At 42.8% G+C, this 1123327-nt stretch overlaps 16 protein-coding genes and 6 long non-coding RNA genes across 111 annotated transcripts; 9 read left to right on the top strand and 13 right to left on the bottom strand.

Moving 5' to 3' along the window:
• Window positions 1-23438: 23438 nt before the first annotated feature.
• On the bottom strand, window positions 23439-63983 carry LOC310687150 (sodium- and chloride-dependent GABA transporter 1-like). Its single transcript, XM_083461822.1, has 14 exons — window positions 63685-63983; window positions 58500-58631; window positions 56865-56965; window positions 55264-55373; window positions 53884-54016; window positions 49099-49233; window positions 47636-47739; window positions 45467-45591; window positions 44102-44214; window positions 39747-39878; window positions 38058-38160; window positions 37742-37842; window positions 37008-37175; window positions 23439-24286 (listed from the first exon to the last, which is right to left on the bottom strand). Exons 1-14 carry the CDS (start codon window positions 63926-63928, stop codon window positions 24182-24184), a joined length of 1806 nt encoding a protein of 601 aa, XP_083317948.1. The 5' UTR covers window positions 63929-63983; the 3' UTR covers window positions 23439-24181.
• A 25003-nt stretch (window positions 63984-88986) lies between these two features.
• Window positions 88987-137029, bottom strand: SLC6A12 (solute carrier family 6 member 12). The gene is made up of 15 exons (XM_083461788.1): window positions 136650-137029; window positions 128554-128765; window positions 127295-127429; window positions 125535-125675; window positions 121458-121545; window positions 120796-120928; window positions 118735-118869; window positions 115614-115717; window positions 114424-114548; window positions 112955-113067; window positions 111004-111141; window positions 109398-109500; window positions 101946-102046; window positions 101145-101315; window positions 88987-92361 (listed from the first exon to the last, which is right to left on the bottom strand). Exons 2-15 carry the CDS (start codon window positions 128759-128761, stop codon window positions 92215-92217), a joined length of 1842 nt encoding a protein of 613 aa, XP_083317914.1. The 5' UTR covers window positions 128762-128765; window positions 136650-137029; the 3' UTR covers window positions 88987-92214.
• A 17156-nt stretch (window positions 137030-154185) lies between these two features.
• SLC6A13 (solute carrier family 6 member 13) lies at window positions 154186-199242 on the bottom strand. Of its 2 annotated transcripts, none has more exons than XM_083461789.1 (15): window positions 199208-199242; window positions 193875-194161; window positions 186995-187129; window positions 184085-184225; window positions 182467-182551; window positions 180763-180895; window positions 169725-169859; window positions 165824-165927; window positions 164535-164659; window positions 163760-163872; window positions 163083-163220; window positions 159784-159886; window positions 158677-158777; window positions 156957-157127; window positions 154186-154662 (listed from the first exon to the last, which is right to left on the bottom strand). In XM_083461789.1, exons 2-15 carry the CDS (start codon window positions 194089-194091, stop codon window positions 154543-154545), a joined length of 1821 nt encoding a protein of 606 aa, XP_083317915.1. In that variant the 5' UTR covers window positions 194092-194161; window positions 199208-199242; the 3' UTR covers window positions 154186-154542. The 2 variants fall into 2 exon arrangements, with proteins under 2 accessions (XP_083317915.1, XP_083317916.1); XM_083461790.1 differs by lacking the exon at window positions 199208-199242 and adding an exon at window positions 198679-198832.
• A 10749-nt stretch (window positions 199243-209991) lies between these two features.
• KDM5A (lysine demethylase 5A) lies at window positions 209992-253185 on the bottom strand. Of its 13 annotated transcripts, none has more exons than XR_014516236.1 (30): window positions 252199-253185; window positions 249408-249485; window positions 248094-248216; window positions 246128-246298; window positions 245541-245675; window positions 240741-240846; window positions 239629-239717; window positions 237996-238154; window positions 237007-237126; window positions 235258-235416; window positions 233909-234090; window positions 232871-233033; window positions 232207-232326; window positions 230224-230418; window positions 229915-230096; window positions 229563-229687; window positions 227889-228039; window positions 226496-226613; window positions 225079-225434; window positions 224172-224310; window positions 222576-222755; window positions 221863-222024; window positions 220376-220927; window positions 219141-219284; window positions 218613-218772; window positions 218085-218305; window positions 216786-217196; window positions 216233-216450; window positions 213709-213771; window positions 209992-211802 (listed from the first exon to the last, which is right to left on the bottom strand). XR_014516236.1 is itself a non-coding variant. In XM_083461747.1 (29 exons), the coding sequence occupies exons 1-29, from the start codon at window positions 252373-252375 to the stop codon at window positions 211590-211592; spliced, it is 5151 nt and encodes a 1716-aa protein (XP_083317873.1). In that variant the 5' UTR covers window positions 252376-253108; the 3' UTR covers window positions 209992-211589. The 13 variants fall into 13 exon arrangements, 8 of the variants coding, with proteins under 8 accessions (XP_083317873.1, XP_083317872.1, XP_083317876.1 ...); XR_014516237.1 differs by having other exon boundaries at window positions 226496-226610; window positions 252199-253107; XR_014516238.1 differs by lacking the exon at window positions 245541-245675 and having other exon boundaries at window positions 252199-253102.
• Window positions 253186-258307: 5122 nt separating this feature from the next.
• CCDC77 (coiled-coil domain containing 77) lies at window positions 258308-275001 on the top strand. Of its 3 annotated transcripts, none has more exons than XM_083461779.1 (12): window positions 258308-258559; window positions 259579-259634; window positions 260548-260764; window positions 261698-261840; window positions 262485-262581; window positions 265141-265213; window positions 265350-265444; window positions 268400-268548; window positions 269484-270006; window positions 271728-271853; window positions 271978-272130; window positions 273278-275001. In XM_083461779.1, the coding sequence occupies exons 1-12, from the start codon at window positions 258323-258325 to the stop codon at window positions 273422-273424; spliced, it is 2016 nt and encodes a 671-aa protein (XP_083317905.1). In that variant the 5' UTR covers window positions 258308-258322; the 3' UTR covers window positions 273425-275001. The 3 variants fall into 3 exon arrangements, with proteins under 3 accessions (XP_083317905.1, XP_083317906.1, XP_083317907.1); XM_083461780.1 differs by having other exon boundaries at window positions 258554-258856; XM_083461781.1 differs by lacking the exon at window positions 258308-258559 and adding an exon at window positions 258569-258720.
• Window positions 275002-280495: 5494 nt separating this feature from the next.
• B4GALNT3 (beta-1,4-N-acetyl-galactosaminyltransferase 3) lies at window positions 280496-347023 on the top strand. Its single transcript, XM_083461777.1, has 20 exons — window positions 280496-281540; window positions 319097-319200; window positions 321277-321357; window positions 326113-326208; window positions 327219-327309; window positions 328463-328563; window positions 329102-329169; window positions 330752-330830; window positions 331688-331754; window positions 332242-332385; window positions 332570-332679; window positions 333934-334034; window positions 335175-335254; window positions 336035-337040; window positions 338736-339031; window positions 340769-340922; window positions 341807-341879; window positions 342792-342945; window positions 343801-343927; window positions 344454-347023. The coding sequence occupies exons 1-20, from the start codon at window positions 281393-281395 to the stop codon at window positions 344557-344559; spliced, it is 3186 nt and encodes a 1061-aa protein (XP_083317903.1). The 5' UTR covers window positions 280496-281392; the 3' UTR covers window positions 344560-347023.
• A 211-nt stretch (window positions 347024-347234) lies between these two features.
• NINJ2 (ninjurin 2) lies at window positions 347235-427599 on the bottom strand. 3 transcript variants are annotated; one of them, XM_083461819.1, is made up of 6 exons: window positions 427372-427599; window positions 425865-425925; window positions 393756-393890; window positions 352525-352756; window positions 349361-349541; window positions 347235-349078 (listed from the first exon to the last, which is right to left on the bottom strand). In XM_083461819.1, exons 3-5 carry the CDS (start codon window positions 393786-393788, stop codon window positions 349372-349374), a joined length of 435 nt encoding a protein of 144 aa, XP_083317945.1. In that variant the 5' UTR covers window positions 393789-393890; window positions 425865-425925; window positions 427372-427599; the 3' UTR covers window positions 347235-349078; window positions 349361-349371. The 3 variants fall into 3 exon arrangements, 2 of the variants coding, with proteins under 2 accessions (XP_083317945.1, XP_083317944.1); XR_014516248.1 differs by lacking the exons at window positions 425865-425925; window positions 427372-427599 and having other exon boundaries at window positions 347235-347693; window positions 347738-349078; window positions 393756-394080; XM_083461818.1 differs by lacking the exons at window positions 425865-425925; window positions 427372-427599 and having other exon boundaries at window positions 393756-394085.
• A 6091-nt stretch (window positions 427600-433690) lies between these two features.
• On the top strand, window positions 433691-540406 carry WNK1 (WNK lysine deficient protein kinase 1). Of its 21 annotated transcripts, none has more exons than XM_083461721.1 (32): window positions 433693-435459; window positions 467320-467492; window positions 473484-473704; window positions 475520-475677; window positions 489471-489559; window positions 490626-490845; window positions 492047-492383; window positions 495067-495254; window positions 497274-497528; window positions 498914-500122; window positions 502638-502715; window positions 504505-504648; window positions 505623-506096; window positions 507379-507654; window positions 508316-508416; window positions 509509-509671; window positions 510914-511030; window positions 511956-512102; window positions 512421-512478; window positions 512635-512772; window positions 513847-515249; window positions 519337-519420; window positions 521299-521385; window positions 523195-523264; window positions 525001-525074; window positions 525652-526295; window positions 527980-528182; window positions 530256-530435; window positions 531305-531376; window positions 534416-534457; window positions 537259-537440; window positions 537605-540406. In XM_083461721.1, the coding sequence occupies exons 1-32, from the start codon at window positions 434677-434679 to the stop codon at window positions 537917-537919; spliced, it is 8685 nt and encodes a 2894-aa protein (XP_083317847.1). In that variant the 5' UTR covers window positions 433693-434676; the 3' UTR covers window positions 537920-540406. The 21 variants fall into 21 exon arrangements, with proteins under 21 accessions (XP_083317838.1, XP_083317852.1, XP_083317847.1 ...); XM_083461710.1 differs by having other exon boundaries at window positions 531305-531397; XM_083461726.1 differs by lacking the exon at window positions 519337-519420 and having other exon boundaries at window positions 433692-435459; window positions 531305-531397.
• LOC310687143 lies at window positions 437920-462082 on the bottom strand. Its single transcript, XR_014516263.1, has 4 exons — window positions 461934-462082; window positions 457645-457752; window positions 441437-441577; window positions 437920-438869 (listed from the first exon to the last, which is right to left on the bottom strand). It is a non-coding gene; the product is annotated as an uncharacterized lncRNA (long non-coding RNA).
• Window positions 540407-541106: 700 nt separating the features above from the next.
• RAD52 (RAD52 homolog, DNA repair protein) lies at window positions 541107-557817 on the bottom strand. Of its 10 annotated transcripts, XM_083461804.1 has the most exons (13): window positions 557295-557544; window positions 554970-555033; window positions 552127-552200; window positions 551185-551286; window positions 550271-550364; window positions 547858-547925; window positions 547246-547364; window positions 547074-547149; window positions 545476-545663; window positions 544595-544728; window positions 543352-543429; window positions 542237-542452; window positions 541107-541836 (listed from the first exon to the last, which is right to left on the bottom strand). In XM_083461804.1, the coding sequence occupies exons 3-13, from the start codon at window positions 552196-552198 to the stop codon at window positions 541775-541777; spliced, it is 1209 nt and encodes a 402-aa protein (XP_083317930.1). In that variant the 5' UTR covers window positions 552199-552200; window positions 554970-555033; window positions 557295-557544; the 3' UTR covers window positions 541107-541774. The 10 variants fall into 10 exon arrangements, with proteins under 10 accessions (XP_083317930.1, XP_083317933.1, XP_083317928.1 ...); XM_083461807.1 differs by lacking the exons at window positions 554970-555033; window positions 557295-557544 and adding an exon at window positions 557719-557817; XM_083461802.1 differs by lacking the exons at window positions 554970-555033; window positions 557295-557544 and adding an exon at window positions 557586-557712.
• A 147-nt stretch (window positions 557818-557964) lies between these two features.
• On the top strand, window positions 557965-719380 carry ERC1 (ELKS/RAB6-interacting/CAST family member 1). 25 transcript variants are annotated; one of them, XM_083461765.1, is made up of 21 exons: window positions 557965-558039; window positions 565385-566204; window positions 578432-578848; window positions 586113-586187; window positions 586659-586814; window positions 587927-588010; window positions 590314-590481; window positions 601542-601709; window positions 605012-605149; window positions 606710-606850; window positions 608740-608880; window positions 611501-611536; window positions 614668-614861; window positions 631932-632067; window positions 637369-637500; window positions 647743-647796; window positions 653245-653405; window positions 681802-681946; window positions 696068-696169; window positions 706077-706265; window positions 712672-719380. In XM_083461765.1, the coding sequence occupies exons 2-21, from the start codon at window positions 565536-565538 to the stop codon at window positions 712807-712809; spliced, it is 3444 nt and encodes a 1147-aa protein (XP_083317891.1). In that variant the 5' UTR covers window positions 557965-558039; window positions 565385-565535; the 3' UTR covers window positions 712810-719380. The 25 variants fall into 25 exon arrangements, 23 of the variants coding, with proteins under 23 accessions (XP_083317891.1, XP_083317881.1, XP_083317899.1 ...); XM_083461770.1 differs by having other exon boundaries at window positions 558032-558473; XM_083461754.1 differs by lacking the exon at window positions 557965-558039 and adding an exon at window positions 558077-558440.
• Window positions 601373-602106, bottom strand: LOC310687146. The gene is made up of 2 exons (XR_014516269.1): window positions 601969-602106; window positions 601373-601562 (listed from the first exon to the last, which is right to left on the bottom strand). It is a non-coding gene; the product is annotated as an uncharacterized lncRNA (long non-coding RNA).
• A 6258-nt stretch (window positions 719381-725638) lies between the features above and the next one.
• Window positions 725639-856764, top strand: WNT5B (Wnt family member 5B). Of its 9 annotated transcripts, XM_083461798.1 has the most exons (6): window positions 809279-809387; window positions 811062-811201; window positions 836872-837011; window positions 838202-838449; window positions 847774-848066; window positions 855192-856764. In XM_083461798.1, the coding sequence occupies exons 3-6, from the start codon at window positions 836881-836883 to the stop codon at window positions 855648-855650; spliced, it is 1131 nt and encodes a 376-aa protein (XP_083317924.1). In that variant the 5' UTR covers window positions 809279-809387; window positions 811062-811201; window positions 836872-836880; the 3' UTR covers window positions 855651-856764. The 9 variants fall into 9 exon arrangements, with proteins under 9 accessions (XP_083317921.1, XP_083317923.1, XP_083317918.1 ...); XM_083461795.1 differs by lacking the exons at window positions 809279-809387; window positions 811062-811201 and adding an exon at window positions 725639-725730; XM_083461797.1 differs by lacking the exons at window positions 809279-809387; window positions 811062-811201 and adding an exon at window positions 727583-727878.
• On the bottom strand, window positions 804923-809094 carry FBXL14 (F-box and leucine rich repeat protein 14). Its single transcript, XM_083462496.1, has one exon. The coding sequence runs from the start codon at window positions 808366-808368 to the stop codon at window positions 807166-807168; it is 1203 nt and encodes a 400-aa protein (XP_083318622.1). The 5' UTR covers window positions 808369-809094; the 3' UTR covers window positions 804923-807165.
• LOC310687148 lies at window positions 827315-834687 on the bottom strand. The gene is made up of 4 exons (XR_014516271.1): window positions 832591-834687; window positions 829097-829196; window positions 828141-828284; window positions 827315-827415 (listed from the first exon to the last, which is right to left on the bottom strand). It is a non-coding gene; the product is annotated as an uncharacterized lncRNA (long non-coding RNA).
• A 7444-nt stretch (window positions 856765-864208) lies between the features above and the next one.
• ADIPOR2 (adiponectin receptor 2) lies at window positions 864209-901080 on the top strand. 3 transcript variants are annotated; one of them, XM_083461815.1, is made up of 8 exons: window positions 864209-864658; window positions 877153-877388; window positions 891272-891385; window positions 892460-892631; window positions 893880-894066; window positions 894496-894683; window positions 897658-897851; window positions 898501-901080. In XM_083461815.1, the coding sequence occupies exons 2-8, from the start codon at window positions 877221-877223 to the stop codon at window positions 898624-898626; spliced, it is 1149 nt and encodes a 382-aa protein (XP_083317941.1). In that variant the 5' UTR covers window positions 864209-864658; window positions 877153-877220; the 3' UTR covers window positions 898627-901080. The 3 variants fall into 3 exon arrangements, with proteins under 3 accessions (XP_083317941.1, XP_083317943.1, XP_083317942.1); XM_083461817.1 differs by lacking the exon at window positions 864209-864658 and adding an exon at window positions 867770-867915; XM_083461816.1 differs by lacking the exon at window positions 864209-864658 and adding an exon at window positions 869836-869981.
• LOC310687147 lies at window positions 884902-887426 on the bottom strand. Its single transcript, XR_014516270.1, has 2 exons — window positions 886103-887426; window positions 884902-885250 (listed from the first exon to the last, which is right to left on the bottom strand). It is a non-coding gene; the product is annotated as an uncharacterized lncRNA (long non-coding RNA).
• On the bottom strand, window positions 900445-1066415 carry CACNA2D4 (calcium voltage-gated channel auxiliary subunit alpha2delta 4). Its single transcript, XM_083461820.1, is given in 41 exon segments — window positions 900445-901171; window positions 901652-903186; window positions 903680-903750; window positions 905560-905572; window positions 905575-905686; window positions 909751-909868; window positions 915438-915458; window positions 916711-916766; window positions 920182-920234; window positions 923840-923915; window positions 925584-925654; window positions 926612-926674; window positions 928963-929007; window positions 933388-933402; window positions 935933-935994; window positions 984448-984525; window positions 993624-993751; window positions 1003200-1003295; window positions 1004156-1004249; window positions 1006614-1006711; window positions 1007972-1008017; window positions 1009439-1009506; window positions 1010829-1010890; window positions 1016356-1016427; window positions 1018079-1018165; window positions 1020026-1020100; window positions 1022869-1022949; window positions 1024571-1024648; window positions 1030102-1030235; window positions 1031089-1031167; window positions 1032552-1032665; window positions 1035307-1035396; window positions 1036228-1036302; window positions 1040245-1040395; window positions 1043144-1043204; window positions 1045005-1045136; window positions 1046327-1046489; window positions 1049824-1049883; window positions 1051337-1051453; window positions 1061586-1061667; window positions 1066231-1066415. Coding segments are annotated over 40 exon segments (3321 nt in total). The 5' UTR covers window positions 1066359-1066415; the 3' UTR covers window positions 900445-901171; window positions 901652-903090.
• On the top strand, window positions 960717-977114 carry LRTM2 (leucine rich repeats and transmembrane domains 2; the record flags this gene model as incomplete). The annotated part of the gene is given in 5 exon segments (XM_083461801.1): window positions 960717-960746; window positions 960748-960783; window positions 965770-965923; window positions 969349-969939; window positions 972173-977114. Coding segments are annotated over 5 exon segments (1269 nt in total). The 3' UTR covers window positions 972631-977114.
• Window positions 979057-1013366, top strand: LOC310687144. 5 transcript variants are annotated; one of them, XR_014516265.1, is made up of 4 exons: window positions 979057-979522; window positions 993878-993987; window positions 1002852-1002946; window positions 1011285-1013366. It is a non-coding gene; the product is annotated as an uncharacterized lncRNA (long non-coding RNA). The 5 variants fall into 5 exon arrangements; XR_014516266.1 differs by lacking the exon at window positions 1011285-1013366 and adding an exon at window positions 1006621-1006701; XR_014516267.1 differs by lacking the exons at window positions 1002852-1002946; window positions 1011285-1013366 and adding exons at window positions 994400-994532; window positions 996156-996871.
• LOC310687149 lies at window positions 1063236-1066924 on the top strand. The gene is made up of 2 exons (XR_014516272.1): window positions 1063236-1063464; window positions 1066546-1066924. It is a non-coding gene; the product is annotated as an uncharacterized lncRNA (long non-coding RNA).
• A 13957-nt stretch (window positions 1066925-1080881) lies between these two features.
• DCP1B (decapping mRNA 1B) lies at window positions 1080882-1118003 on the bottom strand. Of its 6 annotated transcripts, none has more exons than XM_083461783.1 (10): window positions 1117605-1118003; window positions 1115849-1115987; window positions 1114700-1114740; window positions 1112542-1112669; window positions 1100399-1100465; window positions 1096499-1096634; window positions 1093723-1093851; window positions 1090226-1091071; window positions 1083018-1083263; window positions 1080882-1082278 (listed from the first exon to the last, which is right to left on the bottom strand). In XM_083461783.1, the coding sequence occupies exons 2-10, from the start codon at window positions 1115882-1115884 to the stop codon at window positions 1082198-1082200; spliced, it is 1710 nt and encodes a 569-aa protein (XP_083317909.1). In that variant the 5' UTR covers window positions 1115885-1115987; window positions 1117605-1118003; the 3' UTR covers window positions 1080882-1082197. The 6 variants fall into 6 exon arrangements, with proteins under 6 accessions (XP_083317909.1, XP_083317910.1, XP_083317911.1 ...); XM_083461784.1 differs by having other exon boundaries at window positions 1117609-1118003; XM_083461785.1 differs by lacking the exon at window positions 1117605-1118003 and adding an exon at window positions 1117205-1117220.
• Window positions 1118004-1123327: the final 5324 nt, after the last annotated feature.

Genomic DNA, 1123327 nt, shown 5'->3' with positions numbered 1-1123327 from the left:
ATGGGTTGCTACACCAGCTTTTGCCTCGGGCCCCAACTACCACTGGCATCTAGTAGGTTGGCCAGAAGGGAATGCATCCTTCAGGATGGAAAAGGTTCCCCGCCACTGACTTAGATCAAAATGTTGTCGCTGAATGGTGCTAAATTTAGTTGCAACTGCATTCATATTCTTTCTGTGTGCGCGCGTGTCTTTAAAATCCCTACGTAAGAAGACCCCTGCTGGGTCAGACCAAAGGCCCACCTAGACCAGCATTCTGTTTCCTCAGTGGCCAAACAAATGCCCATGGAAACTTCCAGAACATGGCTGCCACAGCACTCTTTTGGCCATGTTCTCAAGCAGCTGGTGTTTAGAGGCCTACTGCCTCTGATACCGGAGCGAGTGTATAGTCACCATGATTAGTAGCCTTATCCTCTGTGGATTTGTCTAATCCTCTAAAGCTGTCCAAGTTGGTGGACATCACAACTTCTTGTGGTAGCAGTTCCATTGTTCAGTTATGTACTGTGTGAAGGAGTTTTTCCTTTAGTCTGTCCTGAATCTTGCACCTTTCAGCTTCATTGGATGAGCCAAGGTTGTAGTATTATGAGAGGGAGAGAAGGATTTTTCTTCCTGCCCACTTTCTCTGAACCAAGGCATCTTTCTTGGCTGTGCTTTGTTAAGTTTTCGTTTTCAAGTCAGACCAGCCCAAGATCAGTTGCTGCCTGAGGTGCCGAATGCCAAAGTCAAGTCAAGTTATTTTGGTATCTGAGGCAGAAAATCCCACCAGCACCCCTCTCCTTCTCTGGCAATGAGAATTCAGCAGTAATAAATTAAGTAACTAAAGATTTTCTGCTAGAGGTGTGGGAGAAATTTGATTCAGCTTGCATCTAAAGGCAAGCCTACCGAATTCAAACTTTCTGAAGCAATCCAGGAACAGGAACACAGCTGTCCTTCAAACTTCGCACTTATCTGAATTTTGTAATTCAGTTCTCCAGTCAAGTCATGGGTACAAAATTGCATATACTGTATGCATAAAAAATTGCATACATTGCAAATTGCTCCAGAAATGCAGAGAATTGATTTTAGGATTGGGAAAATGAGAAACTGCAAGAATCAACTGACAGAGGGATCCATTCCTATTTTTATGGCAGCCAAAAATCAGACCGCCACTCTCAGGTTGCCTAATGAGAGGGCTGTCCCTGTTTAGTATGCCTGCTTTGGTCTTGTTGTCACCCACGTCCTGTTACCTGTGTACACACCTGTGTAGCCCAGGTGTGGCCTCTGAGGCAGGAGACATGAAGTTGCAAAATTAAGAATTAAAGCGGACCTCATACACACCTAAGAAGCTCCCCTCCCACAGTACTGGTAACTTTTAAGGGGAGAGGGAAGAGAAATGGAGGCAATATACAGTGTAATGTGCAATTCAACCTCTTCCCCCTTAATGGAAAGCTTTTTGCCAAGGGGGCAATGATTGAAATGTTTGGGTCCAGACCTTTAACCTGGCTCTCTGTTCAGAGCATCTAGGAATCACTGTCAGTTTCTCTTTGGGCATCTGTTGCAGCCTTGGAAGGCATGTACGTTTCTGCACAGTTCCTTAGTTAAAGCATGGGTGGATCGGTGTGTTTAGATAAATAAATTAAATTTCACTTGACATTTAACACAAATTGGCTACAGAAACCTTGAAGTATTTGATGAAATAATTGTTTTTTGGATGAAATATTTATGGCAGTCTATGAAGTTCCGAGAAGAGAGCGAGAGATCAGGGTAATTAATAATAGATGTGGGATGATGTGAAGATATGTTTCATAGGACGTACTGCCTCAGATGTCAATCTCTCCCCTTCCTCTATTCTGTTTAATTTCTAACTTGAAAAGTCCTGGAGATTGAGAATGACTGTATTAAAGTATCAGATCATAGGAACATAAGAAACTACCTTATACTGAATCAGACTCTTGTCACACCTAGTTCAGTGCTGACTGCACTGACTGGAATCAACTTTCTTTCTTTCTTTCTTTCTTTCTTTCTTTCTTTCTTTCTTTCTTTCTTTCTTTCTTTCTTTCTTCTATTGCCAAATAGAGATAGAATAATTGAATTGTAGAATTGGAAGGAGCCACGGCGGTTATCCAGTCAAACCCAGGAATCTTTCACCCAATGTGGGACTCAAACCCACAACCCTGAGATTAAGAGTCTTGTGCTCTATCGACTGAGCTATCCTGCCTCATTCTCCCCAGTCCCAGCTTGCTGCGCTTTGATTGCTTGATTGGCCCTGTGAGCAAATAGTGGGTATTCCTGAGCCTTTGGGGGTGGGGGTGATTTAACAGGTTTAAGGTATCTAAGATTTCCTAAGCACTGTCCATTTATTAAAAGATGACAGTCCCCAATACAAGATGGAAAAGGAAAAACACATGGGGAGGGGAAAGCAAGCATTGGGAGCAGCTGCTCCTTCCTGGGATGATGGATGGGACCAGTTTGGTCTCTCCTTTGCCATGACGTTCTTCCTGGGGGGTAAGGTGTGTGGGCAGCCTCCCAGTGGCCCTTGGGGGGCAGGGTCCAGAGTATGAATTCTCTAAAGGTCAGAAACAAATCCATTCACCAGCAGCCCTCTCTGGCATTTTATTCTTATTCCACACACCCACACAGTTCCCTAAACATACAACTTGCTGGGAGCAGGGAGGAGGAAGGAAAAGAGCAGCCAATATTATTTATAAAAAGAAAGTTTCTGGCTAACTGCAATTAAGTACTAAGGCATGGTTACCAGATTTTTTTTCAATGAATCCGGGGACACTTTTTTTTTTTTTTGAAGCTCAGTAGCAACAGGGAGTCAGTAGTGGGGATGGTGAGGCAAAAGACCCTGGGCCCAAGCACACATACATATTGTATAAAGGTGCAAAGACCTTCTTTTGCACCCTGTGAAACATAAATGCGCAGTTTTTTAAAAACTGGGCAACAGCACTCCACAAGCCCATGACTCCTGAGCCTCCCCCAATCTCCTGCCCCCTTCCTCCTTTGTTTTGACTGATTGGGGCAGGCTCAGGAGTCACGGCAGGTGGCTGTTGCCCAGTTTTCTTTAAAAAAAACTCTGCACATTTATGTTTCACAGGGTGCAAAAGAAGGGTTTTGCACCTTGCCTGGCAGAGAAACCATGCGCCTTGCACCCCTCCTGGGCAACACCCACCTGTGACTCCTGAGCCTCCCCCGATCTGTCAAAACAAAGGGGGCGGGAGATCTGTACCGCCGGACATCATTGGTTTCCCTTCAGCAGTGGCAGCAAGCAGTGAGCAGCTCCTGAAGCCAGCCAGAGCCAACTGCGCTACCAGGCTGGCTCCGGGCTGCTGAGGCTGCCACTGCCACGTTTCCCAGGGACAAATTTGCAAATTTGGGGATATTCCGGGGACAGAATTTGTCCGGGCACAGATTTGCAAATCCGGGGACGTCTGGTAACCCTATACTAAGGGCATGTTGGAAACAGACTTTAGTTTTAGTCTTGGCTGATGTCCCCCCCACCCCCGTTTCTCTCCCACCCCCAAGTTTGATAAGTGTGGGGGAAAGTACAGGCTGGAACCAGAGATGACCAGCCAAAGCAAAATTCAAATGAGAGATTGTAGTTCATAACGGCTAGGGGATTTCTGAGCAGGGAGGATGCTATTATCCAATCTCCCCTCCTTCCTGAAATTATTCTCGGTCCCTAGTTGCTAGTATTATTATTTCACAAATTTCAAGTATGTTCTAGGGCTTGGGGTCCTGAGTCAAGTTAAACCCATGAAAAATGAGTGTATAAAGGCTACTATGAGCTCAACACCCATATGTAGCTCAAGTTATTGAACCAGAAAATGTTGCCTCCATTTACAAGGGTTGGGCCTTGATTTCTGTACAATTGTTTGGAGTTATTTTCTATGTGAAATGCTTGGATACTAAATCACTCCAATTTGGAGCACTGAAGGCAGAATATCAGTGCTTGTGAACCAAAGAACCATAATGAGTAACCATGTGGAATGCCTATCTCTACTTATTCTAAATGGTTGCCAGATACTTTCTGTTATAACTAACTGTGTTTAGTTGTATATGCATATTTTACAGGCCATTCTTAAATCTTGAGCATATCTGGGTCGACCTAACTTAGCCTTCCCCAACCTCATGTCCTCTAGATATTTGACTATAGTTCCCATAATTCCTGATCATTGGCCATGATGCCCGCAGCCAATGGAAGTGGTAATCCAAAATTACAATCCAAAATTTGGGGGGGGCACCAGGTTGGGGGAGGCTAGCCTAGGCAGATATTAGTCATAGCCATTAGAGAAAATGGCAGCCATAATATAGGCAAGTGTGTGTTTTAGTGTTTTGCTGAGCAGTTCTCGAAGCTAGCTCATCTTAATTTTCCCTGGGTGAAACCAAAGACACATTGTTTCCAGTTACGCTCAGTGTACACCCCAGGTCAGCCTTCCATACCCTGGTACCCTCCAGATTTTGTGTATCACAACTCCCATGATCCCTGGCAATTGGACATGTTGATGGGAATGGGAGTCCAGCAATATCTGGAGGGCTTCAGGCTCGAAAAGACTGCCTTTGCATGAGTTTCTAGATTACTGTGGCCACACCGACATGTCTTCATGTTTCAGGACTGTGTCATATGGAAGTGTGTGGTTTAGGAAAGTCATGAGATACAGTACTGATAAAGAGAATCAGGCATATCCCATCACCTTCAAAATTGAGGTCTAGTAGTTCCATACTTACACTGGGAGTTTCTTGAAGACGACACACAAGTATTTAATTGGAAGTCCATGTTAATTAAAGTCTGTGTTTAAAAGGCCACAATTGCCTGGTTGGTTAGCTATTAGAAAATGTTCACACCAATGCCCTCCCAGATACACAACTGCAGTCTGTCTAATCTCTAGTGTTGTGTGCAGTTAGGGAGATGGGAGTTTAAAACATATTAAATGAGTGGTGGATTTCGGAACCTGATGTGCCACTTGCTATGTGTGATGATGTTGCCCAAAGCAATTCACAGACTTAGGCGATGGCGTTTTTTCCAGTGGTGAGAACAGCAGGGATCTTTTGTGGTCACAAGTTTAAGCATGGAGCTTTGCTTGAAGAAAGTCTGCAAGGCATGCCACATTGCTGACAGCTGCCGCTGCCTTTGGTTTATCCTGTATTTTAAAAAGAGAAGCAAACAGTTGTCTAGAGAAATAGTCAAGCTGGGATGGTTTGCATCCATGCAACACTATGGAGGTAAGCATGGAATAATCACCCACTAAGGCTAGAAGATGGTCATGCATTCTATAAATTAAAGACCTGTAAGATCCATCTCATCATATTCTTAGGCCATAACACAGCACAAGGTTATACACACACTAATTTCAGCAGGATGTAAGTTCATATATTTCGTATATTTCTGGATTATGATCTTTGTGTACAAGTCACTCTTGAACACTTCCATCCCAATTAAGTAGCTTCCTAGCCTTAATTTAGGAATTGGCTACAGTAGATTAATAAGCATTTCCAAAGAAGGACACTCTAGAACAGCCTTCAAGAACCCGGTGCCCTCCAGATGTTCTGGACTACAACTCCCAACGGCCAGCCAGCAAGGCCCAAATGAAGGATATTCTACAGCCTTCACCAACCAACCTAATATACTTCAGATGTTTTGTACTACTACACTGGTCAGTACAGCTATGCTTGCTGGTGCTGATGGGAGTTGTAGTCCAAAACACACAAAGTTAGCAGGGATGGAAAACTTCCAGACCTCCAGATGTTATTAGATTACAACTCCCTTCGTCCTTCACCATTGGGGCTCATGGGAGTTGGAGTCCAGCCAGAACTGGAGAGCTGCAAGTTTCCCATCCCCATTGAAGAGCTACAACACCTGAAATAAGGAATGCCTATTAAGTAATGAGAGCTGGAGAAGAGTTGCAATAACATGCGCCTTTTGCATAACTTTTAACATAAAGGATGTCAGTTCTACACTACAGAGTTAACCTGATTTAACATTAAATTCCTCTTCCTGGGCACTGTTAGTCTATAAAGTGTGTGTGTGTGTGTGTGTGTGTAAGGGGCACTATTTCTGGGTCTCTGGGAAGGGCCTTGATGGGTAAAGTCTGCAGTGTAGATAGGCTTCTAGGATTATTGCAGTGGATATGTGAGTGAGTGATCCATCTGGCTCACTATTGTTAGTCACAAATGTAGAAGGACCTCCAGCGTCTTGGAAAGCCAATTCCTCCCCATCTTCTCCATGTGATATTGTTTAATCAGTGAAGCTGCCGATAGTGTCTGGAGAATCAATGTAGGGCAAAGGCTCAATTACTTTTTCCTCCCCTATTTGAAATGTAAAATAAATCATGATTTGAGCCATTACTTCCTGTCTATTACAGTGTAGTATCTTGTAGGACATATTTTAAAAATGCATTTTCACCTTGTTTCCCCCACCACCACCTCTTTTCAGCTCCTAAAGATATATGTGTGTGCGTTTAGGCTTCAAACTGGAACAGAAACATCATAGTTTTTTCTCCTCAAAGAAAGCAGTATTAGTCACTAATGGCACTAACAGCTTCCACTCCACAGCCGTGTTATTATAGGGACCGGTGTGTTCTTTTGTAGCCTAACCTTCTTATAACCATCACATAATACGGTTGGCTTTGACGCAGCGCTTCTTGGGAATTTAGGGGATATCTGAAACAATCAGTGTCCCTTGGATCTCTGGATTTGATGCCTGCCAGGAAGATTCTGCCTTTAAAATAAAAACAGAAGCAGCAGTTTGTGGGGTAGGAGAGGATTTTCAACATGTTGCTCTGCCAGGCCTACATAGTATATTCCATCTTCTGTGAACCCACCAACAAGGCCAGACTAGAACTGTTGATAGTAGTTCTTGAGTGATGTCTGTTACACTCTAGTGGCTGCTAAGCCCATTGTCTCTTCACTGCTCCATGGTTCAGAAGCTTTAAAGATCTCTCTGTTTTTGTTCCTTTCCTCTCCACTCAGTTGTCACTTGGCACATCCCACCGAATCTTTCTTTCTGTTCTCCAAGCAAGAAAACAAATGTTACTTACCTGTGTGCGTAGGCTATTCGAGAGCACCTGTCTGTCCGTCTGTCTGTACCTGTTTCCTGCTGTACAAGAGAAGCTTCCTTTGGGAACAGCGGTGTGCTCACATCTAGCAAAGACTCCAAATGGCTAATATTTTGTAACAGAAATAGACAAGATGTATTTTATCTGTTCAATTAATAGAGTTTTAGAAATTATATTGAGATATGTCACTTGTGCAAATCTGTCTTCTTTGCCTCCGTCGTGTCCTGTGCCCCCTCCTTCCCCAACACTATTGAATGCACATGGGCTGGGGGGCTTACTTTGAGTAACAAATCTTCGGTGGCACCAGGATTTCTGTGCCCAAAAGGTGGTGGTCTCTCTCTCAGTTTGGACAACGCTGATCACCCTGTGGAAGCAGTGTGTGGAAGGGTGTTCTTGAAACATGTCCCCTCCCGCCCCGCTCCCACCCCATGAGTTATCATGACGGACACAGCCATACAATTAAAATGGTTACCGGGACAGTAGACCAGCTCCAGCTGTGAAAAGTGCATCATTATTTGCAAGTGATCTCTCAGCACACTGAACTTTACGGATTGGATTCCCTTCCGGAATAATACCTTTTTTCAGCCGTAGGCTTGACATTTACCAAACCCTCTAAAAGGAGTCTTTTAACACATGGACATGATCCATCGGATTGTGGATACACCTGTGAAAATGCCCTTAAAATAAAATCTAGAACTCTGGATGGAGTCGTCTCCACCAAAGCCCACCCACCCAATCTCTTCAGTGAGAGCGAAGAGAAAAATCAAAGGATTCATTAAACTCTGCAGAGGCAGAGGATGTGACGGATCCCTCCTCTTATTTATGCACCTCAGCTGCTCATTCCCCTGTACTAGAGGGGAAGATCATAGGAGGGCTTGTGCTCTTACACAGTTTCTATTCAACTGAATTGTGTTTGACAGCTACCTAGTGGCTTGTGCCCTGTGGTCTGAATATGAAAATCCACATGGCATGTGCATTGGTTTCTTTAGAAAGACGGTCCAGGTATCCTTTCACAGCGAGCTTTGTTTGCATTTGTTTGCCTTTGCTTTCCTTTGAATGCAGTTCTTCTCTTAATGTTAACACATTGGCAAACATTTATGTACCAGCTGCGCCTCCCTTTCAAGTCACCAGCGGATGAATCCAGTCAATGGGAGTCCCTCAGTTTCAGGGAAATTGTGAGGGTAAACATGAAGGAGCTCTTTACAAATAATTCTATGGGCAGCTTCGTTATTATCATTCCCTGGAGCGCCATAATGCACTTGATTAATGTAATGTGTTGCACAACCTGAAATCTATCTGCCAATTAGTCACAAGCATTGCAGAACATCTATAGACAGTTTACAGTGCGATCCTATATATGTCCACTCAGAAGAAAACCACACTGTATTAAACTTACTTCCAAGTAAGTGTGTATAAGGACTGCAGCCTTAACCACCTTCCAGTGATGATGGACACAGTCCCCACCCCCCACCCCCCACCAATGTACACTCATGTAGGTGAAATGTCTTGGTCCCAGTTCAGAACAGGGACAGATGCACTTATGTTCCATTGAAATCAATGGGACAAAGTAGTTACAACTAGTTTTCACCATTCATTTCAGTAACCCTTAAGTTAGCTGCAGCTAATCTGGCTCTCTCATTTTCATTATTTAATTATTATTAATTCAATTTCTCACCTGCCCTTCACCATCAGGTTTCAAGGGCAGGATACAACTGTTTTAAAAACAGTCAAAAGGGATCACGTATATATTGGGTGTCAAAGGCCAGGATTAAGAGCTGTGTGGACTGCAGCGCAATTCACACATGGCTCTTGACGCATGGCTCTTGGACCAGGCAAATTTCTACTATTTTCAGTGGGACTTACATGCCAGTGGGTAAAAGGTAAAGGTAAAGGGACTCCTGACCATTAGGTCCAGTCGTGACCAACTCTGGGGTTGCGGCGCTCAACTCGCTTTATTGGCCGAGGGAGCCGGCGTACAGCTTCCGGGTCATGTGGCCAGCATGACTAAGCCACTTCTGGTGAACCAGAGCAGCGCACAGAAACGCCGTTTACCTTCCTGCCGGAGCGGTACCTATTTATCTATTTGCACGTTGACGTGCTTTCAAACTGCTAGGTTGGCAGGAGCAGGGACCGAGCAACGGGAGCTCACCCCGTCATGGGGATTTGAACCGCCGACCTTCTGATCAGCAAGTCCTAGGCTCTGTGGTTTAACCCACAGTGACACCCACGTCCCATGCCAGTGGGTAGGTTGTGCTAATTTGAATCTGTGAGCATGGCCGGGAATAATTGCCAACAGCTCCACCTAGCTACAAGTATTTTGTCAGGATCATGTCTTCATATCCTAGAAACTAGCCAACTACATTTTGTTATACATATATGTGCTTGCACTCAACTGTAACCTAAAAGCTTCAGTAGGTGTCGAATGTGGCTGTTGCCTAGCCCCAGCTGGGAATTGAGAACTGGGAGCACATTACAACACTTTGTAAGTGGCTGCCCTGATTATTGTGTTCTAGTCTAGGCAGAAGAAAACCCTAACTAAGCTGGAGCTGAGGATAGCCAAGAAATTGCTTATGGTGCAGGAACAAGAACTTACAACCTTGACAAAATGGGGTGAGGTGTGTATTATGGTTGCCCCCTAATAAAGCAATTGCTTCCCATGAAAACTGGCCTGAGATTAGGAATCATAACGTTGATGATATATATATATATATATATATATATATCTCGAGCCAGTCAGAGAAGTCTATGAGAACACAAAAACATTTCAACAAAGGATAGCAAGTCTTCTGCATGTGGCTTCACCACTGCAACCTACACACCTATCTGCTCACAACGCAGGGATTTCCACAAATGCCTGTGTGAATTTAGTACAATCATATATCTCTTGTGGATGACAATGTAAGATTCAGTTTCAGTTTTCATCCCCACAGGGGATGATTTTAAAATATTCCTCCACCCACTATGCCTGTTCCTTTATTTCACCCCAACTTTCACTCTCTGGCTTCTTACGTTCATTCCAGCAAGGCAACGCTGAGTGAAAAATGAGATTGTATCTCCCATTGTCTTCTGATACTATACTGCAGCATGGGGAACTTAAGAAGCTACACAGATCTTCTCCAGAGGGTCAGGTGAACCCCTGAAACAGATTTAGGGGGCACATGTAGGAGGGGAGATGGGGGAGAACATTCCATTGTGTAAAGAGAACATTCCATGGCACTGGTGGAATGAGAGACTTAGTGCCACGTTGGAGTTCACCCACAGATTCTTATTGGCAATAAGCTCACCCTGCCAGAAAACACTTTCCAACTGGCCTGTCATCTGCATCTTATTTTCAGCTCTTTCTACAATAGTGCTGATGGTGAAGAGGTCACATGAGGTCTCCCATGACTTAACATTGCCTGCTGACTATGAATCCCACAGCCTGAGCCATGTTCCCATGGGTCTGCATGACACTGATAACTGCAGCAGCAGCTCCAGGTCTAAACTACAATGATGATCATGAAGGTTGGGCTCTTGGCAGCCAGCATATGGAGGAACATGAGCCACTTCACATAGATTAAAAATAAATAAATGGGGGAAGGAGTCACCAGGAAGTAACTAGAGGGCTGACCTGAATGTTGCACCATTCAGAGGTGTTGGTAGGGAAGAGACTCGCTGTGCTCACCTGAGTCAGCAGCTCGCCATTCTCGTTCACAGTCAGATCCATATGCTCTGGAGTTCATTTCAGGCTGGGAGCCTGACTATGCATAAGTGCAATTGGGAAGGTACATTAGATGCACAAAGCAACGAAACGGAAACAGAACATATCCTTATGCAAACCATTCACCGCCATGGAAAAGGTTGCGCAAACAGCAGCTCTGCTGGAGCAGGCAAACCAGATGCCTGGATGAAGCCCACAAGCAGGACCTGAGTGCAACAGCTCTCTCCCCACTGGTGATTCCCAGAAACCGGCCTCCAGCAGTGGAGTACACAGTCCTCATGGTCAGGACCCATTGATTGCCTTATCCAACATGAATTGGGTCAATCCTCTTTTTAAAGTCAAGTCTGGACAGGGAGGAAAATGGCCCAAGCCCATAGCATTATCTGTTGGCTATTCTTTGCTCATGTCAAGCTGTCACAATACATACAGGCAGACCCTGCAAGAAGCCCCTAACACTACGAGACCTGTGGGAAGGCTGACATCCACGCCCCATGCCCATTGTCCCCTTTACCGTAACACAGAAAGTCATGTCCTCTGCTAGGTTGAGTTATGAATATGTGTCCAGACGTGAAAGTCGTTTCCCCGCCTGCTATATCTGCTCTGACATGTTAACATCTCAATTGACCTTCAGCTTGGGGAACGTTATGAATATCACATCTAGATAAGCTTTAAAGATTTATGACTGGGTTGCGTTATTAGTTGGGTTTTATAGTTGAATTATTATTGTGCTTTGAGAAGAGCAAGCTATTTCCCTTTCTACCGTATCTGCTATAAAGAGCACGTGCTTCGCATGCAAAAGATCCCAGGTTCAATTCCTGGCATGTCCAGGTAGGGCTTATAATACCTCCTACCTGAAACCCTGGAGGGCCACTGCCAATCAATGGAGGCAGTACTGAGGTAGGTGGACCAGCTCTCTGACTCAATACAAAAGAACTGCCTACGTGTGCTTTGTATCAGCCCTCAACCCTTGAGGAATGATATGACTATACAAAGTAGATTTGCTTAAAGATATAGGCATTAAACTGTGTCCATATCAAGGGAACCCATTGTACCGCTCTATTCTGCCTTGGTCAGACCACACCTGGAGTACTGTGTCCATTTCTGGGCACCACAATTTATGAAGGATGTTGACAAGTTGGAACGTGTGCAGAGGAGGGCAACCAAGATGATCAAAGGTCTGGAAACCAAGCCTTATGAGGAGGGGTTGAATAAACCAGGTATGTTTATGCTGGAGAAGAGGAGACTGGGAGGAGATAGGATAGCCATCTTCAAATATGGAAGACGGAACAAGCTTGTTTTCTCCTGGTCTGGAGGGTAGGACTTGAACCAATGACTTCAAGTTACAAGAAAGGAGATGACTAAATATCAGGAAAAACGTTCTGACAGTAAGAGCTGTTCAACAGTGGAAACGGTCTCCCTTGGGAGGTTGTGGACTCTCCTTCCTTGGATGTTTTTAAGCAGACGTTAGATGGCCATCTGTCATGGATGTTTTAGCTGAGATTCCTGCACTGTGGCGGCTTGGACTAGATAACCCCTGGGGTCCATTCTAACTCTACAATTCTGTGATTCTATGATACTGATCAGTATCACAGACAACAACTCAAAGCACAAGCCACTGGATCCTCCCCTCCCTTACTGCTCTTCCACCAAGCAAAACTGGGATCTCACCACTCTTAATTTGCACCCCTTGGTGAGTGGTGAAAGCCACTGGTCAGATGTGCCCCCCTCATTTTCTTGCCACGGTGCCTAGGCTTGGATCAGAGACCTTTATAGTCCTTCCAGCCCCAGCCCTACATAAATTTATGTGACACCCCCCCCCAACTGCTTCACATATTTTAGTCCACACCGGAAGCAGCCTGGGATCTTTGCCAGCTCAAGCCCTCCCCTGAGCCAGTGCTGCTGCTGCAACTGCCATTGATGCCTCTCTCTTGCTGATGCAGACATAGAAGCTGACGCACCTTTAAAAATAACTCGGGTGCGTTTGCAGTTCACAGAAGCTGAATTGTAACTCATGGAAAGAGGGAAACTGCATCTTCTGATTCTTGTGCAAGACAGCGGGAAAGGGCCAGGCCAAAAAGGTTCTCAGCTGCTTCCAGGCATCTCTGCTGTGTGTGTGGGCACTCAAAAATCCTACTGCATATATAGTTAACAGTAGTGACCCCTTTGGAGATGCTGCGTCCAACCTCGATAGAGTTTCCTGGAGCTGTGAGATTTCGAAGGCATGCTTGCTTAAAGCAAGGGTCTATTAGCAGCAGTTTGAATGTGCAGTGGTGAAAGAAATAAAAGAAGCAGCTGTCTATATGGAATCAGCCTATAGACCCATCCTGCACGATTTTAATATGCAATTTAGACTAATGCCCACATTTTTTTGCAATTTCCCCTAATACTCCTGCATGTTATTTTCACTACTACCTTCATTCTTATGCACACTTTCCCCCAATATATGCATATATTTTTGGGGGGAAACATTGGTTGGTTGGAGAACTGCATTGCAAGATTCAGATACGTGCGAATTTTGAAGGTTGTGTGTGTTTCGTTCATGTGAATTGTTTCAGATAGTGTGAGTTTGATAAATCCACCTTTAAATGGGTGCTGAATCGAATTCCTCCTCCTCCTCTGCCAGTGGCATCTCAGCTCCTCTTCAAAACATGCCTGTGATGAGGGAGAAGGGCTGCAGTTCTGTGGTCTGTTCTGATCCCCCACCTCTGTGCCATGAATATGAACGAAGCAGGGCATCAGCGGCATCAGGAGAAAGTCACAAGAGGCTGCGTGGCTCTTGCCAGAGAGATGAGAGAGAGAGAGAGATCATCCAGCAGTCACATTGCATAGCCATGCAAAGCGCTGCTTCTGAGTCATTCGCACAGCCAGTTTTGGGCATACAACTACAGGGGGAAGAGGGGAGTTGTTAGAAACCCGCCAAACTCCCCCCCCCCACTTCCTATTTAAAGCATCCTCTACTAGAAAGTGATACAATTAAACAATCCCAGAACACTAAGTTGCCAACTGATCAGGGAAAAGAAACCAGCCTGCCTGGAACATAAGTTCGCTTTGCAGGAAATAAGCAAGTGCTTTTTGCAGCATGGAGGAGAAACATTATTTTCTGCTTGTGTCTGCTGATCGAACGGCCCTTACAAGCTCAAGAGCAGGGCTCAGAAATAATAATAATAATAATAATAATAATAATAATAATAATAATAATAATAATAAAAAGTCAGCTCTACTTAATGGACTTTGACCTCTTTATGAGCCATAATAATAATAATAATAATAATAATAATAATAATAATAATAATAAATAATAATAATACTGTTGGCGTGGGGGTATTGTTTTTGTTTGTTGCTACGTTGTGTATTTTTGTATTTTTGTCTTTCAGACTGCCCTGTGATCCTGGATGAAGGGTGGTACAGACATTTAATAAATAATGATGATGCATTGGAGTGGATTTACAGTACACTAGGCAGCGGCAGAGCATAAGCCCACGCTGCCTGGGGCAGGTGCACTCCCGAGGGGGCGGGACGTGGAGGGTGCCCTCCCAGGTGTGGGATAGACGCTCAGGTACACAGAGTGGTGCGCGCGCTGTACTGGTCCCATGGGTAGATCGAGAGGCAAGGTCCAAGTCGAGTCCGAGTTCAAAGGAGCAATATGGAGGCAGTCCGTAAAAGCTGCGGCTGGGTGCAGGGCAGGGTTCAGGCAGGAACTGGCAACCAACAACATTGCTTCCGCAACTTGAGACTGGGGCTGGCTGGCTTTTACCTGCCCCGAGGCATAGGGCGGCCCCAGTCCACAGGTGACTCGCCTCTCCTGCCCTGGAGGCGAGCACTCCTCCTGCGGGAACTTAGTTCCCTTTGCCTCTCTGCCCTAAGCCTCTGCAGCCCAGGAGAGGCTGGAGGGTTATTGGATCCAGAGGCAACCTCAGCTTGCTCTGACGGGGCTGAGAGTGGAGCACCTGCAGGCAATGGGTCCTCCATCCCCTCAGGAGCCAGAGCAGACTCAGCTGGTGCCTGCACCTGAGGATCCAGCACAGGGGAGGACCCTTCAGGCTCATGCCCCAGCCCCGGCTCAGCTGGTTCTAGAGGCGGGGAATCCTGTGCAGGCTGGGATTCCTCGGGTTCAGCATCTGACTCCGAATCCCAGGCCATCACACACGCCCTTCAGCCAGGGGCAGAGTGAGCCACCCACGTGGGTGGAGTGAGCCGCCGATGGCTGATATTCAGTGTGGCACCGGCCCGCGACTGCCCTCTCAGCGAAGATACCTAGGGTGGCCCGCCCCCACTGCACTCCCCTTCCTCTGCCCCTGACACTAGGTGCAAAGGAGGGCGGGATTTCTGTCTCTTTTATCATTATCTCCTGCACAACAAGCTTTGCCTGCCATATAACGACTCTTCCTCCAAACACTTAAAGGTGCAGGATCACTTTCAAAGCAGCTCATTCAAGCTGACTTGTGACAAGCCATCTTTCTTCCTACCCCGGTGGCTTTGCAGTGGTACTTTACTTCTCTGGGTTTGCACTGTGAACATTCAACTGCTTTCTAAAAACAACAGTGCCAAGAGCCGGAAAGGTGGGGCTTCCTCGAGCTTTAAGAGACATTATAGTTTCGCCTCTTCCCAGCAATATATTTGTGTGTGCGTTGTCGAGATCTGAGAGAGCACAGCAGACACCCTTGCAATGTGAGAAGGAAGCTATTAACAGCCACCACAGTGTTTCTGCGCCGATGACCTAGCAAACAGTCTGGCGGTGAATTGGTGGTGGTGTAGCAATAACATATTGGCAGTGACAGGTGTCATCATAGCAGCGGCCGTCATAATGTTCTTGGCAGTTACTCAATTCAGTGTTGCAGTGACATTCCATCAGCGCCAGCCTCCATTGTGGCTCTGGGAAGGGCAGGGAATGCAACCAACAGCTCAGCAGATGTTTTCTTAGACATCCATCGTTTTAGAGAGATGTTCCCTGTCTAGGGATGCAAAAAATAAAATCTGCAACACCCCCAGTCTGTGCAGCTTGACCTGCAGAATTTTGCAGTGTGGAGATCACATTGCCCGTTAGTCCTTGCCCGTGTCAGCATGGCACTGCACAGGATCAGCAGCTGGTGAAATAGCTGGCAACTCTACACGTATCTGAGACCTTTCTGTCCCAGCATAATGGAGGTGGAAGGCGTCTTTGTAGCCCAACCCACTGCTCAATACAGGAAGTGACCATTTTGCATAGGGGTTCCGTTCTTGGCCGCCATGTGTGCCAGTGGAGCATGCATAAGCCTGTCCGTCACACAGCGTTATGCCCCTGTTCTGCCCCCATTCCACCCCTCCAATTCCAAAAGGACTCATGCATCAGTGGTTGTGTGTCAATTGTACATGCACACAATGGTCACAGCCTGTACAGGACATTCAGAGCTAGAGAATCACTGGCAAGTGGCTTCCCAGCCTTTGCTCTAGTGAGAAGAGAGCGTAACAACCCTTAGGCAAATCAGTTTTGTTGTTGAACTGCTCTTAAGAAAAGCATCCTAAAGTTCAAGTAAAATCTACCATTTCTTCCCTGGAACCTAACCCCTTTAGATGTAACCCTGCCCTTTGGGGCAGCAGATAACAAGTCTTTTCCTATGCAACAGACCCTCAGGTGTTTAAAGTATGCTATCAAATCCCCTCTCAGTCTTCTCCAATAGCAGCCGGCAGGGTTAGGATTGTCCTACACTTGTGTAGGCCCCTGGCAGAGACATATGCCCAACTGGCATGTTCTCTCCCTCCTAGTCGTTTGTTTGGGAGCTTCAAAAGCTTTCTTCAGCCCAAACATCACAGCGACTGATCCCAAGAAGCATCAGCACACTTAGGGATCCTGCAGAGTATTGGCGATTTGCGTAACAGACTCAATAGCTCAGCATCTTGGCTAATCTACTTTATTTGCATATAATACACTTGGAGCATTCTGCCTTAGCTCCTTCCTCTTTCACATCAGACAGCAAAGAGAAAGAAACAAAGGACAATAGTCCTACATTGCAGAACACAATAGTTCAAAACATCCTGTCTCCGTCACTTCCCACTCTGTGGAATGAAAACATACACCGTCATGGGATAGACAACAATCTCATGACTGCAAACACGGAGCAAGAATCCTAACAGCTGGCACTCATCTGACCTAACCCTCTCCCAGTCAATGGCTTTGCTGCAAATTAGTGGGGAGGAGGGGGGGAGAATGGGGGGAAGGAAAAGAGAAAGGAATTGGGAGTGGGGGAAAGGGAGGGTGATTGGACAAGGGGAGCAAGCTGGGGGCCCAAAGAGGAATGTCCTCTTGCCTGAATTGGCAACAGAGAAGCCCTTGTACAGATCACATCCATAGGCTAACCAGATCCTGTCCTGAAAGGAGCATCTCAGAGAGACTTTTGGAAGGGACAGCCCCATCGGTTGCTTGTGCATTGCGGCCACAGAGCAGCCTCTTCCTGCTACCCTTCAACTGTTGAAGGTCAGGCCAGGCTGGAACCTGGCAATTTCTTGCCCTACGGCAGGACTAGGAAACTATTATTATTATTATTATTATTATTATTATTATTATTATTATTAAAATTTGTATAACTCACTTCATCTGAAGATTACAGGGCAGTTCACAGCATAAAAATGCACCTAAGGCTGCTTCAGATTTTGGCACTGTCTATCCTTCCCATCATGGCCGGTCTATTTATTCAGGCCATGTGGAAATGCCACCAACTTCATAGATATGTGGGGGTAAAGGTTGGAGAGGAGAGGAGAGCAAAGGACAGAATCTGCTCTCTGGGGATCGTTCCACCCTGCCACTGTTCACATTCCCCTCCTGAGCCCGTAATAATAAGCTTATACTAAGTGCTAAAGCCCTCCTGTGTTTATCTGGAATCTCTTCCCTGTTTCCCTCTGCTAGCAATTACGGTGCCAGCTCTACTGAATGCAGCGCGGCAACAGATGGCTTTGGGTTTTTATCTCTGAGTGCGCTCTTTAATAAGGGCTCTTGGCTCTGCCTCGTTGTTCCTTGCACATGTCTTCCCTGGCTACAAATCGCAGGCTGCCTGGCATGTTTTGGGGGGTTTTTTGCTGCAGTTGTCAGCGAACAGATTTCCGTGAGACAAACGATCAAGCAAGGGTTTCAAACAATGGTGGTTGAGCCAGGAAGACCATGGCTATGGCGATGCTTGAGTGTGGACTCAGGGCCACATTGGCATGAAGAGATGCAGACCACACCCTCACCCCTTGGATTAAGAGATGGTGAATCCATCTGCAAGGGCATACTAGTTAGTTGTGCCCACTTAGGGCTGCATACACACCATACATCTAAGGCACATGCCTTCCCCCAAAGAATCCTGGGATATGTAGTTTACCCTTTGCAGAGCGCCAATTCCAAGCATCTTTAGCAAACTACAGTACCCAGAATCCTTTGGGGGAAGCCACGTGCTTTAAATATTTGGCGGTGTGTATGCCATGTCTGACTTTTCCCAAGAGATTTGCAAGTTGACTCCAGCATTCAGTTTCTGCATTACTCATAGCCTTCTGGTTGGTCACTATTCCAGTGTGTGTGGCCTGTCTTGGAGACACCTGATCTATTATTGAAACACCCCTCCCCACTCTTGTTGTGATTCTCTCTATAGCTGGGAACTCCTTGGAACGTTAGTCTTGCCTGATGAGTCGTTCTGTTGCTCATAAATAAACAAAATTACTGAAGTTCTCCTGACTCCCACTGCTCCTTGGGATTAGGCAGGCAGTGAATAACTGTTCCAACTCTGGGAAACAAGATACTGCACTAGATAGGTGGGATTTCGGTTTGAACCAGCAGGGCTCTCCTTATGTGCTTAGTATGTGCTTTTAACATGCTTCTCTGCTAATATATGCACTTTAATATGCAACTTTGCCTAATAAATGCATCTTTGCACATTAATTTCACTAATGCCTATATTTTTGGGTGTACTTTCCCCTAAAATATGCATTTTTCATTTGGAGAGCAGTGTCGCAAAATTCAGAGAAATGCAATTTTCAAAGCATGGCTGCATTTTGGTTGACGTGGCGGTTCAGGAAGTGGAAGTTATGCAAAGCAGACAAATGGTTCCTCCATCCCTGCCTGGACGTCATTTGTACAGCCTTTACCTCAGTGCAAGGCATTTGGCAAGCACCCTCTCTTCTGTATTTCAAGGAACACTGAATTATATCTCTACAGGACATGATCACGCAATGCTGATGTAAAAAGCTCTGTGATGGTATAAATAAACGGCAGAAGCAAAGAGGAAAGGGGAGAATAACATTAGACAATATCAGATATTTTTATTCAGAGGCTTTTATACATAGAAACTCCTGCATGTCGGCACCCTTGGAGTTATATTATTATACATTCCTCATGGATGATAGTGAACTAAGGTTTCTTCATTCTGAGCACAAACATCAAAGGAGATTCACAGCTATCCCAGGTAATAGAAATGTGCTTTTATGGGCTACTTTTCTCAACTTTGGCCGCGGAGCAGTGGGGGCAATAGGGGCTTTTGAGTTCAGAAAAAAAGGTGCATAATGTGAGGTGACAGAGGTTTGTAAAAATTATGCATTGTGTGAAGAAAGTGGATAGGAGTTTCTCTCCCTCTCTCATTAATGCTAGAACCTGGAGTATCCCTATGGAGCTGAAGGGCAGGAGATTCATGACAGACAGAAGTTTTCAAATGTCAGAAGTTGGCTGAACCTGTGAGTTCAGAGAGGCTTGTTTGGAGAAAGCTGGTGGTCATTTTCCCATCACTTAAGTCCAGAGTTTGTGGAGCAGAAGTGTGTGTGTGTGGGAACCGCATTCTATGCCTCACTGTGTGATTCTTGAGAGATGTGACTGTTCCAGGCTTCCATTTATTTTCCTCCACTTCTTCAGTTTCCCCTTCAGCCTCCAACTCTGCACAGGAGAGTCCGGAACGATGCTCAGATTACAGAAGACAAGAGTTCAGTCTCATCTCCATCTTTTCTGTACCAGAGTAGATAATGGCTTTGCCAGCAACACATAAAGCCTCTCCCACCATGCTGGGAACAATATTCTGTTTTCTTGCACACATCTCCCCATGTTCTAGGCAGCTCACAGCAATTAAAAATGCAAAACCAACCACAAAAGCGAAAACAGTTTAAACGACTCAGCGAAAACACTGGAGAAAAGAAAACTAATCAATAAAACCAATCCTTTGAAAGTTGGTTTGCAATATCAACATGTCCCTGTTGCCCAAATGCTTCGCAAACTAAGCAGACTCTCTTTGACCTTCTTGCCTAAAGTGCATGAGAGAGGGACACTGGCAAACTGCTTTGGGGCTACTATTGGAAAGGCCCTGCTCCTCATGTCAGATGTTCTAACTTTACATCATGGGGGAAAATATATTTTAAAAACAAAGGTATTTGAGGATCAACTTAACTGGCAGTAAGGGGATACAAGAAAGGATGTTCTTTGAGGAACAGGTCGTGAATAATGGCACGTAAGGACAGAGCAGAGAAACTTTGCAATTATTGCTTTTTATGAATAATTTAACATTCTAAACTTTTGAACAATAATGAATGGATTAATCCAACCTTGAAAATATGCCTGCAAAATGGAGCCAGTGTAGCATTCTGCTTAAAGTGTTGGATTTTGATGGATGAGGGTTTCAACCCTCACTCATCCATGAAGCTACTGGGTGGCTTTGGGCCAATCACTACCTCTCAGCTTTGGCCATGGTGGGTAACCTCGGGCCCAGGACCCATGTGTGCCCTCCCAGGCCTCACTCTCTGGCTTTCAACCCTCTCACCAGGCCCCACCCCTCAACAGACCTGTTCCATGCTCTCCCTGAGTGCCTACAGGAGGCATTTTGGCCCCTGGGGCAAATTTCAAAATGGCACCCCTCCCTTTTGCCTCTGGGTCAACCCACAACTGACAAGTGCTTCTGGAAGGAAATGAGACATTAGGACTGAAAAAGTTTGCCCACCCCTGACCCAGCCTGCTCCACGGAGAAATTGTGAGAATAAAATGGGGAGGAGATGGAACATGTATTCAGACCTCAGCTCCTTGGAAGAAGGGTGGAATGAATATGTAGTAATGTTTTTAAAAGATTTAATACCTATGCTAGTCATTGGTGGCACACTGAGAGGTTGGGAGAAGGAGAAGGAGAAGCTCCTTCCCAACAGTCAGTCTGACATCAATACCAGGGAAGATTCTGGAGCAGATCATTAAGCAAATGAGGAGAAGATGGTGAAATGCAAACAGGGGACACAGAAAGGGCTGAACTCCTCAATGCCTTCTTTGCCTCAGTCTTCTCCGATAAAGAAAACAATGCCCGACCTGAAGAATTTGAAGCAAATGATTCAGCAAAGGAAACACAGCCCAGAATAACTAATGAGATAGTACAATAATACTTGGCTAGTTTAAATGTATTCACGTCTCCAGGGCCAGATGAACTGCATCCAAGAGTATTAAAAGAACTGGCAGATGTGATCTCAGGACCACTGGCAGTCATCTTTGAGAATTCCTGGAGAACAGGCGAAGTCCCGGCAGACTGGAGGAGGGCAAATGTTGTCCCTATTTTCAAAAAGGGGGAAAGAGAGGACCCAAATAATTACCGCCCAGTCAGTCTGACATCAATACCAGGGAAGATTCTGGAGCAGATCATTAAGCAAACAGTCTGTGAGCACCTAGAAAGGAATGCTGTGATCACCAATAGTCAGCATGGATTTCTGAAAAATAAGTCTTGTTTTCTGCTGCTCCAGAGAAGCGGACACGGAGCAATGGATCCAAACTACAAGAAAGAAGATTCCACTTAAACATTAGGAAGAACTTCCTGACAGTAAGAGCTGTTCGACAGTGGAATTTGCTGCCAAGGAGTGTGGCGGAGTCTCCTTCTTTGGAGGTCTTTAAGCAGAGGCTTGACAACCATATGTCAGGAGTGCTCTGATGGTGTTTCCTGCTTGGCAGGGGGTTGGACTCGATGGCCCTTGTGGTCTCTTCCAACTCTATGATTCTATGATTCTATGAATAGAGTAAACTCTCAACTTACCTGGGGGTTACATTCCAGGGATTGTGTCTAAAGACAAAATTGCATATACTCAAAACACATTGGGTGAAATGGTGGGTGGAATTGCCAGAGTCTTTTCCCCCCAAAGCCCACACCCTTTCATCTATATCTATATCTATATCTATATCTATATCTATATCTATATCTATATCTATATCTATATCTATATCTATATCTATATCTATATCTATATCTATATCTATATCTATATCTATATCATATATATCACATATATATGTGCCAAACATTTGAAACTGAATGTGCACAAGTGTGTGCAATTTGCAGACTTACTGTATACGAAGGCTCTTCTGCTGGGCTGCAATTTGTACCACAATAAGAGAGCAGGCGACGCGGGTGGCACTGTGGGTTAAACCACAGAGCCTAGGACTTGCCGATCAGAAGGTCGGCGGTTCGAATCTTCACAATGGGGTGAGCTCCCGTTGCTCGGTCCCTGCTCCTGCCAACCCAGCAGTTCAAAAGCAAGTCAAAGTGCAAGTAGATAAATAGGTACCGCTCCAGCGGGAAGGTAAACGGTGTTTCCGTGCGCTGCTCTGGTTCTCCAGAAGCGGCTTAGTCATGCTGGCCACATGACCCAGAAGCTGTACGCCGGCTCCCTCGGCCAGTAAAGCGAGATGAGCGCCGCAACCCCAGAGTCAGCCACGACTGGACCTAATGGTCAGGGGTCCCTTTACCTTTAAGAGAGCAGGCAAGTGACTGGTTACAAGCCTGGAATCATCATGGGTTTAGTGGGTGTAGACAGCCCAGGTATAAAGCAGGAATGGATACCCTGCAGCCCTCCAGATGTGGTTAGACTCTATTCTCATCAAACCGAGCAAGAATGGCCAGTGGTCAGGGATGAGGGGAACTGTAGTCTGACAACATTTGGAGGTCCACAGATTAACCTGTTATAAAGGTTAATATCTCCTACGGCACTTCAGCTCAAAGCAATAGTTTAGGGGCCACCAACATGGCACCAAGTGTGATCACCAGTTCTCAGTGAAATCTCCTCACAAATCCATAGCACACGAGAGACTGTTTGCTGTTCCTGTTTAGTTTCTGTTTGCACTGGCTCAGCCTCTCCTATCTTGAACATGCCCACATTTCACTGGATGTGAAAACTGGACACCTTCCCCTCCTGTTCTGAACAGAGAAGAGGTGCAAAGAACTTTCTGTGAAAGAGTGTGGTGGTGACTGATGAAGATTGCTTTCTCTGCATTGATGGGGTGGGGGTGTGCCCACACCATTTTGTATTTTTGGCTCTTTTCCTGCTCTTCAGGATGTAGTAGCCACTTTGTGTTATGCCACCCTCCCACAGCAGACGTTTTGTTGTCTGGAACCCATGACACTTTCTCAAAATCCAAAATGTGCCCACTAGCTCAAAGAGGTTGGTGACCCTTAACCTCTCTATCCTGGCAAATCATATCCTCTGCACCATCGTGCATTCCATTCAGCTGCGCGGCAAGAGCAATTCATACCAATTTAGCACCACCTGCCAAAGTTAAAGGTGCTTCATGCTCAACAGCTGGGGGCTTAATCCGTAGTCGCAAATCGGCAGTTTTTATATGGTGGCAATAACAATCCACACTCACGGTTCCTTAAGTGCCTAAGAACCTTGGCACTGCACGAAGCAAAGTGAAAGTTAACAGACCCGGTGCTTGCAGGCATTCTGCAGGCTGAATTCATACACAGAAGGCCACAGGGAAGGAATAGAAAAGTTAGAAGGAAAAACCTAAGTGGGAAAAGCCCTGGAAGAGAAAGACGGCAAGTTGTTTAATTTTAAAAATACACACAGAGGGAGTCTGTATCACATGTTGGGTTGAGCATTCCACACATAAGGAGCACCCAAGGAAAATGGATAGAGATGGGAAGCAGTGGTTGGGGCCATGAGGTGAAACATCAAACAAATCCTGAAGCATGGAGAGACTGAGTCAGAACATGAAGCGCAGAAAGGAAGATCATATTGTTGACCAGTGGAGAATAATTGGGGGAGCATTTAAGGAAGAAAGCTTTTAAGAACATCACAAACAGGGTCCCTTGAGAGCCAACGTTAAATCTGTGGAGAAGAGGAAGGCGATTCCTCTCAGGAGGTCACATAAGGAAGGGAATCTTCAAGGGGCAAAGTGATGCCTGCACATTGTCCTTGAGGATGTGGGATATGAAATCACTCAAAGGATGCAGAAAACGGCTTTTCCAATACGGCTCTTTCTTTCTTTCTTTCTTTCTTTCTTTCTTTCTTTCTTTCTTTCTTTCTTTCTTTCTTTCTTTCTTTCTTTCCTGATTGAAACCAATGGCAGAGATGTGAATGGTGCCTTGGGTTCCACGATGGAAAAAAAATGGGGTAAAAATATATAAAAGTGCTAAAAAGAGTACGAGCAGCGTCAAAGTAGGTGAAAGGGCAGAGAGTGAGCAGCTGCAGGCCACAGTAAGGTTTTCTTCTCCACCTACACTGGAGCTTCAGAGACACTTCCAGTTAGTGAAGTATTTGGTCGCAGTCCATTGTGCTGAACGTCTGTGTCTTGTGTCGGCTGGGTCATCAGTTGGAAGCGCTGGCCAAAGGATAGGCAAAGATTACCAAAACAAAGACGATACAAACAACCTTAGTAAGAACAAGGGACAGAAATGGACACATCTTCCCTTGTGTTACACATCCTGAACTAGACTAATTCTACTACGGTGCTCTTGGGTCATGTAACAAATTCCATAGCTTGTTACAGAGCTTGTCAGAGGCGGATTTAGGGTAGAGCGAATGGTTTGCTGGCACAGGGTGCAGGGGCCAAGCAAATGCCTTCTTGCCTCCTTCCCAAAGTCTGGTTAGTGCTTGTCCAGCTTTGGGAAGAAGGGTTTTGGACCCTAACAGAGCCTCACACCTCCTTCCCAAAGCCTGGTCCTCACTTACCTGACTTTGGGCTGGAGGGGGCATAAAATGTTGACCTTGCACGGGGTGCCATGTTACTAAGCTATAGACTCTTGAGATAGAGTAGGAAACATGGTACTCTTCAGATGTTTTGTCCATGCCGACTGGAGACAATTATAACCCGCAGCATATGGGGGGGGGGACCAATTTGCCTACACCATGCTCTATCTGGTTAATAGATGGTGGTCAAAATCAAAACTCAACTTTAGTGCATATTAGAAAGTTGAAAAACAAAGCAACACAGACACTCCAATATCAATAAAGGTGAACATTTTGGAAGTGCCCATTGGGCTGAGGCCCTACTTTAACCAACTTAGGTTGAAGCCAGTGACAGAACATAGAGGTTGAACCTTCGATCTGATGCAGAAGCAAGTCACATAATTGGGATGCAGCACAGAAGATGAGGCAGAACACAAGGCGGGGATACAGAGCATGTGTAGCCAAAGTGGTGCCCTCCAAATGCTGCACCCATAATCCCTGACTATAGCCCATGCCGGCTAGGGATGATGGGAGTTGTAGTCCAGCAACATATGGAGGGCATTGTGTTGGCTACCCCAGTCTACAGCCCACACGCAGCAGGAGAAGTAGAGTTATGGGCACACCCATTGAGTGTTCCTGTGTGTGGGCTCACAGGATCTCCATATTTCAGGTGCAACATTTGTGAAAGGCCTACATGTGCAAAGGTAATAACGTGAAGTCCAACTTGTGCAGTCAGCTGCACTCATTTTGAGGAAATACCAGCTGCCCTCATTTTGAGGAAGATCAGACTTGCCCATGGTGAAGCATTCCTTAGTTACATCCAGACCAGATTACTGCAATGTAATAGGGGCTGCCTTTAAAGATTCTCTGTAAACTTCTGCTGGTTCAGAATATGGCACCAGGGGTTTGACAGGGTAGGTTGTCCTTCGGGGTACATAACACCTTTGTTCCATCAGCCTCTGGTTTGTTTCTGGAGCACAACTCAAGATGCTCATTATCACCTTTATAGCTATGGAGGTTTCAGACCTAGGATATCTAAAGGATTGTCTTCATCTATCCATCCATCCATCCATCCATCCATCCATCCATCCATCCATCCATCTATTTCTAACAGCATTCATCAGGCTGATCTCAGGGCAGAGTATAGTACCATCAATTCCAACCAAAACAATCCGGATAAAATAGCAAGTCCTTAAAACACAGCTTTCCTGCTACAAACTATGGTTTGCAGGGATGTCCTAACTGGATGGATCATGACCTTCTTGCTTGCCATGCCTGGATTTGAGACTCCCAAACTCAGAAGGTCTGCTGGACCCTTTTCCACCACCTAAATAAGGCAGGTTTTCCCCCCCAAGCAGGCATTTGACATGCCAGACCAGCGGAATTTTGGTGCAATGACCAGTTAAATTATTTTTATGTGCCTGCCTTTGCTTTTAATGGTTTCCTGTGCTGCTTTCCCTTTGATGGATGACTCGTCGTTGTTTTGAACACTGTGTCTGCACTGGAAGAGGAGGGTGTGTGTAGATCCCTCCAACTTAATGAGTTAAATTTCATGCATGGAAGCCCAGCCATCCTATACAGTAGGTGAAGGTTTGCCCAGTCGATGGGGCAGGCAGCTGTGATCTTTCTTACACCAAGGATTGGAAGAACTTGCCCCCACTGTCTCAGCACTGTTATGCAGAGATGTTATTGAACAAGGCAGGGATGTGGTGCCTTCAGGAGAGAGAAAAAAGCCCTCGGTTTCCAAATCAGAAGGCAGCTGAAATGCCTTTTCCTGGATGAGGTCTAGAAAGCATTTAGCCTAGCATTTCTACCATTGGTGTGTGTGTGTGTGTGTGTGTGTGTGTGTGTGTGTGTGTGTGTGTATACCTCTTTACATTTATGCTCAGTAGGACTGAAATGGCCTATAATCTTTCCTGTCTGTCAGAACCACTTTATTCTGCACCAACATCTAATTTCCCTCCAAGCCTCAGCTCCGTTACAAACTAATCCAGGATCATTGCAGACAAGAGGCCACAACATCGCACGCAAATCTCCCTGCTGCCACCTGCTGTTTGCTGCCACGATGGAGAATCCAACGGAGAACGGAGGGAGGAAAGCGGGCATTGATTGTAGGCTGCCTTCCTGTAAAAATAGCATCCCGCCGTGCTGTGTAGGAGGGTCAGAGTGCACAGGGGAAAGAAGGATCCCACACTTCACATTCAAAGTGTTTTACCTGAGCAAAATGCATAGATATTGTCAGGGAACTGCCATCGGCTCAAGGGGGAGAGGGGGAAAGCCGGATGGATTACAGAGAGCCCCCAAAGATTGTGGGAAGCAGCACTTCATAAGCGGAGGAAGGAAGCCACGCCTCTAGTGGAGAGGAGATGCAGGGCTCAGAGGAGGCGAGGCGGTACCAGGACACCTTGCCTGGGCAAAGCGGGGAGGAGAGAGGTCCCTCGTTACCAACACCCTCCTTGCGCAGTAAGGTTTCGCACCGAGAGGGGAGACGCAGACTGGGCGTCAAGAAACTACTTTGCTGGGGAAGGTTTAAAGACTGCCCACTCACGGATTCTGCCAGTGAATGAGCCAGCCATGGGAGAGTGGCGCTCTGAAGAAGAAGAAGAAGAGTTTGGATTTGATATCCCACCATTCACTCCCCTTCAGGAGTCTCAAAGCGGCTAACATTCTCCTTTCCCTTCCTCCCCCACAATAAACACTCTGTGAGGTGAGTGGGGCTGAGAGACTTCAGAGAAGTGTGACTGGCCCAAGGTCACCCAGCAGCTGCATGTGGAGGAGCGGAGACGCAAACCCGGTTCCCCAGATTACGAGACTACCGCTCTTAACCACTTCACCACACTGGCTCTCCAAATCTCTGGACAGATAAAGTTTATTTTGGCATCAAAAGCAAGGCTTCACAGCCGAGCAGGGAGGTATTTGCCTGCTTGCTCTCGAGCAACCCCTTGGAACCCTAACAGATATGAACCTTTAAAAAAATCCTTTTTCAACTGGCCTTTTAAGAGAGGTGTGTGTGTGTGTGTGTGTGTGTGTGTGTGTGTGTGTGTGTGTGTGTATTCCAGTCTGCATCTGTAATGGGTTTGAAATTATCATTGTTGATACTTTTTACTGTTAAACAACTCTTGAGATATTTCACTGGAAGAGACTCCTTTAATGAATGAATGATGCAGGAAGAGGACATCAAATAAGGATTTGGAATAATTCCATACAATACCTTTCCCATCACAAGGAATAGCTTACTCTTTTGCCCCCACGATTTCCCCTGCATTTCATCTCATGCGCATCCCTGAATATGACGCATGATATTCATTTTTGGCTTTTAAGTCACTTGTAGGCCTGGCCCTACCATTAGGCAGAGTGAGGCAGCTGACTCAGGTGGCGGGTGCTGGGGGGCAGCAGCAATGCCAAGATATTGGCCTCCCCTGTGTCCCCCTAAGGTAGTTTGCTGCCCTCAGCTGCAATGGAAGAGGCAGTCATGTTAAGAGTGCTAAGAATTGTGCCAGAATTGGAGAGGGAGGGCATTCTACCTTTTGCTTCAGGCAGCAAAATGTTGTGGGCCGACCCTGATTGCTTGTGCCTCTGCAGTCATATTGTTTAAAATTTGCCCAGGACACACTTTGTACTTGTCAACTATTATTTTATTTTTGGCCTCTGCCAATCCTTTGCCCTTCAACAGAAATTATATTCTAAGCACAACCATGAAAACCTCCCTCAATTTACTCCTCATCTGCTTTTTATCACCAATTAATTGAGGGTGCTAATTTGGGCTTAACTTTGGATTTCATGGTTTTAACCTTGTTGCAAAATATAGTTTCTGCATTGCACACAATAAGCCAAGGAATTTTTCCTCTTGTTTTCCTCCTAGGAGTCAGTTCATTTGTTATCTGGATCCCGACTTTGAACACAGCATGAGATCAATAACGTGTCCCATAGTTGTGCAGATGTTCTTCTAACTAAAGAAGTGAAGCTTGCTTGGCCTGGATTTGGTAGTATGCAGTGCTCAATAATTCCTGGCTTATCCTGTCCTTCACAAACACAACACAACCCTGTTCCCTTCAAAGAACACTGACCAAGCTGTGGCAGAAATGGGACTGGCACTCTGGCCACAGGAAGAGAAGAGGGAAATTTCTCTCTCCTTTCATCTTGTGGCCAAAGAAAAATACTGCTTGTCCTTTGGAGATGTAGTTTTCCCAAGGACTAGAGCAGGCATAGGCAAACTCGGCCCTCCAGCTGTTTTGGGACTACAACTCCCATCATCCCTAGCTAACAGGACCAGTGGTCAGGGATGATGGGAATTGTAGTCCCAAAACAGCTGGAGGGCCCAGTTTGCCTGTGCCTGGACTAGAGGATCCTCCAGCTGTCCTTTGTACTATACATTCATTGGGATTTGTGCTGATGATGCTATCTGGGAGGGGGTGTCATATGGGACCCCTGCTTTCTACACTGCTTGCACATGCAGATATTGGGGTGGGGGGTAGGGGGCTGTCACACTGCTTCATTTACAGCCACTGCATATCCTGTAATCATCAGCTGAAATCCAATAATTTTGGCCCCACTTTTGCATCACTATAGCACCTCTGCACAGCAATCCTGTGGTAGCATTGGGGAAACATCGCAGAACAAAACTCAAGCAGAATAAACCCACCATTAACGCACTATTATTGTGTCAAGAACATATTGCAGAAGACACTAGTAAAAGCACACCAAGCTGGAGGGGCCCTAACACTTGGGAAATAAGCCAACCTATTTCCATTAACTTGGAAAAGTAGATGGACTCCCCACCGCAAACCAACCTGACATGAGTTAGAGCAGTGTTTCCCAAACTTGGATCTCCAGATGTTTTTGGACTACAACTCCCATCACCCCTAGCTAGCAAGAGCAGTGGTAAGGGATGATGGGAATTGTAGTCCAAAAGCAGCTGGAGACCCAAGCTTGGGAAACACTGAGTTAGAGTGAGGAGTGACTCACCTCTACTACCGCTTGCAGCAGGACAGCAAGCAGCAACACATGAACTTGCAGCAGGGATAGGGGGAAAATTTGTTTGGTTTGCATTTTAACTAATTTGCACCTCCTGAGGCTATAACGGAAACACAGCTAGCCTTCAAAATGTGCCGTCCTCTCCAATTTGTGATGCAGCCCTTCAGCCCAAAAGTGTGCACAGAAATGCACAATTTAGTGAAAAGTAGCATACCAAAATTGCATAGTATTAGGGGAAAGCCACTTGCAAAAATTGGACAAAACTGCATACAAAAATGTACATATTGAGAGAAATGCACACAAAAATGCAGATTTAAAAACAAACAAACCACCAATTGGGGCAAACTGAATTTAAGGTCAGAAAAATGAAAAACGCAGGAGAAACTGAACTTGACAGCTTCGCCCGTCCCTACCTTGTGAAATTGACTTTGATAGGGGAGGATTGTTTATGATCAGGCTCAGCTCTATATTTCATCCTGAACACAACTGTGAGAGTCATGCAATAAATGAGCACATCCTCTCCAACTTTCCTCTGATTAAAATAGGGACATTCTATTCTACATCAGTGTCTGTCCCTCCCCGCCAAACCCCTCTATATACAGTAGTACCTCGGGTTACAGACACTTCAAGTTACAGACGCTTCAAGTTACAGACTCCGCTAACCCAGAAACAGTACCTCGGGTGAAGAACTTTGCTTCAGGATGAGAACAGAAATCACGCCGCGGCAGTGGGAGGCCCCATTAGCTAAAGTGGTACCTCAGGTTAAGAACAGTTTCAGATTAAGAACAGACCTCCGGAACGAATTAAGTTCTTAACCCGAGGTACCACTGTACTTGGACTGCTAATAGAATATGGGGAAAGACTGGGTCTGGCTGAGATGCCCCAACAGCTGTTGCCAAGAGGAGTATGTAACAATACCATACCAGCAACTGTCTTGGTTATATGCAGGAGCCTTAGGTGATATATGGTAAAACTGCAAGGCATCAGAGGATGCACCCATGCCAGATGTTTACAAGGTGGCACTTTGGCACCAGCAACGTAGTCTCCATGGTCAGCAGCTATAAGCTCCCTTTTGCACCTGCGTAAGCTGGGCTCTCTTAGGCCCCTCCTGCCACCACCATCACCATACTCTGATGTGTGAGCGGTACTGGCTGGCAGAGCTGAGGAGTGCAGCAGCAGCAGCAACTGGTGCTCCTCCTCCTCCTCCTTCTCCTCCTCTTCCTCCTCCTCCTCCCCTTGCTGCAGGTCCTACTGTGCTACCATGAAGGGCTAGGCTGCCTCCTCCCCCTCCCCCCGGCCCCACCCTTCCTCGATCCCTTTCCTTGCTTGCAGAATTCAGGATTCTGCGTGACATAAGGAGAAGCTGTGATGGCTTAAGGGTTTTCATGATGGTCCCACCATTTTCAGGGCAGTTGGAGACTATGCGAACATGGATCCAGAAGCAGTTGCTTGTCTGAAAACTGTAAGAGCAAGGAGCTGCCTTTTTTTTTTTTTTTGCTTTGTTTCTCCCGAGCCTAAAAAAGCTATTTTTAAAGTACCAATAACCTTGAAGCTAACTAGTTCCCCTCTTTGTGAAAGCATGAAATTTTGACTTGAGGTGCTAGTTTGAAAAATAATGCTCTATCTGTTCTCCAGGGGATTTGTATTCAAGCCTATCTTTGTTAGGATCAAGCAGATTTATTTCATTATCCAGGCAGTCTGCTGGAAAGGCCACAAGCCTGATTAACCCCAACCCTTTGCCTATCTTTCTTCTAGACACACTTATTTATTGTCCTCACATAAGATCAGCCTGACCTCACCAACTAGCCTCAGCCCTGCAGTAATAGTGTTTTTGCTCTGATATGGACCAAATTATGCAAAATGAATAGGGAGAACTGTACAAAGAGAGAAGAGCAATTCCTATCAAAGCCTCTTTCAACTGCACAGAGCGATCTTCTCCCTATTTCTTCTAATGCCTGGGCACAATAAATGGAGGTATTGCATTGCTGTAACTATTCAGCTCCACAGGACAGGTGCAAAGAGTCCAAGGAAGCTTTCTCTTTGGAGGGCAGCAGCTGCCTTTCGGTTGAATGGGTCTCCGATTAGATTTACAGCTAGGAAGGATTTTTCTCACAGTTGACTGCTTTCCTCCACTTTCCTCTGTATTCTTCAGCTTGGCTCATACCTCGTTTCTGTTCCCTAGTTGGGATTCCCCAGAGCTACTTCCAGGGCTGATTTTAGGGAGATTTTCTGGGGGGAAACAATATGCCCTCAGCCAACCCCCTCCTCCTCTCTTGGAAACCACCGTCCACTTCCTTGCCCTCGCCCTCTGTGCCCAATCGACACAATCTACATGCAGGCGCAATCTCAGATTGCTTGGGAAGGACCCAGGAGAGGAGAGGACATAGACAGCTGTGGGAAGACCTTCAGTCTTCACAAATGGCCTCATAGGGGCAAGACCAACCAAAAAAGAGTTGTTGTCCTCATCAGGCCTCCTGTGCAGACCTTGTTTTTCTAACGAAGAGTTAACTTCATCTACTTTGTGTGATTTACTGCTGGCTCGCTCATGACACCCTGACTGCTTTCCTAACCAAGATGTACTTGTGGAACATTTTGGTTTCAGTTTGGAGACACTGTCAGACAATGGCCACCTTGCCTCTGCTTTACTATCGCTAATCTCTTTATGAGTCTTTTCCCTTTGTAGTTTTGGAGGTGTTGGGGGGGGAGGGCAAAACTCAGGAGCTGAATATCTAGTTTGCCTGCTGAATGTCCCCAGTTCAATTTCTGGCACCCCAATCAAAATAGCCCCTGCTGCAGGGATGAAGGAGAAATATGATTCAGTCTGTCAAGTTAAGCCAAATTAACCATAAGTAACATAAAGGTAAAGGTGACTGACTCTGGGGTTGCAGCGCTCATCTCGCTTTATTGGCTGAGGGAGCCGGTGTACAGCTTCCGGCTCATGTGGCCAGTATGACTATGCCGCTTCTGGTGAACCAGAGCAGCACATGGAAACGCTGTTTACCTTCCTGCTGGAGCGGTACCTATTTATTGACTTGCACTTTGAGGTGCTTTTGAACTGCTAGGTTGGCAGGAGCTGGGACTGAGCAATGGGAGCTCACCCCGTCACGGGGATTCGAACCGCCGACCTTCTGATCAGCAAGTCCTAGGCTCTGTGGTTTAACCCACAGCGCCACATAACCCCCTGGCTAAATCTGGCATAAACAAAGCACTGATCGGAACCTGGTTTTGTATCAACAGTCTCTCCCTACAACCATCACCTCACATGTGAATGCAAGATGCAGCATTTGAGGAAATATATGGATCTTGACACTATTGTGTTTGGAATTCGTCTCTCCCCTCGGCTGGTGAAAGGTAAATCAAAGTTAAGCAGAATTGTATTAAATTATCCTCTCAGCAGGATGTTGATGATGGAGTCAAGATGAAGGTGTCTAAATTTCGGGACAGTGTCTTTGAATCCTGAAAATTGGTTTGGTTTTTGGTTTTTTATATATATAATAATTACTGGAGAGTTTGATATGAGAGGCAAGAATACCATTTCATCATTACCCTGGGAGAAAGGAGTACCAAAAGCCCCACAAGACACCAAGAAAACTATGTAACAGTTATAAAGTCTTCATTCTTTCTCTTGGATTGCCTGACGTTGTACCCTAAAATGTGTAAAGGTGACCTAAACCTAGAATTTCCCTGAAATATTCTCAAAGTCAGATTTGTAATGGAAATGGAACGTAATACAAATGGTGATGTAAAAAAAGAGAGGGAAGATTACTTTTAACCAGGGTTGGTGGATCTTTTTCAGCTTGAGGGCCAAATTCTTTCATCGGCAACATTCTGGGGGCTGCAAAGCAGGGGGGGAGGATAGAGGCAAAAGTGAGTAGAACAGCAGATTCAGCCTACATTGCAGCCACACAGAATTCAGAGATGCTCACATCCTTCCTTTACATCCCCACTCCATCTAGATGAGCAAGAAGCATGATCAGAGTTCAAGAACAAATTCCAGCCACGCAAAAATGCTCAAGGGCAGCACAGAGCAGGGTTCGTGAGGCGTGTGGCCCACCGAGTGGGTGTGGCCTGGGAAGAGTCCTGAGGACCAGATAGACAGGCTTGAAGGGCTGCATTTGGCCCCAAGGCCTGCGGTTCCCCACCCCTCTTGGAGTAACTGGATGTAAGAAGGGGTTGATTTCCTTCTTAAGCACAAATCACCCCATGGATGAGCTAATCGCAGGTGCAGGGTCAGTCAATCTGGTTGTTATGGTGATGGCCCAGTGCCCCGACTATATCTGTGATTAATGTATGCCAGTTTCCAGGAGTCTGCAGTTGTCTATCTGTTAGTCCGTGTTACTTATCCGGTATTGCGTCTTGAATTGCTGGACGTATTTAGAGTAATATTTGTATATATCTGTATAAATCTGCATCTGCAGAAGCCTACAAGCTGTATGTATATATATATATATATATATATATATATATATATATATATATATGCAGGTTTTGGTGTCTTCGGGTGTCTTCCCGTGTAAGAGTTGGGGTGTCTAGGCGACGTTTCGACGAGGTCTCACTCGTCATCTTCAGGCTGGTGCTTTCGGCTTCTTGTTACTGGAACAGAGCCTAGACGTCGCCTAGACACCCCAACTCTTACACGGGAAGACACCCGAAGACACCAAAACCTGCATTCCTGTACCCGTGAAAATCTACGAAAGCATATATATATATGCTTTCGTAGATTTTCACGGGTACAGGAATGCAGGTTTTGGTGTCTTCGGGTGTCTTCCCGTGTAAGAGTTGGGGTGTCTAGGCGACGTTTCGACGAGGTCTCACTTGTCATCTTCAGGCTGGTGCTTTCGGCTTCTTGTTACTTGTTATATATATCTTGAGAGATGAATGCAGGGTCTGCATTGGTTCATGTGTGGAGAGGCAGTCCTTGAGGTATTGAAATCATGAGCCCCATAAGGCTTTATAGGTTAAAACCAGCACCTTGAGTCACAGAATCATAGACTTGTAGAGTTATAAGGTGCCCCGAGGGTCATCTAGTCCAACCTCCTGCAATGCAGAAATCTCAACTAAAGCATCCATGACAGATGGCCACCCAACCTCTGCTTAAAAACCTCCAAGGAAGGGGAGTCCACCACCTTTCATGAAAGTCTGATCTACTGTCAAACAGAAACTATTGAGAAGCCAGAGCAGTCATGCCAGAATTGGTGTTCTATGTTCAGACTACCTTGTCTTGGTCAACAATTTGTCCAGTTGCAGTATCTGAACTGTCTTCAGATACAGCCCAACATAGAGGTTATCTGAGTGTGGGCAACAGAAGCTGTCCTATCCAGATAGGGGTACTGAAGCTGATGGATTGCACTCTGTGTTGCAGAGGCCACTTGGGCCTCAAGCAACAATAATGGATTGAGAACTACCCACAAGCCATGTACCTTCCCCTTCAGGTGGAGGTCAACCCCATCTAGAAGAGGTTGACCCCACCTATGCAGTCAAAGAAACCACTCACTAACAGTGCCTCATTCTTTTCTGGGTCAAGCTTCAGCTTACTGGCTCTCCTCCAGTCCATTGCTGAGAGAAGACATTGATCTAGCACATCCACTGCCTCACCTGCAAATGCGAAGAAGAAGTAGAGCTGTGTGTCATCAGCATATTGCTGACAGCATACTCCAAAACTCCAGATGACGCTGCTCAGCAGTTTCATGTTGATGCTTTAACCAAATGTGTGTATACCTGGCCATACTGAGTTAATTTATTGGCCCATCTGCCTCCATTCCTGTAGCTAGCAGGTTGTGGTTTTCCAAGGTCTCAAACAGACATCTTTCCTGGTCCTGCCACTTTTAAACACCGAGGCAAGGATTTTTAAAGGAAAAGGAAAAAAGCTTCCAAAATCTGAGATCCTCTGGATAAGGAATTCTGTCTTTGATTTACTAAATTCGATGTGTGCACAGTACAAAGATGGAAGTACAAAATATATAGGCTGAGCATCATTTCCTCCAACAACAAATGAATTTCCGTTGAGTTCTGGGCCATTCAGAGTATATGAGCCAAGCCTGATGAAGGTTAAGAAATGATGTCTATCAGCCTGCAACAGAGTGCAATCAGTAGCCTAAAGGTCAGACATTCATAACACATACAATCCCCTGAGCCACTTAATCCTCCAAGAAGGAAGGGCTTTCTATTGGATAACGGAAGGTCTTTGCCAAAATCAGAAAGAAGCTTAAAGAATAGCTTTGAGGATATGAAGAGGGATGATAGATGATGAGGATAAAATGTGTCTGAGAAGGTCTGAGTCCAAAGAGCCATGCTGCATTATCAGCACATGTTTATCTGAACTTTCTAGGCTGCAAAAGCTAGTGTAAGGTAATGGCTGAAAGTTGTTGTTCTAACAACAAATCTTAAGATCAATTCTCACTCTCACCGTGAACTCACACAATAACCTTATTATTTCGTACCAACCACGCTATCTGCAATACGTTTACAATAATATTGATCTACCTTAAAGGGTTGTAAATATTTCAGAGACGTTATTATCACTGTAATATCGCAATCAATGGGAAGCTCTTTGAAAGCTGAGAAAGAACCGTAGAAACCTAAAGTCAATTTGTTGCAATATGAATCTGCTGCACAACTGAACTCGTTGAAGTTGAGTTCAGTTGCAGTTGTCTGCAAAGGTCAGGTGTCTAGCTACCAGTGAGAGGGCATTTTCTGGGGTTGTATTCCAACTATGGAACTCCCTCCCCAAAGAGATCTGCCTGACACTTTCATTATGATCCTTTAGGCTGGGAATGAGGACCTAAGGCCCTCCAGATGACATTGGACTTTCATGAGCCCCAGGTAGCATGGGCAGAGGTCAGGGACGATGGGAGTCAGATTCCAAAAACATCTTGATGGCCACAGGTCCCCCATTCTTGCTCTAGATGCCAGGCAAAGTCTGTCCTGTTCAGGCAGAGCTTCTGGAAGTTCATGGCTGCTGCTTTCATTGTTATTTATTACACTATGCTTCCAGATTTGATGTCCTTGTTTCCCTGGTTTGCTCTGTGGTTTGGGCTTGGTGTCTCTGATGGATTTCTTAATTGCTGCTTTTAAGAATAAATAAATGCTTTTATCCTGCTTTTTGCTTTTATTTTGCAATTGTTGTTTTGTTTTTATGAAAATGTGTTTATGCTATTTTGCTCAACCTCCTTGAAAGGCATGTGTTTGACAGAAAGGGAGCACATAAAGCCCATAAATAGACATATAGCATTTCCATACTGTCCAACAACAAATACATCATGCTGAGTTTGCTGGTGGCGTGTCTCTGCACCTGAGTCACTGCTGTGGTGAAATGGCTGGGTATTTTTTTGTTTGTTTGTTTTGCTCCAGTGAGGTCCTCACTCAACACCAAGGAAAGTAGCGATACAATTTGCCCTTACCTGTTGGATCGTTCCCTTTGCAGTGAAGAAGAAGTACAGCATATATCCTGGGATCAAGATCATAGATGACAAAGCCATGCTCCAGCCAATCCCTTGGCCCCAAGCAGGATAAACGTATTTCCCTAGACTCAGGGGAGTCATTTCAAATACACTGAAGAAGAAAACTCCCTGAACAAAGAGAAGAAGAAAATGTTGCAGCTCAGCAACAGCACAGAAAGCAACAGATTTGTTTGAGGATGCTGACCTTTCTTCTAGACCAGACTATGCCAGCCTGATGTTTTGAACTACAACTGTCATCAGAGGTAGTCCAAAATGTCTAAAGGGCACCAACGTAGCAAAAACCGGTCTAGACTCTCCATAGATGACTTCTCCGTTGCCCTCAGCCCAGGGAGCTACTCTTAACACGCCCCAGGGGTGGCTGTGTAATAGCACCCATTCAATCTCCTTTCAGTGTAACTTGTTCAGTTCATTAAACAAGTTCACAGAGGATAGGAAAATTAGTAGTCACATTTCAGATGTAGACAAAGGACCAGCTAGCTCTATCTAAAGGCTAAGGCCCCCTTCCCACACCCCATAGTTCCTAGCCAGTTCAATCACTGCTGCAGCTGTTGTTGTTTTAAAAGGAAACACAAATGAAGGACTAATGACACCAGCACTTACTATCTTGTCTAGTTTTGCCCTTTACAAAGAGACCACAGACCTGGAAATGAGATTCTTAGGTTTGACCATCTTACCAAGCAGACAAGTGGAGTGAAGAAGGCCCAGCAGATCTTCCACCATGCACAGGGCTTATAACCAATCATCTCTTCAATGTTACCGTAAAATCTATTCACACCTGAAATCAGAAACATCTGTTAAGTGGATGGAAGGAGAGGTGTACTTTGGATTCAGATGAATCCCTAAGGTGATTGTTGCCACTTTTGGTGGTACAGAAATTGTGTGAGCAGACAGACAGTCAGGCAAACAAGCTGGCCCAGCAGAGTGTGCCATGGAAACCCAATCCTGACCCTGATGGAGTTTGCAAAGAGGGGTAAGCTTGCACTTACTTACCATAACACCAAGAGATGGAGATGGTCTCGAAGAAGACAAGGAAGAGCAGGCACATGCCACTGGCTGAGTAATAATCAAACAGCTTGAAAACATAGATGCCACCCTGTGGGGACACAATATGAGCCCTTAATGCACTTAGAGAGCAAGCAAAGCAAATGAAATTATAAGAATTTCATTTGAAGGGAGGTTTTTGCCTGGAGCTTCGCAATACTGTCTCATGTGCAGGTTTGACGGTTAAGAACAACACTGCAGGACAGAAGTTGTGCATGTTTTCCTTTCATTTCTTTAAAAATGGAAATACTAGGCTTGTATTGCAAAATAGGAGAGAAATCAAGGCTGGGACCTCACCATGTGAGAAGGATGCCCCCAACACTGACTCCCTTGCAATGATCTTGATGAAAACCCATCCCCAAGCTTCTAATTATTATTATTATTATTATTATTATTATTATTATTATTATTATTATTATTATTATTATTTGCATACTGCCCTATACCCGCAGAAGCATGCTATGGGGAAGAAAGGGTGGAATCCCTCACTCCTTCTATGGCATGGTCTTGATCCTTGATCTAGGCTCTCCCTGGACATGCCATTTTGTCTGAAAAAATGAAACCCATCAAATGCAACCACACATTTCTGGTATCTTCCAGTTTTACTCCAGTCATCATGGATTTCCACAAAGACGTCTGGGATGGTAGTTTGACCAGGGTAGTGAGATTATAGGGCTGCCCACTAGCCCAAAGAAAAGGCCCATGTCTACTCTTTTACAGACATCGGCTATGGACTTCTCTTTTCCAGCTTTTTCTACATGATTACAGTATTTACTGGGATGGAGAGCTAGATACCACTCTTTTTGCAGGGTCTTTGGCTGAACCCCTTAACCCTCCTTTCCAATTGTAGCTTTATATGTTGCTGTAACTGCAGTTGTCCCAATCAAGAATCAGTGTGGTTAAGAGCGGTAGTCTTGTAATCTGGTGAACTGGGTTCACGTCTCCGCTCCTCCACATGCAGCTGCTGAGTGACCTTGGGCTAGTCACACTTCTCTGAAGTCTCTCAGCCCCACTCACCTCACAGAGTGTTTGTTGTGGGGGAGGAAGGGAAAGAAGAATGTTAGCTGCTTTGAGACTCCTTTGGATAGTGATAAAGTGGGATATCAAATCCAAACTCCTCCTCCTCCTCCTCCTCCTCCTCCTCTTCTTCTTCTGACCTTTGACTTTCTCTTCCTCTCTGTTTTCTCCACTGCACTGCACTGGGAGGCCTCCTAGGAGTAACTTTGAAGCAAGTGGGAGACCAACCTGACCCTGCCATTTACCAAAGAAAGGATACCAGCAGGGAGCTTCATCTCCCTCTCCCTGCCAGAAAGAGCACTGTGCTCTGACTGCACCACTGCCTGGTGCTGTGGAACCCTATGTAGAAGCAATGATGAAAGCACACTCTGGTCCCCATCCAAGAGTCAAAGAACAGGAGCCACCAGATGCTATTCAAGCAAGAGCTCCAGAACAGAAGGATAACCCTGACTTGAAATGGATAACAGTTGCCTACTTAGAGCTCCCCACTTTGTTTGGGCCTTGAATAACAGATCTGTCATCAAAAAGAGACTTAGAATACTGGATCCACACCTGAATAAGCACTGAAACTAAGAGATCATCAGCATCTAATAGTAAAAGGGTATGCACCGTTTTTAATACCTGGGTGATGTTGGAGAATCCAATGAGGTAAGAGATGAAACACACCACTGCAATAAAGATTTTCTTCCTTGCTCTCAGCACATGTGGAAACTCATCCATCAGGGCTGTGATGAAGCCTTCCACTGTGCAAAACTGCAGGAAGAAATGAATAGGAATACATCAGCAACCTCCTTGTTGAATCTGTATCTCCTTAGCTTTTCACATCAGCCTTTGAATCCACACAGTAGCTTGGTTCAGAAATAACGTCAAACCATGGTTTGATGCTATTAGAAAGAACGTTCAAAGGGCCACAAATTTGTATGCTCCCCTTCCTTTCTCCTTCCATTACATGTTCATGGCAATTCCCTTCCTTGCCTCCTGGTTTAAGGCAAACCATTGTTACACACCCAGGGCAGAGAGGGAGGGGGTTATTTTTTGGTGGGGTATTTTTATTCTTGTTTTTATTGCCTATTTTGTGTTTATATCTTGTATTTTTATGTTGTAGAACCACAAATGGTGGTATACAAATTTAATTAAAAAATAGCAAACTATAATTTGACTGAGGAGAATTTAGGAAACCTGCATTTTATTTTTATTTACTTATATGGAGATTTCTACCCTACACTTCTAGCATCTTTGCACCACTCAGGACAAGCCAATAAGAATTTTAAAATCCCATTGTCTTAAAATGTATTAAAATATATTATAAATACAATAATTTTTAAATACACAACATTAAAAATACAGTGGTGATCCAATGTTAGTCATGCACAGAGCAGACCCACTGAACTCAATGGGCTTAAGTAACTTCATTGATTTCAGTGGGTCTGCTCTAACTTGGGGTTCGTCCACACTGTCACATGATTTCTAGTCACAGGCCCAAGAAGCTTTAGTTTTGTCTCACCACTTTCTCTGGGAAAATCTACTTTTACTGCCGAATTGGAACAAAATGTCTGTGAGATAAATTAGCCTCGTATAGCCAACATGCTTAGGTCTAATTGAAGCATGAAGGGGTTAAGACCACAGAATAAACTGTCCTGCCAGGCTTAGCTAGGTCACTTCCCCTCACCGTGGGAGGGTCACCAAATACTTTGTTCTCTCCGGTTCCACCATTACCAGTAAGGAAATCTAAGATGGATGCTCCAAGCTTAGACTGTATGCTTAAAGAAAGTTGTTTTTGTGTTTCTATACAAATAATTTAGAAATTTTTACCATTTTGGAACCTAAGTTATACTGCCTATCTTTTCTTGCTGCTGTATGGGAAAGCACATGAATCTGACATTTGAACAGTTTGTAAGTAAACCATTTTTAACCTACAAAATGTAGGTTACCACCTATATTTAACCACCTATATTTCCATGCTTACTTTGTTGCATGTTTTGTAATTTTAAATCTCTGCTGGGGCTCTGTCACCAAAGAGTGCTTCTCCCAAAACTGTACCTAGACATCCAGGGAATTCTCCTTTTATTTTACCTACATTTCCCCTTTTATCAAACACACCAACATCAATCAGCAGAAAACATTCCTTCTGATTCAGCGGTACATAGCAGATTTTCCCAGGGAATGCAATGGAACAAAACTAAAATCTCTCGGATTTTCAGTCATGGAACAAACAGAAGTCTGAATGAGTCCTTAGTTGAAAGGCAAAGCACACAGGTAAAATATGACAGAATAAAAATGTGTTTCCCAACTGGTGAAAGACAGCCAGAGGAGAGACCATCCATACTTCACAGGGCACTGTATTGGGGCAGACACTGAGAAGGCCCTGTTGTTGTTGCCACCAACTGTACCTTCAACTTACATAGGGCACAGAGAAGGGTCTCTCCATTTAACCTGAGGATTTGCCCATATGGTGTGCCTGTGTTTTACCAACAACAGGTGTGCAATCCACAGAGAAGATGGCCTTAATTTCATTTCGCTTCCATGCTTGTTATACGAACAAATAATTTTTGCAACAGTGCTTCATTTACCTCCACCTGTTGTTTGATTGGCAAGCTGTTTGTCAGAGGAACAACCCCCCCAAAAAAAATTCTTAGCCCGAAAGGCTTCAGGGGTAAGCCTTTGTCATGACATATGTAATACTAATGGGCCTGGTTGAGAGGGGGCAACTCCGGACAGCTCTCAGATGTCATTCTTCAAAAGGACTCTTGAACGCCGCAACCCTGTGGGCCACTTCTGTGTGCAAACTGATTAAGAAGCAACACGAAAAGTCATTAATTTTAGAAGTGTTTGAGAGCTTAGCGAGAGCTGTCACTTTAAAAGAATCCAAGAGGCACCTTGGGGAAACAAGCAGCACTCGATAAAATCATGTAAAATTAAATGCTTTAAGAAAAATGGTATTTAGTGGAATAAAAAATATATATAATGAATTAAAGTAGCTGTTCAGTTAGCATTTGCGTCATTTTTAAAAGGTCTCTAAATTATGAACTGGGTCAAATTCAGCTACAACTGCAGCTCCTAGGAGTATTAAATTATAAATAGCCAACACAATATATGGAAAAGAAATGGAGTTTGCGGGAAAGCAAGGACACACGGACACACACACACACACGGACACACACACACACACACACACACACACACACACACTCCTCTTAAAAGGCTGGGATACAATATAAAATTGAAAGCCAATCAATTTGTCATGGATTCCATAATAGCTGCTACTATACACACCGCAAAAGCCTACCCCATTTAACCATTCAAACTGTGCCTGTAAAATTAGAATGTGGAGGAGAAGAGTTGCAAGTTAGCTAAAACAGGTAATTTTCTATGTACAAGGACTCCCCCACTCCTCACAGCAGAACATTTGACAGAAGGAGTTTATCCCCCTGCCTCATCTGCAGTGTGAATTGTACAGCCCAGGAGAAGTTGCATCACATGGTTCTGCCGCATGTGTAGATAGGTTCTGAGATGCAGCTACATTATTATATTTTATATTTCTAGTTGGTGTCTAGGGTTGATTGATTCACAGTTTATACAGGGCGAATAATCTCACCACAAAGCTATGTGAAGCAGTAGCTTGAGGTGGTAGATTCCAAAGGAAGCACCAATTTCATGCCTCCAGCCCTCATCCCTAGAAAACTCAATCTTAGCCTGTCATTGAAGAAAAAATGAGTTCCTGTCCAGAGCAAGAATGGAGAGTTATCATGCACTTACATTTCGGGTACATAAGCAACTATGAAGGCCTCACTGATTTTGCATTGCTTATTTATTTTATTTGTCATCAAAGCACTGGAGCTCGAATTTCAGGCAAGCAAATTTAGGTGAAAGATCCTAAATATAAGGGTTCAGCAACGGGATGAGATGGCATAGGAATTAGCAGCAGCTGTTGCCATTCAAAGATTCATGATAAGGGAGGCAGCTCCTTGGGATCAGAAGTTTGTGGCTTCTGACAGGAAGCCCCTGTGGGCCAAAGGAGCTTGACCCATGCAAAGGGGATAATTCCCCCCCCCCATTTTATTCTTCCATTTTCTCATTTTACATAAATTTAAACAGAAAAACAATCCTTACATTGTGTTTTCTTCTTCTTCTTCTTCTTTTTAAATGCTTTTTATTGAGTTTTCATAAGCGCAAACAAACAAAATAAAGACTCCAATATTCCACAATCATAGTCTACTTATTTTCTAAACGCTCTTTCGCGTGTGGACTTCCCTCCCTCCCTTCAACAGGTTTTTGTGTTATTCTCTTTTCCCGAAGATTCTTAATTACATTCTATACACATCACAAAATTTATTTTAATCCTACTACAGTCTTTAAACTTCTACAGTTATTACTTATATATTCAACAAATTTACTCCACTCCTTTTTGAACTTTGTTTCCTCTTGGTTCCGAATCCTATGTGCTAGTTTTGCTAATTCTACATATTCAACCATTTTTGTCTGCCACTCCATACATTGTGTTTTCTTCAACTTCCTTCCCTTCCTTTCTGCGATTACTTATTTTATATCTTTTTTACTATTGCATATCCCATTTATAACTAATTATTAACTTCCCATTGTATTTTCTTTTAATTATCTCTTGCTACACCAGTTTATGTCGACCCTGCTAAGAAGGGGGTGATTATAGAGAAGGGAAGGGAATTAGTACAGCCTGTTGCTACAGAACTTCCACCTGTAAAAACAGTGGTGATGGCCACCAACTTAGATGGCATAAGACAAGTCCATGGAATATAAGGCTATCCTACCTCCAGGATCAGAGGCACCATGCCTCCGTTCATATAGTTGCAGGAGGGTTCTATTGCACTCATGACCTGCTTGTGGGCTTCTCAGAGGCACCCAGATGGCTGCTGAACCAGAGAGGCCTTTAATCTGATCCAACAGGGCTCTTCTTACTGCACAGCCAAAGACAATGTTATTTTTTAATGGGTTATCCTTACCTGGCTGTCAAGGCCAAGCATCATTAGCATTGAAAAGAAGAGGATCGACCAGAGAGGAGACATGGGCAGCTGCGTGACAACCTGCGGGTAGGCAAGGAAAGCCAGTCCTGGACCTATAGCCACCAAGGACACAATGAATGGTTATAGTTTTATTTTGTGATACAAGTCAGACACAAGTCACAGCAGGGTGAGCATGTTATTGCATCTCTTAAGCGGTTACTGAGTAATGGTAAGTTGTACTTTCCACCAGCATTTCCCCTTCTGTCAAAATGTTCAGTGGTGTGAGATGGAATCGTCGCTTGGAGCAGGGATACTGGCAACAACATCTGGAAGTAACAGATCAGATACTTGAGTTTAATCTTAATTTGGGCTCTCTTTAAGATTTGGACTGATGTGATTCAATCTTCGATAAACATTTCATGTTGTAAACCAGGGGTCAGCAACCTTTTTCAGCTGTGGGCTGGTCCACCGTCCCTCAGACCATGTGGCGGGCCGGACTATATTTTGAGGGGGGAAATGAACAAATTCCTATTCCCTACAAATAACCCAGAGATGCATTTTAAATAAAAGGACACAATCTACTCATGTAAAAACCACGCTGATTCCCGGACCGTCCGCGGGCCGGATTGAGAAGGCAATTGGGCCGCATCCGGCCCAAGGGGCTTAGGTTGTAAACTCTTTGATCGCTGTCAATATTATATTAACCAGGTGTCAAGAAAGCTGACAATACCAATTGTGATTCAATGTGATTCAAAGCAGATATGCTATCTGACAGTATATGAAGAAAAGATGGCCCTTATTGCATCTGTCGCAGTGCCAGGCAAATGGAGGAGCCCTTTTTTAATAACATCTTTGTAATTTGCTATGGGATCATTTGGTGAAGGGCAAACTGTAAGTACAGATAATAAATAAATGCAAATGCAGCTGCATTTCATTGAAGAAGTTCGTTTTTGCAAGCAAATGATGATAAAAAAACTCTTGCAGATATGTGATTCTTGGAGCACCACCAAGATTGTGCCTGATTAACAGATATAAATATTATACAATGAAGTACCTCTGAACATGTGTATTATGGTGCAAGATGGTCCATGATAGCAAATGGAGCACTGCTTCACCAACCTCAGTCTGCTCTCAATGGACTAGCTGCCTCCATCTCAGTGCCTTCCATCCCATCAGTCCCAATAGGAACCAACAGCCACCACTGATGCCTCATGTGCCTTTCCTTCAGCAAAGAACAACTGCAGCCATTCCCCCACAAAATAGTCCATTTTTTAATAGAAATGCCTGAAGTTTAGTTTCCACGGTGCTGCCAAACTTATGCCCCTTGACTGTACCGGCTCACATTCCCTATTGAAGAGATTGTACCTGAGGATGCCAATTCAGCTATTGACTTCTTGGTGATGTGGGCCATGAAGCCGACGATGGAGAAAATAACAAATCCTGCAAATATGCTTGTTGAAGAATTTATGCCACAAACAATTATGGAGTCTCTGGAGGGGGAGAAGAGAGAGAAAATATATGTATGTATTTTCTGCATTGCTTTTCAGCCTTAGGGTGGCTTCAGGATTAAAACACAAAAATGCAATAAAAATAATGAGATGAAACCAAGCACAATATAAGTCAAATCGTTAAAACAGCAGCCTGAGGGCATGAGGGCGTGAGGGAAATGGGCCAGTTTACACTGCCACTTCAGCTGGTTAAAATAGATTAAAGGCATGATGGAATAGAAAAATCTGAGGTGCTCCTAAAATATAAAAGAGAGGGAGCCAACCACTTTCAGGAGGAGGTTCTACAATCTAGGTACCTCTAGTAGGAATATCCACTCTAATGTCTTCACCAAATGGTGGAACTGTAGATAACGTTAGCATGCAGGCAGCCATGCACAGGAGGTGGTGGTCTGTTAGATCCCAAACTATGTAGGTCAAAATCAGAAACTTGAATTTGGCCCAGTAGCATATCAGAATGCAGTGCAGGTTGAGAGAGGACTGGTGAAGAAGGACCTACAAAGCCCAATAAACAGTCTGAGGCCAACCAATCAGAGAGCCCAGCTCAAACTGCTCTGTTCCATCGCAACCTCTGAAGTAGACGAGGAGCTAGAAGTATTACGTTTCCTGCCTATGTAGCACAATAAGGCAGCAAAGGTGCAGACAGAGAGGTGATCTCAGCCATGGAACATCAACTTTGGAGTGTCCTTCAATACATCAAGGCATTTTTTCTAATGAAAAGAATATGTTGCCTTTTACTGGTCTGGGACAGAGGGGATGGTTTTCATTGTTCTAGGGCATTCTGATTCCAGAAATGCTATCTATCTATCTATCTATCTATCTATCTATCTATCTATCTATTTTAGTTCCAGTAATTTTTATCCCACTTTTCTGAGTTTACAAGCCAAGTGACTCTCAGATATAAAAATCATGAATCAATAAAGTCATAAACTGAACAATTATTACAGCAATACTGTCATACATTTTAAAACTTGCTGGAACAACAACAACAACAACAACAACAACAACAACAACAACAACAACAACAACAAATAATAATAATAATAATAATAATAATAATAATAATAATAATAATAGCAGCCACTACTGCAAAGACCCTGTCATGGGACTCACCATTTGAATACCCTGAAAGTTATCTGCCCCAGTACTTTGGAACATGATGAAATATAGAACAAAGGGATGAATGAATAAATGAGTTCAAAAGCAGAAATTATAACAAAAGAGCATTACACAAAGAAGACAGAGTGAGATGGCAGAACAAATGAGAGCAAAGAGGAAGGCCCAGTTTGGTGTTTATGCAGCAGCTTGATTGCCACCACAAATCGTTTCTTCATGGATGGACTGCCTGAAATTCAGCTTGAGGTTTCTAAGCAAGGCCTGGGTTTCTCGTTAATGGGTTAAGAAGAGAAAACTGGGTTGAAGAGGTTTTCCATGTGAATGTTTGAGACCTCTTCAGCCTCTCCTGGGAAACATATTACCTATGAATAAGCAGAGGGCAGGCCAAACCCATATCTGAAGGAACATCTGATGCTCAGTGGCCCTGAGAAAGGTTCCTCATAATGGAAAGATTGTGTCAGGGAAAAACTTAAGTGTTTGGGAGTGACTGGCACAGAGAAGACAGGACCAGATAGAAATTGTTATACAACTTTTGCTAATGAACCAAGAATGGTGATAGTGATGGATTTTAAAACACTCACAGATATGGGAATGTTCTCATATAGCAGTCTGCTGCCCGTGTTGGGAAGATTGTGTGCTGCTGAACAATCATCAGTCAGGAAATACAGTCAGGGGGAAATAAACCTTGGTTCAAATCTCACCTCAACCATGAGATGGCTAGGGTGGCCTTGACTAAACTACTTTCTTTTACCCTCACCCTGCCTCATTTGCAGTATGGGATTAAAAACAACAGCTGGGATTGCAATGAATGAATTCACGTGAAGTGCTCTCCACATCTGCAAATGTGATATTAAACGCTTTTGAAAAAGCATTATTGGAATTATTATTGAACATAAATGTATACATGACAAACCTGTAAACGTTGTTGTGAAATGTGTTATAGCTTCCCAAGGCAATCAGAGACCCCAACCCCAGACCATAGGAAAAAAAGATCTGTGTGGCTGCATCCATCCAGACCTACAAAAGGAAGAAGATGGTTTAAAATCCTATAAGAGGAACATCGTCTAGAAAGGGATTAGATGTACCATTGTCTAGAACCTTGGAGAGTCCCTGCCTGTCAGTGTGTAGATAGTACCATGGTAAAGGTAAAGATAAAGGGACCCTTGACCATTAGGTCCAGTAGTGGCCGACTCTGGGGTTGCGGCACTCATCTCGCTTTATTGGCCGAGGGAGCCGGCGTACGGCTTCCAGGTCATGTGGTCAGCATGATTAAGCCGCTTCTGGTGAACCAGAGCAGCGCACAGAAACACCGTTTTACCTTCCCGCCGCAGCGGTACCTATTTATCTACTTGCACTTTGATGTGCTTTCGAACTGCTAGGTTGGCAGGAGCTGGGACTGAGCAATGGGAGCTCACCCCGTCGCGGGGATTCGAACCACCGACCTTCTGATTGGCAAGTCCTAGGCTCTGTGGTTTAACCCACAGAGCCACCCGTGTCCCAATGGTAGGGAACATCTAATGAAGCTGTACGTTGGGAAACAGACAAAATAAGTTACTCATTCACAAAGCATGGAGTTAGACTATGCAACTGGCTCCCATGGGATGGCCACCAACTTGGAGCACTGGAACAATTTCATGGAGGAGAAGCTACTAGCCTGGATGACTATATTCCGCCTCCACAGTTGAAGGCAAAATGCTTCTAAATACCAGTTTCTGGAAACTGCAGAAAGCAACAATGATCTTGTGTTTTGTTCCTGCTTGTGGGTTTCCCATAGGCATCTGGTTGGGCCACTGTGAAAACAGGATGCTGAATCCAGCAAGCTCATCTCATGTTCTTAGGCAGAGCAATGGTTTAACACTTGGGTGGGAGATTCCCATAGTGTTATGTACCTGATATTTTTAATAGGAGATGCCAGCAGGGCAGGGATTGGCCCTTAGACCTTCTTCATGAGAAGCACATGTTCTACCAGTGCACTGTGTTCCTTCCCACATAAGAAGAGCTCTGTGGGACTGGCCCAAAGATCTACATTTTGTTTCCGACAGGAGCTAAACGGAAGCCTCTGGTGAGCTCTCAAGCAGGGTAGGAAGGCAACCACTGTCCCTTGTTAATGGCTTGTCTGTTTTGTGATGTTGGGGTGGAGCAGCTGGCCTGCGGCAACATCTTCAGCATTCTCCACATGACAGATATCAAGCAAGAAGTGGTCCTGCGTCGTGATGCACCAGGGCATTTATAAGACGTTCTTTGGGAAGCATTGATCTAAATGATTCAATTCTTATTTCCATTTTAGATTCTAGGAACTTGCCGGGAGAACAGGCTGTTTATTGTCTGCAGTGGTAATTAGTTCCCCTGTCGCACGGATCAGACAAAAATACAAACCTCGGACTTGGAGAGTTTGCTGAAATCGGGCGTGATGTAAAAGAGGATTCCCTCCTTGGCTCCTGGCAAGGTGACTCCACGAAAGAACAGGATAAAGAGCATGAAGTAAGGGTATGTGGCGGAGAAGTAGACAACCTACAGGCAAGAAGAACAGAGAGAAAGGTTTTGGAAGCTGCTGTTAAATGTTAAAATTGAATCTAGTTTACCCGCAGCACACTCCAAAAAGGTATCTCAAAATTAGGATGGGGGAAGAAATATGCAGACGTCAGATTCTAAAGCAGATTCAGTTGTTAGTAATTATGGGATGCAAACTGCCTGTTAACATACAGTGGCAGTTGAATATTTGACAGTATTCAATATGCAGTGTTCAGCATGTGATAATACCTAACAGCTGACCTGCAGTAACAATAAGTATTTGACAACATCTGATATATAGCAATATTTGAATTTTTTGAGAGAGCAAATTTACAGCAGCAGTCAATATTTGGTAACATCTGGCAGGTAGATGTTGGTATGTGGCAGTTTCTGGCAACAGACATGCAACGTCAGCTAGCATCAGGAAGCAAATTTTCAACAGAAGGAATTGTTGTTGTTTGCTTTCTGGTTTGCATGTTTCTAAATTTTGAATGTTGTATTTTGCGTTCAAATTTCATCACCAAAACCTTACTTAAAATTTTCCAGGTTTCAAAATGGTTGTGAAACTCCTTTTCACATCCATTTACAACATGCCAAGCAGTCATTAAATCAAGCCACAGATCTCTTGGGTTCAAAAAGTGACTCATGCTAAGAACTCAGAACTAGAACCCAACAACCCCTGGACAGCCACACGTGCCCCATTTCTGCCTTAGCAATTTTAAAAGGTTAGATTTAGTTTTAAAACTACTCAGCTTGTTCAGTTTAGGGGAGTGGGAAATGTTCCAACAAGAAACCCGTGCTCATGTTTGCTATTGTATTGTGTATTTAACTTGATTCTATCCAGTTTTTAAGGTAACTTTATCACAGTATAAATGCAATAATGACAATTAAAAATGCTAACTGCTAAGAGATTTTTTTATTACATTAGGCAATATTATATATATATATATATATATATATATATATATATATATATATATGCAGGTTTTGGTGTCTTCGGGTGTCTTCCCGTGTAAGAGTTGGGGTGTCTAGGCGACGTTTCGACGAGGTCTCACTCGTCATCTTCAGGCTGGTGCTTTCGGCTTCTTGTTACTGGAACAGAGCAGGATCTCAGTGTTTGAGTTCCTATAAATACTGTTGAAGGGGTGTGGTGTATAGCCTCCAACGTTCTGGGCAGAGAGGAGGTTCCCAGGTTAGTGTGCCTTTTCTTCTTTTGTTCCTTAATTACTTGAGGGATATCTTGAGTGATTTCTTGAGTGATATTCTGAGTACCACTTAGGTGGGTCATTAGGTGTGGATTAGTTGCTAAAGCTTTCGTGTCTTGACCTCTTGAGCTTGTGAAGAGTTTTTCTGAGAAGATGGCTGTACTGCACTTAGTTGTGCTCTGGCTTGGCTTCGTGTATAGGGGCGAGCTGTGGTTTTGTGCCCTGTGCCAGCCAGATCTGTGTAGGGATTGCAGGGGGGTGCAGCATCCGGAGGTGCCACTATGGTTTGGTTACTGGATGGTGTCTGTGATTTATCTGTGGAGAGGGTCTGGGTTTGGGTCTGGTGTGGTTGATTGGTGATGGCGTTCTGTGTGCCTCTGGTTCTGGTGTCGGTTTTTGTGGGGAGGGCTAATTTCCAGATGTCTGGCAGGCGGGACGTGTCGTCACGCTTGTTCATGTTGTGAGGGTGTTTCTCTATCTCGATGGCTTCCATGATTATTCTCTTGTGGTGATGTTCCATGTTAAAGAGCAATTTGGAATCTGCAAAATTAATTTCGTGTCCTGTTTCTTTCATGTGTTGGAAAAGAGAGGAAGTTTTTTCTTCTTTTTTGACGGCATTCTTGTGTTCTGCGATACGTGCATTTATTCGTCTGTTTGTTTGTCCAATGTACGTGGCTGGGCAGACTTTGCAGGGTATTTCATAGACCCCTTGGTTTTCCAACTGGATTTTATCTTTGGGGTTTCTGAGGATATTGGCTATTTTTTGGTTGGTGCAAAAGGCTGTTTTGATATTGTGTTTATGGAGGATTTTGCTAATTTTATCTGTAGTGCCCTTGATATAAGGAAGGAGGGCCATGCCATTGTTTTCTTCTGTGTCTTGGTTTTTGGGGGGTGTTTCTTTTTGGATTAGCTTCGTAACCCTGTTTTGCTGGTATCCATTGGCGATTAACACATTTGAGAGATTCTGTAACTCAGTTGTCAAGTGGTCTTTGTCAGCCAGGCGTTTGGTTCTGGAGATGAGAGTCTTGGCTACGGAGTTTATTTGTGCAGGGTGGTGGTGTGATTGTGCATGTAAGTAGCGGTTGGTGTGTGTTTTTTCCGGTAGATAGTGTGTCCTAGGGAGCCATCAGGTTTTTTGTAGATTAGGACGTCAAGGAAGGGAAGTTGGTTGTTGGCTTCTATTTCCATAGTGAATTGTATTTTGGGGTGTAGGCTGTTGAGATGTGTGAGGAAGCTATCTAGTTTTTCTTTCCCGTGTGGCCAAATTACAAAGGTGTCGTCAACATATCTGAGCCAAAGTTTGGGTTTGTGTTCTGACTTGTCTAAAGCATTGGTTTCAAAGTGTTCCATGTACAAATTTGCGATGACCGGTGAGAGGGGTGATCCCATAGGTGCTCCTTCTATCTGTTTGTATCTTTGTCCATTGTGGATGAAGTACGTGTTGGTTAGGCAGTGGTTGGTCAGGTCCAGGATGTATTCGGGGGGATTGTATTTGTTTTGAATGGCTGTCAAGGCTTCATTAATGGGCACTTGTGTGAAGAGAGATACAACATCGAAGCTCACAAGTAGGTCATCGGGATGTAGGTTTTGCTTCTTTATTGTTTCTATGAACTGGAAGGAGTTTGTAACGTGTGAAGCGATGGATTCTGCATAGGGCTGAAGTTGCTTAGCGAGAAATTTAGCGAGATTTTGTAGAGGTGAGCCTATGGAGCTGACTATTGGTCTGAGTGGTGTTCCTTCTTTGTGTATCTTGGGGAGACCGTAGAGTTTGGGGCATCTGGATGATTTTTCTCTGGGGATGATTCTTAGCTGGATTTCTTCACTGATAGGAGAGGCTTTTATTTTGGATTTGGTGGTTTTTTCCAGATAGGTGGTGGGATCTGTTTTTATAGGTTGGTAGGTAGGGTCTTGGAGTAGATTTGATAGTTTTGCTTGGTAGTCCGATGTGTTCATCACAACAGTGGCATTACCTTTGTCTGCTGGGAGAATGATTATGTTGTTGTCTTTCCTCAGGTTGGTGAGTGCTTTCTGTTCTTCTTTGTGTAAATTGCTTATGGGTGGTTTGCTGGAGCAGAGGATGTTGGTGACTTCAAGTCTGATTTTATTGGCTTCATCTGGGTTGATTTTGGTTAGGCTAGCTTCGACTCCGCATATGATGTTTTCCGTGGGGATGCGTCTCGGGGCGACTGCAAAGTTGAAACCTTTGGAGAGTACTTTGGTTTCAGTTGAGGTGAGGATCCTGTCTGATATGTTATGTACTGTTTGTTTCATGGGTTGTTGTGGAGGGTGGCTGGGCTTCTGGCGTTTCTCTAGTTTGTGGAGTTTGTGTAGCCAAGACTCTCATCTCCAGAACCAAACGCCTGGCTGACAAAGACCACTTGACAACTGAGTTACAGAATCTCTCAAATGTGTTAATCGCCAATGGATACCAGCAAAACAGGGTTACGAAGCTAATCCAAAAAGAAACACCCCCCAAAAACCAAGACACAGAAGAAAACAATGGCATGGCCCTCCTTCCTTATATCAAGGGCACTACAGATAAAATTAGCAAAATCCTCCATAAACACAATATCAAAACAGCCTTTTGCACCAACCAAAAAATAGCCAATATCCTCAGAAACCCCAAAGATAAAATCCAGTTGGAAAACCAAGGGGTCTATGAAATACCCTGCAAAGTCTGCCCAGCCACGTACATTGGACAAACAAACAGACGAATAAATGCACGTATCGCAGAACACAAGAATGCCGTCAAAAAAGAAGAAAAAACTTCCTCTCTTTTCCAACACATGAAAGAAACAGGACACGAAATTAATTTTGCAGATTCCAAATTGCTCTTTAACATGGAACATCACCACAAGAGAATAATCATGGAAGCCATCGAGATAGAGAAACACCCTCACAACATGAACAAGCGTGACGACACGTCCCGCCTGCCAGACATCTGGAAATTAGCCCTCCCCACAAAAACCGACACCAGAACCAGAGGCACACAGAACGCCATCACCAATCAACCACACCAGACCCAAACCCAGACCCTCTCCACAGATAAATCACAGACACCATCCAGTAACCAAACCATAGTGGCACCTCTGGATGCTGCACCCCCCTGCAATCCCTACACAGATCTGGCTGGCACAGGGCACAAAACCACAGCTCGCCCCTATACACGAAGCCACCAAAACCTGCATTCCTGTACCCGTGAAAATCTACGAAAGCAAATATATATATATATATATATATATATATATATATATATATATATATATGTAACCATTTTTAAAGCTGGGGCGGTGGCTGGGGAGGGTTAAGGTAGAAACCTTCATTATAGGCACTCAGGCAAAATAAAAAAAAATGAAAAAACCCTGGAGGACATTTCAGTTTCAAGATAAACAAATGAATGCAGCAATCAAAGGTAGTATTGGATAACACAATGAGCATGAAGTACCTTTCCGGTCCACTCAACACCTTTCCATATGGAGAAATAGACCAGAACCCAAGCCAACGCCAGAGTGCCAGCCAAAGGCCAGCGGATATTACCCGGTTCCCCCAGGCCTCCGGAGATCTGGTGCATATTTCTCCTGCAAGAAAACAGGGAGAAAATAAGAACAACTGAGATCCAGAGAGACTGAATGACTAGATTCTCCAGGGGCTGAGAGTCATTTGCAATGGTGACTGATGTCCATTGGGGCTGGTGGGTAGGGCAGCTAATGGTAAATGAAGCCGGCTGTGGGTAGAGTCAGGGGCAACAGCAGGCTGAGCTAACCCAAGACAAACTGGCATGCTTTCTTTTTAAGGGGACAATTCAGTGGGTCTAGTTTCACATGTAGGTCTAGTTTCACATGTACCCGACTGTCAGATGGGATGCCAAGAGGTATGAAGGGGAGAACATGAACACTTGGACACTGTCTGGGCAAAAGTGACAGCAGCCTTTAGGATTCATTTAGGGGTCCAGTGAAATATCTTTTTTTTTCCTGGTCCAGAAGAGAGCAAGGGGAGCACAGAAAGACAGCCTCTCAGTCCCAGACAATGTTGGATGTTGCTGCTGAACTTAGTTCTATTTCAATCCAGTTTCAAGTCTGGTTTGGAGACTTGGTTTGGAGAAGCCAGTCTAGGGATGCCCTGGAAGGGCTGCTGGTTCTCTTTTGCCCTTCACTTAGCCAGTCAAGTAAAAGACAAATCAAAGATGGAACTCCATGCTATACAGGCAATGGAATCTGCAGTGGAGCAGATGCCCAAGAGGACTCTGCCCTGAGCTTGTCCATTGTGGTGGTATGTTGGCAGGAAGCTTGCTGGTCCCCATCAACCCAAATTGAGGGAGGTGTAAAGCTGTGAGATCCATCCCACCTGCCCTTGCTGGCCAGGGATGAGGAACAAGACCATGCCTTGCTGGTGGTGGGGGTTCCATCCTGCTCAGGCAGAGGTTAGCTCAGGACAACACCAAACCCTCTCCAAAGCAGAGGTTGGGGAGGGGAAGGAGAACACCAACCAAATATTAAGAAGAACAACAAGAATGTCTATATTCAGCATTTCGATGCTCTCCTCCTTTTTCGCAACACAAATACTGTGTTTAAATATGAGTGATGTAAGGGCAGGTGCTGTAACCTTCCTACACTTTGACTTCACCCCTGAAGATGGACTCTCCCATTGTCTCCCAAGACAGACAGATGCCAACAACAACAACAACAACATCAGGGTGCTTCTACAGAAGGTGAATGAGAAAGTCCCACCACCCTTTTCATCCCTCCCTCCTTCCTTCTCACCCCAGCCCCTGCACTGATGAGATGACCCCAATGATGGCAAAACCTGACTTAGGCTGGGGACGTACTCCCAGAACTCCGTCACAGCGCTGGTCAGGTTGGTGGTGTCATTGAGGGAGTAGTTGGAAAAGCATTGGTCTGTGTTCCAGGCATTTCCACAGCTCTGCCATGGCAGGTCCTGAGTGGGGAAAGGTCAGCAGAGAGGGTGACTGTCAGCTTCATCTGTTGAATTTCTGCCTGTGGTGCAGCTGTCAAGTGCACAGGAGGCTTGAGGTTGTCAAAGGGTGGGCAACCCAATTTCCTGCCGCTTGTGCCAGCAAAATGGTTCAGGAGAAGGCGGCAGGTGGGCAAACAGAGGCGCAAGAGATTCTCCCATAATATAAGCTACTGTACCATTGTAAAACTGTCACTACCCATTCTGGGCTCAGGAGAGGGCAAAGTCCCGATCTAAAGTTCTGTTTTGGAAATCCTCCAAAGCCCCGACAATGTAATCTGTACAAATGACTAGGCGGCATTTAAGTGACAAGAGCAGAAGTTGCAGGTGTCTGGTTTGCTCTGGGGACTATCGACATATGGCTCCGAAGTGGCTCAACAATACAAATATTTTGGCAAGATGTTTCACCGGTGTTTGTGGAACACAGTCAAACAAAAGCCCTAAAGTGGACAGAAGCCCAAGATACACACACAGCCTCTTAGCAGCTGTGTGTCTAAATAAAGTGGAATCCCAGGGCGCAATAAGCACAGATGCTTTGTATGTCTATTGATTGCTTGGAGAGTCATCTTTCAAAGGAGCCTTTTACGTTGATCAGAATGGCTTCACTGCCTTGAAATGCGTTGTGGAGAAAGAACCCAACAAACTCTGGTCTGAAATACTTCAGAAATAAGGCGCTAGAAGTCAATATGGTTACTGTTTTGCTCTTTCCTGTTTTCTATATGTGCCATATATTTAACTCAATGTACACTACCACTAAGTCTTTTGTTCTTAACAGGTCTGTGACTGCATTACAGTGGTACCTCTGGTTACATACTTAATCCGTTCTGGAGGTCCATTCTTAACCTGAAACTGTTCTTAACCTGAAGCACCACTTTAGCTAATGGGGCCTCCTGCTGCCGCCGTGCCTCAGGAGCATGAATTCTGTTTTCATCCTGAAGCAAAGTTCTGAGTTAGTGGAGTCTGTAACCTGAAGCGTATGTAACCTGAAGTGTATTTAACTCGAGGTACCACTGTATAACATTTGCTCTAGCAATTCCTTGTTCCAAACCAGAGAATGATAGCATGGTGAGTGGGGTGGTGGTGGTGGTGGCCATACTCCCAGTATTCCCATCCACTTCACTCCTACCTTCGTGCACTGAGCCAAGAAGCCTCTCCGTGACCAAGAACCCCACATTACCAGGGTTCCAGATCAAGCCTCACTGTCTGCCCCATTCCACACCTCACCCATTCTCTCCAAGCAATGCCCTTCACTGCCCCAGCTTCCCACGCACCCCTTGAGTGTTTTTGCCCATCTGGAATGCATCCTTCAACTCTAATAAGGTCCCTTATAATGCCTGGGAGGAGGATAGAGAGCGATGCATGACTGTGGAATAACTAGTGTACTGTGCAAAGGTGGAATTTGCATACATTGCTCCATCCATGTACTTCACCAAAGAGAGGATGGCAGAAACTCACCACAGTGAAAGAGTTGAAGAGATAATACAGTGCCCAGGAAATAATGACAATGTAATAGATATTCAGCCAGAACGAGAGAACCACTGCAGCCAGCCCCACTCCTAAGAGACAAGAAATATAGTATATTGAGAAGCCGTCGTGTCAAAGCTGACATGGGCAAGGTGTAGGGGTGGGCAAATCTGTCAGTTCTGATTTATTTTAGTTTCTATTTTTCCTAGGCTCAAGTTCAGTTCTACATTTCTACATCAAGTTGTGATATTTTTTTAAAAAAAGGTTTTCATGAAAATTTGTCAGCGAATCCCACCCAACACATCCATTTTTTGACAAAGTAGTTTCTCCTAATATAATGTGTGTTGACATTATTTTCACTAATGTATGCATTTTCTCACACACCTTACCCCAGTATTTGGATTTTTGTACAAATTATTCGGCTAGAGAACTGCATTGCAAAATTCAGAGTAGTGCAATTTTCAAAGGATGGCTGTGTTTTGATTCACATATTGTGCTGGAAAGTGTAAATTATGTAGGTTTGCCTTTAAATGTGAACTGAGTTAAATTTCTCTCCCCCCCCCCCTTGTAGAGTAGTAGTGAAGAGAGCAGTGGATGGCAGTGACCTGGAAGACTTGACACTGCATTGTTGAATGGTGTCAGTTCAGGATTTTTTGTCAAAGCATAGGTAAAGGTAAAGGGACCCCTGACCATTAGGTCCAGTCGTGGCCGACTCTGGGGTTGCAGCGCTCATCTCGCTTTACTGGCCGAGGGAGCCGGCGTACAGCTTCCGGGTCATGTGGCCAGCATGACTAAGCCGCTTCTAGTGAACCAGAGCAGTGCACGGAAACGCCGTTTACCTTCCCTGCTGGAGCAGTACCTATTTATCTACTTGCACTTTGATGTGCTTTTGAACTGCTAGGTGGGCAGGAGCTGGGACCGAGCAATGGGAGCTCACCCCGTCATGGGGATTCGAACCACCGATCTTTTGATCAGCAAGTCCTAGGCTCTGTGGTTTAACCCACAGCGCCACCCGCGTCCCTTTTTTTGTCAAAGCATAGGTGGCAGCAAATGATTAAAGGTACAAACAAAAGCGAGAGCCAACAAGAAGCAAAGCCAAATAATTTGGTCCCCATCTTCCTCCCTATTGAGTTCTATGAGAGCAACATCAAGTCTAGGGAAGAGGAAGCTGACAGCCAGCGTTGCCAGCCCCTGGACTGGTCATCTTTGGACTGGTCATGGGTAAGAAGGCAGGCAGGCAGGCAGGTAGGCAGGGGCTGGCTGAGTTGCAGACTGAGGTTGGTGGATCAGTGCCCTATTTGTCCTGATGCACATGTCTCTACTGACCAAATTCTATTCTTTCTGCCAGAGCCAATATATACAGTGGCTTTCAGGGTCTTAAAGTCTCCAGCCTCCAGCTGTTTGCAGTGCCCCTCGCCCAATGCTCACATCTACTGCAACTCTATGGGGAAGGGCTGTGGCTCAGTGTATGGGAACTGCTTTGCATGAAGAATGTCCTGGGTTAAATCACCATCATTTTCAGGTGGGTAGTCTCACCTTAGCTAGATGGGCTGATTGCCTGACAAAGCAGTTTCTGATATTCCTGTGGCCTATTTATTTTGCATCAATGTCATGAGCTCACCGTACCTTTAAACATGGGCGCAAGTTTCCATACTCCAAGTCCACCGACGGAGGTGTATTGCCCAAGAGCTGTCTCTAGCAGGAAAAGCGGAATCCCAGCAAACACCAGTGTCAGAAAATAGGGAATCAGGAAGGCACCTTGGAGGAAAAAGTGGAAAACATCTCACTGCATCTGCTTTGTTATGGCTGGTAAACCGTGTGTGCATCAAGACCTGCAAAAAAACCTTGGCAGAAATATATATATTTCCCGTTGTTAATAAGTGCTTCATTCCCTTCGGGGTAATCTGTCAGTGGTGGTCACAGCCAGAGCTAAAAATGAGTAGGGCTACAGGTTTCCCCATCTTTAGTTTATAATCTCAGGGCGGACTATTAGCAGTAGAAGCTGGTGCCCATAAGGGCTAGGAGGGTGGAAGGCAGGGAGGACAACAGTAGGTGGAGCCAGAGCCCAAGAAAGACTAAGCCAACTAATTTTGTCCCCACCATCCTCCCTTCTGAGTTCTACAAGGGCAACATGGAAATTAGAGGAGGAAACTAGCACATAGTACAACCCTCTGGACTAGTTGTAAGTAAGAAGGCAGGCAGGTTGGGGGTGGGTGGGACAGTGCCCCGTTTGCCCCCCAATGAACTAACCTCCACTGACTGTTAAAGGTAAAGGGACCCCTGACCATTAGGTCCAGGCACGGACGACTCTGGGGTTGCGGCGCTCATTTTGCTTTATTGGCTGAGGGAGCCAGTGTACAGCTTCCGGGTCATGTGGCCAGCATGACTAAGCCGATTCTGGCGAACCAGAGCAGCGCACGGAAACACCATTTACCTTCCCACCAGCGTGGTGCCTATTTATCTACTTGTACTTTGACGTGCTTTCGAACTGCTAGGTTGGCAGGAGCTGAGACCTAGCAACGGGAGCTCACCCCGTCATGGGGATTCGAACCGACGACCTTCTGATCAGCAAGCCCTAGGCTCTGTGGTTTAACCCACAGTGCCACCCGCGTCCCTTTTCCACTGAATGTTAGTTGTTCTTATATATATTGGCATGATCATTGGCCAGTATGATAACATCTTCTTATTTTGCTTAATTGCTTACAAGTTCTCTAACAATTTGCTTCCTCGCTAGAGCCTTTTACACCACAGCTGAAACTTGCCTTTCCCTCCTCTATCAGCTGGAAGCAGAATGAAAGGTGTAGCTCTGTTCTGGCACCAGCCACAAACATGGACAAGCTCTTGCTGTGATTTTGATCCAAAATGAAGTCTCATTAAACAAAGATACCTTCCAATAGTAATTAAAAGTTTTCTGCTTCCTGTTGAGTGTGGCAGTGGGATTATTTGCAAATAACCCATTAATTGCCCCTTCAATAGCTTTTCTGAATTTCGCCTTTATGTCACCTCCTGTTCCCTAGAAGGTGGTTTGGTTGCTTAATTCCTCTCTTTTTCTTCTAGTGAAATAGCTCTATTTTGCTATATTAAAAAGGGAGGAAGGAGGAGAATGAGAGGAGACATAAATTGACATTAAGGGACGGTAAAAGGTGAAAAATCCATAAGTATTATTCACATTTTCTGATTTCTCCCTTCTATATCCACCTCTCTCTATTCATTTCAACTATATGGTGCTCTCTTAACTTAATATTTCAGGCATTTAAACAGTATAAAATCATTTTATCTTTGGTTTAAGAAAATATTTGTTGTCCAGTGATGACCAAAGGATTATTCTTATGTATATAACCTTCCCTAAATCTATAAGTATACACAAGAGATCATCATCATCATTAAAATTGACTCCATCCCCTGACTTTGATATTAATAAGAATGCTATAAAATCTTCACTATCTGTTAGTTGACAGAGTCAGTTCATAGCTGTAAAGTGTTTAACAGGGCTGTAAATGTAATAAAATCCTCCTGCAAGACAAATACTCTGTTATTAACTGCAGTCCCTGAGTGCTTCCTCCAAAATTCACTCCTGCTACTTCCCACCCCTTTCAGTTTTTCTTATTAGCTTTACTGCAGTGGGTGGGGCAGGGACATCCCAGGAAGCTTATGGAAACTTCTTTGGTTTTTGCTTCTTCTCCTTCGAAAAAGGAAAGTAGATAAATGTCTAACAGGTATTATTAATTTAGGTCACTTCCAAATGACCTCTTTGTGGAGCATTCATCCTGTTTTATTTGCGGTCAGGTTAGATGATCTTGCACCAAGCGAGTGTTCTCTTTCACTTTCCAGGGCATTGCTTCAGGGGGGAGATTTCCGAGGGAAGCACATTCCTTGCACAAAAGCTCCAAATCAGCTCCCCATTATGCCACTTGAATTTGCCAGTATATGATTGGTTGCCCTCCTGAAAATGTGACAGTCTTGAATTGCCCTTCGTTTATAATTTACATCTTGATGGAAGGCTTTGTATGCCTGGAAATTCCTTCTGATTTGATTCTCTTTTTTTATTATCTTACCCTGTTTGGCTAGAAATGGAGGGCTCTGTGTGCCTAGCATAACAAAGATTCCAGTATGAAACTGGCCTTTGGAAGCGCCGAGGTAAGAAATTAGATCTGCAGCCGTTAGTGCAAATGGTAACACAAATAATGATTCCTAATTAATACAGCGATGACTGCCAGTCTGGTTCTACTTATTGAGAAGAATATAAAAAAGGCAGACGGGGGGGGGGGGGGCGTTTGCAACATTGTTTTTCCATTTCCATAGCACTATTTGCAAGTTGTGAACAAAGCTATCCAGACTCTCAGGAAGTTCACATTGTTTGCAAAAAATGTGGCCATGTCCACCTTTTGAAATCTCAATCTTTTCTGTTAACTGGAAGTTCAACTGGCCTGTTTTTGCACAACAGCCTTTATTCCCACTTAAAGATCCTTCTTTCAGCCTTGTACCTGGATTTTCTACTCAGATTGCTTTGGTAAAAAGAAATCTAGAGGAAAAAATTATAGTAAAACAGAGGATGTAGTAGATAAGAGTGTTGAAGCTGGACCAGAAAGAACTGGATTCAAATTGCTGCCCCTCTCTCTGGAAAGCCTAAGGGAGGCACCATAGTATTTGAACACAGAAGCAGGTCCCAGGATTAATCCCAGACATGTCCAATTGAAAAGATCAGATAGCAGGAGATAGAAGCCTCTGCCTGAGACCTTGGAGAGTCTCTGCCAGTCAGAGTATGCAGTACTAGACTAGCTGAACAAATTAGCCTCACCTGACTTAAGGAAGCTTCCTATGTTCCTATCGCAGGGTAGTTCCGTTTATACAAGATGCATCAGTTTCGCTGCTGATTTTTTGCTTTCACACAGCCATTAAAACCCACCAAAGAAGCAAAACAGCCATCTTTCAATGGCAGCCATCTACATAGATTCAACATAGTTCTTCTGTTGGAATGCTTTTCTTGGACTTGATAATTTTATGCATTTTAAAGTTTTTTAAAATATTTTTGTAAGTACCTTATGAATTTTGTCAAGTAAGCAAGATAAACACTTCTCAGAAATCATAATTCCAGCCAGAGAAGCTGTGTAGCTTCCTTATAGAAACTCTAAATCACACTCACAGCACATTGCTCAGATTTACGGCAAATCCCTCTCCATACTTGCGCATTAGCTTGTGGTAGATAAAACACTTTAAAGCCAATTTGATCAACTGCTTCAGACACGACAAGAAAACTCATGACTGCTGCAGTGTTTTCTTCTGCGCAATCACAAAAGGGAAGGGAAAGGGATGCCCTCTAGGTCGGGAATGGCTCTAGGCTGGCTAGTTATGCCATCAACCAGAAAGAAGAAATTCATCACCAGAAGAAGACAAAGCAAGGTGCTGAATTGAATATGTTAACTTTGCATGTGTAGATGCAAATTCATAAATACTCACTATAGCTTGAATTGAAGCACAAAACATTTGCCATAGTAGTGAAGAAGGTGAGCAGGTGACCTGTGTGCTTGCTCAGTCTGCTGTCTAGCTGCTAACTGTTGATGGGCAACCTCAAGGCCCTGTCTCCTCTTCCGTTTGATGGTTCTTTAAAATGGACCATCCTATAGAGGACACCTTCAAGCAGAGGGCTGTCCTCTGTAAAGTAGGACACATGGCCACTGAATGCTGGCAACCCTAATTGGAACTGATTTAGTAACAGATGGAGAGGCAATGATATAATTAAAGTAAGTAGGCAAATTACATTAAGAAAAATTAGGAGCAATAGAGCCTGGGTTCTTTTTCTTCAAGAGCAGCCACAGAGCCTTGCTTGAGATTTTCAGTCAGGATGGCTTGATTGCACTTTGGAAGTCTTTTGTGCCCCTTTAAGACTGCAAGTCCCTGCACACCTCTTTGGAGGAAGATCTCGTCAGTGAGAGAGACTCACTTCTGAGTAAACATATCTAGGCAAGGCCGGCTCAATCGTGAAGCAAGGTGAGGCGCCTGCCTCAGGCAGCAGAATGCACAGGGGCAGCAGATCCATCCTGTAAGGTAGTGGTTCTCAACCTGTGGGTCCCCAGATGTTGTTGGACTACAACTCCCATCATCCCTAGCTAGCAAGGCCAGAGCTCAGGGATGATGGGAGTTGTATTCCAACAACATCTGGGAACCCACAGGTTGATAACCACTGCTCGAAGGAATGCATTACTTGCTGCTGCCACTGCTGTGGTGGCAGCGACAGCTGCGGTGCACTCCTTGGAGGCAAGATCTTCCATCTCCTCAGCAGCAAGAGCTGTCCCTACAGCAGCCTCTCAGTGAATAGGAGGTGTTGCTGGTCCCCTCCTAAGGAAGAAATGAGAGGGGTTGCCCTTTGGGGTCTCCTCTGCACCCACCTGGCATGATTCAGAGTGCTCACACCTCCACAGTGGCCTTTGATTGCCACTTCAGCTGTTGGGTAAGTTTGATTTGATTTCCCACCTTGTTCCCAACATAGATCTTCATTCCGCACCTGTTCCTGATGCAGATCTTCACTCACCTCTTCTTCCATGGCTGGAATAGGGAGGCATTTTGTGGTTCGCCTCAGGCGCCAACATGTCTTGGGCCAGCCCTGCATCTAGGATTGGTCTGTAAACATTCTGAAACTCTGAGAGAGCGTGAGGCCTAGGAACATAGGGAGCGGCTTATCATCTCCACCTTCTATCAACCGTCAAGTGAAAATATATAATTGAATAATAAATTTGAATAGCATTTGTATCCTGAAATGTGGGGTAGAAATGATTGTAATGAGTAAACAAAGTCTTGATCAGGTCAATCTCACCTCCTCCATTCTTGCCACAGAGATATGGGAAACGCCAAACATTGCCTAAGCCAATGGCATATCCTATGCAGGAGAGCAGGAAGTCGAATTTGCCTTTCCAAGATCCTCTGTCCGGGACCTCCTTTTTCTTCTTGCTGGCGTATTTGCTTTCTGAGTCAATGGGCTCCTCCGACTCCTCTAGGGCAGCTTCCTTCATCTCAGAAGGCGAGTTCAGCTCCACGGACGTGGTGTCAATCTTTCCCATTTCTGCTTACATTTACGTCATGGAGGAAGGGGAGGGGAGACCCTCAGAAGATCAAGATGGTTGGATCACAGTGGGCAAATTCCTCAGTGGTACCTGAAAAGTGTAAGAGAAGTTATCTTTGGCAGCCAGTCAGCAAGAGGGTTAGACTTCTTGAGGCACGTTGTACGTAAAAGACAAAGTGTTTTAAACAATTGCCGGGCTTTGAATTGCATGCAAATGTGTGTGTGTGTGTGAATACCAGGCTGTTGCAGAAGGGGGAGAGTGCTCTTGTGCACGGGCGTAGTTAGTTGCTCCAGCACCCGAAGTGGTGGGGGCAGGGTGAACTGCGCACAAGGGCGCCATGGTAATCTGCACAGGGAGGCACTGTGGTGAGCTGCCCATGGAGTCCGCCTGGTGGATGCAAGCCCCACACTGCCATTTCAGGCAGCGCGGGGCCCCGAGCCACTGCGTCACTCCCAGGAGAGATGCGTGGCTCAGGTGCGCTCCAGGCCAGGCCACCCCCCCCACGGTGTGCCATTTTGTCACTCCCTCAGAGATGACACCTGAGGCAGACCGCATCTTCTGCACCCCCTTCCTATGCCCCTGCTCTTGTGCTTGGGTCCCGCTTGCTGGTTTCCCACTTAAGCCAATATTTGAGGGGGGGACTTGCAGAATGTCAAAGCAATTCTGCAATGGATTGCAAATAAGGAAGGCTCCCCCCAAGGTGACCCTGTTGCTGTGGTTTAGGGAATAATATGACTGTCAAAGGGGTAAGATTATTTCTAACATACACATACCTTCCACCAAAGGTAGCCTAGGGCCATTGGGTGAACACATTGCTACATTTGAGGAAACTCTTGTTTTTTACTATTATTATTTTCACTTACAGAATTTTGCTATGGCAGACTAGAGAAGCACCATATTAGTTGAAAGAACCCAACTTGCTTAAGAACACCAAAGGAAATCACAGTCAAAGAATCTCCTTCCAAAAAATACCCTGCGTCACATATGATTTATAGCAGGAGCTCTAGGCCTACAGCCCTGAAACCATTTACCAAGCCAGTAAATTTCATTTAAATCTACGCCCAAGGTAATGACTCAGTAAATCTTCCAATATGTTTCTCCCCTGGCTGCCTGGCTGGGTTGGAATAAGATTGCCATTTATTGGGGTTAGATGAAGACAACCTGATGAATGGTCAAACGCTGTGCTGCCAGCCGGGCTGAGCAAGAAGAGCTAGTAATAGCCCATCATGTCTCAGAAATACCTTCCTCTCTACCTCTAGTGACAAATACTTTCTCAAAACCTTTCTCTTATTAACTGAGAGCAGCTCACCTATCCAAACCGGGTCAAGAGTAGGGATGTTAGAAGGCATCGTTTTCTGTTCTGCCCTCTAGTCATTCCATGCAGCTCTGTTTCCGTTCTGCTGCAGTTGGTCTTCCACCCAAAACGACGCTATCCATCACACTGCCTTCCTTATGGTGAAATTCCATAACGTATGCAATTAACTGTGCAAGTTACATTGACGTTATGTTATCCCACCCCCTTAATTTCATTTTTCAATAGGTTTGTGTTGTTTTATCAGTTGTTATTTGCTATGTAATCCAATTTTTCCCATTTGTGGACTGAAAGCAGCAACAATGGCAAATAGCAATTGTGTTTGCTGGATTGATTCCTGTTCCAGATGTGAGACAAGTAAGCAAACATCCCACTGGAGCTGACACAGTTCCTGCTATCACAGGGGGCATCTAGTGGTGCTGCTGCAGCCACCAGCCTCCCCCACATGAGAACTCATGGGCTCATCTGGCTAAAATGGTACTGTAACCATCCCATTACAGTCCTACTGTTACCAGGTAAGCCTACTTGTATGTGGGGGGTGGGGACATGGTTGGTGACTGCATCAGTATCACTGCTAGGCTCCCTCCAAGTTGTGGTAGATGCTAAGGGGGTGACCACTTGGATCTTGGGGGGTCACTTAGGGCAGCTTGCCCAGGTTCTCTTAAAAAATATGGTGCTGGTCCAGATTTTGCTCCTCACTGTTATTCAGAAGAGTGTGCTCACTTTCCTATCTCAGTGTGAACAGCAGAGGAATTAATGAGTGCTTATTAAATTGAAGCATTCATGAGAATTCCTCTTCTTTACTATGAGCTGAATAATTTAACTCACATTTTAGCTTTTATGCAACATAATGGGAATGCACGTTTTGCCTCTTCCAACAATGATCTCTAATGGCTTATCTGTTTCAGAAAAGCTGCTGTTCATTGCATGAAAGTCTTAATAGTATTATTATTATTATTATTTCTTCTCTGCTTGTTTGCATTGGGCGAACATTATCCCAGCAAATATGACTGCCAATGCTTTTCATCTCAGCAGCATGATGTGTTTAATTTGCTGGATATAAGGAGGGACTCCAATTTGGTCTTTGAAATCAAAAGCTAACAAACCTTACAGTAAGCTAAGCCTTGCATGGGAGGGCCTTCGCCACCAGTTTCTCAAGCCTACCCTGCAAGTGTCCTGATTTTCCAGGGACAGTCCTGGAATTATAATAATAATAATAATAATAAAATTTTATTTATATCCCACCCTCCCCAGCCGAAGCCGGGCTCAGAGCAGCTAAGAACAGTAAAATACTACAGCAGTCTAAAATCAATTCATTATAAAATCAGTTCAAATCAAATTAATGGCAACCATTGGGCTAGAGTTCTGTGAGGATTACCAAAGGCTGTGCCTTGGCCAAAGGCCTGGTGGAACAGCTCTATCTTGCAGGCGCTGTGGAAAGATGTCAAGTCCTGCAGGGCCCTAGTCTCTTGTGACAGAGTGTTCCACCAGATCAGAGCCACAGCCGAAAAAGCCCTGGCTCTGGTTGAAGCCAGCCTAACCTCCCTGTGGCCCGGGACCTCCAATATGTTTTTGTTTGAAGACCGTAAGGTCCTCTGTGGGACATACCAGGAGAGGTATGGTATGAGGGTCCCAGGCCGTATAGAGCTATAAAGGTTAAAACCAGCACCTTAAACCTGATCCTGTACACCACCGGGAGCCAGTGCAGCTGGTATAGCACCAGGTGAATGTGATCTCGCAGCGAGGACCCCATAAGAAGTCTCGCCACGGCATTCTGCACAGCTGATGATTTGATCCTGGAATGTCCCTCTTTCCTCTGCCAGTGCCAGTGCCAAGCTCGGGGAGGAGAGTGAACTGGCACTTGCCCTGAGTGGTGGCTATGAGAGAGCATCCCATTGCCTCTCCATGGTTGCCACTGCTGGCCTCCTCCCTTGGATGGCTCATGGGGCTGCTGAAGAGCAGGTGAGGGCGAGAGGCTGCCATTGCCAAGACCCGACCCCCTGTGATGTGCTGGCTCTGAGGAGCAGGCAGAGGGCAGGGCCACCCTGGGTGGGGAGAAAGGGGGAGCAAAGTAGAGAGCAAGGAGTCTTGATTTTTATATTTTTTAAAAAATAATGCTTTGTGTGTCTTTGTCTAATGTTGCCCCTTTGGTGTGTCTTTGTGTAAATCTACCAAAGTATATATATATATTTTAAAGATGGGATCAGGGGGTTTTCTCAGGATGGTGGAGAGTGTGTCCCATTAGTGTTGTTGTGGCGACACTCGCCCTTCTTCTGATAGGAAATGCTCTGTGAAGGGTGGGGGGACCAAAATGGGAGGTCAAGGAGGGTCAGTGGAAGGAGGCATGAGAAATGTCCCAATTTTCATCTGAGGAATGTTGGAAGGTATCCTCAAGCATTCTACCTGCTGAAGGCTGGCAAACAGCATTGCGAACATGGGAGGTCAGGCTGGATGTATGACTGAGAAGCTATTGTGTACAACAGAAACATATACACCAGGGATGGGGAATGAGGGAGCCAAACATTTGGCCCTGGGAACCCATGCCAGGTCACACTGCCTCACTGGCCTAGCTCTGAACCTCCTTGAGTGTTTTTGCTAGGCTGGAATGGATGTTTGCTTTGGTGCAGGATAGAGCAGGGCTTTCCCCTGAAGATTCCTGGGAACTGGAGTTCGTTCAGGGTGCTGAGAGTTGCTAGGAGAACCCTATTCCCCTTACAGAGCTACAGTTCTCAGAATGATTTCACTATTGATTGCCCCTTCCCAGGAAAATCTGGGAAATGGAGGTCTGTGAGGGGAATAGCGTGCTCTCTGAAGTGCAAGCTGGATTTAGAAGAGGCAGAGGGTGGACTGCAAGAAGATCAAACCCATCCATTCTTAAGGAAATCAGCCCTGAGTGCTCACTGGAAGGACAGATTGTGAAGTTGAGGCTCCAATACTTTGGCCACCTCAGAAGAGAAGACTCCCTGGAAAAGACCCTGATGTTGGGAAAGATGGAGGGCACAAGGAGAAGGGGACGACAGAGGATGAGATGGTTGGACAGTGTTCTCGAAGCTACCAGCATGAGTTTGACCAAACTGCGGGAGGCAGTGGGAGACAGAAGTGCCTGGCGTGCTCTGGTACATGGGGTCACGAAGAGTCAGGCACGACTAAACGACTAAACGACAGCAACAACAACAGCTCTCCGAACCCTTAACAAACTACAGCTCCCAGGGTTCTTTGCCAAAACCCACAGCTGCTTAAAGTGGTATGATACTGCTTTAAATTTTTAGTGTAGGTGGGACCTAAAATGCATCCAAGAGCCATTCAGAAGATTTGTTTTAATGTCCTTTGAATAAAATAATGCTAATAATATCAAAGGCTCCTGAAACAGAAGAGATCAAAACATGTTTTTCCCCCTCTCTTTCTCTCCAAAGAGAAAACATAATCACCATGTCTATGGGGGCTTTATTAGCTGGTCGCAATTCTACGCAAGTCATAATGGCCCCAGGCAAGTTGGCTGTCATTAAAATGGTGGGGACAGAAGCAGATGTCTAATTGAGTGAACAACAGCCCCAACTCTCAAATTAAATTAATTATAGAGCTACCTGTCTGGGTAAAAAAAGAGAGGGAGAGAAATCATCTTGGTAGCGCTTAGATATTTGCCAAAGGGACGGAAACATTTTCCCCTAGCAATCCTTTGTGGTAATTTTTCTCTTTGTTCTATGTAAAACCATTTCACATTTGTGATAATTTCGCCTTCCTGTGTAACTTGAATGGTTGTTTTACGCTGATCACCTCCGCAAACTGAAAGCGCCTTTCCAATAGTCATTTCTCATGGTGGCTGCGGTGGAAAGAACCCTGTCTCAGCTCCAAGCCTAATCGGATCCAGATAGCAATGGGACTGGCTCAGGATGCAGTGGATCCTAGTCCACCTCAGCCCCACCCCTGCCTTGGGGTCACCCTGTTTTAGGGCTTTCTCCTGGTCTTCACTAGTGGGGCTGCACCACCTGTGAGAAGCTGGCTAAGCCAGCAGAGCTGAGTGGAGGGGAAGCTCCACTCCATCCAAGCCCCCCAACCAGCCCAGGGTAAGGGGGGGACTTGGGTAGCTCTGTTTATCTTGTACATGGGTGCTGACTGCTTTTCTAAACTGCTTTCCATCACAAAGCAACCTCTAAGAGGTTTATATATAGCAACCAAAACAATAAAAAATACATAATCCTAAAATGCAATTTAAAACCATAATAATAAAACAATTAGGATCAACAGCAATACCAAAAGAAACCAGAAATGACAACATGAAGTATCCATTTATGACATCTAAGCAAGGGCAAAAGTGTTCTGGGCTATTGGGAATGTATCTATAGAAGTGAATATTGGAAAGGGACAACAACAGGGGACATCACTATAGAGAAAAGCCTTGCTCAATGCCATATCCACCAGGTTCCCCCACAGATAGAGTTTAGACAGCAGGTTAAAACTTTGTTCATCCAAAAGTTGCAAAGAGTTAGCTAATCTTCCTGTTTCCTTGTACAGTACTGGTTTTAAATGTTTCATTGGTATTGCTACTGCACTGTTACAGTGTTGTTATGCTGCTTTTAAATACTTTTGCTTTCATTTTTTCAGGGTGCCCAAATGCCATCTGTTAATAAATATGTATAGATGCAGATTTAGAAATAATTGATATAATTCAGTAGTGGGGAAGACACCAGGTGACTTGCGTGCCTTCTCAGTTTGCTGACCAGGATCTGCTAACAGTTGCTGGGCAATTCCAAGGTTCCTGCTCCCTCCATCCAATTTTTATGGTTCCTTGTTTTTAAGCCAGATCTGGATAGGGCAGCACTCAAACAGAGGAGACCTTCAAACAGAGGACAGTCTTCTGACAGCCCTTCAAAATAGAAAGCTGCCCTCTGCAAAGTAGGTCACATAGCTATCTGAGTTGCCAATCCATCAGTCAACCAATATAAATAATTTAAATTAAGTAAGCAAATAAGCAACAAAACATGTATCTCCTATATCAGTCTCTGTAAATAGGCTGCTAATGTGCTAAAATCTGCAGCAATGATGTCATGAAAAGGGGGAGGATGTTAGTATTTTCATTCTCCATTGCTGGTTGGATCTTGTGATCCACTGTTTACATTCCTTTGTGATAGGAGTGTGGGAACGGAACTAGACACTGTGCTTCTGTCCTACGTGCTTTTGTATTTCTTTTTTCCCTTTGTTGCTTTTGGACAGAGCAGATGTGTGAAGTTGCTGCTCACACTAGCCATGTTTGTTGTTTTGATCTGTAAATAAAGGAAGCTTTTGAGATGCCAACGCCTGCACTTCTAGCTGTTACTCTGCTGATGCATTAGCGTGCCCACAGCTCCACCGGAGGTGGGTCGCTGGACACCTGAGTGCGCTCCCAGACCAGGCCGTGGCCGGGGGGCTGGCACGTTCACAGTAGGGGCTGTGGTCCGATGGTCTGACTTCATATTCAAAGGTGCACTCCTCCTGAGACAGATGGATGTCAACCATACTGTGTTCACTTAAGGCAGGGATGGGGAAGCTGTGGATCTTCAGGTGTCGTGGGGCCAAGACCCATTTGCTGTAGCCAGCATGTTCAGTGGTAGTTCAACATCATCTTGTAGTTCAACTTGTAGTTCAACATCATCTAGTTTCATGTTGTAGAGCATGTGATATGTTTCAGCAGCTTGTTGGAGCAAGGCAATGTTTTGTCAGGCTCTTCACAGATATTCGTAACCAAACCATAGCTGTCAACATTTCCCTTTTTTTAAAGGGAAATTTCCTTATTCCGAATAGGATTCCTCGCAAGAAAAGGGAAAAGTTGACAACTGTGAACCAAACAGGTTTATTAACAGGATTATATAAGGTTATTGGCAGGGTTCTTAATAGAGGTCTGCAATAGGCTTTCTCTTAGGTCAAAGGTACTCTAACATTTTGTGGGGATGATTAGGGAGGCAGGAGAGGATATATTACTTAATGATGTGCCCAAATAATATGCAGATACATCCATTTCAGATCAATTAATCCAGAATGGGGGGAAGGTATGTGTAGTGGTTTGGAGTTACTCGTGCGTAAACTGTCCCCGTTTGGGAGCTTAACGGCCTGGGTTAAACCATCTTGACTGCACAGCCCATCTCCGCGTGGCTGCCTCAGTCGCTAGCAGAATCTGTCTGTGGGCGTTTCTTAAACCTTTGCCAGCATAAAAGCTGTTTGACACCCAATCGTCTCCGCCTCTCATTGCGCAGAAGTCTTCTGCGCAGGGAGGGCGTGGGTAGTGGAGGACCAGTGCTCTCTTCACTGAAGTCCAGGGAAGAATCCCGGAGCCCTTTCCCCTCTTCCCCCATTTGCTCTCCTGGATCCTTGGTGTTACGCTGATTTCCTTCCCCCTCTATTAAGCTGTGTCTCCCCCTGGTGCTGGTACCTTCTCCTGCAGAATCGGAGAGCCTCTCCTTCTCCTGTTGCTCCGATGTCAGTTTCCTGACAGTATGCTCCTGTGATTGTTCCCAGTTCACGAACAGCTGTTCTTGTTTGTGAACAAAGCTCTTTCTAGAAATTGAGTACCTCATGTTACCTTCCCACCCACTCCTCTCTACAAAGGCTTGTCTCTCCCTCAGCTCCCATCCTCTGAGTTTCCAAACTTGAAAGCTTTCCCACCAAATCAGTTCCCCTCAGCCAGCTCCATTTGAGCTGCGCCTAAGGCTTTCATCCTGTAACTGGGTCACATCCACCTAAAGTAGCTCCAGCTGGGTTGAAGCAGGCCTGTGCCCAAGGGACGTTATATTCTGCCAAGCAGCATGTGCCCCCTGAGGGAGGGCCTCAATCCAAAAGCTATTAGAGAGCTTGTGCTACATGGAAAGCTAGCACCCATATATGCTACATGTAGCTCCCAGAACCACACATTAGGAGTCTTTGGGACACTACTGAAGGAGAAGAAAAATTAAATATCCAGTAGCAGCAGGGCTGAGCATGAGATGGTGCCATAGCAGGCAATGAGTCACAGCAACAAAGCCCTGAGCTTGAGCAGTGGTTGGTGCTGTTGCCATTACCGCTGTCATCTCCTCTTCTTTCCCTGTCACAGGTGACTTGCATTCTCTCCTTATCACTGCCACTCCAGAACATCCTTTCCCTCTATTTTCAGATAGGGTGACACGTCAGATAAGTCCCATTCTACATCACTTCTTGCTACAGTGGCAGATTCCTAGGCACTTTCTCTAAGCAAGGTTGGCAGCCTCAACTACGCCCCCTCAACCGAGACAGTACATGATTCAGAAGGCTGATGGAAGAGGAGCGCTCTACTTTGGGTTTTGTTCGGTTGAACTGTTTGGCCTAAGACTCCTGTGAAGGCTTTTTCTGGGAAGTAAGTCTGAGCCAGGACTGGCCCAAGAAGACATTTTGGTTCCTGAGGGAGAAAAACAAGCCCTGTCTTCGTCTATCCTCTGTTTGGGGCCCATATTGGGAGAACAGGAAGACATCATCATCATTATCATCATCATCATCATCATCATCATCATCAACATCATCATCATTTCCTGTGGTTCTCCTGCCATGCCCTCAACCTGCTCCTAGAATGCCTCCTTTGTGCCCTCTGTGATGTTGAAGGGGTATCAGTTGCAAGCCCTCCTCAGCCTCCCAGAGGATATCCCTCTTTGAGGGTGAAACTCTCTTTCTGCCCTCAGACAGGAAATACAGTCATACCTCAGACACTGAATGGAATCCATTCTCGAAGTCCGTTCAACTTCCAGAACATTTGGAAACCAAAGTGCAGGTTCGGATTGGCTGCAGGAAGCTCCTGCAACCAATCAGAAACTGCAAAAGCTGCCCTGGACGTTCAGCTTCCGAAAAGTGTTCAAAAACCGGAACACTCAATTGTTCAGGAGCCAATTTGTTTGGGAGCCAAGGCATTCGAGATCCAAGGTACGACTGTACTGAAGAATCCTATGGTCCCTGGGACACCTCCTAGGGACCCAGCTTCCATGTACAAAAAAATTGGCTTTCTATGTGGTAGGGAAATGCAACATTTTGAAATGAAAGCTATTTGTGAGGGGAAACCAGTAATCAAATTCCATTTTTTAAAATAAAAAATGGCTCTCTTCTATCACAGTTTATTCTCTAATAGGACATACTCTTCTGCAACAGCCACATTCAACTGTTGTTGGAAGAGCACTGATGTTCTTAACATCAAACAGAGAAATAATGTGATGGTTTTCTCAAATTATTTGCCTTTGCAGCTTTGGCAAATGTGGGTGACAGGCAATCTGGGCTACCTACAATAGCACAGAACTTCTAACTGCAGACTTTTTGCTTGAGAGTACAAAAACACAATGCAATACCATAAAATGGCTTCTACTGGTCCTTTCGTTTGTCTCATTTGTTTTGTCTTCAGGCATAGCTAATTATCCTGCCAGCCCTGTATTCATTCAGTCCCCCAAAGAGATTTTCAGTATTTTACTTTCTATGCTATTGTTTTCTTAACAAACCACTCTTTCCTTTCCTGCCGCTTCGCTACTCGAAGAAAGGAATTAGTTTTTTAAAAGCCATGCTTCCAGCGGCAATTTGAATTCAGCTATCAAATCATGCCCAACAGGCTGAATATTTGGTAACAGAAGTTAATTAAAGCATGGGGCAATTTTAGCATCAATAAATGGTCTGTTCTGGCAAGAATGCCATGGCCTATTGTTAAGTGCATTCAAAATATGCCTCACCTAGAGCTCTAAATAGAATCTCCCCTCCCTCAAGAAGAGTGTCCAGGATAAAAGAGAACATAAACATGCAATATGCATGTTGATATGGAGCTCAGAACAGCCTCACCACAATCATGATAGAAGGCTGACAGTGAAGGTCAATTAACACATTATCCTTCTAGAGAGGGTGGGACTGCATGTAATCAATGCCCTTCATACCTGGGCTAGTATCAAGACCAAAGGTAGCCAATGTGGTGCTGGATGACGAAGGGTCTGAAGCCCATAATTCCCATAATTCTTAGCTGGGGGTAGAAGGATCTGCCAGTTTTGGTTCTCTCGTTTTTCCAGTCCTAAATTCAGTTCTCCACATTTCTGCAGCAATTGGAGAATTCTTTTTATTTATTCATTTAAAGAAATTCTATTGAGAGTTCACCAGCATTTTAATGCGAATTTCTCCAAGGAAACACATTTTTGTATGTCTGGTGTTTTTTTGCAAGCAATTTCCCCTAATATAATGCATTTTCATATGCTATGTCCATGAATATGTTCCTTTTTCAACACACTTCTCCTTAATACATGCAGGTTTGTAAACACTGTTTGGTTGGAGTACTGCATTGCAAAGTTCAGAGAAGTGTGAATTTCAAAGGATAGCTGAGTTTCGGTTTACCTGCTGTTTCAGAAAGCACAAATTTGCACCTTTCTCACCTTTAAGTGAGTTCTCACCTTTAAATGAGAACTGAATCAGATTTCTCCTCTATCCCTAGTCCCAGACGTCATGGCCCAATGGTCAGAGATTATGGCAGTTGAAGTCCAGCAACATCTGTAGGGCAGCATGTTAAGGTCTTTCACCTTCTTTCCTGTATTCATCAAATGCTACTGTTTGCACAGGGTGTATGGGGTGGCAGCTCCTTCTGGGGTAGTTTGTCCACCTTTGGTTCCCACCCTGCACTCAGCTTTCACCTGTGAGTCCTAGAAGCTGTTGGCATGTGACAGCAGCCACATCCCAGAAACGGCTTTGATATGCCAGCTAAACCAGGTAAGGGGAACCAATGGGTCTCAAACTCTTGCTGAGTTAGGGACTTTCCCTGCATGTGAAGACAGGCTCCAGCAGATTGACCAGACAAGACCAATAGTGGGTCCAATGGTTAAGATTCTTCATGTGCTGCCAAGGGAAGGGAGGAGCAGCAGAGGTGGAGAAAGGTGGGTGCGGTGGGTGCAGTCTGCCCTGGGTGCCATCCCGGGGGGGGACATCACCCCCCACCCCCGATGCTTGCTGCAGGGGGGGTGCACCCCTGGGACATGCACCCCGCCCTCTGCTGCAGATACGTGGAATTGTTACATGTCACATATCTGTTTACATTCCAGCACGTGAGTGGAACATCCACTCTGTATTGCTTTTGTTTTCTCTCTCTCCAAGAAGAACGACAAGGAGAGAGGCCATGTTTTTCTTTGTCCTGATTTATATATAATAAATGCGTAGTTTACACAGAGGAACTATACCAGAAAGAAATGGATGTCTCGTATACCCCAGGTAGTGTGGTTGCTGACCTTGAGCCAGACATCCTGGAGAGTGAAGTCAAATGGGTCTTAGAAAGCATTGCTAATAACAAGGCCAGTGGAAGTGATGATATTCCAGCTGAACTATTTAAAATTTTAAAAGATGATGCTGTTAAGGTGCTACACTCAATATGCCAGCAAATTTGGAAAACTCAGCAGTGGCCAGAGGATTGGAGAAGATCAGTCTACATCCCAATCCCAAAGAAGGGAAGTGCCAAATAATGCTCCAACTACCGCACAATTGCACTCATTTCACACGCTAGCAAGGTTATGCTTAAAATTCTACAAGGCAGGCTCAAGCAGTATGTGGACCGAGGACTCCCAGAAGTGCAAGCTGGATTTAGAAGAGGCAGAGGAACCAGAGACCAAATTGCAAACATGCGCTGGATTATGGAGAAAGCTAGAGAGTTCCAGAAAGACATCTACTTCTGCTTCATTGACTATGCAAAAGCCTTTGACTGTGTCGACCACAGCAAACTATGGCAAGTTGTTAAAGAAATGGGAGCGCCTGATCACTTCGTCTGTCTCCTGAGAAATCTCTATGTGGGACAAGAAGCTACAGTTAGAACTGGATATGGAACAACTGATTGGTTCAATACTGGGAAAGGAGTACGGCAAGGCTGTATATTGTCTCCCTGCTTATTTAACTTATATGCAGAATTCATCATGTGAAAGGCTGGGCTGGATGAATCCCAAGCCAGAATTAAGATCGCCGGAAGAAATATCAACAACCTCAGATATGCAGATGACACAACCTTGATGGCAGAAAGTGAGGAGGAATTAAAGAACCTTTTAATGAGAGTAAAAGAGGAGAGTGCAAAATATGGTCTGAAGCTCAACATCAAAAAAACTAAGATCATGGCCACTGGTCCCATCACCTCCTGGCAAATAGAAGGGGAAGAAATGGAGGCAGTGAGAGATTTTACTTTCTTGGGCTCCATGATCACTGCAGATGGTGACGGCAGTCATGAAATTAAAAGACGCCTGCTCCTTGGGAGAAAGGCGATGGCAAACCTAGACAGCATCTTAAAAAGCAGAGACATCACCTTACCAACAAAGGTCCGTGTAGTTAAAGCCATGGTTTTCCCAGTAGTGATGTATGGAAGTGAGAGCTGGACCATAAAGAAGGCTGATCGCCGAAGAATTGAATTATGGTGCTGGAGGAGACTCTTGAGAGTCCCATGGACTGCGAGAAGATCAAACGTATCCATTCTGGAGGAAATCAGCCCTGAGTGCTCACTGGAAGGACAGATCATGAAGCTGAGGCTCCAATACTTTGGCCACCTCATGAGAAGAGAAGACTCCCTGGAAAAGACCCTGATGCTGGGAAAGATGGAGGGCACAAGGAGAAGGGGACGACAGAGGGCGAGATGGTTGGACAGTGTTCTCGAAGCTACAAACATGAGTCTGACCAAACTGTGGGAGGTAGTGGAAGATAGGAGTGCCTGGCATGCTCTGGTCCATGGGGTCACGAAGAGTCGGACACGACTAAACGACTAAACAACAACAACAAAAGTTTAGTATAGTATCCATGCCTCGAGCCTGATCTGTTGTGTGTTTACTCTGCTGTGTAATGTGTGCTCCTGCTAAATAGTTGGAATCATGAACGTACCTCAGAAGAGGATGACTGATGGATCTCTGCAGCGGCAAGGCTGAGAGGGGAGACACTCTGACTGGGGCCAAGCCAGCTGGCTTTCCATCCCATGGTCCCAACAGCCCCACCCGCTGGGTGCACGCTGCTTCAGGTGCCAGAGCAGCTAGCTCCACCTCTGAGGAGCAGATGGGGTTCGTCAGATGTGGTGGAGTCTCCTTCGATGGCCCTTGTGGTCTATTCCAACTCTATGATTCTATGATTCTATAGCCTGATTCTGAACTCTATGATTCTATGATTCTATAACCTGGGAAGGTAGCCCATCTAGGAGAAGAAAAACTCTATCCTTAACCTCCACTGCCTTGTGGGATATCTTTGGGGAAAGAAGAGGCTAAGGAGTAATCCATATACAAATCCAGAGTGGAGTCGGTTGGATGGTGCCTTATATGCCTCCTTCCGGCAACTTCTGCAGCCAAACTGGTGCCGAATGTGTTGCTCTGTTTTCCTTTGGACCACCTCAGTGAAGCTGAGAGAGGGGTCTTGTCGTCTGGGCAGCCCAGGACCTCCATAAACACTGCCCAAGCTTGCGCTCTGGAGAGGTCACTTGGGTGCTGCTGATGCAGCAGTTTGACTTCACCTCCGGAGGTGCATTCCATTGTCTCTTGAGACAGATGGATGCCAACAACTGCTTGTATTGGCTGCCAATGGACAGAAACCTTATTTCAAAGGTCTCTGCCATTTGGAAGCCAGTGCAATTAGTATCCACTTACAGAGTCTGCTTCCAGACCCCTCTCAGTCCCAGCAAGACTGACTGAAGAGGAGTACTTCTGAGCTTGTTCTGGACACATTTACCCCCCTACTGAATCCAATATCTTGTTGCCCCCCCCCACCACCTTACATCTAGGATCATGGTGTGGGTAGCTGATTGTGTAGCTTTATGTCCTGATGCCTCTTTTTTTATTAAAAAAAATTAAGCAATGGGCTCCATATCCTGTTTTGAACCCATGAAAGAAATAGAGCACACCGGTGTTGTGCTGGAGTGGTTAGTCATACATAAACCGCAGAGATCCAGGTTCAAATCACCCACCTCTCTTAGAACCTGATTGGGTAACCTTGGACCAATCACATTTTCATCCTTGCTTACATCACAGGGTTGTTTTGAGGTAAAATGGTATCAATTCCACTCCCCAAGTAAGCCATCCTGAGCTTCTTAGAGGAAGGATGAGAAGCAAATGAATGTGATAAATTAAACAGACTGCATGAAGAGCAATTCCATAATCCCATGAATTAAATGCTGTAGGAACTGTCAGCAGTTTTCCCCCTGGAAGGTCTCCTGGAAAAAAACCCAACAGCTGAAGCTTGCTACACTGCTACAACTTCAAATCAGAGAAGCTTTCACCGTTGACTCCTTGCCTGCTGTTCAGCTGCTTAAAACACAGGAGCACTGGAAGGAGAAAAAATATACATGGACAACTCCAGTCTACAGCTATCACCCCATCAAGGGACTATACATTTTAAAAATAGGAAAATAAAAGGCAAGCACATAATATCCCTACAGCTATAGTGCATTGTGGGTATGGAATTTAATTTAACAGACCCTTGCAAAGTGCTGAAGAAGGTATTGACTGAGCACATACTCTGAGCTCTGTTGATGGATTTGCCCCTGTTGCATCATATCTCCATGCTGAGAATTTCCCTAGGAATTCATGCTTAGAAACCCAAAGAGGCACCTACCTCCTATCAAGTTCTTGCATAAGATCTTTTTGTGGTATCCAGGGCAGCTGGAGGGAGCATCTGGCAGAGGAAATGCATACAAACAGCCCTAGTTGGAGAGTTTGAGCCCCCACTGCACCGTGAGCTTGTGATCCTCCTCCCCACACAGTATGTCCTTACTGATATTGACAAGCTGCTAATAAGCTCTGAACTCATGTCTGATCAATTCGACACTTGGCTAGACTCTATTGGGGAAAAACACAACCCCACGTGTTCTTGCAGCCATGGCCTGGAGAGACGACTATTCAAGGGCACAAGAGTACATGGGGAAAGCAGAGAGAGGCATTGCCAAAAAGAGAGAGAGGGCTGGCATGGGACTCAAGGAGCTATAGGAACTTTGAAGAACAGTGTAAGAGGAAATGTGTCAAGATCATGCACTGGAATTAGAGTGGGCACTATGCACTATGGCTGATTTTGCTACTTGACAACCCTTGATGACAGCCCAGGGGAAACCTGCTTAAGAGCCAACACTTTTGCTGGAGTAGCAGATGGATGTAATTTTTCTTTCAAGCACCATTATGGATACACTTCAAGCCAACTGTGTGCCCCCCCCCATTTTGCTCCCATGGAGTCGTGTGGGCTGGGTTATTGCATGGCATCGGATGTCTTAATCAGTTGAGTAGTCATGGTGGACATAATTCCAACAACCCAGCCCTCACGGAGGGCAGGCTCACACATGAATAGTCCTCATTTGATGACTGTGTGAATTAGAAATCATGGATCAAACACCACAGAGGCAACACCCATATCACTTCAACTGTATGCTAAGGCTTTTCAGTCGCGTGGATTTGCAAGTTCAAAGACAACACAAACAATCTTAAATAATCAATTGCACCACTTCAGAGTGTGTTGGGATATCCCCCCATGTGAAGAACTCCCCCTTCTAATACACTCTCATATGTCAAAGGGGATGACTCCATTAGAATGTGCAGAAAGGTTTGTGTTTTTTAATGTGGGAAAGCATTCAAACAACCGCCATCTCCATGCCTTCAGAAGTGGGATAGTCTGGCAATTGATACATCAGGTGCAGCTGCTAATTACGTAGCTTGGCTGTCAGCTGTGATTTATAAAACCATTAGGAGTAAAGCTGTGTGAATCGGATCTGGATTGGACTGATGTACATTTGCACAACCTCTCTAATTCATTTGGGCTGAGCTGCTTGACAGTGGAACAGACTCCCTCGGAAAGCAGTGGACCATCCTTCATTCCAAGTTTTTAAGCAGAGGTTGGATGGCAATCTGCCATGGATGCTTTAGTTGAGATTCCTGCATTGCAGGCTGTTGGACTGGATAAGCCTCAAGGTCCTTTCCAACTCTACAATTCCACAATTCTATGAAAAAAAATAGGATCCTCTATACGGAAACTGAAGAGAGCTTAAAGAGACTATTGGTACTGACCTTTAAAGCCCTAAATGGCCTCGGCCCAGTATTCCTGAAGGAGCATCTCCACCCCCATCGTTCTTCCCGGACGCTGAGGTCCAGCGCCGAGGGCCTTCTGGCGGTTCCCTCACTGTAAGAAGTGAGGCTACAGGGAACCAAGCAGAGGGCCTTCTCAGCAGTGGCACCCGCCCTGTGGAATGCCCTCCCTTCAGATGTCAAGGAAATAAACAACTATCTGACTTTTAGAAGACATCTGAAGGCAACCCTTCAGGGAAGGGAAGTTTTTAATGTTTGATGTTTGATGTTTTTTTTAATATTCTGTTGGGAGCTGCCCAGCGTGGCTGGGGAAACCAGCTAGATGGGCAGGGTATTAACAACAACAACAACAACAACAACAACAACAACAACAACAACAACAACAACAACGTATATTATTATACATGGGAAGATGAGGCTTAGAGGGCTCTGGGTCTCAGAGAATGGGAGAAGGGCAAGTTCTGGAGCTGGAGCTGGAAGGCTTGTGAGAGTGCAGTGCCCATAAGCCAAAAATATATCTCGTAGAGTACAGTTGCACTCATGTTCTGCTTGTGGGTTTCCTATAGGCATCTGCTTGGCCTCTGTGAGAACATGGACTGGGTGTCTCTTCAGCCTGATCCACCAGGGCTCTTTTGATATTCTTATAGATAAGGGCGCCAAAATATTGAGGATCAGTTTTATCTCTAAGCAGAACAACCTGTCCCCCATAGAATATGTCACATATTTAGTAGAAAGCCTATGCCACAATAAGTTTATTAGTCTTTAAGGTGGCATAGAAATCTTATCTTTTGTGGTGAGTACCAAGGTCCAAACCAGAGTTGAGCGAAATGCATATTTAAGAAAGAACATCAGAGTTTAATATATATGGGTGGATTTTCATCTGAACTCCGGTGCATACGAGTGGGAAGTTTAACCCATCCGCTCACAGCTGCAATCCTGACTAAAATTCCCCTGTGCTGCTATTAGGTCTAGAAAAAAGTTCCTGTTGGTGGCACTTCATAGCAGCATAGGGACATTTTTTGTCCAAATCACAGCTGGGGAGGGAAGGCTTAAACCTCTTACCTACATATGCTGCAGTCCCAATAAAAACCACCCTCCACAGTTATTATTTTTAAACCCTGGTGATGTTTCTAATGACGCATTTAGTCCAGCTAGTCCAATGACACATTCCTGTCTAGTTTGACCTCAAGAGGCAGTCGCTGACAGATTTAAATTAGCAGTCCATGAAGCCAATGGGCCACTGCTTATAGATGCCCACTCAAGTCTACATTGTTGAGCAGTGTCTGTATTTGATTCAGAATATGGAAACACTCATAATACCCACTTCAACAACACCTCCGCCAGAGAGCCGAATCCAATAATGTCAGTCAAAAATAGGGATGCTCTTTTGTACTTGTAATTTAACATCCTTGTTCTTCCAGCAAGGGTCAGTGCTTCTGAGATGCCCTCACATTGCTGAAGGCTCTTCTTCACCAGCTGTACGCTGCATTCACTAGGCCAGTACTGACTTCTTTCTGTTTAAAGCGTGTTTCCACACCCTCCAATTAAAGAGGATACTGATCTATAATATGCAATCAAGTGTAACCTTTCAAGATGAATCTTGTCAGGTTCCACACTCATGCTTTACATATCAGGGTGTGCAGTTAAAACACTCCTAAAGATATAACACATGGGGGCTTTAACAAATGCTCCAGTTGATAATGGAGAGAGAAAGGGCTTATCCACACTTACCTTTTCTCCACACTTTCCAGGTATGGTTCAAACTTTAAAGCTCCATGTCTGAGCCCCCCCCCTTTTTTTTTTGCTCTGGAGTTTTGCCTACAAAAACCCACTCTTTAAAGCTGAATCAGAACAAATGGTAATCTGTGGGAAACCTGAATTGCCATTTGCTCCAATTCAGCTTTAAGGAGTGGATTTTTGTGGGGAAAGCTCTAGAGCGAAAAAGGGGCACTTAGAAATGGAGCTTTAAAGTGCAGACTTGTGCCTGGAAAGAGCGAGGCAAAGGGGTCAGTGTGGATAAGCCCAAATAAGAGTTGTAAGGAGCGATAAGAGGCCATTCCATCATGCTGCCCCACTGGGAAAGAAAGGGAAGCATTCCACCAGTTTTGCCAAAAGACTAGCTGTATCGGGCACCTCCTCCCCCTGAACTGTGCCAGCTAGTCATTATAAGAACAACTGTTTGAAAGTTGGCGCCTGAGATTGATCTCCCCCCTTCCCTTCCTGTCCGTTTCCCCTTGTGTGTCATTTTTTTGTTTTAGATTGTAAGCCTGTGGGCAGGGACTGTCTTGCTTTAATTGATTGTACATAAGCCACTCTGGGAGCCTTTTTTGGCTGAAGGCTGGGATCCAAATGAACTAAATAAATAAATAGTTGGAATGGAGTGAAAGAAAAGAAAAAAAGATAATTGTGAGAAGAGCCTGGAACGTGAAATGGATGTGAAGAGTGTCGAAACGCCAGAGCAGAGCAATGCAGGGCAGAAAACTGTGTGGCTCGAGGAATGGTGTGTGTGTGTGTGTGTGTGTGTGTGTGTGTGTGTAAATCCTGCAGCTTGCTTGCTCATGTGACCTGTTGGCAGGAAATGAGCATTTGTCTCTGGTGATATGATTTCATCCCCCATGGGGGAGTTATTGCTGTCAATAGAATTGGACAGCTAGAAATTGCTTTGCAGTCACTTCATAGGCCATATGTCAGCCCCTTGGCAGTATTACTGGCTGAATTACCTGTAGGTGCTGATGACACCTCTGCCTGGGGTCACTGCAGAGGAGCTTCCCTGCCTCCCTCCCTCCCTCCCTCCCTCCCTCCCCACCCCTGGCCAGTTTCTTCCAACGAGAGAGGGAGACTCTATCAAGTCTCTATGCTCTATCAAGGATGCAAAGCATCTCTATTTATAGCGGCGAACCAAAGTCTCACATACTTGCAATGCCAACAGTGATATATTTATTCAGCAGGATCCTGTCACAACATGTACATCAGACCGGGGCAATTAAGAAATGGAAAATACAAGGACATTCATTCTCTTTCCAAGGCATTCATGCATATGTATTATTCTAGGGTGCAGAGAGCATGAGAACTTCATATACACAGTCAGATAAACATCTCATCCCATGAGCGAAGCCGATGTTTTCGGAACAAGTGCAAACCCCGCATCCCATAAGCACTGTGGTCACATACGAAACAGGACAGGATTGGCTGTACAGTGTCACCTGATTTTTCAGGACCAGGAGGATACTGGACTCTGATTAGAGCATCTTGGCTTAAGCTTTCTGTAGCTCCATTCTCCAGCGAGAAGCCCTGGTGGTAGGGGAAACAGGGGGCTAACGCTTGACTCACAGGGTCCCCAATCTGAACTCCCTCAGTGCCTGACACCTTGACTCCTTTTTGTTGGCAGAAATTATCTGTACCTCTTTTAAGATGAGGAATTCATTCTCTGTTGATCTGATAGGCAGGCCACAACTTGTTTCTACAGTTAGCAGAGGGACCCCTGGGCATTGGTCACAATGCAGAAAACTTTGATATCTTTCATGAACCAAAGGTGCTTGTAAAGAAAACTGCTTAACGTTCTGCCAAAGGTTAGGAATAGCACAATAGGAATACATTAGAGGGATGCATGGGCCTCCCAAGATTTGCCTTGTATTTGTATATATTCAAGGCTGGTTTAGTCCATTGCCTGTCTGTCTGTCTTGCTTGCTTGGATGGTGGCAGGCTGTCTGGAAAGCTGGTCGGATGGCCATTCGGAAGCGGGTTGCCATGCTTTGTGCCTCAATGGCTGGATGTTTTGTTAGCAGACTGCCTCTCTGGTTGGATGGCTCCATCAGGGGAGCAAAGATCAATCCCCTGCGTCTCCTCCTCACCTCCCATTTGTGCCATGGAAGTTTTTCTTCCAAAACAAATAGCAGCTGATCCAGATTGTGACTGAAGTGGAGGGCAAAGGTTTAATGCTCCCCTGGCCCTCTGCCAGGGTTGATCTGGATTGAGGTACCCATGCTTGCTATTTACCCTTTCAAATGCCATTCATGCCAGTTGCTAATTGCGTGAAAGGCATTATTTCCTGTTTGGCACTCAGAGGAGCCATCAATGAATGCATTATGAAAAGCACGTGACAAAGAGATCAATAATCTTGCACTGAAGATCACTTAGAAGAGGGGTGAGGGGCCTTTCATGGTTCAAGAGCCGCATTTCATCATAGGCAAAGTTATGGGAGCCCGCATGCCAGGAGGGGAGTGGCCAGAGGCAAAAGTGGGCAGTGCAATGCACATGACATTCCTCTTTCTACAAGAAGCTACCTTCCAGCCATCAAAAACCATAGGTTCTCTCTCTCTCTCTCTCTCTCTCTCACACACACACACACACACACACACACACACACACAGCACCATCCCCCATCCATTCAAGCAAGAGGCATGATCACAGCTCAAGGACACATTCCAGACAGGCAAAAGCATTCAGAGCCTACAAGGAGGAGGACCAATGAGACGTGTGGCCTGGGGTGAGGGGATGTCATAGGGAGAGTCTTCAGAGTCAGATTTAGGGTCATGCTAGACCACTGGACCTAAATTTCCCATTCTTGGTTTTGAGAAAGAGGTTCACTTTTGTTGGTAATCAGTTCTGAGAAGTTTAATTTTTGGGGGGTGGGGAAGCCAGGTGTTTGCAGACTCCACACCCTGCTCTGAGAGGAGCCATTGTGGAGCTCAGCAGCTCACACTCTGAATTTCAATTCATTTCACATTTAAAGGCGAACTTACCCAATTCTCATTTTCTGAAACAAGATGTGAACCGAAACAGTGATTCCTCAAAATGTGAACTTTCCTGAATTTTGTAGTTCTACAACCAAATCAGGAGTGCAAAAAGGCATACATTATGGTAAAATGTATGTGCACAAAAATGCATATATTGGTGAAAATAATGTACAAAATGGATTACATCAGGCAAACTTGCTTTGCAATAATGTGTATTGCCTATAAAAAGTTGTTTAGTGGGAGAAATTTGCTGGTGAATTTTCATGAGGACTTAAAAAGAAATCACAAACTGAAGTGGAATGTGGGGAACTTAATTTAAGATTGTGAAAATAAGAAACTGAAATTGACTGATTTGGTCATTCCTACCTATGAGACAGGTGATGTCCCTTCTAACTCTATGATACTATGACCCTGAAACTGGAAATTGTGCACTAAATATATATATATATAAATTATTTAGTTTAATGTACATATGGTGAAACAATCTCTACAAAATAGCAGTTCAAAAAATGTAGACACCTGTTGACGGCTCCAAATTCTTCTTGCTGAGTGGCTGGAAAACAGTCAGATCACTCAAACAGGAAAGATTCCCCACATGGGTAAATACAGTTATTAGCTCCAAAGATAGCACCTGTTGGCCACTCAGTGATTGCTCACAAGTGCTGCATCACTTGTCACAGACACTTCCGAAATGAAAGGGCTGCTCAGACCATTGTATATAGACACCATAGCCAAAAGGCATGTATTGTCACAACTATGGTCCATGATGCAAAGCATCAACGGAAAGATATTTATCTGTGGAGAAAGGAAAAGAAAATTGAACACCTTGAGGGGGGAATTTGAGCTGCTGACTATATGAACATCCATTGTGAAGTGAAAGGCTTGACATTTAGGAACAAAAAACCCACAAAACCATGGTGAACTTAAACCATTTTAAATGGAATGGAGCAACATGTCCCATCATCCTCAGAAATGGGTGAACTCTTCTCAGTTTGATTTAGAATTGGTTTAGTATTTACCAGCTTTCTTAGTGAGGAAAAAAAAGTCCTAGTGTTGGTGCATACATACTGATGTACCACAATCATGTATGTTATGGCATTTCCCCCTAGAAAGTCTAACATGGGTTCCTTTGCCTCACAACCTATGGCAGAGGGCTGCTTGGAAAGTCACTTTTCACTGCCATAGGGAAAGGGTCATAACTCAGTGGTAGAGCACAGACTTTGCATTCAACAGATCACAGGATCAGTCTCTGGAAAAGACTCTTTGCTAAAGTCCTGGAGAGCTGGAGAGCTGCCACCAGTCATTGTAGGCCACAGCCAGATGAATGGTCTGGTGGTTTGACTCAGTATAACTCAGCTTCCTGTGTTCCAAGAAAACTTCCTTATTCAATTAGGGTGACTATGATTACATACAAACTTGCTTAAGGAATTCCAATTTTTAAAAGGATATTATGGCAACACTGTTTCATTTTAATTGATATAAAGGAACCCTTCAAACATCTCATAGCATTCCAATCAAATGCTGGTGCATATTTTTTCCCTGACAATGATTTATCTATCTTCTGTCCACTATTTGGATTTTCTGACTTGCACATCCAGTGTCTCTCAGTAGTTAGTGTGTTTCTTGCTTTATACAAGATCACCCATGATACACTTCAAAACTGACTTTTCTCTTCCTCCCCCCATCTTATGGTATTGTATTTACCTGTATTTCAAAATAACTTTCTGTGTCAAGCAGAGGGTTTTACATCTGGGATGGAGACCAACAACCCTATGAAATGTTTACAGGAAACAATTAAGAGAATTGATTGGCCACTCACCCATCAAAAGCTTGCTTGGTCAAATGTACTCTGTGTAGTTCAGAAAGCAAACAAGGTGAATTTTATTGAAAGTTAACCGAAAGAACTTCTCTGCAGATTGACTACAAGCTGCTGGTTTTGTGGTTTCACAGCAACAAACAAGAGTTTTGTCAAGAGGAAAGAGGTAATATTAAATAACTTCTATGACTGGGTCTCATTTTTGGCAACTGGTTTGTTGAGCCCCGATAGCTTGTGTGCAGGATCTGAGTTCACATTCTGAGCCAGAGAAGAACTTTGTGGGGAATTTATTTATATTATTCAATTAAAAATATTTTTATACTGCCTTTCATACACAGTAGCATACACATCAGATGTTGATGGCAACATTTAACAGGAGTGTGTATGTAACCTTTTTAAAAACAAACAAACATTAAATTTATACTAATCACATTTTTCATGGACTTCCCAGTTGCTTAACATATTGCAGCATGAATGAAGATGCTGGACATCCCAGCAGAGTTGCCGGGAACGCTGCCTGCATTTCTTCCTGGGAATTCCTTTCCTTTCTACATGACTTTCCATGCTGAAGCTTGATGAACTGGAACAGACAGACGGATCTAAAAATAAACACCCTACTTGAGAGAAAAGGGTTGTAGGTAGGAGGCACAGAACTGTGTGGGGTTTTTTTTAAAAAAGAATGCTTTTGTTGTTTTCTTTTATACTGTTTTTAAGATTCAGTTGTGCTGCTCTCCCTGCTTCCCAAAGGCAAATTCCTGCTTTCTTGACAACTGGTGCACTGGCAAATGAAGCATAAAATGACAGCAACATTCACGGTGGAAGGAAAAAAGCAGGGGGGAAGTTCGTGACCAAGTCCCTTTTCTGGTACCCATGCACTATAGTCTGATCCATTGGGGCTCAGCCCTATCAAGCAAAATGCCAATTTCCCCCCAAAACGTTTCCCCCAAAATCTCAATACCATGCTCTTTCCTGTTACACAGATCCTTCTACAATCCATTTTAACAGAGAGAGGCTTTTTCTGTCCATCTCCAATCCCTGGCCAATCAAATCTCTGCACCACTCAGTCAATCTCCATCCAAAAGGATTGCTATGGCCAGGAGGTCCCACCCTTCTGTCCCCAGACCGGGGCGGGGATATGTTGTAGTAATTTTGATCTTACCAGAACTACTGGCTGTTAGTCCTGGCTGTGCAGTTTCTCTCTCACTCCTGTTGTCATGATGGCAGCCTTATAATAAATTTCATTTTATCAGGTCTGCAGTCTGGGTTGACCTGAGTCAATACATTTGTTTTGAGCATGCTCAGAGTTGTTTCCTTAAAGGCTATACCTCGTCCATGTTGGCAGTCCTATGTGGCACCTTTAACCAATTAAGACTGCAATCCTACACATATTTATCAGAGAGCAATCCCCGTGGAATTCAGTGGGGCTGCTTCTGAGCAATGGACAGTTTCTTTGGCATGAACCCACATTAGACATTCTGAACCATGGTAAGACACTTAGGTGTTAAGTAATAATAAAAAAGTGATGTTTAAAAACCCACTGTTTCTTTGCAAAGGTGACTATGGAGAGAACCAGAATAGCTGGGAAATACACAACATTTCTCCTGGGAGAGGAGCAACTTGACAATTTCTCAACCAAAGTAAAATACTTTTCAGTTTACTTAGGTGCTAAGTATTTGTAAAATTGCAATGCTTAAGTGTCCACATTATTTTTGCAAGCAAAGGTGCTGCCATGAGCAGAGCTGTTCGCTGAATTTTAATCCTCTGCAAGCAACTCTGACCTCCTTTCCAGGAGAGGGGAATGGAATGTCCCTCAATTTCCAAAGCCCAGGTTTTGAGTGCCATTGCTTATGAGCCAAAATGGCACCATGCAAACAGCACCCACTGGACTGGGGGTGAAACCACAACACTTGCAAAAATACAAAAAGCAATCTGGAAAAATGTGAGTTGAGAGGACCATACACACACAAAGAATTTGTTCAGTAGTCACAGAACGTATCAGTCAAATATTTTCTCTAGCTATTAAAATGAAGCATAGGTTGGGTCCAAGTTCACGACTCAAAAGCGCCACTCCTTCCATTAAATTCTGTCAGCTGCTAATAGATTGAAATTCTCTGGGTTTTTCTCTTGACCAGAGGTTACATCTTCTGGACCTCCTCTTCTCCATAGGAAAGAAAGCAAATCCACAACCACTGTTGGTTCCTAATTAAAGAAATGCTGTTTATTGTGTATATCTTAAGTACAAAAGTTTATGAAAAATATAAAGATATAAATGTACATCTATGACAAATAAAACTCAGTGAGCTGGTGTCGCCAGCTCTTTCTTCCTGTGCAGCCTGACGTTTAGCCAATGATGCATCCCCCGGTTTGGAAGAATCAGAATCAGAAGGATCTGTATTTGCATCGGCCACTAGCCATAGCAATAAAACAAAACAAAATGTACTAAAGATAGAGGTAAAAACGTAACTATACAAAATACATTTTGAAGGTTTACAACCATGATCATCTTGATCTGCTAAAAGAAAGGACACAGTAGCAATGGTTGAGCGACCCGGCATGGACAACAATAGAGGGGTAATAACCTCACTCCTCAAATATTTATAAAGAGTGCAAGCCAGAAGCACACGAGCCACTGACTCTATATTGCCATTACCACATGGACATAACCGTTTTTCCAGTGGGTTTTTTTGAAATCAACCCTCAAGTACAGCCGAAGGCAGTATATTAATCTTGTGAAAGTGAAAGCGCATCTGTATTTTGGAACTGTTAAATTTTGCAAACAGGGTGCCAAAGGAACATGCAGGGCCATTGCTGGCAGCTGATTGTCAGATGGAAGTACTATTTGGATAGATAATGCAAAGGCTTGTGGGGCTGTTGCGATTTGCAAAATAGTGGTAGCTTAGGATTCTGGCAAACGGCATGGACACCACCTGGCTGCAAACCTATTGCCTCCCGTGCTTCTGTGGCACTCTACCAGGAACTACTGAAGACTGGTAATTGGCCCAAAGTGATAGGAAACACTTCATTTCTGCATACCAGGCTGCTAGGGAAGGCATGGGAGCAGGGGGCGGGGGGAACACTTGTCAATCCTTTATGGGATGTCTTCTGTACACACAAATGCTGTAAACAAGCGTTAGATGGCTTTTTAATGAACATTCAAGTTGCTGATGAACACCTTGGAGTTAGGAATAACTTCTGCTGGTGGAAAAAAAAACCCCTGACAGATCAAAACTCTGATGAGCACATCATTTCTATAGGCTGTATTCAGTGTTTTCTGTCCACTAGCACAAGGGTACTTGTGCAAAGGGGTGGCTGAGTTTTAATGTTATGCAACAGAGGAATCTACTGCAACAGTTGTGCTGGCAGAAACTTGTTCCATACGAGACTGCACAGTCTATTGTACAATAAAGTTACCAGCAAGCTGCTTATGCATTCTCTCATGCATCAGTGCTCCATTGGTGCAACACATTTTTCCAGTGAAACAAGTATACCACTAAGAGACTTCAACTTAGCGCTGCATTGGGTCAAACTATTGTCTACAAACAGATCCTATGAACGTTTGAAGAGACTGTCCTAGGTAAGTGTGCATAAGTTTTGCCATAGCAGAACAAGAAACAGGCAGCTGTTCTGGGTCATTGTGGGAAATGTGAATGGTGACTCACAGACCCATATATCTGACATGAGGGCCAAAGGTAGGTGTTAGTGCTGGTGTGCCCTACCAGGCACTGGGCTCTCAACAACTGGTCAAGGAGTTCCAAGTGCTGAAATGGACCCTGGCTCCACATCTCCTGTTGACATTCGTGGTATATGATTTGACCATTTCAGGATCGGCCTTTCCATTACTGAGACAGCACACCTTGCCCATTCTAGGGGTGAAGGTGAAATTTGGCTCCACTTGCATTTTAATCCAAGTTTATGTAATTCACACTCCTTGATGCAACAGGCAAAGTGAGATGCAGTAAACCTTTAACTCTTTCGCTCTTCTCCAAAATTCTGCAAGGAATACAAAGGAAACACAATGCAAATATGGGAGAGAAGGGTTTGGAATCAATTGCTTAGCATTTGAGGGCTGAAAGCAACAACAGCAGCAATTACTGATCATACTCAAAGGATTTCCGGACATGGGACAAATAAACAAACACAGGCAATTTCCACTCCTGTTTCCATTTTTGTCAGAATTCTCCAACATCCCTAGCTGCAGCCACAACATTCACAATGCAAAAAGAGTTCCCTGCTGGTGTTTAGGATATTGAATTGACCTTGGTTAGCAGTGAACATTTACACAAGAAATAAATGAAAACAAGCCAGGACTCTCTGCACAGAAATTGATTTTCTAGCTTGTTGCGTCTTCCATTTCCCTCCCACCCCCACTACCTCTTATTTTGTGCCACAGACCATATGCCAACCTCTGTATCACAAATGCTAAGCTAGCATCATGCGGTCAGAGACTTCAGCTTTGTTATCTCCTATATGATCCAGACTGTCCTGCACTTTTGATGCAGTTTTGGCATTTACTTATATGGCAGTTGCATTCAACTTGCATTTCTCAGGTTTTCCCAGCAACTCAGGGATGTCACACAGAGCTGAATCAAACAATGGATATTCAAGCTGAAATACTGTCTGCCTGCTCCATTTCCTTTCTGCACTAGTCTCTTCTCAAAGGGAAAAAAAGAGAAAGATCTTAAGTGGCTTTGACATGCTCTTTTTCTGACAAACTCATCTTGCTTCCAATTTATCGCCTTTCCCCCCTCCAGGGCCTCCTGCGTAATGGGAGAGGCTGAGTGATCAAGCTCTGGTTTCTACACCCAAATGAGGATTGTTGCCACTCTTCTGAAGATAAGAGCAAAAAAGGAATCTCACCTACAGCAGAGATCTTTGTGAATTTTAAATTTAAAAACAACGCAACAGTAATCCACCAAATTTGCTACAATTCCTGTAGTTAGGTCATGCAGGTATGGCTGAAGATTCAGGTGTTCAAGGAACGTGAAATGTTTTTGCCAGGGAGTTAAGCCAGGTGTGGAATAAACTTTCAGGAAGTCACTGGGAACTTGAACTGGCTAGCTTTATTCACTGTCTTTTCCAACATCTTGCTGCTAATTTATTTCTTATAAATGGGGAGGGGTGTATAGCACAGTGGTTAGAGCACCTGTGTTGCAAGCACAATATGCCAGGTTCAATCTCCTAGCACTGCCAGTAAACAGGAATTCAGGTTTCCTCTGAGCTCTGGACCCTTCACAGACAATTTTTCACCTGTACAGTGACTGTTCCATTGGCCCTATTCCAGTCTGTATGCTAAGTAAAAGGGAAGAAGGTGCTGGCATCTTAAGAGACCCTGAGCAGCAACTCATCCCAGATGTAAGCAGAAGACAAAAGAAATAAGGAGAGATGTCTCCAGAAGGTAAAGAAGTTCTTCCCTGGGAGGTCTAGAAGTTGGTTTCCTTCTCTGTGGTGATGAGCACATCCTTGCATGGATGTTGACCTCCCTGCTTGAAGTACTGTCCAGATAAGGCAATCAGGTGCTTCTTGGGCTGGGGCAAGTCCTCTGCTGCAGAAGTGAGCTGGCGTAACCGCTGTAGAAAGACAAGCAGGGAGCAGACAATGTAGCCGTCAATATAGCTGTTAGACAGACAACCACTCAATAGCCATCTGTATCCATTGCTCTGGGCAAAGACATTCCATGAGCAAATCCATTGTACTTCCTAATGCATGATTATTGGAAGACACATCTAAAAGAGCAGAAGGGAAACAACGTAACATTCTGATCCATTTTGCCTTTAGGCTCACTTTTTGTCGCCATGTGGTAGAGCCCAATGAACATTCAGCAGTGCTTACAGATAAGTGGATAGGCACAGGTTTGGGGAGAACAGCAAAACATCCTGGGACACCTCCAGGCCTCTCTATCTGGTCCTTGGGACACTCCCTAGGCCACACCTCCTCAGCCACACCCCTCTCCCCCAGCCACACCCCACAGTGGAGTGTTTTTGCCTGGCTGGAATGTGTCCTCAAACTCTGATAGTGCTTCTTGCTCGTCTGGATGAATGACAGAAGAACGGTGTGAATTAGTAGGTGATTCCTCTGGAGGAGCATGCAGCTGCAGACTAGGTCCTTTAAAACAATGCAAACAGCTCTGCCAAGCGGACAGAGACATTTGAAAGACAGGCCCTGCTAGCCTTTTTATAGCTTTGTTAGCAGAGACATCTCACCAACTCAAGTAGCAGGGCCCCATGGGAGCTGACCAGGGTCCTGACTTGCCTCGTTTCAGACATGACTCACTGGATGAAATCCTAAAATTTATTGCCACTTCCTCCGTGCGCCCCAACCCCCAGCAAAACAATATACTAATCCATCTTATTTCAGCATTAGATTCAGTAGGCCAGAGCAGTATCTCTGCTTGTGATAATGGACAGCTTCAACTACCCTTATGTTAACCAAGTAAATATGTCAAAATAAAAAAATTCCTTCCAGTAGCACCTTAAAGACCAACTAAGTAAGGTGCTACTGGAAGGAATTTTTTTATTTTGACTATGGCAGACCAACACGGCTACCTATCTACTACAAGTAAATATGTGTTTGGCTTGAAATACAGGTTGGCTGTGTTTCAGTTGCTTTTGATTTCAGAAAGTGCATAGCGATAGATGGACTTCAAATGCAACCTGAATCGAATTCCTCCCCTATGCTACTTGCGGCTGGCGATGGTGGCAATGGTGACCTCTTGGTGGGTGTGCTGGGACAAGGTTGGGACAAGGTTGGGAGAGGGGTGGGATGGCAGCAGCCCCACAGATACATTCTCACCTGGAGTACCCCTGATCTCACTCTCTTGCCTTGCCCCATCTTGACAAGTGCAAAGCTGCCAATGGAAGGATGCTGCTGCCTCCATCCACCAGCCTCACAAGCCACTGCTGGCTGTGCTGAACCTTCTTAAGCTTCTCGTTTTTCAGGCTGCTGCACTGCCTGCCTTTCATCCAGAGCAAGCCCTCGAATGGCTTATTTGTAACCATCATTTCAAGCAGTAGCAGTTCACTCCAGCCATCAACTTAAGGAGCAGGGGACTCCTATGCTCATTGCAATGCCAATGCAGATTAGGCGCCCCACTATGGAATACAGAAATGGTGAATCATTTAATACAGTGCAATTTTTTCAGTACCATGGAGTTGCTTTCTCTTTTTGATAAAATGCACAAGATCTGGCCCAATCTGGTGCCATGGCAAGAGCATCCACTTATTATTAATACTAGTAATATTAATACCCCGCGTTTTGCTCAGACCGAGACTCAAAATGGCACACAGGCATATAGGAAGTACCTGTCTAAAACAATAGAGGAAAACAGCACCCTTCACATCCTTAAACTAAAAGCATGCACTAGCATAGGTCAGTTAAATGTCAGAATTTGCATCTGGGAGTTTTGCAAAGTTAATTAACCTTGGCACTTCACGATTTCAGGACTGGGTACATTGCTCTGATTCATGAAGCACTGGTTAACCCAGCTGCTGTGAGCAACACGAGGCCTGGAAGCTTCTGATGAAGCCTTAAGAATCTCAGTTCTCATTTTTTTGTTTTTGTTTAATGAAGTCTCTAGCCCTCAGGATCGCTGAGAGGAGTTTGAAAAATATGATGGCAGGAAAGTACATATGCCTGCCTGTTCCTATCATTACTGGAATCCCAGAAGCAAGAAGAAATACTTTCATTTTTGAAAGTGTTTCCTAGAGTTAATTAGTTACTCTGATGTTTCTACAAAAGCCTTCTAAACATAATAAATCGAGAATTCTTCATGTGAACAGAAGGCACCAAATCAGAATGAGATGTCAGCAAGGGAGTGGGCTGTTAACTGAAAGGTTTTTTTATCATTTAATTTTTCAAAACTTTTCAAAGACGAGAAGAAATTCACAGAAATGCAGTTTGCTGCAAAGTGTGTAGGTTGTTGTTGTTTTAAATCACTTCTGGGATTGACTCAAAGTATGAGGCCCCTTCCTCCTCCCAAACCCATGTCAAAAAAAGTGACTTTCAGTAACGCCAACGTGATGCACACTTTATAGCATAAAGTAGGAGGAAAGTAGCAGAAGGGATGGGGTTCAACTGTAGGGCAACTGCTTGGCTTGCAGAAGGTCCCAAGTCCAATCACTGGTACTTCCAGGTACGGATGGGAAAGTTTCCTGCCTGAAACCCTGGAGAGCCATTGCCAGTCAGTATAAAGGTAAAGGGACCCCTGACCATTAGGTCCAGTCGTGGCTGACTCTGGGGTTGCGGCGCTCATCTTGCTTTATTGGCCGAGAGAGCCGGCGTACAGCTTCCGGGTCATGTGGCCAGCATGACTAAGCCGCTTCTGGTGAACCAGAGCAGCGCACGGAAACGCCGTTTACCTTCCCACCGGAGTGGTACCTATCTATCTACTTGCACTTTGACGTGCTTTTGAACTGCTAGGTTGGCAGGAGCAGGGACCGAGCAACGGGAGCTCACCCCGCCGTGGGGATTCGAACTGCCAACCTTCTGATCAGGAAGCCCTAGGCTCTGTGGTTTAACCCACAGCGTCACCCACATCCCAAGCCAGTCAGTATAGGGAAGACTAAATTAGATCGAGATATGGTTTGATTCAGTAAAAGGCAGTGCCCAACAACCTGTTCTCACAATGTCCAGCCAGACGCTTATGGGAAACCTGCAAGCAGGACGTCAGCGCAAAAGCTGTGGCTTCCAGCAACTGGTATTCAGAAGCATTATTGCCTCTGACAGTGACGCCCTGTGGTGTAAGGTGATTGGTATGTTACTGGACCTGCCCACCTATCAAAATTGAGCCCTGACCCCCACGTCTGCTCACAGATTTTGCAACACAGCTCCTGTGTGCAAAACACATGTGGGGGGGGGGAAATATGTATTTCACATAAAGATGCCTATTTTGCATTGAAAAACATTGCAAATGTGTGTTTTATGTACAAAGCACATAGAAAACATGCACAATTTCAATGTGGGCTTTTCATGTGCTCTTTAAAAAAAATACTCCACACAAAGAGGAACGGAACATTAAATGCCAGCAAAACTGCATGCGGATGGAATCAGCCTATTTAGTCCACTCCTAGCTGTAAACCCTCTGGAGAAAGTGTCGGTTTGAAAATGCTGTAAATAAATGAATAAAGCAATAGCAGGAGCTAATCAGCCAGCCTGGGCTGCTCCAAGAAGGTTCCACTTCTCCACTTGGTCCAATGCAGCTCTCCAGGCCTCTTTTCCTGGTCCTCAGGATTCCCCCAAGCCACAGCCACTTCCCTGGCCATGCCCCTCATGGCCCCCTGCTCTGCACTTTCCTCAAGTGCTTTTGCCTAGCTGGAATATGTCCTTGTACTATTACAATGCCATTTGCTTGTCTGGATGGAGAGTAATATGTGTCTATATAGGAAGGTAGAAACATCTGACTTCTGCATGGGTGGAATGTAGACTCCTGTAAGAATCCCATCCATTGCACCGCCCACTTTTGCCTCTAGCCCCGTCCACAACTGGAATGATGACTGCGGGGGGGGGGGAGATCCCCCGCCCCTGCTAAATATAAATGGCACTTGGGTTTCTCACTAGTTCTTCACTGCCTGTATTTCCCTAGAAGATTTTCTTCAAATCTGAATCTATCATGTGACAAAGCACCAAGAGTGGTTGTGATGCCCCCCGTGACCAGGTGAATAGTGCTATAAACACTGGATATGTGTTTCTATTTGAATTGGTGGCTGTACTTCACAATGACCTTCTCAATGTCGTTTATTGTTAAAAGAATTGTTATGACAACTCTGTTCTCATCCAGTTGTACTTTAAGAATTGCATTTTTTTGTTTCATTTTTGCTATTTTTCTAAGCTACTTGAATGATAGAAGAAAATATTAGCTTTCCTGTTATGCAATCCAGTTAATATCAGAAATTAAGCTTGAAGGGCAAAACTGGTGCTCCTCTTGCTTTTCTGGGTTTCCTAAAGACCTGGATTTCATTTCTGGTGGAATTAAGTAACTTGGCAAACCAGATCATCTTGCTGCTAGGATGTTTTGCACTGGGGTTTTTAAAAAGATAATAATATTTGTTTTGTTTTACCTAATTAAAAGTTGTGCAAGAATTGCTCTGAACCAAATGATTTCTCTTAAAAAATAAATCTTTATTATTTTAATTTTATTAAAACAGAAAGTGGGGAGAGTTGATATTTGTTCCATTTGTATATATTTAATTGTTCTGTTTTGTAATGTTTTCCCCATCTGTGCATGCTAACGATATTCAGTGGTATTTGTTATGGCCTTTGGCTACGACAATAAACTGAAATCAACAAGGCAATCCAGTACAAATGGTTTAATGCTGTCTATTTCTTGGGTTATTGGTGCTGTAGTTTCTTTTTATTGTCTTAAGCTGATTCCACACCAGGGCCCTTTAAGGCTGCTCAGGCATTGCTGTTCCACAGCCAGCTGGAACAGAGGCTGATTCAAAGAAGCCAGATCATCGTAGGGCAAAATGCATATAACAGAGACATGAAGACACATTGTGTGCAGTTGTTTATGTACTCATGCTTGAAGACTCCAAGCTGAGATGGGTGAGCTGAAGTGTTTGATTTTAAAGGAAAGGATAGATGATATAGTGAGCACAGCAGAAACCTGGGGGTATAGTGACAGAAACAGTGGGGGGCACTTATCTCGAGATAAAAGTCTATAGGAAGAACAAGGGAGGGCATAATGAAGGAGACACCAATATGTATGTCAAAGACATACAAGCTAGAAAGCCCCAAAAAGGGCAGACTCATCCACATACTCACTGTGGATGGTAATACCTGGAGCAAAGAGTAAGTTAGTACTAGGAACATACAGTCGTACCTTGGAAGTCGAACAAAATCCATTCTGGAAGTCTGTTCGACATTCAGAATGTTCAGAAACCAAAGCGTGGTTTCTGATTGGCTGCTAGAAGCTCCTGCAGCCAATCGGAAGCCGTGAAAGCCCCTTTGGACGTTCGGTTTCCAAAAATAGTTCGCAAACCAGAACAGTCACTTCCAAGTTTACGGTGTTTGGGATACAAAACATTCGGGAACTAAGCTACTTGACTTTCAAGGTATGACTATACTAAATGTCCAGAGTTATCCTGAGATGCTGAATCTAAACTAAGGAAGCATCCATAAGAGGAAATGCAATAATGGACCAATATCTTCACATAGACTGGTAAATGTTTGTTCACATAAACAAAGAGGTAACATTGCTAGATAGCCTAAGAGACTGTGCCCTAGAACTGAGGAAAAGCAACCCTAGATTTAAAGTCATCTGGTGCCTCTGGTTGCTCTTTGATGGTAAAAGGCAGCAGCACAGACCTATTTCTTATCTTAGCGGTGTGGTCTCACAACACTAAGATTGCAGGTGCTGCCTGAACTTTGACAATTCATTGTCAAAAAGAAGTTAGAGGCTTATCTCTGATCTTAGAGCTATGGTGCTCAGTGCTAAGAGCGAAGATAATAAATGTCTTATCTCCATCCCTGATGTCAGGTGAATGACAGGTAGGTGTGGTTTGCCCAAAATGGCCTGGCAGGCCAATTCAGAGGCCTGGTGGCCCTAGTAAGACCCATGACTCAGATGTCTCCTATGCCTGGGTTAGTAAGACAGACCTTACCCTTACAGAAGCCTTGCTGGTTTTGCTTCAGCAAGACTCGTTTTTCTGTGTGCTTGGTAATTCTGTATTTATGCTTTCTACCAGCTTTTCCAGAACAGATGTCAAGGTAACTGACCTGTAACTTCCCAAATTCCACTCTGGATCCTCCCCCCACCTTTAAATGGAGTTATATTGGCCACTTTCTGGTCCTTGTTGTGTAGAAGAGAGAATTTCAGCAGCTGTAACTTGCCAGGCAGCTACACTTGCACTCCTCTTTTGTAGCTAGCCAGTAAATCAATGTCTCCATAATAAGTGTGTAAATTAAGAATTGTCAATTTCACATGGTTTTTGCTTTCTGGAAATCACTAAGGCTACAGTCGTAACCCCATTTGCCAGGGAGTAGTCCTCACTGAATTCAAAAGGACTTACTTCTGTGCTGTTAGAGTGTTGCAAGGAGAAAAGAGGCTCAGAAACCTATTAAATTGCGGCAATTATTATTATTCCTTTTGAGTGCGATCCTCAACAATGGAGATATTCATTCACATCCCTAAGCTCATCATGTTATGACTTGAAGACAGGAAAGTACTGCATATTGAAGACAATACATTTAAAGATCATTTAAAGATCTTACAGTTAATACCTCAGAAGCAGTGAATTGAAACCTCCAGAGAACAAAGAATATTCCTTTTCATTCCACTTTGACCGTATGAGGCATGCTGTGTCAACACAGTTGACTGGAAATGGTGCAGCTGTCTTCAAAGGTGTTAAAGGCAACATCAAGGTGGAACCAAATTGTCTCCTGAAAACACACCTTTGCTTTCCCTCTCCGAACAAAAAGTTGTCCACCTGTCAAAAACTCCACTAGCAATTCACTCCCTGTCAACAAGTGAGTCACATCCCTCGTAGGTGCCCTCCTCATCACACACAAGAAAAAGGGCCATTGTACTACATGTAGCTGTGAATACACCCAACTGGAAACAGTGAGGTCTTTTTATAATGCAATATTTCTGATCTTTCTTTCCCACTGCATATTTTTCATTTGTTTGTGCCCTTTGCCTCATCTGTGTGTTTTCCTCAAGGCTCCCCTTCCTTTTCTTCCCTGTCCGGGGCTTTGCCTCACAACTTGTCCACCTGAGGTGGACATTAAATCAGCGCCGGCGTACAGCCTGTCATTCCTCATTATGTTAGAATCCCTAGTCAGTAAACAAGGGCCTGCGGGCACAACATCACCTTCCCGGAGGTCAGAGCACTAGGAAGGGCACCCTCTGCAAAGTTCATTCTCTTCAGTGCTAGTGTGTGAGATTTCCCAGCCACTTGTCACTGCGACTTAAATTGCTTCACCAGGAAACATGCAGACGCACCACCCAACGAGGTGTGCGCCTAGAAGGTTGCATTTCATCCTTTTCAAATTATCTGTCATTCCAAAAGCTGCAGTTTTCAGCAAGCCAACAACAATGATCTTGCACCAAAAATGCACAAGATTAAAAGTCAACGGCCCGATTTAGACATCACATCAAACTGTGGTTTGTATGAAGCATTGTTTTAGAACCCCAGAACAAGCTGCAAGGGTCCAAATCGGGGTGAGGGAACTTTCTTCTATTGAAGGCCTCATTCTCTCTGCAGTGGTCTGCCAGGGTTTTCATGCCAGTGGTGGGAAGAGATAACACCAGAGGCAGGCAGGGCTGCCCCTTCTCACTCTATCTTTCTGCCACCTCTCCCCCACCCCATTTCCCTTCCCTCCCACTTCCTGCCAACAGGTAGCTGGGGACTAGACAGATCATTCTTGCCAGAGTTATGAACTGATCGCCTGCAGAGAGCTTTCCCCTCTCATCTTTCCATCACTCCGCTAATTTTCACTCCCTTCTCCATTTTTCCTCTCCCAAGGCTCAGGGCTGCATAAAATTAGGTCAAGGTCTGCAGGTTGCCCACCCCTGTTCCAAATTTGCAAGCAAATAATAGTTTAGAACTTCTTGGTTGCTCTCATCTGCTCAGCACTCCAACCTTTTGAGCTGTAACTTGTCAATTCAGACACCACATCAAACCATAGCTGTGACAAACCCTGGTTTGCCAACTGACTTCAAACCACGGTCTCTGATTTGAGTTTGCCAATCAGATTTTAATAACTTGACTTTTAGCATGCTCTTGTTATATTGATTGGGTTTTTAACAACTTGGGGTGTTGAAGGTGGGTTAAACATTTAATAAATAAATAAATAAATAAATAAATAAATAAATAACATCAACATCACAAATCACAAACAATGATCTGCCCATTCACACATTACCCAAAAACAGAGTAAACTTTCCTAAACCATAGTTTGGCATGATTCCTGCTGTTGTATAGGGGTCTTCCTTTATCCAAACAGATTGGCCATTACCTTGATGTAACAGTCCAACAAGGGCCTTGCATACGGCTCTTGGTCTGCCATACTCAATCCAATGTATGGTGGCAATCTGCTGTTCATGGGGAACTGCATGCCTATCAAGCCAGGTATGCTTTTAAATATGCTAATAAGTTCATAAAAGAATGAATGCCTGCAATTAAGCAGAATTCAGAGTTAGGTCCTCTGAAAAAACCAGAGTGTTGCTTCATGGCTTAGGATGTCACTAACACCCAATTATTTTGGGACACAGCAAACCAAGGCCATTCTGACTTTCTGTACTACAACGGAAATCACCGAAGCTGCCAATTTCACATCTTGCAAGCCAGTGAACAGCCCTAGCCAAAAGCAAACCAAAGTTCTGTGACCTTAGAGATGCTTCACTTTCTTTTACCTCTTTTAATGATCCTTTGGTTTTCAGGAGGATGAACACAGCATACAGCGGGATGCAGATGATAGAGGACAGCGCCATCAACCAGCCCACAGCAATACCCCATGGCGGATATTCGTATACTTTGTTATATGTGAGTGGTGTGTACCTAATGAGTGAAAACAGGAAGGTGGCCTGAAGAAGACAAAAGCAGAAAGAATGACTGCTATGCTAAGTGCAATGAGAAGATAACTCTGGAAAAGAGCTGTATACTGATATTTATAGCTTGATACTTGGTAGCAGAATGATTTAAGCTGTGGAGAGGAAGACAACCCACACTGAACTTGAGTCATGGTAGCCCATGGAGAGGTGGTTGTGAAGATCCTCTTGGGCTGCCCTTCCTGACCTGGCGCCCTCCAGATGGTGTGGACTACAGTTCCCAGCTAGTATGGCCAATAAGCAGGGGTAATGGGGGCCTTCTAGCGGTTCCCTCACTGTGAGAAGTGAGGTTACAGGGAACCAGGCAGAGGGCCTTCTCTGTAATGGTGCCCGCCCTGTGGAACGCCCTTCCATCAGATGTCAAGGAAATAAACAACTATCTGACTTTTAGAAGACATCTGAAGGCAGCCATGTTTAGGGTAGTTTTTAATGTTTGAAGTTTTATTCTGTTATTAGTATTCTGAACTCCATTGTTACTTCAGCAACACTGCAACAGAAGAACAAGAAGTTCTTTACTGCAATCCTCATGGAAGGTTCAATGTTTCATCCTCATTCAGAGATGCATTAATGACCTAAAACATGGCACAAAAGATTCAATCTACCTACCAGACAAACTCCAGGTGTGAGAAAGAGCCAGCACACTTTAACCAAGGGCCATGGTCGGTAGCCAATCATATCCTCGATGTTGTCATAGAAACGGTCTGCTCCTTGATGCCCACAAAGAAAGAGAAGGGTGGTTTTTAAAAAATCAACATAAATCCATAATATTATGAACACAGATTAACTTGATTTTATACACACACACACACACACACACACACACATCCAGACAATCATCAGCTCTGTAGTTTATTTGTATGTTTCCATTCCCTCTTTTCTCCAAATAGATCTGGGCAACCGAACAACAACCATATCAGGAGACCATTTTGTCAACTTCATGGCCGACTGGGGTTTTGAAGCTGGGTTTCCTATATCACTAACCCAGGGATGGGGACCACCTCCACATGCTGTTGAACACTAACTCCCATCATCCCTGATAATGGGTCTCGCTTGCTGGGGCAAGATGGGACTCCCCACCTTGTTCAGAGGGCCACAAACTCCTCATCCCTGTTCTAGCAACTTCACTTCATTACCAGGGATGAAGTAAACTAAGAAGATCTTGCTGTTATGAATAAGATTAAATGGTGTATTCATATCATTATGTTTTTATATGTGTTGGAAGCCTCCCAGAGTGGCCGGGGCAACCCAGCCAGACGGGCAGGTTATAAATGATAAAATTATTGTTATTGTTGTTAGACCATTTTTTTATGAATTGAAGGGAAACCTGAAAACTTCTATAGTGCTTTGGAATGCAAACAAAGTTCTGTTAGAAGTAAACCTTTTTGGTGATTTACAAGGCATTTTATTTATTGTCTTCTCGTATCTTATCTTCAGAGTTAAAATGTTTTATTGTTCTTTTTCATCTTTAGGCATAATGCTGTTTTATGTTCCATAAAAATAGCAGTTGTTGTTCTTATACAGTTGGTCGGTTTTAGTGGTGTCTTATCTGTTTAGTCATAAGGAGTGCTGGGTCTGGTGATTTTTATAAGCTTGGCTGGGGGAGGACGACACCCTCTGAAGATTGGATTAATCTTTAGAGGTAGGGTGAAATTCTAAGAACTGTCAAGGTGGGGTGTTATGAGATGGCCAATGATCCCCCTCATCCTTTTTAACCCAAAAGAAAGCCTTCAAACCAGAGTTTGGCCACTCTCAGCAAGAGGGCCATATTTCTTGGACAAGGTTGTTGTAGGGTATGACAGACTGCTTCCTTCATGGATGTGGGAAAGATCTGCCAGTATCTTGTTCAGGACACTCCCAGCCAGAAGCCACAGCCCTGCCAGCATTCTCTGACTCAGGGGATGAGTCCTTTGCAGTACCTCTGTCTCCGCTGCCTTGAGGACTGCAGAATGAGGTGATTCCCCTTTAACAACTCCTGCAAGGCAAGGCCTACCACACTCCAGGTTTTTTCTGCTTACATAAGGCTTTGTGTGGCACCAACTCCCTGCAGAGGCAACATCTACAGTTGCTACTGGCTTTCAGAGCTGCCCAAGGTCCTGTTCTTACCTGCCCACATTTCACTAGCACCAGTCACTGCCTGCTTCCACTTTGAGTCTCCACCTCCCATGGCTCTGGACATTAGGCATCCCTGCATTGGCTAAAAAACTGTGCACTGGTCCTTCTTGCCAGAAGAGAGTGAGCATTGCACAGTTGCCTAGGCAACCCAGGGATGCTTGCCTAGCTTCTGGGGCAGTGACATGAGGAGACAAAATGGCCCTCTGTTGCCTAGGTGATTGTACAATGCTCACTCTCTACCAGTGACAGCAAGCATTGCCCAACCATCTGGGCAATGCAGGGATACTTGCCCAAATTTATGGTGCTAGGCTGGAGCATAGCACTAGAAGTCTTTCTGTGCTGCGGGCATTACTATTATTAATATTATTAATATTCTTCACTTATAGGGCACCTAATGTTTTCTAAGGGCTGTACATATATAAAAAGATAAGGCATGTTTCCCTTAAAGATCACAATCTAATAGATATTACAGAAAAGAGGAGGAAATGTACCGTAGTTAGAAGAGGAAGCAGGGGTGCTGGGTCCCAGTCAATCTTGATGGCCTGGCTAGTGACAGAGACCAGAGTATGGCTCTATTCATCTCTACAATCCTGGGGCAGTCACTGAGCCACCACAACCCAACCTTGCCCATGGTACACTGGTGCATTTCACTCCCAACAAAAACCCAATCCTCCACATTTTACACCAAATTTGTGGGTGATACTTTGACCCAGCGGTACTTTATTCAGATCTATGGATGAATGTGGGGGGGGGGTCAGGAACTGGAACTGTAGGCTCAGACCTGCTCCCTGCTTTGTGAACATTTGAAATGGAGTATCACTAAACATTAGCCATAACTTGTCCTGCTTGTAGCACCGTTGAAGTTGATGCTAGTTTTTAAATTTCGGAGTCAAACAAGCAGCAAGTTCCATTGCTCTATTTTCATCTTCAGGCTCTGACTGAGCAAACAAGGAATCATATTCCAAAGCCCGTAGCATTTAGACAGAAATGAAAAAGTTGCATTTAATTAAAAAGTTACTTCTGGAGCTGGGATTCAGAGTCAAAGGTCCAAGTGCCTGATCCCAAGTGGCTCAGTCTCTCTGTGAATCACAGCAAGTAAACCACTGGCAAGTCACTATGAAACCTTCCCCACACCCCAATGCACATATGCCTGCTGTGACATCAGGGAAGATTAGTGAATTGGGATGCAAGCAACATCAGAAGTCAAGGATGGCTTATTATGAGATACTGAGATACAACTTTTTATAAAAAAGCAGACATTTTGCTAGTGGAGGGGAATGATAATCTAGTGCAGTGTTTCCCAAACGTTTTTGGGCAACGGCACACCTGTTTACTGAAAAAAAATCTCGCGGCACACCACCATTAAAGCCCCGCCCCGTGACGTCAGCGCGCAGCATCACGCCGGGAGGGACGCACAAAAGTGAAAGTTTTTTCCCTCCCCCTTGCTGGGGAACCTCCAAGCTTTGGGGGTGGGAGGAGGCAGCAGAGCGAGGGACTGAGGGACGGCGGCAACTGAGGCGGCGGCGGCTGTTGTGGTAGTGGCGGCGATAGCGGGCGGAGGAGGGGGCGGCGGCGGGGCTTGAGGAGCCGTCGCCGGGAGTTGCTGCTGCTGCTGCTGCTGCTGCTGCTGCTGCTGCTGCTGCTGCTGCTGCTGCTGCTGCTGCTGCCCGGACATGCCGGCCTCCTCCTCCTCCGCTGTCTCGCGCTCCTCCCTTTTGCACGCGCTGCCCCGCCGCTCGGCACCACCACCGCGGAGCCGCCCCCGGCTCGACGCGGATCCTCGCCGCCGCCTCAGTTGCCGCCGTCCCTCAGTCCCTCGCTCGGAATTCAGCTCGGAATTCAGCCTGAGGAAAACCCCAAGTCCCCACATTTCTAGTTTCCCGCGCCCTTTAAAGGGCGATACGAGCCCCACGGCAGGCAGGCAGGCAGAGCTGGGAAGGGGGTTTCCAGGGGACACGGCAGCTCCTCGAAAGGCTTCTCTCAGCTGCGCTCAATCCGCCTCGGAGAGGATTTCCCCTCCGGTCCCATGCGTTCGTTTGGGGCATCGCTCCGGCTGCTCCCTCTCCCGCCGCACAGGAGCGATGCCTCTCTCTGGCTCTCCCTCCGCGCAGGCTGAGGGAGGGAGGGAGGGGCGCGTGTGACCCGTCTCTGCTGGGAGACCAAACCCAGCGAGGCAGAGTCGCGCGGAGGCGCCCAGGCAGCGCTGCCGGCTGCGAGGAGGAGCGCCAGGCAGCAGCAGGAGGCGCGGCCTCTCCTCGCCGCCGCCGCCCCGCCTCTCGCCGCCCGACTCGCCCGCCTCCCTCCAGGCATCTCGCGGCACACGAGGCAACGTCTCACGGCACACTCGTGTGCCGCGGAACACCGGTTGGGAAACACTGATCTAGTGGGTGGGAAGAGAAAAGGAAACATTTTGGATAAGCAAAAAGTGAGTAACAGCAGCAATTTGGGACATATTCACCAACACTGTTCAGCTGGTAGAGCATGAGACTCTTAATCTCAGGATAGTGGGTCTGAGTCCCATGTTAGGCAAAAGGTTCCTTCATTGCAGGGGTTGGACTAGATGACCCCCGTGGTCCCTTCCAACTCTGCAGTTCTATGATTCTATGACTAGGGTAGCATTGTTAAAGCTTTCTTTACTCATCTGCCTCCTTGCAGAAATGCTACACTGCAAAGGTTTCAGCCCACCCCATCAAAGGCAAGGGGTGACATAGTAGAAAGCAATGGAACCTGACACGAATGGATTTACTGAGTCCTTGAACGGGGAGGTTGGCATGCTCTATATTTCAAAATGATGATGAAAAGAAATTAATCAGGCTTAAGGAGTCATCAGTTCAGTCAGCCTGTGCTGCTTTCTGGCAAAAGTGGAAGCTGGAAGAAGGATGTGGCTCAGCCTCCCCACCCCCGGTCATCTATTCCAAAGGATTATGTACACTGCCGTAGAGAAGGGCCTTGAATAACTCCTTAGGGAGAGCTTTGTTTAAGTAAATGGAGGTGTTTGCTGTTATCCTGGACAACCTAAAGCGCACAAGGTGAAATACAGTCACAAAGCAGTCCATGGAAGAAGTATGAACCCCGACTCAAAGAGCTGCTCGGTCCCCAGTCATCCCAGCAACTACCTTGCAACAAGGTGCCCCCATGCCCCAAGAAGTGGTCAGTGCTCCACCTCTGTACCATAGTGTATCTTCAGCCTGCTCCTGGTTGCTCACTGGGCATAGGTGTCCAACTTGCAATGCCTGTGCCCAAATACTAGCATAACCATACTTAGCATTTTAATAGCACATGTCAAGCATTCTGAACACACACCCTCCCTGCCTATTATTGCAGAATCCTTTATAACAGTTCTGAATTAAAGGCCAGCAATATTATTACCCACTCACTCTGAATATTGCAGAGAAAAGCTGAGGGAACTGCATATTACCCTAATCTTAATACGATCTTGCAAGTTTGCAACTGGGTAGGATCTGAAGGGGGTGGGAATATCCCATTTCACAGCTCGCACTCTTTGCCACACCAACTCTGCCTATCCAAATGTGTCTGTGTGCTTGTGCAAGAAAGATACACTTATTGGAAATTATTAGAGACAGGCCATGGATTCATTTCAAGGCCACACAGAAAATTGCCCTGAGCATTCTTTCACCCAGTGCCAAACCTGGTTATCTAAGACTCCAACAGCTTAAACCTGAATTCTTCTCCAGCAGGAGAAGATCTCTTTTTGAACAAGTAATCTTGGGGTCATATACACTGGCGCTGTTCAGAAAATGCTCCCTGGGCTGTGTTATTATTCCAATCTTTTTAAAACATGCATGGTGTGTGTGTGAGAGAGAGGGGGGAGGGGGGAGGGACAGAGGGAGGGAGAGAAGACTCCCATCTAGACTCTTACTTTTGGCAACTGCAACAGCAACTAATTGTTGGCTGGAAATGGCATACTCCTTTCACAGAAATAAAGCCATATGCAGGAAATCCTCAAATCTTTGTCACGATGTCTGCTTGACAGGCAGGGGGAAAGCTGCCAGGCTTTGTGGGTGGCACCATCATGGCTGCCAACAGGCAAGTCTGAAACATGTGTCTTTATTTACGATGTTTGCTGTAAACCTTTGCAGCATAAGCAAAGCAGATCTGGGCTGCCAAACTACATATCCTCAGGTGGAGAGAGGGCAAGACGAGCAACAATCTCTGGGCACAAGTTGCCCGTTTGCCTACATGGTATTTCATGCCAACATGGAGTGAGGTTTTCGGATGGGGGAGGAAAGAGATTTAGAATAGAGCGCATATAATTAGGCATGTGAGCTTGCACACAGGAAGTCAGGGGATCCTTCCTAAGTCTTTCCAGAAATAGCGTTCTGTCACCAAAAGAACTATGAGTCCAGTATATCTGAAGGAGCGTCTCCAACCCCATCATTTTACCCGGACACTGAGGTCCAGCGCCAAGGGCCTTCTGGCAGTTCCCCCACTGCAAGAAGCCAAGTTACAGGGTACCAGGCAGAGGGCCTTCTCGGTAGTGGCACCCACCCTGTGGAACGCCCTCCCACCAGATGTCAAAGAGAAAAACAACTACCAGACTTTTAGAAAACATCTGAAGGCACCCTGTTTAAGGAAGCTTTTAATGTTTAATAGGTTATCGTATTTTAATATTCTGTTGGAAGCTGCCCAGGGTGGCTGGGGAGGCCCAACCAGATGGGCGGGGTATAAATAAATTATTATTATTATTATTATTATTATTATTATTATTATTATTAGTCTTCCAACAAGTCCCTCGTTTGCAGAAGGAGTTGCTGGGATGTTGACACTGGGATAGTTCAGGATGGGCAACTGGTATAACAAGAGAGTACACCAGTCAAATTTTGAAATTAACCAGCAGGAAAAGCAAATAAACCTATTTTAGATGTACACCTAAATATGTCACATGAATGAGATAAGCATGTGTTGAGAAATACAGTTGTCATGCAGGTCAAGAATGTGATAACTACCTGCCCCCGAGGGGCACACCTGGGATTGGGGTGTGGAAGCAGCAGCCGGGGGATAGAAAGATGTAACATCTTACAAGGACTGGAAGAAACACCATGGACAGAATAACCTCCACACACACTGGAAGAACAAGGATATAGTTTGAGTTCCTCACTTGTAGTTTTAGAAATCATTTAATGTGTCAACACGAATCGAAGTTATTAATATTGCAGTTGTATAAAGGATTATTATTATTATGACTGGAAGGTTATGGAAATTAATAAGATTTTGGAATGCAGAAATACAGCAAATATTGTATCTGAAGAAGTGTGCATGCACACGAAAGCTCATACCAAGAACTAACTTAGTTGGTCTTTAAGGTGCTACTGGAAGGAATTTTTTTATTTTGACTATGGCAGACCAACACGGCTACCTATCTACTACAGCAAATAATCAAGCCATCAATTCTAGCATGCAGGGGGCCACTTTATCAAAATTATATAATTCAGTACTCAAACCATTGGTATTAATAATTACATTATACATTAGCATTGTTATAATGAGGCTATTATTGGATTGTAATTGAAAACTAATAAAAATTATTATTATTATTTTTAAAAAGGAAATGCAGGTTTTCTCTCTTCCTGGCATGGACAGCTCAGGAGACAGACTCAGCCTTGCACCCTGTTCTCTGCTGCTGAGCTGTTTCCTGCTAATTGGCAGAGGAGAGATCAGGAGAAGAGAAAGTTTAAACTTCCCCCTCCCCTCTCCTTACTGATTGGAGGGAAAGATCCTTGTAGTTTCACTCCTTGTTTTCACTAAGACATGCATTTTTGTGCACATTTTGGGGTTGGAAAAGTGTATTGCAAAATTCACCAGTGATTTTCAAAGGACAGTTGCATCTCAATTCACACATCATTTCAGGAAGTGCAAATTGTGGATATATGCCTTAAAATGTGAACACGAACCAAATTTCTCCCCAATCGCAGAACTTCTACATACCATAAACCCATCCAATGCAGACGACTTCAAAGATAGCGAGGAAAAGCAGGCATGTCCCACTGGCTGCGTAATAATCAAACAGCTGGAAGATGTACATTCCACCCTGCAAGAGGCACAAAGGGGGAAAGGAAGCCCATTTGCAAACAACTAGAGCGAAATGTCTGAAGAAGCCAACAAACCAGTGAGCTATATTAGTATGGTGTTAAGAAGCACAGAAGAACTCACCTTGCTATTAAAAAAAAATCTGTCAAGCAAACCCATCTGAATGCCTCTTCACTGTGGCAGGGTGTTGTCAAAATGCCTTGACACAGATGTTGGTGGACTCCAGCTCCCATCAGGCCCAGCCCACCTGGCCGGTGTTTAAGGATGCTGGGAGTTGTTGTCGTCCAGCAACAATTGGAGAGCACCAGGTTCCTCCTTCCTGGATTACAGGTCTTAGTGAAAGAGGATCACAGCCCTTCTCATTTCCTACATTCCACAGAATGCCTACACATTTTTGCAATTCCACCAGGCTTGATCCACCTGGAAAATGCAATGATCCAAGTGCCTCTGGCGCAGGTTGGAATACTCCATGGAATAGAGGCCTGAAAGAGGAAATGGAACGGGACTCCTACGCTCTTCTGCTGCTGAGAACATGCCTGGCCATGCTGACCTTTGGTGCCAGCTCTGGGTTCTTTGCACAGATGGTAGATGTATGTTCTCTAAGGTGGGCCATTTGGGGGCTTGGTGCACAGACTTTGAATCCTCACATAGTACCGATGTGCCTCACATTCTCCATCATTTCACAGATGGAAATGGGGACACTTGCCTCTGGGGTCCCTTGTGTGACACCCATTGGCATCAAAGCACCCTCAAACCTTCACCAAGGCCCCCAGCCTCTCCTCTCACAATGAATGGAGCCTTTGGGGGCTTTTTTGATTGCTTGCCTGGGTGGAGGATGGGGTTGCGTGTAGAAACCAATAACTTCAGTGTGGCCGGATATGTAGCCTAATGTACAAAGATAAAAATCGTATTTGTTGTTCCACCCACTTTTGCCTCCAGAAGATGACCTATGAAGGAACACAGCTCTCAGGCTGAAAATAGTTCTCCACCCCTGGTTCAAAAGGCACCCCAGAGACAAAACCAGGAAGAAAAGAGGGGTAGTGATTTATTTGGGTCAGGCACCAAAATACATGGACTGTCCCTGGGGGAAAGGACATATACAGTCATACCTTGGATCTCAAATGCCTTGGCTCCTGAACAAATCGGCTCCTGAACAATCAAAACCTTGAGTGTTCCAGTTTTTGAACGATTTTTGGAAGCCAAACACCCAGTGAGGCTTCCACGGCTTCCAATTGGCTGCAGGAGCTTCCTGCAGCCAATCAGAAGCCGCACTTCGGTTTTTGAATGTTTTGGAAGTCAACCAGACTCCCGGAACACATTCCGTTTGACTTCCAAGGTACAACTGTATAGCATATGGAAATGCAAATCGCGTTGCAGCTTCTTCTAACCATTTATGTGAGCTTAGAGTGCTGGATAATAATGATTGTATGCCATTGTGTGGTTGTTGGGGCAGGTGTTATTTCCAAATGCCTCTTCTGCCCTCCCGCTGAGCTCTGCTTCTCACCTCAGTGACCAGTAGCAAGCCAATCAAGTAGCAGATCACTGCAATGCCCAGGATCAGGATCTCCCGACGTCCTTTCTTACGGAAGATGTCCGGGAACAAGTCAACAATGGCTGTCACCAGGCTCTCGACACAGACAAACTATGGAAGAAATAGTCGTATCAGGAAATACCACGTTCCAGAGCTCCCCTTCCTCGGTCCTCCCTCTCCTCCAATTTCCTTGTCAGTGTTCACTCTTAGCCAGGCATAGGCAAACTCCGACCCTCCAGATGTTTGGGACTACAATTCCCATCTTCCCTAGCTTAACAGGACCAGTGGTCAGGGATGATGGGAATTGTAGTCCCAAACATCTGGAGGGTCAGAGTTTGCCTATGCCTGCTCTTAGTCATAACTTCTTGTAGCCATAACCCAGTCACACACATCTCCCAGCGCATGCAGGACTGGACTTGAGATACACTGCTGGAAACCAACCCCACCCTGCCACACAGTGTTTGCAATGGCATGCCTCACGTGGCCTGAATCCCTCCATGTGGGTGGGTGCATGACTGCCTTGGCACAAGTCAAAGTGGCTGGAAGCCAAAACTTCCCCTTGCCCCTGGGGAGGGTTTGTAACTCAGCAATGGGAGAACATTTTTTCTGCATGCAGAAGACCCGCGGTTAATTCTTGGCAGCTCCAGTTAAAAGGCTCAGAAGATACCTCCATACAAGACCCTAGAAAGACTGTGCCAGTCACCATAGACAGTACTGCATTAGATTGGCTGTCATCTGTGTGTGTGTGTGTGTGTGTCTGTGTGTGTAGATCTATAAATAGTGACCACCATGCATTGTAATGGATGCGTGTTAGTATATCCTTAGTTAGCCAATTCAGCTGCTTTTTCTTCTCTAGACTGGTGACTGGGAGCAGCCGCTGAGACCACATAACACCAGTCTTGAAAGACCTACATTGGCTCCCAGTACGTTTCCGAGCACAATTCAAAGTGTTGGTGCTGACCTTTAAAGCCCTAAACGGCCTCAGCCCAGTATACCAGAAGGAGCATCTCCACCCCCATCGTTCTGCCTGGACACTGAGGTCCAGCGCTGAGAGCCTTCTGGTGGTTCCCTCACTGCAAAAAGGGAAGTTACAGGGAACCAGGCAGAGGGCCTTCTTGGTAGTGGCACCCGCCCTGTGGAATGCCCTCCCATCAGTTGTCAAAGAAATAAACAACTATCTGACATTTAGAAGACATCCGAAGGCAGCCCTGCTTAAGGAAATTTTTAATGACTGATGTTTTAATGCATTTTTAATCTTTTGTTGGAAGCCACCCAGAATGGCTGGGGAAACCCAGCCAGATGGGCAGGGTAGAAATAATAAATTGTTGTTGTTGTTGTCATCTCTCCCCACCTCATAATATTTAACCATGTAAGCAGCTTGGGAAATGAAGTTTCATTTGGGAAACCAAAAAGGTGTGGGGGGGGATGGATGCAACAAGAATGAAGTTTGCATTTGTGTTAGTAAAATCTGTGGATCGTGACGGCTCACCTGGCACCTTCATTACCTGCCTTTAGGCTCCAGGCAAAAATATTTCTCTATAACCAGGCCTTTGGCTGATTAACATTCTATGGCTTTTTAAATGTGTTTGTGAGAGGGGGTTATTGGTGGTGGTGGTGATGGTTTGTTTTGTTTTCTTATGTATTATGTACTTTTATGTTGTGAACTTCCCTGTGATCTTTGGATGAAGGGAAGTATAAAAAATTAATTAATTAATCAGTTAGTTAATTAATAATGCACATCTGATGCAGGTCGAAGTGACAGCTTCCCACATCTTTTAACCAATCTATACAACAAATTAATGCTTTTCATTTATTCGTGTCACTCCTTTTTTCCAGGTACCATTTAGTAGGTTTCCCCCCTGCAAGATACTATTACAGACATACCACCCCCAAACTCAGGAAAATGATAAATATTTTTCCATACTTGACTGTCCAGTCCCAAGAAGATCAGCATAAGGAAGAACAAGCAGGCCCAGATCTGAGACACAGGCATCATGGTGACAGCTTTTGGGTAGGCGATAAATGCTAATCCAGGACCTACCAATTGAGCAGAAACAGGTGAACTGATGTTTCACTAACCCAATAGATAAACTGGATTGATATAGACACATCTACATCTATTATGAGGTGTCTTTCCATGTACAACAAGGTGGAGGGAAAGGGCCAGATTCAGCTACCCCATTCAGCTGTCAAAAGTTGGTGCAAGGACTTCCACTAGCAGAAGAGGACTTTCTGCTCCCTCCCCTCATTCACCCTGTGCATCCCCCAAATCTGCTCTGGAGGATTTGGCAAAATCCCAGAACAGTGAACAGGTGGGAGGAAAGGAGAGTTTCTTCCATCAGACAAGCATATAATGGTTGTGCTGATAGAACAATCTCCTTCGTGCTACACAGAATTCTACCCAAACAGTTGCATCAAACCAAGTCATACTCATAGTAGTCCTATTCACACCAATGGAGTCAAGTTAGTCAAGTCCATTGAACTCAATGGGTCTACTCGGGGTATAATTTATTGGATACAACCCAGTGCCCTTTATCTTTCTAACCAGATGCTCAATCTAATATTTTATGCTGGCCTTTTTAGCAATTTTTTTAACCTCCTTTAGTGTCGTAGGGGGACCTACAACAAAAGCTTCCAGGTTCTGGGAACCCATCCACTCAATTCTGGCCCTCTCATTCCCAACAGTCAGTCTGGATTCCACACCCTCTAAACATGCTCAGTCCATCCCATTAGGGTGGGGGTCTATTATTCCTCCCCCCATCTATTTTACCTTCATAACAACATAGAGCTTCCTGGTGGAGTGGGGTCTTCCCATTGTCTCGATGGTCTCAGTCAGTGGATTTAACTAGCTCTCATAATGATCCATAACTGAGCCACTATATGAAAAGCCAGGTATTGCACAATAATACAGAATGGATCACATGTTCTAGGAATTTTTGCCGGGGGTGAATGCAATCTTGGCTCTGAGAAGTGGCATGAAGATATGCATTATTCCACTCTGTTTATGTCCTGATATGTAATGTCAGCTGGTTCTGGCCAAAGAACAAACTCAGAACATCAACAGTTTTAGAGGCAATAAAAAATGTTTTCCACCCGTAGTCTGATAACTTTTATGTGTCTCTTCAGGCTTGGGAAGGGCCATAGCTCAATGGTAAAACATCTGTTTTTCATGCAAAAGGTCCTGGGTTCAAACCCCAGCATTTCAAGGTAGGGTTGGGAATGCCCCCTGCCTGAAGTCCTGGAGAGCCACTGCTGGTCATTGTGGACAATACTGAGCTAGATGGACCAATGGGCTCAGTATATGGCAGCTTCCTGTTCATAGTTCCATTCTTAAGACCCCAAGCCATGCTTTATATTTCACCAGTCTCTTTGTTGCAGTCCCTGCATGCTCACCTGATTCAGCCACATATGAGACGGGCACACCCTGTTCGTGAGCCATGAAGCCCAACACGGAGAAGATGGCAAAGCCAGCCACAAAACTGGTGGCACTATTCAGGAAGCAGAGCATAAAGCAATCCCTGCCGGGGCAAAACAAAGGTGAGTGGGTTACAACTGGAGGATGCTCCTGTCCTTTGCACCACCAGGCTGGAGGTGGGGCTTGTGCATTAAATTAAATTAAAGCTCCCCCTCCACCTTTTATCCCAGAATTTGAGCACTGGAGCTGCCAGTACTCGTTAGCAGAGCAAACAGTTTGAAAGGCAGAAGATCTTACATTCAAGCCCTCACATCTCCTGATAGGTCTCCAAGAGACCTTTGCTGAGGAGCGTGGAGTATGGTTCCTAGTCTCATCATAGACAACAGTGTTATGACTTCATATATGGTGTGTGTGTGTGTGTGTGTGTGTGAGAGAGAGAGAGAGAGAGAGAGAGAGAGAGAGAGAGAGAGAGAGTACACGCAGAGGCCATCAGTCCAAAAAACCCACACCCCAAAAGCAACCATTAAATCATTGTTAGCTGAATGTCCTCACAAAATTAATCTAGGTCATTACTTTATTTACGTTACTTATGAAGAGCCTTTGTAGTGTGCCCTTCACCTCAGTGGATCCCAGAGCTCAAACCAGAGAAGGTATAAAATCATATAAGGGACAATAATAAATCATCAATAAACAATAAGAGCAGCTAAAACAAGAGAACCGGCTTACCTGCCATCAACTAAATGATAAAGTAACTACTGCAAAGGCAAAGAGACAAGCCTTTAATTGGCATCAAAATTATACCTGTATTGGCACCAAGTGGACTTTTTTGGGAAGGGTATTCTCCAAGTCTCACTGCGAATGAGATTGGTTGAATCATGATGAGCATATTGGGGGTGGGGTGCGATGAAATAATTTGGACAACTCAAAAGGAAGCATCATGAGTAGAGGAAAATCCATGTCCCAAACCTCGATAGGGTGGAAAATTCTACTCCAGTCATAGAATTTGGAACTGCTTGCTGCAGAATCCCAAGGGAGTCTGATCACAGTGAAGCACAGCTGAGTAGGGTTGCAATATTCCCCAAAGTGAAAATCTGGACAAAGTTTTTGAGTTTTTGTTTGTTTACTTTTTGTCAAAGTAACTGAGATTTTTGGGGGAACATCTCCTTACCTGTAGCAATTGTTGTTGTACTTGTTGTAGCTGCCCAAAGCTATGAGGCACCCCTGGCAGATGGCATAAGAGAAGAAGATCTGAGTGCCTGCGTCCATCCATACCTAGAGCAAAGCAAAGGGGAATCATATCTAGATTCAGAAAGCAAACAATCACAGTTTGGCAGACAGGGCATCGTTTGAGATGCCAGGCACAAATCCTGCATCTGTGTCAACTGCCGTGTTTAGGTGACGTCTTTTATGCCCATGTGACAGTTGCTGCTTTGGCAACAGAGTAGGAGAAGCCCTATTAACTTTCTTGTGTTAAATGTGCATTCTTGACCTTTGTAATGTTTTATTTTGAAATCTTTAAGATATATTTTAGTTTCCTGTTTATTATGCTGCTTTGAATATACACTTTATATCCGACTTTCTTTGGTGATGTTTTATTCTGGGTTGTTTTATTTGATGGTTTAAGGTTTTTTTAAAAAAAACCAATATATAAAGCGGTATATAAATGAGATGACTAAAGATGAAGATGCAGCACCTGTCATTTCCACCATGCTATACATTTAGCTGAGCATCGGGACAGAGGAATCTCTCAACTTCCGTTTCTCTCACTTTGTTCTCTTCCCTACTTTATGCTTGGCTTACTCCATTTCTGCATTTTCACATTTTCCTACAAAACATTCACAAGAAAATTCATACGCATTTGTGTGCAGAATTCTCCTCCTAATATGTGATTATTATTTTTGTATACAATTTTGCACAATATATGCATTTCTGGAAACTTCCTCCTCTAATGCAATGTAGTGTGTATGTGTGCTTTATTTTCATTAATATATGTACTTTAGGGCACACTTTGGGGTTGAGAACACTATTGCAAACTTCAGGGAAGTGAAAAATTCAGAGGATAACTGTTTTTCATATACAGTGGTATTTTGGTTCTCTGACTTAATCCGTTCCAGAAGTCCGTTTGACTCCCGAAACCATTCGAAAACCAAGGCACAGCTTCCAATTGGCTGCAGGAGCTTCCTGCACTCAAGCGGAAGCTGCGTCGGACGTTCAGCTTCCGAAAATCGTTCACAAACTGGGACACTTACTTCTGGGTTTGCAGCATTCGGGAGCCGATTTGTTCAACAACTAAGCCATTCAAGAAATGTGAGTTATATAGGTTGGTACTAAAATGTGAACCCTTGAGTCTTGAAAGGGTTGGTCTCCCATTTTCTGTCTCATTCATTTCCACTTGGCCTAGGAGGGCAGGGCCCTAAATGATGCCAGCTGCAGTCTGTTTCTACGAAATGTTTTGCATTGCTGGCTAATAATCGCTACAATTGCTAATACTACCATATTTATGAAGCATGTCTGATATATTTATGTTTTAGTTGTGCCCATTTACTGATTTGTTGACTGCCTGGCTTCAAGCATTATTTGGTTGCTTGTGCTCTCCGTTCATTTCTTGGCTGCTGAAACTATTTGTTTAATCTGCTTTCTGGGTTGCATTTTCAGCTTGCCTTGGTTTTATTATTGTTTATTTTCTATTGCTAAAGATATACCGGTAAGTTATCCGCAGTGGCATGTGGGGTTGGGTGGAGCTGCCTGCCCAACCTTGGCAATGTGACTGATTATCTGCATGGGATCAAGCAGTCATGTGACCATGGCACCAACAGGAGAGCTTCAGACAATTCTCACACCATCACCACCCAACATGTAAGCAATGTATGGGTAGCCCGTGTGACCAAAAAGCATGGTAGAAATGTCTTTAGAAACAAAAGACACAAAACACCCTCTTTTTTTAAAAAAAAAAAAGGCAATGGGGCATAAACCTGTAGCAGGAATGGACAGCCCATCACTAGTTTCATATTTAGAGTAGCCACTTGCACTGTACAGTGATTATTATTATTATTTGGTAAAAAATAATGAGATGCCAGTGCTCATATCTTGATCCATGTGCTGTGGGTACCTGCACAGTAAAAGGCTACAAAAGTGGATGGTACTCTGTACCAGCAGGTATAATCACAAAGAAGCATCTCATTTGTGAACCACAAAAATAGAGGAAATCCACTCCCCCCAAAAAATAGTAGTGCAGAAGAATTTCATAATATTTGCTGGTCCTACTCAGAGTAGAACCATTGAAATCAATTGCCCTGAATCACTTAGGTGCATTTATTTCAATGGGTCTACTCTGAGTAGGACTTAGTTGATCACAACCCAATTACTATAATTTCAATAGCAATGCAACACATCTCACTACAGTGAGAAAATGGCGGCCTCTTTGCCTGCTCAGTCTGAATGTTAACTGCTCAGTCTGAATGTTATCTTTAAACCAGTCTTGGACCCAACAGCCTTTCAAATAGAGGACTGTCCACTGTAAAAAAAAATTAAAGCACCCAGCTACCCTGTTCATAATTGTTGAACCACAAACTATGCAGAAATAGTTCCCATATTTCCAATATTCCTGACTGCTTGCAGTTGAGATGATAACTAGGTGATTTTTTTCAGGGGTTTTTCTTTGGCTAGAAACTCTGGCCTCTCTGGGGAAATTCTGACGTTATCCATGAGAAACTCAAGCCAGATCCCAGTAAATTAGAAGAGACATTATCTTTCTCTTTCTTAATCATTTTCACTTAGGGCTCGGTGAAGCCATCTGTCAGGTATTGAATATTTAATAGGAGCGGCCGCATTTGCTGTGCCTTAAGTGCCAATGGCCTAACATATCCATATTTTAAAATATTCTGGCAAACCGCAGTCCTCGTGCTAGAGTAAACTTCTGCTGCCCTTTAGAAAGGGCTGTTGCCTTTAAGGTGGAATGCTAAAAACTGCTTTAGAGGGAGGGAGGTTGCCCTGTGTGACCTAGATATGTTTGTCCATGAGGATTCTTTTTAAAAAATAAATATATATCCAAACTGATGCAGAAATATGAACTTAAGATCGAGAAAAATGAGAAACTGAGAGAAACTGACAGATTTCCCCCATCCTCTTTAATATGTAATCTTTTATGTTTGCATGGACATTTTATTCTACTGGTTTAATCATGTTCTTAGATCTTTGGTTCTTTAGGTAGGTATGGAGGAGAAAAATCAGATCTTGTGATTTCTAGCCACCAAATCTAACCATCAGATCAGAATCATTCATAAACTCACCTGGGGATCTGCTAGTCTTGAAATGTCTGGCTTCAAATAGAACAGAATCCCTTCGGTTGCACCAGGAAGAGTCACTCCTCGAACCAGCAGAACAATCAACATCAGGTAAGGAAATGTGGCAGTGAAATAGACCACCTGCAGGCAAGCAGAATGGAGATGTAGAGACAAAGTCCTCCTGAACTTAGGACTGTGATCGGGGTTAGAGAAGGAAGGTAATCTGAGAACAACATTGTAGAAAAGTGGAGCTTATTTACAACATACAGGAATACTAAGATCCAAGACACAATCAACCCATGCAGGGGAAATATAGAAATAATTAGGTTAGTACTAGGTACTTAAAGAGACATAACCCTGAAGGAAGGTATGACGGTTACAGCAATATTATGGGGATATTATAACAATGAAACAATTAAGTTCACTGAGCATTTTAAAGGTGCTAAAACAGATTATTTTATCCTGGGCTGAGCAAAAACTTTTTTTTAAAAAAAGAACTATTGTTGCTGCTGTTAAAAGCAGGTGACATTTAGGGATGTCTCATTGGCAGTCAGAACTGCCAATCAACTCAAGCCTAGTAACTATGTTCACATATCACGCTAAGCCAAGCCATGGTTTAGTGTGAATGTGCATAGGCTTCTGAATCAGGAGAAGGTGGCTGCTTTGCTTTTCCTCAGTCATTCAGCTGCATTGCTTCACTGAACGGCATTAATCACAGCTCATGGTTTCAGATTACAAGACATAATCCATCGGACAAACCTTGGTTAGTCTAGAGAGAGCTCAATCACAAGCCTGGGTTCAGACAACACTCTAAACCAACCCATGGCTTAGCTTAGCTCTGTAGCAGAACCGCCAGGCAGAAGCAAAGCACCTGCCATCTCCTCTTCCAGAGCCCACACATTTGCACTAAACCATGGCTTAGCATAACATGTGAACTAATATTATGTGTGAAATTACCCAGCATCCTTGGGTGACAGAGCACTGCACATTTCCCTGCCTCCAACATGAGCATGCTGTGAGCCAAGGATGCTGGAATGCACCTTGCCATAACATCACCACACATGGCAGGTGATGCTACCTGAAATTGACCCTTGAGTTTATCTTCGGCTGAACGGAGGGATGAAAGGAATCTGCGAGCTTGCCAAGGAGTTGGTCGGGTCATTACTGAGTTATTTGTAGATCACTCTCCTTCCCAGGCTGAGAGGGGGGGAAATGGCGAAAACAGGTTATTTACTGGGACACTGTGGGTTTTGCAGCTGCTGTTGAAGTTGCAGAACAATCAAGCACGGGACAGAGCAATGGAGAACTTCTGAAACAACAATGGTATATTAGCTCCATCCAAGGCATAAAGGAGAACAACAACAACAACCGGGACAGAAAGAAACATCGTGGACAGAATAATTGCCACACACAGGAAGAACAAGGATATCGTTTGAATGCTTCACCTGTTGATTTATAAATCATTTAATGTGTCTATACGAATAGAAGTTGTTAATACTGCAGTTGTTGTATAAGGGATTGCAATTTTGACTGGAGTGTAATTGAAGTTAATAAGATTTTGGAACGCTGAAATAAAGTAAATAATCAAACCATCAATTCTAGCATGGGGGGCCGCCTAAATTACATAATTTGGCATCTGAACCTTTGGTTTTAGTAATTGTATTATAATTTGGCATTGTTATAATGACATAGCTGGCAACTTTCCCCTATTTTTAAGGTAAATTCCCTTATTCCAAACAGAATTCTCGCAAGAAAAGGGGGAAGTTGACAGCTATGTATGATGAGGCTATTATTGGATTATTGTAATTGAAAACTAATAAAAAAAATATCGGAGAGAGAGAGAGAGAAGGAGAGAGAGGAAGGAAGGAAGGAAGGAAGGAAGGAAGGAAGGAAGGAAGGAAGGAAGGAAGGAAGGAAGGAAGGAAGGAAGGAGGGAAGGAAGGAAGGAAGGAAGGAAGGAACCCTTGGGTCTCCTGCCTCTTCCTTTCTGCTCCTTCTTTGACACAGGGAACCTGACAGGTCAGATCAATATATTTTAGGAAGTGAAAAGCACACGGTTGCTCCTACTTTGCCAGTGGACTTGACTCCTTTCCAGATGCAGAAGTAGCAGATGATCCAGGCCAGCAGGAGACAGAGAGCCAGTTCCCACCTCACGGTGCCCAGATTATGTATCCCATCCGTTATTCCCAAGACTCTCCTCCTGCCAGGGTGGATTAAAAGACGAGATACAGGGTGATGTCCCAAGCCTGACATTTCACTATTAGCCAACTCCAGCCCCTTCCTGATTATTTTGACTTAGACCCCCATATAGTCGGTTTCCTTTAGAACCCATCATTTACAGTGCCGATGCTAAATGACTTTCCTTCACCTTCCTCCATTTGATCTTTGTACTTGGTTTCAATTTATCTTATTATCTTGAGCAATGGCCATCGCCTTCTTTCCACAGACTTCCCCTCCCTGCTCATCACATTGCATGGTTTCCCCTCCTTTGGACAGTGGACATTTAGCCTTTTTATCTTGCACAGAATTTGAGGCGTACAAATGTTCACATCCTTGTTCAATCCCTGACTTTTTTCCGTGCCTCTGTCAATAAAGACCCTATGCCTGGGTCTTCTGTGCATGCTCCTTGTAACTTCCTTTTGCTGGAACATTACGGAGGCCAAATTCAAAAGTCTCCTGCCTTTAAATTATAGGGGGGGGGAAGGAATCAGAAAAATCTGAATACATACTCCCAGAACTCAGTGGCTGGAGAGGTGGCATTAGCTGGCATGATATTGTCCTCCGAACTCGAGCTGTTCAGAAAGTCCACACAAAGAGCTGTGGAAAAGGGGAAAGCGGTTGGGTGAGAGTCTTCAGCGCTCCAACAACATTCTGGCCTGACTTTGACCGGAACCCTCCCCTGCCCAGAGTTTCAGAAGGAAATGGCAGCTCCTTATTTATACAGAATCCAGATGTTTGTGGTATGCAGGTTATTACTGAGCAACACAGATACAAACTCCTGTTTCCCCTCCTCCTTTCCCCCACACACTCGCCTTCTGTCATCGCTTTGCATTCATCCAAGTCCACCCTCACTTACAAATGGTGGGGAGGGGCTGTGTGAGAGATTTTGGTGAAATTCCTAGAGAGGGAAGCAAGTTGCAGAGCATCTAGCAGTGGTGGCAATAGAAGCTAACAACGTATTTTAAATGAGTAATGAAAGTCCAAGAGGAAATGCAAGAAAAAGAGCAGGAATTAGCAAATGTTGAGCATAAAGCAATCATCATCATCATCATATTTTTGGAAGGAAAGACATTCACAAGAAAACATCCTCGCTTCTCAATCATTTGGAGAAGCAGGACTGAACCTTTCTTGCAGTGGTGCCATCAAGGCAAGACTGTGGGGCAGGTGTCAATACTGCCCCCTACACACACACACACACACTCATAGGGTGGCTCTGTGTCTTACTTTAGAAAGGGCAGATCTCTGTTTGAAGGAGCCCTCTCTCTATCTGAAGAGTTGTCCATGCTAAAGAGGCAGAAGAACCACAAGAAGAGAGAGCAGTCAGGACTTTGACATTGCTCATCAACACTTAGTGCCTGGACAGCAGACTGAGCAGCCGCCCAAGACACTTGGTCATTTCTTTCCCAATATTGTGGAAAATTCATGCAGTGTTTGGGGTTTTTTTGTGGTGGTACAAATCAGCACAGAAGACCATCACCTCTTTCTTTGTTGCCCTTGGCAGCCATTGTGTGCTGGCACACATATCAAGAAAGGAATACCAGCACCTCTTTTTTTAAAAAAAAATACCCCCCAAAAGCATTGGGTGTGTTGTATTCATTTTTAAGTGATAGTGATAATTTTGAAATTGCCTCTATGTATATAAATCTTCAGATTTATATAAATCTAAAAATCAAATATGGGTCCTCTTTTTTGGTGATGCCCCCAGGGTGGGATAAGAACTTCAGTTTTACAGGAAAGTTTGGTGTTTTGTTGTGTGTTTAATATTTTGTTGGGAGCTGCCCAGAGTGGCTGGGGCAATCCAGTCAAATGGGTGGAATAATAATAATAATAATAATAATAATAATAATAATAATAATAATAATAGCCCTGCTGAGCCAAGCCAAAGTCCAGCCTAGTCCATCATCCTCTTCTCTCAGTGGCAAACCAGAAGCCCACGGAAAATCTGCAAAGAACATCTTGAGTTTCACATCACACTCTCCCCCCCCCACTCCAATCCCAGCGACCGTTCACATATTCAGAGGCATACTACCTCCAACAGGAAAAGGTAAAGGTAAAGGACCCCTGGACGGTTAAGTCCTGTCAAAGGCGACTATGGGGTTGTGGCACTCATCATGCTTTCAGGCCAAGGGTTTGTCCACAGGCAGCTTTCTGGGTTATGGGGCCAGCTTGACTAAACCACCTCTGGTGCAACGGAACACCTTAACGGAAACCAGAGCGCACAGAAATGCCATTTACCTTCCTGTCACGGCTTTACCTATTTATCTACTTGCACTGGTGTACTCAGTGGCGTAGCGTGGGGGGTGCAGGGGGGGCGGGCCGCACCGGGCGCAACATCTGGGGGTTAGGGTTAGGGGGCGCAAATCCACGGGTTAGGGGGCGCAAATTACTTGCCTTGCCCCGGGTGCTGACAACCCACGCTACGCCACTGGGTGTACTTTAGAACTGCTAGGTTGGCAGGAGCTGGGACAGAGCAACGGGAGCTCACTCTGTCATGGGGATTCAAACCGCCAACCTTCTGATCGGCAAGCCCAAGAGGCTCAGTGGTTTAGACCACAGCGCCGTGAGCATGAAGGACCCCAAATGCAGCAGGGCTGGCTTACTCCATTTTAAAGTAAGTGATGTTTTACCCATGGCCATTTATAAAGAGATGATCCGCACTTGCCCCCCCCCCCCGGGAGGACCATGAAGAGTCTAAAATTAACAAACTATGGGCAGATCCACATCACACATTTAAAGCAAGTTTAAAGCACATGACTACCCTCCCTCAAAGAATTCTGGGAACTGTAGTTTCCCCTTCACAGAGATGCCATTCCCCAGCACCGTTAACAAACCACAGTTCCCGTTATTATTTGGAAATCATCCCTGAGTGCTCACTGGAAGGACAGATTGTGAAGCTGAGGCTCCAATACTTTGGCCACCTCACGAGAAAAGAAGACTCCGTGGAAAAGACCCTGATGTTGGGAAAGACTGAGGGCACAAGGAGAAGGGGATGACAGAGGACAAGATGGTTGGATAGTGTTCTCGACGCTACCAGCATGAGTTTGACCAAACTGCGGGACACAGTGGAAGACAGGAGTGCCTGGCGTGCTCTGGTCCATGGGGTCACAAAGAGTCGGACATGACTAAATGACTAAACAACAACAACATGCTATTCAGATGTGCGCTGGATATACTGGGTGCCCTACTTGGAAATTTGTGAAGGGAAGGCCACCTCCAGACTGGGAACAGGGATCAGAGCCTTAAGATGTCATTAAAAATTAAATGCCTGGTATGAGTAAAAGGAAAATGGTGATTTGTAACATGGATACACTTGTTCCACCTTCAGAGAAAGAGGCAAAAGACTGTAACAGAAGGCAAGAGGCATTCAGAGGCCAGGTGGAACCTCTGGCCTTGCTTCTCCAGGGCCCTGTGGATTCTGAATAAAATGAAATAAAGCAAAGGCTGACTGTACAAAGGTGCAGTTCACAGCCCCACTGCATGAGACTCTGGTCTCTTCAGCGACTTGAAAGAGAGAGGCAGGCAGGGGGGGTTGCAGTGTTTATTGCCATGTGAGGAGGTCAGTGGTACAACATTCTTATCCTTTCAGTCATGAGTTCAGAAGGTCATGTTCAGCTCACAGAAAGGCTGTCCACAAAGCCAGAAACCAGCCAGGCACACAAAGGCTTTAAGGGAAAAGAACTAGACTTTTTTTTTTTTTTACTCAGAACAGAATTGACTACAACATATCTAAGGAGGAAAGCAAAGAGAAGAATGTGCAGTGAGTATTTCCTCTCTCTTTTCCCCCCCCCCCACACCCCCAAAAGCAAAACAAAAACAAAAACCACTCTCTGGGAGTTGCACTCATGAGATTAAAACAGCCACAACCTTGTAAGGAAGCTCTTCGCACAAGGGTTTTTCTTTCCAAGACATCATGGGGTCTTTTTAAAATAAAAAATAAAAAAATAAAGGTACACCCCACATCTCTATCATCGTGATTGGGCTCAGAGAGAAAATAGGCAGTATCAAATCTTCTCAAAGACAAGACAAAGACGTATCACAAGCGCTAGGTTGCCTTGGTCCAGAGCCATCCCTAACCTTAGGCAGAGAATGATGGAGAAACCTCAGCCAACAGATTTGGGATAGCCTTTGAATTCTTCCAATAGTATCAACCACAACATCTGAGGTTCATTCACCTGCCCATCTAAGTCCTAACTCAGAACAGGCCCATTGAAATTAGTGGGCCTAAATTAGCCATGTTCATTAATTTCCATAAGTCTATTCTGAGTAGCATTGGATACAACCCAGTGTATGTTATCATCTGCCAATAATGTCCTACATAGGTCTAACCAGTCAGTCTACGCAAAAGAATAAATGGACACAAATGTCACATCAGAAGTGACAATATTCAAATGCCAATTTTTTTGCTACTTTAAATTGTCAATTGCTTATTATATTTTCACCAGCAAGGGGGTGAGAAAAAGGATTTGCATTTTTAATTTTGTGTGCCAACGTATCTTGCGCCTGAACCTATGTAGCAAAGTAAGAGGAACTACAGTTCCATTTCTTCAGAAAGCCATGCAGGAGGTGGCATCTTGCCAGAGTCATACCTGTGTTCCAGGTATTACTGCAGCTGGCCCAGGGTAGAACAGCAGCGAAGGAGTTAAATAGGTAGAACAGAGCCCAAGCCAATATGATGATGTAGTAGACATTCAGGAACGATTCAATGACTTGGGAAGCATAGCCAATTCCTGAGTGGCAGAGAGAGATAAAGGTGATGGTTAAAAACAGACAAAAAAGGGCCACAATTTCCTGCCAAGCTGTGATTGAAAAAGACCTAGGTTTTCAGTTACTGATAGGACCAAACATAGTTCAGAGACTGGCCAGAAGCAGAGGTGGGGAAGCTGTAGATCTCCAGATGTCACTGCCATCATCCCAGGCCGTGCTCACAGGGGCTGATGGGGTCCAGCAATGTCCAGAAGGTCACTAGTTTCCCACTCTGGTCTGAAGGCAGGTGAGATCCACATGCCTGTGGAGGGCAGAACCATTGCTTCACAGTGGGCAGGGCAATGGATACAAATTTCATATTTGTAGAGTCTTCTTCTTCTTCGGCGATCACTTGTAGCCAAGTAAGATTGTCTTCCATAAACAAGGTTTTAACAATGAGTCCGTAAGTGACTGTGGAGGCCAATTCTGGATCCACACATCCTTCTACAGTGGGGACATTAGTTCCCAGGTGGGAGTTGATCACGGTGTGGATTAGCCAAGTGTGCCTTCCTCTTAGCATGTTTCTCCCTTGCGTCCTGAGTTCAAGTGTCTTCAAAGCCCATTACACCTTTGGTAAAGGCTGTTCTCCAATTGGAGTGCTCGCAGGCCAGTGTTTCCCAGTTGTCGGTGTTTATACTACATTTTTAAAAATCTGCCTTGAGAGAGTCTTTAAACCTCTTTTGTTGACCACCAGCATTACGCTTTCCATTTTTAAGTCTGGAATAGAGTAGTTGCTTTGGAAGACGATAATCAGGCAACCGCACAACATGACCAGTCCAACGAAGTTGATGTTGAAGAATCATTGTTTCAACACTGGTGAGGCTTCTTCCAGTATGCTAGTATTAGTTTGCCTGTCTTCCCAAGTGATGTGTAAAAGTTTTCAGAGACAGTAAGTTAGTACACACACACACACACACACACACACACACACACACACACCTCTATCCTCCATCCAGGCGAACAAGAAACATTACTAGAATTCAGGGACACATTCCAGGCAGGCAAAACCACTTGGGGGTGAAGCAATGGCCATGAGGGGTGAGGCCTGTGGAGAGTTCCTAGGGCCGGGCAGAGAGACCTGGAGGGCCACTTTTGGCCCTTTGCATGAGGTTCCCTGTTGCACAGGATCAGTTTGTATCTCTGCAGCATAACCTGCCACTCCTAGCATAAACGCCTTGCATGAAATCACCTTGCCCTTCAACTCCTCACTGCTGCTGCAAACAGGGAGCTCACGTTTTTATCTTAAAGGCAGAAAGACTTGCAGACTTGTGGTTCCTTGTTGCCGCCACCGCTTCTTCCTCCTCTGAATATATGCCCTTTCACACCTGCCTTGGCAGGGGCTCCACAGTTTTAAACTTGTTCTGCTTCTGGCTGCTCCTTTGCCACCACCTTTTGACTCTGTATTGAGAACCAGCTCTGCCTCCAATATCTACACTTCAGAATGACTCGCCCTTTTGACTTAGACTGCAGTTCTGAACAGGTACAACGGCAGCTGGCTCTATGCCATGCCCTGTAGCAGGGGAGCTCAGAGGGAATTAGATCAAAAAGTACAGTGCGTGTTTGGCGGAAAGCTACCAGGACTTCCCTTGTACTACCAACTTGCCTTCAAAGATAGGGCAGATCCGTCTCCAGGCAGTGATCCCACCCTGACCGGTATACTGCCCAAGGGCTGTCTCCAGCAAGAATACTGGGATCCCACAAGCAAAGAGGAATATGAGGTATGGGATGAAGAAGGCACCTGTGAGGAAAGAGAGTAGGGAGAGAAGCTGAAGCAAATTCATTATTAACACCTTTGTTAAAAAGAGGGGGAAGTGATATTTTCACAGGGCTGGATTAATGATCTTGCAAAATAGCTGCCTCCACAAATGCACATTAAGAGTCGTACCTTGGTTTTCAAACAGCTTAGTTCTCAAACGTTTTGGATCCCAAACACCACAAATCTGGAAGTGAGTGTTCCGGTTTATGAACATTTTTGGGAATCTGACAGGGCTTCCTGCAGCCAATCAGAAGCCGCGCTTTGGTTTCTGAATATTTTGGAAGTCAAAAGGACTTCCGGAACAGATTCAGTTCAACTTCCAAGGTATGACTGTATTAGAGTTCTATCACCATTTTTGGTTTTTACAAAATGGAGGGCAGTGACAAACAAAAGCAGAGAAGCAGTGAGGAAGTGCAATCCTTATGCTGACTACCTCTTCTCTGTTCTAACATAACCCCAGCTACTTCCCCCCCTCTCTCAACAGGGGGCAAGGAAGGCAAGCACCCACCCAAACAAGGTGCTCACCTCTCCCACTGGTCCCTCCCCTTTGCTGGACTCCTGTCAATAACATATGCTGCTATGTTTTTTCAGTGATCATGTGGGACACAACTCATCCACCTAGAGATATACTATACCCCTTATGTGTGTCCTCCTCCCCCCAAAAAAATTCTGGTGCCACCACTGGGGAGGGGGTGAACCGAGCTCACAGTTCTTTGACACACAAAAATGATTGCACAGGTGTTTTTTTTAAAAAAAACTGTCTTGTGCAAGACTGTGGAAATCTGTTATCTACTTTGTGACAAATATCTAGCTCATAAAATAGTCCTCTTTGCAATAAATCTGCTGCACAAAATAGGATTAGCAGGTGCTAAGGGGACCATCTTATCTAATGATTTTTTTCATCTGATATATTTTTAATTAGTTTCTTCATTGCACGTCGTAAATTTTATAGTGAGTTTTATGTTTAGTCTGCATATTGCATATGGCTTGCTGTATTGCGAGCTTAAAATGCGCTGTTACGACTATTTTTTTTAATTGTTTCCTGATGACCAACGGCTACAATGAAATAAAGGGCACTAGAAAAATTATGGGTGCTGTGCACTTACCACCTCCGTTCTTGTAGCAGAGATAAGGGAATCTCCATACATTGCCCAGACCAATGATCTCTCCAGCCACAGACAGTAGAAACTCCACTTTGTTGGTCCACTGTCCTCTGTCCTCAAGCTCATCCTTCCTCTCTTCTGGCTTTTCTTCTACCACTGGCACAACCATAATCCCACTGGATTCCGCATCCCAAGGTCCTTTGCTTTCCATGGCTCTGAAGGGCAAGGGATGGCAGAGGGGAAGGCAAATCACATGACATGGGGAATTCTCATAGGATTCCTATCAAGCTGTTTTGTTTTGCTTTGCTTTGCTTTGTCCAAACAGTTTCTTATGTTCAAGGTGAGCATGAACCAAGGAGTGAGCCAGTGAAAATAAGGGGGGCTAGGGAGGAGGGTGAAATTGGATCCAGTTTGCATCTAAGGGTGAATCTATTGAATCTGCACTTTCCAAAATAACATGAGAACTAAAACACAGCCATCCTTCAAAATTAAAAAAATGCATATATTAGAGATGATGTGCATAAAAATAAATATATTCATGAGAATAACATCCAAAAGTGCATTATTTTAGGTGAAATTATCAGCAAAGAATGTGTACATTAGTCAAAACCACATGCAAAAATGTATTTATTCAGTGAAATTTGCACTAAAATGCTGGTGGATTTTCGTGAGGATCTTTTTAAAAAATAACAACAACCTGAGGCCTGCAGGTATAGCAGGTACACACATTTTATTTTATTTTTATTTTTATTATATGCAGCAATGTAGAGAACTGAATTTAAGGTTGGAAAAATGAGAAATATAGACTACTGAAATTGATACTTGAGGCAGACCTTTGTGGGGAAAATGATACAGGGTTGTATCTACTCTATTCATAGTACACCCATTGAAATGAATAAACCTAAGTCGTGTCCGTTATTCCAATGGGTCTACTCCAATTATGGCTTACATTGGATTCAATCCACAGCCCTCACTGGTTCTAAAACCACTTCTTCACATCTATGTGAATCAGCAATGGCCAGAGTTTGAGTGAGGAAGGAAGGAAGGAAGGAAGGAAGGAAGGAAGGAAGGAAGGAAGGAAGGAAGGAAGGAAGGAAGGAAAAGGAAAGAAAAGAAAATGAAACTAAAATTTAAAACTTTGAATGTAACTGTTTAACCAGAAGTAACGGATTCTATAATCCTTATCTAGCTGAACCATTCCTCAGAAGCTTTGCATCACTTCAGTCTAATTCGCAACAGCTTAGGCAAATATAGGCTTGTCCTGGTAGTAACCTTGAGAACTTTCATCTATCAGTAAAAGCAATAATAGTGAAAAGCAAGCTAATTTATATCTGTGAAGCCATTTTTGTATATGATTAAAAAACCTGAAGAAAATTCATCATTGCAAATAAAAAAACAACAGTGCGCATCCTACTGCCTGCACAATTATAACACACCAATATTTAATTCAATCCAAAGACTAAATTCAAATAGTGTGGTTTATATGTGCAATTTGAACTCAGTCTTGTTGAATTTCAGTGATTCAAATTCTGAACTTATATTTTTTAAAAATCCCAAATACCTAACCGTAATATAAATTGCAGTGAGACAAGATTTAAAAACTTCAGTTTCTCTTGACAACCCCACCAGCACCACAAGGCACACAATACCCTTCCTACAAGGCACCATTTTTCATTCATTCCAGATATTTATATACCACTTTTTAGGCAGAACTCACAAGACACTTTGCGTAAGTTCCTTACAATGAGCATCTTTTCTTTTTAAATTTTATATAAGGCAGCAGGGAGCCTGACTCCTGAAGTTGTTTCTGCTTCTCTCCTCAGGGCAAAATGCTCCCTCAGAAATCCCTGCGGCAGCAGTTGTAGGGAGGGGCCGCCACAGGAAGCTGAATGGCGGCAGCACACAAAACTATTTGTGTTTCTCCCCTTTCCCCCTCACTCCTGTTTCCTCCATCCCAGGCCCTGCACCCTCCTCTCCAGTGTGGAGAGCCAGTCTGGTGTAGTGGTTAAGAGCAGTAGACTCGTAATCTGGTGAACCGGGTTCGTTTCCCCGCTCCTCCACATGCAGCTGCTGGGTGACCTTGGGCTAGTCACACTTCTCTGAAGTCTCTCAGCCCCACTCACCTCACAGAGTGTTTGTTGTGGGGGAGGAAGGGAAAGGAGAATGTTAGCCGCTTTGAGACTCCTTAGGGTAGTGATAAAGCGGGATATCAAATCCAAACTCCTCTTCTTCTCCTCCTTGTCCTATCCCATATTGCCTTCCCTTGTCTGTGCCTCGCATTTGTCAGCAAACCTGATATGCTTGCTGTATAATGACCCTGACCCAATGAACCCTATTTTCACCTTGTCCTTTTTCACTGATGGCCTGCCACCTGCTGTGCTGAGGATCAGCTTCGCTGCTTGCAAACACACACACACACACACACACACACCACCCTGCTTCTCCAAGATCCTCAGATTGCTAAGAGAGTCATCTGCTGTGTCCAGATCTGTTGCAAACATGCCATCTGGCTGATCAGCTAAGGAAAATGCCTGTTCAGCGCAGATGCCTCCTCCATCTCGTCAGAGCTCCATGGCTTGTCAAGTGAACGAAAGCCAATGCTTTGTAATGGAACCTGTTCTGAACTGTCACAGTCTTCACCGTATTCCAATTTGTGTCTGCCAAATGCATATCATCAAGCAGAGCAGTGCTTCGGACAATGCTTATTAGCAATGTCATTATGGGCAGACAGCAGAAGATCTAACTTCAATTTATTTGCTTATTAGGGATGAAAACAAAGCCCGTTTCCATAGCCAACCTGTTTTTATAACTATTTACTTGCATTATGAGAACACTTGATCAGACACTTGTTCTGATGAAGCACAAACCTTGACGGGCTTACAGCGATGCGGAGCAGAATCTCTTCTGCAGAATTCTTTTTTGTCCATTTCATAAGTTTGTTAGTAGAAATGAATGGATGCCAAGTGCAAATATAATATTAAGCCAACTTGGCAGTTTCAAAAGTTTTTGACTTTGTTTACTGCATATAAATGCAAGTAAAGCAAACGTGCTAAATTGGATCCCTCTCTAGGGCAGCAGGGACATTTTTGGTGCAAACGACCTTATGCAGATTTGCACAAGGTAGTTTACATCAGCAAAAACTACTGGAAAATTTCCCCATTCAGAATTTTTTGGAAAATCCATACTGCTGCAGAAATCAGAATTCAAAGTTCCTACAACTTTGTATGTACAAAATTCAAGGTTTAATCACTTCTGCCAGAGAAATCCTGAAGAACAGCAGCCAGTCAAGGTAAACAGCCCTGGGCTAGATGAGCGTATTGGCCAAAATGTGTTATAAGTCAGCTTCCTATATCTTATTCTTTTAAAGGCAAGAGGAGAAAGGGGAGTTCTGTAGATCGATTTATCATTGCAAAATTCAAAGACCACTATGAAATTGCTAAGAAGACTATTTTAAGCGCATCGTATAATGTGGCATGACGCTTGCAAAGCACTCCCAAGTCATATGTCCAGTATGATTAAAGCCTGAATTGTGTCTCTCTGTTTGTAGGATTCATCAGCGCCATTCCTTACTGGCGCCTCTACAGGGATGGACCTGGGCTTGCTGAGCTCTGGTAGACAAAAATTGGAATCAGAATGGACAAACTGATGGAAATCCCTGCACAAGCTACAACATGGGGAACCTCAAGCCAACTGGAGGTCAAATGTGGCCCTCCAGGCTTCTCTAACTGGCCCTCAGGACTCTCTCCAGCCCATACCCACTCCCCAGACTACACCTTTCCCCACCTCTGGTCGGTGCTTTCATGCACCTTTTGCTGGTGCAGGAATAGGATCTTGCCTCTTGCATGCCTAGATGGAAAGGTAGGGATCCGTGCACCTGCAGGTGCATGTGCAGTTCATAGATATATAATCAATAAAAAAAATTATTTACATTTCAAAATAACCATTTAAACAACCTTAAATCAATGACTTTCCTTCTTCTCTTTCCATGGTTCATTTTGCATATCATACATCCCTGCATATTTTACATGAACCAAACATGAGCCAAACCATTCAGTAATCTATTGTTACATCCATCAAAACTTATTTACACTGTTGAATTTATCTTAATGCTACAGCATTTTTAAATGAACACAATTTTCACCATGTATTCAGTAAACATTTTCCAGACTTCTCTAAATGTACATTCCTCATGTTCTCTTCATATTCCCTTACTTCATTCTTCATGTTCTCTTCATGTTCTCTTACTCTACATGTTAAATCTGCAAGCTTTGCATATTCCATCAGTTTAAGTTACCATTCTTCATTGGTTGGGACCTTGCTCATTTTCCATTCCCCCTTCATTTTATTTACTGCAAAAAGTTTGCAATTTCAAGTTGGCTGGTAACGCAGGACCTCCCATTCAACTATAATCGTGCAACCTGAGTTTGCTGGTTTGTATGCATCCCACAAGGGATGCAGGTGGCACTGTGGGTTAAACGACAGAGCCTACAGCTTGCTGATCTGAAGGTCAGTGGTTCGAATCCCCATGACGGGGTGAGCTCCCATTGCTTGGTCCCTGCTCCTGCCAACCTAGCAGTTCGAAAGCACATCAAAGTGCAAGTAGATAAATAGGTACCGCTCCGGCGGGAAAGTAAACGGCGTTTCCGTGCGCTCCTCTGGTTCACCAGAAGCGGCTTAGTCATGCTGGACACATGACCTGGAAGCTGTACGCCGGCTCCCTTGGCCAATAAAGTGAGTTGGCCACGACTGGACCTAATGGTCAGGGGTCCCTTTACCTTTTATGCATCCCATCTGGAAATTGCAAGCCTGCACATGCCTCTAGTCGCAGTCTTTCCCAGTATGGTGTGATGCATTTATTTATGTTTATTCTATAATATTGTGTGTGTGTGTGTGTGTGTGTGTGTGTGTGTGTGTGTGTGTGTGTTCCTAAATCCACATTTATAGGTATAAATTAGCATATGCAAAATTTATTCAAATCTGCACCCTCTTTCATCCTTTTTAAAAAATGTGTTGCATTTCCTCACCTCCAGCAGCCATAGCACCCCCATTCCAATCCAAATTGGGTCCCCCTCGGCTGTATAATTTTTTTTTAAGAGAGACAGCAGTCCAATTAAAAAGTTTTCCGTATCAGACAAGGGTATCAGGTTTGCATTATAAGAGTTTGTATGCAGTATATATTGCTGCCTTTAGACTAGGGGAGGACTCTGCATTCCCATTTCCAGAAATTTTGCAAAACACCTTTTCCCCCAAGGATACTACTAGTCTAGAAAGAATGACCATTTCCGAAATGGAAGGCAGGGGACCTTCCATTTTGAGTTTGCAGATTGCACTTTGGGATCCTTAATTAAAACTTCAATCCAATGCACACTTAGCTGGGAGTAAGCAAACTCGGTAGGATTTACTTCTGAGTAAATATGCAGAGGATTGCACTGTAGCACGCTCATGCCTTCAATTCCTGTTCATACATGCAGCAATAAAATCAACCAAGTCCCATAAAAGATATACCAACACAATGGGGATGACCACCAAGGATTCCCCTTCCTTGGAGATTTTAAAGCAGAGGTTGGATGGCCATCTGTCTTAAATGCTTTACAGTGGTACCTCGAGTTACATACGCTTCAGGTTACATAGGCTTCAGGTTCCAGACTCCGCTAACCCAGAAATAGTGCTTCAGGTTAAGAACTTTGCTTCAGGATGAGAACAGAAATCGTGCTCCGGCAGCGTGGCAGGTTAAGAACAGACCTCCGGAACGAATTAAGTACTTAACCCGAGGTACCACTGTATTTGAGATTCCTGCATTGCAGGGGGTTGGACTAGATCACACCTCGGGTCCTATCCACACTTACATGGGAGTAGGTCCCATCTAACTCAGTGAGGATTACTTCTAGACAGAGATATGGCTATAACACCAGGGTTCCCCACCACCAGCACCACCACCAATTCCTCCATTAAAAGGCGTGGCTGGTTGGGATTCCTAAATGTTTGGTTTGGCATAGCCCTGTCTCAGATGATGGCATTGGTTGAGATGAGGGATCATCAACAGTGCCCTGTGGTGGGTGGGCTGTCCTGCTGCACACCTATGCAGGTGAGAGTCAATCTGCTAAGCAATCGAGACATTTGCAGTTCATCCCAAGTGACTTTTGGCCAGGTTAATCTCTGCCCACATCTCTAAGGAAGCAACTCTCTTTGCCAGTGTTCAGAACAGGCCTGCCAAGCCCGGTTGAGGAACAGCCCCAGAGGTAAAGTCCAAGGTTTGACACCTTGTATCAGCAATTGCTAGTTGAAGGAGTGGCACAACTGTGCTCACAGCAGCAATATTAAGGTCAATGGATAAGGGACTTCCTTTAGGAACTCTTTTAAATTATCTGCTGCAGGCTCACATACAGACAAATTGATATATGCAGCAATAAACCCCGCATGGGATGATGCACGGCTTGCTCAAGACATTTGGGTGCCTGAGGCAAACCACAGAATGGCATCCTCCTCTCCACCAGGGGAAAAATGGGTGCATGAAAAGCTACATCAGGAAGAGGAGGGGGTGGGAAATAAGATATACATCTTGGGATCTGCTGCCCCGTGGATTCTGCTGCCCATGGCAGTCGCCTCACTTTGCCTCATGGGCGGCCCAGCACTGGGCTGATGTGTGCTCATTTGAGGGCAAAAACATGGGCACAAACGTGTATTCTGATGTCATGCTTGCACACCGTGAGGCATGCACATACATTGCACTGATGTCACACGGCCCTGGGTCCCCTCTATCATGGGGGCAAGAGGTGTGAATGGAGCAGTATCCCTGCCCCCAAATGTTGGCAAGTGCCAATGGTATTGCATATGACCCCTCCAATAACATCATGAGACCAAATCATTATGGATGCACAATAAAATGAATATATCAAGGAGCCTAGATTTGTTTCACAGAGGCAATAGCCTGGCTCTCACACACACACCAAACACCAAACCATGTTTTCCCCCAAGGTGCTTGTTTTCAGGGAAGCAATGTGATTTCTCAACCTCAGTGAAATGAAAACAAATTCTTGGAGTCTGGTCTGCTGTTTTCCATACATGTACACACACACCACTGGGCCTTCAGTCTGCAGTGTTTCACAATTCATTTCTAGCCTGTGGTTCATATTGCTTGACCCTGTCATGGCCTGTCCTTCCACACCCACATACAACTTCTTCATTGCCCTGTTCCTCTCCATTTCCATCACTAGGTATAAGGGAGCCTGTCCATTTCAGTTTCTCCATGTTTTTCATTTTTCTAACCTTAAATTCAGTTCTCCACATTTCCACATAAGTGTGTGATTCTTTTTAAATGGCCCTTGTGAATATTCACCAGCATTTTAAATGAGAATTTCTCCCAATATACGCAATTTTGCAAAGCAATTTTCCTTAATAGAACACATTTTGGCGGGTGTTTTCCACTAGTATATGCATTTTTTTTTATTTTTTTTGGAACACATTACTTGGCTGCACTGAAAATTCAGAGAAGTGTGGATTTCAGAAAATGGCTGGGTCTCAGTTTGCATATTGTTTCAGAAAGTGAAATTTTGGTGGGTTCATCTTCAAATGGGAACTGAATCAGATTTCTCATCCATCCCTACTCTCAACACCATTTTCTTTAGGGCTCCCCAGTGGACAGGAGTGTAAAAAAAGGGGGGAAATCCTGCTTAGAGTTCACTCAAGGCCAATTCAGCTTGCAATCCTAGGCACACGTGGAGCTGCACTTCCCAGAATCCCCTGGGAACAGGCACTGACTGTTAAATCACTCTGTAAATTGTAACTACACATGTTGGGGAATAGGGGTCTCCTAACAACACTCACCACCCTTTACAAACTAGACCCTCCCGGGATTCTTTGCAGGGGAGTCGTGACTGTTTAAAGTGGCATGGTGCTGTTTTGAACGTATATTGCCGATGGGGCCAAAGCCCCACTGAACACAGAGGGGCTTAGGATTGCGCTGTTAGTCTACTCTCCCTGGGCCAAAGCATTGCTGTCTCCGGTACAATTTCCCATGTTGCATTGCGCTGCCTCTCGAGGCTTCTTCGCCTGAAGCAGGGCACCAAAATCAGTGACAGGCAAAAGGAAAAGCCACTCACCTGAGGTCCCACAAACGCCTGCGCCTTGTTCCTGTTAGGTCACCGCAAACCAGCTGGGGAATGCCACAACATCAACAAAATATTAAGGAAAAAGCAAATCCGGAGCCACTAAAGAGAGAGGGAGAGAGAGTTGGCTGAGCAAACAAACCCTTCTCTCTCCTCTTTCTCTCCTCCTCTTTTCCCTCCCCTTACATGAGATATTCCAAGCGAATTATCACCAGAGTTCTCTTGTGGGTGGAGGGTCAGGGTGTGTATATGCATTTCTGAAGAGGGGGGGAGAAAGGGCCCTCTCTCTCTCTCTCTCTCTCTCTCTCTCTCTCTCTCTCTCTCTCGGATTGCCTTATAATACTTCTCTTTATGAAGCAGTGAGAGGAGAAGGCGGGAGGGAGGCCAGGAGGCAGGCCAAAAATGTGGAGACCGTGATCATTTCACAACACTGAGGGGGCGTTTTTCACACATGCAACCCGTGCCGTCATAAATGTGCTTGCTAGGAAGTTAACTCCGTGGGACTTGTGCCCAAGTAAAAAGGCATCGCAATTGGCTGTCAAAGAGGGAGGGAAGGAGGGAGGTTACTACTGGAACCATACATTTCTAGCATGTATAAAGCACATAGCTCTCCCCTCCCCCCCCCCCAAAAAAATAATAATCCTGGGAACCATAGGCTTTTTTAAAAAAAGGGTGCTGGAAATTGTAGCTCTGTGGTGTACAATCTGCAGTCCCTGGGATTCTCTGGAGGAAGCCAGGTGCTGTGAATGTATTTCTTTAAGCAAGATTTCTGTACCACTTGATTGTAAAACACACACACACCTCTCTAAGTGTTTTGCAAAAATAAATGTATGGTGTGGGCATGACCTTGTGGGGGGGGTGTTCTTGCACCATAATAATGCACCAGCAGTGGGTTCATGCTGCTTTAATTTGCTGTGCAATTCTTCCTGAATGCTACCACATTATTGCTGTTTGAATGGACAACGAAACTGAGCTGCAAAGTGGGCCTGTGTCTTGCAACTATGGCATTGGATTTATCCACTTCATTTCTATTCTCCACTCTCCTGCCTCAAAAATGCTCAGGATGGCAGGGTTTTACCCTCACAACAACCCTGGAAGGCAGCTTAAACTGAGAGGCAGAGGCTGACAAGCGAATCACACCTCGACCCAAGTTGTGTTGGGAAATAAATAAAATAAATGTTTGTTTGTTTGTTGAATAAACAGGATTTAAAAGTTATTAGCTTTGGTTAGATTGCGGAAGAAACAGCCCATCAAGTCCATCCTGGCAACAATTTGGGAAACTTCATACAGGATACTTATTTATGAAAATTTGTAAATGGATACAGCGGTAGGGAATGCAATCAAAGAGGCTTATATCTTCACATGTGCTGGCATTGCACTGGGAGTTAATTTTCAAGGAATGAAATTTACAAAGCAAGAGCTTGCTAAATGTATGGGAAGGGGAGAATGAAGGAATGTCACATAAATATCTAATTGGCTTTATGCAGCCAGAATGGAGATTTCTAAAAGCTGGAAAACTAATGTTCGACAACTGGCTGCAGAGACTAGGGCACGCAGCCAGGGCCATAAAACTAGCATTTAATGCAAGGGCTGGCAAGGGGACAGACAATTGTAGTGGACCTCTGAGCTGCAAGTTTCTTAATTGTATGCCTTGCTTCCTCCAAGGAAATCAGGGCATTATTCATGCGTTCATCCTCCAAAACAATCCTGTAATAGTATCTTGGCCAAGAGTCATGGGTTGCCTAAGGTAACCCAGAGAATTGATGGTTGATCAGAGAGCTGAACCCAGATTTTCCCTGTTCCAAATCCCACGGCCTAACCACTATACCACATCCAAATCAGGGCCAGGTTCTTTTAAAAGCGATTATTCTCTAGTTCCCAGTGCATATTGCTAATCAGCAACACTCCAGAATGGCACAGTTAAGTTAAGCAAACAGAAGCTATGCTCTTTTTAAAACATCTGGCAATAAGGGCGCTCCCACGCCTTTCCGAATTGATAAACCCTTCATACAATATTCACATTATTTGCTATTATACATTTTGCACCACACCCAGTTGCACCCACTTGACCCTTCTAACATTAGAGCACCTTCCCTGAACCACTGCCTTGAAATGCCCATAGATGTTATTAAAAGACATAAATAAGGAGGAGACTGGGTCAGTTTGCCTGACCAGAAAAGTGGGGTGAGGGAACACAGCAGCTGAATGTTGAATGTCACAGCCTTAATTCCCAGTGGCCAGGAAGCTGAGAACAACATGGCAAACAGGCTCTGGGTCCGACTTGTTTTCAATTAGTTTACCTAACAAATACAATTTCTCCTTTGACTACTATACATTCCTGATCTTGACTATGATATCTTATATTCCACTCTTCCCTCAGCTGTATTTTCATATGATACATCAGAGAAGAAATGAGAGCCTGTGTGGTGTAGTGGTTAAGCCCGTGTGGTGTAGTGGTAATCTGGGGAAGCAGGTTCGTGTTTCCGCTCCTCCTCATGCAGCTGCTGGGTGACCTTGGGCCAGTCACACTTTTGTTCTCTTTGACATCTGGTGGGAGGGTGTTCCACAAGGAAGGCGCCACTACCGAGAAGGCCCTCTGCCTGGTTCCCTGTAACTTGGCTTCTCGCAGTGAGGGAACCGCCAGAAGGCCCTCGGTGCTGGACCTCAGTGTCCGGGTAGAACGATGGGGGTGGAGACGCTCCTTCAGATATACTGGACCAAGGCCGTTTAGGGCTTTAAAGGTCAGCACCAACACTTTGAATTGTGCTTGGAAATGTATTGAGAGCCAATGTAGGTCTTTCAAGACCGGTGTTATGTGGTCTCTGCGGCCGCCCCCAGTCACCAGTCTAGCTGCTGCGTTCTGGATTAGTTGTAGTTTCCGGGTCACCTTCAAAGGTAGCCCCACGTAGAGCGCATTGCAGTAATCCAAGCGGGAGATAACCAGAGCATGCACCACTCTGGCGAGGCAGTCCGCAGGCAGATAGGGTCTCAGCCTGCGTACCAGATGGAGCTGGTAAACAGCTGCCCTGGACACAGATTTGACCTGTGCCTCCATGGACAGCTGTGAGTCCAAAATGACTCCCAGGCTGTGCACCTGCTCCTTCAGGGGCACAGTTACCCCATTCAGGACCAGAGAATCCTCCACACCTGCCCGCCTCCTGTCCCCCCAAAACAGTACTTCTGTCTTCTGTCTTTATTAGCCACTTTGAGACTCCTTCGGGTAGTGATAAAGTGGGTTATCAAATCCAAACTCTTCTTTTTCTTCTTCTGGGCTTGAGGTTCTAAGGCAGAAGACCTTGAATACCATATGGCAAATCACTTTTGAAACTAGGGGTACTTTCTCAATGAACAATAGACCTATGTGCCATATCCTAAACCCTTTTAAAACCACACTAGGTACCCGATACTCTTTTTATATCTATATAAAAATTCCACCAAACCATATTACCCCATACAATAACATTTTCATTGAAATTTGATTAGGCAGCCGGATGGTTTGCTTTTTTTAAAAAAGCAACGTTGACTAGGCATCATTGCTTATGACAGGGGTCTAGAGTAAAATGCCAACATTTTAAAGAAGCTAATTGTTTAAACAAGACTCTTTAAAGAGGCAATCTTTTTCTGCTGAAGGAATCGCAGCAGAGAGTCAGAAACTGAAGATTTGCATGAATGAGGATATCCTATGACAAGGATTAGAAAACCTTTGTATTTGTAGGGAATATTATACGAAGTTCATTTGGGAATTTGCTATCCTTGCCACATCGCTACACAATCTATTTAAAAACTTTGTTGACAAAAAAAGTTCCAAAGTGCAATAATAGGGTTCAACGGACAGAAGTTTGTCGATCTGTATTTGAAAAGTTTAAAAGTCAGTTAGTGCTGCCACTTATATTGTTCTAGCCAAATTAGGAAGTTTATAAAGTATCCTCTGAAAGGAGAGGCCCCAGTCACCTTTAGTTACAGAAGACAAAGCCCCAACCCTGACCCTTGGTTAAAACAATTTCACTAACTACTAATTTCTGGGCACAATTCAAAGTGCTGGTCATGACTTATAAAGCCCTATATGGTTGTATGAACCTGACGAGGTGGTAAGATCTTTGAGTGAGCATCTTCCCTCTGTTCCATCATCATCAGAAGAGAGAGCCTTTTCCATGGTTGCTCCCATATTATGGAATTCTCTCCCAATAATGGCTCACTTGGCTCCCTCTTTGTTATCCTTCCACCAACAGGCTAAGACCTTATTCCAAAAATTAAGGTATATACAATGCTGATCACTGGAGACCGCTGTCAGGGCTGTTTTTAATTGTTGGTTTTAAATGTGTTTGGGTGTATTTTAATTATTGTTTTAAACTAATTTGCTTTTATTACATTTTATAATGTTGCTTTTAAATGTAAGCCACTATCTTGAAGGATCAGAGTTTTCCTTCTCCCTAGGTGCACTACCTTCCCAAGTTGACAGGCCCCATCTGCCGCTCACTTTCCTCTCCAGCATATGTAGAAACTGCTTTCTTGACTGTTGGACCCACTATTGAGCTCATCCACTCAATCTCTCAGAGCCTGTCTTCAAATGCAAGCGAAGTTCCTAACTCACCAAGAGTTTGAGACCCATTGGCTACCTTCACCTGGTTTAGCCAGCCAGTTGAAGCCATTCCCATGATGTGACTGCTGTTGCCTGATGGCAGCTTCTAGGAGCCACAGGCTGAGTACAGGGTGGGGGCCAAAAGTGGTCAAACTACCCCACAAGGAGCACACTGTGTCCCCCAACACCCCATACACCCCAATTTTTGCTTTATTTAAAAAACACTATCATATCAAAAGGGACGCGGGTGGTGCTGTGGGTTAAACCACAGAGCTTAGGGCTTGCCAATCAGAAGGTCAGTGGTTCAAATCCCCATGACGGGGTGAGCTCCCGTTGCTCGGTCCCTGCTCCTGCCTACCTAGCAGTTCAAAAGCACATCAAAGTGCAAGTAGATAAATAGGTACCGCTCTGGCAGGAAGGTAAACAGCGTTTCCGTGCTCTGCTCTGGTTCACCAAAAGTGGCTTAGTCATACTGGCCACATGACCCGGAAGCTGGACACCAGCTCCCTTGGCCAATAAAGTGAGATGAGCGCCGCAACCCCAGAGTCGGCCACGACTGGACCTAATGGACCTTTACCTTTACTTTTTATAGTATCAAAAACTACATGCGTTCCCAGCACTCTTTATTGTCCCTATGCAAAATATCTCCATTTGGCCTGCTAACTGCACACCAGACATGGCAGAAGACTAATCTGCTGGGGGCTGGTCCATGAGGATGAATGGACCACTGCCCCACCAGCCTCAAGTCTGCCCTCAGCCAGTTCCCACCTGCCTGCTTTTGTCTCTCCACCTACCAGTAGACCGGCTGTCTTCCTCCCTACCATCCCTGACTGACACCATCACCCACTGCTGGATTAATCCCAGTGTTTGAGTCGGGATTCAGTTATTCTTCCACAACCTGTGTTGTGCTGCAGTCTCCTTCCTGTCTTACCAAATACTAAACCTAACAATGGGAACAAGCTCCATCTCAGCAGTTTTCTTCTTCCGACAAGCCCTCTTCTTCCTCTATTCATCTCTTGCCAGCTGGCAGAGCCTCCTCTGTCTCCTATTCTGCTTGGCCCTTTTCTTCCTGAAACAGGTGCAGAGATTTTAATAGAACTGCTTGGGCTGACTCACGGCCCTCCCACCTGGTCTGTTAACACTGCGGATGTCTTTCTGAAAGATCCATTGGGAGATGTTCCAGGGAACTCCCTTCCTGTCACACAAGCCTTGCGCTGGAGACAGAGAAAGCAGAAGTCCACACAGAGGTCAGCTCCAGGCCACCTATTAATTGAGACTTAATCTTGATTTGTTTGCAAAAGCTTATGGGGACGTTATATAATGCTGGCTGTTCAGTGATCATTCATTCTGATTTGTTTCTGGGGAAGTTATGTGACCATGCACCAAGCAATTGTTATCCATACAAGAGCTGTTCAACTGTGGAACAGTCTCCCTCGGGAGGTTGTGGACTCTCCTTCCTTCGAGGTTTTTAAGCAGAGGTTGGATGGCCATCTGTCATGGATGCTATAGCTGAGATTCCTGCATTGTCCATGGTTGGACTTCCACCTGTGGTACTTCTGTGTTTGGTATACCCTTTTCCACTTCCTTGCTTCTTTGGCTTAGGTTTGCTCTTGTCAATCATCATGATCCTGGCCGGCAAGTTGTGGGTTTTGGAAAGATGCCGGACAAAAAAACCAACCTCAGTCTAGATGCAGTATTTGAGTTCTTATTTGTTCTCTATGTGCCTGATTGCATTCTGAAACATCCTCCAGATAATATACACATGGTTTGGATTTGATGTGCTACATCAGTTGCTAAGCACTTGGAATCCAGGTCTCTAACTCAGCACTTCCCAACCTGGGGCTCACCTGTGCAAGTGGGTTGCAGGCTCCATAAGTAAACCCCAAATAATTATTGGTTACGATCCTTAACTGGTATGATGGATATCACTTACAACTTATATACAACGGTTATAATGTTGGGTTGACACCTGCAGCTGAACTTTGGAAAGGCTCAGGTCTTACATTTTAACACTTGGGAACCACTCTCTGGCAGCTGACAGAAGATCCAGTGAGCATTTGCCATAAGGTGCTCATAGGAGTTAAGTAATTTTTTGCTTGGGTGCCTCAAGTCATGGTTATAAAATTGGCAAACCTGAAGTTAAAATGCATGAAGCAGGCAGCTGCTGAAGACCTAAGGTCCAAAATTAATGGGATAATAAATCAGTGAGTCACCATACCAAGTAAATGTGGGCTTGTGGGTCATTAGCCAATCACAGTCCCCTGATGTGCCCACCTGTATGATATGTGCATTTGTAAAGCACATTTGTTGCTTTTTAGACATTTCAAACATTACTCTTTCATCAAGAAATCTGTAAACAGCTAAAAATGTATTGTGTGAAGGCATCTGGATACATGTCCTGTTATAGAGGTTCTAGGTGTTCATCTGTGACACAGTTAATGCCTGCTTGGGGAAGGTTGAATGAACAAGAGCTACAGTCGATTATATTTAAGGATCAGCAAAGCCAGTTATCTTTCTGTGGCCTGACTCTATACCTAGGTCACACACATCCCACACATTTAAAACACTGTCATGACACTTCAAACAGTCATGACATTCCCCCAAAGTATTCTGGGAGCTGTAGTTAAGGCTGTTAACAATTGCTAGATCTCTATTCCCCTCCCAGAGCCACAATTCTCAGGGTCATTTAAGAGTAAATCCCTTTTCACAGGAAACTCTCAGCACCCTTAACAGCTCCCAGAATTCCATGGGGTAAGCCATGACTGTTTAAAGTCATATCATAGCGCTTTAAACGTGAATGGTGCCCTAAGTCTAGGCTTTAGTGGAGCTCTCTTTCCAATTTATTTTAGTTTATATGGAAACTACATTCCCCTCCCCTCAAGAGTAGAGAAGAAATATAGGTGGGGGAAGCTGTATCTCCATGAAGAGGAGACTGCCAAAGGATCCACTTGTCAAGCTTATGCTATGTAAGCTGAAAGTCAGAGAAGGGATTTGTTACTCAAAGGCTGGGGAAACAAGCAAGCAGATGTTTTAAGCTTTCCATGCTGTCGCCTGAAATCTGGGGAAGAGATACCACCAGTGATTTTAGGGCTCAACTGCTCTGAGATTTTCCAAAGGCACAGCGGTGCACTTGATGGCCTCTGAAAGCCCCTGCATTACAATATGTGCACAGAAATGGCACCACCAATGGTGCTGCTGGTTACCTCTCTATGCCTGGCACAGCTTACACCACAGGAAGGTCCAGGCAGGTGGCTGGCATCAGCTCTGCAATGCCCACAACCAGTTTCCAAAGTGTGCACAGAGGCTTCTTAAATGAGGGACTTTTCATCTGCAGCTTCTGTAGCTCTGGTTTCACTAATAATAATAATAATAATAATAATAATAATAATAATAATAATTTATTATTTATACCCCGCCCATCTGGCTGGGTCCCCCCAGCCACTCTGGGCGGCTTCCAACAAAACACTAAAATACAATAACCTATTAAACATTAAAATCTTCCCTAAACAGGGCTGCCTTTAGATGTCTTCTAAAAGTTTGGTAGTTATTTTTCTCTTTGACATCTGGTGGGAGGGCGTTCCACAGGGCGGGCGCCACTACCGAGAAGGCCCTCTGCCTGGTTCCCTGTAACTTGGCTTCTTGCAGTGGGGGAACCACCAGAAGGCCCTCGGCGCTGGACCTCAGTGTCCGGGCAGAACGATGGAGGTGGAGAAGCTCTTTCAGGTATACTGGGCTGAAGCTGTTTAGGGCTTTAAAGGTCAGCACCAACACTTTGAATTGTACTCAGAAACGTACTGGGAGCCAATGTAGGTCTTTCAAGACCGGTGTTATATGGTCTCGGCGGCCGCTCCCAGTCACCAGTCTAGCTGCCGCATTTTGGATTAATTGTAGTTTCTGGGTCACCTTCAACGGTAGCCCCACGTAGAGCGCATTGCAGTAGTCCAAGTGAGAGATAACCAGAGCATGCACCACTCTGGCGAGACAGTCTGTGGGCAGGTAGGGTCTTAGCCTGCGTACCAGATGGAGCTGATAAACAGCTGTCCTGGACAATAAACAGCTGTCCAAGCGAGTTCTGTAACATGGAGCAGCCCATCCTTTTCTAAACTTTGAGCCAGTTGTAACATAACACTCCTGTGCCCAAGTCATGAACCAGGCCAGCAGGTATTCCATTTGGACACCTAAAATCACCCTCCATATCCAACTGCAAAATGAAAATATTTCTTCTCTCTTTTTTTGGAGGTTTAGAATTCTGCCTGGCAATCGAACATTTAGGGTAAAGCCCTCTGAACAGCAGGAAGTCTGCAGTCCTTATAGATAATGCAGAAGGCTCCATCATTTATTTACTTGGAGTATTTCTGAATTGCCTTCCTGCCAAGGAACCCCTTGAGTGCTGCGGTGCGTCTCAGGAGGCATGGGAGAAGTCTCCCCAAAACACAGGGGAGATGCGGCATTGAAAATCCTTCTGCTGAGGCAGCTCCTCCTGGCATCATACACACTGTGGCAGCTCTTCTGTGTTGCCAAGATTGTCTTAGGCAGGGAACCAAAACAGCAGCACCGTCTGACAGATGAGAAGATTCCTGCTAGATCATTAATCACTCCCTCTAATAGCAAACGCGGATGATGAGTGCTGACAAAAAATAGAGCTAGAATGAGACCTCTGAGAAAGAGGGAGGCATTCACTTACACAGGGGAGCAGGCGTTTGCAGATGTAGAAACAAAACCTTTTTTAAAAAAAACAACAACACTACTACTGGGGCCAAAAACCAAAGGAACCTCAACACACACAGGGAGAACTGGGTGTTTGTTGGAGAAGGAAAATGGAAAATGGGAGGAAGGAGAGAATGTTCTCCTTGAGCTCCTCACACTTTTTGCAAGTTGGCAGGAAGCCTGAACAGGAGAACACCCTGACATTGAGGTGCACTGTCCTATATGGTGCAGGTCCTACATGTGCAAACACACCATTCCTTGAAGGTAAGGTGGGTGTTGCACCTTACCTTGGGCAAAACCATACTCAAAAACACATTCCAGAGCAGCTAAAAAAGCACCAAATGTTGCTAAACTACAATTCCCATCACCCCTTGCTATTGGCCATGCTTGCTAGGGATGATGGAAGCTGTAGTTTAGCAATACCTGGGGGGGGTGCAAAGGCTCCCCACTTGTATAATAAAGTAATAAACACCACTTGCCAGTTTTAAGTTATATTTCTATATGTACCATCCATTCATTGACTGGATTCATCCCATCTGATTCATCCTACCCAATCAGACACCGTGGGAGCTATAGTGACTGGGTACCCAGGAAAGCTGGGTTCCCCAAGGGTTGTTGTTGTTGTTGTTGGCAACTGTCTGTCTCGAGAGACAATGGAGTGTGCCTCCGGGGATTAAGTCAAACCGCTGGAGAATCACAGCACTGATTCTCTGTGGCTGCAGAGACTCGTAGCTTGTAACTGCTGCCTCCTGCATTGATTTTGCTGCAGTCACCTCTCTGAGACACAAGCAGCGTGTACGGAGGTCCTGGGCTACCCAGCCTCACTGATGTGGTCCAAAAGGAAAGCAGAGCAACAGTGGCGTAGCGTGGGGGGTGCAGGGGGGGCGGCCGCACCGGGCGCAACATCTGGGGGTTAGGGTTAGGGGGCGCGAATCCACGGGTTAGGGGGTGCAAATTACTTGCCTTGCCCCGGGTGCTGGCAACCCACGCTACGCCACTGCAGAGCAATATGCTTGGCCCCACTTGGCTGCAGGAGTTGCTAGAAGGAGGCGTACAAGGCATTATTCAACCATGTTAGGGACTCCACTCCAGATGTGGGTAGGAATTTCTCATTGGCCTTTTCTTCTCCTGAATATGTCCTGCAAGGCAGTGGGTATAGATTTTTCCTCAGGGTTTACTCCCAAAGCCTTTCTCGTGAATAAGTTCCCCAAGGGTACTCAGCCATCATAGAGTAATTTTTTTTTTTTTTTAAAGAACCCTTAGGATGATGCTTTGGGATCAGGAAATACAGTACATGCCATGTGCATATTTTGGACTCTCTGCAGTGTAAAGGAATCCTGTTGCTGCGGAAGACTCAGCATCACCCTTGAATCCAACTGTTTAAAGTTCATTTAAATTGCTTTTCCCAAATTCCAGTCCGATTGCTGTGCTTCGCACCTAGATCACCAAAAGGAGCTAAAGTACTGGGGACACCTTGTGGCTGCTAGAATGAAGTTTATAATTTTATTTAAAATGCAATCCCAGTTGCTGCTGCTGTGAGAGATTGCTGAGGGATATCACCCACAAAGCTAATCAGTCAGACATCATGGGAGCTATATGTACTCAAATGGTCATTTATTTATTTTTAGTAGGAACATAGCAAGCTGCCTTATATACCAAGTCAGACCCTTGGTAGGGTGTCATTCAAAATGGTCTACACTGACAGGCAGTGGAGCTCCAGGGGTTCAGGTAGGGGGCATTCCTAGCCACACCTGGAGGTGCCAAGAGGTTGAATCTGCATGCAAAACAGATGCTCTACCACTGAGCGATGGACGTTCCTGGTAAATAAAACTCCCCACTGGTACTATAGGGGTTTGGGGGTGTGGTTTGTTTGTTTTTGGGGGTTGTTGTTTTTTGCAGAAGTCCTCTGATTTACAATATATTCTAGTTCTTTGTCCCTCATTGTTTAAATAATAATAATCAAATGGCCAAAAGCAAAGGCCTCTGTAAATCATTGCTCTAGACGTAGAAAAGTTCATGTGAGCTTTCCATACCTATAAGATCCCAGGTGAAGCTCACCTTTACTGTGTTCAAGTGCTGAGCTTAAGTAATGCTGAATTGTAAGTGCCAAAACCTTCTCCTGCTATTTTCCTGACTATTTTTCAATCAATTAATTTTAAACCAACTGCATTCAAAAGTTAACATAATTTTGGTGAAATTTTTGCAGGGTGGGGGGAATGCAGAGTCTTTCATCACACATTTTTGAGATGTTTGAAGCTTGCCTGCAAGCAGGAACGTCTTAACTGTTGTCTCTAGTGGCGCGTGGCACCACAGTGCTGGGCTGCCGGGGCGCTGAGCGGGCTCTTTTACTGCGGCTCTGTGTGAGTTTGGGGCCAAGCGAGGCGCTGAGGTGGCCTCCTGGCTCCTCCCTGCGTGCCTGGGATTGGCATAGGGCTGTCAAGAAGCTGTGCTGAGAGAGGCTTTCTCCAGCTTCCAGCGAGGCTCCGAGTCCCCGCCCTGCCCCGAAAGGAGGAGGAGGACATGAAGGTGGCTGCGGGTGGGGGGTGAGACAAGGACTGCGTCCATCCCAGCCCCACGCCCCCTTTTGCTGCCTTCTGTGCAGCTCCCACGCCGTCCCTATGGGCAGTGCCAAGAGACTTCCTCCGTTGCTGTGCCTGCCCCCACCTGCTGCTTGGCAAGAGGGAGTTTTAATAGTTGGATACGTGGTGGGGAGAGGGACGCAGGTGGTGCTGTGGGTTAAACCACAGAGCCTCGGGCTTGCCGATCAGAAGGTTGGCGGTTTGAATCCCCGCAACTGAGTGAGCTCCCGTTGCTCAGTCCCTGCTCCTGCCAACCTAGCAGTTTGAAAGCACGTCAAAGTGCAAGTAGATAAATAGGTACCGCTCCGGCAGGAAGGTAAACGGTGTTTCTGTGTGCTGCTCTGGTTCGCCAGAAGCGGCTTAGTCATGCTGGCCACATGACCCGGAAGCTGTACTCCGGCTCCCTCAGCCAATAAAGCGAGATGAGCGCCGCAACCCCAGAGTCGGTCACGACTGGACCTAATGGTCAGGGGTCCCTTTACCTTTACCTTTATGTGGTGGGGTATGACTTCTATTGAGTGCGGCTGATAAGGGTCCCCTGCTCTCCCCTCCCCATGAAATTAAAAGGGGAGGGGGAGCCGTTTCTATGATGTGGGCTGGATGAAGCATTGTAGTTTGTGCGTCACCAGCCATCTGTCTCCACCCTTCACCCCTTGCTGACCACTTTTATATTCGGTATTTCTGATCTTGCAACACAGCCTTGCGATTTCATTTTGCAAAGGTCACCTTCCTGGGGCAGCTGATAATTAAAAGCAATATAAGGGTATCATTTCTGCAGCAATGATAATCCTATGTAAATGCACCTGAGAGTAAGCCCCATTGTATAGAGTCAGATTTACTTCTGAGTAGTGCTGCAGGAAGGCATAGGATATGGGAGGGGATGTCTGTCTCTCTTCTCTCACTGCTACCTCTCTCGCCCCCACTTTCAGTTTTATCTATTTATGCTAGTTGAAAGAAAGCTGGTGCAAAACATGACAGTGTAAAGGGACAAAAAGGGGCATGTGGATGGTGGGAAGTGGGATTATTATTAGTATTGTTAGAATTTATATACCGCCCTATACCCCAAGGTCTCGGGGCGCTTCACTGAATAAAATCAAAATATAAAACCACAAAATACATAATCAAAATAAAAACAACAGGCCTAATAAGCTCCCACTCCCAAAACCACATCTTAAAAGGGCAGAGGAACGTCACAAAGTAAGACAATTAACAAAGCCACTAGTTGGAAAGACCATGATCTCAGAAATGTCCGGGGAACATTTCCTTAAAAAGCTCAACAACTTTGGGGTTGCCCCCCCCCCCCCGCTTAAAGAAGGTCAACTCTGGGAAACCGGGGGGGGGGCCACCGGAGGGATCTTTGCACCACGGCACCGGATATGCTTAAGACAGCCCTGCCTGCAAGTGTTCTTTCATTCTACAAGCCATTTCCCCAGTGGCCTGCACTGTGCAGTCTTCTTTGCTGCAGATGCTTAGAAAGTTGAGGTAATTGTAATCTTAATTTTAGCGTTTTAACTTTTGTATGTTTCTTGCTTCTGTTTTATCTTTTCTAAACCACTTTGTGATATATTTCTTTACAATCAAGTGGTGTATTAATAGAATAGAATAGAATAGAATAGAATAGAATAGAATAGAATAGAATAGAATAGAATAGAATAGAATAGAATAGAATAATTAGCTAGAGCTGGAAAACCAGTGAGATAAAATATATGAAATCATACATGGAATCTGTGGGGTTTGCAGCCAAATCACAAGTGCGTGTTTTGCTAGGACCCTCTGTGTGAGGCCACTTCCTTTGCATCTCTCTCTTTACACCATGCTCCCAAGCTAAGCAGATATGTGTCTGGGGCTTCAAGTAGGCATGCACACGCACGCACACCTATTTTGAGACTACCAACTTTTATATTACAGTAACTTAGAAGTATTTTTCTGCACACTACTTTGATGCATTTGCTGCCTTCAAATGTAAGTAAAACTTTTTGCTTGTCTTACTAAAAATGTCTGGTTCATTCTCTGCAACGGGGGTGAAGAGAGGAAGGTCAGCAGATCACAAATAAAAGGGGATAAAACACTATAATTTTGTAATTCTTAAGCTTCAGCAAACTGTAAAACATATAAGTGTTTTTGCTCAGCTACATCGGCTTCACGGCCTGCTTACTTTTCCATTTCTCCCACACATGTGTATAGGAGGTTTAAATTTTAATCTACAGATTTAATCCTCAATCCATTTTCCTCAAAGAATCTAGGACTTTTTACAATGCTCCATCAATATGCTGGACTGCTGCCCAAATAATTGTTAGTATTCCACACTACAGCACCTCAGCACCTCCTTCTTCATCATGTGATGCAGTTTCATCAGTCTGCAGCTTGCCGACCTATACTGAATAATGGACAAATAATGAAGTCAGTGAATAATGAACTGCTGAATAACAAATGCCTTCATGCCTGGACTACAAAAGAAAAATGATTTCTTTCAAAAAAAAAAATTGTGGCAACAAATACTTGCAGGATTTCTGTTATTTTTTAAAAAAGCTGGCCATCATTTTCAGCAAAAACATTTGCTTTGAATATTTGAACAGCATTGCTATATAATTAATCTTTCCCCTTCCATGGGCCACTAGACAGCCACTATTCTGCTCAGAAGCCACAGCAACAGCTCAAAAAGGAATTCTGCATGTAGGAAGACACCCATACTGCCAATAATGAGGAAAATGTTCCATGCCCTTGCTTGTGCTCATTGCGATTAGGGATGGGCGTATATGTTGATTTCGCCTTCTCTTTTTTCCAATCTCGTGTTTGGTTCTCCACGTTTACAATAGATATAAAGTAAAGGTAAAGGGACCCCTGACCATTAGGTCCAGTCATGGCCGACTCTGGGGTTGCGGTGCTCATCTCGCTTTATTGGCCGAGGGAGCCACCGTACAGCTTCTGGGTCATGTGGCCAGCAGGACTAAGCCGCTTCTGGCAAACCAGAGCAGCGCACAGAAAAGCCGTTTACCTTCCCACTGGAGCGGTACCTATTTATCTACTTGCACTTTGAAGTGCTTTTGAACTGCTAGGTTGGCAGGAGCAGGGACCGAGCAACAGGAGCTCACCCCGTCGCAGGGATTCGAACCGCCAACCTTCTGATCAGCAAGTCCTAGGCTCTGTGGTTTAACCTACAGCACCACCCGCGTCCCTACAATAGATATAAATCCTCCCTAAAAATCATGAGCATTTTAGTGGGAATTTATCCTAATATGCACAGGTTTGTGTGCAATTTTGCATCTAGGAGTGGTGGTGATAGAAGCTAATAGTGTTCTTTAAAATGAGTAACAAAAGTCCCAATAGGTAAGCAAGAGGAGGAACAGGGATTACCAAATGCTATGGAAGGAAAGACATTATGCAGAAAACATCCTTGCCTATGGATGTGGTGAGATAATTTGGAGAGTCAGGGCCTTGACATTGCCCATCAACAGTTAATGCCTGGATAGGAGACTAATTAGTCACCCAAATCACCTGGTCACTTTCTTTCCCAATAGAGTGGCAAATTTATACAGTGGTGCCTCACAAGATGAAAAGAATCTGTTCTGTGATTCTCTTCATCTAGTGGTTTTTTCGTCTTGCGAAGCAAGCCCGTTGATGGATTAGCGGATTAGCGCTATTAGCGGCTTTTAGCGGCTTATCGGTTTATCGGATCAGCTGATAAGCGGCTTAGCAGCTTAGAAAAAGGGGGGGAAGGAAAAAAACCCTGCAGGAACTCGCAAGACATTTTCATCTTGCGAAGCAAGCCCATAGGAGATTCGTCTTGCGAAGCACCTCCAAAACGGAAAACTCTTTCGTCTAGCGAGTTTTCCATCTTGTGAGGCATTCGTCTTGTGGGGCACCACTGTACAGTGCTTTTTTGTGATAGCACCAATCAGTAGAGTACCAGCACCTCTTTCTTTGTTGCCTTTGGCACCAAAAATGCGATTTAAGTGATAGTAATAATTAGCGCTCTCTCTCTTTCTCTCATATATGTGCATTTTCATGCACACATGTTTATGTACACATTATTTGGCTGGAGAGCTGCATTGCAAAATTCAGGTAAGTGTGAATTTCAAAGTATGGCTGTTTCAATTTGCACATAGTTTTGGAAAGTGTGAATTAGGAAAGTTTATCTCTAAATGTAAACTGAATCCAATTCTTCCTCCATCTCTAATCAGAGAAACTGAGGTGTCTGGGTCAGGACTGTGCAGGAGTGCAACTAATGTCTGGCCCAGCACACCTGCACAATATTAACACAGCTGTGTTGCCCTCTTTCCACCACTCCATGCCTCTAGTGGTCCATTTGCCCTTTTTTCTTTTTCTTTTTTAGTTTCAAAGCTCTGCTGGAATTTATTCATCCATTCATCATCTCACTAAAAACAACAACAAAAAGGTGTCACTTACACTCCCAGTTCTCCTACCTCAGTCTGACCCTGGAAAGGACTCAGCACAGACAGGAGACACCCAGAGCAGTTCCTATTTGTCTGCGCTGCCAGAGAGGGGGGAAATTGAAGAGGACTTTCTTAGCCAAGCTCTTTTCATGCTTTCTTGCAAAAGGCCTTAAGGGTCAAGCTACAAGTGAGGCTCATTGCATGTAAGCAACGAACATGCAGAGATAATAGAAAGAAGAGGAATATCAAGATGATTGGAAGAAATTTAAAGATTATTTGAATAAATATTGTAACATTAAAGATTAGTAATTACTTGAAAGTACCAAATAGGCCTAGGATTAAATAAATAAATGAGAAATAGAATGTTAAGAAAAGTTAAGAAATTTGATTATAATTGGAATATTGTTTTTTGAATAATGAATTGGAAAACTGCTACATTCAATTACAAGGAAATTCAGATGGAAGAGATTAGAGGAAGTCAAGTAATATGTTTATGAAGCTGGAAGTTTGACTAATTAATAAATTTTTATTGTATATGTATATGTGGCTGTATCCTTGGTTATTATTTGTTATATTTGTCTTATTTTAATTTTTTTTTAAATTTTCTTTTATTGATTGTATGAAACTTAATAAATATTATTGGGGGGGGGGAGAGATAATAAGAATAGTAATAGTAATACAGTCGTACCATGGTTTTCAAACAGCTTAGTTCACAAACAACTTGAAACTCGAACGTCGCAAACCCGGAAGTAGGTGTTCTGGTTTGCGAACTTTGCCTCAGAAGCTGAATATCCAGCACAGCTTCTGATTGGCTGCAGGACACTCCTACAGTCAATCGGAAGCCGCACCTTGGATTCCGAACATTTTGGAAGTCAAACGGACTTCCGGAACGCATTCTGTTCGAAAACTAAGGTATGACTGTAATAGTAATAACTGCAGCAGCTGTTGGGGGTCAGAAGAAATGGGACCATTGGATATTTTAAAATCACACCTCCCTGCCATGGTTATGATGACTGCTTCCACCTCCCAAAAGAACTACTTTCAGCCCATGAGGAAAGGAGCTCCTGTTGATGCTGTACACAGTTTGGGCCTTAAAGAAAAAAGGGTAAGGGGACAAAATCCTACTGCAAAAAGGTAAAAGGACAATACTGGAATACTGTACTTCTGTCCCAAGCCATATGTCCCTACAAGTTGGAAATGGAGCCGGAGCTAAGCCTTGAGCAGCAGATCAAAACCCACTTTAATAGACAATAATGCACATCACAAATATGTGGAAAGAACAATGATTTTATAGATGGAATGGGAAGCTCCCTAAAACCCATGCAAGATAAAATGCTTCTGTGACGGTGTTAAGTATTTCCATCCCAGGCTTCCGTCCTTCCAGTCCTACTCCTTGAAGATCTCACAGGAGGAACATTTTGGTTTGAACCATCTCCTGTGGTTGTGCCCCCAGAGAAAAGACGAAGCTGAATCAGCTTCCACCACAACGTCTTGGGAGAACTCTCTTTCCCTAGCAGCCACCACGGATCCTTCGGAAGGGGGGAAGGGGAAATCAGCTCCTGGGTCCCTCTCTCCTTGGCCACAGGCAAAGTCCAGGATTGTCCAATGCAGAAGGGGCTTGCTTCCCTCTAACAGTGAGAATCCAACTCAGTCAGCATCAGGAGCCTAGTTTTGGAGGCTGGAAAAGATTGTCTTGGACACATGCCTTGGGGCAAGTCTTCATCTGGACAGACGAGTTGATGGAATCTCTGAAAAACAAAGTGGGTAGGAAGAGAAAGTGGAAGGAAGATTATTCCTCGAAGCCAGGGGTCAGCATACCTTCTCATCAGGGGGTTGGTCTACTGTCCCTCAGACCTTATTGGGGGCCGGACTATATTTTGGAAAAAAATAATGAACAAATTCCTATGTCCCACAAATAACCCAGAGATGCATTTTAAATAAAAGGACATATTATACTCATGTAAAAACACGCTGATTCCCGGACTGTCCACGGGCCAGATTTAGAAGGTGATTGGTCCGGATCCAGCCCCCGGGCCTTAGTTTGCCTACCCATGCTCTAAGCAATCAAAGTGTCACTCTGTAGACACACACGCACACGCACGAAGCTGCTCTATCCTAAGTCAGGCTACTGGTCAATCGAGATCAGGGTTTCCTGAGTTCATTAACCCCCTGATGAGCTTATAAAGTTGTCACCGACTCCAACTTCTTCTCCAACTTTTTATTATTATTTTTTAATTCAGAAGAAACAAAAAAGCCCTCCTCCTCCTCCAGCCTCCCCCTGCCCTGCAGAAATTAAAAGTAAAGCAATTAAAAAATGAAACAAGTGAAACTTGACATTTTTATCAAATACAGTGGTACCCCGCAAGACGAATGCCTCGGAAGATGAAAAACTCGCTAGACGAAGGAGTTTTTCGTTTTCTTAGCCGCTTCGCAAGACGCATTTCCCTATGGGCTTGCTTCGCAAAACGAAGCTTGCCCCGCAAGCTCCGGGGATAGCGGGGAAGCGCAGCGCGTCTTCCCCGCTGTCCCTGGACCTCTCTTGAAGCAAGGGGCTGCGGGGAGAAGATCGCTTCTCCCCGTTGCCAGCCCCGCAATCTCCAGGGACAGAGGGGAAGGCGCGCGCACCTTCCCCTCTCTCCCCGGACCCCTTTTGAACCAAGGGGCGGCAACGGGGAGAAGCGATCTTCTCCCCTCCGCCCCTTGCTTCAAAAGAGGGGACAGAGGGGAAGGCGCGCGCATCTTCCCCTCTCTCCCCGGACCCCTTTTGAACCAAGGGGCGGCAACGGGGAGAAGCGATTCTCCCCGCTGCCCCTTCCCTTGCTTTAAAACAGGTCCGGGGACAGAGGGGAAGGCGTGTGCGCCTTCCTCTCTGTCCCCGGAGATTGCGGGGCAGGCAACGGGGAGAAGCAATCTTCTCCCCGCCGCCCCTTGCTTTAAACAGGTCCGGGGACAGAGGGGAAGGCGCGCGGCGCTTCCCCTCTGTCCCCGGACGGTCTCCATAGGAACGCATTGATTGATTTTCAATGCATTCCTATGGGAAACCGTGCTTCGCAAGACGAAAAACTCGCAAGAAGAAAAAACTTGTGGAACGAATTAATTTCGTCTTGCAAGGCACCACTGTAAAAGTATTGTTCCAAAGAAGTCTGTGTGGTGGTAGTGTTCTGTGCCCGTGCTCATTCAGTGTTGCATAGGTGATAAAGTCATGCCAAATGGTGGGGGGAAACCCTTTGGATTTTTTGCCCAATCTCCTTTCCTGCACATACGCTGTTAGTTTGTCTATATCAGGTCCCATAATTAAGAACGCCATTCCAAATTATTAGGAATGGTACTGAAATAAAGTCAAGAAATATCAACATATAATCAACATTTATTAATCAATCAATCACCATTACTAGGAATCATAACATCTAGAAAAGAAAAAATAAAACAAAGCAGCATGGGCTGAGAATACTGTTGTATTGTGTAATTTAATACTGAATAAGGCTTTTGAAACTTGCTATGAATTATTTGGGGGGTAGAGAAAGAAACTTGAATTGGCTTTAAGAAGGCACAGGTCCAACTACGGGGGGGGGGGGTTGGCATCACCCCACACGGCATTCATGATCCTGCAACTTCTTCAATAGCTCTGAATAGTGGGAAACAAATTTAAAAGATCACACAGGAAATACATGAAGTGTTTTGTCTGGAAGTCGATAAGCAGAGGAGGAGGGGAAGGAAGGGAGCCAGAGAGCACTGCAAAGCGAAGCTCTCAAATGGTGACATTTTAAAAATGCTGTGCAGTCAATAACAAGCTCACAGGAAGGCAGTTTTCATCTGCCTAGCCCTCAAGCCAAGCTGAGCTCGATAAAGCCGCGAACTCCTCTTGCCAGTAACTGAATGATCCTTGGCAAAAATTAGTGCAATGTCCCCGTTAATTACTTTTGCAACACAACAAGCCGGCCTCCAAAGTGCATCGCGTCAATAGGCTGAGTAACCAGCAAGCCTCCCTCGCCCAAGCAGCCTCTCAAAGTCCAATTCTTAAACACAACAACAACAACCTCACCTCTCTCAGGGAGCCCTTGATGGTGGAAAGCTTATAGACAATCCAGAGAGGGATGCAGATCATGGATGAGAGTCCCAGCAGCCAGCCCACCGTGTCTCCCCACCATGGGTACACGTATTTCTTGTTGTATGTCAGTGGGGTGTATTTAATGAGAGAAAAGAGAAATGTAGCCTGGGGAGAGGAGAGGAGGAAGGGTTAAGCACACCATCTGTACCTAATTCATGTTGCTCACTTTATGGCCAGAGCAAAATGGCCTTGACACAATGAGAACCTCCCTGACCAAGATTTCTGAGTTCTGGCCAAGGAAGTACTTCTCCTGATGACCCAACACACACACACACACACACACACACACACAGTAGGAGAGGTAGGCAATGTGGTTCGTTTCCAGATGTTGTTGAACTACCACTGGCTGGGGAAGAAGAGTCTCAGAGCCCAACCATATCTTGTTGGCTATCCACAGCATATAGATACCATCAGGGCCGAATTAGGTGAGATGTGGAGGGGCAGCCCAATATGTTTTGCTGCCTGAGGCAAAGCAGCAAATGCCACTCCCCACTTCCCCACTCATAATATTCATGGCTGGCCAAGCTATTTTGGCATCTGAGGCAAAAAATAATAATCTCACAGACACCTCTCCCATAGCAGCAGATGTATCATTATCACCATCCATTAAATAACGAAGCATTTGCTGCCGTTTATTGACACCCAAAAATTAGCTGCCTGGCACCCAAAAATTAGCTGGAACTCTGCCCAATAGTATAGGCCGGCCTTGGTGATCCACAATCAAATATCTTCCCAGGCCCATTGTCAGGGGTTGGTGTAGTCAGGCACTGAATGAGGCCCCTGGAGCTCAGAAGGGCCCATTTTCTTCTGGTGAGTGGCAGCACTTTTGATTCCGATCCGCTACAGTCACCTGCCATGGCCAATTACCCACAATGCATTTTGGGTAACAGAACCTGTCTATCAACTTCTGCCCCATTTATTACCCACCTCCATCAGAATTAAACTATTATAACTCCAGCACAAACATGTAACATTAGACGTGGGAAAGGGCCAATCCCATAACTGTCAGGATGTTGAACTACAGGACATGAACCAACCTGCATCCAGTTTTGGGTTTAGGCATCCTGAACTTCTTCTGGATTCTGTCAGTTTCCACTTATGCAGAATCCTATCATTATCCCCCAGTTCCTTGAGGAACCACACACTGCAGTACAGTAAAGGTAAAGGTACCCCTGCCCATACGGGCCAGTCTTGTCAGACTCTAGGGTTGTGCGCTCATCTCACTCTAGAGGCCGGGAGCCGGCGCTGTCCGCAGACACTTCCGGGTCACGTGGCCAGTGTGACATCGCTGCTCTGGCGAGCCTGCACCAGCGCAGCACACGGAACGCCGTTTACCTTCCCGCTATAAAGCGGTACCTATTTATCTACTTGCACTTTAAGGGTGCTTTCGAACTGCTAGGTGGGCAGGAGCTGGGACCGAAAGACAGGAGCTCACCCCGCCACGGGGATTCGAACCGCCGACCATATGATTGGCAAGTCCTAGGCACTGTGGTTTTACCCACAGCGCCACCCGTGTCCCACCTGCAGTACAGTACAGCAAGAATAAAGACTATCTGTACCCCCATTTTGGAAAATCACTGCCCACTGCCCCTTTGCCCAAGTGCACTCTTTCCTGTTGTGCCTCCTGATCAAATGACTGGGATGTCTAACTCACCACGCAGACAGCTGGAGTGATGAATAGCCAACAGTATTTGATGACAGCCCATGGCCGGTAGCCAATCATGTCTTCGATGTTATCATAGAAACGGTCAGCGCCTGTGAAAAGCAAAAAGAGGAGAGGGAAAGCAGTCTGCTAGAAACATATGGTGGGGAGAAAGAAAGGCTAGCAGCACCTGTTTAAGGTATCAAAGCAATGATTGGCAACTTCTCTGGCCAATAAGGCAATATAGGGTAGGCCAGAGAAGTGACATCAAGGTGCCTCATTCACTAGGAGTTTTTCTAAGGCCTCTTCAGTATTATTGCAGGTATATTCTGCAACATGCTCTTGACATTATTATTATTATTATTATTATTATTATTATTATTATTATACCACGCCCATCTGTCTAGGTTTCTCCAGCCACTCTGGGCAGCTTCCAGCAAAATATAAAAACATAGTAAGACGTCAAACTTTAAAAATAATAGTGCACTAGTGTTTTAGCATTGTTCTGCAATGTTTGACCGATCCTCCCACGTTGTTGCTATCTGGAGGGGCTACAGTGCAACAAAAGCAGGACGAAAATACAGTGGTACCTCGGGTTACATATGCTTCAGGTTACATATGCTTCAGGTTACAGACTCCGCTAACCCAGAAATAGTGCCTCGGGTTAAGAACTTTGCTTCAGGATGAGAACAGAAATCGTGCTCCGGCGGTGCAGCAGCAGCAGGAGGCCCCCATTAGCTAAAGTGGTGCTTCAGGTTAAGAACAGTTTCAGGTTAAGAACGGACCTCCAGAACGAATTAAGTACTTAACCCGAGGTACCACTGTAAACCAGGGCACTTGTGATATAAAAAGTTATGAGATTTCAGCAGGAAGTTATGAGATGTGTACTGATTGCAAATGAAGCGATGCGACCACCTCAAAACCTTTGTGGGTAGAAACGATATTGAAAGAGGCATCACTTCCAACCACCCCATTAGTATTGTGAGCACAAATTATTAATGTGTGTTAAAAATGACATCTGGGGAAGCCCCTCGTCTGGTGGTTTTAATGCCTGCTTCAGAAACAATAGAGATGTGCTCTTAAAACAGTGGCATGTTTTCCCATCGCATTTGCACTTACCATATACCCATCCAATGCACAGGGTTTCAAAAATGGCGACAAAGAGCAGGCACATCCCACTAGCAGCATAGTAGTCAAACAGCTGGAAGACATACATCCCACCCTACGAAGCGGAGTTAAGGATGCAGAAAGAAAGAGAGAGAGGAGAGAAAGCCAAGGGTTGTAGTTAGTGCACAGAGCTTCTCTTCCCAAGCAACCAGTGACAGCATTAACTCTTCTAATATTGATCTAATATTCTAATATTGATCTAGTATAGCTTTCTACTGATCTGATCTTCAATACAGTGGTACCTTGCTACTCAAAGAGCTTGGCTCCCGAACAAATCAGCTCCCGAACATTGCAAACCCAGAAGGAAGTGTTCTGGTTTGTGAACATTTTTCGGAATCCAAACGTCCGACGCAGCTTCCGCCTGAGTGCAGGGAGCTCCTGCAGCCAATCGGAAGCTGCACCTCGGTTTTTGAACAGTTTCGGGGGTCGAACGGACTCCCAGAACGGATTAAGTTCAAGAACCAAGGTACCACTGTATAGTATAAGTTTCTTTTATCTAGAAACCTCCTCTCCAAATATCAGTTTGGGAAATTATCTTATCTCAACTTGGCATTTCAATACAGTCTCCCTTTACACATGTGGATAGACAAAAATTACATCAAACAATGGGTAATGGCATCCAAACAAAATCAGAACATGAAGCCATGATTTAAAATTGGCTACCAGATTCCGGCTTGTTTGGAAGCCATTGACCATAGTTTCCAGTTCAGACACAATGGGAAACTATGGTTAACTGCATCCTGGCTTACTCATGCAAAGGGAAAATCAAAGTGACTGCAAAAAGAGCCTGTGGTGCAAGGGGTTAGTGCAACCTTCAGTTAACCAGAAGTTTGGTGGTTCAAGCCCATCCAGGGACAGCTATGGACAGGATTCCTGCATTTCAGGGAGTTGGACCAGATGACCCACTGGGTCCCTTCCAACACTACAATTCTATGATTCTACAATGGTCCACATCTTGGCTTATTAAGCAGAGATATTTATCATCCACTGGGCCATTATTTGGTATTTGGAGATCCTGTCAATGTATCTTATATTGGCAGTGGGCTCCATCTGCTCCCTCCAGATTCCTGTTGTTGCTTTTTCCTTCTTCGCTGCTGCCAAAAAATATCTGAATTTAGGGGAAACCACTGTTGCTCCAGTATCAACTCTGAATTCCCCTCTCTGCAAAGGTCATATAATAATAATAAGTAGTAGCATAACATAGGCCCTAGTGGCTGTTTATATATATTGCACTATTTAATGTTAAGTACTCTACGCAGCAACTGGTGTGCATGTTGTGGGGAGTGGGGTCCAAGATGGATAATAAGTAATTTATCGTAAAAGTCCAGCCCCAGGGACTATTCCTTAAATACGCCACATCATGATGGAAAGCCAATGTCTCTGGAATGCAATCTTAGCAATGTTCTCCTTTCAGCCTCTTGTTACCACGAGACAGAAAAGAGACGATAAGTTATAGTCTGGGAATGCAGAAGTATGCAGCAGGCCTATATTTAAGCCTCCACATGGTGAGAAACTAGGAATCTAAGGTATCCAGGAGGACGAGCTACAAAAACTCTTGTGTCATTTCATGCCTCTGTAGAAAGCTGGAAAAGAGGGAGCTCCGCTGCACAGATGTCCATGCACTGGGTGGCAGCTGTTCATCTCCATCCAAAAGGCAACTTATCAGCCTTCAGAAGCCCATAGGGTAGGTGGGTGGGTGGTAACTTATTTCAGTCTAAGGGCCACATTCTCTTTGGGGCCAACTTCCAAGGGCCACATGCCAGTGGCGAGCAGGGCAAAAGTGGGCAGAGCAATTAATGTAAATGTTAGTCTTGTGCAGTGAGCTAGTTTCTCAGACACCCCTCTCTCTCCTCCATTCAGGCAAGCAAGAGGCATTGTCAGAGCTCAAGGACAAGACCCAGCCAGGCAAAACCACTCAAGGGGAGCACAAGGCAGGAACAGTGAGAGGTGAAGCCGGTTCATGGCGTGGTCCTGAAGGTCAGCTAGAGAGGCTTAGAGGGTTATATTCAGCCCCCAGGCCTGAGGTTTCCCACTCCTGCCATAGGGCATGACCAGGGACGCAATTCCTGATAATTCACAACACAGCAGTGGACCTGCGGTTCACACACTTTCACATAGTTTCTAGACATTGATATCAGAAGTCTAAGAAAAGGTAGGTTTGAGCATGAAGATGTAAGTCCTGTTTTCCAGAAGACCTGTATTATTAGACCTGTATCTCAGCAAATAATATTTTAGTCCTTCCATTATGCTTTCTGTTCTGGATTGTTTCCTGTTAAATTTGTGGTTATTAATTGTTGATGTTTCCAAGCAATGTGCATAAATCAACAGAGAACAATTTATGCACAACCAAGGCAGCAAAGTCACAGTTTTTGATATATTTCATGAAAGGTGCTGATTATTGTATGTTTTTCTTAAATCTTCAAAATTAACCAGCATTAGGAGGGGAATATCTATCATAACAAGGAACTCAACTGTGATGATACATTTTCTAGCAGATAGTAGCATACTTTCTTAATATGGCTACCTTTCAGGGGTGCCAACCTTTCAGGGGTGCCAACTTGAATAAAATATGGGGGGGGGCATGTAAGACCCGCCATGATCACATGACATGGTGCATGCAACCATTTGAATGGCAATCCCCATCAACTGGGGGGGCAGCCTCCTCAAATATTTTATTGGTGGAGGCAAACACCCCTTGGCCCCTAGGAATTGGCTCCTATGCTGCATTTGATTAGATAGTTGGCTGTCTATGAAAACCCAGGCTGCAGTGTTGATTGATTACTCAAACCAACTGATAAAGTGCTGGTGATCAGTTAAAGGCAGAGCCCCAATTTGTTGCCTCTTCATCCAGGGGTGGTGAACCTTTGGCTCTCCAGATGCTTAAACTCCTCTCAGCCTCAGCAAGCATTGCCAGTGGTGAAGGATGATGGGAACTGTAGTCCAGCAACATCTCAAGCGTCAAAGGTTTCCCACCCCTGCTCAAATCCTGTTTGAGTCTCCCTGGCAGCTCCTTGCCTTAACAGGGCATTCCTCCCATTATGAAGTGGGAGACCACAGGGTCCTCTGAGGTGGCTTCCATTTCCTTACGAGAGGGATGTCTTGAGGGGGAAGTAGAGCAATTTGTTCATTTTAGTGCCACTGGCACCCATGGGGCTAAAAAGAGTATGTTGTATTTGCAACAACAGCAAACCCTCTTTCCCTCCCTTTCTATGCAGAAGTTATATAAGCAAAGGAAATGTAAGTTCCAATACCTCTGTGATCATGACCAGTCCCACGAGGAAGGAGAGGATGGACACAATAAGGATTAGCATTTCTCTGCGGTTCTTTTTCCGGAAGATTCCAGGATACATGTCAACTAGGGCCGTCACCAGGCTCTCCACACAGACAAACTAGGGAGATAATTTAGGCACCCATCAGCAATTTCCTATCACTGAAAATCACCCAATTTAGACCCTCCCTTATCATTCAACTCAACAAGTTATCCACAAAGTATTGAACATAACATGGCCCTAGCAGTTCTGAGCTGGAGAAGAATTTGAGGGCTTCTAATGCTTGCCACACCTTAAGACGTGAGCAGACCGGGTTCCCAAAGCTTGATTCCAGTCCTGAGCCTAACCAACACGAACAGCATTTTCACCTTCAACAAGCAATGAATTAATTGAAGGTAACATTAAAAGTTCTCCTTCAGACAACAAGATTCCAGCCTCCTGCACCTTCCACGGCAGATGATGAGTTGGGTAAGCACACCAAGACAAGTCTAATCAGGTAGGAAAAAATGTATTTCATGCCCTGTTAGGTCTGTCCGAGGCCCTTTTCCTCAATGTGAAGTTGTTGTTTATCACCCACAGCAAAAGAAGCAAGCTGTCTTCTGCCTCCCAGGCGAGAGGTTAAGTTCTTGGCTGAACCTACCCACTCAAGGCATTGTTACCTGGCTGTCCAGTCCCAGCAGAACCACCATGATGAAGAAGAAGCAGGCCCATAGTGGTGAGAAAGGCAGCATGACGACAGCTCGTGGGTATGCAATGAACGCCAAGCCAGGCCCTGTCGAGAGAAAGTGGCTAAGTGAGGTGTGCTGGAATCAGAGAGTTTTGCGAAGAGGTGTTATGAACACCCGGCAGGCAGTGAGAACAATGACAAAATGTAAGCCACATTCGCCAAATTGTATTTATAGGGCAGGGAAGTCCAGCCTGTTTCCCGGATCTTTGTTGCACTGCCATGCACAGCATTAATAAAGAAAGAAGGCTGCTAAAGTGTTGGGTACCATCTTCAGCAGCAAGTAGAAGAAGAAGAAGAAGAGCTTGGATTTGATATCCCGCCTTTCACTCCCTTTAAGGAGTCTCAAAGCGGCTAACATTCTCCTTTCCCTTCCTCCCCCACAACAAACACTCTGTGAGGTGAGTGGGGCTGAGAGACTTCCAAGAAGTGTGACTGGCCCAAGGTCACCCAGCAGCTGCATGTGGAGGAGCGGAGACGCGAACCCGGTTCACCAGATTACGAGACTACCGCTCTTAACCACTACACCACACTGACTGTGGGCACTGCTACAAGAGAAGGGGGAAGGGGGGAGAGAAAAGGCCTCCCAGTCTGATTTGGCTCTCCCTTTATAGAATCAAGGCACGTTGCCCCCCCCCAAAAGTGCAGTCACATACAGCATTCTAGGATGCTGATGATCATAATGCTACTTTTTTGCATAAACCACTCACCTGACTCAGCTACCTCAGAAATAGGCACTCCCTGCTCCTGTGCCATAAAGCCCAAGATGGAAAAGATTGCAACACCAGCCACAAAACTTGTCCCACTGTTCAAAAAACACAGAGCAATGCAGTCCCTAGGAAGAACAGGCGAATATCAGAGCAACAAAACAACCATACATCTAGTGAGAATGAAACATTTATAAAGACGGACAGCCAATCAAATGATAAGCACCACCAACAGCCAACAAGACTGAAGTAATCAAATGAAGATGTGTCCATCTTAGGGAAATCACTAAATTAATTGCATGAATTATTAATCAATCAGTTACTGATGAATAGCCTCTTAATTGCAGCTTAGTTTCTCATTTGCTGTTCTACCTGGTGGAAGGGAAAGCAGATTTAATTACTGGTTTTCTATCTTTTTTTCCTTTTCCCCCTTTTTTTGTAATTAAGGCCGCATCTCTACCCCATGCAGGGAACAGGATGAGTGCAATACAGTTTAAAAAATAGTAATTTACATTTTAAATTTAAAAGACAGCTATAGCTGGCAAAGTGTGTTGAAGTTTGTCAGGGTTACTGTGCTTTTAATTAGTAGCTTACTCTTTGCAGTTTCTGTCTCATTTATTCCTTCACAATTATTATTAGATGTTTTAACTGTGTAGTTGCTGCCACAAGAAATAGGAAGGAACAGAGGAGGGAGAAGATGCAAGGAGTAAGCTTGTAACTAAAGGCACAGTAACTCCTAAGAACCTCAATTCACTTTTTGCCAGTGACAATTTTCTTTTACATTTAAAATGTAAATTAAAGATTTGTCACAAATTAGGTCTGGGGGGGAAACACAGGATGAGAAGGGGGGAATTAAATGCTGGCAATGACATTGTCTGGATTTTCTGTAAAAAGTGAGTGAGTGAGTGAGTGAGTGAGTGAGTGAGTGAAGGATGGCAATTCCAGATTATGTTAGTAGTGTGGAACCAACCAATGTGAAAAAGTGGGTTAAATTTTGCTACATTTTACAGAGGGCTGGAAGGGGACAACTTGATATGGAAGATCCATTTTTGGTAGAAGCCTTGTGTTTCTTGTAACAGATGGCTCACCTTTTAGTTTCCGGAAAACGAACAAATTTAAAAACTCATTTGGAAAAGACAGGCAATTTGAGAAACACAACACACAGGATCAGAGCAGGGATTATTTTAATCCAGTAAAGTTCTGCTGCTATGCAGAAAGTATACTGAAGGTTCAGAAATAAAACAACAAGTGAAAAGGGCAGGACTTTGCATGGTGGACTCACATTCAGTTACCTGAAGCAGTTGTTATGATACTTGTTGTAGCTGCCCAGAGCTGTCAGGCATCCCAGACAAATGGCATAAGAGAAGAAGATCTGAGTACCTGCATCCATCCATACCTGTAAGCAACAGAAAATACATAGCAAAGCAGAATGAGCATCACCTCAAGGAAGCTTTGCCACTTGAAAGACAGTGGATGGGACTTGTTTGTGAATAACTCCACTAGAGAAAATACCTCAGCCTATAGTTTCAAGAGGCAATTTATCTCCCCAAAAGAAAATCCTTTTCTGTCCCCCTTCCCTAACAGTAAAATTAAGTAGGTAACAAAAAGGAAAACTGATCTGCTTGCTGTTGTGTCAAGTGAGGTCTCCCTGTCACTTAAGGTTTGTACACATTAGCCTTTCATCTGGCTTTAGTCCATTTTCACGCCAGCCTTCGAATCCATGTACACATGACGTTATCCACAATTACTCTCAATCCTCTGGCTTCTTCTGAAATACTGCGATTTGATGTGGTTTCCACAAAGCCACTTTCGCTCTGATTACAAAACTGTTTGTGTGGTGAATCCCAGGTGTTTACAGTGGTTTCATGAAAAAGCATGGCACTTTTCCCGGGGCCACAATCTCACCCCACCCCTTCCAAAATAGCACATTTTTCAGGGCAGGAGCAAGGTGCAGTTCACGTGACTCACCTGGAAGCATATCCCAAAGACATGCTGTCAGGGAACTGCCATTGGCTCAGGGGTGAGAGGGGAAAAGCTGAATGGATTATAAAGAGCCCCCAAAGATTGTGGGAAGCAGCACTTCCTCAGCGGAGGAGGGTAGCCACGCCTCCAGTGGAGAGGAGATGCAAGGCTCGGAGGCGGCGAGGCGGTGCCAGGACACCTTGCCTGAGCAAAGCGGGGAGGAGAGAGGTCCCCCGTTACCCACGCCTTCCTTGCACAGTAGGCTTCCACGCAGAGAGGGGAGGCACAGACTGGCCATCAAGAAACTACTCTGCTGGGGAAGGTTTAAGGACCGCCCACTCTCAGATTCTGCAAGTGAATGAGCAAGACACGGAATAGAGGCGCTCTGCTTTCCAAAGGTTTTTATCACTGATAAGAAGGCTTTAACACAGACTATTGCAGCATATTGCCTGATTGTGTCAGGAAAAAGCAGCAACGCAAGAGCGAGCTGCAGGTGTCTGCAAAGCAAAACAGGATGTTGATGTTTGGGACTGTACCATGGGAACAAAGGGGCAGTCTATTCACTGTACTGAGCACCGGATGTTAGCTCAGAGTGTCATCTGACCTGTACTGGAAGTACAGGGGTGGAGTTTTCTCTCTCTACTGTTGGAGTCTGGAGAGTGCAGACGTGTTTCTCTGTACTGCTGCAATGACAGAAATAAAGACATGTAAATAGATTTCTGTCTGTCTCTTTCCCCTCCCTGGGGAAGCAGGGAGGAGGGAGGAGGGTGTGTCCCTCTCACGCTGAGTGGGATCACCGAATGTGACCTTGCCTGTACCCTGCCGGGAGACGCAGACGGGGAGGTCAACAAGGATCACAAGCCGAGTGCCTATTGAGTGGCCAGTTACCTCTGACTGAGGCCTGAGAATCCGACAGATTGTTCTTGAGCAACCAACCTATACCTCTAACACATGCGTTCCGGTTTTGCATTGGAAAAAGTTGGAAGTATTATATAAGCCAAGAAGCCATAATTAACTGCAGCTTTTCATTACATTTGAACCCAGAATTATAGCCAATGGCTGTCAAATAAACCAATATCTGCAAGCCCACTTTAAACATGGCTTCATATTCTGCTTTGCTTAGAAGCCATTTGCCCTAGTTTCTCCATCTGCATGTTACAGGAAACTGTGGCTGAAGGAACCTTTCCTGGTTGGTGCAAAGGAAAGATGACAGTGACAGCAAAGGGATGCATGTGGGAGCATGATGCCCATCCACATCTCAGCCGATTAAGCTGAAATATCAACGTGCAAATGCAGGCAATACGCAGCCTGGAACATATCCGAAAATCCTCTGCGGTGTGCAAGATTGCAGCAGACATGCATTTGGCACATGTTGACTTGGAAAGTGCTCACTCAGGGGTGTAGGAAGGGGGGCGGTGGGGGTGGTCCGCCCCAGGTGTCATCCCAGAGGGGGGTGACAAAATGCTCCACCACTGTGCTCACTGAAGGTAACAGGCTTGAAAACAACTGTGTTACACCATCCACCATCAGTACTGCCAAATACTCACTATCCCTTTGCATGAACTATCAAATATTGCAAAATTTTCAACTGTCGGAATCCAATACAGCGGACAAGTTTACAGAGAATTTTTGGGAAAATATTGAAACATGAAAAGAATGTCTGGGTAACCATCTCTCCTTTGAAATTCAGAGCATAATTTTGAGGAGTGTGCCTTCAGCCGTGAAAGCAGAATACAGCCATCATTGCTGGCAGCCATTGATTGCCTTATCCTCCAGGAATAGCACTTCTCTACTGATGCTGTCAAAATAAAGCTTCTAGGCTGGCCTGGGAGGGGTTTAAAGAGGTTACAAAGGGTTTTGCTGACCTTTCCCCCCCCCCTGACAGGCACCCCCTTAATCTCCTTTGTAGACACCTCCTCCACACAAGAAGGCTGGTACAGCAGCTCAGCTGGAACCGGGATTTGACATGGAGGAACTTGTCTTGAAGAGATTAAAAGAGGGCAGTTGGGCAAAGTGGAACTTTTCAGCCAGGCAAAGTGGAACGAGCTTTGGTGACTGAGGGGAAAAGGAGAGGCGAGGAGGGGGAAACATTTGCGGGGCCAAAGAGGCTACAGCAGCTGCTTCTGAACAGATGCACCAGATCCGTTTACCGTTTGTTGTTGCCCCTCAGCAAACTCTAAGCACCTGAGCATCGAAGAAAGCTATCACTCACTAAGGCCTATAAAAAGCATAAAGGTGGCACAACGTTGCCTTTAAGAAACAAAAGTGACTGCCACCAAAGGCATCTATGGGCACCATACTGAGGGTTGTGGCATGGCCTGGAAAGAGGAGGTGCAGTGTGGGGAGAGTCCCATGGTAGAGGTGGGGGCTTGTAGAGCTGTATACATAAAAGCTGGATTTTCAGCCCTGCTTGATGAATAAAGAGTCTTCATTGGGGGGGGGCACAGTGTTTGGAGTCACAACCACCTTTGTTGCCCAGGAGCATATAACAGAATTGCAACAGGGTTTGCAGCAAGGAGATTCCCTTGGGCAGGAGAAAAATCCAGAAAGAAAAACTGAGGCAATGATGAGTTAATTGCTGTCATCCATGCATATCCTCCATTTGCTGAAGAAATAAAAAATAATACGGAGGTTCAGCCCTGGAGATCTCCTCCTGTTTTCTTTGCAGAATTGTTTCATTGTCCACATATTCTGTATTGTTTGGGAAATTGCAGTGTTTTCGTTCACACAGCGGCCTTAGCACTTAGTGGCCTTAGCTCGTATTGTTCCACGTATTTATAGCAACATCGTTCTTAATTGGGTTCCCGCAACTTTGCCTTTTTTTGTTACCTCTATTGGGGTCACACACACACACACCCCTCTGCTTTTAGTTTGGTTCCATATAAGGCAGATTGGTATATTCCTAAAAGGGTCATTGGCAGCAAGGTTATATTAAAAAAAAAAAAAATCTGATGAGATTTTCTGCAGAAAGGATAAATCCAGGTTAAACGGGGGGGGGAGGGGGTTAAAGGCTGCCATTTTGATGCCCGTGATGCAGCAGGTGCTGCAAACAACTTGCATACATGAGGAGCACCAATCCCACAACTCACACCTGTCTGGAAGCATCCTTAAAAGGAGACAGAGAAAAAAGAAACATAAAGGAAGCAGGTTGTGGGTGGGTGGGGGATAAGAGAGATTTGCAAAAGGGACACACGAGGATAAGGAAGCCTCTCTTTGCTTCTCTCAGCTTACCTGGGGATCACTGAGCCGAGTGAGGTCTGGGTAAAGGTAGAAGAGGATCCCTTTAGATGCCCCGGGAAGGGAGACACCCCTGATCAGCAGAACTACCAGCATGAGGTATGGGAACGTGGCAGTGAAGTACACCACCTGGCAGGAGGACAAAACACAGGCACAGCATCAGCAATTTGCTGCGAAGAACAGCTGGGTTAGGCAGGCAGGTGACCGGAGCTTCGAAAAGACCTACAGCAAAGCCTGCTTAGCCTTCAAACATTACAGTGGTACCTCGGGTTACAGACGCTTCAGGTTACAGACTCCACTAACCCAGAAATAGCACCTCGGGTTAAGAAATTTAAGAACAGAAATCGTGCTCCGGCGGTGCAGCGGCAGCGGGAGGCCCCATTAGCTAAAGTGGTACCTCAGGTTAAGAACAGTTTCAGGTTAAGAACGGACCTCCAGAATGAATTAAGTTCTTAACCCGAGGTACCGCTGTATAAGGGATGGGATGGTGGAAGCTAGGAAGGAACGTGTTCCCTCTGAAAGCTCACTGCAATGGAGACTTTGCCATCGCAGCTGGACACTTCTGCTTATCCAGGCCTCAGGTCAAAGCTGCAGATGTGGTACAGTGGTTAGAATGCTAGACTAGAACCTGGGAGGTAAAGGTAAAGGGACCCCTGACCATTAGGTCCAGTTGTGGCCGACTCTGGGGTTGCGGCACTCATCTCGCTTTACTGGCCGAGGGAGCCGGCGTACAGCTTCCGGGTCATGTGGCCAGCATGACTAAGCCGCTTCTGGTGAACCAGAGCAGCGCACAGAAATGCCGTTTACCTTCCCGACGGAGTGGTACCTATTTAACTACTTGCACTTTGACATGCTTTCGAACTGCTAGGTTGGCAGGAGCAGGGATCAAGCAACAAGAGCTCACCATGTAGCGGGGATTCGAACTGCGAGCTTCTGATCAGCAAGTCCTAGGCTCTGTGGTTTAACCCACAGAACTACCCGCGTCCCACAGAATCTGGGAAAGCAGGGTTCAAATCCCTCCTCAGACACAAAACTCACTGGGTGACCCAGGGCCAGTCACTGTCTCTCACAGTCTCCAACCTTAATCACAGGGTTGCTGTGAGGATAATCTGGAGAGGGGCAAAGCTCTCCTTGAGCGCCTTGAAGGAAAATGGAGGATGTAAAGGCAATAAATAACAACAAATAGGTCACTCTACAAATTTTGCTGCTGTTCAAGTGTAATAGAATACATAGAAGTGACAGCTAAGAATATAAATCGAGAATGCAGAAAGGTAAGGTGACTTGGGAGGGCTCAAATATATATATCCTGGATGGCCCAGATATTAGAGGATTTTTCCTTATTCCAGCTGCCCCACATCTCCATGTAGCAGCTCACATGCCATTTCCTGGTACATTCATATTCCCTATGAAGATCATGAGAATATACACGAATACAGAACACATTATTAAATAGAACATATGACTGCAGCAGTGCTTGACTGCAATATGTATCCAAGCAATTAATAAATAAATGCAGTTGGATTTTTAGCCTGTTTCTCCATTCCTACTATAGCAAGTGTTTTAGGTAAGGTAAAGGTACCCCTGCCCGTTCGGGCCAGTCTTGCCAGACTCTAGGGTTGTGCGCTCATCTCACTCTAGAGGCCGGGAGCCAGCGCTGTCCGCAGACACTTCTGGGTCACGTGGCCAGCGTGACAAGCTGCATCTGGTGAGCCAGCGCAGCACACGGAACGCTGTTTACCTTCCCGCTGGTAAGCGGTCCCTATTTATCTACTTGCATCTGGAGGTGCTTTCGAACTGCTAGGTTGGCAGGCGCTGGGACCGAACGACAGGAGCGCACCCCGCCGTGGGGATTCGAACCGCCGACCATGTAATTGGCAAGTCCTAGGCGCTGAGGTTTTACCCACAGCGCCACCCGTGTTTTAACTGCTTATAAAAACAAAGGGCACGGAATCCAATCTCCAATACTCAGCCCTGACAACTTTAACTGCCACTAACTTAATTGAGAAGACCAACTTAATTGCTGAATGAAGGAATCGGCGGTTTCTGGGCAAATCTTTTTGTTCAATATTTTTTCCATCTCAAGATCGCTAAGATCCAAGCTAAAACAAAACAGCAGTTCAGGTGAAAACTGAATATATCAATGAGGACTCTAAAACAAAAGCATAGTCTGTTCCCCCCACCTTGCTTTATTTGGTTCTGGAGACAATCCAAGTGGAAATTTTCCTCTTACTTATTTCTGAATTAAAACAACAGGGCTGGAACAGAGTTTGTGGGTCACCTGAGTTGAAGTGCCTGCCACAGCAGGCTTCCCTAGATAGACCTGCCATCATATTGAATCAAGGGAGAGGGAGGCAGTTATTGAATATTGTTACAGGCCACCCCAATCCCTGCCATGCCACACATGGAATTCCAGGGGTTTTGGCCCTCAATCAGGGTCTGTGCTGCATTGGAGATTTGAAGATGCAGTACCTTTAAGAAATATGGTTTATTCACATATTTGCACTTGAATTTAGACAGAGGGAGTCCAGATCTTACAGCACGTCAGGGACTGGCTAAGGTGGAATCTACACACATATAAAAACCGTTCTGGAAATGCTTCCCCCCCCAAAAAAAACCCCCGCTTTTTTAAAAAATACCATACATTGAATTTTACATAGGGCTCATCATCGCCATCTAGCATCACATTGTATATTGCACTTAAAACACACTTAAAATGTTTTATTTGCAGCTTTATAGCTGAATCCATGGCTGGATCTAGACACAACAAAGAAGCATTTCAGTTAAATGCGTTGTAAATTTAAACAGGGGAAACAGGTAGAGAAAAACTGGACTCCACAGCACCATCTGGTGGCACAATGTTATATTGCATATACAATGCGTATCAATCGCTTTTTCTTTACCAGTCTAGCTGAGTCCCTAGATAACAGGAGTGGTACCAGATGGGGAAACCCCAGAGGAGGAAGACTCAGAGCTCAGGGATTGGTGGTGGGACACTGAGGAGTACTCAGAGGGAGGATGGCAGGAGGAATGGTTGGATGCTGAAGAAGCGACAGGCTGTAGTGATCAAGGATTGATTGATTGATTGATTGATTGATTGATTGATTGAGTGATTGATTGATTTAAATAACTCGCCCTTCCTCCAAGGAACCCAGGCTGGCAAACAGATGCACAATTTAAAAAGCACACAGTCATTTAGCCTACTTGTAGGTTTGTCACTCAAATAGTAGACATAAGAATCTAACAACTTCCAGTGGTGACTGATCACAGAACACAAATTAATGTCTTTCTTAGAACATAAAAACTGGGTTTGGAGAGAGAGAGAACTAGTGTAATGCAGTGGTCAGAGAGCTGGACTGGGGAGATTCAGGTTCAAGTTCCTTCTTAGCCATGAGGGAATTTTGGCCCAGTCACACCCTCTCAGCTGAACCTACCTCACAGGGTGGTTGTGAGGATAAAAAAATGGGAGGGAGGAACTTTTTATTTACACTTCTGTAAGCTCCTTGGAGGAAATGTAATAAATAAGCAAAATAAGTAAGGAAGAATCCTAGCCGTGGTCTTCCTCTGCATCTGCATTTCTCCTTTAGAAAAACGCACACACAACGTCAACAGCAAAACAACCAGCTTTTATATTTATTTGGATTTGCAGTTTGTAACCTAGAAACAGCATAAATCCCTCTAAGCTGAACCTTTCTCCTCAAAGACCAAGGCAGGACACATTAATGCTCTCGCCCAGTAGAATACAGACAGAAACAACAACAAAAATTGCTTTCACACAAGTATTCTCCTCCTGGTCTCCTTATTAAAAAATAATAATGAAGGCATGTGGAAGTCAAATTCACTGAGATTTAGGTTTGGGGAAAGAAATTTGTTTCAGTTTGGCATTTTAAAGTCACTTTCCAAAAACAATATGTGAGCCGAAACACACCCACCATTTGAAACCTAGTGCCTACATGGAAGGTATACCCACACCAGTGTCCTAGTCATTTTTTCTTCCCCAAATTCTGGTGTGTGTATGCTTGCACTCTTGGGCTACCTAACAGAGAGTCAGAGCTCTCATCAAACTGCAGTTCACTAGATTCTTTGAGGGGGAGCCAGGGGGATCAAAAGCAGGAACAAAACTATTATAGATGTTGTATACATATGCTCAGAACCATTCATTCCCAGTCCAATTATTCATTATGAATTTTCCTCATGGCGAAAGGGACTTGCTCACTGCTCCTATGGAACTGGTTCCCCCCAAACCATGGACAAACACCTTCTTCCTCCATGTTACGCATGCCCTCTAACATTTCTCTGATGGAAATAGGGACGTCCCATTCCATAATAATAATTTTACTATTTATATCCCACACATCTTACTGGGTTGCCCCAGCCACTATGGGCAGCTTCTGACATATATAGAAACATAATAAAACATTTTTTAAAGCTTCCCTATACAGGATTGCCTTCAGATGGCTCGAGGGTCAGATAACTCCATACCCTCCAACATTTCCCCAATGAAAATAGTGACATCCTAAGGAAAAGTGAGACATTCTGGGATCAAATCAGAAACCTGGATGGCTTCTCTAAGTCAGGAGCATCCCTGGAAAATAGGGACACTTGGAGGGTCTGTGTATGCGAACTCCTGCAGGGAGTGGAGGTTTCCATCAATTCCCAGACTCTGCGCCTTTCAAATCCTATCTGAGCAGCAGGCAGGCACACTCTTACAATGACAAAGCCTTTTCCCAACTCCTACAAGAATTTGTGATGGGATTGTATGCCTGAAAACAGCAAAATATTTGCTCCGGTGTAAATGACTGGCCCAAATCCAACCATTGTTGGTTGAATGAAACGATAGCAGATGTTCGGCTTAGTTGTGACCTCCCTTCCCCCCCCCACCCGCCCTGGCATTTTTAGAGCACTGTTCACACTGACTTGACTATGAAAAAGCCAACTGCGATCAAAGACATTGTGCTTTGACTCACGTTGTTTTATAACAGATAGGATTTTGTTTGGATCTGGTCCATGCATCATCAGTACCAAATTATTCCATCCATGCCATTGAAGGGGACAAAATATCAACTTTTGTGTTTCCTGTAGCACTGACAAGTTTATGCATCTGCTCAGCACATGAAGCTCCTGCTCCGGTGGAATGGAAAAAGCCAGCAATCACATCACAGACAATGATGGCACCTCTCCAAAACACTAATATCTGTCTCTGGCCTAAGACAGCCACTTAGAGCATTTTTTTTAAAGTGGCATGGGATGTGGGAGAAGTCCATTCGCCCCTTCTCAAGCAGGCAGCTTTGTGGGCGGACCCCAGGCCTCCTCTGTGAGCCGGCCTGTTGCAGGCCAGATCATCCTCCTGCCACCAAATTGGCCAATGGTGACAGGAATTAGAGTGTGTTACCCTGGGCGTGGGACCAGCTGACCAATAGCGGCACTTGGCCCCGTGTTAAGGGCAAAGGTAAATTCCCGGCTTGCTGGGCCTTCGGCCTCTATTTGCAGTTCGTCAGCCAAGTTACATGTACAAAAATGCAAATATTAAGGTAAGTTGTGCATATTCATGAAATAACCTCATTATAGCAAGGGGAAATGTTTTGCAGAAATGTGTGTTATTAGGCAAAATTGCATAAAAACCATGTCTATATTAGGACGAATACCGTGTGGAATTCTCACAATAACTTTTAAACAAAAATGCAAAGTGATGTGGAAATATGGAGAACTGAACTCAAGACTGGAAAATTTGAAATGAGAGAAACCAAAACTGACAGATACACTTATCCTTATGTGGGAGCTCCATTATCAGAACTCCCAACTCTTTTAAAAGACTCAAAAGCAACAAGGGGGGTGCAAACAGACTGGGCTTGCAAAGCTAAGGGCAATAGCTTGCTCCTGTCTTTCCTCAGCAACTGGTAATTTCAGAGGTGCCTCTGAATCCTGCAGGCTGCCTATAGCTGTCATGTACACTAATACTGAACTCCATCCTCTGAGTGCTGGTCCTTATGTAGCCAAAATGGCACCCTCCATGGTCAAGAGGGAGGTGTCAGGAGATCTGAGGAAGCTGCAGAGACCACCCAATGAGGACTGAGCACGTGTATGCATGGAATGCTAGTTGTAGGGGAGAGAACCAGACAGCCATCAGCTGTGGGAAATAAAGGCATCCCCTAGAAGATGGCATAACTTATTGGCTTGAACCCTGAACAGCAGGAGCACTCTGTACTGCAACATTAATGTTGCAGGTCCAGTCCCACTTGTCATGACTAACAGACATTGACAGACTTATCCTCCATGAATCATGCAGCTGCTGCATCACATCTAGTTTGGCTCTTATAAATCCAAGCTAAGAACACAGGAAGTATTCATGGAAAAGGCCAGCACTTTTGCTCCCAGAATCTTCGTTTCTTTGGTGATCACTTGTAGCCGAGTGAAACTGTCTTCCATAAACACGGTTTTAACAGTGAGTCCATAAGTGACTATGGAGGCCAATTCTGGAAACACACGTCCTTCCACAGTGGGGACAAAGAGTTGATCATGGTGTGGATTTGCCAAGTGTGCTTTCCTCTTAGCACGTTTCTCCCTTGTGTTCTGAGTTTGAGTGTCTTCAAAGTCCATGACACCTTCTGTCAAGGCTGTTCTCCAGTTGGAGTGCTCGCAGGCCAGTGTTTCCCAGTTGTCGGTGTTTATACTACATTTTTTTAGATGTGCCTTGAGAGAGTCTTTAAACCTCTTTTGTTGACCACCAGCATTACGCTTTCCATTTTTAAGTTCAGAATAGAATAGTTGCTTTGGAAGACAATAATCAGGCATCTGCACAACATGACCAGTCCAACGAAGATGATGTTGAAGAATCATTGCTTCAACACTGGTGATCTTTGCTTCATTCAGTACACTGATATTAGTTCACCTGTCTTTGACACTCATGATGCACAGAGTTTCTTTAAAGCCACAAAGACCATCTATGGGACAATAAATCATGGCATATGCCCCCTATGCTCAGCAGATGGTACCACACTTCTAAAAGATAAAGAAGCTATTGCACTGTGCTGGAAAGAACACTACCAACATCTCCTTAACCGCAATTCCCCCATAGCTGCTGACTTCCTCTCACAAATTCCGCTCCCAGAATATTCCTATCACAACCAGGTGCTTACGTCTGGGTTTCTCAAACAATGCAGTGGACCAGCAATTTACCCTGCCCCAATATGCCAAGGACCGGTACTGTATTTGGTCCCTCAAGCATCCCACTCAACCTTGGCTGTGGTGGAGTCCAGTGCAGGCGGGCAGCAGATGGCTTGTGAACCAGCGCTGGTTCATGGATCACCACTTTTGTGTAGCACTGGCCTCAAAACCATAGCCACTGGTTGTGAATCAGCTACAGAGGGGTAGTCATAACACAGACCAATGTTTCCCAAAGAATGTGGGCTACAGGGATCACAGAATAAGCACCTGTGTACATGCCTTTAGAAAGGGTGTTTTTCCTGTCCTACCTTAATCCTTCCTTGACCTCTTGGGCCTTCCAAAGCTGTAAGAGAACACTTTCATCATGTTCATTTCCTCACACAACAGGAGCCCAGCATGTGTTGGGAAAGAAGCCAAACCAGGGTTGTTTCTGGTCATTTGGAGCTCAATGCAAATTTTGTGTTTATCTTAATGAGCCGAAGTTTAAGAGATATTCCTAGATTATTTCCAGATTATTCCAGACAAGGAGATCCATTTGCACTCTATTATATTGACATAAAATATGAACGCAGAGATACCTCCCAATAATGAAACAAGACAGCTGAAAAGTTAAGGAGAAATTGGACAACAAACGTTAGCAGTGGGAAGGAATGTGGAACAAAATGGAATTGTAGACAATTTAATCATTGAATGGTAAATTGATTATTGCTGTTTCGGTTTTCCTGAATAGGGAAGGGCCATAGCTCCGTCCAGAGCATATTGTGGCATTGCATATAGAAGGCTGTGGGACTGGTGGCCCATTAAAAATTGTGGGACTACAACTTCCATCATCCCTGACCATTGGGCTAATCTGGCCTGACTTGAAGGGAGTTATAATCCGACAACATCTAGGAGGGCCATATCTGTTCTAGTTAGTTATGAGTTACTTTTTCGTTACTAACAGTTGCTTATTTTACTTATTAAGTATCTTCATGCCTCCCCATAGCAAAGTTCTCTGGGCAAAATGTAAATAGCCTCTCTCCATTCAGGGAATGTGTGCCGAAGACTTCACATTTTCACAGTTTCCATTCTTAGATCTTCTCTTCGGAGTTTCTGTGTCGCATGCCAGCTTTGCTTTCACATAGCATATGCTTCACAAGACATGGGTTTTTTCCCCACTACATCAGTTATCCATCAGCATGTTTGGTCTTATTTTTCTACATTCTAAGCAGGGCCAGCCCAATACATTTTGCTGCCTGAGGCAAAACACAAGATGGCATCTCCTCCCTGGTTCCATGTACGGAAGGCATCCAGCCTGGCAGCTGACGCTGTCTGGAGACGGAGCAGCAGCATCTACCATGCCCAAAGAGCAACAAGGTAGAGCACACAGCACACACATGGCAGCCCTCCAACGCCCTTCTGGAACTCTCTTCCCACTCCATTTGAGATCTGTTCCACACAGTGCTTTCTTTCTAGAAAACAAAGGGGCTCACCATGGTCCTCTTCCCCAGCCCCATTTTCTCTAACACACACACTGTCTCCTGTTCCCTCTCAATTAATTAAAGCCTCATTTTGCATGCCCCCTCCCCGTTCTTCAACCTACCCCACCACCTTGCCCCATCTGCTCTTCACACCCACCCAGCACCCCACCTTCCCCCTTCTCCTTCTGAAAAGAGCGAGCAAACACAGAAGGGAAGAGGGGCTCACACTAGCCTGTCCACTTCCCGCGCAGCAAGGCAGCGGCATAGCGGCACGTCTAGGAGGAGAGAGCACCATTGTGGGGCAGCTGAGGGGAAATGGTGCAACCTGTCAACTGAGAGCAGCAACTACAGCTCTGAACAAGGGCCTCTTTTTCCTCGCCGCCTCAGCCTCCTGCTTTTCACAATCTCCCTTTTAGTTGCGGTTGCCTGCTTGCTCTCCCCACCCTCTATTTACCTTATTTCAAGATTTGAAGGCGGGGGGAGGTGCCGGCACTGCGTACCATTCAATAGTGCCAGGAAAAAAAGCACTGTTTCCACACAATATGAGAATCAGGTCTTTAGTGTTTTGAGCCCCCTACCCTTAGGAATACCCTCTCCTGAAGGTGCCTCATGAAGACTCTCATCTGCCAACAAGACTTTCAAGCAGAGGACGTTCACAGCCTGTGTCTGCACTGGAATTGTTTTTAAGATGTCTTTAGTGTTTCGTCAGCTGTTGTTTGTCACCCTGGGAGGAGGGGCAGGATATACATTTAACAAACAAATAAACAAACAAACAAATCTCCATTTCATTATTGGGGGTGTTGTGGCAGAAACCTGCTGATAAGGCTCTGTCTCTTATCACAGTGCCAAGGCTCAAGGCAGACTCTCATTTCATTTTGCAGCGGAGGAAAATAATACGGAAACCTTTGCCACGCATGTGTTGATTCCATCTGGCCTAATAACCACGCTGTGGTTTGCACCTTATCGGGAAAAGACAGTCTCCTCATGATTTTGAAGTTTAAGAACAGATGGAAGTGAAAACAGAAAGCTGGCTGGGAATGGCTCAGGGGAGTGTATTAAAAACACACTAATGAGCACAGCCAAATGACAGCGACATATTGTGAAAACTGAGATGGAGGCAGATGAGATGGAATGGTTGAGAGGCCAACTCGTAATCACCTTAATGCATAGTACACACCAGGAAGGGGGCAGCCTTTTCCATGTTGGTTTTTGGCAACATCCTCCTATTTTGAGCACCTGTGATGGCCTGCCATAGTCCAGTACTACACACAACCATTACTGCATACATGGAGACACAGGAAACCAGCAGAGACTAGGCTTTTCCTAAGGCTGCAAAACACTGAGGTCATTGTGAGGTCCCTGCATGTTTTCCCCTGCAGAGCATAAAGCACTTTCTTGGGGCAAAATAAGTATGAGTAGGAGGGTTGTGCATGGGATCCCACCCCAATGACCTCTGTCTAATGAAAGAGCCGGCATAGCTTCCCTTGCATGTGAATGTTGCGTGATAGACTTCCACAGGGGATGGGAAACATCCTAAAGAGCCCCCCCCCCTCCAAGGACCCAGTTAGCACCACTTTTTGCTGAGATAAGCTCCATGCCTTTTAATTGCTGGCTTTGTTCAGCAGCCAAATCAGTTCAGGCATTGCCTCCTGCCTCCCACCATCTTTATATCTTCAAAAGAGGACTGGACAAATTCATGGAGGACAAGGCTACCAGTGGCTACCAGTTCAATGGCTGTGTTCCACCTCCACTGCATGGCGCAGTATGCCTCTGAATACCAGTTGCTGGGAGTCACAGCCAAGAAGCATACTGTTGTGCTCAGGTTCTGCTTGCAGGATCTAGTTGGCCACTGCAAGAAGATGAGGCTGGACTATATAGGCCATTGGCTTGACCCAGCAGGTTCGTCTTCTGTTCTTATGTTTGCATTCTAGGAAAAGCTGCCCAAGTTGAATTTCTGCCTGTCACTCACACAGGAAAAATAGGTACAGTGGTACCTCGGGTTAAGAACTTAATTCGTTCTGGAGGTCCGTTCTTAACCTGAAACTGTTCTTAACCTGTAGCACCACTTAAGCTAATGGGGCCTCCCACTGCCACTGCACGATTTCTGTTCTCATCCTGAAGCAAAGTTCTTAACCCGAGGTACTATTTCTGGGTTAGCGGAATCTGTAACCTGAAGTTTCTGTAACCTGAGGTACCACTGTACAAGTGGTAATATTTCCATAACTTGGAATCCTGCACATGTATAATTGATGCCACCCTCTCCTGGGTGGTGTATTTAAATTCCTTGATGTGGCTAATAGCCATGCAACTAATGTACTGTAACATGTTGTTAAGCCCATCAGCTGCAGAGGGCTACAAGTAGTTTGTATTGTGATGGAGGGAAGCGAGAGAGAGAAATAAAATATGCCCACCTTGCCTGTGGACTTGACTCCTTTCCAGATGCAGAAGTAGCAGATGATCCAGGCCAGCAGGAGACAGAGAGCCAGTTCCCACCGCACACCTCCCAAGTGCTCTATGCCATCAGAAATGTTGAGTACTCTCCTCCTGCGGAAGAAACAGAGCCTGGCTTGATTTCTTCTGGGTACACTTTGTAACATCTCCCAGCCTGGCCACTTCCCCCAGAATACACTGTTTTGCACATGGTGCCCCCCCGCAATGTTGTGGAGGGTTGCCATGGGAACCTCAGAAGGAGCTGGGCCACTCCAAGCCATGTTGCAGCCTGAGTCAAATCGCCTCACACTCCACACCTGCCAGGTCAAAATGAAGAGCAATACTCAAGGCCAGTCAAGTTATTTTGTCGCCCAAGTCAAAAGATTCCCCACTGGATTATGGAACCCCAACCTTATGTTTTGGTAGCCTGCAAGCTTACAGAAACGTAACCTATTCTGGCAAGTCCCCATACTTGATCATCAGGGGTTCTGAGGAGGAGGTGAACCTAGAGCACACCTGCATGCCCAGTACATGCTCTGCCCCCACACACGGTCCTTTCTGACTGGTTTGGAGCCCTGGTCAGTTCTGACTTTGCACTGCTGTAGGTGACAGCAAGCAAGTAAATGGAGCATCCATTAAGGAATTCATTGTAATATGCTTCAAAACAAGGGCATATATACATGATAGCTCTTTGTTTGTTGATGAAGGGCAGGAGTGGGGGGGGCGGTTCTGGCCCGGTGGTCCAGAACTTTATCTCCTGCCACCCCACAGGTCAATTCTGACAGGTAGGCAGGGCCATGAACCTGACAAACATCTGATGTCATGATGCGTTGAAACAAATTTTCTCGCCAAAGAAGCCACACTCTTACAGTGCTCCTTTGTGGGTTTTTGTGTTGGGCGTTTGAATAACCTCCAAGTATTTGACGCAGAGAGTTGATTTCAGAAAGGAAGACGCAAGGGCGGTTTCTATGGAAATGACCTAATTGTCCTCTCTGGTAAAGGAGTGCAGAGGTGTAAATGCATGTGTGGAGGAAAGACAGGATTAGATTACGAAAAAGTGCCACTCCTGCACTGCTTCTGAAACCAGACATGTGCCATGTGCTCACTGTGCTGGAGCATACATTATGTGCTCCTGAGTCATTTCCAGTGCCAGCCCTCTCCTGACACCTCCTTTACTGCTTCTTCCGTTTTATATACAAATCTATATTTATATATTTGTACAATTGATCTATGAGAAGGCAGCAAACAACCATTATTGCTTTTGTGCCTGGAATCAGGAGGAGGGTGTTCATTGATGGGTTGGTACAAAGGTGCAGACAGCAGCTGCCACAAGATACCGGATGGGTGGACCTTACGTTAAGAGCATATGCATCCTACAGGTAAGGTATGCATTGAAATTTGCATAGTTCATTTTTAAAATATGCAAAAGATGAGGAATAGACAAGAAACCCAAGGCCAGATTTACGATCCGCTTTGTGCAGAACTTAACTGATTTAAATCGCAAATTAAGAGTTAAGGTGCACAGAGACCAAGATTCCATTCCCACAGTTCATGCTTTTCCCAGTTAGCAATGCGAGCTATTGAGATCTATAGACTTTGCACGTCCAACAGAAGAACACTCCTGCGGCTGGTGGTTGGTCATAGCTGTGGAAACCAAACCTGAAAATGGAGGAATCTTCACTTACTCCCAAAACTCTATGACAGGAGAGGTGGCATTTTCGGCCGACACATTTAGCGAAGTGTTTGTCTTCTGGAATTCCACACAGTTCTCTGTAAGACAGGGCCAAGTGACAGAAACTGTGAAAACATACAATTGGAAGACATCCCCACAAAGTGCAACTAATATACTTTCCTTAAAAAAAAAAAAAAGACCAGGAATAAAACTGCAGAGCTCAATAGGATGCTCAGGAAAGAAAGAGTCTGTGCCACATGAGGCTAGGATCCTACAGAGAGCAGGCCTGGGATCAGTGTCCAGAAAAGTGGGGCCCATCTACCACTGAAGCACTTCTGGGAAGCGATGGGGATGGTGAGCAGGTGGTGAGGTGCCCAACACCAGCACCATGCCGAACCCACCGACCTCAAGGTTTGGCGCCAAACCTGATTGAGATAATAATAATAATAATAATTTATTATTTATACCCCGCCCATCTGGCTGGGTTTCCCCAGCCACTCTGGGCGGCTTCCAAAAGAATATTAAAATACTATGATACATCAAACATTAAAAGCTTCCCTAAACAGGGCTGCCTTCAGATGTCTTCTAAAAGTCTGGTAGTTGTTGTTCTCTTTGACATCTGGTGGGAGGGCGTTCCACAGGGAGGGCACCACTGCCGAGAAGGCCCTCTGCCTGGTTCCCTGTAACTTGGCTTCTCGCAGTGAGGGAACCGCCAGAAGGCCCTCGGTGCTGGACCTCAGTGTCCGGGTAGAACGATGGAGGTGGAGACACTCCTTCAGGTATACTGGACCGAGGCCGTTTAGGGCTTTAAAGGTCAGCACCTTTAGCTGTTCATGAGTGTGCCTGGGCATCCAAGCCTATATGTGTATGAAAAGGATGAGGCAAGTTCTTTCCTAGACAAGATTGGCTACTCTTGATTGACTGGCCACTACACCAGTGTGGTGTAGTGGTTAAGAGCGGTGGACTCGTAATCTGGTGAACCGGGTTCGCGTCTCCGCTCCTCCACATGCAGCTGCTGGATGACCTTGGGCTAGTCACACTTCTTTGAAGTCTCTCAGCCCCACTCACCTCACAGAGTGTTTGTTGTGGGAGAGGAAGGGAAAGGAGAATGTTAGCCGCTTTGAGACTCCTTAGGGTAGTGATCAAATGGGATATCAAATCCAAACTCTTCTTCTTCTTCTTTCAGAGCCAATGAAGTTCAGGACTTAACAGCTCAAGACTACAGCTAGTTCAGAGGTGGTTTCCCCTCTCCCCACCACCACCACAATACCAGTCCTATGTGGGGCTAGGGCTAAATTTCAGCCCATCATCTGCAACAATATCCATGTCCACATGTAATGGAGTGAAGGCAAGACAAGGCAGCCTGCACTGCCTTGTCAAAAGTGGGCAGAAGTTTGTTTGTGTTTAGTGCACACAGAGGGCATGTGCTGGGTTGGCCTCCCACAAGGAAGGAGGGGCAGAAGAGTAAGAACGTGGCCATGCGGATCTCCCTGGACAGGGAGTTCCAAAGGGTTGAAGCCACGACGGAAAATGAAGTACTGTAGATGGTTATTGCTAGCGGGGGGGGGTGGAATCAGTACAAAGTAATACTAAGCATCTTGCAGAACAGCAAGGGAGGGACTCCAAATTACCTGTGTTCCACTCATGATCACAGCTGCCCCATGGAAGGTCTATGGTGAATGAGCTGAAGAGGTAAAACAAGGCCCAGGCCAGAACAATAATGTAATAGAAATTAAGTAGTACAACAATCACCTGGGAAGCATAACCAATTCCTGCAGAGTGAACAAAAGAAACAGGGAAGGAGATTTAAAGAAAATTAATTGGAGTAATAAAGCCAGGGTGGTTTTGTTTTTTCAGGGTTGCACCTACATTTGGGGTACCCTGAAGCTCGAACTGTTATGGGGGCCCCTTTGCAACCAGCAACGAGATCTCGTAACCACTCGGTTATCTTCTTCAGTGGGGTTGTTCCACGACAGATCCCCACAATTATTTTAATAATAGTAATAATAATGACTACGACATCTCAGATCTTGATTAAAATTGCTATACTGGATTATCTCACATGTCAAAGTCACTGCAGTAAATAAATATTTCCCATGCCTTGTAGTTTTCAAGTTCTTGGGGGGGTGAGAAATAGGGAAATGTTATATACATGGATGAATTAGGTTGCTTTTGGGGGCCCTCTGGGGTTAAAGGCTATGAAACTTAAGATTCTTAAATTTCATAGTAGATCTGCCCTGGGTTGCACCCCAGTGGTGGGCAAGCCAGTTGCAAAAGTCAGTGGTTTCTATACACAAACACAAGCACGCGCACTTACGCACCATATAACACCTGTCTCCATTCTCCTTCCATGCAAACAAAGGGTTCAAGGGTTCATTCTAGCCAGGCAAAGGAGTGTCTGGCCCCTTGGGGTGGTGTGTGGCCTGAGGAGAGGCCTGAGGGACAAATTAAATCCTTTGGAGGACTGCACTTGGCCCCCAGAACTTAGAAGTTCCCTTTGCTAAAGTCAGCTGGCTATCAGTTGTTGATTGCAATGAAACAACTGCCTTTGTTGACATGGGCAAGAAATTCCAGCAGCCCTTTGCTTACGATGTTACAGCGAACAATGAACTCCATCCACTTCTACCTACCTGAGCTAACTGCCAGGCTGTGATTAACACAGTAATTTGTCCTGGAATGAAGCAAAAATAAATCAAGAGTCCCTAATGACCCAGGAACCTTTTAGCCTCAACTTTCCATTTGATCCGGATTTTGAGTAACCTTAAAATCATGCAAACATCTGATCAGAAAGTGAAGTGTTCCATTATACTAGAACTTGGGGGAGGGGGTGTCATCCACTGAATCTGAAGGATAAGGGATTCAGAACAGGCTATTTGCCATGCTGGCTGAGGCTGATTGGAGATGCCTGCCCTAACCCATAATTTTCATAAAATCCCCATAGGGCATGCATTCGCATTGCAGGATACATCAACTTGTCTTTCCCATTTTCTCAGGTGCTCCATTCACCATTCTGGGTGTTCCTTTCATTCACCATGTCTTCCCCTTGGTTTAATTTCCACTTACTTTTTAAATTTTCCCTGCACCTGTTTATGCACTGTACATTTCCTAGGTGTCACATATTCCAGAATCTTACAATTCTACAGGAAAACAAGTAGAGCCCCCCCCCCCTTTTCTCTGTTACTTTACACTAGTTCCAAAGTGTGCCTTATGTCTTAGTTTTGGCACGGCAGCCCTTGTTGGAGGAACTGGGCACGAGGAAGGTGTTAATTTCCTACATGAGCACAAATCACCCTCTATATTAGAAAAGGCCAGAGGTGCAAGGCCAGCCAAGCCAGTTGCTATGGCAATGGCCCAGGGTCGTCTATGCAAGGGATTGATGCATGCCAGCTCATCTGTGCCAGGGTGTGTTGTGTGTCCGGGTGTGAAGGGAGTCGGCGTTACATCTTGAATTGCTGGAGCAACAGATATGCTTTGTACTTGTATGTGTCTGTAGCTGTATATGCTACATCCTGTATATATATTTCTCAGCATCCAGAACTGTATTACTGAAGCTTTATCTTCTGCAGCAGTAAATTATTTGGGGCTCTAAGCTGCCTCTGTGTGGTGACTGGACTTGGAGGCAACTTCCGCTGTGTGGGGATCTCATCTCAGATTCCCAACAGACCTTACCCCAGCCGGAAGAGATGAGGGAATCTTTGATTTAAAACAAAAATAAAAACATAAAAAGTAGACATATGCATGCATTTTACACAGCAAAACAAAAAAAGAAGGAAGATCTTTGATTAGCACCCACCCCATGCTGATTGGCACTGCATTCATACAATTTCCCCCAACCTGGTAGATCCTTTCTTGTAATCAGTAAACATCCGCATTTAACATTTTCTTTCAGCTAATGTGCAACCTGAGCTTCTCTTTTCCCTTTCCATCATGTTAATTTTCCTCTTCTATAAAAATTGAGATTCCTGTGGTCACTTCAGCCACACTCTGTTGCCTCCACAACAGTGATCTTTGTCACAACTGAGGGGCGTTTGCATTTTCCACTGACAGGTATCACTCTCAAGCTTCAAGAAGCAGTGGTGCTGCTGTTGCAAGAGACACAGTCGTTAAAAACCCGAAATAGTGCTGATGCACGATGATCTGATGCTAATGCTACAGCAAACAGCCAAAATTGGGCAAACGTTGACATCAGCATGTGAATGCTGACACCCCCAGCTGAATCTTGTGGGTGCGCAGGGAGGCAAAGGATTCGCATTCTGTCTGTCCTTCAGACATCTTATTTACTTGAGTGTGGCTTCTGATTTATGCTAGGGCCCTCCACCCCACCTGCCACAGAGCATAAAGATCTTCACGTGATACAAAGTGTATGGAAATGTTATTCAAATATGTGCCTCCTTTTGGAAGCCAGGCAGAGGGTCCAATCCACATGCAAGTGTACCGGGCCCAGAAAATCCCATTGATGCCCTGTGTAAGATAGCTCCTTTAGTGCAAAAGGTGGTACAGACTTTCTAGCAAACAAGCTGGCCCCATCATACCCAACTCACCTTCAAAGAGAGGGCACAGCCTCCGCCAGGACGTGACACCTCCCTGGCTGGTGTACTGCCCAAGTGCCGTCTCCAGGAAGAATACTGGGATCCCGCAGGTGAAAAGGAAGATGAGGTAGGGGATGAAGAAGGCACCTACAGGTTCAGAAACACATGGAGGTGTTAGATGCTCAGGCTTTCAAAACAGGAAGCTATGGTGATGACAAAGAGCCAAGTGAGGAGGGGCATTTATTTATTTATTTATTTATTTATTTATTTCTATGAATGTTCATGTTTTTGTTGCTCATTTGTTATATTAAGAAAACCAAACTGTATTATTATTATTATTATTATTATTATTATAAAAGATATGTTTGCTAACCACACAACAGAAGTAGTTTGACCCTCAGAGGTGTTTGAAGATCATCCCTTGGGTTTGGGCCAACCAATAGCAATACACTTCTCCGGGATTCTGCCAGCAAAATGTTGAGCTTGTGGACACATTGACCCAATTGCCCAGGGAGAAGGTTTATGATGGCTTTTAGAAAGAAAGCTCAGACTACAACAAATATGGTTTTGAATACTGCCTAGCAGAACATGAAGGTTCAAACCTTTGATCAGGATGAGACAAATGCAACTTTGATTGTATTTGATCACAGACAAATTGCATTTTAAAAAATGAGTTCACTAACATCGCAGAGTCAGCTGTGGAATAAAAACACTGTCTAACTTAACCCTCTGCACAAAGCAAGCCTATCAATTCATTATTCTTAAGAGCCCAAATGAATATGCTCCCAACTATTCTCCACAATATTTTGCTCTGCAAACTTTGAACATATTGATGATATTCTTGGACTACTCCTATCGTTTGCCAGATACCTACTCAGGATTGGATATCTATATTTTACATACAATATTCGCTTCACTATTTGATACCAGAATAATGTTTGATACTTGATACAACATGGTATTCCGTACTCAACAGTGCTTGGCTGCTGCCATGCAAGGATATCTTGCAAGTTATTTTTTACAGCTGACATGCAACCATAGTTAATATTAGACAGCATTCAGTAGTTGCCATGTAATATCAAATGGTGTTAATATTTGATGCTGGCCCAGCATTAAAGCAGTCAAAAGATGCTTATCACAGTAGCACCAATCTATTCAGCAACATTCAAACTGGTGGCCCCTCGTGACATATGGGGCAGTATCCAACTAACACATCCCATCAACACAACGATTTCTGCAACAGGACTCCCCCACCCCATGTCCTCCCCAAATCTAGTCTGGAGGGTTGGAGGCATGAACGGGGAGGCGGGCCAAGTCCCATTGAGCAAGCAGAAATTTTTGCACTGATGGGATGTACTACTCAACGCTACTGTAGATACAACCCATGACTAACATTTTGACTGAAAAGGGAAAGAATTAAAGCAATTCTTATGCCTTTTGTGTCCAGGTTTGGATAGATGCAGACTCTGCTCCTTGGCGTTAATTGCTAGCCACTTTCAACACCTCCATCCATTCCAGGATCAAGCCAATATTTAACTGACTGGAAAATCACAATTAACTTTAATTTGCTCCGAAATCCCTTTAACGGTTCCAGCTCTTAGCAGGCTGGACTGGGCTCCCTGCCCTTTGACTGAAGTCCACACCAAGCTGGCATGGCAGGAGGCTGTGCCTGCTATGGAAGCAATGAGCTTTCAGGCCCTGGGGGTAGAGGGAGGTGAGATCACTCTTCTGCTTTCCTCTGTTCCTAGCCAATAGTAAAGGAGGATGCTTTACTAAGCCTGACAGCAGAAACTGGGCTGGTATCCTCCATGCTTTTCATTGCTTTGTGTGTGTGTTAAAAGGGCATGTACCTTTCAGTTTAGTCAAGAGTACCAGCTGAAAGGTGATTCCTTTTTCTTACTGAAAGAGAAATCCAGGGCCCAATTAAAACATGATGCCAGGTCTTATTTTAAAGGAACAAGGAATGGAACCAATAGCGAGATCCACATGTAGGTCAAGTTTGAACTGAGTGTCAGTGGTGGCTGGTGTCAGTGGGGCTGGGAGGTAGAAGGCAGGGAGACTAGGGCCACATTCAACACCATACATTTAAAGCAGCATTATATGAAGGGGAGGTTTGCTACTTATTTATTTATTTAATAAAATTTATATACCACTTGACTGTAAAAAAAAGAAAGAAAACTCCTCAGAGTGGTTGAGTGGATAGGAATATCCATCATCAGTATTCAATTACAGTATTGCTACCAGTATATATTTATTACTATTGTATTGATTTCCAATTTGTATTGATGGTTGAATTGTATATTTTTGTAATAATTAAAATAAAAAAATTCCTTCCAGTAGCACCTTAAAGACCAACTAAGTTAGTTCTTGGTATGAGCTTTCGTGTGCATGCACACTTCTTCAGATACCAATAATAATAATTGTTTTGGTTTGGTTTAATTTGTTGTACATCACCATACCCCAAAAGTATCCTGGAAAAATCAAGACATCCCATGGTTTTTCTTTTGTCACGAGAGAATGTTGGCCATTTTGGATGCCATGATCTCACGCAATTGCACACCACAATTATTTCCTGAGGCTGTGATCTTGTGCTGTGACCCCAAAATATACATTTTAGAGCACCATGCCTGAAAAAAGCTCTTTTTCGGGGGGCGGGATTGTGGTGCAAAACCACACGAGATCAAGACATCCAAAACGGCCAACATTCTCTTGAGAAAAAACAGGAAGATGGCGTCTGGGAATATTGTGTCTTGGATTTTGCCATCAAGGTGTTAGAGGGTATGCATCACCAAGAGAAATTTTATATATTAAGAAGTATAAAAATGGTTTAAAATAAATATTGAAATCATCCCGGACCATTGGCCATTGTAGTGGGGTTGATAGGAGTTAGCGCAGTTGATAGTCAAGCAACATCTGAAGTGCACCATGTTGCCTGTTCCCAAAGTAACAATGGGGCTTCTTAGTAAACATGCATAGGGTTGGCAAACCCAAGTTTAGGAACATTCCAGCCTCACAAAAATAAAAACAAGCCTCCCCTCTAATCCCTCCTCAAAAACAAAATTCTCAAGCAGAAAGAGAAACAAAAAGGAAAGCCGGCATGGAAGTAGCTAATCCCTTTCATGCTGTCAGGGTGGGAAAGCGGTTTAGGTAGGCCTCTAAGGCAAATCCAAAAGATTTCAGACCAGAGTTCATAAATCTACTCACCGATAACTCTTACCAGTACCAAGTCCTTCTAACCTGTTTTTCTACAAGCTTCCAGAAAGTCAGATTAAGTAAATAGTTATCAAACAAAACAAGGAGAACAATTCCCAAATAGGTCTCTAGGTAATTTTTTCCAGAACACATACATAACCCACACAACAGCACAGAGCGTAACTGTGGCAGATGACTCCTGGTGAGTCTTTTAAAGGAAACGTTATTATAATAGGTTCTTATACTGCAAAAGCCTATAAATTATCTTAACTGAAGAGAAGAACTTCTGTATTCACATTATACAACTCCTCGGATTTAAAATCTTACTAAGACAGTTACTGCACTTTTTACTTCAGTGGAGCTGGTTGAGATGAACACCTATTATCTCCAAACTGCAACTTATCACACCAGTGGTACTAATATAAAGAGAGACGAAAACATTTTCTTGTCTTTATTTTTTTAAACATAAAAAGAAAACCACGGGCCCCCTTTTTAGCAGGTAGGGCAGCGAACAGTGGCCCTCACTAACCCACCTATATAGTGTTCTCTGGTACATGCTTCCATTGTGAGGGGAAATTTAATTTACTAGCACAAGCACCTTAACACAAGTTGCTGGAAAACTAATTCTCTCGCCCCAACATATTTTGTTTTGTGGATGATAGTTTCATGTGTGCCTTGTTGTGACATCACTGTGAGACTCATAACAAGTCTCTTCACCCCTTGCCTACATCATTTTGAATGCCCTACAAGGACAGATGGGAGAATGTGTCATTTTCAGTTTCTCTCAGTACCTCATTTTCCCATCTTAAATTCATTTCTCCACCTTTGTGATTTTTTAAAAAAAATCTCATGAAAAATTTGTCAGCATTGTAGTGTGAATTTCTTCCAGTATAGACATTTGTATGCAGCTTTCCCTAAAATACACATTTTTACAAATAATTTCCCCCCTAATCCTGCACATGCTTATATGTTGTTTTCATAAATATATACATTTTATGCACATTTTATCCTAGTATGTGCCTGGCAAAATTTGGATAAGCATGGATCTTACTGTGTTTGAATTTGTACATTGTTTCAGAAAGTGTGGGTTAAGTAGGTTCTCCTTTAAATGTGTCCTGAATCAAATTTCTCCCTCATCCTTACCCACAAGTAAACAAGTGTGTGTCTGAGAGAGAGAGAGAGCTCTCTAAGGACAGAGTAAAAGAAGACATCTCCTTGGCAACTCTCTTCATTACATTTTAGGACATGCACCATGTGAGGCAAAATTGTAATGTTATGGAAAGGAGTCATGCTGTCCTCTCATTCCAAAAGATGGGGAAAGGAAGGGGGAAAGCCCTGCCTTCAGTGGGAACACAGAATAATTTCTTCCTTCGTGCAAGGAACTATTTCTACTAATTTGACTAGCTGGGGCTCCCAGCAGAGGAAGGGAGGAGGAGAGAGGAACCAGTGCTTCAAAGCCACTCCTGTCTTCCTTACTTTTGGGGGTCATTTTTGGGATGCCAACCCATTACAGACTGTAAGGCTACCAGATTTTTTTCAATGAATCCGGAGACACTTTTCAACTTCAATGGGTTTTGTATGGGGACTGGTCCCTCTTCCCTCAATATAGCAATAACTCTGCCTGGCTTTCCAAGCTCTTGTCAAGATTAGTGAGATGGTTGTTGTTTTTACAGTAAAAGTCCTGTAGCAGCTTAAAGACTAGCTAATTTGTTATGGCATGAGCTTTCGTGGACACACATTCACTTCAGATGCATGAGGGATTGTTCTCTATGGACATTTGTGAGTGAGTGAGAGAGACAGACACACGGACACAGCGTAGAGCAAAAAGCAGTAGGAGAAAATGGCCATGGAATGCAGAATGTGCCTTCTGAAACAGATCAATTCAAGCATGGAAAATAAGTACGGCAACCATTTCAGCACTACAAAGCAGTCATCCTAGACTCACTTTGTAAATTAAGCATCCATAGAGGGACAGGAAGCCAGTAGCTATGTTTGGACAATCAAAACCAGGCTTCCCATACTGTTTGGTACCATTGATCCATGCTTACTTCTGACAGATCTCTCCAGTGTCTGGTTATAATGTTTCTGGTTGCTGAGAGTAGGTGGGTTATGAGTTCTTTGTGATGTGAGTGGGCATTATTGTCTTGGAAGATGTTCAGTAGGGCCAATTCTGGGGTGATTTCTAATACAGTGGTACCTCGGGTTAAGAACTTAATTTGTTCTGGAGGTCTGTTCTTAACCTGAAACTGTTCTTAACCTGAGGTACCACTTTGGTTAATGGGGCCTCCCGCTGCCGCCGCACGATTTCTGTTCTCATCCTGAAGTAAAGTTCTTAACCCGAGGTACTATTTCTGGGTTAGCGGAGTCTGTAACCTGAAGCGTCTGTAACCTGAAATGTCTGTAACCCGAGGTACCACTGTACTTGCTTAGTTATTTTACATATTTCTCGTATGGCTGTTGTCCAGAATTTTGGATTTTGGGGCATTCCCACCACATGTAGAGGTATGTGCCTGTGGAGGTGCACCCTCTCCAGCATTTTGGTGAAGTTCCTGGGTGAATTAGCGCTAATTTCCTTGGTGCTAGGTACCACCTGTAGGTAAGTTTCAGAGTAAGTTATTTTCTTTTCATAGATATGGATTTAAAGGGGGGGTTAGACCACATTCTGGTCCCCTGAGTGGGGTTAATCTCATAGCCTATGTTGTCCTCCCATTGTTTCCTGATTACGTCTAGGGGGTTCATGGGATTTTGGAGTAGCATTTTGTATATGGTTGATACCATTCCTTTGCCATGTCCCTTTGTTGTTAGGAGGAGGTTTTCAGAGGTTGTCAGGGGCCTAGTTGTTGCTGATTTTACTACTGGATTGTTTAAAAGGGCATGTAATTGGTGATGTGTTAACCAAGGCATTTGGATGTCTCCTAGTTTGTCTTGTATTTCTTGTGTTGACAAGGGTTTATTTTTATAGAAGTCTGTTAGGTGATATAGGCCTTTGGTTTGCCAGGTTCTGGAGGTTCTAGGCTGTGTGATGGAATAATGGGTGGTGTGCCTGGGGAATTAGCGGGGATGGGGTTGGGGTTAGTTTGCTTATTTCTGCTTTCCATGCTTTAAGCATGGTCTGTGTGTACCTCCTTTTTCTTTTTTTGATGGGGTAGGAGTGGAAAGCGACATGGGAAGGAAAAGTTCACCAAGAACCTCAGCACCATTGCTTCAGTCCCCCCTCCCCCCAAAAAAGGCCTTTATAGTTGCATGAATATGTATTTATTTATTCTTTTTAGTAATGTCGGGAGATCTCATGTTGTGTGTGGTTTTATACTTAGCTCGCAAGACACAAACAGTTTTTGGGAGAAAATTGTGGAAGTCACTGGCTGCCTCCTAAGTCCCCCCCCCTCCCCACCTTGTACAGTACTGGGGTTTGAAGAGGAAACTCTTAGGTGGTTTTGTGCAAGTTCCTCTTTCTCTCTCACCCTAACCTACCACATAAGGATGCTGTGAAGATAAATGGCATAAACTTTGCAAAACATTTCGTACACTGAAAAAGGCTGGGACTTGGCTTGCTTCGGCTGGCATTACTGATTCCCTCCCAGCCATCCCCCATGATATGCAACTGCAGGTGTGCAGGTTCTCTTGTGATCAATGGGAAAGTGACACAGTTGAGACGTCTAGCAGATGCAATGTAAATTTGCTAGGCAAGAGCTGCACTTACCACCACCGTTCTTGTAGCAGAGATAAGGGAACCGCCAGACGTTCCCCAAGCCGATGATTTCTCCTGCTACAGAGAGCACATATTCCATTTTGTTGTTCCAGTGGTCGCGTTCTAGGGTTTGATCGCTTGCTTCTTGCTTCTTCTTCTTCTTCTTCTCCCCAGAGGCTTGTGCAGGTATTTCTCCATTGATCACTGCCCCAGGGACTCTGTAATCCATCCCACCTTCAAAAGGTCAGTGTCGCCTTTCGCCCCTCCACTGTTATGCTTACAACAATCAAATTCTCAAGCTGGAGGAAAAGTGAGAGACAAACTCAGGGACATGCTCAAAAGTTCACACCACAGCTTCCTTGCTTACAACAGCTGGATATGTTGACATTCCAAGTGCACAAGATGTACCCATAGACTTTACTGAGGCAGGAGGTATTTACTTTGGATTAGAAGAACAGTGTCAGCTTAATTTTTAAATGATTCATCTCAAAATGTTCTGGTTCCTCACAGAGTATCCTTTCAGTAAGCATTCGCCGATGTTTTGTATACCACCAGGTATTTTGTTTATTTACATCCCCTTTTCATTTTAATTCATTTCACTTGTGAAAACAATTCCGTGAAGATATTGCAATCCTGTTTACTTTTACGAAAGTGTGCCTAGAAGCACTGGGCTCAGACATGTCTTGGGCCATGTTTGCTCCTGTCAGTGGCCCATCACATCCTCCCAGACCCATAGAAATAGCCCTATGGTCCCCCTTCAAGAAAATGTATTCACATTTGCCATGGAGCATCAGTGCAATATCCTTCACAACGTGGGGCCGGGATACCTGAACAATAGCTGACCACCAGCTGGATGCTCCTGTGATCTGTGTCAGATATGGAGAACCTGCAGCTAGACTGGTGACTGGGAGTGGCCGCTGAGACCACATGACACCGGTCCTGAAAGACCTACATGGACTCCCAGTACATTTCCAAGCACAATTCAAAGTTTTGGTGCTGACCTTTAAAGCCCTAAACAGCCTTGGCCCAGTATATCTGAAGGGGCGTCTCCACCCTCATCATTCAGCTTGTACACTGAGGTCCAGCTCTGAGGGCCTTCTGGTGGTTCCCTCAATGAGAGAAGTGAAGTTACAGGGAACCAGGCAGAAGGCCTTCTCGGTAGTGGCACATCCTGTGGAACACCCTCCTATCAGATGTCAAGGAAATAAACAACTACCTGACTTTTAGAAGACATCTGATGGCAGCCCTGTTTAGGGAAATTTTTAATGCTTGATGTTTTATCGTGTGTTTAATATTCTGTTGGGAGCCGACCAGAGTGGTTTGGGAAACCCAGCCAATAGGTGGGGTATAAATAATATCATTAGTAGTATTATTATTATTATTATTATTATTATTATTATTATTATTATTCCAGATGTACTCCAGATGGGACTACAGCTCCCATAATCGCTGACCATTGCCAATGCTGGCCGGGGCTGATGGGGGTTGAAGAGCATCATTCATTAGGAGGGCCAAGGTTCCCCATGATTTCTGTACATCAGTAGACTCCAATTTTTCCAGAGCTCAGACCCATTCTGTAACTAAGGGGACAGCACCAGTCTTCAGACCAGAGGTGAACCTTACTGATGCTTTTGAAGCGGGGTGGGCAGTCTTCTGAGATTTATCCACCTTTAAATCCCAGACTTCTATGCTTTGTTCTCATGGGCACATATTCTGTCCCCTTATTTTATAATTTAAAAAAAACCCCCAACTGCAAAAAATGGTGGTGACACTATTTAACTTCTAAATTCTTTTAAACAGAGTATTCCAGGTAGAGCCTGACAAGTGGAGGTGGTAGTGTTTGCTTGTTTACTTTTAAAATTGCACTTTCCGGGTTTTTTCCATATTGGCTTTCTGCACTCATCAAAATAAGCCAAACCATGGAATCATGGAATTGTAGAGTCAGCAGGGTCCCTGAGAGTCATCTAGTCCAGCCCCCTGCAATGCAGGAAGCTCAAGTACAGCATCCCTGATAGGTGGCAATCCAAACTCTGCTTAAAAACCTCCAATGAAGGAGAGCCCACCACCTTCTAAGGGAGTCTGTTCCACTGTCAAACAGCTCTTACCATCAGAAACATGAACATGACTTTAGATGAATACTAACCTCAGTTGCCTCTCTAAAGTCTGGCCCAGCTAAATTACAGTATTTAAGCAATACAGTTGAAGGTGACATTCCCAAATTCTCTTTCTATACTTAATAGCACTTGGAGTACAACTCCAATCATTCCCAGCCAGCTTAGGCTAATGGTCAGAGATGATGGGAGCTGTAGTCCAGCAACATCTGGGGACCTGAGGTTGAAGAATATTGCTCTAGACCAGGATGTCCCAAACTTGGGTCTCCAGCTGTTTCTGGACTACAGTTCCCATCGTCCCTGACCACTGGTCCTTCTAGCTAGAGATGATGGGAGTTATAGTCCAATAATAGCCGGAGGTCCAAGTTTGGGAAACCCTGCTCTAGATCAGGGGTGGGGAAGCATGTGGCCCTGCAGGGGTTGCTGGACTACAGTTCCCATTGGGCTCAGCTAGCATGGCCAACAGCCAAGGGTTATGAGAACTGTACTCTAGCAACATCTGGGGGGGGATGAGCACAAGTTTCCAACCCTTGTCCTGGAGGAGACCCAACAGGCCTGACCGCTGCCCCATACAAATGAAGTGGACAACCCTGAATATGTACCAGAAACCCCTTGCAACAGATTGTGGTTCTGTAGCAGGTAGGCAGTGTTCCCTTGAAAGCAGTGCTAGATTTACTTATAAACAAAACAAGCTATAGCTTAGGGGCCCCCTCTCTTGGGGGCCCCCAAAAAATTTAAAGGAAAAAAACTGGATGTACATTTCCAAAATATAACAATTATTTGATAAAATACATATTTTGTTATGTGCAAATGGCTTTAGATACCTATTAGGTCCATAGTATATCTTCAACACAAAAAACAGCAACAATTTGTTGTTGACAAAGGACAGCTGGACATATAAAGGGCCCCATTACCTTCAGTAGCTTAGGGCCTCATCAAACCTACGGTAAACCCAGCCCTGCTTGTAAGACAGGGCCAGAAGGAAGAAAGCTTGTAAACCTCTCCATTGCTTTAGACCAGGGGTGGTCAGAATGGCGTTCTCCAGACATTTTGAGCTACAGCTTCCATCACCCCTGGCCATTGGCTGTGCTGGTTGGGGACAGTGGAATTTAGAGTGCACAACATCTGTAGGACACTTTCTTGGCTACTCTGCCTTCGATGGAGTGCATCACTGAAAGGAATGGGGCAGGTCCTAAGAAATTAGGCAGTGACAGAGGGCATCGCATGTGTTCTGTAGCATCATAACTCACATCACACAAATCTTTAACATTGTTTATTGATCAAGGCAAAGATCTGGCAGCCAAGTGTGTCTGCCATTCTTCTTAAACCAATGGTGCTTTGGGGCCACTAGAGTCCAAGACCAAGTAACTATCAAGGTGGTAACACGGCAGGGGAGGGGGCTTCAGGCTGAGAGAGGGCTGCTTTAGGTGATTGGATGTGGTGGTAAAAGTGGAATGGGGGCTGCAAGGCAGATGAAAGCATTCTGTGTCTGGCTCTGGGGATTGTTCTAAATAAGGAAGATTCTGAAATAGGGAAAGCTAGTTTCATAAGCAGACTTTATTATACAAACCGTGCACATCTGTACGTCACTATTAAGCGTAAAGCCTTTATTTTGTGGAAGACTGAAGCAGCACAGGGGACAGAGACTGGATGTGGGAGATCTTTAGAGGCTAGCAAAAGTAGCCGAGCCCGGTAAATCTCTCCAGACACATTAGTTTCTGAAAATTAAGCAGACTCTCTGTTGTGATTAGGTTCTGCCCCATGCCTCCTCTGAACCAGAAATGCCTCTTTCCCTGGAAAAAAATATGAGACTCTCAGGATGCTGCATTCTGCTCACAGATCTGGACATGTGTTGCCCTTTTATTGAATCACACAATGGATACCTGCTGGGAAGCCAAATGCAAGGAAGATCTGGCACATGAGGGATCTGGTGCAAATCCACCTTTTTAAGGCCACTTTGGACATGCATAGTATTATTTCAATAGAAACTGCGTACATGTGATGGAGTAACAAACCAGTTAAGAATAGGATGAACAACTACAAAGGACCCATCTGCTGTAATTTTAATAATGCAGTGCGTTCTTCAATCTAAGGTCCCCCAATGTTGCTGGAATACAGCGCCCACCATTCTCAACCACTTTAGCCAATCATCAGGGATGATGGGAGTTGTAGTCCAACGACATCCAGGGAGCCAAGCTAGAAGAACACAGCTTTATTGGGTCTGTAGGAGAGGATATTCCACCTGCTGGGATCCCTACTTCTTTGTAACTTGTAAAAGTAGAGAGTCTTGATCACTTTCCCATTAGTTCACCTTAGCGATGTGCAAACTATTGCAAACCATCTCTTAATGGTGTGGGGTTTTTTTTGAGGGGGGGGAGTCAGTTTTGAGATCATACTCCAGGGTCCCTTTGGCCCTCTGGATGTTACTAAACTAAAACTCCCACCATCCCTGGTCTGCTGGGCTGATTGCATTTGTAGTTCAACAAAATCTGGAGCCCCAAAGGTTCTCAACACAGGCACAAGACAACCAAGGTGTTTTCTTTTGAAAATGTATCATTCAGTGCTTTGCCCAGTGAGAGAATGTTCCCATAATCATCATGTACAGCGTATACTTTGCCTCTCCCCCACCTTCCCAATTCAGAATCTTTAATAGTTCACAGTGGTCCAGTTCTCTCACACACATACATATACACACACAAACTCACAGTGGCCCAGTCACATGCCGAACAGTAAGCCAACTTCCTTCATGCCACATCCAGATGCACCTCAAAGGATCTTTGGATCCCGCACCCTATGGAGAACCACTCCAGGAAAATAGTGATGGCATCATTCATGTGAAGAGCATCAGCCATTTGTAGGTTACCGTTTTCCTCCACCGCCCTGCCTGCCCGTCAAAACCAAATTCTTTGATTCATTCATTCTCTCAGCCAGTTCCTTTTGTGAAGAAAACAAGAGATTCCAATACACAGGGAGGAATACTACAGCCCAAAGTGCTTTGAAAGCTACACATGAATGCATAGCCAGAAGGAACAAGAAATCATGTTAAATCAGAGGGGCAGGGGGAGGAGTGAAGGAGAAAGAGGTGGGTGCATAAAGATATCTTTGCCACTAAAAATTGTTAGGCAGTCCACACACATGCACACATGCACACCACACACAAACGCACACAGTCCGCCTGATGACTGCAACGCAGCCCGACGCAGCAGAGGAGAAGGTACAAAACTAAGTTGTTACCTTGAAGGAATGAGCTGTCAGGGGTCTGGCTGACTGGGGAACCGTGAAAGCAATAAGAAAAAGGTGCTGGCTATTTAAAGCATGCAAGGAAAAAACCTATTCTGCAATGGTGTAATTCTAGACTTTGCCCGGCCCACATTCCTTCCTCCACCCCCACCCCCCAGGGCTGTACAATAAACTACACACGACTTCTGATGTGCCTTACTAAAGGAGCCCTTGCCCACTGCCCAGGCAACTTTCCTCCTCCTTTGCTTTTCGCCGTCCATGTGGAAGAAATGCACACAAATGTGTAAGTTCTGCCTCTCTTTTCACTGCGACCATGTCTGTGTCACTGGTCAATTTCTGTTCAGTCTCACCTTCCAAGGCCCAGCCACTGAAACATACCACAGCATTGTTGAACAATCTGTTAATGGGGTTTTATTGAGGGAGCAAACAAAGAGGTGGTGGTGGTGGTGGTGGTGGTTGTTACCAGTTGCCCTTCATCCCAAGTTCCGAGGGTGCGTTACAACAATTAAAACACAACGCTAAAATTAAAACACACTACTACCCAATATTAAAAACAGTTTAAAAGTTAAAATTACAGAAATAAGATGGGTCCTAAAATAGACATTTCAAGTTTCAAAAGGCAGGTCAGGGAAGTGCGTCCTCAGCTGTATGCTCCTTGGAGCTCTTCATAAACCCCATTTTAACCACACAGAACTATTCTCTATTGTCAGCTACCTCATTGTTCAATCCAAACTCTTGATTGTTTAGGAACAGGTCCCAATACTGATCGGGGGTGTGGGGCTCCACTTTCTATATACCTCCATTCTGAGAACTGCCCATTCATTCCTGCTCTCTGCTTCCTGTTTCTAAACCAGTTCATGATCCACATGAGGACCTCTCCTCTTATTCCATGCCTGCTAAGCTCACTTATGAGTCCTTGATGAGGTACTTTGGGAAAAGATTTTTGAAGGTCTGAGTACACAATGTCAACTGGAACACCTCTATCTATGTGCTTGTTGACACTCTAAAAAACAACTCCGCTGAATAGGCTAGTGACACAGGACCAAGCTAAGCTAACCAGTCTGTGATTTCCAGAATCCCCTCTAGAACCCTTATTTATAAATAGTATTGAGTCTGATCAGAGGGACAAGTCACTTATTTCACATTTGTGTTCTTTAAGAACTCTCAAGGGGATGGCGTTCAGATCCAGCAATTTGTTTTTATTTTATTGACAAGGCTTCCTGTGAAAGTTAGTTCAGAGACAGGGATCTGCCCTAAAAGTTATTCTGCGAGGACAGAAGCAAAAAATTCATTCTGCATCCCTGCATTCTTCTTATTTTCCTTTAACGTACTTCTTTCCTTTAACGTACTTCCTTGTCATCCGAAGGCCCAACTACCTCCCTAGCAGATCTCCTGTTATTAATGCATTTAAATATTCTTTGCAAGAACGAACATTCCAGCTCACTAATCTTTGCTAGGAGGCTTCTACCATTAGCTTATAAGCATCCATAACACAGTCTCTTTCCAACCATGTCTCTTGCACTTGCGTTTTAGCCTACTCTTCAACCTCTTAATTTCTATCCTGTGCCCCCCCCCCCCACACTCTCAACGCCAACTTCTGCCCTCTTCCCTTTAAATATTTTTTTCACCTTCCTTTTCAGCCCAGGGGGTAACATTAGGGTGGCTTCTTATGTTGCTTAAAGACAGGACACCACATTTACACAGCATGCTGAGCACATATTTTCAGCTATGCTTGAGGAGATGTGTATGAAATATATATGAGATCTACACCTGACAATCCCAGGAGTCCTGGTTAAGTGGTTCTCTGCAAATGTGTAGACTAATTTTAAAGTTAATACTTGGGTTATTAAGATTATTATAAAATATGTTAACCTACATGGATACTGGGAATTGAGATAAACGTGTCTCTCTCTCTCTCTCTCTCTCTGTGTGTGTGTGTGTGTGTGTGAGAGAGAGAGAGAGAGAGAGAGAGAGAGAGAGAGAGAGATTAAAAACAAACGTATAATTACTGCTAAAAACAGCATGGCACCAGCTCTTTCATTAAAAGCTGTTAGTTCCCCAAAACCTGTTGGAATAAGAAATAGTAAGGGGTCCATAGTTCAGTGGCATTCAGAATCTACAAAGGCATCTTCAGGGGGGGAAAGCCCAGGTAGCAATTTTAGGAGATATCCCTGCGACACTAAGGGATATGGACTAACGATTCATCTCTACACAAGCAAGTTTCACATGTTGCTAGACTGTTGCTGAACATTTTTCAGCTTTTAGGTTATTTGAATCAAGACGCAAATATGGTTTGTTTGTTTTTAGAAAGCAGTAAGATAAGGTTATAAACTGGTCCCTTCCAATTTTGCAGATTTATGAATTGTTATTGCCAGCTAACCCCAGCAGAACCAGGAGATCAAGAACGGAAATTCCTAAGCTGTTTGAAAACATTGCAGTGTGTATTGCACTCACACAGGGGACATTAGAGAACTGCTGGGTAACCACCCTAAATTAAGTTCTCACACACTTCAAGATATTCTTTATTGTTTAGACAGCTAAGCAGCTACCCTTGAACCACAGCACATTAAAGAAATTCATGACCTAAACGGTTCACACCTGCATCTCAAAAGCTTCCAAATTCTGAGCTCATCATAAATTATGATCCGTTAAATGTATTCAGTTGCGCTTGATTACTCTCAGTTGCCAAACTTTTCCCCAGAAACCTGCTGTATTTTCTCACTTCTCCCCCCACTCCAAAAACAAAAACCAATAGCTATGCTAGCTTGGAATGATGGGAGTTATAGTCCAAAGAGGATGCCTTAGAACTGTGTCACCATCATCAAAGAGATACATTTGATAACATACAAAGAACTACACATTCCTCTCTCTGGAGAAATATATGTGAATCCACAGCAATCACAATTCTGTACCAGAATTCCCTGCCCATCTGAATAATTTTTCAAAAAACTAACAGCACTAGTTTAGAGCAGTGTTTCCCAACCACTGTTCCGCGGCACACTAGTGTGCCGCGAGATGTTGCCTGGTGTGCCGCGGGAAAAATTAAAAAATTCGAAAGATTTTTTTATTTTAAAGTCAAATTTTCGTTTGGGGCGCCGTCACTAGATGACCCCTGGGGTTCCCTCCCTCCCTCCCGCTCTGCGCCTCCCTCCTCCTCCTCCTCCGGGGAGGCCCTTCCTGGCTCTCGGCCAAGGCTTGGCGGCTGCCACTCACTCACTCGCTCGCCCACCCGTCCCTCCATCCCTGCACCCGGCCTCTCCCCCTCCGTCCCCGGTGCGGGGGCTGCCGGGATCCGTAGTCCCCTCGCCCTTGGGCTCCGCGCCCGCGCGGGGTGCGCAAACTACATTTCCCAGCGTGGCCTGGCGGGCCGGGCGTTTTGTTTGAAGCGCTCTTCTCCCGGCCATGGAATGAGCGCAGCGGCGGCGGCCGGGCGGGCAGGGGCTCTTCCGCGCAGACCCCGCGCAGCCTGCCTGCGCCCCTTTCGGAGATCGGGCGGCAGGATGGAGCCCGGGGATCCCCACGGAGGCGGAGCGGCGGAGGCGGAGGCTGCCCCCCAGGTAGGGCTGCGTCGGGGGGGTTTTATTTTTGCAATGCTGCATCCGCGCTGGAGGGGACTCATCGGACCGCGGGGAGACCCCTTGGCGGGCGTGCAAGGCAATGCATGCGTGCAGACGTTGCATGGAGTGCAGTGCAATGCAATGCAATGGCAACGCAGCGCCCTGCATGCATGCATGCAACTTCCACCGGCGCTCCGGACTTGGCAGGTGAGGGGGGTCCCCAGTGGGCGGCAGAGAGAGCCGGGAGGGCGAAGGGGAGCTGGGGGGGAGCAGTGCTGCTCCCCGAGCCGAGCCCGGGGGGAAACTTCGGCGTCGTTGCGCCGGGTGTTGGAAGCGGAGGCTGGCGGGGGCCCCTCACCTGCAAAACCTAGTCGCCTCTCATATATTTTGTGCATTGCATTCATCGCCCGCTTTCTCCTCCAAGGAGCTCCCGGGGGCGCGCGTGGTTCTCCCCGTGTTATCCTCGCAACAACAGCCCTGCGAGGTGGGTCAGGCGAGTGGCCCAAGGGAGCACCCAGAGATTGTCCTGGCCATGTGGGGTGATTTGAAGCCTGCTCTCTGCCCGGTCTTCGTCCTCATTTAGCCCCCACATGTGCATGACTGTGCATGACTGAGGTTTCCCCCCCTCGTCTTGGCTATGGTGTGAGTCTGTGCTGTTAATTAATGGGGTTCTGCCTTCGGAGAAGATGAGCCAGCCCTCAAGGAGGTGATTATGTAATTTGCTAGCAATTCATGTCCCTCCCGGCGTGACGCTGCGCGCTGACGTCACGGGGCTGTAATGGTGCTGTGCCTCGAGATTTTTTTCATGAAACAAGTGTGTCTTTGCCCAAAAAAGGTTGGGAAACACTGGTTTAGAGCACTGGTTTGCTGGAGAAAATTTCAACCAGTGCTCTTAATTATTTTGCTTGCAACTACTGTAAGTATGCAACAATTGCCAGTGGTGGTAGACATAAGAGAAATCATAGAATCTATTGGCTCAGGTGTAGAGTTGGTGGGTTTTAATTAATTAGCAGCATGCTATATTTGCAATAAAAATAAATAAAAGCTAAAGAGGAGTCTAGTTTTGCTTTAAAATTCTGGCCATCTCACCCCCCACCCCGTATGACAGGTAGGAATGCAAAAGCAGTAGCAGTGTAAGACAATGTTAAGTGTCTCAGTAATTACAAAATAGTGAACAATATGTCATTACAATGGCAGGCTTTGTGGGTTAAATCATGGAAAATGGACCATCACCCCCTCCTACTGTTCTTTAGTAGCTTCCTACTAAAGAGTATACCCACTGAAATCAATCGACTTAAGTCAAGACTATTTATTTCAATGGGTTATTCTTGGGTATGACTTAGGACACAACCCTGCCATTCCAGTTGCATAACCTCACACATACACACATGGCAAGCAGGAGTGGGGGGTTTTATACTGAGGATGTAATGCTTGTGAAACTTTTGCTGAGATTTGGTTCATCATCTGGAAATAGTGAGAATGTAGGACAAGGGTTGACTAAACCCCAGAGCTGGATCTGGCCTCTCCAAGAAATGTTTCTGCCCCCTCAAACCCCACCAATTTTGGTGGCAACAGTAGATGGCAATTGGGTAGATGAAGACCAGAACCCTAACAAGGCTGTAGATCTCCCTTCCAATCATTGGATTCATTGATGGAGAAACAATCAGTATGCGTCATTTCAGTAGGGATTCCGAGTGCCTTTGTGTGTGTGCGCACGCATACAAGTTTATGGGATGGCTGATATGTGATCCTCCTTCCCTGAAGGTTGGGCCAGGGTGAATACAGGCCACAGGCCAAAAAGGTTAGTCAACCATGCTGTAGGAAATCCTTGATTGCTCATCTTCCAAGGACCTTCCATGATCTTGTGCAATGCCTAAATGAGGCCAAATAGTTCAGAGCTTGCAGAGAAAGTGGCTATGATAGCAGCTTTATTGTTAATCAATTATTTGTGAAGGCCAGGAGGCAAAGCAAGGCCCACACCACTGCTTTTGAACAAGGAATGCCAATACTTACCAAACCTAACTTGCCCCTTACGAATCAAGAATTTCTCTTCTGCTCCTGAATAACTTTGCTCTACATTTTTACCATGTTTCCCAGCTTGATATCACCTGCAAATTTCAAACAAAAATACTCCCAGCTGTCCTTCCAACTAGCTAATGACTGAAAATATAGAACAATTTGGTTGCCCAGGACTATGGGCTCATCATCAGACTTCCACTTGTCCCACCGCTTTCCCATGAGGGAATCTGATTTTTACAGCCGAATCGAAACCAACATCAATGGGGTTTTAGAGTGGATTGACATTTGCACCAATTCAGCACTAAAGAGTGGACTTTCTGGAAGAAAATGGACCCATGTATAGAAAGTAAAGAACAAGCGGGGAACTTTTCAGACCCCTGCTTTCTAGGCATGGGACAAGCAGAGGTGTGGACGAGCCCTGTGCAAAGTCACTCCACTGCTTGTCAAATTGAAAGCCTACACCACCTTTCCTCTTTCCCCCAACTCCATTAGTGCTATGCCTTACTACAAATTAAGGTGCCAGCAGGAGCCAGATCGATTACTCTAGGAGCTCAGAAACAGGGCATTATGGCTATGACCTTCCCCACCCTTTGTGCATCCGTATTGAGAAGCCAAACCACCTTCACAGTTTTAATTTCACTCCTGAAAACACTTTTCAGTTCGGTCAGACTCTGTGTGAATGTATTGGGCTGTAAACTTCACAGGAAGTAGCAATTCAGCAAGGAAATATTTCTTATACAGCTTCATCATCACATCAAATGTATTAAAATCCAAACATTTTAAATAATCCATCTACATTTTGTTCAGCATACCAGTTGCCCTCTTAAAAAGTATTTACGGTAAGTATAGCCTTACTTTTTAGCAAACAAACTTGGCCCCTATTTGCTGCTTTCTTTGCCACCTTTAAACTACAGTGGTACCTCGGGTTACATACGCTTCAGGTTACATATGCTTCAGGTTACAGACTCCGATAACCCAGGAATAGTACCTCAGGTTAAGAACTTTGCTTCAGGATGAGAACAGAAATCGTGGTCTGGCGGCAGCGGGAGGCCCCATTAGCTAAAGTGGTGCTTCAGGCTGAGAACAGTTTCAGGTTAAGAACGGACTTCTGAAACGAATTAAGTACTTAACCCGAGGTACCACTGTACTCTCTTTTGTTATTAAACTATGCAGCATGGGGAAATCTGTACCTTTCCTGGGATTTGTTTTATTCCTTGGAGCCCAGGTGCAATATTTGTAGCTTTAAAAGCTGTCCTCCTCAGCTTCATCTCCTAAATTGGAAACAGCTCATTGTTTTGCATTTCTAATCCAATGGCTGGTTCTCTTCATCCCTTTCCTGACTTCACTATTTTCAGTCTCTATATAGCAGTGTGGTGTATTGGTTAAGAGGTGTGGACTCGTAATCTGCTGAACCGGGTTCGTGTCTTCGCTCCTCCACATGCAGCTGCTGGGTGAGCTAGGGCTAGTCACACTTCTTTGAAGTCTCTCAGCCTCACTCACCTCACAGTGTGTTTGTTGTGGGGGAGGAAGGGAAAGGAGAATGTTAGCTGCTTTGAGACTCCTTCGGGTAGTGATAAAGTGGGATATCAAATCCAAATTCTTATTCTTCTTCTTCTTCCTTGGCAGTTAAGCATGCTACAGATCTCCTTGCACCTGATGAGTGTTAAAAGTCTATAGAAAATAAGAATTTTGATTTTTGCGTGGGAATGAGCCAGTTGTACATGTGGCAAAAAACAGAGCAGAATGAGGCTCAATTTAAATTTAACTATGGTACATAAGATTTCTTACCCAAGTATACGGATCAAACATAAAAGCTTCACAAATAATATTCTGAAGCCCACAAATCCCAGTTAGCTTAGGTGTTTCTTGCTCTTCCCCAACCCCTGCCCCACAGTAAACATTTGGAGCATGAACCATATTACAAAAGGTGCAATATTCAAGTGTTTGAATAGGTGTAGCATACAGGCCATGCTGAAAAGAAGAAGAGAAGAGTTTGGATTTGATATCCCGCTTTATCACTACCCGAAGGAGTCTCAAAGCGGCTAACATTCTCCTTTCCCTTCCTCCCACAGAACAAACACTCTGTGGGGCTGAGAGACTTCAAGAAGTGTGACTAGCCCAAGGTCACCCAGCAGCTGCATGTGGAGAAGCAGAGACGTGAACCTGGTTCCCCAGATTACAAGACTACCGCTCTTAACCACTACACCACACCTGCTCTCCAGTGTGCTTATTATGGGCTGTGCTTATTGAACATCTCCTAACCTTTTGACAGTGTTCTCGAAGCTACAAACATGAGCCTGACCAAACTGCGGGAGGCAGTAGAAGACAGGAGTGCCTGGCGTGCTCTGGTCCATGGGGTCAGGAAGAGTCGGACACGACTAAACGACAACCTTTTGACATTAGACTACCTACAAGTTGAACATGTAGATTTTCATCTCCTTCTTCGCATCCAAAAAGGAAAAGTCTTCTTGTTTTTTTCACCAAGAGGAAATTCTGAGAACTCTGCAACAATCACAGTCCAATGCAGGAAATCATACACACTACTAAAGAGACAGAAACCCTGACAGCATGATTTGTAAGCTGTTTCTAAAAAACATACATGTCCTGCTCACAAGCTGAGAAATATCTCCTTGGTCAGACTTTTTAAATGAGAGAGCACTTTTCTCCAACTGCTGAAGGAGTCTGCCCCACACCCTTTCTATTGTTGGTATCATATTGCCCAGAAGGTATGTCTTGGTAGATCATCCGTAGCAGTGACCAGAGGAGGAATGACCACTGGGAGGAGGTGCAGAGAAGAAGCGCCATGGTGCATCTGCAGTGGCACAACAGGATGCCTTCATCTGCCCCAGCTGCAACAAAACATGTCTTTCCCATATCTGTTTCTACAGCCACAGCAGGCGCTGTAACCTTCCAACAGTTTGACTTCATCCCCAAAGGGACGCTCCTCCATTGTCTCCTGAGACAGATGTGAACCAATGGGTAAGTCATCAACATTTGTAGCAACCACTGCCCCTCCTAGAATTCAAGGGATGGGTTTTCTGATGCAGTACTGAGCTTTGGGGCATTCTGAAACAACCTGCCCCAGGCCAGAACAAGCAGAGGAAGGGGATGATCTCTGAACCTGCTCTCCAAGGCTTCACGGCTTTCAGAATCAGCATGACTAGGAACTTTCATTGAATTTGCTCTGAACTTCAGAGGCACATGAAAGCAGAAAGATCATTTTCAGGTAAGAGATTACCCTGCCTCATTTGCCAAAAGACAATGTAAACATGTTTCTTTCCCATTTTCAGATGAGGGTCAGTGATAGTCAAGACCTCCTACCCTTAGAGTAACTTAAGTGGGACTTATTAAATATAATAAAGCATTCACACCACTTTCCCTGAACATCTAGGGGAATTGTTGTACACTCTTAAAGGTAAAGGTACCCCTGCCCATACGGGCCAGTCGTGACCGACTCTGGGGTTGCGTGCTCATCTCGCTTAAGAGGCCAGGAGCCAGCACTGTCCGGAGACACTTCCGGGTCACGTGGCCAGCGTGACAAAGCTGCTCTGGCGAGCCAGCGCAGCACATGGAAACACCGTTTACCTTCCCGCTAGTAAGCGGTCCCTATTTATCTACTTGCACTTGAGAGTGCTTTCGAACTGCTAGGTGGGCAGGAGCTGGGACCGAGCAACGGGAGCTCACCCCGCCACAGGGATTCGAACCGCCAACCATACGATCGGCAAGTCCTAGGCACTGAGGTTTTACCCACAGTGCCACCCACGTCCCAAGTGTACACTCTTACCCTCTTGTAAAGGTGGCAAGTATTACCCTATTACTTTGAGGAGAGACAGAAGCAGACGCCAACAACAAACATTTGACAGCCTAAGATCAGAACAGAGAAGTCCTGGCCTTAGTGAAGATCTTTGAGGATTGACAGATCATACTCATAAAAGCAATGGCCTTTGGAAGTAAAGTGAGAACACAAAGGCAATGTTAACTGAATAAACTGATGCATTTGGTCTGGTAGGGTGGGTCAACTAGGGTGGTGAATTCAAGGTAGGAAGGTTCCTAAGCTACTAATCAGGATGGCTATATGGAACCTCTACACTGAGAGGCTGTATGTTACTAAATGCTGCGAAGTAACAGAAGGTTATTGCCTTCACACTCTTGCTCATGGATTTTCCAGAGGCATCCAGTTGGCTGCTGAATGAAACAAGGATGGTGGGCTGGATAAAACTTTGGTCTGACTCAACAGGCCTATTATAGGAACTTGAAAAATTGAAACCAGTGCCAAAAAAGGGTAAAAACAGTCCAGATTGGAAAGCAGACTTAAATAGGCCATAAAACCAGGCCGATGCATAATGAATGCAGAAATACTGCAAATCTATACACATTATACATACTCAGTAACAAAAGAGGGGACTAAAATGTTTGTTTCACCTTAATGATTTCTTGGCCTGGGAAGACCGGAAAGTGTGGGGACAAACACCTCCTGAACTAATCCTATAAAGTCAAGTTGCTTTAAATTTTCTTTGACAGTTTAATATCACAACTTTTCTGCTACCACTTTCTGTTCAGAAGTCTGTGGTAATCGAGTTGACTAGGTCTGACCTTCATATTGTAGCTCTGGCTGGTACTTGAGGCTGACCAAGTGAGAAACTTTGTTGTTCCAGGGATCAATAATCTGCTTTAGTTGTTCTTTGCAAATCACTACACTTTCTTACCTTGCGGCCACACAATTGAGAGGACACTTTGCTTCCGAAAGCTGAAAATGCAATCCAGAAAGCTATATAAATGAATGGGGGAGACCAAGGAAACCCAGCCAGAGATTTCTTTGAAATGTCAACTATGATTGCATGAGCTGTTGAAGAGGAAAGATGTTTTTCAATTCAATTTTACAGCGGAAGCAGAAGTGGGTTGCCTGCCTCTTCAACATGTAGTGAAAACTTGAGAAACTTGTCAGCATTTTCCACTTCTTCACAAAGGAGTTACGAGGGTCAAGTTGAAATGCAGCTCAGGAGAACACTTGTGGGTCCTGTAAACAGTTTTATAAAAACACTAGACCCACCTGTTGACTTAATGAGAGTCCCCCACCCAGATATTATAGGAGGTGCATTATTTGCAGACGGAAGCCAGCGATGTGCTTCAGGACAAAGATGCTTGATCAACGACATCTCCAAGTACCAGATACAACAGAAGGGACACAAAACAGTCAAGGCAGAACACTACAAGATTTTTATCTTTTAGAAAATCCCAACCCCTGCATCTAGTAAGACTGGACACTATAGTTACAACACTCCTAGAACTGTAGAAGAATGGAAACACAATAGATAATGGGAACGGGGGGGGGGGAGGGGGGAGAGACACCACCATGGCCAGTTTCAGCCACTCACAGAAAAGCCAGCAAGGATCAAGATGCCCTGCTAACAGAACAAACTCCAACATGAAGGTAGCACATGAAATGTTTTGTTTTTACCTATTTAAAACACAGGCAGCAGGTGGAGCAAGGATGTGGGGAGTAACTGCTAATTTCCTTGTACTACAAGGAAGGAATGAAGTTAAAAACCCAAGCCTGCAGGCAGGTTTTTTTGTGTGTGTGTGTGTGTGTGTGTGAGCCTCTCTCTTTTTTCTGTGCTGCTGGTAACCGTGGTTAAGTATAAAAACCAAAGAAAAATAATCTTTCTTTTTTTTTTTTTGTAGAACAAGTCAGTAGTCCGAGACATAGAAAAAAGTAAAAACCAGTCCTTTTTTAAAAATTGGTTTACTAAAACAATTGCCACCTGCTCCCCAAGTCGCCTCTCTTCCAGGAAAGCGGGGGGGGGGGGGGGAGAGGGCGGAGAGAGAGATTGAGCCAGATTTGTGGCAAAGTGTAGGCCTTTAATCCATAGAAACCTAAAGGCGAGGAAGCAGGGCTGCAATCTGTAGACTGCATTTTTAGAACTGTGAAACTACCGTTTGGTGATACTGGGAATACTTGTGAGCTGGCGTTTTTCACAGAAGCATGTCAGTGTGGAATCGTGAGGAAGCTGGGCTACTCTCGGCCCCCATCTCCAACCCCATGCACTCGTGATACCTATCATACCAGCTGCACCTTGCTTCAGGCAGCTTAGTGACAGGGTGTCAAGCAAAGCCTGAGACAAGGGGAAATGGCCACCAGTGCAGAGAGGAGTGCTTTGCCAAGGAAACATACCCTCAGCTACATGTTAATTTATACGGTGAGCTTCCCCCAACAAGGGGAGGGACCACCAAAGGAAGGAGGGCAAACACAAAATCAACGTCTGTTTCCAAGACCTATAGTTCCTTTGCCTTCTAACAACAAAACCAGGAGCTAATTTGTTTGTTTGTATTCCACCCACCCATCTCCCCCTGTGTGGTGCTCAATGCAAGTTCCTTGTCCACATAGCATGGCCTAGGCACCTCTGCCCAATCAGCCCACCACTCAAGAGGCAAACTTGTGGGTTGCAGGATTCTCAGCAATGACCCCCATTTGAACTGTTGAGGCAAAGTAGCTTAATCCATGGGCCTCATATCTGCTCAGCCTGAAGGTGGTACCTATGCTTAGCCTCTTTTTTTCTTAAAGGAAACATGGGAGTAAATACACTGGCTGGGACTTCCAACAGGGTGGTATCTGCATAGCTGGGTCAGTACCCCTGTGCCCATGACATCCCTTTTGCGTAAAGGAAGCCAGCTATATGGGGCCAGCTCCGCTATAGGGCCGTACGTCCGCAGAAGTGGAGCATTTCCAAGTGGCTACATTAGCTTCAAGCCGCCATCTTAGTGTTCCATTTCCCTTACGTCCCAGTAAGACCAAGCAGCTGCTAACTCGTCTCCTTGAGGTCCTCCAAAGGTAGTTTGTAGCTCAGCAGGAAATGAGGAGGTGGTGCGTGTGTCGGACTGCCTGCCCCCTGCATCTGTTTCTTTGCACAGTTTATACAGATATAATCTTCACTCTCGGCCATTTCTGGCGAGACACCAACGCAAACTTGATGAAACCACTCATCACAGCCACCATCGCACTGCACCCAGTCTACCTGTAAGATACAATAGACACGTGTTAGTGACATCGCAACGGAAGAGAGACTCACAAAAGGCGACAGAATTCTCCAGCTTAGCATTACAGAAGCTGAGAAACTGGAGTACAAACCTATTCAGGTGTCATTAGAGAAGCAAGGGTTAATACATTCATTCTTTACCACAAAACCGGGCATCTTTGGAGGAGAGAACTGCATCTGGCCCCAGACCTTCAGCCTGTCCATCAGGAGCAGCGTTAAGGATGCCAGAAACCAGCAGCAGATGCTACAGCACCTCATCACTTGTTCCCAGGTAACTTCTGCTCAAGGGGACAGACTGAGGGGTGCAGAATACTTGGCTGGGAATTTACCAGGGAGGACGACTCCCTGGTTAATGCAACAGAAATGGGCAGGGAAAGCCTGTGAGAAGGAAAAGCCCCATTCTGTAAGATTTACCTGGATACTTCATTTTTGAAACCAACATATCGCAGGCGCCTCCCATGGTTCAGATGTTTCAATTCTCATTCAAGTAACAAAGCAGGGTTTTTACAGCCTGCACCCAGAAGACTCAGAGATTCATACAACATCCTAGCTTGCATACAGTATGAGCATACATTACCTGCATAAACTTCCATAACACAGAGGGGACTATGATTCTGGTAAGTGGGCAATTAGGCTCTTGCATTTCACCACCAAGATACATGGCACTTTGCATAAAAAATAATCATGTGAAATGACGCGAGCACAATCCCAGTTCTTGCAGTTAAGATCACAAAGGCCAGGGACATAACACAGTGAGAATCAGCTGCTGCTATACATTTAAGGCTCACTTTCTAGATAATTACAATGTCCATTTGTTCAATATACTCCATTTCCTCCTCAAGAACATACGCACGAACACACACACACACACACACACAAAATATTTCCAGTATTAAGGTGTTCCTGACCAGAAACTGGCCCTTCCTGAAATCTGTGGTTTCAATGTCATGTACAGGCAATATTGGAAGTAAAAAAGTAAAGGGAGAGTCCACAGCTTTATGGCATAATATATGCATATATGAAGACATTCATGTTCAAGCCTGCAGCAAATCCAGACCTGGATAGCTGCTGCCGGTCTAAGTAGCTGGGCCAAAGGTATCAGGCAGCTTCATATATTCAACTCTACCATAGGTATCAAGTTGAAGCAGACCATCATCCCCTAAATTAGTAGTTGGCTTGATTTTCAAGTAGTATCGGATTTTGTCCCCTAAATTAAGTGCACTCTACTTTAAAAGAATTTAAATGACTATCTCAAAGTAGCCATAAACCCAATTCGATCATATTATTGTAAACCTCCTTAATTCAAGTCTATTCTAAACACAGTTTGCTTCCCCTTTTTGCTGTTCTGAGCCAAGCCTACTTTTTTGTTTCTAGCAATGCTTTAGTCACTGATCAAAGAATTCCTGCTTGTGTTTTTTTGCCCATATGTGGCAGAGGGTTAATGGCCACCATGCAGAGGCAGGAGCAAATAAAAGAGGAAGCACAAGTGGGATGGAAGTGCTAAAATTATCAGTTAAACCAAAGGCAAGCATGCTGTCATCAAAAAGAGAAACACAAGCTTTGGTTCCCGACACTGAAAAGCATTTATTTCAGCAGTCAAAAGGATTTTAACTGAGCGTCTGACCTTAATCCTACCCAAAAAGATGAATGAAGTACAGTAAATTAAGATACTCCAACATTTGAACCCAATTCTCCCTCCTCTTGTCTCCAAGCAGAGCCCTTCAAGAGTACTTGAGGAGGTGCTAATTCTGTGTCACTTCCTGCAATTGCTGGGGTGTTTTAGGGGTGCAGGGCTGTTGCCTCCAACCTGTCATGGTTGTTGGAACCGTCAGTGGGCAATTAAACATTTATTATCCATTATTTAATTCTGGATAAGGCCACTGACCTTTTGTGCGTTATGAGACCTGGCTGAGTAAGGCCTGGTTTTGGTCTCGTGCAAGTATCCAAACTGCAGTGGGGAGAGAGAAGTGTCAGTTATTGGTAAAGACAGTTATTGGTACCTTAGCTATGCATTAAGGTATGCGGTTCTTAGTTCATTGAATGCAAAATCTATTTCTGCAATGCTGGAGGTTGGGCAGACCCATTATACTGGATAATTCAGCATACAAACCAAGGCCGGAGCTGACTTGAACTTCTCGGTCTCTGACAACCAGGGGTCTACACCAATACCTGGCTCTGTTCATGCAACAGGGTAAGTTCTGGGATCCACGATCTGCCCTAGTCTGAAAGCCTATTAGGCAAGGTGGGTGACACCACTGCCAACTTGGAAGGCAGAGATCCCTCCCTCAGGTGCCCTCACTGGGGTAGTAGGCCTTTTAGGCTGGTGTGCCACTGGATTCATGAAGCAAGCTGGATTCCGCAACTCTGGAGGATAAGCAACAGGGAATGGGTACCTGTCAATGGTCTGGCTGATGTGTACAACAGAAGGTTGACTTTAGCCAGTGTTACTCCCAATAGCCTATTCATTGGCACTGTCTCTCTGGTTTAGGAAGGTGATGCACGTGAAGGAGAGACCAGTGTTAACTCTTATTAATGCCAAAACTGACCAATGGACACATCAGCCTTCCCTCTTTGCTGCCACTGTATCTGCAAAGCATCATCCAGTGGACCTTTTCCAAGTGGCAAATTGCACCCCAAAAAATGTTTTCTAAAATTCCTGCTAACTTGACTTTTGGTCTAAATGGCACAGAGACTGTGATTGTGGCTTTTTGGTTGATTCCCATCTACTGTGGGAGAAACAATCTCCTACAGGCCTTGTTACGACTTCCTTTGCAGCCTTTCAAAGTACTGGCCATGAGTCTTGGCGCCCCAGTTACAGAACTAATATTCACAGAATTGCTTGGCTATTGTGTTCATTCTTGAGAGAAACCCCAAGGGCCAGTAAGATGAGATTGCTCACTTCCCTGCCTCACCCCCACCAGCCCTTCTTACAGAATCCCATAATGCACACCCACTATGTATGAAACCACTGGGAGATATCAGGTGTAGGGATGGCATTAGGCATTACTCATGTAACAATCACTATACTTTTTGTCCAATCCAGGTTCTGCAGAGTCTATGCCTGATGTCTGACCACTGAGGATCAAAGTTAATTAAAGCCCTATCTAGATAAGACTAAGGTGACTATGGTTAGCAGGTAGGAAGATGGGGGCTTGAGCTTGGTCCTCAAGCTTGTAGCTTTGCTGGGGGCAGCAAACAACTCCACCTGTTCCAGCAACCTCAGATTCAGACTTAAGGAACCATTCATGTCTTCATAGCTTTGAGGTTGGAATCTCATAAAGTGGCAGAATGGAGTCCACTGTGCTCCAGCATCTGCATCAACTTTCTTATTACCTGGGTCCTTCTCCCTCTTCAAGACCATGGACTCTCCTTCACTGGAAGTTTTTAAAGCAGAGGTTGGATGGTCATCTGTCATGCATGCTTAAGATTCCTGCATTGCAGGGAGTTGGACTAGATGACCCTCACGGTCCCATCCAACTCTACTATTTGATTATTCTTTGACCACCACTTTCCACAGGACCAACCATTGGGTCTTAGAACAAGTGTGCCATCTTAAGCAAAACAGTGCAAAACATTAGAATAAGAGAAATGTACAGAAACATTATTGATGGCTACTGTATGCCATGAAACTCTTTCTCCTACAGTTTGCCAGTGTTTAGCAGCCTCTTGGCACTGAAACGTTTTTTTATTTGTATTTTTTTGGACAAGTGCACAGTGGGCAGGGCAACTATGAGTGGCAATATGTTTTAAACTGGTTTCTAAAAAATACATTAAGTTTATAAAGGGACAAATTAGCAAGGATGTTCTACAATATTCTCTGGTCTGAACTGGTGTGGATAGTGTGAGCGATCAATCTAAAAAATAGGCAATTTAAAGCATCTTCATGGTGTGTTCCCTAGGTCTCTGCAGCTAAATTCTGCAGCAAACCCCCCGGCTTTTGCAGCATATGGAAATTTCTGCAGCAGCTTATGCACTTGTGCAGGATTTACATTTTGAGGCGTGTGGCTTTTTTTGCAAAAGGAAAGCTTTATTTTTCAACAAAGAACCGCACAGCCAACAGCAATCTGCATTGTTCACCTGCACAAGAACCCTCTGTTAGTGCATACCCTGTTTCCCCACCCTGGGTGATTAGGTGCAGTACTGCACATAGGCAACAGCTGGCATTGCCAACACACAAGTCAATCCTAGTTATGCGTGCACACACATGCAGAGCAGCTTTGTGGAATGTTCTCTGAACAGAAGCAGCACAAAACTGTGATGGAGTTTGAGTGTTGCTTCCAGGAGATTGCTCTTGCAGAGCTGAAAGTAGAGTCCAAAGTTGCTGCAAGTGGACCTGAAAAAAGGTCTCCAGGGCGGAAGAGATTTAATTTGCTATAATCCGATCAGTTCTAAAAGCTCTGCAGATTTACCTCCAGCAAGAAAAGTGGGGCAGTGCAGCATGTGGCTTCCCTCAACCTGCAGACTCATGGCTCACAGGCTTTATGCAAGAGCTTTTGGAAGATTAACTTTCCTAGACGAGGACCGCACGGCCAGCTTAGAGACTTTCACTTCGATACACACCAAGGCCTGGGAATACAGTTCTCTCTCAAGTCTGGAATTAACTCCTGGGTGTCAGTCAGCAGGTTTTCTAGAGTGCCAGCAGGGAAGGAAAGATGAGGAGATGGGAAAACTTATCAGATGGACGAACTATTTTCAGATTTACCCATTTCTCTACTGCATCTCTTAAACTGCATCTGTCAACAGTCAGAATCCAGTTAGCAAGACTGAATTCTGCTTCAGAACAGCCTAAGTCATACATGTACAAATGGTACACACACATAAAATTCCTTGTTCATTATTATCAAGCATACATTTGTATGGTTTCTACCCTTTAAATAAAAATAAAGTGACAGAATGCTAAGACAGCCTGAAAGACAGCAGGCTAGTACTGAGCTCTGAAAAGGCTCAGCCAAGGTGACCCACCTTGTCCTTGCAGGGCCTCTGGCAGTTCTGTGCAGCACATACTGCATTTTCATCATCAGACTCCTCAGCTCCTGACCAGTCATACTTGGAGGGGATATCCAAGATTTTCTTCTCCCTCTTTTTCTCTGTGCACTCTTTCACCAGCTCCACCTTGGCCGCGGCTGCCTTCTCACGCTTCTTCTTCCGCTCCTCCTCCTTGGCCAGTTTTTTGGCCAGTTTGTTCAGCTCCTTCGTCTTATCCATGGTCAGTTTTAGCTTCTTCTTCTTGGGTTTCTCCAACTTCTTCAGCTCTTTAGACTTCTGCTTCATTTCGCCAAAGAACTGCTCTGCTTTCTCCAGCTTGCGCTTCCGCTTCCGCTCAGAAGAGTCTCTTCCCCGCATTTTTAATGGCTTCTCGTCCATGCTGTCATCCTTAAAGAAAAGGTAGTTTGACAAAAGAAAGGTTAGGAAGACGGACATATCACAAAGCAAAGTCAAGGAACTAGGATTGTTTAAATCCTGTAGCGATTCCAGGGAGTGCAACACATACTGCTGTGATGCTACTTGGGTGACACTGTTCATTGTTGGAGTGGAGGCCAAGTGAAAACCCTTCATCCGCCCCACAACATTGGCCATTTCAGTCACCACTGGGAGGGCACAAAAGAGTGTATGTAATGCATATCAATAAGCAGAATGTGTGCACATATATGCAGAGAGAGACAGGCTACATGACCCAGAAAGGCAGGTGCTGCAGTTCAAAGTTTTCTCAATCTTATACAGAAAATGATCAGTTGGTCCATCTAGCTCATACTGTCTACACCAGAGCTTAGGAATCAGCAGCCTTTGGATCCAGCCTGCAGCCTGCCTGACTTCCCTCTACAACAGATAGGCTTAAATAAAAAGCTCACACACACACATGACTGAGTCTGTTTTCCCCTGAGCCAAACTGCCTAGTAAGAAGGAGATTTTTGATGGGGTAGGGAAAGAGATGAAAAAGTGATGGGGGGGGAGGAATGAGGCTTTCCCTGAAGGAATGCAACCCTCAACATAGTAAAGATTCCCCACCCCTTCTCTAGCTTAACTAAGCAGGGAAGAGAAGGTAGTTGTTGTTCTAGCCAATTTTGTTTCATCTCCTAGACCCAGAGCCACAGGCTGTCCTGCCTTCCTCAGTGGATGTGGAAGAAAGAGAGGGGAACCCTACAGCATTAAGTAAGCATGTCTTGAAAAGGGACTTGGGGGAAGGAAAGAGATGGAAACTCTTCCTTTTGAAGGTAAGTTAAGGGAACTAAATGATTCTCAGTATGGAACACCCATCCTCACCTCCATAATATGTAGAAACCTATCCTCTGATGGTGGATGTGTTGCTTGCAAGATCCGCCAGATGTGCTGGGTCTCATCCAGAGAAACCTCTAGGAGATCTCCAATCATCATTAAATCTTCTAGCTGTGATTTGGCTCCAGGAGACAGCTCAAGCACAGGAGGTTCTAAACTTCGAGGTACCAGGGGGCTTTTGCGAGGCTGCTTCCTTGGGGTGTTGGAGCCTTTTAGAGAGCAGCCGAAAATCACACCAGACAAGTCAAAAGAGAATGGTTTAATTTTCCATTAACATAAAAAGGATTAGAACAGACAAGACTTCAAATAAACATTTCAAATGCTGCATTTCTTAGTAGCGAATGGCAATTATTTCCCTTAATTATGGCAGACTGCAAAGTCTCTTGAATGATCAAACACAGCAGTGGAAGCTAGAATTATAGTTAATTACTCAAGAGCCACAAGGCACTCAAGTGTTACATGTTACTGTGAGGTCAGACAATCCCTTAGATGCCCCATATATATAGGAAATGTTACCTTGGGAGCAGCTTTTGGAAGCTGATGAATATGCATGTTCAGCACAGAAGGAGGGGGCTGTCCACATGTGTGTTACAACTTCTTCAGATTTAATGGGAATTTCTTCATCACAAAACAAGTTGGGCTCCACACTGCTAGAGGATTTTACACTGGCATTGTCCTACGAGCAGAATGTAGGTATAGAGTTATCTATTTTTGTGCCAACATATGTTAAGCTAGTGTGTTATAGGAACATGGCTTGTGGTTTACTTTTTAACCACTGCAACAGATAGACAAGAGGGCCAATACCTCTCTCCAGATTTATGGGGACGGACGGTGCATTTTTGCTCATTTCCAGTCAGTTAATTCAAATGCAAACTCTGCAGTAAGATTAAAATCCATTACAAGCTTCACGACACATCTTGGATCACCTTGATGTGTCAAGCAACTTTTACAGCTGTGAATGTAAGCTACAGTAAATTGGCTGAAGTTTCATTGAAGAAATAAAACTGGCATTAATGGCTCAAAGATTTTTACTGCAGTGCTGACCTTTATGTCATAGCCAAATGCTTCCCTGATGGCTTCATCTGAATCCGTCTCCTCATCATCATAGTCTATAGTCTGTCGCGGAGATGACGACACACTACTCATTGCCCGGTTAAAGCCAGATTGCTGAAAACTAGTCAAGTGACCCTAAGGGGTGAAAAAGTATTAGGAGGTTAAAACTAAGTTAATTTAGAAGAATTCAACAGGAGGTCTCCTTTGCTTTGCTCTATGGATACAATTCAGATCCAGAAATGTAATCTTCACATTTAAATAAAATACAGTATACTGTATTTTGGCAGAGAAAGCCAAAACAGAAAAAGGAGTGAAGGAAACAGGAGGCAGGATACCAAAATGTGATTAGTAAATCTTCAAAGTAAAGCTATAATCCCATCAGTAAAACAATACGGAAGTACACCTACATTCACCTGTCCTGATTGTCACATTTTACAATCTCTGGCTTTGCAGCCCATAAACCCCCTGCTGGTCAATGAATATACTTTATGTGCTTAAAGAAAACGGATGCAATTTGGCCACTTACCTACATTCGTAACAAACTTGAGTTTATTAAACTGTGAACCCACTCCTATTCAAACTGAACCTTATTCACCTGATTTTGTAAGCCAGGGGTAGGCAACCTAAGGCCTGGGGGCCGGATGCAGCCCAATCACCTTCTCAATCCAACCCGCAGACAGTCCAGGAATCAGTGTGTTTTTACATGAGTAGAATGTGTCCTTTTATTTAAAATGCATCTTATTTGTGGAGCATAAGAATTCGTTCATTTTTATTTATTTTTCAAAATATAGTCCGGCCCACCACATTGTCTGAGGGACAGCTGAAAAAGGTTGCTGACCCCTGTTGTAAGCCTTGTGACTTTATTTTTGTAATGCAAAAGAAAATGTGATCAGCTGGAATTCCAGAGTAACTGGCCATTGTCTGAATGGTGCACTGCAGCTATGAAAACTGAATATACATTTTTATAAAGTTCTGTGCCTTATTGTTTTTGTGGAGGTCCTTATTGTGTACACCTTCACTTGTAGGCCTTACAAGACACCTAAGATTTTTTTTAAAAAAAAATCACCAGAAGCTTTGTGTTGCAGGAGATGGACTGCACTCAGATCAAACTAAGCAACTGTTCTTAATATGCAACAACTTTTCAAGTGTTCCCAGAAAGAAGCACTACATACACCAGAGAAACAAACTACAACCTATGTATTGCTTAGGCCCTGCCTCACCCCTACCTGTAGGTCAGGGTTGGCTGCGGCCTTCTGTAGCTCTGCGCTGATTATTTTCTCTGTTTTCTCCCGGGCAGCCTGTTCCACCATACGTTGGCTCAACACAGAGAGCTTGGCCAATGCAGAGGACAGTTCATCTGTAGCCAGAGCTTGCCGTGCTCGGTCCTGCCAGCTCATAGCCCGCTCTGTCAAGCACTGGAGTGCCTCCCCCTCCGGCAGTCTGACCGGCAGCTTTTGCAAGGACACAAGCAGAGATAAGATGGTCTCAAGGCGGGGTCTTCGCGAACGCATGCAGAGTGGGCACAGGAACTTGACTTCTTTGGCAGGCCAGCTGGAGCCTTTCTTTTGGGAGCTGGTTTTGGGGAGGGGCACACAGGTGCTGTGAAACCAGTCTTTGCAGAGTTCGCACTGGAGCATGAACCCACTGGCTGTTTTGCGACAGATGCAGAACTTGATCTCCTCAATGCGGTCCACCATCATCATCTTTGCCAGGTTGGCTTCCCTGAGGGCATGCATGGCTTCAATCTCCTTCTGCTCACGGTCCTTGAAGACTGCCACCTATTGGACAGGGAGAAGAACAGGTGAAACCCCTTCACTCAGCTCAGCTGCTAAACCCCATTTTCTTCCTTTAAGTGGGGAGCTGAGGAGGCAAAGAGGCCACAGCACCAAACTATGAATCAGAAGATCCCTTGTTTGAATCTCATCTCTGCCATGAACTAACTAGCTGGCCTTAGGCAAACTTTTCTCTCCATCTCTGGCACATTATTACTGAACTCAAAAACTCATGTGAAGCACTATAGAAATATATCATTTTTAAATGTGCAGAAGAACCGTCATCTTAATTTCCACAGAATTTCCTATGAACTTATGTTTACAGATTAGTCCAGTGTTCAAAAGCAGTTCACATCTCTCCACGTAATGAGGGTTTACAGCATAATTATATCATTATCTTTATATGCAGGTACATTTTATCATTCTTCCGAAATGCTTTCCATTTTTAACATAACTTTTAAAATTATGATTGAAAGCTTTCCATCTCAACACTGAAGAGACTTCCACTGAGCAAACAAGAACTATGCAGCATAGCTATTCTGTTTTATTTAATCTCAAAAAATTACAAACAACTACCTCTTTACCCGCCACCTAAAACTATATAGCAATGAGGCATGTTGCACCCTGGTTGGTAAGGCATTCCATTGTGTGCCCTGGCCCTGGAAGAGCTGGGCCTCAGGTCATGATCACAGCATGTGGAGAGGAGGCTACAGATGAAGGTAGACATTAAGATACCCAGGAGTCCCAAGCCATTCATGGCTCTAAACTTTACCATCAACACTTTGTCCTGAGCCTGGAAACAAAAGGAGTGATCAAAAATTGGCCAAAATACCTGCCACAGGTAACAACACTCACAAGCATTTATTGTTCCATGAAGTTAGTATGTAAGGGCCCCCCATAGAAAAAATCAAACCCAGTGCAGTGCTGTTATAGTTCCTTACCACAGTTGCAGTGTCTCTGGTCTCTTCTAGTCCATCTTCTAGCTCACTCAAGGACTCCAGGTCAAGCTCCTTCTCTTTCTCCTTCTCTATCAGTTCCTTGACTCTTTTTCGCCTGTTCTTACTGCTTCCATAAACACCAATGTCAGTTCGAGGGCTCAGAACCTGCAACCAAAAAGCAGACCAGTTATAAGACCACTCAGATTGAATGCTTCACAGAAACATTTCAGACAAATTTCGTTCGAAACCAGATTTAAATCAGAATTCACCCGTGGGACAAGTTAAAATGATTTTGGTAAACAGTACTTAATTAGCAAGCTGAAACTTTTGGGGTGGGGAGTCAATTTCAGGCAAAGCAGACCCATTTTCCTAAAGAGAACCCTTTAACATGGTCCTGAAGTTCATGTATTTTCATCTCACTCATGCACAGATTTAATGCTTCTCAATCGGTTATGCATTAAGACACAGGGAAGTGTTACGGCTATACCAGTGCCAAGCATCAGATAGAGATAGTCACTAGCCTCAGGTTACCAGCTGTCCCCATTTCCCGGGGACAGCCCCCAGATTTACAAATCAGTCCCATCCATTGAAGTTGAAAAGTGTCCTCAGATTCATTGAAAAAAATCTGGTAAACTTACACTAGCCCCAGTTAACCATTTGAAGGCAATGCTAAGGTCATTTCTACAGGCCCCAATACAGAATTACCCACAACTTACCTGTAAGAGTGTATAGCTCGAGTTCTTCTTAAGGAACGTCCTGCCTGTTCGCTCCCTCCAGGCACGGGCTGCTGCTACCTGTGAGTCGACTTGTGGCAATGCCTCAAGGCGGACGGGTATCAGGCGGCCTTTTGCAGACAGATTCTCCAGCTGTTCTAAATATGCATAGTTGCTCCCATTCTAGGGGGTAAAGAATAATTCTCAGCTAAACATTCCCACCACCACAGTAAACTGAACTTATGCCATCCTATGCAGCCACGGGTGGATTTCAACACTGTTCAATTACATTAGGATAAAATGGATAAGTGCAATAAAATCACATATGAGCATTAACGCAGCATGACACAGTAAGAGAATAAAATTACAACAGTAAAATAAAAGCAATTCACACTAATAGCCCTGAGAAAATAAAAGGGTCCATGTCTGCTGCCAAAAATACATTGGACAATGCCTTTTAGGAGAAATATTACCCACCTAACCTGGCAATACTGACCACCATGGCAGTGGTTTCAGAGTTTCTTGCAGTGGTCTATCCCATTACTTGCCACCTGGTTTTTTTTAACTGGGAGGCCAGGGATTGAACCTGGGACTTTCTCCATCCAACACAGGTGCTGTGTTGCTACACTATGGGCCCAACCCATAAAGTAATGAGAAGGCCCTAGGCAATCTACCTTGGGATGAGTGTCCCAAGGCTGGGGTGCCAAAATTGAAAAGGCTCTTTCCTGCCAGAACTCAAAGGCCTAAGCATTTGGAAAAGGGCCTCTAAAGATGACCTTAGTGTATGGAAGGAAGTGATCCCAAGCAGCCTATTACACTACCAGCTCTCACCCATAAAACACACACATTTAATAATTTCCTACACATTTCAATAGTTTCCATAATTTACTCCAAAAACAAATTTTATAATTTGTACGTACAGAATTCCAGAACACCTATCTGTAAATAACAAATGACTTCACTCTGCTTGTGAGGAACAAGTGAGCTTGTATGGGTGCATAAATATAAAATTGAAAACCTCTATAAAAGGACCTGTTCAATTTTTGTTCAAGGAAATGCAGCTATAAGGCTAAGGCTGAGACATAAGGGGCAGGGTGGATGATGCCACATATTTATCAATACAAATGCAGCTCATTTAATTGGAGAAGGCTTCAGTATTCAAGTTGCTCCAACTGAGTAGTTGTCACCAGCAGTGACTATCCACCCTTACATTCTGAAGCCAGTTCAGAGAACTAAAAATGTCAGCTTTTATTCACAACTAAACACAATCCCAGCCAGGGAACAGAATCCCTGCCATTCTTCACTTAAAGAAATTGTACAGTTTTATTCTATTTTTGCTGTGTATCGCTTGCAGCCTTCAGCATCTTTATTGAAATGGAAAGGCAGGACATAAATACGCTAAGTAAATATTAAGAAGACACTGCAACGCATTGCCAGGATGCATCAGGATTAAAAAGCATGGAAATGAATGGGACCATCAATGAATATCAGATTTCAAAATGAAAAAATGATGCTGTCTTTTCAAGGAAGGAAGCAAATGCCTGTTGGAAAGGATTTAAGAATATATATACCAGCTGCATTGCTTGCTATGAACCATACCTGAATAGCCTCCACTTTGGATGTCCAGTCTCGCGCTCGCTGCAGGGCTTCTCTTAGTGCCAGCACATTGGGCAAGTAAGCAGGGATGTTCTTTGCTTCATTGACAATGCTCTCCAGAGCTGCTATGCTTTGCCGAGGCCTGGGGGTGGAGGGGGGCACAACCTGATTAGCATATGGTCTTGCTTTCTTACCTGAAGGCGCGTCTCCACCCCCATCGTTCTGCCCGGACACTGAGGTCCAGTGTCAAGGGCCTTCTGGCGGCTCCCTTGCTGCAAGAAGCCAAGTTACAGGGAACCAGGCCGAGGGCCTTCTTGGTAGTTGCACCCGCCCTGTGGAATGCCCTCCCACCAGATGTCAAAGAGAAAAACAACTTTCAGACTTTTAGAAAACATCTGAAGGCAGCCCTGTTTAGGGAAGCTTTAAATGTTTAGTAGACTATTGTATTTTAATATTCAGTTGGAAGCCACCCAGGCTGGCTGGGGAAACCCAGCCAGATGGGCAGGGTATAAATCATCATCATCATCATCATTATAAAGTCCTAGCTACCACGTAGTCATTGCCTGAACAGCCATCACCCAAAACTAACCCCTTCTCTGTGGCAGTGCATTTTTCAGCGTTATTTATTCCATTTTTAAAGCTGATAATGAAAACTGAATATCATCAACAGCATTCAAAGTGCAGTTTTAGCGAGACGCTCCCAAACTTATCTCTGAAGGACGGAATTAGAATGTGAATGGTTTGGTTTCATTTTTTGGCCATAAGGCAGGCACCGCTCCATAAACTTATTAGAGGAGTCAGTTCACGTGTTGGGAGGCCAAGACTCGACTACAACTCATTGTGGCTTAAATGACACCGCAATTCCGAGGTCCTGTAAACAGAGAGCAGAATGACCAAGAGTAATACTCGCCTTGCTTGCAGGCAGACTTTAGCTTTCTCTTCCCACCTCTCGGAAACTGTGAGCAGCTCCTGCAATTCAGCCATGGCCTTCTCTACCGCATGGTGTGGGGCCAGCCCCACCCCTGAGTCAATCAGTTTCTTCATCACATCCAAGGTGACTCTCTGAGGATCTGAAAGGGTCACCCGCACCTCATCCAGCCAGCGTGCCTGCTGCAGCTCTTGCTTCAGGCGAGGCAATTCAGGAAGTTCCACATAGAGGCCAGTGCCCATGTCTATCAGCATCTGCAGCTTAGATGAGTCAGGGACCTCATCCATCATGGCCTCCTGAGCACGTTCATGAAACTCTTCAACGTCATCCAGCAGGTTCTAAGGGAGCGACAACAAAGTGCTCATTCACTACAGTGATGGCAGCTGCCAGAGGGGTTGCAGACTGCATAACTAAGTACTGGTATGTTTGGGATGAGCTGAACATTCAGAACAATTGAGGTTCTAAGCAATGACATCTGGTGTCAGGCAGAAAAAAAGCTACAATGAAGAGTTTATTGCAAGAAATGCTGCCCAGAATAACTGACAAGGTAGGAAAAAGTGCTATTATAAGAGCTTTGACAGGAATGGCAAGCAGTGCTAAGACACTTGCTTCTATCCGTTGTGTTAAACCTGAAACCCCTCCCCATAAAACACTTTCCTTGACTATGACTACTGGAAACAATCAAATTCAGTCTCATTACTGTCCGTGTTTTGCTTTCCTGGGATGCTACAGTGTCCAGCTCACTGCTTCCCCCCCTTTGAACAATTTGCTTCTCAAACCATAAGGAGAGCAAGCACTGCCAGGAAAACAATCTGCCTTTGTATCACTTTGGCTATATTTAGAGTACACAAAACGCAAATTATTTTTTGTTTAACATTAGGAAGATTTGAAGACCACAGAACTAAATGGAATAGTGTATTAAACACAGCCCCCGGGTTGCATAATTTTCAAACTTAGATATGTTCATTAATTATCTTGCAGAACTTTCATTTCAAACAGGAAATGGAAGCTCTAAATCAGAGGCAGCTGATTTCCAGATGAAGAGCCTGATCCAGCTCCCTTCCTTCAAACCCCACTTATTTAAATGGCAGGAGGTGTATAAAAAAGAAAAGCACAAAGTGCTAAGGTTATTACAGTTCAGTGCCTTGATGGCAATCGAAATCACCACCTCATGAGATCAAACATCTGTTGAGCAGAGAGGGGTTGATAACAGCCCCATGCTCCCTGCCACACACAGACACAGACACAGCTGAACTGCAAAGATCAGCTGAGGAGCAGGGGCTGCAGGCCTGTGCATGACTGCATGCGCAGGATGAACACCCTTCAGTCAATATCAGGTACCTCGGTTCTAAAGAGAACCAAAACTCAATCCAAGTACAGCCTTCTCCAAAAAACTCACCTTTACTTGCCGGGCCTGACTGATGACACAGGGAAGACTAAACAGCTGCTGCACAAAAGCTTTCAGTTCTTCCACAGTCAGCTTGGTCCGTGTCCTTCCGCTCTCTGGGGTCAGTCTACTATGGGGAAAGAAAAGAACCTTGTAAATCACATACACAGTTCCTGGAGGGCAACAGAGTCAACAAACGGGCCATGTTCAAGGTGTTGGTACTAGCATGTAAAGCCCTATACAGACCAGGACCAGTTGTTCTCTGGGGAAGTTTCTCCTGTAAATTCCAAACATCTCAGAAGCCCGCGCCACAGTAATTTGGAGCAGGGCTTTAAGTGTGGCTGCCCATTCTATGGAACAGCATTCCTGTCAAGATGCAACAGGTGTCACTATCCACACTTTTTAGCAACTTTTTTTTGTTGCTGTTGTTCCAACAGGCTTTCCCAGCTGGATAAATAAGTCATTGCCATGAGTGTCTATTTTGTATCATTTTAGTTTTGTTTTAACTGTATTGGGTGTTTTGTGTTTAACTGTTTTTTACTCTTTTATTGCACATTGCCTTGAGACCACTGAGACAAAGGCAAATGTGATTAATAAATTAACAACAACAACACATAGTAAATTTCCTCTGGTTACGTAAACAAATTTGTTACATAAAATCGAGGCTGTAGGGGAGTTTGAGGCCTTACCATCACACACTCTGAAAAATAGAGTTCAGATGTTAACAATGTAATAATTTAAAAGCTGTATAGCCCAATATTTTATCAAAATTAACAGTAGTGTAGATTTTTATGTAAAAATACAGAATTAAAGCTTGCCAAAATCTCCACCAATTTTCACCTCACAAGCACAAATATTTGGGGACAACATTGCTCAATGCTGTCACCATCAACCTAACTTTTGAAGGTGAAATAACCAGAGCAGGGCCTCCATCAGTGATTTTTATTAACATGCAAGTTCACATGGAGGAGAAAGGAGTCCTTCAGAATACCCATGTAAATATTAATTAGGTCTTTCTAGTTGCACCCAGAAGCAGCAAAATTCCTTCAGCATGAACAAAATATGATCAACACCAGTTTGGTCATTTTTGAACACATTATTTCCAATTTGAAATGTTTCACCAGTTCCAATTCTCTCACCACTGCAAAAGTTTTCTACACGCATTCTCTAGGGGATAGAATCCTTCTGATTTGACTTCTCTAAGCACTTTCCAATTTCTCCCCCCTTCCCGACCAAACTGCCTTTGGCACATCCCCCCAACCGCCCACCAAACTAATATATTCCATTTGAAAAGTGTCAATTCTGGCAAGGCATGCACAATTTATTTTGACAGTAGAATAAGTGTTTTTGGTTGCTGATTTATACAGTTACGCCAAAAGTCTACCTCCACCCTTCCTGGTCATACCTGTGCTTTTGTTTTTTGCTCAGAAGCAGTTGGGCCACTGAAGCACAAGTCTCTGCCTCTTTCACAGCATCTCTCAGCTTGCGGAAGAGGTCGTTCTCTGGGTATTTCCTGTCTTCAGCATCCTCCAACATCACTCTCAGCTCAATCACATCTGCAAGAAATTAGCTAAGAGGCCATTTGCACATATACACAAGCACAGCAAACTACTCCCCACACCCAACCACAAAGTCCCCAAGAACAGTAGACTGAACACATTCAAGTTATCATATGCATCCATTCGTTATGAGCTATTTCCTACACCAAGAAAGTATTTGCTCCTCACTTTAGTTAAGATGCCTCAATTCATGGCAGTATTTTAGCCTCATTTCTGCAAAAAAATTGTGTGAAAGGTAGGCTGGCAATCAAATACTTCCACTAACTAATTACCGTATTTTTCGCCCCATAGGGCGCACCGGCACATAGGGGGCACCTAGCTTTTTGGGGGGAAAATAAAGGGGGGGAAACCAGCCCCCAGAACAGGCTGCTATCCGCAACCCGTGGGAGAGCTGCGCGACTTCGCGCACCTCTCCCACGGCTTGCAGAGAGCCGCACGAAGCCCGAAGCCTGGGGGGCGCTGAGCTCAGTGCGCCCCCCAGGCTTCTGGGTGCAGGCAGCTCTCTGCAAGAGATACTAGTTTGGTATCAGAAACCCTGCACACATTGTGTAACACACCCATCACCTTGCTACATGGAATCAATGTTAAGTATTAAACCTCCTCAAGAACAGAAGAAGTTTCCAGGGTGATAGCCATCTGTTGTTTTTAAGAGTCAAACTACAAATTTAATTCTGAACTAGCAATCCCTTGCTGCAAATGTATGTCCTGCATGATCTAATGTTGAAAGCATTTGCTGCTTGATAAATGAGCAGCAGCTGATTGGCTGCTTCTGGGCAACTGGTCCACACACACACACACACACACACACACACACACGAAGTCAAGCATGCAGTACTAAAAGGAACAAGTATTTCAGACGACACAAGAAGTGACATTCCCAGCTGGAATGTCATATAAGCTTGCTTGGGTCATGTAAGCTTGCTCAGGTCAAATGCATACTGTCTCAATCTTATTTTGAAGACAAGAAAACTATTACCTCTCTGCAGGACATAGAGCCACAGTGTAGAAACGTAAGGAAGTAGCTTCACATACCAGCACAGCTTTTCTGACCCTGTAGCCTTTCTTTGTGTCACATTACAAGCTGTTCCTCTGAGCTCAGGGACACTTCCAAAGCATGTTTTATTGCACATGGTTCTTCACTTGCCCCCATTTTGTATCTTCCCCACAAATCAGGCAGATTTGGCTGAGAATGTGTGGCTGGTCCAGTGAGCTTCATGGCTGAGTGGGGATTTCAAACTGATCCTAGTCCAACACGCTTAATAGCTATGCCACATTGGCTCTCTGGAGCTCACTGTGTTAAATCATTTGCTGACTTAATTCAGTTCTATGTTGAACATTTTAGTATTTTTGGTTTTAAATACATGTTTACATGTCTTAGTGAAGTATTTTGTATAGCTTTCCCTGAACTTTATATATTGTTTTAGGATTTGGTTTTGCTCAAGTCCATCTCCCATTTGTGTTTCCAACCAATTGAAAACCTTCCTTAACAGATTCCAATAGGAAACAAAACTGCACCTAACCTTTCTTGTGGTTGAGGTTGGCCGACAGCGCATCTGTGACCCTGCTGACCCACGTATCATAGGACTGTGCTCTGACTTTCACTCCGTACAACAAGGAAGGGAAGTCCTCTAGTGGATACCGGTATCTGGAGATAAACAAGGAGGAAGAACTTTCAAATGTACTGCAACTTTCAAGTGTGTAGAAGCAAAAAAATATGGGGAAGATGATAATAACATTATGTATTTGTCAGACTACTATGCACCGGATCTTTGAATAAGAGGGAACATTATTACTGTAAACATTTATCCTAGTTTAGAGGCAGAAAGTAAGGCAGTATACAAAAGGAAGCAGGATGGACTGGGAAGATGGTACCTTAAACATTTCTTCTGCATAGAGCATGAACACAAATCATTTGGATGATATAGGCATACAAGTCGTTCAGGGTTACAGGAACACGTAAGAGCAGACAGGAAACAGGTGGTCCTACAAGCGGCACACTGACGCTCATCATCTGGAACCAGCTCAAACACTTCCTCCTCTGACATCAGAACTCCCTAATGCAAAGAAAAAGTGACATCTAACAAAGATACTGGTCAGGGGAAGACCTTTTGTTTCCAAGGCCTCACACAATCTCTTTGTTCAGTCCAAAAGGGCACGAAAGCAGACCTTCCCTGAACTCACCATCTGTATGACAGCCTCCCTTAAACGTGCCTCATCTTCTGTCATGAGAGTCATTTCTTTGCAGACCATGGCAGCCAGCCCCACATCCAAGCACTCTGGGTCTGCAGCCATCTTGAAAATTAGCTCCTCGTGAGAGAACACACAGTGACGCCTCAGTCGCCGATAATGGCTGACACACTGCCGACCTATTGGAAGCTAGAAATGCAAGAAGCGAGATATCTGGTTTAGAGCTATCCCCAGCTCATCTTGGGCTTCCACACTGGAGTTCATGAGAAAAACACGTTAAAATGGTCTCATTAAATGATATAGGCAATTATTATGAGCATTAAGTGTGTCACACTATCCAGGAGTAGGGTCTCCAGGGGCCTCAGTAAGTCAAGCTCTTTGGAGTCAACTTGGGGTGGGGGATATGAGGGAATTGCTTGTGTGAGGTCTGGAACCCAAGGGCTTCATTTCACATGATGCCAAAGGAGTCTCAAATAGCCTGTCTGAAATCAGCCTCTCCCCCAGAAACTCCAAGCCAACCACATAATTAGCTGGGAACAAAAAAAGATAAACAGCAATGGGGATGAGAAGCAAAAAACAAGAGGAGTGAGACTTGAAAGTAAGTCTCTCAAGGGGATACCATCTCCTCATAATATCTGAGAAACCAAAGAAGCTGCAAGAGCCAACGCATTTTAACAGAGGAAAATGATGTCAACATTGTAACAGAGTAAGACTTGGACTTACACTGCAAGACTTGAAGTATATCACCTAGTCTCCTGCCAACAGTAATTATTTCAGCAAAAAAACAAGTGAGGCAACCTTAAAGATCAGATGTCCAAAAAAAGGAAATTTTCCTCACTTGAATATGAAAAAAGTAGAAAATACAAAGGTTCTTTCAGAATGATCAACTTTGCATTATAATGCAACATTGCATTATATCAATTTTAATTTTCAAGCTCTGGTTCTATTAAAAACAAAGGTGTCCAAATGCAGAGCAAACAGACAAAAGAACTTTCCAAAATATATAGTATATCCATTTCATGTTCTTCAGAGTGGTGAATGAAGGTTTGACTTTGTAAGTCAGTACAGTGGGTGCTCAGGTTGCAAACGTGATCCATGTGGGATGCACGTTCGCAACCTGCAGCGTTCGCAACCCGCGGCTGCGCATGCGTGGGTTGCAATTCAGCACTTCTGTGCATGTGCAACCGCCAAACCTGGAAGTAACCCAATTCCAGTACTTCCAGGTTTCGGCGGTCCACAACCTGAAAAAACGCAACCTGAAGTGGCTATAACCCAAGGTATGACTATACTGAACAAGTTTCAATTTCCACAATATTTAAGATTTAATTTCCAAAAAGACGACTACTGCATAGCATGTCACAACCTCTGAAAATTCTGCAAGGTTTCAGCTTGCATCTAAGCTAGATAAAATACCCAGGCTTTGGACTGCAAGAAGTGTTGTGCTTAAAATTGGTTTAATGCAAGGTATTTTGACCATTCAGCCTTATGTAACTTATCATCATAGCATGGTGTAATACAGTGTGATATGCATAAATTATTCAAGGGGCTTATACGAGTGTTGTTTTTTGCTCAATCAAAAAAAAATACACAGACAATATGAGAAAATTTAAAAGCAAACCTTAAGCAATGTATCTGGATATGCTAGTTTAATAAAGTTTTAAAGAGGTGTCTGAATACATGCCTGTCTAATGTTAACAGCATATTAGTATTTGGATACCAAACCACCATAGGGATATTATTGTAAGTTGCTTGTTCCATACTAATGGCAAGAAGGAAACTGGAGAGCTGCCAAACCTCCTCAGCAAAAAGCTAAATAGCCATAACTGTATTTTGCCCAATGTAAAGAAAACTGCACCTTGAGCTGTAACCAAAACAATAATCCTTTTCAGATGGGTACTACTTGGATGCCTTTTAATATATAGCACCAGACAGTGCCCAGATAAGAGAAAAGCTAGGTTATGCCAGATGTATACAGACCCAGTCAGCAGTGCAGAAGTTCACAGCTTCAGCAAAATTGTATCCTTGATTAAATCCAGAGTGATAGGCACGTGGAAAAGTCACAACAAATTCGCCAGCACACTGATTGGTCCGGTACACCTAGAGACAGTGAGAAGTGAGAGATTTTGGAAAGAAAGCATCATTATCATATTCATCTTTCAGAAACGGAGATTAACATGGCTGGTAGTAACTACTAATTCATGCATCACCTTTCCCCTTCTCAACCACTTCATAGAATCCATCAACTGATGCAGGCTGCAAAGAAACTGGTTTTTAAACCTCAATCTTTTTACATAAGGCTCTTGGGGCATATCGCCAAAGGAGCATCTTTCCACTATCTACAAGTGAAATCACTAGTTGCCTAGATAAGGGTTAAAAGCGTTTAGAACACAATCTATACACAGTAGCTAGAAAGATGTCGGTGTTGATGGTGTTGAAAGCTACTTAATATTCCACTGGGAAACCTTCCTAGTCCAGTTCTTGGCACAGGTTTTTCAGACCTACCAAAGCAATCTCAGTTCCATAATCAGGCCTGAAGCGGGATTGAAATGAATCTATAGGCTGTTTAAAATGCTATTCCGAGTCATTCTGCGTGACACGAGACAAGTAACTTATAGGCAGGTAAAGGTTCTGCAGAACTTACAGGCACACCATGCTCCATTAGCACATTGGGGTTCATGATGGTTACTAGCTGGTGCAGAAGGTCAGGTTGATTCTCAAATAGTTCCGGAGCAAGCTCTCGCATCACTTCCTCCAGCTGTTCTGCTGCATGGGAGGGCACTCCATACCACGTCTTTGGCTCCCCCCTAGCAAAACATATCATCCATTACCACAAAGAAAGCACATTCTAGCATGAGGCGTATTTTCCAACCCTAATCTACAAATAGGCCCAGTCTCCTAGAAGCAGTAGAAGTTTGCCAAGAATAAACTGAACTGGAAAAGAAGATGCTTCAAGTCAAGGATGAGCTACTTATTTATAAGCCTGGTCTTCAGGTAATACACAAACAAGGAGGATGCTGAGCAATTGCAGGGAAACGTATGATTGTTCAGAAGTTGACTGAAGAGGTTCACAGACATTACTCTGGCCCGCCCCACATATTTGGAGTGTTTTGCAACTTAGACATATACCAACTTCCCTCATTAATAACTGTCTTTGCCCCTTAAAGGTAAAGGTGCCCCTGACCGTTAGGTCCAGTTGCGGACGACTCTGGAGTTCCACACTCATCTCGCTTTCTAGGCCGAGGGAGCCGGTGTTTGTCCGCAGAGAGCTTCCAGATCATGTGGCCAGCATGACTAAGCCACTTCTGGTGAACCAGAGCAGTGCACAAAAACGCTGTTTACATTCCCGCCGGAGCGGTACCTATTTATCTACTTGCACTTGACATGCTTTTGAACTACTAGGTGGGCAGGAGCTGGGACCGAACAACGGGAGCTCACCCCATCACAGGGATTCGAACTGCCGACCTTCTGATCGGCAAGCCATAGGCTCTGTGGTTTAGACCACAGCGCCACCCGCATCCCTTACTTTGGCCCTTACTGAACACTCATTATTGTATGCAATGCTCTTCTCCCTCGAGCAGAGAACTTGTGTAACATTCTAGAAAAGATTAACCCTGGGCAAATAAGGGTGACACTACCTGGGCATGCACACCCACCCAACCATTGTGGCAGGAGTCCATACCAGTGAAGGTAGTTGATGGAATAACTCCAGTGATCCTCAATGTGCCAGCAGAAAGAAGAGAAGCACATTCCCACATAAAGCCAGGGCACCTTCATGCCAGAAATATCAGCATTGATGTGAGCAAGAACAGATTGTTCCAGGACTGGCATGTTGTTGAGGTTCCAACCAGAAAGGGCATACTCCTGCCAAAAGAACAAAGACGAGTTTGTAAAGGAACCAGCCAGAAGACCATTAATATACCCTAACATAGGACAAGAGCCAGTTCTTGACACTCTCCTCCTAGAATGGTTATAATCCTCTGCCACATTCAGGCAGTAAATAAGGTTCTGCAGGTGTTTCACCCATCGCTTGAACCCTGGGTTGGGGCAGGAAGGCAGGATGGGGTGGGGAGGCTGTAACTGATGGCAAACCTGACCTCCATCCCTTACACAGGTCAGCCCAACCTTCACTTACAGCAGGGGTGAAGAAACTCTAGCCCATGACACCATTTCCCCAAACCACATCCACCTGCCCCACACTTGGGGACATATGTGACACCAGGTGTGGGGAAGATAAGGACATGGCTGCAAAAGTACAATTGGGAGCTCCCAATTGCGCCTTTGCAAGCAGGGTTCATTGGCCCTGACAGCAAGCCCCACTTCGACTGGATGCAGTAAGATGCTCCCCCTCTGAAGAGGAAGGTTTTAAAAAAACAGCTAAGGGAGTTTCAGCTAGCAGGAAAAGTTTAAACACTCTCCTTCTGCCTCTTTACGACACCAATTACCACTTCTAGTGGCATTGCTACAAGAGGAGTCAGTGAAAGGTGTCATTTATCCCCCTACAACTCGTTGCTAAACCAGTAACAATAAAAGTGTTGGGGGGCTCTAAGTAAGCTGCCCTTGGTGGTCGGTCTAACATCCCACCCATCCTCACCATTCATCAGATGATGGAAGCGCTCCTGGCACACACATGTGCTGGCTGGTGCCTCCATGCTAGTGATACTGCATCCAACATGCATATATAAGGAATGAAGTCATTCATACGGCAGTGCACACACATTTGGACTAAGAACTCGCAGAACTCAGTGGCACCATAGGGCCACCCCCCATAAGGAGCAGGGGCGATAATGAGAGGGTACAAATATCTGTTCAGCCCCACTGCCAGCCTGATGAGCTAAATCAGCAGCAGTGGCCTGGCCCCAAGCTTTCTGTCCACAATGCTCGTTGGGGCCAAGAGATATCATAAAGAATGTTAACTGTATGTTAAAACTGTTGCCTCTCAAAACTGAAATACCCCCCAAACACATTAATCCTAATAACATATAGAGTCAGCTTTCTAAAGTGCATGCAGATTGTGTATCCTAGCCACACCTCCTCTTCCGGCATTAGCTTTCGCCTGCCATCCTTTATAGGGAAACCACTTCCAAAGTCCTTGGATGAAATGTCGGCTCCATACTCCACAATGACATCCTCCTCAATGCTGCTCACAAGTCGCCAGAACTCCTTCTCCACCAACTCAGTGGGAACCATCTGAAAGCACAGAGGGAAGAGCTTTAAAACTAGCAAGTTACATGTAAATAGAATGGAGCAGCACTTACCACTTCACTGGTGTTCAATGCTTTCCCAAACCCACATTTAAAGCCGTTTTTCTCTCCAGACCAGTGCTGAGGAACTTGCAGCGTTCCGGGAAATGTTGGACTTCAATTTTCCCTAATCAGCCCAGCCAAAGCACAGGGAAAATGGACATTGTAGTCCAACAACATCTGGAGTGCCAGGGTGTCCCCACACCTGCCTTACACAGGTGCAGTGAAAGTGGGAGGAATCACACTTGAATGCTACCCTTCTTCCCACTAGGGAAGCAAGGGTATGCATGTTAGAGAGAGAGAGAGAGAGAGAGAGAAAATGAGAATCCACACAAGCATCAGGCTAGGTTGTGAATTATAACAAATGCTGCTACTCTGCTCAAATTCTACATCTGGAGGAAACCAACCAGAGAGAATCAGTCACTGTGCTTGTTTTCTTGAAGCAACAGAGTGCTATTGCTACTTTTTTCACCACAGATCAAGGGTTCATAGGAAACAGAAAGATAGGTGGGCATTACAGATAATTTTTGTATGGGTGTCCAGCTGCAAATTTCTGTAACATTCTTGTTGGATCTGAATTTAAATAAATGATGACATCAACGTAAGAAAGGATCAATCATGATTAGAATTCATAATCCCTTTTACGATCTACCATTTTTCTAGCAACTAAAGCCAATTCACGAAAATGGCAAAGAGTGGCAGGGGATAGAAGAAAGGACATACTGTATTTACGCAAATCTAATGCACCACTGAATCTAACACACACCTCAATTAGCAAAAAAATGAAACCAAAAAAAGTATTTGCTTTGTCAAAGGTGTTTTTCAAGCTTGCAATCAAATCTAATGTGCCATCAAATAATGCGCACCATAATTTTCGCAACGTAATTTGGTCATACAAGAGTGCATTACATTCGAGTAAATATGGTAGTTTAGTACTACTAAACATGCTTTGCATGTTGGAAGCCCCACATACCTAAAGAAGCCACAGGACTGGGAAAGAATTCTGTCTGGGGACCTGAGGAGAACCACTGACAGTTATAGGAGGTCATCTCTGGCCTAGATGGGTCAGTGGCCTTGTCTGTAAACAACAACCTTGCTATGGAATGTTTATAAAAATACCTGAAAACATTTTTTCAAAATTGAAGACAAAATCCAACTCCTAATGCTGCCAGAATAAAAGTCCAAATGGATATTAAAGAGCTTGGCACCTGAACTGCATCCATTTTCCTTTCATTTTGAAATGCAAGGTTTTTACCATGGATGTAGAGAAGGAAAAAGGACTCCATTAGGGCTCTCTGGCCTCTAAAGACACATTCCCCCATTTTTGTCCCATGAACCCAATCCCTGAGGTGTCTCTACAGAAGAGGACAGAATTCTAAATTCTAAATTCTGCAACAACAAAAATATAAAAAGAAATTTTAAAAAACCTATAAAATAGTTAAATAGCAACGCTGTGTGGGCAAATCTGAACTGCCTATAGGTTTTCCGACTACTATTGAGAACACTTATATGACTGCAATATATATTACATACTTACGTGGACTGGCATGTTGAAGTAATCAGACTTGAAGTTATCTGCCATCTCACCAAAGCTCTGAAGGGTGTACTCTCGAACAGCTTGTTCAAATCCAAAGGCCTCACGTGGTTTGTTACATTCCTAGAAAAGAGAAAAGGTGTTATTTGGCATCACAGAAAGCAGTTTAATCAGAGCATCCTGCAAAAATGGAATGAAGTTCCTTCATTTAACTAAACTAAGAAATTGTTAAGCGTTCATTTTTTTATCTCTCCAGGTAAGTTGACTTAGGCCAATGAGCGCATGCAGCAGTGTTGGTGGACAAGTGGACTTGCTTCCCAAAATACTGAGTATCTGCGCCTTTTGCAGTACACTGCTGTTGGGGAGAGAAAGACAAAGAAGAGAGCACAGCAAGCTGTACACAGCTCATCAGTGAACCTGGAATGTGACAAACATCTGGAGCAGGACCATTTGAAAGCAGGTTCCACTTTTCCATAGTAATCTGTGTCTAACTCAGCTGTACAGGCAAGAACTCTGCTTGTTCAGATGTTTTCTGGACTTAGGGCCTCTCCAAATATCATCAAGTCCCTACACAGAAACGCCTTTCGGATAGGAAGAATCATGAAAGATCACATATGACAGCTGCCCATGTCTCAGCAAGCCACAATTGACTGTAGCTACTACAAACTTCAAAACGGACACATTTTCCTACTGTTAACGAAGAAGCCTTGTCTCCTGGACACAATTCCTCTACACCTCAGAAGGGGTAAACCTTGGGTAGCTAGATGAAAAAGAAGACAGGATTCCTGAATCTCAAATAGTTGGAATGAGGAGAGAAGGTATTTCAGCAAGTGTAGCTCACATGCCAAGCTACCATTTCCAAAATTTCCTCTTCTATGCAACTAAAATGACACAGAAATCCTATCCTCTTTTCTTACCTGGCCACCTTAGCCGAACTACTAGTGTTTTATGGCCTCAATGTTTCAAATACGCCAAAAACATAAACAAAATACCTCAGCAACGCATTTAGGGCATCTCCAGTCACCTTTGGGCACATCAGGCAAAGGGGGTATCAGGCAAAAAGTGTGGTAGCTGTCGTCACATCCATCACACAGCAACAATTTGTCCTCGTTGTTGCCCCGGCCACAGAACAGACAGACATATAGGTCAACCTATACAGGAAACAGCATCTTGAGTTTATGTCTTCTATGCATAAGACAAACCTACCCAAATCCTTCATTACATCTAATGTAGCTGCATGCAGTGGCCTCCGCAAGAAGATTCTAAATAAGCCTCCAGTGGAAAGATGAAAGATGTCAATCATCATCCAAGGAAGCCACAGGCTCTTTACAGGGTTGGAATAGCATTTGCCGGGCACTGGCCAGCATGGGGAATCTCTGGTTGAGGAATTCATCTTTATGCTTATTTTTTGCTGTATTTTCAAACTACAGTTAACAAAAGCAAGTTAATGTATGACTTAAAAGGTAAAGGTAAAGGGAGCCCTGACCATTAGGTCCAGTCGTGACCGACTCTGGGGTTGCGGTGCTCATCTCGCTTTACTGGCCGAGGGAGCCGGCATACATGTGGCCAGCATGACTAAGCCGCTTCTGGCGAACCAGAGCAGCGCACGGAAACGCCGTTTACCTTCCTGCCGGAGTGGTACTTATTTATCTACTTGCACTTTGACGTGCTTTCGAACTGCTAGGTTGGCAGGAGCAGGGACCGAGCAACGGGAGCTCACCCCGTCACGGGGATTCGAACTGCCGACCTTCTGATCGGCAAGTCCTAGGCTCAGTGGTTTAACCCACAGCGCCACCCGTGTCCAACGTATGACTTACCAATAACAAAATTCAGTGATTGATACTACTATGCACAACCCAATATCATTCCTGGGCTCACTGATTATAGCCAGGCACCTTTTTTGCATTTCCCCCTAAAAACCATCTATTCTCTCATTAAATATAATCCTCAGTTGTGTAGTATGTAAAGTTATGTAAAATTCAGCGATATCATCTCCCTAATACCAATTAACACATGTTAGAGATGTCACATAATTAAGACTCATTAATTGACCCAAATTTCTCACATTCTGCTATTGGAACACTTGGAATGCATCAAGGTTACTCTGAAACCCAAACAAAATCTGGAGGGAGCTTGTTTTTAAACACCCATTGTACACATGCTTCTTCCATGAAATGCATAGACACAATAATGAGGATCTGGCAGCTCTCCAATTAGCACAGATTTTCTCTGTATAGGCAACTGCAAGCAGTCTTGCTTAAAGACAATGCATAAAGCCAGGAAGAGACTGAATAACATTGCATAGTCTCAAAAACTAGTAGAGGTACTATTTGGTAACAAGTATCCAAGATGTTAACTGTGATCAAACAGAGAACGCCTTGAAATTTCAAATTGCTCATCTTGTAGACCTCTCTCATGAGGTTAATGCAAACAGTTCCAAACTGTAGCCTGAAGAAGAATTAGACTTCTGCAACTAAAGACTGGATTAGAAGTTGCTCTCAGCCAAACTACAGCACTACCAGCAACTTTAATAAAATGAAGGTGTTTTGCTTCCTTATCCCTTCATTCATCATTTCCCCAAGCCAGGTAAGAAGCAACTTATCAGATGCTCAAGAGCAAACTTACAAAGTTGACAGAAAGGGCCCCTTTCCGCTGCCTCATCTGCATGCCGAAAGCTTCCGACCTAGTACCTTTCCGCCTTCGAGGTACGTCATCTAGAGAGAGAATGTTGCGCTAGTTATATTCTCTGCAAAGATTTCACAGGGTCAGTCTGGTGTCCTGAATGGAGCAGCAAGCGAAGCATGCTTAGCAGTAAACAAATGAGTCATCACTTAACTAGGTTGCAGTGGCACTACTAGCCACAGAATGACAACTTGATAGCATCTTAAGAGCCCAAACCTTTTGTGTTTAAGGTGAACAAAATTTATCACGATAGCTGTAAAGCAGAACTTTAAAGCCTGTGAGCAATCTGTACCAAAGGAATGGAAACCAGAAGGACGTTGATATGATTCCTGAGACTTTGTTCACCTCTTCAAGGCCACAAATCCTATCAACTCCATCACACATTCTTCTCTTACCTTCACAACCTTCATTCCAAAGTTCCCAGTTACAACCTATTTAAAACTGGAATGTGCATATCACAAATTTTACCAGATGAACGCATATAAATATATTCCTAACACCTCTTTTTTTAAAAGGGGGGAACACTGCTCAGGCATGCAAATGTGGAAGATCCATCTGGCCTGCATCTTACTAGCTCATAAGCAGCATATCCACAATATGCACATTAGTAGGCTAGAAGGCTCACCTTCATTGAAATCCTTCCCCCCATAAACTTAACTAGGAATCACAGTGACACATGACATCTTTAAACTATATCATGTTCGATTATTTGCAAGGCACCAAGTTCCCTCAAGGTTTCAGCTAAGTACCACAGTAGTTTATTTCGTGCTGGCTTCTAGTAGTGCCAGTTTTAACAAATATATAAAACTCTGTTGCATCTGGAACTTACCAAAGGTTCTCAATGGAGTGGGCATGCAGCTGCTATACAATTTTTGGAAATGCTCATGTCACCACTTTGTACCAGCAGCTAAATGATGAACCACCAGGCTCAAAACAATGTTGAAGAAGTTAACATACCTGTGATCCTCAGATGAAGGATGGTCATAGAAATTTTAAAAAATAAAATAAATAGCCTCACTCCACTTTAATTGCAGTGGCTTAAAGGTGCTGCTTACCTTCTTTTTCTTTTGCTCCCAAAGCCAATCCCATCATCTTTGGTCCTGCTCCAAAGATCTGGAGCTTCTTCAGTTCAGTGTTTCTACTCATCTCGCCTGCCTCTGCCTGAAAACAAGATAACATCAACTCACCATTAGTATTTACACAGAATGTAATTGCTCTCACAGTAAATGACCAGAGGAGTTATGGGGCTGGAGCAAACTCCTGCTCCACAGACATCGGCCTTTGCACAGTCACTGCCAGATACTTTGGAAGATAGTGTGGCTTTTAGCTCTACCATCATCATGTGTAACAAATTTCAGATAATCAATACAATTTACCTTGCTTGGAATGGCACCCAGCTGCAAAATGTCAAAAGCAGGAAGAAAATTAAAATTAGATCATATTTACTATCCCATTTCTATTAACTGACACCATCTGCTAATGCACTTTTTAAATCGTTTTGTAATGAAGAATAAAAACCTATCACATTAGTTATTAAAGGGCAGTTCCAACAATAAGGAACAAGAATAAGAGTTCATTATACATATTGAATCCGCTTTGAGTTTTTTTAAAAATCAAGTGATATATAAATTATAGGAAATATATACTATTAGAATATAGAACTAAGTATATGCCTCTGTTAATGAGATTGAGTCTTGCAGGCCTGGATGCTCTCCAGTATGTGTCTCGATTTTTGCCACATGCAACATTTATCTATAACCATCCTGCATCTTCTGCTACATTTCTAGTGTTTATTAAAACAGTCCAATCTGCTGTTCCTCAGAAATCCAGGAAAGGCTTTATCTTTCAACAGGCTTAAATCATTATTTTTTTCACATTTCCAAATTAAATTTTGTAACACTAAATAGTATCTCTCATGTTCCTGTCAAGTTGTTTAAAATTCAAAAGGGACATGATTCTTAGTGAATGGAGATCACAGCAGTGCCTGAACAACATAAGGCAATAAGTAGAAAGTGAGATGCAGTTTTAAAAAGAGATAGTGAGAGAGAAATTTCATTAGGATTCTTTATTTTACATGATATCTTGCTTAACTTGTAAATGAGCAATTGCTAATTGCAATTGCAATGTCTTCAACAATACTGACTGTCTACCTCAAAGTTAGCCTTTAACAAAGCACTGTACGTTCCTTTTAACTGTGATCAGGTGATGGAGAGCATTAAATTGCACTTCCTAGACCTTCCCTTCTTACTCAACCACTGTTCAGGGATATGCTGGCACCAACATTTATTGCAATTAAGGCTAAGCAGATTCCATACTTTAAGGTTTCTTAAATCAGGATTTCTGACTTGCTTAAGAAGTGGAACCCTTAACCCAAATTTTGGAAATGAACCCTGGTTAATGGGGGATTGTCTTTAATGCCACACCTTCATATCTCTTAACCATAGTTAAGCAGAAGCGATGATGGAGTGTGCATGGCCCTGAAAGCTTGTTCTTGGTCACATTTAAGAATGCCTTTGTTGTGCTATGCTAGCACTAAAATTGTGTTTTAGAGAGGTGAATCACAAATGACCTTGTTGGGAGCAAGCATCTCATTTGGAACATGCACAATTGTAGCACCTGCCCCAACGTGGAGAGATTTTGTAGAAACCCTGTAAGGTTTCTGAAAATGGGGTTTTTGTTTTCTGAACAATTGTATGCTAAGCTGTGCACTGAAAAAGCTGTACCAAGATTCCAATATAAGTACAGAATAAACTGCTTTGAGTATTTCATAGGGTTTCCAAAACTGGTAAGAATGGTCCTGCCAATCTAAAGAACCAAAACAGGCCTATTCCATCCGCATCCAGATATATTTTATCCACATTTCAGGAGAAAAATGCTTTGCTACAAACCACACTGTATTAAGAGCAGGGAAGTTGAAAAAGAAGATCAAGAATACTTTTAATGTTGGTCCTGAGGGAAGTATTTAAGCAGAGTCTGGGGAAAGCCACTCTACTCCACAAAAGTACACTACTGGGAATGGTCTAGCTAATTTACATATCCAATTCCAAAAAAACAGCAGCAAAACAAGATGAACCATGAGAATTGCTTTGGAAGACTCAAAAATAAATATATTTAAACCTTCTTAGAGAGGTGAAGAGAAAAAGAAACCAAATGTGATTATCCACACTCAGTTAACAAGACCAACAGTAGCAGTAGTAGTATTACTCAAGCATTTAAATTCCATGTTTTGATTGAAGAAAACACATAGGGGATCCAGACTTTGTTGTGCTTAGAGGAAACTCACCAAAGTCAATGGGACTTAAATTAGTAATAACTCTCAAGTCCCAAGTGATCTCAATGGGTCTATTCCGAACACAACTAAGACTGGATTCAACCTAGGATTTGTTGCATAGTCAGATACCATCCAATGACCAAATCATACTCTGAGCAGACACAATGAAAAATATCAACCAACATGAACCAAGTTCAGCGATTTCACAAGTCATTGTATTGTATCCAAATTAGAGCCAAGTTAGTCATACCATTAATTTCAATGAGTCTACGTGGAGTATGACAAACGCTAGATATACTGTAGCCCTTTATTTTTCACTTCATACTGAGGGTTTTTCACGCTCATGGTTGAAATTATACATACAGCAATGCAATTCAGTTATTCTATCAAAACACTTAATTCTGGTGGCTTATAAACCAAAATCAATTTTAAAGGGATGTCTTAATAAGATATTTCTGTTTTGACTGTCCAGACTCCTCCCCATCTTCATTTTTATTTTTTAGAATTTCACACTAGACTACACTTGAAGTCTTCAAGACATAATATTATTTCATTTGAACTTTAAGAGATTTGTATACTATATATCTATGCAAAAACCATGATTACAAAACTACTAAGGACTAGATAGAAAACGTACTTTGAATGTATGTGCCTTCTGCATACAGTATATATATATTTTTAATTACTGTTTCGGTAACCCTAACAAGCTCCACAAGGCCTCCCCTATTTGGCCTCTGAGGCCATTCTGGCCTCAACATCCACAGATAAATATGTAGTTGATTGTCAAGGCTTGCAAAGCACAGGCAAAAATGTGTCACCTAATGTCCTTATGATGCCAGGTAACTGGCAGGTCAGCAGTCCCACTAACCAGTCAAATTTGGCCTGTGGGAATGGAGCAAAGAAGATAACGATGGCCTACTGGCTTCATCCAGTTCTTCCACCCCTGTATTAACTTGATACTCTTAGGACACTTGATATTTGTGGAATATTTCTGCTGCGCTAGCACAACCCTCCCTATTCCCATACCTGCACCAGAGCAAGTAGAAAAGTGCAAGCAAAAACCAGACATACCAAATATGCCTGGGAACCCTGCATAGCCAAGCTACCATGTACCAAGTGCAGGCATAGAGAGAAAACCCATCAAATTATTCCAAGTTCAGTCAAGAAACCATCTCCTCAATTGTTATTTCAGCATCATTTAGCCTAAAAAATTAAACTATAATTGTCACTTCATACTTACTTGCAAATGTTAGAGGATTAACCAAAAAGCTAACTTTCCTTTAAAGCCAACTGACCAACCAGCAAAAAGCTACTAGAATGTTTTGTTTAATGAAGTACAGAACGTGTCTCTCCTTCCTGTTCATTCTCCTTTTGCATAATCATTTATATCCTCCTCAAATGTATCTGCAACTTAGTGTTTTTATGTTTTAAACTGAGCTATGGCCACCTCCCCAGTGAGCAATCACTCTTATGAGAGTTTTTGGTACCAGCCGAATGCTGATGCATATGGCTGGTGACTTATAATTGTAGCAGTTGTTTTTTTAGGTGTTAAATGATGTAATGAAAATTTTAATTGTGCTTTGTTTTATATGCTGTATTTTAACTTATTACATTCCCCACTTTAGGATTGCTGCTTCAGTGAAGAACAGGTAATAAATATTTTAATTAATTAATCAAAACATGAAGAATACTTACTTTAAACATACACAGAGTTTAACAATTAAAGAAAAAGGCTGTCAATGCTAGTTACAATTTTTCATATATGTATTTCACTCTGTTAAAAAAGAATTGGGCTTTAAAAGTAGCTTGTGTCATCACATGTTCTGGAAAAAAATACTCTTAACCTTCATGAAATAAAGTGGTTATATTAACTGAAATACTGAGAAATTTGAACGGAAGAAGTAGACATTGCTTAGAAAGCCTTTACTGCTACAAGCAATTTCTTCCCTTCAGTGTTAGGACTATTCTGAAGACTTCTGGCCACCACAACACACAAAAAGAAGGTTGTCTACAAATTAACTGAACCCAAGTTCGTACATAGCTACTAGTTCTGCTGGTGTTAGTGTGCATCAGCCAATCTCCTCATACATACCAATAGTAAGCATTTATACAGGACTTTAAGTTTTCAAGAATACTCAAAACAAGCTTTTCATTCATTCTTATAAACAATCCTGTAAGGTAGACCAGTTTATCACCTTTGTATTACAGCAAGTGGGGAGCTGAGGTTAAGAGATAATGGTTTGCTTAAGGCCACACGGCGAGGCCACAGTCCAAATGAAACCCAAGGAACTCCTCAGCTTAGCCACCAGCTCAAACTGATATAAAATTCAGAAGCTGGAATGAACACACGTCTTTTTCCTCTTAACATAGTCGGCTTACTCAGTGAGAGAAACGTTAGTGAGGCCAGCACAACGTGAGTGTTTTTATCTAGCACGCTCACTTTTGATCTTTAAAAGGATGGCTTTCTCATGAGAAGTTTTGAGTGAGCCCCCACGGCCGGACAAAGGCTGTTGCATTTCCAATGCATCTGCACTGGTGCAAAGACTAAAGCACTCTGTCTACTGTGGCCAAGTGATCTGGGTACCTGGGACTTGACACGTCTGGTTCTCTTCAGCACAACGTTCACTCTTGTACCCTGCTTAGGGGGAGACTGGGCACCAATGCCGAGGTCCTCAACCTCCACTTTTTCCTTAAGGTCCAAGTTTTGCTTTTGGATGCCCTAAAGAATCAGAGCACAGAAGGACACCAGGTTGGTTGGATCTGGGATGGCAGACTCTGGTTTTCAAGATGAGCAGCACTACTGGGAGAAAGGGCCACCAACAATGACACACTGCATTACAAATGTCATCTGGACAGAGTCACCCACGAAAACTGAATAAAACCAATTTCTCAAGTTTTGGCTGCTGCCTAGCCAAGGAAAGATTCCTTCCCATGTTTGATTCTTTTCCAACAAAGTCCTCATCCTATCAAGGTTGACCTCAAGCATAAACAAAGAAGTAGATACCGTCGCAAAACCAGATCACAGTATAATACATCCCTCTTGATCGTGATATAAGCAACTTGTTTCCATGAGGCAAATGTACAAGAGCACAAAACGTTGTGTTAGTATACAGTAGACAAGCAACATACTGTATCTCATATTACTCTCCTGCAAACAAAGCCATCTCTCACCATAAGGCTGACACCAGACTGGAAAAGCTCATATGGATATAAGATCCGTTCATAGTGTGACTTCAGCAGTGAGCCAGTTGCCTTTCCTGGTAAGTAACCAAGACGACTTGCAACTTTAGACCATTTCTTTTCTTTAGTGACCACTTCAAAGCCTCCTTTGCTGGCAACAATCTGAAATAAAAGTAAAACAGATTTATTTATTTATTTAGAAAGCTACATACAAGTTTCTTAAAGCATACTGATCACAGTCCAAATGTAAAACTTCACCAGATCCTCTACTTAATAACAAGGGGATAGTTGTTCTGCAGAATCAAATTCATTTCTCGCTCCAAAAGCTTAATGCATAAAGACAATTTGGATGCCTGAAACCAGACAAGAAGCAGTTCCCAAAGGTGTTTGAAATAGCAGATTCTCACTAACAGCCAGAAACAACCAGAAACAGTTTGCTAAACTTGACTTTCCGTCTTATGAAAAGCATTAATTTAACCTGCGGTTCAGTCCAGTTCAGAAGTCAGAAGAGCTGGAGATCAAGAATAGTGGCTATGCAGACACTCCCAGGAAAGAGTCTTAAGGCAACAGATTACTGCATGAGGTAAAACAGTCTGCTTCTTTCAAGCTGAAGGCGGCAGCCACAGCTATATTCAATTCTTAACTGATTCTTATCAATTTAGACCCTCAATGGCTCAATTAAACCAGTGTTTATTTGCCTTGAAGAAGATGCCATGAGAGTAATACGGTCAGCATCAGGCCCAGAGAGCCTTCCTCCAACACCACATTTCCTCCTCCCCTTAAATTGTCAAGTAAATTTGAACAGAATTACAAGCCAATTGTAAAATTCCCTTCCCTGGATATGTACAGCTTTCTACTTGTTCAAGTTCACATATAACAAGCCACTGAGTTGTGAAATACTACTCATCTCACTCAAAAGGGCCCATAGCTGTGCATACCGCAAATCTGTGTTCTTCCTTCTTGGCATTCAGGGAGGTGACAAGGCACTTTTGAGAAGGCATTCAGCTGACAAATGAACTGCCATGAGACCAAAAGTGCTATTGCACAGTTGGAACTCTCTGCACTACTACTATTATTACTAAACATTATCTAAGCATTTCACAATTATTAAAAGACAAACCAGTCTCTGTTCACAGACTCACAATCCAATAGTTAGAATACAGAAGGGAAAAAAGTAGGAGAGGGGAAAGGAAAGCAGTTCCAACAAGTCCTTCACTAATTGATGAAAGGATTCAGGTTGGTCTGCCCCTTACCATGATGTCCTAAGAGGGAGGGATGCAGCCTCCCAGTGGCCCTTCATCCCCAGCTATGGCAGAAATCAGGCTGTCTACATTAGTTTGCATTATACCAAGGTTGCAGGCTTTAAATAAGTTGTATGCTACATGCAGCTTTGGAAAGGCAGGTTTAAAACATTTTATAAAAATAAACATTTAGTACTACAAGAGTTTAGCATGCTTTACAGGCACTTTTAAAACCAGCAAGAATATTATTTAGCATTATTGTATTAATGATAGTTTTTAAATGTTCTACTAGCTACCAATTAAATCACAATTCACAGCTTTCTGCCATGATGCAATGCATATGCTATGAACTGGTATGGAAACACTAAGAAGCTGTGCAGTATGAACCCTACGTGCCTGGAAGTTACGTTCTAGTAGAGTAACCATATTAGTCTCCTGCAGCAAGACCCAACAAAGAGTCTTAAGACACTTTCAAATAGTAAGAGTAATTTGCCTTGCTGATATAGAAAGCTACTGCACCCAAAACTCCTTATTGCTTATGTACTCCGATAAAAATCCATGGACTTAATATGGAGGGAGGGGGAGTTATCAATGAACACACCATATTATTCAAGCCATAAGCTAGAATATTTTATGATTCTCTATTACAGCAGGGAAAACATGATTTTATGAGAAACCACTAACACCCTACCAAATGATTGTAGATTCACACTCACCTTGCTCAGTGAATAAAGATCCAGTATTTTTCTCTCCACGACTGGGATTTTTAATGTAGATCCTTGAAGTTCCCAAAATTTTGCCAGCTGATCTAAGAAGTCCAGCTTCACTCTAGTCATTGCCTATTAACAAACCAAGGCAACAGATGGACGTCATACAAGTTAGGTATGAGAGAAGCACAACACCCAAGGAAAATAATGGCAGCATGCTCACAGACAGCTCCTCTATTTTGAAAGTCTTCAAAACTTAGACCAGAATATGTCCTATCAGAACCAAGGCCATTTCAACAAATGACAAATCTGAATATAAGCTTTCTACAGTCCTACAACTCTGGTAGAGACTTCTCCTTTAGCACTGGCAGATATTTCTTGCACAGCAGAAGTCAAGAAAAAATATTATGAATGAGGAGAAGAAACAGATGAATCCAAGTACAATAAAAAATACTACTTTAATGCAGATGCCTTATGTTTCCTCTTTTCAGAATTTTTTAAAGTCTCTTGCAAGTTGCATGTATATCATTTAAGCATTTTCAAATCAAAATGCTATGCAGTAAGAAATAAAGGTATGGATGTAAATTGAAGTTTAAAATATCAGAGTAATATCCTCATGGAAGAGTTTCATTCACTATCTGAAAGCTGAAGAGAGTCTATGTCTCACTAGACTATTATGCTGGTATTAAGTCTAATACCAGCTCTAACCTATTTACTTGAAAACAAGTTCTACTAGAATCATTGAAACAAATCCTATTCAGGCATTCAAGCAAACGTGCAAACTTTGCAAGGGGCATGGGGATGTGCAATGTCCCCTATATACAATGACTGTCTGCTCCACCCTAATCTTCCTGCAGTTGTCTAAATGTGTCTAGAATCCTCCTGACAATCAAACTTCCCTATCATGAATAAGGTTCTAAATGTATTCAGCCAAACATGCTTACTATCCCCCTTCAAACCTACTGGAAAGATCAAAAGATTGGCTGGAGGGAGCAGGGGGAGTAGGGAGGGACAGCGTGTGTATAGATGTTAAGCAGTGAATGTACTCCCTACACAGTTTGTGCCCTCATGCATTCTTCTGAGCACCTGAATATGGTTATAGTTTCAGGGGATGTGTTTTAAACTGGTGTTGTAAGACATTTCCAGTAGGCTGTAAACAGCTCCTGCAATGATGCACAGTAATAAAATGAAACATTGCTCATAGACACTTGAAGTTAAATTAATCGAATCAAGACAATAACTTTGTACCTTATATAAAAAAAAAAAACAGGTCTAATGCTTTATGTAGGGGTACAGATTTATGCCAAAGGTTGGGAAGCTCACCTCTAGTTCATTCAAACGCTGAACTCGTGGCGTGAAACGAAAACTTTGTACATCACATGCAAAAGGAGGCTGCCAGTCCTAAAAAGAAAGGAGGGAATTTAGTTTCAAGATATAAGCCTTCAATAAATATCCAACACATCCCCATAGCTATTTCCCCAATATTTTATAAATACTGGATTTTTATTCTTACATGCAAGTTAAATCAATGCACACCTGAGAATATCTTCAGACGAATTAGAAAGTAAAAAGGCTTTTAAGAACAAGGTTAATTTATTTTAGAGCTGACAGAAAACAGTCAGAATGTTGGCATATTTGAGAATGTATCTGGCTTTAAAAGGCCCTAATTCTTCCAATGTCTATAGTCATGTGGGTCACTAATGTATACAAGCAGAAGCAGAATCTGCAATCCAATAAAACCTTCACTCCTGCAAGGAGATGTTGGCATAAGAGGAACACACAACTGAGGACAATATGCAAGGTAAACCCAAGGATTGATCATGTTGTAAACATGCTTAGACTCTGACTTCAGCAAATGCACTTCAATTTCTTGTCAGTACAGCAGGATGGCCTCACAAGTAACAAGTCCATAGAACACTTTATTTGCCTGTCTGCCTGCATCTCTCTCTGCCAATTATTGAACAGTATGGCATGAGTCAACAAGAGAAAAACCACTTGCCATAAGCAATCAAATTACTACAAACTTTTTTGTAGAAAAAAAGAAAGATAAAATCACTTGCAATGCAATATTTCAAAAACATTTAGAATAGCATACTGCTTAAAGCTTCTAATAATATCAGGCAAGCAAGTTATTCATTGCTGAATGAAGATTTAAATTATCTGCCAACGTAACCAGTTCACTATGCAGGTGCTGAGGCTGCTAGTAAGAATCAGAAGACATTTAAGCTCAACAGAATTTTGAGTTTTCATCTTAGGACCACAGCAGATACTACAAACAATCCAACGTATTTGATGTGGTCCTAAAATAGGCATCTACTTATAGAGCAACATGCCACAAGGCCAAGTAGATGGATTCAAGAATAAAACAGAGGCAATAAAAAAACAAAGGCTACAAAACTTAATGGCACCTATTTTTCAGTATTTAGTGAATGATAAGACTTGTTCCTGAAGTGCTTTTTAATCCTTATGTATTGCTACTACAGTTTCAAAATTAAATGTTATGCTACTTTGCACTTGAGATTATACTCTAACTTGCAAGTCAAGTGCATTGCAAATGAATGCACAATGTGCTCTTTTTAACAGTATGCAGTAGTAATCATCCATAATTGTCCTGAATAAAACCATGTTTTTTAAACACAATATAGTAATAGAACTGAAGCTTTTATTATCACTCATCCCCAGTTAGGACTAAATGGGGCGCAACATTACTTCAGAATTCATTTCATTCAGTAACAACTCCCCCAAAATATATTTAAAAATTAGTTAAAAGCTTATTGCCAGATCACTGATACTCCAAAACCATCGCTCACTCCACTTTAGAAACCCCTCACTATTGTGAAATTAAAAAGAGAAACCCAAATACCCAACTCTTTTAGTGACAGACAGGGTGTCGACATCTTATTACGGCAACACTCCTTTTCCAGCACCTACCAAACTCAATGTGCAAAAGCAATGGCAGAAAAAAAGCAATTCTAATCATTGCTATTGCTTTTCCCTTTCTACAAGTTATTTGGGGCAGGGAGCTTAAAAACTGAAAATGAAAACTCCAGCACTTTAAACACCTCTTGAGATTAAAGGGAATGTGATGAGTAAAATCGTCTTTCATACTATGCCATGGAATATAACTGAAATATTGTACATTGAAAATGCAGTAACAAAGATGGAAGACAGGATCTAGATTGACCTTGGATGGTGAAGGGGAATTAGCAACATTCAAAGCAGGATGCAGCAACTGGATCCCATTTCCCAAAGCCAGAAAAGGACTGTTCAAGGGGAGAACTAGGAACTTTTTTATGTAAAAAAATAATAATCACCCCTCATATGTTAAATTGATATTTTAGATTATTGAAGAAATGTACCATAGAAAAAAGGAGTGTAGGATAGAGGACTTTGTTAAATTGGTATAGTGTTTTCTGCTACTACCAAGTTGCCTCCAGATAGACAAGCAAAAAGGCAATTTTACTAGATCAAGTTACACAGGAACTGCACACAAATTTTTGATAGGGAATTTTATACACCTCAAAAGGCTTAGGGGCCCTTCACCCTAAAACTAACAGAAGTTAGTCTTTGTGGCCTAGATCACTTGCTCTATGCAAAACGTAAACATGATAACCCTCCCCCAAAGTGAAAGTAAGTATTCTTATTGTATTGATCATAGCTACTGTATCTTATATTGCTACAACACTGAATGGACCCTTAATCTTCTTCCTGTTTTCCTCCTTTTTTCCTTGTATGCACCAACCAGCTTTTGCTTTTTTGAAACATCGTTACGGAATTACAGTCAAAATTAAAAACAGGTCAGTATAACAAACAAAAATCAAGGAATCCAAAGGAGAAGTTGCCCCATCGTTAAGGAAGCGCCATCCCTTGGGCACCTTTCACGGGCGAAGAAGCATCACAGACCGTGGCAGCTGGCGATGCGACCGGGCACGAGAGGAGATGAAAAGCCAGGGGAGGGGCTGAAGGGGGAAAAGGGGTCGGGGAGCGACTTCACGGGAAAGCCGAAATCCTGCTGCCAAGACCCAACGTGCCCCCCCAACCCTCGGACCCCTTTCCCGGCCCTGAAGGGTGGACCCCACTTCCCCATCCCTCCTCCTCCTCCTTCCCCGGGTACCTTGGGAGGCCTGATCTTGCAGATGCCCGTTTTCTCGGCCAAGGGCCGGATGCGGCCGATGAAGCCGAGGGGGTCGCTGAACTCCTCCCAGCTGGGCTCGAAGACGGGGCATTCGGGCGGAGGCACGAACTCTGCCACGTAGTGAGACCCGCCAGGGCCGTCGTCGTCCCCCGACATGGCGGCGGCGGAGCCGTCGACGGTGATGATGCCGCCGCCTCAGGGCCGGGGAGGGAAGGGGCTTAGCTGCGGCGGCAGAGGAGGAGGAGGCAGGCGGGGAAGGAGTGAGAGAGAGAGGGCGAAGGGGGGAAAGGCGAAGGGGAGGCAAAGAAGCTCAAAGAGGGGCCGGGGGGCGGAGGGACATCCCGGTGTCCATCGAGGGGGGGGGGCGCTGCTGCCCGCGAGCACTGAGGCCCTCAGAAACAGGCGCCGGAGTCTCGCGGAGCCCACGGCTGACGAGGCCTCCCGTTTGTTTTTGTTTCCCCCTTCGGGGGTTTGTTGTTTTTTCTTCTTCTTTCCTTTTCCTCCCCTTCTTGAGGCTCGCCGGAAGTGACGCGTCTGTTAAAAACCCTTTCTTGCGGAAGCGAGCCGTGAGCATATCCCTCCGCGAAGTAGTTTACGTTCAAAATAATTAGTCCCGGCCGTCTCTACCTCGGGGCTTAAGCCGCTCCTCTCTTCGCGCGAAGCTGGGGAGAAGGCACCGGCTCGTGTTCGCGAGTCGCCTGCTTTTGCTCCTGCAACGGGTCTAAACAGTGGGAGCAAGTTAGGCCGAGGCCCTTTTTTTCGGTTCGCGGAGGAATGTGCCGTGCGATTTGTGTGATGGGGCCCGCTTCGGCAAGAGAACTTCCGGTGCCGACTGTCCATGTACCCCATTCTCTCCGTGTGCGAACAGACTCTGCCCCGCCCCCCTCCGTGGAATCTTTGCAGAGCCCCGCCCGCCTCTACGAGCCTTAATGCGCTCCTTTCTCTCACCTCCCCCACCCCCACCCCGCGTCCACTGGCGGAAGCCGCCTCAGCTGCAGCGTCTCTCTTGACGTTTCGCTCCCCCACCCCGCGTGCGAAACGGCCCACCTGGACTCCACCCACTTACAGTTCCCACAGCAGCTGTCACTCTCAACATCTACCTTTCCTTCCCCGCCCTAACGGACGCCGCCGCCCGCTCTCGGTCGCCAGAGCAACCGTCCCTCCCCCCGAAGCGCCGCAGTTCCCTGACCCCCTCGGAGTCCCTCAGAGAACAATCCCTCGGGGGGACTGGCTGAGGCGGTTTTAGCCATAGTGATTAGTAATTAAAACGACTTTCCAAGTAAATAAACTTGCCAGCTAACCAGAAAAAAAGAAAACAAAAACCACGAGTTCAGTGTTTTAAAATCGTTTACCTGCCACTTTTCCTCCTGCTGGCTGCAGTTTGAAATTTTTTTTTTTAAAACCTAGCCCTGCCTCTCGCTGCCTTGCACCAGCTGATAAAATATATATTTTATTCCAGTAGGCAACAATTTTAAAAATTGCTTTTCTTTTTTAAAAAAAACCTGCAAAGGTCATTTTTTAAATCATTGTTGCTTTTAAATGTATTTTTAACGTGTGTTTTTTAGCAGCATTACTCCGATTTTAAATTCATTCAAGCCACTCTGAGGGATGTGTAATCACTAGAAGAGCAGGATAGATTCAAATTAAAACAGGTTTCCCTGCCTGTAGACATTTTAATCCTTGCAGCAATCTTTGCAAGGGCAGGATAGGCTAGGTGGAGAAACAGCAGCCTATTTTGCAGGGTGTGAGGATGCAGCACCCATGTTTGCTCAGAGAGATTCTGAGTATAGAGATTTTAATCTGGATGCTGTACATCCACTGGCTCTCTACACCTCATGCCTTTCTCTCCAAAAAAGATTGCTGGGAAGGTGCTGAGAATTGTAGCTCACTGAGTGGTAAACTACAGTTCCCAGGATTCTTATAGGGGTGTGTGTTTTGACCGCCATACTGCTCCAACTCTTTTTATGTCATGTTGGTGTGCAGAACTTCAGCCAATGACTTTTTCATAACATACATAACTGTGTTATCCTCTTAAGGTCTTCTATTAATGGAACAATATCAGAGACTGGTTAAAAAATAACAACAAACCCATAGGGGGAAAATGGAGGTACAATCTGTAGAGAATTGGGGCTCACCCCTCCCAAACAAAGGGGAAAATTGGGTTGTTTGAAATTTAGACTCCATAATACAATACCATCCCTCAGCATCATCCCACAGCTTTTAGCTTAATTAATTATAATTATGATCAATTTTTTTAAATATCTGTTTTTGACTTTGTTACAATGATAATGTTTTGGTTTGGTTTTGTGTGGGGGTGTTTTGTTTTTTGTTTACCTCTAAGAGCTTCTATTTACAATCAAGTGGTACATCCTTGCTTCTGGTCACTCACTGCCTTCCGAAACCTGGAAGCTAGAAGTGTTGAATAATAGGTAGATAACCTTCTTTCAGGTTACTTCATATGGAACAAACTATGTACCCCTAGTTTTGTCATTAATCACCAACATCAACAAACTGTTGTAAACAGGAATAAAAGAAGAGAAAACAAACCACCTATATGCGTATGATTGTTCAGTCTCTTCTATTGTGTGGACAAAAGGGTTACTAATCTGCTTTTTCCAGGCAGCTCCACAACAAAAGTGGAGCAGAAGGGGGCGGGGACTGCTGTGATTCTGCTTTTGTCAAGGTCCTGAGCAAGAATTCGGAAGCGTATTTTCCATTCAATTTCATTATTTTATTTTAAGGATTTATAAAACGTCCTTCAAATATGTTTCTGGGGGACTTTCAAAAAACATAATAGCATCACAATAGAAATAACAGCAATTCATAAAGCAACAATTAGGACAACTAAACAAACACAGTATAAACCAATTGGGAAAATCCTGAGAAAATAAAAAGGTGGTTGTGTAATATAATATGGAAAGGTTGCCCTGTCTCACATTTATTCATTTTCATTTAAATTAATAACAAATGAATACCACCCCCTGATTCTATGCCTGCAGTTGCTAATAATGTTTAGGGTTGCGTTCTGCCTTGATTATGTACTGCAATAAATTCACAATTATACCATTATGTAACCCCAGTGTTTACAGGAAGTTGGTTTGATGTGCTATGGCAAACTCTTGTCCATGATCCGCCTCACTGACTATTTGCCAGGTGGCAGGTGCTTGATGAGCCCCCTGTTTACTTTTTACAGTCCCAGAAGGGCAAGAAAACCAGGAAAGCAAGCCCTTAATGCGTCATTATACATAGCTAGTAAGCTGAGCTTGATTTGGTTCATGTTTAGGCCGGAGCAAACTAATGTGTTCATTGCTTTTTAAAATATACAAACTTAACTTGATTCATGCCCATTCTTCAGCAATTCCCTTTCAACAGCCATTTAACACCCATAAATCTTGCAGCTGATGGTTTCCCCAACATGTAGATTCGGTGCTAGGAAAAGCTTAGATTCTGCCCTGCGTCCCATAAATTAATGCCACTGACTTATTGGATCAGTAATTGATCTCCAACACTATTCAGGATTATTCTGGGCACTTACAAACAGAACGTGAATATTACAGCCTTTCCCTTGTTTGTGTGCAGCATCTGGTATTTAAGAGATATATTGTTTCTGAACATGGAGGTTTGATTATTTGTTAAATGTATATCATATCTTTCTTCCACGGACCCCAAGGCAATATTTATAAAGCTTCCAGGCAGTCTCCTATCTGGGCACTGACCAATATCCATTTCTGCTTAGAAATGGATCATGCATTTGTCTAATGCTATCTGCTGAACACCTGCTGACTTCCTGCTTGCCACACAGCTTTGTGACTATACAACTAAACTAGTTCAAGGTTCTTGTCTTAATTTACAAAGCCCTTACCCCCTTGCACCCAGGATATAAACACCACCTTTATATCCAGCCCAATTACTAAGATTGTTGGGGGGAGTCTCTGTTGGTTGTCCCCCATGGCTCAGATGCATAGCTCATCATAACTACTAAAAGTGGTATACAAATGTCTGAAATAAATAATGAATTGTTCACCTAAGAATACAGTGGTACCTCGGGTTACAGACACTTCAGCTTACAGACACTTCAGCTTACAGACTCTGCTAACCCAGAAATAGTACCTCGGGTTAAGAACTTTGCTTCAGGATGATTTCAGAAATTGTGTGGCGTTGACACAGCAGCAGTGGGAGGCCCCATTAGCTAAAGTGGTGGACCTCCAGAACAAATTAAATACTTAACCCCAGGTACCACTGTATTTTCAGAATGCAACCGGTTTGGTACCTGACAACGTTGTCATGGGCTATTTGGATACAGAGGAATGGTGGGAGGAAGCAGCTGGGGAACCACCGAGGGAAGAAGGCTCAGAGCCCAGGAAGTGGTGATGGGACAACGATGAGTGGTCAGAGGGAGGAGGAAGTGTCAGAAGCTGAAGAGGTAGCAGGGTTTAGTGAGCAGACAGTATTTATGGCAGAGAGAAGTCCAGAAGCAGACGCTAAAGCAGGTGAGTTGGATGAGGGAGGCCAAGAGGCAGAGATGAATCAGGCTGGTGAAGGTGCACAGGTTTCTCCCCGTCCTGCTGCAACAAGCTCCCGTAGCTCCAGCCTGGTTTCCCAGAGCCAAGAGAGGCATGAAGAGGGTGATGGAGAAATTAGCGTCATACAGGCGCAGTCTCAGATTGCTTGGGGGAAACCCTGGAGACCCTTCAATCTCCACAGCTGCTTCATAAGGGCACCTACCAAACAAGAGCTGCTGTGCTTATTTGACCTAATACTCCTCTGCAGATCCTTTCCCCACCTAATAAAGAGTTCACTGTACTTACTTTGTTGCTCACCAGGGCAAGATAGGCCAACCCTGGCCTGACTGCACTGGTACCAATTAGGATTTTTTAAAGTACCAGAATGTATGTTGGAACAGTGTTTTGATAAATGGACTGTTGTCCACTTTTAAATTTACAGGATAGCCATGTTAGTCTGTTGTAGCAAAAACTAGAGTATTGTGGCACCTTAAATACTTGTAAATGCAATAAACTTTCATGAACTATTTACCAGATGCACAAAGATCCTGAATTGACAAGCATCACTACACATGAGGGAATTTAGAGGATTATTGTTTTAAGTATTATTGAAGGCTGTTTGATTTATAGTGCTTTTACTATTTTTGTTGTTGTTCAGAGTGGTTTGGTAAGCAATGTAGTAAGTAAGCAATATAACAAACAAAGAGTTGTGGGATGTGATCCCATCCACGCTTACAGCAAATACAATGGGGCTTATTTCTTAATATATATTTAAAAGGACTTCACAGTTAATAGACTAGCTGATTTATTTCTGCAATGCAGAGGGTTGGACTAGATGATCCTCAGGGTCCCTTCCAACTCTACAATTCTATGATTCTGTAACAGCCACAATCCTGTACATGTTTACTCAGAAGTAAATCAATACTAAACGGAGTCTACTCCAAAGTAAGCATGTACAGGATTGGAGCAAGGAACACAGTCGGATTTATTTCCAAGCGAATTTGCACAGAAGTGCAATGATAGCTGCAATCCTATGCACACCTCCCTAGGAATAAATACCATTAAACTCAGTGCCACTTTTTGCCGAGTAAGCTTTTTAAAATTTGCAGTGTCATTGTCTTCAGGGGCACCAACCCTAGTTAAGTTTATTCAGAAGTAGATCCCACTGCATAACGCCCAAACGTTAATGGGGTTTTTTTTTTGCCTCTTAGTAAACATAGGAATGTGCTGTGCTTTGAAAGTATCCCAAGTCTCTTAGTCAGGCATCCCCAACCCGCGGCCCTCCAGATGTTTTGGCCTACAACTCCCATGATCCCTAGCTAATAGGACCAGTGGTCAGGGATGATGGGAATTGTAGTCCAAAACATCTGGAGGGCCGAAGGTTGGGGGTGCCTGCTCTTAATTGATGCTGCAAACTGATTAACAGAGCGACTTCTCTGGAAATAAACGACGTAGTAATTTTTTACTCACTTAAGTGGGGGTTTAAGATACCAGAAAACGATTTGCTTTGATTTATATTAATTCCCTCTTTGCTTTCGTTTTGGCGAAGGGTTTGGATTAACTTTTAACATGCCTCTATAAGCCTATCGCCGACTCCTCGCATGCGCCGCCGCTTTCCGTTCTTCCCACGTTTGGGCTTCGTTTCCCCTTGTAAACGAGAGTTTAAAAGTATTGCTGGATGGCAAGAGAGCTGGGATTGGGCGAAAAGCTCCGACTCCGTTTCTCACAGCTCTTTCGATTGGAGAATACTTGTAGGGGCGGAGGGGCCCTCAGCTTGGCTTTTTGGTTCGTCGGTTGAGAGGAGCACTAGCTGCGGCGCGAACGGGAGTGTTAGAGCGGTTAGTGTGTTTGGGGTGAGCGGCGGGGAGGCGCGGGATGGCTGAAGTGGGGCAGGAGCGGAGAGAGACACGATGCAAACTGCTTGCTCCGTAGGGCGGGTTCACGGTGCTTTGCTAGGACAGAAAGGAAGGGGCTCCTGTTTGATTTTCATCTTTAAAAGTTAAGTTGGGGGGCGTCTAATTCAGATGACTAGGAGAGTAAAGATCCCCACTTATTATTACTATTACAGCGGGTTACAACCATTAAAACGCAATACTCAGCAGCAATGTAAAAGATCTTACAGCCACAGAAATCAGGTGGGTCCTCAAAAATATGCCCAAGCAGGCAAATATACAGGTTTACAACCAGCCCTCCTAGATTATTTTGGGGTGTGGGGTTGGAGGCAACCAACGTGTTGTGTTGCCTAGCAATTTGGGCTTGGGGGGAGTTGGGTTTAAGTCCCTTTTTAGCTAAAAGGAATCCTGGACCAGTCACTGTCTCTAAGACCACTCAACCTCACAGCTGTTTCAGGGATAAAAAGCGGGGTGGGGTGGTAAAACGGGTTCACCAGCCCTAGATACGTCCCTTGCTAGCATCTGCTCATAACAACTTGCCACAATTTATATTACTTTATTTCTCTCTACCCCTTCCCATGACATCCTTCCTGTTTTGACTATCCCTGCTACCTTTCCCATTGCGTAGCATACATTAGCCCCTGAAGAAAGGTAGGGGCCTTTTGGTTGAAATTCCTAGCTCTGTGTGATAGGATAAATGTAATAAATCATTTATATGTGCACTATCGTGTATGAAGCCTGTTACAAGTGCATAGTTTGCCATATCAGATTGGAAAATTGTTGGCTGCAGCACGGCTTGATTTCATGTGAATTTGGTTCTTAAACCACTTTCTTTGAGCACATGCATCTGTTTGTGAGGAAATAAAAATGGGCCACTATAGAACCGTTCATACACTTTCTCTGAACCTTTGGCTTTATGCTTCTGTTACCAAAAAGTAAAAAAGGTATATTTGGCACTACTGCAGGTGGTAGGAGTGAGCAACATGACTTCCTCTCCAAGAACACCCTCTGCCTCCAAAAGGTATGTCAAGGAACTGACTGCTTGATTTCCTCTTCATTTGTATTAAATATTATGAATATCTTTTCTTGAAGACCATCTGCCATTCCACACATAGAGGCAGAACATTGTATTGTAGCTTGGTACCTACCTACCCCTAAGACAGAGTTGTCCAACCTTTGTCAGTCCAAAGGCCACATTCCTTGTTGGCCAGCCCTTTAAGGGCTGCATGGGCCAGAAGCTGTGGCATAACCAAGGCTAATGTGGGTGTGGCTGCCCACATCACTCTTGTGTACACACGTGCAGATGACACAACCAATTTTTGTTTTTGTACTAATTTCCCCCCTTTTCCTTAAATGAGCAACACAAAGGAAAGTATCTGTATGGAGGACAAGGTGAGGAAATTCCCAAGAGCAGGTGGGAATTCAAATACCCTGCAATCCCCATGCATCTTGCAGGTGTTTCCTGCATATATATGCTGATGCATGAGTGTGGTGAAGTGGAAGAGCCAATTTTGGATGTAGAACAATGCCAATTTTGACACCTTTAATGTTTGGGTGTGCTTAGTCATGCCTTTGTCCAAAAAGGTTTCACAGAAGGCACGGGAAAGGTACCTTCTTTAGGAGAAATTGAGTTTCTCAAAAATCAAAGATGGATCACTGAGGGTCCTCTCCCAAGGAGCAATAATACCACTCAGTTTTTGTCTAGTGGGAAAGAAATTTTCAGAATCCTTTCCAGGTGTTCCATTTTCCCCAAAGGGAGCCTGCCAGTTTTGAGAAACTAGAGGTGGGATAGATTAAATTCAGGTCTAGATTTTGTGACCTGTGTGAAACCATTCTGTGTTCTTATGTTATTGCTAACTGCAAGAATTGAGGTTTGGTTGTCTTTATGACTTTGTAATAGAATTGTTCTTGTTATATTCAATCATGGTGTTCAGGTCAGCTGCCGGCCACGGCTCCCCCAAATCTCCTAGTTTCCCATCACCTCACCAGAATGATTGTACTCCTCTTCCTTCAATCAACGAACGTCTGGCCTTTCTCCGCCCTTCCCGGCAACTGCTGGAATACTACCGAAAGAAGATTGCAGACTTTGATGAAGAGCATGAGGAACTGGTCCAAAGGCTGGAGAAATATAAAGCATCACATGATGAGCAGGTATGGGAAAAGCAAAAGATGGGTGAATGGATCACTTTATCCGGTGGTTGGCAAAGCCAGGTATAGTATTTTGAATTAGGATTTAGTGTTTGCTGATATGCTTTGTTACTTGGTTTGCAAAGACAGTATTTGCCATCTTGGATTTTCTGGGAAATTCCAAGTGAGGAGTGTTGGTCCATTTTGAAAATACAAAGAGGTGTAAATTTGAATGGTGTGGGTCATGGCAGCAGCTGCCAGAGTTACCTATAGCTTTGGGAAGGACTCTTAATACTTAAGTTAAAGTATTGAGCAGTGAAGTCTTTGTGCTGCTCAGTTTTAAAACTATAAACCTGGGTTTGAGTGTCAAACCATTAGCCTCATCCTAAATAAAATGAATTCTAATATGGCAGCTATTAAACCAGTAGCTTATTTTATTGAAAACTAGTCAATCAACTATAGATGGGATGTAAGGGGCTGTACCTAATGTAGGGTCAGAAAGGCAAAATGGGGATTTTGCTGGTGTCCTGCCAGTGCCAGTGCCCAACAGCTTCTGTGACTGAACTAGCGGAGTTGGTGTTGGAGAATTCCAGAATGTTAGTTTTCAATAGTGGACCATCATATCATCCTGGAGTAACTTGGGTTGGGGCACAATAGTGCCTTGTCGCAGTGGTCCCACTCCTACTTCCAGGGTCACTACCAGGACTAGCATTGGGAAACTTATGTGGCCTCATAGCAATTGTGCTGCTGGGTTCCACAGTGTTCCGTTCTGTCTTTCTTACGATTTACTAGGTATATGAAACAGTTGCGAGTAGTAATCGGGGGATTTGGAGCAAAGGTTATTTCATCAGTACAGTATTTGGTTCCCAGTGAGCAATGAGAAACCCTTTCTCTGCTCTACCTTTGCTGTAACGGCTAGGTGATCAATAACAATATGCTTCCGTTTCCCCCCTGCAGCACAAATTACAATGGGAAATGCGTCAGCGAGAAGAAGAAATCTCCGAGCTGCAGAAGGCTCTGAGTGACATGCAGGTTTTCCTCTTTCAGGAGAGGGAGCACGTCTTGCGCCTTTATGCTGAGAACGACAGGCTGAAAATCAGGTTTGTTGCCTAAGTGGGAAGAGTGAAAAAACAGCCTGCAGAACAGAGGGGAGTGGCATGTCTTTGCCATTTCTTTTTAAAGTTACAGGGATTGAGATACTTGCTGTTCTCTCTCACATGAAGAGATCTGCAGGGAAGAATGTGGTGCATGCTTCCTATCCTAAGGTAGATGTTCTGCTTTCCAATCCCCTCTGCTGTTGTCCTAGAGTCTCGGGAAAAGGGCATGCAAAACAATAAAGACGGAAAACTCGCAAGACGGAAAACTTGCTAGACGAAAGAGTTTTCCATTTTGGAGGTGCTTCGCAAAACGAATCTCCTATGGGCTTGCTTCGCAAGACGAAAATGTCTTGCGAGTTCCTGTGGGGTTTTTTTCCTCCCCCCCCCCCTTTTTCTAAGCCGCTAAGCCGCTTATCAGCTGATCCGATAAGCCGCTAATAGCGCTAATCCATCAATGGGCTTGCTTCGCAAGACGAAAAAACCGCTAGACGAAGAGAATCACAGAACGGATTCTTTTCGTCTTGCGAGGCACCACTGTATTCCCACTTCTTGGATGTTTCCTGGGCTTCCACTAGTTGGCCTTAGGGGTGCACCAACTAGTGCCTTTGGGAACAGAAATAAGTCACTTTCCTTTAAACTGATTTCAGAGAGCTGGAGGATAGAAAGAAGATCCAGCATCTTTTGGCTTTACTGGGAACAGACAGTGGCGAAGTTACCTATTTCTGCAAGGAACCACCTCACAAGGTCAGAGACCTCTGTTAACCTACAAGACCTTTTTATTTCAGGTTCTTTCCAAACTCTTCTATGTTGCCTCTGTGAGATATAAAGTACATTAAAGGCATTGCCTTGGTGGTTCACAAAGCATATTAAGACAATAAAGTACAGCAGGATGTGACATGTAAAGTAACAATAGTAAACCATGACAGCAAAACAGTAAAGAATTACAGCAATATATAGTGAAATAGCTAAAGTAAATTTCTGGAGTGGAAATAACTATATGCCATGCTGCACAATCCTGTGAATGTCTTCTCAGAAGTAAGCCCTGCTGAGTTCAGCCTGCTTCTGGGTGAGTGTGCAAAGGATTGCACTCTAAATCACGAAGCAAAAGTAGGCTAACAGAACTGTCCTTCTAAAATCTGTAACTGTGGAATAGCCTTCACAAAGTAACCCATTAAGCAAAGCCTAATAAATATATTGTGATACTGTAAAAGTTTCCATTGGTCAGAGCCCACTTTGTCAGATATCTAGCTCAACAGATTGCAGTCTTTCCTTTTTTGAAATTGCTTATATGCTGTTATTCATTTCTTAATCTTCTGCTTTGCAAAAACTTAAGATGAAACAATGATAGCTGTAGCTATTCTGCCTATACCCACTTCAGGTATCTTAAAAATTGAAATTGATTAATAGGGATTAGGATCCTTAATTCCCTTACGGTGCATTTTGCTCATGGGATACTCCCATGGGGAGGTCATTTCTGACGGTTTCCCCCACATCCCCGGGTGCACTGTGAAAATCTGCTGCAGAAGGTTTAGAAATTGGTACTAGGGGCTGAAAGCCTGTCAGTAGGAAACCCCACTGCACTAAAGTTCTTCCTAAAAAGGGCAACTCGGGATCCAAGCCAGGTTATGACTGTAGTTAATATTGTTGCTATTACAATGGTACCTCAAAACTCGAAAGGCTCCGTTCTCAAACGTTTTGGCTCCCGAACAACAATAAGCTGGCAGTAAGTGCTCCGATTTTCTAATGTTCCCTAGAACACTAATGTCTTACATGGCTTCCGCTGTGCAAAAACCTAGCTGTTGGCCAGTCGGAAGCCGCGCCTGGGAACTTGAATGGTCTTCCGGAACGGATTACGTTCCAGTTCCAAGGTACCACTGTCTTAAGCAGTAATTGGTGTGTGTGTGTGTGTGTGTGTGTGTGTGTGTAGGGAAGTTTTAATATTTAATATTTTATTGTGTTGTTATATCTGCTCGAAGCCGCCCAGAATGGCTGGCTGCGGAAATCCAGTCAGTTGGGTGGGGTACTATTATTATTATTATTATTTATTAAAAGTGTGTGGACTTTATCCCATACCACTAAATCCAGTGCCTTACATAGTTACAAATTCCAGTGGGTTGTCTTTAAAAAGCAACTGTTATCTCTGCAAAAACAGCTACTTAAAACAGTCTACGCAAATGATTTCAACCAGCTGTCTACCATTATTTGTTCCGGAGGTTTGCTCGTTTTTGATTTTGCCAGCAAGTATACAAAGATGAGAAAGACACTTGTAACAAGGGGCTTGGTGTCCAGTTTCCTGATTCTGAGCACATTTACTTGGTTACTTCCACAAAAGGTTTTAGGAATGCTCAGGCCTAACAAGGACATGCTACTAGTGTGGGGGTTATAATGTCAGAGCAAGAGCTACAACCCTGATTTTTTGCATTAAACAGAAAAAGAAACTGACTCTGCAGGGCAGTAATGGTTTGCACATTCCTCCCAGGATGAAAAGACAGCACAATGGGTTGTAGCTCCACCTGTCTTCCAAAAGCAGGAAATGCACACAACATTGTAGGATGTAGGTGTGGCTTAGGCCTCCTCAACCCTAGTCAGTGTTCGGTGTTTGTCTGAGCAACACGCCCCACACCAAAAAAAAACCCCTTCTCCTTTCTGTCCCCCAACACTCCAGAGCACATCTGTGGAGCAGAAGGGAGAGAAAGGGAAAACTTCCGTTCTGTAAGCAGAAGCCTTTTCTGCGGCCAGATGGATATCATCCCCCTCTACCTAATTCTCTGCCTCTCTGAATTCTGTACATCTGAATGCATTCAGGAAGCTCTGACAGTGTTCACTTTGAAGCTGGCAAGCACAAGACAAGATTGTAATTGTTTCAGCTGCCGTTCTGTGCTTCGCTTGTGACTTCATGGAGCACTACAGATGGGTGCATACAGACCCAGTCCTGTACATTGCAGTGCTAAGGGAGCAACGCTTAGGACCCAGAACACAATCTTGGTAATCGGGGGCAAGCTGACTCCTAATTCTGAAGCCCAACTCCAGCAGTGAAACACCACCCATTTGGTGTTGTTGGGTGGCAGAACTAGATGAGACCTGTACACACAACATGGGTAGAAGTGCCCTTCTAGGAACTGGGCTGCTAGAGTAATAAAGCTGCAGGGAGAACCGAGCCACAGGTTCATGTTGCATTCTGGGATTCAGTCATGTGCCTATTTTACTTTGGAATTCCTTTCCCTCTAAGGCTTTTTGCATCGTGTTGCTACTGAAGCCTATCTCAAAAGCAGAGCAGAAAATAAACTCTCTTTGTCCTTGCAGGCCACTATACCTCAAAAGCTAATCAAGGGCAGGGATTCACATGATCGAAGTGGCAAGCATACTTCAAAAGCAGGTAAGTGAGAAGCTAAAAATTATTTCCATCAAAGAAGACATCTGAAGAGAGAGGCTATTGTGGGCGTGGGGGGGACATCTAAATAAAGGAGTGACATAGCTTTTCTTTACCAATTCAACTTTTATTTCTGCTCTAGGTATAAAACACTGTGCCACAAAACCAGCAGAGAATGGAGAAAAACCAGAAAATGAGGATAGATACAAGAAAGATGAGCAAACACTCTTATTGCAGGTAAGTGGCTTTGTGCAGCCTGGGTGGACTTCTGTTGCTTTTAGATCTCTAAAACCAAATAGTTCTTCCTCCGTGAAAAGTCAACTTTGCCAGTGATGGGCATGATTTTATGCACATTGCCATCCATTGAAATCAGGGGAGCAAGTCTGTGATAATCCCCTGTACCAGGGGTCAGCAACCTTTTTCAGCCGTGGGCCGGTCCACTGTCCCTCAGACCATGTGGTGGTCTGGACTATATTTTGGAGAGAGAAAATGAACGAATTCCTATGCCCCACAAATAACCCAGAGATGCATTTTAAATAAAAGCACACATTCTACTCATGTAAAAACACCAGGCAGGCCCCACAAATAACCCAGAGATGCATTTTAAATAAAAGGATACATTCTACTCATGTAAAAAAACATTGATTCCCGGACCGTCTGTGAGCCGGATTGAGAAGGCAGTTGGGCTGGATCTGGCCCCTAGGCCTTAGGTTGCCTACCCCTGCCCTGTACGATGGGCCATCCCCAGGGAGACAGAGACACCTTTGGGAGGTGAAAGGAAGAACTGCTCTGAACATTTCCTTTGACCCTGTGACCCTCCCCCAACTCTAGTGTACTTACTGCAAAAAAAAGTGGTAAGCCAACTCAGGTGGGCTTTTAGCCCTTCCTGTTCATTTCGTGAAGTGGTCCTCCCAGAGCTTTGCTCCAAAGTCCTGTCCCAACAGCGCCACCGGGAGGAGAGGAGAGGAAACATTCCTCCCATAAACTTTCTTCCGTTAACTTATCTTAGAACGCTAGCCCAGTGTTTCCCAACAGGTGTTCGGCGGCACACTAGTGTGCCGCCGAACATTGCCTTGTGTTCCGTGGGAGGGAGACGAGCGAGTCGGGCGGCGAGAGGCGGGGCGGCGGCGGCGAGCACACGCGGGGCGGCGAGCGAGCGAGCTCCCACATCCCATCGCCGCTCGCTTCAGCCGGCCTACTGGAGGAAGGCGCGAAAACCCGGCGGGCTTTTGGGTGGGCGCCAAGCAAGAAAGGCGGGAAGGCTCTGGTCCCTCCCCTCCCGGCGGGGCTCCCGCACGCACCTTTCTGCGCCGCCGCGTCCCGCCTGAGCAGCAACAGGAGGAGGAGGAGGGAGGCCAGCGCCGGCCGGGTCCCCCGGGGGAGCGGGCGCTCCGGGCTGCTCACCATACCCCGCGTCTCGGGCGCAGCAGCCGGCAGTCCGAATGCATCCCGAGCCGCGCTGCTCTCGCCTTGCCTCCTTCTTCGCGCCTCCTCCCGGCTCGCGCGCCGTCCCTGCGCGGATCCGTCCAGCCTCCGGCCGCCGCCGCCGCCCCCTCCTCTTCCTCTCCTTCCCCCACCCACCAACCCGCACGGCGCGCTCCCACCGCCCCCGATGGGCGCAACCACTTCCGGGTCCGCTGCAGCCGCCCCTTCCCCGCCTCCGGCAGCCGAAAGTCCCCCAGCGGAGCCCGTCTGGCCGCTCCCCCCGCTCCCTGCCCACCTCCCGGTGTTGAGGCGCCCTCTTTCGTTGCTTCGCGGGGAGGGAAAAAACTTTAACTTTTGTGCGTCCCTCCCGGCGTGACGCTGCGCGCTGACGTCACGGGGCGGGGCTTTAATGGTGGTGTGCCACGAGATTTTTTTCCGGTAAACAGGTGTGCCGTTGCCCAAAAACGTTTGGGAAACACTGCGCTAGCCAACAAGAAGTATATCATTGCTTAATTTTATTCATTAAATTTGTATCCCAACCTTCCTCCCGTAGGAGCCTAGGGCAGCAAACATCAGACTGTTAAAACAGCACAATTTAAAACAAATTATTAAAACATACTTAAAGCCATTCTAGAACATTAACCTTCCAGTGAGTTAAATGCAAAAGACTGCTTCCTGTGTTCATGTTTTTGTTCCTGTTGTCAGTCAGTAAGACATTCCTGTGGTGTTTGTTTTCAGGTATGTACTCTCAGGCATCTTAAAGCAATGCTGTAAATTTATTTGAGACGCTATTCTTTCTCTTTGCATATGATTTCATCACACTCAATTAAACATTGATCTTTGCTTTAAATTCTCAGAGCCAACAGTAAAAAGAGAGAGGCCAGAATATTCAGAGAAGAGTTGTCTGTTTTGCATTGGACTTCAAAAAATTTATATCTTTACTTAGGGTGGCTGATTGTGACAACACCCCCCACCCCACCCCACACTTGTAAGCCAGTGTAGCTGATCTATTAGCAACTCATTCATATGGTGATGAATCAAATGCATTTGAAGAAAAGGGAGGGAAATGGGCTAAATGGCTCCAGATCACTGGTTTGTCATATGACAATTGCAGTAATCATGGTCAGTGAATAGCATGATCATTGAATTAGTAAAGGAAGTTAAAAACAGAGTTCATTGATTTGGGTATTTAGCTGCTTTATTTCTCTTTCATTGTAGTGCTTGACTGCCCCAATCTATCTTACAATCTTTTAGCTTTCCAATTGGTTTTCAGTATTGCTTTTATATTCCAAGACTGACAGTTTGGGTAGGCATGGAACTTTTTATTGTGCAAAACCTAGAGTTTCAGAGTTATTTTTATAGCTGAATAAGGCTGCTTAAAGTTGCCTGTTAAAAAGCAAGAACAAGAACCTGACCGGGATTACTTTGCAAATGCATTTTTTTTACCAAATGACTTCCATAATAGTCTCACAACAGGAACAAAAAAATAATATCCATGCTAGCTCTTTCTAAGGTCCATCTAGTTCAGCATCAAATCTTCCATTGTGACAAAGAAATAAATGATGAGAAAGTTTATAAGGAGGGTATGAAGCCATTTTTCTGCTATTCTCCAGCATCTAGCTGCTCTGGACAGGTTTCTAAGAAGGTGGAAATCGCACTTCTGAACATTACGGCTCCCAGTTATTCTTTGTGCATAGAACAATGTTAGCTGTTCTGCCAGAGGAAAACATAACAGAAAATTCTACCCCCTTTTCTGTACTTGTTTAGGTTGAAGCTCTTCAAGCTCAGCTAGAGGAACAGGCCAAGCTGTCCAAGGAACAAACTGAAGCATTGCTGGAGGACAGACGAATCCGTATAGAAGAGTCTCTGGTCCAGCATCAGAGGGACCAGGAGAAGATCAAGGAGCTTACTCAGAAGTAAGTGCAAGAAGAATGTGTCTTTGCTTTCAGTCTGAATACAAATCATTTTATTCATGGTATTTTACTTACATTTCTGTCCCATCTTTTTTCATCGTGGAACCAATGGTGATGTACGTGTGGTTCTTAGGCAGTCGCCCACCTAGGTACTGACCAGACCCAGACCTACTTAGCTTCAGCAAGGTGGTCACTTCTTGTGCCTTCATAGCATATTGTGGGACCAATAAAAACAAACCTTACTGTGATGGGCAGAAGTGCTGGTCAACTGTATTAAGACAGTGCATGGACCTCCTATTGGCGTTGATTTGATACTGTGTGAAGTCACAGGGTACTGTGTGTCTCTCGTAGCAGGTATAAAGTGGCAAACATAACATGCGGTAGAAACCAGTCATACATTTGCACTGTCCTACTCCTTAGATATGAACTTGAACTCATTATATGCATGCATATAGATAGCTCTTGTCAGTAGAGCATCATATTTTTAATATGGTCCAGGGTTTGGGTCGCCACTCAGGTATGGAAGAGAAGCATGGCTCTGGGTGCTGGCTTTAATTTGAGGGAGGGTTCACAGCTCAGTTGTAAGGCACATCCTTTGCATACAAAAAAGGTCCCAGGTTAGATAACCGGATCTCCAACTAAAGGAACTTGTGTATGGTAAGTCTGATGAGCTGCTGACAGTCAGAATAGACAGTATTGAACTAGATGAACAAATGACTCCAATATAAGGTATGGATGAAAGATTCTAATATAAGACAGCCTCATTATGTTGAGGTCCCTCACAGTGGTTTCATGTGGGTCCAAAGCCAGGGACAGCTGCCCGTTGACAAAGTGAATTGCACTGTCAAGCCATTGATCCCCACCCCGATTTGTAACTGGGATAATGGAAGAGTTGGGGAAGAAACTGGTGACCGGTTCATTGCCATTCCTCTCTCCAGTTACCACAAAGTTCAGAACTTGCTGCACGAGAGCACCAGAGATTTTCTCCAGATGAAGTTTGACGCACGGGCAAATGAGAAATCCTGGATGGCAGAGAAGGACATGCTGCTGAGGAAGCTGGACAAAAGAAAAGGAGCACCCAAGTGGAGCAGGATCCAGCGGGACAGCAGCCGAGGTCGGGAGGACATCAAGAGAAGGCAGGACGGCGGCCGAGTGTCAGAGGACATCAATAGAAGCCAAGACAGCGGCCGGCGAGACAGTGGCCAAGGTTCAGGAGACATCAGGAGAAGGCAGGACAGTGGCCAGCAAGGCATCAGCCCTGGGAGGTGGGACAGCAGCCCGGAGCAGTGGGACAGCAGCCCGGAACAGTGGGAAAGCAGCCCAGAGCGGTGGGACAGCAGCCCGTACCGGTATTCTATTGGCAGAGTTTCTCCTGGCAGGAGGAAAATGCAAGACAGAGGTGCCAAGCACGTTTCGCAAGCAAAGCATGAATGCCGTAAACGATACTGTGCAGAGATTAAGGTAACAGGGACTGCTATAAACTAACTGTGCTTTCTGAAGGTTCAAACATATATTACCATGAAATGTCAACATCCCCTGGTGCCGTGGCACATTGAGATGTAGCCTATTATTATTTAATTTATAATTATTATGTTTTATTTATACCACACCCTCCCCAGCTAAGACTGGGCTCAGGGTGGCTAACACCAGGTATAAAAACAATTGATTAAAATACAACTTAAAAACAAGATTAAAATACAACATTTAAATTCAGCCTCATTTCAGTAGAAACTCAAATCAAAAACTTTTTGGGGATGAAAATGTCAAATCTTCACCAAGGCCAGCTATCCAGACTGGTCCTGCGTGGGCCCGAAAAAAGCCACTCCTGCCCTGCCAGTCATGTCTTCTTTTTCAATCCCCCGGTATCAAGAATAGCTTTTTCCTCACCACAGGAGGATATTGTGCTCAAGGCCTGATTGTGAACTTCCCAGAGGCATCTGCTTGGCCACTAAGAGAACAGAAAGGTGGATTAGATTAGCCTTTGTTCTGATCTAGTGCGGCTGTTCACCTGGTGATGTAAAAGTTTGTATAAGATCTGCATCCAGGTTGTTGATTGGGGCCGGTTATAGGGGACATAAGTCTCCCTTGTTACAGCAGCTCCACTGGCGACTGGGTCTGTTTCCAGGCACAGTTCAAAGTGCTGGTTATGACCTGTAAAGCTCTGCCTAACTTAGGTCCAGGCTGTCTGAAACAACGTATTTCCTCATATAAACTTGCCCAAGTTTTGAGATCTTCAGGGGAGGCCCTTCTCTTGATCATGCCACCCTCACAGATATGCTTGGTAAGGATGCAGGAAAGGGCCTTCTTGGTGGCTGCTCCCATATTTTGGAACTCCCTCCCTAAAGAAGCTAGACTGGCTCTCTCCTTGCTGTCTTTCCACCAGCAGGTGAAGACTTTCTTGTTCCAAAAGGCTTTTGGGAACTGATTGCTTTTAATGAAAGGGCTGGTCCTCTGTTGTTTTCATTGTAATTATTGGTATGTTTTTATAATTTTTATATATGTATCTAGTTTTAATTCTATCAATTTTTTAAAAATATTATGTTGTTAGCGCTTCTTATTTTTATCTGTAAGCTGCCTTCCCATCAGGGAAAAAGGCAGAGTATAAATAAACAAACAAACAAACAAACAAACAAATAATAAATTAATTCCTGACAGGTTGAGAGTGCCTCTTTCCTTCATTATCATTAGTAGTTCTGTAATTCATTCATTTATAGCATATCACTTGTCGCTGTTGTTGAAAGACTGAAAAAAATGGGTCTGTTTTAGTGTGTAGTGGAGGGGGAAAGGGGGTTAAGAATAGTCCACAGACACACAAATAGTTATCTGTGTTCATTGTCCAGGCAACATACACACAACACCAAACATAGTTCAGTTTGGTGCCCATTGTTCATTTGCTGCCCGTGCAAAGTTGACTTGTTGAATTCTAAAGTGTTGCAACTAGAGCATGTGAGCTAAAGTACTACTAGTGTCTCAAACCAGTTTAGCTTTAAAACAAGCACAGGGTGATCCTGCTAATGCCCTTCTTTGTCATAATAGGAGCCACTAACTATTCAGGGTGATCTAGTTGCCTTCATAGTGCTGTTTAGGAAGCAAGCAGTTCTGTATAAGGCCCCTCTCTGCTTTACAGCATTTCATAAGCCAAGGTTTATATATATATATATATATATATGTCTCAATCACAGAGGCTACAGGAGCGATTAACGCAGGAACAGCGGCTATCAAACATGTTCCGAGAGCAGTGCGTTTCCCTGGAAGAGCAGCTGGCTAAGATTCGAGAGGAAGGAGATGTAGGACGAGAGATCTTCAAGGTAATGCCTTGCCCTGCTGCTGTCAAGCTTAGCAAGCACTTTGGCATGCTGTGATAGTCTCCTCCATCCTCTTTATTGCAAGAGTTATTCACGGGATCTGTAATCATCTGTTTGCTTTCAAAAGGAACGCTCAGAAAAGATGGGGAAGCGCCTGCAGCTGATGACCCAGCGCTATGAGGCCTTGGAGAAACGGCGTTGCATGGAGGTGGAAGGCTTTAAGACAGACATCAAACAACTTCGGCAAAGTCTGAAGGAGGTAGAGCGACTGCTTTTCAAGGTAAGTGTTGTTATGACCAGGAGAAGGACAGGACTGAGATCCACTAGGGTGGAACCTAGACATGTATAAAAAACGCTGTGAAAATCCTTTTTTAAAAAACATTTTGAAAAATATATTGAATTTGCCATAGCTTGCTATCGCCATCTAGAGTCACATTTGTATAATGCACTTTACAACACTCTTAAAACATTTTGTTTGCAGTTGTGTAGTTGAGTCCTAGGTAGAATTGATTTTGAATGTTCAGACAGAGAATTCCTCTGGTGCAATATTCAGTTCTGTTACAAGGAAGAAAAATAAACAAACACTAGCCCACAACTAGAAATCCTGCTAACTGTGAATGGAGATGTTAAAAATTGATCTGGTATCCCTTTTGCTATAGTTTTGACTGGCCTTTTAATGAGTTTGTGGAACAGGGATTATTGGTTTGCTTTCGTTCTGTTATGCATTTTGTGTTCTCATTTTTTATTTTTATGTTGTGACCCATCCAGTTTTTAAAAACAGATAGAAAAATGGGGTGAGGGGAAGGCTTGGATGGCCACAAACCTTTTGGCAACCCAACAGGGAGACCCACAAAAGCAGTCAAGAAAGCATTTTTTTAACCCTATAAGTTTTTTGAAAATGACGACTTGCAGGAAGGGACAGCAGTAGCCAACAGACCCCAGGATAGCCAAACCACAATCTAGAGCAGGCTTCCTCAAACTCAGCCCTACAGCTCCCATGAGCCCTAGCTAGCTGGACCAGTGGTCCAGGATGATGGGAATTGTAGTCTCAAAACATCTGGAGTTTGAGGAAGCCTGATCTAGAGGATACCAGGTTGACTTAACCCTGCAATAGTCTAACCTGGAGATAACAAGAAATTACCACGGTGAGATCCAGCTTTTTTCGGGAAGCGTTGTAGTTGCCATACTAGCTGAAGCTGGAAAAATGGTTCTCCGACTCGGTGTTGCTACTATTTTTTAAAGGACTCTTCTTCCTTTGAGGACACAAAGAGTGCTAGACTAAGGTGGAAGATGCTTGTGTGGGACTATACAGGCATTTGATCCTGTCCATTATCTTCTTCATTTAGGGTGCCAATGCACCTTTTGAAAAATAATGGTCAAGTTGACTGAACCTTTATATATCCATCTGTTTTTGTTTCCCTCTCTAGGTGACGGCAACTGCGGGGCCAGAGCAAGACCTTGCAATTCTGCAGGAAGTTCGCCAGGGGAATAGGAGAACTAAAAAAATTCAAGGGGAATTGAAAAATTTAAAGTCAAAGATCTATGGGCTAGAAAATGAGCTCAGAGCCTGCTAATAAGAGACACGCCGGCCAACACCAGTGGCATATAGATAAAGGCCATTGTTGCAACAGCTTTCTCGTATCTTTATTTTGTGACACCACGTGGAGCTTACTGTGGCTCTAGGATGTAACTTTATACTCCAGGACTTAAGGAACCCATTAAACCTAATGTGAGGTTTGGAAGGAAACTCTCTTACTTTATTTTTATTTTTATTTTTTTACATGGGTTTAGAATTGGCTTCCTGCTTTTCTCAATGTCAGTTTATGCACAGATTGAGCTGGAGTCACTGGCTAAATTTTACGTTGCTCTTGCAGCTTGCAGGAATGTTTTCATCTGTTCTAAGAATGATGCAATATTCAGGCATCTCCAGAAACCAGCTCAAGTAGATCTCATACTATGTGTGTCAGTGGTTATTAAAAAGAGGGAAGCGACTTCCCTATGTCCCTCAGGAATTACTCTGTAATGGGTGGGTGACAGTTTGTTTGAAGAGAAGCCCTTGGTTACATCCACACTTGTGGGCAGTATTCAGCTAAATAGTTGCGCAAGCAGAACACCTTTTACTCACACAGCGGAACTCCACACACTTCCCGCATATGTGCGTGCCCTACACAATCTCCAAATCTGCTCTGTTGTGTTGCAGGGCAGGAAGAAAATTAAGAACCCCAAAGAATTTGCTTCCAAAGAAATGCGACTCGAGTCGGGTTGTACAAGTGCTGCTTCAGTTGTGGGTCTCGCTTAGGTTTTCTTACAGAATATCTTCTGCTGCAAGATACACACTTGAAGTGTTGTGAGGCAGCATCATTTGTCCCCTGCTATAGCATTAAACTTGACATTAATTTAACATTTCTCTTGGTATTTGTCACCAAGGCTTCCATTTCCTACCACCTCTGCAAGCCGAAATGCAAGTCTTAATGCAAGCAATTGCTTGCCTTTGACCAATATGTCACACTTGGTTACCATACTTTTTCCTAGAGGGAAGTGCTTTCCATGCAGGAAATATATAACCTTCCAAGTGATCCTATCTGAAGTCTTATCCCTTTTGAGGTTTCTGGTCTCCATTCTCTGTGGCTTTGTGTGGGTACTCAAAACAGCCATATCACAGTGCTGCTAATGTGTAAACGCTAACATGCACCTCCAGACAGAATTCACAACAAGAATCACTGCAGCTGGAAAGTCTGTTTGCGCCTCGTTGCTTTCTTTAAAGAAAGCCAGCAGTTATAGTAAGCAAGAAGCTGAGAATGCAAAACAGCAGGCAGGCAGATGGATTTTGTTTTCCCCCCCTTAGAAATCTGACACAGTAAGCAAGAGTAATGTAGATGAGACTGTTTGCACTGCAAATATTAAATGTGATGTGCTAGGTGCTCTTTGCCTGCACCGGTAACATAATAACATCAAAACTATATTCTCGTCTGGCTTGAACTGGATTGTAATGATTTGGACATGCTTACACACAACACCTTGAGGATCTCTGAAGAGCAACATGCCGTACAGTGATTGAACATGCCTTAGCCGTGTCTCTTTGTATTCTGTACCTTCTATGCTATACTTGTCGACTTATTCAAATTTTATAATAAAATTGGAGTTGAAACACTTCTAAATAGATTAATTAAAAACACAGTTGTGTTGTCCCTTACAGGAATATTGGGGGGGGGGGGCAATCTAGTCAGATGGGTGAGGTAGAGAACCTGTGGCCCTCTAGATGTTGGACTCCAGGTCCTATCAGTCTCGGCCAGCATGGCCAATGGTAAGAGATTATGGAAGTTGCAGTCCAGCAACATCTGGAGGGCTACAGGTTCTCATGTCTAGTTCTGTGATCCTTCGCAAGTGCCTGGCAATCAAACCTGCAGGTTGCATGGCAAAGTCAATAAAAGATTGCACTAGCCAGTGTTGCCCAATTTCCTCCAAAAGGTAGAGCCTATTCCCAGCTTTCCTTTCCCCCCCGATTGCGGATCTTCCAAATCCGCTTGCTTGAAAGATGATAGCAAGAATGCTTGTATATGATGAGATGAAGTCCTGAAATGCATTTGTACTTATGGTGGAAATGGAGATGAGGAAATGGGGGGAACAGGGCAGCTACCATGAAAAGAAAAGGCTAAGACTTCAAACATAAATTGGCTCACGCGCTGAACATATGTTGAGCCATTAGCGCAAGTGGATGTCTGTAGACAGCTGCCCCTAGGTGATTGGGATATGGGCATGTGCATCTAACGCTTAGCCATAAAGACATGTGTGGAGAACTGAAGGCCAAAGATATTAATTTCTATAATGCTGGAATATGGTAATATGTGAGTTTGACACTGGAGCTTCACCATATGAATGTGAAGATCACCATATCGGATCATGCTGGCATAGCATTACACAGCTTTTACGTCTTCAGTTGTTTCCTTCCCACTTTCCAACATACATTTTAAATATAACTAGCGCCACAGGAAGCTGCAGCATTGGCTGCTCTGCCTGGGAGCAGAAGCTCCAGTGTCTCAAGGCTTGTTCACTGGAGATGCCAAGACTAAACCTGGAGCTTCTCCAGTCTCCCTTTTTGCTATGAACCCTTGCCTAAAGTCTCTATCCATAAAGTTAATCTGAACGTAATTCCAGCCAATCCTTTATTTAATATTATACACACACACACATCCTGTTATCCATCTGCCCATAGGGGCTGCGGCAACCTGGGCAGATGGGTGGGGTATTATAGTTTTTATTATTATTCAGGCCACCCTTCTGAGTCTTTTATGATACTCTGCTTCAGGGTTAAAAAATAAGTCAGCCCCAGAGCAAGGGGCAAAGTTTTTGTGTATGTATCACCATTCTCACTAGATCACTTCTGAAGTTTATATATTCACACACATACATAATGTTTAGTATTACTATATTTCTGTGTTTTTTAGTTGTGCTAATGTGTATTTTCATGAATGTTATTGATATAAAATGTTATAATGGTCTGTTGACTGCAAATAAGGATTCGTGTTTTGTTGTAACATAAAAAAGCACTAGGGGGCGCAGTCCCTCTGTTGTATTAAGAGGAGCAAAGGAACTGCTCTTTTTCTGCTTATCCTATTATCGAACATAACATGTGTATGCACAGTGTGATTTCATTTGTAACTATTTTTAAACGTGTGTGTCTCTAGGTTCCTTGCAAGGCTTTCTCTAAGTCTTCCTGGAGCTTTTGAGAAACAGATTTAATTCCTTTTGACTTCCTACTCCAGCACAACGCGGGTTGGGGAGGAAGTCGTGCTGCGCTTCCTGGTCTGGGAAGACTGTTCATCTTGACAGCATCTCTTGTTGCTCGCTATCTGCGAGAGAGAGCAATCCAGGCGCCCATAATGCCCTGCTGGCCAATGTCCCATTTGTTTAAACTGCTGGATGGTTTTCTTATTGGGCCACAATGAAAGGAACTTCCTATCAGCCCCCAAATCAGCACAACATTCGCCACTTTAGAAAACCCAGATGCATCTCCAGATGTTGCAAGAGCACACTTGGATACACAAACCAATCCCACTGCCTGTTTTAACACATCAAAGCTTCTGCTAGCTAGGATAGTAGGTAGGGAAGAATTGCAATGCATTCTCTATTACTTTATGCCAGGAAGATGGTACAAAACCACTGCTGCAGTAACTTCTCTACATCCACATTCAGCTTCTGGAGTTATCTTCATGCTGTGAAGTTGGAGTATCTTCAGATAGTACTTTTCCCTACTCTGTGCTCTATGGGGAAAGGGTGAGTGAACTTCTTCCGGAAGGAGCCCAGTGCAACAACTTTTTTTAAAAAAAAAATTTATTTATTTTTTTAACTTTTTATTTTTTAATACATTTTTATTCAATACAAGTTAAAATACATACATAATCACAACAGAAGAAAATACAAAAGAGAAAACAAATACATCTATCCAAGGAAAAGGAATTAGAGAATATTTTGTCTCTTTTCATATTTACATTTATTTATACCTCTATAAAATGCTATTCATGATAACACAGTGAAATGAAATGTAAGATATCAGAATAAAGAAAAAGGGAACAAAAAGAGAATAAAAAAGTAAAAAAACAGGTCATATATGATTTATTTTTTAAATTAGATAAGTACTCACAATACATAGCCATTATTATAATTATTATTAATAATGTTTTATTATTAAGAAAATTAAACAGCTTCCATAAGGTTAAAGGTAAAGGACCCCTGAAAGATTAAGTCCAGTCAAAGGTGACTATGGGGTGCAGCACTCATTTCGCTTTCAGGCCAAGGGAGCTGGCATTTGTCCACAGACAGCTTTCCGGCTCATGTGGCCAGCATGACTAAACCGCTTTTGGCACGATGGAACACCGTTATGGAAGCCAGAGCACACGGAAACACCGTTTACCTTCCTGCCGCAAGATTACCTATTTATCTACTTGCACTAGTGTGCTTTCAAACTGCTAGGTTGACAGGAGCTGGGGACAGAGCAATGGGAGCTCACCCCGTCATGCGGATTCGAACTGCCAACCTTCTGATCGGCATGCCCAGGAGGCTTAGTGGTTTAGACCACAACGCCACCCGCATCCTGCTACAACTTCCATAAAGCTGAGGCTGAAGGAGTTGTGCAGTACGTTAAAAAAGCCCTGCTGGATCAGACCAAAGTTCCATCGATTCCAATATCCTTTTCTTACTGTGGGCAACCAGATGACTATGAGAAGCTTTCAACCAGGACCCAAGTGCAAGAGCAATTTCCCCCACTTGCAGTTCCCAGCGACTGGTATTCAGAGGCAACTTGCCTCTGATGCCATCCATAGATGTTTTGACACAGAAGAAGGGGAAACAATGGGCAAGGAAGTCTATCCCTCTGGAGAAGGAGCAACGTGGGACTAGAGGAACTTCCTCCAATGGCTGCACTGAGACCGCATCACTCACGGCAGGCTGCCCTCTAGTTTCCTTACTAGCACAGGAGAGAGCCAGTATGGAGTAGTGGTTAGAACGTCAGACTAAGACCTGGGGGACCAGGGTTCAAATCCCCCCTTGGCCATAAAGCTTACTGGGTGATAATGGGCCAGTCACCGTCTCTCAGCCTAAGCAACCTCAGACAGTTTTTTTGAGGCCATGTATACCATCTTGAGCAACTTGGAATAATAAATAAACCTGGAACAGATGTAAAGTGGGATAATTAGCCATTCAAGGAATAAAGCAGAATATATATCTAAATAAAATAAATAATAAATAAATATAGCGCCATGCTATTCACTTCCTTAGGTGTGGGCACCACTTTGCTCCTGTGAGTTTAGCATCTCAGTTCGAAACACAACCTGCTTTTAGAATACTTGAAGCACATGGCAAATGCAGCGCCTCATTTCGATAGCTGCCACTCCCCTGTTCTTTGAGACCAGCTTTTATTAATGTTTCACTATGCCTGTTCCTAAAGCAGGGCTTTGCAGCCTTTGGTTTTCTGTCCCACAATCACGTTTTAGTTCATGATACTCACAAAGCCAGGGAAGAAGCGCTGGGAACAAGGGTGAGGGGAGACCAGCAGACCTCCTGTTCACCAAGAGGCTGTTGTAGAGGGCAATCCATTCCATCTGCTGCCCCTGTGGATCCTACCACCCAAGGCAATTGCCTCACCCCTGCCTGAGTACAAAGTCCCTACATTCAAAGTCACCACATAAGGAGCTCGTGAGACAGTGTGCCATGTCTTGGGAGGGAAGAAGAGAGCCTGAGACTGGCCCATCCTCAGTTTATATCCTGCTACTGCTGTGTGATCTGTGACGTCAGATCGCTAGTGGGTTTTTCCAGAGCTGTGTGGACAAGGCTTAACTTACAGCTTGTTGCCAAGTAACTTGTCCAGGATGAATGGATTTAGGAGCCAGCATGTCCCCTCCTTCCCGTTCCAACCCCACCACTCCCCTAGAATGCCCACTTGGGGAAACTTACACTGGCATAAGATCTGCCAGTCCCAATGAGCAAGCTGAGCCAGCTGGGATGGGGTAGTTACACTGGTATATCCCAGCTAAGCCAGGATTTCGCCACCTGAGCCAAAGTTCCACCACATCCTAAGTCTTTCAGCCTAATGGTTCTGAGCTCAAGATTGCAGCCATAATCTCTGATCTTAGAAATACTTCACCAATACGCTGCAGCATTTGTTTTAATTTGCCCCAATTTGTTTGCCTTGCTAATTTATACATTTGGGGGGGGGAGGCTATATAAACCATTAAGTATATAACTGGGCTAATTGCTACTACACTGTGGATTGCACATTGTTGGTGCATTTTCGAACATGCAACTCTGTGTCTGCTGTAATGAGAACAGCCAAACCTCTATTCCCGCAAACAGGCTTGTGTGCTTTAAAGCTTGGGAGAGCAAGTGCCTTGAATCCATACAGGTGGGCAGCATCCATGTCAACAAGCCAAGCTTATTGAATACAATCAAATGATTGCATTTTAGTGTATTTCTTAGAGTTCAGGGATGTGAGGTTGACCTGGCTGCACCACGTCACCACATTGACAGAACCCACATGATTTACACAGGAGACGTCACCAAATCCACCACCAAATCACATTGAATCCATGGACTGAGCCATGAACATCATGAAGCCAGGGCCACCAGGAGCAGGTCTCTGGACCTGAGGTACGGCTCCTCTGGATTTTTACTAGGGAGATCCACAAAATCTCTAATCACATCAGTAGCCACAGACTGCTCCACAAAAACTGCAGATCCAGTGGTACATGGCACCACAGGGCACAGAAACATGAATCCAGAGCGCAGATCCCTGTGAACCTGTTTATGTTTTATGTATCTTCCCCCTCCAAATGAAACCCATAAAACCAAGGATTTGACTAAGGCTTCGTGGGGATCCCCTATGAAAATTCAGTGGATCCTCAAGGAATCGTTTCCTGGATCTGAAGGATAGAATCTGTGCTTTCTATGACTCAGGTCATGGGCACAAATGGGATGGGATGGCTGCTGTTCTTGGATGACCACATATTAAAAAACCACGAGGATCCATGAGTCAACTTATTTTTGTGTCATGCACCAAAAGCCATAAGATCCTTGATTTTTACAGCTCAGCCTGTGGAGACTGTTGTGACCTGTGATTTGGTGGTGGGGATAGTATCCCCTGTTTTGTTTTGTTTTGATCACGTGCATTCAAGAAGTTGACTTGTAGACGACTAAATCCTCCTTAGAGAAGACTTACTGAAATCAGTGGTTGTGTCCAACTTTTAGGTCCAATGATGTCCATGAGTCAACTCCGAGTAGGACGTAGCTGGTTGGATACAACCGGATCCGTGTTTGGGTTTGGTTCGATTTGCCGCTTTCAAGGTATATGGCGCGTCCTCAGCCAGAGACTGGCACGAAGGAATCTCGTTCCCCTCAGCCGGTGGGTTGGGTCGGCTGGGGCGGACAGGTGCAGGAAGGGAAAGAAGCGCCTCTGTAACCAGAGGAGGAGACGCGCGGGCTGCCCTCGGAGATCCCTCCTCCCTGGAGAGACAGCGGGTGTGGGTGTTGCGTTTGCGGGGAAAGAGAGAGAGAGTGAATGAAAAGGGAGAAGACAAGCGGGCTCAGTGCCTGGAAAGGAAGGCGGGAGAGGAGGGCGAAGAAAGGTGGGACGAGGGGACTGAAGAGGTGACTGTGGGGAGACAGAGCGCGCGGGAAGGGCCTGGACCGGCCACCCGAAGGAGAAGCGCGAAGGAAGGCACGGAGAAGAAGGTGGCTCCTGGGCTCAGGGAAGGCGGCGCGTCACAGGGCGAAGAGGCTCTCGCGGCGCCGCCGGGGACCTTACCGTCCGGGCTGCTGAGGGAGCAGGACCAGCCCCGTAGTAGTCCGTCCCCCCCGCCGCAACCGGACCTAGCGAGGGAGGGGCGACGACGGCAGCAGAAGTTGAATTTGGGCGGCCCCGCGGCGGTGTGAGGCGAGGCCACTCCGGCGACGCTGTTCCCGCCCGGCCGCGGGGAGGCGGCGGAACGAGAAGCGGCGGCGGCGGCGGGAGCAGCAGCATGGTCTTCCCCGGCGGCTTCGCCTGAGGCGGGATGAGGAGCCGCCCGTCGCAGCTGGGCAAGGTGCTGAGGAGGAGGTTCCGCCTCGTGCTGGTCTTCGGGGTGCTGGCCGTGGCGCTGTGCGCAGCCTACCTGGAGCTGGTGGTCTTGGCCGACGGCGGGGGACACCCCTTGAACCGCAGTGAGTGGAAAGGGGGTCGTTGGGGCTTAGGATTCCCACGCGAAGACTTCAGCCGAGTTTAAAGATCTTAGGAAACAGGCGGGCGTAACCGAGGCGAGAGTGTCTCTGAGCGTGTGCGGAGAGCCTTATCCCGCTCCTGGGGCTCGGGGGTTCCACTGGGGATTAGGGAGAAGGGAACGCGGCTTCCCAAGCAGATTCGGACTCAAGTGCTTCCATCCATTTCTTTTAGAACAGAGCCACAGTGTCTGGTCTGATGGGCGCAGAGGGAGACAGGTGAGCGTCGGGGAGCAAGGCAGACCGCGCAGCTTCTGCCGACCTCACAATGCTGCTCACTCTGAGGCAGATATCCTGCACGCGCCAGAGCTGCTGTTAGTGAGTTGGTTAAGGGCTGAGAAGTTTCCTGACCTAGAACCTAAAGGCCTAGACGAGAGGGTCAGGAGGGAAGCGCACCTCAGTTGTTATCCCAGGCAGAAGTGGCTGGCTACCTGGAGTGCTCATTCCAGAGATGGAGTCCTTCACGCTCCCTGACTCAATGGAAAGAGAGTCCATCCTACTTCTCTTCTAGCCAGAGAGAAAAACCATAAGCAGGGGCGTTCTTAAGGGTTGGCTGCATAGCGCCTCTTCTCCCGTGTGCTCCCTGGGCTACTCCTCCACTTCTTTGGGCCTTGGAGGAAGCCACTGGTGGGGTGCAAAAGGCAACAAAAAGCAAACTTTTTGAGTTTCTGATCCATGGTCTGGGGGCAGGGGGTGCCAATACATCTCCATGCCAAAGGCGCAAGGGATGGGAGGGCAGCATCCAGGCCCTTGCCAAGGGAGCCAAGGTATGCCTCTGACCATAAGGAATAGCCGTAGGGGAAGGTCCATGGTCAGTGTTAGAGTATCTACAGTACTTTCATAGAATCATAGAGTTGGAAGGGATCCTGAGGATCATCTAGTCCAACCCTCCAATGCAGGAATATGCAGCTGTCCCATACTGGGATCGAACCTGCAACCTTGGCATTATCAGTGCCACACTCTAACCAACTGAGCTATCCATGCTCAGGCTTTGGATGCAGAAGGTCCCAGGTTTATTCCTCCAACAGGGCTGGGACTGTCCTCTGCCTGCAACCCTGGAGAGCCGCTGCCAGGCAGTGTGGACAGTACTGAACTCGATGGACCACTGGTCTTACTCAGTCTAAGGGTTAGGGTTAAGCTCTGGATGTCTTAACCAAGCCACTATCTCTCGACCTCTGCCCTCAGTATCTGTAATAGTGTGTTAATAGTACAGACCAGTCCTATAGAGTTCTTGTAAGGACTGAGGCAAAGGCTGTGTTCACATTACTGGCTAAAAATGCAGCTAAGTTGCTCATTTCCTCAGTTTTGACCCAGCTTGTTATTTTTCTAAGAAATGACAGCATTGGTAGCAGGATAGATATGGATTGTGGCTAATGCCGTGTGCACACCGCTTCCCAAACAAGCGTTGGATGCAGAGTAAATAGGAGTGTGTACACAGCCAATGTATGTAAAATATTGAGCTCAGTAAGTATGTAAATACTAGCTTTATTATATGTGCTGGAACATTGCCTTTAGTCTCCGGACTAACCCATTTGGACAGGACTTGCAAAATTAAGGCTGAAAACCCTATGCCCACTTATCTGGGAGTAAACCCCTTTGAATTCAGCAGGACTCCTGAGTAGAACATGTGTAGGATTGCACTGTAAATTTAAAGATATCCTTGGGGTTAAAATGCACCTTTGGTGAATCTTTCTCCAAAGAAGCTGCCTAGAAATCATGGCTAGAGAGCATGCAATTAAAGACGCATCGAAGACATGGAGAACTGTAGCCAAAAACGTTTTGACTCTGCCCAAGGTTGGAGTTCTCTTCTTGGGAGCCAAATGTGCCTTTGGCTAAGGCTAAGCCTTCCTCCAGAAAGGGGCTGTAATTAAAACCTGCCAACTGAAGACAAGAGATGAATCCTTTCTCATCAGGCAGTGTGAAATTAGTAGGTCCGGAAGAGGCACGTGTTGACAGTTTAGCCATAGGATATAGCAGAGCATGCAGGGATGGTGATTACAATTTCAAACGTCCCACCACTCAGGACAACTAGAAGGATTTACTTACAGCTGGAATTGAAATGGGAGCATCCTATCTCCAAAGTAGGGGGAAATAGATGGTAATTTGCACCTCTCTCTTTTTCTCACATGCGCATCCAGAAATGTGGGTGTACTCAAATCTGACAGAATATAGTTGATTGATTCATGTTTGGTTATTTCATTTCTATGCTGCGGAATATATTAACAGTATGAGAGTTGCACAGAAAACCGAAGCAGCAACAGAGAGCTTAGAGAGAAAGTATTGCAAAAATACAGTTACATATAAAAACGTTACATTAATACAAAGTAACGTGTGTGTGTGTGTGTGTGTGTGTGTGTGTGTTTTAAAAGTTGCTTCATCCTTTCACACAGCCGCCCCTTTTCATGCATTGCAACCCTTTTAAAAATAGCAAAGCTACTATCGTAAAACACTAGGGAGTAAGCCCATTGGACACAGTGGGACTTATTTCTGGGCAACTAATTATGTGTAGGATTGTTCTGCGCAGCTGAACCCGGACAAATTTATTTTCTCCATTGGAACAAGGTTGTCTGAAGGCCATAAAGAGGGCACCATAAATTTGATAGATTCTGCTGCCTCCGGTGCACTTCAGACTACAGTGGTGCCTCGCAAGACGAAATTAATTCATTCCGCGAATTTTTTCTTCTAGCGAATTTTTCGTCTTGCGAAGCACGGTTTCCCATAGGAATGCATTGAAAATCAATTATTATTATTATTATTAATAATAATAATAATAATAATAATAAATCTTCGGGGACAACGAGATTACTTGACTGCTCCATAAAAACACTAATTAAACAATACAGTATAATACAGCAAGGGAGATTAGATGACTTTCAAAGTCCGGGCTTCCCATTCAGGGCCGAGATCGCTCTGGAGAAGAAGCTGTTCTTAAGACGGATTGTTCTTGTCTTCATCGACCTGTATCTCCGTCCCGACGGCAAAAGCTCGAAGAGACAGTGACCAGGATGCGATGGATCTTTTACTATGTACAGTGCCTTCCTATGGCACCTTGTGGCATAAATCTGCTCTAAGGTGGAGAGTGGGCAGCCAACAATGCTCTCTGCTGCCTTAACAACCCTGCACAACCCCATCCTGTCCTGGGTAGTACAGCTTATGTACCACACACATAAGCCATAAGTGAGCACGCTCTCAATGGCACAGTGATAGAAGGCAAGCAGCAGTTCCTATGCGTTTAATGCATTCCTATGGTCAAAAAAAGTCCAAACAAAGCCAAATTTGGTACAACAAGAGTTTATTAAGTGCTCTTTAAAGTCACACATACTGTAAAGAGCATTTCAAAATTCAAACCCAGATTTTTTTTAAAAAAACAGCAGAGTGGCCCAATGGTCACAGAAAATCATAAAAATGCAGAAAAAAACCCACAAGCTTCCAGATTCTTGCAAACCCCTCCCCAACTGTTCCCCCAGCCACCCAGCACACAGAAATTCAAATCCAGAATTTTTTTAAAAAAACTGCAGAGTGGCCCAATGGTCACAGAAAATCATAAAAATGCAGAAAAAAACACACAAGCTTCCAGATTCTTGCAAACCCCTTCCCAACACCAAGTCCTTGAATTCCAAACACCCCAACCCAAAATCCAAAACCCCCCCAAAAAGTTTTAAAAGCTTAACTTACCAAATGGCTGCAAAAGAAGTTTTGGAAAAGCTTCAAAAATCACCAAAGTCTTTAAAAACCTCAAAAAAGGCTACTATGTACACTGCGTTCTATGAGTTGCTCCTCGAAGTCAAGCCGCAACTGTATTCACGGTGTTAAGAAAAAGGAAACAAACTTGCAAGACGTTTTCGTCTTGCGAAGCAAGCCCATAGGGAAATTCGTCTTGCGAAACAGCTCAAAAACGGAAAACCCTTTCGTCTAGCGAGTTTTCCGTCTTGCGAGGCATTCGTCTTGCGGGGCACCACTGTATCTGCCAAAACCAGCTTGCTAGAAATCTGGTTATAATGTAAATTCATCATCCTTTAGACTTAGTCAGATGGCCTAAGGTGGATCCTAATGACAGTTTTCCTGGGTTTTTTCAATCTTCATCATGAAGAGGAAGAAAAAATGGTGGTGGCTTAATCGGAGCTTGTCCATACTGTTATTTAATGTGGGCCTTCCTTACATTACCACATTTTTTGTCTATAAGATGCCCCCATGTATAAGACGCCCCCTATTTTTGGGGACTCCAATTTAAGAAAATGGGGGGAGATACTATCCGTGTATAAGATGAGCCCGGATTTTGAACATGATTTTAGAGTAAAAAAAACATAGTCTTATACATGGAAAAGTATGGTAATTCTCTGTTAGATGTTCTCCTCCAAATCATTGCATTCTTACACTTTCCCTTCCTTCAGTCTGGAGTTTCTCATACCAGGGATACTCTGGAAAGGAGAGGGTAGGAGCATCTGGATTGAGGGAGGGGGAAATGTGGGAAGGCAGAGATTTGGAAAAGAACATTGTATGGACAGTGGAGAATTAATGGAGGTACGGATATGGATGAGAGCTCAGTGATCTTGAGTTGAAACGTCAGATACTGAATTGCTCTAATGAATGGTTCACAATGTATTTATGTATTTATATCGTAGGCCAACTCCACATTGCAAAAGTGGGTTGACTGAATGTAGATTAACATGTGGATTGATCACAATTTGTTTCATAAACCAGTAATTCAAATCATGAACCATGTACCTTTCATTCAGTGTTCCTTGATAAAGTTCTCTTACAATGGGGGGGAACTGGTGGACACAATTAACCCTTTTGCATCTGATAAAGCAGACTGTAGTCCACAAAAGCCTAAACTGGTAATAAATTTGCAAAAAGGTGCTCCCAGCTACCCTTTTGGCAATTGTAAAAATTTTACGTTTTTTGCACAGCTGTCAGCTTGGCTACCAGTTAAAACGAGAGCCAGTGAGGTATAATGGTTAAGAACGGTGGACTCGTAATCTGGTGAACCAAGTTCTCATCCTGACGCATCCTGAGGAAGGGAAAGGAGATTGTGAGTCGCTTTGAGACTCCTTAGGGTTGTGATCAAGCAGGATATCAAATCCAAAATCAAAATCCATGAGATTATACTATTGGTTGTGGCATAAGAAGAGTGTGTGCTGTATTTATTTACATATTCACATTGTGTGGCAGCAGATAACCTTGTTGCATTTACATCAAAGGTTAGCAGCGAACTGTAGCTCAGTAGCAAGTGAGAAACGTATTACCAATTATCTAATCCAAAAAAGAAGGTGAAGGAGATTGAGGTTCTCCAAACATTTGAATTCTGCACTGATTGTGCCTTGGTGAGAATGGGTTCGAGGATTACTATTTCAAGCTCTATTAGGGTTATATAAGGGCAAACCATGATGGCTTAAAGAAAATTACAACCAAAATATATTTTGGGAAATGTACACTTTTAAATTGCAATATGTTATCCTCTAGGTACGTGACAAAAACTAGAGGAAAATTAACTTGTGTGTTTAGTTTATGATTGAGAGGGGGGTTTTTTAGTGGCTTGTGGAGGTAAACTTTGAGACTGCCAGTGCTACCTTACTACCAATAAAAAAATCTATTTTGAGTTGTAGTAATGAAAAATAAATACTTTTTATTTTATAACTCAGTAAAATTTCCACCTTCTACAGGTACAGGCATGCTCTATGTTTGTTTTCTGCTAAAAAGAGCTGGTCTCAGGCTGAAGGAGACAGAGGATGTTAGGAGTGGAGTTCTTCCAGCGTTTTATTCATTCTCCTTTATTTTTGTTAAATCTTTCTTTATAGTCTCCCAGGTGGAAAACCTAGTGACAACACATAATTGGGTAACAGCCAGCATTTATAACATTGCCTTTGCTGATGCAATAGCCTCCTTCTGCGTTTGTTGTTCTGCATCCCAAAGGTAGATTTTTCTCCAGTAATTTTCCAGAGCTGGAAGTCAGTCTATAGATCATTATTTCCATCTCTGTTTGCAACAGAACACTCACTGTTTAACTTTCTCTGGAACGTACTTATGGCACATGGGATGCGTGGGATCCCAGCAGGCTCCCCCCCCCCCTCAAAAAAAGCTTGGTGCTAGCGTTCACAGCATTACTCTGGATTTTTTACTCCTGTTAACGGAGGAATCCGAGGGCTCCCTTGGGCAAAAAACAAAGACACCAACCAGGACAATTTGGAGCAAAAGAGCAGCCTGTAGGCTTGGCCTTTATTGGAAACTGTGGTGACAAGACTCCCATCCACAACAAGATGAAGCAAAATGGAAGCCCAGAACAAAAGAAGACCCCAACTTTTATTAGTTACTAATCCCCCAAACTACACCCCTAAGACTACATCACAACTACATCACAAAAAGGAGGGGTTGAGGGAGGAGTTGTGGAGGTAACCTGAGTATCTTGTCACCTGGCTGGTTCCTCCTTTTCCCCCTCCCCATGAGTACTTTCCAGGTGACAAAGGGGAGTTTGCAGTTTCCTGCCCCCAGAGGGAAGAGCTGATCATTGTCCTTTGTTCCAGTCTGTGCTGAATCCACTCCCATATGCAAGTTCTTTGTGACCTTGATGGTCTTCTGTCTAGGACCATCAGGGTTGGCATAGCAACTGGGCAGGGCTCCTGTGTATGTGTTGATATGCTCAAGGGATTGTGGCTGCCCTGTATCAAACCATCCCCATTTTGTAGTCCTTCCTACATGGAGTAAAATAAAAGTGGAACGGTGCAGATCCAATGTATGGTTGATTTTCTATGAATTTATAACAGAAGCGTAGCGTACGTAGTGTGTGTGTGTGTGTGTGTGTGTGTGTGTGTGTGTGTGAAGTTTGTACAAAATGAATGATGGGGGGGGGGTTCCTGTGACACTCTGGATTATATTCTACTATGGCATTCCTACTTCCACTCACACAAACACCAAAAGACTGAAATATTTACTTCTAATGGCTTTTGTAAGTGTTCTGCAGCATCTGCAATGGGGTCAACTCATTACTGCTTCACATTTAACATTATGGAATAAGGGGAAGGATCCCATTATGAATTGATAAACTGTTTCATTGGTCCATGAATATCAGAACCAAAATTCCATTCTTCCACCTGGCTACCAAATGTGCCAGACCTCTAGCAAACACAGAAGGCCCAAGGGAGAGGCGAAGTTGTGACTCATATGCACAAGACCAGTATCCAGCCAGTATCTTCTTATTGTAATAATAAAAATAAATAATCCATATTTTAAAATTGGGTTTGCCACTAGGAAATACTGGCGAGGGAGCAGGCATCTGTTCCCTAGTGAGAAAAGATGGGTCTCTATGCCAGGTTTGGGGAGCATGAGAACTGCCTACAGCCCGGGTGCAAGAGGGCATGTAAAGCCTGCTGAATCAATTGCGATCGAAAGGCTGGGATTTTTTTAAAAAGAGCTGTGTTTATCTGCCAAATTCCCTATTTGATTTTTCAGTTTAAGATTGCTATCTCAAATATCTTTCTTCAGATCTATTTGCTTGTGAGAACTTGTCTTAATGAGTCTTGTGTAGCTACACCTTCCTCCTATGCTTGGTCCTGGATGACTCAGCACTTCTGCTGGAGAAGGTTGGACTGTTTGTATACATATGGAAAAGTTCAAACTCTTAATGCAAGTGTAAGAAGCCTGAAAGAATTGCTACCTCCACCCATTAAACACACCAGATACTGCCGCCTGAGGAGTATTTTGAGGAGCCTGAAATGAATTTGGTCAAAAACAAGAAGCTCTTCTCATATGTTATATTACAGTTATATTTGCATTTAAAAAGCACACCTGCAACCTGCATTGAGCAAAAATGTATGTCTCCCTGACAAATCTGAGGAATTTCATCTGCACGACTGTCAGTGCTCAGAATGATTTGCAATAATCACTTGGCTTGTACTCAGTCCTGTCAAACAGGTAATATTATTTGCATATTTCAGGAATGGGGATGGAGTGGGCAACCTGGCATTTGAACCCAGGCTGTCTTTCCTAAGGCCGTAGTCACTAGATCCCCTGACTCATCCAAATAGTGCCTAATTTGGGCCTAATTGAAAAATGCCAAACATCTCTGTACAACTTTTGTCTTAATGATTGGAGACTTGGGGCCACTCCAAATTTCTTCATGGAAACTGAAGAACTGTTGTGTAATCTGCAATTAGATTGTCACGTGTGATGGTTATGAGTTTGGGTACCTCACTACATGTTGATTAGCAGGAAAAATACAGCCCATCACAGTTTTTCTGCAAAGCCCCCCCATAATAAAATTGGTGCATATGCTTTTGTCACACATGACAACCAATAGATATTGCCTGTTGTTGCCTATGCAGAAGTGCTTTCCATTGTAGCTACTGTATGTGTAGGGACATAATGGGACAAACCATGGTTGCAAAGGTTCTAGCTTCAACGTTCTCTCCCTGCTTGAACATAAAGTCCCCCATACTGTCTAAGATTTATTTTAATCATTATTTACATCAGCATCAGTGTGAACATGGCGAAAGCAATCTAGGATTGTCTTCGTAGCCATCAAAACCAAGGATCAATGTGGGTTTACAAACCATGGTTAGGGGCAAGCCCTGATTAGCTTTAACCATGATTGTAATAGAGGGGAAGGGAAACATTTCAATGTGAAAGGGATATGGAAAGCCACATGCAAAATACATGCCTTTGTGTGCTTTAGGTTCCTTCTGTGCAGATTAACATCCTAGGAAACAATCGGAGGGTTGTGCGCCCATCCAAAGAGCCTCGGGGGTAAACTGTGTTGTCAGCAAAATGACAGAAAAGAAAAGGGCCCCTGTCCAAACCTGCTCTCTTCCATCTTTCCACATCTTGTTTCCCTGCATTTTTTATAAGGTATGTGCTATATTTCTCTCTGGCCTGTGACACTCTGAGTATTGCCAAACTTAAGCATAGTGGCAGCTCACCTACAATACAGTCGCACCCAGTATGCAAGTCAGTCTGTGGACTCTGTTACGAAGAAAACAAGAGCACATCAGAAAGAGTGCTAATGACTCTTCTAAAGGACCCCGGGGGCTTTCTCACCCTCGAAGCAGAGCTTAATCACTGCTAACACTAAATGTTTTTATGAACTTACTTGCTAGCGCTTCCAATACCCTAAGGTAAAATAGTTTACAGGTTTCACAAAGGCAGAGATAGCCTTTTCCTTTCTAGGTCTTTGTCCTCATCTGTATCATCTCATATCCCCAGAGTATATTGTTATGAGTTTGGGGAGAAGGCAGACCCCCCCATAATCTCTACAGTCAGTGGTTAGAATTTGAGCAAACTCATAAATTCTGGCCAGTTCTTCACCCACTTCCCACAATCCTTTCAGTTGCAAAGAGACATTTCGCTCTTTGCAGTCTAAAGGTAAATACAGTTTAAGGCAGTGATTCTCAAACTTTTTTTCCTCCTGGACCACACTTTCAGAATAAAATTTTACTTGTGCCATTCAGAATTCTTTATTGGTAAGAAACACATTGGAAAACAGAGCAAGAAACAACAACTAGCAGTGCTTGCACACACACCACACTTTTCTGCTTGATGGGCCTGTGACAGCTACTTTACATTTTCATTGTGTACATGCAGTGGCCCTGTGCAATCTCTCTTTTATTTTAGTCAAAATAAAAAAGTTCCTTCCAGTAGCACCTTAAAGACCAACTAAGTTAGTTCTTGGTATGAGCTTTTGTGTGCATGCACACTTCTTCAGATATTTTAGTGTGCCTGTTTTGTAAGGGTCCCCTTCCAAACACACAAAATCGTGGGTTGTTGTTTTTTCAATTTCAAGAAAATCCAACACGGACTAAAACTTTTGGCCTTTCACATCAGGGCGCGGGGCGCCTTAAATGTGCTTCATTGAGTTGCACCCAGCAAATGTGCACAGAGCTGCACCCAGCAGCCTTGTAGTACAGGTTGAATTACGATAGAACCCTCCCAGTAGCTACTAAAAGTGAACGAAGTGGAAGTACAGTTGTTCATTCACACAGCCTGCTGTGGTAGATGAGAGTGCAAAAAAAGCAGCAAAAATAATAATAATCCCACTTGTGTAATATTTTCCAGGACATATTATTTCCATCCACTCAAAGACAGTTTTAGGGTAGTACAACCAGTGCTGTTGCACTGGCCACTGTCCTGCAAGGGGTGCCCAAAAATGCCGTAGAATGGACCACGAAATCCTCCTCCCCAATTTTTTTGCGTTGCACAGGGTGCCACTGGAATTTGAGAACCCAAAGCCTGTCACTGCTCCACTTGTGGCCCTTTAACAAAATGTAAACCCCATGACTCTGGGGAATTTGATGAATTAGTGCTTGCATGCTGCACAGGTGACTGGGAACATCTCTGGAGAGTGATGATGTGTGTTAGGTTCACATTTATTTCCACAAGCAAGTTCAGGCAGGAGGATGGCATAGATTGGGTTGGTTTTTACTTACACTGCCGCTTTAACTCTAAGACTGAAGGCATGTGCCGGGCAAGGGTTGTCTGGGCATGTGAATGGGTGGGGATTAAAAAAAAAAAGTGGTTGGTGTCCTCCCCCCCCCCCCCCGCATGCTTCTTGGTATTTATCATGGCCTTGTTTCCCACACTCTTAAATAAACAGCAAAAGTGCTTGTGGAGTTTTTATTTTGATGATTTACACAAGGTCTACCAAGAAAGCTAAGAAGGAGCGACTCAGGGGGGCGGGGCGGAACCAGAATTAATAGGATGAGGCTTTTTAAATTTTATTTGGCAAGCATTATGAATCAATGGCTCCAGGCAAAACTTGTCCTCGCTTTGTTCTCTCTGGAAAGTGAGAACAACCCAAAGGTTTTTTTTTATCAAGACTTACTTATTATATATTTTTATTTTATTCCATTTATATCCCACCTTTCCTCCAAGGAGTTTGAGGTGGTTTCTATCGTTCTCTTCCCCATTTTTATCCTCACGCCAACCCTGTGAAATATGTTAGGCTGAAGAGTGAGTGACTGGCCCTTTATCCAGGCATTTAACTCAGCATTGTAGAGTGGTGGCTAAACATAGCCATGTTCATGTAACTTGGTTTGAAGTGAAGCCCCTTCCAATACACCAGGCACCCCCAAACTTGGCCCTCCAGCTGTTTTGGGACTACAACTCCCATCATCCCTAGCTAACAGGACCAGTGGTCAGGGATGATGGGAATTGCTGGAGGGCCGAGTTTGGAGATGCCTGCAATACACCTTGAACACAGGATGTTGTGCCCACTGTGTGCACAGGTAAGACTAGCCCATAAACCTCCTCATGCCCTCCAACATTTCTCTGATGAAAATAGGGATGTCTTAAGGAAAAGCGGAGGGACGCGGGTGGCGTTGTGGGTTAAACCACAGAGCCTAGGACTTGCCGATCAGAAGGTCGGCGGTTCGAATCCCCGCGACGGGGTGAGCTCCTGTTGCTCGGTCCCTGCTCCTGCCAACCTAGGAGTTCGAAAGCACTTCAAAGTGCAAGTAGATAAATAGGTACCGCTCTGGCGGGAAGGTAAACGGCGTTTCCGTGCGCTGCTCTGGTTCGCCAGAAGTGGCTTAGTCATGCTGGCCACATGACCCGGAAGCTGTACGCTGGCTCCCTTGGCCAATACAACGAGATGAGCGCCGCAACCCCAGAGTCGGTCACGACTGGACCTAATGGTCAGGGGTCCCTTTACCTTTATAAGGAAAAGCCGGGTGAAATCAGAAACTGGGGCAGCTTCACCCAGCCAGATGGGTGGGGCATAAATAAATTATTATTATTATTATTATTATTATTTAATTTCTGTAAATCCAGGACTGTCCCTGGCAAATAGGAACACTTGGAGGGTCTGATGCCTGAAACCCTCCTCACACATTATTTCTAATTGTGGGTAGATCATCTGGACCCCTCTTGTCTTTCTGTCTTATACTGAGGTCTTAGTCTACACATAAGAATGACTTTCTTATGTTAAGTAGTAAGCAGGGAACTGCCATGACATGAGGCCACCACATTGCTGAAACTAAGCAGGGCCAGGGCTGATCAGTGCCTGCAGGGGTGACTGCTCACCTACACTTTCTTAGGTTGCATGGCATGTAATAAGATAAAGAGTAAATGAATGAATGTTTGTTTTTACTATAAATATACTATACTAGGATCGCCTTTGGACTTCCATACCCAGTCCTGTGCTTTTTAACTGTAGACTAGAAGAGCCATGGTTGAAATCACTGGCAGGAAGTGCCTTGAAGTCTTTGTCTAGTGGGCTTCATTCCAGATTTCACACAGGCCAGCTTGAAGGCTCAGATCCTGCCAGCCCATTGGAATACTGTCTGCTTTGGCACTCCCTTGGGACTCTGTTTGCTGCCCAGATGCAACACTGTGCCTGGGGGAATGGAACAGAGTAGTTCTGGACAGCCAGATCCCATGTATGACAACATCTTAGAAGCTCTGCAAAATTCCACAAAGTGGCCTTGTTCCAGATTTCCTACCACAGCCAAGCTCCAATGTGGTGCTCAGATGGATCAGTCCTTAAATAAATAATAGTCAAAGCAGGTGTGAATATGAATGAAACATGAAGAGACAGAGGTTAAAATTGATTAATGTCCGTTGGGTGAAGCATCAGGCTGTGTGTGGCAGAGCATTAAAAACAGTATGAGTAAGTTTCTTGAAAAACATTGAGACCTTACATACGTTTGAAAGATTACTTACAGAAATGTAAGTTGGAGGCACCCCCATCTTCATCTTGCAAACTTGCGAAAGGATCTTCACATGATCTGCTTTTCAAGTTTTTATTTATTATTATTGATTGTCACAGTCCCAGGGTCCCAGACCCCCTCGGTGGTCATCCAGCCATCTTTTGCTTTTTTCAGGCACAGACTGGCCTTCCTTCTCGATCTTACCAGAAGAGAGAAGACCTGCTCTTCAAAGGGAGGGAGGGGGCGAAAGAAATGAACCCATATAGCACCCTTTGTTGTTTTGTCATGTCCGACTCTTTGTGACCACATGGACCAGAGCATGCCAGGCACTCCTGTCTTCCACTGCCTCCCGCAGTTTGGTCAAACTCACGTTGGTAGCTTCGAGAACACTGTCCAACTATCTCATCCGCTGTCGTCCCCTTCTCTTTGTGTCCTCAGTCTTTCCCAACTGAGGGTCTTTTCCAGGGAGTCTTTTCCTGGGAGCACTCAGCAGTTACAATAACCTCATTTCCTGCCTCCCTAGGAGGCTTACAAGCAATGAGGAGGTTTATGGGTTAGTCTGGATCTTAGCAGCCCCTTTCCAGCCCCACATTTCCTCAGGTGCAGCTATCCTGGCTGGTTGGGCTCCTGTGATGAAGCAGCCCACTGACCGGCTTCTTTACCACACCGGTGATTAGGCAGACAGCTGTATCTTCTGTTTCTGTTTCTTTTTAGGACAAATAAGGAGCCACAGCAGTACTGGATTAGTATGACTGTTGATAGCTTTTGAACTGAGTATGTGTCTGTTTTTTTGAGGGTGGAGGCACCTTTATTACAGGGGATGGAAATAGGAATTGGATAGGCTAGTTCAGAGAAAGAAGATGCGACATTAAAGATATTCCAGTCCTCTCCTCCCTTTCCTTGGTAATCCTGCCAACTGGCCCATATAGATCTTTGTTTTAACATTTGTTTTGGATGCTCTTGTTGTTAGAAGCTGCCTTAAGTTTTGGGGAGGTGGTATATAGATAATTGTTCTAAATCCATGAAAAAATGAAAAAAATGCTGTCGTGTTCAATCAACCCCCTATCTCTTGACACTTCACCTTGTTGCACAAAAGGCAGAGCAAGGAAATCCCATAATTACATGTAGAGCAGGCCAATCAGATATGACAACTTCTTGACGGAGTTGGATTGCCTGGGGCTTATCTGTACCCCCTGGGACTGCTAAGTCATCTTCCTGCAGGGTTGAAAGAACCCTGTACATTTTTAAAGTACAGTCATACCTTGGTTGTCGAACGTCCTGGAACTCGGACGTTTTGGCTCCCAAATGCCGCAAACCCGAAAGTATTGTTCCGGTTTGGGAATGTTTTTTTGGAACCCGAACATCCGACGGGGCTTCCGCAGCTTCCAACGGGCTGCCAATCAGAAGCCTCACTTTGGTTTTCGAACATTTTCCAAGTTGAACGGACTTCCGAAACGGATTCTGTTCGACTTCCAAGATACGACTGTATTTAGAGGGAGGGGGTTATTGGTTTGTTTTGCTTTTGCTTTATTATGTATTTGGTATTTTCATTTGGTATTTTTATGTTGTGAACCATTATTCGGTGCTCTTCGGGTGAACATCAGCAGACAAATTTAATGAATAAAGTTTATAAACTTAATATATAAACTTAATATTTGAGTATACTGACTGTGAAACTTGAATCAGAATATTTGTGCAGTGCAAAAAGTGTGACAAATAAAACATATATAGATAATAAACAGGTCAAGGAGTTAAAACTTATTGTTGAAAGTATAGTATACACAGTGCAAACCCAGGTTTGTTGCTGTGCAATGCTTAAAATGGCCCCGAGACCTGCTTCAGGCACAGAGAATGCAAGCTTGTTTCCTTACTTTGTGGTTGTGGAAGTAGATTTATATTTAGCCGGGCAGTCTGTGGGCCTTGCGGGCGGCTCGAAGAAAGAAATAATCTCTCCCAATCATTACCTCACATTGCCTAGCTTCCCAGAGCGTTTAAGCTGCCTGGGTGGAAAACTGGGTGATAAATTTAGATGAGATATTTCTTGCCAAGAGCCATGTATCTGACCCGGCCCGGCCTGGTAAGACAGAAAGGGAGAACGACATAAGATCTCCTCTCAGAAAGGAGCTCAAAGTTCTCCAAGTCTTCCATGTTTCCAAATGGAAAAAAGAGAGTGCCTTTCTCAAGGACATTAAGAGTCCCATAGGAAAGCCCTTGGGAAGAGATTACTGCAGTGGTAGCCTTGTGTTTATAGTGGAATGGCCAAGCTATATCTGTCTTGCATAGCATGGAGTAAATACCTTCTCCATTGAGCTCCCTAAGTATGCCAGCAGGCAGCTGATATGCTTATGTGTGGAATGCTATAGGGCTTTCCTAAAAGAAACCTGACACAGATATAAAGGCCTGCAGTGGCTGTCCTGAACTTCCAAATATTTGGGAGAGGGAAAATAAAATGTAAGGAATCCCAGAGAGCAAAGTACAGTACCTGGATTCCCTCCTTTCTCGCACACCGTAGCCTTGTTTGCACATCACTTTAAACCATAATTGAAAGCCTGGAACAAACCTTGGCTATAGCTCATGTTGTTGTTATTGTTTAGTCATTTAGTCGTGTCCGACTCTTCATGACACCATGGACCAGAGCATGCCAGGCACTCCTGTCTTCCACTGCCTCCTGCAGTTTGGTCAGACTCATGCTGGTAGCTTCGAGAACACTGTCCAACCATCTCGTCCTCTGTCGTTCCTTTTTCCTTGTGCCCTCAGTCTTTCCCAACATCAGGGTCTTTTCCAGGGAGTCTTCTCTTCTCATGAAGTGGCCAAAGTATTGGAGCCTCAGCTTCAGGATCTGTCCTTCCAGTGAGCATAGCTCATAGTTTGGAGCAAAACAAGACACGAGCCTGGGAAATGCTAAGGCAAACCATGGTTTATCTCCCAGTAGCATGGGAGGTAGGGAGGAGCAAGGTGGCCATGATTTCCTCCCTGCACAGTGCATGTTCACCTTTAAACCATATTTAAGCATAACTATGGTTTAAAGTGATGTGCTAACTTCACCACTAATATGGGCGTTAGCTTTCAGGGAATTTCAAATGGGGATATGTTCTTAGAGGAAAGATGTATTTCTCCATACCAGCACAGTAGCTCCATTTCATAAGCTTGTATTCAATGAATTTGTATTCATAAATGCATATGCACCCCTGCACAGCTGATTTTCAGTCTGTAAAAAGGGATGTTTCATGGATCTCCCATGAAATATGTAGTTTGACCTATGGCATAAACCTTGTTCTTATAGTTTTCAGTTGCAGCTGTTTGGGAACACTAGTTTCTGTTCTGTCTCTTCCTCCATCTTGTCACTCAGTATTCGTTTCCATATGGCATATGGGACCTGCTTAGTCTTGGGCATACCATATGAAAACCCTCCTACCAGCCATGTCTTATTATTGCCTGTGAAGTGCTTGACTGACACAGGCACACTCCTCCCCCCACCTCTTTCTCAGTCTCAGGCAAGCAGCACTTATCAAGCTCTTGATGGGTGCCAGATGTAACTAATGGGCTGTGTTCAACTTTGTGGAGGTCTGTTGTACGTATTTAAAACTTGAGTCCATTAACATTCGCCCTTGAACATATGCATGTGGACTCATCCCTGCCCTCCAATAACAGAGTTTACAGATGGTTTTTACTGTCCCTGATATTTTTTGCTACTTTAAATAATCCCTTTTTTGTTTGAAAGCCAGCTGTGCAGTCCTTTATGCCAGAGCCAAACTCGCTGATGGGTGCAAGTGCAAGGGTGTGGTCTACTAGTCAGAGCAAAGGGATGGATGCCAACACTCCCAGCAGTCTATATTTGGCTTGGCCAGCAATGCGTTGTGGGATTTTAAAGGAAGCCAGTTTACCTCACTCTGGCTGAGCAAGGTTTTTTTTTGGGGGGGGGATGTGTTTTTTAAAAAATAAATATGTACTTGTTCATTCTTGGAAGATGCTGTGTTTTAATCTATGCTTAAAAAATGTGAAAGTTTCTTAAGCACAAGGGGACAGAATCGGTTGATGATGGACTGAAGAGATTCCACGTTAGACAGTAGGGAGCAGATGTTCTAAGACCCTCAACACTGTTGATAGTTTCTGGTTCCTCAACTTCAGTGGTTGAGAAATTACTCAAATATTAGCTGTGATGTCTGTAAAATATCTTTTAAAAAGCTACAGAATTTACCAGCTTCTTGGCCTTTATGAGCCTTCAGTCATACAACATGAAATGAAAACAATGAAAAGCTCATTTTTCAAAGGTACACATGTTTACCATGGAAACCTTTAAAGGGTGACTGCAATATGTGTAAGGATGTAAGAAGACAGGGATTTCCGTTACAACCTGCCATCATCACAGTTAGAACTGCTTCTGTTCTGCTGCAGTTCTGTTTCCAGCAAATACTGCATTGCTCATTTCATTGACTGCTATTTATCCTAATTTATGTTATGAATTTAATGCAATTAATGATGTAATTTTTTCTCACATCATTTCTTTTAGTGCAAAGACCATTCATTTCAATATTTGTTTTAGTGCAAAGAACATTCATTTTAATAATAACATCAAACATTAAAAATTTCCCTATACAGAGCGGCCTACAGATGTCTTGTAAAAGTCAGTTGTTTATTTCCTCGACATCTGACAAGAGCGCATTCCACAGGGTGGGTGCGGCTACTGAGAAGATCTTCTTCCTGGTTCCCTGTAATGAGGGAACCATTGCTCCTCTGCCTGGTTCACACTGAGGGAACCGCTACAAAGCCTCAGAGCTGGACCTCAGTGTCCAGGCTGAACGATGGGGGCGGAGACGCTCCTTCAGGTATACAGGGCTGAAACCATTTAGGGCTTTAAAGGTCAACACTAACACTTTGAATTGTGCTAGGAAACATACTGGGAGCCAATGTTGATTTTTAGGACTGGTGTTATATGGCCCTGGCAGCCATTCCCAGTCATCAGTCTGGCAGCCGTATTCTGGAGTAGTTGATTTCTGAGTCATCTTCAAAGTAGAGCACATTACAGTAGTCCAAGTGCTAGATGCAATTGAAATGTGGGGAGTTACATTTTGTTTGTGGACTGGAAAGAACAGCAAGAGTGACTAATAATTGGTACTGTACTTGCTGGATTCAGTTCCATTCCGGACATGGCACGAATAAGCATTGTTTCCACTTCCATTGGAATTCTCCAACATCCCTAGGGATGTGCCACCAAGGCCCACACAATGGAGCTCTTTGAGTATGTGGATACTTTTTGTTGTTCAGACTCTATGTCACTTCATTTTTTGATAGCTTGTGGCATTTAAGATTTGTGCTTGTAAGAGACAATACAAGTGAACCACAAGGAAAAATACACACAACATCCTCTTAAAGATGCCAGTGAACAAAGAGTTGGAACTATAAGCAGAAAGAGGCAGAAAATCTGAAAAACCCAGTGTAGACATGACGTTGTTCATATGCATACTTCCACAGAAATGGTTCCTAAAACTTTTCATTGGAGGCAAACATTACATATGAGCTAGTCCTTAAAGAAGTGTGCTACTTGTTGCTTTGCTAGACATGCATCTGTCTGGCCAGATAATAGCTTCTCCTTCCCAGTTGCAGCACCATGCAATTTTCATTCTAATTAACTAAGGAAAATCCTTTCATTTTCTTTGATGGAGACCAAGGGAGGAACCGTTAGGGTATTTATAACATGAAAAGACATAAAAATATCATTTTTCCAGTTTTCGTCCCAGACATTCTAATCTAAAACCAGAACCCTACAGTAGTTTTATACCATAATGATTTTTTAAAAAAACAAAAAACTACCGAAGTTCTGTTTGTTGCACTCCTTTGGAATACTCAAATCTGTGCTCCAGTGGCTGGGATTGTACTGTGGAGAAGTGCCCCCCCCCCCCACACTGCTGTGTATGTTTGTAATGGAAGTCTGAGGTGACCACAAGATTTGCCTTGTACCTGCAGCATTTGGAAGAAGCCTAATCTGTTTTGGATCTGCTTGTGTCATTTCATTCAGATTCATTCTGATCTGTTAAATCTAAAGCTCTGTTTTACACACACTATAATGGGTGACAACTTTTTTCCTTTTCACATAAGTGGATGAAATTTGTAGGTAAAGGAGCACCCCTGCCCCAAAGTAAATTAATTACCGGTAATCAGGCAGATGCATTTGGGGGTTTTTGTGTAGAGAACCTTTCAATTGTTCGTTTGTTTAAAGAAAAGTCTTTCAGCTTAAAAAAATAAATAAATTCTGAAGGAAGGATTCCAACCCCTAATCTCTCAAGCTTTGGGTGCTTCTCCAGTCAGTCTGGTTTAATTTCTCAGAAAAAGAAAGTGGGTAATGCATTTATTTTTTTGGAAAAGCTGAGACCAGAGAACAACTCAGAAGCTTGGGGGGGGGGGTCTCTGATCCACTTTAAGATGCCTTGAGACACTTTGTCAACAGCACAATCCAACTCAGCAATGTGAGATCATGACTCAAATCACCCTGGCTCACCTTGCTCTTTGGGCTACACACTGAGCCAATGAACACCTCTAGTATTTAAAGGGAGCTTTAATATTTGCATTTGGGCACAGTAGGGGGGGGGGAGCACGGTCGGAATTGCAAATGTATCTGTTTGGCTTTGTATTTTAAAATCCTTCATAATTGTCATTATTTGCAATTTATTTCTGCTCTTAGTAATAATAAAAAGTGAAAATCTTTCTCTTTGGACATTGGAGACAGGACAAGGATGATGGTACCATTATGACATTTGCAATGTTCATTTCCAATTTCTTTATAAAGAAATCTGCCCTTTAGCATCTGTACATAATTCATATTAAACACTTGCCTATGTTATCAACTTATGGTGTTTTTCTTCTACGTTTCCCCATTCTTCAGTGCTTGTTTGGATTATGTCTGCTGTGATCTGTTTGCATAACAAGGCAAGCAATGAATAAGAAAACAGAAGTAGTAATTTTGCAGCTGTGTATACCAAAGTGAAATAACCTCCGGGAACCTTATTGTGCTTATGGTTTGCACAACCAGCCCAGCAAACTGACCTAGTGGGTGCAGTTTTCCAGTTCAAATACCACAACAGCCTGGCAGAGGCAGAAGGTCCACACGCAAGCTACCTTTTGCATTGAATATGCTGAGCAATTGTAACAAAAGTCTGCCTTGAAGGTAAACTTGCAAGATTAGCAGCTTTTCTTGTGAAAAGTCTCCAGCAAACACCTATTCTCTTTTTGCTCTGTGTAGTCCAGAGTTGCAGGAAAGACGACTTTCATGTACAGGCATTGATAGGTCTGAAACAGCAAGTAGCAAATGACCCATGATCATCTTGACTTGCCAACTTACTTGATACTTCACAAAATCACCTTTTATAAGAAGAGCACTGAGCATAATGACTTCTTGTGCCAAAAGCAGTGTGTCCAACTTCGTCTCGTTTGACATTGAGACTTTGACTCTGAGTTGACTTATTGTTGTTGGCAGGTTGACCAGCAAGTCTGACGCTATTTGAGACACATGAATGTATTAGTTCTACGCATCACTAGCCCTGAGCAGTGAATTAAAACCAAAAAAATCCAGCAGTAGAGCTGAATTTTCATTTTCAGCTCAGATAATTCAGCACTATCAATTGTTTTAAGAAAAGGAAACAGCTGGAGTGTTTTACAAATCCACACTACATACAGTGGTGCCCCGCAAGACGAATGCCTCGCAAGACGGAAAACTCGCTAGACGAAAGAGTTTTCCGTTTTGGAGGTGCTTCGCAAAACGAATTTCCTATGGGCTTGCTTCGCAAGACGACAATGTCTTGCGAGTTCCTGCTGGGTTTTTTCCTCCCCCCCCTTTTTCTAAGCCGCTAAGCTGCTTATCAGCTGATCTGATCAGCAGATAAGCCGCTAATAGCGCTAATCCGCTAATCCGTCAATGGGCTTGCTTCGCAAGACGAAAAAACCGCTAGACGAAGAGAATCACAGAACGGATTCTTTTCGTCTTGCGAGGCACCACTGTACAGGTTTTGTAGCCTCAAGTATGTTTTGTTTTCAAGAATGAAGATGGCTTGGCGTGAGAAAAATATTGCAAGAACAAATATTTATTGCATTGTTACTTAGCAGAATCTATGCACTGCTTGATTAAAGTAAAACCTCTAAGGAGTTTGTAAGAATTAGTAAAATTTATTTGTTTGTTTATTGCTCATTGTTCACCATAAGGTCCCAGGGCAGGATACAGCCTTAAAAACAATATTGAAAACAATTAAAAACAACTTACAACCATAAAAATAAGGTGTGTTAAAATTATAAATAGAAGAGTTAAAAACAATTAAAAAGATAATTACAATTAACAGAAAAAAGAATAAGACACATCAACATCAATGTTTCTGGATAGCCTTGCCTAAGCAAAAATGTTTTAAGCAGGCACTGAAAAGAGTATAGTGAAGGCTATTTATTTTCCTTTATTACCATAGGAATGCAGAATGCTTGTGCATGTAAGGGACATTCCACCCATTAAATGTACTAGAAATATTTTATTTGAAGTGGTCACAAATGTGCCAAGGAAAAAAAACCATTTCTGGGTCCTGTGAATATGTAGCAAACTTGCTCACAGCATCATGTGTTTGGGCATGGCCCACAGCCTTTTCAGACCAGAATTTGGAACCTATAAAATTGCAATAAAACCAAATGAGGGTGGAGAGACCAACTGTTCTCTAGGTTTGACCATTTATGCATGCCAGACCATTAGTAAGAAGAGTTGCTGCCAAAATCCTCACGAGAAGTTCAGTCTGGAATAGTACCTTCATCATAATCACCACATTATAAGAAGGGGGGGGGGGACCGGCTGTGTAAACGAGTTTTTAAATGCTCCAACTGCGGTTTCTTTCAACTGGGGTGACTGTGGACCGTGGGCTATAAAGGGTTAATGAGAAATCTCAGCTCCTGAGGTTCTTTCTTTCACATTTTTGTCTGTAGGCAAAGTAGGTTGGTTGGTTGGTTGGTTGCTAGGTGTGTGCATAGCATACTTCTGGCTGTGGTACAGTGAACATAGGCTTGGACTGTGGGCAAGTGAGCTGGCAACTTAGGAACCAGGGGCGATAGGGCTAAGTGAATAGTCAAAATCAAAGAGCAAGACAGGAGGCAGAACCAAGGCACCAATGAGGAGGCAAGTCCAAAGTGCTAGCCAGATGTTGAGACAGAGCGATGCAGAAATCACTTGTTGCTCAAGTACTATGGAGGATTTGGTGGGTGTGAAAGAAGTCCTTTAAAAAGTAATCTATCCTGACACTTTCAGCATTTGGCTTCCATGTATGTCCATGAGTTCTAGTGTTAGGAAAGAGGGAGTAAAACTTTTCTATATCAACTTTCTCCACACCTTTCATAATTTTATAATCATGTAAGTGTGAGCTGTGAAAATAGGCTCCAGTCCTGTTCTTCTTTGTCTGCAGGCTCAGACACTTGTTCGGCAATTCCCTTCATGCGCACTCCAAAGCAGGGGGCGGGGGAGTTAAAAAGTGCAGACTTGAATCTTGCAGGGAGTAAAAAACAAAACATTTTGCTCCAGTGTACTGAAACAAAAGTTTTGTGGATCTCATTGACTCTTAACGTTGCTTTATCTGATTATAATTGGGCTGTACTAGGACCTGGGAAACCAGAGTTCAAATCCCCCCTCAGCCATGATGATGTCCATTGGCTGACGTTGGACCAGTCAGTATCTCTCAACCTATCTTACCTCCCAGGGTTGTTGGGAAGATTAACATGGTGAAGGAGAGAAGTTTGCATGCCACCTTGATCTTCTTGTAGGAAAGGTGGGATATAAATGTAGTAATGAAATTAAATATAGACAGTAGGTGGCAGTAACAGGGCCTCTTCTGAGGTATTGCAAATGCCCTTAAATTCTAAGAAGTGTTGCTGGAATGGGAGCTGTGTTCAAATCTTGTATGACTTGGCTATGGCCAAGAACTCTCATTACCAGTGCAGTCAGTCAATGGTGAGGGGGACGATACCAGTATTAAGATGTTGTAAAGGCATTCAGGATATTGGGCTGTCAGTGGGAAGCAGGCAGAAGGACAACAAACTAAGCTTTAATGAAACAAGCCATGGTTTGCTTGGTCATCTGTGCGGCAACTCATGATTTGTTCTCGACAAACCACAGTTTAGCATTGCATGCAAACCTGACCACTGTGTGCATCCATGTGGTTTTAAAAACAAAAAAGGAGACTGGAATGCATGTATAGGGAAGATTGGGGGCCACAAACAATAAATCTAGTGTTCTGTATAATATCTGAAAAGTACTGCAGTCTTTCTCTGAAGGGAGGTGTGACCTTTTGCTGCTGAATGTGTACCTCTTGTTTGTTTTTTTAATAAAAAAAAAAAGAGTTTCACTCTAGGACGGTCTGGGTCCAGATGGTTAGATATCAAAGGTATGTGTAAGGGAATGTATTGTATGGTTGGCTGTTCTTGATATATTGTTAATCTGTTTTCCAGATGCCACTCTTATAGTACAGCAGGACCCCTAGGCTGTTTAGGCTAGTTACTTCCTGGGTCGGACCATGGGACAGATGCCAATATGTCAAACCTTGAATGTGACTTGTGTGACTTCGGGAGGGGTGGGGAGGTGAAGAGAGAGACTGACAACACTTTAATGGCTAAGTGAAAAATGTAGCTGTTTCTTGTGTTCACAAAGGATTTATTGCAATGTAGAGATTAACAGTAGAGATTTTAAGGAGGCTGTGATTTCCGACCTATCCTCTTCTCAAACAGCACTGTTTCCATCCTGCTACGATTTGGCTTCCACTAAAACCTATGTTACCTGTCCCACTGTCCACTACAGCCAAAACCAGTGTAATTAACTGCATAATTTCAGTGCATTTCAGTGGAAGGGAAATGTGGAAAACAACACTATTATTTATGTAATAGTTGCCAACTAAAGAAGCAACTCTAGTGAATATGGCTTGTGTTCGCTTGCAGGATTTCTGTTCCTGACCTCGGATGAACGTGCAAATTGCAGCAATTTCCACTTCCAGAGGAATTCTCCCACATCCTTAATTAACACTGTCCATTTAAATCTGCTGCTGAATCAGGAGACTCAATAGCTGCAGCCATTCCTACCGATTTCCCCCTCTGGTCCTGTTATCTGCCTCTGTTCCCCTGCTGCAGAATGCCTAAGGGTGAACGGTCCCAAACATTTCTGCAGAAAGTTTCAATTGGTCATTCAAATTTAGGGTGAAGCAGTGAGTCAGAATCTAGGAGAAGCAATCTAAGGTATAAACAGATAAGGAACATGTGTCACAGTACAGCACAGAGTTGAAAGTATTGCCTGCCAGCCTTAGAAGCATCCTCTTTCTGGTCCTTCATTTAAAGTTTCTGGGAAGCTGCATAAATCAGGCTGATATGACACATCTCCCAGTGAAAGCTGGAAGTGAGGGCAAGTCAGTGAAGTACATTTGCGTTTTTCCATATGATGAGCCAGCACTGAACTAGCTCAAGTGTGCAGAACTGGGTCCTGTACTTCTGTAGACTTAACTGTAATCAAAGTGGAAAAACTTGAGCTGTTACTGTCTGAGAACCAAACTAAAAAAGAAAGAAAAGTCGTAATTGAGGTTTGATTCTCTGACTTCCAAATCAGCTCACACTGCATAATAGAATGCCGTTTCTAGAAATGGATTGCTGCTTAATGAATCTCATTGCAGTTTTGGCCTTACGCAGTTGAATGCTCTATCCAAACCTGATTACGAAAATTTGAACTGAGATTTGAACACATTCTTTTAATTATGCAGTAGTTTGTAGACACGTGCATACGTTCAACATAGATACCTTTGTTTCTATTGAAAATTAGTAGATGAAATTAGCAAAGTCTTGCCACTGTGTATTTGTTCCCCCTTCTTTTTGGAAAGTCAGTACATCAGGTCTACTGTCATGTGTGCTGTTAATATGGAGGCCTAAGCCGCAGAAGGAAAAACCTAAAAGAAGCAATAGCTCTGTGAACAATGCATATTGGGGCTGTCTTCTGTCAGCCAGTGCTGTAGGAAAGGGAGTAGCCTAGAAAGGTGTATGGGGACAGTTCCCACACCCAGTGGAACTGCAACCTACAGAGGAAACTGCTAAAGAAGGTAGACAGCTCAGCCGTCAAAGGTATGCCTTCCATGCTGAGAGTTGCAACATTAAAGGATATGACTTATCCATTATATAAAGCATGGTTTTCCTCAATAAGGCCTTTTATCATTTCACCTGCAAACATATTGGAATGGGACACTGCCTGTAATTCCAGGATGTTTTTGACTCTCTCTCTGAATATCCTTAGCTGCTCAAATATTCTGTGTTCTCCAGGTGTCTGCCAGTTCATCGTACCCTTCACTCATCCCTGCCTTCTTCCCCCACCTTGCAAATCTGAACCAACCAGTTGAACAAGATCTCCTTAATAGCTTCACTTGCTCAACCAAGATGACCTTGTAGGGGCAACAACAAACCAGGAAGGAATGTCTGGGTGGCTGGTCAGTTCATGTGAAGTGACTGACTATAAATCTAGAATATGCCAATATGTAATGCTTTAAATTTTGTGCAACAATGCCTGCATTGCAGTATCAAATTAGAATGGAAAGAATTCAAGGAAAGGAGGGATCAAAAGCTGCTGATCTCCCAGAAGAGCTGATGGAGAGGCTGCCATATTATGTTTTCAGGTAATTGCTATAGTGTTTGCCTGTAGGACAGCAGTTATCTTTTCCTGAAATGTCCTGGAATGCTTGGTTGCTGTTGCTGACCAGTGTATAGGAAGACAAGAGAACTCCCACAAATTCTTCTGTACCCAAATTTGACTCTGTATAACATATAATCTGCATGCTATGTCCATCTTTTGAGGACACATTTTATCTGGTTTGTGGTGTCTATGTTGCATGGTTTGTAACGTGGCATGACAGCTCCAGTTCTGCTGCCTAGTGGAAATAAATTTAGCTTTGTAATCTTGGCTACCATCTGCAAGCTCAGCATCCACAATATCAATCAACCTGTGGCTATGTTGTTCTGGAGATTACAGTTATAGCAGGAACTTGACTATGTAACTAATGGAAATGAATGACTACTTCACACTAAATAACTTGACTAATGCAGTTCACTTCTCTGCTTTTTATGTTAAGCTCTGTTTAGGCCATTGTAATCTTAAAGTGGATTTTCATGAATTACAACCTCACCCTGCCTAATTTCATAAGCTGCAAAATATTGTTAAAAAAAACAACCCAACTCATCTTATCAGGGGGTCAATTTGTTTTCTCTAGGTAGCCAAGTATATGAAGTTCCCCAGGTTAACATATGACATTATCATTTGCCCTCCTCAGGTATTTACATAAGAACAAATTAATGGTGAACACAGAAAGCTGCATTATTGTACCTGAAGCAGCCTTTTGATGTTTGTGGAAGTCATTTTTGCAAGATGTGTTCTGTAAATCAAATATCTTCCTATATACATACCAATGTAAGGCTGTCGTCGCACAGTCCCCTTTGGAAGATTTGTAGTGCTGTACCACAATCCTGGATTTGCATGAAGTCAGAGTGGGGGGAGGGGAACAAAAGAGAAGGGAGGTATTTTAAATGGTAATTTTAAGCAGCAGAGGCTGGAACAAAGCAGGGGTAGAGGGACACTGAGAAGTTTTAAGGATATGGGTATGATCGAAGGAGCTGTGAGGATATGGGGGGATTAAAGGACCCGTGAGGATATGAAGGGTTGAGTGTGGAGTATAATAGGTGGGAGGTTTGGTGGGGTATGCGAAGAACATGTGCCAGTACTGTTGTGATGTCATTGTTGCATCACAGTCAAAGCCTCCATTCCTTGCTAATCAATACTGATGGGCACAGAGGACTTTGTGCAGCTACATTCTACTTTGTAAAAACAGATAAAGAAATCAAGATTACAGTACTTGGAATTGTGAATAATGGAATCCTGTGAACATTTCTTGCCTCAAGCAAACCTTCTTCTACTCTGTCCCATCGTTAGGTGGTGTCTCTGTACTTTCATTTTGCCATACACATCATGACATCTAGTTGCCTTAATAGGCAAAAGCCCTGTGTTGCACAAAGGAGAAGGGAACAATGGAGCAGCTGTTGAGCTGAGGCCTCTGCACTGCCTTTTTATGGAAATCTGTTCCATTATTTCCATAGGAACTCTTGGGATTATTTTGGCATCCAAGACATTAGAAAGGACACTGAGCAGCTTTGTTAGACAAAGGCAGCCCTCCTGGTTGGCTCTGGCAAATACCTGTGTCCCTTCCAGTGATAAGGTGGTTTCAAAAAGCACCCCCAAGCTATGCACCTGCTTTTTCAGAGGGAGTGCAATCCCATGAACAACTGGCCTTTCCCTTTAATTCCTGGACCTGGAAACCACCCAGCCAAAAGATGCAGGTGTGATACGTATCAGAGCATGAGACTCTTAATCTCAGGGTTGTGGGTTCGAGCCCCATGTTGGGCAAAAGATTTCTGTGGTCCCTTCCAACTCTACAATTCTATGTAGAATAAAGTAGTAAATGCAAATCTCTCAATGCACAGTAAGCACTTTATTTTCAGAAAAGTGTTCATGGCACAGGAATGGCGCCAGATGTTGGGGAGGGTGCTTGGCATGGGGCTTTGGGGGCCCCCCAGGACAGGGTGCAACTGAACTTGGCTGCTGTTTAGAAGTGACCCCACCACTGAAAAGCATCTGGGGGCTTGACGGGGAAGGCAGAGAATGGTGACATCCTGAGTCAGGCTGGTGAGAGGACTTTCCCTTCCCCCCAGGCCCCTGTTTGGTGCATGAATGAACCAACTGCAGTCACTGGTTTCAGAAGTGAAGCGTTATGATAATAATTGCCACCATGGAGCCCAAACATGACTTCTTCTGTATTTATTGAGATTGTAGCTTTGTTGCAAAACGATGCATAGTGGACTTTGGCATTTAGATCTTAGAACTTCATGTTTATAGGACACTTATAAATCTACAAAGCAGGGCCTGCCTGTCTGTGTTTAATTAATTCACACGTCTCTTCCAGAGTTGGGTCATCTTGTTTTACTGGCAGGAAACTGAGGCAGAGCAACACTGGTTTGCCCAAGACCACCTCTTTTGCCTGACATAAGAGGCTTGGCTGAATTCTTCTTCTACCCACTGGGCCAACCAGCTCCCTTGTAGATTCACTGCCTTGAAATTAGGAATTGATATATGTAGTTGTAATAGCCTTGTGAACAGCAGGCAAGGAGAGATGACACCATATGCAGATTCTGCGTAAGCAACCCCCTGGGGCCTATTTCTGCGATGAAAGAGGAGTCCTGGCTTGCATACTCAGCTATTACTTTTCAGGTGCTAACATTGGTGGGAGGTTATTTTGCAGCCTTCTCTATTAACCATCTCTCTGTGTGGCATGAAAATCTTACGGCTGTGCTTGGGTCATTGTCTGTGCCCTTATAACAAAGGCAGATCGCTTACTCGCTTGAGAAGAGGAGATGACGGGGAAATGAAGGACCTGGCGATCATTTATTTATGCCACAGTGTTGCATTTCCTTTTGACTCTTCTAGACTTTTAAAGTCTGTAGAGAAAAAGAGAGAAGTGATGATGTTTAAATAAAAATGGCTGAGAAACTTGAGAGGGGTGGCAGGAAAAGGGCTCCAAAAACGGGTCAGTAAGGCATGAGTTGTATATTGCTGTGGAAGTGTCGCAGCCTGGAGACACAGGCAACATTACATTAATATCTATTTGCATGTATTTATGCTCAAATTCTTTGCCTGCATTTCCTTCCAAAGACACTCTAAGCAGCTCACATGAAAAAAATTAGACTATATGAACATGTCAATGAAGATTTGGTTTGGTAAAGAAGTCCAGAAACAGGAATAAAAGCAAGAGGGACACTGCTGAGAATGGGAGAGGGTAGCTAGGTAGTTTTCTACACTGTGGCTAGGAAGGAAAACATGCTTTTGTGCGTGTTTTTTGTTGTTGTTATGAACTACTTCCAGTTGGGTTGGTAACTTTTTATGGTAATGCTGTGCTTTACAGATTTCACAGCCATCTCCTTCAATTATCCAGGCTTGCACAGTGAGTCTTTGCCTGCTATTAGGAATGCCTCCCCTTTTCTCCATCATTTGCAGATCCTTGGCCTCTGTCCATGTACCCAGCGATAGTCTTGGTCAGAGTTCCACTTCAGCTATATCTGACAAGACGTATGTCAGGAATGTTATGCCACTGGCTCCCCCAAAGCATGACGGACATTCAAAGGGGGAAACAGAAGAATTTTGGTTATATATAGTTATACCCCATGTCATTTCCTCCTTTGTTTTCATCCCAGTTGGTGCTCGATATTTCATTTCCTCCTTGGAATGCTTTTCTGCTCCACATTCAGCCCCCTTAAAAAACTCTGCAGTAAGTATCATTGTGGGAAGGGCTGTGGCTCAGTGGCAGACCATCTGTTCTGCGTGCAGAAGGTGTGCCAGGTTCAATCCATGGAAAGTCCAGGTAGAGCTGGGAATCTTCCCTGTCTGAGAACCTGGACAGCCACTGCCAGTCAGTGCATTTTGTTGTTGTTGTTGTTGTTTAGTCGTTTAGTCGTGTCCGACTCTTCGTGACCCCATGGACCAGAGCACGCCAGGCACTCCTGTCTTCCGCTGCCTCCTGCAGTTTGGTCAAACTCGTGCTGGTAGCTTCGAGAACGCAACCCAGCCATCTCATCCTCTGTCGTCCCCTTCTCCTTGTACCCTCTATCTTTCCCAACATCAGGGTCTTTTCCAGGGAGTCTTCTCTTCTCATGAGGTGGCCTAAGTATTGGAGTCTCAGCTTCAGGACCTGTCCTTCCAGTGAGCACTCAGGGCTGATTTCCTTAAGAATGGATAGGTTTGATCTTCTTGCAGTCCACGGGACTCTCAAGAGTCTCCTCCAGCACCATAATTCAAAAGCATCAATTCTTCGGCGATCAGCCTTATAAATGGACAAGTTCTCTGACTCAGCTGAAGGCAGTTTCCTAAGTATCACTTGGCCCTGCGTGGGAATTCTCAAGCTGCTTTATACCTTTCCTCTGATGCGTAGTTGTTCCTTGGCTATCCCTAAAATAAGAGCCTTTCCATTATCACTGATGAAAACGACACAGTGATCTAAAAATAAGCAACAATTTATTTCTGGCTGTTTGGCACTGCACAGGTTTTGAATCAAGAATGCTGACTATGGGACCCAGACATGCTCTCTGCTTATCTGTGGCAGCCACTGATGTACATTTCTAGAATGACAATTCCATTGTCTGGCAAGTGGGACTTCCTAGCTGCTCTAGAAAGCATTTCTTGGCAGGAGAATAAATTACAGCTGCCCATAGGAAACAATGGAGAAATTGAAGCCTTTAGAAAAGCTATAACTGGGTAGCAGAAGAATGACACACACACACCCCTCAGCCACCATAGAAAGATAAACAAGAAGTTCAGCTTCTTTCTAACCTAGGTCTTACGTTTCATGGGGGGAAATGAAATTTCTGCTGAGAGAGTGGTTTTTATGAGAGCCTTGCAGTGTAGTCCAAGTGGTGTTATCCCCACATGACACACTGGGCAAGGGGATCACAACCACCGCCCATAACTGTGACATAAGTGGCAGGCAAATGAGATTTTGTTCTCAAATTGTCATAAGACTCTTTAGAAAATGCTGTATGAATTGTCACTCTCTTGACACTTTGTTGAGGAAATGTGTAATCATAGATCAACATCAGAGTACAAATGCTTCAAGTGAATTTTTTTGCAAAGATTTGAAAGAACAGGTCAAGCAGTTAACTACTGGTTAATGAACAATACTGATTTCATCAAAGACTGTATTTGTGCATCTCTAAAGTACACTTTCAGGCAGCATATTGCAAATAATTTAGATGTACTTTTCTGATTATGGTTTTTGTCAGCGAAAATATTTGTGACTCAAAGAATTCATTATAAAAACCATGAATATACTCACTATTCCATATAACAATTAGGATTGTTAAAAAGCACTTTAAAATGCTGCAGTAGGATTAATACCCCTCCCCTGGTAAAATAAAATAAAATCCCTGCTGATTATTTCAGATACCCAGTGGGAAACGTTCCACAATATAAAATATATCTGGTTGCAACAAGCATAGCCTTGTTTTCTCACCTTCAGTCACCCTGCAAACTTAAAACCAGGACTCCCTGGAATGTACTGTGTTCTGTTCCCAGGCAAATGGGAGCTTTGCGGGGACAGGATGATGTGTGTGCTTGTGTGTCACAACACAGGGGCAATGGTCAAACCCTTCCCCGACAGCTCTGCAGCCCTGATACAGATCCGTCCTCCCCATGGCTGCTATTACACATGAGCCTTTGACAGTTCTTTTGGAGATTGTCAGAGAAGCAGTACTTTGCAGTGGTTCCATTCCTATCCATAGAGATGGTTCCAAAGAGTAGCAGTGGGAGACTTTTCCTCGGCCCTTTGGCATTTCTGCAGGTTTCAGTCTTGTCTCTCATGCTGTTCTAGATGTGGAGCCATTGGAAACAGTCATTTGGGATCATTTGGGATCCCAAAAAACTGCATCTCCCAAGCATACTGATTGGGAGCAAAGTGCCATCAGTATGCTGATGACCCCCATCTGAATCGAGAGATGCAGCATAGGTGCTGAGCCATTGTCTGGAGGTGGTAGTGGGCCGGATGTGGGCCAATGAATTGCGACTGAATCCGGACACATTCTATGGTTGGATGGTTCTTCAATTCAGGATTTCGAAGAATGTCCTGTTATAGATGGGATTGCACTCCTCTCAAAGAAGTAGGCAACATAGCTTGGGAGTACTGTTCGAGTCATCGTTGTCCCTGGAAATCCAGGTTGCTTCAGGGGCCCGGAATACTTATGCCCAACTATAGCCATTCCTAGTCTGTAATAGTCTAACTAGTTACCCATATTCAGTGAATGAGCTCTACATGGGGATACAGTTGAAAATGGTCCAGAGGTTAAAACCGGTGCAGAATTTGACAGCCAGGGCACTAATGGATGTTCCTGGTCACATGCATATAACACCAATTTGAAAAGAGTTGCATCGAATACCAGTGGTATTCTGGGTCATGTTGTGGGTGCACAAAGAGATAGAGATGTCAGGGATGAAAAGTATGAATAAAAAGGATGCACTGAGCTGGTTCACATGTAATGCTAAACCAACACAACTGTGCAAGAATGGAGATCACAGTCCATAGTGGTCCAAACCCAGCATTCATGACTTTTCTCTATTAGACAAGCCATGAGCTGTAAACCCGAGAACAAGCCTTGGCTACAGCTCATAGTTTGTCTATAGCAACACAAACCATGAGCCTGGGTTTGGACAACCTGCTACACCAAATCATGGCTTAGCTCAGTGCAGCAGCAGGACTAGAGGAGGAATAAAGCCACTGTGATCTCCTCTCTGGGAGTCTCCACACTTGTGCTAAGCCATAGTTTGAGATGCTTTGGGATGGACAACTGATCAGCCACTTGCCCAGTCACCTGTAGCTAACACAGAAGAATTGCCTTTAAGCAACCAAGTGGAGAGCCAAATTAGTCTTCATTTTAAGCTGCAAATTATTAATATAGGTATGTGTAGTCAGGTGATTGGAATACAAACTGTTGTGGATTTATCTGTGAGGCTGGTTTACAGACATCATTAACTTTTTATGCATACTAAACTATGGGACCGAGTGCTTGGATGTGTAAAAATAATCCAATCACATCCTTTGAGGTGAAGAAAGATGAATTCCTCTAGGAATCAAGAAGCAGTCTGCGTCACTTTCTAAAAGCAGTAGACTTATGGGAGTTAGACAATTGTGCATTCTGCACCAAACATGATTGCATCTTCTCTACTGCTAACCTGATTGGTAGTTATGTGCTATTAGCAATGGCACTTGAACTGATTGTTCTTTCCAAGAGCTTAATTTCAATTTGTTGGGCACTAACAATCAGTTGCTTTATTATGTCAGCCATGCAGCCATGGATAGTGAAGAATAATCTTAGATTCTAATCAGATCCAGATAAGAAAGGGCATCCTCTGGCTAAACTTGTTTTTTCTTATCTAGTGATTCTGATTAGTTTTCACGCAACAGTTAAGTTGTTGGGTTATCCAAGCTTTGTGCAATTATTTTTTCCCCCCTGGTACAGATCTGCTTTGTCACCTGAACTTGGCAGATCCCCCAGCACTTTGTAGAGCATAGCCCTTGCAAAGAGGCATTAATTTAGCACTTGGTCTCCTCTTGCAGCTGCTTTTGAACATGGAAGACCAGGGTTAAACCCTTTCCCAACCATAAAGCACTGTGAGTAGCCTACCTAACAAAGTAATTGTGGATAAAGTAAGATTACAGTTCAATTTACATATTAGATTAGTTATTTCTGCTTTGTACCTATCGTCTTCAGTGGTTGAGTCGAACAAGCTCAGATATTGGTCTGATGTGTTTTCACATATGAAATTGATTTTTATTTTCAATGTATCTACTATGACTGTCATTGGATATCACCCATTATTTTTGATTATTGATAACTGTGCGTCGCCTGCACCAAAGTCCCTAGGCAACTTACAACATACAAAATGGGAAACACCATGAAAAATAAATAAAGATGATCACATAAGAGCATAAGTAACCCACATCTAAAATAACAACCCCAATTAACAGCACAGAAAATGATCAGCAGGGTAAAGAAGCTAATTATAAAACCCTAAAAACTGTGCTACTGTTAAAACTGGTAAAACTACTAAAATTTACTGAAATGCTTCAGAGGGGCCACCACCATAAAGGCTTTCTCATTGCCACCCTCCACACTTCCCATAGAGGGGACACCCTGAGGCTTAAGAACATCAAATACTGGATCCTGGAAATGCAAAAACATGGATCAAGCCATGATCAAAGAGAATAATTTACTTTTACTCTTAAAACAGAAAAATTCTTTATTTCTGAAGACTTTTGTTAGGTTTTCTGGTCATGCTGGAATTAAAGGCAAACTTCCCATAGGCATGCAGGGACTCTACTTAGTGGTTTTATTCTCATCCTCAAATTTAAACTGATGGTGCAGTTGGCTTTTTTATAAAGCCAAAACACCAATAAAAGTTCACGAAACTTTTTTTTTTAATGCAAGTCAAGTCACCTAATCTGCAACATGTGGATCTGGTTTTATAGCTAGCTTTATTTATGTATTTAAAAACAACTAGCTGGCTACCCCACTCCCCTTTAATATTACATATTCTGGGACCTGGTTGCTGATGGGAGATTTTTATTTTTTCTTTTACTTTTTTGCATACATGAAATAAAAGAGCGAGCAAGAGATGGATGTTGGCAACATAATCTTGTGTATGGTGCAACATGGCCTAGATATTGCTGCACCATAAAATCTAATCAGGCTCCACAAACCCTGCTCTGTCTTCTCTTAATGTGCCAGGCTGGTGACTACAGGGACATACTGGGAAGGGAGCCAGTTTTAATTACAGGATCAGGTGGAAAAATAAATATTCGGATAATCATGGCACCAGGTGTCTGACAAACACATCAATGAATTAATTGCTTCATCTGGTGCTGTTCTCTGCAGTTGTTTGGCTGAAATTGTATATAGCACTGCTGCTGTGTGTATGGTCAGAGGCGAGGTGGGCCAGCCGGACCACTGGCAGAGGGCCCAGGACCTCAGGGCAGCACACAGCGCCTGGAACTGGACACCTCTCCCTTCCCAGCCTCTTTCCATTTTTTATATAAAAGAAGAAGAGTAAGCCATTGGCACACACACACAAAAAGCAAAACATGACGCTGCTGTGTTCTCAGCCAATAAGAGCGAGCAGAGCTGTTTTCAGCCAATGGGTGGGGACTCAGGACACGTGACTTGTTTTGGTCAGCGGGTGATAGGATTCTATGCTGCTTGCCTACCTTCCTTCCCTGTGATTCCTTTCATCATAGAAACCAGATTTTATTTTTGTTGAGGCAGGTGCTTCCAATATTTATTTGTGTGTGTGTGCAAATATTAGTATTTCATGTGTATGTGGATTTTAAAGACACGCCCCCCACGGCAAATTTCATGTATGCAGCAAAAATAAAGTCGATTTATTTTGCATTAAGAATCCACTATATAGTTAACTTTAAGGACTTAGGTATATATGTCTGCTCAGCAGTAAGTTTTTTATGTTTAATGGAGCTTATTCCCAGTTAAATTAAATGGGGTCTCAGGGTTGCAGTAATCAGACCAGATTAATATTGCTTGGAACTTTTTGGCAGGGTGGGGGGCAGAAAATATGGCCCTCCACAGAACATAGATGCATCACTGTTGTTAATGAAAGTAAAATTTGATGCCTACCATTCTTATGGGGAAACACTTCTTACTGTTACTTTTTGTAAGGATATTTATATATCTCCTGAAAAAGAAAAGGGGAATGCGGTAAAACTAGCAGCGCTGAACCATCTCTCTGCAGCAATATTTTGTGGACCTTTTTATTTTAACTATTATAAATAAAGGCTGTATTCTTTCTGATCTGGAATGTATATGGAGTGGTGGGTAGGGGTTTCTGACTCAAAATAGTGTCCTATTCCATGCAAAGCCAGCTATGGTGTGATTCCTACAGTTCAGAGGTGATCTGCATGCAGTGCTACAGGGGAAAAACCAGCCTGGATAAGCTTTTACTAATTTACCCTGACTTGAATTTTCATAGGGAGCAACCTCCTTTATTACATATGTCAAATATGCTAACAAGGTAATAGATGTACATACTCTAAACTACATTGGAAGATAAATCAAATTAACAGAATGTTATTAAACATGATTACTTAAACACCAAGCATTTATTTTGCAATGGAAATATGTTCTATCATTCTGTGGTACTCTCGTAACATTGCTCTAGAAGTAAAAAAAATATAAAAAAATAAGGAAAAAAAGTGAATGAGAGATTTGTTAATTATATTTGCTCAGCTCTGCTTTTCTGGTACATTTCAGGGGCCTTCAAGGGTAAACTACTAGATTATAAGTTGATAATATTTGACCCACTTTACCACTGTATGCATTGCATACACACCATACATATAAAGTAGTTTGAAAGCACCCCACCTCAGAATCCTGGGAACTGAAATCTATACTTCGCAGAACTATAGTTCCCAGCACCCTTAACAAACTATAGTTCCCAGGATTCTTTGGGGAGGTGCTTTAAAGGTATGGTGTGTATGCAGCCTCAGAATCAGACGCATAAGAAATGCTCAGAGACTGAAGGCTCCTCTGGGGCTCACAGTCTGCAAATTCTTTTGGAAGGTTTTGGAAGGCATTCATCCCCACCCACTGATTTTTACACACTGGACCAGAAGGTTGCATATTCTTTTCCTGCCATTCCCAGGAGCACATCTGGCTGGCATAATTCTGGTCATACAGAATAGGTGGTAGCATTTTGAGATCAAAGGCAAGCCTAAGAAGCTTGGAAGGAGTTGCTTTCCTTGAACTGGCTGTTCCCCTTCTGATATAATGAAATCTGATGCCAATAATTTATTTCATAATACATAATTGGTATTCCACGCCTTCAACATGATTGCGATTTAGTTCATTCGGTTGGTTAGCATAAGGAGAGGCCTGTTGGATCAGACCAAAGGCTCATCTCTTCCAGCATCCTGGTTTTCTTTCCCCCAGTGGCCAACTAGATGCCTATGGGAAGCTTGCAGGCAGGACCAGAGTACAGCAGCCCAGCAACTGACATACTGCCTCCAACAGGGGGCAGGCTAGAGCATTGCCATCATGGCTAGCAGCTCCTTGATAGCTTTATCCTCTATCTATTCATTGCTTCTCATGGACAGGAGTCCTAAAGTGATGGTCAGGGACTGGTTGGACGCAGGTTAAATAAGCGCTCTGAATTGTGTCATGCCCCTAGTCCCATGTCCAACTGTACTGTGTTGCTGGAAGAGAGTGGTCTTGGCTTGCCATAAAATGCCTGTACTGTAGTTTCAAGTTGTTTTAACCTATAATGTGGGTATCACAGATTCTGAGCTTTAGACTCTCAATAATCTTTCTGCTTTTACATGGGATTAAGTCCTATGAAAACGATGAGGTGCGTTTGTAAGTAAATACACAGTGGGTTTGTTTATATGGCACTTGATTATCTTTAACATATGGACAGCATTTTCTTATGCCTTATATAAAGGGGTGAGAAAACACTGCCAGCACGACGGCCATGTTCAGACCCTCCAAGCACCCCTGTTTTCCAGGGACAGTCCTGGACTTAGAGAATCCATCCCAGTTTCTGATTTGACACTGGAATGTCCCACTTTTCCTTAGGACGTCCCTATTTTCATTGGAGAAATGTTGGCGGGTATGGAGTTATCCAATCCCTGAGCCAAGGAGATAAGTAACTATGCAACTTTAGAAAACATCTGAAGGCAGTCCTGTATAGGTTTTTAATGTTTAATGTTTTATTCCTTTTTTATATATGTTGGAAGTTGCTCAGATTGGCTGTGGCAACTCAGTCAGATGGGTGGGGTATGATATTATTATTATTATTATTATTATTATTATTATTATTATTTAGGACGTCCCTATTTTCATTAGAGAAATGTTGGAGGATATGCATGTTTACTTGTGGGCAACCTGCCATGCAATGCATGGCTAGGGTCCAAGGTCGAAAAGTGGGTGGAGCAATGGATGTGACTCTTGTCTTTGCAGAGTAGGTCATGTTCCAGCCACACAAAAGCCTGAATTTTCTAAAACAAACAAACAAACAAACAAACGACACCCCCCCCCTCACTGAGATGTTATGACTGTTCAAGGACACAGTCTAGCCAGGCAAAGGCAATCTGAGGCTAGTGCAGCTGCATTTAACCCTGAGGTGAAGAGGTTCCCCATTCCTACCCTATAGGAATTGTTGGTGCTTCCACAATGATTGAGTTGCCATGGTTTTCTTAACCTGAAAGTTTATTTCCGCATTTTCCTTTTACCTTACAGGATATGGAAGCTGGAGTGAACTAGCTAAAGCTCTGAGGAACCAGGACAGCCCTATAGTGGATCCAAGCCTGCAGTTTTATCTGCCTCAGAAACCAGAAAATCTGGTAAGTTGAACTCATAAGTCATAGTAAGTGCTCCAGATTTAAAAGCAAAGGAATTCAAGTCTCAGGTTAATGAAAAGAAATGGGGTTGCAAAATCAAGTTTCATCAGTGTACAGTCTCTGCAAGTGTTTGCAGTCTGTGTTAATAGATAAGAACTGGATCCTGAATTGTTACACAAAGGTGTGGCTAAAATTATGCATTGCTTTTATTCCAAACAGTTTATGCCCCGCACACCTTAGACACCAGCTATGCTAATTACTCTCTTGGATACAATTGCAGTTGCAGAGGGCACTCTTTTAATAATTACAGATAATTATCAGGTATTTGCAGCAGGAACAAAAAGGGAGGCATTCTTTATGGCAGTCTATTCACTCCACCCCAGTTACAGTAGGAACTCCCTGCCATTGCTGACTCACCTGACTGCTTTTCAAGAGCATTGGTAAGACCTGCCTACATGGGCTCAGTTTGTGTGATCATGGGAAGTCTAAAAAGGGTGGAGAAATCTCAATAAATTTTAGTAGGATGAATTCTTAATCTGCTCTGCCGAGAGTTGGTTTTTGGCATACTTTTATTACCTGCCCCTAACTTTTTATACCAAAATGAGTAATTCAATTCCTTAATCTTTTTATTTGAGCAGTGGCGTAGCGTGGGGGGTGCCAGGGGTGCCGGCCGCACCGGGCGCAACATCTGGGGGGGCGCGCTCGCTGCCTCCGGAGTCGCTGAAGAGCCTCGGGCGCAGGCTGTAGCGGAGCCGCATGTCTCGCGGAACCGACGAGCTGTGCGTGCGTCCGGGCTGAAGGCGCCCGGCAGGCAGCGGCTCTCAGCGCTCGCCGCAGAGGACGCGCCAGGCAGCCCCTCCTCACAGCCCCGCCTCCGCCGGTGCTGCTGCAGCTGCTGGGCCGTTGCATTTTCCTCGCCTCTCTGCCCCCCTCCTCCTCCGGGCAAGCGGCGTCGTTTGGGCGGCAGCGCCAGCGGCAACTCGCAGGTTAGGGGTTAGGGGGGGGCGCAAATTACTTGCCTTGCCCCGGGTTAGGGGGCGCAAATTACTTGCGTTGCCCCGGGTGCTGACAACTCACGCTACGCCGCTGTATTTGAGCTCTGCATTGGGCAAAAGATTCCTGCATTGCAGGGAGTTGGGGTAGATGACCCTCATGGTCCATTTCAATTCTACAATTGTATGATGCTATGATTCTGTGATCACTTTTTGCCACCTTAACTGTCAGAAAATGTACTGAAAGTAGCAAGAAGAAGGAGCACTTGGGTGTATTTGGCCCAAATACAAAGAGGACATGCCAGAAGAGAATAAACAGGATTCAGCAGCTTGATTTACCTCTCAGATTTTCCTGGAAGACATATGGAGCATTCATTTTGTAGTCTAGACCAATGTAGTCCAGCCTTGTAGTTCAGTAAAGCCTAGGGACCCAACTCCTATCACCCTCTGCGGCTCACCCAGTTGTCAGGGATAATGGGAGCTGTAGTCCCAACAACATCTGGGAACCCAGGATTGAAGAACATTGATCTTGGCTGCTCTGTCCATTTCTGAGTGACACATTTCCAGGAAGACGTTGACAAACTGGGGTGCTTACAGAGGAGACAACCTAGATGGTGAGGGCTTTTTGGAAACCAAGTCATAAAATAAATGACTGAAAGAGCACGTCATGTTTAAGCTAGGATATGAGATTAAAGGGAGGCATGGTAGTTGTCATCAAATATCTGCAGCGTTGTCCCATAGTAGATGGAGCAGATTTGTTCTCTGTTGCTGTAGTGGCAGGGAAGCAGGTCTCAGCTAAGATAAATTTTCTCCTCCTTCATTTTCTTTCTCATAGACACACCCACGCACCATCCATCCATCCTGTCTGCCACACTTTTATCCAGTGGAAATTCAAGCTATTTTCTTCAGCAGTTAGACCAGGAGACTCTTCAGTCTGTGCAGTCCCCAATCCCCTCGGCGTCTCTTTTATCTTTTGTTTTGAACAAGTTTTGATTTGCTTGTGCTCCACAAGCCACCAGTTGTCCACCTCTGAGACATATTCTAGCCAGCCACACAGACTTATTTTCTTGTTTTTCATTCCGTATAGGTTCATAGCAAAGTTAACAGAAGAAGCAACAATAAGACAGATCCTGCAACTTTGATTAACTCTGCCACCTGGAGGCCTGAGGTTAGTGTTCAATATAATGTCTTGCAACTGAATTAATAAACCCATTTAGGTAAGATGCATTTCATACATTTAGTCCGTGTTTATTCAGAAAATGCCCAAATTAGTTGGAATTAAAACTTAGTGAAGTTTTATTTATAAATATCCTCTGGATTGTGCTCCCAACAAAAGATCTAATATGCAAGCAGCCATTAAGCTGTTTGTTTACAGTGTTTGTAGGATATGAGAGATTAAATACATCATAATAAAAACTGTTAAACTTGTATAAAACTGAAAGTGTACAATTATGGCTCCTTGAACTCTGATATGCAACCCTTGAGCTGTCTGTGTCCATATGGTGAGGATGTGAGTAAGAGCCTTCTCGGTGGCTGCTCCCTTCCTTTCTCGAGAAGATGGACTGGCTCCCTCCTTGTTGTACTCCTGCAAACATTTTTTTTATTCCAGCAAGCTCTGGGGAACTGACAGCTTTGAAGGAAAGGGCTCTTGTGCTGTTTTTGTTTTACTATCTGTGTTTTAGTAGATATGTGGGGGGGGGGTTTACATTTCTTTAATTCCATAGATATATTTATAACTTTTTAGCAATAACTTTTTACATGTTTTATCTGTGTATATTTTATCTGTCTTTATTTTAATTTTTGTGAGCCACCTTGAGTCCTGGTTCTGGGTAAAAGGCATAATAATAATAATAATAATAATAATAATAATAATAATAATAATACTTCTTGCCTGGATGGAGGATAAAAAGGAGCGTGTATAAAGAAAAGCCTAATGTACAAAGGTTAAATTCTCATCCATTACTTTGGCCACTTTTGTATCTAACCCCGTTCACCGCTGGCATGTGGCTCTTGGCTCATAACGGTTCCCCATCCCTCCTTTCTTTGGTTGGTATGGAAGTGTGCCTTATTTTCTTTGTTTAGTTATTTGGGCTTAAAGGCTTTCCATCTCATTTTCCTGGATTTGGTGAAGTTGTGTTGATAAAAGTTTGCAAAGCTATGGCAAATGGAGTTCAAAATGGCAGGTGGGTTTATTTCCACACACATCAACCTACACTTTTGCTAATTCTGACAGAGACCCTTTGTAACCCAGATTCTTTTTCCCAGTGATATCAGCTCACCCATATTGTCACTGATTTCTGTCAAATTGGGGGGGGCAGGGTCACAGAGGCGGAAGAAGGGGGGGTGTTGGGGGTGGTCTGCCCCGGGTGTCTTTGCTGAGGGGGGTGTCATTGGCAACTCCCAAGCCTACCCCAAGCTGTCGGGGGAAGTGGGGGAGCTGCGCCGCTTTGCCAGCGGCATTCCCCCCTTCCCCCTTCGTTTTGACAGCTGGGGGAGGCTTGGGAATTGCGGGCGGGCGGTGCGCCAAATGTCTGCCATGGGCGGCTCGCTCCGCCCCCAGCTGCAGGGTGCACGCTCCGCTCCATGCACCTGAGTGGCTACCCCATGCCAGGGAGGGCACCTTCCGCACCCCGCACCCCTCGGGAGCGCGCCTGCCCTGGGCAGCATGGGCATATGCTCTGCTGCTGCATGGTCATCTGAGGCAAATCAAAGGATTATGAACTGAACCCTGTTCTGTTCCTGAATTGATTTTTATTATTATTATTTTTGTTCCTCAGATTAATTTACTGTTGAAACATAGCAGTTTGTGGATTAAGCATGAGAAATCCATACCACTTCACAAATTAATTACAGGGGGTATTCAATACTTCTGTTGTATTGTCAGCATCTGCCTAAGCATGCTATTGCGCTGCGGTTCCTGCGGCTGATAAAAGGGCCCAGAAAGAGGATTGGGGATGGTTTTATTTCTGCATGTAATAGAGCTAGTCTTCATTTGAACAGAAAGGTATGTGTTCCTGGCAATAAAAGGAGGTTTGCAACAACAAGGCATCTTTGACAGAAGAAGAGCTTTGGCATCTTTCCCCCACATAGCAGTTTTTAAGAATGGAAAACCAGAACAGGGATTGGCCTTGAAAACCTGGTACTACTTCACTCATGAGGGTTGCAGCAGAACCCCGTGTGTGTGTGTGGTGACTGTACGCTCTTCTTCATGCATCCAGGCCAGGGGTCAGCAACCTTTTTCAGCCGTGGGCCAGTCCACTGTTCCTCAGACCATGTGGTGGGCTGGACTATATTTTTTTTGGGGGGGGGGTGAACGAATTCCTATGCCCCACAAATAACCCAGAGATGCATTTTAAATAAAAGGACACATTCTACTCATGTAAAAACACGCTGATTCCCAGACCGTCCGTGGGCCGGATTGAGAAGGCGATTGGGCTGCATCTGGCCCCCGGGCCTTAGGTTGCCTACCCCTGATCCAGGCTGTGGTTCTGCCAAGCAAAAGTGCTCATTAGTACAGCGGTACCTTGGGTTACAGATGCTTCAGGTTACATACGCTTCAGGTTACAGACTCCGCTAACCCAGAAATAGTACCTCAGGTTAAGAACTTTGCTTCAGGATGAGAACAGAAATCGCGCGGCGGCGGCACGGCAGCAGCAGGAGGCCCCATTAGCTAAAGTGGTGTCTCAGGTTAAGAACAGTTTCAGGTTAAGGACGGACCTCCAGAACGAATTAAGTTCTTAACCCGAGGTACCACTGTATTTGACCAGCAGCGGCAATTGTTAGAGAGCTCCCCAACCCTGTCCTAAGGGAATTGAGTTTTCATGGTTGTTCAGTGTTCAAGAAAGCGTGTGACTACAGGACAGTACAGACACATGTTGTTAAACTACAAGTCTTAAAGGTAATCTGGAAATGGCAGTCCTGAACTGGGAGTTGTAACGGGAGTGCTACTGACCCTAGACAGTACTTGAAACTGAACCATTTGCTTGTTGGAACAGGCGGTACCTGCACAAATTGATGACATTGCTGCCTTCTTTTTCACCTCTTCGCTGTACCTGAGAATAGAAGAGGTCCTTATTGCTGACATTTCTTAACAGATTTTTCACAAGTGCATAGTTTTGCATCCAAGTCATGACTATAGAATGACTATTAGCATTGGAAGTTTATCTAGGGAGGAGAAGCCTGGATGTTCAGTGGAGAAACACAAGAGTCCTATAAGCAAAACTGGGGGGGGGGGGGGAATGTCATACGCAGCACCACAATGCCTCCATTCTTCTCTGGCTCAAACCTCCTTTTTGTCTAGTTTATCTTCACCTGCATTTACACATTCTTCAGATTGTGTGTAGCTGATTTGCCCCAGAGATACGGAACTGCCAAACAATAAAAAACAGAGCAAAGCTTTTTGTTTCCTTTATTTCTAGCAATCACAGACCCCTCCCCAAGGGGCTGCTTTCAATGCTGCATTTCTATATTTTGAGTTTTGCAGGATGGCAACCAGAAAATGGCTGGTCCCGTGGAACTTGGGCATAGGGAAGAAGACAGCCAAAGTGGTGTCTTCCAGATGTTGTTGTTGGACCCCAATTCCCATTATCCCAGTCAGCATGACCAGTGGTGAGGGATGATGGGAGTCGGAAGTCCAACAATATCTGTTGGACTTTGCTGTCTGCAAAACACTTTGCTGTCTGCAAAACACTTTGCTGTCTACACCATGGCATAGGGCATTTTACAGCAACCAAGTCATCTTGCCTGATGCTAAGCAGTTCTGGGTGTGGTCAGTGGCTCTAAGGGTGACCACCTGGAATCCTTCCTTCCTCGAGGTTTCCAAGAGGAAAAGGACAAGGTATAAATATAACACATAAACTATTTTTTCTAGCTTGGGAATGGTTGCATCAGATGCACAAATGAGAGTGTCTGGATTTTTTGTATAGGGATGTTGAAATTCATTTTCTTGTTTTAATTTTTTTTATGGTTTTATGTTATTTTTATTTATTTATTAAATTTATATATTGCCCGTCATCCAAAGATCACAGGGCGGTTTACAATATATAAACACAAAAAACCCACAGCATAACAGCAACAACAAAAAGCAATATCCCCTTCCCTGTTTGTTTATTGCTGTAAACTGCTTTGTTGTTTTTTATGATATAGTGGTATAAGAATACTTTTATAAATAAATAAAATATGCCTTTTCAAAATATGGCGTAAGGAAGGTGTCTCAAGCTCTCTGTCCTCCCCTCGCCCCCATTGCTTTCTGTTTCAGCAACGTTTGGGCCTCTTATCTTTTCCTTGCCCTTAGTTCTCTTTTTCGAGGAACACGTCTGGCAGGAATAAATATTTGCTGTGTAGAAAGAGATGGCCATTTTGCAGCCCACGTGAGATTAGAGATTTATAGCCTCTCTTTGTTGTGCAAATCTGCTTCTCCCTATAAAGCTGTTTACCCAAAAAGGGTTGGGCTGCAGGGTCTGATAGCCTAGAATTCCATTTTAAAGTAAGTAGAAATCTCTAGGCCTCCAATGTGCATGTCTAGTAATTCAAGTTAGCCAGCACTTCTGATAAAGTACGTGAAAAGACCTGTGCACACACCTGACTGTTAATACACCTGTTGAGTAAGCTTTAAATTAGGACTGTTGCCCAGCACTCATTTAGAATAGATCCCAGGCCCAGCTGGAGCTCTCTAAACCTTGGACAGGATAGTACTGTGCAAAATTGGCAAGTGAAAGGCTTCATTCAATTTGGAACAGTTCTGGTTATTTCCCTACTAAACCATAAAAAGCACCAGTCTCAGATGGGGAATACATTCCTCTTAAAAACCTTTGGCAAGTCAACATGCCCTCTTGCTATACCAGGTTGCAAATGAGTGGGTGTGCCATATGGGCACCAGATCATCTGGACTGTGATTAATAGGAGTATCTCCTTATGCTTGAAGTTCCAGGGCCAAGTCAACCTTCATGTCTTTGAGGACTGGTGCGGTGGCTCCGTGGAACAGCTGAGGAGGAACCTCCACTTTCCGCTGCATCCCCACGTGAGTCTTTTGTATCCTTGTGCCAAATGGAGGGTCCTCTTTTCTTGGGTTCTGCCCAGCTTCCTAACCAACTGTGAGTCAGTGGAGGTTGGTCCTGTATTGGCAAATGGGACACTGTCCCTCCAACCTCCTTCCACCTGCCTGCCTTCTTACCTACAACTTCTCGGGGTGTGCCTCCACCTACTGTTGGTCTCCCTGCCTTCCTCCCTACATGTCCCAATGGGCACTGGCCACCGCTGCTACAGTCAGCAGACGTTTGCTGCAAATGCTATACACACTTAGCTAGGAGTTATTCCCGTTGAATTCATTGGGATTCATTCTGAGTAGGGTTTTGACTTGAAGAACCACCAGCTTCATGGTTTGCTTGTTTTTAAGCATTGTGGAAGATACCTGGCCACTGAAATTTACCTCCAGAGAGTAGCCAGAAAGAGAAAGAGAAAGAGGGAGAGAGAGAGGGAGAATATCTGTTTTAGCAAGGGCTTCATTGCAAATTCCTTCATGATCCTGGAGAAAGCTGAACTCCTACCACCCAACTGCAAAGGGTAGGAGCACACTTTGCTCCAGAGTCACAAATGGGGTTTCACTGAACCCTCTCCTAACATGGAGCAAAAAACCTTCAGTTTAGCAAGGCCTTTGATGCAACCCTCTTTGTGATCCTGGAGCAAGGTTCTTTGAAGGTGTGCTGGGAATGTGCCTTCAAAGAGGTTTTCACCTGACATCAGTCCTACTCACCTGTCAGATTTGGCAGATGAGGGGTTAGGCAGATATAGGGGTAGGGCTGCATGTTTTTCATACTGACAAGGAAAACCCAAGCCTGTAAAACACTCCAGGAAATGGAGAGCAAGGACCAACCCAGGGCCATTACTTATTTCAGGTTACTCAGCCTTTGCTCTTCATTTTCTGCTTCTGTGCTCCCTTCTCTACCTTCTCCCAATAGATGCTTCCCCTTCCCCTGCCTCCAATCCAATTTCATAATTGCATACTTGCTTTTTCCCCCATTACACTTTCAGACACGGACTACTCTGAAGAAACTGGCAGCATCTCCAAAGTGGACAAACTATGGGCTACGCATCTTTGGCTATCTGCATCCCTTCAGTGATGGTGAGGGAGAGACTGATATGGGCCCAGGTTGGAGGGAATCTGATGAAAACAGAAGGCATTAAACCTGAACAAAGCAACATTTTACGTTTTTTTACTTCTTTCATTTATTTATGTACTGTTTCCAGATTTTAGAAGGAGGTTCATTCTTATTTGATGCTCATTTGAAAAAAAACTTATTGAGGTTTCTCACAGATGAGCAGTAGGGAGCCTGAGACCCTCCAGATGTTGCTAGACTCCAAACTCTCTTAAGCTGGTGTCAGCATAGAACCCATGGTCCAGGATGATGGGAGTTGTAGTCCAACAACATCTGGCAGACCATAGCTGCCTCCACCCCTGTAACAGAGAAAAGATGTGTGACACGCCTTTACAAAATCTTTTCCCATACTGCTGTTTCAAAACGTGTATAGCATCTCAACAAGTTTTCCAGAATTATTAGTGATAGCTTGACTCTTTATAATAACCCATTTGATGAGAACAAGGGGGACTGCTTGCAGTTTGCTTTCACATAGCCCCATGCTGTACTTAGAAGTCTCAACAATAAGGGCTTCAATGTGTAGCAACCCCTGATGTCACTAGGATGTCAGGTGACTGACAGGTGGGCATTCCAAGCGGCCTGCCAGGGGTGAGGAGATAATGAAGTGGCCTGCAGACTAGAAGAGTTTTGTCACTCCGGATATAGAGGTATTTAGCAGACTTCTTGGCAACCTTGTAAAACTCCCATCCTTGGGGAGCAGCCTTTGCCAACCAAGTGCCCTCCAGATGTTGGGCCAGAGCTTGCAGCTGGCTAGGGCTGATTGGAGTTGTAATCCAACAACCTGTGGCGGGCACCACATATAAATCCTGTTGGATAAATATATATATAACCAGATATTTCATCAGCAGTATGCATTCCAGTTCGTTGCAGTGCTCATGACAGGAGAGGAGAGTACAACGAGAAATGAGTAGGTCAGGCAAAGAAGAGCACTTGGAACATTCCTTTCTGCTCTCATAGCACAAAACTAGAGGTTTAGGTGTCTACATTCTGGTTCTCCCCCCTTCCACCTTCAAAAGAGGGATTAAGGCTTGCCTTCCATTGGAGAAGAAAGCTATTCTCTTTGTCTCCCAAACAGAATTTCCTAATGTACCAGTTAATCCCAGGAATCTCTCTCTCTAGGTGAGTTTCAGTTTGCTATTTCTGCCGACGACAATGCAGAGTTCTGGCTGAGTCCAGGCGAGAGCATCTTGGACCTCCAGCTGCTGGCAAGTGTCGGCAAGGTACAGTACCTGGGGCCTGGTGGGGCAGCGGCGATTGGCACTGTGGCCAGTGTGCAAGCCTAGCAATGGTGTCGCAATCGGCAGTGAACTCCCTCGCAGGATATTGGACATCTACTGGTCTTTCAGCTTTGCTTTGAAACGGCTGGGTGCTGCTCTGCATCATGGTTCAAGAATGACTAAAAATACCAATCAACAGCACTGGATCCACAGGAACATAAGGCGAGTCTGCTGGCCCATAAGGCTAATGGACCATCTATTCCAGCATCATGTTCTCAAGGTAGCCGGCCAGATGTTTATGCGAAGCCTGCAAACTAGGCATGAGCACTCTGCCCACCTGTGATTCCCATCTCAGAGGCCTATAATGCCTTTTGACAATGGCGGTAGAACATAGCCAGCATACCCTTTAGTAAATTATTGAACACTTGCATTATTTAACTTGGGAAGGGCTCACAGCTGCTCAGTAAGCAAACAAGGAGTGTGTTGCAACTCCATCTGCTTGAGGAATAACGTAAAGGGGACTTTTTCTGTCTTTGTACAGACTGGGAAGGAATGGACGGCACCTGGGGAGTTTGGGAAATTCAAGAGCCAGAAGTCGAGGCCAGTGAAGTGAGTGAACTCCTTAGCTGCTGCTTCTGTTTTGCCCAGCAGGCTGCAAGCCTACTCAGTTGTCACCGACCACCAAGGACCAACGCAGCCTCTTGCCCTGCATAAAACACGATCAGCATGCATTCTCCCATACTGATCTCCAAGTTTTTAAAAATACTGTTTTAGAACATTGCAACTTCAAGTGTGTGTGTGTGTGTGTGTGTGTGTGTGTGTGTGTGTGTGTAAGTTAAGGTTACCAGACATCCCCATTACCCGGGGACAGTCCCCGGATTTACAAACCACTCCCCTGACAAAATCCATCCATTGCAACTGAAGTTGAAAAGTGTCCCTGGATTCATTGAAAAAAAATCTGGTAACCTTAGTGTAAGTAAATTAAGCTTTATCATCAGTAGTGTGCTGTTTGTCCTGCTTAAACCTTAAAATAACCTGAGAGTGCCTCCTGGTGGCTATTATCGGTATTTCCTAGAGACAAACTAATTTCTCTCTTTTCTCTGATGAGATAAATTTCCCCTAAGATTCTCAATAATCAAATGGCAACTATGGATTCAATCAGCCAATGTTGTCCATGTCTAGGCTGCAATAATCATTTGACAAACGTGCCATCTGAAAATTAGCCACCCACCCTGTCTTGTGTCGCTCTGTTTCCCTGTTTTGAGGAACTGGAACTCTGTAACTCTTGAGCTGCATGCACAGCACATGTTTGAAGCGCAGTCTCTTTTCCTGTGCTCTGGGTGTTTCTTCTGCTTCTAGATAATCACACCCGCACCATACATGGCTTCCCCCATGAAAATATTGGGAACTGTAGTTCACCCTTCACAGAGCTGCAATTTCCAATACCCTTAACAAACTACAATTCCCAGGATTCTTTGGGGGAAGTCATGTGCTTTAAATGCATGGTGTGTACACAGTCCAAAGGGCTGAAGGCTCCACTGTGAGTCTTACCCAGGCAGGTGCTCTTGTATACTCCTAGCCAGGGACTTCAGCTGTGGTTTTGAAGTTCCTGCCTGGATCACCATTTCCTTAGTTCCTGAGAGAGACAGGAGGGTATAGAACAGCCCAGGAACCCAACCCAGGCAGCTGGTGTGGCAATCTCAACTCCTGAGGCAGGGATGGTTGGATCCAGTGACTCCATGGTTTATGGTTTCTAATCCTGCTGCTCCTCCAAGGACACTTCAGGTTCTAGGTCTGGGCAGGACTGAACTCTGACACTCTGACAGTCTTTCAAATTGCACAGATTGATGCTGTCAGCAATGGCAGAAAGTATTCCCCATCTTCCATGGAGACTTTGCCATTAGGTGAATTGACTTGTTCATTGCCTAATTTGAGCAAAGATGAAGGAAATCATAGAATCCAGTGGCTATATCCCTTAGCTGGAAGGAATAATTCATCAAAGGCTTAAATAGAACTCCAACCCAGTTTGAGTTCTTGGAAGACATCACTGTACAGAACCAATGGAATCCACCCCCTTTTGGCCAAAGAGTAGTAGTCCAAAGTGATGTGGCTACTTCAGTTTCCATGATTGCTTAAGTGGGGAAAGATGTTCTGCCTTAATAGTGTTTCTTTGTCCACTTCTCTCTTGCAGGTTGTCTGCCACAAGCAAGTACTACTTTGAGGTGCTACACAAGCAAGATGACAAAGGAACAGACCATGTGGTAGTGGCAGTGAGTACTCAGGCTAGGGCTGCATTCAGATGGCACTTTATTTCATCATCCCAACATTTCCTTCCCAACTTATTTTTGCATTTTTATGTGATCTATCCCACATGCTCAGAGAAGACCAATTAATTGATCGCTTGAAATGTCTGACATACTCCTGAGTGTTGCATTGTTGTTGCTGTTTTTAATTTAAGAAGACTAGAAAATCACGTACATCAGGCAGATGACAAATACTAAATTCGATTGAGCAACCAAAACAGTAACTGCAATGTATTCTTCCAGTACTATACATCTAATAATGCCAAAGGCACACACTAAGCTGTCTCAGGAGCAAGGATTAAATTAAACAATGAGCAATGAGTGTTATTTTTGATAGTTTTGCTCATCCGTTTTTGCCTGGATATTCCTCCTTTGTGAAAAGCCTCACTATCTTCACGCACAGTGTAATATATTAACAGGATCTGAAATTGAGAAAGGATTCCTTGACTTTGTAGATCACAATTGTATATTGTGTACCGAATTACCTTGGACCAGTTATGTATAAGTACAGAAGAGGTTAGGGCTCTTAATAGTTGTGCAGAAGAGGAAATTCTAGCAAGGGCAGCCTTTTCTACACAACTATTAAAGGTATAGGAGCCCCCATGCTGTCTCATTTTGGCCACCAGACCTGTATAGCAGTCCACCAGGGCAACAAATCTGGCTTTTCTGCTTGCTAGAGATCTGTTGAACCACAATATGTAAGCAGTGGACTTTATATAGCTTGGCAAACTCCTAGTCGTGTGGGTCTGTTGTAGACAGATCTCTCTTTCCTTTCCTAATTGTCAAATTTATAAACTTTGAATGCATCTGTCTTTCTCTTTCAGTGGAAGCTGAATGACCCAGAAACCAAGTTTGCTGTTATTGACTCTGAATCCCTCTCCCTTTATGCTAGTAAGTATCTTCCCCTCCTGCCCCCCAGGACTAATAAGGCTAAATGGGCTTTTTGTTGCTGTTAGTCTTCCTTCCTTCCTATCAACAGAAAAGCTTTGCCTCTGACCACAGCACATCCTAGGCAGATGCAGAAATATTGCACTATACCCTTCACTTCATACCAGGTTTATTTCATAGGCTTTTGAGAGGCACTGAGCTTTGAGGGAGGGCAGAAAATAGCCTGGGAGGCTTGTGAAATGGGACTTGCATGTAATTTACTGAAATTTGGAATTCAGGTTGGGTTGCCAGATTAGCATTTAAAAATAAGGAGCACTTTGAGCTGTGAAATCCCTTGAAGCTTGTTAGCAGTATGTGACAGAATTGACAAGAGTTAGAGTTGCAAGAAGAAGAATATATCCAGCTGTCTTAAGAAGGTGAATCATTCCTTCTTCCTTCCTTCCTACCCTTTCCCACTATTTCTCTCCCCACCCACCCCAATGTGCTTTAGATGAAACACTTTTGAAAATGGACGAAGTTGGTCACATCCCGCAGACACTGGCTACGAATCCAAAACAGATTGTGTACAATCAGGGTGCAATGGAGCACTCAGCTGACATGCTCAAGCCTGACCCCCGGGACACCATTTATAAATGTAAGCATCTAGCTTGCTGCCAGAGCATAGGATTGCAGCCTTAGATGGTTTTGCTTGATCTAGAGCATCTAGATACAAAAGAGAACAAGCTCCTATGTATTTAATGGCTAGTAGGAGCTCTCTCCCGACTGCCTTACGCCGATCTGCTTCTGTCATAGCCTCTCATTTATTTTCTGTTTCTCAGTGCCTCTCGTAAGGAAGTCACAGTTGCGCAAGATCCTTCCAGACTGCCCTTACAAACCAAGCTACCTGGTCAATGGATTCCCTCTGGAGCGCTATCAAGGGCTTCAGTTTGTAAGTCTTCATTCTCAACTCAAGTCTTTGCCCAGCTTGCAGCTGCTGCTAACACTGAAGCTTAGGTTAAAGGCTGGCTTTCCTTTTAGGAAGGTGTGTGTAGTTGTCCACAGTGGCATGTGATGTTAGTGGATCATCAAATCGTGATCTATTGCTCCACTGTCATTTTTGTGTGTGCTTGCATGAACTTTCTTTCAAAGTGGTAGCTGGATGTGAGCTCACGTGGTGATGCCCAAGCTCAGTAGCTAAGATTGCCTCTGTTTTGCTTGCTCTGCTCCTCTAAGTTCAAACGTATCTTCTCCACTTATCTTGGGGCCTTAGTAGGGGGCAGCTCAATTCAGGTTGCCACACATTTGATTGGCTGAACACCAATGGCATTCATTCTTTCTCCAGTTTAGGCGCTAACTGGGATAACTTGCCACATTGAGTTTACACTTTCTTTTAACCAGTTCACCCAGATGAGAACATTCCTGTAACATGAAATAATGAATCTCTGTAGTGCAGAGCTTTCCAAACTTTTCATGTTGTTGACACACTTTTTAGACATGCATCATTTTGCCGGACAGTAATTCAGTTTTACTAGCAAACCGGAGGTTAAACTAACCACTTTCCAGCCCGCCCCCCCCCCCGGAGGAGCGTGGGGCATGTTCACATCACACACCTACACACTGCAGCCGACGCATGCACGTGTCGTGACACATAGTATGGAAAGCTCTGCTGTAGTGGATCAGTCAACATCTCAGACCTTAAATACCTTATGGGAAATGCAATTGATTATTCTGAGCAGTACTTGATGGTCATTTGAGTAGCATAGATGCTCAGTTACCCTGAAATTGCAGCTGCTGTCATGTGCTTCACTGTTTGTTTCTGTTACAGAAGAGTTAAACCCAGGGCTTTAAATGTTGTTCTTGTTAGCATATATCAACTACCTTTTTCAAGCTCAAAAATAAGGAAAAGAGCTTCTAAATGTTTACAGGTGATTATCTCCCCTCTTTCGTTTTGGAATAAGTGACTACAAAATCAATAGCACAACCATTGTCCTTGGTTTGGAAAACTAAGCATCTCTCTCAAAATTCTACACACGTACACAACAGTCAGTACACATAAATCTGAGGCAAGGTTACTGATTTTGGGGCTAATAGACCTGAGCTGTGCTCTGAAAAGTTTGGCTGTCCCTGATCACACAAAATAGTCCTGAAGTTTAGTTTTAGTACTGATATTTTTTGTGTGTGGACTCCCCCCCTCCCTTTCTAGGTCCATTTGTCATTTGTATATCCCAATGACTACACTCGTTTGACGCACATGGAGACACATAACAAGTGCTTTTACCAGGAAAATGAATATTTCCTGAACAGGTAAAGCCTTCCTTCTTGGTAACTGAACTCTGTTGCTTTGTCACTGGAAAGCAGGGGCTGAATTTTAGGAGAAAGGCATTTCTAAATAAAATATGTAAACTTTTTTTTGCTGTAGAAAGTATTTTCAGTAACTTGGTTCCTGCTAAACATGATGGGATCTGAGGGTGCCGGGTGCCTTCAGAAAGTCAAAAGGAATAAAGACTGCTTCACACTGGATTATTTCCTACATGTTTTTCTACATGGAAGAGAGATCTGTATTGCCTTATGTAAGCAGAATCTAAAGCTGCTATTGTTGTTTGTTACAACCAAGGTCCTGTTCACTGGCCTCACTTATTCAGTTAGCATTTATTATCTGTTTCTGTATCTAACATGGAGTCCATGGCAGCTTACAGTATATTTTTTGTTTCTGTCACTCAGTCCATGTAACTATATAAATCCCCCTTCTTTTTATCTAAATATCTGCCTATCCAAATGCACTCGATACTCCCTACCCAGAATATTTGCTCGAAAGAGGGTTCACAGTTACCAGTACTGCAAGAAATGTTTTTTAAGAAGCTGCAAGATACTTTTGGAACTGAAAAATAAGTAGGTTGTGTTGCCACAAGGTGGATTACAAGTGCAAGGAATGGGGATGTAGTAGGATTAAGGGCCAGTTTATATGATCAGCACATTAAAAAACAAACTAGGTTGTGGAGATGAAGGGAACAGCCCAGACTTCTCTGTCATGTTACGTTTTCTATGGGCAGAGAGTTTTATCAAGGGAATAGCATCAGTGGCGTAGCGTGGGGGTGCAGGGGGGGCTGGCCGCACCGGGCGCAACATCTGGGGGTTAGGGTTAGGGGGCACAAATCCACGGGTTAGGGGGCGCAAATCCACGGGTTAGGGGGCACAAATTACTTGCCTTGCCCCGGGTGCTGACAACCCACGCTACGCCACTGAATAGCATAAGCATGCAACCTGCTACCTGCAGCCTGTAAGTAGTACAGTCCAAGCAGACTTTTACCACTTGATTCAACTGGTTGCATTAAATGACTCCCCTTAAGCAGAAGAGATGTTTAGCAGAGCAGAAATGTTGCATACTGGCTAAGCTTAAAGAGTGCAGCAATTGTAATGCCTGGGTTTCCTTTTTAACTCCTGCAGATTTGGATTCTTCAGGTATGTGAAAGTGGACAAGCCAGAGGGGAGGAATTCAGATTCTGAGGAAACAACTAAGTTGCCAGGTATGGAAAAACCTGGAAAAGGTGTTTTATGGTTGACTAATGAGTGATAAAGGCGAGACTGCAATGGGCAGAATCGGAGGAGGTGGTTTCATATCTACATCAAACGAGGAACAACCAGAATGGGAAACATGGCTGACTAAGATGCTTAGTTCATATGGAAGCATGTCCACCCCCTGTCCAAAATGCAACAATTATAGAATCATAGAATTGCAGAGCTGGAAGGGACCATGAGGGTCATCTATTCCAACCCCCTGCAATGCAATGCCCAATGTGGGGCTCAAACCCACAACCTTGAGATAAAGTGTCTCATGCCCTACCCACTGGGCTAAATGCATCAAAAGCGAAACCTGGGGTGCCTGTATTTTTTCACCTATAGACTTGGGGCACAGGTTCATGACACAAATTTGTATATGCTAACTTTTTATATATGGATGCCTCTGGAAATTAAGATGATAGATGGCTGGAGTCTCACCGGTATTGCACTTTGCAGTACATTCAGGCTGCATAAACACTGTACCTTTACAGCACATGAATTCCCCCAAATAGTCATGGGAACTGTAGTTTGTTAAAGGTGCTGGGAACGATAGCTCTGTGAGGGGGAAACACCAGTTCCCAGGATTCTTTGGGGGAAGCCATGTGCCTTAAATGTATGGTCTGTATGAAGCCCTGGTCACCATGTAAGTTGAGTTAAGAATTACTTCAAAATTAAGAAGAGAGAGAGAAAGAAAAAAACAACAACAACCAAGGCACAAGATATGTAATTGTGTTCGATCTTTTCAGGCTATGAAGGAGAAAATTTTGATGATGCTCAGTATGAAGACCCAGATGACGTGCATCCTCCATTAAGCTCCTCCAGACCCAAAGTGAAAAGTGGTTCCATCCTGGCAGCTGAGTACGCCAATGTTTATGATTATTCCCCACTAAAGCCTCGGACTCTCCTGTCAGTAGCTGGAAAAGGTACACAGAGCAAAGCTGCTAAAAAGCGGGTAATGACATTGGTCGACCAGACCAACAATAAAACCATCCCAGAAATAAATTCACCAGTAGGAAGGCTGTATCTGAACAGCAGAAACCAAGAGAACTCTCCTCTCCGTGACAGAAGTGCCCATGAGTTGCCAGCTACCAAGAGGAAAGGAGGAGATGAAGGCATGCAGACTAACAAAAGGACCAAAGCGATTGGGGAACAAAATCCCATCAGTCGCAAGGATTCAGCTGGAAGTATCCCAAGAGAGACCTTGGTTTTTAATGCAAACGGAAACATGGACCTGTCATCATTAGAAACCACAAAAACAAGGAGGCAATCCCAGGTGCTTGACAAAGGAGCAGGGAAGGCAGCCCTCCGGGAACAGCCTGCTCATGAGGACCAATGGCTTAACCAAGTAGATTCGTATATAGCCCAGCACAAGGCGGCAGATGCTGCAAATGTCATTTTAGGAAGAGTGGATCTGGATCCCCAGCCACCTGTCAGGACTGATTCTGCCCAGCCAACAGTGCACAAGGTGGAGGATGAAGAAAAAGTGGTGGTGGTTGAGGAACAGGAGGAAGAAGAAGAGGAGGAGGTGGAAGGGGAGGTAAATGAAGAAGAGGAGTTTCGTTACATGCCTGCATTTGACCAACTAGTCAACTGGCAGCAGACTTTCAGGGCAAGTAACTTGGACTTCCAGGTGCTGCGGACAGACTGGATTGACCTGAAGTGCAACACTTCAGGGAACCTGCTGTTAAAAGAGAAGGAAGCCCTTGAAGTCACTCATGCATTCCTAAAGAAGCTCAACCAGAAGAACAAAGGGTAAGCCAAAAGTCACCTTTCAGACTCTCTCTGGCAACTGCAGCATGGAACAGACTCTTTGGGTCTGGATAGGTAGCTAGAAACGCTGTCAGATCTCATTGTGAAATGAGGACTGAGTCACTCTTCATCCTTAAAAGGGATGCTTGGATATGTTTGTCTGTAGTCTTGGGGAGCTAGGAACGAGCTCTGATTTCATCTGGTCTTTATCTTTTGTTATTTTCACTGTCATACTGAGTGCCACAGACTTAAACTTGGAACCTTTTTTTAATTCACTGCATTTATATCACACCTTTTCACTCAAGGAGCTCAAAGTGGTGTACATGATTCTCTACCTCCTCATTTAATCCCCACAACAACCCTGTGAGGCTGAGAGGCAGTGACTGGCCCATGGTCACCCATGACCAAGTGGGAATTTGAACCCTGGTCTCTCAGGTCCTACTCTGACACTAACCACTACACCACTGAGCTGTGATACCTTCCTCTCTGCATCAACAGAGTCAATAGCTAGAGGGTGGAGTTACAAGGAGTTCAGTCCAGGGTGCTGACCTTCAGCTGGGTAGGGCTGGACCAGTCTCCCCTCAGCAGGTGCCCTCCAGATTCTGCAGGGCCCCAGCTCTCATCATCCCTGACCACCGGCCACATTGTCTGGCGCTGATGGAGTCAGACAACTTCTAGAGGGAGTCAGTTTAGGGACAGCTGGGTAGACCTGGCCAATGCTTGGTCCTAGTCTCTTGACAAGCCCAGTGGTCTATGGTCAGTATGGGATGGTTGCAAAGCAGGGAAGGGCTGAAAGGGGGCTGTCAACACTACAGGTTGGGAATCTGCGGTGGGCCTTGGGTCTGGACTGGTTGAAGACCACTGCAGGATATGAGACAAGTTTGTTTGGGAGGTAGGAGTTGTCTTGTCTTGTTACGGAACTTGCCATTTTTATTTTAGTTTTGAAAGGGCTGGTGGCTGAACATAGTTGGGGGGAAAACATTGGCTGATCTCTTGCAGTGAAAACAAAAATTAGGCAAAGGGTAACAGTGCAAATGTTTTGTGCATCAGGCCTGTGGACCTGGTGCTTGGTCAGACACGGCCTAAGAACCTGGTGAGCAAACGTGGTGCTGCATTAGAAAAGCCTGCTGGATCAGGCCAATAGCCCATCTAACGCAGCATCCTGTTCTCACACTGGCCAGCCAGTTGTGTGTGGGAAGCCTGCAAGCCGGACCTGAGCACAACAGCACTCTGCCGACCTGCAATTCCTCCACAAAGCTCAATTCCACTTACAGAGAAGTATATCACAAACTAAATAACTCTGTATGTGGTTTCCAAAAATTCATTGTACAAGAAATTCAACACCTTCTTAAATGATATTTACAATACCAAAATAATACGCAACTCAATATCTCTAAGCCAAACCTGCAATTCCTAGCAATTGGTGTTCAGAGGCAGAGGCATCTCTGACATTGAGCATAGCCATCACAGTTAGTAGCCATACACAGGAAGACACAATTCCTTTGTATAATAGGAGGACACCTTATACCATTGCTCCATCCAGCTCAGTCTTGTCTGCATAGGCAGGGGCTTCCCAAGTGTTCAAACTGGGAATGTTCCCAGGCCAATCCCTGGAGACGCCAGGGCTTGAACATGGCACCTTCTGCATGCAACACATCTGCTCTGCCACTGAGCTGTGGCCCTTCATGCCAATTTCAGGAGATTCCAGCTGCTGCGCGTCGTCAATGTAGAGAAGCGGCAGGACCACCTGCGAGGCAGCCGCTACCTTCTGGAGCTGGAGCTGGTGGCACGGGATAAGCGCATTGTCCGTTTCTCAGAATACGTATTTGCACGGGACTGGCATGGTAGCAGCAGCGGTGAGGAGGAGGGTATTATGAAGGATCTGGCATGGGGCCGCCAGCGCCACTTGTTGGCCAGAAAAACTGAGCCAGCCCTGTGCTGGCCAGCAGGCTTTTCCTGGAACCATCGTGCCGTTGTCCACTTCATAGTGCCAGGTAAGGGGGATGTGATAGCTTTATGATCTTGTCAAAATAGCTGCAATGGAGAATGATGGGATTTAGGCTTCTGCCACCTGTACTTCACCTGGTAGAGGTGCTATATCAGGGAGATGAAAAGTCTCAACCATAATTTCCCTCTGAGTTTGTATGTTATATCCTACATTATAGAACAGTATTTTTAGTTCCCATCTGGGACGCAGGTGGCGCTGTGGTCTAAACCACTGAGCTCCCATTGCTCTGTCCTAGCTCCTGCCAACCTAGCAGTTCAAAAGCATACCAGTGCAAGCAGATAAATAGGTACTGCTGTGACGAGAAGGTAAATGGTGTTTTTGTGTGCTCTTGGTTCCATCACGGTGTTCCATTGCACCAAAAGCAGTTTAGTCATGCTGGCCACATGACCTGGCAAGCTATCTGTGGACAAATGCTGGCTCCCTCGGCCTGAAAGCGAGATGAGCACCACAACCCCATAATTGCTTTTGACTGGACTTAAGCATCCAGGTGTTGTTTACCTTTTTTTTTTTACATTCCCATCTGGCAACCTTAATTTTTCTTCTTCTAACTCTCAGTGCCTGGTTAATGCCCCATGCTCTTTCTTAGATTTCCGGAAGAAAGACACAGCATTTTGTTTCATGTATCTTAAATTGTCACATATACTAAAATTCTCCTAGGACAAAATATCCATCTTAAGGTACTAAAACAGAATCGGTCATCATATTTAGCTCCAGTTTTAGGTAACATCCGTCGAACTAAAGGATGTGTGATAAGTGTGTTTCACAGGAGCACAGAAAAGCCATAGGTGTGGGCTTTGGCTCTAAGAATCCAGCATCCTAAGAACTCCACAGCTGTGTTGGTGTTTTGTTTTGCTTTGTTTTGGTTTTAAGTTATACATGAAAGGAGCTAAGCAGAGGTTTTCCTCCAGAAAAATTCTACTGGTCAAGGGATGGAGTGTCTAGGTACTGAACTCCTCACAGTCCTCATAACTATTGAAACCATATAATATATATGATTATTTGTGTGTGCATTTTTTTCCAAAATAAAGAGCAGAATATCTATTGCAAAAGGAAGGAAGTAGTGAAAACATGCTTAATTTGGACAATTTGTTCTTAGCTTTTGTCACAGAACTTGAGTTCCCTTAGCGCAGAATCAATTTGGATAATTATTTTGCACTCACAGCCCTGGGCTGATGCCACAGTATCATAGAGCTATACTATTTAGAGAATTAAATCATGAAGCCTAGCAATTTTTTTCCTGATATTGGCCTAGATAGCCCACTAAAGACTCTGCCTATAGTTGGACAATACAAACTGGTCAGTGAAAGACTGATCCAGGAAAGCATACCTGCTTTCCTCTGAGCAAACTGCTTCATTATCTTCACTGCACCTCTTTGTTTGCTGTATAGCAATGATGCTGTATATCTGTATTTGATAAATTAGTAAGCTCTTAAGCTGCCACAAGACTTCATATATTTTGCTGCAGCAGGCTGACATGGCTGCTCCTCTGGAAGCAGCTGCATTTGCATCTGTAGCTGAATAGGGATATGATGAGCAGCCTTCTATTGCGTCAGACTGTATTCCATCTAGTCTCGTGTTAGAGGTGTCAGCAATTGCATATAGAGCCATGCCCCTGTTTACTAGAACAGGAAGAAAATTGTGTATGTGTGTGTCTTGCCCCCTTGGGACACAAAACCAACTTTGCCCTCATTCTGTTCTTCTCTTTGTTCCCGGTGCCAAACAGTGAAAAACCAGGCACGTTGGGTGCTACAGTTCATTTCTGACATGGAAGAGCTGTTCAGGGTTACTAAGGACCCCTATTTCAACGTCATCATCACAGACTACAGCAGTGACGATATGGATGTAGAAAAGGCTCTGAAAAAGTCCTCATTACGCAGGTGAGTGTTGGGATGCTGCCGAGGAGACGGGGCATCAGGTGCCCCCCAGCTGGCTCCAGCCACCGGCCAGCAGCCGGAACAGCATCAATCAGAAACACAAGCCTCAGATACCTTTAGAGGCTTGGCACGCTCTATCAGCAGAGTGAATAAATCTTCACAACAGAAGTGGCGGACAGAGACATGTGAAAGCATTATTTACAGGAGTTTATTCATCATAGTTCAGGAACAAAGGAAAACATGTCTGCTTCCCTTCGTGTCGAAGCATACAGCAGTATAGCAAAAGCAATATACAAACGGAAGTTCCCAGCAAGCCTGTGCTGGAAGTAAACAGGCATGTGACACACAACAGTCATGCCTATTCCTTTTAAGGTGGAACAGAACTATATCCTAACAGTGAGAGCAGATCTTTTGCATTTGCGAACAGGAACACGGGCCTGCATATTTGAAGCATATAAGGGACGTATACAATAATAATAATCCTTACTCATAGAATCTTAGAGTTGGAAGGGACTTTGAAGGTCATCTATTCCAACCCCCAGCAATGCAGGAATCTCAACTAATGCATGTATGCTAGATGGCCACCCAACCTCTGCTTTTAAACCTCCAATGAAGGAGAGTCCACCACCTCCTGAGGGAGTCTGTTCCACTGTCAAACAACTCTTTTACCATATACTTCTGTTGTTGCAGCCTAGAATAGCATTAACTGGTTTTGCTGCTGCATCAGCTTGTGGTCTACTACAACCCCTAGATCCTTTTCACACATACTACTGGAAAGCCAGGAATCCCCCATCTTATATTTGTGCAGCTGATTCTTCCTGCCTAAGTGTAGAACCTTACAAAGCCTTACTTTGTCTGTAAAAATATAACCCATTTCTTGTCTTCAGGTACCAATATTTGCGGTTAACGGGGAACTTTCAGCGCTCTGCAGGCCTGCAGGCTGGGATAAACCTGGTGAAGGTGAGTGATAGCTGGCTAGGGCAGATGTTGTGAACTACAACTCCCATCCCCCCTGACCACTGGCCATGCTGGCTGATGGTAATGGGAGTTGTGGTCCATAGTGTATGAAAGGCAGCAAGCTAGGGAAGGCTGAGCTAAAGCACCTCAGCTGCCGAATGTTAGGTGGCTTCGGAATGATTGAAAGGGGTTTAGTATAAGGTTTTCTTTGCTTTGGGGCTTTCTCTATGAAAACCAGCTCTGTGGCACTCAATTGGAGCAAATGTCAATCTGCAGAAAACCTGAATTGACATTTGCTCTGATGGAATGCTAAAGAGTGGGTTGGGGTGGGGGGAATCAGCCTTGCCTGCTCTGACTCTCTACGGCAGCCTTTCTCAACTTTGGGTCCACAGATGTTTTGGGACTACAACTCCCATCATCCCTAGTTAGCAAGGCCAGAGCTCAGGGATGATGGGAGTTGTAGTCCAACAACATCTGGGGACCCAAGGTCGAGAAACACTGCTCTAGGGTTTCAGGTGGGATAATCCAAGTCTTATCTGGAGATGATAGGGATTGGGGCCTTCTGCAGGTAAGGCAAGATGTTCTATGGCTGAATGAACATAAACCACATGGAAGTAGATGTAGGTTGAACATTTGGGTTCATCTTTCTAACTGAAAGAGTGGTTCATCCATAAAAAAAGTCTGCCTATAGTAGTGGAAACTCTTTACACACACACACACAAAAAAAATAAAAAATAAAATTCAGGTATCTGACAGGTTTGTTCTGCATATAAGAAGCTGTCTTGGAGCTGGAGGGTGTTGCATGATGATATGTGATGTTTGCATCTTCCTTGAATGGGCGTTTCTGTGAGCCTTTCCCCAAATGCATGAGTGTACTGTGGATAACGACCTGACTGCTCCGTTTCTCAATTACAGGATTCACACAGCATCATTTTCCTGTGTGATCTTCACATCCATTTCCCGTCAGGGATCATTGACTCCATTCGGAAGCACTGTGTGGAAGGGAAAATGGCCTTTGCACCCATGGTTATGAGGCTCCACTGTGGCGCATCCCCAAAATGGCCTGATGGTGAGGTGCTGCAGGGAGGAGGGGTTTTTTTGCATAAAACCCGTATTATTCTGGGCATCTTTGGTGCTCTGATGGTGTTTCCTGCTTGGCAGGGGGTTGGACTCGATGGCCCTTGTGGTCTCTTCCAACTCTATGATTCTATGATTCTATTCTATGATTCTATGATCTTTCTTCCTCATTATCACATTTTTCTGCAGTTCATAGTTTAGCCTTGTAGAGATGGTTAAAACAGCGGTTTCATAACAGAGGGGGGAAGGTCTAGCACAGACAAGGAAAATATTCTGTATAGCAAGTTTGGTGGAATCTTTCTCAGCCCAAAGTCAGCAGTCCCTTCTGGGCAACTTCCTAGGGCCTATGTGCTAGTGGTGGCCTTGGGGTGGGGAGAGGCAAAAGTGGGTGGGGGAAAGAATGTACAGTACTTTCCTTAGTTGGCTACTTTTTATGCATAATCATACATTCCTCTACCCTCCTTCCAGGCAAGCAGGAGGCAGTATCAGAATTCCAGGACACATGCCTGCCAGGCAAAACCATTCAGGGAGGGTGCAAAGCAGGGATCAGTGAGGGGTTTGGCTTGGGGAGATTCATGAGGACTGCAGTTAGGCCCCCCACCCCCAAGTCCTGAAGTTCTTCATTCCAGCATCCTATTACTTCCCAATGAAGAGTGGCTGCAACTCATTAGGGTGTGTGTGTGTGTGTGTGTGTGTGTGTGTGTGTGTGTGTGTGTGTAGTTGGATCTTTCCCTATTAATCTGTTACATGTCTGGACCAGTGGGTGCCACAGGTTAGTCTGGGAACTTTATTTTTTACTAATAAACCATGTAGATGTGGCTGATGCTTTTGTCTTTCGCTTTCATAGGCTACTGGGAAGTGAACGGCTTTGGCCTCCTGGGTATATACAAGTCAGATCTAGTTCGCGTTGGAGGCATGAACACCAGAGACTTTGGGGAAAAGTGGGGAGGAGAGGACTGGGAACTCCTGGACCGGTGAGTGAAGATGTGTAGCAGCAACTGGCTTTGGGTTCTCTTCTCATAGGAACATAGGAAGCTGCCTTATATTGAATAAGACCATTGGTTCATCTAGCTCAGTAATGATGGATGAAGTCTAAGGGGGAAAGCACAATGTGGAACAACTAGCAAATAAAAGCAATTAACCAAACCGCTATTAAGCACTAAGTTTCATCCTCGTAAAAAACTTCCTCCTACACGCAAACAGAGCAATCTTATATATTCACTCACAAGTAAGTCCCATTGGTCCAATAAAAACCCACTGCCACTGAAGGGTCCCCCTTACTCTTAGTTGGAGGGGTAGTTTCCTGTGGCTGCCATTCCTGTCCCAACTTCCCACCCTCCTGATCACTTGCTTAATCAGAGCTTAGAGTCCTGATCCTGATAAAGACCTGGCCCATGGTGCTTTAAAGATTCCCCCACCCTCCCAATCCAAGCTTCACAGAAGCAGGCAGTTCTAGTTAGCCTCTCGTTCCAATCTCTCTCCTTCCCTCTCCTCCCACAGGATCTTTCAGGCTGGCCTGGAGGTGGAACGACTCTCCCTCAGAAACTTCTTCCACCATTTCCACTCCAAGCGGGGCATGTGGAACCGACGGCAGCTGAAGATGTGATGAACATTTGCACTCGCAGTGCAGACTTTATCCAGGCATGTCGAGGAGAAGATTCTAGTACTACAGAAGTCAGAATATTAATTTAGGCGTTATGAGAAAATAAGTTGAGGCGCAGAACTGAGAGCTTTAATCTTGTGAGAAAAATGAAAATGGGAAGAAAACGATGCTACCTCTAGTGTCTTACATCCACGACAAGCGATCTTTTTAAGAGCACAAAACCAAACTTTCTCACCAGCATGTCACAGATGCACTTCTGGGATGCAAAAAGCACACATAGGAAGCTGCCTTCCTCTACGTCAGACCAATTGGTCCATCTTAGCCCAGTATTGTCTGCACTGACTGGCAGCGGCTCTCCAGGGCTTCAAGCAGGAAACATTGTCAGCCCTACCTGGAAATGCCGCAGATTGAACATGGGACCTTCTGCATAAAAAGCAAGTGCTCTCCCACCAAGCTATAACCCTTCCCCTTTCCTCTTCCCCTGCATCATCCCTCTGCCTCAAAAGCCTCTCTTTGTGGTGCCTTCCTACTTCTTCCAAGGTTTTACTGAAATGCTTTCACTTCTTAGAAGCATCAGTAATGCCACAGTTCTCTGGTCAACGGGTACAAATGAAAAGGAGTGCCTTCCACAGTGTGTTAGAAAGAGGAATATAGCCTCGTTATGTGTAGTGCGAGTTGTTTTTAATGATGCTTCCTTTTTTGAGATACTTGAACAAAAACTGTGTCCTGAAATCCATGCCTTTGGACCAAAGTCACTCTGATATGTGGGCTGTGTCTGAATACCTGTACATAAACCCAGTCAGGACATACTAAAGGGGCCTAGCGGATTCTTCTCCTCACTTAATGCACATTGTGCTCTGCTCAGGTACAGCAAAAAGAATTATGTTGAAGCCTTCACCTTGTGGCTTGCCTGCATCTGTATTTCTCAATAAGCAGCCTCTCTCTCTCTCTCTCTCTTACCATTAAGCTGAGTCAAAACCCTGTTAGGACTTGAGATAGGTTTTTGGCACAGAATTGTGTTTATCCTGACAGTCATATGAAATGGGGAAAACAGGGAACTGGAAATATGAACTTGAGACAACAACCCTTGAATAGCCTAGCACTCAAGAGATTAATTTACAGCAGGGATTAGGAAACTGTGGCCTCCCAGATGTTGTTGGGCTACAACTGCCTTCATCCCTACCTAGCAGGACCAGTGGTTAGGGATGATGGGAACTGTAGTCCAAAACAAGCTGGACACCCAAGTTTGGGAAACGCTGATCCCTGACAACTGGCCCTGCTGATCAGTTGGAGTTCTAACAACATCTGAAGGGCCAAAGGTTCCCATCCCTCATTTACAGTGCAATCCTGGGCATATATTTTAGAAGTCCCATTGAGTTCAATAGCTTTTATACACTGTCCTCCCACCCCTTCTATTTATTTTGTCGTTTTAATGTTGGTTGGTTTGTACTCTGATCTTAATGTGCTCCAAGTCACCCTGAGGCAGGGGAAATAATCTTTTTTGAAGGACAAGATATATTTTGTAAAATTAATTGATAAATTAAAGTTATGGTTTTGTTACTACGTTTTGGTACTGATTATGTATGAAGACCAGGTATGTGCTTGCATCAGAAAATATGTAAGAAAATGAGGTATCTACGCTGCAGGTTTGGAAGGAGTGGCAAGAAGTTGTGCAAATTGGAAGTCAGATTTGGGCCTGACACCTTCAGGAAACAAACCAGTCCTTAAAGCAGGTCACACAAAATGGGTAACAGCTGTGTGTAAAATGAGGAGCTGAGTTGGTTCATTGATGCAGGTGGATTAAAGTGTGTGTGTGTGTATGTGTGCCAAATGATAATGGGAATGGCATTTTCTGTCTCTGGAAACATATGAGTTTCCAGACTCCTTTCTTTTTTTAACTCTTTCTTCACCCACTGTAACCCCACCCCCACGCAGCATAAAATTATTATAGTTTTTCAAGCCTCAGTGTGGAGAAGGAGGGGATGAGGCAAGGAAAGGAGGATGTGGGTTGGCCTGTGGGTCAGTGCTTCCCCCAACCCAATTTAAAAACAAAGTAAACCTCTTTCTTCAGAACTATTATTTAATCCTGTTTAAATGTGTGCAGATTTCATTGATTTCATTGATTCAATAATATCTCTTTGACTTGGTGACACACAGATACATAAACATCAAACGTTGGATGTGTGTATCAGGATTGGGTTTTGCTATGAAGTCAAAGAAGGAAATTCTAAGGGCCTATGCTGAAAGGACTTACCTGTATGAATCTATTGTTTGTTTGTTCCAGTGTCATCAATGTCACCTTCACTGAAGTACCTCTACACCTTTTATAGCTTGTGTGAATATCTGAAATGTTCTTTGGTATATTTAAACTGAAATGTGTGCCTTATTGATGAGTCCCAAACCTTTTCTTACTTGCAAGAGGAAGCATAAGTGCCTCCGTTTACAAATACAGATTCCTTACAGAAAATGTGTGTGGTGTCTTTTTCTGACCCTCAAATGCCTGCCTGCAAAGTGGACCAATCTAATGTGAAATTTTTGCATATGGGATCTGTCTCCTCTTCTGTATCTGGGTAGCTATGTACTATTCTATAAAAGGATATAAAAGAAAGATGTTTAGTGCTTAAGATTTTCATTCACAGTCTGCATTGAGTAATTTGATATACAGACCAAGCCACACCTTTGGATAAAATATACTTTAATAAATAAAGAGAAAGCAAATAGTTGGAATGTGCAAAAGATGCACCAGTTCTAAGTGGGATGACAAAATTGCAAGTCCTTTATAAAATATTGTAAGAGTGGCTAAGGACAGCATGGGAATAACTTTCAGAAGCAATGCACTGTTTACAAAAATCAAGGTTAACTTGTACAGCTTTAAAATGCTTTGCATTACTATGCATAGTATTATTGCCACCAGCAGAGGTTTATAATGCAATTTATTTTTTGCCACATGCAAGCTGATGGTCTGTATTTCAACTATGATCCTAGTTTTATACATTTTGTGTGTGTGCACACACACAAAAAATACACTTTTTATTTTATTTAAATAACAATTTGTATACAGCTTAATTGCAAAAAACTAAGCAGTTTTACATAACAATTTACACTCGTGGAGGAGCAGGACTAAGTACAATGAACCTCTGTGTGTGGAATTACCTCTCCTGCTTGGGCAAAACATAGACACTGTGGGAATCTTGGCTAATCAGGAGCTCCAGCAAAATAACAGGAGTTTCAGCTAGTTGCATCAGAGCCTCTGCACCACCACTGATTACTGGATCAGGGTAACATAATGCTTTTCATTTAATAATTGCATTTCTCAATGTTTTAGTAGCTGGGGCAGACTCTTCTCTGAGCTAAAACTGGAGGTACACTTCTCATTCTTACTTTTAGGGTAATAACTGTCCACCCTCAGAGGAGCCAACAACTTGTGCTCCTGTGTGAGTCACTATTTGGGGCCAGTCATTCTGTTGCATCCCATCCCTGAGAGCAGTTGATCCCATTACACAACACAGAAACAAAGTCTCATCCGGAGACATGCATCCCACATTAATTCATGCTCAGGTGGATGCCAAGCAAGAGCAGTGAATCAAAAAGAAACACAGTGGGCAGCCTCTTCTCTGGGTGGATGCTGTGTGCTCATACAAGATGGCTTGGTCTGCAATGCTAACTCCACTCCCCTGGCAGCAAGCCCCACTGAATTCAGCAGGACTTCTTGGCAGTTGTGGTTAGGATTGCAGCCTTAAATCATTTTTTTCTCCTGCTTTGCAAATCTGTCTTCATCTGACAACTTAGTGACCTCTTGGACAAAATTTGAACTAGTGACCTAGCACCTGCCCCTTATCAATTGTGCTCATTTGTAATTCTCTTCCAATGTTTTATTTTGATACTGTTGTCCCTGTCACTTACGTTGACTGCTGCTGCCATTGATGGAGTACATCAAGTTGAATCACTGTGGGCTGCTCCTTTCCTGGTGGGAGCTGGGAAGCTCTAGCTGAATGCAATCTTCTGAATTGCAGAGGAATCTCATTACAACCAGGGGTTGGGAACATTTTTCATACAGTCCCTTCTGGGTCAGAGACAAAGAAGAACTTTTTTCCATGTGTATGGTAGGCTAGTTTTTACTTACACTCACTGAAAAAAGGGTGCAGAGTAGGGCCAGTGGGTGATGTAAGCTGGGGAAGAGAGGAGTGTTTGGCTGAGGAAGAAGTCTAACCTGGGGAAGAGTCCGAGAAAGGCCTGGAGGGCTGCATTTGGCTCTCTGACCTGAAATTCCCCACTACTCCATTACAGGAGATAAACATCATTATGGGTTGAGATGAGGAGAGGCTGCTGTCAAGATCAGCTGAAAAATTATTCACCTCTTCAGAGCTGTAAACATGTTGCAGAAGTAGCCCACAAGGAGCAACTGATGTACTTGCAATAGGGTTCACCCAGGCAGTTGTGTATCTTAAATGGATCATCAAGTCTGAGATCAATAAGGCTATACGGAAAGGCATTCCAGCTATCTTCTACCATGTGCTCCAGCCTGCAAGGAAAAACAAGAGGCTCAGGCAGGTTGTGCATCTTACTGTTGATGGTGACAAGGATAAGACTCCTCTGCTGTGGAACTGTCTCCCTAGAGATAACCACCCTTTTCATATGGGGGGGGGGGGAGAGAAAGAGAGAAGAACTGCCATCATCCCACTTCATTACTTATGAACTGCCTAAGAATAATGATTGATGGAGTATCCTATGTCCAAATAGGCAAAAATGGATGGTGAGTGTTTATCTGTCCAATCTGGAAGCATAAGACTCACTCTTTTCTTACCCTTCCAAGGCTTAGTAGATTCTCCGACCACCATAAATGCTAGGATAGAGACCCGTCTTCTGCACACCAAAAGCAGTAATGAAGATGTTGATGATGACTATGATGAAGACTAGGATTGTGGCGATGTTGTTGAGCAAATTCAGGCGCTGCTGCTTCGTCACGTCGTTCAGGTTCATCCGAGCTATGAAAAACAAAAGACAAAACCAAGACAGAATTCAGAGGAAACTCTTCTGCTCACTACATTCTGCAGAAGGTGTGCCACCACCACCACCATTATTATAACTCTCTTAAATGTTCAATAGGCTTATATTTCCTTTCCTCCAATAAGTAAGGTCAGGAAACACAGTTTTACACACTATTCCTTTCCTTCCGCCTGGGAGGGCGGAGCCTTGATTGACTCCAGCTACAAAAGCCGAAGCTGCCAAACAGACACTTGGGCTGGGGTATCGTTGCTCTTATTGATATACTGGTGTGTGTGTGTGTGTGTGTGTGTGTGTTATCTTTGTGTAGTTTTTGATGTTTTATTTATGACTACATTTGTTATGTTTGTGTTTATATGAATGTTTTCATGCCAGCTGCCATGAGCATGGTTTTAACTATGGAAGGAAGCATACAAATAAAATGATGATGGTGGTGGTGATGAAACAATGCCCGGGTCAAACTCTTCCAGCGAGATTCTTATCTAAGTGTCATTGAAACCACAGATGAAATAGCTATGCTTCCCTTCTCTGCTCTGCAGCCTGGTGCAATGTTAGGATGTTGCCTGCCACCTTGAGTTGAAAATTTACTTATAAAAAAATAATCTGTGACCTAATTTTGCCCATGAGTACAGCTTAAAGTCCTTTTCATATTTCCGTGAGTTTTCTGCCTGATTGCTGTGGTTTAGAGAAAAGGGTGGCTAATGTCCTTTAATGGTTGGTGTCCAGCTGTGCCAGCCACAGCTTTCATTTGGAAAAAGCATGTTCAAAGCAAAGAATGGCCTGGGAAATGCCTCTCAACAGAAGCCAATGGCTAGGGGGAAAACCTGGAGATTTCTCTGGAAGATACGGAGAGCTAAAACCATTTTTTCCCACCCTAGCTCCAAGTGGGAAGCTGTAGTTTGGGAAGGATGGCGAGAGACATGGAAGCGGAGAGCTAGCCAAAGTCTAAAAAGGCTTGGACAAGGAGCTTTTAAGCATGGCTCTATGCCTGGAAAGAGCAAGGCAAAAGGTAGGTGTGGATAAGCCTTAAAATTGGCTACAACCCTCAGGTTTCCAGGGATCTCTCCCACAAAAAGGAAGCTAAATCCTGCCCTTCTTTATTGATGCACAAATATACACCTGAAAAGTCAAGCATGAGTGTGCCAAAAATGTTCTGGAAAGCATGTTTATTGTCCAGGTTACACTCTTCACAGAGCCAGGACTTGCTGTGCTCAGTGGCAAAAAGTGGTTTTCTTATAGCCTTCTCTAGCCTGGTGTCCACACCCTGGTGTTTTGGACTACATCTCCCATTAGTTCTAGTGAGCTCAGCTGTATGATGCTGGGGCGGCTAGGAATTGCAGTCCAAGCCATCTAGAGGACACCAAATTGAGGAAAACCTGCTGTGGTCTGTCGCTTTGTGCAATGCCTTAGATGCAGCCACCTCTTCAGTGTGAGCTAACTCTAAAACCAAAGGCAACCATCCAAAATGGCGAGGACCATTTTATTTTTTAAAAAATAAAGCAGACTACATCCAGCCTTTGCGAATCTGGTGCCCTCCAGCAGTTCTGGACTATAACTCCCATCAGGCCTAGCCAAGCTGGCAAAAGCTTGAAGCAGATGACTATGAGACACACACCAGATATTTCCATTTTTAGATGGCTTTGGTTCTCTAGGGCAAGCCAGAGGCTGGAGGCCAACAGCAGCTGCGGATGCTGAGGAATGTTTGCGGTCAGGCCCCATAACGAGAGAAGAGATTCCATTGATGCAGCATTAGCTGTAGCCCAAGTTCACGACCTCCGCCATTCCTTTCAATGCCAAACTCACAAGCGGAGAAAGACAGGCCTGTGTTTATCATGTAAGTCTTATCATGTAAGGGGACAGTGGGGCTGACCTGGGGTCGGGCCAGACAGCTCTGGAGACTGTAGCCCTCTGTATATTAACTGTAGGGGCAGCAATGGAATGCGGGGGAGAAGGGAGGTGAAAGGGAGAAAGGGATGGGGGTTATAGCTGCAAATGATGGGGTTTAGGCAGGCGGGGGTGGTAGAGGCTGTGTAGGGCAGCTTGGGTAGAGCAGCCTTGTTTCCTACTTCAAAAAGGTGGCCCTGTATTCGAAAGCATCCTCTCTCCGGTTGAAAGATGCAGAAACCTAAGAAGGGAGAGCAAAAGTGGCCTGGAAATTGTCCCATTAACAGTGAGCATCCGGACAGCAAGCTGAGAAGGCACACAGGCCAGGGGGTCCCTATTGTTTCCCTATTTAAAATACAGTAATTATTTCTAAGTTTTCATCTATACATTTCATAAATTACTTTCATTGTAAATCAGTGCTCCTTTGCTGGTGACACATTTATTTCTCTTTTTGCCATCATGTTAAATCGTTGCCCTAATCTGTAATGTCTCTGTGTGTGCTCAAACATTAAATGAGCATCCAACTTATTTCTTCCTAAGAGCTATTTTTTAAAGTCTTTTGATTAAGAGCAACACTGGGCATTATGGAAATGAGATTCCTAACTAAGGCCTGTCAAACGGAGAATCCCTCAAAACAGCCTTGAGAAAACTACACGGGTTCCTGGTCCTTACTTTTAATTCTAACTTTAAAATTACTTGCAAGATTAGATTACGCTCACTATCTTATGAGCATTTTTTCTGATTTATTTCTGGGGAGGTTAGATGACGTTGCATCAAAGTAAATGTTATCTTCACTTTCCAGGGCATTTCCCCACCCCTCTCCTTACTGGGGGGCGGGAACTCCCATATTTTGGGAGAGCATGTTTGTTTAGCCAGGCAGATTCTCTACCACTGAGCAGTCCCACCCCAGCTTCCTAATCACATGGCAATGTTTGAAATCTGGTAAATGACTTAAAGTAGCATCTGAACTGCTCTGTGAAAAGCACTAGAGCACTGTGCTGTGTATCACTCTTTCCTCATATGATGATCCCTGGAATGAACTTTTGAAAGAAGCAAAGAGGTCTGCAGAAAGATGCTTACCTATAATGATCAGGAGAATCCCAATGGCAGTTTGGAAGAAGAGAGAAATGGTGATGAGAGCAGTCAGGACAGCATAATATTGGAAGGACGTCCCCTGTTCCAGCACTGCCTTCAGTTGCGCAGCGTTGGCCATGAAGAGCGCCACATCCAGCATGCTCTCAGCCACGCTTTTCTTGGTGGCATAATGATTGATGTTGATGATGTTTTCCAACCTGGAGCCAGGAATGGATGGCTAGAGGAGGAGAAAGAAAAAGGTCATGGCACATCAGAGAAAGAGATTAGCTTAAGAACATAAAAAGAGCTCTACTGGATCAGGCCAAAGGCCCCTCTAGTCCAGCAGCCTGTTCTAAGTGCAGCCAACCAGATACCCATGGGAAACAAGGGAGCAGGATTCAGGTAGAAGAGCACCAGGAAGTCCACAGGCAGGGCACAATCCCATTCTCTTCCACTTGTGATCCCCAGCAGCTGGTGTTCAGAGGCATTCTGCCTCCAACAGGGGAGGTACAGCATAGCCATCACATCCTGTAGACATTGCTAACCTTCTCCTCCATCAATTTGTCTAATCCTTTAAAAAAACAGCAAGTTGGTGTCCATCATTAAAGATTCAGATCTTCAAATTCTACCATCTATTTTTAATAGTTATTACCTCCTGTTCTCATGGTGGCCATAGGGGGGAGCTCTGAGTAACCTCTAGTCTGGCAGCATCTGCCAGGAATGAATGGGCCAACTGCCCAACAGGATAGTAAATGTTGTTGAAAGGGAGCCAGAGCAAGATCATACTACCACTAAAGATAAACAAATATTTTGGGTACAGCCCAGAGAACCTCACTGGGTTTACTGCAACCACATTCAAATAGTCACTGCTGGTTAATTATTACCTAGCTGGAAAAGAGGTCACCCGCATGACGGCTAATTGCCTTTGCAGTTTCTTACTATCTTATGGACTGTTTTGTTGCTCAGAGCAAATATAATAAACAGCAAACTGCCATGCCGGATATTTATTAAAGGATGGCTTGCGCCAGAGACTAGGCGCAAAATGCAAGACCTGTGCTCCTTCACCCTCCCTCCCTTATACAGTGGTACCTCGGGTTACAGATGCTGCAGGTTACAGATGCTTCAAGTTACAGACTCCGCTAACCCAGAAATAGTACCTCGGGTTAAGAACTTTGCTTCAGGATGAGAACAGAAATCGCACGGTGGCAGCAGGAGGCCCCATTAGCTAAAGTGGTACCTCAGGTTAAGAACAGTTTCAGGTTAAGAACGGACCTCCAGAACAAATTAAGTTCTTAACCCGAGGTACCACTGTAGTCGCTTTTAACCATTTGTCCTTGTTTCTATCTTTTTAAGTATGTATAATCCCCTTTTAATTACTAGCAGTTTGTGGAAGAAATGGAGGCCCTGCACCAGCAACTTAAGATGAACTTGGAACGGGCCAAGGAAATTTACAAGAGGCAGGCAGACAAGCACCGTACGGAAGGGGAGACCATACGGGTGGGAGACCGGGTGTGGTTGTCAACCCAAGGGTTACCCTTTAAGGGGGGGTGCAAGAAGTTGCAACCAAGGCGGCTGGGACCGTTTGAGGTAACACAGCAGGTGAACCCCGTGGCATTCAAGCTCACGTTGCCTGACAGCATGAAAATACACCCGGTGTTCCATAGGTCCCTACTCTCACCGTACAGGGAGGGGCGGGAATTCCCGGGGCGAGAGGGAGAAGTCACCACACACCCGCAGATAGAAGAGAGGGAACACCACAACCCAGCCACGAAAATACTCGATTCAAGGTGGCGAGGACGCCAGGTGGAGTACTTCGTAGCTTGGGAGGGAAAAGCCGGGTCAGAAAACAGGTGGGTTCCCGCGGAGGCAATCAATGACGGGTATCTTGTGGAGGAATTCCACCACCTGTTCCCGGACAAACCCAAACCACTAGCGAGATTCTGGGAGGAGCAATTTGGAACCACAGACGATGAAGAGGATTTTGTGGGTTTTTCTGCCTCCGAAGAGGAGGGAGGAGAGGATTCGGAGGAAGAATAATCAGACTGGGAGGCCCACCCCGCGGGAAGGGATCAGAGCGGGTGGGAAGCGGGTTTTGAATCCTCAGAGATGGCGACAGCTCCTTCCGGGGGTTCCCCGCATCGTCAGCCGAAGAAAGGGACGAAGTTGGATCAAAAGGTCGGGCCGGGGTGGAGGGGGTCCTGGGGGGGAGGTGGATGTCAGGGAACTGACATCGGAGCCAGAGGCGGAGGGAAGGCTCCCAAGTGATGCTGGAGAAGGACCCAGCAGGGAGAGAGGCAGCTCATCAGCTGGGGAAGGAAATCAGCGCAACACCAGGGATAAAGGGGGGCAGATGGGGGAATTGGCGAGAGGGCTCCAGGACTCCTCGCCGGACACCAGCGGGGAGAGCACGGGTCCTCCGCTACCCACACCCTCCCTGCGCAGAAGACTTCCGCGCAGGGAGAGTAGGAAGAGACTTGGCGTCAAACAGCTTTTATGCTGGAAAAGGTTTAAGAAACGCCCACTGACGGATTCTGCTAGCGACTGAAACAGCCACAAAGTGAAGGGCTGTCCAGACAGAAAGGTTTAACCAGGCAACCTAGCCAGGAGTGGCGGCAACTTACGCACGAGCAAGCCCTATTATTATTACAGGTGGCATCCATTATGGGTTTTTGAAGGAATATTTGCAGAGACCTTGCATGGGCAGCAAAGGCCCTATGGCACAGGAGATACTGGTGGGCACCCAGGCACCCATGGACATTGTGTGTGGGGTCCCTGGTTTTGTTTGACCCTCTGTCTGTTAGCCTTTAAGCCCCACAAGACTGCTGCTTTTGCTACAACTGACTAACATGACTATCCTTCTGGAAGCAGCTATCGTAAACAAATATCTATCATAGGTTGCTCATATCCCCCTAGGTTACTGGGAGTGGAAACTGCTCATGCTCACTTGCTCATCCCATGTTCAGAACAGAAATAAATCCAGTTAATACATCACTGCTGTTGTTTACAATTTGCAGATGATACATGACAATACGAAATTGATTACTCACCTTCCCATTCCATTTGTATTGTGTTTCCTTTGCAATGAAACCAATGATGTGGAACAATGTAATGATAACGTAATTAATTGTGCAAAATTTCACCATAGCAGACAGTGAGACGAATAAAGGTTTTTTTTGTTGGAAGCCAAACTGCAGAGGAACAGAAACAGGGCAGCATATGACAAATATGGGGCAGGAAGGGAATCAATGCCTTCTTACATCCCTAGTTACCAGTGTCATTGCCCGCTTTGAGGTCTTTAGGCACTGAGGAAAGAAACAAAAGGGCAACAGGAGAGCACGAGACAGAAAGACAGGGATCATGTGAATGATAAATAACCCTCTTTGAGAGTGTCTGCTGGCAGAGACTAGCTGTGGAGGCACTTTATTAAAAAGCCATTAATTCCAAGCAAGTTGCTGTGGGATTCCAAATAAAACGCAGAAAGACACCCAGGCAATTCACACACAGGGAACAAAAAAGGCACCCCATCTACTGGGTGCAGGAGTCCAGGCACTTTATGATTGTACAATCACACTGTTTCCTGAAGGCTAGAGATACAGAATTTGTTCAGCACTGACTGAGGTCACCACTAGAACTTGAGCCAAAAGGCAATAGGAGAAGAAGGAATGCCAAACAGCCCCCTTTTTGCAAAAGCTTGTCCCTATTTCTTAGCTTAACAGAAAAATGGGGAATCCATATTTCTAAAACACATCTGCTACTGAATGTCACCAAATCTTGATTTCCCCCCACAGCTTTATCTGCCACTAACCTGTATTTAAAATACATGAATACACACAAATTTCAGAAATCTGACATGTTTTGGGATTTGCAACAAGTATTGATGTAAACCACATTAAGCATATTACGGAAAGCATATAAATACATATAAATTGATATTCTCATTGGCATCAAGAAGGCCATTTACATCAGCAAGGTATTCATAACCGAGCTGTTCAAAAGCTCTGGGTTTGCCAATCTCAATGTTCAAAAGCCTCAAAGCCAAAATACTGTACTATATTAACAGTCATGACATTTTAAACATAATACATCTTCTGATATTCTCTTGCAATGCTTTCCATTTTCTGGTACTTGCTTCTTTAACTGAAAGGTAGGATTTTTTAAAAAATATGGTAGTTTAATCAGAATTTAACACTCCAATGAAAGCGCACTGCTAGTAAGCTAGTGTTAAATTCCAACTTTCAATCTTTCATCCTGTAAATGGCCCTGTATCAATAAGTAATTCTTGACACATTTTTCATTCCCATGGCAACATATCACCTGTTGTTTACATAGCAGAAGGATGTGTCTAGCCACACCTGACCAGCAAGTCTAACACATAAACCCTGTCTTATTTAACCTCCAGTCTCATAACAGATGCACACAGAGATCAGTTGTGCCCCAGACTGCTTAAATAAGGGCTGAGTCTGCGAAGTGGAGCAAATTTGAAGCTCTGCACCAAGAACAGGTGGTACAATCCAACTGCATTGACTGCATTCTGTTAACATTTCCACCAGTACCCATTTCCTGAAATATGTGTGCCAGCAACCTCCCACAAAGAGTTATTGCAAGTTAGGAAAATACCACACTTTTTCTTTATTTAACTGTTTATTAAATTTGTAGATCACTTCCCAGATGAAGTCCTCAGAGTGGTTCATAATAAAATAAATGTCTCATATGATTTTAAACATTTATCATATAAACTAGTTTAAAACAACAATAAAATCCAAGGCAAAAATCAGTAACACCTCTCTAATTTAAAACATACCAACTAATAATTGCTCAGGTTAGATCCTGACTTTGCAAAAAATAACCTCCCCAAAATGGCAATATTATTCACTAAGTGGTTTTCCTTCCCATGTTCTAAATGTGCAAAACTGAAGCTCAAATGTTAAAACTTCTCATTTTACTTGGGAGTCTTTTGTTTGAGATTTCACAAAGCTACACACTTCCCAGATGTGCTTTTTCAATGTTGTCCTCATGAAACTGGGCGGGGAGGCAAAGGGACAGAAGAGGCTGCCAATAGTGATCAAACGGGAGACAAAGATTTGTTTCCAAATCTGAGCTTAACAGACAACATTCAAACTGTTAATAGATGCGGTGCCGTGCCCCTGCTGACACATTCCCTTTCCAAGAAACAACATGGAATAAAGGACAAGAACGAGATCTTGGCTTTGGCCCTGCAGCGCACAACGTTTAAAGTGCAGGTAAATCACTGCAAAAGGATGCCAGTGGACAGCTTTATGGCTTCCTTGGAACACTTAAAAAGGCACACAGTCATTCCATCAGAATCAAATGCCAATTAATTGTTTCTCATCCTTCCATCACACTCCCCTAATATTGTAATTGGGATTGCAGACAAATGTAAAAACAGCAAGTCTAATTTTTTTTAGCCTTCTAGGGAGTATTGGGGGTGTACCGTATCCAGGCCCCTTCTTTAAGGAAGTCCCAAAGATGTCTTTCCCCTACAAGGAACCCGTGTTTCACCAAAGGATGGAGACAGCTGGGTTTTATAATTTAGGCTATGGAGAAAACAAGCATTGCATGCTCCATCCCTGCAGTCCTGGGAGGGCAGCCTGAAATCTACACACCACCCAGCAGAGCCTCGTTTCAGTGCCTCCAACCTCTTCCCCCTGTATTCTATCTTGCTTACCAGATGCAAACTCCATAGCTTCACCTTAGTCAATTTTTCTCCACCGACCCATCAGCTCTGTCTACCATCTAACCTGAGGAGTTCCTTGAACTCAAAGCTTGCACACTATTTTGTGACACTTCGTTTGGTCTAATAAGAGGCTGCACCAGGTGACCACTCCAGGTGACTTCCTGATTTGCTGCACAAAGCTTACATGGTGGTTAGCCATTACTGACCAACCATTCTGGTGTTAATGGGGTAGTTTAACGACAATGAGCATCCATCCTGCATTCATCCTGACTTGCTTGTGGGGTGTTTACACGTCTTCCTGCTAGTTATTTGTTCATCCCACATTTTCCCTGTCACTTGCCAAACTACAACAAAATCGGCTGCATATCCTGCACAAAGGCTTCATCTGGCTTTCCTTAGAGCTACAGAAGCAGCAAGCAACTGGGAAAGCTCATCAAATCCCAGTATTGCCATCTGGTTTGAATGCCTCTGGGATCACATTGTAATGGAAAGTTTGCTCAAGCAAATGAAGGCAGCAGAAGGGCAGAGTTTGCAAGAAATATTTCTATACCACCTTTTCTCAATTATGCAGATCACTCATTGGGACAAATTTAAAACACAGCTGACTTGATGAAATGCCTTTGATGCTACCTTAATCTTTCATTGGAAAGATATATATTCAGCCTACAAGTTTTTTTTTAAAAAAAAATTAAGGGTTTTCTATAATGTAACATTTCCCCCTAGTTAATTTTATGCTGCTCTACCAGCTGATATTTTAGGTTTTTATTATTATATACATTTTAGTATTTTCCTTACGTTTTTATCCTTACTATAAAGTACCCTGGGAATTTATTTTTGATGAACAGCACATAAATACTCAAAGTAAATAAAAACACAAAAATAGGTTTTTTGTCTCTACAGTGGTACCTTGGTTTAAGAACAGCTAAGTTTATGAACAACTTGGATTAAGAATGCTGCAAACCCGGAAGTGGGTGTTTTGGTTTGTGAACTATGCCTTGGAATAAGAACATGTTTCGCTTCCTGTTGAGTGTGTTCCATTTGTAAATTAAGTCCCCTGCTGCTATGGGAAAGCACGCCTTGGTTTAAGAACGGACTTCCGGAAAAGATTAAGTTCGTAAACCAAGGTACCACTGTATCTTCATTAGGCAAGTCTTTAGTGTCAAGAGTAGGCGGTATCCAATGATGCCTCCCTACTTGTGAAATAAGACCAGGGTCTGCCCATTCCACCCCTCCAAGTCTCTACCATGACCCCCAAATCTGATCAAAAGGGTTCTCCAACCTGCTGGAGCAGTTCTGAAGGGTGCTTGTGGGACAAAAAGAAATGAGAAGCAGATGCCTGCTCGTGCAAAACTCTTAGGATAACTCTTGCTTTGATGCAACATCATCTAACCTCCACACAAACAAATCAGAATAAATGCTCATTAAATAGCCAACAGCCACCTAATCACCCTGCAAACCAATCAGGGTGGAAGATCAATAAACAGGTCATCTGGAAGCACCCAGAATTCACTTCTTAAGTTCCCTGCTAAAAAGAACAGTAGATCGTCAAGATGCAAGCTCCAGGAGGCTGCTGTGCATTGCCTCCTCCTGGCTGACCTAAACCTGACCTGGGTCAGCCATGACCATTAAAAACAGGACACTGGCACTCTGTGAGAGCCCAGTATTCAGTGTGTCAGGTTTCAGCATGACCTGGGATGGAATGGGTGTGTGCAAAAGCACGCAAAGATTCATGTCCCAGATACTGTTGCAAATAACCTTGCTGGGTGGTGAGCAGGGGGAATCATCGGGGCGCTTCAGCGTTAATGCAGATTCAGATTCCTTTTTAATTTATATTTATACATTTCTGGATATGCTATAGCCTGTGATAACCAAGCATGCTCTTACAAAGACAACAGGTGCAACTGAGCCAAAATTAAGCACTTCTACAATCAACCGAGCTCAGTCAGAGAGTTAAGCATGTGCTTAACCCCTCAGAGTGTCATCAATGAGAAGCTCAGCGGTAAAGCGAATGCTTCGCATGCAGGAGGTGCCAATCCTGGCATTTCTAGTTAAACTGATCTCAGGAAGCAAAGCTGGGAAGGATTTATGCCTGAGACCAGGGAAGCACGGCCAGCTGGAGTGGACAGTGCACTGCAAGGCTAGGTAGGTCAGTGGCCTGGCTCAGTATAAGGTGGTTCCTATGCTTACCTATGAGAACCAGTTCTGCGTGGTGGTTAGAGTGTCAGACTAGGACCTGAGAGACAGAAGTTCAAATCCACACTTGGCCATGAAGCTCCTTGGGAGGCCTTGGGCCTCTCAGCCTAACCTACCTCAGAGGGTTGTTGTGAGGATGGGAAGAACCGCGTGTGCCCCCTTGAGCTTCTTGGGGGAAAAGGTGGGCTATAAACACAATAAGCAAGCAAGTAAAGTGGCCTGGAAAATTATGGGGTAGGACTGCAGCTTGGTGCCAGAACATCTGCTTCGCATGCAGAAGGTCCCAGATTCAATTGCCCACAAGTGGCAAGCTGGCATTGTTTTTAAAAGAGCTGGCACCCATCAACCATAGCCTTTCTCTGTGGGGATTTCTTCACCCACCCTCGGTTTCAGACCTTTACCTTGGATGTCATTCATCATGGATTGTCAAGGCCAGAACGGATTTTTATGTCCAGCTACAACTGGCTGGGAGTAAAATCAAGAGGTTTTCGACTTTCCTTTAGTAAATGGAAACATGTTATTGTGAGGGGTTACATTTCCTGTCACAACGGTGGTGGAAAACGCCTTTGGGCAGGATCATCGACTGAAGAAGTGCCACAACAACAGGCCACAGTCCTCACTTAGGGCAGCCCGGCCAAACGTCGCTCACCTCAGGCTGCTAGCTGGTTCCCAAATGCTTGGTCTGCACCACAATGGGGGCTGCTGTGTAGGCAACTCTCAAGGAGTGTGTCCGCCAGGAGAGCTGGTTGTGGTTTCAAACAGCGGGCAGGTTGCCATGCCAACCCCACACACTTGTCGCCAATAACGTTGTGGCCTACTTGAACCCATTCCACAGGCTGGTGTCTCATATTGGGACATGCCCTTGCACATAGCGCAAAAACAATGCTTCCATTTTACTTTAAAGGTAGTCTGAAAAAGCTGCTTTTATTATTATTATTTACTACTTTAAGTGCATAGGCTATATATCTCCAAAATCCCACATGCTTCACTGGTTTAGATGTGGGCACTTTTCTAGTAGCACTTACAGTCCTTTAGGGTAAAGCCATTTCCCGTGTGCTGCGTCTACAGAGATGGTGTCTTAGTAACTAAGTCTCACCCGCCCAAAATATGTATTAATCTCCTCAGCTGGTGTAAGTGAGGGTTCACCTCCAGGAGCGGCTAGGACAGGTTGCACACACTGGATAGCTCTTACTGTGAATAAAGGCAGATTAAGCGGAAACCTCAGCATGAGCAAAGAATGAGGACGACACATGCCTTTCGCGGCACAGTTATTTGAGACCAACCTGTCTCCCTGCTGTGGCCCACAAGAGACAACGCCAACTGTTCTTGAACGAGAGGAGCAGGCCTGCAAAAGTCTCAGAGGGGGGAGATTTCTTGTGGATGTGCACACACTCTCTCTCCCCCTTGTCCTTTGGCTGACATTGAAACACAATTCTGCTTCTCAGCTGTCTGGTTGCTTGGAACCTTCAGAAACTTTGCCTGTCAGATCAAGTGCAGCACACTCCACAAAGCCTCCTCGAACTCTGCTACCTCCATATATATTTTTTAAAACCTACCATGTAGCACCTAGGAAAGCCTAGCCTATTAAGGATGCTCCTCTTAATGCAGATCAAAGCAGACGTTGTGGTTTTAACACCAAGCTGGCCACACACCCCACACACACCTTTGCTTAACTTCCAGCCTGATAAAGAGCTCTGGCTATCTTGAAAGCTTGCTCACTATTTTGAGGAATTGGGGTCATAGTCACGCTGTAAGTTGAAATCACTCCTACACAACTTCTTAATAGTCATGGCCTCTCCAAAGAGTCCTGGGAACTGCAGTTTGTTGAGGGTATTAGGAGAACAGGACAGTTAACCAAGCCCTTGTGTAGAGGAACATCAGACATAGATGTCAATGGGCAGTTGATTGGTTTGGTAGACACACAATGTACCGTATTGGCCTGAATATAAGCTGCACTTTCCCCCCAAATTCTGACTGTGAAAAGTTAAAGTACGGCTTAAATTAGGGGCCTTACCAAAACTGGCTTTTACAATATCACTGCTGAAAGAGACATACGGTAAAATGGAATGGGTGTCAGTGCCTGTGGAATTTTAAGGGAGCGGCTTATATTCAGGCCAATATGGTACATTGTCTTTTTATTGTCTTTTTTTCTTTTCCCCCCTTGAATTTTAAAGATGCGGCTTATATTCGGGTGCGGCTTATATTCAGGCTAATACGGCACATAATGGTCAGATGAATCATTATCACCCCCATATTGTTGATTGGGAATAACAAGTAGAAATGGGTAGGTGATGATGATGATGATTTGTGGACAAGCCCCAAATGATGTCATTGCCAGTGGGGCTGCTTGAGGATTTCATTCAGATTTCACTTTTAAGTGAAGCAGCCTGATTTGCAGTTCCTGGACTAATGTGTGGATTGGAGCACCATTGCCTTTTGATTTTCATCCATCTCTGAATTTTGCAATTCAATTTCCAGCTCAAAAAATAACAAAAAACAAAATGCATATAAAATGTGCGTTTTTGTTTTAGGATGGTATGAAAGTACATAATTTAGGCTAAAATGCATATCAAGTGTATTTTATAGTAAAATGAGTAAAATAAGTGCATTTTGTGGGAAAACACAGTAAAAATAAGAATTTGAATTTGAATGATTTTACAAAGATTCTCAGATTGATACAGAAATAGGATGAAATGAATGAATATGTGTGAAACTGGCATTCACTTATAAATGAAAATGTGTGAGACTGAAATCAGCTTGAACACTGATTGATATTGATTGATGCTTAGCAATGCTGAGAGGTGGCATTAAGAAATATTTTTTCTCTTTGCTTGATGAAGCCCCATTTTCTTGATGTTAAAGTAACTTCAAATGAACATGAGCCTAAAAACTGCTTTGCAGAAGCTCTTGCGACTTGCTAATGCAGTTTCATATACAGTAGCTCCCAGGGGAAACCCTTTCCAAGATGAGAAGTGTCATGTGTACAAGGAGGATTACTTAGAATAATTATTTTAAAAACCAGGACACAGAAGCTCTATATATTTGACTCACTCCTATTTAGCAACCACAGCGGATTCCTCACCAACAGTGCTTAAGGTAGGAACAGAAATCAAATTAGAAAGACCCTGAAATTAAAAGTAGGTTAGCAGGAAGTGGAGGGGGAGGCATGTATTAAAAACTGAAGAGAAATAGGGAAGCACAGGAATAAGTGCATAATTATTCTTACAAATATAAAAGTGTAAAGGTAACTAGTTTCCCAGGATTGCATGCTTATGCCCCCAAATCCTAAGAGCCAAGTCTAAGAAACATAAATGGCCTTTACATCTGAGGTTCAAGTAGTTCCCTTCTTACCCACAGTTATGATCCCAATTTGAAGAGCTTTTCTGTGAAATTTAGGTCCAAGATCAATGTTTCATCCAGAACAAAAGAGTAATGGATTTGTGCAGAAGAGAGCAGAAATTTTGGGGTAGGTGCTTTTCTCATGCTGAGAGGACCCTGTGATGATCTAGTGACTTCCTGTGACTATTAAGACGTCCTAGCATGTCATCTTGAGAACTACTTAAGAATATTTATTTTTAAAACCAGTTCTTTCAAAAGAAAGAAGTAGCTTGAAAGCTACAATTTATCTATGGAAGTTGCTTGGCATGTTTTGACCACAACTTTTACCAAAATTACCAAAAAGGGCTGCTGCTGTTTCCATTGCCTCTGAACACAGTGTGCCTCTAAATATAAGTTGCTGGGGCCCACAAGCGAGGAGAATGCTATTGCATTCAGGCTCCGCTTGCAAGCATCCCAGGAGAAGAAGAGTTCGGATTTGATATCCCGCCTTTCACTCCCTTTAAGGAGTCTCAAAGCGGCTAACATTCTCCTTTCCCTTCCTCCCCCACAACAAACACACTGTGAGGTGAGTGGGGCTGAGAGACTTCATAGAAGTGTGACTGGCCCAAGGTCACCCAGCAGCTGCATGTGGAGGAGCAGAGACGCGAACCCGGTTCCCCAGATTACAAGTCCACCACTCTTAACCACTACACCACACTGGGACTTGCCTTAGCTGCAAGGGGTTGGACTTGGGGTTCCCTTCCAACCCTACAATTCAACGGCCTCAGAAGGTGGCAGGCTTTCATTCGTGGGAGGTTTTTCAACAGAGGTTGGATGGCAACCCATCATGGATTCTTCAGCCATGATTCCTGCATTACAGGGGTTTGGATCAGATGACCTCTTGGGGTATCTTCCATTTCTATGATTCTATGGTTGGCCACTGTGAGAACAGGGTACTGGACTAGATGGGATTTTGGCCTGTTGAAACAAGGCCTTTCTTATGCATTATGATGGTATCTTTATCAGGGGGAAATGAAGATACACGTAGCTTCTGGAGAAGGATGTTGCCTTTATGGCCTGTTTGTGGGATTCCCATATAGACATCTGATAGGCCTCTTTGTTTTATTCAGATGGGTTGTTTTTTTTTGTTTTTTGTTTTTTTTTTTGGATATTTTACATTCAATCTCTATAGTTACAGAAAAATAGACAATTCTTTAATGCCTTCTGCAAAAGTGAAACATTTCCTCGCTTGCAAAGATGTGACATAGAAATTATGGGCACTTTGCCTAAAGATCTGTCATTCTGGTGGGCCCTTAATTGCTGCATTTTTGGCCACTGAGGCAAGATATGTCACACTTTTAATTATATCTTTGGTTTGGACTACAGAAAATGTAATCAGCACTGCAGCCCCCTCACAAAGTTGCCAAACAATAATAGCTAGGGACCTGTATGAACCTGTTTTGCATTTATTTTGTACTGTGAATACCTGCTCCTGAAAATCCTCATAAACTTCAACTATTTCTAAGGTTGTTTTTTAAGAGCACACACACACACACACACCAGTTGGTCGAATGAAATATATCCCTTTTACCTCTTTGGTGGGCAAATGTGAGAATGTCTACAGCGAAAGGCATGGGCTTGCCCTGGAATGTACCTGTTGTCAAGCAGAGAGATATATGTTTCTTCCACAACTGGAAAATCAAGATATACCCAGTGTATAAACTCTTGACCCATTCTGAAATGAGTGATGCTTTTCATGGCACTTGCACCATAGAAACCTTAATGCAATGCTCCCTGAACCGTTTCTCAAGTTGCTGCCTGTCCACGTGATCTGCCTTGACAGGGAGATCAGCAAGAGGAATTATGTGAGGCAGGAGAATGGAACAATCTATGGGCCGTCTCTTTTTCTTCAAGCAGCTGATCTTTTCTTTTTTAACTCCACACTCAGGCCAGCCCTACAATTAGACAGAGTGCAGTGGCCCCCTCAGGCAGCGGTTGCTGGAGGTCACAGCAAGTTGTTGGGGGAAGAAAACTGAGTGTGCTACACAGCCTGCCCCGCTAAGTTTGCTTGTCGTCCTTCTGTATGTGGAATGTGTGTGCATGTGACGCATGATGCAGTACAGATGCGGGCCCCCACTTATGCGTGGTTGACTCGCATGTGATCACGTACCGTATATGTATGGCACCATGAAATAAATAAATAAATAAATAAAACCATACCAGGAAATGGCGGAAGAGAGCTAGAGAGTCCGTGGGGCTCGCAAGAAGACACCCCCACCCAGAGCCCAAAGAGGACATCCGTGAGAGCGAAGGAAGCCCCAAAGAGATCGGAGACTCAGCGGGGCTTTGTTTGGGCTGTTCAGCCTCCCTGCCTAACAGCTGATGCATGGGGTAGTGCAGCAGCAGCAGCATTCCTGCACGGCCTCCAGAATAACTCAGGAAGAGCAGATACAGAACATACTTCTACCGTTGGGAGCACAGCAAGGAGTGTGCAATGGAGTCCAAGTTTGCTTTAAACTGGTGGGCTTTAATCATAGTAGGGTCAGCCTCTAACACCACCTGAAACATGAGACCTTAAGAACATAGGAAGAATCCTGTTGGATCAGGCCAAAGGTCCATCTAGTAAGTTCCTGTTCTCAAAGGGGCCAATCAGATGCCCGTGGGAAGCCCCAAAGCAGGACCTGAGTGCAACTGGGCTCTCCCCACTTGTGACTCCCAGCAACTGACATTCAGCAGCATGCAGCCTCCAACAGCAGAAGCAGAACATGGCTAGCAGCCATTGATAGCCTCCTCCTCCAAAATTTCTCTAACCCTCTTTTAAAGCCATCCAAGTTTGTGGCCACCACTGCTTCCTGTGGCAGTGAGTTCCACAGTTTACTTATGCACTGTGTGAAGAAGTACTTTCTTTTGCCTGTCCTTAATCTTCCAATATTCAGCTTCATTGGATGTCCTGGATTCTAGCGTTATGCCAAGAGAAAAACTTTTCTCCGTCCACTTTTTATGCACCATGCGTAATTTTATATTCTTCCACCATGTCACTAACCTGCCTTTTCTGTCTTTAATATGCCCTTTTCCTTAAGCCTGTCTCTTTTTCTCCTTCTCACTCTTTCTTCTATCTTTGCCTTCTCTGTATTGTTCTCTTCCCCTTTCCATTATTCTATTGTATTCTTATTTCTAAAAGCAAACACATGGGCTAACCAGCAGGTGGTGCTGGGTGGTAAATCTACACTGAGCCTGCTCTCTGCCTGCCCCCCCCCCCCCGCCCTGAGTAATCTTTCCTAGTGCATTAATCATATGCTCTCCATCCTTGTCGGCCTAATGCACCGGCAGATTTCCAGTGCATTATGGATTAGATGTGATAACGCCTAAAAGGGGTCATATGTTATCAGGATAATATATCCCACTCCTGCAAGAAACCACAAAAGTGCATTTGTGTAATTCAGAGGCAACCTGTATTATTATTAGGACTTGAAAGGATGGAGGTTAAGAGTTCAGAAACCAACACAAAATGCTCATTTATATTTCCAGACACTTAATGCAACTTATTTAGAGCAAAGGACCGCAGCTTTATCAAGGACCGAGAGCTACCCTGCCCATATAAATACATACACTAACGAGGGCTCTTGGATGTGATCATTCTGTGCTGCATGAAAACCTATATTAGGATCCTAGCAGCACTAGAAAAGAAGAAACACAGGAAAACCAAGCCACGAAGAACATACAAGCAGCTTGAGGATCCAGCTTGAGGCAACAATTATCAAATTACACGCTGGATTGGGGCACATTAATGTGCTGGGAGAGGAGCTGGCATGTGCTTTGAAAAATTAAGCCACCATCTTGGATGTCTCCACCACTCCATGTCCCTTGGAGAAACGGAGGGCAGATGTAGCACTGATACAAGAAATCAACCTTTTTTTCGTGTGGCAGCTCCCACACTTTTGTGCGACAGCACCCACCTGTCTATTGCCACCAGACAGGTGCCTTCATTATACTGTACTCTTTTCGCTGCCTGCAAAAAACCCCCACATTTTTTGTTTAAGCAAGCCTACTAAGATATATAAAACATTGACATGTGTTTTAATCTGTTTTTAATTTAGCACTGATTTTAATTGTTATTGTTTGAGTCTTTTGAACTGTTTTTTACTGATAACCTGATTGTTTTGTTCCTTTTGTAGATCACTTTTAGGTTTTTTTTAAAAAATAATCAGACAGTATATTAATTTCATGAAATAAATAAATAAATAAATAATTCTTTTCCCCTCACCCGAGTTTTGATACAGGAAAGCATAAAGCAGGCCAGTGAGGCTGGCATAGCTGTCAACTGTTCCCTTTTTTAAAGGGAAATTCCCTTATTCCAAATAGGATTCCTCGCAAGAAAAGGGAAAAGTTGACAGCTATGGAGGGTGACAGCGTGGAAATCAGAGGTGCAGTCCAGAGAGGATTTTCGGCCTGGGGAGTGTCCCAAGAGCTAGATAGAGAAGTCTGTAGGGCTGTAGTTATATACAAAGCATTGCAAAAATGCCATGAATCTCCAGCACTCTCTCCTCCAAATGAAACCGGCCCTTGGGTCTTATTGACACTCAAGCAAGTGAGGAGTATCAATTTTGGTTGATTATATGTACTGTGAGCTGCTTTTGAGGAGCATTGTTTGTGGGGAAGTGGCATATAAATTCTAAGCGAATCTAGAAAGTGTGAGGGCTTGTCATCTGCCCAACTATTATTTGGAAATCTAGCCAAAGTTAAGCACTTTGAAGTTGGGATAACAGTCTGCTTAAATTTCATTTCCACTGAAATGCATGGGACTTTTAAAAAGTTATTTCTATATCTAACTGATCAGGCAGTTGAAACATATTTTTTCGTCTTCTTCAGTTGAGCCAAAATGGACTTATGTGCCTGTATTACGGAAAGTAACACACAAAGGTGCATTACATTAGGGGCAATTGATTTGCAAAAAAAAAAATGTATATATTAGGCAACACTGCAAACAAACATGCATATTTGGAGAAATTTGCATTAAAATGCTGGTGAATTTTCATGAGGACTTCAAAAGAAAATTGTGAGCTGATGTGGAAATGTGGAGAACTGTACTTAAAACTGGGACAATGAGAAACTGAGAGAAACCAAAGTAGATAGATTTCTCCATCCCTATACACCACTCTGTCTTTCAACGGAAGGACACAGCCAGGAGGTTCAGGAAAAAACCCTACTTCCCCACACCAAACCGGGGCAGTAAGTCACTTCATTCATTGATCCAGCACAGCAGCTGTCTCTAGGGTTTCACCCTGGAGACATTTCGAGCCTCATCTGGAGATGTCACGAATTGAACCTGAGACCTTCTACATACAAATGACATGACTACCATTGAACAAGGGTTGGGCTCTAGTCCCAGATTGCCTCTGTTCACCACAAGGAAAGGGAAGAACTACTTCCTCTCTAGAAAGTAGGGCAGAGAGAAATTGGGGCTCTCCTAGAATGACTTTGTATAACATGACTCTTCTAGTAAAGAATGTAGGCCCTGAGCATAAAATGCATGTCAGGCATAGGCAAAGTGGGCCCTCCAGATGTTTTGGGACTACAACTCCCATCATCTAAAACCACTAGTCCTGTTAGCTAGGGATGGTGGGAGTTGTAGTCCCAAAACATCTGGAGGGCCAAGTTTGCCTATGCCTGGCATATGTGAACAGTGCAGTGGAAAGACACTGACTTCTGAAAAGCACTCGGCACAATTCACCCCACAGGAATGCAGTCTCTGAGCATGATTCAGAGCCGTTACAGGAAAGCAATGCTGTATTGCAATGCTGATCCTCTCCACTTCCTTCACAATGGAAGTCCAATGTTCTGATGTGCAAATGTATGAAATTAAGGCATGGTTTACTTCTACAGGAGGGATGTGCTTATGTCTGAGGATCAATTCTGGATCTGCCTGAATCACTTAGCAAAGGGGAGGAGAGTCCAATTTGGACAGTGAAAGGAACAATAGGGGAGTTGGTGCTGAACCTTCTCCCACCTGTGGCTTATCTCTTTGCAGTACAGTGGTGCCTCGCAAGACGAAATTAATCCGTTCCGCGAGTCTCTTCGTCTTGCGGTTTTTTCGTCTTGCGAAGCACGGCTATTAGCGGCTTAGCGGCTATTAACGGCTTAGCGGCTTTAAGAAAAAGGAAACAAACTCGCAAGAACTCGCAAGACGTTTCGTCTTGCAAAGCAAGCCCATAGGGAAATTCGTCTTGCGAAGCAGCTCAAAAAACGCAAAACCCTTTTGTCTAGCGAGTTTTTCGTCTTGCGAGGCATTCGTCTTGTGAGGTACCACTGTATCAGTTTCTCTCTTATCACATCTGCATCATACACTTAAAGCACATTTAAAGTTCACGACCAAGTTTGGCCACCACTGATTTAAAGCATGAACAAAGCAGAGTTGGGTTTAAGCAAATGGACCCGCTGTCACTTCATCTAGTTTGGACCTGAAAGTCAAACAACCAGTCTGGCAAGTCACTCTGGGTGTTGCCAGAAGATGAAAGGAAATTGTTAAGGAAACTGCCTATCAGGAGTAAGTAACTGGCTGTGTGGTTGGCACCAAGCAACACATGGAGCCTGGGAAATGTGGGTGGGTGGTGCTTTTTCTTTTCTGGTTTTGTTTTACCTTCCCAAAACCAAAGAGCACTGACTGAGCGCTGCTTAGGAAGTAGGTCAAGAGGAAATTGTCTCTCACTTCATATTCATATCATTATTATTTTACATGAGCAAGGCAGTGTACTCTCCATCATTGTGGAGTGGAAACCGAAGACTGCTGCTTCTTGGAAGAAAGTTTTGAAAAACAATGTGCACAGTCAAATATTGCCTCCAAGATGACATCTGCAAGCGATCTCCACTTTCAATTCCCCATTGCAAGTTTCCCCAGTAGTTAATTGAACAATTCAGTGGGGGGAGGGGGAGAGAATCTACCGCATGATGCACTTATTCCTACTACAGTGAAAGCCAAACTTTGTCTGCTCCTAGGATGCAGACCAATAACTGCCCTTTGCCAGTGGTGCTGGAGGAGTTACTGGAAACTCTTAAGGGCATCATCCATATGGAGCTGCAGTTTGCATCTGTTACTTTTCACTGAAACCAACAGCTCATTCCCATTGCCAAAATCCTTCATAGTGTGGACTGCTGGAAAGTACCCAGATCTTTGATTCACATTCCAGCAACATTTTTTTCTCTGAACACTGAAAAAAATCATGAGGGGAAAAGCTGGTTTTTGCATGTGATCACCTTGGCAATGGAAAATGGTTGCATTTCTCCCCCCCCCCTTTTTTTTTTTTAAAAAAAGACTAAAATGATTTGAGTTGTAGCTGTTTAAGAAGATCTAATTTACTTAAGGTTGTAATTTGGAATATCTCTATCCGAAAAGACAATAATTTTTACACATGTGAAATTGGAGCAAACAACCCTCAAAGTGAAGTCTAGTTTCAGTAGCAGTAGCTCTTTCACCTTCAACTTAAATGGATAGATGTAAATGAAAAACTTGGGGTTCTCCACATGTTGTTGGACTGACACCCATAGTGCCTGTTGATTGGCCATGCTGGCTGAGACTGATGGAAGTCCAGCAACATCTGGAGCCTGAGAGGTTCCACATCCTTGTCCTGCATCTTATACAAATATACAAACGTAGTGTTATGAGGGGTTTTGGGGGGAGGAGGGAGTAGGCTGTATGCTGAGACCCATCTTTAGCAAAACAGCATATATGCTTAACATTTAAAATATCAGGTCTGGTGTACAGAATTCTGTTGCTAAGTCTATCATTTCCATGTAGGGAGCTGATCTATGCATGCAAATTTGGATCACCTCCTTCCATGGAAGTGAATGGAGATCCGTACAGACACAAGAACTCTATATGCATCAGAGAGCATGGGCACTCCCATGCACTCTTACTGTGAGACAAGTAAGTTCCATTGCACTCACAGGGCCTTACTACCCAGGCAGTGGCTTTGAACCAAAGCTCCATATCTATTCTGAGTCTGACCAGCAGAACTCTGCCTCACCTTCTCATTGATTTCAGCACTGTGGGGCAGCACTCTCTCTCTCTCTCTCTCTCTCTCTCCCTCTCTCTCTCTCTCTCTGTGTGTGTGTGTGTGTGATTTGGAAGAGGTAAGGCTATGTGAGTTGGTTAAAGGCTGAAGGCCTCTCTGAGGACCTGATGTGATTATAGGGCAGATCTGCTGCCTTCTAAGAGTGCCTGCTGACTGTTTGCATCCACTTACGCTGTTTCTATATTTGTAAATGAAGCAAGCATTGCAAAAACAGTGCAAGTCTTCAGTGCTCTCTCATCTAAAGGAGGCCAAGCCTGGGTAGCGCTGCCCGAGGAATTTGTCACCACTCGAGGAAGTGGGAAAGCAAGCAAGCAACAGAGTGAATCAATTAACTGTTAAGATCATGCTGTCTAAAAACATGGATTCTGAAATATACTCAGAGTATATTTCATGCTCTTTATTGCAGCTTGTAAAACAGTTATTGAACTGCCCCCAAACCTCAGACTTTTGTATACATTATTTACACAATGAGTCCCCCGTCTGATTGGCTGATTCTGCTTCCCTCCTGGAGCCTGATTGGTCTTTTCCTGCAGGCCAATCAGTTGTTGCATTCTACGATCCTACCAGCCTAATAGGCTGATTAACTTCCTCCTGGAGCCTGATTGGTCTTCTCCTGCAAGCCAATCAGTTGTTGCATTCTAGGATCCTACTTGTCTATTGTTCTAGGATCCAAGCTTAGTACATAACATAACATAACATAACATAACATAACATAACATAACATAACATAACATAACATTTGTTGACCATCCCGCTAAAGTGCTTCCTCCTGCCATGTACAATGCATTCAGCTTCTCCTTGTTTTTCCCACAACATCCTTCACAGTCTTCACCAAGGACCGATTTAACATGATTTGAATGTTTTAACAGCAAAGAAAGAGAAATGCCAACATTATTGCTGTCTCATTTTAATACATACATAGTCTAATGTTGCATGCTGCCCTGAACAGGATGTTCTAAAGCTCATAACCTTAATTCTCTCTTATATAACTTTAATCAACAGACAGACAGGTCACTGGAAGCATGAACTGGTCAAGTCAGAGATATGGGCGAATACTGCAAAAGCATGAATACAATGAAGCACGAGTCTTTGTTTACTTCGCCTCTCATCATTCAAGCAACACTTTATTTCAAAGATGCATTTTGTACTCAGAAATGCTTAGAAAAATAAGGCCAACTCTGTGTCCCATGGAACTGAAATTAAAACAACACCAGTGCCCACACAGCTTTCCTTTTGACCCAGATTTCCCCATCCCCAGGCAGCCCCTCTTATATGAGATCAGTTGAATAGTGAGAATACAACATTTCAATTTTAGATTTTAATGCTTCCTACTGCAATATGCACCACCATCATAATGATAATATGCATGCCATAAAAACACAAGTTTTTTGGACCAATTCTAGAAACTATCTAAACCAAACAGAGGGACAGAAAGAAGGGGCAGAGTACATATCTGGTGAAATGGTGACTATTCCTGAATTGCGAAGGGATTATCCTAGGAAAGGAGTAGCAACAGCTGAAGGGTAGCAAGGAGAGGAAAAAGATGCAATTAAACAGGAATTAGCAAAGAAACAACATACAGAAACTCCTAGCCTGTTAAGCCTGGGTGTATGTCATTTCTTTTCAGATAATAAAGTAACTTTGTTTTGGCAAAAAATGGGAGAGGGGTTTAATTCAGTTTGTATTTAAAGGTGAACTGACCTAATTTACACTTTCCAAAATAAATACAGAAAACGAAACACAATCATCCTTTGAAATTCACACTTCTCCAAATTTTGAAATGCAATTTTCCAGGCAAGTAATATTTACCAAAAAAATATATGCTAGGGTATATATTAGTGAAAATTGCATGCTTCCTACTGCAATATATTATGGGGAATTTGTTTGCAAAAATGTGTCTATTAGGCAAAAATGCCCAGAGAAATTTGCATTAAAATACTGGTGAATTTTCATGAAGATGAAAAAAAAATGACAAGACATTTGTGGAGAATTGAGCATAAGACAGGAAAAATGAGAAACTGAAAGAAACTAAGATTGACAGGTTCTCTCATCCCTAGTACCGCAGGCACCATGCATGACTATTTCTTCATCCCTGGTGTTTGCTTATCTCTCAGTCATAGCTGTCGCAATCTTTGCAACTGGTAGTCGTGTGTTCATTTCAACAGTATTGTTGCCACACTGTTATTTCCTTGACCTGCTAAAACATGTGGCTGGTTTTCTACTCAGAAGCATCAACGGAAGTATAGTGTCCAGATCAAGGGAAGTAATAGTACCATCCTATTCTGCCTTGGTCAGAACACACCAGGGGTCTGCACCCAGTTCTGGACACCATAGTTTAAGTAGGATATTGAGAAGCTGGAACATGTGCAGAAGAGAGCAACCAAGATGAAAAAGACTCTGGAAATCAAGCTTTATGAGGAATTGTTTAGCCTAGAGAAGAGAAGAATGACTGGTGATATGATCAGGGCTTTCCCCCCCCAGCTGGAACTCAGTTCCGGCAGCTCTCAGGTGGGTGCCATTGACATTCTAAGGGAACAAGTAAGGTGTTCGTGGTGAGTTGTGGCACCTCTTTTTCTAGAAAAATAGCAGTGGATATGATAGCCATTTTCAAATATCTGAAAGACTATCCCAGGGAAGATGAAACAAGCTTGTTTCCTGCTGCTCCAGAAAGTAGGAACTGTATCAATGGATGAAAATTACAAAAAAAAAAAACTGTCTAAACATTAAGAAGAACTTTCTGATGGTAAAAGCTGCTTGGCAGTGGAATGGTGTGCCTCAGAAGGTGGTGGACTCTCCTTCATTGGAGATCTTTAAATAGAGGGTGAATGGTCATCTGTCAAGGAGTCTTTCAGGGAGTTGGACTAGATGACACTTGGGGTCATTTCCAACACTATAATTCTGTAATCATGGGTAATATATGATTATTAATAAGATACCAGCCATATGATGAGAAAAGGGTTGAACATTGTCAAAAGAGATGTCTCACCCAAAAAATGAGGACACTGATTTGCATGAAGGTAATTTATGCAAATTTAGAAAGAATTCGTATAATTTAAATAAATAAAAAAGTACATCTCACCCTAACAGTGTGAGCAGGTGGCCTGAGTGCTTTCTCTGTCTGCTGTCCAGGTTCTCACTGTTAATTGATAACTTGAAGGCCCAATTACAGTAGTACCTCAGGTTAAGAACTTAATTTGTTCTGGAGGTCCATTGTTAACCTGAAACTGTTCTTAACCTGAGGTACCACTTTAGCTAATGGTGCCTCCTGCCGCCACGCAATTTCTGTTCTCATCCTGAAGCAAAGTTATTCACCCGAGGTACTATTTCTGGGTTAGCGGAGTCTGTAACCTGAAGCATCTGTACAGGTACCACTGTACTCTGCCTTCTTAGGCTTCTTTATATTTCAATTTGACAGCCCTTAAAACAGAAGACATTTTCAAAAACTGCACTGACCTCTGATAGTTTTTCAAAATAGAGGGTCATATTCTGTAAAGCAGGGACCATGGTCACCCGTGAGAAGAATGTATATGGAGACATGACCATATAGCTGGGTAGGTGAGTGCCAATCCCACTCTCTCTGACCTGGTCACAGTTAGGTTTTGGCCCACTTGCCCCATGTTTCTTTAAATCAGCCTTAAATCACTAGGAGAACAGCATGCTGGACCAGGTGAGCTTTTGGTCTGATCCATCAAGGCTTATGAGATTTTGTGGGCAGCAATCTGCATCATTGCCAAATGCATAAGCTTATGAACACATTCAACTTTCCATCACACAATCTAGGGAGTGTCCTTATATCATTACTGTCCAGTACAATATCTATATATAGATATATATCATCAAGAAGCAAGGAGGAAACTTTGTTTACCTTAATACATTAAACTATTATTATTAACAAGATGACTTTTATTAATAATAACAAACCTCCACCATTCTAGATTCCTACAGAGATAAGGTACCCTGCCAGTCAGGAGGATATCTGTTTATTTAGCAGGATCTTTCCTGATCTTTTCCTCTGCCCTTGAACTTGGCAACATGCAGCCTTGTTTTTATAGGAACTCCTCAGGAAGGTTAAAACTATTAAAATGTATTCTGCAAGGGCCTTGCCTCAGATCACTCCAGCTGCTTTCAAACTAAGAGCTGTCATAACAATTGGCATTTCCTACACCATTGTGTCCACTTGCCTGCTCGTGACTGTTCCAAAATTAACAAAATAATCTCCATCCCTACGACACGCACGCCTAATGCCCTGAATGCCAGCTTTACAAGATCTTGCAATACTTTGCAGTGTATTTCACTGTGGATCTGAAATGTCTACTGTTCAGAGCCTACCTTGCTGCCAAGAGTAGCTTCCCACCTGGACAAAATAAGCAGCTTCAGGGAAAAGGGATTTATTTTCCAGGAAGGAAGCATGGAGGGGATTGTCTCCCATTTCTTGCATGCCATGGCCTTGAACCTGTTTCCCACTCACTCTCACATGGCTTTTTAAAAATAATAATTTTAAAAGCAAAGACAAACATGAACTTGCACTCAGTGTAGTGAAGATAGCCCAGTTTACAGAATTTCTGCAAAGTGCACAGTGCCTTGTAACCTCCCCAGTCTCCCGTTCAATTCACATCCCTGCCTGTCACAATGACAAGCCTTTTGCTTGTATAAAATGTTCTCAGGTCAAAACTGAGCATGCCGCTTCTCTCTGGCTCAACAGCAACATCATCATGTGTCTTTCCCTCCCTCTATATCCTTTCTACATTGATGGCTGCTGGAGCAACACCTTTCCCTGCAGCTGGCCAGAACAGTGAAGTCAGCTGCTTCCACCGGAGCCAGAACACTCCTTGTTTATACATTGTGAAAATGAGCCTGGAGAAAGAGCTTTAAAGTGACCCATTCAAATGAAAGCTCTCCCCACCCAAAGCGTAAATACCTGAGCTCACCACAAAGCTGGCCCAGTTCCTAGAGTTTCAAAAAATCCACTCTGTCAAGTGAAATCGCTACTGGCAGGGAGAAAGCAGTGCCCAAAAGACCACTAAGTCCTGGAGATCTGACTAGCCATTGGAGGGATATGTTAGGTGGAATTAATTTGTACTAAGTCAAGATCTGAAAGGGCTCAGTTCTGGCATATGAGAAAAAGAAAGGAGCAAGGGACAAATGCTTTGTTTTGGCATGACCAGAGTTCCTTCCAACTCACTGATCAGGTTCACACATAAGACGAAGCCATGGTTTATAAACCATGATTTAATTTAGTAAACCAAGGTTTAATTTGATCATCCAAACTTGCCCTAGTGTCTTGACAATGGTTTCTTAACCATGAAAAAGTCACACTCCTAAACCATTGTTTGCTGCTTGTTTATAAACCTTGGTTTATGTAAACCATGGCTTAGCATTATGTGCATACCAAGCCATTAAAAAAGAAATCTATTATCATGCTGGGGAAATATTTCCAACAGAACCATTTTTCTCCAGGTTCTTACAAACGTTAACCTTTTTTTTTATCCTCTTGTCTTGAACCACCATATTCCATACAAAACAGGCTGGGGAGGATCTGTTCTTTTGCCAGCACTCAAAACAGATTAATTTGGGAAAGTCCTGTATAAACCCCATTAGTTCTTTAAGTGAGCAGGGAATCAGAAATTAATTTTTTTTCTTAAAGGCCTAACTCCTCAAAACATTTTATTTGAAGTCCCAACTAGTTTCTGTTTGGAGGAGCATGCTTAATCCCCCTGAAGCCTGGCCTTCTAGTCTCAAACAGTACCACCCCACGGCCAGCAATTTCATGCTGGTGGAGAAATCCTGCCATGGGCAAATGCTTCCTCACTTTAACTTTGATGTAATGGGCTGTTCTCTCCACTTGTGATTCGCAGCAATTAGGGTGGGGTACAAATAATAAAATTATTATTAAAAACAGAGGCAGAGAGTAATGCAGGAAACTGATGGTATGTGGACAATTAATTGTGGCCTTCAATCTCATTGATTTAAATGGGCCTCAAAGTGCACTTAACCTACAGATTGCAGCTACCTATGTGGACGTTATTTTCACCACTTTAGTTACGTGCTGAGGATAACATCCCCATAATGCAATCAGCAGAAAGTTAAGCGTGCTTTAGTGCCTATTCATATTCGTGGAGCTGAAGGGCACAGCTCCCTCTCTCATCCCTTCTGCGACTTTTGCTGCGTGTGGATCAAGCTGTCTTGTTTGCTATTTGGACTAACCTTTTAAAATATTGCTAAATAGGCCAGGGATCCTCGTGGCTCGTACCTTCACTCAGAGAGGCCCCAAAGCCAATGAGAAAAGAACCAGCACAGGATAATGACGTATAGTGGTGGTGGGTTTTTTGTGGGGGTTTTTTAAAGATAAAGATTAAAAAGATAAACAAACCAGGGCGGGCTGGAGAGGGGGGTGTTTGTGTCCTGCCCTGATGTGTATGTTTATTTTGCCTGTGTCAGCTGACCTTGTTTTTCTGCCCCTTCATTCATGGTCTCTCTGCAGCTGTGCTGACTCATAGGCTTTCAACAGAAAAATGGTGCCACTCAATGCAAAGGACGCAGGCATCACCAGCTCCCATTACAGCAGTTACATAGTGATGTCTCTTCTTCAGCTGCACAGTATCATGCTCTCCTTCTCAATGCCAGCTGAATGGTGGAGCAGTGGTTCAACTGTTGGCCTGGGAGACCAGAATTCAAATCCTGCTTTGGCCAAGAAACACAAGGCTGGCCCAATACTAGATTAGCTTCTGCTATACACCAGTGGCAGGGAAGCTCAGGGTTCAAATGTGGCCCTCCACATCTCTCTATGAGGGTTCTTCCCAGGCCAAATCCCTCCTCACACCTCACCCTCTCTCCCCACACCTTCCTTATTTCACACTCTCATTGTGTTGCCTGGCAGGAATGTGTTGCTGAACTGTGATTAAAGCCTCTTGCTTGCCAGAATAGAGAGAAGGGTGTGTGCAGAGAACCCTCTGGCTTTTGTGTTGTGTTTTGTGAAGGCAGCTCTGTTTAGGGAAGCTTTTAATATCTGAAGGACTATTGTATTGTAGTATTTTGTTGGAAGCCGCCTAGAGTGGCTGGGGAAACCCAGCCAGATGGGCGGGGTAGAAATAATAAATTGTTGTTGCTGATGCTGTTGCTGAAATATAGCTGTACAAAAAGTAAGTGTTGCATCTGTTGCCCCGCCCATTTTCCCCTCTAGCCCCACCCACCGACAGAATGTGGTCCCTGGAAGGCTGTCCTCAGGAGTCCCCATGCCTGCCACAAATGTTTCCTTTAGGAAGTCCCACTGAACTCCACGGGACTTACTTCTGAGGAAAAACACAGAGGCTTGTGCTGAGAATTGGTTTGCTCTTCTGCTGCTTATGGAGACATAGATAATGAAGAAGTTGTTCCTCCCGCCCCACAAGAATGCAGTCATGATGGAGCCTGTTGTCACAAGATTCTTCAGCCTGATTGTCACCCTGGAGGCTAAATTAATCCCTAGAATAAATCTATTAGCTTCGGTGGGAGTTACATAATGGGTGGCTTTAACTCCTGATGGTAAGCAACCTGCTTTATTCAAATTTCAAGACAACTCAACAAACAAATTTACTCAAATTTCAAACCAGCCAACCCCTGGCAGTACAAAAGGTGCTTGATTCAAATTTCAAAGACACCAAGAAACAGACATTTTGAGATCTGTCCTGCACATTGTACAGAGAGACGGTTGCTTATGCATGGGTTAGAACTGAAATCTGGCCTCAGGATTTTGAAAACGATACTGGAAGGCCAGACAAGAGACCTCTTTACTTAAAAGAAAATAAAAATATTTCGTTTTCACAAATAAGAAAAGTCCCAAAGAAAACCAGAATGCCACCAGGGACCATCTATTGTCCCGGTTGCCCCCCCCCCCATCAAACAATACAGAACTTTATTTTCTCCTGCAAATATAACATTACTCTGTTTGGACTCTGACATACAAAAAGTATTTCAGATTAAAAAGCAGCAGCCTCAAACTCAAGCTGTGCAAAGGACCATACAGAAAAGAGACTGCATTATCTATGCAATAAGCAGAATTACTGTCTTCATTGCCCTGGTCAGGGGAAACCGATGGGCTGCCTGGAGAGGTGGAGTCGTTCTGAAACCTGAGAGGACATAATCACCCTGGAAAGCTTTCAGTTTTCCAGGCCTCAAATACCTCACCACTGGGGGCAGCAAAGCACAGATTTGGAGGCTCCAGTGGGGAAGAGAAGATAAATGTGAACTGTGTGCTTCACAACTGAAGTATTAAACAGGACCATCAAAAAAGGAGGGTCATAAATTCATGATCTGAAGTTACTTAGCTGTACCACTGCCTAGAACAGAGGTGAGAAATCTGGTTCTCCAGATGTTGTTGGAATTCATCTCCCATCAGTTGCAGCCAACATTGTCAACAATGAGGAGCAATGGGAGCTGTAGTTCAACAATATTTTGAGGTCCGACCTGGACAGTCCTGATAGCATATTTTAACACTCCTGCTGGATCATGTCCATGGCTGTATAAACTCTATACCAAAGAGAAGCCAAAGAATGCATCAGAGCTGAGCAGCAATGAGTAATAATTACATCGACAGCCTTATTTCTTATTCCAAACTTCACATTAAATTATAGCTTCTACAATACAGTTTGGTATGCATGAGAGGGGCAGAGCTATTTATATTTTTTATTCACAGCTATAAGGGAAAATGCTGCATATGTTAGCAAATCATTACTTTCCATCATGCCTGCAGGTGGTGGTAAATAAATTTATAGCATTATTTCTAATCTTTGTCGGGCTTTTGAAAAACCATCCTGACTTTGCACTTCAAAATCTTACTTAGGGGGTCTTTCTATGAAACTTTCAACATGGTATCAGAAGTTTAGTTGAGTTTTAAATGGTTTTATCTTTTGGTTATGGCTCTAGGCACCACAGCCTTCTACAAAGGTTGTCAACAGCATTCCCTGTTGCAACTCCATTATTTTGCTCAGTAACAGAGCAACCACTTTGTCAGCAAAAGGTCCTAAATTCAATCCCCAGCATCTCTAGGTAGGGCTAAGGAAGCTCCTGCCAATCAGTGTAGACTATACTGAGATACAGTGGTACCTTGGGTTACATACGCTTCAGGTTACAGACTCTGCTAACCAGAAATAGTACCTTGGGTTGAGAACTTTGCTTCAGGATGAGAACAGAAATCACACAGCAGCGGTGTGGCGGCAGCAGGCCCCATTAGCTAAAGTGGTGCTTCAGGTTAAGAACAGTTTCAGGTTAAGAATGGACCTCCGGAATGAATTAAGTATGTAACCAGAGGTACCACTGTAGATGGTCTGCTGCAGTAAAAGGCAGTTTCTTGCATTCCTACTCTATGTCTGTGCACACACCTACCTTTTTTTAAAGAAAAAAACCTTTCAGCATGTCCAATTTCTTGCACAAAGCATGCTACAGTTGATTTACAACCAGAAGACTAGCCATTCAAGTTCCCAACAATGTGTTTCACAATTTATTTCCCTAGCCAATGACTGGCTGATGTGGAAGTATGTTGACAATGACTGCATGATGCAGTTGAGCAGTGACAGATAATTGCTCAGCAGCAATACCATTAGCAAAATATAGCTCAATCAAAATGTCTGCATTCACTGTTGGTAGCCCACCAAGAGCATCCAAACAAAGACTTAAAATACTAAATTGCCCAAGTTCATTATTCTATCTAATCAAGCACTTGGAACAGCTTAATAAGCAATTGGCTCTAACTTAACAATGTCGAAGCTGAAGCCTTTTACAATTCTGAAGCATAGTTAAGAGAGTTTCCCACACCCTCCCATCATTGGCCTCAACTGATGGAAAGTTCAGCCTGATTAACGTAAGTAATAATCAGGTGTTGATGGTGACACCATCAGCTTCAGAGTGGAGATATCAAACAAACAAAAGTAGCACTGGCTGCTTAAAAAAGCAGCAGCAGTAGATAACTAAACCAGAGGCAAATACCAGAATGTTAGAGTTAGGGCCTGGAGAAAGATTCTGGTTTGGTTAAAACTACCAAATTCATGTTTCCTGAAACAATACAGGAACTGAAACACAGTTATCCTTTGAAAGTCACACTTCTCCAAATTTTGCAATGCAGTTCTCCAACTAAATAATGTCTACCAAAATGTGTATAAAAAGGAAAACTGCATGAGAATGTACATATTAATTTTAAAAAAAATTAAAAGCATTATATTAGGGAAAATTGCATGGAAAAATGTGTCTATCAGGAGAAATGCACACTAAATTGCTGATGAATTATCGTGAGGACTTACTTGTTTTTACGTGCAAAGGGATGCAGAAATGTGGAGAACTGAATTTAGGATTGGAAAAATAAGCTGATAGAAAATGTAACTGACAGATTTGCCTCTCATTGCACTGGGCAGTGGCCCACTCCCTTGGCGAACAGAGGGTGAGACTGGGCAGGGCAGTTGAGTAGCTACTTTGCAGTCTTTTATCTGAAGTAGTCCTCTATCTGAAAGGCTGTCTGCTCCAAGCCTGGTTTAAAGATATAGACCCATAAGAAGGGAGGGCAGCAAGGAATCAGGAGCATGGAAGTAGTCCACTTGTACAGCAGACTGGACAGGCACACAGCTCACCTGGTCACTGTCCCCACCATAGTGAGATGTACAGTATTGTGTTTCTATTTCAGTGATTCTCAATGGTGTGTGGAGCCACACTGGTGTGGCAGGAGTTGTGACTGAAGATTCAAGGACAGCCTCAGAATCATGTAAACGTTTCATTTGTGTTGATGAGGAGATAAGAGTTTGTCTCGAATTAGACCCAATATAAAGACCTGGCAAAAGCAAGCTGACACCTCTCACTGAGTTTGTATACATACTTAAGGTACCTATGTAAGAGGCTCGTTTATAATCGTAAGTTGGGAATGAGTCATGTTCTTATGTAGCTGCATTGTTTTATATTTTCTGGATGTCCCATGATCATATAATAAAGCAGTTGTGTTCTATGTTATAAATCAAACACTGCTAGGAGTTGTTTCTTTTTGTTTTCCAGTGTATTTTTTATCAATAAAAGGTTTGGTGTGGAGTGACTCGAGAGCAAAATTTTATCCTGAAAGTGTGACCCAGAGAAAAAAGTTTGAGAACCACTGTTCCATGTAAATTACAGTGACTATTTACAAATTTCCATCTATATAAATTAGCACAAGCAACTTTCCTGCAAATCTGTGTCCTATTTCTAATGATGCATTTCCTCATATCTGGCAATGGCTAAGTGGCCATCCTAGGGCTAGTGCAGAGCACAGTGGTGGCACATTCTGGATGGTGGCAAACTAGATGTTATGGAGCAGATAGAGGGGCAGGAAACAACATGGTACCATGGCAGTTCCGCATCTGCTTTCGTGTCTAATTCTACCCGCAGGTAAGCTCTGGATTAAGTATCTCTCAACTCATACTCTTGGCTCATACACAATACCTCTCTATTTCTCTCTCTATATATGCTCCAGTTGCTCCATGCAGAGTGACTATCTATAGGTTCCCTTTCTCCAATATGCAGAAAAATGCACCCCAGGGTAGTTATGATGAACGAGCAAAGGACAATTTAGAGGATAGGGGAGAAATATCACAGTTCAATTATAGAACAAAGATCAAGTTAGTGGCAACTTACAAAAAAATCCCTTCTGTGCATATTTTCATGCCTCAAGCTCTCTAGCATCACAATGTTAGGCTATTTGTGGAACACTTTCTAGCTCAGAGTATAGTCACAGCACTGTGCGAGTTGCAGAACAGACATAACTTTTGCTCCACATCTTAAATCACCATTATATTGGCAATATTATCTGGTCCTGGCTACAGAGTTTGGACAAGTTTCAGATACCACCTGGATATGTTCCCTTCCACTTCTTTCTCCCCTTTCCTTCTGTACTTACAGGTTATACAGATGACCTTTAGCTGTTGAAGTGCCCTCAACTGCACGGAACCTTTTGCAGAATATCCTTCAATCCTCCCGTGCAGAGGTGATAGGAGAACAACCCTTGCTGCCGAGTTATATGTGCTTATATGTTAAGTATACTTTTACAAAATAATTAGGACAGATATAACTCTGGAAAAGGGATGCTTACATAGTTGGATGAAAAATATAGTATTTAATTTAATAAATAAAAATGGAAGTCTTTTTAAGGGCTAGACAAGGATCGTGCACTGGAATGTTGCCCTAGGACACACTGAACCTAGGCAAGGCACAGGAGGTGGAAACGTTCTGCTGGTGGTTAGTGGTAACACAGCCATGACCCAATAGGCACCTACACCCACTACAAAAATACATTCTGTAGAGCACTTGCATTGGCAGTGGTGGATCTTGGGCTCTCAAATTTCAGTAGCACTCAGAGTGATGTTAAAATTCAACACACACACACACACACACACACACACTTCACACACTGCCTTCTACACCATTGTTGTGGCAACCCCAGCAGCTTGGCGCCCAGTGCAACCACACCAGTCACACTACCCTAAAACCGCCTCTGGAAGTGGTACACAGTGCTTTTTCTTCTAGAAAAATAGGTGATGTAAGGGACGCGGGTGGCGCTGTGGGTAAAACCTCAGCGCCTAGGGCTTGCCGATCGTATGGTCAGCGGTTTGAATCCCCGCGGCAGGGTGAGCTCCCGTCGTTCGGTCCCAGCTCCTGCCCACCTAGCAGTTCGAAAGCACCCCTAAGTGCAAGTAGATAAATAGGTACCGCTTTCTAGCGGGAAGGTAAACGGTGTTTCCATGTGCTGCGCTAGTGCTAGCTCGCCAGAGCAGCTTTGTCACGCTGGCCACGTGACCTGGAAGTGTCTGCGGACAGTGCTGGCCCCCGGCCTCTTAAGTGAGATGGGCGCACAACCCTAGAGTCGGACACGACTGGCCCGTATGGGCAGGGGTACCTTTATCTTTACCTTTTTACTCACCATGAAGTTCTTACAGTAAGTATCATACTTTTTAACAACAAAAAGAGGTGCCAGTACTGCGTACCCTTGAGGACCCCCTGAAGAGAGGGGGGGGGGAAGCACAGGTGGTACCTATGGGAAGAAGTGGAATATTATGAAGATGTCTGGATTCTTTAGAACAACAATGAGCATTCACCCTAATTTGATAACTGAGTGTTTATGTGTCTTCCGTTAATCACACTTTTCAGTGCTTTCCCACTGTCACACTTTCCTAAAAACAGAAAGTCCAGGTTTTTTTGCACTAGCACAACAGGGTGCTTTTATTCATTCTAACTACACACTTAAATTTCAGGCTGATTGGAATCTCCTGCTAGATAAGCAGTCCCAAAGTCCCCTTCCCTACTTCTCCAGTGCTAGAGGCCCAGTTCAAATCCTTCCACCCGGGATTGCTTTTAAAAAGGTAACAGGAGATCTGATCATGGGCCTCCCAGGCCACATGCTCTTTGACCCTAAAAGGCCTTGCTTAAGTCTAACAGCAGAGGGGCAGGGCTTCATCAGTCAGCAACCTCAGATGGTCACATTTCTAGGAAAACCACTAAAAGAGAGCAAAGGGCTCTGTTGCACTAGAAAGCATGCATTAGTTGACCATTTCCGCACATGCCAACAAATGTGCTTTCAAGGTAAAGATTTTGTAACCACTCAGAAACCACTTTTAAAGTCACAGAAGCAGAAAAATGGAAGTCTCTTTCTTTGGTTACCAAACCAAACCTACTTTCTTGTCAATGCCATGAAGGAAACGATATATATATATATATATGTGTGTGTGTGTGTGTGTGTGTGTGTGTATCTGTTCAGTGCTTTCAGTGCTTTCATCTTTTACTCTCTCTTTCTATGTATCTCTGCAGCCCTTTACATTCTGAATAAAGCCATGTGACAACAGGCCATGTGCATATTCTGCATCTAAATTTAGCAGCAAGAAGAACTGGATTCTATGACTTCTATAAATTATGCTAATTATGCTAATCTGCCTGCAATTTGATTATTTTACATAGTCTATTGGTTAGCCATGAGGCATGGCAAAAACTATGCAGGACAATCAAGACTGGGCCACAGCTATTGGAAAATCCCACAAGCCATCCTGACCTCTGAGGTTGACACTGCAATCCTATATAAAGCCTACTCAGAAGTAAGCCCTATTGAATTTTGTGGGATTTACTTCTTAGTAAGCAGCCTTAACCAAATACAGGCGGCAACTATTTTGTGCAGGGATTCTGTTCTTGGCCCCTGTGTGTGTCAACACAGCACACACAAGCCCACCCTGTTACGACTCCACTCTGCCCTCTTCCGGATCTAAAATGATCTGTGCATCAGCGGTCATGCATTAACTGGACATGCGCAAAATAGTTACCACCTGTACTCACTTTTAAGCTGACTTTCACAGCCTTAGGGACTAGAAACATGCAGAAATTTGCAGGATGCTGAATTCTGAGCCTAGTACCAATTCTGAACCTAGTTCCAAGCCTGCCTTTTCTTTGAAACAAGAGTGATGAACCTGAATCCCCACCTGATGTCACTCCAACTTCCATCAGTACCAGCCAGCTTGGCCAGCAGCCAGGGATGATGACAGCTCCAAACCAATAGCATTTGGTAGGCCCCATGTTCCCCATTCCCACTTTAAATCACAATGCCAATTACAAGCTAATTACAAGGCGAATTACAAGTTAAGATTCGGCTCTCGTGCATTACAAAATAGTGCACAAGTGTGTGCATTCACAGAGTACATGTGGTGGTGTCTCAGTTTCAGCTTAAGTGGAAGTTAACAAAGTGTCTTGCTACAGAAACTCTTCTTCCATGCTCAGGGTCAGCTCTAGACAACATACTGCTGAAGGCAGAGCAGCAAATGACAACCACCCCCTCCACTAATCAAGGTGCACACAGTACCCAAGGCCAATCAAGTTATTTTGGCACAAGGAAGTAAATCCTGCATCTGCCTCTTTGCCACTCCCTGTCAGTAAGAATGCAACTAAACATTTGTTGCCTTTTCATAATCATCTGTCTGAAGCGGAAACCTCCCTCTGCCTAATAGTAGAGCCAGCCCTGTCCATCATCGTCATATCCTCCCATCTCTTGACACGCAAAGGAAGCTATTATCGTGGCTTGATTCTATGCAGTGTCTTGGCTCATATGTGTACAACACTGGCAAAGAGTCACCACCATGTGGGGCAGTGGGGTCCAAGGAAAGATGAGCAAGTTTGATGGCACTTGTTCTGTTGGACCGATGCACAAAGGCAGAACATCTATCATCGCATTGTAGGATGAGTCAAAGGGTGTCGTTTGATAAATAACTGAAAACGAATGCACAAATTTCCAGCCAGAAATTACAATCATACCCATCTGGATTCTTGCAAATAATACAATAGTTTCTAAACAGTTTGTGAAAACAGCTTTCAGCTGTTGTGCTCCTACAAACTAGTCGCTAAGCTTTTATTCAATAGAAGGCAACGTTACTCACTTTGTGACCAGAAAAAGACGCTGCTTATTGATGAATAGGCTCACACACAACTACATAGGAAAATGAAAGCAACCACAAGATCAAACTAACAGGTGGAGTCTTAGCTCCAGGCAATATTTAACTCTACAATCACCAATTACTACACAAGTTGTTATTTCCTAGAAGGTACTTCCAGTATGTCAAAATAGGGTACTTAAATTATAAATGTACACTTCCTAGTTCCTGAAACTGATTAGTTCAATTTTCACATCAGGGACACAGTAAGATAAAAGCAAAATGATGAACAGCAGGGCAGCACTGAGAATGTTGCCAAAGGCATCATGGCTTAAAAAGGGAAAGTGGACTACAAACACATTACTTACTTACTTACTTACTTACTTACTTACTTACTTACTTACTTACTTAAATAAATAAATAAATAAATAAATGCACAAACAAAAGCACTCTATTTGTTTCACACAAGCTAAAACAACAACAACCAAAACAGAACAATAAAAGGAAGAAACATCCAGGGTTGGTTTCATTTCTGCTTTGGCCATGGAGAGGAACAAATGCTTCCAATTAATGTCATTTCAAATTTCAGACAGACGCTAGAGGTTTTGGTGTGATTGCATTTATGTCAGGTAACTGGCATCCATTGTAAACTTGATCAATAAATGTCATTTGTACTAGCAGTAGAAGTAGTAGTAGTAGTAGTAGTAGTAGTAGTAATACAATTTATATCCAGCCTTTCTGCACCACTGAGCCTCTTCGGCTTGTGGATCAGAAGGTCGGCGGTTTGAATCCCCGCGATGGGGTGAGCACCCATTGCTCTGTCCCAGCTTCTGTCAACTTAGCAGTTCAAAAGCACACTAGTGCAGGTAGATAAATAGGTACCGCTGCGGTGGGAAGGTAAACATTTCCATGCGCTCTGGTTTCTGTCACAATGTTCCGTTGCGCCAGAAGCAGTTTAGTCCTGCTGGCCATATGACCCGGAAAGCTGTCTGTGGACAAATGCTGGCGAGATGAGCGCCGCAACCCCATAGTTGCCTTTGACTGGACTTAACCGTCCAGGGGTCCTTTACCTTTTTACCTTTACCTAGTAGTACAATTTATATTCAGCCTTTCTGCACTTTCACTCTTCCGCAGGTGACTTACAGCATTCAAATAGCTTAAAAATGAAATCACATAAAAATTATGCTATGGATTGGTGAACGTACAATAAGGAGAAGTTGCAGCAGGGCCAAGAAACTCTAGGGGTTGGCAGTGGACCCCTTGAAGGGGTGTGGGCCTTGGCAGGTGCCCGATAACACCAGCTCCTGATGCTGGCCCTTCTAAGTGCAAAAAGCAAAGGTGTTTCTCTGTCCTTAGTTGGGTTAAAGGGAGAGCTGAAAGGTGCTTACTTCAAGCTCTGCTTTCAGCAGGGGTTGGCTGCACTACTGAGTTCCATATGACATCAAACATGAGTTCCATCATGTTTGATGTTAGGTATAGGGAAGGTGGGTGTGGTTTGAGTAAATGGCCTTGCAGGCCAAACTGGAGCCCATACTGGCCCTAATTACAACTGTGGGTCAAGTGTTCCCCACTCCTGGGTTAAACAGAAGAAATGGAAAGGCAGATCATTTCATTCATTCGTTCGTTTTTGTTTTTACAAAGCCGTCTTTATATTTTCCCCACATTACATCAGGGCTGAGGGAATGACTGGCTTGACTGGCCTGTGGGCCAGATCCGGACTACCAGACTTCTCCATCCAGCTTGCCAGGCCTCTCCTGTTAAGCCACACCCATGCTAGTTCTCTGTCTGGCCAGCTCACTGTTTATTTCTTTCCAAATACTGGGAAAAGCGGAGTCCTTTCTCAGCACCCGGTGATAGAAAGCAGGGAGTTGGTGATCCAGTAAGAACAGTTTGCAGCATTTCCTCTCTGTACACTGAGAGGCAGGAGCTTCTCAGTGCACAGAGATGCAATTCAGTGAGAGAATAAGAGTGAGAAGGCGGAGGAGAAATAGAGGACAGGAAACAGTCTTTATTAAGTGTGTGTGTCAAGTGTGTCTGTGTGCTAAGTGTGTGTGTGCCTTTGTTAAGTGTGTGCATATGCTGAGCCCCACCCACTTTTAGTCCAGACCAACCCACTCTTGGAATGCAGCCCCCCCATAGCTTTCCACCCCAGTAATGCAGCCCTTGGCCACCCCAAAAGAGCCTCTACCTCTGCATTACACAGACAAACATGCGTGGGCAAGACTGCTAGCTACACTTTGCCTGAAAGAGTCACTTTTCTGCGTTTATTTGCAGGGAAATAAGCAATGGCTCTTTTCTTCGTTCTCTCCCTTAGGGAGAGGTGGCAAGCCTCTAAATGCTGGCTTTTAAGTTGTTGAAGGAGGTGGTTGAGACATTGGGGGTTGGCCTGGGCCTTCCTCCAGTTTCTACTTCTCAGCTCTGTTTCCTCACAACATTTTCTGACTCACAGCTTCTCTCAATTCCAATTCAGGCTTCCTTGGAGGCAGCAATGCTTCAAAATACCAGTTGCTGTAAACCACAGGAGGGGAGAGTGCTCTTGTGCTCAAATCCTGCTGTTGGGTTTCCTGCAGGCATCTGATTAGCCACTGTGAGAACAGGATGCTGGACTAGAGGGGCCAGTGGTCTGATCCAGCAGGCTCTTCTTATATTCCTTCACATGAGGGTATTCAGCAGGTTTCTGGGTCTGAGCTCTCTTTCATGCCCCAAGAAGTACTGAGCACCAATTTTTGGAACCATCCTTTCTGCCTTATGGCAGAAAGGGGGTATTGTCCAACAGAAGACAGTCAGATCTGCTTAAAGCCAAAGTGAATTACCGTATTTTTCGCTCTATAACACGCAGATTTTTTCTCCTAAAAAGGAAGGGGAAATGTCTGTGCGTGTTATGCAGCGAATGTGTGGTCCCTGTAGCCGAAAAATAAGGCAAAAATCAAACCGCGCTTCAGGGAGAAGGGAAGCCTGAAGAGAGGAAGTGGCAGCTTCCCTGCATTCTGCCTCAGGGTCTTACTGCCCACCCTGCTCTGTTTCGTTGCTGTGTTTGCTCAAACGGAACAAAGAGCAGGGAAAGCCCCTCCCCTCCAGGCAAGTAGAGAGGAAAGCAGAGCGTCGCTCTATCCTGTCCCTGCTCCGGAGGGAACAATGTTTGTGAAGGGAAGAGAGATTACAGGTTCGGCTTAAAATTCTGATTTGACTTCCTGCTTTTTGTTTTTGGAGACACACAGCATTCAAATATGCTTTCTTCCATTTAAAAGGATGAAATCCTTAAACAGTGGCTGGCTTGTGTGGGTGGGTGGGGGGAAACTTTTGCCTTCCTTTCCTCACGTTATAGCCCTCTCCTGCATTCTTAGCCTTCTGTGTTTTTCCTTCCCTCCCCACTTAAAATGTGGTTACAAAGCATGGATCCACATGGATCCTCAGGATCTTTGCATTGGGTCACCCCAAATTCACCATCAGAGCACACAGCATGTCCATGGCTACAGCCTGTCCCCCCCCAAAAAAATCACGCACCCACTGTTGCCTGGGGCTGCAATGGTGCAAAAACGTGGTTACAAAGCATGGATCCACAGGGATTCTCAGGATTTTTGCATTGGGTCACCCCAAATTCACCACCAGAGCACATAGCATGTCCATGGCTACAGCCTGCCCCCCCCCCAAAATCACGCACCCACTGTTGCCTGGGGCTGCAATGGTGCAAAAACGTGGTTACAAAGCATGGATCCACAGGGATTCTCAGGATTTTTGCATTGGGTCACCCCAAATTCACCATCAGATCACATGTCTGTGGCCACAGCATGAATCACAAAAATGATACGTCCACTGTTTCATTCAGAATATTTTTTCCCTTGTTTTCCTCCTCTAAAAACGATGTGCGTGTTATGGTCAGGTGCGTGTTATAGAGCGAAAAATACGGTAACTCAGATCTATTCAGGTCCAGCACCAGATTACAGGGGTTCCCCAGAATGATCCAGTTGATGAGGTGTCCCCACAATTGTCCTCTTTGCAGTGACAGTGCCCCTTATTCCCACTTCTCTGTCCCTGCCACCGTTACTTTGAAAAACAAACAGCTTTATTGTCATTGCAACAGTGACAGCAGCAGCTGCTTCTCTGCCACCTCTTCCACATCTGGTCTCTGAGAAGGAATCAAAGAGGGGTCCTTCTTCAGAGACAGGTATTCTGTGGGAGCCGACCAGGAGAATGCCTAGGCTGCTGCCCAAGTTTATTTTAAAGGCTTATTTAAAAAGTATTTGTAGTTTCCATAGTAAATCACACAGTGCAGGTGTTTTCCTGACCACCTTTGATTCAGTTCATGCTTTTCGAAACAATACGTGAACACAGCCATCTTTTAAAGTCACACTTCTCCAAATTTGGCAATGCAATTCCCCAACCATGTAACGTGGACAAAAATGCACACACAAGAATAAAATGTGCATATTAATGAAAACATCATTAAAAAAAGTATATTAGAATATAGTTGCACTGAAATATTGATAATTTACATAATAATTTTTTAAAAAATTGCAGACTATGTTAAAATATGGATAACTGAATTGGGAAAATGCAGACGTGAGAGAAACTGAAACCGAGAGTCACCATCCCTGGTGCAACATCTCCCCTCATTTCTGGTACTAGAATGCTATAATACAAACAGTTTTAGGAATCCACAACAAATATTTTGAAAGTTCCCATCTTTTGGCATGCTAGCAAGTCAGATATTTTCATGCACTGCCAATTATAGGAGGTTGCTGAAACAATGTTATCAGTATGCATGGCTAGAAAGACTAGGACAGGGAAATTAATAAAGGACTTCACAAGAAAAGGTGGGCTTCGAAGGAGGCAAGAGGGGTGAACATAAAAACCATGCTGGATTAAATTAAAGCCTTATCTAGTCTAGCATCCTATTTCCCACAGTGACCAACAAAATGCCTTAGTAGATCAGGGGTAACCAACACAGTTCCCTCCAGATGTAGACTACAACTACAATAGTCCCTCATAATTGGTAACGCTGAGCGATAATGGGAGTTGTAGTCCAAAACATCTGGAGGGCACCATGTTGGCAATCTCTGATTTAGATGTTCTGATAGGGGCTTCAATGATTTGCTGGCTCTAGCTCCTTCAACCATTCCTCACAAGGCTTGGTTTCCAGACCCTTTGTCATCTTGGTTACCCTCCTCTGAACACGTTCTAGCTTGTCAACATCCTTCTTAAATTGTGGTGCCCAGAATTGGACACAGTATTCCAGATGTGGTCGAACCAAGGCAGAATAGAGTGGTACTATTACTTCCCTTGAACTGGACACTAGACTTCCATTGATGCAGCCTAGAAGAGCATTAGCTTTTTTTGCTGCTGCGTCACATAGTTGACTCATGTTCAACTTGCAGTCCACCAAGACTACTAGATCCTTTTCACATGTACTGCTAGTAAGCCAGGTGTCCCCCATCCTATATTTGTGCATCTTGTTCTTCCTGCTTAAGTGCAGAACTTTAGATTTCTGTCTTTGTTATCTTGGGCCCAGCTCGTTAAAGTCATGTTGAAATCTGATTCTGTCTTCTGCAGCCTTAGCTACCCCTCCCAGTTTGGAATCATCTGCAAATTTGATGTGCACCCCCTCAATCCCTTCATCCAAGTTGTTTACAAAGATTTTGAACGATGGGCCCTGAAAAACTGGCCACGTTTTTCCAGGATGATGAGGAACCATTAATGAGTACTCTTTGGGTTTGGTCAGATTATTTATCCCTGTCTCTTTTTACATTAAGTTGCATTAAAACAAAATATTATTTCCTTGTGCTCCCTTAGTGTCCTTTCTCGTTCTGGGATTGCATTAACAAGGAAGAGTGGGTTATAACTATGGCAAATAAATAAACAAGATATAAAATACCTCAACATCTGTTAAGTCTTGCTATGTGGTCAACTTTAAACTTTAAAAACTCTTAAAACTCAACTCTCTCCTTTGCTTTGGCGGGGTTTATTTTAAATAAAATGCAATCCATCTGCAATAAGCAGCCCTTTCAAGAGACACCCGAGTTCTAGGAAGCGCCTCTCCTCAGCAAACAAACTCTGAGGAGCAGAAAAAGAGGAGCCTGAGAGGGCTGGATCAAGAGGTTTTGTTTCTCTAGGAACCCCAGGTAGGAATTTGGGTCCAGGGCTGACTCGCTTCGGTGTTGCAGTGTTTATTTCTTTTTCCCCTCATGCCTCGGGTTGGGAACATTTTCTAATCAAGCACAGAAGGGCTCTGTGAGGAAGGACAGAGAGAGATGGAATAACTTTCCCCAGCTTGTCAAACAGGCACGCTTGCCTCTCTCAAGAAAAGCTCTTTCTAAGCCGCTCTCCTTGTCTGGGACTCTCCTCCTTATCAGAAAAGCTTATCAGTCCTTTGATGGGCCCTGTTGGGATCTGGCTCCTGTGAACAGCCCAGAAAGTGACAGAGAGCATGAAGGAAGTGAGAGGAGATATATCCAGAAAGAGACTTCAAAGAAAGGCAGAGGGTGAAATAAAAAAGAGACAAAGAAGTGACTGACAAGCATTAGGCCTCACTCACCAGCCCCCAACCCCTCCTTGATATGCCCAAAATGGACTCACATGAAGGTTGATCATTTCTCCTTCCGATCCCATCTCTTTTTTTTCTTTTTTTCTTCCCAGGTTTTCTTTTCAATCCTCTCAGCCCGGACAAGAGACCAAGTCTCTGCAGCTTTCTGGAGTCTCCCAGTGCCTTTGCTGGGTGGGAGGGAAAGCACAGCTGCTGGAACAGACCTGCTATTCATCTGCATGATGTGGGACTCTGGCCTGGGCTTCAGCTTTTGAGGGCAGGGGGAGGAGGAGAGGAGAAGGGGTGGTGGTGGTGGAAAAAGTGGGCACACGGATCCTTTATTGTCTCTTAAGATGCTGAATGGCCCTCCTGTCATCATAGCCATGACTACATGTCTCCTTAGCTTCTGGGCCCAGCTGAGCCCTGTGAGGTCACTTGCGCTGCGATGCCGTTGTGCACACAATGTACCAAGAGGCTCAAGGCACAGACCATGACAGTTTTCGGCACACATCCTAAATGCCACCGGCTGTTACAGACCCCTTGTGTGGAGATGGCTTCTATCACGTATGGCTGTTGACACAGTTACTGAGACTCTGTCACGCTCCTTGTTGACTAAGAAAAAAAAAAGTCACATGTAGCTTATGAAGCCCTTTCCAGTCCATATGATTATACTTTGGGGCTATTTCCAACACACCCAAATTTGGTTTGGGAATTTGCAATTAGAGTCCCCAGGTGCCAAGCTGAAAGTCATGGCCAAGAATGCAGCTCTGCTAAAGTATCTCTTTAAAAAACACTCTTCCACCACCTGCAGTAGGAAGCAGGGATTTAGTTTTGCCCCAGAGCAGGTGGTGAAAAGAGTAGCAGGCCCAGAGGCTCAACAGCAGAGTGTTTGAAGCTTGGAGATGGTGCTCATTGGAAAAGCACCTGCGGTGCATGCAGAGGGTCCTGGGTTCACTCTCCAGCAGCTCCAGGTAAGTCTTGCAAAGATCTGTCTGAAACCCTGGAAGTGCAGATTAGGCGATACAGAGCTAAACTGAACCTATGGTCTGACTCAATATAAGGCAGCTTCCCATGTTCCTAGGGATGCTTACATATTATATTCAAGTTGTGTACAATCTGTGTACCTGTGTACAAATTAGTTGAGCTGGACCTCCTTTCACACAAACACTCATCCATGTGTATAGACAGCTTGCAGTTGTGTTCAGTGCAACATTTGAACAAGCCGACAGAGTCAGACCATTGGTCCACCTAGCCTAGTATTGATCTTTTCAGAGTCAAAAGCAGATGTCTTTCCCCCAGCCTTGCTTCCTGAGCTTATTTTAATTGGAAATACCAAGACTACTTGCAAGGAAAGCATGGGTTCTCTCAAGGAGAGATGCAGCGTCCTTTGCCACTTCAGTCCTTTTCAGTCATTGCATTTCCTGAATTTACAACCCCACACCTTCCAACACACAGTGTTTCCAGGGTGAAATGAACATAAAACACACCAGCAAAATGTCAAGTGCAGCAACAGCAGATAAAACAGCAGGCCTTATCTGAAAGCACAGCAAAACTAATTCACTAGCTTCCTCCACTAAAAATAGGATAGTCCAAAGCTTGGGGAAATGGTTGTGGTCAGGCACTGAAATGACATCAAGGTAGGCACCAGGTGAACATCTCTGGGGATTGCATCCACTTTTTAGAAGTGGAGGCATGTTCTCAGGTTGACACCTCCATCCGTACTTGTCTTTTACTTGATGGGGACATTTTTGTGAAAAGGCAATACTTCTACATGAGTAGCATATTGCTTATTTAGGATCATAGGAAGCTGCCTCATACCACAACGTTTGCACTACTTAGTATTAGCTACAGTGACCCGCATTGGTTTTCCATAATTCCAAACAAGGGCCCTACCTGAAGGTGCCAGGAATTGAACCTAGGAACTTTGCATGCAGAGCCTGTGATCCTTCGACTGAGCTGCAGCTTTTCTGATACTTTACTCACAATATTTTATATCCCAGGTGGCAAACATATATAGACTTCTTGCAGTAAGCAATGGTTTACTGTGAACACATGGATAATTCCTGCTTCATGGTTTCCCACCAGCGAGCTGGAGCAACAATCCTTGAATTAGCATTGCATCCAAACTGGGGATCATAGTTTGTTTTGCCAAAACAGACCATGTTTGATAAGCCAAGAACAAAGCTTGGCTTCAGATTGTGGTTTGTTTGGGGTGAAACAAATCATGATCCCCAGTGCAAACAGAACATTAAGCAAGGATCATGGTTTGTTGCTCCCACTTGAGAATGGGAATAATCTGCAAGGAGTTATCCACAAGCAGGTAATTATCGGCCGTTTCATAAGCCATTAATCATAGTTTACCATGACATGCAAATACAGCCATAGAGAAACAAGATATTGTTATCATACATCAAAAGAAACCAATGTATTAAAATCAACAAGTCAAACGCTATTGGGGAAAACAGTAACAATGAGAAATCTCTAGTAAAAACCCACACAGGACAATGGCTGCTGGAAAATATGGATCTTTGGTGAGCAATAGTAGAGTCAACCAAGTTTCCTTTGTTATGCAGAGTGTTTCATTGCCTTGGCACCACCACAAAAAAGTCCCTGTTCCTCATTCCCACCCAAAGTGCTAAAAATTATGCTGAAGACACCCTCCCCCCATCTGCAGATTGATGTTTGTTCTGATTCAGCAGTAAACAGTGGGCTTTCCAGGGGAAAGCAGTGGGACAAAAGAAAAACCTCTTCAACCCATGCCTAGAAATTATTGGAGAAGCAGAAGAAATCATGAGACAAAAGTGTGGATGAGCTTTATCTCAAGGTCCTTGGAGGAAAAGTTGGGATATAAATATAACAAACCATCATCATCGCAGGCTCTGATGGAATAACAAAACAAAGCATGGTTGATAACTGCAGGGAGGGAGACTATGTAAGTGGGAGAGAATAAACTGGGGCACTGAGGACACACACCACACCACAAGAACTATGGAACTTCAACCATTTCTAATATGATGTTTTCCCTACATCAATAGTACTTCTGTGTAAGAGAAAGCATGCAAATCACATGTAGATCATTATGATCAACTACAAGCCATGAACATTTAATGGCTGTTAATGCCTCTGTCCTCAATGATCCTTTCAGCAGCAGTAGAGGGCTGCTCCTTTGCTCTTGAATGGGCAGTTGTTGCAGAAGGGGATGAGATAATTGCAGGTATTGGTGGTTAATTTTGCACAGATGGAGCGTTCTGCTTATTCCTTCTATGTGCTTAGATCAGGGGTGAGGAATCGAAGCCCGGAGACAAAATGTGGCCCTCCAAGCAACTATGTTTGCCTCTTTGGACTCTCAAGAGGCCACTACTACTCCTGCACTCCCCAGGCCATATCCCTCATTGGTTCTGCTTCGTACTCTCCTTAAGTGCCTTTGGCTGGCTTGAATGTAGCCTTGAACTCTAAAAATGCCTCTATCATGCCTAGATGGAAAAAAGAAAGATGTACAACTAATCTTTTGCACAAAGGTAACATGTGCATCCATTGCTTTGCCCAGCATAGCGCATGGGGAGGAGCAATGGCATGGCCATGTCAGGGTTGGGTGTGTGTGAGAGGGGGAAGGAAGAGGAGAAGGGTTCTTGTTTTGGGAATTGGTTCGTACCAAGACTCAGGGCTAAGAGTTGTTATTCGGAACTATGCTCCAGCACACTCCCGAGTGAAAAAAGTGCCGTCATTCACCATATAAAAAACAGTTGGGAACCACCGCTTTACAGTACCCAACATAAAAATGAAGTTATAATGACACTTATCTAACAGGAAAGGGAAAGAGAAAGAGAAAGATAATAAAGGATTTTGATGGTAATATTGTGTCACTGTAAGAGTCACGCTAGTTCAACACTGAGGTCAACTTCAGAAATATTTCATAATCTATGGCAATTTCACTTTATTGCCTATGTTTAACGTAGTTTACACTGGTTTTTATGGACACAGTAGATGCCAAACTGCAGCTGGTAAAGATTAAATGCTTATTCTACAACTGTAGCTGGGAAATATCAGTGCCTTGAAAATTCTAAATATTTGAACATTCAAAAATCCGTAAGAATTTAAAGACACCATAATGTTAATGACTTAAGTCTTCCCCCATAATCTTTCTACATATTTTCTCATCCAGTTTTCAAACATTTAGGAAGGAACACAGAAAGCTGCCTTATACTGAGTCAGACTGCTGGTCCACATAGCTCAGTATTGGCTACACTGAATGGGGGCAGATTTCCATGATTTCAGACTGGGGTCTCTCCCAGACCTTCCTGGAGATGCTGCAGATAGGACCTGGGACCTTCTGCATATACTGTCATATACTATATCCTATACTAAAATCCTATAAACGAGGCTTCCTCAAACTCTGCCCTCCATGTTTTTGGCCTACAACTCCCATGATCCTTAGCTAGCAGGACCAGTGGTCAGGGATGATGGGAATTGTAGTCTCAAAATATCTGGAGGGCCGAGTTTGAGGAAGCCTGCTGTAAACAGTCATTCAGAGTGATGGTTTGTCTACTAGGTTCCCCCCTTATGCATTGAATCCTCCTCTCCACTAGGGGCACAATAGTACAGGTCATGTTTTTAATTTCTTATTGCAGCTTCAGGGGAGGAAACCTAAGAACACTATCTGAAACACTGCTGCCAACATGCATGGCTAGTTTGTTTACAGCCACTGTTTTCGCATGAGGAGGTGACTGCATAAGGTGCAAGGATGTGAAGAAACATTGTATTTGAGAGTGGGAATGTGCATCATATACCATAATTAAGGAAAAGTCTGGCTGAGTGAATTGCTGGCCTTCAAAGAAAATCACTATTATCTTTTCTGGCTAAGAGTAAGAAAGGAAGCAGTACTATCTGAAACACTAGGTCATTTAAAGTTTTGTGGTTAAACCATAAATTCCACTAGGGAATCAGGAGGAAGTGAGGAATGGGTCAAGCTGAAATAAGGAGAGGGTAATAGACGCAGAGTCCAGCTTTAAATTAACAGCTAAAGATCATATGGTTAAGTTGCCCCCTCAATTCCTAGCTGAAATCTGCAGCTTTCTTTAGATTTTGTTTCCATCATGAAACAGAATAAGCGAAGCCTGGAGAAATTAGAGGCAACTTTTGAACTGTGCCTTTGATCCACAGGTGAAGCTCTTCACAGACCAAAGTTTCATGTGACAACTTCTCATGTACTCTTTGTGCAAGCCCAGCTGAATCCAACCTGATATAGGACAAGTGGTGGCAGAGTTTGAGCGTGTACTTTAGGGTTGAAGTCTGGAGGCTCACAGCCCAGGGGAGGGGGGCAAAGTCAAAGTTGCATTGGTTTTAGCCAATGGTCGTTGCAAAAGCAAACAAGACACCCCATGTGTAAAACTGGATTTTTGTTTAATGTAAATGATTTGGGGAACTTTTTATGTTTTGATGGCTTGCATTTCCAGAAATGTCCATTTATTTTTGGAAATGCAAGCTGTCACAACTTACAATGGTCAAGTACCCCAAATCATTTAAATGTTTAAAATCCCCTGTTGTGGCTTTTAAAAAAACCACACTCGTAGTGGGGCAGCCAAGACTTATTTTGTTCAGATCCTAGAGTTAAGAGTCAGGGTTTATCTAGCAGTTTCTTATCTGATGCCCAGTAGCCTCCATAGAAAAGTACCTAAAATGTCAAGATATCTAATTATTTACAAAGAACAAATCCTTGTTGTATAATAGGGCAGTTTGAGTTAAGAAGTCATCCTATGGACAATAAAAATAATATTTCTAATGATCACATATAGCTTCTAAATCATCTTTAATTGGAACCCTTTGCACCAATCCAGCCCAAAAATTCTAACATCCTAGAAAGCACTGCCGAATGCCTTAAAATAACAACTGAAACCCAAGAGGGGAGAGCTTCATTCTGAAATTGCTTTTCAACCTAACATAGGATATGAAGGCTGTTTCTGCTGGGTGTCTACAGTGGAATACTCACACTTTGTTCACTTACTTTCGGGGGACATCTGTGTGATGTGAGCAAAACATCCCCACATGTTTAGCTTCCTCCCCACCCACCCCAGACCACAGACATTCCAACTTTTGTTGTTTTTTTAAGATAGTGGAACAACTGCACAATTTCCCCCATTATAAATGGCCTATTGTGGAGCTCTTCCAAAGGCAGCTGGGTTAGTTGTGGCCTGTATAGATAGCACAAGACATTTGTTTCTTGTGGTATGTCTCTCTCCTCCCTAGAAATCAAGTCTGTAACTTTAACTCTTCTTTTTCCAGATAGCATTGCTTTTATATCAATTTCAGACTATTGATCTAGTTCAGCATGGCCGACCCACCCATGAGGCCGGCTGAAACAGCTGCCTCAGACAGTAGAATCCTAAGGGGCTGCACCCGTCCTGCCCTGCCCCCAAGAGAAGCGAGGAGAAGTGGCAGTGGCAGATTCCAGCAAGATCTTGTGGAACTATCGCAAGATCTTGCATAGCTCATGCAATATTTTGCTGCTGCTACAGCTTCTCCTCACTTCTCTCATAGCAGCAGGGTGCCCCACCTGCTCCCCTACTGCTGCCACTGCCACCAGAAAAGCAAGGACAAGCGGCGGTGGCTTCCGGGTTCCGGCGAGATCTTGCGGACCTCTTGCGAGATCTCGCCAGAACCCAGAAGCTGCAGCCATGTGACTCCGGTGAGACTTTGGCAGGGCAGCATCTTCCTGTTTCCCCTCAGGCATCAAAACAGAATGAGCTACTCCTGCAAATCAGTATTGTTTACTATGACTGGCTGAGGCTCTCCATAGTTTCAGGCAGAGATCTTCCCCCAGTCCTACCTAGAGATGCTACAGATTGAACCTTGGACCTTTTGCATGAAAAGCAGATGCTCTCCCACTCATCTATGGCCCTGCCGTTTTAATATTGCTTTTTTGTCAGGGGGTTCAATAGCCTCTGCTTTTAGCAGTGTGCTAGTATGGCTGTGCGATATACTGGAAGGAAAAATCATATAGAAGAGTTTTTAATATTTCATTGCTACCGGTATGATTATGAATGTATTGCAATAGATCTATGGTGCTAAATCTTTAGGTTTAGCAAATTTTAGGATTTAATTAGAAATGTATGTTACAACTGGGATATGTTATAAGACAGTCTCAAAGTGCATTAGAAGGGAGTAACATAATGAGGCGTTTAATTAGCGTTTGTATGTACAGACGTTTAATTAGCGTTTAATTAGCGTTTGTATGTACAGACTGTGATTCAGAGTCTGAAGAATGTAACCAAGATCCATGTGTACGGGAATAAGTGTGTGGACCTACTTCTGAGCATCAGCAATTAGCATGCGAAAAAGTAATTAACCTAGGTAAATGTCCTAAGTGTGTACCAGCCTTTAATCTTAGTCAATCAACAAGTGGTTGTTAGGTGAGCCTGGGGGGATTAATCATTAGTACTTCAAAGCATCAAAAGAACTGGGTATTAGAATGCAAAGGAATAAAGGGGGCTAATTTTTTTTAGGAACAGCAGAATTAGGAGAGATGGTATTAGATTTATATACCACCCTTCCTCATAAGATCTCAGGGCAGCTCACAAGATAAAAATACAAGGTAAATACACAAATAAATAGTTAAAATGAAAACAACAAAGCAATACCCCCCCTCCCACCAGGGTACCAGGAAGTGGCAAAGGAACCACATTTTTATGTACCCTGGAGACCAAGATAGGCTGCAGAGCAAAAACTATGCTGCTGCTGCTATTGTAAGGATAAGCTGGCACAGTATGGGGTGCTGCTGCTGCGCACCAGCCTCCATTGTTCCTAGGTTTGTGGCCAAGAACCTTGCAATCTCATGCACACCAGGGCAGAGACTGGGATGGCTTGCAATGCTATTTTGCTATTTTATATTTTAAATTGTTTTAAAACTGTAATCCACTATTGGAAAATATTGTATTTTGCACAGCAGCCAATAAATTTATTAAATAAAAACTACATAAATTCCTGTTTCAAACTCCTCTGAACCCACTACCAAAAGCTGCTTTGATATATATCTTTCCCATTCTCTGATGCAAGCTACCTCCCTGCATTAGCAAAAAGCTTATTGTCATTGACTTAATAAGTGGGCTTTGGATCAGTCAAATAACTGGATGCAAAATGTGCATTTCACCTGCAGACATTTCCAGATCAGAGGTTTCCCTTAATTGGTTTTGACTGCTTCCTGTTTGTTCCTCACATCCTGCCACTGACACAAGAAAGCTTGCGCAATGTGTTCCGCTTTCACATAATTTGTAATATTAGTACCAGATATTTTATTTTGGAAGATGCCTTCAGTTGAACCTTTGTAGTGCTGGATGTGTGAATCTGGATCTTGGATCTAGGTTTCCTATAGACCTAAGGTCACATATGGCTTTTACCATACTGTCATTTCGTTGCCATAATTAGAAATAAATGCAGGGTGAACCAGAAATGCAATTTTGTTTCTTATGCATTGTCCTGGCTTCTTCATTTCCCATTATTGAACACAGCACCCATGAACATCAGGTTTGCTTTAGGGTTGGTTGAAACCTTTGGTTTCCCCACACAATCTGGTACTTGCAATAACGCAAAAATGCAGTCCAGTCTCTGATCCGCACTTCCTCATTTGTTTCGCCCCGTGTGGGAGTTAATACATCATTAAAGAGGTACAAAGCTTTCCACCATTAGACAGAACTCTCCCAGTGTCTCTGCTTTTGCCTTTGCCCTTCTAATTACTTCAAGAAGGGGAGGAGGGAAGGAGAAGCAGATGCTTTCTGTCTCTGTACAATCCTAGAGCTTTCATCTCAAGGACATCATCTCTTGTTCAGTAAGATGCATATAAATGTGCATGAATGCAATGGTACCAAGTCCATCTTTTCTCCCTCTTAATACAAAACCCAACAGTGCTCCTGACAGTCCTCCCAAGAGGGGGAAGAGTGTGTGGACAGCTGCTTTCATGAACATGGCACCTTCCAGATATTTTGGACAGCAACTGCCATCAAGCCTTGCCAGCACAGAAGGTGCCAGGTGGGTGACGGCTGTTGTGTAGGAACTGCATGGAGATAAGTAATAGAAAACAGAGGAGCAAACTGATGCTATGAGTAATGAGGAGCGCTAGTGCAGACTCTGAAATTGAGCCTCCCCTCCAATAATTGGGATCAACATGGGGTCATGGAAGGCTTAAAGCAGAGGTGGGAACCTTTGGGGCTTTTCTGTCCTACCCCTGCAGACCAACTTTGATAGGTGGGTAGGACAACTCATCAGTCAATCACCTGGTGTCATTATGATGTCAGATGCCAAGCACTTAGGAACCACAGTGCAAGGGTCTTTTTCAGAGCTTTCTGCAAGGCAAGGATGAGTGTTTGAGTTCCCCACAGGGATCTAAGCAATATAGCCAGTCCAGCAGGATTGAACTTCCCACTCATCAGCTGAAGTCATCCCTACTTTATGTCAGGATTGGCTATGTGACTTAGTTTCCCACATTAGGTGTGACACCAGGTCGGTCTGCAAACTGGAAGTTCCCCACCCTTGGCTTAGAGGAGAATTTGGGAGATTTACAAGAAAGTTACTGTCTTTTTTCAAGAAGACAGAAGAGCAACCGGATTGGAATTTGCTTCATTGTGTTGAGGAGCTCAGGTGGAGTTATCCCTTATGCACAAGTACACTGCATTTCATTTATTCTCAGGGCAGCCAGAAAGCCACTAAAAAGGGAAGGGCCAGGCACATATTATGGTTGTTTTCATGAAAATGACTTCCATTCATCCAGCAATATCAGTTTCACAATGTGATAGGGTTATGCAATATGCAGCACCACTGATTCAGGATTACAGCTTCAATGCCTTTGTTAAAATTTGCAAACGTGGCGGTAGTCTTGAATACCTAACCTGGCTGTCAAGATTAACTCCTTCCAATTCCCCAGGCAGAGAGCCTGTGCACACACTACAGTTTAGTGTGCATCCAGTGTGCTCTGTATGCCAGGTTTGCTTGTTAAAATATTGTGCATGCAGCATCAACCCAAATCCAGACATATCCTGTTTCCACAAGTTAGTGAGTTTCCCCCCACAAACCAGCATTGTGTTTAGATTCCTGCTCTGTGGTTCCAGTCATGGGTTTGTTGTTTATCACATGATGGTGTATGTTTTGACTCCACGGTGGGAAGTGACAGAGACAGCATGTTTGTGTTACTGTGTTCCGTGAAGTGGGACTATTGTCCTTTGTCCTTTATCTTTGCTGTCTGATGCTAGAGAGAGAGGGAGCCATGTTGCAATGCTCCGTGTGTGTTTATATGTAAATAAGGTAGATTAGCCAAAATGCTGAGTTGCTGAGGTCTGTCATGCAACTGCAAACTCTGTGGATCCCCAGAAGAAAGCTTTTGAAGCTCTCAAACGATCGACCAGGAGGGAGAGAACATGCCGGTCAGGCATGTCTCTCTGTCAGGGTCCTACTCGAGAGTAGGCCGAGCTCCTGAAACATTGATGCAAAACAAGTTTTTAAAAGTAAATAAATCCACTTATGCCAGTCTGCATACCCTTCAACATGTTGAGTCCCCAAACCAGGATGTGTCTTCCCGGCCATGCTCCTGTCTTCCCGGCCATGCTCCTGTGTGAATCACATGACTCACACAAGAACACAGAGCCCAAAAGATGCACTTTGGAGGGTCATGCTCTCACATGGGAAAAAATGGGGGAGGTCCTGTTTTTTCCAGGATACTTGCAGGGTATGCTGTGTGTGTGCAAATGAAAGTGCATGCAAACAGTACCTTTCTTGTTGTGGTGGTGCCCCACCATGGTGATGTCACAGTGGGTGTGTACCACAACAGAACATCCCATTTCCTTTCTGCCCCTTAGGACTGTCACTTAATTTAATTGTTCATTCACCACCATCTCCAATGTAACCTTAGCTTCTACGTTATCAGCAGGGCTGGGTGTTAAACAGCTTCTTTTAAAAATCCACTGTTTTCTGAAAGCTGGATATATTGGAAAACTTGTACTTAAAAAAGTTTTACATTCTCACAATGGACGTCAGATTTTTGGAACTCAGGGTGGGTTGGTTAATAATGGGGCTGGGTGGGACACACTTTTTTTCAACCTACTGTTTTGAGGTGGGATACAGATGTAATAATAAGTAAAAGGGAGGTGGGACGCAGATACAGTAATAAATAAAATAATAAACATTCCACAGCTGTTTATTTTATTTATGACTACACTGTATTTCCCATCAAAGCAGCCCCCCAGACATTTAGCTCTTCTCCATTTTCTTCCCTTCTTGGGATCAAATTACAGCATTTGGGACATACATTTGAGGAATATTAGCAAGCCAAAGAGCATCTGCATGTATAATATATTGAATCTAAACTCAGGATTTAAGTTTCTGACTGGCAAAGCGGTTGTCAAAACAATACGCTTCTTTTAATTAGTCTTCAGGGAAGAGAAATGTTTTGGATCATTTTTTGTAGCACTGGGAATTGTTCAAGAGCAGTGGCCTGCAGTGATGTTTTCAACAAGGAAAAATAATAATCTTCTAATCCCCAAGTAAATAAGAGTCAGTTTCAACTATCTGAGATGGTGGGTTTAGGCAGGGCAAATGCTTTTGAAAACATCCTCTCATGAAATCTGTGTCCCACTTCACAACTTGCAGTGCAAACTTAACCATGTCTTCTTAGTACAGTAGTAAGTCCTATTGAATTTAGTGTGGCTTAGTCTCAGGTAAGTGGGATTAGGATTCCAGGCTTACCTCCTCAAGGCCGCTGCATCCAAAATGGTAGCCATACAGAGACTGCTTTAAAATGCTCTCCTCAGTGGCTTCCTTTATGTTAGGGATGGGGTTTCTGTAGCCCTCTGGAAGTTTTTGAACTCCCATCAGTCCCACCCAGATACCATGGCTAACAGTCAAGGATGATGGGAGTTGTAGTCTGGACTTACCAGGTAGTATCAGAACCTGATGTGAAGGTTCATGTTTTCTTTCCTAAAGGCAAGTCAGCAGCTGAGATTTTAATCCTATTCTTTCCTTTGACTATAATTTCATCCCAGGGACAAGAGTTGTCATTCCCCAGGCAGCCATTTTTTTAAATGCTGTCTCTGGAAAGGAAATGAACATGACATAATTTCCCTTCCCAGGAGGATGGCACTGAGGTTTCAATTTGTGTGGCACCAGCATCCTACAGCAAGTTGAGCTTCTGGCTTGCCTTTAGTAAAAATACAAGGAAGATCACCCACTGCAGACCTTGTCTCATCCTGTATGTCCAGTACTGGACATGCAGAAAGCCCAGGTATCCCTTGGAAACAGCAGTCTAACTAGTAACAAGGAGGAGACCTGGTCACTCTATGGGACAGCTACTTCCCACAGGGACCATTCCTAGCCTTTCCTCTTTATTCTAACATTTCAATCACCCACAGTTTCCAAATATTCTTCCAGGCTTTGGATATTTCTGTCATTGTGGGGGAGAGTAATTGGCAAGTGGGCACAATAAAATTTTTGTTGAGAACCACTTTGTGAAACTTTTTGTTTGAGAAGTGATCCATAATATTTTTAATTAAGCAACTTTTTGAGGGGGCAGAACCATATGGCAATAGCTACATTAATCACAGTGCTGATGGTAAACGTAAAGTCACCTTTGTGTGCCCTTAAAAGTGGTACATGCATTTTATGCAGAATTGTTCCTTTTTATTTTTTTCATACTACTTGTAACTTACTTTCTAGAACCAAAAGGCTCTCAAAAGCACCTTACTGCTACAGGAAATTAATTACCTGCAGCTGTCAGTGCTTGGAATAAGCTAGTTTAACAAAGTTCATAAAATTCGTCCAAAAATCTCTGAGCTGCTCCTGAAAGTAGTTCTCATAGTTGTTGAGTGAACTGAAAGTGAATTGATTTTGGGACAGATATTTGAATGATTTCTAGTTAACCTTCAGCTTTATTCTCTTACATGTTGTCCTTACTCATTTGGGCCTTTAAGCTTAAATATAACAATTGTTGGGGGAAAGAAATCAAACAATTCACATTCTGTTATATGTGTGTTTTGATGTCTTCTTAGCTTTGTCATAGAAGACAAAGACACAGAGTTGCATAGAAGGGACTACAAAGGCGATATAGTCCAACCCCTAGAAAAGCCTTCTTAAGTATATCACAGGTGTGGGGAACCTGTAGCCCTCCAGATGTTGCTGAACTACAACTCCAATAATCCCTGGTCACTGGCCATGCTTGCTATGGCTGATGGGAGTTGTAGTTCAGCAACACCTGGAGAGCCAAAGGTTCCCAACACCCAGGTATATTTCATACTTCAGCACAGCAGCTTGTAACATTCAGAATGAAAATATTTTTGCTGAGGATCTTTGGATAAACTTGAATTGAACTGTGAACTAGCCATGAACCAGTTCATTTTGTAAAGGGTTGAACTGAAACTAGTTCATTTTAAGACATGTTATACTTGAAGTAGAACAAATTCCTTTTAAAAATGAACTTTACAAACTTTGATATCGGCCTCAAAACTGTAGAATTAGCTGTTAAGAATGGCTTGCCACTATACAAATTTACAGACATTTTGCAAGCATTGTAACTTATTAGGAAAGCAAGGGGGAAATATTTTTGTGCAGTAAATGTGCTGGCATTAGTTATAAAATGTTTACTATGTTTTAAAAACATCTTTACTATACAAATTTTAAAGTAGATTTCGAATTGCACTTAATGTATTTATTATTGTTTAAACAGTTCATACTGTTGTGAACTGCTCTCAACAGTGTAAGATTTTACAGTGTAAGATTATGGTGCTGGAGGAGACTCTTGAGAGTCCCATGGACTGCAATAAGATCAAACCTCTCCATTCTGAAGGAAATCAGTCCAGAGTGCTCACTGGGAGGACAGATCCTCAAGTTGAGACTCCAATACTTTGGGTACCTCATGAAAAGAAAAGACTTACTGGAAAAGACCCTGGTATTGGGAAAGATTGAGGGCACAAGGAGAAGGGGAGACAGAGGATGAGATGGTTGGACAGTGTTCTCGAAGCTACAAACATGAGTTTGACCAAACTGCAGGCAGCAGTGGAAGACAGAAGTGCCTGGTGTGCTCTGGTCCATGGGGTCACAAAGAGTCAGACACGACCAAACGACTAAACAACAAGATTTTGCAGAGCACAGAGGTTTTCATCAGATGCCTAGAATGTAATCCTAAATTGGTAGGCAAGGGAGCAAAGTAAGAGTGCGATCAGAAGGAAAGGAAATTCAAAAAACAGCAGATACGTATAACTATTTAAAAGGGAAATAGTTATTTTGACAGTTGACAAGGGCAATGTTGGTCATATCCAAAAATAGCTTGACTAATTAACACCTAAGATATACATGTTTACTTTTATATCTTGATTATTATTTTTTAGTATATTTTAATGCTGTTTTTAAAAAGTACGGTATTTCTTATTGTTCTTATTATTGCATTCTGCTCTGAGATTTTAAAAAAGATGGACTGGATAAAGTTTAAATAAATAAGAGGCATATCAAAGAACACACCAAACGCTTCCATTAAAAGATTGCTTAATAAGTGTTCTTCCTAACTTGCCGAAAATCACTGGATGGAGTAGTTACTGAAAATGATGCTTTACATAATTCTTTTAAAGGTTATCTTCATTGATATAACTATAAGGTACTTCAAAGAGTGCTGTTGACTAGTACAGCAAATTGGTTGGGAGGCTGAGATGTGAACCAGGAAATTCCTGGTTCAGAGCTTCCCTATGTGATGTTGCTCTCTGGATAACCTTAGGCAAGACATTTTCTCTTAGCCCTCTTATCTATGATATTGGGATAATAATGATATTGCTCTACTAGTCTTTTCTTCTAGAAAAAACAGGTGTCGGTACTGCATAGCCTTGAGTACCCCCAGGAAAAAACCCACACTGGCCTTACATTGCCTGCTTGTTGTAATGACTGGGGTGATCAGCTATGTAATGTGCACAGGATACTCAAGTGCCATTTAAATTGTAGCCATTATTCTTGGAAGAATCTGTAGCCATGGCTAGTATGTCATTCTTGGTGGCACCGTATGTGCAGATTGACAGCAGCTTAGATTGAAAATGTGAGGGATGGCAGCATTCACAGTTGTAATTCTTGAAACTTTTAAGCGGCAGAATTTAATGGAGAGATGAAATATACTTTGGTGGCAGACAGGAAATCTATTAGATCCAGACACTTCAGAGTCAATAGGAAAAAATATGATAATTGTGTTGAAATGAAACACAATGCACAGAGATCATTCTGCTTACGGGTTAATTCTGTTCTCGATGTTAGTCAACTGTGTGTGTGTGTGTGTGTGTGTTGCTTAGCAACCAGTTAGAGTGCCATGATCTTTAGTGAGGTAGCACATGCTCTGATTGGCTGTGCAGTTCTAAGGCAGTTTTCCTCTGTATGTTTTAGTTTAATGTCTTCCTGCTCTGTATATAGCCCGGAGTAAGTAAGACAAAACTCCTCTGTTTCTTTCTCCTCAAATTATACACTGTTTTTTTCAGTTTTGCTCAATAAAGTGTTACTAGGATTTCATTTCTCTTTGGACTCCATCTGCGTGACATCAGTGGCTTCACTAACACATTGGAGGGTCTCCTTTATTCAAAAAATAATGCAGTGAGGAAGTCAGGCAAGTGTCAAAGTTCAAGCCTTAACATTCCTGAAAATTGTGTTGCCACTCAGCAAAGTGGGGGTGCGGGAAGGGATGCAGGAAGGCAAACCAAACCTGCAAGAGCCATCCAAACATCATATGACCCATATGAGAAAACATAAGCTTTGTAAAACTTCCAGGTCCGGCCAGGCTCTTTAGCCAGAGCAATACCACTCTTTCCCATTCTGTGATAGTGTGGATAGTGTCATTATATAAGTGAGTCACTAGGTGGCACTGGAGTTAATTCTGTCTGGGCGGAGTCAGGTGTTTCCTGCATCTATTCTGGTTTTCTTTAAGAGAGACAAAAAAGTTCTTGTCTAGCTTCGTGACTGGTGAGTTCTCTAGGTCTACCATGGCAATTATACTCTAAAGACCTGCCTTGCGCTGTGACTCTTCCCATCTGAGAGCCTGCAAAAGATCCCTCTGTGAATCCCTTCTCAGCTGATAATGCTTACTCTTGGGACAACAAACTAAAGTGAGGTTAGGAACCAGAGAGGCTCCACAGGAATGGCCATATCATGGCCTCTGTAAATAAAAGGAGCAGGGAGAGAAGCACCATAGTATCAAGTGTTCAGATGAGGTCATCCCTTGAAACTCTGCCAAACAGCATTCCCTTCCAGATCTGTTGAGCCAGTGGACAAGTCTGCTAAAAATGTATGTCTTCCAGAAAGGGTGTTTTAAATTAGGCTGTCAGCTGACTCAAGACTGTATTCCCCTCTGTTGTTATTCTGAAATGCCCTTGCTTCTCCCATCCTCTCTGCCCACTATGTGAAAGGGGCTGCTGCCCCAGCAGCATATTAAACTGCTTTTCTGTGGGTTAGGGGCACCCAGGCACCATTTCCTAAATATCTGTATGTGATGCATGGCTTTTCAAGAGCTGCATCTTACATGAGAAAGAACACTTTTCTCAAGCGGGGCCCAAAGGAAAGAAAAGGCGTCCATTCATATGGTAATCCTCAGCGATCTTGCCTCCCCTTTGCTCTGTTTGCTTGTCTGAATTAAACAAGCATTGCTTCATCGGTTCCTGAAGTAAGTGTCAGATTGAGGTCGAAAGAGCTGCTGGAAAGCAGGACTGCTGAGGCTGGAGAGGTTGTTTATAGACCACCTAAGGTGACCCAAGCCGGCTCCCTCTTGTTTGTTTGTTTATTTTGTTTCCTTTGGCTTCGAGTGGTGTGGAAATGGAGTAGAAGGGCTACTACATTTCAAATGCTGGAAACTTTCAAGGACTCTGGGCTGGAACCCAGCATGGCTGCAAGTGTCGAAAGGCTGAATGTGACACTGGGGGCCCTCTGCCAAGGGTTTACTACTACTGTTGCAGATGGCGAGGTAAACATAAACTCAGATCCAAGAAGCTTGGACTTGGCTTGTGTATAGCAGAGGAGGTGGTGACAGCAGACAATCTGGAGACCGATACAGAGATACAGAGAGAGACAGAGTACTCCATGGTGAGGCCCAAAGCATGCCAGGGTGCTGGTAAGAACTACCTGGTGAAAGAAAGTCAGATCCAGTCTCTGAGTTAACTTTAAGAAACATGGCTAAGATACATATACTCCAGGTGGTGCCTTCAGACTACTACTATCCTGTGGGTGGGATGCTGGAGCTGTTTGCACAATTCAAGTGGAGTAAAGACAACCTGTTTGTTGAGCATTCATGCTGATTTCCTTGCATAGCTTCAGGCTTTATGGAGAATTTGTTCTGATTTGTTTGCAGGGCGGTTATATGCCAATGAGCATTTGTCCTGCATTCATTCTGATTTGCTTGCAGGTTGTTTATGTGTCAGAACCCAGACAAAAATGTCAACGGGCAAAACCATTTAACAACAAGAAGAACAGGGAGAAGGAAAATGGGAACTGTTCCCTGTAAACAGGGACTCCTGGGGCACATACGTAGACATTAATTTCAGTATTCCCATTAAAATATAGGTCAGAACCAAGATTCTTAACCTGGATGAGAAATAGGTTTATGACCTAGAAGAGTGGAATAAAGCTCACAAGTTAAAGCAAGACAAGGGTACAATATCACATACAAGCTTTATTACTTAAAGGGGGGAGTTATGTCAGTTCAGATGAATCCATGGACAACCTCTGCTGGAACAGTGTCATGATTTCTGGCCACCATTTAAAGCTGTGTCTCTCAAGAGCATTCCTGGGAGTTAATTCACCTTAAAGCTCAGGAATTTGCAAATTGAACCCTTCTGTGCCAAATAGCTCTGAGTCAGTCCAACTGTGGGTAACAAACTGAATAGTAAATGAGATAATGCTAGTCATGATCTCTTTTCCAGTTATGAACAACATAATGCTTGATTTATTTCATCATGCTCAGATGTGGGACAGGGTGGGGGCATGGGAAGACTTTCCTGTCAGGATAATTATCTGTTCATCTCACATAGCTCCGTTGTTGCAACTCGTTTAAAAAAAAAGATAAGATGTTTGCTTTTGTTGACCAATAAATATTAAATTACAAATTTTATCACAACAGTTCGTATTAAATGTTGCAGGGAGGTAAATTTAGATGAAACTTTCTAGTGATGGACACAATCCAAGGAACTGCAAAGAAAGCTCCAAATGCCTAGCAGAGCTTATGACTTTTTTCTTTTTCCAATTTCCCTGCAATTGAACAGGTCACTTTTAAATGGAATAATTAAACATGCAGTTTGCTGCACTGTTTTCTAGGCATTGGTGGGGAGAGGAGGTGCTGCTGTTCTAAAGTTTTGCTAGACATGAACAAGTTCTTGGGCACAGCAAAAGGACTTCTCTGAATTTTGGCATGCAGCTGCAAATCCACCTGGGATGGTATAGTGCAGGAGTGGGCAACTCCAGGCTTGTAGAACCTACTTTATATTTTACTAGAATCCTGATATTCACCAACCAGAGCCAGATGTAAAAGGCATGCACTTAGAATCAAAAATACTATGAGCCCAGGAATTTATGTTAAGTGCCAGAACCAAACTGAGCTCATAGTCCTCCCCCACAAAACCCACTCCTGGTTATAGCCACAACCACCTGCTTTCTTCATCAGAAATACTTCATCCAGATCTCTTCATCAGAAATACTTGCCAGTCTTCTTTAATTCACCCAGATATCTGCCAGTAGATCCTTATCTAACTTCTGCCCATCTGTGGTGTAGTAGTGGGTAAAATGAAATTAAAAATCAATGGAAATGTGTGGCCATGTTTTTTAAGTAGTGGGTAAAATGATGGACAAGGATAGGGAAGAAGACCAAGAATGAAATCCCCATGCAGCCATGCAGTTCACTAGGGGATGATGCTGGCCTGGTCATAATATCTCTAGTGATGGACACCAAATTAGATGGCTTTAAGAGGACTTCAGATAAACTAAAGGAGGAAAAAGTTATCAGTGGCTATTAGCAATCTACTAGCTCCACAGCAGTATGTCTCTGAATATCAGTTGCTGAAATTCACAAGTGGGGAGAGAACAGTTACACTCAATTCCTGTTTTTGGGTTTACCACAGGCATCTGGTTGGCCACTGTGAGAGCAAATGGGTTAAGGGTGGATATCTGGGGTAATAAACAATGGAGGAAAGGTTTTTGTAGTACACTGTACTGCCAGGGACAAACGTTTTGTTTTACTGTGTTGCAATCAGCAAATCTATCCACAATCACCCCAAGGAGGAGTTCATGGATTCCAAAAGTGGGCAATACTGATCTGGTACCTGCATGCCTGAATCATCGTCAGAAGAGTCTTCCTTTTAAATTTAATCACATGATGTCATATTACTTTATCTGATATTGAAAGTGGCCTGCAGAGTGTGGGCTAGATTTGTATTTAGGCTTTTAAGATATCGAGAGTTCTGTTTTCTAGTGTACGGGAAGATGCGCTTGAGCGGTTAAAGGAAAGGGCACTGGGGACTGTTTGGGATTATTGCATTAGAGACTATTGCTATTAGGAAGGAATCTGCCATGAGAGTATGACATACATAAAGGAGAAATCACTGGGGTAATTTGGAAAATGGCTGACAAATGCTTGTGGAATGCAGGGCTCTATTTGTTGAATAAGAGCTTTTGATGTTGCTTTCTCATGGCATCATAAAAGCTGTCAGTGCTCAGATTAGGTAACTTTCCTAAACCCAATGTCTGTCACCATCTAACAGATAAGGATCTTATGTTCCATGTATTGCGTTTCCTGTTTCTGCAGTTACATTGTTGTTCGGCTCATGACACTTTGACCACTATGCTCTAGTCTGTATGCAGGGAAAAGAGTAAGATAAACATTTTTTTAAAAAAAATCTAATTGATTCAGTAATATTTCTTTCACCCAGTGATGGAAAGGATATGAGGTGGGGCTGGGTGAAGCCTATCATAGTCTCTGACTGATGTCTACATTCACATAGAGAAGACCAAAGTGTCACAGGGGCAAGTGCCTCTCCCTTGTCTCCCATTTATCTAGTGAATTTTGTATGTTATTTATGCATTGTGATGCCAGTAAGTGTGCAAAAGTAGCTGGGTAAAAAAATGAACAAAAGCCTTCAAGCTTCAGCCAAACAAACACACAAAATAGAGGAAAATGACTGCTATGCCCTTTGGCTATGATTCTATTACTTTTGTCAGTATTACAAATGTCCTCCAGATATACAGTGGTACCTCGGGTTAAGTACTTAATTCGTTCTGGAGGTCTGTTCTTAACCTGAAACTGTTCTTAACCTGAAGCACCACTTTAGCTAATGGGGCCTCCTGCTGCCACTGCATCGCCACTGCACGATTTCTGTTCTCATCCTGAAGCAAAGTTCTTAACCCGAGGTACTATTTCTGGGTTAGCGGAGTCTGTAACCTGAAGCGTATGTAACCTGATGTGTATGTAACCCAAGGTATCACTGTACATGGATAGCTTTGGAGAGATGTGTTGTGTTAATTGTTGAATACAAAGGAGAGAAATTGGGGCAATGTCTTGGTGCATATACAGGTGTTTCACTGTGTACACACCATACATTTAAATAAAATACTTGGCTTCCACCTAAGAATTCTGGCAACTGTACTTTACCCCTCACAGAGCTGCAATTCCCAGCACTCTTAACAAGGTAAAGTCCCCAGGATTCTGGGGGGGGGGGTACTTAAATGTATAGTGTGTACATAGCCTTCATTCAGCTGACCATAGCTATTGATCTCTAGTTGTGTGTTTGTTTATTTGCATACCCAGAAGAGACAGAGACAAAAATCTAGTTTAACTCACCCCTGCATGCCATTGCCCTGTTTACTCTTCTTAGCCTAGAATTCCTGCTAGGAATGATTGATTAGCAAATATAATTGACCGTGCCCCACCCCTAAACACTCCTTCAGGGTGACTTGCCCAGTTTCCTACATCTGCACTCCTCCTGCATTTCGGCAAACTCCATCCAACGATAGTAGTTAAACTGTCTAAAACCCTGTCTAAGCCTTGTTGTTACTTCAGACTACTACAGCCCAACTATCTTCTGCTTCCTATTCCTACCAACCATGAGCAGGACTGTCCACTTACGTAGTGACTAAATTTGTTCAGGAATCTAGTGAACGGCTTTGTAAAAACTTTTTGGAAGTCCAAGCAGGTAACACCTACCAGATTGCTCCTATCTACATATTTGAGGCTTGACACTTGTAAAGAATTCTAAAATGTTGGCAGAAGCCACACTGATTTACCCTCAGGAAGACTTGTTCTTCTGTGTGTTTTAACAGTTTGAGCTTTAACAGTGAATTTTACCAAATTATCTGGAATGGAAGCTAGGCTGACAGTTCTGTAATGGCATAACTTTGCCAACTATCCTGTGACCAGCGGCGTAGCGTGGGTCATCAGCACCCGGGGCAAGGCAAGTAATTTGCGCCCCCTAACCCGGGGCAAGGCAAGTAATTTGCGCCCCCTAACCCCTAACCATGGTCATTAATACTGACGGCTCTACTCTGGGGCAAACGTCGTGGTGACTACTGCCCTCCGTGGTGTTGTTTTTGCAATTAAAGGACCCCTGCCTCAAATAAAGCATCTTGGGGATTGGGGACTGGGATTTGCCAGTTCAGTGGCGGGTCAGGGGGAGAGGGTCCCTTCCGCGTCTGGGTGCCGCGGGCCCCTTTGCGCCAAGGGCGTCGCGGCGCAGCCTTCTCGGTCTCCCTCCCCGGGCCGGCTAGTCCCGACGCGGCTTCTTTCTGGCGTGGGGAGGGGGCTTCTTTCTGGCGCGGGGAGGGGGCGGCTCTGGGGCAACTGCGTCGGCCGGCCTCCAGCGCAGGGGGGGGGGCGTCGAGGCGGGTGGGCGGTCTTGGCGCGCAGGCACTAGAGCGCCGCTGATGGCGCGTTTGGCGGGCTGCGCGCATCTAGCGACCCGAGCCTGGGCGGCGTGGCGCTTGGTGCCGGAGCCTCCGCCCGCAGCGCCCCGTCGGGAGACCCGGCCGGAAGGAGCCTCGAGCCGGCTGTCGGACGCGGTTGAAGCAGCCAGGGCGGCATGGCAGGCGGCGTGCACCCCCTGCACCCCCCACGCTACGCCACTGCTCTCCGCCCCACCGCCAGCCTTCGGAGGAGGTTGGGGTGGGGTTCCTGCTTCCTCGAGGAGGGCCGGCCAAACGCGCCCCCCCAAATGTTGCGCCCGGTGCGGCCGGCACCCCTGGCACCCCCCACGCTACGCCACTGCCTGTGACATTGTGATCAGGGATCAGAGGTTTGCACCTCTGGTGTTACCTGCTCATTGTTGTTACTGCAAGCCTACTGCTGTAAATCTCAGTCAGCCCAGGGTTCTCTCACGCACAAGGCTATAGAAAATGAATGAGATTAGCTCTAGGGGCTGAAAAGAGAGATAAAAAGAGATGAGATATTAGCACAGAAGATCTTTTTCCAGATTATCCTGCAGCAAAGCATAAATTGAAAAAAGATCAAAGTGGTTATGGAAAGGAGTGGTGCAGAAAATTAAAGGCTGGGATTCGTTCAACTTTTTTCTTTGCTGATAGAGAGGAAAGGAATAAGGATTTTCACATACGCTATTCAAATGATTTTCTGGGCCCATAAGTATACAGTGGTACCTTGGGTTAAGAACTTAATTGATGCTCGAGGTCTGTTCTTAACCTGAAACTGTTCTTAACCTGAGACACCACTTTAGCTAATGGGGCCTCCCACTGCTGCTGCGCCGTCGCTGCACAATTTCTGTTCTCATCCTGAAGCAAAGTTCTTAACCCAAGGTACTATATCTGGGTTAGCGGAGTTTGTAACCTGAAGCGCCTGTAACCTGAAGCGTCTGTAACCCGAGGTACAACTGTATTCGAAGCCACCTAATATAATAGTTCAGAGAAGCAGGTTTGAGCATAGCTAGTTGGCTTGAGGAGGGACTACCTAGGAACCCCATACTCTGGTCTCCTTGGAGGAAAAAGTAGGATAGAAATGTCATATTTGGTTATGAAGTACCATGCAGACAGATAGCAGCGGTGTATTTGTTTGCGTATTTCATTCATGCTGACATTTTTACATGTACAGCATTTGACAAGATGTTTGCCCTGCAGACAAGAATGAAACAGTCTTATTGTATTTGACATAATATTTTTAAAAAAATCATATTTGCTGTCAAATCCTTTAATGAGTAATCTCAGTATTGCTATTTGACAAGTGCAGTTGCTGAAAGCTGAACACTGAAATGCAAAATCACTAGTTTTGGGAAAGTTTTGTTCAGAGATCAGGGGCTCCATTTACAATTCTATGGCTTCACCCCAAAGCAAAGTGGTGCCCAACCTGGTGATAACAAGGGGGTAGCTTCAGCCCAAGATAGGAAAAGAGGAGATAGGGGAATACCTAACTACTTTAAATTAATCCAAATCTTCAGAGCCTGATGAGCTGCACTCAAGGGTACTAGAGCAGGCATGTCAAACTCTCATGAGACTGCAATCTACTCCCACTATACAGTATATAAACTGTCAGTGATCTACCCATTGGAGGAAGGAAGATCCAAAGTTGTTGAGCTTCTTGCGGGGAGGCTTCACTAAAGTTGTTAAGCTTCTATTGAGGTGCATTTGCCAAAGTTGTTGAGCTTTTTTTGTTTTTTGTTTCGTTTTTGGGGTGATCAATCAGGATCACGCGATTGACCAGGATTGACCAGGGATGCCCTGTAGATCAACCAGTAGATCGCAATCAGCAGGTTGGACATGCCTGTACTAGAGACATTGCAAGCTTGGTGAATCAGGGGGATGCTGTAGATGTATATTAATTTCAGTAAGGCTTTTGATAAAGACCCCCATGATATTCTTGTGAAGAAGCTGGTAAAATGTGGGCTGGAAGAGGTAACTGTTAGGTGGATTTGTAGCTGCTTGAACCAAAAGAGTTGCTCACTAATGATTCCTCTTAATCACTCTTAGTCCCCATGCACAAATGTAAGCACTTGGGGGTGGGGCGGGGGGGGGAGTGTACAAATGTTATTTTCATCTTTGCCTACAAGAGGGAAGCTCTGTGATGGGAGCACTATGTTATATGAGAACTCTCCTCCCTCCCCCCCCCCCGAATATTTTCATATGAGCTCTAAGAATGGAAGTGGCATTGACTGCAGGGAGCTAAGCCATAGTATGGGGATGAGGGTGGCAGTTGAGGTAGAAGATCTGCTCTTCTGGCCAGTGTACTCCTTTTACTTTTAAAACTGAACTTCCTTCATTTTGCATGACTAGGTCAGTTTTGAGTGGATAAACACTCACAACTGCTGCCATCTGGTCTAGATAAGTCTTCAAAAAAAGGAAATGGCCAATTAAAGTTGTCCCCATCCTCCTCCCTGCTGATTTCTACAAGGGCAACATTGAGCTTAATATGGAGGAGAAGGCTGACAGCCACTGCCCGGACTGGTTGTTAGTACAAAGACAAGTAGGTGAAGGCTGGCTGAAGGAAGATTGACTGTGGGACAGTGCCCCATTTACCCCACTGTCACCACTGTCTGCAATGTGGGAAAGAGGGGGTGAGGACATACAAGCAAGTCTTGAATTGCAGGATTGAATTGCCTTGTGGTGAATCTTTCATAACCTAGCTGAAGAGCCAGGATCCTTTCCATCTTCCGTGTGGTTTGAGGAGATCTGTGCTGCAGATCTGCTCCATGAAAATGCAAGGAACACTTAAAACTACGCTCATTTTACTTTTCACAAATCTGGGGTATTAGTTTTTGCATCTCTGCTCCATTTCATTTGAAGTTAGGGAGAGGGAATCACATGGAGGGGTACTTTTAACATATTCAGAAAGGAAAATCCTGACATGTTGTCAATTAGTTTGCTTTTATCAAGAAAGAGCAGTTATATCATCATGACGTGGCAAAATTATTACAGCAAACTAAATGGAAATAATCAATGCAAAATTAAGCTCTGCTCTACTGTAGGGTCAAATCAGGATAAAGCAGACTATACTGAAGGAAGTTGGGAGTTGTCTCTTCTGCAAGTATTGCCCTAGGGCCTGGGTAGGCAGTCTGAAAATTTTACGGGCAGAAAGTCTGAAATTCATTTCTATAGCTTCACATGTTCCTTACTTAGTGTTCCTTCCTGGTGTAATTTAGAGGCTTCTACATATCCCTGTGTTTGGCATCATGGATAAGTCTGTAAATGTGGGTTAAAACAAAGAGCTGCCTCACTCTTATATTGGTGAGTCACCAGTCCATGTATGCCAGTGTGAGACATCCTCGAAAGAACCATACCTTTTGAGCTAATTCAGTATAAGTTCTGAAAGAGATACAACAAGAGAATTAAATCCTGCAATTCAAGATTTGACTTCTGTGAGTGGCAGAAATTTCCCAAGGACTCAGGCTAGGGATGGAGGAGAAAGTCGACACAGTTCACATTTAAAGACAAAGCTACCTAATTTGCACCTTCTGAAAGAATACATGGACCAACACAGTCATCTTTTGAATTTGCTCAACTTCAAATTTTGCAATGCAGGTTTCCAGCTCAGTAATATATTCATTTATTTTATTTTGTTAAATTTATATACCACTAGATTTGGGTGGGACCTCAAAGTGGTTTACAAAAAGATAAAACAATAAAATCAAGAAAAGATTATAGCCATACTTTAAAAATACAAAGGTTAAAATACTAAAACAAATTAAAATTACTTCAGCTTCCTAAGTATCTGGGTAGACTTTTCTAAATAAAAGTGTTTTTAAGCAGGCATCAAAAAGTAATGTGTGTGAGGGTATAGTGTGCATAAATATGTATATATTAGTGAAAATAATATAAAATTTGTGTTGCATTAGATGGCTTTGCTAAAATGTGGATATTGGGCAAAACTGCATACAAGCATGTGTCTACTGTACTAAGAGAAATTTGCACTAAAATGAAGATGAATTTTCACATACACACATACATATACAGCAGCCATTTTTTGACTGGTGTCCAGGGCACTTCCTAAATATTCCAAATATATCCACTGGTGACAACTGTTACCAGGCCCATGCAGAGGGTGGGGGAAAGCCAGGTACACTTACCCCAGACCTCAGAAGGCTAAGCTGGCCAGTGGGCCCTGCCAGGGCCTGGCTGCTTTTTTGTTTGAGTTTATCAAGACTCCTGCCCATTTATTCAAAAGTTACAATACAGCTTTGTTCACTGCCATATATTGCTCAGGTTCCCGAAGACCCCATGGATTTTGGAGCAGCAGCAAATATAGAGGGGAGAGGGTAGGTAAACACAGCATGGAGGTGGGTGGGTCACGGTGTAAATTGCCCTCTCCCTGGTCATTAGATCAGTCATTTGATCAGCAGTGAGGGGGCAATAACACCCCACATCTGTTCTTCATGGAGCTATTGAGGAAGGGTGCTGTGTGTGTGTGTGTGTGTGTGTGTTTGTGTCTGCCTATGTGCATCTTGTGTTTGTGTGTGAGACTGAGAGAGAACATGCCTGTCTGTGATGACCATACTGACCATTGGCATGTGACTCCTGTATGATTAAGCCCTCACACCCAAAAAAGGTAGCCACCCATGGACATTAACAAGCCAAGTCCACGACATGTGCAGTCTCATCCTGCATGTGTTTACTCAAAACTCAGACCTATTATAGTCGATATAGCCTACTCCCAAGAACGGACACACAGGCTTCCTATCCTAATCTACAGTGAAGCACTATTACAATATAAATTATATATATCTGGAGCTTATGCATCACGTATATTTGTATTTTACATATTTAAATACAGCTTGGAAGATGATATCTGAACATAAGGAAAACCCATCAATGCTTTTTCACCCTGAACAGTCTGCTTCTCCTCTCAGTTACGCTGGATTTATGCTGGAACCAGCTGATAAGATTGACTCTGATTTATGCTGAGAAGTGAAAGGCAATTCAGTTGAGTGTGATGCTGCTGATCTACCAGTAGCAGTTGTAAAATTGCCTATGGTTACAGGATTATTTCTATGGAAACACTTGAGCTGCTTCCGAAATAAATGTCTCAAAAATAGGTGTTAGTACATTATTTAAAATACTTGCACAGTTTCTTGTCACCTGTGTTTTAAAACACACACACACATATACACACTTTGGCCTAGAAACTTCACAATGGTTTGACTCAAGTGCTTGACAAGAACAAGAACTACATTGGAGAGGCCTGTGACTCTGGTGTTGAAAGGTTTGCTAGCAATTAAATAATTTTAGCCACAAATTATTGCAGTTCTCAGTACACAGGAACCTAAGAAGCTTTTTTATAGTGTGTGGGGCCATTGTTTCATCTAGTGCAGAACTGTCTACATTGACTGGCAGCTGATCTCCAGGTTTCTGACCAGGAATCTTTTCTAACCCTATCTGGAGATGCTGGAGATTGAACCTGGAGCTTCCTGCATACAAATCAGACGCTCCACCACTGAGCTATGGCCTTTCCTGTACTCACAAACACTGCAGTGTATACCATATGCAAGAAAAGCTTAGCTTGTGCAATGTGGACTTGGAGCTGTTTTGGCTCATTCTGAGCTGGTTGTGCCTATATGTACAGCATGGCAGACTTAATTTGGCTTGTGGTATATCACGACAAAACATCTCAGTTGTAGGGTAGCAATAGGGTGCCCAAAGGTGAAGCTGGAGCTAACTCAGCTCATAGCAGCAGTCTTCTGGGCACTCAGTAGTTCTGTCAGAGGAACAAACTAGAAATTCTGGGAAAGTTGCTAGTTTAGCTTGTGGGTGTTTGTAAGTGCTCATGTCTTCTAGAAAATGTTTTCTGTCACAATGCAGCTAAAGCTCATTAAGGCTCTGAAAAGGGCTCTAAGGCCTAAGCATAAACAGCCAGAGGAATGGAAAAGGCCTGAATCAGGCCAATGGTCCATCTAGTCCAGCATCCTGTTCTCAAAATGGCCTATCAGATGCCTATGGAAAGCCTGCAAGCAGAAGCTGAGCACTCTCCCTTCTAGCTGTTTCCAGACACTGGTACTCAGAATAAGCATGCCACCTCTGACAGTGGAGATAATAATGGCTAGTAGACTTAGCGTTTATGAATTTGCTGTATCCTCTTTCAAAGCCATCCAGGTTAGCTATCTGAGTCTCAGGTGGCTCACAAGTCTAGGTAACAGGCTTCAGCTCAAATTATACAGGGCAATGGCCTGTTTATTTAAATCTGGGTCTACCACAATCACATACATGGAAGACACTGTGGAGTCTGATTTTACAGCAAAATATGTATGCTGGGAGGGGCCTATGGACACTCCTTCATGTCCTTGTTGTTGATTCCACCCCCAGCGTTTTCCTTCCAGCTAGGCAAGCTTCCTACATAGCAGCATATATATTTGGGGGGGGGGGTGACATCAGGCAAACAGGTGTGGTGGGATAGCCAGGTGCAAAAGAGGGTGGGGTCCTGCACCTTTAATAGTTTTGTAGAAGCAGGGATTTAAGCAGATGAAGCTGCTGTTATGAAAACTACATCTGCTGAAATTCTTTACACACCTGTTAAAAACCAACCAACCAACCAACCAACCAACCAGTCTTCTACTCTCCACTCTGTGACTAAGGAATATTTCAGTTCACACTAATAGATGTTCTGCCATCTCATGTAGTTTGAGCCAACCATCCCTCTTTGTTCCAGTGACCCCTATTAACCAGTGGCAGTTCCTGTTTTATGTAACCTGTCCCTGGAAAATTACTGTCCCTGTTTTATTTTTGTTGGAGGGATGTCCTGTTAAATTTGTCAATGTAAGTTAAAGCGACCAGATAAAAATCAGACCGAGTTCCTGCACCTTTAATAGTTGTACTGAACAAAAGGAATTTTAGAAGCAGTGGCTTACGTGAGTAAGATACACACAATTACATTTCCATTTCTACTTAATTATTATAGGTGCAAGAGTTCTGTCCTATTTTTCACACAAAGCCTTCATTAGGAGATGTACTTCCCTGATTATAATAGCAGCAGAAGATAAGAACCTGGTTACTAACAAATTTGCCAATGTCTGTTCATACTCAGTAACAGAACCAGAAAATCCAGGAACAGCTGAACTTGGATACGTGTCCCTAGAGGCCTGGAGCTCTGCCGCATGCATACCTTGGAAGACTCCATTGGAAAGCCCCACTGAACTGAGGCTGTACGAACCTTTAAAAAGCACTCTAAAGAACAATAAGAACTGTAGTTTGCTAAAGGTGCTGGAAATGGTAGGTCTGTGAAGAATAAGCTACAGTTCACAGGATTCTTTTGGGGGGAGGGATGGAATGTGCTTTAAATACATGGTGTCTGCACAGCCTAAGTGCAACTTATTTTGAAATAAACATTTAATATGTTTTAGTATACTTTTACAATGTTTTGTGAACCACTCAAGAGGACTCATCAAAAATAAATAAGTAGAAAAAAGGTTGTCCATGTGTGTGCGCGAAGTGTAAAGTTGTAGGTACTTGTTAGACTGTAAAGTATTATTATTATTATTATTATTATTATTATTATTATTATTAACAAAATTTCTAGACCGCCCTTCATCTAAGAATCACAAGAGTGGTTTACAATATAAAAACAAACACACAGCATAGTAACAAACATAACAATAATAACCCCCTGGATTAAAAGGCCAATGATTGTTTAATCAGCCAAAGGCCTGGGAAAAGGGGAATGTTTATGCCTGGCACCTAAATATATGTAACAAAGGTACCAGGCAAACCTCCTTGGGGAGCGTGCTCTGCAAGCAGGGAATCTTCTCTGCTGCCTTCACTGCCACTAGGCTCAATGATGAGCCCTCACCAGCATTTGATCGCATTCAACTGGAGTTTTCCTCCACTCACGTTCAATTCGTCTCCCAGCTTGTTTCCTCACCATAAGCTCTGGACTATATCAGGGAGCCAAACGGGCTTCACTAAGCAGGACAGGGTGCTCAGGGTAGAATGTGTCAATAGCCAGAACTGTTTGGATGTTCCAGAGGTTAGCCAGGGTTTCGACAGGAGTGCCAATCATACCAGACTCTCGGATAGACGTGTGTTCCCATTTTGTTTTGTATAGATTTGACTGGTATGCAAAACACATACAAATATTCTGGCACTCATCGGGGTGCTAATTACATTTAATTGATTTGCTTCTGCTTAGACAGGCACACACGTTAAATAAGCTCTAGAGAAGTTCTGTGCCTTTAAGACTGTAGAGAAAAGAAAATTCAACAGCTGTGGTTCTCCCTTTTTCTGCAGCATAGTGACAGGAAAACATCACCAGATTTATTTTTATGCTACTTTGTTAAGACTATTATCTCACTGTTTAGGGCCAAGCCCTCACAAAGCAGTTTACAAAAGAAGCAGCTAGGATCAAAACATTAATACAATACTGCAACTATAAGAAGATTAGGCATTCTATGTAACATTTTGGGCTGATTCACACATACAGGCATGTTTATTATTCGGATGTCTGCAGCATCAAGTGATGACTTGCCTTTGTGCAGGACCTATGACAAATCAAACACACCCCAGACAGAACTTTCATATCACTTCAAATTCAGCCTCCTTCCATTGGACATCTCAATGTGGTCAAGGGATCCAAAGATTTTATCATGCATGTGCATGGTAAACTGGGCTTTTACAATAATAAAAGCCCTCAAGAGGGACTAGATCTAGACCCTTGCTTCAAAAGTGACATTTTCCCTATTTTTTCCTCTCACATCCTGACCACATCAGCTAATGCTTGCATTTATAAACTAGTTATTTACTCTGTTGCTTCTTTCCCATAATTTAAGAGCTGGATAGGATGCATGTTCTGACAAGTGACATTTTAAATTAAATTTATTTTAAAATCTGCACTAGCTGTTCGTATAGATGCAAGAGTTAACAGTATATATGACAGAGAGGTCTATGCTACAAGTATTGAATTGTTTATCAGCCATGTCTCTTCCAGAGAACTCTGTGAGTGTGGTTCTAGGCAGGAGCAATCGTCAGCATCCTCAGATCTACTATTGCAAATAACAGGTGTCCTGGTGAAGTAATTAGTGACTCTCACTGGCCATGCTTGGACATCACTTTAAACCATAGGTTAGTGTGGTGAAAACAAGCCTAGGAAAGTCTTGGACTCATATGGTCTCTTACCTCTAGTGGGTATGTGAGGAGGAGATTGGAAAGTTTTGTGCCTATTTTTGATTAAGTCAGTTTTAACATTACACCCTAACTTTAAATTGAGTTAATCTTAACTCTGGGCCTGTGCTCAGGATGACTATTCCAACCCACCCCCAGGCAATTTAGTATAAACTAATCTGTGAGGGGGGAAAAAACAGAAGAGAGGGAAGGAAATCTCAAGGCTGGACTTTCACCTCTCCTCACCAGACAATTTTCCACCAGCTGCCCTGTGGGAATGATCTTGATGTGTTACAGACATGTTAATTTTTAATAATAATAATAATAATAATAATAATAATAATAATGGTAATTGAATGTTACTTGTAACCATCTTGGTAGGTTTTACATCCTAAAAGGCGAGATATAAATATTGTTATATATAATGAGTCCAGAAGGTCTAAAGATGTAGCACCATTTCTGGGCCAACTGCACTAATGCCGATGGTGTTTCTGAGCACAATTCAAAGTGTTGGTATTAACCTTTAAGACCTGAAGCCATTTGGGTCCAAGTTACCAAAAGGACTGCCTGCATATGAATGACCCTGTGTGTGATCTAAGATCTGTTTGAGGTCATGCCAAGGTCAGAAGACAAGATCTTGATGGTGGCAGCTAAGCAGTAGTTGAACTCTCTTCCAGATTACATTTGATTGGCTCCTTCCATTCTGGCATTCTATAAGCCCTTATTAATTTATTATTGTCTTGTGAGTTTAGGTGATCTAATTCAGTTTCTCTCACTGTGTTATTTGTCAGTATTCACTCAATGCTTCTTATTCTGCCTGATAGTTTACTGTTTTTATTTCTCTCTATGCATTGCTTTGGGAGAGCCTGGCCTTGAAAAGGAACAAATAAATAACCTGAATAAATGGAATAAGGTGCAGGAGCTATACTCCCTTTTGCCTCTGGCTACCCTAAATTTATGGACACTTTTGAGTCAGATTAGAATTTTGTTAGCATTAATAGCTACTGAATGGTTAGAAAAACATTGATATGTTATAAGGTAGTTAACACCTGCAGTGATTCCTGCCAGTTTTTACAGTCACATTTTCCTATTTTTCAAAAGTGCTGTTGTTTCACCTGTTTCTTTAGGCAGCGGGGGTGGGGAGTAATCCTAAAAGGGGAAACAGATTGACTTGATCTGAAAGGGAAAACAAATAAATCATGTATTCATAGATTTCTGAGCAATAAAACTTGCAAATTATTAAAACATGTTGTTAGAGCAAAAAAAAGAGTGAAGGAATTGAATTTATTACAGCATCTTTAATCAATTTATCGCCTGATTTTGCTATTTTCCCTTTCCCATAATAATATCTTATTTGTGGGCAGTATTTATTTAAATTATGAGACGAGGTGCTCAGAGCTTCCTAGGATAGCTGGAGAGCTTTAAAGTTGCAATGTTTTTAGAGGTACTTTAGAGAAGCCATCCTGCTTTCTGATTTAATCCCAGAATGTCCCACTTTTTCTTAGGATGTCCCTATTTTCATTGGAGAAATGTTGGATGGTATGGAGTTACCCAATTTCCGAGCCACCTGAAGGCAATCCTGCATAGGGAAGTTTTAAAAAAATGTTTTATTATTTTTTATATATGTTGGAAGCTGCCCAGTGTGGCTGGGGTAACCCAGTAAGATATGTGGGATATAAATAGTAAAATTATTGTGATGGAATGGGATGTCCCTATTTTCATCTGAGAAATATTGAAGGGTATGTGAGCCTGGCAGAGGGAAAACAAGCCTCTAACAAATCATTTGACTTACCCTTTTTGCTAGTGTAACACAATGGGTTTGGCATATTACTAAGCTGAAAGGAGTTTGGAATAGGAGTAAGTCTCCCCTGCCCAAAGCATCCTTTTTGGGGGCTTTACACTAGTCTCAGCTGAGAGTGCTTTGACTGAGCTGGAATGGTGGCATTATACCACTGTTATTTCTGGCTGAGCCAGGTTGAAGTAATTCAGTCAAGGCAGCCCCAGCTGATCCATTTATTCCCAATAGATATTGGGTTCATATTGGTCCCTTTAAAAGTGCAGCATTAAACAGTTATATTCTCCATTCCTTCATCTATTCTTTCCCTAATAGGGTTTTCCTTTCCCTGTAAATTTTGAGTATAGTGCAGCTGGAAAGTAAAAAGCTCTCTTCAACTTAAATGGGAAAAGAGGTCTCGACAAATTTGACAGAACAAGCATCCCACTCAGATACCTGAGGCAAATGAAAATCTAGAGCAAAAAGCTGTTTACAGCCCACACCCATGATTCCACAAGAAATATTCACTCTACAGACAAATACACCACAGGCATGAATGGGCATGAGGATTCTGTAAACTATCCAAATTGCAATTATTAACTGCTGTACAAAGGAAACAAGGAAGAATGCCAGTAAAGCTGCTGCTGTTGCCATTTTAAAATACAATGTAAGATGTAATGAAACAAATAGTTTTAATTTATCTCTGGTAAAGTTTTGTTTTTAAAGTGATTTGGCCACCATCAGCAGCTGCATATACTTTAAATAAAGGTGCAATTTCTCAAGGGTGCTGGGAATTATTTCTTTTAAGTCCTTACTCCATGCCCACTGACACATAAGTACAGTCGTACCTTGGAAGTCGAACAGAATCTGTTCTGGAAGTCCGTTCGACTTCTGAAATGTTCAACTTCCAACGTGCAGCTTATGATTGGCTGCAGGAAGCCACACCGGACGTCCTGCTTCCAAAAGAACGTTTGAAAACTGGAACACTCACTTCCAGTTTTCGATCATTTGGGAGCCGAAATATACGAGTTCTGGGGCGTTCGAGAACTGAGGTACGACTGTACTGTTCTTCTATTTTTCCCTGGAGAGACAAAATCCCTATTAACTATAATGCCCTTAGTTATTTAAATTGTCCTTCCACACAGCATCGTTGTCCTAAATTACATGATTTATGGTCAAAAGCTTAGTGGTATATAAAACAACAGTGTCTCATATATTTTACATATTGATCTTGCATCTTTATTCTAGCTAAAGTCCTACCTTCCAATGGCTACACAAGCCTTAGTAACTAGAACCTTTTTGCTAAAATCTAAAAAATGCTGTGCCCCAAAACCACAGACTACAAGCCTCCTTCTATGTGGTTCGTTCAAATTAAATTCTGTTTTATGTGTAACTTTCAGCCTCAATGCTTCCTAGAAAGAGGTATTGCTGCTAGTATTTTATTCCTCCCTGTTCTCCTGCCAGCAATACAAAGATTTAATGATCTATTTGTAGACTTGTCAGGTATCACAAGATCTAAACTGTTACTGCAGGCTAGGGCCATTAGAGCTGTTCCAAATTATTCTTACAGCCCATCAGAGTTTAGAAAGCTGCAAGGGAAAGCAGTGGAAAAGTTACTTCCTCCTTTATGGAAATGGGGGCAGGGAGAAAGACATTTCCACTTCCATTCATACATTCTTCTGCAATTACCATCCAGTTAGCACATGCACAAAGCCAATGAGGTGTAGTGGCTAGAGTGTTAGACTAAGACCTGGAAGACAGTCTCTCAGCCTAACCTACCTCACAGGGTTGTTGAGAGGATAAAAATGGGGAGGGAGAACGATGTATACCACCTCAAGTTCTTTGGCAGGATATAAATGTAATAATAAATAAAATTCCTGGTGATTAGCACTATTGGCCAACATTAGGGAAGCAATTATTTCAGATTAATGGAACTTCCTTCTGAGTTCTGAGCAAGTATGCAAAGAATCAGGCCACACATTTTCAGGTCATAAGCTTGCTCATGCATGTTGCTCATATCTCTAAAAACAACATGGAAATAATTTCTACATGAGTTGGGAGGTGGTGAGCATGTAGAAACAGAAAATATGTCTTTCAGATTTTAATGTGTTGGCAGATATGAGTTTGGGTTCAGAAGAGGCGTGACTGAACCATTAACCAGTTACAGCAACTATATTTCATTTCTGATCAAGCTACAGAAAATGCTTACAAATCAATAGTAAGCTTGGGGAAGGAAGAACCCCAAGGTGTGACAATGCCAAAATAATTTGTCTATGGATTTAAGGGTTACAGATCAGCATTGTGATAGCCTGAAGGTTTTTAGTATTTGTTTTACAAAATGTGTACACAGAGCTAACCTGTTAAAACTAGAATCCTAAACACCCTTGCTACAGAGTAAGCCTGATTAAACTCAATGAGGCTAACTTTCAACTGTATATCTCTAGGATTGCCTGGCACTGCCACTGGCACTGGCACTGCCACAATCCCAAGCAGAGTTAGGTGCTCCTAAAACCACTGCTTTCAATGGGCTTAGGAATGTTCTCACCTCTCGAAAAGGTACAGGCTTGAATACAAAGGCTGGTCCTTGACTATGTAGCAGAGGTGACACACATGCAACAAAATATTATATCCTGAAAAAGCTGACAGATAAATCCTGTTTTTAAATTATCATTATCATAATTTCTTCTCGAAAACCATTGTCTCAAAGTAATTTACACATAAGAAAAAACAGTTAAAAGCACAAAAAACGATGAGCTGTGGAGGCTCCTTCAACAGGAATAATGCAGTAGAGGTGACACACGTGCAACAAAATATTATATTCTGAAAAAAGTTGCTATACTAGTGAATCCAGTTTTATTACCATTCATTTATTAATCTCCTTCTAAACCAATGCAATTTAAAACACGAAAAAACCAATATAAAAACTGACCATCTTCAATTTATAAACTAATGGAATTCTTTGCCCTTATGAGTGTCTCTAATGCAGGGGTAGGGAACCTTTTCCAGCCCATGGATGGAACCTTCCTACATCCAACATATGGAGCCTGCTGGAGGACACATGCCAGTTCTGAGTGGGGCCAAAGGCCAAAAAACATTGGTGAAGCAAGACCACATTCCAGTCATACAAAATTGTGCACACATAGATACCTCAGGATCCTCAAGAGGCATTGTCACAGTTTAAAGACACTTTCCAGCTGAGTAAAAGCATGCAGTAGGACTAGGAATGGGTTTGGCTTAGGAAGAATCCTGGAAGGCCACATTTGTCCCCTGGGCCTGAGGCTCTCCCACCCCATCCTAAGGAGACGATCAATGGCTAGTAGCCATGATGGTTATACTCTGCTTCCACAGGGGGAAGCTGTATCCTGAATACCAGTTGCTGGAAACCACAGGTGAGAGCTCTTGTGTTTGGGTCCTGCTGGCAGGTCTCCCACAGGCATCTGGGTGGTCAGTATGAGAACAGGATGCTGGAATAGATGGGCCATTGGCTTAATCCAACAGGGTCTTCATATGTTTGCCTCATATTACACAGAGCTGGTGAGTCTAGGTGACTTTTAAGCACTTGCTTTCTTATTAATTGTCTATTCTTCTAGTCAGTGCACCAGTCATCGAAAGAAAGTTCCAGTCAATAGACGTATAAAGAAGAATCAATTGTGCTTCCTTGCATTCACAGCCAAGTGTTTTTGTTTTTTGTTTTGCAGTGCTCCTTAAGTCATTTGTATTTGGCTGAATCACACAGATTGAGTTCAGAACTCAATATTTTGGATGCAGCACATAGTTTGCTGGTTTTTAAAACATCCTAGTGTTATGAAGTATTTAATCAACACCGCAAAGCTGTTTAATATAATGTTAAAATGTTACACGTAATTAAAAGCTGGTTTGAGTCAGTTCACAAAACAAAAGGCTTATTTACTCACAAAAGTCTAAGGGCTTCCTCGAGTTCATTGGGCTGCTCTTGTGAAGACAACAAAATATTTCTGGAAAAAAGAAGAAAAAACTTGGTATAGTTAAAACATTACACAAAATGATATATGTTGTTTTCAAAAGTGTGAATTGGGTAGGTACACCTTTAAATATGCATGGAATGGAATTTGTCCCCCATCCCTAAAAAGCAACAACAAAACCAAAACCAGAATTGGGCCAAATATATGATAAACAGCATCTAATTCAGAGGTCATCAGTCCTTGTGGAAAAGTGGACACATTTCAGATTTTGAGAGCGTGCTATGAGTGTCGTGGGAGTGGGGAATGGCACAACACAAATGGCTACTGTGGGGGGGGGAGCATAGCATAAAACAGAACAAGAGAGATCAGTCATTGCTGCTCTCCCTTCACCCAGAAAACTGTAATGTTTACCACAGGAAGTTAGCTAAGTCTTGCTAGCCCTGATTTTGAAGATACAGCTGTTAAACAATACCTCTGTTTTCTTCAATGGCAGTCTTAAACTGAAGTCTGTTCTGCTATCCTGTACCCACTTACCTAGGAGTAAACCCTATTAAACACAAAAACTTACTTCTGAAGTAGTCATGAGTACCCCCCTACTGTACATTAACTCTACAGCGCAGTTAATTATTAATGAATGCTTGGACATCACCTTTTGCATCATAGGAGACATTAAGCTTCTTTGCAAAGTTTCCATATTTTGCATTTGCAATTTGGAGTGAAGATTCTTTAACATTTACCTGCACTTATTGTGTAGTAATATTTGCAGAAAATAACTGCTAGGGAGTTCCTGAACTCAGATGAATCCACCATAGGAATAAAGCACTGTTGTTGCTGGGAAAAAGGAGCAAAGTACAGAGATTCCAAGGACCACAAGAAAATAAGAGTGAAGCAGAAAAAGTTTACAAAAGGGGATGGGGGTGGGGAGATCCTAGGTTTAGGATTTTCTGTGGCCTGGTGTTGAAATAGTTCACTTATCAATCTAACTTCCCTAATAAACCAGGCATGAGCAGCTAGGCTGGCTAATTTCACTGAAATTGTTTAGAAGGCTATCAGTACATTTTGTTTCATAACTTACTTTCTAGGAGGGCTATAGAATAATACCTATCTGGACTATATATTTAAAGCAGAAACAATCATGGTTTTCCCTAAAGAATCAGCGGGACTGTCATTGGTTCAGAAACCTCTATTCTCCAAGAGATAGAATTATCAGAATGGTATAACAGCCAGTCCCTCTTTCCAGGAAATTCTGGGAATGGTAGCTCTGTGAGTACAGTATAGGGGTCTCCTAATTCTCACTACCTTTAATAAACTACAGTTCCCAAACTTTTTAAATTATTATTATTATAACTAAAGCTCAGATTCTGGGGCCCCTGCCTGCCGCAACAATGAAGGCAACGAAGGCATAGTTGCTGAGTTGGCGACCCCTGCTCAAATCAACCAATCAGTCCCCTCATAAAAATATTATAATTTTATTTAGAAGGCATTATGGGAGGAACACCAGTGGGATATCTCCTGTGGAATGGCAATTCTGAAACTCAAATATTAATTAGGAGGATTGTTCCTGATTACACTAGGATATTACATCAATTTCATTTGTAGTTTGCCACGTGTGCTGATGGCTCAGTTGCACGTTTCACTGTGTAGAAATGCAGCAAGAAGCTGTTACTAGTCATGTTTTCCAGCCACATACACCATTAAAGACATACACATACATGGATTCATCCTGACTTAGGAAATTTCTCTTTTGTGAAGTGCAGGATATAAGCAGCTGCCTTGGGGCGGGGTTTACATGTTCTGCAAGGGCTGTTTCTTCACTCACCACGTAACCTATGAGTTGGTAAAGGTAAAGGTAAAGGTACCCCTGCCCGTACGGGCCAGTCTTGACAGACTCTAGGGTTGTGCGCCCATCTCACTCAAGAGGCCGGGGGCCAGCGCTGTCCACAGACACTTCCAGGTCACGTGGCCAGCGTGACATCGCTGCTCTGGCGAGCCAGAGCCACACACGGAAACGCCATTTACCTTCCCGCTAGTAAGCGGTCCCTATTTATCTACTTGCACCCGGGAGTGCTTTCGAACTGCTAGGTTGGCAGGCGCTGGGACCGAACAACGGGAGCGCACCCCGCCGCGAGGATTCGAACCGCCAACCTTTCGATCGGCAAGCCCTAGGCGCTGAGGCTTTTACCCACAGCGCCACCCGCGTCCTATGAGTTGGAGTAGTAGACAAATTCATGGAAGATAATAAGGCTTTTAGCCATGGTGTCTCTGTTGGAAGGTATATCCCCGAATGCCAGTTGCTGGGAATCACAAATAGAGTGTGAGCTGTTGCCCTCAGGTTCTGCTTTCATGGTTCCCATAGGCTCATAGAAATTTAATTTAATAATAATAATAATAATAGTTGGAATTGGAAATTGTTTCAACCGGGCATTGGACTGAAGGGGTCAATGGGCTGCAACAGCAAACTCCTCCTATGTTGTTAACTAAACCAACAACCAACTAAAGCAAACCATTGGCCTACTTAAGATGTAATACTAAACCATGTGAATAATCAAGTTTCATCCTGACCATAGTTTGAGTTCCATCAAGTTCAATCCCTAACAATAAACCTCTCACTTAATTTAAATCAGAAAGTGGGTGAGTCTAACTGTTTATTGTGTTACATGGAGCTTAATCACAGGTAAATGTGAATAGAATTGCTTCCTAAACTAAAAAACCACGGACAGATTTAGCTTACTTTTAGGCTTTCTCACATAGCTCTCTAAAACCAGCGCCGGTGGCAAAATAAGAAGTACGAAACAATTCTCCTGAGAAGCTGGGCTGTATAAAATTAAGGAAGGTACTTGTTCTCTTTTAAAGTTCACAGCTTCTGCTGGAAGTCCAAAGTAGGTGAGTTAAGCATGATGGGAAACTCCTTCGCTTCAGAATCAACCCACTGATAATGGCTCCTTTCCTCTCTCTCCCCACCTCCCTTTACTACGCACTCTCCTCTGAGGCAGCGAACGGGGCGCGCGTGCGAGGGGAGAAAGCTTCCAAGTCCTCTGTGAAAGGAAAACCACAACTCCCACAGTTCCCTCCAATTCCTCCTCAACCCTCTCTGCCTGCGGTGCATCACGGGACCTGTAGGCCGCGCCGCGGCGGGCCGCTTCTGAGGCACCCGCGAACTACATCCCCCAGGCAGCCGCGAAGGAGAAGCGGCGTTGACGCAGGCGCGGTGGAGTGCGGACGGAAAAAGGGGGGCGTGGCCTCCGAGGCTTGCTGTCTCTGTGGCTCCCTGTGAGTGAGAGTGTGCGTGTGTGTCGGTTTCGGGTACAGTCGCCATTTAGCGCGGCGAGTTCCCCGGGGCTGGGAGAGGTGGCAGCGGGGAGGCCCATCCCCCACTCCCCTCAGGAGCCGCGAGCGAAAGGAGGACGGGAAGGAGCTGAGGCGGACGGGCGGGACGAGCTCGTCTTCCCTTCTTAGATTATAATATTACGAATTTCTGCCTCCTTCCCACACCCCGCCTCTCAGGCCAGCCACTCTCGCAGCGTGAGGCGCGCGGTGGCCTCCTCCTCCTCCGGGTGAGAGGAGCGAACGAGGGAAGGAGGGGCGGCGACGGCGGCGGGAGTCCCGGCATCGTGTGAGGGGACGGAAGGCGACTCTCCGGCGGCGGCGGCTGGCTCTCTGACTGGACCGGACTCGAAGCAAGGAGCGGGCGGCGGGGCGAGGCAGAGCGCGCGCGGCCCCGACAGGGAAGGGCCTCGGCCAGCCCCTCACCCCACCCCGTCGGCTCGGGGCCTGCCGTGGGCTCCCGCCCGGCTCCTTCTCCGCTTTTCTCCTGCGCCCCCCCCACCCCCCGCTCCTCATCGGATCCCTCCTCATCTTCGCCGCTGTTTGCTGCTCCATGTCGGCCCCGCTGCTCGGCCCCCCGCTGCAGCAGGATGGATGCGGACACTGACCGCCTGCCGCCGCCGGCCCAGCCCGCTCTGCTTCCACAGCAGCAGCAGCAACAGCCGTCGCCGCTGCTGCCTTTCCTCCTCGCGGTGAGGAGCCTCCGGGAGCCTCCACTGCCGCCGCCGCCGCTTTCGCCGCGAGAGCAGCTCCTCGGCGCGCTCCCCGCCTTGCATTGACCCTCCTCGAGTCAGCTGCTGGTGCTGCTGCAGCAGCGGCAGCTGCTGGTGCTGCGCCTGCCGCCGCGGCTCCCGCGCCTTCGCCGCGTTTCCCTCCTCCTCCGGCACCATGTCGGGGGGCGCTTCGGAGACTCCCCGCTTCCTGGCTCCTCCGCCGCCCCCGCCCAAGAACGGCTCCAGCTCGGACAGCTCCGTTGGTGAGAAGCTGGGGGTCGCCGCCGCCACCACCGCTACCGCCGGCACCGGGGACCCCGAAGGCTCGGAAGGCAGCGGGGCCCGCATCGAGGAGTATCGCCGACGCCGCCACACCATGGACAAGGACAGCCGTGGCGCGGCCGCCACCGAGCACCGCTTTTTCCGCCGGAGTGTCATTTGCGACTCGAATGCGACCGCTCTGGAGCTTCCTCGGCTGCAGCCCGCAGCGCCTCCCCCTCCTGCAGCCGCCCGAGGGAGCATCCCGCCCGTGCTGGGCTCGCCGCCGGAGTCTGTCATCCAGGCAGCATGTGCTTCTGTCACTGCTAGCCAGGCTCCCACGCTGCTCCTGCAGCAGGCACCCCCTCTACCTCCACCCGCAGAGGGGCAGCCTGGTCAAGAGGCGTTGGTAACAAAGGACGTTGCCCCACTGCTGCTGTCCAAGGAGGATGGGATAGAGGTCACCCCACTGCCCCCTACCAGTACAGCGGGAACCACTGCCGTTTCTGCCCGGGATCTGCAAGAAGAGCGGACTAAACAGCAGGAAGATATTGAGGAGCTGGAGACCAAAGCTGTGGCCTTCTCCCCAGATGGCCGTTTTCTTAAGTTTGACATCGAGATTGGTAGAGGCTCCTTCAAGACTGTCTACAAGGGGCTTGACACGGAGACCACAGTGGAGGTTGCTTGGTGTGAGCTTCAGGTAATAGAAAGGTGTCAGCTTGCCTTCAGGGTTAGGGTAGACAGGCACTCACTCCCCTACTGCCAAATTGATAGTCCCAAAAGAATGGCTGTATTCCTGTGGGCGATCCATGGAAGATTACAATTGATCATGGCTATATATTAAATAGTTTCATTTTTGTGTGTGCTGTAAAGGTGATCTGGGAAGCATTGGTTACTCTTAATGGCCTGGAACCAGGCTCATGATACTGGGCTCGTGGTTAAGTTCTCTTCTTACTAGCCACAAGCTGTAGCCAAGGTTTATTCTTGGCTACAGCTCAAGCATGGGCCAGAGTTTGGATAACACACTACTGTAAATGAAACTTTGACTTAACTCTATGTGGTGTGACAATAAGGAGGACTGGGGAGAGGAGCACAGTGGCTGTGAATTACTGTCTGGGAGTGTGTGGGCGTGGTAAACCATAGTTTAGTGTACTGGGTTGTGCAAATCATGCCAATATGTGAATCAGGCCTATATCTGCTAACATTAGATGATAGTCTCAACTTAAGATTTTGGTATATACTTTGGTAGCTTCACTACTCAGGCTGTTGAGTTTTGGTTCACATCTGCAACCTGTCAAATGATAGCAAACCCTTTTTAAATTAAAAAGAAGTCAGTAGGGAATGGTTTTATATTGATTAGGGCTGAGTCCATTGTACAATGTGGTGATAAAATATTTGGAAAATGAGAATTCTGTGGAGCTGTAAAGGCACTAAGTTTAGCACCAACCCTGTTAAATTTGTGCAAAGCCTTCATATTTCTACTAACTGTATACCTCAGCTTGGTAATGATACTGCAGCATACATTGTTTATTATGTTTGTGTATGTAACCGAAGTAAAAAAAACCTTTCTGATACGATATTTTCCCTGGAATAACTATCCAGAGATTTTTTTCTTGTTCCCTCTCCACATTTAATAAAAAATCCCAGTTACAGTATGTTTGGCTGTGGTAATGTGTGTAGGGCATATGTGTAACATCAAACAAACTGTGGTCATGCACTAGAGAACTGTGACTATTACAGTTCACCAGTGTACATTGCATGCTTGTAGGAGCAACACTGCCTGTCACACTAGTGGTTTGCCCTGTCTGTTGTGAAGTGACTCTTAAAGTCTGTCTGGCTGACACATGTTAGGTCATGTTTAAAGTGAGGTAGAAATGTAAATTGGTATTGCTTCAGATATGTTTTATGGAATGGTAAGTGATTAAGGCTTCAATCCTAAGGGGTGCATTTGTGTGGATGGGAGGAGAGGGGAAGAATGATGGTGGTTCTACCACGTTATCCTACTACAAACTGACAGACTCAAGCTGGCACTGTGGAAGTGAGGGTGGAGGGACACTCTTGAGTTCCAATGGGTTTATGCAATTCTTTGTTCATGTAGTTCCATAGGTGCAATGGGATTTCTATTTCCTCTCTACTGTCCATACTCCCAAACTCTGCTCTGGAGGATGCCCCAATCCTCCACAGCTGATTTAGAGGATGTGGGGGTGGGGGTCTGGAGGTGACAGGAGAAGAAGAGGAAACTCCATTGTGCACACACAAGTCAGTTGCGCCATTGTAGCTGCAGCATTGGAAACAATGAATTGAAGAGGAGATAGAGATCTAAATGCACTCAGAGGTGGACTGAATTTCCCTCCAGTTTGTGGGCGTGTCATGGGACTGGAAGGAATTTGGATCATTCAGGTCCAAATCATTTTCTAGCATGCTGCTTTTTGACAATACTGATGCTGACATCAGTTAGGCCAGGGCTTTGAAGGAGCTAGGACCATAGCATTGCCCCCTTTGTGAACCATATGAGGGTCATATTGTATGTAGCTGTCTGTACATTGTCAGCTTTCTGGCTACCCTGTGTGTGTGCATACGGGTGCATGAATTGAAAGGATTGCAGGTGTTCTTTGAGTGAGCTACTCGCACCATCTTTGTAGTTAGGCAAGTAGTAATTCCTTCTTGATAGGTCAGTAGCAGTATTCCACACCCAGTTAACAGACATGAGTGGTACAGTGGGTAGGCTGGCAATTTTGGTTTGTCATTTCTTGTACTCCACAATCGTTTCACAGTAAAGACACCAATAATAGTTCATATGAATTGAGTCTAAGAAAGAAGTTGTTGCATTGTGAGTTGAACAGTAAATACATGAAAGGTGCTCATTCTGCTTGGGAAAAAAATCTGGGTTGAAAAATCAATGCTGATATTTTCCAAAGGCATAGGGGGCAGTCATATAATTTGCACTGCTCGCCAGTGAAGTTGCTAGCTCCAGTATATGTTGAAAAAGTTTGTATGAACAGTGATATTAAAATATTTTAAATAAATATTAGAAGCACTAAACTTCAGAAATGTAAACCAGTGATCTCCAATTAGCAAGTACTGTGGACTTTCAAAACCCAAAGCCATGAGCTCCTTACTTTTGAAAATTTTGATATCTCTGTGGTAGTTTTTTTAAAAAATGTGAATGGTGCCATGGACCCCCTGGGTGTGTTACACGGACCTCCTAGGGTATGTAGACCACCATTTGGGAACCACCGATGTAAACAATACAAGTTGCCTTTCAGAGAACATCTTGTTAAGTCTGGCAAACTGGGTAAAGATTCTTCAGTTTATATTGGTTTGTTTCAGGGTCAGCATTTGAAACAAACTCATGCTCACATGAGAATTCAAAAAACTTGGAAGTTTCTTGCAGGCAGAATAGACCAAATGCAGCAGTGAGGAAGATAAATTAACTCATGAACTAATTAATTTGACTCCCCTATACCAGTGAGGATGGCCAAATACAGACTCCCCTGAGGTTTCCCTTCCTATACTTAAATTTAAAACTTGAACTCTACTTGTAATGATTTCTTTTTTACGTTTTATTTAAGTGCTTGCTTAAATTGAGACTATCAGCTTAGAAATAGAAGCTCTGTAGTAAGATTGTGTGCTTTGGGAACAAATTGGTTTAAAGTCAGTCTGATATTAGGGTTTGTCTGCACTAGTAAGTTGCCTGGTACTTATTGTGCTCTGCTTTGGCCTTAATCAAAATAGGAGCTTTTTATAGATTGAGGAAAACTTTCCTTTGAAGCAGGATTCAAGTGTGCAGCTTGACAACTGCACTGGAATAGCAGTTATGCCTGTTGATCACAGTGTAGTTTTGTGTAGGCCGGTTTGGGGTGCAGAACAACTTGTGGGGGTTGGATGTGCATCCAGTCCTTGAATTTATGCCAGGATGCACTTGCCCTTGAAGACTTTGAAAAACTAATGGTGAACCAAGTGTAAGTGAGAATTTTAAAGTGTTGTCAGAAGTTTGTATTCTTGGTGAAATGAACTTTGAAGTGGTTGATTTTTGTTTGCCATCCTCAAGTACCTTTTGTTTGAATGCATTATGCTCTCTCTTCCATGGGTTTTTTCTCATCTTGAGTCCTTAATAATGTAACAGTAAAGTTATCTGATAAGTATCAATATGAAATTAGAACAGTATCATCACCATCATCATATTTGTATACCACCCTTCATCTGAAGATCACAGAGTGGTTCACAACATAAAAGTACAAAATGAGAACACAAAATACATAATAAAACAAAAACAAACCAATAACCCCCCTCCCAAAACCCAGTTAAACGGCCATAGAATGTTAATCGGCTAAAGCCTGCTTATAGAGAAACATTTTCACCTGGCACCTAAATATATGTAATGAAGGGAGAGCATTATATAAGCAGGGAGCCACAACAGAAAAGGCCTGTTCTTGTGTTGCCAACCTCTGGACCTTTCATGGAGGAGGCGCATGAAGAAGGGCCTTCGAAGATGATCATGGGGTCCAGGTTTGTTCATGCATACTGCCATGCTCATAAATTAACTGAAAAGGGTGTAGAGAAACATGTCTTTGTAGGCAGTGTTTCTTTTGGGGGGGGGGGGTTATACAAGGCATTTGCAGTTCCACATAGGCACTGTGTTGGCCTGATGCAGTGAGATGCAACAGGCTTTTTGGTGAGATAGCTGCTGAAAGCAAAAAACTTCACGGAGTGCTCTATAGAAGTAGTCATAACATGGATATCCATGAAGTACTTTCAGCTCTCCAAGTAACTGTGCTTTCTTCTCACTTTAAATACGTTTCTTGCAATGTTGGTAGATTAGGTTACATTCGTATCCCACTTATCTGGGAGTAAGTAAGCCCAATTTAACTCAGTAGGACTTCTGAATAAATGTGGTTAGGTCTTCACTGTTAGTTTGTTAAAGATGTTGTATTGTTTAGTTAATAGGAATTTTAAAATATTATTAATTTAATAAAATGAATTTCAAAATACAGTTGTGAAGCATGGTCTGATACATTATTTTATTTTATATACCTTATACCCTGCCTTTTACTGTTAACTCCTTACAGAGGCAGCTTACCAAAATGTAAGAATAAATACATCAACTATATCTGAAAAATATCTTAACAATTAAGCAGCAATGTAAAATTCTGGAAAGATGCTGTTTATTTCTGTATTATGTTGGAGTCCCTAAGACCTCCTTCCCTGTGCCTCCTTCCTACAAGTCCTGCAGCCAAATTGGTGCTGATGTATTCCTCTGCTTTCCTGGGCAGCCCAGGACCTCCATACACACTGCCCAGGCTTACGCCCAGGGGAGATCACTTCAGTGCTGCTAACTCAGTGGTTTGACTTCCCCCCCCCCAGTGCACTCCATTGTCTCTTGAGCAGACAGGTGCCAATAACAACCTCACCTCTGTATTTAATGTACAGTGGTACCTCGGGTTAAGTACTTAATTCGTTCCGGAGGTCTGTTCTTAACCTGAAACTGTTCTTAATCTGAAGCACCACTTTAACTAATGGGACCTCCTGCTTCCACCGCGCCGCCAGAGCCTGATTTCTGTTCTTATCCTGAATCAAAGTTCTTAACCTGAAGCACTATTTCTGGCTTAGTGGAGTGTGTAACCTGAAGCGTATGTAACCTGAAGCGTATGTAACCCGAGGTACCACTGTACTGTTGTTAACTAGTAGACTGGGGTTTCCAAGATAACATATTTTGAGAAGGTTGTGGTACTACATTATATATTGAACTTGAGTACCATTACCACAATGTCCCTTCAGCATTTATAGAAGCCAGTGATTCTAATATAGAGTATGATGTGAATAGAGTTCTTCGTGTTGAGATAAGTGTTCTTGACTGTACAGGCAAGTGGAGAGCTTTGAGGCTTAATAGTAATCATGATTATTTATGAAACTTTTACTAAATTCCCAGTTTCAGTATTGTCTGTGTTTATGGCAAGATATAAATATTTTGGAGAATGTAGGATTTGAGTAGTCTACAATGGAAAGACAGTGAAATCCTTATTTGCTGGGGTATGTGTGTGTGTGTGTGGGGGGGAAGTAGGTTAAGTGTGTTGCTATACTTCAAAATGCTTTGTTTCCAGTCTGAATCATCTTCCTCTGTTTTGAGTCAGCAGCTTGTTCCCTTAGCTTTGATGGATGCCAAAACTGCTTCATGGACTCTTGTTCACTTCTGAAAGTTCATGCAAATATAATCATGCAAATAAAATATAAAATTATCATTGGGAGGTAAAACCAACCTACCAACCTATTGGTTTCTGATACAGAAACTAGATTTAAAAAATGTTTGTGGATATAGTGGTTTAAATTTTCACTGATTTGACAGTTGATTTTTCAGAATGTGTTCTTGAGTTTGTAATAGCCTTCCTAGCTGAGATAGTATGGTTAATAGGCAGAAATCCTTTTTGCCTTCACTATATTTCTGTAGGTCAGAGGAACTTAAGTATGCAATTGATTATTCATTCATGTAATTAAAGTGTTGGGTGTGGCCTGTGACCTCCTGTTAAGTCCCTCCTTCCTTTTCATTGAGTCAGTTCTGGGTGGGAATGCGGAGCAGATTCTTAATTCATATGTGCTGAAAGCACACCTGTGAAGTAATTAGCTCATTGTGCTAAGAAATGTTCTGGCATTGGATTGCTGTTGAGATTTCTGTTACTCACCAAGGAGCCAACCCTTTGTGTAGTATAATCTTGCACCATAAGAGGAAGTGTCATCTGTCTGATCAGTGGCAGGTTTATTCTAAGCATTTTTTCTTCCTCCACAAGTAGCCAGTACACTGCCTGCCCCTGAACTTTTCGTAACTGAAAGAAAGAACATGAAAGAGGGAAGAGGAAATAAGAATTAGCAGAGAAGGATGGGGAAGAAGAAAGAAACAACCAACAGAGAATGGAAGAAAGACAGGAAATTTGGGGAAATGAAAGCACAGTGAGGGAGCAAGAATAATAGAGATGCCTTAAAAATAATGGGGGATTAAGGAGGTCTCCCTTCTGAAACCAATAGCTGAGCATTGATTCCCTTCCCCCATATAGCATAATGAAGACACTGAACCCACACAGTAAATTATAGCTTTGGTGAATAGGATTTGCCCTGTTTTACAAAATGGCTATTGTCCCTGTAAAATATGTTTTAAGATTCTGTTTGCATTTACAGTCATAGTATATCAAAGGTTAATGGAGGAACTTCACAAAATGGCTGCTCAAAAACTGCAAAGTTGCTGCCTGTAACCCATGTATTATTTACAACATTGTCTGGAATAAGGTCCAAGACAGAAATTTATTAATAACAATATATTTGCCTGTCCTTCTGATTGTCTGGAACCTTGTGCTTCTTGGCCTATATAGTTCACTCTGTGAAGGCCTTGTCTCAGTCTGGGAATTTCTCTGAGATGCTGCCTTTGATTAAATTGAAATTTCCAGAAGTCTGGCCATGTGATGTAAATTTTCTTCAAGGATTAGTTCTATAGGATATGTGAAGCTCAAAATTAATAGGAATCCTGGGAATTGTAGTACGATACAACAGAGACCTGTCCTATGCTTCAGCTACTGTTATACGGTAATTGAGAAAAGAATACAGAAGTGTTGGAGAAGGGAAGACAAGGCACCTGCACAAAGAGCTGAAAGAAGAGTTGGGGACTTATACTGTGATTTACTAAGTTGCCTGCTGAAAGAGAACAAACTCTGCTATCAGGTCTAAGTTCTACTGAAGGACTGAGGGGAACTGTAGCTGCTGGAGACAGTTCTTGGACCACAGACTGCTGAACAATAAATCATACCACTTTGTCTTTGGAAAGAGTTTCTTGCTGGCAAGGACAAGCACAAAGTTTGTGCTTGTAGGGATATTCAGCTGGGGACCAGGAGGAAAAATAGGTTATACTGCCTTTGTATACCCATATATCCCATTCAGTCACTTCAGTTACTAATCTTTAATACACATTTTAAAACTAAAGTTAAACCTGAACTTTTGCCCAAGACTAGTAGCACTTTGTACCTGAATGAAAAAGCATTAATTCAGGACTGCTGGTGAAAAACCAACTCCCATTCAGCACTGGCTTGTAGCATCCAACAGTTCACCATCATCATCACCTACGGTGGTACCTCATGCACCAGCTCCCAACACAATATTTGCAGATATGTTTAAGGGATTCCCCCCCCCCCCCCCAGGTTTGCAAATGAAATTGCTCAAAACACCCAGTACCAGATAATCTGACCATCTTGAAACAAAATAAATTTTAACATGCTCAGCATAATGTGAGAGCAGGCAGCATGGCACAACTGTGTAATCTTCTGCTCTGTTTGTTTTGTACTGGTATATATATATTTAAGTCAATTTCATTATGAGTCGGTAAATGCATTTGACTAGTAAAGTAGCAAGTTCCAGAATACTATTAATATAAGCTTCATTTTCTATTTCGTTGCATATTTTCTCATCTATTTCTTTTTAAGAAATAGAAACCTAATTCCTTATTAAATCCCATATGCCCAATTCACAAAAACTTATTTCACACATATTTTTTACATTGCACAAAATATGTCTAGCTGCACATTAGAACAAACCTTAATCAGTCACTTTCTAGTGAAATGTTCTGGAAATGTCAACTCACTTGGAAGGTTCCAGTAGTAGATAGGTAGCCGTGTTGGTCTGCCATAGTCAAAATAAAAAATTCCTTCCAGTAGCACCTTAAAGACCAACTAAGTTAGTTCTTGGTATGAGCTTTCGTGTGCATGCACACTTCTTCAGATACCTCTTCAGATACTTCTTCAGGTATCTGAAGAAGTGTGCATGCACACGAAAGCTCATACCAAGAACTAACTTAGTTGGTCTTTAAGGTGCTACTGGAAGGAATTTTTTATTTTCACTTGGAAGGTGACATCTGAAAGCTAGTGGCACATAAGCAATACTTCACTTTGTTTACCACTGTTATTCTAGAACTCTTCAAAGATTTATCTTACCAGGCACCCTCAGTACTCAACTACTTACTCCAAAACTGTGCTGCCTCTGTGATGACAGAATAGCTAAGCCACTGGCTGTATTTGGACATTCTGATGGACTATGGTTTATCATGACAGGAGTGAGTCTAGCCTCACACCTCTTCCAGTGCCGTAAAGGACTTTGGAAGAATTTCCTTCTGTTTTTGGTGCATGGCAACTTGCTGTGTCATCCAGACCTGACAAAAGAATGTCATGTCATTTCCCCCTTTCTGCTTTTTTGTAGTGATTGGAATGGACCATGCCTTCAGGGACCAGTTCTTATTTAGCTTATCATGCTGCTGTACCTAATTGTGCAGTATGTTAAACGCTGCTGCTTAGCATTTAAGTGTTTGCTGCACATATATTGGACTTTTGTAATCTCTACAGCAACCCTTTCAGGGCAGTTTGGTTTTATACCTAGGTTGAGGTTGAGAGAGTGGTTTAAGGTCACCTTCGGAATTCATGGCAGAAGCAAGATCTGACTCAGGAACTTCTTGATCTGTAGGTCAATCTCAGTCACTATGCTACTTATCCCCAAGCTCACTTTGTTTATGATGTAAGACAGATGTGAATTTAAGAGATAAATAGTGCAAAAATAGATGTTTGTTCTACATTGTGTGAGAAGATGGATTAGTATATTATCACACAAGATTACAATGCTATTCTAAATTACTATGTGTCTGTAGTAAATTGCATATATCATTTGTTTCGATTTTCTTTGTACAGTGTTGTTGCTTTGAAAAGGTTGCAGTATGCCTAACTAGACCATGGAGTTAAAAAAAGATTTACCTGAAACTCAAAATGCATATCTCTTAAGTTGGGAGATCTCTATGTGGAAAAACATGAACATTCAAGTTGCAATGTTTATTTTTAACATTAAGAAGTGTTAAAATTGTTTGTAAAACATGCTTTGTTAGGAGCAATGGAATTACCAATCAGCCTGGGGAAGAAATAGCCAAGTTAGCTTCCTTCTATGGAAATTTTTATTTAAGGAAGAATGTACCACATATCTTAATGTGGAAAAAAATCCTGACAATAGAAAGAATGTTCATCTACCCCTGTGTTTTTATTGACATTCTGATCGGTCTCCTTCAGGCTTGGAAATCAACTCTTGTGGTAGTTGTCTGCCCCAACCCTCCTCATTTGCCTTCTCTGTATCATGCTCCATTGGTACTTTTTGCACCACCTCTTTCTGCTGTGCTTCTCTTTCTTCCTCCCACAGCATCCTTTCACTTCTGCAGATTGCCAAAGGGGGTGGCGGCAACTGCCATTTATGGAATGCTAATGTTGCCTATTCTTCACCTTGCCCGCAGCTTGCATGATGGAGTCTCTTGAATTATGGAGGCTGCAGATAAGGCTTTCTTGTTCTAGTCATATAATTCATTGATAGAAGGTTAGAAAGGAGATTGCCTTGTATCCAGTGTTCAGAATGTTTTTTGAAGACTATAGCCAACACACTCTTGCTTGTCCTTAGCATTCAAAATGCACAATGGCTTGTCTTTGTCTCTTATCTAGAAAGGAGGTTGGGTAGTTAAAATCTTAACTCGCCACAGGTGACCAGGCTAGCGGGCAGCAGCAAGCATGATCTTATTTTAAAGTATTGCTGTTATGTAAACAGACTTTTGCTGAAACATGACTACTTTGTTTACACAGAATCTGAAAATAGACTGCAGAAGTTTAAGTAATGATTTGAATTTCCAAGACACAGCTGATCTTAATTGATTTAAATTATTTACTTTGTTGTAAATTGTGCATTACCTAAACAAGTGTCCAGTACTAGCTGGTTGCCATAACAATCTTTTCAGAGAATATGCACCACTAACTATATTGTCACGTAATGTTAAACCATGGTTTAATGCTATGTGGATGGATCTCATTGAGCTGAACAAAGCCCCTGGCTTGCATTCTCCCCTCTTCCCATGCAGCTGACTGGAAGAGAGTTGCCAGTTACTTTGTTAACCTGACTTTCACCTTGAGTATGAACCAGACACATAGTGTAAAACAAAAACAAAAAAATAAAAGCCAACTTCAAGCTATGGGTTATGAAGCTGACCTGTTAAACTGACCAGCTTTTACTTTAAACCAGGATACCTTGTTTGTTAGTAACACAGCCAAGATTCAGGGAAACTGAAAGTAGTCTTTGCAGCTCTCCTGGCTAAAGGGGTGAAGGTAGCTGGAGCAGTGTGTGGCCCTATTCCTTTCTTCAGGCCTGGTGAGACTTTTCCATGTACAGGCAGCCCCCCCCCCCCAGTTTACGTGTGTTCAATATGTGTGCAACCGTGCATCATGCTGAATCTAGAAGTGGCCCAGAAATGTTATTAAAATGTCACTGAAATGCCATTAAAAGCGGGTGGGCGGTGCATAGAATGGGGTACTTGCAGGTTTTTCCAATGGGTTTCAATTATACATGATTTCACCAATGTGCATGGTGGCATGGGATGTTACCCACGGGTGTAAACCAGGGGTTGCCTGTAATTCTAAACTATGGTTTAGCATTACTGTATGTGTAAATGTAGCTTTCGTATCCTTGTGAGGACACTTCAGGAAGATCATTCATTTGAAAATAAGGGCCACCATCCAATACAGTAAAACAGTCCAAGAATGTTATAAAAGCAAGGCTGATAATTTCTGGGTAAAAGCTGTATTTCTGGATTAGATATAAAATGGCCATGTTGTTCAGCTGATATTCTATAAATACCAGAGGACTTGCTCCAGTAATAAGTACAATAAATGATATATTGTTCCATATTTATAAGGCTTGACCTCAGCAGTCAAATATTCTCCCTCATCCTGTTTTCCCCCCTCCTGTGTGTCTGTTAGAAGATCATGGATTCAGTCTTAAGAGATGCATACAGTTTCAACATATTTGTGTATCAGCTAAATTTCATCTAATTTATTTAGAATCAACCCTTAATTGTGGTTGAAATGAAACTGAGTATAAGCAATTTTGACTTTAAAAAAAACACACACCAAAACTATCCACTCTTAACACATCTTTAGTGCATGGTTGAACAGCTATACGGTGACAAAAAGTGTTAGGGAATGTGCTCTACAAAAGGTCTTGTGTTTGAGTAGTCATAAAAAAAGTTAAGATCACAGCCATTTTGGAAATGTAAGTATCAACCTTAGCAGGTGTCAGGTGCAGGTCTAAAATGGTTAACGCAATCTATTTACTGTATACAAATGAAGCCTGTAGTCATGCATGTGCAACATAAAGTGAATTTGCAGTAATTATATCTGTGCTCACTTTTGTACCCCTGAATATAATGCCTGTTGTTTTGTTTTCATAGTTTGCCCGAAATTAAGGGTAGTTCTGAGTCATACTGAAGTAAAGCAAATTTATGTTATACAGTCTTGTCATCTATTGGGGGGAGATATTTCCAAACTTGAAAGTTGGTTGCTCTATTTCATGGAATACATTTGTGTTTATATTGCTTTGCATGTGGTTGAAATGAGTTGGTCTCCAGTGTAAATTGAGGATTCATTGAGTTGTAATGTTGGTTAAGCCCTTCCTCCTGGATAAGTGAAAATAACTGATATTTTAATAGTATCTAGAATCATAGTTGGCAGATTTAAGGCAAAGCTGTCTCAATCAGAGTAGCAATGTGGGTAAATCTCTGTATAAACAGTTTATATAGAGAAAGTGATGCAAGACAGCTGGTTTTCAGTGATGGCTATAGTTGTCATTCAGCTCACATTTAGAATGTACGTACAGTAATTGTAGCAATAGTGGATGCTGCAATGATGTGCAGAAGTAGTAAAACTAAACTTTGGCGCCTTGCAGTTCAGAAATTTTACAAGCTTTTATTTTAATTTTGCAAATTTAACATTGTGAAGGTCTGGTTCACATGTCGCTTTAACATGTTACTTAAGCTTAATTGCGGTTTAAAGTTGAACATGGTTCATGGTGTGAACATTATAGGAGCTCCACTCTTTTCCCTGCTCCTGCTTTCCTTCCAGGAGATATGCCATGTTTGGGTTTAGTGTTGCAGGGCTCATGGTTTGTCTCTTTTCAAGCAAACCAAAAGCTTGTAACCACAGTTTGTACTTGTCATAGTGCCTATGATTTGTTGGGAGCAAATTAACTATGAGCCTGGGTTTTACATAACTTGAAGCCAAACTATTGCTTGGCTCCTGCCAGTGTGGCTATAGTGATGGAGGAGCAAAGTGCCTGTAATATTTGGTTTGTTTAACATATTCAAATCTAAAAGTTGTGGGAAGGCTAGAACATCAGTAAACTGTATTAGCGCCATTACTCTGACTGTGGTAAAATACATCCCTCAACAGAGTAGCTCTAATTTTGTCAATAATTAGATATAGGGTTCATAGTCATTGATGCCTGCTGAAGGGGAGCCCCACCACTGCATGTTCCTTGCAGTGTTCTTCTTGGTTGTTGTGTTGTTCATATATTCATTTAAAAAAATGCTTTCCATCTGATCTGCAACACATAGCTTTGTTTCTTATCCTTTTTAAATGGTGGATTTCTATTTTTTTAAGGACTTGGGAACTCTTGGGATCTGCTTTGCTGATGGAATAAACTGTGTTTTAAACGCAGAATTGAAATTTAGGGAACAACTCGCACCTGCCAATTTGTATCAAATTAAGATCAAACCACAGTGAGCTATACTTAAGATAATCTCTCATGAAATTGGCTTGCTCTGAAATGTAAGAGGACATTTATTTTTTATCTCTGTTTCTTCAATGCAGAATATAAGTACAGTGCCATTCTATATGTATATGGCTGTATCACATTTTGCTTATTGTTCTAGCTGTCCCTTTCCCAAGGATATATTAGAGCTTAAAAAAATATAGGTAAGTCATTAAAATGGTCAAGAGCTTGGAGGACCTTGTGAGGAAGAGCTTTTGGGTTGGCTTTTTAGCATAGAGAACAGCTTAGAGATTGGCATGTTTATAAAACTCCAAATGGTTGTGAAAAGCAGAACTTTTTCTTCTTTTGTTTGATCCGGCTTGCATGTAATGCTAAGCAATTGTTGAGTGCTACCTACACATGTTGGAATAAGCCTGCATTAAGCCAACCTCCCATCCGATACAGTCATACCTCATGTTACATTTGCTTCATGTTACGTTCTTTCAGGTTACATCCTGCGGCGACCCGGAAGTACTGGAAAGGGTTACTTCCGGGTTTCGCTGCTTGCACATGCACAGAAGCGCCAAATCGTGCCACACACCTGCACAGATACGGCGCTTCAGATTGCGCTCTTTTCATGTTGCGAACGGGCCTCCGGAACGGATCCCGTTTGCAACCAGAGGTACCACTGTACTCATGTCTGGTTAGGAGAAAGACTTCTGAAAGCTTTAGTTTCACTTCCCACAAATCATGATTTGTGACTGCAGATGAACTTGAATTGTAGTTTAAACAAACTCTGGCCAGTTTCAAAGCAAGCCAATTTCAAAACATAGGTTATGAAAGCTCACTTATTGAGCTAACTAGAGTTGGGCTATGGGTTTACATGGGATTAAGATAAACAATATACCGGTATACCACAGACCCATCCCGTAGGCCTTTTCTTACTACTCTTAGACTTCAAATTATTGAAGCACTTATTTTGAACCAGTTCCTGGTATTTGTGTGCAAATAATCAGTTTTGTATTTTAGGGCCAGAATGTTAAGGTTTGGGTTTGATACATTTCAGAAAACAATCCTCTTAACAATATTTTATTTTATTTGGAATTGGATTCAGGTTTAGGTTTAGGTTCGGTTTAAATAAATTTTTGTGTATCAGCTAGTTACCTGCCACTTACGCCTATTGTCTATTTCAACTGTCTTAATACCTTCACAACAAAGTCTCCAGGATTTTACATTACATTAAAATCAAGCTGGGGCATGTTCATTTGGATGAAAACTATATTCTGTGAGACATCATTAAACTTTCAGGCACTGTTAATGTGGCAGGTTTAACAGGACAGCCTTGATTCCTGGCCTTTTTAAATTAAATGCCTTTAACAGTGTTGCCAGTTAATGGTAACCTTGTAGTATGAGCTTGTGTTCTTGCCTGACCAATTGACCTGTGTTGCATTCTACCTACGTTTCACTTCGGATCATCTTGCCTTGCTTTGTCAGCAAGCTGCTTGTGGCCCTGATCTTTTGACCATAATAAAACTTTGATTCTTGATCCTTGTTAGGCCTGATAGCTCATAAATGATAAACCATAAATATTTCTATTTAAATCTGCAGTCCAGTCTGATTATCTTAAGGATTTAAACATTTACACTTATGTAATCTTCATCTGTTAATAGCAGCTTTTTTGGTTTGTTTTCAGGTCTGATCATATTTTTAGGTCTTCTGAACAATTTTGTAGTAAATCTTTACATTTTGTAAATATTAAGTATCCTCTGTTGATTGTTCTTACTTACATTTTAATATGGACATGTCTGTCAAAGGCTGACTACCTTCGACTTTACTTTTGATACCTCTGCTTGTGAGTTTGCAAAGAAGCATTGTACTAACACATATTGCCATTTCTGTAGGCCTGTAGATGCATGTGGCTTTTTTTTTAAAGACTGGTTTAAAATTATATTGAAATAATCTGTTTGACTTGGGCTGAAATGCACCCTGGTAAAGAGGCATGCAAGCTGGTGTGAAAACGTAAAGGTATTAAATATATTGGGTGCTTACCAGCTGCTCATTCTTTATACCCTGATGGGAAAAAAGTTAATTTTGGAAGAAGAAATGCAATCAGATTTTGTATGCAATCAGATATGTATCATAAAACTTCCTGTGCCATATTTAGTTCTTGACATTGCCCTTTGTGGTTTTAGGTGAGCAGCGCATTGTGGTATTTAGAACTATCTTATTGGGGTAAAACCTTCTTCCTGCTCACATTTGTTTGCTTACAGTTCACACACTAACCAATAGCATGCTGCAGTGGTTTGCACTGTGGAAATTGCTGAGGATGCATTAAGCATAGTTTCTAACTTTGTTGCATTTCATTTGCATGTTGCCTCAGTTTACAGCCATTCTTCTTTGTGAAGCACTAGATCTTGAAGTGTTGGTCTTTTTCTTTCTTTCACAGAATTTATTCAGTCCTCGCTTACTAATGAGGATATGAAAGCAGGATCTGATTAGCTTACGAACCTGTTTTTTTTAAAGTCTGGTTTCATATTATGGTTAATAAATAGAGATGGAACCACTGTTTCCCCATTCGGTTGTAGCAGAAACTGTAGTTCAGAGTTCTAACAGGATCTAATACAGGGGTGGGCAAACTTAAAGGCTGGTGGGATCTATTTTACTTGAACCCTAAGGTTCTGCTCACCTCACCCCTGGCCTAATAGATACATTGGTTTCTGCATGTTCCCATGTTACCTATCCTACCTGAGGAAAACAGACATTGTCTATCAAGTTTTAAAAACACTTCTAAATCTTAAGATGAGAAGAAATCATATGTGCCTCATAGAACTGGCTTGGCAATTATCTTGATGTTATATTGAAGTAACTGTAGAAGCCAAGCAAAGTGAAGTGCTGTATGTTTGACTGCAGATCTGTAAAGAAGTATGTGCATGAGCTTCTCTGAATAAGTATATTTACTTTATACAGTGGTACCTCAGGTTAAGAACTTAATTCGTTCTGGAGGTCCATTCTTAACCTGAAGTGCCACTTTAGCTAATGAGGCCTCCTGCTGCCGCGCGATTTCTGTTCTCTTCCTGAAGCAAAGTTCTTAACCCGAGGTACTGTTTCTGGGTTAGCGGAGTCTGTAACCTGAAGCATCTGTAACCAGAGGTACCACTGTACAGTACTCAATAAAAGACTTGAAGATAAGTACAAAAAATGCACAGCATGCAGTAAACTTGCCCAGCTTGCTCACCTCCTCTTATTGTAGTTACAAAATTGCCCTGGGTGAAGTGTCTAAAATTGCTGTAGGTGAGTGTAAAATGTAAAATGTATGCAACTCTCTATCCTGTAGGTGATTGTTCTTTCTGACATATGAAAATGAAACTTCCATTATCAGATGTGTGTTACAATTACAGTTTTGACATATTAAATTCTAACCCAGAAGCTTCAGGGTTTCTCAAATGATTGAAAATAAACAGAAAAAACTACAGCAATATTTCTAGATGGTATTTCAGGAAAACCTCTGACAAACTTTTGAACAACTCAAATTACAGCATTTAAATGAGTCAATAGACAGGCCAGCCCTTTGTTCAACCTTCATTGCACCTGTAGCAATAGATTAAGTATTTGCCATGTAAATGTTCGTTTTCAGGTTTCTACAAAGCAGGGAACAACTATAATATTTTAAATTAATTTAACAGGATTTATGTACCACTTAATCATCAAAACGTCTATGAAATTTAGATAATTCATTTTAAAGTTGCTATTATGGAATACTTTCTATTCATTTATTTAATAAAATTTGCATATCACTGGACTGTAGAAAAACAATCTGTCTCTGGGCTTCTGGGTAGATTCATAAAGGTCATGATATATAGATATTGATATTTGGCCATGGCTTGCTCAGTGGCCTGTATGTTTTTCCAGTCTTGGTATATTTCCAGCCTGCTTTCTTTCCATACTTTAATCTTGAAATTTCTCAGTTGCCCTCAGAAATGGAAACTTTAAAAAAAAGTTTTCTTTAAAATTTTCTTTTATGCATTTTCATCTTTAATGTGGTTTAATTAATGTGGTTTAATGTGGTAGCATTAAGATACATCTTTGTTTACATAAGAGCATATGACATGCAACAATTACATAAAATTAAAATTAAACAACTATAAACACTCAGATAAATGTTAATAAATATATTAACAAAGTTATGTTGAAGTGTATCAAAATTACTACAATCGGTACATATATGAAATGATATATAGTAATGTGTATTGCTTAGATTGCTGACCATAAGTAAAAGGTATTTTGTATCAATAAACAAACTAAACAATGGTCATATAATAAAGATGCCAATGAAGAGGTTTTAGGTGAAAAAGATGGTTTATTGATCCTAGATTCCTAAGCATGCATTTATTACATCAGATTCTCCTCCATAAACTGTTTTTCTCATCTCTTTACCTATCCATAATAGGTTTTTGATGTTTGTCTTAACTGAACAAGATATTAAACATGAAAGGAAATGGAATAGTAGTTTTGATTTTAAAAAGCTAAAGCAATTAGACAGGCTAATTTAATCTGTCATAATGAGTTTGTAGGTGTTTGCTTGCAAACCAAGCAAAGACCAGCTAACAAAATCTGAGACTGCTCTGTATAGACTTAATACAGAACATTCTTAAAGCCAGTTGACACATGCATGCCTGTCATTTTTAATCTCATCACTTGATTACTCAACACTTGATGGTATGATCCTACAAATAATTATCACTGTCTATTTATATTTTATTGAAAACTTGTGATTTTAACTAATCTCCTAGTTTTATTGACTTTTTTCTTAGTCAACCTGTGCTTCAGCATGGAGGAAGAGTGGGATTCAAAAATACAAAATAATTAAATGAAGCAGAATATACACTGACCACTGAAAAGCCTTTTGTTTGAGGTGATATAAGATGGTGGTTGATTTAGGATTGCTCAGTCACATGTAAGGACAGTAGTACCTTGGTTGTCAAGCATTATCCATTCCAGAAGTCCATTCGACTTCCAAAATGTTTGAAAACTAATGCACAGCTTCTGATTGGTGCAGGTGCCCTGGAAACAATAGCCAACAGCTGCATCGGATGTTCGGCTTCCAAAAAACATTTGAAAACTGGAACACATACTTCTGGGTTTTCAGCATTCGGGAGCTGAAATGTTTAAGTACCAAGGCGTTTGAGAACCAAGGTTCCACTGTACTAGATTATACAGCTGTAAAGCCATTGAACATAAATGTGTTCAGTGCTCTATATTAGCTTGTTAAAAAACTATTCCCTCTGTTAGCTTGTTAGCTTCTTGCTCTGTGTTAGCTTGTTAAGAGATTATGGGTTTTGTTTTTGTAAATTAATGGACTTCATTTAACTGCTCTGTGGCATTTTTGTGTGTAAAATCTTTTCCCCCTGTCTTGTTGAGAGTTCTGCTTTCTACCTTGTTCTCTAAAACAAAGCAAAAACCACATTTCTGCTTTGCCACTCTAAATAGACATGATTTCATCAGCTGTGACTGTTAATTTTGTTTCTTGTGGAAATTTAAATGGCGTATGATTTTACTAAACACAATCAAGGTCTAAGATTGGTGTTCAGTTTCACTGCTCAAAGGCTGTGGCTGTTACTTTGATAAAAATTAGAGACATCTGTTAGTCACAATGGTTCTGATACAGTTTTATTGGCAAACTATGAGGGAGGCTTAGTGCTGGAATGATGTAAGAATCCTTGGAAGAATCCTTGCTGGGGGGGGGGGAGAAAACTACTTTGATTCGCCCCCCCCCCCTTAATCATGATCATGGGATTCTGATTATGTAGCTCCCAAACCATTTAGAAGGCTTAGTGTTAACAGATCTAGGACTCTTTTCCCAATCTCATGAAGCATTTATGTAGTTGTAAAAGTCTTTTTAACAACATGGAAAAGCAGAACAGGACGGAAACGTCACATTTTTAACAATCATTAAAATAGCTTTAGTTTCTTCTAAAAACTGAACCAGGGGAGGGACAAGGCTTGAACTTCAATTTGGGCACATCAAGACTTGGCCTTTGGAACCTATTTTCAAGTGAAAACAGTAGGGATGTCTCTGTATATTCCTAACACTTTGCTTACCACTTGTTACCACAAGCATTTCCCACATATCTGGCATTATCCAGACATCATTCCCAGGCCAAAGGATACAAGCTGCAGTTAAGTTTGAGCTCCTGTTTCTGCCATTTCAGAATACTGGGAAGGAAGCAACACAATCCACTGGTATGAAGGATAGATTTAATTAGTGCCCAGTTCCTGGAAGGTGTCTTTCAACTTCCCCATTCAAATAAACCTTTGTTAAGTCAAACTTACTTGGAGAAAAGGTTGGAAGCTTAGAAATTCCTGTTGGCTATGTTAATTCATTTTGCGTTACATGCACTGTTGAACATAATGTGAAATTAAAAGTACCATAAAAGGTTAAGTGCCAGGTAACTCCACCGAAAACAGCCTTTAATGGGAGAACAAGCATGGTCCTAAATCTACTTGAACAGTTCTTAGAGGCAATTTTATACAAACAGAAAAAAGATTTTTGCTAGTGAAATCTGAAACATTTAAAAGTACAGTGGTAGCTAGGTTTACAAACTTAATCCGTTCTGGAAGTCCATTCTTAAACCAAAAACGTTCTTAAACCGAGACGCGCTTTCCCTAATGAGGCCCCCTGCCGCCGGTGCCCTTCCACTGTTCGGATTCCATTCTTAGACCAAGGTAAAGTTCTCAAACCAAGACACTATTTCTGGTTTTGCAGAGTTTGTAAACCAAATCGTTCTTAAACCGGACTGTTCTTAAACCGAGGTACTACTGTAGTTGCTTGCACTACTCCTGACATTTAGCATCATATATTGGAAGACTTAAAACTGTTCCTTTCAAATGATTTTACATATATATTAGGATGCGAGTTAGGTTTTTGTTTCCTAAAGTTTCTGCTGTATTTTATTATTCTGAATAAAAACATGGTAATTTCTTTTTGTGTACTCTGTGATTAACTTTGGAGTTCTATGTTAGTATGAATTGTGTGCATGGCGAGCATTTTTATTTTTACCTGCAAGAAAAAAAAATTGATGGCTTATGTGACTTTAATATGTTAGATGCTGAAATTTTGTGGAATATCAACAACTTTGGCTCCCTTCCTAGTTGCATTGAATTTGACCCAAATAAAAATAGCAGTGAGTAGACAAAGGGTGAAGGTTATTGGAAGAATTTTGTTATCATGTCAGTAATATTTTGGCATGGGCATTGCTCTGAACGATGTAGTAGCGTACAATGAAAGTGCTTCACTTGTGATAGTGTGTTCTCCCAATTGTGTTGTGCCAGCACTAAAATTATATCATTAATGCAGCTCTTTTAGTCTCCATTTTTGTATGTATCTTTAAATGTTTGTTACTTAATGAGCCCAAGCGATAGTGCTAGAAAAAAAAGTTAAAATATAAAAAGTATTCTTGTGGTCGTGACTGACAGTGATATTATGCATTGGTTAGAGCTAGTGGGTTAAGGTTAAGCCTGTAAAAGTTTGGATTGTAATGGGGGCATATAGGGAGGAAAAGCTGTTATATTTTGTTGAAGCTGCTTTGTAGCCGATTGTAGCAGTCTTGTAAATAAGCCCATGAAAGTTACTTACATGTGGCAGGTGGAGAGGATAATTTCTAGCCAGGGTGAGGGCTGGTTGAAGTGGGATGAAGAGCTCTGCCCCTTACACTTGTATGCATGGCAACCTGCTTGATTTCTATTATGTATGTAGAGAAGTGATAGATTTGCCAGCCTACTCACTCAGCTGTGCAGTTCCTTGTCAGCTTATGGCTACTAGGCAAGTCTTAAATGTGCTGAAATATAAGGCTGGATTATAGGTATGGAACTTAATATATACTGACCTCAATGTTCCCAGCTGAAGCTCTTGATTTTCTCATGGTGAGCAAACTGGCAGTATACCCTTTTGGAATAATTTTAAGTTAAATAAACCATAAGTACTATCTGAATTTGAAAATATCTGTTGTGGAAATACAAAACTTTCCAGTTGAACTTGAAATAAGTCATAATTGTAACTCGGGCATTGAAAGCTGCTTGACAGTAGCGTTGTTTCTTTTGACTAAATCCACTTTACAGATTTAATCCTGTTGCAGAAAGGATTTTAATGAGGCTTCTGAAAATATAGTAAATGTAGCAAATTCTTGGAATAAAGTTGGAATATTTCAGCAAATTGCATGTTGCTGAAAAATTGCATGTTGCTGAAAAATCACTTGGCAGAGATCCCATAGGGTTCACTTTTTCATGAGATGTGATATACAAATTTAATAATCATAAACCTAACCTACATGCGTTGGCTTTTATTGGCATTGGTTTGGCAGGTCTTGTGGCCAAACTTCCATCATGGGGTGGATGTGATGCCAACTCACAGAAGACACTGTACTGGAAGTGCAGATGACCACGCCAAGCGACCCAAATCTTGTATTTTCTCCCTGCTGGTGCTACTTTAAGTGGGTTGCTTCACATTACTGCATGATAGGGTGTGTCCTGGGTAGCAGCTGTATAGAACTTGTGATTGTACACAAAACTCTGAGGATTGTTGCTGCAGGTCATGTATTTTCTGTTTCTTGATAGGTAGACAAGCAGCGCTGTCTTACAGCTGCTGACACTGCGACTGGCTGTAGACTACCCTTTGCAGGAGTTAGTACCGGAGGTGGTGTTAAGAGCGGCAATGATTCATTGTGTATTTATGGTGTGCTTTAGCTGGCATTAGTGGGATGTGATCACATATTCACAAATGGTCTTGTGGTGTTTTAACAATGGTTATAGCTGCTGCTTCTGCTACCACTAGTGTTTATTCAGTAAACATTTGTGGTAGAAATTGTGCATCACAAGTTGTGCTGTTAAAATATGACTACGTAGATGAAGTCAAGTAGTTTGAAGCCTATAGATGTCTTTTTATGTTTCTGGCAAGATGCCTTTGTGCATTGTGATAAAAAAATGCACATCTGACTGCCTGAGATGTGATTACAAAGCCACCTATGCTCCAAATTTTTCCGAAAGTTTTATTTCTAGGATATTAGCCATGGAGATCAGATTAGCTTCCCTAACATCGCATAGGACAATTGTTGTGAACTGCATGCCAACTTTTGCATTCCAGTGTTATGTAACACTTTATTGCTTTTTGAAGGAACTTAGAGGACTCGGTTGTGTAACCAGTGTTGTAGAGATTGGCATGGTAGCCGTTTGACCTTCACATATAACGTTTCTTTTAAAAGGTATGCAATTTGTTAGCCTGCTTCATAATAAATGCAAAATCAGACCTCTAATATAATACCTCTTATCCCTTCTTGAAGTGATATATTTATATAATTTTGAGGTTGTAAAGGATTCTTCACTCTAGTAACACATTCTTTTGCAGGATGGCCGATACTTTCCATCGTTCCTGGAAGAGGAAAATACAGATTCAGTCATCCTTTTGAATACTTATTGGGGAGCAGTGAACAGAATGAAAACTCATTAGCATTTAATACTTTGCTTCTTTATATCTGGCAATTTCAGTTTGTCTTTAAGAATATATTAATGCGCAGTTCAGAATAGTAAATACAGTGTGTCTAGAAACTTCTTAATTCTTTGGAATTTCAGAATTTTTTATTTCATACGCAATATTCAGCATAAACTTTAATTATTTCTCTGTTTCTTAGCATGCAATATACACAGTTTAGCTGTGACAACTAAACTGCAATTTGAAAGGCAGGCATTGTGGTTGTGGTAGGGCTGGTCATTTATATTTTAAAAGAGAAATGCTAATAGTGTTTGTTTTCATCTTCCCCATTTCTTCTCACATTGAGATTTGCAACTTGTCTATGTTGAATTATACCATCTTCAGAGATTCACAAGACTTAAGTGGGGCAGAAGGAAGGTAATAAGCAGTGTTAGAAATTAGCCAGGTGCATTTTGCTACTGGCATGAGTCTAGTTGCGGCCACATGAAATCCATATTGTGATATTGGTTCCATAATTTTTGATCATGCATGCAGTATGCAAAAATCCCAGTGTGTTAAAAACTGTGAAGCTAGCCAATGCCTCTACTTAGCTCCATCCTTATTTCAGACATTGTGACATAGCCATATATCACAATGTTGAAAACCAGATATCGCCCAGCCCTAATCTCTAGATGCCAGGTTGGTGACTGATATCTCCAGCTTTCTTAACCAGGTAAGCAGAAGAGCTTATTTATGTTTTTATAGCCCACTTTTTTATCCAAGGAGTACATGCTCCCCCCCCCATTTAATCTCTACAAAGACCCTGTGAGGTAGGGTTAGAGGCCCAAGGTAACTCAGTGAGCTTCATGACAGTGGGGTTTCAAATCCTGATTTCCCAGGTTTTAGTCCAGTACTCTGACCACTTCACCACACTGGCTTCCTAGAGTACTTCTGCTATGGGGAGCTATATAAATTAAGTAGGTAAATAAATGTGGGGAAAATTTCACTTAGAGAAGGATCTGAAATATTTTCTTTGAAGCTTGAATTTGTTTTATTCTGGATTATTTTATTTGATGTTTTAATGTGTTGTAAACAGCTTTGAGATTTTTTCCCTTTAAAATATTAAGTGGTATAGAAATGAAAATCATCATCATCACACCACTTTAAAAAAGGCACCTAGACATCCACTGTGGCAACCGTAACCTAGGTTTAAGGTTCTGTTTGATGATTAGCTTATATATTTGAGTTCCTAACACTGGTAATAAGATGTAGGGACTTGATTATATAGGCTCCTTGAACCATGACAATCTACAGAGTTCTGGTTTTGAATCCTGAGAAATAGCCTCCAAACTGTTCTCATTTAGGCTTTTGAAAAATAGAATGGCGCAAAACCAAGGACAACATGTGCCTTAAAATACAAAGTAATGAGAAACAGACTTCTCTGTTGGTAAGACTGTGTATGAATAATATCATAGGTATCTTGCTGTATGATGCATTTAGGTCATATTGTTCATCCTTAACAGTACTGACATTTCCTGGTCATTCTCTTGTTCTGTCCAGAATTCTTGCAGAATAACCAGTCTTTTACTTTGAATTCTCTTTCATCCTTACTGCACTTCATGTTTTCTTGTTTACACCCCATTCAGAAATATATAAAAATGCTACATGGCGCAATAATTAAATACTTCAGAGATTCAAAACCATATCCTTTTGGCTTCCTTATCATTAGGCCTTATACACAATTACCACAGCAAACCTCTGAGTTATTCATAACACCAAATGTCTCTTTTGGTTATGCAAGCTAAAAAAATAATGCCTTTGGACACATTAATCCACTAATCCTTACAACCACCCTGTAGGGCATATCAGTATTTTTAAAAACTCAGTTTGGAAGGACAGGTGAAAATGTATAATCTGTTTTTACTTGAAAGTAGTCAGGACAATTTAGGAGATTTAGAAGCAGGAATACAAACACTGCAACCACCTAAACAAGTATTTATTTATTTTATTTATGGATTGCTTCCTGTTAAATAACTTTGAGATCTTTCATAATAAAAACAGCAACAATAAAAGCACATAAAAATAATTTCAAGCATTAAAAACAATATGACATCTGCCATTGACTGAAATAAAACAGTAAAACCCACACTCAAAATCTAAAGCATACCAAATTGCAGCTTTCAGGCATAGGATATCGTACTGTGACGTAGAAAGAAGGCCTGGCAAGAATAAGGCTTTCAGGTGCTTCTTGAAGCATGAGAGAAATTGGTCTAGACCAGTCTCCCTAGAGAGTGGGTTCTGGAGCTGTTTTCCAGCTGAAAACTGAATTCCACTAGCACAGGAAAATTCTAAATGGGACTCTTTGTTCCCTACATGCAAAGGGGTAAGCTTGTGCTGAAGCTCAGAGCTATCCAGTTAGTTTTTGCCTAGCTACCAATTGGTGGTAGCAGGCTGTGGGGGAAGAGGTGTTTCTAGTTCTTTTTTAAATATTAATATTAATTATGGTGATTTCAGTTAAAATAAAGTGAAACAGAAAAAAGGGGAAAGTGAGAGGGAGAAAAACAATAACAATGATACATTTAAAAACACAAATATACAAAAAAAGAAGAAGCAATATACGCTATTCCCATACATTCTTATATAAATAGGTAGAGTGTTAATGTCCTGGTGCTTATGTAAATGTTAATAGCCTACGACATTATGTATAAACTCATTCCAAATTTTATCGTATTTATCCATACAGAGTCTGTGCCTGTAAGCAGTCTGTTCATAAATTGCGAGTGATGTCATATCATCTGTCCATTGATTGAAAGCTATCATATCTTTATTTTTCAAATTCCTCAACATCAATCTCTTGGCCACCACTAGGGCATGGAAAATCCATTTCCATTGTCTCATTGATAATTTCCATACTGCAGGTATATAGTTCAATAAAATATTCGCTGCTGAAAGATTTAACTTTCTGCACAGTCATAGTTACACAGTCCAGCAATTTCTCCCAAAACTTAAGTAAAGAACACTGTACAAACATGTGTTTCAGAGAGGCATTGTCCTTGCCACATCTCCAACACTGAACTGTCTTAGCTAACCCTTTTTTATACAACCGTAAAGGGGTCCAATAAACTCTAAATATTATTTTCTGTTGTATTAGTCTTAATTTTAAATCTAATGACACCTTAGGTATTGAAGCTAATACATTTTCTTTAAAAAATGTGCTACTTTAAAAATGTGCTCTATGTGTGTGAGAGATGTCTATTATGTATTCTGGAAAGGTGCTTGCTATACATTTGAATATTTCATAATACATTATGCCCAAATATTGCTAGATGGTTCCTGAGGTCAAGGAACAGGTTTCCGTCTGTGTTTGGATACAGCTGGACACTATTTGAATCAAGATGGTGGACTGAAACTTTAAAAGCTGCACTGATTTTTTTGATTTCTTACAATTCCCAAGCAATGCCAGTTATGAGTAGTATATATTAATTGCATAGTATGAATTATTCAAATATAAACAGTAGTTAGATCTTCACATGCAAGGCAAACTGTACCTATGAGACTAATTGGGACGTTGAATTAGCCAGAAATTATAAACTTAAATCTAGAAGAAAAACATTGATTTAGAGTCCTAGTATGTTAGCTGGCATATTGCTTATATTTGAGTTAGTCATAGGATAGGAGAACTGAGCAGGCAAACTGGTGATAGTTATAAGTATTACTAAAGGCTGTATTTGAAGATGGTATTTTCCTAGGGCAGCTTCCTTGTAAAGAGGAAATGAATACAAACACAAACTGAACATTGAACGGTGACCTTATCCAAAACTATGATAAGAACTGCATTTGCCCTGCACATGCTTCACTCAAACTTTGCCTTTATGCATACAAGAGTTTGTAGTTGATTTCCTCAACTTGGTAGATTTTATACCCCAAAGTGTAAAATATAGGAGCTGTTGGCACTAGCTTCTTGGCCAAGGTTTCTTTTTGTTTGCCTTCCCTTGGAACACATTAGTCTTATGTAGCCCCAGGGAAGGTGCGAATGCGGAAACCCCAACAGTTCTCTCAGACTGATGTTTGTTTCAGGAGTTGGCATGTGCTCCCTGGCCTGGGTTTCCTTGCTTCTGCAAGGAATAATATCTGACACTGACCTCCTTTTGGACTCTGTACAGTTCACTAATATCTTTTTGAAAAATACCATCCTATTCTGCTGTTCTTGGGTTCATGAATGCTAGAATTTTCTCCTACGCAACTGCTCTATTCTTTCCAATCCCCTGTGCTTATGAGCATTGTGCACAGGTGTTAAAAACATCTGATTGTTTGTTGCCTAGCTACAGTTACTATAGTTTGGGATCCCATTGTTTTAATTATACTTTTTTTAAAAAAGTGTGTCTAGTTGCTGACAATGCCATAGTTTGTAAATTTAAGCATTTGCAGAATAGCCGGCATGTTAATTATTTTATCTACTCTTTATCGTTTCATGTAAACAAAAACAGAATTTTGAAGATACCAGTTGCTATGCACTTGCATTTCTCATAGACTTTGTAATATCTGTCCTTTATAAAATATCAGTGTTTTCATCTTGGAAAACTGTAATCGGAGACTGTGTACTGCATTATGCATGTGTGTGTGCTTTTAAAATTATCTTGCTCATTTAAAATTTATAAGCTCTCAAAGACAGTTTAACTCACCCATGTGAATTGAGATCAGCTAGAGAGACTTTGCTCTGGGTTGTCACCATCATCTGCAATGAAGATATCGTCTGTTAGAAATGTGTTTTTTTTCTTGGAGTGGCATACGTATTGTGGCACTCCAAAGGGAGATTCACCAGGCTTGCTCCACTTAAAACCTTTAGGGGATTGGTTAAAAAACACAGCTGGAATTCAGAAAATATGATCAATATTTATTTCTGGGACAAAAAATTGTCTTAATTTTGGAGCAACTATATTTCCTTAAAAACAGCAACACTTAAATGTGTTTGAAAAGTTATATTGGTGACCCATAGTTGGCTTTGCTCATCCTCACTTCTATTTCCTATTCACCTTCATCTGCCCATGATGGCAAAGTCATTCAATTGACATCACTGCCCAGAGGGGGAGGGCAGGTGTGTGTGAGCAGACTAGTGGCTGCTGACCCATCTTCCTTGTTTCCATTGCCTCTTGTTCTTTCCTGTTCAGAAGGAAATGGTGGATTAGCAGTCAACAGTGATGAGGAGAGGAGGAGCAGGGTTAAAGACCCTGAAATGGAAGGCTTACTTCTGGGTTACGGGCTTTGGAAGGTGCAAGGAATATCTGACTCAGTGCCATGCCTGAATAACCTTGTTAGTGATAGGAGGATGCAAAGTGCCAACATGGACCTAGAGAGAAAGTTGTAGTATTCTAATTTACTAGTGGACACACAAGCGTGGTAGGAAAAATATTTTTTTTAAAACAGCTCCTGTAAAAACCATTGGGGGCAAGGACTGTGTAAGCATCATTCCTTCATGCTGCCCAGACATGTTGGTGACAGAGAGTGGTGCACAAGGATAAGGACCTCCTGGAGTTGGGGGACAGTTTCATTCTACCTACTCCTTTTTATAGTGAGGGTGGATGGGACACTAAAAGAAACACATGGTAGCCAAGTGTGCAACTTGAACAATTGCTTTGTGGTTCTCTGCTTGTGAATTAAAAATAAAATAAAAATGAAATGTCCACTGGGGAAATGGGTTGCTATTACCTGAATGTTCTATGAAGTTTCAGGGGCCTGTTTATTTGGATCTGGAGCTAAATGAAGTTGACCAAGTTATAAGTAAAGGTTCTTCTAATCTTGCAGCTAGATGGGAGAAATGGTTGAAGGAAGTCTGGCTTCTGGCCTGGCAGTTGTATGAATGTTGTTTAATGTGCCTCCTTGATACTTAAAAAAGTTACATGCAGAAAGGAAAGTAGAGTTAAGCTTTGGAACAGACAACTAAGCATTTTTATTTGGATGAACTATCAATATAATTCGGATCATGATATAATGTGTTCAGTGCTACACATTGGGCATCTCTAATACTGAATGCTAATTCCAATGTTGAATACCTGTCAAGTATAAATTGCCAAGAAAGGCTAGTTGTGGTTTGAATGATTCTTTTATTTTCTGTCCACATTTAGTGCCCTTATATTACAGAAATGCAAGTCACATGCTGGGTAGTGTTGCATTTCTGTTGAAACAATGTCAAAACAATTTACTGTGGGTGGAAAGGAATGAACAAAGCTAGCAGACAAGGCTTCATGCATCTGTTTCAACTTGCTAGGAAGGCAATATTGTTGAAGGGGATGTGATGAGCCCTGGAGGTTTGCTATCAAGGAAATGCAGTGTTTATCCATTTTCTTTCTTATCCTTTGGGATTATCTGTTATAACAGTGAAAAAATAAATGCTATATAAGCCATGGACCACTCTTAATCATTACACAGCAAAGCACATGTCATCTTAATATTGTGGGGCAATTAAATTGAAATTGATAAGTGGTAGAACATGGTTGAAGACTTCCACACGGTCATGCACCTCATTTAAATGACCAGCCTGTGTGCTGTAGGGGTTTTGCCCTGATCGGTAAGGAACTATGTATTGTTAAAAAGGTTGTGTACCATCCCCAATCCCTGCTGAGCAGTAGCAAGATTCCAGGGGTTCCAGGCAGCTACCCAGAGTTGTGTTTCCTTAAACAGTATGTTATAATACATTGTCAGCTGCAGTGCAATTCACTCCTTTTCCAAATGACTTTGGAGTAAAGTTAGCATTTGACACACCCTGCAGAGAACAGGGAAAGCATCTTAAGTCAAAAATTCCATGTTTACATCCAAAGGTTAAAGGCTTCCAGTAAGAAACATACTTAACTGGCCTGGTTTTGCTGTCTAGTCATCAGTAGTTCATTTTTAAAAATGTGTGCAAATGTGTTTGCTTTCTCATTTAAGTAAGTCTTTGAGGAATACTTGAAAATGTTACTGGGCTTTCATATACTGCTTGTTGAATCCTTGCAATCTGAGAGAATTTGCAGAAGACGCAAAATATGTGGCTTACCAGTCAAGTCAGTTGCCCTGTTCCAAAAGTGTAATTTGCTGCACCAGCACTTCTAATAGCATGTTTTCTTCTGCTTTTAGTGCAACAAAAGTGAGATTAATTCTTTTGTCATGCATATGTTTGTGAATTTTGGGAAAGGATGGTAGTAGATGAGTTTACAGTACAATCACATATTCCACACATTTAACTTACATGATTGAACACTGGCCAGTTAAAATTGCACAACTGGAATGTAATCAAGGTGGAGAGCTTAAAAGCTATTTTGGGGCCAGGTTCACTGTGTGAAAAAAGCTTTTAAAGGGCAAGGGCTTCTCTGTGTACAGGTTCTGGAAGTTCTGGGCATGTTCTCTTTCTTCCCTTCCCCCACTAGCCACAAGGATGTTCCAAGGGTTTGGGTATACACAATTTTTGTGTATATGCAGAGCCCTTGGAACCAAAACCCTGTGTAAGATGTGGTTATATTGTATTCTGTTTGCCATTACAAATCTGTTGCAAAAGTACTTTTAAGAAGAGAATTGTGGTGGTGGTGAAATTCAGGCTTTTTGAAAGTTCTGTATTTAAATTTCTCAGATTAGGTTACTCAATGTTTCTAAATTTGTAGAACACAATTGCATGTGTTTCGCTTTTCAATCCAGGGTTTTCTTTACTCTTTTGGAATTCAGCATTGTTGAGATCTCCAGCCATTTTGAATACCAGTGGCTGGAAACCACAGGTGCAGGGGGGGGGGCGAGTGCTTGGGTCCTGCTTGCAGGTTTCCTACAGGCACCTGGTTGGCCACTGTGAGAACGGGATGCTGGATTAGATGGGCCAATGGCCTGATCCAGCAGGTTCTTCATATGTTTTTCAAGTAGCATTGTTACATTGTTGTGGATTACTGAGGCATTCCCTTTATGCTTTGTGTGCGAGCACATTTGCTTAAATTCTTGAATAGCAAGACTCTGAATTCTAAGATAACATTCAGTATTTCATGCTAAAAAAAGGACCTAGCAAGCAAAACTGTCAAAAGGGAAAAGAAAAGCAGCATTCAGTAGAAATACAAAAAATAATAATGAATTGCATAAATTAGTATATAAAGCCCTTAACAATTTAGGACCAGTTTACCCACGAGATTGCCTTACCCTACATGTGCCCACTTGTCCTCTTCAGTCGGCAGAATTGGCATTACTACAGGTGCCATGTAGAACTCATTCCACATTTGTAAAAACTTGGTCATTTAGTGTGGCACTGCTTACACTTTGGAACTCCCTACCTATTGAGATCAAGCACCTCCACTGTGCTATTTTCAGTGCCTGCTAAAACCAAATTACCTCAACACCTGATTCACACAATAGCACAGCAGAGGGAGGGAAGGAGGGAGGGAGACAAATTATTTTTGCTGCTGAGTGATTCAGGGGGTCTGCAGGGTAGTGCAGCAGCAAAAGACACGTATTTTACAGTCGCGCTACCCTGCAAGACCCCCTGAATCACCAGGCCAGGCAGGTGGAGATGTTAGGTGTCAAAGGTGGTGCTTTGACATCTCCATCTGGTTGCAAGAGGCCAGTTGCATGTTGCAAAATGTGACTAGCGCCCAACTGATTTCAAAACCTGGTCATATCTTACCCTGACTGGGCCTGATAGGAGTTGCAATGCTACCACATCTGGAGGGTCACCACAGTTCTCTGTTATTTCTTTTATCATCCTTCGATAGTGAGTAATTTCAAAGTAAGGATTCCTTTATAGGCTTATGAGTAGTCATACATCATATTTTAAACCTTACAGAAACTAGAAATTAAAGTATTAAATGAGCAAGTTGTATTTTTAAACAAGGTTGGTCTGCAGTGGTTAAGTGTGCATATGTTTGTTTTTTTAAATGATATTTATTAAAATTTCAGAAACAAAAAAATCACATAATTAAAAATAGCAAAGACAAGGAAAAATATAGAGGGGGAAAAAGAGAAAAACATACAAAATACAATATATAGAAAAAAATGGAAAAAAACACTTAAAAAACAAAATTAATCCTTCCGTATCATACATTTCATTTCCTTACTTTCCTGACCTCCTCTCACCTCAAGTGTGCATATGTTTGTAGGCAAAGTCTGATAAGTTTGCCATAAATTCAAAAGTAAATTCTCCAGATGGGTTTTTAAGGAAGAAGATAATCAAACTGCGTGAAGTTCTGTAAAAACCATACTTTTCTAGGGAAGAAGTAGCTGCTACAAGTTTATCTGGTCACCTGAGGTGTCTTTCTCCTTACAGTTCTGGTAAAATTTAGTATAGCACAAGTAGACACCACTGACTTTCTGCTGTGGAGATAAAGAATGGAAAACTGCAGTGATGTTACATCACATGTTGGCTGAGGAGGGGTTGTGCCCGTGGCTGGGCTCCTTCAGTCCTGTGTGTCGTAGAATCTAATCCTGCCCCCAGAGTCTGCATGTTTGTGGCCTTGCCTATATAATTAAGTTTGATTTGTTTTTGTTCCAGTTTTTCATATATGTTTTCTTGCCCCCATCTTTTAGGATCGGAAGCTGTCCAAATCGGAGAGGCAGCGATTTAAGGAGGAGGCTGAAATGTTGAAAGGGCTTCAACATCCTAACATTGTTAGGTTCTATGATTCCTGGGAGTCTACTGTCAAGGGAAAGAAGTGTATTGTTCTGGTTACAGAGCTTATGACATCTGGCACATTGAAAACGTGAGTATAGGCTTGCCAGAGCCATACACTAATGATGAATATGGATATCAAAATTACCAAAAAATAAATGAAAGGTTTTGGGTTTTTTGGGCAAAAGTCTTGTAAAAGCCATTGGATATATATTTGGATATATTGACCATTTCTGAGAAGGAGGTTCAGAATGATAGCTACTGTGTACTCTTTGGGCTTTAAATTACGAAACCTCTCAACCCATTGTCAGTGCTGTACTGTGAAGGAAGAATAGGCTTTGAGGTCCTACTTTGGCAAGCCATATCATGTCTCCTGTACAGCAAATGCTTGAAATTCCAGGCAAAATAAGCAGCAAGGGAGTCCTCTAGTGGTCAGTGAAGCACTCTTTGCTCTTCTCTATATTTTGATTCAGAATAGAATTATATATCAAATAAACTATGGGGAAGGACCATAAATATAGCATCTGCCTTGTATGCCGAAGGTCCCAAATTCAATTCCTGGCATCTCCAGGTAGGGCTGGGAGAGAACCCTGCCTGAATCCCTAGAGTGCTGCTGCCAGTCAGTGTAGATAATACTGACCTAGATGGACCTATGCTCTGACTTGGTATAAGGCAGCTTCCTATTTTCATTAGTTCATGTAATATAATTAAGAAATTCTTACTTAATTAAACTGTTTTTAAAATTAGAATTCCTTAATGGCAACTAGTTTTTGTGTGGAGGTACATTGTGAGGGAGAGTAGCTGTCAAGTTTGAAATCCTCTTAAATGAATGGAATCAGTGAGTTAGAGGAAAGGACTGTAGATAAGCTAGTCAAAGTATCTCAACTTGAGTTCTTTCTGAGGTCTACTGATACCCCAAAATAGGATTAGTTAAAAAGTGGTAATAGGGTCAGTTACCAGGTCTGCCAGATTCCTTTTCAGAAACTGTGGATTTGGAGACCAATTGCTATTTTCATATCTCAACACTTTGATGAATCTCTTTATTTCCCAAATCAAAGACAACAGGATTAATTGAATTTACCTGGGTGGTAGTCGAAATTTGGCTGTCCATAATGGAATTAAGTTTAAATTGTGAGTGGTTTACTTCTGTCCAGGTACAGAAGCCTGTAATTAGTCTCTGTTGGCAACTTCTGTAGGCTTTATTATCAGCTTGCATGTGCAGTGACTGAGCACATGTAACCACCATTACAAAATATCTTATTTGAGCAACAGCTGTATCTGCTAGCATCTTCTAAAACCCGCTTCCCCCCTTTCCCAAGCGAGCAAACCGTCAATCTTAGAAGTTATGGCTTAAAATAAACTTTAGTTAAACAAGCCTGCTTCATAAGCCTGATTTAAATTGGCTTAAATTGACCAGAGATTAAGAATATAAGAAAAGCTCTGCTGGCTCAGACCACTGCTGATCTAGTCTAGCATCCTGTTCTCACAGTGGCCCAACCAGATGCCCATGGGAAGCCTGCAAGCAGGACCCGAATGCAATGGCATTGTATTCTCCTGTCAGCTATTACTACATTTCCTCTTTTGTCTGCTTTCTTGATTTCCTTATTCATCTCAGGATCTCCCCAAGCATTTAGATAAGGGAGGGTGATAGTACATACCCCATACTAAATTACTCATGGGGCCCACAATAATTTTGGGGACAAGCCTGCCTCTTTGGGGATTTCTAGTTGGCTTGATTCAATATCCTCTTTGATGTACAGAGTGAAACCATCTCCAATACATCCTTCCCTGTCCTTACTATAGAGTCTATATCTGGAGATAACAATTTCCCATTACCTCCCTCCACTCCACGAGGTTCCCACTGTGCCCACTATATCAATGCTGTATTTTAAGACCATGCACTCCAGTTTGCCCACCTTGGCTCAGAAGCTTCTAACATTAGCCTATAAAGATTTACATACAGTGTCCATCTTCAAGTGTCTGGCCTGGGGTGCTTTGGCCTCTCTGAATTGCTGACCTCTGCCCCTTCACCTAGTTCTACAGCTCCACAGTTTAAAATTTCATCATTTCCCCCCTCCCCCCAGCTTCATCTCAGGTGGCAGATTTGTTCCAATCAGCTCCTGTTGGCACTTCCCCTGTAATCAGTTCAAAAGCTGCTATGCCATCTTTTCTCTTTCATTGTCAGTGGTCTGCTTCCACTCTGGTTCAAGTGGAGTCCATACCTTTTGTACAGGCTTGGCTTGCTGCAAAATGTTCCCCGGTGCTTATCAAATCCAAACCCCTCTTCCCACAACCAGTGTCTCATCCACACATTGGAATTGCTAGCCTGCACCACACTAGCTGGTCCAGTGTGTGCAACTGTTAGCATTTTAGAGAAAGCTACATTGAATGTCCTGGCTTTCAGCATCCTATCTAGCAACCTAAATTTTGCTTCCAGGACTTCGTGACTACATTTCTCCCATGTCACTGGTGCAAACATGCACCATGACCACTGACTTCTCCCTAGTACTAACCACCTGTCTAACTGTGGGCAGTGGGCAACACCTGCACCCTTTGCACCAGGTAGGCGGTTCACCATGCAATCTGTATGCCTATCATAATGGCAACCATCTATGCCTCTAATTATTATAACCCACAACCAGGATCCATCCACCTCCTAGAAAAATATCCTTGGCACAAGAGGATATCAGCTCATCCAAGGAATGGGCTCCTTCTAATGTATTATTTCCCTCTACCTCAGAGCAATGACCTCCTTCCTTGAGACCCTCAACCTCTCTGACAGCTGGGGAGCTTTCATTCTGGAAGTGGGCTGCATGTTAGATCTTCATGAGCCTAGAAGGCTGTTGCTGTGTTAGTCCTAGGAAATGGTTTATTGTTTTTGCAAGTTTTGATAAGGTAGTATTTATGTTACAGAAGTTCAGGACAAATGGGAAAGTAGATGATACTCAGCATTTCAGAGGTGGCTAGAAATGGAAATGCATTTAGTTACAGCAAGTACTTAAAAGATTTACAAGGACACTTGGAAGTGACTAAAACATTTGAATTAAAAGCCACATGTCACCCACATAAATTGAATTACAACAGATGCTATTTCACTTCCTCTGATAGATTTCAGTGACCTGTAAGCTCATTTTTGTTTGCTGCAACATATGATACTAGTTTACCTGCCAATCTGTTTTAACAGAATTAGCCAGTACTGGTATGCACTGCTTTCAAATTCAGAACAGTGCTTTGGTTCATTGTTGCTTTCCCTGGGTGAAATGGGGGAAGGAGCATAACTGCAGAATGTCAACTCAGAATGAAAAGAAGTTTTTGTTGGAAAGTGAATGACAGCTATGATGTCACTGTAGCAACCACTTAGCTATTGAAACATTAAATGAAGGAGCTCAGCCAGGAAGCCTTGGTTACAGTGTAAACTTGCCTTTACTTGACTGATGGTAATTAAGCTAACAAATGAAAAGATTTTTATGTTCTCCTTGAGACCTTGATCCTGTCCAATGACAATATCTGCACTAATTTTAAGAATTTTAGAAACGTATTTTTAGTTGGCATATTCTGTATTGTGATTCTCTCCCCACTACCCTTTATCTAAATGTGAGTGAGGTGTCAGTGCTTCCAGAAGCATTTTGCTCCTCCTCGAAAATCTGGTGGGAAAAGTTATTTTTGTGTGCCTTGACAAGCCCATTGTCCTGTGAACAAACCTCATTATACCCCAGTTAGCTTCCAGGAAAATAATTTAATTTCTTAGTTCAGCCTTTAGCAATACCCCTTCCCCCCATAAACCTTTCCTCTATATTGATAGGCTTCCTCCTTTTCATGTAACGTGCAACGTTCAAAGGTTGCTTCCCATGTCACCCCCCATGACAGGTGTTTGGGATTCTGTGACTAGCTTGGATGCCATTATTATATGATCTTACAATAGATGCTTATCGTGATTATTCCACAACAATTCAGTGCATGTTCTGATCTCTGCTTATCCACTTCATTGTAAGAGCATGTCTTGATAGAATAATTTGGACAGCTGCCAGTTCTGGATGATTGATACTAATCCCCATTGCTACAATTTCTGTAGTTTGAAAGGAGGGACTTTGAAATCACATTTCAAACATTAATCCTGGTGTGAAAACTGCCCTGTAAAAAGCATTTGAGAGATGGTTTCAGAGGGAAATTGGAGTTCAGCTTGGAATAAGAGTTGAGAAGAGGAGGATATCAGAAGGAAAGTATGAGTATGAAGGGCTCATGGGAGACTGGGAGAGGAAACTGCTGGTGTACGTGTTCTGATTTGATTTCTTGGCTGAGATACCCTTTGAGTATTTTGCTGCTCGCATAATATCACTCAGATTTTTGTGCCCATTGCACAAGATACATCTTAAGAGAGGCAGTTTGGCTCAGCTATAGTGTCTTTGCTTACATTCTTGGCTCTTAAAACGTACTTGTCTGTTGCCAATTCTCTTCTCTTAAAGGCTTTGGGCCCCAACTTTTCCTGCCAGGGATGCTGACTTTTCAAATATTATCCTAAGCTGGTATCACTTCTGAAGTCTCTTGAAAATGGAGCATTTGCAGGAAGTGTAACAGCTAGGTTTTAAGTAAAATTAATTGATGTAAAGCTAATTGCTTAAAAAGACAAAAAAAATATTACAGCATGTACAGAAAACTGAATGGATACTTAAAATTATTTTAGTTTCCTATGAAAAAGAGAAACTGCTTTGAGGTAGTGAATGTGCTTATTTTGCCCTGCTTTTGAAAAACATATAAAGATGAAACAGGACGAAGGAAGAGTTTTCCTATGTGCTTTTCAAGACTTCAGGCAACTGATTAGAAAATGGAGTAATTAGGAGGAAAGGAAAGAAAGGGAAATAATGATCTTCTAGGACAGGCATGTCCAACCAGTCAATTGCAATCTACTGGTCGATTGTGGGATTGCAACCCGCCCCCCCCGCCCCCCGCAAGCCCAACAACTCTGATGAAGCCTCCTCAAAAAGAGCTCAACAACTCTTGCCACTCCTTCCCACCCAAAGAAAGCTGACAATGGATAGATCACTGCTAGTTTTTTTATACTGGGAGTAGATCGCAGTCACTTGGGAGTTGGGCATGCCTGTTCTAGGATACTGAGGGGATGAATGAAGAATGGCCAGCAGAGAAAGAAGAGTTGCCAAAGTCAGTAGAGAAAAAGCATGTGTGCACACATGGATCCAGTAAAACAGATCTTCTTGAAATCACATTTATTGTTTCAGTGGTTATTTACTCCCTGCTCCCCTCAAAATCAAATATAAATCTGAGGTGTCAATCCTTATGGAACCTCATAATTTGTGCATGGGATCACCTCAAGAGTATTGTCAAATCATAGTCCACCTGTGTCACAGATGTGTTCTGTGATTTGATGGCGACTTTGTTATCATGTTATGTAAAAATCATGAAGATATATGGGAATCTGTTCCTTAGGCATGTTTTTGTGGTGATGGCAAGCACTGTCACTGTGAATTTTACTGTGCAACCTACTACTAAAATACATTACTAGTGTAAGGGAACCTCATATAAAATCATGCACATTAAAAAAGATTTGTTTTAATTCTATTGAATCTCAACTTTTACCCAGAACCCAAAGAATATGAAAGAGAGGGAGTGTGTGCTTATGTGAGCATGTGCACATGCATGCATTTTCTGGAGAAGGGAGTTGAGGAAAAGCACCAGAGGTGGGTTGCTCCTATACCACACACTCTCAAAATTTCAAATGTGCCCACAGGTTCAGAAAGATTGGTGGCCCCTGGATTCTAACTCATGAGCCAATCAGTTCAGTGTATTGATTTATATAAAATGCTGCAGGTGTAGTTATTCTTTTTGTGAAGGAGCACTGCTGTGCAGTTTCTATTACCTCTGAAAAGGAAGGCTGGTTTTCAGTACTCCCAATACTTCTCTTTGCCCTATGTTCTTTTTCTGGAGGTGTGGAGTTTGGCTCATATGAAAGCCTGCTTTTGTTACGAGCTGTTTGTTTGATGTTTGTAGTTCACTTGTGGCATTCCAACAGCATGGACTTCAAGATGAAGCTTGAAGCTTATTTTTATTCCTCTGGCTCTTTCCCTAGGTACTTAAAAAGGTTTAAAGTGATGAAAATCAAAGTACTGCGAAGCTGGTGCCGGCAAATACTGAAGGGTTTGCAGTTCTTGCACACGCGTACTCCTCCCATTATCCACCGTGACTTGAAGTGTGACAACATCTTTATTACTGGCCCCACAGGATCAGTCAAGATAGGAGACTTGGGTCTGGCAACCTTGAAGCGGGCTTCCTTTGCCAAGAGTGTGATAGGTAAGCTTCTGGTTTTGTTTTAGCAGTTCTTACTTGAAAATTTGCCTAATAGAATTTTCCAATTCTCACAAAGCAAAAAAAGGAAATGAAAAAAAAGCTTCATCCCTGAAAATTCTGGAGTTTTAGGTCTCATAAAATATGGGTCCCTGATATTAGTATTCTCCTAAAGAATCTTCTCAAGGTGTGTAGGCTCTTTCACTTAGCAGAACACTTGATAAAACCAAAGTATTTCCATCCTTTGAAATAACTGTTCTGAACTGGGATTAAGGGGAAGCACAGAGTTTTGAATGAAAATTCTTTTTTAAAAAATACAAACCTCTGCCTTATACCTAAAATTTCTGGGCTGCTGCATTTAAGTACCCTACAATAGCTTTGTCAGCTGGTCTGAAACTATGACCAGATAATTGGTTTTAACAGCTCTGTTCTGCTATTTGTTTTGTGAAGGATGCAAGCTAACAAGGGAAAAGATGGTCCTTTTTAGTCTGCATCTGCTAGTGTGTGTTTTTAGAATGCAATCTACAGCTATTTCTGAAGTTCTGTTTTCAGAAGTTGTAATACCTGATTTTAACAATACAAATTCACATTTGCAAATATCTTGGCCTTTGTGACAATGAAACATTTCCTGCTTTCCAGCCAGTCTAGAAACAACTAATGTTAGTGGAAAGGGGAGAATATTCAGTGGGAAATGACCAACTTCCTTAACATAGCAGTCTCTTTTCCATATGTTATGATCAACTTTCAATTGGAAAACTGCCATATTCTGACTTTTTTGAACAATTGAATTAGTATGCTCCCTTTCAGTTAAGGCTGGAACACCACTGAATCATGGGAAGATGGATAGGGAAGTAAAAAGTGATTGATTGGTAAATTTGCATACAATCTGGTTTGTTTGCAGGAAATAATTCTCTGCTTATTGGTAATTTCTGGCTCTTACATATCTCTGATTCATATAGTGCAGATTTCTGTGAAATGGAAGGGTGCATTGGTTTGATACATCAGGGATAATACACCTCCTACAAATTGATTTTAAAATTAGGATTTATTGAATCTCGCCCTCTGTGCCTATAACTCAATCTCTCTATATTTCTGAGTATTTTTGCCTGTAGGATGTCCCTCACTATTTCCTGTATCTGCAGTAGGCCTATAAAATGTACTGCAGGTGAAATGGTAAGTATGTAAAAAGGGCTCTGGTGAGTGGCCTTTGCAGAACATTTTTGAAAAATTAATTTTTAAGAAACCTTTATTCATAAGCACAGGGTTTTTCATTGCAAGGCTTTGTTTAAAGTGACACTAAACAGAAGTAAATGGAGTGTTACGGGTCAGAGACTAGCTGTGGACTCTTTCCAGTACTAATTTTTTACAGCAGAGGGCAGGCAGGGATGCTGAAACAAGCCTCATACCTCCTTTCTCACAAGGAGGAAAGGTAAGTGTGTCTAACAAGTATTTGGTTTGTAGTCTAGCTAGTCTCTTACTTTATTTTTCTCCATTTATCTTCAGCCTGGGATTCAATCATATACCATTATGACTAAAATCTTCATATGTTCCCCCTGATTCTGTTCCATTATAATATCTATAAATGGTGAACATAAAAACCTTTAACTGTTGGTTCCTCACTTCTTGCAAAGGCCTTGCAATGGAAGACCCATGGGATACGTTGATGAAACAGAGTGACTGAGGGTGTCCTCCCTCTTCTTTTTGCTTCCACTTCTTCTTTTCTCACAGGTCTACCCGTCTACTCCCTTCTGCGGTGAGTAACGCCAGCAGCCTCTGCTCGCTTTGAGACATTTAGAGTCTGAATCGTTCTTTTAATTTAAGGTACCCCAGAGTTCATGGCACCCGAGATGTATGAGGAGAAATACGATGAATCCGTTGATGTATATGCTTTTGGGATGTGTATGCTTGAGATGGCTACGTCTGAATATCCTTATTCTGAGTGTCAAAATGCTGCACAGATCTACCGTCGAGTGACCAGCGTAAGTCTCCTATAACCCTCTACAATTGTAGAGCTCCTACCACAGCTAACAAAAGATGTCTTCCTTCAGTGATAGAGGATGGGTAGCTTTGCAGGAGAGGAAAAGAAAAGAAAGCACACACTTGGGATAATGTAGAAGCTCTCTTTCCTAGCTCTGCATGAAATGCAAGAGGTTGAATGCTACAAAAAGGAAGAGCCACAGCCCACACCTAAAGCTCAGGTGGAAATCAGTTATTTAATCCTACTGTTCATTGGCATTCATTCAGGAAAAGTTGCGTAACCAGGTACTGTACCAAACTAAAATTGGATATTGGTGGAAATCTTTTGACCCTGTCAGTTTTTTCTTCATTACAAAACATTAACTTGAACATTAGCTCTTGATCTGAACAAATATGTTACAGAATGAAAGAATTATTATAGGCATGTGTTGCTTAACTAGGATTCTAAATACTTGTTTATATAAGCTGTAAGTACAAGTTTAAAATACTTTTGCCCTACCATTCAAGGAATATTATTTTCCATTGGTTTCCAGTGGAAATATCCTTATTTCTGTTTCAAGTCTTAGCATGCTTGCACAAATATAGCTAAAGCTACCACCTTCATATGAGGAATAAACAGACTGGGGTAAGCTTGAGGTTTGTGGGGGTGCAAAAAATAAGTGGTGGGAAGAAGCTCCCCTCCCAAAAACAACACCCAGGGAGAATTCAGTGGCTATAAAAAGCATTAGTAAAATCATTAAGCATTAGTAATGTAGCTGAGATTGAGCACAAGTGTTTCCACCAGGTCCATGAAGATGGGGGAGGGCAGCTGGGTACACTTTCTCCGGGCCCTGGAGGGCTAAGCTGACCAGGGGGGCAACCCAGGACCAGATTCTTTTTTGTTTTTGAGTTTATAACTATAACAAGACTCCCACCCCAGACCTCAGGTAAGCTCTGCATGGGGCTGGTTTCCACCCCATGCCCCCCCCCCAAATTGATGGGAACCAAAATGGAGAAAACTACCCACCACATAGAAGCCTCACTGATGTGCATCTGCATGACTCATTGTTCTAGACTTGCACTCCTTAGAACAGTGACTCGAGCAGAAATACCCAGGAGATGGCCTCCTTTGAGTGTGGCAAATTCATAGCCTTGCACATGAATAGGAAACCTTTCCGAGTTCAGTAGCAAAGTGTGCCTCTCATATTCAGGGGGAAATAGTGTGTCTCCACAATTAAGAAACTTTGGGGGGAAATTGATGAAAATGGATGCGAGATTCAGCCTATGTTCAGTAAACAGTGCCTTTTGATATTAACTCATAGTATTAAAAAATAATTTATCAGAGCACCAACCAGTGCCAGTTGAGATAATTCCTCTGGGAAGGGGCTTCCTCACTCAGTGCAGCAGCACCATCACAGGCAGCAGATTTTTTCCATTTCAGTCACAGGAGGTGGGAGCTAAGGATAGTCAGCTGGTCTCACCTAGGCCTGGATGGGACATGCGCTCCCTTGCAAACACAGCCTTTGAATTATTCTGGCCTTTTCTTCCTTGTTGGTGACTTCACTGCAGCTGCCTCCTTGAGCTACCTATAGGATGTTGCATCCCCCTCAATCTCCTTCTCAAAAGTCCACCTTTTCTATGAAGCCTTTGACACAGCCACATTATCTGTGGAAGCTAAGCCTAAGTGCAAATGAATTGAATACATTTTTCTACTTCCTTCCTCTATTGTTTTGCTTGTGTAGGATTTTAAACTTCTTGGGGCAGGGACCAGCTGTCTTTTTTCTCTGTAAAGCACCATGCACACTGATGACACTGTGTGCAAGCCTACCTTTTAAAATAATAAACTGAATAGAATGCAATGAACTTTATTATTAAAGTTTCTGTTTGTATTTTTTCTTTTAGCTGATGTTCTGTAGTACTGAAATTTTAACTCTGAAAATTGGTGTCTCTTACGTTGGTGACTCCAAGACTCCAGGCAGCAGTGAGCAGCATCTTGTTTTGATGGTGGAGTTGCCTAGGGTTTGGCTCCCCACCCCCTCCCCACCTTCACCCTAGAATGGAATTTCCCTTGTCACCCTCATCAGAGGGCTATGAAATGTGCACTAAAGTGGGATAAATTTGGACGTACTGTGGGACCTTAGGGGGAAGGGTGGGTGATTAATAATAATAAGTGGGTGTGATTGTGCAGAGCAGAGGGAAAGCTTTGGTATACTGGGGCAAGTTAGAAAGAGGAAGATCAAGCCTTGTATGCAGGCCAAATTTGGTTCAGGGTGGCATACACATTGCAGATTTAGGCATACCGGTAACCTACAACATGAAGGGTCAAGTTAGAAAAGAGAATCAGAGACTATAATCCATTTCATTTCACTTTTTCTTTTAAATTCATTCATAGGAAATAGTGTTTCTGTAACGTTCCTGAAATAGGGAATGATTCTATTGGGTTTACAACTGAGCAGGGCAAAAAGCTATTAAAGTTCAGCAGAAACGGTTTAAGGGAAACCAACTTCATTATTCGCATGAGCTAAATAAAGAGAACCAAAAGCAAGACAACACTACCAATAATGCAGTTGCAGAAATCAGGATAGTTATTGTTCCCCCTTTACTTTGTCTTTCCTCTCTGCATGAGTGTTTGTATGTCAAACAACAAAGATCTGAGGATCAGAAATCAGACTTGTAACTGTACAGGCAAAAGTAATTTATTTTAATCCTTTGTGAATACAGTGAGTAATACAACTTCCAAGCTACTTCAGAAGTATGCAGAGCTCCTGGGGCTAAAACGTTAGGTATGCTGGCCTCCTGTATTTCCATACAAATGTGTGTAAAAGATCCAGGTTTATTGCTAATCTCCCAGGGCTACACTAAATACTTAACCATGAATGGATACAAGTTGTTTTGGAGTTTGGTACTTGTTAAAGGACAAACTGTCCTTGAGTTTCCTGCATCTTTTTTAACCTTTCAAATCTCTGCATGGAAGCTGTTTTTGAACGTCATGCTAAACCATAGTTTAGCATGAAGTGAATGAGCCTAGGTGAGCCTCAGGCTTGCATTCTCCTCTTCTCTCACTCAGCTGGGCAGAGGTTTGAAAGCTTTGGCTTTACTAGTTTGTTCCATCCAATCTGGTAAACATTAATGTTCCTTGAAACAAGTTGGCTTGTTTCAAACATCATAGTTCTCATTAAGCAGTTTGTTGATCTGGATGAAGTGACAAATAATGAAGAAGTGGAAGCATCTGACTGCTCTCAGCTGTGTGGAGGAGGCGAGAGATCATGTATGTTTGAGACTAAGGCTCACCTAAGCTTGTTCGTGTCACTTAAGCTACAGTATAGTGTAGGAGTGTGGAATTTATGCCACTCCAAAGTAGCTGGACTGTCAACTCGCATCAGTCCAAGCTATTGTGGTTAATGGTAAAGGATGATGAGTGTTGTAGTCTAGCAATATCTGGAGTGCCGCAGGTTCCCCATGCCTGGTTCAGCACAATGTCCAAACTTGGCCTGAGTCCGTTATATGGGACTAGCATTTTTGTTTCATAGCTCCTTCTGGTGATGCAGGTTTTTCTGTATTTCCTGCAGGGTTGTTTGGTACAATTCAGCATTAATTGGTTCAGTGACTTAGATATTGCCCAGAATTTCCATATAAGAGTGCTGCTTTCCACAATGTGTGGAAAATAAGGTAGATTCAGATAATTGGAGTGATTTCAGTGATTCCAAGGTTTAGTTAATTGTATGAAGTTAACTTCAATTGTTCACATAAGCAATAGGTTTTATTTATGGACAACCTAATATATACATAGAATCACAGAATCATATCTTAAAATAACACATCTGTCTTAAAATGTTAGGCTTTATGTTTAAGTTCTAGGATTCATTCATTAAGAACCTCATTATTTGACATTTTCATCCCAATATTATGGATGTTTGCTCAGGAGGAAATCCCATTAAGTTCAGGAAGACTCCAGTAACCACCTCACAGAACTAGTCCAGGAGGATACTGCTGTCGGTGGTATCAAAAATTTTCAACAGATTGAAAAGCAAGAGCCAGAGATGTATTCTCCTTGCCCTAGTTCTTGGTACAGGTCATCAGGGCAACACAGGCTGATTTAGTCACCAAACCAAGCCTGATTCCAGATAGAACTGGATCCAGATAGTTTGTATTCAAGGACTGCTTCTCCCCATATGAACCGACTCAAACCATGCTAACATAATCTGAAGCCCTTCTTCGTGTGCTTCTTCCATGAGAGGTCTGGAGTGTGGCAACACGAGGACAGGCCTTTTCTGTGGTGGCTCCCTGTTTGTGGATTGCTGTTCCCAGGAGGCTCATCTGGTGCCTTCTTTAAAACCAAATGAACAAACAAAATGAACCAAATGAACAAACCATATGAATGAACAAACCAAATGAACAAACAAAAAACCCCCCAAATGAGCCAAATCCAAATGAACAAACAAAATATCCTGCAGCTCCTTTGCCACCACCTTGCCCAAGAAGCGAGTATTGGTGACCAGGTGGTACTTATTGTAAACCTCTTCAAGAGTGAATGTGCCACAGCTTTTTTAAGGCCAGCAAGCCCCACTTCATTGCACAGTGGCATGTTCTCCACACCCTGGACTGACCTGATCAGTCCCCCACCCCCACCCCACCTGGCTTTCATCAGCCAGAATGGGTAGCGTTCAAGAGAGCTTGTTCCATCATTGCAAGAGTCATGCCCACCTTCGCAGTTGACTGTGAAGAGCCAAAGGTCTCCAGTTCAGTGGGTTTTTTAAAAAAATGAAACTCTGCAGAGGTCTATGGCAGTTTTAAACTATTTAAAGGTGGTCGAAACATGTTGAGTGTGTTTTGCTCCTGATGGTTCTTGAATCTGTACTATATAAAGAGACCATCTTATCTATTATGCTATTCTGCTTTGTTATTATAGCACTGAATTTTGCTACTGACCCATGTCCTCATTGAACTTAGGGCCAAGATAGTGATATGTTAAATGTGTGAATGCATTTAACTTGCTGACTTCTCTCCCCCTCCCATGTTGTTGTTTAGTCGTTTAGTCGTGTCCGACTCTTCATGACCCCATGGACCAGAGCACGCCAGGCACTTCTGTCTTCCACTGCCTCCCGCAGTTTAGTCAGATTCATGCTGGTAGCTTCGAGAACACTATCCAGCCATCTTGTCCTCTGTCATCCCCTTCTCCTTGTGCCCTCCATCTTTCCCAACATCAGGGTCTTTTCCAGGGAGTCTTCTCTTCTCATGAGGTGGCCAAACTATTGGAGTCTCAGCTTCAGGATCTGTCCTTCCAGTGAGCACTCAGGGCTGATTTCCTTAAGAATGGATAGGTTTGATCTTCTTGCAGTCCATGGGACTCTCAAGAGTCTCCTCCAGCACCATAATTCAAAAGCATCAATTCTTCGGCGATCAGCCTTCTTTATGGTCCAGCTCTCACTTCCATACATCACCACTGGGAAAACCATAGCTTTAACTATACGGACCTTTGTTGGCAAGGTGATGTCTCTGCTTTTTAAGATGCTCTCTAGCTTTGTCATTGCTTTTCTCCCAAGAAGCAGTCCCCCTCCCATAAGATGCCATTAACGCCAATACCTGCTTCATCAGTACTGCAATGTTTGTGGGGAATAATTAAATCTCTCCTCCCCATACTCTGCAGTTGTGCTCTCCCTGTGCCTTTAAAAACTTTTTTGAAAAGTTTGACTGTCATCATGAATTTAATGTTTTGTCTAGCTTGACTGTTGGCCATTTTTTTGTACATGTTTGCCCATATAACGCCACTAATTGTCTAGGAATGAAACTGGGCTGAATATATTTAATCTGGTCTTTTAGAATGATCAGTTCCCACATGCGTTTTCCCCACTTAATGCAAACAGCTATCACATATGAAACATTATAGATGGCATTTCCGTATGACTGTACTTTCTAGGAAGGAAGTTCACACATTTAACTGCAAGTCAACTGACAAGTCATCACAGGACTAGTTCATGCGCATTTTTAAAAGTTTCTACCCCCCACATTCAGTTCTAGCAATCAAAATAAGCTGTGAATCTGTCTCTTTAGTGGGGATTTATAAAGTAACAGTGCATTTCATGCATCCAAGCAACACATTAATGAAAGTATCTGCTGTAAAGTGTTGAAATAGGTATGGTCTGTGGAGTCAAAGATGTGTAGGAGATCCTAAAATGGAACTATATTTGAGACTTGCCTGTCTCTACAGTGCAATGAAGGTAACCTCCCTCTGAACAAAATTACTGTAACCAGTTCATAAACTGATTTGTGAATCCTCAGGGATCTGCTGATGATGAAGGGAACCCCAACCAAGGTTCACAATGTGAACTCACAGAGTATAATTCCCAGAATGGAACTGAAATGTTGAGAGAGAGGGAATATGGCTGGTAGAGGCAGAGGCCAGAGGCAGAGGCAGCCAGCTATCAGAGGAATTCAGTGCCTCCTTCATAAGCACTGTTCCACGTCATCACTGATCTTCCTTCCACCTTCCACTGTGTATTACACTGCCAGTTGACCCCACTCACTACTTCATCCTTCACTGTTTGTCTCCTCTCATGTTTATGCCTAATTCCCCCTTTCACATACTGCCTCCAGCAGAGCAACAGGTTCAGCCCACCCTCTGGATATGTTTAAGGAAGCGCAATGACTACCAGTGTTAATTAGTGAGAACTACATTGGATTTATGAAGATGCACATTGTGAAGTAACTCCACACCCCCATCATAATATGACCATTCACTTCATAGGAATAAACTGGAGAACAGAACTTCCCAGACGTACACTGGAAAGTCAAAGATGGGGATGAAGGTGGGGAAAGGAGAGTCAAACTGGTTGTGCAGGATAAAAGCTGTTATGATGAGGACAGTACTGCAGTGCTGGTTCACAAAATGTGGACTATGGTGGTAAAATTCAGTATCTCTAAGGCATGGAAAGTATTCTGAGAAATCCTTATATACTGTATTTTTCGCTCCATAAGACACACCTTTTCCCTCCTAAAAAGTAAGGGGAAATGTGTGTGCATCTTATGGAGTGAATGCAGGGGGGAGGCAGGCAGGAAAAGCCCCCGAGAGCCGCACACAAGCTCAGCGCGGCTCTTGTGGGCTTTTCCCCAGGAGGGAGAAGGGATTGACGCGGCAAGTCAGTCCCTTCTCCCTCCTCGTAGAAAAGCCCGCAGGAGCCGCGCGCTCCTTAAAGGGTGCGCGGTTCCTGTAGGCTTTTGCGGGAGGTGGGGGAATTGCCATAGCCGTGCGCAGCCTCTCTTGGTCGGAGAGGCTGCGCACGGCTAAAGAAGCCAAGACAGCGAGCGGGATGGATCCCGCTCACTGCCTTGGCTTCTTTGCTCTTTGGGGCTGTGGGGGGGGGGATAATATTTTTTCTTGATTTCCCCCTCTAAAAACTAGGTGCGCCTTATGGTCAGGTGCGCCTTATGGAGCGAAAAATACGGTAAAATGTGTTGATACCACTAAGTAGGGGTGAGTATTGTGTGCATTACTAGGGCATAGCAAGCTGTAATACTGGTAAGGAAAAAAAACATAATTTGGATTGGATATTGGTATTTAAAATTGAAGTTTAGCTGGGCAAGCTTTAGAGTCAGGAATGAAGTGGTTAAGCATGGATTGGGTAACATAACAGAAATTTGCATTTCATAAGATGCATGGAGTAAATTAAATTACCTTGCATAGTATTGCCTCAGGGTTGGGAGGAAGGGGTTAACTTTGTTTTCCATTAGGATCATGAGTTCTTTTAACATTTCCTTTAACGGTTTGTAGCAGCCTGCATCTAGCTCAAACCAGTACTGAAATAGCTTAGTAAAAAAGTAATGGAGATTTTTCAAAGTACCTTGCAGCTTGACTCTAGAGTTCATGGGCCAACATAATTAATGGCAAAGTCTAAAAGAAGATTAAAGCAATTAGAGTAAAATTCCTTTCAGACTCTATTGTTAATCCCCTTGTTTGGGGGAAATCCTAAATACCATTATCAGCTATCATAACTTTCTTAGCACTTCCATGTAGGAAACTGCATGTAAATTGTGCACAAATAGTTGTGTGTGATCTCACGGGAGGGCAGTAGCCACGGGTTGTGGCTTCCTGATGTGGATACACAGTGACACAGATGCATATTCAATTAACTACATGTGATCTGAATGTGATCTTGCATGAGTTTCTTGTATATCTAAAATTGGAAAAAGTTTCCAATCTTCTTACAATCCCTCCCCTCCCTTAGCAGTCTTGCTGGCATGGCCACTCTTCTGTCTTTTCTATGAAACCTGCCACTGCTATGCACCAACATGGTATCTAGCAGACTGGTGTCTTTTCAGTAGAAAGACTTGGATTGTTTTGTGGATGTTCTCATCTGAATACTAATTAAGATGGGCCTGTGATGAGTCAGTGTGGAAAAGTAATGTCATGTTTTGTCTTGCCCAGTAGCTTGGGAAGAACAAGGGTCTAAGAGTGTATTAAAGGTGCTCTCCAGCTTTGGTAGAGGTGGCTGATGTTCTCAGTTATATTCAGCATTCAAAATTAGCTGGGCCTTTTGCAACTGGATGGAGATGTCCAGGAGCCACCCTTGGCGTCTAGCATCTCCACCTGTCTGGGTGCAATCAGCTGGTCTGCAGGGGGGACAGCTGCAGCAAAAGGCACTACCCCTGGCAAATACCTGATTCTCCCAGCAGCACAGCAGCAAAAGATGCACCTTTTTTTGCTGCTGAGTTGCTGGGCAGATCAGGTGTTTGGTGGGCTACTGTGCTACCCTGCAGACCCCCTGATTTACAAGGCAGCAAATAAAAATAAAATAAATTTCTGCCAGGTGAATCAGGTGTTTGGCGGGGCAGAGCGATAACAAAAGATGTGTCTACCCAGCAGACCCCTGATCTGCCTGGCAGCATTTTTTATTTTTTGCTGCAGGGCTGCCTGGTCTGGTAGTGGGGCAGTCCCCCACCCCAATGGTGTCTAGACGTTTTGGTGCCTACAACCTAGGTCCCAGGAGCCACATGGCTCCTAGCATTCATATCCCAGTTTCTAACAATGATATTTTAGTGCTACATGTGGTTTACTTGTAAAACTTTTCAACAGTCCATAAGATAACTGGCAAAAGAGCAAAATGTAGAGGCATAGGTAAATGCAGGGACATAGTTCCATTATTTGCTCCCAGTGCGGAGTAAAATTAGAAAATGGGTTGTATGACTACTCATAAAAAGAATACAGTAATCTAGGTAGAAAGATGAGTTCTGTAGCTTCATTTGACTAAGTAACATCCTAGTAGTGCTATCAGATTAATTAATAATAATTGCTATAATGCCAGTCAAGTGGTTGTGCCTGAAATTATAAATAGAATCATCAAGACACTTCAGTTTCAGCTACATTCTTTTTAATACTCTGCATGATATAACAGGGAAGCTTGGACAGGGTCTATTCTGGGTTTTGCAAAAGAAGATGCCAATTTGCCTGAAATAGCAGGGAAGGACAAAATGGGAGGAGCCCTAAGAAGGCTTACCTGTTCCATGGCATTTATTATTGCTGTGTGTCAAGGGGCTTGGCCAGTGGAAAACAGAGTTCTGATTTCTACAGGCTAACACAGGATGAGGGAAGGCAAAACTGTAGAGAAGACTATGCTTCCTTCAAAGCTTTATCCCTGCTTTCCTTCTGCTGTGCGTTAAGTGTGGACTTTAACAGTCCATTCTCCTTTTGTGTGCACAAGTCTCTCAGCATATTTGCCTCTGAGTCTCCTAATGGATCTTTCCAAGAGAGATTTTTGCCCAGTTTTTGTCATCATAAATTCACACTGTTGTTGTTCTCACACAGACTGTGGTAAAGAGGTAAGAATTTCAGTTATACTAGCTTGCATTCATTTAAGTCATATGATGGGAAATAGGGGGTCATGATGCTTCTGTAGAGAATTCTGTATAGATCTGTTCTGTAACTACTTTCATATGTGGGGTGCTATGCAGCGGCAGTCCTGACTTCAAAATATTGAGTATCTGGACTTAAGTATGGATGTAATGGTTTTGGTGCAAATTAATTGGAGAAAGGACAGCTGAGACTCAGGTTTTGTGTGGATCTGTTTAGGAATTATGGTCTCCATGTGCATGGAAAATAATGTTGGCACAATTACTTGGATAATGCCTGGAAATCTAGATACAGTACTAGGGCTTTCTGACTAGGATGAACAAACACACCAGCAAACTGTGCAGAAGAGGGGGCAAAGGAATACATCTAGTATCTTTGATATACTAGATGATATACTAGATATGGGTTCTTGAATAACTCTTCGCATACACAAGTGAAGGAGGCTTGGGGCCCAACCACCACTGTGCACAAAATGCAAGTTTGTCTCTGTAAGAATGAAAGGTAATCAAAAGTTTCAGTTAATGTAATTTAAGGGTGGTGCCTGTCTTGTGCGGTTGGAAGGAATAGGAATGTTTCAACGGGCTAATGTAAGTTAATTACACTTGACAAAGATATGGAGTATTAAGCACTCTTTATTTTGATAAGTGCTGTGTTAACCTATGCCACTTTAATACAGATACTATATTCTGGCGCTTGGTTGAGCAGTTAAGAATTTATTTTTGGCTCTAAAGTTGCCTTTCAGCATATTGTTCATTTGCCATTTTGAACTGCTGTGAAAGAAAGCTTAGTGCAAATATATTAACCCAGTTTTCAACACAAGTAGTGTGAAAGAGAGCTATACTCACTTGATTCTAAAATGCTTTAAAAATAGTTAACACAGAAAAAATTATATAAGTGACAGAGTAGGCTATAGTTTAAATTGGCATGTAATAGCAAGCAGGAACTTCTGCAAAAACAGTGCAAAGGCAGCAAATACTTAATCCAGGGGATTGCCTTGAAAGGAGGAAATGTCGTAATTATCCAGTGTACCATTTAATGTACTTGGAAACTAATTGATGAAAGAGGAAGGTCTGATTCACTTCAGACTTCCTTCATCCTGTTCCATGAATGCTCACTCTGGTGACTTTGGTTTCATTGTCTTGCTTCTTAGCTACTACACTATATTAGCTCAAAGATAACACAGAGTTTTTCTGATTATCTTTTGTTATGATTGATTATCTTTTATATATGCAAAGCTGGTATGACTTCGAGAATGGAATAAAGTATTTACATTATTTGATACAAAACAATTGTATATCAATGAAAGTGTATAGTGCCAAATAGTAAACTTCTTAAACTGAAACATTAAGTTCAAAAGAGATATTAAAACAACAACAACTTGAAACGTCCGTGTTCATAGTCCTCTTTCAATGGAAATATTAACTGTTCCAAACCATTCACAAGTAAACTGCCTTTATTGTGGTTAGTGAGTATACTAATATATGTGTATGCTAATACAATACTGAGCATAGGTTCACAAAAATTATCAGCCCACAAGTTGTTACTAATCCTATGGTGGTCATTTAAGGTATAAAATAATAATAAACAAGCAACTTTATATCTGTCAATCCCAAACAACGTGCCATTGTTCTTGAGCTCTTATCATCCCTCACCGTTGCCCTTGTTGACTGGGAATAATGGGATTTGTAGTGGAAATCATCTGGAAGTCAGCTAGTTGGGGAAGGCTGATTTAAACCTTACCTGTCTAGTCACCTAGATACAACTCTGTAAGCAGCTCTTTTCACAGAATAAATAAGACCAAGGAGTTTGGAAGAATGTGCTAATAGATAACAGTGTGTCTCTTGTCTATAATAAGTCATCAAAGTTTGCACTACTAAGTCAACATTATCTAAATCATGCCCTGCTAGTGACTGGAAGGCATACTTCGTATTATATGCAGGTACAATGTGTTGTAGATATGTGTGTTGACCAAATGTGATGTGTACTAGCTTATACATAACTAAGACTGCTTCTCAATGTTAGCTTGACCCTCAAATGGCTTTGTGTACATGGCTGGAAGCCCTGAACAGTACAACATGTCCTTTACTTGCCCTCCCTCCCTCCCTCCCTCCCTCCCTCCCTCCCTCTGGTTTGTTTTTTAAATTGTTTCGGTGGACTTTTGAATTCGTATTGTAATCACTTCATGTGATCAGATCACAAGAAGGTAATTTGAATTCAAGACTTTTCCCTTGAATAGTTCTGCATGAAAATACACAGATCATAACTCTATGCAATTAAGTGTTCTAACTGATAAGGGCTGCCTGTCAGATTACTAACAGTTTTTCCCCCCTTTTGAGTTGTAGATTAAAATGTTTTATAAAAGTTTGTTATAACTTAGAACTGCGGCCTTTAATTATGCCTCATTAGTCAGTTAACATATATGTCTAAAAACAAGGGAAGTATCATTTTTATTCAAAATCATTTCGTTGTATTTGATAGTTTTCCTTTAGTAGGTGAGCAACTGGAGAACAGGGTTTTGTTCTGTTTTTGCAATGCAATAAGAGCAGGGACTTTTCACCGAAATTCATACTTCTAAAAGAACAGGAACAATTCATCTGAGCCAACAGCCTTTGTTGATAAGGCACTAAAAGTGAGCTGGTAGGAGTAAATTTAATAGGGCAAAATGGTGACTAAAAGCCCCTTGGAATGCCAGTTAGACAGTAGCTTGTATTGTATCACAGTCCATGATATCAACAGTTTTTTAACTTTTTACATGGCCCCCAGATTCCAAGTTGGTTACTACTATTCAGATAATTTTACTGCTCAAAGTGCCAATGTGGATTGAGGTTTCAATCACCTGTGAATAAATGTTTATTTAGGAAGAGTTCTGAGACTGTTAGGTTATGTAAAAAGGAACATGAAGAACAGGTCAAAGGTAGCTTGCCATATAAATTAGGACCTTTTTATGTGTGTTGAGTTCTGGGTTTAATAAATATTAATCTTGTAAAATGCACACAGTCCTATCCTGTTCTGTCACATCTGTTTATCTGTCCCCACCACCACCACCTCAAAATCTTTGCACTGTGGCTTAATGGTAAATATAGGTTATGCCTGGTGAGAGGAAAATCTGTTAATATTAATTTTGTGCTAGTTTATGTACAGAAAGATAGGCCATGGTGAAGGTGAGACTGACCACCGGGTTTGACAGAAGAGTAGTATGATCAGAAATCAGATCTTGGCCTGTTTGGATAAACCATACTAAAACTAACCACAGTTCCCTATTTGGAGGAAAAGACAAACTGCAGCTGGTATAAAATGGAAATGGATGTGTCAGAGGAGGAGAGAGGAGGAAGAGTAGGCTTGTATATACTAAACCACGATTTAGTGTTGCATCATTTTGGGTCACTGACCTAAAAAGAATGAGAAAAGAAAAGATAACGATGAATATAATAAATGTGGCAATGTATTTGAGAGAAAACAAAGTGAATCTCATTTTGCCAATTACGACAAAGCTAGATTCTGGGTAAGTTGGAAACCAATGGTTACTTTAGAGAAAGAAATTATCTTAGCATGCCTTACTTAATTGTTGCAGACTTCTAGGAGAGAGGGGGGCAATATATTTGTATATATACGCTTGTTGGAATCTTTCCAGCATTCCTCTTTGAAAATGGATTTTTATGACTGCAATAGCATTTAAAATATATAGTTGCAAAAATACAAGTAAAACAAGAAAAGTTGTTTTTTCATAATTAAGTTTGGAAGTTCATTTGATTAAAAGCTGGTGTTTTCCACACTCAAATACAACTAATGCTTTGATCATTGAATTGGAGAGAAATCATGAATCAAATCACCATGGCATATCTTGTGAAGAATAAAACAGTCCATATGACACGAGCATTGTGCCTCCATAAGATTGAATGTCACCAGCCATGCTAGAGATTTAAATAGACATTTTTGTTACCATATTTTCTCACATATTCTTCTGTATTTCAGGGAGTCAAACCAGCAAGCTTTGATAAAGTAGCAATTCCTGAAGTAAAGGAAATCATTGAGGGATGCATTCGTCAAAACAAAGATGAAAGGTAAGTATTCATTCCATTTGGACGAGGCACTTCAGATATTCCATAGTGCACAATAACAGTGGTGTGTACTCCTTGAACAGTCAGATAAAAATAATAAAGAAAGAGAAATGAAAAGGACTTTCGATTCCCTGTCTGTCAGTCCCATATAAAAAGATTATTCAAAGTATTCATTCTACAATAACATCCAGCTGTTCTTCCTTCTGCTAAATGATACTTTTTCAGTCTTCAGACCCAAATCTCTCAAATTCATTAATTTTCCTTTCCACACAAAACATCTAAAAGGGGTTCTCCAATTATTATTTTTGATGTCGACAATAATTTTTCTCTAGTCCAATGTAACAACTTTTCCTCCAGTAACTTCAACAACCTTTCTTCCATATTGAAAAATAATAAATTGTTTCATCTTTGTTCACGCAAAAGTCTCTACACTATGGTCATATGTTAAAATAATATTTGATATTGATTTATTGTATGTTTGTTAATTCACACTCAGTTCTGTTATCTTCCGATCCTATTTTCTGTTGGCCGTGATTTTCCTTCCTAATTTTACTTTGTAAGTTCTTTCCATTTCTCACCAATATACAAATAAAAATGAAGCTACAAGGAAACTAACAGAATATGAAAAGAGAGTAATAAGAGATAGTATAATGACTAAGGGATTGATTTCCCTTTTATACAAAATCCTTATTAAGATTTTGCCCCCAAAAACATTTTAAAAACTGATGAGAATTAATTTGGGATATAAACATTGAAGAGGATAAATGGAACAATTTATGGACAAAAGGACCATATAAATCTCCGTCAGCAACTAAGGATTGATTGCTAAAAATTGTGCATGGATTGTATTTAGCATTCAGTATCAGTCATCCTTATTGTTTTGAAAAAGGAAGTCCCTTTAGAAATGGCATGGATATATAGAGTTTGTCTTAGAACAAGATTTAAATATTCAGTGGAATATGGGCAGCCCAATTGGAAAATGGAGGAATTGTTTGTGTATTGTACTATGTGATAACGTTCTCCTGTCTTTTCCATTCCCCTTTTATTATTTCCTTTCCGTTATGATCAGGTATGCTATCAAGGACCTTCTGAATCATGCATTCTTCCAGGAAGAAACTGGTGTGCGGGTAGAGCTAGCAGAAGAAGATGATGGAGAGAAAATTGCCATCAAGCTCTGGTTACGAATTGAAGACATTAAAAAACTTAAGGGCAAATATAAGGATAATGAAGCGATAGAATTTTCTTTTGACTTGGAAAGAGATGTCCCAGAAGATGTAGCACAAGAAATGGTATGTCATATAGATATGACAGGTATTCCCACTTCCGCACCTATTTTGGCAGATTCCAGAGACATGGAATTGAACCATGTAGCTAATTTTTTTCTTTCATGATTTTGCTCACCCCAGTGCAGCCCAATTAAACTTAATACAGTGGGAATAAATGGTGTCTTCTTGTTGTTGTGATGCATTTCTCAGACAAGCCAGACTTCCATAGCTGTCTGAAAAACAGTAGCTGGGGAAAGCAGTCACACAGTGTAAGGGGCTGAACTCTGTCACCCTTCTAATTTGAGCATACCTACAGAGGTAGCTTTGACTTTCATTTCCCCCTGCTCCCCCAATAGTTCCCTTGCATGCACATATTTTCAATAACGGATGGATCCATATTTTTCTTAAGTAAAGAATAATCAATGCACTTAAGAGTTGCTCTGCTTCATGGGTAGCCCATGTGATACTCTTCAGATGTTGCTGAACATTCCAAAAATCCTTGCTAGTATGGCCAGTGATCAGGGATGATGGTAGTTGTAGTCCAGCAGTACCTGGGGGCACATCATTGGCTACCCCTGCTCTAGATTATGTAGGTGCAGTGGGCATTTGTTGAAACTTGCCTTTATGATTTCCCAGAAGGATTAATTTGGGGGATTAACTACTACCATCTAGCTGGCAGTTCAATTATATTTTGACACTTCTTTCAAAAAATTATATACTTTAGGGCACTTTTACCACATGGAGAAACACATCTGTCTATCTGCTCACTTTCCATTATAATTTTAAGCTGGATACAGTACTTACAAGGCATAAAACATCACCAGAATCAGTTTTTGCAACAAGCTTCTCTCCAATAAATTAGAAGGGTGCCAATGTTGCTAGGTCTCATTCCCTAGCCAATTCCAAACTAATGGTTGAGTACTTCTGAACAGAAGGTTGATGCAGCTGCTTTGACCTTGCAGCTGGGGTAGAAGACACTGTATCCATCTTTCCCCTTCAAGGTGATTGCACTGACTGCCATATAAATGGGAAGGCAGATGCACTTAGTAGTATATGTGCTATCCATTGCTTCATGTGAAGATATTATTTGGTTTATGATAGGATCCTATAATCTTTTTGCCTTGGCTTTTTCCCAATAGTCTTGGCACGTTTGATGTATAATTATAGAAACTTTTATTTTGCTTTATCATTGTTTATCTGATGGCATGAACCATCTACTTTTCAGGTTGAGTCTGGGTATGTCTGTGAAGGGGATCACAAGACAATGGCCAAAGCTATAAAGGATAGAGTGTCCTTGATCAAGCGAAAGAGGGAGCAGCGTCAGTTGGTGAGAGAAGAACAGGAAAAAAGAAAGCAAGAAGAAGTCAGTCAGAAACAGCAGACAGAGCAGCAGTTACAAACGGGCACTACCCAGCAAGGAACTAAACCTGCTGCACCTGCCACTGGTGTCACTGCCATCCCTGCTGCTTCAGCTTCGGTTTCTACACAAGTAGAGCCTGAGGAGCCAGAAGCCGATCAACATCAACAGCTGCAGTATCATCAACCTAGCATTTCCGTATTGTGTAAGTACATGCATCTTCTGACCTGTATTTTTGGACAGTTAAGTCAATACGTAAAGCCCGGTGTGACTGAAACATGTCACTATACAATAAACTAGTCACCATCCTCCTGGGTCATCCACAGGCATTTATGATTTAGACAAACATAAAGTGGTCAAGATAGATGGCTCCACTGCTCTCTTGGTAGACCTCTTCATATCAGCTGCTCCTTGAACATCTGAACAAGCAAGACCACCTTTAAGAAGCATACTTGCACTGAGGCTGGTGCAGATAGCTCCCCAACCCAAGCTGCCCTTGCAACAGATACAGCCCCCCCTTCCCTGGGAGAAATTTTATTTTGCTCAGAATGGGAAGTGAAGTCACACACACACACACACACACACACACACACAGCATTCATCACTTTGCCTGCAGACTAAATGCACCTTGGACTGACTTCATGCAGATGTGTGACTGGTCCACTAACAGTGTTTACTCCAAACACTGAAGCTTGAGAGTCCTTGTAGATCTGTGTCTTGAGAATCAGCAGGATGCAACTATCACATCAGCAGCATACAAAGAGTTTAAACCCGGGTACAGAATGAGGATCCTGATGTAGCTCCAGATTTTGAGCAGACTTTCATTCCAGCTCCCATAGGTGGCTGATGTTGATCTTGACCTGAAGGTACTGTTCTTGGAAGAATTGTATAATGAAGGTGAGGGTCTGATGACTTGGCCATGGTTTTGCTGCAGCCTGATTTCCACTTTTGATGGCTTTGAAGACTGCTCTCCTGACTTAAAAAAGCCAGAATGAGAGTGGCTGCTATCTGGAGCTTTATCTATAAGCAGGGAACCTTGACTTAGCCATGCAAGCATCAGCCCTATTGCACCCTAACCTGCCTATCAGGTTTATGTTCCATGTCCTGTCTTCCCTCTTTCTTCTCCTTCAGAACAGAAACTCTCATACAGGAGGAGGGGAAAGTACAGGAAATCCAAGTGTTGTGGAACCAACATGGGTAGTGATGGTGTTTCAGGCCACAGTGGTGCCCTCATGGTGGCATTGTGCTTGGTGGGGTGGGATAGGGTAAGGTGGCAATGAAGTCAGAAGAGCTCTGGGTTGGTGATGCTGGCATGCATGCACACCTGTGGGACTGCTGCAACCAACTTAGAGATCCTCTAACCTTGCTGGACTATTGTAGCAAGTTCACATTGCTGCCATCAGAAAAACACCACTGCCACACCACCCTTCCATCATGTGCCATTACTATGTTCAGGCATAGTTGAAGAGCCAAACATGAGACTATGTGATGCCTGTTGGAAAGCTATGGGGAGAAGTACCATTGAACATAAGACAAAGGGCCAGACAAAGGGACTTGGGATCAATAAATAAACATGGGACAGCTTGAAAAGGATTATGTTAAGGCCACCAGGGAAACACTGAAGATCCCTACAAGAATCACAAATAAAAGTTGATTGCATAGGCATATGAGGAAGGGGGAGTTTAAGGGACTCTACCAAACAGTGGTCACATCAATGTGCTGTTCTGATGCTGAATTCAAGAGGTACATGGAGCGCCATGCCACTGTCCTAGAGAGGCAAGTGACTTGGTAGAAATGCATAACAGACACACTAAATGAACAACTGGCAGCTCTGCAGCCACCTGTCCAGTATTCTCACTGCCAGGGTACATCCTACTGTACGTTAGCAGAATCACACACAACCCTGATTGAACACAAATCTTCTCTGAGTCAATAGATCAGCCAAGGAAGAGCCAAGAGCTATTGTAGATGTATATGGGCCAGCTAACTGTTCATTGCTCATTGTACATTGCACATTTGCTGTCGAAAGGATACTTGAGGTTAGGAGTACCACTGCCTTGTGAGACCAGCTGAACTTTGAAATGATAATGGCTATGAAGATTTGGGCCTTTCTGAAAACAGAGGCAGCCTGGCATTTGGCGCATGATGTGGAAGAATGGGATAATCCCTTGGAATATCTCATGAGATTAAGAGATGGTATAGGAGGAAATGTGTCCAGAAAAAACTCATGTTGACCCTGTACAAATTGGTCCTTAATGGGAGCTCATTGCATGTCAGCAGATCATAACATCTGTGGGCTGTAAAATCTTCAGAGACGCAATATGTTCTTTTGATTCCTCTCCTATCCGTATTTTGGTCCCTAAAAGCCAAATGTTTCAACCGTATTGTATTCCAGTCTATGGATGGATGCCAAAGGCATGTTCATAGAGATGAACATTGGCATGTTCAGCCAATGTCACAATATGGCCATTACATTTTATGTTGTGAAGCATTGAATCTGGACTTCTTGATAATCTCTTCACTTTTAACAAGAACAGATTTGTTGCCATTTCGGGAGCAAAATGCAATCAGCATTATCTCTGTACTGTGGAAATAAAAGGTGTTACGGACAGGAGTTAGGGCTTTGGGTTTCTTGTGCCTGCTGCCTTCCCGATGCACAACTTCGTTACTGCCATTGTCCTTTCTAACATACTCAGTCTGAGCACAGTTTCTGTGATTTTGTGTTGTAGGATTTGGGGGAAGTAGGGGGCATGTACTAGTGCTGCTGAGTGCTGCTGTCTCTACCTTCATTTTGTATAAATTTAAATGAATTCACAAGCAGTTCTGGAACTTTGACTCCGCATGAGTTCATGAGCAATTTAAAACCCACTCTTTTATGGTCTTTACAGCTGATGGCACCGTTGATAGTGGACAAGGATCATCTGTCTTTACCGAATCATGTGTGAGCAGCCAACAGACAGCTTCTTATGGTTCCCAGCACGAACAATCTATCCCAACAGTTCAGCCCCAAGGATATGCAGCTCCTGTTGGCCAGCCACAATCACAACAACCTGGAGGATATCAGACGTCTGGAGTGGTAAGGCCAAAGCCAAAGTAGTAGAGGGAATAGTTCAATGAGACTTGCTCAGAATTCCTTTATTTGTGTAGGCTTTTAAAAAACCTGTAGTCTGAGGTTTGAATGGAAGTTCAGATATATTTTGTGTGGGTAAAACAACATACACAACAAAGTAAAATTCCTTTCTCTGATAGTTCTTCAGGCGAGAGAGAGGGTATCTCATAGAAAGGTATAAAGGCAGCAGAACTTGGGGTGGAAGCAGCAATAAAATTCCCTTTCACTTGCTGATTTTGCCTATAGAGGTATATAAAATTCTATTTAGCTTGCAATGCATAGTGTGTGAGGAAGTTTATAATTGAAAAGTTATGATGAGCTTTATGAAACAGCTGAGTGTGTTAAGAGAACATATTGTGCAAGATTTTAATTACAGCTACAGAAGGTAAGGATTCCTAACCATTATAGAATGCTGCATGCGGACACTGCAGTTTTAAATGATCCCACTTCTGTTTTGCCATTTATTTATAGCTTGCATTGAATTGCTCATGGGCACAATTACCTTTCCCACTTCATGCGTTCATTTGTGTTACCCTTTATTTGGTACCCTTTTCTGGTATGTTTTCAGAGCTGACCTTGGGGGTCTTCTAGAAAAACTCTTTTACTCAGATCTTTTTACAAACCTTGCTGCTTGTGTAAAGGCCAAAAAAAAGTAACTGTTCCTCAAATAATTTACCTATATCTAGAGGATGCAGCCTTTCTGGTTTGGTTATCTCTGTTATTATGATGATATATTTCTGTAAATTACATTGGCAAGAGTTATCGTAGAAGATAATTCCTCGTTGGAGGAAAAATCTTGCCAGTTTTTACAAACAGAGCATCTTTCCATTCTGTTCAAATGCACATATGAAGTTTTGTGCCCTTTTAAACACATGATCAATCACAACTTTTAATACTTTTTTGAAAGTTTATTTGAGTTGAGTTCCATTGCTGCAGTTCAAGGACATGCCTTGGATCAATAACCCATTAAGCAATCTTCACATGCCTTGCTTCAAGGTTGAATAATCATGGCTAACACTAGGGGAATACACTAACAGTTCTTCTGAGCAGACCAGGTTTGGATGATGAATCGAAGACTTCCAGAAAAAACTTCCATGCAGACTCTTCTGGAAGTTTCAGGTGTCAGTGCAGTTTCATTGGGAAGAAGACTTCAAAAAAGACCGATCATTTTGGTTTTCCCCAAGAAGCTCTGGGGGGAAAATACAGAAGCATGTTTGGGGGGACAACGACCTGGCTGCCGGAGGAACTATTACATTTTAAGGCAGTAATTTAGGTGATAATTTGTTTACAATGAGAAAAATAAACCAATGACCTCTGGGGTATAGGCAGATTGCAGCAACTATCTTCTCTAATAAACTCCTCTCCTAGAAGATGGCCTAATTCTAATTTTAAGACAGCTGTCACAATTAAAGTCTTGCCTTGTTCCACAGTTTATGTTATGGTTGATTCCTGTTGTCTTGCAGTCCTTGACTGAATAAACTTAAGGTGTCCAGTCAAATCCTGTATTTAGGAAGCCAGTTCACTTTAGAATGAAATCTGATGTCAGCAAAAATACTTGAAGACAGTAACACTAAATTTGGAAAAAAGGAAAACATCTTTGCACACACCATGTTGCCAATTTCAAACCAATGTTCAAACCAATGTTCATTCCCTTTAGACTTCTAGAGGCTTTCAGTTAGGAAATGTATCGGTGCTGGGAACAGCTTAAACACATTTTTTATGGAACCAGGGTGACGAGAACATATGCCTGCTTCTTCCATATATATAAACTATTTGACAAAAGTAATGGAATTTGACAGTCAAAATGGAACCTGCAGCCCTCTGAGGTGCTTATAACCCTCTTTATTGTACATGATGTCACTGTCAAGTTCCTTCATACCCTGTTTGTTCTGATCAGCATTGGCCCTTTGTCATGAATGTGTCTCCCTCAGTTCAAGCTCATTAGCCATGTGGTTTGTGTTCACTTCTTTTTGTTTCCTTCCTTAGCCTCAACGTGGCTGTAGCATGTCGGTTTGTCCTTCCCCTCTTTCTTTCCCTCCGCTGTCCCAAATCCCTCTCAGTGCTCCTTCTACTCCACCATCAGTGTTATGTGCACCTCTTTCTCCTTCTTACCTTCGGACTGCCCCTGAGGAAACTTTTGGTGAAAAGCTTTCCAAAGCCTTGGAGAATGTCCTGCCCATGCACACCGCCTCTCCACGCAGCAAGCGGCGTTCCAGCCTGCCTGCCCTCTTTCTCCACCCTGTATGTCACTGTATGACTCCTGGCACATTGCAGATAAGTCACCACTAAATACATCCTGGCGTCATTCTTCAAATTAGATAAGAGACAAAATGGGGACTGTGTTATCCTGTGCTTCTGGAAAGTTGATTCTTCTTCCTCCTCCAAAACCTAAGAGTTAATGTGCCTGAAGTTTCAGGGGAAAGCTGAAGTGCAGCATGCAGTTTAAATGAAATCTGCAAATTATATGGATTAGTTCTGATCTGATTTATACACTTTGATTTGGGGGCTACAGTTAATAATTCTTCAAATCATATGTATATGTAGCTGGCTAGAACCATGCCAGTGCCATTGAAAACCACCATAGGGCATCTGTGAATGCTTGCTGCCATTTAACAGGGGGGAAAGTTTACAGCTCTGACCATTATGGAGAAAAGGTTCTGGTGAACAGGCAGTATAAATCAAAGACTCAAATTGCTAGAAGTCTGGTTCTTCTGTTCAGCTCTTGATTTTTGTCCTGTGCTGCTTCCTTGTATTCTACATTTCTACATTCCTTGTTCTTACTTCCAGAACTGATGCCAAAACTAATGTGACGGTCACTGCTTCCACTTGGGGATAATTGATTTCCTATCAATTTATTCCTGCTTTGATTGAAGTGATAATCCACTAGAGCAGGAGAGGAAGATAGAATCACTTTCTGCAGAACAGAAAAACACATTGCCTTCTATTCACAGAGGGTGTAGGACTAATCCTCACTCTGTATTGTTAATTGTGTCATATAAGAGTTTGCTCCTGCTTTTCCAGAATATAAATCAAAACTTTGGTGCAGTGGGAGAGAGAGATAAATAGTAAGTGGCATATAAGGGTGAAGTGGCATATAAGCTTTATACAGGAGTGCTATAATTGATCCCATTGATATTTGCTACAATCTTTTGTGCATGAATTAGGAGATTAGAAATCTCCTTGGTGATGCACTAAAATGTTCAACACTTAATTGATGGTACACATTTGAAAGGACAGTGAGTTTCTGAAGAAGTTAAATTTCTTGTTTTCCCCCAGATTCACAACAGAATCTTTTCTTTGAAAGGCAACTAATTTTGATAGGAAATAAAGGATGTATTGAGAAATAATCATGTTTCATTAAAGAAAGTTGTCCAAAGTTTTTTATATAGACAGAAGGAGATGGGTGGAAAAGCAGCTTCTAACAAAAGCAAATACTCATATAGACACTGATATCTGCCAAGGATGTATTTAATGGATATGTATAACCCTTCAAAGCATTTTACGTGTTGACCATGAACTAGGCGTAGCCATTCTATAAGGTTACTAAAGAGAGCTGCCTATTGAGCTGAACATGCTAATATGCTTCTATAACGTGTGAATTACTTGTCTTGTTCATGTCAATACAGCCTCAATCCATGGTGCATCCGTGTGGGGGAACCCCAACGTTCCCAGATTCCCAAGTATTTTTTCCAACCGTTCATGAACGGCCAGTGTCTTTCTCGCCACCACCCATCTGCCCTTCACGGGTGGCCATTTCTCAGCGACGCAAGAGCACTTCCATCCTTGAAGCCCAAACCTGCCACTTCCAGCCCTTGCTCAAGACTGGTCAGAGTTTTGTTCTCCCTGTTGGTAGTCCAGCAACTTGGACACCAGAGGGACTGGTGACAATGAGCAGCACAGCTGGGGAGCATATGCAGGCTAACCCTGGTTTTGACTCGGCTCAAGGGTTGAGTGATTACAGATCTGGACAAGCGCCTTCAAAGGATGCTACAAGCATGTTGACTCAAGAAGCAATGTATTTAGTGGGCATGCACTACCAGTCCCAGTTGCCAGAACACTATGATACAGTGCCCCAGAATCTCCAGGGGACTGAGCAACACTTACAGCAGGCTCCTGAACAGAGAAATTTGCAAGGCGGCCCCCCGCAGAGTTCTACTTTTGAATATCAAACTGGGCAGCCATTTCTGGCAAGACAGATTCAGAACTTGAGACTGGATTCTGGAATGAATCCACCATCACCATTGTCTAGTATGTCAGCACCACTGAGTGCAGATGCCACACAAATGAATTTTCACCCAGTATTTGTTCCACATTCTGCACCTGCCATACTCACTCACAGTGCGGACGGTCGAGCAAGTTGTGTGTTTGAGTTCCATGTTCAAGCACCCAGTGCAACTGCAGGAGACGGTGCTGTCCTCTCACAGCGCGTTTATAGAAACCGTCGAGGCTCCACAGATTTTAACCAGGAGGAGTCCCCTCAGACAACCGTACAGCCTGGTCGTCTTCAGCCTGTAACGGAAGAGCAGTGCAGCTACCTAGGTTCCGAGTTCATGGTGCCTAGAGGCAGTTCTGTCTTACAGAGCTGGCCAGAAGGTAGCCCAGGATACTCCAGTGATTCATCACAGTTGACTTCCTCAGACACTGGTGACTTTCTTTCTCCTCCTCCCACTGGGGTATCTGCATCGTATGGTTCAGGCTTGCCTCTGCCTGCTGCCCAGCTGACTCAGAAGGCATTTCAGGATTCACAGATCATCTTCCACTTCCCACAGGGAACTTCATCTCAACAGGCTTTCTCAGCACTGGTTTCGTCAGGACCATCTACACACTATCCTCAGGTTACAGGAACAAATGTTTCCAAATTTCTTCGTTTTTTGTAAACCCCTCCCCCCCCACAACTTCATAGTGCAAAACTCCTTGTATTCCTTATCCCGTTTCAACCTTTCCTTAATCTCCTCACATCCCTGCAAATTACTGCAGTATTTGAGATTAGAACAGTATTGTGTGGTTGTTGAAGCTTCTGGGGTCCTAGCTTACTAGGAGCAGCCCTCATCGTGATCAGTATATGTTGTATGTATTGATGGTTGTCAAAACCTTGTCATGTGAGCCTGTTTAATATGGTAACAAGTGCTGGTCATTTAACAATGTTGAAAAAAATTCTTTTTTACTTATCTGATGCTCACTTGGATGCTCAGGTAAGAGAAATACAGAGACTGTTTCACAGCCTGAAGATGTACTAGACTGGATGAAGTAATAACTGTTCTTTAAACACAAACCAAAGCAGTACCACTCTATATTCTTACTGTGTCGAGTAGTGCCTTCCTTTCTTAACACATGCACTTTCTCGGTCTTATTGTAGGTTAGAGGCACTGTGTTGTACAGAACTGATTAGAGTTGGAGGTTTTTCTGTCTTATTGTTGCAGAGGTCAACAAGTGGCAATCTCAGGTCAAACCACCCTCCTGCGTGATGTGTGTTTTCTAACTGCCAATCATAGAGGGGTATTCATAAGCAGTAATAGCAGGAAGGTGTGAGAGTTTGGCTTATTCTGTCCTCACCATAAATAGGTAAGGGGACTGTCCAGCAAAATTATTGGCTGACCAGTTTGTGTGGTCTATGAAATAGATTTTGTGAGTCTTCAAAGCTTTGCAAAAATGCACAAACCTGTTTGATTTGTAAGACAGAGACAAGGACAGAGACAATGATAGTGTGCTCCAGGGAAGACTTTATTACTCGATTTACAACTCCCTGGGAAAACTTGGTGTAACATTGAAGAAGGCCTATTCTGCAGTCATAAAACTGCAATAGCCTGGTTCATACATTATGCTAAGCCATGGCTTGTTTAGCCAAAGCGTGGTTTGCTTGAATATCCAAACTCTCCAGAGCAGACCACAAGGTGAAGCTATAGTGGTGGTTGACTTACAAACGGTGGCTTGTTTTCTTCTAGAGTTTGACATATCTAAATCCATCAGTCTTGCCTCACTTGTAAACTGTTGCCTTCAGCCCTCGATTGTCAATATGAGGACAATAAGCTGACCTTCTTTACAGGTTTCATGAGATAATGTATGTCCAGTGTTTTAGTAAAGCACCATGCAAGTATTTAGTGTCTTGGAAGTAAATGTTTTTTTTCTGAAAACAAAACCTCACTTTTTACTGATAGCAGCATTTCAGTAGCAGTAACAATGGTGAAACTAGTGATGTGAAAGTTTTATTCCTTTACTCACTTTATATTGGTGGCTTGTAACTTTTTCTGGGTCCTAGTAGTCTTTTTTAGGAACAGTAGTCACATTTTTGGTGGGGGGATGAACAGTTTTTATTACTGAGACACAGGAATTCTGTATTTACAAGTTCCTTTGTGGATTTCCTTGGAGAAATCAGCAGAAGTTGAAAAATGTTTCTGTGGTGAAACTTGAACATAAACAGGCTAAATAGATTCTACAGAAGCACTTAATTCAGATCCAAACCTTACAGGATGAACCTCACAAGCTAACTGAATAGTATTTTCTCCCACCTCTCAAAATGACCCCACAGCTCTGTCCCATGTTTCCACCATACTGCCAGCGTATATAGAATATGCTTGTTTGATAACAGTCTGACACCATACGTTCCTATATGTTTGACTTGGCTAAATGAACTCCTCGGCTACCTTTTTTCTTTCAAATTCTTTGTGTAATTGTCCAAATATTGTATACCTTATTCAACCTTGTCACTGCAACATTACAAGCTTTAGCTCTGATTTTTCCACTTTGTACATACCATTTTTCCATTATATACTGAGATAAAGCCCAGAATGTGGTATACATTTCAGTATGCTGCAAATGTATTTTTCAAAAATGATCATTGCCATTCCAGTTTGGGTTGTTGGCTTTTCTTTTCTTTACATCCATTCATGATTATTGTGCCTTGCTTACTTATTAAAATGGGAAGTTATTAGCTGGAAATCAAAATTCCAGGACAAGTCTTAGTTATGATGCTTATTAAGATGAATTAATATTGGCCTAGATTACATATTGCTTGTAAATGCAGATATTTAATGGAGCTAAACCAAACTACAGCTCATTGTTTCTTCTTGCGCTAGCATAGCCTGATGCAGATCTTTGACAAACTGCATGAGGATGAGATTTGCATTGTAGAAATACATCATGCAGAACTTAGACTTGCAACTTGTATTAGATGCTACAAAAATAATGCATTGTAAAACAATGCATTGCAATGACAGTACTTTGTTTGAAGCGTCCATATTGAATGCTGTTCTAATTCATTGGGGATGTTTAACTACAGGCCAGTGTTGTTCAGGTGCTTATTTTCAGTACAGAAGTTGGCAAAGAATCTGATTCTCTGTCTTTTTCCTTTAGGCGCAGATGAAAGGGCAGCCAACCTCAAATGCTTCATCAGTTGGCACATCATCCCAGCTAATGCAGCCAAATCAGCAGGTAATGATGAGCAACCGTTTTTCATATATTTCTGTAGGTTGAGGATATTCAGTGCAGTTCTTTTTTTATAGTGCTTTCAGTGTTTATCCCCAAGTTTGACTCGGTAGTAGGTTGGACTACTCTATGGCTCTCCAGTTGATGCTGGATTCCAGCTCCCATCACCATGAGCAAATACAGGCAATGGTCAGAGAAGATGGGAGTTGTAGTTCAACAACATCTAGAGGACAAGGAGTCAGCTACCTTGTTTCTAGGTAGGAAAGGTGGGTCATGGTTAAGTTAACATATACTAAAGTGAATTTTGTACTTTTTTTTTTATTTCTTTGGGGATTTCCTGTGGAATTTGTTTAAGATTTGTATTTTTAAAAGCTTGATTTATTCTGTATGCTTTCCCCAGAAATGTGCCCAAAATAATATTTGGTGAAAGTTTGTTAATGTGTTGAAAATGATTAACTGTAGAAATCAGTCCCATTTAACAGTTAGCTTTCATCTTGCATGAGACAATTTCATGTGGTATTCCTATGTAACTTTTCTCAAAAAGCTTTGCTCTGCATGCAAACTTTTCTGGTATTAGTATGAATGTTCCTGGTTCTAGTGAACTATGATTTCAAAAAGTAAATACAAGCAATGAACTTGAGCTGTATCGCCTCTAAGTTCTGAGGGCCTTCTAGCTGCTCCCTCACTGCGAGAAGTGAGGTGGTCTTGGTAGTGGCACCCATCCTGTGGAACTTCCTCCCGTCAGATGTCAAAGGGATAAAAAATTATACGACCTTTCATAGACACATGAAGGCAGCCCTGTATCAGGAAGCTTTTATTGTGTGGTGTTCCATATTCTGTTGGAAGCCACCCAGAGTCCAGAGTAGCTGGGGCAACCCAGTTAGATGGGCAGGGTACATTATTATTATTATTATTATTATTATTATTATTAATTCTTCCTATGTCTGGCTTCAGAACACACTGTTTACTGTGTTATTTGAACTGGGAAATTGTGTTTCAAGATCTCCCTATGAACTTAGATTGCAAGACATGTTTGGTTTGGGTTTCCAGGAGGCCTTAAATCACAGTTTTCTTGTTTGAGCTTCCAATTTTTTTAAGCCAAGTTCCAATGAAAGGCTGAACTTCACTTTTGTCTGAGTGCTAGTTGTTGATTCCCTTCCCACCATGCACATGCTTGTATAGTGTCACCTCCCCACCCCCCCAACCTTTAAGTAAAGGTAAAGGGACCCCTGACCATTAGGTCCAGTCATGGCCAACTCTGGGGTTGCGGCGCTCATCTCGCTTTATTGGCTGAGGGAGCCGGTGTACAGCTTCCAGGTCATGTGGCCAGCATGACTAAGCCACTTCTGGTGAACCAGAGCAGCGCACGGAAACTCCGTTTACCTTCCCGCTGGAGCGGTACCTATTTATCTACTTGCACTTGATGTGCTTTCAAACTGCTAGGTTGGCAGGAGCAGGGACCAAGCAACGGGAGCTCACCCCGTCGCAGGGATTCGAACCGCCGACCTTCTGATCAGCAAGTCCTAGGCTCTGTGGTTTAACCCACAGCACCACCCACGTCCCTTGACCTTTAAGTAGGCTGTGCTTATTTTCAGTTGTTTCTCAGGAAGTTTGTGCTAACTCTACCTCAGTACTGTTGAACATCTGAAAACAAAATATTATCATTAGAATACACACATACACAGCAGGAATTCAGATATACCCAAGACAAGATCAACTGCTGCAAAATATTTCCAGATAAAAGGTGTTTTTGTCCAGTGTAAATAATCTGCTGTTGTTTTTTCTTCTATGACAGAGCACCCAGCCTTCAGCCTCTTCACAACAGACTGGGCAATACCAAGTTCAGCAGCCTTCAGTTTCCAGTGGAGCTGCTCCATCGCAGCCAGTTACTCAGCAAGCACAAATAATGTCTGTGCCTCAGGTAGCAGCTGGGACACAGGTAAACTACAACTTGCTAGCTCCTGGAGGGCTTCTGTCTGGACTACCTGAATTGTTTGCAGCTAAGCCCCCTTCATTTATGTGACAAAACAGGGTATATAGATATATCTAGTTGGAAATGTGTTGTCTGGAAGAGTACAATGAAAGTATTAGGATAAGGAAAATCAGTGTATTAAATGGGAAGACTTAACCCATCAACTTTTGTCATGGTCTAAAATGGAATGCCTGATTTTGAAAAAGTTAGAAAACCTGTGTGTTGTTTGAGAGTGCATGTGTGTGTGCATAGTTTTTGTTTTTTTTTAATGAGTGTAGGGGGTCAGTGGCTCAGTATCCCAACACTGAGTGCTCTTCAAGATGAGTCTCCTTTTTTCTCCACATCTCCCTCCTTCACTCCTTGCCCTAGAGGCTTTTTGCTGACTCCAGATTGGTCCTGTAGATGGTCCAGACTACTAAATTTTTGTGGCAATTTTGCTTAAGTTTCCTGAAAAATTTCCTGTTGCATTTCTCGCTCTGCTTTTTGGCACTAACAAGAGTATTTCTATATGTTGGCCGAGTGGCTTTTAATTCCCCCTGACCTTAGGCTCCTACACCCATGTGAGGGGTTATTAGAGGTGTGTTCTAGATAAACTGATGCCATGCTATAATAATAATATATTACTACTATTACTACTACTATTCTTATTATTACTGCCCCACCCATCTGGCTGGGTGTCTTGACCTTGTTTCTCCATCCTGAAATTCTCCTTCGATAACAAGGATAATTTCACCAAAATGTTAAAGATATGCATCAAAAAAGAGCACCAAAAATTGCTAATTGGAAGTAACCCTCCCAGCCACTCTGTCAAATATATTCCTTCCCTGCTCCTGTTAAGTGTGGTGTAAACATTTCCCCCCTTTTCTTGGACTAATGCAATTAAAAGCCTGCTTCCTGCAACCTTTCTCCTTAAAGGTCTATCTTTTTCTTTACCTCCCCAGCTTCCTGTTTCCCAGCCAGTGCCGATCATCCAAGGTGAAACACAGTTACCTATGGCAGTGCCTTCCCATCCTCAGCCTTCAGTTGCCCCTGTCATGCCCATTGGCTCTCATTTTCTCCCTATGGGCCCGCCCTTACAGACTCCCCTTCATCCACAGTTCTCAGTTTCTCAGATGCCCATAGCAACACCTCATGTGTCAGTGGCTCAGCCTGGTTTCCCAACTCTACCCATCTCCATGGCATCTGGTGTTAGCCAGCCATTGCTCACTTTGGCCACATCTGCTGCAGCAGCTGCTATTCCTGTGGGTTCAACTGTTGTCCCTAGCCAGCTTCCAACTCTTCTGCAGCCCGTGGCGCAGCTGTCCGGCCAGGTTCTCCCACAGCTTCTACAGCCATCTGTTCAGCCCATGGGATTGCCAGCCACACTTGGACAAACTGCTGAAGTACCACTTCCACCTACAGATGCTGTGTACCAGGTATTGTGGCAGTCAAGAAAGAGTCCCTCTCTTCTGCTCCTCTGGTGCTTTAGAGTCCGCTAAGATGTCCTGAAAAGTTACTTGCAGTCTTTGGAAGGAGAGGCCAAATGGTTTTTCCATATACAAGGGAAAGTCCTGATTTCCAACCAAATTTGATTAGTAATGGTATTTTGTTTTTGCATTGGTAGTTTTTACTGAGGAATGAATCATAGAATTATAGAGTTGGAAGGCACCCTGAGGCTCATCTAGTCCAACCCCCTGCAATGCAGGAATATGCAGGTGTCCCATATGGGGCTTGAACCTGCAACCTTGGTATTATCAACACCACACTAACCAACTAAGCTGGAAGAGTAATGTCGACTGACATGTAAATGACTGTCAGATCACTGAAGGGCCACAGTTTCCCCACTCAAATACCAGTTCAGGGTGGGGAGCCTGTAGCTCTCCTGAAGCTGTTGGACTGCATCAGCCCCAGCCAGCAGGGCCAATGAGGTACGATGGGAATTGCAGTCAAGCAACATTTGGAAGCTACAGGTTCTCCATCCCACTACTACCTTATGCTTGGGTGTGATGAGGGCATCTAGCAAATCAGGAGTTTCATCTCAGTTAATAGATTCAAGCTATGAGATTGCCAGGCTTCAGTGATAATTTGCTGGAGTGCTGGCCAGGCAGTTTTGACTGTCAGCTGGAGCACATCATAAAAAGCTTAACAAGACTTAAATTGTGGAAGATACAGAAGCACCATGATATACACATGGCAAGCAAACAGATTTCCCATGCTCCAGTTTTAGGGAAACATGTTGAACTTGTCTTCAGTAGACAGCACAACAAAAATAAATAACAAGTGAAACCTGTCTTTTTGTCTCTGGAAAGAGACTGGCAAGCAGGCATTAGAAGAGATGGAGCCCTGTTGCTCTGACTTGACTGGGACCCAGTCATCTGACAGCTTCTTTGCAGACGTGGCAACTTGATGGAGCATTTATAATTAAAAGGATGGGGAAGACCTTTTTAGTACACAGGTTGCTTTAAGGTCCCTTTAGTTGTGTGGTGCACTGCTGTTCCAGAGTGCATGATGGCTTGGGATTTAACATTGACCCCAAGGCAGTAGGCTTTGTTCCTTTTTAAAATAAGGTACCCTGGAAGTTGTGCAACAAATCTAAGGAGTTCATGGCAGGAGGGAGTTAAAAATCCTATGCAGCTTGCCTTGCATTCCCCCCCTTCCTATCTGTTTCATACTGTTTCCCCCTAAATTACAATAACTTGGCTTCCTCATTTATCGCAGGGCTTCCCACCTCGGCTACCAGCACAGTATATTGGAGACTCAAACATTGCTTCTTCTGTGGCCTCTGCTTGCCTCCCTTCTGCAGTACTATCCCCTCCCTTACCCACAGATGTACTGGCTCAGCCAGGCTATCTTGCTGCAATGGTACAGCCTTATGTGGAGCAGAATGTTTTAGTTTCTTTGGGCAGTCTAGGCGGACAGGTTCAAGTGCCACAGCCTGCTTCCTGTTTAGCACAGCAGGTCTCATCTTCAGCTTCCCAGCAAACAGCATTAGAGGTAAATGGACTATGCATGTTGCTGTGTGTGTGCATTTTAAAAACTGAGTTTCAGGGCATGAATTTTGAATTCACTTCCATTTGGGGTAGCAAGCTGAAAAATCATATGCTAATCGTCAAAATGAATTTCTCTTACAGCAGAATGTGATGCCAATGTGGAGACCTTGTTGCCCCTGGCTATGCTGTTGGGAAGTGAGTGGGCCTCCCAAGATGCAAAACACTTGCTAGCACTTCTCTTCTGGCTAGTAATGCCAATCGTTGTATTGAAGACATGCTATACTCAATAGTCACTGGAAAAAAATCTCTCCTCAAACGTGTTCCCTGCAGCCTTGCTGTAGCTGGGGGAGATTTGAATGGACTTTGCACTCTGCATTGGCTTCTCTGTTGCACATTCTGCTAGTAAGATTTCTGGTTGCATGGCAAGCTGTAGTGCCACCATCATGTAGTGAATAAAATGGTTGACTTTCACCAGGCAACTTGTTTCAAATTTGCACGAAAACCTCATTTGGGGTTAAAAATTTGAAATGTTTAGCTGCTTTAAGATGTTCTAGAGAGAACAGTGTGCTTTTCAGCTTCTAGTTACCTAGATGGATTGACTATGATGGGGCTGGAAAAAGAGCTTTTTAACAAGATGCATGAAGGGATTGCTTTATCTTTTGCAGAGTACTTCTGGAGTTACTCAAACAGCACCTGCAGAGACTCAACCACCAGTGCAGCAGCAGCAGCCTTCGCAATCAACGCCATTGGTCTCCTCAATAGATAGGTAAATAGTAAATTGTAAATTATTGCTTTTCAACTTGGATATTTATCATTACAGACATGGTGCTTCTGTTAATCTGTTTCTGATTTGGGTGGACTCTTCGCATGTGAACTCTTAACATCTGCCCTTGACATCTAAGCTGGGGCATTGATCTTGTTTGACTCCAGTTCCATCATCCCTGACAATCAACCATGCTGGCTGAGGCTGATGAGACCTCTGGAGGGTCACAAGTTACCCATTTCTAATTGTAGCTGATTACTCCTTTCCTGAATTACAGCAAGGCTGATCAGACGCTAGTTGTACCAGCCTCATAATGTCCTAACTTAACTGTACCTTACCTGTTGCAGCACCCTATTAAAAATGGGCTATGTCTTTCCTGAGAGTGACTCAAAAGGTGACTCTTTCTTAAAGCATGTAACATAGTGATTCCCAAACTTTCCCCCCTACAGACCACTTGAAAATTGGTGAGGGTCTTGGTGAACTACTTAATTATTTTTATGCTTGTTTATAGCAATTGTAATATGCTGCACTAGATGCTGTATGGTTTTTTTAAAATTGCATTTAATTGCTTCTTGTATTTCTTATATATTGTATGTTATTGTAAGGCAACCCTCCATTTTTGCGAGGTTATGCATTATATTGAATGCGTGTAAAGTGGGGGATGCGCGTGTATTACAATTTGAAGTTATGGAATTAAAACTAATATAAAATATAAGAAATAAAAGAAGCAATGAACATACAATTAATAATCAATACATTATGAATATTTAAGGCAATGAAAAGTACTGCTTCCCCTGTTCAACCACAAACATACTGTGGATCACCTGAATGTGGATCACTAGACTACTAGTGGTCCACAAACCACAGTTTGGAAACTCCTGATGAAATATACAAGAGAGGCATTTAATGACTAATTAAAAAACACATTTGAGCCTCATTTCACTAATGCAGATTTAATCATTTTATCAGCATGTAGTGGTAGAATTTTCTAAAGAGCAGTTTACTTACATTCCTTGATTTGCTGAGAGTGATACTGGGGGGGGGGGTTACAGGTAAAAAATAGCTGATTTTTTTCCCCTACTTGTTTTTCTGTAGTGCACATTCAGATGTTGCTTCAGGCTTAAGTGACTGCAATGAAAGTGTTCCAGCATCTAGTGGTAGACATGAAGGGAGGACTACGAAACGGCATTGTCGGAAGTCAGTGCGCAGCCGCTCTCGGCATGAGAAGACTACACGTCCCAAACTGAGAATTCTTAATGTGAGTTTCTTTTGGTGATACTGCACTGTATAGTCTGAACTATGGTTTAGTGGTACATCTGAATCAGTCCGCTGTGTTTTAAAACCTCTGTTTTAGTGCATAGTGGGGTGGTTCAGACATAATACTAAATCATAGTTTCTACTAACTCTCTTTATTAGAGTAGGCAAAAATCTTGGCTTTATGCAAGGGGAGGAGATTAGAAATGTTGCTTTTTAGTTAACAGCAAACTAAGATTTGCTCAAACCAACATTATAAAGTATAGTTTGATCCAGGTTTGTAGGTAAGCTTTGGTTTGCTATTGAGTAGAATCTAAAGCTTCACATCTCACTTTGCATGCAGAGGAAGGGGAGGAGGGAGTGTATGAGCCAAGGGCTTGTCTCTGCCCCTCTTCATAACAACAAACCAAGGTTTCCCATTATATCTGAATTCAGTCACTGTTCTAACCTCTTGACAAATTGTTCTCCTGTGCTGCTTTTTCTGTCCTAAATTCTTATATTGGGTTATACTATTGTGTTTCTGTTTGTTTGTTTGTTTGTTTGTTTGTTTGTTTTGCTTAAGATGGCATATATTGAGCTGTGTAACTACCGTGTCCCCATCAAGCTTCCACCATATTTTAAGATTGTGTATGTATGTGTGTGAGGGGGGGCAAGGGGGGGAAGAGAATGGCCTTATTCACATAGCGCTAAGCCATGGTTTATTTAACAAACTATGAGCTATCACATAGACAATCAAACCGTTGCTTTTTTCCCAAGTTTACCTCCTTCTAGCTGCTCTCATACCTTTCTAGCTTGGTGAGCATCTGGGGTGGAGAGGCCAGAAAAATCATGGTCAAGGAAGGTGGTTAGTTCACACATAACACAAAGCCATATTTAAAAGAAACCAGGGTTTGCAAGTCAGTAACAAATCATGGTTTCAGATCCTGGTTTGCTGGCACTAAATGCACCATAAGTATACTACTGGCCTGTGTTTAATAAACTATGGCTTCATGTTATGTGTGAACCAGACAACTCTGTCCCCTTGTAATATATGGAATTTCACTTTTATGGGAGATGAATTCAACCCCCCATGCCCCTGAATGCCTTGTTCAGTCCCTTTATGGCTAGGGGGAAACCCCTGGTGGTTCTTGATAATTTCATCTGCGTATTTTTCTGCCTCTCTATATTGCTCCCAGCCCATCTACAGCTATCATTCTCTTCCATTCTGTTTACTTCTCATCTTGAATAACAGAATTGTCTGTTCCAGGTTTCAAATAAAGGAGACCGTGTTGTGGAATGCCAGTTAGAAACGCACAATAGAAAAATGGTTACTTTCAAATTTGACTTGGATGGTGACAATCCAGAGGAAATAGCCTCTATCATGGTAAGCAGTTCAGATGGAAGCTTAATTCTGTGTTCAAATATTAGCTTCAGTACCTAATATTTAATTGCTACTGAATTTGCTTTCTCCAAATGCTTGTTTTTAGCACAGTTTTATTGTAATTTGTCTGCTGAGTTTTCCACAGTTTGCTGGTTAACAAATGTTTGAAGTTGCTGCGTGTAGGCTAGTACTTGCTTAAATCAAACAGTTGAATCAACATGAATCAACTTCTTTCTCAGAACTATCATTTCTTCAAGCAAACAATTGTCCAACTGTTCTGCACTCAAGGGCCATGATCCGGAAGCAGCAACTGGCTAGCCCAAAAGCAGAATGCATATTTTTATTTTGGGGGGAAATCATACCTCTAATATTTGTTTCCATAACTAATGTTTGGGAAATGATATACAAAGTATTTAGTCTGCCAAGTAACATCATGGAAGGCCCCCAGTAAACTCCATGATTACTGAGAATATAGCTGCTCATCCTCTGTTTAGATTGGTCATCCCTCCCTCTTGTTATCACTGCAAGAGATGCAGTCACGTTTGCAGAAGACAGAAAGCAGCATATTTGGCGGGTGTCTCTGTGACCAAAGCTGGGCATGGTTGAGTTCACTACCTCACCAGTTTATTTTTTTATTTCATAAAATTTATACACCGCTTGATTGTAAAAGAGAGAGAGAGAGAGAGAGAGAGAGAGAGAGAGAGAGAGAAATGCCTCAAAGTGATTTACAAAAAGTGTTCAAACTAGTACTTGTAGATTGGAAGGCCAGTTTTCCTTTGTAGGATAGGAGAGAAAGTTCAGCATCTGTAACTGCCGTAGTTCTGCATAGTTTTCCTTTTGGTGCTTCCGCCTGAGCTGCTGCTGTAACTTTCTCAGGTGAGTGGAAGGTGACATGTCTGTACTTACAACAATTCCAAATTTTATGCAGGTGCAAAATGAATTCATCTTGGCAATGGAGAGAGATTCATTTGTAGAGCAGGTGCGTGACATCATAGAAAAGGCAGATGAAATGCTCAGCGAGGATGCAAGTGGGGAACCAGAAGGTGACCAGAGCATGGACAGTATGCATAACCAGGTAAGGGTTTATCTTACTGTTTGCACTCATACCTTCTGCCACAAGGTCTATGCGTCTTTCTACTGCTCTGTCTTCCATCAAGCAATCTTGGCAAAAGTTATCTATCAACTTGAGCTGAAGTCTTAACGATAAAGAAATTATGAAAGCCATGAAATGACTTCTCCTTGGCCGCGTAAGCGGAAGGGAGTTCACAAGCCCCAGAGGAGGTTTACATAGAATTAAACCAGAATTTACCATTTCACCCAGACATGGCCATCAGTGTATTTAGTGGTCGAATGCTGGGATTATGCAGAAAAATAATCATTTCATTTGTTGCAGAAATTGGATGAAGACTTCAAACAGCCTGATCCTGTGTCTTCTATGCCACAAAGAATAGGTAAGGGCTATTCTCTTAACAATCTTCTATTGCTGGTTTGTATTCTAGGTGTAGTATAAGACAGTCATGGCATGATTCAGTACCGTGTGGTAGATTGTACATATTTCAGTAGGAAATTGCACAACTATAATCTTACATTTTTCTCTGTTACTTTAGGTGTTCCTCCTAACTCATTGACTCAGGTTGTCCATTCTGCTGGAAGACGGTTTATTGTCAGCCCTGTACCTGAAAGTAGGTTACGAGAACAGAAATTTTTCACTTCTATCCCATCAGAAAGTGAGCTGCTTGATATAGGTGAGTTAATCACCATTCCCAACACAGCCTGCTCTTACCACTAACAGAATGTGTGGATTTCAAGAAAACAGTTTTACAGGGCTTGTATCAATAATGAATTTATTATTTGTTTCTAAAGGCACGTTTCTCTCCATGTGTGCCTACCTGTGTGTTGGGTTTCTTCAGTGGCCCTTCTCAATTTCTCCAGCCAAATGAGCTGCAGCTAGTGGTTATGGGGGAGAGAATGTCCTTGCCTGGTGACCACTTTGGTGTCAGCTCCAAAAATAAAAAATAAAAAAATCCAGGCGGTTTAATTTGCTGTAGCTTTAACATGTTTTTATTTCATCTGACTCTTTTGTAATTTTTATGTTGGAATTTTGAATGGTTTTATTGTTTATTGTGAGCTGCATTGAGAACTTTATTGTAGGGTGGCTTGTAAATATTGTAAATCAAAGAAGGGGAACCATTGGCCTTCCAGATGTTGTTAGATACCAGCTCCCATCAGCCCCAGCTAACAGAGCCAAGGATGATGGGAGTTGTAGATCAGCTGCACCTGAAGGGCTGCAGTTTCCCCATCTTTGTGGTAAAAATCTATAGGTAAAATGAAAGTAAACCTACCTTCTTTCTTTATTAGCATGGCATAAACTGTTGCCATCTATTTGAGTGTGCAGTACTGTGAAAGTTATACTGTTAGAAATAGAAAATTAGGATTCCTAGTCATAAAGGGGTATCTAGCTGCCTCTTGCATCCATAAGCTATCTTGCATATATATGCTTGTTTCCAGTACTTTATAAGCCTCAGTGACTTGAATTTGTGGTAGTTCACCGTTGCTGAAACCTGTGGGAGCAGGGGAATCAGGAAAATAACTAATTGTGCCACTGTGTTCCTCCTTCCCCCAAGTTTCCTTTAGGTAGAAAATGAAGAGGCAGTCAGTGCAAAAATCTGTTGCTATAGAAAGTACTTATGGCCTTTGATATCTTTCAGAAATCCAAGTTAGGCCCATTGATTTCAGTGGGGCTACTCTGAGTAAAACTTTGTTAACTACCACCCAGTAAGTTTCTGCAGAGAAGCTGACTTTACCTCTCTTCCTTGCAGTTGCTGCTTCTCCATCTCATGGCCCTGGAATGAATCTCTCTCACTCTGCATCTTCACTCAGTCTGCAACAAGCTTTCTCCGAGCTTAAGCATGCTCAGATGACGGAAGGACCAAGCACAGCCCCCCCAGTTTTTAACCAGGCTGTGCCACCTTTTCCATGCCTAAGTTCAAGCATGAATGGGGGGCTGCCACCAACATCAGTGCCTGCTCCTTCTGCCTCAGTTCCTTCCACCACCGGTGTTTCTTTACCAACAACTCAGTCAACAGAAAAAGTGACAGCAGGGCTTCCGTCGGGTGAAGAATTGCCGGGCTCCAGCTCTCCACCACCAGGGTTGCAGTCACAGTCAATTAGCGGAGTGCCTTCCAGCGTCAGTGCACCTTCTTCTTTGTCCACAAATGCATCCCAGGTGGCTTCTGCTGTTGGGGAAATTGTTCCTAGTGTTAGCACCCCTGCTTCTTTAACATTGCCACAAGCCGGAACGACAAGGCCTAGCATTACAATATCGGGAGTTGTGGCACCAACTGCGACATCTCAACAGGTTGGTGCTGGCAGTGCTGCCACAGCCGATTCTCAAACATCGGTCCCTGTGTCTTCGGCACAGAGCGTGGTTTCGCAGTCTTCTCAGATGAACACCAGCGGCTCTGTACCCAGCCTAGCTGAAATGGTGGTAGTTAGTGTGCTGCAGCCAAGGTCAAAAACCGAACAGTCACCGGAAAAACCACAGCAAGTCAGCGGAGGTGGACTGCCCGCGCCTGTTTCTGTACCTATATCTTCTGCAGTAGCATCAAGCATATCTATCTCCATCTCGCAGCCACTACCCATCCCACCCACAGTTACCTCATCTAGCTTAGGTGCTGCAGCAGGTCCTGTTTCTACCCCAGTATTACCTGGCATTCTGCCATTGGCACAACCAGTAACGAATGTCCCTGCAGTCCAGCAGACTTTAATACATAGTCAGCCTCAACCAGCTCCATTAGCCAATCAACCTCATACTCACTGCCTGGAAGGGGATGTTGACAGTCAACCCAAAGCACCCGGCATAGATGACATAAAGACATTGGAAGAAAAGCTCCGGTCCCTTTTCAGTGAGCATGGTGGTGTTGGAGCAGCTCACCCATCGGTATCCCTGGAGACATCACTGGTGGTGGAGACTACAGTTATGCCTGGCTTGCCAACAACTGCTGTTGCGCCCACAAAACCTGCGGCACCTGTTGCAAGTACCAGTATACCACCAGCCAGTTTGATTCTTGGTCCAACAGGCTTACCTATTGTGACTCCAGTAGCCACACCTGGGCAAGCAGGCACTCCAGTCACTTGTGTTACTACTACAACATGCAGTACAGCATCAGCAACAGCCAAATCAGGGACACCTCCTTCAAAGCCACCTCTTAGCAGGGCACCGGTAAGGAATCCAGTGGTCTTATGAATGCGTTTTAAAATATCCTAAGCTAGGAGCCTTCTAAGACTGACCTGGAACATTTAGCTATTCCTTCCATGGCCAGTTCTGTTCATTTAGTGCTTTAATTCAGCTGTTCTTCCCCCCATTTGTTTTGCATACCTCTTAAGTATTGGTGCTTGCCATGACTTCTGGATGGCCTCATTGTGTACAAAACAAGGAAGAAATAATGTATCACTAGCACCATGGGCTGTTTTCATTTCAATTCACATTTTGGGTGGCCAATAGCCATGGCACCTTCTTCAAATGCAAGGCAAACGTCTGACCAACATTGAGAGAATTGTTGCAGTTTGCTGCTGAGCATCAGTTTATTAAGATGTAACACATTGTTAGCTGTTTTTGGGTGGCCATATGAGGCCTGTTTTGTGACATGTACATTCAGTAAATAGAGAAGATGTTAAGTGCCAAAGTATGCAGTAGGTTTTGTAGTCTGATGGCGCACTTGCCATATTAACTGTAGTCCTATGATAAACATGGGCTGTGCCATCAATATAAACTCTACAGGGGAAACTACAGTTGGAAAAGAGATGGCTAAAAGATTTGTGGTGTTCACAGAAATTTGTATCAGATTGTGTTCTGTCAATTGTTTCCTAAAACTGCCCAGTGTCAAAGTAGATAGCACTGACTTTCAGTTCATTCATGTTTCCAAAAAGTACTGTACACAGTGATTATTCCATACTGAAATTTGTACAGCTATGTATTTTTAAGAGGGAGTCGAGAGAGTGTTCAGAGATCCCGCACCTTACCTTTTAAACTTTCATTTCTATTATTACATACGGAAGTCACTGGAATGTTCTTTCTAACTTTGCTATGAGACTGATGTGCTTCATTCTACTGCCTCTTATCTAACAACTTTTTGGTAACTTAGCTGAGTTTTTCCTCACATTTTGCATGTTCAGCCTTCTTTTAATAAAACACCCAGCAGACTCCTAGTTTTTATGAATTCAACTAAACCCAAACATGCACCATCAGTCCATTTGTTAGCTCCTTTTTACACTTTTGGTTGATCAGCCTTGCAAATAATTACAGTAACCGTAATCCACAAATACTTACTTAGGTAGCCAGACCTTCTGAATGTGCATCAAAGGATGGCTTAAGACATGCCATATTGCAAACTACTTGCATGGGAAGAGAGGTTTTTTCTCTCAGTATAGCATGGTGTGTAAACAATAATACACATTCAGTAGTTTCTATCAAAATGGCTACAACATATGCTTTGTTGTAGAATGGTAATAGGTTTCTAAGCATGAATGCCATAAGATTGTAATACTAGGCACTGTGGGTTTCTGTAATGTTTGCTGTGCCTAACTATGCCTCATGAATCAGTATCTGAGATAACAGCGTTATCTTAAGAATTGTTTGGAGAAGACTGCTAAAAGTATTTTCCTCCACTTGGGACTATATCATATATGACACTATTTTATGCAGGGACCGCAATTACCGTATTTTTCGGACCATAACACGCAGTTTCTTTCCCCTAAAAGACAAAGGGAAATGTGTGTGCGTGTTATGGAGCGAATGCAGGCAGAGGAGCGCAGCGTGTCTGCCTGCTTGCCCCTCTAGGCTTTCCAGCAGCCTGTTCTCCTCTCCTCCCTCGCTGGGAAGCCCGCAAAACAGCTGATGGCAGCGTGTCTGCCTGCTTGCCCCTCTAGGCTTTCCAGCAGCCTGTTCTCCTCTCCTCCCTCGCTGGGAAGCCAGCAAAACAGCTGAGGGCAGCGTGTCTGCCTGCTTGCCCCTCTATGGCTTTCCAGCAGCCTGTTCTCCTCTCCTCCCTCGCTGGGAAGCCAGCAAAACATCTGAGGGCAGCGTGTCTGCCTGCTTGCCCCTCTAGGCTTTCCAGCAGCCTGTTCTCCTCTCCTCCCTCGCTGGGAAGCCAGCAAAACAGCTGAGGGCAGCGTGTCTGCCTGCTTGCCCCTCTATGGCTTTCCAGCAGCCTGTTCTCCTCTCCTCCCTCGCTGGGAAGCCCGCAAAACAGCTGACGGCAGCGTGTCTCCCGACGTTAGAATCCACACTCTGTGTGTCTGTGTGTGCGTGAGGGCTGCTTCTCCTCTTGCTTCCCCTTCACTCTCCCCACGTTAGAATCCACACTCTGTGTGTCTGTGTGTGCGTGAGGGCTGCTTCTCCTCTTGCTTCCCCTTCACTCTCCCCACGTTAGAATCCACACTCTGTGTGTCTGTGTGTGCGTGAGGGCTGCTTCTCCTCTTGCTTCCCCTTCACTCTCCCCACGTTAGAATCCACACTCTGTGTGTCTGTGTGTGCGTGAGGGCTGCTTCTCCTCTTGCTTCCCCTTCACTCTCCCCACGTTAGAATCCACACTCTGTGTGTCTGTGTGTGCGTGAGGGCTGCTTCTCCTCTTGCTTCCCCTTCACTCTCCCTACGTTAGAATCCACACTCTGTGTGTCTGTGTGTGCGTGAGGGCTGCTTCTCCTCTTGCTTCCCCTTCACTCTCCCCACGTTAGAATCCACACTCTGTGTGTCTCTCTGTGTGTGATTTGCTTCCCATTCACCCTTCCTGCGATTTTAGAATCCACACTGTGTGTCTCTCTGTGTGTGAGGGCTCCTTTTCCTCTTGCTTCCCATTCACTCCCCCAGCGCCCCTTCGACTTCCAGCGCCCTGCAACTTTAGGGCCAGTTCTCTCTCTCTCTCTCTCTCTCTCTCTCTGTGTGTGTGTGTGTGTGTGTGTTGACCTCACTGTGCTTGTTGGGGGAGAGTGTTGGTCGCACTTTTTCTTGATTTGTCTCAGAGTGGTTACTATCGTGGTTTCCTTGCTGGGGAGGAGGGAGAGATGCAGAGCCTGCTTGTTCTAAAGGAGCAAAGCCGGAGAGGAGCCTCTCCTGCATTATTAGCAGCACCCTTCTCCACACCCCCCCACGTGTGCTCCTTGTCCCTTGAGTGCTTTTCCTTCCCTCCCCACTTAAAACGTGGTTACAAAGCACGGATCCACATGGATCCTCAGGATTTTTGCACTGGGTCACCCCAAATTCACCATCAGATCACATAGCATGTCCATGGCTACAGCCTGCACAAAAAACACACACGCACCCACTGTTTCATGGGGCCGCAATGGGGCAAAAACGTGGTTACAAAGCATGGACCCACATGGATCCTCAGGATTTTTGCATTGGGCTACCCCAAACTCACCGTCAGATCACATGTCTGTGGCCACAGCATGAACCACAAAAATCATACATCCACTGTTTTGTTTAGAATATTTTTTTCTTGTTTTCCTCCTCTAAAAACTACGTGCGTGTTATGGTCAGGTGCGTGTTATAGAGCGAAAAATACGGTAGTCTGCTGGAAAACTAGGTACAGTATTACGTGTTACAAAACAAAACAAAACTGCCACATGAGTTTACAAACTTCTGTGTAGAGTAGTTTTCATACAGGAAAGTATCATGAGTCGAAAAATGGTCCATGTATGAAATGAGTATAAAGGCAACTCTGGCATTGACCTTTGAGAGCCTTTACCTGGTCTGGGTGGTATTCAGCTAAGTTTTACTCAGAGTAGACCTGTTGAAATTAGTTGCTCCCTTAGTCACGTTCATTCATTTTAATGGCTCTATGATTCTGTGAAAACTTGGCTGTGTATTGCCTTGTTTAAACTGCCCTTAAATACGGGGGTTGGTTGTGTTCCCTCTAATAGCTTTCGCTGCACTTTGTTTACAGTCAAATAACCCAGATCCCACTATCAATCCAGTAGCAGGTAGGAGGGTAGGAAATCTGTACCAAGTGTTAGTGAGAGACAAGCAGTTGCCAGGGAGTGAGCAGAGAAAGGGCAACACTATAGAAATGGGAGGTCAGAAAAAGATGGCAAAGCATCCGAGTGCTGGACCATGTTTTAGCATATCCCAATCTTCACGGATAATATGCTATTTGTGGTTGAGTCAAAGCACATTGTCTCAAAATTTGTTTCTATTTTGTTAATGGTACTCCTTCAGTATTAAGGCTTCTACAGCGAATTTTCTTTTTTCTATATGATGTTACAATCTTTTTCTTCTGTGACTGAACTTGAATTTTACCATCTATTCATAGGGGCCACTGGTAGGTTCTGAACTTCCAGCTGGCACTCCAGCCAGTGAGCAGCTGCCACCCTTTCCAGGACCTACACTAACTCAGGTGCTATATCTGCTTCTCTTTTTTTCCCTTTTCAAAGAGCATGTTTAAATTAAACTCTGTTGCATGTTACTTCTTTCTACACTTTTTTTTACACCGAGTAACCTTTTCTTTTATAAAAATTGAAATGGTTTCTTCATTTGATGCTCCTTTTTTCCTTTGAAGATTGCTGTGCCCCAATGTGCAAGCCCCACAAAGAAATAAAAGCTGCTGAACTTCATGAGCACTAGTTTAAAGCTACTTGTACTTTCTTGGGGTCAGCATTGTAGACCCAAAACAGCTGGAGGGCCGAGTTTGAGGATGCCTGTTCTAAACTAACCTTAGTCACCTCATCAGTCAATGCTGCTATGATATTTTCATGGCTGGATATGTAAACAAACAAACTGCTGAGTAAATTGTAGCAATTAAAGGTGTATTTTTATACTTTTACTTAGGCCTCTCTTTCTGTTTTCATACTATTCATTTATAACACAATGCTAACCATGCTTAAGATGTTGTAGGAAACGTAAGATGAGGCACACTTTGGGTAAGTGTAATGTCTCGTTTCCACAATGGCCAGTAATGGGTTTCATACCTATCTGGAGAGCAATTTCTAGGCTTTGTCCTACAAACATGATAGAAAGAAACATCTCAAAAATATTAGTCTGATATTATGTGGCATTGCATGCCTAATAGCAGATATTCTACTTCCGTCGTAAGTTGATTGAGGTATGGAGTCATCAATACAAAGTCATGTATGATTAGAGCCAGATTCTTACATTTTAGTACTTTGGGGAAACAAAATGAATCCATGGAGATGTTCTCCAAGGTCTGAAACAGATGGATGAAGTGTAAAGGATGAAATTTAATGAATGCACATGAGCTGGTTCCTTTGATTCCTAGATTATTGGGTAGATAAAACAACTGTGTTTGCCTATGAAGGCTAAGGACTGGTTTATATGGAGGTTTTTATTGAGGTGCCAAGACATGGATTGAACGGATTTGATTGTGGTTGACTTTTGCATTGGTCATATAATAACATCATGTAGCTTGTTTGCTTTCAACAGACATCTACTGAGCAGTAAGGAGTGATTCTTTTGGAAACTTTGTAAATGACAGTGCGTTAAATGTTGGATGGGTAGAAAAATGTAGCCCAGAGTATTATGGGAATCTGACATCTCAACAGTCACCTGACTGGCTCAAAGATGTTTGTATTAAGGGTGGAATTCAACTAAGCTATATGCAGAGTAGACCAATTGAAATTAATGAACATGACTAATTTAGGCCCATTAATTTCAATGTTCTACTCTGAGTAAAGCATAATTGAATACCTTACAATGTGCCCATTTATCTCTCCTCTTATTTCCTGCCATATAGCTGTTGAAAACTGGAAATAACTGTTCTCTGAAAGTTTAGTGCACCTCAACTCTGGGTATATATCATATCAGCAGCAGGCCATTGTCAGTTCACTTTATACACCTAAAGTAGGCTGTTGGCTACAAACATTTATTCCAATAAAATAGTTTCCAAGGTGCCCACACAGGATTATTCTGAAGGAGGCTTTGTGTCTGTGTCTTAAGTGGCTGTGGGCTGTGGAATACACAACCACGAGTTCTGGACTCTTCACTAGGTTTCTTTAAAAACATGAAATTTATTAGCTTCCAAGAAGCTTGCCTGGTTCATTGTATGTTGTTGTAAATGACATTATGGTGAAGTAAAGTCACATTCATGAATGTTCTGTGATTAAAAGATGATAATATTGTGGTCTTCTGCTTAATCATTGAATTTCTGATGTCACTTCAGAATTCTGTTGTACAATTCAAAATAGTTTAGATGTTACATGTATAGCAAGGTTTAAAGGGGCAACAGCTAACAACAGCTAATTGTTCCTACTTCCTGCAGTCCCAGCAACCTCTGGAGGACTTGGATGCCCAGTTGAGAAGAGCCTTGAGTCCAGAAAATGTTCCAACAACATCAGCTCCTGCCGGTGTAAGTTTTGCTGAATTAGTGACCAAAAAGTTCAACATGCCCATCTGCGTCTGCACTGCTTCTGTGTGATGGAAGCCCAGGGCAGAAGGGACATGTTTACTAAGGGCTTACAACTTGCAAGATTCATTTCCAGGGGCTGGAGGGGTGAGCAGGAAGCAGCTGGTTTCATTTGGCCCACCACAAGCTCTGGAGTACAAGTATTTATGTGGCTAACGAGGGAAGCAGGATTCTTTGCTTAGAGATGGGAGAGGCAGTCGTCTCTTGCAGCTATGATGAGTGGAAGCTCCAGGGACAAAATAGATTATTGGCTTAGAACAAAGGTGTCATTGGTTTATTGCCTGTTTCCATACTGTTTGTTTTGTAGTATTTTAATTGTGGTTGAACCTGATTCTTGTGTTCTTTTTTTAAATGGAAAAGCAGGAGTGGTCAATGCGCTACAAAGCCGAATTTTAAATTTTGTTGAGGGAACCCATATTTCAAGATCCGAAGGGGGATTCTGATCATCTTCTTGCTACTGTGTTAATGTCCAAATCAGTCCAAACAAAGTTCATAATTGTATCCAGACTTATCTTGCTGTTTCCACATCACATCTTGTTCATATATTTTCTCTTTTTTCTTTATGATCTCTTCTGATAGTCTCCTTAAGCCGATAAACACTAATAATAATCCAGTGCGGGTTTTTCCGTTCTTCCAGTCCTCAAATCGAGATGGTTTCCATATATCATCGCCTTCATAGATAACAATGTTCTTTCCATCATTAATTATAGAACTATCATTCTTAAGTCCCACTGCGGAGTTTCATCCACAATATAAAAACAGCTCTATTTCTCTATTTCTCCTCTCAGACCTAAGTCCTCCGACAGAACCTCCCAATATGGCAACGGTATTTTTAACTGCGTCATTCCAAAGCCCTTATACATTCCACACTCTTCTTAAAACATGCTCTGGTTCAAAAGTTTATCTCCACACAGCCTTAAATCCACAGCTTAAGTCCTTAAAACGACATTTCTGACTTGTGGGTGGGGGGGATTCTTGTTTAATCACATAAAGGTAAGAAAGGAAAGTTTTTTTCCCCCTCCCCCATCAGTCCCTTTGCCATACCGAGTCTTGGCGTATCTTCTCATGATCTATACTTGTTCCTCCGACTCGTCTTGTTTTATCAGAGATCTCTTCTGTTAGCAGTCTTTACTCCCCCTTCTTCCTTGAAATATGTGCATTAGCTTCATCCAAACTATTTCTTTTGAAGTTCTTGCAGCTAGTGGCGCGGATCAGAGACGGCATCCAGGAGTGCCGAAATCCCACAGGAGGGCATTGTGCCTAGTGCCCCCATCCCCACAAATTCGGGGGTGGTATAGGGCACAGCAGGCAAGGGGAATCCCCCACCATAATCCTGGGGGGGGGGGTAGGGAGGCTATTTACTCCCATCACAGCCTCCAATTTACCTTGTGTGGGTCGGAGAGATGTTAGTGTCAGCCATCTTCTGATGCGCCCCTAGTGGTCCCCCCAGCAAAGCTGTTTTTTCAGGGTTTCCCCTCTCCAACTTTAAGATGCTGTGGTGTGTGCAGAATCATTTGAAACAGGATGGCCTTGCATATGCTAATACTGGATTTGGGAAGGCTGCTTAAGGAGAGGCCTTGGCTTTCTACAGTGGATACTCATCAGTGCTTTGCTTTGGTATCTGAAGCTTAAGAGAATTGATGTGATCCCGTGAATAACTACGGGCAAATTAGTGCCCTGAATTTTTTAAAAAAGAAAAGGAAATTAGAATATTCTGGTGAACTTTATTTTGTTTGTTTGTGTTTTTCATAGCCTCTGCCATCAGTGGCTTCTACAACGGTTACTGGAATGGCATCTGCACCAGAACAGTCTACAAATACTGGTAAGAACCTTTTGGAATGAACAAGGTCTGAACAAGAACACTTGCTGTCTGCTGTTTGTTATATTAGAGGTTTGTTCATGAATCCTGTGCAAAAGGATTATAATCTCAAAAATATTGGCTTTTGGAATTCTACCTCAAAACAAATGAATAATAATTAAAAAACACCCAAGTGATTATGTGGATAGTTTGACACGGGGTGAAAGTACGATTGCTCTTAAGCAGTGACTAAAATGATCTGTAGGGTTCATTCTTTTCCCAATAGCTTTTATGGGTAGCACATTCCCTTTTGCTCTTTAACAATGATTTGATTGTACTGTGGTCACTCAGGCATTGTAAATATTCAGGCTGTGCACCAGATTTGGCTGAAGCCTGAACTGAATTGGGCCAGTTAGGGAGGAGGGGAATCCTAAGTTGGGTAGAGGCAGCACCAGACTGAGCCAGGTTGGGCTGCCTGGAACAATCTGGGACTGTTAGGGAGTAGGACATTGGTTGGGATGCAGGAGAGGCAGGGAGTCTGTTTCCTCAGCAAACTCCCCGCAGGGAATGTCCTGGGGAAGCTGACCCCTGAAGGATTGAATTCTCTGGTAAGCATCTAAAACAGTATTCATTTTGCAAGTCTCTCTTGCTGTTGTAATCTTACCTGATTTCCTCCGGTACACCAGCAGCTCCTTCTGCTGAAACCGAACAGGGATTTGTGTTGCCATACAAGGCCCTATAAAGAAAGTGCCTACAGTGGGTCTGGCTTCTGCCGCCTCCATCCACACTACTCATTGCTCCCATCATCAGCCTCAACAAGTTCCCTTCCTGCCTATCTTACCCTTTAAGCAAGCACCAAGCACATCCCATGGATGCTACCGGGTCTTGGGAGTTCAGGCTTCTCCCACCTGTGCCATTCCTTGCTGCCACCCAGCTGTCCCTTGAGGCCTTTCAAGTGGAACACACTGCATCTTCCTTTCCAGCCTCTGCTTTTGCGGCACCTCTCAGATGGTGAGGGAAGCGAGCGCTGTGTCTCTTTCCCCACCCATGAACAGGAGGTTTCAGTCCCATTGACTTTCAGCTCTGCTCTGCCAGTGTGCTCCCTGTGGGAAAAGGTCTGGTGGAGCAGCTCCCAGCAGAATTAAATCCTCCTGCTCTGGGGTGAGGTAGGAGATGCAGAGTTTGCTCCTTTCCTCTCCACTCCCCCAGTTGATTTGGGGCTGGATCTGGACCTGGTGTTTCCCACATTAGCCCAGTTTTTTTGGAGGGGGGGCATGCACAGCCTTAGGAAATAGGTCATTGTTTTCCCATTGCAACTTTAGTGTAAAGTTCTTTTCTCTTGTAAGAATTGCTTGCACTTCTCTTCCAATAGGGCCTAATGAGTTAATATGTTAGTAATTCCTTTAGGTTTCTCTTGGGTAGACAAGCAACATTTCTGCCAGTAGAATCCTGTCATGTGTTGTCAAAGCCAATATGAAAATAATCAGTTTTTGTTAAGGAAATGTTCGAATGAGGTACTACATGCCTTTTTGTAGAAGGTGAATTCTGCGTGTTCCCAAAACAAACCCCCACCTAGCCCTGGTTAACTAGAAAAAAGTAATATGACTTAACTGAAAGTGTTAAAACAGTTTTGTAACAGCTTCCTTTGATTTAATTAGAGGAACACATTTTTGATTCACTTTTCTCGGAGAATTTTGTTCACGAACACAGTGAGCAAAAAATTGAATTGCGAATCCTCTTCCCACTTTTCCCCATTTCAGATTCTCAGGATGCAGGAAGCTGCTCCACAACTACCACCTCAGGAGCTGCAGTTCTTAAGATGGGCCGTTTTCAGGTATTTTACAGCATTTTGTTGTGTCTACCCTAGCTACTGTGTGACTTTTATGGTTCTTATTTTATAGACAGGGAGCTGAGACTGGGACAATATTGTACAACTGTTATGGCTGCTCTGGCCCATCTGCATCAACAACACTCTTGCCCTTTAAGCATTACTAGCATTCTTCAAAAGACGCCCATCTTGTCTCATTATCCATTTTCTGCTTTCATCTTGTGACTATGTTATTTGGTGTCAGCACATGTTTTTATCAGAAAATGATCTAATGCAGTGGTTGGCTCCTTTTGGAGGGAGAACTGTTTAAAATTGTTCTGACTTCTTATGTGAAGCCTTGGCACAAACAACCCTTAGTTCCTGTGCCTTACTGTAACTGTAACTAAGCCTATACATGTGAAGCAGATCCACATATTTTTCTGTTTAACCCTGCTTCCACTTTCTTTTCCTTTTTGTTCTGCATCCCCTGTGTCAAATTTCAGACTCAGCTGCTCAAGGCAGGAACCTATCCTCTTAAACTTTGTAAAGTGCCATTCTGTAAAGGTGCTCTGGCTATAATACTGTATGTCTCTATTGTCTCTAGGTGTCAGTAGCTGTGGATGAGCAGAAAGAGAGTGGAAGTAAGCCCAGGCACTTCGACACAAGCAGCTCAGATTCCTCATCTTTGTCTAGCAGCAGCAGCCCTGAGAGTACTCTGGTGAAGCCAACCTCCAGTGGGATAGCCGAGGCCATTGCTGTTACCTCTGCAGATGTGGTGGATGGAGTTTTTTCACACACTTCCACCGCCAATTTGCAGCCAACCAAGGTTGGGCGTTTCCAGGTGACAACGACAGCAACAGACCAAGTGGGCCGGTTTTCTGTGTCTAAAACTCAAGATGAGGTGACCTGTGTGGAGAGAGAGGCCCCTGCAATAGTCCCTCTGACTGTAAACTCTGAGCACGTTTCTTCTCCCATCAAAACTCCTAAACCAGGGCTTATCGCGAGAAGGCATTCTCTGCACCTGAATGGGCCATCGTCTGAGCTGGAAGCTGCCTTCCTGAGTGGTGCAGCTAAGGAGCAAGATGATGGCTCAAGGAGTCCAGACTCTCTCCATCCACCTGGGTCAAAGATCAGTCTTCCAGTTCAGAGCCTTAGCAACTCATTCAACTCTTCCTACATGAGCAGTGATAATGAGTCGGACATAGAAGATGAAGACTTGAAGTGTGAGCTGCGCCAATTGCGAGAGAAGTAAGTCCTCTAGCCCCACCCCACCCAGACTTTTTTAAGAGGACATAATGAGTAGAAGCATGACTTGATTGAAAGTTTTATCCCGTGTAGTGGGACTAAAAACAGTTATCTGCAGTCAACACTTGCAGGGAATTTGTATAGCGAGGTCTACAATATTTGTCCCCTGTTTTTCTAGTGGAATGAGTGTTTCCTTGCAATTAACATCTCCTTATTAATGGATAGGCAGCTGAGGATGAGAAAATAGGGGCTTCTCTGAGAGTTCACAGCAGAGGCAAGATTTGAACTGGAGATGTCTGGGACACTGTTCAGTCTTAGGTGCTAAAAATGCATGAGTGGACTAGATGTCTAGCTCTTTAGTGTTTTATGAGTGGACTCATACAGAGCTCCCATGCTTCTGGCTTTCTCGCTTTAGCTAATTGCAAATTCAGGTGATTCAGTGTTGAGAATTTCATTCCTCCGGTGCTGCAGATGTGTGTGTGGGATTGTTACATGTCACATGTCTGTTTACATTCCAGCACTGATTGTTGGAGTCTTGGGAGAGGAAATTGAGATACGCTGTTTCTGCTCTGTATAGCTTTTGCTTTTGCAACTCTCTCCGAGGAACAAAGACAGAGAGGAGCCATGTTTTCTTTGTTCTGTTACGTTTGATTTAATTTGCAATAAATTAGGCTTAGATGTTACTCCTGAAGGCTGAGCTTCTGTTTTGAACTCTGCTTGTCGTGTTCTCATGTCCCTGAATATGGACCACATCAGCTTGATGGGAGACCGGAGTGATGAATCCTGGGCGACACTACCTTGGGGGGAGGCACCAGGCCTCAGCGTTCATAAAAGAATTAGAGAAACAGTTCCAAAATTGCTTGGAAAGAACCTCTGGGCTTCCGGGATACTTTGGGCAGTTGAGCCAAGAGAGAAAAATGGATCTGAAGCCAGGGGTGGGGGTCTTGTGACCTTCCAGATGTTCTTGTACTCCAGTTCCTATCATCCCTGTCAACTGGCCATGCTGGCTTGGGCTGATGAGCTTAGTGTATTATCTATTTATTTCTTTTTTAAAAAACAGACTCAGGGCAGGTTGCAGTGATTAAAACATAATGAAGCACAAGAAAATAAATCAACACAATTAAGTAAAGTATCAACCATCTGTCCATATATTAATATATAGGCCAAACCTTAACATTCTTGAAACACATGGTGGTCCAAGGTTCCCCATTTCTGATCCAAAGGAACCAGGCTCATCTAGTATCAGTGAACTCTAGGAGTAGGCAGTTGGCAGTGGAAGAAAATGAAGGGCAGGGGGAAAGAATTTAACTACTGATGGTCCGTGTGTTTTACAGTAAATGTCCACTTTTCCCACTTCCCTCTCCTCCCCGCCCCCTTTATATAGCTACAAAATCCTTAGTACAACAGGAGAATGCTGGGGTGGATTTTTTCTCTCCCCTTTTCCTCCTGAAACTATTTGCTTCTCCCCCTTTGCTAGCCTGCCCTGAACTGCCCTGCACTGTTGCATGCTGTTTGGAGCACTCCTCTGAGAGGGTGGTAATCCACTGTCATACTGTGTGCAGCCCTAGTTGTATGGGATAACGCCTAGATAAATAGCTTCTAATCTGGGTTCACTTCTTGTCCATCCATTATTGGCATGATTTAGTGGTATGAAAAGTGACACATATTTCCTTTCCTGTTCATTTAGGCACCTTAAAGAGATCCAAGAGCTTCAAAGTCGCCAAAAGATGGAGATTGAACTGCTTTACACGAAACTGGGCAAGGTACCTCCAGCAGTAATCATCCCTCCTGCCGCTCCTCTGTCAGGCAGGCGAAGAAGACCCACTAAAGGAAAAGGCAGCAGATCCAGCCGCAGCAGCTCCCAGGGTAACAAGAGCCCTCAAATTTTGGGTAAGACACTTTAGAAATGGCCATGGGTTGGGTAAGTTGGCTTTGTGTAGTGTCTTGTGACTTTTTGTTTAATACGGGCTGCTTAATATGGGCTCGACTGGCTACCATGAACTCTCCTACTGCAAATTCTCCTTCCAACTGCCACTGATCTTTATCCCACTTCCTTCCAGGAGCTCAGAGTAGTGCACATGATCGCTGCCTCTCTCTTCCTTTTGTAATGTAGATTAAGCTGAAAGCAGGTGGCTGGCTTTCTGTTTCTTAGTGAGCTTTATGTCTCACTGGCAACTTGAACCAGGGGTGGGGATATTTTTGTACTTGGCCGGCCAAATCCTTATTTCCCCACGCCTGGTGAACCAAATTTGACAGGTGTGTGGGGTGCCTACCTCTCAATCACCTGACGTCACTACAATGCCATGTGACATTGTACTTTGAAGCCCTTCAAAGCACACTGCAGGGCTGTTGGAAAGTGTTTTGCAAGCAGCCCAGTGCTGCTCTTTAAACCTGGGAAAACTGGAGGTTTAAGTAGCAGCTTGAGGCTCTTTGTAAAAGGGCTTTCCAACAGCCCTGCACTGTGCTTTGAAGCAGCATGCAGCAGGACTGAAGTCTCCACTCCTCAGCGGATGAGTGGAGACTTCAGTTCTGCTCTCAGCAGGGTTCTCAGCAGGATTTAACTCCCCTCTCCATCAGCTGATGAGCAGAAAGTTAAATTCTTCTGCAGTTCCTTGTGGAGAACTGGTTTGTGCAGCTAACACAGAAGGCAACCCCATGCCCCCAACAATCATCTGGTGCCTCCCCGCCCATCAGTGTGGCAACAGCTGATTGGCAGGTGGGTGTGATTTTGAAGAAATAGCCTGGCTGGACAAATTGGGGGCCCTGTTGGACCAAGATATGCCTGCAGGTCAGAGGTTCCCCACCCCCAGAAACCCAGGTCTCCTCAGCTCACGTTCAGCTGTCTTTATCCACAACACCACTCAAGTGTTATGCAAAACGTAAGCACCAAAGTTGTATTCCGTAGCCTTTTCACTGTGCATTTTAGACTTTAGATGAAAACTCAAGAAGTGCTGAGGGATTGTATTGGGCAAAGCAAGACTTCCTGCAGCATTTTCTGTGGGGTATGTGCAGTGAAGACATGCAGTTAACGTGTTTATTGTTTACTGCTTTGTAGATTTTACTTTTAAGGTGTGGAATGTAAATATAACTAATTAGTCCTCCGTTACCGTACCCACTAGAAACAGGTGGATGCTGAGTCTTAATTTGTGTGCATTGCCCTTGTTGACGGAGTAGCCACAAGCAGCAGTGTAGCAGTCCTGTGAAAGCTTTTCATTTTTTTGGCCTGTGTTCATTTCTCCTATTAGCTGTTGCTGGTTTCAGCCTAGTTAATATCTAAAGCAGGGGTAGGGAACCTCTGGGCCACAGGCCTAATCAGGCCTTGCATAGCTCCCAGTTTGGCCTACAAGGCCATTTCCCTCCATGCCATGCCGACCTACCGCACACACAACATAATCAGATGTGATGTCAGGTGAGGGGCAGGTAGAGCCTTAAAGTGCATTCCCAGTTGTGCATTGGCAAGGGAGATTTGCTGTCATGGCTGAAGAGCTGATTGGCAGGAAGAGCAAGCCTGCTGGGGTTGGGCTGCACAGTTGATCCCTGCATGGGAAGTTCTGTTGGCTGACATATGGTAGTTCAAAGCCCTTTTTTCTGCAGGAATTGTCTCTATTGTAGTGTAGTGCAGCTTATCCCTGCAAAAAGCATGTTTGAAGTTGCTGCCTATCAACTGATAAGTGGCAACCTCAAGCCCACTGGATTGTATTTGCTACCATGTTTCCTGGTAGCACAGCTGGTCTCTGCAGAAACCAGGCACCCACCAGTTAAAGTGGGCCACTGGAGTTGGGGTGACCCACAACTAGGCCCCCCCCCAGCTGGATCCAGTTCCCTACCCCTGATCTAGAGTTTCCTTTCATGTGCCAGAGGTCATCCTTAAGAAGTGAAATATGAACACTGTGCATTTGGGATGGGAAAACTTAAGTACCCATCATGTTGCCAGTGTCCTGATTTGCTTCCCTCTCTCCCTAGGCAATCTGTCTGCTCAGAGTGCACCTTCGGTCTTGCCCCAACAGCAGACCCTCCTCCCTCCTGGCACTGTCCAAGAGACAGGACAGAACCATCTGTTACAGCCTCTGAAACCATCTCCTTCTAGTGAAAACCTCTACTCTGCCTTTACTAGTGATGGTGCCATTTCTGCGCCAGGCCAAGGTAAATGTTGTAGATTAGCAGCATGGAGAGAAACGTGACTGGGGGTTGAGGTGGGGGATTAAATATCCTGCTACATTTCAGATTATCTCCTTCGTAGGATGAAGCTGTGAGGCCTGGGACACTCCGGCAAGTAAAATTAAGGATATGACAGTGAAGGTTGCCCTGTATGTTTTTGCACCTTCCACATCAAGGAGAGATGATGGAGGGGAAGAGCTTGAGGGAGATAGTGCAATATGTTCTCCCTGGATAAATTGGGAGCTTGTCAACTTTATTTGCACAAGTTAGAAGTTTATCATGGTCCCTGAGAGACCATATTTGAATTTGCAGTTTGCATGCATAACATACTCATTTCTGACACACACATTAATGGTGTGGGTGGAGTGGCAGTATGTTGCTTCAAGACAAGGAGGTGGGTATATCAATACAAGAACAGAATATGCTACTGCTTCTTCCAAGTCACCTTCCTAATGAGAAGGGAGCTTCTGCTCATTCCTTTTTAACCATATGAGCCCTACTAACCTGTACCTCGTGTGTCTTTCAAGTTGTGCAATGTATTATGTCAATGTGTGCATTGGCTGTTTTATATCACTTGTGGCATGCAACCCTGTTCCTGCTGGATTAACTATTGGAGGATAGCTCTGTTCCAGCTGAGGGAACAAACATGATTTTTGAGAGTGGGGGTGGGGGAAAGAAGAGTCCTGGCTCCTTGGGTCTTGCAAATGCTCCTCTACCAGTGAGGTTCTTTTCTCTTGTGTCTTGCTAGTGCATTTCACCACCAGCTTAAAGAGTTTTCTAACATCTTGTAGTTGTGTTCTGTCTCTCTTCTCTTCTCCTTGTTCTTCCCCTCTTTTATTTTTGTTTTATCACAGGGTGTGTGAAGTTTAACTGTGCATCTGAGCGGGTGACATTCAAGCCTGGTGGCAGGAGGACCCGATTTCTGAGTACGCCCTGCTTGGCTCTTTGTGTGTAACACCTTTACTCCTTCCTCGTCTTTTTGTTTTCTGCTACTTGGATCTGTTGTCACATGCTGTCCATTCACATCTGCCTTCTTGTGTCTCTCCAACCCCAGGGCTTGGCTGAGTTGCTCTTAAGTATATCCTCCAGAAAGCTGTCTTTAAAAAAATTATTGTGCTGCTCAGCCAAAAGGCTACAATGATAGTGGCTTATGTTTTTCAAGTTTTAATGATGCTTTGGGTAGCAAACTCCTTTCCTCAGTTTATAGTCTTCCCTGTAGTAACTGCAGGGAAGGCCATGATAGAACCTTTCCTAGTGGTTCAGCTGGGGTTCTGTGCAGACCTGGGCCAGTTTGCATAACTCTGAAGAGGCACAGCCAGCTGTTTATTTGTTTGGGCAGAGTGTGTATGTGGCAGTGACTGTCACTGCTTCAACATGCATAGCAGCAATTCAGGGTTGAGGGCTGTGTCTACTGTTGAATTGGTGCTCACGATGGAACACTTCATAGAATCGTAGAATTGGAAAGGTTCCCACCCCTTGCAGTGCAGGAATCTCAGCTAAAGCACCCATGACAGATGTCTGCTGCTTTTCCACCAAAGGACTTGAAATCAAGACGACAGTCCAGGAAGCAGTGTGACTAGTATCTACTTTTGGAGCTATGGGCATTGTACCTTGTTGTTACTCCTGTTGGAGGGAATTGCTAGCTTTTTTTGCCACTTCACCCTGCCTCAATTCTTAGCAGAGGAAAATGTTTAAGGTCCCCGTCTCTTGACTAAAATAAGAACCTGGGAAGGGATTATTTGTATTAGCTCATGGGTTGCATAGAGATATGATCAGCTTAGCATATGGGTGCCTTATTCAGGTTTAGACATGCAAAACCTACTTCATGCTTCATCAGTTTTAGTTAGAAGAGTGACTTGTGGGAATGTATGCTTGAATGGGAAGGGCCAATGTTTGAGAAAGGGTATTCCTTCCCTCTTCCTGTGCTTTGGAAGGGAAATGTAATCCCTTAATAATTGGGATTAAGATGCTTCCAGCATAAATATTTCTTGTGCTGCATCTCATGTGTTGCTTGGCACACTGTCCTTGCAGAGTGTAAAAACATGTTCAGCCTGCTTTGCTGGAGCTGTGTATTACACTTCTGAAATTAATGGTGTTTAAAGGACTATAAGGCACTTAACAAATAATATAGACCTAATAAAAGGATTTAAATTATAGCCAAAGGAATTGAGCTCTAAAAATAGCTGTTCTACATACATTTGATTGGGTCTGTCTCCAACTTCTACTGAACTAGACAGGGCCATGGAAATAGGTGGAAATGGATGGGTCGGTTGTGCTGTGATTCTCCAGCAGTTTGACTTCACCCCCGGAGGCACACTCCATTGTCTCTCAAGACAGACAGATGCCAACAACATGTGTCTATGGAATTGTGTGCTTATGCTGCAGATAGAATACTTTTTTCCTGGGTGTGCAAATTGTATTCTTCTTCCCAGACTTAAAAAAACCCAGCAGGATCTTGGGATCCTATTTTTGAAGAGCATCTGTCCATGTACACTGAGCAGCAGCTCAGCCACGCCAGGGATTTTTCTGTGCCTGCACCTAATGAGCCGAGCAGCAGATTCCAAGACAGCCTTGCACAAGGACAGCTACAATGAAAATCATAAAATGATGATATTTGACTTCAGAGAAGTTAAAAGAAACTACCTTTTTAGGATTTGAACTTGCAGCACTGCTTTAGCCTCATCGTACTTGGTTTTTAGTTGCTTGGGGCAACTGGAGTACTCTAAGTCATGCATATTTATTCTTATTTAAAGTATTTATATCCTGCCTTTCAATCCATATGAATCTATAGGGTGGGTGGCCAGCACCCATCATAAAAACTCTTGCAGAACAACATGCAGCTCTTCTCCCCATCTCAGGCTTCTTAACTGGAAATCTCAATGTGGACAGTATAAGGCAGATCTGAAAGGATCTGCAAAAAATAGTGATAAAGCCAGGACTAAGAACTAGCTTCTCCCAGAAAACATTGAATTGCAATAAAAGATTAATAAGAGATCAAGGAGTAGTCATCCTTTATTATTGTGGTGGATAATTAATAAATAGCAAAGATACGGCTAATCTTGCTGCACACTTGCTCTAGTTTTAATGTGGCTGTTGAACGGGAGGTACCTTTGTGAAGTAAGATGCATGATGGGGAGACAGAAAATGCTACTTTGGTCTCTGGAAGTAATGGCATATGTGCAGTACCCTCTGCTGCATCCCTCAGTTTATTGCAGCTGTCCTGTAAAACAAGGCAGCACTTGTGGAAGCACGGCTTGGCTTGATGCTCAGTTTGTTTACAGGTTTCTTGTTTTACTGGATTTTGACCCGACATCCTATCACAGATTCTGGGATGGTGGGAAAAGGTTTCTGTTAGAAGTTAGAAGACTGGGCACAAATAACGGGTGGGTTTCTTGATAGCTGGAGAAGAAGTGGAAGAGATTCAACAGGTATGTCCCTACCTCTGGTGGCACTGATGTTCCAGGAAATAGGGAATCAGAGAATGTCAGAATTGAGCCATTATAACGTACTCTCAAAACTTTCAGTCAGAAGGAGAAATCTGATCAGCTGGGCATAAATTAAAGATTTAGTCCAGTGTTCAGTTCAGGATTTGTTTGACTTTCAGTTCGAACTGGACTGAAGCTTTGTTTCCTCCAATCAGTAAGAGCACCTGAACTGTTGTCTGAGACTCACTCAGTCTAGCTCACTAAAACCTACTTAATATTGGATGAAATGATTAGGTCACAATCTTAATACATGTGAGAGATACAGGTGCACAAACTAAATGTGAATATTGATGCAGCTCCTCCAGTTGCCACTGCGTGTCTTGCTAGAAAAGTCCCGAAATAATCGAAAGCAGTGTCCCCAAAGGACAGGGTCCTGTTGTATTCTCCCCTCTTTATAACCAGGCTATTTGTGCTGTTTGCTTGACACTAAATGTTTCTCACTGTTTCTCCCTAACAAAATGCTTTCTCTTTGTGCTTCAGGGAAGATGGTGAAAAAAGTCTGCCCTTGCAACCAGCTCTGTAGTAATTATTGCATTTTGGTTACTTCTGAACTCTGATTGCCAAGCTGCTGTGTTTAAGTTTTCCTCTGATCTCTGAAGCTTAACCTCCCTGAATCTGTCTTGAGCACAGCATCTGTCTCTGTGTCCCTTTCTAACTTGTTTCTGCACTAACACTGCAACAGGCCTGGCCACCTCACGACGGCAGTTCCTTGCTGGAATGGCATGTTTTGACTATCAGTCACCTGTGTCCTCCTTGCTGACGAGTAATGATGCCAAAGTGTACATTAGCACAAGTAATTTGCAGCATTTTGGGTCAGAAGGCAAAATCTCCCTCGTTCATGGGCTTTGTGTGCAGTGATCATAGCGGAAGGGGTTTGCCCTAAGCACTGATCCAATTTCAAAAGGAGCTTCCATATCTTACTAAGAGGAAGGGCATGGACCCAGATGTCCTTAGAGAGTACCCACAACAGGAGAAAGTGTCATCATCAATGAAGAGTCAGTAAATGGGAGTGAAGCAAATTGGCAGCGTTAAGGTGGGGAAGGAGCAGCGGCGTGTGCAGTGATGTGATCCACAGGGCCAGTTAAGCCTCTGCATTTGTTCAGTTGTATGAAGAGCCGAAATAAGTTTCTGTAACGTTTGCTGTGACTGAGCAAGATTGGAGGGAGGTTTTTTCCCCATGGTCACTGACCTAAGTGCTTGTCAGACTCTTCTTGATGGCTGGTTCAGTAGATGAAGTGTCTCGAGAACTGGCTTCATAATAAACCAGACACAAGAGTATTTTCAATACAGCTCACATTTAATATGACATTCCCTCTTATATTTTTGTTTTAGAGGGAAGACAATCTGGTGCATTTTCAACAGCTTGTAAAGTAAAAAGCCAAACATTAACAGACCCCACCTATCACTTCTGGATTGAAACTCTCTCCCCACCCCCAATTTACTATTGGGGGGCAGTGTCTGGGCATTGCAACAAGAGCTGTGTTTTCTGGCCATCAGGAAGGGGCTGATGGATATGTGCCGGTCCCTGCATGAAATTGTTGTCAGGAGAATGCACTGATATTTTTATTGGTACCATGTATCAAGATTCTTACCACCACCACCACTTTTTTAAAATCTCTGTTGCCTGTTCCCTGTAGTATTCTTCAGGTTGCTCATTTTTTTTACTTAGATGTGCGTTTGTGTTCCAGTTTCTCACACTACATGGCTGAATCTTGTTGCATCACAAGTATAGTTTCCTTTGCATGTTACACAGTTACGATCTTATTACTATTAACTCTGCATTCCTTCCTCTCACCTGGGCAGAGGATTCTTCCTCCTTCCTCTTCCCTGCATGTGGATGAGCACCACTCCCATCTTATTTAGTAGTTTTTTGGGGGGGACTGCTGCGTCTTTCACCACCTTGGCTAGTTTTATCCGCTTGTTTGTATTTCACAATGCAGTGGCACCTTGCTCAGTTGCTCTAACCAATTATAATGTTTTGAATTATTGTCTAATCTGGCTTGGATTCAGGGAGGCCAGTTTTATCCCAAAGAATCAAGGGTCCAGTTAAGTTGCCAGTACCTATGACTTTGCTTCTGACAGCAAGTTCTTGAGCAGCGGGAATGGATTATCAGTTTTTAGATTTGAGTCTTGTGCAGTGGGAACTCTTGGTTCCCTCTTTGACTTCTTATAAAGCTTTGATTCCATTATTTTGACAGTCCCAGGAGCAAGCTGGGTGGAATTAATGTGCTACCTTCTACTGGTCTAATTGGTGTTTCCTCAGCTGTTTTTCATCAGGTTGTACCTTCACTCCTTCCTTGTGTTGAAATAGGAAGGCCTTTTCAGTGGACTTGAATTGTACTGAAGGCTTTCCCAGATGCACTTCTTGTACAGTCTTGAGCAATGCAATGGGCTCATTGGCTTCTATACATTGGAGACAGTGTCCTATCTCAGTGGTCATGGTGCTTGTTTCATAGCACATGTGGGGTTCTCAACACTCTTAAACTCTTGCATTTAGGTTGCTGCTTCCTGAATAACCATTTTGGACAAGTAAAAACAACTCTTTCACACCATTCCACTACAGATTTGCTATAGAATGGCCATCACAGCAGAAACTTGGATGCTTTGGATTTCCCTTCATTCTTAGAATTTGATCCTACCAGGTGCCATATTCTAAACTGAAACAGTTCCTTGCATTTCTCTTTGCAGAGCTGTATAAAATTCTGTATGGTGTGAAACCCAAATGTGCAGGTTCTCCTGGAAGCTGCCATCTGAGTTGGAAGCACCAGGTGATGGTTTGCCGCTTCCTTTTGGCACTGTTGTGCTTGGACAGTAAGCCAGCAGGTTCAGGTACATTCATGAAGATGGAAGTACCTGCCAGTAATACAATGTCTCGTTCCAATAACGAGTCCCTGGGGCTTCTTAGTTTCCATCTGCAGAGCAGAGCAGCTGTCCGTGCTGAGTGAGTGGGCAGAGTTGGCAGTAGCATTAGCTTGATATAATAGGTGCTTGTTGACAATATAGAGGAACCCATTAATCATGGACCTGTCATTGATACCAAAAGTTAGTTCATTCCCCAGTGGAAAATGGCAACGTTGCAGACCACCCACTGATCTGGAAAATAACACACAATTACATGATTAACCTAATAGGAGTGAAACTGCTAGCTGAGCCCTAAATCCCTTCCTCTTCATTATGTCCTGGTACTGAATTGTAGAATTCATGTGCATGGCTTTTTAAACTCTTGCTTTCTCCTATTTTTCCATTGTAGCTATAGTTTTGATGGCCTTCAGGAACTATCATACAGTCAGGTTTAAATGACAGCCATTGCTTTGCTCTTCTAGGGACCAGCAGTACAAACACTGTTGCGGGTACAGTGAACAGCCAGGCACCTCAGTCTCAGCCTCCTGCCTCTAGTCGAAAAGGGACCTTTACGGATGACCTGCACAAGCTAGTAGACAACTGGGCTCGCGATGCCATGAGCCTCTCTGGCAAGAAAGGAGGCAAGGGGCATGGCAATTATGAGGTCAGTACTTGCTTGGGGCATTTTATCTGGTCGTAGGCACTCGGCCAACTTACAAATCATTCATGGAAGAATCTGACACATTTCTGAGGGAGAAGCCTCTAAGGACTGTTTTAACATTGTTTGGCAATTCTGAAATAACCTCTTGGGTTGGGTTTTGTTTTTAGGGCCCAGGAATGGCAAGGAAGTTCTCTGCACCAGGTCAGCTCTGCATCTCGATGACGTCCTCCCTTGGTGCTACACCCATCTCTGCTGCGTCAGCTACCTCCCTAGGTCACTTCACAAAGGCCATGTGCCCCCCTCAGCCATACGGTTTCCCAGCAGTGCCCTTTGTAGCTCCCTGGAGCGGGACAGGTGGTCCAGCACCGCAGCCTTTAGGCCAGTTCCAGCCTGTAGGTGCCACCTCATTGCAAAGCTTCAACATCAGCAACTTGCAGAAATCCATCAGCAACCCCCCTGGCTCTAATCTGCGGACCACTTAATGAGACCCAGGCATGCTGCTGGGTAGACTTGAGGGGGGAGATCAGGCCCTGAATCAACCACTAGGCTGCAGTGAACTGGCTATTAGCGCCCAAAGGGGGGGGGTGAACTTCCTCCTCTAACCATTGCTCTCTGCTCTCCGTAAGAAAAGCCCTTCATTTTGAATATGGGGAGAAGAGTGATCAGGATCTTCCACGATGGGACATGCTTCCTCTCGTCTGTGGCAAGTGTGTAAAGATGAAAGCTACCACACAAGCCAAGGGCTTCGTGCTGTAAAATTCATTTGGCTTAAGATGCTGAATCTACATGGGTTGAGACGGGAGAATTGTTGTTAGTTTTAGCATGAATCTTTAGTATGCCATTTGTCTTGCTCTGAGGAATTAAGCCGGGGGTGGGGGGAGCTGTCCATTATTTCCATGTCTCTTCCTTCCGTCAGACCATCACACCGAAGTTCCTGAGCTGATGGGGCACACAAGTGGACTTGCAGAACAGCCCGTGCTTTGACATAGGTCATTACTGCTTTAAGTAAAAGATATTAACAGCTTTGACTGCAGCATTAGAGCAATTTAAATTGTTTAGAAGACAAATTTTTTAAAAAGTTCCCTGCGGACATGTACTTACCATCAGTTTTGATGTGGAAACACTGTGATATATAAATGTTGTTGGACAACAGTAGTTTAAAAAAAATGAGTGGCATATAGAGGGTTAAACAGTTAAAAAGGAAAAAAAAATGGGGGAAAAGCTAGCTATATCCTGATACTTATTGGAGACACTTTAACTTTTTTTCCTTTGTATTTTCATTGTATTAGATAAATGTGAATGTATAATTGTATAAATTAATGTACTTGAATACTTGTCTGTTCTCCCAGTATGCTTGCTGGATATTTTAGTGCCTTGGACTTTTATTGCTTCTACAGTTAGCATCACCTTCCCAGCAGACTTTCGCCAGGCAGAGGGAGGTTATTTGGATATAGTCACTGGAATACCAAAGGCATAACACATTGGATGCTTATACTGTAATAGTGTCAAGAGTAGGTGTTGGAGGGGGAGCTATTGCAGCTTTTGTGTCGGAAGAGTAAAGCTATGGAGTGGTGGGGGAAACTGATGTGGCTGATGCAGCAGCAGCAGTGAGGGATTTATGCGGAGGTGCCGAAGAGAATGAACACAGTGACCAGAGTAGAAGCTGGGTTGTTGAGAATAAGGGAAGTTGGGAAAAAGAGGGACATCTTTGAAGGGGTAAGCACCTATGGGTGGGTTGACTTTTAAGCTATAAAGATTTTTTAGTAAGGGTAATGGTATGTCAAGGGATTGGAGCGATCACTCTGGAGAGGGAGGGTGTTTGCTGGGATTTGCTCCCCCCCTGCCCTGCCTGTCAATCCAATCCTGAAAGGCCAGGAACACATCTTCCTGGTGCAGCATCCATTGCTAAGGATGGATACACTTGAAACAGCCAGCATCAAAAACAACTTTTTCTTTCTATGTCTAAAGGACTTAAAACTGGTACCAGGACTGTAACTAACTGTGTTGCCTTTTAGTAGGTGTGCTATATCTCCTACTCGCCTTCCTCTTTCTAACTCAAAATACTGGTTTCCCCGATCAAATGAAATAACTGCAACCAACTAGTATTACTTTGCATTGCAGCAGCAGGCTGTGAAGTCAAAGTACTTCTGCTTTGGACTTGGGAGCAGCTTTACTGCTTGGTCTGGAAGTCTGTTTTCTCTTTCCCCACCCCCGGAAGTCCTCTAAAGTTAGCAAGGACATTTGTTCTTTCTGTATTTCTTTCACTCTTCCCTCAAACATATGCACAAGTCTTTCTTTCTTTTCTTCCCTTCGCCTCAAGTTGAAGTTTACAGTGGTTTTGTCAGGCAGAGGTAGGATTTGGACCCGGTGGCTGAAAACAAAAGACGTAAGTCTAGGTGGCTGGGATTCAACAACTTTTCAGAATTAAAAAAAAGTCCTCACAGGTGAGATGGGAAATTCAAGGTGAGGTTGATGTGCAGAAAGCAGGAAGGAGCAATGGATGAAAAGATGCCACCAAATGTTAGAAGATCTAGTCAGCTGAGTGTTGCACAAGGATAGTATTTTGGTTTAATATGTTTGAGGTCGAGTTTTCACTTAGTTATGCAAGTACTGGTTTTATTTACCATTGATTTCCCTCCTGTGGATGAAATAACTGAGGTCTAGAGGAATTAACTAATGCTACTGAACTGTTAAATTATTTTGTGTTATTACACTTTGAATACCTTTTTCCACAAGATCTGTTTCTGAATTACAGATGTTTTCTTTACATTATTTAACAATGTACACTGTAAAAAAATAAAATAAAATGAATTCAAACCTTGGGCTTCCCTGGCCGTAGTTAATGGTATGTTTTGCACTAAATCCAGGCATTGCGCTTCCTGTATGATTGCGCTTTGTGCTGCAGTTTGTTACCTTCTTTGTAGATATTTAATGAAATCATTCAAATAAACCAAACCTGCTTTTGTTGAGCTGTGGTTTTTCATTTTCGAATGGCCTTGGTTCCTCCTGTGCCCGAAGCTTAACAATTGTTAGTGAGCTCTTGTTACTCCCACTAGCATTATTGTTAACAATCATTTGAGTTTGAAGGAGTGCAGGTGCCTTCAAACAAATATTTAAATAATACTTGAAAATTTATTATTTGGTTTCTGAGACTTATACCTTTTGAAAAGATCTTTCCACAGATAATACTTCCATAATAGAAATCTAAAATGGGCAATTTGGTAGTAATCAATTTACACTGTGAGGTCGTGCCAGTAAACCACCTAAGATTGTTGATGTTGACCTATTCAGTGTTTTGTTGGCCTTGCTTCATTAAATTTAAATAATTTGCTTTTACCAAAACACACTGCAGAAAAAATGATAGTCCTAATTACCCAGAGAATTCCTCCAGCCACATATATAACTTATAAACTGTATATGCCAAAATACAGCATCTTTCCTTTACTCTTGACTGGTTCTAAGTAGGAAGATTCAACCTCGGCAGCAACCATTTTGCACAGTGATTCCAGTCGTGGCCCACACAAGCGCCAGCAGAACATTCATAGGCCGCCCCATTCCGGGTCCAAAAGGAGCCAGGCGTTAGCGGTCACACATCAATTGGATGCATACAAAATGGCTGTTGCCTGTATATCAATTCTGAACCTCTTTAGTAAGCTTCGTGTCCAACTATTAGCCTCCAACATTTTTCTTTATTTGAAAGAGAACAAGGGAAATATGATAAAACTGTATGTGTGGCTGGCTCCAGTCTTCATACAGTGGGACATCAAATCTCACAGCTTTTCTGAATGAAAAGCTTTAATTTAACCACTTTAATAAGCAGGATTCACATTGCATAATTAGCACACTGGCATCCTAGCCTTAAAAAACTTTTCATTCCACAAAAGTAAATTACTATTACAGTTACACAAAACTTGTTTCAAAGTACATTTTAAAAATGCTGTTACATTCCTTCAGCTTTGGTTCTATTTTTTTCCTTAGGAAAGGGCAAATAGTACAAAAATAGTTTGCCTTGCTTTACAAGATGCAGCCTTGTTAAAATGGATTCCTTCCTATTACAATAAAGGGAGTTAAGAATAAAGGAATGTTTTGTATTTGGATATGGAGTTACATCTGTTAATCTTAACAGAGAAAAATACTGATATTCTTTTCTGAAGATACAGTTGATGGAAATGTTTAAAACTTTCAAATTCTGAAAAATCATGAGCACAACTTTTTTCCTGTTTAGTGCTTGATATAGTGAGGTCTGAAGAATATTCTCCATTCTGAAACTTCTGAGTGCAAATTGCGTTCTGAAACCTGAACAGATAAAGCACCACAGTCAAGTCATTCATCTTCTGCTATGCAGGCTCCAGCCTTCTCTTCTTCATCCCTTGGCTCCTCCTGTATGGGCTGCATTCAGCTAAAACAGGAAACAATTGTATGTAGGAGAACTTTCTTTACAAGTCTCTTACACAACTGAGATATTACCTACTTTTGTCCTCTCTCTTCAAGAGACCATTTCTCCGAACAGTTTGCAAAGCCTGAACTTAGAACTGCATCTTAAAACACCTTTACTTCGACGCAAGTTGCCGAAATCTTGGAGGAGGCTTTGAGACCGAAAGCACCAAAAAAGTAGCAAGAAATCTTTCACCGCTCGTTGCTGGGCACCGCAAGATTCAGAGGTAGCGTAGATGATTTGCAATTTGAGTGTTCTAAGCTAAAATAGATATACATGCTTGCCCCATTGTTGACAAACCACCACCCTATATTACCCAGTTTCTGCTGCTGTCTACATTTGCTTCTCCACCTCTTAAACTTACCTGATATGTGCGGTCGAGGGCTAGTAGAGGGATGCTGCAGTGCAGGTTTTGCACAGGGCCTCTGGTTATTTATTTTTTGTGGCGTTCTGCTGCGTGTCATCATGTTATGCTGCCCACAAGGTGTGCCTGGGTGTTGGGCTGGCCCAGCTGCCGTGCTGTGATTGGTAACACTAAGGTCCGTGGCCTCCAGAGGTAAGTCCCAAAGCTCAGGGTCATCTGGAAGAAATGGAACATTAACAGTGAAGGGTCAGCTGCTGACCATTCCATTCCACGGCTTGACTGCCACTGGGTTAAAACTGTAACAGGGTGGAACTAGACATTGTGTCAGCAAACATGAAATCCCAAGCTTGGGTTTTGCAATGACATAGGAACACACCGGGGGTGCTTGCTTCTTCTGTGCCCACTGATTTTGCCTTACAAAGGGCCTCCACCCGTTTCTCCTCTCAGATGGAGGAAGGAGAATCTAGAAAAAGGATGCACATTTCTTTTTCATGCGCCCTGCACTAACTGTTGCCTGAAATGCTGCATTAAGTTGCCTGAAATGCTGCATTAAGTTGCCTGAAATGCTGCATTAAGTTACAGCAAGACTTACTAAAACGCACACTGTGTGGGGCTGTTTTTGGAAGCTGTAGTTCTTATACAATGTGGCTACCAGTTGCTCATGGGAGCCAACGGATCAGAGCATGTAACACTGACTTTATCAGCTGGCCTGGTTCCTACTGCATTTGGGGAGCTAATGTTTAAAGCTGTAAATGACTTGGGACCAGATAGTAAGATAAACTGCAGAGGCTCTTCCTGCAGATCTGCTGGTAAGGACTTCCAAGTCTGGTGGGCACAAGAGATGGGGGTTTTCCAGTGGCAGACCAGTCACCATGGATCTCCTCCCCAGAGGTGGTGCATTTTGTTTTCTGCTTTTGAACAGGTTTTAAGGACTTGGCTGTTGTAACTGAACAATCATAGAATCAGAGTTGGAAAGGACCACAAGGGTCATCTAGTCCAGCCCCTGACAATGCAGGAATCTTTTGCCCAACATGGGACTCGAACCCATGACCCTGAGATTCTTATTTGTGACCCATGGTATAAAATACCTAAAAGAACCAACAACCCTCACCCACCTGCAAGGAACTCCTCTTCCACAGCTGGTTCCAGCTGTGCTGAAGTGCTGTGCTTAATAGCAGGAAGAGCACATGCTTCTGGACAAGATAAAAGAGAAGCTTAATGTTACTGAGATTAGTGGAAGAGTACATATTTCTCTGGATTTAGACTACTTGCATAGAAATAATGCATAAGCTGTCTTCCTAGGCTGGTGGGGGGTGGGGGAGAGACAGGATAGTGGTGGTTTGGGCTTTATTGATAATTGAACAAATAATATTCTTCACAAGAGCTGTCTCACATCATAGGGACAAAAAAGGACTTGCCTAAATGACCCAGCATGAATAAGCTATTCATTTCCATTTCGTGCAAGGAATGCCAACTTATCTGAATTTGGCTCAATATGGAGAAAGATGGTTATTTCAACTATTAATAACAACAGATAGGTGGTGTTATTAATATGCTCTAACCTAGCCTGGACCCAGACTGATATACCAGCTGCTCTCCCCATCTCCATCACAGATCTGACTGCTGCACTGTTCTGCCATCTTAGTTGGGGCTTACAGATGAATTGGGCTTACAAACACCAACATTAAAACAAGTCCCTAATCTGACAATCACCTTATTAATGGGTTTTATTAATATTGCTACTTTTATAGGTTGGGTCAAGGCACTATTTTTCAAAAATATATTAGGTCTGCCTTCTGATTATATAATTTTTTGTTGATTTGAGTTAACTGATGGATTAAATAATTATATCTACATTTTATGAAACCTACAATAATAGGTGCCTTTTTCACAATGCTAGATGAAGTGAGACATAACTACTTAACAAACAAAAGTTGACACCAGCATTGGAAGGAAATATCTTCTTTAACACATTCAGCAACATGGGACAGAAAAGTTTCTGCTGCCATTTATTTTGCCAGGAAAATTCAATCTCTAAAAATGCAGCACTGCATAAAAATTAATGAATGGATAAATAACCAGTCAAATGAGATAGTTTCAAAAATGTTTAAAAAAACCTCAGATGCTAGTCAAAGCAGCTGCAGCAGCAGATTAAAGTTTGGGTTAAGCCCTCACTTTGACCTCTTTAAAGAGAGTCATATCCAGGGAAAACACAATTGTTTAACACCTCACTTTCAACTCTTACATTGACACAGTTAACACAGCAGGAAATAATTGGCCCTGTTACTTTGGCACTTCATCTGCCCATTCTGAGCTTCTTTGCAGTGCAGCGGATACAGGTTCTAACTAGCATTTTACCTTGACCTCTAGGTTCACAAGCTGGAGTAGTTGACTGGATTTGCTGTTTCTTCTGCATCTGCTGTCTGAACTGCTGCTGAAGTTGTTTCTGCCGCAACTTCCGGTGGTATGTTGCATCACACAGCGAGACCTCACTACCAGAGAATACAGGAAGAAGGGAATGTTACCACTAAATTCCCCATTTCATAACCATACTTGCTCAGAGTAGACAATATAACCAGGGTGGGGGGTGGGGGATGACACTTTAGCATATATGGCAATAGCCCACGCTGTGTAACTACATTCACTTGTACAGTAGTACCTTGGGTTACATACGCTTCAGGTTACAGACTCCGCTAACCCAGATATAGTACCTCAGGTTAAGAACTTTGCTTCAGAATGAGAACAGAAATTGTGCTCCGGCAGTGCGGCAGCAGCAGGAGGCCCCATTAGCTAAAGTGGTGCTTCAGGTTAAGAACAGTTTCAGGTTAAGATCAGACCTCTGGAACGAATTAAGTACTTAACCAGAGGTACCACTATAATTTGCATAAATTATTCAACTACAGAGCTTCCCTTGCCTCAGATTCCCTATTCTGTCTACTTACATGCATCCAGTGGTCCATAAAGGAAGGCGGCTTTATCCTACAAGATTTGGCCTAAGGTTATACTAGGAGGTACTTCTCACAAACCAGTCTTTCTCCTGCCATCTCAGTGAATGAACACTAGTTTATCGTGGGTGGGATTACCAAAGTCTTTTTTGCCCCAACCAGCCAGCCACTCTCTTTTTCATTGCTTTTATTTATTTTTGCCAAGCGAGTAAAGCTGAATAGGCACAAGTTAAATGTGCATAAGTTGCGGGCTTACTGTATAAGCTTACGTATCTAGTGTATTAGATCTCCAACCTGCTTTGCTGATCTTGTTCAGAAGTACTCAAAGAAGATTCTAACTGCTCAGTTTTGACAGGAGTCGCTATAGAAAACTGCTGGTGGTCTTCGCTTGTCTTCTTCAAGCAGCTATTGTATCTTGCCTTTTCTATAGCAGGCTCAAAATCCTGTCTTTTAGCATTGCTCAAATCAAAATCTGGAGGCATCTAGGAACAGGAATAAAACAAACAGCCTTTCAGTAGCTACAAAACTTCAGAATGTAATGGAAACATTTCACAGACTCATCTGTCATGTTGCCCAGGAGACAAATTGCTTTCCTGGAATGCTTTGCCTGTTCAAAACCAAGTTTCGGCCTGGTGCTATGAACTCAACCAATGTGGTTATTTCTCTAACTTAGTGAAGATTTGTCATGTTTAGTAATCAACACCAACTCTGTCAACATGTACTTTGTGGATCAGCTTTGTTTCCTTGCAATTCTCTGTGATGTTGATTTCCCCCCCTCTTAAAGCAACCTAGGAGTTATTTTAAAACAGATGTAGAAAGAACAAATGAAGAAAACTGCAGATTAACAGCCTGGGAATGCTGTAGAAATCAGTCAACACGACAATTTCAGCATATCTGCAGCTTTCAATCCATGACAGCCAAGGGCATACTCTGCCTTCTTTGATGGAATGCCAATTTAGGTGACACACACTATGGGCTGCAGTCAGCAAGGAATACTGTAGATGTGTGAAGGATGGGTCGACCAGAATGCAGCAGCTTAAATGATGATTCACTGGGGTGGGGTGGTTGTAGAAGAGCCCAGTTAGTAATGATGACTGGAGATGAAGCTGTTTTGAGGCAAGAGAAGGACCCTTTTCTGAAAAAAGGATATAACATCTAAGATATACTTAATTGAATGGTTTAGAGAGCAATCCAAACCAGTAAGGCTTTATAGACTGGTAGGGCTACTACTGCATCAGCAAACATCTTGGGCACATGCAACTGATCCAAGCCCCCTCTATGCCCAGCCCAAATGGGGCTCGGATTCATTCGTTGGCCATTCGTCCTTGTGAAAACAGGCTTAAGGGCAACTATCCTAAGAAAAATGCATTTTGGCATTTCGCTATTAAAAATAACGAATCCCTGGGAATCTGCTCAGAAAATAATGTAACAATGCTGCAAGACAAGCTAGTTACTTTAGAAAGAGATCACTGTGAGGGGAGAAATGGTGCAATAAGAATTACAAGAAGATGGGAGCTGGACTGTCCCATATAAAAAAGAACAACATAGTAAGCTCTGATTTTCAGTGTTCATTGGAAGGTACTATAATTTTCTGCTTGCTCCTGAACAGCTCTGACTGGAAAGTGAAAACACACACACAAAATTATTGAGTGTTTTGAAGCAGAAAAAGTGTAAGCAAAGCAACACACTGTAGAGATATGGTGCATCAGAAAATAACCATAAGAATTTTCAACTGGAATATCCAGGCAATGAAATTACCTATTCAAGAAGAATGTACTGTTGCATGGCAGAATAAAGAATGGAGCCTTTCTTGTCTGTATTATCTATACTCAAAGCAGAATTTGGCATTTTTACTGCAGAATTCTAGTTTTTGGAAGTCCCAAGTAACACACCTGGCGAGGAAGCTTATTCACTGATCGCAAGTAGTCTTTGTCCAGGATGCAGTTCCCAAGAGCATTACCAAAGCACCTGAGAAAGGACGAGAGTTAGTCGTCTTTTAGAACACAGTTCCCCTTTTTCATTGCTTTCGAGCTAGCAAAATGTCTTCTGTTGATTGCCACTTACTTCAGTGCCCTCTTCAGTCCATCTGTAACAGCTTCCTTCCTTGCTTTTTCTAGGGACAAGGCCTTGGACTTCAAGCCTTCACTTACTCCATAGCCAACATCTTCATGGTATGAGCCGTCCTGCAATTTAAGAATACGCAAGAAAAACAAAATGGCCATTTGGGTTTGACTATAATCATCCTAATGAACTTTGCTTTGTGGCAAAAGCAGCTTAAGCAGGCACTGCAGTACATTCAGTTTTTCTGGAGTCTACAGGGGACTCAAGTGTCAATCAAGCCTGAAATATTATGCTAGTTCAAAGTATTCCAATCTTCTGCCAAATACATCCTAAAAAATGGAAACCAACAGCATTTGGATACATGCATTGCAGTTTAAGACTTGCCACTGTTTAAAAGCAAACGTGTAAGTCAGGATTTTTTCCTACAGTATTTTATTTCATCTTAAAAAAACAGGTGTGTGTTTTGACCAGTAACGGGTCTAATAAATAAGCATTTTTGATCGACAGGAAGTAACACCAACAGCCATATTGTTATGTACCTTTTGCATACTGTTCACTTTACTTTCATGGCTCTGAAGAACCAGCACCACCAACATATCTCCCGACCCCATTTACCTTAAGTTGGACTTTCACAAAGGCACAGACCCCCACATAGAATTTGCCATTATTGAGATCCACAAAATCTGTGAAGTGCAGAAACAAAAAACAAAAACATTTACTCTAACATAGGGAGCCAGATGATTGGTCTGCCTATCATTCCTGTGCACTGGTAGCTAGGCAGTCGTAAAAAGATGTAGGAGAAAATATAGGGAATTTAGAATATGGTCACAACACTATTGGCATGGATGCAAATGTTTGTCAAAGAAATTAACTAGAAAGAATACAGAGATATTTCCCAAGCAGAATGTTGGTTTCTGAACTAGAGGCTTCTGAGGATAATGTTCAGATAAAAGAGTATATAGACCTGAAAATTACCCTTAAGACATTACTGCATTATTGACCTTAGTGAACGGTGGGAATGCTGTGGACCCCATTTATTTTTATTTCAGCAAAGCATTTGACAAAGATCATGATGTTTTATTAGCAGACTTGTTGAATGTGTACTGATAAATAATGCTGGATTCAGAGCTGGTTGGAAGCCATACTCAGAAGGGTGTTCATTAATGGGTTCTCATTAAACTGGATGAATGAATTTAGTGAGGTGATGTAAGGCTCTGGGACTCTTCAACATTTGATCAGTGATTTAAATGAAGGTGTGGAGGGAATGCTAACCTATTTGCAGAAGACACAAAGCTGAGATAGATCACTAATGCCTTAGCAAACAGGAGTAAAATTCAGAATGAACTTAGTAGCTTTGGCCCAGCTCCCCATTCTTACAATATGAAATTCAACAGAGGCAAATGCTAAATCCTGCATTTGGGGGAGGTGGGGGAAACAAAAAACCCCAAATGGACAGAGAGTCACATTGAGTCAGCAGTGTGATGCAGCTGCAGAAAATAGTAATGCAGTTTTAGGCTGCCTTAATCAAGTCACAACGTTTCCCATCAGCTTTTAAAAATATTTTTAAATCAAACAATTTCATTAGTAGTAATGTTCTATGAGGAATTTCAGCTTCTGATAATCTGAATCACATTCAAGATGACAGAATCAGCTTCCCTAGGAACTGGTCTTTATTTTGTAAATCTCTATGACTCTATCCTCTTGACGAACTGAATATGTGCTGAGAATCGATAATTAAACATTTGTAGGTTCAGTGTGGACAGTGGAAGACAGAAGTGCCTGGCATGTTCTGGTCCATGGGGTCACGAAGAGTAGGACACGACTAAACGACTAAACAACAACAAAGGTTCAGAGTATTCTCCACGATATTTTATTTTTTTAATGCACAGAATGCTACCAATTTTTAGGAGGGGATTAAGGTTTTGTATGTGATGGAATGAAAAAGTGAGATATTCATTAGCAAAGTAGGTAAGAGTAATGTCAGGGATCACAATAGGTATCAAAATATGAATGTGCAGACTGGATCTTTTTCCGAAATACTTTTTAAAGGAAAATCTATCCATACAGAAAGCAAGGATATAATGAAGTATAACTTATAGCTTATAGTATTGTGCTTTCGCTCCCTTTTGCCTTTTGGATAGCTCTGTATTTTTTGTTACCTAGTATCATTTCAGGTCCTTAAGGTGATCTAGGTGAGGTTTTTGAGATGGGGGTTCTATTCTTCCAGTTGTTGTTACTGAGCTGAAAGACTTAAGTGTCTCCCCTCTGTCTTTTCCGTTCAACCTCCTGTTGCTAGGCCACAAACACAACAGATCTTTTGAGGATGAGACAGCTGCAGCCATAATTTTGGGAGACGTTTCTGTACAGGATTGCAGTTTTCAGCTAATTTTATTTATTTATTTAATGAAAACTGTCAACTGCTAGGGCAAGGATTCTTTTTTCTATATGTATTCACTGTGTAACTGACAACACACTGAATTCTGAAATTTAGGGGGAAACCACTTTAATATGTTGTCAAGGTTACCCTATGCCAACTCATGCTGTGCCCCCCCCAACTGCCATGGAAAATTCTGCTTCCAGGTGGCATGTGAGAAGCTCCTTTTCTCAAGATCTGGAAACTCATAATCATATTGTGTTGCGTCTAGCAGAGGTGCTCTGTTCATGGAAAACTCTGAATACTAGCAGAAGATTCCATGAATGAATGGGGCAGGACACAAGGTTCTCATTTATGCTTTCCATGCCACTTCCCACATAACTCTTGGGGGGGGGACCCCACTCCTCTAGAGCAAGTTTTTGAGGAAAGCAGGAGCCGAAGGAGGAATCGGGGGGGGGGGGATGCTTTCTTCACTTTCTATTCATGAAAGCTGCTGCTGGATCAAAAACTTCCTTAAGTGGAACAATGCCATTATTTGCGCCCGACTGCTTATTGTTTCACTCTGCTAGGATAGTTTTTTGCACAAGAACATTTTGATAACTTATAGAATCTGCAGCATGAAGCAGCTGGAATAAGCTTAAAATTGGTTCTCACCGACATTCTGCTGAGTGACAGAATGAGCCCAGCCATTGTAGCCAAACATCTCATTGGCCAGACTGATGACTCTGTGCCCTTCAATGTAGCAAACCTGAAAGTAGAAAGAAAGGACAAAAGTGTCAAAAATCCTTCTTGGTCAGTCTTAATCTCATTAAATTATTGCAGAAGCTACATCTACTTGCAAGAGTGTTCCACATTACAGTACCAAACAGCTAACCAAAATTAAAAATAATTGTTCTGAGTTTGAGATATTAAATTGATAAGAATTTATTAAATCACATGTGAAAAGAATTCTATACCCCAGGTCTGTCCTGTACTGCACTTATTTCTTTAAATCCCTAGCCAGCAATGGGAGAGCCGCTTTGGGCCAGCGCTGTCCACCTTCCCAAACTGGAGAGCCAGAAAGTACTATCATTAACAAATGCTGACACCTCTGTGGCCTCTGACTTGGAAGATTGCAGCATTCAGCAAGCACCAGTTGCAGATAACCCTACACCAGGTATGTCCAACAGGTTGATCGCGATTCACTGGTAGATCCCCGAGAGGTTCTGGTAGATTGTGGTTGAACACTGCTGGGTCCCTTTCCTTAGTGTTGGTAAAACAGAATCCGGCACCACCCCCTCCCTTTGAGCTTAGGCTTGAATTCTCAAAAACCGTGGCTTTCCTCCTCCCTAAAAAGCTCAACAACTTTGACCTGAATGGGGGTAGATCATTGCCAGTTTTTAATTCTGTGAGTAGATCGCAGTCTCTTGGGAGTTGGCCACCCCTGCCCTACACTAGGACGCTCCTCCTGAGAAAGCAAGGGCATAGGAAACTGCTGCCCAAAAGGATTCAGGGAAATATGCACTACCAACAGGCAATGGGTAATTTTCAATATCAAGTAAATAAAAACTGTGTACACACTTTTGTACCTTCTGTCCTCCTCCAGCTTGCCGGCTACTGATGTATTCTGGGCCCAATCTCTGTCGCAGGGCAGCCTGGACGGCCTGGTACTCATCTGCTGTATACTGACACTTAAGCAAACCACACACACAATCATGAAAAGATCTAGCATATTCCTAACTAATTTCTCCCCCTTTCTTGCAACTGATTTAGTTCAATCAGTCCCATCCCCCATAAGAACTCTTAATCTAGTTATACTCTGAAAGCTATATCCAAAAGGAAATATTGTACCTCACAGGGTAGCTCCTTCGTTATGATAATACCATGAATTGTTTAAAATGGTAACTACTCTGTTGCATGAGTTCCCCCCAGTTCTCCTCTGAGCGCTCTTAAGTATAATTCAGCCAAATCAGAAAGAAATCTCAGTTGGTATATATTTTCCCAACACGTGTCACCAAACACCAACTGAATTAAATAGTAAATAATAACTCTTGCGTTGTAGTGTGAGCTAAACAACAGCAAAAAGAGTGCAAAGAAATATTAAGAGTATCGCAACAGATTTTCAGCTACTCTCTAGGGAAATGGTTTTTATACAAAAACAAATCTGCTTTCTGCTCTAAAAAGGAGTACTTTTTACATTCAAAACACATTGGGATCTTTTCATAAAGATGGCTTTGTACCATATTTTGAATTTGATCCATGTTTCTTCTGCCTATGTAGAGCTTAAACCAACTACAGTTCCCCAGGTTTGGACGTAACAGGGAACTGTGGTTTATTTAAAAGAAGCATCTAACCCCTTCTCCATGCCCAGGGTAGGAAGCATAATAAACCAAGGTTTGTGCAGATTCACTCACATACTTTGAAGCCATGGTTTCCCATTATGTCTCAACTGGGCCGTTATCCATAGTAGATTTTGCATTGAAGCCCCACCAGAAAATCTCACACAAATCTGAAGGTGATGGTAAACTGACCTGTCCAAACCACATACTGGAGTTAGCATTGCTGCTGCTGATTCCATTTCTTGTCAGTTCTGTTCCAGACATTCCTAAAAGAAAGTAATACGAACGTCAATATATATGATCAAAATAGAAACAGTTATTTACCAATTTTTTAATAATCAAGACCATATAGTTCGAAATAATCATATTACGTTAAAGCTATGGTTTTCCCAGTAGTGATGTACGGAAGTGAGAGCTGGACCATAAAGAAGGCTGATCGCCGAAGAATTGATGCTTTTGAATTATGGTGCTGGAGGAGACTCTTGAGAGTCCCATGGACTGCAAGAAGATCAAACCTATCCATTCTTAGGGAAATCAGCCCTGAGTGCTCACTGGAAGGACAGATCCTGAAGGTGAGGCTTCAATACTTTGGCCACCTCATGAGAAGAGAAGACTCCCTGGAAGAGACCCTGATGTTGGGAAAGATGGAGGGCACAAGGAGAAGGGGACGACAGAGGACGAGATGGTTGGACAGTGTTCTCGAAGCTACCAGCCTGAGTTTGACCAAACTGCAGGAGGCAATGGAAAACAGTAGTGCCTGGCATGCTCTGGTCCATGGGGTCACGAAGAGTCGGACACGACTAAACAACTAAACAACAACAACCCCATTGTGAGTAGGCAGGACAGGATACTCAGTAGAAGAAGAACAAGAGTTTGGATTTGATATCCCGCCTTTCACTCCCCTTCAGGAGTCTCAAAGCGGCTAACATTCTCCTTTCCCTTCCTCCCCCACAACAAACACTCTGTGAGGTGAGTGGGGCTGAGAGACTTCAAAGAAGTGTGACTGGCCCAAGGTCACCCAGCAGCTGCATGTGGAGGAGCGGAGACGCAAACCCGGTTCCCCAGATTACGAGACTACCGCTCTTAATCACTACACCACACTGGCTCTCAGTAGCAGGAGTATCAAACAGGTTTTGCTCTTACACCCCCCAAATGTTCTTTATGTGTCTAAATAGGAGTAAGGAGTAAATGACAGCTATTCACTTCTACATGAGATGTGAATATAAGAATGTATATATAAGAGCATATATAAAGGGATAAATACACTCCAGGATACCCTTGAAACCTGTCTTTCTGTCTTGTTGCCATCCCATCTTAGATCCTGTCCCTCTTCTCAGCTCCAACCCCTATGCAGCTCTGCATCCTCTGCTGCTCAGCAATTTCTGATGTTTAGCTGTGGGGGATCTTGGAAAGTCTGTAACCTCATATGCCTGCACTGCTCAGCAGGAAATAATTGTGCAGTGAGGGAAGAGTGGCATGGTTAGAGTTCAGCTCACGACAGTTCCTCCATCTCTTCCTCCATCAGCAGCTTGCTGTGTTTTCACACTGAGCACAGAGAGAACTCCCTTTCAGTGGCTATCAAGGCAGAATTATCCTGAATTTGTGTGAACTGGAGGTAAAAAGTGTGTAAATGTGTTGATTTCTGTGGATGTATGAGTGTGGATCTGTGTGGCTTTGGCTCTGCACTCCAATGGAAGGTTATCCATGAAGGAATGCAGTCTTTTGATTGAAAACAGTCAAAACCTCTGGGCGTGTGTGTGTGTGTGTGTGTGTGTGTGTGCACACGCGTGTGTCTGTAACAGGCATATATGCTCAAGTTTCCAAGAATCAGCAAAGGTTACCTGCTTTAAACATGAAAAGACTCAAGGTACAAGACTATAAGTAAGAAGACTGTCTGCTTTGTATAGATAAAGGAATTGGTTTAGTTATTGATACTGAAGAAATGGGGAAACACCATTTTTGCGCCACTTAGAAAATGCACTTTCTGTGCCATTTAGTAATGCCTAACTACTAGTTTTTAAAATTGCCTGAAGTAACCCAATTGTACAGGTATTAAGACTGATACCATTCGTGGAAGTGAGAATGTAAAGAAAAGCCCATATATTGAAGTAATTAACGTATTTTTAGAACATTATCACACAAAACCTAGTGATTTTCTTGTAGCTCATCAATGAAACTGAGTTGGAAGATTCAGAACAGACAAAAGGAAGTACTTCACAGCGCACAAAAGCCACTGATGGCCACCAACCTGGGTGGTTTTAAAAGCGGATAAAAAATGTTAATGGATAAGGCTATCTGTGATCACTAACCCTAATTAATGTATGTATGCTACCTGCAGTTGGAGGCAGTAATGCTGGAAAATGCAGGACGGGACTGCTGCTGTGCTTGTGGGCTTCCCATAGACATCTGGTTGGCCACTTTGAGTACAGAATGCTTGGACCATATGGGTGACAGGCTTGGTCCAGCATGCTCTTCTTGTGTTCTCCTTTTTCTGCCAACTGCTATTCTCTTAAACATCAGCATTTTCCTCTCATCAGTGACACATCACAGCTATCATTAGAATGTGCTAGCATTTTTAATTTTGGAAATGTCAACCCCGCTTCCTTAGTTTTTTGTTTTTACTACGAAATGTGCTTTTTTAGCATTCTGCAAGCTTTATTATTCCAAATGCAACAACTTTTCACAGACCACCTATGCTTTTTGTCAAAACTTTTTACCATATTAAATGACAGAAATACAGGTAAGATGTTAATTTTACTACAAAATTTTCCCATTCAGAATTATCATTATAAGTAACTTGTAAGCATTTAGCTTGTGTGCATTCAGCTTTCCATGCTTGGTAAAAAGATTTTTTTTTAATTAAAAAGGGGGCAGCCATTCAGGGAAAAAAAGCTTTGGCAATGCCATCCACAACTGAACCCAAAATGTTTTGAGTATATGCAATTTGGCTTGGAATGTAACCCCCGTGTAAATCAACAGTCACCTGTAATTTGGCCCATTCATTCAATTAGTGGCAAAAGAGGTTGATGACACACCACTTTAAATTGTAAATGGCTGAGATCCTGGCCTGTCATGCTTCACTTCCATCTCAAAGCAGCCCTATGGGAAAACTGCTGATGAGGACCTATGGGTTACAAAATATTAAACAAACTGCAGAGGTAACCAGTGAGCTTCCAGCTTCAATTCAATATGCTGGCACAATCACAGCTTGCTTTGTGGAGTAACTATCCCCATGAATCCCTATGTTGGCTGTAATCATTAGATCAAGCCTTACTCATATTCCCACTACAGCAAGTGAAACAATCGGCAACAAGGAAGAGTTTCTCTGCAACCACCCACAAGATTGGAAGAAATCCCAAAGATAGATCAAAACTATGTTCTGGCATACTGAACATGTTTTATTATTTTATTTAAAATATGTAGTGCACCTTTTCCCAAGGTGCCTTGCAATCAAAGTAAAGTCAAACACAATGCTTATCTATGGGTTGGCAGCTAAGATTAATATGATGACCTGGGGGTTTAAGATTTTATTGGTAGGCTGTGGAAATTTTCCATGAAGCCTACCAAATCTGAATTGTTGTTATACTTCTATATTATGTTGCTTTAGATGTTTTTATTCTTATGCAAAATGCTTTCATATAAGAAAAATAGGTATACAATTGTGTTAAATAAATATATTCTGCAATAAGAAAATTTTAGCTGAGGATTTCCTATTGATGGGAATTTAAAAGCTCCTTGAATAATCACTTGGGTCATTTCCCAGAACTGACTAATAAAAGCTGTTGGCTGAAAATTTATGATGGAGCGCAGTATCTTTACACTCGCATTTCCTGTAGTCATTATTTCAGAAGTCACCAGTCTAACGGGAAACATGGTACTCTTTAAGGCAGAAGCCATCAGTTATATTACTTATGGGATAACCATAGCATTATTTTAAACAAAGGCAGTGTTGAAGCCATTAACTGAAAAGCTGTCTTCTCTTTTCCCCATAGCTCATGACTTGGTTCACTTCTGCCACTTGCAGTGCTTTTCTAATCTTTGGCTGTAGGTTTGGCTAATGCAGGTGAATCTTTTGCATGATAAGGTATGAGACTAACAGAACAATTGAAACTCTCAGTCCACTGTGGTTCACCATCTTCCACCTCCACCCCACTGCTGGCAGAGAAGTCCCCCTGTTGAGAAGTGTTCCAATGTCCCTGCCCCCCCAAAAACAATATGCATAAGCTATCACCCACAACCAAGGGTGCCAACTTGAATAAAATATGGGGGGGGCAGATAAGCCTCACCCCACATAACTGATCACAAGACATTGCGAACACACAGCATTTGAATGGCAATGGCTATCAACTTGGGGGGCTAGCCCCCTCAAATATTTTGTTGGGGGAAGTGTCAAAGGGACCTCAGCCCCTAGGAGTTGGCTCCTATGCCCACGACATCTCCAGCAGAGGTAGCCAGCAGAAAACCATGAAATGTGAGGGCAATGGGCCAGATGCAGACCTCTTCGCTGCATCAGTCTGGGAGTGACAAAAACCACTCATACATCAACTCATCTCAGACTCATTGCCAAGCATGCTCAGATAACATATTCGGTATTCTGTCTAACCACTGCTAAATGAAGTTAAACAAGGTAAAGGTAAAGGGACCCCTGACCATTAGGTCCAGTAGTGGCCGACTCTGGGGTTGCAGTGCTCATCTCGCTTTATTGGCCGAGGAAGCCGGCGTACAGCTTCCGGCTCGTGGCCAGCATGACTAAGCCACTTCTGGTGAACCAGAGCAGCGCACGGAAACGCCGGAGTTAAACAAACCAAGTAATAATATACTACCATAAACTTAAGTAGTAGGAATACTACAGACTAGCTATGAGAATAATTAAGATTACATAATTCCCTCTTGGGAGGCTTCAGCTAAATGCATAGTTGTTGGCATCTGTCTGTCTGGAGAGACAATGGAGTGTGTCTCCAGGGGTGAAGTCAAACCACTGCATTATGCATGAATACATAGCTGAGATAATTTCATAATGGATGCAACCATATATAACTCTGGACATTATCCCTACCACAAACCTACTTTTAAATTAGAGAGTTATATTCCTTATAGATCTGGGTTTTTAACATTGATTTATTTGGTTGAGTTGCATATATTTGTTAATCACTGTTGTAAACTTCGCTAGAGGGGAGGAACTTTAATTATAATTATGCTTAGTTGTTTTTTAAATGATTTCCCTCCCCCAATGCTTTTAACTGTTCCTATTTTATCTGCAAGCCGCTTTGAGTCCTTGTCAGGGGAGAAAAGGCGGGTTGTAAATAAATATATAATTTTTTAAAAAAACGCATTTGCACTGACTTGCAGAGCAGGGTTACCTCTTAAGCCCCCTACCCCACAAACTCGCGGTGGAGCAGAATATAATCGACCCCACCCTCAAAGAGGCCACATTTCCCGGGGCCCCGTGAGACGATTTTCCTCTCGGAAACACCAACGAAGGTTCGCCCTGATCAACGCGGCTTTACCATTTCGGGCGTCTAAGACAGAAAGAAGGCACGAGAGAGAGCCTCTTACAAGGGGCCGGGAAGGGCAAAGGCGCGCATTGAAGGAGTCGGGGGGATCGAACCCCCCCTTTTGTGTCAACTTGGTTACTTCCGCGCTCCAGTTACCTGCACGTAAACAGCGGGCAACGGCAGCCACCGCAGAACCTCCTCCCAGGACCAAATCTTCAGTCAGGGGCGCCGCTACGGCAAGCGAACGAAGGCAAAATTCCCGCCCGCGGCGGGCGCGCTTGCGCAATACCTCGCCCTAAGCCCGTGGGAGGAGCCTCTACGTAGCGCGCCCGCGCGAGTCAGAATTGGAGCGGCCCCGCCAGTGGTGTGTGGCGGCAGCGAGGCGGGGGGACAGGGGGGCAGACCAGGAATCTGGGACGTGTCTGGGAAGAGGCGGCGTGGATTGGCGAGGGGAGGCGGGAACGATATTCGGCAGGCGAACGCCTATTGGCCAGGAGGCGGGACCGCCGCGCGACTAACGCGATTGGCTTCCGAAGGGCTGGCAGGGAAGGTGGGCGGGGACACGAAGCGCTACGGAGAGCGGAGGGGCCAAGAAGAGGGTCGTGAGCGGGTGAGCTTGTGGTGGTTGGCGGGCGGAGGGACGGAGGGGGGGGGCGAGTGGGAAGGCTTGTAAGCGGAGCATGCTGGGTGTAGTACGAGTGAATCGATCGATCCCATCGATGGTCGCGTGAGGCGGGCGGGGCGGGCGTGTGAGGGAAGAAGAGGTCTTAAGCGTGTCGCGCGCGCCGGCGAAGAGCGAGGGGAGGCAGGGCTCGCGCCAGGGGAGAGGCGGGGCTTGGTGTTCGCCTCGCGCCGGGGGCGCGGGCGGGGAGCTGCTCGCTCGGGTGAGGAGGAGCCGGAGCGCCAGCCGTGAGGGGAGCAGCGGGCGGAGAAAGACCAGCCTGCTCGGTGCCGCCGCCGCCACAGCAGCTGACAGACAGTGGCAGGGACTCTCAGCCGACCCGGAGGCAGGTCAGAGAACTGGGCCTGTGTGCGGCGTGTGGGGTGAAGCCGACGGTGGTCGAGATGAGGGTCTCGACGAGGGTCTGTGTCGCTGAGGGAAGGGGGGAAGGTCGGGTGGGGCCTGCCCGCCTGCCTCTGCCGGGCGTGTGGTCATAGTTGGCACCCCTTGACCCGGGGCCTATCAGCTGCTCCACGGAAGCGGTAGGGAGAGGCCCGTCCCCTCCACACGAGCCGGGCATCCACGTTCCGGGAAAAGGTGCTCCATCCAGGATGCCTCCTCTTCCCCGCCCCCCACCCTAAACTGGCTCTGCCGAGGCTCCCTGCCTTGCTCAGAACCGTGGCCTCTCCCTCGACCCCACCCCGTTAGTATGAGGCGGCGGCGGGGAGGTGGACGAGCCCCACCTGTCAGCCTCGTCGGCAACAGCCAGTGAAATATTTTTTTTCTTTTGTTAGGGGGAGGATAGCAAAACGGATTTGCGGACATGGGCGCACCTATTGTTGCGGCTTCTCGCCCGGCGCTGCAGCCCTTTTGCACATCCTGACAGCTGATGCTACTCTTCGATAGGTGGCTTGATAAATGCACAGTGGATCATGTAGTCTCGTAGCCGACTCTCTTATTCACTGCCTCATGTTAGCAACTGTTAACCTTGGGGTGGATGCGATCATCATCTTTTTCTGTGGCTGGCAGCCCATTAGTGTAACAAGGTGCTCGCTTTTTGTTTCCTTGAGCGGGCTGATGGTTCAAAGCATTGCAAGAATGGCAAGCAAGCAGCCTTCTTGAGGAATTTGGCATGCAATGCATCTAGATACAGGACCTGAAAATCAAAAATCTCTGGTATGGTGGCAAATTTGTCCTTTACTGGAATGGTGTACTAATAAAATATTTTCTGGAGCCTGTGCATAAGATGAGCAAGAGTTTTAAACAGTAGCTTATCTTTCATAATTCCATTTTGTCTTTAACTCTGATTGGATTGTGAAACTCTGCCTTGTTCTGGTAATTCCATCAAATATAATGGGATGGGGCTCATGCTGTGGAGGTAGCAGAAATAGATGGCATTTCCTTGCAGGGGTTGGGATTGGTGATCCCTAGTACAGTTTCTTCAGTTTTGTTTTTAAAATTCTCAGATGGGTTGGGAAAGATCTGTTTTGAAGTATAGGAGTTGTTGCCATTGAAAATAGATTGGCTAGATGAATTATTAACCTACCTCAGTATGTGGCTGTTTCACATATTTAGAAATATTCACCCTTAGTTAGGAAAGTGTATAGCCTGCAGGGTTTGTCCTAATCATCATATAATACAGTTTAAGAAGTATTGCCTAGCATTTGGCATAACTTGTCACTTGAGATCATTTTTGTGCTGTACATGAACTGCTTCTGAGTATTTTAAATGGACCATTTTAAAATGAAGCAGAATTACAGTCAGTGCAATCTCAAAAGAGATTTCAACACTTTGATTTTGCACAATCTGAGTTAGATGTTGTCAATATAGCATGCTTCTCTGGTATAACTTAACTATTTAGAATAGTTTTTAGGGAAAAAATATAGTGTGTTTCCTTTGGCAAACAACATTTTGATATTTTATTGATTTATTAATGGTTTGCTGAACAAAAAAAATTACTTTTGTATAGCACATAACATTTTAAAATTTAAATTCCAAAATGTTTTAGCTGTTGGTTTGATATGATTTCCTACCCCTGCTTTTGAGTGATGAAGCCATAAATATTTTTACAACAAATCCATTTTTCTGTAAAGTTGTATTGATTGTATCTTGCAGAGAACATAAGAACATTACTAGTTTTGATTATTCATGATAGAAGACACTGTGGTGCCTAAACATTTCTAGAGGCTGAAGTCTAGAGTGCAAAAAATATTAGAGGTGTTAATTTTTAAAAATTAAAGATCCAATAAAATAATAATAGCATGGTGTTAAAAAGTCATCTACAGCAACAAACACATTTAATTTTTTTAAAAAAGATAATAAATGGGCAAAACTGTTATATTCTGGACTTTGCGAGCCAGAGAAACCCATGTACAGAGTTCTGTCAGTACAGGGAGGGGTGGCTTATTTCCCCCCTCCTATGTCATAATGTCATTGGTGTTCCTCATCCTAAATGTGATTTTTGGTATATTAGTATTATACTGTTCATTCAGTTTGTATCTGCTAGGAATTGATAAAGGTACACACACTGATAGCCTCTCCTGTACTGGTTTTGGTATTTTGTTATTTTTGTCTGGTTATTGCTTTGCAGGGATGTGCTTTGCTTTTAGGCATGTTCATCCATTACACAACACAGACTTGACTTCTCCACCCACAGCAATCCATTTTTTAAATAGTGAGTAAGAAGCAAGAATGCCTCTGGAAAGAAGAATCAAGTGACAGGTCTAGTTTGAATACGCCTTGCCTGATTGTGTTTAAGAACAAGCTGACAGTGGCATAATTAAGATGGTATTTTTGTGCACATCCTGAGAGCAAGCAAATACCAGTTTCAGGAGTTAGGAAAGTCAGAATCCATTTTCCAAGCATCATTAGCTGCCCTAAGTTCATGTACCTAACATCTGATGGATAGTATAAGTCAACCTTCACCAGCTGGGCTGGCTGGGGCCAACCAGAGTTGTCGAAAACATCTGGAGGGCATCACATTGGCAAAGGCTGATTTAAGGCAGGCATGTTATCTAGAGCTGATGCAAATGTGTTCCTAGCTCCACTCCAGGAGGTGCACAGAACGTTTGAATAATGAGCACAAGACTGATATTATTTTGTGATGCGCTTTGAGGGAATGAGGATTTAATCCTTGCACAAACTCTGTAACTTAGGCCAGTGCTATCCACAATTGATCCTCATGTATAATCCAAAACTGTTGGGTGTGCAATGGGGCTAGGCCTCTCTAAATAGGATGGTAGCTTAGTGGTGGAGCACCTGGTTTTCATGTAGAGTGGTGCTCCAGGTTCAGTCCACAGCAGCACCCATCAATATCACCATCTGAAATCCTAGGGGGCCACTGCTAGTCCATGTAGACAATACTTGCCCACAAGTCTCTTTCTAAACATTAAAAGTTCCCAGCCATAACAGTCCCTGAATATCTTTGCTTCCTATAAGTAGTAAATACAGTAAGTATTTGGTAAAGGTTTAGAAGGAAGACAAGTGAGATAGCTTCTGATTTCTTCTCATGAGGGAAAATAGAAAGCTTTGTGGGATGTTTTAATCTGATAATTTATTGAAGGTCAAGCTATTTTGCAGGGAAAAATGAGCTAAGCTTTGAGGAAAAATGGCTCTGTAGGTCTTACAGCAGGGTGCTGATTTCTTTCAGCCAAAGGGCCTTGTGTCAGGGGTAACAAGCAAGAGGTATTATGCTAGTTTCAGGTCACATTTCTGCTACTCTAAAGGAGGGCAAAGAACAAGCCATAAGTGGACATGGCCTTGTGAGTTCTGAGGACCAGAGAGACCTGGAGGTATATATTTGGTCCCTATCATTGTCTTACAGTGGTAAGTTTATGTGTAGAACATCTATCAGCACATGGGCGGTTGCCAATCCGTCTGCTTCCTCATATCAACCGTTGAAGAGTACTGTATATCATGTGAATCTGCTTTCTCTTGGAAACTACAAGGGTGGTTTATTTTTTTTAAAAAATGTTGTGACTCCGTCTGTAGTTCTGACATTCAGAGTTGTTTTCTATGGTCTGTGGATACTGGGATTTGGAAGGACAGTTTAAAGGACCTGTTACCATGCCCTGGAATTTAAATAAGTGGTGTGCATTGCAAAGGTCACACTTGCATTTCTGTGCAGGAACTGTATCCTCTCACTTCCTAACACCTCTGTCAGGGTTGGCAGTTCCATGTCTGACTGTAGTTCCATGTTTTTCTTCTCCATCTTTAAATATATTGTTAGGAGGGCAGAGATTCTTATGTTTCAGCTAGTTTACGTAGCAGTCTTGTAACTTCCAAACACTGTGTATACTTGGTAAAGTAGGGAGACCTGGAATGATGTGAACCAAAATGTAGCAACTCTATAAATGTTGTTGCAACATATATCCAAGGGAAGAATTAAAAAACAACAACCAAAAAACCCTTCTTTAATTTAGTTTTGTGGATCTTAAGAAGTTGGTATGACCTCTCTTATTTTGTTTTATGGCAGTTGAAATATATAGCTGTGGTGACAAAAGTAAAAGTGATGTGGCTCAGTGGGGCTTAAGTCATGACTAGCTTGTCCCATTGATTTCAGTAACACTAACTTAGACCCCATTCTTCTACACACTTATCTGGATGTAAGCCCCATTGAACTCAATGGGATATTGAGACTTCATTCTGATCAGGCAGATAAAGAATTGCAATGGGAGTCTAAATCTGACCCAACAGAGTTCCCAGTTTGGCTTGTGAGGCTGTTTCCCCCAAACCACATCTACCTCCTTTCATCTATGATGTCCAGCGAGGAATGTGTGGAGGTGTGGCTGCCAGTGTGTGACTGGAAACCTTCGAATTGCGACATTGCTGATTTGCAGTGAGAGCAAGCCAGCTAGGTCAGTTGCACTGAGTTCCCCATGAGGAACTCAGAGGTGTAGCCAGCCACTGCAGATTATTGGAGCTTGAACTGAGCGCATTCCAGCCTACCTGTCACAGATGTTTGGCAGCAATGGGGACTGATTAAGATCTGGCCTGTTGAGCCAAAAGGCTTCCCCACCTCTCCCTGGTCTATATCCTTGCTGTGTAGTTTTTGGTGGGGTTTTCTGGGGTTTTTTAAAAGAAAAGATTTAGAATTGTATTGCCTATTGTAATGGGTCATTTTTACTGAATTGGGCCAATTCATTTAAGCAGCGATCAAAATTTCATCCCTATTATATTACAAATCTGATGGGAGGACCTAATTGGTTGTCCCAGATTTTTTCTCTCCCTTTTTTTGCTATGGAATAATTTTTCATTCTCTTATGTAATTATATATTTAGGGATCCCACCCAACCCCCATTTCATCATGGCAGATGGTATGGCACCCACCACTCGTTTTGTTGCTGCTGTCAGGATGTGATTCATTATTATTTTTTTGCCACTGATTTTAAAAATAGGATAGATTATGGAAATACTGAATTTCCTTTTTAAATTCCTTGAAACAGTAGGAGCCTATGTGGCTTTTTGGGGTCTCCTGCTCTTTCCCCACATGCTTACCCCCTCCCCACATCCTTGGTATAAAGCATGCACAACTCGAGTTTTACCACACAAAATCTGGGGAAGTATGGTGAACTTCCAGAGGAAGTTGGTGATGTTCTCAATTTTAGTGGAACACTGTGATACTGATAAATTTTTACTACTATTCTGAATACCTGGTAGTTTTCTTATTAATTGGTTTAACAGTCAGTCGTCAGTCTGTCTGTACCTGGAGACAATGCAATCAGTGTCATTCCTTTCTTCCCAGTCAACAGATGTTCTGACCTTGTGATGAACTCTTCCACACTTTTTCAGCCATCTTTCAACAAATGTCAGACATAATTCTTCACAGAAAAATAACTGATTTTGATGGTGGAAAGGGTCAGTATAGAGACCCTTGTCATCCAATTCTAGCATGCCACTCATCCATATCTTGTCTGCCAAAATCCATTTACCAACATAATTGTCCTTTTGCAGTCAGAGCATACCTTGTGACTCCTAGCTCTTTCTAAGCTAAACCACTTTCCCATGTCCTATTATTGGGATAGGAAGATCTCCAACCCATGAGCTGAATCAGGCCTACCAGCCCTCTCTATTTGGTTTGTGAGGTGTTTTAAGTGAGGCCACCCCATCAGGTGTCAGGCAGGTAAAGACATGGCTGGGCCGAAGTGGATTTGCAGTCACTACTGGTTAACTCATCAAGGGCACCAGCACAACACATTGGAAGCCCAAACAATCAGGGATTGCATAGCTTCGTGTGACCCATAGTTATCAAACTTAATTCACTGGGGGGTGCCCTACCTGCACTCCCAAACCCCCTTGTATCCCAAACTTATTTCCCCTACATCCTATTTGCCTAAATGTCTGTCACCCATGTCTGCTTCTTAAGCAACTACCACCCATTCCACACCCTTCTCTGCCTGTCAGACAGACTGCACACCCCACATCTTTTTACCCTGGCTGCTAATTTAAGGGAGAGGCTAATGTCAAAGAATGCACTTGCAACTATTGGTGGCTCAGCCCTTTTCCCTTTTAAGAGCATTGCTTCCTTGCCTTGATGATGTTGTAATGACCAGTGTGGTAGGTGTGACTGCATTGGGAACCCCAGGGAATCTATTAAGATTCTGGGCATTATGTTTTATAGACCTGCTGAAGAGTAAGTCCATCCCACTTGTTATATTAAACACTAGATTTCCCTTCAACTAGCAGGGATAATGTTAACCTTTTTGCCTATGACTGTTCATGGGCTCCTTTAGGCAGGAGGGCAGGTCATAAATTTAAAATAAATAAAAACTGTTGTAAGGAAAGGGCATAGTTGGTATACCAATAAGCATTCCTTGCCACCAGAAGGATCTGGGAGTACCCCCAAACTATGCACCTGTTTCTTTGAAGAAACAGATGCAGTTCTGTCCAGAACTGGTGAACCAGCAAACCTGGGAGCTGCTCACCCATCGATTCTCTCCTTCACCAGGATTCAGTCTGTTTGTTGGTCCTCATCCAGCTCACCATTGCATTCAGGTCACAATCTCTCCTGAGGCATGACATGGTGCCCCAATTCTCCTAATGACCACTCCCGGAAGTTTCATATAGATATTAAAGAGCGCTTGGAATAAGCTGGTGCCCTGTAACATTCCACCACACAACTGCAAAGGGGCAAACACATAATTTGAAGCCTGAACATATTGTTGAGCATGAACAGAAAGGGCAATCAGAAGTACCAGAGAGACATTTTTCCATTTGCATGTTTGAATCTTCACAGAAAATAAGGAACCAACACTTGTTAGAGAATGGAAACTGAATATCTTTCTTTCTCTTACAGATGATGATCAGCTCCAAGAAACTATGTCTTCAGAAATGAAAGCTTGTACCTACTATAAACAGTGATCGGCCTTAAGTAGACTAGAAACTATAGTCAAGAAACTTCAGAGGAACTCGTCCGTACCTGGTTACCTTGTATCATAAATTCAATCATGTATGGAAGTGCTCGTTCAGTTGGTAAAATTGAGCCAAGTAGCCAGAGTCCTGGGCGTTCACCAAGGCTGCCACGATCGCCACGGCTGGGCCATCGTCGAACCAACAGCACAGGTGGCAGTTCTGGAAGTAGTACTGGGGGTGGCAGTGGCAAAACTCTTTCTATGGAAAATATCCAATCCTTAAATGCTGCCTATGCCACTTCGGGCCCTATGTACCTAAGTGACCATGAGAACGTGGGTGCAGACACGCCTAAAAGCACCATGACTCTTGGACGATCTGGGGGGCGTCTGCCTTACGGTGTTAGGATGACTGCTATGGGCAGCAGCCCCAACATTGCCAGTAGTGGGGTTGCCAGTGATACTATAGCATTTGGAGAGCATCATCTTCCTCCTGTCAGCATGGCATCCACAGTGCCTCATTCACTGCGCCAGGCGAGGGACAACACTATAATGGACCTGCAGACGCAGCTCAAGGAAGTGTTGCGGGAAAATGATTTACTACGCAAGGATGTAGAGGTGAAAGAAAGTAAACTTAGCTCCTCCATGAACAGTATCAAGACGTTCTGGAGTCCTGAACTCAAGAAGGAAAGAGCCCTGAGGAAAGATGAGGCATCCAAAATAACTATTTGGAAAGAACAGTATCGAGTTGTACAGGAAGAAAACCAGGTTAGTAATCTAAATAGAATTCTGCAAGGGGAGGGTAGATACAATTGTTTTAATGAATGTTTTTCAGAGAATTTCCCTTGGCAGTCTTGAACTTGAGACAAATTATTCTATTGATCTAGAGTCAGTATATTCAGTTCCAAGTAGCACCATGGAACATGGAAAAGTGATTTTCCTGTTTCAGATTTTGTATCCACATTGCAGCTATGTTAACAGGCATGTCCAGAGTCTGTCTTGGGGGCCTAATCCAGGCCATCGGTCTCAACGACTTCAACCTCATAAAAAAAAAAAGCCCAGCAACTTCAGTCCTTAAAAAAGCTCAACAACTGTGGTTGGCTCTTTGGTCGGCCCTCATCTGGCCCTCTTTGAAAAAAGTTTGGACACCGCTGGCATAAGAGAACAGTGAAGTGGGGGGAGAGCATCCAGTCCTTTCCCATCAGTTCACTATTCCAGCTCAATCCAGTATAATTCTAGGATTCTTTGCGAGTGTTCTCTGTAAGGAAGTGAGCAGAAGATTTATATCTTTGTAACATGGAAATTGGGTACTAGGAATAGTTAGACACTTACTCAGCAAATATTCCTGGAAGTTTGTCAAACTGTTGTGTGACATATGGTTGAATATTTAGACTCTAGATTTTAAGACTTATAAAATTATAAACAGTATGGAAAAACTGAAGAGAAACTATTCCTTTTCTCGCTGCATTTCAATTTGGTTAAATCCACTTGAATCCAGTGGCATTAGATCCAACACATATCTAATGAAGTATTTCTTCATAATACACAATTTGGTTATAAAATTTGTTGCCCCAGGGTATATTTTTTAATACTAAGATGTACATCTTGCAAATACTCCTTGCATGTTGTTAAGATGTGTAGGGGACAGTTAATGAAAGACTTCCTTTGAAAGATAGTCGGAGTTTCTTTTGACAAGGACAAGGTCAAGGTCTTAAAATATTTTCAGAATAAAGCCTAGATTCATATTCAGTTGAATATATTTGTTTATGTAACCAAAGCAATTACCTTTCAAGTATCCCTCATGCACACAGGCTGGAAATACTCTTGGTGGTTTTCTACCAGGTGTAGATTGGAAATTTCTCCCTACTCTCACCTTTTATGTCAGCCTTCCAGGGTTTGTTGAAAGGTACCAGTGGCCCATTTCCCTGGCTGCTCCTCTGCATTCAAAAGCTTGTTACTAGAAGTGTACCCAACCTCACATGTCCCTACAATGAATGGAAGATCCACCTCCCCTAATTCCACTTGGTTAAAATGAAAACTATTTTATATGAAAATTTGAAATCTGCTAATCCTTGCTTCCTCACAAGTGCCTTTGAAATTGTTATTTAAGATTTTCTAACTTAGTGTAAGGTTTTTTGTTTCTTTTTTATGCTATCTTTTCCCTCATGCCCATCCTTAATTTGAATTAATCTTTTGATTTTGAATCTAGGATTATTGTATACTTTTGACAACCAAATAATTTTTCATACTACATTATTCAACCGGGGGTGGAGGGAGTAAGGGGAAAACAGACAAGTTGTGGTAGCTGCCCCCTACCTGGCTAAAAATTAATCTGCAAGTGTTGGAGTTCTTGTCTGACAGGAGCTAGTGTTAATCGAGAGAATTGTGTCAGACCAGTTAGTCAGTCTCCACAATTGTTTGTCAAGAACCTAGGAGTAAGTGGTGTATTAAGGAAGGAGAGAGTGAATATAAACTGCAGGATTGTGTCTAGTTTCTTCATGTAGTTCCAAACTATGCATTCAGTATATCTGAATAAGTGTACATACACATGAAAGCTTATACCCAGAACAAACTTAGTTGGTCTCTAAGGTGCTACTGAACAATTTTTTAATTTATTTTGTATGCATCAGAATTCTCTAGCTCACAGTTCAGATAAGGAAAGTACAGGGTGATATGCATTGTTGAGAACCAGTATGGTATAGTGGTTAGAGTGTCAGACTAGGACCGGAAAATCTAGTTTTCAAATCCTCTCTCATCCATGTAGCTCAGTGGGTGACCATTGGCCGGTTATACCCTCTCAGCTTAACCTACCTCACAAGGTTGTTGTTGGGGTTATATGAGGAGGGGGCAAACCATGTAAACACTTGAGCTCCTTGGAGAAAATGCAATAAATTAATAAATAATGTTAGTCATACTTGGATTAGATCCATTAAAGCCAATGGACTTAAGTGCATTGATTTCAGTGGGTCTGCTCTAAGTTTGACTTAGTTTGACTTAGTTTGATATAAGTTTGACTTAGTTTGATATAACTCATAATACATGGATAAAGGGCAAAATCTAAAAGAATGATTTTACATTTTAAAAGGACTGTCCCTAGAATTAGTGAACATTTTGTGGTTGATTAGAATTTTGGCTGTGAAAGGCCAACCTTTTGTTTCAAATACTAGTTTGGAATCTGTCTGAAATGACACCTCTTGAAATCTAAATACTGTAGTAATTGGAATAAATAGGATGCTTTGGAACTTCGAAAGTGAATATTACGTTAAAAAATAGAATTGTCTTTGCATGTAAACATGTGATTGGTTTGTGGGTTTGTTTGTTTTTTGTTTGTTTGTTGGATCACTGAAAATGTTTCTTACTTAATGAGAGGTGGGAGTATGCTGGCTTTCCTATATCCTATTTCTGTCATTCCTTACACCCATTCTAATTATTCATTTAAGTAAACTGCTAGAGCTTTATTTTCTGAGCCCACTATAATTACTACTATAATGGTAGGACGGTAGAACTGTAGTCCAAAAAATAAATGGCACTATTTAAAAGCAATGCGGAATATGTAATGAGATACACAAACCAGGCACGCTAATTAGTCCACCTCTAATTAACTTGTTTTATGCCATCTATATCAGTTGTCCGTTTGTATCCTTTAGAGTAAATCTGATCAACCTAAATTTTATTATAAACAGATTTTTCCACCTAGGGCTTTGGACTAGGGATTTCTTTGAACTAAGTTGCGAACACGTTTCAGCCTATCAGTTAATCTGATAATTTAAAAAATATATCTTCGAGGCTTTTGGATAATATCTTGGCAGAAATGCAAGGAATAACTGAAGGACACATTCCAGATCTTAACTGGTTACTATACTTTTTTCCTCTTAGATGTGCAAGGTTTGTGACTTTCTAAGTTCCAAACATGAGTGTACCAACAATATAAGCAAAAGTGAATATTCAGGGTCATTTTATATATGAGTTCAACCAGCTGATGGGCTGTGGGATCTGGAATGATGGGAGCCATAGCTCCAGGAACATCCCTATCCTAGAACCTTAGCAGGAACCTTGCCTTAGGACTTCATGCACAAGCACACAACACAACTCTGTTGCGATTGCTTTGTAGAATTTGCAGTGTGCAGACAGGTCTGTACCCCGATTTCCTAGACCCTGCTTGCATAATAGCTCATTTTTTAATTGTGAAAGGTATCTTAATCCATAGTTTCAAAGTTATGGGGTTCCTTTCACACCCTGTTTATTTAGGAAAATGGAATAACTGCGATTGGACTAAACAACCCTTGGGGTTACTTCCAGCTCCACAGCTATGTAATTCTATGAATGAAGCATGTAAAATGAGTACATTGAGGAGGGAGGAAATAGTTTCTGATGGGGAAGGTGGTTTCGTAAAGCTGTAACTCTACAGAACCACCACCTGACTCATGAGTGGCCTCCATGGAGGACATTTGGGGCTTCAGAATACCCCTTTCTGAACAGCTGCAGCCCAAGGCTTTAATTAGGTTGGCTGGTGTAGGGTAAAGACTCCATGGAGCCACAATTTGATTTGCATGCAGTTTACATTGACTGTTTTGGGGAGCTAAGAACACCCCTTTGTGGACAGCAGCATGAGAGCCCCAAGTCTTTGTTTTATGAGTGTTCCCTGTTCTCCACTTCGTCAGCATTTATAGTCAAAATAATGCAATTACTCATCATTAATAGAAACACTGCTTTCTGATAGTAGTGGGATCCCCCTGGTAACATTCAAAATTAGCTCTCAAGGGTCAGTTCCATGGATTGGAAAGCACTTGCTGGATGCAGGCTGCAGCTGGATTTCATCTAACCTTCTGGATCTCCTTCTTTGGGCTGGCCCAAAACATTTTGCTTCTTAACATGAAGGACAAGATGGCACCTCCACTATTCCATGGAAAAAAGCCAACCCAACTGATGGCTGAATCTTACTTCAGCACTGGCATTATGAAAAGTGAACGTGAGGACAGTGGGCTTCCTTCAGGCCACAGAGCAGGCTGTATGGCCTAGAGAGCTATGTTCTCCAGCACCTCACAGCTTCCTCCTTTTCCTCAGTATCTGCTGCCTGAGGCAGCCACCTCTGCCAAGTGGTAGGGGCAGTCCTGCCTTCCATCCCTCCATTATTTAGCAGAGAACATCTGAGACGAGAACAGACTTTAATGTTGTGCAAACTGTTGCACCTCCTTCCTCTACAAGAAGAGAGGGGAAATGTAAGCAGAGAGGTAGACGTTTATTTGCAAATACACAAAACATCATGTGTGGTTTTTGCAACTGCAAACATGCAGTTTATGGGATGCAGTTAAATTTTAAAGCTTGAGGCTTTGAAAGCAGGACTTTGCATTTCAACTGTACATTGAAATTGTTTACATTCTCCTGGGATTACTGAGTAGTTCTTGTTTTTTCTGTCACAACAGATAAAAGTGTGTTGGAAAGCTTTTAAAAGTCTGTGGAGAAAATAGGTGAAATTCGAGTGGAATTACTTTGAATTAAATATTTGCTTCTGTTTCCATTGGATATAGCTTTGTGCATCTGTTAAGGGTCTGTATGTGGGTCTGGCCCCACCTACTATTGGCCCTCTGCCCCAAAATATTTCCACGCCCATGTCCTTGGTGTGTGGACTCTGCCCCCCCCCCCCCCCGCAAACTGAACTGTCTGCTGCTCATGCAGCAAGGTAGCTTTTCCTCTTGTTGTTGACTGACTTGTCTTTACTGATTAAATTGGCACATGATCAATTATCCAGGCACATAGATTCAGTCTTTGCAGTCAAAATGTCAGTTTGATTTCATTAATGAACTGTGCACTGATATACTAAATGGTCTGGCTATATTAGAAGATTCAATTACCAGGGGTCCACAAGTTTTAGTTTTCTTAAAAGGTAAAGGGACCCCTGACCATTAGGTCAAGTCACGGACGACTCTGGGGTTGCGGCGCTCATCTCGCTTTACTGGCCGAGGGAGCCAGCGTACAGCTTCCGGGTCATGTGGCCAGCATGACTAAGCCACTTCTGGCGAACCAAAGCAGCGCACGGAAACGCCATTTACTTTTCCTAAGAGGTAGCTATTACCAGCCTTTTCCTAAGTCTTTTGCATGTGACAGGCCTTGTTCTGCTTCTACCTTCTGTAAATTCCCAATGTGAAATGAAACAAGAGAAGGTCCCTTTCTTTGAGTTCTCTGACACAGAGGGATAAATAGGTACTGTACTTGTTTCACTCTTAGGAGCCTTTGCCGTAAGCCAGAAATGACATAATTCCTTTTTGTTTCTTCTCCGTTCCCCAGTGTTCATTGGAGGCATTGTGAGTTCTTGGCAACTTATAGAGAGCTCATGAAAAAGATCAGTAATACCATACAAGTTCCCCTGAATGTCAGCTAGCCTGAAAGTAACAGTCTTCGTCTGGTTTATATTGGCCAGTTGAAAGCAACTGAAAACAAGAATGGAAAGTTGTTTTCTGCAGAATACCAACAAGGTGTTTGTTGCATACCTTAGTTATGCAGTCTGCCACTAGTACCTTCTAGCAGAATGCAATGAACACCCTCTGGTTCCATTAGGAGTAGGGCAACTCAGTTGTTCAGTTGTTCATGAATCTTGGATAATTTGTGCCCTGAATAATACTGAGAGGCATCACCTGCAAATCTTTTGCAGATTTTATTTCTCTGTTGTCTAAAATACTGTGCACATGAGTATTGCTCAGATCTGTGCTGTGGGGTATTGTAGAACTGTAAAGAAGTACAGTAATAAACTTCTTATACAGCTGAAGTGGACTCTAGCCAAGAAAACATATGGTAAATTGATGTTCCAGTTAGGAGACCTAACAAAGAAATAGATAATGGCCAATCCTGCCCTGTGTTAATGTCTCTCTCAGAAGGACAGTCATACCTCGGGTTACAGACACTTCAGGTTGCATTTTTTCAGGTTACAGACGTGCCGAAACCCAGAAGTACCAGAACGGGATACTTCCAGGTTTCGGCGGTCATGCATGTGCAGAAGCACTAAATCGCAACCCGCACGTGCGCAGACACCGCGCTGTGGGTTGCGAACGTGCCTCCCGCACGGATCATGTTCGCAACCTGAGCGTCCACTGTATATTGTTACAAGGATTGTGCGCTACACACAATCTCTGCTGAGCAGTAGCAAGATTCCAAAACATTACACCCAAATAATGTCCCTCTTTGGTCCTCTCATAACGTCAGTGAGCTTGGATCCAAAGCAGCAGTCGGTCATGGCCCCCAGCCTCTCAGTGCAGCCTCTGCAGCCAGCATTGCATGGCATCTGCCCTTCAGCCCCCCACATGGAGCCTTCCTCACTTCCTGCTTCTCCTTCCCAGAAAACCCTTTGCCAAGCATCTCTTCCCCTTCTGTCTGCTCACCCACCTTCTCCTTGCTATTCCAAGCCTACTTTTAAGAGGTGATAATTTTCCTGTAACCTACGGCATTGCTCAGCATAACCTTGGCAACCTCCGTTGGCACAGACTCAAGGATTTCCATGTGATGAGCCACCAACACCTTTCATCATGCTTAACGGCTTCTATCCCAGGTGAGGCCCTGGCCTAGAAAGGAAGCTTAGCCTGTATTATTCCACTAGCCTGGCATCTTCCCTTCAGTAGTCCAAAAAACGGCTACATCCTACCCTTTCATTACTTTATAACATTTATTAACTCTAGCAGTTATAGGTGCCCTATGTTACCACAGATCTGTAACAGTATTATAGTAGAGGATGAAAAGTAGGGCATTTAGCCGTAGAAGTTAGATGCAGGAATTTTATAACATTATAAAATTATAAAAGGTGTTAAAATAAGAAAATATCTCTTGATACAAGCATACATTTTTCAAGTGAATTTTTCCCATCTTTGTAACAGAATATTTCAACAGACCATTACATTTGTTTTCCTCACAGTTCTCATTTATTCTTTTATCAGTATTTAGTCTCTCACACTTCAAGCTAGCAGTTTGAAACGTTAGAAGTTGAAGTGTTCAGACTTCAGCAGTGGCTGGAAAGCTTGGAGATTAAAGGAGGGGGGGAAATACAAATCCACCTCAGCCTTGCATGCCCTCTCTGTCCCTTTTGGTTTTAGTCTGGAATCCCAGCTACCTTATATTTAGAAAAGATAAGATAATTTGTTCCACCCCCAAACACTCCTTCAGAGTTCCCCCATCAGTATCTTTAGAACTTGATCTCATCACCTGCCATGAGGCTCATTCACTTGAGCCAGAGAAGACAAACGGGATGCTGACCAGAACAAGGAAGGACAGAATCTGTGGCATCCTTGGTAGCTCTTGTGGACTACATTTTCTTGTTTCTAAAGTGTAAAAACCTACTACAACAGCAGGCTAACATAGTTGTCATTTAGCAAATTACTTCTGTTTCCTTAATTCATTTAATATTTGTTTGTTATTCTTACTATTTCTAAGCACCATTCTTATTTTTCTGTGTAATTGTGGACCAGGTGGTCAATACTGGACTAGAAATGCTACCGATTTATCGATTTATTTGTGTTCTTTTTGATGCAAGGACCAAGTTGTTATCTCTCCCCCCACCCCAGCAGTGCTGTCCTCCTTCAATCTTTTGAAAGGAATAGCCTACAATTTTTTAAAGTAATAATGCAAGTAAAAGGGATTTGTTAGATACGAAGTCTTTCAATCTTTTATGACTCTGATTAGTCTTCAGATCATGAACATCTGATTACACTTAATTTAATATGTAAGGCATCCCCCTCCCCCGGCTTATCAGTGGTGATTTGACAAGTTCCATGCTGTGTCTTCATCTGGCATCTGTACCAGCAGACGGTCTTGTCAACATAATGCTACAAAGTGTCCATATGTTGGCATATTGGTAATCTCCTCAGGTGTACTCAGTCATAGATTTCCCTCCTCAGATACTGCTGATTAGCATTTTGTCAAAGTTCCATGTTTGTCATTGAACTGTTGTTTGCCATCACTTTCCTTTATAGAGACTAGCCTGGATAAAAATAGATTTAAAAATATGATTTTTAACGTTTTGTTTTGGATTTTTAAAACATCAATTATATTATCTTTCAAACTAGCCTTCATTTTAAAATGAAATATAAATGTACTACAATATAAATGTTTTAAAGTCTTCTCTCAGTCCCTTAAAACTGAATTGATGACATCTTATCAAACAAAGTTAAAGCCTGTTTTCCAGGCAAGTAAATGAACCAGAAGTAAATATTTGGTGACTTTGGACATCAGGCATTCTCAATATGACAAGAAATCATACGTTGTACAAAGGCATGGTCAGAACTTGTGGACATTGACTGGAGCTGAATGTTGGGGGAGATTCAGGATAGATAAAAGAAAATACTTCTTCATACAGTGCATAGTTAAACTTTGGAATTCGCTCCTGTAGAAGGAAGCGATAGCCACCAACCTGGATGGCTTTAAAAGAGGATTAGACAAATTCATGAAGAACAGCCTTGGCAGTAATGCTTCTGAATACCAGTTGCTGGGAATTGCAGATGGGCAGAGTGCTGTTGCGCTCATCTCCAGCTTGCAGGCTTCCTACAGGCCTCTGGTGAAACTAGGATGCTGGACCAGTTGCACCTTTGGCTTGATCCAGCAGGGTCCTTCATCTTACAAAAGTTTCACAGATACATTGGGCTCAAAGAATCATATCTTCCAGAGCCAGTCCACTTGATGCAATCATTTAAGCAGCAATTATTTTAAGCACATTTGGTGGACTTGGCCCCAAGTAAAGTTGATAAATCAGATTATCACTCTGTCAACATTTTGAACCTCATGAACTATATACATCCTTCTCAAATTGTAAGGAATATAATACCAAAAATACATTATTTTGTAAGCAATTTCTTTTGCTTTAACATCAGTTATCCACAGCACCAACACACACGTTGGACCATTGCCTAGTAGATACATTTAAAACAATTTCTGTTCATTTCATTTCATATGAATGCCCTATGAAAGGATATAAGTTTGTACATTTTTATTTATCTCTTTGGGAAGACAATTCCAACCATTTTCCTAATAGTTATTGGGGAAATTTTTGTACTTACCTGATTTTTGCAATATAGTTCTCAGCTAAAAAAATACAAAAATGTCTTTTTAAAACCCACATATTATAGAGTTAAGCATGTTCATAGATGGTATTAATATTTATTAAATTTATTACCCACCCTTCACCAGCAGGTCCCCAAGCAGGTTGCATCAATTTAAAATTCAGAATTAAAAACAATTAAAACAAATTATTCACAGGAATAGGGTTATGCAAATATGGGGGACCTGCTTCCTGCTTTGCAGGCCTTTTCCACCTGACCTAGGAGGACAGGGTCCTGACTGACTGTAGCTGCAAAGGCTGAGGCTGCTGAGGAGGCCAGTGACTATCTTGGCTGTGAGAACCTGCTTTAACTTATGTGTTTTTCAATACAGGGACTTTGTTGTTTTTAAACTGAAAGGTGTGGGATGTGCCCAATCACAGTGGTTCAAGGTAGGGTTGTTCCTCTGAAGACAGTTTGGAAACTTCAGCTGGTCCAAATTTGGTGGCAGGTCTGCTCACTGGGGCATTTGTAGTTTTATGTTGCGAACCACCCTGTAATCTTCACATGAAGGGCAGTATACAAATTTAGTAAATAAAATAGAAATAAATAGAACAAGTTGCCTTTGCTTCCTCTTTCCTGCATCCTGTAGTTACACTCTGTGGGATGTATAGTGATTGTATTTTCTATTCATGCACTGACGTGTATGACCTTAAACCAAATTGAGTCATTTTCCTGAGCCTTACAGAATCGACAAATGTACTAGTAGCAGGCTACTTATGTGCAGAATTTTTAATCCCTTTCCTTTTCTGCTGCCTTTGAGATAATTCAGCACAAGAACTTCTTTAAATGTAAGTTGATTTGTGGGATTGCCAGATAGATTAAATCCTATTAAAATCATAGCTTTGCTTCTAAATGAAGCTTTCAAACACTACAGAAATAGCTCTTGTATTTCCATACAAATAACAGGTCTGATGTCCCAGAGCAATTATAAAGTTAGAATGGCAATATGTGTTGGAGTTGGCACGTTCTACATCAGCAAGGTCCTGTTGGACACCTGACATTAGAAGAAGAAGAGTTTGGATTTGATATCCCGCCTTTCACTCCCCTTCAGGAGTCTCAAAGCGGCTAACATTCTCCTTTCCCTTCCTCCCCCACAACAAACACTCTGTGAGGTGAGTGGGGCTGAGAGACTTCACAGAAGTGTGACTGGCCCAAGGACACCCAGCAGCTGCATGTGGAGGAGCGGAGACGCGAACCCGGTTCCCCAGATTACGTGACTACCGCTCTTAACCACTACACCACACTGGCTCTCCTTTGCTAGCTTTTCTGAGTGGGTGGAAACAGATTGTCAGCAGGGAATCCCTTTGGACAGACAGGTCTTTGCTTCCAATGTGCATTAAGCAGATTCTATTTTTTGAGAATGCAAACTGTTTTTAAGAGCAGATTAACTAGATATTTTTAAAAGAAACTGAAGACTTTTTAGTGTTTCTACTTCATTGTAGTATGCTTTAGGCGTCACCCTTCCTCTTCTACCCCAAATGCTATTAAAAAAAGGAAAAAAATGGCTGCTCCTGCTTAACCAGCTTTCCAGGTACGCTTTTGACATGTTGGCTTCCATACAAGCCCATTTTTTCAGTCATGAGTATTCATTGCTGTTCTGCTGCTTGTTTTCTGTCTATACCAATGGGTGAAGCTTGGTGGAACGTGTCCATTTTCATGCATTTTGTTTTTTGAGAAAATAATATGGAGGTCTTGCACAAGGGTGATATTTACTTTGAAAGGCTGCAATCCTAAGCCTTATTAAATTCATTAGGACTTTCTTCTGAGTAGATATTGTTAGGATTGCAGTGTAAGGCTTGCACAAGGGCTCCTGCTTCCTTTTTTTTTTTAATTAAAAGCCCAATATATGTCAAGGATGGAGTCAGATGCAGGTCAGAATGAAGAGACAGAGGCAGTTGTCAGTGAAGTTAGGTATTTATTCAAGGAAATAGTATGCAACTCAGAACACTTCCCAGCAGCTCTTGCCGCCATAGAGCAGTTGCCAGGACTGAGGATTTTCTCTCCCTCTGCACAGTTCTAAGTCTCCACCCCTAGATGTTTCACAAGCCGTCTCAAACCATGCCTATGCACATCAAGTCACTGTTCTGTTCTCATTATCCTGTGCTTTCTTGGAGATCGGAGGGGAGCTTGGCGCAGTAGGAGAGGGAAACTCCCATGATTCTTCAGCAAGCTCTTGACCCACCCCCTCTTCTGTTTCAACCTTTGAGTCTGAACTGCTCCCTGCTACCCGCTCTCTTTGCTCACTAAACCCTGCTGCCCCTTCAGCATCTGACACCTCCCCACAATCTTCTCCCTCTGACTTCTCTGTGTTCTACCACCAATATTCTGGCTCTGAGCTGGGTTTCACTTCGGGGTTCCCCAGGTGGTACCTACCACCACTCTTCTTCATTCAGCCAGTCCCTGACAATTTGTGTACTGTGATGAGGCTCCAAGGCAATCCAGTAGGGAGAGTGGATGGTTGGATACAGCTGTCTGAAGGTATCACAGGCAGATTGAACAGCAGTGTTCAATCTTGCTTGCCCATTTCTCCTGCTCTGGAGCAAAAAAAGGCCTACAAGGAGAATTATTTTTTGGTGTGTTGGCCCTGTGGTCTTACCTTCTCCTTCCCAATGCCCCTTTTCTTTTGTTATGTCTTTCTGTTAAGACTTCTCTATTCCACAAGCTCGGAGCAGATTAGTGTAATATTCCCCAATGCATTGCTCAGGTTGCTGAAGATTTAGAAAGGTGCTTTCATACAAAAACATGGGTTTAAATCTTATTTTTTTCTTTGTTTTATTAGCCTGTCTTTTCATCATATTTCAATGTTTGGGGAAGCAATATGTTTGCTATGCAAAAGAGTTGGGCCCCTCATGTTGTTCATTTCTTTACAATTCCATTTTTAACATAGTGAATTCATGGATTTGGTCTTCTTATTTCCAGCATATGCAGATGACAATCCAAGCTCTTCAGGATGAGCTTAGGATCCAGAGGGACCTGAACCAGCTTTTTCAGCAAGACAGCAGCAGTCGATCCAGTGAGCACTTTGTGACAGAGCTTACAGAGGAGAACTTCCAGCGGCTTCATGCAGAACATGAGCGCCAGGCCAAGGAACTTTTCTTGCTCCGCAAAACCTTGGAAGAAATGGAGCTGCGCATTGAGACGCAAAAGCAGACCTTAAATGCTCGTGATGAGTCCATCAAAAAGTTGTTGGAAATGTTACAGAGCAAGGGACTGTCAGCAAAAGCAACAGAGGAGGATCATGAGCGGACTAGACGGTTGGCCGAGGCAGAAATGCATGTGCACCACTTGGAAACCTTGCTGGAGCAGAAGGAAAAGGAGAACAATTTGCTAAGGGAGGTGAGTTGGGATTCACCCATAGAGATTCTGTTCTACTGTCTAACCTTATTACTTGCAGTTCAGACTTCTCTCTTGTCAACCTGTGTTTTCTTGAAATAATTAGCTCTTAATAGTTTTGATTTTAATTAATTTCTATTACATTAATTTTTATTTTTTAGAAAAATATTTTTATTAAACATTTTATTTGGTTACAAAAGTACAAATATAGTCTCTGTTTCCAGATCATAAAGTCCTTTCTGCAGATTAGTTCTATTTGATGTGAGATGTTGATGTATGCAGGATAAGGTTGCGGGGAAAGAGAGATGGGAAGGGTCTATTTAATTAAAAAGGATAAAAAAGGAAGAACAACAGACAATTTAAAGTATTATGAAAATACACGGTAACATAAAAAATATTGCATTAATACAAAGTTACTAATATATATATCAGTTTCAGTTCAGTTTCCTTCTGACACAGCCTCCCTCTCAGCCTCCTGGTTCTCACCTGAGGGTCCAAACTCTCAGCTCACCCACAAAAGTCTCACAACTAAAATAGTTACTGGAAACAGCGGGCATCACCTAGTCTCTTACTCTAGACTTGCTTTTTCTGGTCAGTCCCAAGGTGGATGCTAATTCCTCAGGCTGCTCCCGGCTATGTCCCATTCAGCTGCACTCTCTACACTCAATTCCAGGTGCAGCAGATTTATTGAGTGTCCCTGGGGTTCCAGTGGATGGGAAAAGAGCCCCCCTCCACTCACAATCCTTTCTTCACCCTATTTTCTATCCTACCTCTCCAGATGCTTTACTGCTCCATGGCAGGGCTTGCTAGTTCACTTTCCATCCTTGGCATAAACTGTGTAATTAAAAACTGTAATGGTTTTTGATGTTCCTTATGCCCCTCTGTTAAAGAATATAGTACAATTGATGGTGCTGTATAAAATGTATAGAAACTGACAATTACTTAATTGCATATTTGCTTTCTGTGTATGTTAGGGGTGGCTGAGCTGTGACCCTACAGAAGTTTTTGGATTCCCATTTCCCATCAGCCCCAGTCAATATGGCCAGTGGTTGGGAATGATAGGAATTGTAGTCTAGCTACACATAATTCCATTTGGACCAAAGTGTACTCAATACAAGATCCAGTATATTCTTCGTGTGTGGATGTATGTGTGCAAACGACTTGGGTGTTTCTGGCAATAATATAAAAATAGTAAAGCTCCTTCCACAACAGCTAGAAAGCTAACATTTGAAATGTTGGTCTTTGGAGATCCATACACTTCTAGACCTGGACTTCAGGAGAGTAGATTTGTAGTAGCACCCAAGAGCATAAGTCTTAAATTGAGATCAGACATACATGGTTGGAACCTGGCCTTTCATGTACCTTACAACCCTCTGATGGGGGAGGGAGAATCACCAGTGACAGCCAGGAACTTGTGCTTGCAGAATGGCAAGCTGTATTTATTCTCTCTGTGCGTGTAAATACTACTTGTGTAACCATCTGAGGATGCTGCTATATATTAGTCCTGTGTGTTTGTGTGTGGTTTCATTAGAAAGCTGTAAATGAGCATCTACCTGTGTATAGAAGAATAAGGGGAAATCTTGGCAGCAGTAATGGATGGTTGCTCTGCCATTTCCATGGAAACAGCCACTTTGCTATGAAGGTTATTTGAAGAAATCATTTGCTGCCTTGGTTGCATAGTCCAAAACACACTATTTAAAGTGAAGAAGTATTGCACTTTATAGTATTGTATTCTTTATAATTTTTTGACGTAAATAATTCATAAAGTAATAGCTAAATGTAGCTGAATAACTTTGGGCAATAAGCACTCCTGCTAAACAAAGAAGCATAATATCGGCTAGACAGTCACTGCCAGAAAGTAAGGTAGAAAGCGATGTGTGTGGTCTGATGAAGGAATAAAGGGCTAGGTTGATACACTAGTCTTCACACTTTCAAATTCAACTGAAAATTGAGCACAATAGAAAGTTTTTTTCATCCTAACATTTGTTAGGATGTCCTGTTGTTGTGTCCTATGATGCTCAGAGCTCCGCTGCATGCGTGCAAATTTTAGGTAGCTTGATGAAATAAATTTCAAGTAGGGCCTTTGGGGCAGGTATTGAAGGGTGAGTTGTAGGGACAATATATGAAGAAGGGCACTTCATATTAGCAGAATGCCAGCACCTTGAATTAGACCCAGCAAACAGGTGGTCAGAACAACTGTCACAAAACCAAGCGGATGTTTCCTTGTTGCCTTGTGTGTCTCAGCAGCTGAGCTTCCATGACAGAAGTTCTGAACACTTTTCAAGGGCAGCACGGGCATTAATTGAATCTGCAGAAAACAATTATCAGTATATTAATGACACCACATTACTAACAATTTTGGAAGCTCCAAATAAATATTGAACTTATTTTAGTACATTTTCTCTTCCAGTTAACTCTTCTTTTTTGGGGGGGTGAGGGGGAGATACTTTGGTACAATCAGCATTAAGTCCAAAGAGCATCAGGTTTGTCTTTCCTGCAAACGTATTCAGTGTCCAGAAGATGGTGGTGTATTGCCTACAGCCTCCCACCTTGTTGCTGTTGTTATAGAGGAATAATGTTTGACCTTGCTTAAGGCAAATGCAGGTTTAGTGGGAAACTATCCTGTAGAATATGATTAGAAATGCCCTCCAAATATTTTAATGATTACTTTTATAATAAGGATCTATTTAATTTTACTGGCTCTTCTTTGTTGCTTGAAATTCTTTTAGAAGCTGTTCTTCTCAGGACAATTAATTATACTTTTAATTATGGCTTAGCTCCTTCAATGTGAAGTCTGTTATCAAATTACAGGATTTTAATCTAGATTTTCTTGTTATACAGTGCACATAGAAACCTTTGGGTTAGCTAGAAGTTCCTCACACATGGAATTTTGCAGCCTGAAAACAGAGCCTATTAATTATATGGTAGATGCCAAAGCCTTCCATTTTTTATTCTTCTTCAAGTTCAACATTATTGCTGCTTCCTTTACTCTGATTAATAAATACAGTACAAATCATGAACTCCTATTTGCTCACATTCACCCAAGCTTACTGAAATGGGATAAGGAAATCTCAGTATTTGTTTATATGTACCATATTTTTCACTCCATAAGACACACTTTTTTCCTCCTAAAAAGTAAGGGGAAATGTCTGTGCATCTTATGGAGCAAATGCATGATTCGTGGAGCCGGACTGCCCAGGAGCAAAAAGCAGATTGTGCTGCTTTTTTTTTTTAAGAAAGAGGGAAGGGGGTGTTGAAACAAAGCCGCTGAGCAGCTGATTGGCAAGCGATCAGAGAGAGATAAGGGACTCTAGCGATAAAGGAGGCTGCCTGGGAGGGGGGAGGTAAAGACAGCGAACTTGCAAGGAGAGGAGACAGGAAAACAAGCAATGAGGAAAGAAATTAGAAGAAAAGGAGGAGCAAAAAAACTGTTCCAGCTAAGGAAAAGACACGAAGGCAAATAAGAGGGAAGGGGCTGTTGAAAGGAAGCTGCTGAGCAGCTGATCGGCAAGCGATTGGGGAAGGAGATAAGGGACTCTAGAGATAAAGGAGGCTGCCTGAGAAGGGGGATGTAAAAGCACATGGATCCTCAGGATTTTTGCATTGGGTCACCCCAAATTCACCATCAGATCACAAAGCATGTGTGTGGCCACAGCATGAACAACAAAAATCATACATCCACTATTTCGTTCAGAATATATTTTTTCTTGTTTTCCTCTAAAAACTAGGTGTGTCTTATGGTCAGGTGCGTCTTATGGAGCGAAAATACGGTATTTGAAATCTGTAGAAATTTTATATTGATAACCATTGTTAGATTGCCACGTAAGAAAGAAGGGACATCATGGAACTTCACTGCTTGTTCCAAGAATTTAAAAAGGAGATAGGGCTTTCTGAAATAAGGGGCATCATTAAATTGCTGTGGATTGGGTGTTTCATCACATTCCTCTCTCCCTTAAAAGAAGCTGCTGTTTACCGTAGTTTCTTCAAGCTACCTGCAAATTGCTAAACTGAAATACTGTAATACTTGGAATTGAAATGCCTCAGCTGGAGGAGGAGAGGACAGAGGATGAAGAAAGAGCTGTGAGTGGAGGGGGGTCCTTTTCCCATCCTTTGGACCCTCTGGGAAACCCCCTGAGTTTGTTGGACCCTCCCTGAGGCTGAGAGGGAGGGTGTGCCAGAAGGAAAATGAACGAATATTGATTTATATCTACATTAGTAACTTCGTATCAATGTAACATTTTTATATGTAACTGTGCATTTTGTAATATTTTGTTTAACTTCCTGTTGTTGCTCCAGTTTTGTGTACACCACAGAGATATTTTTAATATATTAAGTGGTATAGAAATTAAATAATTGATATTATAATTGTTCTCTTCTGAATGTAATGGCTTTGTTCATCTTCTTACATCAAGACTGGACCAAAAAGGGGTTTGGCAAAGTTTAGGATCTTGCTAGCTAGGGATGATGGGAGTTGTAGTCCCAAAACAGCTGGGGACCCAAGGTAGGGAAACACTGGTCTAATTGACCTCTGAGCTGGAAGTAAAGATATAACTGATTTCAGAATAACTCCAGTTTAGCATAAAGCAAATTTTATTACTATTGCATTCCAAAAATATATTTTAACACTGAAGCAAAAACTTAATTTTACTTTAATCTTTTTAATGAAAACATTTGGATTAATCAGACTCCACATTTAAAAACATAAATTACATTTATGTATAGATAGACATTTTTCAAATGACAGTTGACCACTTGAAAAGTAAAAGAAAAGCACTTTCAGAATTCCATCATTCTACAATATAATGCTGAGGACACATATATTCTACAGCTACCATCTTTCCCCAAAAGTAAGACATTCCCCAAAAATAAGGCCTACTTCCAGTTTTGCCTCTCGCTGTAATATAAGGCACCCCCCCAAATAAGACCTCCCCGATAATAAGGCCTCCCCTGAGCATAGGGCCTCCCTGGAATATAAGGCCCCTGAAGGTACTGTAAGGCGTCTGACTCCTCTGGACCGTAGCAGCGGGCGCTGCTACGCAGCTCACTGATTGGCCGCAGCACAGCTGGAGCTGTTCAGGCAGTGCGAGGTCTCTTTAAATCAGAGAGCCCGCGCCACCACCAGGACAAGCTGCCGCCTGCTGCTCGCTTTGCCCTGACGGAGTCTGGCTGACTCACAATTAGACAATAAATGTGTACCGTATTCTTCTTCATGGAAAAATAAGGCATCCCCTGAAAATAAGACCTAGCGCATCTTTGGGAGCAAAAATTAATATAAGACACTGTCTTATTTTGGGGGAAACAGGGTAACTACTAAAAGCTTTCAATGATGGCATTGCTGCCATGATTTGTTATCATTTCTGTAGCAGATAGGACATCTGTCCATTTCTTTGTGTCTAGCTGAATAACCAGTGTGTGCTGAGCAACTCTTGAGTCTCTAGCTGTGTACAGCTGGCTATCTGGTTGTTTTGTTAGGGGCAAACAGAACTGTGATTGGGGAAAATATACATCCCACCAATTAGGCAAACCTTATTTGGCTATCAGCAAGCCCTGGAGGAGAAAATAGAAGGGAAAGCAAACAAATGAAAAAATGTCGACATGAAATGCTTGTGGTAAATAATGGAAGGGGTCCAATGTACCTCATCTAGTAAGCATTTCCCCCCAAAAGAACACTGTAAATAAGAAATCAGTGTTGCAAGATTGCACTATGAAAGTGTTACTTCCTATATCAAGATAAAGCCACTAAGGTAAAATTTACTTCTGGAGTACAATGAACCCCTGTAGTGTTATGTAAAGTTGGGGGAGGGGGTTTAACATGCAGGAATGAACAGAAGCAGTATAAAAGCAGTATAAAAACTTACTCCAGTGCTCTTGAAATGTTGTAGCCATACATACACAAAGTGAAATTTATGGTACTGACAAAATGCTGAGTTATTTTCCACATCCTATTTTGAGAAGTTGCTGGGGAGAGAATTGACCCCATCTAGTCTAGGCTTTCAGTAGTTTTAGCATCTCATTCATTTCTTTAAGGATATGTCAGACTGCTGATAGGGCTTAAAAGTCAACACAAATCAGCTGGTGATAACTTCAAGACATGCTAGGATCAACCACACTCTAGATTTTCTAATAAAATGTTTTCATACTGGAAACACTAGTGTTATCTCACAGTTACAAAATCTAACGATAAAAATGAAAGCCAAAATAAAGGAACGTAGCAGAACAGACAGAAGTGTGCTTCCTGATTCCTTCTGTTGCCAGGTTGGTGTCATGAGCGATCATAGGTGATGTCTTTTGCTGCTGATGACACCTTTGTGTTCTGCTTCTGTTTGGAGACTCCTTTTAGTCATTGCAGGTAGCAAATGGGGGGGGGGGCTTTGCTATGCTGCTCAGTTTGACCCAACTGCTGCAGGATTGCAGGCAAGCAGGCCACATTCCTGCCCTTGCTAATAAATGTCACATGGCCCCTATAGAGCTAGTAGCTGGTGTGCTGCTCCGTAGCCATCTCTGGCAATGGTGCCGACAATAAGGTGTGTGGGCCTAGTTGCCAGAATTTCTGACACCTTGCACTGTCTTAATCCCTTGCTTCCTTAACTCCTGTGTATTATGTGTGGAAGCTAATTACAAAAAACTGAAGGAAATACAGTATAGTTGGCTTGTACTCTGTAAAATACAAAGAAGAATTGATTCTCTGGCACCATGCAGCCCTGCATTCAGCTTTTTTATGCTAGAAGTGCTTATTCTGCGATACTTACAGAAATATAGGTGCTCACTTTTACACCCATTGCATGTTGGCTGTTTTGATGAACAACCTAGTGAACGTTCTCTCATCCCTTGCTGTGTCTCTGGAGAAAGCTGTCGTCATCAGTAACTAGGTGGTTGCTACTCTGGGCGTGTAGGAGTATTATTGGCACAGATGCTTTATCAGCTTGTTAAGTACATACCAGATTGTTGCTGTTATTTATTAATCCTCTTTTTAAAAAGTATTTTTATCCTCCCACCAGAAGATAAAGTTTGAAAAGACCATATAAGGAATCATCTAACTGAAAGGTATTGGGGTTTTTAAGTTGCTTCAGCTGCCTGCTGTTGAGTGTTAGTTGTTGGAAAGGCAGATGATTAATAACCATTTCACTTGTGTGTAGATTTATTTCAGTGGACTGTAGATGTCTGTTGTTTGATGTGAAAGGTCATCCAAAATAGTTGGATAATGTTGCTCATACTCTTTTGAGTAAAGTCTGTTGTGCTTAGCCTTCTTGTGTTTCTTTCTGTACAGGAAATGCATCGTCGTTTTGAAAATGCACCCGATTCCGCCAAGACTAAAGCTTTGCAGACTGTTATAGAGATGAAGGTAAGAATTCTACAGTTACATGAAAGAGGAGATGCCTATTCAGAGCAAAGGGCATAATATTTCTTGTTCTTTTGCTATTCGGGGTTTTAAATTTAACCATAAGCAGCACACTGTGGTATATTAAACCACAGACATTCATTGACTACACAGGAGATAGGATTTTTACAAAGAAGTTGATGAGCAGAATGTGTTGAGGACCCCTGTCCTTTCCATCTCGCTTGAGAGCAAAGCTGCAACACCTTTTCATCCAGCCAGATTACGGAAAATGCTCTTTGCTCTTCCTACTACTGCTGGAATATTTTCAAGGTGTTGGGGCTTCAAGTTTCAACACATGGAAGATTCTCCCATCTTGTCTTTCTTCACTGACTGACAGTGTTCCTGTAGGAGGGCCTGTTTTTTGTTTTGCCATATTAGGGTGCTTTCACAATTTATGAAAAAGACTAATTTGCCTATTTTTCACTGTGTCTGAAGGATTCTAAAATCTCTTCCATGGAGCGTGGACTCCGAGATTTGGAAGAAGAGATCCAGATGCTGAAGTCAAATGGAGCCCTCAGTACAGAGGAACGAGAGGAGGAAATGAAACAAATGGAGGTCTATCGTAGCCATTCCAAATTCATGAAAAACAAGGTAATGAGTGAACACTATCTGTTAGTAAATTATATACTCCTCTAAGAAACTAATTAAACCAACTAATCACAAAGCAGATGAGGCACTTGCATTCCACCCTCTCTACTGGTGTATGTAGGTAAAGGTAAAGGGACCCCTGACTGTTAGGTCCAGTCGCGGACGACTCTGGGGTTGTGGTGCTCATCTCGCTTTATGGCAGAGGGAGCCGGCGTACAGTTTCCGGGTCATGTGGCCAGCATGACTAAGCCGCTTCTGGCAAACCAGAGCAGCACACGGAAACGCCGTTTACCTTCCCACCTATTTATCTACTTGCACTTTGATGTGCTTTCGAACAGCTAAGTTAGCAGGAGCAGAGACCGAGCAACGGGAGCTCACCCTGTTGTGGGGATTCGAACCACCGACTTTCTGATCGGCAAGCCCCAGGCTCTGTGGTTTAGACCACAGCGCCACCTGTGTTCTACTTGTGTATATACTAGTGTATATACACACAGTCAAATTGTTGAAATGGAGTTCCCTCATGATAATGAAATACAGTTAACTCTTTTTCATAATTTGAGTATTGTTCTTCAAACAGTAATTTTTATTTCATAAACTGATGTAGAAGCACTATCCAGTCTGTTCTTGGCAAAATTAATCACAATTAAATGCAACACAAAAGGGCAGTAGACCTCAAAAGGCCTGATTATTATTTTTAAAGGAGATCCAGTTATTGATCTACTGCATAATAATCAAATTAAAAACATTCTGCATAGTCTTCTTTCAAATTTATGTATTTTATTTTCAGCAGTGTTTGATACTTGGCTCTTAAAGCCAGTAATTTTATTCTCAAATTGTTCTCAATTACAAGAGTTTGTCTCATTACCAAAGAACCGGTGGTATGTTCTAGATAATGACACGCCATCTTTGTTGTTATATGTGCAATATTTCCTGCATGCAGCTTAGGAAGAAGTGTTTTATTTTAGAGATCCTGCCTTTTTGCCAGGGTGGAGGGTTTGGCAAGTGTTGAATCTGCTGGCTGTTTTTTTTGCTACGATTTTCCTCCATGCAGACTGTGGACATTTGACAGGAAAACATTCTCATATAAAAGTAAGAGAATTATAATGTCGTGGCAGGTAGAGCAACTGAAGGAAGAGTTAAATGCCAAAGAGGCCCAAGGAGAGGAGCTGAAAAAGAGAGTGACTTCTCTCCAGACTGAGGTCTCTGCCGTAAGATTGACTTCTCTGTGTGCAGTGCCGCTTCCTTGGGCTCTGCTGGCTTTCCGGGTAGCTTACTTTGCTTACCTTGCACTCTGCGGCTGTGAAAAGCACTATAACTAACTATAAATCTGCATCTGTCTTTAGCTTACTTATGGTTGATATAAGTAACATCACAATCTATAATCTACCAATTTTCATGACTTGGGCTAAGGTGTCATGCTATATTTTTAGATTCTTTCAAAGTGCTTCAGATGCGTCTGAGATGCATGTACTGAGCTCTTGAAAATGCACAGTAAAATGTTATGACTTTGATTGTATTCCACACTACATTTTGTCAGGCTGTGTATTTTCATAAACATTGTGTGAGATTAGGAGCAGAAATGCAGACCTTGTTAGGTCCTCATTTCCTGTCCTGCCTTGAAGTATGTGCTGCACATTTAATCTTAAAACATGTCTGGATTGCAAGTTTTTTGACTTGTTGATGTATTTGGCTTCAATTTCTAGGATGAAATGAAATAATATCTCTATGATAGACTCAACAGAGAAAATATTTTTCTACATCAAAACTGAGCTGTGATCTTACCCTGATTACAGGAGATTGTTTCTCTATTTAAATAAATCTGATTTGAAGATTGTATAAATGCATACATCTTTTTTTTAATGGGCTACCATGGTGCACCAGTGTATGAAAATATTTTGCAGTTAATGAAAAATAATGTAAGAGAACAGGGAGGGGACCCAATCCATTTTTGGCAAAAGTACACAGCCCCCAATGTCCCTCTAAATCTATGCTGTAGGGTCCCATAGGGGACGAGGAAACTGTTGGAAATTGCTTCCCTTCATGTTTTATTCATGGAAGTCTCACAGTCATCTGAGCGACACTGTTTACTACAATCTTAGGCCCTTGTACCTAAGTTAAAAGAATACAAGCTTTGCCTGCAGGTTCATAATCTAATACAGACAATGACCTGGATTTTACTTAACACTAAGTCATAGTTTGTTCAACAAATCATAGCTTGGTTTGCAAAGTTTGGTTTGTTTGCTAATTGCTCTTGTCTCATGCCTTTGGAGCTTGGTGAGTGTCTGAGGTGGCCAAACAAACCATGGTTAAGAAGGGTACTGGGTTCACATGCCACACCAATGGTTAAAACAAGCCAAGCTTCATGAGCTGACAACAAACCATGGCTTCAGAACATAATTAGTTGGTGGTAAGCAAACCATAGTTCCACAGAACTAAATGACCATCTCTGTTTCCGTTGAGACATGATAGGCACTAACTATCTGTGCTTTCTGGAAACAAATACATGTTTGGTTCATCCCTCTAGAAAAGTCTGTTGAAACAATCTCTGTTTGAAGTGTTGTTTTAAAAACGGTACAAATCTTCAGTTGTTTTTGTACTGTTTGAAAAATTATCATTAGGTTTTTATGATGTGTCTGTCAATTGCCTTGAGACGTATGTAAACATGATTAATTAATTAATAGTTAAGCTGCTGGGCAGAGTATGGATGATCAAATAAATCATAACTAAATCATAGATTCTTCGTGGTTTAAAGTTATGTGCAAACCAAACCTATAATTAATATAAATAATGTTTATAAGACAAAATAGGGGAGGAAGGGAGGCTGGGCATTACTATTGGAACAAAGGATTTATAATTTGCTGAAAGCCTTGAGAGTACTCAAGAGTGATGTCAATATAGTTACTAGTTAATGTTTAAAGTACTACCTGGGAAATACATTGAAGTTCCCTCAATTTTCAGATGCATATTTTTTTCACATCTTTGCTAAAATATTTTCCTCAATCATACATAATTGCAACACAGAGAAACACAGGTATTAAGTAGTAGGAATGTAGGCCAGAAACAAAATGATATTGGCACTCTTCAACAAAGCAGAACAGCTCCTTTTTAAAATCAATGTTTTTTGCTTCTGCAATTCACTACCAAGTGCTTTAAAAAGCTTAGGCAATAACTGATTGGCTTACTATTTGGCCTATTATTTGTTCTTTCAGTTCTTGGTTCATCAGCAATTGTTGGGCCTCTGCCTGAAGTTGAATGTAGTAGTGGAATAATATGCATATTGGCTACAGTCCAGTTCTATTTTCATTTTACAACATTATTTTAAGACTGTACTTGCACAGGCGCATGCGCTCAGTGAAGTTTACTGTCCTTTCTGATTTCCTGAGCCAGCTTGGTGCCATGCCTTTGTGATAGCTGGAAATATTTCCGTAAATAGTTCTATTTACTTTGACAGATTAATGTACAGTTTGATAACCTGTATTTTTCTCTTTGGTTCCTTCTTTAGATTGGTCAGGTGAAACAGGAACTGTCACGCAAAGACACAGAGCTGTTGGCCTTACAGACAAAATTGGAAACCCTCACAAACCAATTTTCCGATAGCAAGCAACACATTGATGTTCTCAAGGAGTCCCTCACAGCTAAAGAGCAGAGAGCTGCCATCCTGCAAACAGAGGTGAAGGGCACAATCTTGAATTATTGCTGTTTGTTAACTATAAGGGGGGCTTTTGAATTCAGGGATAAAATACAGAAATGCAATGCTATGGAGCTCTTGAACATGGTATGACAACTTTGCTCTGTTTAGAGAAGTCTAAGCCTGATTTCTATGTATCAGAAATCAGAGTGTGACAGTTAAGTTTTTCACCTTAATTTCCACTGTAACAACTGGTGCATTAAAGAGGTAAGTTAATTCCCCTTCTTATAAGCGCATAGAAAACTTAATGTTCAAGGATATCTTCAGGCACTTAGCAAATATACTTCTTTTATTTAACAGAACTTAAGCATTGCAGAAAAGGACATATATGAGGTTAATAGCATAATAAACTTTACAAATTGCTGCTATTACAATTCTCAAATATTGATTATTGATGCTGAACTGAGAAACCCCAATTAGTTCATAATTGTCTGAATCGGCGAGGCTAAAATTGGGCAGCAAATAAAAGGTTAGCTGGACCTCCCAAAATGAAAGGGGCTCAAAGGAAGGGATATTTACTCCCAATTTTTCCTTTCTTTTTTTTTAAATGATATTTATTGAGAATTTAAAATTACAGAGAAAAAAAGAAAAGAAAAGAAAAAAGAAGTTAAACAATACAAGTCAATAAAAAGAAAGAAGAGAACAAAACACACAATACATCAAAACCAAAAACAAAAGCAAACAAAAAATTAAAAACAAATCCAATATTCCCAAATCTTTATCTTTCGTTATCTTGTTTCATCGACCTCCTCACACCTCCCTTTTTTGTATTCTAGTTATTAATTATCTCAGCAAATCCTTTCCATCTTTCACTATGTTCTGTCATTAAATTGTCTTAATTTATTTTAACCTTATCTTACCATAAAAAGCCCTAAAACTTAAAACTTCTTTGTACATAACTCCTTATAGCATTTCTACTAAAGCCAAATAGTTTCATTCCAACATTTTTTCTAACACTCATTAATTTTACAATATTTCTCTAAATGAATTTTTAAACTTTCTTCCAATCTTCATCCACCGTCTCTTCTTCCTGGTCTCGGGTTCTGTCAGTCCTTTCTATCCATACCATTTAGTCCATCAACCTGGTGATCTTCTATCCGAGGCTCTTAACTCTTTTCCATGTCCCTTCTGCAGATCTTCTTCATATTTATACCTGCACTTTACTTTGTCTTCTGCTGATCTTGTTCTTAATTTCCTTCCTTTATCGCTGAGGAGTAGATCTCGGGGAGACTCCAACCTAACAATGTCTTTATCCCTTCTCGACAGGTCCCAATTTTTCCTTTCTAACCTTTCACAATTATCAAAGATTTCGCCATTTTGAATACTGTGGTGTCATCCACAAACTTGTGAAGTCCTGACTAGGTCATTTGTGAATACATAAGCCCACAATTTATGCACATTTAACTTGTGCACATTCAGCTTTACATGCTTAGAATTTTTTTAAATGGAAAGCGGGCAGGAATCCGGGGGGGGGGGGAGAGAGAGACTTTGGCAATCCCACCCACATTTGCACCCAATGTGTTTTGACTATACACAGTTTTGACTTTAGGCATGATCCCCAGAATATAACCCCAGCATAAGTGTGAAGGGATGATGAGCTGCTTGTGCGTAAAATCGTAGTCCCTCAGAGTTTGTTCAAGTCCACAAACCTCTGTCTGTGACGGAGCCCCTCAGACATGGCTCCTCTAGTCACTGGCAGATTCCGACAGTGGTTGCTTTCGGAATCGCTTCCAACATAAAAGCTCCTTAACGGAAACACGTCTTCTGGACTCGCGGCGTGACAGTTTCCGGCGAGGAGTGGGTCTCCCTATGGGAGGTCCAGAAACCTCCCCACTGTTCTCGCTGGACGTGTCCCTGAGCCCTCCCTCTTGCTCGCTTTCCCTCAGAGACCCACCTCTCCCCCTGCTGGTTCCTGCTTCAGCTGCTGGGTCTCTCCCAGCCTCCGTGAGCCCTTCCACCACCTGTCCCTCCGATGGCAGTTCCCTGACAATAAGTTATAAGATTACTGTAAAAAAAAACCAAAATCCTGGTTCTGTTACAGCTCCTTGGAAAAACTCAGTTAGCTGCCACTCTCCCAATGTGCCCATTTCCTGTTCTTTAACTAAAATATGTCCTGTTATCAGACTTGATTAACTGAGTCCCCAGTTACAGATAGGTAGCCATGTTGGTCTGCCATAGTCAAAATAAAAAAATTCCTTCCAGTAGCACCTTAAAGACCAACTAAGTGAGTCCCCAGTTGACAAGGGTTTGCTAAGCAGCTTCAGAGTCTGTTTTCAAATCCTGTTAGAAAGTTATAGTTACAAACAGAAGAGAAAAGCTAGCATTCCAGTGGCTTTTAGTTTGATTACATTATTGTTATCTGCTCGTATTGGTGCATTTGTATATATTTGTTATGCTTACAGCCTAAATGTATGTTCTGCAGACCATACTTTCTGAAAATGGCAGTCCTGTTCTATAGACCACACCTTCTGAAATGCATATATTTAAAGGTGTGATAACTTCTTAAAATGTTGAACTATGCAACTCCTTTTGTTCAATCACAATTAACATAGTCTGGAAGGTTTTTGAGTGTAAGCATATGGAGCTGTTTTGTATGAACACGTAGTTTTATTGCTTCTATTTGGATAAATAAATATGTTAGCCATAAGAGGGCGCCAGTGTATTGGTTATTATAACACAGTACTTCACATTAGTTCCTAATGTTCATCAGAATGAACTAAGTAGTTAGTGGCAGATGTTTATATTAAGAGGAAGATGAAAAAGTATGGCATAATTTATATGAATATTTCAAGCTTCATCAGAAAGCCTTTTATTAGTGAGTATTTTCTTAACCATGCACAATAAAATTGGTGTTAACCTTGTGCGCTGTATTAACAAAATTGTTGAGTGATATGGCTTCCTCAATAACTCTTCTATTTTGCATTTGTTACAGAAGAGTTGTTAAAAGTATAAACATTAGAGTGCTTCTATAAATTTTGCTTTATACCCTGTCTCAAAATACCATAATGCTTGCTTCATGTGGGATTAATTTGACTCTCAGTACTCAGTGCATTGCCCTTATAAATATTTGACTGACATAACACTCGGTAATATTACAATAGACTGTTCTACTGGATTACAATTTAGCATCCTTTTCTGGATTGCTTTGGAGAGAAGGCAGGGCAGTCTTTAGGCAATGCTTTACTTCAGGAGTGAGGAACTGGCAATCCACAGACCAGTCCTGTGCACAAAAACCTTTCAGACCCAATTGCCAACCTCTGAGCTCTCCGCCACTCTTCTCAGCCAATGGCAGGCCAGCAAAGATGTCCTCTTCTAAAACAGCTGCTTGGACCAGTAGTAGATAAAGCAGGTTAGAAGCACCTGTCTGAACCTTCCCAATTTCCCGTGCTTGCAGTGTTCCATCCTCCTCAACTTTCAGGTACTGCTTAAAATCTTGGTTCAAAGGCTTCTCTCCTCTTGTCTTTCCCATTTCCCCAGTGAGACCAAAATGTTACAATAAAGGTAGTAAGATAGCTGTATAGGACACCTGCAAAATGCAGTACAGTGAAACTTCTGTAAATGTGCTTGTTCAATGTGCAGCCTGTGTACTGAATTTCATTTCTCTAACTTTAGTTGTATGCACAGTGAAAACATTACAGAATACGATGGTAAGACTGCAAATGTTTTTGCTTCTATTAGCCTAGTTTTGTTAATGACCTGAATGTATCGCTTCAGTGTCAGTAAAACTGGCACCTATAATAAGCATGAAATTATCTTAAAAATTGGTGCTCTGAGAATTAAGGTTTCCTGTTTTTCTGTCATATGGATATTTGTACCCTAAAAGTTAGAAGGAAGTTAGAGCGGAAGAAAGGAATCTAACCCAAAACACCATCTGACAGTATTAACAAATGCTCATGTTAAATCATTTAAAAGAATAATCCATGTATACATTCACTGAACATTTTTTTAGTTTGAAATGCAATAACATTGTAGCAGGACACTTCTTTTTTTTTACTAGACCGCATGACCAACAGATAGTATTAATAAGTGATACATATTCTTTGCCAAGGAAACCAAATGTATGTGGGGGGTGTGGGGGGTGTCCAATATGCTGCTGAATGTGTATAGTTTAATCAATCCACAAGCAAGCTCTAGATTTTGCCAAAAGTTCCAATTACTGTAAGGACTGGAGTGAATGAAAATCATGAAGTAGAAAGTGGAAGGTTGCCAATTTATAACACATTACCAGTAGACTGGTTGTTGTTGTTTAGTCGTTTAGTTGTGTCCGACTCTTCGTGACCCCATGGACCAGAGCACGCCAGGCACTCCTGTCTTCCACTGCCTCCTGCAGTTTCGTCAAACTCATGCTGGTAGCTTCGAGAACACTGTCCAACCATCTTGTCCTCTGTCATCCCCTTTTCCTTGTGCCCCCAATCTTTCCCAACATCAGGGTCTTTTTCAGGGAGTCTTCTTTTCTCATGAGGTGGCCAAAGTATTGGAGCCTCAGCTTCAGGATCTGTCCTTCCAGTGAGCAATCAGGATCAGTAAACTGATAGTTGGTATCAAATAGGAATTGTTTTCTAGTAGCCAAAACCCAGGGTTGACAGGTCTTCAGACACAAAAAGGCCAAAGCTGCTTTTGAGAAGTTATTTATTTTTATATGGTTTTATATGTTCAGTAATAACCTGCCATGCAGCAGCTTTCTTACTTCTTATGCTCCATAACAGAAAAGTCATCACAGAGGACAGTCACATTTTTTTTCAAAATGAAAGAGTTGAATGTCTATTGAGCACACATACTTAGTCTATAAGCCTATTTATAACAATAGTCATTCAGTGCATAGAACTGACCACAAGTCCTACATGGTGGTATCCCAATCAATAATTTCATGGGGTCTGAAAATATAAAGAGGGGGCAGGTATACACCATTGCTAAATGGTGTCCCTGGGTACTGACACCTTGATCTTTCTTTATAAAGCTGTTGTAGGAACATGAGTGTTGGGAGTTAGGAGGGAGAAGCCTCACTTTTACCAGAATAACTCTCCAAATTCCAAGCTCTTTTAAAAATGGTGTGCCTGTATTTTTCAGCCTTTTCTCTACAGTTATGCAGGCATGAAATATTTGTTTCCTTCGTTGAAAAGTGTAACATATTTGAGGCAACTGTTCCACTTTGATGCGTGTAACAAATAGCTGTGGGTTTTTTGTTTTTAGTAAAAGCATGAAGCTAGGGAGATACCACTCTCTCTTTTTAATTGTCCACAGACATGTTGATATAAGAAATTTGCTTTAAAACTGTTCAGTTATTTTAAAGATGTACCATGGAAACCTGGTACATCTATCTTCTCTATTTAAAGCATCTGAATCCAAGGCTTGGCAGTTGACATCTGTAATACTGGGTCTGAAATGCAAAATGACCTTGTTTATCCTAAGGGCAGGTAGGTGGAGAGGATGTTGAGGTTAGTTTCAATATGTAAAGGAATCTTTATAAATAGTTGTAGAAACTTAAAATATTTTTGTAAATAAAGCAAAATAAAAAGCAACATTTATTTTGGAATAAAATGCTTCATCCATATACAATTTTATTACTATCCCACTGAGTCCTTTTGCTTGGCTCAGCGTTGGCAAGCATATGGCTAATTCAGTCTCTTGAAATATGGGTCTCCACCACCACCGTAATGTCTAAGTTACTTGGTCTTTGACCTTCCCTGTACCAACCCAGTGCCAAATGAGGAAATTTGTATGCAATAGAGAACTGAATCCAACACCCAAGAGGTTTGTTATTTACCTTGACTTTACTAAGCTATTTGAGGCTCTTGCCATGTAAGAATTTATATGTATTCCACATGATTTTCATATTTTCCAGTTCTGAGCCTCTGTACACCTAGTATGGGAACAGTTTTCAGACACCTACTAGGGACATTTTGACATGCATTGCTTGTCTTATTGAAAACTCAGAACACAGATTTATCAACAAATGTTTTTGTCGTTAGAGCACACAAAAAGGACAAAGTGAGACAAACAACAATCTGACTTTTCTCCTGAACTGAGCTCTCTAGTTGGCTGAACTGCAACAATGGCACGTAAGCTTAGAGGTCAGAACAGACAGAACTCTGGGTTTAGTTTATTAATATTAGCTTATCTGATTTCTCAGTATTCTCACTTGAAGCACACCAGGATAGCATTGAGGAGAGGGAGTTGGAATGCTGACTGGTGAGGAAACTGATTAATCGTGGGAGAGACAAACTAAATCAGTGAAGAGAGATGATCTCACAGCAGCTGTTGTGACCAGAGTACTCTTCGTGGCCCTTTTTCAGGCATCCAGCCCCACAGCACCAGGGAAAGGAGGAGAAAGATGGATATTGTCCTGGTCACACCCAGACCCATGAGGATGAGTGACTGGATTTTTAGTTCTTTATTGGCAAAGCACTTGGGTACATCAGCTCCTAAGGTGCATGGGATATACACACCACTCGCCACTAACTTGCTGTCTAGGCAAGCTCCCTCCGCAGCCCTGTGCCCTGTCTTGGACAGTGGGAGCAGCAGCAGGGCCTTACCCCTCTCTGCTTTCTTAAGCCCCCTTGTCTGATGTGGTGCATGCAAACACCTGATGGCTCCTGCTTAATGGCAACTCCAACTGCTCTCACCCTTCATACCCCTCTTTGAGCATGGAGACAGCAGAGGGGCAAATGGAGGAGTTTGCAAAGGCCTGACTCTCCCTGGGGCTGTTGCTGGCTTTCCAGACTCTGAGACCTCCTGCAACTGCTCCTCCACATCCTTTCCCCTTGTGTCTTGCCACCCAGTCTCCTCCTCTGCTGGCGACTGCCTTACAGGTGGCTCCGAACCCCACAAATCACTGGCCCATTTCCCTGGATCCTCTTCCTCCCCACTTGCCTCCTCTGCCCATTCCTCAGGTTCCTGCCCATCCCTGACAGATATAAACAAACAGCTCTGTCCTTCCTTGGTCGGTGGAGGATCCTGGAGGAGTTCCATCAGCCATAAATATTTTTAGGCCATGCTGCTGCTCTGTAATTAAACATAAATCAATATCATAAAAGAAAGAAGGCCAGCTTTTGGTTAAAATAACTTTCCTAGTCAAAACTAGGAAGGCTGTTTCTTTGGAATAGCTTTTTGAGTACTGAGAAAGTTACACAATGACTTTGTTGAAGTTGGCACTAACCTGCTTGCCACAGAACTTGAGTGCTGGCATTCTGTGTGAGGCATCCATAAAATGTGTTGCTGTGTATAAGCAAGTGCATAATTTCTGCCCGCAAGAACAGGGTTAACATGATGTCTCTGTGCCTTGCCAGCTCTTAACAAACTTTGCTGAAAGCACATTCTGTAGTTTCTAAGATGAGACCTCATACAAAAATAAAACCAGGAGTTTTAGCCATCCCAAATATTAAATCAATATTGAGTTCAAAGTATATTGCCATTACAGATATGGGTGTTTATTCATATACTTAAATTGACTTCTTTGATTGGAATTAGGTATAAATTAAAATGCTGGTTTTAGGGGGAGAGGGGAAATAATTCCTGACAATGAAAATGATTTTTGTCCTAGCATCCAAAGTATGCTTGATATAAAGTTCTGGACATTCCTTCTGTAAGGCACCAAGTATCTCAAACCCGAGGCTCTGGTAGCAGGGCTCTGGCATCTAACTCCCTAGACACTAAGGGCAATTTGGAGATTAACTGTTGTTCTGCAGCACAGCTGTTGCAGGTGGTTAGAGGGTGTGCTACAACTTTCAGGGCCAACAGTTCCAGGAAACCACAGGAGGGCAGAGTGTTCCATCCTGCTTATAGGCATCTGGGTGGCCACTATGGGAACAAGATGCTGGATTACATGGGCCCTTGGCCTGATCCAGGAGGCTTTCCTTATGTAAGTGACAGTGTTGCAAGTTGCCCAGCTTTCTTCATATGCCTGCTTTATTTAACATGGCTCCTTACTTTGAGCAACTCGTTGCTCAGTGCTGGTTTGACTGCTACAGACTGTCTAGAAGTCAGCATGGATGTGTAGGACAGCTGACACACCTTAATTTTTTTTTATTACAGTGGTGCCCCGCAAGACGAATGCCTCGCAAGACGGAAAACCCGCTAGACGAAAGGGTTTTCCGTTTTTGAGCTGCTTCGCAAGACGATTTTCCCTATGGGCTTGCTTTGCAAGACGAAAACGTCTTGCGAGTGTTCCGATTTTTTTTCGCTTCCCCCCCTTTTTTCTAAGCTGCTAATCTGCTAATAGCCTTTTAGCCGCTAATCCGCTAAGCCTTTAATAGCCGCTAAGCCTTTAATAGCGCTAAGCCGCTAATAGGGTTGCTTCGCAAGACGAAAAAACCGCTAGACGAAGAGACTCGCGGAACGGATTAATTTCGTCATGCGAGGCACCACTGTATTTTTTGAGAAGATAAATGGTAGCTGTTAATCGTGTTCCATTCTCCTGGACAGATGGTCCATCTTGATAGGTGAGTTTTTCAGTAAGCTGGATCAGCATCTTAATTTCTCAAGGCATCAACCAACCTTGAGTGCCTTTGAAGTAGGTTTTTAAAAATCAGATATTACTTAGGTTTGGCCCTCAGACCAGCTGGGAACAGGCTGAAGAATATGGTGGTGGAGAAATACATGTTTTTCATAGCCAGGAAAGAACCTGCTCTCCATTTGGGCTAACTGATTATTTGTACTTATGGCTGATGCCTCCTAATATTTATAACAAAGGAAGTTTTATTTCCGGACCTGGTCTCATTTCTTAAGGCAAATTTATGCTTGATTTGGCCAATTAGGATCCTTAAAAAAAAAAAGGAGGAACAGCCCATTAAAGGAAAAACCTAGCGCATCAGCTGCAGTTAACTCATTGTCTGATTAAACAGCTTTTCTGTATTTTGAATTGACCAAGTTTCCTTTAACATCTTGAGCTTGCACAGAGGGAGCCAAAGATTCAGAATGCAGCCAGCTTACTCACCGTGACTGATGGCCTTGTAATGAATTCAGCTAATAAGCACCAAATCTGATACTGTCAAATAGGATTAACAGCCACGTTAGCTAGCTTGAACTGTTTCTGAAAGCCAAACCGATAAGGGTCAGTGGGTTTCTTTTGGGATCGTGAATGGCCTGGTGTTGTCACTCTTACTCTGCAGTGGTCTTCCAGGTTGTTCTTTTCTTTCTGGTGGCCATCTTGCCTAGTCGGAATTAGTGTTCAAACTGTTCTCATTCCTGCTACCATCCCCCCTTTGACTTTGGAACATACATAGGCTGAGAACACAGAACAAAATATTCTGCAAATTATTAGAGCTACTAGAGTCTTTGTGAACTCTACATTATGTCACTTCAATTCTGCTGTTTGCTTTAATCCTTGTTCTCTAAAATGTCAACACAAACTCGGTGGGAGGGCATACTGACTGCTAGATAGGGATGCACAGTGGTGTCGTCTTTTTTTCCTTTTTTGTGGTGGGGTGTTGCATTTCCATCTTGGACTTGATACAGTAATATCGTTTACCCACACTCATTCCATGTTAGCCTTGTCTCTCCCATTCATTTCCCCCCACTGTCAAAATGCAACCTGCAAGCTTCTTGGATCAGGGACTTAGATTTTGCTTAGGTTGTAAAGTGCTATGTACAGTGGTGGTCACACCTACATGAATTTATGTGGGATTATGTGCTCTCATGCTTTTTTCAATGATATCTTTTTGAAAAATAAAAAGCGTACTTGCCAGCTGCTTTGAGTGTTTAGAATTAATTTAGATTAGAGTATTTAGGTCCATTATTAATAATGGCATGTTCATTTATTAGAATCATTGATGGCCATACTTTCCCCCCCTGAATCCTAATACTTCAAAGATCCCTTTCAGTATGAGTCTGACCCAGATGCTCACTCAGCTGTGGGGTTAGAACTCGTGTAGTGTAGCAGCCTACAGAGATATCTATGTATCTATATAGATACACATTTTTCTGAACTTGTACTGCAACTTGCCACATAGGTGATGTTTGGGGAGACAAAAGGGAGGGAACATATATTGAGGCAAGGAAGGAATATTATTTACTTATTTATCTTTAATCTCCTAGGAAAATGTACACTGATCAAAAGTGGTAGGGGAATCACAGGAGTTGAAATTGTGAAACACAGAACACCAGGTGGTTCAAAAGACACAGAAGTAACGGTCTTTGGAGCTGCTTCTCGCATTACTTTTTTAACACCAGGATATATACCATAGTGCAAGATATCTGTGTTTGGATTATGTTAATGGCATATTAACATTTTTTACCTCTTTTTTTTACCTTTTTAATAGCATATTTAGATTTAAATTGCCAGCAGTTGTCAGCAAAATACAGGGAAGCATAGGACTTGTCCTTTTCAGATTAGCCTTTGAAAAGTGGCAGATTAAGCATACATTTACCAGGCCCAATGTATTCAAAGCTTGCATATATGTTGTATTTGGTAGTCCATGATGAAATGCAAAAAGTTAGATGAAACATATCCCTAAAGCTATTTATTATGTATTATTATTATTATTATTATTATTATTATTATTATTATTATTATTATTAATTGTATTTCATGCCTGCCCTTCACCAGAAGGTTCCAGGGCAGGTTACAGATGATAAAAACACAATTAAAACAGTAAAAAACACACCCCACCTATAAACCACAAATCAGTAATTCATACAACACGTTACAGAGAAGCCACCTAAATCAGTTTTTCAATTTATAAAGACCAGGGTAAAGAGCTATGTCTTCAGCTACCAACTGCTTAATCAACCAGATAACAGGTCAGCTATTTTATTGGAAAGTGCAAATCTGCCTTTTCAACTGCTTTCTTGTGTACTGCTTTTTTTTAATTTAAAAAATTGGTTCAGTGCTCTTACTATTTACTTTTACAGTTCAGCATCTACTTTCTACTATAAATTTAGCATTTTTGATGCAAGATTTATGTTTGATGGGAAGCAGAGAGAAATAAACTTGTGAGCTGAATCTGGTAATACAGTTCAATTCTTTGTCAGCAGAGTTTTCCCTTGTTTAAAGGCTGTCTTGCTTGAAGGTAATTGGAAGTCTTGTTTCTTTTGACTGATTTCAGGTGGATGCTCTCCGGTTACGTCTAGAAGAGAAAGAGACCATGTTGAATAAAAAGACTAAGCAAATTCAGGAGATGGCTGAAGAGAAAGGAACTCAAGCTGGAGAGATTCATGATCTCAAAGATATGCTGGATGTGAAAGAACGCAAGGTTAATGTTCTTCAGAAAAAGGTAGGCCAGCCAGGTATACAAAGTTCTGCGCTCCAACTCTTTTTGTCCAAAAGTGGTTATACCGATAGCTACAAAAGTCGCATTTAGTGAGGATTGTGGTTCAGCATTCTGTTGCAGTGGGAGGATTGGTAATGATAAACCTGAACAGAGTTTTATAATTAGCAGAAAAGCTAGACTGTGTTGCTCAAAAGATCTTTCACCGTGTTTCTAATGCTACATTAGTCTTTGCAATGACTGGAATGTTAAATCTCATACGTACTCTCTTGTATAGCGAGTGGTGGAGTCTGCATAAGTTCCTGGAATGGCTGTGTGATTGATACGAACAAATAATATGATAGTCAGGGAAGTGACCGTTGGTGATTAAGCCTGTACATCATACGCTTGTGCAATCACACACCTGGGTTCTGTAGCTCTGCAGAACAATATCTGGCTACATTCTAGATCTTTAGCTATGGAAGTGTTGGCCCATAACTCCTATTTTTGAGCCTCCCCCTCAATCTGGATGTGCCTGAAGGGGCAGAGTGAATACTTTCCTGCCCAGATCTGTCATAACCATCATGACTGGAGCAGATTTGAGAAGGTTGGTTTCTTTTTCCCCCTGGAAAAACGAGTCCTCATTATTAAGAATGCCTTTAGTTTACTCTCATTTCAAAATAGATTGGCTTTACCTAACATTTTTCTTTTTTGATAACTTAAGTTTCACACGCTACAAATGATGACAATCAGTGCCATCTGGGTGAGGAGCACAAGTAGACTCATTCATGTGTGGCCAGAAGTTTGCATAACAGTAATATGACCCTTCCCAACTTGATGCCTTCCTTCTGTTTTAGACTGGAACTCCCAGCAGCTCAGTATGGCAGCCTTTTGTGTGTGACTCAGAACTTTTGGTGTGCACCTTGAAGGGGTGGCAGTGGGCTTTTCTGAGCCCCTGTAGAGAAGCACCTCTAATATTTAGAGTGGTGCAAAGCTGCTTGTAGGATGCATTCCCACAGTTGCTCGTGAATTTCTATGTCCATAGGCTGCTATTGACATAGGGTGCCATGCTTGTAAGGAACATCAATGGAAGCATTGGGCCAGATCAAATTGCATGCTGCCTCATAGAAGATGCTCTGTGGGAATGTATGATTTGGAGTGTCCCAAGGCTTTTTGTGGAGTGACCATCTTTATCTCAAAGCAGGCAGAACTTTGGAGAAGTCACCCGTCTATCTTTATTCAATTTAATTACAAGACAGTTACAAAATGGCAACATTAAAAATGCTTAAACCCATCAATTTTCCATATTAATCCACACACAACATACTTGCAGTAAAAGCAATTTTAAAGAAGTTTTTATTACAATTTTTGAACAATAAAATTAAAGTAATAGGTGAATGGCATCTACGCCTGGTGACATGTCAGTTTTTAATCTGTCTATAAGACCTGGAAGATTACTTTATATATATATATATAGAGAGAGAGATTGATTCCATGCAGTTTGCACTAGTCAAAGTTAAAATGATCATTCTCTTCGCAGAAAAGAGCTCGGAATGGTCTTTAATATTCGTAATTCAGTGGACAGTGTAATATATGTGCTTTTAAAGGTTCAGTGCTTGTTATACTAGGATTGATGTCTCTCCCCTCACCCACCCTCTCTCCCAGCACACATAAACACTTATGTGTTTTTCAGCTTAATTTCCTGTATAAGATAAATTAAATGGGACAATAGTAGCTTGCTGGACATTCCTTGCATGAAATTAGCATAAAAGCCATCCTCTCAAGGGTTCCCCTGAGGTTTCATGTTACAGTGTATTTCTTGACTTTGTAACAAGTTACTGACTTGGAAAATGTAATTGAATGTTTGAATTAAAGCCTCTTTGAGAACCTATGTTAAAGTTGTACAGCTTCCTGCTTGACTGACTTGCTGCTGCAGATGCCAGGATCATTCCCTTTCTATCTGGCTCCAAAGACACTTCAAATTAATTTTTATTCTCCCTTGGCAATATCTGTAATGTAGGCCATCTGATTAAAGATGTACAGCCTAAAGTAAATCTTGTTGAATTCACTGTAACTTAGTAACATGTGCATGTAGCTACAAATTAGCTACAAGATGGTTAACTATTAACCTATTTTAATTAATAAATAAAATACTGCAGTATTTTATCAGGCTTAACTGCCACACTTACATAACACACTGTGTTTACTGAAATACTGTTCATGGTGCTCTTGAAGCTGCAAGGGTGATACAGTGGTGCCCCGCAAGACGAATGCCTCGCAAGACAAAAAACTCGCTAGACGAAAGGTTTTTTCATTCGCGATTTGCCTCGCAAGACGAATTCCCCTATGGGCTTGCTTCGCAAGACGAAAACGTCTTGCGACTTTGTTAAACCGTTTAAACTGTGCTTCGCAAGAAGAAAAATTCGCTAGACGGCAAAAATTGCGGAACGAATTAATTTCGTCTTGCGGGGCACCACTGTACTTGATGAGTTTGCAATTGATGTGTGTGCTGCAACCAGAGCAGATATTCATATAAACTTTTGAACACTTGATGCAGAGATGTGGAAGAATGGAAATGATTCGTAGTATAGATTAGAAGGGTAAATGCAATTTTATTAGCATATTTCCTTACGATACTGTATGTACAGATTTCTGCTAGGGGTGCCTACTTTGAATTGTTTTAAAATTTACTGGATGTCATTTTCTGTGTTCTTCTGAATGGTACATTGCCTACCACACATATCTCAAGAGAATCATTCAATAATGCAGGGTAGCATAAAAAATGATGGGGAACTGGAGAACTGGGAGCAGCACAGAGATTTAGAAGCATCCATGGAAGAAAGAGGTAGTCTCAGTGAATTAGGTGGGAAGGCACAGCTGACTGGGCTTCCATCTTAACATCAATTATTATTTTATATATATATATATATATATATATATATATATATATATATATATTGGCTATGTAAGCCTGGAACTTCCCTCATCCTCAGCTAATGATTTTCCAACTTAATCTCTAATATGCATTTTATTCTTATTAATATTACTATTAAATCATGATCTTGAATAAACAATTTACAAAACTTCTTGTAGCCCTATTAGCGATGTCAGTTGTTTACAGTTGTCTTTCAAGTACAACATAAATTTATTCCAGTCTTTCAAGAAATTCTGGTCCTGCTGGTTCTGAATTTTCCCAGTCAATTTTCCAATTTGGCATATTGACTGGGCACCTCTAGTAAGGAATAGAATGCTGTGCAATCTTTCTAAAAACATGTTGCCCATCTGTTTCATGTTAATCTGATTCTTTAATTGATCTTGCTTTATTTAAGATTGAGAATCTTCAGGAACAGTTAAGAGACAAGGAGAAACAGATGAGCAGTTTGAAAGAAAGGGTAAAATCCCTGCAGGCTGATACCACCAACACCGATACTGCCTTGACCACACTGGAGGAAGCACTTGCGGAGAAGGTGAATATGAAAGAAATACGACCTTGCCTAAACCCTGCCCCCCCCCCCAAGCCACAACAATGTATTCTCCTTGTGAAGAGTTTGTCCTGTCTCAGGCAGGAAGATCCCATTTTCATTGGATGCTATCAGTTTAGCTTAATCAGATGCTGCAGTTTAAAACACTTCCGTTTGCATTTGGTATGTGTATTAATGAAGCACATGCTGACTTAAAATCTTCTGAAAACTGTTCAACTCTGAGCTTGGATATACGGCTTGAGAAATATATGAATTAGATAAGGAAGCTGGAAATGACTTCTAACCTGTGATGCTATGATAGTTGTGCAGCTCATCTGAGAGATGCTGTTTCTGTGTCATTTTTGAGATTCATAATAATGATGATGATGATGATTTTTTATTTGTATCCGCCCTCCCCAGCTGAGGCTGGGCTCAGAGTAGCTAACATCATAAAAACAACACAATATGCATAAAAACAGACATCAATTAATTAAAATACATCTTAAAATTAATTCAGACAAGTTAAAATCTGGGCAGGTGGCAATTATCAGGTTGGAACTGAGAGTGGTTAGTTTTTGGCTGTAGTTCAGAACTAAACTGTAAGCTTGGTCCAGTGCTGCATTTGTTTATTGTAAATAATACAGCATGACAACTTTATATTTTTAATTACTGTATGGCAACAGTTACCTCATAGTCACTTAGAGTGCTGGGTGGTGAAGTGAATTTTGCTGTGTGTTGAGTAACTTGTGTTTGTGAGCATCTCCTGGCCATAGTAAAATCATCCTTGCCACCTAGGAGGACACCACAGATCACAGGATTTCAGCTTTGGTAGTCACCCCAAGACGAATTGATAAGTTTGCTTCTGAATTTAATCAGAGATTCTTTTTTTCAAAATTTCTTGCCTCTAATGTCTTTCTATCTTTGTAGGTTGGATTTTTGATTCTGGTCTATTTTATTTCTGATTAACAGCCCATATAGATTAGTGCAGCCGATGGGGTCCCTTCAGATGTTGCTGGTCTGTAGCTCTCATCATCCCTGACTATTAGCTACCCTGTCTGGGGCTGATGAGGGCTGGAGTCTAACAATATCTGGAGAATACCGTGTTGGCTACCCTGACACTAGTTTCATCCTGGTGCAGCAATTGCACAAACTGCTTTATTTGGTGCTCTGCATAAGTTCTATTGGGAGGGGGACAGTGATGACAAGGGATCTGTTTAGCTTTATACTGCATGCTTCTGAAAACTATGTCAGAAGCAGCATTTCTGCCCTCTCACTTCTTCAATTTCTATGAATGTGTTGTCTTTGTGACATGATTGGTGTGGATCTTGTTCTACCAGGGAAACGGTTTAGCGAAGACCTATCATGTGTTTAATTTGTAGAACAACTATGTGAGTGAAAGGTTACAGAAATTTATTTAAGTCTGCAACACTATGTACCCTTGGGAACAAGACTCATTTGAACTCAGTGGGGCTTGTGTCGATGAGTAAACATGTACAGACCTTCTCAGAATTAAGCATTTGTCCAGCCAAATGGATTTCTTTTGACAGAGCGCTCTGTTTTTGTCAGGAACGTACGATTGAGCGCCTGAAGGAGCAGCGCGACAGAGATGAGCGAGAAAAACAGGAGGAGATTGACAACTATAAAAAAGATGTTAAAGACCTGAAAGAGAAAGTCAGCGCCTTGCAAGGAGATCTTTCTGAGAAAGAGGTTAACCAATATATATTATAGGCATATAAAGTAAAGAATCTTTGTGTTAAGAAGGGTAGTTTTCTTGATTCTCTCAGCAATTTTATCCACTAAAAACTGAAATGTACAACACAGACATTCAAATGAATATGCATGGAAAATAAGATGAAGTTTAAAATTGCTGATACCTAGAATGTGTTTGTTGATATTGGTGAAAACTGCAATTTATGGCTTATTTTCAACATTTGACATTATCTTATTGCCTGGATTGGTCACTAGACATAGACATCAATGGATACTGAAACACTGAAAATTTTAATGTAGCTGATTGAGCATAAGTGTGCCCATCAACACAAAAGGGAAATTGGGGATATTGGGAAACAGAACAGAGGGGGAAAACCTGAAATATGTGATTGATGAGTGCAAATGCTCAGTGGGGGCATATTTGCAATCATTGCCATGCTGACTGTCTGCTGCTGGGGTATGTGTGCGTGTACATGCTGGAATTTTTAATAGAAACACTTCACACTATAACATTTTGTTGCAGGACTCTACTTGTCATTGACACATGAATGCTGCTTCTGGTGTTCCCATGCTGATACTTAGAAATCCAAAATCGAAAACCAAGCATGAGGGAGATACATTGCCAACTTGGGTTAACTCAGAGATATGCACAAGTGTGTGTGTGTGTGTGTGTGTGTGTGTGTGTGTATCTATATGCAGATAAACAGATAAATATAAATATGCACACCCAAAAGAGACCCATCTAGTGGCATGGAACACTGAGAATTGGGAGGGGGTGAATAATTAGGGGAAACTGACAGCTGAATAGGAGAGAGAATAGAATGGAGCAGTTACAACAGGAGAACAGAGATACAAACCAATGATTGGGAGTGATGGGAGTTATAGTCCAACAACAACTGGAGGGCCACAGGTTTCCTATCCCTGGACTACAGCTGTCTAGGAAGTGGCTGTAGGCTGCAATTGCACTTTTATTCAATGGGGGGGGAGTCAGTTTTTATGAGCTGGTAGTGGGGGAACAGTGATGCTGAATTTGGGTGGGGGATGAGAGGGGAATGTTGTGATAAATGAGTGAACAAAGCATAGCTATTCCATAGTAAATGGTTGGTGTGAAAGTAGTCTTTCTGTTTTATGCCCATAGACATTAATGGCAAAATTTAATAATGAAATGTAACTGGGATTCGGCATTAGTTTGTCCCTTTCCCCATCCCCAAAAATAATAACCCAAATTGGGGGGGGGGGTGAAAGCAGGCCAGTGATTTCTGGGCATGCTCAGTGGGCACAGAATGCTAACTGACTGTTGGGGGGAGGAATGGCATAGTAATAGCTGGACTCCTGAACAGAAGCACTGAAAGGGTGGAAGGGCTGAAGAGTCTTGTGGTGCCTTAAAAGGATGGAATAAGAGTCCAGTTCAACAGATCATCATGTGCTTTTACTCTTGGCATATGGATTAAAGAAAATAATAATGCAGTCAGATGGAAATGAAATCTTGTTATATAAAATGGAAATGGAAAAAATAAACTCTGGCAATTGTGTTAAAAAATCGATATATATACTTCATTGGTTTCTAAGGGCCCCAAGACTCCTTGTTGTTTTTGATTCAGCATAGCTATCCCTTTTGGCACTGAGCTCAGTGACAGTGTGAAGTTAATAGCTGATTGTTTTTCTTCAAATAAGACATAATTTCATCTAACACATTTAGAAGTACTCTCTTCCATTGAAAAAAGAGGTTTTCATATATGATGCTTATAAGCCTCTAAAGAAATGTATTGTTCCAGAGCAGAAAACAAAATGTAATTGATATATAAATTGGGAACAAAATATTGGTGCTAGAGCTGAAAAGTATAGTTTTGTTCTTCATGCTGCTGCATGTGTTACCTTTGTTGTAGACTTCATTACTGGATTTGAAGGAGCATGCATCATCTTTAGCATCATCAGGACTGAAGAAAGACTCTAGGTTAAAGACATTAGAAATTGCCTTGGAACAGAAAAAGGAAGAATGCCTGAAACTAGACTCTCAGCTGAAAAAGGTAAACACTAGAAACCCCTCTCCTTTCAAATGGAAATTGCTGGTCCTTCTCAGACTTACCCTTCTTTTTTGCCATTCCCTGCAAATTCCCTCCTGCAAATTTTAGATAATAAATTATTACTTTGGGATCAACAAAGCATTGTCGTTCAAAAAAAGTGTGTAGGACGATTGCATTAGTGATTGGGGTTGATTTCCAGCCACTTTTGCACACAGCAAGAAAGTGACAATAGAGAATACATGTGTGACTCATGTCCTTTTTCCATGCTTTTGGGCATAGTATGACCTAGCTCACACATTTTCCCTTGATGAGATGAAGAGAGATGCCAGTTCTCTCACACATCATATTCAGAAGTTTGTATCTTCCTCTCCCTGTTTCCTTGTATCATGCAAAGCAATACAGAAAGTAAATAGACTGATAAAGCTATTCTGTCAACAAAATTCTAATAACTAACTAGGAAAACATTAGTTATTTGAATGGATGCAAAGGCATTTATAAACACAGCTAGTTCATAAAGTGTTGAGATGGGGAGGGGCTAAAATTCTACTGCAAAAGATCATCTTAACAGGCATCAAAGTATAAAACAGGTAAACTTCATAAACTAAGGAGATGAGAGTTGTGGACTAAGGGAATGCATTCACATTGTAATTAAGTTAGGAAAAAAGCAGCTGAAATAACCATTAATTGGAGAAGAAGCATAGTGGAAGAGTAATCTTAATTAATAGAAAATATTTAAGATTCATTTTTGCAGCTACTCACTGTGGAGATGCTTTTAAATATTTGTTTTCCATTCCACAAGTCTTAGAATAAGTTTCATCTGAGATTTGTCTTCGGTTCTTAGTCCTGTTGTAAATCCTGTTTTAGTTTTTTATTTTTTGAAGCATTTCCCATGCCTGGGCCTATTCCAGTTGCTTTAACAAAAAGAGATGCAAATAACCTGCTGGAGCTCTTCATGTAAATATTCCTGGTCTGAAATGCAAACCTTTCCCCCGCTTTTGGCTACATGAAATAATTAATTACCATCAGAGAGGAACGGAGATCAGCCTGATTCTTTCCACCTGCCAGAGTCTTCCAGCAACTAAGTCTGCCTCACTTCCCACCAACCAGTAGAATGCCATTTTAAATGCCAGGGCACAGTGATTGTGAGAAGGAAAGAGACTGATTTGGCTCTGCCAATGGATCAAAATCTTTGACTGTGCCCAGCCAGTAAATCTCAAATCTTTATGCACTAGCCATTTGGAGAGCGTTTGAGGGAAGATAGATTTCAGCCATTTGCTGGAATTGTCTTGGAGCCATTAGCAATAGTGATTGAGTTTCTCTTGGCCTGCTGTGATTCCCACAAAGTAAGCCACAAAGCTTTCAGATGAAATTGTCAAGACAAGAATCTAAACTTCTGGAGATACTCAAACAAAAGCAAATGAAGCTGGCAGCAGTTATGGAAAGAAGAAACCCTCTAAAAAGGAGAAGCACCAGCAGATAAACTACGAAAAGTTTCAACATATCATCTTACAATAGAATTGTGGGTGGTTGTAGTTGTTTTTTGCATTACATTGTAAGCTTTCATATGGTGGGAGGAAAACAGATTTATAAAGCTTGCATGTTGGGGATAAATTTCTAGCCTGGTCTTCTCACTCACTAACTTTGTGCAGTCAGCATTCAGAGCTACTGATCATGTGTGTTACCTTTCATTGACAGATTAGCTGTTACATTTTATATTTATAGTGCGGAGAATATGTATTCAGTAATAGATAGAGCACATGCAAGAGTTCCTAGATTCAATCCTTAGTATTCCCTGGTTTGGCTGCAGTCCTGGAAAGCTACTTTCCTTCATTGTAGACTGAGATACATGGACCAATAACCTCGCTCAAGATGTTACAACTTTCTGTGTTCAACTTTCTATGTTGTAGGAAAATTCATGTTCCACTATAACGTTTGAAGTATGTCATGAGAGTGTATAGCTCCCAGTGTATAGCTGTACTAGGTTTGCCTGGTCAATGAACCCTGTTGCTCTGTACGTTAAACATTGATATGTGTATATGTTCTAAATACAGCTGTTGCAACATTGAAATATTCATACATTCAGATACTGAGTAGATCCATCAAGTTATCTTTTACAGCATTTTTGAGGTATAGTACACTCACATATTTAGGTTGCTGAACTTATTCAGTAGAGCTGGCATTTTTAAATTGGGGGGGGGGGGGACAAGCCCATCAGGAGGTAAAACCTTTCATCCTATATTTATTTAAATGTTCAATAAAATCATAGCTCGGTGCTGCCTTAGTCAGCTTAAGGCTTTTTTTTCTAAGGAGCTTTCCAGCTGTTAATTGGTTTAAGTATGTAATGTATTGTACAGCCAATGGTTATCCAGACTTCTGCTTACTACCCGAAAGAGACGTATCCAAAGACTGAAGCAGAAAAATCCATTAAAGGGAAAATAAAGACTGGATTTGGTTAAAATCTCTACTTCAGATTAAATCCTAAATCTACAATCAGCTCCTTTTCTCCTACAATACAATGAATGTCTCTACATCTTTCTGTAGATTGTTTGTGTTACATTTTTCTCTCTCTCTTGCACTGTTCCTTTCCCCAATTCTTCCCCTCTTTTCCTGTCTTTCTCCTTAGCATCCTGAAGTCTTATTGAGTCACCCATCCAAGCCAGTAAGTGTTATGACAAACTGGAAGACCATAGCCAACCCCATTTGATTGTGCCGTTTCTGCATGTGTAGTCTCTTGTGTCTTTGTATTCCGTTCCCAGGAGACAGTGAAAAATTTCAAGGCTGTCATGCCTAGGTCAGACAATGGATGTGGACTTTCCTTGTTGCTTTGTTTTAGTTTTTTTATTTAATCAGCTTATAGTTCTGCTACCTTTCTGCTTCTATGCTTAGTTGCTTTTCTAATCTGTATTTCTCAGATCCTATTTTTTATATGTGAAGTATAGGAGTGCTGTAACAAATTTGAAGGTGGTAGACTACTTCATTGGAGGTTTTTAAACAGAGGATCTGTCAGGGATTCTTCAGCTGTGATTCCTGCATTGCAGGGTATTGGAATAGATGACCTTTAGGGTCCTTTCCAATCCTACAATTCTGTGTTTCTATGAAATAATTCCAAAATCCTTGGGAGTGTATATTGCAGATCAGGAAAGGTACCATGAGGATGATGGCATGCTTAATGAGCAGAGTTAAAGAAGCTATCAGAGGCAGGAAGAGTTCCTTCAAGAATTGGAAGCCTTGCCCTAATGAAGAGAGCAAAGGAACACAAACTTTGGCAAAATAAATGTGAGCAGACAGTAAGGGATGCTAAAAAAGAATTTGCACAGCATAATGCTAAAAAGACTAAGATCAACAACAACAAGTTCTTTCAACAAGTTCTTTCCTGCTTGGCAGGGGGTTGGACTCGATGGCCCTTGTGGTCTATTCCAACTCTATGATTTTAATATATTGGTAGCAGGAAACCATCTAGGGAGGAAGTTGGACTCTTGGATGTGTGCTAAAGGAGGGTAAGGAGATTGCTGAGAAGCTGAATTAATTATTTTTACCTGTCCTCACAGTGTAAGATATAGGGCAGATCCCAGTGCCTGAACTAACTTTTGCAGGAAGGGAGTCTGAGGAACTGAGGCAGATAGTGGTATAAGAGATTAAGTTCTAGACTTAATATACAAAATGAAAACTGACACATTGCTGGGTCTGGAGGGCATCCAGCTGAGAATTCAACTCAAATGTGAAAATGGTAATCCTATAACAAAAATATGTTTTCCCTCTGACGAGCCTTCTCCATACCTGAGAACTGGAAAGTTGCCAGTGCAACACTAGTTGTTAAAAAGGAATTCAGGGAGGATCCTGGAAATTGCAAACCAATAGGCTTAACTTTTTTGATGGGAAAACATGTGGAAAGTATTGTTAAAGATAAAATAACCAAGCATATAGAAGAACAAGTCTTGCTGAAGCGTAGGCAGCATGGTTTCTGCAAGGGCAAGTCTGGTTTCATAAACCTACCTTTAAGAGTGTCAGTAAGTATATAGATAGAGGTGATCCAGTTGACATAATGTACTTGGACTTTCAAAAAGCATTCAACAAGGTAACTCAAGAAGAGAAGAAGAAGAGTTTGGATTTGATATCCCGCCTTTCACTCCCCTTAAGGAGTCTCAAAGCGGCTAACATTCTCCTTTCCCTTCCTCCCCCACAACAAACACTCTGTGAGGTGAGTGGGGCTGAGAGACTTCACAGAAGTGTGACTGGCCCAAGGTCACCCAGCAGCTGCATGTGGAGGAGCGGAGACACGAAACCGGTTTCCTAGATTACGTGACTACCGCTCCTTACCACTACACCACACTGGCTCTCAACCAAGGCTTCTGTGTAAATGTAAGAGTCATGGAATACAATGAGAGGTCCTGTTGTGGATCAGGAACTGGTTAAGTAAGAGAATAGGAATAAATGGACAGTTCTCTGTAGAAAGTGGAGCCCAAAGGAATCAGTACTGAGACTTTAGGGGTGAACAGCGAGGTGGCCGAGCTTGTTGACAATACTGAATTGTTCAGTTGTTAAAACAAAAAGAGATTGTGAAAAGCTCCTGAAGGACCTCTCCAAATTGAGTGGGCAGTAAAATGGCAAATGCAGTTCACTGTAAACAATGGTAGAGTGGTGTATGCCAGGGTGAAAGAAAATCTTAATTTTATATATACGCTCATGGGGTCTAAACTGACAGTAACTGACCAGGATTGTGACCTTTGGATCGTCATGGATAACTCTTAAGTAGATGTTGACTCAGTGTGTGACAGCTGTGAGAAAGGCAAAGGGGAAGTAGGGGAAGCTGCAAGTGGGCAAGTTGACATTCTGCTATTTTCCTCCTTGAACTTTAGATAATGGAAAGAAAATCACCCACATTTAGTTTATATTTCCCTTTTAATAGTAATAAGTAATTTGCAACAGATGTGACCAGACTTTAGGCTAGTGAAATATACATTGGATTTTTTAAAATGCACAGCTTCACAGCCTCCCAAATAAATTCCAAGCCACTGTCCGCACCACCACCCACCCCAAGAGAAGTCAATAAATGCATGAGCTAGTAGCAAAAGATATGGGTTCACGTCTGTGATCAGTGATGAACGTAACTTGGTGACCTTGGGCCAGTCACTGCCAGGGCCTAGCCTCCCCAAGACAGCGATCATGTCCAAAGATAGACCTGTCCTCTAATGCCTGAAGCTTACAACACTGGCAAGTGCCACTTCCAACTTTTTCTTGTTGTGAAAAAGTATCAAAACTCTGCTCTTCTCCCACTATCCTGCTCCACTGCATCGTTTCTTAGGATCATTGGGGAGTGACAGATTGGGACAGGAGGCCTTCCTGTATTTTTTATTTTCTTTTATCAGGTAGGTCATGAGTAGCAGCAAAGGGTCTGGGGCTCAGTGGAGTGAGTTGCCTGACTGAGGTGTAGATTGCACATAGAGAGAAATGTTGATTAACAACAAGAAGGCAAGAAGTGGGAAAGGATGCCTGTCCCTCCCTGTTAAGCCTGTGCATTTGAGATGATTCTTGGAATGTGCCCTGGTAAAGTTCCTGGCAAGAACACCTCAGTCATTGGGGCTAGATAGAGAAGTAATAAGGTAAGAGATTGCAGGGTTAGCATGTTCTTCACAAGCTGAATGGTCAGAGTTGGATACAAGATGGTGGATTAGATGGAGCTTTGGTTTGATATAGCAGGACTCTTGTGTCATGTCTTGGGAACAGAATGTGTTCTGTTACGAATGTGAATATGGATACAAAGAATAACTCTTGGGATACTTTTTTGTGCAGGCTCATGAAGCAACATTGGAGGCTAGAGCCAGTCCAGAGATGAGTGACCGATTTCAGCAATTGGAAAGAGATGTGGCTCGCTACCGGGAAGAATCCAGTAAGGCTCAAGCTGAACTGGATCGTCTGCTAGAAATCCTGAAAGAGATGGAGAATGAGAAGAATGATAAAGACAAGAAGATAGCAGAACTAGAAAGGTAAGAAGGGATGGGGAGAGAAGCCCGTTATCAGTTTTTCAATTTGCTGCCATTCAAAATAGGGCATTGGGGGAGTTTCTAAAAGTTAGTTAAGGGTTTTTGCTTTTCCCCCTGCCTATTTCAAAAGGTATGCTGATGTTTCTGGGATCTCTTTTAAATAGTAGGAGCAAAAGTGCAATTGTAGGAAACGATGGTAGCTCAGTGAAGCTGGCTTTCGTTTCATGTACTGTACATGCATACTTGAACCTGACAAATTTATATGATTTACTATAGTACAAGTACCACAGATAATACTAAGCATTTTTAATATGCAGCTTGATGTGAGGACTAATTCTGCCTATGTGAGAACATGTTCTGCAGCCATATGAAATTAAATAGGAGAATGCCACTTAGTAGCTTTGAAACAGGATTTCCACTTCTTATATTATTATTACATATTTATTTACACCTCCCCTTTTTCCCTGACAAAGACTCAAGGCATCTTACAGCTAAAAATGCTCTTCTTGGTAATACTTTCTTAGTAATGTGGTTTCCCCAAGCCCATCCTTTTCTGTGGATAGAAATTAGGTAGGACTTAATATCCCCACTAGATTTGAACAGCTAGCAGTTGGGTCACTGGAGAAGTCATGGGAACAACACCTTAGATGGAAAATGGAACAAAACTATTAGCCATTTATTAGGCTATTAAAATTTCTCCTGAACTGCAGTCGTAAACTCTTAGTCCGTCCTAAAACAGTGACATATAAGTATTAGTTACAGTTTGACCAACAGTTACCTTGAAAGGTACAATATGGAGGTTCATTTCTTGGCGGTGCACTAACTTTTCCTCTTTTGCCGGAATGGGTTTCCTTAACATTATTTCATATGGATTCAACTGCATTTTGTCAGGTGCCAGGAAAATCACATAGATTAAGACCACCACCTGAGTAGAATTTTCCTTGGTGAATATATTAATTCTTGAAATGCTGTAGCTGCTTGGCGTTCCCTCGTTGCCCAAAATTTGTTCATCTGACTTAATATTTCAATGTTGAGTTAGATGTTGAATGTGTTTAATAGTTATGGGCGGCATTTGTATAAAGAAATCTACTCAGAACTCCAGAGAATATAATTAAGAGAATTTATTGTAGGGAGAATTTGCACATCTGTAAATACTTGGTGTTACTGCTTCACATTTTTATCTTCTTTGATATGCAGAATCTACTCAAAGGTGCCAAAACAATATTCTCAATTCATTAGGAACACACAGATAATTAACTTGCATGAAGCCTCTCAGATGGATTAACAGTTCAAGTTTGTTACCTTGGATGGCATCTGTTCCTGTTTCATTGAAACAGTAGAGAGCTTTGAAAAATCAATATTCATTATTTTTCAATGAAACTTTGAACATTTCCATGAATGGTGTTCTGTTGGCCACAAGGGGGGAAATAGGTCATTTCCTTTATTTTTGAATTCCAAAATGTCTGTTGAAATAGAATTGCAGAAGTTTTACATAATATTCTTGAAATTTAATTTGTCAGTCTTATAAATTTATCTTCCTATAGACTAGCGACTGCCTCTATACCAGGGTGCCACTCCATAAATGAGAGAAAAAGAAGAAATTAGTTGATGATGTTATCAATGAATTCTTCCATAGCTGCTTCCTAGAAATAAAAGAAAATACAGTATATGGCAAAAAGAGTGTTGGAAGCACTACATTGGCTCCCAGTACATTTCCAGGCACAATTGAAGGTTGTGCCGGAAACTACAACTAATCCAGAATGTGGCAGCTAGACTGGTGACTGGGAGCAGCTGCCAAGACCATATAACACCGGTCTTGAAAGACCTACACTGGCTCCCAGTACGTTTCTGAGCACAATTCAAAGTGTTGGTGCTGACCTTTAAAACCCTAAACGGCCTCGGCCTAGTATACCTGAAGGAGCGTCTCCACTCCCATCATTCTGCCCAGACACTGAGGTCCGAGGGCCTTCTGGTGGTTCCCTCCCTGCGAAAAGCGAAGTTACAGGGAACCAGGCAGAGGGCCTTCTTAGTAGTGGCGCCGGCCCTGTGGAACACCCTCTCATCAGATGTCAAAGAAATAAACAACTATCGGACTTTTAGAAGACATCTGAAGGCAGCCCTGTTTAAGGAAGCTTTTAATTTTTGATGAATCATTGTATTCTAATATTCTGCTGGAAGGCGCTCAAAGTGGCTGGGGAAGCCCAGCCAGATGGGCGGGGTATAAATAATAAATTATTATTATTTATCATACACCATGCCGTGCAATGTGCTGATCACATCACCACTCAATATTAAGGGAGCCTGGCCCCCTCCTTAAGAACTTCAAGGCCCCCAAAGTGCCTGCAATCCTTCAAGTGTTCCACTGTGTTCAATGGGGCTACTCCCTGTTCAATGTTTTTAGGATTGCATCATCAGAGGCTGGTTCTTAGCTCTTTTTGAACAAGTGAAAACACTTCAATAGATTAAGTGGAAAATCAAATGAAGAACGCACCCAATTTGTGAATGGCTTTGTTTTTATGCAGTTCTGTTCACGTATCAAATGTCTGGCTTTCTAGTTCCTTTTACTAATTACTTGCTCTCTTTATGTATTGTCATCCCACAATCATCTAATGTTTCATTGATGTTTCTTTTGTGTTCTCCCTCTCTGTCTTTCCTGGTTCCCTTGGGTTGTTTTGTGCCTGTGGTTTTTTGGCCATGCCTTTTCTCAGAAGGCACGCTTCGCACAGAATATGCTCCCCCTACCAGGTGTCTGTCTCTCCACCCCAGCCTGTAGGGGGTTTTGTATGGGACTTTTTAGGAAAGTGAGTTTCTTACAAGGCTATTGTTTCTTGCTGGCGGAATGCTGCTTTCTGCTAACTGGCTGCAATTTCTGCTGGGGTTTGCTGTAGTCAGTGTGTGTATGTCTGCCAATGTGCCACATTAATTGGATTTATGCAACATTTTTAGACCCTGGAATACAACTTAGAGCACTAGTTCTGCTGGTATCATATTATCAGCATTTTTGAACGACTTGTGTTTTGACCTCCTCTTCTTTTGGTGGTTGTATTTCTGTGAATTCCCGCACTATAGCTCCATTACTTTCAGACCATTTCAGTTTCAAGCTGTTTGGCTCAGTTGTGCTCTCCAACCTATATAAAACCTGTTTTGTGTGTTTTTAAAATTAGAATGAGAAAACTGAAAGATAACACACAACTCTGAAACATCTTGCTTATGTATTTAAATACTTATTTAATTTGTCTTTGAAGGCACACTGCCCCCATAAGATGGTTTACAGCTCCATTTATATATATTTTTTTCTAGTAAGGCACAATCCAACTGAACAGGAACTAAAAGAAAAAAATATATATTTTATAGGGTTTTATTCTAATTAAAAGAAAAACACATAGTTGTGATAATACCCTGTGTCTCTTCATGGGGTATGGGGTCACCACTGAGCGAGCCCTGTTAACCCAACAGCTCTTGCTGGCAGGTCAGAGAACAGGGCCTTTGATACTGATCCCTACACAAATGCAGGCACATAAACCTGTATGGGCATACTTTTCATTCTCTTCAGGGTGCCCATCATTCACCTTTCCTTAATAAGCTGTTGATAACTAGTTGCGGGCCCGGGTTCAAGTGAAGCCATGAGGGGTGGAGGGTGAACAGGCAGTTAAGATATAAAATAAGGCACAAGGCACCAGTGCTGGGATCAGATAAGGCTACAACTTTATTGATTACAGATTTATGCAGGTTTTGGCATAGGCATTGTGTATGTATCTTGTAATCAACCAGCCTGCCTGCTGGTTTATGGATAAGAAGTAGGATTTGGCCACTGTCGCAGGTCACCTATTGACATGCTTCATATCCAGAGACCCTCCGTCCCCCGATCACTAGTAAGGATACTAAGGCCTTTCAGCCCCTTTTGGGTATTTGGACAGGAAGCACCCCCCAGGCTCCCTTGGGGATACCCAAACTGGTCTAAGAATCCAACCCTCAGCCGCCACTTGAGATGGACCCAATACTGACTCTGCCCATGTAACTGTGACAAACTGCAGCTCCAGTGATGTTCTGTTCAGGGAATCCAGTGAAGACTGCTTGTCTTAAGCACACTGACTTAAATAGCCAGGGAGGGGACTGGAGGGAAGACTTTCCCAAAATAAACAGAATTTAAAAAATGCTAGTTTGAGGATTGTGTCATGTTTAAGCCATATGCTTATCTCATATTGAAGTAGTGAAATGACCTGAAATTATTGAACTTTGCTCAAACTTTATTTAGAAATGCATCACTTCGCCCTATGTACCATTTTCCTTCAATTTTGTAACACATTGTATCAAAGGTATACACTTAAAGTTTGGAGGCTGCTTCTCAATGTTGTAAGGAATGCAGGTAGCATGTGTGCTTGGAGAAAAATGTTGCTTGCAATAATGGTTGCATTATTTTGTAATTTGAGTTGCCTCATTCTAACTGATCTTGCTTGCTCAGGCCTGCTTTGTTTGGCGAAGTTGCTTGCTGTTTTGTATTTAAGTCAATTTCACTGATGTAGGTTTTTTAAAGGATGTTGTACATTTAAACAGAGTGTTTCCAAGCTGCTCTGCAATTCTAGGCATGTTCTAAATGTATAAAGCAACCAGCAGGGTTTTTGGCTAGTTGATGAACTGCCAGGTCACAAGCTTCCAGTGCCTGCTATATTTTTGTTGCCCGGTATTAAATTGGTATCAATACAAAGTCTTGTAGAAAACAAACTAGGTAATGTTTATTTTTCTCTCTCTGAGGTCTTTGACATTTAACTGAATAAAGCACATCTCATCAGTCATTTCTGGCCCTGTCCTTGATGTTGGCAAATGAAAAAAGGACATTTCTACAGTGGAAAAATAAATTTGGTCATAAATAATCTGAAGTAGACGTTTCATTGTCCTTTCCTGACTTCTATACTTTCCTCACCCCGATCCCTCTGAGATAGTAGAGTAAATAGTAAGTAGCTGCAGTGTAATACTGACCCCAAATCAGTAGGTTCTAAGCTGCTAACTTTTTTTGAAACACAGCTGTTTTAAAATCTGTTTTCTTGTTGTAAATGTATCTAAAGATGACAACTTGCAGTTGAAAGTTAACTTTCAGAGCAGCAGGTACTTTTTAGCTGAATTGTCTGGTATCATTAGTGGTGGTCTGTCAAGTATCAGATCCACTATGTTTCTAATCACATTTCTTTTGAAGTAGCAGTCTTCAGTTTTTAGCAGTTTGTATAGTTGGTATATTTAATCCATTGAAATAACTTTGAAATGAGGCAGTGCATTGAATTGAAAAAAATGTGCATTTTACACAAATCAACCTGATGGTTTTGGATATAACCTTTTTTAAGTAGCCTTAAACTGGCTTACAGTTATATATAGTAGAAAGCTCTTGAGTAAAACTGAGTAAGAGAGCAAATAATAATTTAACATTTACTCAAGACATATTTTTGCTAGTAAATCAAAATTCTGGTGGTCACTTCTGGATCCGAATATTTGTACTGCATTCCTAGGGTACGTTTAAGATAGAGCCAGTTCATAGGTTACCACGACTGTTTCTTGAACATTTATATGTTATTTAGTGATCTGTTTCTCACATGCATGATTGTCTTGGAGAAGAGGAACGGTATATTGTTCCTGATGAGGAAGAGCATGATCTGGGTTGAATGATTGTCCGAAATAGCAGTAATTTTAGCTTGTAAAAACAACACAAAACTTTCTTTGCAACTTGCTAAATCAAGAAGATGAAGAATAATGCTGCTTTGATTTTGTCTGTCAATCTCATATTTATCAGTGAAATTGACCATAGATAACTCTGAAAACAGGGTGTTAGAATTAAAGCAAAAAAGGCAATAATGAACTCCTGAGGCCCACGGCTGTGCAGTAACCTCCAACAGGTAGTCTTTAGCATGCCTACCAGTCCATAGTGTTGGAGGGAACTGACTAGAAGTAGCATGTTCATTATTGTTTTTTAGATTGCACCTCATTATATAGACTTAAAATATAGCTGGCTTGACAGCAAGCTTGAAAATGTACTTAGGTGTTTAAAGAGTTCATACAAAATGAGAAGTAGTTCCTGTATTTTCTTAAAGTTTTATGAGCAACACATGAAGGCTTGTGGTGTATTGATTCGCTTTATTTTGGCCTTCTTGTTGAGATAAATTAAGATATTTTCTTGGAATAAATTTTAAATCTGAGAGGGAGGCAGCCTGAAGAAAGTTGTCTGATTTCCCAGAACTGTCATCTTGCTAACATCTATGTTCCATGAAATATTCTCTCAAGCAGTAGACAGTTGCTTTCCAGCTTGATCCATGCAAACTTTGGTGTTGTCTTTACACTATTGCTCCAAGAAAGGAAACAAAATAATCAAAAAGAAGGCATTTTCTGGAGCACTCCTTATGTATTGAATGGTGTAATCTAATTGGGTGGTTCAAACTGCCCTAAGACCTTTGGGTATAGGGCAGCATAGAAATTAAATAAATAAAAAATTATAATTAATTCTTTTTGTTGCTGGGAAGTTTACCAGAATGGAGGATTTTGGTTGAAAAAGCCTTGCCTTTCTTTCTTGTCTTGCTTTCTGATGCTGTGCTGCTCCTTTGTCACTTTTCTTGATGTCTTAACTTTGGAGTGTATCCTCATTAACCTTTTCTCTAACTTTCTCTTTCACATTTCCTACCCTGGATTTGCTGCTTGGTTCAGCCTCACTTCAAGGTCAGTATATATTAATTTAAGGATTTTATTAGAGAGGTACATCTACAGCTCAGGTAGTGAAATACTGAAACCCAATTTTCTTCTCTAGAAGATGGGCTCAGAAATATCTTACTCTATATAGGAGAGCTGGACTACAGAGTAGTTTATAGCACAAAACTTGGATGTGCTGGCAGTAGTTACTGTTGTTTGTTCAGACATTAGCAAATTCTTATCAAAATGATGAGCAGAGGAGAGTGGGACAGTCAGCACATTGGCTGGCTTCCTCCAGTCCTGCACTGAGTATCTGCATTGTGGCCTCTGTGTCACCTCATCCAAGTTCAGATTCTCCATCTTCTGCCTGGTGAGGGAGAGGCCAATGAGGCGTGAGTACATTGTATCAACAGTGGCTATGGGCCATCTTGAATCCGTACTGTCTGCGTGTTGCCACATCTTTCAAGAATTCACTTGTTCTACACCTTATTGATTTATCTGTGTGTACGGGCAGACATTTTGACCTGACATTAAAATTTTAGTCAATTTTATCATTTTGATCCAGTACCTGAAAATAAGAGAGTCCTGAGTGGTACTTCTCTTTGTAATTGGAAAATCAGTTGAATAGTCTACTAAGACCCAGGAGCTTTGGTCATGCGTCTTAATCATTGTGTGTGTGTGTGTGTGTGTGTGTGTGTGTGTATGTGTGTTATGTCTTCAATGCGAAGTTTTAAATCTGCCCTATACTTATGGGCTGTGGCTGTTTGCAAAATAATCCCATTGTATGAGAGTAATAAATTAGCTGATCAGTACACATATTTTTCAAATAAGGATTGTATGGGACATTGTTTTCAATGCTTATGCAAATATAGAGGGCTGCTTTGAGGGGGAAGTATACCGTTTAGAGGCTAGTTTTGAACTTGTGCATACTTGTTTTATGTATGTCTGAACACTTGCAAAATTTTGAGTATGCGGGATGTATTTCTAATTTAGGATATTATGGTGTGCTGTGCTATTGTCAGAAAGAGCACTCTGGTTGTTATGCCAAAGTTACACATGTTTCTTTTTTGGAAGTTGCAAGAATAATCAAAAGGAAGTTATTAAAGTTCCAAAAATATTTGTATAACCAAACTTACAACAAAAGCCTGTGTTGAGCTATTGATCAGCATCCCCACTGGTAATAACTCCACTTACCCATATATAGAGGAGGATAAACTTGGGAAGCAAGAATAACAGTAACACTACCTGATTTCATCGCCTCTAGTGGGAGAAAAATTAAAAACACATTGTTACAGTAATTCATATCCTGAGTGTGCCATAGAACCCCAGAAAATTTAGCATGTGGCTTTATTAATGCCATATGGGGGAAGATGGTGAAACATGGAAGACAGGGCTGGCAAATCCCAGTGTTCTTCTAGCCAGGTATGTTTCCAGTCAGGTCTGAAATAGTTTGGAGCAAAAGACCATAAAGGATAATTAAAAAAAAAATCCAAGCAAAACAGTGCTTTAATTTCTAGTTGGGTAAGAAGCCAGCAGGAAAGAGATCTTATCGCATTTCACCAGCTAGACATGAGCAATACTGAACATATGTTTGCCCTAAAGGCATGTGCCAGAAGTTTGCAATGAAATGGCATAATTGTCAAGGAGTTTTATAAAAAAGGAAATGGTGTAAAGGCTCTAATTTAAAAAGTCATCTCTATTCTCCAGAGAAAAAATGTTCAGCTGGTTTTTCTAAGTACAAATAGTTGCAGTTTCTAAGTCTGAAATGCATATAGCAGAATTAGAGTAACTTCTTATATCTTAAGGACAGCTACTGTACTGGCCTACTGATAACCAGCATTTGAAAGCCAAAGTCCTTTTAAATATTTTGATTTTTAGCTCATATTGCAGAAATGGTCTCAGTGCAACACTAATAAACTTACCATGCTGAGTTTATAATGAAATGGTTGTCTTGCAGCTAACTGGCCAAGTAAGCAGTCTTGCACGCATGTGCAAATGCACATATGCACAAATTTTTCACAAGGTTTGAATATTCTGGTTCTGTGCTATCCTCAAATTCAACTGCCTCATAAGTCTTATACCAGCTCTTAAAACTGAGTTGTAAGAAGTGGGTCATTAAATTGGAAACTGGCCCCAAATTTTCTGCACATTTTCCAGGAGGTATCCGTCTTGCCATGACTGATGCCTCAACTCAAGCTAGTCAGGCACATGTTACCTAGCATACTAAACACTTGGAAAGTAATAATTCAAAATATTTCGGCAAAGAGCAAAGTCTCTTTGATGTATGTATGTACATATGTATGTATGCAACTGCTCAAAAGCTCAGGGGCAAAAGAGCCCTCACAGTTCTCCCCTCCATCATATTGGTAACAAGACCAGTGAGTGCATAGCTGTCAACCTTCCCTTTTTTTTGCGGGAAATTCCCTTATCCCAGCGCCGTTTCCCGCTGCTTCCCGCTTCTATCCCGGATTGTTAGATATCCCGTAGACTGTCCGAGAGACAGGTGAGGCTGCTGGTCCCTTATTTTTGAGGCTCCCCGGGACAGGTGAGGCTGCTGATCCCTTATTTTCGAGGCTGCTGATCCCTTATTTTCAAATCTGAAAGTTGACAGCTATGTAGTGAGTGTAATATGACCTCTTTGCCATTCTGCCATAACGTCAATATATCATCATATCCCACCATCCTATTATTTAGGGAGAAGGCTTGCACAAATCAGATGGCCATGTTTATGAACTTCTTTGTGATGCATCCCATGCGTGGTAGTAAGCCTATTGAAATTAATGGACTGACCTTGGTCATGTTCATTAACTTCAGTGGGCTCACCCTGAGTGAATTCTGTCCCATGTTTCTTTAGGAGAAGGGAAATGAGCCCTCATTCCTCCTCCCATCCAAAGACTTCCCCCTAAATGTCTGAAACAGGTCCCAGATTCATGCTTGGAGGCATTTCCACAACTACATTTAAATTTGTCAACTCTAAGAACATAGAAATGTCAATTTGTTTCAGTACATGCCCGTGTTGCCAACAGTTTATTAAAGTCTTCAATCATATAAAATACAAATCAATGATAAGATTATTGTATATAGCCCATACCTTCTCTTATATATCCTCTATTTCCTCACTCTGCCTCAAACTATTTTTAAAATATGTAATGGTAGGGGTTGACTGAGCCCCCTCTGGAAATAATAACAAATTAAACATACAAGCAAGACCAAAAGCAGGGGATGTGGATTATAGAATAACTGCTTCTCTCTTCAATCAGCTTATAGCATGATATTAATTGCCTTCTATGTCTGTATTGGGTGGCCTTCCAAATATTGCATGAATCAGCCAAGATATAGGACATACTTAGATACATGCTTATGCAATCTTCAAATTCCAACCAAAAGGTTAATAGCACAGGACAACCTCAAATTCCACCCCTATATCCCAAACATTTTAGAACACTCATCTTGGGACAATATGAATTTTATTTCTATCTTTCTAGACTTTGCAAACAGTTCAGAATTAGTTTAAAATGAAACATTCAACCTACGACACTCACCCAAACATCATTACAAAGAGATGTTTAAGTCTTCTTCAAGTCATCATTAACCTGGCTTTTGACACTTGAGATGTATATTTGTAGGACCCACTTTATTTTAATAAGTTATTTAGACTGTTTTTAACATTGTGGAATATTGTATTTTTAAATGTGTTTTAAATGTTGTACCTCACCCCGGGACCTTAGAGTGAAGGGTAGGTACTAAATTGTAATAATAATCAGCAGCATCAGTGAGGAACATTGTTGCATCTCCAGAGGAAGGATGTTCTGTACCTGGGGCAGTGTCACAGAGAAGGCCCTATCCTGTGTCACTATGTATCACGTTATGCACATCAACACACCCACAAAAAGGACCTTCCACACAGAACACAGGATTCAACCAAGCACCTATAAAAGTGTTCAGCTCAAAGTCATTTATTGATTTACACGCTAAAGTTAACACCTTAAATTAGACCAAACAGCAAATGAGCAACCATTGCAATTCTAGTCTAGCGGTGGCATCCTGCACTAGCTGCAGCTTCTAGACTGTCTTCAAGGGTAGCCACATACAATGCAATACAAAAGTTCAATCTACAGTGCAGTAGTACAGTATACAGAGTAGATTTCACAGTCTTTATGTGCCCAAATGAGTATAATATTTGTACTATTATTTTAAAATAATTTTCAGATATTGTAGGGTTCAGCACATGTATGCACATTTATTCTCTCCCTGTGTTGTTGACTGCTCACAATGCTTTTGAAAGCGCCACATGGGAAATTATTTAGGGACGGGAGAGGTTGTTTTTTAGGGAAATTGATGGAGCACAGTGTTTTCATTTACCATTATGTAAAATGTTTAAATTACAATATATCGTCATGTTAACATATCCCAAAGTAAACAAATTATCCAGTGTGACATCATTAGAAAGATAATTGAGGTTATTATTCAAACTTAATTTATGTGCATCAGATTATTCCAGCAAATACAGCCTCCAGAGGGTGTTTTTTAAAAAAAGACTAATAACAAATGATTTATGTGCACCTATTAGTGACAAAGTAGACAGTCATTATATAGCTTATAGAGTCCCCCTACCCCACTATAAACCATGTATGTTTTATGGTTTACCAAAACTAAACCAAAATGAGTTCCAATGAATAGCACTTACTTATTTATTTCATTTTATTTATTTTCTTGCATTTCAATCTCACTTTCCTTCCATCATGGAATCCAAGTTGATGTATGTGTGGTTCCTAAGAGGTCATCATCCAGGCAGTAACTCGACCCAGACCTGCTTGGCTTCCACAAGGTGGTGACCGCGTCTGCCTTCAGACCTTCAGGAACTTGGGTTCCTGTTATCGATCTCTGTGCCACTAATGCAAGAGGGGCATTTGCCAGCATTTGGGCCCATTTGCTATCTTTAGGCATTATTAAAAGAAGAGCTTGCACAAGTACTCTAACCCATCAGCAGAGAAATTGTATTGCTCTTTGTAGCACCAGATAAGACTCTAGCTCACTCAGGGGCAAAGTGCCTCTGTAGTTTTCTCTCCACTCAAGAAATGTGTGATGCAGCCACAAGTTCATACCTTTTACAAGGTATGAAAGTCTTCCAGGCTAACATGGGGTCAGTCACCGGCAAAGTATGTGACTGTAAGGGATTCATTGTCCCCCTCAGATGTTCTGTGTTAGCGACTCCAACAGTGACTGGCCTACTGCCATTTGTACAGTGAAGAGGTGTGCTCTAGTGAACAAGGATTCAAACTGTGGGCAGGGGCACATATACAAACCCCTCTCCCAACACATCATGCCCCTCTCAGCCCTTGACTGCACAGTGAAGGTCTGTGGGAGACTTCTGCTTGCATTCTCTTGAGCACAGTCACACAGAGAAGCGTGTAGAAGCCCCACTGCAGACCCACACAACATGGGGAGGGGCGGAAGAGGGAGAGCATGATGTGTAAAGATGTTTGAGGTGCAGTTTGTGTGCACCTCCCCGTCCCCATCCATATTTGGAGGCTTTGCATGTTCAGGGAAATACCTAAATAATTTTTTGCTTGATGAATTTCTCTTCTTATAGGGAGAGACTGTTCTGCTCACCCTGCATACTGATTCACATCTTTGTTAAGAGGGGATATGCAGTCTTTTCCACACTGTTTAACACTGAAAAAACTGGGCTCTACTCTGTTGTGTTGCTTTGGTAGAAATTCAACCTAGCTTTCTTAATTGCTTTTGCTGGATTTAGGCCAACTCTTACACAGGTTTTTGGTTGTGATTTCTCACTGTTTAATTGCTTAAAAAATTGTCCAGTAGCACCTTAGAGACCAACTAAGTTATTCTGGGTATGGGCTTTCGTGTGCATGTACACTTTGTCAGATACACGAAGAAGTGTATCTGAAGAAGTGTGCATGTACACGAAAGCTTATACCCAGAACAACTTAGTTGGTCTCTAAGGTGCTACTGGACAATTTTTAACAAATAAATAAATTATTTTGATTGCGTCAGACCAACACGGCTACCTACCTGAATGTTTAATCGCTTATCAAGCCTGGAGATAGGTTGGAACCTTCACCTTCCAGGAAGAGGATTTTAGCCTTTCCTTCCTGCCTCTTGAAGTAGGAACTGACCCAATACTGAGTAACCTGCTCATAATTACAATAAAAATTACCAAGGGAACGATTTCCTTATTTATTTCCCAGTGGTCCTTCAGTGCTTGATATGTTTTACTTGTACTGTTTTTTAATGTCCATATTTGATGTCCATTAATTTCAAGGAGTCTACTACTAACGCTTCTAAAAAATAATAATTCTAAATAATTATTTAAAAATGAACTACACGTAGATGCAGTCTGTGTTTCTCAAATGGCTGGCCTCCCAAAGAAAGGAGTTCAGTACATTTTTGGAAAGAATATGGAGGAAGGGACAGAAACAATTTGTCTAATTTTGGAAAAATAGTTAAGAATCAGGATTTTCCAAAGGATAGATTGTAACCCTTCTAGAATCATTAAAAGGGGAAGTGGGGAGTTGCAAATCCCTGATTACTGTAGAGAGTAGGTGCTGGGGGGAAGGTATAGGATCTGATTAGGTATCCCCCAGCAAACTTTTCAGATGAAGATGTATAGACACAGAAACTCTAGCAAGTTTAGAAGATGATATAATTTTGTGACGTTTGCAAAATACTGATGAGATTGAAATAATGCGAAAATAAGTACTGGGTAGAGTGGCAAGAATTAATCTGCTTCTTGATCTTACCTATACCTTTGAACTCTCTTGAGACCTATTTTAATGGTTAGGTACAAAGTTGACTTCTATCCACCCATCTCAATTTTCAATTCTACTTCCCTTCCCCTTCCTCTATACTTATCTGTACATGGAATTTGTTTTTAAAACCTGGGTTTCCTGGTTTCAGGATATAAAATCCACCCGCCCCTCTCTGAAAACCCATTTGGGGCTTCTTGCTGGCATACATACAACAGTCTAGTTATATTTTCATGACTTCTAGCAACAAGCACTGTTTTCATTGGCATTGGTTGCCTTGTCTTATAAATGCCATGGAAAAGTGAAGAGCAGTGTAAGAAAATGACGAGGACTTGTGGCAAGAAGCTCGCAAACAGAACTCCTAATGGACTGTTTGAACTTGCTAGCGTTCGTTTTAACAGTGCTACATTAACTCCTTTCAAAAGCATAATGATTTTTTTTAGCTGTTGAATTGTGTCTGAGGCGTAAATGATGAGAGGAATTCATCTTCTCTTTAAATGACATCGCAGGATGGGTCTGCTTCTTATTTACTTTATAGGGGGTTGCCTTTAAAAATGCCTGTTTTAATTTCTTTTAACATAAAGATTGTATTTATAAAAAGCATCCAATTAATACTTTAGACACTGTTGTCTGTTCTTCCCAAAAGATACAGGAATGATTCCAAAATGCCATTTAGCCCTGGCACTAATGTTGAGAGGGACTGCACAGGTAGTTTTTATCAGCTGAAGAGAAGCTTCTTGTTCTGAGGGACAGAACTTTTGTAGGCCACTCAGCTGAGTTTGCTCCCCCACTATTTCCCTGCTTCGCATGTTGCCATAGAAATGGACACTGTAGCAGTTAGTGTGTAGCCGCATATGCCCTGAAATGTGAGGTGAATCTTTAAGCACATTTTATTTGTAGCAGTTAATTTACTATTACAATAAATTAGTTAGTGGTGTGGTGCATTAAAAAGTCTAAACTGGAAAATAATGCAAATAAAAATGTATTGCAAGTTAACATAGATACACATTTTGTAAAGAAGTAAAACCATAGAACAGTGAACTATTGAAATGATAGTACAGTGGAACCTCGGGTTGCAGAAGTAATCCGTGATGGAGGCACGTCCGCAACCTGCAGCATTCACATCCTGAAGTGCCTCATCTGCGCCTGCGTGATTTGATGCTTCTGCGCATGCGCGAGCGGCAAGACCCGGAAGTAACCTGTTCCGGTAATTCCAGGTTTCCTGCAGTCCGCAATCCAAAAACACGTAACCTGAAGCATCCGTAACATGAGGTATGACTGTACGAAACAATAGCTCTTATAACAATGAGTCAGAATTTGAGTCGTAACCTGCTCCCTAACCTCTAAAGGTGGCCATTCTCCCTGAGAGTGTGTATTGCAAACTACTTAATCTTGATCATATATATTGAAATATAAACATTGGGATACATTGATTCTCTGGCCACATAGGAGTCTTTTTTAGGTGGAAAAAGAGTGTGATATAAATCTGACGTTACACCTCCACTTTTCTGCCATAGATGGCATACTTGCAAAGAGAACGCTCCTCAGCCTCTTAAATGTCAAAAAGGCCTCTTAGGTTAACTGTTAGCAGAACAGATGAGATGCAGGCATGGCCTAATCTTCTCTGGGTCATCTGCTGGAGCAAACAAGGTCAAAAGACTATCTAATCAAAGAGTATCCAAATGTCTAATATTCAGCATAACTAAATAGTCATTCTTTGGCTAACAGCTTTAAAGCCTCTCTTATCTTAAAACAGCAGTTTGTTAAATTGCAGGCTACTGTTCTGTTTTGCTTATTCTTCGTCTTGGGGGTGGGAGCCATTCAGAAAGCTTTTGCACGGTGGTTGAGCCACATAGCGCCTGAATGTAGCACATAAGAGGAGCCTCTTACATTCCTACGCAAGAGGAAGGATGTCAAGGCCACTAAACACAATTCCTGGGACCTCCCATGTGGGAACAATAATATAAAAATAGATTCTGAATAACAATGCCAAGGTGAAATGTCTTTGAGACACTGAGCATGTGTAAACCCCGCAGCACTACCCACTACCAAGGAATTCTTCTTTGCCTTAACACTATGAATTCTGTGGGTTGAAGAATAGTTTGAGGCTCTGGAGACAACTTCTAAGTATAAAACAGCACTAAAGCATTTATTTCCATGCACCTTAAAAATGACAGCAGGGACTGAGCTTGAAATGTACATCTGACCATGCTTATTTAGTGGTGGTATTATTACTATCATCAACAACAAAAGATTTGCAGGCCACTTCATAATATAAAGTAATCAAAGCAGTTTACAGAATCAAAACAATAACAATATCCTTCAAAAACAATTTAAACAGAACAATTTCTTCAGATATACAGTTGTTCCACAAATGATTGGGTCACTGCTGTGCACAGAGTGGGCAAATAGTTCTCTTGTCTGGCTACCCCTCCACGCCAGAATACGTCTGGTCAGTTCAGGGTTTTGTATTCTGTGGCCATCACCACCTTCCCTGCTAAGGCCTTTCTAGGGGAAAATAGCAACCCAAATACCATACATACACCAGATGAACTTGCTGCTGGATCAGGCCAGTGGCCCATCTAGTCCAGCATCCTGTTCTCAGAGTGACCAACCAGATGCCCCTTTTGGGAAACCTGCAAGCAGGATCTGAGCACAGGAGCAGCCCTTTCCCTTCCTGCGGTTCCCAGCAACTGGTATTCAGAAGCATCACAGAGCAGAGCCATCCTGGCTGGTAGCCATTGGTAACCATCCCCTCCATGAATGTGTCTTGTCTTCTTATGAAGCCATGCGGATTGGTGCCCACACATTTTGTTTGGCCTGAGACATTTTTTCTGCCTGTGGCCACAGAGAATCCTAGAATTGTGGGACTGAAGGGACCCCAAGGGTCATCTAGCCCACATACCCCCCCCTGAAATGGAAGAAGGCAGCACACACATTCACTGGTTCCATGGACGGAGTCCAGCTGGAGGAGTGGCTGGGTTTTATTCTAGCTTCACCAACTCTGGGAGTTGATGTGATTTCAAAATTTGCAGAGAACAAAGTTAGGAAAAATGGGTTTTAAGTGCTTATGCTCACAATGTTAAGTAACTAAACCAGAAAATAACACTTGCAACTGTATCTTATTTTTCCTACTTTAATAATTTCAATGTGTGTGGGGGGGGTGTTGACAAAAAAAATTCCACACTGGGTACCACCTGACTTTGCTATGCCACTGGGTCAACAACTCTGGGAAACGGGGGGGGGGGGGGGGCTGCCAGAGCGATCTTTGCACCATGGCGCTGGATATGCTTAAGACGGCCCTGGACTTAACACTGTAGGCTTCATCTCAATATGTTCTCATCTTGTCTTTAAAAAAAGTCACCATAGTGCATATTCAGTTTTTGAACTCAAGCACAGCCTTGAGGCCAATTCTAGAACTCCATTGTATAATTTATTGTGTGCAGAAGTATTTCGTTTCATAAGAGTTTGTCGACTTTGGTCACTTAACTGAAAATGGGTTGCTGCAGTGAATAACTTTGCCAAGTCTACACCATTGCTGAAAATACAGAAGAATTGTTCTACCCTGCATTTTATAACTTCTGCTTTCAAATGTAGATTTGCACAAGCATTTGAATACTTGCTTTCCCCTTTACAGGCAAATTAAAGATCAGAATAAAAAGGTAGCAAATCTGAAGCATAAAGAACAAGTGGAGAAGAAAAAGAGTGCACAGATGCTAGAAGAAGCTAGACGGCGGGAAGACAATCTTAATGACAGTTCCCAGCAGTTGCAGGTAACGTGAATCTGTATGTCTGACACAGGGCCATCTTCCTTGAAATTTCTGCCTCAGTTGCTTCCTCGCTTTCAGACTTATTCCTAATAAAGGAGTTGCTTTGTGATTAAAGGAGGAGCTTTACCCTCACAGCATTCTGAGATTCTGGAAGGGTGTGGCCTATTAAGCTTCAACAGTTTGATCCCTTTTATGGTAAGTGAGCAAATAGGACTTTGCTTCAGCCGTAAGTTACTGGGACAACATTATAAACTCGCCATCGATTTCAAGTTGGTTACAGAGTCTGGCTTCCGGTGCTTCTAAAGATCTTGCTTAATTGTTTTGAGATACTTGGACTTAGCTTTTGTTCAGTGAAGAAAGCCTGAGAAGCACTCATGTATCAGTAAGTATCCTTGGAGTTACAGAATTACGTTTCTGTTTATTTGGGCACGGATCATTTTCTTCAATTTCACACCTATTCACTGCATATTTCCCTCCATCTATAAAGCCACTGACACAGTGCCCTGTTGTCATAAGTGACTCCTCACAGAATATTTCACAGCATAAAGTAGGCATATTGTGACAGTCATCTGCAATACCAAGTTAATTTGCAATGGAAGCTGTGTTCTGATGAACATACTTTAGTTGAACAAAGTTATCTGAGGGGTTAGCAGGTGAAATGTATTCGAAACGTGTTTTGTAGCAACAGAGTGATTCTCATTTCAAAGTGGACTATCCACATGGAATCATAGAATTGTAGAGGTGGAAGGGACCGAGGGTCATGTAGTCCTACCTCCTTCAGTGCAGGAATCCTTCCCACAGTCATTTCTGGGTGGGCTCAAACCAGCAACCTTCTGGTTAACCAGTCACACTGATCCATTGCACCACAGAGATACATGGAGAGAGGGTGCAGGGAAAGGGAGGCTATGCACTTTCTAAAGGTCCTGTACAGACTACATTCACTATACTATCTGGAGCCTGATTGTGGGAGGCAAGAAGGGAAAGAGGCATGGTTCTGGTGTGTACATGTGTAAATAACTCCTCAAATAAACATTAGGGAAGCTGTTGCAAGCTAATGTTGAACAGGTAGAAGATAAAAGAAAGGCTGACGAACCGCTCATTATACAAGGACTTGTGCATCCATCATCCATAGCTTATACAAATTCCCAGTGTTGGGCCTCTGTGCCAATGTATGTACAGTGAAGAATTCAAGGGACATAATTTATAGGTCAGTTTTAGTGTTTCTACTTGTAAGCCTTTGCAAAGTAAGTGGAGATGTGTCTTTAAATGTCCTGCTCTATTTCAGCATTAATCTAATAATGGCCATATGCTTTACATATAGGTATGTAATGGCATTCAAATGTCAGTTTTCTCAAATATATAACAATTCACTTGAAGGTGAAATAAGTCCTCTTTGGTGGTCTTATTTTGGACATGTCTCTTCTCCATTTAGTAGCAGGTCCAGTTTAATTATATCAGTAGTTTAGTGTGGGTGTGTGAGTATGGGCATGTAGATATATATAGATATGTAATTTTAAAACATCAAATCAGCTTGCTCTGAATCCCATAAGGATGCAGTTAATCATAAAATCATATTTATTACAGTGACTAGGGGGATATTTGTCATGCCCTCAAGCTCAGTGAAGGAGCCAGCTTAGTCTCTGTCTTTGTACCACCACCTGGGGAATTGGAGCAGCCTCCTGATGCTGGTATTTCAGAGTCAAGAGAATCTAAGGCTAGTGGCTCAGAATCCATGGAACCTGAGGCTGGTTGCCTAGAACCTGAGTCAGGACCCTCCCCTGAGCCTGACTTGTAAGAGAATCAAGGGCTCTGTATGCTACCACGCCTCCCAAAAGATGCAGGGAGCAGGCCACTAGAGAAAAGTGGACCATTTTTTGTCTGCAGGGTTGGCTCTTTAAGATACACAGTCTTTAGTCCAAGAGCTTAGACCTTGGGAAAGGTGGCCCAGAGGAAGAGATTTGTAAGGCCCAAGTTCACTTCCAACAGTGAGCTAATAAAGTTGCTCACTCAGAATATTTTCATTAAAATTCTGTCCCCACTCTTCTCCAGCAAGAATCCAGTCAGCTTATCCAACACAACTAGTTTTCCTTTATTCTCCTGGGAGCTAATTAGTTAAATAAAAAAGTAAGCACAGAGAGAAATAGATATACTGTAAGCAATCATTGCCGGTTTTGGGGTTAGTACACAGAAGCACCAATTTTAAATAATTTTGGCTTTTGTGGTTTTGGCTGGAATTAATAATTCATTATGTAGTGCTTAAAAATATGATCCCTATTTTCTTAAACTAGCCATCTGCAATCCAGCCAAATAAACAAGCTTCCAAGCTCTTACTGCACTGTCTGTAATAGGCATGTGGTTTGTCTCTTCCTAGTCAAATATCAAAGTGTTCATTTATACAGGAGTTTCTGATGATGGAAACTTGACATTTGGAAAGAACAATAAGAGGATTGGAGGAATAAAACCAGCAATAATAACAATTAACTCAATTTACCTGGACTAAAAATGAACCAATTAAAATGGATTTATAATATTGTCCATCTTTAGTTCTCTTATAACAGCTTTATACATGAGAGTTTGCTTCATGTAGGAAGATAAAAAACTGATCCCTCTCTTTTTCCTTCTCATGGCTTCTAGTAGGTACGTAGACAGTAGCATTTAGAATGAGATGTCACCTAATATGAATCAGTAGCTCATAATGCTTATCATAAATATGAGGCAAACTCCACTAGCCCCCCTCTGGTTCTGAGTACAAAACAAGCTTCTGAATGTGCCTTTTAATTTTCATTTATATTTAATCCAAACCCAGATACCAATTAGGGCTCACAAAATGATCATACTGACTCCTTCTGTTCCCACATAGTCTATTGGCTGCAAGGAATAGAATCTGGCACTTTAAAATCAGTAATCTTTCATCCAGAGTTGCATCTGAATTCTATGAAAAAATATGTGGGAGCTTCCTCCACTGACATTGCCACTACCATTGAATAATCATAGGTTTCATTTTTAATAATAGGATACAAAAAAAGTGGGACACGTTCTCAGGCTCTGTTAAGCAAGGTGCTCTTTGTTACTAAGAAAACATCTTCCAGCATCATGGGTATGCATTGTACAACTTTCTCTTTGTTAGAGGCCAGTGTGGAACAGTCTTGGAATTGGAAGTTAGGGGAAATTTCATGTTCTACCCACCCACCCACCTCCAAAAAGGCGTATCCTGGAAAAATAATGTATCACCAAGTTATAACTAAGGCACAGGAATGGCTTTTGTTTGGTGATGATTTATTAATAGCTGCTTGTTTTGCTATACAAATCTGTTTTGTTTACTATCTGCATTTGCTTAGCTTTTTCAGATTCATTGGATATTTAAGTGATAATATATGAGTAACATTAATATTCAAAATATATTGCTACATTTCCATATTGATTACATTACAATATTAAGATGGAATTGATTGTTGCACTACTTGATCTTTTTCTGGATTTTCAGTAGAATTAGAATGTCCCACAGAGTTAATACTTTTGAATAGGGAAACTTACTACGTGTACTTGAATTGCAAATGCTTGCTGCTTATCTCAGATGAAAAACACAGCTATACCTCCATTATACTATGCTTCCTTCCATGCAGTTGCTCAGATCGGCTTTAACCAGACACACATTCTTCTATAGAGTAGAAGTGGAGACACCACTGAAGATTCTGAATATGACAGTCTGGATTCTGACATAACATAGACAACCTAATGAGTATTTTCCATGTCTGCTGCAATTAGAACTGCACACTATAATTTTCGAGGACTGTCTGTTCCAGACTGGGTAGGGTAATTCTAACTCTAAGCACCTGTAACAACATTAGAAGGGTTTAATCAACACTGCTTCAGAAGATATAGAAAGTAAGCACAATGTTCGTGATGCTGGAGTAGCCAGTGTATGAAGATCATCTTCTTTGTTGAGTAGCATCTGGACAATTTTTCCTGTGTTAGATGATGTTGCTTTCTCCTTTTTCTCTATTCCAATATGTGTGCATTAGTACAAACATCAAGATTTTCCTGTCCTCTCATCACAACACAAGGCTTGTGTTCTTCTCTCATAAGTCAAGAACCTCTCTGTACAGAAAGAGTCTGAGAGAACTGTGTACATTTGGCAGAACTTGTAGTAGTTTGCTGAGGTGTACCATCCTCACGAATACAAGATCTTGCAAATATCATGACCATTTAAATCTTTTTAGCAATTAACAAAGTGAATGGTGCCAAACCAGTCCTCTTTCCAGACAGACAGCACCACCATTCCTCAGAGTTGAAATGACAAATCAGAAACCATGGGAAGATTCTTAGAGGATGCTAACTTGCTGCTGCTTTATTTCTTAGTGCTTATTAGTTGCTATATGATGTGCTAGTTGTGAACTTCAGAGAAGCCTGGCAGACCCTTCCTGATAATCATACATTCATGGTGGATGAGATCAATACTTGAAGTAGTGTGAAACTGGCAAAAAAGACAATGTTCTGTCATTTAGTTGAACCTAAAACACTCCTTGAATAACAAGCAAGCAGTGGCAACTCATGTTTGTGTCTGAGTTACGGTTTCAGAAGCTTACAACATTCATATATTTGTGTAAAAACATTTCCTAGTCTATAGCCTAAAGATCTCTTGTTTTTGTACTAGATGTTTCAAACATTAAATAAGCATCTGATGTCGCATTTTGGTCTATGACAACATGGTTTACATATGTAAGGGATTTCATTCTGAAGAGAATTGGTTCCTAATGTTTCAAATACTGCTTATTTGACACTCTGGCCTTCGTCTTTCCACCTCACATAGATCCTTTGCCATGTTGATTTAATCGGATGGTGCTTTGTATCACTCTCCATATAGAAAAAAAGGAGCTCTTGTCTCCAAGCAAATCACTAACTGCAAGTTGCACTCCTTCCAGTTTTCTATGCCTTGCCTGTCAGGTTGTGCGTGCCTGAGAAGAGATTCTGAATGCTTGCTGCTATACCACAACATCTGCGTACTAACCTGCTATGGAGCTGCATGTGAATCTGCATCTTTTGCACATAATCTGTCAACTGCTCTAGCTGCTCTTTACACAAATGGCACTTCTAGCACTGATCTCTTGGTTTGCTCTCTTTCTCCTTTACTGTGATGCTTACCTTCTCCAGCTCTGCCTTCACTTACAACTTCTCCCTTCCTCTGTGCGAAGATTTGTGCTTGTGGAATTACATCACGGGAGAGTAACTTATGGTTGACGTAGCACTTGGCTTGCCAGCTTTTTAAATCCAAGCTACTTTATCTGGTCTCCTATCATTTTCCAGGACAGTCTGCATAAGAAGGATGATCGAATTGAGGAGCTAGAAGAGGCACTCAGGGAGAGTGTGCAAATAACGGCAGAGCGTGAAATGGTGTTAGCTCAAGAAGAATCAGCCAGGATACAGTCTGAAAAACAGGTCTGCGTAATTATAGTCACTGCTGTTGCTATCTAGGCAACATTGTTAGGTATTGTAACTTGATTTGTTTAGCATCGTATCAGAGAATCCTAAAGCCCTTGGTAGACTTTTTTATTTAGTTCATTTTCAAGTAATTTCCCACCAGATATTTTAAGCCTCTTTGAAATCTGAAAATGAATCCTCTAAATAGTGCCTTCAAGTTCCACTCAGTAAAATATACCAGTATGAGAACAGCTATCATTAAACAGGTTTTTGTATCTTACATTTAAGCCCTTTTAGAAACATATTCTGATAACTGCTGCTTCCCTCACCCATAAACTCCCCTTTCCATTGAAACAATGTTAAACCAATGGAAGTCACTTTTTTCATTCTAAAGATTTTCCCAGCTAAACTTCTTTAACATTTTAGTGCTTTTTGCACATTAGCCATACACACTTTTTGAAAGTAAATAAAAGGATTTTGGATTCAAAATTATCAAAGATGCATACAAAGCAGTGGGTGAACTGGATAAAATCTAATATGAGATTATCTTTCTTTGAAAAGTAAGTATTGAAGAAACCTCATGTGGACTGTTTCTATATAACCACAACTGGTAGTGGAAAATTATTCCTTTCTCTTTGGGGAAAACATTTTATCATTAGAAATGGCAGTGCTACTTATACTTATTTTAAAAGGATATTATTTTATTAACAATCTATGAGCTAGTTTCTTACTCAAAATAGGGTGCTCAAAGCAGCATACAACAAAGAAAAAGAACAATAAAAGGAAACAGCAAAAAAGTGATTAAATAAAATAACCATGTAGCAGAGAAAGCATGAACAGAATTGACAAGAAAACCAAGCAGCTTAAAAACCAAACAATGGGAGAAGATCAAACAATATCAAAGGCATGAAGGTGGACCTTACCACTTGGCAAAAGGATAATAAAGAAGGAATCTGATAAGCGTTCTGAGGGAAGGGCATTCCACAGTGAGTGTGCAACCATGAAGACTCTGTCCTGCATTCCCACCAACCACAGCACAGCATAAGACAAAATCCTGTGTCTGTAATATTGGACTGATCTCTGCCACCTTGTTAAATATTGCACAAGACATACTCAAGGTTGCCCATTTCTCCACATCAGGTATCAGCAGCCAATCTGACTCTTCTCAGGATGACTCATCTATTCATAGTTGATATAATTTCATGGTCTTCTGTTGTGGTGGTGGTGATCATCACCATTTGTGCCCTTTCAACAGCCACTGTACAGCAAATAACGAGTTTCTGTACATTAGAGCAATGAGCAGCAACGTCCATGTGCTTCCATGTTACTTCAGCAGACATATGCAGCATTTTGCCGCGGCTTCCATGGCTGTCCTTCAGGATCTCACATGATGCAGCACCCTCCTCCTCTCTGCTGTTTCCACATACCATTTTGATCTCAAGTGTTGACAGCTTGGAGTTCCTTGTTGGCCATTGCTCTTTTGGGGGATGGCACAAACAGCACAGGAACACTGTAGCACAGAAGGACTACCACTAGCATCTCAAGCGCTTGTGCTTTGAAATAGTGACTCAGACAGTTTGTGGGAAGGTACCCAAGCAAAAATATAATGTAGTGGTTTATCGCAGGACTTTCAAAACAGTGTTTGCTTCCTTCTGAAAGTGTACTAGAGCAGTTCTTTGGGGGAAACAATCATTTTGACACCAATAAATACATAATAATCTTATTACTAGGGGGCGGGGCGGGGCTATGCTCACCTCTGTGATGACAAATTATATCAGAGGACAGATTTCCAAGGTGTGATGGCCAGTGTGCTAAGGCAACTGCTTCTTTTTTAGTGGTAAGTACTCAAGTACTCTCTGTTTTAAAGAATAATGCATGGTATTGGTGTACCAATAGAGCAAATACTTTAATGTAACAGCAAGAACAGACAGTAAATGGTTTTCTTTATGCACTTACTAGAGTGTTTCCCTCACTATTGATTCTCTAGTCCCTTGTCTCTATTGCACCATATGTACTAGATTGCATTTCATCCACTAGACAAGCTTAGTAATGTTTCAGAATTGTTTTTTTAGCACAGCAGGTGTAACATCATCTCATGGTTGCTCTTCAAGCACACTTGCACCACCACCATCACCTGCAATGAAATTCTCACATAGAACATAGGCAAGACTGTTCTTAACTATAGATTTATTAGTGTACAGTACAGCAGGGTTCATGTATGCATGGTCAAGTCAAGGTTCCTTGCCTGTAGATAAAGCTACAGATGGTGGGTACTCTCATTTTTGCCTTTCTCAGTCCAAACTCATGAAAGGTGGGTTTTAATGAAGCCATGCCCACAAATTATTATTATAATGCATATACACAACAATGTGGGTGGCGCTGTGGGTTAAACCACAGAGCTTAGGGCTTGCTGATCAGAAGATTGGTGGTTTGAATCCCCGCAACAGGGTGAGCTCCCGTTGATGGGTCCCTGCTCCTGCCAACCTAGCAGTTCAAAAGCACGTCAAAGTGCAAGTAGATAAATAGGTACCGCTCCAGCGGGAAGGTAAACAGCGTTTCTGTGTGCTGCTCTGGTTCGCCAGAAAGCGGCTTAGTCATGCTGGCCATATGACCCAGAAGCTGTACGCTGGCTCCCTCAGCCAGTAAAGCAAGATGAGCAGCCCAACCCTAGAGTCGTCCGTGACTAGACCTAACGGTCAGGGTTCCCTTTACCTTTTTATTTGAGGCATGTTAAAGTTTTCCCTTTTGGGCTCCTAACAATTAGTAAATTATAATATATAATGAACAAATGTCTGACCCCTAGTCAGAGTAACACATTTTTCCAACTGATATGTTTGGTCTGGTGGTTGGGAAGACTTCTGATCCTGCCAACCGTGGCAGGGGGAAATTGGTCAAAGGCTTACAAATATTCTAAACATTCTGCATGTAATATAAAACAGGGGGGGTTATAAAGCATAATGTAAGAGTTAAAGATATGTGGGCTCTGTTGTCACCCACTTCACATTACAACTTTGTTTGGTTTTGGCTGGAGAGCGAACATTTCCGCTTTGGGAGATGTCCTTATTTCAGAATTAAAGGTGTTGGTGTAGTTTAATATGGTGCATAGTATAGCCTGAAGGGTAGAAAAAATGTAAATCCTTCCTTTGCAAGACGAGGGGGGGTAGGGGAGAGCTGAATGGGGTGCAGAAGTGGGAGATAAGGGTTGGGATGTTAGGAAGGGGGCTTGGGAGGAGTGGGCTGGGTGGATGGGAGTCAAGGAAATGGGGAAGGGTAAAGAAAGTGACGCGGGTGGCGCTGTGGTCTAAACCACAGAGCCTAGGTCTTGCTGATCGGAAGGTCGACAGTTCATATCCCCGCGATGGGGTGAGCTCCCGTTGTTCGGTCCCAGCTCCTGCCCACCTAGCTGTTCAAAAGCACGTCAAGTGCAAGTAGATAAATAAGTACCGCTCTGGCGGGAAGGTAAACGGCACTACTCTGGTTCACTAGAAGCAGCTTAGTCATGCTGGCGACATGACCCGGAAGCTGTACGCCAGCTCCCTTGGCCTATAGAGCAAGATGAGAGTGCAGCCCCAGAGTCGTCCGCAACTGGACCTAACAGTCAGGGGTACCTTTACCTTCTTGCAGTTTAATTGTGCAAGCACATAGATATTTTATTTTTTTCAGTGTTTTGGAAGCCAGATCCCGCATCACCATAACTGGGCTGTTTTTATAAGTTATGGAGATAAGCCTCAGGTTAAGTTTTAAAGTATTTTTAATAAGCTCCTTTATGATGGGCAGGCTATTATTATTATTATTATTTATTATTATTAATTTACTTGTGCTGGAAATTATTCTCTTAAGATATTGTTACCATTTTCTTTCTCCAGCAAGGAAGAGGGTGGTGCTATCTTGGCTGTAGCCTGCATTAGTGCATTCTTGAAGTGAGCCTTCTGTCACAGAAGAGGAAGAATTGAGTGAAGTCTTTTGTTTTCGCCTTTTCTGAATCTTTTTGTGTTACCCTCTCCTTTCTTAAAGCTTTGAGGGTTTGTTTGTTTTGCTTTAAGCTGTTTTTCTAGGCCTTGGAGCAGAGCTTAGAGTTTAAGCAGCCATCTTCTTTCCTTCGTGGTCATGCCTCCCATGTGTATATCTTTTCAAGCTGTTGTGGGGAAATTTCCTTAAAAAAATAGGGATGGGTTGTAAGGACAAAGTTGTGGTTCAGCTCTCCCGGATAAATATTCGTATAATAACCTGTTTTCCCCTTTTCTTCTTGAAAGTTTGTTGTGGAGCATTAGATAGGTGGGGAATGTTGGGAAACTGCCAGGGAGATATAGTCCATCATGGCCCAAGCCGGAGTTCTGGGCGTCCATCAATCTCCCGTACCTCAGGCAGATCCAGCAGTTAGCGGCACGAAGCCTCTGGAAATTCCTAGCCACATTCCAGGCTTGTGCACAATGTTTATCAGCAGAAACACAGCCAAAAGCTTGCACCGCAGAAGAGCATATTTTACAGACTTTATTTAGCGTATAACAGAACAAAGAAAAACACGACCATTCTGTGTCAGCATCTTCGGCCAACTGAGAAAACGAAAGGAATATCAGCAGAACATAAACATCCTGTGAACAGGACATGCGCAGACTCTGTGACTCCCAAAGCCTGCTCCCTTTAAGGTGGAACGGAAATATCCTAACATCCTCCCCCTTTCCGTGTAACCTGTTGTACCTGTGGTTCACTCAATTGCAACCTTTGTACATAAACCTTATGTTGTTCTTTGTTAACAACCTTAGACAACAGATCAGCAGGGATTTCATTTCCTGCCATGTAGGACACCCGAATCAGTCCTTTCTGAATACACTCTCTTGCACGATGTAGCTTAATCTGCAAGTACTTGGTTCTCTGCTTGCAACTCTCGGAGTTCAGCAAAGCCAAACACGATCTATTGTCTTGATACACTTGTACAGGACATTTCACAGACACCCTGATGTCCTTAAACAGTTGCATCAACCATTCACAATCCATGAGTGAAAATGACAGAGCATTGAGTTCTGCTTCACAGGAACTTAGGCTCACTGTTGTTTGCTTCTTGCACAACCAGTCAAACAGGCAGTGGTTGTACATGTAGCATACTCCAGAAGTGCTTGTACCATCCGTGGTGTCACTTCCAAAACTAGCATCTGCAAAGATTTCAAGACCTCCAGTCTTCTGACTGGTGAACCTCAGCCTGTAGTGCATAGTCCCTTTCAAATAGCGGGCTATGCGCTTCAGAGCTTTCCAATCCTGAACCGTAGGATTGTTGGCATGTCTGCTAAGCAGATTACAGCTTACAGCTATGTCAGGTCTTGAACATCTGGCAATGAAATTCAGTTTGCCTAGAATGCATCTGTATAGTGTTGTGTCAGAAAACGCTTCAGCAGTACTGTCTACCTGGTAACCTGTCACCATCGGTGTGTCTGCTGGGTTTGCATCAACCAAATTCAACCTGGTTAATACATCAGTAATTTTCTGTGTTTGGTGTACCAGAAAATTACCTGCTTGGTCTTTCTCCACCTGCAGAGAAAGATAGTTGGATACCTCACCAAGATCCTTCATGTCAAAGTGCTCCTTCAGCCGAGCTAGGGTGCTTTGGTAAAAAGCCTGATTCTTCCAAAACATCAGAAGATCATCAACAAAACATAAACAATACAGTTTGTTTTGCCCCTCCTCCTTGACAAACACACATGGATCAGCTTTGCCCTGGTGAAAACCTAGAGAAAGCAATGTCTCAGTGAGTTTTGTGTTCCAACACCTGGCACTCTGCTTGAGACCATATAAGGATTTCCGTAGTTTACAGACCATTCCCTTCTGTATCTCCATCCCATCAGGTGGAAGCATGAACAGCTGTTCATTCAAAATCCCATACAAAAAAGCTGTATTAATGTCGTGGTGGGAAACATGCAGTTTCTCCTCCGCAGCGACCTTGAGCATCAGCCGAATGCTCTCATATTTGACTGTGGGTGAGTAGGTCTCATGGTAATCCTGTCCTGGTACCTGTGAAAAACCTCTGGCAACCAATCTGGCTTTGTGTCTGACTACCTTGCCATTCTGGTCTGTCTTGGCCTTGAAGACCCATTTGCTGCCAACCAGTCTCATTCCTGGGACTACCGGTACCAATTCCCAAGTTTGGTTCCTGTTCAAGGAATCAACTTCAGCCTTCATGGCATTAAGCCAAGGCTCAGCATCTTTAGAGGTTAACTCCTGAACCTCTTTGAAGCTTGAAGGTTCCCATACCTTCTCTGAGCTACCAAGAACAGCAGTTGCTGTCTTAGCAAACTCATCAGCATACCTCTTTGGAGGTCTGCCTTTGGTCGCCCTTTCAGACCTACGCACTAGACGCAAGTCTTCTGGACTCATCTCCTCTTTCTTAGGAGAAAAATGACCAATGGTGAACAGTGGTTCTTCCAGTTCATTGTCAGACGCATCAGATGGTCTGACTGAGGCCTGTGCGCTCTTGTAGTCTGCTGTGTCATCACTGTCACTGACACCAGCAGCAGCAGCAGCGCCGCCCACTGAACTGGAACCCGAACTCTGATCATCATCCTCATCCTCATCATCCTCATCCTCATCCTCATCAGCAGCAGCAGCAGCTTTCTCATCTTTAGCTGCTTGCTTGACATCACCTTCATCCTCTTCTGGGTAACTCTGGAAAATTCCCACATTTTCCCTCCACTTAGGATTGTACTCAACACTCCTTGTGAACTTAATGGACTTAGAGTTAGTCATCCATACCCTGTATGCACCTTTTTCGTACCCCATGAACAAACCATGTGCCCCACGCTTCCCAAGCTTGTTGGTTTGTTGTGTGCGTACCCACATGTCCGAACCAAATATTTTCATGTGTTTGGTGTTGGGTTTCTTGCCAAACATCTTCTCATAGGGGGTACAACCAATGGGTGATGACAATCTGCGATTATAACTGTAAACCAAATTCCCCAAAGCCTCCCCCCAAAACTTATCAGGGAGATTGGCATCATGCAACAAGGTCTTGATTCCTTGCAGCAATGTCTGATTTGCTCTCTCCGCAAGCCCATTCATCCATGGCGATCTGGGCGTTGACATGTCATGCTGGATCCCCTTCTCAGTCAGGAAAGCTTCAAACTGCTGAGAAGTAAACTCCCCGCCCCGATCAGTAAATAAACAAGAAATACGTTTACCGTGCACATTCTCCAACCAAGCACAGAATTCCTTAAACTTCGGAAACGCTTGCGATTTCTGTTCGAGCAAATACACATGAATGTACCTGGAAAAAGAATCAATCAGAATCATGAAGTATCTTGCTCCTCCTAAAGAGGGCGCAAGTGGCCCAACCAGGTCCGCATGCACTAGCTGGTAGGGTTTGGAAGCCTGCCTGCTAGACTCCTTGCCTTTTGGAGCAACCTTCACCTTGTTCTCTGCACAAGATACACATTTCATGTGAAATTTACAGGGTTTGATGTTCAAACCCTCAACCACCTCTGGCATCTTGGCCAGTGCCTTCCAAGAGAGGTGACAAAACCTTCGATGTGTATCGTGAATGCAACCTGCATGAAGAACTTCGTTAGTTTGTGCAACACAACAAGAATCAGCCTTAGATACAACAGCAGTGTCGTCATAAGTTATATGGAACAAACCATCCATAAACTTTGCATGCAAATAGTCCTCTTTGCCTTTACTGATGACACAGACGCTCCTCTTGAAGGAAATCTGAAAACCACGCCCAGTAAGCTGCGGGACGCTAAGCAAGTTGCTTGCAGCTCCTGGAACAAAAAGTACATTACTGATGGTAGTGTGCAGACTTGCAAGTTTCACAGTCCCTTCTCCAGCAATTTGCAACGTCCTTCCATCAGCCAGGTGGATCTCACCTTCCTGAGGCTTGAAGGAGATAAAGAGATGGCGGTCCTTCGAAATATGGCGGCTGGCACCTGAATCCACAATAAACCTGCCTTTGGCTGTTGGAGCAGTCTTTACAGCAAGCAAACCCTTGTTTTCCAGCGGTGTGGGCTTTTGCAGCTTGCCCCCCTGCTGCTCCTGGCCACCAGACCTGCCTTTAGCCTTTGGTGAAGCTGTGCCAGCAAGCAAAACCTTGCTTTCCACTGGCGTGGGCTTTTGCAGCTTGCCCCCCTGCTTCTGGTCAGCAGACGTGCCTTTAGCCTTTGGTGAAGCTGTGCCAGTAAACAACGCTTTGTTTTTCCCTGGCGCCGAGGGCTCTTCACCCTCCCTCTGCTCCTGGCCATCTGTAGGCATCTGTTTACCTTTGCCTTTCCGGCCTCTGCAAAGGCGATGGCCTTGGTTCTCACGAGAAACAGAGCTCTCAGCTGCCGACTCCTTGGCTCCCCCTGGAGGCTGGAATGCTGCCTGGGATGACGTGACGGTCAGCTCCCCCTGCAGCTTGCAACCGGTGCCCTCAGCATCCCTGCATTCATACGCATTCTGGGAAACAGCTAGGACCTCCGATGCAGTCAAACTCTGGGCTGGGATTATTGGCAAATGAGCTTTCAACAAAGCATTCCACATTCCACGTGCAGTGGTGTTGCCAGCCAGCGTCTTAATTTCCTCAAGAGATACGGATAAGACTATTACGTCAATCGCTTTCGAATTCTGGCCTTTCCATCTCTCTGTCAGAGGAACTGGGGGGGCTTCAGAAACGGCATGCCACACCCCAAACTGACGCAGCAAAGATTCACACCATTTTGCCCAGGTTTCATAATTCTGCCCATCCAACTTAGGGCATTCAGCATTTCCATAAGCTTGGAAAAACTCCATTCCAGCTTTTGGCATTAGCCGTGAGTCTATTTTAACTTGAAAGACTCCTTATCTTGGCAGGCATTAATCACGAACTCTTTGGCTCGGCTCCCAGGCCAATTAAGCCTTGCCGGAGTTCAGAAGCTCCTTGCCGAGGTAAAACAGAAAAGCGTCCCTTTCTTTCGCTTTCCCCACGTACCTCAAACGCAGTCTGTTGCAGCATTTACTCTCCTGTAGGTGCTGTGAATCTGGGCCCGAAACCTTGTTGTTGGGAAACTGCCAGGGAGATATAGTCCATCATGGCCCAAGCCGGAGTTCTGGGCGTCCATCAATCTCCCATACCTCAGGCAGATCCAGCAGTTAGCGGCACGAAGCCTCTGGAAATTCCTAGCCACATTCCAGGCTTGTGCACAATGTTTATCAGCAGAAACACAGCCAAAAGCTTGCACCGCAGAAGAGCATATTTTACAGACTTTATTTAGCGTATAACAGAACAAAGAAAAACACGACCATTCTGTGTCAGCATCTTCGGCCAACTGAGAAAACGAAAGGAATATCAGCAGAACATAAACATCCTGTGAACAGGACATGCGCAGACTCTGTGACTCCCAAAGCCTGCTCCCTTTAAGGTGGAACGGAAATATCCTAACAGGGAATGGGGTCTGTTGCCAGGAAGGGAAAGGGGCAGGTCTGGTAAGCACCAGCAAGAATCTCCTATCCTTGTGACCAATTTTGGATTCTAAGTGCTCTTGTCTCGTACCTCTGTAGCCAAAAGATCATATGGAGCAGAATACCAAAATGAACTCGGATTAGATATAGCAGCAAGCAGTGACAAATGCAAGCCAGGACTCTTAAACCCCCTTCTTCAAGTAATCGTTTCAGTTAGTAGTTTGGGTGGCATGGGTCTGGACTGCAAACAAATCACAGTTAAGCTAAATCAATATTTAGTGTAGAGATGTGGAACCTGTGGTACTCCTGGATGACGATGTACTACAACTCCCATTATTGCTAACCATTGGCCATGCTGCTTAAGCCTGGGAGGTGAGGAGAGTTGGGAGTCTGGCAACATCTGGAGGATCATAGGTTCCCTGTGTTCCGCCTTGGGACTTAATGCAGCCACTAGCACTGCTCAGTAATAGCTGTATCATGTTCTTTGTGTTGTAATCGCATCAAAAGTTTGCAAGTGAGGTGTTTGCTTGCTTGCTTGCTTTTAAGAATGCACTATTCCCATATTTTCACTGCAAGGGTTCTAATTTTTCCATGTGTTTAAAAGTTGTGTGAGAAACAGAAAATTGTGTGAGAAGCAAAAAGTGAAAATTGTGGTGATGTGCACCTCTGTTTTTGTTTATAGAGTCTGACGAATCCTTTAATGTATTAAAAGTGTTACCAGTCCTAGATTTGAATTGCTCTCTGCATGTTGGTACTACTTAAACTCTTTAATTGCTCTTTCTGACTTTAATTGCATGCTTTCCCCTCTTTCTTCAATTTACTGTTTTCCACCATTCTGCTTCTTGTTGCCTGTTGAAGCTATCAGATGAAAGAATGCACGAGACCAATCATTTAGACTGTAAATTGCTAAAGGTACGAAGAAGTCTCATTTCTGTTCACATTCCCCACTGTCTGTCCAAAAATAATCTTTCTACAAGCTAGCCCTGTGTAACCCTATGGCCTTGCTATCTTGACATCCCTGTTATTGTGACTGTTGGGAGGATATTTTGTGCTCCGATGCAGCAGCTTGGAGTGGCTCCAATATTAAAATTCTACCTATCCCAAGCCATCAAATTGTAACTGAAATTGCTCTTGCATCAGTTACAGCAAATGCTGTAACTTGAGCTTTAGGGCAAGAGCTTTCCATTGTTGAGGAGCCATCGCTAAGAATGGCTCTTTATATTACTTTGCAGCCCAAACTTGTCACATAGATAGTAAATGGAAGACGATATGTAGGGTTAGTTTCAAAGGTTATGATGAGAAAATGAGGCCAGGTACAGTTTTCCAGGGCTGAACACCAGAGCCTGTATAGCCTTTAAAAGTTTACAGCTCTGATATTAACTCTTGGTTTTATCCATTATCAACTCAGATTTTGCCAAGTTGGGGCAGATCAGTTTCCAGGGCAAATGAAGATTTTGTGTGATGTAGGTGTTGGAATAGGGCTTGGGAGACCAGGGTTCAAATCAGCCATGAAACTCATTGGGTAACCTTGGGCCAGTTGTCTCTCAGACTAACCTACCTCACAGGGTCATTTACCTTTTTACCTTTTGTGAGGATAAAATGGGGAGGAAAAGAAACATGTACTGTATGCCATCTTTAGCTCCTTGGAGGAAAGTTGGAATATAAATGTGATAAATAAAATGAATAAACAAAAAGCCAAGCAATTTAGAAAAGTGAGTGTGGGATAATGGTGGCAGCTCTTGCTCCTGTGTCCTTTCACAGGAACATAGGTCAGTGCCTTCTACCAACCAGGTCTTAATATACATCCTTCTAAACCAATATTGGCTACTGTGACATCACCTGCTACCTGCCCCTTTTAATTGGGAATGCCAAGGAATGAACCTGGGATGTTCTGCTGGTGAAATATGTGCTCTACCAAAGAGCAATGTCCCCTTCCCTAAAAGCATGGAGCAAGGCAGTTCCTAAAGCCTCTCCTGCATCCAGTGACTGTTCTGAATGCTAGTGGGGAAAATGGGAAGACCCCTCCCTTTCAAGAATTCTGAATAAACAGAAGGGGCTTACCTTTTCTTCTTTGGAAGCCGTTTAAGCTGAGTTACTTCCTTATTGGAAATTGGCAAAATGAGCCAAAACATACTAGAAAACGGGGTTCAATACCTGGAATCAGCTTGCTTTTTTAAAGCAGGGATTCACTTTTGGAATACAGTACCGTGGCTTGACACATTTCTATTTTTCCAGTGCATTTTTACCAAGCATTTCTGAAGTTTGTACCCAGGAGCTAATGCAAGTTAATAGTGGGAAATATTTTGAAGCTTTCCAGTGGACTTTCAGTTCGCCAGTTAAACTCGCCCACAAGTCAGGCAATCTACTTCATGTTGAGCTGCCATCTTCACACAGAGAAGTGATTATAACTTAAGTAAACATTTCACTGTTAAAGAGTAAAATAAGCTGCTGCTTTAGCCACAGGGCAGCTTCATCAAACTAGTGGTCCAGATGCCGGAAGGGATTGAAAACAGTTCTCCTACTGGTTACAATGTTTGGTGCCAATATGTAGGCCCTTGCAAAAGCCAGACATTCAGTTGTTTAGTTCCTCGTTTTCCCATGGCCTGGTTCAAATATCTCGTGGATTAGAAGACCACAGAACAACTCCTTTTCCTTCTCAGGAACACTTCTCCCATGCCAGCAAGGCTCTGTTTGTTATTTGCATGGCTTCCTTCATTTTTCTAGCACGCTTAACAAGCTACAGCTGCTAGTTCTCCTCTTCAGGTCTGGCAACTTAGGCAGAGTTGAAGAATGGTTTCCTCTTTTTATTCAGAAAAGGAATTTAGCTCCTTTATGGTTCACATAGGAGCAAGGGCATTCATATTGTCATATTATCCCACTCTGAAGTTTGCATTGATAACATACTTCTCTTTGCATGAGAGAGTCTGTTTTAAAAAATGACCTATTTCTCCTTAAATAAAAAAAGATCTAATTATAAAGGAAATTGCCTTATTTGCCCTATTTAGATATTCTTTATTAGATATTCTGTATTTTATTCCATCTGTAGGCAGACATAATTTCTGTATCAACCAAATAATCACTTTGATCTTTCCATCCTGTGTTAATGAAATGTAAATTTCTCAGTGAATATTTCCTTCCTCATGAAGGACCTTCTCTTTGCCAAGTGATGGCCCATTAAACCTTAGGTCTGCCTAAATCACTTGTTGGTTCCTTGTACATTACTTCCAGCAGAGTGAATGTTCTGTGATGGGTTCTGGACCCTGGACCACATATATTTTGATGGTAAAAGACCAAACTGGTCATACTGTACTTCATGTACGTTAGAAAGGGTGAAACCTGAGGTAAAAGCTCTCATATCATGTATGTCTTGGTGATACATTCTGTATTACTGAAGTAAGGCACTTCTTTTCTAAGGCCCATGACGAGGCAGTATGCTTGTTTTAACATTTCCTTTTTATACCTTTTGTGCATTTTACTTTATTGCTTTCTGCATGTTACTATTTTGCTGCTGAATGCCAGTCCTCCTCTCTCTCTATTGTTTCCTATTTTTCTCTATGTTAATACTCCCAATGCCCTGTACTCTGGGGAAAATACAAAAATTATTTCAGCTTCTGATTGGCTCTAAACTGCTGTGCAGTGATCCATAAAATCAAAATTCTTTGGTCTAGCGTTACAAATATTTGCCTTCTGGTGTCTTTTCAACCATTGCTGATGCTTGAGCTGCTGTTATTTCTCTTACACAATCCAGTCAAGGAAGTGGGAGATATTGTAGTGGGATTAGGCCACTCACTTGCTTATACTTTAATATTGGTAATAGAGCATCAATTAGCTAGAAATATATGTGCTTATGGAAGGTGTTTTTCTTTTCTTTCTTTTTTAAAAAACCAACCCCTGTAAATTCTCTTTTCTGATTAACACTGCTTGTCTGGTGTGTGTGTATACACACACACACACACACACACACACACACACACACATTGTAGTTGACAGTCCAGTATATTTGCATTTTGAACTTATATGGTCAAAACATCTTAACCAATTCCCCTCCCCCTTCTTTCATTTGAATGTCACTTTAATTGTATTGTTCAAAATGTCTAATAAGAAACTTAACTATGCCTTTTTAAATTGACTGAAGTTCTGCTCTGAATTACTCCTAATACTCTAGCCCAAGGTGGCCCACCTTTTCATAACAAGTGGGCTGCAGAAGTCCTTCAACAGAGAACCCACGGGCCGCACACTGCCTTGCCACATGCAGGGTGGGGCGTGCAAGGCCATACTTTGATACAGAAACATACACAACCTTCTTGCTGCTTTCCCAAAGCCAGTAAGCGAGGCACTGAGCTTTTTGAAGGAGGCACTAGAGCGCTCTCGTCTCCTTCCCAAAGCTGGGAAAGCTCTAATTAGGCTTCGGAGAGGAGACAGGAAGACTCTAGGACCCTGTCAGAGCCCTCGTGCCTCCTTCTCAAAGCCCAACACCTTGCTTACTCAAGGCAGCACAATGGCTGCAAGGAGGTGGGGCATCAAATGTTGCCAAGGCCTGCCAGAAAGGCCTAAAGGGTGTTGGACCATCCTGCTCTAGCCTGTCCCTGCTATTGCCCCAAGGTACCGAGTTACTATATGATCCTACAAGCGTTGACTGGAAGGAGCTGGAGAGCCCTGGGGTAACACAGGCATTGGTTTCTTTGTCTTGGTTCACACATTAGTTAAAAACTATAGTTAAATGTGAATACGAAATGTACAAGTTCACACTACCGAAAATTCTTGCTCCTCTCTTCCTCTGCCCTTGCTGCTGCAACACTGCCAGGAAATAAACCAGAATCTGGCAAGTAGTAATCTCCAAACCTAGTCTTATGGTTTGTTTCTCTTCAAACCAACTGTGAGCTGTTACCAAGGTTTGTTCTTGGCTTACTTGTTCTTCAATAGTGATGTGGAAACGGGGTGTTCTGTATCTTAGGACAGAAGCAGTTGAAAAAAAATGTATTGGCTGTAATATTTGACAGCATCTAAAGCATCCTAACACTTCCTTAGAAATACTGGACCTTCAGTGAATCTATAATTCTTTTTCCTTTTTCCTTTTTTGTATCTCTGTAAAGGTTTATTAGCTTGTGATTTTAAGGAAACCATCTGGATGTCCTGGGCACTTCACATAATGTACTTCTTCGCTGTGCTATGCAACTTGGGCAATTAAAGTACATATTTAATCCCCAGCTCCAGTTTGTACTTTCTGTCTCCAAACGAGATTCAGCTTTGTGTTCTACTTGGAAAGAATTCTCAGTAATTTATGGACACCTCCCTCCATCCCCCCCAAAAAAGCTGTTCTGTTTTTCTTTTAAGAATTTTTTTCTCAACTTGTGGAATGTCATTTGTGTTGGGGGACAAGGAGATTAAGGCAACACATTATGTAAAGGAATATATCAATATCTTCTGTACCTATAATTATATAATATTATATAAAGATCATAGATCATATTTTGTTACATTGTGCAAAGTATGAGCAGGCCAGGGCTGAACTGATACTACCCTTGCTGGTGCCTTTCCTGGGAAAGTCAGAGGCTCACTATGTCAGGTTCCTACTGGAAGACCGGACAAAAGATAGAACGTTGGCAGTGGCAAAGTTTTTATCGGTGGTTGCAAGAACAAATGAGCCCTATATTCCAAACAAAGTGCTTGATTAACCTGGAGGTAGGCTGTATGAACTCTGTATTGATTTGTAATGTTTTGTTGGGTCTCTGGACCGTAATAAAGATAGTTGTTGTAATATTAATATTGGGCTTTGGGAGGAAGTTTGTTTTCGTGCTGCCCCAAACTAATGCTGCTTTTTAGTACAGGCAAGTAGGGTGTTAGTAACAGAGCTCTAGCTTTGAAGGCAGAAACTGGCTGATCAAATGGTACCTAATAACTTCTACTTCAGCTATTCATGTGACTTAGACAAATCATGAGGAAAAGGGTTCTGTTCAAGTTCTTGTAATACATACTGAAAAGTTACTTGATGTATGTTGTTACTTGATGTATGATGTTTATTGAAGTATTGTGATAATGTTGAAATTAAGAATTATTGGTCTATAGTTAACATTTTTTGTGATGTAACTAACGTGTAAATTCTCATATAAGCATAAAGACAGAACACAAATACTCACTACCAGTGCAACTTAAGTTATAAGATTTGCTTGTCTCTACTTTGTAATAACAACATTAATTTTACATTAATGTAAAATTCAGGGAAATAGTAAATGCAAGGCTGAACAGATCACTTGAGATATCCCCCCCCCCCAATTATTCGGTAGCTCTGGTGCATTGAAAAGATATATTTTTTAATTGCATACATTCTGCTTCCTCTTTTATCATTCACAAACTCCTTAGGTGGAAGAGTTGATGATGGCTATGGAGAAAGTAAAACAAGAGCTGGAATCTATGAAAGCAAAGCTGTCCTCTACCCAGCAATCTCTGGCTGAGAAGGAAACCCACTTGACCAACTTGCGGGCTGAGAGGAGGAAACATTTGGAGGAGGTCCTGGAGATGAAGTATGTTGTAATATTTCTTTCAGGCCTTTACTCTTGTCTTCCAGGTCTTATATTAATTTCTGTTTGAAAGTGTTCCTTTATCACAGGAGTCATTGCTTCTTTTCTCCACTTTAAAAGAATGGATGGTGTAGTCTAAATGTGTTTAGGAATACAGGAGAATCTTACAGAAACCTGGCTTCCTCCTCCCACCCCAGCCACCATCACATAACACCTCATGCATTCAAGTGCATTCCTATAAATGGATCCTACTATTTGTATTGGCACTCAGGCACGTTTGCAAACCCAACCCCCCAACCCCCCCCCCCCCGATTACAGTGGAAGATACTTGAATTAAATTATCACATTGACGTGGAGGCAAGGTAAATGCATTTAAGGCACAAACTCTAATTAGGAGGAGTGATGGGTTTTTGTGAATGGGGACAAACACCATATTGGAGCTAAGGAAGGAGAGAATGTAAGATTCTATTGGATTTTCCATTTTAAATTTGCTCGTTAATTCCTAAATACTTATAAGCAAGTTCCACTGATTTACTTGGAAGTGAGTACTTAGCAGTCTTCAGAGAGGCAGTTATCTATTTAGAGCTGCATTGGCAAGCGCTGCCAGCAGATCATTAGAGGCACTTTTAGTTGTTTAGCCATCCCTGAAGAGAAGGAACATTTTTATTGGCAGAGTTAACAGTGATTTTGGTTTTGCGAGCCATTATTTATATTCAGCTTTCCTGTTAACATCATTGCCTTTTATTTTATTTTAGGGGTGGTAGGAGAGGGAGAGAAATTAAGATAGAAAAGAACAGTTTGTGCACAATGGAAAAATGGTTTTGGGGGTCTTAGAGATGGAGCATGAATTACTTTATATTATGAATATTATATTCAGCAACCTGATACCTGGCACTAGGACACTAAGAGTCTGCTTTTTTAAAAAAAGTTTTTTTAATAAAAAAATACTGTTGCACTATAAATTTGCCTGCTTTGAGAGCTGGTTTGTGAGGGGGAAGGGGAGACCCTAACGCAGGAATCCAAAGCAACATGAGATATGTCTTATAATCAGTCCTCTAGCAATGTATTTGTCTGCCAAACTGCTCTGCCAAACCTCATTAAAATGTATACATATATGCATGCTGTGTTGTATATCCTGGAATGTTTTTGAACTTGGAGCTTTGGAGCATTCACTGAAACCATGTCTCTTCATTGAAAACCTGTTGTTAACTAGTTAGTTACTGCTGGGAAATAGCTGAAACTAAAAACGTAAGTCTCAACACTTCCCAAAGCCTAAGCCAAAAACATCTCAGAAACGTTTAAATATTTCAGTCTGGGCTGGTACTCATTGTGGGTGCAACTGAACGTGGTTGTGTTGCTGAGAAATTATAAATGTGTGTTTTTCTGTTTCTTGGCCCTTTGCACTAGAATGTATTAAAAATGTTATGTATTGGAATGAGCAATATCTATGGATGAGTTTCCTAACCTATACCAGTGAGAATGACACATTAAATACACTTACTGGGTTTCAACTTGGTTCTTGTGTAGTATGGAAGTTTAGAGTAATCAGAGGTGCAGTTTGCTGGGGTGTTGCAGTCCATAACAAAACACTTCTCTGACTTTGGGGTAGAAGGGTTGGTGTGAGTGTCAAGAACTGGCAGGATTCTGATGAGTGTGCACCAGGGGAAGGGGAGCTGGAGTCCAACTTGGGAGAGAGGGGCAGTGGTGTGTAGGGACCCGTACCAGCCAGGAGGCAATAGTCAGAGGAAGGGTCAGCCTCAAAGCTGGAGGGTGGAACACAGGATGGGTAGAGAGAAGAGGAGGAAGAGACAAGTCAGGCAAATGAAGGGTCAGGTGCTCTCCCACCCTTTCCTGCACCACTGTATCCCAGAACCAGAAGGTAATTGAAAGGTGATGAGCAGAGGAAGTTTCCACGCAGGTGCAGTCTCTGGCTGCATGCACGTAGCCCGTGAGGGAAAGGTATATAAATTGGTGAAGGGGGAGTGGTCTCCTGTTGCTGCAACTGCTCCATAGAGCCTAGACCTGGGAATAACTCCCTAGCCGTTAGATTGGTGTGTGTAGATAACCAGAGCTGGAGAAGCGATTCTAAGTGTTATCTTTGACAATAAATAGTCATGTGCATTCCTTTGGCTGGGAAGCCCCCTTGACAGTGGGTGGGAAGAATATATGTTTGGCTTCTTTTAATCAACCTTGAGCAAGGAGATAAAAATGCTGTATGGGTAGGGAATAAATGAATCAATTTTGTTTCAAACTAAAATTGGTAGCGGGTCTAGAATAACGGGTGAGGCTGTAATTGTTCTTGATGCAGTTACAGTGGTACCTCGCAAGACGAATGCCTCGCAAGTCAAAAAACTCGCTAGACGAAAGGGTTTTTTGTTTTTTGAGCTGCTTCGCAAGACGATTTTCCCTATGGGCTTGCTTCGCAAGACGGAAACGTCTTGCAAGTTTGTTTCCTTTTTCTTAACACCGTTAATACAGTTGCGACTTGACTTCGAGGAGCAACTCATAGAACGCGGTGTGGTAGCCTTTTTTGAGGTTTTTAAAGACTTTGGTGATTTTTGAAGCTTTTCCAAAACTTTCCCGACACCGTGCTTCGCAAGACGAAAAAAATCGCAAGACGACAAAACTCGCGGAACGAATTAATTTCGTCTTGCGAGGCACCACTGTACTTACACCCACCCTTCATTCTGGGGCCAGTGCTTAACTTGTAATTGCTTTTAGTTTACCGCTTCCGCCAACCCTGTACATAGGACCTCCTGGGTTAGTTTCTACCTGTCTCTTCATTGTTATGGCTGGTTTCTTCATATGTTCCTTGTAAATTATTGTTCTCCTCTGTGCAAAAGGTGCAGTTCCTGCATTTTCTTTCAGACTGGGGGATCAAGAGATTGCATGTTTTTCTTGCTTGGTGGGGGAGACAAGCGGTCCCTTCTCCTGGCAAGGCTACAGATTCTTGTCCCTACCTAATTGCTCCAGTGGGAAGCACCATCCCGTGGGATTGCTGACCAGCAATCAGAGAGTAAAGAAAGTAAGCATGGTGAATGGGTGGCTACTCATTAAGCCTTCCCCACTGTACCACAAGTATGATTTTTCATTGGTTGGAAAGGTACTGCCCCTTAAATTCACATCAACTTGTGTAGGTCATTTTTTGTATGTTGATTTGAAGAGATTCTGAATTACACTGTAGGAATGGGAAGTACTGCATACCTTTTGAAATAGATCTGAGTAGCCACAAGTGCCCACAGTACTCCAGTAACCACAACCACATTTGATTACATCAAAGCTTTTCTTGTTCATGCAAGTTAACCTGTAAAAGTCAGAAAATATATTGTCCACTTGCTCTCTGCACTTTTGCCTGCATTTCAAACCACTTCTTTTCTTGGAGTTACTTCTGTTCTCTTTGTTTTTACATTTCAAGCCTCCAGCTACTGGATAGCTCAGTCAGTAGAACATGAGGCTCTGACGCTCATGGTTGTGTATTTGAACCCCATGTTGGAAAAATGATTCCTGCATTGCAGGGGTTGGGCTAGATGACCATGGTGGTCATTTCCAACTCTATGATTCTAAGCATTTTATTATTATTTTTTTGCTGTCTAGAAATAATTTTAATACTTCACAAATGAAGGCTTGATCAATAAGGTATAAGTCTTAGCAAATGGATGGCTTGCACAGTTGCCAGTCTCTGTATCTTTATACTTTGCATATTAAGATACTAAGAGGGTTACCATTTTAAAACATAGAAACTTGCACTTCTGATACATTATATCTCAGTTTTAAAGAACTATGAAATACTGTATTGAAAACCCCAACTTTGTTCACACATTGCTTAATTTGAGAAGTGAATACTGATATGTGGTTTTCCCAGTTTAACACTTGCCTTTTGAAGCTACTTGCTGTTGCATTTCTCCAACAAAAAAATTAATCATTAGAGTTCCATGCTGTTGAGATTGGGACATTATGAAATGGTAGGTGTTTTGTGTGTGTATATATATATATATATATATATATATAGATTCCAAATTGCTCTTTAACATGGAACATCACCACAAGAGAATAATCATGGAAGCCATCGAGATAGAGAAACACCCTCACAACATGAACAAGCGTGACGACACGTCCCGCCTGCCAGACATCTGGAAATTAGCCCTCCCCACAAAAACCGACACCAGAACCAGAGGCACACAGAACGCCATCACCAATCAACCTCACCAGACCCAAACCCAGACCCTCTCCACAGATAAATTACAGACACCATCCAGTAGCCAAACCATAGTGGCACCTCCGGATGCTGCACCCCCCTGCAATCCCTACACAGATCTGGCTGGCACAGGGCACAAAACCACAGCTCGCCCCTATACACGAAGCCAAGCCAGAGCACAACTAAGTGCAGTACAGCCATCTTCTCAGAAAAACTCTTCACAAGCTCAAGAGGTCAAGACACGAAAGCTTTAGCAACTAATCCACACCTAATGACCCACCTAAGTGGTACTCAGAATATCACTCAAGAAATCACTCAAGATATCCCTCAAGTAATTAAGGAACAAAAGAAGAAAAGGCACACTAACCTGGGAACTTCCTCTCTGCCCAGAACGTTGGAGGCTATACACCACACCCCCTCAACAGTATTTATAGGAACTCAAACACTGAGATCCTGCTCTGTTCCAGTAACAAGAAGCCGAAAGCACCAGCCTGAAGATGACGAGTGAGACCTCGTCGAAACGTCGCCTAGACACCCCAACTCTTACACGGGAAGACACCCGAAGACACCAAAACCTGCATTCCTGTACCCGTGAAAATCTACGAAAGCATATATATATATATATATATATAAATTGTACGTAACAGTGGCCCTGTTTACACATAACACTATGCCAAACTATGACTTAGTGTGACTGTGTGGGCTTCTGAGAAGGAGAATGAGACTTCTTTGTTCGTCCCTGGTTCTTTTAGTTTTGTGCGACATGGCAGCTAAGCCATGGGTTGACTTGGTATGTTGTCTGAATGTGGGCTTGCGGTTACACTCTCTGCTCCTTAACTGTGAGCTGTATCCCAGGTTTGTTCTTGGCTACGGCTCGTGGTTAGGGAACAGAGAGCTTTGCCACAAGCTCAGGTTGGGTGACATGCCAAGCCAAACCTTGGCTCAGCTGCCTTGCCATGCTGAGTTAACCAAGAAGAGCAGGGCAGCTGCAAGCTCTTCTACAGGGGGCAGCATAATTGTGAGGTCCTGGTAAAAACATATTTTGGCTTGCCTTGTTGTACAAATGAGGCCAGTGACAATTTAACCAGCTATTATTATAGTTTAGGGCAGCTGCGCTGTGAATATAAAACAATATAGAGTTAATGGTAAATATGGAGATGTGATTTTTAAATAAAGTGCCTGTAAATAAGACCTCCTTTCATCAACCTGGACAGATTTCTCTCCAACACATTTTTCTTTAGCTGTTAGTAATGTGTACATATTTAATCCAGATCATTTGTTTTTGTACTCCACCTAGTCCAAAAAAAAAAAAAAAAGGATTTCTGTTCCAAGCAGCTCTCAGATACTAAACTCTCGAGTACTGTGGCTCACAGTTACGTTATACTACACTTCATGATAAAAATCTCTGTATCTCATTATGTTTTGAACTCCATGGTCCCTGAGAATAGTCCTATAGAGAGAATGCACTATACTATCTAAATGAGCCATGACAGGCTTGGGAGCAAGACCAACGGCTGAAAAAGTGCACCAGGTGGTGTTAAAGGGGTTTGTTCCACTCAGTAATTGCTCAGGCTGTTAATGTTGTAGGGAGGAGTGGGGAAAGGAGGTTCTTTCTGCCAATCACTTCCTGAGGATTTAACTACACTATATTCTTGTTTCCATACCATTTCAGGGGAGTCTCTCTCTCTCTCTCTCTCTCTCTCTCTCTCTCTCTCTCCTTTCCCTCCCAGTCTCCTTTCTGGAACTATTTTCTACAAGGGTGTACATGAACAGTGGGGCGGTGCTGTTAAAACTGGGTTCTCACTTTAGAGCGATGCTGGAAAAAGCTGGCACATCAATTCCAGTCGCAGGTTGTTGAGAATAAAACCCCTCTTATAATGTTTTAATCTAGTTAAAAACTATAAATATTTAAAGTGGGATGGAGGACCCTAGTCAGGAAACATTTTAACCAGAACAGATGTCTGCATTCCAGTCAGGTTTACACAACTTCAGGGTCATTTTTCCTCTCATATTATTAGATTATAAAATGCTTACAGAAATCTACTTGAAAAATCCCATCTGCTTGGAAGCATTTATTTTTGCATTAGAGTGCTGGGATACTACATTTGGTACTGTTGCTGGAGGTCTGAAGAGTTCACTCTGGGTGGGCACATGTTCTCCACTTTATGCCAACCTTCGTGTAGAAAGGAGCTTTTGGGAAAAAGTGATTCGTTTGGGAGGCTGAAACTGTATTTGCATATACATTTTTAAACCTCAGCAATCAACCAGGTTCTTCCTTTTGCTTTACCTATTTCAGCTCAATCCTGAATAGTTAACTTCTCTAGCAGCTGGGTCATACCTCTTATTCCCTTTCTCCCACCCCCGATGTGGAACATAAATTTTGCCTTTTAGCTGACAGAGGGAGGATGAGGATTGGGAAAAGGCAGGTCCCATTTCTGGAAAATAGTCCAGATGCCTGTGCTCCAGTTAGGGGTGCTTTTTACCATCTTTGTCTGGTATATTGGCTATGGCTGTATCTGAATCAGTTTATCTTGGCCACAGTTGTCCATTCATTGGTAACCTCAAGACTGGATTACTGCAATTTCGCTCTGTAGGACTGCCCTTAGCCTAGTCCACAAGTTAGACTGTTGATATGGGCAGATAGCTTGCAACATATGATGCTTCTGTTAAAACATCTGCACTGGCTGCCCATATGCTACTGGGCCCAGTTCAAAACTGTTGTGTATATACCCCTGAACAACTGGGTTCCAGAATACCCTTACATAGCACCTTGTTCACTGAGAGCTTGCGGAGTGCTGTTAGCCGTCTTACATTGCTCTTTTGTTTATGGAGAGAAGGAAGGAGCATCTACTTATTCTTCTCTCCAGTGCTTTTTTTCAAAAAAAATGTTTAGGTGTACTCTCATTTTGACTCAAGAAAATCACGATTTTATAGTTCAAATCAGGAAAAATAAATACAGTAAATGGACAAAAGTACAAAGATTCACAAAATGTTTAGGGGTATTCTGCATACTCCCGGGGGGGGGGGGACTGCTTCTCTCCATCCTCAGCCCCAATCATACAGGCAACTGTACAAAGGTAAGAGACATACCCGTTGCTCTGCCAACTTTTGGCACTGGCTTCACCCACATTTTGCCTCTAGTTTCATGCACCACTGTATGCGGCCCCTGTAAGATGGCCCACAAGGTAAAGTGGCCCTCAGGCTGAACAGGGGTCCCCACACTTGCGCTAATTGTAAGCAAGGTCAGTTACATTTATAGTTTCTTCATCCTTCTCTCTCCTTCTGTGAAATTTCCTGACTGTTACATACAAGTCAGTCCAGTTTATTAAAGGGGGATGACTATAAGTCACTTTTGATTTCTATCTGCATATGTTGTTAAGATGAATCAGTGTTCCTTTATTCAATCTAAGATCAACACTTTATTTCCACAGATTTCATGTACAGATGCCTGTAATCATTACTGGCAAAATAAATAATTCATCCCTTTAATTTGCAACTTTTGGGATCTACATGGACCTTGTTTGGTTTCACCAAACTATGCATGTTTTGCTTTCTTTTGAAATAAAAAGCATCACCAGTTCCTCAGGGTGTCATTTCCCCGTTCATAAATGTTCATAGCAAAACATTGATGCATATAAATCATGTTAGTTTACTGCATATTTCATTAAGTATAGTCACTCTGTTGTTTAATAGAAGTTCCAAGTTAGAATAGTATTCTATCTTACTGCTCTATATTGTGGATTTAATGTACTGTGAACAATAGTATCTTTGAGCAGTTCTAAATCCTACCCAGAAGACATTAACTTAGTTAAAAATGTAAAGAGGGAAATCCCAGCGGTTGTTCTGCTCATATAGTGCCCTGTGATATGTAAGTCATCATTATTTTTCAAGGGGTAATGTGACTTGGAGACGAGAACGAGGAGCTTATATACTATGTGCACTTTCAGAGTTCATTCCAAATTATTTTGTGAGTTAGACCTTCTTTCTGGTGGTAATGTAGAAGTTCATTAGCTTTTGTTTGGATTATTAAGGGTGTGTTGTGTACTATAATAATTTATGGCAGGTGGCATAACACACCTGGAAAGATTAGGCTGGCTTGCCACAAACTCCAAAGGATACATTTTGCATGAAAATACAGTTTTATGAGCAGCAGCAGCAGCAGCAGCAGCAGCATGACAAGGCAAACATTAAAATATCATGCATGAGGGGGGAAATTAGAAACTGTACTTTTCAATGTATCTACCAGTCCAGTTTCCATTTTAGTAAAAATACAGATTTATAATTTACAGTTTGCATTCTTTAAAATTGTAAATTTTGAAACTTAGTTTTTTATGCAAGATAGCATAAGGAGTTGGTACTTTATTAGGGATCCAATATTTTATGTCTTTCTCCCCACCACAATCATCTCATATTGCTCCACACTTGTTCAACTGCAGAAAGATGCATGGACCTTGTGAAGTATCAAGAAGGAAGTATCCTATTACAGGTTTCTATCCTGTGGCTTGTTGTATCTGCCCTTTCAGTGTCCCTCAGACTTGACCTCTGACTCTGCCAGCAGATACCTTGAAGCTAAGCAACCAGAGCAGGAGGAGGAAGTACTATGCTGACCTTGCAGCCTTTGGCTGCTAGAATTGGAAGCTATTGTTTGAGTCTAGACTGCACAGAGAGATACTTGGGCAGTTGTTTGCTGGAATGATTTGTAAATATTTATGGCTGAAAACTGTTGATACTACTTTTTCCAAAATATCTACACTGTGTTTGGGTTTTATAGAATCTTTTGTTTATGAATCAATTTGTTCTGAGAAGTACCTTGAAGTGAATACTAGTTAGGCAGAAAACCAACAAGCCATTTGCCTTATTCCAGGAATTATATGCTTTACTAACTCTTAAAAGCTTTGAAGTTTTTGGATTTCTATTTTATGAATGACTGGGAGGAATTCATTCTGTTTCTGGTTTTTTTAAAAAACTACAGTGGTACCTCTGGTTACGTACTTAATTCGTTCCAGAGGTCCGTTTTTAACCTAAATAAAAAAATTCCTTCCAATAGCACCTTAAAGACCAACTAAGTTAGTTCTTGGTATGAGCTTTCGTGTGCATGCACACTTCTTCAGATACTTCAGATTCTTCAGATGTGTATCTGAAGAAGTGTGCATGCACACGAAAGCTCATACCAAGAACTAACTTAGTTGGTCTTTAAGGTGCTATTGGAAGGAATTTTTTTATTTTGACTATGGCAGACCAACACGGCTACCTATCTACTACTGGAACGTTTTTAACCTGAAACTGTTCTTAACCTGAAGCCCCACCTTAGCTAATGGGGCCTCCCACTGCTGCCGCCGTGCGATTTCTGTTCTCACCCTGAAGCAAAGTTCTTAACCCGAGGTACTATTTCTGAGTTAATGGAGTCTGTAACCTGAAGCGTATGTAACCCGAGGTACCACTGTATATAGTTTCTCAACTATCTTTTTCCTTGGATTGTGATTGAATTGGTTTATACAAAGATTTTTGTGTCATATTTACTTCTTTGTAGAATGCTTTGCAAGTTTTCAGCTTCAGTTTTATACATATATGGCTGCTTCCTATTTTGGAATGTCGTATGCAAATTTAGCCTTGAAATGTAGCCTTCTAGACACTTGCAGTAACAATTCCCAAGTTAATACCTGCTACTCCAAACAGCAGACAGAGAATGGCATAGTCTAAGAGGGACACCAAGCAAGGCTTCTCTATAGCACATGGGGAAATCAACAGCATGGGGTAAAAAAGAATGGAAGCATAAATTCCATCCTGCAGGTAAAGCTCAAAATCAGCAGTATTTAATGTAGAGCTGGAGGTCATCTTCTGGAAGATTAAAGGTTGTTTGGTATAGAGCTACCAAATTTATTTGGTTTGCATTTGTCCAAAAATGAAGTAGCCTGCAGATACTAATAATCGGTTAACTCTCTATTTACAACGCAAATCACTTCAAGAAACTTCACTCCAAGGCTTCACTTTAGTGGTCTTGACCACTGTAGCTTATAGCTTCTTTACAACATGGAATGTATGACTAATATTTCTGCAATGGGAGAAACGGAATGTATAGTGATGTTTCGAAAGCTGTTTCGTCTGTTACACCCTCTTCAGATGTTGTTTTGCTTGCTTTTTACCCTTGGAAGAAATCATAGGTCAAAGAATCCCTCTTGTAAATAGATGTAGCTCCATTGCTTGAATGTGACTTAATATTCTTGTTCATATAAGTGTGCTAATTCACCTGAGATGTGGACTAAACTAAGATCAACTCCTGCTTTGTTTCCAACCCAGGTATACTGATACCCTGCAACTGCAGAGGGGGGAAAACTAATTCAGAGAGTTCTGTGCATTCTTTTTCATCTAAGAGTATTCATTTCATATAGTGTGTATCAAAAAACCTTTTATAGTACACAATTTTTGATTTATTTATTTTTTGTGCGTGTGTGTGTGTGTCTCCAAGTCTTGGTTAAAAGTTGTATTTTAAGAAGAATAGGTCAAAATCTATATGTAGAGATCACCCACAGTGCCAGGGTGCCAGCTAGTACCACCTGCAGTCTCTAGGAAAGGTATCAGTAAATACCCCTCAAAAATCCACAATGCATGAGAGTCTGTTTATTCTTCCTGCTCAGTTCATCTTTACACTGGCTTGGTGACTTTTACATTGAAACCCCCCCTTTAATTAGGGCCACATTTCATTAGATACCAGAATTGGATACCCACCTTTCCTTCTGCTCTGAACAGAGAGATGCAAATATCTTACCTTTGTGAGCAAGCATGGATGTGGCTAATGTATGCCTCTTTTGTGTTGATGGGTGGGGCATGCCCACACCATTCTGGTTGCCCTGCTTCTTTTTCTGCTGTTGAAGTGAGATCCATTGTATTTTGTACAATACCTTGTATCACAGGATTTGATATGAGATGGTTTAGAATAATAGTGTTCAAAATATCACAAGAATACTGATATTGTGGGAGCAAAATTACATTTGTTGTAATGTGAAACACTCAAGTTCTCCTAAATTAGTGGCTTCAGCAAAGTGTTGTAGATTTGGGTAAAGCTGCCAAATTTGGAACAATGGAAGTTGACTGGCTAGAATGCATTTGTATACACTATTGGTTTTGATTCTGGCAGCAACCATTTGTTGGATTTGTGATTATTTCTGTTTTAATATATATACATACTATCATTATTGTAGTTAACAACTATAAATTCCCATGGATCATATTCTGACCTTTTATTCTGTTGTAGCTTGAAAATGAAGGCTTCCGCCTTCCCAAGAAAACAAAATGCTTTAGGGCAGAGTGTTTCACTGTAGCATGCAGCTCGTTGTTTTGCTTTGAAGCTGACAGGGGTGCATTGCTCCTCTGCTTTTATTATAGTCAGTCTTTAACTTACAGCCCTCTTTTGAAGAAATGGAGTAGGGGAGCGTGAAAAAATAGGGTGGTATTCTGGTAGTTCACAAATAAAAATGTGGGAAAGATATACTAATATGCAAAGTTAACTTTAGAGCAGAGTATAATTATTGATGAAGAATGGAAGGAGGTTGAAACACATATTCAGAGCATTTAAGTAAGAAGTTATGATGGCCATTTGACTAGTCAGATGAGGGACAGAGGAACAGACATACAGGGGCTTTCCCTTCATCCAGTCTTCTGCCCCACCAAGGTGCCCGAGTTAGCCATATCAGTTCCCAACTGAGTCCACACATCTTGCTTTTGAATTACAGGTCAAGTTCTCATGCAGGACTTGATCCCAGTTAATCACACTGATCTGGTTTGCATCACTGAGACACGGGTGGAAGAAGGAGCCGGTGTCTGTTTTGTACAGTTATGTCTACCAGGTTTCTCAGTGATGTAGCAGCATAGACCAAGTGGTCAGGGAAGAGGGGTTGCCATTGTCTGTCATGAGCCCTTGCCAGGTGGCCTGTTCAACAGTCTACTAGAAATGAATAATTGCAGATATATTGTATCAGCAGCAGTACTAGTCTGCAGGGTTTATACAAAGGCAGGCAGGAAGAAGAGAAAATAGTAACTCTGCAGGAGCAGGAAGCCTAGTAGAATGGTCAGCTCCTCAAAAATTAATGGATCCTGGTGGATTTCTCCTGACTGAGGTGACAGGAGCTTCCAAGGGATAAGGCTGTGGTTCTGCCAACATCCTCGCCAATCTGTAGAGTACAGAGGGCCCAGGTAATGGAGCCAACCTCTTTTAAGCATCCTCTTCCTTCTTGCAGAGCTCAGAAAACTCCTTGGTTCACTGGGGAGCTGGAAGCAATGAAATGAAAGGGAAGACAGCTAAAATTATGGTGGAGAAAGACTCACAAGTCTTTCTGGATGCAACTAAGACCTCATATTAAGCCTATTATGTATGTGGCAATGATAATGTCACAAAAGTCTTACTTGTCCACTATTATTGTGTCTGCACCATACTGTCCATTGAAGCTGTTTCATGTTGTGAATGACCTATTACACATTGGCCCTTGGAATGGGGACCAGTAGCATATATGTGCAGGAAGAATAGACCCCCCCCCCAAAAAAAACTTGGCAGCTAAACATTTCAGAAATTTAGGAATACTTTGTTTTCCTTTCTCATTCTCTTGTAACTGAAGTTCCTGGATTTGGGCACCAGAAATATCGAAAAGGAGCAGAACCAAATTTCTCCCCAGAAAAAGCAAATAATACATCTTCGGAATCTGATTACCCGTTTTCAGTTACATCTTGGTGGAGCTGGCAGGCTGGAGTCAGGTTGATGACTCTGTTAGTAGCAATAGTGCTTTGAAAAAACTCCATCAAAACCTAGTGCAGTTGGCAAGAAACTTATGCCTGTTCTGCATTTTCCATTTTACTTAATTTTGTTTCTAGATTTTCAGTAATGTCCATCTATTCTACTTCAATCCACTCTTCATCCTGTGAGTGATAAACTAACTGGTTCCTTTTGTAAGTGTACAGGAATGTGCATGCTTGCTAGTTTTTTTGATTTCTTTTTTTAAAAAAAGCTTGTTTTAAATAACAGTTCTTTCCTGATTTGCACAATTTTAGCCATCTTATAACAATGATTTACTTGTTTGTTTGGAAGATGCATATCCCACCTTTTGACTATAAGCGCTCTCAGACAGATCTTGGATTATTCTCTCACTTAATTTTGAATAAGTATTTTAAAAAGCACTAGGCACTGTGCAATATATGATCTCTACAGAAAAAATACTCAAGTAGGCTCTCCGCCTAGCAGCAATGTCAATGATTATAATGGAGTATATAGGGTGGCAATCTCCAGGCCTCAAGCCACCAATGATTTCATTTTCATGTTCTAGTTCTAAAACTTAAAGCTCCCTAATACCATTTTTTAAAATGCCCTTTCCCACTGTGCCCCCCTCATTGTGGTGGCTGTATAAATGCTATGTGTTAGTCACCCTCTACCCTAACTGGCTTGATTGGCCTGATCAAAGCAGGCAATTGGGTGTAGAGGGTTAAACAGTGCCCATCTGTTCTGGATTTGCTGTTGCTGGAGGAGGCAGAAAAGCCAGGAATTAGTGAGTGGCTTAGTCTTTTTTCTCACCATTGGCAGCTGACAGAAATGCTGATGAGGTGATAATGAACTAAAAAGTCTGCCCCTTTGGCTGGGTGGGAAGGGAACCCAGACAGTGGGCAAGTCTCACTCTTGGCCTTGCCAAGATTTCCCCCTTTTTAATAGAATCTATCTAAGGCAAAAGTTAACAGGTATACTTTCCTGGATGCAGTCAGAAATGTAACTTGCCACCAACAGGTACTTGAGGAAATGCATGAAAATATATATCCACTGTGTTCTGCATCCATCAGCTGGAGTTACCAGACAGCTTGATCAAGCAGAGGCAGTGAGGGAAGTGAGGTCAGCATGTGTGTTTATGAAAGGCAGATGCATAATGTTACTTTAACTACTGAATATATTTTGCAGAGCATACAGTTTACGTTATCTGGATTTTCTGGAAGTAGTTGCAAGCAGTCCTTAATCTTTACATCCAATTGCCCCACATTTCCAATTTAATTTGCTGCATTTCTACTGCTACTAACTTTTTCATGTTTACTTAGGCCACAGCATACTAGGTGATGTGTGAAAAAATTGTGGTTAACATTGGCGATGTCGTTCCCTCAAAACCATTTGGCTCTTTTCCTGTTGTGTAATTTTCTGCAGCCTCAAATCCTAGCACTTTAGATAACTCCTAAGAGGTACTCTGTGTGTGTACACTTAGATTTGTATCCTACACAGCCTTCAAGGAGCTGAGGGTCGCTTATAAGAGGTTATTGGATTTTATCTTCATAACAACCATGATAGGCTAGACAGAGATAGTGGTTTGCCAAAGGCCACCCAGTGAGTTCAGTGGCTCAACAGAGCTTTGACCCCGGGTTTTCCAAGTCACAGCACTAGTCATTGCATCATGCAGTGTGACTCTGAATACCAGATGCCAGAGAGGACTCTTGTCTTCATGCCCTGCTTGTAAGCTTTTTGGAGACACCATAGTTGGAAGCAGTGAGATAGCCTAGATGGACCCATAGAAACAGGTCCAGGGTACCTTAAGCGCCACCATACCCTGTACATCCCAGTTATAGTGAAGTAGCGTTATTAGCAGTCTTCCATAGAAGCACAACTTATATCAATTAGAAGTTGTGCGGTATTGTGGGCCCAACTCTGTAGAACACCCTCCCACTGGAATGCAGACAGGCACCATTTGTTGAGTTTCTGGTGCCTGTTTTTTGAGGTTTAATTTATGTTTTAAATTTTGTGCATTGTGTGTTTTTATTGTTGTAAGCTGCTTTGTGACCTAGATGTTTGAAAATCAGAATATAAAATTTTAAAGCGCATGAAAATAAAACACCTACTGGCCTATGGTAAACAGTCTTATATAACTCTTTAATTTTTTTGATTAGACAGTCATTTTAATGGTTTTCTTTTACTGTTCTTATGCTGTTTTATATTTTATATATTGTTGTATACTACCGTGTTATACTGTGTGAACTGGTGGTGTATAAATACTTTTATTTTATTTTTATTATTTTAAAAAATAGCTCTGGTTGCTAAGATATGCAGCATAGTATTTTGATCATCTGTCTACTTCTCCTGGCAGTCTACTTCAGCCATGAAATCATTAATGCCTGAACTTTGTTTTGGACATATTAGCTTCATTTCCCCATCCCCTGTCACTTGATCTTTACTATGTTAATATGCTGCTTTGCTTCAAACTGCTTGCACACTTCCATTTGTATGATTGTTGGTACGGTTTTCATCATAATATCTTTATGACTGTCTGACTGATTGACTGACCAAAATGGAGGCTATTGATGTCCCCCTGTTGTTGACAATGAAGCCACATGGGAGACTTGCACATTACAGTATATGCATTTGTTCCCCAGATGGCAAAAGGGGGCTTCCCAAATAGCAATATACAGTATAAGACCATGGAGCTGTCATCTGAAGAAGGCAGCTTTCATTTTCAGATTATGTCTTAACTGGTGTTTGACCCAAAGGAGTTGTCCGTATCCGGCACACATTTCTCTCTCCTTCCCAGTGCAAGGTAGATATGCAGTAAGCCAGTGAGGCCTGACTTGGGAAAGTAAGGAAAACTACATATTTAAGAAGAATTAAGGAAAAACAGATGACTCTTAATTAAAAGTATTTGTCAGCACTCCAAGAGTTTATTTCGAAGAATATTGCCAAGCTTTCAGAGCCCCTTCATATTTTGCTTCCCGTGACATATTTCAAGGAAACCAAAGTGTGTTTTTAAACTTGATTATAGGTTAGAGAATGCCAAGTAATTATCTGCCCAGAAATCGCTTTTCTTTCTTTTCTATTTTTTTTTATAACTATGCGTGAGAGGAAAGTTTGGTCAGAGTTGCCGGTATAATTAACCATTTCAGTCTGGCCAAGTTTCTATTCACAAAACATTAGATTTCATCTTCAGTTGATTGCCCGCAGAGGGTACAGGATTGCATGTGAGGGCATGCTTTGCTTTGCATGTGTGTGTGTAGTTCTGGCCTCTCAGGGTGGCTTCTTGGAGTTCATTGAAACAGATGCTGTTATGACAAGTTTCTTAGTATCGCACTTCATTGTGAGTTGGCCCAGAACCCTGATAATTTGTATTTTAATTTTTATTTATTCATGTATTGGGACATGTAACCTGCTCTAGGCCATTAGGTTTAGTGAAAAACAAGCTAAAATATGCAGTAGCTGAACAAGCCCCACCCCACGCCTATCTAGATTATTACGCAGCTCCCCCAATGTTTATCAAGATGTTAGAGCAGGCATGGCCAAACTTGGCCTTCCAGATGTTTTGGGACTACAATTCCCATCATTCCTGACCACTGGTCCTGTTAGCTAGGGATGATGGGAGTTGTAGTCCCAAAACAGCTGGAGGGCCAAGTTTGGCCATGCCTGCGTTAGAGGGATCTCTGGGAACGAATCCCAGCAATACATGTATCTTTCCCATTGTTACATAACTTCATTGTAACACAGCCATTCCAAGCCAATCATACGGGGCTATTCAGACATTACTTTTACCCAGAGCCGTAGCTGGGTGATCTTGTGCCCTTGGCAGAACCATCCAGATTGCACCCCCTAGCCACGGACAAATTAGCTCTTATTTCTGCCTCTCCTCCAATCCTCCACCCATTCAATTCACCCTCTATTTAAAACCTTTTCTTATGAGGCAATGATCAATATTTTTATTTATAGACATATTTATGGACATATTTTTTTAGCCGATTTTGCAGCTGGGGGGACCTTGCCTGCAACCCTGATGGGGGCCCACCTCACCACTCCCTAGCTCCGGCCCTGCTTTTAGCCCTGGGATTCCACAAGGGGACAGATCAGGAAGCAGGCCATTCCCCAAATTATGTTCCCAGAGATTTGATCTTATTGACCCTCTTTCTTATGCATTTGTTTCTGTGCACATTTGCAAAAGAGCATCTTCATTGCTTTTTAGTGCTCAGCCAATCCTGTTAATCGGTAACTGATTATCCTCCCGACTAGTTGAGGCAGTGGGAAATAAAAATGCTGTTAAGTTGGTTGGAGGTACTGCCAAAGACCTCCAGCAGAGATTGAAACCTATTGGAGTAAGTGTTCTCTGATTACGCACAGCTAGTAGCCTGTGGGGGGGGGGGGCAGGGATTATTCAAGCATTTAAAATGCAGCCATTAAGACACTGAAGTGAGAAAACTGTGTGGATGTTACACTTTCATATTTGTCTGTCAACGTTCTTAACTGTGCAGGATGATTTGTGAATTTGCAGGCTATGACATGAGGAAGGAAGGACCAGTTAATCCTTTAACAATCTCTCAATCTCTCTCTCTCTCACACACACATTTTTATACACACACACACACACACACTTTATATACTGCTTGGTTGTAGAAAAGACCTCAAAGCGGTTTACAAAAAAAGATAAAACAATAAAATCATTCCTTTAAAAATGTACAACCATAATTTTAAAAATACAGAAAGTTAAAACCACAACAGAATAAACTAAAAATAACCAATAAAACTCATACAAATGTTCTAAACATCTGGGTAGGCACATATGCAGTAAGGCGATATTGTGGGTAAAAGCCTACGATAAAGCCTCTGGCTAAAGGCTTTATATACCAATAGTAACACCTTAAACTCATCCTAGTAGCAAATCTGCAACCAGTGCAGACCTCTGAACACAGGTGTTTTATGCTGACAAGGTCTCATTCCTGTCAGCTATCATGTTGCAGCATTTTGTACTAACTGCAACTTCCTGATCAAGCACAAGAGAAGCGACATGTAGATTGCACTGTAGTAGTCCAATCTTGAAGTAACCAGTGCATGAACTACTGTGGTCAGGCTCCCCCAGTCCAGGAATGGTCGTAGCTGTGGAACCAGTTGCAGTTGATAAAAGGCACTTGTGTGCAGCCCCATCCAGTGTAGGCAATTTGCCAGTTTCTCAGAAACGGGAGCTGCTCACCCACACTGCCTCCATCCTGCCACGATTCAAGCTCAGCTTGTTTTTCCTCATCCATTTCACCACAACATCCAGGTAGTGGCCCAGAGACTACACAGCCTCTCCTGATTCAGATGTTATGGAGAAATAGAGCTGAGTGTCATCAGCATACTGATGGCTCCTTGCTCCAAAACTTCCAGTGACCACTTCCAATTGCCTCATGTAGATATTAAATAGGACTGGAGATAAGATAGTCCCCATTGCAACTTTCTGGACTCGGTCCTGAAGGTAGAACTGGAACCACTATAATACCATTCTGTGAGAGCAGAATGCCGGAATTGATGAGCCTTTGGTCAGATACAGCTGGGCTACTCTTTTGTTATGTTGTTACGATGATAAAATGGAGAGAGGGAGGACAACATATGCTGCCCTAAACTCATTAGAGGTAAGGCAGGACATAGATGTAATATATATATAAGAAAAGCTGTGAACATGTACCAGTATCTCTGAGTTTTTAGATATAGAATATGGATTGTGGTAGCAAAAGATGCTGAACAGATTTGGAAAACAGATTTGGACTGGATCCTACATAATCATATCATATAGTAGACTTCTGGCAGTGGATACTAGAATGTTTCACGAAAACAAGGTACAACAGTGAAGGAAAACAGATATATAGGCCCCTGGAAAATAACTTGTATTTCATTAGGAATGTGCATTACATTCAGGTGCATAGATTCAAGCAAGCTGATTTGGGATCATCAGTAGCTGCCAAAGTTTCTTACAGAAATGCAGTTATCTGTATGAGAAAGGCATTGGTATTGGAATGAATATTGATTAAAAATTGCTATTTTGATTAATTGGCATTCTTTCTACATCATACACCAACCATTCTGTTTCTCCATAACTGCTCAGTATTTTCCTTGCCACAAATATTAAAATTTCAAAATTAGCTCTACAGCTCCAAAGGCTATTTCAGTTTATTGTTTCTGTCATCAAAAAGTACTTACCACAACACATCTTATGTTCTCTTGGGGGGGGGATATCAGTACAGTTGCAGGCTTAAAGAGATTTGGAAAACATAGGACTGGAGCCTGCATAATCATATCATAAAGTAGAGTTCTGGCGAGACAATCAAATGATAATGAATTCAGCTATTTTATGTTTTTCAGTTATGGGAATCTAACTGTTCTGTACTGTGGTTGGAATCACCTACCCCACAAAATACTTTTTCCAACATACCACCTTATTTTGAAAGCCTTTCCACTCCAGTTGAAAAAATATAATGATTGTTAAGTCAACTATTGATTATTGTTAGTAGAACTGGAGCTCTGGAATGCTAATACTTGAAAAGCAACTCCCTTATTTGATAGACAGTAGAGAAAACATGCCAAAGTTTCCAAATGACAAATTTTCTTGTAGAAATGGCCTTCATTTAAAAAAGCAACCCAAAAAACTCTGTGGAAATGTCTTAGGAATTCCAAGGGGAGATAAGAGTAAAACTTGAGATGCAGGTATCTTAATCCTATGATCCAAGTAGCAGCATCAGTGAAATATCTGTCAGAACTTACAAAAATCCCAACCAATCTCTTTTATGATATTGTAGTTGAAACAATATTAAATTGCTAATGCAGGTTTATTCCCTGGCCACAACTGCTCTGTTAACTGCTACTGTTCATGGAACTACTTGTTGTTTGTTGTTTAGTCATTTAGTCGTGTCTGACTCTTCATGATCCCATGGACCAGAGCACGCCAGACACTCCTGTGTTCCACTGCCTCCCGCAGTTTGGTCAAACTCATGTTGGTAACTTCAAGAACCCTATCCAACCATCTCGTCCTCTGTCGTCCCCTTCTCCTTGTGCCCTCAATCTTTCCCAACATCAGGGTCTTTTCCAGGGAGTCTTCTCTTCTCATGAGGTGGCCAAAGTATTGGAGCCTCACCTTCAGGATCTGTCCTTCCAGATTTCCTTAAGAATGGATAGGTTTGATCTTCTTGCAGTCCATGGGACTCTCAAGAGTCTCCTCCAGCACCATAATTCAAAAGCATCAATTCTTTGGCGATCAGACTAAATCCGAGGCAAGATTGAGGATCCTCCAAATTCCCTTATACAGTGGTACCTCGGGTTAAGTACTTAATTCGTTCTGGAGGTCTGTTCTTAACCTGAAACTGTTCTTAACCTGAAGCACCACTTTAGCTAATGGGGCCTGCTGCTGCTGCTGCCGCGCCGCCGCTACACAATTTCTGTTCTCATCCTGAAGCAAAGTTCTTAACCCGAGGTACTATTTCTGATTAGCGGAGTCTGTAACCTGAAGCGTCTGTAACCTGAAGCGTATGTACCCTGAGGTACTACTGTAGAACAGATAATGGGGTAATGTTAAACAAATAAATAGCTGCATTAGTGTTTTGTATTGTCTCATTTTTTAATGTTAAATATTTGTACAGCTCATGCATTCCTTCATCCAGTGCTTCCTGCAGTTGGACTCCCAACAAGAAATTAATAGTTCTCAGATATTATTTGAGACTGAAAAGACAACCATGTCACCCTTCTGCTTGTCCTGTTCCTTGTCAACCAGCCTTGTGCTTTTCATTAGTGCAAACCTGGAAACTCTTTTTTGAAACCATTGGCAAATATTTATGAACGGGTCATTTTCCGGTTGAAGAACCTTTTCTTCGTTATATTAGGACATTTTTTTATAGCCGCTTTTTTTTAAAAAAGAGGATTAATCCACATTAATTTATACTTATACAGTTTTAATTCATGCAGAGCAGTTTTAGAAAATTGCTAAGAATTAGACTGTTAAGTGTTTTGCAAGTGGCCCATAAAATAGTTTCCAACTTCCTTCATACGGAGGAGTCGCCCATCAAGGCTAGAGATACAAGTGTATTAAGACTGTCTTGATCTGATAAGCTTTTCAAGGAACAAGAGTTGCAAAGCCACATGCTGAGTCCCACAATCTCTGTAAATCACAGCTGCTATATTTAAAATGTTCTGTTAGATTCGTATTAAACATGGTTGTGAGGTGGGGAAAATGGATAAAATCTAATGTAGACCTAATTAAAGTTTTAATTAGTGAGCTACTCCCCTGATATTGCAATGTATGGGATGTATCTCCAGCTACAGCGCTTATGAAATAGTATGCGTAGGTGAAATTCTGTTTTATGGTTTTTCACTTAAGTGAAAAATAAGGTTTTTCTTCTGTTAAAGATATCGTATGTGTCTGAGTTCATGGGAAAGAGCACCATCTTAAATGGAAATAAAGTGTTGTTTTTCAAAACTCAGTAGCCATGATGGTGTGGGTTGGGCAGGATACTATTTATCTCTTTTCTACCAAAAGTAACTAGCTTTTAATTTTGTATATTTTGTGTCCTTCTGAAACACTGTCCCATATTAAAACCACAGAAGTTCCATAGTAAACATTCAAGTTGGTTTATAAATAAAAATATACAATGTAATGAATACTTTAAAATGTGGATGGGAATACATGAGCCAAGAAAGTGCAGTTCTAATCTTGAACTTGCAGAACAAGGTAAGGTAAGCCAAGTAAAGAACAACAAATTGTATCCATTGCTGAGCTAGTGGAGATCCACTGGTGTAGCAAGACCTGTGTTTCTTTCCCCCCTGCACCCCCCTAAAATCTGCCCCGGAGGAGCCCCTAACCCCCAAGAGCTGAGTTTGAGGGTCCACAAAGGGAACAGGAAAGAAAGAAGTTATGTTGCACTCACGGAATTTCCTAGCATTGGATACATCCCATCGGCTGAAAAACCAATTCCCAAAGAAATTGTTGGGGAGCAAAACTTTGGTGAAACTATAATTAATAATGCTGGCAGTCTTGTGTAAAAGCATCTGACTCCTTGTGCTCTATAGTTTAATCCACCAACTCTGAAAAATGGCAGCCGTAGTGTCATGAGAATGCACTCAATCTCTGTTGCAATGACAAAAGAAATGGATATTTAAGTAACACTTTTATACTGATTACAGGAGGCAAACCAATAAATACTGTATGATACAGCATGTTTATGAACAAATAACAATTAATGTACCAGTAACAAACGACAGTGGTTGCATTCAGACATCATATTCCATATCCTTCAAAATATGGCTTGAGTTATGTTGCACTCATACATTCAACTTAATATAATATTTTCATAATATAATATAATATAATTTATAATAATATAAATTAATGACTAGATAAATAATATTACAATATAATTTCTGCATTGGGTGTTTGTTTTAGGAGCCCGGTAGCATTGGAACTGAGGTTAAACACAGTCTGAGGTGCATAAGTACATCAGCCTGTCTTCATTTGCTAGCACCAATGGAGACTTCTTCACCTTCTTAGAGGGACATAAGTAGGACGCAGCTTAAAGGTCAGGACGTGAATAAAACCAGGGAAAGATTTAACTGTAAGCACTTTCTGCTGAAGGGGGATGTGGTGGGAAAAGTCTTCCGCCCTGTGCTAAAAGGAATTACCTCATTTTGAGATTTGGATGCTTGGGGAGCAGCAGGATCAATAACTCCAGTTGGGGCATTGTGTTGATCTCCTCTTGATTCCTGAACCGCTTTACATTTCCCATGTCGGGAACCCAGACGTTTTCGGTAACAATTCCTTCCTGTTGCTTGCATGGTTCTGCTAGAAAGGCAAGAATTCTCTCTAAACTGTGGAGTTGGAGTCTCTCTGGGGTGCTTTAACTAAATAAAAGCTCAGTGTCTACAGGCCATCAGTCTTATTCTGTCCCTCATTCACTACTCCCATCACCCACCCACCCTCAAACTAATCAACCTGGCACTGGGCGCTTTGAAATGTTTACTGAGAAAACAGTTCTGTTTTGACAGACAGCAATTACAGCACCTGGGCTTAAAGCAGATTTTACAGCTCTTTTGGGGATGCTTTATGAATAGTCACCGTGAGGTCGGTGCAGATTTGTGCAAACAAGCTTTGAGGCAGAAATGGAGCCCCATTCTCTTAGCTACACACAACGCTTTATCTCACACACATCCCTTCTGGGAGAATCCTCATTTTCTCAGAATAACTGGAACCATCTTAAAGCTACTCCATACTCTCCATGTAAAGAGAACCTGTAATAGGAAACAACCTTAGGCTACCCTGCATCTGGGTGGTTTTGTTTTTAACCGCTTTTTTAGAGCCCATATTACTTAGTTTCAGTACTTGTGACTTGTTGGACTAAAACCTATTTTGACTCTGACATAACTCCTAAAATGGAAATTCTGTAATAATCTTGTTGTCTAATCCGTTTTACATGTTGAATCTGAAAGGTAGATTGAGGTATGCAGAAGCTTTTTTAAAAACTGTTTTTTATTGCAAAGCAGTTGCTTGCCCAGGCTCCCTGTCAATTCTAGGATCTGCCCTGTTTTTGTTCTACACAGTTGTTACAGAGGGAGTCTATTAGTCATAACAATCAAATGAACCTCCATATGCCAAGACAGTGTAACTCTGAATACTTGGGGCAAGCAGCAGAAGAGGGCTGTTGCCTCAATGCCCGGTTTGAGGGCTTATTTATGCATCTGACTGACTGCTAACGGAAACTGGATGTTGGAAGAGATGGATTATTGGTCTGAACCAGCAGGCCTTTTTATATTCCTCTGAAGGAGTTTTTTTATTTGATTTTGTTTAAAGCTATTTATAGAAGGGCTGCACTTTCTCAGTCTTCTGTCCCACACAGGTTATCTGAAAACTTGGCTCCTGTCATTAAAAGCCTTCTCAGTCGTTTCCCCCCTCGCTGCATTTGCTTCATTTCTTAAAATGTTTCCAGCTTTGGAAAGCTTGGGTTTCAAAATCTTCGCTCTCCCAGCTACATTTCAGTGTTTGTCATAATGTTCACAGTTTTTTGTAATAAGATCATTCAGGTTATCTTTATTGCCCCTCTGAACTTCATCCTTGGTTTCAAGAATTTGTTAACTCTATTTTTAAGTTAGCCTCAGAGTTTTTCCACAGTGATGTCCAGGACAGAAAATGTCAACGGCAGATCTGTGTGAAAAGGTGCCTGTTTCTGTCAAGCAGTTACTGCTTTTCTCCCCTCATCTCGACCCCTGCTTTGAGCATGCATTGGCCTCTGTCTGTGTCTTCAGGAAGGAGAAGGGCTTGGGCCTATATTTGAGAACACTGTTCTCTCTAAGGAACTTGGCAGTTCTGGAACCACATGAAAGCTATTAGCACCAATCCCCTAGGTAGGGTTTGTGGTGAACTTTGACTGCTGTAATGACTTCTGTATTACAACAAAGGCAACATTTTTGTAACATGCTTCTAATCTTTGATAGTTGAGAAGAGGAGCAGAGACCACGTGCTGCTGCTTTTAACATCCCTGTCAGTTGCTGGTTACAACTAACCTACAAAGGCTATAAAGTATGTGAAATATTTGCCTCAAACTGTGCCACCTACAATAAAGGGGTGGTACATTCATGAAATTTGTTTAGGGTTTCATTAAAATTGCGTTAAGGTTAACCCCCACTTTAAAGAAAGTAGGGGAGAAACATTCCACATCCAACATACTGAGGGGATTTAAAGGCCCCCAATATACTCTCAGTGTAAATAACTACTATATGTGCTATGTACTATATGTACATATGTGCATATATGTACTATATGCAGCAATTAAGATGAGATGTAACCCCAAATAGTATTGTAGGGGTTTTATTCATATATAAAGTTGATTTTCAGTTTGGGGGAAGGAATCATCAGGGATTTGAGACCCTATTGGGCATCATTATCAACTCCATAAATAATCTCTGTACTATAAACCGTAATCTCTTAATACAATTTTATTTTTACATTAAACTGGAATCATTATCAAATGCATTGCATTTGAATCAGCATATAAGTAAGGTGTTTTGGGTCTATCTTTTTTGCAAGCATAAGGAAGTTGAACTAGCAAGCCTAGACTTAGCTAAAAGGTAAAGGTAAAGGACCCCATTCAGTAAATATTATTGTCCTTCTATGGCTTTGAACGATATGCAGCGTTGGTCAGCATTGATAGCAATCACTTAGCAAAGAATTGTGAAATATAGCCTTTGTGAAAAATATAATGGTTTGTGTAATGATCAGAAACCTGGGTTACTGTCAAAATATGTTCCTGTATTGATTTATAGGTGATGGAGATTAGTCTTAAAAAGTCAAATTCATAGCAGCTTTGTGATCTGTGCAGCCAGACCATTCCTTATTCTTAAATTAGTATAAAAAGCATACCAGTCTCTTTCATTTAATGGGAAAAATAACAGATCTAGAACAGGGAGAACATCGAGCATGTTAAGAAGTTTACTCCATCACTTTGGGGCCACCGTAGTTACCTCTGAAACTGAAATTTAGCAGCTCACTGGTGAGCAGAGGCCGGCAACAAGAAGCACTGGTAGGGCTGAGATCTATTGTTTCTAAGTGGTTGCAGGGCTGTCCAGGTGTCCTGATTTAAAAGCTGCTCCTTGAGACAGGAAATTGTATCTTGTTCTGAGGTTTACTGTAATAAAGTACATAGTCCTGAGGGATGGCGCTGCTGGGTCCATGAATCACTTTATGGGCAGGCTGCTCTGACCTCGGCCCAGTGATTTATTCATATCATTCCGCAGCAGGAATGGGAGAAATGTGACCAGCAAATGGTCTTGCTCCATGGATGAGTCTTTAACTAGGAGACCAATATATATCCTTGAAGCCAGATCCAAGATGCCTTTGCAGTATGCCTTGGGAATCTGTTAACAGGGGAATTCCTCAGATTTCCTGAATGTGCTTTGTGATCTGTCGAGATCTGAATGGCTTGCTTAAAAAAAGTAAAGGCTACAGACTGCTGTAAACACACTTAACTAGGGAGTTAAGCCTTAGGACTTATTTCTTAGTTAACTTACACAGGGTTGTATTGTTAGAGAAAAATCAGTACATTTCAAGTGCAGGGCTCCCAGTAATTCACTCTCAACTTATATTTCTGCCCAGGAATTATTTTGCACAATGCTTGTGCTGCTACTGTTTTGTACAAGTCGAATAATGTGATGGTAGAGTTCTGATAGTAGAATAAATCTGCAGTTCATAGAACTTACAGTTGTCAGCGATAGGATAAGGACTTAAATCGGGGGTAGGCAACCTAAGGCCCGTGGGCTGGATGCGGCCCAATGGCCTTCTCGATCTGGCCTGTGGACAGCCCAAGAATCAGCATGTTTTTACATGAGTAGAATGTGTGCTTTTATTTAAAATGCATCTCTGGGCTATTTGTGGGGCATAGGAATTCATTCATATATTTTTTCAAAATATAGTCCAGTCCACCACATGGTCTGAGGGATGGTGGACCGGCCCATGGCTAAAAAGGTTGCTGACCCCTGACTTAAATTATTAAAATAATTTACTCATTGAAAAACCTGTCCAAAACTGCATACCTAGTGTTTATTCATTAGTCATCTGTTGATGACAGCAACTTTGAGTGATTACTTGCACCTGTGAAACTGCTGTCACAGATCAAATATTATAGACAGAGCTTTCATATTCCTTAACTAGCACCAGCTGAAACACATTGCTTTCAGTGACAGCAGTTGATGCTTTCAACTGCTAATCATCACGTGGCAAAATATCATCAAATGGCATGTATCCATGTGCGGATCTGCCCAGATTAATATAAGAATAGAGAGTAACTTTTCAAGTGCAATATGAATTACATGATAGCTTTCTGTGTGTGGCTGGACTATGTGTACACTCGTTATCTTTTCCTGCCAATTCTAGCATGTTTTCCCTCCCTTTCCTTTGTGCTTGTCAAATTCCTAGTTCATAGTTGGTATCATACACCCCAAGATTGGCATTCTTTTAATTATACAAAGCAATTTACACTTATATTCATACATGTAACAAGCCTAGGATAATGACTTTCATATGGGGTTACATATTGGTCTGAGAGGACAAGCTAATGCTTTTTTGCCATATACCTGTCTTAAGATCTAGAGTGGGTTATAGCTTTAAATCAGGGATGGCCAAACTGTGTGGCTCTCCAAATGTTGTTGGGCTACAACTCCTATGATTCTTGGCCACATTGCCTAACACCATCATGAGGGTCACACGTTAGCTAATCTTGCTATAAATAATTTCAAGTATAAAACCAGTAAAGGAATATCACATTTGGAGCAGCATCCTTTAGTTAAATAATGTGAAAGTTAGTACTTAGGAAGAGAACTACAGTACAGTGGTACCTCGGGTTAAGAACTTAATTCGTTCCTGAGGTCCGTTCTGAACCTGAAACTGTTATCAACCCGAGGTACCACTTTAGCTAATGGGGCCTCCTGCTGCCGCCGTGCCACCGCCGCCGCACAATTTCTGTTCTCATCCTGAAGCAAAGTTCTTAACCTGAGGTACTATTTCTGGGTTAGTAGAGTCTGTAACCTGAAGGGTCTGTAACCCGAGGTACCACTGTACCAGCTGACAGCTTGCATGTTTATATCGTGGAAATAGGAGCAATCTTTTATATTTTAAAAAAATGACAAAAGTTGGCCTGAATCATTAGACACTCTGTTGGGGATATAGTGACTAAGGTGCTGGGGTGGCGATTAAGGCATTCAATGTCTCTTGTCTTAGCCCTGAGCAGTGATTCTATAGTCTGAGAATCTTGCAAGAAGAATGAGGATCAAAACATTGAAACTATGGGAAAGCAAATATTGATTTATTTTATATTATACAGAATTTCTATAGAGATGTTGAGAATAAAAGCTGAGTCATGTGACCACATCATTACCTTTATTGTGGGGAATTTTTCTACTTAAGGCCTAGCTGCATATTGTATGCGGGGGGGGGGGGAGTAGTTTGAAGTGTATTGAGTTCACACCTTGAACTAAGGACTGATTGCAAACTTCTACACAGACGATTTGGGTTTATATTATCCATTTAGAATTCAGGTAGAGGTGGATAATTTGCAATTTGGAGAGGTCTCCCAGGCCTGGCTCCTGTTTTGACAGCCCCTTCAGCAAAGCATCCTCCAGTGGCCTCTCTTCTGTGTCATGGGGACACAGGCAGACACAGACTGGAGGTAACAGCAAACAGCACCAGCCACACCCCAATAAGTGCTAGGTGGCTGTGTCTGGGAGCCACCTTCATTTAAATTTCCCACATAACACCACTCTTGGTCATTGCATTGATCTAGCAGCTTGGCATTCATATGACAATCATTTTTAAAAGCATGATTTTAAAGGGGGACTTTGGGCAGGTGGCAATAATAAACTTAAAAACTTGACCAGGTACAATTAGATGTTGTTGAATGTACGTGCAATTAAGCCGTTTGCCTGTTCTTTTTCAGGCAAGAAGCCCTTCTAGCTGCCATTAGTGAAAAAGATGCCAATATTGCTCTGCTGGAGCTATCGTCCTCCAAGAAAAAAACGCAAGATGAAGTAGCTGCACTTAAACGAGAGAAAGACCGCTTGGTGCAACAGCTGAAGCAACAGGTACGAGAATATTGTTTGATTCAATATGTGAGTCTGCCGTTCAATTTGCAGCTTGCCTTAGGCAAATCCCCTCGGCTACTACCTACCTCCTCACATGTCATGCTTTCCCCAAACTGAAAGCTACCACAGCACTTTAATATTTTTTCCAGCTATGAAGGCTGACTCTCTTACTTTCTCAAAAAGAGAAAACGCCAAAGGTTAAAGGCAACCAGTTTCTGGTGGGGTTAGGAATCTGTCCTATAAATAGTTACGTGCAAGACTGAAGTAAGTCCTACACATTAAAAATCATTGATCATTTTATTTTTCTATGATATGAAACAAGTGGCTGGAGTCCACATGGGCTGTATGAGGACTAATAAACTGAAAGCTAAATCCAAATAAGACAGAACTGCTCTGTGTGGGTGGCCTGTCAATCCAGACAAGTAGCATTGATCTTGCTCTGGATGGAATCTCAGTCCATGTAACAGCTTGGGTTGGATTAAAATGGGTCTAGATAAGCAGTTTATTCCATGTGTGCCTAGGACTGAATAGGAGCATCGTGTCTGTAAGTGACAGCTTAGCTTCCATGAAGGAATAAGAAAGTGCTTATTACCTGTAGTAACTCTAGGAACATCGGAAACCCAGCCATATTATCTGTAAGAAGTCCCACAAGTTATTTTGAGAGAGTTATAGGCATGCAGACCTATTATTAAGATGCTATCCTAGATTAGTAGATAACAAACTTATTGTCAGAAAAAATTCATGTACAACTTATGAGACATATGCTCTCCTCCTCCTTTTTCTAGCTAACACAAACATGGGAGAACTGTTTGAAGGAAAATTGATACTTCTGAAAAGCTATAGAAGTCACTTAAACTATTCTTGGTGATTTTTAGCTAAGTAATTCATTTGCCAGATAGTTAGCAGCAACTCCCATCTTGGGACAGCCACTTTTGGGCCCCCAGCCATCACCACCACCACCACCATTTACTTCACTTTCACTCCTATTACAACTAAATTACTCTGTTGCCAAAGGCAGCAAATTGGAGCCAAAAAGCCTTTCCACCAAAGGTTTCTTCTGAAGCACCGGTACTCTGGTAGCAGTGGTTTTTCACTTAACATTTAATATTGAAATAAAATGTTTAATGTTTGCTCAATTAAGTTCTTTTTCCGATAGTTAAAACCAACATTAAAACAGGTCAGAAATCAACTTTACCGTTTTTGTAATATTCAGCTTTACTGGAAGAGTAATAAATACTGTCACTTTGCAGCAAGATGGCCATTCACCAACAAAAGGCTTTGATACACAGACTTTAATGTAAAATACATATTTTCATTTCACCATGCTGATAAAATGCTTCTTGGCATTTGACATTTGACATCCATCCTCAACAATATGAGGAGAGGAAAGAATTCTAGTATTATGAGAATCTATGATCCTGCAGGCTTGATGCAAAAACCGAAGTAAAAGCCTTGAGAGTATTTTCCTATCATGAGCTTCTTAGGTTTTTATCCTGAAGAATGTGAGATTTGTAACTCTCACAGAAAATACTTTTTAATAAACAGGTGTCTCCTGAAAACCTCCTTTTATGTGGTGTTTTTGGCTGCCCTTCTATCAGTTGAATAACCTGTTCAGCATAGCATTATAGTTCCATTTTTATAGACTGAAGAACAGTTAAAATCCAAATCATATACATAGTAGGTAACTTTCTAAACCCCTTAAAGCATTTTGTAACCATCAGTATCATTCTGCTTAATACATTCCACTTGAGATGTGGCTAACAGCAGTGGGGACAGGACAAGCTTTCTAACCACCATGAAAGCAACAACTGAAGACATCTGTCTATGGAGGACCAACACAATATATTTTGTTGCACAAGGCAAAGTACAAGATGGCACCTCTTTGAATTCCATGTACAAAAGCCAAGTGGGCTTGCAATTGGCTCTTACATCAACACTGGTGACAGGATAACATCCTCCACCAGACCAGAAGCAGCAGACCAGATTAGAAGGCCCAAGAGACAGGCCACTTGGCAACAGAGTTATTAAATAGTTTGGCAGAAATAAAAAACTGAGTTCAAGTTTTTCATCTGGCAGCGTGGGCTAGGACAGCATCTAGATTCCTCTCTCAAATCCAGCTCTTTGACATCTAATTTATCTTACAACTTACCGTAGAATAAAGTTCACAAAGAAGTCAACTGGAGTTTTCCAGAAACTCTGTAGCCACACTAACCTTTGGGTTAGAATACAGAAGCAAAATTACTCTTTGAAAATGCTTCACAACTTCTATCCCAGATGAATGGTAAGTAGCTAGTGTAACATCAACATTTTCAGAATTAGTTCTGTGAAATGTAGACTTCTTGTTATAACTCCTGTTACCCAATAAGTAGGTAGGTGTAGGTTCCATGTTGGAGATTCAGTTTTGCTGTGTAAAGGGGAGTTCATGTCTCATGAATCTGTTAATCTCTCCCCAGCAACCCCTAAGGAAAAAAGGCAACCATGGATGAGAGCATATCATCTCAGAAACTGGTTAAAATATTAAGAGCCAAGAGTATTCATTAATTAAATAAATAATAAAAATTAATGAGTAAAACAATGTATTTCTCAAACTATGAACAATGTAAAGTGTGGATCATCAACAAACTGTTAATTTTTGCAAAAAACACAACAAAACTAGAAAACTCAGTTTGGTAGCAGTAGAAGGGAATTAACTCATAACATGACTAGCCTCTGCAAGAGTGTTTCAGTCATCAGAATGCATACAAAAAGTTTGATTGAACAACTTAGATTCAGCAACCAAATAATGACTACCTATTTTGTAGCATTCTGTGATGATTCCTTCAGTTTCCCTATTTGCATTCCTCACACAGTATCAGATTCCCACCCACTCAACTAGCAAATTGGTTACTGTTAAAGAGAAGGGAAGAGTTTTGGCAAAGACATTCTGGTTCTTTAATTTCTCTGTGTGCTTGTGTTTAACTTTGGATGAGGAGAAGTATTTCAGAAAGAGGATATGGTATTAGTGTTGTTTTAATTTAAAGTTCCTAGTCTTTTAGTAGCAGGAATGGGTTTTAATATAGAGACAAATTCATAGCAAAATGCTTAGCATTGACCAGGCCATTCCAGTAAACTGAGCTGCCTGTTCCAGATTGACTTTCAGTGTTCATCCTGTATTTCCTGTATCATTGAAAGGATGAAGTGCAACTGTCACCATATATTCTGGCCACAGTTTAACTACACCCTCCCAGTAATTTTTCTTAACTGGTTCCTGGTGCCATACTGGTTGTGGGGGCTCTATTTAGAGTTGGGAGGGTGAGTAGCATAGCTTCTGGAAAGCAGTACTGTTTAACAAAGTCCAGATGTGCTGATGAGTGAAGCTGGTACACTTGGATTAGAAGGTATAGCTGAGCCCTGCTATATGTGTGGTGAGGCACTCATTGTGGAATTAATGTAAATCTAAATAACTTGGCCTGCTTATGTATAGTTTATCTACCAGATATGTGTCACAACATAGTTCTCAAATCATTAGATGCTGATTATAGTTTATCACCATGTAAAGTCCTGGTCTGCAGCTTAGCTTTGTCAGTAGAAGCCATGGGGAGATAGATTTTCCTGTGATGTCTTTAGTGCTTTAGATTTCTGAGGTTTCCCAGCAGAAGCTCTTCAAGACAAAAGCTGTCACTTGCCCCTATCTGCCTGCTAGTTGATATTTAAAGAATTCTCATAGCAGTGAGGCAAGTCTTAGGAAAGGATGTGGAACACAAGCACACTGATGAATCAACCCCAATGGATGTGTTTGGGGCAATAATAATATATAATAATAATAATTTATTATTTATACCCCACCCATCTGGCTGGGTTTCCCCAGCCACAAGGGTTGAGCATCCATAGCGTGAAGAAATCTGGATCCCCCCAAAGAGTATATTGCTTACTCCAGGTTTCAAATGATGGAACTTCTCATAAGCAATAATAGCATAAGTTCAAAACATAATCCCAAATATGAACAATGGCAATGGAAAAAATGAATATAACTGCACTGTTTTTAGGCAGATGGCAATTGACCTTATAGGGGGAGATGGTCTGGCTTCAGAAAACAGTCTCCAACTCAGAAGAGCTTCACCAATAAGAACTTCAACTCTCTGCTGTCAATAAGGTTTTTCTGTCTCATGTTTGACTTGCGAGCACCACCTGTGCTCTCTTAGTCTATGTTTTCACACCATTAACTTTAAGTCTTTTTTAAAAGTTTTTTTTTAAAAAAAGTCAACAAAGTTACAGACAGGAAAGCTGGAAGTACAGTGGTACCTCAGGTTAAGTACTTAATTCGCTCCGGAGGTCCGTACTTAACCTGAAACTGTTCTTAACCTGAAGCACCACTTTAGCTAATGGGGCCTCCTGCTGCCGCCGCGCTGCTGGAGCACGATTTCTGTTCTCATCCTGAAGCAAAGTTCTTAACCTGAAGCACTATTTCTGGGTTAGCGGAGTCTGTAACCTGAAGTGTATGTAACCTGAGGTACCACTGTAACTGTATCAATGACCAGGGCTGACCTATTTTTCAACAGTTGAATCAATCATTACATATAGCCACTGCCTAAAGCAGTGGTTATTTTCCTATAGAGCAGTGTGCTGTGGCACCCTGGGGTGCCTTGAATGATGGTTGGGGTGCTGCAGGCAATACTGGCTTTTGCCCTCTTTCCTTCCCTCCCTCCTTTGATGCCCTCTCACGTCTCTGCCTCCCAAAGGGTTGCAGCAGCCCTGACTGCAAGCTCCACAGGTGAATGTTGCCTCTGGAGCTTGCCAGGGGTTGCTGGTTGCCAGGAACCGAGGTAACCTCAGAGTAAGCAAGCAAGCAGGTGAGGGAGCCCAGCCAGCCAGTCCTCCAGCCCTTGATGTTGGGAATGGACAGACAAGTCCCAGGCCCCAATGGGACCGTGTGAAGAGGCATCTCTTTGGGGCGGGGGGGGGGGGTAGATCACAGACCAGGGACTGCAGCAGTAGCTGCCCAGAGGACTCCCAAGGAGAGGGGGCTGAGGGAACACTCCACAAGGGAGGGTGTATGAAAAAGGGTGAGAGGCTGCCAGCTCTGCAGGAAAGGGGTGACATAACTGGGCTCCTGAGCCCCACAGGGGTGCCGCAGAAAGAATGTAGTGGACTCAGAAAGGTTGAAACCTATGCTCTCTAGAGGGTTTTTTTTTTTTAACCCATTCATCTCTGTGGTTTCAGATTATTTTAGCTGCTGTTCTTTGTTTTTGTTTGACTGGCTTTTAATTCCCGCCCCCCAGATCTGATAAATATATAATAAGTAATGAAAATTCTGTATAGCATTTGAGTGACCAATTCTCAATAGTTCTTACAACAACCATGTAAATGAGGTTAGTATTATCCCCTAATTTGCAGGTGTGCTGAGACAGAAAATATCCTGGTTTGTCTTAAGGTCAATTGGTTAGTTCATGGTAGAGGTGAGATTTGAATCACATACTTCCAGATTCACAATTAATTTATTTTGCTATTATGCTTACATTGCCATATAAACAATAGACAGTCAATTAGTAGGCAAAAAATGTAACATTAAAATTTAGTCTAAGTTTTCAGTCTGTTGCCTTGCATTGTCACCATCACAATGAAATTCTTTTCTTCGATGATGCAGACAGAACTTTAAATGTGAGGGTTGCCTTTCCAAAGTATGTTAATCTCCCCCACATGTTGGAGCTGTGGTTGCTTCTACCCTAAATTCATTCTTGTGGCTAACAAAATGAGATCATAGAATCAGCACAATTCTGAATCTCCAAAAGACTAAGAGAGATAAATTAAGGTAGTACAGAGGATATAGCAATATTCACATGAAAACTAGGTGCTTTCATTGTTTCTGTACAAAGTTTAGAGTTACCTATTTACTTAAACTTTTTATGCTTGTTTGTTTGTTTGTAGTGTCTTGAATGAATGTGTCTGGGGTGTTTTGTAGATTTGTAAAAATAGTTTATTTTATGTACTATCCAGCTCTGGTATTGGTACTGATGTAGAATGGGCTATAAATCTAAATAAATATGTATATATCAGATTGCTGTCTTCCCTACCCTCTGCCTGCCCAGTCTCATACAGAATCTATCCTCTTTATATTTCGTGCTGAATTCAGAATCTTACATTTCTGCCAACTTCTGAAGTTAAAACTGTTTTTTTTAAAAAAATAAATAAATAAAAATCCTTGTATGTATGCATAGTTAAAATGGGAAGGCTGTGCTCTGTGTGGAAGCAATAAGTAGCATGAGGTTTTTTAAAATCCATGTTGCCCATTTCTGCATCCCAAAAGGAAGCAGATTGGGTTTCAACAAGTTGTGCTTGACTGGAGATTGAAGAATCCATTGTCTGGGAGTCCTAGGGAAATCTGGATTCAGATCAGCTCCCTTTTAACCATCTGTTCCATCTTTCTCCTCCATTATTTCCAGATGTTTAAACTACTACAAAATTCTGATATAACTTTTGTTTCCTCTTCCACTCTCTATAATCAAACCTGACGTCCTTCCCATTATAGGTCTTCTGCCTTTTATGATACTGTGGGGATTTTATAAACTTTTGGCTTTCCTGATCCTTCTCAGGACCCCCAGTTACTAGTAAATCAGCCAAGACTTCTGGCCTTTTTCTGTTAGCTCCTTCATTCCCACCTCTTCTTTTGCTTCTGTCTATGATTTGTGATACTCCTTCAGCTGGCTTGCTGGCCTTAGAATGACACTATCATCAAGGACATACGGCATAAGGCTGAGTACAGTAAATGATTTAGGTTTCTCTTGTTCAGGGGAGGTTGTTCACCACACACATGCACCAGATACAGTGGGCAGTTCTAATCAGAGAATGCTTCAACACTATTTTCCATGTCCTTTGCTTGTATATGCTGTCAGTGTTATATAAAAGCCAGTTCCAAGGGTTACATCACACCTGAGTGTCACACTAAGAAATTTAATCCAAATTGGGATGGCTCTCAATCATATCTGTGCAACAGAGTAAAATAAGGAAAATCTGGGACACAATTTGGACTGGGAGATAAAAATTGTAGCTTGCCTCAGGTACTAGCACTAAGGGTCCTTCTATATGGGGATTTTCTTCTTGCCCTACCTATGGTAATGATGGACATTGCTTCCCTCTCAGACTCAAACTAAGATACGTATTCAGGAAAGAGGTGGGCAAGGGTGAAGGGAATGCCTGAGAACAAGTGACTTTCAAAAGACCAGATATCCTCTCCACAAAATGTTATGGACAATTAACTGGTATAGAATAAATAGGAGATTGGCACTAAATGAAAGTCATTTACCAGTACAAATGTCTACAAGACATTTACTAGTCATCTACTGTTCAAATTGTATGGTAACCCTTTTATTATATACATGTGACAGAGAAGGTGGCCGGGAATTATCTGTGCCTCTTTGTGTGACTATATATACTGTCACCATGTAAATGAACACTCAGCCAATGAACAAGATATGTTAAGGATAGATGAGGAGTGGAGAACCTGTTGGACCCCAACTCCCATCAAGCCCAGCCAGCACAGCCAGTGGTCCAATATGATGGGAGTTGTAGTTGCACAACATCTGGAGGGCCACAGGTTCCCCATCCCTGGTGTAATTTAGCTAAGCTATTTTGTTTGTAGCCTTCCCTCAGTAATTATATGAAAAGAGGAATTTTCTGCCAGTTTGTATCTTATGTGTATGTGTTGTTCAGCCTTGTGTTAAGCTGCAAGAACTAGCAATTTTAAGAAAATACCTTTAAAATTTAAGGACATGTGCAAGCATATGTACGTCCAACTTGTAAAGCCACTGTTGAAGGAAGGGTACTTGTCATGAGCAACCGTGTCTACTCAGATCCAGCTTAGGGAAACCTGTTCCTATGTGTTTGAGGCAGAAGCTGGCTGTGCATGGTGTATATTTGTAAACGTTGTGGTGTAAAAAGCTCGTGTGTGTGTGTGTGTGTGTGTTTTACGTACCAAGCAAATGTGAAACACAATAAAATTGCAAGCAGTGCTTTTTTGTAAAAAGTGGACAGCCCACCTGAAGTATTTGGGAGACTGGTGTGAATGATATCATGATTCTGAATCACTGATAAATACATGAGTCAAAAGCACAGTGAAAATCTGTGCTCACTCTGCACACAAGACCATCACTAGTTGTCTTTCTAAGGTAGATCTGTAAGCAACCAATTTAATATGGCTGCCGCTGCCTTGCTTACTACTCCAGAAAATATTGTGAAAGCACTTGGCAATGCTAAGGGAAGAAGTGAGGGAGGACTGTACTCCTCCTCCTCCTCCTCCTCCTCCTCCTCCTCCTCCTCCTCCTCTTCTTCTTCTTCTTCTTCTTCTTCAGCCAACTTTGATTATTACTCTGCCAAAAGTAATAGCAGGCTCAAATAGTTTTGTTTCTTTAAATAATGTTGCTATCAGCAGTGTTTATATGATGCAGACACAGGCGCATTCATGTGTGCACCCAGAACTGTTCCTAGGCTCTTGCAGACAGCCTGTGTTAAGCTGACACTGAGCAGTCCCCATCACTTTAGAATCCAGGAATTTACATCTATTGGTAAGCATTTTTTTCCCTTCCTAGGAACAGTTCCTAGAATTGGGATGGTGGGCTGGGAGGGGGATGATAGTATTTTCAGCCTACATATAACCCTTTGAAGGTGCAAGCAGATTTCTGGGTCATATGGTAACACACACAAACAAAAGCTCTGGTGAATCTGTGAGTGTTGATCACCTTAGATTTGTTGCCATTTCAGGCAGTTCAATAGCTACTGAAAAAATTCCTAGCTGCCTAAAAGAAGGTTGTATAGCTGCAATTATTGTCAAAACAGTGAGATGGCAGTGTGTGTGTGTGCCCTCTTATTGGAATCTGAATAATTCACCCACAAATAGATGAAAGGAGAGCCAGGCACCATCTTTTTTGGTGCAATAGAAGTGGTGATATAAAATTGTAATTGTTTGAAACTACTTCATTGAGCTTTTGTGATAAATTTCTTTTCACATTGCCTTTGAGAAACTATTACTTTGTCCAATGTTGCTAATGACATTGCCATTAGAGAAACTAGACTGCCCTTGAAGCTTCAACTATTGGACGTTTAAACTGCACTTTTCAAGTTTGCAAAACTGGAATGAAACCCTTCATAACTTCCATAAACTGGAATGTTGGTTAATGTGATTCTATTTTACAAATATTAGGGACATGGGTGGCGCTGTGGGTTAAACCACAGAGCCTAGGGCTTGCCGATCAGAAGGTCGGCGGTTTGAATCCCTGTGACGGGGTGAGCTCCCGTTGCTCGGTCCCAGCTCCTGCCAACCTAGCAGTTCGAAAGCATGCCAGAGTGCAAGTAGATAAATAGGGACCGCTCCAGCGGAAAGGTAAAACGGTGTTTCTGTGTGCTGCTCTGGTTCACCAGAAGTGGCTTAATCATGCTGGCCACATGACCCGGAAGCTGTATGCCAGCTCCCTTGGCCAATAAAGCGAGATGAGCACCACAACCCCAGAGTCGGTCACAACTGGACCTAATGGTCAGGGGTCCTTTTACCTTTATTTTACAAATGGATGGTAAATCTTGACCTAAACCAAACTTGTGGTGCGCTGAATCAAATGTACATGTATTTTGCCTGTAAGGTATTTAATAAACCCACTGTTTTTGTAGTCACAAGACGCAAAACTTAAGGGCTCATCCAGGCTTCCTTTTGTGCCATTTTTCTAGACATCTCCAGGTTTTAAAGTTGCCTGGAAAGCTCAGCGCCAAAGAAAGTCTGGATGAGCCCCAGGTTCTTGGGACAGTCCAGTCCACACATAGCTTATCAGCTGCGTGGATGATAAACTGTGTTTGAAGTGGCTTGTTCCAAACTGTGCAGAGGAAGGAGCATCCAGCACTCTTCCATCAGGCCTAGAGGCAGTTCCAGCTGATAGTCCCTGGTAACATCTGTTGTTTATGAGACAAAACCAGGGTTAGGGAAATTGGTATATAGGCTGGAAACAGCTTTGGTGGATAGGCACAGCAGAATGGATCACAGGGTGATGGGTGCAGCACCTGATTTAGGGTGGTGCAGGTGATCCCCCCCCCCCCAGGCACTGAGCCAAAGGAGTGCAAAATACTACTACTAATATTTTTTTTAATAACCTTTTTTTTAAAGCACCAAACATTTGTTCTTGCTTAGGGCACCATATTACCAAAGTCCGCACCTGGATGGGTGAAAACTAAAAGCATTGTACATAAATTGTATTGTACATAATTTGGAAGCACAATGTTCCTAGTATGTATATGAAGCTAATTATATTTCGTAAGCTGCCTTACAGAGGATTTGCCTTGTAAGGCAGCCTGTAAGTACTTCAAATAAATAAATAAATAGAAATAAATAAATTAACTATCCAGTGGAGGTGTAATTGAACTGAGATTTATATATTTTAATCATGAATTCCCCAGCTCCCTTCAGTACCTTAGCACAGATGATATTCCTTAGGTGCCTATTAAGCAATTACTATAATTTTTTGTTCTCTTCTTACATTATTGCTTTACCTCATGTTAGATGTAAATTTAGATACATGGCAGTGTAGCTGCAGCACTGGCCCATATTTTTGTATATGCTGCCTATCACTGAAGTATGTTTGACAGCTGAACTGTATCTTATAACTTCTACCTGAGAGTTGAGCTTGTACTTTTCAGTACAGTTGGCAGAATAACTCATGTTTTCGATCCAAATTGCCTATTTTCATTAAAGTAATTTACTTAGTGCTAGAAAATCCAGATGAGGAAATTGAAATTATAGACAATTTTACTGACACATCATTAATTTTAGTTCTGTTTAGATCTTCTTGCCATGTGTCTTTTAGAGACCCTTACTTCAGCAGTTTATTTAAAAAAAGAAGACAAGAAAGCATCCTAGCAATTTTACAAGGTTTAAAATGTGATATTATGTGCATAAAACCAACAAAGACTTATCCTGCTATAAAACATAGGCAGTGGTAGCAGCTGCCCACTGCTGCTGCTAGGGTGAAGGGCAGGGCAAGGCATCTAACAGCAGGTGGAGCTAGGGTCACAGTAGGCAAAACACAGGTAGCACATAGACAGGCTTGATGCATAGGGAGAAGAAGTCGACAAGGGGTGAATGGGATAGAAATAGTCAGGGTAGAGACTGGGAGGGAGAATAAACAGGTTAAGAAGGGTTAGGGGGAAGCAAGCAATGTTAGAGGCTGAGTGGAGGCAGAAAGGGAGTAAGGCGTGCTGCCCTGGAAAAAACAAAAGAAGTTATTTTTTCCACAGTGTAGAAACCAAATCATCTTATCATGGTTCTCTGCCCCTGCTCCTTCTGCTGCTTCCCATCCAGTCTCTAAAGAGGCGTGTTGGCTAAGATCCTGTCTCTCGGAACAGAACGGCAGAAGCAATGTGAGACGATGAAAGCATCCTGAATGAATTCTGAATATTCCAGGGTCACCAGTCAGAGTAAACTTAAGGAAAGTGTTTTAAAGTGTGTGTGCTCTGGATTATTGCTGGGTGTTGGTCTGGAATAAGACAGTTTGTGCACATTGTGGCGAATAATACTGTCCTGATTGACTGGGTGTTTCCAATTTCAAGGCAATAATGCAATTTGGAGAATGGGTGAGTTTTGTCACCCTTTCTGAACTTTTTCCCCCCAATGAGAAATTGCTTGGAAAAATGCATTGGGTGGTGTCTCTCCTCCTGGAGATGTAGGGGGTTGCTGTCTGAGATGGCACAGTACAGTTTATAAAAATAAGTAACATCTGGTTTCTCAAAACAATCACGAGTTTTAGGTATCCTTGTAACTTTTATTTTACATTGTAACATTATTATTGACCGGTTAACATAAATTAATAAAACAGCAAATACTCCATTCAAAGTTATATATTGCTTCTTTCCTTTGTTTATAAATATATTTGTGTGTCAGCCTTTGGATTCTAGGTTTTGAGACTGAAATTACTTGATGTTTGTGTCATGCCACAAGTTGGGACTTCCAGTAAAATAGTTCTCATGTTTCCTTATAGTGTTCTGGAGCCCTCTTGAACAGTTTTCTAAACAATGATGGCCAGAATTATTTCCCACATCACCATTCCAGTCACATATTTTGCAAGAGCGTGAATATCACATTCCTACATTTAATGTAAAGTCGCCTGGGCTTTTTCCCAGCTGCATCTGTTTTAAAAGAATTGCTCATGGCCCTTTGGAGATGTGTGGTGTGTGATTTTGGACGTTATACCACCACATCTAAGAGTTTAAGGCAAAAGGTAGGGCAGGTGTTTTTTCCAGCTCTGTAAACAAGGACTGAAGTCTGAGAATGTTTATCACAGTGCTGTTTTTATTTCACAATGGTTAAGTGGCTGGTGATGCAACAAGCTGTAATTCAAGATCAAAAGAACACATCACTTCTGATGATTACTATGTTAGACTCCAGGAGCCTTCACAATAGACGCATACAGTGGTACCTCGGTTTTCAAACAGCTTAGTTCTCAAACTACTTGGAACCCAAACACTTCAAACCCGGAAATGAGTGTTCCAGTTTTCGAACTTTTTTCAGAAGCTGAACATGCTCCGATTTGAGTGCACAGTTTTGTTTTGAGCGAGCGGCTTGGCCCTAGCAGCGACTACCGCTGCTTCCTTCCCTTCCCTTTCCTCTGCTGGGAGTTGGGCGGCTCCTCGGAATGTAAGTGACTCCGGAGGAGGGAGACTAGGAAGTTGGCGACTCTCCCCCAGCGCGCAGAGGCGGTGTTTGGGGGGGAGAGTGGGGGGGGAGAACTATGCTGGGCAGGTTGACCTTCCCACCCCCTCGCCTTCCCTCCCTCCCCCCACCCCAAGCCCAACCCTAAGCGAGGTCCAGATGAGGCAGTGTGGGCGCTGCATTCCCGAGTGGGGTATTGGGGCGGTTGGACTGCATGCAGGCTCCATCCTGCCCGGCTCAGTGTCCAGTGGCGAGGAGCACAGTCAAGAGCAGCCGCCTCCTCCTCCTCCTTTCCACGCTCCGGTGCTGCTGCAGCATCCTGGAGCTGCCATGCCAGGGACGCGCAGGCAGCGCCGCCCCGACCGGCTCACAGCTGCTGCTTTATCATGCTGCCCAAAGTGGAGACAGAAGCCCTGGGACTCGCCAGGGTGAATGGGGAGCGTGGACAGATGCCGGAAAACATGCAGCCCCCTCCCACATCCAGTTAGCCACCTCCTTCCCCACCCACACGTGTGCTTCTGAGTTCAACACCACTCCCTAGCAACTGGCATTTAGATGTGGCATCTTTACTCTCTGATATCAGATCTTAGTCCTAGGATTTGATGGTTCTTCCTCTTCATCCCGCCCCCACGTTCAGCCACTGTCCCTCCACCCAACAAACAAATACTTCCTGCCAGAAAACCCTGGACTTTATTCCTCCCACTTGGGGGGTTCTGGCCTGTTAGGCCCGTGAGCAGCCTCTTGTCCTTACCATATTAGCTGCCCTTTCCATTTTGCTTCCTCTTTGCTAAGTCATTCACCCTCCACGGCTTCTTCTGGCCTTACATACATTTCAAATACCTTTTAAAAGTCTTAACATCTTGGTGACTTGGCACAAGGCCTGCAAAAAAGGGATCCATCTCCATATGCTAATATTCTGTTTTGCTTATTTTACCTTTGAGCATCTCTTGTGTCGAACCAGAAAGAGTCTTAAAAGTTTGTAAGTTTGTGGGGAATTGACTTAATAGAATACTAGGCATTGGCTTATATTTGTGTTCCTGATTCAATATTACTGTCATCTTTTTATTTAATAAAAAAAAATTACTGTCATCTTAATTTGTTTTCCTGATCACACATTTATTACACGTTCTCTGTACCAATAAGTCTAAACCTACCTAATCCCACCAAGCAGGTTTCATCAATAAAGTGATAGGAAAGGTAATTTTATATAATACTACCATATTCTTATAGTTTAATTTTTTTATCAGTGATTTGCTTTTAGCAGGTATGTCAAATGGCTTGTCCATACAAAAATGGTTTTTCCCTTAGATCACTTGAAATTGGAATTAGATATTATTTCATATGATTATCTGTATATAATAGGAAATTTATACTCCAGTTCTATTGTTATATTTAATACATTGTGTCCATCTCTTTTATAAATAAAACCCTGAAAACTCAGTATTCTTATGTCTCTTTTGCAGACTCAAAATCGCATGAAATTGATGGCAGATAACTATGAGGATGATCACCTTAAATCGTCATCTCATTCCAACCAAACTAACCATAAACCCTCCCCAGATCAGGTAAGAGCCCTGCTCTTTTTCTTTTTACAGTGATCCTTTACTGGTGTGTACTGATTTGTATATCTAGGACTAGAAGCAGCTTTTCCAAAAGGGAATTAAAAGAATGAGCTTGTTCTGATTATGACATGGATTTCCTCGCTCTGGTATAAAATTGGAATTCCTGTTAGCAAATCATTAGATTTCATTATTTCAGAAGGACTGGTCTAGCAGAGGTTTGTTGGCATATCATTCTTAGCGTAACTCAAGTGAACAGTTATTTCAGATTGCTTCTTTCTATGAGACCTGTGTGCTCAAATCTGTGGCCTTATTGCTTGTTTGTAAGGGTGGCTGCATCCATGCGAGGAAATCCCAGCCTGTGCGCTAAATGATCATAGGCTGTTCCTGTACATGCTCAATGGAGCTTGTCCTAAAAGAGAATCAATTTACCATTTCCTATGCACAATTTAACTTCAGATGTCGCTGGCTGAACTGAGACGTGCTTGGAAACTAACAAGATGCTTAGCAAAACCCATATTCAGTGCAAGAGGACCTCCTAACTAGAAAGCTCTCGCCAGTACTGCAGCATTCACTAACTTAGTTAAAAATAAGAATAAACCTTATCTGGTTACCATCTAGCTTGCTAAGGTGAATACCTCACACATCTGCACCCTCTTGTAATTCTAAAACCAGCATAGAGGCATCCCATTTATATAAAAGTACGACTATGTTGTGCAATGGTTATGGGGAGAAATGAAAAATGTAAGTGTGTTGAAAAATGCTTGAAATTGCCCACTGATGCAAAAATTATACTTCAGCCACTTCCAAAGGTGATATTAAGGGGGGGGGGGATTAGGGAGGCTTGGTGTGTTGTGTGTGCTTTCCTTTGAAGGACACAAAGAACAAAAACTCCCCACCACTTTCTATCATGCTAAGCTTTAAAATTAGAATCCGAGGGTCATCTAGTCCAACTCCCTGCAATGCAGGAATCACAACTAAAGCATCCCTGACAGGTGGCCATCCAACCTCTGTTTAAAAACTTCCAAGGAGAGAGAATCTACCACCTTCCAAGAGAGTCTGTTCCACTACTGAACAGCTCTTACTGTCAGAAAATTCTTCCTACCATTTAGTCAGAATCGCCTTTCTTATAACTTGAATCCATTGGTTCAGGTCCTAGCCTTTGCAGCAGAGGAAAACAAGCTTGCTCCATCTTCCATGTGACAGCCCTTAAGATATTTAAGAAGGTATTTATTTCAAAGTACAGCCACCAAAGGAATCATTGTATCCTGCTTTATTTATTTATTTGCCAAGGGGGCGCTTTTCTAAAACCTGCAGTAGGGAACTGAGAGTCCTGCCTGAAAGCCATTTGAGGCTATCAGTAGTTGGAAACTTTCAAGCTACTATTTGGAGATGTCAGACATAACATTTCTTATGATGGAGCAGCATTGATATTGCAGATTAAAACAATGCTCTGCAGTTCTGACTTTCCTGGGGAATAAAAGGATATTTGTTTTGCACACTGAAAGGAGGCGAAGGGGCATTTCCTTCATGTGAAATATGATTGCAGCAGAAGGTAGTGATCATATGAGATGAAGGCAAACTGTCACATGTAGAGAAGTTCAGCCACAATTACCAATCAGATGTGCCTTTTAATGTTCAGAAATTAACTAAATCACCTAAGAATACTTATAGTGATTCAGGGAATTTGAAGAGTAGAAGATACAAGGAATTAGTGGCTATTTTTTCTCCCACTAGAACGTTTTTCTTTTGTGTGGTTTAAATACTAATCGAGTCTTTATTTCATTCCCATGCTGCTCTGGGGCTTTTCCCCCTTGTCTTCTCTCAACCAATAGGATGAGGAGGAGGGTATTTGGGCATAGCCAATCAGATGCTCTTAGTTCAGCCATTTTGTTCAGAACGGTGAGAATCAGCTTTCTTTACCAGTAGAAAAGTTTCCCATGGTCACTCTTGCATCTTGCTTCTGTGTGATTCATGAGGTTTGGGTGTCTTTCCTTTCCCTTTCTAATGTGGCCTCTGCATGTAAATGTTTTCCTACTTATTTGTATTTTTTATTTTTTTTAATCTGTTAACTTGTTACTGTTTTGTGTCGTTGTGAGAATACACTCCCAGAGCATGTGGTTGGATTTATATGCAAGCAGCAGCATGATTCATGTTGTAAGAGGGAATGTCGCCATTATACTTTAGCAGTAGTTTAACCATGGTAGCTAATATTTGCAATTAGAAAAAACTTTTGCTATGAAGCTGAACAATCCAGAGGTTCTCTTTTTAAAAGTAACAAATCACTCAAATCACTTTTCTGCAGGATTTGAGCACGATGAACCATGCTGCTGATATTGCTGCAAGATTGTTGGGTGCCCCAGTTACCTACAGTGTTTGATAAAGCAAATGAGGATTTGGAGAAGATTAATAGTAACTTAAGAAGATTAATAGTAACTTAAGGGAAGAAATAGCTTTCCAACTTTTCTGCATTCTGCCTGATTTATTGTCTTGTTAAATATATTGTTGCATTGATCAGATCCTCCGTTCTAAGTCAATTATGTAGGAAACCCACAGCAATTGTGATAGGGCCAAAGTTTTAATTTTACAACCTGGGAGTTGAATTGGCACTCCCTTTATTTGGGAGGGGGGAATGATTTAAATCATGCTCATTAGTGATCTCATGCCCCTTTGGAGTCTTTCTTTGCCATGTCTTTGTGTTTGTGTATGGTGTTAAAACTATTCAACATGATGGTGAACAGTAAGTATCATGCTGAAGGATGCCAGGGAGCTGGGTGAGCTGAGAGGTAAGTTAATGAGGGGGAAGAGGAATTAGCTTAGAAGGCAGGAGCAGTTCAGACTCATTTACATGGTAAAATGAAAATACTGTGGCAGATGTTGATTAAAGGAACTTCCATTTAAACACTGCATGTCCAAAGAGGATAAAATTGAGGAAACATATGTGCTTCTCTGTCAACAAAGTGTTTGCTCCTGTTACTTTGGAAGACAAGAACTGACACAACAAATAAAAGGGTATAATGACATCACTGGGGCTTTAGTGGTTGTTTGCAACTTATTTGCTGTGGTGTAACTCCTACATTTGAAATCTTAATGAAAGAGGCAAAGGGTAGGACATGAGGATGCAAGAAAAAGGAAGAGAATATGAATATTGGAATGGACAAGAGAGAAGATGGACCATCAGATCCATTACTGAAGTGTGAAAGTTGAAATCTTTAGATCTTTAGTATACTGATACAAAGTGTGTTTTGCCTATGCTATGTGTATTGTTTGTACAAAGAGTTTTGTCAATGGCCCCTTGCATTTGGTCAGCTTTCCAGTGCCTTGCTGTAGTCAGTATATAGTCAGTCACTAGGACAGATCAGGTCAAATGCTCTATAGTAGAAAGGACTTGCTCCATCTGCCTGGGACACCCAAGGTGAGCTTCGTTACCTGTGCCTGCAAGTAGTTAATAAACCATGATGCTGTATCTTCAGTCCAGAGATAAATGTGTACACCATAGGAGTAAAGTCAAACCTTACCATAATAGTTCCTGATGTACTTCCTATTTCAGGAGGAAGTACCAGCTGATGTTGAACGGCTCAGCCTGTACTAGTAAGAAACCCCTTAGCTCTTTAGGTCCTGCAGAGGCCCATCTGGGGATTGCTGTTCAATCCTGTCATCTCTCTTTGTGGTTACCATTTTTGTTATACTCCATGTGGGTAACTCATGTCCCAAGTGTTCCCTGCCAGGGCCCTGCCCTCCTCCCTCTTATGCCTAGTTATATTCCTACTTAGGGCCTTCATTCTTCCAACTTTTTCGCCATCAACCACACAGAAGCCTCTTACTCCCTTCAACAAGTCCGCCCCAACCTCATTCTCCATACCAACCACTTAGGCTTGGTACCACCATTCAAAAAAATCAGAATTTACCTTTTATGTAATAATGCTCATTTAGTTGTAGTCAACTAAAATTTCCTGGCACTTTGAAGTCTAAATGAACATGAAAAGCCCTTAATACAGTGTGTTGAGTAAAAAGAGTTTTGGTTTTTTAAATTGAATTATGTCTATCACTCAAGGACAAGTTACAGGTAGGTAACTGTGTTGGTCTGCCACAGTCGAACCAAAAAAACACACAAAAACAATTCCTTCCAGTAGCACCTTGGAGACCAACTAAGTTTGTTATTGGTATGAGCTTTCGTGTGCATGCACACTTCTTCAGATACTTCTTCAGTGTATCTGAAGAAGTGTGCATGCACACGAAAGCTCATACCAATAACAAACTTCGTTGGTCTCTAAGGTGCTACTGGAAGGAATTTTTTTGTTTGTTTGTTTCGACTCAAGGACAAGAACAAATAGTGTCATCGTCGTCGTCGTCGTCCCCCAGAAATAATAATAACTAGCAGTATGTTCAGGGGTTTTGAGTCTTAATTCCAACACACTAATCTTGACTAATCTTTGGATGCAAACTCAGGAAATTTAACAAAGGTTTTTTTACTTATATTTGGTCCATAGCGATAAAGTTGTAAAATTCAGCTCTCACCTTTACTATCTTACTCATCATAATGGTCATCTTGTGGAAGAATAGACACTGAAAGCCACCATGATCTTTGTATGAAGAAAAAACTGAATAATAATTGTCTCTATGATAGTGAGCCTTAAATAAAACTGAAAATGCAGTCTATCTGATTACTAAAAGGCAACGTCATGAAAACTTACCTGGAGACGTGCCATGCTCAAGGCTTCAGCCTTCTGACATCAAAATGAGAATCTTGCCAAAGACTTTGAAATTAATTCCATTTCACTCCCTAAATTCACTAGGAAGAAGTGGTGGTTGTTGTATACCTTCACATACCTTAATACATCCATCCTCACTCTGTGGTTTTGTTTAAAAAAATGTTAAAACTATCGCTAACACAGAAAAAAGGCTTTAACACATCTTAGAAGAACTGAGTCCCAGACTTTGTGGTTCATAACACATTGAACAATATGAAGCCACCTCATTACTGTCATCAAGAAATTCCTCTCCTGCACTCATATCCAAAAATGACTTTGTTTAAAAACCATATTAGTTTACTGCCAGTTTCCAAAACATTTTGACAGTGGAGAAAATGCTGACACATAAAAAACATTTGATGTTCCCATGATCTGCCCTTCAGTCTGTATAGGGCAGTTCTGTTTTGCTTCACTTAGGCAGGTGCCAAACCATTTTTGAGATCAGGCCACTTTCAGAGAAGTGGAGCAAAAGGCAGGGGGCACGGTAATAGTAGTCTTGTTTTAGTCCCAGTTTAAATTTCAGTCATCTTGGAAATTCTTTAAAATTATGGTGTCTGAATTCAGCCAAGTGCACATTCAGTTTTCCATCTTCATCAAAGCATCTCAGTCTTAAAACATTGTTCCACTGTTCTGAATTTGGTTGTGAAGATCAGAAACATTTTGTAAGTAGACTGCCAGTTGTGGCAGTTCTGTGATGTGGACAGATATCTATAGAAGAGTACATTAATTCACATTCTTTTTTTTAAAAAAATGTGATGATATAATGCAAGCTTTTTCATAGTCTCTGGAAGCTGTTTCTGGGAGTGTCAATAGAGAAAGCAGTGTTCATTCTTTTGTATCTTTCCCCAGGTTTTTTTTCTTCTCCCCCAAAGTTTGGCTAGTTCCCAAGGTGAAGGCGGTGAGCTCTGGAAATCATTAATCCATGGGATTTGTTCATGGTGTATTAAAATTTCAGAAAGAATTTGCTTTATAAATATGATTTCCTGATTGACTCTGGCAGAAATGAAACCAGAAGAGATGGGACTGTCAATGCAGCCAAAATTCCTTACAGTGGTTTCTGTTGAAACGTTATGGGCAGGGAGGAAAAGTCATCTGGGGAAGTGACTGCTGTTGGTTTTGAACCTCTTGTTGAGGTTCTGCAGTGGATTCTTCCAAAAGATTCAGAACTTGCAATGGAAATTGATCTTAGTTTTTAAGGATGTTCTTGTATTTTCCTTTTCCCCTGTGAATAGGGAGAATCAATATAGCTATTAGAGATTCCCTTCCCAGGATCCATGCCCAGTCCAGCCCACATTTTGACTGTTTGTACCAGGTGTTGGGGCACAAGGGACAGATTGGGATTCTGTTGATGTTCTGTTTTGACAGTTTATCTGCCTGGGCTGATGGAGACTGTCTCAGATTTGGAGTTGAGGGGCCCCTGGCTTGCTGTCTTGGGAACCTCAATATTCACATCAAGGTTTCCTGGTTTGAGACAATGTAGGATTTTGACCGCCACAAAAGCCATCGGGGCTATAACAAAATGCCATTGGCACAACCAAAACTATGTGTCGACTAGGCAGAAATGTGGGTTTGATTGTAGGGGATTTTTCATCAAGTGGTGGTCAGACCACTTCATGTTGAGGTTTTGACTTTCAGCACCCATTTTCCTCTTTGGGGGTGGTTAGACCTATTAAGATAGTCTGCTGTCAGAAGCTTATAATGCCTGAAGGATTCCAGATTGCCATGGGGAGTTTATTGTTGCCATGACTGACACTCCTGTAGAAGTTTTGCTCACTCTTTGGGGTACAAAGAAATCTCTGGTCACCTGCTTTTAATTAGTCTTAGTCTTTAACTGTATTGTTTTTATTCTTTCTTACTTTATTGTAGTGTATTTGAGCGATCTTTTTTCTGATGGAAGTTAGTCAAAGTGAAATTTTTGTTCCTCAATCCAACCTGCATTTTAATAGGGTTAATAAATACTACTAGTTGGCCCAGTGTTCAGCATTGCAATGAAAATAACCATTTTGTATTGAGCCAACTTCTGTTTATGGTTATTAAATAAATTCACTCGGTACATTGTGCCAGTATTTTCAAATGCACTTATTATGTCATGTTTGACAGGTTTTATTGTGCTTTACATGTGTTAAACTGGACATTGAATGAATACCACTAGCTTGGGCAAAGACAGGGATGGCCAGAATATCTCTTGTTAAGAAAGAAAAGCTGTTTTAGAAAATATTCCCATACCTTGGATAAGCTGTAGAAAGCATTCAGATTGCACAGAGACTTGCAACCCAGCTCATCAGTCCTGTCCAGCTCTGCCTTTCTGCTTGGCAGGTGCTTTTTGCATCCTCTTAAGATAAGCTCTGCAATTGCGGGAAGCACTGTGACTCTTGCTAAGTGGCCAGCTCAAATTAGATGTGGGAGAAACATAGAGATAAGCACGGTACTTACTGGTGGAGTTAATGCATCCCAAGGGAAAGAAATGAACTCCTCTGTGAGCTTTACTATTCTCCAAGAGGGCAGGATCAGCCCTTTACAAAATAAGCAGCAGTAATCAAATTAGGATGCTTTCAGCAAGTGGCTTATCCATGGATAAAATGATCTTGTTTCCAACTTAATGGGTTCTGTTCCCATAATTTAGGTAGTTTATACTAAAGGAAAAGGGGTCAGTATCATCATACAGCTATGGTTTTCCCAGTAGTGATGTATGGAAGTGAGAGCTGAACCATAAAGAAGGCTGATCGCCGAAGAATTGATGCTTTTGAATTATGGTGCTGGAGGAGACTCTTGAGAGTCCCATGGACTGCAAAAAGATCAAACCTATCCATTCTGAAGGAAATCAGCCCTGAGTGCTCACTGGAAGGACAGATCCTGAAGCTGAGACTCCAATACTTTGGCCACCTCATGAGAAGAGAAGACTCCCTGGAAAAGACCCTGATGTTGGGAAAGATTGAGGGTACAAGGAGAAGGGGACGACAGAGGATGAGATGGCTGGGTTGCGTTCTCGAAGCTACCAGCATGAGTTTGACCAAACTGCGGCAGGCAGTGGAACACAGGAGTGCCTGGCGTGTGCTCTGGTCCATGGGATCACGAAGAGTCGGACACGACTAAACGACTAAACAACAACAATCATCATACAGGACCAACATTATACAGTACAGAGTGGCATCAGAAAGGAGCTAGTTCAGCAAGCATTCATATTCAGTTGGATAATGATAATGCTACTATTTCAAAGGATACTGTTAGTTTCCTTTCTACCTAAAGATGACCAGAAGACATGTCTACTGTATTAGAACATGCAGCCTTAACATACATAATCTTTTATAGGTATCTCTGTGGAAAGAATACTGTGTTCTCAACCAAACAATGCTTCATCCTAGTTCTACATTCTTGACCTTTGTTTCCCTATTTTAAAAGTGAATTCTGAATTTTATATCAACCCAAGACGGGCCAACACTGGTCTCAGCCCTAATCTGATGTATGCTTTTTAGAATTTAGAACTGGTAAAAAGAATTATACAACTATCAAACCCATGATTGTAGAACTTTTCCAGTCAGCCACCCATTTGTATGAATTTTAGGCACGCTAAATCATGTTTGAGGTAAATCAGCTGCTTCAAACGAAGGGAAAGGCATGTAATACATTTCTGGAGTGAAGGGTGAAGATTTTTCACTTCCTTCCCTGCCCCATTCAGAGGTCAGGCTCCTTAAAATCCTGTGTCATGCAAAAATTACACATTTGTAACTGGGAAAAGATGGGCCTGGATGATAGGCAAAAACTGGTGTGCATAGTGAAGGGATGATAAAGATTCTTGGGATAAGAATGACTTTTTGAATGCATTCTGTTGTAAACACAAGAAAATAAACATTACCAGACCACACCGTATATTGCTTTCAAGTTACCAGTTCCAGCACTCAAGTAAATTGAGAACTGCTGATATAGGGCTTCCATGGGGGGGGGTTTAAATTACAGGAGCTTTAACAATGGGTGTACAACAAAACACACTTGCATTTTGCAGCGAACTTTAAAGAAGAATGGTGTTGCTAATGAATTATTTCTCCTTGTAGTGTTCTTATCTTTCTGGGTGGGACATAGTTTTACTTATCAGTTATACTGCAGGCCTGCTAACTTGAGGGGTTTTTGAGAAGTCTTGTAGCCAATATTACTACTATTGTCTGCAGCCAACCACAAGCATTGTGTCAATGAAAATTTATTTCCTTTCCATATTTTTGCCTATCAAGTCATCCTCAACATCTTTCCAGTCCTGTAGCCCTTATAGTCTTACAGCATTGCCTTTTTAATTTTAAATTCCCTGTAACAGAAGTAATATTCCATGCTGTTTCTTTTTACAGTGCTAAAATGTTAATCCTAATGTGCTATAAACAGGGTTCTACAGTCTTACTGGGGAAGGGATTTTGACACCACTAATCTGTAGCTTTCAGCTCCTCCTATTGCACGACCATTAATCCATTCAAAGAGTGTTGGAAACATAGCAAAGGAGCCAGAACAGTTGTGTATGCAGGACAATGTTGAAAGTAGTACCAGCACCTGTTTCTGTTGACTGAGAGATTATCACACTTCTATGTTCATTAGCAGAGTTAGAGGGTATGGTTGGAAAGATATCTTATTCCTGCTGACAAGCAGAAGGTGCAACCACAGATTTTGCCTGGATGTGAACATTTTGACAGCTAAAACTTCACCACAGGCAACCATTGCTGATGCAGGCCTTGTACCTTATTTTTGTTGTTAGAGATTCTTTTTCTTATTCCTCAGTGTTTAATTGGTTGTAATCAACAGAATGTTCACACTCTCAATTTTCCATTCTCCAATTATTACTTTCAAATCCCTGTGCTCTTTTAGGAGGAAGCACATGATATAATTAAATAAATCTGCAAAACATTTAAAATTAGTATTTAAATGTATAGCAGAGAAACTTTTTTCTTGAAATTTGTTAATTTGCTTAGGGGGGGCCCTTTCAGGTGAAACAAACAGAATTATATGCAACTCTTCTCATGACTGGATTCACACGTTCTCTTCCTATCTCCCCTACCCCACCATGCAATTATATTTTTGGTTACTCCTCTTAGCTTACCTCCAGTTTTCTATGTTATAATTAAGTAAATGTCCCATTTGCTTATGTATTTGTCAGATTATGATTGACTTGCATTCTTTTATTTTAGGTAATTCAGCCCCTTTTAGACCTTGATCAGAATCGCAGCAAGTTGAAGTTGTATATTGGACATTTGACAGCCCTGTGCCATGACCGGGACCCCCTGATTCTCCGTGGACTCACCCCGCCTGCTTCCTACCACCAGGATGACAACCGTGCAGCTTGGGAGAAGGAGCTGCAGAAGATGACTCTGGAGCAGGTGAAGGAACTTCTCATATATAACAATATGGGGCTATTTAGTTCAGATGATAAAGGGTGTATTAAATTGTACATGATGCAGAGAAAGTGGATAGAAGTACATTTTCTTCTTCTTCCATAGCACCAGAACCTGGGATCATACAGTGAAGCTGAGTGTTGGGAGGTTTGAGATGGACACTTGCTCATGCAATGTCCAGTTAGAAAATTAGCTTTCACAAGAAGCCACCAAATTGGACAGCTTTAAAAGGGGGCTTAAACAGATTCATGGAGGATACGACTACCTGTGACTACTAGCCATATATAGCCATACCAAGGCATAATGTGTCTGAATGCCAGTCACTGGATAACAGCAGCAGGAGGAGGGGCCTACTGTCCCCCTTGTCTTGCTTCTGGGCTTCCCCTAGGTATCTTGTTGGTCAATGTGGAAAATGGGATTCTGTAGTCTGATGTAGCAGGACTCCTCTTAAGTTCAGGCTTCCAGCAACCCTGCCATGCCTTCTTCTAGGATAGTATAAACTATGAAATTCAAGTTGGTCATCTCTTTCTCTCCTTCCGATTTTAGTTTTTCTTTTCCAAATGATATTTAATATTTTGTGGCTCCTGATAACTACTGATCACACTCAGTCCTCATGTTGGGGGACTGTCACCTTTGAGAGTTTTGTTGGGGTTGGATTTATTATTTGTTTTGCACTTCTGCAGAACCTGAGGTTCCTGAAAGTATGTTAATGCTTCTTCTTGGTTCTTAGCTGCGCTCTTTTGGCTCCAATACTGCCCGTATGGGGACATCAAGTTCAGTATTAAGCAGATGAAAGCCTGTCTCTGATTTTTCCTAACACGTTTTGTCTTTTAACGAGACAATAATAACTTATTATTTCCCTCTTGTTGAAACATTTGGAATCTTTAAATTTTTCAATTTAGAATGCAGACTTCTAGTTGGTGTTTATATTTAAAGAATAGCAACAGCAACAACGGAACAGCAACAATAGCAGTAAAAACTTGACACTTGGAAAATCATCAAGGCTGATTTTCTCACTGAATTTTCAAGGTAGAAGTTTCTGCATCTCTGAACCAAAGAAAATGTAATGGTTTGATTCAGATGTAATGCTAAAGCTATGATTTAATGTTGTATGCATGACCTTTGTAGACTCCTCCTTTCCCTCCTCCAGCGCAGCCCTAAGGAGAAGAGGGGAAACTTTCCCTTCTGTTTTCAGTTAACTACAGTTTAAAGTCCAAATCCTAAACTGGTAAATATTAGCTTATTTATTTAGCCACAGTTTGGATTTGGACATGACACTAAATTTTGGTTAGAGTTTTTTAAAAATGAAAATAAATGAAAGCATCCAATCGCCACCTGCTGCACCAGAGGAGGGGAGGGGCATCTGATAAACATAATTTAGCATTATGTCTGAATGAGACAATCAAATGAAAATAAAAACACACACCTTGCTGTCTTCCAAGCTGGATACTGGAGATCTCTAGAATCTTGACTATTAAAGTGTTATGAGAAAATATCCCCTTGAATTATCTGGAATGAGATTTTGTATTTCTTTGCCTTGATTACACACTAGGTGCATGGGAGGGATTGGTGCTACACAGATCGGGGCTGCTTTGAAGATATTTTGCTTGACATAATGTTATAATGTCGTGCTTGACTTCACTGCTTGAAATTTACTCTAATATCTAATTTTTTTGTAGCTGGTTGACCTGGAGTTGTGCTTGTGTTGTTTAAATGAAGCATAGTTATGCTCCTATATTGCTGTATAGGCTACAATCCAACAGAAATCTAGACATTCTTAAACTCACTGAGATTGGTGTATTTAAGCACACCTAGTTCTGTGTTGTTTGGATTGTGGCCAAAATGGCACAATTTCCTGATGTTTTTATGGATGAATGATTTGGAAAAGGTGGCCATTTGTTTGGGACTTGAAGTATGGACATAAGTCCTAAACTTAGCCACACACATAATGTACTTTGCTGCTAGAAATGTCATACTTTGATTTTTCTTTCTTCCTCCTCCTGATAATTGCTAAGCAACTAAGTATTTAGCTCACCAGGGAGCATAGATCTGATTTTTAAATTTCCTTTAGCAAGTTACAGACATGAAAGTCAATTTCACCCCCACATTCTTTTTACTTTAACTCATTACCTTGAAGCTCCTGACCTGGTTTGGTACCTCTTCAGAGTTACTGTTTACACAAAGCTCTCATTATTCTAGCCCCTCATTTTGCTTACTAAAACAGCTGGAGTAGATTAAGTGCCTAGCCAAGAGTGCAAATGCACTGAAGTATTTGTCGTGTGTGTTTCTGTATTGCTCACATTGGAACAGACATATGTAAATAGATGTTTTACTTGTATACTTGGAAATAACATTTTATGTGCCCTCTTTCACATTATAATCATTGCCCAGTTTTCACTCTTCTCAGGCAAAGCACTTGTTTAATTCTGTTAATTCTTCCATTACGTATATCGTACAGCAAAATCTCTGTCCCATAGTATCTCCAGCCTTTCTACTAATACTCATTTCTATCCCAAACATTTACCCCTCTTCTTTGTGTAGTCATTCAATTTATCATCCTTTCCCTTGTCAGCCTGTGCAGTAGTACCTTTCATCAGTTCTTGCTGCTATCTTCATCAAAATTGAATTCCTTATCTAATTTTCTTCCACTCTGGCTCACTGGCTTTGTTTGCAACGAGATGAAATGCTTAAATCATTGTATCCAAATTAACCTGTTGTACATTTTACTGAAATTTAATTATTGTACCAAAGGAAATTTAACTAAGTTTATTTCATCCGTGAGCTTGAGACTTTTTCTTTCATGATTATATTATATGCAAACCTATTATATGCAAACCTGGAATATATCCAGTACTCGTGTACCACCAAAAAGGCATAAACTACTGGACATTAATTCTGTACCAACAGCAATAATCTGGTTTCTATAGCCTGGTGTGTTTTTGTTTCTCTCTCCCTCCCTCTACCTCTCTCTCTCACACACACACATATCTTTCCTGGTTTTCATCTTTTCTGATGTTTGAACTTTTCTCCTTGCACTTTTAACTTTAAAACAATTTTCAAAAAAAAAAAAAAGAGGGGGAAAGCACTTCAGCAGCCAAATTCCAAAAGGCCAATAGAAGCAAGTCCAATAATCTGAAAGAAGAAAAGGTCTCTGAAGATAAATGTGTCTGAAATACAATCCCATGCATGAAGTGGATTTCGGATTTGTTTCTGTCTTCACATATTGTTTTGAAATAGTCCATGCTGTCCTCTATTGAATCCCTGAGGCCAAAAAGATCCCCCTACCAAATTGCACCCACAGCTGATTCCTTCTTTAAAAAAAATAAAAATAGCCAACTTTAATCAGGTGTCAGCACCTATGCGACAAAACTTTGGGCTGAGAGGGAGTATTATCCTGTAAATTCCCCTGGATCCCTCAGAAGTTATGTTTGTTTGTTTGTTACCACTTATAAACCACTTAATATTGCAAAAAATTGCAGGTGTTGCACTATCTAGAAACCAAGCAATATATCATTAAACAAAAACACCATCCTACCACCATCCTACCATGGTTTCCTCATGAGTTGGGCTTCAATAATAGTTACGTTCTCAAATAGTTGAACTTCGTCATGTTTCTTCACTGAGGGGAAATCATCGTAGGGAGAATTATGATTTTGCATGATTTTGTTTAGGAAAGGAGAACTGCTTCTCATTAAATGTTGACAAATGTTCAGACATGGGTATGATTCATAGACACAACGGTTTCTTCAAAAAGTAATTACAATATTCACATCTGTCTCTAAGGAAATACCTCTGTATAGCAAAACTCCCAATCCATCTCTGGGTTTTGAGTCTCTCCTCAAAGGTAACAGTAATATGTTATAGAGCTTGACATTATATTTTCATGCCTTCTCAGACACAGATGTGGCTCATAAGGATATTCCCTTCACTTCATGGTTACATTTCTAGGGAGGGACAGATCTTTCCCTGTTCACTAATGCTTCTGTGGGTGACTTTTGCCCCATATCCCATTCTTCCTGTCTTCAGATTTCTCGTGGAGAATTTATATAATTAATTTCTGAAATAGCACATGCACAGGTTTCCTCTTAGTGCAGATTTCTATTGGTTCAGATTAGTCCTCCACCCCATTCAGTTTGCCTTTGAATGCTATATTACATTTGTACATTTACAGGAGATCATTTCTTATTTTTCTCTTTAAATATATATTACCAAGTCGCCCAAATGTTTTGTTCCTGTTGTAGCAGCAGTAAGCAGTGAGTTCAGGATTGGTTGCTTTTCTTCCTAGGAGAGGGGAATGGGGGAGGTATTGATGGTGGATCGTTGCTGCTGGTCTTAAATGCTTACATGGCTTATATTCACGTAAAATTCTCCAATGCTTTTTGCTCAAAAAGGGCAGTGGGGGAGCTGTCTGACCTGTGTGATAACGTTGCTGTAATTATTAAGATACATTAATAAATTGCACAATCATGGGGGAGGTGCGGTGGGTAATTAGCTTGTCACCATTAATTCATCTGGCTTCCATCTCTTAGATGCTATTTTGTGCTTGTCTTTGGTTGGAGGATCTCTGCATTCTAGCATTAAAAAGTAGATCCCACAATCCTGAAGTCAGTTGACTCTGCTTTAAAGTACACAGTACTTGCATCCCAATTTATAATAAAATGCATACCATGCTTGTGGAAGATAACAGAGATATTGGGGGTTGAGATCAGAAATTGTTTGCAGGATTTTAAATGGCCAGCCACAGGATAACCTGTTTATGTATATAATAGATATAAATATATGACAATTGTTTTAATTCTATTAGTATTTAATTTTTTTAATTACTGTTTCCCCCCCTGTGTTTTTAGTTGTTTTTATTTTATTTGTAAGCTGCCTTACAAATAAGGGAGGGGAAATAGTGGAGTATAAATAAATATATAATATATAATTTTTTAAATATGCACTGAGCCTTAGGAAACAGCAGTATTGGTGCATGGGAGCCCCTTTGGCTACTTTTAGTTAAGATACATTACAATTAAGCATTGTGCTGACCATTTTTTGACTTCTTTTGAAATATGGATTTAGAGAAGAATGCCGCTTAATCTGTTGAACATACCTTGGGTTAACTACCCACCAAATGTGCACAGAGTGCCACCGTCCTATGCAGTATGAAGATGTCACATAGATCACAGCTATGCTGCTTGCTTGAAACAATGTGGTTTCTTTTTTCCTGTGATATATGCTAAGAACCTGTCAGCACCTATACTCTCAAATTACCTCTTAACTATCTCTTGTCCTTGGTCATTTCCACAAACCAGCATAGGTGGAATTCTCATCATAGCTTGGAGTGGGGAAGGAAACCGGGGCTCTCAGCCATGTCTCCCCAGTCTATTGGTAGACTCAGGTGGAATCTAGACACAAATAAAAAATGCTGTCAACATGCTTTTTTCAAAAACCATTTTGGAAAATATATCAAATTTGCCATAATCTCACCATCGCCATTTAGTTCACATTTGTATAATGCACTTAAAACACACTTAAAACATTTGCAGCTATATAGCTGAGTCCTCTCTAGATTTACACATGCAAACATCTCATCATTCTTCCCTCAGATGTTGAAAGCTACCTTTTTGTTCTCTTTACTTGCATCTTACCTAGCACACATTTGGAATCTGCACATGGCAATTTTCTTTCTAGCAGGATTGTTTGTATTGAATTAAAATTGCAGAGTGAGGTTAACTATTACCTTTTAAAAATAAATAGCCTGGGAGATGGTAGTGGCCATACAGTAATGTGGTAGGAACTAGGAACCCAAGGATATTTTGAGAAGATAACGTTTTGTGGGCAATATGTTAAGAACTTTTCCCTTTATACATTGGGTTCCCCCCCTTTTAATCCTCCTCTTCATCTCTCTATACCTCTCCAATTTTCTTTTGCTTCATAATTTATCATCAAGGTCTTTACTCAGACATGCAAAGGGATGATGAAAACTAGGTGGGTTTTTTTGTACTTCTGTAAATCAGCTTGTGGACCTTTATTGTGGAAAGGTATGGTAAAAAGGAGGGGATGCTTGTTTATGCATTAATAGATGTCTTTTCAAATGTTCTAAAACATTCCATCCAAGGTGCCCCTACAGGTGCAGCTGCTCCAAGCAAATAAAATGTTATTCAGCAACTATGCTGTCCATTTTTTATCTCCTGTGTGCTGCTTGCATGAATCTTCACTGGAAAGCAACACCTGTCAATATGGTTGCCCCAGGCCAGGCATTATATTTTGCATGTGGTTGTGTCTATAGGGATCCCCTGTTTGGTATACATTTGGAGGACAGACTAAGGACTAATTGCTGGTGTGACATTTTAAAACACAAACGTGTGTTTACTCAATTCTGTCCTTTTTCTTTTCTTTTTTGCAGCTTCACAATGAGCTGGAAAAAGGCGAGAGGGACAGTGCAGAGCTACAAGAGTTTGCCAATGCCATTCTACAGCAGATAGCCGATCACTGCCCTGACATCCTGGAGCAAGTTGTCAATGCACTTGAAGAGTCATCATGACCGAAGCCAGTGCTAGCCCCCTAGCAGCAGCATGCCTGGGGGCCAAGCCCGGTCAGTCCAAGGAGTCATGAGGATGCAGAATTGTGTGAAAGTGGGGAGGGGGAGAAAACAGAAACTTTTGGTGCACCTTTTTATAAAAAGAAACAAATGAACCTATCTCCGCTCTTCCAGTTTATAGATACTGATTCATGTCTGCATTCATCCTCTCACTGCCTTTCTTCTTTGGAATATGCCTCCCAGTTACTTTTCCTGTTGGCTTTGGGATACGTCTGCTCAGAAATTTACTGAGTTCAGTAAGCATGGAAGTGGCAATATATTGGACACAGGTAGTTCTGGTGATCCTTGAAGTGGTGGCAGGAGAACACTTGCCTTGATTTTATTTTTTTCCGTTAGTAGAAATCTTTGGCCTACCTTCCTTTATGAGGGAAGTTGAGTGTGTTCTGATAGCGGCCCACAGTTGGCCAACATTGATTTAGCTAGCTCAAGGTATGCTGCCTATGTCTGCACAGGAGTTTTATCCTAAAAGCGGAAGCTGTTACAAGGAGATTGTGGGTGGTAAGGAGAATCCCTTGTTCTCTTTGGTAACTTCAATTGGGTAAGAATGGGAAACATGTTTTCTCTGGTTTTCTGCCTATTGTAAGCCTTGTTTTTGTTTACCAAAATAGCTATGAAATGCATGTGGCTGTTGGGGAAGGGTCTTCTTACCTGAAAACCTGGAGAGCCACTGCTAGTCAACACTACTAAGCTAGATGGCAGCTTCCTGTGTTTTCTTTAGCCAAGTTTCTTGCTCTTCTGGCAAATTTTAGTACCTTTTCTACATAGCTTTGCATTCTCATGTGAAGGGTGCTCTCTTTATGCATTACTTCTCATTTTATCTATTTCTGATTTCTTAGGGGTTTACTTTATAAGCTATGCCCGGCTCCAAGAGTACTAGATATGGTCGCCCCTACTGCTTCTTCTATAACACTCACCAAAGACTGAGTAAACCCAAAATAGTTTCTCTAAATGGCATCCTCTTAACGTATCCAAATTCACAGGCTCATAAATAGGAATCTGGCTATTCACGTGTTTTGCGCCAATTGTGAAAATACAGTTTTAATCCGGGCAACATTTTATGCATAGTGTCATTCTTCAGGCATTCACAAGAACAGAATTCTGGTATCAGGTTATTTCTTCCTGAGAGGAACTGTTTTTGATGTTTATTCTTGCAGATTTCAGGATTAATAGAACCTTTTGGAGCAAACATAGAAGAAAGAGTTGGGATTCTGAACTTAATGAAATAAGAGAAAAGATCACTGTTCCTTACAATGCTTTCCTAACTCGTTTACCTCTATAATGATTGCCCAAATCACCATGCTTGGCTTTTCCAGCTTAAGCAATTTACACATGGATAGGCCCATGCATTCAAAGTTTAGAAAGCAGACACGCTCTCAAAGCCTTTTTCTTTTCCCCTTCAACAGTATCCCCACTCTACCAGTGCAGCTTTCCAATTTGGCAACCCATGCCCTAAGACATTGTTTTCTATATAGCAAGGGATAATTTTCTATAAAGTTACTGTTCAGTCATTACCATCTTCAACCCATGGACATTGAACAGCCCCAATATCCCCAATCAGGAGCCTCTCTGACTGAATCAAGAGTCCTCTAGGCACTCTATGAATCCTTTATTACTACTTTTTATACACATAGTTTCTGCCTTTGAAAATGAAAGGATTCAGTCACTTCTTCAAGATGCTCCATTTCTTCCTTTTCATTCTCATTCAGGAGAAGGAACCTGGGGATACCTCAGAAAGGAGATACAGTATAAGATTGGTTTGGAATGGCAAACAGTGTTTCTCATGTGGATTTTCCGATGAGGAATTCACATTGCTGTCTTAGTTAGCACCTTCAGGACTTTGGAGATCCGGAATGGTAGTTTTAGAGCTGATGGCATTAATAGCCTGAGGCTGATGCTTTTTCTCAGAAAGGCGGGCGGGGGAGAGACTTGAATGTTCTCAAGGTTGAAATTGCCTTTACCGGAAGGCATGTAGACAGTGACTGTACATACCATTGAGCCATGCCTCATACCAGAACCGCGCCTTTGCCCCCATTGTTTTGAGTCAGCACATTTTGATAGGAGCTGTTGTTTTGAAATCTCCCTTATAGCCTTTTCTTCTTCATCCCTAATTACTCACTGTAGGGATTTAATGCTGCCTGTAAAACCATCTCAGCCTTCAGGCCTAACATCTTCCCACCACCACCACTCCCAGGCTATCCTGTTAAGTTATATGGCCTTGTCTCCAGCTGCCCTTGTTCCCTGCTGTAAAACAATCCACTCTCTCTGTGGGGGAAGCTATGGAATTTTCCTTATCAGCGGTTGAAATGACTTCTGCTTGTAAACCTCTTACTCAGATGCTCTTTGATAGTGGCTTTGGGGGCAGGGGTGTTGCTGAAATTTCGGGAGTGGAGATGGAGATAGTTGCTTGTGGTTGATACTTCATCCCCATGTGCTTCTGGCATTGTGCATAAATCGCATAAATCACAGTTCTCCATGCTAGTATTTTTGGAGCCTTTAACTCAGCTGCCACCATGTGGCTGTGCTACTACAGACACAGGAGCTGCTTAAGCAGAGAGATGCCATTCCCAAGGCAGTGTGTACAGGGCCCACCAAAATGAAATTGGGGTAAAGCCCATTGTTTACACTCCACTCTACTCACAGCATGTGCTCCGGGGAGGAGGGGATTTGTGAAACAGAGCCAGTTCCCACACTGGCCATTTGGTTTCTGTCACCCAGCAGCACACCTGCTGTTTGAACCCCTCCCTCTCCAAGCCCAAGTCTGGAGTATGCATCTCTTTCAACTCCTCTCTTATCCCACCACCAAGCACACAACTTTCCCACCCCATTCCATGAGCTCAGAGTCCTGTCACCCTAATGCCTGATCTAAGCTCCCAGTAAAAAAATGATCTAATCCCTCAGTAAAGTACTGAGAGAAAGAGAGAGAACAAACAAGATCTTATCTTGGAACAATGACCTGACTTTATCAGCAGTGTGCCATTGCAGATAATCTCCTTGATGCCATTTGGATAGAGGTCCTGTCTCTCTGCATTTCTCTAGGAACTGTGGAGCCTTAAATGCAAGGTGTTGGCCATGAATTGTTGTTGAACCTGGCCTGCTTCAACTTGCTTCCTTTAACAGAAGAGTGCAAAATAGTTGACTGCCTTGTGGATCTGGTTAACATTGTTAACGTTTTACAAGATATAAAATGCACAGATCCAAAAGGGTTATATGTAGCAATCTGACTGCCACTACACTATCACAGCTCTGAAAGATTTTTGTATCTACCATATCTGAAATGAGTGAGATCTACCACTTGTGTCCAGAAAATACAGCTCTGGACAGTTGTGCTAGAAACCTATCCTCACCTTCCTTGTTATTCAGTCCAGCTTTCAGAAATAGTCTCTTATCAGGGGATTCTAAAATCTCTTGTTTTACACTAGCAATGGCCATATACTTTTGTTGCCGGGTTATAACAAGGCTTGGTTGTATTTAAGGAATGTGGTGTTACTTTTTCAAGCTATAAAGATGCTAATATGTAAAAGGTGGTTATAAACTTCAGGAACCCCCTATAGAGGGAGTAGTGGAGCAGTTTGTCTTAAATTTGGTGCAGTTATTAAAACTCCCTGGACAATCCAGGTAATTTCTTGACTTTCTAATTGGACTGCTTAATGCTCCCAAGGAATCCAGATTCTGCTTCCAATCCTATCAAATCCAGGTGTTTAAAAATAATAAAATAAATGGCAGTCAGATTCTGAATTGTACAGTGACACTAGCTACTAATGTTCAAAGAACTAATAAGAGACACATCTTAGTGAAATGTCTTTTTCATGTTTGGGGTCTGCTATGATGATTGCCTTTTGATAGTGCTTTCACTTACAAAAAATGCCAAACTCTAAAAATCCAAAACTGAACGAAATGGTTAGAGTGTGTGCTATCATATACCAGTGTATTTGGGTCTTCTCAGTGTATTTTAGAAGATCACTGTGAAATATGTAGTATGGGAGTTTTAGGCATCTGTTTTTCTCTATTCTAACATTCAGGGAGCATTCTGTTTTGGAAAATTCTTATATCTGAAACACTAAGTTAATGGAACACTGATTTCCTCCTATCTCACACCTCTATGCTAGCAACCTAGCATGGTTTCGTGGAGTGACCTGAGTGAAAATGTCAAAACAGTTGGAGCTAGAAGGTGCTACTTCAGAGAACTAAGCAGTAATAGTCATGGAAAACAGGAAGTTCTTGATTTAATAACACTGCCCCTAGTGGTGGGAGTGGAATTGGGAAGTCAGGCAATTGGTGGCTGAGAGCTGCCAGAATTGACAAGACAAAACTCTTCTCATGCCAATCACTCAGTCTTGTCAGTGCAGCAGGTGCTGTTTTTATAATACAATATTTTTTAACTTTTTTCCATTTGTAGAGGAAAGCCGTTATCCTTCTGAACAAAATGGCTGTGTCTGTTGACCTTTTTAAAAAAATAAAATAAAAGCATTTCCAAACTTTTTAGTGTCAAAAGCGTAAACATAAGAATACTGACTTTTTTCAGTGTGTGTGGCGAGTGCTGTAACCCTGTCATCATTGGTATTTTCCCTTTCCTTTTTCAGGGGTATATTTTTTATTTTTTATTTTCCTGTTTTGTTCTCTGCTTGTCAATTATTGTCTGTGTGGTCCTCTGGCTGGGACAATTACCGACAATGTGTGTCTGTTGTCCAGTTTTAAATAAAAAAAAGATAGAAGTAGAAATGAAAAAAGTTGTGTATTAAAAATATAAAAAATTAAATGTATCATCCAAAGGAATTCAAAATATGAAAAGGCAAAGTTCTGGACAACTCCTCCCAGTTTTATAAGGAAATTGGTTTTTTAGGATCAAGGTACCTTTCAATTGCCTTTGACAGACCAAGGAAGACCAAACCAGTGTGGCCTTCTTAGCAATGTTATTAACTCCTGATTTTATCCCTCTCCCAATACTGTAATGTATGGATGACTTTTCTAAAACAGGAAGGGGCAGCATTAGAAACTACTTTTTCCATTGATATCTCTGGGGCTTTAATACTGCAAATTTAAATAGAAGGGATGCATTGCAGCATTTTTGCACACTCTTTTAGTCTCTATTTTTTACACACAAACTACTTAGTATTTCTTAATGCACCTTCATTTATGTCAGTCCCAGTTTATTTGTGTGTGGTTATTTTGTATGTACCCACTTTTGAAAATGTGCATTCAGAATCTTACAACAAAGGGCTTGCCATTCTTTTCTGCACCAGTGGGATGGAAACTTTTGAATTTACATTTAAAGGGTACGGCCAACACAAATCTGCATATCATAAATACTGTTGCTACTAGCCATATCTTAATTTATTTTACATGAATGTACCTTTTTTAAAAATCCTGGTAAATTTGGGGGATATCAGTAACTCTTTCAGTTTGAGGTTACCAATGTTCCTGTGCTGCTGTCTATTTAATTCATTTTTCATTGCTGCAGCAGAAGTCAAAGTTGAGAATGCTGGGATACATTTTTGTTAATATGGGATATAAATATTAAGCCAAGCTTAATTCATATTCTTCCTTTAATTTGTTTTTTAGACATCTTTCATGGCTAAATCATTTCTCTCAATCATTTCCACCTGGTAAACCTGGGTTTCCCAAACTTGGGTCTCCAGCTGTTTTTGGACTACAACCCTCATAATCCCTAGCTAGCAGGACCAGTGGTCAGAGATGATGGAAAATGTAGTCCAAAACAGCTGGAAGCCAAAGTTTGGGAAACCCTGCTGAGTGAACCCAGGATTTGGCTTAATACTGGTTTCAGTGGGCACCTCCTAAATACAAATAGTTCACAGGTGTTGCTTTGCTCAGCTAGTCTTCTGTCCTTCAGTGATATTTGGTATGCTAGATCTAAGCTTATTTATGCATATCAAAAGTTCGTGTTCTTCTTTAGGTTCCATGTAAGTAAATGGAGTTGTATCCAGAAGACACTATTATCAACTGGCATGACTTAAAGCTGATGTAACATCATGTTCATTCATCCCTGCCAGGACAGTATTGCTACTTCCCTCTCATTTACCTCATGCTGAATTTAGATCACCAGGATCCGTTTTAACAAATTTTTCGTGAAGGCAGCACAGCGGGCTGTCAAAGGGAGTGAAAAATTGTAGGATGTCCCCAACACACACACACACCCCTCTCACGCATACACTACAGAAAGTGATCTTTTACTACTCAGAAAGTGATGTGTTGCACTTTAACAGAGGAGGAGATGAGCTTTGCATATATAGTCTGGCATACTTTGAGTTCCTTCTGGAAGGAGCAGCAGCGGGAGATAATAGATGTCTGTGATGCAAGTGCGCACGCTGCCTTCAACTTGTATGTGTTTTATTGATGGAGTCATGTTACTGACAGGATAATGAATTGCAAAGAAATTGTGTTATATATTCAACTTTGCCTTGATAATATAAACACTTTTGTTCAGTTTTTTTTTCTCTTTCCTTTTTTTTATTCACAAACTAAGTTCATGAGGAAATTATAAAATTATTTAAAAATGGTGCTGTCTGCTTGTTGTTTTTAATTGCCTTTTAACCTTCCTCTTGCCACACTTCCTTCCGTACCCTCATGTGTAGTTGCTACACTGACTCCAAAGCATAAGATCATAAGAAGACCCTGCTGGATATGTAGCCCAACATCCTGTTCACACAGCGGTCAGCCGGATACCAATTGAAGCCCGCATTCAGGACATGAACACAACAGCACACTTCTTTGATGACCAGCAACTGGTGTGCAGAAGCATATTGCCTCCAGCAGTGGAGAGAGAGCATAGTTGTCACAGGTAGTAGCTGTTGATAACCTTATTGGTGAATTTGTCTTGTCTAATCCAAGGATGTGTTGTGTTTCTATGGAACTGTGAAAGGAGGGAATTGCGGCATTTGAGGACATGAACATCTCTCTTTGTACTGTCACAGTTGTCACATGACACATATTTAAAGTTCTTCTGGTTCACCATAGAGCTCCATAATTATTTTTCTTCCTTTTTTGATGCTGGTTGGACCTCTCCTTCCCTGCCTCCATCTAGAAAAGTCCCAAGTTACTTTTTTCCTTTTAGTACAATAAAAGAGATGCTCAGGATGGCATATCCAGTATACATGCATATCTACAGAAGTATATAAAGGTTTGGTTTTCTTTCACTGTACTCCCAACCATCCATGCTACAATGCCCTGCCATGTGGTGCAAAGCGTCCTGCTCATCTCCCCCCTTGCCTTCAAAAACACACACAAAAAAACTTGCCAGCAATGTTCTGCCATTTCAGGTTCATTTCTTATTTTTAAATTCATTCTACTTTGATTATTGCGCATTTCACATCTTTACATTCAAGGAAATTATATAAAGGCTTTGTTTTTGTTTTTTTCAGATTCAGTAAACCTGAAAATTATTATGTCCTGATCTAAATAATTTATCCATTCATTTAACTTGTAAGAAACAGTAAGTAGCTGATTTTAAGAAAAGAAAACTAGCAAAACTGGCTTTTCACCATACAAGACAGCTTTTTTGCTTCCGTTGCTTAGAGATGCATCCTTTCTCATGGCAAGTCCTATAATGCACCACTGCTTAATGCCCATCAGGCTCATCTGCTGGCCTGGAAATTCCAGTGCCAGCCCATCTCTATCTGCAACAAGACACATTTAGGGGCTTCTTTAGAACTGGGACTCCAACAAAATTGCTCTTCATCTGATTCTCCAGCACTCCCTGCAGTTTTAGCATCCAGGGCAATTGATCAATGTGAGCAGCAGTGCAGACTTTAAATCTCTGTTATAGTTTTAGGAGATAATGACCTTAGCCTTAGAAGTTCATGTATGCTTATGCCAAGGATGAAGAACCTGAGGCCCTCCAGGTCATGCTGAATTTCAGCCCCAGATAGCATTGCCAGTCATCAGAGATGCTGGGATTTGTAATTCAGCAGCATCTGGGGGGCCACAGGCTCCCCGTCTCAGCTTTGTAGGATTTTAATACCAATTTTTGTCAATGAAGCATGGGAAATGGCCTTAGGGGCTCAAAGAATCCTGCTGGAAACAGATCTATTGCCTTAATTCAATATCTTTTAGATTTATTCTGCAGATAGAGATCTCTGGGCTCACATCAGACCAGGGCTTGCTATGTTATCTCATAATTAATACCTCAGTTAGCTGGACAAAACTGTAAGTTAAATATAATGTTACATCTGAATGTGTCATTCAGAAAGCATGGGGGGTTGCAGTTTTCGGTGGCATGCCCTTTCTGAACTCCTGAGCTGCTGAGGTTCAAGAGTCACAAATTCAGGAAGTGGTCAAAGCGTAACTTCATAAATGCCAAGGATTCTCTCCCTAGAACAGATGCCTGAGTCACAGCTTAGAGGGCCTGTAACAATAACATTGCTTATGCTAAACAGCAAAGGTGCCAAATCTCTTTCATGTATTATCAGGTTACCATTTATGTGCTGGGCAGTAAAAAGAGCGCAAGATGTCCTGTGTTGAGACATCTGTGCCTAAAACGGGGGGGGGGGGGAATGAAACAGGCATGAGAATAACAGTGATTGAGTCTCTGGTATACACTCTAGTTGAATTTCTAATATTATATTCTCCCCCTGCCTGCCTCTCTGTGTCAAACCCTCAGGAGTCCTCAGGCCACACCCCTTCACAAGCCCTTTTTGTCTTGCTGGAATGTGCCTTTGAACTGTGGTGGTGTCTTTTTTGCATAGAGGATGGAAAAATTGCAAGCGCGGGGGGGGGGGAGAACCCCAAAGGGTTCTCTTACAAAGGTAAGAGTCACATCCATCACTCTGCCCACATTTGCCTCAGGTCAAGCCAACATGCAACCCTTTGAAGGTTGCTCATGAGAAAAAACAAAAGGTTCCCTACCAATGTTTTCCGTTATATCATCGAATCCAGGCATAGGCAAACTCGCCCTCCAGATGTTTTGGGACTACAACTCCCATCATCCCTAGCTAACAGGACCCAAAACATCTGGAGGGCTGAGTTTGCCTATGCCTGATCTAATCTGCTCTCACCATGGGGAAAAATGGGAGAGCGGGTTAAGAAGAGTCTACTGGATCAGGCCAATGGACCATCTAGTTCAGCATCCTGTTCTCGCTGTGGCCACCCCTGATGCCTTTGGAAAACTTGCAAGCAGGACCCCAAGCTGTAGTTCCCAGCAACCACTATTCAGAAGCATTACTGTCTCCTACTGTAGAGGCAGAGCATAGCCCCCATCATGTGTTAAGGGGTTTCTGCACCACCTTTCGACATCCAGTTTCAGCACAGTTTACAAAATAATAATAATACAGTAACAAAAAAAAGCATGCAATTGAAACCTCAAAGGGCAATTAAAAGCAGCACTAAAAATCACAATATCAAAGCAATTCAAAAGCCTCCCTGGAAGAATAAGAAGGTGTTTGCCTAGCATTGAAAAGATGAGCATTCCAAGTGCCTGACGAGAGAAATCCAGTGTCAGGACACCACAGCCTTATTATTATTATTATTATTATTATTATTATTATTATTATTATTATTATTATTATTTCATTGTTCCATGTATAGATTGCTTACTATCTGAACCATATGTGCTCCCTTCCCAGTCATCTATCACCTCACTTCAGACAGCAGGAGCACTCTGGGGATGGTATCATCAGATGACTATCAGTGTACAGGCAGGCTGGTGCAAGAGCAGGCATTTCTTCAGGAACCAGCAGCCCCAATTCATGTAGGCCTTTATAGAAAAGCCACCAGCACCTTGAATTGGAAACTGATCAGAGGCCAGTGCCTCTTAGAGCAGTCACTGGGGGGGAGGGGGACATTTAAAGAGGCAATAGATACAATTTATCCCCATCCTCCTTAACCACGGATGACACAACAGTGCTGTGTTGGTTTCTTTTCATTCACAGGAGTCCTTATCTAGTATTTCTATGCTAAGAGGCACTGCTGCATTATCTCCATTGACATCATGATGGATAGCAACCTGCATATCTCACAGTTATTCATTAAGCTTGGAAATATAACCCAATGCTTTAAAAGTACATTCTAGCAAAGCAATAGCAAGTTTCTTTGAGACAAGCCATTATCGCTGACACTGCAACTGCTTTCAGACACAATTCTTGTATTATGAAGGAGGGAGAGAAACCACACCTTTTTATGTTTCTGTCACATCACCCATTTATTTGTGCTTGCTTTATTTGTGCTTACAATAATATCTGTGGGCCTTTGCCTATGAGTTTGGCGTTGGAAAAAAGCAAGTGTTATAAAACGATGTGTGTGGGTTTTGGTTTTTTTTAAATGGTATAATAAACACACATCTAGGTGGCATATACTGGAAAAGCAGCAAGGAACTGCCATTCTTTACTGCCATCTCATAGTAAATGAATGGTACCATGATAGGGGTTGCTTGCTTACCCTGCTCTAGTTGCCAGGAGCATAATAGCAATGGATGCTGAATTCAGAGCTCCACTTATGCCATGAATTCATTATTGTGTCCAAGAGCCTGTGGAGGAAAGTAGCAATGATTTGTGAAGTCCATGTCCATGTGTAGGTTAGTTTCTGCAGACACCATCTCCAAGTGTACATGCCAGTTACACATTTTGGGGAGCCTTCAGACAGCATACTATCAGTGGACTCCTGCTCCCCCACTAGCCCATAACAGTATATTTTGCTCACTGTCTATACTGGTCACTCTATAAATGGCACCATATATATAGTTAAGCAGTATTAAAACATAATAAATATGTAAACTGTAGAAACAGAGCACTTAAAGGGCACAAAAGAATCAGCAATGTTTAATTCAAGACCAGATCAGCCTATAGTCACAATATAACAATATATGAGAGCTAGTGTGGTGTCATGGTCCGAATGCTGCACCAAGACTAGAGAGACTAGCTTTGGGAAGGTGCTGTGAGAGCTCTAGGATCTTGGCAGAGCCTCACCCCTCCTTCCTAAAGCCCCTGCTTCCCTTAACCTGGCTTTAGGAAGGCACCACGATTTTAGCCTCACACACGGCATGATATTGCCAAGTCCGCCACTGCCCATCACTTGGTTTCTTCACATTTGTACAACTGAACGTGTGGCTTAGTTTCATTGGGGGAAAACATTGCAACTGATATGAAAAGTTATCTTGTGTTTCAGTCTTCATGCAAGCAAGTTAGGTAACTCTTGATGCTGTGGTCATCCAGTGGCAAACATGCATGTGTAAATTGAGCCAAAGTTGCTTAATCTTAGTGGGGGGGAAAAGGGGAAAAAAGATGATGACTTGGAGTGCTTCCCAAAAACATGCAGTTTACATAAGCACCTCAGAAAAACCACACTGAATCAAACCGAGGTCCATCATACAGGCCATCTTCCTGTTGTAATAGTGGGCAACCAGATGCCTATGAGAAGCCCACCAACAGGACTTGAGTGCAACAGCACCCTCTCAACTTGTGATTCCCAACAACTAGTATTCAGAAACACACTGCCTCCAACAGTGTAGGTAATACACAGACATCATGGTTAGTAGCCACTGACTACCTCATCCTCTATGAATTTGTATAAACTCATTTTAAAGCCGTCCAAGTTGATGGCCACTACATCTTGTGGGAGCAAATTCCAGATTTTAACTCTGCACTTGTAAATGTAACATGTAAATGATAAGTATGCTTGAATGGACGTTTGCAAACATCTGTTTGTTGCGTTTACATTTGTAGCTGTAGATTTAAAATCTCCTTAGGGTATACTTAACAGTGTAGTGTGTGACCATGTTTTTCCCCTTCACCAAGATTATCTTCATGCTGGAAAAACATTACATCTGTAGTAGCTCTTGGTTACCAATGGAATGTGTACAGTAAATGTTAATGCCAGCTAGTTTGGTCTATGTCTGAACTAGTAGCTTATTCTTAAAAGATAAGGTTGCTTAATGCTTTCAGTCATAACTTCACAAAACTGGTGGACTTCACTTCAACTCTTCGGGCTGCAATTTTCCCTTCTTATGTGCTTGCTAACCTTTTGGAATTTTTTAGCAAGCCCTGGAGGCTATTTCTACAACCCAAGTCTAACAGCGTTTGTGTATCAGCTGTAGCCATCCTTGTGGAGATGATAAGATGACCTAAGCTTAGATTAATGCTGAAAGATCAGGCCTGTGGCCTAAATCCTTGTGTGCAGGTTGAAGGAAAGGACATAACAGAATGCGGGAGGGGGTATATGTAAAAATGAAACAGAACAAAATTACGAATAAAGATGTTTCACGTTAAACTTTGCAATTTTTAAATATATTCTTTGGTGTAAGACTCTTGGAGACCTGTTAGGTTGCAAGTTACTAATAATTATAAATGAATGAATGAATGAATGAATGAATGAATGATGTTATGGTAAGTAGGAAAGGTGGGGTTGAAGGGCTCATGGAACAACAGTTGGGGTAAAGAGGGGGATTAATTGGGTGGACATGGGTTTCAGGGGATTACTAGCTCTATTTAAATTCATTCCAAAATTCAGATTACAGTGAAATTGTTTTTACTGTTCCTCTAATAAACACTCTAGAATGTGTTAGCCCTGGATAACGGTCAGAGAACTCCATGCTTAAATGGTTTGAGCACGTGATATAGCAAGGTAAACTAAGCATCCACACCACATGTTTAAAACACATGGCTTCCCCCAAAGAATCCTAGGAACTGTAGTTTGTTAAGGGTGAAAGGAACTGTATTCCTTTGAGGGTTGGCCTACAGTTCCCAGGATTCCTTGGGGGAAGCCATGACTGTGAAAGTGGTTTAAATGTGCCCTAAATGCATGGCATGGATGTGACAAATCTTTGCCAACCAAGTGATGGTTTGGGCTGCAACTCCCATCAGTCACAGCAGTCTAAAACATCTGAAGGGCACCAATTTGGCACAGGCTGCAGTAAGACTGGTGAGTGATCTCAACTCAGTAGTTGCCAAGTTTGTTTTCTTCAGGCTGCAGAGTGGGGAGGGCTAGACTGCCCCTTTCTCTTTTCTGCCTGGAGGGAAGCTAAAACTCCCTTTCTAATGCCAGAGACCTTCTTCAAATGGAACCACTCTTGCCTTTATAACGAACCAGTGTGAAGACTGAGTGACTCCCTCAAAGGGACACCTGTTGACTCAGGTTTTCCCCTTACGTGTGCAGAAAAGGACAAAGGAAAGGTTGTTCAGACAAGCTTACATTTTTAACACTGAATGAACCTTATCGCCAGCCCCTATTCCCTTTGCGGCTTGTTTACAGCCTGCTTATTTTGGGACTGGCTGTGTAGTCTGCCATTGAAGTGTAATAATTATTCTTAAAGCTAAAAATTGCACCAAGCAAGTCTTGAATGTCTGCCCACTTTGGGAATTAGGGACACTCTCTGCATGCTGATACACTTATTGCCGTTCAATGGTGTGTTTTGGCTTTGACTTTATTTGCCTTATTGTAACTGTGGAGATAATCAAGACAGACTGTTTACACAGCAACCCAGGGTTCACGACTGCTGGATTGAGTCTCAGAAGGATCTCGCTGCTAGCAGAATTGCCAAAGTGATATTTTCTCTGGGTCCAAAACTCAAGAGAAAGGGAAACTTTTGTGCTGTGGTTCCCTTTTTAAATAATAATAATAATAATAATAATAATAATAATAATAATAATAATAATAATAATAGAAATGTCTGTTTTGGCAACTGCTGTGTTCCCAACCCTAGTGGGCCTTGGAACATAAGCAAGATATTGTGGGGAACGGCCTTAGCTCAATGGTAAAGCATCTGCTTTGCAGGCACATGGTCCCAGGTTCAGTCCTCAACATTTCCAGATAGGACTAAGAATATCTCCTGTCTGAAGAATTGGGAAGCTGCTGCCAGTCAGTGTAGACTTTGTATAAGGAGCTTCCTAGGCTCCTCTCCCGTGCAGCAAGGAGAGTGGGACTGGGGGAGACTGCAGACAAGTTGGGAGTCAGACCCCTGAACTGCCAACTAAGGCCCAAAGATGTGCAGAAATTTGAAACCATCTTGGCAGCAGATAATTTGGGGAGATGGGGTTCAAAAGCTATTGCTGTGTTCTTAAGTGAATAATCTAAGACAAAAAAGGATGTTCACCTAGTTTGTATGCGGCTCATTCAGAGGAAGCATACAGCAAGTTCTTTGCATTATGGTACCTTCAGATCTTTGTGTGTGTTACTATATTGTCCCACACAGTTGCTTTGTACTAAAATGCAATACTTTGACAGCAGGAAACTCCCATGCAGAAATGCCCTCAGGATCTGCTTCTCTGAGCTCATTTGAATCTTGGCAGAATTAGCTTTCACTTTTGGGAACTTATTAAGGGGAAACAGCTTGGATGGGCATTACTTTTCAAAATGTATAGTAGGCTAAGACCCAACTTTTATAGTCAAGATATAGGGGTGAACCTCCACCTCTTTTTCTTCTTCCACTCCACCTTTTTCTTTCTGTGCACGGCAGCCATTTTGTGCTGGCACCCATGACACATATCTATATATTAGCATGTTGAAAACAACAATACGCACACCAAAAAAGTCTCTCTCTGGCTCTGTTAGGAATTGAAAACGAAACCTAGAGGGACTACCAAGCACTGAGTGCTATTTAATATATAAATAGCACTCCCAGCTTTCTGTTATTTGTTACTGCAGGCAGACTACACAGTTCATTCCCATTTGTATCAAGGTAAGGCCAAGAGTTAGGCCTCATTTATGCCATACCATACATTTAAAGACTGGCCAATTTAAACAAACAAGGCTTCACCCAATGCATCATGGGAGCTGTAGTTCATTAAGGGTTTATTTCCCTCACAGAGCTCTATTCTCAGAGTTCCCTGAGAACAGGAACTGACTGTCAAATCGCCCTGAAAAACAGCTCTGTGAGGGGAATATTGGGGCCTCCTAGCAGCTCCCAGCACCTTTAAGAAACTTTGGTTCCCAGGATTCTTTGGCAGTTAATGTGGTATAAGAGAGGTCAAGCTCCCCAAAGGAGACACTTATGAGCTGAAGGTTTAGGCAAGGCCTCAGACTATCACCTCTGTTGGAGCTTAAGAAGGAAGTGAAGAGCAGAGCACAAAGGTATGTAATTTTTTTCTTTCTTTTGTTGCGTTAATGGTATATTCTGTGGTGCGGTGGGGTGGGGGCGTGCTAGGAGAAATTCTCTGGGCCTAATTTCTTACTTCTGTGGTAGGCATGAGGTGCTCAAGGAAGTTTTGCTAAGTGGGTGGGGAGGTGCGTTAGCAAGGCCTACATTTCTGCTCTTGAATATGTTCCGTTTTTATACGCCCCAAGTACACTTGTAAAAGCACTTGGTTTGTGTGTTTGTTTATTTCTAAATCCCAGTTGCTGGAGCACTGTTACCAACACAGGGCAGTTGTCCTTTTTTCTTTTGAATGAGAGGGATTTGCGGCTTTAGCTTGCATGGTATTACACAGGGCCATTTAATTGTTTATCTTGACAATAGGTGTTCGTTGTGCGGAGCCAGTTAGCTGATTGTGTAAAGCCAGAGAGCTGTCTTTAGACACAGTGACCAGACCTGCACCCTCTCCCACAATATTAGAACTTGGGGGGGCATCCCAGTTACACTGATAGACAAAGCACATGAAGATTATTACTGTAAGAGGTGGCGGCAGGCAAGGTGGTTAGAAAAAAATAACATAAGAGCCTGTTGGATCAGGCCAATGCCCCATCTAATCCAGCACCCCATTCATTCAGTGATGAGCCAGATGCCTGGGGAAAACCAGAAAGCGGGACCCCAGCACAAGAGCATGCTCTTCTTCTGTGGCTTCCATCAATTGATGTCTCTGACTATGGTGGCAGAACATAATGGGAAATGGCTCTATATCAGCTACAATGATTATATGAAGCTTCCAGGTTTAGAGGCAGTATACTACTGAATTCCAGTTGCTAAGGGAATTCCAGTTGCTGGGTAGGTTATTGCCTTCTTGCCCAGCTTCTGGGTCTGGATGCTAGACTAGATGAGTTCTTAGTCTGATGCAAAAGGGCTACTGTTATAAGCCTGAGGAATACTCAAGTGCATTCAGGGCTTCCCATACAAATTTGTTTGGCCACTGTGGGAACAAAATGCTGGATTGGATGGGGTTTTGGTCTGACCCACCAGTTCTCTTAGGTGCTTAGAGTGGGAGGCTGCTTTCCCCCACCATTCCTGAAGGACGCTGCAGCCATTGTTGTTGTTTTACCCCATCTTTATTGCAGGGAGTTCAAACCTGTGATTACTCAAGGGACTGGATACCACATGTTGGGATTCACAAGTGGGAAGAGTGGCGTTGCACTTGGGTCCTGCTTGTAGGCTTCCCAGAGGCATCTAGTTGACCCCTATGAGAGCAGGATGCTGGACTGACTAGATTGGTCATTGGTTTCACTTGTGTAAAAATGATGACAGATAAACATGCTAGGCAGAGCTCTCAGATCGTTTGACATCACCTTGCAATGGAAGCAGATACTGTAATGGGTTTGGTATTGAATAGTGGGAAACTGAACTGATGTATTACCAATGATATTGGAAGGCTTGCCACTCAGAGCATCTGCTTTGCATGCAAAAGGTCCCCAGTTCTCCTACTAAGACTGGGAATGTCTCCAGTCAGAAAACCGGGAAAGCAGCTGCTGGTCAACATAGATAATGTTGAGCTACATAGACCCAAGAGTCTGACTTGAACTTTATTTCTGTTACCGAGTGCTGTTTCCCTCCTCAAATGCTGAGCAGGCCTGGATCTCTATCTGTGTGTCAGGGTTGGAGTCAGGTGTAGGTCAGCAACAAAACAATAAATCACCCGAGGGCAGTGACGTTAACTCCTTATTCAAGGGAAGCAAACTGCAACCTGTGCCTACTGGTCTCACTAACCCTTTCCAGGCGGTCTTGCCCCAATGAAGCAGTTGTGAGGACTGAAGGTCCTCACTTTCTCAGTGCCCACTAGGACTTCTCCCCTCCAGGGTATTTCCTACATGGTTTCAGGCTGTGTCTGTGAACAAGCACCTTATATTCTGCCCATTTCATTTCTCTGGGGGTTCTAGGAGACCAGGGTGGAGAGGAGCTGGTCACCGCAGGAGGGGGAGACTCCCTGGCTTCTTCATCAGCCTGCCTCTCCTGGCCCCACTCCCCCCTAGTCCCCGCTTTGGCCTCGGAGTCTAAATTATCACAGCCTCTTCCTGTTCACTAAACCATGTCACCTCTTTGCTGCAGATGCCTCGTCCTCCCAGTCTGCTTCTTCTCCCTCTATCCACTCATTGTTGTCCCACCACCAATGCCTGGGCTCTGAGCCTTCTTCCCCTGGGGGTTCCCTGGCTGGTGCCTCCCACCACTCCTCTGCATCCAGCCACTCCATGACACTGTACAACATTGCAAAATGGAGCAGAACAAGAGGAAAACTTATTTTGGGTACCTAAAGTGAACTGAGGTCGGAGACGGCTTTGTCATCTATTTATTTGTATTGGGTGCAGCAGAGCAATGGAGAGAACTCAATGACACCACTTCCCACCTCTTTTCCTTTTTAAGTTTTCATTGTTGTCAAGACACCTTGTTCACTGTATTTCGGTATGACACTGCTTACTTTTCCGAGCATGTTTAGGCGTGACACTAGTGTACAGTATTTGAGAATTATGTCACGGCAGAATGTGTTACAGTCTGCAGCTGTGCAGTTAAGCGTCTGGCTGAATTGTTTGGGTATGTATTTAAATTAGTGTGCACTTTCCAAAGAAATATCCCCACTGAAGCCAGCCAACCAGATCTAATTTCAATGTTTGTCAGCTTTGGCTGCTCATAGTACTTCTGACAGTGCTTATATAAATACTATGCTTTTCATAGGGAAAGGTCGGTGGATGCGTTTCAATAGAATGGTGTGAGACAAAACGGACCAAAACATGACTATCGCAGGCCAATTGTCCTCAGCAAACCCAGCTCAGGGAGAACAAATGGCTGGTGGTTGAATTCTTTGTTGACAAACCATGTACTTGCAGTAGCTCCAAAGGTGCACATAATGCACACACAGGCTTCTGGTGACTATTTTCTGGTGACCCTGCCCTAGCTTGTGCTCCAAACTGGACTGTTGGGGCAACAGCATAACCACGTCTCCACCCAAACCTAAGTACTCACATCTGATGGGTCGTGTACAAGCAACGTGTGACTTCTCCTACACAGAAGTTGTCACTGTGCCTGCCGCTTTAAACCCCTCCTAGTCCTGGGGGACAGCAGGGGAGGCATCCCGCCCTTCCTCCAGCCCCAGCCCCAGCTCCTGCTCCTACTCCCCCAAACTCTTCCTTATCATTCAGCCTTGGCACAAAACCCCATAAATCACTTCCTCCTTCCACTGCACCAGCCTCTGGCTCCGCTGCCTCCACCACACGATTCTCAGAGCCCTGCCCGTCCCCAACACCTGACCATTTCAAAGGAGAGTTGCGCCTTGATCCTCACTCTCTTGGGTGTTTGCTGAAAGGCTTTTACCTCAGAGACAGAGACTCAAGGACACCTCCTGGAGCCTGAGGACACTTTCATAGGCTAAACTGGGGGCAGCTGGTACTGGCAATCTGCTTGCTGTTTAACTTTTCTACAGTGTCCCAGAGTAATGGGTGCTCCAGGGCATGACAGGACAGTCAACTCAACTCAGTGATACCTTGGGCCAAGTAGGTACCGGGTTGAAGGTGCCAGTTACTGATGCCACCTCTGCCTATCAGGGAGTGAAGATTATACTGTCAACAAGAAGCCACAGTCAATCTGTATTCCCAGGGTTCAGTGCCATCTTCATCTCTTAGTCTATGGCAGGCATGGCCAAACTTGGTCCTTGGTTTTAGGACTACAATTCCCATCATCCCTAACCTCTGGTGCTGTTAGCTAGGGATGATGGGAGTTGTAGTCCCAAAACAGCTGGAGAGCCAAGTTTGGCCATGCTTGGTCTATGGGAATCAAGTGCAGTGAAACACAGTTACTGTATATCCGACTCGGGGCTGAGTTTCACCATTGTGAGGTCCTGGAGCAATCTGCCAATGCATGTAAGCATTTTTATTTTATTTTTAAGATTAGAATATTGATGCTGATTGCCACAGAGCTGCTTCTATGCCTGGTGAAGTGGGCTTTACTCTTACAAAGACCTAAAACACCCAAAGCAGTGCTAGTTTGTAAATGAAGAAGCACAAGTGAGCACTTTAGGAGAAAATGTGGAGAGACAGGGCTGTGTTTGCATGTCTGCTGGAGATGGGATGCCTTTCCCACTTAATGCCGGAAGGTATAAGCAGCACCAGTTGTTTTTGTTTACCTTTGGAGGCTTTCAGGTAAGCTTGAGATTTGCAACAAAGACAACTAAAAGCCTGAATTTGCATTTAATCCTAAAGCCAACATTCTACCTGATTCAGACCATGAACTGGGAGAGTGTGTTTGTCTTTTCTTTTCTTTTGGCTTTGATTTCTTACAAGTTTGTTGTCATTTATAAGGATTTACAGGAGACCACAATGTTTGATAAGACAATTGGCAATAAACATGTGACAGTGACACACCTGTCTGGGAAATGGGACAAGATTCTGAAGCAGAGAAAGGGGGAGAGAGTCTTTTTAGCATTTTCATTTGCTTCATGTATCCATCACAGCGTCCAAAGCATCTTTTGAATTTTTAATTATAGAAGTCTAAATGAATCACCACCATGAGTACAATTTTGTCATGCCATTTAAAAAAATGCAAGCGATTGCCTCAGTTTTACTCAGCTGAGTTTGGCCTTTGAGACAATGCACTGCTGTCTCCCATGGGTGTGAACACACCCCACTTAAACTTTCCAACGAAAGGAACATAGCCATTTCTGGATAGTGTATGTGCGGCGCCAGGTTATGCATATTTTCTAAGATGTAAATTCCACTATACTCAATTGGACTTACTACCTAGTAAGTGTGTTTAGGATTGCAACTGATGTAAACAAAATCTGCTCCTTTTCCCTTATGGGGTATCCAAGAGCCCATACAGAGTCCTTAAGTGGGTTCCCTATTGGTAGGAGAAAATAACAGAGGCCAACCAAATAATATTGAGAAGCAAAGCAGCTAGTAAGCCTGATCTTTATTAAACTGTTGCAGCAGGGTCCTCACCACATGCAGGAGGGAGGAGGAACCCAGAACAATGGTGTGCAAGCCCTTATAAAGACTTTTGAAATTGTCCACCCTGTAGCCCAAGACCACCCCCAGAAACATCATACATACATCACAGAAGGAGGCGGTCTGCAGCAGAAATTCTGTCTGTCAGGATATGTGGCAATAGCCAGTGATTGCTTACTTGGGCAGCCTGGCCATTCTTTTGTGATGGTAAATACTTTAATTCCTGAATCGAGGTCACAGGCTCACCCTTAAAGTAATGTTGTCCACCTTTCCAGCAATACAGCCAATGTGCTGAAAGACATTAATTCAGCTTTGAATGCTCAGTAATCTGATTTGTACATGAAACATGTACAAAAGAGAACCATGTATCCTAACCTGAGCTCCTTGGGAAAATGATCAAAATTGTGCCTAGCATTCAAATGTTGATGAAGAATCCACCTTGGAAACACTTATGCTGAGTTTCACAATTGTATCTTGAGAGGCAGGTGAAAGTATGCCCAAATGGACAAAGTAATGCCAAAGCAACATTTTATGGTGCACCATCTTGATTCAGAATGGTGTCTGGCATACAAGTGTCAATGAAGACCACTGTCCTACCTCTTGAAACTTCATGCCAAGTTCGGTCACAATATCTCAAGAGGCAGCCGAACCCATAGAGAAACCCATAGAGAAGAGTTGGATAGGCAGGCAGACAAATAATTTTCCAAAATACAGTAGATAAAAAGAGCCTGCTGGATCAGGCCAATGGCCCATCTAGTTCAGCATTCTGTTCTCACAGGGACCAACCAGATGCATGTGGGAAGCCCAAAAGCAAGACCTAACCACAACAGCATTCTACCCACTTGTGATTCCAAAAAAACTGGTATTCAGGTACATGCTACCTCCAACAGTGGAGGTAGAACACAAGTGAACACATGATGTTCTTCCCTCCTTCCACCAGTTTATCTTCACAACACCTTTGTGATGCTCAAGGTCAGCCAATGAGCTTTATTGCCTGAGCATGGGTATCTCTGGCCTAACTCTTGACACTCTATCCAGTATACTGCACCAGCTATAGTATAGCTAACAATATATATTTAAAGTAATTGTGTGCATTTCTGTCCACTTCTTAACAATGTTTTTGGAAATGCTGCGTCTAGTTGGAGTAAGTCTAGTTTTTCTCCTGGGACACTAGTGTAATGCAGAGACTGCTCTTGCAGTGAACCCTCTGCCCCAAGGATGGGAAACCTGTATCCCTCCAGATGTTGTTGGACTACACATTCCACCATCGTGGACCAGACCATTGGCTGGGCTGGCTGGGGCAGATGGGAGCTGGAGTGCAGCAACATCTGGAGGGCCACAGGTTCCCCTTCCTTGCTCTTCACAAGGTTAAAGTGTGTGTGGTTCAGGGTCTGAATTGGCTGAAATGCCACATCTTCCAATAAGTGAATGTGCCCTTACTAGTAAGCTAAGCCCTCTGTTACTTAACAGCTGCCTTCCTCCATGCCTCTTCATGACTGTGAGCCAGCCATCTGCCCTGCTTTAGCTTATTCTGAACATTTTTTTTGCAAACTCAGGGTTTTCCTGTAAACTGTGTGCAGCTATTAATTTGTTTGCACGTCTATACACTACAGGCATGTTTCTTAGAAACCAGCATGTCTGCGGGATATAATTACTGTGCTTTGCATTTGGTTCGAGTTCTAAATGTGGGAACATTTATTTTCTTCTGAGTAGAGGATGTATAATGACATGCATTGCTTTTATGGGCATGTGCGTTACTTTGCTAAGTTACTCATGAGGAGGTAAGCTAAGAGTTGTACTGACTCTCCCAAGCAAGTGCTAATAAAAGCACTTGCTCATACACCACTCCAAACTGTAGGTACTGTAGCTCCTTTAATGTAGGCTATTCTAGAAATAATGAAAATATATTTATTGGAGGTGGATGTGGCATGTTCACTCTTTTAGTATCTAAAATAGCCCATTTCAGTTGATTTGTTCTCTTCCTGTACACAATGGGTCGACTGTATTCTGTCTCCCACCTCTTTCTCCTCACCGTCCATCACTGTTGCCCCTGCATGTAGTAGCAACCTGACTATCCATGCTAGCAACTAAGAAACTTAATCCAAATAGTTGGACAAGTCTTAACATGCAAAAAACTTCACCCTTTTCTAGCCTGTAACCACCCATGGATTGACTGAGGTGGGATTTGTAGCTGCACCCCGGAACATAATATCTATGCTTATATAATGCCATCTGCATTGTTTAATGTTGATACATAATCTATAAGCATGCATCTGGCACCACTGTAGGATGAGAAGGTGTGGTTTATAGATCACACACAGACCTTCAAATTAGGGTTCAGCATTGGAACTCCTGTCCCAAATGAGTTATTCAGTGACCTCCCCAGTGGTTCTGTAGCTATCTCCTTCCCTTACTCTGCAGATCTAGACCAGCAACCAAGTCTCCTTAATTCACCCACTTAATTCCTTTCCTTTATTGCAACATGCATTTGTACCAGCAATAGCAAGAACAAGCCATAGCTAAATGCTAAATGTTCTGTTCAGGTTCAGACTCTATTAGAGTGTCCTACCTATGAACACAGGATAATCCCTACTGGATCAGATCAAAGGCCCCTCTAGTTCACATTGGCAGAACATGAGGACAACAGCCATTTTCTGCTGCGGTTCCCCACAAGCTGGTACTAGGGACATACTGCCTCTGATCTGGAGGTAATATACAACCATAATATACTGTTTATAAAGCTCAATGTAACATAGATGGCACTACATGAATAAAGAAATAACCATGGCTAGTTGCTACTGATAGCCTTATCCTCCATGATATCTTCCTTCTTCTTTATATACATAAAAATGTAAAGCGGCCATCTCACAACCCCCATTGGAAGATTTGTAATGACTTATTTCAATCCTGAATTTGCATGTACTCAGGGTTGGGAAGGGGAGCAGATGAGAAGGCAGATTTTAAAATGGTAGTTTTATACAATAGCATGCCCCCCTTACCCATCTTCTTCTAAACTGAAGAGGATAACCTTTTTCAGACTGAGTCCCAAATTATGGGGGCCCTTGAAGGCATCTCAGAAACATTTTTGCATCACAGAATCACAGCAGGGGATCCATGGGGCTTGTCAGTTTTTGTTTTTTTAAAAACTCATTCTGTTCTTCTCATTAAACATGCCAACTCTTGAATTTGGTGATACCTTGCTTGATTTATGGTATTCGTTCTAGCTAAGCTTCTGTTACTGTGGTTTTGAGTAATCCCCAATGTTCTGGAAAGAGCTGACCCTCTTGACTTTCCCGCATTCTTAACTCCAGATCATTTACAAACAAGTTAGAGAGCACTGGTCTCAAAACAGATCCTTGGGGAACCTCACTGTTTATAACCCTCCATTATGAGAACTGTCCATTTGTTCCTACTCTCTCCTTCCTGTTCTTTAACCAGTTATTGATCCATAAGAGGACCTCTCCCATGATTGTTTGCTCAGGTGTCTTTGGAGAAAGACTTCGTCAAACGCTTTTTTGAAAGCCCAAGTAAACAGTGCTTACTGAATCCCCCCTATCCACATGCTCATCCAAAGCCTAGTGAGACAGGAACAACCTTTTCAGAAGGCTTGTTGAGACTTCTTCAGCAAAACTTGTTCTTCTATATTCTTGATCATTTTTAAAATAAGGCTTTCCAACAATTTATCTAGAACAAACATTAAACTAAGCAGCCTATAATTTCCTGGATATCTGTCTGTCTATCTATCTATCTATCTATCTATCTATCTATCTATCTATCTATCTATCATCTATCTATCTATCTATCTATCTATCTATCTATCTATCTATCTATGTGAGAACATGAGAACAGGTCTATATTATGTATTTATGTGAAATAAGAAGCTGCATAATTGCAAGTGCGGCAAAGAAGAACAGCAGTATGTTTGCTCACTTCCCAGTTCTCTTGGCAGACCAATCTTAGGGACCAGTTACATATTTTTGTTAGCAGATCAGCAATTTCACATTTAAAAACTCTCAGATGGATAGCATCTGGAAGCAGTGATTTGTTCATAAGAATTTTATCTCTTGTCACAACTATTTGTATCAGTTCTTCAGACTCCCTTTCTTTAGAAGTCAACTCAAGCACAGTATTTGCCCTACATTTTTTGCCGTGAAGACTAGCAAAATTATTCATTTGGTTGCTCTGCAGTCTTCTTTTCCTCCTTTAGCACACTTTTAATTCCCTTACCATCCAGTGGTCAACCGTCTTCCTACCCTTCTGAAGCCTTTAAATATATATTTTTGTTATTCTTAATTATTTTAGCAATACACTCCTGTAATAATACCAATAGCAATGCATATAGCAATGACAATGACAATACATTAATAATTCGGTATTATTATTTGCATCCCTTTTGCATTTTTTGTCAACTTGTATTACTTTTATCAAAGTTTATGTTCCTTTTTGTTCTCCTCAATGTAACCAAACTTCCATTTTCTGAAAGAAGCCTTCTTGTCTCTAATCTGTTAGCTTCCTTGACTCTGCTCATTAACCATGCTGGCATTCTCTTGGATTTAGTGGTACATTTTCTAATCTGGGGGTATCCACTCCAGCTGAGCTTTTATTATTGTGATTTTGAATAACATTCAGTGGTTCTGGAGACAGCTGACCTTCTTGAATTTCCCTTTCAACTTCCTTTATACTGATCTGTCGTAGGATTTTGTTTTGTTTTTTTAAAGAAATACTATATTTTGAAATAAACAAATCTTGAGCCAACTCTACTATAATCATAGACACTGTTGTTTTCCACATTATCAGAACATAGATTTATCTAATTCCTAGTCTATGCCTGAGTATGTGTGAGTTGCCCATTATTCCACACTATCTCTTTTTGAGGCCTCTCTGATTTCATTCTCCATCTCAAGAATACCCTGAGCATTTGGGGCAATAGAACGACAGCAGATCCCCATCAATCAAACTGAAAATTTTAAAAAGTGTTGATGTTAACGGAACTGAACTTTCATTTCAGAAGGAAAGCACCCTAGATAACTGCTGTAGCATAGTGGTTAAAGACTAGGCTGTGAATCAGGAAGTCCTCGGTTCAAATCTTGCCCCTGCTAGGAAATAATTAGCTGGCCTTAAGGCAAGCCATTTTTTACATCAATCCCCTCACCCCAGTAGAAGCTGGTCAGTTTGGGAGAAAGAGGCACTGCCCCACCAACCTCAGTCTGCTCTCAGCTAGTCATCATGTGGCTGCCTTCTTACACCCTGCCCATGGAGTGGCACCGCCTGTCAGCTTCCTGCTCCTCCATATTCCTTGTAGAACTCATCAGGGAGGAGCAATGGGGCAAACCTGGAATTAATTGACTTTGCCTGTCATTTGGCTCTGGCACCATCTACTGTTGGCCTCCCTGCCTTCTGCCCTGCCAGTCCCAAAGAGCACCAGCCACCAGCGCCGCTGCTACCTCCCTGTTTGCAGTATGAGGGATAATACTGAATTGCCTTACAGGGTTGTTTATAAGGATTTAAATGAGATAATGCATGTTAATTACTTTGAACCCTCGCAAGTGCTATACAGATGTTAAGTATTATTATTATAGGTTCTATTCAACTAAGTTCTTCTCAGGGTGGACCCACTGAAATAAGTGAACCTAAGTTAGCAATAAAATAAAAAAAAATTCCTTCCAGTAGCACCTTAGAGACCAACTAAGTTTGTTATTGGTATGCGTTTTCGTGTGCATGCACACTTCTTCAGATATACTGAAGAAGAAGTATCTGAAGAAGTGTGCATGCACATGAAAGCTCATACCAATAACAAACTTAGTTGGTCTCTAACGTGCTACTGGAAGAATTTTTTTTATTTTGTTTTGACTACAGCAGACCAACACGGCTACCTGTAACTAAGTTAGCAATGCCCATTAACTTCAGTGGGTTTTCTTTGAGTAAGCCTAGTGTTAGATGCAACCCTGTTTATTACACATGTGGGGAGAAAATGCAACAACACTCAGTATATTAAGAAACAAAATTGTGGATAGAGAGAGCCAGCGTGGTGTTAGTGGTTAGTGCTGGACCAAGGACCTGCCCTGCCCAGCCATGAAACTCATTTGCGTGGCCTTGGGCTAGTCAGTCTCTCAGTCTAACCCAACCTCAAAGGGTTCTTGTGCAGATAAAATGGGGAGGAAGATGGCCATATACACCATCTTGAGCATATTGGAGAAAAGGTGAGATATAAAAGCAATGAATACGTAGTAGAGTATCTTTATATATCTCTATCTCTATCTCTATCTCTATCTCTATCTCTATCTCTATCTCTATCTCTATCTCTATCTCTATCTCTATCTCTATCTCTATCTCTATCTCTATCTCTATCTCTATCTCTATCTCTATCTCTATATCAAAACATAGAACATGGATTCAAGTATGATTAGGATCTACTTTTGCAGTTGATGAGCTAAATGTACACTGTGTGTGCAGTCTTGTGTGCTTAAACAGATAGACCTTGTCTTTTTAATTTTTTTTAATGTGATTCTTCTTCCTCCATCCAGCTTGTCTTTTGGGGACACAGAATTGCAGTGGGAAGGGGTGGGACAGCACAAGGATTACCTTTGTTTGGAGGGGGAGCTGGGAGCCCAGTTTATAAGCACAAGAGCACACACAGTCTGGCCAACAGACCCTCAAGCTCAGGAAAAGTCAAAGGTCAGTTTGGAAAGTGATTTATCGCCAGCCATTCACTCATGGTTTCTGAGAACTGAGTAAAAGGCATAGGGCAGAGAGGGAGAAGGATATGAATCAGAGGAAGAAATCAGGACACAGATCACTTCTGTGTGCTGTTTAACTTTACAGGACTTACCCCCACAACACACACACTTAATGACAGCAATAAAAACTGGGACCAGCCTATGGCACCCACTAAGACTGTATTATGGCATGCCAGCCATCTTAAGTTGGTTAAAGAATCTGATAAAAGCCTAGATCAAGGGGTCTTAGCCATTTGTGTGCCCAGCCCCCTTGGCCAAACAAAAGCCGAAACAATACTCCCTTTCTATACACAAGGCCTCACAAGAGCCTATCAAGCTGCCTTCTGTCAAGTCAGACTTTTGGTCTAGGTAGCCAAGCTCTGTCTGCTCTGTATAGCAGTGGTTCTTCAAAGCCTTGGGTGGAGGTCTCTCCCCTGCAACTTAACAGTTCAACCTAGTGCCTTCCACATGCAGGGTATCTGCCCTGTTACTGAACTATCCGTCTTATCTACTGAAGGTGGGTGGCAATGCATTAACCACCAAGGCCGCATTTAGATTGGTTGCATACAGCGGGGGGCTTCTGAATGTTGTTGGACTCAGCCCCACTCAAGATGTTAAATGGTCAAGGATGATGGGAATTGTAGTCCAGCAACAATTTGGAGGGCTGCGACTTCCCCATCTCTGGGTTACACTCTCTTTTGCCCCATATCTTCTTAGCCCTAGCCACTATGCATTGGTATCAGTATCGGTATAGGTATAGGTATTGTAAGCCTGCAATTTATGCACATTTAACATTCAGCTTTATGTGCTCGGCATTTTTTTTTTTTTAAAAGAAGTGAGCAGAACGGGGGGGGGGGAGGGGCATCTGGGGAGAAAGACTTTGGCAATCCCACCTGCCATTACACCCAATGTGTTTTGACTAGAAGTGATTTTCGCTTTAGGCACAATCCCCGGAGTGTAACCCCTGCGTAAGCTGCAGGCTTACTGCAATGTGTGTGTGTGTGTGTCCCCTGTACTGCTTCCAAAAATGCCTAGGCTTTGGCAGGTCTTCAGGGGAATGGAATTCCTCGGTTGGTGGCTACCTGCCAAAGAAGGCTCTCTGCTCATCCTTGTGGTCTTGATTTGGTAAGCTGAAGAGGGCATCCCCAGTCACTCTTAAAGGTCATAGTGGAGTGTCAGAAAGATAAGGGCAGCCTCTTGGGTATGCTGGAACCAGGCCATTTAGGGCTTTGAATGTCATCCCTAACATCTTGGATTGGGTCCAGAAAGGGATAGGGAGCCTTTGGTCTCTCATTCTGTTTTACGTACAGTTTTTAACTGATCCCTACAGTCCCAAGCATTGGTAACTTCAGAGCACTCTCGTCACTTATCAGTCTTTGCCCAACCATGAGACATATAGTACATCTGCCTATACAGCATACACTTAAAGCTCCTCTGCAAAGGTTGAGAACTGTAGTTTACCCTTCACAAAGCTGCAATTCCCAGCACCCTTACCAATCTACAGCTCCCAGGATTCTTGGGGGGCTGGATGTGCTTTACATGTGCTTTAAAAGTATGGTGTGCAAACGGCCTCATCAGGAAAAACAGGTTATATGATGTGATGTGTACTTTGAGCAGTGTGAAAGAGTGTTTTAAGAACTTATGCACAATTAACTCATGGAATTCATTGTCACAAGAGGTGGTGACAGCCACTAGCTTAGACGGATTTAAAAGGGCAGTAGACAAATTCCCCATTAATGACTACTTGTCATAGAATTGTAGTGTGGGAAGGGACCACAAGCATCATCTAGTTCAACCCCCTGCAATGCAGCAATCTTTCACTGAAAGTAAGACTCGAACCCATGACTTTGAGATTAAGAGTCTCATGCTCTACCACCTTGCTACCTCCAGGAGGCAGCTTGCTTCCAAATTATCAACTGTTGGGGGACAACAAAGGGTAGCTGCTGTTGCCCTGATGCTTTACCTGTGGACTTCCTGATTGGCCACTGTGGGAAACAGGATACTGAACTAGAGAGGGCTTTGGGCTGATTCAGCTGGGCTCTTCTTATGTTTAGCATTTTTGTTCACTTCCATTTTGCTGCAAAAATACACCAAACTGACAGCGTGGGAAGCTGCCAATCAGCCTTCCTTATGTACAGCTTGGTTATAGAAGCACTCCTGGTGGGAGCCTTAAAATAACCTCAGAAATCCAGCAGTGTAAGGACTTATGTCTTGGATTTTTGGCCAAGTGTTGTGTGTTGTCAAGATAAATTCTGCCACTGCGTGGATAAAACCATCTCTCCACACTTTTATACCTTGCTTTTTATACTACAGTTACTGCATCACTTGTTGAATTTCCTTCATTAGCTCATTCTTTTCATTTCAGTTGTCAAGGGACCAAAATATTTCCTTTCTGTTTTGCTGAGGAACGGGGGAAATGCCACATATTAACTGGCAGACTCTACAGACTTTCTAGTAAGCAGAGGATGTGTGGCTTCACAGTTATAACAGAGAAGGGGAACCTGGTGCCCTCTAGATGCTGCTGGATTGATCATCCTTGATCAATGGCCATGCAATGTCTAGGGGGGTATAAATTTGCTTTTCTCTGTGTTAGAGTGCTTGGCTTTGACTTGTGAAGAAGGGTGAGTTTGAAGCTCTGTTCAGTCATGATGCTGACAAGCTGATTTGGGTCAAGTTACCCCATTCATCCAAAACTACCTGACACAGTGATTTACTTAAACATTGAGCCCTTGGAGAAAAGACAAGGTAAAACTGTAACAAATACACACACAGGCCTGGTATAACACTAACCCATAGTTTGTTTAACAAACCATAAGTTAACAGCAAGTTGTCCCACAGACAATTTTTCCAAAGCTTTTTTGCTTTGCAACTGCTTTTGCCTACTGCCTTTGACATTTGTTGGGTGTCTGAGATGAGGTGGTCAGACAAACCATGGTTAAGGAAGGGTTCAAGATTCATATATGATGAAATGCCATAGTTAAAACAAAGATTGATTCATAAATCAATAAATCATGTCTTCAGGTCATGGGTTGTTGGCAGTAAACTAACCACAGTGAAGATGCTAAGCAGGGTTTACACATAACACTGAGCCACAGTTTAATAAACCATAGTTTATTAAATCATTATTTAGTGAAGTAGGGTAGAGACATATTTAATAGGTAAAATAGAGGTGTATGGTAACATTCCTTCTTCCTTTCCTATAGTCCTTAATGAAATACTGGAGAATTCCTGTCTCAGTTATGTCAGTTATCAAAATTGCTTGCTATCAAAATTCATTGTGTGTTCCCTGCTTAGTATCATGGTACAGTAATGTATCTCTAAATCTAGAGAGCTCCACTTTACACAAATGTTTGCTTATCCAAATGTTTGGAATATTCTCAAGGGCCATTTGGATAAACGATTCTGTATTTGTAATTGCTTGATTAAGGCTAAGCCCAAAGAAAATAGAAACCCAGTTCTCTGGATTCTAGAAGAGCCATACATTCTTGGCAACGTCACAAGGAGGCTGTTGGGCAATTCTGCCTAGTCTTCCCTTTCTTTAGATAAACATGGATGGAAAGGCAGGACAAAACTCCTGCACTAGACAGAGCACATCCTGTTATCTGAATGGTTTGTGAAGTCATGTAGCCAAAGAAAGGGACCTCAGCTCATTGGTAAACCACATCTTTTGCACATATGGGAACCCAGATTCAATCTCCAGTTCAAATAATGTCAAGTAAAAGGGTCAGGAAATATCTCTATCTAAGACTTTGGAGAGCCATTGATATTCAGAATATACAATAGACATGTAATTTTATTTTTCACAGCTGTTGGTTTTACTTATATTTTGATAATTTTTTAGGCTAACTGGTTTTTAACATTCAAGTTTATGACTATTTTAATTAACGTTTTATAGTAAACAATTTAGAGGTTATAAATGATTAAGTGGTAACTAAATCCAGTTAAATAAAATAAAATAGATGGACTATTCTAAGGCAAGAATAGCAAATACGATGCCTTCCCTATGTTTTTGAATGACAACTCTCATCAGCCAGCATACAAATGCACGTAACACCATCAGCATGTATACAACCACCATTTGGGGAAGGGCTGTAGCTCAGGAACAGCTGAGCTTTGCATGCAGAAGGTCCTAATTTAAATTCCCAGCATTTCCAGGTAGGGTTGGGAGAGAATCTTCTCTGAAATCCTGGACAGCCACTGCCAGGCAACATAAAGAATACTGGGCTAGGTGAACAAATAGGAAGCTGCCTTATATCAGATTAGGTTCTATTCTTTCCTTGATTCCACTCCACAACACCAGTTATTTCCAAGAACTGCTTGGAAATTAAACTTCCCCACCGCACCCCACAGGTACACACATGCAGAAGACCCCTACTTGGGAACAAGAGAGGGAGTCATATGGAGGGCAGCAGCCATATTATATTATACATACCTTTATATTTTGTATGTAAGATTATTGCAGTGCCCTGGGTCCTGGCATGCAATCAATGTGAACTAAATGAACTAAGCCTTTGGGATGCTGTGTGTCAGCTTGATGGACTGTTTCCTCCAGGTGCAGAAAGATTCTACTTCAGAGCTGATGAATGCCTGATAAAAGACAGAGAAAAGTCTCCATCACTAGAAACGTGGTTAAATATTCTGAAGAATTGTACTAGTTTAGTTTGAGTAGCTCACACTATGGGTTGAATTCAAAGCAGTGCTAATGAGTCAATGTAAGCATTTTTACTTTCTTAGTGGAATGATCCTCATTCTCCGTCCCACCCCATCCCATCAGACTTCAGAATTGCCACCTCAAATGTTCCAGAATCATTTCAAATGAAGGGATTGTAAAACCACACACACACAAACATGCCTGCTTGAATTCTGCCCATTATAATCCAGTAGGATGACAAAAGTGTTTAACCTTAGCTTGATCATGCCCACTGTGCTCTCAAGTCTTTGGGTAATGAGATGTGTGCTTTTTAATTTTCTTTACACATCTAGAGGGGGTCCTTTTTGCTCCTCATAGCTATGGTCTTGCAACCATCAAATGCTGGGTTTATAACTTGTACATCAAGATTAATTTAAGTTGTATCAATGGGGGAAAGCGTATTTGTGTGTGCACTGATTAAAAGAATGCCGGCCTGTCCCAAATAACCTCAGTGTCTCATCACTGATGTTTCCCAGAACTGAGGCCAGACAGTTTGTCTTTCATTATGTAGTATTGTCTAAGAAACATTGTTTAACTGATATCGGATGGGAAACTGCGATGGTTCTGAGTGTTGTGCCTAGGGCATGGAAATTCCCATTAACCAAAGCAGTGCAAATTATATATAGCTAGTAAGATCTGTAGGTTACACAGCCCATCTTTCTTCTTGACTCCATCCCCCAAGGGTCAGCGAGGAAATCTCGTTGTGGAGAGTACACCACTTCAGCTCCAGTTCCAAGAGCGAAGGACCACCCGTTCTACTACATCAGCAAACAAGCTACCTCTGGCACTTAAAAAAGCATTAGTGTTAGGAACTGTCAGTCAGAATCCCACCCTTTTGTAGTCTGTCCTACATATTCAGGTCACATGAGCTTTACTGCTCTGGGGAGGCTGACTGGTTCCCATGGGGTGGGGGGGAGGAAGAAACTGGAAATGGGTTGTTTGCCAATTCAGATAAGGACCAGTTCTAATTGTTTGTGGTTGGTTTTTTAAAAAAAATAAATCAGCAACATGGTGGTGATTTAAAAGAGGCCTTCACTTTGTGTACATTTGCTGTGATGGAGTGAAGGGCTTTCTCTTCCACTCCCCCACCCCCCAAATTCTTCAATTTTGGAAAACTTTTCCATTCTTGGAAAGAACTAAACTAAGGAGGGGGACTTGTGTCTCTCCCGTTGTTGCTGGACTCAAATCCCATCATCCCTCGGCCACAGGGTCAATGGTCAGGGCTGAAGGAAGTCAAAGTCCAACAATGCTTGGAATCTACCTATTCCCCAGTCCCTTTCTAAATTATTCTCAACCTTTCCACACCTTGATGTTGCCATTTCCCAAAGTAGGAAATGGGGTATGTAGGCGAGTGAATGTGTTATTTTACAGCTGAACGCGTAAATCTGTCAATTTCTGTTTCTCTCAGTTTCTGATTTTTCCATTCTTAAATTCAGTTCTCCACATTTTCAGATCCATTTGTAATTTATTGTTATTTTTATTGCAATTATTAATAAGTTTTGAATAGATTTTATGTACGTAGATACCTTTAATTTTATTAATGATTAATTGTTTATTTAATTATTATTTTTTCTATGTTTTTAGTGATTCTTGTTTTTATCTGTAAGGGGAAAAGGCAGGGTATAAATAAATACAGAATGAATATATATATATATATATATATATATATATATATATATATGCCATATTGAAAATTCAACAGCATTTTAGTGTAAATTTCTCCTAAACTATAAGTTACTGTATACAGTTTTGCCTAAGGTAATTTATTTATATGTAACTTTCACAAATATATCCATTTTTGTGCAAATTACTTAGCTAAATAACTGTATCGTACTGCAAAATTTGGTGAAGGGGGAATTCCAAAGGATAGCTGTGTTTTGGTTCACATATTGTTCTGGAAAGAGCGAATCAGGTAGGTTTGCTTTTAAATGCAAACTTAATTGACTTTTTCCCCTTATCCCTAACTGGGGCTCCTGTTTTCTCCCCACTATTGTAGGTCAGCTGTAGTGTTCTGCACCAAGTGCGATGTAGCCTTGGGTCGAAAAAGTTTCCCTTCCGCTGCAGTAGAAGATAGCTGTATATCAGGTGTTTGGTCCTCCAAATGTTGCTGAACTAGAGCTCCCATCAGTTGCAGCAAGCATGGCCAGTGGCTAGGGAGAATGGGAGTTGTAGTTCCCAAATTCCCTGCTCTATGTGCAACATGACTAGAAGATAGAGTTTTCAGTACTATAATGAAGTTCAAAGTTCTGTCATACATGAATCTACTCCAGGTCCGTCCGTCCCCCCCCCCCCCCCAAAAAAACCTGTCTTACTTTCAGGAGCCTAATTTGAATGGAAGAAGGGGTTGGAGTTGGAAAACCTTGCCAATCTGCTGAGAAGCACGCAGAAATTGACTGGTAGATCTCAATCTCTCTTCTGTCCACCCCTGTTCCATTGCTACTGGCAACCACTCTGCAAGGTCTCTAGCAGAGACCTTTTTTATCAGCCTATTAATCAGAGATTCTTTTAACTAGATCTGCTGGGATTGAGCCTGGAACCTTGTGCATGCAAAGTGTGTGCTTTACCATAATCCAGGGAGAGAAACCAGGGACATGATGCAATATTAAAGGTCCAGTCGTGGCCAACTCTGGGGTTGTGGCACTCATCTTGCTTTATTGGCCGAGGGAGCTTCCGGGTCATGTGGCCAGCATGACTAAGCCGCTTCTGGCGAACCAGAGCAGCGCACGGAAACGCCGTTTACCTTCCCGCCGGAGCGGCACCTATTTATCTACTTGCACTTTGACGTGCTTTCGAACTGCTAGGTTGGCAGGATTACACACACCTTACTTCCTGAGAATCACCTCCAGTGCAAGGATTAAACAAAACTGATATTGCAAGAACGAGATCCCTTCTGGCCCCAACCCACTCTCCCTCCCAACCAGCCAGCCTCCAGAATTGTTTAGCCTTCTTGACATCTCTATCCAAGGTGTTCAGCAGGAGTTAACATCGTCCTCTGAAAACAATCTGATGCTATGTACTGTTTAAGCCATGTGCCACTACCACATGGACCTTAGAACTGTAGAGTTGGAAGAGATCCTTGGGGATCATCTAGTCCATGTAGAGACTGGGGATCCTTTGCTATAATTATTGGTCAACCACATTCCAGGCCCAGGTCACAAGGCAAAGTTTGCACTCTTTCCCCACTTTTGTTGTTTCCTGGTTTCGCTTTTACAGCCCATATGGGATTAGCTCTATGTTCCTGATGTGCTTGGGCTATCATTTCAGGAAGAATCCTATTCAAAGAACTGATAGCTTACTGGGTAGTCTAAGGGCATCAGCTGTCTACTCTGCCTACTATTCCTCATTGAATCAAAAGTTTTAAACAGCGGCCCTCTCTGTGTCTACAGAAAATGTTTTGTTAAGTTAGATTTGGACAAGCATCTCACTCCTAGACATGTGCATATGCTGCAAATACTCTCAGGTTGCTTCCAGATGGCCTGTTCTCGATGAATGTTCATCCTGATCCACTTGCAAAGTTTGAGGGAAAGTGATATATGTCTCCTATTTATTAAGCATTCATTCTGATTTGTTTGTGGGGATGTTATATTATTATTGTTATTATTTTTTATTATTTTTTATTATTTTTATTATTATTATATACCATCCTATACCCGCATTTACACTTTCCAGTGCATTTGCCCATCACTTTCTGTATGGCAAAAGTTCATTTAAAAAAAAGTGCTGAACCTCCTTCAATGCCAGTAAATTTTAGCTGTGCGATTAGAACCCCATAGCAAAAACAGTGACAGTTGGGAAGCAACATCAGTAGCTTGCCCAGATGCTGTTAAACTGTCATCTTAGGCTGTGTAAGTCCAGTCCAAATTACAAAAGATGTGAAAGCTTGCATTGACATGGAATGCTTTACGGTGGCTGCAATGCCTTTTGACTGGAGTGCATGCTTTTTTGCAATGCCTTTTGACTGCAGTGTAAATTATCCCATATTATACACAGTCCCTCCACCTAACTTGGCACAGTGCAACTCTTAGTCTACAGCAGTGTGATGATGATGGAGGCTATTGCCAACACAGCTGCAGAGTTATGTGTTAATAGGACATCACCGCTTGCAATGCCATTGCAGTTTCATAGCTCTTGATTATGTGCCTGTGCAGTGCCCTATCCTACACTAGCCTGTTTAAATTGGCTGTGGAAACCCTGGCAAGAGATCTTGCTTCATAATGTGAGCTCAGTGTGCTTTGGCAGTGAAAAAAGTGGTGGAAAAGAAAAGCAAATTGATAGAGGATAAGTCTATGAATGGCCAAGATTGGGCGTCTGGCAAGACCTGCTTTTCAGCAAGTGGGTGAGGGATAGCAAAAGGCAGGTTGAGGTTGGTAGAAAGCATCCCGTTTGTCCTCATGGACGAGCCTCTAGTGCTGGTTGGCTACTGTGGGAAACAGGATGCTGGACTGGAATATGGAACTTTTGTTGTTGAACTACAAGTCCCATCCACCCCAGTAGGTATGGCCAATCTCTCTGCATTCCTGTGTTGCATCCCTGTATTAGACTGCTCTGGCAGTGTTCATCTTCTGTTCCCCAGCTTGCAGCATGGCTAATCTCAATACATTCAATACTCAATACATGTATTAGGTCATTCTACCTAATGTTTAACTTCAGCATGCCACGTCTACCTAAATTGTTTCTCGGCCAATCCTCAGAAAGCATGACAAATCTTTGACCATCCTCTTCTTTCCTCAATCTTTTGAAAGTATTTGTAGACCCTTGAGGTATTGTACTCTATCCTCCTTAATCTTTTTGTCCCTTTGGGCTAAGCATACGCAGGTTCCTTCAGTTGTAACAGACTTAAAAACAAGATTTAAAATATATATACTTAGTGGAAGCACACAAACAAATTCAAACATTTGGTGATCATGCAAACAAGCTGTCTTATCTCATGGATAGCCCCTTTGCTGTTACCCTGACAGCTGTGACTCAGCAGTGTAGGCCATTTTGGGGGTGAGTGAGACATAGGTTGTTGAGGTCCCCATCCCTAATGAAAATAGTCTCCAACCACTGTCAAATCACAAGTCACATCTGTCTCCATTGACTGATCCATAAAAATCACAGACCTGCTGCTTTGCAACACTTATCACAGCTTAAAATCATGGATCCAATGTACAGGTCCTCATGAATCCTCATATTTTTGTACAAGGCATCACCACAATTCAGGACAGTTTCAGGGTACTCAAAATAAAGTACTTCTTCGCCCAACACACAGTTAAAACTATGGAATTCACTACCAGAAGAAGCAGTGCTAGCCACCAACTTGGATGGTTTTAAAAGAGGATAAGATACATTCATGAAGGAGAAGACTATCAATGGCTACTAACCCTGATGGCTATGGAGGCCGTAATACTTCTGAATACCAGTTGCCAGAAACAACAGGAGGGGAGAGTGCTGTTGCGCATAGGTCCTACTTGTGTGCTCCCAAAGGCGTCTGGCTGGCCACCATGAGAACAGGATGCTGGAGAGAGTGCTGACTTGGGAACCAGGATTCAAACCCCACTCAGCCATGAATCTCACTTGGTGACCACGGGCTAGTCACTGCCTCTCAGCCTAACCTACCTCACAAGGTTGTTGTGAAGATAAAATGAGGAGGAGACGTATGTATGCCACCCTGAGCTCCTTGGAGGATATAAATGTAAATCTTCATCATCATCCAGCAGACTCTTCTTATGCTGAAAAGTACAATCAGTATAGATGTGATTTGTCTTATGTATAAATTATGAAGAGGATCTGCACCTTGGATGACTGTAAACTGTAATCTGATGGTGTTTTTGTGGGGGGACAAAATTCAAGAGGATCCATTTTAATTCACTGCAGCTGAAAAGCAAAGTGTGTGTGCGCGAACAACTTTGTCTCATTCTGTTATCTGTGGGGTGGAATGACTTGGAGGAGGTAGGGGCAGATGCACCAGAGGAGGAAGTGCCTACAGCACTTTCTCAAAATTCCAGATGTGCCTGTGGGTCCAGAAAGCTTGGCAACTGCACACAGTTCTTAAAACTACATGATATTTTGCCCTACATGGAACTTGGCAATATTTAGCCAAGCTGCAACAGGCCCGTGAACAAAGTTCCCCTCTCAGATGCCTGGGAGCCAAAGTGTTAAGTTTCTGCAGACATGCATGGAGACCAACATCCCATCTCATAAAACACATTTACCTTGGGGTGAGAAAACCTGGCACCAAACACTCGCTCCAGCCAGTGCAAAGCTGAGGCAATGTTTCCCTCTAATTAGCTGGTATTTGCTATAATAGCTATTATGTTTCTGGTTATAAAGTCCTGAGGACAATGGCTCCTTCTTTCTTTACCCAAGGGTTGGGGGGGGGATGAAGGAAAATCTGGGTTACTATTCCCCCCCCCACTGATTCCCCCCTCCCTTTTGCTGTATCACAAAAGATAGGAGGTTCTGCCGAAGAGGGGACAAGGATGGAAAACATGTTAGGCTATGAAGGAAACTAGACAAAGCCTTCAATTCTCTTCATTTTTTATTGAATCACTAGTATTGAGGGTGACCCATTTCTCAAAAAATATCACACAATCAGCAGTTCTACCTTGAGCAAGAAGCGAGGCTTGGAACCCAGACAGTGTTTGAGTTGAGAGACAGATGGGAGAAAATATCTATCAGCTATCTAATATCCAGTCTCCTTGATCAGTGCTCTTGATGATGATGGGTTGTATCCAACTAATGTTCACTCAGAATAGGCCAATTGAAATGAATGAACCAAAGTTGTGTCCATTCATTTCAATGTATCTACTTGTAAGTATGAGTAGCATTAAATGCAACCTGGTTATAAAAAATAATATACTGTCTTCTGTATATGTAGTGTCTTATACCAGGGAAAGCAAAAATGGACAGGTCTCCCTGCCTTCAGGGAGCTTGCAAACTAAAATAGGCAATGGGGAAAGTGACAGAAGAACAGGAAGTTAAGGGCAGGGAGGGAAGGAAGTAGACAAATGACATCATATGTGCTTAAACCAGGGCTGGAGAACCTGTGGCTCTCCAGTGATAATTGGACTGCCATTCCCTTCACTCTTAAATAGTGGCCACTGGCTTGGAGTCCAGCAACGTCTGGAAAGCCAAAGGTTCCCACTCTTGATATAGTGGATATTATTGGACTTCAGCTGGAAAGGCTGGGATTAAATTCCAGTTCAGCCATAATGCTCAAAGGGTCGCCTTGGGCAAGCCACTATATCTGAGCCCAATCTACCTCGCAAGTTTGTTGTGAGGATAAAATGGGACAACCCCATGTTTGTTATCCTGAACAACTTGGAGGATAGAAATCAGCACTGGCCCAAGACATTTTGCTACCTGAGGTGAAGGACAGGATGGCATCCCCATTTTATCTACAGAAACCAACTACTGGCAGCTGCATCTTACTTAAATCATTGGCAGCTGCAACCTTTGCCACACCTGAGGGCAGCAGGGTAATTTAGAGGGTCCTGGACAGGCCATGTGGCACACGCAGCTCTGTCCTCCAAAGAGGAATTGGCCTTGGAGCTGCCACTGCTGCTTCCCCCATCATCTGCTGCCTGAGGTGTTCACTTCATTCTGCCTAACAGTAGAGCCGGCCCTGATGGAAATCCATTTCAATAAATGTTATTGCAACACATGCAAGCATGTAGCTTCCAGTTCCAGCACAATTAGAACAGAAAGTAATTTTATTTGCAGTGCCCCCTAATTGCATTAAAAATTGAAACTAATTACATCTCTCCTTAATTACAAATTATAAAATAAAGAAGGCGTTTAAAATCTGCACAGCCTATTGTAACAATAACAATGGTATGTAAACTTGCCAGCACCAATTAGAACACCCTTCTGCCTCAGGAGGCTGAGATCACCAAGAACAGTTTTTACCCTGGAAATGCTTGGCATCAAGTCTTGAGGTCTGTTTCTAGCTTATAACATGGCTAAAGAACAACAAAAATCTGAACTTGAATGCATGACAGAGGTCTGCATGATGGGTGGGGAACCTGTGGCTTTTCAGATGTTGGACTACAACTCCCATCATCCCTGATCATTAGCCAAGTGGCCTGGGACTGAAGACAGTTGTAGTCCCAACAACTTCTTTAAGGGCCACAGATTCCCCACCCTTCTGCTATGCACGAAGGCTGGTATTAGGCAGTACAGAACTGGTCCAACTTAGCTAGATCACTCTTGAAGAGTTTTGGAGAAAAGAAAGGGGAACAGTAAAATGGGCAGAAAGAGAAATATACTGTTGTCAAACTCTAGCCACAAGGATGGCATATTTGTTTTGAACAAGTTAGTTATTCTTGGATTTTGGAAAGACATTCTGGAGAAGATCAGGGATACTACTGCCTACATTCATAATCCAAAAACTTCTTTTAAAATGTTGGAAGAGGACTGCAAACTGATAACACATGTCTGTTAATTCCAGCTAGAATCTGAATTGCAACTTTCTGGACATTTTCTGCTGTTAGGTCTATGTTGGATAGGCTTGGATCTGGACAATATCCTTGTTGACAAAACATGTCGGAAGACTGAAAGAAGGAACAAACAAATCCAAGTTTATTAAAAGACTTTATTCATTCCTTACTGGGATGCTAATTTTCAAGGTGATATATGGGGGTATGGGGGCTGTTTTCACATCTGTAAATATCTATAATTCTCTTTTTAAGTCTTGGAAACTATAATATAAGAATAGCCTTGCTGGATCAGGCCATCTAGCCCATCCTCTTGTTCTTACGGTGGTCAGCCAGATGCCCATGGGAACCTTCAAGTAGGACCTGAGTGAATCATTTACACACTTTTCATAATAATAAAGATGAATTGGAAATTGAGGTATAGATAGAGAACAAACATAAATACAACCTCTTCCCATATGTTTGCATGCTGGTAGTGCTCCTGTTGTGACCCACCTTGGATCAGGCTGTGACACAACCCGCCAATTGAAGACCAGTAGCCTATAGGGATGATTTGATTATCATGATGGCCTGAGGTTTTGATATATGCACAATAAATATATTTTTCTGTTGAATTTGACACCTGGTTGCCTCTTTAAGACCTGAGAGGCTGGTATCAAATTATGGAACCCATGGATCAGGGTGCTTTTTATGTGTAACTTCCTCAGGAACTATCTACACAGAGGAACAGATGTGGAGGCAAGGGCAGGGCTGGCTAGCTGTATTTGTTAATCACTGCACTTGAGCATAGATTGTTGTTTTCACTGTGTAAATCCTGGCACCACTAGAGTTCGGCATCCTGCCCAGTGCTTGGTGTTCTTCTCTTTCATGCATTTTACTATAATTTCCACTGTGTGTGTGTGTGTGTGTGTGTGTGTGTGTGTGTGTGTGTGTATATATATATATATATATATATATATATATATATATTAATCAGGGGAGATTAATATATATATTAATCAGGGGAGTTCCCTCTCCAAACTCTTCTTGCTTTATGGAAATGTTTCACAGTACATGTGCCAGAATGCAGACGCCCAAGCTAGGTTTTGAAAAGCAGATTACTGTTTTCAGAGAGACAATAAAATGAACGGATCAGCTTGTCAACTGCCCAGTGTATTGCCTCATTGCTTCCATGTGCTACTCTTTTGGTATTCATGTTGGCTCTTATGTGTACGTTCTTGAGGCATAGATTGAAGTTATTTGTCTATGGTCCAGCACTGTATGCCTTATACTGGTGGATTTCTAGATATAGCCACAGTATGTCTCTGATAATTTACCAGAAAGCAAGTGCTACTAATTCAATAGTACACTTTCCTGCAGGTGTTCTTAGGACAGCATTCTTCTTGTCACACACATGGGGAAGGGAACAGAGACTTCCCAGTCAGCACAAGAGGATAGATTGATCAGTGTCCCCTAATCAAAGATATGTGTATTTGTTTGTGTATGTGTATTGGAATTCCAGTTCCATCTTCAGGCAACATATCTGAACTACAGAACTGGAACCAGTGCAATTTGGCTGGAGCAATTTGCAAGTATTGGTGCAACTGCGGTTCCATGCAATATGGCTGGTGCTTCTCCTTTAAATTTGGCAATCCCTGCTTCAGGCAGTGTCATGTTTCTTTCCCCAGCAAAGGGGAATGTTAAGTCCTAGGGTATCGTGGGCAAAATCCTCTTGGGACACTTTTGATGAGTGTTTGTGGCACCAGCATCATGTGAGATCAATAATGCTTGTTGGAGCGACGAGAAAACAAATACAATTCCTATCCACCATCTAGGTCAGTTGAAGTACTTGGATGAAAACTGATACAGTGCCACAGGAGTCACTGCCAGGAATTCAAGCTGCAAAACACATGAATGTCCATAGAAAAGAATGCTAGTGTCAAAATTCACACTCACAATACAGTGGGGAACACATGGGCAGGAGTGCAAGGAAACATCTGCTTCTACTACAGTGGGGCCCACACATGGTAATAGATGTGCTCTGCTTATATTTTACAAGCTTACTTAAAGATAGTCATTGATACCAGACAAAAAATCAGTGGCAAGTGAGATCTGAACAGAAATGCACAGCATTCAAACTGATGCCACTGACAATCTTATCCACAAGTGAGGTAAGGCTTATTAAACTCAGGGGTACTTATTTCTGATTGAGGCTGCAAGAGTTAGCTGGCATAGCACAACTTAGTCATTTAACTTTGCTTAATGGAGACCACACAAGGGGAGAGTACTCTTGTACTCAGATTCTGCTTGCGGGTTTTCCATAGGCAATGGGTTTCCCAGTGGTTGGCCATTGTGAGAACAGGACATGGGACTGAATGGGCCATTGGCCTGATCCCACAGGCTCTTCTTATGTTTATGTTCTTAATATTAGGTTGACAGTTAGGCACTGAAATTCCTGCTCCATTATCATTGTAGTTCCTCATTTGTAGGCAGGTAGGCAAAGATATTCTTCCACCTAAAATATTTGTATTAGAATCCCAGCTTCAAAATGGGCAATTCCTTTGCTAGGGACACTGCTTGACTGCGTTAAACACTAGGGATACTGGAGTGCTTGTGTTTATCCTCAATTACTGCTGTAATGAGTAGCTAACGTATTTATTCTGTGTATGTTTAAGCTTTGATTGAATTGCCACAGACATTTCATTGCCATTTGACACCATTGCATACAATCCTATCCACCGCCCACACATCTCTATGTCAACTTATAGGTAATATCCACAAAAGCTTATGCCACAATAAATTCGTACTTCTTTGGTTAACATCTGTTTGTCTCTGGAGACAATGAAAGAGTGCACCTTCAGGGGTAAAGTCAAACCATTGGAGAGTTACAGCACCTGCTGTGGCTGTAGAAACAGATATGAGAAAGACAGTTTGTTGCAGCTGGGGCACATGAAGGCATCCAGTTGTGTTGATGCAGCTGTACCATGGCGTTCCTTCTTTCTGCGCTCCTTTATGGTGCCACAAAAGCATTGTCACCATCTGCTAGAGCCCCATTCTTCCATTCCCATCTCATCCCATCCCAGATCATGGATTCCCGGTTCCTGAAACTGTTGAAGCCTCCCAAGTCAGTTTTTAAGAGCCTGCATATCTGCTCCTGTGACGTGAATAATGTTGGACTGCAGACGCCTGCTTTTCCAAAGGAGTTGAAGGCACTGCAAAGCTCTACAGCAGTGTGTGTGCATGCATGGGCAGTGAAAGAGCAGTTCATCTGCCTTTTGCTCCTCTGAAGCAGCTGAGTCTACAACAGGGAGGAACAAGGGGTGAAAGGCACTGAGTGTCAACTTTTAGCATGTGTCTGCATCAAGGGACTCATATGGGGGGCGGTGGTGGTGGTGGTGGTGAGATGTGTCCTGGTGATGGATTGGTATGTTAGTGGAAGGGACAAGTGGTGGGGTCAGGTGGTAGTGGGGAACTCAGTGGTGTTGAGAGTGTGCTAGTTTAATCGGTTGGGGAGGAAAGAATGTCAAGTATATGTGAGAACAGGAGCAAGCTCCAAGCTAGGGGGAATCTTGGAGAGTCAGGAATGAGGCAGCAGGAAGAGGGGGTGTTCCACGGAAGGAGAGGATGAAAGAGGAGATTAGTAGGGGAGACTGGGGAGAGCGAAGGGGTCAGGGCTTTAATGAAAAGGAACGTCTATGAAGTTCCTCACGGGACAGCAGTGTCGCCACGCCAGCAAGAAGGGTGGCAATCTAAAGTGGCGAGGAGGGGTGACTCTCGGGCTGCGTTTGGAAGAGACAGGATGACAGCGAGGGCTATATACACGGTGTGTGTCGCGAGGGGGGGTTGAGGGGGGTTGCCCCGGGGTGGTGCCCATCGCCGGCGCTGCTGCCGCGCGGGGCGGGTAGGAGGGGGGTGCTTGGGAGGGAGGGAGAGGCGGGCGCGGGGCGTGGGGGGAGGCGGGGCGGAGGTTGCTGCCTGAGCCCCCGGGATCGGTTCGGCTCGCCTTGCTCCGACCCTTTGCACTACAGTCGGCGCCGTCTTGCTGCTGCTGCTGTCGCCGCGGTAGTCAAAACTCCTACCGGCCTAAAAGTTGTCTGGTGCAAAATCCCTTCTGCAGCAGCAGCCCGAAAGAAAGCAAGAGCGCCAGCCAGCCAGCCGCCCGCCGCGGGCAGGAGGGAGGGAGGGAGCGTCGGCGACGGTGGATGCCTATTGCCCCTGTTGCTGCTGCAGCCGGCCAGAAGCGCGCGAGCGGAGAGGGGCGCATCCAGCCCGTTGGAGAGGAGCGGGGGGGCGCGTCCCCGGTGGCTCCCGAGCTGACCTTGCCTGGCCCGGCGCCTTCCGCGCTGCCAAAGGGCGACTCACCTGCTGCCTGCGCTGCGCCGGGACTAACTCGAGCGGGGCGAGGAGAACACACACTCGCACACACACACCGAGAGGCAAACTTGCCGCAGCCGTCGACGTCGCGGGGTTGGAAAGCGCGGAGATGCAGGTAGGGGGCGCCCCTCGCAGGGCCAGCGCTGGAGGGCCCGGACAGGCGCTCTTGTCACCGCCGGGGCGCTGGGGGGGGGCGCTGGGGGGGGGAGAAGGAAGGAGCCCCGTCCGAAGAGCCCCGGAGCCTGGCCTCCCTAACTGGGAGTTGTGGGGAGGGAAGTGTGCGCGCCTTGCTATTTTTCGCCGAAACAAATCTCCCTCTCCCTCAGAACCTGCCTTCACGCGTTCTTGCCCCTACGGAGACGCAAACACGTGTCCCGGCTCCCCTGGGCCCCGACCGGGGTGAAGCGCCTCGCCGCCGCGGCCGGACAAGGAGCGGGTTTGTGGCGGAGGGCGGGCTTCGCGCTGGTTGTGGCTCTTGGCGCGCTGGCCGGGGGTCCCATTGGACTCGGCGGGACTTCACTCCTGCGGAGACGCCTTAAAAAGCTCGCCCTGGTTGGTGTCTCGGCCCGGGCCGGAATTTAGCCCTGCTTCAAGCGGAGGAGGAGAGTTCTCCCTTTTTTGAGTAGCGGGAAAAGAGCGTCTTGGCGAGCGGGCACAGCGCGCTTCTGCTGCCGAGAGCTGCTCGCCACACTGGTGGGACTTGCTCGAACAAGGGTGGGTAACCTGTGCCCCTCCAGATGTTGTTGGGCTCCAACGCCCATCGGCCCCAGCCAGCGTAGCCAATGATCAGGAATGATTATTGGCAGCTGCAGTCCAGCATCCTTATGGAGGGTGACAGAATCCCCACCTACTAAACTAGGGGGAAGTTTTTGCAAGAGGGAGGGTGCATCTGCCTGACAGTCTGGCAGGTTTGAGCTCCAGCAACATCTATTCTTTTAAGGCAGCACTTTCCCTTGAGAGTAGCTCCACTGAACTCAGGGGGGTTTACAGTGCTATCTTAACCCTGTCTACTCCTGGGGTGACTAGGATTGCAGTCTCAAGTCTGTAGGAAAGTTACACAGGAGCAGTCTCCAAATCCTGCTTTTGTTGACCTGTTTCAGGGATTGCTGGTGGATGGGGAGGACTGGGGAAGCTTCCAAGCAAGAAAACAAATCGGATTGCAATGTTGAGAGTGAGGAAAATATCCTTTCTCTTCACTCACAGCCTTTGGACTATTCATCCACCAAAGGAAAACCAACTTTCTCGTACCTTGTTTTACAGCCTCCAGCTGTCTTTTGCCCTGGTATATTTACTGGTCTTGGGTGCTTTGCCATCCTGTCAGGTAGAGGATAGCTGAGTGAGCTCTTGGACTATTCTGCTGCTGCTGGGGCATCCCTTCAGCCTGCCTGGTGGAGCCCCAGACTCCAGGGTGAACAGTTTGCCCTGCACAGCCGCATCCCAATGCAGGGCACTTTGGGTGGTCGCTGAGCACTTTACAGTACTTTTAACGAGGTGGAGACTGAGTGCCTCATGGGTAGATAGGAGCTGCTCACAACCTCGGGAGGGCAGCTGCTGTTTTCTTCAGAACCTGTAAGGTATGCTTGTGGCACTGATCCTCTCAAGACGCTGTGGAAGGAAGGTGCTTTTAAGTCTCTCTTTAAATTACTCTTCTCTCATCACCTGTACTTTATGGCCTGTCATTGGCAAGATAACCTTGGAAAGTGAGGCTCTCAATTTGTTTGTAATGAAATCTCAGAGGCGGAGTTCAGCTCTTAAAGCCTTTGGCAACCTGGTGTCTTCTAGATGTTTTGGACTGCAAAGAGGCAGATGAGAGTCATGGTCCAAAGCAGCTGCTGAACCAGCTGCTGGATGCATTTGATGAGAGATTATGCTTGTCTTTGTGCCCTGTTTGTGGGTGTATGAGAGGCATCTGTGTGGACTAGATGAGTCTTTGCTCAGATCTTGCCAAGCAATTTACTGTTTTCTTTAAATGTATGGTGTTCACACACTGGAAGTCAAACTGAGCCAGAGGAGACAGTGACCCCCTGGCATGTCTGGGTTAAAAGGCTCTTGGGTGACACGACTGAGAGAGTTCTCTGTGTGAGGCCTTGGAGAACTCCTGCCAGCTGAGGGGTTCTATTCTGCCTTGGTCAGACTCCACCAGGAATATTGTGTCCAGGTATGAGACCACAGTTTAAGAATATTAACAAGCTGGAATGTATGCAGAGGAGGGTGAGGCTGACCAAGGTGATACAGGGACTGGGAACCAAGCCTTATGAGGAACTGTTGAGGAACCTGGGGATGTTTAGCCTGGAGAAGAGGAGATATGGCTATCTTCTAATATCAGAAGGGCTGGAAGATGGAGCAAGCTTGTTCAGAGGCTAGGACCCAAACCAATGGTTTCAAATTACAAGAAAGTAGATTGTGACCTAACATCAGGAGGAGCTTTGACGGTAAGAGCTGTTCGACAGTGGAACAGACTCCCTTGGAAGGTAGTGGACTCACCTTCCAAGGAGGTTTTTAAGCAGATGTTGGGCCATCTGTCATGGATGCTTTAGTTGAGATTCCTGGATTGCAGGGGGTGGGGCTAGATGACCCTCAAGGTCTCTTTCAACTCTACAATTCAATGTCTCAGTTGCCTCTGTTGAAGACAGTTCCATTTGTTAACAGGTAGTGGCCACATGAAGCCAGGGCCGATGACACTGTTCTTGAAGCCAACTTTAGCTCATCAAGTTTTAACAAGATCTGGAGTCCTGCCTCTTTTTAGAGCTTAAAAGGAGCAGCCAGAAGTGAGGGAATTGATTCAGGATGGGGATCTTTTGATCAGGAAAATGGCACAAGGGGAAAGGTTAAGCACGCTCTTTTCCCCAGTTCCACTACCACAATCTAGCCTTTCCATTGTAGTCACAGCTGTTTTTGAACTTTAAGAAATATGCTGGGAGGTCCAGTCACAGTTATCCTGCATCATGCGTAGTTTGGTCCTAATCCATTGTGTTGCAAAAGGGAAATGCATCTGCTTGTAGTGCTGGCCACATGTAAAGTGTACCACAGTAACTCAACCACACAAGGCTAAGTGGATGTTGACTGTAAATCAGACTGGGGTTCAATATATATCTCTATTTTTGTCCTGTATTTACCATTATTATGTTCAAGTGATATTATTATTGTTTATTAAATTTACATTCTCTAGGTGGCTTATAGAAGGTCTGGGACATGTGGCTTAACAATGCAAGTTCTCATACTCACAACATACTTCTGTTCCTTTTTTGCCGCACTTGTACTTACACAGCTTCTTATTTCACACAGATACATAATGCAGACATATTAACACCTAGTCTCATAGATGATAGATAGATAGATAGATAGATATAGCACATGCATACATACATGTACACACGTGTGTGTATTTTATATCTATAATCTACCTAGACAGGTGTATTTGTATTCTTGACTAATTGACCTAATTATAAACCATGTGGTTAACACTCCATGTGGGAATGTAACTATTCTTGACGCATCTATGTGCTGCAGGTGGAACCAACTTTCCTAAATAGGAATAACAAGTAGCCTTGATTTGTTATTGAACTTATTGGGGTGGTACACGATATTAGGGTCTTCATATCTCTCCCACTCATGCTCCTGATCTGTGTATACTCTTGCCTACAAAAAGCTCACACAACAATAAACCAGTTGAACCTAGTACTCAGTGAGGTGACAAACCTGTGTTTATGCTGTTCCAGTTTGGACTGTGAGTCTCTGAATGCTCCTCTATACAAAAATAGCTCTGCACATAGGAGACCAGTTGAGGTAGAACCCTTCCACCAGACCTTTTTCTTGCTGTGTGGATTTTTTATATGGAGGAGGGTTTAATCCTATGAGGCTAGAACTGCAGCCTATAATGGTGCAAGTCCAGAAAACACTCTGCTTTACCATTTCACAGACAGCTTGGCCTAAACCCCTTTAAATTGCCACACTATTGTTTATCTTGCATTTGTGTCTAGTCCTAGTCTTTTGCATCTTCAATGCTCCTGGCCTGCAGTCTGTTTTGTTCTCCTATAGTTGATGGCAGGCCAGTGTGTGTGGTGAGGGGAACTTTGTACATCTGTTGAGGGTGTTTCCTTGGTGGTTATGTAAAGTCTAGATGACCAGCAATTATAGAAGATGGGAGGTGGAGTCTTCTAGTTTCAGCGAGGTGCACTGTGAATGGTAGAAGACAAAGTCAGGTGGTGACTTCTACAGCAAGGGGGAAACTTCAATGGAAAACGTCTGAGATCCTGTTCTGCCTGAGGGTACCTTTGTCTAGTTGTGTTCTCCAGCACCCTTCCAGACTCCTATCCTGCCCTCTGTGTGTTGGAGTGTTGCAAAGCCAGTTACGTAAAAAAGGTATGGAGCTGCTTTGGTTGTGAGATGCATTCTGGAAATCCACTGGTTGCAACCAAAAACACAGTGCAAACTACTGGAATGAATTGACTATTCCAAATTTGGGCTTTTAAAATATCCATACTGCAGGTTAAATACTTGTAAAATTACTTTTACCTCTAAGCAGTGGGTGTGTGGCAGTGACATGGTCTGGTGTGCTGATGATGTGTTCTGTGGAATCATACAGTAGTGCTTTCAATATCATCATAAAATGAACATTTTCTACAAGTACAGATGTTTGGCACAATAGTTGTGCAGTACTCAACCATTTGTTTCACATAATCCAGATTACAGGCATGATTTTTACAGGTTCTGTCTGTAGATTTTATTCTTGTTTATGAATGAAATCCCAGCTCTTTTGTATTTTTTTCGATTCCAATAAATACTCACACATGCCAAATCTGACCCAGGGCAACTTGTACCTTAAGATAGGATAAAATGAGACCAAGTAGCCTGTGACCTGTGCACATATTCTTCTGTTTGATTAAGGTTGTATAATACTTAAGATAACTTCTGGCATAAAAATGTGGCAATGTGTGCATCTTGCATTTCTCTGCCCCTGGGATTTGCCCTTCCCTTTCCACTTTCTATTTCAGGTGTGCCATTTTAGCATTCAAAGTGCACCTCTGCATTGTCCAACTCCAACTTATTGAATTGTGTGTTGTAGTGTGGTGTAGTGGTTAAGAGCGGTAGTCATGTAATCTGGGTAACCGGGTTCGCGTCTCCGCTCCTCCACATGCAGCTGCTGGGTGACCTTGGGCCAGTCACACTTCTGTGAAGTCTCTCAGCCCCACTCACCTCACAGAGTGTTTGTTGTGGGGGAGGAAGGGAAAGGAGATTGTTAGCCGCTTTGAGACTCCTGAAGGGGAGTGAAAGGCGGGATATCAAATCCAAACTCTTCTTCTTCTTCTTCTTTTACATTTGTTCGGATTCCCATGCAATGAGCAGCCTTATTTTCGGGGGGGGGGGGTTGTAATAGGGTTGAATAGGTGATTAGCACAAATTCCATAATGCATATTCGGCAGGAAAATCTTAGTGAGGCTTACTTCTCTCAGGTAAGTATGCATAGGATTGCAGCTTAAGTGACAGCAACTCAAATGTCAAACTATGAAGGAAAAAGGAAGATAACCTTGCTTCTTTTCAACGCTTTAAATATACTGCCAAGGGTCCTAATCCAGTAACCTATATGTGGAATGGCTGAGCTTGTGTACCCATAACCTGACTGGAAAGTAAAGAAAAGCTGAATTCTTGCCAACCAACTTTTGGGTGGGAAAGTAGGAGTTGAATCCAGCCCCCTGCACCCTCTCCTCAACAGGTGATTTGCAGAATCCCAGCATTGTTTACTGGGCTACACACACATTTCTGGCTCCTTTGTTGGGTTTGGGAATACACTTAGTTGCATTTTAATTCTCCATTCAGCCAGGAAAATATGTGTAGCAACTTGTCTATCATTCCAGCAGAGATAGGGCCAATCATTCTGATAAACACTTCCAAGAACTAGACTAAGTTGCTTTGTGGGACAGATCACACTCCCAGGCTGCCAGTTGCCATCCTTTTTGAATATCATATGTATATCTCATCAGGGCATACATATGCTCTGTGCATATATATCAGCTTATGTAGTTCATGTCAAACTAAGGTGGGTTTCTTTTTCAATAACCAAGGGGCTAAGCGGCAAAAAGAGAGAGAAAGCAAAGCTGTACATAGAGAAATTTAAGAATTTGGTACTGAGAAAATTAATGTGATTTTAAAAGGGGGGAAAGTATGTGGAACATGGAAGTAAATGTGCCAACAATTAATGAAAGCAGGTTTTCATTTCTTCTGTCGAAGAAATTGGAATAGTATATGAAGAGGGAAACTTTGTGAGATCCAAGTGCCAATTCAGAGTAGGAGGCAGAATTGGACAGGCAGCCTGGCCTTACTCCAGCCCCAGATTTCCTGCGTTCCCAGGCTTCATCTCTTATGCTTCTGTGCCCAAGGGTATCAGAAAGAGATTCCTCTCTATTAGGAAGGAGTGCCTGCCTTCTTAGTTCATCTGGTAGTAGATGTAATACTATACAGCACATCTCCTTTGGCTGCCTTCAGACTTGCTCTGTGTTTCCATTTTGTGATATTAACCCTTAACAGTGATGTAGTTTTAAAGGTTTTGTGTACTCTTCCTCCTCTTCTTTCTTTTGGTATTCTCTGCACTTTTGACACTCCCTCCACCTGCACTGGTTTGAGACGGTCTAACCCACCTACTATACACAGTAATTCCAGTTCCTGATTTTGCAAGGTATGGGGTTTTCAAAATCAGATGGTTGTACTGTCTTATATTAGGCCAAGTCATGATAATTTTTCTGGTGAAAAACACTGATTATTTTTTTTAAAAAAAAATCAAATCTGCACTTTGCTTTTCACATGCTGTGTGCACAATCTGTGTTTCCCCTTTATGCACTACTTTTATTGCCGGGACATTGTATTTTTCAACTATACAAGGCACAATGGCCACCATCCCACCAATGTTAAACTTTTGTAATTCCCATTAATATCAACAGGCAAATTAAAGTATATACTTCAACCTTTCCCATTGAAATGGTTGAGATTTATTTAATTGACTAAACTGCACCCAGCTTTTAAAACTGGAACAATGTTATATTTTTCAATCCAATAATACATTCATCAAATATTGAACACCCTTTCTGAACACCCATGCTAACAGGTCTCCACTAGCTGCTTATTAGTGACTGGTTTTAAGGTCTTGCTATTAACATATAAAGCCATAAACAACTCTCAACCAGGTTACCTGAAACAGTGACTTCCCCTCCATTGTCTGGCAAGGACATTTTTCAGGTTCCATTGGTTGATCTTAATCTTCCCATGGCCCATTGGCTTGTGACATGGAAATGGCCCCAATATTATGGAATGCATTGCATGCTGAAATATGAGAGACCCCCCATCTATACTGGCATTCTGTGACCTATTGAATATGTATCTGTTTTACATAGGTATTCCCTTGATCTCTTGACCTGAATCTCCTGTTTTAATTACTGTACTGTACTGTTTGAATGGAATTGTTATATTGTGTATTTTCATTGTGAATGGTTACATTTTAATGTATGTATGTAATTGGTTTTTATATTTATTAAATGCTTAGAAGCCTATTTTAGCTTTAGTGGAATATAAATAAATGAAATAATAATATGATGATATGATGATTGGGGTGTCATAAATATCAACACGATATTGGTTGCAGTGCTCTTATATCAAATTTCCTTTTCTGTGTATACTGTAATGTTTTACTGTTGCTATGGCCATTGGCTGATGCAAATAAAGTTTTATCTATCTATCTATCTTGGTTTCAGTGCAATAACACACTTTACTAAGCATGACCTGCCACATTGTCTTCTTCATCTCCAGTTATAAAGGCCTCTGATAGCAGGGTTAGGAAAGATCCTAAGGGGAAGGATCTGTGAACTATGATAAGGCATCAGCCTTAAGTGCATATAATCTTTCAGAGAGTCTTTGTGATGCCAACACTCGTTGTTTGCTTGGACTTCCACAGCTGACTTACCATTGGCAATAGGGGAAAAACTTTTTAGTTGTTTTGTAATGTCACTTACTAGTTTTTTTCTATGCTAAATAATGCCACTATTATTCCAGTTAAGATGGGGGAGGGCAAGAAAAAAACCCAGCAACTGATATGAAAGCTATATGCCATGTGCTGGAAGCTGCCCAGAGTGGCTGGGGCACAAATAATAATTTGTTTGTTTGTTTGTTGTTGTTATGTCCAGGAGCAGTGAATTAGGCTTAACTAGACACTGAAGGGGATTGGCTGCCACAGACCTGTGTCTCCTCAATGTGTTGGAGAAGGATCATAGCTCAGTGAGAGAGCAGAGGTTTCCACACTCACTCTGCCCCCCCAGGCCACTTGCAAATTGGTAAAGGTCTTGCTATACTACTTAATGAGTTTTCTGCCTATTGCTTAGCAGTTGTACTGTTTTTTAATTATATGGAATTCAAACTCTAACACAATAAAATGCAATAAGAAACAAAAGGATTTAAATTTAATACAATTTAAAAATCCTTCTAGAGGTGCATTTCCCCTTGATATGTTCTTCCTTTACTCTTCCTTCATCTTCATTACTATTTTCTTGATCATTTATTAATTTGTGGTTTTTTTCAATCTCCCTTCTTCAACCACAAATCCATTTTTAGACATTGACTATTATTATTATTATTATTATTAACTAACAGCTCCTACTTTTGAGTCACTCCATCTTGCGTTCACTCTCTCAGCTTCTTCCCCTTCTCGTTGCTTCTTTCATTTCCATGTATTGGCTCCCCACTCCTTTCAAGTGCCCTGTCAGCCACTTTCCCCCTCGTTTGACCTTCCACATCTTACTGCCAGCCACAGCTGTGTTCCTGTGAGGCAGACAGAGCCTTCTCCCCACATCACTTCTGGTCAGTCCTGGCCAGGTTCCAAGACTGAAGAAGAAGCCTCTGTGCCCCCCATTCTTCACACACATTTTTCACATGCACATAGCTCCGCCACTCCTCAGAACTGCTTCTGTGAACCACCTGCATGAAACTGGTGGACCATGGACCACACTTTGGGATTGAGAACCTGTGTGGTAGAGCATATGCCTTGCATACAGGAAGTCCCACATTCGTAACCTTCCCTGCCTTCTGACTTAGAACTGGCACAGAAGATAGCACTGCCTGTTGGCTTCTTCCTTTGCAGCCTCAGTGTTGCCTTGTGGAACTCAGCAGGGTTGAGGGTGGGAACAAGCAGTTGGCTCTGCCTTTCAGAACCTGTCATTGGTTCTGGCGCCACCTACTGTAGGCCTCCCTGTCAGTCCCAGGGGCCACCAGCTGCCACTGCTCTTGAAGTCTTTGCTACTTGATTCACACATCTTGGCTGTCTGGCTAAGCCCGAATAGGTACCAACACTCTTCCTTCTTGCCTGTTTACCTGTCTAAATTTAAGCTGTTCAGTCGGTATTCTGTGTCCCTGGTTGACATGTGGTCAGGCTCAAGTTGTGGTTCTGGCTGCTGCTTCTGCTTCTGCTGCTGAAGCATTTCCTGGCCTGTTGTGGGCTGACCATGGTTGGTTGCTCACAGCTTTCCTCCAGCAGATATAACTTAGATTGCTTCCCCATAGGATTTCAGCAAGCCTGTTCTCCCACTCTTATTTAGGCTCGGTTTACCTTTTACAAAAGGAGAAAATAAACCCTTGACAGTGCAAAAGAAGTACTAAACAGTTATCTGCCTCCAATTTGTGCTCTTTCTTTCCCTCTCTCTCTCTCTCTCTCTCTCTCTCTCTCTGTATGTGTGCCTAAACAAATACATCACAGTGGGACCTGGAATCATCCCACATACCATTTGAGATCTATGGCAACTTGTGAACCAAGTCTGATGATTCCAAAAGAGACCTTGAGAAAATTCTCAAAGGGAGTAATGTTCCTTTTTTTCATGATCCACCACCAGCACTTAAGAGCTGAGGCTTGGCAGCTGTTTGACTCTGTGCCTATCATTTTGTAACTTGAGATTTTGTTTCCTTGTGCTGATTGTAGCTTTTGAGTTTAGTGGGCAAACCTTTACTGCTACTTCAAGGAAAATGTAAATGTTTCTCTGCTTAGATCTTCTGTTTCCTGGAGAACACAGCAACTATGTGTTTCTATTACTGCAGTCTGCTATGTGGGATAAGCTGTTTGATGCCTAGTCTGGTGTTGTGGTTAATGCTATGAATTGGCAATGAAGGCTAGAGCTGCTGGGAGTTGGACTCCAGTGACATCCGTGGAAGGCCACATGTCCCCCACCCTGCCTTACAATAATTCTGTAAGGTAAGAGAGTATTCATGCCACTATATTGCAAATGGGTAGACTGAGGCTGAGAGACTTACTTGCCTAAGGCCACTAGCGAATTAATTGCAGAGGCAAGCTACAAACTGGGACTTTCTGATTCACAACTCAGTCTCTTAACCATCATGCTACACCAGCTCACAACTATTAATAGGCGTCTACTCCTCCATCAGCAGAAGACATCAAGAAGAGGTGGCAAGAATACACAGAGGAATTATACCAGAAAGATATGGATGTCTCGTACACCCCAGGTAGTGTGGTTGCTGACCTTGAGCCAGACATCCTGGAGAGTGAAGTCAAATGGGCCTTAGAAAGCACTGCAGATAACAAGGCCAGTGGAAGTGATGGTATTCCAGCTGAACTATTTAAAATTTTAAAAGATGATGCTGTTAAGGTGCTACACTCAATATGCCAGCAAGTTTGGAAAACTCAGCAGTGGCCAGAGGATTGGAGAAGATCAGTCTACATCCCAATCCCAAAGAAGGGCAGTGCTAAAGAATGCTCCAACTACCGCACAATTGCACTCATTTCACACGCTAGCAAGGTTATGCTTAAAATTCTACAAGGAAGGCTCAAGCAGTATGTGGACAGAGAACTCCCAGAAGTGCAAGCTGGATTTAGAAGAGGCAGAGGAACCAGAGACCAAACTGCAAACATGCGCTGGATTATGGAGAAAGCTAGAGAGTTCCAGAAAGACATCTACTTCTGCTTCATTGACTATGCAAAAGCCTTTGACTGTGTTGACCACAGCAAACTATGGCAAGTTCTTAAAGAAATGGGAGTGCCTGATCACCTCATCTGTCTCCTGAGAAATCTCTATGTGGGACAAGAAGCTACAGTTAGAACTGGATATGGAACAACTGATTGGCTCAAAATTGGGAAAGGAGTATGACAAGGCTGTATATTGTCTCCCTGCTTATTTAACTTATATGCAGAATTCATCATGCGAAAGGCTGGGCTGGATGAATCCCTAGCAGGAATTAAGATTGCTAGAAGAAATATCAACAACCTCAGATATGCAGATGACACAACCTTGATGGCAGAAAGTGAGGAGGAATTAAAGAACCTTTTATTGAAGGTGGAAGAGGAGAGCGTAAAATATGGTCTGAAGCTCAACATCAACAAAACGAAGATCATGGCCACTGGGCCCATCACCTCCTGGCAAATAGAAGGGGAAGAAATGGAGGCAGTGAGAGATTTCACTTTCTTGGGCTCCATGATCACTGCAGATGGTGACAGCAGCCACAAAATTAAGAGATGCCTGCTTCTTGGGAGGAAAGCAATGACAAACCTAGACAGCATCTTAAAAAGTAGAGACATCACCTTGCCAACAAAGGTCCGTATAGTAAAAGCTATGGTTTTCCCAGTAGTGATGTATGGAAGTGAGAGCTGGACCATAAAGAAGGCTGATCGCCAAAGAATTGATGCTTTTGAATTATGGTGCTGGAGGAGACTCTTGAGAGTCCCATGGACTGCAAGAAGATCAAACCTATCCATTCTTAAGGAAATCAGCCCTGAGTGCTCACTGGAAGGACAGATCGTGAAGCTGAGACTCCAATACTTTGGCCACCTCATGAGAAGAGAAGACTCCCTGGAAAAGCCCCTGATGTTAGGAAAGATGGAGGGCACAAGGAGAAGGGGACGACAGAGGACGAAATGGTTGGATAGTGTCTTCGAAGCTACAGCATGAGTTTGACCAAACTGCAGGAGGCAGTGGAAGACAGAAGTGCCTGGCATGCTCTGGTCCATGGGGTCACGAAGAGTCGGACACGACTAAACGACTAAACAGCAACAACTCCTCCATGTATTTGTCTGATCCCCTTATCAAATCTTCTGTGCTTGTGGCTGTCACAATATCTTGTGGGGGGAAAGTCCATAAAATAATTTTGGATCCTCTTTAGAGCAAGGGTGGAGAAACTTTTTCAACTCGAGGACCACATTCCTTTGTTGGCAACATGCCAGGGGCCAGTGGTGGGTGGTGTCAGAGGCAAGAGTGGGTGAAGCAATAGCTGTGACTCTTACTTTGTATGGTAGACCTCTTTTTGGCCATGCAAATGCCATTGGTTTCTGTATCGTCACACACATCTCTTCATCCAGTCAAGCAGGAGTCATTATTGCTGTTCAAGCACATATTCCAGTTGGGCAAAAGCTCTTAAGGAAGGCACAGGGAACAGCCAGGAAGCGATGTGGCCTGGGCAGAATCCCAAGAACTGGATTGAGAGGCCTGGCCCTTGAGCCTGACGTTCCTCACTCCTCTTGTTTTAGAAAAATCCCTGGGTTGGGTACCCAGGAAGTTTTTAAAAATAGAGAAATCCTCTGAAACTCTTTAGAAAGTTTTCTGCACTGGGGCCAAAGCTAATAGCAGAGCACTAGTGTAAGGATTATTAGGGTGTTAGTGTGAAAGTGTCACACTCAACCAGGTTCCTATGCCATGTTGTGGCATTAGGATGGAATCCTACTGAAGTCATGCTGTATATACGGTATGTATTGCATGGTGTGTGTTTCAGGATAGCATAACAACCACTTCGAAGAAAGGGTTAACACCCATGGAGCACGTTGTACCTCCAGATGCAGACACTACTACCAAAAGTTCTAGTGACAAATTTAGTTTCTTGAGATGATAAGTTGTAGGGTGTCCATGGTGCACATAATGGTGTTAGTTTTGCTTTATATGTTTGGGTTTTTTTGTTCTGGGGGAGGGACCATAGCTCAATGGTACATATGCACTTTGTATATAGAAGGTCCCAGATTCAATCCCTGGCATGTCCCAGTTAACAGGTCTGGAAAAGATCTATTTCCGGCTGACACCTTGGAGAATCGCTATTGATCAGAATAGATAATACTGAACTCAACTGACCAATTGTGTAACACAGTGTAAGGCAGCTTAATTTGCTTCCTTCCTTCTCATTGTCATTTATGTTATGACACCAAAACCTGTTTCTTGTCTAGTCGTATGGCTGTAAGGCAGGCAGTATACCTGCAACATCTAATGTAATCAGAGCAGTTCCACATGCTATAGTTGCTGTGGGAAGCACCTGTACTGTACAGTGTTTGCTGCAGAAAACATGTAAAATGTGGCCATCATATGCATTTGCACACCTATCTCAAAATCACTGTGTATGTGTCTGGGAACCTCAAATGGGGGCAGCTTTAGATGTTACAATTGCTCTGTAAAACATTGGTGCTATGTTGGTGTTTCCTGCAGTTGCACACATGCAAGATGTGAGCATCACCCACCCACCCACACAAAATTTCCTGGGAACTTTGAGTACACAGGAACTGACTAGCTTGGATTTGTTGCTGTATAACATGTGAAGAAGACCTAAATATTTAGGGGGGAAGAAAAATACCTGTTATCATTGTTTTAGATATGGACCTGCCTAATTGTGCCCTGTATGCTGAGATGTACCAGCTTCCTCTTCCCAGTTTTTCAGTGAGTTTGTATTTGACAAATACTATCTCCCATGGAGGGACGCGGGTGGCGCTGTGGGTAAATCCTCAGCGCCTAGGGCTTGCCGATCGCATGGTTGGCGGTTCAAATCCCCGCGGCGGGGTGAGCTCCCGTCTACGGTCCCAGCTCCTGCCCACCTAGCAGTTCGAAAGCACCCCTAAAAAGTGCAAGTAGATAAATAGGTACCGCTTTAAAGCGGGAAGGTAAACGGCGTTCCGTGTGCTGCACTGGTGCAGGCTCGCCAGAGCAGCAATGTCACACTGGCCACGTGACCCGGAAGTGTCTGCGGACGGCGCCGGCTCCCGGCCTCTAGATTGAGATGAGTGCACAACCCTAGAGTCTGTCAAGACTGGCCCGTAGAGGCAGGGGTACCTTTACCTTTACCTTTTATCTCCCATGGGCATAGCCAAGGGGGGCAGGAAGGGGCAGCCCCCCAAATAAATAAAAATCCATAAAGTACTTAACTAAATGAGGTTCTGCCCACCTGTAATATAAAGCCTGCCCCCCTAACAAAAATCCTGGCTACACCCATGCTATATCCCACAGTAGCTCACATCAATTAAAATAAAAGAATGTCAGGCCCTGCTCTCAAATAGGTTTACAAGCTAAGAAGACAAGACACAAAAGGGAAGGAGAGTGAGGGGAATAGGTATTTAATTTAATTTAAATATTTAGAAACCACACTTCCATATAAAATATCACAACACAGAAATGGAGATCAGTTTGACAAAGCCAGAACAACATAGTAAACTGCAAGCAGGCATGTTTATCCAATCTGGACTGGACTGGTATTTCCTTGCTAATGTTTTTGATTGGGTAAAGGTGATGCAACTATCTTGTGGCCCTTATCCTTTTGGCCAGTGGTAAAATGTCTTTCTTTTTGCCTTGGAAGTCCCAGAATAATTGGAACTGAGTGGGTTGGGGGTTTTGTTGGCAGGGATGGGAAAGTCAAGAACACCCTTCAAACTGCTTTTTCTCTTGCTGATGACTGAGGCCAGGCAGGCGTTTCCTTTCCCAGAGCCAGATTTTCATATAGTTTTCCCCAAAGTTCACCATGAAAACTACTGTCTCAAGAGCTAAAAAGCTAGCATCTTGACCTCCAGATGCCAGAAATCCCCCAAAGCAATGTCATGTCCAGGTTTAGTTGGACCTAAGCAAATGTTCAATTTAAGAGTGGCTTTGGATGTTAAGAAATTCTACCTGCTATATGTGAAATCCTGTCTGTAATCAACTGGCAGCACTTAACAATCACATTTTGAAGGGGAAGTTGTACAAGAGCACTTGTGCAGGCCGTGCTTGTACAACGTAAGTTCCTCTTCAAATGTTTCAAAAAGTGCTGCCAACCAATTCAGAAGACACTAGACATCTAGCTGGCAGCACATCTGGAGTTTTCTGAGTGTCATAATGTTGTTTGTGTACTGCTGCAGTATTGCAGCTGAAGTGGATACCTAGTCAATTGTACCGCAGCCTGATGATTGTCATCTTGTGGCAACATGAAGATGGGGTTCTGCATGTTTATTTTAATGTTTTGATGAAATTGTTTTATTGTGTATTTAATTATGTGGGGTTTTTTGTAATTGGTTGTATACTTGTGAACCGCTTAGAAGCCACCTTGGCAATTAATTGTTATATGAGTGAGTGAGTTAATGAATGAATGAATGAATGAATGAAGTAAAGTCGGCAATGACAAGAATCCTTCATTTTGTTGCAGAGCAAATCTGCAAGGCATATAAGCAAATAACTGCATCTGTAACCTGACTCCATCAGTCAGTTACTCTAAACTCATTTAGGGAACAGAAACTTCTGACCTTTATGTGTTCAATCAAAACTAACCACACCAGGTGAAATTTCAGGTACCATATACTTACAAGAGATTTGGATCAGGTATTACTTGACTAGAATAGTAATGTTGGGTCCTAAGCAAGCTTCTATGGGGAAGATGGTGGGACTTAAAAAGGTACAATTAAGCAGCTAGGAAGTGAGAAAAATGTGCCATACACTGCAGTTGAGTGATTCTGCGTCCGGGTTGTATTATTCCAAAACTGCTGAACGTTTGCTTGCCTCGCTGTTGGTCTCATGTGTGATTTGGGCACTTGACTTACAGCCCTGAATGTTGTTACAGTGGTACCTCGGGTTAAGTACTTAATTCATTCCGGAAGTCCATTCTTAACCTGAAACTGTTCTTAACCTGAAGCATCACTTTAGCTAATGGTGCCTCCTGCTGCTGCCGCGCCGCCAGAGCACAATTTCTGTTCTCATCCTGAAGCAAAGTTCTTAACCTGAGGTACTATTTCTGGGTTAGTGGAGTCTGTAACCTGAAGCGTATGTAACCCAAGGTACCACTGTAGTTCAAAAGCCTCACTTTTTGTCTTACAAGTTGCTATGCCTGCCTGCAAATAAGAACTTAGGGTGACATGTGCAATGCTGCACAAAAATAAGGTGTTAGAATTGCATGGCAGAGATGCTACTTGGAATTAGCCATTTTTTATAAGATCCATGTCCTGGTCATTTGTCACTAGACTACTGCAGTCTTCTGCTCTGTAATCCACCATTGTTTCACCTTGCCCACCCCCCTCAGACCCAACATTGGCTTCTTCTGTCCACTCCCAGATCAGGCACAAGCTTTTCATATTTACCTTCAAAACCCTCCACAGACATGCAACCCGATCCTTATCTCTTAGCTATTGTGTGCTGCTGACACATCCCTGCCTGTGACCTTTACTTTTCCAGTTTCATGACTCTCACTTATCCAGAGGTTTCCTGCTCCCTGAAAAATGTTTCTGCCTTGCCACTCTGTATGCCAGGAACTTCCTCCAAATCCCTCTTAAGAACTCACCTGTGCTGCAAAGCCTTTGGAACAAGCCCCTAGTTCCAATACCCTGAAGTCACAATTTAAGTAAACATATATTCTTCCCATATTTATCCCTGCCTCCATTTCCCTCTGTTGCTTCCCTGTTTTCACATTATGAGCCTCTTGAGGACAGGGACCTGCCAAGTCTGTCCTTTTACAAAGCACCATGGTGAAATGTGAATGAGTAGGGTTGTCATATTCCCAAAACCGAAAATCCGGACAAAGTTGTTGAGCTTTAATAAAATTAAGTGCCTATACTCTGTTCCCCCCACTCTCAGCCCTTCCCATGAAGTTTGTACAGTTATTGAGCTTGTGCCATAATAGCACAAAGGAAAATGCTTCAATTGCTCTATACCAGGCATGAGGAACCTTGGGCCCCCCAAATGTTGCTGAGCTACAACTCCCATCAGCAGTGGCAAGCATGGTCAATGATCAGGGATGATGGAAGTTGTTGTCCAGCAACATCCAGAGGGCAAAATGTTTCCCACACCTGATGATAAACTGTGCATAGCTACTGGTGCTGCCAGGGCAGGACATCAGGGCAGAGGTCCAGGGCCCCACTTTGCAGAATGGGTAGGCAGGCCACCAAGTGCAGCTTACCACATGTTGAAGTAAGTAAATACAGATTTTCGTTTGTATCATATCTCATCTATTTTCAGTGCCAGGGCTTCACCCTGGAACATGTGAAATCACCATGAGTAAATATGTATTGCTGAGCAGGTTCAGGGTGCATTTCCTTTACCATTGAGCAACTGTAGAGAGCCTCAACGCGTCCAGGGTTACAGTGGTATTTCCAGGTAGAAACCCTGAGCATCACTTTTGGAACATGCTTGGCAGGGGGTTGGACTCGATGGCCCTTGTGGTCTCTTCCAACTCTATGATTCTATGAACATGAGCCTTCTCCTTTAGGGCTCATCCACACTTTCATTTGTCCTGTGATTTCTAGGCATGGGTCTGATAGGTTTTTATTTTCTCCTGTCACTTCTCCCTGGAAAACTTGCTGGTTACTTCTGAATCAGAACAAATGTCATTTAGGATTCTGTGGATTGATGCAGTAAACAGCAGGTTTTCCCGGGAAAAGCAGCGAGAGAAAAAGAAAAACCTATTGGACCTGTTCCTAGAAATAACAGGAGAAGCAGAAGTGTGGACAAGCCCTACATTTCAAAATTAAGCCTCGGGCCAGGTCCAGTTTTATTCTTAAAAAGCCTGCTGCAGGTTCTCTTCATACAACCCCAAAAGACTGAAAACTCTGTAAGTGAGCTCTGGTCTCAGTTTTCATCAGCTTTATAATCTTATCAACTTTAAAAACAAAACCAGATGATTAGCCAATTTATTTAAATTCCTTGCTAAGAGTTGCTCAACCTGCTGTGCCTCTCACTGCACTTTGGGAAGGCTGTCCAGAGCTAAATATAGCGGAGCTTTCTCTGGACTGCAGTGTGGGTCAACATGTCACTCAGTAAAATTTACATGGAAAGTAAGGTGGGCAGCCAGCTCTTATTTTCAGCCTTAGGATTGTGTGTGCTGGTAAGTCAGCTCTCCCCAGATTTCATATTTAGACCAGCAGCTTATTTTTTCAAGGGAGACTTGCAAGCCTTGTATGTCTAAACACACACAATATTTACTGTCGCTAACCATGAAATATATAAACTGTTGGATTTCCTTTCCACCACTACTTTAACACTCATATCCGGAAGCCAAATTAAAAGTGGTGGGACAGATAGTTAAAATGTATGTCTGCCCCGTTCATAAATAGATAGTATGGGGAGGTCTGCTCTTTATGTAAAACTCAACCTCCCCTCCCCTTGCAGTACTCTGTGTCACTTGGTTGCTTTAAACCATGTTTCCCCAACATGATACCCTCTAGAAAAGGACAGCCCAAGAAATTTTTGTACTATTTCCTCCTGCCAGGGAAGAAGGGGTCAGGGTAGATCTACATCATTAACAAAGGGAGAGGGGGAGAAAAATAGGATCAGCATTGGGAACTGTTGCCCAGGGTGGACCCTTTCGCCTGAGATAGTCTTCTCACCTCACCTCATGAGCTTTATTTCCCCCAAACCACATGCACCTGCTCCACATCTGATATAAACATTAGTATGAGCACATGGGTTTGTCCAAAAGGCTCATGGTTTGTTCTGGAGACCTAAACCAAAAATCCACATTCTGGTGACACACTAAACCAAACATGGCTTAGCCAAGACTAGAGCAAAACGTCTGACCAGGAGCAAAGCAGCCATGATATCCTCTTCTGGAGTCCCTATACTGGCATGTTCAAACTAAGCCATGGCTTCACTTAGTGTGACATGCGATCCAGGCCACACTATCCCACTTCTCCTAGTTTTTTACAAGGTTTGTAAGCAAGCAAGCAAATGGGGGAACTTCTGCCATTTCCACTTTCCAGTGAATATATTCTTTTCAAAATTCTCAATTGTATAGACCAATTCATGAAGAATAAATCTGTTACCCATGTCTGCTAAATGAAACCTCTCTGTTCAGAGACAGTATATCGCCAAATACCAGTTGCTGGAGACCAACAACAAAGGTTGCCCATTGTCTTCATGCTTTGTCTTCCAGGGCATCTGGTTGGCAATTAGCTGGAAACAGAATGCTAACTAGATGGACCTATGATCAGATCTAGTGGAGCAGTTCTTTCATTTTTGCTGTCCAAAGTTTAAATCAGGTTCAATGGCCATTTTGAATTGCCCACCAAGTTGGATGGCATTAAAAGGGGGTGCGGCAAGTTCATGGAGGATAAGACTATCAATGACTGCTAGTCATGATGGCTGTGTACTATACCTCCAATATCAGAAGTAGACTGTTTTTGAATACCTGTTGCTGTGAATCACAAGTAGGGAGAGTGCTGTTGTGCTCAAATCCTGCTTGTGAGCTTCCCATAGGCCTCTGCTTGGTCACTGTGAGAACAAGATTCTGTACTACCTGGGCCTTGTTCCTGCAGAGCTTATGTACCCTTTATTGCACTGATGGGAAGCTGTCATGAGAACCTCAGTCTGGTGCTTCCTGGGTGGTTCATGGTGATCTAGCAGTTTGAGATCTTCTGACACCCTTGAAAGTGATGAATTTCAGACTGAACTGGAAAGGATCAAGGGAGAATTAATATGTGTGCTGGGTGGGGAGACTCTTTATCTCTTGGTAAAGCTATGGGAATAAGAACTCTCCTTTAGAGAAGGAGGAATGTTGTTTGGACTGACATACTTGGAGTTACCTAATTTAGATGAAACTTGAGACACTAAAGATATGGGGGACATGAAACTGGACCTTACACTCCCATCCAAACAATCTACTTACGGTAACTGTAAAGCCATGCAAATTGTGCCATCTCTTAATATTGTTGATAGGTTTGTTCTTAAATAACATTAGCTGGTACTTGTGCTAGAGATTTCGTCTAATTTTAATTCGGTTTTCAAAATAAGGCAGAGTTTCTCAGACTTTTCAAAGTTGTTATTTGTTTTGTTTATTTAATAATATTTTTATATGGCTTACATTAAAAGAAAACTTGAAGTGGTTTACAAAAGAAACAGTTTGCAGAAGTGTTACTGGTGACCCTCCCACCCCTGGATTTTCTTTTCAGCCACATATTCTGAGACTTGAAAATATAGTGATTGCCTGTTAAAAATTACTGCATACCTAGAAAGTCAATAGGTAATTTAAGAATAATACTGTAATTTGGTTTACTATACATATTATATTTGAAGTTTAATTCTGTGTGAAAATAAACTTTTTGACCTGGCACACAGCTGGGTGTGTTTCTTGTGATTTCTCCACAAAAACACCACCCTAACCTGCAACTTGCTTTGGGTCACAACCCACTGATTGATAATCTCTTAATTCAGGATTAGAAAGGCTATGTTGGTAGAATAACCCTATCTGGATCCTGGACAAGTTTTAAATCCCCAAATGTCTTAAATATGATTGCTAAACCACACCTTGGCAGATGGACTCAGAACAGTTGCTCAGATATCAAAACCATACTATGGCAACATCCAGTGAAGAAAGATGCCTGCACAAAATGTCAGCTGAATGAAGGTTAGAAAAACTCAGCTTAATTACAAATAGTTTGAATGCATCAGTAAGTATGAAGGAATCTGCTTTGTTCTCTCATGCAGCAGCTTCTGGCTTATAAAGGGATGTGATGCTGCCCAGGCAAGTTCTATGGATGTGTGGCTTGCTGGTTCCACAAGAGGCAGACTCCTATCATCTGCTTTAGCTTTGATTTCTTACATTCTAGATTGTGCTGAACTAGACTTAATTATTACTGAGGCATGAGCATTCAGGGTGGGGAACCTGTGGTCCTCCAGATGTTGATGAACTCCCATCCGTCCCAGCCAGCATGGATGCTGCTCAGTGATGATGGGAGTTGTATCCAACATCTGGAGGGCCACAGGTTCCCAACCCATGACTTAGGGACTCTTGTTCTGATTCATCAGCAGTGCTGGCTCCAGGTTTTGGGAGACCGCTGGGCAAGGTGCCCTCAACAAGCTCCCCTCTTCTCCAAGGCATCACTGCCCATTCATTTGCCTTCTCCCTCTGGACCCAATCTGAATAGTTGTCCTGGGAAAAGTGGGTGGAGGTTTCTCCATCTCCATTGGCTTGATTACAGAAGAGGGCAGGTGAACAGGCAGCCACAGCAAGGGGCAGGAGTTGCAGGGCCAAGAGGCACCAGAGGGTGTCAGTGTGCCCCCAGCAGGGATGTTCACTTTAACATGTGCCGTACAGTGCCTATCTGTGATGCTGACCCTGTCCAGTGAGAGAATTCCTTATATCTTTAGTCCAAGGGTAGCTAAAACATTAGGACCACAATAGAAATGGACAAACTGCAGCCTATCTATTACATTAGAACGCGTGCTTTGTGTAACCAATGAGTTGCTTGCCAATTAATAAGCTGTATGGAGTATGATTCATGTTTGTCTTTACACAGCACAGTTTTTGGTTTCTTAGTGACTTCAGCGTTCATACTCCTTGGTCAACCCATTATCAACAGGGTGCCTTTCAGCCCTGAGTTATACCGTATATGGGTAATGCAGTACCATGTGTGGAATAATTTGAGAGAATGTATATCCAAGTGTGAGTGCAGCTCATTGTACTGCTTGGGAATCACTGCTGAGAACTGCTCTTTCTCAAAGACCCTCCCTTTTCTTCGGGGTTTTGTTCTCTTGACTCATTGTGTTTCTTTCGTCACTCATCATCTAAGTCAGGGTGGAAGGGGCTACCCAGTCTACGTAAAAGCTTCCAAGGAATGCCCATGAGCCTACAGGAAGTGGCTTTGTGCCGCTTGGGTGGGTGACTCAGCTGGCGGAGGCTTTTACCCCCCTGTGTTAATACTGACTCAGCATCCCTTTGTGGAATTATATAGACCCTGTGCTGCTGGAGCCCTCCCTTTCAAATAGTAAATAAAACTAGGGATCAGGGCAATTAAAATTCCAAGGGTGTTTTGTGACCTGGCCAGATTCCAAGATGAATTATAGCTCTAAATGCTTTCTAAAGCTTTTAACAAGATAATAGTTTGGGGAGGGGAATCTTTTTGTACTGCATTGTGCTGCACTGTGTGACTGCTACCATTTGACATCCCAACAAGCAGCAATAAATAAAAGTGTCCTCTGTAATATGAGAGCAGTTTTGAAATTGGTTATTTCCAGGCTTTGTGATATCTATATGGACAGTACGATCAAGAAGTCAAGGTGTTTGCGTGTGGTTAATATTCTTAGAATTCAATGTTGAGCAATCAAAATCCTTGGTGCCTGGAACTGATATAGGTGAAATATGATTTTTCTGGTTCAGTTTTGTTGTTCTGGCTGTGTATTTTATATTGTGTGTCAATCACTCTGTGGTTTTCTAAATTAAGAGCAGTACCAATCTAATAAATAAAATAGACCCCCATTGTCAAACGACTGGGGGGGGGGGGGAGGATTCTGTATTGCAGCCTTGGCCAGCAGGTGATCTCCAGCTATTTAGGACTACAACTCCCATCAGGCTCAAAAAGCATTGGTGCCCTGGAGAGTTTGGTGAAGTCTGCTGTAGTGAGTAAAAAGAGAACATATTCTCTACTGCTTATGCAGAGGACATGGGATTGCCACACTTATAATTCAGAAGTGTATACTGCTAAGCGGAATGTCACATAGGTTTTTTCTAATAAACACTTTGTAATGCATCTATGTTCTATGGGAAGGATATCTCTGGGGCTTAAACCATCAATTGTTAGAGGCTGCAACTGAACCTCATCAGCTAACCGAAACCCTGACTATTTTCATATGTACTGTTTTTGAGTCTTCCTTCTGCTCTTAGGGTGTATATATGTATGTCAGCAATGCAAATTAAAATGAACTTGTATATTTTGCAAAAAATCTTAAACTAAAGCTTTTTAAAAAACATTTTTAAAAATGGATTGATTTCAACCTTGCTGCCAGTTTTATGCCACACAGTAGATCTATTTTATCAGAAGTGCATTTTTAATCTCTCCCTCCTCCCTCATAATTTGTTCTGTTGAGTTGTACATGTCTATTGTGTTATTAAACTCTCCCTTTGGTTATTATCAACATAATATTACATGTTATTTTTAAATTTATTTCATTTATATACCACCTTTCCTTCAAGAGCCTCAAGGCCACCTTGCATGGTGGAAGGGCGGGAGAATAAATAAATAAATTGCATGAAGAAGCCGTATGCTCCATTGATTTCCATGTAGACGGGCTGCACTTTCAAATGTTAAAAAAACCACCTAAATTTTGCACATGAAGTAAAACTCAAGATACAGCAGGGATTCCTGTTTTCAGTGCTGACTTTCCCTCTCCAGGCTCCTCAGCCACAGGCTCAGGTAACACATGCACACTAAAGATATCCCAAAGCATCGTTGTAGAGCCCCCACTTTAATCTATATCTGTCTATCATCTATCTATCTATCATCTATCTATCTATTTAGTTTTATTTATTAAATTTGTATACCGCCCTTCATCCATGGATCTCAGGGCAGTTCACAATGTAAAATGCAATATAAAAAAATTAAATACATCACGAAAATAAAAACCACAAACTGATAAACCTCCCTCTCCCCCACCATCTTTATACATTTATATAAAAATGTGTACCTTGTTTGTTTGTTTGTTTTATCTCAAGGTGGTTTTTGGGGAAGTGTTAATTCACAGTTACATTTCTGGGATAGTGAAGGGGAAATTGTTTGTAAGCACTTCTGAACTGTCCTTGCCATCTCTAACCTATTTAACACTCACTTTAAAACAACTACAGCACTTTATACAGGGTTCCCTGGCCTTGATGTATCAAATGTTCTTGCGGGCATCAACAGAAAGACCAAATCACATTATTATTTTTTAGAAAAGTAGTTATCATGAGGAGCACTGTCACTTTGATTTAATAGCATTTTGCCTAAAGGATTCCAGCATGGTTTGCCAACATATATTCAAAATAGGCCATTAAGCTGCTCAGATGTCTGAAGCCCTAATAATGACAGTAATCTTAGTCCTCTCACTTTACTGGCAAGACACTGTCTCAAACTGTGTCAGTCATTTCTAGCATGTTTGTAGATACACTGCTGACCACAGGCATACGACGACTTCCAAATGGCAGCTGGTTTTTAGCAGAGGTCTTGTTTTGAATCATTTCCACACCTCCCGCCTCCCGATGGGAAGGAGCCACCAAAATATTTCAGTGCAGTAAATTTGTCAGCACAGATCTGAATATAATTTCTATGTAGGTGATAATAGGTCACTGTGGTCTGGAATGTTCTGGACAGATGCAAGTTGAATCTGCTTCAGGGTTGCTAAACCATAATAAACACCAGTGTCCTTGGAAAGAAAGTGAAGTAGAATGCTCTCCACAATGCAGTTTAGGAAAAACTTTGCAAGGCAAAATATAATTACCACTGCAGGCATTTGGCCTTCCTAATGATCACTCCTCTCCACTCATCCCAGCCATGAAAACTGACTCTAGTTCTCATGACCGCAGGCGGTCAAGTGTCCTTATTTCTCTTCTGAATGAGAGAGACCACTTCCTAGCTTCATTCTGTAGCCCTGATTCAGGTCTGACTCAGAGAGGAAGCTCAGGCACCAGTTAAGTCAACTACATCATCACTTCCCCTACCGCCCCTTAAGTTTAACTTGTCCACTTAGCAAGATCTTGACTTGAGGCAGCCAATTAAAGCAAGATAACAAAAGAGCAATGCACAGTGATGGCAGAGTTGGTTGGGTTCTGTTGTTATTTTCTTTAATAATTGGGTCTTGGGTTGAACATCTCTCAAATGTAAAACCTTCACAGAATTGGCAATGACTGTATAGTTTAAAAGTCTCTGTTTGGCCAGTGCTGACTACACGCTTACACAATTATCCCTGGCCTGGAAAAAGATCTAAACCACAATGGCTAAGTATAGAGGTTTCTAAAATATCTTCATATATACAGTGCCTGAATACACAAACACAACCAGCCTCTCTTCTGCCTACAAGAGCAATATTTTCCATAGGATTCATATTGACATAGGTTTTGCTCCTGCAGTCCTGCTTATCTACAAAAATAAAGCCTCTACCCTTGCATGCCTGTCCTGAACCCCACATCATCTCTGTCTGAAACCCAATATAAGCAGTGGGTGGCTTCTGCCAACCCCATCTAAGGTGTAAAAACAAGCGCTTTCCTCCTCCCTGGTTCAGTAACTTTTAACAGGGGCTCATTTAAAGATAATATATAGTAGCTTCAAAACACCATAGTCTGAAAATACAAATAATAGGATTCACACATCAAGATTTCAGCGAATCAAAATGGAATTCATCAGAAACAAATGTATCTCAGTGCTGCGGTTGATTGCAGGCTGAATGCAAGTCAGCAGTGTGATGTAGCTGCAAAATGAGCTAATGCTATTCTGGACTGCATTAAGGATGGTAGTAAAGGTGATCAGGGATGTGGGAAAGAAGTTTTGTAAGGAAAAGCCAAAGGAATTGGGTATGTTGAGCCTGTAAAAAGAAGACCAAGGAAAAAGAAATGGGGGTATCTTGGTTTTGGTCAACTGAAAAATATGGAAAACCTGGATTCTAAAGACCTGTTCTTTCAATTTTAAATAAGAACATGTTACTAGCCCTCTTGTCTCCATTTGAAATGGTTGCAACTAAATGTCAAAATAGAAGCATCCTGTTGTAACTTTTTTCAGACTTTAAATTCAGTGGGTTGGATCCAGACTCATCCAGACCAAAGTTGAATTTATGTTCCATTGAAATTAATGGAACAAGTTTCAGTCCTGATGTAAGTCCTGTTGATTATGTTGGGATCTTAGTGCAACTTACTTGGGCTGCAATCCTTGCCATGCCTACTCGGAAGTATGTCCCACTGAATTCAATGGTGCTTACTCTCAGCTAAGTAGGGTTAGAATTTCAGCCTAAGTCTAGATTCAACCCAATATATTTAAAATTAAGCATCTCTGTGAAAACATGCCTCCCCCCCCCCTAATTTACTCCAGTTGCAGAATCTGGATGGTCTGACTGCAACAACTTTTTAAACAACTTTTAAAAAATGCTGAATTCCAGACCTGGCAGGTTATATTTTGTAATGAAAACTGAGCTCCTTTAGACCTCTGCTACTTTCCTGCATGTTTAGTTCTGCGAAAGTACAGATAGGTCCTTTGAGGTTTGTTTGTGGTGAGACACACATCCCTAAGTGCATAACGTAATTCGGCTGGATCTTGGCCAAGGGTGGAGATGGCATATGATTAGATCTCTGGATAACTGTCAGAGACTGGAGTTAACCTGAGCGGTGAGTCCCTTAGCTGCAAACAAGCTCAAACCTCCATTCACCTAGCAAGAGCTGTGCTGCACATGAGCAGCTTGTGTGCCTGTATCGTTTCTCTTGCACTATGCCTTTTGCACAAATGGACACGTAACCTTTCCCAAAGCTTGTGGTTTTGCAAGCAGCACTTTGTGTGTGCATGTCTGAATGAGCGAGATGCATAACATACTGTATTAAGCACTGAGAATAGCATCTTGGCCCATCGGCAGTTCCCATACTGTGGGAGTGGTGATCTGAATTCAAGCCCAGGTTGTGTGCCTTAAGGAGCAACACCTGGGTTTATGCTTGAGTTGTGAGTTTTCCCACAGACGTAGGTGGTACTTGGATGTCTCTCCTCTCTGTGCTATTATGGTGCTTCCCTCAGGAATGCTATGGCCATGGGTTATAAATACTGGCATCAAGTCAGGACAGGGGAAATCCACCCAGGTTTTGGATAATGAGGCCTTCTTCTCCCGCTTTGTGGGGCCTGCAGACATCTATGTATGTTTTTGTGGTTGACAGAGCTCTGAATATGGGAACTTCTGTTTTCCTCAGTAAGGAGCAAGCCTGCTGTGAGCAATGGCTCACATAAATACAGTATTTATTTACTAATTTTTACATTATTTATGGGGGAGATCTGAACTCTGCTTCAGCATCAGTCCCCATCTGTAATATCTAATAAATAATCAAACAAATCTAATAAATAAATAAGTTTAAAAATATTTAAAATGTGTTGGGGAGGGTGGGTTTATTGGCTGTTTTTTATTATTATGTATTTTTTGTTTTTATATTATGATTTTATGTTGTAACCACCCTGAGACCTGCAGGTACAGGGCGGTATACAAATCTAAAAAATCTTACAGGGTTGTGGTAAGGATTACAATTAGATAATACATGTGTAGTGTTTTGAACATTTGAAAGTGCTCCTATCATCATCATCATTCCTGTCTTCCTGACTATATTTTGTTGTCTCTTCCATTGTTGGCTTTTTTGTTATATCCGGTCATTATTCCACTTGACCAACTAGCAAGCTGGATTCTGCAGAGTAAACACCATCAGGGTTTGAAAAGCCAGTAAACTTCAGAGCCAGCCTGATAACATTTTGGGGTTGGTTTGTTTTTTGCTAGTGACCGCAACCTTGGACTAGCCAGGCTCTACCTTGGCTCTCTGCCCATTTCCTTTCCCCATGACTTTATCTCCATGCCAAGAACAGCTGTACCTGCTAAGTATTTGCATGTCAAGATGCTGTTAAAACTCCAGGAACAGGCCAGTTAAAAATCTGGCAACCCTAACTTCAGCCAGTGGCCTCTTTAAACTGGAGTTCTGACTTCTGTTCACTGGAGATAGAGAAGTGAGGCAGTTGAAGCTAGGAGGCTCCATTTCTCAGCTGCAATGAAGGAGGGTTCTTGCTGAATCTGTTTAAAAGCAGCACAGATCAAAACACAAAGAGGGGATAGAAAGGGAGGAGAAGAGCACTAAGCGCCTCCCATTCTCTCCTGATAATCCTTTAAAAATAATTGCAGCTCCAAACTTCTGGCCTCCAGCAAATTTTCCACTCCATTAGAGGCTTTTGTGAAACTGGGGAAAGAAACCCGCAGACTTGCATATTGTGGTGTTGCCTGAAACTTCCAGCTGGGATTTTTTTCCATCAAAAGGGGATTTTAGTAAAACCATTATAAGGGGCTTAGCCACAGAAAAGCATCTGAGCTGTGAGACAGGGGTAGATTAGCATCAATGGGCTTGTTTTTTGGCACTGCAGACAAGGGAAGCTGCACATGTGAATTCCCTATACTGTAGTGGGTTGCCTTCTTGCCAGGTGAGTGACTGGGGTTCACTGCCATGCATATCCTGCAATGGGAGGGAACTAAGAGTGTGTGATGGTTCAGACAGGTTTCCTGGTCATGGGACAGAAGCCATTCCCTTCTGGACCCTGTTTTAACGCCCTGAGTAAAAATAACAGGACACTTGCACTACACTGATATGTATATATTGCTGGGAATTTGAGTGCTTATTCAAATCATGGGTAGGAATGTTAATTAATTGTTGAATTTAAACCATCCAAAATAAAGTTAGGTCTTCAATGGGAACACCAAGTCCCCTTCTAATGTTACCTATGCAGATCAATAAAAAAATTGCATAACACTTACGGAAATTTGCAGTATGTTTTTTCTGTTGTTTTAATGCATGCCCTTCTAAAATGTGTTGGGGGCGTTATTGGCTTCTTGTTGTTTTTATTTTGTTTAAATATTTTGTGGTTTTATATTCTGATTTTATTCTGTGAACTGCCCTGAGACCTGTGGGTATAGGGCGGTATATAATTTCAATAAAGAAATAAAATGTGTGGGATTCTAGGCCTGGTGTTTTATGGTTAGTTTCTTTTAAAAAGAACCATAGCTCTGTGTCAATTTATATTTGGAAACTAGAGCGAAGGCTGCACTGGACGCTGTAAGCAGCCATGAATGTCCAGCAATACTCTAGACTAGTCTCCCTTTAATGCTGATTCCCCTGAGATATAGAGCTATAGCTGGATCTTCTGGAAGAAGAAACTAAATCAGATTTTACACCCAATTGCTACAAGGAAAGCACAACCACACAGTAAGGCACTTCCTGAGTTCCTGTTCCAGCAGTGCTCATGAGAATGTACTCTGTCATTTTGGAAATATGCTATTAAAGTATTTTATATATTTGGAGCTCTAGAGAAACTTGCTAGGCTTTTAGGCCATTTCATGTTTTGGATAATGTAGGTTTGCCCAAGGTTAGGGAAAGTGTGGCCCTCCATGATGTTGTTGGACTACAGCTCCCATCATCCCTGACTGTTGCATCTGGAGATTTATCTCTCTTTCTGGATAGTATTAACAAAACTTCACAAAGCTTTCATACATAGATTTACTGAAGATAATCAAGGCACATGTGGAAATATTATTCACATTCCAATAGGCTGTTCTGTGGCTCTGAATGAAGACGGTTAGAAGCTTTTTATGAAATTCTCTGTGGAGTTCTGTAAGGACAAAGTGAGTTCACCCTTCTTCTTGAGTTTGCCATAACTAGACTGCCACAAGATTACAAAGAAGGAAGGGAGGTATTTCCCTGCTCTCTGGCAAAGTAGAATAAAAAGTAGAATATTGGTGTGCCTACATTTCCCAACCTGCCTTGAGGTCTAAAAAGGGGCAGCATTGTTATTCCTTCTATCTAATACTAATACACACATTTGCTATCACTAAATGACTGAACTCTGTGGGGGCAGAACACTGACCACTGTCTGTTCTGGCTGGGGCTGATGGGTGTGGGTGTCCTACAACATCCGGAGGACCACAGATTCCCTCCCCCTGCTCTCACCTATGAATTATCATTTCTCAATAACAATTAGTCTTTGCCACAATGCGTTGTACTATTTTCGATGTAATATATTGTGGCTACCAAATTATAGAAGCAGTTATAATGCCAGAAATCCTTTTATAGCCTTATGGCATTTTCCTTTAAGTCAGGGGTGGGGAACCTGTGGCTCTCCACACTACAGCCCCCATCATTCCAGGCTGTGTTACCCATGCTAGATGTGAGTCCCAACAGCATCTGGTTCCCCAGCCCTGTTTTAAATTAACCTAGCTTCTCAGGTATGCACATAGCTGAGCTGAGCTGGTAATGTAGGCAGTGTGACTTTTATGCATGTGTGGCATAAAATAAAAGGTATGCTGTCTGAAAGCCCAGGGGATTAAAACCTTGCTGTAAGGAAAGCCAGCGTTTACATGCATTTGTCCCCCACTCCCGCTGGCAGAGGTTGAACCGGGAGGAGCCTGAGGTTTTCCTCTTTGGCAGCTAATCTCTTGCAGGTGTGGTTTACAGACATATGTATGAAAGGGAAATATGTCATCTTTGGTATTAGGAAGGCTGTGTTAGAGCAGCAAAATTTTAGGGTCCTGCATTCTGTTCCAGGCACTGCTTCAAACAGTGTGACTTTAGGCTAGTCTCTCTGCTTCTCTGGCCCTTGTGCTTAGGATGGTGCTACCCTGCTTTGTAATGTGCTTTTAAAAGCCAGAAAGGGAAAGGATTAGATGGATAATACTAATGCATTGCTAAAGGCTATCCTCCTTGTAGTTCTGCTTTGTTGGAGAAGCTAGGTTAAAGGCACTTCAATGCTGCCTTCCCCAACTTGGTGCCCTCCAGATTTTTTGAACTAACTACATACAACTTTAGCAACTCCATCAGCCAGCATGGCCCATGGTCAAGAATGATGGAAGTCCAACATCTGAAGGGCACCCAGTTGCGGAAGGCTGCTTTAGTGACATTTAGTCACATGTCCTGTATACCAAACTGCAACCACAGTGGTGTTATCTGATTGTCATGTTAATGTTTTAGTGTAGCTGTTATGATATTCTAAACATGGTCAGAGGTAGTACAGTACTGTCTTCTTTAGTATCATGTCACATGGTCTGTGACTGAGCATTGGTATTCAGCCAAGTTTTTTTTAATGTAATTTTATTAAAGATTTTCTTGATTTACAAAGGTATGTGCAATGTCTCTCTCTCATATTTTTTTCCACGTAACACTTTAAAAAAACAAAAAAACTAATTGGTTTAATTTGTTGAGACATTAGGAAGAATAGGGGAAAAGAGGTGGAGGGGGGGAAAGATGAGTGGGGGTGGGGTCGGGTGATGATGTTTCTATTTTACTTAATATATGTGGGGTTTTGTGTCATTGTTGCTTGTGCAGGTTCTTTGCTGTTCACTTGTGTTCCTCTGGTGCTGAGAGAGGTTGGGGTTGGCCTAGGGTGTGGCTGTTCATTTGTGGTTGGCTGTGGTGGTCTTTGTTTTCATGTGTGAGTGGGGTGTGTGTGTGTGTGTTGGATCAGGTTAGCCATATTGATTTGTATGCTGTTGGTGAATTTTTGTCATTGTCTTGTTGGACTGTGTATGTGATAAAGGGGAGCCATATCGGGTGAAGGCGTCTTCTTCTATATGTCCCTGTGTCAGTTTCAGTTTATTGGTTAATTTTTCTAGTAAGGCTGTTTCCCATACTATTTGGTACCATTGGTCCATGCTTACTCCTGACAGGTCTATCCAGTGTCTGGTTATGATGTTTCTGGCTGCTGAGAGTAGGCGGGTTATGAGTTCTTTGTGGTTTAAGTGGGCATTGTTGTCTTGGAAGATGTTTAGTAGGGCCATTTCTGGGGTGATTTCTAATACTTACTTGGTTATTTTACATATTTCTCGTATGACTGTTGTCCAGAATAGTTGGATTTTGGGACACTCCCACCACATGTGGAGGTATGTGCCTGTGGAGGTGCACCCTCTCCAGCATTTTGGTGAGGTTCCTAGGTGTATTAGTGCTAGTTTTCTTGGTGTTAGGTACCACCCGTAGGTGATTTTCAGAGTGAGTTCTTTTCTTTTTGTTGATATGGATTTAAAGGGGGGTTTAGACCACATTCTGGTCCCTTGAGTGGGGTTAATCTCATAGCCTAGCCTATGTCATCCTCCCACTGTTTTTTTATTGTGTCTAGGGAGTTTGTGGGAGGTATTCAGCCAAGTTAAGTGGTTTGCTCCCTCTTCTGTCTCTGACATCATAGGAACTACTTGGGACATGATTGGTATGGCTCAGTTTCCATGGAATGTTGTGTATAATTTCCTACAGTTGCTCCTAAAGGCACTTTAATTCTCATTTAAAGGAAGGAGCTTGATGTGGGTGGATTCCAAATGTGATTTTCCCCAGAGCTGAGGCAGTTTGTGTGTTTGTATGATGAGAAGTAACTTACAGGTCCAGTGTGGATACAGTATTGTTGTGTCCCTTGTAAACCAGAGTTTGTGAAGCCAGACATGATCACCCAGGTCTGCATACTCTGCCCCTCACATATCAGCCTTAGTGTGGGAATCCTGTCTTGTTTTAAGCTAGTTTTCCATTACATCTGGAAATTCGAAGCTTTGGTTTCAGGTTGATTAACTAACCGGGATTTTATGTCAGGGTCTGCTGTGTTTTTTGAAGCCAGCAATGTGTACATACAACCAGCGATGGGAACCCCGTGGCCTCCTGAAGTTGCTGTACTCCAACTCCCATCATTCCTGACTGTTGTTACTTACTGGCTGAGCCAATGGGAGTTTGAGCCCTACAACATCTGATGAGCCACTGGTTTCCCAGCCCTGCTGCATGCTGTGCCCAGATGTGCACACATCAGATTTAGTCTACAACTTGAAGGTATTCTCAGAGACAAATGTTTATACCAGGGATAGAGAATGCGTGGCCTTCTAGATGTTGTTGGACTCCAGCTCCCATCAGTCCCAGCCAGCAAGAACAAGTCAGGGATGATGGGAGCTGTAGTCTGACAGTGTCAGAAGGGCCACAGGTTCCCTAGTCCTGCTTCATACAGTGAAAGCTCTTATAATTTTTTACCCAACAGGTCAGGGGTGAGGAACTGGCAATCCTTCACAACAATCAAAATCTGTAACCACTGAAGTATATTTATGAGATTTTATAAATATATTGCTTTTTAAAACCCTACAAATGATGCTCCTGAGGAATAAGAACAAGTACCCTAAAATGATGCTGTTGCTTCCCTGCAAGAACTAGAAAAAGTGCGGTGTGATGGTGGCACGGGTTCACTCCAAGCCAGAACCCTCTTTTTGGCTGTCATGCTTTAAAAGCCTAATGCTGCAATCATAGATATAGCTCGTCAGGATATAATAAATCACTATGCACTCAACGGGCTTAATTCTGAGTGGGCCTGGTTAGCCGGGCTGTTTTTACACGTGACGCCAAAAGCGCGTTTTAGTCTGGAATGAATCACTTGTGAAGATGGTTGGTGCGCCGCCCAAAAAAAAAGTCGAGAGTGCCGTTAAAAACAAACCACCACACCCCCACACACAAACAAACAAACAACGGTACATTCTCGCCAACGCGGGCTTTTACCACCTTCGAGAGAAACCTATTTCAGGCGTCACTTGTGAAACCGGGCCCCCAAGCCCGGCTTGTGTCGCCGGCCCCCAAACGGCGGGCAATGCTGCCGCCTACTGGCAAGGAAGGATCCCTGTAGCGGGGAGCTCGGTCTTCGCCAGCCGCGAGAGGGGCTGCTGGACGCTCCTTCCCGAAGTTGGCTCTGGCTGCAAACCACGAGGCAGGGGGGCCAAAGCAGAGCGAGAAACGGGATGCTCGGCTGGCCTGCCGGGGAGGCTGGGCTAATACTTTCTCCGCTTCGCCCTGCTTTTGATCCTATTTCAGTTTAGTTCCTGTGCATATTGCGGCTGCCGCGGAGCGCTCCATGCCCGGGCTGCGCGCGCCTGCCACGCAGAGCCCTCTCCTTTATAGGCTAGCGGACAATGGCATTCTCTCTCTCTCTCCCGTCTTGTTTTGGAAGATCATTGTACGTCGCGCGGTTAAAGCGGTGCCTGGGGAGTTCTGCGCTGGCCCTGAACTCCGGGCAGTGATCGGGAAATTCAGAGGGAAGACTCGCGTTTCCCAAGCGGGTAGGTGTGTCTCCCGCGGCCTCATTGACGCAGGCTGTGTGAGACCAGAGACCAACGCAGACTTTATGGCTTTAACACCAAGCCATCATTTCCCCCGCTTCTCCACCCACCCTTGCTTTGGTTTAACATGCAGCCTCAAGAATTAAAATAGCTTTCAGTTAATAATCTGCTTTTTAAATAAATCAGGTTATCACATTACCCAAAATTCAATACATGTGCCTTTTTGATACCCTGAAAGATGACTTAGAATTTAAAAAACAAAAGCTTCAATTTGTTATGCTGTAATGAAATGTCATGGAGACCCACCAAGTAAAAATTGACCATCACTGACAGAAATTGGCCCTGACTGATTACCGGTAATTAGCAGCAGCCCCAGTTATTTCTATAAGACTTCCAGCATGCAAAAATGACCTACAGTTTTAATCTCTAGCCTCAGAAACAACCTCATGAGATAAATCAAGGGGGTGAGAGGCCTTTTTTTCACAGCCAGTAGGGGAAACACAACCCTTTATGCTCAGTGCTACACTACTCTTACTTCACATCCTGTGTTAGGGGTTACAGCTGCTGCTGCTGCACAGAGAAGCCAAGAGGATATCTGGGGCACCAAAGCTTTTAGAGAACCACGGAGTCTGAGAGATGGTAAAGGGGAGACTGGAGCACCCAGCTCTTTGAAATGCAAGCAGCTGGGCAGGAACCAAGAGTTGTTCCACAGCACCTATTGCGAGAGCATAAGGCAGGGGGTTGCCAATCTTTATAGGCCAGCTGAGAAAGTACTGTGGGTGCTAGTCACTAAATGGTTGCTGGGATGTGTGTGTGACGAATAAAAAATGGATGCCACATCTAAAAGAGCAGAAAAGAGGCAGGACTACAAGCAGCCACCCCATCAACGAAAAAGGCAACTACATCAGCCTGTGTCGCTCTGTCTCACACAGAGACAAGTTATTTGCACCTCTGTTCAGAACAGATGGGACAGAGGGTGTCCAATTCTGGCACCCAGTGAAATGTGGCCATGTTTAAGAGGGCTTGTTCAACATAGGAGAGGCTGGGCCAGTACAGACAGGAACTGCACAGGAAGAGCAAATGGTCTAATGATTTGTGGATGGGGGTGGGCATTTTCTGTGCACCATACCTAAGGGCTGTTCTACCACCCATGTGACTAGATGAGTCTTTAGGTAATCAAACATATAAAGACCAGTTCCTGTGTTCTGTCATGCCTATCATTAGCAAGAGATAGAATCCATGGTGGAGATTGGCAGCTAGGAGGAGGCTTAATTTTAGAATGGCTTCCATTATATTATGTGTGGGCTAAAGCAAATGGTGTTGCAGTCAGTGGGACTTGTACTGCCTTCCCCAGCTGAAACACACTGAGAGCAATGTTTTCTGGAGACAGGACAGGACTTTTATTTTGTATTTCTTGTTAGAGTGAGGAACCTCAGGCTTGGGGGCCAAATGCAGCCCTGCAAACCTGTCCCTCAGAACTCTCTCAAGGCCACACTTTGCATTCCAAATGTTTTGCTTGATGGGAAATATATAAATGGGTCATTTCACTCTGTTAATGCCCTGTGCTTTTTCTCAATGGAGGACAGAGAGGGATGTGTGAAAATGTATAGAAACTAACCTATTGTATAAAGACAAAATGTTCACGTGTTGCGCCACACACGTTTGTCTCCGGCCCCATCAACCACTGGCAGATGGCTCTCAGAAGAGAATATTGCCCTCAGGTTTAAAAAGTTTCCCCATCCCAAGATTAGACAATTCCTCTTCTTCTTCTTCTTCTTCTTCTTCTTCTTCTTCGGTGATCACTCGTAGCCGAGTAAGATTGTCTTCCATAAACACGGTTTTAACAATGAGTCTGTAAGTGACTGTGGAGGCCAATTCTGGACCCACACATCCTTCCACAGTGGGGACATTGGTTCCTGGGCAGGAGTTGATCACAGTGTGGATTTGCCAAGTGTGCCTTCCTCTTAGTACATTTCTCCCTTGCATTCTGAGTTTGAGTGTCTTTAAAGTCCATGCCACCTTTGGTAAAGGCTGTTCTCCAACTGGAGCGCTCGCAGGCCAGTGTTTCCCAGTTGTCGGTGTTTATACTACATTTTTTTAGATTATGTGTATGTCACAAGTAGGTCTGTGCTTGCCTTGATCCTGCAAGCTGACTTGTTCCTCCCCTCCGGAAGAATATACTTTTAGGGAAGGGGAAAGTGGAGCTAGGGAGTTCTTCAGCAGAGCATTTTTTCCCCACCAGAGACAAGGGCTACCAGTCCTAGAATCTCCAGTGAGAAATAGACGCATTACCTACTATTTCTGCTGGAGATTCTAGAACAGGTAGCCTCAGTCCTCACCAGAAAAGGACTCTCAGCTGAAAGAATTCTCCATTGCCTTTGCATTCTCCAAAGGTAATTTATTGGGCTGGGGGCAACCTGGAAAGCAGAAGCTGGTGGTGGGGGAGGTATGTGCATTGTGAGTTTCTTTGAGTCTCTTTTAAATGCTTGATTAGAACTTTCACAAAAGCGCAATTCCTAAGGGAGCAATGCCTGTGCATTCCTAGCAAAATATGTTGGTCTGGATGGATGTTGCTATCTGCTTTGTCGGGAGAGTCTGGCTTTGGATATTTGTGACTGGAAATGGATTCTGAACTCTGCCCATGCACAGCTAATTATGGAAATAATAGAGAGTGAAGGGATGTCATCCCAGAGTCTGGGCTGGGGTGCCTGGAAATACTTTATTTCCATTTATCGAGTGAAGCCAGCTGGTGCCCTGTGCGCATGTGCAATTATAAGAACTCCACAACAATTAGGCTCCGGCTTTTGAATGAGCGGCTCGGGGGCTGTAGTCCATAAATCACTCAGCCCATTTCTCAGCTGCGCCCTTCCTGTCAATATCTGTTACCAGTGACTGTTACCACCTGCTATCCTTCTTGAGCTTGCCTTCTGCTGTTGCCCTTCTATGCCATCTTCCTTCTATAAACAAGTCCTATTAGGTGCAGACTGTCCGGGATTCAGCACATTATAAGTCCTTCCTAGGCTCCTGTATCATATGCATATTCTCTTTCTCTCCTGTTTATATTTTTTGGAATTTAAAAGCTGAAGGGAACAATAGAGATTGTCTTCTCTACTTGGAGCTAGAATTTGTTGTGGTCCTGCCCTATTAGAGAAAAAGTTAAATTGAGATTACAATTCCACAAACATTGGCTAGAGAACTGGGCCAGTTCTGCCATAAGGCAAAGTGTGACCTGCCTCAGGTGGCAATACTGGAATATCTTTAAAGGTTAGAAATCACCCATTATTTAGTTTAGAATTATATTGTTACCACCTTGGGGGTATCACTTATCTGCCTCAGGAATCACAATGTATCATGAATCAGTGGCACAACTCCAGAGCAGAGATGAAGCCTTGGATTAGAACTGCACCAAAGTATGTAGCTTGGGGGAATGTAGTTTACATGAGAAAGGTGAAAACTTTTATTCCACTAACTTTTAAAATCTTCAGAACAGTTGGACTGTTGGGGTGCAGTTGGTCTACAGTGTGCAGCCTTCATGAGACTTTGTTGTAGTAAAGACTTTTGGCTCATTTGTTTTAACGGTGTATCCTAGACCTTGGAGAGAGAGAGAGAGAGAGACTCTGTATTGGAAAAAGATAAAAACACATTTTGAGATTATTCCATTTAGGAGCATAAGAAGCTACCTAGCTCAGTATAATATACTACATTCACTGTCAGCCGTTCCCCAGAATTTCAGGACAGGATTTTCCCCCAGCCCTATTTGGATATTCCAGGAAATGAACCTAGCTTCTTTTGCATCCAAAACATGTGCTACAGCCCTTCCTTTTGTTCCAGCCACCAATAGTGGCTGTTCCTAAATGCAAAGTACACTCTTTTTCAGGTACCCATTTATTAGAATGTTTTCCCCTTTTAGCACTTTCCCCAGGAAATATATATAGAACTGTTGATCAAATCAGTGTGAAATCTAAACAAAGCTATTTTAGGCTTTTTGCATTGGGTCTTGTTTTTACCAACTAGATTTGATTTAATTTAATTGGGGAGGGGAAAGGAGGAGGAGGGAAATGCATTAGCTACATTGCAGAACAAATGTGGGAGAAATCTAACTCCTTGTAAAAAATACTGAAACCTCACCTCTGTCTCCCACCCCACCCCCTCCATGCAGCTTTTAAGGCTAGAGAATTTGACAGGAAGGACTCTGGCTGGACACTGCAGGGAAGCATTATGCAATCATGCCAGCAGCTTTGGCACAGCGCCTAGAAGACATCCTTAGGGGTCTTCAAACATAGCCTTAGCTATTCCAGTAGAGTTATCGATTATCTTTTCTTAACAGACAGCAGTATGAAAGAGCAGCTGCCTATAGAAGTAGGCTTTGCTGAAGGGAGGGAGGCAGGAAAAACACAAAGGCCCCACTTTGCTGGAACCAGACTGTGCCTGTGCCTGAGAGCAGCAGATTTTGCAGAACACATTCCTTTGAAATGCTAGCATTGAGGTGCATTGACTTCTATTTTCAAATCTTCACCCCCCTCCTTTCCCAAATGCCTCCAACTTGAGGCAAGCACGTGCCTCCTTAACTCCTCACTGCCTATCTAGTTCATCATGGAACATGAAGAAACTCTGTGCACACTCTGTGCAGTCTCTTTGCCTGTATCAGGAGGGGTGTCCAAAAGAAAGCAACGTCTGCATGAAACAATCCACACACCCCATCCCGTTTTAGACATATAGAAAAATATAGTGTGAACCAGCATTCTCCAATTGCTTGGAGTTTTGCTATTTACCACCTGCATGGAGGTTATAATAATACATAGCATTTATATTAACACTTTAGTGTAGGTTAAATGCTTTGAATACTTCCTCCAAGTAATCCTTACAACTACTCTATAAAGTAGCTATATTTTTCCCATATTGCAGATGCAGAGTGGATCAGGGCTGAGCTGAGTTGTGGTTTGCTTAAGGCTACTTCATGGCTGCAGCAATAGTTGAACTGAGGGTTTCCCAATGCACACTCTTAGCCTTTACACTGCAGCCGCTCTCAGCAGGTTTAGGTAAGTGAACACATTTTGGGGCGCACTCCATCTAACCTTGTGGCTATATGCTTTACAAGGCTATTTACCTTGGAATCCCAACCAAACAAATGGGAGTTTCACACAGCATCAGTGCTCAGACATATTTCCCTGACTTCCCAGCCCCAAACTGCATCAGTTTCCGCTTTTTCTGGGCATCAGACAATGCAGAAGTATTTCAGCTTGGAACAGGTCAATATAGAAGGTTTCTAATTTTTGTTCCTATACTCCACCCCGTACAGCCAAACCGAGTTAACTTCGGAATTCTGTGTTGCCTCACATGTCCGTTTAGTTGCAGCAGCTGGAGGGCAAATTTTCTCCCTTATTCAATTAGGAAATAATATAGTGAGAGCTTGTTCTCATCCTGGTTGGGGGAAGGTCAAGGAAAAATACAATACTTCGCAGTAAAATCAAATACGGTGGGGCCTGAGATCACACTCTCTGACACCCTCTAAGAGCATGTGCAAAAGTAGCAGTATTGCAGCTATAATAACTGTTCTTTTAAAAAGTATTTTTCCAAGAAAGAAAAACAAATGCAGTTCCTTGTTATGGAATACTATTTGTTAACTGGATGCATAATTGGTTCACAAATTAAATAAAATTATGAACTATGGCTACAATCTATATGCTTTCCTGGGAGTAAGCTCCATTAATAACAGTAGGACTCACGTCTGAATAAACATGTATAGGATAGTGATGTAAAGGTAGAAGCTTTTTCACCACAAAACATCTCAGATTTTTAGCTCAGTTTGCAATGCCAAATCTTCTAGTTCTTTGGTAGGTGTTTCCTTGAATATATAGACATATCTGTTCCTTATACTACCTTGTGTCATAGCACATTGTAAAGGCTACCACGTTGTTCAAAATCATGTTGGGAGCTGCTAAATTTTGCATTTCCCTTTTGACATTTAGATTTGTAACCTCATCCTGCAACACTGGACTCTAGAAAAACTCATAGGATTACCGGTACTTCCATAGACTCAAAGAGAACCCAGTACTAATAGAAGTACATGACACACTTTCGGAGGTAGTGAGGGGACATCCCCTGTGGTGTCATGCTCAGGAAAGGGACTGATACCTGAAGTAGCAAGACATCTCTCCAAAATCCTGGTGCAGCACTTGGTTCTTTTGGTCACTGTAGTGCGTCTGCAAATTAAAAAAAAACCTTTCTCCCTGCTGCTTTTCAGGAAAGAGCATCAGTGGTGGAGCATCTGCTTTGCATGCAGAAGGTAGCTGTGCTTGGTAAAGAGACTTGTAGGCCACATTATACAATAATGTTTCTCCTTAATGGGATGTGGAGAGCTTGTGCATGGGTGTTCAAGCAACTCTGGACAACACAGCCACAGCCTCCATTGGAAGGACTTTCTCCCCTGCCAGCCAACAAGCTTGGCAAGTGGGAACCTGCTGGTTAAGTGCTCATCTTTCCACTCATTCAGAATTTCTTACTGAATTGGCAGCCTGGTGGCCCAATAAGCAAACACCACTGTCATAAAGAGATACTCTTGTTATGCACAAAAGAGAGAGATCCTTTGGTTTCAGCCTACAGTTTATCTGTCCCTGTTGAGGAAGACTTCTGCTCTAGGTCCAGTGACGGAGCTTCATGCTCCGGCAGCGGGGGGGGGGGCAGAGAGCAGGCAGGGGCGGGGCTGGCGCACGTCCTGGGGGCACGGGGCGCTGCCCACAGGGGCATGGCGTGCGTCCTGGGGGCATGGCATGTAGTGTGGTCGGGGGGGAGCAGCTGTGATGGCACCCCAGCGGGATCACGCTGCCAGGGGCAGTGCACTCCCCCTGCACTCCTATTCCTCCGCCAGTGTCTAGGTCCACTGAATATGTCATATGAAGGAGAGAACACTAGGACTGGCCACAAAGCTCTCTGACTGACTTCTGGCAAGGAAATTCAAGCAGAAATTGTGCTCCTTTTGGCTTTCAGTAGGGCCTACCCTTCTGGGTAAATAACGAACCAGTCCTTACTTGAAGAGATGTTTTGCTCCCAGGCCAGCTTTCTGACAGGGGCATAATCTGCCATCCCACGCAAGAGGCATGCTCCTCTCTACTGCCAAATTGAAGGAGAATCCAGTTTGGATGCCAGGAAGGATGTAACTCCTGAACTAATCCTGGAAAGGGAACAATATCAAGCATGGGAGTTCCCATTTTTGGCTGCCACCAGATCTATTTTATGGAGGTAGCTCTGTAGCATGCCAAAGCCCAGAGCAACAATTTTGGGCAACACTAATTCAGTTCCAATATTAACATGCAAAATGACAGGTGGAGCCGAGCAGGAGGGAAGCACAGAGCTCTCTTTCTCAAACAGACCTGCTTTCTTTTTCTGCTTGATGATTGAGGTTAAGTCTCTTCACCCAGAGTTTTTTCAGCTGAGAAAACAGGTGCTAAAGCATCTGGAAAAGTGGATTAATCAGCCCAGGAGTGATACCCTTTTTAATTGGGTAATGACCCTCATATCACAAGAAGCAGAAAGCTTTTTCCTTTCAAACTTCCATTAACAGATCTACTGCCACTCCAACAACCTATGTAATTTTGGAAGGGGAATTGCTTCTATTGAGAAACTACCTGACGCTGGCCTGGTTCATAAGCAACAGGCCACTGCCTATGTTTACTTCTTGGTGCTTGAAATGGTGTTTAAGTGTCGTAAGGAGCCAACATTACAAGTCAGGTTGCAGAGAGAGGTTATTTTGTTTGCTTGCTTGTTTTGTTTTACTATGCTCTGAGGCCTCCAGTGGGTAAAACGAGTCTTGCATGGCAGGAGGTTGGACTTGATGACCCTTGTGGTCCATTCCAACTCTACAATTCAATGGTTCTTTGAAGTCTGAGGAGTTGCTCAGGAGAAATGGCCTTCCTTTCCTGACACAGCTTCTCTCTGCTTGGCTTCTCCCCCCGCAGCTGGTACTGCAGCAAAACACACTGCTGTTGAGCTGCTCTTTTCTGGATGTCAGGCCTAGAAGCAAGGCAAGGCTTATCTGCTGTGATCTGACCTTGGCATTGCTTAGCAGTACACAATGGCATTCTGAAGCTCTTCACAAAATGGCATCCAGTAGTTTCTGGAACCCACAGACACCAAGACAATAGTGCAAGAACTGTAAAAAGCAAACTAAAAGGGTTCCCTGGTATGTCTCCCATTTTCCCGCCTTTTTTACTTCAGGAATGTTACTGGTGACAAGAGTGGTTGTTGCCCTAGCCTGCCTTTCCTTCTGATATCCTCAGTGAGGCAGAGCAGGCATATGGAAGGGTGGCTGTCATCTGTCCCTCCTTTCCTGAGGGAGCAGCCATCCTTCCCCTACAAAGGCCTAATAGAAGCACTGAGGCCTAACAAGTTTGGCAAACAAGGGTGCTAACAGTACTGTTGGCAAGTTAAATGAAGTTCCTGGAAAGTCCCTCTGCCACCTCGTGGAGTGTGAAAAAGTAGCATAAGCCCCTTGTGGAATTAGCAGTCCCTTGTGGTAGTGCTTTAAATTAAGTGTAGCCAGAGATGTGAAAAGCTGCTTTTATTCCTAAGAAGCTCGTGTCTCTCACTTGAGGGACACTAGAGAACACAGCTGAAATCTCACTGCAATACTAGATGGAGAGGAAGGGCAGCCCTGGTTCTTTTTTCTGCGGGGAAACCAGCTCCCTCTTTTGTGAGGTGCAGCATTGGAATGGGACAGAAAAGTCAAAGTTTTTCAGGGAAAGCAAAACGGTAGAGAAGAGCAGCTCTCCAGAGGATGCAACTCTCTCATTTCAACTTATGAGGCACAGGGCTGGTGTGTTGCAAGAGCCAGGCAGCATCACCAAGGCATGGCCTTGAGGTAAGAATAAAATGGAGAGGGGTGGCAACTGAACTCCCTCCCCTCTTAAGCAGCTGCCTGTCTTTTCTTCTGTAAGTAGGAAGTGGCACTGTTGCTCTGGGGCTTGAGACATTGGAAACAGTCCCATAAGGGTTTCTCTTCATATGCAAGCTTTCCAGCTGGTGGAAAGGTTACCACTCCTTGCCAGGTGTTTCGAAAGTTGAATGTGGGAGGCTGCCTTGTGCTGAGTCAGATCATTGCTCCATCTGACTCAGTGTTCTCTATGCTATCTGCCAGGGGTCTCTTCCAGACCTGCCTGGAGATCCTGGGGAGAGATCCTGGGACCTTCTATATCTAGGGCAGCTGTTCTGCCACTGAGCTACAGCTCTTCCTAAAAGACAGCTGGGCATTTTTGTGTGTGTTCATGCATGTGCGCACACAATCTGGCACAAAAACAAGTTTGGGCAATGCCCTCATACTTCCCTGAATACTAGCACGTCTGATCATCAGTTTACTGAATGGTAGAGTACAACCCAGGAGTCTATGGATCTTCTGAAAGTTAGATCAAATACAGGCCTGACAAGAAGAGAATTCCCTTGCATTTATCACCAGAAGTTTCAGAGAATCAAAAAGTTGTCCCTGAGAAAAGAGATATCACACATGGGCACAACTTGAGGTAGCAGTACCTTATTTCATCAAGGGATTCTCTTTGTCAAATTTCTTACCCTCCTCCCTCAGAAACAGAGAGCAGTGGACTGTCTGGTGAATAAAATCAGAGTTTTAGAACTTCCTCCTGTGGAGTAGACGCTTCCTCACCCCAAGCGTAGAAGGGATAGAGCAGGACAGACACATTCAGTTCTGAGTGAGGATTTCCCCACCTTTTATCTGAAGTCATTATACAGTAAGCCCACAATTTATATGCCTTTGGGTTGTGCACATTCAGCTTTATGAGCATGGCAAAAAAATAGAAAAGGGTGGGGTTCTGGGAACTCAATGTTTTGACTATACACAATTTCGGCTTTAGGCGCAATCCCCGGAACATAACCCCTATGTAAATTTGGGCTGATTGCAATAGGATGAGGAGCTTGCTTCTGTTTAGAGAGCTGATTCCTCTCCCAAGACTTCTGAGGTCATTGAGGCATTTCCAAAGGCAGTAGCAGAAAGCCAGGTTAGGTTCTCCAGGTGGGTGCAGTTTAAATAAGTAAGAAACGGGACGCAGGTGGCGCTGTGGTCTAAACCACTGAGCCTAGGGCTTGCTGATCAGAAGGTCGGCGGTTTGAATCCCTGCGACGGGGTGAGCTCCCGTTGCTCGGTCCCTGCTCCTGCCAACCTAGCAAGTAGATAAATAGGTACCGCTCCAGCGGGAAGGTAAACGGCGTTTCCATGCACTGCTCTGGTTCGCCAGAAGCAGCTTAGTCATGCTGGCCACATGACCCGGAAGCTGTCTGCGGACAAACGCTGGCTCCCTCGGCCAGTAAAACAAGAGGAGCGCCGCAACCCCAGAGTCGTCCGCAACTGGACCTAACAGTCAGGGGTCCCTTTATCTTTAAGTAAGAAAGAATTGCCCTTCAGTAGTTTGGATGGCCTCCTAGGTCATGTAGTTGCACTGGTTAGTTGTCCGTAAGAATGATATAAATTGGCTAAAGTTTCTGCCTGTGGCAGTGGATATAAGTTTAGATAGTCTACCCTTGTCTGCTTCCACCTTTGCAACTGATAGTGTGAGGTTTAATGCCATTACGGCGGCATTAGTTGGTTCTCTGTCTTCCAGGTCTTACTATTATTTGGCTTAAAGAGCTATTGGAATGTACACCTCAAAATTTATGTGATTTGTTTTTCCTTGTAAGGCTGTGGTTTCTGCCCATTGGCTTAGATATGCTCTTGGATACTATGTTTTTTTCTACCTGTAGTTTGGCAGCAGATGGGGTCAGGCCAAATGTATCAATTGCAGCATATGGCCATTTCACAGTCTAATAGGAATTATCCATTGTTAAGTGAGCTTGGTTTGGGCCATGAAAATAATTCAAAGAAATGGGTAGCTCAAAGTCACCATTGAAGCTTGCAATCACACCTGGTTTCACTAGTACAAACAGATGAATCCTATAGAACTAGATCAAGTCCACCGTCACCCAGGAATAAGGAATGACACAAGCTCAATGCCCAATGGGGACCCCTTGGCCTATACAAAATGTTCCCTTGCCCCAAACTCCTAGTCTGCCTGGAAAAATCTTTCACTATTGGGGTGCAGGGGAGAACTTTCCAGAAGTGGGGCTTGAGAGCACATTGCCTAGCATATAATGCCTAGCCTTGGCATCTCCTCCAAAGGGGTATGACAGCCCTCTCCATGCATAGAGCATCTATCTTGGCTGCCATAGGTCCAACACACCACTAAAAGCCTCCATGACATTCTCAGTGGGTGAACCCTCCATCTTCATGTGACATTTGCCAAATTATCCTTCCATCGAAGGGTCCTGCAACAAGTATTACAAAGTGTTTTTTCTCTCTGTTTTGGGAATATTGCTATTGGATAGCCCTTTGTTGTCTGCTCAACTCCCTTGACTTGAGAATGGAAGCTTTGTTACCAAGTGTTCTTCTGGTCAGCAGACCCCCCCCCCCCCCGTATTAGTACAACCAATCATGGAGGGTGGCTCACATCTTCTTCTGTGCTATTTACCACAAATTTTCAATAAAGGACACTGTTGAGGTTTCCCGTCTCTCCATATTATTCTTTATTACTATTCTGCTGGCAACAAATGTAATCTGCCAATGGCTTTTTGTTTGTAGGAAATTTCTATGGTTAAGTCCCGAAACTAGAAGGTTCCTCCTCATCAGGAAGGACAGGTTTTTTCTGATTGGCACTGCCTTCTTCTTGAACAGGCGTTAATCCTCTGCTCCCTGCTGACCAGAACATGACTCCAACTTTTTGTTCTCCCCTGGTCAACTGGTATTTTTAAAATGATCCATTACTCTGGGTGAGTTGGATAATGGCTTCACAACCAGCACAAGAGACAACCAGTCAGCTTTGTGCACAGCCACCTTTTATTGGAAACGGGGGAAACTTGTGGCTCCAGTATGTGAGAGTTTCGTCTAATTAAAAAAAAAGGCGAATGAAGGGAGCACATGCTGTGCAAATGAGAGATGTCTGTACATATCCAGGTTTTCAGAACAGAATGCAGTTTGTTTGGCTTCAGATATTTGCATATATTATTCCAGCCAAAGCTAGAAGGTACCAACCATTCTCTTACCAAAAGTTGTCCTTTATCTTGGGAGACATAAATTCACTCAGCCATAACTGACTAGTTGCCCTTGTATAAATCCTTCCTATTCCTCACTGGAAAACAGACTATGTTCATGTTGGAACTACTGGTGCAAATGGAGGACTGTGGCACAGAATGGAGGGTTTAAATTGCTCTGTAGAAGAGTGAAGTATAGATGGTTAAGAAAACAAAAACAAATCCACAATAGCTAATGTTCTTTATGTTCTGAATCCCAGGAAAATTTTAGTTTGAGCTCTGGTTTTTCAAAACTTGCTACGAGTCTCTTGCACCAAAGCAAGGTGTTAGGGAACTTGTGTCCATTACATACACAGATTCCACTACCACTGCTTACTAGTCAAGCATTCGTATTTTAATAGTGTTCATTGCCTCTTCAGTCATGAACATGTTATAAATTATAAAAAGAAAAGGCAAAAGTAGGAATAAACATAGAAACAGACCTTACACCTCCCTCCAAGTAAAAGAAGATGGATGTAGTGTCAGGCTCAATTAGATCCAATTGTGCTGGCTTTTGCCAACAAGAACAATGCCGCTTGTGTGACGAACTCCCAGCAGAAAGCATGAAATATTTTAAATAAAAGCAGCAATAGCCATCTAGGTGCTAGCTTCCTCTTGAGGGCACAGTGGAGGTCCAGTAAAACCTTACTCTGAACAGGAAATGCAAGGATGGCCTCCTCCCAACCCCAGGCAGAAATTTAATCTTGTTCCTTTCCATGTGTTAGAACATGAATGTATTTCAGTGTTGAAGGAGAAACTGATGTTGCCGGTTCCACTGTAGCTGAGGAAGTGCCTGTCTTTGTGCTGTAGTTTTATGGACATTTACCTGGGGTACTGTTAGCAGAGAAGCCAAGAGAGGAGAGTTTGAATGGAAGAGAGTGGCTTGCAGCAGCCCTGGAAGTGCTTGAAATGCAAATGTACAGGAACTCCAGACCATCCCCCACCCCCGCCCTCCACATGGAGGAAAAGCAGCTTAAATACAGCCAGGCCTGGAGAGGAATGTTAAAAAGAGGGAAAGAACCACCCCTCCTCCCTCCCTTCCATAGGGACCCTCACACAGCAAGATTCAGTATGCATGACTGAACAAGCAAGCAAGGACAGCTCCTCTTTTAACTTTCCTGAACAATGGCTGCTGCTCCTTCCACCATTTCACATTCTCTCTACCCCCCCCCCCCCTTTAATAAGAAAAGAAGGGGAGAAAGCCATGCTGCATGACTTAGAAAGAAAAAGCTTTGTTTTATGCTCGATAAGCACTGCTTAACCCCCCACTACAGTTTTGAAAAATCCTCAGTAGAAGTTTTTTTAAAACTGTCAGGCCAAAAGTCACAGATGAGTACAAAAGGGGGGGACCTCCCCCCCCCCAAGGCTATTTTTAACATCCAAGTTTGGCTTTCACTTTATTTTCAAGACTTGGATGATTCGCATGGTTTCATCCTTTTGCCATCCAAGTTTCTAGTTATCCAGATTCACTTGATATTTAATGCAGCAACTGAGGATATTGCCTCTGTTGAAAATGAAAAACCAAACATTGCTGTACTGTTCTCAGCATCTGTAAAAAAAAAAACTTATTAAAACTCTAGTAGCAATAGTGATTTGCCCAACAGTGAACTGAAAGCTATTACTGGACAGGTTCAATTACATATTACATGTAGACAGACTAGGATAAACTAGGACTAGCAGATCCTTCCAAATGGAACCAATTGCTCAGTTGTGAACTTCTAATTCTGAAGTTGTTTAGCCTCCTGTACTAGAAGGACAAAGCATTCCAACTCCTTTGATTCACTAGACCAAATTGCTTACTGACTGCTTACTGACAGAGGAGACAGGGCAAGAGCTCTGTGATGTGTCTCTTCTCACAACTTTTGATCAAATATACCTGCCTTTTAAAAAGACAAAGACAACACAGATACAACTTTTTTTTTTCAAAAACATACTTCATATTTCCTCTTTTATTATATAAATATCAGTTTAACCTTTTACTGTAAGAATATAAAATGTTTTAAGAGGATCTTTATTTTATACAAATTCACAAACAGTACATTTATTCCATGGTGGGGTTATGTGTCTGGGCTTGTCTGAATTCCATTACCTGCAACTGTGGAGGATTTGAAAATCTGCTCAACTGCCCCTTCTTCCCCCATCATTTTTGCTTTCTTCAAAGCTGACTTATTTCTCCTTTTAAAGACAAGTAGTCAAGAAGTGGCTTTAATTTAATGAGAGAAGAGAAACAATAAATGAAACCAACTTTTCCCATTCATGTTACAACTACAAGTCAGTCCACTCTGCTCTTCTTTCTACTTCCATATAGGAAGCTTCTTACTTGACCTAGGTAATTTGAGAGAAGGGGAGGTGGGGATTTGCATAATATATATATATTTAAAGAAGCGGTGTTTCTATTTCACATCTCTTTTAACCATAGCCCAATCATAAGTTTGGATGTTTACATGTTACACCTTTTTGTGCTAGAAGAGTAGAAATGCAAGAGCATCGTTGGGTCCCCAGAACTTTAGTCAGATAGGGAGAGGCACAAAGATGATGTGTATGTGGGACACAGGGGGAAAGAAAACCCAACCAGCCTCCCCCCTTGCAATCATAAACCCAAGAGATTATCTTTCCAGTCTAGGCACAAAATATTTCAGTCTCTTATCTTTCTTATAAAAACTCCTGGGGGAGGGGGGTTGAGAACAAAAACAAAACAAAACCCCAAAACCCGAGGTAGCCAAACATTTATATAGAGAATATATTAAGCAGTAAAAGTGTACTTAAAAATCCACAAGAACAGCCACTTCAAATGTCTTTCAAAATTAGACTATGTATGAAGATGAATACTGAAGAGAAGAGAATGAATAAAAAAAGCTGAGCTCACCCACAAGACTTTTCAGGGAAGGGAAGCTTTGTAGAGTAGTTTTGTTTGTTATGTGTTTCTAAATAAAAGACAGTCACAGTATTTCTAGTGAAAAGTACAAGTGAAGATTAATTCCATCGTTCATACACCCTCAATTCTCCAAATGGAAAAGATGTGTGGTTGGATATGTTGTTAAAAGTATATATTATCCCAAGCTACACACACACATAAAGGAGGGGAAAGATGGAGTAAGGAGGGAGAGAGAGGCGGGGGGGGGGAGGGGAGAATTATAAAATGTTGAACAAAGGTGACTTCAACCTCTAGACTGAGACTGCAATCTTATGCACATTTACCTGGGAGTAAAGCCTACTGAAAACAGTGGGATTTACTTCAAAGTAAATATGCATAGGATTGTACTGTTAACTGGCAGCAAAGGAAAGATGGTGATGGGGTTGGTTGGATACAGCATAAAATGAGTCCAAGGGAGAAATACTGTGTTTGATGTCTCCTCCCCTTTTTCTGCAAGCAACAGTAAGAAGTATGAGTGCACTTCAGTTGACACTCCATTTATAGTGCTGTGTCAAAGAAACATCACCTGCTCAGGAGAGAAGTCTAAAAAGCATGGCTGTTTCTAGCCTCAAGCACAAGGTGGGGGGCAGGAAGAGAAAAATAGAAGTATTATGGCCCAGAAGAGGTAGTATGATAGGGCTGGGAAAGACTCCTGCCTGAGTTTCTGGAGAGCTGCTACTAGTCAGTGTGGATAATACTGAATGAGATGGATCAATGGCCTGACTTGGTATAAGGCAGCTTTCTATGTTCCTGTGATATCTACAGCTTGTCTACATACCATATAAAGAAAGGGGTGGATGACTACAAAAAGCAAACTAGGAACGGGTGAACAAGCAATAATGGAAAAGAAGTAGGAAAGAAAGAGACTTATGCATGCTCAATAAAGAGCCAGTCTGCAGTAAATAACAACAATGGCGGGCTAGGTTTTCTTCTTCCATCCCTAGTGCAGAAGGGGGGTGGGGGGTGGAATCAGATTTGGAGAAAGGGGCTGTATTCATCCCCAGTGCATAAAAGATTGAGAAGCTGCATTCCCAATAGAAAAAGGTAAGGACAGTGATACTGTATCCATCCACAGTGAAGGCTGATATAAGAGTGCAGTTGTCTCCCACTGGTGCAGGGGAGGGAATTATGAAAGAACGGTGGGTTTTCCCTCTTTCCCACCTCCACTGCTATGGCAGGTAATTGAGGGGGTAGACAGGCAAGTACTGAAGATACCTTCCCCCACCCTCCAGGTTTAGAGTCATATTTCCCCCACCTCTTCCACTGCAGCAGTCAGTTGTTGAGTCCCTCCAGAGGGGTGGGGATTTCCAGGTGTCCCCTCCTCTCACCTGACTTTCTCGCTCTCAGTCATTTGCCAAAGTCCCAGGTTGAGCACCTTGAGGCAGGGCAGTTGAGTGATACGCTCCAGGCCCCTTTTAGTTATGCGGGTGCAACCATAGAGGTCAATGCCTGTGAGCTGACTGAGGTGCTCTGCGATGAGCTCCAGGCCCTTGTCGGTGATGCGGACGCACTGGCCAATGTTGAGAGTGCGCAGTCCGTGCATCTGGCGCACCATACGGTTGATGCCCTCGTCGCTGATGTGGCAAGAGCAAAGGGAGAGTGAGCGCAACCCATCCAAACCCTGTGCAATATAGGCCAGGCTTTGGTCTCCCACTTTGTCACAGAAGGAGACGTCCAAGCCTGAAAGACGCAAGCTGCCCATTGCCAGATGCATGATGCCCGTGTCACTGATATTGTCACAGGAACGCAGGTTCAGGGTGCGCAGGCTGCTCATGTGCGACAGGTGCAGTAGCCCTGCGTCTGAGATCCCCCCACAAAAGCTGAGGTTGAGCTGGCGCAGCCGAGTGAGACCCCGCGCCAGATGCTTGAGCGAGAGGTCGCTGAGCTTCTGGCAGTCCTGCAACGTGAGCTGCTCCAGGCCCAGGCAGCCCTCTGCCGCACTCCGGGTCATGCCTGCCAGGTGCCCAATGCCCACATCAGAAAGGTGGCGGCAGGAACGCAGGTTGAGGCTCTTGAGGCGCTGCAGGCCCCAGGCGATAAGCAGGAGGCCGGTGTTGGTGATGTTGCTGCAGCCGCCCAGCTCCAGCACCTCAAGACCCTTTAGGTACTGGGCAATGCGGCCCAGGCTGCTGTCGGTGATCTGCTTGCACAGGCTTAGGTTCAGGGCCCTCAGCGAGCTGATTTCTGCCACGAAGGCGTGGCCCAGCCCGTTGTCGGTGAGGTTGTAGCAGCCGCTCAGGTTGAGGCTCTCAATCTCCGCCATGCCCTGAATCACGTAGCTGAGGCTGCGCCGCAGTGATAGGATCTGCACCCTCCGGATCCCCCTGGCCGCCAGGCTGGGGAAGAGCGATGGGTTGGCACGGCGCAGGTGCAACTTGGCCTCTACGCCCCGCCACACCGAGCGGTGGTAGGCGGCGTCCCTCCAGGCCGTGCACACCTGCGCCACCCGGCCCTTGTCCCGCACCTCCAGGTACCCGAAGATCATGGCCAGCAGCTCCGGGAACAGGCACGAGATGTGCGTCTCCATCGCCCGGGCCCGGCTCGCCTCCGACACGCAGCCACCCGGGCCCGGCGGCGGAGCCCGCCGCTCCCGCCGGGGCCCTGACGCGGCTAAGGCTGCTCGACCCAGCCTCCGGGCCGCTGCCGCTGCTTGGCAGGTCTTCGGGGGGCTCTCCTCGCCGCCGCTGGCTGCGCGCTCTCTTTCTCGGCGGCCGCTTCCGGCTCGGGCCTCACATCGCCACCGCCAGGGCAGGCGAGGCGGGCGGCTCGGCCTCTGCTGCTCCGCCGAAGGAAGCTGGGCTGCGAGCCCGGCCTCTGGCGCGCAACTGCCCTCGTCCGTCCCCGCCTCTATCCGCGCCACACCAGGCAGGCCGCGTTGCCGCCTCGCGTCTTTCCTGGGGCGGCCCCGCGCCGCATCGCGCTCAGTCCCGCGGGCGCTTTCTCTTCCCCGAGCGCCGCCGCCGCCGCCGCCTCCTCCTCTTCCTCCTTTGTCTCCCAGCCGCCGCTCAGGCAGACCCCGCCGGCGCGAGCGAGGGAAGGGCAGCCCGCTGCCGAGCTCTTCCTCCTGCCGCCCTCGCCGCCGCCGCTCTCGGGAGACCCGCCTCCCGCCTCGTTCGGCTCGGCAGGCTCCGACTCGCGCGCTCACTTGCTCGCTGGCTGCCAGGCCCCGGCACCGCGCTCAGGCCGGGCGGGGGAGGGGACTGGGCAGGAGGAGGAGGAGGCTGCTGCTGCTGGGCCGGGCCTGGCTCTGCTGCGCCACACCTCCCCGCGCCGCCTGCGCAATGGTACGATCCGGAACACTCGGAGCCGTCGCCTAGGCAACACCCCTCTCTCTCCCCCCTCCTCCGGCAAGCCGGCAGGGTTAACCCTCGCGGTGCCGCTCTCCATCGAGCCAGGCTCCACGGGCCTTTCGCGGAGCGTGGAGTGGCTCTCCCGGGACCACCGTGTGGCGTGGGGCCGGCCAGGGGTTGACCCCAAGAATAGTTTAGCAGCTAGGCGGGGGAATCCTACCTGCTGTTCTCGCCGCAGCGCCGTGGGTGCGCTATGGTTAGGATATGGGAGCGTCGCCGTTGCCCGCGAGAGAGACTTCGCTGAAAGGGCAGGTGTTAAATCAAGAGTGGGGAGGAGGGGAGTCTAAGCTCCCTTCCCTCCCTCACTTGGGGCTGCCTGGAGATGGGCGAGAAAGGGTTATTTTAGTAAGGCTAAAAACTTTTTTGGGGGAGAGATACCCCAAACTGCTCTTTACACCTCACCCTCGACTCAAGGCAGTATTGTTTATTCTTGGTTAGCTTTAAATTTAAATGAAAATATTGGGTACTATCCCTATTAAAAAAATAAAGTTGAAGGTATTTAATTAATTTAATTAATTAAGCTGCATCACACAAACGTTTGCAGTGGTCTTTGAATAAAAATAACACACAAATCATATATTGTTTATGAACAATGCAGTCTTTTCTACGTATATGTCTTGGAGACTTGGAAGTAAGTCTCCTTGGGTTCATGGGGGCTTTACTCCCATTGTAAGTAGGTATGGAGTTGCAACCAAAATAAATGAGAAAGCATGTATCTAAGCTGTTACTTTGAAGATGTGAGTGGCACTAAATATTTGTTTCACAGGGGGCAGCTGTGGATAAAAATTCATGGTTAGATGGTTAATATAAATATTAGGGGAAATAATGCCGTTTAAATAACTGCTGCTTTCAGCCTTACATGGACTTGTTGAAAGTAAGGGACTTGCTTTGGTGTTTGACTTGCCAGATATCTCTAGACCTCCAATATTATCTGCCTCTAGACTTGTATGAGCAGGCAAATGGCCCAAACCCAGATAGCTTAGGTAAAATTCAGACTTCTTGAGGTGTGGATTTTATTAAACTTTGACAACCTGTTTGTGCCCTTATATCCTCTAAACATCACATTTCACATAATAACATTCCACACAGTAGTACAATAGCTCTAGCAAGAAGTTCCTCCCCATTCTAGCTTTCCTCAATGTCAGCTCAGGCATTTTTGTGTATGTTGCTAATACTTTTCAACAAGGACAAAATGCAGTTTTTTTCTTTCTTTAAAACACATTGCGGATATAGCCTCTCATTAAAGATATTTCCATGTGTGACTGCTGCTGATACTAAACTGCAGTGGGGAATATCCCATTCATTGGTGGGTTCATATCAAAAACCATTTGCCAAGTGGTAACTTATCATGGGGTCCAAATAATGACTTGGATATCTGCTTATCTGCACTGGCCTGACAAATAGGGAGGAAAACATCACCACAAAAACTGCATCTCATCAGAAAGCAGGAGTGCTAAGAAACTCCATGAATTATGTCCCAATGAAGCGATACTGAAAGCAAAAATGTTGGTTTGCGTTACACAAAGCTACCCAAATAACATTTCAAGACAAAATACTTACCACTTTTCTCCATGGTTCAACATTAGAAAATGCAAGTTGACCTGTAACAAACTGTTGTACTGTATTGTTTAAAGGGAGTGTTCCTTTGCAGAGTTCCAGCCAGTTACCTAGCCATGTCCTCCAGGATGCTCCTATCTCTCTCCCCACCTCCTTTTTCCAGCTCACGCTCAGTTCTGTGCCTATTGAGAATGCTCAATTCCCATTGGACTGTTTGTGGGTGAGGGTGGGTGGATTGTACTGCTGCAACCTTCTGAGGCACCACTGATGCTCTTATTTCTCAGAGATGCCATTTTTGCTTTGTTTCTATTAGAACACGCCACATTAGTTCACTGCCTGGGTCCAACTGACTGAGAAGTTCTTCAGAAGCTCTACATCTCTTGCACAGCTCCCATTAGTTTTAATGGGGTGCGCACAAGATATCTTCCTGATAGATTGCGAGCGCTAAGTAGAGTAGGTATTAACTGTAGTCAGCAACATCTCTTTAAAATTATGTAATCACTTATCCCTTCAGGTTTCATAGCATTACCTGTGTATCTATGGTTGTTATAAAACATATATTTTTGTAAGGCTATGAACCTCCAACAGCACATTTTAAACTTTCTATTTTAAGAAATACTCATGAGTCTTGACTAAATAAAATTATTCCCTAATCCTTCCAAGGTTATTCCAAAAGGAAGGCTTAATACAGATATAGATACAGACTCCGCTAACCCAGAAATAGTACCTCGGGTTAAGAACTTTGCTTCAGGATGAGAACAGAAATCGTGCTGCAGCAGCTCGGCGGCAGCAGGAGGCCCCATTAGCCAAAGTGGTGCTTCAGGTTAAGAACAGTTTCAGGTTAAGAACAGTTTCAGGTTAAGTACGGACCTCCAGAACAAATTAAGTTCTTAACTCAAGGTACCACTGTATTAGTGAAAGAGACTTTCTTTGTAAGTTGGTTGCTGAAGTTTTTCTCAGGACTTTGAGACAGCAGTCCTCAGAAAATAGATGGCATCTGCATAATACCAATTTGCTGAAATGGATGTTTCCATTTCTGTATGAGCCTGAGGGAGAAGTCCCACCTCAGAACCCTTTGTTTGGCTGGATCCAAATGTACTTGGAATCCTGTTTGCTACATTCACTCTAGCATATCTGCCTGCTTGTAACACCATTATTTCTGACCAATAGCTAGCTTTGTGTGTTGTTTTGGAATTGTATGCAGCTCTCCGTATCTTTGATGACATTGATTTTCACTGGGGTTGGATCAGTATAAATAGAAGAATGCAATTCTATATAAAGGAGAAATATTCCATGTAAACTGGCACACTTGAATTTAAGCATGCTTTAAAGTCAAGGCTGTAGGAATAAACCAATTTAAATGCTTCTATACTGTGTAAAGTTGGGATTTTACCCTCAGGCTGTGATTTTACCACTTGGGTTTGGAATCAAGCCATTGAGGTTAGGCGGAGGGACAGTTTGGGTAGAGCTGATTTATGGAATGCATGCTTTATGAGAGCTCTGAATTTAGATCAACTTGGGTGCACCCTAATGCCACTGTTCAGTACAAAAAAGGTAGTGATGGGATAACTTCACTCATTGCTCAGGATTGGCATTGCATTAATGTTACTCATTACTGGCACAAGATCAAGGGACTTGAGCAAGTCAGGCTGAACGAGGGCCAACAAAATCTTTATGTTGGACTAGTGCGTGTTGCTTCTTTACAAATGGTGTGTGTGCTTTACCTACCATACCCTATATTTTCATCTGTTGGTAAGCTTGATTGCTGGCAGTAGTTGTATTAAGAAGAAGCCATGGATAACTTCTAAAGGCATTAAATTATTTTAAATGGCTTTTTAATGGGGAAAAAACATTTCTATTGGTATGTACCACATCAGTTAGGGCTAGAAAAATGTATTATATTAGAACCTTGGGGCTGTAACCTCAGCCTCAGCCTCAGCTCTGCATATCTACATATTCTCGGTAGATTTATTGATATCAAAGAAGCAAAATAATGGGTGAAACCGAAGTGCGCCGTCTCAAAGAAACCCTTGGGACAGGGAGTAGATATAAAAATCCCCAGTATAACAAGCAAGTCATTCTATATGGTAAATGGAACGTTGAAAAACTGCACTCCTTTATACGTATCTCATGGGAGATAAGGGAGCAGTCCTAACCCATGATCTGTTCTGCTGCTTTGCGTGTTAGGATTTGGCAGAGGTGTGTCCTCACCTTACTCTGCTGGGGGTGGTGGGTCTTTGCTGCCAAAGGTACAGTCTGTTTTGGAGCTACCACCAGCATGAATAATAATGGTGAGTGAAAACTCAAGCAAAGAGGTCTATTGGTGCCTCCTGAATAGGAGTAATTTTCAAAAACTGAGAGTGGATACAGGCAGCTCTTAACAGTAACCTATCCTGATATACACTGAATAGTCCTGCTGCATGCTGAAGAAAACTTAACCCGGATTTCTTATGTTTTGTTATTACTCTTATTTTTATTGTGAGTTTCCACAACTTCCATCAAGAAGCAACAGCTCTTGTATAGTGGTCAACTTTGTGAGCTGCTGGACTTTTTAAATTTCCACAATGTCCCAACATAGTGTTGCTCAGGGCATTATGGAAAAATTAAATTGCTGACACTGGTCCTCAGGGCAGGGCATGCCAACTAAAAACAATCTCATACTCTCTCTCAACTCCTCTGGTTCTCCATGCAATGCACCAATAAGTTGGGGCTCTTTGTAGGTCTCTTAGCCTTGGCTGTTACCACCTTCTGGAACCAGCCCTGGCTTCATCCCTTCCCTTCAACAACTTGTCTTTCTGTTCAGTGCTGCTGGTGAACAACAAATATAATACTGTGCTGTATGACCCCATTTGACCAAATGCCTGCATTGCATTTAAATCATTCAGGGGACCAGAAATTTGAATAAATGGATTCTGTAATGTTTCAAGGGTGGTGATGGTTTCACTCAATTTTATGCCAGACTCAATTATGTCTGCTGAAAAGAAGTAGGGTGGTTTTACGTCCACCTGATAAGAACTAGGATGGCATTCCAGCCTGACTTGAGCACTGGGATTCTATTTCTGTGGTGTCACAATGACCTGGCCAGTGTTCTGCAACCTTGGGTACAAAGATGTTGTTGGACTACCATTTCCATCATCCCTGACCATTGATTAAACTGGCTGGGGATGATGGCAGTTGTAGTCCAACTATGTCTGGGAACCTAAGGTTGAAGAACACTGATCTAGACATACAGAACAAAATTTGGGATGATGACTAAGGTTCAGGTGCCGATCTTTTACGGGGCGCAATGCTAGCTGCTTACAAGATATCAGACAATAATTGTCTCTCTCTTTATCAATGCTTATCTCAAGCAAGGAGTAGAATGCACTCTCATTTCTGTGTTTCTGGGTTTCAGCCTTTGCCCTTTAATTCTACGCTCTCTCCATGAAGAAGAAAGCAATTTTCATAGGAAAGCTGGCTGGTGGGAAAAGGATTGAGAATCTAGTCGCTCTCCACACTGCTTCTCAAATAAAATTTGGAGCCTCCCAAATCTGCTATTTTTTTAAAAGAAAGGTTGGTTGAAAGTAACATGCATTTGCAACTTGGAAGACTAACCCCAGTGTATGGATTCATATATGTCTTGGTCTTGTGTTTACCACATGTTTAATAGGAATAAGGAAAAATGATCTGTAATAGGATTTTGTTTTATCCAAATAGCAGCTGTTTGCAATTTTTCCGAGCTTCCAAAAAGTCAGAAGACAGATGGGGCAGTCAAAATGTACATTATCAGTGCAGTTTATCATGGAGACAAACATTTTGAATGCCATGCTCATCATGACCTGAGCAGCATTTTCTAGGCTCCAGGCAAACTAGTTGTATTGGCCCTCATCCCATTAGAGACACACTAAACAATGTAATAAAAATCATATTAGTTCTGAAATTGTTAGATTTGAGGGGATCAGATAGTCACTATGGCTTTATGACTGTATCTGGCTTCCTAGGTTGTAAATCTGCAGTAAGAAGCATATTCTGCAGTCTTTGAGAATTTGAGTCTCAAGCCTCCTAAGAGGGGTCTACAAACGTTAGTTGAGCTTAGCCAATTGTAGCTAGCAGAGCTCACCTTTCCCACTCCCACTTTCTGTGCCTTTAATTTTTACCTGGTGTCCTGGGAAAGAGTTTTATAGGAGAGAGGCAGCTGGCAAAGTATTTGGCTTTGTTCAGACAAATCACTGGCGCTTACTGACTTTTAGGCCCTGTGTGAATGAGCCTGGAATATGTCTTAGACGCAAGTGCTCATTTCCCCCCATGAGTTCTTCAGTTCCCTCCTGTCCTGGTTTGTGGCAAACCATAGCTGCTCATTACATCTGAACATAAACTATGGTTTAGGGTTTGTAAACCAGATTATGCCAGGGCCAAGCCTGTATGGGATGGAGAACCTGTGGCCCTCCAGAGGTGGTTGGACTTTCTCTCCCATCAGCTCAATGCCTGGATAACGGTCAGGCATGATGGGAGTTGAAGTCCAGCATCTGGAGGTCCATAGGCTCTATTTTCTTGTTGCATGTTATGGTAGGATCTCCTTCCCTCCAACTCATGACATTGATGCTGTCACAGCAAGGCACCGTTTTGAAAGAGACATGCTCTCCTTTCCTCTATTGCTGATGACCCCCCCCCCCAATTGCTCTGTTCACTATCTAGCCCATTGATGAGTTCTGGAGAACTCAAAATCTTGCACACTATGTTGTGATATTTTGGTTGACCTAATAAAGACATTGCCCTAGTAGGGATTTTGAAATAATTTTGTTATTCCCATGGTGGGAATATGCAGTAGGCTTTTCCTTCTGGTTGCCAGAATTAAAATTTCTGGTCACCAACACTTGTATTTGTGGGCCCCTGCCTCCTAGGTAACCTGAGGAATCAGATGAGTGCGTGGAAAGGATGGTTCTGTTCTAAAATTGGTTGTAACTGGTTTCTGTAAATCTTATAAGATTTAATTACGTCTGGACAGTGAACAGATGCATTGTTAGAAATACATTCACTAAAATTACCGTATTTTCCCGTGTATAAGACTATGTTTCCCCTCAGTTTTTTAAGTTTAAAATTGGTGGATGTCTTATACACGGAATATTTAAAATATTTATTTCTTAATTTTGGGTGCAAAAAATAGGGGTTGTCTTATAGACGATGAAATACGGTGTATCCAGAACTCTGCATTGTCACTGCCCCCTCCATGGCAAGAGGCCATGGAGTTCTTTGATAAGTTGTGTCTTGAATACGTATATTCTACCCTCAAAACTCTTTACCATAAATGTTTTTGGTAGTAATAGCTATACACAATTGAAGGTCTAAGTGGTAAATTGCATTTCACACAAATATTGTAATGTTTTTCGACCTGCTTGGGAGCTGTTAATCCAGTTTCCTGGAATAACCACTGATATTCCAACCCCCTGGGTAGTTTCCAGATGATAAAATTGTTTGTTCTTTCCCCTATCCAAATTACATTGATGTTCAAAGGGAATGGGACATTATTTATTGGCAGCTATTTGAAGGAATCAACTTAGTTTAGATTTGAGTAATTCAGGCTGAGTGTATAATGCCTTCACACATACTCTGTTATACTACTTGTGTGGCCATAATGAGGTAATCAGATAGTCACTTCATTTAGGTTCCAAGATAGAAACACATTATTAATATCAATGGAATTAGTCCTAAGCAAGTGGTTTTAGCGTATGGACACCCTTAGAGTTGTAATACTGCCCCTACTTACCTGGAAACAAGTCCCATTAAATAATGAGAGGCTTACCTTTGAGTAGACACACATTAGTCTCGCTGTTAAGTGCCTTACAATGTATTTTCAGAACCGTATTTTATTTCATTTATCACTTCACTTCACTTCATTGTGCCATTGGGCCTTAGAAAGGACATGGAAATATCCACAGCCAGCATTCATGTATTAATATGTAAAATCAACATTCAGAGACACTTGTGTTGGACTCCTTTCCTGTCTTAAAATTGTTGACTTGTATTTGTCAAAGTAGTTTAAATGGTTATCAGCTACTAGTGATGTGTATGGCTTCATGTGGCCATGCACCACGATCCCTACACAGTTTTGTTCATTTTTCACATATAGTTGTTTTCATATCACTTGAAAACCTAACTAGTGGTGCAACCCAACTGAAGTGAAATACTTTTGTAAACAATTAATCTATGTGGGAGAGTTACGCATGTGATATGCAGTGATCCTATGCATGTTTTCTCAGAAGTAAGTCTTACTGAGTTCAGTACTAGGGAGCTTACTCCCTAGTAAATATGCATAGGATTGTAGCCTACATTGAAAGAAATGGGACACAGGAATACTTAATTTTGGCTGTCTTGTACCTGTAGTGAGTAAGCTGAATTCTTCCTATTGCTGTTTGTCTCTCAAACCATTTTTATTCCTAAAGAAATCTGGGAGAAGGAAGGTATCCTACTTAATGGAATTGAAATTAACTTCCTAGCTGCAGTTAATGTCTGCCAATAGGGCTATTAGCTGCTTGATTTCCAGGGAAATGATGATATCGTGTCTACTGAACTGTACAAAAGTAAACTTTACAGTTTCTAATCTCCCGCCCCCATGTCCCCTGTTAACTCCAACTTAACAACAGCTTCAGATGATCATTAGTAAAAAAAATTTTAAAAACCATTTTAATTATTTTTCCCCCTCCCACCATCCTGTTCCACCACCCCCCCCCAATCTAAAACATTTATTTATTTCATCACTTCTAGGCAACCTTTTAAGGCACCCTCGTCCCCAGGCATCTTACATAAAATCACCATAAAATACCACATTTCAGTAAAAACACCCATTTAAAACACCAATCTAAAACAATATGCAGACCAGCAGTACACCATTATTGATTAGCTAAAACAGTTTCAGACAATTTCAAGTCATCATTGCCGTAACTCTTTTAAGAAAAGGCAATCTGAAATAAGCGGGTTTCGAAGTCTGCTCTGTTAGAACTGTATTCACATCCCTTGGGAGGGGATTCCACAAACATGGAGCCATACCCAAGCTAAAAAATCTAAATCTCCCACCCTTTGCTTCCCACAAAATGCCCTGGTGGGGGTTATTGGGTGGGCTACCAGGGAGGCAGACTGCTGGGGATGTTGGTGGAAAGAGACAAGAAACTTTCCTCCCATGAACTTGCTTAATTGGGGTGATTTTTGCTTTGCCAGCAGCTCCCAAGTGTGCCATTGGTCAGAAGAGCGCTTCCCAGAGACACATTGCAGCTGGCATGGGGAGGGAAAGGAAGCGTTCCTTCACATTGGAAGAGTCTTATACTGAGTCAACATTGTCCCTGCTGGCTGGCAGTGGCTCTCTAGGGTTTCAGCCAAGAGACAGTCTCAAACCAATTTGGATATGCCATTGATTGAGCTTGGGACCGTTTGCATGCAAAACAGATGCTCTACAGTCCTTCTATCAACATTTTTAAGTTGGTTTATCTTAGGATCCAAGCCCTTGCAAGCTAACCATTGAGAAGGACTACATATGTAGTGAGCCCTGCTGTATCTCTGCTCCTAACAATCAGACTCATAACCTATCAAACACCAGCCATGCCTCTCTAACTGCTGTCCATGCCTCTCAGAAGGTCAGTGCTTCTGTCTGTGACCTCTCCTGCCACTACTGCTGCAATATGTATGAGGATGATGAATCTCTGTTTGGGACAATTCATCTGAGTCTCTGCTCTACAGTGGATAAATTAATCTGCCAAAATGTCGGGTTATAATTGAGAAGAGTTTACTTAGGCTAATAAGTTCTCTCTCTCTCTCTCTCTCCCTCCCTCTCTCTCTCTCTCCCTCCCTCTCCCTCTCTCTCTCTCTCTCTCTGTCACACACAAACACACACTCTACACCTCCAACAACTTTTTATAGGATGCATTAAACAGGATTTTAATGTTTTCATATTGCTTTGTGCAGCATGAATTCTGTACCACAAACAAAATAAATAATAGCGGCAAACTACACAAGAAATTCTAGGTTTTTGTGAGTGGAATGTATTGCACAAAAAGAATTGGCTTACAGAACTTGTGAACTCAGGACCCATATTCCCTTGTAATTTTTTATTTTTTTAAAAGGTAATGTGTGTGACCCTGAGTATGTGCAAAATGATTTCACCTCTGAAACCCAGGCACCTTGAAAAATGTTGTTGTTGCTGCTGCTGCTGCCGTTATGTTAGTAGCATTAAACTGTTACAATGATGCATTAATATGTATTCTTCCTGTTGCTGCTTTTGGCTCATTTATGTGGGAAGGTGGCATACAAATTAAAATAAATAAATGATGGAGGAGTTATATCCCACACTTCTAGTTAAAATACACTGGTCAGCTCAACCTACAACATATACAAGAAGAATGTCATAAAAACAATCTAAAACAATTATAGAGAGAGAGGATTAGTGATCGAAAAAACTGGGGGAGGGATTCTGCCTCATAAAATAAAAGTCTGCTGGATTAGAAAGGACAAAGTGCACCTGAGCACATGTAAAATGCCTTGGATGAAACATTTTACATATGCTCAGGTGCTCTGTGGACACACACAAATATTGCACCACATAAAACTCGGGAAATGACAATAAAATCTCAGAATAGATTGTTATTGATCAGGCAGATAAGATTCTGGCTTTGCCTAAGAGCCTAGCTTGTACTTGGTGGGTCTGTCTACAATACTGAGTTCTATACAGTACAGTGACTTTAGCAGGAGGGTGAATGGCATCTCTACCACAGCAGGAAAGGTGGAGGTGACAAATGGATTAAACTACTGTATCTTCATTCTAGGGAAGTGCAACTTTCCACCCAGACTTGTCTCAATCGTATCTTTGGTTATAAAGAGACATAGTGGCAAAGAGAGATGCACTGTCCCTGTTCCCCTGTCACAATGGGATCTCACCCACAGGAAAGAGCAGGCTAAGCAATTCTAAGGCAGGATTTTTGTGATACTATAAAATAAATAAATCAGAAGCTCCTGCAATACATGCAGTTCTTTTTTAACTATTAACTCTGCCTTTCTGGAACTGTGCCACCAGTATATTTTCAGCGATTAGATCACGTTCTAAAATTGGCAATGCACTAAAATTTGACAGAATCCTGTCTCCTGCCCTATAAATATCCACTCCAAAGTCATATCTCTCAGGAAAGAGAGAGAGAGAGAGAGAGAGAGAGAGAGAGAGAAAACCACTTGATGATGATGATGATGATGATGCTGCTATGGAAGCTTGCTGTGCAAACTGGGGTCCTGGTTAGAGCCCAGGGTGAGAGAAGAACAAATAGAAACTCCAGAGAGAAAAGATGCCAAATAGAATTGTCAACAAGCCAGAGTTCTTGGCCAAGAGCAGCTCCTTTAAGTAATAGTCCAGAGACTCTCAAGATACGGTCGACTGTACCTTTACAAAACGCGCAAGCTATATTTTCTGCTGTTTCTACTGTGTATGAAAATATTTTGGAGGGGAAAATATTTCATGGAAACCTGGCTCTTTGACCTTTAGGTGTGGAAAGAGTTTAGCAGATGGATGCCAGCATGGTGTCCAAAAAAATGCCATCGCTGTCTGTAAGCATTTATTTTAGGGAGTGTGGTAGACATGGGTAGAATAACTGACTGTTATGGAAAGGAGGGGGCACCTAACCCATTTCAGCCTTACTCTGCAGGCAGGAACATTCCTGATGTCTCAGTATAGATTTGGTGCAGTGTGAGCCCCTTTGCCCCTTCTCCAAAAGTCTTACTTGGAAACAATATGATGCACCGGATGCATTTCCAGCAAGACATGTTGTCGTTGTATGTTCTTCTCCTGCTCCCTAGTCAACAGGACTGTCACCAGACATCTTGGGGCCCTTAGCACTGTGTCATCAGTGGGGGCCCACACCCAGCACCCCCAACACCCCCCTCGTTGTGATCATTCTTTCTTCTTCTGCCACTGCAGCATCATGTACCATGCCTGCCAAGCCCCCAAGCAGCCCCAGCTGTAACAAAACATGTCTCTCCCTTATTGGTCTCTACAGCCACAGCAGGCGTTGTAACCTTCCAACAGTTTGACATCACCCCCAAAGGCGCACCATTCCGTTGTCTTTCAAGACAGAAGGATGCCAGTCAAATATAAGAAATATGCAGCTGTTAAACTTCTACCTGTCATACAGCTGTTGAAGGCATAGAATCTCTATGAAGCTAATCCTGAAAGAGTAGCCATGCTAGTCCTTTGCAACAATGCCAGCTTAGGTGTCTTGTGGCTTTTTGAAGTTTTAACTGGTTTATCGTGGCATGAGCTTTTGTGTTCTTGAGCTCACTATGGGCCCATCCACACTTCAGTTTGTCCTGTGATTTCAGCTGCTATTTGGCTTGCAAAGGAAAATCTACATATGAAGGAGGTTCCACGTTTCCCCTGGTTTAATTTCACCATCACCTATCTTTCCCTATACTTTGGATACTTATCATAGTAGCTTCAACCCAGGGCCCACAGCCCTTTAGTACAAAGTTGTTCTCTCTCCCATTGTACGTGTCAGCCTCTCAAATGTTTTTAAATGGCTCATGCTGAGTTTTGTCACTTTCAGGCCTTTTGACCTTGTCCACCTCACTTAGCTTCCCTGTCTTTTACATGCCTTGTGAGTAAAAGAAAACACAGATAATATTTGCCCACTGTTCATAAAACACTTTTAAGTCAGCGTATGGAAGGCATTATATAAGTGTTAAGTATTTTTATGACGGGTTTATTACAGTCCATCTTCTCTGGCCCCGACATGTCTGAGCCAGGTAACATTGCCAGCGTTTTTTTAGTTGTTTTTGCTTTCTTTTTCTCCTCCTTCTCCTCTTCAACTGATCTTAGCCATTCTGCTTTTCACTCTGTTGCCTTTGCTTTCTGCTTTTCTGGCTGTGCACCCCAGAGACAGCTGTCAGAAAGCTGCTGAAGACCATCAGGTATATCTTGGCATTTCCTGCTGCACAGCCTCTGACCTTAGTGACAGCGATCCCTGCAACAGTGCTAGGCTACAGAAAGCCCGAGAAAGCAATAGAACAAGGCAGTGCTTAGATCACTGGGAAAGGCAGTATGAAAGTGGTACTGCCTGGTGGAAAGGTTGGGGCCTCAGCAGTGGCGGAGGAAGCCTCTCTGGCACTGAGGGGCAGGGTGAACTGCCCTGCAGAGCCCACACGGTGCCCGCATGGACTGCACATGCGCGGCACCCATACGGACGGTGCTCGAGCAGCAGCCCGTATGGACACCACATGTGTGCCCTCGGCTGCTCTACAGCTGGGGGAGGGAGGCAGCAGGCCATCTTGTCACCCACCCCCGGGTGGCACCCTGGGCGGACCGCCCCCTGCCCCCCCTCAAACACCTCTGGGCCTCAGAGTCTTTCATGAGAGCAGCTGCTGCATGCTTCAGGTTGCAATCCCTGTTCACAAGGGAGGAGGACACTGCAGAACAAGTGTACATGACTTGTCTCAAAGAATCCTGGTACAGTCATACCTCGGGTTGAAGTAGCTTCAGGATGTGTATTTTCAGGTTGCGCTCCACGGCGACCTAGAAGTAACGGAGCACATTACTTCCAGGTTTCGCCACTTGCGCATGAGCAGACAGTCAAAATGACGTCACGCGCATGCGCGGAAGCAGCGTATCACAACCCGCCAACATGGGTTGCACTCGCTTCAGGATGCGAATGGGGCTCCGGAATGGATCCCGCTCGCATCCAGAGGTACCACTGTAACTAGATTGTGAAGAGTGCTGGGAATTATAGCTCTTAGGGGCAAGCTACAGTTCCCAGGATTCTTTGCGGGGAATCCATATCCATTTAATGTATGGTGTGCATATAGCCTAAGTAAGCTCTACTGAACTTTGGAAACATGCATAATATTAGGGAGCAACTGGGACCCGGTTCTCCCCATGGTTTAAAACACATTAATAGGAAATGCACCCATACCAAATAATTTTATTCATTGATTTCCAAAATTGATATATTGTTCGATTGTAAGAAAACCTCAAAGCAGTTTACAAATATGATCAAATTTGGGCCACAGAACGGGTGGTGGGGTAGCCTCTCCCCTACCACCAATGCTGTTTCTGAAATTTAAATCTTCCTTGGTAGAGGAAACTACTCTTTTGTTCCACAGGGGAGGAAATAACAGCTACCATTTCCCAAAGATAGTAGACTGTTCATGTAGGAAAGAGCAAAGCAAGAGAAGCTGGCAGGAAAATTATAGTACTTCACCATAGCTCCCTAGAGTAGTAAATGGGTTATTAAAATCATACCCAGATATGGAGGTAGTAGAATATATTTCTCATATTCTTACTTGATTTTTGAAAGTTAATAATTCTATAGTCTAGGTGGGATATGGACTGTGCTAATCTTCAATCCAAACATGGCTAGAGAAGCCACTACATGGAGCATGATTCTTGGTACAAGCTTTAAAGCATTCTCAATTTAATGGTTTCATGATTTGTCCTTTTACTTGAATTAAAATTACAATCACGCACATTGTGGGAGACAAGTTTAAAAACAGATGACAATAAGGAGGAAAAATGGCAGCTGTTGGAATACCACCACTCAAGTGTTCTCTAGATTACATCTTTTGGGGTGTTCCCCTCCCCTTTATGGTTCTATTCATTTCTTTAGTTGCCTAATAAAACCTTACCTACAGCAAATCCTTGTATCTAAGGTCATAAATGCAATCAGTAAAAGAACTTATCTTGGAGAAGGAGATCGCTTTCAGATTTTAATTGGGTTACAGCTGTCTGTAACAAACAAAACCCTGGTGCTGGGATCATACTGATGAATCTCTTGTATTCTCTGAGTCCTTTGCTGCTGGCTTCCAAAAGAAAGGAGAGTTTGGAATGGAATAGGGGCACAACTGCTCTGACTCGCTATGGTCATTCCTATGTTCCTAAGCTTCTGGCAGCCAATCCTAAACACTTGCGCTGGCATGTCTTCCTGCATTTGTCTTGTAATATCCAGTGCCAAAAAAGTGATTTTGAAAAAAAGTTATTAGGCAATCAGATGTTTCTAGTGAAACACAAGGCTATTATTATTATTGCTGATCCGTGAACCCCTTGTTTAATCTCATATCCTCCAGCCCAACTTCTGTGGAGACCAAGTACTTACAAGAGCATTTGCTGTTAATTCTGTTTCCATTTCTGCCCTCACCTCTTCCTGCTGTCTCTCCCTACTGTCAAATGTTAAATTGTAAGCTTCTAGTGGGCTGAGACCTTTTTCTCTTTGTGCTACCATGTGAAAACCACTCAACTGTTGTGTATATCAGTGGCACTAAAATGGTAAACATCCTTCATCATCTAGGATTAGAGCAGCAATACCTCTCTTTGCCTTGCGTTTAAACATCAGTAGCTTTTTCCATATTAAATGATAATAAAACATTCAATATTGAATAAGAAACTTTGCACCAACATTTTCTGTCCAAGACTTCAGTCTTTTTAATTTGTTAAAAGTTACAGTACCACACTGCCAGGAGGTACTGCTGTTCTGTGTTAACATATTTTGAAAAGCTGGATGTGTTATTATTGGTATTATATTTTTGAATTATATTATTTAATTTTTGAATTATATTATTTAATTGCTGCCTATGAGGCATCTGGAAGTGATTTGCAATATAATGAAAACATATAAAGCATTTACATTAAGCCACTCATCCAAGGCAAAAAAGTATTCATCTTTATCTCAGGAAACTGGTGTATAGCTTTTCTTTACATGGCTGTGAAATAGGGTAGGAATCTCATGCCCAGGGGCAGTGGGTGGGGCAAATGCAGTCTTCCATGCCTCCTTATCTGGTCCTTTAGACCAGTGTTTCCCAACCTTTTTTGGGGAAAGGCACACTTGTTTCATGAAAAAAATCTCGAGGCACACCACCATTACAGCCCCGTGACGTCAGCGCGCAGCGTCACGCCGGGAGGGACGCACGAAAGTGTAAGTTTCAATTTTTTCCCCTCCCCCTTGCCTTCCTTCTGTGCCAACCGCCAAAAAGCCAAGAATCGCGGGACCGCCGGCGGAGGGGGGGAGGGCGAGCGGAGGCAGCGGTGAGCCCCGTTCCTCCCCATCCGCCCCATTCCGTGCAAGGAGCGCGGACAGGTGTGAGAAGGGGGTCAAACCTGCGGGTCGGCGCCGGGGAACCTCCAAGCTTTGGGGGTGGGGGGGGAGGAGGCAGCAAAGCAAGGCAGGAAGGAGAGCACGGCTTGGCGAAGTACTCGGCGGCGAAGGCCAGCAGGTCCGGCGGCCGGTGCCGCAGCACCTCCACCGTGTAGCCCTGCAGCAGCTCAGTCAGACCCGGCGGGATCTCGATGCTCATCTTGTAGCCGAGGCGCGCTGGAGACTCAGCGGACGGGCCCGGGAGAGGGAGAGAGAGACACGACGGAGAGAGAGCGGGAGTCCCTGCTCGCCGCCGCCGCTACAACTACTGTGGCGGTTGGTTGTGGTCGCCGCCGCCGCCCACCTCTATCTATCTCTCCCCCTCAGCTTTCTACACGTGCCTGGAGCCGGAGGTGGGGGTGGCCGCCGCCACTTTCTCCGCCTCCACGTCTTGCCTCCTCCTCCTCGAGCCCTCCATCAGCCCTGAGGGAACCGCCGCGCTCGCGCCGCCGCTCTCTGACACGCGAGAAAGAGAAAGGAACGGAGCGGCGGGGTAGTCGGGGGGAAGGAGGGGCCGGAACGGAAGCGCGAGGCGAGCTGCGCATGCCCAGCAGGAAGCGGCGGAGAGCGCCACAGAGAGAGAGAGAGAAGCAAGGGAGGGCGGGGAGTGGGCGGGAACACGCTTCATGCGTCACAATAACGGACAAGGGGCGCTCGAGGGATAGATTAGGACCTAATTTGACTTTTACCAAAAAAAAAAAATCTTTTTAATTTTTCCCACGGCACACCAGGCAACATCTCGCGGCACACTAGTGTGCCGCGGAACAGTGGTTGGGAAACACTGCTTTAGACTCTCTCCAGAGTCCAGACCATATACTTCTCACTGGCCCTACTTTGTGCCTCCTGAGTGATTTTTCTTGGTTGGATGTGTTCTTGAACTGTGATAATGGCTCTTGCTTGCCTGGATGGAAAATAGAGAGGAGTATGGAATCCTCTAAGGGACACGGGTGGCGCTGTGGGTTAAACCACAGAGCCTAGGGCTTGCTGATCAGAAGGTCAGCAGTTCGAATCCCCGTGACGGGGTGAGCTCCCATTGCTCGATCCCTGCTCCTGCCAACCTAGCAGTTCGAAAGCACGTCAAAGTGCAAATAAATAAATAGGTACTGCTCCGGCGGGAAGGTAAACGGCATTTCCGTGCGCTGCTCTGGTGCGCCAGAAGTAGCTTAGTCCTGCTGGCCACATGACCCGGAAGCTGTATGCCGGCTCCCTCGGCCAATAAAACAAGATGAGCACCACAACCCCAGAGTTGGTCACGACTGGACCTAATGGTCAGGGGTCCCTTTACCTTTTATGGAATCCTCTAGCTTTTCATGGTTGGAACATGGCACACACTACAAAGATAAGAGAATCACATCCATTGCTCTGAACACTTTTGCTTCTGATCCCACCCACCACTGCCATGCGTTCCCCAGGTTTCTCATGAGCAAATGTGGCCCTAAAGGTAAAGGTAAAAGGACTCCTGACCATTAAGTCCAGTCGTGAACGACTCTGGGGTTGTGGTGCTCATCTCATTTTACTGGCCGAGGGAGCCGACGTTTGTTCGCAGACAGCTTCCGGTTCATGTGGCCAGCATGACTAAGCAGCTAACCAGAGCAGTGCACGGAAACGCCATTTACCTTCCTGCCAGAGCGGTCCCTATTTATCTACTTGCACTTTGACGTGCTTTCGAACTGCTAGGTTGGCAGGAGCAGGGACCAAGCAACGGGAGCTCACCCTGTCATGGGGATTTGAACTGCCGACCTTCTGATCGGCAAGCCCTAGGCTCTGTGGTTTAGACCACAGCGCCACCCTTGTCTACATGTGGCCCTGCCTTGAGCTAAAAAGGGTTCCCCACACCTCATGTAAGACACATTTCCTTCAGCTGGAGAATTAACTCTCAAGAGTCTGATGAACCAGACAATAGCCTGTTTCCAACCCAGACCTGAAATGTTGCTCCATTGCTCCAGATAGCAACCCCAGCTTTTAAGAAACCCTTTACATTTCTTCTGGCCACTCTCCAGTTCAGACAAAAACCACTTTCATATTGTGGCTATTTGAGTGCAGCAGGAAACAAAGAGAAGTCCCCAGAATGAGCCAATGTGCAGACCAGGGGTCTGCAACCTTTTTCAGCTGTGGGCTGGTCCACTGTCCCTCAGACCATGTGGTGGGCTGGACCATTTTTTTTGGGGGGGGAATGAACAAATTCCTATGCCCCACAAATAACCCAGAGATGCATTTTTTAAAAAAGCACACATTATGCTCATGTAAAAACATGCTGATTCCCAGACGGTCTGTGGGCCGGATTTAGAAGGCGATTGGGCCACATCCAGCCCACGGACCTTAGGTTGCCTACCCCTGGTGTAGACCCAGAAACCTTCCACTCATGGAAGAAAAGATTAAGAGGAGAGGTTTCCCTGCTAGGTGCAGCATGCAAGGAACTCTTGTTTGCAACCTGTCATGAAAGCGCTTTTCAGTTTATTGCTCCATCCATGTTATCCTTGGTATCAGTGCTGAATTCTTCACTGATGTCACAGAAGGGCAGGGCACATAATCTGTCTCCTTTGGAGGGAGAAGATAAGAGGGAACACAATCAAACTTTGGATAAAAGGAACTTGTAATGAAAGGCTTGTGAAAATAGAATAGAATAAAATAGTAGCTTCAGGGCAAATAGCTGCTTGGGTTGGTGTTTGTATTTGCATATGTGCATGAGTGTTGTGATTTAGGGTTATGTTTAGAGTAGACCCACTGAAATAAATGAGATGACTAAAGTGGCATTGAATTCACTGGGTGCATGACAAGGGGCCCTGCGGGATCTGATTTCTTTCCGTAGGGCCTGTAAGACAGAGTTGTTCTGCCTAGCCTAGGGCTTAGAATCAGTTTGATTCCCTCCCCCTCTTTCTTTTTCCTTTCTTCTCCCGTGAAGAGGCTGCATCCTAATGTTTTAATGTTGTATTTTAATCTTGTTTTTAAAATTGTATTTTAATCAACTTGTTTTTATTATTGGTTGTTAGCTGCCCTGAGCCCGGTCTTGGCTGGGGAGGGCGGGGTATAAATAAAATGTTGTTGTTGTTGTTGTTGTTGTTGTTGTTGTTGTTACGAGGGCTGTGTACACAAGACATTTTATTCTCAAAACAATGAAGACTGAGTGCTAGGGGTTTTTTCTCCTGTAGTCCACACACAATCTAGATCTACAGTAGTGCATTTTTTTGCCTCTGAAGAGTCCTTCTTGAAAAACGTGTTTTATGTGGAAAATAAAATCTCATTGCAGATTGATTCTACATTACCTGGAATATGTCCACTTGAAAACTGATAAAAACAGATGCAGGTGGTCTCAGCAATGGGGGGGGGGGCAGATGGTATCCACATCTTTCCAGGCTAGACCTGTACCAAGATTGCAACCACCACTTCCTTCTTAACTAGGATGGGGGCTGAGAAAAAATGGCATGGGAAACCTAATCAGGGGGAGGGTTTTCAAACCTGTATCAAGTAACCACACCCACCCTTGTGGACTGCAGGATCTAGATTGAAACCAACATGTTGAGGATGAGTGTGAACAATTTTTGACTGAAAAATACCACATTCTTGTGCTACAAACAGAGTGAACACAGCCTAAGTCTGGATCCAACCCATAGCCTTTTTTACATCTTCCCAGATGAAAGAAAGTTTGGGAGCCCTATATGTTGGCAGTGATTGGTGGTGGTGTCGCTCACTTTAGCCTCCTGTTCCTCCTCTGAAAAAACAGAGGTTTAAGTGAATCCAGTGGTGGTGGTGTTTAAAGACAAATCATTAAAATATTTCAGACTGGACTGAGACATCTGCACTCTTTGATTTCTATGGTCTGCTTTGAGCTCTCTTTTTTATTAACTCTCAAAGGTTCAGTCACATAAATACCACGTTAAGAGGCTTAATCAAATACAGTGGTACCTCAGGTTAAGAACTTAATTCATTCTGGAAGTCCGTTCTTAACCTGAAACAGTTCTTAAACTGAGGTACCACTTTAGCTAATGGGGCCTCCCGCTGCCGCTGGCACACGATTTCTGTTCTCATCCTGAAGCAAAGTTCTTAACCTGAGGTACTATTTCTGGGTTAGCTGAGTCTGTAACCTGAAGCATCTGTAGCCTGAAGCGTCTGTAACCCAAGGTACCACTGTACTGTACTTCAGTCTTAGGTTCTCAGCCAGAAATAACCACAAGAGAATTGGTGCACCATGAGAGGAATTCCTGTTTGCACTCTGTTGTACCATTGTCCTATGGTTTATTGCTCCCTCCATGTTGTCATTGGTTTCAGTCCCTGAATTCTTCACTGTTGTCAAAGATGGGCAGGGCACATCATCTGTCTCCCTTGGGCAAAGAAGATAGAGGGAATACAATCAGACTTTGGACAAAGGGAACTAGTGAAGAAACACTTGTAGCATGATTCAAAAATTCAAACAGCAGCCTCAAGGCAAATAGCAACTTTGGTGTGTGTACATTTGCATATGCACATGTGATTGTCAGTGGTGAAAATGGCAAAGGGAGGAATTAAAACCATCCCCTCATGCCATGAACCTAATCCTGATTGGGGTCCTCTGTGAGTATTGCAAGTTAAAAGAATACTCTGAGTCACAAAATTAAACAAAATGTGACTAACATGACATCTAGTTCATTCCAAAGAAGTTAGTTATACTGGAGTCTTTGGAGAGATTCAATCCAATGCGTGCTTTTCCCGAGGCAAACTCCAGTTAATGAAGTAAGTGAAGATCCAAAGGTTCAGGCTGTAAGGCTACTTTGGAAGTAAGCACCATTGGACACAAGACTTTCTTCTGAGGAAACCTACACAAGAGAGGGCATTCTAAGACAGGGGTAGTCAATGTGGTGCCCTCCAGGGTCTACAAATTCCCATATACCTTGGCCATTGGCCATGCTGGCTGGGTGTGATGGAAGTTGTAGTCCACAACATCTGAAGGCAGCTTGTTCTACTTCTGAACATTAACTAATTTATCTTTAAAGCAGGCTTCCTCAACCTCAGCCCTCCAGATGTTTTGAGACTACAGTTCCTATCATCCCTGACCACTGGTCCTGCTAGCTAGGGATCATGGGAGTTGTAATCCAAAAACATCTGGAGGGCTGAGGTTGAGGAAGCCTGCTTTAAGGTTATGAGAGGATGAATGGAGGCTTCTTTGTTTGTGGCAGGTGGCAGGCTCAAGGCTGGGACAGGAGTTCTGGGTGACCTGATGACCTCCAAGAGATTGTTCTAAGTGTAGAACCAAGGCCTTTATTTAGACTGGAACCCTTGTATAGGTGCCATCAAGATTTGCCAGGATTGTTATAAGGTGAAGCAAGGCAAGGTTAAGTCATCACCTGCAGGGAAAGAACAGCTAAATAATGTCACTTACTATTGACAGAACTGTAACCTGACTATTTACATATTTATTCATCTATAAGTCTTGCTGACTCCATTGAGGCAGGCACAAAAGAAAATGTGCATAGGATTGCTGCAAGGATTGTAGCCCCATATCAAGGGCTCCTTAACTGTCTCGTAAGGAACTTCTTGTGCTCAGCACCTCATATTTTCCCAACAGTTTCCCCTTTCAAAACTTTATTGTTCAAACTATGAACTGGAGCTCAAGGTACATCATTTAGGCTCAGTGTTGAAGGGTCCCTGCTCCTGAACAAGATGTTTACAGTTTTGCAGATCTCCCAAACACTTTATTGTGGTCCAAGAAGGCTCACTTGTGTCCAGCATCCAGAAACCAGATTCTAACCCAATGTGCCTCTGAATTAACACATGCATGCAGATGCCTATACCTGGGACCGGCTGGCAATGCTTTTCAGTGACGTTGCACCATCTCTGTGCCGATTCGGCATTTATTATGGAAAAACCATCCATCCGCACGCAACTTCCTTCCTCTCTAGACAGGCAGGCAGAATTTTCCATTCTACCCATCACTTCTTTTTAAGAAAAGAAGAAATCTTAACAGAAATACACCATTTCCCTCCTCCAGCACACATATGTAACAAACAAGGTTGGAGAGCTGGAAGAGGTACAGAATGTAAGATGGGATAATGTAGCCCTGTTTTTGTCAGATGCAGATCCTGCTGTGCCTAGATAGTGTGCTTTCCTTTCCTTCAGAGAGCCAATCATACAAGGTATTTTTTGTCCCAAGGCTCATTCTGGGGCTGGCAGGTCTCACATCTGCCTGCCAGGTGTAACAGGCCATCAGGAACAGCAGGTACATCACATATGAGGCAGTGCAGCAAGCACAGCTTTGGTGCAAACAAACGCAGCAGCTTTGCTGTAGCAGCTTATAGGAATCTGAAAATAAAAATGCTTCAGCAGCCCCTGAACTCTTGAGCTTTGGTGATTGATGATCGCTGCTGGTGTTTACGAGGATATCTATGAAACGTAGTTGCTTGCATACCTCGGATCGTAAACCGATCGGTTGCAGACCAAGAATCCTGGAGAGGGAAGGTGGGCGGGGGAGAAAGAAGGGAACCTTTTGGGACCCAAATTATTGCAACAGAACTTTGGACCCAGGGCTGATCTACATCTGTGACATCTTTCTGGAGGGACCTGGTGTGTAGAGACCATATATATGTATGTGTGATGATGACCCAGCCTATAATTAGCAAGATGGAGCAGGGATGCTATTTAAGATGAACAGGAGGAACCACTGTTCTCATTCCAGGGAACCAAAAGACTGCTCCTAAACACCAATGGTCAAACTACACTTAAAAACTTAATAGCAGCCTCATATGTGTATATGTGCCAGTGTGTTTGCATGCAATTTAGATCTGCACTGCTGTGCTGGGGAAAGGGGAAATTGTTTCCCAATTGGAATCCCTTTCCCACAGCTATTACTTGCTCCATGGAGCAAAATATACAGGTCTCAATACGATATGTGTGTGCGTTGCCCTGCAGGGAAAATAGCAGCTTCATGAGCTTTAAAGAGGAAAAGGACACAGTGAAAAGGTTGCACAAATTCCTTAAGCACTGTGGTCCTGATTAAAATTAAGAGCAGTGTGGTGTAGTGGTTACAATCCTCGGCAAACTGAAGCGCATTGGGTGACCTTGGCCAGTCGCTGCCTCTCAGCTTAACTTACTTCAACAGGGTTGTTGTGAGGATTAAAGGAGGAGGGGAGGACCATGCCCACCACCTTGAGCTCCTTGGAAGAAAGGTGGGATATAACTGAAATAAAAAAATAAAATTCATCTCCTGTGATTGCTAGTAATACTGCAGAGCTGTGACCCTTATTTGCCCTTGGTCAGACAATGTGATTTGTCTGATTTGTAGGCATCATCTTCAGCCCATTCACCTCTCTTTTCAGAAATTAAGGACTAGAGTAGCCATGGGTCCTACTTTACAGAAGACTGTCCTTCATTTGAAGGTGTCCTCTATTCAAGCAGTGTAGAATTGGATCTACCTATACTTCAAGGTAGTTGTAGCTGAGACAGATGTCATATATCCTTCAGCAATGTCTTTGCAGCACAGCGTTTTCACAGTTTAAACAAGGAAAGAGTTGCCTTTGGAGGTTTAATTTGAAATGAGGTTTACTTGTGTCAGGTTTTGGGGAAATTTTTCTATGCCTGCATTTCCCCTGGAATTTGTGCATGAGGCTTGGGGAGGTTCAGGCTTTCGGGGTCTGCTTTGTTTTTTTTACTAGAACCCTGAAATCCACATGGATGTTTGATCTATAGACTCATTCCCAAAGCAAGATCATAAACAACAACAATAATAAAAATACTATGGCTCACCTGTAAAACATCAGTTTCAGCAAACAGTCCTTTTCAAGCTGGTGTTTCATTTGATGGCTCATTCCCAAAGTAAGTCATCACTCGATTCCACAGTCATCATTCATAACTATGAGCCAACAATAAGGCTCAGCAGCAGCACCCGTTTTCTGTGCTGCAGATGAGCTGTGAAGATGAGGGTGCCTTTGAGCATGTGCAAAGTGCAATGCCACCCAAGAACCACAATTTGTGCCCATGTGTGTAAGATGGGGCAGCTTCCAGATTCTCAGGCGAACTTGAGCCCCCAAACATCTCATTGTAGAAATGAAGCACTGGATCTGTACCAGTTTAGAGATTGGGAGTATTAGGAAGTGATGCAACAGAATCTCTGGCCACGGCTTGCCTGTGGGTTTGAGGATCTGATGTTTGGACAAGAGGAGAGCCTTTGAAGTTTTGCCTGAAGTTCCCTGAGCCGGCTCTCTCCCCCTCCATAAAGCCATTAGGCTCTGGTGGTGCCAGCCCTATCTCTTGCTCCATCTTGGCTGCTTTCCCCCACCCTCACTTACATACACAAACCTCCTGCCCTAGGGGTTGGAAGGAGGGGCAGGACCGTGAGTGAGCGGGGTTATTACAGGGAGTCCTTTTGAAGAGGAGGTTTATTTTCGGGAGGAATTGCGGGGGAGCTGTTAGTCCCCTGCCATAGAGGCCAGGTCATTTCCGGGAAGGCTCTGCATGACAAAGAAAGGAGGTTTCACTCCCTTTGATCTGCCTTCGCCGGACCATGCGCTGCACACCTGCTAGCGAGCCGCCACCATGCTCTCTGGAAGGGGAGCAGAAGTGCCTCTGGGGCGCCCCCTGATGGGCTAATACCAAATGGCCTGGAGCCATCCCTTGGGGCTGAGTTAAGCCCCACCCCGCAACGATACTCCATCATTGTCTTCATCGGCTGCCTCTTTATAATGTGTGAAGCCCTCTCATTCCTAAACAGACTATCTAACCGGGTTTTATCAGTTCTCTCTCTCTGACAGTGCATTTCCCAAACCCTGCTAATAACTAGAGATACCTGGGATTGACCCTGCATGCATTTGGCTGCAACCCCTCCGCTTCCAATATTCACACAGTGCATTCAGAAGTTAAGTCCCATTGAGTTTAATGGGATAGTTTAATGGGAGTTTAATGGTAGGTAAGCATAGGATTGCAGCCACATCTGAGGTAGGAAAAGAAGGGTTTGCCCCCTCTTCCCTACTCCTTCAGTGTGCTAATCTGAGCAATTGGCGTGCTTGTATTATCTCCCACAATCAGAAAGTGCACCAGTGAGCATATTTGTTGTCTTACAAGGAAGGGATGGGAAGCCTGTGACCCTTCAGATCAGCCTTGCCCAACCTGGTGCCCTTCAGATGTCTTGAACTGCAAATCCCATCAGCCTCAGCCAGTATGGCTAACTGTCAGGGATTATGAGAATTGTAGTCAGACAACATTAGGCGGTCCCAAGGTTTTATATGCCTGATTTCAGGGCGAGTTATGGGTCTGGTGCACTTTAAAGGTCTATGTAAATTTCCTGCTATGGCAACAGCCCTAAAGGGCTGTAGGATCCAGTAAAGAGTTCCCATTCAAAGCTCAGTATGGACACAATCATGCACCCTCCCTAAACTAAGTATGAATTCCAGTGTTGAAAGTGACATGGCCATTGAGTGCCCCATATCCATGTCTCTGCTGGTGGAGCTGAGCTCTTTTGATGAGTTACAGCCAAATTAGTGGATTGCCCTAATTTGGGTTTGAGCTGACTTAAAATGTCACAAATGATCCTGTGAAACCTGCTTCCCCCCCCCCCCATGCAGCTTCCATAAGAGTAGTCATGCTAAAATAGTGAAGTATTGTGGCATCTTAAAAACTAGCATTTATTGTGGCTGAAGCTTTTGTGGGCTAGAGTCCACTTCACCAAATGCATGCTAAAGTGAACTCCAGGCTACAGAAGTTTACACTATAATAAATTTGTTAATTTTTAAGGTGCCACAAATCTTCAGGTACTTCTGAAGAGATGTGATGATTTACAAAACACAGTTTTCTAAATGAGTCATTTCCCACAATAGTCAGAAAGCCCATTTTTAAATATAATCTATCTATCTGCAGAATTTGTGTTACTCTTGACACAATAAATCCGTTAATATTTAAGGTGCCCTAAGCCCCTTTGTTTTGTTTTTACAAATCTTCAGATACTCCTGAAAGGGTAGAAATGATTTACAAAACTTTCAAACACAACTCTCAAAGTGGATGATTTGCCAAGATAGTCAGAAGGCATGTGCTGTTGTTTTTAAATATATGCAGAAATTGTGTTACTCTTGACACAAAGGGTAAGAGATAACAGAAGCAGTAACACAATCTTATGCAGCCTTCTTGACAAAAGGATGTTCCTTCCAGTATGAACGAAAGGGGGGGTGGGGTGGGGGACCATGAAAGAGATCTCCTCTCCACCTCCACCCTCCAGTTAATTTTTAAACAAGAGTTGGCTCATACTTTCCTGGAAGTTTTGCCTATTGACTTGAAGAACCTGCCCATCCCCCCTTGGCTAATCTGGTTGTGCATGGTAGCAAGGGAAGAACACTCTGCAGGTGTTCAGACATTCTCCTCTTTATTAGGAACTAATTAATTGTGCTGACGTTAAAATATCTTCCAGGGACGATCCCTTGCCCCCAAATTAAGCCTTGCCATTGGGATCTCTTTGAAAGGAAGTGAGCAAGTTTTCTAGCGATCTGGTCTGGAAAGAGGATATCCTTCCAGCCTCCTTCTCCATGTGTGTGTTTTGGGATGGAGTTGATGATTAGCCATGAGAGGAGCAGGGGAAGTTTCTCTGTTCTCCCCCCCCCTCCCCATTTTAGTGTACTGCTCTTCTTGTTTCTCCTCCTCCTCCTCCTTTACCTCCCTTTTTCTCTGCGGGAGGTCAGGCCTGCTCCAAATGATCCGCATCACACAGTCCAAGAGATGTGATGCCTCAAAGCATTTTGGCACACAAATGCGAGGCTGCACCTCAGCATCCCTTGCAACCACTGCAAAAAGAAGCCTGGGTGCAATTTCTAGATTGCATATTGTCAAGCCAGGTGTGCCGCTGTCTAAGTGTGTTGCCATGCTAAGCAACTGCATGAGTTGCTTTTGTGTAATGGGGTCAGCAGCCCTTGTAGGATTTAAACTGTGCCAGGGCTCACCCCAGAGCAGTGGCGTAGCGTGGGTTGTCAGCACCCGGGGCAAGGCAAGTAATTTGCGCCCCCTAACCGGTGGATTTGCGCCCCCTAACCCTAACCCCCAGATGTTGCGCCCGGTGCGGCCGGCCCCCCCTGCACCCCCCACGCTACGCCACTGCCCCAGAGTCTCCTTTCACCACTGTGATATGCCTAGTAATAGTAAGCTGGAGACTAAAACCTTTCCAGGAAGATAGAAGGCTTTGAGAATGCCAGGTGGTACCAGATCTGCCTCGTATCCATTTCTCCATATTCTGGGACTGTGTTAACCATTGCGCTGTTCACTAGAAGGAACTTAGCTCAAATTTGCTCACCTCTGGGGGGTTAACCACCTGAAGGAAGAGCAGCCCCGAAGTGCTCTTAACCATTTTAGCTTCAAGAAACAAGAAAATACAGAGTTAAGGAGGAAGGATTATGTGTAAGTCAAAAGCTGGCACAGCTAATATTTCAACACCTGCGTCCAAAAAGGGATGCTGTGTAACTTGAAAGCTTGCTGCAAGACCAGCCAGAAAGTATGCCTTGATTTTAAGGGCCCCCTTTAACCTCCCCACCTTTTCACACTTTGCTCATTTTTAACTAGTACCAGACCTCTCGTTTTTGTCGCTACTTCCCCTCCCCGCCCTACCCTTTGATACATGCCCTGCTTTATGAATCATCCCGCCAGCCCTCCAGAGGAATTCCCTCACTTGCTTTGTGTCTCTCTCTAGTCCTCCTAGCCAAGAAGTGAATGCCTCTGAGCATGTGCAGTCTGTAAGTGGAATATACTGCCACGGTTCGTGCTTGCTACCCACCGGCCTCTCCCATCTCCGTGGGTGGGTGGAGATGCAGAAGGGTGGGCGCCCTGGGAGAAGATCTCCGGCGCGTCTCCAAGCCCAGCAGGTCTCCAGAGACGCCCTGCGCGGTGGCTGGGGAGAGGGGGCGGCGGAGAGCAAGCGAGCGGCCAGCCTCCCTGCTGCTGCAGAGATCCCTCCTTCCCTCCCACCTCGCCGGAGCTGCTGCGCCCCCTCCCTCCCTCCTCCTCTCTCGGGCTGACTCCCCTCCTTTTCATTCCCTTCCCTTCCTTGTCTTGCAGGGAGCCCTGATGTGTCTCAGCCTGGCCGGGCAAAGACGCGGGAGCCGCGGGAAGCGCACCATGCCCGGGACGCGGCTGATCCTCAGCCTGACTCTCCTCTGCGGCTGCACGCAGCTTCTGGTCGAGGCCAGCTCCTGGTGGTGAGTGAGACCCAACGGGCGATGCCCGACTCACTTTTTCTCCCCTTTGTCCTGTGTTTGCGTATTTTTTGGAGGGGCCCCCGAGGAATGGTGAGGGAAGAATCCGGGCACGAAAAGGGACGCCTTCTCTCTCCAGCATCACCAGCACTTCCGCACTCACTCCCCGGGGACGGATAACGCACGTGGAGTTTCCTCCTGGCCTTAGTTGGAGGCTGTGGTGGGGACTTGGGATTTTGGGGAAGTCGTTTAACTGCCCCTCCCGTTCCTGGTTTTAACAGCATCTTTTGCAGACTCTCTCTCCAGTTCGCCACTTGGAAGACACCCAGTGCGCGCGGTGGGAGCAGTGTGTGTTGTTGGCGCCTTGTCTTTTCTGCAGCAAAAATCTCTTTTTAGAAAAAGCCCCTTTGAAAGTACTTCTGATAAGTAAGGGGAACGGACTGAAAAAGCACATTCTCCCCCTCTCAATAGATGCGACTAACTAGCTACGCTTTCCTCTTTGGGCTTTTTCGTTTTCTCCTTTTCGTCCATCGTTGTCCTGCCCGGTCTAAGTGGCACCCTCAGTTCCGAGCGCATCTCCTGGAAATTAGTTCCGTTGTAACCAGTAGGAGTTTTTACTTCCAAGGACTTAAAAATTGCCAGCATTTGTGGAGAACTCGCTTGAAAGGGCGGCAGGGTCTATGTTGTGACTTTCTGTCACTTTCTGGGCAGCACCTGGCTGGCACTCTTCTGTTATTAAACCAAAAGTCCACATGGAGACTGTTTTTTTTCCAAAACTCGGAGTAAGGCAGGCATTTCCTGATGAGAGACCCTAAACTGGTGTTTGGGGGGGGGTGCTGTCGGTTCCTGATCAGTTGTAGGAAACTGTTGGTTCTCCCATTTAATTAATTCCAGAAGTGTGGCTGTGTTAGTTTATGCATCCGATGTAGGAGGCTGATGCCTTTTAAAAGGTTGGGGGGGGGCTAGTTAGCTACTTTGAATCCTCTTCCCCAATTAGGGAAGTCTCTGCCACTTGGCTCTTAAGAGGTCTCTTTGTGAGTTCCCCAAGCAGGGTCTCCCCCTTCCAGCCCTGTGCACATTCTGTTGGAAAGACAAAGCCTCAAAAGCCAAACTGAGGCTGCAAGACAGAGAGACATAGAGCTGGCCTGAGATTGGATTGATTGATTCATCATGGTGTTGGTTTCTCATTCCAGGTCATTGGCTATGAACCCAATCCAGAGACCTGAGATGTACATCATTGGCGCCCAGCCCGTGTGCAGCCAGCTGCCAGGGCTTTCCCCGGGGCAGAGAAAGCTGTGCCAACTTTACCAAGAGCACATGGTGTACATTGGTGAGGGGGCCAAGAATGCCATCAAGGAGTGCCAGTACCAGTTCCGGCAGAGACGGTGGAATTGCAGCACAGTGGACAACACGTCTGTGTTCGGCAGGGTCATGAGCATAGGTAAGTGAGGGTCCAGGATGGAGAGGGTGGGGTGATGGTTCTAAGGATCATGGAAGGTGTGGTGGAGATGAGAAGGTGTGGACTGAGAGGTGTCAAGAGCAACACCTGGGGAAAATGGGGCTCCCAAGAGCAGAGGTATCTACAACAAGAGTGATGGTTGGGAAACCTGCAATCCTTCATAGGTTGCTGGACTCATCAGCCAGCACAGTCCAGTGGTCAAGGATGATGGGGAGTTCAGGAATCCACCTAGTACTCATGGGAAAATGTGGCATGATCTTTTAGAGTAACCAAATGAAACTTGTAACACATGGCAAACTAAAAGTCTGTCATTTCATCAGGGCAAGTTATTTGTTGTTTACTGTTGCAATAATTGTTTTCTCAAAATTTATCTTCTGTACCATGAAAATAAATAATTTTTTTTTAAAAAAAAAAGGATGATGGGGAGTTGTAGTCTGGCAACATCTGGAGGGTCACAGACTCCCCATCATTGCATTATGAGGCTGGGTAAAGCAGTAGAAGTGAGTGGGGTCCACCATTAAGGCTAGAGCTACTTTGAGGATATCATCACCTGAGTATAAGAAAGTAGGAAGGCGATTTGCACACGGGTGCAAGCATGGTGCACCAACGAGAAGAGAGATAGGTTGTAGGTGGCATGAGTATCACATGCAGAATGGAGCAAATGGTGTTAAAAAGTCATGGGAAAGCCAGTTTGTATGAGAAAGATGGGGGAGCAGGTGGAAAGTAAAGGGGAACCAGCTAGCTTCCGGGTAGGACTGGTTGGAGAAAGGAAATGAGATAAGATTAATGCCAAGGGGAAATGGTTGTGGGTGGTTTGTAGAGCCAGGGAAACCTGCATGGAAGAAAAGGGTGTGATTTCATATAGTGCTTGATCAAATGCTTGAGGAGTAGCAAAGATATAGTGATATATACAGTACTTTCAAAGACCAATCAATCCTTAATTCTGCTGTGCCTGATTTAAAGTCTTCCCCTCCCTCTTTCAATGTATCTAAGCATAACAGATCTCACTCTTGCCTCAGGCTTCACTATTAAAGAAATCCCTAAAACGGGCTTCCTCAACCTCGGCCCTCCAGATGTTTTGAGACTACAATTTCCATCATCCCTGACCACTGGTCCTGCTAGCTAGGGATCATGGGAGTTGTGGACCAAAAACATCTGGAGGGCTGAGGTTGAGGAAGCCTGCCCTAAAGCATTGATCAAAGATATACCTTGAGTTACAGCTCACTACCTTTTTGAATACAAAGGACAAATGGACTGAACCGAAACTGTGAGTCATTGAAACTTGTCTGTAACACCCTGCTGGTCAATGTGTCATGTACTAGAAGTGTTAAAAGGTTTTCTGATTAGAGATGGTATTGTCTGAAATGACTAAAACATTTGCATTGGAAAACCTCCCTTGTTTCCTCTAACTACATAGAGCAGCTACCTTTGCATTCTGCCTGATGAAAAGTTATGTGAAGCTTCAAGAGTGACATGCTAGAAATCAGTCCCACAAGAAAAGAACCCACTGCCAGTCAGGGCTTCCAATTGTGTGATACATTCCTTTATGTACTGCACAGGTGTGCAGTATATGCACTGTTTTGGAAATGGTCTTGTGGAAAGTGGACCTAAGGCAGGGGTCTGCAACCCGTGGCTCCGGAGCCGCATGTGGCTCTTTTACATCTTTGCTGCGGCTCCGGGGCGGATACTAGCGAGGGGAGGAGGCGCATTGTGCGCCCCGACACTCCTCACTGTGGCGGGCGCTGTACTGGCTGTGACGTCGCATGGGGGCGGTGCATGCGTTAGTCATGCACCGTCCCAACGTCACCTTCCCGCCCGCTGTCAGATCGTGGCTCCGGAGATATATTTGTTTTAAATGTCGCAATGGTTTTGCGGCTCCCAGTTGTTGTTTTTTCTTCGGAAACGGGTCCAAGTGGCTCTTTTTGTCTTAAAGGTTGCAGACCCCTGACCTAAGGGATCGTTGCGTTGCTTGCTGTCTTACCTGTTTTGTATCTCTTTAGGCGCTTTTTGATCACAGTTAGTATTTAAAATCAGATGCACTCAAAAGTGTCCAGAAGACGTAAGCTCTGCAGTCAAACAACTGACCTTTCATTCTAAATTTGTTGGGGAAATGCACTCTGTACATTGCTCAGAGTCACCGTTACTGGATGTGCTTATCATTATCATTGAAACTGGTTCCATGATTAAGCTCTGGCTGTATCTACGCTATTGGGAGGGGTTCTAGAACTTCCCTGGGTATATTATTCAGTTATCCACCTGTTTGGAGGGTCAACACACATCTGGAACTTGTGGAGGAGAAGCAGGTTGGAGGTTTCAGCAGAACAGCAGTGTTTGGGTCCCATGCTGTGGAATACTCTTACAGCAGAGATTTGGCTGGCATCTTCCTTGTTTTTAACTTTCAGGCGTCTCTCAAAGACACTGTTTAAGCATAGAGGTATTTGCAGCTGTTTACGTTTTATTTTTGATCAGCCAGTCACCTTAATGATTACCTGCATTTTTAAAAATGGTCTTTTAAGTTTTTATGTTGTACATCAACCTGGTATTTTATGATATGGCAGTATAGAAATGCTTTTATAAACAAATAATGCAAGTGAAGTCTGCAACCCACTGATCTCTCTTCCTTTAGTTTTCTCTCTGTGTTGTCGGATTACTCAGATAGGGAAGCCTTATTTGGAAATTCCACTTCATTGTCTTACAAAACCCACAGACAATTTGTGCCCTACTTGCCTTCTCTCATCTCCAAAATATGACATGCAGTCCCTTTGCCTCATGGGGCAAGGAAGGAGGGGAGGCTGAGGAATCGCTTTGCTTTCTTTCTCCATCAGTGGAATCCTGGAACCTGCCCACCATGAGAATATGGGGCATCTCCAGGGTGCCATCTGCCCTGCAGTAAAGAGGTTCATTGACAGGCCATTTCAATACTTGAACTGAGGTGTGAGGTGGAGACATTGTTCCAAACCCTTTTGAAATGCAACCCTCCGCTGGCAAGAAATGGGGAAATCCGGGCTCAGGTTTGATGTGTCCACTGTGAGGATAATAAAGGAAAGGTGTTAAAAACTACAGCCTCCTTTTCTCAGGGTTTTCCCAGAGCTGGAAAAGGCCCCTTGCAAGGGTGCAATATATTCCTTCAGAAATTCTCTTTAACATTCAGAGGAATTGAAGTATGTTTTGAGAAAAGGTGGTTGTAGCCTTTTAGAGTATTTATTTCTCACTGATAAACCTCCTCTTTGTAATCAGTTTCCTGGTTTAGGATACCTACATTTGATTGGATGGCTCTCATTGGTTAATTAAACATCAGCAATAATGGGCCATGTTTTAATTTTGAGGATATTTTAGGCAAATGCCAGTTATCTTACAATAGCTTTCATTGTTCCCCAATAATTAATAATTAGACTGAAATCCTATAGCAGGGAATAAGTCCTATTAAGCTCAAAGGGAGTCACTTCTGCTCTGTGTAGATGTGAGCAGTTAATCACTTACATCCAGATTCCCTTCCAGACAATGAGCTGAAAGTGGATTAAATTCACAACAGAAATGTAGCCAACCCCATAAAACAATGCAACAATATTATAAGCTATAAACACACACTTTTTGTTTAAAATAATATTTAATGTGTGTGTGTGTGTGTGTGTATCTGTTTTTCAGTCCTCTTAGCATCTGTAATTTAAATTCAAAATCTACAATGGCTAGGCTACAGATTACAGTGAAACTTCTTGCTGTACTTTCTATTCCCCACAGGGACATTTACAAGTGAATGTTATAAATGTTTACTCTGAAGCAAGTCCCCACTGAGTTCTGTGATTACAACATACCTAAGATGTTTTCAGAGTCTCTTGTCTCTAATCCCATTGGAGATAAGTAGATCTAAGCGTATGATCCTAAGTGCATTTGCTTGGGGATAACTTAAGAGTGAGGCAACAGGGACCAAATGAACATCAGAGGTCATCTATATTGTCAATTATTCAAATAACATTAGGTTACACAATGTTTTCCTTTAAGTTTCCATAGCTCAGTGGTACAGCATCTGCTTCACATGCAGAAGGTTCCAGGTTCAATCCCTGGCACCTGAAATATCCCCTGTCTGTGGCCCCGGAGAGCAGCTCTCAGTGAAGACAATACTGAACTAGAGAGTTGATAGTGTTGAGAGACAATCTTGTGCAGTAGTTAGCATGTTCAACTAGAACTTGGGAGACCAGGGTTCAGATGTTCAGCTGTGAAGCTCGCTAGGTGAGCTTAGGCCATTCACTGCCTCTTAGCCTAACCTTACCTCTCAGTGTTGTGGATGAAAGGGAGATATGGGGAGGGAGAGGCAAGTATGGTTACCTTGAGCTCTTTGAGGGAAAGGTGGGATACAGAAATGTAATAATAAACAAACAACAATGAAACACGTTTACAATAAATTATACATAAGATTATTTATTAGTTGTTTTATTAAGTAAATACTGATATTTATATACTGATTTTCTCTTAAAATGTCCCAGCTGGTTTACAATAAAAAGTTCCTCATTATTTAATCATTAAAAAATACAATAATGCAATTTGATCAGCAGAAACTCTGACTGGCTGAAACAATTCATATAATTCCTGTAAGCTACATGGGATATATGTGCATAGCAGCCAATGCTGATTACCTAGGAATTCGCATAGCAGACTAGGAATTTTTCCAGGAAAATGAAGGAGTGTGTGTGTATGTATGCAGGGCTGGTACTGTCCATATAAGCCTTATGTAAATAAATGCATGCACATGGGGTTTGCAAGCCATTCTTGTATCACAATAGAATCTTGCAAAACCCCTGTGTGTGTAAGTATATATGTATTTACATACAGTACTTACAGGATGACCTACAACAAGTTCTCAGGGTGGCTCAGGCCAAGAAGTAAAACAATTAACAATTCAATAACGGTTGAAAGCAAAGAAGTATAAATGCAGCATAAAAAACAGTCATGGAGGATAAGACCAGCTTAAAGTTAGGACTGATTAAAAGACCTGATGAAAATGAAAAGGTGCCAGAATATCACCAGAGATCAGTGCCTGGTGAGCTTCCTTGAGGAGGGCATTACTTAGCTGGAGTGGCATCAGGGAAAAGGCCCATTGCCACCTTCCATGCCTCACTCAGAAGGGAGTTCTTGGGAAAAGCACATCTGAAGAGGATACTTCCAGAGGAGCACATTCTTTTGCATGTGGTGAGAATTCTTCTTTAAGAGCTTCCGCATGATTATATGCACCAGGAGTGGGGAACCTTTTTAGTTGTTGTTGTTGAGGGCCACATTCCTTAGGTCAGAACTTTCTAACCTCTTCATGTTGTTGACACACTTTTTAGACATGCATCATTTCATCACACAGTAATGCAGTTTTACTAGCAAACCAGAGGTTAGATTAACCCCTTTCCAGCCCTGGGAGGAGTGTGGGGAGCATTTGTGCGACACACCTACATGCTGCAGCCGATACACTAACATGTCACAACGCACAGTTTGAAAAGCTCTGCCTTAGGAGTTAATTTGTCAGGGGCCTGGGCCGCATTCCCATTTGTGAACTGGACTGAAACCAGCAGTGGTTGGGTACTGAGTAAAAAATGAGTTGGGAAACACATTCTGCCCTCTCTTTCTCACTCTCTGCTACCCACTTTCCCCACTCTTTTCTTCCTCACCCAGCAGGCTACTGGGGAATTCTTGCCAGGCCCAAAGGTCTGAACTGATCTCCAGCAGCGGAGTTTGGAAAGTAAGTCGAGGGCCACATACAATTAACCCAAGGATTGCAGGTTGCCCACCTGTGACATATACCGTATTTTTCTTTCTATAGGACGCACATTTTCCCCTCCAAAAATTAAGGGGAAATGTGTGTGCATCCTATAGAGCGAATGCAGGCTGCGTCGCTAAGCCCAAAGCCAGAACAGGAAGACGGAGCATTGCGGAGCGCTCCGTCTCGCGGTTCTAGCTTGGGGATGGCTGCATGCACAGCCTCTCCAGGGCAGCGGGGTGCCTTCACCCCGCTGTCCTGCAGAAGCTAGCAAGGCTGTTCCCAAGCCAGAACAGCGAGACGGAGGGCTCTGTCTCGCTGTTCTAGCTTGGGGACGGCTGTGTGCAAACCTCTGCAGGGCAGCAAGGCGCTGCGCTCCAAAGGCTTCAGGGATCTTTGAGGCTGGCAATGGGGGAAAGCAGCCCCACAAGCTCTGGTGAATGTACCTTGAACGCACCTTGTTTTAGAGGGGGAGAACAAGAAAAAATATTTTTCCCTGTTCTCCCCCTCCTATGGTCCGGTGCGTCCAATGGAGCGAAAAATACGGTACTCTGCTTGAATGTTGCACCTTACTTAAAACAGTAAGGAGAGCCCTGCTGTATCTGACCTGAAGCCTGACGTTTTCTGTTCAGCATTCTTCTTTCCAGCAGTAGCATTCTGGGGAGCTGACAAAGTAGGATATGAAGGCAACAGCACTTCCCTCTTGGTTATTCCTGAGAATCTGGTAGTTATGAACACACTGCCTCTTTGTGGCTAATAGCCGTGATAGGAACTCTTTCAAATCCCTGAACAATTTCAGTGTTTATTTTACTTCCAAATATCCCGCAGGACATATTTCTTTCCTTTGCCTTCTTGAGGCGGCTGAGAATGAAGCAGAATGGTAGGAGCCACAATAAAAATGTGATGTGAATACTTACAATTTAGCATGATTCAGCCACTGCAGGAGGTCTCTTTCAACCAGGGCTGTGTAGTGCCAATAACTGAGCAGATCCACACACTTCCTGGCTTATATGGAGCCCAGCCTGTCCTTTGTTGTATCCAAAGCATGGAGTCAATAAGAGGTCCCAAGGGAAGTCAACTCAAAGGAACGAGGATGAGAGGATGTCTGATGAAGTAAAGGAATCATAAACCATCTGTCTCCCTGCTGTCATTTCTACCCAAAGATACCAAAACTTTGAGTAATCATAAGGCATATCTGAGGGGAGGAGTGACACATTCTCACTCCTTTTAAGATCAGCAAATTCAAACAACAACACACAGCTAAAGTGGTTGCTCTGTCCATAACAACAGCAAAATCCCAATATGGTGCTCCAGTGCACATACAGAATTATGCACAAGCTGAGATTGCTCCCGTACACAGATAGTGATTCACACACAAAACTTTCCCTAACATTCATCCACGGCAGCTCCTGCTCATATGGAGCTCTGTGCACAAACACATAACTTTGGATCTGAATGCTAGTGTCAATATTGAGTAATACTATTATTGTGGGATATTTGCCAACTGGTTTCCTGTTGGAACTGGCAGGAGACGAGGAAGTTAGGATTTGGGGCGAAAAATGGGCATGGTGGTGTCAGATCTGGGTGTCAGATGTGTGTTTAAACCCAGATCTGCCACAAATCACATAGACAATGGGCTGTGTGTGTGTGTGTGTGTGAGAGAGAGAGAGAGAGAGCAGATTGAAGGAGCAAGTGTTGCCTGAGGGTGGAAGCTGGTTGTTACCCTCTCCTGTGGCATACAACCTTGGTTCATTTTTCACCACTAGTTTCAGAAGCCCCGGGGGCGGGAAAAAAGCCTGGGGAGAGGGACTAGGGGGATGTAAATATATGGGTTGGTGTGGGGAGGCTTCAGTGTAGCTAGAGTGGTGGATTCAGAGATAGACCCAGGCTCAATCCCCCACCCCTTCAGCTATGAAGTTTGGCCTATCTTTCAGTCTAACCTAATTCACAGGGAGAGGGGAGGAGAGTACTGTACAGTGGTTCCTCGGGTTACATACGCTTCAGGTTACATACACTTCAGGTTACACACTCCGCTAACCCAGAAATAGTGCTTCAGGTTAAGAACTTTGCTTCAGGATAAGAACAGAAATCGGGCTCCAGCAGCGCGGCAGCAGCAGGAGGCCCCATTAGCTAAAGTGGTGCTTCAGGTTAAGAACAGACCTCCAAAATGAATTAAGTACTTAACCTGAGGTACCACTGTAAGATCGTACTAGAGGAAGGATCTGGACAAAATATATACTAAGCTGGACCGAATCCCTTCCCACTTACTTTCTGTGTGATTTTCACAGATGCACGTATGCAAATGGATCTGTTGTTGTAAGTTCCTGTGGTTTAGCCCCAAAGGAGCCTGGCCAACCTTCTGGTCTTAGAGTAAGATGGAGGGTGGGTGTTATCATTATCTATAAAGGTTGTCTGTGGAATTGTCTGGAAAGAGGGGAGAGGACTCAGTGAGAACATAACAAGAGCCCTGCCAGATCAGAGCAAAAGTCCATCTAGTCAAGCATCCTGTTCTTACTGTGGCTAGACAAGTGCATGTGGGAAGATCACAAGCAGGACTGGAGTGCAGCAACACTCTTTTAATCTGTGATTCCCAGCAACTGGCAGAAGAGCATGAGAAGAGGCTGCTGAATTGGGCCAAAGGCATCTAATCCCAACACTGTTCTCACAGTGGAAAACGAATCAAGGGGCCCTCCAGACATCCTTTTTATTGCTCATTCATGATTATTTATGCTTAGGATAGTATCAGGGCAGTTATACACAATCCTATTTTCAATACTGCAAAAGCTTTGTGGCAGACATACAGCTTCATTTCCAGTTGGTGCATAGCTTCTTGCTGAAATCCTGTAACTTTTTATATCACAAATGTTCCAGGGTTTTGTTGTGGTTGTGCTTTAGTACAAGAAAGTACCCCTTCAGACGGCAATCATGTGGTAACATTGGAGAAGCATCGTGGAACAACTAATAAAGTGGAATAATTTGTAGACTGTCCAGTATAAATCCACCACCAATTTACTGTTATTTTATCAATGGCATATTACAGAATACACCTGCAAAACAGAAAAAGGCACCAGTCCAGAGATGCCCAAAAGAATCTTGACAGTCCTTATATTAGCTAAGGTAGAAATTAATTTTGGGTGGTGTGCTATGCAAATAGTCAATAGAACCCAAATTGAGTTATTTTAGCTAGCTGTCGGGGGGATTTTCCTTCAGAGAATAGAGTCTCATCTTCAGTTGGTACAAAATTCTGAACTTACATATGTTTTCTCAGAAGATGTATGGGTTTAGGGCAGTATATAAATAAAATAAATCCGTAAGCCCTACCACATACAGTGGGACTTACTCCCAGGTAATTGTGTATGATTGCAGATGCACTGAAGGGGTCAGAACTAAGAACTGTTGTAGGCGATTCCCACACTGAACTTACTCCCATGGAGGGATGATGGCCTGGACAATTAAATGTGTGAGCAATACAGAACTGCAGAAGCTTGCATTGCAGTATAAATCCCTAGACCCTCAGAGCCTCTATTAACTGAGATTTATGTATTTTTGTAACCTTCCCATTCTCCCAGGTAGCCGAGAGACCGCATTCACTTACGCTGTTAGCGCTGCAGGGGTGGTGAATGCCATCAGCCGTGCCTGCCGTGAAGGGGAGCTTTCCACCTGTGGTTGCAGCCGGACAGCCCGGCCGAAGGACCTGCCCCGAGACTGGCTTTGGGGCGGATGCGGGGACAATGTGGAATATGGCTACCGTTTCGCCAAGGAATTTGTGGATGCCAGGGAGAGGGAGAGGAACTATGCCAAGGGATCCGAGGAGCAGGCCCGCACACTCATGAACCTACAGAACAACGAGGCCGGCCGCAGAGTAAGATCCTTTTTTAGCACTTTCTCTTTGGGGAAGAGGCAAGTTTAGATTGTAACCAGTGTGCTGCATTCCTAACAATGAGACCAGTTTATAAGACCCAACAGTTTATCTGAACCTAATAATAAATGCCAGTAAACAAACCAAAAGCACACAGTTCAAGCACCTGAATGCTAATTATTACACTGCCTTTTCCAGTGATCATGGAACTATTCCTACCTGTCATGCATGCATATCATTAATAATAATTCGTAAGAAGTAGCAAATATTTATGTCCCACTCTTCCAAAAGGACCTAGAAAAATGTGCAAAAATGGGGGGGAATTATGTGTTCCTTGGACACTGAGAATTCTACAACTAGGGTTGTCCTCTTTTTGTGTGAGAGAGACCTCCTCTGCTTTAATAGCTGCATGGCATGCAAGAGAAGTTCAACAGATGAAGCTTTTCTCCTGACATGGAGATGGTAAGGTGCCACCTGTTAGGAACATAGGAAGCTGCTATACATTGAGTCAGACCATGGCTCCATCTAGCCCAGTATTGTCTTCACCGACTGGCAGTGGTCTCCAGGGTTTCAGGCAAGGGTGTCTCATACCTGTACATGGAGTTGCTGGGATTGGAACCCGGGACATTTTGCATTAAAAGAGATGCTCTCCCACTGAACTACAGTGGTACCTCAGGTTAAGTACTTAATTCATTCCGGAGGTCCATTCTTAACCTGAAACTGTTCTTAACCTGAAGCACCACTTTAGCTAATGGGGTCTCCTGCTGCTGCCGCACCGCCGGAGCCCGATTTCTGTTCTTATCCTGAAGCAAAGTTCTTAACCTGAAGCACTATTTCTGGGTTAGTGGAGTCTGTAACCTGAAGCATATGTAACCTGAAGCATATGTAACCCGAGGTACCACTGTATATTCCTTCTCCTGGGGTAAGGGGAATTTCTATTGAATTTCTGTTGTGAGGTGCAATTGCCAACATGTGAATAACTGCAGTTGGATCAGGAGACCTGAACACAGGGCATAAACTCTTATGAGTTGGAAATGTGACACGAATTAACTCAGAAAATAGAGGGGCCAGGTCTGTTGAATGAAGGCTGTGTATGTCTATCTTCAGGGCTCATGTGTCCAATTTCATCTTCTGATTCATGTTTTCCTGATGCAAGGAAACAACATTTTACAAGTGCAGTTATTTGGCTGAGAACATGTGCAATATTTTATTTTTTTAAATACATTTTAAAGAAAACATATAAAATCTGCTTCTCAGTTTAAAACCTTCTTGGAGCAAACTTCTCAGGCTGATAGCATTCTTTCACCCCCACCCTAGCTAGTGCGTTAATTGCAATAATGAATGATATGTGGAATGCAGTTGCACAAATGACACATGAAGATGTGGACTTGTCAGGCTGTCGCTCCACCTAGCCCATTAACATCACTAGTGATGAGTGACTGACTGCCTGTGCCATTTTTGCTATTAATGTTGCTTCTTCTTTTTTTAAAGATTCTAGCTGTGTTCTGTTTAATTGTCTCTACACAAGTGAATTTGCCCCCCTCTGTTCTTCCTGGATTGGAGACCAGGTCTTACTGCATGGGGCACCCTTGATCACTAAGGAGCATCTGAGCACTTCCTTTCCCCCCTCCTTGGTGTCTCCAGCTCAAGTGATGGAGGACGAATTCTGTCCCACTTCAGTTCCCAGGAAGAGCCATAAGGGGGTGGGAATGGAACTGAATTTGCTTCAGTTTTCCACACAGTCCTGACCCCATTGCTGCTCCACTGCACTCTTGAATTTTTTAGGGCCCCAAACTTTTAGCTTTATTGCCTGTTGTTTGTTTGTCTTTGACGGTTATCTTAGCCTGCCCTTTCCTTCCATCTGTCTCTTTCTCCACTTGGTCTCTCCTTATCTGTCTCCCTTTGGCAGCTCTGCCACGTTGTTTACCCGTTCAACATGTAGTAGACCTCAATCATCAGCCACTCCATCCAGTGCCAAGCAAGGCTGAGAGGAGGCTTGGCTAATTAACCACATAGGAATTAGCCCGTTGATTCCCTTTACATCCCAGTTCTTTACAAGGGAAGAATCAGAAAGGAATTTGAGGTGGAGGCCGAAGAGGGACAGATTTTAAACAAATTCCACTTGCAGATTGAGTCCAGTTGGTCTATGTTTCAGGTCCAGACATCTTAGCTTCCTCTGGAAACTTGTACTCTTCACATTGTTTACATAGCTCAGTCAAAATCTTTCTTCAAATGGTCCAGCTCGTAGCTACCTGCATCTCAGCAAAGAAGATACATGAGGAAACCATTTCTTTCTTAGCGCAAATATCCCCCTTTAATGTAGGCATACAGAGTTGTATCGGCATCACTTTGAAGCAAGTGCTATTCATCACAGTTAGATTGGTATCCAGGTAATCAATTTAGGATTGCCTGATATAAATAGCAATTGTTTGTCTTTAGAAGAGAGCTTCCATCTGGCTCTCAAGCCATGTTTTGATTGATTAGACTGCCATGCAGCTCTTGGAGGGAGCTCTTGTTTAAAATTATCGTTAGGTCCAATTAACTAGGACAGAGATCGGAATCCGCTTATTCTTAAAATTGGCTCCCATGGGCTTTTTGTACATGACTGAGGAAGGCTGTCATTTAAAGAGACAGTCTGCCACCATTACATCTGGTTTGGCCTCTAGATAATGGAAGTATAATACAGTATTAGGGTTTCTGTCTCACAAACTTCATGGAAAGCAACTTTAAATTCCATAATATCACTCACTTTGGACCTGAGACTGAGGCTCAACCAGCCAAGTCTTATTCAGTGTACCTTGGCATTGAGATGGTTTTCACAATCTCAGTCCGGTCATACAGCATGGTTACTGGCACTGCTAGGGAGCCTCACCTTCCCACCTTCCACTGTAAGGGAACCATGTGCTATTCTTATGTGTGTTTTCCTGCAGCCATCTGCAAAAATGCACACATTTGGGCATGATGTGGAAGTTAAACCTCACACTTGCCTCTTTGCTGTGGCTTTCATTTTATACTTTGGTTCTAGCGGACTCACCTGCCCCTAAAACTCCATATGCTCAGAGTATATAGAGAGCTCATTCTGAAACAGAACAATAGTAAAAGATATGCTAGACCTCAACATAAAAGGGGGGGGGGAGTCCTTTAATAGATGAGGCCCTCCAGAAACATTTGCAGCCATATGGCAAGGCTTTCACATTTGTTGAAGCAGCAAGGCCCAAATTAACCTTTAATCCTGCATGGTGGATCTCATCAACTGCCAATTCCCCCTCTTCTATTCCCCCCCCCATCTCTTTCATTTGCATGTTAGTTATTATTATCTTCCTTTTTATAATAATAAAAAATGCTGAAATCTTACACATTTTTCAGTTAAGTACTCAAGGATGCTATTGTTGGTTAGGGTGTGGTGGCAGTGTGTGGGATTACACTTTAATTTGCCTATATGGGAAAAAGGAAGCGTGACTTCTTCTCTTTTCCTGATAATGACAATTAATTAAAGTTACCCCCCCCCCAAAAGGTACTGGGGCTTAAGCCTCCCTGGAAGTGACATCCTTGGCTTTTGCTACAGAAGCTCCTCATAATCATCTCACAAGTGCAGGGGCTGTTTGTGGTTGCACAGTTCAAGGGAGCGTCATTCTGCACATACTTAAAGGCACTGAGTTAATGAAGTAATCAAATTACTTTTCTTAGTAGTATCTGTCTGTCTGTCTGTCTGTCTGTCTGTCTGTCTATCTATCTATCTATCTATCTATCTATCTATCTATCTATCCAAGGCTCTTTGCAATGCTTGATTAATAGCAAGAGCAACAAAAGGACATTGAAATAACAAACAACAAAGGACACCACTGCAGTACAAACAGAAAAACAGAATCCATAATGGCCACCAAACTCCTGCATTCCCCCCAGGCCCTCTGGAAAAGATGAATTTTAACAGTGCACTAAAAACAGAATAGTGATGGAGGCAGGCAAGCTTCTTTGGGGATAGCATTCCAAAAAAAGGTGGTAGAACCAAAAAGGCCCTGTTTCTAGTGGTCAAAGCTACCAAACTTCAGAAAGTTAAGGGTTATGTAACAGAACCTCAAGTGTTGACCTGAGCATTCAAGAAATTTGTCCTTTGTGGGAGGATGAGGAGATTTGTATGCTGGTTCTAGACTGTTGAAGGCTTTTAAAGTGAGAACCAGCACCTCAAATTAGGCCTACAGATGAATTTTGTCATTTTGCAACCACAACAGCATTGGAAATTGGTTTCACGACAAAGCAATGGTGAGACCTTCCTCAAAGGACACCCTGAATGTAAAAAGGCAGGAGGAGAATATGCTTAGGTTTCCTGGCTCTGATACAGCTGTTGGACTGAACTCAATATAAAATAAAAAATCCAGAAGTATAGCAGAATATTTAGAAAGGAAAGAAAGTTGTTCTAATGCTTTCTTAAGCCAGGAGGCTCATCTCCAAGGCCTATCAATATTTCTTTATATAGCAGAAGAACGCTTTCCAGGCTTGCAAAGCCAGAGTGCTTTGCTGCTCTGCAGACTTTTGGATGTTCCTTTTTTGTGCACAGATATTAGTTCCAAACCCACTTGGATTGGGCCCCAAGTGCTTTATCTGCATCACTCACCTATAATTAGAAATTGGTTTGAAGACTGTTTCCATCATCATGGTTCTCTCCGTGATGGACTTATCCCACCATAGTTAAGTGGAGCAGATCATAACTTTGCCAGAGAGAGATTGTTTCAGGATGTCTCTGATACTGGCTGAGTTCTCCTGTTTCCTGAGGGAGATTTCTTTTTTTAAGACTCCATGGTATTCACTCACATTTGGATTGATGTCAATTTTTTTTTGTTTTAAAAAGCTGTCATAAAGACTCAAAGTTGAAATACAGATTTTTAAAAGATGCATGGCTACCATGAGAGTAATAGATTTTATTAAGCAGTAAGCATCCAGCAGCTCACCATGAACCTCTCATCTCTGATCTAACACCAGGCAGACACATTGAATTTTGTAACATGCCTTGTAGGGTTTGAGCGGGGGTGGGGGGAAGTGTTGTGTTAAAACAGACAAGAATTCTGTGGTTCAGGTACTGTATTTCTTTGAAAGTGCTGCTTCACGCATCAGCCTTCCAATTAGGTGTACATAAATTACTGGTACAAACAAAACTGTATAATGTATTTATAGCAGACCTTTCTTTCATGATGGTGGTGCCTCAAGGTAGCGTATGCAGGATTTCCAGGGGTTTTCTCATCTAGTCACTGACCATAAATATTTGGGGAAAGGCATGTGCTTTAAATGTGTTTTAAATCTATGGTGTGTATATGGCCTTAGTTTCAGCAGGGTTGTTGTACCATGTACCTTCAGAGAACTAAAATGCCTACCAATGGATCCTCTGTATTATTTAACCATTTGTGGCACATTCATAGCTGGGAGGGAAAGGACCAAGGCATCTTTGTCTGATTACTTGGAGGCATTTTTAACTCACCACAGGTGATCAAGCCAGTGGCTCTTTTCAAGCTTCATGTGCATCATTATCACTCTTCTATATAGGGATATTTTTCATCTACTGAAACTTCCTATCTTGGTCAGTTTGCTTTTTCATAGGAGTTGATTTAACTTGATTCTCAGGTTGGCTTTGTATGTACAGAATTATCTCAAGGCCACTGTACAGATTACATAGCAGCAAACCTGGGTTTGTACAGTGTATGCTTGATAGAATTGACTCAGATTAATGTATCCGTACATTTTTCCAAATGTATTATTTGTCTCCCTCACACATTACATTTTTAGATGCATGGTGTTTTTTATTATATTAAAAAACCATTACCCTAAAAATATAATGATGAAGAATATACAGTGGGGGAAATCTCTCCTCGTTTAGATCATTGGCACTCACGTCCACATTTTCCACAGCAGACTTCAGTTTCAGAGGCATCCAAATTGTGACAGGCATTTTCAGATATTGGAAAACAAATTTCAGTCAACGTGCTTGTACTCAATTCTGAACCTTGTCTTAACAGCAACTCACATGACATTCTGTAGCCACTGTTACAAAATTCATGGACTGTTATACGCCTTACCAGCTTTTCAAATCTAGAAAAAAGGAATTCAGTAATGGGAAAATGGGAGTAGACAAGTGACTGACCACCAGGTGGCGAACAAGATGCAACTACATAGTTGCTGCATTCATGCACTTGTTGGCTTGTGTATATTCTATCTCTCCAACACCACCCTGGCTAAACTAGACATAAAGGTCGCATGATGCAACTTGGGTTGTGCCAACTTCCTGTAAAAGTATGTTCCCTCACCCACACACCATCCCATTGTTTCTTCCCTGTTGTTTTACTCCTAGTGGGAGTTGCATCCATTATCTGACAAACATCCATCCGAGAAAAATAACAACATGTGGGCAGTTTAAAGCCCTTACAATGCTGCTTACAAGGAATATAAAAATATAATGCACATGATCATATAATACAATCTCACCATTATATTGAATAGCCTTTTTACACGGCAACATAATCTAGTAGCAAGACCAGCACCATGCCATTAAAATTAGCTAAAACACTTTAAAGCAATTTGGGGTTCGGTTGAGTGGGTGCACCAAAAAACCTTTAAGAGAAAGTCACTTGAAATAAATGGACCTTCAGAGCCTGTTTGAAGGCCTGTATTGGTGGAGCTGTGTGCACACAACAGTCCTTGGGAGGGCCAGCAATGAAAAGGCCCTGTCTCAGGTACCTGCCAACCCAATTGATCTTACAGGTGGATCTATGAGCACAGTTTCCATAGGTGATCTTGGGATCTGAGCATTTCTTGTAAGTTGCTCTGATAGGACCTGGATACAATCTTCCAGGTAACAGAAAATGGACAGGGAGCCACCATGCTTTAAAGTGTTAGATTAGGTTTAGGAAGACGCAGGTTCAAACGCCCACATAGCTGTGATGACCATTATATCAACCTACCTTACTGGACTGCTATGAGAATGGGCGCAGTATAAGAAAATAATAATTAACGATGCTGATGTAAGTCCAGTGAGGCTTGCTTCTGTGCATAAGGTTGCACCAGTTACCGCTTATGTTGTGCCAGATTTTAGTGCTGTTTGAACACTTTGTCTGACCCCACCTTACCTTCTTCCTTCCATAGGCAGTGTACAAGTTGGCCGATGTCTCCTGTAAGTGCCATGGCGTCTCAGGTTCCTGCAGCCTCAAGACCTGTTGGCTGCAGCTGGCTGACTTCCGCAAAGTGGGAGACCTCCTGAAGGAGAAGTACGACAGCGCCGCTGCCATGAGGATCAGCCGCAAGGGCAAGCTGGAGCTAGTGAACAACCGCTTCAATTCGCCTACTCCAGAGGACTTGGTGTACGTTGACCCCAGCCCCGATTACTGCCTGCGCAACGAAACCACGGGCTCCCTGGGCACCAAGGGCCGGCTCTGTAATAAGACCTCGGAGGGTATGGACGGCTGTGAGCTGATGTGCTGTGGCCGAGGCTACGACCAGTTCAAGAGTGTGCAGGTCGAGCGTTGCCACTGCAAGTTTCACTGGTGCTGTTACGTCAAGTGTAAAAAGTGCACAGAGATTGTCGATCAGTACGTCTGTAAATGAAGGGCCCACAAGAGCTACAAATCTATATTATATAAATCTATATAAATCTATTTTATATATTTGTATAAATAAATAGATGGTGATGATGATAATAATTAAAGACATTTATTTAAGAGACTTTTAAAAATCTAAAATGTTTCCATTAGAACAGCTAGATGGTTGGGCTGCTCCTTTGTTATTTAATAGGGGAGCAAAGCGGGGCGGGGGGGGGGAGGTATTTGTTCGCTGGTTCCCTCCCAACCGTGTCACAGTGCATCCAGGATAAAAGGGATTCTTGAGGGTCCTCGAAAAGGATCTACCTACAGCTCCTTTATCACAAAAGCAGGAGGATGGGATATGTTCCCTTTGCTATCTTGTGGCTGGATTTCACCTTGGGTGTGTTCTGTGCCTTTTTTGACACAGCCAAAGGAGTGCCCTCCACGCTCAGGTCGATTTCCAAAAGGACTTTGTGTCATTTTCTGCTTCTTGTCCAAACACACTGTGGGATTCCAAACTACAAGGCGAATTACCTGTTTTAGATATGGGAAGAATGATTCAAAAGGCAGTGTCCGTGCCTGCTGTGGTTGATGTGTGGACTGAAAAGAGACTGTTGCACAATGGCAGATGGTCCCCCTGCATCAAGCAGGGGAAGGAAAACATTACCTTTGACCTAGAAGTGCTGCTTTACCCCTGTATATCCTGACAGAGACCCCGGCATCTGATTCTCCTGCATTTTGTGGAATGAAGAAGGGCGGCAGCGGAAGTGGAGGGGGCTCTGCTGAAGCTTTGGAAAGGCAAAACTGTCAGAAGTGGTTTTGTTGGTTGGTGGATTTTCTCTTCTGTGGAAAAAGAACTGTGTGGTGTATTGATCTAACCTCAGGATACATGACAGCTGGTGACTGATCTCTTGGGACTACTTGGATTGTTTTGGGAAAGGGGCTTATTCGGCGTGTCTCTGGACTTGAGAGAAAAACAGATAGGATTCAACACACAGAATTCGACAAACACAGCACCTCAGTCTCTACGCGGACTCAGATGGTCATGGGTGTCACAAGGGCTTTTTCATCCCCCTTGCCTCTGACCTAGATGTACAGTTTCTCTTTTAACATTAAATATCCCTTGTTCTTGCCCTCTCCCCTTGTTTTTGTGAGCACATTTGTTTTGTGTTGCTGCTAATGCCTTTCACAGCACAGGGACTTTCTGCCAAGTTGGACTCCTTCCTGGTTTAAAACTTTTATTGCAGTCAGACCCAATTCTTGTGTTATTTTTTTATATGGTCAAGTCACCAAGAGGTGACATTTCGAAAGAATTATGTCTGTTGCTGGAAGACCGTTTGATTTGTACACTTCCTTGCGTGCTGAAAGCTGATTTTCACCATCCCAACGACGAGGGTCATATTGCATTCTGCAAGTTATCTTGTTACCATTGACTGGCAACAATGTAGCAAGGGCAAGTCATAAGCCAAAAGAAGAATCAAATATTTCCTTAAAACTATTGTCATTGGTTCTGAAATACAGCATTAGGAAGTTCAGGGGAAATTCTGGAACATTACTCCATTCTTTTCTCATATCCACAGATTGGCTAGACTGGATGAAAATGGGCCAGAGCCATTTTTTGTTAAGGCAGAAGTGTGTAGGAAGGATGCCTTAGAAAAACCTAATCGGGGAGGTGAGCAACGGTATTTTTTGCATCAGAGTAAAGAGAATGATAACAGGTGATAATTGCAATAGCCTCCCCCACCCCACCCCATCCTGCAAACACAAAAACCTAATCTGCTGCAATTAGTAAACCAGCAGAACTAGGTGAGAACCTTTCTCCATGAAATATAGTTTTCCATATGCAAGGGTTGTTGTTGTTGGTATAGAGGAGTACGGACCTTGAAAGCCCACATGTATAGATTGAAGCTGTCACATATGCACTCCACATGTGCTGCTTGCAGGCAGCTTGGGTGGTATCCTCTTGTGTCAGCGATGCTGTGTTTGCCTAGATGGCAGTAGAGCAGGGTGAGGGCACTAGGTTGAGGAGAGCTCCAAGGCAGTGGCAGACCTGCAGGCATGACGGTGCCAACCCCAACCTTGCCACCACCACCTCATCCTGCCCCATCCTTGTCCAAAGGAGCATTACATGGCTGCCATGAGGATGCTGTTGCTTCCACCCCATGAGTCACTGCTGGGCTTTGTGAGTACAGTGGTACTTCGGGTTACAGACTCTTCAGGTTACAGACTCCGCTAACCCAGAAATAGTACCTCGGGTTAAGAACTTTGTTTCAGGATGAGAACAGAAATCGCACAGCGGCGGCGCAGTGGCAGCGGGAGGCCCCATTAGCTAAAGTGGTACCTCAGGTTAAGAACCGTTTCAGGACCTCCAGAATGAATTAAGTTCTTAACCAGAGGTACCACTGTACTGTATTAAGCTTGACACAGCTGCAGGAAAGTTCTGTTTTCTAAAGGCCATGAATCCTGCATGTAGTTTGTCAGTATGACAAACACACATGCGAGTCTGTTTTGCCATGTGTACACATAGCAGGTAGCTTGAGGCGGACAGGGGCAAAGAGAAATTTTACATGCAATGAAATACATATTTGCATTTGTCACAGGCAATAACATATATGTTGGATCCATACAATTTCCTTCTGCTCCCTTGGAAAGGGATCACTCTTACCTGCTCTGTTCTGCATGCAGAAGGTCTCAGGTTCTGTCTTTGGTATCTCCAGTTAGAGGAGGTCAGGTTGCAGGTGATTATTTATTTATTTATTTGCCTTTGACCATTGAAAGCTGCTGTTAGCCAGAGTAGACAGAACTGGGCTCGATGAAGGCCTGGTTCCTATGTTCTATATTGGAATGTTTGCCATGCATGAAATCTTCCTGAGCCTAACTTTAGGCTCAACTAGAGTTCTTCCCCCCCCCCCCAATTAAGCAATAATTATCAAGTATATGCAGTCATCCTACTCCTGATAGCCACCCCGTGGAATACAGGGTCATCAGCAATTGTTGTTTTCTTAACTTCCTTGCCAGTGAGCGATGGATGAAAAAGGTTTGTTTTTTCAGTACCTACAGGGATCATTTGTACTTGAGCAATAGTCAGAAGGCCCAGCCAAAAACTGGAAACAATTACTGACAATATTATTTGCAATACTTGCTTTTTAAAACAACAACTTTTATATTTTTAAAAAAACAAATTGCCAATAGAAATAAGCAAGAGCCCTGTAAACTAGAGCTCTGTAAAATACAACTCAGGATTTTTACAAGCTCTGTTTTTCTCCAAACATTTTTAGTCTTTTTTTTTACCATTTCTGCTACTAAAGTTGTCAGCAATGCATATATTTCATAGGCAACAGATTTGAAGGGTCCAGAATATATAAGAGGAAGAGCATTCTGCTTGCAAATTAACTTGCTTTAAAAATACTGTTCAGTTTTTTAAAAAAAAATATTTTAGGGTTTTAAACAAATCATTAATCCATACATTTGTTGGCATCCCAGAGAGCTATTTCTTGGAATACACCAAATGACCCAGATTTATGTTCTTTTTATATAAAATCCAAAGCCAAAGGTACAATAATTCAAAGTGATGAAAGCTGTTTTCCACCCATGGAAAAACTGAGAGGATAATGGCCTGATCTAGCTCCCCTAATAACAAACCAGTAATTGGAACGATCCCCAAATCCCATGAAATCTGTGCGCTACAGATGCTTGGAATACAGTATCCTTTTTTCTAAAAAAGAAAAACAGTGTTTTGGCTGCCTGAAAGGTGCTTCCTTCCTTCATATCTCTAACCTTTTATTGTGCAATGACTGCATACTGGCTTGTTTCACACACAACACTAAGCCAAACCATGGGTAAGAATGAATATACAGGTGTGCAGATGCTTTCAGTGAAAATTCTGCTGCTTTACTCCTTTCTTTTTCCTGCCTGCTGCTCTACCTGAAGCTAAACATGCTTGGCTTAGCATTACATCTGAACCCAGTCATGTCATCTGTCAGTATTACATGTGAACTAGGGCACTGTATGATATTTGTTCTGAGGTTTAGGCTCTTTCTAGATTTTTTGGTACAAAGTGATATTTAGATATGCTGGGCGATTATGCCCCCGTCATTCTGGGATATAAAAAAAATCCCTGGAAATTTTGGAGTACAGGAAAGGAGAATGATCTGGAGAATTGTTATCCTTGGGAGATGGCATACTGTATTCCCATTTCAACCGCTAAGAAAACAGCAAGGTATCTCCTGATAAACCCAGTTTTTTGTATTTCTTAATGGAAAGCGTGAGAAATGCTCAGAGAAAATGAAAGGAGTTTCCAATATTCTGCTAAAAATGGTATTATTCCTTAAAATATTATGGCTACCCATCTTTCCTCCAAAAAGGACTGGCATTTTCCTTGACAATAACTAGGCTAAAACACAGTAACTTGCCCAACAACAGTCTGTAAGCTTGATAGCAGGCAAGATCTGAACAGAGATTTTCCATATCCAGCCTGAAAGTCTAGACACTGTATTACACGTTACATGTTATCTAAATTGCAGTAAGATAGAAAAGACCAGGAGGCACTGTAAAGAACATAGTGTTGACACAATCTGTATCCATAGAGCCTACACTCGAAAAATACACATGGATGGGACAAAGGTGAAATGTGAGGAGGAAGGCTTTGAAGAAGGACTACCAATGTTGGGGGTGGGTGTTGAAAGTTTTAACAGGTAGTACAAAGTGGGTTGATCAGAAAAGACTTTGTAAATGAAAAGGTTTTGAAGGGTTTAAAAGAGAGGTGGGACTGGTATTTGTTACTGCACTGCAAAGAAGGGGGAAAGGTGCTTGAAACCAGAGGAGGCCATATAGCTAAGAGGAACAGGTAATTTCTCAAATGGTTGGATAGATAGTTGTAGATTTTAAATAGTGCTCTGTAAGGCAGAATTGCATATGACTAAATAAGAAGTTTTGAGCTTTTGCACCAAACCAATCTCTGCTGCTCATACAACAATGGCTGACCATCTTTGCTTATTTGTACCTCACTTTCTATATATTGAATTGGGGGCAAGGCATTTCTAAACTGTTTATTCCACTGTTGTGAAATGTCACAACACTATATGCAGACTTATTTGGGATTGCTAGGGGCATGCTGCCAAGGCTGGAGCCCTCTGGCAAGTAATTCCATGTGGAACCCACCATGGGTTTGAGAGTGAAGGTCTGCAGTGGGGAAGTCTCCTGCACTTGTTGAGGCTTCCACGATGTTTAGAACCCATATTATGCAAGGTTCTAGATCACACAGGGGGTCTCCATGAGTTCCCACTGCAAATCTTCACCCTCAAACTCATGGAGGGCTCTATATGGAATAAAGGTGATCCACCATAGCGGGTGGGCCTTGGCAGCATGCTCATTCTCCCACTGCCCTCCCTTGCATGTTTCTTTACAGGCAAGTGCAGTAAATACACAAATAGGGCTTCAGGGGTAGATACCTCTGAGTAAATAACCTAGGCTCAAACTGGAAAAGTGCTGAGGGAATTAGTTGCTTGTAAATCATCTTCCATTTGCCATTATTATCATCCCCTGGCTGTGAGACTATATACTGGAGTGAACTATGTTCAGGGCTTTCTCAAATCAATTTGGTATCACAAACATCTGCTCTGGATTGCACTACTGTGAAGTTTGCTCTCCCCAACCCTTGGACTGTTCCAGATGATGTGGTACATTCTTTTGTGACACTCAGCTGCATTGCTGTCCCAGTGACTGCTTGGCTTGCTTGAGCAACCCAGTCAATTCTGGCTCATTTTTATTCAATTTTGGTTTGTTTTGGCCTTTTTCTGCTTGCACTGAAAGATCTTGAGCATGTGGAAGATTGGCTTGCCAAACTGCTGATGTAGAAGCTCCAGCTTTATTGTAATACAATAATACTAACACTATAATTTAAGTGTACACCTTATACCTTTAAAGCACATTCAAAGCACATTCTGTCCTTCAAAAAATTATGGGCATTGTAGTTTGCTAATGGCTGCAGGGAATTGTAGCTCTGAGGGGTAAACTACAGTGCCCAGAATTCTTTGAGGGAAAGAATGCACTTTGAATGTGCTGTAAACTGTGTACACAGTATTTGTTCAAACTTAATAAACACATATCCTATACATTTAAGATAATGCTATAAAAATGTGTGATCACAGATTTATTTTGTTATTTGATTCCCCACACACTGTGTCATCAGTGAAACTGTATGTTGAGAGATACAGAGCAGGAAAAAGGAGCTACTCTTAAACACACTGTATGGTTGGACTATAGAATTCACTACTGCAAGATGTAGTGATAACCACTAATTTGGATGACTTTAAAAGAGGATTAATGGACAAATTAATGGAGGAAAGGGCAACCACTAGGCACGATACTGTAATACCTCCAGTATCTGATGCAGTATGCCTCTCAATGCTAGCTGCTGGGGCCCATGGGAGATGGTTAGTGCATTAATTTCTTGCTTGCAGGCTTACCAAGAGTCATCTGCTTTGGAACTGTCAGAACAGACCAGAAAGGCTTTTGGGGCGATCTATTTTAACATAGGGAGCTGCCCTACCTGAGTCAGACCATTTGCATACATAGCTCAGTAGTATCTACAGCGAATGGCAGCAGCTCTCTAGAGTTTCAGAGTGCGGTCTTTTCCAGACCTACTTGGATTCTGCATGCAAAGCAGATGCTTCACTGCTGAGCTATTACATTATTTAATCCAATACATTACAATATAAATTCAAGATTTAAATCCTATAAATATCACATACACAAGTCTTCAGTTTCTGAATAAGTACCTAAGAGAGTCCCTTTGCTGGAGGTCATATGTATCAGCTGCCTCTCAAAGTCCCAGTTTGCCATTGGAACCTCACAATCAGGCCACAAAGGCGAGACTGCCCTCTCACTGTTGTTGTTTTTCTATAAAAACGGGACATATTCATTTCTGAAACGCCAATAAACCATTTTTGTTTTAAAGAGCACAGTATTTAAATCCAATTTTATGTTACTATATGAGGTATGATGAATCATGTTTACTAAATCTTTGTGGTTTGCATGGCTTGGCAGGAATGAGGACAACGGCTGTAGAATTCTAAGCATGCTGTCTCATAAGGAAGTACCATTCAATGTAGGGAGATTTAGGATACTTCCAGATGGGGTCTTTATATTGCAAACAGGTCATTCAACAGGTCATTTGTGTGCATAATTTGCATGTTAGCTTCAATGCATTTCCTTTTTTCAGTCATGGTATTTGTTGGTATTCTGCTGTTTGCCATCCACATTAATGGACTGAACTTGATGGAATTGGTTTCCCCACCCCACCCCCATAGCTACTCCTTCTCCATCTTTCACTGCCTTCTTCCAGTCTGGGAATGTATTTTGTACCCATGTGCACAGCTTTAAAAAACAAACAAACCTAGTGAAAGTGCACAGAATCAGAATTACCAGTCCTTCATTATTAAGTTTTACAATAGGCAAAATGGAGTTTTATGCTTTTGGGAGGGGTTGGGGGAGGGATATCAATTTCCATCACTTCGGGGCCCCCCCTTAATATACTGAGGTTTTGGGCAAGAGTGATATAGCTATATTCCTCCAGTAATTTGGTAGAGGCATGTGAAAATACTGTATTTAAAATGTGCAATAGGCTCCCATAACATTGAACAGCACAAGCACACATTCCGTCACCCAAAAAAAACACAGCAGCTTTGAAATACTGAAACAAGAGGTCTTATGCAAGCTATATCTATACTAAATATAGATATTTTAAAATTTTGTGAAGTAATTCCCCATATGTAGTGTGTGGATGAAGAGCAAGGTTGCTGAAATTTGGATGTGGCAATCAGTGGAAATTGGTCTCATTTGGTCTTGGGACTGCCTGTCTGAAAGCATAATTACTGCCTAGTAAGGATTACAACCTTCCAGTACATTACACATATCTACTCTTGAAACGGCTCAAGGTCGCTCACAGCATGTGCAGTTTTGCACCTTAATCTCACATCATTGCAACATCCACAGTTGGGCAACAATATTTACTGGGACAAAACAAAAAATATTGACGACGGTGTGGCAAATTTTTGAGTCCTCCAGGACTCTTCACTGGGCAAAGTTATTACACAAAGCAGAGAAGTGTGTGTGCCTGATGACAAGTTCTGGAGGACTCGGAAGGTTGCGATACTTTTGTGACTACCTTTGCTTTTTATATTACTTAAACCCAGCATTGTCATGACTGCAGGGAAAATGTAGGAGTCTCCTGCTGCTGCTCTAAACATCATTTACTTGGGAAAGAAAGTAATAAAATTAAACACAAGCTTTGGCAACCATGTACATTGCTGGCCTCAAGCTATATACATACTGTACAGTGATATACACACTTTTCTTATCAAGGAGGATATATTATACAGTAATAGGGACCAGTATTGCCACTTTCCCCTTCATCTGTCGCTGCCCTGAGGTCCTTCCCACTCCTCCTTTTGGAACCTCGCCGCCTTCCTCGTACTTTGAAATCAACAAACCGCGCGAGCGCGCCGTTGAAAAACAACCGCCGCCTGAGCAACAGCCCCGCGCGACTCCGCTCCTTCCGTAAGCAGCGCTCACCCATTACGCACTTTGCGCGGCAGCCGCCGAACCAGAACTAGCGCCTGGCGCTAAAGGACGCTTTAATAGCCCGCGACCTACTTTCCTGCCAATGCGGAGGCGGCGCCTTCGGTTTCGGCAGGGTCACGCGCTCAAGCCGCCCGCCTCCAGGAAAACTACACGTCCCAGGGTGCCCTTGGGCTGAGCCTCCCCGCCCCTCCTCCCCGAGCACGTCCTCCCGGCGTGGCTGACGCCTGCGCGTCCTCCGATTACGACGCTCCGCCGCCCATTGGCTCGCCGAGCCTCTTGCGATGATGACGCGCTCCGGGGCAAAGGGGAGGCGACGGGAGAGCTGAAAGAGGTGGCGAGTGAAGGCGGAGGGGCGGGATTCCCGGAGGCGCCGGTGGCACCGTGGGGACTCCCTCCCTCCGACCCCCCTCAGCGCCGGACACAGCTGGGCAGCGAAGTGAAGGCCGTCCGGTAAGCCGGGCTGGGGGGCTCCGGGCTGGGGCGCCTCCTGAGGAGCGGGCGGCGGGGCCTCGGCCGGCTTCGCTGCCGGCTGACATAGGCCGCGGGGTGGGGGGTGCGACCTCCGACCTTCTCGCTCAGGGCCTCCTTAGGCCGCGGGGGTCGTAGTGCTCGCGGGGCGCTCTCTGCCGGATGACCTCGATTTCCTGCACTCGAGCCCCTCCTCTTGGGCTGCTGCTGCTGACCTTGGGCAAGTCACTTATCGCCTCTTCTCCCACCCCGGGAGCTATAGTGATAAGTGCCTGCGAAAGCCTTTCGGCCTCTCACGAAACGCCCAAAAGTTTTACTTTTTAAATAAATGAAGGACCAACTCCCTTCAGTGTTGTATCCGGTAGCTAATACACCTGTATAGTTTGAGTCTTTGGGTATACTGAAGTAATGGAATCATTAATTAACAAGCAAACAGTGGTATTTTTTTAAAAGGCTTTTCTGCCGCCCTAAAGACGCAAAACCAGCGAAGTTTTGTGGCACTTTTTAAAGGGCTCACGAATTTTATTATGGTGTGTGGTTTTGTGGCCTCTTAGTTGATATCTCTGGAAGTTTAAGAAGAAAAGAAAGAACTTAAAAACCAAGCAACTCCATTCCCACTCTCCTACCCCCCCTCAAAGTAACCATGGTTATCATCCTAAACACACTTAACACACTGCCCCTTGGGCAGCCTGGCTTACTTCTGAGTAAACATGGACCTGCTCTTGGTTTTCCACACACATTTGGGTAGTCTTAATTGTTAATAATCACTTTAGGAAATGGCTCCTGCTTCCCAAATGGTGACAACACTTGAGGTGAAAAGCACTGGTCATGTTTTTGTAAACTGCTTCACAGCTGTTAGCAGAATTTGAGGAAATGAAGTGTTAAGTAGTTTTGAGGACTTCCATTTCAATAAACATGCAGAGAGCTACTTGTGAATCTCAACATTTCTATTGAGAATGTCAGTTGTCTTTGTATTTTGTACTGTACACTAGGAGTAAACTTGGACAAGAAAATGAAACTGATAAAATACTGATGTGAGAAAATACAAGTACAACCAGAGAACTATTTTACTCTGGTGGAGAGTGTGCTAGGCTTAAAATGTAACTATTATGGACAAGGCTTGGTATCAACAATTGTGTACTTGTGTCTGTTGGCAGAAGGTACAGCTTACACATATTTGAAATATTTGTAAATGACAACTGTTCGTGTGTATTTTATATTTGGAAATACTGCTTTACTCAGAAATCTTAACACACCTGGCCTTTTGTAAAATTGGTACTGCAATATTTTCTTGAGAATGTGCAAAACTAATGTTCAAAGCCTATGCACTCCTTGGAGTAAGTGTAATTGAACTTAACATGAATAAGTATGTGTATCATAAATGAGAAGTTAATCTACCTAGTTATGGAATCTTGAGCAGATTCTAGAATAGTAACTTTTTGGCTGCAGTGGCAAAAAAATCAATAACCGTTTGGCACACCAGAGACCAAGGCTACAATCTTTTTCAGAAACTCAAAGAAGTGTACAACCAACTTCACCAAAACAAAATAAAACAATATTTTAAACCTCTATATTCTCATATATGAAACATAGTGTATCTGAAAAGTACAGTGTCACTCAAAGGATTGACAAAACAGAAGTTAAATAACGTTCTTGCAGTGGCTTGCAACATTGTTTTGGTGGCTTTTGTCACAAACAGTTAACCTTTTTGGTGGCTTGTATCCATCACTGCTGTTTGTTGAATTAAATCTTAGTGGCTCATAGAAAGGCCCAAATGTGGCCCTGACTTCAACAGTCCTTGCATTCACGTATAGGTTTAGGATTCTCCCAAAGTGGGCATCTAATTATTTATAGCTTTGTTACCAAGAAACATATTCCTTGTTTATAAAGAAACTGCATAAAGGGTAACTTCACATCTTAACACAAAAGTAGTGGCAGGAAGTATGAGTGACTCATGTCTCCCCTCTTCTCACACTTTTTGAGTAAGTAGACTTATTACTTCTCCTATCACGCGATGCACAGCTCCACAGTAGCAGTACACAAGTTTGATTGCATAGGAAGTTGTCACTTGTGTAAAAACATAAAAAGCTATCCTAAGTTGTTTACAAACCACTCTGTTAATAAGGCTAAGTGACTGTATTCTGTTCTTAGTGGAAATCATATCAGCATATCAATGAGAGCCTAAATTTTAACAGGATTAATGGAACAGCAAAAAATTGGTTTATGAGTAGTAGTTAAATCAGGACCAAAATATATATACTGAGCAATATTGTGAGCTTTCTTTACCATAAAGACTGGAGCTCAGAAGAGCCACTGCCAGTCAGTGTGAACAGTACTGAGCTAGGTGGATCAATGGTCTGACTCTGTATAAGGTAGCTTCCTGTATTCACAAGTCATGTGAATTATTTTTGTGTCATGTTTTTACTTACCTGCCATGAAATACTCAAGAGTCTAATGCGGCTGATAGGTAACAAACCACCTTTGATCTTAATCTTATGTTCCCAGTTTCTCCTAGGGGCGAAGAGAACTAGAAGTCACCTGCTTCCTGGCAGGTTTTCATTTGTCTTAGAAGGAAAACAAGCACGGGACCTTTTCTTTATCCAGTTTAGCTAACACATTTAATACCAGAGTAGCACTGCCACAGATCCTTTCAACTAGGATGCTTGCATGGCCTGATCTCTTTTTCCAATGGCAGACCTCTCTTACCACTGAGAGGGAGCTCCAAAAACATCCTTCGGCATTTTTCAGAGACTATAAGATTGCACCATATGTGTTACATATGTTTATTCACTGCTCAGACTGTTAAGACTTACAGCTGAGAGATTTCATCATGTGTTCCTTGGTCAACAGTTTGACTCAAATGACAGAGTTGTTGAGTCAATCAGATGACCTACATTCTGCTGACCTGAAAAGGTGTGGAAGTGAAAAGAGAATAAATATTGTTAAGTATTTTTAGTGAGAAAGTGAAATATTGCTAAGGGTTATTATATAAAGATTTTTATTAATACCTGTATCCCTGTTCACATAGAGGGTAGGCACCCCAAGGGCTGTATGATTATAATTTTTATTATTACTCACCCTTCACCAGCAGTAGATCTCCCAGTCCACCTATGCAGAGGGATGAAGGTGATCTTCCTTGGCAAGTCACCACATTGCAGGGAGTGGAGCAGGGGAGGCTTTGGGCTTGCTAGATGCAAAGCCCTCCAGGTCTCCCAGCAAGCTCCCAGAACACAGGAAAAGTAAGTGAGGCCTGACTCTAATGTATTATTTCAGTCCCATTGGGAGAAGTGGGAGAGAAAATCCATAAAAAGTGGCTTCAAAGTTAAGAAGGGACCCCCTCTCTCCTGTATACACACACACATTGTGCCATGCTGGTATGAGCCGGGCACAGCTTTTGATTGGGCAGCTTTTTCACCTTCACATCTTCCCCTTCTGCCTCTCCTGCACTCCCTTTGCTCTGCTCATTCATTGTTAAACAGTAACTTGTGTATGCATAGCCAGGGGAAGGGAGTTCTATTACACAAGAGTGTCTAGAACAGTTTGCCACCAGTATTGAAGATTCTTTGGGACAAATTTTAGGTGAAAGGGTTGTTGACTTTAGTTGCATAAAGCACTTGAAATGATCTTGCCGAGCACTATTTAAAGAGCTTGTTTACCAATGTGTACAGTGCACTGGACTTCTGCCTGTGTGTTGCGTCCATTTTTAAAAAGGTGTTTACATTTCCCTTTGGAAATAAATCCTCACCTGCTTTAAAAAGTAGAAGTCCATATTGGCCAGTTGACATCAAGTATTCCACTAAGAAATTGCAACTCAGCTATTACTTGTTGCATGTTTATGGATCCAAGGTTGTTCGGTCTGAGTTCTAGCCCCTTCTCTGCATTCTGAGATGTCTTGAGTACTTTGTTTCTGAAGGTGCCCAGCCTGCCATGTCTACCTCTTAGTTAACTTGGATGTTTCAGAGTTGAAATTAAAGATCTAATAAATGTGTAAGTTAAAATAAAATGATTTTGCTTTTGCCAGCCTACAGTCCTACATAAACAATAGGTGGAAACACATAGTTCAGTTGTATGCATGTTTATCTGTAAACACCTGGTCTTTGAGCATTTTTGCATTGGAAAACTTACTCCTGTTTCACTGTCATGGGATTGTTGTCAGAATGACAGTTAAGGGGTGCTGCTAACAGCAGAGAACTCTGCCAGAACTAGTAGGCCTCAAAGAAATATTGGTCTCTCCTCCTCTGCCCGCTCCCCCTTGCTGAACCACTGGCAAGGAATTATATTGTACTAATACGAAAAGTCAAAAGAAACCACTATATTTTTCAACCCTAGGTAAGTAAAGGAAGTGGATCATGCTGCTGGGCATTCCCTGAAATTTAGGCAATGTGGTGTAGTTGTTAGAGGGCAATCCTACATCCATCACTGCCTCATCTCACTCACCCTACCTCATGTGGGTAGTATGGACATGCATGGGCCATCCCTCTAAAACGGATGTAGAAGTATTGTCCTTAGAACAGCCCATCTTAAAATTCACAAAGACTACAGTCTATGTTTCTAAATACAGCTCTGGAAGGAGACTCACTTCACTGCAAAAAACCTCTGTATTTAGGTAAGGACATATTCCCACCACACTACTCTTTGCTGTTTTGCTTTGACTGCTCTAAAGTATTAAAATATACTTGAATACCAGAACATCACTTGACTAGATTTACAAAGTCATGCAACAGATATAGATACCTTCTCTTCCTCAATCAATCCTGTTGGTCAGGTTCTACCTGTGTCCTTGGAGCTGGGTGAGCAAAATAAGATGTCCATAGATATTCAACTGAGTAATTTTCAGGTATGGATATTATATATTTGGTTGGCTAAGCTCATGGCTTACAATGGAAGCATCTTTTGGATTAAGTAAGCCCACATTGTACAACCAAGTAACCAGTTTTACAACAATGTCACTTTTAATTACTGTATAGCATTGTGGTGGTGTAATTAAAGTAAACAAATATAATAAAGAATTGTTGGGTACATGCATACAGCACCTTCAGTTTGAAGTGTAGCCCTATTAAAGGAGCTGTGATATTTAATGGGCATGCCATATGCAAATTGAGATCAAACTTGTCCAGTATATTGTAGGGGGAAAACAGCTTGGCAGCCAATGCACTTTTGCTGTAGGTGGAGTTTTGGCTTTTATCTCCTGAAGGATCTGGGCATGGGTTGGTAATCTCTTCCATGGTGAATGCCAAGCTCAGTTTTCCCTGAACTGGGTTAAAGTGCAACATCTTGCCTGTATCTGTTTGTCAAGATAGCAGGGGTAAGAAACTCTGAAAGTTCTACTTGCTAGGATTGTGTAGCATATAATAGATGAAACACTTGTGTTTCATGTTACCCTTATGTCTTGTTTTATTGGAGTTTAATATTCAGTCTGTGGTTTAATTTCTTAAACTGTAGTCATTTGTATTTACCATGAAATATTTTTTGTTGAAATTGGTATAATTTACTTCTCAGTAAATGTGGATAGGGTATGATTATTAAATGTTTTACCTAACACTTAATGCAAACTGCAGGATGGGTTTGGTATCACTGTGGATCTTATTCATTTATGAAATCTTATTTGTATACTTCAAATATTTAAAAGTTTTGAATTGCCAGAGAGAATTTTGGTATTTTGGCCTTTTGGGTGATATGGTGTAGGATAGTGGCATTTTCTCCTTCTCCAGCATGATTTTTCTTATTCTTTACACCAAAAGCTACACTACTACTTAATATCTAAGCCTCAGAACTTGTAATGCACATCCATGTATGTAGTATGTAGACAGCCTTTGACTTATTTGTATATCCTTCAAGGCCATTAAATATTCAGTAGGGAGTAAACATGTTTCTGTAGTGCTCTGACATGGATCAACTATCCTTAGTTTTCTTTATTCAACAATCTGAAATGCTTCGCCTTACATAGTTAAATAAGCTTTGGATTCTGACATATATTAATTCTATGCAGAGTCATAGTAGGACAGAACTATTTCAGATTGAACATTCTGTGGTTGCACAGACTTTTGAAGCCTATTCCAGGAGTGTCTCTGTAGATTTTATGTATGGTTTGTAATATGGGATTTGTAAATAGTATTTATATGGTAATTGGGCTGTGCTCTCAGTTGCATTTCTTGAAAAACTGGTAGGGAAATTAATAGGGAATGGCTTACTCAGTTGTTTCTTCTGAGCTATAACAACAACAACTTCTTCATTATTTCTACCCCGCCCATCTGGCTGGTTTTCCTCAGCCACTCTGGGCGGCTATATCTGCGATATCTCCCATACTTTGAATGCCTAGCTTTATAAATTGCATGCCACTGGATAGAAGTTTAAACTTCTAAATTCTGGCATTTTGCTTGTCTCCCTTAGTGGTCACAATCTCTCATCTGCTTTACATGTAAATGTACATGATTGGACGTATGCATCTTTGAGTTGGTCTGATGGACTAGCAAATGGATTTTAAGAGCCCTATGCTACTTAAAGAGCATAGACAACTGTCAAGGACTTACTACCCACAAAATGCCCAAGCTTTCTTAGAGTACAAATGATAATTGTCAATATCATAGTTCTATTTTTTATGATAATATTATTTCTTGGAACTCATTGAGCCAAGTTGTAATCTTTGCATTAAGGCCAATGTCTACCCATGTAAAAAGCCACCTTGTCTTTTTTTTGTGTGTGTCCTCTGTAGCAAAATGCTGCTCTAAAAAAGGAAATGAGACAATGTTGCATTCTTAAGGGTTGACTTTACTCTGGCTTATGTGGTACTTCAGGCTCTATTATTCTGAAAATAGTCACGTTTGTCAACAGTTCAAACATGGCTGTGACCAGAGTGCTATTCTTAACCTTGACTGTCTCTTGACAAATACTTTTCCTTCAAACTTCTGCTCACATAATGATATCTGAATGGAGTAAATCTTTATATTTGTTTCATGCTTAAATTAAAGTTATTACAATGTTAATTATAGACTTCTGTTCATTTGTCATGGAAAATGTTTATGCCACAGGTTTTGATCGAATGGTAAATGTTGTGCCATGTCCGTGTTATGTCTGCCCTAGTACTTAAATGATATAGGTTCTGTGTTTAGCTACAGAGAGTAGTAATACAGAACTGCAACCACTCTTAATTGTAAATCTCCGCATTTATCAATCATGTAGTTAAATATCATCCCATGGCTAGCATGAGTTCAAGTACAACAACATTCCCCCCCGCCCCCGTATTTGTGTCAGCACAGAACTATAGGCATACTGAAACAGGAGTTTGGGTTGGGAAGCAAAGAAAAATCAACAGGATTTGGGATTTGATACCAGACAGCCAGAGCAGTGCTGAAGGCTAGAGGAGTGATTCAAAATTATAGTTCTTTTGTGTTTTTATGATTATAACTTTGACAGCCTATATTGACTCTTGCTGCAAATATTTGTACTAAAAGGCTAGGAGGGATATATTTTGATAGATACACAATGAACTATCTTTCACTGTGACCGCAAACATTTATATACACAAAACAAGAGAGCCTGAAACTTCTGAGGCAGACGTTTTCAACCTTTTTGAGTCCACCGCTCCCTTAAGTAACTACATGCTTTCTGTGTCACCCCTGTGGGGCTCAGGAGCCCAGGTATGTCACCCCTTGCTTGCAGAGCTGGCAGCCCCTCACCGTTTTTTGAATATCCTCCCTTGTGGAGTGTTCCCTTCACTGCCTCTCCTCTCCCTTCTCTTTGGGAGACCTCTGAGCAGCTGCTGCCGCAGTACCTGGTCTGTGAACTGCAGCCCCCCAAAGAGAGGTGCCTCCCAGAGGCACCATTTGCCTGCGGAGCTTATAGCCAGGGCTACTGCAATAAACAGTTGTGCAAGCCTTTGGGAGGCAGAGATGCGAGGGGGCATCAGAGGAGAGAGGGAAGGAAACGGGAGCAGAGACCAGTGTTGCTGCGGCACCCCTGACCATCATTCAAGGCACCCCAGGGTGCCATGGCACACTGGTTGAAAACCACTGCTCTGAGGGATATTGTCAGGCCATGCCTGTGAATCTTCCATTGGGGCCATTGCTCATAGCCATGCCATATTTGTGCTGCCTAAAGTGCTTTTTTTTTTAACTGCACCAACTGATTCTTATCTTGATCTGGAATGTGCATATGGGATTAATGTTCAGATAGCATCACTTAATATATTTTCAAGAATGCCCTTCTTTAACTGTAACATTATATTAGAATGACATTATATGGTTCACCCTGTACCAATGGACATGACTTGTACTAATATTAACTTGTGTATTTATCTTTGTGATTCAGCCCTCTTCCATACAAGATTCTAATTGTCTGAGAAATCTATTATATAAACCACATATCTTATCTCTTGTGTAACTCTACTGCATAAAAAGTACAAAGGGCAGACCTTTTGCAACTCTGAGTTTGCAAACCCAAGTTATAACTAAAATTAGCACATGACCTCACACTTGTAAGCAGAGCAAACACAATTCTATATCTGATTCCACATGAAAAAGTTACTAGTCTATAATGGCTGCATTGCTGGACAGTTTCACCCCTTAATTGCTGTATATGTCTGAACTACTTGTTCAAGGTCTGTTGTTGCATAATCTGAAGTTGCTCTGGTTGCATCACTGTGGTATTAAGATAGCTAGTTAATTGAATTTTTAAGATGCTTATACTCTCTTCCCCTAATGGTCAATAATGGCAGTAACTGTTAACAGAAAGTAGGGAACAGGAAAGCATTTTTGGAACACTTTTCAAAGCACATTCCTTCTACCAATCATACAAACTTGAGGAAAGGAGAACTGGTGTTTTTCTAGCCGTGTGTTTCAGTTAACATGGGTGATGTAATCTCACTTATCTGCTGCTACAGTCCTTGGTTGTATAACTTAAAATGACTGTAGCACACGGAAGAGCATTTCCATGACCAAAGGTGCATATGTGCTTCTAGTGCTAAAGGTTAAATATTGTATGCACCTCTATTTACTGCTGACATTATCTGGCAGAAAGGTAATAGCTAACAAGAAAGCCCTGAAATTGAAGGCTTTGGATCCAAAGTTCTGCAGATCTCCAAGAGATCCTCAGCTACACCAGCCCTGGTGCTGTCATAGTGAAACTCGACCCACCTTCTGCCCTGGCCAGTGTGAGTTGACAGGGCTTGAGATAGTGTGTGTGTGTGTGTGTGTGTGTGTGTGTGTGTGTGTAAGACAGACAGACAGACACTATACACTACTGAGAACAGTTCTGTAAATAATCTCCTGGCTCTCAAAAGAAACCTCAAACACGAATTATAGAGTTGGAAGGAACCCCAAAAATAATCTAGTCCAACCCCCTACAATGCAGAAATCCTGCCCATAGCCATCCCTGGGTGGGCCTGAGCCACTAACCTTCTGGTTAACAGCCAGGCACACTGTCTGTCCATATTGCCATTGCATTTTATCAGAGGCCATGTTGTATGCAAGTTCTGTGTTGGAGACAACTGTGGAATTTTACTAGTCCCTGGACACCTTTATTTTTGTCTGTTAATACTTTGTTGTCTGCCTAGGCAATTTGCTGTTTGAAAAACTCAGCTATTGTGTTTATCAGCAGTTTACAGGTAACAAAAAGCAGCTGTTGGGGACACACATTCTGCCTGCTGGAGTCTTGGTATTACTGATGTCTCTTTGTTAGCAAAGTGTTACTTCCCCCATTGACAAAAAGGAACTGTACACATTCTCATTGTTACATTGAAAGTGACCTCAGATGGGCTCCTACTCCATAAAGCAGAAAGACCTAGGAATTCTTGGTATTAGTATGTCAGGCATTAAAGTTTCCCCCAGGAGACTGGTCTTTATTTGCAGAAGAAAAGTTGATGGTTGTTGTTTTTATATAAAATAGTTAAACGTCTTGGTGAATTGCATGATTCTCTAAGGGCTCTCTACTTTTTGAATGTAGTGCATGATGCTGCTTTTATTAGTGCTCTGGTTACAGTAATGTCCTATTGTTAGAGCATTTGAACAGTTAATGTAGGAATAAAATGCTTTGGAAATGCTTTGGAAAAAGCTCTTTCCCCCACTTTAGACTTAGGTTATTAGGTTGCCATAAACAGAAAAACCTCCACCCACCCAGAACACTCTTGCCCTCCTAGAGTATGTGTACATACATTTGTGTATATAATCAGGCAACCACAGTATTAAAATCTTGAAATATATGGTTAGTGTATTCTTCTTTGGGCTTTTTAGCTTTTCTTTTGGCTTTTTAGCTTTTGACAGAAAGCTTCACGATGTAGGTAGCTGTAGTTCACTTTTCATAAATCCCATTGCTGTTGGGACATGTACCTGGGATTCTAGATTTGGTTTTAAGGATGTGTGAGCTGCCTAAATCATGGTGGTCTCCATGCTCTTCTAAGAGTAAAGAGTAGGCATTGTAAATAGAAATTGCACAATGCTTTTATGGCATAGTGGGGAAATAAAATGTGAAAAATCTGGTTGTGTAATTTAGAGATAATTGCCAGCTTCTACTGTGTTAGCAACTAGCTTTATGGGAGTCTCTTTTTAGAATTAGCAGTGTTCGAAACTCCCACTGTTCTAGGCGCATTTTACGACAAGGAATTTCATTAGCGTGTGCAGTTTCTGAGCTTAGGGCGCAGTACTGCACCTAAGATTTCAGATTAAATTTGTAGAGTGGAAGGAAAGGAGGACCTTTTTCTGCCTCCCTACTTCCTCTGAAGACTGGAGAAGAGACCATTAGAATATTAGGGGGACAGGCAGGGGAAGCATGGCTTTGTTACTGCAGTCTTCAGATGAGGACTAGACCATGTGAAAAATGAATATAAGATTTTAGCTGAAGATAATTAATTTTCAGCTTTGTATTCTTGTTATAAAAAAGGGTGCCTAGACATTCCGTTGCTGTGCCTATAACCTAGGTTTAAGGTGCCATTTTGGCTTCTAGCTTTCATATCTTAGTTTCTAACACTGGGAATTAGTTGTGTGTAACCCCAACACTCTCCGTTCCCTTCTAAAATGGACTGGCAAACCTTTCCATACACCTGCCTACTATAGCCATTTTTTAAAAATGGCTCACACCCTCTTTGAGGGTCATAGGCCTATCTCATGCAGTGCCTGGCCTACAGTTCTATAGCCTAACTGACAGTGTGGAGCATCCCTGACCCTGTGTCTCCTTGAAATTATGACCCAAAATGGCAAACCCATTTGGAGTCGAGCCCACCGCCCATGGCAGGAGCTGCTCTCATAGTGTGACAGGCCCTGGACCACTCCCCAGAGCTGCATTCATTCAGCCAGCAATTAAACACTAATCTCCACTACAAACAGCACACTCTTACCTGCAGCTGGATGATGCAAAATAACATTCAGTGAATATACAGGGTGAGTCCTTTAAAAGAGGGCCTGTGGATACAGAGTACACATGTTCCACGAGGTCTCTTTTAAAAGACTCACCCTGTATAATTGAGGTCTGATATAGTGGGGTGTCTGTTAATCTGCCATTTAAAAAGATAATTGATTAAATTTGCGTATAAGCAAAACCTCAAGAGCCATAAGATTTGAGAGAAAACTTAAAATACAAAAGCTGTCCATCATTGTAAAAGGCCTTTTTCTGTATTTAGTTTTTTATTCCTGTATGTTAATACAGCAAGCCTGCAATGTACACACATTCAGCTTTATGTATGACATGGCAGAAAGGGGGCAGGGTTTCAGGAGTAATGGCTTTGGCAATCCCACTTGAACCTAATGGATTTTGACTATAGGCAATTTTGGCTTTAGGTGTGATCCCCAGATCATAGCTCCCATATAAATTGCAGGCTTACTGTACACCAGAACAACCTTGAACAATGATTAGGTGTCTTCCCTGACTCATCATTAAAATTGCCCTGCCTGATTAATCAGTTAAAGCTTCTTACTAATTAAAGCTTGAAGATTAGTTACAAGCTATAAAGTCTCTGCAAAACCTTTGTCTTCCATTTGTGACATGCACATACAATACAGAAGTGGAGACCATTCAAGATACTTGTTTAAGCTTATGTCAGCTGAGTACAAGATTTTCCTATCAAAATGATTACATTTACAAGTATTTCTGACTAGTCTTTGGTAGTCTTCACTCCCTTTAGGAGGTGTATAAGACACATGCTTTGGTGTGTTGACAGAACCTTGTGCTATAACCTCTGGTCTTGTGATCATGCTTAACTGAGAACCAAATGTCAAGATAGGGTTTGCAGTGAACAGTATCCACATTGTTTTGCAGTGGATTGGTGCTACATATTAAAAAGCTCTGTATTTAAATTGAATCATGGAATTGGTAATTTTTACCTTTCATAACACCACAGATGCTCCTCTAAAGCTTATTTACTTCAGTCCTAGGGAAATGCGAATTCTCCATGATTGGCTTTCAGCATCTTCAAAAGTGACTATAAGTTGGATGTTAACATAATTATAGGGTGGCAAGTTTATGAATGACAGTTTTGTTTCCTTTTTCAGGACTAGCCAATCTGTCATCGCTTCTTGCCAGAGAAAATAAGAACCTTTCTTGAGAAGACCCTGGTCTCATGAACGAATCAACGGATCTCGGGAATGGCAGCATTCTGGAGCCAGCACTACGGCTCAGGAAGGGACACATGCCCGATCCTGCTGGGCAGGAAATCCTTGATAGTGACCAATCCAGTGAGCAGGGGTCCCTCCTAGTGGAGCCACCTGAATCTTCTGAACTGGAAAAGGTAAATAATAATTGGTACTCTGAAATCTAGCCAGGGAGTTGCATCAAACCTTCTTGAACAACTTAGGGATAAGTTAACAATTATAGGGGTATGGTTCTTATCAGAGAAGGCTATTCCACAGTGTCCAAGACCCAGGCCATTAAGGGATTTTAAAAACAACAACACCCCAGCATCTTGAATTTATCCCAGAAATGAACAGGTAACCAGTGGTTTTGTTACTGTGTGTGTCAAATATACTTCATGTTGGAGAATCTTGACAAGTCTTACCGCTGTGTACTGGAGCAACTGAAGTTCTTGAACTGTCTCCTGCACAAGAATCTCAAAAGAAGGTGAACTTATTACCAGGGCTTATAATAAGTTGTAAGGGTTTTGAGAGAGGGGCACAGTCAGTCTACCTCCAAAGTTGCTGTAAAGTCCTCTGTCACAGGCTGCTACCTAGGAATCCAACAGGATTGTTGGATCCAAGAGTGTTTAGTTTGGCCTCCACATATGAACACAGGGTGCAAGTAGAACAGCACCTCCTTCAGTTGTGTCATTGGGAGAAAACCCAAGAAACAATAACCCTTCAATTTAGCTTCCTTGTATCAGTTCTAGTTGATGTACCAATATATAAACACACACACAAAGCAGTCCAGTGATCCTATCCTAGTTTTTCCAACACTCAGCCAAGTGATTTAGAAGGTCTGTTTACTTCCAGGCAGGAGTATTAATAGTATCATTTAAATCCATTGCTAGGCTGATGGTTTAGCAGTCAGTATCATAATGACTGTAAGGCACTTAATAAATGTAATTGGCTTTCTAATCATTACAGGAAATTCCCCTTTTCCTCCTTCCCCCAAATGGGAAGAGAACATATATTTTTATATGATATGTAATAAAGTATAAGAACATTTGTAAGTTCACTCTGACTTTAAGTTCTGTTTGGGACCATTGCTAAGGTTTGGGTGGCATAATACATTGGCATAAACAAATATTACATGTATGTGGAATTGCCTAAAAACCTTGTAAAGGAAAAAAGGTAACTGGCTTCAGGTTCTGTTTCTAACAAAATGTCTAATGCCAATGCTTTGATGTAGGGTTCATTTAAAGCCTGTTGTGCAACTTGTAAGAATGAAAATTCTTAGGCTGTGGGTAAGGGATGCGGGTGGCGCTGTGGGTAAAACCTCAGTGCCTAGGACTTGCTGATCGTAAGTACCAGCTCCTGCCCACCTAGCAGTTCGAAAGCACCCCTAAGTGCAAGTAGATAAATAGGTACCGCTTTATAGCGGGAAGGTAAACTGCATTTCCGTGTGCGGCGCTGGTGCTGGCTCACCAGTTGCAGCTTTGTCACGCTGGCCACGTGACCCGGAAGTGTCCTCGGACGGCGCCGGCTCCCGGCCTCTTGAGCGAGATGAGCGTGCAACCCTAGAGTCGGACACGACTGGCCCGAACGGGCAGGGGTACCTTTACCCATCCTTACTAATAAATTTTGTGTAGGTGCAGAAAAGAAGTGGCTAAGAGCACAGGAAATAAGCACTGAATTAGTAGTTAGAGAAAGCAAACTTACACAAAGGAACAGATGCTTCAAATGGAGGAGACAAGCTTTTGGTTTGTGGGATCTACTCTTTCTTTTTGTTTTGCCACATCCAGTCACTACTGGGAGTGGCTGCTTGGCGACAGAGCTAGTTTTGATTACTAGCTACATCTTCTGATGAAACCATACACTGAAGTGGTCTGCTTGTACAGTAACACAATTTACACCTGTGTTACTTTATTTATACTTTGCCCTTTTCCCTGACAGGACTCTCAAGGCAGCTTACAGATAAAAATAGGAACTGTTTAAAACATAGAAAAAACAATCTATAATAAACAATTCAACATGGATAGAATTAAGACTATATACATATATAAATCTATTAACATTATACAAATAATTGCGATAAAAATACCACAGTGCTAACTCTTTCATTAAAAGTAGTCATTTCCCAAAAGCCCGTTGGAACAAGAAAGTCTTCACTTGCTGGCAGAAGGACAACCAGGAGAGAACCAGTCTAACTGCTCTAGGTAGGGGGTTCCAAAGTCTAGGAGCAGCCACCAAGAAGGCCCTTGGTTTTATTAGCACCAAGCTCTAAAATTACTATATAAAACCTGGTTACAGTGATTATTATTGTTTATATTGTTCTAAGTGCAGAAAGGATACCTTTTAGAAGTTCCTGCCAACCCTCCATTCTTGGATACACCCTCCCCACACTGATTAGCCCAAGTGAAAGTATCTGATACTTACCGTATTTTTTGCCCTATAGGACACACTTTTCCCCCTCCAAAAATGAAGGGGAAATGTGTGTCCGTCCTATGGGGCAAATGCAGGCTCCTTGGCTTCAGTGATAGCAAGGCGAAGCCTCTGAAGCCTGCTCCGGAGGCTTCATGTTGCTTTTGCTGAAGCCAGGAGAGTCTGCTCTTTGAGGCTGGCGGTGGGGGAAAGCAACACTTCCCCCCATCGCCAGCCCCAGAGGATGGGGGGCAGCGGGAAGGCGCACGATGCCTTCGCGATGCTCCCCGACCCCGCTTTGAGGCTGGCGGTGGGGGAAAGCAGCGCTTCCCCCATTGCCAGCTCCAGAGGATGGGGGGCAGCGGGAAGGCGAGCGACGCCTTCGCGCTGCTCCCCGACCCCGCTTCCCCCCATCGCCAGCCCCACAAGCTGGGTCGAAAAGCCTGCAGGAGCCGCTCTTTAAAGGCTGCACGGCTTCTGTGGGCTTTTCTATGAGGTGGGGGTGCGCCTTATAGGGCGAAAAATACGGTACTAGTAGAAAAGGAAAGAATGAAAGCAGGCATGCTTCATTTTGATATTCTTGCAACCTAATCCTATGCATGATTCCAACAGGCACTCTCAGAACAGAACCATTGTTATACTGTTCAGGCATTTTCAGAACCTCGGTCTTGTAGATCTGCTATATGTGGAAGTGTCACAGGATTTTCAAGTGAAAATAATGCTCAGAACCCTCCTTCCCCCTCCCTTGCCTCCCATCTTGCACACAAATGAGAGTAAGCTGCCTTGAATTCAGCATAACTTACTACTGAGTGATATACATAGGATTGTGCACTCTTAATCCTCTTTCTCTTTCCTCCCTCCCCCTTCATTATCAAATGAAAAAGACACCATTAAGTAAGATATTCTAGATCTACGATTTTAGAAGGCAGCCTCGGCCGAAGTGAAGGGTGGAGGTGTTATAGAAGGTTTTCAACTTTAGGAAGTAACGTCAAATCAAAAGCTGCCTTATACCTGGCCCATGCTATTATGCTGTCTTCCTCCTTGAAAATTTATCTGCACTGCTTCCTTCCTTCACACTTTGCCACTTCATAATCACTTTGTGCTGCTCCAGCACAGGCCCCACCCAGAATACTGTATTTTTCGCCCTATAGGACGCACTTTTTCCCTCCAAAAATGAAGGGGAAATGTGTGTGCGTCCTATGGGGCGAATGCAGGCTTTCGCTGAAGCCTGGAAAGCGAGAGGGGTCAGTGCGCACCGACCGCTCTCGCTCTCCAGGCTCCAGGAGAGCCGCAGCGCCAGCCCCACAAGGTCGGGGGACAGCGGGGAGGCAGAACGCCGCCATCCCACTGTCTCCCGATGTGGTTTGGAGGCTGACAGCGGGGAGACGCGTGCTTCTCCCCGCCGCCAGCCCCGCAAGCTCTGGGGACAGCTGGGAGGCGCAGCGTGTCTTCCCGCTGTCCCCGGACCTGGTATGCAGGCGGGTGGCGGGGAGAAGAGTGCTTCTCCCTGCCGTCTGCCCCGCAAGCTCCGGGGACAGCTGGGAGGCGCAGCACGTCTTCCCGCTGTCCCCGGACCTGGTCTGCAGACGGGCAGCGGGGAGAAGAGCGCTTCTCCCCGCTGCCGGCCCCACAAGCTCCTGGGGGGGAAATAACTTTTTTTTCTTTATTTCCCCCCCAAAAAAACTTGGTGCGTCCTATGGGCCGGTGCGTCCTATGGGGCGAAAAATACGGTAAATGGCACGTGTACAGTGATGCTAGCTACTGCTGATCCTTCCCATAGAGACTTGAGGTGAATGGGCTAGTCTGTGATAGTAAGGCAAGCTTGTGGGAGGTGGGTCTGAAGTGGCCCTCTAATTCTCCCAATTGATCTTGCCTATCCAGCTTCAAGACAGAAATCTTAACCGTAAAGCGTTATGAGTATTAACAGTGTTGTGACAATGCTAGACCTGTTTCCTTTGAAGTGTCTGTTGGGGAGGGCACATCATGGTGATGAAAAGTTCTTGTATCAGAATTTTTTAGCAGCACCTTTTTGTTAATTCCGACAATTGGCATTTTTTCTGTTAATGTTCAGGCACTTAACAAAACACTCTTGAAAAAGGAAATGTCAGTTATTCACATTGCGTGTCTAAGCACTGTGAAATGCATTTGTATTTGATACTGCTTGTGTGTTCAGTTTCCTTTTCTATGGAGAAATAGTTTGGCAAGTTTTTAGCATGTTTACTTAAAATACGTTTTGAAATCAGCAAGACTTCCTGTTTTAAAGCTGAGTGACGCTTATTGGATCACCTTTACCCTACCGTGTGTCTGTTTCCCTCTGACGGAGGAAAGCACATCTTTTCCACAGTGGTATTGGAGTACTTCTCCAAGAAAGAAAGCCTGTGGGGTGCCAGGTGATAATTCAGACTGTCCTCAGGCATGCAAATGATAGTTGGATTATTTATTGTACACATTTTTATTTTCACTGTGGTGGGTGTAAATCTTCTAGAGGAACCTTTGCTAAGCTAGTACCCCCTTGACGTTTTGCCCAGTCAGCACGCTGGCTGGGGCTAATGGGAAATTTAGTCCTAAATGTATGGAGGGCACCAGGTTGGCAAAAGTTGCTCTAGTGAATATTCACGTTTTCTTAAGCTGTTGGTGCTTTTTTCTGCCCTGTGCCGGACTGTCTGGCCTCCTTCATGGCATTTATCTTCCTTTGCCCTTTGCTATTTGAATGGTTGGAGTGTCTTTGTTCTCCCTGCTGTTCTTCAGTCACTGATATCTCCTAAAGAAATGGTTCTCACTGTGACTTTGTTAAACTGACACAATCAAATGCATGTGACTTTTATCACCTGATGAATGGGCTTTTTATGTACAGCCCTGAAAACCTGCACTTGACTCTCTCCCTTTTTTCTATAATCCTCCAATGACAGAGAGGGAACAAAAGGCTGTTTTCTTCACATTTCCCCCCCCCAGCTCCCACAGCCCTCTGCTCTTGATTGATGGTGGTTTTTGTCTAAAAGTTCCTGCATCTGTGGTGCTCTGTGCACTTGCAGTGTGTGGCCTAGAAGCGTGTCTGTGAAATTTTGGGTCCTTTGCTCTGAAGCATTTGGTACTGTGCAGAGGATAATGAAGCGCAGCACTTGACTCTTCAGTCAGTGGAAGGCTTCTTCATGGCAGATACCCAGCTGGAACATTTGTCAAGCAGCCAGGGCCTCCATGACTCTTGAATTCAGCTGTTTGACCTTTTGGAAAGAATCCATTAGTAAGCCTACTTTGAAAGTGAAAAAAACTGTGCTCAAGCATAGTAAAAATGGGAAGGAAAAGAATAGAAACCAAATAAAAAATACTGACATGAATACTGAAGAACAAGGGATTTAGAGTTCATCCTTAAGGAAAGGCATTGGAAACCTGTTGCTTTCTTTTGCATCCTGGTGTGGAAGAGGAAGGTCAACCTGCTGTATGCCATTATGTTCTTTGTTTGTTTGTTTGTTTGTTTGTTTGTTTGTTTATTACAACTATTGCTTTTAACTTGTTTTTAGCTCTTTGTGCTATCTAGTTTTGTGTTTTTATATTGCTATAAACCACTGTGATACATTTTTATGGTACAGTGGCATATAAACATTTTTATTAAATAATAAATAATAAAATGTAAGAGACAAGGCACGGCAGCTACTCATATTTGCACCTTATTAAGGTTTTGTATTTCTATAAATAATATGCTCAGACAATCCTTCTTTCCCTGCCTCTACACTACATCCCACAATCTCTCAATTGCCATGTTTTCTACTTTTTTTTGGTTATGATAGGACAACCTCTCCACTTTTAGATCCTGCTTTTGCATTGTTTTAATATAGTGAACTGGTTTTGGAAAGTAAACGCATAGAATTGTCTCAGTGTCTTGGATACAGCAAAGGCAAGTTCTATATATGCCCTTGGTATTTTTTTCTCTTGTTGCTGCTTCTCCTCTGTGTTTTCTTTTACCCAGTGAGTGATGAGCTATTTCTGCTTTCATAGCAACAAATATTACTTTCTAGGATTCCTTCTCTCTGAACTTTAAAAAGAATTTTTAAAGGCCAGTATCTGAAAGGTAATCTTGTGCGGACACAATGCATGGTTCTGCCAATTTATTGTCCTCTTGAGGGAAGAGGCAGCCATTTTAGAAATAAACAGGACCTTACTGTATAGAGGTCGGTGGAGTTTTGTTTTGTTTTTTAATAACTATTATAATTAAGTTTTCACATAATACATCTTTAAAAAACAGGCAGGTGGAGATTTGGTGGATACCCTTCTGCCATTATTTTTACCAGGTTTGCTATGCACTGTCCTAGACTTTTTCACTTAACATGGAAAGTTGTGTAGTGTGGTGTTGCTTGTGTAGCTTAGTCTAGACTGGCAACTGATCTTTTGCGACCGGATGGAGATGTCCAGGAGCCACACTTGGTGCTTAGCATCTCCAGCTGCCTGGCTGCAGTCAGCTCGTCTGCCGGGCACAGCGCAGCCGGGTGAATCAGGTTTTTGGAAGGATAGTGCAGTAGCAAAAGACACGTCTTTTGCTGTTGCACAACCCTGCAGACCCCCTGATTCTCTTGGCAACTCCCCCCCCCCCCCCCGGTGAAAAGAAAAGGCACCTAGACATTTTGTTTTGGTGCCCACAACCTACGTCCCAGGAGCCACATGGCTCCTAGCATTTCCTATCCCAGTTTCTAACCGCTGCTCATCAGTTGCTTTTATAAACCATAACTTGTTGAGATCCTAGTTTGATTGTAGGAGAAAGACAAGAAGGCATTTGGTTCATTTACTCTTGCAGTGTAAGAGAGGTTACACTGCATCAAGCAAATAGATCACATTTCCATTTTCTGGCAGCAGGTAGAAGGGGGAGCTAGCAAAGGTATTTTGGCAATTACTGGTGGTGAAAGCAGGGTTTTCTGGAGCAGTATAATTTCTTATGTATCTTGTTTCCTTTTAGCATGCTTCATAAGCCTGTTTTCTCTCCCTTCCCCCATATTCCCCCCCCCTTTGCATATGAAGTGTTGCTTTACTTAGCAAGTCAAATGCCAGGCAGCCTGTCACTCTCATGCACAGCTGCTTTTGGAATTAGCATATGGACAAAAGAGGTGGGGAAGAGCCTTCTTGGGCAGGTGCTGTTCTTCAGTCTGCCCAGTGTCAGAATGCCCTAGTCATTCCCCAGATAAGATGCATACACAGCCATCTCTTGCACTGCTGTTGAACACCAGCAAACAGATTTGCTGTGACCTGAAATATGTGTGAACACGCAGGAAGAAAGAATTCTCTGCAGCGAAGGAGCTCTTTAATATGTCTGCTTAAGCCCAGACACAAATTATCATAAAGCTTGTGATTTGTAGGCTTTAAGAAGAAAAAGGAAAGAAAACCTGAAATATGTAATAAGCTCTCCCATGATCAGAGAACAGTTCTAATTCCTGTTAACACATTCCAGAGGGGTAGCTGAGTTTCATGGCTGCCAACGAAAAGCTTATGCCACAATCAATCTGTTAGCCTTTAGGTTGCCTCACGAGTTTGTTGTATCTTGCAGACATCATATTTTGATCAGTAGATCCATTGTCCTTTTTCTTCATGAGACAGATCCCTCATGACTTCTGTTAAGTTGCATTTATAACTGAAGGAGACCAGTTAATGTGATATACTAATACAAGGGCTCTAACTTCATTCTGTCTCACAATTACCCCCCCCCCCATGTCTAGCTCCTGCCTTTGCCTGTACTAAGCGGCTATTTATTCTTTTATTTATTTATACATAACCTGCATTTTTCCTGACAGGACTCAAGGCGGCTTACAGATAAAAATAAGAACCGCTAAAAACATTGAAAAAACAATAATGATAAAACAACAAAACCTTGATAGAATTAAAACTATATATGTATATAAAATATATTAAAACCATACCAATAATTACAATAAAAACAGCCCTGCACCAGCCCTTTCATTAAAAGCAGTCAGTTCCCAAAAGCCTCTTGGAAAAAGAAAGTCTTCACCTGTTGGCGGAAGGACAACAAGCAGGGAGCCTGTCTAGCTTATTTTATAAGGAGTATGTGTACACTCCAGTTATGCCAGTTCTCTCCTCTTCCCCATTTCTTACAAAGGGTTTCTGGACTCTCATAACAACTCTTATCCTCACTTCATCCCTCTCTACTCTTTTTGTTATGCCTTATCTTTTCCATTATTTTTCATCTTGTTTGAATTCTGAATGCCTTTGTCCTGAAGGCAGGGTGTTCTTCTGAGTGATGTTAGTGCTTAGTCCCATGATGGCTGTTGTCATGGGCAGTTTTTTTATACTAATGGGAGTAGATTTGTGCATAGGTAAGTATCCTCAGTCATGCCATGTGTGGGGAAGCTATCTTGATTGGTATGGTAATGCCCACTAACTACTAGAGTACCATTTACACCCACACCCTTTCCTACAAATCCTAAGCGTTCTTTTAACTGTTGCACTTTGCCTGACTTGTACCGACCTTTCCCCATGAGTTTCTTTCTCCAAAAAAGTAGTGAGACTTAGTTGATCTTCTGTAACTTGCAGCATTTAAAAGACTTAATAGTTGAAGGTCAGTATAGATCACTGTGGCCTTGAACACCAGTTCTGAAGACAAAATGGCTACACTCTGCATTTGACTTCAGAATAGCAATTAACTGCATCCAGATGGTCTGCTTGCAGAGTGACATGTTGCCCACTTCACCTCTATTGTGATGAGGCTGCGGAGTCCCTGGAACCAAACATGCCCATGTAGCCATTTGGCAGCCAATCAAAATATCCTTGTGATCAATTAGATGAACAGCTTCCTTCCAGAGTCACATTGCTGCAAGATACTGCAATCTCTGTTGTAGGCTTGAAATGTTTCACTTTGCTTCTCTTTCCCTCTTCCCAATGAACTGCATTGCAATAATGTATCTGCAAATGCAGTATTTGGGGAAGAGAACAGAACATGGGTGACCTGTCTGTTCCTGACTTTACTGTTTGTACACTTAAACAACCGACCTCTCTCATTTTTGCCTAATAATTACTTTCTGTGGCTGAAAGGACGGAGCATGTGTCTGTTAGGTATTGCCATAAAAACCAATGTGAGTTTCTGTACTATAAATATCCCCAGATTAATAGGTCCCCAGATAATATGTCCCCAGACAAACTATGGAGTAGCTGGCTTAACATTATGCTCAAAGTAGTGCTTGTGGCTTTATACTTTTCAAACAAACCAGTCTAAGGCTAATGTTTGTTCTAGGCTTCCTGACTATGTTTTTTTGAAGAGAAACAAATCACAAGTGCTGGTTCAGATCCAACACTAAGCCAGCCTTCCCGTGGTCTGTTTCTCCACTCATAAGGGAGGAATGAGGTGGAAGAGCTTGAGCTAGGTACACCGGCACAAAGTATGAGCATGTTATGATTAAGACAGACAAACTCCACTTGGCTTAGCATCATGTGTGAATACGACCAGTATGGTCCAATTTCAAAAACTAACTGAAGCCAGTAGAGAAGAGGTGAAATCCTCCACAATTGAGGTTATGGGCTAGGTGTTCAGAAACTAGAAAAACTGTGGGGGAAGGGATATTCTGCTGGCCGAACTTGAAACCTAGGCATAGCTTATTAAACTTGGTTTTAAAAGGGTGCATCCTTGGTAGACAAGCTCATTGCAGTCTACAAACTGTGTTAAAGGGCTTTAATACACTTGTGGAGAGTTACTGTTTTAATAAATGTTGACAGCTAGATCCAAGTGCGTAGAGCAAAAGAACCATCTGAATCTTTAATGATGTGGATTGCTGTAGCTGCTATTCAGGCAGGTTTTCATGTAGAGTATGTGGAACCATGCTTCCATATAGTATAGAACAGTGTTTCCCAAACGTTTTTGGGCAACGGCACACCTGTTTACCGGAAAAAAATCTCGCGGCACACCACCATTAAAGCCCCGCCCCATGACGTCAGCGCGCAGCGTCACGCCGGGGGGGGGACGCACAAAAGTGAACGTTTTTTCCCTTCCCCTTGCCGGGGTGGGAGGAGGCAGCAGAGCGAGGGACTGAGGGACGGCGGCAGCTGAGGCGGCGGCGGCTGTTGTGGTGGTGGCGGCGATAGCGGGCGGAGGAGGGGGCGGCGGCGGGAGTTGCTGCTGCTGCTGTTGCTGCTGCTGCCCGGACATGCCGGCCTCCTCCTCCTCCGCTGTCTCGCGCTCCTCCCTTTTGTGCGCGCTGCCCCGCCGCTCGGCACCACCACCGCGGAGCCGCCCCCGGCTCGACGCGGATCCTCGCCGCCGCCGCCTCTCGCCGCCCGACTCGCCCGCCTCCCTCCCACGGCACACCAGCCGGTGTCTCACGGCACAGTAGTGTGCCGCGGCACACCGGTTGGGAAACACTGGTATAGAAAACTGCTTGCTTTGCTTGCTTGCTTGCTTGCTTAGGTTCTCTTTTTGTTGTCGGATCTAGTATAGTGAGACTCAAAGTTTGTGCATTATTGAAGGTGCACAAGGAATCTCCTTTTTTTGAAAGCTCTTTCTGGGTTTTAACGGTTTTGAAGTACTGTAGATATATGTTTAAGTAAAATTGCAAGCCTAAACAGCTTCCTTAGCTGTGAATGAGGGGAAGTGGAAAAAGCTCAGGAATTGTAGGCAGGGCAAACAAACACACCGCATCCTTTCATCTCTGCTGCACTGCCTTGCATATTTTAACCAGGAAGATGCCTCTTTGTTTGATGGCAGCAATCCATTCAGTTTATCACATACAACTTTTGTAGAATAACTGGTTGCAGTTTTAGGCAGCACAATGGACTCAAGTTCATATATTTGTATTTGCTGTTAAATTCTGAATTTTCTCAGTTACAGATAGGTAGCCGTGTTGGTCTGCCATAGTCAAAATAAAAAAGTTCCTTCCAGTAGCACCTTAAAGACCAACTAAGTTAGTTCTTGGTATGAGCTTTCGTGTGCATGCACACTTCTTCAGATACACTTCTTCAGATTCTTCGGTATCTGAAGAAGTGTGCATGCACACGAAAGCTCATACCAAGAACTAACTTAGTTGGTCTTTAACGTGCTACTGGAAGGAACTTTTTTATTTTGAATTTTCTCAGTAAGCAGTGTGCTTGAATAAGTGTGTGCCAAGTATTCTAGAGTTGCATGTACATTCTGATGGGTCATTAGTGACTTTCGAGTGGGTCTCTTAACCAATATAAAGCCTTACGTGGAGGTGAGTTCTAGCATGCGTAAGTGATGATGTATGTATGCTGGTTACTGCTTTAGTGTGAGCAGCTTTGAATAGTACAGAATCTGTAAGCTGGGTTAGTGACCTACTCCAGTGACCATCTTAAGACCTGCTTGAGTCACTTACGTAGCTTCTCTGTTCATTCTTGCAGGAAACAAAGGGAAGAAACTGTACCCTTTTCATTTATGTTTGAACTGTTGCTTTCTCCCAGATCCCTTTTAAAACCAAAAGCAATATATTGACAGATGGGAAGATTGCCAAACTGGTGAGAAGGAGAGAAAGTAAACTCACTAAGAATTGATCTGCCTCTTTTCTCTATTCTTCCTCTTACCTCCACCACCCAATCTCTTGATTTTTAACCTAGCAGCTTGGCTGTTTTGCAGGTAGGTGTTTATTATGGAAGAACAGATCCTGCTAAGATCACCTTTGGTGCACATTTGTATGTACTTTCAATGATCTCGGATTAAATTATTTTGAATTATAGGATTTTGTATTGGTGATTCTGAATTCTCAATGGACTCAGGTCCTTCTGGCAGGATTCATAAGCATCTGATAGTCCAGTGTAAGAATGGAATGCTGGGCTACGTAAGTCTTTGGTTTGATCCAGTAGTGCTCTTCCTATGTTGATTAACTTGATTTTTTTTATAGTGAAAGCATAGTTAGCAAAGTTTTCTCTGAACATTTAATAAGAAAGATTCTTAACACTGTGTGGGAGCAAAACAGTGCTTAAGTGTCTAATCCACATTAAATAACATTGGGAAAATAACTAAGGATTTGTTTTCATTTATGATAGTCAATCTGAAATAAATTATTTGCTCCCTTAAAAAACCTTAGTATATATAGGGCTTTACCTTTGACTGTCCTTTAAAGTGCATGGTGCTTCTGTACAGTATAGGTAGGATTTTGATCTTGAGCTACAGTATTGTAAAACTACATTAACGGGCAGAAGATGCATAAATGACTGGAAAAGGAACTCTTTCTGTGCCAGCCTCAGTGTGAGCCTCCTCAATTAAAAGTTACTAATGTTGGCTGGTACAGATGAGAATTGACTAAGTTTCCTGGGTCATTGAAGAGGCTCTTAAATGTTGGAAAGGGACTATCCAATGCTCATATGCTTTGCCTAAAGAAAGTTCCATTTTTAGTGACCAGCATTTCCATTTAAAGACTGTCACATTATTAGACTGGGAAAGGCATCTGCCTGAGACTCTAGGAAACCCCTGATAGTTGGAGTAGACAACACTGGGCCCAGTGGCCCAGTTAAGTCTACTGCAGCTTCGTGTGCAATCTTGCAGTTAGGCAATTGTAAGATGTTTTGGGGAAAGCAAAGAACAATAAAAAAGAGAATCAGTTTAACATTGAGTTTGCCTGACACTGATTCTTCCTAAAACATTGTTGTAGTTAATAACTGGATTCTCATAAGCAAAGGCATGCAAATTGTGTTTGTTTAACAGTTCTTTTCTAGTAAATAGGTTGGTGATTGACATAATCTGTGCAAGGGCAACAAACTGCAAAATGCATTCATGCTGTGTTAACCGCATCTTATTTCACATTGAAAGAAAGGAAAAAGCATGATCAAATTCAGAGTTTTGTCTATCTTTCTAAAAGGGAGTAATAGAATCATAGAATTATAGAGTTAGAAGGGACTCAGAGGGTCATCTATTCTAACCCCCAGCAATGCAGGAATCTCAACTAATGCATCTATGACAGACCGCATTCCAACCTCTGCTTAAAAATCTCCACTGAAGGAGAGTCCACCACCTTCTGAGGCAGTCTCTTCCACTGTCACACAGCTCTTACCATCAGAAAGTTCTTCCTGATGTTTATTCAGCATCTCCTTTCTTATAACTTGAAGCTATTGGTTTGGGTCCTAGTCTCCAGAGGAGACAACAAGCTTGGAAGATGGCTGTTACATCTCCTCTCAATCTCCTCTTATCCAGGCTAAACATACCCACTTCCCTCAACTGTTCCTCATCAGGCTCGATTTCCAGATCCTTTGTCATCTTGGTTACCCTCCTTTGCACACATTTCAATATCCTTCTTAAACTGTGGTGTCGAGAACTGGACACAGTACTCCAGGTGTGGTCTAACCAAGGCAAAATAGAGTGAAACTATTATTTCCCTTGATTGGGACATTATATTTCTGTTGATGCAGCCTTAGAATAGCATGAGCCTTTTTTGCTACTGCATCACAAAGTGGCAGCTATACCTAATAGTCTCTTCCCTTCCATAGCACAAATTGGGGACCACCAACTCCATTGCATTTTGCTCAACAGCATTGGCTAGAGAACCTAATTCTGGAGTATGCAGCTAGAGAACATGTTTCTTTTGAACATTCTACACTTGTGTGCTTATCTGGCTTCATATTTGATAGTAGAATTCCATGTTAAGTCACTGAAAGCAAAACTTGTTTTTGCTTGTTATTCAACAATTCTTTTATGTTTCAGAGTTCTGATCATGTTGGCAGCGATGATGCAGCTCATGAGGATGAAGGATTTATGGGGATGCTGCCTCTCCAAGCTCACCATGCCATGGAGAGGATGGAAGAGTTTGTATGTAAGGTAAGAGGCTGCAAAGCAAGTGCCCATCATGCTCTGGTGTGCTACACACAGCTGTTGGGTCCTTTGGCTAGCAGTGCATGCACTTCTGGCAACAAAGAGCCAAGTCACAGTGGGTGGCCATCAAGGAGTTCTGTTGTCTTGGCTGATGCTGCCAACTGTACGTGTTGGGATCTTGCGCTTCCAGTAATTGGATGAATTAGAAAGTTTAGCACGATAGGGATTACACGTTGAAATGTAGGATTAAACATGATGGTACAACTGTTGAGCCTCTTTTTTGAAACATCTGTGGAAGTCCAAGCAGAATAATGCCCTCTGCTTCTAGTGTTTCTGGGTCAGAGAACTTTAATTTACAAGGTCACCTTTTTCCACACACTCTCTTTCAGGCCTTTGCAAATCTTTGTTTGGAGATTACCATTTGTCTCCCTTGTGTAGCAGCCTCATTGTGTCCACCGTCCCAAGTGAAAAAAGCCAGTTCTATTGAAATGCCACCCTGGACAAATTCATTGTGAGCTGTGTAAATATTACTGGTCTTGACTTTCCTTGGCTAATTTTAAAGGGAAATAGTTTATGCTGGTGTCTGGCTCTAACGTCAGAATCAGAACAGAGAATATTATTTTTACCTTGTTTTGCTGCTATCTTTTCATAACTGGAAGGATGACCTTGGAAATGCAGGATTTATTAACAAAATTTCTACAAATATATGAACCCCAACTTTAATGAATCTCCATTGTTACCATCTTTCTTTTTTCCACCTATCACTGAAGTCTCAGAATATTTGACTTTGGGTGATTCATATTTTAGAATGGCAAACATGCTCCCAAACTTTCATGGAGGGGTTCTTTGGATTGGCTTTTCTTTGCCTTCATGTGTTACACTACAGGGAGCAGTTTTTTCAGTTTCCTGAAACTTCATACTAATTTCAAAATTATTTGTGGTGGTAAAGGTGGATTTTGTGGAAGAGTGAAGTGGCTGAACTATTCTCTATACTGCTTTTTCCATTTGAAATTTAATGTGTATATTTCCTTGGGAAACTGCCACAGGAGGACTAACACAAGCCCTCCTTACTCCCTTTAGGTGTGGGAGGGCAGATGGCGCGTCATCCCCTTTGACGTCTTGCCCGACTGGCTGAAGGACAACGATTACCTGTTGCATGGGCACCGCCCACCCATGCCCTCTTTCCGGGCTTGCTTCAAAAGCATTTTCAGAATACACACAGAGACCGGCAATATCTGGACACACCTACTAGGTATTGACTTGGATGTAAATGTCATATGAATTTATCTTTTATAACTAATAACTGAGTTAAAAAGCAAAGGAAATAGACTTTGGAATTTACTGCTGATCCAATAGCAAGAGCAAGATTGCCTGGAGCACATCTTACAGGACTCTACAGGATATGTTGGGCAAGAGTTTGGGGTGAATTATACTTGCATAGATGAATCCTGGACAAAGGGTTGCAGTGACTTTCCCCTTCAGTAATCTTACTAAATGCCTGTTCAGTAGAATAACTTCTCTTTGTTCAGCACCAACTAACTTGGTTTGAATTACTCAGATGTGCAAATCCCCCCTTTTCTGTTTGTGTTGTACTCCCCTCACCCCATCACTGATAATGTTTTGAGGATGCTCAGATTGACTTGGCAGAGCTACATGAATCCTCTTCCTGTTGTCCAGAAAGATAATTCAGATTTCTGCTCCAACACTGCTGTTCACTAACAGCTTTTAGGAAGAAAATGTAAACACTTTGGTATGCATGTGCTGCTCTGAGTCAAGACCTTGGTCCAAGGCTTCAACCTGGGACATCTGAATTGCAATGCTGCAGGAAAATTGTGTGCTTTGTACTTCTGTGTGGCTTTCTCACTGCAGCATTGCCCTTGAAATAAGCTTAATTGCCTGTGCTTACTGGACCTTTCCTGGCTCTTGGGACTAATGATGGAACAGGCCTCAAATTAGCTTCAGTTGGCATTGCAGTGACCATATTCTGTTTGGCTCATTGGGGAGGACAGAACTAGAGCTAAGCTTGCATACTTTAAACATTATTGTCAGCAACTGTTTTGCTTGGCAGAACATTTAGGTTGGAATAAACCTAAAGCCCTTTGGTTCAATTGATTGGTCATAATTGTGCCAGCCCAACTTCTGTATGCTACATCACCATGCCTCATAATATTTGGGAGAAATAGTGCAAACAAACAGCAAATTGAATCTGTTTCCAGCTTTATATCAGGCCACCCATTCCACCATGTTCCAATCCATGCACAACACACTAAACCATATTTTAACATGATGTGCATAATGTGGCCAGGGGTTTCCCAAAGCTGTTCAAAGCATATGTAGTACCTCACTCAATGATTTGCAAATGTTAAGTCAAATGATCTACAGAAATGTGACATGACATTTCTCAAGTGTACTGAATTTGCTGTGATGCTTTTTTTGGGTTCTCCTGCTACACTCGCACAAGCTTCGGCAGGTCTTGTAACATTTATTTTTCTTTGTTTAGGTTGTGTGTTCTTTCTGTGTCTGGGCATCTTTTACATGTTCCGGCCAAACATGTCCTTTGTAGCACCTGTACAAGAGAAGGTAGTGGTTGGAGTGTTCTTCTTGGGAGCCATTCTCTGCCTCTCCTTCTCATGGCTCTTCCACACAGTTTACTGCCATTCAGAAGGTGTCTCAAGACTATTCTCCAAGTAAGTATTGTAGTGGTTCAGTGTGACTTCATAGCCGGAAAATGTATGTGAAGCACTATGAAAATTGTCAGTGTATAAATGTTTAGCTGTTGGGTCCAGGCTGAGAAACTGGAATTTGCCTAAGAGCTCTACTTCAGCCATTGATGGGCTGCCCATATTCCTGACATTGTGGTTAGCAGGCCAAGATTAAAGAATTTAGATCAGAGCTCTTCTCCTAAGGTTTGTCTGCCTTTGCTAATATTTGGAAGTTGCTGTTTAGGGGTGGTCACAGTAGGAACCTTATTAGCCACAGAAGTCTTGCAGCAGAAGCTGGACAATGATGCAACTAGGCTAGGCTTGTTGGGTGCTGTGGAGGCTGTGCAATCAGTGAGCAGGCTATTTCATGTGACCTTCCTGAAACAACTTTCCCCCTCTCTTCCCTTGCCTTAGACTGGACTACTCTGGCATCGCCCTCCTCATTATGGGCAGTTTTGTCCCATGGCTCTACTACTCCTTCTATTGCAACCCTCAGCCCTGCTTCATCTACTTGATTGTCATCTGTGTCCTGGGCATCACAGCCATTATAGTTTCCCAATGGGACAGGTTTGCAACCCCCCAGTATCGAGGAGTACGAGCAGGTAAGACTCAAAGGATCACTTTTAAAATGCTTTCCTCCACATGAAGGGATTTGGTCTGAAATTTTATTCCAAATTGGAACAAAGTGCTGAACTTACTTATGCATGGTGCTATTTTTTAAAATGTAACTTTGAACGGAGTGTGCGCGCGCTCATAGATAAAAAGTTTGACACTCCTAATCTGTCAGTCATATTTGCATAATGTCAGGTTCTAGAGAGGTAGCCATATCTGTCTGCAACAAAACTTATTTAATGTTCCATATTCAGATTTATAGTGACACAAGTTTTTGTGAGTTAAAGTCCCCTTCCATGATGTGTTGCCTTCCATTAGTCATGCTTATGGCGTACAGACAGATATACAGTGGTACCTCTGTTCCGGAGGCCCGTTTGCAACATGAAAAGTCCGCAACCTGATGCGCTGTATCTGTGCAGGTGCGCAGTGCAATTTGGCGCTTGTGCGCATGCATGAAGTGCGATTTAGCGCTACTGCACCTGCATGAGCGGTGAAACCCGGAAGTAACCCTTTCCAGTACTTCCAGTTTGCTGCGGGACGCAACCTGAAAAAACGTAACATGAAGCAAATATAACATGAGGTATGACTGTACATACAGCAAAATGTAGTCTCCAAACAGGCCTTGAAAAGTTTACACTCTGCATTCTTTATGTGTACAGAGAATCCACTAGTTGTGGGTAGTTAGTACTTCATGCACCTTATAAATGGGCATCCCTTCATGGATACATAATAAATTGGTTGGTATTTAGATGCCACAAGATTCCTTGTGCCTGCATCATGTGTGTTTTAATTTGCACTGTCCCCCCCCTTTTTTTGTATGATTAACTTATAGTACTCATTATGTGACATCTTGTTTGGATGACAGTAAGTTAAGGATTCTGGCTGTAAATGCCATCTGTCCAATGAACACAATTTGTGAAAATGACTCATCAGCTTAGCTGGATGCCATCTTTCATAATGGCTCTAAATTCTGGCAAAGTCTGAGGAAGCTAGAAAGTCAGGCAGGAGGATAATTTAGGATAAGGTATTGTTTAAAATCAAAACCCTAAATGCATCTTCTAGTGCAGTAGTTTCCAAATTTTGTCATGAGGGTACTGAAAGAAAAAGAATCTAAGGACGAAAAACATCTGCCTGCAGGGAAGCTGTTTGCTGTTACAGACATACACACATTCAGCATCTTATTTGTATGCCACCTTTCCGTAGTTTAAACCATGCTTAAGGCAGCTTACAACATGAAAAAAATAATACATAATTACATAGCAAAAGTAATCTTCAACAATAAATAAAAGTACACATTCAAATTGAACATTTCCACATAGATCATAAGATCTAAAATAAGATACAAAACATTATATCAATAACAGCAACACACACCCCTCCAAACAAAACACCCTAAACAACCCCCCAGCCCAACAATCTGTTCAGTAGCCTCAGTTTTTGTAGCTGGAGTCAGGGCCCTGCCTTCCCTGGCCAGGTGGAAAAAAGGCCAGTAAGACAAGGACTCCTAGCCAAGATGCTTATTCCACCGCTCTGGCCTGCCTGCCCTCCTTTCCATTCTATCTTTACAGGAGGATGGAGACTTTGTTCTGTCCATCTCTGCTTTTGGAAATGATTAGGTTTTTCTGATACTCCAGTGCAGAGGATGCTACTTGCTGAATCTCTACAAAAATTGCTGCTCTGGGCTTTGTCTCCTTCCATTTGGGAGGCACACTTGGAACAGTAACTCCTGTTGCAGTGCATGGGAAGGACTCCTCCGAGGGAAGGTGAAATTCTTGCATGTCTGAATGCGCGCACACACAGAATGTGAATGTAGTCATGAATTCGGGGGGAAAGTCTCATTTGCTTGCTGGAAGTTTGAAGAATTTGTTCTAGAATATTTCTGTACCTTCCAGGAAGTTGTAAATTTATACAGAGGATCAGGAGATGAAATATATAGCAATTGAAACTTAGTACAGTGGTACCTCTGGTTACGAACTTAATTTGTTCCGAAGGTCCGTTCTTAACCTGAAACCGTTCTTAACCTGAAGCACCACTTTAGCTAATGGGGCCTCCTGCTGCTGCTGTTCTCATCCTGAGGTAAAGTTCTTAACCCGAGGTACTACTTCCGGATTAGCGGAGTCTGTAACCCAAAGTTTGTAATCTGAGGTACCACTGTACTGGGAATACTACTTTGCAAATATTGAAGGTTTTAATTATCGCGAACTGTCAGTTCAATCTGTGGACTGGAGCAGACAAAACACCTTTGAAGTTTATTCTTCCACGACTGATGTAAGTGCTGCATTTTTTTGGTCAGTCAGTGGTACATGAAGGCCAAAGTTTCTTTCTGCCACTCACAGCCCACGGCAGGGAGTCTTTATTTCAAGGCTTGTGCTACAGTCTCTAGTGTGCTTAGAAAGCTAGAGGTATATTAACATATTTTGAACAATTGTGCACAGTGGGTGTGTAGTATACATTTTAGGGCACTTGAGAATGAAATCAGGTTTACTTCATTTTCTACAACAAAATGAATTTTGTCTGATTAAAGAAATTATAGTTGGTTGATTGCAATTTTAAATGATCTGCATAATAAAAGTCACTTGAATTAAATGGTGACTTTGGAATGGAAAAGCATACTTTCTTTATCTAGTATTTAAGTGGTATGTGTGTATCTGTGCTGCAGCAGGCATAGTATTGAAGGAGGATATGCCTCCTGGTTGCAACAGAAGAGAAAATGCCTCTTCTAAAATGACATTTAGCACTATGATTAGAAGTACATGGAAATCATTATTTTTTAAAAAATGTGTTCCCAGATTGATCAGGGGCTCCTGTCTAGTTGACCAAATGGGTTGTGGCCCTAAAAACCAACCACCCAAGTAGTCTTCCTGCTCTGCTTTGGGATCCTGAGCTTTGGCAGTTTGCCCTCATCTCTGCCACTGCTTCTCTTGTGTCCAAGGCTGAATCTGTCCCACTTCCCTTATCTCCTAGGAGTGTTTCTGGCTCTGGGCCTTAGTGGGGTCATCCCCACCCTGCACTTTGTCATCACGGAAGGGTTCCTCAAGGCTGCCACAATGGGGCAGATAGGCTGGCTGGCTCTCATGGCCTGCCTGTATATCACTGGCGCTGCACTGTATGCTGCTCGCATCCCGGAGAGGTTCTTCCCGGGCAAGTGTGACATCTGGGTAAGTATGGCTAATAGATGGCAGGCACATAATAGGGAGGGTGAGAGGCATTAATGCCATCCCTACTGCATATCTGCAGTGATGGATCACTGTGGTCTGTGGCCGAGCTCTATAAAGACACAGTTCTATAAATGCCTCTTACTGCTCAGTTCTGGGCTAAAATGGAGCCCTGCTGTGCAACTGCTAACTTTAAAACCCCGTGAAACTCTGCAACCTTCTCTTGGTAGGCATTACAAGAATGAAAAATATTTGCACTGTATCTGCCTTGGCATATCTGGCTCCCAAGAGAGGGAATGGTGCACAGCTGCAAAAATACAACCATTCTGATACAGCGCTGTTAATGCTCTGTCTTTGTTTGTTTATGTGTATGCGTGCATGTATCTTGTCCTCTAGCCAGTTATGCCAAGTTGACTGGGGCTGGGTGGGTTTAAATTGGCACCTCTTGGTGCTTGCATAGCCTGTTCACACAGAGAAACAAACAATGGATTCCTAGGAAGCAAGAGGGCTTATTCTTTGGCTGGTTGATACTTCACAATCTCTACTTACTAGCCAGTACCACCTATGATGCCCTCCTTTGGTGACTGTTCTGGAAAATGGGAGTCTCCATTACCTAAAGTGAAACAGTGTTCTGTTTTTCTCTCTCCCATAGTTCCACTCCCACCAGCTGTTTCATGTGTTTGTAGTGGCTGGTGCATTTGCACACTTCCATGGAGTTTCAAACCTTCAGGAGTTCCGCTTCACAGTTGGTGGAGGCTGCTCAGAGGACGAGATGTAGTAAAACTGACCGCTTGTCCAAGATCGTAACCAAAAAAGCAGAACCGTTGGAGCAGTCAGTCTACACCTGACCCAGGATGGTGTAGAAGCTTCGCAGGGATTCTAACTAAAACTTGGAAGAGAAATTCATACCTCAAGCATTGGAGTGAATTGATTCTGAAGACCTGGAAGTTCTTAAACCCTAATTTATTCCTGGGGTCTACAGACTAAGCTACAGAAAGCCCTTTCTTAATCAGCTTCTGTTCAATGCCATATTTATTTGTAGAAAAACAAGAGGGGTTGTCATGGGGAGATGGCTTAGCATTTTCTTTTCTTTTTTAAAATCTAGCTTGATTAAGATTTGTATCTTGTTCAGGTAAGTTGATTTTTAGATGCTCTTTTGGGAGGAAAAATGTAAATAAGATTTCTAACATTCTGTTTAATTGAAAAGTTTATATAAATGTTTTAAAATTGTGTGGGAGGGGAGGGTTTTTTGTATAGATTGCAACATGCAAGTACCACACACTGTTTCAAGTTTGCACGAACCCTTTTAAGTGCAAGAGGGCCAGGTGAAACCCCTGCAGCATCTGGGTTCTACAGATTCTTCCTAATGTTTGGGGGATATACTGGACAACTAGACCCAGCAGGCTCAGTCTGCACACAAGGGTTCAGGGTAAGCAAGTGTGGACAACCTTAAATTTGGTTGACACTTGGGCCCCTGTATGTTCAGAAGGCAAAGGCAGGAGACATTGTGCAGCTGAGCTCTGCTCCCTTGGCAGGGCGTGCCTTCTAAGATCTCTGCCATTTTGTGGATAGTCTTTAGGTGGTCTTTCTTTCCACCAGCCTTTTGCTGTGTTGGGATTTGATGGCTTAAGGCACAATATGGTATGTATCTCGACCTCTTTGGCAGTGGGGTCTCTTGTCAGTGTTTCACCATTCAGTTGGGCCTGCTATCCTTTTTTATCCAAGTGCAATTGTTAGTGTCAGGCATCTGCCTTCTAGTTGAGAGACAGTAGGATAAGATGGTCTGCAGGGAGTGAAGAGGAACATATGAAAAAGCAGCCTAGACTAGCTGTTAATTCATTCTAGAGTATGTTGTGTGCTGCTGAAGTACAGTAGCACTAAGGTTGCCCGGTATTAAATTCCACCAAGCTCCACTTGGCTGCAATGTAACACTGCCGATCCTTCTTGCTTCCTTCTGGTATATAAGACAACGCTGCGCACTGGGCTTTTTTCTTTCTTTAAAAAGAACAGCTTGCAGAATCTGCTTGGATATTACATTTTTGCCTCTCCTCAACAGAGTGCTTGGTACCCAAGAGAAGCTTGTTGTCTCTTTAAAAACTTCCCCAGATAGCTTAACTGCTTGTGGGGTAGAAGGGCAAATTATCACTAAGCAGAACACTCAGTCGGGCAAGAAGTGTAGTTGCTGTTTTCTCCTGCTAGGCTGGTGAGGCATGTCAGAGATGGAGAGAAATGTTTTGACACAGTGTAGAATTTGTGTTGTTGAATACTCACAGTGGGGGCACCATAGTATGATTAACTACAAGTGTTGGGAGATGATAGAATTTGTCACATGTTAAACTGCTTTTTTGATTATTAGAAGGAAGTTGGTCTTTCTGTCTTTTCTCTCTCCCGCCCTCAAAACAGAACCTTAGTGTTTAGACCTACAAGAGGTGCTTAACGGGTGCTTGTAGGCAATTTCAGATGTGTATATCCTGGGTAGGATCCTGATGTGCTGAATGCAGTTAGGCCAGAATGGCACCCTAATGCTTCTGATTGTTCAATCCCATACTAAAAAACAGAACAGTATTAATTGAACCCCTTTAATGGAATAGGTGATGATTTAACCTTCCCAGTGGTAAATGTAGCCATCTGGAAGAAGGATGGCTTGCCTGATGGGGAAAAGTGCTAATACATATCGGACTCAGATCTACCTATCTGAAAAGCATTTTTTTTGAGAGAGAGAGAAAGGGGTGGTAGGCTGCTTCTGTATTAGCAGCAGAAATAGCACCTCCCCCATTCTGGATCATCCTATGCTCACTCCCAGAAAGGGTTTCTCACAACCTGGTCCTACAGCACACAACCTGTACAAAAACACACCCTCCACTTATTCTACCCCTTTGGTCTCTGTTTAGGACATTTTTTTGTGTCCCAATAAGAAAAACTGCTTAGCTGTGCACTTTTCCGTGGTGCTTGCTGAGACTTCTTCCCAGGTTGGCACCTGAATGCCTTACTCTCAGCAATCGGAGGTTCGCTTGCTTCCTTTGTGTGTGCAGGTTTTCAGTGTAGTATAGTTCAGAGTTACAGCTTTCTTTTCCCATTAACTAGTGGCCTTGTTCAGTATTTTCTTTTTTAAAAAATTGCTTACTGTTGGAGGCGACAAAGCACATCTTGGACTTTGAAGATTGGGGTCTCCGGGCAATGGGATCTCATTACTTGTTGTATTCTTAACTTCTAATAAAAAGAGCAAATGCAATGGAGGCTTGATGGGTGTTGTCTTTTTGGTCTCATTCATGATCATATAAGAACTGGATGGACGTATAGAAAAGTATGGATGGGAATGTGGCCTGGAAATATAGAAATTGGTTTGTGTTACATTAAATGGTGAAAGTTGTTCTTCCATGTTTTTGAACCAAGAGTAGAGAACCATAACCCTTCCCAATGTTTGGGTTTTTTTTTTACATTTTTTTCTCAACAATGTGCTCATATATTAAGGTCAGTTTGACAATGTGAAGCTCTTACACTATACTGGAATATTGTAAATACATCTAAGCACATTTACTTGTGAATGTGTGGGTCCATTTTCAGCATAATTCCAGTATGACCTATGATGGGATTTTGTGGCATATTGTGTATGACAACCAAGAAAAACATGAAACAAAAATATAATGAAAATGTCATATTTTAAAAAGAGGCCAAATGTCAAACACATATTACAAAAACAAAAGCAAAAGTTCAACATCTTCTGTACTGTCACAAATCTCTCTTGGGGATTTGAGAGTAGGACTTTCTTATTGAAATGCTAGTCATGTCAAGGAAATACATACCAGCAGTCCTGTAATATGGCTTCCTTCCTTTGCTTGCTTTCTCCATTTCTGAGGTCTTAAGGTCTTGGCTATCCAACCATCAGCTCACGCCTGGCACGTAAACTACTGGGATCTAGAAACGAAAACTTGGTGTGGTGAAAATTTTGCCCATAATTTCGTTCATAAGGCAAAATGGCTTTCAAAAGTTGAGAGAAATTTCACATTGTATTAGCACACCTCTGAGGGGTTACTCTCTTCCCTGAAAACTGATAAAGATTGTATTATACAGCTGGTGCATCCATGAAGCCGTCAGCATGTCTGGCAAAATAATATTGCGGGATACAGTAGGAACTGGAAGGTGACAGTCATATTTCCTGTGCATCTGTAGACTTCCCAAAAGTGTCTGCTTTTAAACATTTGCGTCTAACAAAGCTAATGTGCACACTTAGCCTCGCCATGTTTAATTTTGTAACCTATGCAAGGGAGTTATGGCTAAACTCCTTGTCCAGTGATGTGAAGCTGAGGGAACTTGAGAGGTGTGGACAGAAGGAATATTTCTAAGGCTAGAGTTTAAGTTTGCCTTAATAACACAGAAACATAGGTAGAAACATTATTATTTTTAGCTCAGTACTGTCTACACTGGCTGGTAGTAGCCATCCAAGGTTTCAGATGAAATTCTCAACCTGCAACCACTCCCCATAATGCATCAAGCCTCTTGAAATAGAACACATGGAGCTATTTTCACATCAAGCTGATAAATCTAATCATTGTCTGAATCAGCTATTTTAGAGGAAAGCTCTCTGTATAGCCTTAGAAGAGCTTAAATGTCTGCAATAGGCAGAGTTGCAGGAACTCCTTGCCAGTTACAGGAATCCCTGCCAAAGCCTGGCTTGGCAATATTGTTCTCCAGTTCCTTGACAATAGAAATGAAACTCTGTTAATGACCATTATATTCTCTAAGAAGGTAATATTCCTACCATTCCTGCAGAACTGCCCAGGTGTCTGTTAAGTTAAAAGAAAGGGGATTATGAGATGCTTCTCTTTAGCAGATAGTACTGACTGTTCCCATTTTGCAGCTAGGGTAAGTTATAGGTTAAGTCCATCCATTTGGCAAATGCCATCCACTGTTCCAGGCCTTTCCCCCACCAGTGTAAACTTTTCCATGCTGCTAAGGCAGGGAGGGGAAGCTGTGAGATCACACAGCTTGGTGAGCCTGTTGGTCCATAGCCATAGGTGCCCCACCCTCAGTTGCAAGCTTCTTGAAGAAAGGAAGCCCCACTTCCAAACACAACACAGCTAGCAAGTTCCTTGGGAGGATGCAGCCGAAGAAGTTCCTGAGCCTCTGTGGCATTGTCCACATGCTGTGGCATGCAGCAGTTGTCTTAAGTGCCCAAGTAGCATGGTCCTCAAAATAGAGCATTTGCCTTTCTGGTCCAAAATAAGGACTTTGATGGGCCTTGTCACCGCAAGAGAACAGCTGTGGTTCCCAGAGGAAGGAAGAGCAGGGCTAATGAGGCAGAAATCTCTGCCGCTCCTCCACAGTCCTGGGCGTTTTCCTGAAAAACAAAGCAAGTATGTGGTCAGCAAGTAGAATTTAGAGGGCAGCAAAAATTAAAGCCTAGCTTCATTTTAACTTGGGCCAGATGACTGAAACTTTTTGCAACGGGGATGGCCAAATCCAGCTCCCGATAATGGATCCATTCATAGGGCTGGCAGGATAAACTGTGTCCGTGCAGCATATGCGTGCTCATGAGTGCCTACCACATGGCAAAGAACCCAATGCTCTTGGCTATATGTATAACGGGTGCACAGGCTTGTTGCATACATCACATCAAACACACACTGATGGACAGGTGGGGGCACTGTGCCCTATTTTTAGGGCCTCCACATAGGCAAACAAGTGAGGCAGCTTTGTGGTGGTTAGAAATGAAGAATCTATGGATTGACATTTCAAAACCCAGCCTATTTTATTTAGGCCAGCACATTATCATGGCTGCTGTGGGGCAGAGCCTACTTTGTCAAATGCAACAATTCCTCAACCCGCCTTACCTCAGGATGGAATGCATGGCAGGTATCTGGTCGCCGCCTCAGCTTCTGGGAACGCATCCTGTCACATTTCACTGATGCATTATGTGCAGTGCTGTTAAGGTTAATAGCAGTTTGGGGAAATGGTTGAAAATCAGAAACAATCCCATTTATGGAGGAGCTGTGTTGTCCCAGAATTCCAGTTTACAGCTAGGCTGTACAAGTCATAAGATGTATTCCCACAGAGGTGCCCTTGATTATGAAGCTACTGCAAGGCCTCTACTCACATGGAATGTCATGCACTCATTCTAGCATAAAGGGTGCTGTCACAGGCAGGACATTTCTCAAAATACTTATGCTACACCTGGTAAGTAAAGGTAACAGTAAAGGGACCCCTGACCATTAGGTCCAGTCATGGCAGATTCTGGGGTTGCGGTGCTCATCTCGCTTTATTGGCCAAGGGAGCCGGCGTACAGCTTCTGGGTCATGTGGCCAGCATGACTAAGCCACTTCTGGCAAACCAGAGCAGCGCACGGAAACACCGTTTACCTATTTATCTACTTGCACTTTGATGTGCTTTTGAACTGCTAGGTGGGCAGGAGCTAGGACAGAGCAATGGGAGCTCACCCCGTTGTGGGGATTCGAACCGCCGACCTTCTGATCGGCAAGTCCTAGGCTCTGTGGTTTAACCCACAGCGCCACCCGCGTCCCTACACCTGGTAAGTAGGTGGGCTCAATTAAGATCAGCTAGTATTTTTGAGCATACTTTAATCTGAACACTGCTTAAATTCTATTGAAACTAGTGGGAGTTAATTTTCCCATTGATTTCAACATGATTTTAGTTGGAATGGAGCCATCACGGGTGGCTGCAGAACCAAGCAGCAGCTTTCAAGGCTAGTGATCACACTTAATGAGCAAGCTCCAGGAGCAGTTAGCCAGGGGTAAGACCTACTGGAAGCAATGGGACATAAGTTAGTCACAACCACCTTGAGCAAAATTAGGGCTACAATCTACATATTTTTTCCAGCACTGTTGCTGCAGAGCTAAAATTTGTCTACCAAAGGAGAAACTTACTGTTATATTAAATGTGTCTTCATAGCTTCATGTGTATGCCTTTAAAATAAGTTCTTCCTTGCAAGTTTTCTAAATAACCACTCTTTCCCCCACAAACATACACTCCACTGCCCCAATGTAAATCTCCCTGAAGCCTGTTGGTATCCTGTGCATCTATGTCATGGTTCTGTTCCAGAACAAGAGTCCCTGCAACTGTAAAAAGCAAACACGTGCCCACATGGGAAGAAGTAGCTCCCGTAATAAGCAGTTTCACCCTAGCATTTTGGAGCTGCAATGCACAGCAACTTTCTGTACCATTCACTGGCTTACAGCAAATAAGTCCATTGGTCCATCTCACACAGTATTAATGTATTATGGTACACAAAGCACATGGTCCACCATTGACCTAGGACTCCTTCCTTAATTGGGCTTCTATTTTGTAAATGCTAATGAAACCAACAGCATCTTCATCTACACAGAACTGTTTGGGGACACACTTCAGAGTGAAGACTATTTTCAGGTTCTAAAGAGAGTTTAACTAAATAGCAAGTCTGATTTCTCTGTCCGTCTTATGCCTGGTACCCCTGTGCTTTTTCTTTCCACCTCCTTTCCAGCAATTGAGGAGGCATCTAGAAAAATGCACACAATCAATCCATATAGCACTTACCAAACAACAGTACTCAATCGTAATTAGCAGCACATTAACTTGCCATTGCTTTTGCCATGCTTTCCATTAGAACGTATGCTAAATTCTTCCCACCCCAAAGAACTACTAAAGCAAACCCTCTGCATCAATTCACTGTTGGAAAAATGTAAACCACAAGAACTGTACAGCCCAGTACAACCTCTACCAGAAGAAAGATATATTTGACTTCTTTAGGTTGCAGTAGGACAGGTGGAAAGCTGCTGCAGTCACATACAGCATCCACAACCAGGAGCAGGAGATTGCTGTTGGTAATTTGCTGCACCACAAACATCCTGTAAGGGCGAGAAGACACCCCCCCCAAGAGACTATGGTCAGAACAGAAGGTTACAGAATACTCCCCTTGCCCCTTCCAGAGGTGTCTTTTTCCAGCTGGAACTCAGTTCCGGCACCACTCAGGTGGGTGCCATTGCCATTCTAAGATAACAAGGGAGGTGAGTTCCAACACTTCTTTTTCTAAAAAGAATAGCACTCCCCTTCCCACCACCACAAACAAGCACATGGTTCAAGCAATAGGAAACAGCAAGAATTAAAGCAAATGGGGAGGGGGCAGAGGAAAATGTATTTAGTTAATAAATGGGAATACTATTAGGGAATATTCAGAACTGAGTTGAAGACTGCCACTTTCAATTACACAAATACAATTTTATTGCATTGGAGGCAGAATGGTTGAGAAACTTGAGCTGTGAGTTATAAAGCAGGGACAAATCCTTGTGTACTGCGGACTAATCTGTTAATACTGTAGTGCAGCTCTTGTGTAAATGGATTGGTATGATGCTTGACTCTGGATGGGAATGTAGCATCTACATACTGTGTGTCCGTGTGTCCGTGTCCGTGTGTGTGTGTGTGTGTGTGTGTGTGTGTGTGTGTGTCCATGCACAATTCAGAGGTTGTAGGTTTTTAGTGTTCATCTTCAATGTACTCTGCATTATAAGCATAGTGCTCATGCATGGAAGGGCCTAAAGAAGAACTAATTATGTATGTATTGAAGCACATTGGCTTAAGTACACCACAGTTATGTGTGCCAAGGCAGGATAACAGATTCAGAGTGTGTGTTCAAGCCAGTGTAAATGTATGTACAGGACTGACCTGCGTATTAAAGTGTATGTGTGGGGAGACAAACCCTATACAGCTATGCATGGAAACCACATTCAAAGAATGACTATAAAGCCCCATGTGTCCTGACTTCCATGCAAGTGGCCCAATACTGAGGGATCAGCTGGTGACGTGGACAGACTCTGCTCACATGACACTGAGGCTACAACTCCATTCTGTGTCTGCTCCCATCTCTAGCCATGAACGTGGTGCAGTATTTGGACTGCGAGCTTGAATTCTCATTTGTTGTGTATGTGTCATTTTCATAGTTACTATTAATTATTTTCTGACAACATGAAGTATTCATGTTCAACTAATATGGAAAATGCATCCTAAACATGCCTATAGCCAGAAAGACCAATAGTCCTCTACTGCCCTCTGCTGGGGGACTATGAGTGGTGTGTACTTAGCTAAAAGCAAAAAGTTCCATCTTAATATTTAGCACCTGAGTTTTAGTTCTTAGATCACCTCCTATAGGCTTGTGGAGGCTTTATTCAAATGGCCGTCTCTGCAAACAGAATCCTGCCAGCTGTACCCAGCTGGGTACCATGTCTGAGTTAATGGAATCATTTAAAAGCCGCGTAATAATAATAATAATAATAATAATAATAATAACAATAATAAATACATGCTTCATGGGCATAATCTTAGGGCTGGTCCAAATGTTACATTCGAGTGATAAGCTTTTCCTTCAGCAACACTCCCTACAGAAGTGGCAACATCTAGAACAGTAGTTATCAAACTCCACCCCCCAGTCCACTTGAAATTTGCTGAGGGTCTTGGGGAACCACTTAATGATATCTCTACCTGCTGTAGCAGTTGCAATTCCACAGAATTCAATTTGTAATACAATAAAATACAATATTAAGAAAATAAAGGAAGTGATAGCAATGCAATTAAAAATTGACACAAAAGTAAATGCAAAGGATGTATGATTTCCCATCTTCAGCCACAAATTCACAGACACCTTGAGAACCACTTGTGGTCCACAGACCTCACTTCAGGAACCCCTGATCTGGAAGCTTCCCACCTGGTTCAACCACCCAAGTGAATGAAGCATCCAACTCCCAGCACCATAATTCCCAATGGTGTTAGTGTGGGATGCCGAAATAAGAAGCTGTTAGATATCAGAGCTGTGAACATTACATGAAAATACTAATGTCTGAATTAGTCCTAAGCTTCCTTACAATAATCATGTAAGTTAGATCAGTTAGGGGGCAGGAGGGGAGGGAGGGAGGGAGAGAGAACAATTTTCTGGAGATCACTTGCTGAGTTCATGGCTGAGCTAAGAAATTGCCCCATGCGCTTTAACCATTATGTTTATACCAACCATCATAGGAATTGCTTCAGAAGCTATTTGGTATTAGTAGCTACACAAGAGAGACATGTGTTGCTAAGAGCAAGGCTGAGCTTATTTGCACAAGACAAAGTATTCAAATCTCATTTGCTCCTAGTATGGTGTACCTGCAACCAATGCACTGACAGAAGGGCTTTTTTCAGCTGGAACTCACCAGAACTCCCTTTCAGCACTGCTCAGGTGGGTACCATTGCCATTATAAGAGAACAAGGGAGGAATTCATGGTGAGTTCTGGCACCTCTTTTTCTAGAAAAAATAGCACTGCTTGACCGTATAAATGAGAGAGGAGAAAAGATAATGCCTAAGGCAGGGCTGACAGTTCTCAAACTCACTATATCCAGACTTGAGTCTGTCTGTTTTTGGGAACCAGCATCAAATGCCCAGATTTTTTGGTGCCAGTGTTCAGTGTTTAGGCACACTGAGCCTAATGTTGGCAAAGTAGAGTTCTTACAGGTAAACATGCCTCTCAGCCCTTGCATGCAGTTTAGAATGAGTGATGTAAGCTCTCTAAATGAGGGACAATCTCACATGGGAAAACACTCAATGGAGAGCTTTGTGTGAAAAGAAGATTGCCTTGAAAAGAAATGGATGTGGAACAGAATTAACATATCTGTGGGCCCTCATGGATATGAATTATTTGGAACAGGAATAATCTACACTGAAGCAAATGCCCTAACCTATAAAGAAAAAAACATGATCATGTTCAGTTTTGCCTGTCTTTCTAAAGGGAATTCACAGAACCACAGAATTGTAGAGTTGGAAGGGACCTCAAGGGTCATCTAGTCCAACCCCCTGCAATACAGGAATCTCAGCTAAAGCATCCATGGCAGATGACCATCTAGGTAAAGGACCCCTGTTAAGTTAAGTCTAGTTGGGTGCTGGTTGCGGTGCTCATCTCGCTTTACTGGCCGAGGGAGCCGACATTTGTTTGCAGACAGTTTTTCCGGGTCATGTGGCCAGCATGACTAAGCTGCTTCTGGTGAACCAGAGCAGCGCACGGAAACACCGTTTACCTTCCTGTCAGAGCAGTACCTATTTATCTACTTGCAGTTTTACGTGCTTTCGAACTGCTAGGTTGGCAGTAGCTGGGACCGAACAACGGGAGCTCACTCCGTCGTGGGGATTTGAACCACACACCTTCTGATTGGCAAGCCCAAGGCTCAGTGGTTTACACCACAGCGTCACCTGTGTCCTCTGTTTAAAAACCTCTGAGGAAGGAGAGTTCACTACCTTCCAAAGGAGTCCATTCTACTGTCAAACAGCTCTTACTGTCAGAAAGTTCTTCCTGATATTTAGATGGAATCTCTTGTAATTTGATTCCATTGGTTTGCGTTCTAACCTCCAGAGCAAACAAGTTTGCTCCAACTTCCAATATTCCTTTAGATATTTGAAGATGGCTATCATCTCTTCTCTCGGTCTCCTTTTTCCCAGGCTAAACATACCCAGCTCCCTCAACCATTCCTCATAAGGTTAGTTTCCAGACCCTCACAAGGCCTGGTTTCCAGTGAAGAGTGTGGCTGAGGAGAGTTCTAAGGACCAGAAAGAGAGACTTGGAGGGCAAAATGTGGTTCTGGGTCTGAGGTCCCCCACCTGTGCACTAGGCAAAGAGTGTGCTCAAGGCAGACCTTGGTAGCTGGCAGGTTCATGTAGAAGGAAGTGGTCTGTGAGGGACCTGGGTCCTAAGCAATTGTCACTACTATTGTTACTAACCAACTTGAATTGAGGTTGGAATAGTTCATAGTTGCAGGCAATTCAGAAGAAATTGTGGAAAATAAGAGGCATTGCAAGGATAACAAGGGACAGTTAGTTTGCTTGGAGATCAGACTAACCAGGGAGAACTGAGAGGCACAGGTAGGAGAAAAAGAAGAAAGAGAGCACATTTCTTACTTCTGACAGTCTCCGCATTCAATAATCCCATTGGTCTCTTTGATGGCAGGTTCATATACAAACACTGGGTATTCTGTGTCACATGGCTGTAGCATGTCGTGCTTCTTGTGCTTGTGAGCTGAGATGGGGAAAAAGAGGCTGAGTGAGAAAATCGGGTGAAGGAAACAAATGAGGTGTGGGAAAAAGAAGCGGAAAGATGTTGACCCAAAAACGAAGATTACTGGCAGCCACTAGGTGGTGTGGGAGACTCAGTGTATGAGGATGCCCTAGAAGCATGAATTTGGCCACCCTTCAGCCAATGGTCGGGTTATGTAGCTATCAGTCTGACAGGCTGTTTACTGCTAGAAAGTCAAAACACACAAACAAGTGGGAAACCACTTGCAGTTAGTTCATGATTAGAATCAAACCAGCTGGCCAAGACATTACTAGGTGGCTCATATGGGGGAAACAGGAAGACTTTTTACTAAAGACAGTGACTGCATGAAATATAGCGGGCTGGGCTGGGCTAGTACAGCACCAATCTTTAGTAACTGCAGCTAAATACCTAAGCAGGTAGCTTTACTAGAAAGAAAGTCCACTACCCGGCTCCCACTAGCCACCATAGGAACTGACTACTTGCAGTGGAAAGATCTACATGTTGGGGACCCTAAAGCTTGAACTATTACAGGGGCCCTTTGGCATCAGCAACAAAGCCTGAGTAACCACTGTTATCTTCCTTCAATGGGGTTGTTCCATGACAGATCACCAAACCTTTACAACACCTGTGCTACTGACTGTCAGACTTTGGAATTGTTGAAATATATACAAAAAAATAATAATCACTTTTGAAGTTTTTGGAAAGCTGAAATCCAAAACATTTAAGAAAGCATAACTATTGTTTAAAATATTTATGTTATTAACTGAGTATACAAAACTATTTTAATTGTGTTGCATGTCAACATTTTTAACATTTAGGTGCATTATTTATTTATTTTAAAGAAACACCAGGTGTCATTGTGACATTTTGAAGGACAATGTATGATGTTTAGATTTGAGGATAGCTGAGATAATGCGTGGATATGTTTGCACAGAGAAAAAAATAATCACCTGCCAGATAGTCAGAGAGTGGGTGAACTGGTTGGTCATCAATAACAGCAGAAGTTTGCATTTGATAAAACTAACAGTGGGGCTGCTGTTCTTCAAACAGAGAAATGCTCAAAATGCTGTTGGACATTTGCCTCACACTGGCCTGAGGGAGAAAAGCTGTGCTGGCATTTATTCTCTTGTGCGATGACAACTCAGAAACGCAAAGATATTGCAAACGTCACACAAACATGTATAGAGTCTGTGTCACTCATTGGGAGTTGAAACAGTGACAACTATCCAAAAAACACACCCTTTTCTAGTTTGTTTTTAATCTATCCATTTTTATCTCCCTGCCCTTCAAGGAGCTCAGGATCCTCTTATCATCACAACTCCCTTCTCAGGTAGGTAAAACCTGTGAACTCTTGGAATTGGAATCAAGCAGGTGATTGAGCCTGTCCAACACTCTAACCACCCTGGCTCTCTCACAAATCTGTGACTGCAGCTTTTGTGAAAATTGCAGTGCTCTAATCTGGATACAAAGCTTGCAACACCACTGCACACAAAATGTAGACTTGTGTAGCCCATCTGTCAAGCACCAGTGAAGCGGGGAGAGAGAACTGGACTCGCCTTTCCTTGTTGCTTCCTGCTGGGAAGTGAGTATCAGAGCTCCCATTGCTTTGTCACAATGGTACCTGTCCTTCCTGAGGGGTTTGCAAGTGACTGAATCTCTGCTTCAGTGAAACCATCACTGACAATCTGATTCCTCCCATTGCTTTTCTTTGCCTGTAATGTTGTTCACCAAGTTTCCCTCAACGTAACTATGCAGCAGATTCCCTGTTCTAATCTTTCAACTATGAAGGAAGCAGCAGGCTATTTTAACACAACCTCCCTCAACTGGGATTAAAACCGAAATAAATTTATGCCAGATGGTGCAATGAGTATTGTAAACAACACCTATTCATTTTCCTAGGTCTTATTAAGTTTCCATGCTGTATAGAAAGGATTTGTCCAGTCCTGCATACGTCACCCTGATGTTTTGCATTACCCCTCTGCCCTAAATTGGTTGTCTTGTCTAAGGTCTTCTAGATAAGATTTGAACCTGGAACCCCTCAACTCACCAACTCCCTAGAAACTAATAAAGGCCTCTGATTAGACAGCTTGTCTACAATGTGACAAAATGTAGGTGGACAGGAGTCTTAACCACAGTGCAACCCTGATTGGGGGAGCCAGATTTAGCATCTGTATAGATAGACCCCACATTTAGCACTCAATATATGTTCTAGGTTTCTCTTCTAGTGCAGTGTACCTTACTAAAACCTAGAAATTACCCAACATGGAAAATATGTGGCCTATCGAGGATGCAAAACTGTGAGTTACAGCCGTGCAGTTACATGTCCACAACCAGCTCACTTTACACATCCAAACTTTGACTCTCCCTCTCCTCAAAGTAGAACTGCATTAGTGTCGTGTGTGGAAGGGAAGATCCACAGCATGCTTGCCATCTTCTTACTGCGTTTCGTTCACAAATAACATTTGCTCTTGGAGCCACAGAGATTCATTCTGTTCAAACTCCCTTTTGTCTCTCTGTTAAACCACACTTTAACTGGATCGGAAGTGAATTTCCTCATACTCCAAACAGTTCCTTGGACACAGAGCAATAACAGCAATAAATTGAGCCTGAGGAGAGGGAACAAATTCAGTCAGCTTCAACACAGTGAAGCCACTGCTACATTTGGAGCAGGGCATTCCCTCCCCCCCCCATCCCCCAGTTTCATTCCACAGATGAGCATGAATTAACACCTGAGCAGCATCGGCAAAAAGGAGCAAAATGTCACTGCCATCCTGATATTTGCAGTCACATTGATCCGGAAAAATAACAACAGGGATAGGTTTTAAATTGCTGGCATTTCACTGTCAGCAGGGCAGCCCAAAGATATTTTTTTTCTAGCCCAAGCAGCCGTCCATGTGACCAGAGATCAGCACCTCTGCACCATTTTATGATACTGCAAAGGGCCTTGAGTTTCTGTATCTCTGCTTTCCTAAGTCATATATTATTAAATATACAAGACCACAGAGTGGTTTACGTAAAATTGTATGAAATCTCTCTCACAGATTGCTAGATGTTACAGCACGTGCACAGGACAGCTGCTCCCCAGTTGGGGCTGGTGTCTATTGGGATAGGCAGGCCGTAAGGCATGGATGCAAACAGTAGGAGGAGCCAGAGCTGATGATAAGCAGAACTAATTCTAGTTTAACCCCAATCCTCCTTCACAGAAGGGCAACAGTGGCACTTCAAAGAAACTGACAGGCAGGGCCAGCCCCTAGACTGGTTGTAAGAAAGAAGGCAGTTGGGAGCTGGTTGCCGTTGGTAGGGCAGTGCCCTAGTGGCCTAATAGATCAGCGCCCACTGCCTTCTCTGTCTTCCAGCCCTCATGGGTTGGGTACGTTGGGGAAATAACTAAATCCCCAAATACTACTCCCCACCAGTTACTCCTATGCCGCTGTCCTACTTCCCCAATTCCTCCGAGGCTTATAATCCACCAGCAATAGTCTGGAGGATTGGAGCCTCTTAGCCCCACCCTTTATTTATTTATTTATTTATTTATTTATTTATTTGAATTTATATGCCGCCGTCTCAGGGCAGTTCACCCTTATCTACCTGTAGCCCATCCTGGCTGATTACTGGCTGGGCTACTCATGAGCAAGCAACCAGTTTAACAACTTCTTTGCCACAGGAGCTTTAGTAACTGCTGGTGTTTGGAATTTGGGAAGGAAATAATACCTCTTGCCAGGATATCATAGAGAAGGCTTTTTCTCTCCTTGCCTAAGGGCAGGCTGGTGCTCAGCTGACCTGGGAAGTACCCTTCCATGCCCCAGCTCTTACATGTTGAAGCTTTAGTGACATATTGGAACATGGGAAGTTACTGGACTATCTAGCTCAGTTTGGCTACACTGATTGGCAGCAGCTCCTCAGGGTTTCAGGCCGAAGCTATTTTCAGCCCTACCTGGGAAATAAGGATTGAACTTGGTGTCTTCTTCATGCAAAGCAGATGCTACACCACTGAGCTATGGCCCATCCCGTTGTTGGGTTTACTGGTAGCTAATCATGATGACAAATGGTGTGAACTATGCAAAGAGTTTTAATATTTATCTTGGTTAGGTATATCTTATTGACATAAGGGCAGCTCCCATATTTCTTATTTCTATAGACAAGCCATTTATCAGCCAGCCTTTGTCTAAATGGTGGAGGGAGATTAAAGGGCTAGAGCTGCTTATTCAGCCAACCTGTAATCATATCTGCTTCTCTAACATAAATAAATTATGAGAAAGTTGAATGAACTTATTTATTGAAGTTGCTTTAGCGATCAGAACCTGACTATCTGCAGTTGTCTGAATAATACAGTTTTGCTGGATTTCCAGTTGAGTGATTACCACCTGTCCTCATGCAATTCTGCAAACAGGCTGAAGTTTCTTTCTGATAGATTCTTGCCCACCTCTAGCTAATTATCTCTACTTGCATTTTGTACCTACTGAGAATGCAAGAATGTCCTCTCGTGTTTCTTTCTGAGCTCCATATTTGACCTGGATCCTCTGATTATTATGGATCCTTTTAGAGCAACCATAGTACATGGGAGCTCTGGTTGGGGCTCAACTAAGGTTACCTCCCTTCCTGCATGATGCAACCACCACCATGTCTTTTCTCTTGCACGAGTGGCACCTCCCTAGTCCACCCTTCCTCCTTTCTTCATCATCCCGCTATTGTTGGGTTTACTGGTAGCATGCTAATTATCATGCAAACACTTAGGCCTGGCCTGATTCAATTACCACTCATGAACAACTGAACAGAGGAAAGAACTCCTTGAAGTTCTTACTCTACCTCTAGACCTTGGGATACCAAGCGTTATTTGAGACATCAGGCACCAACTCCAGAAGCAGCACCTATTGGTCTGGCCTAGTATCACAGATAGCAAGATCAGATCGTAGATTAAAAGCGCCATAGGAAGGCCTATGCATTTGTAGAATGTGTAAATGTACTGAGAATGAAATGGGGGGGGGGAGCGGTAGAATAGAAGATGGAACACTGATAAACCTTGCAACTTTTCAAATACTGATTTGTTCCTTTATAATGGACCATGCTTGTTGTAAAATATCATTAATATTGAAGGGAAAGACTTGCAAATATCAATATAAGATTCACTTTAGCAGCGTCCAACAGAATTCTCCACCCATTGCCTATTGCCCAGTAAGAACTGCTGCCATGCAACCTTAATTCATTTCAGTAAGGCTTGTATGGGTGAACCCGCATGCTTTGCACAAGCTGTTGTTGTTTGCACATATTGGCACATCCCTAGAGCTACTGCACATCTTTATATTCAAGGTTATAGCTGGACCAGCAAGTGCAGAAACTTGCAGTGAAGTATGCCAATCACACAGTGAGTGGTAGCACAATAATTAAACAAGTAGTGATAACTCTGTTTTCAAATAGGCAGTCACAGCTAATTCCTGAACAGCTGTGAAGTGGGAAAGAAATTGCCCCCAGTTTTCTGGGCAAATCTGCTTAGGTGTTCTCCTGTTTCCAGAAAATGGAGATCTTTTTGCTGTACTATAATGATTCTACTTACCATGATGGAAAACAGCCTTGGCTATATAGGTTACATGGCATAACATGTGATGCAGATGAATCCATGATGATAATCACAAGATGGTGGTAGAATTCCATGGTGAAGACACATGAATAGGAAGAATGGGAAATGAAGAATGAAAGAGGAAGAATGACATGGTGGTGAAATGAAGAAATAATTGTTCACAACAGTAACAATGAGTGTGAGACTACTCCTTAAAATTCACCTGCCTTTACAGTTAACTAAACTGCTGTTTCATGAGAAATATGTTTTATTGTCTTATATCCTTCTTTCCTTCACATAAGCCTATGTGAAGTGAATGTGATTTGCTTAAAAATACTAGAATATTTGACACTGAAAGCTTTGGCCTGCACACTCCTAAATGTTTAGGAGCAGGCAATGCTTTCAGAAACAAGTACAATATTGGAAGTACACCCTGGACTAGAGAGAGACAGCTATTCTATCTGGTTAAAATATGTGTAAGCAACATAATGTATGTAACCAGCATATTACTGTTGCCAAACCCTAGCAGGCAGTACCATAAGTAACATTTGCTGTATGAGATTGTGCTTTTGAAATGATTTCTGCCATTTATTATTATTAAATGAAACGTATTAAGAATTAATTATATTTATAAAGTTCTTTCTTTCTTTCTTTCTTTCTTTCTTTCTTTCTTTCTTTCTTTCTTTCTTTCTTTCTTTCACTGAAGACTGCCTGTGTTTTTCTACTTTTAGCTTACATTGCTGTTATGTTTCAAAAATTATCTCCAAGATACGGAGGACTGGAATGGAAGGAATAAAGTTTCGTAATTTTAAGAGCTCATAGACAAAGCGACACTTGCTCAGAGCGCATGTGATCCACAGACCACAAGTTACCCACATTGCTGTTTTAGACACTGTACCACAGGCTTTTAGGGGTCTTAACACTGACACCCTTCCCTGCACGTTCCAAGCAAAGTGCATGTAGATGAAAGAACTGGCCCACTGCTTCAGCAAATAGTTGTTAGTAGTCTTCCATCCACTTCATGGGATACCCCAACACAGACCACATATATGAGCTGACACAGTTGACAGTGTTATTAAACCTTGCCAGTATATTCCAGAGTGTCTCAATAAAGGTGAAATGGAAGCTGGCGAATAGATTCTCAGTGCCAACAGGGTGACAATGTCTCTGGATTGTGCTAAATTGCATTCGTATGTGTGATTCCTTCATCCAAGCCCAGTGGCTGCAAAATTGTGTGTGCTGTGAGCTGGCTGCATTCCCATATACTCACCATCTGCCAAATTGTCTGTGTGCCAGAAGCCAGATATGTTGAACTCCAGAAAGAATCTGTCAAAAGACGGGGGGGGGGAGATGTATTTTATGCTAGCCTGGAAGGGCAAAGGTGTTACGCAGGCAGACAGTCCCTGTGATTTGCTCTACTCTGAGCTTTTAGTCTGCAGGAGCAGCCTAGAACTTGCCTTGCTGTTTCTTTTTAGTTCACACCTGAGCCAGTTACTTTAAATCTTCCTTTGTTACTTTTCAGAATGGTTAATTGTGCCTTAATCCTACAATAAATTACTAGCAATTCCTGTGGCAAGGCTGTCATTAACACTGTGCTCCTTGTGGCTGGGAGGGAAATATACTCGGTCACCTTGAAAGCCATCTGCTCGGCAACGGTGGATGCTGGTATTCAGTGCCCAGCGACAGCTGTGGAGTGTGCCTAGCAAGTTAATCTCTCTGAAGAATCTTGGAATATGGCCCTTGTCTCAAGTTCAAAGGTGTTTGAATCTAACACTTCAGTCTCTGCCTAGTATAATCATTGATCTCCACTGCACTACCAAGGAGGCGCTGCTGGTAGTCCCTTCATTGAGTACTTTCTAAGGTGGGGGGCAGAACACACAGTAAAGCCTTCTTGGTGGTGGCTTCCCATTTATGCAACTCCTTCCCACTGCATGTATGGTTGTCTTCCACTTTCTGTTTATTCATATGGCAGCTTAAAACATTATCTATTGTTACAGGCTTACAAAACATAGCAGCAGAAGCCTTGTTTGTTAAGCTCTACTGCGCTGCTGACTTTTAAATGTTGTTTAATGGTATTTTATGGTTATATTTTTGTTCAGTTTATTTTTAATAGCCATTTGCTGGGTGTGTTTATTTATTTTTTAATGTGCTGACAGCCATTCCAAGTTCTACATGAGGGGGAGCATGGTATCTACAATCTATGTTGGAAAACTGCTTGTTCTCTATATAGTTGGACGCCTTAATATATCATAACCAAATTAAGCATGATCAAAGGCCAGGTTTTAACCTATGTTTGTATGCAGTTGGGCCTCATTTTGAATCAAGATGAAAAACCAAACCTTTCAAAGGTGCGCTGTGTTAGTCACTGATCACAAAATGATGCAATTTTGGGGGTTTCTGAGAACTTCCAAGCAATGCTGGGTATGAGGTTGTTAGTAACAAATATATTAATAATAAAATATCAAACGTACTCATGAATCTGCCTTTCTTCCTGAAGCCCCACCTCCCACAATGTGTCACCTTGGCAGAGATGGCAAGTTAGGTCTACTCCATTAACATATTTTCCTAATAGGAACAGGATTGTCACTCCTCTATGTTTTCAACAGAGCAAATTATTCAAGTTCATTAGAATTTGAGAAGGGAAGGGTAAGCCTGTCACTTGTTGATTTACCTCCATATAGATACTCACAGATATTTTGTTGATTTACAACCACGTAGTAGAACATAAAAGTGTTAATGTTAGTGACATTGGCTCACAAACACACAAAACTCTTCCCCAGGGAAAAATGTATCATTGCTGGGCAAGCAAGTGGCTGTGCCTGCCTTCTTCTGTTTATGATATCTGAGTTCCTGCTCCCCAGTGCAGCTTCTTTGCATATTGTGGACTTCCACTTGAAATCAGGAACTCTGGACCCCTTTACTGGCCCTGTTATATATGTTATACTGCTACAATTTTGTACGAATCGGTTCTCCATGTTTTCAAAACTGGAAGGTGCAAATAATTAAACTGCCTACTTGATAATGCTGCTGGAAGCCTCTTGGGTACCACAGGAATGAAGGCATGACACAAATGCTTCTGCTTCATACGATGGCAGGATTTTTCCTCTTAGAGCTCTAATGCACTAATCCCATGCATGTGTGTGATGCTTGCAAATCACATGGCTTGTATGCACAAGCCATTCTCCTTCTTCATGTAGTCTTTATCTTGAACTGGGGAATTTTCAAGGTCAGCACAAGCAGCAGACTCCACCCAAGAAAAAGATGCAGAAACATGGTAGCATCTTCTGTGGTGTGTGTGTGTGCGTGTGTGTCTGTTTCCTGTGCTTCTTGTATTTGTGCTACAAAGCATTGAACCAGAAGTGAAGGAGGCTCACATGCAGATATTCTCTTACAAAAATAGGGCCCAGATGTTTTATTAAACAGGCCCAGTGGCACAATTTTGTCTCTGTTAATGTGACTCATCTGACACTTCAATGCTATGAAGCGAAATCTCCCTTTTACCTGATTATTCCATTGTGATGCACTGGCTTTGGTACTCATTGCTACAACAGGGGTGGGAGTTAAAGACATTTCTACAACGCAAATCTGTATTGGATTTACTGGCATTGTCTCACCAAAATAATTCTGGAAGTTATCTTGCTGGGAACTCTGTAAATGACTCCTAACCTTTCAAAGAATTATAGTTCCCTAGGGAGAGGGAATGACTATTAAAACAAGTTTGTGGCTGCAGACACACTAACCCATTTGCTGCACAAAAATGTAGTTTTTCTCAGTCTGGAATGGTTCATGCTTATGCTCAACATGCTGCTTTCAACACCTGGGATAGCTCAGTCAGTAGAGCATGAGACTCTTAATCTCAGGATTGTGGGGTCAGGCCCCATGTTAGGCAAAAGATTCCAGCATTGTAGGGGGTTGGACTAGATGATCTTTGTGGTTCCTTCCAACCCTACATTTCTATGATTCTAGGTTGATTTAATTTCCTGCTGGCCACAAGGGTAGATGTGGTTACTTGGTACACATCTAAACCCTCCATGCCCTTTCCTCCCTGTATATGTCCCAGATGAATGAAGAAGCAGTGATTGCGATTTTGGTATACACCCACTCACAACATCATTGGAAAAATGTGCATACACATACACAAACACACCACCATCTGTTTTCAAATGGACACACTTTGGGGTTATGCAGAATCAATATACAAGGAACTTATATTTTCTGAATGAAACTGGATTCTCAATAAGTGCTTTTCAGGGGCCAGAAATATGCAATACATGGTCCATATTGTGTGCGGACTACATAGAAAAAACAAGTACTCGTTCTCCATTGATTTTAGAATAAAATGTAGTATATAAGTAGCCTGCCTGTAGAAACAGGTGTGTCCTAAGTTTCATGGAACTGGAAATCCATGGATGTCTCTCAATTCTACATTTTGGAATAACAGGACTATCTATATAGTGACTGCAACTACTGCAGCTTGTGCTTCTAAAAGTTAGGACTGTCAACTGCTTCAGGACTGTTTTGAATATTTTCTTGTTTATTCGCTATTATAGTCACATACCAGAATTTTAAAAAATGCTTGTGCCAGTAACATCAAGCCCCACCAATTTAAATTTCCTCATACCTATTAACAAACACAAGCATTAGTTGATTAATACACTGATGTAAATGTACTAAAGCTTGCAGTTATAGTTTCTACTTCTAATGATATTTCCCTCCAGAACTCCAAAATGTTTGTACTCACATGAGGAAGTCAGTTATCAGCCACTTTAGTGCTCCCAATAAGGCATAAACTGGCTGTTGAAAAAGAAGAAACCCAAAGAAGAGGAGTATTTTACAGAGCCCACAATTCCAGAAGCCAATCTACAAATTAGGAGGCAGATTCTAAGAAGCAGCAATATGCATACAAGTCAGCCTACTACCAATAATAATTTTGAACCTCATCTTTGGAAAGGTCGAAAAGCTTATCGGGAATTCGCATGAGTCTTTGAAGACATAATTACTTAACTGGCTCTCTTCAACCGTAATAGCCTAAATAGCTCGTAGAAAGAAAGAGCTAAAGCTATTTATGCGACTAAAACTTTAGAAAACATTTTTGTTCTAATGGTGGAAAATAGTGTTTCCACTTCAAACTGTACACAAAAGCAAAACACCACGCAAACCTTGTTAGTAGGAGTGCCTAATGCAACAAGGCCTCTAGCATATAAACTGGTAGGTGCTACACAATGCAGAACAATTTTAATATCAGGGGATTTCTAGTCCTCATGATCATGCTGAAAATGTGGATAGTCTCATCTGAAAGATTTAGGCAACTCTGCTTTGGAGCAAAGGTATTATTTTTCTTTTGTGGGAATATGACATACGAGGTATATTTGTATATCTTAATTCTAATATCATTCTCAACTAGTGTTGTATGAACTCAAACCTAATAAGGTCAAAGGTTCAGTCTGTATTTTTTGTTCTCTCCATTAATGCTTTCTTCTTATAAACAACAATGGTGACGTTTCCAAGGATTACTTTTTTGTTTCATTCTGTCAGGCAAGCTAGTTTCCAAACAGCAGAGAGAGGGAACCTGTGGCCCTCCAGATATTGGACTGGAGAAGACATGGGATTTTAGCTGTTATATTTCCAGTTTCTTCTCATGACCATCATTCCAACTCCCCCCCCCCCCTTTTAAAAATGTCTGCTCATCTCCAGCTCTCCTCATAATTTGTTTATTTATATGATTTATGAGTTAATTTCCATGCTTTTGTACATGCTCAAAGCAACATTCAAAACATTTCTTAAAGCACCTCATTAAAGTTATATAAACAAACAGACATGATAGAGTGAGATTCATAAAACGATGAATGAATTAATGATGAAAGCTATTGGAGTGATATCCTTGTCTTTTGACAAAAAGGTACCAAAACATAATTTTAAAAGAAACGATGAGTTACTCAACCAAATTAGGTATGCCTCATTTGCATAGTTTTATTGTAAAAACCCAATTTGAATGTTTTGGTTTTAGAATTTGGAGGGTTTTCTGTAGCGTTTTAAGATCCCTTTGGCCAAGTGCTTGTCAGTGCATGACAGGTGGAGTGGCAAGATCAGAAGAAGAAGAAGAAGAAGAAGAGTTTGGATTTGATATCCCGCCTTTCACTCCCTTTAAGGAGTCTCAAAGCGGCTAACATTCTCCTTTCCCTTCCTCCCCCACAACAAACACTCTGTGAGGTGAGTGGGGCTGAGAGACTTCACAGAAGTGTGACTGGCCCAAGGTCACCCAGCAGCTGCATGTGGAGGAGCGGAGACGCGAACCCGGTTACCCAGATTACGTGACTACCGCTCTTAACCACTACACCACACTGGCTCTCGAAGAGCAAGGATGGGCTAGATGAACCTTAGCAAGAACCAAGGTCAAGCATTTTGCTGCTCTAACCAGACACAAGCCTCACCAGGAAACTTTAATAAGTAGTAGGACCCCTCCAGATGGGTGGGGGTTTTTTGGGGGGGGCTATATTCTGTACTATGCCATTGACACAGTAAAACTGCATTAGTGGTGGGTTTATACTGGACATCTACACATCATTCTGCTTTATTACTTGTTCTCTAATGCTTCCCCAGAGTTACCAAACATTACTGCTATCTGGATGAGCATTCTTGCACTATAGTGTAGCAAAAGCGAGACCCCGGAACACTTGTACTGTATTATAAAAAAGTTACAGCATTTCAATAGGAAACTATGGGACATGCACCAACAGGGAATGAAGCAGTATGTCCATCCCAAAACTTTTACCACAAACAGTATTGTAAATGGTATCGTGCATATCACCACCCCAATACAATGAGAAGCAGAAATAATTCTGGATGCACAATAAAAAAGATGTCTGAAGAAGCCTTTAGGCTTTGCCATATGATCAATTCTGACATTTTGATGTTTAAGAAAGGCTTGCCTTTACTGGGTTTCTTAGTTTTACTTGCTGGTGACAAGCTAAACCACTGCCTACCATATTCAAGGTGCCAGGTTCAGGACCTGTGGTGAGCTTATATTGTTTTTATTCAGAGTTGAAAAAGCACTACATTTTCACATATCTACCCATCTCTCCTCAAAGGACAAGGCTAAATCTCCTAAAGGACTAGAGCTAACATGGGTGATAAAAAGCCTTTTGATTTGCAGTACCAGTCCAACTGTAATTAGTGAGTGTTTCCCTATTTAGTTAATACAAATTTAATTATGTAATGCCAGATACAACTCTGACAAACAAATCCTATTCTGATCAATTAAAGGTGCCACCACCTGAAACTTTCCTGGCACAGAACCAGTAGACAGCAACAATTTCATGTAGCCAAAATTGGCCCCAGAGCGCTCCAATGCAGGATTAATTCAGAGTTCATTTTAATTACTGGTGAAAGATACAGCAGGCATAAATTGAGATGGGGAAAAAAGAAAAGGAAGGAAAAGTTCAGCAACTTTCCATCCCTAGAATGCATTGTCTCTGGTATCTTCCATCTTTTCCAAATTAATACACATGTACTGCTATTTGGTCAATACATGTAGCGTGAAACAGATCCCAGGATCAATTGCAGAATGATGGGTCAATTTTTACCTGTGCCTTTCCCCATTGAATTTTGGAATTGTTTTGCTTGGTCTGCTGACTCCAGCTAAATGCATGTGTGAAACAGAGTGGAAATTACTTACTTTGGGAAAGGAAAATTGGAGACGGCTAATTGGTTGCTGGATCAGAAATATATTCTCACTATGCAAGTGCCACATTTTTCTGAGCACATAGGCTGTAGGTGAAGGACAAAAAGTGGCAATGGGAATCTACTGTTTCCCTGTGGTGTCCAGCTTTTTTGTGAAACCTTGAGTGTCCCTTCTCACAGAATAGAAGCACTCTGGACTTGGATGTTTTAAAAAATGACCACCAAAAGGGTTTTAATCATCATCTTTGTTGTGACACCAGCAAAAAGGTTTTTCACTAACCAGGAAATCTCCTGTCCTGTAATAAACAATTAAAATCCCCTTCCCAGTCTGCCTTCACTGGCGTCATCAGATGAGTGACGTTATTGTGTCCAGCCCCCACAATCAGAGTACATGGAGAAGAGGACATGAGGGCAGACGTGCCTTGGCTTCTTCTTCTGTCCTTGCATAGTCCTCAAATAAGAGCACAGGAAAAGCAATCAGGCTTGTAGCAAAGACAAGGATGATAAGCATGATTCCGCCCTCAGTGTAATCAGCAGTGGAAGCAAAGGCACTTCTGCCTTCACACCGCTCTCTCCTGCACCCCATGCCTGGCAATTATGGCGAGGTATGGGATGGTCTCACCCTGGAGCAGAATGACTTAAAGAACTGGACCAATGCTGTTCTAAAATATTTTATTCCGTGTTTTATGTATTATGTAGAAACGCTTACAGATACTTACACTGAGAAGAGGGCGCGCACCGCTATGGTGGTGGTGGGGCATTTTACACATGGCTTGGTAATCGTACATTTTCACCCTGCAAAAAAAACATTAAAAACTGACAAGCGGGCCCATGTGTTCAACACACCAGCTTAGCTCAAGAGTCCACCAGTCTGCCTAGCCCACTACTGTGCACTCTGACTGTACAGTGGTGCAACGGAACACTGTGGCGCCAGAAGCGGTTTAGTCATGCTAGCCACATGACTTGGAAATGCAAGCTCCTTCGGTCTGAAGCGAGATGAGCACCACAGTCCACAGTCGCCTTTGTCTGGACTTAACTGTCCAGGGGTCCTTTACCTTTTTAAATTCTGGTTGAAGGTGACTTTCAAAGGTCTAGCTGTAGTTTTGCCCAGGTCTGCTATGCAAGATTTTTAGTGGACATGCCAGGAACTGCACCTGAGATTTTCTGCATGCAAAACATGTACTCTGGCACATGCCCTTTGCTCAACATAGCTGCAGACACATTCATTTGTCCTGCATGAATTCTAGCCTGGATCTGTCTTCACACAGGGAACAGCCATATATCCTCATCCTAATAATTTAGTTTAGTTTGTGCTTAGCATTGGATGTTTCACAACAAGATCTACTCCCATACAGTGTTTGATTGACTGTGGTATCTGACAAAGAAACTTCTTACTGATGTCACAATATGCCCCTACCCTATGAAAACTTTGTATGTGATTTACTTGAATTACCTCAGCTGCTATTTTTACTCACACCAAGGTCCTGAAAGCTGCTTCTGGACAGCTTAGTGCTCTTCCAGACACATCTGGCTGTGCTCTCAGATTTCTTTATGCCATTTGTGTCTGACTCTGCATCCCTCTGTATGCTACATCAGCAACATGGGAACTGCTTCAGAACACATGGACATAGGAAACTCCTTTACACCATGTCAGATCATTTTGCTCATCATTGTCTGCACTGACTGGCAACAGCTCTCCAGAGTTTTACACATAAGTTTTCACCAGAGAAGCTAGGGGTTTAACCTAGAACCTTTGCATATGAAACATGTGCTCTACCGATGAGCTGCAGATAATGTTTGAAAGCCTGTGCCCTGTACTATGCTGTACAGGGAAACATAGGATGGGAATAGCAAACACAGTTAGCTTTGCTCCCATGGTTCTGGGCTCCCATGCTGTTCTGGCAACATGTAAGGGCCTCCAAGTCAGGAACATAAACAGCCTAGATGAAGCCACATGAAATTGTATTGCTACACAGTAATGTAATGTTACTTCTGACATTTAAAAAAGGATATGTGCCTGTATTTTGTGTATTTGTTTGTTTGTCATCTTTCAACATGCATTCTTAGAACATAAGCAGGGAAATGAAAATAGGTAACATTTTGCATTTGTTCACGTTGTGCACAAACTGTGTGACAGTGGATATAATCAGGAGTGAATCCTGTTACTGCAGCAATGCTTTTTTTGGCTGCTGCAATCACAGAATCGGTACTGGCTGCACCCATTATTATGCAGTTCACACATTACATTTGCCTATGTGAGCATGTATCTGGAGATGCTTGAATCTTTCTATGGATAACAAATGTGAACAAGTCCTAACAACTGAGGCAATGTTCCACACCCCACTGTCTTCATTCTCTTTTTTAATGTTTAGCTGTGATAATTCTCAATGGGCATAAGGCATTTTGCTTCAACCAGGCTCTTCTCTGAAAGGAAATCAATAGAGAGGAGATAGTAATACTTACTGTTTGAACATTCCCATGCTTATAAGCTGGGTCATAACAGAGCCATCCACTTCTCCCAAAAATTTGCTAGTCTGCAAGCACAGGGAGATAAAGATAGAAAAAAGCAGAAACTATAGATAAACCTCCTCAGCTTTTTATCAGTCCAGCTAATCCATCCCCACTACAAGTTTGAAATCCTATACTTAATATTGCCACTATCATAAAACAAGCCCTTTAAGCAGGCGGTGCTCTGCTATGTCCTCAGGCTGTTTAGCAAAGAGGGGTTTAGAGATGTGTGTGGCGCCATGGTCAATAAAAATGAAATGCAAATCTTAGCTCAGCCATGCACTCACCAGGTGGCCTTAGACAAGTCATCATTTCTCAGCTTATCATATAAACTATGGGGATAGTAATACAGTACAGGCGTATTATATGGTATGTTGTTGTCAGGATGAAGCAGTGCCCACTATCCATGAAGACAGTGGATTCCGACGAGATCTTGATGAGATCTCGCAAGGTTTTGTTGAGATCTCTTTGGAAGCTGCCACTGCTGCTTCTCCGCCACTGGCAGTGGTGGCAGGGTGAGCAGGGTGCCTGCAATGGACTTCTGCCGCCTTAGGCAGCTGCCTCAACCCACCTCATGAGCAAGCCGGCCCTGGCTGGAATGTAGCCTATTGTGCAAGAGTCACTTTCATTGCTGCACCCACTATTACCTCTAGGCCTGTCCAATGCTGGCATGCAGCCTCTAGAAAGTTGACCATGAGGTAATGTGACCTGGCTTAAAAGAAGATAAAACTCAACCCTGAGTTCCTTATTGGAAAGGCAGGGTGCAATTATAGTTAATAAATATAATTATCTTGGGAGATTCACAAATTTGCACGAAGGCTAAAAAGTGATTAGTGCACGTATTCACTGTTCTTTTGGGGGGAAACCTAAAGTCCCCTTGCTTAAGCCTCAACAAAAGAAATCTGCAGACTTGTCCAATTTGCTCCTCCCTGCCCCCCAGCTCTATAAACAGGCTTTATAAGTAAGCACAGAAAACATCTTACCTGTTTGAAGACTTTGGAAACGAGTATGAATCCATTATTATCAATGAGAAAGCAGTTCAGATTCTGAAGAGGAAAAAAGAATGAAGAAGGAATTTCAGCTATAGAGAAGACAATATTGCCTAGTATGAAAGCTTCTGCCTTACCCTGTGAGCTGCTATGATTCTGCTCCCACAGTTCTAGTGGTCTTATGTAAGGCATTACCGTTAACTCGGCCTCCGGTTTGCTCCCACCACTGGCTTTTGAATCCATGTACACACAATGTTACCCACAACAGAGAGCTAACCGCTTAGAGATTTCTAAACTTAATTTTATTGTTTTACAATCAAGCAGTATATAAATTTTGTTAAATAAATCAGATAAATCCTGTAGTTTCCTGAGAAATACGACTGTTTGATGTGTTTCCCCATAGACTGCCATTAATCTGAAAGGAAACTTACGCCACATTCGTTTTGCAATTAAGTTGAGCTGTGTACACTTGAGACATCTATTATTATTATTTATTAAATTTGCATATCGTCATATACCCATAGATCTCAGGGCAATTACAATATAAAAAGCACAAAATACATAACAAAAACTAAAAGCAGCCCAATAATCTCCCCCTATTGTACATGCACAGGTGAGTTTCATGAATAGGAGCTTGGGGAAGTGCTATAGGGGCAGGTCTTCACGTTGGGTGAAGACATCCCTGTCCCCTCTATGGTGTGTAAAACAATCAGCAAATGTGACTTGACACGCAGTGTGGGTGGGTGGGTGCCTGGGGAATGTCCTTGCTGTGTTTTAAGCTGCTAATGTGTACATCACCTAAGACTCTCTGATGTTTTGTTATTTCTGTGCTTGCTTACAAGTTTCCTGAATTTGATATCAGAGTACTGGTTGTACTTTTAACTACTATTGTAGGCTTACACTCCATACTGTTTCCCCCCAAAAGTAAAGCATATTTGGGGGCTCATGCGAGGCTATCCCAGAATCCTGTTCCATTTGGCTTCATAGAGCTCATGCAGTTCTGTCTAGACTCTGTAGCATTCTTTGTAGCATCTTTGGGGCAAAGTAAACACAGCAGTGTACTGCAAGGTACAAGTCCGGTAACTCATTAAAAAAGCAACTGCAGGCTAGAGAAATGAAGTAGATGTTTTTCTGGAACTCTCTAGCTTTCTCCATAGTCCAGCACATGTTTGCAGTTTGGTCTCAGGTTCCTCTGCCCCTTCGAAATCCAGCTTGCACTTCTGGGAGTTCTCGGTCCACATACTGCTTAAACCTGAATGAACACTATATTCACATGCTTATCTTCATAATTAGTCATAGCTGTGGTTCTCATAATGTTTTCATAACAATTAATTAAACCTAATGACACTCTCAATACACAATTGATTTTTGGGAATAATTTGGGGTACTGCAATTCTGTAAGCTTTCTAAATGGATTCTAGAATTATTATGAAAGTCCAAGTCCTTCCAGTCCACATAAAACCCTCAAGAGGTTTTCATATGCCATTTTTCAGAGCCACATTGTCTTATCAAAAACTTCAAAGATGTATTTTTAAGGCTTCTTGCCTTGAGTGCTGGTCTGTAACTGAGGAAACAAGAGGTTCAGATCCTTCTTTAGCTACGAAGTTTGCTAGGTAACCCTGGGTCAGTTTCCCACCCCACTCCTCATTCTAACATACCTTGGAGACTAAAAGAGAATGAACCATATGCACCTTTGCATTTCTTGAGGAAAGGATGGGCTAAGAATGCAATAAAAACTAATGCATTACCCCCCTACACACATTTTAAACAGCTGTGAGAAGTTAGGCTGATTAGTGATTAGTAAATAATATACATATATAGAGCCACCTGGGTTCAAATTCTGGCTAGGGACCAAACGGGACATGATGAGGGTGTACTTTATCCACATCCCTACTTCATGGGGGTCAGGTCTATCATTTACATGGGTAAAACATGTGTAGAGGAAAGTGGAAACCTGATCTCCCTGCCCATCTTATCTCTCTGCGCTCTTCCGCTTTACTCAATTTGTCCAGCTCACGTCTGGTGTCAAAAATGAACTAGGAGAAAACTGCTTAAAGCATAGAACACAGAAAGTTTTTCTCTCTTCCCCCTTGCAAGGAACAGACCCACCCACTTTATTTCTGACAGTTGCCCTACCATATCTGGTTTGGATCTCAGGCAAAGGGAATGGCCCTCAGCAATGAACCATCTCTTTCCCCCATCTGTAAAAAACAAAAACTAGCCAGGCAAATAAAAAGCAACCGGGGAATAATAATGATCCTGAGTCACAGAACCCTCAAGTTACATTTCCTCAATTATAGATCTGAACAATTTTTTAAAAAATATAAATAAAACTAGCAACTTACGTCATTCTGACAGTTCAAGGGACACAGACCATCCACGTCACTGCACTGGAATACAAGAGGAGGAGTTAAATAGTGTCTCACTTTAGACTGCATTTACCTGGGCATCATTAGGTATTTTTACAGGAGTAAGGAGCAGGCATGTCTCATTCAGGCAATATTTGCACATCATATGCTGGTGTGTTACATCCCCTTCAGCTTTCTCCACAAGAAGGATCATTTTAAGTAAGCCTATGAAAGAAGTGTCCCAGTGGTCTTTTCAGCTCAGCTTCCTAGAGTGGCGGTTGTTCTTTATGTGAATGTGGTTATGCTGTATTTTATCTTAAATTGGATAAAGCTACTTCACCATGCCTTGTTCACCATGACTTTTCTGAAATGTTTCCAACTGAGACATACATATGCAGTTGTACAAGCAACATGAGCCTAGGAGTTTGGAACAAATACCACTCCCTGGTGCTTGCTTCTTATGTGTTAGATACATGTTTGTTGCTTCATATGCTGTGTTCAGTGTGGAATGATGACTATTTGGTGCATCAAAGCAAATTTCAGTGTAGGTAAGCATGACCGAACCAGATGCCCTTGATAGTAATAGTAAAGATTGTTACACAATGGAGAAAGCAGTGACAATGTTGGCTGCCTTTGGTTTTCTGGTAATAGTTTGACAAATGATATATGAACATTGTATAGTGTCCTCGGGCACTGTCCATTTGCTTCAGTTGGAGATCTGAAGTGAACCAAAGTTGACATGTGTCACAGCACTGAACCTAACAATACATGGAGGGTTAAATGGTGAGTAAGAAAATATTGTTGGTGCCTGTGGGTTTCATAATTATCATTCATTCTGTGCTTACTGATTTGTCCAGTACAATTCTTCCATGTGTGTTTCCTGCCATGCGTTGGATGATCAATCTGTTGTTGGAAATTACTGGAGGAATATGTTGTGAGGGGTTGCGTAAACTGTGAGTTTTATGTTGGTTGGAAGATTTTAGCATGCTACACACTAGGTTGTTATTACCTTATTTTATGGTTATTATGGGTATGGATATTGCATGTTCTTAATGTGAATCTTCTGAAAGTTGGCTTCTTGTCTATGTATGTATTTAGATGTATTTGGATTTTTGGTATTGCAAACTGCTTCAAGATCTGTGGATACTAAGCAGTCTATAAAAAGGTAACGGTAAAAGACCCCTAACAGTTAAGTCCAGTTGCGAACGACTCTGGGGTTGTGGTGCTCATCTCGCTTTACTGGCCAAGGGAGCTGGCATTTGTCCGCAGACAGTTTTTCCGGGTCATGTGGCCAGCATGACTAAGCCGCTTCTGGAGAAACCAGAGCAGCACATGAAAACACTGTTTATAGAGGAACTAAATCAGGGGTGGGGAACCTTCAAACTGTGAGGCCTCCCAGTGAAGCAAATTTGGAACATGAATCAATTTTAAAAAAACAACACACACCCAAAACCATGCCCATCTGCCAATCAATTGATGTCACTCCAGTTGATGGGTAGGGGTGGGGGTGGGGGGGTTGATTCTATGTTAGCTGTTCCCCTGCTATCAAACAGTATGCACAGCAGAAGCAGCAGGTTTTAGCCCTCTCTCATCAGCTGATAAGCAGGGATTAAATCCTGCTCAGTTTGGCTGCATGAATCAATTCCCCTTCTGGGAAGAGCCACATGCAACCAGTGCACAGCATGGGGCTGTTTGAAAGCCTCTTTGCAAGCAGCTCCGCACTGTTCTTTGAACCTCCTTTGCACACATATACAAAGAAGCAGGTTTTAACTCCTGTTCATTGGGGATAAAAAGGTAAAGGGACCCCTGACCATTAGGTCCAGTCACGGACGACTCTGAGGTTGCGGCGCTCATCTCAAGGGGGTTAAATCCTGCTCAGCTTGGCTGCATACACCAAGATCCCCTGCTGGGAATAGATGCACATGACCAAAGTGCAACACGGAGCTGTTTGACAGCCCCTTTGCAAGCAGCCCCACTCTGTTCTTTGAACCCCCAGTTTTTGAACATTTAAAGAACAGCTCAGGGCTGCTTAAAAAAGGGCTTTTAATCAGTTTATGCTGCCCTTTGAAGTCCCAACAACTGGGGCTATCACAGTGACATCAGTCTTGACAGGAGGATGGTTCTGCCAAATTGTCAAATCTGGCCAGCAGAGGTGGGGAAATAATATCTGGCTGTCAGCTACAAAAGGTTCCATATTCCTGCACTAAATAAATAGATCTGTCTTTTTCACTTTTCTATTTTATTTTTTTTAACAGAGGACTGTTATTATCTAAGATGCACAATGGAGAAGCTGATGAAAATGTTGTCTTTTTATTAAAGAACAACAATAATTGAAGAAATCATGGAGCTTCTTAATGTGGATCAGCCATTTTTTAAAACATGCACATTAGCCCAGGAATCACATGCCTGCTCTGTGGTTAATGGAACAGATTGGGAAAATCTGTCAATAAAAGTACTGCCAAAGGCGCCCTATTGCTGTCAATCAAACCAGCAAGTGTGAAGACACATAGATGATTGAGTGATAATCACTGTGATTTAATGTGAGAGCTCCATTTTCTTTCTTTTGACCCAATTAAGACATAGAGGAAAGGGAGTGTCTGACAGTGTCTATCTCCCCAAAGCTGCTTACTCCTCCATCAGGAGGCCAAATCCCAGTTAAAATATATTTTATTAGTAAATGAGAAGTGTCCCCCAATTTTACAGAAGGGACACCAAAAAAGAAATAGATTGAAATTTTCTTACATGAATTGCTATATAAACCAGGAACACTGAAATATCCACAGAAGTATTTATTGTTATGAGTTTGCGTGGACAGGTGGAGTCCCCCAAACCCTGGGCGGCCCCTGTGTGGAGTAACTTAAGACAACATGCTATGGGATTGTTGGTTGTGATGTGACCTAGAGGAAAAAAGGCTGCAGGCTGGTAAGGCAGAAAGCTGGAGAGAGAGTCACAGCACAATGGTTGATTTCTGTTGGAATCCAAGGCAGCAGCTATGAGAGAAACAAGACCTTTTGGGAGGTGTTAATGCTGTGAACCCCTCCATCTTAGGCTCACGTTGTGTATATGTGTAAAAAACCATGGTGCCTCATTTCCAAAAGGAAACATGGGTAAGCACCTGGAACCTCGGTAAGCACCTGGGACCTCGCACCGCTTGGAGATTGAGGTGTTGCACAGCTCTATTGTAGAAGCCTGGGAGAGGGTAGAAGTAGCAACCCCTTAAAAAAAAAAAACAGGCTATTTAAAGGTGGGGAAAAGAGCCCTGTCAGCTCTGGTTCATTGTGCCTGTGGCAAAGATTCTGCCATATGTTTCTATTAAATATAGACATTTTCTTAATTTGTACTGGATAAAATAAGCTGTCATCCTGACTGTAACTTTCTTTATTGCCTTGTCATTGTGCATTAGAGCAAGAGGTTATGGCACCCTGACAGCTAATTTGAGATGTAGATTCAACTCAGCACCAACTGAATCCCATTCTTTGATTAAGCTGCACAATCCTGTCAGACAGGAATGCAAATATTTCCTGGAGACAAGAACTGATTGTGATAATCAGATTCCCACTAGTCTGTTTACCCTTCCAGGGCCCACCTGCATATTAATTAAGCTGGTAGGCTGTAGAAATTCCATTAAACGCTTCTGATTGGCTTTGCATCATATGGAGTGTCATATCTATCACAAAGACAAAATAATGTTTTTTTTTCCATATTAAGAAAATAGGTGTAGGCTGACATCCTGAAAGGGAGGCAGGGGTTGGGGTGGGCAAATTATTTTTCATGTAAAAAAAAATCTTCTCCACCTGGTCTTCTGGAAGCAATGTCTACTCTCCACAGGCAACTAAGCTGATTAGTTGTGCCCCAGCCTCCACTGGCACAAAAAAGCAACCAGATGGAATACATTCTGGAGAAACAGATCAGTATTCTGTTCTTAGAAGCCATGTCTTAGAAAGTGGGCTAAATCCCTAGCTCTGGAAAGATCAAACTTCACCTGATGATGCAGCAAGGCTAGTAACTATTGTGAACTTATTTGCAAAGTTGTTTAGAAGTTGCACAGGACTGAATCGGACCGTGAGCTCAGCTGCATCAGAATCAAAGCTTTGTAACTCTAGCTGTTGCTCTAGGGCTGCTGGGGTGGAAAAGCTTAAATGTACTTATTCATGAAATATGTTAAAGCTCATCAGCCTCTGATGACTTCATAGGTATCAAGCCATTTCTGAACCTTCAAACTTTTCCCATTATATGACTCAGACTCTTTAGTGCTTCTTGGCAACTTGCTTTGGTTTGTCTGCAATATTTAGGTACTCTACATATAAATGTATTCAACCCAACTCCTGACACACAAATGACACATGACTATCAATGTTTTATGAAGCACACACAGGAAGGGGCTTCTGGGAAATCTCTTGACCTTCAAAGCTCCTTACTTACATCAGTGTCATTGGGCTGGAAGATGGTAAATGGAACCATTGACACGCAGATCATTGCAGAACATGGAAGGGAAGTGGAAAGAGGAGACAAAATGTCCATTAGTAACTCCTTATTGAACCATTATTGACTGCCAGTGAACCAAGAGAAGGCTTCTTACACATGAATGGGTGCTGGAAACAGAGCCAGAAATGTGAGCAAGTTTCTTTTCAGCACCCTCAATCATCACTTTCTCATTCCCAGCTAAACTTTGTATAGTGTATAATAATGTATAACTGCACACATGTAAGGAGGCTGATAATGCCAAGTTCTTAAACTGAACTACTTACCGTATTTTGCGCCCCATAGGACGCTCCGGCCCATAGGACGCACCTAGGTTTTTTGGGGGGAAATAAAAAAAAAATTATTTCCCCCCCAGGTGCGGGGCTGGAAGAACCAGGTCGGGGAACAGTGGGAAGGCATGCTCTGCCTCCCTGCTGTCCCCCGAGCTTGTGGGGCTGGCGATGGGGAGAAGTGCACCAGTCCCGGGAGGGCAGGCAGCTCTGCGCCGCCATCCCGAGCGGGGCGGGACTTAGCGCCCCGCTCCGGATGGCGGCGCAGACCTGCCTGCAGTCCCGGCAGGGCAGGCAGCTCTGCGCCGCCATCCCGAGCGGGCGGGACTTGGCGCCCCGCTTGGGATGGCGGCGCAGACCTGCCTGCAGTCCCGGCAGGGCAGGCAGCTCTGCGCCGCCATCCTGAGCGGAGCGGGACTTGGCGCCCCGCTCCGGATGGCGGCGCAGACCTGCCTGCAGTCCCGGGACGGCAGGCAGCTCTGCGCCGCCATCCCGAGCGGGGCGGGACTTGGCGCCCCACTCGGGATGGCGGCGCAGACCTGCCTGCAGTCCCGGGATGGCAGGCAGCTCTGCGCCGCCATCCCGAGCGGGGCGGGACCTAGCGCCCCGCTCGGGATTGCGGCACAGATCTGCCTACAGTCCCGGGACTGCAGGCAGCTTTGCGCGGCCATCTGGAGCGGGGAGGGCTTCGCCCCGGCTCCCGGTGGCCGCGCATAGCTGCGCTGATCCCGGGACGGCAGGCAGCTCTGCGCAACCCTCGGAGCCGGTTCCCCGAGGGTTGTGCAGAGCTTCCTGAAGCCTGGAGAGCGAGAGGGGTCGGTGCGCACCGACCCCTCTCGCTCTCCAGGCTTCAGCGAAAGCCTGCATTCGCCCCATAGGACGCACCCAGATTTTCCCTTCATTTTTGGAGGGGGAAAAGTGCGTCCTATAGGGCGAAAAATACGGTATTTATGACACTTTCCCCTCTGGGAAGGAAGTTTTAGCCTCCATTTATTCTCAACTAGACAGTCATCTTTTGGGCTGGGGGGTGGGGTGGATCTAGTTCTCAATGTGCACCTTTCCCTCAAATGTCTGTGATTATGGGATGAATGTGCTTGTTGTTGTGGTTAATTTAATTTTTCCTGCATTCACCTTAAGGTCCCAGGGTGGGTTACAACAACCTAAAATACAACATTAAAAACAGTTTAAAATGACTTACAATCACAAACATGGGGTGGGTCCTAAAAATATACATCTCAGGTGTCAAATGCCAGTGTAAAAAAGGGAGTTCCACAACAGGGGCTGCCACAAAGAATGTCCTTTCCCAGGCTACCACCATTCCAAGCTTCTGGGGCAACGAAACTATCAAGAGGGGCCCCTCTTCCTATCTTAACACCCAATAGGATCTATAGGAAAGGAAGCAGTCTTCAGGTATTTGGGGATTTAAACACTGGTGTGGGCACGTTAAATTAAGCCCTGAAGTGAACTGGCAGCAAATGCAACCAGTAGTACAGAAAGCGCTTACAACCACAGTACTATTAGATTGTATCAACAACACCCTTTCAAATTCAGCCTTAAGAAAATAGTTTGAGGCAGAACGAATGGCCATCTAGATTAGGGGTAGACAACCTAAGGCCTGGGGGCCGGATGCGGCCCAATCACCTTCTAAATCCGGCCTGCAGACCATACGGGAATCAGCATGTTTTTACATGAGTAGAATGTGTGCTTTTATTTAAAATGCATCTCTAGGTTTTTTGTGGGGCATAGGAATTTGTTCATTTCCCCCTCCAAAATATAGTCCGACCCCCCCATGGTGGACCGGCCTACAGCTGAAAAAGGTTGCTGACCCCTGATCTAGATTAAGCAGAGACAGCATGACGGAGTGCAGTGCAATCAGGATGGTAGAGGGGAGTCGGTAAACTTTCTGCCTAAAACGAAACAAGATTTGAAGGGCTGAATCGGTACAAACATAATTCCACAATTAAATGTGTCAGCTGCAGTGGATTTAATGCCATGCCAGGCTTGTGACGTTCTGTTAACATGACGTTCTGAGAACAGACTGGCAGCTGATGCAGCATTGAAGTTGTCAAAGGATTAGCAAAACGTGTCATTTAAAAACTAATCTATTGCACCAATCTGTTTAATACACATTTTACAAAGGATTTTGTGGAAATGTGGCAAGTAAAACATCACCATATATCACCTTCTGTTTTTGCACTATACTTCAGCATTCTTACCTGCTGGGTAGCCATCCAAAATTTACGCTGAAGAAATTCTAGTTTAATTTGCACACCCACAGCTATGGGGAAACAAAACAAGGAGGTTGGGGGTGGGGAGAGAGAGAGAGAGAGAGAGAGAGAGATGTTAGGGAAAGAAACTAAATATTTCCAAGCAGTCACCAGAAGAAATCACACCATTTCCAAGTGTAAATGACAGGTAAATGCTGAGTCAGAACATAAAGTGAGAGTCAGGGGTTTAACAAGGTGATGCAAAAGGAAGCATCAACTGCTGTGCTGAAGTACAGACACCTGCCTCCCACTAAACACTACCAAGATACAACAGGCTGCCAAATCACTTTCCCCTTTGGTTGCTGCAGATTATAAAAGCCATCTGATATAATCATGATTCAAAAGTGTAGTATAGGAAGACTCTTAGGCTGCAAACAGAAAATACAGTAATTCTTAAAGAGAGCTGAAAGTGGCAGGAGACAGGTATTGCTTCCCAAGTTCTCTACATGTGTTTTGTTTGTTCCAAAGAAGCCTTTAGTCCAGAGGCTTTTGGAAAATGTATAAAAACTCTGCAAAATCTTTTTACCAGAGGCAAAAGTACACAGTAGGAGCAGTGCTTGCATTTTCAAATTACCTTCAGTTCTTGGAGCGGGGAATCTTTCTCATCTGTTGTCTGCCTAAAGTCATCTCATGTGTTCATGGCAGAGGTAAGATCTGAAACTGAGATCTTGGTTCACAGATAAGTCCCCTGGCCTTCATGCCACACTAGCCTCTTTATTCTTGGAATCTGATGCTGGAATGCAGCTTTGAAAGCGTGAAAACCATAGAGGAAAGAGTTCTGTTCTATGCATACATTGAACTTGGCAGCCAGCATCAGGGGCAGAGTACATCATTTTTGCTCTTGGAGCCATGGTGTCAGTGTCCTTCATGTCATGTTTCTACTGCTGGTACATCTTAGAGCATTCTTATAATAAAACAAATCTGACTGTTGTGGAATAAGGAAGGGAATTATTTCCTACAGCTGCCTTCTCCCTGAATTCCGGAACATGCACAACCAGACAAGACACAAGATTCATCTGGGTCCAAGTTGTAAAGATGTAATGGAAGTAGAAAAGATGAGACTGAATTTTTCTCTGGCATTATTGGCTAAATATTCATTGAGTTACCCTGAAGAGGCAGCAGTGAGGATCTTTACAGAATAATAAAAAGCAGGTTTCAGCCTGAGTGCTAAGCAGGAGCCAGCAAAGAAACACCAGAAGCCTGGCCCCATGGGAAAGAATTGAGGAGCCTGGCTGGAGGTGAGAATAACCATGAGACATACTCTCCTGTCACTTTTACAGTGCAAATCTATACATTCTGTGTTTCCTCAAAACACAAGAAGATAGAGAACTCCTTTGTACCTAATTCATCAAATTGTCCACTTAACTCAGAACTGTCTACTCTGACTAGTAGTGAATCTCCATGTTATCATGGATCAAGATTGTACCTGTTCCTTATTTTTTTAATTGAAGTTTTTTTTGTGGCAATTCTTGTAATAATACAAATAAAATGACATTAAAATAAAAGAATAAAATAAAAGGGAGATTTAAAATACGGAAGGGCGAAGTAGGTTGAGGTGTTTTGACCATTTAAACTGGAAAGGCATCCACAGCAGTGACCAGAGGAGGAATGACCACTGAGAGGAGCACAGATAGAAGAAATACTATGGGGCATCTGCAGCAGCACAACCCGATGTCTTCATCTGCCCCAGCTGCAACAAAACACGTCTCTCCCATATGGATCTCTACAGCCACAGCAGGCAATGTAAGCCTCCAATAGTTTGACTTCATCCCCAAAAGTGCACTCCTACATTGTCTTCTGAAACAGACGGATGCCAACAACAATTCTGCTACTATAGATCCATCCTCAGGGATCTATCATACCCCCAGTGGGCCTTATTCCCAGGTAAATATGCACAGGACTGCAGCCTATGTCACTCCTGTGCCATTTCTCTTTTTTGACCCAGCATTGGTGAGGTGGATTGCAAAGGCAAAAAAGGTAAGAAAAAAAGACAACCCAGTCTAAAATTATCAGCAGTTGCAATGCTGGAGGGGTAGGATTTATTTATCCCCACTCTTTAATGGAGTGGGCTCACGTAACTTTTTCAGTAGTACAGTAAGGAAGCTATCAAGTCTAAAAAAAGTAAAATTAAAATAAAACATTAACTTTAAAAATAGGCTTCAAGATGGCACAGGTATTTTGGTACAGGAAGGAGTATATTATTCACCAGCGAAATCGTAGAAACAATAGGTGCATGAAACACAGCAAAAATATTCAAAACAGCAGTGCTTATTGCTGTGGAGTTGCTTGTAAAAGGAATAATTACATTTCTCCAGGACCTGGTTCTAAACATTTTGAGGGCTGGGATACTGCAATCACTACCACCCTCCTCCTCCAATTTTACTAGTTCCTGAGCACTTACCCATGAAAAACCCATATTATTTGGTAAGGACCTGCAACTAATATCCCTCTGGTGCTATTTGATGGGAAAACATCATAGGCTGTAAATGAGGTTGTTTGCAGATTTGGTTTAAAAGACATTCTGCCTTTATACACAGGGTAAATTCCCTGTTATCCCTTGAAACCATTCAAGTGAGAACCATTTCCTTTATCACAACTAGATCATATCACTGGCCTGCAGCTTTCTTACAACTCTTGAGTGGATAATGCCAGAACAACAAACCTTGGAAGAACATGAAAGTACTAAGCATTTCATGTTTTCACCAGAAGAAATCTAAATCCTGGCAGATTGTGCAAAGGGAATGAAAAACATGGCAAAGAAGAATCTGTTTTCCATCCGTCCTACAGAATACACAAGTAAATCCCACTGCATTTAGTAATTAGCAGGAGGGTCAATACAATACAGTTATGTCAAAAGTGAAGATTACTAAGTAGTTAATATTCTTCATATTAGCAAATGGAGAAGGTAGATAAATGGTGTGGGCGGGGGAAACAGGGGTGTTTGTGTGCGAGTGGAGTGGGAGTAGGAAGCAAGCCAAAGTTCAGGGCTAGCCATGTAGTACATTCTTGTACAGCAATTTGTACTCAAGCTACCGATACCAGATATGGCACTTGTCACTGTTCGGGCTGCATGCATTTATGCATAGGGTGCATGTGTAAGAGCATAGGAAAAACCATGCTGAATCACAGTGACAAACCAAATGCCAGTGAGAAACCTGCAAGCCAAAGCTGAGGGCAACAGCATTCTCCCCACCTGTGATTCTCAGCAATTGGTATTCAATGGCCTATAACAGTAAGCTTCCCTTGGATTAAAAAGCAACTTACCATGTGGAAAGGAAGGCAGGAAGAAAGGAAGGTGTTCAAGAACACAGCGAAAAGCCCCTTTCAGTACACCAAACTAGCTACATGGATCCTAACCTATATTATACTGTATTAGTTCTCTATCACTTGCAGCTTGTCCTTCAAAAACATGCAGAAATGGAAGGGACACATCTTCTTTCCTAATCACAATTTTACGTAATTTAAAAGGGACACATTACGTAATTTAAAAGGGTATCTCCACCCAGGTAGAAATGTTTGTGAGAGAAGCCAGATATAGAAGGCCTCAGACCAGGGATATCCTGCTAGCAGCTTGTGGGCCAGATCAATCCCCAAAAGCAGTTTGGAACTTGACAGCCCTATGTAACTTAAATGACGACACGGGGTAACATTTGCCAAGGGTTGTAAGGAAAATGTTTTCAAAAGGTGTGAGTCTGAGAAATTGACATTTAAGTTCTCTGACTCACATTTTCCGAATTTATTTCAATAAATGCTTCAGTAAAACATCTGCCCATATGTACTTATTGAATAGCAAGATTAACATATGAGAAACGTGGGCAGGTAGGGTATGGCCTTTTTCATTGTGGCATGACAACTGTAAAACGCCTGTTCAGGGGAGATGCCAACTGTCTCCATCACTGCCCAGAATCTGTCAGGCACCAAAGGATGTGCATTTCAGTTGGCCTTGGGGGGGTATATTGATTTATCTATGTAAATATAAAAGCTTGTTAGCCTAGCATCAATGCTTATGACCAAGAAGGAGGGTCACCACTCCTAGATCTTTCTTTGGTGGCAGAGTAAACCAATAATTTTGGAAAGGGAGATTTCATTACATGTCCCCTAATCTGAGTAGGTTTCAGTTGGGACGTTTTGAAACATAGTAGGCTAATGGGAGCCAGTTCTTGGAACCACCTTCACATACAATGGTTTTGTAATCTTGGACCCTATTACTGCAACCCATTTTTTCATGCCATCAGGATCTTGCCCATTGTCTCACTGGTTTCAGACTACAGGAAGGAAGGAAGGAAGGAAGGAAGGAAGGAAGGAAGGAAGGAAGGAAGGAAGGAAGTTCTGTTGTGCAGTTCCATCTCTGAGACAGAGACAGACAGAGACAGAAAGATGGCTCCTTTGCACCATAATGGCTAAGAAAACTGGTCCCAGTTAACTGACAATGATAACACATACAAATCCCTCAAAATCTGAACCCATTATGCCTTCTCGAAGGACTGCAAAAATTAGTTACTTAGCCTGGCTTTTAATAGCCAGTGCTAAGCCTATTCACACTGCACATAGTTAAACTTCAGAATTTGCTGCCACAAGATATAAAAATGGCTTCCAGTATGAATGGCTTTGAAAAGGGATTAGACAAATTCCTGAAGACTAAGGCTATCAATTACTACTAGACATGATGACTATGCATGACCTCCAGTATTAAAGGTATTAGACCTCTGAAGCAGTGTTCTAGTTGCTGGGGATCATGGGGAGGAGAGTGCTGTTGTGCTATTGTCCTGCCTGTGGAACCACAGATATCTGGTTGCGCACTGTGGAACAGAGTGCTAGAAGAGATAGGCCTTTGGTCTGATCCAGCACAGCTTTTCTTATGTTCTTATGGCAGTGGTAATTTAAATTTCATTGGGTGTTCTGTATTGTATTGTTACCCATCGTGAACCTTGGGATGCAGCAGGATAAAAACTGAACTTAATGAAGTCTTGCTGCAGAATGTTTTTCTAATTTTACTAAGCGTGGCAGACCCAAGACAACTCTTTGAAAATAGTTTTCACTTTGTCCATGCTGCAACTTTATTCCTTTCTACCTGGTTCAATACACTCCTGTGTCCATTATTCTGACATGGCAGTTGGTTTGCCTTTAAAAAAGGGCATCATTTCATAAAGGAGGACCTGAGAGTAACCAGAAAGAGACCTCTTTTGATCTATTTTATCCTTTTAGTAAGTGAAAAACGTCTGCCCATCAAGTGCTTGTCCTATTGTTGCTGAAAGTCTGAGAGCCATTATACTTAAAAAGTAACTTCAGAACAGTCTAAAAATAAATAAAAATGGAAGTAAAGCAAGTACAATCTAAAAAAAAGGAGAGATGGCATTGGAGGGAATGCAGTTAGAGCAGATAGGATGAAGGGTAATTCTTGCTGGACTAAGCTTTGGGAAGGGAAATTGAGGGCAGAAGAAAGATGTTTGACAGAAATGAAAATTTGCAGGAAACAAAAAAGGACATAATATGAAAGTTTTCATACAGGTAGCTGAGCAGGTTCTCCTGGACTGATACCCAATCTACACATTATGCAGACTGAGGTGACTGACTAGGTATGGAGGAATTATAGCAGGGTGTTTGTACAGGAATCACATTTCTTCATATTGTGTCGCTCAGCTCTCAGTCTCATCCCTATCTAGGGATACTGGGGATTGAACCCAGAGCCTTTTGCATCCAAACAGATGCTCTACCACTGAGCTATGACCCTGCCACCATAGGCTACTTTTTCTGCCAAGCTGTTGTAGCTGCTAGCTCTTTATCCAGAGTCAAGTTTCAGTCCATCTTAGAGACAAACTGTATTTTCTCCTTTCTGCTTTCCAGGTTGCCAAAGAGCCTGGGTGCTGCCTTCCACTCTGGCCCCTTAACCCCCTACTCTGTGCCTATTCCAAACCCTATTGAAAAACTAGCAGGCAGGCAGCCAACTCCTTCACTTTTCACTGTGTTTTTTATTATGCACAATTAGTCTCCTTTCTTCCCCTTACCTCCTGCTGCTTCATAACAAGGGGAAGAAAGGAAGGAGGATGCTTAAATCCCTCCTGATTATCTGCTCCTGCTTCTCAAAAAGGGGTGAAGGGAGTTCAAGCAATACAAAAGCACCTGCTGTTTCCCAAGGAGAAGATGAGGGTAATTCTGAGCTTTCAAGCTCCTGACAGACTCTAAGACTGTAGATGTTTTGAGAGTAGATTCTGCTTGCTTGTCTGGGTCGGCTCCTTCTCACTGGGTGAGCCTGTGTGTCTGAATGTGCATGCATGCTCCCCCCCTCTCTGTGTGTGTGCACTGCTGCTGTCATCACAGATGTACCCCCAGCTGTCACTCCACCCTGCTCCGTCTCTTCCTCTCTCTTTCTCTCGTTCCTCTCCTCCCCACTTGGCGCTTTCTCGATTATTCAGCTGACTGCCGTCCCTATTGCACACAGCTATCTCCCCTTTACTCCACTGCTGCACTTCCGATGGTTCCAGAGTCTTGGCATCATGCAGGGAGAAGGGGGATGATGCCGAGCGGCGCTTTACGAGCGCTTGCCTGCCTGCCTGCACATCGCTTGCACAGAAACGTTGGGATACCCACAACAGGGTTTGGCAACTCTAAAGAGACTCCATCCCAGCCAGCAGAGAACTGTAAGTAGCGGATCTTGTCTCTGTGGTACCATCTGACCGCTGGGAAAATTGCTTCCACTTGTCTGCCCTTTGCCATTCTGTCCAGAGGGTATTCACTGATTTAGGGAGGGATTTACGAGGCTGATGGATCAATCTCCCTCACTTTCTGTGTGCATGAAAAGGCAATTCTGAGGGAGAACACAAATGACCAAACCCACGGGCCAGTCGTTTGATTGACAGAGTGGCAGGTGATGATGAGTCCAGTGCGGATAGTTGTGGGTAATCAAAGTCAGATGCAGAGGGCTGAAAGAAATAGTGCCTGCCAGCCAGTGATAAGGCATAACGCTTCCTCAGTGGCAAAGATAGTTATAGCCTCAGAGAATAGGCACTGTGAGGGTCAGTAGTTTGGATCGCCGTTGCTTATGCCTACCCCATCCCCCTGAATACTGGATCTTCTTGCATCCCCAATCAAGAACAATTTCATATGGAAACTTGCCCAGAAATAAAGGGGTGGAGGGAGGAGAGAAGTACCACTTTAACTAGTGACAGTTTTATAGGCACAATTTCTAGACTGAGTTGGTTCTTTAAAAGAAAGAAAGAAAGCTGGGCAAAACGAAGATACGGACAAGGAATACGAAGGAAGAAAAAACGAGTATGTTTGTGGACTAAGAGCTTGTCCATAGAAAGTTCAGATGCCAGCAAAGAAGATTTTAATGTGATAAGGCACTTTCTCTTGGATTTGTTTTTTTGTGCCCCTGTTCCACTGATGCACCGCATGAGAATCATGCTACAAAACATGAACCCAGAGATGCCGTACTGCAAGAGGAGCCAAAAATAGTTGTCTCATCCCTTCCCCCCTCCCACTGCTGCCCTGGAGGCTGGTCCCGGAGATCAGTGAACCTTTGTGAAGGTGTCATGCTGGTGGAAGCAGGGGGAGGAAAAGGGCACAGGCTACCTTTTTGTAGTTTTTGATACATAGGAAGGATTTACGCAGAAGAAAGCAGGTGGCACTGAGAAGAAAAGCAGGGAGAAAAGGGGGGGAGGGCTTTCTAATCATTTCCTCTGTGTGTGTCCGCCTCTCTCTCTCTCTCTCTCTCTCTCTCTCTGTGTGTGTGTGTGTGCAAACAAGATCAGAGAAATGTGTGTGCTGAATGAGACAGAGTGCACACATGCATCTCTTATTCACAGCAGCCTGCCACAATGCATCCATTTCATTGCCTGTCTTTTTATTTTAAAATTAAAGTAGGAATTGCTTGAACCTCAGCTGATTTCTAGACCAACTTACCATGCAGGGTATGGAAATGTTGTTCTATGATATTGCAGTTTGCCATAATAATAATAATAATAATAATAATAATAATAATAATAATGTTTTAGACCCTCACCCACTGAGAGCCTCATTCTATCTATCTATCTATCTATCTATCTATCTATCTATCTATCTATCTATCCATCCATCAGAACAACCCTGTTAGGTAGGCCAGTATTATGATAGCCATGTTATGTGAGGGGGAAGATAAGGTTAAGAGATAGTGGCCTCTTTTAATGGGCTCATATTTCAGATTGAAACGGGGGTTTCCAAGTTTACATATTACCCTCTTCACCACCACCAGTGAAAGGCTGGAAAGTCAATAGTGGTTGGAGCCAGAGCCAATTAATTCTAGTCTTGTCTCCATCTTTCTTTCTGCTGAGGGCAACACTGAAATTAAAGAGGTGGCAGCCAATAGGAAATGCTACCCACTGGATTGGTTTTAAGTAAAAAGGCAAGTGGTTGAGGGCAGACTAAGGTTGGTGGGGCACTACCCTGTTTGCCAGGGTAGTACCCTGTTTGCCACAAGGGACAAGCCCCTCCATTGTTTACCAAGCCACCTTTCAAAAATCTGGATCTGAACTTTCCCCATACTTTGAGAGAGTTCTGGTAATGGGTTCTGTCCCGTTTTAGTCATAAATCTAGTCGCAAACAGGGTCAGTATATCTTACCCTCAAATAATTCTCTGCAACTTGTGAATTTCAGGAAAAAAACTTAGGAGCTGGTTCAAAGCTGGGGAAGCAGGGACAGATGCTGTCCAAGGTGCTGTTATACAATAGAAAGGGGGATACTTTGCGCACTTTAGAACACATGGACAGATTTGTCACAAAGGTCAGAAAACTAGGGGCTCCTCCTCTTTTGTCAGCTGAGGTCATTCTAGAAGCAAAGACCACTTGGCTGCTAGGGTCCATTTTGTAAGACTGGATTGTTCTGCAGCTGCCGCGAACGAACAATGTTTGCTAGTGGATTATTTCAAGTGAGTGAAGGTCCCGAGGGAATTGTATCCCAGATTGACATTATTGCAGACACTATAAGCAGTCACCATTCTACCCAAGGCAGTTAAAATAAATCCAGATAAAGGATCTGCATGGAGGAAAGCCCAAACAATTTGGTCTTCTCCTAGTAGCATACACTCGCTTTCACTCTGAAAACTGCCTGCCAACTAGTGCACTGAATTAGGATTTATGATTCCTTAATAATAAGATGTCTCCCTTTCAGTATTTCAAACCTCCATTAAGTTATTTTCTAAGCCTTCTGCAGCACTCAGATACTGTGGTAGGAGGTGTGAACATGTCAAAACTCAAACATGGAATGGTGGGTGATGTCTAGATGAAAGCATATGGTATATGATGACAGTACTGAGGGAAGAGAGGAAGTCAGTTATCGCATGTGTGAAGATGTAATAACCACATCAGCACCAAGCAGCCCCTCTGTTCCCCGAAGGCTAACATAAATGAGGCCCTCTTCTGCTTATTTTGGTACCAGGGTGCAAATTCTTTTCCTGGGTACAATTTGTCCTGCTACAGTCTCTCCACTGGAGCCAGAGTCCTAAATTGCCCTCAGTAGCACCCACCAGAAACTTAGTGGTGAAGAAATAACTCCACCTGCAGCCATTTACAGCAAAATCCTACACATGTTTACTCAGAAGTAGTTGAGTTCCCAAGTAAGTGTGTACAGGATTGCAGCCTAAGTCTCTTAAAAGTAGACAAATCCTTCAGGACTGGCAAAGTGGGAGCATCCACAAGTACTTTATATACTTCAATCTTGTGGAGTCTCAAAATATGAGACCTGGATACCTTGGCCAGTTCACAAAGCATTAGGAATATAGGATACTGCCTTACACTGAGTCTAACCATTGGTCCATCTAGCAAAGTGCTGTCTGCACTGACTGGCAGTAGTTCTCCAGCATTTCAGGCAGGGAGCTCCCGCAGCAATATGTAGAGATGCTGGGAGTTGAACCTAGGGGTATTTTCCATGCAAATCATGCACCACTGAGTCATGGCACTTCCCCTGAAGGCATGGGCTGTGAGGAAAGAGGATCCATTCTGATGAGCCATATGGCAGCATTTCAAAGCACTTCCCACTTCCCTGATGGTCTCTTAATTGTCCTTCTGAAGCAGTTGGCTTTAGTGTGTATCACATGGGTTCTGCACGGGCATCTCAAGGAACACTCTGGGGGGCTAGAATGTCCCCTGTGGAACCTGCTGGAGATGCTTAAGGCTTCTTCCGAGTTGTGGCATGCAGTGTGCTTATACCACAGCGGTTAATCAAGTGAAGCAAATTCATGAAGCTAATTGAGGCAGAAAGAGGAATAAGCAAAAGTCCTTTTCAGAGTTCAGTATAAATATAGTGCAATTTAAGGAGGAGGGTGAGCCTTCCTCTGGGAACTTTGCTAGCAGCTGTAAATGCAGATTTCAAAAACCCCTTAGGAATGAAAAGTGGCTGCCATATTATTGTTGACATCTTTTGCTATTCCATATCTTGATGTCTGTGGTGATGACTTTATGCGCAAAAGCCCCCACAAAACACAGAGGCAGCTATCCAGTTTCTAACAGACTTCAAGTCTGAAGTGTGGCCCTTCACTATTCGCTCACTCTTCCCAAACTGCCTTTCTCCTTGGCTGGCAAAATGGCTCACAGCTTTTCATATGATGATAACTCTGATCAGATGGGAGACAGGAAAAGTGAGGCCAATGGGACTAGGGTGAAGCATACTGGAATTAAGGATTGATAAACTAGAAAGCTTTCAAAGTGTCTAGATTCTCATTGTGAAGTTCTGCTCCCAGGAATGAAAGTGACATATGTAACAAAGAACCATTTGGGCCTTTTTCTCTTGTAATTTTTGGTAGGAAAAAAATTGTACAGCTGCCCCTCAAATATGCAGAAGCCATGTATCCTTTTAATGATGCACTTCTGTTTACAGGGATATTTAAATTGCAACTCTGTCACTGGAAAATGTTATGTTTAACACACACCCCTGCTAGCACACTCACCAGATTTATGAATGCTTTGTGGAACACAACTGTTTCCCACGCACCGCACCAATATCTGCATCATTTTAGAGTGTTTAATTATCAAGAATTTAATTGCTCCCACATGGCCTCACTCAAATGTGTGAGCTTTTATCTCTTTTTCAAAAAGGTGAATACCAGTCCTTCCTCATAGCACTACCATTTTGTGGCCATTTGCTTTTAAAAAATTGATTATATTTATTTTCATGGGAGGCTGATGCTATCTTTCTCCAGTGCTATGATTCTGTGTTGACTGGGATTCCCTTCCTTCCCTCCCCCAAAATCTTCCTGGCAGCAAGTCTTCCGACTATGCATGATGTAGGATTAGTGACTAGCACTTTGGTATCATGATGTTTATGCACATACTGAGGACAATTTTGTTTAAAAAAGCTTTATGTGACCCAATCACTTATCAAATATTAAGTTTAGATCTGTAGAAATTGTTGTATTGTTTTTAGACTCTGTAGGAATTGTTGTATTGCTTTAGAGTTTGTGGAAATGGTTTTATTGGGTTTTTTTAGAACTAGCAGGTTTTGTATGTGTTGCATTTCATTTTTATCTTGTTGTATGCCACTTTGATGACTTCAGGCTGTGAAGCAGTTCATGAAGTTGTAAAATAAATAAATAAATCTAATACACGTTTTGGAAAGTTGTTTGTTTGTATCTGGACACCTGTCAACGATATCACAACCAAATTTTGCATGGTAGTTCCTGAGACCAAGGAGAAGGTTTTCTTCTATGTTTGGATACAATTGGATCAAGATGTCAGACTGAATTTTTCAGAACTGCATTATTTTAACCACCAGTTTAAGAACTGCTATGATTGTTTGCTTTCTTGGAGTTCCCAAGGTACAATATATGAGGTTGCAGGCCTATCACGTGACTGTTTCGGGGTAGGGGCTAGAGATAATACAGCACTATGGAAAAACTCTAAAGGCTTTTGTGGCCTATTGCATCATGCTTTGTGCTGTTTTAAACTAGCATAAACAATAGGCTGTACACATCAACAGTTTTCTTGTGATTGCACAGCATGTGTTCTGTAGTCTAAAGGCAGATAAGTGCTTTGTTTGGGAGAATGAAAATGGATTGGTGTGAAAAAACTAAAATGTCACAATAATAGTTTGTTTGGTGCAAGAAAGTGGTCAAAATATTTCAAGAATCCATGTAAATCGACGTGAGAAATTTGAAAGAATATGGATATATTTAATGCTCTTTTGTTTAAGGATAAGTGGATTCCTCATAAGTACTATGTCATATTTCAGAATGGCTGCCCAAGTTTCAAATCAGAATTCAGAAGCAATGCAGTAAGAATATTTGTTGGGAATGGGGGTTGGAAGTCTTGTTTTTCCCAAGGCTCATATTGGGTCACCACCACTTTCTGATTCATATTCCCTTTCTTGCTGTGATGACTTATGGTACATAATAAATATTCATTTGTTCTCTGATTTAAAAACCACACTTTCATATCTACCACAGAAAGGGTCCACACATAGCCACATGCCATTTCTACTCCTATCTATGCCATCTCATTCTGCCATCTATGACTTTCTGTTCTGCACAGCAGTCAGTGTTCTTTATGTATTGCACCGCACACTGGAGATATGCTAGCATGAAATGCCACATGCATAATGGGAACAGGTTATATGAAGCTTTTCTGACTCTGGAATTGCTTGGCCCCCTGTATGATTTAATAAGAACAGGCAGGTGTTGTCATGGAAATCTGCTTATTTGCCTCCAAGCTCAGACACAGTGCCAGAAGTCGCAGCAGGAGTTTTCTAAACAACAAATGTGCCACAGGGTAAAGGTGTGGTCTAGTAGACTGAACACCAGGCAACAAAAATGAAGGGCTAAAGCATTTTAATCTAAAATTTTATATCAAAGTTGAAGCCCAGATTTAGACACTGCTTGAACCGCCTCTCCCTTTTCTCACATTGCTCCTTCTTTAAATCTCTCCTTGTCTTCATGAACAATAAGTGTACTCCTGATGCACATTTGAAGACCAACGTCCTGCAATGCGCCCCATGACAGACCTACCACCACCATCTGGATGCAGTCTCAGTGGGGCAGGTGTAGCATGCCTTGTCAAAGGAACCCAAAATTCCTATCCCCAGGGGGTTGGACTAGATGACCCTTGGTGTACCTTCCAATCCTACAATTTCTGTACTCCCACACACTGGCTATGTTACTTACACAGTTACTTAAAGAAAACTCTTGAATTGCAGCTAGTGCAAGTCCTATAAGCTGGGCTCATATTACTTTTTATATTCTATGCAGTCAAGAGCAAAAGACTGTGATAAATAAATGTTGAATTGTAGCAGTACAAGTGAGACTGAAATTTTCATCCACTTGTCAGTTCTAACATTCCCACTCAATTTGGGAGCTGAAAAAAATTCTGCAAAGTCATGGAATAAGATGGGCTGAAGTCATGGCACAGAAATCTCCCTGTCTTCCCCTACTCCACCTCAGACATCCAGCCAAACAGAACATCAAATTTTAAACACTTGTTGGTCCAAAAAATGTTTCATCTCACTTGCTTTACATTGCTCAAATAATTTTATTTAAAATAGAAGAAAGCACCAGTAAATGCTAGACCATTACTTTCAGAGTTCCTGAGGCTTATTTCTTCTCATAGGTGTCATAATCTAAAAGCCACAATTAAAAGTCATTTCACCACATTCTTCCTATTCCTCCCCACCCCATTTTTGTTACACACAGCATTAAACTAAAGAAAAGCCTCTTAGAATTTGCAGAGCTGAGAATTTAGTACAATTATGTGGGGAAATGATATAACCAGAGCTAGGGTTCCCAAGCGACAGCCCTTTCTCCTAACTGCAACATGCAACGCCACCTCATCCCCCAAAGGAAGAAATGTGGGAAGGAATTGTGTGTGCTCAAAGTCTCCCAAATAAATTCACGGGCAAATATAGAGAGTGTGCTGTGCAAAGAAAGCTGATCTCTCCATCACTTCTACTGACCTCAGAATGGACACAAACCTTCTGTCAAGGGGCTAAACAAGGGGGGATTAAATCCCTGAGCCACTACTGACTACACGATTAACCTCTGCAGAAAATTAAAGTGCCTATGGAGAAGACCTTTTCCTCTGCAGCTGAGAGAGACAAAAATTGGGATTTGGATTAAAATTGGCAAGGCTGGTGATAAGCTGCCACCCACATGCAACTGTTCCTGGCTAGAACTGAAAACGGTTTCTCCAATCTCATATGGAATCCCTCACCCTGATTCACATTGGGTATTATTTTTTTCTCCATATTAGGGATGGAGAGAATTGTATTTCTCTGCACTGAACAGGAAGGCAAGCAGTAACTTGTCCAACTCAGCTGCCTCTGTTCTACTAAACAATATATACATGTGCTCTATGCTAGCGCTTAGAATTAGTGCTGTCCTGTTACTCTGGGTTTCAGTCACAACAGAATCTGTTATTCCCAATCTGACTCACCCACCATCTATCACAGCACATCGGATTACATACACTTCAGGTTACAGACCCCGCTAACCCAGAAATAGTACCTCGGGTTAAGAACTTTGCTTCAGGATGAGAACAGAAATCGTGCTCCGGCAGCAGGAGGCCCCATTAGCTAAAGTGGTGCTTCAGGTTAAGAACAGTTTCAGGTTAAGAACGGACCTCCGGAACGAATTAAGTACTTAACCCGAGGTACCACTGTATCTTGAAAAAGAGTTTCAGATGACAAACAGTTGTAACCAGCCTTTTATATGCCATGGGGAGTACATTTCAGTAGGCTACTTCTTGGAGAGAGTTTAGATAACAGTGGAAACAGGGAATGCCTCCAGACTGACACTATTGTGGACTGGGATTTAAACGCATACCGGGAACTTTAGGCTTGTGCTATTAAAGCAATTAAGCCATTCTGTTGCCCTAGTGCAAGAAATCCACTTTTAGGGGAGCCACTAGGGGGCGCATTGGAAGATGGCCGACAATACCATCTCTCCGACCCACACGGGGTAATTAAGAGGCTGTTATGGGAGTAGGCAGCCTCCCTTGTTGCCCCAAGGAAATGGGGAACACTGCCCTTGCCTGCTGTGCCCATAAATCACCCCCTAATTCGAAAGAAGGGGGTGAGGGCCCTAGGCAGAATGCCCCCGTGTGGACCTCGGCTCTCCTGGATGCTGTCTCTGATCGCACACTAGCTGCAGCAATTTGGAATAATTAATTACAAAAGAAGCAAATGCACATATTTCAAGTGAAGAAGGGGAGTGAAGTCTGCTAATTTAAGTGACCTCTGCGAAAGAAGACGACAGGTTGGAGAAACAGGAATATTTTACGATGAAGATACACCAAAGGCTGGGTATGTTGACAACAACGGGACTGAATGGGGGGGACGACCTTTTTTACTTTCCTTCTATGTGATTTACAAGAACCCCTCCTCATTAGAATCGTCAGTTGAATTGACCCAAGCAGGATGATTAAGCTCTGTGTGGAGATAAACTTTAACCAAAAGTATGCTTTATGGAGATCGAGAAGCAATAAGAGCTTTTGGGAATGGCGCAGCAATTAATTCGGAGTCGCCATCTTGCCAAAGGATTTATAGCCAGGAGGAGGAACGGACTTGTTTTTAGACTGCATTCCTAGTGAATCTCCTCAGAGGTTTTGAGAAAGGAGGCAGATTGGTGAAGATTAATGATGCTAAGACTGTTTTGATGTATGGAAGTGATGTTATATGGAAAACGTCTGGATATGGCTACTGGATAAAAAAATAATATCCACGCAGGATTACAAACTGTTCTAACCAGCTTGCGGAGATTATCAGAGGTCACAAAGAGAAAGGAAAAATATATGAAAATAACAACAAGAGATGTGGAAAAACAATAAGAAAGGACTAGATAGTACTGTGAACATCATAAGATTAGATTTGTGGACATTAAAACAACAGTAAGAAGCAAGAAGTTGATTGGATCCCCTTCGGAACTTGAAATATGGGTACCCCCAACAAAAATTTAAAATTCAGCTGTGTAATTTGGAATTTATGTAATTTGGTTTGATTTGATGTGATTGGTCTGTTAATAAAAAAATATTCTTAAAAAAAAAAAGAAATCCACTTTTAAAAAAGAATGCACTGAAATGTAGAATGACTACTTATTAATAGGAAGATGTATAAACACTGCGCAAAGAAATGATGATGATCGCAGGATGAAGGCTCATTGTCACACAGTGTTCTCAAGAACAAATAAGAATAAAAGGTCAATAAAGACAAGTTATAATCTAACTTCCATGCAAGCTTTGTACAAGGAAATAAAGATGAAAAATCAATAAACAAGTAACCTGGAGGAGCCCAGAGTGAAACAAGAAGACTTCAAATGGACACTGATTTTCAATCTAAGTCTGAAAGACTCAAGAAACCACATTGCAACTGATCAGACTTATTTTTCTGATCTTATGGGTCTTCAGATACCTCCAGCATTTCCTCATCACTGCTCTGGTTGGGCTTCAAGGAGGGAATGAAAAGTCTTGAATGGCAAGATTTTGTAAATCAGTAGTAAGGCACTATGGGGACGTGGGTGGCGCTGTGGGTTAAACCACAGAGCCTAGGACTTGCCGATCAGAAGGTAGGTGGTTCGAATCCCCGTGACGGGGTGAGCTCCCGTTGCTCGGTCCCAACTCCTGCCACCCTAGCAGTTTGAAAGCATGTCAAAGTGCAAGTAGATAAATAGGTACCACTCTGGCGGGAAGGTAAACGGCGTTTCTGTGCACTGCTCTGGTTTGCCAGAAGTCATGCTGGCCACATGATCCGGAAGTTGTACGCCGGCTCCCTCGGCCTATAGAGCGAGATGAGTGCCGCAACCCCAGAGTCGGTCACGATTGGACCTAATGGTCAGGGGTCCCTTTACCTTAGTAAGGCACTACGGGAAGGATTAGTGCCGTTTCTGTTGTCTTTTTGGCACCAACTGAAGACTTTCCTCTTTTGTCAAACCTTTTAAGTGAAAATCTTTCCTGGTCTCCATCTGCATTGGAATTGCTTTTAGGTATTTTAAGACATTTGAACTGTTTATCACTTCAGTGTTTGTCACCATGGGCTCCTCTGGGAAGAAGGGTAGGATATAAATTAAAATTTAAAATAAACAAGAGAGAGAGGGAAGCAGACACAGAAAACACCAGCTGCCCTCTCTTGCCCCAGGTGGTCTGTTTATAGTTTGCTTGGTTTTGAGTGTATTGCTTTTAATGTATTAATTGCAATTCATTAATATTTTGAGCCATTCTGAGGACTTCCCTAAAACAGGATCAATAATCCACCCAGTCAGTTACTCAGTTATACAATAATCCATATGGAATTGTGATTGCTTAGGGGCGTTAAATATTGGAGGTGTCAGGCTGAACACTCAAAGCAGAGGCCCTAAAAATGAATTGCCATGTCAAATCTTAAATCATTTGTATTCTACTTTAAGCCTGGCCCTTAATGCCAAAGGGTTATAGAGTGGCACAAACCAAGAGTTAATACGCAATCATATGTTCCACAACTGAGAGCTGGCGTAAAAAAGTCTCAGAGTGAGCTCTGGCTCAAATTATGGCATGAACGTAGATGTAATTTTTAGAAGACTGTAGAAATGCTTGATATGGTGAGGATTGTCATTTCTAATTAAATGCCTTAGCGCAATGGTTTACTGAGCTAATGATGATGTTCATGCTTAGCATGAGCATATGGACTGTTAATTCAAAGGTAGAACGGATCAGAAACTTCCTTCCTTCAAGCATTCCCCTGGGGGCAGAACTGGGAATGCAACTCACAACAAACAGTTTCTCTGGCAGATTCTAAATCTTCATTCATTTGGAAGAACACATGGGAATGACTTATAGCTTTCTTGAAAGCATCACAAGAGATTTTTCCATGGATTCTGGCTAGTTCATAGGTAGGTTTTGCCATCACACTCACCAACACCTGCATGTCACTGTCAGTGCCAGCACAATGCTCCTGGGGGGCCCAATCGATGGTGGGAAAGGGGAGGGGAGGAATGGTGGACTCTTCCAGGGCATGTGGACTCTTGCAGCTGCTCAAGTATACTGGGTGCTTAACACTGGGCCTGATCTCATCACTGGCTTGTTGCTTGAGTATTGCCAACAGCACTGATATAGTGCATTAAAGTGCTTCAGCTATATTTTCTCAGCAGTCTTTACAATAACCCTGTAAGGTAAACCAGTACTGTTATCCACATATTACAAATAAGGGCTGAGAAAATGGTGCCTTACTTAAGGCCACCTAGAGATTTTGAGGCTGAGGTGAGTTTTGATCTAGGGACTTCCTGGCTTGGAGCTCATATTAAGTGGCCCCTTTCCAAAAATAGGAAGGTAACATTTATTTATTTAAAAGTCTAGTCTCCTTTCCAATGCCTCAGTCTTGGGACACTTTACAATTTAATGAGCATTAATACACTTTGTTTAAGGATATTTTTTTAAGAGTAGCTTGGTTTTATAAGAATGCTTATTAGCTATAAATTGCCTCAAGCCTGAAGGACAGGAAAGGAAGCTAGACATTAAAGCTTATCAGTTTTTATTTAAATACCTATTAGCTTTAAATTGTAAACTGCCCAAAGCCTGAGGGACAAGTGAGGCGGCTAAACATTAATAAACCTTAAATAGTCCCCCCAAATAGCTCATATTAAGCAATACTTGTGGGTACTACATTATGTTGCTTTGCCTATTCATGAGGTATTACACCTCTCATTGTAACAGGTTAGGGTAAGACCACATGAATGGAATGGCCTTGCCCAGAAACAAGGTAATCAAAGTATTTCAGAGATGCTTTTCAAAATACAAGCCAAGCAGCAACTTCACAGAGCCAAGTATTATGGAAAACAAATTCTGAATTAGCACTAGAACTGTCACGGCAACAGCTACGCTTCCCCAGCAAGCAACTGATGCAACTAAGCCAGGCCTGCACAACTTATGATCCACCATGCCAAATGGAACCCACCATTCATGTACCCTTTAATATGAGATGATGTACTTAGGGTTGCTGTACCCCAGCCCCCCAAATCTGGAAAGCCTAACTTGCACATTATGCAAATTGCTAGCTAATTATGCAAATCTAGCACATTCACTTAGCATTTTCCTCTAACAGTTGTGCATTTGCTCCTGGCACATACCGCAAAAACTGGGGAAGTTGGCTCATGCCATGAAAGAGTGGTCTTTCTCATTTGTTCTGCCTCCATTTCCTTTCTGAGTCTGAGAGCCCAACAAATTCTGTTGGGGACAGACATGGCAGGCTTGTGCGTCCTACTGTCCCCTGCTTCTGCTGCTTCAACAGTACATGCACCTGCTCCTCAGTCATGCAAAAGGAGAAAATGTGACCATTTTAGCTTATTCACTGCCCTCCTAAATCATGACCCTTCTGCAGTTGTGCACAAAAAACAAAGCCATCTCTCTTTAGGAACCATCCAGACTTCCTTTTGTGCCACATTTCTAAGCACAGGTCCACTTTTTAAAGCTCTATGTCACAGCGTGTTTTTTTGGGGGGGGAGCACTTTCCCTGTAAAAACCCACTCTTTACTGCTAAATCGGAACAAACAGCAATCCACAGATAACCTGAATTGCCATTTGTTCTGATTCAGAGTTAAATGGCAAGTTTTCCTGGGGAAAGCAATGGGTCGGGGGGGGGGAGTGCTCAGATATGAAGCTTTAAAGAACAAACCTGTACCTAGAAAGTGTGGGGCAAAAACTAAGTGTGGATGAGCCCTGTGTTTGTAAAGCATAGCCTTGGTCAGGAGGAAATGTGATGGCTTCATAATTAGCAGAGTAAAAAGTCGGTTGTAATTGCATACACCTGTAGTACGGAGTAACAGATTTCAGTCAGCCTTCAAAATAATTACAAACCAGATACTTTGACTTGGATTTTAAAATGAACTATGTACCTCTTTTCTAGTTGTCCATCCATATCCCAATCATTCCACCAATTGTGCCGCATGCAACGCATCCCACAAGCTCCAACAGAGAAACATATATCATACAAGCAAGGGAAGTGTGAATCTTAACCCTATCACAAAGGTTTTAAAGCATCCTTGGCCATATTCTTTAGACTGGACCACATTATAAAATACTGCACAGGTCAGTCGGGATGGGGACCAGACTATATTACTTATTTCCACACACTTGAAACATTGAAAGTGTAGCACATAAATCTGGAAGGGGCATGAAGAAGCCTAACAAACTGGACTGATTCCTTGTAGGAAATTTTGGCCAATAAGGACACCACCACCTGTTGAACAGTCCCACCTTTCTGAACCAAAATCTCTATCTTCCCCAACTTGGTGCCCTCCATGTGTTCTGGACTACAACACGCATCAGCCTCAATCAGTACAGTCAATGGTCAGGGATGGAGAAAGGGCTACTGAGTAGTTTTAATTATGGGAATATATCGCTACTCTAGGAGAATTTTATTTCAAATAACATTGTTTTCCACCATGATTCAGCTCTGCTTCCCCACTGGTCAATTGACGTCTATCACAACAGTAACAACAACAACAACAACAACTTATTATTTATACCCCGCCCATCTGGCTGGGTTTCCCCAGCCACTCTGGGCGGCTCCCAACAGAATATTATTAATTAATAAATAACAACAACAACCACAACAGCAACAACAAAACATCAAACATTTAAAACTTCCCTAAACAGTCGTTTCCCCTTGCTGGCTGCAAGGCAGAAGAGAACATTATTCTTATATTGGACAGAATGCTATCTGCACATTTCCTCCTCTTTGGAATGAGAAGGATATGTTATATTTTAAAAAATGAAAGAGAGGGCTCTAGACAAGCTGATGTCCTAAACTAGCACCAGGTAGCACACATAGAATCTAGATCATGATCCAATAATCGAATACCAATGCTTAGACACAGTTAATGCTGTTGGGCAGTTGCCAACGGCCTGAGCCCTCAGGACAGCTGTTTACCTAGCCACTGACTAAAAATGCTGTCTATAGCCACTTGAACTCAACACTCCTCTGAGTGGCTTCATTTTAATTTCCCCACAATGTCTCTGAAGCCCTGACATAACATTGCTCCAGAGTTGAGGTGGATAAAGCCTGGTTCTTTGTCAGGGTCCATTTTGCCATTTGTCATTCTATTCCATCATGTTTCCACCTCAATCTGTAATTATTTAAAACCTCATTAAAATGTCTATTGTTTCTAATATCTATTTTTTCACAAGATACATTTTTGTGTGCATTTTACCCTAAAATATTCCTTTTTACATCAAAAGATTTATTTTTAATACATTTATTGGTATGTTTTTGAACCGAGAATTCTATTGCAAAATTCAGAGAAGTTTGAAAATGTCTGTATATGCATGGGCGGAGGAAAGGGAAAGAGAAAGAGAGAGAATATGACTGGGAGATAATCTCCTTAAAGCATCCTCTATCATTTGCCAACTCTTCAGCAGAATTCTTACAAGGCTACAGCAACTGAGAAAGACTTTAGTGTCTCTGATGTGTGTGAATAAGCTCTCAAGCACTCTGTGATATTGGCATATGTTCCAATCCTTATGAGCTACATTTCTCTAGTTTAACAGACATACACTCGGCACCCTTGATAAATTCCGTTTACTGCTGTAATTCTGGAGGCTAATATAATGCCACTTTGAACACAGAGCTCCTGGTTATCTGGTTATCTTTTGTTGTTTCTGTGGACATTAAAACAACAGTAAGAAGCAAGAAGACAATGGAGTATGTCACTGGAAGTGAAGTCAAACTGCTGTGTTAGCAGCAGCTAAGTGACCTCCCTGAGGTGCAAGCCTGTATGATGGCCCTGGACCCACCTCTTGGCCTCGCTGATGTGGTCCAAAGGCAATCAGAGCAATACATTTGGCACCAGCTAGGCTGCAGGAGATGCCAGAAGTTGTACAAGGTGCCATCCAACTGTCTTAGGGACTCCACTCTGGATTTGTGTAGGGTTTACTCCTCAGCCTATTCTTCTCCTAAAGATATCCCACAAGACAGAAGCCACCTTTTTGACAGTTGGACCCACTATTGGTCTTGTCCACTCAAACTGCTGGAAGCTGTCTTTGCATGCAGGGGGAGTCCCTAACTCACCAAGGGTTTGAGACCCATCAGCTACCCTCATCTGGTTTAGCCAGCCAGTCGAAGCGATTTCCCGAGGTGTGGCTGCTGTTGCACACTGACAGCTTCTAGGAGCTACAGGTGAGAGATGAGTGCAAGAGTGGCTAAGTTTGATGCCTGTTTTATCTATGAGGCATTATTCATTTTGTGTTACACACACGCACGTGTGTGTGTGTGTGTGTGTGTATGTGTGTGTCAAACTGGTTTGTGCTTCCAGCTTGTGTGTAAATCCCTGAAGGTTTATAGGCTCACTGGATCAGACAACGGGAGAGATTTACCCAATGGAGATATTGCAAGGGCACAAAAGGTTAAAAACTGTAAAATATTTTCAATATGTTTATTTTTAATAATTGAAAATGGAACACTAACACAGAGAACAAAGTTTACTTGCAAAACCAGAGGCAGCAGAGGTCAATAATGTAACTGAGAATGATTGATGACTCTAGGAATTCATGAAGGACACAAATGTGAACAGTTATTAGCTAGGGTGCCCACAGCAGCCAACCTAACATTTTGAATATCTCTAATATCTAAAATTGTTGAGACTGAGTGGAAGGGAGTGGAGTTGACTTTTTAATACACTTGGCAGCCAAAATTCAAATATGCTGTGCTAAGACAAACCACAGGTCAAAGTGATCTGACCATTTTTATATTCAGGAAAGAAGAATCTAGAGAGAGTCCAGAGACTAGATATGACGAAGCACAGAAACTAGAATAAGTGAAGATTATGATATCAATGTTGACAAATATAGACATTACATTATACTGACAGAAATATGTGGAGGAAAGTTTGTGCATGTGTTATAAACGCATATGTTTGCAAACATGCATGGATTCTATAGAGAGCCTGCTGACATGTACACACTGAAAGCACATTTTGTAAAGGATAATACAATTAAGATAATGAAAAACCTATCTCAGTTGCTAACATGAATCTTCATGAGGGTTTAAAATACATATTATGACAGCAGATCTATTTGTTTAAACCCAGGGCTCCGCCCCACTCTACTACTGGGCTCCACACACCCCTATGCCCACACAGATAAATCTAAGCAGAGTTGCCTGGTTCATTTACTCAGAAATAAATCCCATTTCTTTTAAGGGAGGGTACTTCTACATAAGATGTTTATGATTTCAGTCTTACGCTGTACCTAACTTTTTCCAGATTGATACCCTGTGTCTGTTCAGGGACATGTGACTACACACTTAAATGTCACCGCACAGTAATACTTAACTACATGCTCAACCATTTGAGATAGCAAAACAGGTTAGGGCTTTAAAGCCACAATCCCATGTTTTGGAGTGTGTAGTTCATGCTGCCAGGGGCGTCTATTTGTATGTTTATTTGTGGGTGGTTGTTTTTTATTTTTTTAAAAAGACTGTTGTTATTTTCTGTGATGTTTATAATTATTTTGCTCTTCCTTTTTGCTTATATTTTATACATCACCTTGAGACATATATGTGGAAGGTGATTACTAAATAACAGCAGCAGCAGCAGCAGCAGCGTTAGTCTTGATTTATCAGAACCTAATATCTAATCTGGGACGCAGGTGGCGCTGTGGGTAAAACCTCAGTGCCTAGGACTTGCCGATCGTATGGTCGGCGGTTTGAATCCCCGCGGCGGGGTGAGCTCCCGCCGTTCGGTCCCAGCTCCTGCCCACCTAGCAGTTCGAAAGCACTCTCAAGTGCAAGTAGATAAATAGGGACCGCTTTATAGCAGGAAGGTAAACAGTGTTTCCGTGTGCTGCGCTGGTGCTGGCTCACCAGCTGCAGCTTCGTCACGCTGGCCACGTGACCTGGAAGTGTCTTCGGACAGCGCCGGCTCACGGCCTCTAGAGCGAGATGAGCACGCAACCCTAGAGTTGGACACGACTGGCCCGTACGGGCAGGGGTACCTTTACCTTTACCTAATATCTAATCCAGACATTCAAATCCCAATGAGGGTCAGATGTACTTTACCACATGCTCTGCGTGGTTTAATCTGAAAGCCCACACCAGCGAACACAGGAACATGGGAAGCTGCCTTATAGTGATTCAGACCATTGGTCCATCTAACTCAATACTATATACCAGGCACGTCCAACACTTAGATCGTGATCTACCGGTAGATCACTGGACGTCTGTGGTAGATCACTGGCTCCCCCCAAAGAAGCTCAACAACCTTGGCTCCCCTAAAAAACAGGGCTTTCCTTCCTTAAAAAAGCAGCTCAACAACTTTGACCTGAACCTCCCAAAATGGGGTTGATCACTGTCAGTTTTTAACTCTGTGAGTAGATCGCAATCTCTTGGGAGTTGGCCACCCCTGCTATATACACTAAGATTTGGAAACACCAAGGATTGAACATGGGACCTTCTGCTTGCAAAGGAGATGCTCTACCACTGAACCACAGTCCTTCCCCAAAGGGAGAGGAGAATTATGAAGAGTAGCAGTCCTTTTCAAACCCAAGACCCCCTTTTAACTGAAACTTACAACATGGGACCCAGTTCTCTAATCATACATATTCATCTTCCTGTGCTTGCTTCTCATTTGCCAGGTATCAGGAAAGTATAGAAAGGGAAACCTTGGTAAATGCAATATGCATTGTAAATGCGACCAAGGTGTACCTGCTACAATCCTCTTTTATGCATTGTCCCCCGCTTTTCCTTACAAAAATCCCATAGAGAAAAAAGAAAATGGTGGTTATGATTCTGCTGTGACCCACCCGAGATCAAGTTGCTCATGACACACTTGTGGGTCCCCCCTGACCCAACAAACCGAAGAGAAGTGGTACAGAGGATGCTTTAGGGTGAGGACTAGAATTGCTACCTCTCATTTTTTCTGACAATGGATCTGTTTCTTTTAACTCATGGGGAGTGAACATGGTGCCCTCCCATTAGCCCTGACCATTGGCCATGCTGGCTGGAGCTAATGAGACTTTAAATGCAACATCATCTGGAGGGTATCATGTCAGCTACTCCAACTTGCCTTCAGTTTGTGAGATGAGCAAGAATTCAACAGACACAGTTTCCCTCACTGATCTAGAAAAAGGGTGTGCTTGTTGAATTTCTCTCTCTCATGCTATTGTTAAGAGCACAAAGACTCTAGGTTTCTGGAAAGAAACAACTAAAATAATTAAAGGTATTTTTCTTCTAATAGATACATTTTGATGAGGCGTCTGAATGATGTTGGTAAAACAAGAATATTAAATAGATATTTAACTCCCAAACCACAGCACAATTACTTCTCAGACTAATAAAAAATAATAATATTGGTTATATTTTGCCTGATTTTACCCTTCTGAGAGCTACAATTCCAAGCACCTTAGCAACTACAGTTCCCAGGATTCTTTGGTGAAAATCATGTACTTTAAAAGTGCTTTAAATATATGGTGAGGATGTGATCTATTAACTCTACATGCAGACTTTTTCAAAGTAGTATAATAATAGTAATCATGAGTGATACATGAAATTGATGATGGATGTAAGAGTCTATTAATTAAAATAAGGGAATATTATCATTCCCAAATGACTGCTAATTATGTATAATGCGTTCCAGAAAATGTTTCTGTTGTAGTTAATCTTGATGTTGAAATAGATTTTAACATTTTATTTTTTAAAAAAGGTAGCCTCTTTCAGGAAAAAGTTTCTTAAAAGGGGATTGTACTCAAATTAGTCAAATCCTCTAATCTAGATGCCCACACATATGGAAAGAGGGAGGGAGGGAGGGAGAGGGAAAGAGAAAGAATATGATGACTTTTGTGGTGATTCAAAGGTATAGGAAATGCACTTTGCACATGCTCAGAAGCAACTTCTTTGCTGTTATTTCTTCATAGATTTCCATCTAGGTCATGGTATTGAACACAGATTTTAGGGTTCAGCGGCTGGGGGGGGGCAGCTAAAGCTCTCCACGTGGCTTAATTTGAGCCAAGATTCATCAGACCTTAGCTCTGGAACCCGTATTTAATGCTAGTACACAGCCTTGGGGCATATGAAGTAAGAACAGTGCCTCAGTAAACATGCAAAATGCCTTTTCTTCAATTCCTGCACATCACCTGTTTTTTGTTTTTTGTTTTTGCACTTGACTGATAAATATTAGCTGTGTGAACTGACATTCCAAAGAAAAACATTGTGTTCAAGGTGTTGTTTGGGTAATAGGAAGGATGCAACCGAGATGTGTGATCTGTGACAGCCCATTCACACAGACAAGCCATCACGATGCCACGAGAAATGTGGATATGTGCAAACCAACCCTAAGTAAGAACAACAGGCAATTTACATAGGAGTCAGGGAAAGAGTGTTGAGGTTAAAGACTGGCATGGCTCCCAGTCAAGCTCAAGTGCTCCCCCCCCCCTTTTTAAAGAAATATGTTTTCTGCCTTCACATCCTCAGCACAATCAGGTAGCAGCATTGCTAAGTTGTCCTTTTGAAAGGTGTACGTCTCTTTGGTTGTACTTGAGCCCAGCCGTACAGGTGGATTGTTGATAACATCAGAGCAGCAGCTGTAGAGCAAAACCAGGCTGAGTGATGGGGGTGGGAATGAGAGAGGCAAAGAGAGTGGCAGTCAGTTCCTAATACCTCAGGGAGGGAAGGACAGGATCATTCCACAACAGGATTTGAAACTGATCAACTCTCCAGCCCAGCCATCCAGCGCAGCCTGCTAAGTCTCTGTGGCTGTCAGCTTAACTCTGCTGCTGGTTCCTGTGGGGTAGGGGAGTTAAATAGGACACAGACTCTGAGAGGAGCAAACCTCTTTGCTGGGAGTCAAGGAGGCAGAGAAAGAGAGGAAAGAAGGTGGAATTTGGCCAGAGCCCAGGCTGATAAGCAGAGCATCTTCAGGTAAGTGCTCCTGCTGTGTCTTGGCAAAAAGGGGGAGAGGGAAGGAATATGTCCAGAGGATGCTCCAGCGGCTGGTTAAGAGCACTGGGGTGGGAGCCCTGAGCTCTAGCAGGCGCAAAGGGGTTTGAGGCTTTCCCTTTTGCAAGGAAGTGCAAGGAGAGATTCCAACTCTCTCTCTCTTTTTTGGAATGTGGTTTGTGTGTGTGTTTTGTGGGGGGGGGCAGGCAGATATTTTGTAAACGCTCTTAATATCTTTCACCTCGGCATCCTCGTGTCAGATTATCTCTCTCAACAGCTTTCACGAATCACACCAAATCCTCTCGCCCTCTGTGCTGTGTGATTTTAAGAGCCTTTGGGAGGATTTGATTGCCCATCAAAATAAATGAATGAGGGGAGGGAGGAGGAAAGGAAAATGATGGACACGGACTGAGCTTCGGGCATATTATACAAATCTAAAAATAAAGCCAAAAGGGAGACATAACATTTTCCAAGAGCAGGCGGGGAGGAACTGGGAAAAGAGGGAGGAGGGAGGAGAAGCCGGATTTTAGTGGGCATTCTCGCCCTTTCTGAGCCAATAGTGGGTGGGCTGCAAAGCTTCCCCCTGAATAAATCTGAAAAAGCAGCAGGAGGAGCGGTAAATGACGCTTCCCAGAAACAGTGACCCCTCCTGCCCCTGCCTTTGGTAGCTAAAGGGCAGGGAGAGAACCTGTTGTCATGGTGGCTCATTATAATCACCAGGGGATAAAACTGATTATCTTGGGGGTTTCTAATTAGGATGCTCACCTCCTCTGACATACAGACACTTCCTTTAGATTAAAATGTAATTCCTGCACCCCCCCCATACCTCTGCTTTCATTTGTTTGCTCTTCAGCTGCTGCAAAATTAAATCTGTATAAACCACCAGGACTCTCCCCTCAAAATTGGGAGATGGGAACTCCTGTTGCAGGCATCTCCCCCGCTTTGTCACCCAGAAGGGATGAGGGGGAAGGGAAGCTTAGCAGCACAAAAGAGCTCCAAGCATGTCTCTAGGGGCATGACTGTATGCATTTTATGTACTTATTTTCTCCCAGTGGGTTCTGAAGCCCTGATTTCAGTGCAGCACCACAGCTGACTACACGGAAATTGGTAGGCTAGGCGATACATTTGCGGTTCACCAGGTCTAGCCTTCCAACTTCCTCCTAATGCTGGGGACATGTGAAGTAGACTTGGATTGAATAAAGTAATCCCAGCACTGGTTCACCCAAGCCTGTGCATGTGCATCTCTTGATCATAGCTGTCAACTTTCCCCTTTTCTTGAGAGGAATCCTATTCAGAATAAGGGAATTTCCCTTAAAAAAAGAAAAACGTTGACAGCTATGCTCATACACTTGAAAATCAGACGACTATCTGAACTAATTAACAGCATTGTATATGAAGTGGCACGAAAGGTCTGTGATGTTAAACCTTCAACAGCCCAAGTCACACATGCATGTCATCACTTGATGCTGTGGTCATGAGATGGTGAGCACAGGAAATGTATACCACCAGATCGCTCTCCATCTATCTCATTGTCATCTACACTTACTGGCCACAAGGTTCCAGAGAGGAGTCTTTCACAGTCCCACCTGGAAACGCCAGGGTTTGAACCTGGAACCTTTTACATGCAAAGCATATGCTCTACCACTGAACCCCACTGTGAACCAGCTTCTAGGGTGTCTCTAAGCACATGAAGAATGGCTTCCTCTCGCCAGTGAGAAGTTACACACATCTGGGATTAGAGGCGGGATGTTCAGGTCAGAAGATTTAGCTTCTGAACGGGCTTAAAACTGGCACTGGGATTTCTCTTGTTGCAAACTAACTGAGGCAACCATGACTCTATACAATGTATTTCCACTACATTTAGCCATGATGGTACCATTTATTAATTGGGAATGTTTATATGTCTTAGGGGTGTGTGGGCATGGGACAGCATTTGCAGTGGGGAAAGTGGGGTGATGAGTAGGAGGGTGTCCTCAACCTAGCTAGCAAGGAACTTCCAACAAGCAGTTCCATGTGTGATTTATTAGTTCTGCTCTGAACTTAACAGACACAGGAAACATGTAAGGCAGGCACAGGGAAGATTCAAGAGTTTCCTAGAGGGAGCAATGTTTTTCCCCACAGAGCAGAAGAGGGATTGCATCGAATCAATACTGCCAGACATGGAGTGGAAAGAGGCTACTTCAGGCCTTTTTGTGCAAGTTCCTCCATAATTGTTTCTTGTTTGTTGCACATAATCTGCACATCTTCCCTCAAGTTTACTCTTTTGTTGTAGCAACATTGCATTTTTTCTGCTATCAAAACTGCAATATTTCGTAAATGCAATTCATTGCACTTTATGTGTGGCGACAAGGAATGTTGGACACACAAACTGGATATCATTTGTTATGTGATTAGTAATTAATGATGCAATTTAAACCCCTTCCAGCTACCTTTATGCATTTCTCTGCTAAAAAACTCCAGTACACCTGTACTGATATAGCCAATTTCAAAGCAATGAACAATCCTTGTTCATTATCTAATATTGCTTTCTGATTAAGGTCTATTAAAATGTGGTGTTCTTATATCTATGGGTTGGCAGAGTTCTTTCAGCCTTTTTTCTACACTCCCCTGCCAGCCACCTCATCTCATCTTTTTGGCCTTCCCCTTCACCAGCAGTTGAGAAGCACTTCCAAGATGGCACCATGCCTACTCTGAGCATTCAGATTTCCCAGAAAAATTGCTCCAACTTCCCTACACATACCTAGCAGAGTTTTGGAGATGCTTTTCCCTCTGCCAATCCTCAGTGAGCACATTTTTTTTATTAAATTTTTTACTAAAGACGTCTCACCTTGCCTGATAGTAAAGCCAGTTAATTTCAGTGAGGTTTCTTCCAGACCTATATATGATTCTGTTAGACTCCTGATAGCCATGTGCTCTTTTGTTCTGCTTTTACCTTCTAGATTCGTCAGACTGCTGTTCATTCCTGCAAGAAAGTGTGCCAGCCTGGCTGGCAGGCACAAGACACCACGGGGAAAACAGTAACCATCATGCTGTCTCTGAGTGGAGGCTACTGGTGGAGCAACAGGCTTTCCCTGAGATGGAGAAAAACTAGCTGTAAGTACTGCCCAGGTTGTTTGCTAAGCAGGAGGTTGTCCCCTATTTCTCAAGTGAGGGGGAAGGGAGAGTGTTTTTATTTCAATAGTGAGTGTAGTGCTCAGATTCCCCCCCCCCCCATGAATGACAAGAAGTGTAATGCCGAAGGAAGAATGGTGCTTTCACATGTTGCAGATAATAATAATCAGTGGTTACAGGTTGTGATTCGAACAGGCTTGAGAGTGGTAAAAGAGTGGGTACCAACTTGCTCTTAATGCCTGAAACGATGCCCAATATGCAAAGGAACCTCTATCACCTTCCACAGTCAGTCCTGTATATGTTGGTATCACAACAACCCACAAAAGTTAATATTTTTGCCCTCTTGAAAATATAACACCCATTATTTTGCAGTACAGAGAAGGCCAAACACTCATAGGGAAAAATTAATGACGTGAGGACCTGTGATGCACATCTCAAAACCATTTCAATTCGTGACAGTCATGCCATACATTGACCAGGCTATTCAATTGTCATAGTCACATTGCAAAGGACTATACTTAAATTTTAAGTTGCTCTTTCCTATGTTACAGACCACATTAACTATATTCACAAGCTTTACAAATGTCAAAGTCCAGATGGTGTCATTTGTGAAGCAGCCTATATTGGCCCAATTCCATTAAACTACTCATTGCGGTGATTCTTACAGTATGAGGTTCAAGAAGTTGAATTAAGTCATGCACTAGGGGGAAGAAGTGGAAGCAGTGGTATGTTGATGTGTTTCGTGTAATATTTGCATGCACACACCAACATTTCTTTCCCACTAATAGTTTCCAAAAGAGCTCACATTGTTCGTCTTCTTAGTGAACAATCCCTGCTGGGGCATTAGCTCCAGAGCTTAAAAAAATGTGGATATGATAAAGCAGGAACAATAGAAGTTTGAGGCAGGCTAACAGCACAAACCTCTGCAGAGCTACTTAGAAGTAAATCCCATTGAGTTCAGTGGGAACTATTCCTGGATAAGCAAGTACAGGACTTCAGTCTAAGCGTACTCCAGTGGAACCACCAAGCCATCTCTGCAGTGAGTTATGAAGAGAGTTATTTTTGTTAATGAGGATACATGCAGCTAAGCTAGGCAGGGGGTATAGACTCACACCAAAAAGAAAGACTAGGGGTCAGAACACAAGATGCCGATGATATTTACAGAGGAAATTATTTCCTTTTGCCTAAGAGCCTTGCCTTTGTTATACACCCTTGCTTCCTAGATTGCCATTATAAATTATTTACTCTAAATGCCACTGAGCCCAGACCTAATCTTATATTCCTGGATCATCTTACTACAGTCCTGAACATCTCACAAAGTAACATTACCTTTTCTTGACATAAGATCATACAGTATGCTGAATATTTCACTTAGACTATTGTTTAGTAGTTAATGCTACTTTTCATGAGACAAAAAATTCCTACCTGCTCTGCTGAGCATTCACAGGCACACTGCCTTTTGAGACCTAAGTAACCATACCTGTATCCCTAACTAACCACACAATGACCTTACATTTTTGCCTATTAGATATTGTTGGAGTTTCCTTCAGGAAAACATGTAACATTGTCCCCCTGCCTCTCTCAGCCATCATTATAGTAGTAGAGTTGTGGTGTAAATTAAAATTCTCAGGAAATTATGCACCCAGATGTCTGGTAGGGGTAGCAGTACTAATGGTGGTTTCCCAGAGGTGCTCAACTAGGGGTTAGAGCAGAAAGGATGGCATTTGCTAAAACAGACATAGAAGAGTGTCACCTATATAGCCTTACCTGATACATTCTCACCTTTCCCTGTACACAAAGCAGCTAAATGTGCTCTCATCATCACAGATATCACTGTATAATTAATATGGTACTTCAGTCAAGCATCCAAGAAAAGCAAGATCACTTGCACAATTCATGTCACTTTCCCTTCCCTCTTGTTCTTTCAAGCATCATCCTACATCCATAGAATGAGATACTCTGAGTGGAATTAAATACCTCTAGACAGAGAATACCAACTCTGGTGCCAACAGGATCTGTTTTCTGGGTTCATGGCATCCATTGTAACATCTATGCTATTGACCCTGGCCTCTTCTTAGTAGAAAGGCTGCTGTGAGGCCACAGAACACCCCCCACCCTCACCGCCTATTGCTTAACTTTTGTTAGGAGAGTTGGGGTAGAAACTTGAATCAGCATCTGCTGGACCTGTATAGATGTCAATTCACTTAACTGAGAGGAAGAAACTTATTAAGAATCCTTCAGATTACAGATTTTGTTTGGAACCTGAAATGGTTCAACAAATACCACATTACTTAATACCAAAGACTGTGTGGGAAACAGGTATAAGATTTGGATTTAGCCCTTGAATTAGGTATCAGTATTCAGGTCCATATGCATATTCATTGGTTTTGGATTTAACCCAAATCCAAAATGTATGATGTGCTTAGAAAATGAAAGCAGTTTGCAATGCTTTTTTTCAACTGTAGATCAAGGGCTGCTGACTTTGGGAACATTTATTCACCTTTAAGTTATTAAAATCAGGTAAAACCATCTAGTTTTAAGATTCTTTCATTCCACGGAGGGAAGCAGGTGGAAGGGCATTTTCTTTGGGGGAACACACCTTTCAAACCTATTGCCTGCTTTACTTCATCCTTTGAGTGCTTATTTGTTGACCTTCAGAAAATTGTGCAAGGTTTCTCTTTTCAGGCTTCACTATTTAGGTCTTAGATATGTAGCATGGATTTTAGTAGTTCATGAGTAACCTGGGTCTTTGGACACTGGTTGCAAAATGCTAACTACATTAAAATTTGTACTGGAGTCAAAATCATCTCTGTCCACCACAAATCCTGTTCTTAAGAAAACACAATGAATTGATAATTTGCTTTCTAAGTAACAACTTAAAGGTGTCCAATCAAATATTATCAAAACTATTCTGATAATTTAGAAAGAGTTAGCAATTTTCTATTCTAGCTCTGAGTTGTTCTTCCATCACGCTTGGCTTTATTGTATCTATTATATTGAAGCACACTGGAATCAGGCAGCAAAGCCCTCTGGGAATATGCTGACCTTTCTCCCCCACCATACTGTAAGAATGTTTATTCCTTAGCCCTGCTAGCTCATAAAAGGCTAAAAGGAAGTTCACACTGTGGGAATCCATCTGGCAATACAAGGATTCATCCATGAGGAAGCTCATTTGGTTATCATTCTAATCACAGACTATTAAGAGAACTGAGATTATTAAGAAGCTATCCTATATAGGGTCATACCAACTGGGCATCAGGCCACAAGGTAGATTCTTCTCACTAGACATGAGAAGACATTCTGCATCTGGCTGCAAAGGAAGGCAAAAATCTTAAGTGAAACTGTGCATACAGTCTACCAATGATGATGTTTTAATACATGTTCTTTCCCCCTCTTTTCTTTTGCAGTGCTTGCCTGTTGGCTTTCATTCTGTGCAGCAGAGTCCCTCATTGCTTGCCCCTCCCTTTGCAAATGCAACAGCGGTACTCTAGAGGTGGACTGCAGTGGCTTGGGCCTTTCATCAATCCCCTTGGACATTCCTACAAATACCAGGACCTTCCTTTTCCTCAACAACCAACTCAGCATTTTGCCAGAAGAAACTTTTTCCAATTTCTCTGCCCTCCAGAGACTGGATCTTTCCAACAACTTCTTAGACCAACTTCCTGAGAACATTTTCAGAGATCTAGTAAACCTCACTGAACTACAGCTGAGGAACAACAGCATCAGGAGCCTGGATAAAGATCTTCTGCAGAACACTGTTCTTCTGCGTCAGCTGGACCTCTCCATCAATGGGCTTGCTCAAATCCCATCAGGCATCTTTGATGACCTGCCCTCTCTCCGTTGGCTTTCCCTCAGGTCAAATCGCCTGCAGAATTTGGACAGGGTGACCTTTGAGCCTTTAGTTAGCCTGCGACAGTTGCAAGTGGGGGACAACCCCTGGGAATGTGACTGCAACCTGAGAGATTTTAAATACTGGATGGAATGGTTCTCTTACAGAGGTAGGTACCACTGAGAGAGGTCCAAATCTCAATATTGAAGGTTATGCACTCCTAGTCTTTCCTGGCTATAAAGGGCTGAAAAGGAGCAGCTAGACAGAAAAGAGAGAAAAGTTGGACTGATCAGGCTGACCTAAATTCTAATTCTCAGATATGGAGAATGGTCACTATGCATTATAATCCTGCCGTATTATGTTACAAAGTCGCATGTTGTAGTTGGAGTTGCAGGTTATCTTCTCATCCAAATTTCTCTTTGCAAATGCTGACGGTTGTCCAAACTTTCAGAAGAGGATATAATTGAAGGGATCAAGATGAGGAAGGGGTCAAGCCCATCTGATCATTTTGGAGTTTCCAAATTCACTGGCTGCAAATCGCTACAGTGGGGAAAAGATCAGGGGAACGTGTAGTTGCTAGAATGCAAAATGAATTACAGAATGCATTCAGATATTTTCCTTGATAAGGCAATTTCACTGGTGCCAAACACCAAACAAAGCAGAGGGAAGGTCAGTGGTCGTATTGCGCAGTTTGGATTTTGACCTTAGTACTACCAATTGTGTGCAAGATTCCCACAGTGGACTTTGACCTCTGCTCTCTCAATGGGGATTTCACTGTTTCAATAGAGCCAGTGCCCAGGCAACCATAATTTTATATCTAGGTTCTCCCATCTGGGGGAAAAATGGCTCAGCAGCATATATGTCAATGATGATGTGTTAATTAACAGTAACCTTTGAGTCAGTTAACTGTCGTATGTTGTTATTACTGATGGAAAATGTTAAATATTTCTAACTGCTGAAACACTATAACTTGAGCTAAAAGCAAGAGCTTTAATTGCTGGCTACCCTTTTTGATACAGGCAAGTTCCTCTCTCTCTCTCTCTCTCTCTCTCTCCCTTAGTAATGTCATTGATTGTTGTTCAAATTCTTTTTCCAATTTACCTTGTGAGTCTGATTTTGGGCCAAGGGCAAGTTAAACATTGTTATAAAGTGTTAGTAGACAGGAAAAAAGCAGCCTCAATGTATAGGACATTCTTCTTACATTGTGTTGAAACAGAAAGCAATAAAGGGCTAAAGGTAGCAGGATCTCTTAGGGTAGCAATCAATATCTGTTTTGCTGATGGATACAGAGGACTCTTGTTTAGCCACACGTTATTTAGGGGACTCTAATCTATTAGAAGTTTCAGCCTATGAAGGCTTCTGAGTTTCATGGACAAAATCTCAGTGACATCAGTTATGCACTATCAACACTGCTGGTGGTTATAAGGCTGTGGAAAAAGAATAGCTAAGCTGGTGTTTTTCAGCATATTCCACAAAGACAACTATCCCCATAACTTGAGACTGTCTTGGGTCTCACACTTGTCACCTAGAAAAATGCTTCCGTTTCCAAACAGAACGTTCTCTGTGTAACACATTTCTTGACTCAAAATGGCCAAATGCTTAGTTAAAGAAGGGGTGGGTGTGTGGCTTTGTTGTTGGCATCCATCTGTCTAAAGAGGCGATGGAGTGAGTCCCTGGGAGGTAAAATCAAACTGCTGCATTAGCAGCACCTAAATGACCTTCCTGGGGTGCAAGCCTAGGCAGTATGTATGGAGGTCCTGGGCCTCACTGATGTGGTCCAAAGGAGAGCAGAGCACCAACTTGGCTGCAGGTGATGTCATAGGTGTACAAGGTGCCATCCAACCATTTTAGGGATTCCACACTGGATTTGTAGGGTTTATTACTTAGCTTTTTCTTCTTCCGAAGATATCCTACAAGGCAGCAGAGGCTTAGGATCACAGTTTTACTTCTAGATGGGCTATCGTCCTAGGTTGATGAGTCCCATCTGCCCCTCACTTCCCTCTACAGCACATACAGAAACTGCCTTCTTGATCACTGGTTCCACTATTGGTCTCATCTGCTTCGGAGCCTGTCTTTGCATACAGGGGGAGTCCCTAACTCACCAAGGGCTTGAAATCCATCAGCTACCCCCACCTGGGGTGTTAGGAGAGGGGTACTGCCACCATGCTCCTTCTGGGGTAGTTTGTCCACCTTTGGTCCCCAACCTGCACTCAGCTCTCACCTGCAGCTCCTAGAAACTCTCAGCATATGGCATAAGCTACGCCCCAGGAAGAGGGAACTATCCCTGTATATTTAACTGCTCAGCCACAGCAGCTGCATTGAAATGAATTATTGCTCTGAGCATGATGTGATCTGATACCAAAATAAGGTACTGAATGTGCTTCTTTTTTCTTATGGGACAGGAGGAAAGATAGACCAACTGGCATGTACCCTGCCTAAGGAGCTACGGGGGAAAGATATGCACATGGTGCCCATGGAGATGTTTAACTACTGTTCCCAGCTGGAGGATGAGAACAGCTCTACCGTACTGGACAATATTGGTCCTCCTTGCAGTAAGGGAGCCCCGACTGCTCCCAAGCCTAAAACAACAACTCCTGAAGCAGAAGAGGATCCCAGTGTGGGTTGCCCCCAGAAACAAAGATACCGGCCTGTCAGTGTGCGCCGAGCCATTGGCACAGTCATCATAGCTGGGGTGGTTTGTGGCATCGTGTGTATTATGATGGTAGTGGCAGCAGCATATGGCTGTATCTATGCATCTCTCATGGCTAAGTACCATCGGGAGCTGAAGAAGAGGCAGCCATTAATGGGTGACACAGAAGGCGAACATGAGGAACAAAAGCAGATTTCCTCTGTGGCATGAATCCCTTATTGGAAATTAGTGGCAGAGGAGAACAGGATATGAGAGGCCTATGGCTTGGGCCTTTCCACATCTTCCAAGACATACAGATGGACTGTGCTGCTGTTCCATTCATCCAATTAGTAAAACATGCTTCTGGGTTCAGAACACCTGGCTCTGGGTTCAAGTCCCTCTCACTTGCCTCTGTCCTCATGTACTTCCAAGTGAATAAACTGTAGTCAGACCTCAAGTGCTTATCATTTTTCCTCTTTGCACAAGACTCCCCACAGACGCTCATTTATGGGGAAGTTCAGCCAACCCAGCACTATCTTGCCTCTGCTTCAGTTCCTGACGCCTTCAGAAACTCCCATACCACCACAGAATCTTTTACCAACAAAACAAGCAGCCAAAGGCACTAAGACAACTCCTGTGAAAGTGTCTAAACTTCACAGGTTGGGTCACTGATATTACTGCATGACAATCTACTCCTTCCCATTAGCTGTATATTCAGAAAAACCCAGTTCACAGCCAGCCCAGAACTGATGAAAGGCCTGTAACTGAGTGCACAATATCCACAGGGAATTTGACTTTCCTGTTTTTAACATTACAAAGGAATTAATATCCTTTTACATAAAAAATACGCATTGCGTATACTCACTCTGTTGTGTAGTCTAGTCTACACAACAAAGGGTGCAGACAAATAAAAATATTAACATAGGCTGATCACCCACATATATACACAGACTTATTCATATACACACCTCTTTCCTTTGCATACCATCTGTAGATTACTATTTGTAGAGCGCTATAAAGTGTGCCAGCCACTGTCTGATATGGATGATAATTTATGATCCCTGCAATGAAGGACATTAAAAAGTATTTGAAGAAGCAGCAAAGGTGAAATAAAGGAAGGATGGGTCGTGACTATTAAAAGGAGAGTTACTTTGGGAAGGCTAATGTGTATCCTCCAAAAGGGAAAACATTTTTTCTGGGATATTAGAGAATTAATCTGAAAGGCTCTTATAGTCTTTGTGGCAGAAGTGGGTCTCTAGAAGGGATTTAAGAGGAGAACAGCCTTTCTGATCTCCTTAGAAAGAGTATTTTGAGGACTTGGGTAGTGGTGGGGAGGAGTATGGAAGTGGTTTTATGGAAACAATACACACTGTAGGTCATAACCAGAATCATTAATGTGGCTATATGCAATGTAACACAGTGTGGGTCAGATGGGGAGAATTGGACAAAATGATTTAGAGCCATGAATAAGACATCAAGGAGTATCCGTGTAAAATGTAGAGAGAGGAGATGCTGTTCAGGGTCAATGCTGGTCGGCTCTTCATGCAAACACTCTACTGATATAGGCATGTATGAATGACACTGGTGCATGTAAGCAGCCATGCAAGAGTCCTACTCAAAAACAGGGAGAGTAGCATTAATATTCTCTGCAGCATCCATGCATATAATACACACATACACTCAAGGAACACACAGATGCATACATGAGCACAAGCATGTGCACATACACACTGAACACACATGAATTCTTATGCAGGGTATCTTTCCCAAGCTCAAAGCATATCACATTAGCCTCATTTCTTTTCAAACTGATGGCAGGGAGGAGGGAACCAACATAAGGACTCATTTTATATCACTGAAAGTGGGATAAAGTGCTGTCTCCAGGGGAGAGCACATATTGCCATGGTAACCTGCTCTAGCCCGTCACAGCGGGTATTCCTGGGATAGGAAGATGACACGAGAGGTCGTGCAGCCGCAGTTTTTGTGGATACTGTGATCCTTGCAGTCATGAAAAAAAAAATTGGCAGCTGGCCCAGATTCCAAGGTATCTCTCTAGCAACTCAGGAGCAGAGCCCAACAATCACCTTAGTTGGGCATGGAGCAGGTCTTCAGAATTCTTCCTTCTTTTGTCGTATTCTTATGCCTTTCAATAAGCTCAAGTTCTTTCTTTAACTGTTGCTGCTGGTTTGAGTAGAAGCAATGCTTACTTTCCTTTAATTCATCCCTAAATCTCCTGTCAGCAAACAAGAACACTGTGAAGGACTCAAGATTACATCTTGGGAGCAGTAATTCAACCCTCTACCATCCTATTAGCAAAGAACTACCACATCCCCAAAGAGGGAATAACCTTCAGACAGACAGGCGTGGCAGGAAAAAAATTCTCATGGAACATTAGAGAGGAGACAGTGGGAAATGAGATTCATTCATTTATTAAATTTGTATCTCCTACCTTTCCTCTCAAAGGAGCCCAGGGCAGCAAACATCAAAATGGTAAAACAACACAATTTAAAGTGGTATCCAAATGGTGAATATAGCTATGGCATCTAATTTTAAGATCCGTGCAGAAGGTCAGCATCAAGGTAAGAGGCAAATTCCAAGAACGGAGGATAGACTCTTTCTCTCATTACGTACCATGTATGTATTGTAGTCCCTCAAAGTGTGCAACTCCACTTCTGCTTTATCCCAGACTGATGGGCAAAACTAGGCTACTAAAGACTCTAGCTAATGTATGTATGTATGCCTGTATTGCTCCTACTGCATATATACCCAACAAACTAGCACTGGCACTCTGCCTGCTGGATATACAATTCCAACCTTACTGTCTCTATAATCTTCCCAAAGGAACGTACCTCTGTAACATACATACTGGACAGCACAATTATACTTGAAATTGGATTTTTGTCAGAGCTGTATATTTATAGATCTCTATTTTACTTCTAAGAAATAATTATGACATGATTGCACAGAACAAATGATGTGTGCATGTGTGTTTAGAAGATGAGAAGAATTGAGGAGCGCAAATTAGGTGGGGGGGGGGAATCCCCTTCCTCTTCCATTCCCTAGTCTCACCTTTGGCAGGTTTCCCTTTGTTGCCAATTACATTTTCTGTTTTCCATGTTGTGAGTTTAATTACAACTTTAAACTTTATTCCAATTTATCATTTGTTATGGCATAGGGTTGGCCCTGATACTTCCACATTTCGAAATCCACATCTGAAAAGGGGAAGTAAGTGAAGGGACAAAGTAAGCGTTTGTTGAGAAAAGTAGGGGTGTTGAATGGATAATGTTGGTCCCAAAGACACTGGAGTACTTGGGTAGTAAAATGGGCTGTTAAGAATGCAATAAGCCAATATAGGAAGTGTCCTCTTTCAAGTTACTGGGAAACTGTGCCTTCAGCTGTAATCAGAAGGTCTGGAATGATCTTGTTACATCATTTAGCATTCTTGAACTAGGGTTGAGGAACTATGAAGTCTCAGAAAATATGCAAAATGTCTTGCATCCCATCATCTTCCATTCATATAAAACCACAATATTGAAAAAACAGGGATTTAGACCATCTGATTCTTATATGGCTACTATAAGTATATACTCTGGCTGTGGGCAGTATAGAAAATCAAAAGAAGAAAGGGTTTGGATCTACCAATTTCATAATACTTATTCCATTTGAAAAAGAGGTTCACTTGTATAACATTTCAGAACTGCTGTTCAAGTGAACTGAGAAGATGAACACCTTAGCAATAGGGCCCTTCAGCAGAATCAGTATACTCTTTCTACTGGTTAGAGATCAGCATGCATACCTGTACTAAACTACCTATGTATAAGACCAAAATACTATCAGAAGTATATGCATGTGTAACTGTTATGCTGAGATTATTCGGGAGTTTAGCGATATGCCATCAATGTTAAAATTTGTATATACAAGACCACAGGGCACTTCACAAATGGCACAAATAATGCCTATTAATGTGCCACTTGAAAACTCTCTTACTATGGGATCTAACATAGGGAATAGCCCTAATACTCCATAACTTTCAAACTATCCAGCTATTAATTTTAATAACCAGACTGATGTTTGTTTCTCTGTAGGTATGAGTAGGCCTGGTTTTGAAAACACATGCCAAAGTGCCATCACTGTAAATGAAGCAGCATAGCTCTCCTGTGGGCTTGACTGGTGCTGATCAAAACAGATTGGAAGATAATTAGAAATGAGAAAGGGATGCAGTGCAAACATTCATAATGCATGCACCTGTTAACACCACTGCAGAAATCCGGCATACAAGAGGTTTAAGTAAAAATTTCTACATCACTTGTGAAAACTCCCTTAGTATGCTCCAGGCTATTAGGTGCAGCCAGCAGCTGACAGCTAAGGAGAGACTACCCTTTAAAAAAAATGTTGGCAAAAAGCCATAATGAAGGACAACCTAATTCCTTTAGTAAAGGTGGATATAGACAAGAATGTGCTTTCCTGTGCTGGTAGGTCACTACAGCAACCAAGGAAAGTTTAGCTCCTGGTACAGTCAGACTAACCCAAGAAAACAAGAGGTAGGCACAGTTCCTCGGGGTGGGGGGTCTTGAAAGGAGGACAGATGGCACATACAATCCTTTTTTTCTGTTAGAATTTAAGGGAGAACCAGTTTTTAAAAAGCAGCTGAAGGTATATTATATTTCTGGCTTGTTGTTTTAGAAGAATAATAAAGAATGTATTTTCCTATGCAACTCCTGTTTTACGTTTGGTTTGTGGAAATAACCTACTGCTGTGCAAATTTTCTGCAAGAATGAATGAGCGCAAGAGATTCTCTGACATAAAGGGGAAATACTCAAATACACAAAGAAACAGAAGGGACCAGAAGTGAGGCTAAGGCAATTGTTTAATTTGTGTTGGACCACACCTCTACGAATCTTGCACCAAGGGGGGTTGCCAGTTTAGTTTGTTGGAGCAACAACAAAATTCTTGTGGCATTTAAAAGACTAACAAATGCATTGTGGCATATGTTTTCACTAAGTTCATTTTATGAGATATATGATTATCCTCAGTTAGCAGACAAACTCATCAAGCATGAATGTGTGTACACACACACACACACACACACACACACACCCTAACTAATGATAAACATGCCTATGATGAAGCAGACTCTACTCCATGAAAGCTCACACAATAAAAGTCTTTAAAGTGCCACAAAACTCTTTATTTATTATTTATCTAATAATTCAAAACAGGGGTAGCTAATGAATTGGGCTCCAGATGTTCTTCGACTGCAATTCCCATCATTCCAAGGGCAGATAGGAACGGTAGCATAGCAACATCTTCAGGGCATTATGTTGTTTACCCTGCCTCCAAGACTTCCTAGCCATCAACAAGTCACTACCTTAATTTACCTATGAGTTAGCCTTACCTCACATGTGCCCTCTTGACCGCTTTGATTGGTGGAACTGGAACTACTACTGGTGCCACATAATACCCATTCAGCATTTGTAAGAACTAAATTATTTAGTGTGGTAGCATGTGCACTTTGGAACTCCCTGCCTATTGATATTCAGCAGTCTCCTTCACTGTATTCTTTTTAGTGCCTGCTAAATATACAGTGGTACCTCAGGTTACAGACACTTCAGGTTACAGACTTGCTAACCCAGAAATAGTACCTTGGGTTAAGAACTTTGCTTCAGGATGAGAACAGAAATAGCACGGCGGCAGCAGAAGGCCCCATTAGCTAAAGTGGTACCTCAGGTTAAGAACAGTTTCAGGTTAAGAACGGACCTCCAGAATGAATTAAGTTCTTAACCTGAGGTACCACTATATTCTTGTTTAGGCCAGATGCTTAGGAGCGCTGGTATGAATTTTAATTTCTTTTAATAGTTTAACTTTTTGTATGTTTTAAAGTAATGTAAATTTTCTTGATTTTCTTGTTTTATCTTTTTGTAAACCACTTTGAGGTTTGAGAGGTTTTTCAAACAATCAAGCGGTGTATAATTTTTATGAAATAAATAAATAAATTTAAGCGCAAGGCCCTTCACATAGCAGTGTTCCATTCAGAGTTACATGCCCAGAGACATCTAGACATTCTGAACTTACTACATCATACCAGCACTAAACCTGTCATCCTCATCCATGTGACCCTCTTTTTTAGGGGCTTGTTCACGCTGCCCTTATGCTATGCAACTTTTACAGCTCCTTGGATCTGCATCCCCGTCAACTGTTGAACTGGGCATGCACTGGCTGGCTTGTGCTCCAGAATTCTTCAGACCTACTCAAGCTGCATCCAAGCAAGATCCTGTTATGCACTGACCATGTGCTGGGGGCAAGGGATTGACACTCCTAACTCATCAGGAAATGCTCATATAGTAGCAAAACAGGGTGCCACATGGCCTATGCAGCAGAAACTGTGCAGGTTAGTCCATAAAAACCTATCCTTGCTACTGGATGTTTAATACCTTACAAGCTGACTGGCTAGGGAGCACTGTGCAAATTATGCTTTCACACCTCTCCCTTCCAGCATGCGATATTGCTCCTTTCCCCTCCCTTTTTTTTTTGGTCTCTTTCATCATCCTAATCTCTCTCTCTTGCCTCTCCATGAGCAGCTGCTCTTCAGATATTCCTTTCTCTGATCTTCTCAACTGTCACTTCTCAACTGTCATAGACGATCCCAAGCCCCCACATTCCATCTGCCTTCTAAAAAGGTAGCTCTCCTCCACAAGCAAGGGCTTTTCTCTGGCCATTCTTTCTCTTGACACAAATCCAGGTCATCCGAGATGGAGAGGCACAGCGGAGCCTTTGCGCCAGATCCAAATTTAGATGCCGGTTTGGCTCTAAATGACTTAGCCTTTAAGGGTATTGTAAGCCAAGGGTGTGAGGTAAATGAAGAAATCTATGTGTATTTGATGAGGAATTGAAAATATGTTCCTTCAGACACACGCTCCCTAATGTGAAGAACTTGAATCATTTCCAGAACTTTGTGGAAGTAGTACAGAAACCCCACCAGGAGGGCGCTTGGCACAGGACAGCTCTACTTTGCTCTCCATTTCATTGCATGTCAGACTGTACAGACTGCTGAAGCCTTTGCCAGCAGGAATGAAGACATATAGAAGCCAGAAAGCAATTCAGCTGAATTTCCAAAAGGAGAAAAGTAAGGGCTGTTCACTCTCTTTCCACTCGCTGCTGCTGTCATTTCCCTATCTTCTGACCATAACTCTATGGGGAGGGGCTATGTCCCATGTTCAATCATTGGCATTTCTAGTTAAAAGGCTCTTGGGTAACTGGTGATGGAAATTCATATTGTGAGGATTACACTTCCCAGCTCCCACTGCCACTGAAGTCAGCAGTTTTTACATTATGCACTGGTATCGTAAGATAGCATGGGTTGGTTTTTTGAGCGGAAATGAGGAGAGGGTGTCAAAGAGGGAACAGAACTAATAACCATGCCCAGGGCTCACTTGCACAGCCATGAGTCACATTTCAATACAAAGCACTACAAAATTATTCCGCTATTGTAGTAGTTTGTGCAGTTATTAGAATCCAGAAAGCCAGATATGCCCATCACAAAAGCGCAAAGGGAAAAGCTATAAACTGACTGCAAATTAGAGCCACAGATCATGCAATTTCCAAGGCAATGCACAAAACCCCTAGTATCCAGGTGCTTATGTAAGAACTCTACATCCATGACTTTTTGAAAACATTAAGCGTGAATGTGACCAACAGCTGTATCATGCAGATACACTAATCAGAGAGAATACATGAATTTGTTACTTTGAACCTGTTTCAGAGACATAATACAAATCTGAATACACCTAATCTCTGGATATGGTCTTCCAAGTGCTTGACAACCCTCCTGTTTTTGTACTCCCAGGCAAGCAGCAAAAACAGGTCTTCGCAGTCCCTGGTGTGCCATCATACATTGCTCTTGGGCTTTATTCAATGCAGGGATTTACAAGTTGTAGACACATGGCCCTGGCACAGGGCATACTTTTATCTTTAAACCAGATTAGGACAGGACAGTCATTCAAACAGAACTCCTTCAAACAGAGGACTGTTGTCTGATAGCTCTCCAAGGAAAAGATTGCCCTCTGTAAACAAGACATATGGTCACTCTATTTCTGAATACCAGAAATAATACTAATACTGCTTTTGGGGTAAGATGCTTGAGAGGGTGATGGCAGTCCAGTTGCAGACACTCTTGGAAGAAACTGATTATCTTGACCCATTTTATTTTGGGTTCAGGCTCAATTTGGGACAGAATCTGTCTTGGTCACCCTGATAGAGGTCCTTATTCAGGAGAGGGACAGAGGGGAAGTATGATCCTGTTGCTTTTTCTTGATCTTTCAGATGCTTTTGATACTATTGAGCACAATATTCTCCTGGATAGCTGCACCGGATTCTGCCTAACATGGGGGGGGGCGTATACATGGTGGTTACCCAGATCTATGCCCTCAAACACGCCAGGAGCCCAATATGTTCACAATTCCACCAAGAATTCATAGTTGTGTCAATTTATGGTACTGAAGTGGGCTCCCTTCACAGAGGAACTATGCACACACATGTACACACATTTCAATAGGGTTGGAGCCATGCATGAGTTAATACCAGTGAAAAGAAGGAGAGGAAATTAAAAGTGAAAAGTTGAAAGCCTAGCACATGACTCTTCCTCTATCACATCTGTGAATCCTGGAGCGTGAGAGTAATTGTCTGAAATGAGTCAGACCAAAGGCACAAGGAAACAGTTGCTATAGCAACCCCCCTCGCTGCTCTAATTCTGCGTAGAATTAAAACGTTATCAAATGATTTAGGAGAAAAGGGGGGCAGCTCAAAATCTATGGGCACCCCTCTCAAAATGTCCTGCGGTGTTGTGAGCCTCCTCTAGGACAAAGCCACGGGCTCTTTTCCCTTCAAGCACAACAGCAGAAGTAATGCAGAGACAAACCAGTAAGGAGAGCATTGGATAGATAACTCTGAGCTCGACAGCGTCAGCTGTATGAGAGATTAAACCAACTCCTCGGCTGCAATTTCAAATCTGGAATGGGATTCAAGCCAGCAGATTGGAGATGTGGAATATTTCCTTGGGAAATCCACAAGTATCAGCAAGGCATTTCCAGTAAAACTCTCACACTGGCACAACCCCATCCCAGGTGAGCTCAAAGCACAGGAATGAGGCACAGCATAGAAACTCTAAAACAGCATATTCCTCCTTTAAAATCAAAATGAACTCCTGCTTAGGCTTTTCCCTATATGGTGGGATAAACAAACCAACATAATGAATAATTAACTTTGCGTTTAAAAGGAAATTATTGTGAAACTTCTAATACAGCTTTCTGTATAAATATCTGTGCATAAGCTTGAACTACCACAGCTACCTACAATGCCTCCACCTCTACTTTCCCAACAGTTAACTTAAATGGAGAGAACAGAAACGGTAAAGCCAAAAGGCTGCTCAGCACCTGGTCTTTGCTGGAATTCAGCCCTGTTGTCATGTATTTGCAGTTAGTTAACCTAACTATCCCACAAGGCTATGTCTGCACGAATGGCTCCCAATGGTCTAATGCAGAATGTAGTGAGAAGACGGGTTGCAACAAGCCCTTTAAATTGGGACCAGCGGATTTTCTGCACTTGTGCCAAATGCACAGAACCTGCACAATGGCTTGTGAATATGAAGTAGGCCTTCTGACTTTTCTTCCCTTCTGTACCTCTTTGTTCCGTGTCACAACTACTTTGAAACTTTGTCAGGTACTGTGCAGGGGGAAATAAGTCAGAAATTCCTCTGTGTGCATGTAGCTCACAAGATTGGTGGTTGTCTTCAGCTTATTGAGTGATTAAAAAAGACCCTTTGATGCAAACAGAGAGGTGGTCTGGGGAACAGCAAAATACAGTGCCTTAGAACTCCTTTGTATTGGGAAGTACTTTGGAGTTTTAAGCCATGGCATGCAGATCATGGTCCTATACGAAGCAGCAACCAAAATCAACTCTTTAAAGCACACGGACACATACACAAACTGGAGTTTGTTCATGTTTGGAATTCTGATTAGATTGCAAGCAAATAACTCACTTGAGGAGAAGGTCACACAATAAGAGAGACATCATATATACACAGACCAGAGAGACAGCAGAACTCCCGCACAGATTCCAGCAGTTTCACTGGGACTTTAAATCTGTCAACAGCTGCGATGTAACTACAGCAGTTTCTCCCTAGTGAAGCATAACGCCTCAGGTTATTGACTCACATGAGAGAACAGTCAGTAACGTTATCTAGAGTGGGGTTAGGAATTCCTCATATTATACAGATTTATGTTTGTCATATGTAGAGAGCTGATTTAGCCAACGAAAGAGACTCTAGGCTTATACCTCTGGAGACAAAATAGCCCCAATTAAACCATAATTAATAATTATGTCTTAGTTAATGTTTGCACAGTGATCAAAAGCTGTTAGGTACATTACAGTAGCAAATAGGCTTCTTAATTCACTGGGAAAGATATGCTTTAGACCGCAGAAGCTCCCTTCATGTGGTTTCCACCTAAAAAAGGCCACAGCCTACATTGAGCTAGCAGTACAGAAAAACACTCAGTATTCAGGGACATACACAGAGGCAAAGATGACATATTTGTCTTTTATATTCTGTCCAGAACCAGAAGCAAATATTTGGCTGCTTATTGCTAATAAAAATTTGATATTTAATGCTCTGCCCCTTCTTGACCACCCTGATCCATCCTTAAGCTTCTATATTTGGTTCTAGCCCACTTTTTACATGGTCCTAAGCAAGCTGTAAGATTTCTCCAGAGGTCTCTGTTCACATCCTTTGGGTTCCTTTTTCCCTCAACTCCGTGCTTCAGTTCTTACAAAGAAATGCATCTAAGGCTGCATTAGTATCACATATGCTCACAGTACAACTCCCTTCTTTGAATGCTGCAATTACAAAACAAACCAGCAAAACATATGACCGATTGTTCATTTGACTTTTAGCAATTTTCTGAAATGTCACTATCAGCCAATACCTTTTCCTCCAGCCACCTCGCAGCGCTCACTCTCCATTCTCTCCAAAACACCTGTCTCTCCACTCAATTCTCTCCTGAACTCACCACTCACTGCTACCATTACAAAACCTCAGACATCAGTTAAACCACTTCAAGGACATGAAGAAAATAGTTACATGAATGCCCCCAAACTACACATTGTACATCATTAAAAGACTAAGCCATCACAGATTCACAAGCATCGAGAGCTTTTAACATGGCTAAGCTGAACAGTCTTAGGCTTCAATTTTTGTTCTGAAAATTGCCCATTTGATAAGGTGTAGAGATCATTCATGGAAAACTCAATTGCCATTTGTTCAGACTGAGTGGTAAACAGTGGGTTTTCCCAGGGAAAGCAGAGAGTCTATCTATCTACCTAACAACCTACCTACATTGTGCTATTTTTCTAGAAAAATAGGTGCCAGAACTCACCATGAACACCTCCCTTGTTCTCTTACAATGGCAATGGAGCCCACCTGAGTTCCAGAGAGTTCCAGCTGAAAAAAAACCCTGATTCTTTCTATCTATATATCTATCTATCTATCTATCTATCTATCTATCTATCTATCTATCTACACACTGCTTGAACACAGACCTAGAAATCTCAGACCTGTGCCTAGAAAGCGTGACATGAAAGGAAGTGTGGGTAAGCCCGGAACCTTTAACTGAAAAAGCAAACAGGTGAGGCTTTAGAGGCTGCTTCCCAGTCCTTCTGCCACAGAACTGTACAGCTTCCCCAGGTATGCCCCTTTGGGGCATTTGCAGGAACTCTATAGTCCTGAAAATTAGCAGACTTTTTTGGTGAGTGGGCATGTGCAGAAAAAGTGGCAAGAAACAGATATGATGTTTTGCCAAACACAAAAATGACAATAACTCTATACATGTGACTTTGTCTAAGGCCTAGTTTTAAATAGACGGATTTCAGACAATAAATTCTGTGACAAGTGATGGTTCACTTACCAGTTTGCAAAAGAGACAATTTCATACTAAATGAAGTGTTTCCCTATCCTTAACCTCAACCCTATGCCTCAAGTGTATTGAAACAAGTTCCTACCTGCAGCAATTGCCGTCTTCCCACCTACAGTCACAGCCACAGAAGTGCTCACAGTTACACCCTCAGGCAGACCTCCTTCTGTCAAGACATAAATGAAGCAAATTTAGTACCTGACCCTGTATCCCTAAGGAAGAGGGTCTCAGAATTGACACTCACAAATCAAGCACAAAACTGCAGTACAGAGAAGAATGAGGTTTAATCTATACAAACAGCACAAACCTGTGTCAAGACTCCAGGCTGCAGGTGGTGGTTCACCTGAGTGATTGCTCCTTCAAAGTTTAAAAAGTCCCTGCACATGTCTAAGATGTTACAGAGACATCTCCATAATGTGTGTGTGTGTGTGTTTATTAACTCAAAATACTTATAGGCTGACTTTCTGGGCAACGGTGGCTTGCAACAATAAAAATGGCAAAATATCGACAGTACAACCATAAAGCCATCAGATCCCTCCCAAGAAAACAGCCAATAAAAATACTGAACCAGCAAATTAAAACACTTTTCACAGCAATAAAAAAATAATAATCTAGGTGTAGAAATGTTTTTCATGAGGAAGCATTCATTCATGTTTGCCCATCCTTGTAATCTGAAATGGTACAGCCGAGATACAGCTTTAATACTGCAGCCGCTGTTTGTCTGAACTGAGTCTCTTAAAATCCTCAGAAGCTGCTCTGTGCATTACTGATCAAGAAATAACAAGACCACATCACCCTTAATTAGCATAACAGGGTTGCTTAATTTTCAAAAAAAAGGGAGCTACAATCTTATCTGAATTTTTCAAACCAATAAAGATTCCAAACAGCATGTTAAAGAAGGATGCGAAGAACTGGGAATGTGCTCCCATTCAGAAAGTAGCATAGAGAAGATTCTCTGTGATAGCAACTAAAACATCTGTTTCCACATTTATATACAGTGAACTGTCAAATTGCCTATGGAAGTTTATAAGCAAAAGGCATCATGAATCGCTAGATATATTCATCCTATTTCCTGCTATGGGACCCCAAATATCCTCAGTAGGAAACTACGGACAGTGTGAACTATGTTCCTAATGAAATTTCACAGTCATAAATACCACAGGCTTTAGCGGAGAGGGATGTCTATAGGCCCAAGTGGTTGCTAGGGACAACCATGGAATGTTCATTCAAGTGGCTGCTGCTCCTAGCAAATGCAGTTAAGGCCTGTAGACTTCTGGTAGTAGCAGGTACATTTCTATGAAATGCATGACCCATGAGCAGCCCTGCCATCCATGTGAATATCTTGCCTAGTTACAAAAAAGGACTGCTGCAATCGTGGCATGTGGCATACATGTGGGTATGCATGCAGTTCTGATTTATTCACACTACTTCCTACAGGCAAATACAAGCAAGCTGGAGGTTGTTCACATTTACATATTACCCTGGCAGGGCTACATGCATGAGCTAACCCAGTAAGACAACTTAAAATGCTCCATAGTTTCTCCTGTCACACTAACAAAATGTTAATTAGTCAAGATTTCAGTCCATTTATTCAGTGGTTAGATTAATTCACCCTGGAAGAAAAATGTTAGTAAATATTCAGTTTATCAGCAGAGTGTCAGGTGTTTTTGATATTTGAAATATATGTGACCTACCAAAAGAGCAGATGGGATTAACTGGCCCTGTAAGGGGTGATGGTTGAATTCTGAAAGAACTGTTTTGACAACCCTAAAGGTCATTTAATTTTGGATTAATCCAATATTTTAAAGAAATTTGTGGTCTCTCATTTGGGACAGGTGTTGCACAGCCACTTTTATCACGAAAGAAGAATACCACACCAATGAAGTACTGGTAAACCAGAAGGTAACCACCGCATTGTTTGCATGCCACCACAATCCCTGAGCGTTGTGAGATTGCAGGGGTTCCAGATGCTTATCCAGGGTTCAGTTTCCTCAGAATGAGGGTCAGTGGAGACTGTGGTATCTTTAGGATATATTATTTATTTACACATATATACAACTTGAGCCTACACTGGAGAGGCTTACAGCATTAACATCCCAATAAGGTATTGCTTCTCCCATAGCCACAGCCTTGTATTCCAGCAGAAATCAAGCATGTCTCTTTTTCACAGGATTCAGCCTGCAGCCTGCTTATTGCTTAGCTCTCACACACCCCTCTGACAATTGTCCTTCCAACCAACTGCCAGGTGAAGAAGAGGGGCTCATTCATTTGTTCTCTGGCACAGAGCCACTTCATTTGTTACCTTAATGGCCCATACTTAAGGGGCCATCACAAAAAGCTGGCCTGGCTATTCCAGCAATTCATTCCTTGCTGGATCCAAGAATTAGAAGGGGACTCAGGCATAAAGTCTAACCCCCTGTGCCCCAAAATCACAATAGTAGATTAGAACCTGTTCTCTCAAAGAACAGATAGAGTGGACAACCTAATAATAGACAGTACTGTTTCGCATGGTGTCTCACATGCTTGAACACACCTCAGTACATAAACATTCCCTACACATAGAAAACTATTAGGTAAAAAGTTAGGATGGAACTCCTCTCTCTGACATCTAGCTTGAAATGCATTCAATTATGCCAGGCCCCACCTGCAGTCTGAAGTGCTACAGTCATGAAACAGGTTCACTTCCTCATCTGCTATTTGAGAGAACTAGGCTTGTGAATCAAGTGTAGGCAAACTTGTTTATATTTCTTTGTGCTTTACAACTGTTCCATTTTCTGTGTTAACAGGGACATTCTGAAGGTCAGGATTTCTGGTCACATCACACACAAATACATGTTTTTATTCCTTCACAGGATATTGCCTTACGGAATGTTCTACCCCAACATAAGGGTTTTCCTTTCTCTTCCCCCACAGTTCCAGAACTTGTCATTTGCTTTTTTATTCTTGGCTCCATCACCAGTGCCCAACGTGTCCTGAACATGACTTTGCAGCTTCATTCATTTTTAGCCTCAAGTCTTTGTGCAGATTGAAACAAACAACAAAAAACCTACAACAACCCTGAAATTAAGTTGATTTGTGGAAGGGCATTGCACAGACCTAAGGGAGCACTTGTTCAATTCAAGGACTCTCCTTCTGGATAGCATTCATATGCCTCAACCATTATCCTTGTGGCATTCAAAAATCCTCTCTCTCACACTCATACACTTCTGTGTGTTTTGGGGACAGACAAAGGACACCAAAACCCTCCAGCAGAATGCCACGTGACTTCCTGCAGAGTTATACGTGTAGATACAGCACAAACCCTAAGGAAATGAGAGCTTTTAGTTCACTTGCTGGACACAGCACTAATTCCAACTTCTGACCTTACCTTTTGCATGTTACAGCTCCAGGGAAAATGATCTAATAAGAATAGCATGACATTCTTCCTCCCCACAGGCATATGCATTCTAATATCATGTTCATTACCACATGGAGCAGGAGACAAATGTACTCCCCTGCAACCTCAAAAACCAGCTTGTCCCTGACACACAGTCTGGAAACAGATTGAAGTGGTTTGAAGGAGTCCACAGATGTCTATGTGACATCTGAAGGCAGCCCTGTTTTGGGAAGCTTTTAATCCACCCCCCTGTATTTTTGTTGGAAGCCACCCAAAAAGGCTGGGGCAACCCAGTCAGATGGGAGGGATATAAGAAATAAATTATTAGTAGCGTTAGCATTAGTATTATTAGTGTTCATACACATTTTTTTTTATCCTAATGCAAATTCTATTCAAGCATGTCCTGCAGGTTGAACTGAAAAAACATAAAAAGCCCTGCAAATTTGTTTACCGAGGTGAAATTTGGATATGCTACACACCCGCTTCTGCCCACAACTTCCTCTTGCTTCTCATCAACCCACTCCCACATGGGTTTAATTTCTACATCTAGTTATTAACATTAAAAGGTGTTGTATGCATTTATTTTCAAATCATCTGGGGAGGCATTTGCATAAATTGGTTTGTGTTTGTTTTTTTATATACACCATCACAAATTATTGTTCCAAAACAGTGCTTTGTATAGGTTTGGGAGATCCTGTGGTCAATATTATGAAATGGGCCCAGAAACTAGTCATACCTAAACTGATTTTAAGTTCTGCTAAAGAATGAGTGTGTGAGATTTTGGACAGCCCCAAATATCTGTCACCCAAGGTCAAAGCACACCTGCATGAGTTCACTAAACATGCAGTTTCTGGTTTGTGTATAAAGTAGGGTCAGTATCACTAAATGGAGCACATAGTGAAACCCCATCTCCCACCCCACCTTACTTACTAACTGTAACTTAGGGTGGGGAACCTATTTCAGCCTGAGGGCCACATGCCTTTGTGAACAACATTCTGAGGGCCACATGCCAGTGGTGGGCAAGGGTAAGAGGCAAAGAGCTAGGAGAAACCAATGTAAATTTTATATCTGCAATGTAAGTTAATTTCAATACACACTCACACACCTTTCTGTATCCTCCATCCAGACAGGCCAGAGACATTATAAGGATTCAGGGGCACATTCCAGACAGGCAAAAAGACAGGGGGCAATGAAAGGTGCAGCCTAGTTCAAACAAGAGCCATACGGAGGCATCACAAGGATTGCATTTGGCCCTGCCTCAGGTCTGAGGTTCCCCACCCCTGTCCTAACTTACCTCAGAAGCGAGCCAGCTGATGAAAAGTGTTCAAGTAGCAAAGTATGGGGAAGATTTTGTTCCCCTTCCCCATTATATTCAGCAATTAAAGATGAGCTCTTCAACTCTGCTTTATAATGAAACCAGCAAGCACATAAATATATCTGGTTTGTCCCTCAATTCCACTACAGAAAATGTGAGCAGAGCCTCTGTCGTTTATTGTCATTTCAAGGAAATCAAAGCTGTTACCCTGAAGTACTTTTTCTGTGGCAAAGTTTAAGCTAAAAACTAAGTAAGTTTGAGTTAGCAGCAATGCTGAAAACAGATACCAGGTGCTGTGGGGATTTAACTATGCTGTGGCATCACCTGAGATCTTATAAGGGCTTTGAGAATGTCAGGAAGTAAGAAAACATGAGGTCAGCAACTGCTAAAGCAAGGGGGTAAAGAACCTATGTTGGACTTCAACTCCCATAAGCCCCAGGCAACATAACCAATAGTCAGAGATGATGGGAGTTGTGGTCTAACAACATCTTGAGGCCCCCAGTTTAGCCACTTTAAAGGCGCAAGAGCCACAAAAGCCAAAGCAAGGCTTCTGGTGGCCAGGTAATAAGGCTTCCTGGAAAGAGTGGAGTAAAGGTAAGTGTGGATAAGCCCTTAGGGAAGGGAACAGATGAAACTGCAGAGATAAAAGGCATAGAAGTTGAAGGAAAAATAGAGAGAGGAGGCCCAAGTGCAAACATTGTTCATGAGGAAACCTTCATTTCCAGGTCCTGGTCCCTTGCAAAAGAGCTACCCAAAATAACACATTAGAACAAGGGAACATTAATTTTTGGAGGTGTTTGTATCATATGGAGTGTGTGGTGGGAATAAAAGTGCCTCCTCCCATTCTGGTTATATATTCCTTCTCTTAAAGCATAGCTGGGGTAAAGAGAGTTGGCAAATGTTTGATTTAAAAATTACCAGTCTGGAAATGCTAGCGAAAGAGCCAGGCTACGACTTGCAACACATAGAGTGAAAGCTGACAACATTAGTATGCCCATTATACAACATTAATACAGCTAATCAGTGGAACCTGATTATGATCAGGGGCTAGAAGAGCCTGACAGATTAAGGGTGGAGCCTGAGAGGAACTGGGCTGGGTCAACAGGAAATAATATTTAAAAAACAAGGAAACAAGCAAACCTTTGTCTAGCCTGCTATTGTTTATTAGTATTTCTGCCCCAAGGCTTCCAGAGCAGAACTTTACAGTTCTATAAAGGATAGCTGACAGATCTAGGAAGCGCAAAGGAGAAAACAAGGAAGGAGGGAAGGGCTGAGCTTCTTTATCTCCATTCCACTCACCACCACATTCACATCCTGGTTCACATTCTTTTTTCCAGTCTTGTTTTCTTTGCTCAACTGCTGTCTTCTCTACCCACCCACCCTCCCACTACAATGCCAAAAAAAGCTTTGCAGCTAAAGCATTGTGCATTGTGATGACAGTGCCTGAATGCAGAAGAGGGTTGAGCAAAAGTACATAGTGGTTTCCAGACCACATAGATTCCCCCCATTCTTTTGTGGTAGTTGTCATTGCTGTTCATTGACATCATTTATTCCTCCCCGCCCTCCACAGAAGTGATTCCATGAGAACACTTTCTGAAACTTAACTTTGCACTGAAACAGTGAACCCTGAAGTCAGAAAAAGCATTGGCTGATGAATATGCCCCTCCAACTACAGGAGTTTTCATTCAGTGATAACCAGACCTGGAAGGAGAAAGGGAAGAGGAGAGGCTTTCTACTGGCAACTTCCCATGTATAACCTTGGAGCAAACACATGTCAAATTGGTAACTGATTGATACACTGGCATGTGTAGTTCCTCTTCACAAAGCTGAGAGTCCCCCCTTGTATCCTTCCATTACTTTAGTGTAATTTTGACACACCTGCTGTGTGATTAATGAAAGCATATGGCACAAATTTCCCTCAGAGCTCTTCTGCACTGGGCTAATTTTGGCTGCCTTAAAGTACCCCTCTGTATGTCATTTTTCATGGTGAGCGAATCCTGCATCACTACACCGCTGCGGCAAAAGGGTGAGATTCGATGATGACCAACACAGCCTTCATTTAGCAAGTGAGATGAAATGTACACCACCCAGCTTGTGAGCAAAATAATGAAAGCCCCATTCTCATCAAAACAAAGTAATAACCTCATCTCATCTCTGCAACATGCTGACAGCTATTTAAATTATTGCAATGATTAATAGGTCTGACCACCTGTCTGCCATGCATACAAGTGTTCTCATGGGGGTAGGATAGTGCTGACTGGCCCCACCTTTTTGGTGTCCAACCTTCATGAGTTCCAAGGGTCTCTCTGCTCTGAGGCCTCAGTATATATAACAGAACATTCATCAACATCCTAAGCGCAATCTGCTCTTCCTTGTTTTTGTTGCAGGTTGCACAGTTGAAACCTACAAATGTAGATCCCAGTGCTGGCAGGACTTTAGAATATATGGAGGTTAAGGGGCAGCAACAAGTCAGTCTCCCATCAACAAGACAGTGCTAGAGATGCATGAGCTGCAAAAAGAACTCAATCCTTAATGTACACAAAGCACTCCACTGCGGCCACTTTCCCTGCCCATCCCTGGACCCATAAACTTTACAGGAGAAGTGGGGTGGAAACTGATGTGAACATTGTCATTTGCCCATGAGGGGTGTCTGGAAGCGTAGTTCTAGTCCAGGCACCCCCAAACTCTTCCCTCCAGATGTTTTGGGACTACAATTCCCATCATCCCTGACCACCAGCCCTGTTAGCTAGGGATGATGGGAGTTGTAGTCCCAAAACATCTGGAGGGCTTTGTTTGGGGATACCTGTTCTACTCCATTGTCTGTGTGACAAATGGATGCTTGGAGTGTCCATGCTACCACCTCTCCACGGTTGCCTGTCCTTCCACCCAGGTAAGGTTTGTGTTGGGCTTGGGCAGGAAAAGATGGCCAGTGCTGGAGGAGGAGAAGGGTGTTTGAGGGTTGGGTCATGCAGTCCTTATTCATAATCTGTTAGTGGGTGACATCAAGCGGGGTGTCGCCCTGCCTGACCTACTTATGAGGAAGCAACAAAGGTGTTCACTTTTGTAAACACCCTTATTCAAGTCCACACAACATCCTTTGTTTGCACAAGGCAATAAATCCTTCACAAATACCTAAACTCCAGCTTTGCCTTTAAGTTATCCCCTCTTGCCCCTCTCTTTGAGATGCCTTCAATTGCCCCAAGGCAGTAGCATCCTGAAGGCATTCAAATAATGAGCAAAGGGGGGCAGCTTTATGCAGTCCTGTCAGGAGCCACCTGTGCTCCTGCACCCTGAGCCTGACAAGACTGGAACCACAAGGAGGCAGCACACTCTGAAAGACAGACCTTGGTACTCATACGTTTTGGCTCCCAAACGCCAAAAACCTGGAAGTAAGTGTTCAGGTTTTTGAACATTTTTCAGAAGCCAGATGTCTGACAGGGCTTCCGCTTGAGTGCAGGAAGCTACTGCAGCCAATTGGAAGCCACACCTTGGTTTTACGTTTTGGAAGTTGAACAGACTTCTGGAACAAATTCTGTCCGAGAACCAAGGTACAACTGTACCTGCCAAAACACCATCACCAGAGGCATAGTACCCTTTGGCAGCCCAAGGCCATCTCCCTCTTAGTCCTACTCAGTAGGGGGTAAGCACTAACATATGCTCTGGATAAGGGCCCTTCTGAGCTCCAGGCAGAGGTGGGGCATGATACTTACTGATGCAATAGCTCTGTGAAGACGTTTCCCTTGCTGAACCCAGTTGAGGCCTTCTTCTTCAGAACCTGCTCCTACTGCTGAGAACTGACTGGACCACTCCCTGGCTTGTCCCACACTCCTTCCTCAGAACCTGAGACTCCTTGCTCTGTCAGTATCTGTTCCTGCTGCTTCCCACACCACTCAGAATTTCACAGCTAGAAGTATCCCTGCATTTGATTTATGCAGATTCCTTTGAAGGTCTGCATAAAGTTAGTGCACTTTTTTTCAAACTTTCTGGTTATATGAATTGGACCAAACAGACATATAATTATATATATGTAGGCCCTGTGTACGCTTTCTGATAAACATATATGAGTTGGGTGTGGGCTTACCACTGTGGTACCCATCACAGGTTCAGTATACACCGATGAAAAGTTTTAAAAAGCCATTTAGGCTTTTTTACTCATTCCTTAGCATCATTAACAGAGGGAATAAAAATTTCGGAAAAGATTTGTGGGCCTTTCCTGTGTTTTATGGCCATCTCAGCAGTTATTTTAAAATGACATTTCAAGTTCCAGGTCTTCCAGGTGACCACAAAAAAGAGAGCTACAAATGAATATTTATATCCACTATTAACTTTGGATCCAACCTTGTGTGCTCTAGGAGTAAATCCCATTGGTAACAATGGCCAATTAAAAGATGTTTGAATGGTTACAAAAACAAAAGGACTGTGCCTCCAGTGTGTGCTTGCTGTTTTTCTGCTGGTGGGCTAAAGCAATGGTTGAAAATATCCTAATTTTCTACTCATTCACTTGAGCTAAGAAGCTGCCTACTGACTGATTTGGCTTCAATTGTATTACAACACATGAATTACGCAGAGTTACCTGAAGGATCTTCAAAAGGAATGCTATAAATGAAGCTTCCTGGGGGATGTTCAGCTGCTCGGCGGTACCAAAGTGGGAAGTGGTCCATGGTGAAGATGCTCTCCTTATCCTCACGGGTCAAGAACTTCCTGGAAGAAGAAAACCAAGCATCTCTTTTTTTCTCATCTGAAAGGCCTACTATTGTTCTTCAGAATGTTTTTCAAAGCATTATGAACATATTTTTTAAAATTTTATCCAGTTCTCATCTTCCACAGCCCACTAAACTGCAACAAATGCAGCTGTTTTTAACCAGATAAAAACCAGCAGGCCAGCAGCACAAGCAAGAAGACTGGCAGAGCAAACAAGCAAGCAAGCAAGAGGACAGGTAGGTGACACAAGTGGGCCTTCCTATGTCCTCCCTGTCACTGCTGCCACCACCACCACCCACCTGCCAGCTTGCTTGTTTGTTTGTTTGCATGCATGCACAACAGGGCCAAGGAAGCCCAGGGTCCAAGTGAGTGAGTGGGGTTGAGAGTTGGCAAGGGGATAGGTGGGGTTAGTGAGCAATGCAGACAAGGGCAGCAGCCATGTGTGTGTGTGTGTGTGTGTGTGTGTGTGTGTGTGTGTGTGTGTGTCCTTCCTTTGACAAGTGGGGTCAAACAAATGTTGGCAACAGTGAAGAAAGTGAACTAAACTTCTGAAGTACTGAAGGAAGACAGAATGTGAATTGTCATGTGCTGTTTCAGAGCCCTTCCTCCTTTAATTTAGTGACAAAATAAATGTTTTTACTCTTACAGTTTTTGGAATCAATGCTACCCACAACTGGAATCACCAAGGAAACAGAAACCATGCACTTTAGGCAATACACAGGAGTCAAAATGACCCTGCAAAATGCTGTTAAAAGTTATTAGTTACTTGTTATATCTACAGGTGAGCTTAGCCTAGGACCTGTCCTCTTCATTTTGTACAAGCAATTGAAATTACAAAACATGTCTAATTTAGGCCCATTCATTTTAATTGATAATAGACAAATCACTCACATCCCTTTACATTACCACAAATTGCATTGAGGTCAAGAGAATTCTACAGATTTAAAAACCCTTTACAAACCTGAAGGAGGAGAGGGGTTGTTTTTGAAATAAAGCAAAACTATCTATTTCCCCCTCCCCCCCCACCCATTCCTATTATTTTGTGCAAAACTCACCAATCCAACCTTTAGGATCACTGAGACCCCAAGTGCATCTGCCAGTGTTTACAAGCAACCTATACCCCCACTTCAGCAAGTGGCCAGATTTAATGGCAACTTTCAGTCAGTATCTTTGCAAAATGTGTTGTTGAAGGTTGCTCTCAACACTTCCAGGACACAGTGTCACTGGCCTCCTTCAAAATAATCAATGTAGTCCTCAGATTTTATTATCTGCTTCAATGCTGAACTACCAATGTGAGAAACAAGGTTGCCTTGTGCACAGCCTGTATAATAATAGTCTCCCCAATGCTTTGTGCCATGTGAGAACATAACAGTGGGTGAATTACTAGCACCTTTCAAACGAAGATCCCCAATGAGACAGCATATGCCTTCCAAACTCACTAACTGGAATATAATTTTGGCTGTGCTGCAATGGGCACAACAGGGTCAAAAGAACTATACCCAGTTTATTCACCCAAGTCTCAGCAATACATGCCCGGTTGGCTCCCTCATCCTTGATCAAACCATGAATGAACATAGTCTTATTATGTACCAACCTGGCATTAAGTAACAGCACCACCTGGTCAGATGGCTTGGCCTGCAAACATCCATATCCTCTTCTTCACATATGACTTGCCCTCTACCCAGTGCTGTATATCCTACTGACCATAATCACAGGGATATAGGGGAACCCTTATTATATTTTCCTCTGTTCTGTCCACTCAAACATCCTGCATGCTTCCATTTTTCTTATTCTGTCGGCTGATCTCCCCACCTCTTTTAATCCTCAAATTGTTTTTAAAATATCCTACATATGGGCTCTAATTCATAGGGTTAGCTGACGACTCTGTTCAGTGGAGCCACTTCCCTACAAACCTTTACATATGGTGAGGCCCATTGCTGTCCTCTCCCCCTTTAGCTGTTCCTTGGGTCTATTCGACTAACATGAGGTGTGATATTGCAGATGATGAACTGAAACAGTGATTTCCACTTTCACGGTTTTGTCTTTTAAGGGTAATGGACCCAGCTCAGTGGTAGAGCATCAGCTCTGCAAGCACAAGGTCCCAGGTTCAAACCCTGGCATCTCCAGGTAGATGTGGGAATGTCCCGACTGGAAACACTACCAGTCAGTGTAGTCAGTACTGAGCTAGATGGACCAATCATCTGACTTTGTATAAGGCAGATTCCTATGTTCCTAATGCATTTGCCCTATCCACAGTTACCTGGGAATAAGCCTCCCTTAAACAACATGTGGTTATTTCTGGGTAAACATGCATAGGATTGCCCTGCTAGCCTTTTATGCTACACTAGCTCCTATTCATCTTCTGTTACTGTTTTCACCACACTGCCTCCCCTTCCACCCCCAGAAACAGCATGCCTAATGAGCCACCGCAACTATAAAAGCAGCAGCTACAGGGTGAAACAAACCACATCAACAATGTATGTCATGTCTTGCTTTAAAGGACCCTGAAGCATTTTTTTTAAAAAAATACACCAAACGAACTGTATACTGTACACTGGTACAAGTGTGACTTTATCACCCATTACAGAACCACTGCAGAGAGGGACAGAGCTATTCTTTTACAGCTCACAGCTACACTATGCAAACACTTTAGGACATATAAATTGTGCCTACCTGGGGAGATTTAGAGAGGGACACGTTAAGCTCTCAGGCAGGTCTTTGGCTGTGTAAAAAGGTTTATTTCCACATTTTCCCCATAAAGAGCCCTCTGCTATTTTAAAAGCACACAAAGCAATCAAGAAAGGAGATCGGAACAAAATGTCCAAAACATTTTGCTTCAGTAAAATGCTGATATGTGAACATATAGCAGAAACTGTTTTATCAAATACTGAGTTGCAAAAGCTGTTGGGTATCCAGGATACTAATGTTTATTATATGCATTGAAGTTCCAATTATCTGTACCCCCGGCTGTCTGAGGGTTCCTCCAGATGACCTCTTTATTGAGCATTCATCCTGATTTGCTTGCACAAAGCTTACACAAAGGTTAAACTATGTCCAGTCTTTATTGAGCATTTGTTATGAGGAGGTCACATGACAATTAGCATTCATTTTGAATTCATTCTGATTTGTCTCCATTCCATATATTAATGGAAATATATAGAATATTTCATTTATCCCACACACTTCAGTGCATTTTCCTCATTGCAAAAAAGTACCGGTAATTTTATTAAAAAGTAGATTTGTTGCACCATTGCATCAGAGCACTTTAATTGCAGAAACCTAAATCTCCAGTATGCACTTAAACCTCTCTTACAAAATACTGACAGTGATTTGTATGTTTGTAAGCCCTTGAAAAGATAATGACTTGAATGCTAAGCATGTATATTTGAGGACGGCATTCCATATTTAGGACACAATGGAAAAGGTCCTGTCTGTGACAGCCAACCCACCTAGCTTCTGAAAGTAGGGAACCCTGAGAAGGGCTTCAGCTGTAATCAGGAAACAGTATTTCATGGAAGAGGTCTTTCTCATCGCCTGTTACCAGATCCTTTAAAAAAAAAAGTGGCGATGCCAAAGAATAAACCTGGGACCTTCTGAATGCAAAGTGTGTGTTCTATTACTGAGTTTTGATCTGATACTCTGATCCCAGGCCTTTTAGGAGTACACACACACACACACACAAACCACAAGATTGGATGGCCTACATGGAACATCATCTTAGTTTCAGATGGTGCAATTAACTCAGGCTTGACAAGTACATTGATTATTGCATCAACTTGGGAGCCTTAGAAGAAGAACATGCTTAATAGGACAAAACTAATAGTTTCAGTCTTGCAATTCACAGTACCAAGCACCTGATATTTCTTTGAGTGTTACCTGTTTCCAGAACGAACAGAAATCGGACATTAATGATTCTGTAATACTTACTCTGCTTTTCCATGCGGGATCAAATTATACAATGGATCCTTATTAAGCATCACATTAGCAAATACCTTACTAGGTAGTGTGGGGCACATTAAACTTTGGCCCAAAGGAGGTGGTAGTATCAAGAGTGCCTCCCTGTGACTTGTGTGCAACGTATTTTAAAGAAAAGATTGCTTATATCTGCTGGGCCCTTGACTCGACTATTAGATGAGTCCCAAGAGGAGTCCAAAACACTGTCCAGTCCTGTGTTGGATGAGTTAATAAGGCTGTGGACAAAGTGCTTGGTTTGGTGTGGGACACCACCTATATTCTTGCCCCTCATGGAGAATAAAAAGTAACAGGAAGGGACAATTGGCTGGGCTAGGGAGGTGATTACTGCCTCCTTGAGAGAGTGGTCCCTGCCTGCTAAAAGGAAGCAGTGGTAGGTCTTAGGAAACCCTTCCTGGATTCAGAAAACCTAAGTAATTACTACCAGACGGTAATTTCCTCTTCTTGGGCAAGGTCCTTGAGTGGCTGCAGGACAGAACCAGGCTCTCTTGAATGACCTGCATGACCTCTGTAGGGAGAGACAGGGAGAGTGTGTCCCTGTTAATTCTCTTTGAATTCTCAGAGGCTTTTGATACCACAGACCATGGTATTCTTCTGGAGAAGCTGACTGAGTTCAGAGTGGGCAGCTCTACTTGCGATGGTTCCAGTCCTACTTGGATGATTATTTTCAGAGGGTGGTGTTGGGGGAATATTGTTTGGTCTCGTGCAGCCTTTAGTGCAGAGTTCACCAAGGTTCAAGGTTCACTTCTACATGAAACCACTGAGTGGGATTATCCAGAATTTTGCAGAATGATAGCTATTTCTGTCTGAGGACCATCAACACAGCAAATTTCCCTAATCCAAAAAACCAAACCAGCATGTAGGCAGTTGTACACACTGGGATGCAATGTGGTGCAGGGCTGGCTGAAATTTGGCTAGAGTCTGCTGCATATAGGAGACACATGGGATGCACATGAGTTTCCACATTATTAGTTGTGGTCCGTTGTTCTCTGCCTACTGCTGGTGCAGTAATTCTTATTTCTGCATTTAGATTGTGCCCATCCAGCAACAACCCAAGCAAGCGGATTAGACTAAAAGTAAAGCTTTTTTGGAAAATGGTAAACCTAGCAAAAATAAAATAAAATAAAACCAACCACTGCATATATCTCATGTGGTACTAGACCTCAGTCTACCAGAATCTAAGCCCCTTGGGCTGAAAGTCCAGATTGTAATACTTTTGCCCCACCAGATGGAGCTGTTGTCCGCACCAAAACAGTCGGGTTGTTCACGTGCAATGTGTAAAGGGTAAGAATGCAGAAAAGATGATTAGTTGTTTTTCCGTTCAACAGGGCTGAGTTGGAGTTAAGCCTGACACACAGAGACAAAACCAAACCGTGGAGGTTGCATCAAGTGCTGCTTTGCGGAGCATGCTCCACTGTACAAGACGTTTGTAAATTCTTGCAGTGTAGATGTGTAAATTTTTCGCCGCACCATTGGTAACCATTGCCCAAAAGCAAGCCATTGAAATGGGAGCAGTGGAAACTCCTTGTATCCACCTGGCAAATAGGTAAATGCAAACTGATTGCCACAATGGAGTACTCTCCATGCAGTTGCATTCTGAGTGGCAAGCACACTGCTTATTCAGGTTCCATTCATCTACATATATACATGCCCTAGAGATAATTAATCATCCTGCTAGATCAGACCAATAGCCCATCTAGACCAGCTTCCTGCTCTCATAGTGGCCTAACAGATGCCTAGACGCAGGACCTTAGTGTTACAGCACTTTCCTCCTGTGGGTTCCAGGAATTGGTTTTCAGAAGCATACTGCCACAGACCATGCAGGCACAGCATAGCTATCCTGGCTAATTGCCTTTATAGCCTTATCCTCCATGAATATGTCTAAATAAAGTCTAACCCTCATTTCAAGCCATCCATGTTGCTGGCCATCACTGCCCACCTCCAGTGGGATTGAATTCTATAGGTTAACTATGTGCTGTGTCTTCCCACATTTAGCTTCATTGGATGGCTTTGAGTTCTAGTGTTATGAGAGGGAGAAATATTGTTCACTTTCTCTGAAACATGCATAATTTTATATGCTTCTATCAGGTTGCCTCTTACTCTTACCTTTTCTCTAAACTAAAAAGTCCCAAGTGTTGTAATTTTTGCTCATAGAGATGTGCACTGCTGCCACATATGTGCCTCTATTTTTGCTCATAGAGATGTGCACTGCTGCCACATATGTGCCTCCTGAGCAGGTTCTTTCTTCTGATTTTTTTAAAAAAGTATCAGGATATTGAGCAAGGCCACTAAATTCCACGTGCATAAATTTAGAAGAGTAAAGGCACTGCAAAGAGGGACACCTCCTATCCCAGCCAGGATGTCTGGTCATTTCATGTGAGAGCAGCTGTAGCAATATCTGTTACCTGAGGCATCTGGTTACTAACAACTGCACCATGCATGTACTAACAGATATTGCCACAAGCAAGTGGAAGGGATCTGGTTATGAGAGTATCATAGCAGCAGCAGGTGTCACATGTTAGCTCAGGAAGGTAGTGTTACTCCAGACAATGGATGTAGCAAGAACACACTGAGAGGCTACACTGTGCATCCTTTCACTAAGGGAACAAGGCTGGCGATTTGAACCAACAGGTTGCCAATTATTTCCTTGTGGCCTTTGGCAAAACATTATTTGGGGGGGAAAGACTGATGCTGAAAATAAAGCATGCCTGGAAGACATGCTCTTGGACACAAAGACTCAGTTTCCCTTGTTCTGATTCAAGTGCTCCCGTGGTCCTTATTCACCAGGTATAATACCTATTTTCTGCTGCCAAATCACTGCCCTTGCTTGCCCTGTGTTGCCTTTCAGAGTGGCCTTTAAAAGTATTGTTAGTGGGCAGCATTGCAATTCTTCAAGCGTTTGCTTCTTTCCCAGTGTATCTAGATGTGGGGACAGAGGCATCTTGACTCTAACCACGACTGCATGTAAATGAGCACAGACAGCAATGTGTCTTGTAAACTACAGGGTGTCGATGACAACTGTATTTTTGAATTGTTAAGCAGGATACATTGTAGGAGAAGGAAAATCCAGGTTCAGATCCCTCTCCAGCTATGAAACTATGAAATGGGTAGCCCTGGACCAGTCACCATATTGTAATAGTGTTAGCTGGGATCTTGGAGGCCATGTAGCCCAAACCCCTGCTCTGTGCAGGTTCTGAAATGGAAGATGCAAGTCACAGCCAGCTACCTATAAGGCAACAACCTCAGGCAGCAGGATCCACAGGGATCTCCAAGGAATACATCACCTGCCGCTGCAGCAGCAGTAGCAACAATAGCTGCAGCACAATCCTTGGAGGCCAGATCTGATGCCTCCTCAGCAGCACTCCCACGCCACCTCTACAGTGGCCTCTCAGCGAATAGGAGGCTCTGCTGGTCTCCTCTCACCCCTAGGAAGGAAACGTTGGGGGATGTCCTCTGGGTCTTCTGGGTTATGCACCCACCCAGTATAATTCAGAGCAGACCCCTTTTCCTCCCACGACTGCCTTTGATTCCCACTTCAAAAGTCTGCTAATATTGATTTACTTCCCCCCTTGTTTCTGGTGTAGATCTTCACTCACCCCATTTTCCCTGGCCAAGGTGTGTGTGCCATTTTGAGGTTCCTCTCATGTGCCAAAATGTCTTAGGCCAGCCCTGATGCAAGTACAGAGACACTGACAGATGGCCAGTCAACCTCTGCTTGAACACCCCCAGTGAAGGATGGTCCACCGCTACATGACACAATTTGTTCCAAAGTCATATACGAGTTTATCTTGCTTCCCTGCAATTTCCAGCATCTACCTATTAGTTCTAGTCCTGCCCTCCAAAGCAACGGAGAACAAGCCTGCTCCATCTTCCACGTGACAGTCCTTCAGATATTTGAAGAGAGTATCTATCCTGTCTCCCCTAATTCTTCCACTCTCCGGGCTAAACAGGACACAGTACACCGAACTATCGGCCTGACCATCTACCAAACTGGACACAGTACACCAGACTATCAGTGCATCTCCCTTCACAGGGGTTTACACTTCACAGCTAACTTTACAGGGTTATTTCTAGGGTAAATAAGGGAGCAACCTCTTATGCTGCCTGGGATAGTAGGATAAAAATATAACAACAGGCAAGTATATCTCCCACACCCACACATATATCTGCTACTGCAGACTAAATAAAGACAGAAGTTGGAGGACCACCTTCAACAATGTGAAAAGGCCTTCAAGCACTGACTTTTGGAGAGAAAAGCGGGATGTTACACATATACAGAGTGTCTTTATTTTTGTCTGTGAGATGACAGAAGGTATGCAGCTGTGTAGAGCAAAGATTAACATATAAAGTGCTGCTCTGAACAGAGGTAGACTCATCCTGGCGCTCTGAAATGGCTATGCTAACATAGCCTTGGCTTTGGATTGAGGGAGGAGCCACAAGTGTGGCTCTCATTTGTTCTCATTCCTCGTATTAGGGGAACCCACCCGTCTGGTGTTTTATTGTGGGTGTATTCTGCAACAATAGTGCATTAGTGCTGGATTTATTCTGCTTTCTTTTAATTGAGGGGCTATAGCACAACAAAAGTGGGACAAAAACTCCCCAGAACATTTGTGGTTTGAAAAGTTATGAGGTTTCAGCAGGAGGTTACAGGATATGCACTGACTGGGAATGAAGCAGTATTGACCGCCCCAAAACAGTTGAAACTTCAAACAGTATTAAAAGTGGAATTGTGTATGTCTGCACTGATAGCAACATGAGCACAAATAAACATGAATATGCAATAAAAAGAACATATAGCGTAGCCCTAGGTAGGGATACTCATGTGAAAGCCCAACCATTGGTTAGATCAAGACAAGCGTGTTTGTCAGCCCACACAATTTCCTGTGCACTGCAGAGGGGGATGAGAAGGAGTCCTAATGTTTGAAACAGGCTCTGGGGCCAAGCAATAGTCAGCCCTGAATCAAAATGAAGCCTGAGCCTTTGGGGACGTTTACACATTCCCAAAGTGATCTCAGATCAGTCTGAAGAGGAAGGCAAGGGTTCCTGAGACTGGTTTTGTAATAAGTAAAACCAACAAACTCGCAGCAAAGTAGTGACTGGGTTTTAGGTTGGCTCCTGATTTTTCCAGGGAGACCGCAACCATCTGCTGCTAGACTCTCTAGATCAATGTACATCATGTTTGCTGGTTTTATGCATCCTGAAATCAACCCCAAAAGCCATGTGGTAAGTCAATATAAGGAAACTTTTATCAGTTTATAAATTGATATCCTTTGGAGTTCAATATTTGCAAAAGATTAAGTAGAAGGGTTTGACAATGACAGGAGGAGTTGTTGAGAGGAAAGAATGGTTATTATACTTCCTGTGCATTTGATGAATGATCACTCCATGCACATTCATTCTGATTTCAGTTGCCCTAAGCTACACTGAGGGGCAATGGAGGAGGAATGTCTCTGAGATATGCATCCGGAGGACTCACCTGTTAGAAAGTTTCTCAGTTCCAACATAGAGGGCACTCCTCATAAGACCAGCCCGAGTTCCCATAAAGGCCATATCCACCCCTCCTTCAGCCTCCCTGTTGGATGTAGTTGCACAGAGAGAGAGACAAAGAAATATAGCATTAGGTTTCTGCAGAACCAGTTCAATATCCTTTGCACCAAACAACCTGAGGTTAGTGGGGCATAGAATACAGGCTTTGGATACAAAAGACCCTAGGTTCAGTTCCCACCATCTCCAGGAAGAGCTGGGAAAGGCTGTTCTCTGAAGGCCTGGAGAGTAGCTGCCAGTTAGTGCAGACAATACTGTGCTGGATGGACTCATCTGACTCAGCATAAGGCAGTTTCCAATGTTCCTATGCGATAACCGCACACATGTCACCACCATCACCACTTTCCAGTGTTACAGAGGGTGATGGGATTCTATTCTTGGCCTACGGAACTGCAGCCTTCATATTTTCTTTCTGTAAGAAATCATTCCCTATGAGGAAAAGCTAACTCTCCACCCCCATCATTCAGCCTGTTCACTGAGGTCCAACCCCAAAGGCCTGCTGGCAGTTTCCTCACTGCAAGAAGTGAAGTTACAGAGAACCAGGCAGAGGGCCTTCTCAGTTGCGGCACCCGCCCTGTGGAATGTCCTCCCATCAAATGTCAAACAGATAAATAACTACATAATTTTCTGAAGACATCTGAAGGCAGCCCTGTATCAGGAAGTTTTTAATGTTTGATGTTTTGCTGTGCTTTTATTATGCTGGAAACTGCCCGGGGTGGCTGGGGCAACCCAGTCAGATAGGTGGGGTATAAGATGATGATGATGATGATGATGATGATGATGATAATAGGCCCCACATAGAGCACATTAAAGTAGTCTAGCCTGGATTCAGCAAGAACATGTTTAGAGGTGGCAAAACCTGCCTTAAATTATGAAGCATGCACTTACTCAGACAGGTTGAGTGCTAATGTTGTCCAGTAGGCTTCCATGGGTGCTGTTACTACAGCATCAAACAGCACCTCTTGAACTAATTCTTCATCGCCTGGGCATGAGAATGAAGAGAGAGAAAGGAGAAAGACCAAGTGCAAATACTAAGTAAGGTTTTATGACGCTTTGAATACCTTATTTTGTTATTTGTGTGTACATTTATCAACCCTAATGCATGGTTTGCATGCATGGTCTTTTCCTAATTTTATGCTAGGATCTACGAATCTATATTTATTCACCATTTTTGTACAAAGCACCCGCAAACTATCTCATATATTAACATTTCCCAAATAGAAAAATCTCTTTTTTCATATTAATGTTGGTACCCTAAACAAATTTGCTAAGAAGGAGCACTGATTTCTTTATGAAGATCTGCATCCAGATAAATATGTTTTGACCATCAGCCTTAATTAAAATTTTGATTTAAGAATCTATATTTTTTAAACCTGCAGTCTCTAGATACTGCTAAAATGCAAGTTTTTTTCCTGAGGAGAGTAGCAAGTTGCAGAGTGTCTTCACCTCTCAGCAAGAGTGCTAATGCTCAGTTCTTTCCATTTCTCAATTTTCTAGTCTTAAGTTTAGTTACCTCTTTCTTTTTAAAATCTTTTTCAGTCACACAAAGTAAGTCACACAAAACAATACAATAAAATAAAAATAATTCAAATACGAAAAAGTAATGCAGTACAGCTAAAAGAGACTTATTTAGCTCTTCACATTTTGCAGCAATTTTTACAATCATCATGAAAATTCACCATCATTTTAATGAAAAATTCTCCTTAAAACACATTTTTATATGCAGTTTTGATTAACATAGACATTTTTGCAAACAATCTCCACTAATATAATGCATTTTATATTTTATTTTCACTAATACATTCATTTTTAATGCACACTGTCTCCCAATATATGCATGTTTAAAAACTGCAAGATTCGGTTAGCATATTGATTAAGAAAGTATAAATTTGATAGATTTGGCTTTAGAATTCTAATTTAGAATTCCACACCATCTAAAGAGTACCATATTGGATGTCCCTGTCTGGCTCAAACAAATAGGTGGCTGAACTCACAGTAACTTTCTTCTTGTTAATGAGGCATATTTACCTCCCAAGTCCTACTTCATTCAAGCCTCTGGAGAGAGGTTTGCTCTCCAGAACATCCTTGCCTAGAAAAGGCAGGCTACTGGGCTGATAGGTTGAAGCTAGATGAAGAAATCATAACTTAGTGGTACAGGTTCTGTCTTCCATACAGAGGGTTCTGGGTTCAATCCCTCGCATCTCCAAGTAGGTCTACCTGAGACCCTGGAAACCCACTGCCAGTGAGCACATACAGTACTGAGTTAGATGGACTATTGGTCTGACTCAGTATGAGGCAGCTTCCTATGTTCCTATGAAGGAGGCAGATGTGACAGTGGGAGACAAAGGTTAAGTTAATACATAAAGAGAGACAGATACATTAATAGTTGCTAGCAATCAAAGCCATGATAGCCGAAAGCTCAACTTTCATTTTCAGTGAGCAGCATGCCTCTGACTAACCGAACAAAGCTGGGAGATTAATGAGAAGAGGTGGATGTCACCATCTGCCTAGGCATGGGCTGAACCTGCCAGTTCCAATTTGCAGTTAATTTGAAAACCAAGGCAGGGTCAGAATTAATTATGAGTAGGCAGTGGTGCCATGCTGATTACATCGTCAGCATATAGTGGGGGGACATAGACCTCACAGCATGTTGTACCCTGGACAGCAGGAATCCTCAGGTGAGACAGAAAAGGGAATGTGGAAGAAGACGTGGCAGGACTGTGGCTCTCCATCATACAAGGATTTTGGATGTGGCACACAGGTTAAACACCTTGACTGCCCCAGTGCTTCATTCATGCTTAATGCTTTTGTACTCCACTTCTGCAATTATGGGATCTGACCTCTCTTGAATAGTGACAATGTCACACACAGATGAAGTAACTTGCTATCATACGTAGGGATGGTGGAGAAATTAATTTCATTTTGCATTTAAAGGCAAACCTACCTAATCAACGCATTCTGAAATAATACATGAACCATCCTTTGAAATTCACACTTTTGCAAATGTTGCAGTGCATTTGTCCAGCCACAAATACTGTAGCCATATACTGTAGTGTGCATAAAAATGCACTTATTAGTAAAAATAATATACAAAAATGCATCATATTATGGAAACTTGCTTTGTAAAAGTGTATACCAAGGCAAAATTGCATACAAAAATGTGTTCCATTAGAGTGTTGATGAATCTTCATGAGGACTTTTTTAAAAAATGCAAATCTGGAGACCTGAACTTAAGAGAGGAAAAACGAGAAACTGAGAGAAACCGAAATTGGCAGATTCTCCCATCCCTAATCATAATCAGGTTTCTTGTTAGGATGTATTCCAGGAGTAATATTTCAGAACTCACATTCCAGGTCAGCTTCTTCTCCTGTGAGAAAACGGATCACGGCCTCTAACTGACTCAGCTTCCTGTGATCTGGATCAATATCTGTAATGCAATAAATCCTAGAAAGAAAGAGACCAAAAATGTGATTCAGAAGCTCCTTTGGACAACTTTTCTGCACTCGTAAGAGGTGTCCTGGCAAATCTGCATGCTTGGGATAGAGCTCAAACCTCAGTTGGAACAACTCCCATGATCTCTGATCTCCAGTATATACTTAAGAAATGAAGACAGTTGCCATGGCTAAGACCTGTCAGCTCCGGACCCAAATGTCCACTACTCACAGTAATGGAGACCCGAGGCCCTAGGGCATGGGTAGGCAAAGTAAGGCCCGGGGGCCGGATTCGGCCCAATCGCCTTCTAAATCTGGCCCGCAGACGGTCTAGGAATCAGAATGTTCTTACATGAGTAGAATGTGCCCTTTTATTTAAAATGCATCTCTGGGTTATTTGTGGGGCACAGGAATTTGTTCACTTTTTTTTCCAAAATCTAGTCCAGTCCCCCACAAGGTCTGAGGGACAGTGGACCGGCCCCCTGCTGAAAAAGTTTGCTGACCCCTGCATGTTCTGTGACTGAAAAATTGGTCCAGAAAGTAGCATCAAAACCATCCTTTGCACCCATATCAGTGCATCAGGAACAAAGAATGTTACTTGGTTTCTAGGTCTATGCACTTGCTCAAGATGCATCACTGCATAGATATCTGGAAGCAAAGGCAAGAACTTGAATCAAATTGCTCCAAAAATATAGCTCTGCACTTCAGCTACAAATTATATCCATGCTAAGTGGGTGCAGCTCAACAATCAATCATTTGAGGATATCAGTGATGGAGCTGGATTAGGGCTACTGTAGAGAATGTTTTGATAGGAATAAAAGATTCCCGAGAAAACGTAGTTCTAATTTAAGGGGTGTGTGTGGAGTTGAGCAGTTTGTTTATTTAGCATCTCGGAAAGTTAGGCTCCTCACAAAAAGTTTAAAATAACACAGTGCAGTTATTTCGTGGGATTCACATTGTTCCTCAGGATACAGACTTACATAAACAAATGTTGCTGCCTGAAGACAGGGCATTGGTTCATACAGGGCAGCAGGCAAAAATAATTCCTTTTCTCCAACACTGCTAAGATCCTTTAACTGGAGATTCCAGGGACTGAACACAAGACCTTCTTCATGGCAGATGACAATCTGCCACTGAGCTTTGGCCCCTTAGATGCCAGGACCATGTTTTCTCAAGGCCTTCAATGTAAAGTCCCCAAAGCCAAGCAGCAGCTCGTTCGTCTCCTTCCCAGGTCCCCCCCCCCCCCCCAATTAGAAGAATTCCTGCCACTTACCATTCATTGGCTAAAGTCAAGTCTGGCTGCAGCAGATCATGTAAACCTGAAACCAAAAAGCAAATGGTGCAATAAAGACTCATTTATTCACAGTCTTATGAATTCCTCTGTATGTTCAACATGTTCTTGTATCCTGTGTTTCCCCCAGGAATTGAAATGGGAGGGTGAATTTTCAGGGGGTGAAGATGAGACCTCTAGACCTCAGTGAATGTGAGCTCAGGCTGTGGGGATGTTTAAATTATTTTCCCTCTTTAGATCACAACCCGTTTCCTGTTTATAGGTCTTCCTGTTTGAATCACCTAAAACATGGTGTCAGGGGTTCAGGGACAGAGGCACAGGTGAGGGGGGAGACGGAGAGCGATGGGGAAGAATCCCAGGACAGTGAGGAAGAGGATGACAATGACTTGAGGTCTTCCATGAGTCTCTCAAGTGAATCGGAGGATTCCCAGAAGGGGGCGCCCCTGGTCAAGCCAAGGGGGGTCACAGGGGGGACTTGCCAGGAGCAGGGAAGCAGCAGGGAAACCCCGAGTGGGAGTGGGAGATCGGGGTCGGCTTCCCAGCAGGAACGGAGTGAAGAGGGTGGAGTTCCCAGTGTGACACACGGAGCAGAGCAGGAAGGAGACAGGGGAAGGAGATCGGGGCAGGACGTCCTGCCGGAAGGGGCGGAGAGTAGTACAGGGAGTAGTGTAACTGTCAAGAGGAAGGTCAGGGGTAGCGAACGCGCGCCAAGTTCAAATGTGGAGGCGCGCGGAAATGCAGAGAGCCCGGAGGAGGAGCCTGGCCCCAAAGCACGAAGGAGGGGGGAGCAGGCATCTGAGGAATCCGCGTCAGGGGAAAGCAGGAGGGAAGGAACCCAGGGGGGCAGAAAGACCCTGCGGAAAAGGAAGGACAGGAAGAGGTGGACTAGCACAAGCCTCTTAAACTGGTGTAGAGGCGGGACCGATTCAGAGGGGACTTCAAATGTCTAAGGGTAAGAGACGCGGGGCTGCACGCCTCGGTTGTGGAACCAATAATGAACTGCAATAAACATCCTTGTATATAAGAAGAGCTTGGCGTTGGTCTTTTGTGAGCTGAGACCTGAGGCAGCCCCTGACACATGGGTTCTAAAATTCCACATTCTGAGAAAGGGGTGTGGCCCAGGAAAGGTCCTGGGGGGTCAGACAGAGAGTCCAGGAAGACCATATCCCACTCCCAGGCCTGAGGTTCCTCACTACAGGTACATATGAACCAGTTTTTATTTGGGTAATTTGGGGAATGTGTTCCCATAATATGTATTTCAGGGATTTAATTAATAGGCTTCTATTGCCAAGTTCCTGATTCAAATAGGGAAACAAATACTTAGGAGATGTGGCAGTGTGTGGCAAAGGAAAGAACTGTTTGAGATATGAACCCAGCTGTGTTAAAACAAGGCAATGTTCCATCAGTTCTCCCCGTGATTGCTTGATGAAGCTATGCCATTCATCCTACCTTCTTCCACTGAAGTGTCCCCAAGCAGGATGTATTCACCATGCCCTCGCGATAGAACGACTCCCAGACTGTGGATTAAGAGATGAAAGAGAAAATGTTTTCCAGCAAGGAGACTTGCAAAGGCCTGTATTGTGTGGTGGAGCTACTACTGTAATAAACACCAACTTACTTGCACTGAAAATTTCTCCTCATTTACACATTGCAGAATTAACATTCTAAAATGTCAAACTTGGGTTTTGATAGCGTAAGTTGAATGCTGCCATGAAAAACTGATTTTTAAGTAGTGAATCATCACTTAAATTGAACTCTCATTACTGAAACATACATTGTGAAATTCCAAATTACAGGAATGCAACTAACCAGTAAAAGAACTCTAAGGCTAGAAAGGACTTGAGAATGAACTAAGTCCTTAAAAGTAACAGCATATGGTGCAGCCCTTCTAGGAATGTAGCACTTTGGGACGTCATTGGGAGAATATATGACCAAGTGAGGCCAGCAACAAAGTGTTGCAGGTTAGAGTAATCTCCATCCCCATTTCCAGGATACTCTATTTCATAACCTACCCAGTTTTCCATCCCTACTCCCCACCTTAGGTCAGTTAGTATTTTGTGGCCACTGGTCACACCCACTCTTCACTGAGCTATTTCCCAGTCCTTAATGCTTACAGAAATATATGTTTTGTACTTCTCCAAACTTTGATGGTTTCCCCAAGCCTGCAGCTGCCTCCCTCTGGTGTGTGGATGATGCCAGTTTGACTGCAATCAGAGTTGGATGTATGTATTTATGTTCTCCTTTATCAAAGTCCTGCTGTTCATTGAAATATATGAAGTGTTCTTCTCTCTGAGGCCTAGGCTTTCATTTTAAATACAGGGAGAGCATGTTATCTTCCACCTATATTTGGTATAGTCCAGGAAGGGCTATAGTACATGATATATCTGAAAATGTAATTTGGTCCTAAAGTAGGTCTTCCTCAGATTAACCTCACTATTGAGACTACTGTGTACTTAATTAAAAGCAATCTAGATGTCTCCACAAGTGAGCCAAGGCAAGTGGTCTGACTGTGCAGATGTCTCCCACCTCCTAGCCCATATAAACATGGACAATGCTTATTAAAATGAGATGTGCTGTAGATGAAGTCCACTCAGCTATCAAGTGCTGCATTTTAGATGCCTTTTTCTTTTATTCCAGAGGTGCAGAGGTAAGTTGTAGCCACTTTTTAAAGTTATTAAATTAGTATAAATCAGAGGTGGGAAACTGGAGACCCTCCAGATGTGGTTGGATCAACCCCCATGGGTATACCCAGCGGTCAGGGACAGTGGGAGTTGCAGTGCAGCAACATCTGGAAAGCCACATGTTTCCAACCCTTGCTCTAAGGGACCAGCCCACTCACCTAAAGGGTGTGCCGCTGATATCAGTAAAGAAATAGTCATTAGTGAGGAAGAGAACCCGTTTCTGGAAAAGAAGAGAGAGAGAGAAATCACAACCAGAAGTGTAGTTTTGTCTCTTAAATGTGACCACTGGTCATGTCCAAATAGCGGCTGCATTTCAACAAGGGTAGTCAGGATCTCTCCAAAGGTCCTGCTCCGTCACCTAAAGAGTGTTATCTTCTTATTGGAGGAATTTAGAAGCAGGATTATTTTCTTGGGTGTTGTTTTTTTGGAACACCAGACAGGAGTCACTCCATACATGCATTAAAGAATCTCAAGACAAGGACAACCCCCAGGTTAAAGAAAAGTCAAGTCATATGGATTAGAAGTGATTAATTAATTTGGTATACCTGAATTGAAAAACAACAACAACTGAATAGTATTGAAGAAAAACACAAAAATATTTCACTTTTTTTTAGGTGATGCACCAACAGGTCGCAGCAGGTAGCATCTGAGAAGCACTTCTCCCACTGTCACAACACTAGAATTGCTGAAAGTTGGAAGATTCAGAACAGAAAAAAATAAAGTACATTGAAGGGATTGTGACAGTTTAGGTCATGAGACTTAAGATCTACTTTGGGAGAGAAGCAGAATCCTTCCAGTAGATCTCATTGCAGCAGTGACTCTGATGAATATAACCTTGCTCCAGGATCAGAGGCATCCACACCAACTGCCATGGGAAGCCCTCAGACCTCCAGTTAAGCAGCCCTGCATCAAATGCTTGCCCCTTTGCTAACTCGCAGGTTGTTGGCCCTTTCCAAGTAAGATTATCTGTGACAGTGAGGTCTCAAACCTGTTGCCAGCTTGCTCAGACTTCTCTTGCAGGTGCACACTAGCGACACAATATGTGCTGGAGGCACAGAGGATTAGAATGCAAAGACTAGCAACAGCAAAATCAATGGGCAGATTGCTCCAGCCCTGCTTCAGTACACCTCAAGTGTTGCAAAACCCTGCAAAGAGCCTTATCTGTGCCAGACCTGCCATAACTCAACAGATGGGCTAGATGGAGTTACCAAAGGGATTGGAGACATGGGAGAGAAGGTAGCAGAGCAGCAGGATCAGAGTCTCTGTCCTTGTAGCTCACTTCCACTATCACTGCAGTCACATGAGACTGTCTCTCTCTCCACCATTGCCCCTCCTCCTGCCCGTTAAGCACTAATCCTCAGTGTACTGGAAATCCATCTGGCACAATGACAGCAGGCATCGAGGGGGATCGAGGCAGAACTGTCCATGCATCACAAAGATAGATTGCTGGCTGCCAGCTGAGCATTTCAAAAATATCTTGGCTGACTTCATTAACTGGCCAAGCATGGACAGCCCAACAGCCCTGAAGGTTTGTGTGTTGGCTGCCCAGAATCAGGTGGCTTCCCTATGTTCAGCCTGCAGGGCAGGGGAAGAAAGATGCCCACCTCAACTTATAACTGTGAAAGATTCAAGGCTTCCCTCTGTGTGTCCGATTCTCATTCCTTTTATTGCATTTGGGTCACTTTTAATATTTTACTCTGGGATTCCTACCTTGCCATAAAAACTTATTGGTCCATCACTTTTTACAAAATGCCTCACAGTGACTTACAAAATATTAACATACAGAACTTATCAAACACTTAAAATCCATTAACAGAAATAAAGCATAAGAATAATAAAAGTGTTCAGCCACCCATAAGCATAACAAGGACAAATTCTAGTCCACTAAAACCAGGCAAGAATCATTACACATTAGGATACACTTGTGAAGTGTAGTAGATGTCAGGATTGTAACAGGGCTTTCCCACCTCATTCCTGCAACCCGCTCCAGCTCCTGAAAAGCTACTTGGTAATTCCTCTGGCATAGTGTGGGATATGTATGTGTTCCGGGTGAGGGTGAATCCCAAAATGAGACATGCACCCTTTATGAAAGTGGAAGTGCCTTCCTTTCACAAAAGGGGCTGCCTTGTGTGTTCACTGTGTTCAGGCCAGTATTTCTTAGCATAGTCTCCTACCTCACAAGGTTATTGCAAAGATAAAATAGGACAGAGAGAGAAGTCATTATATTTAAAGTAAGAGAAAACAGTAAAAAAAAAGTAGGGAAATGGGAGAAAATGAAAAATGACTTTGATAAAAATAGGCACTATTAAGCATTTTGTATTAAGAAATATCCATTTGAATTGCTGAGAGAAAACTATACTGCAGTTTTATTTTAGGGGGGGGGGGAGAAAGTAATAAAAGATTTATTTTTTAAGCATTTCTGAGTAACTCTTCTGCCAGACACAAAAAGTGACAAGACACTCTCGACTATAGCAGGACATGATACAGTGCAGGGGTGCCTATGAAAGAAACGGATAAAACTTGATTTCATCAGATTTCCCCCACTCTGCCAGTTTCCTTTTCCCTGTTGTTTTTGTCTGAGTGTGGATGTTAACTGGTAAAGTACATGAACTCTATATCATGCACATAGATTTACACAAAGGAGTCTTGCAATCTCAATTCCAATATTTAATTAATAAACGTTAAGGGATAAGTGAGCTATTTTGTGTAACTTGAAAGTCAACTGAAAGTCTGTGAGCGCAGAACAAGGGCAAGCAAAGGCTGAAGTTAATGTGTGTGTGTGTGTGTGTGTGTGTGTGTGGAAAAGGAAGAAGGTGAGAAAAGGCATGGAATAAGGAGCTCCCATGGGACCTTTCTTTGCTAACCTTTAAAATGCTTTTTCACTGTGCTCTGAGAGAAGGAGAAAAATATACAGTTAACTAATTGAATTTATGGATGATCCAAAAGAGCTGAAAGATTTGCATTGCCAACCTGCATAAGAAAAATGTATAGGAGCTATAAAAAGGCTAGTAAAACTGGGTAAAGACAATTGGTCTATTATTATTATTATTATTATTATTACATTTATATCCCACCATTTCCCCCCAATGAGCTCAAGGTGGCATACATTGCTCTTCCTCCTCCTCATTTAATCCCCACAACAACCCTGTGAGGAAGGTTAGGCTGAGAGACACTAACTGGCCCAAGGTCATCCAGTGAGCTTCGTGGCTGAGTGAGGATTTGAACCCTGGTCTCCCAGGTCCTGGTCTGACACTTTAACCACTGCACCTGGCTTTCAGGAGAGGTGAAGGTATCCTAAACAATGGTTAATGTATGGACTACCTCCACAGCAGATCTCAGGTCATAAGCATATTAATCTGGGGAGAAATGTTCTGTCAAGAGGTTTAACCAGAGGCGGCAGTAGGGCACACACACCCGGCAAAAAAGCATGTGTATGGCAGTGGTGGACACTGGGCCCTTAAATTCCAGCAGTGCCCTGTGTGACGCACCCACCAACCTCTTGCCTTCCGTTGTTGTTCATCATTGTTGTGGCACCCAGATTAAGGGAAGTAATAGTACTACCACTCTATTCTGTCTTGGTCAGACCACACCTGGAATATTATGTACAATTCTGGGCGCCACAATTTAAGAAGGATACTGACAAGTTGGAATGTGTGCAGAGGATGGCATCCAAGATGACAAAGGGTCTGGAAACCAAGCCTGATGAGGAACAATTGAGGGAAGTGGGTATGTTTGGCCTGGATATGAGGAGACTGAGAGGAGGTATGACAGCCATCTTCAAATATTTAAAGGGCTGTCACATAGAAGATGGAGCAAACTTGATTTTTCCTGTTCCGGAGGGAAGGACTCAAACCAATGGCTTCTAGTTAAAAGAAAGGAGATTCCGACTAAATGTATTTCTGACAGTAAGAGCTATTAGACAGTGGAACAGATTCCCTGGGGAGGTTGTGGACTCTCCTTCATTGGAGATTTTAAGTAGAGGTAGGATGGCCATCTGTCATCTGCAGGGGGTTGGAGTAGATGACCCTTGGGGTCCCTTCCAACTCTGCAATTCTAGGATTCTATAACATCAGCTCAATATTTTTGACACTGACTGGCAGCGGCTCTCGTGAATTATAATGTTCTGTATTTATGCGTCTGTAGTGATGTATGGAAGTGAAAACTGGACCATAAAGAAGGCTGATCGCCGAAGAATTGATGCTTTTGAATTATGGCGCTGGAGGAGACTCTTGAGAGTCCCCTGGACTGCAAGAAGTTCCAACCTATCCATTCTGAAGGAAATCAGCCCTGAGTGCTCACTGGAAGGACAGATCGTGAAGCTGAGGCTCCAATACTTTGGCCACCTCATGAGAAGAGAAGACTCCCTGGAAAAGACCCTGATGTTGGGAAAGATGTAGGGCACAAGGAGAAGGGGATGACAGAGGACGAGATGGTTGGATAGTGTTCTCGAAGCTACCAGCATGAGTTTGACCAAACTGCGGGAGACAGTGGAAGACTGAAGTGCCTGGCGTGCTCTGGTCCATGGGGTCATGAAGAGTCGGATACGACTAAACGACTAAACAACAACAAATAATTGAGTATAATCATGCTAAGTAATGTAAATTACAGTTTATTAAGAAATAAGCAAGTCCCACAACTATTGTCTATCTCAAGGTTAAAATGGGCAGAAAAGGGCGAAAGAAACATGCAGGCCGCTGAAAAAAAATATTCAAAACAAAATCCATAATAAGACAGAAAACTCCAAGGAGCAATAACAGGAAAAGACATGATGGTAGGTAAGGGATAACTAATTAGGTTCCTTCAAAATGTCATAAGGCAATTAGAAATGAAACATTGTATTGCACCCGGGGAGCTTCATGACAAATAACTACAGCAATACAAATTTGCAAGAAATGATTCAATTTCACAAAAAACTGTGGTTCTGCCTCCTGAATAATCCTAAGCAGGATTTGAAAGAAGTCTTGCAAAGAACAAAATTATGTTAATTAGTAAAGTAATGTAAAGCTGGAAACACCCTCAAAAGTTCACTTAGTTTGACTGCCCTGCACTGGAGCAGAATATGGTTTCCTCTTATGGCTTCCATTTCCCTGGGGTGATAATGTTATGCAGGTCCTTTGTGAGGCAGAAAACAGAAGGAGGGCCATGGTAAATTTATCATTAGCAAATTTTGAAATTAATGTAAGTGATGCAGAGCTACAGAGTCAAAAGAAATCAAACTGCATAATATTGTGTAGTGATTGAAGGACATGTTACATAGAAGCTTGAAGACATAGGCCCTGACAGATCTCCTTTGGATGTGCATAGCAACATGTCAGGGTAGACTGGGACACATGACTTTTCAAAAACAGCCATTGTTGCTTCTTTGTCCCAGTAACCCTGGGAGCATAATGCAATCTTATTTGCTCCCAATTCTTCTTTATTCCACTAACTTCTGGAGAACTTGCTCAGTAACATTTTGGTTGGTTGGTAAAGACTGTGGCTATAGGATTCATTTTAGGTAAATCTTCAGGGATTTTTTAAAAAAAGAGTTTAAATGTGTGACTTTTATTTATTTATTTATTTATTTAAAAAATCTTGTTTTGAACTGTACATTTATTGCTACATTTATGATTTTATGTGAATTTGCTTTAATTCTGTGCAATTGTTCCAAATGCAGGGTACCAAAACAAGAAATTATATACTCACCCCTTTATCTACAGGCACCTTCACATCCATTGAGAGGTCACCTGTTTCCCCATTGATCATTGCTGTTCGTAGCTGCAGAAGGGAACAGATTTGAATTAGTGCCTCCAGACAGGATTGCGGTCATTTGCTTTAAAGTGGCCTGCAATAGGCAGGAGCCTTTGACATAAGCTTTTCTTTTCTCCCCCTTTTAGAAGCACATCTTTAGCTAAGCATAGCGGACAGCAGGTTAGGATGAGATAATTTCATTGATCACAGTCATCCTGGGGTGCAATTATCACTTTACAACATCTGATTACTTCAATTAAGCATGGGATCTGTATCCATCAGGGCTGATTCATACTTTAAGAAGCAGTTGTGTTTCCCAAGTGCACTGCTGTCTGCTGTGAACAGGTAAAGGGCAGCAAGGGGACACAAGCCTTGATGTACTTTTTTGCCAAAAGAACTCCTCTGATCACACATTTTAACATGAGTACCTTATTATAGATCAAGACTATTGATCTACCTAGCCCAGAAATCTCTATTCTGAATGTGGGTGGCAATCTAACACCAAGCGAATATATTCTTTTACTGGAGAGGCCAGGGACCCAACTTCTAACCCATGTAAAGGACTTTGGCCTGGCTTATTCTCAAGACTATATACTCAAATACACTAAGATATGAACTAAATCTCAATTTCGGATCTTTTCAGGTATCCTTTGCATGCTACCACTTTCAGAGGTTATCCACACATCATCATCATCATTATTATTATTAGAATTAGAATTAATATACCGCTCTATACCTGGAGGTCTCAGGGCAGTTCACAGAACAATATCAAAATATAAAACCACAAAATATATAATCAAAACAAAAACAACAACCCAATAACTCCCCCCCCCAAAAAAACATTTTAAAAGGGCATAGGATGTCAATCAAATCAAACAAAGGCCTGGTTAAAAAGGAACGCTTTTTCCTGGTGCCTAAAGGTGTATAATGAAGGCATCCGGCAAACTTCCCTAGAGAGAACATTCCCGCTCTTTCCAGGAATAGGTCCACACTTTAAAGCTCCATGCCCAAGCATTGGGGTTTTTTTGCTCCAGAGCTTTCCCTGCAGAAACCTACTCTTTAGGGCTCAATCGGATCAAACATCAGTTTGGGTTTTCTGCAGATTGCCATTTGCTCCAATTGAGCTTTAAAGAGCGGGTTTTCGCTGGGAAAACTCCTGAGCAAATAAAGGGTGCTTGGACATGGATCTTTAAAGTGCAAACTGTGTCTGGAAACAGCAGAGGAAAGTAAGTGTGGAGAAGCCCTTAGTCTAGTGACTAAAAGAAACCTGGCCTTTTAGTTGTTGTGCACCACAGCGATGGAATCACCCCACCCTACAGCCCCTGCAATGGGCTCACCTGGCCCAATCTTTTGTTTTCTTCTAACGCACTGCAAAGGGTTTCCTTTTTCCAAAGGCATTGTGAACATAGGAGCATAAGAAGCCGCCTTATACCAAGTCAGACCATTGGTGCAACAAGCTCAGTATTGTCTACATTGATTGCAAGCAGCTCTTCAGTGGTCTTACTGGGAAGATTCCCAGGCCTACCTGGAGATGCCAGGTATTGAACCTTCTGCCTGCAATTCAGATGCCCTACCCCTCAGCTATAGCCTTCCCCAGTAGTTTTATTGTGACCTGCTAAGAACCCACTTTGGTGGGAGCTGGGTGAGGATGCTCTGAAATCCCAGTTTAGATACTTACAGTTTCATCCACGTCTTCCCATTCCACCTCAGAAAGATCAACACTGTTGTAGTTTGGTTTGGGCTTTAGCTTCTTCCCTTCTTTATACTGCAGTTGAGAAGTGAGACAGAAAGCATTCCTGCATTGCTCTGCTGCTTAACAACCCTGAAATATACTCTTTTCAGTTTTAGAGAAAAGGTGTATTTCTGCTAGGTGATTAGATAATAGATAATTAGGCACATGTCTCTATTCCCTAAAGTATATCCAAGCACATTTATTTTTGCACAAGGAATGGTCGTTCAGTTGGTGTGAAGAACCCAGGCATTTTTCTTCCATCTAGCCCGTATCTTTTGGGAAAGTCACCTTTGCCCATCATTCAAACCACAACACACACAACCCCACAACCCTAAGCTGCAACTCTCGTCGAATAGAATGCAGCCATTACCCTTAAGGCTAAAAAGCAGAAAGGAAGTACCTTCTTGCCAGGTAAGAAGTTCAAGGACTTGGAAGGACTTCATTTGTTTCACATTTGTAAAGAACTAGCCTGCTTTGCAATTCCCAGGCTAATACAGACAACAGCACTTCAGTTTTTGCACATCTACAAATTTTGCAATATAACTATTGTCTCCCCTCCCCTCTCCAAAATGCATATTAAAATATGGACTCTTTTAGGTTGAAATGCATATACAAATGTGTATTTTGAGCTAAATTAGATATCAAAAAATGTGAAACTCTGCAGTAATAATAATAATAATAATAATAATAATAATATGATGTTCAACAGACTTATACAGTAAGCCCACAATTTATGCACATTTAACTTGTGCACATTCAGCTTTACACTGGTTGCGGGGGGGGGGGGGGCAAGGTTCTGGGGAAAATGACTTTGGCAACCCCACCCTCTGTGGGATTGAACACTATGTATTTTGACTATACACAATTTTGACTTTAGGCACAATCTCCAGAATGTAAGCCCTGTGTAAGTTGTGGGCTTACTGTAAATGAACACATGTAAAACTGACATGGTCCAGAAACAGACTGACCTGTCCATCCCTATCTGGCCCCATTTACTGCCCAGAGAAGGAGCAGTTGCAGGAAGATTGCTTCCTCCCCTCCTTGACAAAAAGAATGCTTGACCCAAATTGCTAGTTGCCCTGAGGTTTCAGAGCAGGAAGGAAGCATAATTTGGTCTCACTGATCAGTCAGAGAACTGAGCTTTGGTGTTTGTGTGTATGAGTTTGAGGTTGTCCTATTAAATTATTATTAGTAGTAGTAACCACCTCCTGGCAGTGCCCTCACTGTGAGAAGTGAGGTTACAGGGAACCAGGTAGAGGGCCTTCTTGGTGGTGGCGCCCGCCCTGTGGAATGCCCTCCCACCAGATGTCAAGGAAATAAACAACTATCTGACTTTTAGAAGACATCTCAAGGCAGCCCTGTTTGGGGACATTTTTAATGTCTGAAGTTTTATTCTGTTTAATATTCTTGTTGGAGCTGCCCAGAGTGGCTGGGGAAACCCAGCCAGATGGGCGGGGTATAAATGATAAAAAAAATTATTATTATTATTATTATTATTATTATTATTATTATTATTATTATTACAACCTGTTGCAAGATGCCTCGAGAACCATTGGAATGAAAGGCAGGGTACAGAGCTTCAAAATAAAATAATTATGAATGCAGTGTGGAATGTGGCTATGTGTTCATGGGTACCCACTGGCTGGTACTCATGACATCACTAGTGATGGGAGATAAGATTTTTTTCCTCCCCATTGTAAACATGCCATCTTGTGCAGTTACTTTTATTTGAATGGACAGCCACCACTCTCATGTTCCAAACGTGATAGCAAGAGATAGCAAGGAATGATAGTTGTAGCACAGTAGTCCCAAAGCTAAGAATGGTGTGTTTGGGATGATATCACACTGCACTGGATCACGTGAACCAGGTCTTGGTGTTTCTGGGTCACTTACCAATGGCCGGAGGTCTGGGTGAGACAAAATGTAGCCATTGTTCGTGTTCAGAAAGGCGTATCCATGGACACCCAGCTTTAAACCAAAAGTATGATAACAATTAACTTCATTAACATCCAAGTCCCTGATGCAGTATCGGCATGAGTGAAGTATTTATGCATGACAACATCCAAGGCCTTTAACTGAAGAAATGCATGGATAATATTGATGAACTGACAGTGAAAGTAATGGAACCAGACAAAATTTGAAAATGCATCGATTAGGAACATGGGAAGGTGCCTTGCACCCGGTCAGGTTATCTGTTCATGTAGCCCAATGTTATCTAGGCTTACTGGCAGTGGCTCTCTGCAGTCTCAGGCAGGTGTGTTCCGCATCACGCACAACCTGCTTTTGTTTTTGTTTTTCAAAGAAACTGGAGGGTGCCAGGAACTGAATCTGCATGCAAAACATGTGCTCTGCTGCTAAGCTATGGTCCTCCAGGGAACCATAAACAGAACTGAATGCATTAAATTTCACCTGGCAATTCAATCATATCCTGTTTCAGTCCCCAAATACTTTAATGTTCTTACAATATGTCAAAAGAGTGTGATGAAGTATCAGGTACATGCAAGTATGCACTCACTCACATATTCATGCACAAACGAATCTCTGGGGTTGCACCATATTTTCTACTTCAATTACACAGGAGTTGTGCACATTTAGACTGACACACAAACCAAGCCCTTAAAAAATGTCTTTAGATACAGAACTGATATTTTCATCTGATAGTTGCAGACTTTCCGTACTATAAAATAGGAGCAGGGAACATTTTCTCTGTAGAGGGCCACGTTCCCTAAGAAGTAATCTGTTAGTGGCCAGATACCAGTAGTGGATGGGGCCAGACAGGGACAGGCATTCCCTTTCTTCTCTCTTTGCCTCTGCCATCTCTTTTCCCCCTTCCTTGCTACATGATATTAAACCAAAGACCACAGGTTTCACACCCCTGCTATAAATGGTGGCAGGGAACAGGAAAGAAGGTCGCTACTTATCCTTATTTTACTGAAAAGGATTTAAGTTACTAACTACCTACATTTCCTACCAGGTCCCTCATTCAGTTATTTAGTGTTCCCAGAATAGTGTAACCTAAGAATGGAAGAACTGCCTTTAAGAATCAGATGAAAGTCCATGTAGCCCAGCAGTCTGTTTCCAACAATGACCAGTCAGATATCATTAAGGAGCTCTTAAGCAAGACATACAGGGACGCGGGTGGCGCTGTGGTTTAAACCACAGAGCCTAGGACTTGCTGATCAGAAGGTCGGTGGTTCGAATCCCTGTGACGGGGTGAGCTCCCGTTGCTCAGTCCCTGCTCCTGCCAACCTAGCAGTTCAAAAACACTTCAAAGTGCAAGTAGATAAATAGGTACCGCTCCGGTGGGAAGGTAAACACTGTTTCTGTGCGCTGCTCTGGTTCACCAGAAGCGGCTTAGTCATGCTGGCCACATGACTCGGAAGCTGTACGCTGGCTCCCTCGGCCAATAAAGCGAGATGAGCACCGCAACCCCAGAGTCGGCCACGACTGGACCTATTGGTCAGGGGTCCCTTTACCTTTAAGCAAGGCATGAACTATCCATTGCTAGCTCTTAGTCCTTGGATTCAGGGTTATATTGTCTCTGTGCACAGAGGTTCCATTTATGTACTATTATGCCCTCCTAGGGAGGTCACTTCGGTGCTGATAATGCAGCAATTTGACTTAACCCCTGGAGGTGCACTCTATTGCCTCTTGAGACAGCCAGGTGCCAACAACAAATTATGTGCAACCCAGTTCTTAGTTCTTAGTTAAGAATTTCCACAAGTTCTACCATGTATCTGGTTTGGGCTTCTTTTGGACAGAGGTTACAGGGGACATATGGCATTCTGTACTTTCTGCATTTATTTACAAATATACATGTCAAGCAACGATGGAGATTCAAAACTTAAGCACCCCAACTGATGTTCCAAAAGCTCACTGCTCTGCAATTAGATTTCAGGGAAGCAGGGGAGTGAAAAGAGTGTGACTTGCTCTCAGCCTGACACTGTCTGCTCTTTCTTCCAATACAGACCTGGATCACTGCATTCTTTAGAGGAGAAGGGACCCAGAATAGTTGCTGGGTGCTCAGCAGTTTTTCCATAACTATTCATAAGTCCAAATCTCTGTCCAGATATGCCTCGGGGAATCGATACCAGATATGTCTAGGGGAATCTACAACTTAGAATCACTAAGTTGGAAGGTGCTCCAAGAGGCCATCTTGACCACCCCAATTTCATAACAATACCAACAGCACTTTCAGTTCTCCAAGTGTTGGTCCTTATGTAGCAAAAATGGAATAGTCAATGCATAAGAGGGAGGTTTCATCAGGATTAGGGTAACCCCAAGGTCTGCAGAAGTAAAAAAAATTTTAGAAAATAACTTAACATTGATTCTATTCCCGCAAAACAACAAATGCAATCTAGTGAAGACTGAATGTGCTCAGTGGCCTGGAATGTTGATTGATTGTTGGGGTGGAAAGAGAGAAATGGGTGGGAGAAAGTATGGAATGGTGAATTATCAAATCATCACTAACTGACAGGAACAGCAAAAAGGAACACTCCAACTAAAACATTTTGTTGCAGGTCCTACTTGTAACAGCTAATAGCTTTTGACAGAGTTAATCTCCATGAATTTTCCTAATCTATCTAAACTAGTGACCGTCTCAACAACTTGTGGCAGCGCTGCCTGTGAACAGATGCAGTACTCCGTAGGGTGGCTTTGTTATCAATATCAGGACATTCTTCTGAGATTGCCAAAACTGTGTGACAACAGCTGGACTGTATTAGCTTGATTCTTACCTTGTATCGTGGAGCCAGCTTAAGGAGTTCTCTCAAAGGAACATCTGAGCCTACCACACCCAGGAGAATGCCATGAGATCTCTGTAAAATAAGAAGAAATTAAAATTGACAACATGCTACTCCATTCTCCTTGGGTTAATTATCATTTCCCCCATCCCACCATCTGGTCTTGCATAGTTGCTGTTCATTTGTGTGACAAAGCATACAGACCGTGGTGATGAAACAAGGAAGGGCAGACTGGATTAACCAGTAAACTCCCTATGGTATAATGCAGAAGACCAGGTGGATGAGAGTTACAAATGCAGCAGGAACAACAGCTCAGTGGTACTACACATGCATAAGGTCTCAGGTTCAATATTTAAGGTCCCAGGTTCAATACTTGGCATCTTCACTCAGAAAGATCAGGCATCAGGTAATGGGAAATACCTCTCTGTCCAAGACCCTGGACAGTTGCAACCAGTCAAATTAGACAATACTAGATGGGCAAATAGTCTGACAAGGTATATAGCAATCTCCTAAGTTACCTATATAGCTTTGTTGCTTCCTCCCTCGCCCATTTCCAGCAAAGAAAATTTGTTTCCATCCAACTTCTCATTTGTTTTGATTTTTAGATTTCTGTTCTCTTAACCATCAAGACTGCTGGTCAATGGACAGAGTTTAGTGCACCAGTGCAATACCCCTGAGAACAAGCAAAAAAGGGAATAGCCATCTCATTGTTGATCAACTAGTCAGAGTTATACTGCCTCTGAACAATGAGATTTCATTCTTGGCTGTCAAGACTAATATCAAATAACAGGCCTATCCTCCATGAATGTATCTAGTCAATTTAAAAAGTCATGGTAGCAACCATTGAAACATCCTGTAGCAAATATCTTTCTGGTCCCCATATTAGAACAGATACTTATTTATTTTACTGACAGCACAAGCCCTGTGCTTGTTTACTTAGACTTAAGTTCCACTGTTCTATGTGGCATAGTCCTAGGTAAGCGTACATAGAATTGCAGCATTGCAGTGTAATCCTGGGCCCACTTACCCATATGTAAGTCCAACATACACTGTAAGAAAATCCTATTCTGCTAAAGTGAGGAAGAAGACATTGCTCTCCACATTGTACCATCTGCCCTGGATAACAGAAGTCTTCTAGAGCACGGGACAGCAGACTTCAGGTTTGTTGGTTCCACTTTTTTTAACACAATAAGTCCAAGATCCACCTACCAACACATACCCTGTGGCAGCCATTTTGTGACTGGTGCTCCTTGTACTTTCTCAAAATTCAGAATGTGCCCGCTGGTCCAAGAGAGTCAGAAGGCTTACTTATCCTTTATATAGTTTCACTTTTGCAAATCACAACATTAGCCAAAGGTGAATTCAGGGTAGTTCGAGCTGTTCAGTCGCACCAGGTGCACACCCAAGGAGGGTGTCTTCTCAAAGCCTAGTAAGGGCTTGCCTGGCTTCAGTAATGAGGTGCTCCTACCACCTTCCCAAAGCCAGGCAAGCGCTTACTGAGCTTTTGGAAGGAGATAGAAGGGCTCCAGCACCCCACCAGAGCCTCATGCCTCCTTCCCAAAGCTCAGCTTAAGCCAGTGCCGGAAGGGCAACAAATAGCCTCACACAGGACGGCATATTATGAAGATCTGCCACTGCATTAGCCTTCTCTCTGCTTTCACACTGAGAAGTATCTCCCTGAGAGCATCATGCTTACCGTTTCATTCTTCTTGCTGAAAACTGGCATAGCCACCGTTGTCATGAGCAAGAGGCTTTGGGCTTGAGATGAAAAGAGCTATCAGATAGAAAACAAGCAGCATATTAGCAAGTGGGACAGCAGTAAGAGCATAAGGGGAACCAGCCACCACTGGAAATGCAGCAGAAAAAGTGTACTGAAAAGCACCCTTAAAAAAAATGCCTAAGGGATGTTAGAAAAATGGTCCATTTAGAGGAGGGTGAAAAAGGTGCCTTATCAAAGATGGCAGGGAGTATCCAAAACAGTGGAATATAATATTTACTAGTGACGATGCTTATGCATGTCCAGGTTAACATGGCATCGCCTGAGGCACAAAGATATAGCCAAAGCACATGATAATCATAGGTGCATGAACAATATATACAATGTATTCTAAAAAGACATAGATAAATTAATGCAGGTGACACCATGGGGATACATGGAAACCAGGGGAGAGAAGCAGAGCACAGAGGGCCTACCCAAAGGTGAGACATTTACCAGGACCTCAGATAAACGGGAATGGCGATCGCACAAGGATAAACTGACATGGCACTATACAGAAGACAGTGAATTTGGATAATTGGAAGGTTGAAACAGATAATGTAGGGTGTGTGTGCATGAAATGATTATAGTATAAAACACTAAACATAGACATCACAAATAAAACACAGACACACACGTGGTATCTATTCTCAGGAGAAGCAACCCATTTGGCCTGGTACAGCTGTTCCCCTTTAGCAAAGTCAAGAAGTGGTCTATTATCACCATTTCACAGCATGGGGGTCCTTGAGAGCCAACCAATCAAAACAGCAGCCAGACAAACCAAATGCTGGAATTTTTTAATCATTTGGCTGACATTTATTTTGGAAAAATTATGCAGCAGAAATAAGCATAGTTTAAACATGCTGCAGTACATGGTATGTGTGGGTATATGGGTGGGTGGGTATGTATGGGTGTGGGTGGGTGGGTGTATATATGTATGTATGTATATATATACACACATGTGTATATATATATATATATATGCTTTCGTAGATTTTCACGGGTACAGGAATGCAGGTTTTGGTGTCTTCGGGTGTCTTCCCGTGTAAGAGTTGGGGTGTCTAGGCGACGTTTCGACGAGGTCTCACTCGTCATCTTCAGGCTGGTGCTTTCGGCTTCTTGTTACTGGAACAGAGCAGGATATCAGTGTTTGAGTTCCTATAAATACTGTTGAGGGGGTGTGGTGTATAGCCTCCAACGTTCTGGGCAGAGAGGAAGTTCCCAGGTGGGTGTGCCTTTTCTTCTTTTGTTCCTTAATTACTTGAGGGATATCTTGAGTGATTTCTTGAGTGATATTCTGAGTACCACTTAGAAAGAAACACCCCCCAAAAACCAAGACACAGAAGAAAACAATGGCATGGCCCTCCTTCCTTATATCAAGGGCACTACAGATAAAATTAGCAAAATCCTCCATAAACACAATATCAAAACAGCCTTTTGCACCAACCAAAAAATAGCCAATATCCTCAGAAACCCCAAAGATAAAATCCAGTTGGAAAACCAAGGGGTCTATGAAATACCCTGCAAAGTCTGCCCAGCCACGTACATTGGACAAACAAACAGACGAATAAATGCACGTATCGCAGAACACAAGAATGCCGTCAAAAAAGAAGAAAAAACTTCCTCTCTTTTCCAACACATGAAAGAAACAGGACACGAAATTAATTTTGCAGATTCCAAATTGCTCTTTAACATGGAACATCACCACAAGAGAATAATCATGGAAGCCATCGAGATAGAGAAACACCCTCACAACATGAACAAGCGTGACGACACGTCCCGCCTGCCAGACATCTGGAAATTAGCCCTCCCCACAAAAACCGACACCAGAACCAGAGGCACACAGAACGCCATCACCAATCAACCACACCAGACCCAAACCCAGACCCTCTCCACAGATAAATTACAGACACCATCCAGTAACCAAACCATAGTGGCACCTCCGGATGCTGCACCCCCCTGCAATCCCTACACAGATCTGGCTGGCACAGGGCACAAAACCACAGCTCGCCCCTATACACGAAGCCAAGCCAGAGCACAACTAAGTGCAGTACAGCCATCTTCTCAGAAAAACTCTTCACAAGCTCAAGAGGTCAAGACACGAAAGCTTTAGCAACTAATCCACACCTAATGACCCACCTAAGTGGTACTCAGAATATCACTCAAGAAATCACTCAAGATATCCCTCAAGTAATTAAGGAACAAAAGAAGAAAAGGCACACCCACCTGGGAACTTCCTCTCTGCCCAGAACGTTGGAGGCTATACACCACACCCCCTCAACAGTATTTATAGGAACTCAAACACTGATATCCTGCTCTGTTCCAGTAACAAGAAGCCGAAAGCACCAGCCTGAAGATGACGAGTGAGACCTCGTCGAAACGTCGCCTAGACACCCCAACTCTTACACGGGAAGACACCCGAAGACACCAAAACCTGCATATATATATATATATATATATATATATATATATATATATATATACACACACACACACACACACAAAAACTATATATATATATACACACACAAGCTATATATATATATACACACACACACATACTATAGATAGATGATAGATAGATATAGTGTGTGTGTGTGTGTGTGTGTGTGTAGTATATATCAGAAATGAAATGAAATGAATGAAAGGAAATAAAGAGTCTTCCTGTACATAATCTCAAACAATCAATGTTTCTCAGACCTATGGAGAGCCTTTTGTAAGTATTCACATCACCTCACATACATTATCTATGTAATCCTGACTCTGCTATTTTAAGCTGGGACAGTCTTAATATAGATGACTTGTGCAGGGCTGTCCAGTGAGCTTGTAGTTGAGTGGAGATTTGTACCAGAGACTTCCAGCCCATGGGCAGTGCTCTGAAGTTCTACTCTACAACAGCACATCACAACCTCACAAATACATCCAGAGCTATCCATATCCTCCCCATGCTGTACAGCTCTATTACTGCTGTACAGCCAACTTTTCCCCACTGTGGATGTATGGTTTAGTTACAGCTAGATAAACTAGTACAGAACATGTACTAATGACACCCAGAGAAATAGTTGGTGTTCACAGAACACAAGGCAGATTGTTACCTCCTCAGATTGTGGCAGCTAGCAAGAGATGTGGGTGACAAATGAATGTACACATTAATGAATGGACAAACAAATGAACACACAAACTAATGATACATACAGTAAGCAGCAGAGACAAATGCAAGCAAGAAATGTAAGAGGAGCAAGCTAATAACCCAGGAGCAAAACCATTCTGAAACAGTCCAAAGCAAAGACTGATAAAACACAATGCAAGTTGCACAGCTGACAACTTCCAGCATACAGTAGGCTTGGCAAAACAAACTACCATGAAAACTTCATGTCCAGTCTCACATTAGAGAATAAATAGCTATGCACCTTTTTAGTGACAGCTCTGGGTTTGACAGGGACCTTGTGCCCTCTAGTTGGCCTCCTCCCCTCCTCCAGTGGTGGGCCCATCTGTCAATTGTGGGCATGTGTGGACAGCAGCAGCACATGAAGATGTACTCCAACTAGCGTCAGACACCTGTCTTTAGTCATAATTTCTGGGCCAATCTAGACCTGATAGTACATGCATTTTTGTATTTAATGTGCATTTTAAGTATTTAATTCAAGAATCTGCTAATGAGGGGTCAGATAATTATCAGGATCACAGTGGGCAGGAAGGAGGACTTTCACCCTTTCCTCCCTTGCTTTTCGCACTGGGCGGGGGGTGGGTGAGCATTGCCTTCAGAGGAGTGATTCTGACTGCAGCAGGGGTGGAAGGGGTTAAGTGTTCCATTCCCAGCTGCTATGATCCTGATAGATATCACCCTGTTCCAAGAAGATATTTTCTTTTCTGAAAGCTAGCATGCTAAATGCATTTAATATCACATCTACTTTAGCCCTTCATTCCCCACAATGCTTCCACTACAGCAATCTCCATGGGATTGGAATACATGAGCAAGGTGGTACAGCTCTGAGCAGTGGGCTGGGGAGGAAAAAGTAGAGGATCTATATTGGGGCCTAGTGTGTCACTGGGGACCTGGCAACTGCCCAAGGATGCCGTAAGCAGATGCCTTATATGGGAATTGAGGCAACATGTACAAAGCACATAAACGTGGCCACATCATCTTTTTTTGTTTTCTAGTGGCCACCAAGAAGAACATCAACTCTGACCTATTAGTGGGGTTCACACTAAAGTGTTATGGTGCACACTTTGCATCAGTAGGCATAGACTTATGGCCAAGCGGCAGAAATATATCAGTGATGGGGAATCCTTTACAGCTCAAGGGCCTCACTCCTGAGGAGAAACCTCTAAATGCATCCTGAATTTCTTTTTGTGCAAAATTTGAGTGGGAACTCTACTTTTTGGTGAAAGAAGTCCCCACTGCCAAAGAGACAAGGCACTATACAATTACAGGGCCAGATTGTCTCTTTGGTAGGAGAAACTTGCAGCAAAGCAAAAAACCGAATCTCTGTTTCTATGTGTTGTTCCTCTACTCCTCAAACTTAGCCTTGCTTTGGATCTTGGACTAAGTCATGAAGGACAATACTTGACACCTTAATGTATGTCAGCTCCTCTGTGTGACAGATAACAGACTACAGCACTGAAGCCCCACTGGGCTGGAGGCTGAGTGACCCATTTCCTGAGCTGAAAAGCTAATCTCTTTTCCTGTTGATAATCTTTTATAAAGTGTCTCTGCAGAGTTCACAGAGGACAGAGATACCACTTAAGTCAGGGGTGGGGGACCTCCAGCCCACAGACTTAATTAGCCCCATATGGCCTGTGAAGCCTGGCCCTTGACCAAGTCATGCCTAGCTACCCTCCATCTGATGTCATATGATGTCAGTTGTGGGGCAGGTAAATATGTGTTAAAAGATTAATTATAGCAGACTACTGGATCCTTTCTGAGCCAAAAGGGGGTTTGCAGCCACCACTGGTCAGCAGTGCCTACAAAACACCGCGCACAGTGCTTTGCAAGCCCCAATCTGATAATCAAGGCTTGCAATGAATGAACAAAGCAGGCAAAAAATTGTGTTATCAGTTGATCAGCAGATGTACAGCTCTGCTCACTTGTCAAACCTGGCCCATGCAGGGTGAGGGACATTGGGATCTGACCCATTCACCAGATTCAGTTCTCCATTCCTGATGTAAGTCATGCTATGCCTGGATCACCATGGAATTTCAAGGATATCACATAGAAGCAAAGAGCAGCTAAATGACATCTGTATAACCTTTTCAAAAGGCAGTACTCATAATAATCAGCTGCTGCTGCTGCTAACTACTTCCAACTTATATGTGTATTTTATGTTGTAAACTGCCCTGTGATCTTTGGATGAAGGGTGGCATATAAATTTAATAAATAATAGTAATAATCCAGAAAACAACTCTAAGAGACCTTTGTCTCTCACCCACCTTAAAGCTTACCAGCTGGAAGCTTTTCTCAAAACACTTACCGCGCTGTCCATGTAGGCTTCAGTCCATATGATGTCATGATCGTGGTTGATAACCATTGGTCGACTGAGTACATGCAAGTATTCCATTACATTCTCCTGGACGTCAGCCAAAGTTGATATCTGTGTGTAGTACCCTAACACAAATAATAAGTATTCCCGCCCCCAATAAGAGAGTTAGCTTCTTTGAATTCCATTTCTGAATCTGTATTCTACTGATTGGAGTTTGGAGTGGTTGCTTCAGTCTCCAAAACAGGTTTTACTACATATAAACATGGCAAAATCCTATTTGTATGTGTGCAATGAAGTCTAGCACAAGCTGGAGGACATTTCAGAAAATCTAATGAAGGGTAGGACATGCATTTTTAGAATAAATTGAAATAGGTACAACTTCTTGTTTGATTGCATCAAAAGTTACCAATCTGAAGATGCCCCTTTGTGTTCTTACCTCTATCATTCTTAATCCTAGTGATGGGGAATTTGTGATGCTCCAGCTGCTGTTGGACTTACAATTCCCAACACCCCTGATCCTGGGCCATGCTGGCTCAGGCTGATAAAAGTTCAAATCCAACATAATCTGGAGGGTCACAGGTTCTCCATTCTTGCTTTACCCCATGCCTCCTAAAATCCTTCATCCCATGTATCCTAGCCAAACTCTATACAGTATCCACGTTGAAAACAATTTAAGAAGCAACAAATCCCAACCAAAACTCTTTCTATCAAATCTTGCTGCATTCACTCCCCACCTCATTAAAAACTCCTTAATTCAGCCCCCCTTTATATCTGACTCAATCCTTCTCACAATTCTAAGGCACTTGGCAGCACAGGCGAAGTAGCAGACATATATCGGAATCCATTCTGTCTACTGCAGCAGCTTTGGAGCTTTTCAGACTCAAACTAGGCTTGTAGGTTATACAAAGGCCAAGGTCTAAGAATGGGTGGCTGCAGTTTGCTTATGATAAATGACTTGCAGCAAAGGATGTTATTTACCTTTGTTGTTACATGCTATCCATTTCACATTCTGTGCAAAGCTGACTTCCCTCCCGATAAGATATGTAAAAACCCGTACCTGTGAAGCAAAAATGCAGACGTTGGAATTAAATGTAAAATAGCCTATTTGTCTGACATTCAGTAGAAATACCTTTTCTAGATCTCACAGCTGTAAGGTGGAATGGGAAAGATATGCAGTATTGTACATTTTGTATACTGACATTATGCAATAGAGTTCTCTTGGTAAAAGTATGTGAAAAAGAGTTCCTGCTAGTAAAAATATCATTTTAGACCTATTTTGGAAAGATCAAGGGTAAAAAGCAAAGGTAAGCAGTACTTATGGGAGATCTTAACATCCTTCTACCAGCAAATACATCAGTTGAAGGAGTATCATATTTTCCCACCAAACAATAATGCAGCCTTGCTGTGAAATGCTATTATACCCACATACTAGAGTTTGCTATTTGGAAAACAGTTGTAAGTGATGTCACAAGTGACAAACCCATGGGTAAGCAAACTAAGGGCCGGGGGCTGGATCCGGCTCAATTGCCTTCTAAATCCGGCCTGTGGACGGTTCGGGAATCAGCGTGTTTTTACATGCATAGAATGTGTCCTTTTATTTAAAATGCACCTCTGGATTATTTGTGCGGCATAGGAATTTGCTCATATTTTTTTTCAAAATATAGTCTGGCCCCCTACAAGGTCTGAGGGACAGTGGACCGGCCCCCTGCTGAAAAAGTTTGCTGACCCCTGGACAAACCCAATGCTCAGACTATTTAGAAATGTTAAAGTAATGAATTTCCCCCCAGTTATAGGATGTTATCCAATTAACACATCTTGCCAGTGCAAAGATTTCCACTTGCACAATGGAACTCTACCCTAATCTACTCCGGCGCACCCCCCCCCCAAATAATAATAATCTTGTGACGCTCTGGAACAGATTTAGGGAGGAAGAGTCGGTGGAGAAGAGGGCAAGGAAGTTCCTCTGCACCAGCAGAAATCCTTGAGCTGATGGGACATGTTACTTGGATACTGTTCATAGACACTGAGCACTTCCTACTTTACTACTCTAATTTTTATAAGCAGTAGTTGTAATAATATTGTTACTATTGTTTACTACAGGGGTCTGGAACCTCAGGCTCTGGGAAAGCGCCTTTTTGCCAGGTTCTTAGAACTCTTCTCATGCCATACCCCTCACTGGTCCTACTTTACACCCTGAGGCTTTCATCTGGCTGGAATGTGTCCTTGAACTCTTGACTGCCTGGCTGAAAAAGCTTCCCCACCCTTGATATATTATCACTTACCCGGGAATAACTCCCATCAAATTCAGTGGGGCCTACGCGTATAGCATTGCATTGCTGGTTAACACCGTGTGCTACTCAGTACCTGATTAGCAGCTCCTGATTCATTCCACACCAATCTGTCCTCTTTACTCTTTAACATTCAGCACTTAAGAAACAAACCTTACGATCGGGCCAGTTGAACTTTTCAAAGACATATTCGTAATCTTCCATAGCTCCATCAGTGATCAGCATGATGGCTTGGTTACAAAGACCTCCTTGACCAGCATTTCTGAACTGGAAACAGAATGGAAACAATAGTGATATTAATTATCTGACTGGTACAAATGGGGATTAAATGAGTTTACTTGGAAGGTTCAGGGTTAGGAACACGGGTCCATCTAACTCAGTATCATTTACTGACAGCAACTGACAGTGTCTCCCCAGCCCAACCTGGAGATGCCAGGGATTGAGCATGTGACCTTTTGCAAGAGCTATAGCCCTCCCACGTCATTTAAATTATGGCCTTATTTAAAAGCCCTTAATTATGACCTAGGGGAAACTCTGATCAATTACAGCGAGAGTCTGCTCAAAAGCAGAACCTTAGTAAGAATCCTCATTATTCCGAATGCATTTCCAAGGGATCTAGATCTTAATTTCTAAAATAAGAAATGCTGTTATTTAAGTTTTATGAGAAGTCAGGCATTTGTCTTAAAAACCTTTTATCCAACCTTCTTGTGGTGAGAGGAACACACTTTGCACATGCCTTGAGGCACACTTTGTGGTTATTTCATATGAAGCAGGCATTTGCTCCGGCATGGACAATAAATCCTGGGACTCAGCATTGGTAAACCCTCGCTTGAATGAAACACTGGTCCAGAGTATCATATTGTTACTAATTTGTTGTGCTGTACATAATTCACATGCCTTTTCTCAAAGTTGTGCTTCTATTGGGTGGTGGTGGAGGGTTCAGTTTAAAGTGAAACACAATTATTTTGTGCCTATGGAAATCCAGGATCCCCCAAAATTTCACCTACCCTAAATTTGAAGAATTTGTGGCTTTTAGTGGATTTTCAGCTCACTAGTGCCACCATCATCAACACTGGACTGTTTTTTGTCCATTCCCTGATACAGTTTCTCAGTAGTACAACTATGCTGCTTGGCACTAATGAGATTTAATCATCATGGCATATCTATTTCTAGCTGAAGCACCACTTGGTAGGGTTACACATATGATGGTTTGGATGAATCCTATTATTCTGGTGCAAAGCAGAGCAATTGCATCTCATTCTCGTTCCTTCAAATGTCTCCAGTCTAACCCTTTCCACCTCTTCTGTCATTTGAAAAGCAGACTCAATCAGTCATTCTGTACTCTCAAACCACTGAATAATTGGCATGATGCTGAAATATGAAGGACAAAGTTCTGATTAAATGCAACACCTAACTCAATGGCATCATTGCTAAGGAAACAGATTGGGGTCACCTGTTCTCGTGGGAGCTAACAACCTCATGGTTTACTTTCTGATACTACAGACCACAGCTATAACCCAGCAGTGGAACAGACTTCCTCAGAAGGTGTGGACTCCACCTTCGCTGGAGGTTTTTTATGTAGAGGTTGGATGGTCATCTGTCATGGATGCTTTAGCTGAGATTCCTGCATTGCAGGGGGCTGGACTAGAACAAGGGTTGGCAAACTAAGGCCTGTGGGCCAGATCAGGCCCAATTGCCTTCTAGATCCGGCCCGGGGACGGTCCGCGAATTCAGGCAGCTGGCATAGTGCGCACGCGATGGTTTTTGCGACTCAGTCAGGCTTGGGGGTCAAAAGTGAGGCGGGCGGCTGCTCAAGACAAGCCCGTCTGTCATGCACACGCAGCAAACTTTTCTTCTGGGGCGGGGGGTGGGGAAGAGGGAAAAGGAGCCACAGTTTGGATTTCCACCATGGAGCTGCTGGTGACTGACCTCAGGAAGGGCAGTTGCGGCGGCAGAGGCTCAGAGGCGCCTCAGGAGCGATGCCTACCAGTGCCTGTGGTGGCCGTGCTCCCCGTCAGAGGAAGTGGGGAGTGCCTTGGCGGCTGCACTCTGGAACAATTCTGCACTCTGCTGGGGAGGCCGCTTGTTAGCTACAGGGTGTGAGCCATGGAAAGGAAAACAGACACCTCCACCTCGTCTTCCCTCACACAGGGAAAATAACGTTTTTGCTTGAGCGGCGCCAGCCTGACTTAGCATGGCCAACAGCTTTTCCCTTCACCCACGGATGCGCACACACTCTCCAGGGCTGACAGGAATGGCGAGCTTACCTCAGCCCCCCAACCCCCACCCCACCTTACTAGAGAAATAATAACTGTCAACGCGTAAAACGCAAAGGAAGCAGTGTGGGTGTATGAGGGAACACCCCCCCCCAAAAAAAATTCACATTTGTGCAATGTTGGGGTTGGTCCAAATAAGGGTTTTTGCCAAAAATGTCGGTCATAATCATGACAACATATAGTCCTGCCTCCCACAAGGTCTGAGGGACAGTGAACCGGCCCCCTGCTGAAAAATTTGCTGACCCCTGGACTAGAAGATCCTCAAGGTCCCTTCCAGGTCTACAATTCTACGATCCTTCTTTGTCATGACAACATCACAATTTCATTGTAGTCTAGAGTCAAACACTTAACAAATGTGTGTGTGTGTGCCTACGTTCCTAAAATAACACTGTCCAAATATGTTGACATCATATTCTCTTGCTGTAATTTTAGCCAACATGCCCATCAGCAGCTTTTGGTGCTGTCACAGAGGGTTTTTGTCACTGTTATCTGGAGAACTTCCTTCTCCTCCAGTGCATTGCCATAATTGCCACAATGCTGCAGGACATGGAGAGGAGAGAGAGAGAGAGAGAGAGAGAGAGAGAGAGAGAGAGAGAGAGAGGAAAGACCTTTATCCCCACAACATTTCTTACCTCCCTCAGGATTCTGAAGGATTCTGTCAAGGCTTTATTCACTGTCCCAACTCCTTTTGCTTGCAACTCATCCACCAGCTGCTTGAAGTGCTAAGCAAAGAAGCAAGAAAGGTTTTCTCATAGCATTAGACAGTTTAGTCTTCTTCAACCTGGTGCCCTCCAAATATTGTTGGACTACAACTCCCAACCACCCTGATCATAGGCCATACTAGATGGGGCTGATGGGAACTGTAGTCTTGGGATGGAAAAATCTGCTTAATTTGGTTCTCGCAGCTTCTCATTTTTCCAATCTTAAATACAGTTTTCTGCGTTTCTGCAGCAATTTGTGAATTCCATACTTTAAAATTCTTATGAAAATTCTTCAACTTTTTAGTGTTAATTTCTCCTAATAGACACGTTAGTGTGCAGTTTCAACCAATGCATACATTTTTGCAAAAGATATAATCCTAACACGTATATGGTGTATATGTGTGTTATTTTCACCAATATGTTCATTTTTAGCAACACATTCCCCTCATATATGCATTTTTGTAAACACTGTTTGGTTTGAGAACTGCATAGCAAAATTCAGTGCAAATTATGAAGGATAGCTAGCTATGTTTCGATTCTCGCATTGTTTCAGACACTGCAAGTTTGATAAATTCAGCTTTAAATGTGTACTGAATTGAATTTCTTTTCCATGCCTATTGCAGTTCAAATCATCTGGATTTCACCACCAGGCTGAGATAAAGAATAATGCACAATCATTATTTATTATTATTATTAAATTTATATACCGCTTAATATTTAAAACAGTCTCTAAGTGGTTTATAAAGAAGAAAATTTAAAATTATTACACACACACACACACACACACACACACACACACCAGTTCACACTCAATAATGCGCCTAAATATGTCCCTAGAAGTCCAGTACTTACCTCTCTGTTATCTCTATCTGCTTGAACCAGGATCCCCTTGAAACAGGATTCAACATAATGAACATAATCATTGTACTGTAAAGGCAAAAAAAGGGGGGGGGGTAGAGTGACTAGAAGAAAAGGAATCTTCCTTAGAGAGTTACAAAGGTTTCAGGAGATATTGTTATGTATAAAGAACAACCATCACAGCTTTTGAAAGCATACATTTTAAAATGCAAGATTCCACAAAATACCTCCCCATGCTCTTTGGAAACAAATCAAGGCATAGATTCACACTAGACATTCCCTCACTAAAATGCCAGCAATATGTGTAATTTAAGAAGTGGATAGCCTTGGTTGCCAATATCCTGTTGCATTCCACAAGTAAGATCTTTACCTGAATTTTTAAGTTCTTGGTTTGCTCTTACTCCATCCCCCACCCTCACGAGACTGAGCCAAGTCCAGCAAAGCTTTGGCAGGCAACTCTTGCTAGGCCTGATGGGAGTTGTAGTACAGCAACATCTGAAGGGCCAAAGGTTCTGCACCACGGCTTTAAAGTGACACAAAACTCTGCTGGTTTTGCTGCAACAACAGAGTACTATGGCTATCCCTCTGGAGACTGTAAAAATAAGATGCTGCCCATATGGTGCCAGAATTATTCAGGCAACATTTCCTGCCCTCTTTCTTGATTTTCTTCAGTGTTTCCCTTTGTTCACTGCTTATTAGACAGCAACTCCCACACCTGCTTTAAAGGCCAAGGCATTTAATTATGGCACAAGCCATTATGGCACTTGAACTCAATTCATCACAAAAGCTTCTGCCATAATAACATGTGTTAAGTCCTTAAAGTGCCAAATGAGAGACTCGAATTGCCACTTCATGTGCAATTTACTATGGCCCACTGGGATCTTGTTTCCTATGAAAAGCAACATAGAACATAGATAGATAAAGAGCAGGCATAGGCAAACTCAGTTCTCCAGATGTTTTCAGACTACAATTCCCATCATCCCTGACAACTGGTCCTGTTAGCTAGGGATGATGGGAGTTGTAGTCCCAAAACATCTGGAGGGCTGAGTTTGCCTATGCCTGATACTTTATAGAGATATACAGTAGATGATAAAGACAGCATATGTGTTCTAGGCAGTATTTAGTACAGTGGTACCTCGGGTTAAGTACTTAATTTGTTCCGGAGGTCTGTTCTTAACCCGAAACTGTTCTTAACGTGAAGCACCACTTTAGCTAATGGGGCCTCCTGCTGCTGCCGCACCGGCAGAGCCCGATTTCTGTTCTCATCCTGAAGCAAAGTTCTTAACCTGAAGCAATATTTCTGGGTTAGCAGAGTCTGTAACCTGAAGCGTATGTAACCTGACGCGTATGTAACCCGAGGTACCACTGTACTAAAATTTAAATACCTCACCCTTCATTAATAACAGCTTACAATGAAAATTAGATATTATGAACAGGGCAAACACAATATTGAAATAACCACACACAAGTCTAAACTGAAGAGAGGGCATGTCAGTTTCCCAGGGTGGACACAGGGACGATTTGCTGCAGATAGATTTGTCTCAAAGCAAGCTACTTATGTAACAAATAAGGATATTTCTGCAAAGTGGCTTACTTAAGGACAGAGATTTGTAGCCTCTCTTGTGTTTTTCCTCAGCAAAAAATAATAAAATAAAAGTAGGCAAAGTATTGCATCAGCCGTGACCATCAATCTGAGGTTGACTACCCAAAGGGTTTAAAAACATGCTCCAGCTGGTATAAAAACCCACAGGCTTTCAGCTACATTCTAAAGACATGGCACTTTGCTTTTTCCTGCACACAGAGTGGGTGCATTTTGCCAGAGCACCTGATCAAGTGGCAGTGTTAACCCCCTGACAAAGTCCGCAAATCGGGATTATGTTTGCAGCCTTTGACACCCTAGATACCTCAGCTGTCCTGCAGTAACCCTAGGTGGTGGTGTTTAAAGGGACTCCTTTTACTGCTGCAGCTAAAAGGAGAGACAGTCAGCCCTGGTTGGGGATAGGGAGAAATTGACTTTGGTTCACAATTTAATACAAAGCTGCCTAGTTTGTACTTTCTGAAATAATATGTGAACTGGAACAGTTATCCTTCCAAATTCACATTTCTCCAAATTTTGCAATGAAGGTTTCAAACCATGTAATGGGGACAAAACATTAATGTGAGGAGAAAGTACGCATACATTTGTGGAAAAATAACAAAGGAGATGCATTATATTAGAGAAATTCGCTTTCAAAGGGGTACAAATTTTTTGGGGAGTGTATACATGTTGTCTTCCCTTGCTAATGGACTGGATGAGAGCCAAGAAATTGAAAGCTCATTCTAAATAAGACTGATGCCCTGTCAGTGGGTGGTTTAGTTACAGGCTAAATTACAGTGAGAGGCCAGAAACTACTCAGGGGCATGGTAGCGGGGAGCAGAGAGATGAACTGGTGAGTGTGGCTGGCCTTCAGACAGAATTGTGGGTATCCTTTCCTCTCCCATTCCAGGTCTCTCTCTCTCTCTCTCCACCCCTGAGCTCACCCAAATGACCAGTTAGCCATTTAGTCAGTTATTTTTGGACAGCGGAGAATGTGATTGTTCTGTTGTCTTTTAATCCTATGAAAACTGCTCTTGAGAATAAATACTCTGCCCGAGACAGTTCAAAGTCTTAATCTGATCGCAGCAAGGACTATTTTTAACAGCTGTCTTCAGTTTCTGGTACTGATAACTGAGACTAAAGATGACTTTAAGTAAATACTTCTAAACAATTTCTGTCTGCAACAAATGCAAGACTTGAAAAAAATTTTGTTGAGACTAGGGACATATCTGGGCATAGCATTCTTTGCAAAAAAAGGGGGGGAGCAAGCAAAACAATCAAGGAAGTCCCTTGATTGTTCTTAAATCTTAAATACCTTAAAATCTTAAAATTTCATGTGATTATATTTTTGTAAGAAAGTGAAAGTATCCAGATATGGCCTTCCCTAGAGCATACCACAGACAGGAGTGGTTCACAGGTTGGACTGAGCAGGTCATGTGTCATATCTAACAGAGAGAAAGGTCATGGGGCAATTTCTCTAGCCTCTTCTAACCAAACAGTGAATGGTGGTTGGAACACAAATTGAAATGGCTGGGAGCTAGATGTTTTGATCTTTGTGAATTCCTATAGGAACTAACCTGATCCACACCTCCTGGGATAATGTGCAATCCTAACCATGTTTATGGGACGCGGGTGGCGCTGTGGGTTAAACCACTGAGCCTAGGACTTGCCGATCAGAAGGTTGGCGGTTCGAATCCCCGCGATGGGGTGAGCTCCCGTTGCTCGGTCCCTGCTCCTGCCAACCTAGCAGTTCAAAAGCACGTCAAAGTGCAAGTAGATAAATAGGTACCGCTCCGGCGGGAAGGTAAACAGTGTTTCTGTGTGCTGCTCTGGTTTGCCAGAAGCGGCTTAGTCAGGCTGGCCACATGACCAGTACAGGGAACTGTACGCCGGCTCCCTCGGCCAATAAAGCGAGATGATCACCGCAACCCCAGAGTCAGCCACGACTGGACCTAATGGTCAGGGGTCCCTTTCCCTTTAACCATGTTTACTCAGAAGCAAGTGCTCCTGAATTCAATTCAATGAAACTGACTGCCAGTAAGTAGGGAGCAGTACTGCGGTCTTAATTATAAAGTGGCTTATACCCTTTCTGAACAGTCTGAAATAGATATTGGTTCAAAAAAAATGCATCTAGAAATGCCAGTTTCAATAAAAAAGAGATTTATAAATATATATTTTGAGAGAAAATACATGTAGAAATATGGATTTAAACGTGAAGTTTTGTGCATCTTAAAAGTCTGGAGAGTAGTGCAGAAGCAGGATGGAACAGGCAAACGCAGGAAAACAGCAGCAAACAGCAGCAAAAACGACATGGGCCAGAAATAGATTGATCTGCTCATCCAGTGCCAACCCAGAGCTCTTTCTCAAACTAAAATCTAGTTCCATTGCCTCCGAGGGAGATGGTGTTTACAAATGAGGAAGGAGTTTGTACTCACGGCAATAATATTAACAAAGTCATTCTCTCCCAGCGTGTCCAAAATTGTGACAATGGTGTGTTTGGCAATAGACAGGAGCAAACCCTTCATGCTCCCACTGATGTCCACCACAATGACAATATCTTTGGGTGATGTAGCAGCCTGGATGTACCTTGACAGGAACAAGAAAGGGAAGCAGTAAATATCATGTAAGTGTGCAAGAGTGGCACTAGTGGGAGGTTTCTGGAGCGTATCAGGGAACACATGATCCAAGCCGGAAGAAGTGATCTGAATGTATGGTAGAATCAGAAGAATGTATTGCTTCCTTTCCTATTATTATTATTATTAATAATAATTTATTATTTGTGCCCCGCCCATCTGGCTGGGTTTCCCCAGCAACTCTGGGTGGCTTCCAACAAAGATTAAAAATATATTAAAATGTCACACATTAAAAACTTCCCTGAGCAGCGCTGCCTTCAGATGTCTTCTAAATGTCAGGTAGTTGTTTATCTCTTTGACATCTGATGGGAGGGAGTTCCACAGGGCGGGCGCCACTACCAAGAAGGCCCTCTGCCTGGTTCCCTGTAGCTTCGCTTCTCATAGTGAGGGAACCACCAGAAAACCCTCAGCACTGGACCTCAGCGTCTGGGAAGAACGGTGGGGGTGGAGATACTCCTTTAGGTATACTGGGCCAAGGCCATTTAGGGCTTTAAAGGTCAACACCAACACTTTGAATTGTGCTTGGAAACGTACTGGGAGACAATGTAGGTCTTTCAAGACCGGTATTATGTGGTCTCGGTGGCTGCCCCTAGTCACCAGTCTAGCTGCCACATTCTGAATTAGTTGTAGTTTCCGGGTCACCTTCAAAGGTAGCCCCACGTAGAGCGCATTGCAGTAGTCCAAGTGGGAGATAACTAGAGCATTTAGCGTGGTGATCTAAGGATGCATCCTTCAAATACATGGCCATTTGACACCTGCAGCATGTGTCTTCAGGACCCATCATATTTCTGTCACTGTAATTTGTTTTAACTGTTTTTAATACAGAACTTTTCGATTGTTGTAGTCATCCTGGGAGCTGCTGAAGGGCAAGTAACAACAACCAAACAACAACAGTAATAACACCCTGCCTTAGGAAAGGTGGTGCATATATTCTAACAAACCCAGCAACAATTTTAAAAGAACAGATTAAAGCATTTGGGGCTTTTTAATTTAGAGAAATGGCCAAGAAGGATAGGATTATGCAAGGTGCAGAGGAAGTGACAGACATAACTTTTCCTCCCTCATAATATAAGAACTTGTGCTAAATTCAAAATAAATGAAAGAACATATTTCTTCACAACCCACATATTTAATTTATGGACATCGCTGAAACAAGAAGGGGTGACAGCCACCAGTTTAGCTGTTTTTAAAAGAGGATTAGGCAAATTTATGCAGGGTAGGTCTGTCAGCAGCCACTCATTACACAGACAGTATGCCAGTTACTAGGAAGCAACAGCTATTGCTCTCAAGCTCTGCTTGTGAGCTTTCCAGTAGCATCTGCTTAACCTCACATTCCCCAATCTGGCACTCTATGGATATTTTGGACTAACTTCCATCACCCTTCGTCAGCATGGCTGTGCTCGTTAGTGCTGATGACAATCACACTCCAACACATCTGTAAGACATGTGGTTGGGAAGGTTGTCTTTAACCATTGTGGAAAAGAGGATGCTAGACTGCTTGGGCTCTTGTTCTTTTGATCGATCATATTTTTAAAGTATTGGTTTTTTAAAAACATTTATAAACCACCCTTCACCTGTAATGATATCCGTGTGGAATACAACACATAAAATTACATAATGCACTATAATAAAACCATAAGATCCCTTCCAATAAAAAAGGAGCAGTGAAAAACCCAGGGCAGGATCAACTTCACACCTAAACCACAAAAATGCCTGAGCAAACAGGCAGATCTTAACTTGGTGCCAAAATGGTGAAAGTGACGATGCAACCCAGTGTTCAAAACTCCCATTGTTCTAGGTGCATTTTGTGACAGGGAATTTTGTTAGTGCAAGCAGTTTCTAAACTCTGGGCGCAGTACTGCATCTAAGATTTCAGAATAAAACTGCAAAGTGGAAGGAAAGGAGGACCTTTTTCTGCCTCCTCATTTCCAGCCACTCTCTGAAGACTGGAGAAGAGACCTAATAATAATAATAATAATAATAATAATAATAATAATAATAATAGTAATAATTTATTTCTACCCCACCCATCTGGCTGGGTTTCCCCAGCCACTCTGGGTGGCTTCCAACAGAAGGTTAAAAATGCATTAAAACATCAGTCATCAAAAACTTCCCTAAAAAGGGAAGAATATTAAGAATATTAGGGGGTGGGCAGGGGAAGGACGAGACCATGTGAAAAATGAACATACTATTTTAGCTGCAGTTCATTCATTCAGCTTTGTATTCTTGTTATAAAAAAGCATGCCTAGACATTCCATTGTTGCACCCATAACCTAGGTTTAAGGTGCCATTTAGCTCCTAGCTTTCGTATCTCAGTTTCTTTCACCGTGCCAACCACACTTCTAAAGAGAGGGTGTTCCACAGGGAGGGTGCCACTGCTAAAAAGCCTTGCTCTATGTAATCACCACATAATGTACCCCACTCAATGGCGTAATAGAGGGAATAGTCACAGGTAGATGATATAGGGAGAGGCAAATCTTCATATGTGTACACGTAAACAGTTGCCTTGACTGTTAGGGAGCAATTTTAGCATTCCCTTTGGAGACAGTGACATGAAGGAGAAGCTAAAACTGAATAGAAGAAGTGCCACTGATAGTATCTAGAACAAATCTCAGAGGGAAGCAAAAGTTGGAAGGAAGAATAAACTCTGGGTCCCTCCAAATCAAACACAGGAGTATGAAATCTTTTCAAAATCTCTCACCAGCCTCGATTTCGGCAGTCAAAGGAGAGGACCCCATTTTCATCTGGTGTCCATTTTATTCCTGTAGAGACATCAAAACAATTTTGCTGTGGATCTGGCACACACAGGAATACAAGCAGCCCTATTACGTAAGCATCAGAACCTTAACTAGGCCCTTTCCCAGTATTACAATATTATAACAGTTGCTTATTCTGGGATTTCTCTACACAGTGAAGCAAAACACAATCCAAAAACCTTGAACTCTCTATCAGTTGTGCAGAGATCATAACTGCAAAGCAAACCAATACTGTACTCTGAGGCTGCAATCCTGTGCATATTTACTTTGGAATAAGCCTCATTGACACAAATGTATGAGACAGAGGTTCATCAGTCATGGGCAGGCTCCTAATTTAATTAAATTCATCATTATTACTGTGTACTCACCCTGCCTGAACTGCAGGGAATGGGCACAAACAAGACAATTTATTTTGTCCCATTTATTTTGACTAGTTTATAGTTTTCTCCCATGGACAACATGAATATTGTGGGTGGTGTTGGTAGACCAGTTGATGACTTTTGTGCCTGTTGTAGCAGTTGTAATAGGCTGTGCTAAATGCTGTAATTGAATTTTTCAGACCACCTAAACAAAACTTGCACATCACCAGTGGTCCAAAGAACAAAGTTCGGGAACCCCTGATTTAGATGTAATATCTACATTTTATGAGTGTTTCCCAAGTTTGGTGGGACCAACTTCCAAGTCAATATGCATAGGGGATCACACCCTAAGGAAGCTTAACATTGGCTATGTGGGATTTCAGACACATAGCACTCAAGGACAACATTGTACCAGCCAGGAGTCTAACTTGCTCTCCTGAGCTGTGACAAATTTCCTCTGCATGTGACTTGAGGCCATGTGAGTGTGTGAGGCCTAATCTGGGCAAGGGAGCACAGCTCCTTCCTTTTGCTCTTCTCCATTTTTGCTTTTCCATGTAACAGCCTGTCTGCAGTCACTTAGGAACTAACTCCCTTATGGGATAGTTCCACATGTGTACAGTGGAACCTTGGTTTGCATACATCTTAGTTTGCATACGTTCTGGATTACAAACACGTCAAACCCAGAAGTGTATGTCCTGGTTTGCAACCTTTTTTTGGATTACAACCCTTCTCCTCCTTCCCCCCCAATTATGAACAATATTTTTTTTTGGAAGCCCCATTGGCGAAAGCGCGCCTTGGGTTACAACCTGTTTTGGTTTACAAATGGATGCCCAGAATGGATTATGGTTGTAAACCAAGGTACCACTGTATATAGTTTTGTAACCTAAGTCTGCCTTCAGGGATCCAACTATGAACTGAATGATTGTGAGTAAACTACTTTTATATTGACTTTAATAAGACCTGTCGTGTCTATTCTTTTTAAGAGGGACTCAAACGAGCTTGCAACAAGCAAACCGCAATTTTGCCTAATACACACAATTTTACAGAGTGATTTCCCAAAATATAACATTTTAAAATGTTATTTTCCCTAATACATGCATTTTAATGCATACTTTCCCCTAATGCATACATTTTTGTACATATTACTTGGCTGTAATGGAAGGGTTCATGTATTGTTTCGGAAAATGTGAACTAGGTAGGTTCACCTTTAAATGCAAACTGAATTGAACACCCTCCAAATCCCTATTGCAAGTACACAGCCTTTCAGCAAGATCAGAACCTGGTGTGGAGGGTAGGAAGGCTTTAGCCCTTGCTCCTTATTGTGGTTGCAATCCAAATCTGGGGCTGTGAGCTCACATCTTCATGGGGGTAAAGCTTCATTCAATCCATGTGCAGTTAAGCCTGAAACCTTTCTAAGAAAAGGCCAGATAGGCATGAAGACCTTTACCTGGATAGAGTCTGAAGAATCCTGTAGAGCTGCCAAAATATTGCCAAGTGAGAGTTGGATCTCTTTCAAAATTGTCCACAAAAACAGCATTCAATGCTTCAGACATATAAACCCCATTCAAAATATCAGGGTCTGTGACAAAGAGGCAATAAGGGAACAATAGTAAGAAAGAGAAAGAAAGAATGAGAAGGAATAATAAAAAAAAACCTATAGAGGATACAGATGCACCAGCGTCCTCCAACAACAATATCTGGCCAAACTCCCCTCTTCTTTCATGAGGACTAGAAGCCTAACAAATATCAATGTATCAAGATGCCTTATTCTAAGTACATCTAACATTAAACTAACTGCTCCAATATTTTCAATGAGTGGCACCTGTTTTCCTCGGGCTTAGCTGTAGGTCTTTCCTTGCCCAGCTTTCGGACAAAATCTAACCAAAGAGATGGTACTGATGAAACCCAGCTAACTAGGGACAAATTGCAGGTTACTCTGAGAGAACTATAATTGATCTCCCCATTCTTACTCAATTTTATTTTTGTTTTTTTGCCAAGTTCAGGCGTATGTGTGTTCAACACATTGATTGGGGATGCTTAACGATTCCCTTCCTATATTATGTATTAACGGCTAAGGGAGCTGGGCATGTTTAGCCTGGAGAAGAGGAGGTTAAGGGGTGATATGATAGCCATGTTCAAATATATCAAAGGATGTCATATAGAGGAGGGAGAAAGGTTGTTTTCTGCTGCTCCAGAGAAGCGGACACGGAGCAATGGATCCAAACTACAAGAAAAAAGATTCCACCTAAACATAGGAAGAACTTCCTGTCAGTAAGAGCTGTTCAACAGTGGAATTTGCTGCCAAGGAGTGTGGTGGAGTCTCCTTCTTTGGAGGTCTTTAAGCAGAGGCTTGACAACCATATGTCAGGAGTGCTCTGATGGTGTTTCCTGCTTGGCAGGGGGTTGGACTCGATGGCCCTTGTGGTCTCTTCCAACTCTATGATTCTATTCTATGATTCTATTTACATAATCCAAATCACCCCTTCAAGCAGTTTTTGCTCAGGGAAGGGGAAGAGCCTGTTAAAGGTCTGCCCTCCTGCCCACCTTCCTTCCTTCTGTTTTTGAATCCAGGCACCCAGTTGGTTATTTTATTACTCACCCACATACATGGGTCACAAGGATTCATATTTTCCTTCCATAAAACATACATAACACGCAAGTCTATGGTCAATCTTTTCCTCTCTTCCTAGAGTTGCCAGCTAAATTTTGATACTTCATCTCTGGCTCTATTGCTGCCTTACCAGTAGAATTAACACAGAAATTCTCTACCTTTGTTGTAAACATTAGTTGGAAGCTGTATGTCACTTAATGTTGTGTTCACCAGCAGGTTATTGAAGTGCTCATTTGGTTCCAGAATGAATTCATCACCAAGCTCCACATAATTATCTTTATCATCCTTTTCGTTAATGAGAACGGCATTGTAATAATTAATCTGGGGGTGAAGAAAAAATCGAGAGACAGTGTATTAGATTTCAGCACCTAAATTTCACATTGGCATGACCTCAGTCACCCCAGACACACATTCATTTATACCTTAATAAACCCCCACACAAGGCTTTACATCACAAAATCACACATCCACAATCTTCTGGTGCAAAACCAAAAAATAAAAATGTGCAAAACACCAGTGCACCTGAGGCAAACTTGCAACAGTCCCGAGCCAATCCAAGGATTCCAACCGAACCAAATTCTAAGATTCTAGATTCCTAATTCCAATTAAGCTTCTGGATTTTACTTCTGGTTATGTCAGTGTGCATGTCGTATTCAGTATGCTGTATGTATGTATACGTAGAATGTGAGTGCACTGTATGCTGTATATGCATATGTGTCATTTACCTAGATTGGCCACACCCAATATTGGCATTTGGCCTCCAGAGACTAGGCCAGAGAGGGAATGTGGCCCTCGGGCTGACAAAAAGCCCTCCCCCCCCAGCCTAAGGCCATATGAGCAACTTTCTATGGTTAAAAAATGAATGTTTCACTGATATTAAACAAAGACCCATATACAACATTCATCGGTCTTTCCCCAGAAGTGACTGGATATTGCATATGGATTCAAAAGTACGCTTCTGGGATTTTTTGGCTGTTATGCTTTGTTGTCATTCAATGATGAGATAAGCTAGACTGCCGAATATAAACCCCTTCTATATAAACCATTAAAGGTACAGAAACCCTACCCCTTCTTTGAACTTATGATAAAGGAATAAGCTGCACATCTCTTGCCTGTGCTGCACATTCCATGCAGGCAGTGGATTTTCCACTGACCTACATTCTCAGGCTCACTTTATATTCTGCTGGGTTTAACACTGATGAATTTGTCAAACATACAGCTGAATTTCAATCCTCTAGACTGCCTCAGCAACAGAAAATGTCTAAGTAATTGGCAGTTTTGCTAACTGACTGACTGCAGATGCAAGGTGGCATACTGGGAGATCATTAGATGCCAAAGTTTGAGTAGCAAGGATATTGATAATTGGGATGAATGATGAACTGTATACATTTGTATGCCCTCTTAAAAGTGACCTCTGCTCTGGCTTCCTGCCTAGACTCTCCATATAGTCCACATACACCTTGATAGTCTTTGATAGCTAACTGAATCCTCTATTTGTATTGCATTGACTTAAATGCTGAATTAGGGAGTGAGGTCTGCATCAAGGCAACTAAACTCAAAGGCCTGCTTAATGCCCCTCTTTTTTAAAAAAAATAAACAAACATAAATCTGCTGTCTTGACAACTGAGCACAGAGAGACCTTGGGTTGATATCGTATAAATCTGTTTAATACAGGAAAAATATGAATAATGATAAATGCCAGAAATGTTCACAAGCAAGTCTGGCCTATGCGATTTGAAAATGCTCTGTTACTTAAGCTCCTGTGGAAAAGATTTGCGGAATTAATTAAGCTACATCGCTGATTTAATCACCTTATTTTGAGATGCATCCCTGTGAGGTAGTAGGTTTCTGCTGAACTCTGGATTGTTTACAGCATTGCTTGTGGCAAAGCACATTATTTTACAGTTCTGGAAATCATATTTGTCAGGGAACTGCCATCGGAGCCAAGAGTGGAGGTAAGGCTCTCCGACGATGCGGGAGAAGGGACCAGCAGAGGGAGAGAAAACACTTCCCTTGGGGAAGGAAATCACCCTGACACCTGGGAGGAAAGGGAGCAGGGAAGGATTTCGGAGAGAGGGCTCCAGGACTCTTCCACAGAGACCAGCGGGGAGAGTCCAGGACCTCCGCTGGCCACGCCCACTCTGCGCAGAAGACTTCCGCGCAGGGAGTCTAGGCGGAGACTTGGTGTCAAGGAGTTTTTATGTTGGAAGAAGTTCAGGAAACGCCCACTGATGGATTCTGCCAGTGACTGACACAGCCACGGAGTAAAGGCTGTCCAGCCAGGGAAAGGTTTAGCCAGGGAACGTTGCCTAGAGCATCCGCACCCTCTGCGCACAAGCAACCCCCAATTCCCTTTACAATATTCTATGCCTATAATTGGAAGACTGGGTTGAATATCTTTTAGATCTGCCCATTAAACAATGAATCATGTTCTACAGGAGAGATAAATCAGGAGAAACTTAATGCAATTTGGCAATCATTATGAGAATTATTCTCTAATTGATTATTATTTGGCTGGAGGAAAAGGTTCCCCTTCCCTTTAATGTTTCCTCATCACTTCCTCATCAAAAATCTGTCCATTAGCCAACTAACATATTCTACTGGGAAATGCTGACTGGGTGAAGGAATGAGGATGTGGAGTCTTGCTAAACTGGGAGATATCAAACTGTTTTCTCTCTGTACTACTGAAAGTTGGGCTAATCTCCTGTCAATTTTCATTAAAGTATTAATACCAAAGCAGTGCCTTGTATACATCTGGTGCAGGAGCTTAGGGCAAAAATATTTCAGGACCCAATACTAGCTGCATGTTACAGGTGAAAGTTGTATGCAGGCAAAAAAAAAAAAGGTAAATAAGGGAGCAGGAGGCACTGAATGTTATATAGTATGCATATGGATGTTTACAAGTCACCCTTGCCCAGCCCAGCAAAGTAAGACCTACCAAAGTAAATGGGACCTATGACAAGTAGATTTGCACAGTATTGCATCTTTATGTAGAAGGACCATCAAATTCATGGCTTCCACATGACAATTTAAGACCAATCCACACTGTGTGGCAATGGCATTCACTTTTGTGTGCCTTTGCAGAAAAGGCTAGCTAGTGATTTCCGGAAAATGTGGCAAGGCATCCAGTGGCACCCAAGCTATGCTTGCTTGGGGCTCTGAAGAAATGCTACAAATGCCTCACTCAGTGCCTTCTCCCACAAGGGGCAATACTAGAAAACCACCAATATATGGCTGGTTGGTAACGCCTTTTTCACCTGCACTATAATTAAGACCTCATTTTGAATGCCATAACACTTTCACCAGTGATTTCCACAAATTAATAGGATGTTTAGAATTTCAGTCCAGAGAGTTTTAGCAGGCTCACAACAAGTGGAGCAGGCATCCAGTGGAGAAAACTGCACTCCTAGGGATAGCCAACGTGGTGCCCTCCAGATGTTGAGGCAAGGCAAATCTCAGCATGTCTAGGAATGTGATAGGTCCAGCTCCCCGTCTGAGGCGCTCATGTGAATGAATGTTTCTCCATACGAAGAAATTTTCTCTGCATACAGAAGTAAATGTCAGGGACAGTTCAAGGCCTAGCCTTCTTCCGAGATCTATGTTTTTGTGTGTGGAGGAATTTGGAACAAACACTTGCAATAAATGCATGACTTACATCCAATGAGGAATTGAACTCGTGGTACAGATCTGCATCTTCTGCTGCCTCAACCAAACGCTGTAAAATAAATAATAAAATGTGAAGTGGAGCTCAAGACTTTTCCAAAGTATTACTCAAACGGAGGAAAACAAATCTAAAATAATGAAGTTTAGGAGAACCGCATTTTCCCCCAAGGGAGGTTTCTATGTCTGTCACAGTTGGATGTCACATTCAGCTTTATCCAAAGTGGAGATGTGGTAGTGAGAAAATTATCACCTGTTGAATTTCTGCCTGTCATAAGGTGTCTAAAAACATAGCGCGCCTGTCAGATGGAGAGGGAGTGGGAGAAACCATAGTAACCCTACTCTTGGTCTCCATTTCTTGCCTAACCCAAAAGAAAGTGCTGAAGGAGTGTGTGTTTTTTAAATGTATTTTTATTAAAGATTTTCTTGATTTACAAAGGTATGTGCAATGTCTCCCTCTCGTATTTCCCCCCCCCCCATGTAACTTTTTTTTTTTTTGCAGGAGTGTTTTAAAGATCAATGGACATCTTTCCTGCTACAAGGTTAAATTTAGCTGGTTATATTCACAGTCTTTCCTAGCCAGCTCCAACAGTTCCCCGGACAGCCTTTCAAGCTATTAAGCACAATCTTTATGGGGGGGGGGGGAATGTAGCAGAGAAGCAAGGGGGGGATGTGCATTTCTTTTTGGAACAGAACCCAGAGGAAAAACAACCATGCAGTCCTTCATCTACTAAGTCTACAAAGATGAAGACAAGAGGGCTGTTACCACGGTCACAAAACCAATGAACCAAGCACAGTCTGCCTGGGTTTATTAAAGCAGGATCAAATAGCCATTTATAAACCTTGCCAACAGCACCAACTAAGCCAGCACAGTATTTTTTTTTTTATTTTGTAACTGCATAGGCAATCCACATATTTCAGTTGAAAAGAAATTATACACACGGATAGACACACAAAAATGGGTGCTTCAATAAATAAATATAGACAACTATGGGGCAAAACTACAAATAGCATGAGAGAGCTATGTTTTCTTTTTAAAAAAATATTATTATTTATTCACCTTCTTACCCACCCTTCACCATAAATTCCAGAGCAGGTTACAACAAATGAAACAGGGACCTTCTACATGCAAAACACATGCTCTGCTTGCTACAGCATTTTTCTTCTGGAAGGCGACTAAAGAAATCTGTTCCTACATGTTTATTTATTAAGTACCACGTACACTATCTCCTCACCACACCCTGCAGCTTTGATGTGTGCAACAAGTTTAACTGAGAAAACTATAAAAATGAAAGATTTGAATAGGTCAGGCTAGACAAGAAGATGTTGGACTACAACTTCCCATCATCCCTGACCATAAGTCACGCTGACCATGAGTCACAATGGGAGTCTACCAAAATCTGGCAAATGCTATACTGCCTACCCCTGGATTGGAGGATGATCTGTTTTTATTACTTTTGTTTCTTTTCCTTTTTCACTCTTGCCTGGGGAGGAATTTGAATATTTACCTCAACAGCGTCTACTTTTCTCCCCAACATGCTTTGCATCTCTTCAGAGAACTTCTTCACCAGCTCCAAGCCATCCACCTCTTTGATCTTCAGAGTTGGTTCCACATCTTTATACTTCTATTAAAAGCAAAATGAAAACAAAGGACTCAATTTCTCAAGGAATGTGATGGGTCGATTATCATTGAGCTTGGTTACCACAGCTAGTGTGTGGTTGAGATTTCCAAAAAGTATAGTCTGGATTGAGTAAAATAGCTTGTGACTCAAGAGAATTATAAATGCTCTAAATAAAATAATTCACCTGAGGTGCAAACATGACCTAAAAAAAAAGACCTGCCAAAGTGCCCAAGAACAAACTCCACAACAGACCTATTGAAGTAAATGCATGGCCTAAGTAACTTGAAAGCCACAAATAATTTATGTTTATTGCAATTATGGTACTTGCTGACATAAATTATGTGCTCAAAAGCAAAAGTTAGATTTTCAAAAATTAGATCTCGGGTGCATCTGAATATCACAGGGCAGTTTACAATATAAAAACACAAAAATACATGCTATAATAACAAATAAAAACAATAACCCCTCCACCCCCACAGTTTAAAAGGCATAGATTGCTTAATTAGCCAAAAGCCTGACAGAAAATGGATGGTTTTGCCTGAAGCCTAAAGATACATAACAAAGGCGCCAGGCAAGCCTCCCTACATAACAGCCCAGCTGCTGCATTCTGCACCAGCTACTGGAATGACTTCAAAGGTCACCTCACATAGATTACACTGCAGCGGCCCAACCTCAAGACTGCCAGTACATGGATCACCATGGCCAGGCTATTCCTGTTAAGGATGACCACAGCTAGTACAACAACAAAAGCTGGCAAGAGATGCTCCTCACCATGGAGGTTATGTGCTGGATCACTGTTGATTATGGTAGCATCCCTAGACCATATGCCTGCTTCTTCAAAGGGAATGCAACCCCATCTCAGAACAGGCAGCTTGTCTAATTCCCAGACCTAGGAACGGCCTACCCACAATGCCTCTGTCTGTATCTGTCAGGATGCAGCCACTTACTGTATCATCTCACCACTGCCTCCAGGTACTGCTCTAGAATCTGCACAACCATTCCCGAGTCAGATGACACAGAGAAATAGAGATGGAATGCTGGGTGTCATCAGCGTACTGGTTGTACTTCACTCCAAATCTCCTAATGATTATTCCTAACAGTTTCATATATGTGTTGAACAGCGCTGAGGACAGGATGGAATGATCCAGCAAAACTGTTATGGTGCTGAGGAAGAGCTTCTCAATCCTACTCTCTGGAAAAGGCCCTGAAGGTAGAAGTGGAACCACCATATTACAGTGGCTCCAACTCCAAAACTACATATACAGTGGTACCTCGGGTTAAGTACTTAATTCGTTCCGGAGGTCCATTCTTAACCTGAAACTGTTCTTAACCTGAAGCACCACTTTAGCTAATGGGGCCTCCAGCTGCCACCGTGCCGCTAGAGCACGATTTCTGTTCTCATCCTGAAGCAAAGTTCTTAACCTGAGGTAGTATTTCTGGGTTAGCGAAGTCTGTAACCTGAAGCATATGTAACCCAAGGTACCACTGTACTGTAGTCAATGCAATGGTATCAAAAAACCACTGGGAGATGGAGAATTAACAAGGTTACATTTCCCCTGTCCTTCTCCAGATAACTGTCAGGGTGATTTGGCCTCAAACCAGGTCTGAACCTAGATGGGAGTGGGTCCAAATAATCAGCTTCATCCAAGTGTTCCTCATGGTTAGTTGACAGAATCTATCCACTGCAATGTCATCACACACATGACAAACCAGCCACAAAATGCTCTAATGGGCTTCCACACCAGTGGGCACTGCAGAAGTACACCAGGCTTATCAGATTTTCCATGATAAGGGAAAAGCCAGATTACATGTAAAAAAAAATTATGTGGTGTTGCCACTTTGGTGATGTAATCAGGCAGATGTAGTGAAAAACTTGCATGCACCAATAATTTCAAAATAAATTGGAAGCACTTCTGATGTTAAAGAATATTTAGGCATTTTGCAAGCTCTCTATATATGGACAATTATATTACCTGTAATGATAATTTGGAGGAATAAGATGAGCAATCAAAGATCCTGCCATTATAAAGGCTCATTCATTCATTAGAGAAAACTGTGGAGCATATGTGGGGTAAGAAATGCCTTGAGGGTGGAAAGGGGAGGAGGCAGCCAGCCAGAAATAGAATCATATCAAGCCCCTAGTAGGCATGCATAGAAGCTGCCAGCTTTGCTTGGTGTGATTAGCAATGCAAGGGCTTTGCAGGATTAAATACAGCCTCTGCATCCATGCTGATGCTAGTGGAGCAGGGAAGAGGAGAGGGTGATCACAAAGGTTAGCCTGGTAACGCTGCAAAGGAGAGGTGTGCATGGACCAGAGGCAGAAGGCCTAGGGGTTAATGGGAAAGTTCATGATACTCATCATCACACATCATCTGCTGCCTAATCCACTTGATTCAGCAACACAATTTTGCTGACAAATATGCTCAGCAAAATTGCTACTCTAAGAGTTTAAATTGTGCTCCTCCCCTGTGAGATCAGGAAATCCCACCTCGGAATGCACAGCTGGATGAGAATCTCTTGTGTGCCTTCTGCATAGAAATGTCTGTCTGTCTGTCTGTCTGTCTGTCTTTCTAGATCAAATATTAACAATCTCAGAATTCATTAACAATAATGACACCGGAGTGATTCAGGGTGGAACAACAAGCATGAAGATAAGCAGCGAGACTTTTGTATCTTACAAGCTTTCATTCTTTTCTATAAGGGTGTGTCATCCAGATGTATATAATACATTCTGTGGTAGGCTCACAATGGAACAGTGCCCTCCACATTTTGTTCAGGCAAACACACGAAAAAAGAAAGACCTGAGGCTTACAGGATGACCTTGGGGCACCTACTGTTTCTCAGCCTAACCCACCTCACAGGATTGTTGTGAAGATACAATGGGAAGTGGGAGAACCATGTATACCACACATATATGGGCCTTGCTACTGTTTACTTGTTCACCATATTCGGGGCCAGGGAGGAATTTTCTGCAAGCAAACTGGCCAGCTTGCAAGTTTTCACTTACCTCATAGCAACCGTCACAATTTTGGACCAGATCCTTAGTTGTGGGGGTACCCTGTTAAACCAATGCCTTAGCCAAACCTACCCTTTCCTGTAATAAATAAAGTCGTGGCCTAATTCAACCCAGTATGTTTCCTCTGCCCATTCTTTCAGTTGTCCCTGCACCGCCTGTGGGCATCATGCGCTTGTGACAGCAATTATACCTTTAATAGCCGACCTAGATTGCTGTTTGTGGGCTCAGACTACATTTCACAGCTTCTGGCTTCTTACTACTATATTTTGGAAAAGTCACAGTTCATCTGCTATCTCCATGCTTAAGTTATAAAGTATGGACGCAAGCGGAGGGAAGCTAAAGCAGAAGCTAGGTCTACATCAAATGTTTCACTGCAAGTGAAAGTTGTGTCATAAATTGAAATAGTTCCCTCCGATCCCCACAGGAACCCTACTCTCTTTAACTTAAGTTCCATGCATCAAAATACCGGCTGTCCTTCACTTTATATGTGATTACATAATTCAGACATAGATTTAAATAACTTGGTTTACTATCAAATTTAGTTTGGGCCTGAGAAACAGCTTAGCAACAGAGAACCTGGTTCAGTACTGTGTTGCACATTCTTGGGTCAAATTCAATTTCTTGAGGATGGAAACATCATACTGGGCTCCGTGGGAAAAGAGACGAGTTGGTGCTGCACGAAACATCTTATTGGTTTCTCTGTCAGCTCCTCTGATAGTTATAGCAGTAAATGGATTTGTTATAAAACAGAAAAGTGATTTGTTGCTTGCAGCATCCAACTCTGATGTTCACAGAGAAATGAGGACAAGTGCAAAGAATGATATATGCTACTTTCCCCAAACCACCTAAGTGGGATGCCTCATTCCCATGATGAAATTTAGTAGCAAGACAATGGCAGAGAAAGTGAGTGATTAGCTTAGGAAAGGTGGTTTGACAGAGCAATATTTCCACCTAAAGCTTTCCCCTCCAAGCAATAACAGACACAACTGCAGCACTGGAAGATTTTGACAGGACTCACGTTCTCTGCAGCATTGATTCATACAGAAATGGTATGCCATCCTCCAGAAAGCTGCACACTCATATCCCTTCTCCAGAGTATATTGCATCAAAGGGCAAACAACCCTTGTGGGACATTTAAAGCCATTACAACACTGAGCCAAAATAGAACCATTTTTACACAGTGTTACAGACTCATAGAAGAGACAGCAAAGAGAAATCGTTTCCTCCCTCAAAGAGGGCACATGTTGCGGTGCGACCTGGCAACCAAACCCTGTGTTGTGGGTGGGTACAATTGGATAGCCGGAACACCCTGTTGGTAGGTCCCTCGATGCTGGGTTTAATCAGGCCAATGGGATGCTAGCCAAACGAATCAAGGGACCTATATATGCCCATGCACGTGACCCTGAGCTTCCTCTTTGGGCCAGTGCATCGGAACACCCGCCCACCTCATATTTAGGGCTTGCGCTTGACCTTGCTATGCCGTCGTGTGTCGTCTGTCGTTGGGACAGGGGCACGGCAGGAATTTTCCCCACTTGGCTGATTGGCTGTTGCCATTTGGGTTTTGCCTGCCGTGTAGCAAATTGTCACAACTTGTAAGGTTGCGGATAGGCTCTGGTTCAGGTGATAGGGATGGGGGAACGCTCTTGCCATCCCTATGAGAAGGGTATTCCGTTAAAGGAATCCAGGGACTCAATGGTTTGGTCAACCTTGAGAGGGGTTGTGCCCGTGCCTGAGACCAGGGGGACATCTGGGTGGTGGACTAGCCTGACCCCGGCTTTCCGCTCTTCCAGGTGTTCACCCTAGGCTGACCTATGCTGGTGCCCTGGGTCAGCGCTACCTGCCACGGTGCAGGGAGCTCGTCGAAGCAGAGCCTATGCAACCAGTCACTTGATGTAATCAATAAAGTTGTGGACTAAATTCTGCCAAATCCAAACCAAAATTTGAGTCTTGTCTGAATTTATTTAAGGGGGAGGTTAAAAGGTCTAAACACGCAAAACAAACATCCTTAAAAGCCACAGAAAAAGGATAAAGTTCTGCCTCCTTGGATGCACCAGGTTTAATTGAGAACAGCAGATATAGAATAAGAGCTATAGGACTTCCAGTCCACACAAATCCCAACAGGCATCTGCGGATTTCATGGGGAAAACTAATGATCTATGTAAGTAATGAAATACCAAGAACCATTTGTCAGACGAGTCCTACAGGAAAGCCACAAGAATTCATTTATCACTTCATAGCAAAAAGGTACACTTCCAATGAAGATAAGTTAGCACCTTTGGCACTGGTTAGCACTGTAACATCAACAGTGCTCCAAACATCCAGTCAATAAAATCTATGGTTGAGCTGAAATGGGTGGGGTAGGTGTGTTTCATTAAATTGATCACACCCATTAACCCACTTACCCATTTCAGCAATACTGAGAAAGGGTGACTTAGAATCAGAGAAAAAAAGTTCCCTCATTCAGGGTGAAGCCAGTAAACTTTACCCTCACTCTGATTTGGATTAGTGGTGTCATCATACAGGCAGCGACTGCATCACAGCAAACCCAGAAGTAACCCTAAAACGTCATTAAAAATCACAAAATGGGGCAGGGTGGGGGCAGAACAGGGTGTTTGCAGGCTTTTTCACTGGGTGTTCTGGTTGTACGCAATTTCACGCAAGTGCGCAATGACCCAAAATGCGACCCCTGCACAAACCAGGAGTTGCCTGTATAGCTTGTTTGCCTATAAGGCACTGTGATGTCATCAAACTGGCTACCGATCACTAGAAACTACAGGATGGGACAAGTGGAAAACCTACTTGCAGGTTTCCCACAGGCACCTGGTTGGCCATTGTGAGAACAGGATGGGCCATGGGCCTGATCCGGGAGGCTGTTATGTTTTTACTGTATGATTTCTTATTGGCTGGATCAGAGGGCAAGCAAGAATAATAATTCTATTTTAAAAACAAGCACTAGAGCATCTGCCAAGAGGGGACAAGATTTACATACTGCTTGATTGCCAGAAAACCTCTGAAGCATTTTACAAAAATGTAAAAGAAAATATAAAAATTCTCAGTTATTTAAAAATATTCCAAAGATGTTTTAAATCAGCAATAACTAAAAAGAGATAAAAACACATGTTACTTCTCCATATCTGGAAAGGGTTGCCTATTAAAATAAAAATGTTTTAAAGAGGTGCCGAAAATAATACAGTGAAAGCACCTGCCTGATGTCAATAGCCACGGCGTTCCAAAGTACAGGTGCTGCCACACTATGAGTGCAGAATGAGTGTTATGTGGCATCCATAATAGGGTCAATTTCGCAGATCAAAGCAGTCCACATATATGGGATAAGGTCATCCTGCAAGTAAACTAGTCCAAGATCTTAAGGGTTCTAGATACTAATAATAACACCCAGTGCTTTTTTTTCTAGAAAAATGCGTGCCAGTACTCACCATGAAATTATTACACGTACTACACTTTTTAACAAAAAGAAAAAAGAAAGAAAGAAAGGTGCTGGTACTGCGTACCCTTGAGTACCCCCTGGGGGGAAAGGCACTGATAACACATTGAACTTGGCCTGATATCAAATGATATCTTGGCCTGATATCAAATGAAAACACCTTGAACTTGGCCTGATATCAAATGAGCAACCAGTGCAAATGTCTTAGCAGAGGTGTTATATGCTAAACAGATCTGGATAAACAGAACTGAGTGTCATCAGTGTACTTGCCCCAAACCTGCCAGGAGGCCAAAAAACACTCTCCCAGCATTAGTCTCTGGACTCGGTCCTGTTGGTAGGATCAGAACCACTGCAATAGTGCTTCCAATTCCCATTCCACAGAGCCAGTCAGAGAAGATTACTATGGTCAGCAGTATCAAAAGAGAAGCAGGAGCAAGGTTGCACCCTCCTTGTTCCACTTTCTTGTAATGGTCATCCATCAGGGTGACCAAGGGTGACTCAGTCCCATGGCCAGGTCTGAACCCAGATTGGAAAGGATCTAAATAATCCATGTCATCCAAGAATGCTTGCAGCTCCCCACCAAAACTCTGTCTACCACCCTCAGAAGCCCTGTGACTCTGACCTTGTTGGCTGAGGTACTCCTGAAAACTTGCCAACAAAAAGTCAGTTCAGCCATCATAAAATCTACCAAAAGAAGCACGATAAGAGACGTGAAGCTAAATTAGGAATGGCAAAAGGGCGTAAAGAAAAAGCAGATTTCAAAAGTTGTCAAACCATCCATTTCCTGGATTGTGTATTTGGTTTCTCTTCTGCATTCCAGCCCACATTAATTAGTGTTGATGTTGGAAATGTCATGATGCTAATTACTTCTGTATCTGGGGCCACTGTGGAGCTGCCCAGATGTACTGGTCAAGATTAACATCCTGACTAGGCATAAATTACATTTTGATTCAGTTATCATTACAATCTTATGCATGTTTCCGCGGAAGTCCTACAGAGCTCAATGGCACTTTCTCCTTAGTAAGCATGTTTAGGATTGCAGCCTCAGACTACCTATTGTAAAGCATACTGGTCGTCATAAAGATAGATTACTCTTATTAAACTCTTAGTAGTCGCTAAGAATACCTTTGCCAAGCAATTAAAAACTTGAGCTATAACAGGGAATGTACAATAGATGTGTTTCATTCTACTTAATGAGGAAATTAACCAATGTCATTGAAATGAAAAATGGTATTACTACTGGGGACAATATCTCTCTCTATTTGTGTGTATACACACACACACACACACCAAGCTCACCACATGGTGGTATTATTATTATTATTATTATTATTATTATTATTATTATTATTATTAGGATTAACTACAGGAAATGAAAACTGAATACATTCTAGTAAGGATTAAAACAGCTCACCAATTAAACATGCAGTCTACAGAAAAATAAACTACAATAATGATACACTTCTACTGAAGCAGATATAACAGGCATATGTTGTATTATTGAAGGCAATTAATTTACAGGCAAAATAGTGCATATGGCCTGCACGAAGGGAAGTGCCAATCATTTGCCCAATCCTTCTTTGCTCTTTATTTTTTGTTCTTATGCCCTCTCTTCCTGTACCATCACACCCCATAGCAATTACCTATTCTCTGTCTTGGGGTGGGGGAGAATAAACAGTCCATAGAAGGTGTAGGAAAGTGTGAGATGGAAAAATACCAAATCATGCCACACCAGCAAAACTATTTATTAGTCTATGCATAGGATCTTTGATAACCTGTTACAAAACTGCAAAGTACTATGGAATATGATGAACCAAAACATTGTTTGTTCAGAAAAACCACAACTGCTATTTTTAAACCACATATGCTATACAACAGACATTAGTGCCATTATGTACTGCTGGTGTGTATGCTCCCATTCTAGTGCTGAGCAGGATATTAACTTCTCAGCACACTCTCAAAGAAGCACAGCACTGCCCCACCCTGCTGCCAATATGCCTCCAGAACAGTGACAGTGACAGACAGAGTGGACAATATTTTCCTCTCCCAGCAGTGTAACACTGTCAAGCACGGTACTGACATGGACAGCTGACTACCGCTGAAAAGCATGGTAGGATTTTCTAAAATATACTTCACATGAGACAACACATTTTTTTAGTGTCACATGTGAAAACCACCTAAAACAGTGAAACAGAACCTGTGGCCTCTCATATGTTGTTGAACTTGTCTCCTCAACATCAGCCAGCACGGTCAAGAATAATGAGAGTTCTAGGCTAACAAGTTTTACACAGCCATAGATTCCCCATGCCTGTAAAGAAAAGAATCTGCACAATCCCAAATGAATCAGGCTATCTATCTTGTATAGTTACCATAGTAACTAAAGGAGCCCATTCCAACTCTCAGAGGTTTTGCGAAATAAGTTGCTTCTCTGCCCATAAAACCTCTTTCCCTGAGCATGTGGTCAAAAGCATGCCTGCCTAAAGGCCAGGATGATAATTTGCCAGGTTATACTTTGCTGAAAGCTATGTGTATTGGGGCAACAGCAGAGATTGGGGGGCAGGCGATAACTGTGTAATATTGATGCAAGCAGCATGACAGCAAAAATGTTACTGAGAGAAGCCAAAGAAAGAGCACAAGGCAAACACCAATACTTCACTGGGGAAAGACTACAGCTTTGTTTATTTAATTTTGCTAGGTGCTTGTTCCACATACTTTTCTTATCCTAGGTACTGCTCTATCTTAATAATTGGCCCCAAGAAAATGTTGTAAGGCTAAATAGTATGAAACTGCTGAGGTGAGCTAGTCAACACTGTAATGCAGGTGTCCCCCTTCTCTTGGAGGTGTTGTTAGAATAAAAGAGCAGCCTGCTGGATCAGGCCAGTGGCCTATCTAGTCCAGCATCCTGTTCTAACCAGATACTGTGGAAAACCTGCAAGCAGGACCCGAATACAAGAGCACTTCCTCCTTCTATGGTTTCCAGCAACCAGGGGCATAGCTAGCTGCTCCAGCACACAGAGGGCAATTCACCCAGAGGGGCGCCACAGCAAGCTGCCCACAGAGTCTGCATGGCAGACGCAAGCCCCATGCTGCCGTTTGGGGCAGCACAGGGCCCCAAGCCACTGCGTCACTCCCAGGAGAGACGCGTGGCTCAGGTAAGTGTGCCATTTTGTCACCCCCTCAGGGATGACAATCAGGGCGGACCACATTCCCTGCACCTCCCTTCCTACACCCCTGCCAGCAACTGGTATTCAGAAGCATTGTTGTCTCCAACAAATATCAGAACAAACATTCTCTTTGGTGCTGGTGATATGTTGTGAACCTCTCAAGTTTAGAAGGTACAAAATTTTGAAAAGAATCAAAGCTTATGAAGTATCCTAATACTTGCTTTTTCTGAAATATGTTTTTAAAGAGAGAGGGGGAGAAGAGATTACCGTATTTTTTGCACCATAACACTCACTTTTTTCCTCCTATAAAGTAAGGGGAAATGTCTGTGTGTGTGTTATGGAGGGAATGCCTACGGGTGGCATGCCTACGGGTTTTCCTCCTCTAAAAACTACGTGCGTGTTATGGTCGGGTGCTTGTTATAGAGCGAAAAATACGGTATATTTGCACAAAAGATTATAATGAAGGATATTTGCACTTCTATGAAAAGTATATGTGGCCTATATACCACTTACCTTTTGCAATAAATGAGAGCCAGAATACTTTGTGACTATGTAATATAAGTCCGCACCAAAGGCATCAGCCCAGGACTTCACTCTATACAGGGGGAAGGGGGAAAAAAGAGTCAGTTATTTCCATGTTTGGCAGCCAGATGAACAATTATGATGCATCTGGTCACTTCAAATGCTGCTATTTCCCTCTGCCAATGTTGACTTCAGATTCTGAGGGACCCTTGAGCTAGATTCCCTCATTGGGAATTGCCATTGCCGCCTCTACTCATTTGCCTACCCTTTCCCTGTGAGTCCTAGGTGGAGGCTGCTTCTCCTTCCTGCTCTAGTCACTACTTGGAGAGGGGCATGTGGACCAAGCAGCAGGAGGAATATGAGCAAGTTGGAGGAATATGACCAGGGGGTTCTAGGGTTCAGCACTGGGGGCTTTGATGCAGTGTGGATCTTGATAGGTACCCAACAATACAGGCAGCCCCTCCTGATACCAGCCCTGTCTTTCTGCCAATACAAAGCAGCAGCTCAGAACAAGCTGTATTCTCTTATATATAATTTTAAATAATTTAACAGGCAACTGACTATAGGACTAACGTTTTACATGTCTAATAAGCAGGGTAGTTTTGCTGGCTTGCTTGGATTAATTAAGTCAAGTTGTCTCCACACCAGGAATGGGTAGCCTCTTGCTTTCTAGATTTTGTTGGACTCCAACTTCTGCTAGCCCTAGCTGGACTACAAGGAGTTGGATTACTGATGTGTAAAGCAGGGTTGAGGAACCTCCACATGTTGTTGGATTACATGGGGCAGAAAAGCAGCAGTTCAGAAGAGTTGGTGACCGGAGGTTCTATGCACATCAGCCACCATGGTAACAGTTAAGGGAGATAGCTCTGAAACTTAATCGCTATGCCATATTTCCATTTTGTTGAGTAATAACTGGATGAAATCAATGAAGTTTAAACTGGAGAAACAACGTATGGCTTGTGTTCCATGGCTGCAATCCTGTGCACAGTTAAGCTTCTTAAATCCCTTTACTTCAGTAGTTTTTAAGCAGCCTTACTGTAGGATTGCAGCCAAAAATTTCAGAACCTCAGTTTCTGAGGCTAGGTTGTGTTGCTGTGTAATATTTACCCTTGGAGGCATAAAGCTGTTCTTTGTTTAAACAGTCCCATGACACTGTACTGTGAATTGTTTATTTCCTTCCAGCAACATATGCCAGCACTCATATAAGATGTGGGGGGGAAGTGCTTATTTTCTTACAAGATTGTTATCAATTGTACATTTACTGTAGGTCCTTGGGACAGCGTATTGCGAACAGTGCAAGGTTTGGTTTCTTCCTGATGTGTTTGTAATGTAAATCAAAGAGCAAGGGGGCTTCCATAGTTACACCTCAAAGTGTACATGGCAAAGATAAAGAGGGCTAAACCCAAACACCCTTTTAACGCCTCATAAACATGCTTTAGATATAATTGGGGCACATTCACATTTGAAACACAACTCTGCAAGAATCGCATATAGTTTGGGCCTAGGTGAGGTATAACTATGAACATCTGGGTCTTAAAAGGGCCTACACAGATTAGTTTTCACCTGTGCATGATGAGAACATTTCTGATGTTCTGGTGGTTCCAGAGCAGTGGAGGCTGGATCTTAGGGTGAATGGCGCACTGGCCCACCGACCCTAGTCTGCTCTCAGTCAGCTCCCACCTTCCGGCCTTCCTATTTACAACCAGCCTGGGAGTGTATGTGTTTATCAGTTTCCTATTCCTTAGTCTCAGTGTTGCCCCTTGAAGAATTCAGCAGGAAGAATGGTAGGACTGTTTTTTTCAGTCACAACTTGCCAGAACTCTCAAGTGGGCACCATTGCCATTATAAGAGAACAAGGAAGGTGTTCAGGGTTAGTTCTGGCACCTCTTTTTCTAGAAAAATAGCACTAGAGGATGGGAACCAAAAACTAATGAGTCGGCTCTTCCTGTTATTGGCTGTAGCTTTACCTCCTGTTGACGTCCCTGCCTTCTGCCCTACCATTCCCATTGGGAACTAGCCACCACTGTTTGAGAGAATGAAAGAAACAAAGCAGGAAAGGAATATAAGGAGCCAGCTCTCCAAGCTAGGCCTATGAATGAGGTCACTTTCTTGTTTTGACCTGGCTGAAGCCTTTGCCACCATGTACGAAAAATGTCACTTGTGAAGCAACCTGAGGGTACCGGTACTTCTGCCTTATAAATAAATAAATAGGTAGTTGTTTGTAAAATTTCATGGGCAGAGTAGGAGGATAAGAAGCACCTGCTTATAATCCCTCTTCTTCCCATTCCCTTCCCCACCTCAGTCTATTTCTCTGCATTCCTATCACGCAACCTCCTTCCCATTATGTGCCACTTGCATTTCCTCTTTTTTTGGTAATGTGTGTCAACCGGAAAAAAGAGGGTATAAAATTTTCATATGCCTATTTATAATATAGATGCGAATTTAGAATTAATTGCTGTGATCTGAGTAAAAAATACAGTCATCTTCTGTGGATGACTATGGTCACATGGTGGTAGTGGGCTTACAACAACATAACGTAGGTGCCTGCTCACTCTGCTGTCCAGGTGTCAACGGCTGCTGGACAACTGAAAGATAATAATTATAATAATTTTATTATTTGTACCCCACCCACCTGACTGGGTGGCTTCCAGAATACAGAGTAACATAATAAAACATCAAACATTAAAAACTTCCCTATTCAGGGCTGCCTTCAGATGTCTTCTAAAGATTGTATAGTCACTAACTTTGATGGCTACTTGTGCTCCTTTGACTAGACAGCCCTTCAAACAGAAAACTCCTTCAAATAAAGCAAGGGATGGAAAAACTCAGGCCAAGAGGCTGAATGTGGCCTTCCAAGCGTCTTTCTCTGGCCCTTGAGACTCTTGCTAGGCCATGCCCCACATTCGTCCTCCCCCTCCCCCTCCCCTCTTTCTTTTGCCTAGCTGGAATATGTCCTTGAACAGCAACAAAATCTGTTTCTTGCCTGAAGAGATTATGTTGAAATTTCTGACTTGCATGAGGTTAGACTATAGCCTATTGTACAAAGAGAAGAGTTGCATTAATCGCTCTACACACTTTGTACACCTGGCCTTGCCTACAATCAACATCCAGTGGCCCTTGAAAATGTTTCCCAGCGCCTGAAATAGAAGACAGCCCTTCAACAACCCTTGAAATATAGGGGTGCTGTTTGTACAGCAAGACACATGTCCACCCTGTGCCTCTAGAGTCCTGTAATGCCTCCTGCTTTTCATTTTTCCTCCTCATTGCTACAAGGGAGGGAAGGCTCGGGTTGTGTGGCTAGGCCCAGAAAAAGACAGAAGTGAAGAGCTTTCCAGTATGGGCTTCCCAAAACGGCTGAAATTGCTTCAAGACCCTTTCAGACAACCTCACTCACCAACCCCCTCATCTTCAGCCAGCCAGCTATAACTAGGCCGGAGTGGCGGTGGGAAGGGAGAAGCTCTGATCGGTGGTGCTCATTTTAAACCAGCTAATTAAGGCAGGGCTGCATCATTTTTATTTGCCTTAGGCCTTGGGGTGCCGGCTTCATTGTGGCATTATGCTCCAGCATTCACAACCACCTTTCTAGCTTTATAGATTTTAGGAAAGAAAAGAAAAGAAAGGCGCAGCAAAAATTGGCAATGCACTGTGGAAGCCTTTAGGAAAACGAGGGTTTAAGACATACTGTAGTAAACCAAGCAGGGTTGGGAGCTGTTAGATATTTTACCTGCCCACGGTACCCTCAGGTTCAGTATCAGGTATTTGCTTGAATAATGGCTGCAGGCCTCACCATGTCTACTCAGAAGTAAGTCCCATTGACTTCAGTGGCGCTTACTCACAGGTATGTGGGGTTAGGATTTCTACCTCAATCAAATATGGTGACTGGGGGCAGCGGGGGGAGGAGAGGTTACATTTATTTCTTTTAATCACACAAGCTGACCTGTTCAGTCTTTCCCCTGTTCTGCCATGCTGCACTTTCTGAGCCACACCTGATTCTTAGCAGAATTGGGATTTTTTGATTTTTTAAAAAATAACATCTCAGCTTGTCCTGCATCCTGAGGCAGGATGACTTTACACAGAGCACCCATAACCCTCTCCCTTCCTTATTTTGGCACACTAAGAGCAGTTATAGATGCTACAGCCCTATACAGCCAGGCACATGCCTGGTTACTGCTGGGTAAGGTTGACAATTCAGGGTGATAATACCCAAATGGGAGATTGTGCAGGACGTGTGCACATCCAAAGCTGGCACACATTCCCTGCACTCCTTCATTTCCAGACTATTCTTGCACCAGACTACCACTTTTAATAAAAATTTGGTGATTTCAAGTGAGTAAATTGAAAAACTTCTAAAAGAAAAGGACTTTTTTGAGAAGGGTACAGAAAGTAAGATGCATGCCGGTAGGCCAGTCACGCCGAACACCAGATTCAGGATGACCATATTTAACCTGCACTACACTTGTACATTGCATTCATATCAAGCAGCATCAGAAGTAAATGGCAGGATGGGAGTATTTTTGTTCTTGAAAGGAAAGAGAAGGCCTACCTATGAGATGGTGCATTAAACAGCAACAGAGGCAGCTTGGGGAGACAGCAAAGGGCTAAGTAACACAAACAAGCAAAAGGGAAGGCCACTTACGTTTCGAGTGGTATCTTTGTCTGGGACCTGGTGAAGGGCAGGAGGCAGGCGAGTGAGAGAAAAAGCCACAGGAGGCCACCTGGCAGCATCCTCCACACCAAAACTATCAGCAGCAAGATCAATTGCATAGACCGAGGGATCCTTGACCTTGTTTCCTTCCCTTAGGATGGTCCTCCTGGCATCAGGTAGGCAGTCCCCAGCATGGTGTTCTGCTGGGGTAAGGGTGGGAGAGCGAAAAACGGGGAACACCTAAGCCTTCATCCTATTGTAATTGTGTTGTGACATCGCTTCTCTTCCCCACCCCTCTCCAAACAGGCTACAGCTCCCTGAAGGAACTGGCACCTGAATCTGCTGGGTTCAAGTCAGATGGGGCGACTCAGAGAGATCCACCACCCCATGGCTGCGAAGGGCAATAGTGGACATCCAACTTCTGTGCCCTGCAGGAATGGCAGACTGAGGGGAACTCTGGAAACAGCAGAAGCAGCAGTATCTACGTAATCCACTGCCGGCCCTTTAATCCCCTCGTAGAGCAGCAACAGCAGCAGATTTAGGGAACTGGAGTGGGATAAAATCAGCTAGGATTACTCTGATTTCCGAAGACAGGCATCAGTCTGTCCAATCAGAGCTTGGAACAGCCAACTCCAAGCCCACAGCATCACGACTTCAGAAATAAAAAAAGCCTCCTGCCCTTTGATCCCCACAGAGCATTTTTCATGATATCATAGAGGGCATCAGCATATTTGTCTACCATATTTCCTGCTCTGCCCTCCAAATCAAATTTAGTTCTTTGTTTTTGGCTCCTTCTCCTTGTTAGTACCTTAGTTTAGTTTATTTAATTTATTAGGTGCCTTTTTTGAATAAAAAAAATCCAATTGTGTCTTACAGCAATTAAAATATACAAAAGCTATGTATATTCTGAACTAACAAGCCTGTTCTTTGCGAAATCTATGCAGTCCTAATGGGATCAAAGGAAAGAATTTAGAACATGGGGCGGAAACTTACCTTGGCCGTCCGTCATATCAGAATTTTCAGTGGCATATTATTTTGTGAATTATAGTTATCTAGATTCCAGTCTAGAGACGCACATTCATGGGCAACTGTTCAGGGACTGTATGGCAGTGCTGGGTGGGTCCAGATGTAAAAGTGGGCAGAGTGATGCATGTGACCATGTGACTTGCATTGCTGAGGAGTAGGCAAAGCACAAGCCACACAAAGTCAGTAGTTTCTACAACACACATCTCTACAACCTGGTAAATGGAAGACATCATCACAGTTCAATAACGTATTTTAGTCAGGCCAAAGAATTCAAGGTCAGTGTGGAGTATGGGTGATGGCCTGGTGCAGGACAGAATCCTAAGGGGCAGGAAGGAAGGTGTGAAGGACTATTTTTTGCTCCCGGGGTTCAGATTCCCGAGCTAACTGGCTTAATTCTCATACCTTGCAAGGTCAGGTTACAGTAAACACACTCCATGGATACCAAAAAAGTAGAGTACTGTTCTCACCCATTTCCAGCTGGCAATGAAGTAAAGGGGTAGCAAAATGTTAAGAGTATTAGCTTCCATGTAAAGAAATTGGTAGATGAAGGCTAGAAACCATGCCAGGTGACCTTTTGGTCAGCCCTTAGAAGAAGAAAAATATATGTCCCAGGTGTATACAAAGGACATTGCTAGATTCTAGTGCCAGTGTGCAACACAAGGCTTCCCTGAATCTGTTGGGTCTCTTCCTGATACCTCAAAGCTCACTAGGTCTTTGCAAAGGCCTCTAAGACAGTGTCTTCAGAGCACAGGCAAGGGTGCATATTATAGAAAGGGCCTGGGGCCCTCATCACAACCATCATCACTTCATCATGAGGGTTTTAATGGGGGCAGGTGTCAGTCAGCAACTGATCTATGCTATGCAGGTTGAAATGTTTCAAAAGTTCATTGTATTCAGGTCACTCTGGGCATTGGCATGCATTGGTATAACCATAATTGCACAGCACATCTATGGGAACATCCAGGGCCCCAGCGAGACCCACAACCATCAAGGTTAGGTCAGGCTCTTCTACTCTCAAAGGTTCTGAAGGATACTCTCCAATCATTCTTGTTTCTGTTGGCTTTTAATTTTGTATTTTGGTTAAAGGGAAAATATGGTAAAATATAAGGAGAATTCCCTGGATGTTTGAGGCAAGTACTCTTTGGTGATAGAATCCCAGCAGAGATTTAAAATCACCAAACATGCAGCAAAGTAAAGCATAGAAATATAGACTGTTTGACCTTTTAAATATCCCCTTCTAAATTTCTTCCAAAGTTTCTGAAATATACTCGGAGTCGAGAGTGGATTTCACGCTCTTTATTCAGCTCACATTGGTGAGGAGGAATGGAAGTTGCCCCAGGATGTCTGCTTTATATACATTATTTACATAATGGGCCCCACGTGATTGGCTAATTCCGGGATTCATAGAATCATAGAATCATAGAGTTGGAAGAGACCACAAGGGCCATCGAGTCCAACCCCCTGCCAAGCAGGAAACACCATCAGAGCACTCCTGACATATGGTTGTCAAGCCACTGCTTAAAGACCTCCAAAGAAGGAGACTCCACCACACTCCTTGGCAGCAAATTCCACTGTCGAACAGCTCTTACTGTGAGGAAGTTCTTCCTATTGTAGTTTGGCTCCATTGCTCCGTGTCCACTTCTCTGGAGCAGCAGAAAACAACCTTTCTCCCTCCTCTATGTGACATCCTTTTATATATTTGAACATGGCTATCATATCACCCCTTAACCTCCTCTTCTCCAGGCTAAACATGCCCAGCTCCCTTAGCCGTTCCTCATAAGGCATCGTTTCCAGGCCTTTGACCATTTTGGTTGCCCTCCTCTGGACACGTTCCAGTTTGTCAGTGTCCTTCTTGAACTGTGGTGCCCAGAACTGGACACAGTACTCCAGGTGAGGTCTGACTAGAGCAGAATACAGTGGCACTATTACTTCCCTTGATATAGATGCTATACTCCTATTGATGAGGCCCAGAATTGCATTGGCTTTTTTAGCTGCCGCATCACACTGTTGGCTCATGTCAAGTTTGTGGTCAACCAAGACTCCTAGATCCTTTTCACATGTACTGCTCTCAAGCCAGGTGTCACCCATCTTGTATTTGTGCCTCTCATTTTTTTTGCCCAAGTGCAATACTTTACATTTCTCCCTGTTAAAATTCATCTTGTTTGTTTTTGCCCAGTTCTCTAATCTGTCAAGGTCGTTTTGAAGTGTGATCCTGTCCTCTGGGGTGTTAGCCACCCCTCCCAGTTTGGTGTCATCTGCAAATTTGATCAGGATGCCCTTGAGTCTATAATCCAAGTCGTTGATAAAGATGTTGAATAAGACCGGGCCCAAGACAGAACCCTGTGATTCTCCTGTAGGCCGATCAGGTTGTGGATTCACTTCCACCTAGAGCTGGATTGGGTGGCTCCTGTGGACCAATCATACTGCTGCATTGTTCTAGGACCAATCAGACTGCTGCATTTTGGATCCTATTCAACTCAGTACATAATAGTTTCCCACCTCCCTTAGCATAGAAAGAGACCACACTTTTGGTAAGTTAACAAATGATTTACTTACTCTTCAAAAGTCAGATTCATGTGCTTTTCCATAGAGCAGCAAGAAATGGCAGGCAGCATAACTTGGTTTCAAAATGGTAAATGCTTCTAAATTATTTGTATAGAAAGACAAAGATGGCTTGCTAAAGCCATACAATCTATACTTGGAGCATCCAGATTAGACATCCTTGCCTGTACGGTTCACATAGTGGAAAGGAGGATGGTGGAAAGTGAAGAGGGTGGAAAACAAAGAATTTGGTAGTCCTCCCTCCCAAGGTAAGGGTGTGTGACCTAGCTAAGCCTCGTAGGACAGCTTACTCTATGCTCTTAACCCCTTCATGCATTTTTGTTGTTGTTGTTTAGTCGTTTAGTCGTGTCCGACTCTTCATGACCCCATGGACCAGAGCACGCCAGGCACTCCTGTCTTCCACTGCCTCCCGCAGTTTGGTCAGACTCATGTTTGTAGCTTCGAGAACATCGTCCAACCATCTCGTCCTCTGTCGTCCCCTTCTCCTTGTGCCCTCAATCTTTCCCAAACCTTCATGCATTAGAGTTAAAGCATGTTGGTTATATGAGGCTGATTTATCCCAGTTTTATTATTTCAGTTCTTAACCACTGAGTAGATGTACACACTCCCTGTCTTGATCTTGCTGTCTGATGCAGACCACTATCAGAACTTTTTTTGGTGGGCTCAGCCTCACCAGGCCTCAACATATGCAACTAGCCCAGTTTCCAAACCATTTCAGTCTTCTGATTTCATAAGGCCGTTAGCCTAAAATGCTGTCAGCTTTTAAAGTGACACATGACTCCACATTTTGCTGCTTCTGCAATAGACTAATGTGATTACACTTCTGTGGTTTGAAGGAGAATTGCTATTCTGTGCTGTCTCTGTGGCTGCACAAAAGACAGGATTCATGTTGCTTACTAGTCCCTTGCTCATGCACTCATTTACAGTCCAGAGAAAATTAATTTTGAAAAATGGTTGTTGCTGCTTTGTACTTTGAAGGCTGTCTGAAAGGCTGAATGGAAGAGTAATGGTTCACAGCAGGAGGCTGAGTTAGTGGGAAGCATCCAGGGAGTCGCAATAGTCATCAGTGTGAAATCCCTCTCATTTAAGTTCGTCATCAGTCTTTTGGAAGGGAAAAGGAAAATGCATGTTAATGAAATTCAAACATGAGAAGAACTGAAAACATCATGCATAACAACAGAGAACAGGAAATATAATACAAAAGGATTTAGGATATGATTAATCTAAATGTATGCATGTCTAAGTATCTCTGAAATTATCAGTCTGAGTACCTCTGAAACAAAGGAAACTCCAGCTGACTGCAGGTAAAAATGAAAATAATTTCTGTACAATGGCATATCTATTAATTAGTTTGTTAGTGTGGCTTCAGGAGATTCAGGGGCTCTGTAGTGACAGCTTCTAAACTCCTCTCCTTAAAGAGTAAAATTATTTCACTAACTGAGAAGCTCCTCCTGTTACCTAACACCACTGACCACTTAGGAATGATTCGCACATTACTTTATTTGAGGGGTATGTAAACACAAGGAGATATAGACTTGGGCATCACAGACATATACTCATTAGAAAAGCAGGATTGGCTATGCCTTTCTGAGGGAAGTAACACATGGCAGACCCAAAGTTGCTACCTAAAGTAGTCACCATAGGTCATGTGTTTTCTTCATCCTTGTATAGTTTTACTTACCCTGCCTATGTGTGGCATTGTCATGTTTCCTAGTCTCTGTTCCCCATCATTGGCTGCTTGCTGATGGCAGGCTTGCAGATGGGGCAAGACGGGAGTCTGTGATGAGGAATAAGGATTGGGAAATGCAGAATCTGACAATGTTATAGGAAGGGTAAGTAAAACAGGTTCATATCTGCAAGAGGGACACTGCCAATAATAAACTCACATTTACCACCACATGCTATGTAATGTGTAAAGGGGCTCTTAGTAGTCATGAAGCAAAACCAACAGGACACAATAGTGATCGAAATTTCCAAGGATTAAAGTCACGTCCAGTGGCAGACTATAGAGAATGCAAGATACGTAGAGCAGGGATGGCAAACCGATGGCCCTCAAAATCCAAAAACTATTGGAAGGCCACAGGTTCTCCATCCCTGCTCCACACATCTCTGATCCAACTCCCAGTAGTCCAGCTCCCATCATCCCTGACCACTGGCCATGTTGTCTGGGTTTGGCAGGTAACAAACTTGCCTACTTGAAATGAAGCTCTCAATCTCAGGGTCATGGGTTTGAGCCCCACATTGGGTGAAAGATTCCTGTATTGCAAGGGGTTGGACTGGATTATCCTAGTGGTCCTTTCCAACTCTACAATTCTATGCCGCCACACTAAACAATCAAGTTCTTACAAAGGCAGAACAGGTCTGCTCTGGTCAGACCTCACCTGGAGTACTGTGTCCAGTTCTGGGCACCACAATTCAAGAAGGACACTGACAAACTGGAACGTGTCCAGAGGAGGGCAACCAAAATGGTCAAAGGCCTGGAAACGATGCCTTATGAGGAACGGTTAAGGGAGCTGGGCATGTTTAGCCTGGAGAAGAGGAGGTTAAGGGGTGATATGATAGCCATGTTCAAATATATAAAAGGATGTCACATAGAGGAGGGAGAAAGGTTGTTTTCTGCTGCTCCAGAGAAGCGGACACGGAAATGCCGTTTACCTTCCCGCCAGAGCAGTACCTATTTATCTACTCACACTTTGACGTGCTTTCAAACTGCTAGGTTGGCAGGAGCAGGGACCGAGCAACGGGAGCTCACCCCATAGTGGGGATTCGAACAGCCGATCTTCTGATCAGCAAGTCCTAGGCTCTGTGGTTTAACCCACAGCGCCACCTGCGTCCCTAAGAGCATAAGAGCATACAGTATAGTCATTTGTGGGCTGTGAGGGCTGGTTTTGACCCACTGCAAGTTTTGGGGAAAGAAAACAGGAAATGAAATAGAACCCTCTAGTAAAAACAAGATATATTTACCATTGAGGCATCAGGCATAAGCCTGCATTTTATTAATGTTTGATCAGGACTTGTATATTAAAGAGGGCTTAGACTTTCAAAAGTTTCATGCCAGGCAAGAAGGCTAGCTGCTTAAGAAAACACTGGCAATGTTTTTCCTAGACAAAGGGGCCCCTTGATTGATAGCAGAAAACAATTCTCAAAGTCGTAAAAGCTGAAATTACAGACTGAGTAAGGACACTGACCCTACATGTTATAGAAGATAAAAAAGGCAGAGATAAACATGATTAGGAATGAGTAAATAGTAAAATAATGCCAATGTGCCTCCCAGTAAAATGAGCCAGATCTTCTAAGGTTAAAAAGGCCAAGACCAAATGGAGAAGCATCTAGCTGGGAAGTCTTTTTAAAGCTGAGGGCAATAAATGTTGGGAAGAGCTAAGGGGAAAGCAGCTGGCTGAAGGGGGGGGATGTAAACTAAAGAGGTTTCTTCTGAAACTGTTTTAAACTGAGTTCCCTTTTCTACTTCTACTTTACAAAGGCCTTATTCCTTTTAAGAGGCTACCTGTGTTGTGTATTAAATATATTGTCTTAAATGTAATTATGCAAAGGATTTAAGAAATGCTAGATTTCATATAGTTGTAAGAGTTGTATTTTGAAATTAAGTCAGCTACCAGTCTAAGCCCCCCTGCTAGACAGGAAGACGCCATCTGGGCTGTCCTGATATATTAGCTGTCAGACATTTGTTTGGAAACCTTCAAATGAAGGAGATCTTTCAATGTTGATGTGAAACTCAAGATCCTTGACATATGTTTAAGATAAAAATTTAAGATTAACCATTTGTTTTAGAAGGCAATAGGGCAAGGAGGGCAAGAGGTGAGCTGGTAATTAAGACTCCTTGTTGAGACACATGTAAGATATATTACTACTTATTTGTCATTTATAGATGTAACAATATATAGCTCTTTGTCCTCCATATAAGGACAGGAGGATATGGGTGTATCTTTTGTGATTGGTTCTAGCAATCAGCCAATAGGAAATCCAACCAGGCTGATTGGACAGAGGCAGCCACAGGAGGAGCAAAGGGGGCTGGATTAAGGGAATATAAGGGCTGGCCATAATGGCAGGAGGCCAGGCCAGAGCTTGGTAACCATATACCACTGTGCCTCTCATTTATTTGTCTGACAAATAAATAATTATTTTAATTTCTCTATTGCTGCGTTGAATATTTCATTCCAGCTAAGCGTTAACCACAAGCAGGGTGCTACACCATAACATATCATTTACTATTTTAAAACTCTTGGCTCATTTTTTATTTTATTATTGTTGTTTTCTGATAACTGTATGATTTTTCTCCAATTTATGAAACAAGCTTCTGTGAATTCATACCAATTAATAGCCATTGGTAGGTGCTTCCCCCACTATCGTCTAAATTTAGATTTGCTTAAGCAGTCCAGGATAAGGCAAGCATTTTCTCACCCGAAGCATTTTCAGCTGAGGATATCCATTGTTATTCTTAGCAGCAGCAGCAGGATGCCCAGAGAGCAAAAAGCGGGAGGCGGAGGGGAAAACACCAAGCACAGATCTGAGAGAGTAAAGCAGCATTTTCCATCATTAACAGAATTTTTAATATTTTTTTTAAAATAGAGCAGATGTTTCATTTTCTCTCTCCCTTTTTGTAGGGTAAATGTCAGCTTCCTCCCTGCTTTCCCCCATTACATGCTGTTAGACAGATTCCCTCCTCTCCCTCCCTGCTGAATCATTTGCTCCCCTTATCTAACAGCCATGCAAAGTGCTAAACCTAATCTTTTCACTTCACGTCAACATAACTAAAAAAGAATTTGATTGCTAAGGGAGAATGCATTAAAAAAAGAACGTAAGGGAAAGAGATTAAGATTCACTATATGGTAGTAAAATAGATCCTGGGAGAGAGAGAATGAAATTGGGTTTACTGAGTATTTCTGGGCCTGGCATTAGGGCAAGTGAGGAGCATTTTGTGTCATGGAAGAGCCATATTAGGCAGCATCTAAATGTTGTAAATAAGATGAGTAATAAATAAACAATGTATTATGATTTATGTTTACTCCTATGGAGAGATGCTTGTGGGATTTTCTGCTTCAGCATCCATCTGCCTCAGCTGCAATCTTATGTACGCTTACTCGGGAGTAAGCCCCATTGAACACACATGCTGAAGAAGCATTCATCTGTGATCAAGTTCCAGGAGTCTCTCCCCTCAGTTACCAAGGTACTTTTGCATTGACTGCACAACTTTTCTTGGTGTGCAGCTGTGAGAGCAGAAGATGTGGAACTTGAAAAATGAGGAAGCTAAACATGTTAGGGGAATATGTGTTTATTAAGCACTTACCGTATTTTTCGCTCTATAACACGCACCAGACCATAACACGCACGTAGTTTTTAGAGGAGGAAAACAAGAAAAAATATTCTAAACGAAATGGTGGATATATGATTTTTGTGGTTCATGCTGTGGCCACAGACATGTGATCTGAGTGAGTTTGGAGTAGCCCAATGCAAAAATCCTGAGGATCCATGTGGATCCATGCTTTGTAACCATGGAGGAGGGAGGAAGGGGAACCATGGATCCTCTGCTCACGACTGCAGCAGATCCCCCCCGCCAACCGCAGGCATTCGCTCCATAACAGGCACAGACATTTCCCCTTACTTTCTAGGAGGAAAAAAGTGAGTGTTATGGTGCAAAAAATACGGTAAATGACAAGCAATGCCAGGGACAGTGCATAAGGGTGCGATGCACTGGGTTTCCATACCTACCACAAACTGCCCAAACAATACTAAAACCCCTCCTTCTTTAGGGCCAGAATCTATTCTTTTTCACCTTTATCTTCCTGTTTCATTTCATCCCTGTAAATACTGTTGAAGCATCACTGTGTCTTTTATCAATTGCTGATGAGTCAGATACTGACTTTATGTAAACCACTTATAATTTTTCTCTTAGTAGCTGCTCATCTGACAATCTCACAGGGCTGGAAGGAGTCCTTTGGTTGTCTTTAAATATTTCATTCAATAATGTAATATTTATTATCATTTATGATAAATTGTATTCTAAAAGAAGGGTACCTGTGGGTTTTGCCTTTATTTGGTGACCATTTGCTACTTGTATGATAGGCCAATTATGGGGATGGCAAGTCCCAATGAAATACGCCTTTATTTTGTATTAATAACATTAGTTTAGTTTTTTTCCTGTATCAGGTTCTGGATCACTGTGTAGTCTCTTGAGAACGTACTTTAGTTTGAGCTAACAGCTGTGAACCCAGGGGGAGTGTTACACTTCTTTTATCTTATTTTTAAAAAAATTATTTCATATTTCTTACTGAACTATTTTAACTTCATGATAAAGTTTTGATTTTTTTAAAAGCAATCTTTTACCCTATGTTCCTTCTTCTACAGACAATGCAAAACAGTCCCAACTCAGAGAATAGTGGCATTTTATAATGGATGTAAATATAGAAGTTTTCTGTTTTAAAGATAGTCAGGCCCTGCTTTTACTTTTGAGCCCAACACTTGCACTTATGAGCCTATTGATGTCAGCACTATGGGGACAAGGCTCACAGCAGCGCTCCTGTAATTTGGTGACCTTGCAAAGGATTTGACCTTGCTCCTCAGAGCTATGGAGTGCACACTCTCAGCACAATCAGTGTTCAATATTTCATCAATGAAAATATATTTACAATTTTCCTCCCCTGTCCCCCAACATGAGGGAAAGAGAACTTCAGCTAGGTATCAGAGACAGTGGAGATCCAGTTAAGTGAGCCAGTCCAGGTAACTAGTAACACTTTATTAATCCCTTTGGGCTTTACTCACTAGAATCCTCTGACTTCTAATCAGAGCTTTCAAATTGACCAGATCATTCATAAGTCTGGACTGGCTTTGAAATAGACTATCTAGAAACCCTCCAAGAAAGCTTAATTGGCTGGCAACTTGATTTGGCAGGACATAACAAAATACTCTGGCAAAAGGAAATGAGCAGAGCACCCTACTCATTGCAGAACACACTGAACGCAACTGCCAATCTGACTGACTTCCCTTTGACTCCACTAAGTCACCTGCCCGAAGAAGTACCGGTAACTTCTGCAGAGTATTTTTCTGCTTGGTGCTGTAGAATTCATCCCCAATATAAATCAGATTTATTCCAGCCACACAGCAATAGATTTGTCTCATTCAACAGTATTGTTCAGACAATCATTAGATCAGCATATATTTCAGTATATCTGTTATACCAGTGGGCTCACTGTACTAGAGAGCTGCAGGTTTGTGACCTGATCAGTATTGCCAAGTCTCCTAAAATCTCTATCTGTTGCTCACTGGCCTTTAGTTTGCCTGAAGGCTTTGTGTGCTGCCTCAGTTTACCTAGTTTAGTCTGTCGGGCCCTAGTATGGGAGACTCTGTGAGCCTATGTTGCAGCTGCTATTAATTCGGAGGAGAGATGGAGAAGGATGGGCAAGGAACCTGCAGGCCCCAAAGACAAAGTTTTGTGCCTGCCCTGTGATATTTTTCTAAACTGAGAGAGAACAGTGAATCATCACTGTAAGAACTTAGCAGAATCAGGTCTGAAGCGCTGAGCAAGAAGGCGCTAAAGGGCAGAGGAAAACTGTAGCTGCTGGACTTCTTGCAGTTCCTTGCTGGCTGGGACAAACACAAGCCAAGGTCTGTGTCAGACGCTGTATTTTTAGTCAGATATGTGGGTGTGGGTGGTTATTCTGGGTTGTGTTTTTTTTAAAAAAACCTATCTATACCCCTCAGATGTAAGCCTGCAAACACTGAAACGCTAATAGTATATGGTGTCAGGAGTTGTTCTGTTTCCTCTATGAAACAGAGCAACTTCCACTGACCAACTATAGTGAATTATAACAAATGTAAAAGGATGTTATTTCTCAAAAATTATTAGGCAGTGCAATTTTTTAACTATTTGGCGTGCTGCTCCTGGCTCAGAACCAAAAACATACTCAGAAAAAGGCACATCAGCATTCCTTCCTCTCAATCTCCAGTCACACTTTCTATTTTCCATCAAATCCCTTATTAGTTTAGTCAGCTGCCAGTTTTCATACACGACCCATCTTTTTCTGCATGGGGCAATGTCTGCTTTGAAGGAAAATGTTCACATAGATTTACTCATCTTCTTCTTTTGAGCCCCATTGAAATGCCCTTAAAGGATTGGAGCAGTTTTTTTTTTTTTTTTTGCTATGCATTGGAAAAACATGGAATCATAAGGTTAGAAACCCACTGAAGCACCCAAGGATGATGTTAACATGAATGTGAGCCAGAGGTTTCTTCTGCACTTCTGATTGTTGAAGCCTGCAATGTGCTGTGCAGTTGACTGACAGGGCTTGAAGTGTGCTATGTATGGGCCTTCGCAGTACTTTGCAAGACCTGACAATCATCAGATCGCGGATGCCTTGTGTGTTGTGCCTTTGCACATGTGGTTTGATTTCACAAACCATGCAGGCAAAAATAGGTCCCCTGACATCATGGTGATGTCAGACAAATGGCAGGTGTGCAGCGCCCCCCACCTGTCAAATTAGGCCTAGTCGTCCTGTGCATATGTATGCATTGGACTATGGCATAGAGTGACAGCTTTAAGCTCAACTTGCTTGGGCAATGTCAAGAAGTATCCGGATGTTTCATAACGAACCCCCTTTTTCTCCTGCCATTGACTGAAAACCACTCTGCTTGCTAAATCTGAAAATCCACAAGAAAAAAAAGTGTTACCTGTCTTCCCTGGTGTATTGTACAAAATGGATATTATAGCCTGACAACTTCTAAGCTACTTTACATCTGCAGAGGAGCCAAGATGCCAGAGCCACCCGGCGCTGATCCATTTTATGCACAAATAATAATCTTGATAGAACGCTGATCTGCAGAATTACAAAAGGTGTTTAAAACTCTGATCTTCCTTGTTCACTCTCAAAGGCTGTGTTCAGTAAGGGAGTGAAGAATAAATCAAGGAGAATGCAATAATGGCTGAAAACAGACAAGCTTTATCCAGCAGAGAGCTCCTGCTTGCATAATTTACACAGGCAACCCCCTACAACAAGGCTTTCACTATAAATAAATTCAGATTTACTTGTTTGTTTCAGCCATTGGGCACAACAACAAAAAAGTACATATTTAGGATTCGAACAGCAAAATGTTAAAACCAGGACACGACATGATGGATGATAAATAAAATCAAACTCAGTAGACTAAAAAGAATAGGGTCTTAAGGAAATAATAGATTGATGCCAAATGAAAATAATTAACTTGTCAAACCAGGTCAACCTGAATAACAATAGATAATATGTATTCAGAAATGTATTTGCATGATCTGGCCACAGCAAGATCACTACTTCTGAATCATTCAGAATTTGCTAAGATCTTGTTAAGGAAGGTTGGGACAACCCCTAGTGGAGCATAGGGTGTCATCTATGCATACCATACAATCAACTTATTTCTTTGGTATACTTATACTTAACCCTTCCTCTAAGACACTCATTCAGTGAGATAGATTTCATAAATTATCACATATACAATTTAAAGTGGACTTTAAAATTCTTACCTTGTTTATTTTCTTTACATCTATGTGAGGATTTAAAAATTGAAGTTGACAGCCGTCAAGAAAGCAAGAGGTGCTTATATTTGAATTCAGATGTCCTTGTGCAAAATCCAGAATCCGTATGATTGGAAGCAGAAAAATAGTGAGTAAATTGCACTAGTCAAAACACCATAAAGCAAACACTTAAAGCCATGAAGCCTGTTTTTTAAAATGAAGTTTATAAATAAGGTAGTCTGGAAAATAACCAGGATGCTTTCATGATGTATATTTGAATTGTAAATATACTGACATAAATGGCACTAAAATCAGAGATGCTGCTTTCACACTTCACTGACATTTCAGTGCCATCCTCATAGTTTAATGCATACACAGCCTCACAGGAAATGCAACGGATACTAAATGTGAGAAACAAGACATTAAGCAAATAAACTTTCCCAGATCATGCCTGTCAACCCAAGCAGCAAAATCCCGTCATCTGAAATTAGATTAATTTCATGCCACCAGACTTCCCAGTTTTGAAAACCTTACAACCAACTTCCTTGGCAAGCGTAGAGATGTGTTGGGCCCAAGACTGCAGATGGGGTCCAATTCCAAGAGAAACAGACAAGGGTTAAATGGGCAGAAGACGGGCTGTAAGCAAGGCAATCTGCTTTGCAACTCAGTGCAGCAAGTTGCTCAGGTGGAGGTGTTAGCTTGGAAGGAAAGGTTTTATAATGCATGGTGTGACTCCACTGGCTTGAGAGGTTAGCTGAAGAATGGAAGAGATTCAGCAAGCTATATATAGAGGAGTGGGATAATATGGGAGCCTGCAGGTCGCTCGACTTTCTGGCTTTGCTGTAGCAGGTCCCAGAACCTCAGAAGCAGCTTCTGGCTGGATCTAAACACCCCTTAGTTCCTTCCGCTGACAAATTACTGGCATTACACCTCTTTGTAAGGTATCATCCCCACCATATTCAAAATTATTCTGGCCAAATCACCCAAGACCTAGCCAAGAATCATAGTGTTGGAAGGGACCATTAGAGTCATTTAGTCTAACCCCCTGCAAAGCAGAAATATTTGGTCCAATGTGGGGCTTGAACCCACAACCCTGAGATTAAATATCTCATGCTGTATCAAAGTCCTTCATAGTCTTGCTTCATTACCTCTCCACTTTTGTAACCCCCAAAATGCCTAGGACTTTGCACTCTGCCAGCTTCACCACCCTCAGCCATCCAAAGGTCTCCTGCTGCCTCAGACTATTCTGCTTTTTCTCCCTTTCTTGCCCCTTATGCCTGAAGCCTGTTGTGATGCCAATGGTCTTACATGACAAAAGCAGGTGCATAATCCTATTTGACAGATCCAAACTAAAGAGGCCACACTTCACCTCACCTTTTCATGCAATTCTAGTGCCTTGCACTAAATTACGGAATATCTTGTGCATTGTGCTGTACTTAAAATCTAACGCATTTTTGAGGAAAGTTAGATTCAAACTTAAAAACCATAAAACCGTAAGGTTTTCAATTCCAGAATCTTTTAGCCTCTGTGATAATAAGATGAATCCAACACATAATCTGTGTAAATACATTTTATTTTCTTTACAAATGGGTAATTGAAACTACTGTCCATCTTCTGATTGAACAACACAGTGGAAATGAAACTATTCATTCATTCACATTGCTAGTTTTAACAAAATGTTTAAAAGTAATGCAGTCATCCCGGAGAAAAGCACACAGAAGTTATCACAGTCTAATGAAGGCCTATATCTACATCAAAGGGGAAAAACAGCTAGAAAGAAAAGACTCTATAAAGAGTTATAATGTAATCATCTACTCCTTGCTATGAATGTTCTGGTCACAAAATAGAAAAATATTTGCTTACAAAATGAGGTTTTGTTTTTTGTTTTTTAAAAAGAGGAAAACCACCTCTTTCCTACATAGTAGTCTGCATGCAGAGAACTTGGGGTGTGTTGCAGGGAACAAGAAAGGAAATGGAATGCAGAATCCTATCAAATTCTTGGCATAGACAAGTCGTTTTGCAGCGGCTGACTCTTGGTTGCAGACCCTTCCTGCATTATCTTTTTCACACAACTCTGGCACGTAGGGGGAAATTGTAACATGAGAAACCAGTCTCCTGTGGGCAAGCAACATTCCTTCCAAAGAATAATGACAGCCTCTGTTGTGGTTTTTCTTTTTTTTGGGGGGGGGGGGTCAGTAGAACTGGAGGTGGTATGGATGTCCACGGCATACGCATTCACTTCTTTGCCATCAAACAGGTTTAAAAACAAAACAAAAAACCAACATACAGATTGTGTGAACAGAGACAGTAGAGGGATGGATGTCCAAATCACTGGCAATGATGACCACAATGTTATTTTTAGCTCTTTGAAAAGCTATCTGCTTTCTCTAGCAACAGCTTTCACAATAGCTTCAAAGTTTACTACTATAGTCCAAGCCTGCCACCTGGTGGCCGCCAGCAAGTACCATCCTTTGTAAACAATGTAGAGTAGTAACTTCCACCTATGGTAACTAATGATTCCAGCAAAGTACCTAGGCAACTAATCTCTAATATTCTTCTTTTAAAAAACACAAAAAACAGATGTATTATTGAAGAGAAAATATAAATCTTTATACATGCTGGTATCCAGCCTACATAAGAAAAACACTATAAAGGTATCTTAAGTCTGTTGTCATACTGTGACATCACCCTACCCTCTGGAAGGCACTATCCGTTCCCACCCACTCATTCCTCAGCAGAGCACAGACTTGCCAGCGAGCATCATTTAAAGCTATGCAGAAAGCCCCAAACCCCTTGTTTTGTTTGACGGTTATTTTAAAAAGTCAAGTTCAGGATATGAGATACATTTTAATTTTTAAAAAAAACGAAGTTTCACATGGGTTTTTTCAGTGCTGCTTTTCTCACGCTGACAAGGTACGCGTCATAGATGATGTTTAGGAAGTTGTCGTCATTCTGAAGGGGGAAAGGCATATACTTCGTTAATAATATGAATTTTAAAACCACAGAGAAATTAAAACTCCACATTTTTTTGAACCATTGTGTTCATTAATGCACTGGGAAATGCAAATTTAGATCCTATGAAGCCCAAGGAGTGGTCTTGAGCATGCCACCCACTGTCATCCTAATTATTCTCCTGGGTTTTTGCTGAGGCTAAAATGTTGTTCTAAGCAACTTGGAGCAAAGGCAGGATAAAACTACTTCTACAGTCAGCGGTAGCTCTAAGCAGGATCCCCACTGCTGGCTGTCAGAATGAACAACATTTGGGCACAGATCAGCAACTCCCAATTGACTGCAGTGCATAGGAAGATTTGTTGCATCTAACATGTTTCAGACCTTGTGAGAAACTAGAGCTGCTGTCAATGGTCTGGGCTCTAGCTACTGATAAGACAGCTGCAAACCGGGGGCTATTTTTTTTCCAGGGCACACAGGTGCCTAATTGTAGACTTACAATATGGTAAGTCTCACTTTCATAATAACCAAACTGGACCATCAGCCAACTTAGCAAAATGGAGAAGTAACCTGTGTAACAAAACAAAACACTCAGTTGAGGATTATCTACACAACAATGCTGTATGCTTACTGGTGACAATTCATTCCAACTCTCCGGCTCGCTGTCATCTCCTAGGGTGACAGATGCATATAGTTTTTAAGAGAGGACAAGGACAGATGAGAAATGTAATGGACGCTTTACCTGGATCAGATGTAGTAACGTTTCCTGTAGTTGTAGCTTTGTCAATGAGCTGCTGTTTATAACAGCTGCTTCTGGGTTCTGCACAGACAGGTTGTTAGTGGAACTAGAAACGGCTTCTTGGTTCACAACGGGCAGCCATCCACCTTCACTTGGCTTTGGCGGTGCTGGGGCAGACTGACTGAACACCATTGGGGACATCAGTAGTGAAGGAGCTACAGTAGCAGGAATTCGCTGCGGCGAGATGACCTGCTCATCACACACAAGGACATCACATTGAATTACACGTCAACCACAGCTATACAAAGGAATCTGAGGTGGCATTAAAAAACTATCTGGCAAGCAGCTTACTGCCTTTCTGGAAGGTGAACTCAACCCTGCTGGAGCTGACAGTCATCCTAGCAAGGCAGAAAAATATTCCTGGGTTGAGGGTGATAGGGTCACTTCCAATTTGATGTGCCACCAAGCATAGAGTTGAGGTGGCTCTTGCAGTCCAGAGAACCTGGATAGCCATTGTGAAGATAGTGAGATGGTGCCAAGGGAATGGACCCAGAGCCAAAGAAACCACCCGAATGGAGAAAGGCTGCTTCTTGGAAACCGAATCATTCAGACATAGGTTAGATGTAAGAGGGTGGGCAGCTAGAATTCAGAAAAGCCTGAACAGTTTCTCAACCAGAAGGGCCAAAATAGATTCAGTGTTGCAGACCCATGTGTCCGAACTGGGTTGTTGCTGCAGCCTGACAGAAAAATTATGCCAGTTGTGGGTTCTGTTGTCGCAGCAGTGGTATGACCTGCCAGCCCTAAATGGCCAAAAAGCTATGCTTGGGGTATGTATGTATGTATGTAGCAAAATTTCCCATGCAGATCTGAAATTGGCCAACTAATTCTTTGGGTGGAGGGCAGCCCTTTAAGTCAGGAGGCTTGTCAGGTTCTGCCTGAAAAAAAGACCCCTTATTTATACACATACTCTGCCCCCCCTCCCCTGATGGTATTCAAGGCAGCTTACGGTTAAAAACAAGAACTGCACAAAACAGAAAATTCAATCATCAAAACACAATGAAACATTGATAGAATTAAAACTATAAACATATAAAAAATCTGTTTAAAGCATACCAATAATTACAATAAAAACAGCATGGCCCAGCCCTTTAATTAAAATTTGGACCCAGATTCACCCTCCCTACCCTGATGTTTCTCTTCTAATGATTCCATGAGGTTTTTATTTGTTTATACAAGACATTATCTGTTCATGTAAAGCCAAGTGAGGATTTAAGCAAGGCCTGCGCTACAAATCGGTGAAAGGCTGCTGCACTAATGCCTTCAGTTGCTTGAGTTCAAGATTCCAACGTTAAAGCTAAATTAAATAGATGCTGGCAGACAGGAAGAGACGGTACACTGACGATCCAGTTGCTGAATCTCGTCTTTGCTAAGCAGGGTGATTAATTAGAAACCATTAATTCATTTTATCTAATGGTTGGGAGAGCTATATATCACCTGTAGTTATACATTTTGGCAGCCCCATACATTATGAACAAGCAGCCTGTTTTGAAGAGCAGATTGCATTTTGCTCCACATTACCATGGTCAGCAAGGTCTAAGGCTTCCGTCTCTAAGGCGGACTCTAATCCCACACACGTGTATAGCAGATTTGCAGGCTTTTGTTGACAATGGCCATTCTTTTAAAGGAAAGTACTGCATTTTTCACCCTATAGGACACACATTTTCCCCTCCAAAAATGAAGGCGAAATCTGTTTGCGTCCTATGGGGCGAATACAGGCTTTCGCTGAAACTTTGAGAGCGAGAGGGGTCGGTGCGCACTGACCCCTCTCGCTCTCCAGGCTTCAGGAAGCTATCAGCAAGCCTGGGGAGCTCGCAGGAGTTCCCGCAGGGCTCCCTAGGCTGCGCATAGCAGCCTGCTGCCCGGTGCACGGGGCACCCTGAAGCAGAGCGCCCCGCACGCTGGGCAGATATCCGCAGCCTTGGGAGCCCTGAGGGAGTTCCCACAGGGCTCCCTAGGCTGCGGATAGCAGCCTGCTGCACGGAGCGCGCTGAAGCAGAGCGCCCCACGCTTCGGGCAGACATCGGCCAGCCCCACAAGCTCGGGGGACAGCGGGGAGGCGCAGCACCGCCATCCTGCTGTTCCTCGACCTGGTTTGGAGGCTGGCGCTGGGGAGAAGCGTACCCCACAAGCTCGAGGGACAGTGGGGAGGCGGAGCGCCGCCATACCGCTGTTCCCCGACCTGGTTTGGTTTCCCCGACCTGGTTTTGGGGGGGAAATAAAGGAAATTTCCCCCCCTTTATTTCCCCCCCAAAAAAACTAGGTGCATCCTATGGGACAGAGCGTCCTATGGGACGAAAAATACGGTAATACTTGTATGCAGCTTAAATAACTGGATAAGCCTCTCTTCTCTGCCCCAAGGCAGATATTTCAGAATGTTATTTTTAGGGAATTCCTTCAAGGCCTAGGCATTAATTATGCTTGAAGAGACTAACAGACATGGAATGAAACACTTTATTATAACAACTTGGGCTGGAGGCAGGTAATAATTTTAAAGAAACTGGAAATAGCATACAAGCATAACCCAGATGCAGATGTAATGTTCCTGTTCCCAAAAAAATCAGACAGCCTTCCCCAGCAAAGGAGACTTCCTTGTTTGTTAAATGGGCTTTCCTATGATGTCTGACACAGGAAAATGTGGTTTAAGTACTCCTTGTAGACCAGGCTCAAATTTGTGATGTGCTTCCCACATTGACCACTGTGAGGAACAGGATGCTGGACCAAATAGGGCTTTTCTTATATTCTTACAACTAAGGAGATATCTGCAGCTGGGCATGATAGGAAGACGGTGTGCTTCAGCCCATCCTTATTTCTACTCCAACAAACCATATTTATTGGTAATTGGGAAGGTCACATTTGAATACAGCCATAGGTTTGGATTAAAAGGACCCCTTGTCTGCATGGAAAGCACTCTTTGCCCCACAAGTGGAGGTGTTGTTTGACTTCCCTGACCCACAGGAGTCACTGGGCATAAGTGGCTGCAACAAGAAAAGGGAGGAAAGCCCCATTGCACAGACAAAACTCCAATGGTTCTTTGGGTCCAAACCATAGTCCTGCTGTCTGACTCTAAACTGGGTTTTTATCAGAGCATGCCACAAGCAGGAATTCTACCTTTAAACCACCTACTTTCAAGATCTTCCTCCAATTTTCTGCCCTTTCCTCTTATTTTGGTTGCACCTCTTACCTCTTTACAATTAATGCAGCTTTGGGAAAGCCTTCCTATCAACCTTTTTTTGTGAAAAACCATTTTCTATGAGCATAGTTGAAACGGACTGCCTAGGTATGCTCTTTGAGCAGCTCAGACTTGATCAAGCTTGTTTTTTCTTTGAGTTGATTCAAGTACCACTGTGTTCTGCTTTTCCTAATTGCTTTCGTAACAAGTATTTCCCCTCCACTGAACCTTATACTGCAGATTACAGCTTTGAAGCCAGATGGAGATGCATCACAAGCCAAATCAAAATGAGACCAATAATATGTCGACTCTACTGCTGAGGAAGTACAAACTGCAGATTCCAGTTACTGAAGGAACTTATGGCGAGTCCTTTAAATGCACATTTGTTCAGTCCCACCACCAATATTCAAGATGTTGTCTAGGTGGCAAGCTGCACCCAGCAGACCCCATAAAACTTGGTCCACTTGAAAGACAGTGGGAGCAGATGAAATGCCAAAAAGCAATTCTAGGGAACAGACTTTTGGGTGCGTTTATTGTCAGGTTCTGCTTTGATTCGCTTTGCCTGAGCATCTGCATGTGTGACTGCGCCAACACTATTTGACTGAAATGTCTGTCCTTAGTTATGGTGACAAATAAGTCTTCAGCTGGCAGCAATACACTATAGTACAGATTAGCAGCAATGCTCATCCGGAAGTCTTTACAAACTTAAATATTTCTGTAGAATACACACAGGTGATACTGCCAAAGTCTGGAGCAAGAACTTCCTCACTTAGAACTTTTAGGCCAAACTTCTCTGAAGTTTGAGCTTGCTTGCTATTGGCTCAGCATACCAGCAGCAGCCCTTTCTACCACTGTAGCTGTAGCCTTCATTAAGCAGCTTTTTATGGGCACTTAAACCCTGACAAAGCTTCTGTACTTTTATAGTTCTATGGTAGAATGTGGCAAAGAGACAAAACCTAACATATAAGCTATATAAGAAGACCTGGAAAATGGCATCCTAAGAAATGGCACCCAGGAAACATGGCAACCACAATGCAAGCTGGCAGTTAGGTTAGCGGCTGAGGAAAGCTGTCTTTGCATGTGAAAACGTTATGGCTGGCAAGCAGCGGCACACAGGAAAAAGCTTTAAAAACCAGTGGGTTTTAAGCTTCAAGGGAGCACTTAGGCCTGGGACAAGAGAACTAGCAACTGGGGGTAGTGTTCATGCCGGTGAAGAAATCTGCTCACATATGTTGTGAAAGGATGGCATAATGAAACTGGCTGACCGGGGTAATTTTAAAAATTAATCTCTGTTCCTGCTGCTGTCTTCATCAAAACTGATGGCTTTTCAATGAAAATGTGAGCCCCTGGGAAATCTGAACTCCTGGTCCATTTGTGTTTGACACCTGTTTTTAAATCTCAAACCCTTAACACAACCACAAAATAAAGACCTGAGCAAGGCCTATGGAGACAGCCACAGGCTCAGAACTTAGTTATACCCATTATACTATAGAGCCAATTAAATTTGCTGCAGTTGGCAAGACGTGCTTTCTTTTCCCATTACACTGGTGTCACTGGGGGCAGGTTTAGCCTCCACCAAGTAGTTTCCTGAGGATATTGCTTTATTTTCTCCTGTGTAAGTGAACGGCCCCTATCAACATCTGTAAGAAAACATTAAGAGCTGCACTATGGGATACTGTATTGGTGGAAATAAAACCTGTTTTCCAACCCTGGGCAACCCAGCCCAGAAAGTACCTCCCCTGCAATGCACAGACAATCTCTCAGTTCCATCACAATACTGTGCAATAAAACATTATCTTCCTATGGGTAGACTTTGCTGTCCACATTCTGAATAACATCAGCAAGCTGATTAAAGTATCACATCATGAAGCCATTATCAAATTCTATCCCAAATGGTTGTTTTTCCATTTCATTTTAGTCCAAATGTCATAAGCATCATCCTCAGACACAGGGTCAATGAATCATCAAATTCCAACTTTTCTTGTTTTGACACCTCCTGCACTTTCACACTTTCTATTAGTTCAAATTATAGAGCCTAACAATAAGCTCAATTTCCAGTTTTATTTAATAGTGTGCTTGGCTGCAGTCTATGGAGGAGAGGCTGGAGGAAATGGCAGACTGCACAACAAAAGCAGCAGCCAAAAGCCAAGCCCCCACAGCTGCACAGATCCCATTTGCCCAAGTGAGGGATTTCCAAGGATTATTAAAGGGATCATTTAACTTTGGAAGTGGTGGGAGTGATTTGTATTATAATTTAGAAATGCCTTTTCTTGGATGTAGCTTGACAACAGCAAAATATGCTAGTATATCTGAAAAACCCTTTATAAACAAATCAAGAAATCAAGTGCTGAAGGTCAATGGGAAAGCAAAACTATATTCCATAGGGACACAGCTATGGAAACCTAGATTCACTTGGGATCAGTAGTATCAGTGGATGTGCAGGCAAGGGATCTTTAGCCTAGTTGCCCATCCCAGCTGTATTCCTCCTTACCACCCTTTGCCATTAGGCTTCACTCAAACGTTGGCATAAGGAGAAATAGCTAACATGCAGTTGGGTGGAGTCCCAGGTAGCATTGATGCAATGATGGAAATTACCGTATTTTTTGCTCTATAAGACTCACTTTTTCCCTCCTAAAAAGTAAGGGGAAATGTGTGTGCGTCTTATGGAGCGAATGCAGGCTGCGCAGCTATCCCAGAAGCCAGAACAGCAAGAGGGATTGCTGCTTTCACTGCGCAATCTGGCTTCTGAGATTCAGAATATTTTTTTTCTTGTTTTCCTCCTCCAAAAACTAGGTGCGTCCTGTGGTCTGGTGTGCCTTATAGAGCGAAAAATACGGTACCTGTGACCCAATATCTATGTGCAATTTGTCCAATTTCTGCTTTTCTTCCATCATAGTTTGGAAGCGAAAAGATTGCAGAAACTGAGTGAATTATTTATCCATTCCTGCAAGTTTGCACCTAGTTCATGTCTTACTTCCTATACATGGTGGTAAGCACATATCCCAAGAATAAGGCTCACACGCTACCCTATTCGCGAATGTCTGAAATGACTCTAACAATATTCAGAAGTATCTCCAGTGAACACACAGGGCTCTCACAAATGCACAGGAGCAGTGCCATGCTTGCAATGGAATGCACATGCAGAGCTACTCCTTTTGGAAATGAATGGGGAAACTCTTGTGCGAATGGCATCTTCATATACCTATCAGAGCTCCTGTGCACACAAATACTTGCTGGATGTTAACTTTCAGTTCCTGCAATAAGAGACAGGTTCTCAGAGGCAAAAGCAAGCAATACCTCTGCCTTCATGCACATAAAGCAAACTGTCTCAAATAACAGATAGGTAGCTGTGTTGGTCTGCCATAGTCAAAATGAAAAAATTCCTTCCAGTAGCACCTTAAAGACCAACTAAGTTAGTTCTTGGTATGAGCTTTCGTGTGCATGCACACTTCTTCAGATACACTGAAACAGAAGTTGCCAGATCCTTCTATATAGTGAGAAGGTGGGGCGGGGTATTACTCAGAAGGGTGGTGGGAATGGGTGATTGGCAGATAGCTCATCTCAGAGGACATTCAGGTACAAAATGTCCACTTGCCCCCCTTGAAAAGGCACGCCCCACTTCAAGAACTTTTGAATCTGGGGATGAGGATGACTTGATATGAGGTTCAACCACAAAGGTAAAAGGTTTTTGATTTGTTGGGACATTTGCTGGTGAATGGAAGCTGCACACAAAAAAACCACTTGGGATTTTTCAAATCTACATGCTTGCAAAAACTCAAGCTAAGCCCAAAGGGTTGTTAAAATGAACTAAGGAGCAGTGTTTGGACACCACTAGTATGGACCAGGAACTAGCCTACAGTTCCCCAATGCTGGAACTGAGAGGTGTACTTTTGGTTTTTGAATGTTGAAAGTAGAAGAACAAGCAGCCTGTTGATCCAAGGTTCTCAGACTCTAGGATCTATCAAATCTATTGCTGGTTTACCTGAAAAAGAGGAGGCTGCTTTTCTGTGTTTGAAGCTTTGTCCATCCAGGAATCCAGAGGTTTTAGGGTGGTGCTGCTCTGAGTAACCACGGGAAACTTGGCTGCCAAGGTTGGCCGACTGGATACATGCAACTGCTGCTCCTGTTGCACTATCTGAAGTTTCTTTAATAACTCTTGTGGTGAAATTACTCCAGAGTTTCCAGATTGGTTCCCAGAGAGAGGAAGGGACTGTCCGGGAAGTTTGGATTGTTCTTTACCAAGGGCTGGAGGCCCCAAAGTCTGACTTGGGAGAGAGCCATTGAAATACATGAGATGAGGCTGTGTCACATTCTTTACCTGGGCTCCTGAGGAGACAGCAGGAGCCTTGCTGAAGACTGATGCAGCAGAACTCACTGGTCCCATATTGCTGGGCTCCATTTTTGTCATTTGTCTTGACTGGCTTTGGAGCTGTTGCAGCAGGCTGCGTGTGCTGGCGGCATCTTGGACTGGATGAGATGTCCGAATGCCATGAGAAGCCACAGGCTGGAAGAGTCCTGTGAAAACCTCCCCTACCGAAGGGACGCTGCCGTTCTCACACATCCGGTTCTCAGGGAGTTCGGAGACTGGGTGAAGCTCTGCTCCACGCACCATCAGTTTCTGAATGGCTGGGCAAAGCTGCTTCTCTGCTGTGGGCGAGTGTCTTCCAGGTTCCTCATAGGACAGAGAGCGCACAACCCCTTGCCTCAGAGGAAAGTTTTCTTGGTGAGGTTTTTGTGACTGCTCTGAGGTATCTTGGTATATGTTAGACTTTTCCTGCTTTCCGAAGAGCGTCGTGAGAGATAAGTGTTGTGGTTCAGGGTCTATGTTCTGGTGGGGGAGCGGGGAGGAGAAAAGAAAGCCAGTTTAATTCAGAAAAATAAAGGCAAAATAAAGGTTTGGCTAGCAGCATTAAAGGAAGAGAGAGAACAGCAGATGCCACTGTATGTTCTCCGAAAGCTGAACAAATGGCTTTTCTACAAACAATTGGTAAGATCACAGGCGTTCTGTTTGTGGCAGAAGCATGAGTTTGGAACCAGTTGGTGGGAAGATGATTGGTGAGGACAGTTATAAGGAGGGAAGTGGTGGACAGGGGACAGCTCCTCCTATATGCTGCTTCTTCGGCACACACCACACTATCCTGACACTGCCTCACAGCTTGCTCCAGTAAGTGTTGGGTCTCTCCCTCCCTCCCTTCATCATCACTCAGCAGAAGAACCTTTTCACCTCCAGTGAACTGTCTCACAAAATACCATTTATTTTATTTACTGCATGATTCTTTATCTGAGTGTAGCAAAGGGTGTAAGATTACACAGAACTGCACAAATGGTCACAATACAGTAGCACCTTGGTTTCCAAACGTCTCCATTGACGAACGTTTGGGTTTCAAACACCGTAAACCCGGAAGTAAATGCTTCCGTTTTCAAACATGCCTTGGAAGTCAAATGGCTTCTGCTGAGTGTATATGTTATTTTTCTCTATTAAATTTGCAGACCGCCCTTTGCGCTTCGGTTTTCAAAAGTTTCGGAACTCAAATGGTCTTCCAGAACAGATTACGTTCGAAAACCGAGGTAGCACTGTATAGCAGAGCTTATCTACCTGTTTGCTGACTGTATGTACTAAATTATTATTAACAACTCACAGCTGGTATATGAAGCTTCATTTCAACAGTTTTCTTGCATCTTTATGTGGGTGGAGGAAATGGGTTGAATTTAGTTTTGTTTAATTTACTTTTTATTTCTAGGGCTAGAATCATTTTCGCATCTTAGCTTTACAAAGCAATATACCTAGAGTACAGCCTGAAGATATATGAGGTCACCACCTTACTGAAGCTAAGCAGGTCTGGGTCTGCTCAGTGCTTGGATGGGTGACTCTTGGCAGCCATATGCACAATGCATGGAGTTCCACGATAGAAGAAAGATGGGACATAAATGTAAGAAATTAAATTTAAACAAAAGAGTTCATACTCTGGATTTTTTAACAGTTAACTGATCTGGCTCAGTAATCAAGAGCACACACCCTTATAAGGTGCTTTGGTAGGGATCAGAGCAAGATCAAACTTTTCCAATATTTGTTAAAAGAATCCTACAAATCAAGAGGCAAGAGGTGGCCTGCTGAGCACAGTCTTCCTTCTTCCTATCTCTGAAATATCGCACACAAACAGTGCTGTGTGTTGTTTCCTGATTAAGGGCATAAAATTGGACAGCACAGATCTGTCAGCTTTGAACACGATGTGTGATTATGAGCTGTATCTTAGTCCTCCCAGCCCAGTGTTCATGAATATTGTACACTTTGCAATGGGCTATAAAATTCCATTCCAATGTAAACAGAATTGCATTACAAAATTCCATTAAAATTGCATCCATTGTAAGAAGAATTGAAAGCTTTTAAGAATCAAAGGGGTACTATGAAAGGCAGGCATAACTCCCAACGCCAACACAGGGGAAAAGCAATCAGTAGAAGCCTACAGGTGCTCTTATTAATGCTTTGGATTCAAAGTCTGTAAATCATAGACAGTCACTACTGAAGGAGTTTTAAGAGCAGCAAAAGAAATGGTGCCCCTCTCAAAATAGTAAAGAGGGAAAAAGAGGGCAGCATCAAACACAAAGGTGGGGGGAGAGAAAATATAATTTTATTAAATGATAAAATGCCCTTATAAACCAGTGAAATGCTTGATGCATATCAGTTCTTCACTAAACTGCATTGGGCATTTTGTTGTCTTATAAGGTGAATATGTTTTTCAGGGGCAATGAAAGAACAACAATATCCAAATAAACAAACTATAATACAAATTGTTATATAATCACCAGTGCCCCTGAATTATATGCATTATGTTACATAGCCTCGTTCTCAAGGGGCTTTCTGTCCTAAATTTCAAATGGAATACTACCAGACTGCTGAGGGTAACTAAGCTACTGACTGAAGTGGTGGTAAAGTTTTGTTCTTATTTAGGAAAAAACCCACTTTAACAGTAAGCCCATTCCTCACCCCAAATTAATTGATTTCACCTGTCCCCAAAAGTTGTAGATGTTCCCCCATTCTTTAGGGGATGAACAGTCCTGTGAAGGGGATGAGGTGATATTTGGCCTAGCATGGCCAAGGGCTGTCCATGCCTCTCTGGTTCAGCCATTCCAATAATACAACCTTTGCTTTAAGAACGTTGTTTATTTTGTAGTAATTGTTTTCTGAAAGCTGTGTGCTTTACTGATGCATACAGCCAAATATACTTGAGCCCTCATCCAGACTTATTTAAAAATGAGTTCCAAAAAGCAGTGTGACTACCTGTGGTAAAGATACATACCACCACACCAGGGTAATGAAATTGTGGATCATGGCTGGGTTGAGAGCAAAACTGGATGCGATGGCAGAGGTTCACCCAGCAAGGTAATATTTTTATATTGCACAGAAAGGCTCCTAACACAGACTCATAAGTCTTCTAAACTAAGAATCTTAGGGTTAAGAAAGTAAATACAATAGCATACCTGGACTTGTTGAGGAATACACTGGTGCTGAGTTTCGCTAGGCTTCACTGGGATTGGTTTGATCAGGTTGGGGTTGTCATATATAGCAGAAGAACTGGTTATCTGCTTTGGCTCTGAGCACATTTTACACTGCAACACACAAACAAAAGTAATGCTACATTAATTCTTTTTATAGAAAGCAATTTTTATTTTCAATCTCTCCATCACCGTGAAAAAAAGAATACAGTACAGTTAAACTTGAGAAGAGAAAACAGAACTGACAAATTGACAAATGTCCATGAGGATCAAGGGTACCTGAAGGAAAGACAATTGGATTTTCTTGGAACATGAGCCACATGCAATATAAGTGCAGGAAATATCCATACGAGGGATTTTATACAGATCATCTTCCATTCTAATCGTCTCTTCACTCTGCTCTTAACCTATATTTCATGCAGACTAAAGGCTAGACTTAGATTTAAAAGGGTAAAAAACATTAGAAAAACAAAACAAAAACAGCAGTGGCTTCAGGTTATCCAGATAGCACATGACATTTGATAGAACAGTGGATTTTTGTCCCTGACAAGGCTCTTGAGACATCAAACATATTCAAAATCATAATAAAAGAAATGTAACATAATAAAATAGTAGAATAGCAAGGGAGGGGGGACCCAGAATCATACCCACCAGTAAAATTCAACAGAATAAAACATAGTTAAAAACCAGCTGCAGAAGACTGGGCAAATTAAAAACAACCACTTGGCCCACAAAATAAATTAAAGCTGGCACTGGCAAACTTCTCAGTTCCATCAGGATCTGGTATGGCTGGGCAACCCCAGGCGGTAGAGGATCAGGAGAAAGAAGAAGGGGGGGGGGCTTGTAGGTTGGTGCCCAGGAATGAAAGATGGAGGTCCTCTCCTTGTGACTCCAGATGTAGTACTGGGGTGGGGGAGAGATGTGCTGGCTCTCTTCATTGCTCCTGCTGCAGAGTCCCATTGGGGAGTGAGAAGGACCCTGACCAGTCAGGGGGAGGGGCTGAGCAGGAGGACTCAGTGGGGAAGACGGAGTCAGAAGGGTCTTGTCACAGAGAAGAAGGCACCACCTCTGTAGGTGGGATCAGACACACCCGCCCAGGCTAAGCACATATCTGAATGCAGTATCAGGAGGTGAGAGTGTATTGAGAGTGATCTCACCCTGCCTTGTATTTAAAAGCTAGGCACGAGTGGTGTGACAACCGTAGGACATCTCTGTTGCTTCTGTTCACTTTTGCATCTCTTGCCTTCCACATGTACTTTGGAATCATGACCTCTGGACTAATTGCCTGCTGCTGAGCTGCACCATTATTAGTATGAATAAATATCTTTTCTTTGGAAGCTGCTTTAGACCATTGGTCCATCTAACTCACAATTGTGTGTATTGACTAGCAGCGGCTTTACAGGATTTCAGATGGAAGACATCGACACCAGCAAGAAAGGGAGTGTATCTAGCTTCAGGTTAGACTGGTGGATAGTATTTATTTATTTGAATTATTAATACTTTATACTTTCATTTGCTGCTCTACTAAACATCACTAGAGAATGTGAAGTGATAAAAAGCACAAGCTAAATAATAATACAAAAGCTAAGAAAAATAAAAAGCAGTTATCTCAACTGAAACAAGCAGCAGCAGCAATAATCAGTACAACAGCAATTGAGAAAACCAGTAATGGACTTCATGTTTCTTTGCTTAGTGATTATCCCAAACTGCAGTGCAAAGAGGGTCTATGCAGGATACAAAAGCTGATTCCATCACATGGAATTCAGTCACAAAATGATAAAATGTAAAATAGCTATTTTGAGAAGTGTGGTGGTCCTGATGTGCAGTGGCTTTTGATGCAAATAAAACTGTAAAATGTGTCACCTTTGCTTAGCTTAATGTACATGATCTCCAGCTTTGAGAGGACAGCTATTCCTGTATCTCAAAGGGCTTCCGAACATAAAATTCTCTATGATAGATTATTTTCTTAGCAACCAATTATGATAAAGAAATAGAGGGGTGGGGTGGAATAAGAAGCAGACATGGACTGACTGACTCATCCTTCAAACAAATGTTTTCTAACAAAGAGAGAAAAAATGAAACCACTTCAGTCTTCTACACAATCTTTTCTACTGTACAATAAAAGGGGGAAAAACAATTAAGTACCAATCATGAAAATGGGTTTTTCTTTGTTCCTTCGGAGGGAATGTGACCCTATCTGGAACAAGTACTTGCCTATCTTCTGAACATGGGAGCTACCCAACCAAAGAGACTCTGCCTTCTCAAGATTCAAACATAGTTCATTGGCCCTCATCAGCCCACCACTGCACTCAGACACCCGATCCATGTACCAATGACATCTTGCCCACAAACCCCTACTGACTGCCCCCAGTGGCTTTGTATAAATGCTAATAGCACTGGGCCCTGCAGGACCCCACGGCACAGGGCCCAGGGGCCCAGGGAGTATTCATCCAGTGCTACTCTCAGAACACAGCCATGAAGGTAAGGACAGAACCATCATAATATGGTGCCTCCAATACTAATCCCTCTGAGTCAGTCCAGCAGGATACTGTGGGCGATAGTGTCAAAAGCCACCAAGAGATTGAGCAGAAGTAACACAGTAGTGCTCCCCATCTCTTTCACAATGAAGGTCATCCATCAGAGCAACCAACGCTGATTCAGTTCCAAAACGGAGTCTGAACCCAGACAGTAGTGCATCTAGATAAATCTAGTCTCATCCAAGAATACTTGCAGGTATTGTTTTATACAGGATAGGCCTCACCTTGGTATATTCATCTTTGGCTTTGTTGAGCATCCGTAGGATATCCACTTCTTTGCTGTCACCCAAATTCAGGCTTACTGGGGAAATTCCAGTGCCAGCCCCCTGCTGCGCTTTCAGTTGTTCTTGCTGAGTTAAACTGGAAATGAAGGGTGAAGTTAAAAATGAGGGAGAAAATGGAGATCAATTTCAACTGCTTCAAATCATTTAGCAGACATTAAGAATGGTTCCAAGGTTGTTGTTTTGGAGGAGAAGGGCTATCTCATAAGGTTTGCCTGGGTTGATAACGTAATTTCTCAAATTTTGTGCACACTGGGCCATAAAAGACTTAAATATCCCTAACACAGTCACAGATCGTCTGGCCGGGAAGTACATTAAACCACAGCTCATTTTATGATTGCTGGTGATGGTAGGGTGGCGAATATACACAAACAAGTCTTTAACTGCTAGTAAATGACCAATTTCCTGCCCCAGCTGTTTTATAATTACTGCAAACTGCTGATAATTCTAACACACAGTCACTTGGCTGAACTGCAGTGCAGTTTTAACTAGATGAAATGCTGCTATTATAACCCACTAAACATGGTTTACAATCATACAAATCCTCACAAACTAGTCTTTTACTGAAGAAAATTAGCAGTCTGAGAGACATTTAATCACCAAAAACTGCAGGGAGAGCTGATTAGCCACAGTTATCTTTCAATAACGTACAGTTGTTTGAGATGACAGCTTGCTTCTCCTGAAATCTTGTATAAATTCTTTCTTGCTCCTGATATTAACCATTGTGGTGTTGTTCACCATGACAAAGGCACCACTGCCACACAGGGATTGTCAATATAAGGCACTCCACTCTCTTTCCTCAGATGCTTTCATGGGCTACAAGTCAACTTTGTCAGTCTCCCGTTCTAGGCTGAGGCTCACAGAGGTTTTCTGATCAGGCATGGAAGAAGTTAAGGACAGGCATCAAACGATCAAGATTGCGGATATTTCACTGTGGGCTGAATACAACATGTGACAACAGATATCCAAGTCACTGATGACAGAGAGCTTAATGTGTTGCTTCTTTCAACATTGCAGCAAGAGATTTGTGTAAAATCTGCCTTCATAGAGGTCAGTGATCCAGGAGCCCACAACTCTTATCCTCAAGAGTCTTTGGACTCTACTTTTGATTGGATATTTGATGGGTATTCTATGTTAGCAGAAAGGAGGGGGGAAGATCTGTAAATAATGGGGCCCCAAATGCCACCAAAAGCAAGGAACAACAAAACCTGTTTTATAGTCTTATTAGCCTTTAAGGTGACACAGGATTTTCTTTCTTTCTTTCTTTCTTTCTTTCTTTCTTTCTTTCTTTCTTTCTTTCTTTTTGCTATAGCAGATCAAACAGACCTATTCCTTTGGATCATGTATTGGTCATGGCTCAATATGCTTCCACTCCCTGCACAGGCTACACACTATGTTAGCTATGCTAATATTTGTTTTAGATGACTGTTGCCATATCAACCTCTTATGGATCAATAACTGCTTAAGAAAAGGAAGCAGACCTTTTAAACAGTTTAGAATAAGGAGAAAAATTATCAATAAATTACCCAAAGGGTCTATACTGGGAATGCCACCTTTTATTCATAAGCATTCTTAAGTCAGGGGTAAGCAGTGAGATAGCCAAGTTTGTTATTTGGGCTGTGAAATGCAAAAGCAAATTGAAGAGTTCCAGAAGAATCTAGCTCCAAACCGAGTGAATGATAAGAAAGCTTCACACAACATTTAATGTACGTAAGAGCTAAGTGATGCACACTGGGGCAAAACACAACTACTCTGTACATATGGATGTAGGATCTGAATTGACTGCAACTAACCCAAGAAACAGAACTTGAGGTTGTGGTAGGCAGTTCACTGAAAATGTCAACTTTCTGTGCAGTGGAAGTGAAAAAGACAAGTCAATATTGGGAATGGAAAATAAAACTACCAATATTACAATGACTTTTATATAGATCTACTGTGTGACTACATTTGGAACATTAGGTGCAGTATATCTCAAAAATTCTATCACAGCACTAGAAAAAGTTCAGAAATTTCCCCATGAGGGAAGCATTTGCACACTTCCAATGCGGTGGGGTGGGGAATACAACTAAGGGAAGATATTAGAGATTTTTAATTTAATTACTCTGCTCCTTTCATGTCTATTTCTTTTTTCAAAAAGACTATAGCTGCAATTAAATTGTGTTAGGGAAATGTTAACTAAATTTGTGATCTGTGCATACTTCTGTAATGTCTAATAAGCAGTAATGTGCAGCTTTATGGTTTTCTATTGCACTTCAGTGTGAATGTGAGTCAGGATAGGATAAAACAGTAGGTAACTGTTTTTAGAAGTATTTAAATATTTTTAGAAGTTTAATTGTATTAGTATTGATAAGTTTTGCTGCCCTCTGGCTCCTCTGGAGGAAAGTGTGGGGTAAAAATCTAAATAAAAGTGTGGGGTAAAAATCTAAATAATAATACTGGGGAAGAGGAGCTCTGACTTTCCTAGAGTGAAACATCTTCTCTCTTTCTCTACAGCAGATGGACTCTTTTGAACATCCATTTCCAGGTCTTGTAGAATTTCCTGATCAATGCCTAGCAGGAGAAGTAAATCTGTAGATCGTTTCACAGTAATTACACTGTAATGTAACTGGGCAAAAACAAAGGTTGGCTGGTCCATTGTTATGCGCAGGCAAATTTAACTCCCCTGATAAATCCTCTAAGCTGCAGGCATCTGGTTAGAGTTAGAATTTAGATGATAAATTGAGCATACCTGCACCAGATTCTACACTGGACTCCACCCTGGTATCTTTAGAAAGTTACAGCCCAAACATCATATGTACAACCAATTGCAAGAGCATGGCATTAGATACAAAGCGAGTGTAAAAGTAACATGGGAACCAGAATAACTGGAATGCCTCTGCAAGTGGCCTAGCTACCATTACCACACAGATGGCTACAGGATTACCAAAGAGAGAGGGAAGGGCCTTACCTCAGTGGTACAGTATTTGCTTTGTATGTAGAACACCCCAGCTTTGACTCCTGGTATCTCCAGGTAGGACTGGGAGAGACCCTGTCTGACACCCTAAAGAGCCACTGCCACCTCAGATTATGGCCTGGAGGACCTCTGACCTCAGCAATCCAGATAGGATCCCTCAAACCGGTACCCAGCTAATCCACCCCGTGGTGGAATTTCATCATTCAGGGCACTTAGAAAGAGATGCTATCTGTCAGTGCTTGGATATTATAAAACAAATATATTAAAAATACTATGAACTGATCTCTATATACTATAGTAAGCACATTTATAACATTTATTGAATGTATATGGTCCCTGGCTTAATTGTATAATCCAAGTTTTACTGAAGGCACTAACCTGTTTCAGCAGGTTAATCTTACAAACAGTCCTATTTCAAAGAAGTAGGAAATAAAGTTGCATACTTCTCCATATACCAGGGCAAGTGAGATCAATAGGAATAGACTATACAAAATAAATTGCAAAGTATAAAAATAAATTACAATTTACAGACATTTGCCTGTGATTTATTTCCTCCTCAGTCTTTATCAAATAAGAGCTTTCCTCCCAATGAAGGAAACATTCCCTGAACAATTCCAAAATGCATTAGTCCAAATTAAAATATGCTTCACAGTGCAATCCTATGTAGTTTTATTCAGAAGTAAGTCCCATTGATTTCAATAAGACTTACTGCTATTTAAGTGTGCACAGTACCGCAGCATCAGTTGACCTTTCTGCTTTAATGAGCCCATTTATGCTGTTAATATAAAGGGGGTTAATCTTAAACAGTTTCAATATAATGAACAATGCTATAACATGCAAAAGAACACAAATAAAATCCTCAAAGGGCTTCTTTGACCACCAGCACTTACTTTTTCATGAGCTCTGCAATTCTTTGGCATTCTTCCTTATCATAAAACCAAATTCCATAAATGGACACTGTAAATGCACATCAAACAAAAACAATGAACAACACATTACAATGCTTTCCAGCACCCTCTGGCTTTGTAAAGGTTTCAAAAATATCTTGTAAGCCTTAAACAGTTGCATTTTACCTTCCCCCTGTTGCTATATGATGCAAATATTTGGCTGCTCCCCATACCTTCCAGTTTCTGTTCTGGCTCTGTACCAACGCACCAGGTCCTTCCAACTTCTACTTGTGCAACACTGTCCGCAGCCCCATCAATGAGGTCTGCATTTATTTATTTTTATTAACGTTTGAAAACCCACATAATTTGGACCTCTGGCTGCTGGAAACTAGCCCCAATGCCTTGAATGAATGGGCAACTTTCACCCATCTGAATGGAATGGAATTGGGGGTCCTTTCTGGAGTGCTTTTCAGAGTGATCAGGTCTTATGTGGTCTTCTACATGATTAGTTGGGGAATGTTGATAGAGAGAACAAAGTATATGCAATGTAATAAACCTTCTGTTATTGGAGTGAAAGACAGTCTCCCCTTCTATCATCGCTTTGGTAAACTGGAAATCCTGGAATAACTGAAAATTGAAGTCTGCTAAGAGATTTGTTCTGAACATTTGGGGGTAAATAATCACTATAAATAGCAGCAATGTTTAAAAGACTGCACCCATTTTTACAGAACATTTTCTATCAATGTCCCAGATTTTTGTTTTACTTGTCTAAATAAAGCATTTAACACAATAGATTGTAGTAGGTCCAGGACGCCTGTATGCATAATTCAGGAGGTGTTGTTGGTTTTACATTGTGACAATATGTCCACATTTTATACAGAAAAAGGAAATTAAATCTTGAAGCACAAGCCAACAAGCCCCACCCCAGAAGTGTTTAGCAGAAAAATCTATTGAAGGTGATAATGAGAGCTATTTTAGGTCCCAAATTAAGGAGTGATATATGCACTTATTTTCATGCTGAATGTGAAAATAGCATTTGTCCTCAGACCATCTGAATACAGAACGTGATGTCACACCTTCTGCAATGCAATTTTAAGTGCACTCAATAGTTAAAGTTAGGTTTTTGAACATCAAGTGCCTAAGCACATTAACTTGAAGGTTACTTCACTGGAACTCAAATCCAATTAGGTGGCTGTGCTATATGCTTGCTATGAAGTAAACTGGCATGGAGTTCAGTTGCACTGAGTTATTGCCTGCTAAACTGCAGCATCTTCCTGCCCAAACAAGGAATAATTCCACCCCCACTCATGGTGGAAACACACCTGCAGGCACATAGATTACCATAATATATTTCCCTACAATTCTTGCATGGTCTCCACTATTTATAATTTGCCCTCATGAGATCAAAACCAGATACAACCACATCAATGCACTATTCAATTTCCAAAGGTGTAATTTCTATCTTAGTTTCAGCACCCAGGGGCTAATTTATAAAGCAAAGCAACCTCAGGAGGAATTACAAGGAAATATTATTAAATACACCCGCTCTAATTCTCAAAGGAGACTATAGCTTTGCAGTAAATCATATGCTGTACATATGAGACCCTAACTGAAATCTACCACCTCAAATTAAGCGTACATCCAGACAAGATCAATTGGTCATTTGCTGTCATGGCGCTCCTTTGGGAGTTCTCAATTTGAACTTTCTCCCCCTGGGAATTGCAGATTTGGGTTTCATATATTCTTTACTTGCCTGTATTAAATGCTGAATTTGTGCAAATGCATTCAAACACATCCCAATAAACTTAAGCTTGTTTGCCAAGTCAGAGATGTTATTTTAGGGCTAGCATTATTTTTAATTACCTAAATATTGTTTTAATTTGCACTTCATATTTACATCACAATTTTTTATTCTATTTACATCATCATATTTTATCACCATAAATGTTTCCTGTGACATTTTTTAATTCAACAAGCAACAAAGAGAATGTTTCCTACTTTTCCCCAGCTAAGCATTCTTTATTTTCTCTTGCTGCGTATAGCCAACATGTTTTTCCAATAAGAGACTTGCTGACAAATGAGAGTGCAGCTTGAGAAATGAGTTTTCAGTAGTGAAAGGATGCAATTTCGCCTTTGAACAAGACAGTGAATAAGGTTAGGGTTCAATCTCCTATTTTGAAAGACTGCGCTGCAGCTTGTGTCATGTGACCCAAGACCCAGTAACTGAGTACTGTCACGTGCAATTGGTCCTTTCTTGTTACAAACTGCAGAACAGCTTGCGCTTACTGTCTTGCCTTCCAAGGTTTATGAAGAGCCTTAGCTGCACATGCTGTTCAATGGATTAGGGCAAAATACACTGTTTAATGTCAAGGCTCGCCCCTGAAGTCAATGGGATTAATGTGCAAGTGAGCAGTCTGAAGACTACAGACAAGAACAATTCATCTTAACCTGTGAAATACACCAACAGTTTTTGCTTCCCTCTTTTTTAATGTATACCTTCATTACTTAACATTGCTTCATCTTAGGCTCATTTCTAACATAATGTTTTGAATTTGCGAAATGGCTTTTTAAAAGCATTGCCTGAGTGCTTAAGCAGAAATTGTACATGGGGCTGAACTGTATCAGTCTGTCAATGCGATTCTAAATTTCTGCGCATTCCTGTTCTTCAGAAAAATTACTTGGATGATTAATCGCTTCAAAATGGTAATCTGTGCACAAATCACTTAATTGCAAACTATTCCAATGCAACTTTTCTTGTGCTACACTTTGACTATTATATGAACAGACTCAGGGATGCCAACTTGAATAAAATATCGGGGGGGGGGAGCCCCGCCCTGCATAACCGATCAGATGATGTGGCACACCATACCATTTGAATGGCAATTCCCATCAAATTTGGGGAGGCCCAGCCTCCTCAAAATTTATTTTATGGGGGAGGGGCCCCCAAAGGGACCTTGGTCCCTAGGAATTGGCTCCTATGAACAGACCTACTAAGAATCCACTTCAGACAACTGTTCAACAATATTCTCAATTCTTTATTAGTCCTCTTTATGCTCAGCAATAAATTCTAACTAAAAACTGCAAGAAAGCTAGTATAACAAAGGGGCCTAGAGCTTGAGCTGGAATTCAGGAAGTCATTGGTTCAAATCTCACCTCAGAAATGAATTTACTACGCAGTCTTTGGAAAGCCACCATATCTCAGCCTCACGTACTCATCCTACATCCGTAATATGGGAACAATACTGAGTCCTAAAGAATCACAACGGGATAGCACAACAGATGAACACAATAAAAATGTGGTTGTGGGGTCCAAAATAGTGCAAGTGAACAACTTCAGTGAAAGGATCCCAATGCACTTTGAGCAAAAGCTCTCCCCAGGGAAATATTTTAGTATTCCTACACAACTGGATAGTTGTTGTTTTTTAAAATGCACTCCGTTAAGCCTGAACTTTTTCAACAACAGTTTAAAACCATACAAAGCATGAATCGATTTGTTTATTTTTATCATAACATAAAGTGTCAAATAAAAAATGCCTTAAGGTACACAGAACTAGAAAAATCAACATGAGAAGTCTCTTCACTTGAAAATATAAATGTGATGGATATCACATTTGATGAACTGGTACCCCACATGACCTGCAAAGGGCAAAGGACTGGAGCAGAATGCATTCCTAACAGTGTCAGACTCAATAGCAGTTTGTCCAGACCAGCAAGAAAACCCATCTTGGAAGCTGTAAAAGAGGCCAGATAATATCAACTTGTCTGCTGGACTCCTGACCTATTGTCTAATGCAGAGAGTCTCCCTGCAATTCTCCCTTTGACTAGAGTGCAGTAGTGTTGTATAGGCCAAATATACCTGCCATCTCCTTATGGCACCAGTTCTCAATTCCTCCCTTATCAGAAAAGAATACATTTTGAACTGCTTGCTCTTCATTTTCCTTCACGGGTGTTAAGTGCAGCACATTTCACTTCTATTTCAAATTAGGACTCCCATATGACACCACACCTATGCATGTGTTTATTGAATCTGGTGGTACCTGCACACATGTTATATGGGCAAGAGTTGTTACATACTTAAATATCACAATCCCAAAATGATTGCCTACACCAGATGCCTCAAAACAAATTAAATCTATCTCTTGTGACAAGTTATGGATTGAATTAGATTGATTAGCAAGAGTGGAAATCTCTCTTTAGCTCAAGAAATCTGTGGTTAACTTCTGCTTGGAAGAAAAGGGATTTATAATCCTATAATGGTGTTTAAGTTCCCTTAACAGTGCCCTGGCTGCTTTCGTTAAAAAAATAAAAATAGCTCAAATGCCACAGGATTGCAGGCTCAGAAATGCAAAGTAGCACTTTAAATGAATGCAATACAGATAGGAGTGAGTGGGGTTTTCAACAGTATCTTGAGCACTGTGTGACCCAGTAAGGAATGCATGTTTACAATAGGGCAGTCTCCTGGCTGGGACAGACTACTAACCACATGCATAGTATCCGAATATAAAGTTAAGGCAACACCATCATTTAAAGCATGCTGCCCCTGAATGATTTACAATCCCAGACACAAAAACAAGCTTATTCACCCATCAGTCTGTGGAGCCATTTGCAATCTCAGATTAATTTCACTGGAAAGGTTGCATACTTATGGGGTAAACGGCATTCCTTTCCTTTTAAGGAGATGTTATCTGGGAGTTATTTTTTAATTGCTGAAAAATGTTAGAAGACTAGTTTTCAGGGCTGGCACTGAAGCAACCACTTTATCACATTGCATATAGATGAAAGAATCTAGAAACGCACTGCAAAATATGCATCAATCTTGCATTGCATAAGACTCGTGTGTATCACCGTTTTGTAACTCTATTAGCCTGGTTCTCATTAAAAAAAATATGTAATTCACTCATTTGATGAAAATTTCTCTCTGGGTGAAGTCCATAAAGTCCAAGAACCCCTTTAGAAAGACATATTCCTCCAAAACAAGGGTACATTATCAGAGACAGTGGTGGTGATGTATGAAAACCAGAGACCTCTATGACTCAGGGAGGTGATGAACTGACAGGCAGATGGAGCCCATTATCCTCACTTCTCAGTCCAAGTTTTCCCTGTAAAACTAACAGAGGAGAAGGATTTTAAGCAAGCACAAGGCACAGACTGCAAGAAAAAGACTGGGAAGAACTGAAAAAAACAAGGAGCGACACACAAGATATCGCTCAGATTGTAAAGTAGTTTCCTTCGGTCTGCCTTTGGGAGTTTTAACAAAATTGTACAATTTTTGCAAATTTTCCAGCTACTAGGTTTGAATACTTCTAATGAAATTGTCACTGTCACGCAAAGAGTTCACTTTTGCCATCTATCCGTTTGGACTGTGAAACTTCATTTTGAAGAACAGGATGTTTCAGACCATTGTTCGGCAAGCTACTACAGCTTATCGTCCACTTCCTACGCACCACCCAGGGGAGCCTGGAGTGAAGTATACTGGCAAGATGGTCCATGAAACCCAACTCAATTGCTTCTACATCACACCTGGAGGTAAGGACCCACAGCAACATGATATACAAAACTCAATGAAAAGATAACTGTACTTTATGATATCTGAAAAAATAGAGTGAATATTTTGCTATCTGCAGGTGAAATATTCTAAAATTCTATTTCTGAATTTATAAGAAAGGTCTTTAGAACTGAGAATTCCCAGAGTACTTACAGAGACAGACAGTTTCAGAAATAAATATGCCTAAATAATTTGGCAGAGAACTGATGTCTAACTTCTTAAAACTGTGATAACAAGACTGGTTTCCAAATGCTCACTGTGTCAGAGATTTTTGTTTTCTAATTTCTCATTTTTCAAAATTACTCAGTACATGGTCACAAATAATTTTGATTACTTTTAAATGTTTGCACAAAATCAGAATACAGAACCTCTCATAATGGATATATAATAACAGTATGGAACAAGAACAGTAAGCCACTTCAAATGTCTCCTTTTTCAAATAAAACTGTCCAGTCTACTTGGAAAGGCCTATCTTATCTCAAAGAAATGTCCAATATGGCCACAGTTGGCCATATTTTCTCAACAAAATATGTCCAGACTAAACTGTACTGTCTATGTTTTGAAATCCAGAAAGGGAACCTCTGGCACTGTACAGTGTACTGCATTAGTCTTTTTCTGAATTCGGAACCATCCATAATTGCAGAAAACTCAAAAAGTGCCTCTCATACCACCCCTCAGATTTTACCTCCAAGAGTGGAGAATCATTGCAAAATCAGCACCAGCCGTTGACAATCTGCATAGCATTGTTATCTTAAGCACTTCATTCCACCTCTTCTCACATGGCATAGTTTTGCTCTGATACAATACTGAATATTAATGAAGATGGATACTGTAATGAATTGGTATTTTTGGTGTATCAGAATGATCTATCAATGGTTCTCCAACAAGTGTTGGGAGCCTAGGTCAAAATGTGCTGAAAGATAAGACATCCAATGGAGAAGACTTGTACTAGAGTTCCAAGAAATCTATAGGCAATGAGTATAATGTGGATATTGTTTGCTTTGCATACAGTTCTACCTCAGAACAGGAAAGTGGTTCTATACCAGCAGCTTTAAATATGTGTTCTAGGGGAAAATAGGCTCCTCTGAAGATTATCAGGAGGTTCTTCAAGTGGCAAGCCACCCTATGAAATATGATATGTCATATGATGGTCTATACATAAAAATACATAGTACAGCTGGTGCATGACTTAAAACTGAAACAGGTCTTCCTTCTTTAAAAGCATACATTTATAAATCTATGTTTCTATACCAGGGGGGAAAGTTTGCTGTCAGACCAACATGTAGCAAAACTGTCGTTTTTAGACCTGCATAATAGAAAAGGCTGAGCACACTGTTATAACAGTTTGATGTCACGTTATTCAATTTGCCCTGCAATGTCATCTCAGCTTATTTCTGCCCATAAGACCCATAATGTAATATTTACTGAATATGTAAGCCACTAATCTAGAAGACCTTTTGGAACTTTTCTGTGATAGTCTACTGTAAAAATAGAGTTCTGTGATAGTCTACTGTAAAAATATAGAATTGTTTGCACAACACAGTTGAAGTAAAGTTCCTGTTCAGGGAAATTATATACTAGTAACCCACACTATAATACTTCTCTTTACAGCATGAAAGTATTTTACTTCCCAGGAGCAAAAGTTCTGTCCCTTGCCATTACTAACAGATCTCTGTTTCATTTGATACCTACAGATACACATGTATAATGAAACCAAACTGACTTCAAATACTGCCTAAGCGAAGGGTTAGGGTTTCATTTAGTTGTTTAGTCTTCCTACTTGACTTTCAAAGTTCTGTTATTGCTAGAATTATGCTTGAATATATCAAGTGCTCATTTTTATATTACACAGAATAGTTTAACCAGGGCTAAAATGTATACAAAAATATGTTATTCAAAATAATATACAACAGAAAAAATGTTATTTGAAGAATATAAGTACTAGCCAATTTAATGGAAGGGCATAAAGAGGTAATTTTCTTACAGTAAGCACTAATTTTGCTTCTAGGCTATAGTTAGCTAGTCCAAGCAAATAACTATTATTGAATCTACGCCTGATTACAGCTGAGGTTATGAAGTGTATTTACCCCTAGAATAGAACTACTTTTGAATTGGAGGGGTAGGGAGGGGAAAGCATCCAGTTTAAGAAAAATAGCAAACAATTATTTTAAGTATTTAAAAGCAAAGTTGTGTTTGGACCATCATATTGTGGCTTATTAAGGCAAGATATGAACAAGCCTTTTGCCCATGCAAACAGCCTCTTCGCTCCTTCATAGTGCCAACCATCTACCCAGAAAGTCTGCAATTAACCACAATTTCTTGTTCCATCTATACTGGGAAACTATGGTTGCCAGCTTTGGAGTAAGTCAGCATCCTCAACCGTAGATCCCAGCATGTTCCAAAGCTGGAAATTTAGAGATCAGACACAGCTGGCAGCCACAGTTTAGAGCAGGGGTAGTCAACCTTTTTATACCTACCGCCCACTAATGCATCTTTCTTGATGGTAAAATTTCCTTACCGCCCACCAGTGCTCAATAGAAGGAGGATTCAGCTTGTGCCGTAGAACCCCCTACCGCCCACCCAGAATCCTGAAACGCCCACTAGTGGGCAGTAGGGACCAGGATGACAACCCATGGTTTAGACAAAAATGAACACTGTAGTTAATTAGATACTTCCTGGCTCATGCCACGAAGGGAGGAGCAAAGGAGCTGAGATAATATATTCCGAACTGGGCCATTATGTGAGGATGAACTAGAATAGTCAGCATATTTTAGCAAGTATCCAATGGGTATGGAGATGTGAACAGGTTCAATTATCAATCACATTTTCACCCAGGGAATTTTGAGCTAAAATCAAGCACTTTCAAGTCCCGTTGATCTCGGGGGGGGGGGGGGGGAGTTCAATGCATGGCTAGTTTTGTCCTACTGAAATCAAATGGGACTTTAAAAAGTAGTTCAGCTCAGATGGATCATACTTTTACTTCAAAACATTTTGTTTCCTAATTTTTTATAACGAGACTTGCTATAACAACTATTCATAGTCCACTCTAACGAGATCTAGAGAAGACTGAAGATTTGAGAGGAACAGATGACATGGTAGACAAAAACCACTGCTGATGTTGGCTGGTTAAGGGTGTCATAATGTCCAGGGTTCCTACCCAGATGGCAAGCAAGAGGAACAGAAATGAATGCTTTTTACAGAACAAGGAGGGGAAGGAATTTTCTACTTCTTGTTCTTCTACAACTGTAGCAGTTATTTTGTTCTCAGCCTTGATCTTGCATGCTCCAGGAAAAGACACCAAGATTATCCATGGCAACAGCACATGTGCACACTTAGTCAGAACAACCGTAATGCCAAGATATGCAGATAAGAGCTGAATTTGAACCAAGTCTCACATGCCTTAGCCCAGCCTTGCATTTAAGAATCAGTTTGGTAGCCATCGGCAACCAGGAATTCCATACAAGGAAGTGAGCAGACTGGGAAAGGAGGGATGGAGCCCTCTGTCCTTCTTATGTGTTTAATGTGAAACGAAACAGGCAGCTGAAAGAGCGCAGCAGAAATGTGTCTCTCTCTTCTGCCTTTGTTAGCCCCCAGCACACTTGTAAAAATGTAACTTTTGTAGTAACTTTTGAAGGCTTGTTTTACAAAGCTGGCAAACATTACTCCTCTTTCCTTCCCAATCGCTCTCAACTATTGGTGTTAATACCTTATAAATTCACTTGTGATGGAGGCATTATGGCCCCTGGTTTTCAGGCAAAGCCCAGCATTGCATAAAAAGGGGTGAGGGAGGAAACACCGTAAACAGCTGCACTCTCTGGAATCTGGGATAACACTAGCATGGGGAGGAGGCGCAAAACAAGCTCTTCTGATGTGGCCCAGGGATTCTCACATTAGTTCAGCATCATAGGAAGGAACAGTGCTGCAATAGCCACTGGCATGGTGTAAGGAGGAGACGAAGGTTAAGCAATGGTTCAGAATGCATTGCAGGCATCCCTAAAGACAAAGAGAGGCACAAACTTCTCTCTTTTTCCTTTTGCTATTTAAATATGGGATGGCTGGGACAGGAAGCAGTGCAGAAAGTTAAGAGTCTTTGTGTTGTGATACTAATAGTTGGCATGGGGTGGTGTCAAGAGCACTCTGTATTATTCTAGTTTGGGAACACTAGCTTTCTGTTTCTTTATTTTTTATTTCTCATGGTAAGTCAGGTTTCTACCCACTAAGACTGCAAGATAGAGAATTGGTGACAGTATTCCTTTAATCCTCTAGCTTTGGAGGAGGATTTTCTCTGGCCCTCCTGCGATGCAGTGTTGCTGTCTTATATTATTTTGCTCATTAATTGACCTAAGGCATCTTACTTTATTTTGCTGAATAGTTTGCTGTTTAAATATGCTGTCATCTACTACTACTACTACTACTACAACCAAACAAACAGCCTTATATTTAAACACTACCCTTTGACACACACATCAAGCTATTGCAAGTGGGGCAGAGCTCCTCATCAGTTGAGGTCAGCATGGTTATGGTGACTGACTCAACCTCCAGTTGGTCACATCACCAATGCTTAAAGGGAGGAAGACGGGGAGGAGACAAGGTAGAAGCCAGTTCAGTGTGTTGCAAATTCACCAGCAGGAGTGCCAGATTTGTCTCCAACAATGGACCTTTTCCCTCCCCCTCCACTTCCTGTAAGCAGCAGCAATGCAACTGACAGGTCGGATGAGAAGTGCCATTCCACCATGCTGTCTGCTACTGCTCTCCGTCCTTCCTGTGCCAGCTGCAATAGGTTAATAACTTATGGGCTTATTTATATGACTACCTTCGCTGTATGGTTTCAAATCCAGGCTGATCCCTGTTTATGATTAGTGCTTAATTCCTTTAACCATGATTAAGAGCAAGGGTAGCATTTCTGCCCAAGAGAGGAGAGGAGATTTGTGGAGGGCAAATCATGCATTCCCACAGGCATTCAACTATGGGAAAGAGGGAGCATAAAGATTGCATCTGCATTGGTCCCATGTCCAAAAGTGCTCCGATTCCCAAGTGTACAGAATCCCTGCTTTCTAAAGAGTTCTTGGGACACCACATTTCCTCAAGGCCAACATGAGAACTGGAAGAGAAAAATCAGTCCTTGATATCACTATATGATGTGGGTAACCCATATGTGTACAAACACAACAGAAAACAACCCAGCTTTTCTCATCCTCTTCAAGTGTTTGTTATGCCTATGAATCTAATTTGGTATTTAAAACCTAGAGAATGCTGTAATCTCTTAGGCAGATGGATTGTTTATTAATATGCATTTGTGAAAGCACAACAGAACTACAAGCTGTTCAGGGTTGCTAGATGCTAGTGTTACATAAAGAACTACTAACTACAAATTACATGCAAATGTTGTTTAAATGAGCCCTAATGCCACATTAAAAGGCCGGCAGGCCGGCAGGCAGGCATGGGACAGGGAAATTTAAGCGGGGGGGGGGGGGAGAGAGTATATACTTTTTCCACTCCCTGCTTCTTCTCTGCCCAAATGCCCCTGTCACTGCTTTTCCCACCATGGGGTTCTATACTAGCGCTTGTCTCATTATTTTGGCAAGCCTGCTCATGACTCATGCAGACTATTCTGTAGGTTGGGTTGCTGGATAAGACTGGTGTACTAACGAAATTTCATTGTCACGATAAAGGCTGGCTCAAGACATTTTCCTCCCTGGGGAGGAATAAATTGCACCCCATACACCCCGACAAGTCAGAGGGCCTAGTACCCAAGGCCAGCAAAGTTATTTTGGCACCCGAGGCAGAAAATCCCATTAGAACCTTTTCCTGGCAGTAAAAATACGTGGCTACTACTACTACTGATAATAATAATAATAGTAATTAGAATAACTAACAATTTGATACCCTTTTGTGACATCTAAAATCAGCAGCCTGAGGCATCCAGCCTCGTCAGTGTTAGAAGGCAGCCAAGGCAACACAGTCATCCTTCAGGACAAATGGGAACCTTTATCAGCTGAAGAGCAGAGTAAAAATCCTTCAGACAAATACCTATAAACTGAGACCACTAGAAAGCATCACTGATTAAGTCCTTGCTGCTATAAACATGAGCTTATCACATATCTCAATGGGAGTTATTGAGCCCACCTGTATGAACATACCCATTTCTTGCTTGTGCTAGAGAACCCAGGAACTTGCTATACAACAGGGATGGAGAACTGGATCTGGCTACGGGCCGTATCCTTATATACCCTATCTCTCACAGCAGTCACCTGACATCACAATGACATCAAATGATGGAGCGCTTTGAAGTCCTAGCAAAAGTCAGGACATCAAAGCACCATCCTGGGTGCTTGCAAATAACCCTCTGCAGTGCTTTGAAGTGCCACTGATCGACTCTTTGCAAGTCTCTTCAAGGAATAGCTGGATATGGAGTTTCCCTTGGAGAACTCGCTAGTGCAGCCAATCCAGGATTTTCAGCTGCTTTCTTGAAAAGTAAGAAACTTTAAAACTACTTTTTCAAGTTTTGAAAATTTCCACAGAGATTTTCAAGAAGCAGCTTGGAAGAAGCATACTTCAACCCCAAGAATGAGTTTAGTTAATGCACGAAAGTGTTACTCACATCTGGCATTTCTGTAAAGCAGAAAAGGGTCCTGCAACTGGAAATCCAGATCTTTAGTTATGGGTTCTGTCCGATTTTCCATACTCAGCCTATTCATAATAGTGAATCCATACTTCGGTGAAGCTGATCTGAAAAATGATCAGAAATAAAGCCCTCCACAGTCAATGAAAAATAACTGAATGAAATTATATTTTAAAACACTTTGTTCTACAGGTATGGCTATATTTTTTACTAAAGTATCTGAAAGCCTAAGAAAAGACTTGGCTTGGGGGGGGCAGCATTTTTATTTTTTTACCAACTTCAGTACAGGTCAGACACCTCTTCCTCTTAGAACGGCACCCTCTCGCTGTTATAATCAATATCCTCCTTTACTACTTTAGAAAATTACATATCTTATTTTAATTTACTGCTTCTGCAGTTTACCTGCAGTTACAGGTAACAGTTTGTGAGGGCTAAGCAACAGTGCTCCCAACAAGAGCTCAGCTAGTTAAAAACTAATATATGAAAGAACAGTTTTTAAAAATATCTGAATCTCTTGTGCATACAAAGCACTGTGCCCAAACGTCCACTTTAACCATCAGAGGCCTGCTCCACTTTAACAGTGTCGTATTAGTTGGACTCTTTACATTATAACTTCCTTTTTATGATGAAGCAAGAATGGGCACACTAAGGAAATTCACTACACAGAGGGCCTTCATTCCCATTTTTAACCTTTGCCTTTTTTAACCTTTTCAACACACGGTTATTAAAATGGGTACATGTAGAATGTTCCAATTTTGAACTGTGTTTGATACCAGTGAAAAGACACTGGCTTAATGTGTGGGAGACATTCCAAGTTTGGTAGTCCTCTAAGGATGTCTCTGTACCCTGAAGCCACAAGGAATGTGCATTACAGGAAGGGAGGTGACAGAAAATGAAACAAAGGGTGGAAGTGATAGAAAGCAGCAAACACGATGATAATCAGAGAATTATAAGATTCGTTTGTTCAGTTCATTTTACTTTTATTCCTAACAGAAGGCTTACTTTCAACATTTTAAAAAACACACTTATTTCTCCCCTAACTTGCAGCACCAGCAGGTTATAAATAAAACTGTCTTTATAAAATGGTTTCCAGAAATAGATGCAGAAAAATACTCTCTTATCTCTGTTCCTCATTTTACTTTTTGACAGTCTGAAGTGGTTTTTAACAGTCTGAATTGTGGAATGTATGAATCTGAACTGGAAAATATTCGGTTCAAATCTCTGGAATCAACTTGCCAGGTATTACTCTGTAGGCAAGCCCTGTTTTCTTGGTCTCAACAGCCTTTAGGCTATACAAGAATAACAACACAATAAAGTCTGTTCGACTTCCAAAATGTTCGGAAACCAAAGCGTGGCTTCTGATTGGCTGCAGGAAGCTCCTGCAGCCAATCGGAAGCTGTGGAAGCCCCATTGGCCGTTCGGCTTCCAAAAATAGTTCGCAAATCAGAACAGTCACTTCTGGGTTTGCGGAATTCGGGAGCCAAAACTTTCAAGAACTAAGCTGTTCAAAAACCAAGGTACAACTGTACTGACCTTCCTTACAGGGTTTTTAGCACTTTCAAAACCCTAAACAATTACAATTTATTACTACTAGTAGTAGCAAGCTTGTGTATTATAAGCAGTGTAAAATAAGCATTGTTCTTATTTTTATTATTATTTAGTTCATTTTTTAAAAAAATATAGGAAATATATAAAAAAGTTATAAATATTATTTGTAAGGAAGATCTAGTAAGTTTAAAAGAGGGTGCGGTATCATAAAACTTTGACATCGGAAATATTTGCCTGATACTTTGTTTAGTCTGCACAGAAACCTCCTCCTTACACCTTGTTATAAGTTTTTCACTGCCTTATTATCTTAGGAGAAAGGTATGGGGAGTCACTCTCTTCATCAAGGTTCATCAATCTGCAGTATTTAAAAAATAATAATAATTCTACACTTATCATGTTAACATCAGACCAAGTATCTTTAATTTCCAATTTATGTTTTCAACCTTCATAAGTGATGAAGAGTTTCATGCAATTCAAAAACTTGTACCTCTTGATCCAGTCAACGATATCACTTTTCTGTGCTTCTTTTTTGTAGTATGAGAATGGTGTGAATTTAAAACACTGATATTAAAATTAATAAAATTCCCACCTTGTGTAAACAAACAGTGTTCCTTCCACATCAGTCTTTTCCTAAAATCAATTAAAAATGCATAATTTTAAAGACAGAATAAAAGCCACCTAAGTAAATTAGTGCAAAGCATAAGCAGACAAACGACAAAATTGGGGGCTGTTTCAAATGTTACAGGTGATGAAATGTGATTTTAAAGCACCAATTGAACACTGGCTTTCTGGTATATACATGTCTTTTAAATCACTGTACAGTGGTACCCCGCAAGACGAACGCCTCGGAAGACGAAAAACTCGCTAGACGAAGGAGTTTTTCGTTTTCTTAGCCGCTTCGCAAGACGCATTTCCCTATGGGCTTGCTTCACAAAACGAAGCTTGCCCCGCAAGCTCTGGGGATAGCGGGAAAGCGCAGCGCGTCTTCCCCGCTGTCCCCGGACCTCTTTTGAAGCAAGGGGTGGCGGGGAGAAGATCGCTTCTCCCCGTTGCCAGCCCCGCAATCTCCCCGGACCCCTTTTGAACCAAGGGGCGGGATGGGGAGAAGTGATCTTCTCCCCTCCGCCCCTTGCTTCAAAAGAGGGGACAGAGGGGAAGGCACGCGTGCGCCTTCCCCTCTGTCCCCGGAGATTGCGGGGCAGGCGACACTTCCCCTCTGTCCCCGGACGGTCTCCATAGGAACGCATTGATTGATTTTCAATGCATTCCTATGGGAAACCGTGCTTCGCAAGACGAAAAACTCGCAAGAAGAAAAAACCTGCGGAACGAATTAATTTCGTCTTGCGAGGCACCACTGTATGCATTTTTCTAAGCACACATTTACAGTATTTCTCTCCCTCCCCCCCCCCCCGTTTTAACATGTGCTCTGTATATATGCACTAGAAACATAACATATGAAACAGGCCTTTTCAATGAAGAATTAGGCCCAGATGCCAGCTCGTTTGTCATAACACAGCTGCTTTCCCATTTTGGGGTAGAAAATTCCTCCTTTCCTAAACTAACAATCCTGTTTGCCAGGGTCATATTAGACACTTCATCCAAATTGCCCTACTGTGGCTGAAGCAAGAGCAGACACTGAATTTTTGTTGAGTGGAAAATAAAGCAAGATTATCTCTGTATTTTTGGAGAATGTGAAACTCCATTTTCATGCAATCTAGGCTCTAAACATATACTGTACCATGGCTACAGCAGGGCTGGCATCAGGAGTCTGCATGGCTAGTAAACTGCTGAGGGCTCACGCTTCCATAAGGTCTCACTGCCAACACGTAATATGCTACTGTCCAGTATATTGCCCAGGCATCATTCTGGCCAACCTCCTTTAAAAAAAGAAATCTCTGAAGTTCCAGGACAACCAGAGCTATGTTTGTGTGCCTTCACTAAAATAAGCAGCCAGTCCACAGTGCATGAAGAGACGTCTGGCAACAGGCCCATGCAAGGCTTGTCTGAGGCCCAGGGAAGGAGCCTTTTTCATACGATGTGCCACTGAGGCAGGGGCACCAAATCTGATCTGACACTACACACTAGTATGCAGTAACGCAGGTCCACAGGCATGGGTGCTTCACCCATGGTCGTTTCACCCATTAAGTCCCCGGTCGGCTGGGAGGCACATTCTTGGCAAGACAGTGTAAGTCCAGCAGGCCTCCAAAGCTCAGGACAAATGTACCCAGCTACCCCCTGCCCTCTGCACTGGCCTGTCTGGCACCACTACAAGCTGCTTTTGTTGGGCATGCTGGCCAGGGAGCTGCACCTGGGTCTAGTCTTTGCTGTGCTAAACTGGGCGATCATAGCCAGTCAGTTTGAGGAGACAAAGGAGGCAGCTACTGCAGCTTTGCACACCCTTTGATGGGCACAGTGGCCCAAGGAGCTGTTGCTTCAAGGAGCTGCTTGTCTCAGTCCAGTACCTACTAGCACCAAACCAAGCAGCCAGCCCAGGGGAGAAGCAGCAGCAGCATTGCACACTGCATTTTGAGCATGCTGGCCCAAGTAGCTGTTTCTCTTAGATCTGGTCAAACACTAATTAAAAGTAGATAAACAATGCAATCCTGTCAATGTACTGTATACCCATAAGTAAGCCCCACTGTGTTCACTGGGGTACAGTCCCAGCTAGGCACAAGCCTGTACAGTGGTACCTTAGGTTAAATACTTAATTTGTTCCGGAGGTCCGTTCTTAACCTGAAACTGTTCTTAACCTGAAGCACCACTTTAGCTAATGGGGCCTCCAGCTGCTGCTGCTGCGCCGCCAGAGCACGATTTCTGTTCTCATCCTGAAGCAAAGTTCTTAACCTGAAGCACGATTTCTGGGTTAGCGGAGTCTGTAACCTGAAGCGTATGTAACGGGAAGAGTATGTAACCTGAGGTACCACTGTACTCAGAAGTAGGCCACATTAATTTCAACGGAAATTAATCCCAAGTGAGTATAGGACACCAGGACTGCAGCCTTAGTTTCTCCCCAAGCATCTCCAATATTACTGTCCTCTCCAGGTAAACTCATTATGAGGTTAGTCCCATAAATGCAAGCAAGCTCGGTATCGACCTGCTGTAGATGCATAGCTGTCAACTTTCCCCTTTTCTTGCGAGGAATCCTATTCGGAATAAGGGAATTTCCCTTAAAAAAAGTTGGCAGCTATGTCTAGATGTCATGGTTTACTCGCCCACCCTCCCCTTCCGCCCTGTTTGCCCGGGCTGCAGTCACGCATCAAGCCGCTTAAAGCGCATGAGCGGAAGAACAAGTTAAAAAGCCAGGGAAAGTGTCTCCCAGCAAGTTTCAACTGCGCAGACGCTTTAACAACGATTTCGCCAGCCCCGCCGCCCCTGCACTACAGAATTTACGGCGCGAGGATGACGTTGGTTGATTTAAAGTGGCAGGTGCTTTATTCCATCTCTGCCCCATTTCACCACCACCCACCACCCCGCGATGACACTCGGTTCCTCACCCACTCATTGGCTCGGTGCCCGAAAGTGTAGAGCGCCACCTGGCTGGCCACGTCTACGATGCTGCAGATGTAGGGGTCGTGCCGCTGCAGTGCCGCCAGGCTGATGTCCAGCCCCTTGCCCAGTAAGGCGGCCCCGGCCACCGCCGCAGCCATCTTGCCTCCGTGAAAACAACACTTAGAGCGCGGGACAGACACGACTAGCCGAGAGCCGAGAAGAAGAGAGAGATGGAACGCGCCGGCCTGTTCCCTCAGCGCCACGACCGGGGAAAACCCAGTCCTGGTGATCGAGCACCGAGTCCGGAGAGCGCTAGATTGTTGCCACTGGCAACAGGTCATCTCAAAGACCCTCGGCCTGTGGTTTGTCCCTTACGAGACCCACGTTAAACATAAAGGGAAAACGCGAAGAGCAAAGATGCTGCCTGTAAAAAGCTAAAATAAAACCCAAACTCAACAACGTTTTTTTCTTTGTTTTTTTTTTCAATCTAGGAAGTTGTTTTCATACTTCTGTGTAAAACAAGAAATGAAACCACAAACCAATATTGTATCTCACATTATCTGCCAGTCAGTGCCAAATTAAATCATTTAGCAAAATAAGGAGAAACATAGTCACTATTGTTACTATTTTTATTCAAATAGTTTTAAAAATTACAAGGCAAATTCATAAAATGTTGAGGAATCCGGTTGCCACCTTTTTAAAAGAAGGACTTCCATGATGTTAGCAGGTGCATAACATGCACAAGTTCAAAGGGGAACATGCTTACTACTATGGGGGGGGACCCTTGTCATAAGTCTACCTCTCATACAGTGGCTAAAACCACAAGAAACACGACACACCCTTCAGATTAAGATACCTTCAGTATCGGATAATGAGATTTTGGGGAAAGATATATACTGGTGCCATATTTTAAAACTTTCTTGCTATGACATGGCTTTAACAATAATACAGAACATCCATAATCTAGAGTGAATATTTATTTTTAATAGCATTTTTAGATCTGAAAGTGTCAAAAGTTTTGACAATTACGTAAATTCAAATCTCTTAAATGACTCACCCTTCCAGGAGTGCGATCTCACTGTATTGTGTAGGCCACATCTCTTCCACAAAACAATTATTTTTAATATTAAGCAGCATCAGCTTCAATAGCAAAGGTGAGTTTTCTTTAATTGCCAAGCCACAACATCAAGGTTGTGGAAAGGGGGTGGCTCTAGACTGATTTGAAATATCATTTTTTTTAAGCTTAAGAATTTGAAAGGATTTATTTGCCTGCTTTGGGGAAAAAGTGGGGCGAAAGAGATGAAATCTTTCAGGTGTTATGGGCCCAATGTGTTTAAAATTTATATTCTTCCTCTGGGCTCTTAACAGCAAGACTACTGTATTCTCTAGTGTGTTCTGTAACAAAACAAAATGCGTCCCTTAAGAAGAAATATACTTTACAATGTACTGGATCAATAAAATATTTATTCTTTATACCTTTGAGATTTTGTCTCTCTCACACACACACACACACACTACCCTGTTATTGGTACCTGGTACCTTCCCTTATTTTTCTTATTTGCCTGCTTTTCCACTCATCCTGCTCATTGTGTGCTGAAGAGCAAACAGAGTAACTGGCAGAACAGTCAGATGACAGCTCAATCAATCATGTAGTTTATTTCAGTGGGTATTGTCTAAACTCTGATGCTGACATGTGACAAATTGGCACCATGATTCAATCCTGGGTTTCCATTTTGAATTCAAGACCCTTCCTTTTCCTCTCTTCTCTCATTACTTGAATTAAACATTTTATCAATAAGTTTCTGGCTAAATCAGTTTTTTTTAATTCAAACAAAATGCATATATTAGTTTATCTTTTATGTAAATATGCAACAGTACCCTCTAGTGGCATATACATTCAACCACTCTGACATAAAAAGAATTCTGTCTTATGCTTATGGCCCTAGCAGAATGAAACTTTCATACAGTTGTTAACCACACACTGCCTGCCACAGGTTAATTTAACCATTTGACAAAATTATGGCTGTACTGGGACAAAGGAATGATACACTATTGCAGTAATTTTGCAGTAATGTCTTGCAAGCCTGAACAGCTTGTGGCATGCCAAGCAATGAATGGTGGCTCATTTTTGTTGCCAGAAAATATGGTTGATAAACACTTTAAAAGCCACAACATGTGGCTTGATATGGTGGGTAAGATTCTTTTTGATGGGTCTGCATAACCTCTTTCCAGTTCATATATGTTACCATAATAGATTGTTAGAGGCAGTACTGATTAGTGTAAAATACCTCTTTCTACAGAGGATTCCCACAGACCTACCTTTCTCAATCTTGAGGTCTGGTCTCAAGGAAATGAGGCTACAATTTTGCTGCTGCTCAACAGGTCTGCATCTCGTCTGTCCCTAGTTTGGAGTTCTCATGAGAAGCACACATACATGCCACTTTGGGTTCCATGGTCGCAAAAAGGCAGGGTATAAATGTAACAAAATACATTTAAAAAATGTACTGTATTTTTAAGACAGAATCTAATTGTGCCACAGCTGTGCATGACCTCGGGTTCCTGAGTGGTAAGATTTCCTCCAAAACCCTCCTAGTCTTCCCTTGTAAAAACGATATAATATGTAAATATGAAGGCCACTATGCCCATTGCAAAAATAAAGCTGCATTACTCAAGTGTGCTGAAAAGGAAATGAAAAAGAAATACCATCAGAGCTGTTTCTGATGGCAAAGGGAATATATGCAGGCAAAAAGGTAATTGTTGCAATCTGCTCCCAATGCTGAATTCATTATGTTTCTTGACAAATTAAATATGATATCCAAGCAGTAAGGACATGACTGTGACATTTCACTTGAAAAGTATATTTCTCCTCAACACGGTTGATATAGCTGTGGTAAGAAAAATATATTAAAATAATTGCTTTGAGTCATCTTAGAGTTGGCAGCCTTCAAACCAAATTTTGTCCCCTATCTGTCCTGTTCCCAGTTGTCAAAATAGGGGTGTGGATGAGCAGTATCTATGACAATGGAACTTGACAGCCGGCTATTTCAGGGATGAGACAGGGCAGAGTGGTCCTTCAGTAAAAACACCAGGTGTGCTAGTCCCGGGGGGGGGAGGTTACAGAGAGGCGAGATCAGGGTCCTGGGTCGAGGGTCTGTAGTCTGTCCTCCAAGGGCGGAGCGGGGTCCAAAGCAAGGAGCCAGGCAAGAATGGGAACTCTGGAGGAACAGGTCTGGGTGCTGGCCGAAACAGCTCTTCAACGACGTTGCTCCCGCAACGTGGGACTGGGCTGACTGGCCTTTATCTTCTCTGAGGCCAGGGGCGGTCACGGCCCCCAGGAGACCCGCCTCTCCTGGCCTTAAGGTGAACACTCCTCCTGGGAGAAACCAGTTCCCTCCGCCTCTCTGCCCTGAGCCTCTGCAGCTCAGGAGAGGCTGGAGGGTTACTGGACCCAGGGGGAGACTCACCTTCCCCTGACAGGGCCAGGAGAGGCGCACCTGTAGGCACTGTGTCCTCAATCACCTCCGGAGCCAGAGTGGGTTCACCTGGTGCCTGCTCCTGAGGATCCAGCACAGGTGCAGGCGCTTCAGATCCAAGGCCCTGCCCCAGCTCAGCCGGCCCTGGAGGCGGGGACTCCTGTGCAGGCTGGGGTTCCTCCGGTTCAGCCTCTGAATTGGATTCCCAGGCCATCACACCAGGGTTCTTGAGCTACAGCTCTCAAAATGTAGGGGAAGCTTTCCTAAAGTGGAGTAGGCATCTGCTAGGGAAGATGCAAATAGCTTGCTACCTCTACACATCTTTCTGTCTGAGCAGTTTTTTTAAAGTGAGATGAAGTATCATCTTTTTTATTTCCTGGTCAGCAGAACTGGAATGGTCCTATGGCCACAAGTCAATTCCTAGATGAACTAACAGTTATGGAAACAGGTAAAGCAAGCAACCATTTTTTAAAACAGAAACTTGGATTGTGTATGACCTCTCCTTTGGAAACTCAGATGCTTTCAGTGTAGCCCCATTCCTTCCATCTATTGGACTGAGACCCTCAGTGTAGACTAAACCATAACATAAAAAGACTAAGAATCCATCTATTCTAGCATCCTGTTTCCACTAGTGGATAATACTAGATGCTTCTGGGAAGTCCACATCATCAGAACACAACAGCAGCTGGACAAACTGCCTTTTGTTTGACCTTGCATCTCAGCTCCAAACACTTGTGTATTTCCCAGCAATGCAACCTAGACTTGTCTCACAATGTAACATTTGGTTTCAAATGTTGTCCTGCTGCAGGAGTTGATAAATTATCAATTCAAAGCACCTATGTGCTGGTGCAGCAAGTCTTCATTGAGGAGACACCAGCTACCATCATTGTCCCTGCTCTCTTGATTTAGGAAGGCTTGTGTTGTGACAGCATGTGAGAACTCCCATCCTACAGATACTTTAACTGATTCATTAATCAGTCAAAACAGACAGTAAATCAACTAAAACAATCTTTAATCAATTGGCAGCCTTACTAAAAATATCAATAGGCTATCTTTTTTTAGCCTGACTTCCTTTTCAAGTTGACAATGGACACTTTGTTACATCTCGATGAGTGTTGGAACTGTGATTCATAATTATGTATTTGCTGTGAATACTGATATGGCATGTTGAAAATCCTGAGATTTTTTCACAGACGAAGAGTTTTAAGTTACTACCTTGTTAAGGGACCAGGCAAAAAAGATTGGACCACACCTGATCTATCTTAACAAAACAATACCCACAAACACACACAAACCAACAACCGAAACCTCCACACACAACCACAATATAAGGCAACAGCAGGCATCCTCTCAATAAGGTAATGAAAATAATCCATAAAAACTGGGTGATCTGCTGTAAACTCCTTTTGAGTTTTAATTGTGGGCCACTTGAATTTTGAAGGAGAGAGGAAAGAGTTCTGGAACACCCTGAGATTTACTTCACAAACTACTTTCTTGTGTTTTCTTTTAACCTGTAGACATAAATATTTTACATGTACACCTACAACATTCATGCACACACTGTAGAACCTCACTACCTGTACAAAAATGACAGGGGCTACAGAACTGGAAAATGGGAACTGGCATGGTGAACTATGAGAACTGCATTTTGAAATTTGAGAAATAATATTCTGGACAGACCTCATTCATCCAACCTGGCTACTGGTCCATCCTGGGCAACAGCAAGGGCTATACAAGTATTCTTGTTTAGATTGTCCAATATTGGTATTCCTGGCTCTGGTATGTTTCTGTGTGCCCCTCAGCCCTGACTCTGGCTCACCTTTGGCTTCTTTTTTATGGCTCAGCCTTGTAACACCATGGCAAATACATGTTTACTTTTGTACAGTGTGCGAAGTGGTACTGAGCACTATTCAGAGACATATTTACATTATAAAGATGGAGGTGGTACAGTTCAAAACTATTTTAGACAGTAAAGGTAAAGGGACCCCTGACCATTAGGTCCAGTTGTGATTAACTCTGGGGTTGACCTTTTATTTTTGAATGCTTTCCCACATTTTTTTAAAAAATCCTTATGTAATAAACCAGCACATCAGGGAAGGTTTAACTGATGCTCAACTTTATAACATATGGATCAACTTATTATATTATAAAATATGATCTTCAATAAATATAATCCAAACCTGAAGACTGGACTGATGCATTCCAGAACGTTCTGGTTCAAAATTGAACACGATCTCAGTTAGATTTGAAGGCTG

This window comes from Podarcis liolepis, assembly GCF_965112155.1.
Source record: "Podarcis liolepis genome assembly, chromosome: 10".
Lineage (NCBI taxonomy): Eukaryota > Metazoa > Chordata > Lepidosauria > Squamata > Lacertidae > Podarcis > Podarcis liolepis.
The sequence above is the reverse complement of the archived record's forward strand: the minus strand, read 5'-3'. Positions and strand labels throughout refer to the sequence as shown.

Coding starts and splice junctions, on each gene's coding strand:
- LOC310687150 (XM_083461822.1), bottom strand. CDS start 63,928: ATGGGAAAGATTGACACCACGTCCGTGGAGCTGAACTCGCCTTCTGAG. Junction 49,234..53,883: donor GTGTTGAGTGGACCGGAAAG/GTACTTCATGCT, acceptor TCTTGCCTGTAG/GTTGTCTACTTCTCCGCCAC. Junction 37,176..37,741: donor TCACTCCACTTGTCTGCTTG/GTAAGATGGTCA, acceptor CTCTTTGTTCAG/GGAGTTTTCTTCTTCAGTGT.
- SLC6A12 (XM_083461788.1), bottom strand. CDS start 128,761: ATGGAAAGCAAAGGACCTTGGGATGCGGAATCCAGTGGGATTATGGTT. Junction 120,929..121,457: donor CCAGCCACTGAGTTCTGGGA/GTATGTATTCAG, acceptor CCACCCTGGCAG/GAGGAGAGTCTTGGGAATAA. Junction 109,501..111,003: donor GCTTGCTACTGGTCACTGAG/GTGAGAAGCAGA, acceptor TGCCTCTTGCAG/GGTGGAATGTACATCTTCCA.
- SLC6A13 (XM_083461789.1), bottom strand. CDS start 194,091: ATGGATTACAGAGTCCCTGGGGCAGTGATCAATGGAGAAATACCTGCA. Junction 182,552..184,084: donor TGATCATGAGTGGAACACAG/GTAATTTGGAGT, acceptor CCTGTCTTACAG/AGAACTGTGTGGAATTCCAG. Junction 165,928..169,724: donor CTCGGCTCAGTGATCCCCAG/GTAAGCTGAGAG, acceptor TGTTGCTTACAG/GTATGGATGGATGCAGGTAC.
- KDM5A (XM_083461746.1), bottom strand. CDS start 252,375: ATGTCGGGGGACGACGACGGCCCTGGCGGGTCTCACTACGTGGCAGAG. Junction 248,217..249,407: donor AGCGTTTGAATGAACTAGAG/GTGAGCTTCCCA, acceptor GTTTGTTAATAG/GCAATGACTAGAGTGAAGCT. Junction 224,311..225,078: donor AAAGTCTGCCTGCAAGCAAG/GCGAGTATTACT, acceptor CTCCACCCCCAG/GCCTCGGCAAAGCATAGCAG.
- CCDC77 (XM_083461779.1), top strand. CDS start 258,323: ATGCGCCGCCGCTTTCCGTTCTTCCCACGTTTGGGCTTCGTTTCCCCT. Junction 261,841..262,484: donor AACGACAGGCTGAAAATCAG/GTTTGTTGCCTA, acceptor AACTGATTTCAG/AGAGCTGGAGGATAGAAAGA. Junction 265,445..268,399: donor AGCAAACACTCTTATTGCAG/GTAAGTGGCTTT, acceptor GTACTTGTTTAG/GTTGAAGCTCTTCAAGCTCA.
- B4GALNT3 (XM_083461777.1), top strand. CDS start 281,393: ATGAGGAGCCGCCCGTCGCAGCTGGGCAAGGTGCTGAGGAGGAGGTTC. Junction 332,680..333,933: donor GCTATCAAGGGCTTCAGTTT/GTAAGTCTTCAT, acceptor CTCCCTTTCTAG/GTCCATTTGTCATTTGTATA. Junction 342,946..343,800: donor ATCCCCAAAATGGCCTGATG/GTGAGGTGCTGC, acceptor TCGCTTTCATAG/GCTACTGGGAAGTGAACGGC.
- NINJ2 (XM_083461819.1), bottom strand. CDS start 393,788: ATGGGATCGGAAGGAGAAATGATCAACCTTCAT. Junction 352,757..393,755: donor GAGAAATGATCAACCTTCAT/GTGAGTCCATTT, acceptor CTCCTCCTCTAG/CCATCCATTCCTGGCTCCAG. Junction 349,542..352,524: donor GATTCTCCTGATCATTATAG/GTAAGCATCTTT, acceptor TGTTTTTCATAG/CTCGGATGAACCTGAACGAC.
- WNK1 (XM_083461710.1), top strand. CDS start 434,677: ATGTCGGGGGGCGCTTCGGAGACTCCCCGCTTCCTGGCTCCTCCGCCG. Junction 467,493..473,483: donor ACATCTGGCACATTGAAAAC/GTGAGTATAGGC, acceptor CTCTTTCCCTAG/GTACTTAAAAAGGTTTAAAG. Junction 490,846..492,046: donor AAGATGTAGCACAAGAAATG/GTATGTCATATA, acceptor TCTACTTTTCAG/GTTGAGTCTGGGTATGTCTG.
- RAD52 (XM_083461807.1), bottom strand. CDS start 552,198: ATGTCTGGAACAGAACTGACAAGAAATGGAATCAGCAGCAGCAATGCT. Junction 547,926..550,270: donor TGTCACTCAGCAGAATGTCG/GTGAGAACCAAT, acceptor TGCACTTCACAG/ATTTTGTGGATCTCAATAAT. Junction 541,837..542,236: donor CCCTCGACCGCACATATCAG/GTAAGTTTAAGA, acceptor TTCCTGTTTTAG/CTGAATGCAGCCCATACAGG.
- ERC1 (XM_083461765.1), top strand. CDS start 565,536: ATGTATGGAAGTGCTCGTTCAGTTGGTAAAATTGAGCCAAGTAGCCAG. Junction 586,188..586,658: donor AGACTGTTATAGAGATGAAG/GTAAGAATTCTA, acceptor CTGTGTCTGAAG/GATTCTAAAATCTCTTCCAT. Junction 706,266..712,671: donor AGAAGATGACTCTGGAGCAG/GTGAAGGAACTT, acceptor TCTTTTTTGCAG/CTTCACAATGAGCTGGAAAA.
- WNT5B (XM_083461792.1), top strand. CDS start 756,367: ATGAAAAGGAACGTCTATGAAGTTCCTCACGGGACAGCAGTGTCGCCA. Junction 756,511..836,871: donor CAGCGAGGGCTATATACACG/GTGTGTGTCGCG, acceptor CTTGTCTTGCAG/GGAGCCCTGATGTGTCTCAG. Junction 837,012..838,201: donor GTCGAGGCCAGCTCCTGGTG/GTGAGTGAGACC, acceptor TTCTCATTCCAG/GTCATTGGCTATGAACCCAA.
- FBXL14 (XM_083462496.1), bottom strand. CDS start 808,368: ATGGAGACGCACATCTCGTGCCTGTTCCCGGAGCTGCTGGCCATGATC.
- ADIPOR2 (XM_083461815.1), top strand. CDS start 877,221: ATGAACGAATCAACGGATCTCGGGAATGGCAGCATTCTGGAGCCAGCA. Junction 891,386..892,459: donor TGGAAGAGTTTGTATGTAAG/GTAAGAGGCTGC, acceptor TACTCCCTTTAG/GTGTGGGAGGGCAGATGGCG. Junction 894,684..897,657: donor GTATCGAGGAGTACGAGCAG/GTAAGACTCAAA, acceptor CTTATCTCCTAG/GAGTGTTTCTGGCTCTGGGC.
- DCP1B (XM_083461782.1), bottom strand. CDS start 1,117,940: ATGACCTGTTGCCAGTGGCAACAATCTAGCGCTCTCCGGACTCGGTGC. Junction 1,114,741..1,117,604: donor GGCACCGAGCCAATGAGTGG/GTGAGGAACCGA, acceptor AATTGATTTTAG/GAAAAGACTGATGTGGAAGG. Junction 1,082,279..1,083,017: donor CGTTACTACATCTGATCCAG/GTAAAGCGTCCA, acceptor TTCCCCCTTCAG/AATGACGACAACTTCCTAAA.